The 1,127,869-nt window shown below is 46.0% G+C and overlaps 1 protein-coding gene and 1 non-coding gene across 2 annotated transcripts; one reads left to right on the forward strand and one right to left on the reverse strand.

The window, feature by feature from the left end:
* Positions 1–41,869: 41,869 nt before the first annotated feature.
* On the forward strand, positions 41,870–968,127 carry WDR62 (WD repeat domain 62; the record flags this gene model as incomplete). The annotated part of the gene is made up of 32 exons (XM_069207611.1): positions 41,870–41,903; positions 94,476–94,585; positions 122,172–122,263; positions 137,050–137,112; positions 139,885–139,942; positions 174,115–174,285; positions 178,071–178,208; positions 190,246–190,428; positions 194,295–194,455; positions 194,722–194,911; positions 217,123–217,260; positions 235,306–235,466; positions 259,796–259,887; positions 271,374–271,499; positions 323,733–323,803; positions 339,828–339,949; positions 364,981–365,056; positions 367,160–367,271; positions 367,950–368,013; positions 375,464–375,586; positions 410,985–411,133; positions 430,206–430,258; positions 458,348–458,599; positions 485,013–485,176; positions 549,372–549,475; positions 598,394–598,546; positions 640,227–640,347; positions 691,399–691,510; positions 723,637–723,703; positions 850,457–851,329; positions 887,188–887,270; positions 966,578–968,127. Coding segments are annotated over 32 exons (4,668 nt in total), but the record flags the coding sequence as incomplete, so codon positions are not given.
* On the reverse strand, positions 261,954–262,071 carry LOC138260599 (small nucleolar RNA SNORA64/SNORA10 family). Its single transcript, XR_011198907.1, has one exon. It is a non-coding gene; the product is annotated as a small nucleolar RNA SNORA64/SNORA10 family (small nucleolar RNA).
* Positions 968,128–1,127,869: the final 159,742 nt, after the last annotated feature.

A 1,127,869-nucleotide genomic window follows, 5' to 3' on the forward strand; every position in this document is an offset into this window, starting at 1 on the left:
GACCTAGGGGAATCCAAGATGGGGTGACTTGTGGGGCTCTGACCAGGTTCTGTTACCCAGAATCCTTTGCAAACCTCAACATTTGGCTAAAAAAACAAATTTTCCTCACATTATGGTGACAGAAAGTTCTGGAATCTGAGAAGAGCCACAAATTTCCTTCCACCCAGCGTTCCCCCAAGTGTGCCGATAAAAATGATACCTCACTTGTGTGGGTAGGCCTAGCGCCCGCAACAGGATATGCCCCAAAACACAACGTGGACATATCCCATTTTTTCACAGAAAACAGAGCTGTTTTTTGCAAAGTGCCTACCTGTAGATTTTGGCCTCTAGCTCAGCCGGCACCTAGGGAAACCTACCAAACCTGTGAATTTTTTAAAACTAGAGACCTAGGTGAATCTTAGATGGGGTGACTTGTGGGGCTCTGACCAGGTTTTGTTACCCAGAATCCTTTGCAAATCTCAAAATTTGGCTAAAAAAACACCTTTTCCTGTCATTTCGGTGACAGAAAGTTCTGGAATCTGAGAGGAGCCACAAATTTCCTTCCACCCAGCGTTCCCCCAAGTCTTCCAATAAAAATGGTACGTCACTTGTGTGGGTAGGCCTAGCGCCCGCGACAGGATATGCCCCAAAACACAACGTGGACATATCCCATTTTTTCACAGAAAACAGAGCTGTTTTTTGCAAAGTGACTACCTGTAGATTTTGGCCTCTAGCTCAGCCGGCACCTAGGGAAACCTACCAAACCTGTGAATTTTTTAAAACTAGAGACCTAGGTGAATCTTAGATGGGGTGACTTGTGGGGCTCTGACCAGGTTTTGTTACCCAGAATCCTTTGCGAACCTCAAAATTTGGCTAAAAAAACACCTTTTCCTGTCATTTCATGGTGACTGAAAGTTCTGGAATCTGAGAAGAGCCACAAATTTCCTTCCACCCAGCGTTCCCCCAAGTGTGCCGATAAAAATGATACCTCACTTGTGTGGGTAGGCCTAGCGCCCGCGACAGGATATGCCCCAAAACACAACGTGGACATATCCCATTTTTTCACAGAAAACAGAGCTGTTTTTTGCAAAGTGCCTACCTGTAGATTTTGGCCTCTAGCTCAGCCGGCACCTAGGGAAACCTACCAAACCTGTGCATTTTTGAAAACTAAAGACCTAGGGGAATCCAAGATGGGGTGACTTGTGGGGCTCTAACTAGGTTCTGTTACCCAGAATCCTTTGCAAACCTCAAAATGTGGCTAAAAAAATACTTTTTCCTGTCATTTCGGTGACGGAAAGTTCTGGAATCTGAGAAGAGCCACAAATGTCCTTCCACCCAGCATTCCCTGAAGTCTCCCAATAAAAATGGTACGTCACTTGTGTGGGTAGGCCTAGCGCCCGCGACAGGATATGCCCCAAAACACAACGTGGACATATCCCATTTTTTCACAGAAAACAGAGCTGTTTTTTGCAAAGTGACTACCTCTAGATTTTGGCCTCTAGCTCAGCCGGCACCTAGGGAAACCTACCAAACCTGTGCATTTTTGAAAACTAGAGACCTAGGGAAATCCAAGATGGGGTGACTTGTGGGGCTCTGACCAGGTTCTGTTACCCAGAATCCTTTGCAAACCTCAAAATGTGGCTAAAAAAACACTTTTTCCTGTTATTTCGGTGACAGAAAGTTCTGGAATCTGAGAGGAGCCACAAATTTCCTTCTACCAAGCGTTCCCCCTAGTCTTCCGATAAAAATGGTACCTCACTTGTGTGGGTAGGCCTAGCGCCCGCGACAGGATATACCCAAAACACAACTTGGACACATCCCATTTTTTCACAGAAAACAGAGCTGTTTTTTGCAAAGTGCCTACCTGTAGATTTTGGCCTCTAGCTCAGCCGGCACCTAGGGAAACCTACCAAACCTGTGCATTTTTGAAAACTAAAGGCCTAGGGGAATCCAAGATGGGGTGACTTGTGGGGCTCTAACTAGGTTCTGTTACCCAGAATCCTTTGCAAACCTCAAAATGTGGCTAAAAAAATACTTTTTCCTGTCATTTCGGTGACGGAAAGTTCTGGAATCTGAGAGGAGCCACAAATTTCCTTCCACCCAGCATTCCCTGAAGTCTCCCAATAAAATGGTACCTCACTTGTGTGGGTAGGCCTAGCGCCCGCGACAGGATATGCCCCAAAACACAACGTGGACACATCCCATTTTTCACAGAAAACAGAGGTGTTTTTTGCAAAGTGCCTACCTGTAGATTTTGTCCTCTAGCTCAGCCGGCACCTAGGGAAACCTACCAAACCTGTGCATTTTTGAAAACTAGAGTCCTAGGGGAATCCAAGATGGGGTGACTTGTGGGGCTCTGACCAGGTTCTGTTACCCAGAATCCTTTGCTAACCTCAAAATGTGGCTAAAAAAACACCTTTTCCTGTCATTTCGGTGACAGAAAGTTCTGGAATCTGAGAGGAGCCACAAATGTCCTTCCACCCAGCGTTCCCCCAAGTCTTCCAATAAAAATGGTACGTCACTTGTGTGGGTAGGCCTAGCGCCCGCGACAGGATATGCCCCAAAACACAACGTGGACATATCCCATTTTTTCACAGAAAACAGAGCTGTTTTTTGCAAAGTGACTACCTGTAGATTTTGGCCTCTAGCTCAGCCGGCACCTAGGGAAACCTACCAAACCTGTGAATTTTTTAAAACTAGAGACCTAGGTGAATCTTAGATGGGGTGACTTGTGGGGCTCTGACCAGGTTTTGTTACCCAGAATCCTTTGCGAACCTCAAAATTTGGCTAAAAAAACACCTTTTCCTGTCATTTCGATGACAGAAAGTTCTGGAATCTGAGAGGAGCCACAAATGTCCTTCCACCCAGCGTTCCCCCAAGTCTTCCAATAAAAATGGTACGTCACTTGTGTGGGTAGGCCTAGCACCCGCGACAGGATATGCCCCAAAACACAACGTGGACATATCCCATTTTTTCACAGAAAACAGAGCTGTTTTTTGCAAAGTGACTACCTGTAGATTTTGGCCTCTAGCTCAGCCGGCACCTAGGGAAACCTACCAAACCTGTGCATTTTTGAAAACTAGAGACCTAGGGAAATCCAAGATGGGGTGACTTGTGGGGCTCTGACCAGGTTCTGTTACCCAGAATCCTTTGCAAACCTCAAAATTTGGCTAAAAAAACACTTTTTCCTGTTATTTCGGTGACAGAAAGTTCTGGAATCTGAGAGGAGCCACAAATTTCCTTCTACCAAGCGTTCCCCCTAGTCTTCCGATAAAAATGGTACCTCACTTGTGTGGGTAGGCCTAGCGCCCGCGACAGGATATACCCCAAAACACAACTTGGACACATCCCATTTTTTCACAGAAAACAGAGCTGTTTTTTGCAAAGTGCCTACCTATAGATTTTGGCCTCTAGCTCTGCCGGCACCTAGGGAAACCTACCAAACCTGTGCCTTTTTGAAAACTAGAGACCTAGGGGAATCCAAGATGGGGTGACTTGTGGGGCTCTGACCAGGTTCTGTTACCCAGAATCCTTTGCAAACCTCAACATTTGGCTATAAAAACACTTTTTCCTGTCATTTCGGTGACAGAAAGTTCTGGAATCTGAGAGGAGCCACAAATTTCCTTCTACCGAGCGTTCCCCCAAGTCTTCCAATAAAAATGGTACGTCACTTGTGTGGGTAGGCCTAGCGCCCGCAACAGGATATGCCCCAAAACACAACGTGGACATATCCCATTTTTTCACAGAAAACAGAGCTGTTTTTTGCAAAGTGCCTACCTGTAGATTTTGGCCTCTAGCTCAGCCGGCACCTAGGGAAACCTACCAAACCTGTGCATTTTGGAAAACTAAAGACCTAGGGGAATCCAAGATGGGGTGACTTGTGGGGCTCTCACCAGGTTCTGTTACCCAGAATCCTTTGCAAACCTCAAAATGTGGCTAAAAAAATACTTTTTCCTGTCATTTCGGTGACAGAAAGTTCTGGAATCTGAGAGGAGCCACAAATTTCCTTCCACCCAGCGTTCCCCCAAGTCTCCCGATAAAAATGATACCTCACTTGTGTGGGTAGGCCAGCGCCCGCGACAGGAAATGCCCCAAAACACAACGTGGACACATCCCATTTTTTCACAGCAAATAGGGGTGTTTTTTGCAAAGTGCCTACCTGTAGATTTTGGCATCTAGCTCAGCCGGCACCTAGGGAAACTTCCAAACCTGTGCATCTTTGAAAACTAGAGACGTAGGGGAATCCAAGATGGGGTGACTTGTGGGGCTCTGATCAGGTTCTGTTACCCAGAATCCTTTGCAAACCTCAAACTTTGGCTAAAAAAACACTTTTTCCTGTCATTTCGGTGACAGAAAGTTCTGGAATCAGAGAGGAGCCACAAATTTCCTTCTACCAAGCGTTCCCCCTACTCTTCTGATAAAAATGGTACCTCACTTGTGTGGGTAGGCCTAGCGCCCGCGACAGGATATACCCCAATACACAACTTGGACACATCCCATTTTTTCACAGAAAACAGAGCTGTTTTTTGCAAAGTGCCTACCTGTAGATTTTGGCCTCTAGCTCAGCCGGCACCTAGGGAAACCTACCAAACCTGTGTATTTTTGAAAACTAAAGACCTAGGGGAATCCAAGATGGGGTGATTTGTGGGGCTCTAACCAGGTTCTGTTACCCAGAATCCTTTGCAAACCTCAAAATGTGGCTAAAAAAATACTTTTTCCTGTCATTTCGGTGACGGAAAGTTCTGGAATCTGAGAGGAGCCACAAATTTCCTTCCACCCAGCATTCCCTGAAGTCTCCCAATAAAATGGTACCTCACTTCTGTGGGTAGGCCTAGCGCCCGCGACAGGATATGCCCCAAAACACAACGTGGACACATCCCATTTTTTCACAGAAAACAGAGCTGTTTTTTGCAAAGTGCCTACCTGTAGATTTTGGCCTCTAGCTCAGCCGGCACCTAGGGAAACTTACAAAACCTGTGCATTTTTTAAAACTAGAGACCTAGGGTAATCCAAGGTGGGGTGACTTGTGGGGCTCTGACCAGGTTCTGTTACCCAGAATCCTTTGCAAACCTCAAACTTTGGCTAAAAAAACACATTTTCCTCACATTATGGTGACAGAAAGTTCTGGAATCTGAGAAGAGCCACAAATTTCCTTCCACCCAGCGTTCCCCCAAGTCTGCCGATAAAAATGATACCTCACTTGTGTGGGTAGGCCTAGCGCCAGCGACAGGAAATGCTTCAAAACACAACGTGGACAGATCCCATTATTTCACAGAAAACAGAGGTGTTTTTTGCAAAGTGCCTACCTGTAGATTTTGGCCTCTAGCTCAGCCGGCACCTAGGGAAACCTACCAAACCTGTGCATTTTTGAAAACTAAAGACCTAGGGGAATCCAAGATGGGGTGATTTGTGGGGCTCTAACTAGGTTCTGTTACCCAGAATCCTTTGCAAACCTCAAAATGTGGCTAAAAAAATACTTTTTCCTGTCATTTCGGTGACGGAAAGTTCTGGAATCTGAGAGGAGCCACAAATTTCCTTCCACCCAGCATTCCCTGAAGTCTCCCAATAAAATGGTACCTCACTTGTGTGGGTAGGCCTAGCGCCCGCGACAGGAAATGCCCCAAAACACAACGTGGACACATCCCATTTTTTCACAGCAAATAGGGGTGTTTTTTGCAAAGTGCCTACCTGTAGATTTTGGCCTCTAGCTCAGCCGGCACCTAGGGAAACTTCCAAACCTGTGCATCTTTGAAAACTAGAGACCTAGGGGAATCCAAGATGGGGTGACTTGTGGGGCTCTGATCAGGTTCTGTTACCCAGAATCCTTTGCAAACCTCAAACTTTGGCTAAAAAAAACACTTTTTCCTGTCATTTCGGTGACAGAAAGTTCTGGAATCTGAGAGGAGCCACAAATTTCCTTCTACCAAGCGTTCCCCCTACTCTTCCGATAAAAATGGTACCTCACTTGTGTGGGTAGGCCTAGCGCCCGCGACAGGATATACCCCAAAACACAACTTGGACACATCCCATTTTTTCACAGAAAACAGAGCTGTTTTTTGCAAAGTGCCTACCTGTAGATTTTGGCCTCTAGCTCAGCCGGCACCTAGGGAAACCTACCAAACCTGTGCATTTTTGAAAACTAAAGACCTAGGGGAATCCAAGATGGGGTGATTTGTGGGGCTCTAACTAGGTTCTGTTACCCAGAATCCTTTGCAAACCTCAAAATGTGGCTAAAAAAATACTTTTTCCTGTCATTTCGGTGACGGAAAGTTCTGGAATCTGAGAGGAGCCACAAATTTCCTTCCACCCAGCATTCCCTGAAGTCTCCCAATAAAATGGTACCTCACTTGTGTGGGTAGGCCTAGCGCCCGCGACAGGATATGCCCCAAAACACAACGTGGACACATCCCATTTTTTCACAGAAAACAGAGCTGTTTCTTGCAAAGTGCCTACCTGTAGATTTTGGCCTCTAGCTCAGCCGGCACCTAGGGAAACTTACAAAACCTGTGCATTTTTTAAAACTAGAGACCTAGGGGAATCCAAGGTGGGGTGACTTGTGGGGCTCTGACCAGGTTCTGTTACCCAGAATCCTTTGCAAACCTCAACATTTGGCTAAAAAAACACATTTTCCTCACATTATGGTGACAGAAAGTTCTGGAATCTGAGAAGAGCCACAAATTTCCTTCCACCCAGCGTTCCCCCAAGTCTGCCGATAAAAATGATACCTCACTTGTGTGGGTAGGCCTAGCGCCCGCGACAGGAAATGCTTCAAAACACAACGTGGACAGATCCCATTTTTTCACAGAAAACAGAGGTGTTTTTTGCAAAGTGCCAACCTGTAGATTTTGGCCTCTAGCTCAGCCGGCACCTAGGGAAACCTACCAAACCTGTGAATTTTTTAAAACTAGAGACCTAGGTGAATCTTAGATGGGGTGACTTGTGGGGCTCTGACCAGGTTTTGTTACCCAGAATCCTTTGCGAACCTCAAAATTTGGCTAAAAAAACACCATTTCCTGTCATTTCGGTGACAGAAAGTTCTGGAATCTGAGAGGAGCCACAAATGTCCTTCCACCCAGCGTTCCCCCAAGTCTTCCAATAAAAATGGTACGTCACTTGTGTGGGTAGGCCTAGCGCCCGCGACAGGATATGCCCCAAAACACAACGTGGACATATCCCATTTTTTCACAGAAAACAGAGCTGTTTTTTGCAAAGTGACTACCTGTAGATTTTGGCCTCTAGCTCAGCCGGCACCTAGGGAAACCTACCAAACCTGTGCATTTTTGAAAACTAGAGACCTAGGGAAATCCAAGATGGGGTGACTTGTGGGGCTCTGACCAGGTTCTGTTACCCAGAACCCTTTGCAAACCTCAAAATGTGGCTAAAAAAACACTTTTTCCTGTTATTTCGGTGACAGAAAGTTCTGGAATCTGAGAGGAGCCACAAATTTCCTTCTACCAAGCGTTCCCCCTAGTCTTCCGATAAAAATGGTACCTCACTTGTGTGGGTAGGCCTAGCGCCCGCGACAGGATATACCCCAAAACACAACTTGGACACATCCCATTTTTTCACAGAAAACAGAGCTGTTTTTTGCAAAGTGCCTACCTGTAGATTTTGTCTTCTAGCTCAGCCGGCACCTAGGGAAACCTACCAAACCTGTGCATTTTTGAAAACTAGAGTCCTAGGGGAATCCAAGATGGGGTGACTTGTGGGGCTCTGACCAGGTTCTGTTATCCAGAATCCTTTGCAAACCTCAAAATGTGGCTAAAAAAATACGTTTTCCTGTCATTTCGGTGACAGAAAGTTCTGGAATCTGAGAGGAGCCACAAATTTCCTTCGACCCAGCGTTCCCCCAAGTCTCCCGATAAAATGGTACCTCACTTGTGTGGGTAGGCCTAGCGCCCGCAACAGGATATGCCCCAAAACACAACGTGGACACATCCCATTTTTTCACAGAAAACAGCCGTTTTTTGCAAAGTGCCTACCTGTAGATTTTGGCCTCTAGCTCAGCCGGCACCTAGGGAAACCTACCAAACCTGTGCATTTCTGAAAACTAGAGACCTAGGGGAATCCAAGATGGGATGACTTGTGGGGCTCTGACCAGGTTCTGTTACCCAGAATCCTTTGCAAACCTCAAACTTTGGCTAAAAAAACACTTTTTCCTGTCATTTCGGTGACAGAAAGTTCTGGAATCTGAGAGGAGCCACAAATTTCCTTCTACCAAGCGTTCCCCCTAGTCTTCCGATAAAAATGGTACCTCACTTGTGTGGGTAGGCCTAGCGCCCGCGACAGGATATACCCCAAAACACAACTTGGACACATCCCATTTTTTCACAGAAAACAGAGCTGTTTTTTGCAAAGTGCCTACCTGTAGATTTTGGCCTCTAGCTCAGCCGGCACCTAGGGAAACCTACCAAACCTGTGCATTTTTTAAAACTAGAGTCCTAGGGGAATCCAAGATGGGGTGACTTGTGGGGCTCTGACCAGGTTCTGTTACCCAGAATCCTTTGCAAACCTCAAAATGTGGCTAAAAAAATACTTTTTCCTGTCATTTCGGTGACAGAAAGTTCTGGAATCTGAGAGGAGCCACAAATTTCCTTCCACCCAGCGTTCCCCCAAGTCTCCCGATAAAATGGTACCTCACTTCTGTGGGTAGGCCTAGCGCCCGCAACAGGATATGCCCCAAAACACAACGTGGACACATCCCATTTTTTCACAGAAAACAGCTGTTTTTTGCAAAGTGCCTACCTGTAGATTTTGGCCTCTAGCTCAGCCGGCACCTAGGGAAACCTACCAAACCTGTGCATTTCTGAAAACTAGAGACCTAGGGGAATCCAAGATGGGATGACTTGTGGGGCTCTGACCAGGTTCTGTTACCCAGAATCCTTTGCAAACCTCAAACTTTGGCTAAAAAAACACTTTTTCCTGTCATTTCGGTGACAGAAAGTTCTGGAATCTGAGAGGAGCCACAAATTTCCTTCTACCAAGCGTTCCCCCTAGTCTTCCGATAAAAATGGTACCTCACTTGTGTGGGTAGGCCTAGCGCCCGCGACAGGATATACCCCAAAACACAACTTGGACATATCCCATTTTTTCACAGAAAACAGAGCTGTTTTTTGCAAAGTGCCTACCTGTAGATTTTGGCCTCTAGCTCAGCCGGCACCTAGGGAAACCTACCAAACCTGTGCATTTTTGAAAACTAAAGACCTAGGGGAATCCAAGATGGGGTGACTTGTGGGGCTCTAACTAGGTTCTGTTACCCAGAATCCTTTGCAAACCTCAAAATGTGGCTAAAAAAATACTTTTTCTTGTCATTTCGGTGACGGAAAGTTCTGGAATCTGAGAAGAGCCACAAATGTCCTTCCACCCAGCATTCCCTGAAGTCTCCCAATAAAAATGGTACGTCACTTGTGTGGGTAGGCCTAGCGCCCGCGACAGGATATGCCCCAAAACACAACGTGGACATATCCCATTTTTTCACAGAAAACAGAGCTGTTTTTTGCAAAGTGACTACCTCTAGATTTTGGCCTCTAGCTCAGCCGGCACCTAGGGAAACCTACCAAACCTGTGCATTTTTGAAAACTAGAGACCTAGGGAAATCCAAGATGGGGTGACTTGTGGGGCTCTGACCAGGTTCTGTTACCCAGAATCCTTTGCAAACCTCAAAATGTGGCTAAAAAAACACTTTTTCCTGTTATTTCGGTGACAGAAAGTTCTGGAATCTGAGAGGAGCCACAAATTTCCTTCTACCAAGCATTCCCCCTAGTCTTCCGATAAAAATGGTACCTCACTTGTGTGGGTAGGCCTAGCGCCCGCGACAGGATATACCCAAAACACAAATTGGACACATCCCATTTTTTCACAGAAAACAGAGCTGTTTTTTGCAAAGTGCCTACCTGTAGATTTTGGCCTCTAGCTCAGCCGGCACCTAGGGAAACCTACCAAACCTGTGCATTTTTTAAAACTAAAGACCTAGGGGAATCCAAGATGGGGTGACTTGTGGGGCTCTAACTAGGTTCTGTTACCCAGAATCCTTTGCAAACCTCAAAATGTGGCTAAAAAAATACTTTTTCCTGTCATTTCGGTGACGGAAAGTTCTGGAATCTGAGAGGAGCCACAAATTTCCTTCCACCCAGCATTCCCTGAAGTCTCCCAATAAAATGGTACCTCACTTGTGTGGGTAGGCCTAGCGCCCGCGACAGGATATGCCCCAAAACACAACGTGGACACATCCCATTTTTCACAGAAAACAGAGCTGTTTTTTGCAAAGTGCCTACCTGTAGATTTTGGCCTCTAGCTCAGCCGGCACCTAGGGAAACTTACAAAACCTGTGCATTTTTTAAAACTAGAGACCTAGGGGAATCCAAGATGGGGTGACTTGTGGGGCTCTGACCAGGTTCTGTTACCCAGAATCCTTTGCAAACCTCAACATTTGGCTAAAAAAACACTTTTTCCTGTTATTTCGGTGACAGAAAGTTCTGGAATCTGAGAGGAGCCACAAATTTCCTTCTACCAAGCGTTCCCCCTAGTCTTCCGATAAAAATGGTACCTCACTTGTGTGGGTAGGCCTAGCGCCCGCGACAGGATATACCCCAAAACACAACTTGGACACATCCCATTTTTTCACAGAAAACAGAGCGGTTTTTTGCAAAGTGCCTACCTGTAGATTTTGTCCTCTAGCTCAGCCGGCACCTAGGGAAACCTACCAAACCTGTGCATTTTTGAAAACTAGAGTCCTAGGGGAATCCAAGATGGGGTGACTTGTGGGGCTCTGACCAGGTTCTGTTACCCAGAATCCTTTGCAAACCTCAAAATGTGGCTAAAAAAATACTTTTTCCTGTCATTTCGGTGACAGAAAGTTCTGGAATCTGAGAGGAGCCACAAATTTCCTTCCACCCAGCGTTCCCCCAAGTCTCCCGATAAAATGGTACCTCACTTGTGTGGGTAGGCCTAGCGCCCGCAACAGGATATGCCCCAAAACACAACGTGGACACATCCCATTTTTTCACAGAAAACAGCTGTTTTTTGCAAAGTGCCTACCTGTAGATTTTGGCCTCTAGCTCAGCCGGCACCTAGGGAAACCTACCAAACCTGTGCATTTCTGAAAACTAGAGACCTAGGGGAATCCAAGATGGGATGACTTGTGGGGCTCTGACCAGGTTCTGTTACCCAGAATCCTTTGCAAACCTCAAACTTTGGCTAAAAAAACACTTTTTCCTGTCATTTCGGTGACAGAAAGTTCTGGAATCTGAGAGGAGCCACAAATTTCCTTCTACCAAGCGTTCCCCCTAGTCTTCCGATAAAAATGGTACCTCACTTGTGTGGGTAGGCCTAGCGCCCGCGACAGGATATACCCCAAAACACAACTTGGACACATCCCATTTTTTCACAGAAAACAGAGCTGTTTTTTGCAAAGTGCCTACCTGTAGATTTTGGCCTCTAGCTCAGCCGGCACCTAGGGAAACCTACCAAACCTGTGCATTTTTGAAAACTAAAGACCTAGGGGAATCCAAGATGGGGTGACTTGTGGGGCTCTAACTAGGTTCTGTTACCCAGAATCCTTTGCAAACCTCAAAATGTGGCTAAAAAAATACTTTTTCCTGTCATTTCGGTGACGGAAAGTTCTGGAATCTGAGAGGAGCCACAAATTTCCTTCCACCCAGCATTCCCTGAAGTCTCCCAATAAAATGGTACCTCACTTGTTTGGGTAGGCCTAGCGCCCGCGACAGGATATGCCCCAAAACACAACGTGGAAACATCCCATTTTTCACAGAAAACAGAGCTGTTTTTTGCAAAGTGCCTACCTGTAGATTTTGGCCTCTAGCTCAGCCGGCACCTAGGGAAACTTACAAAACCTGTGCATTTTTGAAAACTAGAGTCCTAGGGGAATCCAAGATGGGGTGACTTGTGGGGCTCTGACCAGGTTCTGTTACCCAGAATCCTTTGCAAACCTCAAAATGTGGCTAAAAAAATACTTTTTCCTGTCATTTCGGTGACAGAAAGTTCTGGAATCTGAGAGGAGCCACAAATTTCCTTCTACCAAGCGTTCCCCCTAGTCTTCCGATAAAAATGGTACCTCACTTGTGTGGGTAGGCCTAGCGCCCGCGACAGGATATACCCCAAAACACAACTTGGACACATCCCATTTTTTCACAGAAAACAGAGCGGTTTTTTGCAAAGTGCCTACCTGTAGATTTTGTCCTCTAGCTCAGCCGGCACCTAGGGAAACCTACCAAACCTGTGCATTTTTGAAAACTAGAGTCCTAGGGGAATCCAAGATGGGGTGACTTGTGGGGCTCTGACCAGGTTCTGTTACCCAGAATCCTTTGCAAACCTCAAAATGTGGCTAAAAAAATACTTTTTCCTGTCATTTCGGTGACAGAAAGTTCTGGAATCTGAGAGGAGCCACAAATTTCCTTCCACCCAGCGTTCCCCCAAGTCTCCCGATAAAATGGTACCTCACTTGTGTGGGTAGGCCTAGCGCCCGCAACAGGATATGCCCCAAAACACAACGTGGACACATCCCATTTTTTCACAGAAAACAGCTGTTTTTTGCAAAGTGCCTACCTGTAGATTTTGGCCTCTAGCTCAGCCGGCACCTAGGGAAACCTACCAAACCTGTGCATTTCTGAAAACTAGAGACCTAGGGGAATCCAAGATGGGATGACTTGTGGGGCTCTGACCAGGTTCTGTTACCCAGAATCCTTTGCAAACCTCAAACTTTGGCTAAAAAAACACTTTTTCCTGTCATTTCGGTGACAGAAAGTTCTGGAATCTGAGAGGAGCCACAAATTTCCTTCTACCAAGGGTTCCCCCTAGTCTTCCGATAAAAATGGTACCTCACTTGTGTGGGTAGGCCTAGCGCCCGCGACAGGATATACCCCAAAACACAACTTGGACACATCCCATTTTTTCACAGAAAACAGAGCTGTTTTTTGCAAAGTGCCTACCTGTAGATTTTGGCCTCTAGCTCAGCCGGCACCTAGGGAAACCTACCAAACCTGTGCATTTTTGAAAACTAAAGACCTAGGGGAATCCAAGATGGGGTGACTTGTGGGGCTCTAACTAGGTTCTGTTACCCAGAATCCTTTGCAAACCTCAAAATGTGGCTAAAAAAATACTTTTTCCTGTCATTTCGGTGACGGAAAGTTCTGGAATCTGAGAGGAGCCACAAATTTCCTTCCACCCAGCATTCCCTGAAGTCTCCCAATAAAATGGTACCTCAATTGTTTGGGTAGGCCTAGCGCCCGCGACAGGATATGCCCCAAAACACAACGTGGAAACATCCCATTTTTCACAGAAAACAGAGCTGTTTTTTGCAAAGTGCCTACCTGTAGATTTTGGCCTCTAGCTCAGCCGGCACCTAGGGAAACTTACAAAACCTGTGCATTTTTTAAAACTAGAGACCTAGGGGAATCCAAGATGGGGTGACTTGTGGGGCTCTGACCAGGTTCTGTTACCCAGGATCCTTTGCAAACCTCAACATTTGGCTAAAAAAACACATTTTCCTCACATTATGGTGACAGAAAGTTCTGGAATCTGAGAGGAGCCACAAATGTCCTTCCACCCAGCGTTCCCCCAAGTCTTCCAATAAAAATGGTAGGTCACTTGTGTGGGTAGGCCTAGCGCCCGCGACAGGATATGCCCCAAAACACAACGTGGACATATCACATTTTTTCACAGAAAACAGAGCTGTTTTTTGCAAAGTGACTACCTCTAGATTTTGGCCTCTAGCTCAGCCGGCACCTAGGGAAACCTACCAAACCTGTGCATTTTTGAAAACTAGAGACCTAGGGAAATCCAAGATGGGGTGACTTGTGGGGCTCTGACCAGGTTCTGTTACCCAGAATCCTTTGCAAACCTCAAAATGTGGCTAAAAAAACACTTTTTCCTGTTATTTCGGTGACAGAAAGTTCTGGAATCTGAGAGGAGCCACAAATTTCCTTCTACCAAGCGTTCCCCCTAGTCTTCCGATAAAAATGGTACCTCACTTGTGTGGGTAGGCCTAGCGCACGCGACAGGATATACCCCAAAACACAACTTGGACACATCCCATTTTTTCACAGAAAACAGAGCTGTTTTTTGCAAAGTGCCTACCTGTAGATTTTGTCCTCTAGCTCAGCCGGCACCTAGGGAAACCTACCAAACCTGTGCATTTTTTAAAACTATAGTCCTAGGGGAATCCAAGATGGGGTGACTTGTGGGGCTCTGACCAGGTTCTGTTACCCAGAATCCTTTGCAAACCTCAAAATGTGGCTAAAAAAATACTTTTTCCTGTCATTTCGGTGACAGAAAGTTCTGGAATCTGAGAGGAGCCACAAATTTCCTTCCACCCAGCGTTCCCCCAAGTCTCCCGATAAAATGGTACCTCACTTGTGTGGGTAGGCCTAGCGCCCGCAACAGGATATGCCCCAAAACACAACGTGGACACATCCCATTTTTTCACAGAAAACAGCTGTTTTTTGCAAAGTGCCTACCTGTAGATTTTGGCCTCTAGCTCAGCCGGCACCTAGGGAAACCTACCAAACCTGTGCATTTTTGAAAACTAAAGACCTAGGGGAATCCAAGATGGGGTGACTTGTGGGGCTCTAACTAGGTTCTGTTACCCAGAATCCTTTGCAAACCTCAAAATGTGGCTAAAAAAATACTTTTTCCTGTCATTTCGGTGACGGAAAGTTCTGGAATCTGAGAGGAGCCACACATTTCCTTCCACCCAGCATTCCCTGAAGTCTCCCAATAAAATGGTACCTCACTTGTTTGGGTAGGCCTAGCGCCCGCGACAGGATATGCCCCAAAACACAACGTGGAAACATCCCATTTTTCACAGAAAACAGAGCTGTTTTTTGCAAAGTGCCTACCTGTAGATTTTGGCCTCTAGCTCAGCCGGCACCTAGGGAAACTTACAAAACCTGTGCATTTTTTAAAACTAGAGACCTAGGGGAATCCAAGATGGGGTGACTTGTGGGGCTCTGACCAGGTTCTGTTACCCAGGATCCTTTGCAAACCTCAACATTTGGCTAAAAAAACACATTTTCCTCACATTATGGTGACAGAAAGTTCTGGAATCTGAGAGGAGCCACAAATGTCCTTCCACCCAGCGTTCCCCCAAGTCTTCCAATAAAAATGGTAGGTCACTTGTGTGGGTAGGCCTAGCGCCCGCGACAGGATATGCCCCAAAACACAACGTGGACATATCACATTTTTTCACAGAAAACAGAGCTGTTTTTTGCAAAGTGACTACCTCTAGATTTTGGCCTCTAGCTCAGCCGGCACCTAGGGAAACCTACCAAACCTGTGCATTTTTGAAAACTAGAGACCTAGGGAAATCCAAGATGGGGTGACTTGTGGGGCTCTGACCAGGTTCTGTTACCCAGAATCCTTTGCAAACCTCAAAATGTGGCTAAAAAAACACTTTTTCCTGTTATTTCGGTGACAGAAAGTTCTGGAATCTGAGAGGAGCCACAAATTTCCTTCTACCAAGCGTTCCCCCTAGTCTTCCGATAAAAATGGTACCTCACTTGTGTGGGTAGGCCTAGCGCACGCGACAGGATATACCCCAAAACACAACTTGGACACATCCCATTTTTTCACAGAAAACAGAGCTGTTTTTTGCAAAGTGCCTACCTGTAGATTTTGTCCTCTAGCTCAGCCGGCACCTAGGGAAACCTACCAAACCTGTGCATTTTTGAAAACTATAGTCCTAGGGGAATCCAAGATGGGGTGACTTGTGGGGCTCTGACCAGGTTCTGTTACCCAGAATCCTTTGCTAACCTCAAAATGTGGCTAAAAAAATACTTTTTCCTGTCATTTCGGTGACAGAAAGTTCTGGAATCTGAGAGGAGCCACAAATTTCCTTCCACCCAGCGTTCCCCCAAGTCTCCCGATAAAATGGTACCTCACTTGTGTGGGTAGGCCTAGCGCCCGCAACAGGATATGCCCCAAAACACAACGTGGACACATCCCATTTTTTCACAGAAAACAGCTGTTTTTTGCAAAGTGCCTACCTGTAGATTTTGGCCTCTAGCTCAGCCGGCACCTAGGGAAACCTACCAAACCTGTGCATTTCTGAAAACTAGAGACCTAGGGGAATCCAAGATGGGATGACTTGTGGGGCTCTGACCAGGTTCTGTTACCCAGAATCCTTTGCAAACCTCAAACTTTGGCTAAAAAAACACTTTTTCCTGTCATTTCAGTGACAGAAAGTTCTGGAATCTGAGAGGAGCCACAAATTTCCTTCTACCAAGCGTTCCCCCTAGTCTTCCGATAAAAATGGTACCTCACTTGTGTGGGTAGGCCTAGCGCCCGCGACAGGATATACCCCAAAACACAACTTGGACACATCCCATTTTTTCACAGAAAACAGAGCTGTTTTTTGCAAAGTGCCTACCTGTAGATTTTGGCCTCTAGCTCAGCCGGCACCTAGGGAAACCTACCAAACCTGTGCATTTTTGAAAACTAAAGACCTAGGGGAATCCAAGATGGGGTGACTTGTGGGGCTCTAACTAGGTTCTGTTACCCAGAATCCTTTGCAAACCTCAAAATGTGGCTAAAAAAATACTTTTTCCTGTCATTTCGGTGACGGAAAGTTCTGGAATCTGAGAGGAGCCACAAATTCCCTTCCACCCAGCATTCCCTGAAGTCTCCCAATAAAATGGTACCTCACTTGTGTGGGTAGGCCTAGCGCCCGCGACAGGATATGCCCCAAAACACAACGTGGACACATCCCATTTTTCACAGAAAACAGAGCTGTTTTTTGCAAAGTGCCTACCTGTAGATTTTGGCCTCTAGCTCAGCCGGCACCTAGGGAAACTTACAAAACCTGTGCATTTTTTAAAACTAGAGACCTAGGGGAATCCAAGATGGGGTGACTTGTGGGGCTCTGCCCAGGTTCTGTTACCCAGAATCCTTTGCAAACCTCAACATTTGGCTAAAAAAACACTTTTTCCTGTTATTTCAGTGACAGAAAGTTCTGGAATCTGAGAGGAGCCACAAATTTCCTTCTACCAAGCGTTCCCCCTAGTCTTCCGATAAAAATGGTACCTCACTTGTGTGGGTAGGCCTAGCGCCCGCGACAGGATATACCCCAAAACACAACTTGGACACATCCCATTTTTTCACAGAAAACAGAGCGGTTTTTTGCAAAGTGCCTACCTGTAGATTTTGTCCTCTAGCTCAGCCGGCACCTAGGGAAACCTACCAAACCTGTGCATTTTTTTAAACTAGAGTCCTAGGGGAATCCAAGATGGGGTGACTTGTGGGCTCTGACCAGGTTCTGTTACCCAGAATCCTTTGCAAACCTCAAAATGTGGCTAAAAAAATACTTTTTCCTGTCATTTCGGTGACAGAAAGTTCTGGAATCTGAGAGGAGCCACAAATTTCCTTCCACCCAGCGTTCCCCCAAGTCTCCCGATAAAATGGTACCTCACTTGTGTGGGTAGGCCTAGCGCCCGCAACAGGATATTCCCCAAAACACAACGTGGACACATCCCATTTTTTCACAGAAAACAGCTGTTTTTTGCAAAGTGCCTACCTGTAGATTTTGGCCTCTAGCTCAGCCGGCACCTAGGGAAACCTACCAAACCTGTGCATTTCTGAAAACTAGAGACCCAGGGGAATCCAAGATGGGATGACTTGTGGGGCTCTGACAAGGTTCTGTTACCCAGAATCCTTTGCAAACCTCAAACTTTGGCTAAAAAAACACTTTTTCCTGTCATTTCGGTGACAGAAAGTTCTGGAATCTGAGAGGAGCCACAAATTTCCTTCTACCAAGCGTTCCCCCTAGTCTTCCGATAAAAATGGTACCTCACTTGTGTGGGTAGGCCTAGCACCCGCGACAGGATATACCCCAAAACACAACTTGGACACATCCCATTTTTTCACAGAAAACAGAGCTGTTTTTTGCAAAGTGCCTACCTGTAGATTTTGGCCTCTAGCTCAGCCGGCACCTAGGGAAACCTACCAAACCTGTGCATTTTTTAAAACTAAAGACCTAGGGAATCCAAGATGGGGTGACTTGTGGGGCTCTAACTAGGTTCTGTTACCCAGAATCCTTTGCAAACCTCAAAATGTGGCTAAAAAAATACTTTTTCCTGTCATTTCGGTGACGGAAAGTTCTGGAATCTGAGAGGAGCCACAAATTTCCTTCCACCCAGCATTCCCTGAAGTCTCCCAATAAAATGGTACCTCACTTGTGTGGGTAGGCCGAGCGCCCGCGACAGGATATGCCCCAAAACACAACGTGGAAACATCCCATTTTTCACAGAAAACAGAGCTGTTTTTTGCAAAGTGCCTACCTGTAGATTTTGGCCTCTAGCTCAGCCGGCACCTAGGGAAACTTACAAAACCTGTGCATTTTTTAAAACTAGAGACCTAGGGGAATCCAAGATGGGGTGACTTGTGGGGCTCTGACCAGGTTCTGTTACCCAGAATCCTTTGCAAACCTCAACATTTGGCTAAAAAAACAAATTTTCCTCACATTATGGTGACAGAAAGTTCTGGAATCTGAGAAGAGCCACAAATTTCCTTCCACCCAGCGTTCCCCCAAGTGTGCCGATAAAAATGATACCTCACTTGTGTGGGTAGGCCTAGCGCCCGCAACAGGATATGCCCCAAAACACAACGTGGACATATCCCATTTTTTCACAGAAAACAGAGCTGTTTTTTGCAAAGTGCCTACCTGTAGATTTTGGCCTCTAGCTCAGCCGGCACCTAGGGAAACCTACCAAACCTGTGAATTTTTTAAAACTAGAGACCTAGGTGAATCTTAGATGGGGTGACTTGTGGGGCTCTGACCAGGTTTTGTTACCCAGAATCCTTTGCAAATCTCAAAATGTGGCTAAAAAAACACCTTTTCCTGTCATTTCGGTGACAGAAAGTTCTGGAATCTGAGAGGAGCCACAAATTTCCTTCCACCCAGCGTTCCCCCAAGTCTTCCAATAAAAATGGTACGTCACTTGTGTGGGTAGGCCTAGCGCCCGCGACAGGATATGCCCCAAAACACAACGTGGACATATCCCATTTTTTCACAGAAAACAGAGCTGTTTTTTGCAAAGTGACTACCTGTAGATTTTGGCCTCTAGCTCAGCCGGCACCTAGGGAAACCTACCAAACCTGTGAATTTTTTAAAACTAGAGACCTAGGTGAATCTTAGATGGGGTGACTTGTGGGGCTCTGACCAGGTTTTGTTACCCAGAATCCTTTGCGAACCTCAAAATTTGGCTAAAAAAACACCTTTTCCTGTCATTTCATGGTGACTGAAAGTTCTGGAATCTGAGAAGAGCCACAAATTTCCTTCCACCCAGCGTTCCCCCAAGTGTGCCGATAAAAATGATACCTCACTTGTGTGGGTAGGCCTAGCGCCCGCGACAGGATATGCCCCAAAACACAACGTGGACATATCCCATTTTTTCACAGAAAACAGAGCTGTTTTTTGCAAAGTGCCTACCTGTAGATTTTGGCCTCTAGCTCAGCCGGCACCTAGGGAAACCTACCAAACTTGTGAATTTTTTAAAACTAGAGACCTAGGTGAATCTTAGATGGGGTGACTTGTGGGGCTCTGACCAGGTTTTGTTACCCAGAATCCTTTGCAAACCTCAAAATTTGGCTAAAAAAACACCTTTTCCTGTCATTTCGGTGACAGAAAGTTCTGGAATCTGAGAGGAGCCACAAATTTCCTTCCACCCAGCGTTCCCCCAAGTCTTCCAATAAAAATGGTACGTCACTTGTGTGGGTAGGCCTAGCGCCCGCGACAGGATATGCCCCAAAACACAACGTGGACATATCCCATTTTTTCACAGAAAACAGAGCTGTTTTTTGCAAAGTGACTACCTGTAGATTTTGGCCTCTAGCTCAGCCGGCACCTAGGGAAACCTACCAAACCTGTGAATTTTTTAAAACTAGAGACCTAGGTGAATCTTAGATGGGGTGACTTGTGGGGCTCTGACCAGGTTTTGTTACCCAGAATCCTTTGCGAACCTCAAAATTTGGCTAAAAAAACACCTTTTCCTGTCATTTCTGTGACAGAAAGTTCTGGAATCTGAGAGGAGCCACAAATGTCCTTCCACCCAGCGTTCCCCCAAGTCTTCCAATAAAAATGGTACGTCACTTGTGTGGGTAGGCCTAGCGCCCGCGACAGGATATGCCCCAAAACACAACGTGGACATATCCCATTTTTTCACAGAAAACAGAGCTGTTTTTTGCAAAGTGACTACCTGTAGATTTTGGCCTCTAGCTCAGCCGGTACCTAGGGAAACCTACCAAACCTGTGCATTTTTGAAAACTAGAGACCTAGGGAAATCCAAGATGGGGTGACTTGTGGGGCTCTGACCAGGTTCTGTTACCCAGAATCCTTTGCAAACCTCAAAATTAGGCTAAAAAAACACTTTTTCCTGTTATTTCGGTGACAGAAAGTTCTGGAATCTGAGAGGAGCCACAAATTTCCTTCTACCAAGCCTTCCCCCTAGTCTTCCGATAAAAATGGTACCTCACTTGTGTGGGTAGGCCTAGCGCCCGCGACAGGATATACCCCAAAACACAACTTGGACACATCCCATTTTTTCACAGAAAACAGAGCTGTTTTTTGCAAAGTGCCTACCTGTAGATTTTGGCCTCTAGCTCTGCCGGCACCTAGGGAAACCTACCAAACCTGTGCATTTTTGAAAACTAGAGACCTAGGGGAATCCAAGATGGGGTGACTTGTGGGGCTCTGACCAGGTTCTGTTACCCAGAATCCTTTGCAAACCTCAACATTTGGCTATAAAAACACTTTTTCCTGTCATTTCGGTGACAGAAAGTTCTGGAATCTGAGAGGAGCCACAAATTTCCTTCTACCGAGCGTTCCCCCAAGTCTTCCAATAAAAATGGTACGTCACTTGTGTGGGTAGGCCTAGCGCCCGCGACAGGATATGCCCCAAAACACAACGTGGACATATCCCATTTTTTCACAGAAAACAGAGCTGTTTTTTGCAAAGTGACTACCTGTAGATTTTGGCCTCTAGCTCAGCCGGCACCTAGGGAAACCTACCAAACCTGTGCATTTTTGAAAACTAGAGACCTAGGGAAATCCAAGATGGGGTGACTTGTGGGGCTCTGACCAGGTTCTGTTACCCAGAATCCTTTGCAAACCTCAAAATTTGGCTAAAAAAACACTTTTTCCTGTTATTTCGGTGACAGAAAGTTCTGGAATCTGAGAGGAGCCACAAATTTCTTTCTACCAAGCGTTCCCCCTAGTCTTCCGATAAAAATGGTACCTCACTTGTGTGGGTAGGCCTAGCACCCGCGACAGGATATACCTACCAAACCTGTGCATTTTTGAAAACTAGAGACCTAGGGAAATCCAAGATGGGGTGACTTGTGGGGCTCTGACCAGGTTCTGTTACCCAGAATCCTTTGCAAACCTCAAAATTTGGCTAAAAAAACACTTTTTCCTGTTATTTCGGTGACAGAAAGTTCTGGAATCTGAGAGGAGCCACAAATTTCTTTCTACCAAGCGTTCCCCCTAGTCTTCCGATAAAAATGGTACCTCACTTGTGTGGGTAGGCCTAGCGCCCGCGACAGGATATACCCCAAAACACAACTTGGACACATCCCATTTTTTCACAGAAAACAGAGCTGTTTTTTGCAAAGTGCCTACCTGTAGATTTTGGCCTCTAGCTCAGCCGGCACCTAGGGAAACCTACCAAACCTGTGCATTTCTGAAAACTAGAGACCTAGGGGAATCCAAAATGGGGTGACTTGTGGGGCTCTGACCAGGTTCTGTTACCCAGAATCCTTTGCAAACCTCAAAATGTGGCTAAAAAAATACTTTTTCCTGTCATTTCGGTGACAGAAAGTTCTGGAATCTGAGAGGAGCCACAAATGTCCTTCCACCCAGCGTTCCCCCAAGTCTCCCAATAAAAATGATACCTCACTTGTGTGGGTAGGCCTAGCGCCCGCGACAGGAAATGCCCCAAAACACAACGTGGACACATCCCATTTTTTCACAGCAAATAGGGGTGTTTTTTGCAAAGTGCCTACCTGTAGATTTTGGCATCTAGCTCAGCCGGCACCTAGGGAAGTCTACCAAACCTGTGCATCTTTGAAAACTAGAGACCTAGGGGAATCCAAGATGGCATGACTTGTGGGGCTCTGATCAGGTTCTGTTACCCAGAATCCTTTGCAAACCTCAAAATTTGGCTAAAAAAATAAATTTTCCTCACATTTCGGTGACAGAAAGTTCTGGAATCTGAGAGGAGCCACAAATTTCCTTCCACCCAGCATTCCCCCAAGTCTCCCAGTAAAAATGATACCTCACTTGTGTGGGTGGGCCAGGTGCCTGCAACAGAATAAGGCCCAAAACTTGTAGATATAGAGGGGATAGCACAGTGAGTTTATAAGGACATATTCTTCTTTTATACATCTTTAGGCTGACTCTGCTTTGGGGACCCACATAAGTGAGGTGTCATTTTACTTGGGAGACTGAGGGGAACACTGGGGAGTAGGAATTTTGTGATTTTGTGCTGGAGCGGTGATCCTACTAAGAAAAGTCAGGAAAATATGCTTTCTTAAGCAAATTTTGAGGCTTACAGAGGAGTCTGGGTAAGAAAATGTTGGGGGATCCACGCAAGCCACACCTCCCTGGACTCCTTGGGGTGTCTAGTTTAAAAAAATGTCTGGGTTTGGTAGGTTTCCCTAGATGAAGGCCGCATCCAGGACCAAAAACATAGGTGCCCCCTCCCCCCCAAACACAGGTAGTTTTGTAATATATCATTTTGATGTGTCCACATAGGTCTGTGATGTGCCAAACACAAAAATTGTGAAAAGAAACGCACTTAGGTTATGTGAAAAAGACCCCTCACCCACCAACCAAGTTGGTGGCATGCTTCATCATCGGGGTCCCACCCGAGGCACCTAGCGTGTCACAGGTGTGCTGCGACGCCTGATTACAGCGGAGCAGGTTTTGTCATTTTTACCACACATACTGGTTGGATTTGGCACGAGGGTGAGTGATGGTTCAGTGGATCAAATTTTATTAACAAGAGATTTCACAAAAATGAAATGCACTGTTAATAACTGAAAGGCAAAAAACTGAACCAATGACTCACAGCTCGTGAGCTGTAAAGCCGCGACAAGGCACCAACTGCTTTACAGTCCATTCACACACCTTTCATACATGACACGCACAAGACCATTCTGTAACGCCGCGCTTTGACGCGGCGTCTCTTTCTGTCCTCGCGGGTGGAACACGCTACCGATATTCGGAGCACCGTTCTCCGCATTTTTGGACTATGCTTTCTGGGAAGCATATATTTCGCTCCCGGTCGCGCTACACTTACTTGTAGCCTTTTTTCTTCTTTTATTGTTGGTGGTGGGTTTTTGTTGGGCCTTTTGCCTGTCCCTATCCATGCTGTGTCCATCTTGTCTTCTTCGTGATTTTGTCCCAGCATGCTCTGTTTTTCTTTTATACTACTTCCTTTTTCCTATACTGGTCTATGGGCTTTTCCCAATCCAAGATGGTGTTACTTCCCTTTCCTGTGATGTCACTTCCCTTTTCTCAGTATAAAGTCAGTCAGTCTTGTTCCTTCTTGCGTTGCAATCACTTCCTTCTGGTTGTGCTGTTCGCTCCTGTTCTTTGTTCCTGCTTTTTTGCCTTGCGAGATTTTTGCCTGTTCTTTGTTCCTGCTTTTGCCTTGGGAGATTTTTGCCTGTTCTTTGTTCCTGCTTTTGCCTTGGATATTTTTGCCTGTTCCTTTTTTCCTGCCTTGTACCCTGGATATTGCCTATTTTTGTTTCCTGTTGTCAAGTCCTGTTTTTTCTTGTTTTCCTTCAGGAGTTCCTGTTAGAGTTTTTTTCCCCAGTGTTGGGGTTTTTTCCCTCTGGGACTCCTTCTGGAGGATACGGTCTGCTTTGGCGTAGCCTGTCAAGCGGCACCGTGGCTACTAGAAGGGGTCGCCCTTATCTGGGAACATCCAGGACCTGTAGAAGACTTGGTGTATTCGCCAATCCGAAATCCAGAGGTGAGAAGTCCAGCGCAGTACGTGACAGATTGCAACGCCAAAAGATTCTGCGTTGCGAGAGCGCCATGGAAGATCCACAGGGAGAGGTGTCAGAAAATGCTCAAGCTATGTTACAGACTGTCCAACAACAAGCCCAAGAGTTACAACAGTTAGGGGCAGAGAACACTGCGCTACGACAGGTCTTGTCTTCCCGATCAATGTACATACCACCCGTATCTGCTACTATTCCTCGATATTCCAGAGATCCTTTAAAGATGAAGGAATTTTTGGATGCCCTGACGGTTTTCTTTGCCTTTCGTCCACTCCAGTTTTCTTCGGATAAGACTAAGGTGGGCTATCTGATCAGCGCCTTGTCTGGTCCAGCGCTTGCTTGGGCGACTCCTCTGGTTTCTGCAGATGACCCAGTCCTGGCTAACTATTCCGCTTTCCTGACTGTTTTCAAACAAATGTTTGAGAGACCTGGGGTAGAAGCAGCAGCTGAAGAAGCCTTATGTGACATTCAGCAAGGTAATCAGGATGTACTGCAGTATATAACCCGCTTCAAACAGCTGGCAGCTGAAACCTCCTGGGTAGAACGCACCTTCGTAACCCTTTTCCGCCGAGGCCTGCATGAAGAAATTAAAGATGAGCTTGTACACTCTTCCCCAGCTTGTTCTTTGAAAGAATTAATGGATCAATCTATGAACATCGAGTATAGACTTCGAGAGCGCAAGATGGAAAGACGTAGAACTAGAGCTCCATACCAGCCCGGTACCTTCCGTGCTAGCAGTCGGCGAACGGAAGATAGTCCATCTGAAGCCTCTCCACCTCCCCATGAAGAGCCCATGCAGATAGACCTGGTTCGTGGGCCATTGACGGAGTCAGAAAGGGAGGAACGACGACGAAGGGGACTTTGCCTATACTGTGGTAAGGCTGGCCACCTGATCCATAGTTGTCCGGTACGTCCCTCAAGGCCTGCGGGAAACGCCAGCTCCCATCCCCTCAAAGGAGGAAGGAGACGGGAGGAGCTGAAGTACCATCAATATGTTCCTCCAAAGAAAGCATGTCCACCCTGTTTATCCTCTCGGTCAAGTTACAAAGTTCACAAGATCAAGAAGAACATCTTCTGGCTCTCCTTGATTGTGGAGCCAGTGGACTCTATCTGGATGAGACCTGGGCTACTAGTAAAGGAATTCCCCGCATTCCTAAAGAAACCCCTGAGCAGGTTCACACAGTGGATGGCTCTCCGTTAACCTCAGGACCTGTGGTGGCCTCAACTCCTACTCTTTGTTTGACATTTGGGGGGCATCAAGAACATGTTGCCTTTGATCTCATAGCCTCACCAAATCACATCATGATTTTGGGAATTCCCTGGTTAGCCCGACACAACCCCTATATCAATTGGGAAACACGAACTATATCCCTAACGTCTTCATTTTGTCAACAGAATTGTTATTCTACTACTTCTTATTGGACTCCAAAAAGGTCCTGTCAGTCAACTAAGGATAACACTAACTCTATCAATACTATCCAGGGGGTTCCAGATTGTTATCAGGAATATATCAGGATTTTTCAGAAACCTAGTAATCCTATTTTGCCACCTCATCGCAGTTATGACTGTGCTATTCCCTTAATTCCTGATGAAGTCGTTCCCTTCGGTCGAATGTATTCTCTGACAGACCAAGAAAAGAAGGTGTTAAGGGAATATTTAGACGACAACTTACACAACGGTTTGATTGCTCCTTCCACGTCCCCCGCTGGGGCTCCTCTCTTCTTCGTCCCAAAGAAGACTAAGGATCTGCGTCCTTGTGTGGACTTTCGTGAACTCAACAGAATAACGATTAAGGATCGATATCCACTGCCTTTAATCAGAGATATACTGGATGCCATTCAAGGAGCCAAGATATTTACTAAATTAGACTTACGGGGTGCCAATCATCTCCTTCGGATCAAGGAAGGAGATGAATGGAAGACTGCTTTCCGTACCCCTTTTGGGCATTATGAGTATCGTGTTATGCCCTTTGGACTGACCAACGCCCCTTCTGTTTTTCAACGATTTATGGATTCAGTGTTCTCTGATGTACTCAATCAATATGTAGTCATTTATTTGGATGATATCTTGATATATTCCCGTGATCCTGAGCACCATGTAGATCATGTCCTACAAGTCCTGGAAAGACTCAAGAAAAAACAATTGTTTTGTAAACCTGAGAAGTGTGAGTTCCATAAATCTGAAGTAAGGTATCTCGGGTTTTGTATTAATCAACACGGAATATCCATGGATCCTGACAAGGTCAGTGCCAGATTAGATTGGCCTTCTCCAACGTCCATTAAAGAAACGCAATGTTTTCTTGGGTTATCAAACTTTTATCGTCAGTTTATTCAGAACTTTGCCCACCTACAAAGTTTCATAACACAAACAATTAAGAAAGAGAACCTGAAGAAGGGTTTCATTTGGACCAAGGAGGCTGAACATGCGTTTCAAGAATTAAAGACAGCCTTTACCCAAGCACCCGTGTTGCGTCATCCTGACAATACCAAGAAATTTATCGTCATGACTGATTCCTCAGACAGAGCTATTGGAGCAGTTCTGCTGCAGAAGCAAGTCAATGATGGATTGGAACATCCTATCTTTTATCTGTCGCATATTCTATCAGAGGCTGAACGAAATTATTCTGTACTGGAACGAGAACTACTCGCTCTCAAAGTAGCTTGTAAGGAATGGAGGCATTTCCTGATGGGTTCCAGAGAGCCTTTTGAAGCTAGGACTGATCACCGTAATCTCCAGTGTCTTCGGAGCTTTCAGTGTTGCAACAGTCGTCAGGCTCGATGGGCTTTCTTCTTTAGCCAGTACGATTTCGTGACCACGTACATACCTGGTTCCCAGAATTTAGTGGCAGATGCCTTATCCCGCAGATATCCTGACATAGCCCAGAACTCCTCTCCACATCTTATTGAGTCTAGCAGGATCATCGGAGCTACTCAATCTTTTCAAGAACGCGTTCAATCCGAGTACCAGTTTCTGTCTGCTTCAGAATGGGATAAAGTGACTCCTTTTTTGCAGAAGAAGGACAACTACTTCTATCATCAACATGCTCTCTTCCTACCTACCAAGAAAGTGCAGACAGAAGCCTTGCAAATGTGCCATGATTCTCCTATAGCCGGTCATCGAGGTATCAGGAAGACCCAGGAACTGCTTCAGCGATCTTTTTGGTGGCCTTCGCTAAAGACAGACACTGAAACCTATGTGTCAGCATGCCCAGTCTGTGCCCAGACTAAGACACTCCGAACTAAGGTGGCAGGTTTATTAAGACCTTTACCGGTTCCTTCCGCTCCTTGGTGTACTCTATCCACGGATTTCATATGCTCTCTACCTACTTCCTCTGGTAACCAAGTAATCATGGTAACCGTAGATTCATTCACCAAGATGGCCCATTTTTCAGCCTTGAAGAAACTACCAACGGCCCCAGAAATGAGTCGCATTTTTCTACAAGATATTTTTCGCCTCCATGGTCTTCCTCTAGAGGTCATTTCGGACAGAGGGCCTCAATATGTATCACGTTTCTGGAGAGCCTTTTGTGCCTTCTTTAACATTGAGATTTCTTTATCCTCGGGTTTCCATCCACAAACGAATGGGCAAACTGAACGAGTGAATCAAGAACTTCAGCAGTATCTGAGATGTTACTGTAATGCCACACAAAGCAATTGGTCGGAATATCTTGCTCTTGCCGAGTTCTCCTATAACAACACAATACATAGTGCGACCAAGACCACACTCTTTTATTGTACTTATGGATTTCATCCGAGGACTTTCACTACTGTTTCTCGAACATCCTCTTCTGTGCCTGCAGTCACTTCTTTTTCACGACCGATCCGTCGAATCCAGGGCCTACTTCACACTACTCTCCTAGCTTCGAAACAAGCTATGAAGCGAAAGGCGGATCGTTATCGGCAAGCCGCACCTTTGTATCAAGTGGGCCACAAGGTATGGCTTTCTTCAAGATTTCTACCATCCCGGTTTTCCACCAATAAGTTCAAACCACGTTTTTATGGACCCTTTCGAATTTCGCACATCCTGAATCCTGTAGTTGTGCGTCTCCGCTTACCTCATACCTGGAGGGTTCATCCTGTTTTCCATGTGTCCCAGTTAAAACCCTTTGTTCCTGATCCTTACCATCGCCAGTTCCAACGTCCACCTCCTCTTTCTATCAACGGACAGCCTGAGTATGAAGTCCAGGAGATCTGTGATTCCCGAATTTTTCGACGCAAACTACAGTTTTTGGTCCACTGGAAAGGATACCCCCTCAGTGACTGTTCGTGAGAAGATGCTTCCTCCGTCCATGCTCCCCATTTGGTTCGCCTGTTTTTTGACAATCATCCTGACAAACCTGGAGCCTCGGGGAGGGGACCTACTGTAACGCCGCGCTCTGACGCGGCGTCTCTTTCTGTCCTCGCGGGTGGAACACGCTACCGATATTCGGAGCGCAGTTCTCCGCGTTTTTTGACTATGCTTTCTGGGAAGCACATATTTCGCTCCCGGTCGCGCTACACTTACTTGTAGCCTTTTTTCTTCTTTTATTGTTGGTGGTGGGTTTTTGTTGGGCCTTTTGCCTGTCCCTATCCATGTTGTGTCCATCTTGTCTTCTGTGATTTTGTCCGAGCATGCTCTGTTTTTCTTTTATACTACTTCCTTTTTCCTATACTGGTCTATGGGCTTTTCCCAATCCAAGATGGTGTTACTTCCCTTTCCTGTGATGTCACTTCCCTTTTCTCAGTATATAAGTCAGTCAGTCTTGTTCCTCCTTGCGTTGCAAACACTTCCTTCTGGTTGTGCTGTTGGCTCCTGTTCTTTGTTCCTGCTTTTTTGCCTTGGGAGATTTTTGCCTGTTCTTTGTTCCTGCTTTTGCCTTGGGAGATTTTTGCCTGTTCTTTGTGCCTTGGATATTTTTGCCTGTTCCTTTTTTCCTGCCTTGTACCCTGGATATTGCCTATTTTTGTTTCCTGTTGTCAAGTCCTGTTTTTTCTTGTTTTCCTTCAGGAGTTCCTGTTAGAGTTTTTTTTCCCCAGTGTTGGGGTTTTTTCCCTCTGGGACTCCTTCTGGAGGATACGGTCTGCTTTGGCGTAGCCTGTCAAGCGGCACCGTGGCTACTAGAAGGGGTCGCCCTTATCTGGGAACATCCAGGACCTGTAGAAGACTTGGTGTATTCGCCAATCCGAAATCCAGAGGTGAGAAGTCCAGCGCAGTACGTGACACATTCACACCGCCAGCCACGGGCCCAGCACATTACAACACTCACATTGACAGACAGCGCCACTCAAGGTCCCATCACTTACATACACCCACATGCCTGATACAACAATCACACCAGCTGATGGGAGTGTGTGGACTGGTGTTTGGCTGGCAGTGTGTTGCAGTAGCCAACAGTAAGTCAATATGTACACTATGTACACCCTCAGCCAAGCCCCACTCCACACACAATGGCATCATTTTTTTTTTTTTTTAAACAGAGGAACCCCTAACTAAGTAGAAATAATTACAAAACTACAAACACAAAAGCTCTAACTAAGTACATGACAGAAATGCTAACCATGAAACTGAACACGTGAAAATACAAAACAGACATGAGTTTACACTCATGGTTGTTCCCAGTAATTCTTCTGGGTGTGGTAATTCTTAAAATAACCACCCACACACAGCCCAGGCTTTGAAGGACAATCTGGGCAGTACATTCGAGTCTCCCTCCGGATACCTCTTCGAAAACACACTCTACATTACTTCGCTGGAAAGTCTTTTTTGGGTGTGGGAGGAATGTGCTCAGCAAAGTGGCGACCTTTCAATCTAGCCACATCCTCCACCACTGCTTCTCTAGGAACTCTGGCCTGTTCCACCACAATAAGGCACTCTATCACTGACTCCTGAAATTTCACAAATGTCATCTTTGACTCTGGAGACCTATCCCTAAACACAACAAAAGCATTAAAGGTTGCTAAGTGGAAGAGGTGAATTGCTAACTTCTTATACCAAACGTAAGACTTACGAATAGCAGTATAAGTTTCCAACCTCTGATCAACTCTGTCTACACCTCCCATGTGCTTATTATAATCTAAAATGCACACAGGTTTGCGCACTTCAGCAACCTGGCCCCAAACAGTCATGGAGGAAGTACTCTCATCATGGATGGTACTTAGCATGTAGACATCCCCCTTGTCTGAAAATTTCAAAGCTAGCAGCTCATCATTCCGCAAGGCACAGCACTGTCCCCTCTCAAGTTTTTTTACAAACAAGCTCCCTTGGATAGCCTTTCCTGTTACAACGAATTGTGCCACAAGCAACAGTGTCCACTTTAAACAATTCCTTGAACAACTGCACTCCAGTGTAGAAGTTATCTACATACAAATGGTGACCTTTGTTGAACAGTCGTCTACCAAGATCCCACACAATTTTCTCAGTGGCTCCAAAAGTGGGAGGACAACCACCAGGGGGGTCAATATTGGAATCCCTACCAGTGTAGACACGGAAACTATACACATATCCTGTACTACTTTCAGACAGCATATACAATTTAATTCCATATCGTGCCCTTTTGCTAGGAATGTACTGCCTAAAAACCAAACGACCCTTGAAGAGGAACAAAGACTCGTCCACACTTATATCTTTGCCTGGAACATTGACCTCCGAAAACCGATCTACAAAATGATCAAGGACAGGCCTAATCTTAAAAAGACGGTCAGAATCTGTGTGATCTTGTGGCAAGGCTAATGCATTGTCAACAAAATGCAGCATCCTAAGAAGAAGCAAATACCGATTACGACTCATGGTCACAGGAAATATAGCTGTTGCCATCAAGGGACTAGTAGACCAATAAGAAGCCAGTGATGGCTTCTTTATCAACCCCATCAAAAAAGTCAAACCCAAAAACTTTTTTACCTCCTCCAAATTTGTGGGAATCCACTGGGCAGCTCTAGAGTGTGGCCTAAGTCTAGCAGCGTTGTCCCTCAAATGCTGCTCCGCATACAGATTAGTCTGCTCAACAATCTCTTCCAAAAACACATCATCCATGAATAACTCAAAGAAATTGACTGGCTTCCTCATCAGAAGATTCCTCTCCAACAGAAACATCACTGCCAGAATCTCTCACTTCCTCCTCTACCTCAGATGCAGAGTCTGTCTCATAATCATAATCAGACAATGACTCAAAAAGCATACCAACCACCTGCTGAGCGGTCACCCTGCAGCTAGCCATGATCTTTCCTACTAAAATTAACTGGACAAATTCACCACCAACAACCAGCACTGTGTAAGATAAGTAATAAAGTGTAGTTTTATTAGTAAGAGTTATAAACTCAAAAACTATACCGCTCACTTGCCTGAAAAAGCTTGAATCACCAGCAACTACTCTGCACAGACACAGCAATCACCAATAATATCCAACTAAAAAGAAAGAAAGAAAAGCAAATTAGAAATAAGACAAAACAAATGTCATTGTGCACAAATCTAAGGACAATTTCACACACAATCCTGCATTTAGTACACCCCCTACAAACATGTCATTCATGCATGGCAACAATACTCCTTTGGAGTAAATTGTTTTTACTTACCTAAAACATGCAACTATGCAAACCGCAGGTCAACCACCGCCAAAACCGCAAGGAGCCACAGCAAATAAAGTAAAAGCTTTGAACTAGAACAAAAAGGAGGAAAACACTTTTTATCACAAATGCAAATACTTCATCAGTTGACAAACACCCCACCATCAAACATTTAGAAATTGGTGCCTAAGTGGATTCTGCCATAGCGGCAGATGGGCCTACAAAAAAAATAGGCCTATCTGCCCCAAGGAGGGCAGAAAATACCTTTAGTAGTGTGTCCCCATGGGGAGCGACCCTTGCCCAAGGGGACAGCCCCCAAACAAAAAAAACAAAAAAAACACACACACACTATCCCTGGTGCCTAAGTGGCTTCTGCCCCCCTTGGGGGCAGATGGGCCTAAAAATAATAGGCCGATCTGTCCCCAAGGGGTGCAGAAATGTGCTTGGTACATGTGCCCCCAAAGGCCCCCCCCATCCACTAACACACATACACACACACTATCCCTGGTGTCTAAGTGGCTTCTGCCCCCCCTTGGGGGCAGATGGGCCTAAAAAATAGACCCATCTGCCCCCAAGGGGGGCAGAAATGGCCAACAGGTCAATGCCCCCCTTGGGGGGCTCCCCTTGCCCAAGGGGATGCCCCCCACAAAAATAAACATATAAAAAATGGCCCCTTGGGGGCAGGTGGACCTAAAAAAATAGGCCGATCTGCCCCCAAGGGGGGCAGAAAAGGCCAACAGTTCTATGCCCCCTTGGGGGGGGGTGCCCCTTGCCCAAGGGGGCACCCCCTGACATAAATAAACAAAAATAAAAACATCCCTGGCGTTCCAGTGGTTTCTGCCCCCCTTGGGGGCAGATCAGCCTAAAATAGTAGGCCAATCTGCCCCCAAGGGGGGCAGAAATGGCCGTTAATAATTTGCCCCCAAAAGGGGAGCGACCCTTGCCCAAGGGGCCGTTCCCCGGCACTGAAAAAAAACATCCCAAAAAAAAAAAAAAACTGGCGTCTAGTGGCCATTCCTGCTGCCCGATCGCAATGCGATCGGGCAGCAGGAATGCTCAAAGGGACACCGGGGGAAAGGAAAACCCTTTCCTTTCCCTCGGTGCCTCTTTTTGCAAACCCCCCACCCACCGGGAAGAGAAACTCACCTCTTCCGCCGATCGCGCACAAGAAGCAAATGGCTTCCTGCGCGACCGGCACCCTGTAATGAAGTCAGCGCGCAATCGCATGCTGATGTCATTATGGGGGTGTGGGGGGGTGGAAGGGGAAGGGCTTCCCCTTCCATCCCTGCCTTTGGGGGGGTGGGGGGAAGCACACAGTCCGCGGCACAGAACCGGTTAAAAACGTGCAGTGTGCTGACTCGCAAAAGGACATGAACTCTTGTTTTTTCCTTCAAACTAGAAGCTGAATGTAACTATAGTACAACGGTACTCAAAGTACGGCCCGCGGGCCGCCAGCGGCCCCACGGACCTAGCTTGGCGGCCCGCGAGACGCACACCAAACGCCACATCATAATGGCAGCAGTATGTAAACATAGAAGAGGGCCGCGGGAGCATGCTCCCGCGGCCCTCCTCTATGTTTACATACGGCGGCCATTGTTTATGGCGTTGCCCTGACGATCCTGGAAGCCAAAGCCCCATAAAAGTCAGCACTTGCAGCTAACTTTTATGGGGCTTTGGTCGTCTGCTTCCTGTCACCGGCTCCACGTCTGCTGCCCGCCTGCCTGCTGTTCCACATTTGTGGCATCTTTACAGTGCTTTGAGTCAGGTAAGGCTCTTTGGGTTTTTTATTTATTTGTTTTTAATGTAGTGTGTGTTACTGGGGTAGGCGTGAGAGCAGATTGCGCTGTGTGTGTGCGCTGTGTGTGTGTGTTACTGGGGTAGGGGTGAGAGCAGATGGCGCTGTGTGTGTGCGCGCTGTGTGTGTTACTGGGGTAGGGGTGAGAGCAGATGGCGCTGTATGTGTGCGCGCTGTGTGTGTTACTGGGGTAGGGGTGAGAGAAGATGGCGCTGTGTGTGTGCGCGCTGTGTGTGTTACTGGGGTAGGGGTGAGAGCAGATGGCGCTGTGTGTGTGCGCTGTGTGTGTGTGTTACTGGGGTGGGGTGAGAGCAGATGGTGCAGTGTGTGTTACTGGGGTAGGGGTGAGAGCAGATGGCGCTGTGTGTGTTACTGGGGTAGGAGTGAGAGCAGATGGCGCTGTGTGCAGATGGCGCAGTGTGTGTTACTGGGGTAGGGGTGAGAGCAGATGGCGCTGTGTGCAGATGGCGCTGTGTGTGTTTCTGGGGTGGGAGCAGATGGCGCTGTGTGCAGATGGCGCAGTGTGTGTTACTGGGGTAGGGGTGAGAGCAGATGGCGCTGTGTGTGTTACTGGGGTAGGGGTGGGAGCAGATGGCGCTGTGTGCAGATGGCGCAGTGTGTGTTACTGGGGTAGGGGTGAGAGCAGATGGCGCTGTGTGTGTTACTGGGGTAGGGGTGGGAGCAGATGGCGCTGTGTGCAGAGGGCGCAGTGTGTTACTGGGGTAGGGGTGAGAGCAGATGGCGCTGTGTGTGTTACTGGGGTAGGGGTGAGAGCAGATGGCGCTGTGTGTGTGCGCGCTCTGTGTGTTACTGGGGTAGGGGTGAGAGCAGATGGCGCTGTATGTGTGCGCGCTGTGTGTGTTACTGGGGTAGGGGTGAGAGCAGATGGCGCTGTATGTGTGCGCGCTGTGTGTGTTACTGGGGTAGGGGCATTGTTTTGAAAAAGGGGGTGGGGTGGTTGTTCCCCCTCTAAGCCCCGCCCCCTCTAAGCCCCGCCCCCCGCTGTCACTTCAGTGCGGCCCTCGGCCGCAAACCATACTGCAATTTTGGCCCCCGAGAAAAAGTTTGTGAGTACCCATGCTATAGTAGATCGGTTCTCATGAAATTCATATTTCTGGTAGAAATGTAATAGTTAAAATGCAACAGTGTAGATTAGTATAATGTACAAGGTCGTTCAAACCGGTACAGACAATGGAGCTACTGACCGAAGATGTGCAAAGAAATTACAGAAGGATGAAATCATACCGGACGTGCTACCTCTGAAGACGTCAATCATATGGACCAATAAACTGTCTGAGAACTAATGTGGGGTGAAAGATTAATGACATAATCCGTTTTTTAATTGGCTAAAGATAGTGGGGTGCAATAATTGTCCAATCAAGTTTTAGGGGAATGTTCAACGAAAAGGGGATAAAAACCCCTGTCACCAGGAAGTAAATGAAAATTAGGGAGCAGGAGACCAGGAGAGATTGGTTAGGGAAATGCTATCGATTTGATCCAGAAACTTTGTCACTCTTTTTGGTGACTTATATGGTTTTACTTAAACCATCCTTGTCCTTAGATTGCCCATTTTACACTTTACCTCCTTATGAGGGAAGTGCCCCGTTTTCCCCGTAAGCTGAGTCTCTGACTGATGGCGAATCAACTGATGTCCTGAAGACGAAGACTGAACCTGGGTGCTGACCTAAACCTTGGAGGGTAACTATGACAATGAAATTGAGATTTTCCTAGCCTTGGTGTCTGAAAGGCTAGATTTTATTAAAGACACAGAGGCGAGTATTATGCAGTCTTTTCTTGCTTTAATTTTCAATAGCAGCCAAGTAAAAACTACAGTTCCCAGTGAAAACAAACTACAATAATGACATCATAGATGAACAACCAATAGGGCATCGAACACCAGTACTAATATCTTAACTGCGAGCAACAAGCCCTCTTTTCTTGATGCAAAACTAAAGAGGAGAAGTAACAAACAAACTGACATAAAAAATAGAAACCAATGTCACAATGTCCATGAAACAATCCCGAAGATGGCGAGTGTGGAGTGAAGCCTGGGAAGAGTGGACGCTGATGGCTGAATCCAATGCTGGTAAAAGTTGTCCATGTGAATCATGACAAGCCAACGCTGGAAGAGGGAGTTGGCACTGAAATAAAGATATAGGGTGGGTTAGAAACAGTGGCGGGATAATACTTGCCTCCGTGTCTTTAATAAAATCTAGCCTTTCAGACACCAAGGCTAGGAAAATCTCAATTTTATTACAAGACCAAAGGCTCATATTATGCATGTTCAAAGCATAGCAATAACTGAATCTGAAACATGAGAAATTGGCTTACAATAAAAAGTTCTAAAAGTACTTTCATTAGACCAATCTGCAGACTTGAGAATATCCTGTAAAGAGGATCCTGCCCAGAAAGCGCGAGAGGCCATAGCCCCTCTAGCAGAATGGGCACCAAAAGACCCCACATCAATGCCAGCTAAGGACATGATCCATTTGACCCAACGAGCCAGAGTAGGGGAAGAAACAGGGTTATGGGGTTTCTGAAAGGAAATAAGTAATTGGGAGGCAGAGGATGATCTCAAATCTGCAGTACGAGTCACATAACTTTTCAAACAATTTCCAACACACAACTTGGGTTGAGAGGGAAAAAATTGATAATTGACACAAGCCAAATTAGTTTTAGTACGTCTCTTGATCTGAAAAGAAACACCAAGGGGGGAAAAGAAAAAGGAAGTATCATCTAATGCCTTAACGTCTGAAACACATTTGAGAGAGACTAGACACAAAAGCATGGTCAACTTAGCAGAAAGCTGTTTAAGAGAGAGTAAATCATTATCTGGCCAAGTGGTAAGAAATCGTAATACCAAATTAACGTCCCACATAACATTATACTTAGAAGATGGCGGAAAAACATATCTTACTCCCTTTAACAGTTGGCAGATGAGAGGATGTTCACCAATTGGTCTGCCATTAATCCTTTGATGTTCAGCAGAGATGGCAGATCTGTAAATATTAATAGTGCGATAGGCCTTACCTGCCGAGGCTAAGGAAGCAAGGACATTTACAACTAAGAGTACATCAGCTGAAAAGGGATCTGAATTCCTGTCCATACACCAGCTGCTCCAAAGGGCCCATGCGGACTTGTAGGCTTTGGAGGTACCAGGGGCCCTGGCCTGTTGAATGAGTTTAGCAGCATCCTCCGAAATTCCTGGGGTTCTCCAGGACGACTCGAAATCCTCCAGGCTATGAGGAACAAGGAATAGCTGAGAATCAAATGGTGTTGTTGGCCTTGGGGATCCAAGAGGAGGTCGTGAAAGTGAGGAAGCCAGACGGGTCGATCGATTGCCAACTCCAATAGAGTTGGATACCAAGGCTGAGCCTGCCAGAAAGGAGTTATGAGAACTAGAGTGGACTGTTGTCTGCATGCTTGTGCAAGGACTCGAGGAATGAGCAGGAAGGGAGGAAAAGCGTAAAGAAGGGATAACAGCCAAGTCTGAAGGAAAGCATCTGTGGCAAGAGCCTGTGGATCTGGCCTCCAACTGAAATAGGAAGGAAGGGGAGAATTGAGGCGAGAAGCAAAAAGATCTATGGGCATTTTGCCAAAGGTGGAAGTAAGATGATTGAATATTGAAGGGTTCAATTGCCAATCGCTGGAGTCGTGAAGATGTCTGGAAAACCAGTCTGCTACTGTATTCAGCCTGCCTGGTAGATACACTGCCTTGACTGAGATTCGACGAGGAAGACAATATTCCCAAAGATGTTTCGCCAGGGTGGAAAGAATCTTGGACTTGGTACCGCCTAGATGGTTGATATACCTGACCGCGGACAAATTGTCCATCCTTAGAAGGATGGTGCAACTTACTCTGTCTTTTGCAAAAGTGCGGATGGCAAAGGAACCTGCAAGCATCTCTAAACTGTTTATGTGCAAAAAGGACTCCTTCAGAGACCATGCGCCTCCAGTCGAGAACTGACCACATCTTGCGCCCTAACCGGTCCGACTTGCATCGGATTCTAATACAAGATCTGGGGCGGCAGAGAAGATAGTTCTGCCATTCCAGTCGTCTAGATGCGTCAACCACCATAGAAGTTCTTCCTTGGATTCGGCATCTAGGACCAAGGGATCTGAATAAGCGAGGCCTTTGCGAAGATGGCAGATCTTGAGCCGTTGAAGGGCGCGATAATGTAAAGGACCCGGGAAGATGGCTTGGATAGAGGAAACCAAGAGTCCTACTAGACAAGCTAGAGTTCTGAGGGAGATGTGAGGAAGGGATAAGGATTGACGAATTTCCTTTTTGATTAAGGACACCTTGTGTTGAGGAAGCTGAAGCACCGACTGAGTAGTGTCTATGAGAAAACCGAGAAACTCCAACTTCTGAGTTGGAATTAGAACCGACTTCTGAAAGTTGATGAGGAAGCCCAAGCTGAGAAGAAGGTTCTGACAAAATTGAAGATGGTCCAGAAGAAGATGCTTGTCTTGTGCCATCAAGAGAAAATCGTCTAAATAAAGGATTAGAAGAACACCGTGAGCGCAGGGAAAGGCCGCGACGGGTTTGAGAATTTTGGTGAAGCACCAAGGAGCGGAAGAAAGACCGAAAGGAAGAGCTCTGAATCGATAAAAGGAGTCTTGCCACTGGAACTGAAGGAATTTCCTGTGTGAGTGATGAATTGGCACCGTGAGGTAAGCATCCTGAAGGTCTAATCTGACCAACCAATCGCTCTGAAGCAGAATGTCCCTGAGATGGAGGATAGTTTCCATCTTGAAATGCAGGTAAACCACAAAGTTGTTGAAGGACTTTAGGTTTAGAACTAAAACGAAATTTGTGATTTTTCTTCTGGACGAGGAAGATGGTGCTGAGGAAACCCGAAGGGTCGAACAGAACGGGTTCTATAGCATGCTTGGAGAGGAGAGACTGGATTTCGTCGTGCAGAAGTTCGGTTTGATCTTGGGAAAAAACAAGGGGAAGAGGAAAACGGGATTGAATTGGGGTTTGGTAAAACTCTACTAGGTACCCTTGAATGGATTGAATTATCCAGGGATCTGAAGTGAGAGAAAGCCATGAATTTAGAAACAGGGCCAGTCTGCCTCCTACTGGAGGAAGGCCAGAACTGGAAACACTTACCGGAGGTTTGATCTCCCCTGTTGGCGTAGCTCCTGTGACGATAGCCTCTTGAGCGACGGGGGTAGAATCTTGGCTTGTATCCTGTGTAGGTCTCAAGCTGGGATTGCTGATTGTAGGAGTCTCTGTTGGTATATTGGCCTCTGATGGAGCGGCCGGCAAAGCGACTCCTGCCTTTGCCGGCCCTGGCAAAAACCTGAGATGAGAAAATCTTTTTCATGGAAAGTTGAGCCTTGTCCAGGAAGGCAAAGGTGGACACATATTTGCCAAGCTCCTTGATAAAAGAATCCCCAAAAAGCTGGCCCTTAGCAGATGGACCATCATCTTTGGAGGCTAAAGAAGCCAGTTTGGGATCAATCTTTAACAGGAGACTTTTCCTCCTTTAATGGATAGTTGAGTATTGGCATTACCCAACATACAAATAGCGCGTTGCGCCCAGTTCGAGAGAACCTCAGGGTCTATTGGACTGTTGTCCATTTTGGCCTCCTCCGCCAAATCAAAAATTCTGGTGAGAGGACCCACCAAATCCAGGAGCTTGTCTTGACAACCTGACCAAGCTCTGTCGACACCTTTCTTGGGATCCTTGCCAAATTTGGTAAAAAACATGAGCATATTGGGATCAATAACTGGGGTAGAATTGATGTTATCAGGTAACGAGGGGCGAGGACATTCTGATTTAAGCTTATTTCGGGTAGCTTTATCAAGAGGGTGGCGTAAAAAGAAGGAGACATAGTCAGCAACATGGTCAGATGGGTACCACTCTTTGGAATTTGGATGAACCATGAGGGAAGGGTCAAACAAGGGTTCACCAGCATGGTCCACCAAAATATGAGACACAGGGTGAACGTCACCACCGTCACCAGGAGAAATTTTACGCCTTTTCTCCAAAGGTCCACACGAAAATGGATCCGAAGACCCGTCCATATCATCAGTATGACTAGGAGAGTCATCATCGTCATCATCAGTGTCTCTCAACTGTGTAATATGAATTGGAGAAAGAGAGGAACCCGATTTAAACACCTCTCGGGTGGAAGGACCAGAAGAAACGCCTTTTGAAGGCACCGGGAGGGTAGCCACACGTTTCTTACCTTTGCTAGAAGGCACTTTAGAAGTGGACATAATTTTAGAAAAGGAGGCTTCTAAATTTTTGGTTATGTCAGACATGGAGACAGCAACTGCTTGCTGAACTGAATCTTTGATAAAAGATTTCAAATTCTCCTGAAAAACTTGGGAATCTTCTTCCTCTGCCATAGTGCTGACAACAGGCAATAATAAATATATTTATGTCAAAAAATAAATGTATTAAAGGTTTGGTAACAATTTATATTAGGATTTGGAGAGTAAACTGGTTAAACAGGGGTTAACTGTGAGGAGAAGAGAGAGGGAGTGGCTAAAAGGGGGGCAGGAGCAAAGATTTGGGGCGGTTCCTGAAAAGGACAGTCTCCGAAGGGAACGTGTGGAAGCCGGGTGCTGCACAGATCGAAATGCGAAGGCCGGCTGAGGGAAAAAACGAGCGAAAATACGCTCGAAATGCTGCTCCAGGCGACGCGATACCAGGTTCGTCAAAAAAATGACAGGAATGTAGAGAATGCGCGCACGTGCACGCGCGGGTCTACAACGGCCGAAAATTACCGTTGATAGACGCGCTGCTTGAAAGACGCGGTGCTTGAAAGACGCGCTGCCCACGAGAAACAAAACACGCGTACAAGCGGCATACACGTTTTAAACACTAAGCATTGTTATTCAATACATAAGACTATGATAATGCATTTAGACAATTTTACAAGGTGAGGAAAAAGAAAATGGTGTACTTATCTTGACTGCGAGCAGCAAGAAAAGAGGGCTTGTTGCTCGCAGTTAAGATATTAGTACTGGTGTTCGATGCCCTATTGGTTGTTCATCTATGATGTCATTATTGTAGTTTGTTTTCACTTGGCTGCTATCGAAAATTAAAGCAAGAAAAGACTGCATAATATGAGCCTCCGGTCTTGTAATAAAATTGTGATTTGTCTGTTTGCTTTTCCTTTCTAGGTACCAACTGCTTACTTTTGACAGAGACCATAGCTAGATGTTTTCCAAATTGGTGTTCTAAATTGTTTTGCATGAAGCCCAACATGCCAATACTAATCAGTGGTTAGGACAGGGGTTCACTATACCGACGCAAATAGACAAATTACTGAATCTATGCTTTGTTGAACTGACGCGGTAATGACACTCTGCTAAAGTTGATCTATGTTTACGCTGTGTTATGCTCTAATAATTGCATTCCTTGCTTTGGTTAAGTCTTATTTGAGTTGCCAAATTATGACAATGATATTGAGTGCTTTGCTTTTGAGACTGACACACCTGCATTTAGAATTGTAATCAATAGGGAATAAAACTCATAAATTCTAATAAACTGGTGTGGTTATTCATGACTGAAAGGTCATGGTGGTGTCTTGAGTTGATTAATGTCTTTGACTAAAGTAAAATGCATTATTGTAATAAATATTGATGACATTATTGACGTATTGATTGACATATTGATTAGCTATCTCGTCCTAAGGTGTCTCTCAACTGGGTCAAAAGATTCATTGGCCTAAAACGATTCCTAATGTGAAATAATTTATCATAAAAGGACGTGTTTAAACCTGCAAGTAAGTTTTCAGAACTGCTGTGCCTCTAGTCTCCACTAATGTTACTACTGGCTGGAAACGTATCCGAAAATAAGGAAAGAACCTGAGATGATGATATTAATGAATAATTGAAAGTATCGACATTATTGTTGAGAAGCATCAATACTAGTCCTTTCTTTTGCAGTTGTATATAGAGCGAACTCGACCCGAAGGTATCGGAGCGCTTTACATGTGCACCGGTTACATCACACAAGGTTACACATAGTAAGCACAGATACTTTAGAGCATGATAATTCAAGCTTCAGTCGAAAAAAATCATATCACTACAAGTATGAACCACTTTCTTTTTCAATATGAAAAAGAAACTCCATATTTTGAGGTCTGCTCCAGCAGAGCAGTAGTCTTTTACACTCCAACATGGACCCCGCAGGTCTCCGCTGTCATAATCTTACAGTCCGATTCGTGCAGTCTTCTCTTGTTTTTTTTTTCACTGCATGGTTTAACCAATAGACTCATGGAGGCTTCTCATTGGCCAATGGCGGGCTGAGAAGATGACGCTTAGCCAATGATCGTGGTAACAGCAAAATAAGGCGCTCTCTCCCCGCGCGTTATGAACCTAAGACAAGCGATGTGTAGGAGGGCAGTGTTTACAACTGACTGACTGATCTTGCATCTGTCAGCTACTTCTATCTCTGCGGTGTACCGGTTCCATGGCCTCTACCCTGTCTCACTCCAGGGCTTCGGAGCCAGACTCGCGTCTCCGCAACCTGTTGCCCTCTCCTCCAGTGGGCCCTTGTCGTAAACCACGACTACAACGGGGTGCGGCGGAGTCCCAGCATCGGGTAAGAGGAAGGAAGAGGGTGGCTGACCGACTTGTCACTCCCCATGGTAGCCGTTCCTTTCTGTTTGGCGCTGTTTCGAAGTCTTGTTTTGTGTCGACCCCTTTCAGTGCGCTCAGTTGGTGACGCTTTCTTACATGCCAACATTTTAGACCAGTTAAGTAGTGGTGGTCGAGTCAACAAATTAGAGCTGGGTTAGAGCAGAGGTGAGGGTCTGTATTTGAGCCCGTGCATATGCTTAGACTTGAAAATGTGTGCTATGTAAATCATACAACAAACTTAGCCAAATGTTATTCAAGAAGTGTATTTCCCTAAGGTGCAGGCTTTGACATTAGTAGGCACGTTACAGCACTGCTCTGAGAAGCACTATATAAAAGTGATAATTTTTAAACCTGAACCATTAGTGAAGTAAGAGGCAAGACATTTCCAATGTAAGTGCTGTAGTGGCACAGATTGTTATAGAGCAACATTATAGTCTACTGAATCAAACACAATGGGTGTTTGTACAACTGGTATTCTGATATTTGAAAGTGGGTTCATACACAATAGTGAAGAAAAATGATCCTGGGAGGAAATAAAATATTCGTCTAAGATCACACAATTTAAGCGGGCAAACTGCAATTTATCCAGGTGTTCTAGTTCCGCTGTGAACATATCAGTAACTAAATGGGTATCTATTTATATTTCCTTTAATGCTTTGTCTTGAGGTGTGCAAATATTTTTATATAGCACAAACTCGACCCAACTGTGGCACTTTACATGAACACGAGTGCATGACGTAAGCTCATATTCATTTTTATAGGCACGTGGGGATTAAGTGTATTGCCTAGAATCACAGTATGTTGAGAGACGTTGAGACTCAAACCTCGTTCCCCAGTTCCAAAGTCGACACCTCTGACCCCTTCACCACATCCTGGCTAAAGGGAGGGTAACAGGCAGAATTCACACGAAAGCTCAGCTCCTTGTGGGCCTGAGGTTCCAGCAGGATCTTGATCTGAGCCAAAGCCACTCTCAAGCTTTCAGTGGCTTGGGAGAAGTTGGGTACAAACACAAGGGAATGTATTTTCCCTATTGATCTCTGTTGAAGCAGAGACAATTTCAGATTGGATAATAAAGTCAGATAAGGCTTAAAAAAACAGTAGTCTCCTGCCTGAAATGGGTCAGTTGGTATGTCTGCACTTTTCCTATGGCTGTCTCTGTCTGACATTACTTGTTCCATTGCTCTTCTGCTTTCATCTCATTTTACACTCCAACATGAACCCTGTTGCTTCGTGGCACCCCACTTGCTTATCAAGGTGCTGGTAAGTTGCGGCCTCTGTGTTTGCTTTTGCTGACTGTACGGTAAGCAGCTTTTGCTTGCTCTGCTCCTGACATGCCATCACATCACAACCTGCACATTCTTTTACTCCATTGCTTATTGCTATCCCTCTTATTACTTTCTACTACTTTTTTTAATGATCTGGCTTGACACCGCACTTGTTGTCAGACAGTTATATGAGAATCGCCAGGAAAAGGGATTTGGCTCCACCCACATGTTCAGTGTCAAGAGTACATGTTTTGATTGGGCAGAAGTTGTGTGCTTCTATAAAAAAGTGCTTGTTCTCCGCACAGCTTTGATAATTTTGTTTATTTATACAGCTGCCTGAGCTTGAACATTCAGAGGTCCACACATGACACTGAAATTGTATTAAAGTGTCCTACATAGCTAGTGTTTGGGCGGAAAAGTCCTCTGCATAGGAAATGACTTGCATTCCAGCCCTGACTGCCCAACTGTACTGATGAATGGATCCCTAATGCTGATTTTTGTTATCATTGACAAACACAAATCATGTGTATGAATTACAATAAGGACCCGTCTCTCAGATTGCAGTCTTGTTGGACTGGGAGGGGCCCGAAGCACTAACCTCATAGTGGTGAAAGGCTACTGCCTTCACCAGGAGTTAAGCAGCACAGTAGTGGCAGCATACCATGTAGTGATCAATAGAAGTGTACAAGTTCATTTTAACCTTTGACATCTAAGTGAGGCCTACATGTTCACTCATTTTTATAGTTCCACTGCTGTGTGCTTAACTCACACTATACCTACATCAGTTTGGTGTGAAGTGCTGCACTGCGCAAGAGTGGTATATGTGTGCTTGGGAAGGGAACAATACAGGGAGAATGGAGCACTGCGCAGAGCGTGTATGTAAAATACATATACTAGGTGTATATGTGCCTATGGGTTGTACAGTCCCTGAAGGATGTTGTGCAGAGTAGTGTGTTCATGGTAAATGCATGTGTTGGGTGTATGTACACCTGTGAGTGGTACAATACATGTTGGGTTATATCCTCTTCTTGTGTTTGCCCCTCCCCTGGGTAATGGGCTAAGTACTTGTGTCCATCCACTGCTCCCGTTTTGTTTTTTAAACGTTTTTTTTTTTTTTTTTTGTGTGTGTGTTCAAGCACTCTATATGAGTGCATATGTTTCAGCTTGTCTTCGATCCTCATCAATGTAACTTCTGTTCTCTCCCACCCACCAGCCGCACTCTACTGTACATCACTCTGCCACCGTTTTCTACACTACTGCACTCTATGCCACAATACTGTATCCCACTACATACCACTCTTCTCTATACCACTGCCCTGTACGCCACCCTACTCTGTACCACTATGTCACTGCACACCATGCCACTCTCTACCACTCCACTCTATTCTACTCTACTGCACTCTACGCCACTCTGTTCTATCACTGCACTCTACTCTATTCCGCTCTACACCACTGCACTCTACCCTTCTCTATACCACTGTACTCAACTCTGCTTCACTCTATTCTATGCCACTGCACTTCACTTTAGCCTGCACCACTTTATGCCACTGCAAGCCATGCCACTCGACTCCACTTTGTTATACTCCACTGCACTCTAACCCACTCCACTCCACTCTATTCTGTGCAATTGCATTCAGCTCATGCCACTCAACTCTACTCTGTGCCACTGCACTCTATGCCACTAACTTTGTGCCACTGCACTGTACTCTTCTTTGCCTCACACCACTCTACGCCACTGCACTCTGTGCCACTTTACTGTGCACCACTCAGTGCCACTGCACTCTACACCACTTTACATCAGTCTAGGACACTGCACTCTACTGTGAGCCATTCTTCTATACGCCACTGTGCTCTACATCGGTGTAGTCTACACTGCACTCTGTGCCACTGCACTCTACTCTGCGCCATTGTACTCCATGCGACTGCACTGTTCCTCACAGCATACCACTCTACTTTGCCACCTCACTGCCACTCTGCACCACTCTACTTTATGCTACTGCACTGTACGATAGTGCACTATAAGTCACTTTACGCTGCAGTAGTGCACTGTATGTCACTCTATTCTGCATCACTCTACTGCCCTACACTGCAGTCGACTCTGCACCACTGCACGCTACGGCAAGCCACCCCAATCTATGCCATTCTACTCCACTGTATGCCACTCCACTCTACACAGTGCCACTTCATTCTATGCTGCTTGACTCTATGCCATTTCAGTCCACCCCACTTCTTTGTATGCCACTCTACTCCACTCCAAGCCACTGTACTTTGCTCCACTTTTTGCCACTGTCCTGCACTTCACTCTACACCACTCTGTGCCATGCCCCTCCACTCTGCTCCACTCTAAACCATAACACACCAGTCCACTGTATGCCGCTCAAATCTACCCCACTCTACACTACTCTACTCCATGCCACCCTACTGTGCTCCACTTCATGGTACGCCACCTCCAGGCCACTCTACTCTGTCACTCTACGCATGCCACTCCACTTCACACCACTCCACTCTGCTGTACAACATGCATGGCTAAAAGACATTGGCGAAGCCAATTGCTCTTGCTTAGGAAAAACCTATTGGCTTTGCCAATGCTTGTTTCATAAAAGTAAGTTGTTGGTTAGACAATGATTTATTTCTGCTGCTTCGGACGTTTTGAGTTGTGAGGTAGACATGGACTGTTTGGATCATGCAACCCTGTGAGTCAAGTGCAGAAGACGTACTTGGCCGAGTTACTCATAAACCATTGTAAGTCAGGACCAGGTACATCAGGAGTAATAGGCCTCAGTCCCCCACGGTGGGGCCAGTAACCCCTGCTTGCCTCATGGCCCTCTGAAAAGTTGCTGACAACTATATAATTTTCTGTTTTCTCTGGCAGCAGCACAGAAGGAAGGAGGGCAATCATTTGTGTGTGTGTGTGTGTGTGTGTGTGTGTGTGTGTGTGTATATGTGTGTATGTATATATATATATATTCAACAAATTACTTCTTAAAAAGAAGAAAATGTTACACCCACCTGTGTCACTGTCCAAAAATAAATTTAATGTGGCAGAACAAACAAAACAGCAAAAAGAAGAACTCTTTCTCTAACGCGTTTCAGGAGACATGGCTCCCTTGTTCACAGAGACATATATATTTTTATTTCTGGCTTGACGGTGCAACAGTCACTTTACCTTATGTGATCAACCAACAAGCGCTTTCAGAATCCTACTGAGAAAGGGGCTTAGGCTCCACTTACATGTTGATTCCCCTGAGTAGAGGATTTGATTGGGCAGAATTTGTGTGCTTCTACTAAAAAGAATGCATGTCTTGCACTTTTTGGCTTCTGGCAACGTTGATACTTGAAGCAGTAGGACTGAGTTGGTTATGATGGGAAGCCAATGAGCATGCCTGTAGGCCTGATTTTTATTTTTTTTTTGTTTTTGTTTTTTAAACAAAATGTTATGATGGACACACTGGGCCTGAATATTTATTGTGAAAAGCATATGTTAATAGGGAATTAGGTTTGAATTATTACTCTAAATTAAAACCTACAGATAGGCATTTTGTTGTGTGAATCTCACAAATTACCATAGTAGGCATGGGTTTTGACGTTGGCCACTCACTATGACACATCTTGTGGGTATTTCACTGTGATGATTTTGCAAGCTTAATTTTTCTATGTATTTGTAATTTTATAACTGTATGCATGATGGTTGTCAGTTTGTCCACTCAAATAGGCCGGTGGTGCGCAAAGTGTAAAGCCAGTGTTTAAAAGGTAAAGGCTTCATCAGTTCATTGGGAAAAGCATGCCACATGACATAGGTTTGATCCGTTTATTATGAAACGTTATGACAAACCAACGTATTAGGAAAAGCATTCATTGAAGACAATAGGCTTTTAAGGATGGATTGTTATGACATTTTGCTAAAGCCCATAGGCAAGTAGTGTGTTACAGGGAACTTTACATATTATTGTAGTAGGCAATGTTTTTTATGTATCTACTCGAACAAACTGTGGGGAAAGAAGATATGCACTACAAGAATACTTATTAGGCTGTATGAGGATGGATAGTATTTTTGCTTTGCCAACTGTAATTTTGTATACATTTGTACTTCCATGATGACTGTATGCGGAATAGTTGCTTAGTGGAAAGCTTATGTTTAGTACCATGTATTTAAGTTCGTTATGGTGACAAGCTAATGGCAAGGCTTATAAGCCTGATTGTTTATTCTGGCAAGTTATGATGAAGATAGTAGGCCTGACATATTGATTGTGAAAAGCATATGTTAATGACAATAGGTATGTAAGGTTGAGTTACTACTCTGGGATTAAAGCATACAGATTCTTTTTTTATTTTTGTTTTTTTGTTACACAGTCTCACAATAGCCAAGGGTGTTGGTTGCCCAGTGAAAAACCATGAGCATAAAGGATTCGCAGTGTGAGAATCCTTCTTAAGCCCTGTTGGGAGAGACACTATTTTGCTTTGCCAACTATAATTTTGCGTGCATTTGCAAATTTATGACTGCCCGATGGTTGGTTTGTGGGAAACCTTATGCTCGGTACAATAAACCTGAGTTGGTTATGCTGATAAACGAATGATAACAGCAGTGCTTGATTGGTGTGCATGAAAATGTTATTCCCAATACCATAATTCTGGCTTGTTTATTATGAAAATATATTTTAAAGGCAATAGGCCTAGCTTATTTATAGTGTAAAACCAGTAGGCTTCTAACCGTGGATTGTTGTTTACATGTTACAGACCATAAAAAGTTATTTGGTTACATGTAAACTAACAGCTTATCAGTATAGGCAAGAGTTATGGTGTTTAAGTAGAATTTCACTGTTATGGTTCTTGTGAGGCTCTATGGAAAGTGGCTGTGTATCGTCTTGTCCTCCTGTAATTTTGTACATATGGCATTTTATAAATATATGCCTGGTGGGTCCCAGCTCTTGCGCAGTTCTGTAGTCTGAGATGACCATAGTGTGAAGCCATCAGTAAAGCATAGAGATCTTATTAATTCACTGGGAAAAGTTAGTTCAAATTCCTTAGGTGAGATCGGTTTATAATGAAAAGTTAGGACAAAGCATGTAGCCATACCTGCATAGTGTGCAAAGTATACCTTAAAGGCAGACCACTTTTAAAGGTACATTGTAATTCTAGTGTGTTAAAGCATGTAGACAGGCATTTTGTTAAAGAGAAACTCATAACTGCTGTAGTACGCAAGGGTTTTGGTGATGGTGACCACCTTAAAAACACAATGAGGATAGACGTGTTATACTATGTAATCCTTATTAGGCTCTTATGAAGGATTTTGCATTGTTTTAACAACTGTATTTTGTACATATTTGCAATTTTATTAGGTTATATCTGATTGCTACCTTATGGGAAGCTTTGTGAATCAGCACTGTCAATCTTGAGTTTCATATTGTAACAAGCCAATGATAAAGGTTATAGCCTTGATTGTTTATAAGGAAACTATATTTTAAAGGTAGTAGGCCTGACATATTGATTGTTAAAATCAGTCATTTAAGGGTAGATTGTTGTTATTACTCTGTATTAAAGTATACCAATGGTTATTTTTGTTACATGAGCCCTCACAGTTTATCATTGTAGGCAAGTATGTTGGTGCTGATTACCCATCTGGTAAATCGTGGATGTAGAAGGTTTTTACTGCCAGAACCATTAGGCATTCTTGGAGAGAGATTATTTTGTTTTGCCTTCTACAATTGTGTGTACTATGTAATGATATTACTGTGTGCCCGATGGTTGGCTTCTGGAAAAGCTCATGGTCAGTACAGGCGTATGCTCGGTACAGGAGGCCTCATTTTGTTATGGTGATCAGCCATGTACAAGCTACAGGCCTGATTGCTTCCCTAGAAAAAACATATTTCTGTTGCCATAGGTCTGCTGTGTTTATTATGAAAAGTTATGATACACGTTAGGCTTGGCATATTGAAATGTATTTAAGAGTGAATTCTTATTTCTCTATATCTCTGTATTAATTAAAACCTATAGCTAGGTATTTTGTTACACAAAATGGCAGGTTACCTTTGTAGGGAATGTGTTTTGTGTTGGTACTGCCTCTGACAAACCCCAGGGGGAGAAGATTTGTGGTGTAATAATTCTTTCTAAAAACTCTACTTAGATGTCTGCCAGAATCTCGTTATAGAAAATAATCAAATAACACATGCATCCGTATATATAACAATTATCCCTACAGCTAAATAGAAGCCTTTTGGGTCCACTCTTTTCCTAAAACTGGTCTATCTGAGTGTCTTTTATATACATTGATCCATGACCGTGAACTGTGAGGGGTAATGGTTTAACCCTGTTTCAGCGATTGGATCTTTAACTATGTGAATGATCATATTTTCTAATCACGTGTACATCCACCTGAAAATTAGTGCACTTCAGTGTCTGGGCTGGTTGGCCAGTCCTTTACTTTTGAAGTTTCCACTCTTATAGCCCCCCCCCTTCATTTCTTTACTTTCCCTCATTTTATTTTAATGTTTAATAGAATACTACATCTCCACATGCAGTGTTAATGGGTTGCTTGCTTGCTGCTCATTTATTCTGCATTGCACCACATTCCACGTGGCCACTTCTCTAAACGAGGAGATCATTGTGGACTGCTGTTGTTCATAGTGTAATTTCTTACCTGCTTGTTGTTTACCTTCATGTTGTTGTCAAAACATTGGTTTTGGGGGTCAAGTAGTCTTATAGAGTCAGAAATTAACTTCTCAGAGCAACCCTTCCGCCATCTCCCAAAATGCAGCTATAATAGAGGAAAAAAGAGACTTATAAAGAAATGAAACAAATAGTAAAGGTTTTAAATAATTTTTATGTGTACACAGGCCTCGAAGAATCATAAAAATGTTACTAGACCTGTAGGTCGAGTTGCTTGAATAACCTACTCGACCTCGCTGTAATGTACTTGACACAGAAACGGGTCTCAATTTGTGTGATCGTAGGCAAATATTGTATTTTACAGTCACCTTTTTCTTCGTTCTCCCTTATGAGTACACCTTCAAATATGTGAGTTCAGCATTTCTGCTGTTAAATAAATTAAAAAAAATCCTCTTTTGTTTGATTAAATACACCAAACTTTTGCTCCATGTATAATAAGTCTAGGGTACACATGATCCATGCATGACTTGCCTCTTAGCTTACTAATAGCTTTGCCATCAGGGCAAGAGTGTTTCTCAGTTTATTTTTAAACACTCACTTTTAATAAATATATTTCTAAAGCATGATGTGGTAGCGTGCTGTCATTTACAGACACTAAGGGCCTGATTCTAACTTTGGAGGACGGTGTTAAACCGTCCCAAAAGTGGCGGATATACCACCTACCGTATTACGAGTTCCATAGGATATAATGGACTCGTAATACGGTAGGTGGTATATCCGCCACTTTTGGGACGGTTTAACACCGTCCTCCAAAGTTAGAATCAGGCCCTAAGTATCCAAGAAATATCCCAAAACCTTTCCACAAATTTGAAGCTTTACTGATAAAACTATATAGTGTATTACCAATAATCTTTGAAAATGGGGTTTCAGAGACAAACTTTTTTTTTTTTCATTCTATTAAATATTTTTTTCATCACACAGAAATAGAAAAAAATGGTCTTTCACAGCTACTGAAATAAATTTGGAAATGTTTGTAAAGTTGAATTAGTTATATAACTGTGTTAGGAAAAACCTGATACCAAAAGGCTTTCATTTCACATAGGTCAGACAGTTCACCTTGCAAAATACTGGAACTCTGCAGTCACAAGGAAAAGTATTTGCACTGCAAGAAGACAAACTGATTTTTGACCTCTGTCTCTGAACACAGAGCAAATGTGACTAGAATAAGATTTAAAGTTGGCAATTCAGTTTCTGACTCGACAGAACACCTGTTCTTTGTTCACTCGCCAGAACGGTCTGGAATCTAAAATAGCTCGACCTCATAAAATAAAACTCGCCATAGCGAGTGGTCGAGTAGGTTTTTTGAGCCCTGTGTGCACCAAACAATGTTTATGATCTGAATATGAAAAAAAATAATGTTAACTTACTGAGACCTGATCTGAGGGTGGTGGCAGAACGTGCGGTGGCCAATGAGCAGCAGGTGAATAGCATGCAGACAGACATAGACACTCTGAAGGCCACTGTGGCTACCCTTGAGGCTAAAACATGCCGACTGGAGGCGAGGACTGATGATGTGGAGGGGAGGGCAAGGAGATGTAATCTATGAGTTGTTGGCTTCCCGGAGGGAGTGGAGGGGAAGGCCCCGGAGACCTTCCTAGAGGATAGGATCAGAAAGACAGTGCCTACAGCTCCCCTATCGTCTGTGTTGGTGGGGGAGCGAGCACATAGAGCCTTAGAGCCCCCCGCCACCGCCGGAAGCTCCCCTTAGAACGATCATTGCCAAGATTCTCAACTATAGAGACGTGACATTATCTTACAGGAAATACGCAAACCTACCACGGCGACCCTACATACGAGAATCAAACTATATGCTTCTTTCCTGACTATACTAGGGCGGCCCAACTTCAAAGGCAAAGGTTAAAAGAAATGGGGAACACCTATATGCTACTATACCTAGCCAAGCTGAAAGTTCTCCACGTGGGCTGCTCGCATTTTTTCCAAACACCAGAAGCAGTTTGGGTCTGGCTGGAACTCAGAGGAGGTTAGAGACCCCTGGAAACCCCCCCCACAGAAGAGGCCGCAGAGAGGAACAAGGGACAGGAGATTCGCAGGCCACTGCACGCAGTAATAACAGGTGCCGCCTCACGAGCTGCAGCAACAGGGTGATAGTGCGCCCAAGTGGCACCCTGAGTCTGAAACGAAAGAGACAGGAGTGTGAGGAGGCCAGAATATTGGTGGAATCCGTCACCTCAGCGACATCCTCACGTACTGGGTCGCCACGGGGTGAGGAGGGTCCAACCCCAGACTTAGACAATACCAACACCTGATGGCCGTCAAAGAGGCACTGGGATGTAATGCTGTGACTGGACCCATACAAGGTTTGGGGAAAAGTTGACTCCTTTCCTCCCTCTTCCTCCTTTCTGTTTAGATCTCTGCCTGCGCGGGGGTGGCGGGGACTTGGGACGCAACAACGTACGGGGATGGGGCGATCTGACATGCACATGTCCCTGCTTTAGCCATGACTACCCTTTGCCTTACTCTCTTGTACTCATCTATGTGGCTCGTATCTTGTTTTTTCTATGATCTCTTCGTAGTGATAAGTTGAGATAATTAGGAATAGTGTGTGCGTGGTCTGGATGGTTGTGGTAGGGGTGCTGGAGAACAGCTTGCGCGCTGATCGCACCATCTTGAGCTACTCCTTGCTATCGAGTTGGGGACAGCGAACCGCTCTCCCCCCCTCCCCCCTCCCTCTGGATTCTGGAGAGGAAGGCGGGGCACACACACAGATTGGGCAGACACTAGTTATTGGAGGTGTTTACCTGAGGAGGGATGTGGGTGTTTGAATGGGGTTCATGGTGGGAGCTGGAGTTATGTTTTATAAACTTGGTGTACTGCATGCATTGTGATGGGGATAGGAGATGGAGTTGCACTGTTGTGTGCACGCTTGGCTGAAGTGCAGGGTGTGGGGGGGCCTAGGTGGGGTGTAGGGAGTTAATGGGGAGCGGCGTTGCCACTGTTGATCGTAATAGATCGAGATGAGTGACCTAATGCAAATTATTACATGGAACGTGAGGGGACTGAACTCCTTTGTAAAGTGCTACAGAGTACACACTTACCTTAGACAAATAGGTGCACATATTGCCCTCCTACAGGAGACGCACTTGATGGACAGTGAGGCGCAGCAAAAACTACAGAAAAAGTGGAGGGGACAGTTTATTCGGCGACATATTCATCCTATGCTTGGGGTGGTCTATTTTGGTTGCCCCTTGGGTCCCATTCCAATTCAAAAGTTTAACGGCAGACTTGCAGGGCTGCAATATATTCTTAGACGGGGACTTGCACAGGTGTGAACTCTGCATCTTGAACATATACACCCCAACTCGAATGATGCAGAGTTCTTTAAAAAAATAAAAAAAACTGGAGCAAGAACTATTGCCCTAATTTAGGATGCCCATTATTTGGGCAGGGGAATTTAACTATGTCCTAGATAGTGCCTTAGACAGGAGCACACCGAAACTGGGCACTAAGCCCCACATGTCCACCAAACTCTGCGAGGTCATGATTAGCCTGCACTTTGTAGATATATGGAGGAACTTCACCCCATGTCCAAAATATACTCCTGCTACACGCCAGCAAATGACGGCACGCTTGATGTTCATGCAGCCTACCAGGTTAGATTCCTATCAGACCATGCCCCTCTGTTACTGGAATGTGAGGCTCACACACCCAAGCCAGCGATCCCCTTGTGGCGAATGCAGCCTGAGCTGCTAGAAAATCGTGAATGTAAAGGAGACATGCATGCAGTGCTAAAAGCATATTTTAGCGATAATTGGACCACAACCCAGATGTGCGGCATAGAATGGGAAGCCTGAAAAATCATCATACAAGGCGACTGCCTTAGTAAAACCTACGGTATTAGGAACAAATTGGAACGGGAGTTCACACAGCAGAACGGTATCCTGGCTACACTCCAAAGTCTAGTAGGTAACAGTAATGTAGTTGAAGCCAGCCACCGAGAGTCACATTGAAAAATAGGAGCCATTTGGAATAGGCTGGATAGCTATGTCCACAAGGACTTTAGACAGCGACTGCACCGCGAGGGGGACCGTTGGGGCGCATGCTAGCTTGGCTACCCAAGCGCGAATGCCCCTACCAATAATTCTGTCACTCCGTGTAACGACTGGGGAAAGGTTTTTAGGCCAAGCGCGTGTCAAATTACTCTTGCGGGATCACCTGAAAAACATATACACCTCACCTAAGCGCGAGGATAGCTGCCAAATGCCTGGTCCCTGGACGGGCTCGGACTTCCCCAGTTAGCTGAGGCTCAGACTGAGGAGCTGGAAGGGGACGTAATGTTTGAGTTGCAGGAAACCTTAGAGGCCATGCCGCACTTTAAAACACCCGGTCCAGATGGCATACCAGTTGAGTTTTACCAAACAAACTCTGCATCGGTCCTTCCCAGACTGTTGGAAACACTTTGTGAGGCCCCTAGCGAGAGCACCTTGCCAACACAGATGAGGGAAGCATTGATAGTCATAATACTGAAACCAAGGAAAGACCCAGTTGACCCCAGCTCCTATAGGCCATAGTCCATGCTCAATGTAGATGTAAAACTACTTGCAAAAGTTATGGCAGTGCGCTTAGGACATGTTGTTACCCATCTGGTGCTAGATGATCAATGCATATTCGTGCGAGGGAGGGTAACTCATATGAATTTGCGGAGGCTATCTCATGTAATGCACGAGACTCTAGGCTCTGCAGATTGTGCCGTGCTGTATGCCCTGGACTTAGAAAAGGCATTTGATACTCTGACTTGGGGCTACTGTTGGGAGGTACTGAGTAGAATGGGCATTGGACCAAGCTTCAGGTCATGAGTGCGCCTCCTGTATACGGCACCGCGGGTGTGCACTGGGGCAATAGTGTCAGACTCATTTGATATTGAACGAGGAACACAACAGGACTGCCCACTGTTGCCACTTCTGTTCGCGTTGGTTATGGAGCCCCTGACTGTACAATTTAGGGCAGGACTACAGGAGTGGGGCATATGATTGGGGACCAGAACACACATCATGTTACTGTATACAGATGATGCTCTGGTGTGCGTTACAGACCTGGAACGGTCAGTCCCACTCCTATTAAGTATGATGGACGACTTTGGAGGGATACCATGCCTCCGAGTCAACCGACAGAAGATGGTGTTGTACCCCATGGCGTTTCTGGCAACTGTTGCTGCGCCGGAGCTCCCGCAGGTGGGCCTGACATTGGAAACTGAGACCTTTTTAGTACTTGGGTATTCACGTAACTCACTCCCCTCAACTACAATGTGAGCTGAACATGGGTAGGGTGATGGACGGACTCCGGGCCTCTGTCCAATTATGAACCATGCTCCCACTGTCAGTTTTGGGCTGAGTCGCGCTCAGTAAAATGGTCTTACTCCCGCACATTCCTGTATGTCATGCAAAACTCGTTCTGCGAGCAACCCCCCTACTCTGTTTTGACAGATAAGTTGCTGCTGTCCCTAGTCTCGGCAGGTAAGAGGTGTAGAGTCCGCCTCGAGGTACTGAAGTTAGACCTGGCTGATGGGGGGGATTGGTGCTACTACACCTCCATCTATACTACATGGCAGGCTTGCTGCAGTACGCGGCTATGTGGTGTGACGATGCCTCCAACTGGGAAATAAAATTGCTCGAAGGCTCTATATGTATACCCCGACTTCCAGGCTTCCTCATGGGTGGTTCTGAACTACCACAGGGCACCTCATTTCTAATATCGCAGGTGTAGTGAGTATGGGAATGAGCGATCACGCGGGGACTGCGGAGAGCGCCCTATGCGCACTTGCCCCTGATCTGGTGGATCCGCCCCTTTGCTAAAGTCACTAACCCGTTGGAGTTCTCGAAATGGCGATGTAATAATGTGGGTAATTTATACCGAAATGCCATATTTGTCACACAGGAGGAGGCAGAGTCCCTATTTGGAACTGACCAGGGACAATTTCTGTAATATGCAAGCCCATCACGAACGGCTCAGGAGATTTGGACCTCCTTCCCTGAGGAACCCATTGAATCCCACCTCTTGAAGGCTCTTATAGACCCGGGCTGCGTCCGTGGTCTACTCTTCCGAATATACGTGGCCCTAAAAGGGGATAGGCAGATAAACATACATTGGACGAGAGCTATGTGGAATATGGACCTGGGAACTCCGCTTATAGACTGGGAATGGAATAGGGCCTGCTCACTAGTGCAGGAAGGGACTAGCAATGCTAGATTTAAGTTGACACAATTTTACTGTCTGCACAGAGCGTATTTGACACCACAACGCCTTCACAGACTATTCCCAACACGACCCAACAGGTGTACTCGCTGCGGCACATCCCCAGCCACCTTTGGACACGTCACACGAACATGTAGCTCGTTACTACCCTGCTGGCGCCAGATAGTACAGATGCTAAAGACTGCGACGGATGTGAGAGAGAGAAGATAACAATGAGACACTGCTTGCTGGGACTGCTCCCCATCCCCAAAAAGATTTGTGCAGCTGGGGCTTGTATTAGCCAAGAGGTGCATTGCGATCAAGTGGGCAAACCCGACCCCCCCGACACATTATAGATGTCTGTCTGATCTCCTTGAATGTGCGACTGCTGAGGACTATCGTCTACGTAAGTATGGAGAGGGATTTGAAGGACTAGTGTGGTATGATTAAGGGGCTGCATGAAGAGGCCGAGGTGGAAGATGGGGCCACCTCGGTGGACGAATCCCAATAGCTGAGTGCTGAGGAAGACTTGCCCCGTGGGGTGGTAAATCGGTGGCTGCGGACACGAGGCTGAATATGGCTGGCTGGCGACATGCCCTCTCACTCTCTCCCATACCCCTCTCCTCCCGGGACTTCGCTCTTCTCGCTGGATTTAGTTGTATAACTGCCTGCTGGGTGTCTGCTATCCCCTCTAAGGTCCTGCACCACCCGAATATTGTTGTCTAGTCTGCTAGAGCGAAGTAGCGGTTCTCTCTCCATGCTTGAACCAGGTATCATGTGCTGCAGAATCACCATCTAGTTGTTAATGTTTAATGTTCCATACAATGCGATTGGTATTGACCTGCCTACTTACCTCTGCTGCATTCAAATACTTCACACTTAGTGATGGACTATCATGCAGTTTATTTCTGTCTAGTTAGAACCAATGCACTGAACTACAGCACATTTGTAAGAAAGAATAGTTCGAAGCTCTGGCACCGAATAGATGCTATATTTTGAAGAGGGAGAGGAGTTATCTTGTTAATGATACACTTATACATAATTGTACCATACACCATATGTTGTTTTTCTTTTGCATAAATAAAATTGGGGGGGAAAAAAAGGCTTGTGGTGAGGAACAGTTTCACAATGGTCAATTCATTTTGAATGGTTCATCTGTTTGATAACATTGCAAATAGAAAGAACTTCACGATAAACTTGCTGCCATTGAGCAACACATTCACTCTTATGTGTCTGACCAACAATTCCCTTGGAGCTTTTCTGTGATCTCTGGATTGTCTTTTCCAATTTCAAATCTGGAGCCAGAGCATTAAAACTTCCCTCTCTCTTTTTCGCCACAAAATGTCTTTAGATTAATTTTCTGTAGAGATGTTTTTTCACCTCCTAGCTTCTTCATTCTTTTCAAATACCAGGACCCATATCTTGGGTAGTTTATGCAATCAAATTCGGAAAACACAGTAATCAGTGCTTCCACAGTCTTCCTGTGCAGCTTCCGGATCAGCATGTACCAAGTTTTTCACTACAGCTATCAGGTGTGAAACATTTCCTCAATACTTGGAAAGTTCTGATTGATTTTTCTTCACCTTCTTCGGATTTTCAGGTTTTCTGATTTTTGAACTGAGTGTATTGAACATTGCCTGGCTTTGTGTAATTTATTTTTAATGAAGTGCAGCCTGTGCCTTATCTACTTATGAGATAATATATGCAAAACCTAATTTGTCATTCTTGTTAAGTACATCGTCTATGCCACATCCACTGAGATAACTTCTTGCACACCGCAACACAACTTTTGTTGTGTAGAAAACTGCAGTCATTGGATAAAGATCAACAAATTCTCCTGGATTGCTCATGAAAATGTCAGTTACAATACGGTAAACACCTTCATTGCCAAAAATTGGTAGGATAGGCAGGTCTTCAAGCTGAGCACGCATATTTTGGAATTGTTTTAGAGCTGTGCATACTATTGCGTTGTTTGTGATTGGAGATGGTATTACTGGTAACAACCCAACCTTTTTCAGTGGCTTGGTATTCTGGGATATCGGAGCATGAAATCCAGCCCACGGAGGAACTGGCTTTTCTTCATCCTTCACTCTGCACCGAATAAGCAATATGATAAATTCAGTTAAATCGGCATGTGGGCCTCCGCTTCAGACCAGAAGAAGATCCATGTCCTCAGCCACTATGAACATTTCTTGTAGACTGGGATGTGTTGTTGGCTTGTAGTGATTTTTGCATACGTTGGTAAGGCAATTGGGTTATAAGTTTGCTGCTTGGTTTGTTTATGCCTACAGCTGACACAACTTGTTTTCCAGTTCCTACTTCATTGGTACAGTCTTGAAAAAGCACCATTGTAATATTGTGTGCTGGATGTTCCTGACACAGAAAAGCTGTCTTCAAAATTATCTAGCAGCAATTGTTAATCCTTTCCTGGTAAAGTGATTTGGAAGTAGTGTGCTATCGGATTAACTGGAGTTTACAGCATGAGCTGCTAACAAGCTCCTGCTCCGTACTATTTCATTATAACTAGTTGATACACCAATCTTATTCATTGACGTGATTAGCTCTCTACTTTTCCACATATCATAGATTGCATGGACAGTCATCATGCGTAGCAAAGTTTACTTTTTGCTGTGATGTAATTCATAAAACATGATTTTGAAAAGACAGTACATTTGCACAGTATAAACATTTTGGCCCATGGAAATGTCTTCCACTTCTTCGCTTTTATCTTTAAAGCCATCATCAATGTTAGTGACTTCTGTTCCGCACACAAGAACTTGAGTTTGTAACTGTTTTGCTTTGCAGATATTAAACAATGATGTAAAAAATGTTAAGACAACATTAGGCATTCTTGTTGACTCCCATGATTTGTGGAGCTCTGCGACATCACAAAATGTGTCACTAAGTCCAAAATCTAAATCTTTTAGGACGTTTCCTAAAATGGATCCTGCTGATTTTACTTCATCATGTGATCCTAATTTAGCAGCAAGAACTTCAGGTGTCAAATCAGCTGAGAACACCATAGGTGGCTCTATCATTTTGTTAGAATGACAAAAACAAATTCTGTTCTTGTACATTCTCACCACAAAAAACTTAATTTCATTATTATGGATCAATAATGTTTCATCAATGTTGACCATTATTTCTCTCACGGAGTATGAACCTGTAGCCAGCATTTAAGATCGGCTTTATAACTTCATTTACTTTTTCAAAGAGTTCAAACTTAACTGAAGACTAGTGGTTACGTTGCTGCTGGGAGGTTATTGTTCATTCATATTTTTGAATGTATGTGCGGATGCGGTTTGGCTGGGCATACTGCTGCAAATACATTCCCCTCACTGTTCAGATCAGCTACTCGGCTGAAAACTTCATCTTGGAAGAAACTAGCTGCAGATAAAAACATGTTTGCCCTTTGAGACTCACATACTCCTTACTTTGTTTGTTTTTCAATTCCTTTGGCCCTTATTACTGGTTAAACCACAGATAACACATTGAAGATCCTCTACTTTCTGATCAGTTGTTGGAGGTGGACGAGGGGTAGACATTGATCTAAGAGGGTAGGCATTGGGTTTGGTTGTTATCGCTTTCTCAGAAGACTCTGATTCTTGTGATTCACTGGTTTCTGCTGTTTCTGATGAATTTCTTTTCCAGGCTTTTTTCAACTGAATATGATTTGTAACACTTGTTTTATAATGATAACATATTTGATCCTCTTCACCCCTCAGTTTCAACCTTTTGTGAACTTTTTCTTGCTGTATTTCTGCAGCATCTCAAACTCTCTTCTGTCCAGCCGCAGTTGATGGTAGCTTTTCTTTCGGATTTGTTTGGCATATGACACATTTTTCTTTGTTCAGCGAGTCCTCAGATTTTGTCTGCTACCATGTGTTTTGATCATGTTTATGAATTTGAATCAACAGAAAACCTGAAACAAAAACAATATTAAAATAAATTACCATCATTATGGCTAAAACACATCATTCATTATAGAGTCGTCATTCTGGAAAATGGCAGAAGTGTTGCCCTAAGGAGCTATTGTCTATCTCTATAAGACTACCTGACCCCCAAAAACATTTTTTTGACACCAAAATGAAGTATATAGGTCTCATGGTTCCTGAAATATTACATCATCACTGCAACGCATCCGCCATTTTTTTTAAATGTCGTCCAGAAAAAATCGGCCCGCATTAGCAAGGTCTACCCAAGCTAAATTACTTCTCTAATGATACAAAAATGAAAATCTATGGACATCAATTTTGCCAATGCTTACAGTATGTGATACCGCAACCTATGGTTGAGACTGCCACTTACTCAGTCTGCTGATGTGAACCCTGTGTGGAATTACCCACCTTCTGACGCCTCAACATTAATGTTTGTTTTCTTTACGGATTATAGCATCTTCTTACCACTGTGGCAGAACTATCCAGCTGACGCAGTATCTTGATGGAGACACAACAGCACTAGGCATGCTGTTACACGCAGGCCGTATTTATACTGAGAATATAAACCTACAAGTTCCAGTATGCTTACTACACCTGACTGAAAACTCAGGTTTATGAAAGTCTGGACTACCACATCTTGTTACTATCTGTATCGCCATAGTCCCTGCTAAGCATGCCTCTTCTAATAACAATGCATTCTCATGAGTGTTATTGAATCGTTTTGTAATTGCTTCCCTCCCCCTGTACTCGTGTCTGTCTCCAACTTTTCCTGTTGTCTTACGCATTATCAATTCTTATTTGCCTGCCTGCATCTGTAATTGGTTTAGCTTGCCCCTGTCTGAAGCTGGTTTCAATCAACTTTGTTCCTGCCTGCCATTCCTTCTCCCTGTCCCTACCTTTTTTTGCATGTCTCTGACTTTCACTGTATGACTCTGACTCTCCATACCATTGTTAGACTCCTTGTATACCACTCGCTGGTTGTGATAATGCTATTGAAAATGTCCATTATTAATAGTGTGGAGAGCATTGTAGATTTTCCTAGTATTCAAGAAGGAAAGTCTTAATTTTATTAAAGACACTGAGGCGAGTATTATGATCCTCTACTCTTGTTTTAATTAAAACATCACCATTCAAGAACATTAACCCCTCGATTGTCCTGGACGGGGTAGTTACGTCTGCTGCTGTGGTGTTCAAGCGCCAGGGACGTAACCACCTTGTCCACGTATAGGCCCCCAGGTGAAGTGCTAGCGCTCCACTGCCCCCTCCCCCCCGCACCTCTTATCTCCCTCCCCTGGGCAGGGATGAATGGGGAATCGCTTCCCCTTCCACTCCTGCCCCCCGTGGAGTGTGATGGCTTCCAGCATAGATCGGAAGAGAAATGCAAAAGCATTTCACTTCCGATCACAGGCTGAGGGCGGGAGAGGCATCCAAAGAAAGGAAAGGCCTTTCCTTTCCTTTGATGTCTCGCTGAGCATTTCTGCTGCAGAAATGCCCACTAGACACCAGGGAGTTTGTTGTTTTTTGTTTGTGTTTTATAAGGGGAACGATAGGGGGCAAATTATTTTAAGGCCATTTCTGCCTCCCATTATTCCCCCCCCCCCCCCCAAGCATCTCCCCACCCGGGGCCATATCTGCAGAAACTCTGAGACACCAAGGAGATACATACACACATATATATATATTTTTTTCCAACAATTTCACGCAAGGGGAGCGATTAGGCCCATCTGCCCCTGGGGGAAGAGGGCAGAACCCACTTATGCACCAGTGATTGGGGTATGTGTGTCTTGTTTGGGGGGGGAGGGGGTTGGCAGGTCCTTGGGCAATGGTCGCTTTCCATGGCGCACATTACTGTTGGCCATTTCTGCCCACTGGTGAGGAGATGGGGCAATTACCTCCGGGGGGGGGGGGCAGAAAGCATACTAGATGCCAGGGAATTAAAAATAAATAAATAGTGGGGTGGTGGCTACCAACCAGTATGGGCATGGTTATGCCCCCACCCCAACTGGAGGGGGTAACAGTCTTTCAGCTCTCTTCCTGCACACTAAAACATCTTATCCCATGGCAAGCAGGAGGACATTTGATTATTTTGGGTTTTGGTTCGTCTTACTTGGAATGGTGTGGGCTGCACTTTTTGGACTTTGGGTCGCTGGCATATATAAAAAATGTACGAGACCTACACACATCTGAAAGCTAAACATCTGGGTGACTCCGGGTAGTGTGCTTCACATGCACCATTTTCTTACCCACAGTGTCTTGCAAACCTCCAACTTTGCTGGAAACCACACATTTTTCCCACATTTTTGTGATGGAAACTTTCGGAATCTGCAGGGCTCAACAAAATTCCTACCATCCAGCATTGTCGCATCCATACCGATTAAAAATTCTGCCCCATTTGTCAGCCTAAAAACGTCTTTTTTTTTTTTTTTTTCTTCTTCCCCAAACTGCCCTTTTGGACCCGCTTTGGTTCCCCCTCATTTTTTACATGTTTTTGGCTCTTCCCTGTCACAGGCACTTGGCCCACCTACACAAGTGAGGTGTCATTTGTACCGTGAGACTGAGGGAAACGTTGGGTGGTAGGAAATTTGTGCTGGTGCGGTGATCCCACACAGAAATGTGGGGAAAATGTTGTGTTTTTTTTTTATTTTATTTTTTTAGCTAAATTTGATGTTTGCTGAGGATTCTGGGTAAGAAAAACTGGGGGATCCACGCAAGTCACACCTCCCTGGACTCCCTCGGGTGTCTAGTTTTCAGAAATGTTTGGTTTTGGTAGGTTTCCCCAGATGGCTGCTGAGCCCAGGGCCAAAAACACAGGTGTCCCCCTTCAAAAAACAGGTATTTTTGTATTTGATCATTTTGATGTGTCCTAGTAGTGTTTTGGGGCATTTCCTGTCGCGGGCATTAGGCCTAACCACACGAGTGAGGTACCACAGGTTTGTAGGTATCCCTAGGTGCCGGCTGAGCAAGAGGCCAAAATCCACAGCTAGGCACTTTCCAAAAAACACATCAGATTTCAATGTAAAAATGTGGTGTGTCCATGTTGCGTTTCCTGTCGCGGGCATTAGGACTACCCACACAAGTGAAGTACTATTTTTATTGGGAGACTTGGGGGTGGGGGGGACACAGAAAAGAAGAAAAAGGGCTATTGTCCCTTGTCTTTCTCTAAATTTTTTCCTTCCAAATGTAAGACGGTGTGTTTTTAAAAAAAAAAAGAAAAAAAAAAATCTATTTGAGAAATGCCCTGCAATTCACTTGCTAGTATGGCGATCCCGGAATTCAGAAATGTGCAGATAACCACTGCTTCTCAACACCTTATCTTGTGCCCATTTTGGAAATACAAAGGTTTCTTTGACACCTATTTTTCACTCTTTATATTTCAGAAAATGAATTGCTGTATACCTGGTATGCAATGAAAACTCACTGCAAGGTGCAGCTCCTTTATTGACTCTGGGTACCTAGAGTTCTTGATGAACTTACAAGCCCTATATATCCCCGCAACCAGAAGAGTCCAGCCGATGTAAGCGTATATTGCTTTTGAGAATCTGACATTGCAGGAAAAAGTTAGAGTAAAACGTGGAAAAAAATGCCTGGTTTTTTTCACCTCAATTTCAATATTTTTTATTTTAGCTGTTACTTTCTGTAGGAAAACCTTAAAGGATCTACACAAATGACCCCTTGCTGAATTCAAAATTCTGTCTACCTTTCAGAAATGTTCAGCTGTCAGGGACCCAGCATTGGTTTCACACCCATTTCTGTCACTAACTGGAAAGAGGCTAAAAGCACAAAAATAGTAACAATGGGGTATGTCCCTATAAAATGCCAAAATTGTGTTGAAAAATGTGGTCTTATGACTCAAGTCTGCCTATTCCTGATAGCTGGGAAGATGGTGATTTTAGCACCGCAAACCCTTTGTTGATGCCATTTTGGGAGGGGGCGGGGGGGACACACCAGCTTTCTTCTGCAGCCGTTTTTCCCCCTTTTTTTTTAAACCACATTTTGCTGTATTTTGGTTAATTTCCTGGTCTCTTCCAGGGGAACCCACAAACTCTGGGTACCTCTAGGATGTTGGGGGGGGGGGGGGGGAAGGATGCAAATTTGGCATGGGTAGCTTATGTGGACAAAACGTTATGAGAGACTAAGTGCGAACTGCACCAAATAGCCAAAAAAAGGCCTGGCACCTGAGGGGGGAAAAGGCCTGACAGCGAAGGGGTTAAAACACTAAAAATCTCATAACTTTTGGGAATAATAAGGCAATGGGAGACGAGCAGTAATACTCAGTGCAACCAATTCAGACCTTGAACGCCTACAATACCTATCTTGATTGTAAATCGTCCTTTTTTTTCTTGAGCGAAAAGTCAAAAAGAAGTATTAAACATAGGCGAAATAAGAAACACGTTGGTAACTGCTAAAATAAATGTAAACATTTCCAATCCAAGAAACTGTATCCAGAAGAAGGTGAAGACGAAAATATAATAGAAAAGAGAGGATTAGAGATCTTGAAGATGTTGACTTTGAATTATTGGAGGTGAGGAAATCTGGATGTATCCTACATGGTTGAGATGCTGAAGGAGTATACACTGTTAGGGTGGGGAAAAAACGTGGTTAATACAAATGTTTTGATGGGATAATACCTGTGTCTTTAATAAAATTAATACTTTTCTTTATGAATACTAAAAAAATCTCTATTTTATGGCAAGATCGGAGGCTGCTGTTATTCTTGATTAAAGCATAATTATCACCACAGAAGAGGCAGTATGAACAGGATTGCAATATAAAAGGTACAAAAAGTGTTATAATTTGACCAATCAGCCTATCTCAGAATGCTCTCCAAATGAGAACCCCACCAAAAGGCTTTAGATACTGTCAGTCCCCTGGAGGAATGGCACCAAAGATGGAAGTATCTATCACTGCAAGGGACATAACTCGTTTAGGCCAACGGGCAAGAGTAGGGGAAGAAACTGGTTTATGAGGTTTTCTGATCCTGAGATGGATAGTCTTTAGTTTAATAGTTTTTAGACAATTTACCTCCACACGATTTGGGTTGACTAGGGAAATGAGGGTAAAAGGTAATAGTTAAATTTGCCTCCGTACGTTTTCTTATGTTGAAAACAACACTTGTGGAGTTGAAATGACGTGAGGAAATATCCAAAACTCTTACATCAGAAAGAGGTGTGATGGAAATTTAACAGAACAGCCTAGTTAACTCCGAAGAGACCATTTTTAGAGAAAGGGAATGATTTTCTGAACAAGAAATTAACATTTGTAAAACCACATTTACATCCCATAACTGACTGTATTTTGGAAGTGGCAGACCACAGAATCTTACTCCCTTTAAAAGACGACAAGTAAGAGGATGTTCTCCCACTGGTTCTCCATTGATATGGGGTGATTTGCCGACATTTCGGATTAAAAAGATTGACTGTAAAATAGGCTTTTCCTCCACTAGCTTGTGAGGCTAAAAGACTTACTACCAGGGTGACCTACACCAGGCTGATTCATAAGCTTTGGTAGTACCTGGAGGCCAGAATTTGGCAATGTATTCTGTAGCTTCTGTTGAAATACCTTGATAAGGTTGAGAAGACCAGCTAGCTTCCAAGCCGAGCGAGTGAGTGTGTTGTCCAGGATTAGGCTGTGAAATGTCTAGGAGGTAATTGGGAAAAGAAAGTAGTAACATTGGGTAGTCCACTGTGATTTCTAGTTTGGTGGGGGGTGAAAACCATGCCTGCAATTGCCAAAAAGGCACTGCTATGACCAACACCGCTTTCTGCCGTCTTACTTGTGCCAACACTCTGTTGAAACACTCTGAGGAAAGGAGGGAATGCATGATTGTTTTTCCGAGATCAATCTTTTAGGAAGCATCCATTGCAAAGGCTAATGGAACAGTTCTCCAACTGAAAAACTGAGGAAAATGAGAGTTGAGTTTAGAAGCAAAGTGATTTATTTGGCAAGTCCCCCATTTGTTACAGAGATTGTTGAAAACCGAGGGATGAAGTTTCCAGTGCCAAAAACGATGAAGATAGCATGAATGCTAATCGGCCATAGTGTTGACTTCCCGGAAGATTTTCTGCACAACCAATATCTTGTGAATGAAGCACAACTCCCAGAAACCTTTTGCCAAATCTGCGAGGGGTTTGGAATTTGAACCTTTGAGATGATTTATATCTTACAGCTGTGAGATTGCCAATCCGAAGAAGAATGGAGCATCCTATCCTGTGTTTTTTTAAAACTCTGGATTTCAAAACTTGAGATGTAAAGGAGCCTGCCAGCACCTCTAAACAGTTTATATGCCGTTTTCACTTCGGAAGAGATCATATACCTCCAGTCAAGATCTGACCAGACTGGGTGCACCAACCTGTCAGGCTTGCATTGGATTCTAATAGATTTACGGCAGAAGCAAATACAGTTCTGCCTTTTCAAGCATTTAAATGATGTCCCCACCATTGAAGTTCCATTTGTGATCTAGAGCTATGATATTAGAATAAGTTAGCCCTTTGCAAGGATGATGATTTTTTTTTCTCTGGAGAGCCTGATAATGAAAAGCACCCGGAAAGATGACCTGAATCGATCAGGAAAGAAGACCAACAGTCCTTGTAAGGGACCTGGAAAAAATCATTAGGGTTTGAGCAGTTTCTGACTTTATCTATTTGATCTTGGACTGGGGGTAAGTGAAGAGTTGCATTCATTGACTTTATCAGAAATCCCGGAAACTCCATTTGTTTGGAAGGGGTTAAATGAACTTCTATTTCTTGATGAGGAAACCCAGATCTTGTAGGAGAGAACCAGTATTCTGAATCTGAGAGCAAAGGGACTGAACATTGTGACCAATAAAAAGAATATTGTCCAGATATATTATTTAACCTGATATCATCATGAGATTTTGGATGGGCCACTACCAGCTTCATGATTTTTATGAAGCACCAATGTGCAAAGCAAGACTGAAAGGGAGAGTAGAAAACGAATAAGTTTTTCATTGCCACTGGAACTAAAGTTATATCCTGAATTTGTGATGAATGGGAGTCTTTAGATATGCATCTTGCAAATCCAAATGAATAATCTAATCTTTTTGTAATCAATCATCTCTGAGATGTATTATAGTTTCCATTTTCAAATATTGAAAAACGACCAAACGATTGAAATACCTGAGATTTATGACCGGTCTCCTCTGTTTTTCTTTTGAACCAAGAAAAGCAAGCTCAAGAAGCCTTTTGGATGGGAAAGAGTTTCTTGGATTGCTTGTTTGTGTAAAAGGGAGAAAATGTCTTCAGTGGCCATGGCAGACATTTCAATTGAAAACTCTAGAGTGGGATAGTGAGCCAGAAAAGGAATTGCATGAAGTTCTATAGCAGTAGTTCCCAACCTTTTGGCTTCTGTGGACCCCCACTGTATCCTTACTGGAACCCCACCACTGAATCATTATTGGAATACAGGGAGCCCCCACTTAGACATTACTGGAAGCCGGGGGCGCCAGTCTAATAGTTGATTATTTAAAACGCAAAACATTACACAAATAATTCAAAAGCGAGCATTCATTCATTAAAGACATACACAAATTATAACACATTTTATTTAATTTGCAAACAAATATAAATTAAAAAAATAAAGATGTAATTTTAATAGTAAGGTTGAAGCTTTTCTAAGTTCAATATAAGCCACACATCAACCATACTAGATTCTGTTTGATGCATCTGTACGGCTCCCATGAATCAATCTGAGGATAATAATTGTTGGTAACCTCCATTTTCAAATTCCTTGATATTTAGAGCACGTTTTAAAATGTAGCCACTTTATGTTTATACACTTTATTAATCTGTTCATTTTATTTACTTTCTGAGCAGAGGCAGACTCCCTTAAGAGGCTTTGCCAACCCCCAAGGATACCCAGACCACAGGTCAGGGACAGAGTTCTGTAGAATTCTTGAACTGTGTTTCACACCCAAGGTCCTGTTCTGAGCATTCGCCATTTGCTGAGGAAAAAATTTAAGTGATCCCCCTACCAGAAGAAGGCCAGAATAAAGACTTGTTGGGATTTTGCATCTGAAACTTCTTGGAACATGACAGCGGAAACCTCTGCCTTTTTGTGGATAGATTTGTGGTCTGAAGTCCTGGTAGGTGTCATTGGAGGAGCTTCTAAAACTTTGATTTCTGAAGTTGGGCCTCTGTAACGTTTTGTCCACGTAAGCTATCCACGCCAAATTTGTGTCTTTTTGTTCCACCATCTTGGGGATTCAAAGGCGCCTAGGGTTTCTGGATTTCCCTACAGGGACTGAGAAATTGGCAAATTAGCCAAAATACAGCTAATAATGTTTTTTTTGGGGGGGGGGGTGAATGGGAAACACGTGCTTCCGAAGAAAGTGTGTGCTGCAAATGGCATCAACAAAAGGTTTACAGTGCTACGACACTGGATTAAAAACTATAGGATGACTGGGGAGCAGGGGGTGGGGTTCTATCTGGAGATGATGGCAAGCCAGTAGGAAAAGGGGGGGGTCAGCCACAAGCAAACAATGCGCTGCAACAATGTGATCTGCACTCTGTCCCGCCCAGCAGACTCTGGGGTGTACCAAGGACCGAGCAACAGTTCAGCCACTGGAAAATGTGTCCCACCCACTAATCCTGCCCCCCCTACAGATACATTAGACCTTATACTACAGGAAATCTGCGAATCCCGGGTGGCCATCGAATGCACACATTGACACTATTGACTCGGATCTCAGCATCTTAAGGGATGATCAAAAGAAGCTGGCAGACAAAGTGTGCACTGTGGAGGGCACCGTAACCGAACTGCCCCCCAGTCCCCCCCAACAAACATGGAACTCAGACACTCTTGCTGACCACCAACGATGTGTCCAGCGGTTGCATGACCGAGCAGAGAGGATGCGGCGGCAGAGCATGTCTGAACAACATAAGGATAGTGGGCCTGCCAGAAGGTGAAGAAAGAACTAATCCCACGCAGAGTGGCTTCGAACGGCTTTTGCGCCTGACAGTCTGTCGTCCATATTTGTTGTCGAGAGAGCACATAGAATACCTGTGTGCCGTCCGCTTCTGGGGACGCCTCCCTGGCCCACACTGGCTCGGATCCTCCATTATCGTGATAGTGACCATTTACTGCAGAAGGCACGGAGCGCATCGCCTACATGGGTGGCCAACGTAGTTGTTTCATTGTTTCTGGACTACACATTAGAAGTGCAAATGCTCCATGCATCATATCAGTCTGTGAAGAAGAAACTCCGCGACAAGGGTCTGAGATACGCCCCCTTATTTCCAGCACGGTTAAAAATTCTGCACGACAGTCGCTCCCTGTTCTTTGAAACTGCAGATGCTGCCTGGGAATGGCTAGAATGAAGATCCGCTCGGGCTCAACACCAAGAGTAAGATATGGAAGCCATGAGAAGCCAAGACAAGACATGGAATGTTAAGGATTGGGGTCCGCTCAAAAGAGGCATAGAGTATTCCTAGCCCAACTACATACCCACAAGGCATCTATAGTCTATCTACAAGACACTCATTTATCATTACCTGAGGTGGCCCGGTTCAATCAAAATGGAGAGGCCAAGTAATAGCCACCTCCTAGGGTTTGCCAAAAGCGCCGCCATCTGGATCAGAGCAGGAGTCCCTTTTCATATTAGACACACCAAAATAAATATGCTTTTGCACTAGAATGTTTGGATGGAATACAGGTGGTATTGGGGAGCATATGCAGCCCCAACACAGACCAATATATCTTCTTGTAAGGCCTTTCCGCAGTGCTAGCGGAATAGGCGCATGTGCCTTGGGTGATGGGGGAAGACTTTAAAACTGTTTTAGATATTACATTAGACCGCTCACATCCACCACTTACTCACACCAACCCAGTAAAGCAGGTGCAGGCCCTGACTGACTGGACGGTCCATTGGGCACTAGCAGACGTATGGAGAACACCACATGAGGGAAGGAGGGAGTACTTTTTTTTTTTTCTTTCTTTCTCTCTCCGGACCGCATGGTTTACACACCTGATTGTACTGCATCCTCTGCCCGACCCAGTTGACGAAGCTATTCACAGACACTTCATACTTTGCTAAAATCTTTTCCTATCACAACCCACTAGAGGTTTCGCTCCAATGGGACGTCGTGCTGGCACCGATCCCCCACATTGCAAATGCAACCGACGCAACTTGAGGATGAGCCCTTCCGCAGCGCTCTGAACACTGCTATAACTGAGTATTTTACTATAAATGAGGGTACTGCCTCGACTAAAGTAGTAGAATGGGACGCATTCAAATTGGTTATCAGGGGAGTAGCCATCAAAACCATGGTGGGGGCTCGAAGCCAGATACTACGTGAACTGATCGATAGAGCGGAGCAATTGAGTAAGGAGGAACAGGATAAGATTGCATATTCTAGGCGCTCTCCTGAACTACTGGCAACTAGAAAACTTCACGTAGAGCTCATTGAGCAACTGCAAGTTTATGACTATAGAACCTTCACACACTGGATGCACACAGACTAGGATAGAGCGGTAAACCAGTCAAAGTCCATTGTATTTACATTCCGTGAAGGATTGCTCACCACTGCCAAAGTCCCATTGGGAGTGCTTGAGGTCTCCGTAGCCCAACAAACAGATATCTTGGGGTCCAAATCTATCGCTCCCCAGATGACCTACTTGAAGGCAATCTGAACTAAGCGATAACAGCATTGAGGTCTCAGATCAAATTCTGGGCTGGGCGCGGCGCTTGGCATTATCCAAGATGGTGATGCTTCCCAGGTTATTATATTTTTGTGTGAACCTCCCAGTTCGAATACCAAGGTCAATTTTCAAAACACTGAACACCTTACTGACAGAGTTAATATGGGCCACAGGGCGCTGACGTATCTGTCTTCAAAAACTGTAATTGCCCACGGGAAAGGAGGGATGGGGGCACCTGATTTTCTGACATACTGTATTGTGGTACAGCTACAATGGCTGGTCTACTGGTTAGCGGGAATAAACCTGCAGGAGATAAATTACACACAGACACAACTAGAAAGTGGAGAACTTCATTCCCTGCTATTGCCACGGAGACAGCAACACACTAGGCCGCTACCCCTACTGTTGCAAAACACGCTGTGGTATTGGCGGATGGTGCTCAAGTTGACCAAGACCACAGCCCCATATATGCCCAACATACCCCTGTGTGGCTTTCCCATCCCAGCTGGGATGCTACTCATTACCAGGCTGACGCACTTAGAAGAGTGTGGTTTCTCGAGCTTGGGGGACCTCTTCAGTGAGGGCCACTTCCTCTCCCATAGAGAGCTTATTGCCCAAACCCAACTACCAGGCACCCAATTTCTATTACAAGCCAGTTTGTTACATTTTATACGCCACCAATGGACAACCTCAGATTCATTCCTTAATACAGACACTACGACATGGGGTCAGGGAGGCACTTGCTCAAATGGCTATACTAAGCACAACACTCGCACTATGGTATAGAACTGTCCCCTCTGCTGGAAGGATGGGAAACAGACTTAACGCGCCCCTTGCATGATAAGGAATGGACATTCCTTAAGGAGCATTGTTAGACCTGACAGCCTTAGGGTGGTCACCCCTAACTTTTTGCCTGCCATCCTCCACTTTTTAGATGCTGTTTGTGCTGGTTCTAAGACTCTGCGCAGTTTACCACTGCTAACCAGTGCTGAAGTGCATATGCTCCCTCCCTGATAACATTGGATCATACCCAGTTGGATTATTTAATGTAGTTATAAGTCCCTAGGAGAGTGCACTATATGTTCCCAGGCCTATATATTAAATGCTACTAGTGGGCCTCCAGCACGGATTGTGCCACCCACTTAAGTAGCTTCTTAACCTTGTCTCAGGCCTGCCATTGCAAGGCCTGTGTGTGCAGTTTCGCTGCCAATTCGACTTGGTATTTAACCGCTTCTGTGCCTTGGACGAGGTGACCTCGTCCAAGGCTACAGTTCCCCTGTGCCTTGGACGAGGTGACCTCGTCCAAGGCACAGGGGAACTTGGGGGAGCGCTAGCGCGCCCCCGTGCACCCCCATCCCCCTCCAAGGCGGGGATGGAAGGGGAAGACGTTCCCCTTCCACCCCCGACAACCCCCCCCCCCCCCCCTGTGATGTAATTAGTCACAGGGGCCTCCCCCATCGCGCTAAGCATTTCTCTTTCAATCATGTGGGGGAGGCCCGGAGGGGCTTCAAAGGGAAGGAAATGTATTTCCTCCCCTTTAAAGTCTCTCCCAGGGTTCCAAAAGCCGGATTGCTTGCAATCCGGCTTTTTAAACCCCACTAGACACCATGTTTTTTTTTTTTTTTTTGGGAAATTGGCATAAGGGAGTGACCCCCTTGGGCAAGGGTCGCTCCCAGGGGGGGCATTTTGTCGGGAAGGCCTTTTCTGCCCCACCTGGGGGCAGATCGGCCCATTATTAGGCCGATCTTCCCCCAGGGGGGGAGAAACCTCTAGGCACCAGGGATCTTTTTTTTTTATGTTTTATTTTATTTTTTTATGTGGGAAGCGACCCCTTAGGCAAGGGTCGCTCCCCTTGGGGGAAAATTATATTTAGGCCATTTCTGCCCCCCTTGGGGGCAGATTGGCCTATTTTGATGAGGCCAATCTGCCCCCAAGGGGGGCAGAAACCACTAGACACCAGGGAGTTTTTTCTTTGCGTGAATTTCACGCAAGGGCAGCGACCCCTTAAGCAAGGGTCGCTCCCTGGGGGGGGGGCAGAAACCTCAACCTTTTTAGAGATGGGGAGCGACCCATCAGGCAAGGGTCGCTCCCCTGGGGGGGAAATTGTATTTAGACCATTTCTGCACCCCTTGGGGGCAGATTGGTCGATTTTTAGGTCAATCCCAAGGGGGCAGAAACCACTAGGCACCGGGGATTTGTTTTTTGGTGCCAATGTCACGCAGGGGGAGCGACCCCGTAGGCAAGGGTCGCTCCCGGGGGGTGGGGGTTGGGGGGCAAATTTATTTTAGGCCATTTCTGCCCCCCCTGGGGGCAGAAACCTCTAGGCGCCAGGGCAATTTTTTTTTTTTGTGTGTGTTTTTTTCGAGATGGGGAGCGACCCATCAGGCAAGGGTCGCTCCCCTGGGGGGGCAAATTGTATTTAGACCATTTCTGCCCCCCTTGGGGGCAGATTGGTCGATTTTAGGTCAATCTGCCCCCAAGGGGGCAGAAACCACTAGGCACCGGGGATTTGTTTTTTGGTGCCAATGTCACGCAGGGGGAGCGACCCCCGTAGGCAAGGGTCGCTCCCGGGCAGGGGGGGTTTGGGGGGGGTCAAATTTATTTTAGGGCATTTCTGCCCCCCCCTCCTGGGGCCGGCTGAGCTAGAGGCCAAACTCCACAGGTAGGCACTTTGCAAAAAACACCTCTGTTTTCTGTGAAAAAATATGTTGTGTCCACGTTGTGTTTTGGGCCATTTCCTTTCGTGGGCGCTAGGCCTACCCATAGAAGTGAGGTACTATTTTTATCGAGAGACTTAGGGGAACACTGGGTGGAAGGAAATTTGTGGCTCCTCTCAGATTCCAGAACTTTCTGTCACCGAAATGAGAGGAAAAAGTGTTTTTTTGCCCAAATTTTGATGTTTGCAAAGGAATCTGGGTAACATAACCTGGTCAGAGCCCCGCAAGTCACCCCATCTTGGATTCCCCTGGGTTTCTAGTTTTCAAAAATGCGCTGGTTTGCTAGGTTTCCCCAAGTGCCGGCTGAGCTACAGGCCAAAATCCACAGGTAGGCACTGTTTTCTATGAAAAAATGTGATGTGTCCACGTTGTGTTTTGGGCCATTTCCTTTCGTGGGCGCTAGTCCTATCCACACAAGTGAGGTATCATTTTTATCGGGAGACTTGGGGGAACGCTGGGTGGACGGGAATTTGTGGCTCCTCTCAGATTCCAGAACTTTCTGCCACAGAAATGTGAGGAACATGTGTTTTTTTTTTTTTTAGCCACATTTTGAGGTTTGCAAAGGATTCTGGGTAACAGAACCTGTTCCGAGCCCCACAAGTCACCCCATCTTGGATTCCCCTAGGTCTCTAGTTTTCAGAAATGCACAGGTTTGGTGGGTTTCCCTAGGTGCCGGCTGAGCTAGAGGCCAAAATCTACAGGTAGGCACTTCGCAAAAAACACCTCTGTTTTCTTTCAAAAAATGGGATGTGTCCATGTTGCGCTTTGGGGCGTTTCCTGTCGCGGGCGCTAGGCCTACCCACACAAGTGAGGTATCACTTTTATCGGGAGACTTGGGGGAACATAGATTAGCAAATCAAGTGTTATTGCCCTTTGTCTTTCTCTACATTTTTTCCTTCCAAATATAGGAGAGTGTGTAAAAAAGACATCTATTTGAGAAATGCCCTGTAATTCACATGCTAGTATGGTTACCCCGGAATTCAGAGATGTGCAAATAACCACTGCTCCTCAACACCTTATCTTGTGCTCTTTTTGGAAATACAAAGGTTTTCTTGATAGCAATTTCTTACTCTTTATATTTCAGCAAATGAATTGCTGTATACCCGGTATAGAATGAAAACGCACTGCAGGGTGCAGCTCATTTATTGGCTCTGGGTTCCTCGGGTTCTTGATGAACCTACAAGCCCTATATATCCCCGCAACCAGAGGAGTCCAGCAGACGGAACGGTATATTGCTTTCGATAATCTGACATTGCAGGGAAAAGTTACAGAATAAAACGTAGAGAAAAATTGATGTTTTTTTCACCTCAATATCAATATTTTTCTTTTTCAGTTGTTATTTTCTGTAGGAAACCCTTGTAGGATCTACACAAATGACCCCTTGCTGAATTCAGAATTTTGTCTACTGTTCAGAAATGTTTAGGTTTCTGGGATCCAGCATTGGTTTCATGCCCATTTCTGTCACTGACTGGAAGGAGGCTGAAAGCACAAAAAATTGCAAAAATGGGGTATGTCCCAGTAAAATGCCAAAATTGTGTTGAAAAATTGGGTTTTTTGATTCACGTCTGCCTGTTCCTGAAAGCTGGGAAGCTGCTGAGTTTAGCACCGCAAACCCTTTGTTGATGCCATTTTCAGGGGAAAAACCACAAGCCTTCTTCTGCAGCCACGTTTTCCCATTTTATTTTATTTTTAAACAAAATTTTCACTGTATTTTGGCTAATTTCTTGGCCTCCTTCAGGGGAACCCACAAAGTCTGGGTTCCTCTAGACTCCCTAGGATGTTGGAAAAGAAAGGACGCAAATTTGGCTTGGTTAGCTTATGTGGACAAAAAGTTATGAGGGCCTAAGCGCGAACTGCCCCAAATAGGCAAAAAAAGGCCTGGCACAGGAGGGGGAAAAGGCCTGGCAGCGAAGGGGTTAAAAGTACTTGCCAAGCCTAAAACTCCCTTTTTTCTACGTATCTCACCCCTAAGGTATGCCCCAGGTAACCCATAGGCAGGGTGCCGTGTAGGCAAAAGGCAAGACCTGTACCTGTGTAGTTTACATGTCCTGTTAGTGTAAAACATCTAAATTCGTATTTACACTGCTGTTAGGCCTGCTTCCTTCATAGTCTAACATTGGGGCTACCCTTATATACTGTGTGAGCGGTAGCTGCTGATCTGAAAGGATAGGAAGATCATATTTAGTATGGCTGGAATGGTGATACAAAGCGCTACTGACTGGTGAAGTTGGATTTAATATTACTATTTTAGAAATGCCACTTTTAGAAAGTGAGCATTTCTCTGCACTTAAATCCTTCTGTGCCTTACAATCCACGTCTGGGTTCATTTGACCACTCCCTTGTGCATTCACTCAGACACTCCCCAAACACAGGATACTCAGCCTCACTTGCATACATCTGCATTTTGAATGGGTCTTCCTGGGCTGGGAGGGTGGAGAGCCTGACACTTACATGTTGAAGGACAGTAGCCGGCCCTCCCACAAAGGACTGCCACACCCCCTATTGGGACCCTGGCAGACTGAAAGGGGAACTTGTGCACTCTTTGAAGTCTCCCCCCATTTTGAAGGCACATTTGGGTATTTAAACCAGGCTTCTGCACCTACCAACTCAGACACTTCCTGGAGAAGAGAACCTGAACCAGAACCTGCATCCTGCCAAGAAGAACTGCCTGGCTGCCCGAAGTACTAACCTGACTGCTTTCTTTCAAGGACAGCTTCCTTGCTGTTGCCCTGCTGCCTTGCTGCTCTCTGACTGTGGTGAGAATTGCTCTCCGAGGGCTTGGATAGAGCTTGCCTCCTGTTCCTCGAAGTCTCAGGATCAAAAAGACTTCATCTCTACAAGAAGGACTCCTTGTGTGGCGAAAATCGGCGCATAGCCTGCACTGCAGTTAAAATTTCACCGCACGCCGAACTGGAATGACGTAGCCTGACTTCGCAACGAGAAGAACGACACAGACCCAGCATAGCGACCAGATATTTGACGCACAGCCCACTGGATCGACGCACAGTTGAGCCGGAACAACGCAGCCCGACTTCCAGAGAGGAACCGACGCAGCACCTGCCATGCAGTAGAAATTTCCATGCAACGCCCACCGGATCAACGCAGCCCCTGTGACTTCGTCCTGTCGGTGCCAGAAATACACGCATCGTCCCCGGGGCATCTGAAAACCCCGCAACCCGAAGAGGATCCATGACTGCGTGCCGGACATCGACACACAGCCGTCCCTGCGTGAAAACGAAACGACTCCTCGCCATGGGCGGCTGGAGAAATAGACACACACCTCCTTGTTTTCCATGCATCTCCTTCTCTGCGGTTCTTTGCGGAGATTTTGAACGCAAACCAGGTACTTTGTGCTTGAAAGAGACATTTATTGCTTTTAGAAGACTAGACACTTTAGTTACACTTTTGCTACTCTTAGAGACATGAAGGAGCCTGGCCCACAATGTCTCCTTTGACTCTCTTATATCTGCCAAATTAGCTTTTGCCATGCAGCCTTTAGTTTCCTCATCATTTGTTGGGCATTAACATCCTTGCCGTGTCGATGAAGCTTCCGCAGTGATTTATTTATTGGTTTCTTAAGTGCCCTGAGTTGCAAATTTTTTGATGAGGAGGGCCTTCCACATCAACGTTCTTTACCTGCCCTCGGTCGTGACTCTGCTTCTGTTGAGTGAGCTGCCCTATTGCCTCCGCAAACCTGTCCCATCCTGCTTTTGCACCCTGTCGCCTGAAAATCTCGAAGGGGAGCCTTAATCACGGCCAACAGCCTTTCTGGATGATGGTTTTGCGTTTGGCTATTTTATTGTTTACAGTATATATGCAGCCGGGCTCTTCTGCTTGTGTGGTAATTGAAACTTGCAATGTCAGTGTAATCTCTTGTGGGAGATGGCTGCTAACGTCCTGTGTCCCTAGATAAGTCTGCAATTTTTCAGAAAAGAGGAAGGGTTACAAAAGTATAATTGATTGTTGTACTGACTGTTATAGTGTGAAAGGTAGCAGCTGGGGGGGGGGGGGGGGGGAAGAAGAATCTCCCAGGAACCGGCCATTTATTGCATGGAAAATAATGTCTTCGAGGACCCCAGATAATGCCTTTGCTAACTTCGTTTGCCTTCCCCAGCTGTTTCTATCCTTTTGCGGGGTATGCTATGTCAGTAAATAATTTCCCAATGAGTTGTCCTCGAATGTTGTTCCCAGCATATGTAAGTTGAAGTCACTGTTGCCTTGTCTCGTGGATGCAGATATATATTTATTAAAACCACCTGGAGATCCTTATTGGTACTTTGAACTGACACTCTTAGGGCTTGTATCGGATTAGCCATACTTAATTTAGTATCCAGCTCCTTAACTGGTTTGATGCTCACTTTGGTGGTGTAGATTGCAAGTCCACCTTTGAGGTGGCCAAACTTGGTACTTTTAGTAGATGGAAGATGAAAAAGCTTAAAGCCTTGCAGGTGGAATTATGATCTAACCAGGTCTCTTGCATGAGTATAACGTCAAAGGACTGCAGATATAGCAGCAGTTGCGCTTCTGTAATTTTATTTCCCATTCCATTTACGTTCCAAGAACACAGGTGTACGGTATTTTTAGCTGTTGGTGTTAAATTGTTATTGTGGCAGGGGGTGTAGGTTTGTGCATTTATTGCACCGGCTAACCAGCCTCAGTCTTGAGTTACAGCAGTACCCGGTGCATTTTGGGGTGGCCCACAGGTGAACTGTTTTCTCCTTTTGTGTTGGTGATGTACTTTGAGCCCCCTTAGTACAGATAATGTCTGCATCTTGGTATTCTCTCATGGTGGGGTATGGTGACCGAGGTTCCGGATATCCTGGTTTGGGTAAGTTGTCAGTTTGATTCCCCTTATGCTTAGTTGCTCTCAAACTTCCAAGACCCTCCTAGCTGTTCCTGATGGCGCCCACGTCGCTATTGTTGCCTCGGTCCCTAAATGATTTCTGTATTCCACAAACTCTATGGACTTCAAGTCACTTGATCTTAAATCCTCCAACCTGCTCAGGGTTGTGGGATTTAATAAAATATCTACTTGTCCTGTAAAAAAACCAAAAATCTGCTTGTACCTTTTGGTGCTATGTAGAGCTGCGACACATGACCGCAATCTCATTATATAAGAGCTCTGACAAAAGCCGCTCCGATTATGTCATGGCTAATACTATATTAAGGATTGAATCATTGAAATTTCCTTATTTTACCACCTTTCTGCAGATCTACATATTGGGATTGGAGGCAGCGGTAAGCAAAAGTTCTAGGATTGGAATGCCTATTTGAATCTGTGCAAACCTACTACCTTGCATGTTTTATCGGTTTTCACAAGCTCTTCCCTGATTGCTTCCAAAACTGGGAAAGGTTGAAAATTTACTCCTGAAAAGGGCAAAAGTAAAGTTTCTTGGGAAAAAAAGTGGTTAAAGCGAAATTGAACTTCCAAACGCTCAACATATTTTTGCATAAGCAAATCATGCATATTTGCTTGTGCTAAAATGCAGTTCACAATTTTTTTTCTAGGAGTACGGTCTCCTGGTCTAGTTCTGTAAATTCATGTGCGCTCATGCAAAGACATATAGTATGGGTGCACTTTCGTGACTCCCTTTAACAATTGGGTTCCTACTTAGGTCGTTAACCGAGACTGTTTGTTTTTATTAAAATTCTATCTTTCTCTCTGTCCATCTATCCCTGGCTTCACTGTGAGTGATAGCAATCTGCTCTTTCACAAAGAGCATTTTTACACACAAAGTTTTTGTTCAGTGCCAGAAACTACTGAGGCGATATGTGCTTTTTAGAACAAAAAATATTTTTGCTTTTTGCCAATGTTTGTTACAATGGTAAGGACCTGGCAGCTCCCACAACTACAGGGAGTGCAGAATTATTAGGCAAGTTGTATTTTTGAGGATTAATTTTATTATTGAACAACAACCATGTTCTCAATGAACCCAAAAAACTCATTAATATCAAAGCTGAATATTTTAGGAAGTAGTTTTTAGTTTGTTTTTAGTTTTAGCTATGTTAGGGGGATATCTGTGTGTGCAGGTGACTATTACTGTGCATAATTATTAGGCAACTTAACAAAAAACAAATATATACCCATTTCAATTATTTATTATTACCAGTGAAACCAATATAACATCTCAACATTCACAAATATACATTTCTGACATTCAAAAACAAAACAAAAACAAATCAGTGACCAATATAGCCACCTTACTTTGCAAGGACACTCAAAAGCCTGCCATCCATGGATTCTGTCAGTGTTTTGATCTGTTCACCATCAACATTGCGTGCAGCAGCAACCACAGCCTCCCAGACACTGTTCAGAGAGGTGTACTGTTTTCCCTCCTTGTAAATCTCACATTTGATGATGGACCACAGGTTCTCAATGGGGTTCAGATCAGGTGAACAAGGAGGCCATGTCATTAGATTTCCTTCTTTTATACCCTTTCTTGCCAGCCACGCTGTGGAGTACTTGGACGCGTGTGATGGAGCATTGTCCTGCATGAAAATCATGTTTTTCCTGAAGGATGCAGACTTCTTCCTGTACCACTGCTTGAAGAAGGTGTCTTCCAGGAACTGGCAGTAGGACTGGGAGTTGAGCTTGACTCCATCCTCAACCCGAAAAGGCCCCACAAGCTCATCTTTGATGATACCAGCCCAAACCAGTACTCCACCTCCACCTTGCTGGCGTCTGAGTCGGACTGGAGCTCTCTGCCCTTTACCAATCCAGCCACGGGCCCATCCATCTGGCCCATCAAGACTCACTCTCATTTCATCAGTCCATAAAACCTTAGAAAAATCAGTCTTGAGATATTTCTTGGCCCAGTCTTGACGTTTCAGCTTGTGTGTCTTGTTCAGTGGTGGTCGTCTTTCAGCCTTTCTTACCTTGGCCATGTCTCTGAGTATTGCACACCTTGTGCTTTTGGGCACTCTAGTGATGTTGCAGCTCTGAAATATGGCCAAACTGGTGGCAAGTGGCATCGTGGCAGCTGCACGCTTGACTTTTCTCAGTTCATGGGCAGTTATTTTGCGCCTTGGTTTTTCCACACGCTTCTTGCGACCCTGTTGACTATTTTGAATGAAACGCTTGATTGTTCGATGATCACGCTTCAGAAGCTTTGCAATTTTAAGAGTGCTGCATCCCTCTGCAAGATATCTCACTATTTTTGACTTTTCTGAGCCTGTCAAGTCCTTCTTTTGACCCATTTTGCCAAAGGAAAGGAAGTTGCCTAATAATTATGCACACCTGATATAGGGTGTTGATGTCATTAGACCACACCCCTTCTCATTACAGAGATGCACATCACCTAATATGCTTAATTGGTAGTAGGCTTTCGAGCCTATACAGCTTGGAGTAAGACAACATGCATAAAGAGGATGATGTGGTCAAAATACTAATTTGCCTAATAATTCTGCACTCCCTGTATAAGGTTTTACAAAAGCCATGTCAAAATAAGACATGCATTGACAAAACCAAAAGACTGACCATCAACGTTGGACCTACTGGCTTTGCCTGTGCTTGTTTATTTTCATGTTTCTCATACTCTTGTTGAAACTGGTTTCACTGATTTTTTCCAATATGAATATTTTTGGGAAATACTAACATGCATCAAAACATTTCACTGAATGATGCTTCAAAGAAATGGTGCCTAAAATTGCAGTAATTTATCAAAACTTTTTTTTTTTCCTAATAAATCTCAAACTTGCTTAGGCTATCCAAATATTTACATCTAATCAGAGAGCAATTTGGGAGCATTACATGTAGCCTCATATTGTTAAACTTTGCAAACGTGTGTACACTTTTTTATTTTGCATTAATTAACCATAAATAAAGGCTCGAACAACATTGGCATATACTCTCTCAACTGCAGACAGTTCCCTTCCCTGCTCCATAATATGCTACTGTGAGCTGGCTGCCAATGGTTTTGTGATGTACCTCGCTTGCTTGTCCCAAGTACAAAATAAACATGAAAACTTGTCCTTGACCCCGAATAATATGTCCCGGGCGTCGGGCGATAGGAATTCCACACCCCTGCTGCTGATGGAAGTTAGCAGTCGTAGGATGTTCCACCCCCTGTTCAGAACGTCCTCCCGGACTTTTGATTTATATTCCAGTAGAAACAGGGTGACTGTTTTTGGTTTCGCTTGCAGACCTCTGGATGCTTTACCTCTATGCACAAAGTCCCAAGACTCTGGAGTTTTCCGTGAATCTGTCTGTGTGACTTCTGTGCTGCATCCAAGAGTTACATTTCTCATAATGGGGTATGTCTCCCCTCCAGATCATCTCCCTTACTCTTGTGTCTAATGCAGTTTGTTCATTTAGTTGATGCGCTACTGTCAGATGGTGCGCTGCCTTGCATGTATGAGGGTATATCTCTAATTACCCCTGCTGATGACCCACTGATGATTGAGACTATAGAGCCAGTTTGAAAGTATGTTGATATATTAGTCTTTCTTTTCCTTCTCAGTTTCTGTGGTTGCTTTGAGTCAAGTGGGACAGTTGATCAGACATTTTCCTCCTTGCTCTGTGATGGCTTCCTTACGTTAGCTTGTCCCTCCGAAGTAGGGGTCAACTGTCCTTGGTCCTCTTGATCGTTACTTCTCGCCACCATCAATGTGTTTGAATCTCGCTTTTATTATATGCATTGTCAACTCTGCCCTCTTGAGTCCTCGTAACTTCTTGGTCAGTTACTGCCATTGGTGCGGGAGTGTCCTCTTGCACCACCATTGTAGATTTTGTGGCTTCCTTCTATATCTGACAAAGGATCTTTGTTAGAAATGAGGTTTCTGGTTAGCTAGGGCATGCACTTCAGCGAGGCAGAACCCACCAAACTAGTCAGGTCGAGGGAGTTACACACACAAAAGATAACCCCTGCTCACCCCCTTGGTAGCTAGGCACGAGCAGTCGGGCTTATCCTAGAGGTCATGTGTAAAGCATTTGCACAACACACGTTACACTATAAATACACCACAAAGGAAACAAAACAGCAAGTTAAATGAAAATAAACTGTATTGCATAAAACATCATTAGACCAAACACAACATGTATCCGTAATACCCTGCTACACAAGTGTAGGAAAGTACCATCTTGCCTGGCATGTTACCCCCATTTTTCACTGTATATATGTTGTTTTAGTTGTATGTGTCACTGGGACCCTGTTCTCCAGGGCCCCAGTGCTCATAAGTGTGCCTGAATGTGTTACCTGTGTAGTGCCTAACTGTCTCACTGAGGCTCTGCTAATCAGAACCTCAGTGGTTATGCTCTCTCATTTCTTTCAAATTGGCACTGACAGGCTAGTGACCAATTTTACCAATTTACATTGGCTTACTGGAACACCCTTATAATTCCCTAGTATATGGTACTGAGGTACCCAGGGTATTGGGGTTCCAGGAGATCCCTATGGGCTGCAGCATTTCTTTTGCCACCCATAGGGAGCTCTGAGAATTCTTACACAGGGGGGCTCTCAGCAACACAGAGAGCCCTCAGAAGATCAGGTAGCGTGCACAGGAGCAGGGACAGGGAAATCATATCGCCCGACGCCCGAACCATGTTGATTTTCCTAACGGGCAATAAGATTTAATGTCTATTTTGTCCGACGCGCTCGAAAAATGTGTGGCCCTGCCCCCTCCAAACACTCTCTCTGTGGCGGGTAGGAGCAGAGCAGGTTGCTGCCACGCTCGGGCAGCGCAGCAGAGGAGATGAAGGTAAGGGCTGCAGGGAGGGTTTGACAGGCAGCAGTGTCCTTGTTTAAACATACGCAAATGCATACGTTTAAACAAGGGCCTTGCTGCTCGTGTGATTGCAGGGCAGGCCATCGTCATTACACATACATGTGTAATGACGATGACCTGCCTAATGACAGGCAACAATGTCCTTGTTTAAACGTACGCATACGTTTAAACAAGGGCCTTGCTGGCCGTGTGATTGCAGAGCAGGCCATCGTCATTACACATACATGTGTAATGATGATGACCTGCCCTGCCTAATGACAAGCAGCATTGTCCTTGTTTAAACGTACGCATACGTTTAAACAAGGGCCTTGCTGGCCTTGTGATCGCAGGGCAGGTCATCGTTATTACACATATACGTAATACAGGAAACTGTGCTGGTGAGAGTAGTCAGTGATGGGAAACCTTGCACTCTATTTGCAGATCTTGTTCCACATGAACATGCACATGCTCATGGTGTCCTGGATGGTGTAGCTAAAGGAATCCAAAGGTTATCTTTGGATTTAGTAGGTATGAGGTCAACAGAATATCCAGGCCCATGACTAATAGCTGTCAATTTTGATGGTGCTGCAGTTATGATGGGATCTAAGGGAGGAGTTGCAGCACTTCTAAAGAAAGACATTCCTTTTCTTCTACTGTTCCACTGTGTAGCTCACAAACTTCAGCTTGGGATTCTAGACGCTGTAAAATCCAAACCCTATATTTGTCAGTTTGAAGAAACTTTGAAATGGATTTTCAAATTTTACTGGTATAGTCCTAAGAGGCGACGAGATGCCAAAGAAATTTCAAGAATAATTGATGAAAACTTTGCACATTTCACGGATATTAAACAGGTTAATATCCAGCAACACCCGCGCTTTGGCAGCCATGCAGCAAAACCTGCAGACAGTGGTTCTACACCTGGGACAGGTTGCTGCTGGGAGTGATGATTCTGCTGCTAAGGCAAAAAAGTACCTCTCAATTGTAACTAGCTTTACATTTATAAAAAACCTTTACAGCCTGAGAGATGTTCTGAAGCCAGTGTCTCAGCTTTCAGAATTCTTTCACTCTAATGAACTGCTTTTATTGCATGTTCCACCTGCTGTAGAGAGGTGTGCATTGACCCTAGTAGGCCTTAAGAGTGAGTTGGGCGAATACATGCAGCAGTTTTAAAAAACTGTACCACCCTGAAGAAAAAAAGTTTGGAAACATTTCTACTGATGGCTGGGAAATAAAGTTATCAGGCTGCTGTCCACCAGCAGCAACAATCCAAAGTGACAGTGAGCTCATTGACAGTGTAGTTAAGTACATTGATGAGAGGCTTGCAAATTTTAATTCCATGCCAGTTCAAGGATTTCAGGCATTTGATTATACACTATGGCCAGAGAGTAGAGAGGAACTGTATAAATATGGGCTCTCTGATATTGAGGCAATTGTTCAACATTTTGAAGTACATTTCACCACAGACGAGCGGTTGGCAATTGTAGAGGAGTTTTGTGGACTTAAAACCCATATGAAAAGCTTTCAGAGCAAAGACATTCCGGTATTGCCTGCATACTCCACCCTGCTAGCAACAAAACCTTCTACATTAACTAATATATTAAAGCTTGTGCAGAGGATGTTCACATTTAGTGTGTCTACAGCAGAAGCTGAACGTGTGTTTTCTGCAATGAATGTCATTAAGAACCCACTAAGAACACGGTTAAATCAAGATGTTCTCCAAGATCGAATGCTTCTTAAAATAGAAGGGCCAAACTTTGAAGAATATGACCCCAGCAGAGCTATTGATCTCTGGCTTACAACAGGAGGCACAAAGCATGTGTGCGGACATAAGAGGCCACATATATCATAACTACTGAAGGATTGTCAATGATGAGTCTTAGAGCAGCTTGCCATGCAAGATAATTTACTGCTGTATTCCTATACAATTTCTATACCTTTGGATAATAGGGATAATGTAGCTGCTTTTCAAGTTCTTCTTTAGCATGATTACGAAGCACTGAATAATTATTGGTTTAATAAAACAAAATAAAAACACATTACATGTTTCTGTATCAGCCCTTATAATTGATGTAGGAAGTAGGTGGGACAAGTGGATTTTTCAGGACATGTAGATCTCATTAGCATTTTGTCCCTTGGCCAAGTAGATTATTAAAAAAATTCCACACCCCTGAGGAGACAAAGAAGTTGCAAAAGGAGACCCATGCAGCACTACACAAAGGGAACTCAAAGCCACCGGAGAACCACGCAGGAGGCTGTGCGTTGCAGGAAGGATTGCTGGGGGCCAGAGCTGCACGAAGAACTTCGTGAAAGATGCCAACAAGCCTTGGCAACTGTAAAACAAGTGGTGCATGGGGGTACTATCTTGAGTGGGGAGTCAAGCTCTTACCTCCACTAAAGTTCGACAGTTGGACCGTCGGGCCACTTCAGTCCACCACCTATGATGCTGGATCCATGCACTTCTTCAGGAGAGCTGACTCAAGCCACCGGTTGTCGCTGCAGAGGGGTGTTTGCTTAAGCAGGGAAGTGACTCCTTCACTTCAAGGGAAATTCCTTAGTTCTTCTGGTGCAGGCAGGCTGTCCTCTGAGGATGAACGACCTGGAAACAATTGCAGGAACTGAATATACAATGTTGCAGAAGTCGTCTTTGCTTCTTTGTTGCAGTTGGTAGAGTTCCTGGATGGTCCAGATGCAGTTTTGTCGGTAAAAAGGTGAAGTACAGGATGCAGAGGATTCCTGATGGAGTCTTGCAATCCGAATCTGAGAAAACTCCCAGGAGGGAGACCCTAAATAGCCCTGAAAGGGGGATTGGTCAGCTACACAGGTAAGCACCTAATGGGGTGGTGATGCACAGGGGAGTGGTCACTCCCCATTCTTTTGTCCAGTTGCACGCCAGAGAAGGGACTGGGGGTCCTTGAACTGGTGTAGACTGGACTATGCAAGGAAGGCACCATCTGTGCTCTTCAAAGCACTTCCAGAGGCTCTGGGAGGCTACTCCTCCCATGCCCGTAACACCCATTCGTTTGGGAGAGGGGTGTAACACCCCTCTCACAAAGGAAATTATTTTTTCTCCCTTCCTGGGATAGAGCTGCTTGAGCAACAGGAGGGCAGAAACCTCTCTGAGCTGGCAGCAGCTGGGGCTGCCTGGAAAGCCTCAGAAGGTTGGTATGGCAGTCCTGGGGGGGGTCCACTGTGGAGCATGGAATTATAAAACCAATACTAGAATCAGTTTTGGGGTAAAATTCCCAGTTGTTAGACACCTTACATGGCCATATTTGGAGTTACCATTGTGAAGCTGGACATAGGTATTGACACGTAAAATGGTGTTCCCGCACTCACGAAGTCTAGGAAAATGGTCCTGGATGGTGTGGGGGCACCTCTGCTAGTACAGGGGTACACACACACACACACACACACACACACACACACACACAACGCACACCCCCCCCTACGCACACACCCCCCTACGCACACACCCCCCTACGCACACACCCCCCTACGCACACACCCCCCTACACACACACACACACACACACACACACACACACCTAAAGGGTTGGAAGACCTGACATATAGGTGACTTATAACCTATTTCACACAGGCTTCAATGGCAGTCCTGCAGAAGCCTTTGCATGGGCTCCCTAGGGGTGGCAAAAGTAATGCTACAGCCCATAGGGATCCCCTGGGACCCCAATGCCCTGAGTACCTATGTACCATATACTAAGGATTTACAAGGGGGCACCAGTATGTCAATTTGGGATGAAATGCTGGTCTGGTGACAGAAGGGCCGGCTCCTCATCCACCCTATCTCGGAACTGTGGGGGTCCCGCGAAGGCCCCGGATGGCCAGTGACCGAGAAGCCAAGAGCCACAGAACGCGCCTGCCTCCTTCCTCTTGCATGCAGCGGCAGTCACTCCACTCCTGAAAAGTAGACAAAATTCTGACTTTAGCAAGGGGTCATTTATGTAGATTCTTCAAGATTTTCCCAAAGAAACGAAGTGTTGAAATGAAAAAAAAACAGTTAAAATTGGTAGGAAAAAAGTCATTTGAGACAATGTTGTAATTTGTAACTTTTTGTCATACCATTACATCTGCTAGACCCTTCTGGTCGGGGGGAAGTGGGGGATATATAGGGTTTGTGGGTATTCCAAGAACTGGAGGCACCCAGAGCCAAGAACTGAGCTGCATCCTGCAAAGGTTTTTCATTGTGTATCGGGTATACAGCAGTTCATATGGAAAAACATAAATAGTGAAAAAATGGTATCAAGGAATTGGGCACAAGAAATGGAGTTTAGAAGTAGTGGTTATTTGCACATCTCAGTTAGTGGGGACCCATAATAATAAGTGAATTAAAGGGCATTTCTTTAAATTACTTCCTTCTTACACACTGTCTTACATTTGGAAGGTGCACTTGCAGAGAAATACTATTTGTAATAACATTTGTTATATGATTCTGTGTTTCCCTAAGTGTCCAAATAAAAGTGGTACCTCACTTGTGTTGGTAGGCTTAGTGCCCATCCCAGCAAAGGACCCAAAATGCAACGTGGACACATCACATTTTTCCACTGAAAACTGGCTTTTCATTTTTTGCAGTGGCAGGGCCCTAGCTCAGCTGGAACCGTGGGAAACCTAGCAAACTTATACATTTTTGAAAACTAGACATTTAGAGGAATCCAGGATGAGGTGACGTGCGTGGCTGTCACTAGATTGTGTTATTCGGAATCCTTTGCAAACCTCAAAGTTTGACAAAAAAATATATTTTTCCTCACATTTCTGTGATGGAAGTTTCTTGACTGCAGGGAGCTGAAAACGTCCTCCCACTCTGATTTCCCCAAGTTTTCTAATAAAAATGGTACCTCATTTGTTTTAGCTGACACTAACGCCTGAGGCCGAACAAATGAAACCAATGTCAGTGGGGGTTCTTTTGCAAGGACTCCCACTGATGTTAGTTTAATCTGTTCCTGTCGCTGGCACTAGGCACAGTCACACAGGGGAGGCAGCATTTTTATTGGGACACGTGGCGAAATGCTGGGTGGTAGGTGTGTTGTGGTTTCCTCCTGATTCTGGAAGAATATGGCACAGAAATGCAAGGGGAATGTGTGATTCTAGTCACAGTTTGAGGTTTGCAGGGCATTGTGGGTAAGAAAACTTGATGGACCCACAAGAGGCACATCACCCTGTACTCCCCTGGTGTCTAGTTTACAAAAATATCTAGAGTTGGTTGAATTTCCCTAGAGACAATGTATACCCTGGCAGAGAAAGATAGAAAATACAAATACTAATGAATAGCCATCTATTGCTCAAGTACATACACATAATTGTTGGATTTGTGAGTGATAAGTTCAGAATGTAAATTTTATTAACAAGACATTTCCCAAAAATGAAATACGCTGTTCATAATTGAAAGTTCAAGAACTGAACCAGTGACTCGCAGCTCGTGAGCTGTAAAGCTCTGTCGAGGCCAGCACGCAACCCCATGCCATGCGCAAAAAATTGGCTCTGGCATCTCCACAACGCAGACAAGCGGCCTGCCTAGTAGTGTCTATTTTATTTAGTCCTTGTGGAGTAACACAAGTATGATGTAGGTAGTGAAAGTGCAAAAGTTTAAACCTGGTGCGTGCCGTGTCCAGTAACAACAGTCCCAATGCGCTCGACTAGACTGAATCCATTATAGATGCACCTGTGTCCATATGTTAATGCTGTTCTAACTTGTATGTATGTTTCATTTATGCAAAGGCTTTATTATTAGGGCGAGCACTCAAAGAAAATGCTGTTCTAACTTGTATGTATGTTTCATTTATGCAAAGGCTTTATTATTAGGGCGAGCACTCAAAGAAAATGTTGTAAGCTCCGACTGCACTACTGACAGTGGTTCCAGCATAAAAATGTGGAGACATGTTTGCAAAGTTTAACAATATGAGGCTAAATATAATGCTCCCAGAATGCTCTCTGATTACATGAAAGTATTTGCAGAAGCTTGAAAGCTAAAGTTATTCTTTGCTTTCATAATAAAATGCTCATTAACAATGCAACTAGTAAAAAAACACTTTGCTTAACTTTTAGGTGCTATTTCTTTAAAGCTTCAGTTAGTACAATGTGTTGATGTATGCTAGTATTTCCCCAAAAACATTTTAATGGAAAAATCAGTGTAGCCAATTTCAACAAGATTATGCAATACATGAAAAGAAACACAGTTTGGCAAAGTCAATACAGTCTGACATCGATGGTCAGCCCTTTGTTTTTGTCAGTGTGTCTTGTTTTGGCAGGGTTTTTGTAAAACGCTATTGTTGTGGGAGTTGCCAGGTTTTCACCGTCATAACAAACATTGGCAAAAGAAAATATATTTTTGGGTCTCAAAAAGCACTCATTGCTGCGGTAGTTCCTGGCACTAACTAAAACTAGTTTATGTGCCAATATGCTCCTTGGGAAAGAGGAGAATGCTGTCATTCACAGTGAGGCCAGTTGATAGAGAGAGAGAGAATTTTAATAAAAACAAAACGTTTTTGAAAACATCTAGGTGCCCAGTTCACGAATATCACAAAAGTGCACCCATGGTATATGTCCTTGCATTAATGCAGATTCACAACTTTCATGAATTTACAGACATATGTTAGAAAATATTTGTGAACTACATTTTATCATGATGAAAATATGAATGTGTAAATTTGCTCATGCGAAAATCTGTTGAACGTTTTTACAGGTTCACTTTGCCTCCAATCACTTTTTCCCAACCCTGGAAGCAGTTTTACTTCTTCCCACATCAGGAGTAAATTGCCAACCTCCCTCAGTATGGGAAAAGATTTGAAAAGAGCAGGTGAAAACCCCTAAAATGTGCAAGTTAGTAGGTTTGTACAGACTCGAAGGGGCATTCCAACCTTGGAACTGTTGCTTGCATCGATCTCCAGCCCCAGTATGTAGACCTGCTTAAAGGTGCAAAAAAGGGAATCGCTAGTATTCAAACCCTACAATAGTATGAACCCTGGCATAATAGGAGAGGCTATTGTCCAAGCTTTTATATAATGAGATTGCTCCCATAATGTGTCGCTGCACTACATGGCATCAATGGGACAAGTAGATTTTTTTACAGGACAATTAGATTTATAGGCAACCCTTCCTATGGGCAAGTAGACAGTTTAGAAAATTCCACACAGTTGGCAGTGTCATGTTTCAATCTCTGATCTACTCGATCTACACCACCCATGTGCCTATTGTAGTCTAAAATGCACACAGGTTTGCACTTAGGCAACCTGACCCCAAACAGTCACAAGGTGAGTACTTTAATTGTGAGTGGTTGTCAGCATGTGCACATCTCTCCTGTCTGTAAATTTCACAGTTAGAAGTTCATCACTACTCAAGGCACTGTACTATCCCCTCTGACGTTTTTTACATGCAAGCTCTTGAGGGTAATCTTTACATTTGGGGTACAACAGTGTACACACCCTGAATTTATAAACATATCCAGTTTTACTAGCATATACATCCTAATTCCAAACATGGTCTCTTGCTAGAAATGTACTGCCATAAAACCAAACTGCCCTTGAGCAGGACCAGAGGCTCACCCACAGCTATTTCTTTTCCTGGAACATAGATCTCAATAAAGCGATTGACAAAATAATCAAGGACAGGCCGACTCTTGAAGAGACAGTTGCAATCGGGGCAATCTTGTGGCAAAGCTGAAGCATTATCAAAACAAAATTCAGTACTCGAAGCAGCAGCAAATACCAATCATGACTCATGGTTGTTGGAAATATAGGCATCGTCATTAAGGGACTAGTACACCAACTTGAAGACAGCGACAACTTCCTTATCAAATCCATTGAAAAAAAACCAAGAACTTCAACTCATCCAGGTTTGTGGGAGTCCACTGCCCATTTCTAGAGTGGGGCTTAAGACTGGCACAGTTATCCCTCCAATATTGTTGAACATACAAATCAGTCTGGTCAACTGTCTCATCCAAATAAACATTGACCATAAACAACTGAAATAAAGACATTTATAGAGAAAACATTTTCAGTGTTCACTCTACACCCTGCAACACCACTAAAGGCAGGCAACACAGGCTGTATCATGTTTTGGGCAACCTAGATTTTAGCACTTCCAATGGGAAGACTTGCAGCCCAAGGCTGCAATCCAGATGCCTCTTGCTGCACTATTGCATACCTGTGACCTCTTCTAAAATAGGCACTTCCTCTGCACAGATTGACTTCATCATCAGATTATTCCTCTCAGACAGAAAATTCATTGCCAGGGTCTTAGACTTCCTTCTCTGCCTCAGATGCAGAGTCAGTTTCAGAACCAGAATCGGAGAAAAATTTGAAAAGCAAACCAACAAACTACTGAGCCCTAATCCTGTGGGTATCCATAATCCTTACTAATAAAAGTTATATGACAAATAAGTCAACAACCATCAACACTTTGTAAAATATGTAATAACCAAAGTGTGGCTTTATCATACAGAAAGTAAAACTACTTGGACATAGTAATCTGGAAGGAAAAGTCAATCAATACAAACTACACAAACCAACTATATCCTCAAAAATTATACCACTCACTTGCCAAGAGACAGCTAGATGCAGGATCACCTGCACCTACTCAGCAAGCACCAATGATATCCCACTAGAAAAGAAAAATTAAAGGAAATTAACCAAGACAACACAATACACATTGTGCACAAATCCAATAAGAATTTTACACACAATAAAACAAAAGCTAAATATGTTTTTATTATTACACCATTTACAAAAAATGCATTAATTCACAGGGTTTCTGTGTTGTGAAAAAACTCAGATAATAATGTGCCCCAAGGGCATGACCCCTAGATAAAGAAATTCCTGGTGGTCCAGTGAGCTGGATTCCTTCTCCAATATCGAGGCTCCACCTGCGATCGTGGAGCAGGCATTCAGTACATACTGACATAGACACCGGGGTAAAGGGAAAAACTCTTTCCTTTCCTCCTCTGTCTGCACTCCCCCTAACTCACCCCTTCCCTCCCCCGGAAGGAGGACTTAAAAAGTACATGTTCTCTCTTCTGGCTTCCATGGCGTCCCTGTCAGCATCTGATGACGTTGGTATGCTGTGCGCACGCTAACGTCAACAGATGCCAGTAGTCAGGGCCTTCCTGGTGGGGGGCTTTAAAGGGGTGGCTCACCGGGGGAGCACCAGCACTTCCCCCGTGGGTGTGTGTGAGGACAGGGTGGTGCTGTCCATGCACATGCCCACCATGGCTGAGGACGGCCCTGCGCCGTCCTCCGCATAAAAGGGGTTAACCATGATGTGGGTTTATTTCTGAATGATGTTGTAGTAGAAGACCTGCTGTAACAATTTCCCAAGGACCTTATGCTTGCACTCAGTATTGCATTCAATCAATCAATCAATCAATCATAGTATTTATAAAGCGCGCTATGTACCCGTTAGGGTTTCGAGGCGCTGAGGTGGGGGGGGGGGGGGTGGAGAGGCTGTTTAGCGGTCGAAGAGCGTCGTTCTGGTGCAGGAGAAGTTGCAGGTGCGACAGGAGAAAGGTCCTTTAGTGAGCTTCGGGGATGCCCGGAAGCATTCAGTGGAGGGCCCGGGGTTGAGGGCGTGGAGCTCTTCGGCCGAGAAGTGGGCGCGGGAGGCGCGAGGACCAGGGGGGGTGGCGCTGGGCGCGGTCCAGGCGCGGACGGGCGCAGACGAGCTTGCCTCTGGCGCGCCAGCGGCGCGCCTGCTGCGCGGACGCGCAGCGCCAGCCATTAAGAAGGGAGGGGGGAGGGAGGAGCAGCCGGGAGGCGGGAGGGAGCGGCAAATGGGGGCGCGAGGGGGGCGGGGGCGCAGGGAAGCAGCGGCTGGGGTCGAGGAGCGCACAAGGGGCGAAAGGCACAGAAATCGGGCAAAAACAGTCACAAATGCAGGAAAAAACACAATATGGACACAATACTGGCACTAAATACGATCGGGGAGACAGCAATCAGGGGGGCACAATGGGGCAAAAAGCGCCGGCGGCGAGGCGCAGAAAAGCGGAAAAAAGCTGAAAAACAAACTTACGGGACGGCGGAAGCGGCACTCGGGTCAAGTGAGCCCACTAGCCACCAGGGATGAGGCGCAGGAGGATGCCTGCGGGTGGAGGAGGGCCTCGAACACGCAGACGGCAGCGTGGTCGTGGGGCAGAGGCAGAAGGCAGCAGGTTGGTGCTGCGGTCGTGAGGGGCGAGTTCAGGACCTGAACCAGGTCCGAATTCGCTCACTGGCGACGCGCAGCGCCAGCCATTAAGAAGGGAGGGGGGAGGGAGGAGCAGCTGGGAGGCGGGAGGCGGGAGGGAGCGGCAAATGGGGGCGCGAGGGGGGCGGGGCCGCAGGGAAGCAGCGGCTGGGGTCGAGGAGCGCACAAGGGGCGAAAGGCACAGAAATCGGGCAAAAACAGTCACAAATGCAGGAAAAAACACAATATGGACACAATACTGGCACTAAATACGATCGGGGAGACAGCAATCAGGGGGGCACAATGGGGCAAAAAGCGCCGGCGGCGAGGCGCAGAAAAGCGGAAAAAAGCTGAAAAACAAACTTACGGGACGGCGGAAGCGGCACTCGGGTCAAGTGAGCCCACTAGCCACCAGGGATGAGGCGCAGGAGGATGCCTGCGGGTGGAGGAGGGCCTCGAACACGCAGACGGCAGCATGGTCGTGGGGCAGAGGCAGAAGGCAGCAGGTTGGTGCTGCGGTCGTGAGGGGCGAGTTCATTCACAGTGGTTCACTTACATAACCAGTATGTTCTGACACCTGCATATGACATTAGGCCAGAGTGTCAGAAGCAGTATTCATGTAGTGGTACAGAGGTAGGGGTGTATGATGATTTTAAAAATGTGTCATTTGATTTGTTGAAAAAGTAGTTCTTTGCTAACACCATGAGCAGCATGCAGTCCTAATAGTTCCTATGGAGAAAATGGCTATATAAATGCTTTATATTGCCAAGATTTATAAAGCACGTAATTGCCACTGGTGTCTTTGTGCTAATGCAGACCATACGAAATAGCCCGTAGTCAAAGGTGGGACTTATTTAACTTTCATGATGAATAAGTAAAGAGCCAGGATTTAAGAAGTTTTCTGAAACTCAAAATGTTGGACTGGCCTCTAAGTTGTTAATGTAAATTGTTCCACAACTGGGCTTTAATGTGGATGAAGCCCCCTACCCCCCGCCAAATTAGATCTCATAGTTTTTCCTACATTGACAGTTCTATAATTGGTCGAGTGCAATGAACTACAGGGGTTGTACCAAGTGAGATTTCTTTATCAGTAGTCTGGCGCTATTCCATATAAAGCTTTGTGAGTGAGACAGAGAGCCTTAAATCTGACACTATTCTTCACCGGAAGCCAGTGAAGCCCTTTTTGTTGTCCCTGACACTGACTTGAAATTTAGTGATTTTTTTTTTTTTTTAGAAGTCTGGCTGCTGCATCTTGACGGTACTGAAGACCAACATAAAGGGCATTGCAATAGCCCAATCTTGATAGCACGATTGCTTTTATTACTGTTTTCTGTAGTCCATAAGGTATGTAAAAAAAGATCTTCTTTATTTTACACAGCAGAAAGAAACCGGTGGAAGTGAAGTTGTTTATCTGGGTGTTGAATGACCGAGTGGAATCAGAAATGATCCCCAAATTCTTGACCCTAGCTACTGGTGTAGGTGAAGCACCTAGCGTTTGTGTCCCAAAAAAGAGACTGTTTACAGTCATCCAATGCACAATGGCCCCATACAGCTGTGGTACATTTCTGCCGTCTCAGCATCATTATTTGAGAGGGAAACAATAAGCTGTGTGTCATCTGCGTATGCTACAGGAGCAAAGCCGAAAGATCAAATTAGTTTTGTCAATGGGGCCACATGGATATTAAATTAATTGGGGCTCAGTGAGGATCCCTGTGAAACCACACATGGTAACGTGAAGCGCTTAGAGACCAAGTCATCCACACCCACTGAAGGTACTCTCCTTGAATTTGGTGGTGAGCCAGAGAAGACTTCCTGTCCCTAGGGATGCTAACTGATGTCTTACTGATTTTGCTGCACATTCGAGACTAAGCCTGGTATTTTGCTTTTTGTTTTGCATTGCTCCCGTTACTGAGAGCCTTCATGCCAATGACATTTCCTATTTAAATGTGATTTGCAGCCTCTGCACTTGACTATTTCTGTATTGTACTTCTTTTGAATTTGTAATAAACCTCAATGGTTTTTCTAAATTCTGCTCTAGAACTCAGGTTTTGAATTGGTCCTTAATTATTTAACTGTATCTTTGGAATGCTGTATTGAACCTGGTTTCTGGGACACATTGCCTCATGAAATTGAGGTTAACATTGTCTCCGAACAAGTCAAATCCTTGGCACGCTGTTGAGCTCTAAATGTTTGTGGTACAGCACACACACAGGTCGGCTAGAGGGGTCAGGGTTGGCTTCAGGGACTATTTTTCCCTGAAACTCTAGACTGGGTGTTTTGTCTCCATTCCAGTGTCTATTCAGATCATTTACTAAATCCTGGAACGTCAGGATTACTCCAGTGCTGCTCCTGGGAAAAAGAACTGAGTATTAACAGGGCGGAATGATGATTGAGAGGGTTTAGTATGCTAGTGATGTATTATGGGATTTGTAGTTGAGGGTGCAGATGTGTGTCAAATCATTAATTGTTACAATGCTTGTGAACCTTTTTGGGTTTGCAGTTGATTCTTGGTTTAGTTAGTGGCTTGATTACTGTAATTCTGATGTATTTGTTATATTTGTGAATTGAGTCAAAGGTTTTAGTTTTGCTGTTAGTTGGTTAATGTAGTCATAATCCAAATATCTTGCGTTATTTATGTCAAACTTGTCTGTAAAGTGGATGCATGATTTACCAGGGGCCACAGTCACAGAAATTGAGATTTCTCTGAATTAACAGTTTTCGTTTCTTTCAGTTTTTGTATGTTTTAATCTGGATTAGTGCTGCTTGCTCTTCGGTGCTTGAGGGTAAGATCACTAATCAGAGATAATTACTGCTGGACAAGAGTCTGCTTCAGTGCAAATGTGTTGTTGACAAGTGCTGCAAAGGTTCTGGTCTTATCCTTATTGATTGCAAGATTTTCTTCGTTCAGTCTCCTGATCTTTCTCTTGTTTAGGTTAAGTGTACAATATTTTTTTTGTTTTGTGTGTAGTGACAAAAGGCTTTGCATTGTTTTCCCATTTCACAGAAAAGTTGCTCTTCAGTTAGCTGACTGACACTGAAGATTGCGTTAAGATTGGTGAGACATCACCATGAAGTTTCTGTCTTTGGTTCGTTGCTGCTGTAGCCACACTGTGTTTGGTTGACTGTTGGTGCTTTTTGATTGATTGTTGCTCTTTTGTTTATTTTCTGATGTTTTTGGACTATTTTGGAGCGCAAGTGATGGGTATTGTATTGAAAAAGCTCCTAGCGTATCTGTTCTGGAGAGACAGAAGATTCGTCCTGGATGTTCGCCTGTGCTCAAAATGTTGATGTGTATCGGATTTTATGTGTGTGTGTGTGTGTGTGTGTGTGTGTGGTTAAAATGTTGGTATGAGTACATGTCTGGTGACAAGTATAGGAAAGTACCATCTTTCTCGGCATGTTACCCCCAATTTCTGCCTATTTATCAGTGTGTTTTCACTGTCTCACTTGGATCCTGCTAGTCAGGACCCCAGTGCTCATAGTTTGTGGCCTATATGTGTTGTCAGTATGCTTGACTGTGTCACTGGAGTTCTGCTAACCAGAACCCCACTGCTTATGCTCTCTCTGTTCACCAAATGTGTCACTATAGTTTAGTGACTTCATATACCAATTCTAATTGACACACTGGACCCCCTTTATAAGTCCCTAGTATATGGTACCTAGGTACCCAGGGCATTGGGGTTCCAGGAGATCCTTATGAGCTGCAGTATTTATTTTGCCATCCATAAGGAGCTCATGCAAACCCTCTCACAGGACTGCCACTGCAGCCTGAGTGAAATAGTGCCCACACTATTTCACAGCCATTTTCACTGCACCAGGTAACTTATAAGTCACCTATATGTCTAACCTTCAGTTACTGAAGGCTAGGTGCAAAGTTACTGTGGGTGCACTACATGTATATCAATACATATATGTAGCTTCATAATGGTAACTCCGAATATGGCTGTTAGGTGTCTAAGATTGTGAAATTGAACCCTCAATCCAAATATGGTATTAGGGGTGCAATTCCATGCACCCTGGGGGCTCCACGATGGACCCCCAGTACTGCCAAACCAGCTCTCTGAGGTTGCAATTTAAGCCCCAGCTGCTGCCACCTCACAGACCGGTTTCTGCCCTCCTGGGGATTGAGCAGCTTAATCCCAGGAAGCCAGAACAATGCATTTCCTTTAGGAGAGGAGTGTTACACCCTCTCCCATTGGAAATATGTGTTACAGGCATGGGAGGGGTATCCTCCCAGAGCCTCTGGAAATGCTTTGAAGGGCACAAACGGTGCCCTCCTTGCATAATCCAGTCTACACTGGTTCAGGGACCTCCCCTGTCCCTGCTCTGGCGCAAAACTGGACAAAGGAAAGGGGAGTGACCACTCCCCTGTCCATCACCACCCAAGGGTGGTGCCCAGAGCTACCCATTTTGGATTCCAAGGTGTGGGGACCCTCTTGGAGCATCTGAGTGGCCAGTGCCAGCAGGTGACTTCAGAGACCCCTCCTGAGAGGTGCATATCTGGGTAGGTAGCCAGTCCCCCCTCTCATGGCTTTTTAGGGTCTCTCCTCTGGGTGTTTCCTCACATTTGGTTTGCAAGACTCCACCAGGACTCCTCTGCTTCAGCTTCTGACCGTCTTATCAACCCCAGACTGCTCCACGAACCGCTGTAACTGCAACAAAGTATCCAGGAAATCTACTGTGATCTGCAATTTCAGCTTCAGTCAGCAACTGCAACAGTTTCCAGCTTGTGCACGCTCGGAGGACTGCTTGTCTTCACCCTGCACCAGAAGAACCGAAGGAATCTCCCGTGGCGTGATAAGTCACTTCCCTGCTTCGGCAGGCACCTCTCTGCAACGACGACTGGTACTCTGGGACTCCTCTCCTGTCGGCGAGCGTGATCCCTGGAACCCAGGTGGTGGACCGAAGTGACCTTGACTGTCCAAAGGTCCAGTTGTCCAACTTTGGTGGAGGTAAGGGCTTGCCTTCTTGTGCCAGACAGTACCCCTGTGCATCGTGTCCTCTGCAACTCCTTGGGCTTCTGTGCCCTTCTTCCAAAAGTTCTTTGTGCACATAGTAGTCCAGGTTCCCAGCACTCTATCCTGCAACGCTCAGCTCCCTGAGTTGTTCTCCGGTGGCGTGGTAGTGCTGTGACGACCTCTCTTTGCAACTCCATTATCCGCATGTCCTGGGATTGCTGTGGGTTCTGCCTGCTCTTCTGAGGGCCCACTGAAGTGCTCAGAGCCCCCTCTGTCTCCTCGGTCTGAGTTGAGACCCCCAGGTCCCTCCTGGGTCCGGGCAACTCCTCTTTGGCGCAAAACGCCCTTTTGCGTGAACCAAGGCTTGTTGGCGGAATCCAGCGATGCAAACAGCCTGCATCCAACGACTCGACGTGGGACATCTCTTGCACCAAGCAGGAGACCGCAGCTATCTTCTTTGGTGCATTTCTATACTTTTCTTCCAACTGGAGAATCCACTTTTGCACCTTCTTCCAGGTTGGCAGGGGCTCCTGTTCTTCCTGGACCCTTCATCGACTTCTGGACTTGGTCTCGTCTCTCCGCAGGTCTTCAAGTGCAGGAATCCATTGTTGCTTTCTTGCAGTCTTGCTTGGTTCTTGCATAATCCTTCACCATGACTTCTAGTGTGTGTTCTGAGAAAACTTGCTGTAATTTTCTCCTGTTTTCCTGGGCTCCTGGGTGGGGTACTTTACTTACCTTTGGTGTTTTTCTTTCACTCCCAGCACCCTTCTACACACTACACTTGCCTGGGGGGAATCCGACTTTCGCCTTCCACTATTTTAGTTTATGGTTTGTGTTGCTCCTAGGCCCATTGACATCTATTGTGTTTTTCACTGTTTGCACTGTTCTACGACTGTTTTCTTACCTGATTTTGGTCACCAATGTATATATTGTGTATAATACTTATCTCCAGAGGAGTGTTGCCTCTAAGATATTTTTGGCCTTGTGTCCCTATGTAGGAAAGCCCTCCTTTTTGCCCTGGTCAGCCCCACACTTTTTGGACAGGTACTGGTGGTTACTGACTCTTGGCTGTGCCCTGGGTACTGCTTACCAGTCCCAGGGCCAGGGCTCTGTGTAAAATGGATAGACTAATTTTAATTGGCTAAGTTAACCTACCTATAAGTCCCAAGTATATGGTAGGGCATGTAGGTTTAGGGAGCACAGCATAAGTAGTGCACCCATAGGTGCGCTACTGAGGGGCCCAGTGTCATTTTAAAGGCAGACCTGCCTTGCTGGCTGCTTTTAAATTAAAGTTTTATATGCAAATTCGACTTTGGAATTAAAAGTAGTTCCAAAGTCTTAAACTACCTTATTTTTACATATAAGTCACCCCTAAGGTGTGCCCTATGTGCCCCTAGGGCTGGGTGCCATGTAACTATAAGCAGGGACCTTATAAAAATAGTTCTGATGGATACAACTACCTGTGGATTCCTCACCTTATGAATTCGTTCTTGCACCAGCATCCAACAGAAAGTCTTCTTCCTAACTGTCGACGTCGTCGAGGACGTCATAATGGCACGGCTCCACGTGACTCCGTCTGACGTCAGCGTGCCAATAAGAGGTCCTCGTCGGCGTGCTGACGTCAGTTTTCCTTTTTTCCGTGCCTTCGACGCCAACGTTTTTTCTTCCTGGCTCGTTGATTACTGTTGCGTTTTTGGTGGTTACAATGTCTCCTCCAAAGAAGTCGGGTTTTAAGCCATGTGGAGGTCGGATGTCAGTGACCGATCCACATTCGGATTGTATTTGGTGCCTTAGTTCTCAGCATAACGTTAAAGGATGTTCGTCGTGCCAGAGTATGAACCCTAAGGCTCTAAAAGAGCGTGAGGCTAAGCTTTTTCTGGTGAAAGCAAAGAAGGGCCATAAGAGGGATTCCTCCCATGCTTCACCAAAGAAGCATAAGAAGCGGCGTCATCATGGCTCACGGCGCCGTCATGACTCTCGGCGCCGGTCTGAGCGGAGCCGATCGAGGTCGAGGTCTCCGTCTTCACGACACCAAAAGACATGGGAGATGAGCCCTACTGTGACGCCTCAGCCCAGGAGTCTGGAGCTATCGCTGGCACCGTCGGTCTTTGAGGTTGCTCATCATAGTCCTCAATTTTCGCCGGCGTTGCAGGAGCCTGATATACAGCAGTCATCTACTCGGCAATATCCTGCTTTCCCGGCTCCAGGGGGGGATCCAGCTGCATTTTTGAATGCAATATATGCCTTTTTTCAGTCCATGGCACCGGCGGGTCCCACGGGGCCATTGGCATTTGATTTGGGCTCTCGGGCGCCGTATAAAGCGGCTCCATTCATGCCTTTTTGTCTGGCTGAGAGTGTCTGATTGGCGTCGAGGATATCTCCTCGTGGGAGATCACCACCTGTGATGGTGGCTCCACCATTGCGTCAGCCGACGCCATCGCCGCGCCATTCGACGTCTATGATGTCTCCTTCCAGGCCGGCTCCATTGCCTTCCTGCCAGCCGACTCCGCGGAGGTCATCGTTGGAGTCCGTGTCGGCGCCGGCGCTGGCGCTGGGTGATGCTAAGAGTCACCCATCTCTTCCTGTGCCTTTCTGGGATCCGAAGTCTTCGGCGTCGATCGATTCATTATCGACGCCGACTTTGGAGAGACACCTTTGGTCTCGTAGAAAGGCTTTACGACTTCTGGAGGAGGAAGAGTACAGACAGTTGGAGGAAGGTGAAATTGAGCCTTTTGATGAATACCAAGGTCTGGCCACTGCAAGTGGCCTGGATACTTCCCCGGAGTGGGACATTGCATCTCCGGGGGAAGTTTACAGAGGAGGCCGCATCCTTCCATACGGTGGTCAGGAAGGCAGCAGAGTTTCTGAACTTGCCATTGTCTGTGGTGGAGGTGAAAACTAACCTGCTCACTGAGGTGTTGCACCCTTCTGCGTCCAGCGCTAATCCTTTGCTGCCCTTCAATGAGGCTTTGACTGAGCCTATATTGGATTTGTGGAGGAAGCCAGTTACGACTCCTGCAGTGAACAGGGCAGTAGCAAGGAGGCATAGAGGCGTACCAGCAGATACGGTTTTCCTGTCACGTCATCCGACTCCTGAAAGTTTAGTAGTCCAGGCGTCTTGCTCTGCGAAGTCTACTCCTGGAACATTCCCTGGAGTTCCAACTGATAGGGAGTCCAAGAGGATGGAGCAGTCTTCGAAGAAGATCTTTTCATCCTGTAGCATGGCGCTCAAGGCTACTAATTCTACCTGTGTGCTGGGCAGGTATGTCCACGCCCTTACGGACTCCGCTAAAGAAATGGCCAAAGATCTGCCGCAGGAGGTACAAAGGTCCTTTGGGTCTCTTTTTACGGATGTGCAGGCGGCTGCACAACAGATTATACAGTCTGGCCTGGACACCCCTGATTCGGTAGCCAGGGCCATGGGGACATCTGTGGCTACTAGGAGGCACGCCTGGTTAAGGTCCTCTGGATTTTCATCGGACGTTTAATCCACCTTGTTAGATCTGCCATTCGATGGTGAAAAGCTGTTTGGAGAGAAGGCGGATTCTGCTCTTGAAAGGTTTAAGGACAGTCGGGCAACAGCTAAGTCTTTGGGCTTACAGACTGCTACTGCTACATCTTATAGACCTTTTCGCAGGTTCAGGGGGTTTGCACGTGGTTCTGCCTTTCGTAGGTCCCAATACTTGGCCCAGCAACCTGCCAATCCGCCCTATCGTGCCTTTAGAGGGTGGGGTAGGGGTAGAGCTAGAGGGCCAGTCCAGCAGCCTTCATCTTCATCCTCCTCCTCCGGTGGACAACAGCAGAAGCAGCCCTAGTTTTCCCCACTATATCGTTCATACTTCTCCTGTAGGGGGAAGGTTGAGTCTTTTTCTCCGCAAGTGGGAGTCTATTACAACGGACTCGTGGGTGTTAAGAATTGTGGGAAAAGGTTATGCTCTCCCCTTTCAGGAGTCCCCTCCTCCCTTTTCCCCCCGTCCCTCATTTTGTTCAGAAGACCATCTTCTGTTGTTACAACAGGAGGTTATGACCATGTTGTCAAAGGGCGCAATAGAGTTGGTTCCGGTGCAGGAAAGGGGTCAGGGTTGTTATTCAAGATATTTCCTGATTCCCAAAGCGGACGGTCGTCTAAGACCGATCCTGGACTTGAGGATTTTGAATTTGTTCCTCAACAGGAGAAATTCAAAATCCTGACCCTAGCGCAGGTACTATTGGCGTTGAACGAAGGAGATTGGATGGTGTCTGTCGACTTACAGGATGCGTACTTTCATATTCCGATAATCAAGTCGCCCAAAAAGTATCTCTGGTTTGTGGTCGGGACGCAACACTACCAGTTTGCGGTCCTTCCGTTTGGACTTACTTCAGCACCTCGAGTTTTTACGAAGGTGATGGCAGTGGTTGCAGCACATCTCAGACGGAGGGAAGTAGCGGTTTTTCCCTACCTGGACGATTGGTTGATCAAAGCCAAGTCTCCGTAGCTTGTGTTGTCTCACCTGCGAATGACAATCCAGTTGTTGTTCGATCTGGGTTTTTCAGTAAATGTACCCAAATCTCACCTCGAGCCCTCTTAACGCCTCCTGTTCATAGGGGCAGTACTGGACACAACATTGTTTCGGGCCTACCGCCCGCCTCAGCGGGTTTGGGACATTCAGGCGCTGATTCCAATGTTTCAAATTGGAGCGGCAGTTCCAGTCCTCAAGGTCTTACGCCTGCTAGGTCTGTTTGCTTCTTGCATTCTGTTGGTCACTCACGCACACTGGCATATGAGGGCTCTTCAGTGGTGCCTCCGCAGGCAGTGGTTCCAGCACAAAGGAGATCTCGGGGATTCGATAAAGATCCCAAGGAAAACCATTTTCACTACCACCTGTGGCCACAGTAATATCGGATGCTTCCACTCTAGGGTGGGGAGCTCATCTGGGGGAACTGGAGATCAAGGGTTGTTGGTCTCCAGCGGAACAGATTTTGCTTATCAGTCTGTTGGAGTTGCTGGTGATAAGTTTGGCGCTCAAGGCCTTCCTCCCTTCCCTTCCCTTCGCGGTCAGTCGGTTCAGGTCCTGACGGACAGCACTACCGCGATGTGGTATATAAACAAGCAGGGAGGAGTAGGGTTGTACCTTCTCTGCAGAGAGGTTCTGCGACTCTGCTCCTGGGCTCTGGACAATCAGATTTGCTTAATAGCGAATCATTTGGCCGGAGCACTGAATGTACGTGCGGACGGTCTGTCGTCACTTCTCAGTAGATCACGAGTGGCGTCTCCATGCGGACCTGGTCCTCTACATCTTCGGGATGTGGGGTACGCCTCAGGTGGATCTATTCGCCACTCGGGAGAACGCGCACTGTCCGTTGTTCTACAGCCTCCAGTATTCGTTGCAAGGAGCGTTGGGGGATGCGTTTCATATGTCCTGGAGCGGCCAGCTGCTTTACGCGTTTCCCCCCATACCCATGATTCCTCGGGTTCTGAGGAAGGTTCGTCAAGGCCAGGCCCAAGTCATCTTGGTGGCACCGGACTGGCCGAGAAGGGTATGGTACACAGACCTACTTCAACTCTCTCAGTGCCCTCCGCTCCGTCTCCCATTCAGGGCAGACCTCCTCTCACAATCGCAGGGGCAGGTTCTACACCCCCACCTCCAGAGCCTGCACCTTCATGCCTGGAGATTGAACGGGGCAACCTGAGTTCCTTTTCTCTCCCACCGGATGTAGTGGATGTTATTCTATTGTCCAGGCGACACTCCACTAAATCCATTTATGCCGGTAGGTGGGCAAAATTTGAGGTTTGGTGCGGAGAGAATCAAAACGATCCCTTAAAGGCCCACCTTTCTGATGTTCTTTTGTTTGCTCTTGATTTAGCAAAGAAAGGCTGTGCGGTAGCTACAGTTAAAGGCTATTTGGCGGCTCTGTCGGCTTTTCTTTGCCTTCCGGACCAGCTTTCTTTATTTAAATCTCCGATTGTAAATAGGTTCATTAAGGGTTAGTTAATAGGTTTCCTCCCACGCCCTTTCACATGCCTCAGTGGGACCTGAATCTGGTACTGACATTTCTGATGGGTTCGCCTTTCGAGCCTATGCATTCATGCCCGTTGAGATACTTAGTCCTAAAGATTTTTTTTCTTGATTGCGATTACTTATACTAGAAGGGTCCGGGAACTTCAAGCCCTTTCTGTTTAAACCTCCATTTACCATGTTTTTCCCTTATAAAGTGGTGTTGAAAACCAGGGCAGCTTTTCTGCCAAAAGTTGTCACTACTTTTCATATGGGTCAGACTATTACCCTTCCCTCATTCTACCCTCCTCCCCACCCCTCTAAGGATGAAGAGATGCTCCATCGGTTGGACCCTAAGAGAGCCCTGAGTATCTACCTGGAGAGAACAAAAGACTTTCGTCTGGATGATCAGCTGTTCGTAGGGTATGTTGGACAGCGGAAGGGCAGAGCGGTCCAGAAACTAACAATCTCAAGGTGGGACATCCTGTGTATAAAAGTTTGTTACTCTCTGGCGAAGAAAGTTCCCCCTGAGGGTATCAGGGCCCATTCTACTAGGGCTAAGTCGGCCACTTCGGCCCTAGCGAGAGGAGTTCCATTAGTGGACATTTGTAAAGCGGCAACTTGGGCGTCCCTCCATACCTTCGCAAAACATTGTTTGGATTCTGAGGTGAGGAGGGACGGTCATTTTGCTCGCTCGGTATTACAAGATTTCTTGGTGTAATCAGGCGGGCACCCACCACCGAGTGCGGTACAGCTTTGGGACTCTATTCATAAGGTGAGGAATCCACAGGTAGTTGTATCCATCAGAAGAACAAGTTACTTACCTTCAGTAACGCTTTTTCTGGTGGATACACTAGCTACCTGTGGATTCCTCACAGTCCCTCCTGCCTCCCCGTTGCCTGCCTGATTTCACGGTTATCTTCTAAATGGTTTATATTTGTTTATGTGTGTGTGTATATATGTATATATATATTTAAGTATTTATGGGTGTAATTTAATATTCTAATCTGATATTTCATGTGAATATATGCGTTAATGGGAAATGTTCTTGTGTATATGTATTTTTCTTTACGGTTTTTTATGGGTTGGTTCTCACCTGTTCGCCTCAAAGTCATGAAAAAAATGAGGTGAAACTGACCTCTTATTGGCACGGTGACGTCAGATGGAGTCACGTGGAGCCGTGCCATTATGACGTCCTCGTCGATGTGGACAGCTAGGAAGAAGACTTTCCGTCGGATGCTGGCGCAAGGACGAATTCACAAGGTGAGGAATCCACAAATAGCTAGAGTATCCACCAGAAAAAGCGTTTCCGAAGGTAAGTAACTTGTTCTTTTTTTAAGCCCTGGTGAGGTAAAAAAACAGCCAAATTCGTTTTTCCCTCATTGTAGTAAATGGCCTTCATAGGCTAGAATGGGGAGACTTTATTTTAATTTTTAAAGTCCCCTCAAATGATGGATACCAAGTGTTTGGTATCAAATTAATTGTAATAAATCCCACAACTTACAGTTGTTGGATTTAATATAACTTGTTCAGGTAAAGAGTTTTAAACTTTACCTGAAAAGTTGCCAATTTCAGCCCTGCATTGGTTTTGCTTCTGTGCTCTGATTGGCCAGCCTCTAGCTGCCTGGCCAGGCTGCATTTATGAGGTGTGAAGTGGCCTGGCTTCACACAAAGGAATGTGCCTGTGGGAGGGAATCTCCCCTCAGCAGATGGTGAGGCAGGAAGGGGGAGGGCTGCCAAACTGGTCCTCAAAGGCAGCGAAGGACATTTGGAGCAACCATCAACACCCCCACATTCTGCAACCCCAGACAACTAGGTGCCCCCTTGATTAGATTCAGAGAGGGCAGGAGAGGGGTGCGTTTATGATTTTCAGCCACACCAGTGGGTGGGCTCAGCCAGATGTGACCTCCAAAAATCACTTTCAGCCATGATGGATTTTTGGAGAATGTTGACTCCTGGGATTGATTTTTGCCACACTTCCCAGGAAGTGGTCATCACAGGGGGAAGGACCCTGCACCTGATTGGAGAACCAGGACCCCCCTGCTTTTCACCCAGGAACAAGGATAAAACTGGCAGACCTGCACCCACACCTCCGGTCCTTACCACATCCAACAAGGAAGAACTATAGAAGAAGGACTGCCCTGCTAGACCCCTGGCCTGCACCTGGATCCTACACTCAGAAGGACTGCACCAGCTTCACACCTGGGCTTCACCACAAGAAGGACTTTGCCTGGCCTCAACTTGTTCAAGGAGGGACTCCCTGTTTGCTACAGGTGAAAAATTGCTAACCAGAGTCCCCTTCACTAACTCCTGAAGAAAGCGACCAGCTGACCACTGTCCAATGGCCAAAAAGGAGTTTGTGCCAGGTACATTCTGGGAGTTGTAGTCCGCACCCCCAAGGATCATCTCAGAACTTCTGGACCCTTGGGGTGAGCTGTGGACCTCAAAAGAACCTTAAAAGGACATTTGGGAGAAGCCCCAGAAGTTTGGAGAACTTTTGAAATAAAGCTCCATAGAGGGACCGACCCGCTGCGGCAACTCTAGCCGGCTTACCTGAACCGCGACCCGGCCTGATTTGCTGGTTCGCCCCGGTAAAGAAAATCTCCGAAAAAGAGACTAAGTCCGAAGGTAAAAAGTTGACCGGGACCTCCCAGCCAGCGTATACGAGGAGGGCTCCATGGACGTCGTATCAAGATCCAGGTTTACCCCGGTCGAAGGATTTTCACCTCGACAAAACGACTAAGTCCGAAGGTAAAAATCTCCACCGAGGATTCCCGCGACACGTATCCGGGGAAGTGGTCCAGGAGGTCGGATTGGACTGGCCGGTTCGTCCCACTGAAGAAAATCTTCGAAAAAGAGACTAAGTGTGAAGGTAAACTTTTAACCGAGGCCTCCTGCGGCCTGTAGCCGAGCAGGGCTCCATCGCGGTTGGCCTTCAACTTTGACGTTGCCCCGGTCGAGGTGCAACTAGATGACCCGATTGGCGCTTTTTGTTTCTAGGCGCTAAAAAACCCCAATAATTCTTTAAAAATTCATATCTCCGGTTCCCCTTATCTGATTTTATTCATTTTAAAAATACAAATATAATCTATGTTTATAAATTGGTATTGGATTTTTAAACTGTTTCCTGTGTTTTATTTAATGACTGTTTTGTGATATTTGAATGCTTTACACGCTGTCTCCTAAGTTAAGCCTTGACGCTCGTTGCCAAGCTACCAAGGGTTGAGCTGGGTTTAATTTACTGAGACCTAACTGGACCTAAGTGGAGGTTAGTGGTCTATTGCTAAGTGTAGGTACCTACCTGCCCTTACCAATAACCCATTTTCCAACACACTAAAATAAAGTACCTTTATTTTTGGTAACACTGAGTATTGGCTTTTATTGTGTATAAGTAATGTGTGACTATAGTGGTATTGCAAGAGCTTTGCATGTCTCCTAGTTCAGCCTAAGCTGCTCTGCTACAGCTACCCCTAGACAGCCTAAGCTGCTAGACACTGCCTACAATTCACTCATTAAGGGGTAATTGGACCTGGTATAAAGTGTAAGTACCCACTACAAACCAGGCCAGCCTCCTACGTCAGGGACATGCAGTTTCCGTTAGAAGGTAACATTAATACTAGAAAGCTTGATTTCCCAAGACACAATGTGGGAGGGGAAACCGCAAACTAGACCTACACAATTCAAAGCATTAAATCAGTGGGATTGAATGGTCATAGTGAACGCCAGAAAGAGTATAGTCAGTTTAAACATGTAGTGAGTTAGTGGATGGTATCAAAGTGGGGCATTCGTGGAAAGGGCATGGAGAAGAGGATATGATAGAATGGGTCAGAGTTTTCCATGCAATAGTCAATGAGTCAGATAAAAGGAAATGTTGTGCTTCTGAAAAGGACAGGCAAAGCCTAAATAGGGGCATTGATTCAGATAAGGATATTTGATTTCTTAAAGGATTCACAGGCACAAAGACCACTGGTGTTTTATATTGGTGCGAGTAATTAACCATGTTCAAGTAACGGGGAACAGTGACCCATGCAGTACCCAGGTGCAAGTGCTACTGCAACTGCCCTGCCTGAGGGTACGCTGCCAACTTTACCTGGTCCTAGTGGGATTACAGCTGCTGTGGAAACAGAAACAGCAGTTTTTGTGGTAGAAGCAGCAGCTACTACACCACCCTACAAGAGAGGAATTAACATTTTCCATTTGAAAACTACATTTAGAGGAAATTTTACAGGGAACAATTGACTTAGGCAGAATTGTGCCTATATTTCAAATGATTTGAGTTACTCAATCAGACAAGCAGCAAGTTATGTAGATGAGATGCAAGATAATCTTGAAGGTTTAGCTGAGGAAATTGGAGTTGACACAAACAAAACAAACTGCTTGCACAAAAATTGCAAAATGGAAATGAGTGAAGCAGAAATAGCGGACATGTGTCTAGTTACATTGCATTGTGGAGCACACAAAAGATTGGAGGGATTTGAGGTATTAAAGGGAGAAGTGGAAGACAGCTAGTTTTAAAAAGACCATTGACATAGGAAAGACTGTGAGAGTGATCATGAGTGGTCAATTAAGTCAGTCACCATTTCCTTTTCCGAAAATACATGGAGAGAATTATATGCATGTTTCTTGGTCCATGGGTGATCTCAGTGCTTTTGCAACACACTTTCTAAAACTGAGAGAGGAACCTGACCAAAATTCTCAACAATCTGTGAACTTTCTTATACATCTGAAGGTGTTTAGACTGATTTGGAGACATCTGAAATTGTTGTTTGAAGTGATTTGTAGTTTGAATTTAAACCAGCGGTCACTTGGCTGATGCAAGAACCAGCAAGTGTTCCTCCTAATAGTGCTCCAGCTGATTTGGTTATGGAAAATTAAAGAGCAGTGATAGTGCATTTGAAAAAGAAGGTGCTGGGGAAGGAATTTACTGGGAAAAGAAAATGAGGGCCACACAACATGTTTATTATGAGAGGCTTATGCAAATATATAGCAAGTACAGTGGATTTGAAGAGCCCAAAAGAGAAGGTGTTTGGAAAATCATAACACCTTTCATTTTGGGTTTGCATCCACAGATTACCTCTCCTCATCAGCATAACGTAATGAGTTGGCAGATTGAGTATTGATGAAATGCTGAAGTACTATAGCAACCTTTTTAATGCAGGTCCGAGAAACCCGAAGGGAAGTGGATTATTGTACAGACAAATCAGATTTAAAGAAACAGAAATCAGGTAATTAATTTTGATTTATATTGTGCTGCTTGAAAATTCTGGTAGGAAAGTGAGGCGAGTGATTCAGGGAGTGGGAACAAGGAATGAGATTGTGCAAATGCAGACACTGGGTCGAGGTAGAGGGTTTGTGAACAAATCTGGAATAAATGTGAATGTCAGTTGGCTGAAGAAGAGCACTGCTTGTCACAGTTGTGGGAAATTAGGCCACTGGAAGCGCAAATGTAGATAGATTCCAGATTGAATACAACATTATTTTGTTCCTCGGATGCAACAGAATGGATATAGGATGCAGAAGCAGTTTGCTATCCCAGCCCAAAAAGCTGCTAGACAGAATGTTCAAAATCGAGGCAGTTCCATACGCACATGCAGATTGCACTAGCATTACAACAGATTCCATTGACTCGGAGCAGTGATTTTCCCCAGTTTTCACCGGATGCGACAAATTAGTAATGACTGTTACTAAGGGGAAGAGGATTGCATGCTTGCTTTATTCCTAGAGGTAGACCTAAGTGACCCATACATATATGGTGAGGTAAATGACCATCTTGTATTTTTTTTTTTTTTTTTTTAGTTTATACTGATGGTACTTGTGACACGGTTTGTTCAATGGAGGTTCCAACCCTACCCCTATTGGAAAAAGACATCCAAGTTGAAGGAATCCGAAATAAACAGACTACTAATCAGGTCAGAACAGATGTCCCAGTTAAAACAGTCACTAATTCATAATATGCAATTCAAGTCTTGTAAATTTACTTGGCAGAGACTTGCTTTATAAGATTAACTGTGTGATTTGTTGCACACCATCTGGTTTTGCAGTTGACACCCAAGATGAAGATTGTGTTTAAAATAAAATCACAACAATCAATAGTTCATCTTTTCCCAGTCCTTACCAGAGATGACTAGCATCTTGATCTAAGACACAGAGTGGAAAACAAGAGGTATGGGATATCACAGGGAAAGAGACAGGACTAATTAAAATGCACAAAACCAGTCAGAATACAGATATAACTTTATGGAGATTACCCCAGAATGCAACAGTGTAAACTTTCATGGGAAGCAGAGGAGGGACTGGAAACCATGATAGAAAAAAATTAGAACCGGGCATTTTAGAGTTTTTACTTGGTAGTCATTGCAACTCTCTGATGAGCATTAAAAAAACACGTGGGAAATGGAGGCTAATGCAGGAGCTTATGAAAATTAATCAAATTGCAGTCCGAAGCTGTCTGGTTGTACCAAATGCTGCTGTAATATTGTTTCAGCTCCTCGCGGATTCAGAATGGTATACATTTATTGACTTGTGACAAACATTCATTTTCTGTTGATGAGGCTGGCCAATATCTTTTTGCACTTGGGTTACAAAATAAACTCCTTGTTTGGTGTTGAATCTCACAAAGGTATTCAGAAAGTACCTCAATCTTTAGTTAGTAAAATATACTAGTCCAATATATTGATGACCTACTAGTGGCATCAAGTACTAAAGACGATTGTAAATTAGATACTACTACACTTGTCAACAATCTTGCTGACAGTGGCAACAAAGTATCTCCCCCAAAAATGCAGTACTGTAAAAGAAGCAATTTATCTGAGTTATCTAATTGAGAAGGGATGAAGAAAGTCTCTGGAGGACATGTTTCTGTAGTCATGAAGTTGAATTTTCCAACTATCAAGAGGAAAGGGGGGATGCTGTTATGAACAGTTTGCTGCTGTCTATTGGATTCTAAATGTTTCCCTAATTGCAAAGCTTTTAGGGAGGCTTACTAAAGTGATAGCAAGAACCTACTGCCATTTGATGGCGAATACATGAAGGCCTGCCAGGAACTCGGAGAAAATCTTTGTAGTGTACCCACCCTCCCTTGGAATATCTGATTATGAGAGAAAAGTCTTTCATTTTTGTTGTGAAAGAAGCAGGTGTGCACTGTCCCTATGAGCAGAAGGTACTGGCAGCTGAAAATATTTCGACTGAGGTGCAGTACCTGTTTTGGCCTGTTTGTGAGTGTATGTCAGTGTGTTTTTGCTGTGTCACTGGGATCCTGCTAGCCAGGACCCCAGTGCTCCTAGTTTGTGGCCTAATGTGTGTGCTGTCAGTAGTGCTTAACTGTGTCACTGATACTCTGCTAACAAGAACCTCAGTGCTTATGCTCTCTCTGCTTTTAAATGTGTCACTATAGGCTAGTGACATAATTTACCAATTTCCATTGGCACACTGGACCCCCCTCCCCCCCCCCCCCCTTATAAGTCCCTAGTATATGGTACCTAGGTACCCAGGGCATTGGGGGTTCCAGGAGATCTTTATGGGCTGCAGCATTTATTTTGCCACCCATAAGGAGCTCAGACATCGTCTTTCAGAGGGCTGCCACTGCAGCCTGCGTGAAAGAGTAAAGAGTGCACACATTATTTCACAGCAATTTTCACTGCACTTAAGTAACTTATAAGTCACCTATATGTTTAACCTTAATTTACTGAAGGCTAGGTGCAAAGGTACTAAGTGTGAGGGCACTCGTGCACTAGCAAAGGTGCCCCCACACAGTCCAGGGCCAATTCCCGGGACTTAGTGAGTGCGGGGACGCCATTACACGCGTGCACTACATATAGGTCAATACCTATATGTAGCTTCACAATGGTAACCCCGATTATGGCCATGTAAGGTGTCTAAGATCATGGAATTGTCCCCCCCCCATTCCAAATCTGGTATTGGGCAGCCAATTCTTTGCATCCTGGAGGCTCCACCATGGGCTTGCACTGCAGCTACAGCTGCTGCCACCTCACAGACAGGGTTCTGCCCTTCTAGGGTCTGAGCAGCTCAGTCCCAGTAAGGCAGATCAAAGCATTTCCTTTGGGAGCAGGGTGTTACACCCTCCCCCCTTTGGAAATAGGTGTTACAGGCTGTGGAGGGGGTAGCCTCCCCCAGCCTCCGGAAATGCTTTGAAGGGCACAGATGGTGCCCTCCTTGCGTAAGCCAGTCTACACTGGGACCCCTTGTCTCTGCTATGGCACACAACTGGACAAAGGAAAGGGGAGTGACCAATCCCCTGTCCATCACCACCTAGGGGTGGTGCCCAGAGCTCCTCCAGTGTGTCCCAGACTTCAGCCATCTTGCTTTACAAAGTGCGGGGGAACTCTGGAGGGCTCAGAGTGGCCAGTGCCAGCAGGTGAAGTGAGAGACCCCTCCTGATAGTTTCATAATTGATAAGGCAACCAATCCCCCTCTTAGAACTATTTAGGGTCTCTCCTGTGGGTTCTCTTCAGATTCTACTTCCAAGGTTCCAGCAGGAATCCTCTGCAACTACTACTTCATCCTCTGACCTTGGATCAACCGCAGCCTGCTCCAGGAACCGCTGTAACAGCAACAAATTAGAAGGGATACTTTTCCTCTGTAACTTCAGCTCCAGCCAACAACTGCAACAGTTTCCACAGTGTGCACGCTGTGAGGACACCCTGTCTTCACCCTGCACCAGAAGGACAGAAGAAATCTCCTGCGGGTGACGGAGTCAGCAGGCACCTTCAAAGTCAATGACTGGTTCTCTTGGGCTCCCCTCTTGACGACGAGCGTGCTCCTTGGAACACAGAGAGTGGACCCCATTGACGCAGACTGTCCTGAGGTCCTCCTCTCGCAACTTGTAGGAGGTAAGACCTTGCCTTCCCCCAGAACAATAGTACCCCTGTGCTTCGTGTCACCTTCTGCGGCCTCTGTGCACTATTTGCAAAATTACTTTGTGCACAGCCTGGCCCAGGTCCCCAGCACTCCATCCTACAATGCTCAACTCGCTGAGTTGTTCTCCGGCGGTGTGGGACCTTCCTTTGTAGTGCTGCACCAACCACATTTTGCACCTCCTTTGTCCCCGTGTCCTGGGACTCCCGAGTGTGGTATATGGTGCTCTGCGGGCTCTCTGAAGTGCTGAAAGCCCACTCTTCCTCCTCAGACAGAGATGAGGCCTCCAGGTCCCTCCTGGGTCCAGATAGCGCCTACTTGACACAAAACGTGACTTTGCCAGAACCAAGGCTTATTGGAGGAATCCAGCACCAAAACTCACCTGCATCCAACTTCACGACATTGGACATCCTTTGCATCATGCAGGAACCCGCTGGCATCTTCCTAGGGTGCATCTCTGCAGTCTTCGTCTAACCAGAGACTATTCTTTTGCACCCTCTTCTGGGTTGGCAGGGGCTCCTGTCCTTCCTGGAACTTCCTCTGACTTCTGGACTTGGTCTCCTTCCTTTGCAGGAGTTCAGGTCCAGGAATCCACCATTTGTTTGCAGCCTTGCTTGGTTCTTGCAATAAATCTAATCACGACTTGCAGTGTGTCCTAAGCAAACTTGCAGTACTTCAATCCTACTTTCCTGGGCTCTGGGGTGGGGTATTTTACTTACCTTTACTGTATTCTTACTCTCCCAGCAATTCTGCACACACTACCCTTGTCTAGGGGGCAATTCGTGATTCACATTCCACTTTCTTAGTAAATGGTTTGTGTTGCCCCTAGACCTATTTTCTCCCATTGCATTCTATAGCATTTCCTATTGTTTGCACTATCATATGTCTAATTACTTGCCTTATTTTGGTGTCTAGTGTATATATTGTGTATAATACTTACCTCCAGAAGGAGTATTGCCTCTAAGATATTTTTGGCCTTGTGTCACCCAAATAAACTACCTTTATGGTCGGTAACACTGAGTATTGTCTTTACTTGTGTATAAGTACTGTGTAACTATAAGTGGTATTGCATGAGCTTTGCATGTCTCCTAGTTCAGCCTAAGCTGCTCTGCTATAGCTACCTCTATCAGCCTAAGCTGCTAGAACACTACTACATTTCACTAATAAGGGATAACTGGGCCTGGTATAAGGTGTAAGTACCCAAGGTACCCACTACAAACCAGGCCAGCCTCCTACAGTACCATAAATCCTGCGACACGGCTGCCAGACGATAGTTATGATGCACACCCCGACTATGATTATGTAATGTTACTGAATTATGTACCAAGCAAAGGACAGATATCAAACTTGTTTCCCTTGAAATGAAATGCCTAAGCTGACTTTGTGGCTGGTTCTTGTCAGTGAGACCATCAACGTGGTACATGATTTTGGGAAGATATGGTCACAAATGGGGCTACATGACATCCTCTGGTACTCCCATTTTGAATGATTAACACATTTTAAAATTATTGTAAGCAATTCAACAACCTAGAGAAATTTCTGTAGTGACGTGTGTAGCCCATGCATCTGGTGATGATCTAGTCACAATGAGCAACAATTATGCAGACCAGATAGCTTATTACTGTTCCCTGGAAAGTGCAACTGTAAGATCAAATGAATAGCACAAATACAAGAATCAGAACAATATGAGTACGGAAAGGCTGATGATGATGATGATGATGTAAATGTATTTTTTGTCATTGAATCAAGTACAGAGAACATTGAGTTGTACAGACTATAGAGAGCTTCAGGAGGAAGTGCCTGAAGCTGAAACGAAAAGATGGGAATTTACTGGTTGTAAGAGAAACTATAATGATAGTTGGGCTAACCTCAGTTCGTCAGTATGTTTTGCCAAACTATGCTACACTCTATGGCAATCTATCTGCATGGACATAGTTATGTGGAAAGGTATGACATGATCAGGACTTTCAGAAAGTACTAGCACAATACAAAATACACAAGCATAGTGTAGATTTGTGCCAGAAATTAATTACTTGCCAAAGAAATAATCAGGGAAAACAAACATTAGTTGACAGGAACCAATAGGCACATCAAAAGGCCTATTTATTAGGTTTCAAGTGGACTTAATAGATATGCCTTTGTACAATGGGTTAAGATAGGTTATCACAATAGCTTGTTTTCTGAGTGGGTTGAGGCCTATACAACCTGGAGAAGTGCAGCATGACTGTGGGCAAATTCATGTTGAAGGAGTTAATACCACAGTTTGGCTTGTCCACTTCTATCGAGACAGACAGTTTAACTCATTTTAAAAATGAGGGCCTAAAATTGTTGTGCACTGCTCTCCAAACTGAGCAAAAGTTCCATTGTACTTACCAACCACAACCATCAGGAGTTGTTGAGAAAATGAGTTGCACCATCAAATCTAAACTTGCCAAGGTGTGTGCCTCCACAAATCTAAAGTGGCATGATGCCCTTCCTCTTGTTCTCATGAGTATTAGAATTACCCCAGATAATAGAACTGGTCTCTTTCTCTATGAGACCTTGATGGACAGAGCTATGAGAGTTGCATATATTCCTTCAGCAAAAGTTGTATCAATAACTGATGATATTGTGTCGGATTACTGCCAGGGTCTGGCTGTGGTGGTGAAATCTCTCTCATATCAAGTTAATTTAGCAACAGCGCTGACAAAAGGAAGTCAGTGCCACAGACCTCAACCAGGTGACTGGATCCTAATCCAGAAGCACATCCGCAAAAGCTGTTTAGAACCTAGATGGGAAGGGTCACATGAAGTTGTGCTTGCTACTAGCTCTGCTGTTAGGTGTGCTGGATTCCTACAGTGGATCCATGCAGCTCACATGAGAGGAGTGAAGATGGCAGATGAAGAACTGGTGACATCTCCCACTAATTCCCAGAATAAAGCTTGCGTTCGCTTTGTTGATCCAGAGGTGGGGCAACAAGGGAATCCTTAGACTAGTGAAGGTGAAGCTGAAGAAAATTAGAGTGAAGATCCTGGTGAAGGTATCAGTAGTTGGTTTCAGTTTGAAAATCAGAGTGAAGAATTGCTAAGTAATGAGCAAAACGAAATAGTCTCTGTTCCAGTTTGTGAAAAAGTCAAGCTGAAAACTTGAGTCTCGAGAACCCCCAACAGAAAGGGATTCAGTCAGTCAAGTTGCTGATTTAACAAACAAGTTCAGCTGTGAGTGAAGAAGATTCACAGTAGTCACAAGTGAAGACAGAAACGTCAAGAGTTCATCAAGGAGAGAAGTGTCCAGAAGCATTGAAAAGAACCAGTAAAAAGCTCTCTTCTCTGGAAGAACGAAAGCTCAGTGGAGAACCAGAATCAAATGAAATAGATTCTGAGAACCCTGACAGTAAATCACCTGCTGCTAAGAAGAGCACAAGAAAAATAATCCCATATAGAAAGTATGCATCAATCGAGTGGGCTTATGTAGCATCTGTGTCCAAAGAAGAATCATAAATTGTGGAAATCTACAATCTGACGCAGTTGCCAATTCATCTTTGAAGATGAAAAAGAAAGACCACCTTTAAACTTCAGACAAATCCTACTGAGTTTTGAAATTAAGATTTGAACTTTGTCTGAATGTTCATGAACTGAATAAGAGAAAAAATAGAAAAATAATACAGAGTTTGGAAGCCTTATTTTTGATTTCCTGGTTTTTGTTTTTTCTCCTTAGAAAATAGCATAGGCAAATACTTCAAAATGTTTAGTATAGTTTCACTGATTGTGGTACTAATAGTGTTAATTTGCCTAATATTGCATCTAATTTCCCTGGTTGGATACAACTCCTCTTTGCAAATTGAGCTAGCCACACTATATATAGTCAGTGGACACATTACATTAGCACATGGGGACAGATTAATGAGTACTTATGGGGAAAATATCTAAGCTAGTTTATTAGACATGAATGTCCGGATCATATGTATAGGAAATTGTTTTGTGTGTACTTTTCTCCCCCTTCTTCATGTGAAGGACCTTAGTCTATGATCTGACGTCATACCGTTTAGTTTGTAATGTTTTTGTGTATTTAACAAACAAGAGTTTGTTGCCAATTTTGTCGGGCTTCAATGGTTTCCTGGAACGGCTTCCAGTTTTTTAAGGTTCTAGGAATCTTACTAACTACTCCAAATTTCTACAACTGTTTGCACAAACTAACTGTAATACTAAATCAACTGATATGGATTGCGTTAGTTGTTCAAGTAGAGAGGAGTGTGAATTTGCTAAAACTATAATGAAAGGAAAGTTAAAAATGTGAGAAACTGGAATGATGAGCACAATATTATGAGCAGATTATGGTTGAAGAGAAATCTAGATTAAAGATTGACAGTGGGGCATGGGAGAAAAAAATGGATTATGTATGGTGTGTTTTGAAACTACAGGAGCTAGGTCAATAGTTTGTTGGAAAGAGTGAGTGTGAAAGGAGTTATATTGTCAGGTGTGAATATCCGATTGGTAAGGAGCCAATACTTGGAGGAATTTATTGTGTGTGGAAAGGCTTTCTATTTTCACCTGCTCCATAGATTCCTCTGGGCTTGCTTTGTGAATGCGAAGAGTAATTCTGTTGGCTTGAAGAGGATAAAACGAGGATTTTGACACATTATGCTAGATGTTTTAGGAGCTAGGATTTCTTTTACAGGAGTGGCTATTTGAAAATTACATTATCTTTGTTTACCAATTGCCTTGCTTCTAACACCACTGGTGCATCAACTCTGATAAATAATGAGTTAATTTCTATGCGCACCATGATTATGCAGAACCGCTTTGCTCTAGACATCCAGGTGAGAGTACTGCACCTTTATCTTGGATGACATTGAGCTTATTAAAGTATATGTAACTAATATAACTGTTTCTTGTGAAGTAGTAGCTTTTGAATAGTACTGATTGTATCAATCAGTGGGTTCTTGGTTAGGTGAGGTTAAAAAGAGCTTTAGAAAGGTTGGTGACTGATTTGATAACTTGGGAGATGGCATACTGTGGGTCATACCAACACCTGCAATTATGGTGCTAATTTGTTCAATCGCTACATTTCTTTTGTTCAAATTCTCTAAATGAATCATTAATAAATTGGGTGTAAATTGTGAGTGAAGCAAGAAGCAGATAGCGATTGAGGAGAAAAGGTGGTAGATTGAGTTGGAATAAAATGCCAGTGACTGAGTCTATAAATCGCTTAAGTTGTTGGAAGAATTGTCACAATAGATAGTTATGTATACTGTATTTTAAATAGTTTGTGGGTTTTAGTGATGACAAAATCATCAGAGGTGAGAAGTTGATGATGCGTTTTTTTATTCAGACTGCTGTAATAATAATGTGCAGACCAATTAGTCTACACTTGAATTCACATATGTATACTGACATGCAATTACTGTAGTTAAGCCGATTTTGCTACCTCATGTTAATGTTGTTTTCCTGGTTTATGCTAATTAGGCCTCAGTTAGGCCTCGACTTCATCTGGTTTAAAGTGGCTCCTGAGTTGTTGTGTTTGTTGCTTGCATTCCTGCAGCATGTAGCTAAGCAAGATGTGGGTTTTTAATATCCAAATAACATGCTCTCAAAGAGGGCCCACTGTAACAGTTTTTTTTTTATTTTGCTTGAAATCTGTTTATTAAATACTTTCACAAAACAATACACACTACAGTGCATGATATGTGCATCAATAGAAAGTGTGCACCGCCTTTACATACGTTGCTATATTATGACCGTAATCAACTAAAGGGAGCAGAGAGCATAGGTGTACCAGGAGCGATGTAAGTGCAGGGTGCCCGACAAGGGGGCTTTGCTAATGAAGAGACATGTCAGGTGTCCAAAAAAAAGAGATTAAAACAGTAGAATCAAACATTAGTATCAGTGTGGGTTAGAGATGTGGCTCATGTAACTACCAAACTGGGGAAATGCCGTGTGGCTTTAGAGGTGGTACACTCTGAGGCAGTGGGAAGGGGAGGAAGGGAGACGAGAGGGGTGCGAGAAGGACGGTAGGCCAGCGCCACAGTGTCTGCGTTATCATCTTGTGGGGTCGCTTAAAGAGTTTGAGGGCTTTTAGCCGAGGCGGTGTGAAACAGATTGATTACTTTGCCAGTCTAGAATAGGTCAGTGACTGCCAGATGCATATGAATTTAGCATCATGGTCTGCCACATTATGAGACATAAATTCCATCGCCATGACATGCCAAAAGCACTTAAACCATTGGGCGATTGGTGGAGAAGTAAGTTTCTTCCAGCTGTTTTGCAGCACCTAGCATGTGATTAATGAGTCTCAAATCTGTGTGTCACACCAGCTTATTTCACTTCATGTTCATAGGTCATTCCCTCTGAGCTCATTGCTTAGTTCCCTCTTTTTAATGTCGCTGGTTACTCTCTCATTATCATTGCCTATCAGCTATGGTTTGAGTCAGGACAGGAATGTCCCTTACATGATGTACAGATGTTTCTCCTCCCCCGCATGTCCAAACTGCATGCTTGTGATCCTGTGTATTTTTTTTTTTTAAATGTTGGTCATGTCACACAATCCTCTGTGCGTGCATTGACCACGTCCCAGTTTTTGACAATGCTAGTTTTGGGACTTAGACCTGGATTGGCATGGGTGCACCAAGCACACCCTCATGATGATGGTGGACTATCGTCCCTGTGACAGTGTATCATGCTTTGAGTGAGGTGGTGGCAGTGTACTGTGTAAGAGAATTATAGTGAAAGGCTTTTTTTCCTGTGAGTTATTAAAGCATGTCTACTTGCCTATGGCCCGTCCTTGGGTCGGGCATGCATGGGTTTCCTGGTCTGCTGCTTACGATGAACTCAGAATTCTGTGCTTGACATCACTTGCATTTTGTGTGTGTATGTGTGCGAGAAGCAGTAATCTGCCATGCAGGAGAATTGTAGACCTGCAGGTTCCATTTTAGAATCCCACTGCCTGGACCAGATTAGACGATGATTGGTTGTTTTACTCCAGACAGCGAATGTGTATTGCTGGCATCTCTTAGATAGGAGGATGGGGACCAGACACTATCGTGACGAAAGAGGATACTGGCTTTTCTTAGCAGGACCATGGGCCTTCTGATACAGTGGGCTGTAAATGACTGATTACAGTTGTCATTTGGTGGATCGATGGAGTGGAGGGAAAGGCCTGCAGTATCTGTTGGTAAAGAAAGGAGTCCTTAGAAGGAACATAGGGCCAGATGTAGCAATATTGCAAATTGCGAGTTGCAATTTGCGAGTCCGAGCGACTCTCAAATTGCAACTCGCAATTTGCAATGCAGAACGGTGTCTCAGACACCGTCTGCGACTCGCTATGGGGTCGCAAAGACCCACCTCATTAATATTAATGAGGTGGGTCGCCAATTGCGGCCCCATAGCGACTATGGGCACTCGCAGATATGGAGGCCTGCTGTAGTCAGCAGACCTCCATGTCCGTGACTGCTTCTAAATAAAGCAGTTTTTTTTTTTTTCAAGTGTAGCCTTTTTTCCTTGCATTTCTGCATAGGAAACTCCGATTTGCGAGTCGCAAACGGCAATTTTTGCCGTTTGCGAGTCGCAAATTGTTTCCTACATCTGGCCCATAGATTCTTATTTCTCTTCCTGATTTGTGTGAAGAGGGGTTGTAAACAGCTAGGTGCAGCCTGCCCTCATATCTTTGTACTTTTGTGGTGGGTACTCCAACTGTCCTGTAGGTCAGAGCATTCTTGCAGACAGAGGCCAGGCCTGTAAGGTGGTGTGGCCAGGACACACGAAAGGGTAACAGCTCCAAACCTGTGCCAAGGAACAGACCAGGAACACACATCCTCTATCTGCAAAAGCAATATAAATATAGCAGCCCGAGAGCCTTCATTGTAGTTGGCTCTTCTACAGAGGAGAAGAGTACTGTACACAGTACTCTAGGTTGGTGTCGCATTAGCAACCAAATCCCCAAAGGTGAGGGGACATCCAGGTATGGCGAAGATAGTGCCTGGTGCTGGCACACCAAAGAAGCAGTCATCTGTGGGAAAGTGGCAAATGTGCTCAAAAAGAATCACAAAAGCAAGCTGAGATCTACTGTCACTGTCCAGAAGTGGGTCCTTGTTAGAAGCCTCCTTTTCTGCTGGGTCCCTGCAAGCAATGCACTTTATGGCTGGCTGCAGAGCTGCCTGAAGAAGACAGAGTGTTGGGTGTGCCCTGAAGGCCCCTGTCTGCCTTCAGTGAGATCCTTTTGCCACAGAAGGGCTTAACGTGTCCCGCACATCTTTCCTGTTCTGCTGTACACCACCGATGGATCCCATTGGCAGCTGGTGATAGCCTACTGCCAGGGGGAAGGTCGAACGCTGCTCCACTCCTCAAATACAATACTGGTGAGCTACTGATGAGGCTGAGAGTGACCCAGTGGTGCTAATATTAATTTGGTGAGTGACTAATTGGACTTGTGCCAAAGGGCCTGTCTGCTAAACCTGGATATAGGAGGAGGAAGCGAGAGCTCCATCCAGATGTAAGTGAGGCCCAGACGCTGCTCTGGGGAGGGATAGGGGGTGGTGTGGGATTAGACCCACTAGAGCTAGATGAAGTTTGAAGCAGCAGAGGCCCATGAGAAGCACAAAGCATATGTCCGTAAATCAGGTATTTGAACACAATTGAGTATGTAGTAGTACTCCTCTGTATTTTTTTTTTTTTTTGTGTAATAACGTTCTTGTCTTTTCTACAAAAGGAAGCACTGAGTTGGACAATGATTTTATTGTGCTGCTGGGCGGTGGTATTGAATCTTGTGCCTGACTAACCCCCCACACTAACATCCCTACGAAACCTAGACCTGCGTGTCAACGCTACCACTGTGTGTCAAGTGCAGAAAGTCCTTCTCTTGATCTAATTTGAAGAGATGTAGTAGGGCTGTCTCCTAGACAGCAGAGGGAAACGGTCTCAACCCCCACGGCTGTGGTTTATAAACATCTGCCTGTATTCCTGGCCTCCTGAACGGGTCCTGGCAGTTTACATCTTGAATCTGCTACCTATCATGGTCTGCCTTCCTATTAATGCATGCTTCTCATTGTTTGCCATTAACTGTGAATGCTTATATTTATCTATATAAACTGTGGCTGTCATATGTTTTTTATTATTATATTTATTAAATAGCGTTTTCTTTTTTTCGTAGGTAAAACTGAAAACTGTTTTAGGAATTACTTCAACAAGCAACAGCAGTTTTACTTGTGATGTCAACACTGGAGTCATAGCCTACTTTGCAGGGTAAGGATACCATCCTAGGTTTACAAGAGTACTTTGTTTTCGTCAAGTATCGATGCTTAATTTTTTTTTATTAATGTATTTTGACGTTGATTAGGTAAAAGAACCAATGTAATTTTTTTTTTGTTGTTTTTTTTTTGTTTAACTGTGGCGCTTTTGTGGAATTTTCAGCAGGGCTGGTGATGGAGTATATTTTGTCCTGAAATATTTAATATTCCTTGCTCGTTTTTGCTTTATACTTTAGCTTGATGTGTTAAACATTCCAAGATTATCACTGCCCAAAATGTCTTATTTTCATCAGCTTAATAAGATTACATGCCCACACGTTTGTAAGGTCTCTAGGAGCTTTAGGTTAACCGATTTAAGTCATTTTGTGCTTTGTAGAACTGTTCACCTTGGGAAAGCTCCCACAGGAGAGCTATTCTGTGGTGTCAGTGGATGATTTATGTAGTTTTGCCTTTTTACTGCAGGCGACATTGACCTTTTTGCAAGTATGCATGGGAAGGCTTTCCTTGCAAACCTATTCCTATTTGTGCTGCAACTTGTTCCCGTTGCAGGGATTGCTTTGTTGGAGGGACAGCATGCAAAGGAGAGGAGAGCAGCAGGCCTTCGGTGAGGTTGCCAGTGAAAGTCTCGATCTCCTTTCCCTTATAGCATCAAGGCATTTTCATTTGAGAGCACACAGGTAATATAACCTTACCATCTCTACGTGAGTTACTGGTCTGCTGATGATGTAGGCACCAGTGAGAGCCCTAACCATGAGCTAGTCGGGGCTGCCCGTGTCGGCACGGGTGAAAGCTCTCTAGGCGCCTCTGGAACACAATTAGGTGTTTAACTATGCAGTACTTAGCATGACAGGTTCAATCCATGAAAAGGTGCGACTACACCAGTATCTAAACCATAACTACGGGACTTACACTGTGGCATGCAAAACATTATGCTGATCATTGATTGTTGTTGTAACAGTGAGTGCTTTCCGACAAGGCTGACTCATAAGCCCTCGGTGAGTGCCCCACTCCTTTTCCATGTACCTGTGACTGCAATGGTGAAAGCCCTATCCATCCCAACTCCTCTTCAAGGGCTGCGCAGGGCCAATGGTTCCATAGCCGCATCAGTTCAAGCTCGGGTGTCCGAGCCTCTTTAGTGCTCCAGCATATGAAAACTTCCAGTCAGTTGGCTCGAGCTATAATTTCTTTGAGATAGAGGGTTGTGTAGTAGTAGTTGGGTTGAAAGGTGATGGTGCTTGATGGTGTTACCACATAATGCCTGCCGTCTAGGCTTTTTCACAACTTGCAGAGGCGCTATGTGGCTCCAGCCGCACCTCTTCCCCTGGGCTTGATGACACTGGAGTACATTACGTGTCAACTCGTGAGCTGGCTTCACTTCCTGATCTTTTCTGTACCCCATTAAGGCTTGCAGGGTGGAACTGAGAGAACAATGTCAGTGTCAAATTGTAGGAAGGTAGCCTCTTTCTAGCCTTGTTACCCCCACTTTTAGCCTGTTTGTGAGTATGTCAGGGTGTTTTTACTGTCTCACTGGGATCCTGCTAGCCAGGGCCCAGTGCTCATAGTGAAAACCCTATGTTGTCAGTATGTTTTATGTGTCACTGGGATTCTGCTAGCCAGGACCCCAGTGCTCATAAGTTTGTGGCCTATATGTGTTCCCTGTGTGGTGCCTATCACTGAGGCTCTGCTAACCAGAACCTCAGTGTTTATGCTCTCTCTGCTTTCTAAATTTGTCACTGCAGGCTAGTGACTAATTTTACCAATTCTCATTGGCACACTGGAACACCCTTATAATTCCCTTGTATATGGTACATAGGTACCCAGGGTATTGGGGTTCCAGGAGATCCCTATGGGCTGCAGCATTTCTTTTGCCACCCATCGGGAGCTCAGACAATTCTTACACAGGACTACCACTGCAGCCTGAGTGAAATAACGTCCACGTTACTTCACAGCCATTTTCACTGCACATAAGTAACTTATAAGTCACCTAGATGTCTAACCCTCACGCGGTGAAGGTTAGGTGCCAAGTTACTTAGTGTGTGGGCACCCTGGCACTAGCCAAGGTACCCCCACATTGTTCAGGGCAAATTCCCCGGACTTTGTGAGTGAGGGGACACCATTTCACGCGTGCACTACATATAGGTCACTACCTATATGTAGCGTCACAATGGTAACTCGGAACATGGCCATGTAACATGTCTAGGATCATGGAATTGTCACCCTAATACCATTCTGGTATTGGGGGGACAATTCCATGCGTCCCCGGATCTCTAGCACAGAACCCGGATGCTGCCAAACTGCCTTTCCGGGGTCTCCACTGCAGCTGCTGCTGCCAACCCCTCAGACAGGTTTCTGCACCCCTGGGGCCTGGGCAGCCCAGTCCCAGGAAGGCAGAACAAAGGATTTCCTCTGAGAGAGGGTGTTACACCCTCTCCCTTTGGAAATAGGTGTGAAGGGCTGGGGAGGAGTAGCCTCCCCCAGCCTCTGGAAATGCTTTGATGGGCACAGATGGTGCCCATCTCTGCATAAGCCAGTCTACATCGGTTCAGGGATCACCCCCGCCCTTCTCTGGCATGAAACTGGACAAAGGAAAGGGGAGTTACCACTCCCCTGACCAGTACCTCCCAGGGGAGGTACCCAGAGCTCCTCCAGTGTGTCCCAGACCTCTGCCATCTTGGATTCAGAGGTGTTGGGGCACAATGGACTGGTATGAGTGGCCAGTGCCAACAGGTGACGTCGGAGACCCCACCTGATAGGTGCTTACTTCTTTCAGTAGCCAAGCCTCCTTTCTCAGTAACCAAACCTCCTTTTCTGGAGTTCCTCGGCACTTCCCTCTTCGACTTCTGCCAAGGATCGACCGCTGACTGCTCCAGGACACCTGCAAAACCGCAACAAAGTAGCAAGACGACTACTAGCAGCATTGTAGCGCCTCACCCTGTCTGCTTTCTCGACTGTTTCCTGGTGGTGCACGCTCTGAGGGCTGCCTGCCTTCACCCTGCACTGGAAGCCAAGAAGAAATCTCCCGTGGGTCGACGGAATCTTCCCCCTGCCAACGCAGGCACCAAACTTCTGCATCACCGGTCCTCTGGGTCCCCTCTCATCCTAACGAGTGTGGTCCCTGGAACACAGGAGCTGGGTCCAAGTGTCTCCCACAGTCCAGTGGCCCTTCTGTCCAAATTTGTTGGAGGTAAGTCCTTGCCATCCCACGCCAGACAGCAAACCTGTGTACTGCATGATTTGCAGCTGCTCCGGCTTCTGTGTACTTTTCCAGGACTTCCTTTGTGCGCAGCCTAGCCTGGGTCCCCAGCACTCTGTCCTGCATTGCCCAACTCACTGAGTTGGACTCGGACGTCGTAGGACCCCCCTTTGTGACTCTGAGTCGACCGCTGTCCTCAGATCTTCTAAGTGCCTGTTCCGGGACTTCTGTGGGTGCTGCCTGCTTCTGTGGGGGCTCTCTGAGTTGCTGAGCGCCCCCTCTATCTCCTCCTCCAAGGGGCGACATCCTGGTCCTTCCTAGTCCCCAGAAGCACCCAAAATCCTCAACCGCGACTCTTGCATCTAGCAAGGCTTGTTTGCGGTATTTCTGCGTGGAAACACTTCTGCAACCTCCAGCACGCCGTGGGACATCTTCTGAACAAAGGAGAAGTTCCTGGCACCTTCCGTTGTTGCAGATTCTTCGGCTTCTTCCACCAGGAGGCAGCCCTTTTACACCTTCATCTGGGGTTTAGTGGGCTCCTACCCCCCGGACACTTGCGTGACTCTTGGCCTTGGTCCCCTTCCTTTACAGGTCCTCAGGTCCAGGAATCAGTCTTCAGTGTTTTGCGGGTGCTTGTGGTTCTTGCAGAATCCCCTATCACGACTGTTCTGTCTTTCTGTGGTAGTAGGGTAACTTTACTCCTACTTTTCAGGGCAATTGAGTTGATTATGTGTGGTCTTATTGGATTTAACAAAAAAAAAAATCACACTCTTTACATTGGATGTTTCCACATCATTTTCACAAAGTTTTGACTCCTATTGTCGCCAATTGACCAGCATAGTGATTGCCCAAGTCACCACCAGACTTATGAGCAATGCACTTCAGAACCAATGTCTCTGTAGTATGCTGAGTAGCCTCCATTACGTCCAGGGTATAGGACCCATTTCTGATAGGGGTACCAGAGGATGTTATGAAGCCCCTTTATGACCATAACTGCCGAAAAGCATGTACTACAAATTCATATTGGCTGTCTGTATAATTGGGCACAACTAATTCTTCAGTCAAACAGGCTCTTGTCAGAGTGGATTACTCAGCTGCTCGTGCTGAAATTACATCAGACGAGTATGATACTATATTGATTTCAGAAATGAAACAGTTTGCATAGTCTGCTCTCAGTATGCCTTGATGGTCTCTTAAATCCATTGCATGTGAAGGCCGTGCGGTCCCTCTGCTGTCCGCGCCTAGGTGCACTTGACATCAAACCCAGGAGGATTTTTTCATTCCCAATTTAGCAAGATTATCGATCCTCTTCAGACACTTCTGATGCTTTTGTAAATCTCAGTGTATTTTGGGCACAGTGACCCTTCTTCAAGGGTATTTATGAAAATAATATTTAAAAATGCTCTCACTTAACTGGAAGCTACACAACAACTTTGAAATCATCAAACTGTGCTTCCAACTTAACATGAAAGGATGACCATGCATGTATCAATGAGTTCTGTACAAGTTAACCAATCAGTGCAACAACCCATGACCTGTCATATACAAATGTATTTCGAGATAACAGAGTACCATGATTACAACCATTACACGCTCATTGTGAACAGCCTAGAAGCAACTTTCACGTGTACCAAAAACGCGTGCCCCCTACTTAAAAAATTGAACAGACGCTGCTCCCAAGTAAAAGATGTGAAAAATGTGAAGCACTCACGCCTTGAATCCACAAGCAGCTACCTGCATGCAAGCGGCGCCACGTTAATAGACGTGCAAGTGATGTCTTTAGCCCCTACTATATACGCAGCACTTATACGCTTCCAACCATACCACACCACTTCGAAACCGATGGATAATGCTGAAGACAGTGCCAACAGTCATGCAGCATCTGCCAGCGACTGAAATGCCAAAGACTCGGCATGCTACTAAATAGACTGGACTCTCGGAAGTAAATGAACTTGCGTCCTGATTTCTAACGTGTCCTTAAAGGCACTGCTCCTTCCCACACTTTGAAATACCCGCCATAACAGAAGTGTAAACAATATAAACAGAAAGGTGAACTACGCACATGCTGCAAGATCCACCCGACAATGAAACAGATCAATATATTGATCAAAACCACGGCCCTGAAACGTGCTAAAAGTAAACACTGAAAATGTGCAATAAATTAGGACTAAAATTAAGTAAAAGAGCATGTCCCACAGTAAATGAAAAGACATGAAATGTCAATGAAAACAAGTATATATACTGAAAATGTGCAATAATTCAGTATTTCTAAAAACAGGTCACAAAATAAATGAAAAAGTGGCCAAAAATTATCAGAGAAAGCATGTGTATTCAAGCTTATCATTCATTCCCTTTGGTTGCATGCTGTCAGGTCTCTTGATTTCCCCCCCCCTCCCCCCCAAATTCCCTTAGTAGCATCTTTTTTTGTGATGATCTGTCTACCTTGGCTTGTACAGCTTCTAGTATCTGGAATCTCAACTGTGAAATGTTATGACCCGCCTCCTCCCAACGTGCAGCTATACCGGAAGTGGATGCTTTATTGCGGATGTTGCTTTTGTGGTTGAATATTGTTGCTTTCATTTTTCTCTCGGTTTTTCGCACATACACTTTCCCATAGGGACATTTCAAAGCGAATATCACGTTTTTACTGTTGCAGTCTTCGGAATATCTTCACTTCTTACGAGTATCTCTTGTGGGATGTGTGACAGTATCTCCTGTGATTACATTGTTACAGTGCACACAACTCAGGTACTTCTGCGTTCCCTTAAATGAACGAGGCTGTTTCTGTTTGCTTATGGCTAAAATTTCTTTCAGATTTCTCGAACGGCTTTTGACTTAATATACTTTTAGACCTGACAGCCTTAGGGTGGTCACCCCTAAGTTTTTTTTTTTGCCTGCCTCCCTCCACTTGTTGGACACGGTTTTAGCTGGTTTTAAGACTCTGCGCACTTTACCACTGCTAACCAGTGCTAAAGTGCATATGCTCTCTCCCTTTAAACATGGTAACATTGGATCATACCCAATGGACTATTTAATTTACTTATAATTCCCTAGTAGAGTGCACTATGTGTGCCCAGGGCCTGTAGCCCACTTAAGTAGCCCTTTAACCTTGTCTCGGGCCTGCCATTGCAAGGCCTGTGTGTGCAGTTTCACTGCCAATCCGACTTGGCATTTAAAGTACTTGCCAAGCCTAAACTCCCCTTTTTCTACATATAAGACACCCCTAAGGTATGCCCTAGGTAACCCATAGGGCATGGTGCTGTGTAGGCAAAAGGCAGGACATGTACCTATGTAGTTTACATGTCATGGTAGTGTTAAACTCCTAAATTCGTTTTTACACTGCTGTGAGGCCTGCTCCCCTCATAGGCTAACATTGGGGCTGCCCTCATACATTGTTTGAGTGGTAGCTGCTGATCTGAAAGGAGTAGGAAGGTCATATTTAGTATGGCCGGAATGGTGACATTAAATCCTGCTGACTGGTGAAGTTGGATTTAATATTACTATTTTAGAAATGCCACTTTTAGAAAGTGAGCATGTCTCTGCACTTAAATCCTTCTGTGCCTTACAATCCGCGTATGACTGGGTTTAGTTGACAGCTCCCGTATGCATTCACTCAGACAAACCCCGAACACAGGAAACTCAGCCTCACTTGCATACATCTGTATTTTGAATGGGTCTTCCTGGGCTGGGGAGGTGGAGGGCCTGCTCTCACACAAAGGACTGCCACACCCCCTACTGGGACCCTGGCAGACAGGATTGAACTGAAAGGGGACCTGGTGCACTTCGAAGCCACTCTTTGAAGCCTCCCCCACTTCAAAGGCACAGTTGGGTATATAAACAGGGTCTCTGCCCCTTCAAACTCAGACACTTCCTGGAGAAGAAACTTGTAACCAGAACCTGCATTCTGCCAAGAAGAACTGTCTGGCTACCCAAAGGACTCACCTGACTGCTTTCTGTGAAGGACTGCTACCTTGCTGTTGCCCTGCTGCCTTGCTGCTCTCTGCAGAGGTGAAAAAGTGCTCTCCAAGGGCTTGGATAGAGCTTGCCTCCTGTTCCCTGAAGTCTCAGGACCAAAAAGACTTCATCTCTTCAAGAAGGACTCCTTGTGCGCCGAAATTCGACACACAGCCTGCACCGTGGTGAAAATTTCACTGCACGCCGAACTGGAAAGTGCGCAGCCTGACTTCGCAACTAGAAGATCGACGCAGTGCCAGCGTAGCGACCGGAAATTCGACGCACGGCCCACTGGATCGACTCATAGCCGAGTTGGAACGACGCAGCCTGACTTCCAGAGAGGAATTGTTGCAGCGCATTCCGTGCGGTAGAAAATTCCACTCAACGCCCACCGGATCGACGCAGCTCCTGTGACTTCGTCCTGCCAGCGCAGGAAATCCACGCACCGTCTCCCGGGCTTCTGAAAACCCCGCAACCCGGAGAGGTCCAGGACCGAGCGCCGGAAATCGACGCACAGCCGTCCCTACGTGGAAACAAAATGACGCATCGCCATGTGCGGCCCAAGAAATCGACGCACACCCCTTTGTTTCCATGCTTCTCCTCCTCTGCAGCCCTCTGTGGAGATTTTTCACTCAAACCAGGTACTTTGTGCTTGAAACAGACTTTTTTTGCTTTTAAAAGAATTAAGGCACTTTATATCACTTTTCAGTGATATCTCTACATTTACTTATTGCATCTTTGATCGTTTTGGCCTGCATTTACCAGATAAATATTATATATTTTTCTAAACACTGTGTGGTGTATTTTTGTGGTGCTATATGGTGGTATTGTATGATTTATTGCACAAATATTTTACACATTGCCTTCTAAGTTAAGCCTTACTGCTCAGTGCCAAGCTACCAGAGGGTGGGCACAGGATAATTTGGATTGTGTGTGACTTACCCGGACTTGAGTGAGGGTCCTTGCTTGGACAGGGGGGTAACCTGACTGCCAACCAAAGACCCAATTTCTAACATAAACCATGCAGGATAGCTTGGCATACTGTGAAAACTGACCCAGCTGTAGCTGACTCAAGTCCTGTGCCAGCCACATAGTGAGAAAAGTGCCATTCAAGTACAGGTCTCCGCCCACAGTGCAGCCACCCTCATCCACCTTGTTAGTTCAAGCACTGTTTATTTAAGCTGGAATGGAGTAGCCACTGCAGGGGGGAGCAACTTGGCATAAGCTGCCCTGCATAATACATGGTTGAGTACTAGCTTCCATGCCTCCGTTAACTGATGGACAATAAACGGGCAGTCCCTCTGGACTTCTGCACCCTGCATTAAGCATCTTGGGACGTCCACACTGTCCCTCCACCCCGTCAGCAACGTCTTCTCAAAATTCAGCCCATCCACACACCACTGTGCTGCGTATTGCAGCATTCTGGCTAAATAATCAATTTGCAGGTCTGGAAGGACCAGTCCCTCAAGCTCTATGTCCAACTTCAGTGGCTCCATTTTTCATTATGCTTCTCTTGCCAGGCCACACTAGGGACACCAAGAAACTATTTTGTTTGGCGAACGTAGACCTTGGAATGCCACATAAGGAGTTCTGCAACAGATACATGCTTCTAGGAAGCAACACCATCTGTGGCACTCTGTCCATCACTGACAGCGGCAATCAATTCCACAATCTGATTGACGCTTCTAGAGTCTCAAGCACCTTACCCATATTCAGACGAAAACAGGTGCCTGAAGAGTGTGCCACCTGTATCTAAAGATACTAGAAATGATCCCGCTCCCAGTAGAGTTGTCACAGGCAGATCAGCAGGGTCTGTGCCCTCCAAACCCGCTAGCGGGAAAAACTCAATTTTTTTGCTTGTTGAGAATAGCAGAAGCACGTTCTTTAAACACTTTTCTTGCCCCTGTCTTAATATGATGACAAAGCTAAATCACTTCTTTTTACGGTACTGCATCTATGTAGGTGAAACTTTGACTATTACCAGCAAGATGGTTTGGGAGGATTGTATTCAACGTGCACCCTTTTTTTGTCTTTGAATGCCACCAGTGAATCTTCTATGTACTGCAAAAACACAAATGACAGGACAGCTGCAATCTCTCCAATTCTTTCTTTAGAATCTTACTAAAGATTGAGGGACTTTTATATATCCTTAAACTATTCAATACTAAACAAGACCTTCATTAAGAAACTGAAAAGCAAAAAGGTATTGGCTATCCTCATTCAGGGAAATAGGAATAATGCTTGGCATAAGTCAATGAATGTATACCATTCTGCATCTGGAGAAATTAAAACGAATTCACAGCAGGATTCGGTACCACAGCGCAACATGCGTGTACAATTTTGTTAACTTTTTTCAAATCTCCGACCACCCTCCATTTTGACTTTGATTTTTATTTCTCATCATGGGAGACTTGCAAGCACTCGCACAGAATACCTGGTTCTAACATTTTCTCAGTGAAAGTCTTCATTCTATCTTCTGCTTCTCCTGAACGTTTGTAAAATTGAGTTGTGAGATAAACAGCATCTGGTTGAACCTGTTTTTTAAGTGATTCTGCACTTCTTAATAATCCTATTTCTTTTCCTGTAAAATCCCATACCTATTTCTTTACTGTTTGTCTTAAATCAAGAGCCAGGTCAGGTTTTGTATGAACTGGAAATAGCTGAACACTTGGCTCTTGTTATTTTATTTTAAACTCAGAATCTTCATCTTGAGTTTCTATTGCGACACCATTTGGTGTGCAAGAAGTCACACAGTTCTTCTTGTAAAGCAGTTCTCAGCCAAGTAAATTAACAAGACTTGATTCACACAATATTAATTGGTGTTTGTTTTCCATGGACCCTAATTTAACTGGGACATTTGCTATAATCTGATTATTTCTCTATCTATTACTTATCCCTACAACTTGGACAACTGTTCGAGAGAGCGGTAGGTGTAGTTCCTCAATGTTTCAGGTCTTTCTGCCTCAACTCAAGGGCCCGAGACCAGCAATTTGAATGTGAATTAGAATTTGAATGAAGACCAGTTTGAATAGCTTTCCACATCAGAGCATATAAAGTGACTACGTCTGAGGACCTTATTGTCGACATGTATTTGAGAAGAAAAACTTTTTGTGTTAGATCTTGGTTGTGCAGGTTGAATAAGTCTAACCTGAGAAGGCGACGCATTGTGGGAGGAGATGGAACAGGAGACAGGATACTTTACTTTGTGCAGAAATAAGGAAAGTCACAAAATTTCCTGGGAAGGCTTCTGCCCATAGCTTCTTATAAAATTATGACCTTGCCCAAATTCCTTTATGTGTACATAACACGCCATTTGAGACACCAGAAAGCTACATTGCTAATACTGATATGATATTAAGGTGGCAACTTTGATATATCTTGGAATGAGGGTTACCCACTAATAATTTTATGGACTTTATATAGATCACGCTATCGCAGGGGAATAGCCACGCCAGATGTGAAAACCTAACACAACGTCATATAACTAAAGGTTATTATTGACTGGGGCTTCACACTCCACAGTGACCCTAGATGTCATCGGCCATGTTTGGACACTATCTGTAAGGGAAGACAAAGTAAGCACCTGCCCACACACCCCTGAGAGTATGCAGGGACTCCAGTAGCACAATAGGCTGGCAGGGAAAACTAACATTGGCTACTCAGCTGTGGAAAGAGAAAGCCTTCAAAGAAATCTGTAAATTGTCTGGCTCCCAAAAGTGAGAACTGGTATGTCATCTATAAAATAAAGTTTGCTAAGTTAATGTTTATAAGTTAACAGTTAAGTTAACAGTGTGAGTTTTCAGAATTTGATAGCAGAAAAATATATGCACATGTAGAATTGCAGCTGAGGGAAATGTTTGAATGCTGCATCATCGACTTTAGGAGGTAAACCACGCCTTAGAGTAAAAGTGGAATGAGCCCCAAATACAGTGTTGTGTTGCACATTTTCCAGGTTTTCAAGTACTCCAGTAGGATTTCCTGTTTGCATTCCTGGATGAACCCTCCTCTAATATATTAACTGGTATGTATAAAGACACTGGGAAATATCCTGCATAGGGGGGCGGTGAAGGGAGTGGTAGTAAAACTCTTTGAAACTCCATTACAGGAATATTAACTAAATCCCCACTAAAAGATACAAATATATCCAACTGACACATGCACTCCATGGGGAACAAGCAATTTGGGTGGATATCCCCAAAAACACACCCCTGGAAAACTGGGTCCTACAAGGAAGGATAACTCCGAGACCAGTGTGACAACTCAACCGCACCATAATCTATCATGCTCCAGATTGCCTCCAAACCCTCCAGGTGGAAAAATGAGATTGAAGTGTTAGAAGACAGTGATTGGGGGTTGGCTCTGATGCACTCAAGGGAAATAGCAATCAAGACTCGTCTGATTGATATAATTGAAAATATTGCATCAAACCTATTATAATGGCAGCAAACTATTTAAAATTGGGAGGTTGGCAAATCTCAACTGCTTCCGATGCAATAGAGGAATATCCTGTGGTAGGAGCCCGAGATGTAATACAGAAGAGGGCAGTTTCTTTCAAACTATCTGGGGAGGTCCCAAGATCAGAATGTACTGAGATACGTGATACAAGAACTAGAGGCTAGGACCTTGAGATCCCAAAAATGCATCACTTAGTAATCTTTGGGATCCCGGAAGATGGGTCGAGTGGGCGTTGGAAAAAAAAACTCTTTGAAACTCCATAACAGGAATACTAATCAACCCTCACCCAAAAATACAAATATATCATGATCTATCATGATGAGTTGAGTGTAATGCTTGTAACTCCCAGCCCGGACTTTCATCAACGTAGTCACTCTGCCTCACTTCTGCTTAAAATAGCATACCCATTATTGTTAAGGGAAGTTTGCCCCACTTGTTCACGTCCAACTGGAAGTCCTCTAAGACCCTAACAAGTTCCCCTCCAGCAGCCTGTTTCTGTTTATTTTAACCTGATTACCCAGGTATTTTAAGCCCATTTATGAGATTTGAAAGTCCCTGGTCACTACCCTGAACCCTCTCATTCTCCTATCTGATATAGGGTTGATTTGTCCCAGTTAATGCAATTCCCCAAATAAGCCTCAAAGCTGTAGATGATTGATAGGACCGCTAGGATCACCATTTCTGGATCAGAAAGATAGAGCAGTATGCTGTCAGCGTGAATTGAACTTTTTTCAGGTTCCCTGTCACTTCAGTTACGTCTGCTCTACAGCACACACAACTTGCCAAGCTTGTCAGACATAACGCAAACAGTAGCAGGGAGAGGGGGCACCTTTGCCTAGTTCCTTTTCCCAACTTAGATATATCTGACAACACCCCATCCACCGCACTGTTGCCGTAGGGCCCTTGTATAACAGGGCTATCCATGCACAAAACGTTGATCCAAACCCAAAGTGTCTCAGGTTCAAATGGAGTTACTTTCAGTCATTGGAATCAAAGGCCTTTTCGGCATCCAATGAAAGGGTAGCACTGGGTTACAGATCATGCTTTGTAGAATCGAGCCACACATGTAGTTATCTCAGATTGAGGCGAGTGTCTCTTTCCGGCATAAATTCCCATCTGGTCCTCGTGTAGCAGGCAGCTGGTCCTCTTGGCTACCCCGGTAGCCAGGATCTTGGCTAATACCTTACTATCAGTTGTGAAAAGGGAAGACGGTGTGTAGGAGGCACAAAGGTCTCTAGATTTATCTAGTTTGGGGATCACTGTTGTGATTGCATGATTTAGGTCCAGCTGAAGTTATTTCACATCCCTAGCTGTGTGATCCAGAATTCTGAGATGTGGTTTGAGCATTTGAACCAGGCGTTTGAAAAATTAGCTCCCAGCACTTTCCCAGAGTTCATTACCAGCAGGGCCTCTCCTATTTCTCACTTGGACAAGACTACCTCTTCCAACACTGGGAGTGGCAGTTCCCTTAGAATGTCTTTTGTGTCAATTTTAGCCTGTCCTGTCCTTGCAGCATTTAGTTTCCAGTAGTATTGTGCAAATCTCTAGGCTATGTCTTTGTCTGCATGGACCACTTCTCCCATTGCTCTTTACCTCTGCCACCCATCTCACTACTACTTCTCATCTAGCCAGCCATGCCAGGTGTCGGCCTCACTTAGCCAATGTTTCTTATAGCTTTCCCAAGGGCAGAGAGGAAGCAGTTAAGGGTTACTTTGTGAGTAAGAGAACGGTATTGTTCCCAGTGCATTTATTGTTGTGCACCAAAGGTCACATGATGTCCATCTGGTTTAGACACACACACTGAAAGATTTTTTTTGGTTAATTCAGAAAACTCCTACCAGGATGGGAGGGGCGGAGCTGTTCCCTGTTCCACTTATTTTTGAAAGAGCTGCCTCCAGCACACTCACAAGTATAGGGTGTCTTTAGTCACTCTATACCTATTGGTGGCTGGGGAGGGGAAGGGAGGAAATTTCCAGAACCAGATGTAGAAAGAGCTAAAATTCTCTACTGCGACAACGACTGGCCTGTACTTCAGAGGACTGCCCTGCTGCTTGAGGCCTGCCTTGCCGTTTGGTCTCAGACTACCATGGCCTAGTTGGCTGGCCACTAGTTCTGAGCTACTGGGACATTGAAAGCTCCAGCAACCTTGAACCTGCAACTGGACCCTGCGAAAAGTGAGTCCTGCCCTCCAAGTGGTTCCTCGCTAGTACTGGACCCTTGGGTGTTGTGCTGAAGGTGTCCAAACAGCCAAAAACGGACACTTGCGACTTTTCCATCAAAAAGTGGCCTCAGAACCTACCTGCTAGCCAATCTCCCCAAGATGTATTGCTGAATGACTTGACTTTGCGGTGGCTGTAGCTACGTTCTTCAATGCAGCAGCAAATGCTGTTCAGTGGCACTTCTCCGTAGGGCAATCCAGCCTTGTGGAGCTGTCTGCTACAGCCCACAGCTCCGTCCTGCTGGAGATGTTCAACTTCAAACTAAAGTGAAAAAGTCGGACCGTCGAAATCTTCACTGCAACTTCTTTCTGCAACTCCGCGATGGTGCCACTTCCTACTTGGACAGCTGCCTGGCCCTGCTGAACTTTACCTTTTCAGCAACTTTTCTTCAAAATTCCATGTTATTCCAAAGGTGAGGTTAGGCCCCATCCACTGGGTGTATCCAAACCGCGCTCCATCCTGGTCGGCTGTAACCTTAGACTTTGCTGCAGTCTTGCGCGACTGGGTGCCCACGGTTGGCACTTTGACCTAAAAACTTTAACAATTCATAACTAGTTCCACTAATTAAAATTATTGTGATGTCAAAATATTTATTGCATTTTCTCAATTTTTCCAAATTGATGTGGGATTTTTCTTGTGTTGTATTTTCCCCTTTTTTAATATTTGAGTGTTGCATGAATACTTTACGCATTGCCTCTAAATTAGGCCAGTCTGCTTTGGTACCATCTACGAGACGGTTAAGCACCGGTTTATTTGGTGACTTTTGTGGTTTAAACTGACTGGGATTGTGGTTGTCGCATGGTTGTTGCTTGAGAAGAGTCTTCACCCCTCATTCAAAAATGCAAATTTCTACACTGAGTACGTAGGAGACCAGGAAAATGGCTGTTCTATTGTGTGAAGAAGCTGTGCTGGAAGAATGACAACTGTATTTGATTAAAGTGCCTTTTGTTTTTTTTTCAGGTGCGTTATTGTCCTTTTCTGCCCAAAAAAGAATAAGCAAACTCACATCTTCAATAATTCCAGGTATTGTACATTTACAAGACATCTTTTCCAAATTGCATTACCCTGTAGAATATTTGTCACCAGGCCAATACTGCTAAGGTTTCATTATCTTCTTAAGTGCAAAGCTTTCAAAAATTACTTTGGAAAACAGCATTCCTGTCTGCTCCCATCACTTGATCTGTTGGAGTGTATTACGTTCCGTCTTTGATAGGTGCAGATTTTATTCTGTATTAGCAAGGAACCTTCTTTTATTTTATGTATTACTTATACATAAGATATACAGTAAAATATAATAGAACATATTCCAGGCAGGGTCACAATATGATACCTACATTGCAGTACTCATACTTTTATATTCCTAGAATTCCTCCCAGATAACCCAATCACTAGGCATCCTTATAACTTAGATACAGGAGCTGATTGCTTGGTGGTAAGTATACCAGAATGTGATTTGTCTGGCATTATTTCCAAATGGCTACGGTGAGTTTGACAAAGTACTTGCCTAGCGGAGCTCATGTGTCTTTTAGAGGTCTTCCAGTTCTTGGAAGTGGCTCCATATACAGTTTGAATTGTTAATTACACCGTAAGCCATGTTTGTGAGCAGGGGCGGCCCCTCCTCCCACAGTTTCTTGTCCTCTCTTTTTAGCAGTAAGTAATGCTAATACTTTAAACTTTGGGTACACATCTGAAATTATATTAACCCAACCCAGCAAGAATATTTGGGACATGTTGCTAATGTTTGTGTGAATCATGCGAGAGACCGATTGAGTTGCTTGCTGCCAAAATATATAAATCATGGGGCATGACTCAGCTGAATGCAGGAAATTAGCTTCCAGTCCTCGGCATGGTGCACATCTGGAATCTGGACGTGGACACCATTGATAGTCATCTCTGTGTGCAGTTGTAAAGCCCATGGAGCATCAAAAGTGAATCAATAGGAGTTTGCTATTTGGTGTTAATATACCAGTTTGTGAGCACCAGTGCTTCCTTGCCATCTTCGAGATAATTCCATATTATGTTGATCTCTGGAAGAAGTGGCATCTTTGAGGGACATACTTGGCATCACCCTGTTTATGAGTTTTTGGGGGATATATCTGCAAGAAGTTGGAAAATGGTGGGTTCCGGCGTAAATGTTGCTGTGAGTTTCCTGCTAGCTTTTTTAAGGGCATGATAGAGGAAACTATTTAAGATTGTGTGGCCTACTACTAAAGACATCCATTCCATGGGGAATAAATCCTCACTGTAGAGATCGCCCATTCAGTAATTCCTAACATGCATAATTGTGATATTAACTTATCTTCGCTGGTCATTGCCAATTGTGGGCGCAGTATCAACGGAATCCCTTGTGAGTTTGAAATATCATTAACATATTTGCTAAGCATGCCTGCTAATGCTTAGGTGGCACAGTGCATTTTGTTGACCTCTGATTTGGGAATTACTTTGTTTACAGATCAAAGTAGTGAGTGGGGTGGATAAGCAATGCAGCCCTCAACCAGTCAGTGGGCCATGTACAGTTGAGGTTGGAGCCTGTAGGAGGCACAAAATGCTCTTGAGCACACAGGTAATACAACTCTACATTTGGGATCTCAAAACCTCCCAGATAGTTCAGCAGTGTGATGCTAATCTAGCTTTTTTTCCCTGCCCAAACCAGTTTCATCATCGGTGACTTCAGAGGCAAAATAAAGCTTTATTGATATTGGGATATTGCTGAAGTTGCATAAATGTTTAAGGCAAATCACCTTTTTTACTAGCCCAGTTCGCGCTGCCATTGAAAGTAGAAGTTTGATACATCTGGGAACCTGGTCTTCAAATCTTGAGACGGTCTTGAAATAGTTTTATTTTATAATTTCCCTTTGTTTTGGCTGACCCGTGTCCCCAAATGCCTATTCGGCCTAGTGCACCATTTCAAAGGGAAGTCTAATATAAAAGCGAAAGAAAAAGAATTTCATATTTTGCAAGTATGCTCTGACACCTGGTGTATGCTAACAATCATGGACTTTGTGACAATAAATAGAATCCACCAGATTCTAAGGTGCAATCCAACCTTGCATCTTACGAGGTGTAAGGCTAGGTTGGCAACTGTATTTTATACCACTAGCAATCGTGGCTATAAAACCAGCAGTCTTGTTTGTTCATGAATTACAAAAATAATACAAAGGAGATCTAGCGACTTAGAGAGAAGGATAATTTGAAGGTTTAATTTGTTGGGTACCGGAGAAGCTCTTCAGGTTAAGGTTTCATTGGTGCGCTATTTAAGCAGAAGTGAGGCAGAGTGACTGCGTTCATGGAGGCCCGAGTGGGAGTTTCAAGCATCACATTCAACTCATCATGGCAATTAGGAATACATTTAAGTTCGAAATTGAACTTTGCGTGGTTTGGTTAGGTGGGACGTGGGGTGATCAGGTGAAGGTCAGGAAGAAAGGGCAACTCTCTAGATATGAAAAAAATATATTATGTCATCTATAAAATAAAGTTTGCTAAGTCAATATTTTATAAGTTAACAGTGTGAGTTTTCAGAATTTGATAGCAGAAAAATATAATACACATGAAGAATTGCAGCTGAGGGAAATGTTTGAATGCTGCATCATCGACTTTAAGAGGTAAACCCCGCCTTACACTAAAAGTGGAATGAGCCACAAATACAGTGTTGTGTTGCACATTTTACAGTAGTATAACTTTTTAAGTACTCCAGTAGGATTTCCTTTTTGTATTCCTAGATGAGCCATCCTCTAATTTATTTTTGGAATGTTTAACTTTTGATATTTCCTTACAGTAATAATGTATTTGTTTCAGAAAACCACTCCGCGCTTTGTCTTTCTCACCAGATGGAAAGTATATTGTGACTGGAGAGGTGAGTTTCAATTGCATATTAACATATGCAGTTTTATATTTAATAATGTATTGCTGATGTTTACATTCATCTGTTTGCTGAAAACAGATTTGTCAGCAGCTGGTTGGCTCACCATTTTGTAACAAAAGTTAGAAATTATGATTCAGGTTCGTGGTTGGTACAAATCTGCCTATGGCCAATCTATAACCCTGTGCCAGACCACCGACTCAGCCATCAAAAGCTAGTTTCTGGCCATCTTTCATGTTTCTGAAAAGGATTAGCTACCGTTGATTTTAAATCGGCAATACACGGATCAGATCAGATCATATCAGAGCAGATTAACTCAGATCTGCATAAAAATATGATTGTCAGTGTCGTTAATTTTGAAAGTTTTTTTTTCTCCACAGTGTGAGAGCGTATTTGTTCCAAACGATTGCAAACCGATTATTAGAGCCCAGGGTACTAAGAAATCAATTTCAAAAGATCCGATGAATACCATCATGACAAAGACTTGCTGATCCACTGCAGCCCTGTCCTTTTCATTTCATTCAATTTACTGTCACCTAAAAAAATCCATTGAATAAAGGAAACAAGACCATTATTTATGATTTATAATTTACATAAAATACATTATACAAGACAGCAATAAAATCGAAGCAATAAAAACTGTCATTTTAACATTTGGTCAGCACAATGATCAACATCTGTCGCTGTCAGTTCTGTATCAGAATTACTGATTTTGCATGCTAAGTTGATTCTAGTTATTTTGATACAGAAAATACCACAAATTTCTGCCACTTTCTTTGATTCCACTAAAGAAAAAGTCATCTGTGATATCACCAGAACTTACTTCCCCAAGCAAGGTGTTGCTATATCTTCCTCAACACCTCTTGAATGACGATGATGACGACTATTCTCAAGACGAAGGCCCCTTTAGTGCGGCTAGCAGGCCATCTCAACTTCATGTCAAATGTCAGGATTTCGATGACAATGACAATCAATACCAAGATGACTACTACTCTGCGAGAGACCAAGCAGAGCCTTTTCAATTTGAATATTTTGATGAGAATCCCTCAAACAATGCCAATGTCTTTGGTGACAAACCTACAAAATATGTTACCATATTATTATTAAAAACTTCCACCCTCCGCTCTTGCCACGCCTATCACACAACCTTTATAGGTTGGAAAAGGTACCTCAAACTCCTGCCTCAATTCTGCTGAGAGTTCTGCCAGAACTGGATTTAACTATCCCTTTGGCCCAACCTCCACAAGATGACCTTCAATCTACAGATGAGGAAAGAGAGGAGGGAGAAATACTGGATAATGCAACACAGCCTAATGAGTGGGACGACTGTTTAACACCCACTCCATCGTCACCTTTCGCAACGCCGGTGGATTCTCCGCCAGAGGATATAGGCGGATTTCACAATCTAACGGAGAGAGCAAAAAAATGGTTTGAGTTACCTCTTCTTACTAGAGGAACATACTGCTTTCTCTATGACTCCAAGGAACCAGTTAAATGTCTGAGAGCTATCCCATTTGTGGATTTCATATGACAGGAAGGCTTTAAAACAGTGAGGAACCCAGCTACAATACCTGCACAGATACCATGTTTGGAGAAAAAATATAAAGCCCCAGAAGATTCTCCAACGTGTTTGATTGGCCATCCTAAACCAGATTCTGTGGTCTTCCAGGCAGTACAACAGCGCTCAAATAATCCCTCCACGCCAATATCTCCTGATAGAATAGAGATGGACATCGTCTTGACAACAACGGTAAACAATTCTCCACAATATCACAGCATGACGGTTAAAGAAGCAAATTCTTTGGCCATTCTAGGCAGATATGACTGACAAATGTGGTCAGATATTTCTACATATATCAACCACCTACCTGAAGATTCTGAACTAGAGGCAAGAAAGATACTCCAAGAAGGGAAACGGATAGCAGCAGAAATAATTGACTGTGCCATTGACATCTCGTTAACGGGATTCAGACAACTGACAGGCGCTACAGTTTTACGCAGACAGGGTTGAATGAAATCTACCTCCTTACACACAGAGATACAGGGCAAAATACTAGATATGTCATATGACAGGGAGTCCCTCTTTGATAAACATGTGGATGAAGCCTTACAGTCCATCAAGGTGGACACGGATGCAGCAAGCTCTCTGGGCACATTGAAATACAGAAAACAATCCTTCCAAAGAGTTAGAGGCAGTGAAACGAACTCCTTTCGCGGAGGGTACCAGGCATATAGACCGCAATTTCAATCAGGTCAGACATCCTATCAACCACAGTATGGGCAACAACAGCAGTATAGATTACCACCCACAGCAGTGTACAATCACCCCACAAGAGGGAAGCTTCATACCCATGTCAGGAAAAGAGGTAGAACGCAGTGACCACACGTTGATACCTCTCCCATAACCAAAATTGGAGGTCGCCTAACAAACCACTTCACACAGTGGTCAGTGATAACATCAGACAAGTGGGTATTAGATATAGTATCCAAAGGGCACCCTTTGGAGTTCCTCCAGAAGCCTCCAAACACCTCTCCATCAGGACCACCGCCTCCATGTTTAAAGCAACCCCTCAAAGAAATATCCACCATGCTACAAAAAGGAGCTTTGGAGGTTGTTCCACCTCTTCAAAAAGGCTGGGGGTTTTACTCCTGTCTGTTTCTAGTGCAAAAACCTTAGGGAGATTGGCATCCCATTCCAGATTTGCGAGTTTCAAACAAGTCGCTGAAGAAACAAACATTTTGCATGGTTACACTTCAAGACATTCAACACCTCTTGAATGCTGGAGATCACATGACCTCTCTAGATCTCCGAGATGTATATTTTCATACCCTAGTACATCAAAATCATCACAAATTTCTCTGCTTCTTGGTAGCTGGTACACATCTCCAATTCATGGTCCTGCCATTTGGGCTAAAGTCAGCCCCCATAATTTTTACCAAGATGCTAGCTGCAATAGCAGCTCATCTATGACAGCTAGGAATTCAAGTGTTACCATACGTGGATGATTGGCACATAAAGGCATCAATGCACCATCAGGTGGTACAACACACATTCATTCGCCTCAGTGTTTGAAAATCTGGGCCTCACAATCAAATATCAAAAGTTGCATATCCATCACACAAAAAGACTAACTTTCTTGGGGGCACGTCTTGATACCATACAAAACATTTTCATCCCAGGAAAGGCAGCAAACAATCTGTCAGATGGCTCACAAACTCACTACAAAAAAGTTTTTCAGTATGGACCTACAATTTGTTCATGGGAATGGTTTCTTCATGCAGTGCGCTTGTCTAGAATTGTCGACTGCGTATTCGTCTACTTAAAGAACAGCTAAACAAACAGTGGCTCCAGGTGAATGGCTTCTTCGAGGATCGCATTCAGATAACTTCAGAAATAAAAACAGCCATGTCTTCGTGGACAAAACAGTCACATCTGTCCAAGGGGTTTTAATATCTGCAGCAGACCCCAAATTTTATCCTAACCACAGATGCTTCCCTTGAAGGTTGGGGTGCCCACCTTCAAGATTTGCAAGTAAGCGGCAACTGGGGTCAAACAGACAAGAAGCTTCACATCAGCCAGCTACAGTTAAAGACGATCGAGCTCCCACTCGGAGCCTTCTTACCCAAAATACAGAAGGCAACAGTCGTCATAAGAAAAAACACCACCACCAAAATGTTCTACCTGAACAAACTGGGAGGAACAAGATCATTAGCGCTATCACATTAAGCTCGGCGCATATGGAAGTGGGTCCTGGAAAATCAAATTTTTCTAAAAGCAGGTTCAGAAACAGTCCAACCTCTTGGCAGACTTGTTAAGCAGAACAATCATCCCGTATCACAAGTGGGAACTGGACCATCAGATTCTTAGTGAACTCTTCCAATGATGGGGCAGGCCGAATTTTGATCTTTTCGTCACAAACAAAAACAAGAAATGCCCATATTACACAAGCTGGCATCCCCAAAAAGGATTGTGAGGAACTGCCTTTTTGATGAGATGGTCAGGAATTTATGCCTTTGCTTTTACCCTGATTCTGTTGATCCCCAGGGTGCTCAGCAAGATAAAAACAGGATGGCGCCACCGCCTCCTCCGCACAGCACCCAAATAGCCCGGACAGTTCTGGTTCACAGAACTTTTTCTGTACTCGGAACGACCGCATGTTCAACTCAGACTCCAGCCTTACTGACCATGAACCAGGGCCAAGTCAGACATCCGGACCCATCATCTTTACACTTATCTGCCTGGTTCCTGGATTCATTGAATTCTCCAAATAAAATCACCCCACCAGACAGCAGAGAGATACTAGCAAAAGCCAGGGGTGGATACTACCAATACAATCTATATGTTTAATGGGAAGTGCTTCTACTTGTGGAATCCACCCTCTTACATTGCTTCTGGAGCAGATACTCCCTTATTTGCTCCACCTAGCTAAATCTGGACTTTCTTTTTTATCAATCAGAGTACATTTGGTGGCAATTTCCAGGTTCAGACGTTCTCAGAATGCTCCTTCCTTATTGTAAAGCAATTCCTCAAAGGTCTTTTTAGAGCATTCCCTCCTGTTCAAAAACCTCCACCAACATGGTTCCTAAATAGTTTTAGGACACCTCAGGAAGCCACCATTTGAGCCCATTCACAAATCTGAGGTAAAATACCTTATTTGGAAAACATCACTTTTAGTGTCTCTCACATCAGCCAAGAGGGTAAGTGACATCAAGGCGTTTACCCTTTTCTTCATTTTATGGCAAACAGTGTTATACTTCGAACAAATCCTAAGTATATACAGAAAGTTCCATCCGACTTCCATCTAAATGAGCCAGTGGTCCTGCGAACCTTCTTTCCAAATCTGCAAACAGCCATGGAGAAGGTTCTACTTTCTCGAGATGTTAAGAGATGTCTGAAATTCTATGTACAAAGAACCCATCAAATACGGAAAACAGACTGTTTGTAGCCTATGGAGATGTAAAGAAAGGTTATTCCGTATCAAAACAGATCATCACTAGATTGATTGTGTTGACTATACAGTTCTGTCATTCTCAAGCTAGGAAGCCCTTAGAGAGCAAAGTTGAAGCCCATTCCACCATAGCTGTGGCCACATTGGCAGCTTTTATTGCTGCAGTGCCTTTACAGTGTATCAGCCCCACAGCAATGTGGTCCAGGAGGCACTTGTTTACGAAGCATTATTGCCTTAATGAAGCCTAAAAAACGGATACGGATGTCGGGCAAGCAGTGTTAAGACATCTGTTCCACTAAGGTGAGCCTCTATTTTTTCCCACCTTCCACTAAATATATGTGTTATAAGAACGTGAGTATTGTTATTGTTATTAGTATTAATAGTATTTGTTATTATTAATAATTGTTATTTGTTATTATTATAATTATTCTTTGTTATGGTTATCATTGTTTCAATAATTAATAATAGTATTTTGGTTACATAACTGTAACTATGGTTTTGGTATTGGTATTTTTCATAGATTCACATGTGACCCACCTCCTCCCCTTAGAGGCTCCCCTCAAACATGCAGCTACTTACTTCACACTCATACTAGAAACTGAGGGAATCAGCCTCTGTTGGGAGTGTTCTAGAGTCACCTGATTGGCTGTAGTTCAAGTTGGGTTATTTAAAAAAAAGAAAACACACAGATAGTCTATCACAGTGATTGTCCATTGCCATTAAGGCCTAAGGTAGTCCACCTACTGCTATATTAAAAGGTCCAGAAGGACTCCCACCTTGATGGGGATGATTAAAGCATGTGAATCTATGAAAGATACCAGTACTGGAGAACAATAGTTACAGGTAAGTAACCAATTTTCTTTTCCAGAGTCTCAGAAAATTTCTAATAAAAATTTCAGTAGTCCCAAAAGATTAACATTGTAGTGTGCCAAAAGAGTCTTGAATTGCAACACTAACCCCTGGTGCTCTGTTGATTTTAATCAAATCAAAGCAGAATTTATTTGGACGAAAGTTAAACCAGTCATTTATTAAAACCTTTTCACGACAATCTATCAATAAAATATCCTAAAAACAAAACTCATTTAGACATATAAATCAGCATTTAAAACTAAATGTTTAATAGAACAGGGGCTCCCGCCTCCCGGGAGTAAGACAGTATTCAAACGTTACAGTGCATAGACTTTTTCTTATGGTAATAGCAGCAATTATATAACTGAGGACTGCAGTGCATACATCAAAATAAGACATAGATTGCATGTAAACCAACCCCTCTTTGTATGTTAAATATTTGTGAAACAAAATGTGACACAAAAAATCTCAACCTTGGAGAGGCATATAGTGTGCAAAATAGCATAAAGTGAAAAGTGGATTGTTAAGTTTGCCACACACAGGGGGCATTGAGGTAGAGATGCGTGTCAAGTACCACAGACCGGAAAAGCCACTTAATGATGGACTATATTCAGCCTTAATCTGGTTGAACAAAATCTGTGTTCTGGTTTCACTATCCACAACAAATGTGACTCCACACTAGATATTATGCAAATCTGCATATATCTCATAACTGTAGGCATGTCTAAAACACTCACCAACCTAGATTGTTCCCTAGCTGAATTATAAAGTATTATTAGTTTCGCGTTAAGGATAGCAAGAATATTTTCAGGGTTATCAAAAAGAGATCTACAACCTAAATTTTAAAAGGTACGTTTTACAAAAGCCATCCATTGAATTGAGTTCATATTATCCAATCGTAAACAGTCAACCAGTACTCTACTAGAAAAGTGGGCTTGAGGGGTGCACAATATTTTTAGCCACAAAAGTAAAGGTGCCAGCTTTTTTTACTATATTCGCTAAAACCCATCCCTAATTTGTTATGAACAATAAAGCTCGCAGTAACCCTAGGAATTTCTGCCAGTCTGCACAAAAAACTATTTTCAGTGGCCTGGAGTTTCCCCACAGCTGTATACCCCAAACTCAGGCGTCATACGTTCCTACTGCTAGGCATGTACTCTTTTATAAAGCTGAATCATCTCCTGCACCAGTTTTTGTCCTAGTATTTTTGCAAACCTAAATATAGGCCTCTCGAAGACCCCCCCCCCCCCCCCCCCACCACCATTTTTTGCTCTCCCTGAGCCAGGGGTCTCCAACCTTTTTCTGTAGTGAGAGATGATTCTGAACAGTGAAAATCACTGTGAGCTACTGAAGGCCAAGGCACTTGTGGAGTGTTACTAGATGCTCCCCGCCCAACTCACTAAGTCTAATGTCAATACAGGCAGAAACTATGGTTTGAACAAAATACTTTTTAACTTTGTGCGCTATGACAGGGCTGACGTGTGCCATTGAGAGCGTGGTCTTCTGTGTGTATTAATGGGATACATGTGAATAGGCGAAAGCCTGTGTCATATTTACTAGTGGCACAGGACATACCCTTCCCCATATGTGGAACTGTTATATGTATAACTCAAACATACAGCCTTTTTTTAATGGGAGAATTTTAAAGTGCATAATAATGTTCTGCAAAAATATTTATAATTAGGAATATTTTTCTGAACTTTAAAAATGTCAGTGTTGCATTTACAAACATCAGGCATTTTGTACTCATTGGCCTGAAGACAGAGTGCCACATTTACAACAGAAAAATACAGCCATTTATTTAAATGAGAGGAATTTAAAGTGAAGAAACATGCTTCACAAAATATTAAGACCTAATTGACTCTATTTAATATAAACATTTTTCTTCACTTTAGATTACGCAGAAGAAAAATCTACTTTACAGCTGTAAATATAGCCAGTATCTACTGGCCACTGTGAGTAAGAGGCCTGCTGTTTGTAAATGTGACACTTTGAAATGGGAGACAATTAAAATGAAAAGTTAACTGAATCATTCATTTAACACTTCATTTTAATTTTCTCCTGTTTAAAAGCATTCAGAAACATAATTTTGTTCTCAGGGTATTAGACAAGGACTTTAAGATAAGATTTAAATCAGTTCCTCACTTCTGGTCATACATCTGACCCTGCTATCTGCGCCTAAAAGTAATATTGTAAAATAAACACAGCCTTCCCTTAACTTTAAAAGGGAAATGTGACCCCGTGCTCATTTAAACTGAACTGAAGGATGTGAGCTACTCTGAAGGTGTCTTCAAGGTACCCTACCTGTAGCTGGCGATTGCCTGGTTGGAGACACCTGCTCTGCACTCCCGTTTGACTCAAATAAAATGCATAAATAATTAAAGGTTAAGGTGGTTACAATAGGTCTCCCTCCCATATAAAAAGTCTAAGACGTCACATCTTTTGGCCGCATGACATTACAAAATACTTTTGATGATTAGCCTTAAGCTTGAGCCCTAGCATAAAATTATTAAAACCTTCCAAAGGATTTTGCTGACCATTCATTGTGCGCGCCAAAAGGACTTCATCATTTGCATATAATAGTACTGATACTGGCTGATTTCCCATCCTAGGAACGTCCTCAGTGCACCTACTTAAAACTGTATCCAGGGAATTAATATTAAATGCAAAAAAGAAGGGGTCAAGTATACAACCCTGCCTGACTCCCCTTACCACCCTAGTATGGGGGTGTACAATCCCCAAACCGCGTGCAACACACTCTGGTGGAGGAATCCTGGTGTAACTGCCTTAGAAGATTTAGTAATGGGGTATCTATACCTGCCTGCTCCATCAAACCCCACGATATATGTCCCGGTCTTCCAAATCAAAGGCACAGGAGAGATCCATGAAAGCCGTGTGCGGTACACCTCTCCTGGCCGTCACATATTTACCAAAAATAAGAGTAAGGTTTAGTGCCTGCTCTACAGTTCTAAACCTGATTGGAAACCATACTGTACTGGCTAAAAAAAATTAATCTTATCCACGAGGACTCTTATTTCCCCAAAATTACCCGGCCCAATAACTTCAATGTTGTATCAATCAATGAAATTGGGCGATAACATGCGGGCAGGTTCCGATCACCTTTCTTATAGATAGGGATAATTATTGATTCCTCCTACGAGGGACTTAAGCCGCATTTCTGATGGATACACCTACCTGTGGATTCCTCACCAAAAGAATTCTCCCCTTGCGCCAGCCTCGACGCAAATGTCTTCTAGCTCTGCACGTCGACGATGACGTCACAATCGCCCGACTCCGCGCGACGCCGTATGATGTCATTCAGGCAATAAGAAGCCCTCGTCGACGTGCAGACGTCAGTTCCCTTTTTTCCGTGCCTCCGAGTAACGGTTATTTCTTCGAGGCTCACAGGGAGCTACTGTTTCGAACGACGGTTACAATGTCGCAGCCAAGGAAATCTGGCTTTAAACCATGTAACCAGTGCGGGGGTCGGATGTCTGTTACCGATCCCCATGAGAATTGCCTCTGGTGCCTTAGCTCCGACCATGAGGTCGAGTCATGCGGCTCCTGCCAGCGCATGAATCCTAAGGCACTTAAAGAGAGGGAGGCAAAATTGTTCTTGGCTCGGTCCAAGAAAAAGAAGGAGAGGCGTCATCGGAGGGAGTCCTCTTCAAGATCCTCGAGATCTCATCATCACCATGGTGACTCTCGGTGCCATCACGGTTCCCGGCGCCGATCGAGCAAGGGACGGTCCAGATTGAGATCGGCTTCTCCATCAGCTCGGCGCCGTCCGACGTGGGAGATTAGCCCGACCGTCACCCCTCTACCTCTTACGACCCCGACGTCACCCGGGTCGGTGTTCGAGGTCGAGCCTCGCCAGAGGGTTCTCCTAGCCAGGAGTTACCTGGCCCTTCTTCGGCGTCTATGCCGGTGCCGGTGCAGCAACAATACCCGGCTTTCCCGACTCCGGGAACGGATCCTGCGGCGTTCTTGAACGCCATGTTTAACATTTTTACTTCCATGGCGCCGGGTGGATGTCAAGCAGGTCCGTCTGGCCCTTTGGCCTTTAATTTGGGTGTTCCGGCGTCTTACAAATCGACACCTTTCACTCCATTTTTGCCTGCTGCACCTGAAGCGGCGCCGATGCCCTTGACGTCGCCCAGGAGACCTGCTACGGTGCCGTTGAATTCACCTCGGATCCGATCCACAGTCAAGGTTCCTGTGGAGCCGGAGGGTTCGGCGTCGGATGGATCCGAGGTTCGGCGCAGACGGAGATCTTCGGCGTCGGCCGATGCCTTATCGACGCCGGGTCTGGAGTCAAGGCTTCGATCCAGGCGTCTGGCTCTGCGACTATTGGAGGAGGAAGAGTATGCAAGGCAGAACCTGGAAGAGGGTGAGGTTTGGGAGCCTTCTGGTGACTTCCAGGGTCTCGATACAGCCAGTGGCATAGATACCTCCTCGGAGTGGGATCTAGCCTCCCCTGGAGAGTTCACTGAGGAAGCGGCATCATTCCACGCGGTTATTCGGAAGGCTGCAGACTTTTTAGACCTTCCCCTTCCAGCTGCAGAAGTCAAGAGAAATCTATTGACTGAGGTTTTTCACCCAGCTTCTGTAACTGCTGAGCCTCTTTTGCCCTTTAATGAGGCACTACTGGATCCCATTAAAGACATCTGGAGGAAACCTGTGTCTACCGCTGCTGTCAACAGGGCGGTGGCTCGTCGCTATCGGGCGGCACCAGGTGATCCTGTGTTTCTCTCCAAACACCCAACACCGGAGAGTTTAGTGGTACAGGCCTCTTGTTCGTCCAGGTCCTCTCCTGGCACGTTTCCCAGAACACCTGCGGACAGGGAATCGAAGAAGATGGGACCATACTGCTAAAAAGGCCTTTTCATCTTGTAGTATGGCCTTAAAGTCATCCAACGTGACCTGCATATTGGGATGTTACATCCATGCCCTTATGGAGGAAGCGAAAGGCCACCCGAACTTGTCCCAGGAAATGTTGCAGCTACTGGCGGATGCTCAGGCGGCAGCGACTCAGGTGATCCAGTCGGGATTGGACACTTCAGACTCGGTGGCTAGAGCTATGGGCACAACCATAGTTTCTAGGCAACAATCTTGGCTAAGTTCATCTGGCTTCTCGTCTGACGTGCAGGCGACTCTTCTTGATCTACCCTTTGATGGTGAGAAGCTCTTTGGAACAAAGGCGCATTCTGCTCTGGAGCGTTTTAAGGAGAACAGAGCTACTGCAAGATCTTTGGGGCTTCAGTCTTCTGCCTCATCCTCCTTTAGAGGTTATAGGAGGTTTAAGGGATTTGGACGTGGCTCCTCCTTTTGTGGCAGATTTCAAGGACCACAACAGACTGCATCCACCCTGCCATACAGATCTTTCAGGGGCAGGGGCAGAGTCCGGACAAGAGGAGCCACCCAGCAGCACTATGCCTCTTCCTCTTCCTCGGGAGGGGTGCAGCAAGGAAAGCAGCCGTAGTCCTCCTCCACTCCCTGTCCACTTGTCTCCGGTAGGGGGAGACTTGCCCATTTTCTTCCGATGTGGGAGGTTTATAACAACGGACTCCTGGGTCCTCGACATTGTGAAGAAGGGGTACGCTCTTACCTTTTGGGAATTCCCTCCTCCCTTCCCTCCCCGCCCATCCTGCTGTTTGGAAGACCATCTTCGCCTATTACAACAGGAAGTATTGTCCCTATTGGCAAAAGGCGCGATAGAGTTGGTTCTCGAGCAGGAGAGGGGTCAGGGCTGTTATTCAAGATATTCCTGATCCCCAAAAAGGATGGTTGGTTGAGACCGATTTTGGACTTGAGGGTTTTGAATTGGTTCCTCAAACAGGAAAAGTTCAAAATGCTGACCCTTTCACAGGTTCTTTTGGCATTGAACGAAGGAGACTGGATGGTGTCGGTTGATTTGCACGACGCCTATTTTCATATTCCGATCCTCCAATCGCACAGGAAGTATCTCCGGTTTGTTGTGGGATCGCAACATCAGTTTGCGGTCCTCCCATTTGGTCTTACTTCAGCACCTCGAGTCTTCACAAAGGTGATGCCGGTGGTAACGGCAGAGCTCAGAAGAAGGGGGATAGCAGTGTTCCCCTATCTGGACGATTGGTTGATCAAAGCCAAGACTCCGGAGCTCGTGCGGCGACATCTCCAGTCGGCAACTCAATTGTACGACCTGGGGTTTTCAGTCAATGTACCCAAATCTCACCTGGAGCCCTCTCAGCGCCTCCTGTTCATAGGGGCAGTATTGGACACAACATTGAATCTGGCCTTTCCTCCGCCCCAGCGGGTCCAGGACATTCAGGCGTTGATTCCAATGTTTCGAAATGGAGCGGTAGTTCCAGTCCTCAAGGTCCTTCGTCTGCTCGGTCTGTTCGCTTCTTGCATACTGCTGGTCACTCATGCACGCTGGCACTTGAGGGCTCTTCAGTGGTGCATCCGCAGGCAGTGGTTTCAGCACAAAGGGGATCTCGAGGAGTCGATAAAGATCTCCAGAGACACTGCAGTAGATCTTCAATGGTGGGCAGCGGTCGACCACCTGTCACAAGGAAGGCCGTTCTCGCTGCCCCCACCAGTGGCCACAGTAGTAACGGATGCTTCCACTCTAGGCTGGGGAGCTCATCTGTGGGACCTGGAGGTCAAAGGCCTTTGGTCTCCGGTAGAACAGAGATTACACATCAATCTGTTGGAATTGCGGGCAGTACGTCTAGCTCTCAAGGCCTTCCTCCCTTCCACTCTCGGTCAGTCAGTCCAGATTCTAACGGACAACACTATCGCAATGTGGTATATAAACAAACAGGGATGAGTGGGGTCGTATCTTCTCTGCAGAGAAGCTCTTCGTCTCTGGTCCTGGCTTCAGGAACACAAGATCTGCCTGGTAGCAAATAATTTGGCCGGAGTCTTGAACGTGCGTGCGGATGTTCTCAGTCGACGCAGCTCGGTCGACCACGAGTGGCGTCTTCATCCAGTTCTGGTTCTGTATATCTTCCGGATGTGGGGATATCCACAAATAGATCTGTTTGCAACTCAAGAGAATGCGCAGTGCCCGCTATTTTGCAGCCTCCAGTATCCGGTGCAAGGAGCTTTGGGGGACGCGTTTCAGATGTCCTGGAAGGATCAGTTGCTTTACGCGTTTCCCCCCATACCCTTGATTCCTCGTTCTGAGGAAGATCCGCCAAGACCGAGCTCAAGTCATCTTAATAGCTCCGGATTGGCCAAGAAGGGTGTGTTATTCAGACCGTCTCCAACTCTCTCAGTGCCCGCCGCTCCGTCTCCCTTACAGGGTGGACCTCCCCTCGCAGTCGCAGGGGCAGATTCTACACCCCCACCTCCAGAGTCTGCACCTTCATGCCTGGAGATTGAACGGGGCAATCTGAGTTCCTTTTCTCTCCCACCAGGAGTGGTGGATGTTATTTTATCGGCCAGGCGACACTCCACCAAATCAATCTATGCTAGTCGTTGGGCTAAATTTGCATGCTGGTGTGGAGAGAACAGAATCGATCCCTTAAAAGCTGGTTTATCTGACATATTGTAATTTGCTCTTCGTCTGGCACAGAAGGGTTGCGCGATTGCCACAGTCAAAGGTTATTTGTCTGCGCTATCCGCTTTTCTGTGCCTTCCTGATCAGCCATCCTTCTTTAAATCTCCTATTGTTTTAAGGTTTCTAAAGGGTCTCACTAACAAATTTCCACCAACACCATTCGTTATGCCTCAGTGGGACCTTAACTTAGTTTTAGCGTTTCTAATGGGGTCCCCTTTTGAACTGATGCGTTCTTGCTCTTTTCGGTTGCTAGTTTTCAAGACTGTTTTCCTGGTGGCCATAACATCTGCCAGAAGCGTTAGTGAGCTTCAGGCTCTTGGTGTAGAACCCCCATACCTTTCTTTCTTTAAGGACAAAGTGGTGTTAAGGACCAAGGCGGCTTTCCTACCGAAGGTTGTTACACCCTTTCACCTGGGGCAGTCGATTACTCTCTCTTCCTTTTACCCTCCACCTCACCCATCCAAGGAGGAAGAGAGGCTCCAACGGCTGGATCCACGAAGAGCGCTGAGCTTCTACATCGCCAGGACGAGAGAGTTCAGACAAGATGATCAGCTCTTCGTTGGATACGTGGGGAAGAGGAAAGGTAGAGTGTTCATTCTATGTATTAAGATTTGTTATTCTTTGTCGAAGAAAGAACCACCTGTGGGGCTTCGTGCCCATTCCACCAGGGCTAAAGCAGCTTCATCGGCTTTGGCTAGAGGTGTTCCTGTGGCTGACATCTGCAGGGCAGCGACCTGGGCGTCCCTCCATACTTTTGTCAAACATTACTGTTTGGATTCTGAGGTTAGGAGGGATGGCCATTTTGCTCGCTCGGTGCTGCAGGATTTCTTGGTTTGACCATTCGGGCACCCACCTCCGGAGGTAGTACTGCTTTGGTACTCTATTCTTTTGGTGAGGAATCCACTGGTAGGTGTATCCATCAGAAGAATAAGTTACTTACCTTCGGTAACGCTTTTTCTGGTGGATACAGTAACTACCTGTGGATTCCTCACGGTCCCACCCGCCTCCCCGTTGCCTGACTGGTCAAACCGAGATATCCTTGGGTGAGCATCCTTGGTCATGTATGTATGTATGTATGTATGTATGTATGTATGTATATAACTGATTCATGTATATAGTTGTGATAACTGTATATACATTTCCTTTGCAAATTAAGATAGTTCAAAGAAGGCATGTTTGGACTTGGTTTATATATATATTTCTCTCTTGTATTGAGCATTCATTACTGTTATTTATAATATGTATTTATAATAAATGTTCTATTTTCATTCATTCGAGATGAATATGTACTCTTTAGGGTTAACCTGTTCGCCTCTATGGCACGTAATAAATTGTGATAACTGACGTCTGCACGTCGACGAGGGCTTCTTATTGCCTGGATGATGTCACACGCCGTCCCTTGGAGTCTGGCGATTGTGACGTCATCGTCGACGTGCAGAGCTAAAAGAAATTTCCGTCGAGGCTGGCACGAGGGGAGAATTCTTTTGGTGAGGAATCCACAGGTAGTTACTGTATCCACCAGAAAAAGCGTTACCGAAGGTAAGTAACTTATTGTTTACTGCTACCCTCGAAACATTTGTGACCAAGGGGCCCAAAGGTCTACATTGGATTTATGCAGGAAAACTGAAACCCCACCTGGGTCGGGAGCTTTACTATTGGAAGCACTCTTTATAGCCGCAAGAAATTAGCCTCTTTCTAGCATGGGTACCCCCATTTTTGGCATGTTTGTCAGTGTGTTTTTACTGTCTCTTTACGGTCTCACTGGGATCCTGCTAAGCAGGACCCCAGTGCTCATAGTTTGTGGCCTATGTGTGTTACAAGTATGCTTGACTGTGTCACTGGAGTTCTGCTGACCAGAACTCTGGTGCTTATGCTCTCTCCGTTTCCCAAATTTGTCACTATAGTTTAGTGACTTCATATACCAATTCCAATTGGCACACTGGTCCCCCCTCATATGTCCATAGTATATGGTACCTAGGTTCCCAGGACATTGGGGTTCCAGGAGATCCTTATAGGCTGCAGCATTTCTTTTGCCACCCATAAGGAGCTCAGACAAACCCTTTCACAGGACTGCCACAGCAGCCTGCGTGAAATAGTGCGCACACTTTTTACTGCATCAGGTAACTTAGAAGTCACCTATATATTTAACCTTCAGTTACTGAAGGCTAGGTGCGAGGTTACTGTGTGTGAGGGGACCCTTGCACTAGCAAAGGTGCCCCCACATGGTCTAGGGCCATTCCTCAGACTTCGTGAGTGCAGGGACACCATTTTAAGCATGCACTACATATGTCAATACATATATTTAGCGTCACAATGGTAACTCCGAATATGACCATGTTAGGTGTCTAAGATCATTCAGTTGCCCCCCCCCAGTCCAAATCTGTTATCCGGGGGCCAATTCCATGCACCCTTGGGGCTCCACGATGGACCCCCAGTACTGCCAAACCAGCTCTCTGAAGTTTCAGCTGCAGCCCCAGCTGCTGCCACCTCACAGACAGGTTTCTGCCCTCCTGGGTATTGAGCAGCTCATTTGCAGGAAGGCAGAACAATGCATTTCCTTTAGGAGAGGGGTATCACACCCTCTCCCATTAGAAATAGGTGCAACAGGCATGGGAGGGGTATCCTCACAGAGCCTCTGGAAATGCTCTGAAGTGCACAAACTGTGCCCTCCTTGTATAATCCAGTATACAACGGTTCAGGGACCCCCAGTACCTGCTCTGGTGCAAAACTGGACAAAGGAAAGGGGAGTGACCACTCCCTGTCCATCACCACCCCAGGGGTGGTGCCCAGAGCTCCTCCAGAGTGTCCCTGGCGTTAGCCATCTTGGATTCCAAGGTGTGGGGACCCTCTGGGAGCATCTGAGTGTCCAGTGCCAGCAGGTGAAGTCCAAGACTCCACCTGATAGGTGCATACCTGGGTAGCTAGCCACTCCCACTCTCAGGGCTATTTAGGGTCTCGCCTCTGGGTGTTTCCTCAGATGCAGCTTGCAAGACTCCACCAGGGCTCCTTTGCTTCAGCTTCTGACCCTCAGATCAACCGCAGACTGCTCCAGGAACCGCTGTAACTGCAACAAAGTATCCAGGAAGGCTACTGTGACCTGCAACTTAAACTCCAGCCAGCAACTGCAACAGTTTCTGAGGTGTGCACGCTCTGAGGATTGCCTGTCTTCACCCTGCACCAGAAGAACCAAAGGAATCTCCTGTGGAGTGACTGAGTCACTTCCCTGCTTCAGCAGGCACCTCTCTGTGTCGATGACCGGCACTCGTGGACTGCTCTCCTGTCAACGAGCATGATCCCTGGAACTCAGGTGGTGGACCGAAGTGATCTTGACTGTCCAACGGTCCAGCTGTCCAAATTTGGTGAAGATAAGAGCTTGCCTCCCCGTGCCAGACAGCACCCCTGTGCATCGCGTCTACTGCAGCTCCTTGGGCTTCTGTGCACTGCTTCCAAAAGTTCTTCGTGCACAGCATAGCCCAGGTCCCCAGCACTCCATTCTACGACGCAAAGCTCTGAGTTGTTCTCCGGCAGCGTGGGATCCTTAAGTGTGGTGCTGCGATGACCGCATTTTTCACCTTCTTTGTCCCTGTGTCCTGGGACTCCCGTGGGTGCTGTCTGGTCTTCTGAGGGCTCTCTGAAGTGCTGAGAGACCCTTCTACCTCCTTAGAATGAGCTGAGACCCCAGGGTCCCTCCTGGGTCCAGGCACCTCCTCTTAGACACAAAACTCCTACTTGCGTGAACCAAGGCTTCTTGTCTGAATCCAGTGACTCAAAAAGCCTACATCCAACAACTCAATGTGGGACATCTCCTGCACCAAGCAGGAACCCACAGCTATCTTCTTTGGTGCATTTCTGTACTTTTATTCCAACCGGAGAATCAACTTTTGCACCTTCTTCCAGGTGGGCAGGGCCTCCTGTTCTTCCTGGACTCTTCATCGACTTCTGGACTTGGTCTCCTCTTCACAGGTCTTCAGGTCCAGGAATCCATTGTTGGTTGCTTGCAGTCTTGCTTGGTTCTTGCATAGTTCATCACAGCTTGTAGTGCGTTCTGAGGAAACTTGCTGTACTTTACTCCTGCTTTCCTGGGCTCTGGTGTGGTGTACATTACTTACCTTGGGTGTTTTCTTACACTCCCAGCGCCCCTCTACACGCTACACTTGCCTAGGGGGGAATCCGACTTTCGCATTCCACTATTTTAGTAAATGGTTTGTGTATATGTAAGGTGCAAGGTGTTCACTACAAACCAGGCCAACCTCCTACAATAGCGCCAGAAATTGACACTAAATCTATCAAGTCAGCCACCCAACCATCCTCGAACTCCATCCCACATTAATTTCTGGTCAATCGTTCCTTATTCTCTGGATTTAAAAACACAGAATAATAGTTGATCCAATCTTGTTCCGGGATGTGACATGTGATCTCATCAGATAGACTATCTTTGAAAAATTGGCATTTCATTCAATCAATGGGGACACCGAGTGAGAGGTAGTATGCCTGGCACACCTAACTATGGCTGAAGCCTTATGTTTTATCATGATGGCACTCTTCGTAAATTGGGTGGACCATGACTTTGAGTCTGATTGCCTGGCACCAAGGTAGCCAAAATATAAGACTCTCCAGAGGTGTTTCACTGAAAATTAATTTGTCTCTAGAGTTCTTACGAGGCTTAATGGGCATAAACTTTTCAGAGTAGTAATTTCTAGACCCTGCAGACTAGAAAATGAGGTAGACCTCTCCAATAAATTCTGGAGCCCCTCTCTTTGTTTTTGATACCAGAAGAGTGCCTCTACAAGTAACAGTGCAGGGGTTTTCAAACCAGCCAAAGTAGGTGAATTGTTCTCATAATTGATTAACTATTCAATGTCTCTGATTTTTGCGCAGTTTGATGTAATCATAATCTTCTGTGTTATAAGAATAACGTGGGCTTTAGGATGCCTCACATATCATATCATGGCACTGATGATTCCCTCTGATCCAGTGGATCATATAGCTACCAACAAATTCTCATTCTATCTGGCTAGAGGGGCACGTTTAGGTACATTAATCATATACACGGTCCCTACTGCTCGAGGGTGAGGCTAAGGACAATATTAATTCGTCCCCTCGCTCGATGTGAAATGGTAGAATCAACACCAGCCATTTGGGTGGTGGCTAGTGATGGATAGTGAGTTCCCATTGCTGTAAACTGGTCAGGGTTTTAAGTGGAAAAAATTATCTTTAGGTGGCTAAGTTTGCAACCAGCGTTGCTTCCTAAGTCATCCTGGGGTTGACCATGTTCCAAAGAATTGGAGGCTGTTTGGGTTGTCAAACAGTTCATCAATGCAGAAACACATAACTTAGTTATAGTAGTGCGATTAATATTTGCTTGACCTGGGTTCTCCAGATTCCTTGCACAGCTCCTTACAAATAGTGACGCTCCCATCTGAAAGCTTTATAGGTGTTTTAGGGATGATCAATGATAATATTGTAACCATATATATATATTTTTTTAGCTCTAGCATTTCAACTTTGAGATCTGTAAGCCCATTAAGCAACTCATTGTTGGCCTGAGTGACTTGATTTAACTCCATCTTCTCAATAGTTAGGGGAGTAAACCTGTTGCTGCAAATCACTTTAAACTCAATTTATATGCCTGCCATCCTGAGCACTAGCCTGTTGTTGGTATGTTTTATTTGATCAATAGCTTTGTTGGGACCAAGTCTATACTTGGATACAGTAGTTAAAATAGGATTCATTATATGTGCATCATTTCTTTCCCAATCTTTGGTCTTTTTGGGCAGCTTTGCAATAGACAGCTACCTCTGGATTTAAAACTGATCCTAACTCCTCTATTAGGTCATCTGTGACCATCAGGGTGCAGTTCTTTGCTGTTTTCCATCAGGTTGTATTGGAATAACCACCCCCTGTGGGTGCTATATCAACATTCTTTTGCCTATTGTAGGTTAGGGCTCTCCTGTTACATTAAATTCATGTGATACGCTCTAGTAACACGCTAATTATATTTCAGATTTTTAAAAAGTTTAATTTAGGCAACCAAGTCACTTAAAAGCTGGTTCAAACTAATTGAGTACCTATTCAATTCGGAATATCTCTGTGTCTCAATTCATGAGACAAAATCTTCATCATATAATAACCTTAACCTGGAAATGGGGCATATATCTAAAAGAACCCTTACTATTTGATTGGTGCCAGTGCTTTGTAACATTAGGAAGATTCACTGCCTCATCCTGTGTGACAGTGCACATGTTCTTCTCCCAGTACAAAATGTAATCCAGTTTAAATCTCCAGGCAAAGTTTGCATCATTTCACACGGCTGGGTTTACATTCGCGCTTTAATATTCTATAGAGGTCCTCCACTTTCTCCTCGTGTAAATGAGGTAAACTCCTCCTGGCACAGTATAACTCAGTACCTATAACCCCCAAAGGAGGAGTCTGCTATGAGCCTTGCAAACAATCCCTGGTCAAAAAGTTAAATACTATAGCCATAGCGGGCTATACCAGCCATTGAAGGCCTGCTCGAGTGTTAAAAGCCTTTAACAAAGGAGAAGGGCTTTTTTAGCTGGTATAGCCCAGTTATTGAGGGCTATAAGGCTATTAGAACATTCTGCCCTTTTGTGGCAGATTTCTAATAAATAAAGGACTCGAGGAGTTAGAGAGTATTGAAATCTCCTCTGGATCCATGAGACCTTCGTTTCCAACAACAACTGTGAACGACAACATTAGAATGTTGGAGCTCCTGGCTTCTACCCACCATTAGAGGCCCAGTGCACTCCATTGTTTTCAATGGAGCTCCCAACATTTAAACGTTATAATTTGCACTAGTAAATTAAATTTAACAGTCACTGGGATTAGAGTACCTTCGGTCAAATTAGGCTTACAAGTTATACTAGTTTTCAGTTGGCTGCGACTGGCGTCAGTTCTCGTCAGTGAGGAAAAATGGGTCAACTGAGAGCGGGACCAAAGTGGGTGGCCCTGTCCTGCCTCTTCCTGTCACTTATTGGTGGAGACAGGCATGTCTTTAGCCAGGCAGTCCTGCACAGCGGAAGTTGGAGAGGTGCTTTATAGCACAGGTGGTGTGCGGGCACTCTGTTGCATCGGCCGCTGCATACAAGTGCCACTATGGGTTCTGGGGCTTGGAGTCCCCAAGCAAAGTTTGTTGTCCCTGTCATTTTTGACTTTTTACAGTGTTCTTTTATTTTTTTAAGGAACCCATAGTAAGATTTTTTTTAAGTCTCAAGCCGCATATTTTAGTTAGTAATGATTTTGATATGTTCAGTGGGTCTCAAACTCACTCCACGTCCAAAACATTACTCACTGTTCTTTACAGCCTCCCCACATAAGTGGACTCTTGAGAGAGAGAGCAGTGATCTTCTGGGCACCTAGGTCACATTTGATTGTTTGGACTACCGCATTCACCTCTTATTGTGGGTTATTTTTATTTTTTTTATTTTTTTTGGTGGTGCCCACTTTTTTCAGTCATAACGGTTTTGCTCATCACCATCATCATTTGCTTAACAGACATACCCTAACAAGTGATTCTCACACAGTATTGCTCAAGACACTTTTCACTCCGAGTTAGTGGGTTTGGGAATATCCATTTGTTCAGTTTTTATTTTATGCCTTGGCTTTCCGCTAGATTGCTGGCCTCTCAGTAATGTGGTAGGCTGATGAAGATGATATTGGAGGATAACAACGCGGTTCATTAGTTTACAAAGTCCTATTCTGCCATACAGAGAAGATTTTAAAAACTGTGCAGCAGAAACTCCACACCTTGTCTGATATGGGCTGACCAACGCCCGGCTCCCCAGCCGCGTGCGCCCGAGGCCACCAATGAATGTCATCGCGAGGCAGGAGTGGGTTAGGCAGGATACTAGCAGTGAGCTGTTGCAGGATTCAATTAACATTGTCAAAGGGGGGGGGGGGAATTCATAGGCCACCGTTGGGTAAGATGGCAGCTGATCTCGCAGTGTGCCCTGCAGTCGTCTGAGGATAAATGGTGCATGTGAGTGGGATGCAGTTTGTGCCAGGGCAGCATGGGTGATAACCTGCCCATTGGGCAAAACATTGCCCTGGGCGATTAGGTGGAATGTTGTGAGAGTGGGCTGTACAAGATGTTCCTGCGTTAAAGGTAGGAGAATACAGTGGAGAATACAGCCTGTTCGCCTTCATGTAATCTGGCCCAGGCCCAGCTGGTGATCGCCAGATTGTTGATATTGTCGAGGTCGAGTGGTATGCCCAGGGGCAGGATGGAAGGCAGTGGGATGCGGCCCGCATCTAGAGCGATAATGAAGAGTAGTGGTGATAAATGGCATCCTTGCCGGGTCCCCCTTGTGATAGGGAAAGAATCTGTGAGTATCCCATTTACCCTGATCTTTGCCACAGGTTTAGTGTACAGGAGTTTGATAAGGCTTTGGAAGGCCCAGTTTAGACATGGCAGCCTGCAGAGAGCGTCTAGGTAGTTAAATGCCTTTTCGACATCAAGAAGCCCGACATGGGAATGTGTTGTCTAGTACCGCAATCATGGAGTGGCAGTTGAGCGTAGTGGGGCAATGGAGGGCGAACCCAAATTGGACAGGAGACATGATCTGTTCCAGTAAGGGGGAAACATGTTTGGCGATTACTTTGGCCATTATTTTATTGTCTAGATTGAGGAGAGGAAGATGCCTGTATGAGGCACACAGCTCTGGGGTTCTTACCAGGTTATATCAGCAATTGTTGCCTCTCTGAGAGTGTGGGGGAGTATTCTCAGTTTGAGGGCCTCTGCATACACCTGTAATAGGTGTGGAGCTAGTATTTCTTTCTCTATTGTCTGGGTTATTTCTGCACATGTGATGGGGGCTGCAAGATACTGTTGCTGACGTAAGGTGAGCCATACCATGACAACCTCATCCAGATGTGACCCTATAGCATCCGGATTGTCTACTGGATGCACTGTGTAGAGACACTAGTACTATGTCATGAATTCATGCGCTATGGTCTCAGTGGATGTCGCAGATGTTCACCACTTGAGGAACACACAATTGTGCTGCCTCCTTAGTATCTTCTAAATGATAGTTCCTGTTGTCCCCTAACAAGCACTGAATAACTTTTCTTAGACCTCATCTTTTGAAAACCTCTAAGGCTTTTCTATGTAAGGGACTCTTGAGATTGACTCCCCGCTATCCAAATTAAAGCTCAAATGTGTATAGTATATGCTACCGATTGAAGTTTGGTTAACAATAGGGTGCTTCTGTGGAGACACCCCCCTGCCCCCCCCCACCCCCAAACTCCCCACATCAAATTGCTTACCAAGATGAAAACTGTCAGTTTTGATTATCTTTGATTCTCCCAAGCAGCAGTTTTCATCGCACTCCATTTCTACATGTCTTTTACTCAGTCTTTATCGTTCCAAGGAACTTGCTCTACACGACCAATTCACTGCAAGCAGTAATCACTGCATTGAGGAATAAGTGAAGGAATCTCAGCATTTTAGATGCAGCTTTTTCTCTTTTATTCTTATCCGTTGGTACCCACTTTTATTTAAACTGGGTAAAAAACTAATTCTATTTTCTTGCAACCTGTGTTTGTTTCTGTAAAGAATCCATTGTATTAAACAGTGGCATGCGCTCCACTATTCCCAGCTTGTTACTGGCTGGCTAAACTATTAAACTGTGATGTAAGGAGCTGATTTTTATTCCCATGAAAGGGTGCCGAGCCTCTGATTTTCGGAGAGCTATCGGTCAAATTTTGACTGTGCAACAGTAAAAATATTTAAATTTGTTTTTGATGAGAACAAAGAAAAGGTTACCTAAATTCTTCCTGGAAAAGGTAATACAGTTATGTTGTCACCTGCGAACCGAAGAAGAAATCAAATAAACGAAAGATATGAAGGCAAATCATATTGCTTTGATAAAGACCGAGTAATGCTTTGCTACCATCTAACATGCTGGAAACTGCAAGCTGTAGTATCCTTTACTGGACTCACTGACTGATAAGAAAGTACAGGGATGAATCAGTGCTTTTGGTTTTGGAGATCCAAGCAGTTACCTAATACGCACGTTGTTTCTTTGTAAGACAAATTTTGCACACACTAGATTTTACTTATAAGTAACGTTTTAAACTGCCATTAGAAAAATCAGCTTCTGATCCTCCAAGTGTATGAATTCTAATTGTTGCATTTTATTTCCATTTAGTCCAGTCAAGACCTGTAGTGCTTTAATATACTCTATAATAAATGTACTTAAGAGCCAAATAAACTTTGAGCTACAGGTTTGAAAATGTGCGGACATTGTTTTGGCAGAAAAGAATATGTACAACATTTTCTTAGAAAGTCATCAAATTATTCCCTTTACCTTTCTTAAAAATGTAATCCTCCGGAGAATTATGTCTACAATTTCTTTCCGAATTATTCGGATTTTATGACCCATTCATTGTATTATAGTTGATTACATTGGTAACCATGTAGGTTTTTGCTTTCTTTTTCTTTCATAACAAATTTATTAGCTTTACTAGGTTTTAGAAAATGAACATGGCCATGTTGGCTAAGAATTATACATTGGATGTTGAAATTGGCATACCCGATAACATAAACATGCAGCTTCCAGTCTATCTCGTCCATCCCACCTCAACACCAACCAGCAATCCACAATTCTCACAATACCTTTTTTATCAATCCTCCGTGCCATTGCCCATTCGTTCTATTCCGTATCTCCAGATTTCTTCATCAAGGATAGAGCTGATGGGGTAGGGCAGGTCCCATTGCAATACCCCTATAATCTGCCAAACTTAGGATGTTCTCCCCAAAAGCACTCCAATCACCAGGTATACTACAAATTACATCCCCATGCAGTGATCAACATCTCCTTTCCACACAGCTAAATAAGGGGATGCCTTTGCATTCAATGCCCTGGCTATATCCCTTTTAGCAAGAGTTAGGCCCAAAAAAAAGGAGTAGCCGTTTATGTCTGTTCCCCTTAATGCCGTCCTGTACAGTGGAAGGATCGGTCTGGGGTCCAGTGGGATTGTCCATGTGAGGATCTTACTCAGGCAGGATGTCACACCCCACCAGAATGTTGTGCAGGTCCATATTGTATGTATGATGGTACCTTCCTCCACCTTGCAGCTTAGGTATGTCGGGTTGACAGTATACCCTTGCTACACAGACAGTGTCTCGTATAATAATCTCTCTGAAGGTTTTTAAGTTGTATCAAATAGAGACGGGCTGAAATTGCTGCCTCACAGGGTCTCCCCAAAGCCTCAGTCCAATCATTACTATCTAGTGACTAAGGGCTGCCTCCCATGCTGTCGGAAGCGTTGGTAATGTGTTAGAGCTGTTTGTTACAAGCATCTAGTATCTTCGTTATTTTATGGGTTCCCATGCCCGCCATAAGGAGCTTGCCCTCCATAGGGCTAAATTCTGGGAGCTCCATGAGGTCCTTAATGTAAGGGGTGAGGGCGTGACATAATTGTAGGTACCATTGGAATTGATTGCGACGCAGTTGATGTTAAGTTTGCATCTCTTGAAACAATTTTAATATTGTGCCCTGCATCACTTCTCCTAGGGTGGAGATCCAAATGGTGTCCCCTGTCTGAAATCCCTCTAGCTGGGCACCTGGTGTAGCACGCTGTCCTGCCATAGTGGCATCTGCTCCGTCAGTCTCCCCCCACCATCCTATCTGCCTAAAGGAGCATTTCCATACCCCTGGAACCACCGGTGTCGCTGTTGGAGATCTCATCCTCAGCTTTTTTGTTTTTACTTGGCTTAATGCTGACAGCAGGTTCTGGGTCCACAACAAAGTCATGTCTTGGGACACAAATATTCTTAAATATGTAAATTTGCCTCCAGCCAGTATCGGGCCTGGCTCCCATCTTATGGTCCCAGTATAGCCATTGACGGGTAAAACCTTGGATTTCACAGCATTTATATAGAGGCCGGAGGTTTCTCCAAATGTACGCATGATTTGTATGATTAGTAGCCCTGAGATCTCTTGTTTGGTAAGAAAAAACAGGACATAATTTGTGTAAAGTGCGATTCTTTTGGGTAATCCCATGCTGCACTTGAAACTCCTCACCTGGGCATCCATCCTGACCCATACACCAAAGGCTCCATGGCCAGCGCAGAGAGCAGTGGGGATAGAAGGCACCCCTGTCTCGCTCCCCTGTGAATCGAGAAAGGATCTATTGAGGAACCTGCTACCCTAGCTGTTGCTGATAGGTCGGTATTTTAGTAAAGTAAGATCTTTCTGGCATAGTTACCCCCCACGTTTTGCATGGTGTCTATGTGTTTAGACTGTAGTATACTGGAATCCTGCTAAACAGGACCACAGTGTCCGTGCTTTCTCCACTAAATTTAGTTCTATGGTAACATTTATTCCCCAAAATTGGCATGCTGGTGAACCCATGTAAGTCCCTAGTATATGATACGTGGGTACCCAGGACATTGGTCCACCAGGGATCCCCCCATGGGCTGCAGCATGTTTAGTGCCACTCATGGGGGCCCATGGAACCTGTGACTAGAGGCCTGTCATTGCAGGCTGTATGAAACGGTGCATGCATCTTTCACTCTAGATATAAGGTTTGCCTTGTATCATGGTGACTGCGCTCTGACCCTGTAAGTCACCCCTAAGGTAGGCCCTTCAGCCCAAGGGCAGGATGCATGGTTTTAAGTATGAGGGCTTCTGTGCATGAGCAGAGGGGCCCCTACAAGCCCCAGACTCCATTTCCTGGTCTTTGTAAGTCTGGGGAGGCCATCTTAAGGTATGTAGAGGACACTGGCCAACGCAGGTTACCTAGTTAGGTAATGGCTTCACCGAACCTAGGCATGTTTGGCATCAAACATGTCGGAATCATGCAACTACACAGTTTCCATTGCTAATAGCATGATACCATGTACTCTGGGGTTCACTGGGTTATCCCCCAAAGTCTGTCTGTACAGCCTTGCAGGATCAGCATCCGATCCCATGCTGCTGCCGACCCCAGACACAGTTCTGCCCTTCTGCTGCTGAACCTAACTCGGGCAGTGTAAGTCAGAACAAAAGATTTCCTGTAAGATAGAGGTGTGACCACCTCTTCTTTAAAAATAGGTGTCTCTGGGCTGAAGGATGCCTCTGAGCGCCACTAGACTGCTTTGTAGGGCACATTTGGTGCCCTCCTTGTATAAACTGGTTTACTTCAATGTAGGAACTCCTGGCTCCCGCTATGGCGGGAAACTACACAAAAGACAGGGGAATGACCACCCCCTGTCTAGCTCCCCCCGAAGGGAGGTGCTCAGAGCTCTGTCAGATGGCCACTTGATTCTGCCATCTTGGAAATAAGATGAGTAGGGGCCCCTGGGAGCTAGTTAGTCCAGCTGGTTGACATCCCTGACCCCCTCTGATAATTGGGTGACTGCAATAAGTGTCCAACCCCCTGCTGGGCTACCAAGGGGCTCCCCTGAGGGCGGGACCCTAGATTTGTCTGGAAGATTTCAAGAAGCATCTGCAAGTCTCATCTACAAGACACTTCTACAGCCTGGACACCGGAACCGCTGCTGTTCTTTGCTGGAACTAAAAGCAAGACTTTTAGGAGGGCTCCTACTGTAACCTTGTTTCCACGTTCTGCAAAGACTTCTGCAACCCAGTGGCCGTGTATCTTCCAGAGTCACAGAGACTCTTCCTGCATTTAGGAAATCAAGAAGGACTCTCCTTTGGAGTGAAGGAGTCACTCTCCTGCATCTGGAGGCACCTCAACGACGATGACTGGTTTGTGGATCCTGCTGTCCCATGGACTCTTCAAGGCTCTCCTGTCGCGTATGCTCTCATTATTCTAATGAGACTACTTGATTTGAGAGGCACAATCACCTGCGGTGTGGGATACTGAGTCTTAACGCACTGCAGGTGACACCTGTCACCCCAATCCTGGTTTTGCTCCGGGTAACTAGTAGTGTCTCATCTCTACCCAAGAGCAGGGATGATTGGACAGCCGAGCGCATGACAACTGATTCCTCAGGGAAATCGTGGTCACTCAGATCTCATCCACTTTTCTCAATTACACTGGTCTCACATATACAATGACAAGCGAAGCAAGTGTATGTTTCAATAAAGTTTGAATGAAGCAACTGAATCTCAGATAATAAAACATGTACTGCAATAACCAGGACTATAAAGCATGACAGGATTAAAATTGTGACAAGGAGAGTAAAGAATACAAACCCCACTACCATATTGTCACTAGAGTCAATAGACTAACTCCTACCTAGGCTATACTACAGCACAGCATGTTAAGCTCTAATTCTGCCCTTCAGGCTCCCCTGGGAAGACATCATTCCCCATACCTGAGCAAAGGCCCGAAGTCTACATAAGCAGCTGTAGCGAAGTATTCAGCAATCAGCCTACAGTCGTGTTCATCTGACTGGAATCTCCCTCTAACGTGTATGGGACAGGGAAGTGTTTTTATAATAAAACAGCTGATGTTCTGAGAAAATGTCCCTACGTAAGGATTTGTATATTTTGTGAATGCAAGAGAAAAAGCGTTACCACGTTTTACCGGCAACCTATCTAACTGCAGCCTTGAAAGAAGCACAGAGTGAACAAGAATGCCTTGTTTAAGAATGTACTGCTGGCCTAAACAAAAAATAGCTAAATAGAGAGAAATAAAACAAGACCGCAAAAGTGGCTATTGTTAAAATAATAAACAAAGCTGAATAAAATATATCTAAGTTAAAGCGCACAGCGCAAGACCTAGTGTGCTAAAATAAGGTGCATGGAGCTAAAACTACAATGGCTACACAACCCTACAACACAGGTGAAGGTTCTGTGGCTCTCAAGAGGTCTGATCTATCTTCTTTGCAAATGGGAATTCTCTGGTCCCTCACTGGATCTGCTTGGCTTGAACCCCTGTGCACTGTGTCTGCTTGTCGTTGCCAAGGCTTTTTGGCTTTTCAGTCTGAAGACCTCCTAGCTCCAAGAAACCCTGGCCTCCAGCATTCATACACTAAAGTGAAGTAGTGATTGATGTGATCTGCCCGCAAGTCTTCACCTTCTTCTTCATCACGGTCATCCTCATTTGGCATTTCAGGGGAATCACCCGGTGGCCTGGTCCTAAAATGTGAAAACTCCAACCGGGGCTTCCCCATGTTAGCCTATGGACACTGACCTGTGATTACTACTGTGCACATGGGTGCCTGGAGGATCCTACCTTCGTGGTTTCAGTTCTTCCCCAGTCCTAAGGGTCATTGGGTGATAGTGTGGGTTGGAAGTTATATTTGCATTCCATTTTTTAGTATATGTTTTACCCCCCCCCCCCCAATAGGGGCCTATGTTATTTATGCCTTTACTTAACTGTTGCTAAGTATATTTTTTTATGTCCATATTTCCCATTTGAATGATATGCCACGGTTAGGTCTAGAGTTTCACCTCCATATCCAGGAGAGAAATTGGGCGATAGGACGAGCTTTCTTCTAGTGTGTCTCCTGGCTTGGGGAAAGCCACTAGTTCTGCAGGCCACCAGTCCGGTGAAATGGCTCACCCTCGAGTGTCTAATGGATCACCCCCAGGAGATGTTTCCCAAACATGGCTGGAATACTTTAAAGAATTTGCATGGGAATTCATTGGGGCCTGGATCTTGCCCTGTTTGTGTTGCTGAAGTGAGCGCCACCTCCATAATGGCCTCATCAAGTTGGGCCAGGGCATTGTCTGAGAGTGTCTGGAGGGACAAGGCTTCTACAAATTCAACTATTTGTTCTAGAGTCAGTATCTCCCTACGAGCATAGGCCTCTCTGTAATGCATGGCAAAGCACCGAGCCACATCTCAAGGGTTCCCCAACAGTTGGCCCTGTTCATCACGAACTGTAGAAATCGTATTACTGAAACAAACAGTTTGACACAACCTGTGTATCGTCTTACTCAATTTATCTTCCTTTTGCTGCCTTTTTACTATTATACATTTTGGTTGTAGAGAAATAACACCACACTGTCAGTAACATTAGGTGTCATCTTATGTTGCATATAGACAGGCAGGTGCAAGCCCCTAGGCATTCCCTTTCCAATTATTGCTGCAAATGTTAGGGCTTTTGCAAAATACAGTACTGTGATAATGTAACACACACTTTTATTTTCAAAGTGTAATTGACTGCCACTGCAGTAATTGTGGTGCACTAGTCTTCAGAGTGCTCTACAAAAGCATTCTGAATGGACAGTGACATAGGTTGTTCAGACTTTAAGCTGCACTTACTCTCATTTGCTGCAAGTTACACGTCTGGAAATAATTTCTGATGATGAGGTTATAAAGCACCCTGATTTGCATTAGGTTGCTAAGTGCCCTTTAGCGCCCATGGTTGCATGGAAGGTGTTTGTAATTTGAGACATGATGAATGAAGAGTTTGAGGATTGAAGTGGCTTTCATTCAGCATGTTGTGTCACTATCACTGCACATGAGGATGGTATGGCTTACGCAGAATTCCAGGCTAAAGCTACTATTGATGTGCAACATTTTGGTCCATTGCAGCTAATGAAGTGATTGTAAGCTTTTGTAGAATTCTCTCAAATAAAAAGCCATCATTTTATGTGCAAGAAATCTCGGCTTGTTGCCTTGCATGCAATACTATACAAGACCCTGATAGAGCCATTGTTCTATTGCCTGTTAGGCCATTGGTCATTCTGTGCAGTAACCCATTTTAACTTGTTACTCAAAAGCAATACTTGAATACAAAAATGCCCTTGGCCATATCGGAAAAAATACATAATTGGTAAATATGTTTCATGCTTCATAGAAGGCCAGGGTATTCTGCCCCCCAGTCAGACTGGTTGTAGAGCGGGTAGTAGCACAGAGACAGCGCTACTCGCGGCAACAGAGGAAATCTGGGCAATCTTTGAACGAGGAGATTCAACTGCCATGATTATGCTGGATCTTAGTGCTGCCATTGACACAGTGTCACATGCTCTTCTCCTTCAGAAATTAAAGGAAGTAGGAATTTCAGGGGATGCGCTTAGGTGGCTAAAATCTTTCTTAAGGGACCGAAGCTTCCAGGTGAACAAAAGCGCCTGTTTTTCTTCCATCCACCCACTACATCATGGGGTTCCTCAGGACTCATCCTTGAGCCCTACACATTTTAATTTGTATATCCACCCGCTAGCAGAGATTGTACAATTCCATGACTTATCCTTAGTGTCATACACTGGCGATGCTCAAAGTATTATGGCATTTACCCCGTAGTCCAGTTGTGTGCCTCAGCTACTGCTGCTGATTAACCCAGATCAATGCGGTTTTATGGCTAACCGGAGAACAAGACACTGCATCTGCCGTCTACATGTAGCTCTAACCCAGTGCCACTGTCTGTCCTCTGGATTTGGCTCTCTTTTTCATTGACTTCCGGAAGGCATGTGATAATGTGGACTGGGGGTATTTACGATTGGTCCTTCATCGGATGGGTATGGGACCTCGTTTCTGCAGGGTGGTTCACACCGTTTATGTGAACCCAGTAGCCTGCGTTCAGCTTAATGGCGTCCTTTCCCCCCGCATTCTTGAGTCTTAGAGTGCCCCCTCTCCTTTTGCCCTGGCCATAAAGACGCTGGCACAACTGATTAGGGGAGACCCTCTTTACTGGGGCTGGCACTGGGACCACGCCCAAGAAGATCGTATAGCATTATATGCTGACAACGTGCTAATTTACATGGAGTGTCCTCTTGACACCGGTCTGCGGAGCCTTCATTTCCTGCGTTGCTTTGCAGAGGCGTCGGGGCTTCGTATGAATCTTTCTAAATCAATGTTGGTGCCATTGATGCCATCCTGCGACTGTTATGCCTGGCAGGACTTGATGCCCATCCATAAGTTAAGTTTTAAACACCTGGGCATCTGGGTAGCGCTACTTCCTGAGTTGACATGATCCCTCAATTTAGCACCATTGGCACGTCGGGCCAGTGCAGATCTGATGAAATGGCAATGCCTACCCCTAAATGTGTTGGACCGGGTGGCGCTATATAAAATGATGATCTTACCACAGCTCTTATACATATATCAAAATGTTCCATTCCTGATCCCACGCTCCTGGTTTTGGGCCCTGGACAGAAACGGGTCTTTTTTTTTCCGTGAGGCACTAAGCAAACAGAATCGCATTGGAACATTGATAGAGGGGTACCTAAGACGGTGGGATAGGCATGATTAACACGTACCTATATTATTTAGCAACACAACTATTGGTGATTAATGATTGGTTTACCAGGGGATGGCAGACCTGGCGGACCCGGCTGGAACTTGGCTCGCTCAGCTTCCCGTGGATCCTAGGCCTACTATACGGCTTCCCGCTCCCTATGGTAATGTCCCCTGTGACCAAAGTAGTATTCCTTGCCAGGCGGGCAGCCCTGCGACATACTCAGTGGATGAATACTCTGACTTGCCAGACACCTCTTTGACACTTAGTTGAAAGAAGCAGCGGCCCTGCAAGGATCTTGCAAATGGGATTTACTAGGCATATATCAGCTGGGGGATGCATGGACGGGTACATCCACAAGGTCCTTTCAAGAACTACAGGCTACCTACCAAGTCTCCCATCTCAATTTCATAGATATCGGCAACTCTGCCACGCCCTTACCGCACAACTATCCCTTCAGGGCTCTATCCCTGAATACAGTCCACCGGAGACCAAATTGCTTATTGGGAGCGGCGGTGTGCCACAAGTGTAAAAAATGCTGATTAGTCACGCACCTGGTAACTTGACCCACATTAGAACACGATGGGAACATTGGTTGGGCCCCCTTGAAGAAGAGGTGGACTGGCAAGACGCTCTGATGGCACCAAGGGTGATCACCATGTCATCTAGATTACGAGTGACACAGTTGTATTTCCTGCACAGGTCCTATTTCTCATCCACTAGACTATATAATGCTGGGGTCCGTTCTGATTTTAAATGCCCTGGATGTTTGGCAACAGCTGCAGACTTTTATCACGTGATATGGACATGTCCACATATTGTATGATATTGGACTAAGATCTTACAGGAGCTCACAAATATAGTGGGATGGGTAGTCCTGGTGTCTCCAGCAGGGTCGGCTTTAGCGCTGGTGGCGCCCTGTGCAACAGACTTTTTTTGCGCCCCTTCACCCCTTGACCACCGCCTCGGATTCCCTCACTACCATAAAGCAAATGTGCCCCTCATTTCTCCATAGCCCCCCTTTCACATCGTTTCATTTGTTTTAAAACGCTTGTAAAGGATGGCTTTACTAATCCACTCAGCTATCCACATAAAATATAGTTCTGTTCTTTGCAGCAGGCATGTTAACCCTCTATGCTGCTTTATGGCGAATCAAAGCTGCTGCTAGCCCAAACTCCCATCTCTCTTCCTAGCAGGAATGTTAATCATAAGAGGAATCTTGATATTTTAATTGCTTCCAAGAGGCTGGACACACAATGAACTTTTCAGCAAGTGCTTTTAAATAGCAAGTTATTAAGTTATTGCTAAACACAGCGCCCCCCAATCCAGGTCATCACCCAATGCGGGCGCACCGCTTGCACCACCCTAAAGAAGGCCATGGTCTCCAGTGTTTGTTCTCTTAGGGTTAACAGAAGGTGTAGATGGTACACGATCAGAACGCATCTTTGTAGTAATGACCTTGGTGGTGGCGAAGAGAGACATTGCAGTCAATTGGAACTCTGAGTCTACCGTCCCTTTCGAAATGGAGACGTGGAGTGGACTAGTATGCTAGACAAGAGAGACCAGTGTATGAAGGACGAGGGTGCCCTCATAAACACGCCAGGATATGAGGAAAATGGCTGGGCCAGCTACCATAAATAAATGGGAGGATTCTAATGTTATCATGGACCGCTATGTATGCGCCTGTGGCTTTGAATTTACTATGGATGCTAATGTTTGCATACAATGGTGGGGACTCGTATGAAGATATTAGTGTTGGAGATTGTTGTGCTTTTCTTTTTGTACATTCTGTTCAAAATTCAATCAGAATTGTTGATCAAAAAAAAAAATCCTGCCTTAGCGAGTTCATAGAATGGATGTCCAGGAGCAGTCTTAAACTTAGTGGTGATATAGCGGAGGTCTTGATGTTTAGAAAGGGCAAATGAAGAGAGTGGCAACTTGGAAGGCCCAAACAATTGGAAGAATTTCCCACCCCGGCCCCAGCAATCAAGAGTCTAGGGTTCTGGATCAAAGAGAATCTAACTATGGAAATGCATGCCAAAAAACTTGCAGGCTCTTGTTTTGGAATCCTTACATCCCTTAGAAAATGTCTACACATACTACCTCTTGCATCAGGGAGAATTGTGGTGTAGGGTCTGATCGATTTGCACCTAGACAATGGTAACACCCTATTTCTGGGAAGTCCAAACAAAGTATGTAACAAATCCTCTCCAGATAGTCCAGACTGCAGCTTGCAAGAATTCTGTATAAGATCCCTAAGCACCAGTCTCCCTGACATGCCCTGAAAGCACTCCAGTGGTTACTGGTGGAAAAAAAGGACTTGTTTTAAGGCCTTGTGTATTACTTACCAGGCCATTCAGGGTAGAGGTCTGATCATTATCCAGAACCTATTGTCTGCTTATGTTCCAGGAAGATCCCTTCAATCTAGCGCAAAGGGACTTCTGTCAGTACTAAAGGTCCAAAGAGCTAGATTAGGGGGCTAGTCCTTTTCATTTCTGGCTATGGAATAGCCTCCTCATGGCCATTCGGAAGCAGCAGTCTGAACTCTTTATAAGACTTATTAAAACCCGCCTCTTTGATCTATGAATCGTGGGAAGCCTAAATTGGTGATCTAAGCGTTGTTGTTCAACCAGTGCTGGGAGGCCCTGTTTGGGTAGTCACGTGCTATAGGAAACCTGAATTTAATTGAATATGTGCTTTTAATTGTGCCTTTTTATTTCAGAGTGGCTCCAGACCTGCAGTACGTGTTTGGGACAAAGAAGAGAAGACACAAGTGGCAGAACTGTTGGGTCACAAATATGGAGTATCCTGTGTTGCTTTTTCTCCCAACAGTAAATACATTGTCTCCGTGGGTTATCATCATGATATGCTTGTTAACTTGTGGGACTGGAAGGTAAGACAGCCTGCATTATTTCATAGTATTCATTTGTAGAATTCTGACATTTCTACAGACCCATGAAGCATTAAAAGGTGTAGGTGTGGAGCTTAGTATGTATCAGACGAGAAAAGTAAATACATTGAAGATGTAATGTTTGTAAAGTAGCAAGAAATTGTTTGTTTATGTAGGGCCACACTACAGTACCTACTACCTTCAGAACTGAGGAAATAAACTTTACTTTTCACCTTTATCTTTTTATAAACATTTATTTATTGGCATTTGTTTAAATAAAATAAACCTATCAGTTAACATTTTCCATCATACTTGTTGTCATTTACCACACAAAACATGCTGTAACGGTCCGAGTGTTACCTCTGTGTTTGTGTGGCATATGTCTGGGTCATGGTCAGGTGGCTGAGGTCTAGTTTCCTTCCTTTTCCAGTGCTCCCCAAGTGCGAGTGTCACCTGAAGTAGGAGAGGTTATGTACCAGTGCTCCTGTCTGGGACATAGTCGTCAGAAGAGTACTACCTCCATAGTGCAACATCTATCCTATTCTTTAATAATGTGTATATAGAAGTTCCCAATCTTGGCGCTGTAGTACTACAAATGCAAACAGTAACAACCTACAGTGTCTTGGGTTGAGGGTGGGTCAACACTAAAATGAGGACAGGGCCAGCCCCATGGTCACATCCCCCATCTAAAGGAGGAGTGGGGTGCTCACCTCTCCTCAGCCCCGCTCCTAAGGGTCTGGCCTCTACTCCCATTCTGGGGTATTGCTTTATTACCCGCCTGTGACCCCTCCTGCTCATTCTCTGTCCCGGTCGGGTGTTCCCACTCGTCAACCATCTCCGTCCACAGGTCCGCTATCAAACATCTATGTACCCCCGGGACTCTTTCTTCATCGGAGCACTTTCCTCGGCTGTAGCCCACAACGTCAAATTTCTTATCCACATCTTAACCTGGGGCCCCATCGTCGCCTTCCATGCCATGGCGATTCTCCTGTTGGCTAGTATCAGGGCCAGGTCTACACATCTATTCACAACTTGTTTGAGCTTGGGTCTAGGGAAGATAACCAGCAGATAGGTCTCAACAGTATTCTCCAGTGAGTGGTCCTGGGTCGCATTGAGCTTCGCTGTTTCTTGTTCACAGTACTCCCATAGGTGTGCTTACCCCCAAGTCAAATAAAGGAAGCCTGCCTACAGCGCCGTGGGCACGGCCTGGGCTCGGCCCTTGTAGATTGCCCTAAGCCTGTGCGGTGTCAGGTAAGTCCTGTGGGTGTAATTATACTAAATATACTTCAATCAGGTGTTACATGACACTTGGTGTTACACCAGTAGTCTCCCATAATTCCGCATCCAAGAGGTCTCTGCCCAGTTTGGCTGTCCACTGCTCTGAAGACCCCCAGTGGCTTCCTAACACCTGAACTTAGTGCCCTTTAAAACCAGGTGGCTCCCATTGGCCATCAATGGTAGAAACTGCGGGATCGGGTGAGTCAGTGGCTCCATGTCTCCCCGCCCCCCAGAGGCCTCATACGTAGGGAATTGACCCGCCAGGAGGTTTGTCCGCTGCAATAGGTCTGGCAGTGAGATGAGTGTGCCCATTTGGTAGCAATCGCTTGTCACTATCCCTGCCTCTGTCCAAGGGCTCACCTGACTAGCTCTAAAATATGATTGGGTCTCCACGTGGTACCCCAACCAGAGGTGGTTCTGGGGCATAAAGCACTCAACCTTCCATCTGCTTACAGCACCGGCACCAGCAACTCAGTGCCGTGGCCAGGAGGAGTTCCTGTCTCTGGATCCACAATGCATTCTACAGCAGCTTTGCATGTAGTGCCTTCTGATTAGGCTCCGCACCAGTCTGTCTGACCTCTGAGAGTCCTGCCCTGCCAGCCACCCCATGATCCACTTGAGCTGTGCTCTTAAATAATACAACTCAAAGTCAGGTACCCCAGGTTGTCCCTCAAGGTGCAGGCAGTGCAGGGTCACGAGAGAGACTGGCTACTGACCCCCATCCCAGATCAACTCTGTCAGGATCGTGTCCAGTTGCCGAAACCACAACACTAAGAGCAGTCTAGGGAGCATAATCATCTTGGAGAGTGATATGCACCCCATGATTGGGAGGCATACTCAGTACCTTAAAGTCAGTATTGAGCATTGAGAGTGGTGTGTAGTCTGTCATGCTGGCCTCAGGTGAGGTGCTCTTGGGTAAGGGAACTACCAGGGCCTCCCTTGTTTAGTCGGGGAGACGTCCCCTCTCACTCGCCTCCTTATGTAGGGCCTTTAGCTTCGGGCCGGGATCGCAATGTAACTCCAGTGGTAGTGTTGGTGGTCCCCTTGTGTGCCCGGTCCCTGCAGCCCTTACAGGGCTGTATAGTATTTCTGAAATGCAGTGTTGATGTCGATGGGGATTAGAGTGTATTGACACCTTGCGAATTATGGGGGAGGGCCTGCCCTATGGGTGGAGCAGCCAGGCCAGTAGCTATCTCGGCTTCCCCTCTTCGTTATGGGTGCGGACAATGTATTCTTTGTACTCGTGGCACTGCAGGCATTCCACCGCCGTGTTGTACTGTTCCGTGGCCTCAAGTTGTCTAAGGAGGGCCTTTGGGTCTGTATCTAGTGCATTGCTCAGGTGATGTAGCATAGCGTAGTGTCCAACTGGGACAGCTCATGGTTAAGTTCACTGCAGATCCCCAGTGTTTGTCCCAAGCAATGCCGCTGCACAACCACCTTGAAGGCTTCTTATTCTAGCAGACCATCTGATGGTGTAATGGACTATTTGGTTGTGTAACATATCCCGGAGTATTGCTCCCTCAGACAGTGGACGGCATGAGAGACTAGACGGTACACTGGGCCATGGAGGACATTTGGCATACACAACATGCCCATGACAGGGACTACTCATACTACTCCAGCATGTATAAAATGCATACCAGATTGGACAGGAACAACTGCTCCGAGAAGATCTGCCAGTATGTCAAACACACACAATACCTTGGTCAAATTTTATCCACTCCTACTGTCCCTGCAACCGGTAGACTAATCCCCGCGATTCCAACGTGGTGCCTGCATACAGTGGCTCCTGAGGAAGCAATATTCCGGGATACGTGTGGGGTATAGAAAGAGCATTGTTATGAATTATTTTAGTTGGACATACCTTCAATTTTGATGGAAGAGTTCAGTTAACCTGTAGTACACAAGCACAGTCCTCATCATACCACCGGTGCAGAGGAAGGAGTATTGTACTCTGCATCACAAAAAAGTCCTAGGCACTTACTGGGATAAACGTCTTAAAGCTGGTCATTTTCCATGAGTCATTCCTGTAGTCTGGTATTCCTTTGGAAGGCCGAAGGCTAGAGTAAACAATGCCTAATTTAATAATAAAAAAAAAAAAACACAACACAAAATTGTGGGAACCCAAAGATTATCTTTGGAACCTGGCGCTGCCGAATGTGAGATTCCGCTTAATGCCAATTTCTTCCATCTTTATACACTTACTGACTATTTTTCCCATCTTTATCCTTTTTCTACTTTTCACTCTCTTGCTTCGGACTAAAGTCTGAAGTTGACAAATAAGTCTGTGTCCCCAAAAGTGAGTGTCGGTTCTCCGCCAACTGAAGCTACTGATACGAATTAAACACTCTGTACTAGGATAGTAAAATATCAATGTGCACTTTCTCTTCCGATAAGCGGATAGCAAATATGAATAAAGTCTAACACTGTCCATTCTCATTTACCGATTTGTCTTGGAGACTGGGTTTTCCAGTTGCACATTTCTAAATATCTTCTCTGTGTTCTTACAGAAGGAAACAGTTGTAGCAAAAAACAAAGTGTCAAACAAGGTTTTGGGAGTATCGTTTTCCGAGGACAGTAGCTATTTTGTTACTGTTGGTAACCGTCACGTCAAGTTCTGGTACTTAGATGCATCAAAAGAGTTTCAGGTAAATTTCCTTTGAAAATATAATTTATATAACTTTTGAGAAGGTTGAGCTCTGTGCGCTGAAAATGAGCAAATGGTTTTGCATGATGGCGAATGTTTCAAATATTACTTGCACAATTGAGAACTTGGTTCCTTTCCCTGGCACAGTCGTGTGCATTTTTTCAAATAACTGTTTATAATGCGTTCCTGCAAACTGGTGAACTTAATTTGAAACATATTAGGGAAGGTTAACTTATCTATCTTGTAATGTTTTAGTACGTATTGGTCGAAATATGGATCCAAGATAACTGCCTTTTAATGACAAGCAATCATATAGTGCTAATTATTTTGTTTAGTCCGGTTTGTGCAGTGTTATATATCAAGCTGCTTACTGTAGTTTGCACGGAACAACCAGACCAGCTTCCAGTACAACTAGTAAAGAAGCGTCTTGAATGCAATGAAGTCCACTTACCCTAAGGTCCCAGGTGAGGTTTTGGGGCAACCAAGTTACATGATCCATGACATTACCTTGGTGCAAGGCATGGTCAGCAATGCCCAACGCAGCCAATCCACCTGATACTTATTTGTATTCGGGAGTGATTTCTCCAAGAAAAAGAACTGCAAGATATTTTGTTTCAGAAAAGGAAGTTCTCGTGAAGCCTGTTTGAACATAGAAGTATACCCCTTTTCCCAGACTTGAACAGGACCCTGGGTTGGGTGAGGGGTTATGTGCTCTCCATCCATGCCCTTGTGGCAGAGGGGTAGGGAGAGCAATGCAGAATCTCCCTTGTCACTCATAACTTGACATTTATTAATGAATTCTCCTCTAAGCCTGAGTTTGGGATGCTGCAGGTTTTTAATTGGTACCCCAATCATTCCCAGGCGGCCAGGCACCTGAGAAGTTGACTAAGGTAGGCTCAAGCTCCTCTGGCCTTTCCTTGGGGATGGAGGGCGTAGGGTGGTGGTGGGCGTGTGTGTGTGTGTGTGTGTGTTTGTGTGTGTGTGTGTGTGTGTGTGTGTGAGACTCTATCTCAGTGAGTTTGTAAGCTTACGTCTGGTAGAGACTTCTACTTGCAGATTCCTTACCTTTTGAATTCCTCTAGGTGTCAGTCTGAATCCGGCGATTGTTTCCCGAGCAGTACCCCTGCACGTTGTTGGGTGGTGTGGGTCGACCCCTTGTCCGTCGTCGGTGTCAGGTTAACTGGATATGACATTGCAGGTCCTTTATAGACTCCACCTCTGCGTACTGACGTCAGTTCTTTTCTTTCCGTGGCATGCTATGCGCAGATCCAAAGAAGAGCTTCAGCTACAGTTACTTTTTGAGTGGACTTTAGACTTTTGTCTAAGCTTTTTTGACATTCTGGTGTGTTGAGATATCGTCAAGGAAGACCGGATTCAAGCCCTGCGACTACTGTCATCGGATGATGTCTGTGACGGGTCCGCACCTTGTGTGTCTCTGGTGTTTAGAGCATGACCACGACCTGAGGTTGTGCTCTGAGTGCGGGACCATGAACCCGAAGGCTTAGAGGGTGCAGTCCCTATATATTATTGCGGCCTGGCGCTCGGCTCCGCGTTGCTTCCGGTCTTAGTTGAGAAGGCGGTCCCGAGACTGCTCGTGGAGCCCACACTCTTCGTTGTCCCTCTTGAAATCTTCGGGTAAGCACAAGAAGTCATCGAAGAACAGCAAACATTCTTGAACTTCACCCCGTTGGTCAGATGACTTGAAACAGGAAAAGGAGCGTCATCACACTAGGCCTCCATCTTCGGAGCCTACTTTCTGCCTCCAGTCTGGCATTACCGTCCATGAACACCGCATGCCTTTTTGGCTGTTCGACTCGCAGGTGCTCCTACAGGTCCCTGAGGAGGCCCGGGCCATTCTCTCTCAAGGCTTTGCTGACGGGAGATATGCAGTGAAGTTCACGACACAATGTGGACTGGAAATGACTGACTCACTAGGTAAATTGGTTGCATCGACAGTTGCCTTGAGGCGCCACCATTGGTTGAGGATATTTGACTTTTTGGGGGATGTCCAGGTTGTGCTTATGGACATGCCTTTTGATGGCACCAGTCTCTTCGGAGACCAAGCATACTCCGCGCGCGAGCATTTTTAAGGAGTTCTGAACTATGGCCCAGTCTCTGAACTATGGCCCAGTCTCTGGGCCTCGCTGCTGCGCCTTGCCCCCCTCAGTCTGCTTTCCGCCCCTTTCGTGGCTATAGAAGGTGCGCCCGACCTCGTCCCTTTCCCTCCAGTCACCGTGCTGCGCATGCTGCCCAGTCTCTGCGTGGCCGGGAAATGGGATTCAACATCTGCGTGGAACAGGGGGCCCGCTGTCTACCAAGTCCACCATCCCCTCACCCCCCCCTCCCATCCTTACACCCCAGCTGCAGCCTCCAAACCTTCCTACTCTGATGCTTCCCCATCAGGGACCAGTTGGCGGCAGGATTCGCCATCACCTGCCCCACTGGCAATCTATTACGTCAGACCGGTGGATTTTCCAAATAGACGAAGGGGCTACTCTCTCCTCTTCGAGACAACCCCTCCATCCATGCCACCAGCCTATGATCGGATGATGGAGGATTACCTGGCGCATCTCAGTGAGGAAGTTAGGATTCCCTTGGCCATAGAGAGGGTCCCTGTGGCAGAAGTAGGTTGCTGTTTTTATTCCTGCTACATTCTGGTGCCCAAAAAGGAAAAGGGCCTTCTCCCAATTCTAGACCTATGGTCCCTCAATCTCTGCTTCTAGAAGGAGAAGTTCAAAATGCTCACTCTGCCTCAGGTCCTATCAGCCCTGGAGCGTGGATGGTAGATTTGGACTTGCAGGATGCCTGTTTCCATGTTCCAGTCCTGCCTGCCCACAGATGTTACTTGCATTTCATGGTAGGCCGACGAGGATTTTCAGTTTACCATGCTTCCTTTTGACCTTACCAGTGCCCCTTTCATGTTCAAGAAAAGTGGTGGTGGTAGTCTCAGCTCATCTGCGAGTTTCAGTCTTCCCTTAACTCGACGACTGGCTGTTGAAGGCAGCCTCACCCCAGAATGTTGTCTCCCATCTCCAGACTACGGGGGACCTCCTGCATTTGCTGGGGTTCACTATAAACATGCCAAAATCACACCTGATTCCCAATCAGATGTTTCCTTTCATCAACGCTCTTCTGGACACAGTGCAGTTTTGGGCCTATCCTCCCGACTGGCCAGTCCAGGATATTAGGGCTATGATACGGATGTTTCAGCCTCTATCCTGGATTTTGGTGAAAATGACACAGACTGCTGGGCCTCATGGCTTCCTGCATGTTTCTGAACACACATGCCAGATGGCATATGCAGGCTCTGCAGTAGGACATGAAGTTCCATTGGGCACAGCATCAGGGGAATCCCTCCGGCATGGTCCAGTTCTTGGAGGGAACTGCGCAGGTATCTGACTTTTGAACCGCGATTGGGACATCTCCATATCAGTCTTTTGTAGCTCAGGGCAATCAGGCTAGCATTGTAAGCATTTGTTTCCTCTCTCAAAGGGAAAGTGGTGCAGGCTTTCACAGACGACACCACTGCCATATGGTACTGCAACAGGCAGGGTGGAGTGGGCTTGTGGACCCTTCGTCAAGAGGATCTGCGCTTCTTGACATGGCTGGAACATCGGGCATATCTCTGGTGGTTCAGCGCCTGGCAGGCTCTCTGAACACCAGAGCGGACAAACTCAGCTGTCAATACCTGGTCGATCACAAATGGCATCTCCTTCCAGAGGTGGTGCAAGGTCTCTTTCAGCAGTGGGGCGAGCCTTGGTTAGATCTGTTCACCTCCGCAGAGAACGTGCATTGTCAACTGTTGTGTGCAATGGAGTTTCCAAGACGGCACTCACTCTGTGACGCTTTTTGTTTCAAGTGTAACTCGGGCCTCCTTTATGCCAATACCGCTTATGCCCAGAGTTCTCAAAAGATGAATAATGACTGGCCCCAAGTAATTGTTGTAGCTCTGGACTGGGCACGAAGAGACCGTTATCCCAAGCTCTTGACCATGGCCATCGATCCTCCAATCAGACTGCCCCATCTGGAGGGTCTTCTGTTGCAGCAGCAGAGGATGTTTCTCCACCCGAACATGTCCAGTCTCTACCTTCTTGCTTGGAAATTAAGCGGTGGCAGTTGACAGCTTTTGACATTCCTCCTGAAGTCTGTAACATTATCTTGGCAGCCAGACTTCCCTCCACCAAAACGGTATACACCTGTCATTGACATAAAATGTGTTGCATGGTGTACCAACAAGTCTGTTGATTCCCCTTTCTGCACCGCTCTGAGTTTCCCTTGTTCATCCTTTTTTTTTTTTTTTTTTGACCCAGCAGGGTTCTGCTTTGGGTACCCTTGAAGGTTACTTATTGGCCATCTCAGCCTTTCTTAGATTGCCAGACCCACTTCCCTTATTCAAGTATCCCATTGTTGGAAGGTTCCTTAAGGGTCTCACCCATTTGTTTCCTCAGACCCTGTTTATTATGCCCCGGTGGGACTTGATCCTGGTCTAAACTTACCTTATGTGTGCCCCTTTATAGCCGATGCACAATTGTCCCTTGCGGCTCCTAACTATCAAGACTGCTTTTCTTATTGCCATACCTCTGCTCGCAGAGTGAGTGAGCTTCAAGCTCTTTCTTCCAAGCCACCATTTTTGTCTTCCCATCCTGACAAAGTTGTGCTTTGTACAAGGGCCTCCTTCGTTCCTAAGGTTGTTACGCCTTTTCACGTAGGCCAATCCATTACTTTGCCTACTTTTTACACCTACCACATCCCTCTCATGAAGAGGAGAGGCTCCACCATCTGGATCCAAAAAGAGCGTTGGCATTCTGCCTCAATTGTACTAAAGATTTCCAGGTGAGCAATCAACTCTTTGTTGGATATATTGGTGCGAAGAAAGGGAAGGCTGTGCAGAAGCGTGCCATCTTGCAATGGGTACTGCTCTGCATCAAAATGTGCTATGCTTTGGCTGAGGGCTTGCGAACTCACTCCAACAGAGCAACTGCTTCTACCATGGTGTTAGCACACGGAGTTCTTGTCCTGGACATCTGCCAGGCAGCAACATGGGCATCCCTGCACACGTTCACAAGACATTACTGCATGGACAGTCAGGTCTGCAGAAAAGGCTTCTTTGGTCTTTCGGTCCTGCTGGACTTTAGTATGATCATGATTCACAGCTCACCACCGAGGATAGTATTGCTTAGGTGTCTATTCCAAGGCAAGGAATCTGCAACTAGACGTCTCTTACCAGATGAACAAGTTACTTACCTTCGGTAACAATTTAATTGGTAGAGACATATTCTAGTTTGCAGATTCCTTACCGACCCACTCATCCTCCCCGCTTGCAAACTGATTTCTAGGGAAAGAGATTCCCCTTTCAGGCCCTTAGTTCTGGTGCACCAATTTCAGTGTTCTTCATGGCTCCGGGCTACAGGCGTGGAAAGTTGTGAAAAGAAAATGACGTCAGCGTGCCGGGGTGACGCATATGTATGACTGCAAAGTCATCACGGCAATCACGACGCCAACAACAGACGCAGAGTCGACCAACACCACCTGAAGGATACTGCTTGAAGAAAAATCTCTGGATCCAGTCTGACGCCTGGGGGAAATTCTAAGGTAAGGAATCTGCTACTAGAAAATGTCTCTACCGGGTAAATCGTTTACCAAAGGTAAGTAACTAGCACCAGATTAACCTACCTCTCTGAACATAAAATAAGAAAGTTCAGTGTAGGAACTACTTTATTAGTATCCCTCATATGAACAGTGAGTGTGCAGCAAAATTATGAGGGAGGGGAGAATATAGTTCATGGTTTACATGTTTGTAATATTATGATATATCCTATCTTATGCTTAATAGAATGGCTAAATGTAATGACGTCTTACGACTGGGAATTTCACATCTCTCAATTTTATCATCAACCATACGTCTTAACAAATGCAATAAAATGTGTTAAAGTTTTAATAAACTACAAGTCTTTTTATGTTGTTTTTATGATTAAATTTTGGGGGTGAAAAATATCAAAATAGTCAGATATGATTTTTGTCTTTAAGAAACAAAATTAAACAAACATATATCTCTTAGTCTACCTTTTATCATTTTACACCCCAAAACCACCATGATAAAAAAAAACAAAAAAAAAAAAAACACACAAAGGGCTTGCATTTTATGTGGTAAATGTTCACGCCACATAAAATGCAACTTTACAACTAGTCCCAAGGGTGGCACTGCAGTCCCAGTTGTAGAGCAAAAGCTCAAGCCTCAAAATAATGTGTAAGTTGTCCTAGAGACATGTTTTTTCCAATGTTTCTTTGGGGGGGGGGGGATCTGCAGAACTCTTTCAGCCCCTCCTGCACCATTTAAAAAAATAAAATAAAAAAAATAATAGCTTCTAGGCACATGACCAAAATATATGTAAATAGCCCTCCTTGGGCATTATGGGGAGCTCCTTAAAGGAGCGGTGAATAATAATAATAATAATAAATGAGTGGTCTCGCCTTGGAAACCCACTTTTTTGTTGTTTTTTTTTTTAAATTAATTAAATTATTTTTAATTATATATGAGGCTGCAGGGGAAGCCCCTGGTGACCCACAGCCCACCTGGCTTCCTTCAAGCAGCTTTGCAGAGCTAACTTTTTTTTATTTTATTTTTTTTAATTTTTTTTTAGTTGGCGGGGTGGCCCGGTCCCTCTTGGGGCAAACCAGCCCATGATTCTTCTTAAGGGTCACAGGGGGAAGCCCCATGGCCCAGCCGGACCTACCAGTTCCCTGCAAGCAACCTCATTGCTTCCCCTGGGCACCGCACACAATTATAATTATGGGGGTTGTGGAGGAGCCACAGGCCCCTGCTGCTCCGCTTGATCCCTTCATGCTCCTGCAGGTGGAAGCATGTTTCTTTTTTATTTTATTTTTTTATATATATAGTATGTGGGGTGCCCGATGCCCACCTGGTGCACCTCCATGGTGCATCTCTCATTGGTGGCTGCAGGGAGAGGCCCAAGGCCCGCGCAGTCCGCTCGCTTCCCTGCTCAGGCCAACTGCCAATCACAGGGGGCAGTGAGAGGCCGCATTGCTCCAACCCTGTTGGAGGAGTTTTCTTTTGCTCTTGTGGGGTGCAAGTAATTCATGGCTAAGGGAGGGTAACCCCTCCCTTTTATTGAAATAATCGCCCCTGAAGGATAAGGCCTTCGGGCCATCTTTGCTCCGTGAGGGCAGAGGGGTCAATCTGATCCCCTTCAATAATATGTCGGCCCTGAGAAGGTCCGTAGGGCCTCTCTGGAGACTTGAGGAGGGGGCACCACCATCCCAGATTCCTGGCGTACTCTGAAGTTTTTTTTATTTTTTTATTAATAGAAATAGTCCAGAGCCTGTGCTTTTTTTTTTTTTTTTGGACTCCCTAGCCCTAAGATGTGTTCCACCACTTCCTGGTTGATATGATGGCACCAGTCAGATCTCTCAAAATGAGATCTGTCAGCTTTGCGGATCCTCAATAATGTGCTATATACAATTTTATTTTATTTTATTTTATTTTTTTAATGTTAATTTTTTCAAAACTACTGAACGGATTCATACCAAAACATAGAGCACACTTTCTGGACCAAGATCTAGCTTTCTGCCACATGTGGTGTGAATCCGTTCAGAGGTTTGGCCTGTAGCTGTGTCTAAAATATCAATGGAAAGGTGAATGGAGAAAAAACGTTTTGGGACCCTCCATTTTTCTCGCCACTACTTGGGAGGTCACCCCGAAATTTTGCATTTGTAAATTAGTTGAAAAGTAGTACTTTTTTTTTTTTTTTTTTTAATTATTTTTATGGAGGTACGTCAAACTATGCTAAATGTTATTAGCAGCACAAGAAAATGACATTTCCTATGGAACCATAACACATAATAAATATATATATATTTATACATATACTGTCAGAAAACTGAGTTTTCAGCTATCTACCGCATAACAGTGAAGGTAACAGGCCTTCACCGTAAGAGTTGAGGTCTCAACTTCATCTGTAGCCATTGCCCTCCTTTAATTTATTTTCAACCGCAAATGTTCAAGGCTCATACTGAAAGGTGATCTTGCTATTGACAAATGTTTCTTTTCAAATTGTGCAGAAATAACTCATTCTAAATAAATATATCATAAATCATAGCCTAAAAAGCTCTCTCTCTCTCTCTCTCTCGCACACCTACTCAGACACTTACGCACCCACTCACAGCCCTAGTCTGACCCTCAGGCACCCACTCACAGACCTAATCAGACACTGACGCACCAACTCACAGACCCACTCAGACTCTTACACACCCACTGAAACCCTCACGCACCCACTCACCGACCCACACCCACTAAGACACTGATGTATGCACTCTCACAGCCACTCCCACCCCCAGATACACCCTCTCACACCTATTCTCACGCCCAAAGGAGCCACGGCCAGCTCCCGGCGTACACCGTCCAAAGGGCTGTGCTCAGGCTAGGTTTGGGTGGTTGGTGAGGGGGTAGGGTTTAGCTGCAGGGTGTGGCAGCAGGCCAGGTCTTGCAAACAACCGCTGCTGTGCACAGGCGAAAGCAATGCATGGTGCAAGGTTTGGTGCTTAGCTTATAGTGGGTTGCCCTCTGCTAGGCCCTGTGGCATACCACCACTGCACACGGCCGCGGTTGGATTGGCGTGTAGTACTGAAAATTGCTATACGTTAGACAAACCATAGAAATTCACTGAAAAAACTGTAACTCGTGCCCTAAGGTAACTATACCTTGTGCCTTCGCCATGCACTACTAATTACCCCACAAATTATGGCACTCATGACATCTTTGATAACATTATTGATAATATCAATGTAATATTTACAGTAACATTTTTTTCAAAAAAACTGCATAGTGGGGGCGTGAGTTATAGTTTCCTTAGGGCATGAGTTAGTTACTTGAGATAATTCTAACTGGTGAACTTCTATGGTGCGTTTAAAATGTGTGCCCAACTATAACGTCCCTGTAACCTTTTTTTTTTTTTTTCAGTGAATATCACATAGAATTATACAGTTTTCAAACAGTTTGCTTTGAGTGAATTGAGAGAAGAATCTGGCACCTCAGTTTGTAGGTGCATTCGTTCACTTATACAAGTTTCCATCTATTAGAACAATTTCTACACAATTATATAATATAGGAGGCACCTACTTAAATCCATTGTAAACTTAAATAACTTTTTGTAAAGTATTCTTAGAGTCTAATACTTCTTACACATTTCTAGTTTTTGAAGAAAATGTATCCGTGATAAAGGTCCATCAGTTCTTACATTCTTTCGATTTTATTCAGTGTTCATCTTTTTCCTTTGGTTAGCTTAGAAAGTATTCAAAGTCATTGGTGTTCCAAATGTATCTCATTTCCATCAGCCAAAAACATTTCTTAAGCTTGTGCCCTTCTCCAAAATAGGCATTTAATTTGCTTCAGCCACCACGTTGCTCACAGTGATATACTTTTATCAAGGCTTCACTTTTCCAGAAGTTGATATTCAAATTTCCATTCCATATGTGATTTCAGAAAAACAACTTTATGAAGGTTTGTATTGTCTGATATTTTTCTTCCTTCCAGGAACTCTGTTGTTTTCATGAACTTGTGATGCAACACTTTGGTATAGTAGTTTTACCATCCTTCCTATTAACATCCCCCCTTAATTTTCGTAAATAAATCATGATAAGGCTTCGATTTTCTTTTTTTTTTTTTTTGTAAGACCCAGCCGCCGGATCAGTATCATGGGCATAGAGTCTTCTACTTCACAATTGGCTTTCCTACCCCCTTGCTAAAATGCCTGAAAATACCACCTTCTTGGCCAGATCGATGAAGAAATGTATTACTTTCCCAAGGTGCCCTCTCTGATCAAATATCAAACTGTGCATTTGATCATGCTCAACTGCAAAGCACTCTGAAGCAAGAAACAAATATTGCTGCTTCAAAAGTGTCTGAATCAGCCAACCACATCTAGCCAAAGTGATACAAAGATACATACAGAGACTACACCAAGGATCAACTTTACATAAAAGGCCATTTCATTTCCAAACTCATCAGTGTCTGAAACCGTTCCACAATGTTACCTTAAACAACATAGACTATATTATTCTGTTAAGAAATCTGTTATGACTGAGAGGAGCACCTCCACCCAAACTTGCATACATTCTCTCCTTGACCCATCTCAGTGATATAAACAGGGACCCTTCCTGTCCAACTTCGTTCTGATCTAAAATGGAGCCTCACTCGGATCTTCTGAGATTATGGGCCTTTTCTGTATTAACACAAGTGAGACCTTTTTCCTTCCTCGCACAATGTAAGATGCTGACATGCACAGGCATGACCAACTTGCTCATTAACAGACATTAACGACATTTCCATTACCCATAGAAGCATTATAATTATGGGAAGACACATCCCTGTTGCAGCATGAGAGACACAAGGCAGACCCACATCCTTTCCCTTCCTTTAACTCTGCCCCTCCTCATTTTCCTCTCTCTTCTAACCTTCAAACATTTCTCCTTTTTTCTTTCCCTGTTTTATCTCTTTCTCTCTAACATACACCTTTTACGTAGGTGCTCATTGCATTCCTGAAAATATAACTGTACAACTGAACTGTCCATTGTAGGTCCAGATAAATGCCACAATTTCAGGAACCCCTCATTTATAATACCAACTGCATGCCCCTTCTTTCCTGCTTAGACTGAGCTTACTAGGGCAAGAAACCAAATACCCTTACATATTGTGCTGTCTCTATTACACTCTGTTAAACTCACACTAACTTGTTCTTTCTCTCAACATCTCACTTTGTGCACTGTCCCATTCGCTCTCTATTCACTGCCTCCTCTCTTGGTGCACACTGTCTTGTGAAGAGGGGCTGTGACCTTTTTTCCGCTACTCATGTTTGTTTCTTTTACCTAAATATCTCAGTAGGGAAGCCTAACACCTGACTTCTAACCTACCTTTTGTCTTGAGAGTTCATACTCAAGACACATTTGTTTGCCAACCTGCACCTACTTTGAGAAAAACAAGTGAAAATGAAGCAGATCGTGGCTATGGATTTAAAAACTGTGACAATAAAAAACATTGATCAGGATAGGAGAAACCATCTGTAACATTTTATCAGTGCTTCTGCTGGAGCTCTCCTTTACTTTTATGGTGCACTCGTCACATGAGTTGCAGAACTTTAGTGCCCTCCTGGCAACTTAAGTAACTCCTAGTCTCTCTGCTGTAGGATCCAGGTTCCTGCCGGTGGTGTGAGAGAATAAATGCCCATTTCAGTTGACCAAAGCGTTTGCACACTTTAGTGGTTATTTGCTTTAAGTTGATAACTAGCTTCCTTAGACTTTTTCCCTGGCACAATATCCAACTACACCTGCTAGATGAAGAGATCAAGTGACACAGAAACCGAAGCCTGGATCAGAATGGTCACCAAGAAAAAGTGCAGCCTTGACACTGAAGCTGGGTTGGAATTGCAACAAAACAACTACAGAGGCAAGAAGGACATGGAACAGCGAAATGGGTGAGAAGTCACAAAATAAAGCAAGGTGTAAGGAGGAAGGCAGAACTAGTAGCCCTGCCCTCAAGGATATGGCCCCAAGGTGAGGAAGTCCTGAGCTTGCAAAAATTAATGTTGATCTTGGAATATAGCACAGGAAGTGAACCAATTTGAAATTGCAATGTTAATTTTCTCTGTACTCTATTGTGCCAGAATCCTTCAAAGCTGCTTTGTGTGCCAAAAAGATAATGTTACAAAGCTGAGGACTGTCATCCTTCCAAACCTATGTAGCAAACAGGAACAAACTGTAAGAAATAGTAACAATGCAGAGGGGTAATGTTGGATTTTTAGAATAATGTTATAATTTTGGGAGAGGGACCCTAACATTGGAGGGCAGTTCGAGGAGCGTTAGTATGTTTGAAGAACGTCTCAATTTGTGAAAAGATTTGCAGTTGAGAACTACTGATATAAGTGAGTGATTTTCCCTTTTCCAGTTGGGAAACCCTGAAAAGAGCAACAACCAGAAATACAGTTGATGACCGTGTTGGTGTATGACTATGATGCCTTATTTTTCAGGTTAATAGTACAGTCCCTCTGGTAGGGCGTTCTGGACTTCTAGGAGAGCTGCACAACAATACTTTCTGTGGGGTAACATGTGGAAAAGGAAAGTTGGCAGGTCGCACCTTTTGCATTTCTCACTCTGGACTTCTTTGCCAATTCAATGAAAAGAGAGTACTTGAAAAATGGATAGATTTAAAGGTAAAATATTTTCTTTTTATAACGTGACCCAATTTATATTATCAGTACATGGAACGGGCAATGTGCGTCCATGAGAATTTAGAAAGACTGATGTATACTTCATGCTAACCTCAACAGTGGGTTCTGTGTTAATCATATTAACTTGCCCTTCTAAACCTCTAGCTGTGTTTTGTGTTGCTGGTCTTTGTACTTTAGTATGTCTGTAAGATTTTTTTTAAAGTATATTGATAATGAGAAACTGCAGGACATTTATGCAGTGTACTACAAAATAAATCCAATTCAGTTCTACTGATAGAAAAGAGACAAACTATTAGTACTTCTGAATATGTTGCATTGTTTTTCAAACTGGCTTCTATGGTGGATATGAATCTTAAACATACATGCACACAAAAACAAACACACACACACACACACACACACACACACACACACACACACACACACACACACACACACACACACACACACACACACACATATATATTTATACGTCTTAAGCAATGGATTTTATTAACATTAGATGAGCCATTGAAAGAATGTTTTGGACACTGTGTAATACTCTCCTTAGCGAGACATTGAAAAAAGTCCATGCTATCTGCGGGGAAAGCATGCCTGTATGCAGTGTAGACACAAAGGAACTTCATATTGCCTGTGAACATCACTTCATGTGGTACATTCTTTGCAGTGTAACTGAAAAAGTGAAGGAAAACATTTGCTGGCAGTAAACACCAGAATAAGCAATAGCCTCGGGCTTTATATTTTGAGAAAGATCGTAAGGAAGGTTAAAGGATTTCAGATTATTTGAATTACTGGAAGTGGAAACGCTGGTGAGCATAGGAAATAGTGAATTGAAGCTGCAGCACCAAGAATCTGCCCTCAGCCTGAAATTAAGTACATTTTCCCACGGTGGTCATTGTAACGTTGATGACATGAATGCAAAATATGACATACCTCTAATGCAGGTTTATAATACTGTGCTGTAGGAGTAATGATTAACCACACTTACGGACATCATGCTGTAAGACTGTGAAGGATTAAGGTACAAAAGATGTTGAGTCTGTCAATGCTATTACTGTTGCACTGGGGCTATAAGATAAGAGGAACAGAGATAATAGCATCCTGAAAAAGTCCAGTCAATAAAAGGATTTAACTCAATTTAAATGTAAAGATAAATGTGTTGAGAAACCCACAGTGCTCATCTTCAGATTGAATTAGCATCAGCGCTATACATTTGGACACAAACAGTTGGTTATTTTAAAATGAACAATAAATAATAAATAATTTTAAATATATTGTATAAACCTATATATCCCAAATAATGATGACAGTATGGTTAAAGTGCAAGGTTGATGAGCACAAAAACAGTAGTTAGGAGCTGCTATGGAAAGCAGAAGCAGCCCTCAAATGAGCCCAGCAGTACCACATGTATATTTGAAAATAAACTGTGACTAAAGAGAAAATCAGATATGAAAATAATAGTAATCGCTGGGACAACGATGGAAAGTACATGCATACCTCCGTACATATGCAAAAAAGATGAAAAACAAAGTACGTTGGCTAGGGAGACAACATTGGCAATGAAACTGGGAAAGGACTGCGAGGGAATGGAATAGTCTTGCTTGTATGCTTAGCCAGTACATAAATACTGGACATGGTAAACAGACTGTGTACCCTAACCAAGGTGTGATGCCTTAATGTGCGAGGACTTGAAAGACATTTCATGGGTAGACTGAAGATGTTCACGACAAGACTAATGAACCGACTTAGCAATCACTTTAGTCATTGAGCACTTTTTAAAGTGCGCCTCAGTTTTATCAATTTCTGTTATAAATAAATAGAGGTAAATCACTGACTTGTAATTGTGGCAATCCTTCCTTATTTTTACAAAAATGGATGTCTGATTGATTTATTCCATCAGAAAAATGCAGGTAAGATTGTATACTTACAATACAAATCAGAAACTATCACTCGTGCTCCCACTGTTTACTGCTCATGACTTAAACCATTACTTTACTTAGACCATCTCAAATTACATTGTTGTCATCATTGATGAGCTCACCAGTGACAGTTGCTGAGAACACATGATCTAAAAAAAAAATGGTTCTGCAATGACATCACTATATGCCTAACAAATAATATTTTTAAGAAAAGGTTTGAAAGCTTTTCTCATTAAACATTTGTCAAGCCTTCCAACTGCATGATTAACTTGGACAACAACATTCCCATTTATCACTCACTGATTTCAAGAGCGAACACCAGTTTGGCATAAGAATAATCCACAGTTTGGACTATTCTGTTCTGCAGGTTCCATGAACTGCTGGTCATGACTTAGCAGTGGATGGCTGGTTTGTCTTTCCAGAACTTGGGCTGGTTCTGCAATGCCCAAAGGGCTCCAGAAGGGAGCTTTTTGCAAGAGACTTTTTTCCAAAAACCCTCGAGAAGCCAACTTTATCTAGCCTCCGTATTGTCAAGTAGATTGGCCAACAGAAGTGTGAAGAAAGACTTAAAATTACAGGTCATACATTTAAGAACATTGACATCCATAAAGGCTGAACTTTGTTTATAACCTTAACAAAGATTCCCAAAAAGTAAAGACGATATTTTCAAAGGTATCTTTAGTCACTGGAAGGAGATCATAAGTTGCTCTACGATGTCACAACTACCTTTCTTCTCCAGTATGGCTAATTAGGCCCTACAGAATACCTCAAAGAGCACACACAATATATCTATACTCCATCCTCATGTGAAGGCTATTTCTACTTTCTATGCACTGGAATCCTAGGAACTGCTTTCCACTTGTACTTCGGCACCATGATTTCTTATCTGCTAGACTCGCTGTTGTTCACTACTAAACTGTTGCAGTGAACATGGGTTTTCTTTTCTTCCCATTTCAGATTTACAATTTTTGTAATACACTTTCATATTTTATTGAGTAATTATATTAATATATTCAATTCGTGTAAGTAGGACTGCGCGTAAGCTTAAGTAGAAGCTAAGGCAGCAGTAAGAGTAAGAGGGGCTAACACGTAGAGTAGTGGTAGGAAGGAGTAGAAGTGGATACAGAAATAGTGATAGGAGTGATATAAGCACTAAGGGTTTGTGTACAGTGGGATGAGGCGAAAGGGTGGGGCCTCCATTGTAATGGATGTTTGCTTAGTTAGTCATGCATAACAGTGAAAGCACTCTGATAGGACTAACACACCCATTAGTGAATAGCGTAATGGCAAAAAGAATAGTCCCTATTAGCTGAACCATCAAGAAACTTAATTAAGCAACTTTTGAAAGGGACTCGGGCAATTCAACCAATGTCGGAAGTGTGCTGATTCATAGAAACGTTATCTTTTGTTACTTGCAGCATCACTGCCGTCTGCTGAAGTCGACTGTAGGTCAGACATAAAGTTGAATTATGTTATAGAATTATTCTCACTCTCATTCAGGGTGTTGATGTTTAATATTTGAGAATCTAGAGAAAATACCCATGATCAGGTAATTAACCGTTTCTTCTGCCTCATTTTAAGGGAGAGGAATTTGTGTTTTCTTTGCCTTTTAGTGTTTTGGTTGAAGATTAGGACAGCTTGCACTAAGTTATTTTTTCTATGGATCAGTACAAAAAAATGTGCCAGTGTAGGGCAAATAGAAGATAGTTGATACATAATAATGTATCATCTTTCGTCTGTAGTGTTCAGCTTTTACCTTGCAATTTTTTTCTTTTGTGTTAAAATTGGCATTTGCAGAATTAAGTTATTATTTACAAATACTGCTTATATTGTGTGTTTCTCCGTAAAAAAAATGTTTCATATAGTTACTGCTTGCAGAAAAACGAATTATTCTTAAATTAAATGCACGTCTTTATTTTGATGTTAAAGATTTCAGCATCACATTGCCTGTCTGCGAGCGAAGAGTTTATCTTTTGTGGTTGCAGAGATGGAACTGTGAGGATTTTTAATCCCCTCAATCTGCAGTACGTCACAAATTTACCAAAACCTCACTCCTTGGGTACGGATATTGCTAAGGGAGTAGATCCAAGGTAAGCATGTTTGAACTTACTCTATTAATGAAAAGGTGTGTGTTTGAAGAGATGCGTTTCGTAACACTTACAAAATGTTATAAGTTTACATTTGTAATTGTCAGTTAGAAATGTGCCTTTTCCTGAAGGTGGCTTACTATTGACAACCGTGAAACACTTTCTTAAAACTTGAATTCCTAATATTGAACCTTTTTTCCCAGTATTCTCAACTTCTGTAATCTTGCTATCAAATATTGGTAGATACTAAAAAGTTACTTTTTTCCTAGCGTCCTTTTCACAAAGAGGCCAGATTCGCAGTATCCTGATACCATTGCTGTGGCATATGACCCTAGCAATCAGTGGGTATCTTGTGTATATAACGACCATAGCTTGTACGTTTGGGATGTCAAAGAAACAAAGAAAATCGGGAAAGTTTGTTCAGCCCTCTGTCACAGCTCCCACATTTGGAATGTTGAGGTGAGATTGTTTTCTATTTATTCCTGAAATGTCGATATTGTGTGGGTGTGTGGGAAAAAAAAAAAAATATATATATATATATATATATATATCTGAAAGTGGTGGGGTGTAATATTTGCCTTGAATTGTAGCAGACAAGTGATGCGAGAGGGCCAGACTTCTTATGAGGGGTTTCAAGTGTGTCCATCACCTGATTACATTTTAAAATAATGGGGTCATAGTGCATTTTAAGGCACAATTTCTCACATAATGTTGCTAAAAAGCCGTAGATCCTGAAAGAGCACTCGTGAAATTTGCCAGCCATTTCAAGGGTGTCATGTCAGTGTAACCTGATGCTCCCCCGAAGTTGACAACTTTTTTAAAGAAATGTGCTGTGGGTCTTCCTCTATGTCAAACATGTTCTTTAAAATACTTTTTATTGAGGTTTTAACGTAAACATTGGGGTATCTCCAAAGCTCTACAATGGTATGTTCCATTCAACATTAGTCAATTATTGTCAATATCTTGTATAATGTACACAATCCAAAATTTCATATTGATGAAGACATTCTTGCATATTATTTGTTACAACAACCGTTGAATAAAAATTGGTCTCTGAGTCTTCATAGTGTCTATCAATGAATCATCCTTGATGTACATGCTCATACATGAGGATACTTCAGCGTCCTCAAGAATCCGGGTTGCTCAACATTAGGTCTATAAACACTCCCTATCACCATGTCTCGGCCATCTAATTTCCCTGCTATCAGGATATATCTCCCCAAGAGGTCTATGACAGATGCAGTGTGTTGGAAAAGTACCCAAGGCTTATCCAGATAAGAATCACCCTAGCATAAGCAGAGTAGGTAGTGTAATAAACCTGTCCTCTCCATTTGAATTGAAGTGCTTTCCCTTCTTTGGCGCCTAGGTGTGTCTCTTGTAATACGGCTATATGTATCCCTCACCTAGTGAAGTAGGACCATACTTTGTGCTGCTTACCCATTGAGTGCATCCCCCTGATATTCCATGTGAGTACTTTAAGAGAGCGGGATCAGCCATTAAAGGTGGGAAGGGCAGAGTGTGGGCATCGCAAAGCACCCATGTTTGTCTCTATCTGGAGTTCCACGTAGAATAGCACTAGCAATTATTGAGATATGCAGCAGTGGACAATCCCCAACATAGTAAACAGAAACTTCACCCAATTCCCACTCCCCAGGGCAAACAGTGTGAGCCGATCGCCCAAACAGTCAATCGTAACCTATTCAACCATGGTCTTGCACTCTAATGCTCGGGCTTCGTTCAGTGAGGGGCAGAGGACAGGGTATGGGGGGGGGGGGCTCAGTAGCTCCGTCTGCTCTCAGTCCCGATCCCCGGGCCTTCCAGGCACCCACCCGAGACACCAAGATATAGAATTAGAACAATATGTCATAATCCGTACAATCAAGGGCTTCGTCTGGCTATCTACAGATTAATTTGTAGCCAAGTTGCCATGGGAATAGTGGTATCTGTTGTTCCGGCGGATCTCAGATTAGATAATCTCATCTGCGGTTCGTGGGGGTGATCACTGGTAAAATCTCGCTGGCAGTTGTCGAAGATACAGAGTCTTTGTCGGAGTCTGTGCCATCATCACTCACTTCCCTCTGTGAATGTCCGGGGTCAGGTGATGATCCTCCACATGGATGCTACCACAGCTACAGCTGCCTGCTGACCTCTTTGCACCTCCTGTGCTGTTGGTGACCCAGATGGCGTCCCCCGGTCTTGTCTTCGGGCGCGAGGGGGTTGCTTCCTTTTCTGCAGATGAGGTGGTCCACTCGGGCGTGGAAGGAGCTGTCCTTCTGCCCAGTCCCAGGCCTCTTGGGGGCGTAGCGAAGAACTGTACTCCCGTGGCTGTTACTACACGCAGTCGTGACGGGAATTGCATAGAATAGATGATTCCTGCTTCCCTCAGTTTCTTTTTTACAGATGTAAGGGCCGCCCTTTAGTGCTGTACTTCTCTTGTGAAGTCAGGAAATATAGAGATTTTGTTATCCACTTCTCTGAGCACATTGCAGTATATGGTCCCTGTCCTTAAAGTGAAGCAGCCTCGCCACTACTGGTCTAGGAGTGGCCCCCGGCAGTCGCCGCTGCGCGGGGACTCTATGCGCACACTCAAAAGCAAAGAAGGGAGAGAGACTCTCCAGGACCACCTCCCTCCTGATCCCGTCCTTCAGGTATTGTACCATATTGAGTCCCTCACTTTTCTCCGGTAGCCCCACTATTCTGATGTTATTGAGGCGCGCTTTATTTTCCACATCTTCTACTCTGCTCTTAAGGGCGTGGGTTCTAGATTCCATAGAGTCCATTCGTCTGTCTGCAGCCACCACTGTAGGTAGTGTTTAAGAAATTTCGCTTTCAATCGCTGTGACTCTCTCTGATAGGTGTCTGTGGTCATCGCACAGCAATCCCAGATCTATACTAAGCGTATCAATCTTAACTTCCAGTGCTTCTCGCGATGCTGCTGTAGCCTGTAAGCCATCCCGAAGTGTGGGGGCAGAGGGTGCTGTCCTTGAGGGCTCATCCAAGGCTTGTGCCGGTCCCCCTAAAGTGGTCCCTAGGAGCTGGGATCCTCTCTTTTTCAATGCTTACCCCATGGTTTAGTTGTATGCATCTGGCTTTGTATCTTATTACTCTTCTGGTGCTGGCGAATGTTGCATAAGGATCCACTTAATTGGGTGCTACGGAAGGCCTTCACCCGTCCTGCTGTCAGCAACTTGTCTTGTCGGGTTTTCTAGAATCCAGGCGCCCTCGATGGCAGGGCTTGCATGGGGTCCCGTGTGTTCGTACGGAGCTATGTGGCAGTGCCAGGGGGGACCAACTGTCGCTAGCTCCCAGGAATGAGATAATAGTTTCAGCAATGGGTGTTAATTTAATGCAGTTGCAGATGTCCAGTCTCAGGTCCTGATGTGCGCTCACCGATCCTTTCAGCTCCGACTCGACCGTCCCCTCGCAGTGCCCAGTGGTTTCGGCGTGATGGCCATTGTCTTTGTTTAATCACTCCGTAAGTAAGCTATGGTAGGGGCCCCTGTGCCCCCATGGGAATCGCTGAGATATTCTTCGCTCTCTGGAGATTATGCGCGCTGGCCTGGTCCTTTTCTCTTAGGTCTCCGTATGGTAAGCGGTTAAGGCCTCCTCATAGTGTCATATAGGCACTGGTTTCAGGGCCCCACAGTTGGGCATGTCCTGCTCTAGCCATCCATCGGTAGTTGGGCCCCTCAGTGCCTCCTCGCTTGGCAGGTCTTCGTGGCCCCCCCAAGAGTCTCCACCAGGGAAATGGTGTTCCCCCTGTACCTCAGTATCCGGGGAGGCCTTGGTCATCCAGCGCAAGCGGTGGGGGCCGGCATCCCCCCCCAACTAAGTGCATCAATAATATCTCAGTTCTCTGCCCTCTCCGCCTGTCTCTGGGGACCTCTACCCCACATCGAGCAGTTGTAGCCAGATAGGTATATTCTTTCCGGTTGCCTGCAGGTCTCGCGGCGTGGCCAGCACTTGCAGTGTCCCCCAGCTTGTAGGGAGAGTGTCTGAGGTGCCCCGGGGAGGGGGGCCTCCTGTGCCTCTTCACCTCTTTCGCGCCCAGAAACCTGCCGCTGCTGCACTCACCCCTGGGGCCCTCCTTCAATGGCAGCAGCACTTGGATCCCGACATCCCACGACTCCTTAGTGAGGCTCGGGATGGTGGGGTCACCCTCAGCGTGCTCCAAGGCGGGCGATGATGTGTTCTCCGCCCGACCACTCGCACTTCCATCCAGCTCTGCACTCCCCTGACTGCAGCCTACAGCATAGGCCCTGCTGCCATTTTGGCATGAGGCTGTTGCACATCGGAGTCCGTGTTCGTACGGCTCCCACACGGTCACTGGACTCGGCTCTCTTTCCCCAGGGCTCCGGCCAGATCCCCGGATCTTAACAGCAGGCCTAGTCCATGCGCAGCAAAGCCACGCCTGCCATGTCTAACATAACCTTCATTGTGCCAGATTCAGTATTTTGTACGAGTATCCCCTTATACCAAAGTTTGCATAAAATATGCAGGGCCGGAATGTTAATGCAATCTACATTACATGGGTCCCCCTTATGGTCAAAATTACCACTCGTAAGTGTCAAGGCCAACATTTTGTCATGGTTGTACACACCCACGTGTCAGTTATCCTCCCATATGACAAGAATTACCTCCAAGGTGCTACAAACATTTTGCCACAGGTGTGCCGTGCAATGGGTTGCCTTGAATACTCCAGCACCTGTTTTCTACATGTGACCATTATACCAAGAATTAACTCCAGTATGCCAGTGCCAATATTTTGTCACAGATGCTTATCATGTTAGGAATTGAGTCCAATATGGAACACTGGTGTCTCGTCATGGGTGTCTCAAAAAGCCATTATGCCACTGCTAATGGCAGAATCAAAAGCATGGCAACACATTCTAACTCAGGCTCACTTAGACATTTGTTGACTCAATCATTCTCGTGCACACATTTTGGCTCACTAAGTCTTAGTCTTTCTCGGTCATCCACACATTTTCATTATTTGTTCCACTCATATTCTCACTCATTCTCATTTGTATTCACTCTTATTCACTTGCCTTCACTCACTTACTCTCATTCACTCTTACATTCACACAGTCACTCATTCACATTCAAACTGATTATTTCACCCACTTGCACTCCCTAATTCTTATCCATTCTGAGTCAGTCATGCTCACTTAGTGACATTCAGTCTCACTCATTACCTGCCATAGACTTTAGCTCACATTCTCTCACACACAATCACTCAAATATAGACACGCTCTCCAGTATGCAGGTGGTCTCTCTCACACAAATACACTATTACCCGTAAACATGCACACGTCATTTAAAAATAATTTTTTTCAACTTCAAAGGCCAGTGATTGTTTTGTTCCTGCTGCTCCATTTTTTTATTAGACTAACAAAGAATAATAGACTACTGTTCACTGTTAGCCTAAGATACAATGGGCAGAAAGCAAGGGGAGTGGAGTCCTGACCTCCATAATAAGCAATCCTTGTGTTTTTGGCATTGATTTTGGCATGTTTATGCCCATAGGTTGCAAGTGGGCAACAAAGACGTCACAGCTGCGGCCCCTGGTAACCCCCGAAATGATGTCCGTGGGGTTTTCTTCCCATTCTTGGATTTGCCTAACCTCCACATCACTTCTTCTTTCTCCTTGCTTTTGATTGAGTGAGCAGTATTCTTTCCCTGCAGATACCGCAGACTATTTTTTCTTTTTTTTTCTCCCAATTACCATTTGTGATTTAACACTGCATGAGAGTAAGAAAATAAGTTACTTACCTGTTGTAGGAAGTTGGCTCTGTATGTACTATTTCAAGGTAAGAAATAGTGTGCACAGAGTCCAAGGGTTCCCCTTAGAGGTAAGATAGTGGCAAAAGTAGATAATTCTAATGCTCTATTTTGTGGTAGTGTGGTCGAGCAGTAGGCTTATCAGAGGGTAGTGTTAAGCATTTGTTGTACACACACAGGCAATAAATGAAGAACACACAGTCAAAGACTTACTCCAGGCCAATAGGTTTTTATATTGAAAAATATATTTTCTTAGTTTATTTTAAGAACCACAGGTTCAAGATTTACAATTAATACTTTAAATGTAAGGTACTTCACTTAGATACTTTAGGAACTTTGAATGAAAACACTATCATGTACAGTCTTTGTAAAAATGGCAATAAGCTATTTTCAAAGTGAACACAGTGCAAAAATCAACAGTTCCTGTGGGAGGTAAGTAATGGTTAGATTGTGAGGTAAGTAAAACACTTACAAGTCTCAGTTCCTGGGCACAGGCAGCCCACCGTTGGGGGTTCAAGGCAACCCCAAAGTTACCACACCAGCAGCTCAGGGCCGGTCAGGTGTAAGAGGTGCCCAAAACACATAGGCACCTATGGGGAACAGGGGTGCTCCGGTTCCAGTCTGCCAGCAGGTAAGTACTTGCATCCTTGGGAGGCAGACCAGGGGGGTTTTGTAGAGCACCGGGGGACACACAAAAAGGCACACAAAGTACACCCTCAGCGGCACGGGGGGCCGGGTGCAGTGAGCAAAGCAGGCGTCGGGTTTTAGATTGAAAACAATGGGGGGACCCGGGGGTCACTGTAGCGTTGCAGGCCGGCACAGGGGGGCTTCTCGGGACAGCCACCACCTGGGCTAGGCAGAGGGTCGCCTGGGGGTCACTATTGCACTGAAGTTCGGTTCCTTCAGGTCCTGGGGGCTGCGGGTGCAGTGTTGGTTCCAGGCGTCAGGTCCTTTGCTACAGGCAGTCACGGTCAGAGGGAGCCTCTGGATTCTCTCTGCAGGCGTCACTGTGGGGGTCCAGGGGGGTCATCTCTGATTACTCATGGGCTCGCAGTCGCCGGGGAGTCCTCCCTGAGGTGTTGGCTTTCTGCAGGTCGAGCCGGGGGCGTCGGGTGCAGAGTGTGAAGTCTCACGCTTCTGGCGGGAAACGTGAAGTCTTTGGAAGTTGCTTCTTTGTTGCAAAGAAGTGGCAGGTTTTGAACAGGGGCCGCTGTTCACTGGAGTTTCTTGGTCCTGTAGTCCAGGGCAGTCCTCTGAGCCTTCAGAGGTTGCTGGTCCCTGTTGGATGTGTCGTTGGAGAAGGTTTTTGAAGTTGGAGACAGGCCGGTAGGGCTGGGACCAAATCACTTGGCGTCTTCCTCCTTCTCTGCAGGCTTGTAGGTCAGCAGTCCTTCTTCTTTCTTCAGGCTGCAGGAATCTGATTTCCTGGGATCTGGGGAGCCCCTAAATATGGAATTTAGGGGTGTGTTTAGGTCTGGGAGGGCTGTAGCCAATGGCTACTGTCCTTGAGGGTGGCTACACCCTCTTTGTGCCTCCTCCCTGTGGGGAGGAGGGCACGTCCCTAATTCTATTGGGGGAAGCCTCCAAGCTCAAGATGGAGGATTTCTCAAGGCAGGGGTCACCTCAGTTAGGGGCTGTCCTGATTGGTGGGTGACTCCTCCTTGTTTTTCTCATTATTTCCTCCAGTCTTGCCGCCAAAAGTGGGGGCAGTGGCTGGAGGGGCGGGCATCTCCACTAGCTGGGATCCCCTTGGGTGCTGTAACAAAAGGGGTGAGCTTTTGAGGCTCACTGCCAGGTGTTACAGTTCCTGCAGGGGGAAGTTGAGAATCACCTCCACCCAGTACAGGCTTTGTTCCTGGTCACAGAGTGACAAAGGCACTCTCCCCATGTGGCCAGCAACATGTCTGGTGTGTGGCAGGCTGGCAGGATTTGGTCAGCCTACACCAGAAGTCGGGTATGTTTTCAGGGGGCATCTACTGTATAAGATGCCCTCTGGGTGTATTTTACAATAAATTGTGCACTGGCATCAGTGTGCATTTATTGTGCTGAGAAGTTTGATACCAAACTTCCCAGTTTTCAGTGTAGCCATTATGGAACTGTGGAGTTCGTGTTTGACAAACTCCCAGACTATATACTCTTATGACTACCCTGCACTTAGAATGTCTAAAGTTTTGCTTAGACACTGTAGGGGCATAGTGCTCATGCACATATACCCTCACCTGTGGTATAGTGCACCCTTCCTTAGGGCTGTAAGGGCTGCTAGAGGGGTGACTTACCTATGCCACAGGCAGTGTGAGGTTGGCATGGCACTCTGAGGGGAGTGCCATGTCGACTTAGTCATTTTCTCCCCACGAGCACACACAAGCTGTGAGCCAGTGTGCATGTGCTGGGTGAGGGGTCCCTGGGGTGGCATAAGACATGCTGCAGCCCCTAGAGACCTTCCCTGGCATCAGGGCCCTTGGTACCAGGGGTACCAGTTACAAGGGACTTTTCTGAGTGCCAGGGTTGTGCCAATTGTGGAGACAAAGGTTCAGTTTAGGGAAAGAACACTGGTGTTGGGGCCTGGTTAGAAGGGTCCCAGCACACTTTCAAATCATAACTTAGCATCAGCAAAGGCAAAAAGTTAGGGGGTAACAATGGCAAGGAGGCATTTCATTACACCTGTAACTATAGTTGTCCGGTATTGGTATCTTTCATAGATTCACATGCTTGAATCATCCCGTCATCAAAGTGGGAGTCCCACAGTACCTTAAAACAGCAGTATTGAGCAACTTTCCACAGAAAACAATGTTAAAGTGCCCTCACTTTACAGCTTACTTGCTTCATTAGAAAAGACCCAACGTCTAGCCAACCAGGCAACCGCACCCTCTAGAACCCTCAGCACAGAAGCTCCAATCTCTCAGATTTTCTAGCACAAGTGGAAGAAATGTTAAGGAAAGTTAAGGGTAGCCTCAATGGGGAGCACGGTGGGTCGCATGTGAATCTATGAAAGATACCAATACTGGAGAACTGTAGTTACAGGTAAGTAACTTATTTTCTTCTCCAGTATTAAATCTTTCATGGATTCACATGCTTGAATCGGAATAGCAAGCAGTTTCAAAGTATCATTCATTTATGCTCCTTATACATTGTGGATGGTGGGTAAGAATGATAACAACATAAAGCATGAATAGGAATTACAACCATAGTATTAATAATAATGATGATGATGATAATATTTACAGCAATAATGTGCAAAAAAACCTTGACTACGTGTGGTGTTCATTACATAATCTAAGGAAAAGAAGGAAAAAGAGGCTCACCTTACTGAAACAGATGTTGTAACACAGCCTGTCCGAATGCTACGTTGCTTCAATATGAGTCTAAACAATAATGTTGATTGAACGTATGTACACTCTTCCATGTTGCAGCACGACAAATGTTTTCCACTGTAACTCCTGCGAATATTGCAGCTGAAGTAGACATAGCTCTTGTTGAGTTTGCTCTCAGTTTGGCAAGAAGAGGTTTGCCAGCAGTAAAATGGCAAAATTGTATTGTCACCGCTATCCATCTTGCTATGGTTGCTTTTGTTACTGTGGCGCCTTTTCTTGATTTTCTTGATTGCACAGCTGATCTGATTTTCAAAAGTGTTTGGTACTGTGTAAATAAAATTTAAGACATCTCCTTATGTTCAAAGTATGCAGAGATTGCTATGCGGGTATGGTTGGATTTGGGAAGAATGGTCGCAAGATAACAGGTTCATCAAGATGAAATTGTGATGGTACTTTTGGAATTAACTTTGGATTAGTTTTTAGTATTACTCCTTCAGTTGTAAATTTGAGAAAAGGATCTTGTGTTGTGAATGCCTGGATCTCACTCATTCTTCTAGTGGATTTTAAAGCTAGTAATGTGGCCACTTTCCAGGTAAGGAATTTCAAGTTCACCTTGTGAATTGACTAAAATGGTGCTTTTATAAATTAAGCAAGGACAATGTTTAGATGCCATTCTAGAGGTGGTGAACAAATTGGTGGCAAGATACGGAATAAGCCCTTCAAGAAATGTTTAATTATCCTTGCTGAGCAAAGCGGTGCATTTTGAGAAGAGCACCTGCATTTTGAAATAGCTGCAAGATGTATTCTCACGGACGTATGCATCCGTCCCGAACGAGCAAGGGAGAGGTGATAAGGTAACATATCGGCTCTGGTGATGCTTTCAGCAGATGCAAGTTTTGTTTCTGACATGAAAAACAAAATCTCTTCCATTTTAATATGTAAGATTTGTTGGTTGACTCAGCTCTTGCTTTTGCTAGGATGTCCATACAGTCTTGGGGATTGTCTATATCCTGGAACTCACATGGAAGTCGGGAGTCATGCATTTACTTGAAGAGAGCCTGGATCTGGGTGAAGAACTTGGCCCTGGTTCCTCGTCAGCAGGGTTCGTTTGTTGGGGAGGCGAATAGGTTTGGTCTCGGACAGGAGAAGTAGCTCCGTGAACCAGTGTTGCCTGGGTCACCTGGGAACTATCAGTATTAAACAGCACTTCTCTGCTTTCATCTTTCTGAGCAGTCTCGGTATCATGGGTATGGGAGGAAAAGTGTATGCAAATATCCCTGACCATCTTATCGAAAGGGCATTCCCCCATGATCCCGGGACTGGACGCAGACTGGCTTAGAACCGGCCTTTGGTGTTCTTGTTCATAGCAAAGGGGTCTAATTCCAATTTGCCCCAAATGCGAAAGATGTTGAGTTCTACCTGATTCAACTCCCATTCATGGCAACTCTCGATTGATCTGCTGAGTTTTTCCGCCAATGTGTTGCTTGACTCTGATACATGGTCGGCCTTCAGCAAGATGTTGTGTGCTGTCAACCAGTTCCACAGGTGTTGTGCTTCTTTGGAGAGTGGTTGCAACTTTGTTCCACCTTGTTTGTCGATATAATCCATGCTGGTAGTATTGTCTGTTCGTAACAGCACTGCAGATCCTTGTATGTGAGGTAGAAAGGCCTGGAGAGTGAAAAAGATGGCTTTGAGCTCCAAACGATTTATATGCATGGACTTTAGTGAGATTGACCATCTGCCCTGAATTTATAGGTCTTGATGATGAAGTTTGGCATCAATGGCAGGAAAGAAAGGCCCTTGGAGATGTGAGTTCACCATTCCAAAGCCTTAATCATTCTTGGGATTATTGTTATGCGGTCCTTGAAAGAGCCTTTTATTTGAATCTGTTTGCAGAGGTTGCATTTTCAGGCTTGCTAAAGGAACAAGGTTGATTGCAGCAGGCATCATTCCCGGTAAAGACTTGAATCGACGTACTGAAACTGACCTTTTTTTGGATATTGTTAGTGCCAGGTGAATTATTCTGTGTTGTCTTTCTAGAGTGAGAAAAGCTTTTGTCTTGCTTGGACGGATTCTAAAAAGGTTATCACTTGTTGAGGGTCCGTGTGGGATTTCTGTAGGTTTAAAGTAAGCCCCAAGTTCTGGAACAGGGTTGTACAATCCCTTGTGGCTTTGGCTGCTTGAGCAGGTGTCTGCCCTTTTAGCAACTTATCGTCTAGGTATCGAAATATTTTGTGACCGCTTGTTCTGAGGGTGGCTGCTACTGGGGATTGGCACTTTGTAGAAATGCGGGGCGCTGATTTGAATCTGAATGCGAGGTCCTTGAATTGGTAGTGGGTGCCAGCTACTGTGAAACAGAGAAATTTGCAATGTTTTGGGTGTATGGGAATGTGGAAATACGCAACCTGGGGGTCGCCATGGTTGAAGAGATGCAGGCTATCCATTAATGTGACCATGCAAAATGTTTTTTTTTTTTTTTGGGAGGAATTAGTTGAGTTTTCTGAGGTCCAAAATGGGACCCCATTCTCCTGATTTCATTTTTATTAGGGAGAAACAAGACTAGAATTCCATGCCTTTCTGGTTGGATGGTACTTACTGTATTGCTCCTTTGGCAATAATAACTTGGTCTTCTTTTTGCAATAAGTTAAGATAATGGGGGGGGGGGCGTCCGTTTTGGTGGCATATTTGGCAGTTTGCAAATGAACTTCAGCATATGACAATGTGTTATCAAATCTAATACCCATTTGTCTGTTATCTCTCACCACTGTGAGAGATGTTCCAAAATCTTTGAGGTCCCTGTCTGAGATTTGGTAATAGCTGGCACCCAAATGGATTCATTGCTTGTGGACAGCGTCTCTGGATTGTGAGAGCTGCTTTCTTTTTCCTGTCTGTTTGTTGTAGGCTGCTGATGGTGGCGCACGGTATGGCTGTTGCTGGTAAGTAGATTGAAAATGTGATTGAAAGGGCTGTTGGTAGCGCTAATAGTTGCCTCTGTATGAGGAAAGGCCTCCGCCTCCAGCTCCTCGAAAGGGGAATCTGTGAAATTGTAGGGTGCTCAAGGATTTGGCATTGTCCGTGTCCGTCTTGATGGTGAGTAAGGCATCATCAATGTACTTTCCAAAAAGCGTCTCTCCATTGTATGGCATATTGATAATTTTGGATTGCACCTCAAGCCTAAACGACGTTGCTTTGAGCCATCCCTGGCTGCGCCAGCCAACTGCCTAAATCCAATGGAGGAGACATCCGTTGCACAATCTACTATTTCCAAGGATGTGCATTCACGTTCTTGTACTATTTTGCAAGCTTCTGATGTCCTGTCCTCCGTAATGAGGTCTAGCAGTGAACCCATGTCTGACCACATTTGCCTGTCATAGCGGCCTAGGATGGCTAATGAACTTGCCGCTCTAACTGTTATTGCAAACATGCTAGAGAAACGCTTACCGATATTACCTAAGCATTAACCTTCCTTGTCAGGTGGAATGGTGACTGGAGTAGAGGGTTTTTTAGATATTCTTTGCACTGTTTGCGTTTCAACCGAGTCGCCTTAGGTTCCCTGTAAAGCAGGCAGGAGAATCTTCAGGGCCCTTATATTTTTTATCGATTTGTGGCACTACTGCCACTACGGTTGCAGGAGTTTTCATGAGTTTAAGGCTCTCTTCCCAGATATGGTCTATTTTTGGTATTGTCCGAATAAACTTCTAGCCTATTCTTTATAGTTGTATAAAAAACATTCTGATTGCTTTATAGTGATTGGTAAGTCGAATCTTGTTGCCGTTCTCTCTATCAAATTGTGGACCCCCCGATGTCTTCAGGAGGCGAGTCCGAGGGATGTGGCAATGGAGTGGAAGGTGTTGGATGAAGATAATCATCCCATTCATCATGAGGCGGGTGGGTGTCTTGCAGCAAGTTTTCTTTCCTTTTATCATCAGATGATGAAGGATCTTCCCTAGGTGGTGCAGCTATTGTCGATGAGGGAGTCATTCTTGGTGTAAGTGGTAATGGAAGAGGCCTTGATGTCTCCGGAATTGGTGGTGGGGAAGGTGGTGGTGGTGTACTCTGGTTCCAGAAAGCGTTTGTGGTAATCTTGCAGCCCTAAAAGAGGTAGGTCATTCTATATCAGTTGCACCAAATATCTATGGATATACGATCAGTGCTTCTTTGGGCTCACTGGGGCAAAGAAGGTCAAGGCTGTGCAGAAACTAACCAGCTCCAGGTGGATAGTAATGTACATAAATATCTGCTATGCACTGGTGAAGAAGCAACCCCCTGAGGGCTTGCGGGCTCAATCAATCAGATTTTTGTAAAGCGTGGATACTCACTCTTATGGGTCTCAAGGCGCTGGGGGAGGCCTCATCTGAAGAGCCACGTCTTGAGGTTCTGCCTGATGATGATGAGCGATGGGCTTTGTCTGAGGTGCAGGGGGAGATTGTTCCAACTCTTTGCTGCGATGTAACTAAAAGATCGTTCTCCGTCAGTGGTTTTACGAATGTGCAGGATGGTGGCCAGGGCCATCTGGGCTGAACGGAGGGATCTGGCGGGGGTGTGGAGGGGAATGTGGTGGTTCAGGTAGGCTGGTCCTGCGTTGTGTATGGCCTTGTAACGTGAAGGTGATTTGTTGCTCGACCGGGAGCCAGTGGACGGTCCTCAGGTGTTGGGAGATGTGTTTTTGGCATAGGAGGTCCAGGATGAGTCTGGCGGGGCGTTCTGGATGAGTTGTTTTTTTATGTTTCTAGTTGAGGTGGTGCCGTAGAGGGCATTGCCGTAGTCGAGCTTGCTTGTGACTACGGCTTGGGTGACTGTCCTGCGTCAGTCTGCTAGGATCCATCTGAAGATCTTCCGAAGTTTGCAGAGTGTGTGCCAGCAGGAGGAGGCGACTGAGTTTACCTGCTGGGTCATGGGTAGGGAGGAGTCGAGGATGATGCTTACGTGGCGGGCGTGCTCAGTCAGTGCAGGAGGGGCGCTGAGGGATGTGGGCTGCCAGGAGTCGTCCCAAGCTGAGGTGGCGTTTCCGACGATGACGAGCTCAGTCTTGTTGGAGTTGAGATTGAGGCAGCTTTCTCTCATCCAGGTGGCGACTGCTTCCATTCCTGAGTGTAAGTTCCTTTTGGCCGTGTCCGTGTCTTTGGTGAGGGAAGTGATGAGTTGTGTCATCTGCATATAACATGATGTTCATACCGCGGCTTCTGACAATGGCTGCGAGATGGGCCGTGTATACGTGGAACAGTGTGGGACTCTGTGAGCATCCTTGGGAGACTACGCAGTTGACTCCTGTGGGTCAGGATGGGTAGGGCGGGAGTCTGACCCGCTACATCCTCTTGGAGAGGAAGGAGTGGATCCATTCCAGGGCTCTTCCGCAGATTCCTATGTCGTGGACTCTGGTGCGTAGCGTACTGTGGGAGACCGCATCGAAGGCTGCTGAGAGGTCGAGGAGTAAGGGTGCTGCGGTGTGGCCATCGTATAGGAGTAATCGGATGTTGTTGTGGCTGCCAGGAGGGCTCTCTCCATGCTGTGGTTGCTGCGGAAGCTGGACTGGGAGTTGTCCAGGGAGTTGTTGGCCTCAATGAAATTCTGTAGTTGTGCGTCAGTTGCTTTCTCCAGTACTCTCGTATGGTAGGGTAGCAGACAGATGGGCTGGAAATTCTTTAGTTTCGATGAGTCTGCTGAAGGTTTCTTCATGATGGTCTGGGTGGGTTCTGCGGGGGTGGGTCAGTCACTGGTTCCGGTGCCAGGATTTTCCGGGAGGAAGCTGTCATAGCTGTCCTGGATCTTGCGGTGGAAAACGGTGGCGAGTTTGTCGTAGAGGTCCTGTGACGGGGGATGCTGGTGACTTTGGAGGGGGAATCTGTGAACTTGTTGATGACTGAGAAGAGTTCTTTGGAGTGGTGCGCAGAGGAGTATATGTGCTCCCGGAGTGCATCAGGTGTGGCTCTGAAGGTCTTTACTAGTTTGGCTGTGCCTCCATTTTTTTCTCTAAATATCTGCGGGTATGCTTTGATTCTGGGAGTTCGGTGGTGAATCAGCTGGCTTTCTTAGGTACACGTTTGACCAATGTCAGCCGGAGAGGGGCTACAGTGTCTGGGCATTCGGCTCTGGGGGTGTGGGTGTGGCTGCTGGGTGTGTTGATTGTGAAGTGAATGCAGGGGTGATCAGTCCAGTCTGGGTTTGAGATGGTGATCCGGTTGCTTGAGATGGGGTCCATTGTGTGTCCTGAGATGTGTGTGGGTGCGGAGACCAGCTGTCTGAGGGTGGCAAGATTGTCGAGTAGAGTGGTGGTGTTTGGATCGGCGCGGTCCTTGAGGTTGAAATTCAGATTGCAGAGGAGGAGGTAATCATCTGATGCCAGGGCCGGTTAGCGATGTAAACAACGTCGTCTATGAAAGCTGGGCGGGGCTGGGTGGCCTTTACACCAGGGTGTCATGGATGGAGGAGTTGTGGTTGGAGTGGACCAGGAAGTGAAGGTGTTCCATGGTGGTGCATTTTTATTCTGAGACGGCCTCAACACGTAGTGAGGACTTATTTACAATGGCGAGTCCTCCACCCAGGTGGGAGGGCCGGTCCCTCCTTAGGATTCTATATCTGTTGAGAATGGTGATGACTGGTCCCGAGGTGGGGTTGGTCCAGGTCTCAGTAAGGAAGGCGATGTCTGGTCGGGCGGTGTCGATCAAATCCCAGGACTCTGTGGCATGTTTGTGGAAGGAGCGGATGTTCATAAGCAGGCAATTGATGGGGTTGTGGAGGTTGTTGGTTGTTGTTGGTGTTTCTGTGTGTGGAGAGTACCTTCAGCTTGTTGAGGCTAGCGCTGAAGTTGCAGTTCCTGCAGGTGAAAGGTCCGTGGGTGTCCTTGGGGGACGTGATGCAGCAGGTTGCTGAGAAGTCCGGTGTTGAGGTGGAGGAGGGTCTCGGCATCGTAACGGGGCCAAGAGGTGGTTTAACAGAGATCTAGGGTTCCTGGCGCTGGGCACAGTCTGGGTGTGGACGAGCTTACCTTTGGCACACCTGCTGCGCAGCCATGCCGCGGCTGCCATTAAGAAGGGGAGGGCGCAAAAGGTGCTTCGCGGGGCCGAAGAGGTGCAAGAGGGGGGCAGAGGAAAGGAGGGGAGATGAAAAAGAAAAGGAATAACGAGTGAAAAAAGGCTGAAAAAGCAAGAGTGAAAGAGCAACAGAGAAATACTTACCCCTGATGGCCACTAGATAACCAGGGATGAGGCGCAGGGACAAGCCTGCAGGTGGAAGAGGGCCTCGAACTGACAGTCAGAAGGCTCTCAGTTTGTCCCAGGCAAAAAGTAGAGTTAGCAGCATCTACCAGAGGAGCTGGGGAGGGTAGCTGACGCTGACCTGGAGGTCAGTGCAGTTGTCCTCACTCCACCAGGGCCAAAGCCTCCACTGCTGCATTAGCACACAGGCTACCTTGCTTCGATATCTGCCATGCTGACACTTTAACGTCCATACATACTTTCATGAAGCATTGCTGCTTGACCAGTCAGGTCTGTTGTGATGGGTATTCTGGTTGTTTGGTCCTCCAAAACTTTTTAGTCTAAGCCAGTTCGTAGACCCACCTCCTGGAAGGTGTTGCTTGGGTATCTGTTCTAAGGTAAAAAATCTGGGGTTAGTCTTTCAGAAGAACAAGTTACTTACCATCAGTATTGCTTTTTCTGGTATAGACCTTACCTAATTGATCCTTCCAGCTGATACTATTGACTTTGCCAATAGTGGCACAGTTTGAAAAGTACCCAGCACTAGGAAAGGCGAGAACGGACGAACCAGAGCTATTGGCAGAATGAGACAGATTGGCTTTGCTATTGCAAGATTTCATGATTTCACAGTTATTGCATACCTTATGTGTGTCAAATTATCTTCTTGAGAAGCTCTAGTGCTTTCATCGTATTAAACCCTTCGAGGTGGCTTGACCCAATATCCTAAGTTGCAAATAGCAAAACTGATGAAGAGTAAGCATACTTCCCAGTGGCTTCTGATATGTAGTTAATGGGATTTCAGCATTTCAACACCTAAAGAAACACTTTCATTGTAATATCTGAAACGGACATCTAGACACAGCCATCTGGAAAGCAAAAGGAATGATCACCACAGGAACACCAAACCTTTCCTTTCTTAATGCTAGCCTAGAGCATCTTCACCTGGGCATCATCAGCTATAGGTGGACAAGGACCAGGCAGGATTCGATAAAGCCCATAGAGACGTTCAGGTGCGTGTGCATACGAATATGTGCCTCTTCAAGCACCATTATGACCATGTCTTGTATACAAGCAATTGCCTACAAGTGAAACTCTCTGAATAAATGAATTAAATGTTTTATTTATCCTCTCTAGTGGAGTATCTCCGTACTAATAGACAAAGGGAACTGACACAAAGGACCAGGTTAACATGTAGAAATCAACCATGTTTTTAGGCGCTTTCTCAAATGCAACTTGTGCGTAAAGGGGAGCGTCAACGAGAGGGGTTTCCATGTTTTGGCCTCCAAGGAGGAGGAATACCCCTCCTTCTGGAACCTGAAAAAGAAGAGCCCCAGAAGATCTAAAGCTTCTGCATGAAATATAATGCTGAAAAAGATCAGACAATTTCTTTTTTTAGGACCAGAGTAATAAAAAGCTCCCTGAAATAGAGGCAGAGCTTTAAAACAAATCCTCTTCTGAACAGGCAGCCAGTGGAGTTGCTTAAGGTGGTGTGAAGCTGATACACACTGGTAAATCTTCAGAATTAAACGTACTGTAGCATTATGAATTGTCGATTGATCAGCTAGTCCAGTAGGCACAAGTAAATATTGTTGGCATAGTCCAGCCTTGCAGTGATCAGAGCATGGACCACGTTTTGTGAGTCTTTAGAGAAAGATCTAAGAAATTCTTAAGAGAATAGAGTAAGTCAAAACAGATGCGGAAGGCAAAAGGATACAAGGGCGAAAGGATAAGTGTTCAAATTTCACTCATGGATACCTGACTGCAATGCAGGGATGTGGGTGTTTTAGGGGACCTGGGGAAGGAGGGGTGCTCGCCAGCCTGCAGGCCATCAGTTAATTGGACCAGTTACCTGAGAAGTTCCGAATAGAACTTCGGTTGTTTCAGAATTGCACTTGAGATTCTCTAATAAGTAAATTATTATAACATACTTCCTCTTACTACAATACCAACCAAGCAGAGAGAGCAGGCATTACACTTCATGCTGAGCAACAGATTTACTGCAGCAGAAATAGCAGACCAAGCTTTTAAAAGGCAACACCCAAGTCCTCTTCTGTTGAACGGTTGAAACTGATCCGGGGTTGATTGTCTTCCCATTCGTACAGGACCTGGCTAGGAAGTTTAGGCTATGCTGTCCCTATTGGTGCAGGAGAGATACTGATTTGCATGTGGCAGGCTCCTGTCTGAGGTGGCGTAGTTGGCCAAAAACATAATGGACTGGATTGCAGATCAGAGTAATTAAATGTGAAATCCATACTTTTATTTTTAATGGGTTTATTTTACATCAATTTTAATGCAGAATAAGTGTGGGAGGATTGCAGAAATAAAAGAAAATGGAGCAAACGTGAGAGCACAGAACCTAAGTAGTATGAAAACAGACCACATATTATATGGTGCCATTTCAAGTACTCCTACATGCCTTATCTTTAGCATCAACATTTTTCCAGCATAAAGGGTTCACTATTTCAGTGTCCACATACATGTATGTTGTTGCAAAGTGGACCCTTTTTGGATCCTCATCCCCAGTTTTAAATTTTGGGGGGGGGGGGGGGGGGGGGGAGGGAGCTCATCTGCTGGTAGTCATGAACTCTAACACTGCTAACCGGTGTCCAGTATATGTGAGCTGACGTCTCAAACATGTCAAAATTTATCTTAAAACCTGGTTAGAACATTTATCTTTCATATATGTCCATAGTATACAGTGCACAAATACACCTATGGCAGCACCTATCGAGTCATCAACTACAGAAGCACTGAAAGTATGGCTTTGTGCCTGCTTGATTGCTGCAGTGTAAAACCTGCAGTGTAACCAGTCAAAACAACAATTTTTGACGGGTAAAGCGCTTCCTTTTAAATATTAGGTCACCCCTGTGTAGGATTTGTAGCCTGCAAGGCAGGGTGCATGATATTTAAAAATGGGACATGTTGAAAAGTAATATTCCCATGTCTCTACAGTAACAATGGGCCAAAAGCTATTTTTCACTGTGACTGGCCTAGCTGTCCTCCATAGGAAAAAAAAAAGTACATATTACATTAGTAATACTGCTGCCTTGATAATGGGATCCGCTATATAAATAGTTAAACCACTATTTTTAATAGTTATTTTAGAAAGTTACTTACTCCCTGCCTAAGCCTTCAGGTGGCTAATTAGCAGAGCTCCAACAACAAAATATCGGATTGGGAGTTCCATGTTGCCAGATTGACTTTCAACGTATCCCGCTTACAGGTCTCTTTTCTTCCAAGGAAACAAAATATGTGTTGGGACTTGGAACATTTCAGGTAAGAAGTCTCCAAAGCTCAAGGGTTCCAGCTGAACGAACCTGCTTCATTTATCTGACTTTTGGTTCTATTGTGGTGGCCTGACCAGGGATTACTTTTCTTCTTAAAAAAAAAAAAAGGGGACAAAGTCTGTGTCTGACTTAGTAGATATTTCAGTATTTTACAACAAAACGTGGTACAGTCCCTTTCCTAAAGTGGAACTTAGAAATTTTTGGAACTTTTCCAGCCTTTTTTCCCAGTACCAATCCACTTGGTATATCATAGCAGGGCTCTATCGCCGTCAGCCTCAAATCACACCTAGCTTCATTGGTGCTTTGTGCTTTTTGATGCTAGTTACACATAAAATTTTAAAAAATCATATCTCTGGATCTTCTCAATGGACTTTTGCAGTTTTGGGTCTATTTTACTCATACTATTTTGCTCTTTATTTTAAAATTGGTTGTAGAGTTTTAGTGTGTTTTGTGTGAGTTTTTCTAATGGCTATGCACTGCTTATATACTTGATGTATTACCTTTGATTTAAGCATTCCTCCTGTGTGGCATGTTACGAATGACTGAGCACCAGTTTATCTTGTTTAATTTGTGTAACGTCCAGCAGATGGTGCCCTTATCCTTTGAAGTGGACACTTGTCCACTCTAAACAATCCACTTTCCTAAAAACCTAATCTGTTTTGCAAGTCAGAAGGCATTCTGCAAGATGAGACTGGATTTATATTTTTGAGCGAAAACTATTAAGGGCTGTTAAGGGGTAATCAGTTTGATGCACCCTATGAGTAACCTTGCTGCTCTGTTGTCCAGTGTCTTCAGAGTCCCCGTCTCTCTCAGTTAGAGGGTAGTGAATAGCTAATTTATGCTTTTAAATTGTTTATTTTTAGAAAAAATAAACTTGATCACTAAGATGTCAGGTGGGAAAAATAACACTGAAATTCATCTTTGTCTTTATGTTAAAGCTATTAGGCTTAATTATAAGCCACAGTTCTTCAAGTGACTATGTGGCCTGCACAGCTAAACAAAGGTGGGATATTGGTGAGCACCTAGAAGACATATATGAGAAACTATATTACAGTTACCATTTCATGACAGACTGAAGTGGACACACTTCGAATATCCTTACCCCCCCCACTGCGTACCTTTATAGCGCTTACCTTGTTACACCCACATCGTATAAAGAAAACTTCGTCCCAGCATCAATACTGAAGGACATGTCTTGTCATTCTCAAACCACTGTTTACCATCACTGTGTCCATCATCCAGGATTTTTTCCAACTCCATCCATATTGGGTTAATCCTGCTCCTCCTGAGCAAATTTAACATCAACCTTCAAAATCTAGCCAATTACTGACCAATCATACAAATGCCACTCATGGGTAAGGACATAGAAAAGTCAGTCACCTCTCACCTCCATGGAAAAAATAAACCCCATTTCCCAAGACTGCCAGTTGGTATTCAGCCACTTACGCAGCATGGTGACATCCACCATTCACGTAGTTGAAAACTTATTGCAATTCACCAACAACAGCCTCTGACGCATTCTGTCTGAAAACTCTACTAAACATTCTTGCTTCAAGAATAGGCATCAGTAAAAATGCCCTTCATTGGTTTCATGTGACCTGAACTGCGGACCCTAGCTTGTTTAGATAAGCACATTTATATCTGATCCTTGTGACCCAAGGATTTCCCAAAAGATTTCTCCTGCCTACTGTAATGTTAATCTTCCCATTGAATCCATGGGAGTGCTCCTGGCTGACGAGAACATCAAGATAGAACATTATGTGCGCAGCACCAGACTCTACCTAAAATTCACACCAGGAAACATTACCCAGCCCAAAGATTCTCGCCATCTGCCTGGACTTCATGTCTAAGCAGCACTTAAAATTCATCCTCTTGATATGAGTGCTCTTAACATTGACTACCAACAAGAATGTGCAAGAATGTCTCCCAACAATGGACAGTAATTACTATATCTCATAAATGGTCTGTTATTCCACATTCCTAGTATTTCTCATCATCATCACCCTATGATCAAAGTTCCCAGTGCACATTTAAAAAAAGGAAAGTCTCGAGGGGCTATCTTAACCCAGAACTAGAATTGAAACAATCATACAAGTGCTCTCAACTTGTTGCCCTACACGTGGGCTTCCCAGAATCACATCTGACCCAACTTTCCTTGAAGAGCATTCTTCAAATGACTGGCCAACTTAGGAGGCTTCTCAAGGAACTTAACTGAATTCCACCCATAATCATGGAACTTCCATTGCTTCCTCTACCCACCTATGTCTCATACAGAGTATAAACTGCTGCAGTATGCGATTTCTAAAAGCACGATTGTGAACTTGAAAGGGGTGTGGTCCCTAGCATTTGCAAACTTGATATGGCTTCAGACCAAAAATGCACGAAGGAGAAGACAAAACTTCAAGTAATCTCTTTACTACACAGTTAGGATATGGAACTCATTCCCCACCCAGACCTGGTAAGCTCCCTCATTCATGGTTGCCAGCAAGAAACTGCTGTGCCAGCTCTTCATAAAATTCCTTATTCAGGTGTAATCTTCTGGATAAAGCAGATTCAGAAGGGAGATTTTTAACTGGATTGTATTATCTCTCTCATCCCCTCCTATGTACTCCTCTCGCTCCACATTTGTACTCTATTGTATTTCTTTCTAGCTAGATACGTAAATCATGTAATCTGTTTATGCCAATTTCCAGTGCATGTGTCATAATAGCAATGATCTTTTTTTGTGCCAGTTGAGGTTGTACATATATTAATAGTAATTGCAACTAATTGTTTCCGTGGTATATTGTAATTAGTTTCTGATATTTCACAGAAGTCAGCTATATTACACTAAATATAGCATCAGGACTCTACATGAATATTGTGATCTAGTCAAGATTGTTTTCATGAAATATGAAACGGATGCATATACTAAAATAATGTTTTAATGTAAAATTATAAACCGTAAAACAGTTAAAGCGTTTTGTAATGAATGGTGTTGTCCCCTAGCAGCTGAATCGTGTAAACCAACGTGCACGACAATGCAATACATGTTAACATTGTTCAGAACTTTACTAATTATTTTTATAATAATTTGCATTCAATTATACATATGGAAGGTGTATCCGGAGTTGGAAGATGATAAAGCTTGCTTGCCCAAGGGGTCTTTTTTGACTTGCTCTTCTGACGGCACTATTCGTATTTGGACTTTGGACAGAGGTGCTGTGCCAGAGTTGCAACGAAACATCTATAGTCATGTAAGTATTTCCATTTGTTGTTGTTTTTCTTTTCATAGAGATGTGCATGCTTTATGAGCGAACCAAGAAAGCCAGAAAATATCAACCTTGACAGATGGCCCTCTATCTCGGGTGCAGTATTTTATTAGGAAATAAAATGTCGTGGTGCAAACTCTTTGCTTTATTCGAAGTACCGCTGTCCTGTAAAATTCCCACTTAAATGTTCAAAGTTGGTAAAAAGTTGAACAAATCCGTATATTCTATGCAACCAACCGCACACCACTGGTCCTGAGGTTCATCTAAAATATCCAAATAACTATGCCCAACATTTGAGTATTGTATGGCTGGGCAGACTGATGTGGGCCAAAACAAGCTTGTATCCTCTTGGGGGAAAGTGCAAAATCAGTCATTTATACATCTGTTGCGTCTGTGGTGAATGTGAATGTAATTAGTCTGATAGATTTGCTTTCCTTCACCAGTCTTTCCAAAATAAATATACTTTTTTATATATATTGAAGTGTGTTAGTTTGTCACAGTCTATTTGTACTCTACTACCAGTTGCAACCATTGTGATAACAAGGAATACATTTGGTAATAACCTCCAGACTTATTGGTGCATACAGCAGTAAGTCCCAGCCCACCGTACATAGATACTTAGAATCAGTATGAAAACACATGGGTGTGAGGGCATTAATGAAGTGGGAAGTGAAGAATTAACAAAGAGAATTGTTATCTACTAAGTAAGAAGCATATTTGAGGGCACGAAGAGGAGTAATATCATTTATAATGCATATGAAAAAACAATATTTGTTTTCGATCTGTAGGATGTTGATTGTGACTGGTGTGCTGATCTGCCAGCTTGGTTAGGCACCTATGCTAATCTCATTTAGAGGGTTCAGCTACTTTCAATTTTCTAAAGAAAATGTACATTTAATTTTATAACTATTATGCTTCTATTTAAAAATGTAAATTGAATCTGGAATTGGTGTTCTAGAGGAACGAAAACCTGCACATTTTTATAACCCCTCCATTGAGTGAAAATCTTCTGATTTTAGACCATTGTGTGAATTTAACTACAAGTAATTCATTTACTACTGGTCAATATAAGTGCAGGCAGAAGACGAATCACAGAAGAGGAGACTTTTTTTAAAAGTTTGTTCGCATGTGACCTGCATAAATGTCAAATAATCTGCTTCATTGGATGTCAAGTAAAATGTATGTATAGTCAGGAAAGCAGACTTATTTGATCTGCTCGTTTCAACAAGGTAGTGAGTGACGTTTGATTTGCAGTAAGGTGAACTATAAATGTAGATCAATTCAGCCATTTGAATCTGGCGAAGGTCTTGCTAGTGTCCTGTAGTTTCCTATATTCCTCCGTAAGAAGTACTTTCTTAATAGAGCTGTATTAGGCCTAATGTTGTATTTGGTAATGGTATGACTAAAATTACTATTTTGTATTTGGTAGCTTTGGAGGCTCGAGCTAGTGAAGGTGGTAGTGTTGCAGTACTGTTTTTTTGTATATCTGAATACTATATATCTACAACACGGGCAACCCTATATGCCACAGGTCGATATGTATATAAATCTAAAGAAATTGTCAAATGGACTCATTTAAAAAAAAAAAAAAAAAGGGGAGACCTCAACCATGGGTTTGAAGGCTCCATCTTCTATTTAACATAATTCAAATTCAATTTGATTTTGTGGAAACATTAACATAGAAAGCAAAAATATAGAAAACACAGTACTGGACAAAATAAGAATTTCCACAACAGTGTTCACAAGATGATCATATTTACAACGAATATTACACAGAGACCCTGTAGAGTCCCCAATGGTTCTCTCATTTGCACAAACAACCGGGGTGGGGGGGGTGGATGGAGGTTCGGGGGGCATGCAGGACTGTCGATGTTTCGATTCCAAATTATTAAAGGGGTCTCCTCAGGACGTCACCATCCAGCTACCACATCACCATTGCCAGGTTTGGATAGCTTCAACCATCTCTCTCCATAAAAATAGCTAAAAAGAGTCTAGTAGTCCAAAATGCTGCCACACCTTTGTAAACACAGTATATGCCGCCTCTTAAATAATTGGGGAATCCAGTGCTTCTCACTGGAACATGCTTTAATGGCATTGGAAGAAGCACGTTGCAGTGAAGGGCACAGTGTCCTCCCACTCTAACACTGAATGCCTCAATAATTTAGGAGCTAATGTATGGGGGTAGATGGTGAAGGCTTTCAAGCCCGTGGGATGGTGGTATGAATACAGTACATTTGTGACAGAAGTTCTTTATTTGCTCAGTGCTGTGCTTTCTATATTAATGTCTTCTATATAAATGTTTCCACACAATCACATTGAATTTGAATTATGTTGAATAGGAGATGCAGCCCCCAAACTCATGAATGAGGTCTACCCCCTTTTGAATGAGTTCCACCTGATATTTTGTTTATATTTATATGTATGCCTGAATACAGTAAATTTCTGAGCAAGAGGAATTCAGTGAATTTACTTCAGTTTTGATGACGAGTGAAAATCGCTGCTAAATGCTAATCCTAGAGTGGACCTTCGCATTTCTGCAACATCTTCCTGTCATTGCCTTGAAGATACCTTTTCAAATAGTTGTAAAGGGTAAAAATGTTCAAATGTAATGCCAAGACAGTTGCACCCAGTTATGCTGAAACACTGCACGGTATCCTTTTCAAGTGTCTTTTAACGCTCATGTTCAGCCAGTGCTAGACTTTTCCTCCCGAGGCATAGCATCCTCCGAGTCATTCAGGTGCATGAGCCTGGACCGAAGTAACCTTCCGTGACACACCACCTATTCAGTGCTTCTTAGTGTGCAGAACACTGCTTGTTAAACATGCAACATGTTGTTGCTAAGCGGCTATTTTGTAGTACATTTAAAATACCTACCAAACTGTACGAGGCAGTTGCACTCTCGCACATATCAAACTGGAAATACACTAACTGCTCTTCTCTGCTATCTCAACCAAACGTTTGTCACTGCAGAGTTATTTGAAATTGATGAAAGCTCAAGAGAGTATTGAAAAAGTGTCTGTTACTACTTCTTAAATTTATAGTTACGTTTAAAAAAAAAAAAGTTGTTGAATGAATACAATACAAATAAGTGAAATTGGATGGGATTCCTTCTACCCAATTTACATAGACTATTGCATTAATTGTGAAAACGTTAATCTTTTTTAAAAATATATGTTTATTTGGTTTTCAAGAAGCGCCTGGAATGACCATGTGTAAGTCACCCACTAGTTCACCAGTTTGCCTACAGTGCCAAAGATAGAGAAACAAAAAAAATAAAACAGGACCCCCATCGTCCCAAACAACCCAAAGGCACTCAAAGAGCAAATAGTTACAAGCGTTATTTTAGTTATTAATTAAAACGTTAATCTTAACGTTTGACTCTGCAAGTCGTTGCATTGAGTAAAAACGTCTTCAGCACAGGATATCCATTTAATTCATCCACAGGTATTTCTAACTGCCTATAGGTGACCTATAATAAAGTGGCAGGAATGAAAATATTTCATGAATTATATATGTATAAAGAACGGTAGTTTCTTATTTTGACGCGAATAGTTGAATGCTTTTTGACAAATTGGGGAAAAAGCGGTGCAGTTGATTTAGGTAATCAATTATCTCATTCAGTTCGTATGGCAGTCACAAGGTTCAAATTTTATAATCACAAATAAGAGAAAAAATAATTTGGAAGATTGTTTTGGCGGTAAAGAAACTAGTTATAAATTGCAAATTTCGAACATTCCTTGTGGAGCTAATTTGCGACCAAACAGTAATGCATACCAAAAATCAAGGGATTAAGAAAAGGCTCTGGATTAATGGAGCTGCAACATGTATGTAATGGCGATTGCAAGCAAAGCGGAGTTATCAGGTTGGTATGCCAGGGCTGAATTGTGAAAAATGATATTTAACGTGAAGTGTAATATAGAACAAAAAAGTCAAGCAACAATGATGACATCATGCCATCTCAGCCGTTCAATCCAGTTTGCAAAACGTACATCGTGCAATGTGAAGTGTTTAGAATGGGAAACTGTTGTCCCCTTTGCCAGAATGTTAGAAGAGAAAGGCTAAAATACCAAGTTTCAAATATTATAGAATTAGCCTGAAGCACATTGAAGAATCATAGTGAATCTAAGAGTTCAGTACTAAATGTCAAACCTGATTCTGTATTGCACATCACGAGTGTTAGACCTGACAGCCTTAGGGTGATCCCCCCCCTAACTTTTTGCCTGCCTTCCTCTACTTTTTGGACACTGTTTTAGCTGGTTTCAAGACTCTGCGCACTTTACTACTGCTAACCAGTGCTAAAGTGCACATGCTATCTCCCATTAAACATGGTAACATTGGATCATACCCAATTGGACTTTTTAATTTACTTTTAAGTCCCTAGTATAGTGCACTGAGTGTGCCCAGGGCCTGTAGATTAAATGCTGCTAGTGGGCCTGCAGCACTGATTGTGCCACCCACTTAAGTAGCCCCTTAACCTTGTCTCAGGCCTGCCATTGCAAGACTTGTGTGCGCAGTTTCACTGCCGATTCGACTTGGCCTTTAAAAGTACTTGCCAAGCCTAAAACTCCCCTTTTTCTACATATGACACCCCTAAGGTATTCCCTAGGTAACCCATAGGGCATAGTGTTGTGTAGGCAAAAGGCAGGACATGGACCTATGTAGTTTACATAGCCTGGTAGTGTAAAACTCCTACATTTGTTTTTACACTGCTGTGAGGCCTGCTCCCTTCACAGGCTAATATTGGGGCTGCCCTCATACATTGTTTGAGTGGTAGCTGCTGATCTGAAAGGAGTTGGAAGGTCATATTTAGTATGGCCAGAATGGTGACATAAAATCCTGCTGACTGGTGAAGTTGGATTTAATATTACTGTTTTAGAAATGCCACTTTTAGAGTGAGCATTTCTCTGCACTTAAATCTTTCTGTGCCTTACAATCCACGTCTGGCTGGGTTTAGGCGACAGCTCTTTGTGCATTCACTCACACACCCCAAACACAGGATACTCAGCCTCACTTGCATACATCTGCATTTTGAATGGGTCTTCCTGGGCTGGGAGGGCCTGCTCTCACACAAAGGACTGCCACACCCCCTACTGGGAACCTGGCAGACAGGATTGAACTGAAAGGGGACCTGGTGCACTTCTAAGCCACTCCGTGAAGTCTCCCCCACTTCAAAGGCACATTTGGGTATATAAACAGGGCCTCTGCCTCTACCAACTCAGACACGTCTGAGGTAGACACTCTACCTTAAAGACACTTCCTGGAGAAGAAACTTGTAACCAGAACCTGCATCCTGTCAAGAAGAACTGCCTGGCTGCCCAAAGGACTCACCTGACTGCTTTCTGTGAAGGACTGCTCCCTTGCTGTTGCCCTGCTGCCTTGCTGCTCTCTGGCTGAGATGAAGAAGTGCTCTCCAAGGGCTTGGATAGAGCTTGCCTCCTGTTCCCTGAAGTCTCAGGACCAAAAAGATTTAATCTCTTCAAGAAGGACTCCTTGTGCGGCAAAATTCGACGCACAGCCTGCCGGAAACGATGCACAGCTGCACGCCGAACCGGAACGATGCAGCCCGACTTCGCAACAAGATCGGCGCAGTGCCAGCGTAGCAACTGGAAATTCAATGCACGGCCCACTGGATCGACGCACAGCTGAGCCGGAATGACGTAGCTAGACTTCCAGAGAGGAATCGACGTGGTGCCTGCCATGCGGTAGAAAATTTGATGCAACGCCCATCGGATCGACGCAGCTCCTGTAACTTCATCCTGCCAGCGCAGGAAATCCACACACCTTCCCAGGGGCATCTGAAAACTCGCAACCCGAAGAGGATCCACAACCGAGTGCTGGAAATCGACGCACAGCCGTACCTGCGTGGAAATTAAACGTCGCATCGCTGTGTGCAGCCCGAGAAATCGGCTCACACCCCTTTGTTTCCACACTTCTCCTCCTGGGGCCTTTGCAGAGATTTTTCACGCAAACCAGGTACTTTGTGCTTGAAAGAGACTTTGTTTGCTTTAAAAAGACTTAAGACACTTTATATCACTTTTCTGTGATATCTCTACATTTACTTCATCTATCTATCATCTTTGATCGTTTTGACCTGCATTTATCCAGATAAATATTATATATTTTTCTAAACACTGTGTGGTGTATTCTTGTGGTGCTATATTTTGTTATTGTATGACTTTACTAAACCCTGGTTAGAGATACAGGCGCACATACTGCATTTCCACAAAAGGAAACAGGAAAAAGATAATGAGAAACCGGAGCAAACATTGACTAAGGAAGACCGCATTCGAGGGGACTGCGTTGGCTGCAAAAGTACAAATGGCACCAGTTATGAGGTCAACTCTGCCGCAGGATCCCCAAGGGTATCAAAATGGCTACAGTGGCCAAACCAGGGTGGTTGGCAACAGCCAAACCCCATACAATGCTACTATTGCCACAGAAAGGGCCACATGGCTGACAAGTGCTGATTAAAGGCACACCATGTGCAGAAGTCAGTGAGCCGAGGCCAGGCCCTGTGGAACTCCCATCCACAAAATAAAGCCCAGGGAAATTTAACTGCACCTTATATTCAGGCGCATGGAAATCAGTCCACTGCCGCACCACAGCAGCAGGGATCAGGTAGCGGGACCCCAGAACTTGGGATCAGCAGCCGCAGTCAGAGAAAACAGCCCAACATGGGCCAGGGCCACAGCAACAGCAGTGAGGGGTGGCTGTTTGGGGGAAACAGTGCCTTCATGCAGGTGCAGAGCTCATGTGCCCAGTAAGCCTTAAGTACTCCCAATACAAAACACACAATTCACATACACATTAAAATTCACAACAGTAAAACTATAAGAAAAGAGAGAAGCAGGGATTCAAAAACTTTAGTTAGACCCTGAGAAACCTCAGGATTGTCACATGGCTGTCAGTCAGGTGCCTGCAGTAGGATCCACCATCTAGGGATGCCGTGTGGCTGGTGATTGGGAATCCTCATCGAAGTTCACCATTTAGGGTGCCCACTAGAGCCTAAGCCCCACTCGACTGCTTGTCCCCAAGGGTTGGCCTAGCCGGTCAACCCCAGGAGGAAGGCAGTCAGACGGAGAGGGGCAGGACAGCTCCTCAACTGTACTTAAAAGGCAGGCATCCTAGGTCCTCAAACCCACAAACAAATTGGACAGCTTCTTATTGCCAAGTTGAGAAGCCCCCATTCTTGTCCCCAAGCTGGGACAGAAATGTTATTGTCACATAGCCCCAGCAGCAATAGTGCCCTCAGCGGGCCTCCTAGTCAATGGGTGACCCCATTTCTGTTCCAAAATGACGCTGACTTCCAGTGTGGGAGACTGGCCCTCCCCCATGTGCTTGGGGTAGCAGAGACCCCTTAATGCTCACAGCACACGCATGAGTACCCAAAAGGATACTGCACGGCTCCAAGACAGTAGAAAGTGGGGTTCACTAGGACATCCAGCCACCCCAGTCCATGCCCACAATGTGGGCAAACTACGAGTTCCTGGCCCTGCTCTAGACTCTCCGCACTGTGATATCTTTGCCTCCTCATTTCCCTCGAGTTTCCCAATAGCAGTTGGGACCACTAGGCCCAAAACTAAATGGTCTGAGGGAGACTGGGATACCACGGAAGGGAATGCAGAGGACCCATTGTCGCTCCGAGCAGGGTAGAATGCAGGAACATTCTCACCCCTGCAGCAGGCGTAGCAACTCATTACTTTTACACACACACACACACACACACACACACACACACACTCACTCACTCACTCACTCACTCACTCACTCACTCCAGGTCTCGCCCGAAACTCCGCTGCGCGACTCTGCAGTGCTTTATGCGCACCACTTGTCATCCCCTCTTGTTCCAAAGGTTGCCTTCAGCGTCGTCTGCCCTGTGGCAAAGCTTATAGAGCCGCAGGTTCAGGACATTGGTGGTCAAGATGCACTTATCAGTGCTATTCCATGAAGGGACTACAATTCCCATGTTTTTAGAGGCAGCAGCCATCTTGGGGTGTGGCAGGCCTATAAAGCCCAGCCATACCCAAGCATGTTGCTCACTATTTTGAAGACTTTGATGCAGCCCGACCTCGTGGGGGTTTCTCTGGAGAAGAGCAGAGTTCCTGAATGGCAGAGTGTCATCCAACCAAAGTATCCTCGTTTCCATGGTGCATTCAAAAACGAGTAGGTCGTACTCGTAGCGGAAAGGCCTTGGTGAATCCAAGTTTGGAGGAAGTCATTACTTCCAATAGGTAAAGCGCCCCTTAGCATAACGAGCAAAGCATTTTCAGTTTCTAGAGTACAGTGGCCATGGCGCAACGTTCAAAGGCATTTCAGTTCACAGATGTAAAGCGCTCTTGGCACGACAATTCAATCGCTTCAGGTCACAGATGTAAAGCGCTCTTGGCACGACAAAGCGCTTCAATGAACAGGAGTAAAAGGTTCTTGGCACAATAATCAAAGTGATTTAGGCCACTTGAGTAAAAGTGCCCCCTTAGTATAATGAGCATAGCGCTTTAAGGGAAGACAAGTAAAAGCGCTTCCTGCTATTATAAGTAAAGCGCTTCAAGTTCAATGAGTAAAAAGTTTTCGGTCTTTATAGTTGTGAATGTGAAAGTATTTTGGAGATAAGCAAATCATAGTTTTCATTGTTCTTTGAAAAGCTTAAGATGTGAAAAGCATATTTAATTCTTTGAGATTTTCTAGGTCATGATCAAAGGTATATGTTGTGAAGGCAGAGATGTTACAGGATTGATATTCTCAGTGTAATCATAGTCCAAAGCTCTTGCCATCTCCTGTTTTTGAGGTCGTAGTTTATTCTTGTTCCATGTTTCAAAGAGGGTTCTTTGCCCTCATTTCAAATGGGGTCTCCATCTGATATCTCGGAGACGCATTTAGTCAAGAGTCTATTGATAAGTTGCATTTCTATGAATGAGTAAATGTATATTTGTTCTAACCTTTTCTTTTCAGATCTCTCTCCCTGCTGTTCCCTACCCTAATTCCCTTCCCCCCCAACTGGCTTCACCATAACCATAACTCTGTGCTATAATAGCATTCTGAGTTGGTGACGTCGGAAGGTGGGCCTTTTGTTCAGGGACGTGCAGATCCCGAGGAAAGGACACTGTGACAATCCAAGAAAGTCTCGAGAAGAAGGGTGTAGTTGGGACACCTGGCACCACTTGGGAGGGTCAAGTAGCATGGCACGTGCTGAGACCACGTGATCCCGGGCCCATTGTGATCCCCGGCCCATTGTGATCCCCGACAAGTGTTCAGTGCGAGACGCTTCCACTTTTACATTCCCCACTTGTGTAGACTAGAAACGCCACCCAGCGCCGATGACACCACCCGTGCATGCACCAGGGCACCAAAGGGCTGGCAACACCAACATGGCAACAATTAAATGTTAAAAACTACCTGTATACAGAGTCACCTCATAATGCATACCTTTTAAACATATACTCGACTAAGCATGGAGAGGGAGGGCCCAGCAATGTCTAAAAAATGAAATGTTTACAAAAATAACCTATTTTTTCCACAACAAGGTATCCCGATTGGGGGCAACCCTCTGCTCACCCAGTTTCATGTAAAAAACAAAATTTCTTAAGGATTAATTGGCGACATACAGAAATGCATTTGTTTTCTCTTTCTTTAATAACGGCTAAACATAGCTTTTACCCAACACGTCTGCAGTCGAGCCGTTAAGTACACTACTTCTGCAGTGGATCATCGCCTTCTCAGTGGCTGCACCAGAATTCCCAGGATCAAGAGCCTGTTTTTCTGAACTAAGAAACCCCTGTCACAGAGAAAATGGTTTACACCCTTGTCAGAATCACCTCTAGATAAACAATGATGCCTAAGTTATGTGTTTTAATGTATTTATACATTCTGTGGTTGATAGGGTTGCTACTGCAGCCATGTTCTTCCAAAGAACAGTCTGATCTAATGGAGTCTGTTCTAAAAATGTCACCATTTTTGCCCAGGGACCTCACACACTTCATCTTTAATTTCACTGCACCCAATACTAGCATCCCACATGCACTATACAGTGCTCTATTACACAACACGTGATATCAGCACATGACGACCGTGGGCTATAATACATCACCCGGATCATGTTATGTCTGTTCCCTGATACCACACGCAGGAAGCGCAAATAGATTTTACTTATTCCAAGAGGTAACCCTTTGAAAAAAGCAAATCGCCTACTCCATCTGTACCTGTGTAGAATTAGGGCCAAGATACAGTCTAATAGAGTGGAGCCCCTAGGGTAGTGGTAAATCAGACCAGCTACAAGACCAGTCCCACAGCCCTGCAGCTTCTTACCAAGCCTTGCAACATCCAAACTGAACTAGACAGGATGCACAGGGTACATCCTTGTAGAAGATCTGTCTAAACTGTACCAGCACCTGCTGAGGAGGAAAACACTGTTGCATCAGGCTTGAAGTAAAAGAACTCCTGATATTTTGGTTGGGCTCAATACCAAGGACATTCCAGAGGAGTTTAAGCTGTTAACTGACACCCAAGTATCCACAGGAGGGTCTATACCCTTCTTCACCTTGCAGACAAAATCAAATGCCCGCTGGTTGCAAATAATGGTGGGAAGTGCTTAAAATGAGGAACTGTACTGAACTTGGCCTTAATGCAGTAGAGGAAGATCTTGGAGCCATCAGCCTCAGGGTGATTAACATCGATATGTCCTGGACTTGATGACTGCAACGGAGGATGGGATGTGCACCAAGATTGGTGTATCCTGCTGTACTTTGAAACCTAGCAATGACATGAACAATGGAACTTTGACACTTTCCGATCAAGCATTGCACTGACTACAGAATGGTAATCAAACTGGTTCTCCAAAGCTCCTTCGGAGGCTGACCAGTTTGTGCACGTCATTGTTACCCGTTTTCCTTGTGTTACAGTTTTTATGTGATTTTCTACAATCAAGGGTTCCCTGCTGTAAAAATGCAACGTACAAGTAGTGAGGGAGGTTGATTAACAAAAAGAAGTTATAAATCCATTCTCGAGTCTAGGAGATCTGTCCTGAGGAAAGAGGCTTGGGAGGAGCTGTCAAGAGCCTTCGTTGTGAGTGACTCCACACTGTTGTGGAAGGTTGTAAACTGGCTATTCTTTTTTACAGGGTGTGAGAAACCTTCCATAGATACTGTCATCCCAGGGGAGGCTTGGGTTGCCCACTACAGTGGTATTTTTAATCCTGATAATGGAGCCCCTAATTAGTAGGGTGAAAGGATACAATATTGTTTAATTGGCATATGTCTGGTAGACATATTTAATTTACCAGAAAGTCCCATTTAGAGTGGTATACCATAGACCTAGGGTCTGCAAATAAACTTCTACCAGTGGAGCAGCTGCACTTATTGTGCCACCCACCTAAGGAGCATTCTAAAACTTGTTCCAGACCTGCCTTTCCAGCTGGAATACAGTGTCACACTGCCGCGTCGACGTGGCATTTAAACCCCCTTGCAAAGCCTTAAAAAACCCTTTTTATTATATATGTCACCCCTGAGGTAGTCCCTAAGTCACCCATAGGGCATGGCGTTGTGTAATTAAAAGGTAGGACATGTACCTTTAAGTTTATCGTATCCTGATTGTGAAAAACTCCCAAATATGTTTTTCACTATGAGAGGCCTATGCATCCCATGGGATAACATTAGGGATTCCTTATTAAAATCAATAAGCTGCAATTCCCGATTGAGAGGAGGTAGATGTATGATTTTTGATACCTATGGAATTGTAATGATAACCCTCTTTATTGGCAAAGTCTTATTATTATTATTATTTATTTTTTCATCACAAATTTGAAAATTTTAAGTTGCCATTTCCTTGCCCTTTGGTGCCTACAGCCTGTCTTGGGTCACAAACCTGGGTGCAGCTGATGGACTTTGTGAATCATTCCCAGACAGTCACACAATAGTAGGTCAAGTGTGCCTCAATGAGCAGTCAGTTGATAGTTTGGTGGGAGGGGGGCACAGAGCTGAGCACAACCCCAGTTGTACCTCAGTACTGGACCTGCAGAAGGGGTCAGACGACTACCTGCTGTTGTGACCTGCAGTGCACCCTTGCTATACCTGGAAAGGCTGTGTTTCTGCCTGTAGCCTGCCCTGAACCCTCAGAGGCCAGCCCTGCATTTACACCTGCACCCAGAACTACCAGAAGTTACTCCAAGAGCTAGTTTGCTGGTCTACTGCTAAGAGCCACAGGGCCATAAAAGGCTCCCACCAGGTTGAACCCAGATCTAGACCCACCTCAGTCATGACCCTCTAGGAGGTCTACATCCACTCCTGGACCCTTGGTTGTGGTGATTAAAGGTGCACAGATGGACATTTTCAAAACATAGGACAAAATGTGGCCAAAAAGTGCTATGAGAACCAGGAGGAGACTGGGACCAACCTGTTCGCCTATCCGCCTGAGGTGCATCGCCAGTCAGATTGACTTTGTGGTTTCTCCCGCTGCCTTCTTCTCCACAGCAGCAAACCCATTACAACGGCCCTTTGCCAAGGGGTATTTAACCTTGTGGAACTGTCTTCGGTTACAGCCTACAACTTTGTCTTGCTCTAGATTTTCGACTTCCATTTCGGCTACTAAGTCCGAAGGTAGAAATCTTCACCATGGTTTCACTTAACGGCCTTCCAACAGTGACAACGCCCTCCTTGGACACTCCAGCAATCTTGGCCCACTGAACTTCTTTCTTTGCTGATGTTTTTCTTTCAAACATTTTCTAAGTCTGAAAATAAGCGCTGGCTGGGCCCAGCCCACTTTTTTATATGAATCACGCTCCATCACGGCCAGCCTTAACTTTAGACTTTGACCTGGTTTTGTGTGACCAGATATTTAGGGGTTGCACTTTATCTTTTAGGCGCTGTTTGAACCTTAAATTACGTACTTCTGTTAAATACTTTTTGCATTGTTTCTAAAGTAAGCCTGACTGCTTTTTGTGCCAAGCTACCCATTGTCAAGAACAGGTTAACTTAGTGACTTTTTATGGTTCACCTTGCAAGCCATTGTCACTGTTGCTTGGTCAGGGCTCACAGCTCAGTCAACCTACAACCCAATTTCTCACAAGGTCTAACTAAGTGGAGTGAATGATTCTTACAGCTATAAAATGTTTTTTTGTTGGTTTGCTGTCCAAATGGGCAGAGATGAAAATTGTGAACATGCTAGACACTTGAGCTGTGGTTGCGTTCCTTAGTTAAATGATAATAAGCAAAGGATTTCCTGCTAGTATATAAATAGACAGCAGAGTTCAGTTTAAATCCCAAGAGACACTAGAGAATTCGAAATGCTCGGGTATAAAGCATACTTACTACTTTGTCACCTAGAAAAAGGAATAGAGCTGTGGAAACTTTCAACCAGATAATCAAAGGTATGACGCAAATTGCAAGATATGGAATAAAAATTAAGAGTTAAGAAGAACACTATAAGAAATATAAAGAATACCATGAAGCCAAGCATTGAGTGAAGGCAGTGGTAGGTTGGTCAATAAGTGCAAGTTAAGCATGAACATAAAATTGCAAAATAAAAGGTGCGTGTGGCAAAACACCACCAGAGCTGGCTGCCTAATTGTGGCACTCAAATCTCTGAACTCTGTGTTTTGACATTATCTGACTATGCTTTCATTCCTGTCTGTACGGATTAATTGGAAGTAAATGCTGCTACACATTGCCTCGTTGATGACTTAGCTAGATACAGATTAAGCCACAAATTGCTTTCTGAAGCTTTATCCGTCCTACTTCCACTGCAGGGGAGCATGATCTGTAGTGAGGTGACAGCTACAGAGAGGGTAGCAGAGGACCAGGGTTGGGCACAATCCTCTGCTGCAGCCCAGGGGATGAAACACTGCCAAAACCTGATTCCATAGCAGCTCCCCGGGAAGGGTGCCTATCACTATGTTTCTGGATAGGAGTGTTGCTCTATAAAAGGAGCAGGGCTTTCAGGGGGGCCCCAGACAGACTGATGGAGGAGCTTGAGGTGGTTACACTGGTGAATGGTGAGCAAGCTGTAACAGCCTAAATGAGCTGGTGCTGAAACACAACATTCATAGGCATTATCAAGGTTAATAGCTGCAGTCTAATACAACTTAAATTCAAAGGAATAGTAATATATAACCTTCCACCAATAGAAAACCTTTCAGAATTCAAAAATAATATGGCTAATATGTGAGTAAACTCCACACAAAGGACTAAATATCCTACAGTGTTGCATACTGATTCTGCATTCACATACCAAAATCATTGAAGATCTGGTCTTTCCTGCAACGTTGTAAGCTAATTCTGGATCGAGTCAGGTGTTTTGGGACGCTTTACATGAGATAAGAAAGAGATACTTTGAACTGAACTTTCTTTAATGTTAAATTTAGTAAAATTCAGTGTTTACTTTGGTCATTTGTATGTGGCAACAGGCAACACTCTCAATTTTCAGACTAGACAATTGAAGATATGTTTCTATTTCCGAGGTAAATGGATGCCAGGGTGCAATAGGAAAGTTATAAGAAACGAGGTGTGAGAAATTATGTTTATGCCTAAAGCACAACAAAAAAACTTACAAGTCAAATATCAGTAGCGCACGGACAACAAAACTTTATCTATTTACTGTAATTCACTCAGTAGCACCATATAGAGGACACTTATTCAAAGATCAATGTGGTCATATTAGAACCCTTTATTACGGCTGGGGCTAGCTGTCTGTGCATGTGTTCTTAGTTGAAAGGATTTTATGATGTCTTAAATCTTCTGTGTGTCTGAGAATTAATCTGCACTCTAATGGATCTCCCTTGGAGGAAGGGAGCTGACACTTACACTTAAGTAGGGAAGTGCCTGTCCCCACACAAAGGGCTGATTACCCCTACTGGTTGGCGGGAACCAGGGCTAGGAAGAAGGGATCTCCGTGCACTTTTATAGACTTTTCTTTGAACTTGCCCCCACTTCAAAGGCACATTTTGGTATAAGTACTGGATCACTGACCCACCCAAATCAGTGCACTACTAGACTTAGGAAGAACTCCGCTGGAGTAAAGACGTCTGTGCTGTAAGGATTGCAACTCTGCCTGGACTCGCTGTTCTTAGGAACTGCTTCTCTTTTTTGCTGAGCTGCCTTCTGATCTCTGCCCTGCTGAGGACAAGGACTGGACACATCTCACTGGAACCCAGAGTGCTGGCTTGCGCCCTGTTCTTCTGCAGTCTCTGGGACATGAAAGACTGCCTGCAATGCTCCAGGTGCTGCTGGACTCTGCTGTATGTGAGTCCTGCCCTTGTTTGTGGTGCTCTCTCCAGCCCTCTGCCTCGGAAGTGGGTTTTGCTGCTGCTTTGTGCTAAAAACCGACACATTGTCACCACTGCATCTTTTGGAACTAATGCATCTTCCCTTTGAAACTGATGTAGAGGCTGTTCGACAGCAGATCCAGAGGCTGTGCGGTCAGAACACTCATTCTATTCATCTTAATGGCGCTCTGTGCTGACATGTGTTTGACTAGGCGGAAAATATCACTGCATCACCTTCACTACTCAATGTCAATGCTTGCTCCATACAAGGTACTTTCTCAGCAGACCCTGTGTCGGTTCAGTAGCTCACCTAACCTCCATCGTGGTTGGCGTGAACTTTGGATTTGCACTAGTCCCTTGTGACCTCAAGTAACCTTTTGACCTAGAAGTTTAATATCGGCCTGGTTCTCCTACCTACTTGTAGTATTTGTTGTTCGAGCTGAATTGTGGGCTTCTTTAAAGATATTGATATTAATCTTAAAAACATTTCAGTGTCATTTTTATGAAGGCATCTTTTGACATTTTATAATAAACAGATGGACAATCAAGAGTTACATTCTGTACAGATGTTCTGATTGTCCTACGTTTAGCTCAGTAGTCCTGAGAGCAGCTTAATCTCCTTTTGTCTGATGCAGAGTAGGATTATGTTAGTACAGATGGGGAAATCAAATTATATTTTCTATTTTTATGGAAGTGCAGTTGTATTAAAACGTAGGAGCCTTATTCAGATTTTGGCAGATGAGATACTTTGTCATTAAAGGTGGCAAGGCACCATCAGCCTTATTACAAGTGCATTGTAGCCCACTGCACTTGAAATATGGGCAGACAGGATAGCCGTCCTGTTTTGATGTAGCATCCGGCTCCTTAAACTCTAAAGTGAGCCCTAACTCTTAGATGGATGGCTTGAGATACGTTTTTGAGTTCTTTCTGATTAATGGCTGCTGTTAGTTCACACTAACTCTCAACCAGTAACCTTGCTGGAACCAAAGTTATTCACCAAATAGCACAGGACAGATCTGAGTCAGAGACTTGTCATCTTAACCTTAATGACTATAATCTAAAGACAACCCTGTATATAGCATAGCCGAAGTCCATCTTGGTACCATCAATACAACTGCAAATATGTCCTATTCCTTTGCATTACACTGAAGCTCTCACTGATCACTCCACTTCCTTTCACATTTGTCATAATCACAAGCTGCATCAACTTTACCAGATAATAATGTTTCTGTTACTGATGCAGAAAGTAGTTTAATCTATCCTTTTGAAATCCTACCTGTCAGAATTTCATGTATTCGAAGTTTACAAAAGCAGTGTTTGACCACATTTTTGCCATTTCTAAGATGCTGACAAACATCTAGCTTTCTATAAAATGTAAAAGCCAAGTCTAAATGTAGGAAACGTTTGTTGGAAAATGGCCTGTTTGAGCAAGTAAAGTATTATGACATTTTTGTCCCACCAGTAGAACCTATAAATAAAACTCTCATTGCCCCCATTAAGGTCGAACAGAGCCATGCTAGTTTTTCATGGGTGGATGGATTGCTGCTTAGTTAGTGCTACTCTTAATGTCCATCATGCCCTATCAGTTACTGAACGCTTATTATAACATCAGTGGGCACTTCCGGATAAGGCACGCCTCAAGCAAACTACAGAACACTTATGGAGAGATTTTTAGGTGTTCCACTAACAACCAACACATAGGTCAGTGTTTGGGAGGCTGAACCTTTTCAAAATGTCCTGAAAGGCCAATCACTGATTGAAACTATGGGTGAAACAAAACACAAGATAATCAGTAGACTGTTGGATAATTTGCATTGCATTATTATTGCTACAAAAATCCTGTGGATGAGTCTCTTTAAGAAGGTGTATTTATCAAAGTTGAGTTTGAGAATCAGTTTTTATGCTCAAGGGAATTCCTTACAATGGCAAGTTTATTTTATGTAGTCGTTAAATTAGTGTGAAAGTGAGGAAAAGATACTGTGTTTGCTGCTTCTCGCAGATAACAAAGATCAAACACCTTTGTTGAAGATTTGTTGATATGGGAATTATTTAACTATTTATTTCAGTACCGATGTAAAAGAATTGACATGTAGTTTGATGATCCCCCATTTATGAAATATCTTGCTACATGCTGATGTGCAGTATTTTTACTAATTACTCACTCATATTATCTGTGTAAAGTTGCATATATTATAAGCATGTCACTAGTTCCAACAAATACATGTTATCTTGAAATTACTTCCTGAAAGTACTTTCATCACTGCAGCATGTAGCAAGGTATTAAATGCAATCCTTAGTGGAATGTCACTTATTTTAATCTTTTGGAAATAATGAAAGCTTGCAAGAGTGCCCTGAGCTGCAACCCAGGTCTACTTAGACCAAAGAAGTAGCTACAGCTCCGTGTCTACAACAAGGAGGAATCACTTTTTGTGGACTGTAGCCAACTTCTGCTTAGTTGGTCAGGTGAGGTACTCTACTCTGTGATTTGTCCCTCCTGGTATTCAAATCTCAGCCCTGTCTGTAAACTCCATTTCAAAAACCTTCTGAAATTCCCTAATTCACTGGTTTCACTATGCCATCATATAAAACTTACATTAGGACATACTCTGCAAATTCCTCTTGCCTGCTTACAGCAGCTGGTGCACCTATTAGTGTTCTTTCTGGTCCACATTTAATAGCACTGTAGATGTGAGAGCACAGCCAACAAGAAAATGGCATACATTTTGCACTTGAAAGAGTAAGCTGCTTTACTACAGTGATTGCTTTTTGTATCATCCTAGGAGGTGCAGAAGATTCTCTATGTAGACCATAACCTTCAGCGGTTGAAAGATGCAGCAAATTCAACTGACAAACTTGAAAATGAAGCTTGTGGCATTCGTGTAATACAGATAAGCCCTGATGGCCAACACCTAGCCTCTGGTGACAAAGGTGGTAACATCAGGCAAGTACTTTCCTTTCTAAGATTTAGAAACCAGAAACAATGGTGTGATTCTCCATCTGCCTCAAAACTCTAGCTGGTCGTAGCCTCATTGCAGAGTCAGGTCACCATCTCTTGATTTGTTTCAACCCATCAGGTGATTAGAGTTTGGTAGATGCTGGACATCCCCACAGAACAAGCAGAGTGCATAAATGTCTATATATTGTAAAAGGGAGGATTGGGCCATCTCCTGTTTTTGTTGGATGCCCTGCGTAAGACAAACACAAAGTTATCTACTAAAAGCCTTAAGAAAGAAGGATGTTTCCTCTTTGCATTCCACTCTATAATCAGATTATTGCCCATTTCGTAGGATATGTTAACTTTTCTCCTCCTTTTCGTTTCAGTGTCTTTTCTAATCCACCCAAAGAACAAATGTTTTACTACCTTTGTCAGAGAAGTTAACTGTTACCTGTGGTCTTCAACTCAGTTTTTATTGTTATTACTTGCTTTCAAACTTTTCTTACCACCCTTATTCTTCTCAGTCCCCTTCTATTGCAAAGTACAGGTTTTGTTATTAGGTTAATACAATTTCTATTTATGTTAAATAATATGTGTTATTATACCGTTTGATTGTAATGGAGAAGGGCAAACACATTTAAAAAAAAATCAAAGACTCCCCTATGGGGAAGGCTCAAAAGTGCTCATTTGATTACTTTTACTTGATTTGTCTTATCCGGAATCTTGGCACAGTGTCCTGCCTTAGCTGCCAAAAATTGACTGGACAGCACTTGAAGGGAGGTCAATATTACATATTTTTTATATGTATCCAAGATTAATAAAAATAAAAAAGTGATCATTTATCTAAGTGCATATTCTTAACTTATAAATGTATGTAGCACATCAGTTATTACTTCTATATATTAATGTGGTTTATAATGTGTGTTAGAATTTACTGATGGCACAACAGAATTAAAATAATTCTTGTGTTCAATAATAATTCGTTGCAAGGCCTGCCCTTTTTAAAATAATCAGAGAAGCGTGTTTAAAACAGGTATAAGTAAATGTTAGGAACAAAGGAACCCTCAATTTGTTCCTAGGAAACTGGTTCATGCGATTCAAGCTGCAAACATCCCTAGATGAGACCATCAGCTCCTTTCATGACCTTATGAGCACGAGAATGCCAACATTAAGAGAACAGAGTTTTTTTTAAATATAGGCCTTGTACAGTTAAAGTATGAGGGCTAGAGGCCATCTAAGGAAACTCCGTCTTGTTCATTTGGTGCTCAGGCAACTTAGTGTTTTGAGGGCGGTTGATTAACAAAACTAATTCAATACAATGAATTACTTAAACACCATCACATTGGTGCAGTTATTGTAACATTTTGCCTGTTAGTTGCTTTATCGCCACTGTTGTGTTTATTTTATATTTACAGCTATAGGTATTATCCGCACTAGATTAGCACACCCATTTTGATACAATCTTTAAGAAATATAGTGTGGATTTGTTGGGTGTGTCCATTGATAGTGAAATCTCATAGGACTGATCAGTGCCTGGAACACACGATCCTCGTTTAACCCCTTCGCTGCCAGGCCTTTTCCCCCTCCTGTGCCGGGCCTTTTTTTGCCTATTTGGGGCAGTTCGCGCTTAGGCCCTCATAACTTTTTGTCCACATAAGCTAACCAAGCCAAATTTGCGTCCTTTTTTTCCAACATCCTAGGGATTCTAGAGGTACCCAGACTTTGTGGGTTCCCTTGAAGGAGGCCAAGAAATTGGCCAAAATACAGTGAAAATTTCGTTTTTTTCAAAAAAATTGGAAAAAGTGGCTGCAGAAGAAGGCTTGTGGTTTTTCCCCTGAAAATGGCATCAACAAAGGGTTTGCGGTGCTAAACTCAGCAGCTTCCCAGCTTTCAGGAACAGGCAGACTTGAATCAGAAAACCCAATTTTTCAACACAATTTTGGCATTTTACTGGGGCATACCCCATTTGTGCAATTTTTTGTGCTTTCAGCCTCCTTCCAGTCAGTGACAGGAATGGTCATGAAACCAATGCTGGATCCCAGAAACCTAAACATTTCTGAAAAGTAGACAAAATTCTGAATTCAGCAAGGGGTCATTTGTGTAGATCCTACAAGGGTTTCCTACAGAAAATAACAGCTGAAAAAGAAAAATATTGAAATTGAGGTGAAAAAACCATCAATTTTTCTCTACGTTTTACTCTGTAACTTTTCCCTGCAATGTCAGATTATCGAAAGCAATATACCGTTACGTCTGCTGGACTCCTCTGGTTGCGGGGATATATAGGGCTTGTAGGTTCATCAAGAACCCGAGGAACCCAGAGCCAATAAATGAGCTGCACCCTGCAGTGCGTTTTCATTCTATACCGGGTATACAGCAATTCATTTGCTGAAATATAAGGAGTAAAAAATTGCTATCAAGAAAACCTTTGCATTTCCAAAAAGGGCACAAGATAAGGTGTTGAGGAGCAGTGGTTATTTGCACATCTCTGAATTCCGGGGTGACCATAGTAGCACGTGAATTACAGGGAATTTCTCAAATAGATGTCTTTTTTACACACACTCCTATATTTGGAAGGAAAAAATGTAGAGAAAGACAAGGAGCAATAGTACTTGTTTTGCTAATCTATGTTCCCCCAAGTCTCCCGATAAAAATGGTACCTCACTTGTGTGGGTAGGCCTAGCACCCGCGACAGGATATGCCCCAAAACACAACATGGACACATCACAGAAAACAGAGCTGTTTTTAGCAAAGTGACTACCTGTAGATTTTGGCCTCTAGCTCAGCCGCCACCTAGGGAAACCTACCAAAACTGTGCATTTCTGAAAACTAGAGACCTAGGGGAATCCAAGGAGGGGTGACTTGTGTGGCTCGGACCAGGTTCTGTTACCCAGAATCCTTTGCAAACCTCAAAATTTGGCTAAAAAAACACATGTTCCTCACATTTCTGTGGCAGAAAGTTCTGGAATCTGAGAGGAGCCACAAATTTCCTTCCACCCAGCGTTCCCCCACGTCTCCCGATAAAAATGATACCTCACTTGTGTGGGTAGGCCTAGCGCCCGCGACAGGATATGCCCCAAAACACAACGTGGACATATCACAGAAAACAGAGCTGTTTTTAGCAAAGTGACTACCTGTAGATTTTGGCCTCTAGCTCAGCCGCCACCTAGGGAAACCTACCAAACCTGTGCATTTCTGAAAACTAGAGACCTAGGGGAATCCAAGGAGGGGTGACTTGCGGGGCTCGGACCAGGTTCTGTTACCCAGAATCCTTTGCAAACCTCAAAATTTGGCTAAAAAAACACATGTTCCTCACATTTCTGTGGCAGAAAGTTCTGGAATCTGAGAGGAGCCACAAATTTCCTTCCACCCAGCGTTCCCCCATGTCTCCCGATAAAAATGATACCTCACTTGTGTGGGTAGGCCTAGCGCCCGCGACAGGATATGCCCCAAAACACAACGTGGACATATCACAGAAAACAGAGCTGTTTTTAGCAAAGTGACTACCTGTAGATTTTGGCCTCTAGCTCAGCCGCCACATAGGGAAACCTACCAAACCTGTGCATTTCTGAAAACTAGAGACCTAGGGGAATCCAAGGAGGGGTGACTTGCGGGGCTCGGACCAGGTTCTGTTACCCAGAATCCTTTGCAAATCTCAAAATTTGGCTAAAAAAACACATGTTCCTCACATTTCTGTGGCAGAAAGTTCTGGAATCTGAGAGGAGCCACAAATTTCCTTCCACCCAGCGTTCCCCCACGTCTCCCGATAAAAATGATACCTCACTTGTGTGGGTAGGCCTAGCGCCCGCGACAGGATATGCCCCAAAACACAACGTGGACATATCACAGAAAACAGAGCTGTTTTTAGCAAAGTGACTACCTGTAGATTTTGGCCTCTAGCTCAGCCGCCACCTAGGGAAACCTACCAAACCTGTGCATTTCTGAAAACTAGAGACCTAGGGGAATCCAAGGAGGGGTGACTTGCGGGGCTCGGACCAGGTTCTGTTACCCAGAATCCTTTGCAAACCTCAAAATTTGGCTAAAAAAACACATGTTCCTCACATTTCTGTGGCAGAAAGTTCTGCAATCTGAGAGGAGCCACAAATTTCCTTCCACCCAGCGTTCCCCCACGTCTCCCGATAAAAATGATACCTCACTTGTGTGGGTAGGCCTAGCGCCCGCGACAGGATATGCCCCAAAACACAACGTGGACATATCACAGAAAACAGAGCTGTTTTTAGCAAAGTGACTACCTGTAGATTTTGGCCTCTAGCTCAGCCGCCACCTAGGGAAACCTACCAAACCTGTGCATTTCTGAAAACTAGAGACCTAGGGGAATCCAAGGAGGGGTGACTTGCGGGGCTCGGACCAGGTTCTGTTACCCAGAATCCTTTGCAAACCTCAAAATTTGGCTAAAAAAACACATGTTCCTCACATTTCTGTGGCAGAAAGTTCTGGAATCTGAGAGGAGCCACAAATTTCCTTCCACCCAGCGTTCCCCCATGTCTCCCGATAAAAATGATACCTCACTTGTGTGGGTAGGCCTAGCGCCCGCGACAGGATATGCCCCAAAACACAACGTGGACATATCACAGAAAACAGAGCTGTTTTTAGCAAAGTGACTACCTGTAGATTTTGGCCTCTAGCTCAGCCGCCACCTAGGGAAACCTACCAAACCTGTGCATTTCTGAAAACTAGAGACCTAGGGGCATCCAAGGAAGGGTGACTTGCGGGGCTCGGACCAGGTTCTGTTACCCAGAATCCTTTGCAAATCTCAAAATTTGGCTAAAAAAACACATGTTCCTCACATTTCTGTGGCAGAAAGTTCTGGAATCTGAGAGGAGCCACAAATTTCCTTCCACCCAGCGTTCCCCCACGTCTCCCGATAAAAATGATACCTCACTTGTGTGGGTAGGCCTAGCGCCCGCGACAGGATATGCCCCAAAACACAACGTGGACATATCACAGAAAACAGAGCTGTTTTTAGCAAAGTGACTACCTGTAGATTTTGGCCTCTAGCTCAGCCGCCACCTAGTGAAACCTACCAAACCTGTGCATTTCTGAAAACTAGAGACCTAGGGGAATCCAAGGAGGGGTGACTTGCGGGGCTCGGACCAGGTTCTGTTACCCAGAATCCTTTGCAAACCTCAAAATTTGGCTAAAAAAACACATGTTCCTCACATTTCTGTGGCAGAAAGTTCTGGAATCTGAGAGGAGCTACAAATTTCCTTCCACCCAGCGTTCCCCCAAGTCTCCCGATAAAAATGATACCTCACTTGCGTGGGTAGGCCTAGCGCCGGCGACAGGAAACACCCCAAAGCGCAACGTGGACACATCCTAAATTTTGGAAAAAAACAGAGGTGTTTTTTGCAAAGTGCCTACCTGTAGATTTTGGCCTCTAGCTCAGCCGGCACCTAGGGAAACCTACCAAACCTGTGCATTTCTGAAAACTAGAGACCTAGGGGAATCCAAGGAGGGGTGACTTGCGGGGCTCGGACCAGGTTCTGTTACCCAGAATCCTTTGCAAACCTCAAAATTTGGGTAAAAATACACATGTTACTCACATTTCTGTGGCAGAAAGTTCTGGAATCTGAGAGGAGCCACAAATTTCCTTCTACCCAGCGTTCCCCCAAGTCTCCCGATAAAAATGATACCTCACTTGTGTGGGTAGGCCTAGCGCCCGCGACAGGATATGCCCCAAAACACAACGTGGACATATCACAGAAAACAGAGCTGTTTTTAGCAAAGTGACTACCTGTAGATTTTGGCCTCTAGCTCAGCCGGCACCTAGGGAAACCTACCAAACCTGTGCATTTCTGAAAACTAGAGACCTAGGGGAATCCAAGGAGGGGTGACTTGCGGGGCTCGGACCAGGTTCTGTTACCCAGAATCCTTTGCAAACCTCAAAATTTGGCTAAAAATACACATGTTACTCACATTTCTGTGGCAGAAAGTTCTGGAATCTGAGAGGAGCCACAAATTTCCTTCTACCCAGCGTTCCCCCAAGTCTCCCGATAAAAATGATACCTCACTTGTGTGGGTAGGACTAGCGCCCACGAAAGGAAAGGGCCCAAAACACAACGTGGACACATCACATTTTTTTATAAAAAGCAGTGCCTACCTGTGGATTTTGGCCTGTAGCTCAGCCGACACCTGAGGAAACCTAGCAAACCAGTGCATTTTTGAAAACTAGAAACCCAGGGGAATCCAAGATGGGGTGACTTGCGGGGCTCTGACCAGGTTATGTTACCCAGAATCCTTTGCAAACATCAAAATTTGGCCCAAAAAACACTTTTTCCTCTCATTTCGGTGACAGAAAGTTCTGGAATCTGAGAGGAGCCACAAATTTCCTGCCACCCAGCGTTCCCCTAAGTCTCTCGATAAAAATGGTACATCACTTCTGTGGGTAGGCCTAGCGCCCACAAAAGGAAATGGCCCAAAACACAACGTGGACACAACATATTTTTTCACAGAAAACAGAGGTGTTTTTTGCAAGGTGCCTACCTGTGGTGTTTGGCCTGTAGCTCAGCCGGGGGGGGGGGGGGGGGGGGCAGAAATGCCCTAAAATAAATTTGCCCCCCCAACCCCCACCCTCCCCCGCCGGGAGCGACCCTTGCCTACGGGGTTGCTCCCCCTGCGTGACATTGGCACCAAAAAACAAATCCCCGGTGCCTAGTGGTTTCTGCCCCCTTGGGGGCAGGTTGACCTAAACTCAGCCAATCTGCCCCCAAGGGGGGCAGAAATGGCCTAAATACAATTTGTCCCCCAGGGGAGCGACTTTTGCCTGATGGGTCGCTCCCCATCTCTAAAAAAAAAAAAGACAAAGAAAAAAAAAAGAAAAAAAAGAAAAATTCCCCTGGCGCCTAGAGGTTTCTGCCCCCCCCCCCCCGGGGGCAGTTCGGCCTAATAATAGGCCGATCTGTCCCCCGGGGGGGCAGAAATGGCCTAAAATAAATTTGCCCCCCAACCCCCACCACCCCCCCGGGAGCGACCCTTGCCTACGGGGTCGCTCCCCCTGCGTGACATTGGCGCCAAAAAACAAATCCCCGGTGCCTAGTGGTTTCTGCCCCCTTGGGGGCAGATTGACCTAAAATTTGCCAATCTGCCCCCAGGGGGGCAGAAATGGTCTAAATACAATTTCCCCCCCCAGGGGAGCGACCCTTGCCTGATGGGTCGGTCCCCATCTCTAAAAAAAGAAACAACAAAAAAAAAAACACAAAAAAAAAATTGCCCTGGCGCCTAGAGTGTTCTGCCCCCCCCCGGGGGCAGTTCGGCCTAATAATAGGCCGATCTGTCCCCCGGGGGGGCAGAAATGGCCTTAAATAAATTTGCCCCCCCAACCTCCACCCCCCCCCCGGGAGCGACTCTTGCCTACGGGGTCGCTCCCCCTGCGTGACATTGGCGCCAAAAAACAAATCCCCGGTGCCTAGTGGTTTCTGCCCCCTAGGGGGAAGATTGACCTAAAATTGGCCAATCTGCCCCCAGGGGGGCAGAAATGGTCTAAATACAATTTGCCCCCCCCAGGGGAGCGACCCTTGCCTGATGGGTCGCTCCCCATCTCTAAAAAAAGAAACAACAAAAAAAAAACACACAAAAAAAATTGCCCTGGCGCCTAGAGTGTTCTGCCCCCCCCCGGGGGCAGTTCGGCCTAAAAATAGGCCGATCTGTCCCCCGGGGGGGCAGAAATGGCCTAAAATAAATTTGCCCCCCCAACCCCCCCCCCTCCCCCCCCCCCCTCCCGGGAGCGACCCTTGCCTACGGGGTCGCTCCCCCTGCGTGACATTGGCGCTAAAAAACAAATCCCCGGTGCCTAGTGGTTTCTGCCCCCTTGGGGGCAGATTGACCTAAAATTGGCCAATCTGCCCCCAGGGGGGCAGAAATGGTCTAAATACAATTTGCCCCCCCAGGGGAGCGACCCTTGCCTGATGGGTCGCTCCCCATCTCTAAAAAAAGAAACAACAAAAAAAAAAACACAAAAAAAAAATTGCCCTGGCGCCTAGAGTGTTCTGCCCCCCCCCCCCCGGGGGCAGTTCGGCCTAATAATAGGCCGATCTGTTCCCCGGGGGGGCAGAAATGGCCTAAAATAAATTTGCCCCCCCAACCCCCACCGCCCCCCCGGGAGCGACCCTTGCCTACGGGGTCGCTCCCCCTGCGTGACATTGGCGCCAAAAAACAAATCCCCGGTGCCTAGTGGTTTCTGCCCCCTTGGGGGCAGATTGACCTAAAATTGGCCAATCTGCCCCCAGGGGGGCAGAAATGGTCTAAATACAATTTGCCCCCCCAGGGGAGCGACCCTTGCCTGATGGGTCGCTCCCCATCTCTAAAAAAAGAAACAAAAAAAAAAAAAAAACACAAAAAAAAAATTGCCCTGGCGCCTAGAGTGTTCTGCCCCCCCCCCCGGGGGCAGTTCGGCCTAATAATAGGCCGATCTGTCCCCCGGGGGGGCAGAAATGGCCTAAAATAAATTTGCCCCCCCAACCGGCACCCCCCCCCCCCCCGGAGCGACCCTTGCCTACGGGGTCGCTCCCCCTGCGTGACATTGGCGCCAAAAAACAAATCCCCGGTGCCTAGTGGTTTCTGCCCCCTAGGGGGCAGATTGACCTAAAATTGGCCAATCTGCCCCCAGGGGGGCAGAAATGGTCTAAATACAATTTGCCCCCCCAGGGGAGCGACCCTTGCCTGATGGGTCGCTCCCCATCTCTAAAAAAAGAAACAACAAAAAAAAAAAACACAAAAAAAAAATTGCCCTGGCGCCTAGAGTGTTCTGCCCCCCCCCCGGGGGCAGTTCGGCCTAATAATAGGCCGATCTGTCCCCCGGGGGGGCAGAAATGGCCTAAAATAAATTTGCCCCCCCACCTCCCCCTCCGGGAGCGACCCTTGCCTACGGGGTCGCTCCCCCTGCGTGACATTGGCGCCAAAAAACAAATCCCCGGTGCCTAGTGGTTTCTGCCCCCTTGGGGGCAGATTGACCTAAAATCGGCCAATCTGCCCCCAGGGGGGCAGAAATGGTCTAAATACAATTTGCCCCCCAGGGGAGCGACCCTTGCCTGATGGGTCGCTCCCCATCTCTAAAAAAAAAAAAAAGAACAAAAAACAAAAACACAAAAAAAAAATTTGCCCTGGCGCCTAGAGGTTTCTTCCCCCCCTGGGGGCAGATCGGCCTAATAATAGGCCGATCTGCCCCCAGGGGGGGCAGAAAAGGCCTTCCCAAAAAATTGCCCCCCCTGGGAGCGACCCTTGCCAAAGGGGTCGCTTTGTTGCGTGACATTCGCGCGCAAAAACAAACTCCCTGGTGTCTAATGGTTTCTGCCCCCCTTGGGGGCAGATTGGCCTTATCAAAATAGGCCAATCTGCCCCCAAGGGGGGCAGAAATGGCCTAAATATATATTGCCCCGTAGGGGAGCGACCCTTGCCTAAGGGATCGCTCCCCACCTAAAAAAAAAAGAATTCATCACAAAAAAACAAAAAAAATAAAAATGGTCCCTGGTGCCTAGAGGTTTCTGCCCCCCCTGGGGGCAGATCGGCCTAATAATAGGCCAATCTGCCCCCAGGGGGGGCAGAAAAGGCCTTCCTAAAAAAATGCCCCCCTGGGAGCGACCCTTGCCAAGGGGTCGCTCCCTTTTGCCAATTTCAAGAAAAAAAAAAAAATCCCTGGTGTCTAGTGGGGTTTCAAAAGCCGGATTGCAAGCAATCCAGCTTTTGAAACCTGTGAGAGACTTCAAAGGGAAGGAAATACATTTCCTTCCCTTTGAAGCCTCTCGGGGCCTCCCCCATGGGATTGAAAAAGAAATGCAAAAGCATTTCTTTTTCAATCGCGCTGGAAGCTCTGCTTCCAGCGCGATGGGGGAGACCCTGTGACTAATCAGCGCGCGCTCGCGCGCTGACGTCACAGGGGGGGTTGGGGGGGGTCGGGGGTGGGAGGGGAAGGGCTTCCCCTTCCATCCCTGACTTGGGGGGGTGGGGGGGAACCCCACAGAGGGAGCGAGAGCGCTCCCTCTGGGCTGTGTGCCGAGGACGTAGTGGTTACGTCCTCGGCACAGCAGCACTGTGCCGCAGGACGTAACCACTACGTCCGCGGCACAGAAGGGGTTAATGCATATGTGGTCCGTTGGTTGCAGGCCACCAGATTCCCTGTCTCAAGATGGCAAGTTGTGGGTTAAGCCTGTGCTTTAGCCAGAGACTCTAGGGTTCTACTGTGCCATTTATAAAGGTGCAAAACACCTATCTTGGCACACTGCAACGGGGTGAAGTTTTGAGTACCGCTCAGTGACCCGCACAAAGCTGTACTAAAAATTATTAATTCCGGAGAAGTCTCTTGTAATATTGGTTGCCTCCTTCAGTTCCTACAAGAGCTCCCTCTCTATGGGAAGGTTTGTCAGGACTGTTTTTTCTCATTCAGGTCCAGTTTTGAATCTCATTCTGAATCTGTCCTGCAATGGCAGGATAACCAGTTGTGATAAGGGTAAACTTTGGGACACCATCGTCACAGCAGTTCCTGGGAAAAGGATTGCCTCGGGTGGTGGGTGAAGTAATTTCAGCCATAAATACACATGCTTTGTATCTCTTTGAAGTGTTTCACACATGGTTGGAGTTTGATTGTGTAGATCTAAACATTAGTCATCTTCATACCTGCAAAGGTGCCTCTCTTCCTGCTGAATATGGATGCTTATACCCAAGGTAAAAATATCAAAAAGATATGAGGAACACCAAACTTAGTTAGACATCAATGACATCCAGGGCAAAATGTCAGAAAGGGTTTCGTAGGGAATCCAGGTGTTACCTGGCCTTAATTTGCTGATCAGACCTCATATCTGGATGCATGAAATCTGAAAGCTCTGGAATTTTGGCTCTTACTAAATTAATTCATGACAATATATAGACCACTCCAAAAATACTTTCTGCAAGCCGTAAGGACCGGTGTTTTGGTTCCTGCTGCTGCTACACACCCATATTCTCCAGTGCGGGCAATATATCCACAGACTAATATTGTGAATGTGGGCAAATTAGCCACATAATGAACTGATATTCTGTTGTGGAATCCTTGCAGACCTCATCAATTATATGTGGTCAATCCTCCTACTTCACCCCAAAACAAACCTAGTATGTAGCTATGTGTTCCACTTGGTATGGTATCACATGTAGAGGATTCTACTACAAGGTAAACACTTTTGTGAGTAGTTATACTATACCATGATGCACACCGACTTTGGCGATGTTACCATTGGTATTAAAACAAATACAAAATGTGCATGTAGCTGGCATGGTAGTTGTTAAAATTGAGTGATAATTTTGAAACTGTCCCTTTGCGAATTCTCAGTATTATTTGAGGAGAACCAGCGGTTTTTGGCTGCACACCAAAGCTTGGCTGCTGGTCCTATTCGAGAATGTGACCTTCCTGTAATGATTTCATAAGCATATATCTCTTTAGGTCAAGATACCTTGGTACTGTGCATCAGAACAACAAATCAAAACTAAAAATGAGTCCGAAGGCCCCAGTGCAGAAAAGCACTAGAAGTTAATAAGAAAAAGAAGAAGCTAAATAATAAGCTAGGACTGGATCTCCTCCACTGCAGGGTTCTGGTAGTGGTGGGTACAACTTGGACTGAGAAAAAATTAAGTTGAATCAGTATACTGATGGCAGTTATGCATGACTGTGAGGACAGCAGGAAAGAACAAAGCAAACAAACTCTAAGTACCCCAGGAAAGACTACAATGCCAGACAGAAATGTGAAAGAGCCAGTCCAAAATGTTGACGTTAGCGTGAAGAAAGAAGAAAGGTTTGGAATCAAGAGCTCACTTTAAGGAAAAGAAAGTACACTGGCTAGGAAGAAATGCCTCAGAAACTGCAGATATGTCTGCAGAATGGGACTTGGGCAGTAGCACTTGTGGGCTGAGGAGCGGAAGTTACTGTTGTTCGCAAGACTCTTAAAGAGAATATGATGGTGATTCCAACTGAAGAATATATACTTGTTGACACACTAGATGGGCACCTAAACCCTCTTGAGAATGTTTATGATCTAGAAATGCATATTGAACGGGATATACTGTGCAAAATAAAGCAGTATTTTAGTTCTATTTATCTGATGCCTATGATATAATTATCGTGCAGAGTGATTGGCATTCTTCTTTTATAAGGGATGCACCTTGTGTAGGTAATAATGCAAGTGTTTTCATTCTTAGTAAATGAAGAACTTTGAGGGTGGTATATAGGTGTGAATGGGTTTTAAAACAGGCACCAACATTGCATAGAAATCAAGTAGGGTGTGACAAAGAATATGTACCATGTTGGATTCCCTTACTGAGTGAACCATAGGTTAAGGATCAAAACACATTGAAGCTAGAAGCAAAGTTTAATAACAGGGCTATTCTAGATCACTTAAAGTATCAAGGTACAGTAGTGTCTTGTCATTAAACCATTAACACTCTCCAGACAATTTATATAGAATAGTGTTAGAACATAGGAATTTGAATGCATACAAACACACATGGTGCAAAACACTCACAGTACTGGACTGGTGATGAAGGCAGGGAAAAAATATACAACAGCATTGGATACCACAAACAGTTTAGTCAGTGAAAATATAACCCCTGAATCACTGTATCGGACTGCTTTTTCGCTCAGCTAATTTTAGTACGCTTATACAAGATTGCCTCAGGGAAAGAAGAATAGCCCTGTGCTTTTTGTAGCAAGAATTATGGATATTTTACAAAGGGATCCAGAGGTGATATTGTATTGATGACATCTATATCACAGCTGACGACTTAACAGAGCACTTACATATGGTGGAAAGAACAGTGATTCTTTTGTGCCTACATTGGTATAAAATACATTTTAGGAAGTCCAGGATAGTGCATCTTTATATTATCTTCCTTGTATATTAATTATCCATTGAGGGTAAAGGACTAGCACCGATTACCAATCACCCTCCTGTTCTACTGGAGAGGAACGAATCATTTGTAGTGAGAATATTCTCACACCAATCCATATGGCCATCTTAAATGAGCATCCTCTAGCACAGTGGATGTAGATTGTATTTACGTTTGAGGCAGATATTAAAGGGCCTATCCCTAATGCACATACAGTACTCCTTACTTTGGTACAGTGGACAGCAAAGCAAAATGCGACTAACTATGATCCTTTATTTAGGACAATGTAATTTGTACTGTATAAACAAACAATTGCACAAATCTCTGAGTATCTTACTCAAACGTGAGCAAAAGGAGATGTTCTAAATAGATAACTCGTGCAACCCACACTTTGCACTAAGCAGAAATATTTCACGGCTTGCACATTAGTGCAGGGAACTTTTGAATATGAATACCAGTGGCAGCCCGTCCTGTAGGGCATAGGGGCCACACCCCCCCACCTTTTGCCCCTCATTGAGAGTGTCTGTCAGGCTGAACAAAGGTCAGCCTGACAGACACTCCATGTTCAGCTCAGGCAGCCAGGAGCAGACATGCGCGATTTGCGCACATTCCTGGCTACGTGAGCTGAACTTTGCTGGGCTGAGGAGGTCACAGCTCCTACGGGCGTGACCTCTTCGGCTCAGCAAAGGTCCCTCGAGGCCCTCCCCTGGGTGACGAGGAAAGCGCCACCAATTGACACTCTCCCTGGGCACTTCAGGTTTAAGCCCTGAAGTGCCAAGGGAGAGTGTCAATCAGTGACACTTCGTCACAGAGTGGGGTGGGGTCACCAGTCTCACTGACCCCATCCCACTCTGTGACGAGGCTGGGACTGCTGCCTTCCCTGAGGGAAGACAGCAGTCCTAACCCTCCTGGGACCTGGAGGCTAAAGGTAAGTGTGTGTGGGTATGTGTGTGATGTTTTAAATTGAATGTTTGAGTGTTATGAGTGTTGTTAATGGATGTGCGTGTGTGTGTGCACACACTCATTCTTTCGCAATCTTTTAACATTAATGTTTGGTGCATGTTTGAATGGTATGAGTGTTGTTAATGGATGTGCATGCATGTCTGTGTGTGTGTGTGTCCCTCCAGCCCGCCCCCTTCCTCCTAAAGCTGCGGCCGCCACTGATGACTACTTCTAGAAATGTAGGTTTTAAGTGATTCCACTCTACAAATAGCAAGGATCGATGCTCTCTTACTTAACCTACAGAACGCTGACCCATCATGGTTGTGTCAGAATCGGTATTTTGAGGACTGAGTTACAATGTTGACATGCCACACTAGTGCCTGAACAAATTCAGAGATTTAAAAGGTACATTTGTAAAAGAAAAGTAGCTCAGGGAGAAAGTAACTGTTCTAAAGAACATATTTCTTTGGTTTATATGCAACACACCATGGCACATAAAAGTAAATATGTTAATACTTAAGGGAACTGTGATGATGATATGCAAACCTTTGAGAAGGCTGTTGTGGCGCAAGCTTAGACAAAGATTGAGGTAGACCTAATGATTCCAATAAAGCCATCTTTGAAGGTGGAAAATCCTCCTGATTTCCCTTTCAAATATTCTTGTAGTATCACCAAAGATAATGCTCCTATAGATTTTAAACCTGGGTTGGAGATAAGTATATACCTATTGATCAAGCTAGATTAGATCTGATTAGGGCTTCTCATGAGGGTTTACCTTCGACTCATGGTGGCATCAGTGCTACTCTTGTTAGTGCTACAGCAACAATACTGATGTCCTTATTTATTGAAGAAGGTATAACAATTCTCAACAAATTAATTCAGCTGTTGTAATATCAGCACCTACTCACCAGGTGATATCTGATTAACCTTCCGTGTTTTTTTCATGAGCATGTTGGCCCACTGCCAGTAGTAAATGAATATAAATAAATACTATTTGCGTTCAATCTTGGTCTAGATTTCATTGGGTGTGGCCACAAAAGACACACTAATGTCTGTACGTTATCTCGATCTCCCTGGAAGAATGTTGGTGTCAAAAATGAATTCATTTTTGTTTCATGAATGGATTTATTGCATAACAAGAAGTTAAGAGAAACACTCTCCACTAAAGATTCTACTACCGAAGATAAAGCTGCTGACGAGTGGTGTCACAAACTGGAAGAGCTAGCTCTAGAATACATAAATGACACAGTATTCGGACCATCTCGCAGACCACGTTTGTGGGGTAGAAAGTACACGCACTGTAATCCTGCCACACTTTCTGATGTGAACAAAAGCAGGAGTGTGTTTGATTTGGTTCAACGATCTACAGTGGACACCAAGATGCCTTCAAACACCTAAAAAATAGTACAGCTGTGTTGAAATCCTTTGTCCCTTCCTGTCAGTTAGCTTAGCATCTACCCTCCAGTGCTGATCGAGGCGTGATGCTAGCATTAATTTTAACAAATGAACCTGCTGCAACGTTATCTGCGATTGCTACTTCTGCAACTATAATCTTATGTGCACCACTGACTCTAGATCAGTTGAAATGATACTGATCCAAGAAATTGTATCGTCTGGAAATTAGCCCAGTCTAGATCCTGAAGCAGGAGCGGTTTCCTTTCTGTCTTTCCAAGAAACACAACAACAATCCATGTCTGTAGCCACGTAACATTACAGATGGATTTTTACCTGTTGTTGGGGTTTTTATAGATATATCCAACCAGAATGGACCTACACTTGGCTCTTGCTGCAATATCATTGTTTACTTTGTTTCTTATTGCATTGACAATAATTTTACTAAAAGTGTAACACTGTCTCTTGAAGTTCAGAAATTGCAACCAAGTAATTGCACAGAGCTAAAATAGGGCACACTCAGCTGTCAACATCTCTGCACACCTTTTGCTTGATTATGTTCTCTGGGAAAAGGTCCTTTGCAAGTTTAAGTCTATCGATACTGTTAACTGATGAATGACTTTAGCTTGTTTGCTTCACTTGACAATTAATATCTACAACTTGAAGCAGTGAATCGTCAGAAGCTGCTCTGTTTACATTAGGTACACAATTGTCACAAGGGTAGCGTTGTGGGGCATGTCCAGTAACCAGTCCTAAAAGATATTTTAAAAAAATGTTCGTGTTTTAACAACCATGATGACAGATCAGTCCCCCTCTGCATTTTATTAGTTACATGAACCTAAAAAGCTTAATTACCCAGTAACTTTGATTACCCATCTTAAATTGATTTATTCCCCCCAGTTCATGGACTCATCTTTATAGCAAGGTTACAAAGAAAGGAAATTAGTAATAAAAAGATATTTAGATAACTATTTTTGGTTTTCAGATCCAGAGGTCTGATGTCTTGTTCAGGGCATGTATAATTTTTAGCGAAATTATATTTTTAAGTAAGACTATTAAGCAAATGATTTGCATGAGTTAGCTTCCCTTTCAGATCAAAAACCCCATTACTGGCAAAATCAATTCGACACACATTGCAGATTTGAAATGGAGAGATAACGTTAATGAGATGAGATCCTGGGTGGCAGAGGCCAAGATTGTTTTTACCTCCTGCTTGCACACCCTACAACACTCCTCAATTCACTTGGCACAGGCGACTTTCAGACACCTGCATTCAATGCTCACAGACCTTATCTGGGCTGGTGGTAGACACAGCGTAGCCAGATAGTACTTGCACAATGTAGAAGCACCATGGAGGGAGGGGGGCTGGGTGACCTCTAACCAAATGAGACTTATCACTTTTATGACCGCACAGGACACATTTGCGGTGGGGGAGGGTCACTTTCTCATGTATGGCAGTATTGTAGACTTAGAATGAGACCTCTGGCCTGAGTTTGGACCCCCCCCCCCCCTCCCACTCCATCCTCACTCTTCCGAACTCTCCTTGAACTAGGTGACACACAACATTTGATCTCCCACTTATACAAAGCTATGTTGGCAGATGGACCAAGGGTGGAATTTCCAGCAAGTGCTGCATGGGAGTTGGACCTGGGACCACACATGGAGGATAATCAATGGAAGAGGTCATGCTCCCTAACTTGTACAGTTTCCTGTAACGCACAGTTCAAACCTGTCCACTTTAATTATTTATACTTCACGTACATTACACCGATACTCCTCCATAGATTTGACCCAGACAGACAAAGTGACTGTCTGCAAACAGCAACGTTTTTGCACTTAGCATGGCAATGCCAACTGGTCATGAATTTTGGGACGTAGTAATAGATCATTTATTTTACAACTGCGCTTTAACTATCCCATAAGAACCAGTAGCATGTCTACCGAAAGATATTAAGCGACCCAAGGGTAGGAAAATGACCTACAAGTTCACTCAGCTGACATTACTCGTAGCTAAACGAAGAATCACAATTACTTGGATGGGTCTACTGGGCCATTATGGATGGCTGGCAGAGATATGTTATAGAATGGTCAGTGGTGGAAGAACTCCGCTTAAAAAAATGTGGACGAGATGATGAAGCAGTTGAAGATCTTCAAAAATGGGTGGCTTTAATACAGAGATTTGAAGGCTGGGATGGGTAAGAGTGGGTAACTGAGTCTGATGAGGAAGGGTGATACTAGCAAGGCTGAAATTGAGGATGTTTGGCTATGGTGGGTCCCTAAAGGATTTATATTGCTGCTGGCTATTACATGTAATATATTGCTTCATTGTCCATGATGTTAACATAAACATGAGTGCATTTATGATGATCCTGCACAACACCACCATCTGAATGACAGTGATTGTTGTTTCTCCTATGTTTTACTGTTACCAATTTCAAAGCAATGCTGTATTGGTTTACAGTAAAAGAAACAAATAGAAATAACTTTTTTTTTTAAATGAGATCAGTTTCCACCTCACCATCATGATCAACACTCCATCTGCAGTGAAACCTTCCTGGACAGCTGAAAACCTGCAGAAATCACAACTCTCCTCAGGAAAAAACCCAAATAGACATGGAAGACCCTAATGAGCTGAGCAACTACAGACCCATCTCACTCCTGCCTTTCCCATCCAAAGTCATGGAGAAAGTTATCAAAAAATAATTTTCCAACCTTTTCAAACAATACCACCTACTAGATATCCTGCTGTCTAGATTCTGCAATAACCATAGCACGGAAACTACTTTCAGCACAGCCACTGACGAAATCTGGACCATTTTGGACAAAGTAAAAACCTCCGCAATCCTACAATTTGACCTCTCTACAGTCTTACACACTGTCACCCACAGCACCTTCATCACAAGACTCCACAGCTCTAGAATGCACTGAGTTGGCTGGCCTCCTTCCTCCCTGACAAGACCCAGCAAGTCAGGTTCCCGCCCTACACCACCAAACCCAGGAACCTCATATGCAGAGTCCCTCAGTGAACATCACTGAGCTCCTGCCTTTTCAATATCTACATGGCAACAGTCGGCTACGTCACAAGATCCCATGGAATCAACATTCTATTGTACACAGACTGCACTCAGCTCATTTTCTCCCTTACAGACAACTACCTCTCCACCAGGACCAACTTTAACACCTGCACGTCCAATAAAGCTAACTGGATGATGTGAAACTGCGTGAAGCTCAACACAGGTCCTGATCTTTGGCAACAAGAGCTCTCCATGGGAGCCAAGAAACCTGTGATCTCTCCATGACCATGGCAAAAGAATCTGTCTCATCACGGACAATAAACTCTCAATGGCCAAACAAATGAACGCCGTCATTTCCACCTGCTCCTGACACAGTCACCCAGACTTTCGTTATCAGCAGGCTGGACTGTGGCGACGCATCCTATGTCTGCATCATAGATCAACACTTACAAAGACTCCAGACCACTTGGAATACTCCCACAAGACTCATCCTCAACATCCTCCACAATGCGCCCTTCACATTATACCTCTGAGAGCTGGACTGGCTACCAATCTAGAAGCGATGCCAATTCAACCCTCTTACCCATGCATAAAAAGCTCTCCGCAATGTCAGACCTGCCTGCTTCAACCACTGCCTCAACTTCTACCAACCCACCAGGCAACTGCCCTCAGCCTCACTCCTCCTTGTGCAAATATCCCACATCTGCAGGAACAAGTCAGGAGGATGCTCCTTTATCTACGTTGATGCCAAATCCTGGAACAAACTTCCACCCTACATCAGGACTTCCTATACCTTCTCGAATTTCGCAAGAAACTGAAGACCTGGCATTTTGACTAGCAGCCTGATCAGCCTACTCACCTACTCCAGCGCCAAGATACCCTCTGATAAGCGCGCTTTACAAATCCTTTTAACATAACAGAACATTGGGCAGAATAAATCCTAGAGTTTAACATTATTTGGTTCAGATGGGATAACTTTTAGGAGCTGTTGACTCCACAAAGACGGCATGGCCTTATCAGCTCGGTAACCCCAAAACTGAGAGTGGGAGAAGCCTTGAAGTACAAAATAGGCTTGTTCCTTTAAGGTATGTGGGCTAGAGGTCCCCTCTAGAAATTCAAATTGACACTTTTGGTTCTAAGCCATTTTAGCTAGGGGCTAGAATGGATAGGTTGGTTAACAAAGACTGGTTCCATCATCCAGTGTAATGAATTACTGAAACACCGTCATAATGTTTTAGTTCTTTGTAATATTTTGCTTAGTAATTTATTGCCACTATTGTTTGTTTGTTATACTTTTTATCTGCATCAGATTAGGAAATTCATTTTAATAGGCTTTTTATAAATGAATAGTGTGGATTTCTTGTGTGTCTATCCATAGTGAAAGGAGTTTTGGAGCTCATTAAATAAATAATTCTGTTTGCCTGACGGGATTGATCGTTGCACAGAACACACCGTCCTCATGTAATGAGTAAGTGGTCCGTTGGTTACGGTCCACCAGATTCCTTGTCTTGAATTGGCAAATTGACTTTGAGCCTTTTCTTTGGCAAGAGGGTTTAGGGTTTTTGAAACTGAGGTGTATTTTGCAAATGCACAAAAAAACGTAGTAGGGCTAGGGGCATCTGAATAAAATATGGCTCCTGGCTTTGGGAAATGCAGTACCAGATTTCTGGTTCCTTTTTTAGTTTCAGTTGTTTTTAATTTAATGTTCATTTGTTCAAGCAAAAATATTTAACCACCAGTTAAAACCTAAACTTTATGATTTTCCCCTCCCCACTTCTATCCAACCGCTGCCACAGCCAGTGTCCAGACTTGGGCAGGTTTCCCTGTTCATGTGCCCCAAAAGAGTTCATGGATGATTCATTTGTGGGGGGCAGAGGGATTGATTTGACATTGAAGCTCATCAGAGCTCCATAATTTATTTTGCTGCCAAAAACAAATGTTAAATAATTTTCCCTTGTTGGAGTATATGGGCTAGTCCACTTTGGAGGTGCTACATTAAAGTTGCAGCTTATAGGTATTCCCTTTTTTTGTGAACCTATGGCTGACTCTATCCTCTCTGCTGAACCCCTCCCTAGAAATTAGAAAACGGAGGGCATACAGATAATAAATGTTTCAGTTGGTCTATTTCCCCAAGTCCCTCCTGCATAGGCTGCCATCAGAATGACCCATAGCGCCAGGTCTCCCAGGTGAGTGGTGCCAGTATGAAGTCCCTCCACCTCCCATTTGGTTTGCACAGTTATTAGTTTGTCATTATGTCATCCCATCAGTCCTGCTTTGGGGTGATTCCAATTTTATCTCCCAAGCCTTCTAAAAAGGGAGTTTCTCTTTCATAAGGGGCTTATTTATAGTTGATAAATGTAGAATTCGGCATGGGTGTTGTCATGGTGAGATATCAGGAGTTTTTCAAAAAAAGCAAGTACTTTTGTGGCGCTCCCTTCTGCCCCTGGCTGTGTAACCCAACGTCTCATCTGCATATAGTTAACTCTTTTTGTCAGAGTTCAAAGACCACCTTAGTCTGTTTGAACGATTTAACGTACTCCCTCGCTGACATGTCGTCACTGACTTGCATCCTTCAGTTCACAAGACCTTTAAAGTCATGCCTGGTTCAAAGTTGCTATTTCCCCACAGAGGGAAGAAGATCAATGGAATTGTCTTAAATTGGTATCTCAGAGCAATGCTGTTCCATGCCCGCAGGTCCTCACTTGTCACTGGTGAAACCTAGAGATTGTGTTCCTACAAGCCTGATGGCACCCAGGGAATCTCCCTGTACTTGGTGCACATCCTCCATTTTTGGAGGTATTGCTTTGATATCTATTGTAAGGTGAGGATTCCGTGGTTAGAAGAATCCATCAGAAGGACAAGTTAAGTGCCTTCAGTAATGCTCTCACTGGTGGATACTCCATCTAGCGCTAATCCCTTCCTAGTCTCCTTCCTCTCTGTTCTGTGGAACGACCTCTTATTAACATTTAAAAAGCTTCTAAGAACAGTGTTACCAACAATTATTCCCACTCTGCGTCAGAGGATGCAGAAAAGAAAAAGACGTCCGTGCTCAGGGCTAATTCTTATGTGCGACTGCGCCCAGTCACTTCCTTGGTGGTATTGAGTCTGCGCAGAGCAGCACAACGGCACCTCTCAGTGTACGGAGGCACTGTTAAAAAGTCTGGATCCATCAGCCACGACTGCAACAAAGCAACTAGTATTTATCCTCCGATGGTCATGAGGGGCCAGTAGGAAGCAGAATTCTTTACCTGCATTCCTGGTGTGCAGTACCTCAGACCAGTGGGTGCTGCCATTGTTAAGTATGGTTATGTCCTCTCTTCTACCTCTGCACCCTTTCTGTTTCACCTCTTTGTGTTTGGACATTTGCAGATCATGCCTCTATTTTTGCTCCAGAAGTTCAGTCACTGCAGGGCAAAGGGGCATTAGAGAGAGCCCTGGAGACAGACTAGGGCAGGAGATGTTAATCCCAGTACTTTTTGGTGCTCAAAAAAGACAGAGGACTCAGCCAGTTTACTAGACCTTTGGTTTCTGAACACTTTTTTCTGAAGGACAAGTTTGAAATGTTGACTGTAGTTAGGTTTGTTCCTTTCTGGCTCCAGTAGCTGGATGATGTCCCTGAACTTGCCAGATAGTTACTTTCATGTGCCAGTTCTGCAGACTCTTCCTTTTGGTTAGCAGTGGAGTCGTAATATGTTGGTTGGAACATGTTTAGTTACCATTCTGCCCTTCGGCCTCACTTCAGCTTCCTGGATGTTTTGAAAGGTGATAGCTGTGGTTGCAGCCCTTCTAAACGGGTTTGGGATACACCTATTCCCATATCTCAGTGACTAACTGTTGTAGGCTGGCCTGGCTGTTCTGTTGTGGACCACCTGAAGACAGCTGTCACCCTGCAGAGTCTGGTATATTTAGTTTATATATTATCCCAATGCTTTGAACTTGGGCCTGGGTTCAAGTACGAATGGTTCTGAGGCTGCCTGGCCTCCTGCATCCTATTGGTCCTTCATGCCTGTTGGCATATGCAGGGTCTGCACTGCAACGTCTGCCTGCAGCGAACGCAGTACTTGGGTTACCTTTTGGGAAACATATTTATGGTGGAAGCAGCAGCTTCGGCCCTTTGATAGTGGCTGGCTGAAATCGACCTGACCTGTTGTAGGCCATTCTCACCACCCCATCCTGAGCTCACAGTAGCAATGGATTAATCATCTCTGAATTGTGGCAGATAATTGAGAGAGGAGGAGCTCAATGGTCTGTGGTTCACAGTGTAGCAAAGGAATCTTATTAGTTTTCTGTTGTTTTGTGCCATTGGGTTGGCTCTTACGGCTTTCCTCCCATCCATAGAGGAAACCAGTTAAGGTTGTGATGGATAATTCAACCGCCGTATCATACTGTAACAAGCAGAGCAGTGTAAAGTCTCCCATCCTCTATAAGGAAGCGCTGCATCTCTGGAGGTGGCTGTACCTCCAAGGGTGTGTATGATGACCAATCATTTGGTGAGGTTGCTAAATGCCAGAGCGGACAAGATCAACAGATTTCATATGGCGGACCATGAATCGCGCTTGCATCCAGAGGTGGATCAAGCCATCTTTCTTGCCTTAGGTAGATTTTTTTGCCACCGCCAAGAACGCTAGTATTGCTGTTACTGTGCACTGGAGTTTCTGCCTCCAGGTACCCTGGGGGAAGATTGTGGCTGCAGTTAGACTTTGGTCTCCTGAATGTCTTCCCACCTCCGCCACTTCTGGCTTGAGTTCTGAAGAAGGTTGGGAGGGATGAAATTCGACTATGAGTAGCCTCAGATTTGACCAGGCGGGTGTGGTTTTACCACTTGCTGAGCCTGAGCGTTTGTCCGCAAGGTTGTCTACCTTTTCTGGAAGACCTCCAATCTCCACAAGGCGGGATCCTGCTCTGAATCTTAACAAACTACACCTCTTTGTGCGGAGATTGAGTGGCAACAACCAGATTTAGTTTTTATCTGAGAGCAGAGATAGTGATTGTTATCCCTGTGACTTGGCTCATGTCTACCAAATTATTCTTATTCTTGGGTGACGTTTGTGGACTGGTGCAGACTGCCTGTTTGACCCACTTCAAGCCAAATCGTCTGATGTTTATTGTGTCACTGGCGCACTGAAACTTTTTAAAGATTTGCCTAATCAATCTTTGTTTCTTAAGTCACCAATTAGTGTTAGTTTTTTTTTTTTTTAAAAGACTCTCATACATGTTCCCTCCTACACTTTATTTTGCCACAGTTGTTCCTGACGTGCATGCCCTGTAAGAATATGCACAGTTGGGCACTAAGTTTGCTGACCATTAAGTTGTCATGATTCATTTCAATTACGTATGTGCACGGGTTCAGTGAGCTATATGGAATCAGTTCAATTTCTGTATACCAGATTTTTCCCAAGGTCCCAAGTTAGATTTAGTACACTGTCACTCCTGCAAGCTGTTCTCCATCTTAAGTCACAAGAGAATTTTGAATGAAAACAGATGGTCGCTCACAGGTGGCACCTATACATGGCTCCATACTGTCGTTTTCGGAGGCCATGTCGGGCGGCAGGGAGTCCAATGGTGCCACTTGTCGGTGCATAGGAGTCCTTGGTAGGAAAAAGTTCCCAATCCAGTATGGACTTAGGGAAATTCAAAAAATGGGCAATCTAGTTGTATAGACTATACAACAGAAAGAGCTTTACAAAAGGTGCCCAACGTCTTAGTTTTTCTTCCTTCTGAACTATGCCTCTTTGTTATGTTGCTCTTGTTTCTGTTGATTTGTCGAGGGAAATGAGTGCTCACTGCTGCCCAGACAGCCTTCATTTTTTGTTCCTGTTTGTGACCATGCTACACACATATTTGGATCCTTTAATGTTGTGGCCAGTTTATTTGCTTGGGTCCTTACATGTGTAATTCAGAAGTGTATTTTGCAGATTATTTACAAACGTTTGCTTTTTTTTTTAACCTTTAAGATTTCTTTTTCTACTTTTTAAGTTGGAAACAAACTGTTGAAATTAGTGATCATACCTATCACTTGTGGCCTTGATAGTGTTATGTTGCTTGTAGATTTGCTGTGTTTTCTTCCTTTTGCTGATGTTCATACAATTCTTCAGTCAGTCTGTGCTACTTATATGATTGCAGGATTCACGACTTAAAATTAATGGATGAGTTTTTGAAGATAGAAGCTCATGATGGTGAAGTGTTGTGTCTTGAATATTCCAAAACTCAAGCAGGTTTGTATATGAATTTTCTTTGTTAATTTATGTATGTCAGAACAGAGGTGACCTAAAATGACATTTTAAATGTTTGTCATATCATATGTACTTGAAAGAGTATGTCAGAATATGTAATGAGTGATGTAATATGTGAGATCATAAGCAGTGCATGGTGTGTGCTCAATAGTTACCTTTGCTAACTAGAACTGGTGAATTTCTGTGTTTAGTTCAGTTAATGTTTTCAACGAGATATTGACCTAACTATAGAGTCACTTTATCCTTCTAGTTTTTTTTTTTTTTTAAACGATAAAGTGATATATTATAACCATACATAAGCCAAATCCCCTTTAGCCGTACACATAATTTGGTTGGCAACAGGGCCTATTGTCAAACCACCCAGCTGCAGCTAGCCCCCTCGCAGGCATCCAACACTGTGCACCGTCTTTGGTCATGTGTGGCTGAAGTTGGCCGCAGGGCCTGGCTTGCAGCCAGACCCTGCCTCCGATTTCCTGCAGGCAGCCAATCCCACGCTGCGCATCTAAATGGGAGAATGGAGGAGGGAGATGGTAACCTCAGGACTTGGCCTGCTGTCAGGCCCTGTTTCCAAACCGCCAGCTGGCTACCACACTGTGCACGGCCTTTGACATGCGCAGCATAGGGTTGTCCTTCAGGCCCCAGGGACCCCATCCCTTGGGGCTAAAATATATATATTAATGGGAGGTGGACATGTGGCCCCCTCCCTGAGCCTTAAAAGGACCCAGGGGGCAAAAATCTTAAGGGGAGTAGGCGGGCAGCTCCCCTCCCAAAGTCTTCTTGGGCCCTGCAACCAAAGTCTATGGTGAGGGGGCGTGCAGCCCCCCTGCCTTGGGAACCTCATCCTTGGGACCAAACACAGTTCTTTTTTTAAAAAGCGAGGGGGCTCTGTAGTCCCCCTCGCTAAGCTCTAATAGGTCACAGGAACCCCATCCCAGAGGGCTGTTCATTTTTTAAAAGGGGAGCCCTACCCCTTTCTGGGCCTATTTTGGCACAGAGAGCCCCGTTCCCCAGGGCCTGCATTATGAATAGGTGGGTGCCCTGGAGCCCACCCAGCACCACCCACCAAGCACAGTCCCCAGCCAGCTCCCCACATGGTGCAGGAGCGAGCGTTGCTCCTGCCCAGAGGGGGCAGCTATTTATGCTGCTCCCGCTGAGCGCAAGTAATACTTGTTCTGTTTCCCTACCTGCATCAGTGCGGGCAGGAAAACAGAGCATAGGTCTTCTCCGAGCTGGCCGGAGCATTTTTAAAATCTCCCGCCAACTGGGAGCAAATTTAGTGTTTGCTCCCATTTGGCAGGAGATTTAAAAATGCTACCGCCAGATGGGAGCAACATGTAGGAAACTACTGTGTCCACGAAGATTCTCCAAACAGGGCCAAAGTTATTAGCAAAACAAAAATGGAAATGTTGGCATAATTAGAACTTGTGTGTGTGTGCGCATGCGCCAAACCCTGAGGCACCCCTATCCACCCAACCCCATTCTGTGCTCGGCCCTTTGGCAGTGGGTGGCGGGAGTTGGCCTTTCTGGGTGTGAGAGGGTGTATCTGGGAGTGAGAGTGCGTACATCAGTGTTTGTGGATGCAACAGTGTGTGTGTGGATCTGCGAGTGCATGAGGGTGTCAGTGGGTTTGTGAGTGGGTGTGTGAGTGTGTGCGTGAGGGCCTGTGATTAGGTCTTGAGTGGGCGGGTAAGTGTCTCAGTGAGTGGGAGAAAGAGAGAGAGAGGAAATGTTTTTGGGCTTTTATATGACATACTTAGAATGAGGTAATTTTGGACAAATTAAAAAGAAAAATGTATTTCTCATTTAAAAAGAGTAAGATTATCTTTCAATATGAGCCTTAAACATTTGTAGTAAAAAAAAAATTAAAAAAAAACTGGTCTTGAACCCTCAACGCTCAGTGTGAAGGTCTTTTTCATTTCTTTTTGCCCTTCATGGGCTTTCAGGGACTATGGGGGAGCCCTGTCCCTACATGTTTTTTTAATATTTTTTTTTTTTAATTTTAAACAAGCCCTTGTCTGGGGCCCCAAAGGATTCCTCAAGGCCTTCCTTGTGGTCTCATTGCTTCAGCAACCAAAGAGATGCTTCAAGTAGCAGCTCTGTGCTTGCTGAAGCAAACCTTTCATCTCTGTCCCCTGCACGCAAATGTGCGTGCAGGGGACAGAGATGAAAGCTTCAGTTTTTGACAGCGGGACTTGCTTGACGGGTTCCGCTGTCAAATACTGAAGCATTTGCTGTGGCTTGGCTGCAGCTTCAAGGCTGCAGCCAAGGCACAGCAAACAGCTATATCCAGGGGGTGGGCACACCACACATAGCAGGAGCCAGCCCTGGGGTGTGGCGGTCCCCAGGGCCATCTGTGGCTAAATGAGTGGGGCTACACGGCCCTCCACCAACTTAGAAGCCTTGGGGAGGTGGTGATCGCTGAGCCTAAGGGAGTCCAAAATGGACCCCCCTGCAATTATTTGTAATTTCGCCCCTCCGGAGGTGGTATTACTCGGGGCTGTGGGGGAGGCCATTGAGCCTCCCCCACGTTACACTGCATTTTTGCCCACAGGGTGGTGGTCCCCAGGGCGCTGGAGGGCTGTGACCCCACCCCCTCCCCCTGCTCCTATTACATTATTCATTCCCGGGGAGGTGGTGGTCCCCAGGGCTGTGGAATAGGCCTCCCCCACTTTACAAAAGCATTTTTGCCCCATGGGTGGTGGTCCTCGAGGCTGTAGGGGGCCAGAAGCACCCCAACCCCCTTCAATTAAAGAGAAAAAAGTGCCCCTGGGACCTGGCCCAACCAGGGGCTTATTTAAAGACAAGGGTGGGAGTCTGCGCATGTTTTAAAAAAAATATTTTCCATGGATTCCCTGTTGAAAATTTGCTGTATTTTTTTTTTTATTTTATTTTTTTTAAAGAGAAGCTTTTTAGCCCTATGAGGGTTGTACCCTGAACTCTTTTATATTTTTTATTCTTTTTTTTTCTGAGTCTCGGCTGAAGACACCGGCTTTGTTGCTGAAATGTTTTCAGCCAATCAGATCTCAACCAAAGCAAAAAAAAAAATTGTCACTTTCTGGACCAGGACCTACCTTTATGCCAAGTTTGGTGTAATTCTGTCCAGAAGGTTCGCCGCTATTGCTGTTCAGTTTTTCCTGTGGAAAAATGAATGAGGAAAAAAGTGTTTTTGGACTCCCCCTTTTTCTCGTGGGTAATAGAGGCAATATGGTCCTGCTTAATAAAGCAAACTTCATGAAAGAGGCTCACAGACAGTTATGCAATACAACAAACAGCAAAATGTTGGATAAAAATCCCATTAACCAAATGACACTTATCCTCGATGAAAAATTGAAACAATGGCATGAGATGACCTTGATCGATTAGGAGTACAACTTTATGATCAATGAACAACCAATTATACCAACAGTCTACTTCCTGCCAAAGATATACAAGACCCTTTGTGACTGTCTCGGTAGATCAATATTGGCATCATGCAAATTATTATTATTTTTTTAGTAGCAATCTACGTAGATTTCTATCTAACACGCATTGTTCATACATTGAGTTCCTACAACAGAGACAGATGATTTTCTGCACATATTAGCAGACATAAGTTGGAATGACCTATATCCACTAGTGACTATTGATGCAGTAGCTCTATATACATCCATAAAACATGAGGTGGGTCTCAAGGCATGTGCATACTTCCTGAGGCAGCAAAATGTGTAAGAACTACAATATTCGAAGATGCTGCTAACCATGATTGAGTTGTGCCTAACCAACAATATATTCCTTTTGAACCATGAAATATGCCACCAGCAGTGTGGAACTGCCTTGGCATGTCTTTTTCTCCAAAGTACACACATTTTACAGTGAGATGGTGGGAGAAAGAGTACGCAGGGGGACATAACCAAAAACCACTAGAGAAAATAATAGTATGGCTGGGGTACATCAAATGATTTATTTCTGTTCTGGAATGGTGACACTGAAGAGTTCATGCAATTCTTCGAAAGCCTGAATGAAAATGACCTAGGCTTGCAGTTCACATGCTCATCCAACAGATATAAGATCCAGAAACCCCAAAGCTGATACTGACTTATAGCAAAGAAAGCACAAAAAAAAAGTATTTTATTTAAGCATTGGCATTTAGTTTTTAAAAAACCCTGATAGTGTCACGCTATTGGGGAAATACCCACAGATACCATACGGAGAAGCACAGTCACTTAAGAATAAACTAGTTAAAATCACTTTCAGGACCACCGGATCAAAACCTGGTTGGAGGAACGACAGAGTGGGTTCTTCAAATGCAGCAGCTGCAAAGCGTGCAAGATTGGAATAAACATGAAAAACATTATGTACAGAGAACAAAATACAATTACAATAAAAAACAGAATAACCTGCAATTCTTAGTATGTGCTTTATATAATTGAATGTGCCTGTGTCTTCGATATGTTGGGAGTACAACAGGTATGGTAAAAAACAGGATGCTGGAACACATACAAGCAGTGAAACATCACACATGACATGCAACAGCCAAACATGTAGCACAATGCCAAGACAACAGCTGGAGAACAAAGAGATATTATGGAGTGGACATGATCCCACCAAGTGACCCTGGTAGCAATTGAACTCAAAAACTGAGACGTCTTGAATTCAGATACATTATTATACTGAAAACGAAGGTGCTGAACAGACATAAAAAAGACAAACTTTTTGTATACTTATAATACAATGAAATATTATTTATGTTCACTATGACATTGCAAATTGCTTTTTCTACGTGTTGACATAAGGATTGTTAATGAGAAAGTATGATGGAATCACAGATAAAAGTCAGAGATGTATGCTACCAGCCAGTACTAATTGCTGAATATACCTTCCATATATTTTATTTGATGAACCTATGTTATTAAGTTACCATTCAAAAGGTCAATAGTACGGCAGCAGATCAATCTAGCACTTTTTGGGCTTTAACAGAGACCTTAAGGTATCTGTCCAAGCCATTTCCTCAATCCTAGACTGTTGTGAACACCATTCCACCCCTCCTGCGCCAGTAGGAGAGGGTGGGAGGTGTGGATGCCTTCCAGCGTTTTGCAGTATCGTGTTTGGCCACCAACAAAGAAGTACCCAGAAAATGTTGATTGGCCCTTGTGCCCGATAGTTATCTAGGACCCCAAAAAGAATCACCAAAGGGGAGAGTGGGACCTCCATTCCAGCACCTCAGAGTTCTCCCACCACTGTGGGCCAGAACCTCTAAATCGGAGGATACAACCTGATCATGTGGTAGAAACTGGCTGGGGTGTCACAACAACAAGGGCAGGTAGGATCAGGGAGGAGTCCTGCATGTTGTAGTCTGGCTGGAGAGAGAGAGGCTCCATAGAGATAATATATTTGTATCATACACCGTCGGGAGGAGATGTTCATGGTCCTAGGCGCCATCAAGGCTTATCTCCATCCATCGTCCTCGAGAGGGCCCAACCAGTGCTCCCAGCAGATACTAAGGTGGTGCAAGTCACTGAGGGCATTGATAATCTGTGTTCTGTAGATTAGGGATATACCTCCGCTATTCCTTCCGTATAAATTGCAAACTGATGATACTGTAAGGGTGAAATGAAGTAGGTAAACATTGTTGTCATGAGTTAGGTACTAGACAGATATAAGAGCTTAGGACAATTGGGAGCGGGTGCATGGGCCTATCCATTAGGTAGTAGACCACATGCTGTAATATCGGACCCAATCAGTGTAATTGTAAACAGAGATATGAGGAGGTTAATTGATAACTTAAGAACCACCAGTGTTCATAAAGAGATGTTATCCTGTGTTACATATGCATCTTACTAGCTCAGTGATTTGAACTATGAAAAATGTGCAATATGATCCCAATTGCGATGATGTCAAAATGATGACAGTATTCAATGGAAGGTGGAAAAATGGGTTTTAAGTGTGCCATTTACATCTCCCATAATGCCTCCTAATTAGCAAAATGAGAGTAGAGATATAAGGGGATTAGAAGGGGAAACCACCTACAGTGAGCAAGAGACTTTGAGGTCGAAAAGCGTTGGTGGTGCGATTGTGAAATTTAAATAAACTGACACTATTAGAGAGTTCACGGAGTGCTGCGTCCTTCTTGGTACCTTACCCCAGGCCATGTCCTGAGGCCAACTCGCCGCTGCACGCCGCCAAAGGGGTGGGGGAACATAGCTTCATGCGAGGGGTTGGCTGCAGGTTGTGTGTCGGAGTGTGGCTTAACATACGGTAATTAAAGATTAATTTACTTAAAAAAAAAAAAAAAAAACTTAGAAACTCATTAAAAACAACAAAGGTTACAGTGATATTATAGTTAGTAATAAACATTTTGAAAACCTTAGAAATTCACTAAAAAACAAAGTTCTGGAGATGTTATAGTTACGTTCACATTTTACACGTACAAAACCATGGAAAATTCAGCCGTTATAGTTAGTTATCTTAAGTAACTATAACTCGTTCCCTAAGGTAACTATAACTTGTGCCCTCGCCATGCACTGCTAAGTCACAACATCTTCTGTGACATCATTGTTAACATCAGTGCAAGAGTTGTTGTAAAATTATTAATGACAAAACTTTGCAGGGCGGGAGCAATCAGTTATAGTTACATTACGGCATGCAACATAGTTACTTGAGGTAACTGTAGCTATAACTGCTGAATTTCCATGGTTTTGTGTGTGTGTGTGTATGTATTAGATATAGGGGGTTATTCCAACTTTGGAGGAGGTGGTAATCCGTCCCAAATGTGACGGATTTACCACCAGCCGTATTACGAGTTCCATAGGATATAATGGACTCGTAATACGGCTGGTGGTATATCCGTCACTTTACCGTCACTTTTGGGACGGATTACCACTTCCTCCAAAGTTGGAATAACCCCCATAGTATATTTTTATGTATATAATAGATATATTACCTAGTGGAGGTCGCCACTAGGTAGTTATAGTTAGGATAGCTTTCACATAGAAAAAGTGTTTTTTGTGTTGCTTTATAACTTTGGCACCTTTGCCGAATCTCTGTGAAACTTTTCAAAAAAGTTGTGCATGCAAAGTTTCAGGGTGATCCGTCAAGTGGGAACTGATTTTAAAAAAAACAAAAAAATAAAAAAACGGGGATCCCAAAATCTATTGATTTTGTTTAAGACAGGCTACAGCAAAAACTGCTGAACGGAGAGTTACACCAAGTTCAGCAGATAGTTAGATGTTTGTCCACAAATATAGATTTTTGGGATTTGTCTTAAATCCGTTAAGTAGTTTTTGAGAAATTAAGGGTGATAAAATATAGATATTTAGGCAGTTGGGCTTGCAAGAGTCTCGAGATTCTTGCGGGAGCAACAATTTTAAAAATAGAGCGTTCTGATTGGCCCAGGGTGCTTTCTTTCCCCTTTGGCCATCTCACTACTTCGAGTCCCCTCCCCACCAGCCCCAAAATGGAAATAATATGGCAAAAAATGCTGCAATCTTGCAAGACTCTTGTGGGATTGAAAAAAATGATAATAAAATTGTGACCTAGCCCTATAGATTGGTTTATTGACCGAGAAGCCTACCACCATGGCTGTTTTATAAATGAGATAGGGGGCTGCCTTTCCCAGAGCTGGGTGAAGACCACCCCTGGGCCATAATTACCTTATATCGGGAGGGAGGCTATGCGGCCCTGCATGCCTCAAAAGGCTCAGTGGAGCCTGATCCCAAGACTGAAATGTCATAAAATGGGTAAGGGGGGGCTCGTGGCTACCTCCCGGAACCTCAAAAAGCCCAGTGGCTGAAATTTCACAAATTTGGGTTTGAGGTGTGGGGTGTGGGTGCTGGGGTGGCGCCCCATCCCAGTCCCCCTCTTCCCATCTTCAAAGGCCCCTGGAGCTAATCCCCGGGCCATAGCGCTTTCCCTGCCAGCACCAGCGCGGGCAGGGAAACCTGTGTTTGCTGTCAGTTGGCGAGAGTATGTTTAAATCTCCCAATTTGGCTTCCAGCAGCAGGAGCTTTAAAAATGCTCCTGCTCACTGGGGGCAGACTTTAGCTCTGTTTCCCTGCTTGTAGTGATGCAGGTAGAAAAAACAGATATAAATATTGCTCCCACCTTGAGGGAGCAGCATTAGGAACTGCACCCTGTGGCTGGGATTAATGCCAGCTCTCACTGAATGTGGGGAGCAATCTGGGGCTATGGGGCACTCCCCACTGCCCCAAAAAACACTATGGTTGGCACCAACCTTTACGTCTAAGAGCCCCAGGGCTGAAATGGGCTGGGGAAGGGTGGGCAGTGTGCCCCCTCTACCTTAAATTTACGCTGATCTCTGGGTGCTGAAATTGGCCTGGGGAGAGGAACTGAGTGACTCCCCTCCTCTCCTAATAATGATGCTGGATGCCCGGGGGTTGGGATCCTGGGGCTGAAATTGGCCCAGGAAGGGGTGGGGTGGCCGCATGCCCCCTCCCCTACAAATAAGTGGGTCCTTGGGGCAGCTATTGGCTCATAGAGGGGGCTAAGTTGCCCTCTCCCCTTTTTAAGATAGGCCCTGGGGGATGGGGTCCCCAAGGCCTAAAGAGGCTTGGGTCTTGGGGCTGTGTGCCCGGCCCCCTTAATTAAAAAAAATAAAAATAAAAGGCCATGAGGGATATGGTCCCCGGGCTCTAACAAGGCTCCAGATGAGGGCCAGACAGTCCCACTCACCTTATTTAAAGAAAAAAAAGCCCTTGGAGAATGGGGGGCCCAGGGCCTACCAAGGTTTGGGTAGAGCAACAGCGTGGCCCCCCTCCACTTTAAATTAAAAGAAGCCCTGGGGGATGGTGTCCCCAGGACTTAATGTGGCTCGGAGATTACCCCCCCCCCCCCTCCAAAAAAAAAAGGCCCTGGGGATGACAGGCCCGATAACCAGCCCCCTGCCGTGCACAGCAGAAGGCCCTGTGCAGTGTAGGGTTGTCGGCCTTTGGGTTTGGCCACAGGGCCTGGCTGCAGGCCAGACCTTGTGGTCCACTCCTCACCACATACGGCTGCAAGCAGCGTGGGTTTGCCTTAATGCTGGGGAGTTGGCTGCAGTCTAGGACTTGTAGCCAACCACATTCGCTGCTGCGGGGTTGGATTTACATATGGTAGTTAAATATTAAATTACATAAAAACAAAAAAAATAGAAATTCACTGAAAAACCAACTGGTAAAGCAATGCTATAGTGAATATGTTGGTGATAACAATGTTATAGTTAGCATTGATAACTATAATTTGCACCCTCGCCATGCACTGCTTATGACTTCAAATAGACATCACTGATGACATCTCAAATGACATCTCAAATTACATCATCCAATGAGTGTTTGTTTTATAGTTTACATAGTGGCGGGTAACTACCAACACAATCACCCCGGGAGGGGCACACAGCACCTATCACCAGGCTGACTTCAGCCCCGGGGACCCCATCCTCCGGGGCATCCCACATTGTTTTAGGGGAAGGGAGTACGTACCCCCTCCTCGGGCCATATTTGGCTCCGTGGATCACATATCCTGGGGCCCGGCTATTTCGTAAAAATGGAGGGAGGCACCTAACTCCCTTCCCAGGGCTGTTTTCTGGCCTCGGGAACTCCATCTTCTGGAGCCCTACGATATTATGAAAGGCGAGGGAGACGTGCTGCCTCCCTCCCTTGGCCAATATTGGCCCAGAGGACCCTATCCCCTGGGGCCTTCTCTAGTATTAATTGGGGAGGAGGGCTGCGCAACTCCCTCCTCGGTACAATTTAAACAGGTGGGGATTTGGGGGGGGCACTCACTACATGATTGTTGGGGGCCGCAGGGGAACACCCGTGGCCCTAGCCGACTCCCTGTGTCCAGGGAGAACTGGCATTGCTTCCGCCCTCAGTGAGCAGCAAAAATGCTGAGCGGGGAGCAATTTTTTTATCTTTACCTACCTACTTTGATGTGGGCACGAAAACAGATGAAACGTCTGCTCCCATTGGGCGGAAGCATTTTACATGCCCTTGTCAGCTGGGAACGGACTTAGTGTTTGCTCTTGCTTGATTGGCGCCTAAAAATTGCTCTAGGTAAGCGAGAGCAAACTCGTTATGTCCTGGGGCCGGAGGGGGTTTGGGAGGTTAGGAAGCTAGGGACATAGCAGGACCATGGCTGTGGGTTATGGGGTCCCCATGGCCCTTAATGACTCTAGGAGGGGGGCTGCCTATCCCTCTCTTTGGTATGCACGGTTGGACCCTGGGGGATGAGTTCCTTGGGCTGAATGCGGGTTGGGGAGAGGGACCACTCTGCCCTCCTTCCCCACTTGTTGAAAGGCCGGGCCCCAGGGACCAAAATTGGCCAGGGAGGGGTCCTCTCCCCGTTTTAGAAACTGCCCTGGCCCCAGCAGAATGTGGTCTCCGGGGCAGAAACCATACAGGGAAGAGGGCCGTGTGTGAAGCACCCCCCCCCCCCCCCCCCACCAACTCCTTTTCCCCTTAATATATTAATATAATATAGCCATGCCAGGTTGAAGTGGTGGCAGACAATCAGATCTCATTTTGAGATCTCTGGGATCCGTCAACCCTCCGCATCCCTAGATATACATAAATCTTTTTAATAACTCCAAAATTGCTGAATGGAATTACAGCAAATTACAAAAAGGGCTCTTCCTGAATGAAAATCTAACTTTCTGCTAAAATTGTTCGGGCTGTAGCGGTGTTCCAAAACCTTGTGGGAAATAGCTTTGGGAAAATGTGTTTTGGGACTCTCCCCCGTTTTTCTTGGCCCCTAGTTAACGAATCACGCTGAAACTTTCCAGACAGCAGATAAATTAACTGGTGTGTTCATTTTGAATAGTTTGTGAAGATTTGTCAAACGACACCAAAGTTATTCACAAAACAAAGACACTGTCTGTGGAAAGCAGGTCCTAACTTTAAATATCTACTGGCGACTGCCAGTAGGAAAAATATAGATAGAGATGTGTATATATAGAGAGAGATTGATTTAATTAACTGTATTTTACCTGTGTGGTAAAGGCATGCTTTGTAAAGTCGTGCAAATATATGCAGGTGATAGATATATTTTGTATAGTAATGATAACATACGTGTATCATGTGGGACTTTGTGTGATCTCCACCTACTGAACTCTCCAGTGCTTGTAGCTGGGGCTTCTAGGCAGGCCAGTTATTCAAAAGCCACTGTTTAGCTCAACCTCAACAAACTTGCCAAGTCTGTGATTTCCTGCTTCATCCACCAGTCTGTGCGATAACTGACCCAATCGTATTTCGACATTGTTCTAAGACTGAGCTCGTGAATAGGTGAACCTTCTTGATACCACATCATTTCCGTTGTTTGGGGCTTCCTTGTTTACCAAAGCGCTGCAAGAGCAACCCTCATTGTGACACGAATGTGAAGATGTACATATAAGTGTCCTGGAACTCTGTATATTGATCTTTTCCTCAAAAGACCTTTCTTGTGTAACACTTTGACTTTCTAATTCAAAGAGTTCTCACTTGCTTATTTGCTTGTTTTAGGTGTGACATTTCTTGCTTCAGCCAGTCGTGACAGGCTAATTCACGTCTTCAATGTTGAAAAGGGATATATATTGGAGGAAACCCTAGATGATCATTCATCTTCTATAACAGCTGTGAAATTTGCATGTGAGTAAGGGGTTTTTTATTCTGTTTTATTGTAGTTAATTGATAAACATTTTCTGTATTCTTTGTCATATGTTTGCCTTTTGAAGCATCCTAAAACTAAAATATGTTATTGTGACTAAAACGCGTCAATAGTATTTTTCCTGGTTCTCCAGAGGGTTTCTAGTTGACTACTGTAACCGACCGGCATGCCATGACATTATCTGCAGAATAGTGCCCTTTCATTTTCCATAAGGAGCTGTTTCACTTTATAACACAAGAGGCAAGGGTATGTTTCTTTTTCACACCATGATCATATATTTCCAGCTGTGCACTATTACTTGGAATTATGCTAGTCTCTATTATGAGAATTTAAATAAAGTGAAAACTAGAAAAAGGGGCCATTATTTTGGTGGCTCGGTCTGCCTCTATCATGTATCTCCTGTATCTCATTTTTCCAGTCTGCTTCAGAGCAGGGGTAATAACATTTTAGGGGTCTACTTTAAGTTTTATATTTTTTTCACTAATTAATAGACCCGTTTAACAAACATTTTCCTGATCTTTTACTAGTCCTCAATAAAATGTATATCATTTTGTCTCATTACTCTTCAACTCACTGTAACATAATGATTCAATTTTTTAGTACTACTTAATGTTTTCTATAGGTATGACCTGGAGCCAGCTTTACCAGGAGTACATTTAATGACAAAAAGTGCACAAAGGTGTTTTAGATGAAGCCCTTCTGCCATTGGGTGCTCCCCTTTTGTGCTCCCACTTCAGCCATTGCTTTGATGACATTTTAAAACCGCCCACAGTGTATATTTTCTTTGAATCATGCTTTTGGCTATAGAATATTGCAATCTACCTAAACTGCATCAATTGCAATAAAGGGATTCTGTAGTGTCAATACACTGCAGTGCACGGACACCCCCCTTCAGAATTCTTATCCTACAACCATAGCTACTTCTACTGCAATGCCTATGTTATGTTATGTTAATTCACTTGTAGAGCGCATGGCTACCCAAGGCCTCCCAGAGCTAAGAACAATCCCCATAACTAGAAGAGAGAGAAACGGCTAGATCTAGAGCAGCCAGGTTTTAAGTGCCTTTCGAAAATTGAGTTAGTGACTGGTTAATCGGAGCCTGAGGGGGAGGGAGTTCCACAATTTAGCTCCCAAATAGGCCATTGTGGAACCGCCCCATCTAGCCCTTTTGATTCTAGGTAATGTAGCCAATGCTGCTGACGCAGACCTAAGTTCTCTAGAAGGCTTATAGAAAGTAGCCAAGGTCTTTAACAGAGGGGGACCTCTGTTATATAATGACCTATGGATACAGCATCATCAATCAATCAATCAATCAGTATATTTATAAAGCATACTACATAACCATAAGTTTTTAAACTTTATAAGCTGTTCCACTGGGTGCCAAAGGAGAGATGCAAGGGCTGGTTTTACGGAAGTATGCCTTGGTATTTCTAATAAGAAGCGGGTCGTTGCACTTTGTACCACATGTAATTTCCTCTTCACATATTTGGGGGAGCCAAGAAACAGTCCATTACCATAATCACGTCGGGACATAATAATCGCCTGGATAATAAGCCTTTTCGCCAAGGTCGGAAGTATTGCGAGAACCTTCCTTAGGAGCCTCATTAATCCAAAGCAAATGGCAGAGATTTTCTTGGCTTTATGTTTCAGAGTAAGTTGGGGGGGCTTTTGATGCACTTCTTGGGGGGAGGCAATTCCCCCAAGGAGCTTGGCAGCAAAAGATTCTTACCCGGACCAGAGTAGTGGTCCAAAATCATTATTTCTGTTTTGTCACCATTTAGTTGGAGCATACTATCCCTCATTTATCCTGATACTGCCTGTAGGTGAAAGTCCAAATGATTCCACCAGCTCAGCCAGGGGGGATATATATATGTATATGTATATGTATATATATATATATATATATATATGTGCTAGACCCTCAATTCCAGTCTCCTTCATCCTTTGGCCGAGCACATGATGATCTGCTGTGTCGAAGGCAGCACTGAGATCAAGAAGCACAAAGTCATGTAACCCTGGTCCATACAATTTCAGGCCTCTTCCTTGACGACTATCAAGGCTGATTCAGTGCTGTGTCGAGGTCTAAAACCCACCTGGGTAGGATGAAAGATATTGTTATCCTCCAAGAACATAGATAATTGAGCAGTCATATATTTATCCAATATTTTAGAGGGAGAAGGTAATAATGATATGGGTCTATAGTTTTGAGCACTGTGGCATCCAAGTTAGGTTTCTTTAGCATGGGTTTGACCATGGCATTTTTCCACTGACCAGGGATGGTGCCCCTATCCACTGTTCTACCCCTTTCTTCAACTATTATCCATAGTCCTACTCCCTCTTACTCTTAACCCTGCTCTTTTACCTGATTGCTCCTCTCTACAATTCTTGTTAGGCCATCATGCTCTCCTACTTATACCGACATTTATGGGTACTCGCTGAGGATTTCCTTCTACTTTCTCTTTCTCTTACTATTGCTTATAGTAGTGTACTCTTACTCCTGGTGTTATAGACGTTAAATCTTTTCCCCTTCTTCCACTGTTCCTAATCTCATACTTCTTTTTCTCCCCTTACTTAAGACAACTGATCGTACTTTGCGCAGCATCCTATCTTATTTAAAAATTTTATTCACTAGTTTCTTAATTTACTTCTTTATACCTACGCTTACCCTTATCTCTATTCCTACTATGCTGCCAACTCCTGTATTCTTTTCTAAGGTATTTCTATCCCCTGTACTATTCACCACAGTTAATTGATTTAGCTACCTAGTCCTCACCAAATCCGTTCGACCATTCATCACTGTGAAGTTAACCTTTAACCTACAGAACTGGAAGCAGAATTATTAAGCATGACCTGCTCTGACACTTTTCCACTACCTTTTTCGGAGGATACAGGTAGAAACCAAAACATTTTAAATTTGTCAGTCATGCAACTCTCTGGACTTTCCCTTCAACTTGTAACTTACCAATGACACTCAAATCAACTCTCCATTGTGTAACTCGCCCAACAAATGGAACCTTTTTTCCTATATATTTTTTGTATTTTCTCCCATCCGGATCTCCTACCGTTGCTCTGGAGCGTTTCGCTCCAAATGTATCACACAGATAACCTGACCAGTATCAATTAATTCACACCGGCTGTTCTAGTAGCCAACTCGAGGGCCCTGCAGGAAAATTGAGCTATTGTGTGTCTCTAAATAAGTAGGGGAATGTATTAGTTCTTGAACCAATATGCAAGGCAAACAGTGTCGCCGTTTATAGCCATCCTGCCAGAATTCCGGGGTCCGCATCTATTCATCTTTGACGGTTTGATGAAATTGATTTTATTGGAAGGCTATTGGGCCTCCGCGAACAAGTTCTACTCTCCATTTCCTTGACGAACCGAGTATGTGTTTCTTAGCAGATTCAACAAAGGTAGTACCTTGATTTCATTCTTATTAATTTGGTGGAAGGAGGTGGTGAGGTTTCGTTGAATTATTCTGTAGAATAAAAGCACCTTTTGGGGCAGAATCAAATTATTCACGCCTGGAACATCTGACCAAAGGACATTTACCAGGTTTGCTCGATATTTTTCACGGAGCCCTACGATTAACTGAGAATATGAAAAACTCCAGTAGTTTTCAGTTTTTTTTTTCTCACTGTACTAATACTGGTTGGTTTTGGCTCTGAATTCTTTTTAGACTAGGCACCAGGAAAGTACTCTAGACATATTTGGTCACATGAACTTACGGCACGTTTACCTTGGTCTCTGGGTTTCACCTAGGGTTAAGCTTCCACGGAACATTATTCTTTTTGCCACTATGATATTTTCTGGTTTCAATGAAGTAAACGGTTTTTGCACTCTGTTAGGAACGGTTGATGACATTTGACTGCCGATTTAGGCATCCCATTATCTTCAGAAGTTGTAGACCCTTCATGCTAGCACGTTTAATTTTTGGGTCTCTTTTGGAATGCTTTGTGGTATTAAATGTGTTGAAGATGCTATTATTTTTAATAAACATTCTATTGCTTGTAATCAGACGCTTTAGTTACTGCTCTTTTTTCACGTAAGTTGTACTTCTTATAGGTTCTACAGGGAGTGCAGAATTATTAGGCAAATGAGTATTTTGACCACATCATCCTCTTTATGCATGTTGTCTTACTCCAAGCTGTATAGGCTCGAAAGCCTACTACCAATTAAGCATATTAGGTGATGTGCATCTCTGTAATGAGAAGGGGTGTGGTCTAATGACATCAACACCCTATATCAGGTGTGCATAATTATTAGGCAACTTCCTTTCCTTTGGCAAAATGGGTCAAAAGAAGGACTTGACAGGCTCAGAAAAGTCAAAAATAGTGAGATATCTTGCAGAGGGATGCAGCACTCTTAAAATTGCAAAGCTTCTGAAGCGTGATCATCGAACAATCAAGCGTTTCATTCAAAATAGTCATCAGGGTCGCAAGAAGCGTGTGGAAAAACCAAGGCGCAAAATAACTGCCCTTGAACTGAGAAAAGTCAAGCGTGCAGCTGCCACGATGCCACTTGCCACCAGTTTGGCCATATTTCAGAGCTGCAACATCACTGGAGTGCCCAAAAACACAAGGTGTGCAATACTCAGAGACATGGCCAAGGTAAGAAAGGCTGAAAGACGACCACCACTGAACAAGACACACAAGCTGAAACGTCAAGACTGGGCCAAGAAATATCTCAAGACTGATTTTTCTAAGGTTTTATGGACTGATGAAATGAGAGTGAGTCTTGATGGGCCAGATGGATGGGCCCGTGGCTGGATTGGTAAAGGGCAGAGAGCTCCAGTCCGACTCAGACGCCAGCAAGGTGGAGGTGGAGTACTGGTTTGGGCTGGTATCATCAAAGATGAGCTTGTGGGGCCTTTTCGGGTTGAGGATGGGGTCAAGCTCAACTCCCAGTCCTACTGCCAGTTCCTGGAAGACACCTTCTTCAAGCAGTGGTACAGGAAGAAGTCTGCATCCTTCAAGAAAAACATGATTTTCATGCAGGACAATGCTCCATCACACGCGTCCAAGTACTCCACAGCGTGGCTGGCAAGAAAGGGTATAAAAAAAGGAAATCTAATGACATGGCCTCCTTGTTCACCTGATCTGAACCCCATTGAGAACCTGTGGTCCATCATCAAATGTGAGGTTTACAAGGAGGGAAAACAGTACACCTCTCTGAACAGTGTCTGGGAGGCTGTGGTTGCTGCTGCACGCAATGTTGATGGTGAACAGATCAAAACACTGACAGAATCCATGGATGGCAGGCTTTTGAGTGTCCTTGCAAAGAAAGGTGGCTATATTGGTCACTGATTTGTTTTTGTTTTGTTTTTGAATGTCAGAAATGTATATTTGTGAATGTTGAGATGTTATATTGGTTTCACTGGTAATTATAAATAATTGAAATGGGTATATATTTTTTTTTGTTAAGTTGCCTAATAATTATGCACAGTAATAGTCACCTACACACACAGATATCCCCCTAACATAGCTAAAACTAAAAACAAACTAAAAACTACTTCCAAAAATATTCAGCTTTGATATTAATGAGTTTTTTGGGTTCATTGAGAACATGGTTGTTGTTCAATAATAAAATTAATCCTCAAAAATACAACTTGCCTAATAATTCTGCACTCCCTGTATGAATGCTGTAACCACATGTTATTGCAATGTAATCATTAAATGATTCTGAGATGGTGAAGACGATCATACTAGTTGGGGCTCTTCAGCCACAGGGTTAAACCCATACTTGTGTTCTGCTTCAAGGAGAACTTATTCTGACAGTTTGGGCTGGACTGGTCCTTTTCTTGCAGGGTCAGGGCTGAGTTGCATATGGCTGGGGTCTAACCTGAGGTGGCATGGAATGAAAAATAACGATGGGCTCGGATAAAGCTGTGAGTAATTACTCGTTACAGAGATTAATTCAAGCAATCCATCCATCATTTTTTGTATATGTTGATGAATCCTAAGGCTATCCCGGACTGTGAGGCAAAGTTCTACATCTTTAAGCATCGAACAGTTCCACATCGTGACAGGTCAAAGTCCAAGGAAAGGTGCCATTCCAATTTCCCAGGTTGTTCCCGTGGCCAATCACAATTGAAGTGTTCCGGGTGAGCTGAAGAAAAAGTATAAAAATCCAAGTTTGATAAGACCCCGTCCTGCTACTCTTGAACTCCAAGGAATGCGTGAGGGCGACAATATGCCTCTGTGTCGCTCCTAAAGCTGTTCACCGTAGGAGCCAATTCTGACCCTTGTCCAAATGCAACCCTAATTTCTTGGGCTATCGCTGCCGCAGAAAATCTAACAATTCAGTGAAGTCATGCTGCAGCACTTTAACTTACTGCCATCTCCCTCTGGGGGTGCATTCAGACCTGAAGAAACCCCAATAGCCCCCATATGGGTCTTCACAGGTATGTCTGCTTTCTCTGCCAGCTGGATCCTCTGGACCTGCTACGGATACCACACTGGCTTCATTGCTGACTCCGATCTTAACACCACAACCCATGCCTGACCATTGAGCACCAACCCTATCGTGCTTCCTGAGTCGGCACCGCTTAGACCTCTACCAAGGCCACACACACCCTGATCCTTTTGGGACGCAGTCTTTGGGCAATGTATCAGTCAGAAACTGTACCCTTGCCCCATGGGAGAGTTCAAACTTTGGTTTCTTTATTTGGAACAGATTCTGACAATGATGCATATAATTCTGGAGATTATTTTGCCCAATCATATACACAGGACGATGAGGACCTCCAGGATTCCATTGGTGTGGACATCTCCAGACACTGGATTAGTTTTGCCCCACAGCCTGCCACACAAAAAAGTGTTTCCTTTGAAATTGTCATACGAAGGGCAGCAAAAGTTCTCAACTCCCAGTTACCAATTATGGAGATGACGACTAATGTTAAGGAGGTGCTTTAACCTGGCCAAACAAATGCTGAGCTCCTACTTCCATTTAATTTAGTCTTCACAGGCACCCTGCTCTGTGTCTGGGCAAAACCCTGTACCAAACTGCAAGTGAACAGACTGGTAGCATGACTTCACCATCCACTCCCGGGGCAATATAGACTTTTTGATGCTGCACCCCATCCCTGAGGGCCTAGTTGTGCATGCCTCAACAAGCAAGGTCAGTCCTAATGAATGTGCCATACCACATCACGGAACCGGGAATCTTAGCAGAATGAACCCATTGGGAAGCATATGTTTTCTTTGATAAGTATGGCAGTTCGTTCTGTTAATGCCAGCTGCTTCCTAGGGAGTTATATCAATGCCTTTTGGAATTGTCAAACAGGTCTTACCTCGTGTCCCTGATTACTTTCATCCTGTCCTAATGCAGACTATTCAGGATGGCAGTGATGCCATTACATTTACCACCATCTGTGGATTGAACATTACAGATTGCCTTGGCAGGGCAATTGACACCATTGTGGCTATCAGGTGGCATGCCTGGTAGATGTCCTCAGGCTTCTCCAGTGACTTTCAGTCCACCCTAATGGGCATGCCCTTTGTTGGCTCTGCCTTTTTAGTGACAAAGCAGATTCGGCCCTTGCGCTTTTTAAAGATAGTAGGGCCACAGCATGCTCCTTGTACGACCTAAAGATTGTCCAGCTGGTTTATGCTCTATCATTCCTTGTCACTCCCGCTGCACCTTCCACCATCCTCAGAACTGCTGACAGAGGACGCGTGTTCCACTTGCAGGAGGAAGTGCAGGCTCTTCTTTCCAAAGGAGACATAAAGAGGGTGCCAGCATCAGAAGTAATCTTAGGTTGTGGACTTCCGCTACTTTCTGGTGCCGAAGAGTGATGGAGGCCTTCATCGTATTTGGACCTTCGCCATTTGAATTCCTTCCTGCTGAAGAACCAATGGAAGATGCTTATCCTGGCCCGAGGATCGTAGCATTAGACCTGCCGCAGACATATTTCTGCGTTCCTTTCCTGCAGGCTCACAGGCGCGATCTGTGGTTCACAGTGGGACAGGAGCAGTTGCTATTCTGTTCCATTTTGGCCTCAACCGTGCCCCTTGGGTATTCATGAAAATGTTTGCAATGGTTACAGCTCATCTTTGAAGTTCAGGAGTTTCAGCCTTAACCTACCTCGATGATTGGCTGCTGAAGGCAGACTTGCCCCACACAGGTGTCACCCACCACCCAACTGTGACTAGCTTCTTTCCATTGATGGGTTTCACTAGTAACATGCTGAAGTCACAACTCGCAGATACTCCTTTTCATCGTAGCCCTTCGAAACACAATGCGGTTTCACGCCATACCCCGGAACAGAGAGTCCAGGACTTTTGTACTAGGATCCCAATGTATCTGCCGCTCTTAGTGGATCTCAGTCAAGATGATTCTGAGGCTGCTGGGACTGATGCATTCTGCTGGTTGAGCACAGCAGGTGCAGCACGATTCGAAGTCCAACTGCTCATAGCATTAAGAGGACTTATCGATCATATCCACATTCCTGTGGCGACTGCAAAAGACCAACAGTGATTGTGATCTAGTCAGCAGAAGTCCCTGCAAGAGCTCACAGTGTTGACTGATGCAACGCTTCTGGGTTGGGGTTGCCACTTAGATAGTTAGAATCCAGTGGCCTCTGGTTTAGGGTAGATTCCTAGCTTCATAGCAACCGTCTTTAGCTGAGGGCCCTCGACTTTGATGCTGGAGGCCTTCCTTCCATCAGATGGAGGCTGGTACAGGTGCTGAGGTACACCACCACCACCATGTGGTACTGGAACAACAAGGTGGATGGTGTCACAGACCCTGTGCTAGGATGCTTTGTGCCTTTGGAAGTGGCTGGACCTTCAAGCAATCTTCCTGCTGGTGAACCATTTGTCAGGATTGTTGATGTTGATTTTGATGCCAGTGAGGATGAGCTCAGCCCTCGGTGCCTAGTGGATCTTGATTGACAGTTACACCCAGAGGTGGTGCAAGGTCTCTTCTGCTACTGGGGAGATGGGTCGCACCTTGGCTCCATCAATTTGTCACCGATGAAAATACACAATTTCATCATTTCTACGTGTTGAAGCTTCCTATGCATCTCTTGCTCGGAGGCGTGCTTCGCCTCGAGTAGGAATCGGGACTCCTTTATGCTTTTCTGCCAATACCACTCCTGCCATGTGTTCTTTAGAAGATCAGGACTGACCTTGCACACGTCATCCTAGTTGCTCTGGATCAGGAATAGGGAGTATGGTATCCAGAACTCTAGTACCTAAGCATCTGTCCTTCAATGAGGTTGTCCCACCAGATCTGCTGTTGCAGCAGCAGGTCTGGGTTCTGCACCGAGCCTTTGCAATCTTCACCTTCATGCTTTGTGTTTGAGCGTCAGCTCCTGAATATCTTTGACCTTTCTCCAGAGATGGTTGATGTCATCTTGGCAGCCAGGCGTCCCTCAACAAAAACTTTATATGCCTGGCATTGGGACAAGTTTGTGGTTTGGTGCAGCACACACCCTAGATTTGCCCCCCACCCCAGGCTAAATCCTAATTGTATTTGTTTTATTAATAGCCCGGCAAGACCTTGCTCTGGGCATAGTTAAGGGTTACCTTTCTGCTCTTTTGGCTTTTTTTGCGGTTACCGTATCAGTCTTCTTTGTTTATGTCTTTAGGTGTAATACAATTTTTGAAAGGGCTGCAACAAGCAGTCCAGGGATTTTTCTTGCTCCTCCCCACCTGAATCCTCCCCCATCACACTCAATCCATTTCAATCCATCGGTCCCATATCTTTGTGAACTTCTGGGGACAACCTCACACCCGATATATTGCCTCCTCTGCCCGCCTATATCACTCCATGTTAGACTTCTAGTCTCTCTGTGTCGGAAGCACTGCACAGCCCCCGGACCTTATTACATCCCTCCGGGTCACTGCCAATGCAACATTAGAGAGCGGAATCCAAGGTCATCTTCCTCCAGAAGTCCAGGCAGACCAACCAGGGAGTGACACCAGGGCCTCCCCCAAGGCCCCAAGAGCCTACTTTGATCCCCCTCCCAGAAGGCTGTCACTCACAGCATGTGAATAAATGTTTCCCACTGTCCACAATCGGGAACCTTGAACAATGAATTTTACACCACATAAAGGAACTTAGTGAGTGAAATCATTTTATAGAGGGACAGCCTACCTAGCAGGGATAAGGGTAGCAGACACCAGTGCCCCACATCCCCCGATAGCTTTGCAGTATCCACCTCCTGTTCTTATCATACAACAGGGTATGGTCTTCAGTTAGATTCCCAGGTAAGTGAACCCAAGGTCCGACTGCACCAACTGCTGGGGTCAGCCACCCTGTGGCACCTAACAGGATAGTGGGTACTCTGTGGACTTACCTCAGTTAAGAGTAATGCCGAAGAAGAACCTGAAAATTTGCAGGATTTCCACGAACCTCTGTAGGGAGTGGTCCGCATTTGCCAAGTAGAGCAGGACATCGTCCGCATAGAGAGAGATCGCATCCTCCAGTTCCCGTCCTACCTGAGGCCCCGCAGCAGTGCATCCTGCCGAACCCAGTCCACCAGCGGTTCCTTTGCCACCTCAAAGAGTAGCGGAAAAAGGGGGCAACCCTGTTAGGTGCCCCTTTCCCATTCAAATTCCTCAGATTTTTCAGTGCTCAGCTTCGCCCTCTGCCTATGGTAAAGGAGACTTACACCCCTGGTACACAGAGCCCGAAACCCATATGTAGGGCCAGCAGTTACGGCCACTCCAAGGAATCATACGCCTTCTCTGTGTCCAATGTCAAGAGAAGTGCTGGCTCCTGTTTACTAAGCCACAAGGCCAGACAGCCGAAGACCTGCCAGAGGTTGTGACACATAGATCTTTGTGGCATGAACCCAGATTGATCTGGTACCACCACTCATTCGATCACTTTTGGTAATTCATTTGCCAAAACTTTACCTAGCAGTTTAGTTTCCACCTTGAGGAGGGAGATCTGCCTTTAAGAGGCACAGTCCTCCAAGGGCTTCCTGGGTTTGTGAATCAATACTGTCTACACTTGCCGAAGAACCTGGGGAAGCTCACCCAATGTCTGAGCCTTGCAGAACACCATGTGCAAAGGCTTGAGCACTTTGCTCTTAACACAATAAAAAAAAACTCTCTTGTGACCCAGGGCCTTCCAACCTTAGATTTGGGCCAGGGCTTCAGCGGTTCCTCTCTCTGTGATCCCAGCCTCAAGCGAGTCCCTAGCGTCCTTACTCAGTCTAGAAACTGGGAGATCATGCACAAACCCCTGAGAGAGATGGGAAGTTTCAAGAATGCTAAGATAGAGAGCAAACAGACAGGGAGCCCTCTGCCCCTGCGGCATACATACTGCTGGGATGCAATGTTGGCCTGCGTCCTTCCTGGCCAACCAGGCCAGAACTTTCCCATTCTTATTCCCAGTCTTATAGATTCTACTCTGCAATGCCCAGTACAGTGTCTTTGCCAGCTGCTGGTATTCCTGCCTGACTTCTGAGAGTTCATGCTCAAACTGCTGTACCTTCCAGTGCCTCTCCATATTCTTCCCCACCACTTGCGAAATTAGCAGGCCCTGGACCACCGTCTTATATGTCTACCAAAGTACCATCCCCGAGAACACTGACCCCCTCATTCTCCTGGAATTACAGGCCAGACACCACCACAGTGCAGCAGCGACTGTCCAAGTATGTCAGCTCCCATGGGTCTAAACACCAGCCAGAACCAGCACAGGCTCGGTAGCTTCACAGCTCCGTACAAATTTGGGAATGGTCAAAAATGCCCCTTATCAAGTAGATGGTATTTCTGTACCTAAAGTGGTGGGTCCCAGGAGCACAAAAGTAGTCAAGATGGGCCAGCGAACGAGAGGTACTGGCCACTTAAGAAAACTGGGTAAGGCACCCACCACAGGTCCTCCACCTCCTCAGCGTCAACACTGAAGCCAGCCAATTCTTCCTCTGAGAGCCCTGAATCAGGAGCCAGGGCCTCAGAGTCCACGCTGAAGCTCTGCAACCACTTTGTCCATCTCTGTATGTGCCTCATCCCTGGTGGAGGTCACTGTTGGCCCCCGAAGTGGACCCTGCCTCAGCTGGTAAGTCTGCCGTTTAGTGGGGTGCTCACCAGCACAGCCCTGTTTCATCGGGTGGCCCTGCCTTTCCAGCCAGTCCTACACCTTTGTCTCTGTAAATAAGTGAACTGCAGTGCCCAAATTCACCCTCCACCTGGTGACAGGCCGTAAACAACAAGGCATTTTTGAAGTTTAGGTGCACAAATGTTTCTTGATCATCAAAAGACTTGCATTTACGTTGGACCTTTTTCGTATAGTTTGGTTAAATGCTCATCGGGCTGCTCTCAACCCACCAGGAACTGTGCTCACCTGCCAATTGCAGGATATGGTCCTGGCTGTGGTTGATTCGCATTTGTTGCCCTCTCATCCAATTTGGTGTAGTTCTCCCTCGGAAGGCCCACATCAGTTACCATTGCCTCTATCTTTTACGCTCCAAGGCATCCTTCATGACCTGAATGTGTGCTACGGTCGTGGATGTGTGGGGTTCCATGTATATTGGTGGCCCCGCTGGCGTGCAGCCCTCCGCTGCTCTCTTCACCGCTGCTGGGACCCCCTGCTGAGATTGCACAATCTTAGGACCGGGCTCATAAGCCCTCACCAGCCTTGGAATGTCCACACGGCCTCCAATCAAGGTCCCTCCTTTGGTCCAGCACTCCAGCTCAGATGGGGGTGGAGGTGGAAAGTCACTGGCACTCTCACCGAGGGCCCACTCCTCCTCCAAGAACACCTATCCAGGAGTCGCTCCTATGGATCCCCTCAGAGGCCCCTTACTGAGCCCTGCCTCAACAACAGAGGGTATAACAGGCCCCAACCACCCCGCAGTGACGTGTCCGTATTGGTGTCCCTCCTGGGCCAAGGCAGCACTCGGGGGGTGTATGTGCCGGCTCCTGCTTCACCCCGAGCCCACTCGAGCTCCCCTCAAGAGCTGCACCAGTCTCTCCAGCCCGAGGCCATGCACCCACAATGGGCCTTGTCCCTCCTTCCAGGTCCCACAGTTCCTCCGGCTCTTCACTGTGATGTCAGCTCCCAAGACCATCACAGCATGATGCCGCCCAGCCCAGCAGACCTCTCAGGCCTTGCACCCACAGCTCTTGAAAATGGGCCCCTCCAGGCCCTGCTGGCTCCTCTGCTTCAACAGACTCTCTCTGGCACTATCAGTAGGTACCAGCCACCTCGAGGCCTCAGCACGGCCCAGCTCAACATGCTGGCCTTCACATTGCATAGGCCCTGGCCCTTGGCCTGCTAGCAAAAAACAACCCAACTCCCATTGTGGGCTCCATAGCTGTCACATTGCATAGGCCCTGTCCCTTGGCCGGCTAGGAAAACACAACCCAATGCCCAGTGTGGGCTCCACAGCTGCTCACAAGCACGCTCTGTCGCCACCAGACCTCCATTCATTACAGCAGGGGTTGGAGTTGGTTGACATAGGATTCTGGCACCAGTGGGCCGGCGGCGTCAGAGCTCCAGGTTATGTGTTTGACTCCATTGCTGCTGTGGCTACGCCCCCAAAATTGAGTTGCTCGTTGCCATAACACTGGTGAGGCATGTGAGTGAGCTTAAGCTCGCTTTGTTAACCTGCCATACACCACTTTCTTCCCAGCCAAAATGGTTTTGCAGGCATCAACATCTTTCTTTCCTAAGGTTGTGACGCCATTATACTTTGATCAAAACATCACCTTGCGGGCGTTGTATGCTCCTCCTCATTCCTCTAGTGTGGAGAGAGAACCATCTTCATCTGGATCGTGCTCTGTTTTAAGATCTGCTACGTGAAGGCTAAAAAGAGGCCTCCAGAAGGATTGCGTGCTCATTCTATCAGGACCAAAGCTGTCTATGCTTTAGTATGCTATTATCTGTTCTATACATTACCCATCCGGCTGTGTGGGCACCCCTTCACATGTTCGCAAAGTGATATTGTCTGGACAATCTTGTTTGTAGAGCAGGGTGTTTTTCCCACTCAGTACCGGAGAAGTTTCTGGTCTGTGTTCATTCACAGGCCCACCTCCAAATAGTTACTGAATTGATATTTATTCAAAAGGTGTGGAATCAGTGGCTAGAGGTCTATATCAGAAGAAAGAGTTACTTGCCTTTGGTAATACTGTTTGGGATAAAGAGACTATCTAGCCCCAGATTCCTCACTGACCCTCCCATCCTCTTTGTTCTGTGAGTGGCCTCTTTCTATTAATAAGCTGCATGCTGGTCACAGTAATTTGCTTTCAGGACTCTGCATCGAGGGGTGCGGATAGTGTTGAAAGCAACAGACGTCAGCCCTTGAGTGCCACCTGTGTAGACCCTGCATGTCATGTCATTACCAGAGCATAGCAGTGTCAGTGTGTGCTATGCAGCGCTACCTGCGGGTGCACAGAGGTACTGCTGAAAAGTTTCTGGATCCAGTCTGATGCCTAGGGAATATTTAAAAGTTGAGGAATCTCTGGCTAAATATTCTGTGCCAAAAAAGAATTACCAGAGTTCAGTAACTTGTTCATCTGTGCAGATGGCTCAGCAAATGACAGGAGGAGGAGGGAAGTATTTGGAGGGGGTGGAAAACAGGAAGAGAAGGACAGATTACCAAGAGTTCAGTAAGTCAATAAATGGCAAATGGCTTACCTCCTGATCCAAGGTTTACAACACTTTCACATTATCATTTGAGCATATTTTTACATAGCTTGACAGGTGGTAAGCACTATACACCAGAAGATCTGTCCATGTTCACCAGAATCATGGAACAAAAGTCATTCATTAAAGTATATATTTTCATCCTTTTGGATAATTCAACATATTTCAACAGTTCTACAGGCTTTTAAATAATTAATGGCCACATCTGTGAATATTTGGAATAGCGATTTCCTAATTCCGATTTCATGTGAATCGCAAATAGGAAATCGCAATTCCAAATGTAAGAAACTCCATTGAGTTTCTTTTGCGATTTCCCCCTTCCTAATACCGAATCGCAAAACCAAAAATGTGATTCAGTAACAAGTTACCGAATCGCAGTTTGGGCTTTGTACATCTCAAAAAGCATTTTTCTAGCCTCAAATAGGTCGATTCTGCGAATCAGCCCGTTTGCGATTGGAAAAATGCTTTGTACATGTGGCCCCAAGTTTTGTGACAAAATGCCAAATCGAACACACAAAGATGAACATTACTATTAGTATCATGCCAACAATCTCTGCTTTCTGATGGATACGTCTACCTGCAGGTTACTCACCTCTTAAATCGCCTAGGCACCAGACTAGATTTGTAAACTTTCATCTGCTCTCCCATGTCCAAAGAGGGCACCAGTTCCACATTGATGCCACTGGAACCATAAAGTGCCCATCCCTGTGGCTTTTTTAGTTCCCTTTTTTTCATATCTTTGACAAAGATCTGGCACACACTATCTTTTCCTCTCCTACTCTTTCTTTTCCTCACCAAACATTTTGGTACAATGCTAGGGATGTCCCCCCGCACCCCCAAAAGGATTCAGGCTTTAAAACCTGTCAGGTTTGTGACGGACAGATGTAAATCACAGACCCTCATTCCATTTACCCTTGGTGTTTTTAGGGACGGACCTCTAGTTATGTACTTGTGTGTCCTGCATCAGCGTGTACCCTAAGGCCATAAAATAGAAAGTGTAGGATGCTGGCCTGGTTTATAGTGGGTACCTAAGGTACTTACACCTTATACCAGGTCCAGTTATCCCTTATTAGTGAAATGTAGGCAGTGTCTAGCAGCTTAGGCTGTCTAAGGGTAGCTGTAGCAGAGCAACCAAGGCTGAACTAGGGGACATGCAATGCTCCTGCAATACCACTATAGTTACGCAGTACTTATATGTTATAAAAGGACAATACTCCGTGTTACCAAAAATAAAGGTACTTTATTTTAGTGACACAAGGCCAATAATATCTTAGAGGCAATACTCCTTCTGGAGGTAAGTATTATACACAATATATACACTAGTTACCAAAATCAGGTAAGTAAACAATTATAGAATAGTGCAAATAGTAGAAATACATTACAAGGGACCTAGGGCCAACACAAACCATATACTAAAATAGTGGAATGCAAATGTCGAATTCCCCCCCCTAGGCAAGTGAAGTGTGTAGAGGGGTGCTGGGAGAGTAGTTAAGTTAAGTATCCCAGCCCAGGAAAGCAGGAGTAAAGTACAGCAAGTCGTGGTGAAGAATTATGCAAGAATTAAGCTAGACTGCAAGCAACCAACGGTGGATTCCTGGACCTGAAAACCTGTGGAGAGAGGAGACCAAGTCCAGAAGTCGAAGAAGAGTCCAGGAAGAACAGGAGTCCCTGCCCACCTGGAAGAACGTGCAAAAGTGGAATCTCCGGTCAGAAGAAAAGTACAGAAATGCACCAAAGAAGATAGCTGTGGGTTCCTGCTTGGTGCAAGAGATGTCCCATGTCAAGTTGTTGGATGCAGGGTGTTTGCGAATTCTGCCAACAAGCCTTGGTTCACGCAAGTATGCGGTTTGCGTCAAAGAGGAGCTGCCTGGACCCAGGAGGGACCTGGGGGTCTCAGCTCGGACTGAGGAGACGGAGGGGGCTCTCAGCACTTCAGAGAGCCCTCAGAAGACCAGGCAGCACCCAGTCCTAGAACACAGAGACAAAGGAGTTGCAAAGTGCGGTCGTCACAGCACTACACTGGAGGATCCCTCGCCGCCCAGGAACAACTCTGGGAGCTGTGCGTTGCAGGATGGAGTGCTGGGGACCTGGGCTGCTCTGAGCACAAAGAACTTTTGGAAGAAGTGCACCGAAGCCCAAGGAGCTGCCGAAGACATGGTCGCTCCAGGCCATCACCTGTGTTCAAGGGATCATACTTGTCAACAGGAGAGGAGTCCCAGAGTACCGGTCGTCATCGCAGAGAGGTGCCTGCTGAAGCAGGGAAGTGACTTCACCCTGCACCAGAAGAACCAAAGGAATCCCCTGTGGAGTGACAGACAGGCAGACCTCAAAGTGTGCACACCTTGGAAAATGTTGCAATTGCTGTCTGGAGCTGAAGTTGCAGGTCACAGGAGTCCTCTTAGATACTTTGCAGTTACATCGGTTCCAGGAGCAGACAGTGGTTGATCCAACGGTCAGAAGCTGAAGCAGAGGGTGCAGAGGAGTCCTGGAGGAATCTTGCAAACCGAATCTGAGGAAACACCCAGAGAAGAGACCCTAAATAGCCCTGAAAGGGGGATTGGCTAACTACCCAGGTATGCACCTATCAGGAGTGGTCTCTGACTTCATCTGCTGGCACTGGCCCTTCATAGGTCTCCAGAGGGTCCCTGCACCTTGGAATCCAAGATGGTTAATACCAGGGACACTCTGGAGGAGCTGTGGTGGTGATGGACAGGGGAGTGGTCACTCCCCTTTCCTTTGTCCAGTTTTGCGTCAGAGTAGGGACTAGGGGTTCCTGAACGGGTGTAGACTGGATTATGCAAGGAGGGCATTGCTTGTGCCCTTCAAAGCATTTCCAGAGGCTCTTGGAGGATACCCCTCCCATGCCTGTAACACCTATTTCCAATGGGACACCCCTCTCCTAAAGGAATGCTTTGTTCTGTCTTCTTGGAAATGAGCTGCTGAGTCCCCAGGAGGGCAGAAACCTGTCTGTGAGGTGGCAGCAGCTGGGGCTGCAGTTGAAACCTCAAAGAGCTGGTTTGGCAGTACTGGGGGGTCCATGGTGGAGCCCCCAGGGTGCAAGGAATTGCCCCCAATACCAGATTTGGATTGGGGGTTCAATTCCACAGTCTTAGACACCTCACATGGCCATATTTGGAGTTACCATTGTGAAGCTGCATATTTGTATTGACATATATGAAGTGCACGCTTAAAATGGTGTCCCTGCACTCACGAAGTCTGGGGAATTGGCCCTGGACAACGTTGGGACACCTTTGCTAGTGCAAGGGTGCCCTCACACACAGTACCTTTGTACCTAGCCTTCAGTAAATGAAGGTTAGACATATAGGTGACTTATAAGTGACCTGGTGCAGGGAAAAATGACTGTGAAATAGTGTGTGCACTATTTCAGTCAAGCTGCAGAGGCAGTCCTGAAGAAAGGTTTGTATGAGCTCCGTAGAGGTGGTAAAAGAAATGCTGCCCATAAGGATCTCCTGGAACCCCAGTGCCCTGGGTACCTAGGTACCATATACTAAGGACTTATAAGGGGAGGTCCAGTGTGCCAATCAAAATTGGAATATGGAGTCTCTAAACTATAGTGACAAATTTGGTACACAGAGAGAGCATAAACACTGGAGTTCTGGTTAGCAGAACTCCAGTGACAGAGTAAAGCATACTGACAACACACATAGGCCACAAACTATGAGCACTGGGGTCCTGGCTAGCAGGATCCCAGTGAGACTGGCAAAACTCCCTGACACACAGGCAGAAATTGGGGGTAACATGCGAAGAAAGGTGGTACTTTCCTACACAACCCCCCAATTCCCCAACTGAGGGACAATAAGGCTAAACTTGCCCAGATGATTCTTCATTGTCTAAGTGGAAATATCTGGAGAGTCCATCTACAGTGGAGTGGTTACTCCCAGGTCTATGTTCCACTATAACGCCCATCCCCTGTAGGGAAATGGACCACCTCAACAATTTAGGGTTTTCTCTTTTCATCTGTTTTAACCATAAGAGAGGTTTGTGGTCTGTCTGAACAATGAAGTGAGTCCCACATAAGTTTGGTCTCAACTACTTCAGGGCCCAGACCACAGCAAAGGCCTCCCTCTGTATGACTGAGCAACACTTTTCTCTAGATGTCATCCTCCTACTGATTAAAGCAACAGGTTGATCCTGGCCCTTTGACTTCAGTTGTGATATCACTACCCCAACCCCCAGTTGAGATGCCTCTGTCTGGACAATGACTTTTTTTGGAGTAATTTGGTCTTTTTAGACAGATGCAGTACACATAACCTGCTTAAGCTGCTCAAAAGCTCTTTGACAGCTGGCTGTCCATAATACCTTTTTAGGCCTCTTTTTAGAGGTGAGGTCATTAAGAGGTGGAACAACGGAGCCATCGTTTTTATGGAACCTCCTGTACTTCCCAGTGAGGTCAAGGTCTGTCCTTGAGCTCTGTCCTAGGTCTGAGTAGTAGTGGGAGCCCAGTCTAAAATACCTGTATCTTCCCTTGTAGTGATTTAGTCTGTTCTTCACCTACCAGATAAACCACTTTCCCCTGCCCTATTTGGCATTTTGAAGCCTTGATAGTGAGGCCTGCCATTTGCAGGGCCTCCAAAACTTTACACAGGTGGACCAGGTGGTCATCCCAGGTGGAGCTAAATACAGCAATATCATCTAGATATGCTGCACTGAAAGCTTCCATACTTTGGAGGACTTTGTTCACCAGCCTCTGGAAAGTAACAGGTGTTTTTCCAGGCTAAAGGGCATAACTGTAAACGTATAATGCCCTCCAATGGTTGTCGGAGGATGCTAAACCAAAAACTGCATTTTCAATGTGATCTGCCAATATCCTGCAGTCAAATCAAAGGTGCTTAGATACTTGGCAGATGCCAGTGTATCTATGAGCTCATCTGCCCTGGGTATAGGGTGAGCATCTGTTTTTGGAACTGTACTGAGCCCTCTGTAGTCTACACAAAACCTAGTTTATCTCTTTCCATCTTTGCTATGAGGTTTGGGGACAGGCACCAGTGGGCTGGCCCAGGGGCTGCCTGAGTGCTCAATAACACCTAGGTCCAACATTTTCAGAACCTCAGATTTAATACAGTCTCTGACATGGTCAGGCTGCCTATGAATCTTACTTTTGACATGCAAGCTGTCTCCAGTATCAATTTTATGCTCACACCAAGTAGTGGTACCAGGTGTGAGTGAAAAGAGTTCAGAAAATTGGCCTAGTAAATTCTTACATTCCTCCCTCTGCTCTGCTGTGAGGCAGTCTGCAAGTACAATTCCTTCCACTAAGCCATCAGTTTCAGTGTTGGAGAAGAGGTCAGGTAGAGGATCACTCTCTTCCTCCTGCTCCTCATCTCTGGCCATGAGTAGGGTCAAATCTGACCTATCGTAGGGTTTAAGTCGGTTGACATGAAGTACCATGCGAGGACTTCTGCCAGTGCCCAGGTCTATCAAATAGTTGCCCTACACCCGTTTTTTATCACAATAAGATGTGGTCCACTCCATTTGTCTTGGAGTGCTCTTGGTGCCACAGGCTCCAAAACCCACACCTTCTGTCCTGGTTGGTACTCAGTCATCACAGCCTTCTGGTCATGCCATTGCTTTTGAAGCTCCTGGCTGGGCTGAAGGTTTTTAGTGGACTTTATCATGTACTCAGCCATCCTTGATCTTAGGACAATATAGGTGACTTATAAGTGACCTGGTGCAGGGAAAAACAACTGTGAAATAGTGTGTGCACTATTTCACTCAGGCTGCAGTGGCAGTCCTGAAGAAAGGTTTGTATGAGCTCCCTATGGGTGGGAAAAGAAATGCTTCAGGCCATAAGGATCTCCTGGAACCCCAGTGCCCTGGGCCTAGGTACCATATACTAGGGACTTATAAGGGGGGGGGGGTCCAGTGTGCCAATCAGAATTGGAATATAGACTCACTAAACTATGGTGACAAATTTGGTACACCGAGAGAGCATAAGCACTGGAGTTCTGGTTAGCAGAACTCTAGTGACACAGTCGAGCACACTGACAACACAAATAGGCCACAAACTGAGCATTATGGTCCTGGCTAGCAGGATCCCAGTGAGACAGGCAAAACACACTGACACACAGTCAGAAATTGGGGGTAACATACCAAGAAAGATGGTACTTTCCTACAGAAAGAGGACAAAAAGTTCATAGATTGAGCTTGGGATCTTCTAAGCCGCTATTGATCAAGTCCTGATTATAAGACTCCCTCTTCTTCCTCCAAGTCATTGAGACAAAAAAAAAAAAAAAAGAACAAACAATGGTGCGCTTTGCAAACAGGTAAGTCACCTGTTTTGTGGAGCGACAGTTGGGGCCCATTCCGTCCCCAGTCAGTACCAGTTCCCTCCCAAATGAGCTGAACCCCCTGCCCCTCTACACCTCCCAGAGATCTCCTCTCCAGGTACTGACCCTATAGCATTCCTAACTGTGATGTTAAGCCTTTTCTTTTGAGTGGCGATCCCCTCTGGAATGCCCTAGACCCTCTGAGATGGTATGGGAGGCCATCATTTATGGCGATGGCTCCTCTATTGAGCCTCCAGAGCGCTTAGCACAAGCATACTGATATCAGGCAGTGGCTGACAATCTCCCAGCTGCATTCATATATGGCACTTCTTCCATTGTTCATACCACCTCGACCACCACCCCTGCTACTGCTGACACAGCAGCCGGCACTGCCTAGACCACTGGCTCTACTTCCAAAGCCATACATGACTCCTCCAGTGTCATATTAAACATAGTTGGAGCGGATGCCTCGAACTTCAGCACCAGCATTGGGGGAACAGCTTCCATCGAGAGATCAGGAGGTCATTGTCAATATTCAATGTATGCTATTAAAGAAAGTGGGAGCTTTGTCATTGGTTTGAATGGCAAAGTCGAACTATCAGTTTTAAAACTGCTCTTTCAAGCTTCATTGACAGGCTGGGAGTCATTTTGTATGTTGCCACACAGGGTGGCACAATCAGTGGTGCAGCCCACAGGGGTGTGGAATTTATTAAAATATCTACTTGTCCAGGGGACAGGTTGCTTCTCAAATCTACTTGTCCTGTAAAATGATCTACTTGTCCCTTTGGTGCCATGTAGTGTAGTTCCAAATTATGGCAGCAATCTCATTATGTAAGAGCTCTGATAATAACCTCTCTGATTATGCCAGGGCTACTACCATAGTACGGCTTGAATACTTGCAGTTTCAATCCCTACTGTAGCAATTTCCTTATTTTGCCACCTTTCTGCAGATCTGCATACTGGGGCTGGAGGGAAGCAGTAAGCAATAGTTCCAGGGCTGGAATGCCTTTGAGTCTGCAAACCTACTAACCTGCATGTTTTAAAGATTTTCACCAGCTTCTCTCTAATATTTTTCCATAATAAAAAAGGTTGGACATTTACTCCTGACAATGGCAGAATTAGAACTTCTTCCAGGGTTGGGAAGAAAGTGGCTGGAGGAAAATGAACTTGCAAATGTTCAATAGATTTTCACATGAGCAAATCTACACATGCGTATTTACCCATGCTAAAATACAGTTCACAAATATTTTATAGGGGTACGACATATACCATGGGTGTACTTTTGTGACTTTCTTTAAGAATCTGGGGCCACATGTAGGTAGGTTCAGATTTGCGACCCGCAAATTGCGAGTCGCAATTTGCGAGTCGCAAATCCGAATGTAGGATGGTGTCCCTGACACCATCTGTGATTCGCAACGGCTTCGCAAATGCCCACCTCATGAATAATCATGAGGTGGGTCGCAATTTGCGACCCCCTTGCGAATGGCGGCCCTCACAGGGATGGTGGCCTGCTGGAAACAGCAGACCACCAAGGTTGTCTGTGACTGCTTTTCAATAAAGCATATATATATTTTTTTTTAATTCAGACCGTTTCTTAAAGGAAAACGAGATGCATTACAAAAACGAAAAATGAAATGTTTTCGTTTCAGTTTTTCAGACCATGTTTTCCTGCTCTGAAAAAATGTTTACAGTGTCATTCTTAATGGGGAAGGGGTCCCATGGGGACCCCTTCCCTTTTGTGAAAGTGTTAGCACCCATTTGAAATGGGTGCAAACTGCGACTGGTTTGCGCCCGCGTTCGCAGAAAAAACCTACATTGCACTGCGAGTCGCAATTAGGAAGGGAACACCCCTTCCTAATTGCGAGTCGCAAACCCGTTTTGCGATTCGGTAACTAGGTTACCGAATCCCAAAACTGGGTTTGTGCATTGCAATGTGCTTTTTGCACGTTGCACATCGCACACAGCGAAAGTCGCTGTTTGCGACATGCAAAAAGCTACCTACATGTGGGTCTTGGTCCCTAATTAGGTCTGGTGTTAACAAAGACATTTTGTTTTTATTAAACTTCTATTTCTCTCTCTTTCGGCTGGCTTTACTGTGAGTGATTGCATTCTTCTCTTCCACAAGGAGCATATTGGCACACAAAGTAGTTTTGTTCAGTGTCAGGAACTACAGTGGCAATCAGTGACGTAACGAAACTGGAGGGTGCCCCTTTGCAAAGAACATAGATGAGCCCCCTATCCAGACTCACTCAGGGCAGGTGCTGTGCTGAAGGGGCCCCCTGGAGGGCAGCTGCGGGGCCTTTGTTATGCCACTGGTGGCAACGTGTGCTTTTAGAGTTCAAAAACGTTTTGGTTTTTTTTTGCCAGTGTTTGTTACAATGTTGAGGGCCTGGTAGCTCCCACAACAATAAAGTGTTACAAAACCCATGTCAAAACAAGACACGCATTGATGAAACTAAAAGACTTATAAAAATATGTCAGATCAGTTGGTTTTGTCAGTGTTTGTTTATTTTCATGCTTCCCATAATCGTGTTGAAAATGGTTACACTGATTTTCCATTAGAAATATTTTTGGGAAATACTAGCATGCATCAAAACATTTTACTAAATGACACCTCATTTGCATCTAATCAGAGAGCATTCTGGGAGCATTATACTTAGCCTCATAGCCTAAACTTTTCAAACATGTGTATACACATTTTTTTGTTTTTTTGTACTGGAACCAACGTCAGTAGTGAAGTGTGACCTTAAAACATTTATTTACAGCACTCACCCTAATAATGATGGCTTTCAAATAATGAACCATAAATACAAGTTCGAACAGCATTATCTTTTGGAAACACATAACCTCAACTGCAGAGAGTTCCACTCTCTGTAAACAGGCAGCCAAAGGGTTTGTGCTGCAGAGGGTTGGGCCTACTTGTCCCAAGGACAAAGTAAACATAAAAACTTGTTGCCCTTGATCCCAAACAAGATGTCCCGGGCATCGGGCGATAGGATTTCCACATCCCTGAGCCCTTATGGGATATGCTGTCTTACATGCCCTGGGTACCCTTGTTGCCATTTACTAGGGACAATTAAGTCAGTCAGTTTATGCCAATAGAGTGTAGCAAATATAACCTACATTTTTTAATGGCTTAGACCACTGGCACTGAGGTCCGGTTAGCAGACCTCATTGCACTGAGTCGAAAAATCGGGAGCATCAGTCCAAAACCTTGGGTGGTGATCATGCAAAAAGGCACTCCTTCCAGTCCATGCGTTATTCTTTCTCAGCATGTGATAAACTCTGGGGCCATGTTTCTGTTAGAAATTTGATTTTATTAATTATGTTGTCTTCTAGATGTTTTTTGTTAGATCTAGATTTTTCTTAAATTCCTGAGTAAATATTTTAACTGGTTAGCTTGCCACTTAAGCCTTGATGACCCAATTATGCTTAGGTGTCATAGAACACGTTTAGGGAGTATGTCAAGTTTTCCCTATTGAGGAGTAAACTAAAACTGTTGTGCAATTATTAATCGATGAGAGAATCTCTGGGATCATTAACCCTGCCTCTTTAGTAAAGATCAGAACATCATTCACATAGGCTGCAAGTTTATATGTATTTGTGTCAAACGATATACCTTTGATTTTGGTGTTCGATTTTTATATTGATCAATAATGTCTCTATTACTAAGAAAAATAAAGGGGAAGTTAACGGACATTCTTGTTCATCATTCAACAGAGCTTTATTCGATCAATGATCATCAAAGCAATACATAATCTATTTACCATAACGAATATAAAAATTAAAATATAAATATAAATATGAATATTAAAAGCATTTCATCCCCACATTCTTGTTGTGTACCATGGGCTACACTGAAGTGGAAGATTTGTGACCATTAATTCTGATGTGGGCTTTGGGATGTGTGTATAATGCCATCATCATGCTTTCGAATTCCAACCCCATATCAAATGTTCTTACCCCTGACTGCAGGAAGGTCCACGAACCCCTATAAAAGGCCCTTCTCCCTGTGCAGTGCCTTTGCCAAGCAGGGTGTATAGTAGTGGAACCTTCTCAAGGACATGAGTAAATAATCAAATTTTGTCTGCTACATATCTTCCTTTAATACATTTAGACTGGGAGATATGAATTATACTTGGGAGGATGTTCTCTAATTGAAGGGCTAATACGTTTGTGTAGATCTTACAGCTACTTTTAAGAGCGATAGCGTTCTATAATTTTTCAGCTCAACTGGGCCTTTCCCTTCTTTATATAGCACTGCAAAAATGGCCTCTGAAGCTCTAGCTTTGATTTTTCCTGGGGAAGTAGTGTATGTAAAAAGAGACCCCCATGTGCAGAAGGAGGGTTTTGTAATTTGTTGCAGAAAGTACCCAAAAGGCCATTAGGCCAGGGGGCTTTCACCAGCTTTAGAGATCCTATTGCTTTTAATATTTCTGATAATTGTGTTTAATTTAGTTCTGTTTTGTCAAAATTCTGAATTTTGGGGAGATTATTTTTTTCAAGATAGCTTTGGCAATCCTTTTTGCTTTATGTCCTGTTTGGGTTGCATAGCATAGAACAGAATCCTTGAAACACCTCCAGAATAGCCTTTCCTTTTGTACATGTCTCTGACTGCTGCAATGTATGATTTGTTTTTCGATTCTAGATAGTTTGCTATAAATGTACCCTTTCTATTGTGCTGCACTATATTTTTAGTGTTCAAGATAGTCGCTTATTTGTGTGCTGTTTCACTGAGAATTTTGTTATGCTCCTGTTGTGATGGTTTCAGTTTGAATATAATGTTTTTCTCTCTGGTTTGTGGTAGGTCGTTCTGTAACTTCATAATCTCTAGTTCCAGGGAGTTTCGTTTGGAGTTCAGTAATTTATTTTTCATGGCCATAATCCCTATGATTACACCACAGAACATGGCTTTCATGGCATCCTGTATAATTTCTGGTGCCATGCTGTCAGCTTTATTTTATTCAAAAAAGTTAGTAATTGAGGAAAGGATTAGGTCTTTTGCATGAATAATGTCCTGAAATTCTTCCTTCAATTTTTTTGTCTACAACACATTGGCAGTAAGGTCTCATTCTAGAATTATAACTACCTATAGGATTGTGAAGGCACCACAAGTCATTCAGTTCCAGAGAACTGATAAAATGTTTGATTCGGTTGTAGACTTCGTTTGGTCTGTAAGTACATGCTGCCATTCTTCCAGTCTCCACCAACTTTCAGACCATTTTCTCTGTATTTTAGAGAGGGTTTCTGTAAATCATAACAAAGGTTTGGCTCATCACCCGCCCGAGCATAAATGTTGGACACATGGAACACATTTTTAGTCAATTTAGTCAGCAACCATCCACCGTTATTATGAGTATTTTCCAAGCAGTTGATACCTGCTTTCTTAAAAATTGTCACTTCTTACTTTTTTTTTTTTTTTTTTTTTGAGAGCTGGGGATAATGAGATGGTATCATGCCATCAGCTAGGCATAAGACAACATTCCATCTCCCCAATTCTTGTTTCCTGGAGTAGAATGATGTCACCTTCAAGTTTATAAGTATACAAAACAGAGATGGATAGAATGCTTAATTTAATCTTAGCCACTGATAACCACTCGGGCCGCATCCCAATCCAGCCTTATTCTTCAGACAATGCCACCTCAGTTTGTAGCCAGCTATATGCAAATCAGTCTTGACCCTGCTCCAAAAGGAACAGTCTAACCCAAACTGCCAAGTTAGGTCCTCCCTGAACCAGAACACAAGCAATCCAGGACCGGTTTCTCCCTAGTTATGGGCCCATCAGTCAGGTACAGCTTGATTCCAGTGACCGTGTGCATGGGCCTCACGTCTGGGCATACCCGTCCCACTGAGGGCAACACAATAAGCATACAAAACAGTGATGGGTGGAATACTTGAATTAATCTCAGCTACTGGTATTCACTCAAATTCATAACAGTCTAATTGTATTTTTCTTTTTGCTGGCTGATTAAGTCCCTTACTATTCAATGATAGTATCTTTATTGATTTGTGTGCCATGAGCTATGGGTTGCAATAGTATTTCACAAATGGCTAGGTTATTGACCAAAGGTACAAGGTGTAATCCTGAATGTAAATATAAGCAATTAGAAAGTAACTATGAATACATTTTGCTGTGCTGTCTGACAGTTCACCTGATGTGGAGTCAGTGGAGAAAAGAAGATGGGTTGCGAGAGTCCAAGCAATAACAAAGGATGCCTTTAAAGTCTCTATTTATATTTATCACATTTGCTGCGCTATAAAGACTGAGGTAGAATGTCAGACTGTCTTTTGGCAAATTGCTGCATTTTTAACATGGGAATTGGTGTTCACAAACTCCTCTCACTTTGCAGTCGGAGAAAGTAAAGTATGTGACAATCTTACTGGGTTACAGGTGTGTGATAGGAAAGGCAGAACTACACAAAATGTAAATACATGTAAATGAACTGTACACATTCAACATTTAGGAAAGCGGACATTAAGCTCATATTTTTGTAATTCTAAAGTGTGTGATCGAAGCAAAGATTAATAGGATCAAAACAAATCAACACGCTTTACTTGGTGGTTCAGAAAGGATAACTATTCTCTGAAACTTGATTTCCACACATTGTCAATTGAGTACAGTATAGTTTTATCAATAAAACTCTCTTTGCAAATTTAGTAACTATTTAATTGAAAAACATGCTGTCTGTAAATGACAGCACGCTACCGTACAATGCTTTAGTTGCACTAAAAAAATCGCCGCCTGATTTCCATTCAAGATTGGTGTGTTGCGACTGTTTGTCATTCTAAACATTGCGTGGTTCTAAAACATCTAAGAAACACCTCCACTATGGTTAATATTCATACGAATGACTAGCTAATCAAGAGTTTGAATAGTAAGTTACATTTTCCAGATGAAATGCCTAATACTCCCCTCTTGTGGGCACATGTCTGCAGTAATGTTAGACTATAAACTAGTATGGGTTATCAAGTTGTAATTATAGAGTAAGTAATTTTAGTAAAGTAGTAGGTAGAGCGTAAAATATGTGTCAAATGTATAGCATTTGATTCCAACATCTTACTGCATAGTTGAGTGCTATGGGCTTATAGATTTCTGGTTATATTGTGTGTTTAAAAAAAACAACAACTCTTCATTGGCATTTTCAATGTACAGACATGCAGTTACTAAACAATGTTTGTTTGTACGACAGGGCTCACAGTTTCTAAGATATAGGGCCCAGAATAATCATGTCAGTGCTATTGTCACTTGTTATATGTAAACCAAATTATGAGCTCAAGTGAGCAAACCATCTAATGTAATGAGGCCCTTAGCAAAAGAATAATAGACAAAGGCCAAACAAATCATGCAGTGATAAAGTCAAGAGAAGACAACCATAACCATAGTAACAACAGTAACGCTGGCTTCTGGTATGGAGGGATCTCCCTATCAATGAAGAGTGAGGAGGGATAATCGTAACAAGGAGATCAATATACACCACATCAGTGACTCTGAGGGATCATGGGGGAGAGTAAGATGGTCCATATTACGAAATACATGGGGGCTTCGTGGGAGGGTCTGTGCTACTGAGAGCATCTTGGACTGGGGGCATGGCACCTGTAGTGGATCCTATTTTGTTTTAATGGGAATCAGGAGTTTAGCTTAGCCTTCTGGCTTTCAGACCTGTGCCCCCTTCACCTAGTGACTTTTAATCTACTTAGCTTGCTCTGTCTTAGCGTATTTATTTAAATATTGCTTTCAAAATGGCTGCTATGCTTATAGTTGGTGAAATGTTTTGATTTTACATTATCAGTGCCACTCTGTGAAGGCATCACTATCAGCGTCAAAGTTAAGTGAGATACGTAGGTGTTCACATAATGTCCCTTTTCCACTTACGTGTGACAGGGACATAATGTACTTTCGGAGGGAATTGTTTATACAATTGCTGCCCAAGCATGCTTTCTTATCTATTGTTTAGGAACATACCTGTGTAAGGGGTCCTACAAGATCTGTACAACTACATCTCACACAGGCAAGGTTATCAGAGGGATTCATACCAGATACTATTGATGCCAACTATGCTGCACGTCCCCTTAATGCAGACCCAGCCTTCGTGTCCCCACGGCGTCTGATCTAGAGAACTCATTCCAAGGTAAACAACAGTTGGGTGTGTTTCTCATGGACCTGGTACTGGCAGATTAGGTTCTCACACCTAGCTCATGTTAGGTTAGAGATTAGGTTCTCCCTGCTAGGAATTTAGCCTGTCAAACAGCTAAGAATATGTGTCCCAGTGCTTTAAGGCACTGCCTCTCCCCATGACAGCAGATGACATAGCATCCGCTTCTGACACCGCCCACTTATGCGACACTCAAAGTCACATTAGAAACTCAGATGGCTAAGCTGCCTTCCAGGACATGGTAATCAACCTCTTAAATAGTGTTAACAATAGGTCTGCTATCCTTAAAAAGTGTTTAGAGCGTTTCAAGCGATTAGTGATTCCCAGTAACTAAAACAATGGGTCAAGGGATAATTGTATGTCAATCACAGTGGAGGTGTGTTAAAATACCGGAGTCCAAGTCTGCTCTAATGGTGCCCATTCCCAGACTATATGTGAAAATGTGGCGTCCTTGTGCCCACATCTGGAGCAGGTAGGAGGTCTCCCGGTTACATCACATGAAGCCAGTGAGGTAGGACTGATGTAGGTAATTAAGTTGTGTATATGTAAGGCAAGCATTGTAGGACACTTGTGTATTGCGACTCCATTCCATAGCCCATTGTTTGTCTGTAAAGGTAATGCGCAAATTTGCCCCCCATCGGAGTTTGCCTTTAAGTGTTCAATCCAAACCTGGTGCCAGGAATGCCACAGAAAGATAGGATATATCTTTCCGACCTACCCCGTGTGTAAAGAAGCAGTGGAGCATTTGATGGAGCATAGACTGTCTTCCATCAACCACATGTCCCTAATAGCTAGTGTTAAAGCATGGTAGGTGAGGAAGGAACCCCTAAGTGCCGTGAAGGTCCTGAAGTGACTGTTAGCACCGATTTTCTAAGAGGTTGCTTAACTAGAGCCGTCCCCCCTCTCACCGTGGAGCTGGGGCGTGACTGTCCAAGATAACTCTTCAGGCAGGCCCCAGAGAGGGAGCTGTGGTGCATATGGAAGCTATAATCACCTGGGTTTCTTGTACCTGTTCCATACCACTTTAGCCACACACAGTAGCCTATTCAATTACCTGGCTGGGCATCCTATTGATAGGAGCCACAGTTATAGAATTCCATCCCCACGCTCATTGACTGGGTATATAGTGTACACCTGATATTATCTTGCAAGTGAGCGTTAGCTAAATAATCTAACATTCTATATATGAGTTAGTTGTATAAAATGAACACATTACAATTTCCGACGAAAATTATAAACCAAATAGGTTTATTTAACCACACAGTTATTGACTACTAAGAACACTCACTTATTGAAATAAACTTTGGTCATTATTTTATTAAATATAAAGATTACTTATCTGGATCCTGAGACAAACTAAAAAAAAGATCAGAGCCTTCACTACTCTTTGAATCGATTTTAGATTATAATTTGTCAGACCAGTAAAATATTATTTCTTCAGTGTGCATTTGTAATTGCTGTTAAGTCTTTATTATAGGAATCTGAAATTGTGCTCTTTCGTGAAATAGAAGACCTTTCCGTTCACGTATAATTGGAAAGACCTGCAAAGGAGAAAGGGATATTGAACGATGGCAAAGCTGGTCTCGGAGACAGAATTACTTTTCAACGTGCAACCGTTGCAGTGGCGCATTCCTGGGAGGTTCCTATTTTTGCAGCTTTCCAGTCGGTTGCCTTTCTCTTTCTCAACTGGTCAAGAATAGTTTCTGAGTGTTGAAATATAAGCGGTGCAAATATTAGTGGCAGTGATAGTTTACAGTTTGATGCTTGCCTGGTGGGTATCCTGTGTGCACGTTCGATTTCAAAAAGTCGTTGTCAAACGAAATGCCGAGAGTGCGGGGAATCCACGATTATAAACAAGTTAACATAGTTTTTGGCACTACTTTCTGAATTTTCCGGTAGACCAAAAATTACTTGGTTTCCCCTTGTATTCCTGTACTTCAAATCAGTGACTTCTGTTTCTAAGATTTCAGCCTTTCTCATAAGGATGTCTTATTTCTTTTTCAAGGCATACTGAGAATCTTCTGTCTTGCTTATTCTAGATGCAGCCTTACCAGTCCTGCTTCACAGTGCCCTGATATTTCCGCTCAAACCTTTCATTTTATTTTGCAGGAACTCAGTCCTCATTTTCGTGCTTTGCTTAAGGTCACAGATCGCATTCAACCTTTAAAGGATCAATTATATTTGCAGTTGAGTTTTATTCACCCTTAATGGTAGAATCCAGAATAGGTGGCTTCTGTTTTCTTTCTTTTTTTTCATGGATTTTATTCCTTGAGGTCTTCGCCTTTTGAATATGCCGTGCTAGGCGGTATTGTTAGGAGAGTATAAACGAAATGTAGAACGAAGATACAGTACAGAGAATCATGTTTACACGAGTCTAGATCACCACTGAGCAGTGTATAATATGACACTTAGGTGTCCCTTATCTTTCAAATCGTACACTAAGCATTTCACCATCAGTCAGTCGCTTCCTATCTTGAACATTAACAGGAGTCTGCATACCTGTAATGGGATCCTTTCCTTATACACGTCATAAACATTACGCATGCCTTATCCTTAATGCGGACAGATATGTGGTTATTCGTTAATAAGATTCAATTTATTTTACAGCACGTCCTTATTTCAACTGGCACAATTGATCAAGATAAGCATCAGTATTGCATGCAATAAATGAGCTCATAGCTGTCTGCCTAGTTAAATCTCAAGCGACACAAAAAGATTAGGGATGGAATGCTAAACATTGTCAAACATTCACCCCCAGTCACTGATCTGTGTTCCATTTTTTTTGTCACTACGCCACCCCAGTTTGGATCCTGGACTTTGCAAATAAGTCTTGACCCTGCTCCCCGTTAATATTGCTTATTGCAGCATCGCTCCAAAAGCTGCATTGCTCCCTTTCTTCACTGCATCGCGCCCAAAGCTACATCGCTCCCTTTCTTCACTGTGGGAGGTCAGCAGCACTTGAGACGATCCTGTCTCTTCCTGGGCTTCTGTTCACCAACTGTGAGGACTGTTGGGTCGGCGTGATGATTTAGGCTAAGATCAGTAGAAGCAGGCAGTCCATCAGATGCAGTTCTGTCACTCGGTCATTCCTGTCCCTCATGTAGATCACCCCTGACCTTTGTAGACCATAAATAGCTGGTTTGTCACTTCCGTTATAGAGGAATTCTGTTTCCAAGCAGACATCTTGCCAGGTGCAGCCCACCCCTCCGCATTTAGACTGTTTTCCCTCCGATGTTTCGCCCCCTACAGTAGGGGTTTACAATACTGACAAACAGTCTCTCCATTGGCACAACAGTCTGCTTAGCCATTTAGTGGCTGCAGCACACAGGAACAACATTCAGAGCATAAGGGATAATGTGCAGCTCATTCCTCCGTCCTTCTGGCAACCACAGCTGCAAAACCACTCTAGTGTGTCTTCAACATGCACGAACCCTGTAGGAGGCAAGACATTTCCTCCAAGGGCGAAGAGATATAACTTTGAACGCATGGCTCATCCAACTTGTCAAGTGGTGATATGCCCTCCCATTTCTTTCAACTCCACTGCACTTTCTCCTCATTAACATGGCTGACTGAGGAACACTTGTTCAATTGGCAACAGAAAGTTCGGAGTCTTTTTGCCACAGGAATCGTAGAGAGGGTTGCAGTCTTGGAGTTAGGGCCTGAGTGACAATCAGAGGCGTTTGGTGTGCATTGGAACAGTGTTAGAAATAGGGTCTCTGAAGTATACACCTTTGTCCAAGTAGGGACCACAATCCTAGTCAGGCTAAGTCACACACAATCCAAATTATCCTGTGCCCACCCTCTTGTACCTTGGCACTGAGCAGTCGGGCTTAACTTAGAAGGCAATGTGTGAAGTATTTGTGCAATAAATCATACAGTAAAAGTGAAAACACCACAAAAAAATACCACACAGGTTTAGAAAAACATAGGATATATATCTGGTTAAATTAAGGTCAAAACGATAGATTCAATAAGCACAAGTTGAAATATCACTTTTGCAAGATTAAAAAGAGTCTTACATTTTAGAAATCAACAGTTGTCTCTTGTTTGCAAAAAGTACCTGGCTTGCGTCAAAAATAACAAGCACAGAGACCGCAGAGGAGGAGATACCTGGAAAAATAGGGTGTGCGTCAGATTTTCCATGCAGCCAGGGGCTTTTCGTCATTTTTCGGCACGCAGGTTTGGTTCCGTACTGCGATGCAGGGGGCTTACTGACGCCCAGGGACGATGTGGGGAAATCCTGGGCATGTGGGAAGAAGTTGCAGGCGTTGTCGATCCGGTGTGGCGATGCATCAAATCTTCTGTCACACGGAAGGCGTGGCATTATTTCCCACTCGGGGAATCGGCTGTGTCGTTCCATTTCAGCTGTGCGTCAATCTGGTAGGGCTGTGTGTCGAATTTCTGGTTGCAAGGCAGGCGCTGCGTCGAATCTTCACTTGGGAAGTTGGGCTGCATCGTTCCGGCTCGGCTGTGTGGCGATTTCTCAGTCGCATAATGGCTGTGTGTCGTTTTCGGCAGGCTGTGTGGCGATTTTGAGCGCACAAGGAGTTTCCTGAAGAGATGAAGTTTTTTGACCCTGAGACTTCAGAAAACAGGAGGCAAGCTCAATCCAAGACCTTGGAGAGCACTTCTCGCCAGAGCCCAGCAAGGCAGCAGTCCTTTACAGCAAAACAGTCCAGATTAGTCCTTTGGGCAGCCAGGCATTTCCTCTTGACAGGTTGCAGGTTCAGGCCGAGAAGTGTTTGAGTTGGTGGGGTCAGGGACCCAGTTTGTATACTCAAAAATGCCTTTGAAGTGGGGAAGACTTCAAAGAGTGGTTTTGAAGTGCACAAGTTCTCCTTTCAGTACAGGTCTGCCTGCTAGGGTCCCAGTAGGGAGTTTGGCAGTCCATTGTGTGAGGGCAGACCACTAGCCTTTGAAAGTAAGTGTCAGACCCTCCACACTTTCAGTCCAGTAAGACCTATTCAGTATGCAGATGAGTGCATGTGTGACTTAGTGTCCTGTGTTTGTGGTTGACTGGGTAAAATGCACAAGGGAGATGTCACCTAGCCCAGACATTGTTTGTAGACAGGTTGTAGGGCACAAAAGGATTTGAAGTGCAGAGAAATGCTCACTTTCTAAAAGTGGCATTTCTAAAATAGTAATATAAAATCCAATCTCACCAATAATCAGGATTTTGTGTTACCATTCTGTCCATAGTAAATATGACCTGGTTACTCCTTTCTGATCAGAATCTACCTCTCACCGTATATGAGGGCAGTCCTAATGCAATCCTATGAAAGGAGCAGGCCTCACAATAGTGGAAAACAAATGTAGGAGTTTTCCACTACCAAGACATATAAAACACACCTTTACATGTCCTACCTTTTACCTACATAGCATCCTGCCCTATGGGTTACCTAGGGACTACCTTAGGGGTGACTTATATGTGGAAAAGGGCGAGTTTAGGGCTTGGCAAGTACTTTTAAATGTCAATTCGAAGTTGCAGTGAAACTGCACACACAGGCCTTGCAATGGCAGGCCTGAGGCATGGTTACGGGGCTACGTATGTGGGTGGCACAACCAGTGCTGCAGGCCCACTAATGACATTCAATATACAAGCCCTGGGCACATGAGGTGCACTTTACTAGGGACTTACAAGTAAATCAAATATGCTAATTGGGAATGAGCCAATGTTACCATGTTTAAGAGAGAGCATATGTACTTTAGCACTGGTTAGCAGTGGTAAAGTGTGGAAAGTCCTAAAACCAGCAAAAACAGTGTCAGAAAAGTGGAGGGAGGCAGGCAGAAAGTTTGCGGATGACCACCCTAAGGCTATTGAGTCTAACAAACAGGAACTTCATGTCAGCCTGCTTGAACTGAGAGCAATGTCAATGGTTCTGAAAGCCTTTCTACCTTTTATTCGCAGTTAGTCTGTCCAGATGTTGACCGACAGCATGACCTTAATGTGGTACATCAATAAACAGGGAGGAGTTAGGGTCTCCGTTCCTCTGTCAGGAGGCCCAGAGGCTATGGTCAGGGCTCAGCAGCGTGGAGTTTGGTCAAATGCCAGTGAGCGAGCCGGTGTCCTTGAATGTCAGGGCAGACAGTCTGAACCATCTTAATCTTGGCATGATGAGTGGCGTCTCCAGTCTGAGGTGGTACTGGACCTCTTTTCTCTGCGAGATAAACTGCAGGTGGATCTTTTTGTCACCCTGGACAATGCACAGTCCCCTCACTTCTGTTCCCTACAGTATCCATTGAGAGTTAGCTTAGGGGATATGCTCCTGTGGAGGTGAAATGTTCTGCTTCACTATGTTTTTCTCCCAATACCCTTGATTTCGTGAGTTTTGCGGAAGGTTCACCAAGAACTAAGTCATTCTCATTGCCCTATATTGGCCAAGAAGGGTGTGGTACTTGGAGCGGGCCACAGAGAGATGCCCAGAAAGTCCATCTACTGTCAGGATGTACCTCTTCTCCCGTTTGAAAGGGAAACTTCTGAACCCCCAACTTCCAGACCCTACACCTTCATGCCTGGATATTTAGCGGTGGCTGTAGGAAAGTACCATCTTTATGGCATGGTTACTCCCACTGTTTACCTGCTGTCAGTGTGTTTTTGACTCTGTTCACTGGGATCCTGCTAACCAGGACCTCAGTGACTGTGCTCTCCCCCTCTAAGTTTGGTTGTTACTGACTTTCTGCACCCCACAATCGGCATACCAGTGCCCCATGTAAGTCCCTAGTATATGGTATCCAGGGCACTTGGGCACAAGGGGTTCTCCATGGGCTCCAGCATGTATTATGGCCACCCATGAGAGCCCACACAAAATGTGTCTGCAGGCCTGCCATTGCAGCCTGCTTGAAAAGGTGCATGCACCCTTTCACTACAGGTCAGTGCACCAGGTCACTGTAAGTCACCCGTATGGCAGGCCCTTCTAGCCCAGAGAGCAGGGTGCAAGCACCAAACTCTAGCTCCATTTTCCTGGACTTCGTGAGTGCTGGGAAGTCATTTTACCCATGTACTGGACATTGGTCCCTACCTATGTCCAGCTACATAATGGTATCAAACATGTCGGAATCATACCCCAGTACTGTTTCCAGTATTGGTTGTATGAATCCATGCACTCTGGAGGCTCCTTAGACAGTCCCCAGCTTTGCGCCTACCAGTTTGCAGGGTTTTCTTGGGCAGCCCGTGCTGCTGCACACAGACAGGCTTCTGCCCTCCTGCTGCTTGAACAAGGTTGAACAAACGATTTCCTTTAGGAATGGGAGGCAACACCCTCTTCCTATGGAAATAGCTGTTACATGGCTTGGGAGGGGGAACCTCCCCAAGCCACCAGTATGCTTTGAAGGGCATATTTGGTGCCCTCCTTGCATAAACCGTTTTGCACCAGTACAGGCACCCCGGTTCCTGCTCTGTGGTGAAACTGGACAATGGAAAAGGGAGTAACCACTCCCCTGTCCATCACCACCCCAGGGGTGGTGTCCAGAGGTCCTCCAGGTAGCCACTTGATTCTGCCATCTTAAATCTAAGGTGGACAGAGGCCTGTGGGAGCACCTGAGTGGCCAGGTCAGGCAGGTGACGTCACAGCCCCATCCTGCTAGGTGGTCACCCAGCTTGGTGACCAGTCCCCCTTCCTAGGCTTTTTAGGTTCTCCCTCTTGGGTGGGTCCTCAGATTCGAAATGCAAGATTCCATCAGGACTCCTCGACAACATTTACTTCGACTTCTGGCCACTGGAACTGCAACTGGACTTCACAGGAACCTACAAACTGCAGCTCCAGTGACGACTTCGCTCTGCAACATTGTTTCTCCGGCTCCTTCCAGCAACTGCAACGTTTCCCTGGTTCCTCTGAGGGCGGCAAGACTTAAGTCTACACTTAAAGCTAGAAGGAATCTCTCTTGGAGTGAAGGAGTCACTCCCTGCATCTGCAGGCACCAACCGCATCGACGACTGGCTGTGTGGATGCTCTCTCCTGCAACTCTGCATGGATCCTGCAACACAGGTAGTGGTCTGGAGTAGTCCTCTTGTTCCCCTCTACCAGCTATCCAATTTAGGAGGTGGTGAGTCTTTGCATCTCCTTGCAGGACAGTAACTCTGTGCACAGTGACTCTTGCAGCTACCAAGGCTTGTTGGCTCTTCTTCCTAGGGATCTTCAGGCTCCACGTAGCCCCGGCCTCCAACACTCTTCCCTTCAAAGCAGTCTCCTTCCTACTGCTCCAGCAACGTGGGACTCCTCTCCAGATGTGCTGAGGGGGCCTCACTGTGACTCCGGTGCCTGCGAGTTGCCTGTGGGGACTTCATCCACGACTTCTGGCTCTCCTCACTGCTGAAGGTCACCTGGGACTCCCCTTCTTGGGTTGAGCCCCCTCGGTCCTTCCTGGTCCCCAGCAGCACTGCAACTCTTGCCTTTGGCAAGGCTTGTTGGTGGTTTTTCCTCACCACTGGCTGACTGCAACTCTTCTTTCGACGTGGGACATCGACTGCATCACTTCTGGAACTCTTCTTCTGTTTCTGTGCTACATAGCTGAATCCTGGTAATCAGCGTTTACCTGGTCCTGCATCTCCAGAATGGTGGGTAGTAGCTCCTGCTACAACTGGAACTGGACTTGGTCCTCTTCATTTGCAGGTCCTTTTCTGTCAGTATCCATCTTCTGTTTCTTCCAGTCTTGTTTGGGTCTTGCACAGTCCTTTTACAAACTTTACCTGTTGGTTGGGGAGAAAAACAGGTATTTACCTCTTTTTGTGTGTTCACTGGGGGGGGCACTCTGGTACTTACCTTTTGGGGCTCCCAGTTCTTCCAGCTCCCCTCTACAGATTCCACTTCCTTAGGTGGGGGTTTGCTTTTCACATTCCATTCACTTAGTGTAAGTCTAAGAGTGAGTAGGGATGCATGTGTGCAGATGAGGGGGGTGCCACCCAGGGTGTATATAATAGTGTGTTTACTCACCTGCTGGTAGAGTATTGCCTCTACAGTATTTCAGAAGTTTGTGTTACAATAATAAAGTACCTTTATTTTTGTAACACTGTGCGGCTCTTTCATGTGTGTAAGTGCTGTGTGACCATAGTTGTATTGCATAAGCTTTATATGTCTCCTAGGTAAGTCTTGGCTGTTCATCCACAGCTACCTCTAGGGAGGCTGGCTTCCTAGACACACCTACACCTCACTAATAGGGGATACCTGGACCTGGTTTAAGTTGTTCACCACACACCAGGCCAGCTTCCTACAGTGGCCATTGAACTCCCTTCGACTGACACCAGAGGTGGTGGATGTCATTCTTTATACACGTCGCTCCTCCACGATAATCGTCTACTTGGAAGGTGGAGCGGTTTTGTCACTTAGTGTGCCTAAAAATACAGTGGATCCCTTAGAGGCCCACCTATCAGGGGTGCTTCATTTCACCCTCTTGTTGGTTTTGCAGCATTGTGCGGTAGTTACTTATGGAGCTTTGTGACATTTCTCTGTCTTCCTGACCAGCCTTCCATGTTCATATCTTCGAGTGTCATGAGGTTCTTAAAAGATGTGATGAATTTGTATGCACCAAACCCCATTTGTAATAACTCAATGGTTTTGAATCTAGCATTAACATTTTTAATGGTGTTCTCTAGTTGAACAACTTCGCTGTTACCAGTTGAGTCTATTATCATTGAAGTCTATGGTTGGCATCACGATTGTGAGACAAGCCTCTTAGTTGAAAGCACTGAGTGTCAGAACCCAGTTTTTTTTCCCTCCTAACTAGTTGGTTCTTCTAACCAGAGCTGCTTATTGCCCAAGGTGGTGGACCTTTTCACCTGGGGAAGTTTATACCCTTCCTTCCTTTTACCCCCACTGCATACTATGACGGCGGAGGAGCAGCTACACTGGTTAGATTCTAGGTCGGCCCGTCACTTTTTACATAGACTATACTTAAGAGAGCAGGTCTGACAGCAAGCTGTTTGTAGGCAGGAAGGGCTAAGTGGACTGGAAGCATACATTGTCACTTTGGATCACTCTTTGCTAAAGGATGAGCTACGACAAGAGTCTCCATCCTTTTCTGTAATAAGACCTACTTATACTAAAAGAAAATCAAGATCCTAAAGATCCAATCACTGAAAAAAAATATCATGCCTGGAAAGGAGAGAGAGACTTTTCGAAGATATAGCATAGTCTCCCTGACCAGTTTCAATTACACAAAAAGTGTCCTACAGCATATGGACACTGACTGGTAACCCCTATATAACCTTCCTTGTTGTGGAGACCATCACCCACTTTGATACTGCAACCTGCAAGCAACAAAAAGACAACTAATCCAACCAGGATGTCATCAGTTTCCACGCAGCCCTAACATAGTGCTGCAGCTCCATGAGGGTTGTAGACAGCATCTGGGTTGTCCAGATAGGGGCGCGATTGTCTTTTAGTTTATACCTCTCTCCTTGCAAGTGCAGCTAAGTCTTTGTTCATAAATACTGACAACAGATGTCTGTGCTTTGACTGATTAAAGACACTTCCTAAGAATAATGGCTGAGGGTTACTGACCCATTGCCCTGGCTTGAATATGTTGCCCTACGTGCTGACCCAAAATGTGAGTGTCACTTCCCATAAGCAATTGTTTTCTTTACATGTGTCCTGTTTTACCATCAAGAAGACCTGGCCGAAGAGGGATGGGATACAAGGTATAGAAAGTGGAAAGGATGCAGAGAAAGGATGATAAAAATAGTAAACAAAAGGACAAAGGTGTATCCGGCTTAGTTATTACTTGGAACCAAGAAGTCTTGGTCTAAACCAATATTTATGTATTTATTTGCTTACCCCACCATGAAGTAAGCTTCTTTCCAGCTTTACCACATTAGTTTAACCTGAGAGGGCGATCCACAAGCAGGTATTCACTCCGTTAGACTCCAGAGGTGTCTTTGGCATTGCAGATGTGCACCCAGTGCATGCGTCTTTTCTCCTTCACCCCTCCGCAGCACTATCAGTCTTTCTACCCCCCCATGGTGCATGGATGAAGGCACATAACCCCAATCTCCTTCTCAGGGAGGCAGAAAGCCAGTAGGCACTAGGGGAATTATTTGTAAGGCTTGGGGCTATCTGTATATGGCCAGATAGGAAAGGGGAGGTAATAAGCCCATTAGACACCATGGATGTAATAGTAGGGTGCAAAATTGGGGTGAGGGCACCCCCCCCCCTTGCATTTGTGCATATTTCCACCCCAAAGGGGCATACAGTTTTGTGCCCTCTCGAGACAGATATGAGAGTTTGTCCCAGTTTGCTCCATGGGGTGGGGCATAAAGTCCACTAGATACCAGGGATTTCTAGTTGATGAGCAAGTTGCAATAAACCTATCTCAAAGGGAAAAAAAGATCTACAGTGCTCTACGTGTAGGTTTTTTTTTTTAACAGCCATATTGATCGCGGTTTCTTTAGTTTATAGCAAGTACGTTAAGTAAAGTGATCTTACTTACTTTGGTGGTACTAGTCCATTTCCTAATTTACAAAGTTGCAACCATAGATGTTAAATGCATGAATTCTATCTGCACCTATGCTATGTTTATAATGTGGGATTCCAAACACCATTAATTTATTGAACCTCAATGTTTTGATCACCCAAAACTTACTTCTGGCGATCCTGGTCCAGCACCCTGATCTAGTAATAAGAGACACCAGCCTCTATGACATTCAGCCCAATAAATAGCAGAATAAATTCAAAAATAATAAGTACAACCACTTGAGGATTGAGTTCGAGAACAATGGTAAGTTAAAAAGTTTTGTTACAAGTTGAATCCTCGCTTGCCATGAAGGCTCAGGTACAGAAAAACAAAATCAGAATTGTCAGGCTCACATAAAGAATGCTAGCAGCATTTCTAACGGAAAACATTACAAGATATGAGGAAATGTAAAGTCTTGCTAATATGAACAGAATTTAATAGGAAAATAAACCCCAAACAAACAGAGTTCTGTGAGGGAAAATTTAAAATTCGCCTCCATCCACATAGTCCCAGGCTTTTTTATACACTTCTAAGAAAAATCAAATTCTTTCATTACCTTCCACAGCAACAGAAATCCAGAGGTGCTAAACTTAATATGAAACATTCTCTAACACAGACCAATATATTAGTGTGCTAGCAGACCGGTATATGCAGTTTCAGCTGAAATGTCCTTCAAGAAAAGTTTGCATCAGAAACACAGTGTAAAACTTAATTCATGTTACATGATCTCTAAAGAATCAGATAGTTACGTCACACTTCTCTGAGGAAACTGGGGCCAGAGAATTCTCGCAGGGATACATTCATTTGTAGGCGGAATGCCCAGTAGCAAGATGAACAAAACAACAGATACTACTTAAATTTTTAATAAAATTGTGTCCTCACGAAAATGTGGCATATCTAAACATCATTAATCATAATTCTAAACATTTCTATTAACTTGTTTTAAATACATCGTAATTAATTCATCGGCTACTATTATTCTTCATACAATTACTAGTTTACACACATTTATTACCCAAATTTGCATATCTAAAAAAAACACTAACAGCAAAGCCAATGTTAATTCATCTGTGATAGGCATACCTGCGCTTATATGTGTTGTTGCACAAGCAAGATTAGAACCGTTGTTACTTAAGTGTTGATAGACACCCCTGTGCTTGTGTTACACTGTCAAGAACAAATGTTCTGATTACTATGGATTTGGTAACTGTGGAACTTTGTTTTAACTGGCTTATCTTGCAACAGTGTCTGTCATTAATTACAGTTCGTTAGATTTCATAATTGTGCAGTTCTCATATTTTTAGGACAGTTACATTATTTGACTAATTTGTAGTTTACCACAATGTTATTCAAGTTTAGTTTTCAGAGTAATACATAATTGAGGAAAGTCTTAGTTTTTGTATTCTCAGTCTTACATTTTAGTTGTTTTAGTTTTACATTATGTCAGTTATAGTACTACCACCCGCATTTTTGCGAACTGCAGGAGAACCATGGATTGGGTTGTTTGACTTACTGTATTTTTAGTATATGCAGAGGTACTCAATGGTGAGAAATGTACTACTCCACGCAAGTTGTCTCTCCCTAAACATTGTGGTCAGGGTATTAAATTAAAAACCATTAACTCTGTTAGGGAACCTACACAATTTGAACACTTTTGCAACAGGAGTGGAGAAGCATAGAAGAATATCTTGTGGTGTTAGAAAATTTAGTGGCAGCTTGTGATTTTCGTCATGTAATGTGTGGTCAGGTACTGCATGATAAAATACTTGTGTACCAAGTCATATAGGATTCAGGAAACGCTTTGGATGGATGAGAATTTGATTCTGAATCCTAATATTGAGATTGCTAAAGGCATTGAAAAATCTCAACTTTGTTCAAGAAATAAAAAAAGCTAATCTAATTAATTCTAATTTAGTAACTGTTAAAAGGAATTTAGATGATAAAGATTCAGCTAAAAAAAATGGAGTCAAAAGTTTGTAAGGAAAACATGCTGTAATAAAATATGTTTCAATTGTAACAAAAAAGAACACTTTAAATGTGTATGCAACAAGGGATCGGTGAATTTGTTGGATGAAATGGATGATGAAGGTATGTTTGCTAACAATACCAAAACCTGATTAACCTTGTTGGAGGAAGGAAATTCTAAGAAGGATTTTCCTAGAGGAGCAATCTGAGTGGATGGTCAAGGGGTTACCTATAATTACTGACTCCTGTGCGTGGTGCCATTGTGGGAAAAGTACATTTTAATGAATTTTTGAGGCTGTCTTGGGCACTCCTGATGTGGCACCTAGTGAAAATACAGGGTATAGGATTTTTCTTACCTGATAGAGACTTCTAGTTGTAGATTCTTTACTTTAGAATTTCCCCCAGGCGTCAGACTGGATCCAGAGATTTTTCTTCAAGCAGTACCCCTGTGTGCCATGAGGTGGTGTCAGTCAACTCCACGGGCATCGTTGGCATCGTGGTCGCCATGATGAAGTTGCGGTCGTATACCCCGGCACGCTGAGATCAGTTTTCTTCTGCGCCAGCCTATGTGCAGATCCGGAGAAGAGCTACCCCTAGTAATTTTATGACTAACTGCAACACTTTTGTCAAATACGTTTTGACGAGTTTTGGATGTGTCAAGAGATGTCCCAGAAGACTGGTTTTAAACCCTGCGACTCCTGTCACCAAATAATGTTGGTGACCGATCGGTATCTCGTCTACCTTTGGTGTCTGGAGCGCGACCATTACCCGAAGTCGTGCTCCGAGTGTCGGGCCATGAACCAGAAGGCTTTGAGGGAGTGGTCCCTGAAGCTCATGGCAGCCCGGCACCGACTCTGCGTTGTTCCAGGTCTCATTCGAGAGGAAGGTCACAAGACCGTTCACAAAGTCATCACCACTCCTCTTCATCCAAGTCACCGGGACGATTGGGTCACAAGAAAAAGAAGTTGAAGAAGGCCAAAAGTTCTTCGACTACACCCCGTTGCTCGCACAACATGATGCAGGTAGAGCGTCAATGCTTTGGGTCTCTGCCTTAGGAGCCTGCGCCGACTCCATGCCTCCCCAACTTTCCGGGAGCTGGTGTCACCCCCCTGCCCAGTTGAAAAAGTTTTATGAGGTCATGCACCTCTTCTTCGGGCAGACCGACACGTTCTTGGCACCTTCGGGACCAGGAGAGTTGGTGAGGTCCTCTTCTGGTTCCACACTGGTGGCTTCGGCCCCTGCTCTGTGGGGGCTCGACCGGAACTGCTCTCGGATCCGTATCGACGACGGTAATGCCAACACAAACTTCCCTGGCGTCGGGACCGATGTCGACGCTTCCGACGTTGATTGGGCCCCCAATGGATGTCGATCCTATACTTATCCCCGATGACCTAGAGCCGGAACGGCGTCGCTCAATGCCGATTCAGTTTTCCATGGGCTCTCCTGGACCCAGGGCTGATCCAGACCCTTCTTTTTATGGGTATAGTGAGAGGGGTCGCTGGACCCTTTAGAAAACCAGTTTTACCCTGACCTGGACTGGATTCAGGATTTAGGAGACACTAGCGGACTAGACTTCTCCTGATGCTGGCATGCTTTCTTCCTCTACCGTGGTTGCGAAGGAGAGAGCTTCATACTCCATGGTTTTGAACCTCCATACTCCATGGTTTTGAACCTCAAGCTTTCTTCTGTAGAGTTCAGGACTAACCTCTTGACCGAGGTGCTTCAGCCTGGGGCTTCCAGTTCAGAACCCCTCCTTCCCTTTAATGAAGCCCTTACGGACATCCTACTGGGTACTTGGTCCAAACCCAGCACAAGGGCTCCTGTGAATAGGACGGTTGCCTGCCGCCATCAGCCTGCACGACCCAAAATTCCTGACCCAACATCCTACGCCTGAGAGGCTTATGATCCAGGCTTCTTCATCATCTGGTGCATTCCGTTACGCTTCCCTGTATAGGGAATAAAAAAAAAATAGGATAACCTTGGGAAGAAAATGTGTTCTTCCGCTAGTCTAGTGCTGCGGTCTGTGAACACCGCATTCCTTTTGGGACAATACTACAATACTCCCTGGGATACGGTTGCGGAGGTGCTGCCTCGAGTCCCGCAGGAGGCCCGGGCGGTCCTCTCCCAAGCTGTTACTGATGGGAGAGATGCAGCAAAGTTCATGATTTCCTTGTGACTCATTAGGTAGATCGGTTGCATCGACAGGGGCCTTGAGGCATCATGCCTGGTTGAGGACGTCTGGCTTTTCAGGGGATGTCCAGCAATCTCTGATGGACATGCCCTTTGATGGCACCCATCTCTTCGGACACAAAGCAGACTCTGTGCTCGAGTGCTTTAAGGACTCCCAGGCTACGTCTCTGGCTCCCTTGGTCTTGTAGCTGTTCCTCGCCCCCCTAGTCCACTTTTCGCCCCTTTCGTGGCTACAGAAAGGGCACCCAGCAGTGTTCATTTCAACCCGACCATAGACCCGTGCATGCTTCACAACCTCGCCGCGGGATCCCACATGCTTGTGGATCAGGTAGCTAGCGATCCACCCAGTACACCCCTGCCCCCTCCACTGCCTCCAAGCCTTCCTAGTGCATTGGAATATCCTGACTATGGCGAACCTTGTGCATTTGCTGGGGTTCACTAGAAACATACCGTAGTCACACCTGACTTCCTCTCAGATGCTTCCTTTCATCGGAGCTCTGGACACAGTGCAGTTTCGGGCTTATCCCCCTGAAAAGCGAGTCCAGGATATTCAGGCTATGATCCCGATGTTTTAGCCTCTATCGTGGATTTAGTGAAAATGACTGAGGCTTCTGGGCCTCATGGCCTCCTGCATCCTGCTCATCCAACATGCCAGATGGCATATGCAGGCTCTGCAGTAGGACCTGAATTTCCAGTGGGCGTTGCATCAGGGGAATCTCTCCGACAATGTCTAGATCTAGTAGAGGACTGCACTAGATCTGCAGTGTTGCCTATCGAATCCAGATTGGGTCAACGGCAGATCTCTCTTCCTTTGCCGAGATACACACAGTATTGGCAGATGCTTTATTCCTCGGATGGGGCGGCCACATGGGAGAGGTGGGGATCAGAGGCTCCACATCACCCTTTTGTAGCTCCAAGCGATCCGACTTGCATTGAAAGCATTTCTTCCCTCTCTCAAAGGGAAAGTGGTGCAAGTGTTCACTGACAATACCACCGCCATGTGGTACTGCAACAAGCAGGGCGGAGTGGGGGTCATAGACCCTCTGCCAAGAGGCTCTTCGTCTCTGGACATGGATAAAATGCCAGGGCATTTCACTGGTGGTTCAACTTCTGGTGGGCTCTCTGATCGCCAGAGCAGATTAACTCAGCTGTCAATGCACAGTTGAACACGAATGGCGTCTCCATCCGAAGGTGGTGCAAGGTCTCTTTCAGCAGTTTGTAGAGCCTTAGTTAGATCCGTTCCCCCAGAGAATGCGCAGTGTCACCTGTTTCATGTGTTGGAGTTTCCAAGGAGGCACTCGCTCTGGGATGTTATTCGTCACAAGTGGAGCCCAGGCCTCCTGTATGTCTTCTCGATAATACCACTTCTGCCCAGAGTTATGAAGAAGATCGGGTACAACCGGGCCCAAGTAATCCTGGTGGCTCAGGACTGGGAACAAAGAGTCTTGTATCCCAAGCTATTGAGCATGGTCATTGATCCTCCAATCAGACTGCCCCTTTGGGAGGATTTTCTGTTGCAGCAGAGACCGGTCCTTCACCCGAACCTGTCCAGTCTCCGATTCCTTGCATGGAGATTGAGCATCAGCAGTTGACAGCTTTCGACCGTCCGGCCAAAGTCTGTGATGTTATCTTGGCAGCCAGGTTTCCCTCCACCAAAACGGTATACGCCTCTTGAAATAAATTTGTGGCATGATGTATCAACAAGTCTGTTAATCCCCTTTCTGCACCTCTCTGAGATTCTCCACTTCATTCTCTCTTTTGCCCAGCAGGGCTGAGCTCTTGGCACCCCCAAGGGTTATTTGTCCGCCATCTCTGCCTTTTTAAGTCTGCCAGACCAACCTTCTCTGTTCAAATCTCCCATTGTAAAGGACTCACCCACATGTTCCTTCCTATCCCGTTCATAATGCTCCAGTGGGATTTGAACATGGTCCTCACATATCTCATGTGCTTTCCTTTCGAGCCACTCGACAACTGTCTTCTGCAGCTCTTAACTCTTAAAACTGCCTTCTTGATTGCCATCACCTCTGCTCGCAGAGTGAGTGAGCCCCAGGCTCTCTCTTCGAAGCTACCATTTCTAGCTGTCCATCCTGACAAAGTGGTGTTTCGTACAAGGGCTTCCTTCCCAAAATGGTGCCACATTTCCATGTAGGCCAATCAATCACCCTGTCTACTTTTTACACACCCCCACATCCCTCTCATAAGGAGGAGAGACTCCACCTCCTGGAACCATGAAGAGCATTGGCATTCTTCCTCAATCATACCAAAGATTTCTGGGTGGACGATCAACTCTTTGTGGGTTATGTGGGTGCAGAGAAAGGAAGGGCGGTGCAGAAGAGGACCATCTCACAATGGGTAGTCCTCTGCATCAAAATGTGCTACGGTTTGGCAAAAAAGCAACCCCCGAGGGCTTGGATGCTCATTCCACCAGAACTGCTGCTACCACAGTGTTACCAGGTGGAGTCCAGTCCTAATATCTGCTAGACAGCGACGTGGGCTTTGCTGCACACGTTCACTAAACATTACTGCCTCGATAGTCCGGTCCGCAGAGACAGCTACTTCGATTGTTCAGTCCTACCGGACTTTTTGGTGTGATCTTAGTTTGCAGCCCACCATCGGGAATGGTATTGCTTGGGTATCCATTTTAATATAAGGAATCTGCAACTAGAAGTCTCTATCAGATGTACAAGTTACTTACCTTCAGTAACAATATATCTGGTAGTGGCAAATTTTAGTTGCAGATTCCTTACCACCCCGTCCATCCTTCCCGCTCTGCAAACTGATTTCTAGGGACAGGAACTTCCCCTTAAGGGCTCTAGTTTTGGCGCACCATTCTTAGTGTTCTTAATGGCTCCACGCTACTGGTATGGAAAGTCGTGAAAAGAAACTGATGTCAGCGGCAGGGGTGGTGCTTTTACACGACCGCAACGTCATCACAGCGACCATGACGGCAACGACGTCGATAGATGCCACCTGACGGTGCGCAGGGGTACTGCTCGAAGAAAAATCTCCAGATCCAGTCTGTTGTCTGGGAAAAATTCTGAGGTAAGAAATCTGCAGATAGAATATGTCTCTACCAGATATATCGTTACTGAAGGTAAGTAACTGTACTTTTTTTAAGGAGTGGTTAGGGAATTGTTGAAGAGACATGTTCACGAAAATACTTATGTAGTAGATGAAAGTGTACCGATTTGGTTTGGCCACATAAGCATGATTTCAAAGTCAAACTTGATGCTGCTGCTAATCCCACTCTGTATGTAGTGAATGATTCTGCTGATGGATGTTCTAAACAATATATTGAAGGCCTCATAAGATATTTTCCAAATTTGTTTCAGAAAATCTGGGGAAGAGCAAAAGGTCGAAAGAGCAGATCATTTTAAAACAGTGTCTCCTGTGAAGCTTGAAGTTAGGAATATTTCTATAAAATATTGAGTTGAAGAGATGATCTAAGATTTGTGTCAAAGGTGGATTATCAATCCCATAGAGTCACCATAATGGGTGTAATGTGTTATTTCTCTGAAGAGCTCAGAAGATCTAAGGCTTTGCCTCGATTTGAGAAGTCCTAATGATTATTTTTGGGTTGATTATTAGCCACTTCCTGATTTACATGAGATGGTTTCAGCCTTTGCAGGTGCTCAGATATTTTTAAAACTTTGGATCTGGCTAATTCACATCATCAGCTAAAACTAGCTGATGAGTCCAAGTACTTGACATCCTTCTGAAATACCTAAAGGTATATTACAATTCCTCAGAATTCCTGTTGGATTGGCTAGCCCTATTTCAGTTTTTCAACAGCTAATGAAGAACACTTTGGAGGGTTTAACAGGAGTAGTTCCTTTCATAGACGATATTTGATGTTTGAGTCTTTCTTTCAATAGGAACACAATAACAATATCAAGGGAGGTTCTGCAAGCATTAGATCGTGGTGGCTTGAATCTCAGTGCAAGTTTAGTAATCCGATGTGGAGTTTTTAGGTCACAACATTGGGAAAAAGTGGTATTCATCACAGAGATAACTTCGTTGTCTCCCTAATGGGTACACCTACATCAAAGGACCAATCGTATTTGTTTATAGGCCCAGCCGAGTTGTATTAAAAATTTGTTGACAGCTACTCAACAAATGCTGTACCATTAGGAGACATTTTGAAGAAAAACATTACATTTGAATAGTGGAAACAACTGGAAGAGTCTTTCTTATGTCTTAAAAAATAAATTGTGCATGCTCTTTGTTTACCAACTTTTGTATTTGGGAAAGAGTGTGTAGTTAGTGTGGATGCTAACAATTGTAATTTAGGAGCAGTGTTGACCAAGCATGATTGCAGTAAAGATTGGATGGTTGCATATGCATCAAAGATTTTGAGAGATTCAGAACGGACTATTCTGTCACAGAGTGAGAAATGTTGATATGTATGTATGGTAGTGGAACATTTTAGGATTTCTATTTGGGGACAAAATTTACTCTATACCAACCACAAGCTGCTGGTTACCTCAAGGCGGTGGATCTATGTTGGCAGCCAAATTGACTTGAAAGTTGTATACTTTCTAGTATAGTCTTGAGAAAGTTCCTGACCGAGCTTTCATGCCAATTGTATGTGTGGATTTTCTGTAAGTAGTGGGGAAGGGTTGCAGTTTCTAAAGGTGGAGCGTGCGGTGACTTATACCTATGGTGATGTGGTAAAGGGGTGTGAAACAGATATGTTGGAAGTTATGCTAGTGGATAAATGGAGGACAAATGGGAAATATTGTAATGTGTAAAGTAATGCAATATGTTGGTAGTGATTGGCCTGATGAGCGTAATGTAATAGGTTATTTGTCACTGCTGGAACTTTTGACAATTGTGCAGTAATAAAATGTGATGAAATTGTTTTTCCAGCAGAAGTACAAAATAAATTGTTTAATTTGTTCTAGGAAATTCCTCTTGTGATATCGATTACGAAGTGTAAAGCATGTGAATAATATTGGTGGTCCATGATAGATGGGCAGTTTCCTCCATGTTCAAGCAGCAACAAATATGTGAAAAATGTAGTGGTCGAAGTGCATTATGTGACGTTTTATGACAGTTCTTGGAGGAAACTAGGATGATGTTCTCGGTCCTTTTGCAGTTTTAGCCACGGAAAAGGCCTTTGGTATTGTACTTGTTAGTTACTTTTCTAAATGGCCTGATAGCATAATAGGGAACAGCCTAACAGCTGAAACTGGTATTGAGTTCTTAGATGATGTTTGTGGAGAAATTTGTGTTGGGCAATGGTCCAGAATTTGTAATAGTTTACAAGTGTTTTTATCCATGTGTGGTGTGAAGCTTTAGAACATTTCATTATATCATCACAAATCAAATGGTCGTCGATAGGTTGAAAAGAGTAGTAAAGTAATCTATTCAGTTGGTGGCTAGAAGAAGTTTGAACTGGGGAAAAGCACTTAAGGGTTCTTTGTCTTGTAGAATTACACCCAATAAGATTAATTGACTACCTTCTTTTGATTTGCTGCAGGGAAGGAAACATGGTTCAAAACTAATGCCGTGGTGGTTAAGAAAAGGGAAATTTTGAAAAGACTGATAGCTATGAGTCATAGGAAGGAGTCAGTTGGTGGTTGGGTGTGATTGAAATTACCAATAGGTGTTGATAAAGTTGTGCCCAATTGGTCAGATAACATTAGAGTTTTTGATGTTTCAACAATGCTGTGAGAGTGGAAGGAGGTAAAGTTTGGAATATGGTGAGGGTGTCACTTTATAGGGTAGTGTTTGAGGTTATTTTAACAAAGTGAGTCTCAAAGCAAGGTGTTAGGTTTTCCCCCATTGTAATATCAATAGTGGTGAATCTCGGGTGTAACTAATCAAGGAACTTGGGATGTAGCTAATCAAGATCACAGTGAAGGAAGGGATATCTGTAAGACAATCTGTATGATACTCTATTGTATAAGATTTTCTGATTGAATCGTTGATGGAGTAAGTGAAGCTGTAAGCCTTGGACAAAAGCGTATTAGACTGCTTCCTGTGAAATTGAGTGGTTGTATACTAGATTAGTTTTCTTTGAGGAGATGTTTCCTCTATAAGATTTTCTGATTGAATCGTTAATGGAGTAAGTGAAGCTGTAAGCCTTGGACAAAAGCGTATTAGACTGCTTCCTGAGAAATTGAGTGGTTGTATACTAGATTAGTTTTCTTTGAGGAGATGTTTCCTTCAAAGGATTTAGTATTAGAGTTGTTCCTCATTTGTGTTTTTCTTTTATATTCTGTTAAGGAAGGTAGATGTGTGGTATTGTGCTGTTTGTGTGCCTGAGTGAAGCGGAAAACAATATGAATAAGGTTGTATAGATGTTAGATGTGCTGAATGTGAGTGCAGGCATGCACAGGAAGGTAAAGAATGTGAGGAGTGCCGGTGTAATGGGCGATGAGAAGGCGGTTGGAGGGGGAGGCATCCAGATGGTAGTTATCCTGCCCTTATGTATTAGTGTTACTTGTACTTAGAAATAACCTACTGTGTGCACTGCATTGTCCATCGTTTCCATGAGAAACTTACTAAGCTAAGATGTTTATGAAAAAGAGACACCCAGGGGTTTCCAGGGTGGAGTGGCTTGGTTAGTTCCCACAACGTTTTCTTATTCGAAATGCTTTGCAGACCTCAAAAGATTTCTAAAATCGCTTCTTCTCAAAAAAATGTATCTAAAGTTCTCGAATATGCAGTGATCCACAATGTTTCTGTCGCCCAGCGTTCCCACATTACTCCTGATGAAAATGCTATCCTACTTGTGTTGCTTGGTGTAGTGCCTGCGACAGAAAAGACCCTAAAGTGCAACATAGAGACATTTGCGGTAGGGGGTATTTGGGCCTAGGCTTGCCCGCCACTCAGGGACACCTACCAGAAGTAGACACCTGGGGGATACTAAGGGACCTCATTACAACTTGGGCTGTCTTTGCCAAAGACCGCTGAAGCTGCGGGCGCCAATATGCCACCAGTGCTGGCGGTATATCTGGCTCCCTATTTTGACTTTTCCGCTGGGCCAGCGGGCGGTAACAGTATGTTACCGTCTGCTGGCCCAGCGGAAAAGTCACATCAACATTGCTACCGGCTCTTAATAGAGTCGGCGGCAATGTTGATGTGCAGCGGGTGCAGTAGAACCCGTTGCCCGAAATTCAGGCAGTGAAATGCGCGATGGGGCTGTGCCTGGGTACCCTAGCACTGCCCATGCCAAGTGCATGGACAGTGCAGGGGGCCCCAGGGGCACCCCGAATCACCCTTACCGGCAGCCTTTCCTTGGTGGTGTTTACCACCGTGGACAGGCTGGCAGTCGGGGACGTATAATCCCCAGGGCAGCGGTGCTGGGCCGCCGGTATGGCCGTGGCTATTGCACCACAGTCATAATAGCTGGCGGAACACCGCCAGCCTGTTGGCGGTGTTACCGCCAGGGTTGTGATGAGGCCCTAACCTAAATATTTTATTGCAAGGAATGACATCTTTCAAATGTTATTTTTCTGAATATACATGACAATACTGAGCTCTGTTTTGTCATTCAGTGTGATTCATAGTTTAATGTGAATATTTATGTAGGAATATTTATAAATTCTAGATTTTTTTTTTTTTTTAGGTAGAGATAGCCAAGTCCAGTTGATTAGTTGTGGGGCTGACAAAAGTATCTATTTCCGCAATTCTGAACAGGTAAGATGTTTCTTTTTCACAGTTACATTTTGGAGGTGTTTCTTTTGGTCTCTGATAGATAAATGTTGTAGTCATCTTTAAAACCACAGAACTGCCTATATCTTTCAGAAACTTAATTAATGAAGGATACCTAGCCAAATTATTGAGGAGAACATCATTAGGTAGAATGTGTTGAAATTCGAATTGTTAGTGCTGAAACCTTTGTTTATCACGGCGCCATATTACCTGTTTTCCTTTCTTCATTTGGGTAATCAGTTTGTGGTTGGGGATGTTAGATGCACCATGCTGGGACTTGAATGCATCCTGAGAACAGCTATGTAAGTTTAGTGAGTCGCTACTCATTGTCTATTAAAATGGATATCAAAGTAAAACATTGAGAAACTGCCCTTCTCTGTTGCCACATTGGCTCAAATCAAGTTAATGAAATCACACAATCTTACACATCTGACAGAAACCACACCATTCTGAAATAATCAGCAACACGGTGTAACTTGTAATATGTAGGATAAAGTAAACCAGATTTACATTCTAAGGATATTGTGAGTCATCCAGAAGTTCTCAGACTTCTGCTAGGTTGAGGTGCGAAATGTTCGGTGAGTTTCACATAGCCAGGGGGTGAGGCAGGGCTGTGACCTTGCAACATTCCCCTTCATTATCTACATTAACAACTTACAAAGCATTTTCGTGGAGAGGTACAAGCACATGCTCCAGATTGGGTATCCTTTTATTCCCACCCCTCTATGTACGGTTGATGTGGACCCTGACATTTTTCTTTACTCTGAACTCTTTTGTGACTTACAGTAGTGATTTGGACTTGAAAGTTAACTTGTGCAAGTCTTTTGTCATGATTTACAGGCTCTTTACACCCTGTTTTAGTATTAAGGGTGACTTTAGCAACACAAAAGGATGATGGACGGAGTGTTGAACAATGCAAACACTCCCCCCCAGTCACAGATCTGGGTTTAATCCAGCGTTCTTTTGCTCACCATGCCACCCCAGTTTGGACCCCGACATATGCAAACCAGTCTTGACCCTGTTCCTCATGGGAACAGTACAGCCTGAACTGGCAAGCCAGTTCCTCCCTGGACCGGAAGCAAGCATCCTGGAACCCGCTTCAGCGTATCACCCTTCAACGCCAGGCTAGCTTGAATCCAGTGGGCACAGGACCCACGCCTGGGCATACCCTTCCCACTTAGGGCAACTTTAGCAACACAAAAGGATGATGGATGGAGTGCTGAACAATGCAAACACTCACATCCAGTCACAGATCTGGGTTTAATCCATCGTTCTTTTGCTCACCATGCCACCCCAGTTTAGACCCAGCCATATGCAAAATCAGTCTTGACCCTGTTCCTCTTGGGAACAGTCCGGCCGGAACTTGCGTTAGTATTAAGGGTGTTCAGTTAGTTTTAACAAAGACATTTTCTTACTTGGAGGTGATCTTTGATTTGGCTGGCACCTGAAAACACCAGGTCAATTTAAGAAATGATTAATTTCTGCAGACCACAACTGCGCTGCTTCTTCCTCTAAGTTGGGTGTGAAGCCGATGAAGGAACTTTGTACCATTTATTGAGCCAAGTGTTTCTCAGTGGCCACCTATGGAGTGGAGACATAATGCAGCCAAGCTTCAATTGCCGGAAGATGCATGCCTGAGAAGATTCTTGTCAGTTCTTACCATGTGTATGTCCACAATTTGCCACAGTGAATTGGGCGTGGCCTATACTGAAGATGTTATAAGGCTACATCCATTTGTCTCGTGGCACAGGGTTTGGACAAAATATTGGAGGCACAGCTGAATAGGCGGATACTCCATGGTTGATTCTCCTTGGAATGGGCCGGCCACGTACCTTGGGTAGGGAACATTAAGATCTTGAGTGAAAAGCTTGAGAGTTGGCAGTTTTTTGATGACCTGGAGACTCTGACGCAGGTAAGCAATGCAAAACTCAGACACCTGTACCTTCAACATTTCGAAGAGAGACTGCCCTTAGTTACACATAAATCAAGTTATATGGTGTACTTTGCTGTCTAATGGAGATAGAGGCAAAGTAGGGTAGAAAGCCTACTTGTGCTGACAGAGCAAAGGTACATACAAACTCAATTAGACACAACATGCCATACCATATTGTCACATTCTTTCACTGTAATGATTGGTTGAGAATTTTGGATAATTGTCCTTGTGATGATAACTCCTATCAAAGCATGCTGATTTTGTGGTTTTATACTGCTCCTAGATCTATTTTGATCAAACATTTATTAAAGAAAAATTACATCAAGAGATGCTAATTTGCACTGACCTTTTTACAACAATTGCAATTATCTGAGGTTGGTTTTGATGTCTCATCAGACATCTGGCAATCAATACGTTTTGTGAAGTTCTCTATGACCGAACACACAGTTGGCTTCATAGATTCAGTAACTTATTATGTAGTAAGAGGTTTTAATTAAATGTCCACATCTCCGTATGTTTGTACTCTTGACATGACTATGGAATATTATTTTATGTGTATTGTACTTTTATGATTGTTACCATTTAAAATCGAATAAAGTTTCTGATTGATAGTAAAGGAGTATGTGAACAATAATATTTCCTTAAAATTGATTTCAGTGTTTAATGTTTTATAACTTAGGTTAAAGAAAAATGTTTTCCAACTACTTACAAATGATTACAAAATATTGTCAATGGAAAGCTAAGTTAATTATGTATAACATTTGATTTGTGGAAAAGGGCTGCTAAAGCATTTTGGATAATTATATCTTCATTATCTTTGTGAGGAGTGGCGTGTAACAAAGGAGTTCCAGAGCCTTTGTTACAAAATTGGAGAAAGCTTGCTCGACATCAGTCGTATGGTGCACTGTCTTCAAATTGATATAGATTGAGACTTGCTGGGGATTTGAAGCCAGAGGTGATCCCTGCTGATGCTTAGAGCTGCATAGAGTATCACAGCTTTAACTAACACTGACAATTTCCAGCGCAGTCCCTTTTAAAATGGGGAGCTATCTTACCACTGTTGAGTAGCCGACTAACTGTCAAGGAATGGGCAGAATGGACACAGATTAATATTTCATTTTCGGTGAAATGCAAGTTGTGCTTTATTTACTGTCATCTTATTACTTCTGCCCTCTTCTGTTTGAGTTTTGATTAGTCTGCCCCCCTTTCAGTTTCTTGATCCGCCAGCTAGAAGTATTTTTAATTATTTTCGGTGTGCTTGGTTTCACATTAGTGTACGTTCAGAATGCTAACCCACCGGGCGAGAAAAACTATTCATTGTAAAATTGAATTGCACATGAATATTTTCTGCAATAGGTGTAGCATATACGCCCCCCAGAACAGGAGGAGTGAGAGTTTAGAGTCCAGTTGGCTAGTCAGTTCAGGGTGTGTCTCAAATGCTTGCAGACAGCCATATCAGTAAAAAAGACAGGTTTACCTTCCCAAATTAACAGGAAACATTAATGAAGTTTCTGATAGCTACTTCTACTTGCCTACTTATCACATTTTGAATATCTATAGGTGCCAGGTAGGATCATGAAAGGTTTTCGAAGCTCCTTTGTGCCAGAAGGAGGAGCGGACTCAATCTCTGCACAAGAAATCGCACCCTGCTGGAATCATAAAGCATCCACCACAGAGCATCATCGCTGGTTCCTTTCTTTTGCTCTTTCTGAAGCAGATCTGAGGCTCTCCTCTCTTAAGAGATTTTCCCTCAGAAATCTAAAATTTAAAAAAACAGTGAGAGATTGGAAACTGACCCCTCTTAAGAGGTAGGGTTTTAGTCTTCTTGTACTTGAGACAAACAGATGTTCATTACTGATCCTGGCTCAGCCCTACCCCAAGTTTCTGGCGAAGGGTGTAGTTCCAACAGCATTCCTGCAAACCTTGTGGGAAATATTCAAGCGGGCTTCAGTCCTCTACATTGCTGGGCTCTGTTCAACCAGTGTTTATCCCTGCATCCATCCACATCACCCCAGCTCCTGTTCCCTTGTCAGCAGATCCATGGCCGGCACTAATGCTGATGCCTATTCCGAATCCACCCCCTCTGCTATCGCCACTGTCTTTGTCAAAGTTAGCAGCTGTATGACACCACATGAGATGCACAAAAGCACATTGAAGAAGAGCAAATCTGTGCAGGGTCCCGCAGCAGTACATTCAGCTAATGTTCAGTGGATGCTTTGGGAAAGATTTGGACACAATCCCAAAGGGAGATTACCAACAGCCTACACAGATGATGGCAATCACATTATGCATCTCTTTACACTTCATTCCTGTGACAGAGTACCTGCTATTTCAGAATGCTAGTAGGCTTGTTACATCCCCAGATGTGGATTTATGCCCATTTCCATGCTCTGCACCTGCAGATATAGCATCCCTTCATGCAGTTCTTACAAATGCTGCTTACCTTATTCAGCTACCGCTACCAGCTGCAAAAATGACATCCAACATTTTGACTGACATTTTGCAGCCTACAGTGGTGTTTGCAGAGCTACTTTTATTCTTTAATTATGTCTTTACGTGCCCCACTAGGGAAACGTGGAACAAACCAACATCCACACCTGCTGTTGAGTGGTGGCATGAAGATACAGGCTAGTAGAAACGAACCTGGTGTTCCCATCATTCCATTCATCTTTGGAGAGTGTAGTGTTTCAGGCTTCATCATGTGGTGAGAAGAATACAGACTCCTTAAAAGTTTGTCTTTCTGATTTCTACTATAATTTGACCTTTTGCTGGCCCAGAAGGGCTGTGCCTTGGGCACTATAAAAGATTCTGTGCCAGCGTTATCGGCCTTCTTTTGCTTCTTGGATTAGTCATTCCTGCTTAAGTCCCCAATAGTAAGACATTTTTTGAAGCTTTTTTAATCTTTATCCTCTCGCACCCCATATTATGCCTCAGTGAGATTTGAACCTAGTGTTAACCGTTTTTGATTTGGTCTCCATTTGAACCACTTCACAGGTGTCAGTTACACCTTTAAACCTTCAAGACTGTTCCTAATTGCGATTACCTCAGAGACCCATCAGCTGCAAGCAATTAGCACTCATTCACATGATTTTTCTTGGACAAGCTAGTACTCCAAGTAGGAGCTTCCTTTCATCCTGAGGTAGTATCCTCTTTCCATCAGGGGCATCTGTTTCTCTCTGAACCTTTTATCCTGCACCTTTTCCCTCCAAGGCCTAGGAGTGAGTACATCAACCAGCTCCTTGTTGAGCTGTGAGATTTTACAGTGACCACACTAAGGATTTCATATTGGATGCCAGATTGTTTGTTAGCTACACTGGCATCAAGAAATAAAATGTCATGCTGAAAAGTATATTATCTTTTTGGATAATTCTTTGTATAAAAATGTGCTATGCACTGGCAAAACAATAACACCTGAGTGACATTGTGCCCATTCCACCAGGGCCAAAGCTTGTACTCTGCCCTGGATAGGGGCATCTCTGTTGATATCTGTTGAGCAACTACCTGGGTTGCCCTTCACACCTTTGCAGAGCATTAGTGCTGGTATTCTGAGGTGGGGAGGGATGGTCATTTTTACATGTGCAGTGATTTAAGATTTCCTTGGCATATCTCACCCTTAATAAACTTCACCTAGGGGAGGTACTGCTTTGGAATCTACTTAAGAGGTGAGTAATCTGCAGATAGAAGTATCCATCAGAAGTAAAAGTTACTCACCTTATCTAATGATCTTCTTGGTGGATACTCTGTTTACCTCCAGATTCCTCACATCACCATACCCTTCTCCCTACCCTGACAGATGGTCATAAGTATATTTAATAAGGCCCCAAGTAGGATTGTCACTGCACTGTATACAGTTGATGCCTTTTCTCACCTCTGCCTCAAAAGGCACAGAAGAAATGGACGAGGAACCAAACTCCATGCCTTTGGGTGTCGGTGCCCTTGGGTGGGGTGTTTATGACTTGAGTGATGTAACCAGGGCACTGTTTTCAGCAGCAGATGTACTCTCGCGCAGAAGAGCTAAGAAAAGGTTTCCAGATCCTGTCTGGCACGTAGCGATGTTCAACAGGTGATGATCTGCAAGTAGATAGGATATCCACCAGAAATATCATTACTGAACTTTATCTTCTAGCACGGAAATTGAGTCTACATTGTGGTTAACTTGAAGTTGCTGACTTGACAAGTTCCCTTGTTACCTACCCATGGCCTCTTAAACAAAGCACCCTTCCTAGGTAGCCGACATGTGCTATAGTCTGCAGGTCAGTCTTTGACTCAATCCCCCACCTGGCCTTACACCTTTCCCTATTGACTACCTAAGTCTGACACTGTCTTTTTAAGGTCCTTCCGACTGCTTCATCAGGCCAGGATAGAACAGTGTCTCGGCTGTGAGAAAGATCATCTACCCTGCATAGCATCAGAATCCTTGGCACATCCGCTAAAACCTCTGCATCCTGCCCATCATACTCCATCTGGGTTTAATTTGCTCCTCATTAACAGAAATTCAGTATCCCACGTTGGGGCTGCTGTCCTCACTGTATTGTGATTCCCGACCTTGCAAAGTCAACTCCAAAACACTTACTACCTTTTGGCGTGTTATTGCTGTATGCATTCTAGAATGCATATAGCAGTGTAATGTTCGTCCATCAGGAAGTTAACACTCCTTTCATCGGGCACCTCTTGTCCACCATAACAAAATGCAATCTCTTGGTCAAACTATTGATTGACGACAACTTCACAATTTAAGCTGATTATCACCTTTTCCTCAACATTCATTGAAGCTTTTGAATTTTAGTGTTTCTCCTTCCTTCACAGTGGTTCTAATCTTAATAAAGGATGCTCAGGTGATTTTAGCTTCTCCATCGTTCTAGACTTTGGCCGCTTAAATAGAAGTTCAGTCTTTGTTCAAAACTTTAACTCTAATTCTTATGCCTTCCTGTTAACCAACCTTCTCAGAAGTAAGAAAACCCCAGTCCATCATCTGAAGAACTTGGTATAAGATTAGAGAATTAGTCTTCTCCAAAGTATGTCAGGCTAGTCACTCCATAATACATGAAAAATACAACTGAAGCCGTCCTTGATGCTCAGATCCTCAGTCTGAAAAACCCTAGATGCTCTTACAGATAAAGCCACACCAGACAGACACACAAAATATAAATGATTCAACAATAACCTTTCTGACATTAGAAGAAAAAGCAATGGCTTGTAAGGAATTTAGATGAAAGCTGGTAACTAAAAGTCAGACATTCTTGCTGCAACTATCGGTGCCGTACTTTCGGAGGTTATCATAAAACCAAATACTTCACTACAGCCGCAGCAATCGTAGAAAATGATGAAAATCTTCAAAAATTCACAGTGCACTCACCCAACACAATCACAGCCTGCAACACAATGCAGCTTCCGATGAACTTGGGGAAACATTTACCCTGCATATTCATGCCATCAAAGACCATGTCAATAAAACCTAAGTATACAACTGCATACCATCTACAACGAACAGCTGATAAAAATAAAAAAAGAACAAAAAAAAAAAAGAACAGCTCTGGGACAAAAAACGGTTGAGTTTTAAACTGGGACATAGCCTTAAATCTGCCCTGCTTTGGAATGGGGAATCCATCTTTAAAGACCTGGACCCATCAATCACCTTCATATTTCTAGATTTTTCAGCAGCAGTGGACCAACGCACTCTCATTTAGAGTTATACAGGTTTGCCACCTCCAGTCTGGTTGTGGCTTGGCTACTAATATTCCTTGCCAGTAGCTATAAAGATGCTAAACGGGGCTGTTTCTTGTATCGGACATTTGTTACTCATTTGTCTCCTGACCTCTTCAATGTCTACCTCAGACCGCCAGGTAAAATTTTGAAGAGCTTCCAAGTGAATCCGTAAATGCATCCTGAGACACCTAGCTCGTGTTCTCATCAGGGTGCTAAAGTTAGCTAATGTATTTAACATAGATATGCCCACTTTATCCATAACTGGATGTCTCAACGCAGATTCAGTCTGGAAGTGTGATTATAAGCTCTGCTTTAAAGGACAAATGATGGAGATTCTACATTTTGTATACTCATCTGCTGGAAAAAAAGGTCTGCCTTGTGAAAAGTCGTTTTTTTTAAACTTATGTAAACAAGCAGATAAAATACTGCTTCTAACTCCTTCTCTGACTGAGAATCTCAAACCATTAATGACCTTCTAGCTTGATGTCTGATTGTGCCAGCTCTCTTCACCATGGTCCCATTGTTTTGACCAGCAAAATCTAAACCACTTAAAACAGAGGCATACATGCATTTTAACATGATAATGCAGGATTCCAACCAGTCATGATTTGAAAGAGATGGGTTTACGGTCTCTAACGGCCATTATAGAATTCATAAGTCTACAGAGCCCTCTAAAGGCCTTTTGTACCTTTTAAGTTATGATCAGCAACTTAACAGGCGCTAGTCAACTCCTGTTCAAATACTGCAGTTCAGGAAGTTCCAAGTTACTGAAGCTTTTTGTTATTGGTGCAAGATGGTGGCACTTGTTGCTTGCAGTGGTCTGAGTAAACACAACATTCTGAGTTTTAGAAATGCATCTGCTTGTTCATTTAACTTTCCTTTATTCCATGGATATCAATTGATTTGCTGCAACTTTCTATTGTTCATCCATTGAAATGTTCTTTGCCACAAACCTATCTATGCCCTTTGCCAATGCTATTTCCAGCCCATGTTTGTATTGCAAATAAACCAGCAAATATATAGAAGATTGGGCGGACTGTCACGGCTTTGTGAGAGTGGCACTACAACCTCTCCACTGTGCTGCTCCACATCATAAGCACCCTGGGAAAGACTCTGGGGTGGCTGCCACTCACATTTCTCAATTACATTATTGCTGATGCAAAGCAGATCCTCTGCTAACCATCTCAGGCTGGTACAGTTCAAGCGTAGTAGTCCCAGGAGGGACTACTTGCTGCCTCGTCTTTTGGATTTCCACCTGCCCATGATACTTTGCCTCTCATGCCAAAGAAACCTCTATGCTGCAGAAGAAAACCCAGAGTAACCGAGCCTCAAGTAGTTTCACCCCATCAGAAACCAGAACAATTGCAGCCCAACCCTCCCACCCCCGACTGATGCAAGAGTGGCCTTAACCAAAGAACTCCTCTCCTCCAAGCGAGATTTTAAGAAAGAACTCTGAGAAGAACTCAAATCTGACATTGCTGCTTCTCTTTAATCTTTCAAGGCTGAAATCAACTCCCATCTGGTCTTCCTCCAGGCCAATATTGACTCAGTTGGCACACGCACACTAGATCTGGAAACAAAACATCAAGAAGTGGACAGCACTTAAGTCTAATATGGCGCACCTCGGAATGCTTTAATTCCCAATTGCAAGTGGCTCTTTTCAAATGCGAAGATTTGGAAAGCCGGACCAAGGGTGATTATAGTTGTGCACGTTGTCTAGCGGAGGGAGCAAAGGGCCCTGATATACAGGCTATCATAGTCGGCCTGTTCTCAGACATACTGGGTGATGATCCTGCAGAGGTGCAGCTGGGGCGAATACACGGGGTGGGCTCTCAGGAGATGGCAAGGGACCAAGAGACATCCTTGCCAAAGTGCACTCATTCAAAACCCAGGAGCTTATCATCCAGCAGCACGGATAAAAGACCACGTTTCCTTCCAGGGAGCGGTGTGTTTCCTTTACCAGGATGTTGCCCCTGCAATGTTGACACAGCGCCTGCAGTTTAAACCAGTGACGTAAGCCCTGTAAAAATAACAAATTAAATACGGATGGACTCTTCTGCTTGGTATCACATTCACAATGAGTTACACCACTTAACATTAGAAGACACAGCTTCCCTGATTGGCCTAACACTGCTGGCCTCCCCTGGCCCCATTAAGAGTGAAGGTGGGTGCTCTTCAGAACCCACCATGAAGGGCATGCCAGGAACATGGCTCCAACGGAGGAAGGGATGACAAGACGGCAAGAGATGAACACTAATTCCTGCTTTCCCATAGACCTCTTTTTACTTTTTAAATAGTAACCATTGAATTCATGCCACAAGGGCTCCTCGTATCACTCACACTCACCTATGCTTCTCTGCTATTGATAACCGGGGAAACTATAGTAACGCCACGGGGAGCTTTATCTGTCGCAACCCCATGGGCTCCACCCTACCTAATCCCGTGCAGGTGGTTTATGGTTGGTGGGTTTGTGTCCATTATGCACGTTAATTTTATCTTTCAGATGTGACTCATAGTTCAAAGAGAGCGTGTACTCCCTATTTTCTGGCGTTCATGTTTTTCGCTTGTTATTTTGGTACATGGATGGCCTTAAGATTCCATATTAAAGGGGGGAATTGGGTGGAAGGGGAGAGAAAAGATCAGCAGAAGTGCAATGGTGAGTGGCAGGGGCGTTTAGTTTTACTTTTTGTTCCCCTGAGTAGACTTGTTTGGAGTGTGCAGCTTTTAAACCACTATATGGTACTTAACATGTTAACATGGAATGTGAAAGGATTGAACTCTCCCAATAAACTCCACCAGATTTAGAAATACCTCCTTGATAGGTGCTTAACACAAAGCGAGTACCACAGACTACGTAATAAATCCCACCCTCTAATATACAAGTCGGCTGCCACCACTAAAAGTAACGGAGAGGCTCTTCTCTTCCACGCCTCGATTAAGTTTCAGGTCACGGGCAGCAAATCAGATAAAGAAGGGCAGGGATCTTGATGGTCAAGGGACTTATCAAGGGCTCTAATGTGCTATAGCCAAGATCTATGCACCTATCATGGGCCAATCTGAATTCCTCCTGTCCTTCCTCTCGCTACTGGGTGGATTTGCTGAAAGAGAGTTCCTACTAATGGGAGAATCTTATCTGATTTGGGATCCCACCCTAGACAGTACTTGCCATCATAGGACTCAAGCCGGCTCCTTTTCTAAAATTACAAAAGCGGCACTCCGCCAACTAGGCTGCACTGATGTTTGGAGACCTGCCCACCCCACCACACAATACATCAGATTTTCCCATACCCATTGCACCTATTCTAAAATCGATCACATATGTATTAGCCAAATCTTACAACATACCATACAAACCACCACAATACACCTCATTGCCCTCTCGAACATCAACGCTAGAAATGGTGTTGAAGTGGCAGTCCCCGAAACCTGGTTATAGCAGATGGTTTCGTCCTAACCTCCTAACACAAGTGTCTCCTCAGAGATGAGCTTCGCAAGACGATTAAGGAATATTTCAAACTGAACAAACCCCAAGACACTACCCTCTCTACAAACTGGGACGCCTTTAAGGTGATTATCAGTCGGAAATGCGTCTCTTTGACTTCTCTGACCCGCCAAAAAAACAGAGATCGACAAATGTTAGCTGCACAGCTTCTTCAGACCAGGGAGCCCATAAAGCCACACCCACTCTTACCCTACAGAGGAAAGTGATGGCATTGTGAGGAAAACTCAAAGCAATATATGCTAATAGAGCTGAATTGTCGCTCCTATGCCTCAAAAAGAATACCAATGACCAGGGCAATAAAGTGGGCTCACTATTAGCGCAACAATTGCAGATTAAGCAGGAAAAGGAAAACATAGTCCCGATACAAGAGGAGTCAGAGGCGAGCAACCGTACTGAGAAGGAAAAGGCTGATGCATTTAGGGAGTTATATAAACACCTTTACAACTCCAAACCAACAGATACTAGGCTACAAATGTCATACCTAGATGACGTTGCCCTTCCTCAGGTCCCCTCAGACCTTAATGAAGCCTTAAAGGGTGGTGGTACAAGCTTCTATAAGACACACTTACACTCTGCAGATCACCTGGCCCAACAGATTAAACGCCCAATTTTACAGATCCTTCAGCTCAGACTTGGTTCCTCACTTAACAGAACTATTCAATCATATAGCTGACTTCCCCGCAGTGACTGTCAAAGAATGAGGCCCTGATCTCTCTTATCCCAAAGCCGGGGGAAAATCCTCACTCTTGCACCTCATATTGCCTAGTTGCTCTACGTAATATTGTTGCTAAGTTGTACACTAAAATCATGGCCACCAGATTAGAGGACAGTATGCCAGAACTAATACACTCAGACCAATCTTGCTTTATTAAGGGGAGGGAGCCTATCATAAACTGCGACGGGTGATCCAATTGGGCGAAAAATCTGATAAATACAAAATCCTGGCATTCCTCCTAGCGCTAGATGCTGAAAACGGACTGAAAATTCCTCATCCATACTCTACGCCGATTTGTGGCACACTTTTCAGCCATGATTCAAACAAACTATGCTTACCCCCGTTCAAGGGTATTAGTGAATGTATCTGCCTCAGACTACTTTCACCTGGCCTGAGGAACAAGGCAGGGATGCCCCCTAACACCCTTGCTCTTCGTACTCTATATTGAACCTCTAGCAGCAAAGATACAGGCTACACCCTCTCTTTAGGGCCTCCCTGTTAGCTCATTTGAACACAAGATCTCCTTGTTTGCCGCTGACATCCTTTTGACTATTACTTCTCCTCAGACATCATTCGCAGCCTTGCAGAATTAACTTCTACTCTTCAAATCTGTGGCTGGCTTTTGAGTTAATCTTCATAAGTCCTTCCTCCTTAATTTGACCATCCCTCCAGCAATCATGAAGGAAATAGCAGCCTCCTCCCCTTTCCAATCGGCAAAGAAAGAAATTGCGTACTTAGGCATAAAGATTACTCTGAGAGTGAGCGATTATATAAAGCAAATTATCCTCCCTTACTCCGGCCACTAAGAGCAGGTATAAAACGCTGGGCTCCACTGTATATGTCTTGGCTCAGTTGTATGGATGCAGTGAAAATATTGCCACGTATACTATATCTCTTCCAGAGACTCCCTATTGAGTTAGATAAAGATATATTCTCCACCACCTGCACGCTGATACCGAACTTCATTTGGCAGAATCATAGAGCCTGCCTGTCTCACAAATTGTTAATGCTCAAGAGGTGATGGTGGTCTAGCATTGCTGGGCCTCGCATCCTACTATAAAGCTGGCCAATACACGTCGGGCAGGATGATTGGGGATGTCCTGTGGAAACCCGGGTTTGGTCGTCTGCACAATGCTTATCTAAGCACCCCGACTGCCGCTACGTTGAAAACTTGGGGTAATGTGACTCTATTACAAGGTATGGTGACTTTCCCCACCTTAAACACCTATCCTCTATAATGTAGCCTTCCTACCAGCACTTCTTCCGCGCCCATTTGACCTCTGGCTGGAAGGCAGCTGCCTAACTGTGTCTGATCTTTTCCAATGGAGGGGGGGGAACATACTGACATTTGAAATTTGCTATTGAGACATTAACTTACCCACTTCAGAGATATATCACTACACCCAACTAAAACACTGGGTCCTACAACGTAACATGCGAATGGCTGTCACCAGAGATCTGCTCCCTATTTAGCAGTTTGTGAGGCAAGCTTGGAGAGCGTGAGGGTTCATCTCCTTCCTTTATTCTCTCTTGATGTCTGCCACACATAAGTTCACTCCCCATCACGTCTCATTTTGAGAACATACACTTGGGACCTCTATCACTGATAAACACTGGCAGACGCTCTGGAGAGACATACCTAAATGTAACCGCTCACTGGGCTTTCAGGAGGCGCACTTTAAAAAACGTCCCAATTGGTACCTGCATCCAGGAAAACTTAAGCAAATATTCCCAAACACCTAAGATCTGTGCTGGGGGGTTTGTGGGCTCTTGGGAGACTTCAAGCATATTTGGTGGGATTGTCCAACCATACCACCCCTATTGGGCAGACAATTTAACTCTAATTAAACACCTAGTGGGCCTCCCAATCCTCTGTACTCCAGAGTTTGTTCTTTTAGGCCTTCGAAACCCACCCCTTTAACATCAAACACAGTGTGATTGCTCCATCCCATGTCTCTGCTTGGAAGCAGTCAGGATGGCCTTAGCCTCAGCATAGAAATAGCCCGAGGCACCCTCCATGTCACAATGGCACGCTCACCTATGGCAAGCCCTTATGATGGAACAAATAGCAGACATATTGGCACTAAATCTACAAAAATTCAATTTAAGGAAACCAGATATATGAAATTCTAAAGATTAATGTAAAAATATACTTTTCAAGTGCCTAAAAGCAAAAAGCATCAACCACAGATATCTAGTCGCGCTTGACCATGGCAAAGTCAAAGTTTGAGACCGACCATGATAGAGCCCAAGTTGGATACACTGAGCGTTAGTCCTCAAAATCTCACCTTCAGACGTAGTTTTTTTCAGGAGCTTTTTCTCTTGGCGTCAATCGAGTCTCCTCTGCCGGCTTGCGATGCAACGTCGGCTGGGCTCAGAGGGAGATTCCGGTTAACTCCTGGAAGTTTTGTCGATTGGGGGGGGGGGGGGGGGGGTGGAGCTCTGGAGCTTCAGAGGGAAGAACCTGAAATTTTGGCTGGGTCACAGTTCGACGTCGCCGGCTTGACTCTCGTTGACAAGTCAGTCACCTTGTGGACCGTTTTTTCAAAGTTGTTCAAATATTCTGGATCTTCTTCCAGTAATCCTGTTTGTTTTTTGCAGTGTACATACTTGATCCAGGGTTCTAGAAGTTCTAAGTTGCACCTTGGGAGTTGAGACTACTATTCCCCGAGTGCATCTTGTCAGAATCCTCAAAAGGCCACTGGACGCTGGTCAGCTGGTCTCTTCTTGCACAACTTGATGCAGGGTCCCTTGGTAGCTCCTCAGTACCTGTTGCTTACAAGGAGTCCACTCCTGGATCTTTAGAAGCAAGGCAAAGTAATTTCAGTGGTGAAGCCCAGAGTGTGCAGCTGGTTCAGTCCTTGAGGGTGCAGTCCTTCAAGTTCAGACTGGGGGTCCAGCAGGGCAGTCCTTATTTTTCTGATCTTCTTTGGATCAGAGTTGCTGGGCAGTGATTCCATATTTTTCCTTTCTCCTGGATTTGCAAGCAGGGGGGCACCCCTGACCAATGGGGTGCAGGGTGCCATCCTCCGGGGTGACCACTTCCTCAGAAGTATGGCACAAATCAGTCAGAGAAAGCAAACTTTTTCAAAAATCCAAGATGGAGAAAAACTCTTCTTGCAGGTTACATCTGGCTGAGCCCACCCACTGATTTGGTTAAGTTTCCCTAACACACCCCCTTCAGCCCCTATCCTAATGTAATTACTGGGCTTCCATCTGGCTAGGGGGAGAAGGAAATGGGGGAGGCCTACTTTCTGTTTCAGGCTGCTTTCCCTTCTTTGACAACCAGTTTGGCCACCCTCCCCCCTTCCTGCTCTGCCATCTGCTATAGCAGTTCTCCTCCCATCAGATGTTTCCTTTGTTCCAGCCCAGGCCGCTTCACACCTCATTAAGATAGCTTGGCTCAGGCTGTCAGGGGCTGACTAATCAGGAAAAGGCACTACAGGGCTGATTTTAGTAGCTTTTAGAAATAGTTTTAAACTCTTTCCCTGTATAGTTACAATAAATCTAACATTGACAAATTGGTTAGAATAAATTCAACAGTAAGTTGCTATCAAACATGACATATTCAGCTCTTTCCTAGCTGAAATGGGACTATTTTAAAATAAAGCCTCCCAGTGTTAGCCTATGGAGCCAATGTACTATGATGGGGAAAACAAATTTGGCAGTTTATCTCTCACCAGGGCTTATAAAACACCTTTTATAATGTTGCTACTTATATTTACACTGCACTTATCCCTTGGGGCACCTAGGGCAGACCTTAGGGGTGACATATGTAAAAATAAGGTTGTTCAAGACTGTGCGAGTACTTTTAATTCCAAAGTCGAATTTGAAGTTAATTTTATTTAAAAGCAGCCAGCAAGGCAGACCTGCCTTTAAAATGACACCAGAAACCACAGCAGTGCATCCATGGACGCCCTACCTCCACTGGGGTCCCTAAACCTACTGTATACTAGGGACTTATAGGTAGGTTGTTAGAGCCAATTATATTCATGCCTGATTTGCTTATACCTTTTAAATGGAGCACTGGCCCTGGAACTGATTATCAGTGCCCAGGCCACAGCCAGTCAGTAACCACCAGTATCAATCAAAAAATGTGGGGTATCAGTGCCAAAAGGATGACTCTCTCACGGCCTTTAATTTATGTTCATAGATTCCTGAAGGAAATAATTTCAGCAGAACTCATCACTTGGTGGAGAAAACAACATTGTATGACATGGATACTGATGTTACTCAGAAATATGTCGCTGTTGCCTGCCAAGACAGAAATGTCAGGTGAGTCTTCTATTTCTTTGTTAGTTTGAACATACCCAAAAGCCGCTTCCCAAATAGTCTGTTTTTTTTAGCACGTACAGTGTAAAATGTCTTAGCTATTCCAACTGAAATGGTTCACTTCTATTGAGTACATGGAGGTGAGGACTCTTTAACTTTCTTTACTTTGAGCACATAGTGACTGTTGCAGGATTGGCTCAACCTCATCTCCTTCATCATGCCCCAGGGGTACTTTGGAGTGCTCACTGGACACAATAACATCCGGATCAAAGCGGGACCTCTGGCCCGGGTTAAAAGTTGAGAGGGTGAGTTGAGTCTTATGAGGGATAGCTAGAGCAGGAGCCGAGCTGTGGGACCTGAACCAAAGTCGGCTGAGAAGACACGGGACCCAAACCAAGCACTGGCAGAGAAGACGCAGGAGTGGAACCGAGTATCAGAGAAGTCGCGGGACCTAAGCCAGGTGCCTAGGGGGAAGATGATGGACCACAAGAGGGAAGAGTGGAACCACCGGCTGCAGGAGAGTCACTAGTGAGTATCCAACAAACTTAAGGGGAAAGCTGAATAGAGCAGAACAATGCCCGTACCCCCCAAGTTCTAGGAGGCATATGGCTAACCAAGGTACGGTCACTGGTATGGAAGGGCAGTAGTCAGCCAAGAAGGAGGTTTAAATGTGGGGGCGACAGGGATGTATAGAAGGGAGGAAGGAAAAGAGATGGCCGTAAACCAGAGTAAAAACAGGAAGCCAGTGTGCATGTTACCTGAAAGTAGTTAAAAGAAAAATAGAGAGATGCCACCCTACTCTTAGCAAGCTAGATATTTTGGTTAAATCAGCACCAGCAGCCCGTTTGGGATAGAAAAGGTTTGAAATGCTGCCTGAGGGCGATTTACACGTTCTCCCATTCCTCCCACATGTGCACTCCCCTCCCTTGCCCTCTCGTATACCCAGAACCTTACTTGATTCCAAATTTCTTATCCTCTGTTCTGAGGTTCTCCTTAAATGGAATGAAGCAGACGAAAGGTGAAACCTGAGGGAAAGAGAGAAGAAACAATGAATTAAAGACAGAATCCAAACCACATAAGGAATAACCAGAATACTGGAAATGTAACTCAGCTTGATTAACAGCCTTTACCTCAGTTCCTAATAAAAGTTATTACAACAGCTTATATATCAGAGAGGAGTCATATTTTGTGGTCACTTTAGAACCGGTGCAGGGTGGGAAACAAATTGACCTGTTAACAGTGGTATCAGAAGTGGGATTTTCAATAGAGAAAAGCCAGACAAGACGGAACCCACTGTCACCCTTGACGATATAGTCTGGCAGCTAGCAGAATGAAACATTAATTTACAACTCATAATGGAGGATCAGGCTAAGGCTGCTCAGAAAGATAGGGAAAATGTATAGGATGCTCTAAAATCTCAGGCGATGCTTATTGCAAACAATCGGCTGTTACACAAAACTGCGGTCCAAAAATTAAGAGACCATCAAGTGCTAAAGTGCATCCTAATGATCCTAATGTGCCAAGTTCTGTACTCCAAATGTATCACGTGAGGGAGGATACAAATTACCTTTTTTTTTCTTTCAAATTTTGGATGGGTTGCGCGTCTTCCACCTGGCCTCATGATAGATGGGGTCAGTATGTGGCCCCTTAGTATGCGAGGGAGCTGCAAACAGCTTACCAAGCCTTTAATCCTGGAGGAGTTACACCATGGTATGAAGTAAAATAGACCATTCTGTTACAATGGTGAACATTATAGGTTACGGTTCCAGAAGGAGAAGCGAAACAGCCATGATAATCACAGAGCATTATATTATGTTTAAAACCACTTAAGTTCACAAAGGAGGAAATAGTCAATAAGAGTTTATAAGAACAATATTTAGGCGCCCTCCTAAGTAGTACTCGAGGGTGGGTTAGACAACACCCAGAGGTGACGAGATACTCAGCCATTGACCTTGTCTGCGCCTGTCATAGATCCACGGACTTCAGAGCATCGCAAGCTTGTGGACTGGTGACTCTACCAGCCCCTGCTAAACCTACGGCTCCTATGAAACAAACTCCCCTACTGTCCCAAGACAACTCTCCTGTTTTCAGACCAATTCCAAAAGAGAGAGGACAAGGCCCACAATCCTTTCAGTGCGCTTAGTGGGACCACATAGCATGCAACTGTACCGTAAAAAACTCAGGCCTCCGAACTCCTGGAAGTGGGTCTGTCTAGGGGACGAGTATTATGCACAAACGGGAAAAGCCCAAAGTTTATAAAAAAAATAAAAATAATAAATCATTGAACACCAACTCCGGTTATAAGCATTCTGACATATTTTCCCCAGTACCCGGCAGATCGCCTTTAGTCCAGCATGATATGCAGACCAAAACAGGAAAAGTAGTCCGACTAAGACCATACAGAATCCCAGAGGCAAGACGACGGGTGGTGGAAGAAAAGCTTAAAAGAATGCTAGAAGAACCATCCATATGCCTCTGCAGGTCTTCTGTCGTCTTCGTTCCGAAGATAAATGGCATGGTGAAGTTTTGCATTGATTTCTGACAACTAAACTCCGTATCTAAATTAGACACCCCATGCCCAGAGTCGACGACCATATAGAACAACTAGGGGCTGCGCGGTATCTTACCACGTTGGACCTAAGAAAAGGGTATTGGCAAACACAGCTCACACAAAAAGCCAAGGAGAAGACAGCATTGTCCACTCCCTCAGGTCTTTGTCAATTTAAAGTGATGCTGTTTGGAATTCATGGTGAGCCTGCTAAGTTCCAGAGATTGATGGACACTCTGTTGAGACCTCACCAGTCGCACACTGCAGCATATCTTCACGATATAGTTAAATACAGCTCATCTTGGGAGTCGTATTTACAACAAGTTGAATCCGTCTTGGCTACCCTAAGGACAGCAGCAGGCCTGACAGCAAACACAGAAAAATTACCCTGGCTAAGGACTCCAAGTACTTGGGGTACACGATCGAACAAGGCACCATCCAGCCTCAGATAGACAAAGTAGAGGCCATCAGAGAGCTACTGTACCCCACAACCAAACTGGAAATCCGTTCCCTTTTAGGCTTGATAGAATATTGCCGGCAGTTCATTCCTTGATTTGTGAACAGGCTGCTCCCCTTACAGACTTGTTACAAAATAAATGACCAACCAAAATAACGACACTGACCCCACAACAGCGTGCTAGCTTTGATGTGCTAAAAAAAAGGGCACTGTGTACATCTCTTGTTCTATGATGTCCTGAGTATGCCAAACCCTTTGTCTTACAGACTTATCTGATTGCGGTCTGGGGGCTGTACTCTCTAAGCCTCATGACACAAATCATCTGCACCCGCTTGTATATATTAGCCGCAAACTCTTACTGAGAGAAACGTGATATCCTATTATTGAAAAAGAATGTTTAGGAATAAAATGGGCAATCAAATCCTTACAGTACTATCTTTTAGGCTGTCCCTTTACCTTATTGAAGGATCATGTCCCATTAACATGGTTAGCACGTAACAAGGATACAAATACAAGAATCCTACGTTGGCTCTTAGCATTACAACCCTTCTCCTTCAGGCTTGTCATCTTCCAGGGAAAGAGCTGGCCAATGTTGACTTCCTTTCACTGATGCCACTGTCCTCATGGCCTGATTGGCCATGCCGGTAAGTGGGATACTGTTGCAGGATTGACGCAACCACGTCTGCTTCATCATGCCCTGGGGGTACTTTGGAGTGATCACCGGTAGGCGGCCATAACAACATCTGGGTCAAAGCAGGACCTCTGGCCCAGATTAAAAGTCGAGGAGGAGAGGGCGAGCAGAACCTTATGGGGGATACCTGGAGGAGAAGCCGAGTCAAGAACGAAGACGAGGGACCCGAACCAAACGTCGGCTGAGAAGATGCTGGGCCAGAACCAAGCATCATTAAACTGAAGGAAGAAGGCATGCCAGTAAAACACCAGTTAAAGTGGATGCTTATGAGTATCTGGGACACATTTAGCAAGTTAGACAAGGAGCTTTGTGAATTTGGAAGTGTACAATGTGGTTGTCTCCTAGTGTGGTAGCACTCAAAGAAACCAAGAGTTGAGAATATGCATTGACCTTGGAAGTTAGAATAAGGCAATTTGAATTGATGGGCATCATTTATCTTGGATTTTTTAAATGAGTGTAAAAGATTTTATTTGAAACTGGGCCTGCATTCGGTTTATCATCAAATAGTTTTGACTGGTTTTGTAACGCCAGATTATATTTTCCAGTACAGTAGGATGCTGTCTGGCCTTGCCTGACTGTCAAAGTTCTGAAGGGACTGTGTAGTGTACTAGAATTCCAAAAGGATATCTTGGCCTTTGGAAAAGATCAGGATGAACACACTCGGAGAGGAGCTGTGTGTTATCAGGACTGAGGTTGCGTACGGACAAGTGTGTGTTTGAGGATGAGAAGATGAATTACGCAGGTTTCTGATAAAATAACTGCACCATACCCCAGTTTGTTGAGAGCAGTTGAAGGTCTGTCATTTTCTGTGGACAGCAAGCATCTTCTGGTTTTATTAGGCTTGCTTGAATTGAATATTTTATAACTATTTGTGAACCTTTCTACACAGTGTTGAAGAAGATTGCTAGATATGTTTGGTATAAGGAACAATATTAAAGTATGCCTCTTGAATGATGCTGCTTTTCCTAATCCCTGTATCCTTGAGAATGCCCTCTACATTACTGTTGATGCTAGTATTAATATTGGAGTAATCAAATCCAGTGCACACAAGAATACATTCATACACAAAAAGTTTCATCACCATATGAGAAGACACCCAACGTGAACTCTTAACACTGACACATAGATATGTGGTCAGGCTGGCTCTGGTACCTCAGCCTTAAGTTACTGACTGACAGGTCACAGGTGGGATAATACTTAGCCGGCAGACAAATGCGCAGACAGGAAAGCTTAGGTCAGATCCTACAGATAGGCGCTGCAACAACACAATGGTCCTAGGAGATTGGCCCCAATAAAACACACATGACCAGAGGGGTGCATGCATTCCCAAAAACACAGTAAAGTTAGATGCCACATGTAGTTAGGAACACTTAGCCAACCAGAACATAGCACACGCAGCAACCACACGTTTCAGGCCTTGCATCTGGACACGTACTCACTGGCCTACATTGTGTCAATGCAAGGTCAAGGCCCACCTGCATTTGTTATCTGGACCTCATTTACTACTCAGTGACAACTGTTCACATTCCTAAACAAAAAAGGAATGTTTTTTATTGTATGGTACTCGGAACAATGTATAAAAACCTACTGCAAACTGATGTTCAGTGGGAGACAGTCCTAAGACCCCGGTTTTGTAATTGCTCTCCCGGCCATAATATTTAATTAAACAGATTGTTCCGGTTTTACCAGACCCCTTGTCTTTTTTTTATTTCTTTTTTTTTTATGTTAATTTACATTTGAGCAACATTTTGGTGATCCAGATAGGATCTGATTGGTTCCTCTGATCTGACTGCGACCAAAGGAAGGGGATCCCGCCCGGACGGATTCACATTTGCGCAACAAGAAAGGTGAGCAGACACTGCCCTTGATTTGAAATTCTGCTGAATCCGTGGGGCGGAGGCCCATCCTGAAGCCGCTGTCAGAATGGTAAGAGACTACATGAGAGCCTTTGTGCTAGCATTTGGCATGTGGCAAATTAGGAAAAAGCATAACCCACGTAAGGCATGGAAGTCACTTTTTGATATATATTTTTTTTATTGTACGCATCAAAAAAGGTGAATATTGTTTTGAATCTTTTTTTGGTTTTGGTTTTCTGATCAGTTGGACTGCTGGGTGCAACAAAGATGGTGCACATTAGGCCCTGGGTGTGACATAGGGTCAGCACCTCTGTTGTAAGAGGTGCCTTTCGCTTGGTCCCTGGGCATGACACAGATGGTATGCATAGGACCTGGTTGTGATATAGGTGTCCGCACCTCAAACTTGCTATCTAGTCTAAAAGGGTATCTCAGTGCCACCGGTTTCTTAACACTGTTGGTATCTGAAAGAGGAGAGAGGTGTTGTTGCTTCGTTTGGACCGATGAGCTTGACCCAGATGGTACACATAACCTCTGGGTGGGACATAGGGTGTAATTCGGACATTAGGGAAAAGAAACTATTGGGATCCCCGAGATTAGGCATAGCTTGTGTTTGGCCAGGAAGGGTCTATTGTTGTTGAAGTTATCCTTTTTTTTTCTCTGCATAACTTCTTGTTATCATGACAAGTTATCCACATTTCATCTTTCACAGATCAATGCACCTTATATCAGTCCCAACGCATCAGATCCAGACTACTTCACCCCTTCAAGGTGCTATATAAAAGGTGTTCACACAAGGATTGTCTCTTTATGTCCAACTGATTAATTGCGTTTGTTCACCAGCGCAAAGATGGGTATTATTTGATAGAAGGCCTCATTATATGCTGCAGATTTGTCTGTATGAATACAGTCGCATAGCTGGAGGCAGGCGTGTCAGGATCGGGTGAGCAGGACTTCGCATTTGGGTGTTGAGGGTGATCTCATACCAGCATCCAAGCCTGTACACTCAAGCGTCTTCATGCGGTTATGGACATAAAGCTGCCGAAATGCATGAACACACAGCAGAGCACATAAGGCCTCAGTCGGCCGGTGTTAAGAAAAGCTCACAACTCATGAAGCGCTGGGCGAGTGTTAGAAGCGCTGCTTAGAGAGCTCACGTAGTCAGTAAGTAAATTTAGAGGCGTGGGCTAGCTGGTGTTACACGGTGGCAATATCGGCTTTAAGATATGAGTGAGCCCAATCATGGTCGGTCCATAGTCCGACTTAGTTGGCGTACCATGGCGGCTTGTTAATTGCCAACTATGTCGCGATGGCAGACATAATAGGTGCAGAACTCACTTCCAGCCCTGATCAAAGATGGCAAGGGTCTTTTTATTAATGATTCTGACGCCTGTAGAGATACTTGGAGCACAGGCCTTGCCTCTTTTTTCGGATGGGAGCCGCCATGATGGCGGCTGTTTGGCTGTTGAATCAGTCAACAGTGCTCAGTGTGGTAGAAGTCCAGGAAACTTATTGGAGTTTTATTTTCTTCTTCCTACTTCGCCTGGCACCTGATCCTCACACTTGAAGTCCTCGGTTAGGAGTCTCAGCCCAGTTTTAAAGTGGCTATGTGATTATAGGGAGACGGGACTGTGTAAAACGGGGACTTTGCTTCCTTCACCTGTAATTCCTCAATAATAACTGGACGAAACTGAACAGCAAGACGGCAGAGAAGGACTCAAAATCTGGCAATAAAAGGGCAAAATTCGAACCACGACTCCAGAATCCCCTATCAAAAGTAAAACGCTCCAATGTTTTACAGCTTGCCAAAACAGAGATTAGCATCGACCTAATGCAACAGGATGTTTCTGCAATGAGAAACATCAGACAAATATCTGACAAATTATCAGCAGCTGAACAGCACATTTGCGATCTGGAAGACAAATCTCTCATTATAAAAAAGGACCTTCACTCCCTCCACAAATCTTCAACCTTGAAGCAACGCTCCATTTCGGAACTGAAAGACAGAAACAGGAGGAGCAATGTAAGATTCTTTTGCTTTCCTGAAAACTCTGAACAACAACATGGCTCTAGCATCGCCTTTCTAGAAGATTAGATCCCACAACATACTAAAATTTCATTTGACAAACAATTTGAACTCGAGAGTGCATATCGTATTCCAGCGGGTCTATCTGACCATGCAAGCCTTTCTGGTCCACTCAGACCGATAATTTGCAAGCCCCTAAGATACCAACAAGTAGAACTGATCCTTGGATTCATATGCAAACACAAATATATCCTCTGGGAATGTCACCAGATCACTGTCTCGCAGGACTACTTCAAATCCACGGTTCAAGCGAGAAAAGGCATCATCTCTCTCAGTCCCAGACTTTGGAACATGAACTTTCCCTTTTCCTTTTCAGGCTTCCTTTTCAGATTTCGTTTTGTTTATAAAGGCTCAGCGCACTTTTCCCTTGACCGGTGAGATCTGGCCACATTCCTAGACAACATCCAAAAAGCTGAAATGGACACTTCCAGTTCTAACAGGGCGGTTGTAACGTATTAACGTTCTCTGTTTAACTCCCTCTATGTTGCATGCCAAGAAGATAACTTCCCTCTGTCCATATTCTCTTATTCCTTCACACACCAGAGTAATATTTGACTATATTTATGACTATGTATCCCTATTTTGACCTGTCAAGATATTAGGAGAGGCCTTACTTATTGTCATGATGAGACAAGATGGATATAAGATATAAAGGGATATAATGTTATGTGTTAGTGTTTGATGTTTAGAGCTCTTTGGACTTCTTGCTTGGGTGCTAAGCGATGCCTATCATGTCTGTCTAACAGGTTTAAATAAGACCGTTTTTGTCACTCGCTTAGACTGTTAGGCTGCAGATTCTGTTCGTTGGTCGTTAGTCGACCTACCTACTAACAGACATCATGTTTAGTCTAACACGGGACACTAGGTGTCGGCACAGGACACTGTGTGACTCCCATACCTCTATATGCCACACGACTTTGTTAGCACGGATACTATTGACACAAAGCCCTTATAAACTTCGCAAGCTCTGCACCTCAACACACACACACTTAAAAAGACGGTCTCTATATAAATAGACTATGGGTGAACCAAGATTTGTCAATGTTCTACCGCAGGATGGTATGGTGTTATGAGTGGGATGTTCAGTCTGGGGCTCATAGTGCCTCGCGATGACACTTATTCTTTATTTGTAGAAAACTCCACACAACTCTAAACTGCGCACAGCCACACCCGTCTCCTGCTCTTCACACAGCTAACTGACTGTTATTGTAGTGGCACGCTTCTACCGAGGGTCGTGCCAACTGACTCTCTTTTCCTTCAGCTTGGTACTCACACCTATCTTTGACTTATGAAAGTCTTGTACTATTGCTTACCCTGGGCATTCACATGCCTCAAGACACACAACTACGATCCCATGCTCAGTAATACCCCAGAGCATATATTGTGGCGGAAATGAGACGGCTAGTCTCCTCCGTTAGGTACCATGCAGTTCCTTTTACAGGTGGGAGTAGGGGGGTGGATTTTGGAGTTGGAGGGCTCCCATTTCTTGTATTCATGTCTTTCTGTCGCTCCACTTTCTCTCCTTTCTGCTTTCTTCCTTTCCCCTAATTTGCTTGTGACTAGCCTCTCACTCATCTACGGCTTGTCCTTGGACTACATTAGAAGCGGTCCTAGCTCAGACATGATGGGCGTAACTATCTTGCCATATGAAACTCCCTGGGAGTATGGCCAGAATAACAACACATCAGTCTGACCCACTTATCTTTATGTATCAGGCTCTTCCCCTCAACCCTCTTGTTGACACTTGACAATTTACATGTCCTTTCTCTCAATACCAAGGGGTTGAATCATCCCGTAAAGAGGCAGGATATTATTGCATACACATACAAATTCAAATATGATTTAATACTCTTACAGGAGTCTCAGCTAGCCTCCTCAGACATTCCGTTCTTTGAAGCATCCTGGTTCTCAGAAGTCATTGAAACCCGCCTATAAAAAGAAAAATGGAGTTCTCACCATTGTCACAAAACAAGCAAACCTTATGTTGTTGGACACACTCACCAATCAAAATGGGAGATGGATACTCAATAAATTGTCAAAATTTGACAGAGTTCTACTTGTTGAACATCTATGTGCCTAATTCCAATGACACTGAATTCTTGAAAAGAATTGCTGAAATGGTTTCGATTTTTCCCCAATAACTCACAACTGATCATGGGAGGTGATTTCAACCTTCCACTCGACCCCACGTTAATCATAGCTCATCTTCCCAATTTAGTTCCACACCATCTCATAAACTATTACAGAAAATATGTGCTAAACTCTCTTAGTGACACATGTCGTATCCAACACCTGAATACAAGAGGCTATTCTTTTTATTCCCAACCACATCAATTGCTCTCGAGGAATGACCATATTTGTTTCCAAGAACCTGACGATAGTGATTTCTGATACATCCATAGAGCCCAGACTTGTCTCCGATCATTCAGCCATACTAGCAACATTAGACTGGGGCACAACCTCTCCTGCCTCCAAATCTTGGAAACTCAATGCAGATATCTTGAAAGGTAAAAAAACAATTTGAAACAATTCGCAAAGCTATCTCAAACTTCTTCCTTGAAAATTCCCCCTACGAGTGCCCGCCTCAAACTCTTTGAGATGCGTTTAAGGCTATGATTAGAGGCGTAATAGTAAACATCAGTGCTTATATTAATAAATCTGCAAACGCCGAGTTAGATAAGTTGGAAACTGAATTAAAATACCTAGAGCTCAGGCTCCACTCTGAGAAAGGCACACTCCTGCTGGACACTCTAAACCAGAAAAATACATGAGTACAATAAACTTCTAAGCTTGAAGGCTGGTCACTGGGTGACTAAATTCAATTTGATACAATTATGTGCTGGCCAGTCTGCTGATAAAATCGTAGCATGCTACCTAAAGAGTAAATGGAACAAGTCGCAAGTTACCCCTGTCAAAGACAATCAAGGACGAATACAACTAGACCCCCACTAAATTTCTAAGATTTTCCTAGACTTTTATAGCTTACTATACTGTGAATACCCTAACATCAACTTGACAAATAGTCAGAATTATCTCAGCACGCTAAACCTACCCAAACTCAACGACCATGACCAGTCTGTACTGAATCAATCACTGAGTAAGAAATAATTTCAGCAATTAAATTCTCAGAAAATAGATAAGGTCCCTGACCCAGACGGCCTTATTGCTCATTTTACTTACTATTATTATTTTTTTTTTTACTGAAGAACTACATAAACCACTAATGCTCCTTTTACATGATTTCGCAGAAACAGGGCAAGTCGGAGGCAGAAGCCACAATAGCATTGATACCTAAGGAGGGAAAAGACCATACTCGCACCCTGAAAATTACAGACCAGTGTCACTCATCAATTTGGACTGTAAGTTATACGCTAAAATCCTAACTATACACCTTGAAGGAGTACTTCCATTACTTATTGGTTCTTACCAAGCTGGTTTTCTCAAAGGCAGACTCTCCAATGACGTCAGACTTTTTGCCCATGTTCTACGGATAGCCAAATCTAAGAACTCCCCAGTAGCTGCTATAGCACTCTATGCTGAAAAGGCATTCACCAAAATTGCATGGCCCTTTCTGAGAACCACCCTTTTATGCTTTTAACTTATGTGAATTATTCATAAAAATGGTAATTACAAATCAAGCTACCCAGAACCTTTTCATTATTGGTCTGTGGAATGTCACATCCCTCATACAACACAGACTTATGGCGAGAAAATCTGCTTTTAACTGACCTACTATTTACTCAAGCCCACAAAACCATCTTGTCCAAGTAGTAATCATTCGGAAACTCCTCTGATAACACCTGGTGGGAGTGATTGATACATTAGGGGCACTCATTCCATCCTTTTGACTGTACTCCTGGATTTCAGCTGACAAAGCTTTTTGGAGCAGTCTTGATAGATACCTAGAAATTATCAACTGCCCCAAATCCAGTGCGCGGAATCACTAAAATTCCATGGTAGGACATGGCCTGAATTAGCAAGGAGATAGAGAGTGCTGGCATCCTGGAAGCCCAATGAGAGAGTAGAGAAGCGTGCCCTCCACCTGAGGAGAGCAGGGGTAGATACAGCACCCCAGTTGTGGAAGAATCCAAGGTAAAAATCATCAGAGCGGCGGCTTTTGTCTGGGCTCAGAGCCTCACCAAAGCACCAAGGTGTAGGAGAAGGGGTTGACCATGATTTCAGGGACCAAAGTATCCTGGCTCAAAGTCCGCTTAGACACGGGAGAACTGATATGGCACCTTTGCCTGCGCACAAGGAGAGCAGCGATTAAGATGCCCGCTTCTCTTCCCAAAAGTGCAGGACAAATAAACTAACACCAAGGGATAAAGTAGTACAGGAGGAAGGTGAGATTTTGGTGTCCCTCTTCTGTTATCTGCTAGTCCACTGGACTGAAGGAAGTGATCAGTATGATAGACCCTGGCTGGAGGAGAAATCCTTCGAACAAGAGGACATACCTGTTGTGGAAGACTGCATCCGGCAGGGTGGGGCTGATCCCAAGGTGGAACTTCCCTTACATGCAGAATTGTCTAAGGAGATGGTAATGCTATGTTGAGGAGAAACTAATGAAGCTACCAAAAACAAGAGTATGTCCACTACTGTAGAAGGGCAGTTCAGGGACCATCTTTGTGACATTGGTTCAGATAGTTAAGGATGGGCTAAGAGCCAAACAGCCACTGTTGTTGGATGGGGCAGTGAAATGTATCTCATGCTTTGAAAAGAACACCACAGGAATAACCCTGGAGATAGGTGATGTTAAAAGTCTGCTACAGCAGTCTAACACTGTGGCCTGAGCCCGCATCCCAACAATCACGGTAACAAACACGGAGCATGACGGACTGCATTCACTTCATACAGGCACCATATATGGATGACCCTGAGGGAAATGTTCGTCAACTACCCAGATGTAGGAGGGTTCTTGGCAGAACCAATGAAACCTTGGGACACCATAACAGATTTTCTAGACAGGATGAGAGAACAGTGGGATCAGGAGACTGGACCGCCAGGTCTTCTTTTACAACATCCTCAAGAAGGGACTGCCCACTGAAGTGCAAAGCAGTCTGGACACCAAACCCTGGCGGGTTGCACTTTCATAAAAAGAAACAGGAAAAGGGCTTGGAAAAACGGGAACATACCCAGAGAGACACAGCTAAGTTGGTCCAACACAAAGTGGGGAAGACCATCCTCCAGGGGGCCACTTTGGCCCCAAGCATGCAGATGGCCCTAGTCTTGAAGGGAACAACACTGCAAAACCAAGAGGATTTCAATCTAGCTATAACAAAAGAAACCAGGGAGGATGGCAGCAGCCAGACCCCATAGAATGTCGCTATTCCCATAGAATGGGCCACATGGCTGACAGATGCCATATAAGGGCATATCACTAGCAGAAGTCGATGAGCCGGGGCAAGTCCCCACAGAATTTCCATCCATAGACCCAAGCCCAGGGAAAACTGAATGCAGCAGCAGGAAAGTCTGTCCACCTCCGCACCACCAGTCAGGCAGTTGGACCAACACATGGCACCAGCAACTACAGACTGAGAACCCAGCCCAACAAGGACCGAGGCCACAAACGCGACAGGGAGGGGTAAATGTTTGGGGAAGCAATGCCTTCACACAGACAACAAATGTGCAGTAAAATGTAATACCCCCCTATCCAAACCATCCATTTCACACACACAGACACACAGACACACACACACACACACACACACCTTAAAATTCCTTATATTAAAATCAAAAGCAGGACCAGCATGACAATATTAGAGATATAAACCTTTACTTACATTTGGGTATCCTCACTGGAGGCTGGCAGTCAAGGTAGGTGTGTCGCTGTTGATCGGGTATCCTCATTAGAGTCTGCCATTCTGGGTTGCTGTGCAGCTGTTGATCGTGTATCCTTACTAGAGTCGTCCCCCCCCCCCCCCCCCCCCCCCCCCCCCATTCAGGGTGCTGGGGAGCCTACGGCCCATTCTGCTGCTCATCCCCCAAGGAGGGGTTGGTTGGCCACACCCCAGTTTGTGGACAGTCTGACAAATGATGGCTGGGTGGCTTCCCGACCAGTGATTAAAAAGCCGGCATCCCAGGTCTTCGCACCCAGAAGCCAAATTTGAGTGAGTTCCAGTGACCAAGTCAAAATGTTCTCATTCTCGTGCACCCAGCTAGGACCAAGAGTTCCTTTTGGCATGTAGACCCAGGTTCACGACAACTAAGATAAAAGGTCTAGGGAAGCGCCAAAGACCAAAAGAAGGAGCCTCTAGAAAAGGGCGTAGTCAAAGACACCTTGCCACTTGGGAGGGTCACATTGCACGCCCGATTCCGGGACTAGAGGGGTACACACATGACCTCAGGGCACGTTGTAATCTCTGACTAACATTCAGTACAACTCACCTCCTCCTACATCCCCGGCTCACGTGTAGGTTGAAAAACCCTGCCCACACTGTTGACACCACCATGCACACACTAGGGTACTAGAGGGCTGGTGATGCCAACAGAACACCAGTTAAAAATTTAAATTACCCACATGCATGAGAATCACCACGTAACGCATACCTGCAGTTGTACACTTAGGCACGGAGAGGGCCAACAACCCTAAACTTCAATACGTGCCTAAACAATGACCCATTTTTTTTTTTCCAAACTAGGTATCCTGAGTGGGGCCACCTTCCGGTACCTTATTAAGATTACGGAAAACGCTGGAATTCCGAAGGAATAATTGGTAACATGCAAGGATGTAATGTTTTTTCCCTTTATAACAACCAAACCTAGCTTTCATTCAACGGGTCTGCAGTTGAGCTGCTAAGTGCACCACCTCTACAGGGGCCATCACCTTCTCAGCGGCTGCACCAGGCCCCAACTGGATCAAGAGCCACAAACCGCTCCAAGACCTTTCCACATCAATATCTCCAACGGGATCCCTAACTACACATTGCTCCAAAGGCTTTATCTGAACTGTTTTCAACCAAGGAACTCTTGTCAACTAAGGAACTCTGGACTACCCGTCGGAATCATTTCAAGGCCTACAATGTTATATAGGTTGTGTTTTTATACACTTACACACCCTCTGTTTTCTGGGGTGCTGCTGCATTCATGCATTTCTAAGCAACAGCATAGTTTAATGGAGTCATTTCAGAAAATGTCACTGCGCTTGCGTATGGACCTCTCCCATGCCACCTACAATTGTGCTGCATTAAACATTAGCATTCCATAACCACTACACAGTCGTTATACACAATAGGTGGTATCTGCACATGACAGCCATGGGTTCCAAGACATCAGCCGGGTCATGTTACGTCTGTTCGCTGATGCCACATACAGTAGGCACAGATAGGCTTTTCTTCTCCCAAGAGGTAGCCCTGAAAAAGGGAAAATGCCTTCTCCATTTCTACCTGTGTAGGTTTAGAGTAGAGCTCCATAGGATAGTAGTAAATGTGGCCCGCTACAAGACCAACCCTACAGCACTGTATCTTCTCACCAAGTCTAGTGACATCAAAACTGAGCTGGACAGGATCTGCAGAAAGGGAGGTATAAGGGAGGATACTGTTTGGCCCCATGATTTTCCAGAGATGAGATTTTTAGAGGTCGCTAAACCACCTAACCAGTGCACAAACATGTGCACTCCTTCCATCTGTGGTCCCAGGGTGGCCCTAAGTATGTCTGGCACGGTCTTTGTTAACAAGTGGACCCCAGACATGGAGTTTCATTGCAGGGCCATCCACCTCGATGATATGAAGGGAAATGGGTTTCATCGGAGAGGGTTAAATAACATCGAAGATACACTGTCAGGCGATCTGGGACACTGAGATAGATAGGTACACGTGGATAGAAGGGAAGGGGCAATCCCTAATTGTATGGAAATTCAAACTGTATTCCTTATGTTTCAGAGGCAAAGTAACAGTTCCGCTGGGCACGAACAAAAACTGTGGCGCAATCCAGCACATTTTGGACTTGCAGTGGGGCACCTCCACACGGATGGACACCTACTGGCAGTGCGGGTAGTTTGCACATATTCAGCCCATCCCTGGATGGCCAGGCCTCTACTCCCTCATCACCATACACACCCCAGCCCTGGTCATCCCCAGAGAAAATCTGTCTGAACTGTACCAGCGCCTGCTAAGGAAGAAAACAACACTGTTGCATCAGGCTTGAGAGAAAAGAACTGTTGATATTTTGGCTGGGCTCAGTACAAAGACCTTCATGAGGAATTCAGACTGTATACCGGCGCCCAGGTATCGGCGGGAGGTGTAGAAAAGTACCCTCTTTCTGGCATGGTTATCCCCACTTTTTGCCTGCTGTCAGTGTGTTTTTACTATGTTCACTGGAATCCTGCTAACTAGGACCGCAGTGACTGTGCTCTCTCCCTCTAGATTTGGATGTCCCATGTGGTGCCCCAATAGAAGTCCCTAGTATATGGCACCTAGTTACCTAGGGCATTTGGGCACCAGGGGCTCCCCCATGGTCTGTGGCATTTATTATGCCACCAATGGGAGCCAATGCAAAAGGTGTCTACAGATCTGTCATTGCAGCCTGATTGAAAAGGTGCATGCACCCTTTTACTACAGGTCACTCCACCAGTTCACTATAAATCACCCCTATGGCAGGCCCTCCTAGCCCGGAGGGCAGGGTGCAAGTACCTGTGTTTGAGGGCCCCCTGCAGGAGAAGAGGTGCCCCGCGAACTCCAGCTTCATTTTCCTGGACTTCGTTAGTGTGGGGAAGCCATTTTAGCCGTGTACTGGACATAGGTCAATACCTATTCCCAGCTACATGATGGTAAATCTGTACCTAGGAATGTTTGCTATCAAACATGTCGGAATCATACCCCAATACTGTTGCCATTTTTGGTTGTCTTATTCCATGCACTCTGGGGAATCTTTAGAGAACCCCCAGCTTCGCTCCTAACAGTTTGCAGGGGGTTCCCGGGCAGCCCCGCTGCTGCCATCCTACAGATCGGTTTCTGCCCTACTGCTGTTTGAGCAGCTCAAGCCCATGCAACACCCTCTCCCTTTGGAAATAGGTGTTACATGGCTTGGGGAGATGTAGCCTCCTCAAGCCACTGGTATGCTTTGAAGGGCACATTTAGTGCCCTCCTTGCATAACCCCTGGTCCCTGCTCTGGCGCAAAACTGGACAATGGAAAAGAGTTACCACTCCCTGGTTCATCACCATACAAGAGGTGGTGCCCAGAGCTCCTCCAGGTGGCCACTTGATTCTGCCATCTTGAATCCAAGGTGGGCAGATGCCTCTGGGAGCATCTGTTGGGCCAGGTTAGGCAGGTGACGTCACAGCCCCCTCCTGATAGGTGATCACCCTCCTAGGTGACCAAACCCCTTTTACTGTATATAGGGTCACCCTCTTGAGTGGGGTCCTTGGATTCGACTTGCAAGATTCGAGCAGGACTCTTCTGTATCGATTACTTCGACTTCTGGCCACTAGAACCGCGACTGTACTTCACAGGAACCTACAATCTGCAGTTCCAGCGACAGCTTCGCTCTGCAAAATTGTTTCTCCGACTACATCCAGCAACTGCAACATTTTCCCAGCTGTGCATCCTCTGAGGGTGGCAAGTCTTCAGTCTGCACCAAGAATCAAGAAGGAATCTCCCTTGGGCTGAATGAGTCACACCCCTGCATCTGCAGGCACCAACTACAACGATGACCGGCTGCATGGGTCCTCTCTCCTGCAACTCTGCAATGATCCTGCATCACAGGTGGTGGTCTTGAGTGGTCCCCTCTACCAGCTGTCTAACTTTGGAGGTGGGGAGTCTTTGCCTCTCTTTGCAACACAGTACCCCTGTGCACCACAACTCTTGTTGGCTCTTCTTCCAAGGGATCTTCAGGCTCCGTGTAGCCCCGGCCTCCACCACTTTTGCCTGCAACGTGTAGTTTCCTGCCTGCTGCTCCAGCGACGTGGGACTCCCTTCCAGGTGTGCTAAGTGGGCCTCACTGCGACTCATGTACCTGCTGTCTGTGAGTTGCCTGTAGGGGCTGCATCCTCGACTTCTGGTTCTTCTCACTGCTGAGGGTTGCCTGGGACACTCCTCCGAAGGTTGAGTCCCCTCAGACCTTCCTTGTCCTCAGCAGCTCTGCAACTCTTCTTCTGCAACTCTTGCCTTTGCCAAGACTTGGTGGTGGATTTTCCTCACCACTGACTGCAACTCTTCTTCCTACATGGAACTCTTCCTCTGCTCCTGTGCCTCACAGCCGACTCCTGGTCTTCACCATCGACCTGGTCCTGCACCTCAAAAAGGGTGGGTAGTGGCTCCTGCCCCAAGCGGACACTACAATTGGAACTGGACTTTATCCCCTTCATTTGCAGGTCCTCTTCTGTCTGGATCCATCTTCTCTCTTTCAGTCTTGCTTGGGTCTTGCACAGTCATTTTACAAAGTTTCTCTGTGGGTTTGGGTAAAAACATTTACTTACCTCTTCTCTCCTGGTCGCTGGGGGGCACTCTGGTACTTACCTTTTGGGGTTCCTAGTTCCCCCAGCTCTGCTTCACAGATTCCACTTACTTGGGTGAGGGTCGGACTTTCGCATTCTATTTTTTTAAAAATATGGTTTGATCTCCCCCATGATCACTATTGTTTACTGTTATTTCGCTGTTTTCCTTTGCTTTCTATGCCCATTCCTGATTACTATGGTGTATATAAAAGTATGCTAATTCACCTGCTAGTAGAGTATTGCCTTTATGGTATTTTAGTATTTGTGTCACTAAAATAAAATAGCTTTATTTTTGTAACACTGTGTGGTTCTTTCATGTGTGTAAGTGCTGTGTGGCTATATGTAGTATTGCATAAGCTTTGCATGTCTCCTAGATAAGTCTTGGCTGCTCATTCACAGCTACCTCTAGGGAGCCTGATTTCCTAGACCCTGACTACGCCTCGCTAATAGAGGATTCCTTGTATAAAGTGATAACACCACAGGGGCTCACCACACACCAGGCCAGCTTCCTACAGGACCTGTCTTCACCTTGCAGACAAAAGCAAACACCGATGGTTGCAAATAACCCTGTGGGAAATGCTTAAAATGATGAACAGCACTGAGCTCAGCCTTAGTGCAATCAAGGAAGAGCTGAGAACCATCTGCCTCATGGTGATGCAACATTGGTACGTGTTGGACTTGATGACCACAATGGAGGGTGGGGTATGTGCGAAGAACGGGGCATCCTGCTGTACTTTCATACCAGGTATGAACAATGAGGCACTGACTCTTTCCATCCAAGCATTGCACTGACTACAAAAACTGGTTCTTCTAGCTCCACCTGTGGCTGACCAGTCTGTGCACGTCATTGTTGTCGTATTACTGCTTTTGATTGGTGACCCCAAAGTGGGGGTTTCCTGCTGAGAAAAAGTCCTCAAATTGGGTAGAATACAAATAGCTAGGGAAGTGGGACAACAGGCTCCCAACAATACAACTGTCATGACGTATGGGTTTGATGGTGTAGTTGAAAAGTCAGCTAGATGGGGGAATGTTAATTCCAGTAATGGATGCACATAGCGATACATTCATGGAAACGAACAAAGTTACATCACCATTATTATATTTTCCTGATGTAAACTCTCCATCAAACCTGGCACGTAGTTACGTGGTCAGGCAGATTCGGAGACCTAGGCCTGAGGTTACTGACTGACAGGTGAGGTTACACTTAGCCGAGTGACAAACCGCAAACAAGAAAACTTAGATCAGAACACCACAATGGTCCCAGACTGGCAAACACAAAAGGCCAAAGGGGTGCGTGCATTCCCAAAAATACCACATTGATAGATGCCATATGTTGTTAGGAACACTTAGCCATACAGAAAAAAGCACACCCAGCAACCAGGAGTGGTTTTATTGATTTATAATACTGAAAGAAATGTATAAAAACGTACTACAAACTGATGTACATTGAGAAACAGTCATCAGACCCAAGTTCTAGAACTGCTCTCCCGGCCATAGTGGTTAATTAAACAAACTGCACCTGTTTTTCCAGGTGCCTCTTGTCTTTTGTTTTTTTAAGGCAAATTCACATTCGAGCAACACTAGTAATGTGGGAATTGATGCAGTGTTGTCCTGAGGAAGTGGGAGTTTAGAACAAATGTGTTTGCCTTTAGCATTTACAAACCAGAACAATGTCTCTGTTCTGTGATAGCGTCAATTGCCTGCTTGCAAGCAGTTGTTGTAAGATTTAGATCATACCTGTGGGGATCCCAGGTTCTTAATACACACTGATCATGAGCCACTTGTCTCATTTTAATTGGCACTAATGCTAATTCTAACAAAGCTTCATCAAGGCTAATTAGACTTAAATGCTAATTGTTTTTGAACAGCACTTTGTTGTCAAATAAAACCCTGGTGGAAGAAGCAGGAAAGCAGATTGTTTGTCTTGCTTCTAGGGGTCAGATGATGTTTTGCGTGATGTTCGGAGAGTAAACAATATGTTGATTGTCTTGTGGTCAGTGTTTGCTGGCCTGACAGTAAGTATGTCAGTGAGAAAGAATAGAAAGAAGATTTCTCTGAAGATTTTATTTTTTTTAAAAGTGGTGGAATACCTTAGAAAAGAATGCCAGAGAGAAGGGAATCCAGTTATCATTTGCAAGCTTAGCGTAAGGTTCAGACCGAGTTATTGGTAGGAGAGCTCTTTTTCTAGAACGAGAAACTGTTTCCACCATGTGAAGTTATAAGCTGGTTGATGGAGATCAGTCATGAAGGACACTTTGGTATGCCAAAAAGAGACTAAGAATCATATTGGTTAGCTGCAATGGACAGGGACGTTGAAGAGTGGATTGGAAACTGCAGCATTTCGTTACAAATTATATAGGTCTCAAGTGCATAACTTTGCCCATGAACGATGGTTAATGTGTCCAAAAATCAGTGTGGGTCAACTTTGAATTACTTTGTGTTTGGGAGCAGGTACGCGATGTTGACTGTACGTCCAGCAAGGCAAACGTTTGCTGCTGTTTTAGTGGACTACATCTTGAAGTGGTTGGCGGAATGGTTTGTATGTAAATCCAGCACTAGAAGTGTCATTATGTTCCTCACTCATATATTTGCCAGAGACGATTTTCATTCGAAATTGGTGTTGGACATGGAGTACAGTTTGTCATGAGAGAAGGGAGAGTTTTTGGACGGAGTAGGTATCAACATAAGAGTTGTAGGTTGTTTCACTCAAACATAATGGGTTGGCTGAGAAGATGAACAGAATGGTAGATGAACATGTCAGAAGAGTGGTAATTCAGAGTGTAGGTGATGCTGTTTAAGCCATGCAGTGGACCTACAGTACCACCCCGCGTAGAGTCATAGGAGTGATGCCTTTCTGCGCTCTCAGAGATAGACTGTCACAGAATTTGCTGCGTCCTGAATGGTTGGACAGTGTGATGCATGCTCCCTCCTAGGATCTGACTGGTAGTTCATGTGGGAGGATTGAAGATGCTAAAGTTAGGCTGAGGCATGTTCAGGCTACGAGTAAAGTGAGGTGTGATCATGTGCGAAATTAGAAAAAACAAGTGTGGTTCAAGAGTGAACTGGTTTGAATGAAAATGCCACAATCGAAAGCTATCAAAGGGAGAATTAAAAATGGGCATGTGCAAAGAAATGTGGAGGTGAAAAGGACGACAGCACTTTCATATTGGAAAGCGATTAGTTGTGGAATTCTGAACGTTTTGTAAAGGTAAGTCGTGGTGGTGGTTCGAGGTTTGGTGCAGGGAGGTTGGCTCAGAGTTCTGTAGCCCTGCCAGATACTCCTGAGGATTCTAGCATCATGACTGGAATGCACCAAAGTGAGGTCCTTTTCAAGGAAGTTTAGAAAAGGGTCACAGGAAACAGAACTGCAAGCTACCTACTAGGCTCAGATTTTATTCTATCTTAATTGTTGGACTTTGGCCCTTTTTGCAGGGTCATCCCCAAACTTTTTGCCTTCCTCCTCCTAATTTTTCTGACCTCTTGTTGTTGGCTCTTGGACTCTGACCACTTTACCACTGCTGATCAGGGCTAGAGTGCAGTTGCTTTTCCTTCTACGGTTGGTATGATTGGCTTACACTTAATTGGCACATTTAATATACTTGTAAGTCCTTTGTACAGTGGTATCTCTATGCTCAGGGGGTGTAAATTAAATGCTACTATTGGGCCTGCAGTGCTTCTTGCGCCACCCACAGAAGTAGCCTGTCAAACCTGTCCCAGGCCTGCTACTGCAGTGTACTGCCACAGGGATCTGGCATCTAAATTTACTTGGCAGGCCTGGTACTCCCCCCTTTACTACATGTAAGTCACCCCAAAGGTAGGCCATAGCTAGCCCTACGTGCAGGGTGCTATGTTTGTAAGAGGCAGGACATGTGCCTGGTTGTGTGGCATGTCCTGGTAGTGACCAACAGCCTATTTGGTTTCTCACTGCTGTGAGTGCTGCCTTGCTCATAGGATTTTAATGGAAATGTCCTACCTTATGTCTAGGGGGTATTGTCTGATCTATGAGGGGCAGTGAAGGCATGTTTGGTATGGCTGTAATGATAATACAAAATGCTGCTTACTGGTGAAGGGGGATTTTTTTATTACCATTATAGAAATGCCACATCTATAAAGTGAGCATTTCTCTGTGCTTATGATTCTGGTGTTTTGCAGCTTGACTCCAGTCCACGTCTTGGGCAGAGTGACAGCTGGGCATGCTTTTCAGACAGCCTGTACACAGGGAGGGTGGATTTGTCACAGAGGTGCATCTGCATTTTGAATGGTCTTCCTGGGCTGAGAGAAGGAGAGGTGGGGCACACCTGCATTTATAAATGCTGTGCCCTGGCCTCACAGAAAGGTCTTGTTTACTCTCCACTGATGTCTGGAGCTTGTGCTGGAAGAGAGAGGGGACACTCCTAGAGGGGGGAAGGAGGGGGCTTTTCCTATGGACAGGCTGACTGATTGGGAGGAATCCTCATTTGGGGCCCTGATACTGTCAGTCCGAGGCGAACATCGCCGCTTTACTGTATTCCTGGTAATAAGAGTACATGAAGTCCTGCATTTCACCTGTGGGTACCACCCCTTGTATAATATAGGTAATGGTGTATTGGGTGATATGTTTATTATGAAATGTGCCTGTTAGGGAATGTATCCACCTCGTGTGCATTCATAATGATGCCTAGGCATTCATGATGGTATGTTTGCTAGGACGTGCATTTTTGGTAACATGTTTACTGTGACCTATGCATTTCTGGTGATATGTGTTTTTCCATGATATGTGCATTTTAGTAGTAATGACAGTCTGTCTACTGCCTATGTTGCCTGATAGCCAGTACCCTATGTATTGTACGTGACTACTGCTAGCTTTGGCAGAGTACTAGTAACTGATTAATGTTCTGACAACTGCTTGTGAAGCAGGGAATTACTGACATGTTGTGTTTGGTCTAATGATGTTGTGTACAATACAGTTTATTTTTATTTTTATTTATATATTTATTGGTTGCACTCTGGGAGCAGAGGGTGCCTGGTTCTTGAGCACTACATAATGCATTATTTGGGACAAGGGGCAGATGAGGTTTGAGCATTTGGCTCACTGCTCTGGTTGGACGATATTGGTTTATTTTTATGTAACTTGGTGTTGTGTTTCCTTTGTGGTGTAAGTGGTGCATCACGTGTGTTTGTGTTGTGCAGTTGCTTGGCACATTGCCTCTGGGATAGGCCTGACTGCTCGTGCCAAGTTACTATGGTGATGAGCAGGGGTTATCTTTGGTGTGTAACGCCCTGACTAGAGTGGGTGAGCTCTGTCTGGTTAAGGTGCATAACCTAGCCAACCAGAAACCCCATTTCTAACAATCTATTCTCCTTTGTTTATTTTGTGTGTGTGTGTGTGTGTGTGTGTGTATGTGTGTATATATATATATATATATATATATATAACGTTTTTTCTTCCTACATTGTTCTATTTTTTTTTGATTTGCATTGATTTGGTTTTGATTATGGGGAAGAAGGATGTGGGTTATGTCTTTCTCGCGCAGTGGAATGCTACTCTTCATAAGATGAGCGTTCTTGAGTGCGAGGAGCGGGAGCTTCCATTTGGACCGATAGCAGCAATTGTGTGTGACTGGCCTTTTGCTCTCTTGTACCTATTAAACTACTGCCTTCAGTACTCCTTCACCAAGCTAGCGTTCACTTCATATCACAAATCATGCACATAATAATTATTAAATGAAAACACTCAGTCACGTAGCAATACTTAGCAACATTTCATTAATAGAAGGTTGAAATATAAAGGACATTATAGCACAAAGTTAGTGATCAGTCACTCACACTACGTACTTTCTTTAAATGTGTGTGGTAACCCATGGCACAATGTCCTTCATAGAAGTCAAAACTTTGATTTGTAAAAACTACGAAATGTTGCATCGGACCCATATGGATCATATATCTGACACTTTTGTGCCCAATCACAGTATTGTGAGGCCGTTTCCGGAACAGTCTAAAGACCGCATATCCCTCTCGCCCTTTTCAGTAGTATTTTGGGGGAACTGAGACAAATGGGTACTTTTCCTGCTCAAATAGTTTACTAATCTTCAAGCCACATTGCGTCTTTTTTGGTTGTTCTCTTGCCCTGGCCTGCCTGATGGCAAAAGAAACCTGTTGAGAATGGCCAGTTTGTTCCATCATCCCAGCAATCTTCCAAGCCATCAGTCACAATACTTGCGTTTGTACCAAAGGAATTTGAAGCACCTAGGGATTCTGAAGCTTATTCAAAATTCAGAGTGAAAGGTTTGAATAAGCCAAAAAGGTTCCAGAAACACTGGAATCCAACCTTGAGACGTCCATAGAAGTGTAACCGAAATCAAATCTGCTTATTGTTTCCTCACGTGTACTGCCAATTTAGGGATCATGCTGAATAGGGTAAGGGCAAAGTGATGATCTTGTGACCACGTCTGCAGGAAAGCCTAACTTGTTTGGAACTGGGGTCCTTCAGTGTCAGCTCCTTGGCGTCCGTGCAATTTATATTGCTTTTGCACAGATGCTTGCACAGTACTGGCAGACTGACAGTGGTCTGACACGGACCGTGTTCTAAGGTCTAAAGCATGTGTTTTTTTGTTTTTTTTGTTTTTTTTAAATCTTTGAGGCACCATTTTCGAGATAATCACGGCCTTTGTAAGTGATCCCTCATTTATATTCATAATCTGTGGATGTAGCCTAGGTGGACATCCAACAAATCTGCCATTGCTGCTACTGTTATAGACCAAATTAAGCCATCTCTGTTCTAAAGAGTGAACGAAAAATGATTTGCATATTTTATTTGCTATGAATATTTTTTTGAAAACGTAACTGTAAAACCTGAGGCGGACAAGGGGCAGGTGGTTATCGAAGGTAAACTGTCTATTGCAGGTTTATTTGTCTGTCAAAGGTATCCTTGTTAATGTAATGGAAGTACTTTGTGATACAACATAACAATTATTTTACTTTATTTATAGAATATACAATGTTCGGAAAGGAAAATTAAAGACGTTGTTCAAAGGCTCACAAAACGAAGATGGATCATTGTTGAAGGTAAGCCTAAGCAAAGAAATTGTTGAGAAGAATTAAAATGTGACCAACCCAGTCTGGGCAGAATGGAAGGTAAGCATGCTACCAGCCCAGTGTTGCCGAAACAGTTCTTGAGCCTTCTGAAAGAAAATATTTTTTCTTTAGGGGGATGTTTTGTCACTTTGTGTGCTTTTTGCTTTAGGGCTTTGCTTATCAAATGGTTTGTGCTATGGAGATTGGTGGCACCATTATGGTCCTCCCCTGACAGAAAATTAGGTAAAACTTGCTCCTTTGTAATGCTGAACTCCAGCATCTCTTTCAGTGGCTTATATGAGGCATAAATCAATAATTATTAAAACCCTTCTCCTTTCCAGACTTGTGTTTGGTTATAGACAATAGCTAAACCCCTCTAGTTGACCTGCGCACTCCTGATTTCTTCTCCAAACGTGCCAGGAATGGCTGAATAGGCTGTAAAGATGAAAGCTCACCTTTTGGAAGTTGGTGGCCATGGGCTCATATTAAGGCTGGAATGTCTTTGAGATACTAAGTCCATCCAACCCTGAAAGTAGTGCAAGAGTGCAGGAGGTGCTTTTCGTTTATGCGTGTTCCTAAAGTGCTGCATCAGGTGACGTGAATCATGGGTACAGCGAACAACCCCATCGTATCAGAATAGTTTGATTTTCTCTTCATTACTGCTTGTAACTCATCAGCATTTTGTCTAGAGTATTTTGAAGAAATTTGTTGTAAAATGAATAGGTAGGCACTAATAAAAGGATTCTGGGGTAATTCAGACTGCTCAAAATTAGAAATGTGTGGCTCATTTCAGACATTTTAAAGATCCCCCTAACTCCTAGGCCATCCTTTATGCCTGGCCCTAATACAGCCTTGGCATATAATGCCCACTCACCTCCAATGTGAGTTATCTACCCAGTGTGTTGGGGGAGTCCTTGTGCTTCCACGGTGGACTGCAAGGGGAATTGAATCAGTTAAATTAGGACATGCATCACTGTGGCCTTGAAGTGGGTATGATCTGAAACGGAACAATTATTGAGGACTAGGTAGGCCTTTTGGGTTCCATCTTTGGTTGAGGTACCTTAAGGGACATATTAGGAAATGATACAGAGCTCTTTGAGTTGGTTAGGTCTAACTCCTATGAAACCTGATAAGTATGTCACCCCTCCCCCCCCCCCCCCCCAATTACCCCTTAAACTAGAGAGAAAAAGTCAGAGAAAAGCTCTTGTGGTCACTATAAAGAGTAGATTTGCTCCGGTGGGAAGCATAAGCAGCATGTTAAATTAGGCAGTCATCTCTGGCCCTTACCACATTTGAGTAACCCTACAATGGAAGATTTGAGAAGGACTCAAAGCTGCTTAGGCAGACTGGTGGACAAGCTAGATTTATTAAACAAAAGGGTGGTTGGAGAGGAAGAAAAGCGTGCAACTGGTGGCTCAAAAATTGAGAAGGGAACGGGACATCCAGCTGACACACATCTTGTAGTAGAGAATCAAACAAGCAGTGACATAGTCAGCAGTTTTGTTTTTTGCATAGTACTTGCTCCAAATGATATCCAAATACAGGATGCACTGGTTCACAGACCATTATATCTTCAGAGTGCCATTTTCACTAGGTCCAAGAAACATACAGTTATTGTTGTACACTGACCAACTGACTTACTGGCATCAGTATACTCAAACCAAAAGTCATGCTTAACAATTTGAAGTTTAATTGCCTGTTGAAATTGCCTCAGGGATTCGCTTTCACTATAGCAGTGGTTAAATATTGTTTTAGAAGACTTTCCAAACATCTTTCACCTGCTTAACAGGCTGGCCCTCCACAGTAATTGAATATTGTCAAATACATTAATGGCCCATCTTTAGAATCCATGCATAAACATTTATTTCGCCATATCTCTGCAAAGGTGGATTTCATGGTGGTCTTAATTGATTGATATCCAAGCTTTGTACAGTATTTCTTTGTAACGACGTTTTTTTCTCTTTTTTAAGTGCTTCCATATTTTTATCACCGTTAAACTGAATTAGTTATGCCTATATACCGCACGTATGGACAACTTCTTTGAAGCATGCCCTGTATAGATCTCATAAATAAAATTAAATACTTTTTTTTCAGGTCGAGATGGATCCTTCGGGAACATTCATTGCCACTAGTTGCTCAGATAAAAATATTGCTCTTTTTGATTTATTCTCCGGCGAGTGTGTGGCAACAATGTTTGGACATTCAGGTTAGTTTATCATTGGAATTTGCAAACAGCAGTCATGCGTTATTTGTATGTCTTTTTGAATTATGCATGCAAGAAAGTTACACTTTTTATTTTTTATTGAAATGTTAGAAACTTGGATAAATAAGAATACTTTGAAGTGGGTAAATGTGTAACTTAGGATCATACAAGTACCTTAAAACCTGTTTTTGTGATTCAGCGCTATAATTTGCGTGCGTTCTGTGATCCAAGGAGGCCCTGAAGTGTATTTGTGCAAATTCATTCTCTCTCGTCTTAAATTGTAAACTTTGTTGGTGCTTCCTAATGGACACGTACCTGATTACAAAGCAATGCGCAGAACGCATTTTGAACAGGTGTGTGTGTCACTAGAAGACAAAAATAAGCCAAGCTTTAAAATCACTTTTGTTTCTATATGTTTGTACTGTCCTACAAATAGCAATACGCTGTTGGTCTTTGCCCAGCTACATTTCGAAGAAAGGTATGCCATCTTGCGCGGCCTGTGTCTGAACCATGCAGATCACAAACAGTCCTATGCAGAAATCTGTGTTCACATGGCTGTTTTGCTAGCTTGAAGTAGTCCCCAGTCTCCCTCTATTACTAGTTCCAAATAGTACTCTAAAATGCATCAGTTGAATAAAAAGCAACCACTTAATCAATAATTAATTATATTCTCTTTTTCAGAAATAGTAACAGGAATGAAGTTTACTCATGATTATAAGCACTTAATCACAGTTTCTGCTGACAGGTACATTTATTAAATTTGTGTGCATTAAATGTTTTACTATGGTAATATTGTATAGGACTGTGGCATAAATGCATTACATAGATATTCTTTAGGTAAATTGCTTATGTGCTAAAATGTTACTAGTGAGTCAGATATCCATTTTGTTGGAATCTTGATTTAGGGAACAAGCAATGGCATTTATTTTACTTTCGTTAATTGAAATTCAAGATTGTTTCAGTTTTTTATCATTTACGCATCTCTTTAACTGCTACCACTAGACAGCAGTGAGGATAGAATATACACAACAGTGAAAGAATACTTCACGTACTCTTGCTAATGAAAAAGAAATGCCATTTCGTGAGCCATTATTCATGTTTAAAAATTGAATCAATAAGTTACAAATTCTGAAGAAAGCAACGCTTTATTTCCTATTCAACCGAAGGAAAAAACAGATCTATTGAAATTCGTAAATGCTTCATTGGCTCTGCAAATGCAGGGCTGTTTTCAGAAGCAAAATCCAAATACTAAAATTGTTAGCGAATTTAACAGCTATGGAGCAGAAAATAACAAATGAAACAACCATCTCAAACATCAAAAATAAGAAACTACATCTAAGTGTACTGTGCAAAAATAACTAACGAAATACTAAGAGAGCGTACATTTATTCAATACAAGCCTTGGCAAAGTCTATAGGTCTGGCATTGGTTGCCAACGTTTGCCAATTATTTTGTCTTGTCATGGTTTTGGCAAAACTTTGTTTGGGAATGTGACAGGCTCTCATCAATCTAAAACAAAAATAATTTGGTACATGCAAAAACAAAGTTTTTTTTATTCTCTAAAAAAACACACATTACCATAGGCCCCCTGGCACTGAAGAAACCTGCTTTCAGTGTGAATGTGTTACTTGTGTAAGGGCAGCATGCCATAATTCATAGCAAAGTCAGTCATTGGCTGAACTAGGCTAATAAATTACCCCGTAAAGCATGCTGGGATGGGTGGAATCAAAATGTGAATGACACCAACCACAGACTAATGGATGAAGTCTGGCTGGAACCCCTATAAGTAAATGTTATACATGTGATTTTGGTAAAATCAAAAGGTTTGGGCTAACACAAACCAAAAAAAGTCAGTTAGTCTGCTATTGGCTGAAAGCCTCTTGCATTTGAGAGAGAGAGAGAAAGAAAGAAGGAAGGAACGAGAGACAAAAGAGAAAGAAAGATGGAAATAGAAAGAAGAAAAGAGAAGGAAAGAAAGATGGAAATAGAAAGAAGAAAAGAGAAGGAAGGACAGAAAGCAAACACAGAAGGGAAGTAAGAAAGAGGGAGAAAAAAGAAAGGGGAGAATGAAAGAAAGAAGAAGAAATGAAGGCAATAATGAAAGAAAGCAAGAAGGAAAGAAAGAGAAAGCAAATGAATAAAGGAAAGAAAAAAACAGAAGAAAAGAGAATGAAAAAAATAAAGATGGCAAGAGTGAAAAAGGTCAGAACAAAAGCAAGGGTGGGAAAGAAAGTAAGAGAAAGCTAGCAGGAAAGAAAAGAAATTGAAAGATGGCAAGAATGAAAAGTCAAAAACAAGGAAAGAGGGAAGAAAGAAGGAAGGGATTTATTAAAGATAGACAGGAGATACAAAAGTGAAAAAAGTTTAGTTAAAACAGAACAGTTTTCAAATGGACACAATCTGGTATGTTGTCGAGTAGCAGCAGTCAGAAAAGCAAAACGCTCCAAAAGGAATTTACAGCAGCATTGGCAGGAGATAGAATCTGATTAGAGTGGAATGTGCATCAGAAGCGTCCTGCTATCACATCAGGCTCCAAACACAAACGCCACACTAAAGTAATTGTAAAGTAAAAACCAAAAACACTGGCACTGAATGGAAATAGCTTCGGTGCTGATGTGCTCCTTCTGAGAGAGCAAAATTCAGTTACTCAATGTGAAGCTAACCAGTGCCCAAAAAACCTATCTATCATATATTGTAACATTATAACATAGCTTTAAAAATATTTGGTGAAGGTTTGGGGTGAAGCCCAACCTGCAGAGCACATAATGTCCATCAAAACCCCATTCGGAATGCCACAAGACGTTTAGGGACTACCGGGTCCAACTGTGGGAGTTGAGTGGAGCCTACCATGGTATCTCAGCAACTGGGCCAAGTATTCCTTCTGCACTTGACTCACTGTTGTAAACGTGGTCGAGCAGTCCAAGGCTTCCTTAGTATGGAGGTGTGGATACAGATTAGTGAACATGTGCTCGCAACTCAAAATGTACACAGTAGCATCAATAAATCATTGAAAAAAGAGAAGTGTTTTATTTCTACTTCTTCCCTCAGGAAGGAAGAAGACATTTGCAAACAATTACACAATCCTCCCCTGAGGTCAGGCCTCTTGTGTCTCTCTGGTGATTCCCTGTTCCACTCACTCTTCATGTTAGCAACTGCGGTTTTTCCTTATTCACTATGGGTAACATTCGGGATATGCCCCACTAGTAGTCTGACTCCCGAGTATCCAATATGACTCTGCTTTTAAGTCAATAGTATGGTAGGGCACATGCGCTCATGTAGCAGTAAGTTCCACTGGGGTTGTAAGTCCCGAAACAAATCTTACCCACTCCAGCAGGAAGGGAACCTTTCACAGTCCTGGAGTGCACCCTGTTGGTACGCGCTCACAGCAGCTCCATTCAAAGTCGGGGAGTTGGCCGCACGCTGACTCAGCATCTACCCTCAGCAGGTACAGGCTCTCTCCCTTGTGGTTTGCTCTTGCAGGGATGAGAGGTTTCCTGTGGCTTCTTCCGTGGGGTAACCGTTCTCACTCTCCCAGTGGGGGGTGGCTGTGATAATTCTGTTCTTGGTCCCATACTCTGGTGACTTTGCACCAATGGCACCCTCATTGTCTAGTGGGGTTGAACAGTCTTTGGTGCTTCCAGTTACCTCTGAGACACAATGTGTGTCATTCTGAGATACAAGGTCACCAGCGCTTGCTGTCCATGGGCTCTGACCCATTCAATATTGCAAAGTCATCCATGGCAGCCTCTCCTGGTTCACAGGATTGCCGCACCGCTAACAAACAAGGATGAGGCCTTTACCGCATGGTAGCCTTTAACACATGCGGCTCTCCTGGCATAGGGTGTCACCACACAGTATTCTTTCACATGGCTATCTTTTACACAGCTATCTTCACGGTGGCCTAGTCCTGGCATACACAGTGGGGGACTGCTGAGTCAGTCCTGATCATGGGCAATGACCTGATGGGTGCCACAGCCTTTTCCTCATACCTCGCACAGGGAATCTGCTTGACATGGTTTCCCACTGGACCTTGCTGCCTTCAAGAAATCCTCTTCCTCACAGCACACACTGGGCTTGGCAAGAGTGCAGTCGCTCCCTCACCCATCAGTGAGACTAGCAGGCCTTGGCTCCCAGTCCTGGTCATAGGTAGAAGTCTTGCAGAGTTTCCCCTCCTCCCATAGCCTTTCTGGCTGCTTGATGACAATTTGCGAGTCTCAAACTCCCCTTCTTATTGTCCATTTTCAGACTCTAAAGTTAATTCGGGGTCTGAGTATTTGTAGTTTTATGTTGGGTGTCTGCTTCTTTTGAAATGACAACTCCTCTGCTCTGTCTTCCTCTTGAAAAGCAGTTGGTACAGCATGTGTGTCTCTGAAGCTTAATCTCACATTACAAGCCTAGGGAGTGCCTAGAGTTCACACCTAGATATTAGCCACAGTGATATGTGCCACAAAAGGGTATATCAGGTGCCCCAGCCCTACTCTTTATGATTCTCTTTTCAGTACCTTTCTCCTTCCTGAGAAGAAATGCACAAATCTGTCTCAGAGAGATCTCTCCATCTCCTCTGTTTCACCAAGCAGGCCTGGGTCCCCAAAAATGGAACTCTGGTCCCTCCATGTAGTGTACCATTCACATGCACACATACACACAGTGCATGTATACAGCATACATGGAGTGCACAGCGCTGTTTCCTTTTATGTAGTGTACTACTCAACAAGCATGCCTACTTCCAGAATATGTATTTACCATACACACACACCACAGGACTACATTCTTCAGGTACTGTACCACTTATAGGCACATGCACCTTCAGCATATGCATACACTGTGCACACACTACTAACTACTGCATTGTCCCTGTATTGCACACTTCCCAGTCACACCTAATCCACTTCCGCGCAATGCAGTGCTTCACACCAACCTGATATAGGCCAAGGGTAAGTTAAGCACACAGCAATGTAACTTTTAAAATGGAGTGAAGCAATAGACCTCACTGAGTGGGCACAGGCTAATAAGGACCTGTTAAATCCTACTGATCGCCAAACGGTATGCTGCCACCAATGCGCTTGTGCTGCTTAACTCCTGGTGAAGGCACTAGCCTTCCACCGTTATGAGAGGAGAGCTTTGGTCGGCCCTCCCAGTCCGACAAGACTGTAATCCGTGTGACAGGCCTATGTCATTTTACACATGCATGAACTGTGTTTGTCTATGGCAACAAAAATCAGCATTAGGGATCCAGACATCAATACAGTTGGGCACTTAGGGCAGGGGTGCAAGTCTGTTACCACGTAAAGCACATTTCTGTCTCGGCAGACTGAGCAGTCTGCCCTAAAAACGCACAAAGCCATTGTTACCCAAGCAGATTGTGGTTCGGGCATACAGCTATCAATCCTCTTTTCTTTTACCACTGTTCATATATTTTTCAGCTTTTGGAGCTATGACTGTGCTGAATGGTGTTACTTAACAAGTCATCTCACCTTCTGCAGCTGGTCTAACCTCAACAGAGCTGCATTGATATTTACTGAAATCATATTTGTAATTGTGGTCTTTGTTGTCCTTCAAATCCATAAAACAAATTATGTTGCAAATATAATGTGTAATGCGTACGTAAATTGTCCAGAGCTCTAAAATCTGATAATCTCCTAAAAGATTAAGACCAATATTATGATGTTAAATAAAAAAAATAAAAAAAAAGTGTGACCAAGTCAAGCCTGGCTTCAGTCAATAAAGACAACAAATAGTGGTCTGTATCACTTGTCAATCTGTGCAAACTAAATGTTTCATAACTCAAATCATTCTTTTTTTTTATATTAATAATTTTACTTTTTTACTTTTATGCAGGAACAAACATGTTGAGCAGAATAAAATTGGTGTCAGTGTATACATACAGCAGGCATTACATTTTATCGGACCTGAACCCATCGGGGGTTGAGAGCCGTCGTGTACACACTTTGATGATCAGAGAGTGGGAAGGTTGGGAGGGGGGTGGTCACTCTATTATACAGTCCTAGGTTCTGTCCATGGCTGTTCTAATTCAGTGATCTCTCACGGGTCATTCAATCCTCGGCCATAACATGCCCTTGAGTGGCCCTATATTATATCAAATTTCTTGGGACATCCCCTGACAGCATACAACACTGTCGAAGCCCCCATACTCGTATCCGTCCCTGTGATCCGTTGGGCCTTGGTTCGCATTGTTTGTACCCCCCAGGCCCGTGCTTACATTCCTCTTTTCAACCACAAAGCCCAGGAAGCAAAATTCTAGTTTCCGAGGGGGTCCGTCTATATTCCCAGGGATGCCTATAATGATGAAGTGGGAGGTTAAGGGGAATATGTCCTTTTAGTATGTTCCTCAGTTCTCTGACCATGCTCTCTCAGTATGTACGAATTTTAGGACACACCCATATCGTGTGGAAGAAGGCTCAGCGATGGAGGCAGCCCGCCCTAGTGATTATGTGCATTCCTAACACAGATTATTCTTAACCATCATAGCCACGTTTAACTTGAGTAGGATTTACACCTATCTCGGTTAACACTTAGACGTGACTAATCCAAGCTGTTCAGTATATCTTCTGTGACAGTGTTCACTAACTGAAAAAATGATTCGGTTCAAACTAACATTTCTTGGATTTTTTGTAAACATCCTTTAGGTTGTTAGACACAAATCATTTTGGGCTTGAGCGACCAACCTAAACGTAAGAAATGTAACTCGTGGGCTTGCCTTTGTCTATATAATTTTCGAACTTAAATGCAATTCAAGATGAATTACAGCACTATTTATGGGAATGAGCGAATTGCAAGTTCCCACAAGGATGAAGTGGGTTTTCACATAGCATAAAATGTAATAGGTGTACATATCTGTTCGAGCAAATTAATTGCAAAAATAACAAATGCACTTTGAAACATTTGTTCTTTTTGCAATACATATTTATCTGCATGGGGAACCCCTTTCTCTCCACCTTAAAAAAAAATTCCCATTTCCATCCCGAATGTGCATTTGATTCTAGATTTCACAGAAGTAAATGTACAAGTATTTTTAAGTGCGAAAGTACCTACCTTAAATTACTGCAAATTCATGTGCTTGCACGCTTGTGGGTGGTTCACCGGTTATCACAGGGAGATCCCTCCTGGAACTTTTACAGACACTCCAAGAATGAACCTGCTCACATGAAATTAAACCATTCTGATGCAATTTCTATGTGAGCAAATACAATTTGCACAGATAAATATAATTTCCTGCGATCCCTTTTTCACTTGTTGAGGATAGGTTTGAGAATTTCTTTCTGGTTTCACAACAGCTGTTGGATTATATAGCAGCAATAGTGCCAGATCTACAAGCCTATGCTAGGAAATGTGCATAGCTAGCATGTGTTATCCAGTATTTGTATCGGAATTTAGGGCCAGATGTAGGTAAGTATAATTTTGCGACTTGCAATTTGCGAGTCACAGCGACTCGCAAAACCAAATGCAGAAAGGTGTCTCAGACATCTTCTGCGACTCGCTATGGGGTCGCAAAGACCCACCTCATTAATATTAATGAGGTGGGTCGCAGTTTGTGACCCCCATAGCGAGTCCATGCACTCACAGGGATGGTGGCCTGCTGGAGACCGCAGACCTCCATGTCTGTGACTGCTTTTTTAATAAAGTGGATGGTAACTGCGAGTTGGTTTGCGACCGCATTCGCGGTCACAAAGCAACTCAGCATGGCGATGCGGTCTCATATAGGAAGGGAACACCCCATCCTATTTGCGAGTCTCAGCCTCAAATTGCGAGTCGGTACCGACTCGCAATTTGAGGTTGTGCATCGCGTTAGGCCTTTTGCACGTCTCAAACTGCATTTTTTCGCAGTTTGCGACGTGCAAAATGCTTTCTACATCTGGCCCTTAGAGCAGTACACTCCGTTGACTTTTTCACCAGGCTCCTCGCAAAAGAGCCTTGCGCTTCCATACGTTCCTTATAGCAAAACCTCCAGCCAGAGGTTTTAAGCAATTTAAATGCAAGGTCGTCCCCATAGCTGACCACTTGTGGATGAATATAAACGTGTCAGTAATTCTTAACTGTAGTTATTTTATTCACGTGAATACAGTAATTTAAAGATGTGCTCTATTATTCTTTGTACTTAATTGTATAATTTACAAAGTGCATTATCTGCTAGAAAAAAAAATAACGTAGGTTGCTATGCATTTTGTTTCTGACAGCTGTATATTTGTTTGGCGTCTTGGCCAGCAGTTGACCAAATGCATGAAAGATCAAGCAGAGGAAGTGAATCAGTTAGAAAAGCAGAGAAAAGCGAAAAAGGAAAAATGTGCAGCTCAAATAAGGTATTTAAATATTTCCTCTTAATTGATTTGGATATATTTTATATCAACTTTCAAGAAATATTTTATTTGGTGAAAAAGAAAACGTAGAGGTATTGAAATTGGTCTGTTCAATGAAGCTCTGATCTCAGTACTAATTTGCAGTAGCGGCTACTGCCAATCAAGGGTGGTGGGGCAGGGGGGATCAGAGGGGTTTGTCGGGGGTTAAGCAACTTTTTTTTTTAAACTTAACTGCCGCTGCTGCTCCGTCCTGTGCTGCTCCCGATCCTGCTGCCGGTTGCTTTTTCTATTCCCAGCAGTCACCCAAGCTCCTAATTTAGACGCTGCTCTCATGCTAAAACTAGCCATGAGAGCAACACCAGAACTGGCCTGAGCGTGCTGGTCTGACGCTCACTGAGGCACAGGGAGGCTGTCCCATTTCTCCAGCCTGGCTGTGCAACAAGAGTCCGGTTGGAGAATTGAAGGTGCTCATGTCTGTTTTACCATCCTGAGACGGCCAGCGAAACAGACATGCGTACTTTACAGTGTTCACCACTCCTTCCTGTGGCCTGGCCCCGCCTTCCCTACATTCCAAGCTGTCAGACAGACAGCAGCAAATAAAATGATAATAACATTGTTTTATTATCATTTTATTTGCCTCTGCCTGACTGAGCAGGGGGGCGACGCTCCTCTGCTAAAATGGAGGTTCCGCCCACAATACTTTGAAACAATCCATTTGCTCCAAAGACTGCTTCTAAGGAAGCTAGAGAGCATGCATGATATTGCATTCTTCCAAGCATGAGTTGGTTGTTCATTGTTCATACCCTATCACATCTTTCACTTTTCCAGAGCCGTATGTCTACTTCTCACTCTAAATGTATCTAGCCTCCAAATATTTACATTGTTTTTTCTATAAAAAGGGTTTGCTATCATGGGATTGTCCGAGTCCCTAAACCATAAACTACTTTGGTGAATGTTAGACCTGTCAGCTCTTGGCGTGGTTTCCCCGGTCTTTTTGCTTCTGACCTCCTATTTTTGATCCTGTGCTGAATTTCGTTTTTGCTAGCTTTTGGACTCCTGGTACTTTACCACTGTTAACCAGAGCACAAGTGCTCTCTGTCTAAATTGTATTGGTGATTGGTTTATCCATGATTGGCATATTTAATTTACTAGTAAGTCCCTAATACTGTGCTCTTTGTGTGCCCAGGCCTTGTAAATCAAGTGCAACTAGTGGGCCTATGGCACTGATTGTGCAATCCACCAGAGAAGCTCTGTAAACATGCCTCCGACCTGACACTGCAGTGTCTGTGTGGGCAGTTTTAACTACCATGTCGACCTGGCAAGTGTACCCACTTACCAATCCCAAACCTTCCCCTTTACTACATGTAGGTCACCCTTAAGTAGGCCCAAGGCAGCCCCATGGGCAGGGTGCAGTGTATTTAGAAAGTAGGACATGTACTGGTGTGTTTTACATGTCCTGATAGTGAAATATTCGGGTTTGACTATTGCAATTGCCGTCTCTTCCCATAGGGTAACATGGGGATTGCCTAGAAATACCTTTCAGGTGTAATTTCCCATTGGGAGCACATAGAGATATGGGGTTTGGGGTCTCTCAACTCACCATTTAAAATGAATCTTTTGGTGAAGGTGGTTTTTAAGGTGTAAGTTTGAAATGCCACTTATAGAAAGTGGGCATTTTCTTGCTAAACTATTCTGTGCCTTTGCCTGGTTGTGGAATACACGCCTGGGTCAGGATGACTTCTAGGGTATGTGTGAATTCACTGTAGACAGTCCCACAAAGAGAGCTAAGGTGTGCCCTGCATATCCTTATGGTCATCACCAGGCTAATGGGGATTCCTGAGCTAGAGTGGTGGGAGGAACTGATACTTGTACCTGAATAAGGCTGGGCCTGTCCTTACACAAAGCAATCTCCGACCCCCTGGAGTGGGTCTAGGGCCAGGGCAGGGAAAGGTAGGGTGTCGTCTACTACAAAGACTTGTCTTTGAAGTTTGCCTACTTCAAAGATAGAAATGTGTATTATAAGTACTGGACCTCTGACACCACATAGGTAAAGCACTTCTGGACTGAGGACATTCTGCCAGCAAGAAGAGCTAGATACTGTAGGAGGGACTGCCACTCTCCCTGTTGCTTTGTTGTGTTGTTTTGCTGCTTGCTGTTCCTGTCATAGGAGTGAAAGGACTGGACTTGGCTTCTACATCTTGCTTTTTAAGGTTCTCCAAGGACTTGAACTGAGCTTAATTCTTGTTAAGAAGTCTCAGGGACATCAAAGAATTCATCTGCCAGTGCCTGGGCTCTTCTGCTATGTCAGTTAGTGCTAATTCCTGTCCCAGGGCCCTTGGAAGTGTAAGCTGCTGACCTGAAAGAGAAAATTCACACACTGATGTGCTGCTGCAGAAAAACTGACGCAACGGCTACAGAATCGACGTAGTGCCTCTCTTGAGGTTTAAGAATCGCTGCAGCGCTTGTTCCACTCCGAATCCATCATCACAGCGTGTCTGGATTTTCCATGCATCGTCCCTGGGCGCCAGTTTCCCCTTGACCCCGCATTGCATAAGAAACTGAGGCTGCGTGTCCAGAAATCAGTGCATGGCCTTTCCTGCGAGGAAAGAATCCATGCATCATGTCCCCTGCCAGTAACGAACCAACGCATCGCTTCACCTGCGAGAAAAGAATCAACACATCACCTCCCTCCCCTGTGCAGTAAAGAACCGACATATCACTTAGCTTTTTCGGCACCTCACCTCCCCTGCAGTCCGCATTGTTTGTTTTTGACACATCCCAGATACTTTGTGCTAAAAAGATACAACCGTTGATTCCTATGGGCTAAGACTCATTGAAACCTTTAAAAGTGATATCTTTACTTGCGTATGTTGGATTTTTGTCGTTTTGGTCTTGTTTTACCCCGATCAATCTTGCTATTTTTCTAAACTGGTGTGGAGTACTTTTGTGGTGTTTTCAATGTTACTGTGTGTGTGTGTACAAATACTTTACACATTGCCTCTGAGATAACCCTGACTGCTTCAGCTAAGCTACCAAGGAGGGTGAACAGGGATTCTCTTAGCTGTGTGGCTCCCTTACTCAGACTAGAGTGAGGTCCCTACTAGGACAGGGTGCAAACCACTGCCAACTAGAGACCCCATTTATAACAGTGAATGTTTTGGATCCCTAGAAAACCCCTTACAGTATTCTTTTTTGTTGCTGTTGTTTTAGCAATGTAGCCAAAAGGCCAAATCAGTCATATTGTCAATTAATATGAAACAAAAAATGTTTTTTTAATTGAAAAACAAAACTGAAATGGAGTTTGTAGCATTAGCTGTAAACAGGTTTCAGCCCTGACATTGCACCTTTAAGAGTTCCCATAGCTGCAGATTCCCTTCTCCTCTGATGGACCTAAAGGCCATTCATAATCCCAATCACTGGCCTTTCCAGTCAACATTGTAGCATTTATTATTGAGAGGCTCAATAACTGTGTTAGAGGGTACCAATTAAATTGAGAGGCACTGGTATTCGCCAACATCTATGCCAACATCTCGTGCCTCTGCATGCCATGGTGGTTCTCATTTGGCAACATTGGCTTTGAGGGGCCTTATCCTGTCTGTTCTGAAAGTGAATCATTATGATCCCTTCTTTACCATAATCTGAAGAGCCCTTGATTTTGTAACATCCGGCCATCCCAGTACAGAGCGCACCCTACAGCAGAGCTGCATCTTGGCTGCAGAGCATGACTTACCAATTCCTGGTCCCGATACATCCACCCCAGAACAGAGCATTCTCCAACTGTTGCTGCCACCTATCCTGGCACCACTTCTTTCCTCAACACTTGAGAGACTTCATGTGTGAGCATAGGAACAAAGGGTCTGGAAGTATTAATACAAAAGATGCTCGTAGGGAGCAGCAAAGAAAGGAACACCCTACTCCACATTACTCGAGGGAACAAAAGTTTCTTGGATGACATTGGAAGGACTAACTCTTCTGGAGAACTCCAGAAGTTCATTGTCCTTCAGAAAGGCAAAGTAGTAATCTCTCACAAATGATATTGCCATTTTCCTCTGTCTGCCAGAGATGTTTTTCCCCGCCCATTGATATGAGCCCATATTTGGCTAGGGCACAAGACATTCCACTATTGTGAGTTTCTGCAGTAGATGATATTGTTGTTTTTTCATAAAGTAGTAAATCAAGAAGCAAAAAGGTCAGCTTTGTGGTCATTGATTCTGGGTGAGTGAAGACTTAATTGGAAAGTGTATTTTCCTTCACTTCTACTTTTCACCTTACATAGAAAGTGAAAAGCCTGGAAAGATAATGCACATTAGCTTGCACTGCATTAGAGGGCTTCAACTCCTATACCCTCAAACTGCCACCTTTCACAGGTTCTTCTATCCAAAGCAGCATCACATCTTAGTGTGCACTCATGTTCAATGGTAAACATACTCCTTTACTTGGTGCGCTCATTGTTGCGTGCTATGTTGTACAAAGCTGGTTGGTAGCATTATTGTTGAATAAATAAATCTCTGCATGCATTTTTTTTATCAACCATTGTCCTACGTCCATGTTTACTCCTAATCTGTAACTCTTCCCAAAAGCACTACTCTTCCATGCCCGTATACTACAAATCCTCGTGCTTCTGATGGATGCTTCTAGCCACCTGTTTCTCTGCTTGGGAATCTACCTGTGCTTGACTGGATCCAGAAACGTTTGCAATGGCTCCTGTATGCTACCATGTGCTACCATCTATCTTTGTCCAGCCTCTGAACATGACGGTATGGAGCTGCATATAAATGCACGTTTTTGTGCCAACATCAGTTTATTCATTGGTATTTCAGCTTCTTCAGTTGTGGAGCGTAACTGACCGAGTGAACATTGGCAGAGTGCACAACTAGCTTCGAACCTTATTAACCCTTGAGCGTTACCTCCACAGGGTGGAGAAGAGGATTGGCGGCAGGGAATCTGCAGTTAGATGACCTGCCTGAAAATGCCCATGGATTCCTCTGCTTGTGCATTTATAAGAAAGCAATGGCCACTTCAAAGAGGTGATTCTAAGGAGTGGGTGTAGCTTGGAAGTGGGCAGAATAACTCTCATTGAGGACTATAGAATTAACACGGCATTGCCTGGTAAAAGTACTGTACAGCTGCCAGACGTAGCTGTCTGGCAGATGTTCAAAACAAGGACCCGCTGTAGCTGTTGCTTGTATTATGGTGGAAGAGGCCTTATGGACCTTAAGATAGACTTTACATGCTAGGGACTTTTTTTATATCACCTTTCCTTTCCATCTAACAGCTTATCATCCATCAGTTGTCTCAATACTGAAGCTAAGGGCCAGCCGTGGCACCAATTGCTGTAGCGTTTACTCCTCAAAACAATGTGGCAGGTAGTGTGATGAACTGCCAAACATGGTGCTGCCCCCACTCTCAGCAGAAAGGATGCATGATTCCTGTGTACCATATTGTCCAGGAAGGAGAAGGAGGTAGTGTACAGAAGAAGTACTGAATGCGTAGTTTACTGTCATGACATGCAGAAGATATTGCAGTGAGAAACATGGCCTTCAGAGTGAGAAGCTTTCCCATCTAATTTCCAGCTGTGCATAATAGCCTTTACAGTTTCCATACTTGGGTTACAATGGGCTGGCAGCAGATTCTGCAGACTGACAGAGCTTCCTGTCACTGCAACCCACTAGCTCCCCAGGCAATCAACAAAGAGTCCTGTAACTAGCCTCTAGAGGCGGGAAGGCGAACTCAAAGCCAGGGCTGTTCTGTACCTTCCACTAATACAGCCATGTAGGAAACTAGCAATCCCCCATCACCTTTATTTTAGAGTACAATACTTGCCTTTCAGTAAGTTTAGAAAAAGGTATTTTATGTGTATTGAGGGTTGATATCTGGATACAGCTTGCCACCACTGGACTCTGTTTAGCAGAACCCCCTGCCCCAGAGGAGAAATGGGGGACTGCTGGGGAGCGCTATTAAAGTGCACATAAGTTTCCCGCACTCAGGACCCTCCAGATACTGCTTACCACCACCAGACTCTTTACAGAACCCACTGCCCAAGAGGAGAAGGAGTGGCTGCAGTGGGAGTGCTGTTAAGCGCACAGCAGTTTCCCACATGTGTGCGCACCCATGTAAGGGCTATGCGGCGAGGGTTCCTGGCTTGCGCAGCTCAAGAACTGCCCCTAGGGAGCTTGGCACAGAAGAAACTATGCAGTCTCGGGTGACCTGTAGTAGGCCTCATAAGATGGGTGTGCACAGAGGAGGGATTGTGCTTACTGTATTTTTACTGTAGGGACACTCCAGTCCATGTCAGCATCCGTGTGCTTACTGTCTTTTCACTGTAGGGAGACTCCATTCAATGCCAATGGGAAAGAGTGGCCTAGGACCTAGCTCAGGTCCCCTAGGGCCCACAGAGACCAGAGTCACACCAAGCTACACTGTAACCTGTACGAAAAGAATGATGCTGTAGGTTACAAAAGCCTAGTTGTACATCTTATGGGTCATCCATGCATGTCATCTTTCTCTGACTTAGCTCAGGATTAGGGTCAATTACTGTCTATCCAGCTGCCTAAGCAGGGCCTTGCATCAATCAGCCATCTGTCAGCCCATGCCAGGAAATGGGCGGAGAAGCCCTGAAAGGAATGTTACAATGGAGGGACTGAGTTTCAGAGCACATGTGGCCCAAGCACCTGGACGACGCCATTCTGAGCTATCCAGAAGACTTTTCAGGAAGGAGGGCACAGGGGCAAGGAGATATCACAAGGAAAAGGTTTGTGACCTTTGACCTATGCCTGAGCATGCGGCGAAGAGCGTGGGGCTCTGCTGCTGCTCCGGTAAGTGGGACAGGGCCCAGAGACTGTCCCCAAAATGAAGTAAATCGGGGGGGGCTGCTGTCGTGACCCCTGTGAAGAGGAGTTGGGGAGGGCCCTGTACCCCATCCTGGGGCCCCACAGCGAAGGAAGGAGGGAAGCGCCGTCGCACTTACCGTGACAGTGGCGGAAGGGGGCCCCAGACCCCATCCTGGGTCCCGCTAAGAAGACTAATCGGGGAATGCCGTTTCGTCCCCTGCGAAGATGGCCACTGGATGAGGGAGTGCCAGCGGCCAAAGATCAAGGCAGGGAAATGGGACCCGGACCTCATCCCGAGGCCCCACCAGCAAGAGAAAGTAGGGGTGCTGTTGCGCCCACCCGTGAAAAGTGGCCAAAAGTGGCCCCAGGCCCAACCTGGGGCCCTGTGAAAAGACCAAGGTGGGGAGCGCCGTCATGCTCCCTAGAATAATGAGGAGGGGCCCCAGGCCCCAACCCGGGGCCCAATGCGACAGAGGAGGTGGGGGAGTGCTGTCACAGGAGTGGGCACACACCAAAGGACAGGCCGGCTCTCGTGGCAGCACATGGAGGTGTTGGCCGTGCGGAGTGTTGGCGGGAGCGGCTGGGGGGTGGCCTCCCCGAGCCTCTCCCCAACATCACTCACCTGACTGGGACCAAACACCCCCTATCCTTGAGGGCCGCCAGCGATGGGCTCCCCGCGCTGCCCTCCACCCAGGACACAGGTAAGGCGGCGTAAGGCTGCAATAAAGAAAAACTGACCAAAGGAACATAAAGCGCCTCTCCCCGGCACAGCAGGAGGGCACTCATTTGTTATGTATATGCCCCATAAGGCCTTGCGAGGCCCAAGTCTTCCTGAAAACTGTGCTCAGTTCGCGGTGCCCCCAGGAAGATGTGGTCACCACCAACCAAGTGCCCATTGCCAAAAGGAGCTGCAGAAACAGCGCAGCGTTCCACCCCCCATCCCAATGCAACGTTTGGGTCCCCACCCTAGGTTGGGTGGGAGACAAAGGAATCATAACCCCTCAAGGGTTTCTACATATTGCCAAGCACGAGCCTCTTAGAGCTTTTGTTCTTTCTTTGTACGACTGCACTCTCTAGGGGTGTAGGATGGTATTAAACTAGATTAAGCAAGGGTATGATGTTACACCAGGGTAATCAAGAAAAATACTGTAACAGTAATCTAAAAGTAATCTTTACTATTTAAAGTATTTAAACATGTTTCTTGTAACGTTGATTTGCGCAATGAGACTGATAACCTCTCTCTTGCACAGTAGATGTGCTTATTTGCCAGATTTTGGAGCTTTCTCTCTACATTATAGGCAAATGCTGCACTCGGATACCAGCGATTGTTTTGGCATGTGGGTTGTTGGATTATATTTCCCCTAAGGGGAGACAGGAGAGATTACACAATGTCATCCAAGGATAATTCCATCAATTAGTGTATATTTGTAAATTGTTGCATAGTATTGAGTAGTGTGTGTACGTAATAAATGTACTCTTACTTTATCAAAAGACAAAACACAGACTGGACAATCATTTATTGATTACCTTGCTTGTGTGCTCATGAATGGGGATTACTATCCCACACCACCTCCCTTAAGTAGGCCTTGGACTGCTCCGCAACGCTACCTTATGAGAGTCGAGCGCTACAGTGGAGTGTTTGGTTCCCAGTGATGGTCGTGTGTGGCCTATTACTTGTGCAGGCTACACAACTAATGACCCACCTTCCAACAGTGGGCCTTGATAATAAAGGGTCTCCAAATTAATAGAGGGAAAGAGCATCGTTGTTATCTAGATGTACACAACCTTGTGGATATGGTCCACATGTTTAAGGGAGATGGCCCCACTTTGCCCTCCTTCAGAGGATGTCGATGGGCATCTGTTATTGATTAGATATTTGTTACCAAGGACTTCCTCCAGTGATTCTCACAGGGTTTTGTAGCAGAGACTGAGTGAGGGGATCGTAACACGCTTGCTGTAGTACAGCACTTTCCTGTGCGTAGGGTTAAGCCACAACCTCCCCCCACCCCCCCCCCCCCCCCCTCCCCCCACCCCCCAGAGCTATAGAGGTTACCCAACACTCAAGCAACGGTCTTAGACTTTTCTGGCTTTTAAAGGAAACCAGGACCACTCTTAGTCCTCTATCGAATCACCAGACCTTATTTATGGGTTTCCTGACACAGGAAAGTTGAGGAAGTCATATTAGCCCATCATGAACATTTATGTGTATCTATTAAAAATCATCAGCTGAAGTCAATCTGGCAAGTTCAGGAATTCCCGTGCTGGTTTAATTGGCTGTTCTGCCGCCAACCTTTGCCTCAGAAAGGTGCTTTCTGCAAATAAGAAAAATTGCAGTGAGGTCTTTGTGGCTAGGAAATTTTATAAAAGCACCCTGAAGCACAGAAAGGAAGTCTTGAACAAAAGCGACTTGAAACATTTGGAAATGGCCAGAATGAGGAACAATTATAGCACAGTGTTTTGGGATGCCTTCAACAAGCTTAGACAGAGGGATGCTCTGGTCAATACCCTCCTTATTTGCAGCATAGCCAGCTTGGATTAGGTTAAACACTTTAGTTCTATTTATCACGCATCAGAAGACTTGTTTGGAGAGGACCTTCTCCTGGCTATTTTTGGTAACCAACCCTCCCATGTCGACTACCTTACTGGAAGTGGAGGATGCCATAAGACAATGTCCGGGGTTAAAGCCCAGGGCCGGATGGGGTACCCATGAACCTCATTAAGTGCAGCATTGATCTGTAGGGCCCTTTGCTCACTAATTTAGTCAATAACTTCCTGTGTAGTAAGATCCTGCTCTCCTGTGCTCTCTCGATTATAATATAGACTCTAAAACGAGATTCCATTCACCTAAATGTTACCGCCCGATCTCCCTTATTGACAGCACCGTCAAGATTCTAGGAAGGGTCATTTTTAATTGCATAAGACCTGGATAGACCAAAATAACATTCTGTTCCCCCAGCAATATGGTATTCGCTCAGGGCTGGGTGCAGTGGAAGACGGCCTAAACCTGCATTTGATTATGGGCAAGTGTACCAGCGCCAGACACTATCCATTGTAAGGCCTGGCCTATATATATATTTATCTACAACATTTGATTGTGTAAAGAGGGCAAAGCTATACTTTTGGATTTGGGGATTCAAGTTGCCTTGGTAAATTTTCAATACATTTTTCAAAATAATTTGGCGGCAAAGTGATTTATGGTTCAGCAGAAGCAATTTATGGTTCAGCAGAAGCCACTTATGATATTTTTCCCTTAGCTAGAGGTGTGCGTCCAGGCCGCACGTTGGCACTTTTACTGGGTATGATTTATATCAATAATTGGTTTTTCCTATCTGTTACCAGCGAAGACATGAGAATCGCAAATTTGTCTGTCCCGGCATTACTTTATTCTGATTATGCTGTTTTAATTGCCTATACTCCGAGAACTTTGTGTACATCAGTTAAGTCCTTTGTATCCTTTATAATCAGTTTAGATTTGGCAACTAACTTTGTGAAATCCCTTACGGGGTGTGGTCCTGGTAGGAGACTAATCTCGACCTTGTCAATCAGTGGCCATTCTCTGAGCAGTGTGAGTAATCTTGATATGGTCTTTGACTCGACGGGTTCTTGCCAGCCACAGGTTAACACCTCTTGTCTGAAGTTAAGCAGGGCGGCCCGTATTATATTTAATCTCCCTTAGGCAACAGACAGGGGTATAATTTTTCCCTACATCAAAAAAGATAATTCGCAGTGCGCCCCTGCGGATTTATATGGTGCAGAGGTTTGGTGGTATCACAACACTTCCTCTTTACGGATAGAGCAAAAATCACACATGTAGGCAACTTTATTTCCTCCCACTAGCTCACATTCCATTAAGAATTAAATCTACCCTATATTTCTGAAATGACAAAGCTGGCCCCACTTTGGCTTTGGGTTAGTGTGTGGCCAGATGCTGAGGGGAGTCGTAATCATTCTTACACTCTTTTAAACTAGTAAGGTGTCTTTCGATTCCCTGGCTGAAGTGTTTGTAAATCTCTTCTCAAACTCAGCTTGCCTGATCTATTTTCTGCACCAGTCACATTAATTAACTCTGACAAGTTGACGGTCACCTCTTGCTTGCAAGAATTTTATCTGACTCCAAAGATTTAGCCTGGCACTCAGTAAAAGCTCCTATAGAGATTACTTTGCTTTTTTTTTAATCTGTAGAGCCATGGCAGGCATGGTGTAGCTTATTTTGTGCTTCTCAGAGACCCCAAGTTGCTTGGCCGTTAGTGCGCTCTCTTGTCCTTGTGATGGGTTCCTGAACAATCCTTGTTGCACATTACGTTTTTATGTACTTTTTACAGACCCTTCTTTTTATCCTTCCTTAAACCAATTTTAAAGTCCCAAGAGTTTGTGAAGTGCAGAGATGTTTTATTTTACCTGCGGCTCTAGGCAGCCGTGATGTATATTATAGAGTCTGTTCCTTCTTTAAAATATCAATAAGAACTAGAAAATCGATGGAAGGTTAAGCTAAGGGTCCACCAATGTATTCCCTAAACATGCTATGTGCAATATGGATTTTACTTATTTTATAACATTAATGATTTTTTAATACTTAATTTATTTTTATTGTAGGCCAAGTGTGTGTGTACTTTATTGTAATGGACTTAACGGTTGTAAGGGCTTGTAACCTTTGGCTTTGTTACACGGACATCTATTTGAATATAATGTGTGTTTCGTATACTTATGTGAACTGCATTTTATTGATCCAAATAGAATTTGTAACTTTTTAAACTTTATGGATAGCTCGGTTGCAGTTTCTTTTTGTAGTGGTTTTGGAATTGTATTGTATTGCATTTCTTTTATGTTTTTTTTATCTGATCAGGAAGAATTGAATTTAATTTAATTGGGTGGTTGACCATTGTTTTAAGCCCATATGTTTTTTTTTTCTTCCTAAAATGTTATCTTCAATCTGGTAATTCTCATAGCTAAGAATAATGCAGTCAAAAGCAGTATGTTTGGGTTTTTTTCTGAATAACTCTAATCTCCTCGCTATGAATTGCTGCCACACTATAGTACAATTTGTCTTGGCAGGTATTTTGGCAATTACTTATTCCCTAGTTTGTTCTTGAAATATAGTGACTAATTCATAACCAAGTGTTCACTGTACATAAGTTCAAGTGTTTTTATGGCTATAGCAGAGAAGTCTGACGAGGACTTATTGGTCATTTATTTTCCAAACTTTATTTATATTCCACCTCACTTACAACAGAACCCTAGAGTGCCACTGGTTTGAGAGGCAAGGCTTATTGAAAATAGACCTGGGTTCAAGAAATCATTATTAAGTGTGCTGTGAACTGCTTCCTGGTATTAATGTGTATTCATAGATATTACAACTTTACCTTCATAAGAACGAGTGAAAAAGGCAATAAAACATTGTTAGAAGTGGGGTCTTTGGTTGGGAGTCAGGCTACCCCGACCAAGCAAGGACCCCCACTCTAGTCAGGGCAAAGGAGAAACACACCAGGTTAACCCCCATTCACCCCCTTGGTAGCTTGGCACGAGCAGAAAGGCTTTTCCCAGAAGCAATGTGTAAAGTATTTGTACCAACACACAGTGATACAGTGAAACGCTACAAAATGGACACCACACAAGTTTAGAAAAATAGTAAATATTTATCTAAGTAGAATAAGACCAAATACGATAAAAATCCACAATACACAATTACAATATTACTTAAGCAATTAAAAACACAAAAATAGTGCCTCGAAGGACCAATGCTGCAATTTGATGTTAAGCTGCATTGTGACAGTCTTTTCCCACAATGTGACGTTTACAGAGTCACATGGACACCCAAGTACAGTACCTTAGCAAAAGTGTGGAAAACAGGTCGGTGCACGGAGTTTGGGAGCGAGGCGTCACTGGGTCCGGGGTGGCGTTGGTTCCGGTGTTGTGAGGTGAAAGAGTGGAGGTGTCATGAAGAGGCGTCTGGTCCTTGCAGCGGAGCGGTGGAGGTGAGGCACATCGGTTGTGAGGAATCGGCCCCTGGGCACCTACGGCAAAGTCGAAGTCTGATGAGGTCACGACGCTGAGGGGCGACCCCATGAGGTCGCGGTTAAATCACAGGGCACAGGTGCTGCGACGGACTTGGCTGTCACGAACGTCAGTGCTACAACACTCCGATCTTGCAAGTTCCTAGGACGTCAGAAGCATCAGTGATGTGTGGCCTATGAGGTCGGTGGAGTCATTGCGCTTCTGCAAGGACCACTGCTTCAAGTGCAAGCGGCGTCCTTGCAAAGTGGCACAGCGGCGTCTGGTGTCCTTTCACAAGATTTTACTAGAAATTCACTTGGGCTCAGGAACTGGAATGGCACCCTCTGACAAGCTAGAGTCCACAGCATGCAGACTCAGACTGGTTGGTGAAGCCTTTGCTGCCACTGATGGCTTCAAAACAGGAGGAAAGCTCAGTCATAGCCTTTGGAGATTCTGAAGCAGAAATATACCACAAAGTCCCGCCTTTGTCCCCTTTCACAGGCAGAAGCAGCAACTGCAGGATAGCCCAACAAAGCACAGTCACAGGGAATCTTGAAGAAATCTAAAGTCTGGGGTTTTGGGTCCACTTTCTGCCTTTGAAGTTGCACAACTTTAAAGAAAAGTCTCTGTTGTTTACAGGATCCTGCCTTGCCCTGGCCAAGCCCCAGATACACACCAGGGGGTTGAAGACTACATTGTGTGAGGGCAGGCACAGCCCATTCAGGTGTAAGTGACAACTCCTCCCTCCACTCTAGCCCAGATGGCTCAGCAGGATATGCAGGCTACACCCCAGCTCCCTTTGTGTCACTGTCTAGAGGAAATTCATCAACAGCCCAACTGTCATTCTGACCCAGACAGGGAATCCACAAACAGGCATAATCAGAGAATGGTTTAAGCAAGAAAATGCCCACTTCCTGAAAGTGGCATTTTCAAACTAACAATCTAAAATCCACTTTAACTAAAAAAAATATTTTTATATTGTGAGTTCAGAGACTCCAAACTCCATATTTCTCTCTGCTCAAAGGGGAACCACACATAAAAGTTATCCAAAGGCAGCCCCAAATGTTAACCTATGAGAGGGATAGGCTTTTCACAGTGAAAAACACATTTGGCAGTATTTCACTGTCAGGACATGTAAAACACACCAGTACATGTCCCACCTTTAACATACACTGCACCCTGCCCATGGGGCTCTCTAGGGTCTACCTAGGGGGTGCAATGCATGTATAAAAAGAAAAGGTTTGGGCTTGGCAAGTAGGTACACTTGCCAGGTCGAATTGGCAGTGCAAGACTGCACACACAGACACTGCAGTGGCAGGTCTGAGACATGTTTACAGGGCTACTCCTGTGGGTGGCACAATCAATGCTGCAGGTCCACTAATAGCATTTGATTTACAGGCCCTGGGCACCTCTAGTGCACTGTACTGGGGACTTACCAGTATATCAGATATGCCAATCATGGATAAACCAGTCAACAATACAATTTACACATAGAGAATATGCCCTTTAGCACTGGTTAGCAGTGGTAAAGTGCCCATAGTCCTAAAGCCAAAAAAACTGGTCAGAAAAAATAGGAGGAAGGAGGCAAAAACTTTGAGAATGACCCAAAAAGAGCCAGGTCCAACACAACCCCCCACCAATCAATACCTTGATGGACTTCCCTAAATTGGGGGGATAGAACATGGACCCTGGCCAGCAGCAGCAGGGGCATGTTCCAGTTGGATCCCTCTGTCCATACTCTCAGTAAGCTAACCAATGGGGAATCCCTCTCCTCACCTGAGATACCATCTGTGCCGCACCTAACCTTACTTAGCTCACAGATGTATGCCAGTGGACAGACAGTACCACCATGGCCAACACAGTGATGTGGTCCACTTTACTCCTGGCAGAGCCTGGATCCACCCTCAGCCCAGAAATGGTATCACCAAGGTCATTCCTTAGTGGCTCTGACCTCAGAGCTGACCCTCCATGTTCTCCATTGGGCCCACAACCCCCCCCCCACCTCCCCTCCACAACAACCCTCTGTCTGGATTTCTGCACCCCCTCACGAGGAGTAGTTCTTCCAGACACCAGAGCTGATAGGACACTGGCTACAGCCGCTACCCCAAGTTCTTACACTATGGGGTCTCTCAGCGGATGGCCCAACGGTACAGGCTAGGTTTCCCTCCTGGTGTTCACTCATGGAACCCTCTAGGATCTGGGACTGGATCTTGGGCCTCTTGGGACTCAGTCCACCCCCATTTCCTCTCCTCTGAGACTGGATATGGGATCCCTCACCCATCTCACTATACTGGGACCTACGTGGCACACTGCAAGCCTTCCCCACCTCACCTGGTTGGGAAATACCTAAGCCACTCCCTTCAGGAGCACCCCCAAATGCCTCTTCAGACCCTCTGGTACTCACCCGGATGTCTGCCTCCAGTGCAAGTTCCCTGGGGTTAGAGAACTCACACTCCACCTGGTGTTGGCATAGCTCTGGAAAACAAGGACTGGACATATGTTCTCTAGCAATCACATCACACAGCCCCTCACATGAGTTAACCAAACTACCCTTCACCCAACCACCCTATACCTCAGCCTTGAAAAAGTACCCCACATCACCCTCCTGAGACTGGTGAGACAGTATCTGACTGTCCCTGACACTCAACCCATACTCTTCTGGGGTGTCTCCACAACCAGGACCTTTACCTGAAGGGAACCCCTGTCCCTGTCACTCTCACCTAGAGCAAGTAGAGTGTCCCTCCCACCACAAGGAATATGACTCCCCATGTCAGTACTCCAATCCACCTCAGGGACCCTGCGCACTACTGGAGCTACCTCATACCCCTGAACCTCCTGGTGTATGTTACCCCCCTCCTTCAAGTAGGGCACCAAGTCTCTGGGCATGTGCACTTCTTCCATACTGGACGTAAGACTTTTGCTGCCACTATCTGAACTGGACTCAGCCCTCAATGCTTTCAGCTTCAGCTCTTCACAGCTCAGTCATGAGCTACACACAATTCTTCTTCCTGGGCTAAGGCTTTCAGCCTCAGCTCTCTCGAGCTCTTCGTCCAGCTCTCTCATCCACTGCTGCTGCACTAGGAGCCATCCCTCCCTCTGGTTCCCTTTCAGGGCCACTGCCCTCCTCAACAGAGTAGTCGTCCTCACCAGAATCATCTGGTATGGCTGCTTCCCATCGTTTCATCTCATACTGAAACAGGGCTGTCTCAAGCCCACCTTTGGGACCTTCTCTTCACAGCCAGCCCCCTTTTCTGGCAGAAAACTTTTAGCTCCCTCACTGAATAGATCTCAACGTGCCAGAAGTTGACTTCCATGCTGCAAAGGCCTCACAGGTGCAACCAAAAACCAGAGTCCAAAAAGTCACAATACCTCTAGGAGGACAACAGAGAACATAAGAGGAAAAAAACAATATGTGGTTGCGTAATGGTCTGCACTGAAAACAGTAGTGTACAGTTAATCACTATATGTCAATTACAAGTTCTATTCCACTGCCGCCACTAATGTTAGAAATGGGGTCTTTGGTTGGCAGCCAGGTTACCCCCTGTCCGAGCAAGGACCCTCACTCTAGTCAGGCCAAAGGAGAAGAACACATGGTTAACCCCGGTTCATCCCCTTGGTAGCTTGGAACGAGCAGAAAGGCTTATCCCAGAAGCAATTTCTAAAGTATTTGTACCAATACATGCAGTAATACAGTGAAACACTACAAAATGGACACCACACAGGTTTAGAAAAATAGTAAATATTTATTGAAGTAGAACAAGACCAAATACGATAAAAATCCACAATAAAAAATATGACTTAAGCAATTAAAAACTCAAAAATAGTGCCTAGACGCACCAATGCTGCAATTTGATGTTAAGCGGCGTTGTGACGGAGTCTTTTCCCACAATGTGGCGCCGTGTACGAAGTCACACGGACCTCCAGCACAGTACCTTAGCAAACGTGTGGAAAACAGGCTGGTGCACAGAGTTGGGGAGTGAGGCGTCGCTTGATCTGAGGAAGCGTCGGTTCCGGTCCTGCGAGACGAAGAAGCGGAGGTGTCACAAGGAGGCATCGGATCCTTGTTGCGGAACGGTGGAGGTGAGGCGGTGTCAGTTTTGAGGAATCGGTCCCTGGGCACTTCTGGCAAAGTCATACGTCCTGCGAGGTCACGATGCTGCGGGGCGACTTCACGGGTTTGCGATCACGTCACAGGCGCTGTGACAGAGTCGGGTGTCATGAACGTCTGTGCTATGACACTCTGATCTTGCGAGTTCTCGGGACATCAGCGGCCTCAGTGGGTCTGCAAGGTCTGTGGGGGTCATTGCACTTCTGCGTGTTCCACAGCAGATGCAGGTGGCATCACGGGTTTCATGCAGCGGCGTCCTTGGGAAGTCACACGGCGTCGTCCGGCATCCTTTCACATTATCTTACCAGAAATTCACTCTCCGGGGCCCACGAACTGGAATTGCTCCCTCTGGCAGGCTAGAGTCCACAGCATGCAGACTCAGAGACTGGTTGAGAAGCCTCTGCTGTGCCTGAGGATTAAAAAACAGGAGGCAAGCTCAGTCCAAGCCCTTCAAGATTCTTCTCAGGAATATACCACAAAGTCTAATCTTTGTCCCCTTTCACAGGCAGAAGCAGCAACTGCAGAATACCCCAGTCACAGGCAGGAGCAGCACTTCTCCTCAGTTCTTCTCCTTGCCAGAGGTTCCTCTTGGTTTCAGAAGCAAATCTTGGAGAAATCTAAAGTCTGTGATTTTGGGTCCACTATATATATATCCCTTTCTGCCTTTGAAGTTGCCCAACTTTAAAAAAAAAAAAAAGTCTCTGTTGTTTACAGGATCATGCTTTTCCCAGGCCCCAGACACACATGGGGTTGGAGACTGCATTGTGTGAGGGCAGGTACAGCCCATGCGGGGGTAAGTGACCACTCCTCCCTCCACTCTAGCCCAGGCGGCTCATCAGGATCCGCAGGCTACACCCCAGCTCCCTTTGTGTCACTGTCTAGAGGAGCTCCACAAACAGCCCAACTGCCAGCCTGACCTAGTCAGGGAATCTAAAAACAGACAGAGTCACAGAATGATTTCAGCAAGAAAATGCCCACTTTCTAAAAGTGGTTTAAAACTAACAATCTAAAAATCACTTTCACTAAAAGATGTATTTTTAAATTGTGAGTTCAGAGACCCCCAAACTCCACATTTCTATCGCTCTCAAAGGGAAACTGCATTTAAGTTATTTAATGGCAGCCCCAATGTTAACCTAAGAGAGATATATGGCTTGCAACAGTGAAAACCGAATTTGGCAGTATTTCACAGTCAGGACATGTAAAACACACCAGTACATGTTCTACCTTTAACATACACTGCACCCTGCCCATGGGGCTCTCTAGGGCCTACCTTAGGAGTGCCTTACATGTACAAAAAGGGAAGGTTTGGGCCGGGCCTGGTACACTTGCCAGATCGATTTGGCAGTGCAAGACTGCGGACACAGACACTGCAGTGGCAGGTCTGAGATGTTACAGGGCTACTCACGTGGGTGGCACAATCAGTGCTGCAGGTCCACTAGTAGCATTTGATTTACAGGCACTGGGCACCTCTAGTGCATTTTACTAGGGGCTTAATAGTAAATCAAATATGCCAGTCATGGATAAATCAATCAACAATACAATTTACACACAGAGCATATGCACTTTAGTACTGGTCAGCAGTGGTAAAGTGCCCAGAGTCCTAAAGGCAACAAGAACTGGTCAGAAAAAATAGCAGGAAGGAGCCAAAAAGTTTGAGGATGACCCTGCAAAATGGGCCAGGTCCAACAAACATGTTTGTTCATTTTTATGAATGCCTACATTGTGACTGCCAACAATTGCTTGTAGTTCAAGCAAGCCGTGTAAGTTTGTTTTCAGCTTTGCTACAGGTAAAAAGCAGAGCGTAAGTTGTGAAATATTCCTTACGTTTAACCTATAGCTTGTCATAAATAACAAAAAATAAATTGTGCACTTTATAGTGGTAATGCTGGTTTTATGTGGCAAGTATAATTTGTGAAATCTGTGTAGATTGTCCTATCATTGTATGAACAAATGTTTGTCAGTGAGGAAAGAGGAGGCACAAACTGTTGTCTTTCACTGAAAAATGAATAGTCTTTCAAACTTCGATATTATATTACAAAGACAGATTAAGGCATTTTGGCCTTATGACTAATCACAATCAGTTGCATGTCAGGAAGTGTGACGATGTGACTGCCCTGTCTTTCTTGACTTGCAGAGGTAACGATATGTTGTGAAATAGCTGTCCCTCAGGGTAGGTCAAACTATTTTTCAGTTTATATGCACATTCTATAAGTATTTGAATGTAAACCTGTTAAGTGCTTACCTCTGATGGTGCGGCAAAATGGCCATCTCGGTATCATTAGCAGTGAAACTATCTCAATTGAAAAGGGAGAGGAGATGAGAGCAAGAGACTTTGTTTAGAGTGCTTAAAATGTGTCTGACAAGAATGCAAGTGAGTTCAAGAGAATTGCAGATTTGTTTTCTGTTGCTTTTTTTTATATATATAAAGTGCTTGTACTTTCACTAGTGTAGTTATTCTTAATTCTCACTTGGCTAAAAGTAATGAACCCCTTCCCCTACACCCTCCCCCCTTATACATGTGTACTAGCACCTGCATTTTCTTCACGGGTAGCCTGTGTCTCCTTTTGCAAATAGTTACCAAGAAATCTACGTAATAAGTGGCTGCTTATTGAATTCTGTTCCACTAGGAGTGTGGGTATGCCATGCTTGGAGGTGTTGACTATGCGTCTATCCACATTGGAACATTGTTGTCTGTATGGTAGGCATGCAGCATTGATACTCACAAAGTATGGTAAATGACTGCTCCCACCTTTGAAAGTGAGATTTCTCTAAAAACAAATTAAAAGAATGGAAAATAAATTGTGTGTTCTCTTCCAGGGGATCCTCATCAATAGTCATAAACATTGAATATTCCCACCCTTGTGCGGGGACCCCGGAGCATATATATATAAAATACATACATATTATCATGTGTAAAACAGCAATGCAGGCTATAATCATAAATAGGCTAAAATGCTTTATTTCTATGCAAGTTTTTTTTTTTATTTATTTTTTTTATTTTATAAAATCACAATAGATCATAAATATCTACCTAAGCCCCAAAAACTGGACTTAGGGAAGTAAACAGCAGTAAATAGCAGAGAAAAATAGAAAAAAAACACATTGAAAAACAATGAAGCATTCTTAGCCAATAGGCTGCATGCAGGTTAACACAGGAGAACCATAAAAACTTTGGCACCGTGCCTTTAAGACCCTGAGCACCTCCAGTATCCCACCATGCCTCAGGGGTGAAGGGAAGGTGACAGTTGGTTCACAGTTAGGTCAGTTCTTTTTTCCGGCTTCTTCTGAGAGGATCCTGGAGCATTGAGCTCTCAGTTTTTCTGAGTTTTTCTTCAGAAAAATCCCTAAAAAATAGTGTTTTTCCTGTTTACTCGACAGATAACATCTTTTGTCTGAGTTTGGCAGTCTTTTCTGACAGAAAATGCCATCTCTTTTTGTAAAATGTCCTTCTTGTGGGAAGAAGAAAGCCCAGTCAGACCCACACTCTGTGTATTGTCTGCCTGCCACAGAGTCACTGTCCTGACACCTGCAAGTATTGTAAGAAGATGTCAAGGAGGACTCTCAAAGACAGAGAGAAAATCAGGCTGCATGGGCTTCAGGAGAGGAAAAAGTCAACAGCCTCTTCACTTCCCAGGCCTCCAACAGAAGGAATGGCCAGATCGACGTCGACAGGTAGGATTGTGCCTGTTTGTTCTCCATCGAAGTCATCGTTGCCACCGTCTCAACGGCATAGATCGCCGTCGACGGTGTCCAGACCGACGTCGAGGGACAAAGCGTTGAAGCATGGACAGCACAGGGGTACATCTCCGTCGACGGCAGGCCGCCGTTCGGCGTCGAGCCATCTCCGGCGCTCCCGTTCGCCGTCGAGAACGTCTCGCCCCTTGGCGTCGAAGGATAAGACGTCAAAATCGCCACGACGGCATGAACATCCGCCGTCGGCCGCTCGACGTCGAGGCACACGACGGCGAGCAGGTCCAGATCCCGCAATCGACGCTCGGCGTCGAGACATTCAACGTCAAGGCCTTCGACATCAAGACCTTCGACGTCGAGAACAGACCACCCATCACAACTTTCGACGTCGAGGATACAATCGACGTCGACACAACCTTCAGCTGTGTCACAGGCAGTAGAGCCAGCGGATAAAGCTCCCTCACCGGTGGTCTCTATACGGAGTGCATCATCCCATTCCAGAGCGGGCTCATCGGGGCATGTTTCTCCCATCACTCTATCACCTAGATGGTTAGAGAGCCTGAATAGACCGGCAGCATCCCCGGATTCCCAATACTCTAGGATGTATTCTCCTACTGCCTCATTACCTAGAACGCCATCGCCTACAGCTACAGCAGGACGGGCTCGTTCTGCTCCTCGTCAGCCGACCACAAGACCTGCACACTCTGCTACAGCTTCTCGTAGCAGGTCTCGTTCCCGAAGGAGAACCAGGTCGCGAACACCACACAGAAGATCACCCTCTTGGTCTTCTTCAGGATCGTCTGTTGGGCGCTACTCCCCCACACTGACAGATTCTCCACCTGCTAGGATCTCACCGGTGGATGATATCACCACTTTTAATGAGGTTCTTTTAAGGGGAGCGCAGAAACTAAATATTGAGGTACCGGAGCCAGCCACCTCATCCTCAGTTATCTTTGAGACTCTACAACACAGATCGGTCTCGAGAAAACTGCTGCCACTAGTACCGGGTTTGCTGCAACCTACTATGGACACCTTTCTGACTCCAGCCACTCTCAAGTCTGCCCCGGCTAGGATTCAAAAGAAGTACAAAGCTCCGGAGCAAGATCCTTTATTCCTGCGGAAGGATCCGTCACCGGACTCTGTTATCTTAGCCGCAGCCAGTAAAACACACTCTGTGGCATCATCTTCCACAGTCCCCCCTGATAAGGAGAGCAGACACCTAGACTCCCTGGGGAGAAAGATGTGCGGTAAGGCGGCATCTGCTATGAAGGTCTCCAGCGCCTCAGCACTTCTGGGCAGATATGACCGATCTCTGTGGGACTCACTCCACAGATTTACAGAGAAGTTGCCCAGGGAAGATAGACAGGACTTCCAGGAAATCTTGCAGGAAGGGGGCCTAGTATCTAACCAGGTCATCAGCGCGGCGGCGGACGGGGCGGATTTGGCTGCGCATGGGTATGCGCACGGAATCTGCGCTAGGAGGTCTTCCTGGCTACGGCTCACTGGTCTGAAACAGGAAGCACAACAACGGATTTTAAACCTCCCATTCAGCGGGAATTCGTTGTTCGGTACCCACGCGGATGAAGAGATGGCCCGAATGAAAACAGAGGTGGACACTATGAGGGCAGTGGGCCTGGAACGTAAGAAAGACTTCAGGCGGAGGTACAGGCCGTACGACAGACGCCCATTCCAGCAGAGGGTTCAAACCCCTCACTGGTCTCAGAGGCCACAGCAACGACAGGGGCGTCCCCTGTTTCAGGCGCGTAGACCCACAAGAGACCGAGGGGCAAGTAGACCTCAACAGTCTACAGCAAAGACACCAACAAAGCAATGAAGCATTGCTTCCCTCAGCACTGTGCACCACTCCGGTGGGGGGAAGTATTACGCATCATCTTCACGAGTGGCACTCCATCACAAAAGACAAATGGGTGCTCAATATTGTCGAACATGGCTATTCTCTTCTTTTCAAAAAACCTCCTCCACACTTGCCACCAGCAAGATGTTTTCCTTCTCATCTCAGCCTGCTACGCAAGGAAGTTCTTGCACTCCTACAAAAGAAAGCTGTAGAAAAGGTTCCACCGGCACAAAGAGGAAAAGTGGTGTACTCCCGTTACTTTCTGGTGGCGAAAAAGGGTCAACAGGGCATCTTCAGGCCAATTCTGGACTTACGGCTCCTGAACAAGTACATAAGAAAACAGAAGTTCAGGATGCTAGCCCTTCACCAGATTGTTCCGCAACTGCATCAGGGAGACTGGATGTGCTCCATCGACCTACAGGATGCATATTTTCACATCCCAATAGCATCCAAACATCGGAAATTCTTACGTTTCCAAATAGCGTCACAGCACTACCAATTCAGAGTCCTACCATTCGGCCTGAAGTCTGCACCCCGAGTCTTTTCAAAATGTGTAGCAGTAGTAGCGGCACATCTTCGAAGACAAAAAATATTCGTCTACCCCTACCTGGACGACTGGTTATTGAAGGCTTCCTCTCCGGATCAGGCGAGAAAACATCGAGACATTGTACTAAGAACTTTCGAGTCTCTAGGTCTTCAAATCAACCACAACAAGTCAACCCTGATTCCAACACAAAACCTCCACTACCTGGGAGCTATACTAAACACAGAGCTCCAAAGAGTGTATCCTTCGGAGGAACGACTTTTATCGATCCACAGGAAGTGTCAACAACTATTAAAAGCCGATGCACCTACTGCTCGTCAGGTGACATCGCTTCTGGGCTCCATGGCTTCATGCATCTTCATTGTCCCGAACGCCAGGCTACACATGAGGCCCCTTCAGGAGGCATTAGAGAACAACTGGAGCCAAAAGACTGGTCGCTGGGACGACAGAGTGCGACTACCAGCAGCGGCTTTTCAATCACTACAATGGTGGATGCACAGACCTCACCTGTCGATAGGTTCTCCGTTTCACCAGACAATTCCAGCCGACACTCTGGTAACGGATGCGTCTCTTCAGGGTTGGGGTGCTCATCTGGGTTCCTTCCAAGCTCAGGGTCTGTGGTCCGACAAGGAAAAGAACTATCACATAAATCTACTGGAGCTCAGAGCGGTCCATCTGGCTCTCAAATCTTTCTCTCCATTGGTTCAGGGGAAATCTCTCCTAATTCAGACAGACAATACAACCACAATGTATTATCTGAACAAACAGGGGGGAACAAGATCACTACCTCTATCTCGAGAGTCCCAAACGATATGGCATTGGCTCCTGGCCAGGGGAATGTCTATCACAGCGGTACACCTGCCAGGTCAGCAAAACGTAGAGGCAGATTTCCTGAGCAGACATCTAGAAGACGCGCACGACTGGGTCCTACACGACGAAGTCACCGAGGACATCTTCGGTCAATGGGGTCGACCCCAGTTGGATCTCTTTGCAGACGAAGTAAACAAAAAATGCCCAGACTTCGCATCCAGGTTCTGCCGTCCGGGATCTCAAGGGAATGCCCTGTTGATCAACTGGTCAGGGATATTTCTCTACGCCTTTCCACCGATTCCCCTCATACCGGCAGTAATCAACAAACTTTACAACTCCAGAACCAGAATGATTCTGATAGCGCCACAATGGCCCCGCCAATTCTGGTACACGGATCTACTCAACTTATCGGAAAAACCTCACAGGAGGTTGCCGTGCAGACCGGATCTCCTGAGCAGAATGGAAGGCAGAATCCTACATCCCAACCTTCCCTCTCTGAGCTTGACAGCATGGCTCCTGAATTCCTGCAGTATGGGCACCTAGGGCTCTCACAGGAGTGCATGAACATCTTGAAAGAGTCAAAACGACCTTCCACGCGGCGTTCTTACGCTTTTAAGTGGAAGAGATTTTACATCTGGTGCTCTCAACAAGGTATAAACCCCATACGAGCTTAGGAGGATGTCATACTGTCCTATTTGCTTCATCTGGCGAAGTCTGGTCTGCAGGTATCATCTATTAAGGTACATTTGTCGGCAATTACAGCTTATCGTAAGTCGCCTTCTCAGGAATCCTTCTTTACGATACCTGTAGTCAAGGATTTCTTAGAAGGCTTGAAAAAGGTTTTTCCTCCCATTCGGAGACCTTCTCCTCCATGGGAACTGAATGTAGTCCTGTCAAAACTTATGGGCCCTCCCTTTGAACCTATCCACAAGGCCTCTTTACAGCACCTTACGTGGAAGACGGCTTTTTTGGTGGCCATTACTTCAGCGAGGAGGGTCAGCGAAATTCAGGCTCTGTCTTGCAGAGAACCGTACACGGTTTTTCACGATAATAGAGTGGTTCTGCGAACTCACCCATCTTTCCTTCCGAAGGTGGTGTCAGAATTCCATATCAATCAGACTATATCTTTACCGACTTTCTTTCCCTATCCGGAGACTCCGGCTGAGAAAGCATTGCATTCTTTAGACTTGAAAAGAGTGCTGAAATTCTATTTGGACAAAACCAAACCGATTAGACATTCTAACCATTTGTTTCTGAATTATGGTCATTTAAGAACAGGAGAGGCAGCGTCTAAACGAACGATATCAAGATGGATTGTGTCTTGTATTGTTAACACTTACCAGCTGGCTAATAAGCAATTACTGGCTAGGCCAAAAGCGCATTCCACAAGGGGAAAAGCGGCTACTGCTGCCCTCCTTAACAATGTACCAATTTCCGAGATTTGTAAGGCTGCTACATGGAAGTCTGTGCATACCTTTACTAAGCATTACTGTTTAGGCTCGGATGCAAGGGCGGATGCCCAGGTGGGGCAGGCCTCTCTTAGAAATCTATTTGCATGAATATGTATTCTTTCCTGCACTTCTTTCAGACAGTCCGCAGAGTCTAGGGATGGGCTTGCTAATCTATTCAATGTTTATGACTATTGATGAGGATCCCCTGGAAGAGAAGGATAAGTTACTTACCTGTAAATCCTAGTTCTCTTCCAGGGGTATCCTCATCAAAGTCATAAACAACCCACCCTCCTCCCCGGACTCAAGTCTCCTAGAAGTGCAGGACAGATTATCTTTCTGATCAGTTACACAGATTGTCACCGTAAAAAAGTACTGACCTAACTGTGAACCAACTGTCACCTTCCCTTCACCCCTGAGGCATGGTGGGATACTGGAGGTGCTCAGGGTCTTAAAGGCACGGTGCCAAAGTTTTTATGGTTCTCCTGTGTTAACCTGCATGCAGCCTATTGGCTAAGAATGCTTCATTGTTTTTCAATGTGTTTTTTTTCTATTTTTCTCTGCTATTTACTGCTGTTTACTTCCCTAAGTCCAGTTTTTGGGGCTTAGGTAGATATTTATGATCTATTGTGATTTTATAAAATAAAAAAAAATAAACTTGCATAGAAATAAAGCATTTTAGCCTATTTATGATTATAGCCTGCATTGCTGTTTTACACATGATAATATGTATGTATTTTATATATATATATGCTCCGGGGTCCCCGCACAAGGGCGGGAATATTCAATGTTTATGACTTTGATGAGGATACCCCTGGAAGAGAACTAGGATTTACAGGTAAGTAACTTATCCTTCTGCTACTATAGCGGTACGGACATGCTACCCTTGTAAATTGAGACAATCATGCTGTTGTAATTTATCAAATGCCTGTTCCCATGGTTTGGATCTCAAAGACGCTTATGTTGGATATGTAGGATAACTTTGCTCATCATGCATATTAGTTTGTTCTGAACAGGGGTTTTCGATTTATAGCGTGTCTTTTCAAACAGTGTATAATGTCTCTTGTGTTATGGAAGGGTTACAGATTATCTCAGTTTTATTGTTGTTTGCGTGCATTGGAGGTACTGCTGATTCACTCGCCTACACCTTTTGGAAACAATGTGACTTCAGCAGATTGGATTATGTCATGGTCCCTCTGTCTGATCTGAGTATATAGTTGGAATTGATTGGCAGGTGTTAATTAATTTTTTTTTTTTGCTGTCATGTAGTGGGGCAGGTGTTTGGGTACTTCAGTTTGTCTTGTGAACCTATGGAGCAACTGCCACTGTAGGTGCTACGTTGTCATTGGTCACTCTGTTGGTGTTATTTTTCAATTCATTTGACCATGCTGTCTAGGATTTGATTGCCTAGTTGGAGGTTTTGCTTCAGGGCAAATCCTTGCTTCTGCCTATGAAGTCTCAATCATTTTTATGGCTGATTGTGTGCTCTTGTTGTATCCAGACATACTCTTTGAGATGTTGCGTGGTTTAGTGTGTCTGTTTCCTTCTTTTGCATGGACTGTTCAGTGAAGGTTGGTTTGACTGTGATGGTGATATAGAATGCGTGGTACCTTTTTTATCATGGAGCATCACCTGGGCTTACAACATTGTATAGAAGACGTCCAGTAATGCTCTTTGTGGTGGACACTCTACATATCCTCAGATTCCTCACCTGGTGAATACTGTCAGGTGCCAGACGGATCTGGAGATTTTTCCCCCCAGAATTGCTTTTGCGCATCAGTAGGTGATGTCATGTAACTCTGCATTGGATTTGCTCCACCCTGAAAGTGACGCCAGAGCCACATATAGGCAACCCTTGCCCGCTGAAGTCAGTTTCTTTCTTGACTCTGTACCATCAGACGCAGAGCTTATTAACTGATCAAATAAGATAATGTGCAGATCTCTACTCTGGAATCTTTTTATGGGTGGTGCAAAGAGTCCACTCTACAGAAAGAGCGGTGAGGAATCTGTGGTTATAGTATCCACCCGAAAGATAGTTACTGAAGGGAAATAACTTGGTCTTCTGATGGATACCTAAAACCACAGATTCCTCATCTTGCGAATAGATACCCAAGAATTATCACACCAGGTGGTGGGTTTGTGCAATTCCTTAAACCAGAAAATACAGCATCACCAAGCAGACAGTGTCCTTCCCACCATACCTAGCTATTAAGGCAGTAGTGCTTCCTGAATTTATGGAGTGATGCCAATCTTGCAGCCTGACAGATAGATGTTCAGAACAGGCACTACACAAGGCAGCCTGGTGGTAACCGCCTTGACACTGGTTAAATGGGCTCTGACCTTCTGGGGGCTGCTTCTTGGCCAGTGCATCAACAGATCATTATACAAAGTATTAGCCATATTGGTATGGTCCTTTTTTGCACTCCCTTTCAGTTTTTCGCTCCAGTCAACCCTACAAAGAGCTGCTCTTCCCTCTGATAGTCTTCGGTGCGATCTGTGCTCTTTTGGCATCCAAGCGGTCTAGGGTTGTCTCTTCTTTTGAGGTGTGAGGGAAAGCAAAGAATGCCAGGAAAGGTGATGGTGTGTTCGACATAAAAGGGCGTCACAACTTTCAGCAAAAGTGGTGGTCTAGTCATGCTACACAAGTTTGTCCAGAAAAAAAGGTGGTGTGTGGTGGGAGAACATACAGAGTCTGTAGCTCCCTCATACAACAAGATGAGGTTATCGCTGTGAGAAAGAGTGTTGTGAGTCAGGAGACACAAATTACAGCTGTACATCAGCTCAAATGGAGTACACATCAGGAATGCACGGAACAAATTACGGTCCTACTGTGTTATTATAAAAGGTTTGGGTGGAAACCTATGGACCAGACCTTAACCCCTTCCCCGCCATGGACGTAACGGTTACGTCCTTGGCTGCAGCACTGAGGTGCCAAAGACTTAACTGTTATGTCAAGAGACTGGCTCATGGGGGAAGCGCTGGAGCCTCCCACCCCTCTCACATGGGCAGGGATGGAAGGGGAATTGCTTACCCTGCCACCCCCAACCCCTCCCCTCCCACCCCACAACCCCTCCATCCCCCAGTGACGTCTGATGACATCAATGCACAATCGCACACTGACCTCACCAGAGGCCGTGCCCATTGCTGTGGAAGCTCAGCTTCCAGCGCGTATTTCTCTTCCGATCAGGGGGTGGGGGCAGGCAGAGGCATGATTGGAAAGGCCTTTCCTTTCCTTTCATGTCTCTTTTAGCATTTCTGCAGCCCGATCGTAAAGGCAGGGATTTTGTGTTTGTTTGTTTTAGTTGTGTTATTGGCATGAGGGGAGCAACCCCTTGAACAAGGGTCGCTCCCCTGGGAAGGGGGTGGGGGGGGGGCAATTATTTATGAGGCTTTTCCTGCCCCAGTGATCCCCCCCCTCCCTTCACCCTCCCGGGGGCAGATCGGCCTATTTTAATTAGGCCGATCTGCCCAAGGGAGGGGGGGAGGGGGGCAGAAGCCACTAGGCACCAGGGCTAATTTTTTACAAACTTTTTAGAGGTGGGGAGTCACCAGGAGTGACCCCTTAGGCAAGGGTCACTCGTCTGGATTTTTATTAGGCTGATCTGGGGATTAGTGTGTGTGTGTGTGTTTGTTTTGTTGGGGGGGGGCAACCCCTTGGGCAAGGGTCGCTACCCAGGGGGGCCACATTATGGTTGGCCATTTCAGATCAGCCTATTTTTGTAAGGCTCATCTGCCCCCCCCCCCCCCCCCCCCCCCCCCCCCCCCGGAGGGGCAGAAAGCTCACGAGACACAAGGGAAGAATTTTTTTCAAAAGAGGGTGGAGGTATGGCCATACCCCCACCTGAAATAATTGGGGACAAAGTTGGTCTGCCCACTGGTGGAAAGAGGGGCAGTTACCCCCAATCCACTTCTCGGAGGGGCAGAAAGCCTACTAGGTGCCAGGAAATAAAAAATAGTGGGGTGGTGGCTACCAACCACTATGGGCATGGTTATGCCCCCACCCCAACTGAAGGGGGTCTTTCAGCTTTCCCTCCCGCACACCAAAATATCTTATCTCAGCAGCAAGCAAGAGGACATTTGATTATTTTGGGTTTTGGTTTTACATTTGGGCCATGAGAGCTTGACTAACTCTCCAAATCGTCCCACTTGGAATGGTGAGGGCTGCACTTTCCATGTAGAAAAATCTATGAGACCTAGACACATCTGAAAACTAAATATCTGGGTGAGTACAGGGTGGTGTGCTTCATGTGCACCCTGCACCAATTTGTTACCCACAATGCCCTGCAAACCTCCAACTTTGCTTGAAATTACATTTTTCCCACATTGTTGTGATGGAACCTTCCGGAATCTGCAGGACTCAACAAAATTCCTACCACCCAGCATTGTCTCATGAATACCGATTAAATATTCTGCCCCACTTGTCAACCTAAAACTGTTTTTTTCCAAACTGCACTTTTGGACCCGCTTTGGTTCCCCCTCAATTTTGACATGTTTTTGGCTCTTCCGTGTCACAGGCACTTGGCTCATCTACACAAGTGAGGTATCATTTTTATCGGGAGACTGAGGGGAACAGTGGGTGGTAGGAAATTTGTGCTGGTGCGGTGATCCCACAAAGAAATGTGGGAAAAATGATTTTTTTTGGGGGGGGGGAGATTTAAGCTGAATTTGAGGTTTGCTGAGGATTTTGGGTAAGAAAACACTGGGGGGGTCCACACAAGTCACACCTCCCTGGACTCCCTCGAGTGTCTAGTTTTCAGAAATGTCTGGGTTTGGTAGGTTTCCCTAGATGGCTTTTGAGCCCAGGACCAAAAACACAGATGCCCCCCCTGCCCTGCAAAAACAGGTAGTTTTGTATTTGATAATTTTGATGTGTCCACATAGTGTTTTGGGGCATTTCCTGTTGCCGGCACTGGGCCTACCCACACAAGTGAGGTACTATTTTTATCGGGAGATGTGGGGGAATGCTGGGTAGAAGGAAATTTGTGACTCCCCTCAGATTTTAGAATTTTCTACCACCGAAATGTGAGGAAAATGTGTTTTTTGGCAAAATTTTGAAGTTTGCTAAGGATTCTGGGTAACAGAACCTGGTGAGAGTCCCACAAGTTACCCCATCCTGGGTTCCCCTAGGTGTCTAGTTTTCAGGTATGTCTAGGTTTACTAGGTTTTCCTAGGTGCCGGATGAGCTAGAGCCCAAACTCCACAGCTAGGCACTTAGCAAAAAACAGGTCAGTTTTCTTTGCAAAAATGTGATGTGTCCATGTTGTGTTTTGGGGCGTTTCCTGTCGTGGGCACTAGGCCTACCCACACAAGTGAAGTACCATTTTTATTGGGAGACTTGGGGGAGTGCTGGGTGGAAGAACAAGTGTTTTTGCCCCTTGTCTTTTTTTCCTTTCAAATGTAAGACTGTGTGTAAAAAAGATTACTATTTGAGAAATGCCCTGTTATTCAAATGCTTAGAATGGAGACACCTGAATTCAGAGGTGTTCAAATAACCACTGCTTCTCAACACCTTATCTTGTGCCCATTTTGGAAACACAAAAGTTTCCTTGATACCTATTTTTCACTCTTTATATTTCACCAAATGAATTGCTGTATACCGGGTATACAATGAAAACCCGTTGCAAGGTGCAGCTCCTTTATTAGCTCTAGGTGCCTAGGGTTCTTGATGAACCTACAAGCCCTATATATCCCATCAACCAGAATAGTCCAGCAGACGTAACGGTATATTGCTTTTGAAAGTCTGACATCGCAGGAAAATGTTAGAGTAAAACGTGGAGAGAAATGGCTGTTTTTTTCACCTCAATTTCAATATTTGTTTTATTTCTGCTGTTATTTTCTGCAGGAAAACCTTGTAGGATCTACACAAATGACCCCTAGCTGAACTCAGAATTTTGTCTACTTTTCAGACATGTTTAGCTGTCCGAGATCCAGCATTGGTTTCACACCCATTTCTGTCACTAACTGGAAGGAGGCTAAAAGCACAAAAAATAGTAAAAATGGGGAATGTCCCAGTAAAATGCCAAAATTATGTTGAAAAATGTGGTTTTCTGATTCACGTCTGCCTGTTCCTGAAAGCTGGGAAGATGGTGAATTTAGCACCGCAAAACCTTTGTTGATGCCTTTTTCAGGGGGAAAAAAACACAAGCCTTCTTCTGCAGACGCTTTCCCATTTTTCTTTTTTTTTTTATGAAATGTTTGCAGTATTTTGACTAATTTCTTGGTCTCCTTCAGGGGAACCCACAAACTCTGAGGACTTTTAGATTCCCTAGGATGGTGGGGAAAAAAAGAACGCAAATTTGGCATGGGTGTGTTATCAGAGGTTTACATGAAATGTGCTTTCTAACCATCAACTGTCAGAACATCCCAATGTTTATCCAAGTTATCATAAATAAATCTGTTACCAATACTAAATATCAAAATACATCTAATTTTACCTCCCTCTGCCATTCTGGATTTAGAGTTACTTGGTCTTAGCAAGATCTGCCTAGATATTAATTTGCTTGTTTTTTTTTAAATTTATTTTGAAATTATCGGTTTCTTTTAATCCCTCTCTAGGAATTTATGAGAAATGATTTTGACTTTCTTGGCCTATCCGCCTGAACTACAGTTCCTACGAGCCTTTAGGTATTCACCATATGGTATCTTTTCTTTCTGTTTTCATGGGTGTTCCATACTGAGCATGCAACACTGTAGTACTGCAGTTGGTTGACGAAACGTGATATAGAACTGAAACTGAGGTTTAAGGATTGATAGACTGTCTCTGAGGGTTTATATTCAGACAGAAAACGTTTTACTCTTCTGTAATACCACTATATTTGTTCACCTAATAAATCTGAAGCTTCGAGGTTCTTTGCTAGGAAATATGGAGACTTTGATAAATCGGAGACCAATAATTATAAGGAATCAGAGGATAAGGGTTCAGAAACTACAAAGACCACCGTGTAGCCCATTTAAACTTCTGTCTTTTGTTACATCAGTATTGAATTTTGTGAGAAACAGTGTTTGAGTTAGAAAGGCTTTGATCAGCAGATTAACTCTGGTCATGGATTTTGTAGAATGGTTATAAAAACTTTAAGTTTAAGAATATTATATTTGGCAGCCGCGTTTTTTGTTTCGGGATCTGAGTCAAAGAAGGTTGTTCATTATGCTTCTTGAGTCTTTTTAGTTTCTAGTATGTAAACTATTTTTAGTTCACAATGGTGTTGCTTCAATATCAGTTTTAATAATATTGAATGTATAAAAGTAAAATTTTATTGTCAACATATAGGTAAACATCAAGAAAGATGCAGGTCTTTTCCACTCTCCTCTGAAACCTAGATGGAATCCGACAGGTTCCGTAGGTGCTGAGCCCACTGGCATTTCAGATCCCACTGCATACCCTCCATGTGCAGTCCACAAGCAGGGATGTAGGAGACCAAGACAAAAAGAAGTCTTGGGGCTATTCTCACTGGGTCCCAGGACCAAGACTGAAACCTTGGGATCATAGCCCAAATGTCAGGGACTTGACGATCTGGAGGGAAGGTTCCAATTGCACCATATCCAGACAATCTCAGATGAATGGAAGCCTCTATGAAGGAGTCAGGAGTGACTATGATATGTTGATCAAAAACTCCAAAGATGTCTGGAGGTTTGCCGCCATCTGGAGGTGATCTGTGACTGACTGTGGTAAGCTTGCCTTAAACAGCCAATCATTGAGGTAGGGGAAGACTGGTATTCCCAACCTCTGAAGATGTGCTGCATTCATGGGCATCACTTTCGTGCACACTTGAGGGGCACTGGTTAGGCTGAGGGTAAGCGCGAAAAACTGAAAATACTCCTGGCCACCTTTAAGCCACATGTAATGCCCTCTGAGACTACAGGATGGGAATGGGAAAATAGTCTTCCTGCAGGTCCAGCACTAACAGCCAGTCTCCTGGATCCAAGGCAAACAGAGCTTGGTCACACACGAGCACCTTGAATTTGTCCTTTTTCATGAAGAAATTGAGAAATGCTAAAGATCTAAAATAGGGCATCTTTCAGCACCAGAAGAAAATGGGAGTAACATCCAGTCACTGTTTATAACGGGGTGCCCTTTTCATGACCTCTTTGTCTAAAAAAGCCTGGATATTCCTGCTGCTATATAAACAAATGGTCCTTCAACTGTTTCTCTGGTGTAGGTGGAATTTTCATCGAGGTGGGAAGGAATAGTTGGGCATATCCTTGCAGGACTATTTGACGTGCCAATCTCTCGGATGTAGTGTTCTGCCACCCGTGGAGGTAACACACTTACCCTGCCTCTAACAAGAAGGCCATATGCCACTGACGGCAAGCTAATGTGATTTGACGGTGGAGTGCAGATGGGACGGGGAGCTGGGAAGTATATGGCTCCACAAGGCGTGGACATTGTTAGCAGGATCCCAGACTCAGTCCTTGAAAGGACTGGTAATGGGTCTGTTGTTTTGGAGATGAATCATGGTATTGTCTTTGTGCTCTGTCTCTTTTAAAGCCTTATAAAAGGGCAGAACTGCTGGGAATGCAACTGCATGGGTTTGAAAAGGCTGAGGGACCGTGGGGAGGCCCTGCTTTTATTTTTGAAGAGCTCCATGGCCGAGTAACCTGCCTGTTAATTGGTGGGTATGAGCCATGCTTGGCACAAGTGCCCATTAGTGTGTCTGTCAGGGTGTCAATAAATGAAGTGTTTCTGTTGAAGTCTTCTAGGTTGCTGAACGTCCACCGTACCATTAGTGTTAACTTAGTCACATGGACGTTGAAGGTCTAAAACATCAACAGCTCTCCTTAATACCACAACAAACAAAATTGTATCTTCTTTGGAGGGGTTTGGGGATGGTGTAGTTCAGCCCAGTGCCGGGGAAGGGGTGTTTAAACCCACTGGCATATTGAAGGTCCATAAACAGATTTTCCTAGTCATAAAAGTGGAATGCTCCCTCCCAGTCATCTCCATCTTCATGGTGACTGTGTTCCAAATCAGAAGCAACAGGAATGTAGAGAGTTCTGGGAAAGAGTGAAGATAAACTTATTGGTCCGAGGTTGTGGAGGACATGGCTTCATAGAAGTCGTATCTGAGCCACTCTAAGTCTATTAAAACAATGGGTTCTTCCCTTAGCGTTGATTAATGGAGTACAAGCAAAGATGGTGGTGCTGTGTTTGTCCTCAGACTCTAATCTTGGGGTGTATTGCTTCCTTTTGATATTGATTCTAGAGACGATGAACCTGCAAGTAGAAGTATCAGGAGAACAAGTTAACTTGGTTTAAGATGTTTCTGATGAATACTCTCTCTATCAGCAGTTTCCTCACTAATCCACCTGCCTGCACATTGTGAGGAGTATTGTTTACTAACAAGGTTCCAGCTTAGTTGTGTGGACTGCATTTTGTGGCCTTTGTCATTTTTGTCTTTGCCTCTAAAGCCGTTGAAAAAAGGACAAGAACTGATGTTACATCGGAGGTGTGGTACCAGAAAATATCCCAGTAGATAACACCTGGGAGGCACCGATGTCGAGATGGAGCTCTCTTGTGCCGTCAGTTTCAGGCACAAGGCCGATTTCAATTCTTTGGATCCATTGTGGTGTTTTGGCAGATTCAAGAGGTTAGGAATCTGCAGTTAGATAGTACATCCACCAGAAACATTGTTACGAGAGGTGAGTAACTTGTTCTATGTTTGTTTTGGCGTCCTTGTTCCTGTTTTCTGTGCTGATATGATAATTCGATACATTGGAACTTACATTTTCCTTTTGACTTGCTGCAAGTGTTGATTGCTTACACGCACTGACAGTTATTTGGCCTCAAAGATGGGTAACATACATGCTCAGCTATTCAATTGGGCCCGTACTCAGGATGTTTGAGTGTGATTTTCGCAAAGCAGGGTTCGCTTCACAAAGTCGCTTGTAAAATTTCTGTTAGAATGAAAAGTGGAGTTGTCAACTCAATAGCCTTCAAATGTTCCTTTTATGTGACTACTCAGTCTTAAAGCAATGGTGACCGGTTCGCTTTAGATCCAGATGGCCTAAACTAATACGTATTACTAGATATTTTCTGTATCTTTTAACTGTGCTTTGGAAACATCAACTCAATTTCAACCATCTTATTTATTTAGTAAATAATTTCAAAGCGTTGGATTTTTGTTTTTAGGAGAGAGACCTTGATTGTGCCTCCTGATTTCATTCCCCCAAGTAATGAGGAAGACGTTGGGAAAGAAGCTGAAGATGATAGTGAGGATGATAGCGATAATTATGATGATGATTCCCTGCAGACACCTCCTAAAGAAAGCATCGATACAGGTATTCCATGAGCCACAAAGTTAAATGCATATTATTTGCACAGGCTACAAAATGTATTGGGCACTCAAATTTGTATCTACAGTGCTGCTTGCCTTGGATCTACAGTGTTGCTTGCCTTGTGGCTACAGTGATATTGTCGGCAAAAATCTTCAATCCTGTATTGCATTCTCCAGGACTGCATGTTTTCTCAGGCTTGGTTTGTTCTCTGCTTGAGCATTTTTTAGTCAGAGGTTAAATTCCTCACGATGTTACTATAAAAATGTAGGATTGTTATGCTTGCTCAAATGCGAACTCTGCCTTTGCTGTGAAAGAGTTGGCATGCATGCATTCACACTTAACCAGGTCTTTCCATTAGTTATTTTGCAGAAACCAATATCATTCTGAACAAAAAAGTCAAATCAGTTAACTTTTTCCTGAAACCACATAACTCTGACAAGTTGAGTAAATGAAGGACCAGCAGCGGGAAACGCTCAAGCTTTAAAAGCAAGAGCTCACAAATTTTTTTTTTTAAGACACAGTTTTGTTTCGGTGGGTGATAAAATAATTTCACGTTACTGCCGACCTTGATGGGCAAGGCTGATCCTTTATTCGAAATATATTTACAAAATTACTTGAGAAAACAAGTACTCTGTTGTCCTATTCCAGGTACTTCCTAACCAGTTCGGAATTGCCTACTGACACATCTAGAACTCGGTAAAAGCTTCAGAAAACAAAGTGGTCATTGTAAAAGTCTTCAACTTGATGTCAATATGGGCTCTACGAAAGTTTCGGGAAACGTGACAGTTCCGGGCCCACTGGAACAATGTAACGGTGCTGTTTTATTTCCACGTAAATATGACTATGCTATATACAAAACATAACCCAACACCTTCTGCTTAATTAGCATTTTTAACAAAAAGGAATGTTTGGATCGGGTAGTTACCTCAAATTGCTGATTCCTCACCTTTATGCTACTCATACAACGAACGGACTGGGACTGAAGGCTTTTTTCCGCGAGCAAATCTCCTTTATGCCTGAAGGTGGCGCACTGTAGCTCCGCGATGACTGTGCAGACTTACAGCTTCGAAGTGACTGAACAGAGAGCCGCATGTGAGGGGCACCCCCTGTGCTGTCAGTTCCTTTCTTTCGGTGTACTTTGTTATGGATCCAGACCTCTGCTCCCAACTTGTGTACTTTTTTCAACAAACTTTAAATTCTTTCTATACGTTGTGCTAGGGGTGTGCCCAGCAAAATGAGTTGCTTGTGGGCCCTACGCTCATGCACTCGAAGGCGAACCGATAATGGGAAGAAAAGCAGTCACTAATTATAAAACAAAATTGAGGTTGAAGCACAAAACCCGTTGCTACTCTAAAGCAAGGAGCTGCTTTTCCATCATGAGGCCGTTCCAGCGAAAAGTCCAGCTCCCATGTGGAAATATTCTGTACAGTCCAAGTCGTAGATGCGGCATGGTGTGCCTTCTGGTTTTATTTTTCTGCAGGAGACTCCGGTCGAACGTCTGTTGGCGAGCCCTTCCCTGATGATGAATGCATTTTAAGGACCCGTTCCCCACAGTAGAAACAGACACAATTATTGGCTATTTCTTCAGGCAGGTGCTGCCTTTTTTGAACCATTATTGGTATTCAGTTAAGCTCTAACTGACACCTTAATGGCGACTCGACTAAACCATGTTCTTGGCCACCGCTTAGTCAACCTGTGAGTAGGTAACATAAAACGCCTCCACAACTAGTACAGTAAGCGTTTTTCCGACATAAATGCCACACAGAGACTCGAAAAGAATTGATGCTTTTTTAGGTAAAAGAATGTTCTCATCTGGGTTAGCTTTCAGATCTCTTAACGCAGCATGCTTTGTTCTCCAAATACCCATGCTTGTGGGACATGGCCGGTGATATCTTACTGATTGTATTCAAGAGTTCACAAAAGTCACGGTGATGGTCACTGCCCACCTTTGGGTTCGGTCGGGAATACATGTATTTTCATTACCACGTTTGAGGGTCAAGAATACATGTATTTATCATCAACAGTTTAAAGTCAATGAGCCCGAAGCCCCACTTGAGCACCACACACAGAATACCTTTCATCATTGTCGTTCTGGACAAGATGGCATTCAAGGCCTTTCCTTTGCGGCAGTGAGTCCAGGACATTAAGGATAGGATGCTGATGTCTCTGAATTAGTCCTGTGTTTCGGTGTGGATGGCTCTGAGGCTTCTTGGTATCCTGGCCTAGTGCATCCTCCTCATCCTTAACACCAGATGAAGTATTAGAGCCCTGTAGTGGAACTTTATGAGTACCCCAAATAAAGGATGACTTTCGGACAGATAGATTACTCAAGTGATAGCTCAGGACTTTCAAAGATGGCTTGCAGGTTCCCATTCTCCCCTTCTACCCAGAGCTCACAGTGGTAACAGATGCATCGCTGCTCGGTTGGGGAGTGAGGGGCTTCTGGGCAAGATGGAGATCAGAGATCTCAGATCTCCCACAGAGAGCCAGCTCCACATCAGTCCTGTGAAAATTCGGCCAATTCGCTTGGCTCTAAAGCTTTCCTGCCTTACATCAGAGAGAGTGGTGTGCAAGTCCTCACGTGCAACATGACCAGCAGGGGGTACTGTACCAAGCAGGGTGGAGTGAAGTCCTGGAACCTGTGTCAGGAGGCTGTCTCTGGAGGTGGCATGCCCAGCATAACATCTTTCCAGTACCTTGCCACCTAGCTGGGTGTCTGAATGCCAGGGTGGACAAGGTGAGCTAACCACATGTGGCATTCACCCCCAGGTGGTGCAGGACATTTCAGACTGCAGTAAGCAAAATAAATCCTGTATGTATTTCCATCGCTATTTCTTTCTCCTCAGGTTCTGAGGAACATCAGAATGGACCTGGCCCAGGGCATTGCGGGCGACTTTACGTTTCCCTGGGTTTCCAGGAGTCGGAGTGACCCCTGCCTAGCTAAAAGTTTTGTGGGCCATGCACCTCATTCTTGGGTTGCCACACGTCCTTGGGCAGTCACAATCTCCTGGCGTGTCTCTGGTCCCTGTGGAGTTAAAAGGGGCCCCTTTGGGTTCTGTACTCGTGCCTTTGGCTCCGAAGGGCACACAAAGATCCATTCACTGATCTGAATCGGCCCTAGTTATGCCACTTGGATCTTTCCTGGCCCTGGTTCCATCATCAATGCTCCTGGCACCGCTGTGCCCCCCGGTGGCAGCGCCCCCATCTTTATTGTCAACTCTGACATGGAGCCAGATGGGAGTTGTACAGTGCAGGTTCCGGCAGGGGCCTTGCCCCCTCTGTGGGATCCTGACCCTTAATAATATGTGCTAGGTTACGTTGAGGAAGGGGTGGGTTTTATAATACCAGCTCCAAGACTCCATGGACTGGCTTGCGGACCTGGGTGAAGACAGTGGCATGGATACCTCCCCAGATACTGGCATGCTCTTTCCACCCTCCGTGGCTACGGAGGAGGGGCTTCATATTCATTGGTGGTGCAGAGAGCAGCAAAGTCCTGGACCTCGGGCTGCTTTCAGTGGCAGTCAGGACTAACCCTCTGACAGAAGTGCTTCAATTTCGGGCTTCCTCCTCAGTACCCCTGCTCCCTTTTAATAAAGTCCTTACTGATGTCCCACTGGATCCCTGGTCGAAATCCAGCACAGAGGCTCCTGTGAACAAGACAATTGCCCTCTGCCTGCACTGGGTGACCCAGGTTTCCTGATGCAACACACCACGCCTGAGAGCTTGATCTTCCAAGCCTCCACTTGCCACAATGCTTTCAATTCCACACCCCCCGGCTAGGGAATCCAAGATGCTAGGAAACACTTGGGAAGAAGATATTTTCTTCCGCCAGCCTGGCATTGTGGCCTGTGAGCACTGCATGCCTTTTGGGCTGTTATTCCCACACACTGTGGGATACGGTTGGGCAGGTGCTGCCACAGGTCCTGGAGGAGGCCCGGGCTGTACTTTTCCAAGCAGTTTCTGATAGGAGAGATGCAGTAAAGTTCACAATCCAATGTGGACATAGCGGTTGCTTAGACAGTGGCCTTGAGGCACCATGCCTGGATGAGAATGTCTGGCTTTTCGGGGGATGTCCAATCTATTCTTATGGACATGTTCTTTGATAGCAGCCATCTCTTTGGAGAGAAAGCAGACTCTGCGCTCAGGTGCTTCAAGGGTTCTCGTGCTACGGCTGGGTCCTTGGGCTTTGCTGTGGGCCCTCTTCTCCCTTTGTCTGCTTTTCACCCCTTTCATGACTACAGATGGGGCACGCAGCCACATCCGTCTTCCTCCAGCCATTGTGCCGCGGATGCTGCCCAGCCTCTGCATGGCCAGGTACGTGGGATTCCACCTCCTTCGTGGATCAGGGAGCCAGCAGTCTGGCCAGTGTCCACCCCTCCCCCTCTCAGCCTCCAAACCTTTCTAGTCAAATGAGGATGATTCCCCACCATGTACCAGTCTGAGGTAGGATTCGCCATCACCTGCTCCGCTAGCAGCCCATCACTCATGTCAGACAGGTGGGTTTTGCAGATAGTCTGAAGGGGCTGCTCCCTCCCCTTCAAGACTTCCCATGTCTCAATGCCACCATTCCACGATAGTATGACGGAGGATTACTTGGCACTTCTCAGAGAAAAAGTTATGTCTCTCTTGTTCAAGGGAGCCTTAGAAGAGGGTTCCTGTGCCAGAAGTAGGTTGTGGTTGCTATTCCTGCTACTTTGTGTTACCCAGAAAGGACGAGGGCCTCCGCCGTATCCTAGACCTTAGGTCCCTCAATCTCTTTCTCGAGAAGAAGTTCAAAATGCTCCCTCAGGTTCTAGCTGCCCTGGACCCAGGAGACTGGATAGTAGTGTTGGACTTGCAGGACGCGTATTTCTATATCCCCTTCCTGCCTGCCCACAGATGTTACTTGTCGTTCAAGGTAGACCACAAGAACTTTTAGATCACCGTGCTCCACTTTGGCCTTACCAGCGCACCTCGGGTGTTTCATAATGTGATGGTGGTGGTCACAGCTCATCTGCGCAGATTTCATTCCTACTCTATCTCGATGATGCTGTTGTCTCCCACCTCCAGACTACGGCAGACCTCCTGCATTTGCTGGGATTCACTATAAACATGCCAAAGTCACACCTGACTCCCTCTCAGACACTCCCTTTCATCAGAGCTGTTCTGGACACCGTGCAGTTCTGGGCCTTTCCTCCAGAGCGGTGAGTCCAGGATATTCAGGCTTTTGTGTCGATGATCCAACCTATGTCCTGGATTTGACTGACTGAGGCTGCTGTGCCTCATGGCCTCCTGCATCCTACTGATGACACATGCCAGGTGGCACATGCAGGTTCTGCAGTGGGGCCTGAAGTTCTAGGGGGTGCAGCATCAAGGGAATATCTACAACATGGCCCAGATCTCTGTGGGAACTGCACAAGATCTGCAGTGGTGGCTAACGAACCGTGATTGGGTCAGAGGCAGATCCCGCTCCCTTGCCCAACCAGATCTGGGATAGGGCGGCCACCTGGGAGAGGCGGAGTTCAGGGGCATCTGGTTTCCAGCAGAGTCCGGACTCCACATCAACCTGTTGGAGCTCGGGCGATCAGACTTGCATTGAAAGCATTTCTTCCCTCTCTCAAAGGGAAGGTAGTGCAGTTGTTCATGGACAACACCACCGCCATGTGGTACTGCAAAAATAGGGCGGAGTGGGCCCGTGGACCCTTTGTCAAGAGGCACTGCGCCTGTGGATGTCGCTGGAACAGCAGGGCATTTCCCTGGTGGTTCAACATCTGGCGCATTCTCTGAACGTCAGAGCGCACAAACTCAGCCAAGAAAGCTTAGTCGATCACGAAGGGCATCTCCATCTGGTCTCTTACAGCAGTGAGAAGAGCTTGGTTAGTTTTGTTCGCCTCAGCAGAGAATGTGCAATGTCAGTAGTATTGTGCGGTGAAGTTTCCAAGGCGGCAATCACTCAGCAACGCTTTTCATCGTGAGTGGAGCTCAGGCCTCCTGTATGCCTTCGACCTATACAACTTCTGTCCTGAGTTCTCAAGAAGTCTAAGAACGACTGGGCTCAAGTCATTCTTGCAGCTCTGGACTGGGCACGAAGAATCTGGTATCCCGAGTTACTGAGCATGACCATCGATCCTCTGATCAGAATGCCACTTCAGGACGATCTTTTGTCGCAGCAGCAGGAGAGGGTTCTCTTCCCAAACCTGTCCAGTCTTTACCTTCTCGCATGGAGATTGAGGGCAGCAGTTGACCGCTTTTGAACTTCCGCCCAAAGTCTGTAATGTTATTTTGGCAGCCAGTGTCCCTCCACCAAAATGGTACACGCCTGCCATTGGAAGAAATTTGTGGATTGGTACACAGAGAAGTCTTTTGACCCCCTTTCTGCTCCTCTCTCTCAGGTTATGTTGTTTATACGATCTTTTACCTAGGAGGGCTCTGCTACAGGCCCTCTTAAAGGTTATTTGTCTGCAATCTCTGCTTATTTAAGGTGCCTGATCAGCCTTCTTTCTTTAATTCCCCTATTTTAAATAGGTTCCTTAAGGGCTCGTTAATATGTTCTCCATTCATTATGCCCCAATGGGATTTGAATTTGGTTTTGACATTTTTGATGTGCGCTCCTCAAGAGCCTCTCCACAATTGTGCTCTCAGGCTTCTCACTTTGAAAACACCCTGGGGATTATCCACTCACTCAAACCTGTGAACAGTTGCTTATTAGATCTTTTGACAATCAAGCCAATTTAGCTCATTACGATCACTTTAGTTTGTTGTATTAGCAAACTGGAGTCACAGTCCAAGTGCCCTACACCACTATCTTTACTGTTAAACTGAGGTTGAGGACACAGATGTCCTTTTTACCTAAAGTTCGAACTCCCTTTTATTGTCAGACAATCACTACTTACATTCTTCACTCCACCTTTTCCTTCCAAAGATGGATAGAGACTTCACCATCTTGACTACAAAAAGGTTACTGAGACTTTATATCATCCTCAAAAAGGACCACCGTGAGGATGACTAGCTCTTGGCAGAGTTTTATATAGCACTGAAAGAAAAGGCAGTGCAAACGTGGATCTTGTCAAGCTGGATAATCTTCTATCAGAATCTGCTATATACTGGCCTGGAAGGCACCCCACAGGGCCCGGGCTCCTATCAAACGAGCCAAGGCTGTGACAGCATCATAAGCAAGGGGGTAACATGTGCAAGACATCTGCCATGCTGCGACATTGGCATTGGAACACATGCTCACGAAACCCTAATGACTCAGCAGTTGGACCTCGCAGGAAGGTCCCTTTGCCTGCTCAGCCGTGCAGGATTTTCTGGTGTTAGTCTACTCCCTATACCCTCCACCTTGGGAAGGTACTGCTATGCTAACACAGTTTTTGGTGAATACTCCATCTGCCTGCACATTGTTCACTATCCTACCACCACATCATTCTGTGAGGTGCACTTAACATCTAATAACTTTCTAATTTGAGAATCCGCACACTATCATCGACAATTTGTGAAAGTGCATCGCTTCTGAGAGCGCAGAAAGAGGAAAAACTTAAAGAAAATGAAATCAATTTGCAGGATCTTCACTTTATCTATTCGTAGGTGTTCCATAGTCACAATGTAGCCACAAGTTACCAGCATTCAGGAGCACTCTTGGGGAAAAATAATCTATGATCTAGTGTGGTACCTGGGATTATTCTAAAGTTAGAAGAAAGCTCTTTCTGGTTAATAACTCTATCTCCAGCTGACACATATTAATAAAATTGCTGCACCCAGGGTGCAACGCCATGTCAAACACATAGCAAAAGTGAACTGGTCACTTCAGATAATGATTGCTATAATCGGGCATTAAAACGAGTGACGATGTTGCCCAGATGTGGTAAAACATTCTTAGCTGTTAGACTGAACTGGTATGGAGGCTTTTGTTAAGCAACGTTTTAAGATAGTGCTGGCACAGTGGAAAGAAGGATTCATTCTTTGTAATGCAAATGTTTTGTTTGGCTCTTTACACATTTTTTTTTATATCACAGAAACTGCCCTCAAAGAAGCAGTTTTTTCAAAAGAGCATCGGTTTTTGGAAAAGTCACATATAGTGCGTCTCATTGTAACATGTATTTTTTTCAATCTTACAGTATCTCCTACTAAAACATGTACATATTAAATCGGAAATAAACTGCACTGTTCTGAAGTGTTGATTTTTAATTGGAAAATTACCTTCCTGACACCTAGAGTGTAAACACATGTTAACCAAACACAATAAACTGACATATCTGGATTGCTGCAACAAAATAAGACACTTCTTGTTTAAAAAAAAAAAAAAAAAATGTGTACGTGCAGGTTTGTATTCTGTTGTGATAAACATTGTATGTTTTTTTATAATATGTTTCCCTCGCGGTCAGGGGACTAAAAGAATCCTAACTGCAAATTTCTCACCTTGTGAATACCTATTAAGGCACTAAATTATTTCTAGAGACTTGTCTCAGCAATTTCCTCTTCTGCCGATAGGCGGTGTTGTATTGCTCTGCATCTGGTCTGTCCCTTCCCAGAAATGATGTCAATATAACCACCATGTTTGTGCATCTATCAGTTAATTTCTTTCTGCGCCTTGCGATGCAGATCTGGAGTTCGCTCCCTAGAATATTTAGCTAAAATGTTTCTAGTGAGTGAGGGACCTTTGTCCCCCTAAAACTACAGAGTTTAAAACCTGCAAAGATTTCCGTAAACAGATGTTGGAGACAGACCAACTCGAGGTCCGTGTCTCGGCACCTCGCATGACTTTGAATCGTGGAACACCTGCTCTCTTGGGTGAGTCAGAAGGCCATCTGGGACCGTGAGGCCAACTCTGCGTCATGGAGCATCAAGTAAAAGTGCACAATACCAGGTTCTGGTCAAAGTCTCCAGCATGTTTTTAGTCCTGAGGTTGATTCTGAGCAAGATAGTCAACCCATTCTACATCAGCAGGTAAGTCCAAATCCAAGAAATGTCCCTAGGAAGTCAAAACTTGACTCCCCTATTTCTCGCCACTTTTGATGGTAGAAGTTGGGTGGACATCAGGGTACTCTGTCTGGGACCATCCACTTAGCCCCTTAACCTCCACAGATCTGGTTACTGGGCTGATCCTGATGCAGGCTGAATCCCAGGTCCAACAGTGATACCACATCAGATCCAAGCTTTCAAGGATGCCATACTGTGTCTTTGATACCATGTGTAGGAAGCTTGCTATCTATGTAGTGTACCAATGTAAGAGGCACTATGCAGATAGTCCAGGGCGATCCTTATTGGCTGCCAGGAGTTTCAATAATAAACATAAAAGCGCTCTTTTGTGGTAGCATGGACTTACTAGAGGACAGTCTTAAGCATTTAGTGCACACACACAGCCAGCAAGCCAGACACACACCCAATAATGAAATCTTACTCCAATTTATAAAAATAACACAGATTTAATATGGATTTAGATTTAACTGTACTGGTTCCAAATGGACTTCAGGGCAGGGGGTTGCCTCTCCCAGGTCTCCAGGAAGCTGGGGTCGCATACCAAATGCGTCAGGACTCTGAAGTCCCTGACCTTGGTATGCCTCCTGTTGGAGGTGATAACACCTCCTGCCAGGGCAAGCATTGTTTATGGCCAGGGAGAACAGATGCTCTGTAGGAAAGCACCTTTTTTTGCATGGCTTGCACCAACCTTTTGCCTGGTATCTGATGTAGTTTCGACTGAAACCGCACTGCGTTCCTTCTAACCAGGTCCCAGGTGCTACATCTATTTCCCTAAAATGAATCGGTTGTTTCTCTCAATTGGCACCACCTTTAGCACCCACTGTAAGCTCCTAGATAATGGTACCCTTGATACCTAGGGCTTGGGTACTAAAGAAGGTCCCTAAAGGCGGCAGCACAAATTGTGCAATCCTCAGGGACCTCGCACCCAACACATGTAGTGCTGCCATCGCAGGCTGTGTCTTGGTGCAGACCAAAGTGAGAACCCAACCTCTCACATATCCCTGTGTGCCAGGTTCCCTACCACTGCATGTGAAATTTGTAAGTCACCCCTAGAGAAGGCCTACAGCCCTAAGGCAGGGTGCTTTATATCATGTAGGAGGACATATCTGCATGAGCAGATATTCCCCTATCTGTGTCTGTCAATTCTTAGACATAGTAAGTGAACGGAGAAGCCTTTTTGAGTACATGTGCTGGGACACTGGTCATTACGAGTTCCCCAGCTACATGATTGCTTTACTGTAACAGTTTGGTATCAAACATCTCATATTAATAAACTATCACTGATTCCTGTGATGGATTTATTAATACATGAAATCAGAGGGCACCTTAGTGGTGCCCCCCGAAAACCTACCTGACTGCTAGTGTGTTTACTGACTGGTCTAAACCAGTACAGCCACCCTAGAAAGATTTCTGACCTCCTTAGGTGAGTGCCAGCATTCTCGTAGGCCAGGAACAGAAGCCTGCTCTGGGTGGAGGTGTTATCACCTCTTCCAGGCAGGATGGACATTCCAGGGCAGAAAGCTTCAGAGACCAAGCCACCTTTGCAATGTGATCCAGGTCTCTCCAGATGACAGAAATGACAAACCCCTGCCCTGTCCCACTTTTTGACAGCAAGACAGGCGGGGAAATTAGTAAGATTAAAAGGTGTGCCCACCTCATGCCAGACCCATCCCTAAGGTGGACCAAATGATGTGAACACCACTTTTTAAATTACTCCATCGTGTTTTGTACAGAAGTAGTATTCTACGGTCAGGATTATGCCCAATTCCCAACGGAAGTGGTAATTTAGAGTGTGTAGTCACCCTAAAGGTAGGCAACCCATTGGCTGCTGCCTGTCAGTCCCTTAATTCCCCCTAAGTTGGGTATTTAGGTGGCACCTCTGAACCCAAGAACTCAGATTTCACAGATCAAGAGAAAGGCAAAGAAGAGCCACTGCCTGGCGAGAACAGCTGAAGAGTTGTGGACATTTTGGCGTGAAACCCTGCCTGCCTGCACCTCTCAACAGTTGTGACAGAGTGACTCGTCTTGCAAGCTGGAGAACTACCCAAGTCTTGGGTAGCATGCCAGCCCTTCAAAACCACCACAAGTCTCCCTTGGAGAAGAGGAGCTGCATCCCTGCAGCCTGCAGGCACCAAAGAGCAAAGTCTGGTCCACCGCCTTGCAGCTCCCCAGCCCAACGCCGCAGATGACCGGGAGGAGGTACCCTTGCTCTGGAGGACCAGGGCTGTCAAAAAGACAATACTCAGTATTACCAAAAATAAAGGTACTTTATTTTAGTGACACAAGGCCAAAACTATCTTAGAGACAATACTTCTTCTGGAGGTAAGTCTTATACACAATATGTACACTAGTAACCAAAATCAGGTAAGTAAATGGTCATAGAATAGTGCAAACAGTAGAAAATACCATAGATTGCAATGGGCCTAGGGGCAACACAAACCATATATTAAAATAGTGGAATGCGAATAATAAATTTCCCCCCCTAGGCATGTGTAGTGTGTAGAGGGGCGCTGGGAGTGTAGGAAAACACCAAAGGTAAGTAAAGTACCCCACCCCAAAGTCCAGGAAAGCAGGAGTAAAGTACACCAAGTTTCCTCAGGACATACTACAAGTCGTGATAAGAGATTTTGCAAGAACCAAGCAAGACTGCAAGCAATGAACAATGGATTCCTGGACTTGAAGACCTATCTAGAGAGGAGACCAAGTCCAGAAGTCAAGGAAGAGTCTGGGAAGGACCGGTCCCTCTCAACCTAGAGGAAAGTGCAAAAGTGGATTCTCCGGTCAGAAGAAAAGTACAAAAGAGCACCATAGAGGATGGCTGCGGGTTCCTGCGTGGTGCAAATGTCGTCCCACGTTGAGTTGTTGGATGCAGGCTGTTTTCGTCGCTGGATTCCGCCAACAAGCCGTGGTTCAAGCAAGTACACAGTTTGCGTCAAAAAGGAGCTACCTGGATCCAGGATAGACCTGGGGGACTCAACTCGGACTGCGGAGACAGGGGAGGGCTCTCAGCACATCAGAGAGCCCTCAGAAGACCAGGCATCACCCACGGGGACTGGGACAAAAAATGCAAAGTGCGGTCGTCACAGCACTACACAGGAAGGTCCCACACCGCCAGAGAACAACTCAGGGAGCTGTGCGTCGCAGAATGGAGTGTTGTGGACCTGTGCTGCGCTGTGTATGAATGATTCTTGGAAGAAGTGCACAGAAGCCCAAGAAGCTGCAGAAGACGCAGTGCACGGGGGTGCTGTCGCAGCATGGGGGAGGCAAGCTCATACCTCCACCTAATTTGGACAGGTGGATCTTTGGACAGTCGGGGTCACTTCGGTCCACCACCTGTGTTCCAGGGAGCACGCTCATCGTCAGGAGAGGAGTCCCAGAGTACTGGTTGTCATTGTGAAGGGTGCCTGCAGAAGCAGGGAAGTGACTCCGTCACTCCATGGGAGATTCCTTCGGTTCTTCTGGTGCAGGGTGAAGACAGGCAGTACTCAGAGCTTGCACACCTTGGAAACTGTTGCAAAAGCTGGCTGGAGCTGAAGTTGAAGGTCACAGGAGTCGCCCTGGGTACTTTGTTGCAGGAACAGTGGTTCCTGGAGCAGTCTGCGGTTGATCCGACGGTCAGAAGCTGAAGCAGAGTATGCAGATGAGTCCTGGAGGAATCTTGCAAACCGAATCTAAGGAAACACCCAGAGGAGAGACCCTAAATAGCCCTGAGAAGGGGGATTGGCTACCTACCCAGGTATGCACCTTACAGAAGGGGTCTCTGACGTCACTGGCACTGGCCACTCACAGGTCTCCAGAGGGTCCCCACTCCAAGATGCCTGGAACACTCTGGAGGAGCTCTGGGCACCACCCCTGGGGTGGTGATGGACAGGGGAGTGATCACTCCCCTTTCCTCTGTCCAGTTCGCACCAGAGCAGGGAAAGGGGGTCCCTGAATCGGTGTAGACTGGATTTTGCAAGGAGGACACCATTTGTGCCCTTTCAAAGCATTTCAAGAGGCTCTGGGAGGCTACCCCTCCCAATCCTATAACACCTATTTCCAAGGGTGATGTCCCAAAGGCAATGCATTGTTCTGCCTTCCTGGATTGGGTTGCTGAGTCCCCAGGAGGGAAGAAACCTGTCTGTGAGGTGGCAGCAGCTGGGGTTGCAGTGGAAATCTCAGAGAGCTGGTTTGGCAGTACTGGGGGTCCATGGTGGATGGGACATGGGATTGGCCCCCCAATACCAGATTTGGATTGGGGGAACAATTCCATGGTCTTGGACACCTCACATGGCCATATTCCGAGTTACCATTGTGAAGCTATATATATGTATTGACATATATGTAGTGAATGCTTATAATGGTGTCCCCGCACTCACGATGTCCGGTGAATTGGCCCTGGACAACGTGGGGGCACCTTTGCTAATGCAAGGGTGTCCTTATGCACAGTAACTTTGCACCTAGCCTTCAGTTAATGAAGGTTAGACCTATAGGAGACTTATAAGTTACCACTAGTGCAGTGAAAATTCCTGTGAAATAGTGTGTGCACTATTTCACTCAAGCTGTAGTGGCAGTCCTGATGAAAGGTTTGTGTGAGCTCCTTATAGGTGGCAAAAGAAATGCTGCAGCCCATAAGGATCTTCTGCCAATGCCCTGGGTACCTAGGTACCATATACTAGGGATATATAAGGGGGGGTCCAGTGTGACAATCAGAATTGGAATATGGAGTCACTAAAGTTTAGTGACAAATTTGGTAAGTAGAGAGAGCATAAGCACTGGAGTTCCGGTTAGCAGAACTTCAGTGACCCAGTTAAGCATACTGACAACACACATAGGCCACAAACTCTGAGCAGTGGGGTCCTGGCTTGTAGTATCCCAGTGAGACAGTAAAAACACACTGACACTGGTCAGTGTCTGGTCGATACCAGTCAGCCAGCACATTAGAGGAATAGTAGGTTTCCGGTGGGCACCTTTAAGGTGCCCTCTGGGTGCCTGTAATAATAAATCCAATACTGGCATCGGTATGGATTTATTAAGACGAGGTGTTCAATACCAAGCACCCCTATTTTCTGTGCAGCCATCATGTAACTGGGTTATTTGGGCTTAGCAGTGTCCAGTACATGCTTCAAAATGGCTGCCCGTTCACTTGCAATGTCTAGGAATAGAACTAGACATCCCAGGGGCATAGCTGCTCACGCAAATATGTCCTCACATGTTTAATAATGCACCCTGCCTTAGGGCTATTAAGGCCTGCTGTTGGGGTGAGTCACATATAATACATGCAGTGACTTTGGCATGGCACAAAATGAGTGTGCCAATGTTGTTTTTTCACTCTGGGTTTTCACCCTGACACACAGTCTGTGATGGCAGGCTGTAGGCAGTTTGTGTGTGAGTCTCTTAGGGTGGCATAAGATATGCTGGAGCCCTTTGGGACCCTCGTTCGTACCCATGTCCTAGATACCAGGGGTACCATTTACTAGGGTTTTAGTGGTGCTTAAGTCTGGTGCCACATGCAGCCACAAGATCCCACCTACCGGCAAGCAAGGGGACTGCTCATAAAATATCTGGATCCAATCTGACTTGTGTGGAATATTCTAAGGTATGGATTCTGCGGCTAGATAGTCTCTTCCACACAAGGTGTTATGTAATGTACATAGATTGTTCTTTAGTTTGCTCTCAGCCGTGCATTGTCATCTGGTTTGAGGCCGGATATGTTTTTACATCCACGTGTGGCAAAGCATCCTATTGGACAGGTGGGTTTCTTTAAATTGTGCAGTATGGCTATGCCCTATGTTTCCTTTCCAGCTGGCATCAGAAGTCTGGAGGGGTTGCTGCACCTGTTACTTTCTGGCCCCAATTATGGAATGAGAACTGTCCTATTCTAGACCTTGACCTCCTAAACTTCTTCATCAAGAAGGCAAAGTTCAAGAGGCTCACTCTGGCCCAGATTCTGTTTGCGCTCAATCCAGGCGACCTGATGGTGGCAATGTATCTTTTTGCATAAACCCATCCTGATGTCCCACAGATGCTACCTGCTGGTCCAAGTAGGCAACAAGCATTATCCATTCTTAGTGCTTTCTTGTAGACTTGCCAGTGCCCCTTCAGTGTACACAAAAATGGTGGTAGTAGTTGCTGCCCGTTTTTGGAGATTGGAGATACCAGACTTGTGCTACCTTTATGGCTGATGAGCTCACCTCAAACAGTCATGGATCCCCTCCAGACGTCGATCTCTTAACATCCCTAGGATTGCCCATCAATGCACCAAGGTCCCACTGAACTTCTTCACAGAAACTCCCTTTCATTTGAGCCATCCTGGGAACGCAGTTGTTTTGGGCCTTCCCTCCGCCTCAACAAATCCAGGATAGTCTGGCTATGATCCGCATGTTTCAATCTTTGACCTAGGGCTCAGTGAGAGTGACTATGAAGCTGCGATGCTTCTTGGTCTCTTTCTAGTGAACCACGCCAGTGGCATATGCAGGTTCTGCAGTAGGATCTTAATTCTCAGTGGGCTCAGCACCAAGGGAACCTTTTAGATTTTATCTTGCTGTTAAAGGAGACTGGGAAAGATCTGAAGTGGTGGTTGCTGGACTTCAATAGGACTGGCAGCAGACCCCTCATCCTATCCACCCGAGCTAATGGTCATGACGGATGCATTGTTGTTGGGCTGGAGAGGCCATCTGAGAGAGGTGATCAGAGAACTCTGGTCTCCAGGGGAAGCCGTCTCCACATTAACCTGTTAAGAGTTGCAAGTAGTTTGTTTGGCTCTAAAATCGTTCCTCCTCTCCATCAAGGGGGAGTGGGTGCAGGTTTGTATTGCCAAATCCACTGCTGTGTGATACTGCAACAATTGGGGTGGGGGGTCCTGGGTCCTGTGGCAAGCGGCTCTGTCTCTGAAACTGGCTGAATCGCAGGTTACACAAGACGTTGCAGAATCTTTAAACACCGGGGTGGACAAACTCAGTCGTTGTTGCCTAGTGGATTACCATTGGTGGCTCCACTCAGAGGTGGTATAGGGCATCTTACGTCAGTGGGGAGAATTTTGTCAAGATCTTCTCACGGCTGGCAAAAATGTAGTGTCAAAACCTTTGCAGGTTGCTGTTCTCCATGCAATTCTCTCTTGGAGATGTATTTCATTTGCATTGGCCCTGTGGACTCCTGTACGCCTTCCTTCCTGCCTCTACATCTCCCCCCAAAGTTCTGAAGGTTAGCAACAATCGGGCCCAAATTATTCTTGTGGCTGCTGATTGGAATAGTAAAGTGTCATACCCAGAACTTCAGGCAGTAGCATCTGTCCTTTAATTCAACTGCCTCTTCTGGAGGACCCTTGCACAACAGTGGGGCAAAGTTCCACATCTGAGCCTGCACAACTTATACTTCCATGTGTGGAGTTTGAGTGGTGACAGTTGAGTTTTCGATCTCCCTTCTGAAGTCTTTATTGCTATGTTAGCAGCCATCTGTTCCTCAACAAAGGACCTCTATGTGGGATGCTGGGAAAAGTTATCGTTTGGTATTCCTTCCAACATGTCCAACCTTTATAGGCCCAATTGTTTGGTGTTCTCCTTTTCTCCCTGTTGCTATCCCACCAACACCTGGCTGTGGCGACAGTTATAGGTTATTTGTCTGCCTTCTTCCCCTTTTTACTGTTAAGTGATCATCCATTTTCTTTAAATCACCTTTTGTGATGAGTTTTTTTAAAAGGGCTGACCCATATGTCCTGCTAAAACCCCTTCTGAAGCCCCAGTTGGACCTCGTTCTGTGACTTACATTCCTGATGTGCCCCCCATTTGAGCCGATGCACAGTTGCCATTTGAAATTGCCCACAATGAAGGCAGTGTTCCTTATTGCGATCACATCAGCTTGTTGCGTGAGTGAGCTACAAACACTCTGTCCAGCAGCCATACACCACATTCTTTCCAGATACACTAGTGTTAGACTAGGCAGCGTTTCTCCTGAAGGTTATAGTGCCTTTTCACTTCGGGCAGTCTATTACCCTGCTTTTCTTCTCCCCACCTCATCCATCAAGGAGAAGAGAGCCTCCACCACCTAGACCTGAAGAATGCTCTGAGCTTTTACCTTGATCATACCAAGGAACATCATATTGGCGATCAGCTCCTTGCAGACTTCTCTGGGACAAAGATGAGAAGAGCTGCACAGAAGTGAACCATCTCCTGATGGATTGTCCTTTGCATCAACATTTTCTATGGACTGACCAGGAACCAGCCTCTGGAATCCCTACAGCCTCATTCCACCAAAGCAGCTGACATGAAGAGTGCCTATTTTGGACATCTGTCAAGCTACGATGAGGACATAAATTCACACGTTCATGAAGTACTACTGGCAGGATAGCCTGGGCCGGCAGGAGGGGCTCTTTTCCTATTTGAGCCTGCAAGACTTTCTGGTTTGAGGCATTCCTCAGACCCACCACTAGGGGAGTTAATGCTTTGGTATCTATTCACAAGATGAAGAATCCTCATTTATACTTAACCAACAGAAAACAAGCTACTGTTGCTGGTGGTTACTCTAACTTTAACCAACAAGCCCTATATATCCCCGCAACCAGGAGATTCCAGCAGACGTAACGGTATATTGCTTTCAAAAATCTGACATTGCAGGAAAAAGTTACAAATTAAAACGTAGAGAAAAATTTCAGTTTTTTTCACCTCAATTTCAATATTATTTTTTTTCAGTTGTTATTTTCTGCAGGAAACCCTTGTAGGATCTACACAAATTACCCCTTGCTGAATTCAGAATTTTGTCTACTTTTCAGAAATGTTTCGGTTTCTGGGATCCAGCATTGGTTTCACGCCCATTTCTGTCATTGACTGGAAGGAGGCTGAAAGCACAAAAAATTGTAAAAATGGGGTATGTCCCAGTAAAATACCAAAATTGTGTTAAAAAATTAGGTTTTCTGATTCAAGTCTGCCTGTTCCTGAAAGCTGGGAAGCTGGTGATTTTAGCTCTGCAACCCCTTTGTTGATACCGTTTTCAGGGAAAAAACCACAAGCCTTCTTCTGCAGCCCCTTTTTCCCATTTTTTTTTTAAACAAAATTTTCACTGTATTTTGGCTAATTTCTTGGCCTCCTTCTGGGGAACCCACAAAGTCTGGGTGCCTCTAGAATCCCTAGGATGTTGGAAAAAAAGGACGCAAGTTTGCCGTGGGTAGCTTATGTGAACAAAAAGTTATGAGGGCGTAAGCGCGAACTGCCCCAAATAGCCAAAAAAAGGCTCGGCACAGGAGGGGGAAAAGGCCTGGCAGCGAAGGGGTTAAAATGTTCAAGTTACTCAAAATGCAGCGCCACGCGTTGCTGCGCAGTGAAATGCTCTTTGCTAAGATTGACTAGTTACATTTTTGTTGCATATTGCTATATTTGGGTTTTAAACTTGTACTAACTTGTACCAGCCAGTGTTAAGAAGTTTAAAAGTTACAAAATTATGCCATAATACTATCACAAAATATGCCGCATTACGCTGCTCAATTTGCCATTTCTTGATGGATAATTTCATCAACACGCCACATAATTTGACCGTCCCCTCCCACATAATTCCAGTGGCCCTGGTGATATTGTAGCCCCCACATCACTTCTGGGGATGTACTGACCTGTCCCGGAGCCGCACAACACCATGTACTGGTGCACGAGGAAACTGCTAAGAAGAATGTGGATCCAGACTGCCTACTGGGGGTATTCACTAGGTGAGGAATTTGTGGTTAAACGGAGTATACACCAGAAAGCTTTATCGAAGGTAACTTCTGTGGTTTATGGAATTATCAATTGTTGGTTATTTTTTTTTAAATAGGAGTTGTTGCTTGTAAATATATTTTTTTATTTCCTAAAAAAAACTCATCTTTTTAATATCGGAGGAATATTTTTTGACTTGGAGAAATAAAATGTTGTTAAACCTAGAATATGTCACAGAATATGTTGCATTGTTTGTCTTTAATTGTGTGGAATACTCCATGGTACATTTTTCATTGCTACATAATTTCGTCAACCCTGCCGCATAATTTAGACCTTTCGCTGCTGCTCAGTTCCAGTGCACCTGGACATAAGTGACAGGCAGCGTCTGTTCGGTAGGTGTTATAAATGAGAATTCGCAGTTGAATGCACAGAGATGTGACCTGTCATTCATTCATTTTCTTTAGATCCAACATTCCTTTTAACCAATGGCAGGCTGCCTATGTGGGCCAAGACGCAGGTAAGAAAACTGTTTTCTTTGGACGTAATGCTTTACTTTGTTAGTTGCTTTCATTTTGTTGAAACTGGTTTGTTCATTTACCTTCAACAGTCATTGTAGCAGAAGTGACAGCAGATAATTGGTAAATCTTTTGTAGATGTCTGCATCTTGAACTTTGACTCGGAGAGTATTTAAAAATGTGAAAAGAAGAAGTTAATTTAAACATCAGTAAAAGTAGCTAGTAACAAGCTATTTATGCTGGTGTTTAAATGAAGTATGAAATGAATGACTGTTGTAATAAGGAACGAGCTGCTAGTTTATTTTCTCAAGGTCTGGTTTTGCAATTGGTTTCGCGCTATTTATGGAACGTGTTGTCGATGACAAATACGTACAAAGGAGCTCTCACAGCCTGCTGCATACGCTGTAAAGTGTTTTTGTTTTTTTGTTTTGCGAACCTCTGTGCTTCCCAGTCACCTGGCTTCCTAAAAATGTTTTTCCTAGTAGAAACGCATAACACATTATATAAGCTATTGTTTGCCTTCTTTAATAGTCTATTTCCTCTAAAACGTGCATTTTGAAATGTGCGCCACTTTCTACGTGTTAGTTCTAGCTTTCAGTAAGACGAGGGTTGCCTTTTATTGTGCTGCAAAATCCTACCTCACCAGGCATCATTGTGGCGTTCATCAAATTCTTCCACGCTCTCTCACCTTACAAGCATTATCAAACTGAAATTGAAAAATATAGGCACGAGGTGGCGCTAGCTGTCTTTTGCATGTTAGGAATCTGCTTAAGCGGATATACGAGCCAACAAGCATTTGCAATGCAATAGGTCTCGCATTTACTTGAGATGGAGCTATTGCCATTGTAAATTTATAACAGAACGTCTTTTGGCACATTAATTGGTCCACCCTGTGGATGGCGTTTGCGATGCTATTCTGCGCTGCTATTCTACGCTGTTCACGCTGTGAGCCACCTATACGAGACACACACTGGTGGCAATTGCACCAGTTTTCAGTGGAATAGAAAGTGAAAATGTACCCCGCTACGTAAGAACTGAGAAAGTGGTCTCCACATTAGCCGATGTGAAAGTCAGCACTGACACTCATTCCTGACTGAGTCATCAAAGCACTGAAACATACAATCTCAATATCTCTCACTCTTAGGGGCTTGCTCTGATTGTCTCCCTGCGACACCTGGAAAATGTGAAACTATATGTCCCAAAATGCAAAGTCATATACCCCTTCCAAATAAAACCTGAATAGTCTGAAAGTGTCACATGACCCCGAAGGCACTTGCCATATAAAAAATGATATGTTAAATGGGGGCCTTTTGAGTGGAGAACAATATTTTTAAAACTGTGGACTCAGGAAGAAACGGGTCACTCGGTTAACCCTGCAGTTTTACTATTTAAAACTCCAAGGGCTCAAGGATGGCAGTTTTCAACGGAGGGTCACCCGTGGCACGGCCTGCAAAGGAGAGTGCATGGGCCGGGTACTCTTGCAGTGTGTGAGCGCCTCATTAAGAGGCCACAGAGTGCCATCGTTTAAAGTGATGTATGCACTAATGGAGTGGGAGAGAAGTGTAAGGATGTGCAAAACGGGATGAGAGCCCACAAGTGAGAGCGGGGAGCCGTGTCAGATGGCTGCTGATGTAGATTTATTTGCGGGAAGGGTGTTTGATGCTGGGGCAGGGCCTCTCTCACATATCACAGGCTGGGCGCAGAGTGCCATGTCACATCAGTGTATTAACTGCCAGCAGTTCCTCGTCTCCATGAATGCCGGAAAACAGATTCATAGAAAGAAAGATTTGTGAACACTGCTGGTAGTAAAATATGGTCTGCTGGGCTCCCTTCCAATGGAAACGTATCTTTATAGTACTGAATGAGGGGTTGCAGCTGCACACGAGGCAATTTCTTCTTAAATTCTGTTGTTCTGAGCACCTAACATGCCAGCAAAACAGAATCAAGATGCCCAGGTGAAATTGCGTATGTTTAATCTTTGTTTCATTAGGTTTGAATTATGTCTATTTTGTTTTACGTTGACTGGCTAGCTCTCACTATGGCTTGGAGATAGGATGCAGCATTAAGATCAGAGTCACTTCCTTTAGAGGTGGGTGAACCATGTTTGAGTCTTGGCGTCCAATCAACATCCTGTGATTCTGAGCAAATCTCAAACGCTCCTTGTACCTTAAAAAATGAATACAATTTTTAGAAACGTAACTGGTGCTCAGGTAAAGTGTTCGGGCTGAGTACAAATAAAATTGACAAGAAACAAAGCATGCTCACACCAGAGGACGTGTGGCAATGCTTATGTGCTGCATTGGCAGCCGCAAATCTCAAGGGGAGGGATGGGCTGGGGTGGGGATAGGGACAGGAGAAAGTTACCCAAAATCTTTTTTTTTAAACGAGTTAGAGCCTATTAGAGTTGTAAATTACTAACTGGACTTTTCTTGCCACAAATTGAAAATTAAAAGTAAAACAGTTGACATAAATGAGCCGATTCAAAGCACCGTAAGCGAGCCGATTCAAAGCGCCAAAGCTTCCTTGAGCGCAAAAGAGACACAAAAGGAAAAAAGTTCGCTCACAGTCATGCATATCGGCAAAAGTGCAATTATTAATCTAACAGGGTCGGTCCCCAAGGCGGTAACAAAACCACCCTAGGGTGGACAAACGTAATGCATTTACTAGTTGTCATCAAAGGATTTTTGAAAGGCAAGCCCACGAACCAGTGAAAGTGATGGGCGTTAGGTGAGCGTGGTTAAAAGACCAAACAGATAGAAACCTGTTGGAAAAGCAGCGCTTACTCGCTGCTATTCTCGACCTAAAAACGACATTCATAGTTCTAATGCCAGGATTTAACATCCCTTACTTGTCCACGGGGCCCGTTTGGGCTTCGGCATCCAAATCTAACGTTACATTTTTCCCAAAACCAGGCAGGCGCTGCTTCGTTGTTGGTGCAAATAGACTCTTGCAGTATGTGTGGAATGCTGTGGCAGCATGACGCAACTGTTAGATATGTGTGCTCTTGAGAGAGATCTCCAAAGAAAGGGATACATATTCAATACCACACAACCAATGACCCTGACGCACGCACAGGTGTTTTAATTTTATCGAGATGCACCGGGCATTACAATCTACCTGTATGACAGTGACACTGTTGTATTACAAATGTCTATGCATTCTGATAAAGCTGGTGTTTTTCTTGTTTATGGAATACAGTTGCTATCATTTCACCCTGAACATGTTTGCATTTTATTTTCTTGATGTACTGGAAACTGTTCTTACTGTAGAGCAAACATCAATTGTATTACTTCCTTTAATTTCCCCTTGTAAAACTAGACAAATTAAAAACTTGTGGTGTGCCAGATTTCGTTTTTAGGTCTAGAGTAAGCTTATGACCTCTTGTATACTTTTAGTATACTTCTTATGGCTTAAAGCAATTGGTTGCAGTTCCCTTTAAAACATTTTGCTTGCTAGTGGTTAGTTTTGCATTTGTCGCCCTTTTTTTTTTGTTTCAGAGCAGTGACCAACTACTGTATTATTCTACTTTGGTTTCTTTATCTGTTGCTGTGATGGACTACTTTTGTTATTTCTTTCTTTCTCTCTTTTCACTGTGGGTGTTTTAGGCTGGTAACTGCCTGCGTTTTATTGCACCATTCCGTTCCTTCCTCCTCCTCCCACGTCGCTGACATTTGTTTTGGCTTTATGATAGTGCTGTCCTCGTTTACCTCTGGATCCTGGAACATAAGCTCCACCATTAAATCTTTAATAAAAGGTAGCTCCTAGGCATCTTTTTTTTTTTTCTTTTAAATATTTTACCACTGTCCAACGTCAGCTGATTAATGTTCTTTCAGTACAGCCCAACGCGTGCACGTTTATTTAACCTTTGAAGTAAGCTTTTTTTTTTCAAGAGAAATTCTTTGGTGCTAAGTGCATTAATTCCTCTGTAGGTGTTTTGCGTGTGTTTATGTAACATTAACAAAAGAAACACCCGGTGCCTTAATGTTTAGCTCACTGCTCACGAAAGCCACAATATGCCCTTACTAGTAGAATGTAGCTAAACCTAGAAGCAATAATGTGAAACTTGCAGAGCCTTGAATCTGGTGTCTTTCTCGAGGGCTCCTCCCTGCCACCCTCACGACATCTGCACACAGGGCATTGCTTATCTTCTTTATTGGGGCTATTAATCTTCTCAGGCTGCTTTGCTGTTGTTAACTGCATTAGAGCTTTGGTGAAATGGAGGCAAGAACGGTTGCAAGACTACACAACTCGAGGTAATGCGGTCATCTTCTCGTCCCTCCTCAAGGGCTTGTAATTTCTGATGTCAGTAGCTGCTAGTGACAACCAAAACAATGCAGGAAAAGGCAAAATTATTAGGCAGGGTTCACCAATTTATGTGGCAAGAAAAGTCCAGTTCTGAATTTACAATGCCAATAGCTCTAACTCAAGAAAATGGTTCTTGGCCCTCACATCCCAGTCCTGGAGGTGACCTTTATGTGGAGAACGGGCGCCCTAGTAGGATCTGACCTCATGCCTCACTGCACGGGCCCTTCCCGATGTGGCTGTCTCGGTGATCGCAGCCGCCAAGACCAGCTTCCAAAAGTACAAACCGCAGCATATTGTGGTAATTCCATCAGATATAATGGCAGCTTGGATTAAAGGCGACGTTTTCAACTGTTAAAATGCAAATGTGTTTTATTATCAATGAGTACGCATAGACTTTATGTATACAAAATCAGATCTTGCATTACTGATTCTATTCTTGAATGTTATTGGATGGATTAGATTGCAACTGCTGTATTTGTTTTGAATGTGTCATTTTCAGAGCTGTTTTAGCACGTCAACAAAAGTGTTACATTGTATTAGGAAGTGGAAAAATAAAAAAAAGTATATATTGCAAGGAGACAACGCGGTTGCCTTTTTCCTGTGCCCAATGGCTAATGGAGCAGTTACAACTGTCTTGTGTCGTGCCAAACCAGTTCCAGTCTGTTTCATTTGACCTATTGTGACTGGATTGCAGATTATTCCTACAAATGTGAGCCTACGCATTAATGGGTGAGTGGTATAAGTTGTGTAAGCACTCGAAACAGCAAAAAGTCTGAAGCAGCAGGGTCACGTTTTAATGGAACGCCATATGCCATTCTTGGTTTATTTATTTGTTTCACTTTGTGCTTACTACAGAATGTTTTTACCCTTGAGCAACCGGAACATAAAGAGATGGAGTTCTGCTTTAAAAGATACTGCCCGTCCCCACGTTTATAAGGCTATGCACTCCTAGTGAAAAAAGTAAATATTTCTGTCAAACTGCACAAGTAAAACTGCACGTGCTATAAGTGCTCTGTGCCTGCAGGTTGGCTCCATCCGCCACAGTGGCCAAATACGAGAGTGTGCACATCTTCTCAACTTCGCCTCACACCAGTAGTCGAAGCACAGTTCCTGTAATTTTTATGAAAAAATAACCATGTGAGGAAGGTTAATTCTGGCAGGTGCTTCAGCAGAAGTGTAAGGCGGGCAGTCTCCTGTGCTGTGGAACAGAGGGAAGGGCAGATACCTAAACAAGCCTTCTTGCCTGGATGCCTGCTTGCCTGAAAGAAATGTCAATGTGCGCAATGTGTTAATCTGCAAATGTAGAGGGTGCTTGGAAGCTGGTATTGGCTTTAATTGATGGAATCACTTGAAGTTTTCTGATGACACCGATTTATTTTTATGTCGAGCGCCCAAGCGCTTGACCTGTTGTAAGTATTGTGGGCTTTTAACCATGCCCACCTCACGCCCATAACTTTTACTCGTTTTTGGGCTTGCCTTTCAAAAATCCTTTTATCATTGGTTAAGTGCTTTATGTTTGTCCCTCCTCAGGGAGGTTTTGTTACCGTCTTGCAGACCCTTTTACATGGATAAATACATGATTGCCGATATGTTTGGCCTTAAGCAAGCTTTTTTCCTTTTGTCTCTCTCATTTGCGCTCATGCTCATGGCGGCCATGGCACTTGGAATCAGTAACTATTTTATGTTTCAATTTATGTGGCAAGAAAAGTCCATTTAGGAATTTATAACACCAATAGCTCTTACTAGAGCACATGCAAGACCAATTACATTGCAAATGCTTGTTTAGGTTTCTCCTGTACAGCGCTTGTGCACTGTGCTTGTGAAATCGATTGTATTTAATATACATCATAAAAGGGATTACATCCCACCTCCACCTACTTTGCTTGCTTTTTATTGGTTCCTGTGCTTGCCACTTAATTTTCCTTTGTTTCATTTGGCTGTAGCAGTATATCCTGCATTTACCAAAGTTTGTTTTCTCTTATCAGTGTCCTGAGGCCAAAGAACTCCTTTTCATCCACCAAACTTTTGTTACGTAACCCTTATAGTCTTTTGACAAACTTCTTTGTTATTGTGAGCAATCTCCAAATGATCTCTGGGCTGATGTGTGAATAGAGCGTGACTTATTGCAGTACCTTTGTCGTTTATGTGAAGCAGACGATATTACTGTGGAGGCTGCTCTTTTTGTTGCTGACAATGGTCAGCGTTCTAGTGTTCCTTCTTTCCGGTGTGCACCTCAGCTGAACGGCACTTATCGTTTGTTCAGCCCTTCGTTTGGAGCTGCAGCGTCTCTAGTAAATGGTAGACTAATACTCTCTTCTCACACCTCTGCTGTGGTCTTACTCATCTTTAAAATATTCGGTAGAGGCAGCCGTCCTTAGCTTCCTCTGTTCACAAAAGCGCAGTGCTTTCTTTGCCTGTTCACCTTATGACCTGTTGTGGTTTGAAGCGCTATCTCCGTTGATGTAATCGCTTTCCTTGTAAAATACCCAAGGGCTGGTGTTTATGCCTCTCAGAATGCCCACAAAGCCCTCCCCATACCCTGCAAGGCTTCAGAGAGCTGCCATTTTCTCATGTCGAGCCTCAGTAGCTTCTGGTTCTCCGCAGTAACGTTTAAGTGAGAGGTGATATTAACCTTACTGTGCAGCCTGGCAGGTCTGCAGAACTGACCATTCCCTCGTCTTGCCCCAGTTGCTTTATCACAAAATGTTTCTATAAAATGACTTGTGCGCCGTTGTGACAGCATCCTTTGTTCATCTTCTTTTGGAGACGCTGGCAACCTGTGATGTAGCAGGCCCTTTTGCCTCCAGCGCCATCGACACTGGTCACGATTTGCAGTTGAACATTTGATCATTTTGTCCTAACAGCAGGCGTGTAGCTTGGTGAGGAAGATTGAGGGGTGTGAGCTTTAGAATTCCCAACAGTCATGCTGGCACATAATATTAAAATACATTATATGTTGAGGAGTGCACACTACAGGGACTTAAAGGACAGAAGAAAGGGATAGAAATGCCGATTGGTCGGAGTGCTAAGTGGAAGAAACTGCATTTTGTAAAACCACCGAACATTTTGAGGACTTTAAAAACAAAGATGAGTGAGTATGTTTTGTCAGTGTGTCCATGCAAAAAAATCCTAGGTGAAATCCAACAGACATCTCACCATGCCCGACTGAAAGCATCTGTACCCATCTATTCATCAGAGAATACATTTATTAGGGATGCACACCTCCCTTAAAACTACGCCCTTGGTAATGAAGCAAATTCACACATATTGCGGGTTCCTGCGTGATGCAAAAATGTCCCACAGCGTGAAGATCGTTGCAGACGAGATTTCGTGTTGGAAGGCACCAACAAGCCTTGGCTACGGCAAAAGTGCGTTTTTCATCAAAATGGCGCTGGATGGACCCAGGAGGGACCTGGGGGCCTCAACTGTGTTAGGAGGAAGAGTGAGCTCTCAGGACTTTATAGAGCCCTCAGGATGCCAGCCAACACTCCCAGAAGCCGCAGGATCTGGGTTCATAGGAGATGCAAAACGCAGTTGATGTAGCACAACAAAAGAAGGTCCTATGCTACCTGAGAACAACTCAGCGAGATGAGCGTCGCAGGGTGGAGCACTGGGGACCTGGGCCAGGCAGTGCACAAAAGAATTTTGCAAAGAGTGCACAGAGGTCTCAGGAGGCAAAGAAGACACAAAACACAGGGGTACCGTAGTTCTCTGGGAAGGCAAGGTCTTACCTCCTCCAAATTGCCTCAGCAGGACAGTTTGTCGATGATGTCCACCCTCTGTGTCCTTAGGAGCATGCTTGTCGCTGTGAGAGGAGTCCCAGGGTACCAGTAGTCGCCTTGGAAGGTGCCTGCTTGAAGCAGAGGAGTGACTCCATCACTCCACAGGAGATTTCTTTGGTCCTTCTGGTGCAGGATGAAGACAGGGAGTCCCCAGAGCATGCACACCGTTGAAACTGTTGCAGTTGTTGACTTGGAGCTGAGGTTGCTGAAGAAAAGTGTCTCTTGTAGACCCTTTGTTGCAGTTACAGTATTTCTTGGAGCAGGCTGCGGTTCATCCGAAGTCCGAGGATGCTGAAGTTGTTGCAGAGGATTCCTGAAGGAAACTTGCCAGCAGAATCTGAAGAGAACCCACAGGAGAGACCCTAAATAGCCCTGAGAGGGGCATTGGCTACCTTATCAGTTATGGACCTATCAGCAGGGGTCTCTGACGTCACTTTCTGGCACTGGCCACTCGGAGCCCTCCAGAGTGCCCCCACACCTTGCAAAGCAAGATGGCTGACATCTGGGACACACTGGAGGAGCTCTGGGCACCACCCCTGGGGTGGTGATGAACAGGGGAGAGGTCACTCCCCTTTCCTTTGTCCAGTTTCCCACCAGAACAGCGGAAGAAGGGGTCCCTGAACCGGTGTAGACTGGTTTATGCAAGGAGGGCAGCATCTGTGTCCTTCAAAGCATTCCCAGAGGCTGGGGGATGCTACCCCTCCCCAGCCTGTAACACCTATTTCCAGAGGGGAGGGTTTAACACCCTGCTCTCAGAGGAAAAGCTGTGTTCTGCCTTCCTGGGACTGGGCTGCCCAGACCCTAGGAGGGCAGAACCCTGTCTGTGAGGTGGCAGCAGCTATAGCTGCATTGCAAGCCTCAGAGAGCTGGTTTGCAGTACTGGGGGTCCATGGTAGAGCTCCCAGGATGCATGGAATTGGCTCCCCAATACCATATTTGCAATGGGGGGGACAATTCCATGATCTTAGACATGTTACATGGCCATATTCTGAGTTACCATTGTGAAGCTACATATAGATATTGACATATATGTAGTGCACACGTGTAATGGCGTCTCCGCACTCACAAAGTCTGGGGAAATGGCCCTGAATTATGTGGGGGCACCTTTGCTAATCCCCTCACACTTAGTAACTTTGGACCTAACCTTCAGCAAGTGAAGGTTAGACATATAGGTGACATATAAGTTACTTAAGAGCAGTGAAAAAGGGCTGTGAAATAGTGTGTGCACTATTTCACGCAGGCTGCAATGGCAGTCCTGTGTAAGGGTTTGTCTGAGCTCCCTATCAAAAGAAATGCTGCAACCCATATGGATCTCCTGGAACCCCAATGCCCTGGGTACCTAGGTACCATATTCTAGGGACTTTGAAGGGGGTCCAGTATGCCAATTGAAATTAGTAAGTGAAGTCACTGGCCTACAGTGACAAATATACAAGCAGAGAGAGCATAAGCACAAAGGTTTGCAGAGCCTCAGTGACACAGTTAGGCACTACACAGGCATACACATTAGGCCACAAGCTATGATCACTGGGGTCCTGGCTAGCAGGATCCCAGTGAGACAGTAAATACACACTGACACCCACAAACAGGCAAAAGTGGGGGTAACCATGCTAGAAAGAGGCTACTTTCCTACAATGATGTTGACAAATGACGCGCTAATGTTTATATTCCTCCATGTTCATAAAATATATCCCAAGCGTCACCCTTCTCACATTAATTTTATCCATACATAAGAGATTCCACAATCTACCATACCAATGTCTAACGGGAGGTGGAGCACAAAGAAATGCAATTGTGGTTTTTGTCACCCCTAGACACTTAAGTTAAATAGTTTCAGAAGCCTTAATGCCATTGAAGTTTCAGAGTTTCAGTATTGACAATAAGACACCGACTTGTCCATGACAATCTCCTGTGATAACTTACATCTTCGTCAGCCTAGCAAATTGAATATGTGAGAGATGATGCAAAAGAAACTCGTTTACCTTTATCCGATCTAGAAAACTGTTTTTCACCCCTTCATGTTCAAAGGCATTCATATTTATTAGACAAAGACAATTTTATCTTGGAGCGACAGGCCCATAAGGACTGCACACTGATATTTAGCGTTTTCTCTCGAATAAACCATAACATTTCCTCATAGGTAAGTATGATTAGTAAAGCATGCCTTCTACCGCCTACCGCTTTTCTTATCGTAAAATTAAAGTTCATCGATGAAGTAGCTCAAAAATATGCTGCAAAGGCATTTTTTGTGAATAGATTTGGAATAATTTGGGGAAACTATATGAATTGCTGTAGATTTATTAAAAGACAACACAGAAATGCAGACGTCTGGCACTGAATGTAAGGAAAATAAGCACAGCCTCCATCATTGATGTGACATTGCCTTCACCTTATTTTCCTCTGATAAACAGCAGAGCGTGTTTGCATTCACTGTAGCTTTTCCTCGTAATCGCTCACCTCTGTGACTGTTTGGCGATCGACACCAGTTAGACTATCTCTGCAGAGTGAGAGTACTCACGTATCATAGCAAATGGTTTATTAAAATAACTTGCTTCCAATTCAAACAATCACTGAGGAGAAGTAATCTGTTCAAAGCAATTTAGTTTAAGCAGGGAATCTGTTTTCCCGAAATGTTATATCATGCAATACTTGTGAAACCTCACCAATGCCCAAAGAAAGTTTTTTTGGTCTGAAAGGAGAGTGTATGAGTACGCTTCAGTCAGTAGAGATGCAGCCTCTCTGTATCCTTTAACCATTATTCTTCGCATACATATGGATTCAGGGCAAAAGCAGTGCAATGCTTTGAAAATGAAATTCGCTGCAATTTTTGGAAACACACGCATACAGATATGTACATAGCATTTATTGGTCAGTTACACTATTCCTAATAAATGAGAAGTTAATTGTATAGGCAGTTTTAGATCAGCTGTGCAGCGTGTCTGTATACCAGTGACGTTCAATATGATGACAGGATTTAACAATAAAACCTTTGTTTTCTAGTGGACCTGGGCTACAAACAGTTCTTGAGCTGCTGTGGGCTCGGCTGGACAGTGTCTGGCGCAGGATTGGTGTTACTCCCCCTCCCTCAGTCCACTTCCTCTCTCCCTCATATCCTGCTTTCCCACTCGATGTCTGGCCTTACCTCACACGGCCCTTATAGCTCTCTTCTCCCCTACTCCAGCTTTTCTGTTTTTATTTTTAACCTCCTCTCATGGCCCAGTTTCTCTGCAATGTATTTGTAGCAGCACTTGCGAGTGACTCTTCTTACTTGCAGCTGTCCTGCCCTAAGAGTAGGTCAGAACATCGTAAACCGTTGTTGGATCTATCCAAAACTTCACATATCCGTTCTTTCCTTTCACTACACAGATTTCACTCATTTCTTTTCTCTTTGATTTTATATTTGCTCACTGACCCTCTCTTTTTTTGTTCGTTAAATCCTTAATTATCTTTTTGCTTCATCAGTCCTTCCTTCTCTTGTGCTTTTCTTTATTGTTTTCTCTTTATTTATCCCTTTCTCTCACCTCGCAACATGGTACCTGGCATTCTGGTAACCTCGTTCAAATAATAGTTTACTATATCAGTTTTACACCTGCTCACCCAGCTTAAACGTACAACAACAAAATATTACTAATCACACAGCGAAACCGATTGCATTTGCCAGTGCTTGTGTAACAGCATTAGTACCTCCTGCAGTGGAATGTGATTTGCAGAACATTTTGATTATTTGGTCTCGACCAGTGGTGACTGGTGACATTTCAAAGTGGCGAGCGTAAAAGTTGGGGATAATTTACTTAGCAAATTAAGTGAAAAAACCTGACAGACCTAAGGGGAGTTTGTAGCCCCCCCCTCAACAATTTGTTTTTAAAAAAGAGGAGCAAATGGCCTATTTTAGGTGGTGGATGCCATTTGGCAGCCAGGCATCCCTCAACAAAAACTGTATACTGTGGTCTTTGGGACAAATTTCTTTTTTGGTGTGGAACGCGCCAGATTGACGCCGTCTAGGCCAAGTTTTCTGACACTGTTGTTTTTTTTTGTCTGTCACCTGGCAAGGCTTTGGCGCCCTCGGCCTTTTTCATGGTTGCTAGACCAGCCCTCATTGTTGAAATCACCTGTTGTGATGCGTTTAGAAAGGCATACAGCACTTTTTCCCTCTCCCTCTCTTTGTCATGCCACAATGGGACCTTAACTTGGTCCTCACGTTTCTTATGTGCATTCCCTCTGAGATGCCTCACAGATGCCCTCTGCAGCTTTATAACCTCACAACAATGTTCCTTGTTGCCATGAGTGAGCTGCAGGCTCTGTGTCCATCTGCCATACACCATCATCTTCCCAGATAAACTGGCTCTGCGGATGCTGGCATATTTCCTACCGAAAGTTGTGGTGCTGTTCTACATTGGTTAAATAATCACAGTGCCAGCGTTCGATGTTCACCTCAGCCCTCTAAGGAGTCGGAGAAACTCCATCGCTTGGACTCCAGAAGAGCGCTGAGGTTTTACATTGATACAACACTGCGTGACCCACCTCTTTGTGAGGTTCGCTGGAGTGTGAAAAGTCAAAAAGCTATACAGAATAGGAAAATCTTCCACTGGATCACACTGCATCAAGATCTGCTATTTATTAGCCAAAAAGAAGCCTCCAGAAGGATTGTGCCTTCATTCATAAAAAAAAACCAAAAAAACACTTTTAAAGTAATCTACTATTAATCTCTAATCTTGCCGCAGAGCCCTTCAACGCCTCGCCAGGGGTAGTAAGGGCCCTATAATTAAAATATGCAACTACAGTTACAAATCCACCAGAGACACTGCTGCTATCGCCGTCCGGCTGCTATGTTGGCGTCACTCCATACGTTCACAAAGCACTGCTGTCTGGACGGGCAGATTCACAGAGAGAGGCATTTCGCCCTATCAGTTCTACAAGGTTTTTTGGTTTGAACCAATTCACAGATTCACCTCCTAATAGGTAGTAGTGTGGTATCTGTTCAAAAGATGGATCTGCAGTTAACAACTCTCTTTCAGATTAACAAGTTACCTAGCTTCAGCAACACTCTTTCTAGTAGAGATTCTATATAACCACAGATTCCTCACCGACCCTTCCCGTTTTGTGGATTGATTCTATCCATTAATAAGATACTAAGTCTAGGAATCTGCACACTGGTCAAAGCTAACTTGCGATTGTGCCTCTGCATCTGGGAGTAGACAACCTCTAAAGCAACTGAGGTCAGCAGGCGAAAGTTGTGCCTATATGGGCCCTGCATGCAATTTTCGGAGCGTAATGGTGTTAGTGTGGAGCCGCACGGTGCTACCTACTGGTACAGAGATACTGCTGTAAGTTTCCAGATCCAGTCTGATGCCTGGGGAGTATTAAAGTGAAGAATCTGCAGTTAGATTCACTACCAGATGGAGCATTACTAAAGGTAAGTAACTTGTTCCATAGTGCTGGTTAAGCACTTCTTTTTAATAAAAAAAACAAAAAACTTTTCCTGCTTGATAAGAGGTCTGCTGGGCTAAAAGTGAAGAGGATTCAGGGACACATAGTAGTAAAGTGCGCTGATTCCATCTTCCTTACCTGGCAAGCTGGACGTAGACAGAAGCAATCTTGGTTGCAAGTCTAGTCTTTTTGTGGTCCCTGGCATGTGCGCAGCAATGCCTCTGGTGTGCTCAAAGCGTGTCATAGGCTAGCCCATCTACATCGGTCTGCTCACCGTCCATGCTCAGAGCAAGCCATGCCGGTTGTTTTCCACTCAGAAATATTCCTTCCTTGGTCACCTACTCAAGAGAGGAGGTGATTCATATAGGTAAGCATAGGCTGGGAGATTATTTTTGTGGGGAGGGAACTAAGGTCCTGATTTAGATTTCCGCAGAGGGGTCTGTCTGTCACAATGGTGACAGATATACTGTTCGCCGAAATCTAAATCCAATGGTTTCTTATGGAATTTAGGTTTCGGTGGATGAGATATCCTTCACTGTTGTGACTGAGTAAGCCCTCTGCCGAAATCTAAATCAGGCCATAAGTCCGTATTGTTACCCATTTGGTCCCACAACCTCACAGAACACTTTGTTTAGTTGGTGGTGGCCCAGACTGGACAAGCTAGGATTTGTTGCTCTTTTACTTTCCTTTAATAGTTTGCATGTGGGGTCAGAAGAAAATGCAAAGGTTAATGTTGGGAGGGTCTTGGGGGGGGTATGAAAGGCATGGGTAATAATTCTAGTGTCTTTGGCTCTTTGAAGTGTGCCCTAGTTAATGGCGATTCAGCTGTCAAACATGCAGTATAATTCCACAAGCTTCTTAGTAGGGTGTGAAATGGAAGTTATGTTCCTGAAGGAAACTTGGTTCTCTGGTTCCTCCGTGCTGGATATCTCTAAGCTCTCCATGGAGGGCTTTATCATACTGCACCACCTGCATCTCCATAAATATGCGGAGGAGTTGCTATTATAGCAGGTGCAACATGCACTATTAGAGAAATGTTTTTTCCTGTGTTTTCAGCTGCCAAGAATTTAGGGCGTGACATTATGTTTGTCTTTGGTTGTAACAAGTGGTATTTCCTGCTATCATTCTTGTATACTAAAGTGTTAATTTATTGACTCCTTCTCCCTCTGCAGGTTTCAATCTCCAGTTTCATAGTGTTAGGTGATTTTAACATCTGGGCAGAAATTCCTTTGAATCAAGGCGCCTCTACTTTTATTGAAGCGATGCCATCTGTGGAGCTTCGGCAGTGTGTGTGTGTGACTTCATCCATCTCAAAGGCCATATGCTGGACCTACTTTTTGATCCGATTGGGCTCATGGAGTGTGGAAAAATTATTCCTCAGGCCTGGTTGGATCACCATCTACTTAATTTTTCTGTGAAACATACTTCTCTTTCCACGCTGACACATCCTAGACCAAAGGGCTCACAGCTATTTCATGCTTGGGGCAAACTAGTGATCCTTGAACGTTTCTAATCACTCTCCTCTCCATCTTGGACACGCACAGGGCATTCCCCAAATGAGGACTACAGGAACTATATTCACTGGATTTATACAGCCCTAAATAAAGTGTTATCACTCACAAAAGCAAGAGTGAAGAGAATATGCCTTCAGGTCCATGGGTCTCTGAGGCAGTGAAGGAAGCAAAGTGTGGCTGTAAGAGAATTGGGTGCATTTAGTGAAAAAAAGATTGTTCCCCTGGGGCTAAAATAGAGATCAAAAAGGTCTTAAGGCACAATAAGCACTTAATAGTAACCACTAAAGCTGAATACTATACATTCAGTCCACTCTGATTAGCCTGCCGAGATGTGCCTCAAAAGTGTTTGAGCACTCCCAGGAGTTGTCTGATAATTTACATTTTCTTTTTCTTTTTTTTTTTTTAATGAAAAGGTTGCCAAAATTTGTAAGCAACTGAAATCATAGACCTCTTATTGAAAACCGATTTGAGTCCCTTGATTGATCCTCTGGTATTGGTATCTTGTTGGTCTTCCTACAGTACTCAGGGAGACACCATAGAGGATCCTCTTCTCCCCAAAGAAGGGGAAAGAGAAATAGCTAAGGTCTTGCATGGACCATTTCGCTCCTCTTGATCTTGCACAATTAAATTTCATGGTTGAGTCCTGATCACCTCTGGGCTCACTAACTCCCAATGTACGGAAAGCTGCAAAAACTGAGCTAACACACCCTTTGTTGGAGGTATGTAATAGCTCTCCTGCTGAAGTTTTGTGCCCCTGGAATGGAAAAGGGCACTACTTATGCCTTTATTGAAGAAACCAAATGCAGACCACACAGTAGTTATATCTTTCAGGCCAAACTTACTGCTCCCCTTTGCAGTGAAGATTCTGGAGAGGCATGTGAACAAGCTTTTATCTGGCTTTTTAGAACATAATTACATCTAGGAATCTGTACAATTGGTTCAGAACACAGCATAGTACTGAAACAGCTCTGCTGTCTATTTTGAATGAGTTATGTTGAAAAGTAGACAAAGCAAAATCGGTGGCCTTGGTGCTACTGGATTTGTCAGCCGCTTCCCACACAGAACCACATCTGATCCTCCATTCAAGACTGGCTGAGATCGGCATCGGTGAAAGGACTCTATTGTGCTAATTCGTACTTATTGCATCGGTTCCAGGCTGTGTTTCTTCCACCATATCGGTCTGAATACAAAACCATAGGGCAAGGAGTCCCACAGGTTTTGTCCCACTATGTTTAAAGTCTGTACCTGACCTCTGCTGACACCTACAAGAACCTTTGGACTCGGATGTATGAATTATGCAGACAAAACCCAGCTGATCATCTCTATGGACCCACTGGGCCCTGCTTCTTCTGAAGCCTCCCACCTTTGTACAAAAGGGGTTTACTATGGATCAACCACAGCCCTCCTGCTGTAGCCTGCCCTTCAAAACCTTTGGCCCTCAGATTGGCTGTTGCCCACAGAACCTGCGAAATTTGTGAAACACCTTTGGTTCTTTTTGGATGCTGATCTTTTCTTGGTTAGACCAGCCAATCATCTCTGTTCTTGTTTCCTTGTGTTAAAGATTCTTGAGAAAATCCTTTCTTTTCTCGATTTGGCTGCTCGCAGGATAATAGTCCAAGGGACAATTTTGAGCCACCTGGACTATTGTAATCTCCTATTTTGGGTGCATCTGCTGGAGTCCTCAAGAAATTCCAAGGGGTAGAAAATATTGCAGTTAAACTAGCCTTGGCTCTCTTCATCATCATCAGCACTGGATACTTTGCATTGGCTACCAGTGGTGAAGAGCACCACCTTTAAGATTCTCTGCAATGTCCACTGAGCCTACTGTTTGCTGACCCTGATTCATCTTAATTATGCGTTCACAGGTTACGTCCCACGTAGTCCCATATGGTCATCCGATGCCTTCCTTTTTCAGGTATATATTTCATTGTGCTCGGTTGGGAGGAAAGCCTTTCTGGTTCTGGCTGCCAAATTGTGGCATGCCGTCCCATCTATTTTATGCAGCCTACAGAATCTGTTGCAGTTTAGGAATGCATTAAAGACTTGACTTTATGCAAAATGAGTTGCATCTATGTCCTCTTACTTTCCCTTCTCTTGGTGCTAGGGCACCTTTATAGTTAGAAGTGCACTTAATGAAACTACTAACATAACACCCAAATGCCTTTCCGACAAACCCTATGGTTTGAGAGTTAAACCTTATTGAGCCCTTCAGAAAGATAAGTTTATCCTCTGCCAGTTTAGCCTTCAGATTCTTGAATGCATAGTGCCTTCTCTAAGGGTGCACAATGCTTAATGGAAATCATGGAGAACCTCAGAGCCTTGCTGGCTCAAATGATACAAGATGGACAGGACAGAACAAAGTACGTATTGAGTGCTGGCTTGGACAGTATAGGCAGAGCAATTGGCAACAGTGCCATAAATTAGTAGGCACACCTTGGGGAGACCAACTGCTTTTTCAGGAGGTGTCCAAGCGTACATAATGGACATGCCCTTTGATGGTCCCAAATTGTGTCAGAGAAGGCTAATTTGTCTCTCGAACATTCATGGCAGTCATGTCCCCACATGATCCTTCGGACTCTTGTCTCCTGCCAAGTGGTTCACTTATAGTACTGAATATTTAGGGGCTATACAGACAAAATCAGCCTTTCCATTATGCACAACAGCAGCAGACCCAGTCATCATCATCATCATCAACTTTATTCGATCAATTGACCATGAAAGCAGCAAGATCAATAAATAGTAGATAAAATAGGGAATCACATTTAAGTACAACATCTATAAGTTAGTATAAACATAAAAAATAAGATAAAATACATTTTTGCACATAGAAATCTAAAAGGTCCCATCTAAAAAAGTTATATAGATCCTTGTTTACTTTAAAAAATGACAACGTATGTGCCATGCAGCCACTAAGAACTTGCTTACTACAAGAATTACATCAGTTGAATTATGGCTTTTTAGAACCCGTATAGCCGAGAAACAGTTTTTTAATCCCAAGAACCTACACATTTTACAGATCCATTTTGACCGTGGGATCACAAATGCTGGGCAGAAAAACAAGAAGTGTTCAACGGTTTCTGAAATGCCACCACAGGCAGGATATGTATCGGAAAGACTGTTCTGCCCCCAGCTATGGGTCAATGACATCAGGGGCAGGGATCCCAACCGGAACCTTGCGTACAAGCTTTTACCTTGCAAATCTGGTAAAATATCCAAATAGAGTTCAAACTGCGGAGTCCATTTAAAATCAATAAAATAATTGGTTAAATGGCCATGTGTTGTGCAGGTTACATAATTATCCCTAACATAAGACCAATAGGTTGACTTTAAAACATTTTTATGACGTCTCTCTAAGTTGTAAGGATTTTCCCATAAATAACCCAAACCTAACAAATAAAACCAGTGGGATACGTGTTTAATCCAGGGGAGTGTTTTAGCATTTTGGTGTTTCAGTAAATCAAGTAATGAGGTGTTATATATATCTAGTTCAGGAGTGGTCCATACCCTAATCCAGTAAAGAAGAGGTCTTAAAATGACTAGGTCAGCTGCTCGACTAAAACCCAAGTCAGAAAATAATGGAAAGAAGGGTGTGGAATGTGGGCACACAATCAAGGCCCTTGCGAAATTATTTTCGCCCACTGTTATCTTTTTGCAAGTAGAAAATCCCCATACTTCCACTCCGCACAAGGCTGCTCCTTGCGCCTTAGCTATATAGACTTTGTTTGCTGGGGATACAACTTTTGTACAAGAACTTTGTAACCACCTTGCACTCTTTATAATCTGGTCTTCCCATGTTAATTTGCTAGTTAGCCTAACCCCCAGATAATCTATAGAGCTGACTTTCTTCAAAGGGACTCCATCAATATGAATGGAGCGTCTTTTGCTTGGGCCTTTGGAGAGCACCATCAATTTGGTTTTATTGATGTTGACCTCCAACCCATGTTCATTACAGAATAAATTGAATTGATCAACTAGCATTTGCAGCCCCATTGGTGTCTTAGAAATGAGAAGCGAATCATCTGTGAAGAGGAGAATGGGAATTTTTTTCTGCGTTCAAAGAAGGGGCATCATTCTGGCATGTGGTCATAGCCTTCACCACTTCATTAATGAATAAAGTGAATAATAAAGGGGCTAACACGCAACCTTGGTGAACTCCCCTTCTGGTTGGAATCTGATCAGTCAGTTCACCTTGATTTCCCCACCTCACGTGCGCATAAGTGTTTTCATGTAGTCGTTTTAACAAGAGTAATAAATCCCCTGGAACTCCTAATTTAAATTTACCCAACACCTCCCACATCTTAGCTCTTGGGACCAGATCAAAGGCAGATCGCAGATCTATAAATACTACTTATAAGCACTATTTGGCAATGAGTACATATTTCCAATACGGTATAGCCAACTTAAAAACCTGGTCAACCGTGCTGGTTTTCGCACGGAATCCTGCCTGAAGAGAAGAAAGAATTTGATGGTCCTCAACCCAACTAATTAGCCTCTGTAAAATTTGTTTGGCAAAAATCTTTTGTAGATTATCTATAAGGCTAATTGGCCTATAGTTGGCTGGAAAATTTGCATTGCCTTTTTTATAGATTGGTATGATTTCGGCCCCCTTCCATGTGCCTGGAATTTGTCCCCTGCAGCAATGCTGTTTGAAATAGCGTTAATATACCAAGACCAAATGTTTGGTTTCGATCTATAGAGATCCCCAGGAAGTTTATCCGGCCCAGGTGCTATACCAGGTTTTAAACTATTTATGGCCTCAAGGGTTTCTTCTATAGTAAATATAATACAACCTTTGTAAGCGCAATGGTCCCCCTCTAGGGGGGACAAACCAGTGTTCAATTCATGTGGCATAGATGAAGAAAGGACTAAGTTAGCATCTGTTAACCTCTCTGGTAAACCATAAAGACTGGAGAAATGCTCTACCCAACTTTCAGGTTGTATATGATTATTAGGGCGATTCCTGCCTCCATTTTCTCTTTTTGACAAAAGTTCCCAGAAGTGCTTGTTATTCTTCGATCTGGAGGCAACTAGCAGTTCCTGCCACAGGGAATCCTCCCACTGCTTCTTCGCAGAGGTTAAGGATCCTTTATATGTGCACCTGGCTTGCTTGATCTCCTGAGAACCAGACATTACTGCAGCTTTTAGTCCAGACTTTGCCCTGGCGCAGGCTTCATCAAACCATCCCTTACGGGCCCTTTTTCCTTCACAGGGCCTTGCCCGGCCCTCTTTGTAAAAAAAAGCTCTGCAGCTGGATGGCCAGGCTGTCATGTATTTCAAGTATCGGAATATTTTCCACAGCCTGGTCTTCATATTCTGTCGGGTTGCCTAAGAAGGTTTGGTATATTGCCCTAATCAAATAGGGATTAGACATCACTTTAGGCCAAGTAACTTTAGTAAAAGTGTTATTCCAACATGGCGATGGGACCATTGTGACGTGATTATTTAATGTTTTCCTAAACATTCCCCCAGACAAGGTAAGGAGCAAGGGGAAATTATCGCTTTTAAATCTTACTTCTACTCATGTCTTCCAAGTAGGGCCACAACCTAACATCTACCAGAAAATAATCAATGGTACTTATGGACATACCCCTTTTGAATGTTGGTGCAATGTTCAAATCAGATGATGTTCTACCATTACAAGCCCTTAGGCTATGTTTTAAACATAAAGTAGCTAATTGCATAGCCACACGCGAACTTGTGCAGGGCCGAGTGGTAGATAACTAACTGTGGGATCCCCCACAGTTCATCTTCTTCATCAGTTAAGCCACCGAGTAGCGTAGAGGGTTCAAATGTGCAATTAAAATCACCAGCTATAATTAAAATAGTCGAAGGGTGAAGATTTCCTACAAATTCAGTCAGTATAGCCAAAGTGTGGGACTCGGAAACTACGTGAGACTGATCTTATATAAACATTGGCAAAAACAATTGATAAACCCTGCTTGAACGTAATGCGTATAGCCTTTATATCAACAGAATCAATTTCCAAATGATTATAGTCACACTGCAATTTCTTATTTAAAAGCAGTAACAGCCCACCTCTGGCCTGGCCCAACCCCTTCACTGGAGGTAGGGCCGGAACTCTAAATGAAAGAAATCCATCTATGTTAATAATGTCCTCTGCCCAAGTTTCCTGGAACAGGCAAATATCTGTCTTTAATAAAGGTAACCCATTCTGCATCATCCAGTTTCCTGGCCAAACCTGCAATGTTCCAGGACATCAGTTCAGGCGTACATTTGCCTGGGTTGCTTGCCGGGGTTGGACAACCTGTGTCTCTCAAGGCCAAGTCATTGCTGCAAATATCTGATGGTAATACCCTGTCTTCCCCCTTATAGTAAGTGAACTTAGGGTAGGTCGCCATATGTTCCATTGATTCAGTAACCAGTCATACAGAGTCGGGGGTCAGACGGTGGTTGGTGACTGCCGTAGGTAAGGCACTTCCACGAGAACTAATTGGACCGTCAGAGCCCACATCTTGTCTAGAGTTAAGTGGATCCAGTGTAAGTCTTATCCTCCCCTTGGTTATCACACTATTCGAACAGGTACGGGAGTCAAGTCACCAGCGCCTTGTCTCCAAAGTGAATAGTGATTATATCTGAATTAGTTCCCGGCAGACCCAGTCCTTTCAGGGTAGAGGACATAATTGCCATGAAGGCCATTCATGCCAGCAGTAACAATTTCCTTCCAACTCCTTCTCCTCTGCTGCAGCAGTTACCAAGCTGCTTTAGTTTGCCTTCACAGGCCCTCACCTACCCAGTAGGAGAAGGGATACAAGCATTCCTTTCAAACTAAAGATCCACCATTTCAGACAAATTATTCAAAGGGGCTACACGCTGCCTCTTTTCTTCCCCACCCCATTTTCTTCCCCACATCAGAGTGACTTGTTAAGCATGACTCAGCAATCTCAATACAAGACATCAACCACTTGCTGGCCAAGGGTGCTATTGAGCGGATGCCAGATTCAGAGAGAGGTGAGGGGTGCCATTTGCACTACTTCCGCAGGCCATAAAGTACAGAAGCCTCATGCAGATACAGGACCTCCTCTTATTCAGTGTTTTTTTTCTGTGGAAAGATCAGCTCAAAATGTCACCCTGTGTCTGATTCTTTCTGTTCTGGACTGAGACAACTGGACTAGCAGAATGCACATTTTTATATACTTATTCTGCAGTCCCATAGTTTTATGTGGTTGACAGTGGGATTGGAACACTTCCAATTTGCTATGCTCCTCTTTATCCTTACATAGGCATTTCTAGTGTTCATGAAAGTGATAGGGGCTGCCCATCTTTGCAGGTCGAGATACATGTGTTGCGGGAACTCGGTTTCTGTATGTTGAAGGTGGGTTCACCACAGTAAGTTGAGGGCAACCTCAGGACAAAAGATGAACTCTTTACATCTTTGGAGTTCTCCATCAACAATCCAAAGTCCCACCTGAGCCACATTTTCTTCAGTGGAGCTACCCTGATTACGGTGGTGTTACAAGTCTTTCCATTGCAACAGCAAGTGAAAAACATTCTGTATAGGATCCTGATGTTCCTGGTATCACTTAAGATGGTTCTAAAGCTTCTTGGACTTCTGGCCTCGTGCATACTCATTCCAGACACAAGGTGGCATTTGTGGGCTTTCCAATGCAACCTCAGTTTCTAGTGGACTGAAAATCAGAGTCTCCTCCTAGAGTCCATTCAGACCTCTCATTAGACAGCTTAGGATCTTCAGTGGAGGCTGTCAAGGTCCAATCTGACCCGCTGCTGACCATGCTTCCCACCTCATCACAAACGTCACTCCGTGGCAGATGCATCACTGCTGAATTTGGGAGAGTTCATCTGAGAGAGATGGAGATCAGCAGCCACTGGACTTCTGCAGCGGGCTAGCTCCATGTAAATCTTCTAAAGCTTTGAGCGATCTGGCTGACTCTGCAAGCCTTTCACCCATACATCAAGCACTGGCTGATTCAGGTACTCAGACATGTCTGCCATGACACACTGCAGGGCGCAGTTGGGTCCTGCATCCTGTGCCAGGAGGCTGTACATCTGTGGAAGTGACTAGGCCAGCAGAACCTCTTTCTGGTTACCAACCATCTAGCTGAGTCCTTGAATTCTAAAGAAGATGATCAAATGTTGGCTGGCTGATCACAAAAGATGTCTCATTTCCTATTTGGTGAAGGGCATCTTTGACTGTTATGGTGCGCCCTGGCTGCACCTGTTCATCATCGTCAAGATTGCATAGTGTCAAAAAGTTTGGCTGATTGACTTTCCTCCAGGTCACTCACTAGGAGACACATTCTGTCTGTAATGGAACAGATCTTCCAGGTGAGTGGGAGTATGGTACCAAGAGCTCCTGAGGATTTTCGCTCTAATACAATTACCGTTCAGGAAGACCCCTGTCTCAGAAACTGAGGAAGGCCCTGATCATCCAAAGCCTATACCTGTGTGCATGGATGTTGAGCAGCAGGAGTTAAATACATTCGATTTTCTGGGTGAAATAGTCTGTTGTCCTTGCTTTCCAACACCCTTTGACACAGTCCATCAATACAGGCCCCTGGAAGAATTTGTTGCCTGGTGTGGTAATTATTTTACTGCCCCTCGGCAGGCCACATTTTCAGATGTTGTTTGGCCCAGCACAGCCTTGCAGTGGAACAGCAAAGGGGTACTTGACAGCCTTTTTATGTTTACCTGTTAAAGTCTTTGTATTTAAATGTTTGATTTTACCTGCCTATAGATAAGGCCTAACCCGATAGTAGATGGAACTTGGAATCCCACTCACCCTATCCCTTCCGAACATCCCTACCCCCTTCTCTTCTTCAAAGACAGTATAAGTTTTGTTCCTGACAGAATAAGTTTTGTTCCTGACAGCACGTGCTGAGCATGGAGATTGCATATGGCTCTGGTTTCATATGTATAAGTTTACTATCTTTATTATTTATGCTTGATATTTTGGAATGCTGAGATCTGTATTGTGATGCCTAGTGCCAGTGGCATGATTAAAGTTACTGAGTAAACCTCAGTGTAGTGTGTTTAAAAAAAAAAAAAAAAATCTTCTCTATTTAAAATCATTAATTGTGGTCTGCTTTATCAAAGTTAAGAGATTACCATGAAGTTGTTCATTATGCCACAATGCGACTTAAACTTGTTACTGACAGTTATGTGCATGCCGTTTGAGCTGATGCACACTGCTCGCTGCGAGCTGATGCACACTCTTCAAAGTGATGCTTGATGTTCAAAACTGTTATTTTTTTTAATTACCATTACCTCCGATTGATCTGCAGATGAATGTGCAACCCCCTACACTGCCGTCTTTCTCTGAAAATTGGTGCTGAGTACTCAGGTGGTCTTCTTACCTTAAGTGCTGATACCTTGTCATTTTGGAAAATCTAGCTTTCTAACAATTAAACATTTTTTTTTGCTCTGTCTTGACCTTCAAAAGAGGATGAGACCTTAAAAGGGCTCTGAGCTTCTACACTTGACTGCTCAAAAGACCATTGTGTGGATGATCAGCTCTTAGTGGGATTCTCTGGAGTGAAGAAGGGAAAGACGGTGCAAAAGAGGAGTCTGTGAAGGTGGTTAATCCTCTACATTAAAATGTGTTATGTGCTGGTCAGAAAGCAACCTAATGAAGGTCTGTGGGTTCATTCCATCAGGGCCAAGGCCTCCACTATGGAGTTGGTGAGGAGGGTGCCGATCCTAGACCTTTGCAAAGTGTGACGCTAGACTTCTTTAAACATGTTCACGGAAAACTGCCTTGACAGATCTGACAAGAAGGCCACTTTGCCTGCTCAGTCCAGCAAGATGTTCTCATCTCACCGACACTCTCCACTTTATGGGAGGAACTGTTGTTTTGTATCTATTCTAAAGGTGATAACTCTGGTTAGAAGTAACCCCCAGAGGAACAGGTTACATTCAGTAACACTGTTTCTGGTGGATACTCTCGCTAACCACAGATTCCTCACTGCCCTTAGTCCTCCATATACTGTTGAGTGGACTCTTAATAATATAAAACCCCAAGTTAGATTTTTGAAATTTGTCATCTTTAATTTATTTGAAGTATTCCACGTCTGAGAGTGTTAAGGAGAAAAGATTAAGAAACTGATGAGGGGTGTGTGTGCTTATATGCGCCTCAGCTCCATCACTTCCAGGGTAGTACCGAGTAATATTTCCTATAATTGTAGTTCTTCATGTGCAGCAAGAGACTGTATGCATGCACACGTCTCTAATCCATATGCACAACTAAATTACAGTTTATGCACCTGTTCCAGCAGCCAATCTCTTTCAAGCTAGGCTTGCAGTGGGGTTGGGACCAAGAGCAGTATCCCTCAACCACTTTCTCTTCCTTTGCAAAATGGTTTTAAAATGCTCTTTTTTAGATATCTTTTAGACAAATAGCTTGAAACATAAGAGCAACAGCCTAAATGGCTTTTTAAAATTATTTTTTTATTCTCACACATTTCTGAACTTCCCACCTCACAAATGCATTTAGGGCCTTATCATGAGTGGCCTAGTAAGTTTTCCAGATTTTCCTCACACACTGGAATTAACGATACTGGGGGAATCTTTCCAGGAGTGGTGAATATCTGGGCTATCACAGTTTATACCCTGAGGGGTCACCCAGAAGTCAAGGATAACTGATGGAGATCTGTAATTCCATGTCTGATTACACCAGTAAGTTGTCATTTTTACTCATACTTTCCTATAAAGATTTTGTCTGTTTCCAACAGCTGAAATATCTGTATAGGAGAAAACAGATCTTAGGCTTTCTTAATTCTAATGGGTCTTGAAACTGATGTTACTGTCCCCATCAGAATGAACAATTTCCTAGCAGTCGTAACAGAAAGTTTCATATTTATTACAGACATGGTGGTGAGGATTATGCTCTACTTTCTCCACTTTTAGTCTTGGGCAGCAATATTGACACATTAATACACTCTTTCTCATGAACGATTGGGAAAGCAAAACACAGAAAACCATTTCAAATCCAGAACCGTCCATCTCTTATAGTCCATTATTAACCTTTGTGTACCCTTTTTTCGTGCGTCAGTAGCTGATTTGTGCCAGTATCTCGTTCAGTCTTGCCTGTGTCATTCCCTTCAAGAAAAAAAAGGAGTTGCATCTTCTGTGCAATTAAAAGTAATATACACATCTGAATCACATCATTTAACAACTGTAGAGATAGTCATAAGGGCTAGTTTGTTTTATGAAGAAGAACATTGAATTACTCACCCATACAATATCTTCATCGATCTGAGAACCATTAACTTAGGTCACTGGGTGAGAAATTGATTCCTGATCACTTTCCATTGAAATAGCTAGGGCATTTTTCATTCTGTGTCAGGACTGGAGATGCTGATTTTGCTGTTCAATGGTTACTGGCCACCTAATAAGCCACATCTGAGACTGGTTAAAATTAGGATTGTTTAAAGAGGAGTCCGATTGGCAGTCAACTGTTATGATATCTTACAACCTCACACCCAAGGCTAAAGTTTTAGATGCCATGGCCCTTCTCACAGAATGTGCACTGAAAACCATTGTGTCAGTACTAGCTTCTTGCATAACCCACCTAGCAAATGTGGTAGAACTGACTTCCCTGTGTGGTTTGTGAGCATAGTATGTGTATGGGAGGTTAAATAATGGCCACAGTTTCTTAACCAGTCTAGTGATTTGCTACATTTTAGTGAGCCTCTCTCAAGCTGCTATCTTATACAAAGAAACACTTCATGCAGAGCCCTTGTTGACTTTGCCAGTATTTGTCTTTCTCTAGCTTGTGATTTGTAGGTCTTGCCTACTGAAAGTTTTAGGTGTCTGTTGGTGAATACTTTTTAAGGACAATACCAATACTTACAGTGGACTTGTGGTCAACCCTTTGCCTACAATTGGGTGAAGTTCTGGTCAGTTTCATTTGCTTCTTATTTGATGTATTTTCATCCTTGTCTTATTGTTGTCCCTCCCCTGAAGCACAGCTTCTTTACCATTTTTTTCACTGGTTCACTTGCATCCTTTCACTGCTCAAATTCTGGAAGGTACATTTTTCCTTTTCTTTAAGCACTCCACGGGAGAACACGTGTTTTCTTGCTCTCTCACATGTGTGCTGCTTTGTCCCCCTAAGCATTTGCCTTCCTGGGTCCCCGTCCCATCCCTGAACCTCCTTTTTAGGTCCTCTGTCATTTCCCTTTGCCCACACCACCCCTGCATTGAATATCCGTTACACATGCCCCTACTTAGTTGCACAGAACTATTTTTGAAAAAAATGATTAAAACATTTTTTGGGGGCATGACATTTGTGGCCTAATTGCTCAGTTTACCAAGAAAGTGCCTGTGCAAGTAATATATATTTTTTAATTTGCCGCTGCAAGTGTTGTCCATCATTTTGAAACAGTAATTTAAAAAAGTAATAAAATGGAACCTATATCACTGGGTATATTCTTGCCTGGACATTCTTGTGCTACTTCCCCTTTCACATCCTCACCCACCTGCTCTCGGTATTGCTTCTCCCTCACTCATTAGTTTCTTCCCCTACCCCTCTTAGCTTTCTTCTGATTCTTTATATTTGTTTTGAAATTTTGAAATCGCCATCACTTGCCAGCTCCTCTGTTGCTCCCACGCAACCCCCATTACATCCAGTGCTTGGCAGTGGTGACTTGCTAACTTACACCTACCGCTCACCTCCTCCTAAAAAAAGATATTTTCTTTTTGGAGGGTCAAGCGGCTGATTTTTGCTTCTGAGTTGCTCCTTTCACTTGATGCCCCTTTTTTAATTTATCCCTCCAAAATGGTGCCCACCATCTTAAAATGGTCAATGTAAAAAAAAGTTTATATAGCTGCAGCATGATGTGTATGTACATGTGTTGTTGTACTGTGGCAGTGTTTTTTTTTTAATTTTGTTTTTGCTGATGTTCTGCATTGGCAAACATTCATTTATTTTCCTTTTGCTGATGCAGAACAGCAACGCCAACATGTAGGGTAACACCACTGAAAAGTGAGAAGTTGTCTTTGCCACCACTTATGTTGTTAGTTTGCATTTTTCAAACTATTGCCTAAAGAGGTGATTTCCTCTGACACTAAATGTTTTGTCCTCACCTAGGGGAGAGAAAGCAACAATACGTTCTTTGATCTGCCACTTGTGTCAAGAAAGAAGTACATGCCCTGTGGAAGATGGGCAGAGCGAGCCAACAGAGACCTCATTAAAAGCATTTTGGACTCAAAAGAGGACAATTATTGCTTGACTCCAACCATCACCAAGGCATCTGTGTTTAATGAAAATGAGGATGACCTCTTGGAGGAAGAGCGATCATTTGAGAAAATGCAACCTGAGAATCTGGAGCATCAGTTGAAGGTTAGACTTTGTTGTAATTTAAATTTGATTCATTTACTCATTTCCAAGCTAAGTTGATCTTTGCAGATCAATGCAAATCATATGAAAGTGAATAGCACCACTTCACAGCAAAATTAGAAGTTCAGCAGGCACTAGATCTTAAATTACGGGGAAGTCGGGAAGGTGCTTGAGTCTAGGTCTGTCTTTTCAACAGCACTGGAATGATCATGGTTAAACTCAATAGGCATGCTCCTCTTCATGGCTAAAACACGTGAGGCTGAGGAAGTAGTCCCATGGCCAGGCCAGAGCTGGACGAAGGTAGTTTCAGTAGTGGCCATTGGCAGTGTTCAGATCCCCTCTTGTGGCACAGCAGCTGTACACTTTCTCCTGCTCCAACTGTGGCAGACCTCCTGTTATGTCCAAATGGCTGCAACACCAGATGGCAGTGATCAAGCAGGATTTCTTGAATTTCAATCTCTTGGTGAAAACATTAAACAGAATACCCCGCTAGTCATCTGGACCTTTGATGGTCGACGTGAAGTGTAATAAAGGAACTAACATTAAAAATAAATTGCGAGTAAAGTGAAACCAATATGACTCAACAAGAAAAGCAGATAGGAGATTGTCCATACCTTTAAGTTGTTAACAAATTTTGTTCCGGTTATATATCAAAACAGTCAGAAAAATTGATAGAAAAATATGGTAATAACATAAATATTTAAATGTTCATGCAATCTAAATGTATATGTAATCATAAAGAATATGCAAAACAGAATAAAATAGAGCAAGCGAAAGAAATGTAACCCAAGAAAATTACATCAAGGAGCTTCCCTATTCTAAATAAAGTATCTAAAAGAGTAAGCGGCAATTCTATGAGGAAGGTGCCATCATCAGATGAACAAACTTAAGGTTCAATGGAAAGAGTATGTCTAAGTATTCAAGAATGAAGCTTAACCCTCTGTGCAAGGGAACACATCAGAGTTGAGGAGAGGTCCTCTCTCGGCAAAAGTCAGGCTAGGATCTGGTCTGCCATTTTGAAAAACAGAAAACATGAAATAGATTTCCAGAAGGCCTCTACTTATCTTCCACTGAACAAACCAATCAAATGCCGTGTTCTCTAGGAACAGGGTTAGACTCCCTAGTTTCCCATCTTCCATCAAGGAAGCACTTATCTGACAACCCTGGATGTAACATCAGTCCGGTCCGCCTGGCACACAATGGTGTCACCCACCATCTCAGTCTCCTTAGCCGAGGCCAAAAGTTAATTAAAAGGTCAGTTGTCCACCAGTCTAATACAGTGAACAATTAACCTATTCTAAGCAGAATATAGATAAGACACCTGTAAAGAAAGGAAAAAAAAAACAAGACACTTATAAAATATAACGTGCAACTAAGGCCAACATTAGATTTAAACAGGTTCTAAATTAATACAGTTATCATAAGTGATAATGTCCATTGCTATTTTAAAGAAAGCATACATTCCTTTCTTAGTGATTACATTCATTATGAATATCTAAATATACAATTAAACGCTTGTTGAGTATATATGTTGCATTTGAAACAGTTGGCCACTAAATTATGCTGCTCCATCAGTGAACAGGCATAAAGGGATTAATCGAAGTGATCAGGGTCCTTTGTGTTGAGGTTGGCCAGCAGCAGTCATTCAGTGTTGTCCTCGCTTGTGGCTTAGTGGAATCTTATTAACATTACAAACTACAAGCAACATTCACCATTTACAGATTTAAATAATTCTGTGGCAGTGAATATTTTTCAAACAATAATAATCCATTGTGTTTGGTCATATTGTATTGTGGCAAATGGGTGTTAATTCCACCTCTGTGGAAAGTGAAATCATTACAGACCAATAAGATACTCTTAACTCATAGTGTGTGAGAAGAATCTTGTTTTTTGTAACTTACTGTCTGTCTCAAAGCTCTACACTGAGGTACCCATTTATTCCGTACCATAAAGTCGACTTTATACTGACTGTTTAATCCTTGCAGCACAATGATGGGTAGACTTCGGAGGAGTTCCTGCAGGTGATGATTCATGCATGATGTCCCACCCTATTATTTACTAATATCCGAGAGGATCCCATGATTGAGAACGATGCAGATTACTTTTTCTCCACCATGGGTATTCTCTGTGAACTCATAAACATACTATCCTCATCCCTGTAAAATAGGATCATAGACGTAGGGGGCTTAACAGGTGATTTTTTTAAAGTGATGTTCAAAAACTCCTTCATAGACTCTGGTGTCTCTGGTGGGACAGTTGCAGCTTCTGAAATCCTTAAGGGGTGGAGATAGCTTTTACTCTTTACAACTTATGCACAGAGCGCTACTGTTATCGGATCAAAATAACATACATTTGAAAAGCGTGTTTTCCTTTTCCCCTAAATGCAAGAAGGTACTGTTAATGAATACTAAGAAAATGTGCATGATGGAAAACTAGGGTTATATAAGTAAGGCTCTTTTTCTGTTGTAAGGAGGGCACTACATTAACACCTTCATGGAATATCTGAAAGCCTGCTAAGTATTTGAGGAGGAGCGGAGTTATGCTTTTTAAATGCTGTTTAGGTACTTTTTAGCAAGATTCATGTATGTTTTCACTTGCTCATCATTCTCCACGAAAGTGAGATTTACAGCTAGTTAAATCATTACAGTCTGTAGCCCTGTGGTTCATTAGGATCAAAATTGCCTTGATGGTTTCACAGATAGCATAAAGCCACCACACCCAGCACGATTTTAGATTGCTTTATAGTTTACTAATCACAGAAGACCCGTGGAGACTGAGGGCCTTGACGGTGTGTTATAAGTTCCATAGCATGTAATGGAACTCGTAATACGGCGGGTGGGATATCCGTCACATTTGGGACTGAGTAATCCCATCAGCCAAAGTCATAATCGGGCCCTGAATCATTTACCACCAGAATCTGTGGATCATATGTTAGACATGTCAAGATTTTTACAACCATCTTAACTATGCAATATTAAGACCCCTGTAGCTGTGAAACAGATTTGGAATGTATTTTTTTTTTTTTTTTAATATATTGTGTGAAGGTGATATCATCAAGGTTTGCTTTGATAGATCAGCGCCAAAAGTGTTGACGGCCAATGATGCCAATATCAGGTAATAAGAATTGTTATGCTTCTTGCTAGATGGAAATTTATTGATGATCAACAAGATTTCATTGGTTTACAAGATCTGTGATTGGCAGAGCATATTCAGCAAACAAGGATGTGGTTCTGCAAGTATTGCTTGTTTCAGTTACATGAAGGCCTCTGGCAATGCCTGCAACTATTTGAATCCGAAGGCCTTGAAGATTACGGAAAATAAAATTTGGAGGTAAAACGCCCATCTCTTTTCTTCAGGAGCAGATTGAACAAAAGGTTGTAGAGTCCGAGGCAAAGTAAAAGTATATTTTTGTTTATGCCTCATGTTCTCATGGACCACAGACCTTCACCGAACAGGCTAATTTAATAACATGGTCAGTGCATCATTCAACATATTAATTATGACTGCTTCTCCAGCTTCAGAATGGTAGGAAAATGTTATTGCATTTTAGAGACTTTTTCACGTTTGGAAATTGTCATAAAATTAAATTGAGCTACGGGTGTGTAACGAAGTTAAAAATGTGTTTTTAAATGTTATTTAAAGACTAGTAAAAAAAAAAACAAGTTTATAAACATTACTGAAATGCTGTGAAGTATCTAAATATTGCATTATTTTGCAAGAAGCTACATTTTCACGAAACAAAAATGGACTAAAAAACTCTTATGACCAAACCCAATTGAATATCTGGCTCCACTTGTTGTCTTTGTGTCTCTAGTTCTATGAGTTGGCCGAGCTCTGTTGGTGGGAATCAGCTGATTCTGTGTCATAATATTGTAAGAAAAAACATAATTACAATCTTAAATTTGTTTAAATCATTTTATATTTGTTTAAATCACTTTTTTCCACTGTCCATTTCACAAAATGCAGTCATCCATGCCACCACAGTGGAATTTTCAGATTTTCTTGTACTAAGACAATAAATGAATGCCGGAAATAGGGCAGCCAGTTGAAAGGTACAACTTTAGAAATTCCAGGACTAAGAGAGCCAGCTTATATTGCAGCATCACTTATTCCCCTGACCACTTAACTTCTGCCAGATGCCCGCAATGCTTTGTTCTACAGTTTTGAAAAATGGAAGAACTGAGCTTGTTATATAAAGTATTTGCTCTCTCTCTCTCCCAGCACCCCATAACGCCAATATCCTCCAGCATCTGAAGAATCAAAGCTTCTGGGTGCATATTCTATCCCCACCAAGGGAGAGTTGCTCCTCAGGTCTTTGAGATCCCTTCCTTCAAAGAGGACAAGTGTCAGAAACTTCCTTTGACTGTCAGCTGCCTAATGAGAACAACAGATATGACATTTTTGTCCTTTTTAAGAAGATGTTATCAGTGTGAGTAGGTCTTATGGGCTATCCCAAGTCTCAGTAGGTGGGAGTTTATACAAAGGAGAAATGGAGCGAAATCCAGAGTTTGGTTTTTGCCACCAGGAATGTTCTGTTCCTCTTTCTCACTATGCCTATGATAGGTTACCCTATTTCTGCACGTGCAGGGAGATGTCCCAGATGAACTTTGTGTCTTAACATCAAACCAATATTGGAGCTACAGCCTAATAAACATTTTTCTCTGCCTTGCAGCTGACTCTTTTCCTTATGGACAACTATTTAGAGGTCCTGAAGGAAGTTGATAAGTAGTTGAGGGCAGTGAACAGTCCAGCTGCAATATACTGCAGCAGCTGTAGGTGGATAGACATCTTATCACAGGGCACATAGATGCTACTATAAATTGTAACCCTGCTCTAGCCAGTTTTGCAGTCGTCTCCCCTTATTTTTGAACAAATCGTTTGTCTTGATCACACTCGCAGGAACATGGTACAAACCTTCATACACGCCTCTCAGTGACCACCTCCTGCCAAACATAAAGATAGCCCACCTAGACAAGACTGGTAAAACTGGTGGTGAGGTAGTTAGTATTTGTAAAGGATCAGTATCTTTCACACTTAGAACTCAGCCAAGAACTTCCAATTGCTTACAATTGCCAGTGGTAACACCACACCCACAAAAATATAAAATAACTAGGATTCCTTAACCTCTTAAATAAAAACACCGTCTCTAGAAGAATTTATAGAGCACATGGCTACTCCTAAAACTGTATGCACATATGTCTTAAAGATTTAAACCTCTATTGGAAAATAGTGACAGTTTTACTCTAAACAACTTCAAGTGAACATATCTTACACCAAAGGTGGTCCTCTCGACTTGGTGACTTCCAAACCTGGTTACATCTGTATGCTTAAATCAATTTTGTCGACTGCTCAGATCACATTTCCATCTTATTCCACATTCTTGACTTATCTCGGCCGAGCTATAAATGAAAAGTTACTAACAGTCAAAGATGTAGAGTGGATTGATTTGAACCAGTGGGCCCAATTCATAGGTAAACCAAAGGGTGTAAATTTTTGCTTAAGTAACTTTATGACTATACCTATGTTAAATCTCTGCCTAGGGGGGGCGTGGTGTGGCCACGATCAACGATGGCTGCGTAGGTGCCGAGCTCTGCTATGCGGTGGGCCGCGGACCGAGGACGGCAGCACCGGGGGCGCACAGAAAGCCCCCCCCCCGCCCATCACTTCACCAGGCGCTGTGGACCGGCACCGAATGGAGGACCTGGGAAAGGACGGGAGACGCGCCCCCTTCCGCGAGTGCCCTCGGGGCGTAATCGACAACACTGAGGCCCGCGGCGAGACCTGAAGCTGCAGCCTCGCGTGACAGAGAGCCCAACCCGGGTGGCGCGCCTCCCTGTGCTGAGGCCACCGGAGACAGTGGTTCCCCTGGAGCCCCCGCTCACTCATCCTCATTGCCCTCCCCTTCCTCCCCTCGCTCGGAGGCTTGGGGAGTGTCAGTGAGGGTCGGGCGGCCCGCGGGGGGTGGCAGGAGAGCCGGGGGCCCCTCCCCCACCTGACTAAAGGATCAAGATCCTCTGAGCCTTCCCCCTGGGAACCAAGTGTGGGCTGCTGCCTCCAGCTGGACGGGGGCATTGCTGGAGTCCACACTGGCCCCAACCTGCCACCACACATCGGTCTCTGCTGTGAAGAATCCAATTGCGGGCTGGGGCATCGGGGAGGCCCCACCCAGGAGGCACACCTCACTTTCACATTGCCAACGGACGGACACCGGGGACAACGGGGTTGGAGAGTCGCTTTGCTTACTTTCAGTTCCCCCCTATCCCCCAACCCAGTCGGACAATGGTGAGTTCATGCCCTGGAGGGTGTGACAGAGAAATCTAGACGGCCTAAGTAGACCCTCACCCTCCCAACCAACTTGCAGCAGAGACCGATGGAAATACCCCCCCTCCACCCCCCCCCCCCCACCACCACCACCACCACCTCCCCCTCTTTTCTTTCCTGTTGGGGATCCTAGGCACGCTTCGATCTCTAGGTGGGGGAGGATTGTCGCTGATGTCCACGATGGGCCCTTCTCGCGCCCCCATGTCAATAGTCAATAGCCAACTGTGCTGTCCACCTTCTTCCCCTGGAGGATCGGAAGATTGCCTGAGGCAACATCTGCAACTGGACCCCCACGCTGCCCGGGAGACTGGAGGCCCGTTTCTCGAGACCCTGTTGTGCGTCAGCAAAATACGCACCCGAAGCTGGCGACTACCTGTCTCCCCTTCCACCTGCCCCCTCTGTTCTTTTTTACATTCTTCGCCCCTGCAGAGCCAAAGGTAGATACCTCTTGAATCCCTACCTGCACGGGGGAATGCGCAATGCCCAGGGGCAAGACGGCAGGCAAAACACCGGGTAAGCCAGCCCGCCAACTAAATTTCTCTGAAGCCCTGCGCCAACAAAAAGTCCCCCTGCGGAGGTCCCCCTACCTTCCCCCCGTAACAGCCTGGCAGATGACATACAAGGTGCGTCAATGGACCGAATACTGCAGGAGATATCGGTGGTGAGTCGTGAACTGGAGGGCATGGTGGCACTGATTTGCGGAGACAAGATATATGCGCCTGGACATAGCAGGCTTCCAGTCGCAAATCTCAGGGCAACAGTGGAAATACAGGTAGCCTCCTGGACCGACAGAGATCAAGAACTCCTACACCTTCGTAGTAAACTGATCGACTTGCAAGACAGGAGCCGCAGGAACAACGTCCGCCTCCTAGGGTTTCCGGAAGGCATTGAGGGCACAGACCTGTTCTCCTACCTGCGGGAAACATTACCCAAACTAATGGAGATAACGTTCGATCCCCCTCTGGAATTTCAAAGGGCACACAGACTGGGCCCCAAAAGACAAAATGGAAACGGCCGCCCCCGCCCCATCATAGTCTGCTTGCTGCGACACATGCAGGCTCGCCAACTGCTACAGGCAGACAGAATGCAAGGCCCATTCAGATCGGGCGCCCTGGAAATCAGACTCTCAGCTAATTTCTCCAAAGAGACTGGCGAACAAAGGAAAGCCTTCCTATCCCTTCGTAGTCGCCTCCGTGAATTAGACATGAAATTCGGCCTGTTCGAACCAGCCAGAATGTGGATCACCAAGAAAGGGGAATCAATTAACTTTTACGACCTGGAGGATTTGAAAGCGTTTTTAGATGGGCTACATGACCAGTCCCAAACAATGGAAATGACACTCCAGACCCCCTGGACAAACGGGGCCTACCTGCAGGAGCCGGCCATCCGGAACCAGCACCCGAAGCGGAAGGAAGATTCATCACTGATCCCCAAACCAGGGGAAGAGACCTAGACAGACTCACAAAAACCTATGACGACAGGGGCCAAGTGCTCCAGGCGTTGGCAATGTATACACAGACATCGGACAGAGACAAATCCCGCTCCCCTTTGAAGCCCATGGCGGCCCCCACCTGAGTAAAAGACAGCATTGGACTCTGGGGGGCGCTCGCTGCTGCTGCCCGCGGACTGCCCCAGGTACGCCAAAGGGACCCGGTGGCGGAGAGGACGAACCAGAGTGATGAGTATCTGATTTTGTGAACTAACAGATATACTGTTACGAGGGGCTTTCACTCCTGACTGCCCTTGTTTATTTTTTGCTTGCCCCTGCCTGTTATAATCCGGTTTTAATCCTGTTGTAATCCTGCTATAATCCCCTATAATCATGTATGTCCGTACATCTCTCGTACTTCTAATTTCTCTTTCTAGACGCCGAGAAATCGGGTTGCCTCCAGCAACGCAGTCCCCGCTCAATCTATTTGTTTACCTGTCTAAAAGCAAACATTAGGCACTTCCTCAAAACTGTTGCACCGTTCCCACTTGTTAATAATCTGTCCTATTTTGGATCGCTTTTCATGATTGTTGCTGATTGCCCTCTATCGGCGGTATCGTATAATTGCAGCAGGCTAACACATGGCAGCGGCGCAACACCTCCCTCTCCCCGCTGCGCTCCATCCACCCACCCCATCCCTCCCGCGCCTCCCCCTCAAAAAATCAAAAACAGAAACTCCACTACACACAGGAACTTTTGCTATATTTTCTTAGACGCGACCCAGACGCTGATCTAATTTTGCAAAGTCCTTGCAGGTCCACCCAACACCTTACCTATGTCCTTTGCTCTTCTCCTCCCCCTTCCCTTTCCACCCTCCCCCCATCTCTTTTCCTCACGGTACTGCGCCACCTGACTCCGGATCCTTGGACTTTATGACATGGGTCGCCCCAAGAGCCACATATAATATGCATACAGTCCTCTCCTCACACTCTCCTGCCTACCCCTTAAGTCACATAGACCTGCATGCAACGGGGAGAACCAGACCAGGGGGTTACTGGGGTGCCGTGTGGCGTCGCCGCCCTTGGCCTGGGGTCCGCTGGTCGGGCACCGGAGCTCAATAAGCCTGGGTTCTAGACCCGTAGGTTACAGTTCGTGAACGCCGGGACCTTTGTCCCGATTTTCTCTTCTTTTCTTATTTCTTTTTCTTACTTATTATCTCTCTTTCTCTTAGTCTTGCTCATTTGTTTCTCGCCCACACACTTACCCCTCTTCCCTCCCTCTCCATCTCTTCCACTTATCTACGCCTACGTTCCCCGTTACCTACCCTCCCTTCTCGTCTTTAGAGTTGCGTCAAGCCCCTACTTCCCCCCCTGTCTCCCTCACCCCTTACACCCCCACCTAGGTAGGTGTCCATAAGGCGCAGGGATGCCTAACCCGAACCCAGCACCAACAGTGTCTTTATGGATTATATCATGGAACATAAATGGCCTTACCCACTTCATAAAGCAGAATAAAATCCTATCCTATCAACTCTAAACATGCTGATATTGACCTATTGCAAAAGACGCACTTAGATAAACCAGAATCTGACAAATTGCATCGAGACTGGGTGGGCACAATCCTGTCCAGCTGTAACCCAACATCACCCAATATGGGAAACACCCCAAGGAAATGTGGGGTAGTGCTGCTTCGAAAAACCCTGCCCCACACAGTTATTAAATCATGGACGGACCCTGAGGGTCGTTACGTATTTGCTAAATTAAAGATAGGCGGTGCCTCACTATGTGTGGGCTCCGTTTATGCACCAACTGGCCCAAAACGCCTCTTTTTCCTACAACTCAACCGACTCCTGACTGAGATAGGAGCATCTCGCTATGGAATAGGGGGTGACTGGAACCTAGTCAGAGATGCAGTGCTGGACAGAACGGGACCCCTAGACGTAAGCAATAATGCAGACAGAGCCCTACAAACCGATATACTATTGGACAACGGCCTAGTGGACCACTGGAGGCTCACACACCCGGCAGACAGGGAATTTACATTTCTTTTACCAGCACATGGTCCCCAATCCCGCCTTGACTATTTTCTCCTATCCCATAACCTAGTGGCTCACACTCAAGACGATTGTATACTAGAAGGTGGCCTCTCAGACCACTCCCCAATCAGCGTAGACATCCGATTGGGTCTCGTATCCACGGGCCGTAAACCCTGGAGACTTGCAGTCCATCGCTATCGTTCTCCCCAGGGAAAGTTACAGTTACAGGACCACGCAGCCACTTACGCCCAAGACAACCTAGGCTCCGTTGAATCATGTGTGCCGCAGCCAAGGCAGCGATACGGGGACAGTTAATGAAAGACGCAGCGCTGGCAAACAAGGACAGAAAGGAACAACAAGCGACACTAGAACTGGACATTCGTCGACTTACTAGACAGTACACTGAGCAACCCTCTTTTTCAGGACGCCGCAACCTAGAGCGTGCCCAAATGGCCCTCAATGAGCTATACACTTCCCAGGCCGAGTATGCCCTTCAGAGGCTACAAGGTAGACACTACGAACAGGGCGAGAAGGCAGGGCGCCTGTTGGCAGCCCAGCTTCGCTAGAGGACAGCCGCTCTCACTATCCCGGCCATCCCCGCCTCCTCTGGAGAAATACCAACGCACCCGCAAGCAATTGCAAATGAATTCGCAACCTTCTATAGACACCTCTATACTTTAGAGACAGCGTCCAGTCCCGCCCAGATCACAGCCTTCTTGGATGGCCTTGACCTACCCTCCTTGTCAGAAGAGGGACGCAGCCTTTTAGAAGGGGAAATAAGCAGTCAGGAAATAGAAAGGGTTATCTCAGACCTTCCCTACCATAAATCACCTGGGGAGGACGGATTTCCGGCGGAATTTTATAAATGGGTAGGGAAAGAGGCGACCGACATTCTACTTGCGTCCTTGAATGAAGCCTGTTCGGTGCAGGCCCTGGGGGCTATCTCCAACAATGCCACAATAGCTATTATACCTAAACCCGGGCGTGACCCCCTGCTGTGTGGCAGTTACTGACCTATATCTCTCTTAAACAGTGACATCAAAATACTAGCAAGCATCCTAGCAAATAGACAACGCAAAGTTATACCGTCCCTGATCCATCACACGCAAGTAGGGTTTGTACCGGGCCGCACCTCTAAGAACCACTTGCGCACCCTATGCCATACCCTATGGACATCGAGGGACCTACCGGAGGCGGCGCTAGCTATGTCCTTGGATGCCGAAAAGGCATTTGATCGCATAGAGTGGCCTTATTTGTTTGCGGCATTGGAGAGATTCGGTCTGGGAAACGGATTCATCTCATTGGTGCAGCTATTGTATGATCAATCTGCAGCGAGAGTTAATTGTGGAGGCTTCCTCTCAGACCCTTTTCCTATCTGTGGAGGCATGCGACAGGGTTGCCCCCTTCCGCCCCTATTGTTCCTGCTAGCAATGGAGCTCCTTGCTGGAGCCATCCGATCTTCCCCTTCCATAATAGGCCTCCCACTGCCAGAAGGCATTTCTAAAATCTATTTATATGCCGATGACGTCCTATTAACTCTCACGGATCTAGAACGATCCATCCCAGCGTTGCTGGAAGTCATAGATGGGTTCTCAACCCTCTCCGTCTATCGCATCAACTGGGACTTGAGTGAAGTGTTCCCCCTCTCGCGGACGACTACGAGAGCGGCCCTCCTAGGCTTCCTATGCCGCTGGACACCGAAACGCCTCAAATATTTGGGGGTGCTAGTCAATCCGGGACTGGTGCACAGGGTGGCGGACAACATTGAGCCTCTCATCGCACAAACGAAACTTGACTTCGCAAAATGGAACCAACTAGGCCTCTCGATGTGGGGCTGAGTACAGGCGGTCAGGATGGTTGCGATTCCCCGCTTCACTTACATTCTGGGACTTCTCCCCCTGCAGGCGCCCCTTCACACGCTACGAAATATAGATACTCATCAGAGCATTTGTATGGGGCTCCATGCGGCCACGCTTATTGCCTGCCAAACTCATAGCCCGTCGATCCCACGGGGGTATGGGGCTCCCGTCGTGGAGCATTGTTCACTAGCACTGCACCTGTCCCAGTTGTCCCACGTCCTGACCAAAGAGCCGGACCCGCCCCAATGGGTTGCTGTGGAAAGGTTGTTGCTAACCTCAACTGAGGGACTCAGAGGGCCCTACTGTGACGACCTACCATCCGCCAACCCAGTGAATCCTATTTTGAAGGAATCCCGGGCAGCCTGGCGAAGGGCCCATCGCCTGCTTTGGGGTCCATCCTCTCCTCCACGCTCAAGCACCCCTGTAGCGCCACAGTGGACTTTGGATAGGCGGTAAAGTGCTCAATTGGCCACATTGGAAGAGGGCTGGCATTCACACCCTCTCCTAGATCCTGGAAAATGATACACTCAAATCTTTTCTTAGACTACAGGAAGAATTCGATCTCCAGCCGAGCCAAGAGTGGAGATACTTGCAACTCAAACACTGCATTAGTCAGGGGACCGATGTTGCCCGACGGGGGTCTCAGTCTTCGCCTGTGGTGGCCTACCTTCAACAATGGGGACAACATAGGGGAGTCATGGCGGGTCTTTACGACCTACTCACCCGAAAACTCTACTCCCAGCCTCTCCTAGACAGGCAACGTTTACAGTGGCAAACCCGACTACAACAGACATTTGACGCAGATGACTGGGAGGACATTTTAGAGGCCTTGGGCAGAGGTACCCGGGAGGCGACTTTAAAGTTTTGCCTCTTCAAAATCCTGCACAATTGGTATTGGTCCCCAGCGAAACTGCATAGAACAGGACTGCTCCCACATGGGAAATGCCGGCGATGCCCAGAGATATGCTGTGACCTGAAACATATCTTAATTGACTGCCCAACGATCTGACGCGATGGGCTCCACTCTAGCCGACTCCATGCTTCTTCCGTCACCACTCCCTCCCTCTCATTTCATTGGTTTTGTGTGTGTAAAATGTGAACCTAATAGAACGCCCCTGTATGCTTTGTTTTTTCTGTGAACTTCTAAGGTTTCAAAAAAAAAAAATCCTAACTGCAACATCTCTGTAACCTCTGTTTTTTTAACTGGATTTCTGTTTTTTTTTTTAATGCTATTTACTAACTATAGCATCCCTGAATCCTGGGTTTGTGAGTCGGTGTGCGAGTGTCTGTATGGGCCTGTGAGTTGGTGTGTGAGTGCGGTTGTGGGTCTGTGAATGGCTGTATGGGGCTGTAAGTGGGTGTGTAAGAGGTTGTGTGGGTATGTGAGTGATGTGTGGGTATGTGAGTGATTTTGTGACAATGCAAGTACATTTGTGAGTGGTTGTGTAAGTGGCTCTGTGAGTAGGTGTGTGGGTCTGTGAATGAGTGTGTGAGTGCTGTGTGGGTCTCTGGGTGTATGTGAGTGATTTTGTGACAATGCAAGTAGATGTGTGAGTGTGTGGGTGTGTGAGTTTTTATTTAATTTGGGGTCTGGATCCGGGGATTCACCAGAATCTAGGAGTATCCAGGTGGATCTGTGCATCCTTATGTGCTAAAATGTTTTGGGGGACAATTCCTTGCCCATGAGGGGTCCCTCACAAACCCCTCTATCAGTCCCATGGGGTCATGGTAACTCTTATGAGACCCCTGCTATCACATTTAAATGTTAGTTTCCCTGCTGGGAACTGAGTCCCAATGAACAAAATGATGGCCACAATCTTCCTTTCAAGTTTTGGCCAGCAAATCACAGCATTGCTGTTGCTGCTTGGATCCGCGAATCCACCCAATCTGCATCTCTGAATATATATAAATCGTTTTACTTTAATAATTTAAAATCCCTATTGGAAATTGCATGAGGAAAACCTGTTTGTGGGCCCTGCTTCACTCCTCACCCTGAAACTTTATAGACTTCAGCGGAAGTGACAGGCACATTAGTTCTGAAGATTTTGTGAAAATTCCAGAAATAGCACCAAAGTTATTAGCAAAAAAAAATATTTTCCTAAAGAAACTAGGTCCTAACTATGTCAGTAGGATGGATATATATATATATATATATATATAATGTGCAAAATAAGTTCCACCATATAGTATGCCAAGATTATTATTTTTATTTTTTTATCACCTGGTTTTGGACTATTACTGTGGGTGTGTCTCACTCATGGTAATCACTTGGTAAATGGATGCATGTTTACCACCAGTGTCCACCTTTTAAGAGAAGGCTGCCTGCAACGCAGCTAGGGTCAGGGGCACTGGGTTTGTGCTGGGGAGACTGGGGAGACTACTGTTGTCCGCAGCCTGGTAACTATGCAGAGGTAGTCTGGTGCAGGGGGAATTATGTAAGAGTAGATGTTGACCTGGGGTTAGGGCTTATATTAGTGGGCACTCATAGGTAAAGCCAGGATGGTTTACTGTGTTAATCATATAGAGAGAAATCTGCCTTAGAGTGCACTTTTGCTACCCTTATATCTTCAGATGCCCATGAGGTATGAAACTGGGGTGAAACACGTGTACCCAGTGTCATTACGCAGGTCCCAAGACTATACATGGGCACCTTATGGGTCGTCCAGAATTTTCTTATTTCTCTGGCTCAGTTCAGGATCAAAGTCCAGACCTTTTATCATCCTGTTTGATGAAGTTAATTACTTCCCAGAGGGAACAAAGATCTCCCCACGTAAAAAGAGTAATTAACAGTGCCCCTCTCAGCTCCTGAGGAGGAAGGGGTAGGGAGAAAAATCTGCATCTGTTAATTAAATGTCATACTCTATCAGAGCTGGGACAGCCCAGGCCCACTGAACAAAGGAGGGAGCCCAGACAACTGAAGCAAATGCAGGAGATGTCTCCTTTTTGAAGGTTTGGGGGTGGAAAAACCCTGATAGTGATGTCAGCTAGGGTTAGAGCTGATGATCCCTGTGGACATGTGACCAGTCACTTTTTGAACTGTCCCAGCATGCTCTGTAGGAGGTTTGAGACTTGTATAGAGTTTGTGGCATCCTACATTGGCCAGGGATGTCTTTCTTCTAGACCCATCCTCCTCCATTTAAAAACTTTCACAAGAAAGAGAGAGTGCTTTCTGCTTTTGGACACTGGACACTGGGACTGCAACTGTGGCGGCAGCCATGAACAACTCGAAGGACAAGCCCCCTGATGCCCTAAAGGACTAAACTCTACCCTCAGTTGACCCCAGGGCAAGTAGATCTCTCTAAGGGCCAGTGAGGCTGCCCTGCTTACATACTCTTAGAATCAGATAGGGGAAAATCTGGACTTCTGCATCGGAGCAAGAGGAGCGAGCATAACAGACCAGGAGGAAAGCTGGCGCATGGAGCTAGTGAATCCATTTCCATTCAAAGTACTCCGTTTTTGAGGTGAGGCTTCCTGTTGGTGCTTCTCCTGGTGGTTAGAGCTCACCACCAAGGATAAAATGAGCCCAGGATCTTCCAATGTGGCCCAACCAGACCTAGTAGTGAGAACTAACCATTATGTTACTGAGATCACCAAATTTATGAGCCCCCGCCTCCCCCAATGACTTTAATCATTATTTTAAGCTCTCCAAACACTGGAGCGTTTTCGTTTTCAGGAGGCTGATTTCCATGGCTGCATTTTATGTGGCTTGAAAGTGTATAAAAAAGACAGGCACAGATTGTTAATGTCAAATGCTTTATTGATAGTATAATACTGACAGTGATTCCTGAATAATGTGGAATGCTTTTTTTGTCAATAATTGCAATTGTAGATGTGTATTGATTATAGTGAAATGAAGATTATTTTCAACATGTGGTTATTACTTTATTTTAATGTGGTGAACCTCTGACAAAGCCAATAGGCTTATATTTTGATGTGGTGCCCCTTTGATAAAACCAATAGGGTTGCCTTATATATTGATGTGTTGAGCCCATGACAAAGCCAATAGCCTGTTTTATTTAAAGTGATACTCCCAATATTTTGATACCATATCTTTGTGTGTGTGTGCGCAGATGGAGTGGGATTAGGTGTGGTGATGGTATTGTGATTTTGAGGACCATGACTCATTAGGGGTTCAATGTGATTTTCAGAGTGTCATCAAGGTATTTCTAGCTGCTTTATGTATACATTTGTAATTTAATCCGTAGTTTTTAGTAGTTTGTGTAATAATATATTTTTCCTTTTCTAAAGAAAAAGAGCAGACTGGACAAACGTTTTGTGTTATTGTTGCGTGCTAGCCTACACCACTGCCCTGTGTAAGCCTTGAAATGCTCTACTTTGCTACTCTAATAGTTAAGCGCTACAATGGGGTGCTTGGTTCCCAGAAAGTGGAAATTGTGAACTATTTGCTCAGGAATCTCATCCTGCACAACTAATGAAAAAAATCTTGTGTGTGTGTATATGTGTGTGTATATATATATATATATTTATATATGTATATAAATATATATACTCACTGAACAAAGAAAGATTAAATTGTTATAATTAAGTACGGTAATACGTTAATTCACATTTAAAAAAAAAAAAAAAAAAGTTCAAATTCAGTGGAAAAAAAACCCAAATGTTAAAGGGACATTATAATTAGGTTATGATGTCAGTTGAGACTTATCGTTTTAAACTAACAAAACCAGTTAAAGATCTCTCAAGTAAAAAGCTCCCTCAGCCAAAAAGACAGCTTTATTTTTTGATTCACGTGACCACAGGACTCTTGCGAGCCCCTTGAAACTTAACCATTCAGACAAACCGAGATTTTGAACTTTAATTTCTCAAACACTACTGAACGGGTTTATGTCAAAACTCAAAAAGCATAAGTCCTCTGCATGATAAAATATGTGTACCTCTGCACTGAGCTCCCAACTGTACTGTTGTCTGGATCCCTGAAGCAGATTTTTGTTCTCATAGACAAACACAGCTCATGTGTGTGCGCCATGTAATAGGCCTGTCTCATGGCTTTCAGCCTTGTTGGACTGTGGGGCCCCAAAATCGCTTCCCTCATAGTGTTGGAAAGCTACCACCTTGAACAAGAGCTAAGCAGTACAAGCACAGTAGGGGCAGCCTACCATATAGTGATCATTAGGAGTGAACAGGCCCTTTTTACCTTGTGTCACTGGAGGAAGGTCTACAGGCTATCTCACCTTTTTAAAGTTACGCTGCTATGTTCTTAACTCACTCTTGACCAACATCGGGTAGTTGTTGAGTATTGCGCAGCTCAGGTGTAGTGGCTTTGCGATGGATGTACGTGTGTCTGGGAAGGGTAAAGTACAGGGATAGAACAGTACTGTGCAGTACATGTATGGTTAATGCATGTACTGAATGAGTGTATGCCTGTGTGGAGTATATTACATGAGAGATGTAGTGCTATGCGTGCACTAAGATAAGCATGAGCTGGGTGTAGGTATGCTTGTGTGAAGCATAATACATAAATAGTCAAGTGTTGTGCAGTGGGCCCTTGGTGAGTGCGGGTGTGTTGGCGGTGTGTGTGTTTGCAAAAACACACCCTTGCACAATACAGAAAGGCAACCGTACTAAATAGTGTACGCAGATTGAATGAGTGTGCTGAATGTATGTCTTTGATGGCACAATACATGGAGGTACCAATGCTAGACAAGGTGCGTGCTGTGTATGCATAGTGAATGCTAGTGTGCCGTTAATGGTTCATTACATGGTGGATCATGGGTTCCATTTTGGGAATCCCAGGCCAGCCTGATGAAGACAGGGGGAGTAGAGGAATCTCCCCAACACGGATTTGTATATTGCTGCATTCCTGTGAACTGGGTCGGACACACTGTTGTTACGGGGGAAAGACTCTTCCATTTCAAAAGGGTGCTCTTCAGTTCAGTGATAGATCACAAGGAAGGGGCCTGGACACATCTCAGGAAGGACATGGGGCTTATAACAGAGTCATAAAGAATGAGCTGGGAGCCCAGGCTTAACCTTTTGATGCACATATCATTGGGGCAGCCATCAAGGCATGAACTCTAGTCACTTCCATGGCCTCTATTTTGGGGCTGTGAATGTAGGAGTTTCTCCTGCTGTGACAGACATCCTTTCAAAAGGAAAAAAGTGAAAGATGAGTGTACACTTCAAAAGAAGCAGAGCCATAACATAAAACTTCAAAGACTCAGACCCTAAATCACATTTGGTGTCTGGAAATGGACTATAAAAAGGGGAGATTGAGACCCTCAAAACTGGTCTTATGCCAGGCAGCCAGACGGGCTGTGTGAAAAGTGAAAGCTCTGCAAGACTTTTGCCCTGTCACCAGGCTTGGGGACCAAGGCCTGCTAGACTCCCTGCTGCGTGAGGGGGCTTCACCCAGGGAAACCTACATCTCCTGCTCTGGAGCCCCAGCCTGCTTTTGAAGCCCAGTGTCCCCTGTAAGGACACGGAGAGCGTTGTAGGGACCAAGATCTAGTGGCGAGCTTCACCGAGAGGACTCCCTGTGCGAGGTGTGGTGATATTGCTTTGCACTGATTGTGTCATTGTGCAGTGTGCAGTGTTGTTTTGGTGAACCCGATTTGCCAGGAGAAGGCTGCTGTGGACTGAGTCATGCATCAAGCGATGTGCCGGTAATTCCAAGCCCATACTGAATGATTGAGGTGACCCTGTATGCCAGAGGAGGGCACCGCTGAAGTGATTTGTGGCAAGCATGCTAAAGACTTGTGTACCTCTTCACAGCAACCCTGTATCCTGCAATGGGCCATTGTGGTGTGGGTAGTTGCAACAGAGGAGTCTGTGCTTTGCCCTTCGATGGTGTGGCAACCCCATATGTGAGGAGGGATTGTCAGTAGTAACTGTCAACAGTTCAGGCCGTTGCCTGGAAAAATGTAGAGGCTATGACCAGCGGGATCTGCCCCTGACTGACCCCCAAAGACTGTGGAGGACGCCGAGGAAGACGTCACACCATCTCTTAGCTCCGGTCTAGAGCTGGAAGATCAAATTTCCCTCATTTGTGGAAGGCTGACTCCTGCAACGACGTTACAAGGAAGAGTGGGAAAGGCAATTGCAGGATAAACACTAGTGCCCCAACCTCAAGAGGATTGTGTTATTGCTTAGGAATGTCGTTATTTTTTTTGAATGTTCAGAGTTAGAAATAAAATACTTCCATTTCATTCAAAGACAAGTATTTGACTGGACTTTGATTTATGGACATTGCTGAGCGCACTTTGATGTATGAGCTGTGTTCACTGATCTGTATTTACACTTTCCCCCTCCGAGGGAGCTTTTGACGCTCTTTCATAGCTACCACTGAGAGTCAAGTGCAGAAGGTATACTTGGCCCAGTTGCTCCCAAGCACAGTCCCAAAATGGATACAAACATTTCCTTGCCGAAATGTTGGCAGCCAATCGGATAGCAGCACGGGGACATTTGGATCCATGGAGGATCCGGGTCCCTAGATATCTATATTTTTTTAACCTTTAATATATCTGAAACTATTTAACACATTACATCAAATCACAAAAGGCACCAGGAGCTTTCTGCCAAATTTGGTGTAATTCCGTTCACGGGTTTGGGCTGTTGACGGGTCTAAAGACCCTATGAGAAAATGCTTGGGGAAAATGCATTTTGGACACCCCCTTTTTCTCGGCTCCTGCTTGATGGATCACCCCGAAACTTTCAAGTCAGCATCTGAACCGACTGTCATATAAGTTTTGAAAATTTTAGGAAGATTTATCAAGCGGCACCAAAATTATTGCCAAAACAAAAGCTTTTTTTGTTTTGCTAATAATTTCAAAATTAGTGCGACAGTCACTTGCGCAGCTGTCTTGAAAGTTTTGGGGTGATCCATCAAGTAGGGGCCGAAGACAAGGGTGGTTTCAAAGCAGTTTTTCCCCATGCAGTTTCCCATAGGGATTTTGAATACAACTAGCCCAAACCACTGAAAGGAATTACACCACATTTGGATAGAAGGTAGCTCTTGGCCCAGAAAGCAACCTTTATGTTATTCAGTGTAAGTCGTTCAGTAGTGTTTGAGTCCCAAAAAAACTAATTGTATGTCTAGAGGCTCAAACGCTTAACAAGCCCTCCCAATGTCATGCAGAGATCTGATTGGCTGCCCACACTTCAACCCTGAAGTGTTGGCAGCTATTTTGGGACTCTGACTCAGCTGAGTCCCAAACAAAAAGATAAAGGAACAAGGTAGGAATACCCTGTCCCTCTAGCCATGGTGCTGGGGTCCTCCGCCACGGTAAAAAAGCATTTTTTTTAAAAAGCAGCGAAATCGTGGCGGATTCACTAATCTGCTGCAAAAAATAAAATAAAAAAGAAGCCAACCCCACTTGCATGCATGTTTTCGTTTGCTCTGTCTTCTTGTTTGCTAAAATATTCTCCTATTAGACATATGTATGTTAAACTGCTTTACATTTCAGGGACATTTCCAGGTAATGGTCACCAACAAGAGATCACCAAAGACGAGAGAATAAATCACAGCAAGCGCTAGAAACCAGGAGGCTGTCAGATGACTTGTTCCATTAGGTAGCACTGAGGCCGATCTTGGAAAAGCTCCCACCCGAGACCCCCAGACAACATTTCCAGTCCAACATCTGTCTCTGGGCCGGCAGCATGTGCTGTGCGCCTTCCTGGTTTCTTTGGCAGGTGTCAGCACTTGGAGTGCTTTATAGTACTTCATAACGTTCTTTCAGCAATTCACAAAGATTAAAAAAGGAATTGCACATGTTCCTGTTTACACCAGTCTCTTCGTGGGAGAGTATATGTCCAACATTTATTTGATCACCCTTCTCGTCCCCAGTCAGAAAACCAGACACGTGGTTTATGGAGGGTTGAGATGAATCTACCCCATCGTTACCACTCATTGAGTGGCACCAGCTATCTGTGCACTCTCACCTCCTATTAATTCGAATTTCGTAACTTACCATGCACTGCTAATTACCCCAGATATTACATGTCTGATGACATTTTCTATGACATCACTGCTAATATCACTGTAACATAAGAGTAAAATTATTGAGCGTGGAGAGGGCGCAAGTTATAGTTACCTTAGGGCAAGAGTTACAGTTAATTTAGATAACTATAACGATGAATTTCGGTGGTTTTGTGCGAGTAAAATGTGAACCTAACTATAGCGTCCCTGTAACCTTTGGTTTTTAAATGAATTTCTATGATTTAAAAAAAAAAATCTATTTCCTAACTTTCTGGTCCCTATCACCTTTGTATTTTTCAGTGGAAAAATATACTTGTTGTTTGATAACATGTTGGCTTCCTGTTTGTAGTTTTATTACCTGCCTCTATTGATATCTGTGTGATTTGCTTTCAGTATCTGTGAGTGTCCATGTGAAATGCATGAATCCATGTTTGGCTTGAATATATTTGGGAATGTTTTGGCTGTAGTACTACTGAAATAGATGTGGGTGTAATATTACTGAACTTAAAGAGACTTAACCTTTTGTAGGTGTGCTTTTATATTTGCATTTCTTCCCTGTGCCCTTTCTTAGATTTCCAATTTTCCCCCTTTTTTGTGGTTGATATTCTCCTTTTTCCTTCAGTTCACCCTTGCCACTCAAACATCTGATGGTGGCGAGCTACAAGGGGTATAGATTTGGCAAGGCATTTGATTCATGATTGTAACTCTGTGAACTGCTTTTATGGGTATTTGAAGCAGGACTACATCTTTAATGCTTCACATGCTCATAGATGCATTTTGTGAACTGGGCAAACTGATCCCCTCCTGCTCCAATTACACTTTTTCTGTTGACCACACTGAAATGATTAAACAATACAATCATAAAATGGCAACTATATTTAATAATCAAAAGCAAGTACAAATATCTCTAAAATCCTAACTGGTGCAACAGTGTTATTAACAATAAGAAAATATTCATCCCTTCAAAGCAGTTGCAATGTACTTTGTGAACTGGGCTGAGAGGCAGTGTATTTTGCAGATGGAGTCTTACGAAGGGCATTGTGATAGTTGCATAAGATGCTGATTTCCCTTTGTTTGTGTTTACTTACTGTGGACATGACAACATGCATAGTGCTGTCTACACCCTTTGCAGACCCCTTAGCTGTCTTAGTAAAGTGTAGAATATACATATACATCCTACCAGGTCCAAGTCATGTCCCCAGCTATATCACGTGTAAGCCCCCATCACTTTGTTGTCCCATGTGTCACTGGAAAATGAGGATAACAAGCCAGAAGTGCCTGCCTTGCCTCTACCTCAATTCCATGATCTACAACTTGTTAGTTCCAGTCCGAGTTATCTTTCCCTTGTCCACAAACATTCCCTGTCTGTGGTTTTAGATTCATTCTAATTTGGTCCCTTCTTTTAATTTTGTTCCCTCTGGACCTTTCTGTAAGTGAGTAACTTCATCCTGGAGTGGGAATGGTTTGGGTCACTCGTGCAGGACGATTTTTAGGTTGCAGCCAACTAGACAGCACAGCTGCCTGGTTTGCTAAAGACATCTTGCGGACTTTCAGAACTTGACCTAGGAACGCATTCCGCTTGTTGATTACCATTGGCTTTGTGGTTTGTAACTCACGCTTTCTGGCTTTCTATTTGTTGTCTTTATTTGCCCTAGGCTCTCCAAGTTCAGTCTGTCCCTTTCGTTGTCTAAACTGTGTTTACTGTAGTCTTTCACAAATTTGCCTTCTGTAAACAGGCTTTTAAATTTTCTTATCTTGTCACATTTACTATGCATTCAAAGACAGAGGTAAAATGCTAGGCTCTCTCTTCTAGGGAGCTTGATGTTTATTTTCCTTTCTCTGACTTCAAAGTGAGAGATTTGATGTGACAATCCTGCTAAGTACCCATTTAAGAAAGAAGCAGTCCAATGCTAATTTTTTTCTAGCACACACCAAATGATGAACTGTGCTTGTGTTTCAGAATGTATCATAATTAGTACAAATGAAGCTAATTTTCTTTATAATTCTGAAGTGTGGGTGAAACAAATGTTTGAATACGATCAAAACACATCAGTATACTTGGTGATGACATTTGCACACATTGCTTACGTGAAGTAAAACCACATTTGAATGCATGGGTAATGGTCATTTCAATTGAAATGCGTTTCTGTAATGGCAGTGTGCTACCACACCATGCGTACTCCACACTGCACCACCCCACTCAATCTAACCCAATCAACCGCATCCCACTTCAGTCTACCCCACTCAAATCTACCCCAGTCTACTCCAATCTACCCCAATTCACCCCACTCCAGTGTACCTCATTACAACCCACTCCACTCCAATCTACCCCACTCCGCTCTAACCCCCTTCAACTTACCTCACTCTATACCAATGTACCCCACTCCACTGCAATCTATCCAACTCCCTCTCCACTCAGTTCTGACACTCCCCCACCCCAATCTACCACACTCCAATATACCCCACTCCTCTCTACCACACCACACTCCACCCAGATCTACCCCACTCCAATCTACCACGCTCCTCTCAAATCTATCCCACTCTACTCCAGTCTACCCACCCACACTACCCCAATCTACCCTACTCCAATCTATCCCAGTCCATTCTACCCCATCTACTCCATTCCAATCCACCCCACTCCAAACTACCCCACTCCAGTCATTCCTCTTCACTCTACCCCACTCCATTTCAGTTTACCCCACTTAAATCCACCCAATGCACCTCACTGTACCCCATCCTAATCTACCCCACTACTCTCCACTCTAGTCTATCCCACTCCACTTTCCCCAATCTATCTCCCTCCACTCCACCCCAGTTCACTGCTCCTCCCACTCCACTCTGATCTACCCCACTCCACTCTACCCCTTGTCTACCTCCCTCCACTCGATCCACTTCAGTTCACCTGCTCTACTCCACTCTGCCCCAATCTACCACACTTCCTTCCACTCTAGCCAGTCTACCCCACTCCAATCTAATCTAACTCTACCCCTTGTCTACCTCCCTTCTCTCGATCCACTTCAGTTCACATGCTCCACCCTGCCCCAATCTACCACACTCCCTTCCACTCTAGCCAGTCTACCCCACTCCAATCTAATCTACCACATGCCACTTGAATCTTCCCCACTCTAGTCCAATCTAACCCACTCCACTCCACCCCACCCCAGTCTACCCTACCCCACTTCACCCCAAACTAGCCAACACCATCTACCCTGCTCCTAACTACTCTGTTCCGGTCGGCTCCACACCACTCCAATCTACCTGACTCCTATCTATCTAATACCAACCTACCCCACTCCAGTGTTCCCCACTTCACTCCAATCTACCCCTCTCCACTTGTCTAACCCACTCCACTCTACCCCAATCCACTGCACTCAACTCTTCCCCAATCTACCCCATACTTCTCCAATCTACCTCAGAATATCTCACTCCACTCTACCCGATTTACCTCACTCTGATCTACCCCACTCCACCCCCAAGTTACCCCAGTTCATTCTACCCTACTCCAAACTACCTCACACACACTACCTCACTCTACCCCTCTCTACCCCACTCCAATCTACCCCACAGCACACCACTCCAATAAATCCCACTCCCCTAGTTTATCCCAGTCCAGCCTACCACACTCCACTCTACCCAATTCAAACCCACTCCACTCCAATCTACTCCACTCCAATCTAATCTATCCCACCCTGATCTATCCCACTTCAATCATCCCTCATCAATTTACCCCACTCAGTCTACCTCACTCCACTCCAATTTACCCCAATACAAGCCATGCCATATCAATCATCCCTCTTCATTCTACCCCACTTCACTCTACCCCACTCCATTCTACCCTACTCTAATCCACCCAATCGACCCCTCTCCAATCTAATCTCCCCCACTCCACTCTTCCCCAGTCTATCTCACTCAGCTCCAATCTTGACTCCACCGCAGTCTATCCAACTTCTACCCCAGTCTACCACATTCCATTCCACTCTACCCAATCTACCCCACTCCACTTCAAATTACCACATGCCACTCAAATCTAATCCACTTCACGTAAATCCACCCCACTCCAGTCTACCTTACCCCACTCCACTCCAAGCTACTCCACACCAGTATACTCTATACAATCTGCCCTACACCAATCTACTCAACCTAATCCTCACCAGCCTGCTTCACTCCAATTTACCCAACCCTAACTCAGTGTACCCCACTCCAGTCTACCCCACCCCGTCCCAATCTACCCCATACCACTCTATCCATCTCCACTCCAACCAACTCTGATCCACCTCACTTTACTCCAGGCTTCCTTCTCCTATGTCACTCCAATCTCCCCACCTCCTGTCTCACTCCAGTCTCCCCCACTCCACCCTAATCGACCCCACTCCACTTTAATCTACCCCTCTCTAATCTACCACACTTCGGTCTATCTCAGTCACTGCCCTGGACTCTTCCCCAATCTACTGCACTCCAATCCATTCTTCCCCAGTTCAATCTACCTTATTCTACTCCACTCCACCCGTCTACCCCAATTCAATCTACCACAATCCACCCCACTCCATTCAACCCCACTCTACCCCCTCCACTCCGTTCTACCCCACCCCACTGTACCCCAATCTACCCTATTCCACTCCACCCCAGTCTACCCCACTCCTGTCTATCTCACTCCACTCCACGTCACTAATATTTAGTCATGCTAAACAGCAGCCACACTGGTGTACAACATGACTAAAACATATTTGAATAGGTGAGATCTATTGCCTTTGCCAACGCTTGTTTATTCCTTGTCCTCCATCTTTCTTGCCCTCACACCTTCCGCCTGCCCTTTACAGATTCCCCTCTTGCTTCACTTTTCTCCTACGGATGGACCCATCACTCATGCTGATCGAAACTGTTGAATCTTTAGGATAGGAGAGCAATGTCAATGAGTTGCTGTGGTTTCTTAATGTCAGGGACCCATCCTTTGCGCAAACTCATATATTCTGATGGATATACATTGTTGCATTGTATCATATACCCTAAACACGGGCTTATGTCCTTTCACAGTGTGGTCACTAGAGCACAAGCACTTATTTATAGAAGCTGTAATTTCTTGTGAGTTCCATACAATTATTGGTTTTTGTGCCTGCTTCTTGAATCATGAATTGCTCTCTTGGTATTTGGAATTTTTCATCACAGTACGAATCTGGAACACTTGTTTCCATTATTATTCAGATGCCTCTGGTTCCAGATAGGTGTTGGGCTGCCCCGGTTTATGATTAATATTGCTATTAGTTTGAAACATCAGTGAACACCAGATCGCCGTTAAACATACCTCTGTATCAATTTAATCAATAAGCTTTCAACAGTTTTTCCTCACCAAATAATGTGTGGTGTTTTTGTTATCACGAATGATGGTGGGGGGGGGGGGGGAGTGTAAGGGTAGACCCATGGGCTGTTTCCGCTTTTTCCAACCACGCAGTCTTACATAAACCCAAACTAAGGGTTTGATTTAAAGTGGCAAGGAATTCTCAGTGTATGCCATTTTACCCACTAACTCCAGGAGCGAGTAAAACACGTCATTTTCCAAAGCCATTGGGAGCCAGTGCCATGATTCCCTGCTGTCAGAAGTGCCCTTGGTAGTCGGGGCTTGTAGCTTCTGATATTCGCTGTCCAAAACTTTGCTACTGGAGATTAATCCTGTTTTTGCTATAGTAGTGTTCAGACTTCGAGCTTTGCAGCCAAGATTAATTATTCTCACACCTATGGTGGAAAGTCCTTTTTGAGGTAGGTTAAGATAAACACCATTTTTCTTAGTTGCTTTTGTGGGAATTTATATTGTTTAAAGTTATCTACTTTGAATTTTTTTGTAGATGCAGAATGCGGCAGGTACATGCAGTATTTTACATGACTCCGAATCCTCAAGTAGCATCTCTTCTGAAGACATGCTAACCAATCAAGAAGTTGATTCACCTGACACCAGTGAATTTATTTTATACCCTACGCTATCTGATGAATCATCTCTAGGAACTGACAGGTTAGTTTCTGCCTTCAGAAATACTATTCCAAGGTCAAATTATGCTAAATTTCCATCTGATGAAAGACAGCATGCAAAGAGACCGACTGAACGACTGTCATAGTACTGCTGAAGGACTGTTGTCACAGTTTAAATGTCAACTTATGATTTTCTTAGAAAATGATAATTTAGGTTGGATGTAACAATTTGTTTAAATTTTTGCTTCGCTCCGCCACTGCCCTAAGTATTAGATGACCTTTTTCCATTACCTTTTTTTGCATATTTGCATAAGTTGAAAGTGAGTCTGATGAAGTTGTCCAGAGAACAGCACTCCATCAGCAGAGAGCAACTCAGACTGCCCAAGCGATGCAACGCAACGCAAGGCATCTTCATAATTTTCCAGTCTATTCGCTCCGTGCCAAGCTTGTAGTTTACCTAGCTTAATTAAAGGCTGGTCTTCCTAGCATCTGGAAAAGAGAGCCTACAAAACATGCACGAGTCAAATGATCCCTCATTGATTTTACAGATAAGAAATTAAGCAGTTTCTTCTAAGAATTGGAACCAGTGACGAGTTATAGAAAGGGCTCTATAGACAATATATGCACAGTGGTGCTTCTGCTATTACTACGTAAGATGTACCTGCCAATATAGACATGAGTTTGTAGGAGGGTCTGGAAAGTGCTGTGAAGAGGATGCAAAAGAGTATTTATTATTCCACCTCAGAACATGGTTAGGCAATAGTTATAGCCCTGTCCATTTAGTTGTTGTTTGTGTATATGGATATAAATTAAACTTCCTCAGCGCAACAAGCCTTTTGCTTCTATCTTTCTGAAGAAAAGCTCATGGTCCACCTTTTATAATGTGACTGTGCTAGCAATCTCTACTTCCATGTCATAAATCCCTTTGACTTCTCTGTGGTTGACTGTAGAGCATGTTCTTGTTTGGAACTTTTTTCTATATCCTTTCTGGACTATATTCTTCCTCATAATTAACAGACCCCGTGTGGTGATGATCATGTTTCAAATACGTATTAAAATGTGTTCTGCTTTTCTGATCTATCAGCACCTAAGAGAAATAAATGCTCATTTGAATGCTGAAAAAAAGGCCCTTTACACGAGTCTTAATGAACTTGTGTATTAAATATAATTTTTGCCTTTCCAAAATTTGGTAAAAAAAAAAAAAAAAAAGCCACATGACATGCGGGTGTAGTCCACCAGCTGTCTTCAAGAGTCTCAGTTTTGACGCATGGTCGTATGTGGGTGTCTTTGTTTAGCACTTGCCCCCGCTCTCACTCCATTCCTTATGCAACAATTTTTTTTTCATTTTGTCAAATGTTGCTAATTCCGGAGTGTGGTTCGTCCCATTTCTGTTTTTTACGCAGGTGTATATTGTGGCAATTCATGGTTTCTTCATTGGATTCCTGTGTTTTAGGTGGCTTTGGTCTTAAGATCAGGTTTTTCATATTATCTTTGGTACTTCATGTTACATGAGATCTAAGACAGATTTTCCCAATGGCATTTTGGAAACATGGAAGTCTGACACTAGCACTCATTATTGGGAAGCAGTGCACTATCTCCCCACTTCTGGGCCTACTTTCGATGCTCAGCTGCCCACATGCATTGGGCCTTACATGAGTTTTATTGTGGGGCTAAAACATAAGCATAAGCTTCCCTCAACTCATAATCTAGGCTGCTTACCGGTTCTTTCCTAGTTGGACTCTCGTTCTTAGGCCAGGTTGCTGGTTTAGGGATGACAGCATTTTTGTTTATAGGCGACTCAGCCAGTCAAGTTGCAACTGTTGGCCCAACCCTCCTGGCTCACAAGCAGTACCTCATCAAAAACCCACACAGTAAAAGGTGATTTCTGGCAGACCTTTATGCATGGAGTCTAGAATGCGACATGCAAGGGGAGTTGTGGTGGAACGGAAGTTATCCTTTTCTCATGTTAGCAACAAGTCTCAGTCACACACAGGCAATAAAGGAGATGCAGGAAAGTTTTCGATAGGATTATTAAAAAGACTGCAATATACTATAAAATTAATGAGCTGCCATTAACAATGCAAGAAGCAGAATGGTAAAGATGAGAGTTGTGAATACAAAGACCCCCACCAGCTTGCAATAAACATGAAATGTAAAATCCCTAGCATAGAGAACCTAATCCCAAGCCTAATGAGAGATAGGTGTGGTAAACCTAATCTCTAACCTAAAGAGAGCTGTGTGTTAAACCTAATCTGCCAGTTCAAGTCCATGAGAAGCACCCCCCAAGCCTAGTTACCTTGGAATGAGATCTCTAGATCAGGCTCCGTGGTGACACGAAAGCTGGGTCTGCATTAAAGCGACGTGCAGCATAGATGGCGTTGATAGCATCTGATAGGAATCCCTCTGATAACCTTGTCTGCGTGAGATGTCTTTTTTCAGATCTTGTAGGGCCCCCTGATGCAGGATTGTTCCCAAACAATAGACAAGGAGGCATGTTTGGGGTGGCAATTATGTAAACAATTCCCTCCAAAAGTACATTGTGTTTCTGCCACACACGAGTGGGAAAGGGACAGGATGTGAATACCTACGTTTCTCACTTAACGTTGATGCTAATAGTGAGGCTTTCACAGTGTGGCACTGATAACGTAAAATCAAAACATTTCACCAACTATAAACATAGCCCTTTTGCAAGAAATAATTAAATAAATAGTCTAAGACAGAGCAAGTTAAGCAGGTTAAAAGTTACTAGGTGATGGGGCACGGGCCTGAAAGCCAGAAGGCTAAGGTAAACTCCTGATTCGCATTAAAACTAAATAGCATCCACTACACCCTCCACCTTGCCAGAACACGGATGACCCCATATTGATGAAGCCATACAAAGTGTATTGAGTCCAAGCTGAAAAATGCTCTGAGCCAAAAACATCTCAAAACAAGTTACAATCTTATTAAAAACTAGCTAAAAACATACAAAGAGATAAAAATGTTGACCATGACAAGCACAGCATGTCAGATAGTAATCAACTCAATATGGCACTTTGGCATTAAATTGTTAGCTTCTAAATAAGGCCCATCAGTTAGGAACAATCATGATCTTGAAGAGTGTCTCCGAAGTCGTTGAAAGAAAGTGCATCCAGGAATAACTCCACATCATCAGATCGATGACCGAATTGGCAGACGGATCCACAGAGCAGAAAGTGCACAGCAACCTCAAACACAGGGTCACCGGCGAAGGCAGCACCATCCAAAGTGCCTGAAGGATCCAGATAGTTAACCAGCAGTGGCTCATAAGTGGCTTCGCGAATCAGCCGCAGTATCATGGGATACAACTGCAAATGAACCCTCATCGGGAACACTAGCAGCTCGTGGTCCACAGGAGGCACCAGTGGAACAGCAAGGCACACCGAAGGTAGACACTCAGAGGCACCAGGTACAATGGAATACTGGTTGCATGCACCATAGGACTGGTCGGAATGACAGTGTCCAATCATGCTCCAATTCTTCCAGCAACGGAGCACCAAAGAACTGCACCATGCGAGCACAGCTGGGCTGGTAAGTTGCTCCATCACTCCTCTTAGCTGAGAAGTCACAACCACTGCATAGTAGGAGCAGCAGTATCCCGCCAATTAAAGCCAAAGCCACCGGAAAGCTGCAAAACTCACTTGAAAAGAGTGCATGGATAGCTGATGGAATGACTCCTAAGACAGTCTGGAAGATGGAAACAAATCCAGTTCCAACAGCCCTAAAGAAGTGCACAATCCCCTTAGTGCTCAAGGCATTATATATTCTGGAAACTAGTTCTCCAAAGTGCGTGGGAAAGTTGGTTTTTAATAGGGATTGTATCTCAACTGAGGTTCTTGCTATCTGGAGAGCATACGTCTCTCTAGCTGATGTCAAAACTTGTTTCTGAAACAGTAGTACCTTCAGTTTGCTCAGCTTGTCATCATTTACATTAGTAGTACCAGTGTGAGGCCACATTTCTGCTACTCTTATCTCGTGTTGGTGGGGGGGAGGGAGGGAGGGAGGGGGGGTAGAACATGTCCACAACAAGTTACAGTCTTAGAGACTGGTCTCTTATTGCAACAGCTCAGTTCATTCAGGACTACATAACTTCCATTTTAAAGTATAGGAAATGCTGGACGAATCAAAGGGACAGGAGTACCCTTCAGAAAACAGGCAAAATTTGCAACCCCGTGTTGCAAAGGCCATGAAGAGACACCTGCTTGCAAATCATTGACTGACTGACACTAGTCCAGCATTCGCTTCCACTGAGAAAGACCACTGTTCAAACATTTGTACTCAAAAGGCAACTCACAATCTTCTTTAATATAGCTATCTCCTAGCCACTCGTATCTGCCCACAGCAAGATGCTTCGATCATTTTGTGAAACGAAAGGAGGAAATATGCAGATTTATAATGCCATGTAAGAGCCATACTGTTGATGGACTTTCTGCAACTGTGAAAGGCAGCTTTTCAAATTTTTCTATATGAACCATGGTGTAACTCGCTTCCCTTGTAGCCATTATCTGTTGTTCCTTGGATAAATTAAAAGTAGCAAACAGGTTACTACTGTTAATGTATTTCTTTGGAACGTGAGCATTTTTCAGAATCTGTAACGTCCAACCTTACTGCATGATGGAACACAGCTGATTTTGTCCATGATGTCGAAGGAACATGTCATTCTGAATGATGTCAATCGCAGATGGCACTGTTATTAAGGGTGTATATTCTGTTGGACAGAGTATTCATGCCATTGTCGACAACAGCTAAAGCCTTTCACAAATTTTCCTTATCTTTCTGCCTCAAACTGTCACGAACTGCACACGGCTTCTCACCTCTGGATGCAGGATTTGATAAAACACCCGGTCTTCTGCTGGTTCTGGATAATCCCAGATAGGGGTGACCCTTTCTAGTAGCCACGGTGCCGCTCGACAGAAAACGCCTCAGCAGTCCGTACCTTCCAGAAGGAGTCCTAGAGGAAAAACCCCAAGAAATGGGGAAAAAAAACCTCAAAACAGGAACTCCTGAAAAGGAAGAAAAAACAGGACTTGAAAAAGGACAAAAGGCAAAAATCACCAAGAGTGAAACAGGAACGACGAACAGGACCCAAGAGCACCACCAAAGGGAAGTGTTTGCAACGCAAGGCAGAGCAAGACTGAGTGACTTATATACTGGAAAACAGAAAGTGACCTCAGAGGAAAATGAAACGACACCATCTTGAATTGGGAAAAGCCCATAGAAAAGAATAGGAAAAAAGGATGTTGTATAAAAGAAAAGGGCATGCTGGGAAATAGAAACAGGAAGAAGACAACATGGAGACCAGCAGGAATACAGAGAAAATAAAGTGCACAGAAACCAAGAAGAAAAGGGGAAAAAAAGGACAAGAAAGAGACCACAAACAGGAAAAAAGAGAATCCCCTAAAATAGGTAAGGGCGACGCGACCGGGAGCACAAAACATGCTTCCTGGAACACGTCGCCAAAACGGGAAACAAAACGCGGAGGACGGCGCTCCAAAAATCAGAGGCGCGATCCGACCGCGTCAGAGAAAGAGACGACGCAGTGAGGCGCGGCGTCACAGTAGGTCCGCTCCCCGAGACCCCAGGTTTGTCAGGGTGACGGGTAAAAGACAGGCGAACCAAGCGGGGAGCATGGACGGAGGAGGCATCCTCCCAAGAGCAGTCACTGAGAGGGTAGACTTTCCAGTGAGTCAAAAACTGCAGTCTGTTCCGAAGAAATCGGGAATCACAAATTTCCTGTGCTTCATATTCAGGATGGCCGTCCACAGAAAGAGGAGGAGGTCGTTGGAAGTGTCGGTGGTATGGATCAGGAATGAAAGGTTTCAATTGGGGCACATGAAAAACAGGATGAACTCTCCAAGTATGAGGCAACCGCAGTTGAACAGCAACAGGATTCAAGATTTTCAAAATCCGAAAGGGTCCATAAAAATGTTGTTTGAATTTATTGAGAGAAAATCGGGAGGGTAGAAATTTGTAGGAAAGCCACACTTTGTGTCCTACTTGATACGAGGGTGCCGTCTGACGATGACGATCTGCTTTCTGTTTCATTGCTTGTTTAGAAGATAAGAGAGATGTATGGATTAGGCCCTGAATTTGGCAGATCCGTCGTGCAAAAGAAGTGACTGCAGGAACAAGAGAAGTTTTACAGGGAACAGTGGACATGGCCCTAGGATGCAATAGGTGCAATAAAAAGGTGTGCAATAAAAAGGTGTGGTCTTGGTTGCACTATGAACTGTGTTGTTGTAGGAGAATACGTCAAGGGCAAGAAAATCCAACCAATTATTTGAGTGGCATTACAGTAACATCTCAGATATTGTTGAAGTTCCTGATTCACTAGTTCAGTTTGACCATTAGTTTGTGGATGGAAACCAGAGGACCAGGACACCTCCATGTTCAACAAAGCACAAAAAGCTCTCCAGAATCGTGACACATGTTGTGGCCCTCTGTCCAAAATGACCTCTTGCGGAAGACCATGGAGGCGAAAAATATCTTGCATGAATATGAAACTCATTTCAGGAGCTGTTGGTAATTTTTTCAAGGCTGTGAAGTGTGCCATCTTGGTGAAGGAATCAACTGTTACCATAATTACATGATTACCAGAAGAGGATGGTAAGGAACAAATGAAATCCGTGGAAAGAGTACACCAAGGAGCTGAAGGAACAGGTAAAGGCATTAATAAACCTGCTGGTTTAGTTCTGGGTGTCTTGGTCTGGGCACATACTGGACATGCTAAGACATAGGATTCTGTATCTTTCTTAAGGGAAGGTCACCAAAAAGATCGTTGCAGCAGCTCCTGGGTCTTCTTGATTCCTCGATGCCCAGCTACTGGGGAATCATGACACTTTTGTAATGCCTCCGTCTGTACCTTTTTAGTAGGTAAGAAAAGAACCTTCTGATGATAGAAGTAATCATTTTCATTCTGTAAGAAGGGTGTCACTTTATTCCATTCTGCAATAGGAAGTAACTGGTACTCAGATTTGACGCGTTTGTGAAAAGATTGAGTAGCTCCTATGATTCTACTGGACTCAATAATGTGTGGAGAGGAGATCTTAGCGACGTCAGGATATCGACTGGATAAAACATCTGCCACCAAATTCTGGGAGCCAGGTATGTAAGTTATCACGAAATCATACTGGCTAAAGAAGAAGGCCCATCTTGCTTGGCGACTTTTGCGACACTGGAAACTTCTAAGACATTGTGAATTGCTGTGGTCAGTCCTGGCTTCAAAAGGCTATCTGGTACCCATCAAGAAATGCCTCCATTCCTTACATGCTACTTTGAGAGCAAGTAATTCTCGTTCCAGTACTGAATAATTGTGATCTGCTTCTGTTAAAATATGAGAGAGATAGAATATAGGATATTCTAATCCATCGTTGTCTTGTTTCTGATGCAGAACTGCTCCTAGGGCTCTGTCAGAGGCATCTGTCACAACTATACATTTTTTAGTAGTGTCAGGATGTCGCAGAATGGGTGCTTGGGTGAAGGACTTATTTAATTCTTGAAAGGCCCGTTCAGCACTTTCGGTCCAGACAAAGCCCTTGTTCAAATTCTCTTTCTTGATAGTTTGGGTAACGAAACTTTGTTGGTAGGCAAAGTCCTGACTAAACTGGCAATAGAAGTTTGATAGCCCTAGAAAGCATTGAGTTTCTTTTACTGAAGATGGAGAAGGCCAGTCTAGGATGCCTCTTAGTTTGTTTGGGTCCATGGATATTCCGTGTTGATTTGATACTTAATCCCAAATAATTCACTTTGGTCTTATGAAATTCACACTTCTCTGGTTTACAATATAACTGATTCCTTTTAAGTCTTTCCAAGACCTGCAGTACATGTACGTATGTTGCTCAGAATTATGGGAATATCTCAAGATATCATCCAGATAGATAACTACATAGTGATTTAATAAGTCAGAGAACACTGAATCCATGAATCGTTGGAAAACAGAAGGCGCATTGGTCAATCCAAAAGGCATGACACGATACTCATAGTGTCCGAAGGGAGTACGGAAAGCTGTTTTCCATTCATCTCCTTCTTTGATTCGTAAAAGATGATAGGCACCCCTTAGATCTAATTTGGTGAACATCTTGGCTCCTTGGATGGCATACAATATATATCCCGAATTAAGGGCAAGGGATAACGATCCTTGATTGTTATCTTATTGAGTCCACGAAAGTCGACACATGGACGCAGATCTTTCGTCTCCTTGGGGACAAAGAAAAGAGGAGCCCCAGCAGGAGACGTAGAAGGAGCAATGAACCCATTCTTTAAATTGTCATCCAGGTATTCCTTGAGCACCTTCTTTTCTTGATCTGTCAATGAATACATTCGACCAAAAGGTACTACTTCATTGGGAACCAATGGAATACCACAGTCATAGATTTGATGAGGAGGTAGAATGGGATTACTGGGTTTCTGAAAGATCCCAAAGTATCCATGATAACAGTCTGGAACTCCTTGAATCATATTTATAGTATTATTAATATCCTTAGTTGACTGACAGGATCTTTTAGGAGACCAATAGGAGTTAGTTGAATAACAATTATGCTGACAAAACAAAGACGTTAAAGATATGGTTCGAGTTTCCCAATTGATATTGGGGTTGTGCCGGGTTAACCAGGGTATTCCTAAAATCATTGTGTGATTCGGTGAGGCTATAAGGTCAAAGGCAACATGTTCTTGGTGCCCCCAAAAGTCAAACCGAGTGTGGGAGAAGAGGCCACCACAGGACCTGAGGTTGAAGGAGAGCCATCAACCGTGTGTACCTGCTCAGGATTTTCTTTAGGAATACGTGTAATTCCCTTATTCTTAGCCCAGGTCTCATACAAATAGATTCCACTAGCTCCACAGCCTATAAGCGCTAGGAGTTGTTCTTCTTGACCTTGTGAACATTGTAACATGACCGAAAGGATAAACAGGGTGGACATACTTTCTCTGGAGGAACATATCGATGGTATTTCAGCTCCTCCCGTCTCCTTCCTCCTTACAGGGGACGGGAGTTGGCGTTTCCCGAAGGTCTGGAGGGACGAACAGGGGAACCACAAATCAGATGGCCATCTTTGCCACAATAAAGACAAAGTCCTTTTGTCTTCTATCCTCCTCTTCTGATTCAGTTAGCGGACCACGGTCGAGATCAACCTGCATGGGTTCTTCTGTGGAAGATGGAGAGGCTTCTGAAGGGACATCGTCAGTTTGAGGACTGCTGGTATGATAATTCCCATGCTGATATGGAACTCGCGTTCTTCTTTCCATCTGGCGGTCTCGTAGTCTATATTTAATGTTCATGACTTGGTCCATCAATTCCTTTAAGGAACGGGCTGGAGTGGAATGTACTAATTCATCCTTAATTTCTTCACGCAGACCTCGGCGGAACAAGATTACAAAGGTGCGTTGCACCCAAGAGGTTTCGGCTACCAACTGTTTAATACGGGTTATATACTGCAGAACATCCTGATTGCCCTGCTGTATGTCACATAAGGCCTCCTCAGCCACTGCTTCCACCCCAGGCCTTTTGAACATCTGTTTGAAGAGATTCAAGAAAGCAGAATAATTAGTCCGGACTGGATCTTCCGCAGAGACCAGAGGAGTCACTCAAGCAAGTGCAGGACCAGGCAAGGCACTGATCAGATAGCCCACCTATCCTTATCGGAGGAAAATTGGAGTGGACGAAAAGCAAAGAAGAACATCCAGAAACTCCTTTATCTTCTGAGGATCTCCTGAATATCGAGAAGTAGCAGCAGATACAGGTGGTATGTCCATTGACTGGGAAGACCGGACTTGTCGTAGTGCAGTGTTTTCAGGCCCCCAGTTGCTGTAACTCTTGAGCTTGTTGTTGGACTGTCTGCGGCATGGCTTGCGCATTTTCTGCTGCATCTCCCTGTAGTCCTTCCATGGCTGCCTCGCAATGTGGAATCTTTTGGCGTTGCAATCTGTCACGAACTGCACATGGCTTCTCACCTTTTGGATGCAGGATTTGAAGACACCCGGTCTTCTGATGGTTCAGGATAATCCCAGATAGGGGCGACCCTTTCTAGTGGCTACGGTGCCACTCGACAGAAAGCGCCTAAGCAGACCGTACACTCCAGAAGGAGTACCAGAAGAAAAACCCCAAGAAATGGGGAAAAAACTTCAAAACAGTAACTCCTGAAAAGGAAGAAAAAACAGGTCTTGAAAACAGGACAAAAGGCAAAAATCACCAAGAGCGAAATAGGAACGACGAACAGGAGCGAAGAGCACCACCAATGGGAAGTGTTTGCAACGCAAGGCAGAGCAAGACTGAGGAAGTGTTTGCAACGCAAGGCAGAGCAAGACTGAGTGACTTATATACTGGAAAACAGGAAGTGACCTGACAGGAAAATGAAATGAAATGACACCATCTTGAATTGGGAAAAGCCCATAGAAAAGAATAGGAAAAAAGGATGTAGTACAAAAGAAAAGGACCTGCTGGGAAATAGAAACAGGAAGAAGACAACATGGAGACGAGCAGGAATACAGAGAAAATGAAGTGCACAGAAACCAAGAAGAAAGGGCAAAAAAAGGACAAGAAAGAGACCACCACCGACAGGAAAAAAGAGAATCCCCTAAAATAGGTAAGGCGACGCGACCCGGAGCACAAAACATGCTTCCTGGAACGCGTCGCCAAAACGGGGAAAAAACGCGGAGGTCGGCGCTCCAAAAATCGGAGACGCGAACAGACCGCGGTCTGAGAAAGAGACGCTGCCGTGAGGCGCGGCATCACACAAGTGCAGCTGCTTCTATTAGCGAAAGCTTCAAGATCTCATTGTATATGGCGTACAGAAATCACTTAGAGCGTGGCTTTCTGGGACCTAGCTAGAAATCCTGCAAGTCCATTTCTTCTGAAGGAGATTAAGATGCTTTTTAACTGCTGCTTAGGCGTTACTCTGTAACCATTGTTGGCACAGTTTTTCCACACTGTATGTGGTAACTATACCAGAGTGTTGACCCGAGACAAAGTAGGGGTCCGGCCGGCTAATCTTGAAATCCCCTGATGAATTAACAAAACACGCCTGACACCCATTAATGTCTATTGGCCACAATAACCACCTGCCAGGACTGGAAAGTGACAAATTATAGGTACCATCCTGAACCTTTGCATCTAATTCTTCCTTTGTGATATTTAGGAAGGATTGCCAATTGGTGAATTTGGCTGGTGTGTTGTTACTGGGCGCATTGATTCTTTTATTTTTGCTAACCCAAGACAGGATGTCTGTTGAATTGTGTCACTTAAGAAGATTTGTACAGGAATAAGGCATGCTCTAAAGAAAGCTTCCCTACCCAGAATTTTCCAATCTTGTGTTCTCCATACATTATTTACATTAATAGTAATTTTCCAGTATTCTTCTACTTCAACCGCAAGTCAGGAAACTAAGCAATCTGAATAAATTAGTTTGGTGTTAGTTAGCAAAACTTTTTGTACTTTTGAAGGTGGTAATTTGAAGTAATATGACTTTGCCTTTGTAGTGTCATGTCCGGAAAAATATGCGAATTAGTCTGTACATGTTTGGGGCACCCCACAGGAGGTGTTAAACACTTTTCCCACTGTGTATAATTAAATACTGGGAAATTATGAGTTGTGTTATCGGCATTTGACACGATGTTCATACCATGGCTTCTGATGATTGCTGCGACAGGGGCCATGTATACGTTGAACAGTGTGGGTCTCAGTGAGGATCCTTGGGGGACTCCACAGTTGACTCCTTTGTTTGTCTGGATGTGTAGGGCGGGAATCTGACCCTCTGCGTCCTCCCGGAGAGGAAGGAGTGGATCCATTCCAGGGCTGTTCCGCGGATTCCTATGTCATGAAGTCTGGTGCGTAGAGTGATGTGGGAGACCGTGTCGAAGGCTGCTGAGAGGTCGAGGAGTATGTACGCTGTGATGTGGCTGCGGTCTAGGAGGGCTGTTTTTGTGCTGTGGTTACTGCAGAAGCCGAAGTGGTAGCTGTCCAGGGAGTTGTTGGCCTTTATGAAATTCTGTAGTTGTGTGTTGATTGCTTTCTCCAGTTCTTTGGTGGGGTTGGGCTGGAAATTCTTTAGTTCTGATGGGTCGGCCATAGGTTTTTTCAGGAGAGGGCATATTTTGGCATGTTTCCATTCCTCTGGGAAGGTTCCAATGTTGATGGAGCCGTTCATTGTGTTTCGGAGCTAGGGGCGATGGATACGCTGCAGCTGATGTATATATGGTGTGGGCAGGGGTCCATGGAGGCTCCGGAGTGGGTTCTGTTCATGATGCTTACTGTTTCTTTCCTGGTGAGCGTGGACCGGTGGACCAGCTGTGGATAGTCTGGGTGGGTTCTGGGGAGGTCACAGGTTCCGGCGCCAGGATTTTCCAGGAGGAAGCTGTTGTAGATGGCCTGGATCTTGCGGTGGAAAAAGGTGTCGAGTTTGTTGCAGAGATTCTGTGACGGGGAATGCTGGTGGTTTTGGAGGTGGAATCTGTGAACTCTTTGATGACTGAGAAGAGTTCCTTAGAGTTGTGTGTGAAGGAGTTCATGTGCTCCCGGAGTGTATCCTTCCTTGCATTCTTGTTTTTATGGCAGTGGGCGGTGGTTGCGGCTCTGAAGGAGGCGAAGTCTTCGCTGGTTTGGTTGTTCCTCCATTTTTTCTCTAAAGCTCTGCGGGTACGCTTTAATTCTTGGAGTTCGGTGGTAAACCAGCTGGCTTTCTTAGGTACGTGTTTGGCTGATGTCAGCCGGCAGGTGGCCAGAGTTTCGGTGCATTTGGTGATCCATGCATTGAGATTGCGTGCTGCTGTGTTGGCGTCATTGGAGGGAGGGCTTTGGCAAGAGATGAAGTGAGATGCTCGTTGATGATTTTGTTCCGTTTCCTCTGGGGGGGGTACTGGGGTGCAGCTGCTGGGTGCGATGATTGTGAAGTGTATGCAGCGGTGGTCGGTCCAGTCTTGGGTGGAGATGGGCTCGATGGTGATCTGGTTGCTTGAGGTGAAGATGGGGTCCAGTGTGTGTCCTGCGATATGTGTGGGTGCCAGGGCCTGTAAATCAAATGCTACTAGTGAGCCTGCAGCACTGGTTGTGCCATTCACATAAGTAGCTCTGTAAACATGTCTCAGACCTGCCACTGCAGTGTCTGTGTGTGCAGTTTTAACTGTAAATGCGACTTGGCAAGTGTACCCACTTGCCAGGCCTAAACCTTCCCTTTTTTTCTTGTAAGACACCCCTACCTAAGGTAGGCCTTAGGTAGCCCCAAGGGCAGGGTGCAGTGTATGGTTAAGGTAGTACATATAGTGATGTGTTTTATATGTCCTGTCCCTCTCATAGGTTAATATGGGGCTACCTTTAAATCTGATTAAAGTGTAGATTCCCTTTGGGAGCGGATGGACATGTGGAGTTTGGGTCTCTGAGCTTGCAATTTAAACAAACATCTTTTAGTAAAGTTGATTTAAGATTGTGTGTTAGAAAATGCCACTTTTGGAAAATGAGAATTTTGCTTGTACCATTTATGTGACTCTGCCTGTTTGTGGATTCCCTGTCTGGGTCAGTTTGACAGTTGGGCTGGTTGCGCCTCACACTAGACAATGACAGAAAGGGAGCTGGGGTGTAGCCTGCATATCCTAATGAGCCATCTGTGCTAGGAGGGAGGGGAGGAGTGGTCACTTACACCTGAAAGGGCTGTGCCTGCCCTCAAACAATGCAGTCTCCAACCCCCTGGTGAGTGGCTGGGGCCTGGCCTGAGCAAGGCAGGATTTCACATTCAAAAGAGACTTTACTTTGAAGTAGGCCTACTTCAAAGGAGAAATTGGGTATAAGAAGGGCACCCAAAACCACAGACTGTAGAACACTTCTGGAAACAAGAGGAACCTCTGCCTGGAGAAGAGCAGAAGAGCTGTGCTGCCTGTGACTGTGCTTTGTGGAGCTATCCTGCAGTTGCTGCTTCTGCCAGAGTAAGAGGACAAAGACTGGACTTTGTGTGCCTTCCATCTTGTGAAGAAATCTCCAAGGGCTTGATTTAGAGCTTGCCTCCTGTTTTTATGAAGTCTCAGGGATAGCAAAGACTTCTCCCAACAGCACCTGGAGTCTCTGTAGAGACTTCTGCTCTGACAAGTGGTACCCTTTCCAGTCCCTGGGCTCTTGAAAGGAAAAGCTGGTGAAGATCCAAGGAAATCAACTTCAGACGACTCCGGACTGCTGCCGCTGCTGAATCTAGTGACGCCGCCTGCAATCGACTCCGTGATCTTCGCTGGGACGCGGCGACCTTCGCAGGCCCGACACCATGCAGCCCCGCCGAAGTCCGCAGCTCTGTGGAAGTCTCCGCACCACGTCGTGAACGACGCCGCTCGATGTGCGCGGATTCAACGTTTCGCATTGACGCCGCAATCCCAGACTTCTCGCATTGGCTTGTTTTCACTTTTCACCAAAGATACTGTACCTGGGGGTCTACGCGACTCTGTGTCCGACTCTGCTGGTGTCAGATTGTTGGGAACGACTCAGTCATGACGCAGTGTTAACACCTCATCAAAGCATTTTGTGTTTCTAAGCACTATTTTTTAGTTTATTCTTTAAAAATTCATAACTTGACTTGTGTGTGTCGGATTTTTGTCGTTTCGGTCTTGTTTTATTTAGATAAATATTTCCTATGTTTCTGAACCTGTGTTGTCATTTTGTAGTGTTTTCATTAAGTTACTGTGTGTGTTGATACAAATACTTTACACCTAGCACTCTGAAGTTAAGCCTACTGCTCTGCCAAGCTACCAAGTGGGTAAGCAGGGGTTAGCTGAGGGTGATTCTCTTTTACCATGACTAGAGTGAGGATCCTTGCTTGAACAGAGGGTAACCTGGCCGTCAACCAAAGACCCCATTTCTAACATTGGTGATCAGCCGTTGGGATTTGGGCTTTTATTTGTACTTGACATACAGTGATTGAGTGTACACTACTGTTTGAGTTCAGACCACTACGTGACCACATCCTACTTGTCTTGTGATCTTGCTTTTTTCTCTTTGGGACTATTTTGTTCTACTTCTATTTTTGCTGATCCCTTGATGGACACTTTTTTTTTTTTTTTTTTTATAAACTTCATTTGGGAACTTATTTCTGCCTTGGAACTTTGCTCTTTTGTTTAACTCTTCATCATGTCTCAACCTGGAGATGCATCAGCTGGAGCTGCTTTTGACATAGAGAGCTACACCGTGGCTCAGTTGAAGCAGTTCTGAAAAGATTTGGCCTGTCCCATTAAGAGCTCTTCCAAGAAGGAGGAGCTACAAAAGGCACTGAGGGCCTGGGTGACAGCCAAAGAGGTCGAGGGGCACAAAGAGGAGGAGTAGGGTGAGGAGGAGAGGGTGCAAGTCACTCACAGTGATGTAGTGGGTGGACCTGTTATGTCCAAGGAGAGAGTCTCCAGGGCAGGTAGCAGTGTCTCTTCCAAGGGTCTGACACCGAAGAGTTACAGGACAGACAGGCAGAGAGGGAATACCAATTGGAGCTGAAAAAGTTCAGTATAAAGATGGAGATGGAAAGGGAGATGGAGCAGAGAAGGTTGGCCATTGAGGAAAGGAAGCTGCAGCTGGCTCATGAGCTTAGCTTAAAGGAGTTAGACACAAGGAGCCAGTCTAGAAGAGATGGTGGCAGCAATCCTACAGTGCAGCCTGAGTGGAGGGTGCACATTCCTAAAGACCTAGTGAAGGATTAAAAGAGGGAGTATGACATACACTTGTGGTTCAAGGGGTATGAGTCTGCTCTTCACATGAACCGGGTCCCTGAAGCTCATTGGGGCAGCTCTGTGGAAGCACTTTGAGGTAGAAGGGAGGGATACACAGAGAGTGTAGGTGAGATTCTGAGCATCCTGTAAGGCTATCATGAAGGACACCCTACTCACAAGGTATGGTCTCACCCCTAAGCAGTATAAGGACAAGTTTAGGTCCTCTAAGAAGAAGGAATCCCAAACATGGTTGAAATGTGTTGATTCTTATTGCAGGTCACTGGATGGTTGGGTGAAGGGCAATAAGGTAACTACGTATGAGGGGCTTTACAATCTGATTGCTTGGGAGCACTTGTACAGTTTGTTTTCCAGAGCTGCGCCAGCACCTGATTGACAGCAAGATGACTGATCCAAGGAAGCATGCGCAGGAAGTGGCCGCTGGGAGAGCAACCGGGTCCAAAAGAGGTATGGGGGAGACCACGCCAAGGGTGGGCAGGGTCCATCTCAGAAGAAAGGTGGGAAGGGTGAACAGGGGGAGTTCTCTAAAGGCCCCCAGACTGATTCCCAACCCCCCAGTGAAAAGAAGCCTTGGTTCACCAAAGGAAAGCCAGTGGCAGGTGGTCCCCCACGTAAGTGCTATGCATGTGACCAGGTGGGTCATGTGAGGGGGGGGACCCTAAATGCCCCAAAAGTACACCAGCACCCACTGGTGCGCCGTCCCAGGGTTTGGCCAGTGTAGCGCTTGGGGAGGAGTTGGTTTCAGGTGGGTGGGAACCAGCTGAGATGACCCTTGTCTCACTAGGGACAGTGAGATGGTCCAGAGAACCCTAGTGCCTGAAAGCACTAAGAAGTACAGGCAGTGGGTGACCATTAATGGACAGAGGGTGGAGGTTCTAAGAGACACAAGAGCCATTGTGACTACAGTGAGGAGTCAGCTGGTGTCTGAAGAGCAGATAGATGCCCGGGTACTTCACCAAGTAGTTGCAGTGGACAACTCAGTGCGCCTGTGCAGAGTGGCGCAGGTTCCCTTTGAATGGGGGGGTCCCAGGTTCCTTGAAGGTAGTTGTGAGTCCAACCATGGCTGTTGATTGTTTGCTAGGCAATGGCCTGGAAGATTCCCCTTAGAAGGAGGTGGAACACAGGTCTCACTTGGAGATGTTGGGTCTGCCTGGGTGGGTATGTGTATCCACACGGTCAATGGCAGCCCATCAGGGTGGTCAAGAGCCCCTGGAGCCTGAAACAGTCGCCCAGAGGACCGCTAAGAAGAGGAAGGGCAGGGGGTGTGGGAAACCATCCCCTGAAGTTACCATAGTCCGGGAGGAGGCAGAGCCTGAGGGTGATGCACCGGAGCCTACAGGGGAAGAGGTGGCTGAACTAGAGGAGGTCCCTGAGCTGTTGCAGTGGCAGCAGGAAGGGGGGCCCACCAGAGAGGCATTCTGTGAGGCACAGAAGGTATGCCCTACTCTAGAGGGGCTGCAGCAGCAGTCTGCAGCCCAGGCGGCTGGTGGGGAGCCAGGATCACACCTAATCTACTGCGAGGACGGCCTCCTGTATAGCGAGCCTAAGGTTACTGAGACTGGGTCAGCCCATGTGCTGGTGGTGCCCCAGTGCTTTAGGGCGTTCCTACTGGGTCTGGCTCATGATGTGCCTTTAGCTGGACACTTGGGGCAGGGCAAGACCTTTGACAGGCTTGTCACCCACTTTCATTGGCCCCAAATGTGAAAGCACTCTGATACCTACTGTAGGTCTTGCCAAACTTATCAGGCAAGTGGCAAGAGTGGGGGGAAATGTAAGGCACCCCTCCAACCTTTTTGTGTAGTTAGTACCCCCTTTGAGAGGGTTGGTATTGACATTGTGGGGCTTCTGGATCCCAAGACAGCCATGGGCAGCAGGTTCATCCTGGTCTTGGTGGACCATGCTACCCGGTACCCATAAGCTATTCCTCTAAGGGACCGTCACTGCCCCTGTGGTGGACCGTGCCTTGATGGGAGTTTTTACCCATATAGGGTTCCCCAAGGAAGCGGTATCTGATAGGGGTACCAACATTATATCTACGTATATGAAGTCTCTGTGGAAGGTGTGTAGGGTAACCTACAAGTTCACCACCCCTTACCACCCCCAAGGTAATGGTCTAGTTGAGAGATTCAACTGCGCCTTGAAAGCCGTGATCCAGGGCCTGCCAGAGGCCTTGAAGCGGATGTGGGACGCCCTCTTGCCATGCCTTCTGTTCGCTTACAGGGAGGTGCCTCAAAAGGGACTTGGCTTTAGCCCCTTTGAGCTCATCTGTGGCCACCCTGTGATGGGACCTTTGAGTCTGGTGAAGGAAGCATTGGAGAAAGCTTCTAGTAAACCACCCCAGGATGTATTTAGCTACATGCTGGTTTTAAGAAACCAGACTGCCCGCTTCAGGAATCTCGCTCCGGAGAACCTGGAAGCAAGCCAGGAGGATATGAAACAGAGGTACGACCGGAATGCCACTCTGGTCAAGTTTCAACCTGGTCAGAAAAGTGTGGGTGGTGGTGCCAGTGGAGCCTAGGACGCTCCAGGATAAGTGGACTGGGCTATTTGAGGTGGTGGAGCGCAAGAGCGAAGTCACCTACCTGGTGGACTTGTGGTCTCCAAGGAACTCTTTAAGGGTCCTGCATGTCAACCGCCTCAAGCCACACTTTGAGCGGATTGAGCTGTCAATGCTCCTTGCAACAGATGATTGGGTGGAGGAGGAGAGCAAGCCTCTTCCCGACCTTCTATCTGCAGGAGAAAAAGATGGGTCAGTGGAGGGAGTGATCCTCTCCCCCTACCTGACTGAGGAGCAGCAAGGTGACTGTCGCCACGTGTTGGGACAGTTTTCCCTGATCCCAGGAGTCACACACTTGTCCACCCATGATGTGGACACTGGGGCCAGTACACCTATTTAAACAGAAGATTTACAAGGTGACTGACAATGTCAGGGTATGCATTAAGCTTGAGGTATCCAAAATGCTTACCCTAGGGGTTATTGAGCACTCCAGCAGTCCTTGGGCCAGCCCAGTGGTATTGGTTCCAAAGGCTGCTGCACCTGGTGCCACTCCATAACTCAAGTTCTGTGCGCACTACCGGGGGCTCAGTGCGTTCAGCAAGACTGACTCACACCTCATCCCCCGAGCTGATGAGCTCATTGATCGGTTGGGAGCTTCCAAGTACCTCAGTATGTTTGATTTAACATCTGGGTACTGGCAGATTGCCTTAACTGAGGGGGCCAAGGAGAGGTCAGCATTCTCTACCCCCGATGGACACTTTCAATTTAAAGTGATGCCATTTGGGATGAAGAATGCCCCTGCCACCTTTCAGAGGGTGGTCAACCAGGTGTTGGCTGGGCTGGATGAGTTCAGTGCCGCCTACCTGGATGACATTGCTGTGTTTAGTTCGACATGGGAGGAACACCTGTAACACCTGTGGAGAGTGTTAGAGGCCCTGCAGAAGGCAGGCCTCACTATTAAGGTGAGCAAGTGCCAAACAGGGCAGGGTTCTGTGGTGTACTTAGGACACCAGGTGGGGAGTGGCCTGGTGGCACCCCTTCAGCCTAAGATTGACACAATTCTGGCTTGGGAGCCTCCCAAGACCCAGACTGAAGTGAGAGCCTTTTTAGATCTCACAGGATATTACAGGAGGTTTGTTAAGGGATATGGTACCATTATTACCCCCTTAACCGAGTTGACTTCTAAGAAGCAACTCAGGAAAGGGACAGAGGCTTGCCAGAATTCTTTTGATGCCCTGAAGGCTGCCATGTGCACAGCACCTGTGCTGAAGGCACCTGACTACTCCAAGGACTCCGAGCATGGTATTGGAGCAGTACTCTCACAGCTTAATGAAGAAGGTCTAGATCAACCCGTAGCCTTCATTAGCAGGAGGTTACTACCCAGGGAACGTAGGTGGAGTGCCATAGAACGTTAAGTGTTATGCTGTGGCCTGGGCACTGAAGAAGCTAAGACCCTACTTGTTTGGGACTCACTTCCGAGTTCAGACCGACCACAGGCCCCTCAGATGGTTAATGCAGATGAGGGGTGAGAATCCAAAGCTATTGAGGTGGTCCATTTCCCTACAGGGGATGGACTTTACGTGGAACACCGTCCTGGTACAGAACACGCCAATGCTGATGGTCTGTCCAGGTTCTTCCGCCTTAGTTATGAGAACTCCCATGAGGTTGGGAAGTTGTTCCCCACTTTCAGCTGGTGGGGACACGTGTTAGACTTTTCATCCTTGCCATGGTCTCCCTTAACATTTTGCCTCTGTTCCCCAGGTTGTTGATGTGTGCTGGACTCTGATTTTGCTGTTTTTGTTACTCTGGGCACTTTACCACTGCTAACCAGTGCTAAAGTGCAAGTGCTCCTTTACAAAATGTGTATGTAATTGGTTTATCCATGATTGGCATATTTGATTTACTAGAAAATCCCTAGTAAAGTGCACTATAGGTGCCAGGGCCTGTAAATCAAATGCTACTAGTGGGCCTGCAGCATTGGTTGTGCCACCCTCATAAGTAGCTCTGTAATCATGTCTCAGACCCGCCATTGCAGTGTCAGTGAGTGCAGTTTTAACTGTAAATTTGACTTGGCAAGTGTACCCACTTGCCAGGCCTAAACCTTCCCTTTTCTTACATGTCATATACCCCCAAGGTAGGCCCTAGCTAGCCCCAAGGGCAGGGTGCAGTGTATGGTTAAGGTAGGACATGTCGGGCCAGATGTATCAAAGGTTTTTACCCATTATGTGTCTATGGGAAAAAGTGTTCGTACATATGGCCCATAGTGATGTGTTTTATATGTCCTGACAGTGAAATATTGCTAAATTCGTTTTCACTGTTGCAAGGCCTGTCCCTCTCATAGGTTAATATGGGGGCTACCATTAAATCTAATTAAAATGTAGATTCCCTTTGGGAGTGGATTGACATGTGGAGTTTGTGGTCTCTGAGCTCACAATTTAAAAATACATCTTTTAGTAAAGTTGATTTTAAGACTGTGTGTTTGAAAATGCCACTTTTAGAAAGTGAGCATTTTCTTGCTTATACCATTTCTGTGACTCTGTCTGTTTGTGGATTCCCTGTCTGGGTCAGTTTGACAGTTGGGCTGGTTGCACCTCACACTAGACAGTGACACAATGGGAGCTGGGGTGTAGCCTGCATATCCTGATGAGCCATCTGTGCTAAGAGGGAGGGGAGGAGTGTTCACTTACACCTGAAAGGGCTATACCGGCCCTCACACAATGCAGTCGCCAACCCCCTGGTGATTGGGGCCTGGCCTGGGCAAGACAGGATTTCACATTTAAAAGAGACTTTACTTTGAAGTAGGCCTACTTCAAAGGTGAAATTGGGTATACGAAGGGCACCCAAAACCACAGACTTTAGAACACTTCTGGAAACAAGAGGAACCTCTGCCTGAAGAAGAGCTAAAAAGCTGAGAAGAATTGCCCTGCCTGTGACTGTGCTTTGTGGAGCTATCTTGCAGTTGCTGCTTCTGCCAGAGTAAGAGGGCAAAGACTGGACTTTGTGTGCCTTCCATCTTCTGAAGAAATCTCCAAGGGCTTGATTTAGAGCTTGCCTCATGTTTTTTTGAAGTCTCAGGGACAGCAAAAACTTCTTTCTACCAGCACCTGGAGTCTCTGGAGAGACTCCTGCTCTGACAAGTTTAGCCCTATCCAGTCCCTGGGCCCTTGAAAGGAAAAGATGGTGAAGATCCAAGGAAATGGAATAAACTCAAAAAGGCGGTGCACCAATAGAAAAGCAACTATTTAGATACAGTAAATAAAGAGTCCAATTCTCCGGTAGTGGTGATGAAGCATATCTTCCATTTATTTATTTTCAATTCCAATACTTGATATTCGCACAGTAGTCTTATTAAGGCATGAGGTACATAGAAATGACAGCCAATGCGTTTCGCCCATCAACATAGGGCTTCTTCGGGGCAAAGTAGTATCCAGTCGGTCGTGGCCAATGATATTCAATGATAGGGTCATTTGTAAAGTGCTATGCATCGGTACTGGCGTTTTCTTTCCCGGCCCGCTACGGCAAAAACGGTAGTTCTGACTGTGTTACTGGCCATGGACCCCACCTAATTTATATTATCAGCATCTTCCCAGTACTTTACAAAAAGCAACAGAGAGAAAATACTTGTGATGACCACTAAAGCACCAGGGATGAGATGCAGGGATGAGCCTGTGGGTGGAGGAGGTCCTCGAACTGAGAGTCAGGGGGATCTCAGTTCGTCCCAAGCAAAAGGCAGAGGCAGCAGCAGCCACAGGAGCTGGGGAGGGCAGCAGATACTGACCAGGAGGTCAGTGCAGTTGCCCGCTCACAGCGCTGTGGCCACCATTAAGAAGGAAAGGGGGCGGGGAGTGGTCAGCTGGGAGGGTGGGAAAGGTGCTTCACGGGGGAAGGGGCCCGAGCGGCGTGGGAGGGGTCAGAGGAAAGGAGAGGAGATGGTAACGAAAAGGAAAAACAAGTGAGAAAAGGCAGAAAAAGCAAGAGTGAAAGAACAGACAGAGAAAATGCTTACTTGTGATGGCCACTAGACCACCAGGGATGTGGAGTAGGGATGAGCCTGCGGGTGGAGGAGGGCCTCGAACTGAGATTCAGGAGGCTCTCAGTTCGTCCCAGACAAAGGGCAGAGGTAGCAGGAGTCAGAGGAGCTGGGGAGGGCAGCAGATGTAATACAAAGAGAACACCGACGATTGCTATCCTCCTGCCATAATTGTGGTTATGCTTTAATTGCTATTCGCTAACCATTTACAAATACCAGCAATGTACAACAATTCACAATACAATTTGTACAACTTGGAAGTTGAAGACCACTGAATCCTACAAACCCAAAACACATTTTTGGTATTCATTTATGAAGCTGAGAATATATACCTCTCTCTTTTTATGGTTCACGTCTTCTGATTTCCTTTAAAGCAGATTTCTCCTAGTTTGAGAAAACCTGAGGCAAAGGTTTGGTAACTGGGAAGTTTGGAAGAGTTGGTACCTAGGTATTGATTAGGTGCAGCTGATTGTTTGGCCACTATGGCTATTGACGTGTGAACCCACAAACACATGGCACGTACCTGGGTAATGCAGTCTATATTGGAAGTCTGGATCCAATTACTGTGTAAACCAGCCTGGTGCTGGACTTTATGCACTGCTGTGTCTCCTGGTGCCAAGGCCTCTTTAGGATGCTGCGGTGGCTATGATCACACTGTGGCAAATGGATTCTAGTTGGTATTAGTAAAAAGGAGATGGGCCGGGTAAATGAAGATTGTTGACGGCTCAAACATTGGCAGAGAAAGTGACTGTTCTTTCTAATCTTTATCGCTGCTCATCTCACCTTACTTGTAAATGCAATTTTACTGAGCAGCCTTCTTCCGGTACCTGGTCAGGGTTAGAGAGGACATCTTGTCCCCTTGTTCCTGTGTTGCTATGGTCTTACACTTACACTTAGGCAAGTTCAACAGCAGGACATCGGACTTTGCCTTGTCTTGTGAAAGCAATCAATATGCAGTTCCACATACAGTAAGCACTGCACCAGTGTCCATGCATGCTTGAGTTGTGTAGATATTCCATTAGCTGGAGGAGTGCTTCTGTTTACATTATGTTGCAGTTGAGCATCAACCCACGGCCAATTAGTGCCAGTGCATCTAAAAAAGTTGAAATGCCTACTACCCAATTTGGGCTAGAGTTTCAGAAAGGTTTTCTGAGAAGGTCAGGCCATGACCTGCTCCCAGAATGCACTGTGGGGTCAGATGTATAAGTGACACTAGTCCTGTACAATCTCCAGATCCCTACTCTGCCAGGAACCTTGTCTGTAGCTGCTAGAGGAAGAGGAAGGGGGAATGACAGTCTTTAGTTCTCTTTGGGCTGCTGCCATCCCCAATGTTTCAAATACCATTTCATACTAAAAAACAGAGAGCAGGTGCAAGAAGGGTGATCACTATCTAATGCATTGATAAATACTTCTAACTGCAGATTGCTCATTTTGTGAAAATCCAGAGGCACCAGACTGGATCCGGAGAATTTCTTAGCATTGTTTCTGCCTGCAAGTCAGTGGCATCGTATAGCTCCACTACGGCTTCCTCATGCCCTAGAAATGACGCTGGAGCTACATGTGCACCACCTTTACGTACCTGTTCCTTTCTTTGTGCACTCTTTGACATGGATCTGAAACCTGCTCCCTTACCTTTTTTTGTCATATTGATGAGTTGTTCTCTAAAATGTTCTCCCCCTGTGCAACAGACCATGTCCTTCCAAAGAGTATAAAGTTTAAACCTTGCAAGGATTGTGACAAACGTGTGTTACAGACCCCCACCATGTATGTGTCTGGTGCCTACAGACAAGGTTTGAGGGAACTGCACCAGTATGAATCCTAGGCTGATTTGGGACCTCAAAGCTAAACACTGTAGCTGAATACCATTGGAAGGTGTAGGGAGCAGGCCTGGTGTGTGGTGGGTACCTCAGGTACACCTTATACCAGGTCCGGGTATCCCCTATTGGTGAAGTGTAGGTATTGTGTAGGAAGCTGGCTCTGTACATACTATATCAAAATGAGATATAGTGTGCACAGAGTTCAGTGGTTCCCCAGAGGCTTAACAGAGGCTAAAGTAGATAATACTAATGCTCTCTTTTGTGGTAGTGTGGTCAAGCAATTGGGATTATCAGAGGGTAGTGCAAAGCATTTGTTGTACACACACAGACAATAGAAGAAGCACACACTCAATGACTTAACTCCAGACCAATGGTTTTTATATAGCAAAAATATATTTTCTTAATTTATTTTTAGAAGATTCAAGTTGCAGTTAATTACTTCAATAGATTTGTATTTCCCAGAGGTATCAACAGTACTTTATTTGAAATCGATAAGTCGTACAGTTTTTGAAATATTGGCAATAATCTTTTTTTAAAATGGGCACTCTGCAATTTTCAGAAACTTTTCTTGGGTTCCTTTTACAGGTAAGCACAACATTTACATCTCCGGGGTTAGGAAGTCCACGGGTTGGTGTTCAAGTTAACCCCAAACACCCACCACCAGCAACACGGCCCTGGCCGGGAGCAGAGGTCAAAGAGTAGTCAAAATTAACATAGGCTCCAATGGAGACTGGGGGCACTCGGTTTCAGATCTGCAGGCAGGTAAGTACCTGTGACTTCGGAAGGCAGACCTGGGGCGTTTGGAGGAGCAGTGGGGGGGGCCACAAGTAGGCACCAAACATACATCCTCAGCAGCACTGGGGCGGCCGGGTGCAGGGTGCAAACAAGATGTCAGGTCTCCAATGATTCTCTATGAGGGGACCCAGGGGATCACAAAGAGGCTGCAGGCGAGGTCCAATGGGTCGTCTCGGGCAAACCACAGGCTGGACAGGGAGGTGGGCTACCTGCTGAACATTGCTGCACAGAGGGTTGGTTTCTCGAGAGCCTGGGGGCTGCGGGTGTAGTGGATCTTTAGGCGTCCGATATCTTTGTCCGAAGCTTTCGCAGTCAGAGGGGCCCTCGGGATTCCCTCTGCAGATGTCGTCGTGGAGGGGTGGAGAGGTCAACCTAGGGTAGGCACTTGTACAGAATCTCCTGGGGATCCTCTCTAGCTGGTTGGGCCACCTGGACACGGGCTGTGGGCATCAGGTGCAGAGTCGTAAGGACTCACACATTTGGAGCAAGGTTGGAGTCCTTAGTTGTTGGTTTCTTCTTTGGCAGGGCCACTGTCCGTGGGAGTTCTTTGTCCTTTTGGATGCAGAGCAGTCCTCTGGAGCTTGGCAGAGGTCGCTGGTCCCGCTGGATGAATCGATATTCTTTTGCAGGTTCTTTGAAGCAGGAGACAGGCCGGTAGGGCTGGGTCCCAATCAGTTGTCATCTTCCTTCGTCTCTGCTGGGGATTTCAGCTAAGCAGTCCTTCTTTTTGTTAGGTCGCCAGGAATCTGGTGAGTTGGGTTCAGGGAAGCTCTCAAATACAAAATTTAGAGGTGTTACAGGGGTCAGAGGGCAGTAGCCAATGGCTACAGTCGAAGAGGGTGCCCACTCCTTTTGAGGAGGGGGGACATTCCTAACCCTATTGGTCCCTGTACTCCAAACCAAGATGGAGGATTCTGCTGGGAGGGGGTTACTTCAGCTCTGTACACTTTAAGGGTGGGCCCAGTTGACGTGGTCACTCCTCTTTGTTTTTGTTAAGTTTCCCGCTGAACTGGACGCCAAAAGTGGGGTTTGGTCCAGGGCTCGGGCAACTCCACTACCTGGAGTGCCCTGCGGTACTGTAACATGAGGCTTGAGCATTGGAGGCTCACCGTCAGGTGTTACAGTTCCTGCAGGGGAGTGGTGTGAAGCACCTCCACCCAGAGCAGGCTTTGTTTCTGGCCTTAGAGAGCGCAAAGGCCCTCACCCCATGGGGTCAGAATCTTGTCTGATAGTGGCAGGCTGGCACAGACAATTCAGTCCTACACTAGAAGATTGGGTAAAATACATGGGGCATCTCATGCCCTCTGGGAGCCTTTTAGAATAAATCGGACACTGGCATCAGTGTAGGTTTATTGTGCTGAGAAGTTTGATACCAAACTTCCCAGTATTCAGTGAAGCCATTATGGAACTGTGGAGTTCGTTTTGACAAACTCCCAGACCATATACTTAATATGGCCACATTGCACTTACAATGTCTAAGAATGGACTTAGACACTGTAGGGGCATATTGCTACTGCAGCTGTGCCTTCACCTGAGGTATAGTGCACCCTGCCTTAGAGCTGGAAGGCCTGCTAGAGGGTGACTTACCTATGCCACAGGCAATGTTTTGTGGGCATGGAACCCAGAAGGGGATGCCATGTCGACTTTGCCTTTTTCTCCCCGTCAACACACAATCTGCAATGGCAGTGTACATGTGTGAGGGGTCCCTTAGGGTGGCACAACACATGCTGCAGCCCTTGGGGACCTTCCCTGGCAACAGGGCCCTTGGTACCACTAGTACCTTTTATAAGGGACTTATCTGAGTGGCAGAAGTGAGCCAGTTGTGTAAACAATGGCAATTTTTTACGGAAAGTACACTGGTGCTGTGGCCTGGTTTGCAGGATCCCAGCAGACGCTCAGTCAAGTCAGCATCAATATCAGGCAAAAGGTGTGGGGGTAACTGCAACAATTGCCAGTTTTCTACACACTGTCTAGAAGCCAGGCTCTATAGAGCAAGCTGTGGATGAGCAGTCAAGGCTTATCTAGGAACCATGCAAAGCTCATACAAAACCACTGTAGTCACACAGCACTTACACACATGAAAGAAAACACTCAGTTGTACAAAAATAAAGGTTATTTTTTTTTGGGTCACACAATACCACATAATACTAGAAGGGCAACCCTCCAATAGGACTTAAGTAATACACTAATTATATACACTAGTAAACAGTAATAGGCATAGAAGAGGTTAGAAAACAGTGCAAATGCAGTTAGACAATAGCGACCCGGGGGGGCCAAACCATATACTAAAAAAAATGGAATGTGAACACAGGACTCCCGCCTAGGTAAGTGGAATGTGTAGAGGGGAGCTGGGAGTACTAGAAAACCTCAAAGGTAAGTAACAGTACCCCCCAGCGATCAGGATATCACTGGGATTTCCCCAAACCACCCAAAAGGAAGGAAAAGAAGACACCAGACAAGACTGCAAGGTACCAGACGTGGATTCCTGGAAGGGCAGACCTGTGGAGAGAGGGAACCAAGTCCAAAAGTTACAGTGCACTCCAGGAGGAGTAGGAGCTACTACCCACCCAGCTGTACTTGCTGGAGTTGGTCGACAGCGATGGAGAAGGACAGCACTGCAGACCTGGAGCCGGAGGAGAGTTCCTGAGGGATGCAGAAGATGTCCCACGATGGAAGGAAGATTCTAGACGGGTATTGGTGCAGGAATTCCACCAACAAGCTTTGGCAAAGGCAAATCACGCGGTTGGCGGAAAGTGAAGCTGCCAGGGACCAGCAAAGCCTAGGGGAACTCAACCCAAGAGGTTGACTCGGAGGAGATCCTCAGCGACACAGAAAGCCCACAGGAACAGAGGCAGCGCCCACAGGAGTTCCACAGGACGGGGACACAGAAGTTGCAGAAGGAGTCCACTCAGCACACAGAAGAAGGATCCCACGCCGCCGGGGAACCACGTAGAGAGCTGTGCGTCGCAGGAAGTAATGCTGAGGGCTGGAGCTGCACGTAGCCTGAAGTTCCCTTGGAGAAGATGCAAAGAAGCTTTGGCAGCTGCAAGAGACGCGGTGCACCGGGGTACTGTCCTGTGTGGGAAGGCAAGGGCTTACCTCCACCAAAGTTAGACAGCTGGCAGAGAGGACCAAGAGGACTACTCTGGACCACCACCCATGATAAAGGATCCACGCAGCTCAGGATGAGAGGAGATCCATGCAGCCGGTCTTCGTTGCAGTAGGTGCCTGCGGATGCAGGGGGGTGACTCCTTCACTCCAAGGGAGATTCCTTCTTCCTTCTTGTGCAGACAGAAGACTTGCCGCCTTCAGAGGATGCACAACTGGGGAAATGTTGCAGAAGCTGCAATGAGCTGTGAAAACAATGTTGCAAGAAGAGTCTTCTTCATGGATGCAGATTGTCGGTTCCTGGAGGGTCCAGTCACGGTTCCAGTGGCTAGAAGTTGAAATAAAATTGCAGGGGAGCCGTGTTGGAATCTTGCAAGCTGAATCTGAGGACCCACCCAAGAGAGAGACCCTAAAAAGCCCTGAAAGGGGGATTGGTCACCTTGCCAGGTGAGCACCTATCAGGAGGTGGCTCCGATGTCACCTGCCTGGCCTGGCCACTCAGATGCTCCCAGGGGTCCCTGCCAACCTTGGATTCAAGATGGCAGAACCCAGGGACCCTCTGTAGGAGCTCTGAGCAGCACCCCTAGGGTAGTGATAAAGAGGTCACTCCCCTTTCCATTGTCCAGTTTCATGCCAGAGCAGGGACTGGAGGTCCCTGAACCTGTCTGGACTGATGTATGCACGGAGGGCACCAAATGTGCCCTTCAAAGCATACCAGTGGCTTGGGGAGGCTACCCCTCCAAAGCCAGTCACATCTGTTTCCAATGGAAGAGGTTGTTACCTTTCTCTGCCAAAGGAAATACTTTGTTCTGCCTTCCTGAGCTTGATCAGATCAATCAGCAGGAGGGCAGAAACCTGTCCGAGGGGTGGCAGCAGCTTGGGCTGCCCGGAAAACCCTAGAAGACTGGTGGTTCTCAGTAGACACAGTCAAACACCCTGACAGCAGGCAGAAAATGGGGGTAACCATGCCAAGAAGGAGGGTACTTTCCTACAAAAAGTCTGGTCCCAGTCGACGACACTGACCTGTTCCCATTCTCAAAGCTGTTCCTGCAAAAGGTCCTCTTAATCCAAGTAGCCACGTAAGTCCAGACTGAAAAAGTGTCCATTGGCAGTGCCACAGCTAATTGAGGACTTCAAGGATGCCATGTTGCACATCTTTGGCAACTTTCAGGCTCCCACCTTTGGGCCCCAAGGCTCTGAGCAGGCTTCCAGTCAGATTACCATTGGCGGATCCAGCCTCAACAGCATCTGTGCCACTTGACTCCCCTGCAGTGTCTGCCCCAACTCTGGCACGACACAAAACTGTCTTTAAATCCTACACCTCAGTCTTCGTGAGACCTCCCCGTGTTGATGCTGGCACCAATGCCATAGGAAAAAAAACATTGGTTTATCTGACTCTGAAGCAAACCCAGCACAACCTTGACTGAAGGCACACTCTCAAAAACCTCAGGCACCACAGGTTTAAACTCACTCTGAATCAGACATAACTCTGCCTCCACCCAGAACACTCCACATTCCTTTTGCTTCTAATTTGCTTCCTAGTCTGAGCACAGTCACCATGGTCACTGAGGTGATGGGGATAAAGCTTCCCACTATTATGACAAGTAAGATCTGTTAATGGACCTTCAAGGCACCAGTAGGTTAGACACGTCCCTGGACACTGGGTTGAATTCCCTGCCCCCACAAAGAGGAAACTACTTTGTTGTGATGATAAGAATGGCAGCTGCAGTTTTAGACATCCAACTTCCGACTGTCAAAATCAAGATTAATGTCCTGTTGGAAGTCCTGCAACCTCTACAGATGTCTACAGAACCACTTCTTCCTTTTAGTGAAGCCCTAACTGATACACCAGTGGGCCCTTGGGCCAAGCCTGGCTTTTGCCCAGCAGTTAACGGACATGTTGCCAAATGAAACAAACCAGTTCCTGACATCCCTCCCGTCTTTCTGCTGTAATCTGTTCTGGAAAGTTTGGTGATACAGAAGTTGACAAGCAAACTCATCCCTAACTCATTCTCTACTGTGCCTCCAAACGTATAGAGGTATTTGGAAGGAAAATGTTTTTCTCAGCTAGCCTTGCCCTCCAGTCAATGAAAGCTAGTTGACTCCTGAGATGTTCTTCAGATGCATTGTGGAATATGATCGACTAGCTTTTGCCAACAGTCCTTGAAGAGTTCCTCACCAGTCTTCTGCAGATTATACAAGATGGACACAATGTCACAAATTAAGTCATCTGCTCTAGTCTGTGTATTACCGACAGCTTAGACAGCACACTTAGCTTCAGCATCACACTTGGATAAGGTCCGTAGTCTTCAAGTGACGTTCAAGAATCTCTAAGGGACATGTCATTTTATGGCACCCTTCTCTTTGGAGACAAGGCATATTTAGTCCTGGAAGACTTCAAAGAAAACTGGATCACAACGTACTCCCTCGTGGTAGTATCCCAAGCAGTTTTATCCCTTCTGAGGGTTCAGGTGAGGCTTGTCCTAAAGACAAAACCAAGGTCTACCTCCACAACCGCCCACCCACTTCCTTCAGGGCCAGGGATCCAGCAGACAACATCCAGCTCTCAAGAACAATTTACTGCTCAGTCCACTGTCCCTTCTGCCACCAAACTACTTTAGCTTGCCCTTGGTGACATATGGCCATCCAGTTGGAAGCAAGACAAGATATTAACTTCATGGTTGACAGAATATTAGATCTGACAGATGGGTGCTTCAGGTAGTAAGTATATGACATGGCATTCCTTTCCAGCCTGCTGCATATTCCACCTACACAAGAGCAGCTGTTGGAGGACCTCTGCTTCATTCTACAGTAGGAGCTCCAGGACAAAGACCCATTGTGAGACTCCCGGCATTGGAAATAAGAACTAGATGTTACTCCTGTTGTTTCCCGGTTATGAGGCAGATGGAAGCCTTCATCTTAATTTAGATCTTGGCTTCTTAATTTCTTCCTGAAAAAGGATAAATTCAGGATGGTCATGTTGGCCCAAGTTCTGTCATCCCTGGATCCAGGAAACTGTTTGGTAGCGCTGCCCTGCAGTACGCCTATTTTCACATTCACATCCTACAGGCATTTCCTGCGGTTCAAGGTGAGCCAGGAGCATTTCCAGTTCTCCTTGCTCCCCTTCGGCCTTATCAAAAACCCCTTGTATTTTCATGAAAGTGATGGCGATGTCTGCAGCACACCTTGAAGGTTAGGGACACAAGTCTTACCCCAGTTTTCCAGGACATATGGGCTATGATCCAAATGTTTCAATGCCAATTTTGGGTCTCGGTGAGAGTGGCTGTGCGACCTCTTGGCCTCCTGCATCCTACTGATCAACTACGCCAGATGTTACTTGTGGGCTTTGCAGTAGGACCTAAAATTTCAGGGGCCTCAGCACCAAGCAGACATTTCAGACTCCATCCAGGTTTTGGAGGCAACTACTAAAGACCTGCTTGTGTTGACTGCTCGACTGCAGGCCATGTGGGCGAGGTGGAGATCAGAGGTCTCTGGTGGAGACCCGCCTCCATATCAGTCTGTTGAAGTAAAGGACCAGTGGCTTGATGTTGAAGGCCTTTCTTCCATCTGTCAAAGGAGAAGCTCGTTCAGGATCTCAGACAACATCACTGCCATGTGGTACTGCAACAAACAGGATGGAATGAGGTCCAGTGTAATGAGGGCTTGCACCTCTGGAACTGGCTGAGTTGACAAGGCATCTCCCTTGTCATGAACTACCTAGTGGGATCTATAAATGCCAGGACTGATTAACTCGGTCAGCAGTGCTTCACCAATAAGCAGTGCCAACTGCATCGGAGGTGGCGCAAGGCATCTTCCAGCAATCTCTAGTGTGCTAAGTAGATCTTTGCCATCGCTGAGGTCGACCATTGTCAAGACTTTTACATGTTGGAATTCCCAAGAAGGCTCTTAGAGACACATTCAGGTTAGCGTGGGGCTCAGAACTTCTGTCTGCCTTCATGCTGCCGCCTCTCCTTCCCTCCGCTACCTCTCCTTCCCTGAGTTCTGAAAAGATCAGGAACGACTGAGCCTATGTCATCCTAGTATCCTGGATTGGGCCAGGAATGTGTGGTACCCAGACCTCCTGGGAATGAGCGCCTGTCCTCTGATCAGACTGCCACTTCAGGAGGATCTTGTGTCGCAGCAGTAAGGCAGGGCCCTGCACCGGGCCATGTGCAACCTACACCTCCATGTGTGGCGATTGAGAGGCAGCAGTTGACTGCGTTCAATCTTCCTGTGCAGTAGATGATGTAATTCTAGCGGCAACACTCCAATCTACTAAATCTGTTTGCCGGACCCGGTGCAGTTCCCACCACTCAGACCCATTACAAGCAAAGTTTTCAGATGTTCTACGTTTGTGCTGTCTTTGGAACAACAAAGACTTGCTGTCGGCACAGCTACAGGTTACTTGCTGGCCCCTTCAGTGGTGTACATGTACCATACCTGTCATCTATAGTCAAGCCACTGTTTATGATGGGTTTCCTTTAAGGTCTGGTGAGTATGTTTCCACCTAAACTTTTTGTAATGTTGCAGTAGGACTTTCATTTGGTCCTCTTTCTGATTTATACTTCATTCGAGCCGATGCAACGCTGACCTTTGAGGCCAAACAGTCTTCCTCACAGTGTGAACCTCAGTTTGTCACGTGAATGAGGTACAAGCTCTCTTTTCAGCTGCCTTCTTTCTGGACAAATAGGCGTTGTGGATTAGAGCAGTATTTTTGTCAAAAGTTGTGATGTCCGTTCACATCGACCAATCTGTCATCCTTCCAACATTCTTTATTCCTCACCTATAAGAATAAGAGTACTCCAAGTTTAGGACCCCAAGAAAGCTTCAGGCTTTCACATCGATCATACCAAAGACTAGTAGATGAAGATCAGCTCTTTGTGAGATTTTGCAGGAGCAAAAAAGGGCAAGGCAGTGCAGAAAACAAAATCCATATTAGGGAGCTGCATACCAGATCATTTAATAAACTCTGTGTCCAAAGACATGAAGAGGGTCAAGAAAGAAATTAATATCAGCATGCAAAGGTGAGTCATATCCAGCGCCACTTCAGGGGCATGACGAAGCTGGCACGCAAGCGCAAGACGCCACTTACCAGGAGCAGAGGAGCAATGATATGAAAAATCTACAGATCCAGTCTGGCACTTGTGGTATTCACATGATTGAGGAATCTGTGGTTAGATGGAGTATTGACCCAAAAAAATCAACACTGAAGGTACATAACTTGTTCTTTGCACTCTTTTATTGTCCACAGTCCATATATTTAAAAAACAATACACATTATTTATGATTATTCACAATCATATTCATAATAATAGCAACTCAAAAAGCACTATTCTCTCTGACTACTGGACTTAATTTCAAAACAGAGGCATGAGGCTTTCCATAAGAGCATCTGCCAGCACCCAAAACCACTATTTGCAGCAACCAGTGAGGACCTGGACAATGGCGATTAAGGGGCTACATTTGCAAAACTGAAAGAGAGAGGAACATATTGAGGGTCACTTCAGTCATAGGGCACGTAAAGGATAGCAATAAGGAGCACAAAATCTGCAGTATGAGTAGTCCCGTGGGATTAGGACACCTCAAACTCTACCAAAATAGGTAAAAGAAAATACAGGGGACGCACCAGAATAATTGTAAAATTGTAGGGCTGGGCCAAATGCACAGCTGTTTGGAGACTTGTGTCCTTATGATCGTCACCAATTTGTCAGAAGACTGTTTGAGGCATTTCCATAGGTCCCACATTAGCATGCTTCCTGTCCGAGGGAGAATTTTTCCCTTCTTTACATGATCAGAAAGTATTCTTCCACACACAAAATTGGACAGCTACATTCTATATAGATGGACTGACTCAGACCATCACTGTCTGGATGTTATCGGTAGAGCTGAGCCATACATCATGACATATGACTATTGGACGTTAATTTGGTGAAATCCTCCATAGTTAATGCAATCTATCTGAGCCGATTCTCCTACAAACCACGTGAATTGGGGGGGGGGGGGGTGAACTGTCTTCTTTGCTCCCTCCTAATCGGGTGGTGGTATCTTCAAAGGTTGACCTTGTTGTTTTGAGGTACAATTTGCCTCCTGGATAGACTGGATCAGCTCTCCCTTGGGATGTGTTGTACCTGAGTTGGTCAGTTCTGGCAGAGTCCAGCTTTCCCTTCATACCCAAAGTGATGACAAGTTGAGGTAAACATCAGGTTGCTCCATGATCCTCGTGGCTCCACTTTGAACTCATTTCACTCTTTGACTTTCAGACAGAACACTCATCTTTTCATAGTAGGTATGACCATCATCACAAGGTCTCCTAGTGACCATGGCAAGAGCGAGTTGCTACAAGTTAGTCCCTGGTGGAGATTATGAAAACCCTTTTCCTCAAAAATATACCTCCTTCCCTTTTTGCATTTGGCTAGTTAAGCTGGCGTGCACAAGACTACACGCTGTGAAAATCTCTACTTTCTCGGTCCTTCATGCCCGTCCAATCCAGGAACTGTGCTTTTACATGTTTCTTACACTGTGTCCTAATTTAAAGGAGGCATTTGCCCTCTGTAGATTTTAGGCATTGTCCTCACTGATAAATAAGGGTGAAAGTTGTGAGGTCCCACAGCAGATTGTTAGCCATTTACAATTGTGATCTCCCAGGAAACGAGCTTTCAAGGCATCATTTCCACTTTTGGTTGTTTCCTAAATTTTTGAATGTCGTGAGGTCGATTGTTCCCCTACAAGAGAGCCTCTAGACTTATCCATTAAGTACAGTACGTTCTGTTGCTTTTCGGGTCCTGGATACTTTATGCTATTTCCACAGACACCGCATGGCCTCACTGAAGGCTATGCAGTTTGGTTGAGGCTTGCTTAAAAATTCGTCATGATTCCATGTCCTTTTATGAAATTGTTTATTTTCAGTCTTCTTTGAGATTAGAAGAAGCGGTAAAGGGACAAAGACAGTAAGTACGTACTGCTACATTGCATGGCATTGGATTTTTGATAGATGCACTTGCTATTTATTTTTACACTAGGGACTCTCAAAAATATTTAGCATGCACATATTTATGAAAAAGTTTCTGCATCCATTTACACAGTTGAATATGATTTTTTTCTGAATTTAGTAGAGTGTTTTCCTCATCTATTCTTGCCGTACTGTACCCACAGCTCTGCCCTAAACCTTCGATTTAAGCTTAAACGCGGGGTTAGAAGTAGTCTCAAATCAGGGCCGGCGCTAGGCATGGGCAGCGTGAGCAGTTGCCCAGGGCCCCGCGCCTGCTCGCAGCCTAGGGGCCTCGCACCTTTGAAGGCTCCAGAGTTTCGAGGCCCAGCCCCCAACCCGTCCCCCCACCCTCAGAGTTCATAATATCCCCTGCTGGCCCCTCTCTCAGGGCCTAATAACTGCATCTGCATGATGATGACAGGTACTTCAAGAGCTTAGTGTAAACTGTGCCCTGCCCCTGTGTGAATGAAGAGCAGGATATCCTACAGAGCGCACAACAAAAGACAGAATGACGTAGCATCACAGTGGAAACTGTTCACCTAGGTTGAGGGAAAAGGAATCAGAGAGTTGAATTAAAGTGGCAAGACAAAAGGAATAAAGTGGGAGGAGGGAGTGCAGGTAGGTGTGAGTCCAGCTGTGAGACAAGGGACGCATGCAGTGGAGCAGAATCAGCATGTAAAAGTGGCTGAAGCAGGGCTTTAAGTGGGCTGGGTCCCTCGTGTCTTGCACTCAGTACAAACTTAAAACTGACATTGAAATGGCCTTAAATTTATGACTTTACATTTACCTGCAAAACACTGATCCAATAGTTAAACAATGAATGTCTAAAACGTTACCAGAGTCGCACTGACCTATAGGGCAACCAGGCAGTGCCCGACAGGCTAATATGGCAGGTCAGACAGAGAGAGACCGAGACCTGTGAGACGGTTTTTACTTTTTATTTTCATGATATTAAAATCAACATTGTCTGCAACAAACTCAAATGTATGCAGTCTTCCAAACCTTATAAAAAACATATACAGCATGTCTTTACACGCTAAAAAACTGCTCAATTTTCAAACATGGGGCACTTTTCTACCTACCTAATTCATAATGGGGCCACTTTTATTTTGGTGCCGGGGCCTATTTTCTGTCCGTCTGACGCTTCATTTTAGGTTAATCCAGGGCAGCCATTTAGTTCCTGTTTATATGTCATATGCTTGTACTACTGATTCGCCTGTAAGTTTTTCTAACAGAGTATAGTTGAGCCCTTTGAAATTGAGGCTGAAGCCAGTACGACTTTCTCGTTGTGCCTGTCTGTGTGGCAAAAAGGTGTCCAGAGTACATGGTCATTCAATACATGGCCTTTCTACAGAGCAGCGGTCCCGTATTCCAATTAGAGTCGTGATTCTGTAAAAATGTTTGAAGGAGACACTCATTGGTCAAAATATTGACAAGGTGAAAGTAAAAGGATTTATTGATACTCATTCATGCTAAACAACTGACAACAATTGAGAAAACAAATACTCCTGGCTGTGTTTAGGTGTATGTCAGTTGTTTAATGTTTCTGGATTCATTCACAGAATGAACAGCGAGGAACCAAAGCACCAGTCAGATGGAACACTGCGGCACCACAGAAAAGTGGATTATGCTTTAAAAGGGGTGTGGTCTATTTGATTAATCGGGTAGCTTAAAAGCATAATCCACACATTTTATTCAACCCACTTAAAGCTCTGGGCTCGGGGAAAGGGAGACAAGGTAAGAGGAAAATGGATGTAATGGGCAGAATCAATGAGAACAGGCTAACGAAGAGAAGAAGAAATTAGGTGAAGGGCATTGCATGCAAAGACACCGATGTAAGAGGGATACAATCCACACAAAAAGGTAAGAGACGGGAAGACTGGTGAACTCTGAAATGCAGAGGTTACTAATGAAACCTACATAAACGTGTGGTGTGCCTTCTCCAGTGGCTTTGGGGTTTCCCCTCCTCCAAGCCCCCAAGAATACCTTGAAAAATGGCATAAGACAGTATTTTGGCCCAGGTTCCGTAACAATTGGCCAGTAAGCCACTCTTGATTCGTCTAACCAGTCTGCAGCACTTTCCTGTGCCTCGTTATCATGTAACAACTGCACTCCTGTGTTTTCCCTTCTGCTTCCTGTAATCCCCACTTTCCCATGCGCTCCATTTCACACTATCAATCACCACACGTTCCTGTCTGCAACACACTCCCCCAGCAATCACCTCTCTAGTGTGTATTGTTCTCTAGTGTGCAACATTCTGCTCTTTAAGCCCCTTTCTCTTTGGTCCACCATTATAATATCATGTGTACCCTATCTGTACTGTCTCCTCTCCTAGTTGGAAAAACAGGAGCAAGTGCAATTTGCATGTGGGTCCTAATGTACACATTACTGCTAAATCAGGTGAAAATTCTATTTACAACTATTTCTCCCGTACCTGGGTCTAAATTGCCCTGACTAAAGAGGATGATAACAGTTACCTCTGACCGGACTCAAACCATATTGTCTATATTAGACAGGTGAATTATCCAGAAATTTGACATTTCAACTTGCGTCAGAATGTGGATTTGTGTAGGGAATAAAACATATTTAAATTTGAGTTGCAATGGTCAGGAGATCACAAGTTTTAATCCGGGCCGGCGCTAGGCATGGGCAATGTAGGCAGCCACCCAGGGTGCCTGCTCACAGCCTTGGGGCCTCGCACCTTGTGAGAACGTAGCCTCTTTCTAGCATGGTTACCACTATTTTGGCCTGTTTGTCAGTGTGTTTGACTGTGTCACTGGGATCCACTAACCAGGACCCAGTGCTTATGCTCTCTCCCTTTTCAATGTGGTTGTTGTATACTGCTAACACAGTATTCCACTCATAATTGGCATACTGGCCACACCTTATAAGTTCCTAGTATATGGTACTTAGGTACCCAGGGTATTGGGGTTCCAGGGATCCCTATGGGCTGCAGCATTACTTTTGCTGCCCGTGGGGAGCCCATGCAAAAGATTCTACAGCACTGCCATTGCAGCCTGTGTGAAATGGCTCATGCACCCTTTCACTGCCATTTACACTGCACCAGGTCACTTACAAGTCACCTGTATGTCAGGCCTTCCAACCCTGAAGGTTAGGTGAAGAGTACATGGGTGTGAGGGCACCCCTGCACTAGAAGAGGTGCCCTCACGTCATCCAGGACCATTTTCCCGGACTTCATGAGTGCGAAGACGCCCTTTTACGCATGCACTGTAACTCCAAATATGGCCATGTTTGGTATCAAACATATTCGAATCATACCCCAAGGCTTTTGCAAGCATTGGTTGTATGATTTCATGCACTCTGGGAGCTCCTTATAGGACGCCCAGTACTGCCATTACATCCTTCTGAGGTTTTCCAGGCAGCCCCAGCTCCTGCCACCTCACAGACAGGTTTCTGCCCTCCTGTTGCTCAAGCAGCTCAAGCCCAGGAAGGCAGAACAAAGATTTCCTTTGGGAGAGGGGTGTTACAACCTCTCCCTTTGGAAATAGTTGTTACAGGCTTGGAAGGGGTAGCCTCCACAAGCCACTGGAAATGCTTTGAAGTGCACAGATGGTGCCCTCCTGGCATAATCCAGTCTATAACGGTTCATGGACCCACCCACCCCCCAGTCCCTGCTCTGGTGTGAAACTGGACAGAGAAAGGGGAGTGACCACTCCCCTGTTCCTCACCACCACAGGGGTGGTGCCCAGAGCTCCTCCAGAGTGTCACTGGGTTTTGCCATCTTGGATTCCAAGGTGGTCGGGCACTCTGGGATTATCTGAGGGGCCAGCGCCAGCTGATGACATCAGAGCCCTCCCCTGATAGGTGCTTACCTGTGTAGCTGACCAGTCCCCCTTTCAGGGCTATTTAGGGTCTCTCCTCTGGGTGCTTCCTAGGTGGTACAAACATAAGGGCATGGGAGACGTAGATGTAAGAGGGACAGAATATACAAGGAAAGGTAAGAGTCTAAGGGAAAGAAGAGAAAGAGTAGAGCACGAAAGGGAGGTGGATTTAAGAAGGTCAGAATAAACAAAAAAGATGAGATGCTTCAGGAGTATGGCAGGGGAGAGGTGGATGTAAATAAAGTAGAACAAAGTAAGAAGTTATTAGGCTGGAGGAGAGATGAGGGGAGTGTATGGATATGAGACACAAACCAGCTAGGGAACATAAGCAGAGTAGAGAGAGGAGTAATGGTGAGAGTAGGCCGGAAGAAAGCAGAACCTCTGAAAGATGGTAAGAGGTTAGGCAGAGAGAGGCAGAAGGGGAGAGGCGGAAGTTAGATGATCCATCAAGAGAAAGTTGAAGCAAACAAGTAAGTTTCTTGTGGGGGATGTAAAAATGCTTTAAAAATCTTAAGCAGGCTCAAAACGTACCATCATCTTCTGGCATCTTTGTTGCCCCTTTCTCAAAAATCCTAGAGAAAAGAAGTCAACTTCCAAATCTATTGTATAAAAAGTAATTCACTCATTTGACAAAATGCTGTGGCTCTTCTGACAACTGTCGGAGTTTGAAGTAGCATTTCTTGCTGTGTCAGGTGATTTGTGGCTGACTCATGATCAAGGAGTTAGAACAGCCTTAATATTACAAAACGTAAGTGCCTCCTATGGCACTGTTTACCAGCTGGTGCTTATAAATCAACTAGTACAACCTGGAATTTCAGGAATACTCATGGTGTGGATTACATCTATCCTATTTGGGAAATCTGAAACAATCCCCTGACCACCTATTTCTGTTATGTACTAAACTACTGGCTTGTGGAATGTATTGGGTCTCCACTGTTTATTTGAATTACCAGTTAGCCGTACTCATACAGTCCTTTGGTTTCTTGATGATGATATGCACATATTGATACCTAAATCATCATTTCCTCTGGGCAAGACTATGTTTTGACTTGCAAGCTAGTAGTTGATTCCTGAATGAAGACACATTAGTTAAAACCTTATAGTGACAAATCATAGGTCCTTATTTTTAAAGGGTGCCATACAATATGGTGTTCCCTTTGGTGACCGGTGGAACTGGGTCAACAGCTTACATTGGCAGAGTCAGGAAAACAATCTTGCATTCAATTTCCAGCATTTTCTCATTTTTCAGAACAAATTAACCATGTTTTATCCACTTGCTTTTACTACATCCATAAGCAACACAGACATCCCTTTTCTCCCCTCTCACTACTGTGAGGCTGTTGTATAATCAATTATCACTAGATTATGCAAATGCCCTCTGTTCGACCTGACAGCCTTGGGGTGGTCATCCCCCAACTTTTTGCCTGCCTCCCTCCACTTTTCTGACACTATTTCTGCTGGTTTTAGGACTCTGCGCACTTTACCACTTCTAACCAGTGCTAAAGTGCATATGCTCTCTCCCTTAAATATGGTAACTTTGGTTTGTTCCCAATTGTCATATTTGATTTACTTGTAAGTCCCTAGTAAAGTGCACTACATGTGCCCAGTGCCTGTAAATTGAATACTAGTAGTGGGCCTGCAGCACTGGTTGTGCCACCCACATAAGTATCCCCTTAACCATGTCTCAGGCTTGCCATTGCCAGGCCTGTGGGTGCAGTTTCACTGCCACTCCGACTTCCACGCATCGTCCCTGGGCATCAAAAAGATCCCTGCATCGCAGTTAAGAACCAAGACTGCGCGACGGAAATCGAAGCAAAGCCCCTTGCATCGTGGAAAGAACCGATGCAACATCTGTGCCGCGCTGGAAATTACGATGCACACCCTATTTTTCCAGGCATCTCCTCCTCTGCGGTCTCCCTGTGTGTTATTTTTTATGCAAACCAGGTACTTTGTGAAACCAAGAGACAAATGTTGATTTCTAAAATGTAAGCCTTTTTTTAATCTTGCAAAAGTGATACCTCAACTTGTGCTTTTTGATTCTTTATTGCTTTTTACCTTAATTTAACCAGATAAATATCTTAGATTTTCTAGACCTGTGTGGTGTATTTTTGTGGTGTTTTCACTGTGTTACTGTAGGATTTATTGCACAAATACTTTACACATTGCCTTCTAAGTTAAGCCTGACTGCTCAGTGCCAAGCTACCAGAGGGTGGGAACAGGATAATCTGAATCGTTCAGCAAATCTTGCAAAAAGTGACACAGATGTTAGATTACTAAATTAGATTACTAGAGGAAGTTGAAAACGCACAAACTGCGAGCGACGAGATTATCGTGCCCGAGGCGATCAAACATACTTTTAAAATGACGGCTGACACTTTGTTGGCATCAATTAATTCTTCTTTGCTTGTGGCTAATGCACTAACATGGCAATCCCAAAAGCGTGAACTGCAGGTAGATCCGATGCAGTAAGCATAACCCATCTGGACAACAAAACCAATAAATTGGAAAATTAAATCGGCAATCTTAACCTTATTTAGCCCAGTGCTTTAAATGGGCCGGTATTGAGTACCAGAACTTTTTTATTTTGAGAGGGAGAGTACCAGCACTTGTTGGGAAAAACGTAATACTTTTAATTAAACAGTATCTGCACTTCTCAGAAACAAGCAGGTACTCTGGTGCAGAGTACCTGCACTCTTAGTTTTCCATTTCAAGCACTGATTTAGCCCGACTGCTATCTGACTATGTGCTCCAACAGGCGATAAACTTTGTGCATTACCAGATCTGCTTACCCTCCTGAATGAAAATGTAAGGATCATCACTGCGTTGAAACGTGATATGACATCAATAGATCAACAAACACCAGCTGAGGAAAATACTGTCAAGAAGAATGGTACCTAGGGCCTTTGGTACTAAGGAAAGCTCATGAGGGCTGCAGCACTAATTGTTCCACCCCCAGGGACCCCTCACCAACCCCACACAGTGCTGCCATTGCAGACTGCGCACGTTGGTGAAGGCTAAATTGGAAACACAACTGGTCACACATCACTGTGCCAAGTCCCCTGTCACTGCACGTGCCAGGTGTAAGTACCCCCCACCCCACCCACCCCTTAAACAGGATGCATCTAGGCACATGTGAGGGCATATATGCACAAGCAGATATGCCCCTCGTATGTCCCTGTTGACTCTGAGATATAGTAAGTGAACAGGGAAGCCATTTTAAATGCATGTGCTGAACACTGGTCAGTACGAGTTTCCTAGTTACATGATGGCTTCACTGAATCCAGGGATGTTTGGTATCAAATCTCAGAATAATAAGCCTCACTGAATCCAGTGATGGATCTATTAAGAAATGCACACTCAGTGCACCTTAGATGTGCCCCCTGAAAACCCACCAGCTACTAGTGTGCTGACTGACTGGTCCTGACCTGTTGAGCCACCACAGACGTGTTTCTGCCCCCCCCCCCCCCCCCCCAGGTGAGAGCCAGTGCTTTCGAGGGCCTGAAACAAAAGCCTGCAGGATGGACGTTCCAGGGTGGGGAGTTTCAAAGACCTAGCCGTCTTTGTAATACGACCCAGGTCTCTCCAGATGGTGGAGATGACCGACCGGCCCCTTCCCCGTCCTGCCCCCGCTGTTGGCAGCAGCACAGGTAGGAAAATTAGGTAGGTTAGGTGGTGTGCCCACTTCATGCCAGTCCCACCCCTAAAGTGGACAAACTGAAGTGGACACTACTTTTTACATTCCTCATTGTTTGGAAGGAATTAGGCTGCTAGGGTTAGGGTAATGCCCACTTCCCAGCGGAAATGGATATAGAAAGGTTGTAGTCACCCTAAAGGTAGACAGGCACTTGGCTACCGCCTGCACTCTCTGTAATGCCCCTACATTGAGTATTTAGGTGGCACCCCTGAACCCTAGAACTCAGATCTTGACAACCGAAGAAGAGGAGGATAAAATTTAAATAAATGTAAATTTCACACTTGTATAGTGCACTACTCACCCGTTAGGGTCTCAAGGCGCTGTACGCATACCGCTGTGGAACCCCTCCTTGCTTTCCCCTGTGAGGCACCCACTCCTGGGCAACCCCCAGGGCGAAGCCAGGCATCGAAGTGCTGTCAGGGCAGTTGTGGAGATTAAGCAAGCTATTGCCCAGAGTTACAGAGTATGACTATTAATTAGATTAGGCCCCGAGGCGAGAATTATCTGGTCCAAGGGAATTGAGCCCAAGACCTGGCGAGGCGGGAGTTGAACCCTGGTCCCGGGCCAGATCTCTGCATCAGGGTCTGCTGCTCTAACCATTGTGCCACACTTCTCCACATATAGGATAAAGAGTTGCACCCGCAGAAGAGGAAAAGAAGAAGCAGCTGACCACGGTGGACTGCCTGCTGACCTCAAAGGACTCTGCCCAAGAAGCCATCTTGTCCTGCCCTTCATAAAGACTCAAATCTCCTGTGGGTAGCCTGCCTTCTCTGCAACCAAAACTTCAAGTGAAAGACTCTACAATTGCTTGAAGCTCAAAGACCAGACACCAGAAGTGACTACTACACCCTACGTCCACAACCTGAGGTGAAGCCAACCAACGGTGCCAACGCCGTGCCCCAGCTGCCCAGAGACCAAGTCCAGTGTGGCCTCACCCATCTTTGACTTACCCGAGACGCCTTCAGCCTCTGCACGCTGGCCCCTTCTCCCACAGCCTTGTGGTGAGAGAAAACCTGATACCTCCAGCAGCCACTGCACCCGTCGCCCTGACCCCATCTGAGATGGGTCACTTGTGCCAATGATGTCCCCATCTCCTAAGAGCTCAAGACCACCCTGGGTTCACCCCTGCCGGACTCCCAGACGATACCTGCAGCCTCAACACCCAGGACCCTCTGACCGCGAGTGCTCCCGGATGAGAAAACCCGATTCTTAAGGACATCCCTGCATCCGTTGCCCCTGGTCACTGGAGAAAAGGACCAAAGGTCCACCTATGTCATCAAGTACACCAAGTTTACTACCTACCTGTTTATTATTCCTGACTGGCTTCCTAGCCAGTCTGCAGCCTGTTTGTCACGAGGTCCTACTCCCTTAGAGAATCACTGGGCACCCAATGCCTTACGGCACCCCACCTTTTGGCTCCAGTGTTGCTGGGTGTGACCTGTTGGTGTGGATCTGATCAGTGCCCAGTGCTTAACTTCGCTTCCTGAGCCCAACCTCATAAGTCGTTGTTAACCCTGTGTTTGCGGAACATTGTTTTCCTCCATAGGATAACATTGAGAGAACTCTGAAATTTGCACTGTTGGTTTCTTAAACTGCAAGTATTTATGCTTAAAAGTCTACTTACCTGATTACTAAGTTCTTGGGTTTGAAACATATAAAAAAGAATTGTTATTTTTCTAAAATAGTCTTTGAGTGTATCATTTATTGCCTCTGTGAGTACAACAGATGCTTAGCAATATCCTTTGAAATCCACACTACCACAAAATCGAGCGTTAGCCCTATCTACCTTTGCCTCTGCAAACCAATTTAGGATCTACTGGACTCTCTTCACTGTGTACTTCTTTTTTGTGCACCATATAAGAAACCAGCTTCCTATAAGGCCGGTTCACAAAATTATTGCAAATCTGTAAATTTAGTTCGTAATAAAAACATTGGAAGGAAGCCCTTCTTGTCAATGTTTGAGGGGAGGTGAACAAGAAACACTAAAATTACTAGAAGGGAATGAAACTTCAATTACAGTAGAAAATACACAGACTGCAAATTACAACATATCAAAAGCCACAGTAGCTCAACATCCCACACATAATTCAGAGTCAAACAGTAATACAGTAGAGATATAGCAAAGCAAGCAATAGAACACAACAAGACAGAACCTTAGCACTGCCTGCAGGCAGAGACAGCAAAAACGCCAAACCCAAATGATTGTCCATAGTAAGTCACTGGAGAGGAAACTGATAAATTATAATGCTAGGTCATTTTGTTGAGATTTGAGTCACCTCCCCACCCATTTTATTTAATCAAATCATCATGAAAATAGAGCGGTTGGTGGCCAATATAATAAAGGCAATGACAACATAAATGCAGGTAGCTGACTACCAAAGGTCACAAGTTACGCACTGACATGAACAAGATGTACCACTAGGCACTTCACTGTATTAAGGCAGAAGTTCAAAGTTACCAGCACAAATTAATTTTACTACAATATATACCTAACTAGATATGTAAGACTTGTTAAATAGGTTAAACATATTATGCTTATTTTTGCATGTACCATCACTAATTCACCTACAATCGGATGGCATCGTAAGAATACGCTTTGTCACCCTTAAATGCGTCCTTGGGTTTGAACCCATGATAATAACCTGGACCCCCAAAATGAAGGCAGATAAGGTACTGCAAGAAAAACAGACATTTGCTCAATGGGGTATTGACTTTAAACACATGGAGCCAGAGAGATATCCCTCTGTGTTACATAGCTCTAGGACGACAGGCAATGCATGTAGGAGGCTGGCCTGGCTTACACCCTGTGCCAGGTCCAGTTATCCCTTATTAGTAGAATAGAGGTGTTTCTAGCAGCTTAGGCTGATAGAAGGTAGCTATGGCAAAGCAGCTTAGGCTTAACTAGGAGACATGCAAAGCTCCTTCTATACCACTTATATCATATAGCACAATATCATAAGAAAACACAATACACAGAGTTACTAAAAATAAAAGTACTTTATTTTTATGACAATATGCCAAAAGTATCTCAGTGACTACCCTCAGTTATAAGGTAAGTAATATACACAAGTCATATGTACACAAACCCAAAACAGGTAAGTAATAGTAAGAAAAGTAATGCATTAGAATTACAATAGGATGCAATAGGTGAACATAGGTCTAGGGGCAACACAAACCATATACTCCAAAAGTGGAATGCAAATCATGAATGGACCCCAGACCTATGGGAGCTTCTAGAGGGTCGCTGGGACTGTAAGAAAACAGTCAGGGTGTCCAAGATACCCCAACCCAAGACCCTGAAAAGTAGGTGTAAAGTACCCCTACTGCCCAAATAGAACACAATAGTCGTGATAGGGGAATTCTGCAAGAACCACAAACACCAGCAAAGCACTGAAGACTGATTCCTGGACCTGAGGACCTGCAAGGGGACCAAGTCAAAGAGTTGCGATAGTGTCCGGGGGGGGGGGGCAGGAGCCCATGTAACCCCGGATGAAGGTGCAAGAAGGCTGCCTCCTGATGGAAGAAGCTTAGGATTCTGCAACAACGAAGAGAGCTAGGAACTTCTCCTTTGGATGGAAGATGTCCCACAGCTTGCTGGAGGTTTCAGAAGTGTCTCCACGCAGAAATACCGCAAACAAGCCTTGCTAGCTGCAAGGGTCACGGTAGAGGTTTTTGGGTGCTGCTGGGGGACCAGGAAGGACCAGGATGTCGCCCCTTGGAGGAGGAGACAGAGGGGGCGCTCAGCAACTCAGAGAGCCCCCACAGAAGCAGGGAGCACCCGCAGAAGTACCGGAGCAGGCACTTAGAAGATTTGTGAACCGGAGCTGGCTCAGAGTCACAAAGGAGGGTTCCATGATGTCGGAGTCCAACTCAGAGGGTTGAGCACTGCAGGACGGAGTGCTGGGACTCAGGCTAGGCTGTGCACAAAGGAATCCTTGGAGATGTGCACAGAAGCTGGAGCAGCTGCTAATCACGTAGTACACAGGTTTGCAGTCTAGCGTGGGGAGGCAAGAACTTACCTCCACCAGACTTGGACTGAAGGATCACTGGACTGTGGGGATCACTTTGATAAAGTTCCTGTGTTCCAGGGACCACGCTCGTCAGGATGAGAGGGGACCAAGAGGACCGATGATGCAGTCTTTTGGTGCCTGCGTTAGCAGGGGAAGATTCCGTCGACCCACTGGGGATTTCTTCTTGGCTTCCAGTGCAGGGTGAAGGCAGACAGCCCCCAGAGCATGCACCACCTGGAAACAGTCGAGAAAGCTGGCAGGATGAGGTGCTACAATGTTGCTGGTAGTCGTATTGCTCCTTTGTTGCGGTTTTGCAGGGGTCCTGGAGCAGTCAGTGGTCGATCCTTGGCAGAAGTCGAAGAGGAAAGTGCAGAGGAACTCTGGTGAGCTCAGAGGAGAGACCCTAAATAGCCAGAAAAGGAGGTTTGGCTACCAAGAAAGGAGGATTGGCTACCAAGATAGGAGGATTGGCTACCAATAGAGGTAAGAGCCTATCAGAGGGGGTCTCTGACGTCACCTGCTGGCACTGGCCACTCAGAGCAGTCCAGTGTGCCCCCAACACCTCTGTTTCCAAGATGGCAGAGGTCTGGGACACACTGGAGGAGCTCTGGTCACCTCCCCTGGACGGTACTGGTCAGGGGAGTGGTCTCTCCCCTTTCCTTTGTTCAGTTTAGCGCCAGAACAGGGCTGGGGGATCCCTTAACCAGTGTAGACTGGCTTATGCAAAGATGGGTACCATCTGTGCCCATCAAAGCATTTCCAGAGGCTGGGGGTGCTACTCCTCCCAGCCCTTCACACCTATTTCCAAATCGAGAGGGTGTAACACCCTCTCTCAGAGGAAATCCTTTGTTCTGCCTACCTGGGCCGTGGCTGCCCAGACCCCAGGAGGGCAGAATCCTGTCCGAGCGGTTGGCAGCAGCTGCAGTCAAACCCCGGAAAGGCAGTTTGCCAGTACCCGGGTTCTGTGCTAGAGACTCGGGGATCATGAAATTGTCACCCCAATACCAGAATGGCATTGGGGTGACAATTCCACGATCTTAGACATGTTACATGGCCATGTTCGGAGTTACCATTGTGACGCTATACATAGGTAGTGACCTATGTATAGTGCACGCTTGTAATGGTGTCCCCGCACTCACAAAGTTTGGGGAATTTGCCCTGAACGATGTGGGGGCACCTTGGCTAGTGCCAGGGTGCCCACACACTAAGTAACTTGGCACCCAACCTTCACCAAGTGAGGGTTAGACATATAGGTTACTTAAAAGTTACTTATGTGCAGTGAAAAATGGCTGTGAAATAACGTGGACGTTATTTCACTCAGGCTGCAGGGCAGGCCTGTGTTAGCATATCCTTAGCTCCCTATGGGTGGCAAAAGAAATGCTGCAGCCCATAGGGATCTCCTGGAACCCCAATACCCTGGGTACCTAAGTACCATATACAAGGGAATTATATGGGTGTACCAGTGTGCCAATGAGAATTGGTAAATTTAGTCACTAGCCTGCAGTAACAAATTTAGAAAGCAGAGAGAGCATAAACACTGAGGGTCTGGTTAGCAGAGCCTCAGTGATACAGTTAGGCACCACACAGGTAACACATACAGGGCACATACTATGAGCACTGGGGTCCTGCCTAGCAGGATCCCAGTGACACAAGGGCTGAAACAACATACATACAGTGAAAAATGGGGGTTACATGCCAGGCAAGATGTTACTTTCCTACAATGCATACCAAATTTGAAAAAGTATCTTCAAAGGGACAACCTGTAACATGGACACTGCTAAACTGGAATACCCAAATATGAATACACATGAAGGCAAACAACAAAAGAAACTGCATAATGGTTGCATCACATTAAGCAAGCAAAGAGGCAGATTGCAGTTGGTTTGCCTCGGCATCAGTTTTAAACAATTCAGCAGATGCTTAACAGAAGCCATACAGCAAGGTGGATTCACAATCATATTGTAGTCAATTTACATTGATATTGGGGAATGTGCCTGGGCTTAAGAAACCATCAATCAAAGTGAGCCTTTAAAGTTTCTAATATCTGATGACATTTTGTTTTTACAGTATTTGTGGGCCATGAACTTTTCACATATTGAAGGCTATTATGAAATCCCATACCCATCTTCTAAATCCCCCACATTTGGTAGACTATTTGAAGGGCTGCCAGTTTGTCTCCACCTCAATGAATGTGAAGATCACTTTTGTGAAACAAAATTCAACCCGTCAAGCAATAATCCTTAAATGGCATTCTGTTCTATTCTGTAAGTTTTGTAAAGTGTGTAACTACCCGAAGGCCTCACAGTGCTAGAACAGCCTTTTTTTTGCCAGCTCACCGGCAGGGGCTAGTTAATGTAATTTCAGTTTTTCAAGGCCTTATGAAAGAGGAGTTCATTAGATAACTGGCATAGTTCAAGGGGAAGAGTTTTCCAAAGTTTGGGGACCTCATGGAAAAATGAGTGCCACCATAGCGAGATCTCCTGAACTTTGAAACTTGTAGCAGATGAGCCAAGGAGGATATAAGTGACCTGCAAGGAATATAGAGAGTAGCTAGCGATCTTAGCATGGTGGGACCTCTCGCAGAATGCATAAAGCCTTGAATTGGACCTGCTGCTCCACTGGGAGCCCGTGAAGATACTTTAGAGCCTTTTTTATGCAGATTGGCGCCTAGGAAGTTTCTTAAGAAGCCGAGTAGCAGCATTCTGTGTGGTCTGTAGCCTTTTTGTCACCTGTTGAGGTGAACCAAGGTGTAAAGAGCATTGCCATAATTAAGGTTAGAGATGATGGGAGCTCGACAATTAGTCTTCTGGCTAAAAGGGGGAGAAGATTTAAGACCTTTCTTTGAAGACAAATGATACCAAAGCACTTGACCGCAAGTTTTGTTTTACTTGGTGCTCCATGGAAAGACTGGTGTCAGGCCACATTCCGTACTCTATCACACCTTTAGGATTAGGAAGTCCCTCCGGACATTCAGACAACGTATTTTGAACTTTCTTACTGAAGTTATTACCCAGTATAAAACCTCCATCTTGTCTTCGTTGAATTTGAGTTTACAATTGGGCATCCGTCTGGCCTCCTTCTGAAGGCAGGGGGCTAGGCTGAGGTGATTAGAACTGGGATCAGGAGAAATGGATATCACCAACCAGGTGTCATCGACATAAGAAACCAGTGACAACACAAAAGAGGGTAGTATTTCAGCCAGGGGAAACATGTAAAGGTTGGAGAGGTTAGGGCTTAGGGAAGAGCTCTGCGGCACTCCACAGCTCAAAGGAAGCCTTTCAGAGTACCAGGAATGATCTAGCACCTGGAATGTTCTGTTCTTCAAAAAGGAAGAAAGCCATTTCAGGCTTTAGATGTCCTATTGTCCTATGGATAAGTGGTGGAGTGGTCTACCATATTGAAGGCCGCACTCAGGTCTAATAGGATAATGGCTGCCGAGCCTCCTTCATCCAAGAAAGTCTTCCCCCTATTAAGGGAGAGATTCCGCAGATCCACCAAAGTGGGGGCAATGCTGTCAAATCCTTGACATAGGATATGAAGGTGGGCAGGGTCAAGGTGGTAATCTGACTTTGTCAGTAGGAAATCTGGGAGAAGGCTCACTATAAGACCAGAGAAGGCTCTAAAAGTCCCTACAGACTGTAGGAATAAACTAATTTCCTAAGGTCTCCTCAATAATTGGACAAACAGAGAAAGAGGAATAAATGTCCAGAATCCATTAATGGAAAAATAGTGCCAAATTGTTACAATGTTAAAATACAGCTTTAAGGACAGAGCCAACAGACTTAACTTGGGTAATCATAGCAAACCAATACTCTTTATTAGTATTTGTTAGAACGTCCATAAAAAAAGCTCTTGAAGGCACTGTAGAAAACCTTTGTAATTCTGTGGAAGACTTACTCTGCAGATATACAAGCCATGAGATTGTAGTGGCATAGTATTTCAATTCCCCAGACAAGACAGAGTGCCGGCTTACAAAGGGAATTTATCTGCCTGGTAAAAAGGTGAATGACTTCCTGCAGGCCTACAACCTCTTCTGTCTCAAGAGTTTCAAATTCGTAAAAACCCTGGGGCAACCAATCATAGTACTCATGGAGGCGGGTAGACAGACTATATTTTTGTCACCAAGTCTCTCCGCCTGGACTGTAGTCTTTTGTTGATCCACATTAAACAGGGCCATGGAAACAAATTTTCAGAAAAGATTTATAGGACTAGGGGCATTAAACAAGTCTGTGTTCTGGCCTAGTTGCTGCTCATCGTGTACACTGCTTACCTAGAAAGTGCATTAAAAAAGGTGTAGACATTCCCACCAAGAACAGGTCCTCATATTTTCATTTTGCACAATGCAGAGGCCTTAGTTATTTTGGGTCAAACAAAAATAGTTATGCAGTGATCACTGGAGGAACTTAGAAAATGCAATTAAAGTAATAAGCTGCTGGCAAATGAAAATAAAACCAATGTAACATCTATCAAGAAAAAAACTAACCATCCAACTTTCACCCTCTGCTGCTTTAACATAAACATACCTAGCCCTTCTGCAGAGTCTATCCTAAGGGTTCTGAAATCAAACTTGAGCCCAACAATTTTATATGGCCATCAAGCCTCCCCAGTAAAAATCACTACATCGTTAGATAGGCTGCAATGTCTTACATATAGAAAAATTCTTCAGCTACCAGTATACCTGTGGCCCCAGATATGACTGGAACTCCGTTTATTGAAACAGCACATAGAATGCCGGTCATCCTGTGTTAAATACTATTATGAGTTAATGCATACAAAAGATAGATCATTAATGATAGGGAGAGATTTTCAAGATCCAAATTTGTCCACCCCTCCCCAATAATGCCCCATCTGCCTCATTAAAATCGATCATAAAGGGGCAAGTTGGGGCGCTTTCAAGAAAATGTATCCTAGGAACTTTATAGTCTCATGATAAGATCCTACCTATTTTTCACTCCTACAAAAAAACGTGCATGCAGTATTACTTAAGACTCATTAACTAGGGGATGCTGGAGCAGTATCTTACATATAAGATTTTTTATCCTGCCCATTAATGACTATAGCGCCAACTGGAGGAATAGCACAATCGCCCCTACGAAATGCAGGTTTGACAACTATAAAAAATAGTTAATCACTCTCCTTCTCTGTTGCTGCTCACAATTTGTGTCAACACGTTGCATCATACTGAAAAACCCAGTTGTCCAACTACATAATGGCTTCACCGAACATAGGCATTTTTGGTATCAAACATATTGGAATCACGCAGTTACGCTGATTCCTGTGCTAGTTGCATGATACCATGTACTGAGGGAATGGGGGGTTTCCGTAAGGGATCCCCCAAGGTCTGCCTGTACAGCCTTGCAGGGTCTGCATGCCAGCCCGTGCTCCCGTGCTGCTGCAGACCCCAGACACTCTTCTGCCCTCCGGCTGCAGAGCTTAACTCTGGCAGGGGAAGGCAGAACAAAGGATTTCCTGTAAGACCGAGGTGTGACCATCTCTTCTTTAGAACTAGGTGTCTCTAGGCTGGGGTGGGGAAGAATCTGAGTGCCACCAGACTGCTTTGAAGGGCACATTTGGTGCCCTCCTTGCACCCCGTTCTGGTGCGATACCACACAAAGGACAGGGGAGTGACCAGCCCCTGTCCAGAACTTCCCCTAGGGAGGTGCAAAGAGCTCTGCCAGGTGGCCACTTGATTCTGCCATTTTGGAAGTAAGATGAGCAGTGGCCCCTGGGAGCATCTGACTGGTTAGTCCAGCTGGTTGACGTCCCTGACCCCCCTCTGATAGGTGGGTTGCTGCAGTAAGTGTCCAACCCCCTTTCTGGGTTACTTAAGGGCTCCCCTCAGAATAGGACCCTAGATTAATCTGCAAGACTTCAGGAACTGTCTGCACGTCTCCTCTACAAGACACTTCTGCAACCTGGACACTGCAACCACTGCTGTTCTTCACTGAAACCAAGAGCAAGACTGAGTCAAATTTGCAGTAACATCCCTCCTACTGGTTACAAAGTCCTGCAAAGACTTCCACAAGCTTGTGGCCTTGCATCCTTCAGGGTCACAGTGACTCTGCCTGCACTTAGGAAGGCAAGAAGGAATCTCCCTTGGAGTGAAGGAGTCACTCCCCTGCATCCGTAGGCACCTCAACAATGATGACTGACTTGTGGATCCTGTTGTCCCATGGACTCTTCGAGGCCCTACAACACAGGTGGTGGTTCTGTGACTCTCCAGAGATCTGACCTATCTTCCTTGCAACTGGAAAGTCTGTGGTCCCTCGCTGGAGCTGCTTGGCTGGAATCCATGTGTACCATGTCTGCTTGTCATTGCCAAGGCTTGTTGGCTTTTCAGTTTGAAGGCAACCTAGCTGCAAGAAGACCCGGCCTGTAGCACTCTCTGGCTCCAAGAATGACATCCTCCCTGCAACATGGGTATCCCTCTTTGTTCTACTGTTGAGGTGTCACTGTGCCTGCTGCCAGAGGGTCCCGCTGGGGGCTTCATCGATTCCTCCTGGCTCTCCTGCATGCTGAGGGCTGGCCCTGTTCTACCTACCAAGGTTGGGTCACCTAGACCTTGCTGGTCCTCACAAATCTTGCAAACTCATTGCCACACTTCCCCGTATTTGCCAAGGCTTGTTGGTGGTCCTGCGGACCACTGACCCCTCTGCAATTCGACGACTGGCGTGGGACAGCTCTTGGATGTCTCCTGGGATTTTGCTGCATAGCCTGGACTCCACGGCTGCACTTTCTTTGTCCACCTTCCAACAGGTAAAATCTACCAGTAGTCCGCTTGGTATTTTTAACGGATCTGGATCCCAATATTATCCAGCATGCATTATCTAAGAACTCCCTCTGGTGCAGTTTACCAAGAGGATGAGTCCACCCTGTTGGCACTGTCCTACCAGGGTGGGTAGAGGTGGTCAATGATGAGGCATGACACGACCAAGTGTGTGAGACCACCTCTTCCATAAGAGCTAATCAACACAACAGTGTCAATAAAGACCACGAATGGTGGCAGGATCACAATCAAAATGATGGTGGCCACATGGAGTAAACTTATCCCTCCACACCGTTTGTGTATATTATGTTCAGAGCCACCTACATAGTCCCGAAGGGTTGCCTGGATTCAGTACAGGTTGCCTCACCTGTAGGTGTACACCATGTCCTGAGACAGCCTCCTAGGCTCTTAAGTTTTTCCTTTTGCTATCCAGGTTACTTAATTATCTTTGCTTTTGAACTAATATTTTTTTGGCTTGTTACTGTTATGTCTTTTAATATACATTATAACATATGGTTACTTTACTTATTTTAGGTTTAAATCTTTTTGAATGAGTAGAACACAATGGTAAAATACAAACACCTCACTGGGTTTGTCCCCCGAAGCAATATCCCATAGTAACAATTGTTCTCTTTCAGGGGATATCCACTGACGGTCATAAGCACTGAATATTCTTGCCCACATGTTGGGATCCCAGAGTACTTCTTTACAATATCTCATCTTAAGTGTAGATATTCATCTTTCTTCAGTAAGACTTGGAGAGACACTTAAGACATTAATGTTTTGCATCCTGTAAGGAAGGCTACATTGGCCAGTTGGTTCATATTAGATTTAAAAAAGTGTAATAAATATATCAAACAATTCTAGCAAATAAATTGTATTCACAGCCCCTTCACAAATATCATTCACAAACCATTTTTTAAAAAGGAAAAAGTTGAAGGAGGAGAGATCAAGGTAGCCCCATAGGATGCCATTATGTAGATGTGAAAAGATCTGCGTCTATAAGGGCTCACAGTCCATCAGTATCCCATCATTCCCAGCAGGTGGCAGTTGCCCCAGTTCTGTTTTTTTGGCTTCTGGTAACAGGCAGTTGGCGCACTGAGCTCTGCCTTTTTGGCTTTTTTCATCAGAAATCTAATTACGTAATTTCTGACAACTACTTCACTCAACAGATTTTAGCAGTACTTCTATTTTTATGGAATTTTTGGACAGAAGAAAAAGTTCTTTGTCAAATACAATGCCATCTTTATTTGACAAGTGTCCTGCCTGTGAAAGAAGGAAGGTCAAGTCAGACTCTCATGATGTCTGTGTCACCTGCCTTCCTGAAACTCACATTCCTAACACTGCAGGATTTTTTTCTGATGCATCCTGAAAGAAAGGGAGAAGATTTGCCGGGAGTGATGCAGGCAGAAGCAGGCACAGTCTATACGGAAGTTAAAGGAGCGAGGAGAGGGTCAGTCGCCTGCCAGGGCTCATCCACCTTCCTCTGAGGACTCCAGGTGTGGGAGATCCAAAAAGGGAGACCACCATCAAAAATTACATTGTCCCAGGTCGACATCGAGGGCATCGACGTCGAGACAAGGTACAGTGCCTACATGTTAGCCATTGAGAGCTGGGTCGGCGTTAAACAGGAGCCAACATTTGATGTAGAGACATAGGATATCGCCTTCCAAAGATACCATAACATTGAGGCATAAGAGAAAATCAATATTGAGGAGTTTGTCAACGTTTCGGCACTCCAGACCCATAGAAAGAATCAGAAAATTAAGACTAAGGTGTTTACCGTTGTTGGAAATGGCCCTTTCTGCAGGGTTTCCCCTGCCTTTCTGCCTTCTGACCTCCTGTTTTTTATCCTGTGCTGGATTTCGTTTTTGCTAGCTTCAGGATTCTGGGCACTTTACCACTGCCGACCAGTGCTACAGTGTAAGTGATCTTTGTCTAAGTTGTATTAGTGATTGGTTTATCCATGATTGGCCTATTTGAGTTACTAGAAAGTCTATATTGCACCAGGTGTGCCCAGGGCCTGTAAATCAAATGCTGCTAGTGGGCCTGCAGCATTGGTTGTGCCACCCAAATGACTAGCCCTGCAAACATGTCTCAGGCCTGCCATTGCAGTGTTTGTAGTTTTATACTATCATTTTGACCTAGCAAGTGCTCCCACTTGCTACGCCCAAACTTTCCCTTTTGCTACATGTAAGTCACCCCCATGATAGGCCCAAGGCAGCCCCATAGGAAGGGTGCAGTGTATTTAAAAGGTAGGACATGTATTGGTGTGGTTTACATGTCCTAATAGTGAAATACTGCTAATATTTGTTTTTCACTGTTGCAAGGACTCTCTCCCCCATAGGGTAATATGGGGATTGCCTTGACATATCTTTCAAGTGTATATTAACATTGGCAGCAGATAGAGATATAAAGTTTGGGTTCTCTGAACTCACAGTTTAAATATATATATTTAGGTAAAGTTGGTTTTTAAATTGTAAGTTTGAAAATGGCACTTTTAGAAAGTGGACATTTTCTTGCTTAACCATTGTGCTTGTGCCAAGCTACCGAGGTGGTGAGCTGAAGTTATCTTAGCTTTGTAGCTCCCTTACCCTGACTAGAGTGATTGTCCCTTCTTGGACAGCGCAAACCACTGCCAACTAGACACCACATTTCTAACAACCATCAACATCTGATTCAGAATATTCAATGACATTCTTTATCGTCGCCATATTGCTTCCAGATTCTCCAAAACCTCCTCCTCCTCCTCCACTTCTTATGGCTCCCCCTTCCACCTCATGTGCCATCACCTATCCCACAAATAGAGAGACCTGCGGAAGCACCTTTGAGGGCAGGATCTTTTACTACTTCCCTGAGGTCTAGGTCTTCTCACTCCTGATCTTGACATAGGTCAAGAGCGCCTTCAAGACATCGCCATTGGTCTTGATACTCCTCTTCATAACTCACATCATTAGCGTCCTGAGTCCAGATCTAAATGTAAAACAAGGTCACGACACAGACCTCCTTATTCAGCTTTTTCCTCCAGTGCTAGAAGATATTCACCAACTGTGTCTGATTCTCCTCAGACAAGGGACTCTCCAATTGATGACATTAACACGTTTCAAGAGGTGCTAGTGAGAGGGGCATCAGAATTAAATATTCAGTTGCCTGACCCAACAACATTGGTGATTTTAGAGACGCTTCAACAACGGGTGACATTCAGACCCCTCCTACCCCAAGTTTTGAGATTATTGGAACCAGCAGTCTAACTGTTCTTTACGCCAGCTGCAGCAACATCAACTTTTTCGAAGCTCCAGAAAAAATTGAGACCTCTGGAGCAGGACTTGTTATTTCCATGTGCTGATCCTTCCCCTGTTTCAGTGGTCATTCTAGCTTAGCTGCAGCAAAGGTGCATTCTACCACTCCTTCGTCTTGAGTTCCTCCGGACGAGGAGAGTAAGAAACTTGATTCTGTGGGACACAAGACTTGTGGTATGGTGGCCACTACAATAAAGGCAGCGAGTGCATCTGCCTTGCTGGGCAGATATGATAGGGCCTAATGGGACTCCTTGCAGCAGTTTGCAGATCACCTCCCGAAAGACCAAAGGGAAGATTTCCTCGAAGTGGTGAATGAGGGCATGATGGTCTCCAACAAAGTAATTAGTGCTGCTGCAAACTGTTCACTGCTTGCAGCATGGATAGTCCCATGAATTGGCCCTTAAAAGGCATTCTTGGCTTAATTTAACAGCACTAGTATCCCAGAAGCAGATCCGTCATCTACCCTTTTCAGGCAGTACCTTATTCAGCAGCAATACCGATGATGAAATGGCTAGGATGTAAACCTAAATCAGGACTTTAAGGCAATGGGTTTTAAAAAGCGCAAGGAACAACACGTACATGCTTATAAGTCGAATGATCAACAGTGAGAGAAGTATCATCTATCCTTGGCTCTGTTGCATAGTTCATTTTTTCTGGCTCCGAACGTTTGTCTCCACATGAGACCACTTCAAGAATGTCTGGAGAATCAGTGAGATCATTATTACAGAAATTGAAAGGACAAGATCGCACTCTCTCCCAAATCAAAACAGTCCCTAAAATGGTGGTGTTCACTGAACAATCTCCTGCAAGAGATGTCTTTTCATCAGGATGTTCCCTCATACAGTAGTAACAGATGTCTCTCTGTCAGGTTGGAGAACGCATATGGATTATCCTCAAACCAGGGAACATGTTCTCCAAGGGAAATAACTTATTACATCAATCTCCTTGAGCTGCGAGCAGTTCACCTAGCGCTGAAGGCTTTTCTCCCGTCCTTCAGGACGAAATCCCTGCTTGTCCAGACTGAGAACACAACAATGTACTTACTATTTGAGTAAGCAAGGGGGAAACAAGGTCCAGGCCATTGTCTCACAAAACCCATACAGTTTGGAATTGTTTTATAACCAGAGACCTGAGAATCACTGGAACTCATCTTTCAAAACCGCAAAATGTTTATGCAGACTCCCTAAGCAGGGCTCTTCAGAAACCCACAATTGGGTTCTTCACGACTAGGTTGTACAAAGCATCTTCAGCAGGTGGGGTTCTCCCATAGATGTATTTGCAACCGCAGGAAAAAAAAATCACAAACTCCATCTTGAGTTATTACCAACCAGGGTCGCTGGAGAATGCCCAATGGATCGACTGGTAGAGAAATGTCTCTAAATTTTCCTCCAATCCCCCTGAATCCATCAGTTCTCATCAAACTGTCTTGCTCGAGTGCCAGATTCATCTGGGTAGCTCTAGAATGGCCCTGACAATGGTGGTTCACAGGCCTTCTCCACATGTTGCCTGGCCTACATGTGAAGCTGTTGTGTAGACCCAACCTTCTTATGAAGTTTGGATGTGAGATGGTTCATCCCAATCTCTTCTCTTTGAGTTTGGCAGCATGACTCCTGAGCTAGAACAATTTGGGCATTTGAATCTTCCACAAGAATGCTTAAACATTTTCAGGGAGGTTAACGGCCATCAACACATTAAGCTTATTCATTTATATAGAAGAATTCGGTTTCTGGTGTTCTGGCAAGAACTTTGATCCAACAAAGTGCCAAGAAAAAGCGATTCGTCCATGTTTGCTATATCTGGCCATATCAGGCTTATAGTTCTCTTCTATTTAAGTTAATTTGGTGGTAATTACAGCCTACAAGAAATGTCTTCACAAACGGCTTTATTTCAAAATTCCTGTTAAGGACTTTTTGGAGGATTTGAAAAAGGCTTTTTCTCCAATGCCCCATCCATCCCCTTCCCAGGAATTTAACATAGCCCTTTCATATCTCATGCATGTACTTTTTGAGATGTTTTATAAATCCTCATAGCAACAACTTTATTGGAAAGCTGATTCTGAGTAGCTATCACATCAGCCCATAGGGTTAGTGAGGTCCAGGTGTTATGTTCTCACAAACTATATACAGTCTTTCATAATGGCAAAGTAGTATTGAGGATTCATTTGAAATTCTTACCTGAAATGGTTTAGGATTTTTACAATAAGCAGTCCATCTCCTTGCCTACTTCCTTTCAACAAACCTCCACTCCAGCTGAAAGAACTCTCCATACTTTAGATGACAAGCAAGTCTTAAAATTCAATCTAGACAAAAAAAGGAATATCTGCAAGTTGAACCAATTGTTCGTAAACTATATGCCGGTCCGTACAGGTTTAGCCATGTCTAATCAGTCTATATCCCGATGGATAGCGTCTTGCATTCTGGTATCCTGTATGGTACCAGAAAGCAAAAAAGGTTCTGTCTGGTAGAGCCAATGCATATTCCACTAGGGGAAACCAGCTACAGCTGCTTTAATGAGGAATATACCAGTCGCTCAAATATATAAAGCGGCTATGTGGAGATCTGTTCACATTCTACCAAACATTATTGTTAAGACTCAGATGCTAGGACAGCCCTTTCTGAGAAATGTGTCCGCTTCCTCTGGTCTGTGGGTCGTCTCGGTTTCCTTTCCACCGCAGTTTGTGAGGATGTGCTTGCTACTCTGTTCAAGTGCTTATAGCTATCAATGGAGATTCCCTGAAAGGGAATCTCTACTATTGATTCTTGTTGTCTCGAATGTCCCTTCTGGAATGTTACAGAACTTCTTAGGGTCCTCTGCCTCCCATGGGTCCTCCCATGCTCTGTTTTAAACTTAACAAAGAAACATCACCTTTCATGTTTCCTCCTATGATCATAAAGCCGAGTGTTTAAAAAACTTGCTCTCAGCGCAATGGCAGAGATAAGTGTGTGGTAAGGAACGAACTGCTAACGCGTCCCTTTATGTTAATTTATTACACATTAGGACTCATTTTAGCCCAATGAATCTTTTGACCCAGTTGAGAGACACCGTAGGACGAGATAGCTGATCAATATATCAATCAATATATCAATAATGTCATCAATATTTATCACAACAATATGTTCCACTTTAGTCAAAGTCATTAATCAATTCAATGACGCTACCATGACCTTTCAGCCATGAATAACCACACCAGTTTAATAGAATTTTTATTAATTTTATTCCCTATTGGTTACAATCTACGAGCAAAAGAGTTAATCTCAAAACCAAGAAGCATAATAGCATAGTCACGAAATGGCAGCTGTGATAAGATTGCATTAATGCAAGAATCACAAACATCAGAACATAGCACAGCGTAAACATAAATCAAGATTAGCAGCGTGTCAAATATGCGTCAGTTCAACATAGCACAATGTCAGTCATTTGTCTGTTTGCGTCTGTTTTGGTAAACCCTGTCCTAACCACTAATTAGCATTCGCATGTTGGGCTTCATGCAAAACAATTTAGAACACCAATTTGGAAAACATCTAGCTATGGTCTCTGTCAAAACAAGCAGTTGGTACCTAGAAAGGAAAAGCAAATGGACAAATCACAATTGCATTGTCATAATTACCCTCCAAAGAATAGGTCAGCGCACAGGTTCAGTCTTCGTCTTCAGGACATCAGTCAAATCGCCATCAGTCAGGACTCAAATAATGGGCATAAGGGACATTTCCCTCATAAGGAGGAAAAGTGTAAATGGGCAGTCTATGGGTGAGGATATTTTAATAAGTCTCAAGTCACCAATCAGAGTAACACAGTTTCTGGATAAAATCAATAGCATTCCCTAACTCACTCTCTCGACCTCTCTGTGACATGGGTTTTTATCCCTTTTTCGTAGTACATTCCCCCAAAATTCTATTGGACGCTTGCTATACCCCACTATCTTTAACCTATTAAATCTGACATTAGGTAATCCCAATCTTCACCCCATATTTGTTTTACAAGTTTTTGATTGGTCTTCGTAATTGACGACTTCAGAGGTGGCACACCCGGCGTTACTTCATCTCCTGGTAATTCTTTGTACATCTTTTGGTCAGCAGTTCTTTGTCGTCCCCGGTTTGAATGACCTTGTACATTACATTAATCTACACTTGTTTCAATATATTATTACATTCATTCCAGAGCACCGAAGATGTGCCTGGGAACGGATTTAACATGGTTACATTCATCTTCCAAGCTTGAAGAAAAAGAACATTGTAGGGTCATGGCCCCTCGTGAGTCAGCACACTGAAAAACAGAAAATGCATTTAATATGAGAGCCGAGCAGCTAAACTGCAGCTCACGCTAACTTAAGGCCTATGAGTATATTCAATACGGTTTTAATAATGCAAAGGTTAATATAAGCTTAATTGAACATAACATAAACATTTCATTCATCGTTATTAGTTTGCGTATACATTGGTGGCCACAATTCAAGTGCATGTTTAAGCAAGATCGCTATTATTATAGTTTCTATGCGGCATCATTACACATTAATATATAAACGTTTCATGTTAATATAGATTATATAAGCTACACTCTCTCAAACCCATTACAGGTGGAAGGATAACTGTCCCATTATACTTGTTAATCAGGAGATACAAATTTCGACAAGTTTGTATTACAACTTCCAACAGTAGGTCACAAGCAGGAATTCTCATAAGTTGCTCAGCCCATTACCCACCCAGAAATTGGTGAAAAAATCTACCACGGTTTTCTAACCTGCCAACTTGTTAAAAAGCAAGCACTTGCAAGGCCAACAGGTCGTGCCTTTTAGACTTCTAAAGCAGAACTATTGACTTTAAAAGTTATCAATGCCGATGCTTTTCAGCATTGACAAAGAGGCAAAAAATGCTTTCTGTTACTGCTGTTCAGCATCCGCAAATAAGAAGTGCTGCCATATTGTATGTGTGCATGCATCATCAAATGCGCACATTTACACCATGAAGCATGGCGGGCTAGTGTGATAGTTTATACACACACACACACATGCAGCACAAATACAGCATTAGGCAGCCCACCATAAAATTTTATTTTAAATATTATTAATCAATCTGAGATGGCGCACACCATTATTGGAGCAGTACATAAAAAATGCATGCACAAAAGCATGTTTTGAAAAAGGAGCATTCGGCAGCAAATTAAAGCTGCTGGACTGTCCACAATTATTATTATTATTTTTTTAACAGGTGAACACTCTGATGTAAGGAGTGGAGATCAACATGGAGTGGTGGGGCAGCAACGGAGGGACATGTGGCAGAGAGGGAGGTAAACATAATTAGAAGGAAATAAAAGCTAGGGAGGAGGGGGAACGCAGTGGATGGGCTGGGCCAAGGGAAGCAACACTGACCATGTGGGGCAGTTATTTGATGTGGGAAGCAGCTCTTGACACCGAGCAAGGAAGTGCTCCCACGCCTAATGCTGAGATAAAATAAAAAAGTAGTTTCCAGAATACAAGCAGGTGAAGGAAACCAGTCATAAAATCAGAACATATTTACACACAAGTGTTCCATATGCGGAGCAAACAAAGAATACTGAGGACATCCATTGAATAAAAAACAAGAAACTAAAATAGACAGGAAAGGCATCCAAACAAAAGCTGGGAGCTGACCTAAAGCCCTCTATATGCGGATTGTTCAGTACATTAGTAACAAAAAGTTATTCAACTGCAGACATCTAAAGCTGTTTCTAGGCAAGACCTTAAGAGAGCCTACTACCAAACATCATCAAAAAAATATTTCTGCACTATTTTCTACTGCAGATATGGTTTGGTATGAGACTGAGTAACTGACCACTGGAGATCCCGTTTATCATTTCTGCACAGGTAAACCACGTTTATTTAGTGCAACAGTGTTTCACATTTAGTAGTTGAATCTGAACTTCATTGTCAGACCTAATAATGCTCAGAAATCCGCTATCATTCCAAACACATGTTTAGGGTAACTGCATTACAGTCAGCTTGAGCAGAGAGAGTAAACATTGCTGTTAGAATAAAATGGGCTTCGCACATGATGCAAATTCAGGGCTTATGTTCTTTTTCTACTCATCCTTGTCTTTACACAAACTTTTGACACGGTGAACAAGAATTGAGCATAGCTTAAACTATGAAACTGCTGTTTAACTCGTGCTTACATCTAATTGGGTGCGGCTGAAAGGCTAGGGCTGTGACTTTCATTACCAAATACATTTTAACAATGACTGGAATGGGGTTGTCCCTAATGCCCATGCCCTTCAGTCATTATATAGCACACATGGGTACCGTTTGGTTGTTGGGTGTTCCTTGCTCCTGAAAGTTGGGGCCGTCATGTACGGCAGCTGCTTCTTGCAGAAGATACCATCTAGATCAAATGCAGTTAAACCTCTTGTGATGCCAAGATATCCTACGTTTCTTTTGAGGACCGAGTCATTTTTTGGGGAAATAAAAAGTCAAACTCTCATCGACACTTAAGGAAATGTTACAATTAACACAGTTCCTGTGTAAAATTGCCTGGATCAAGAAACTATGTAGCCACAACCTTCTTTAATCAGATCTAAAATCCCAAGCCACTCTGTTCGGTTTTGCAATGAATAACATTTACACAAACCTAGTAGTGTGTCTATTTCCCCCTTGATTGCTGTGGTTTGCTCTATTTTTTTTTTCTGACGTTGATTATTATACTTCTGTTTTCGACGCGAGTCGTGTAAAATACCTGGCATGTAACTTTGTCTACTCTAATTTGTTATCTTTTTACGAGTGAAATAGCGGTACCTCAGTCTTGACTAGATTTGACATTTGGCCCTGGCTGTCCTGTCTTATTATTGTTAAAAGTAGCCTATGCTGAATACATGTTCTGAATTCACAGTATAAACAAGTCTCCTTGAAGAACCTTATTTGGGGATAAGTGTTTTCCCACTAGTCTGCAGCATACAGATATCGTCTTGATTAAGTGATTATATATTTAAATCATGTGTGCCTCTGGTACGAACAATCTTTGGCCTAAAAAATGAAATAAAAGACCAGGAAATCTGACTTAATTCAGCAGTTGTGTGGATGGTATTAACCTGAAGAAATGGGTAAATTTGATGCATCAGTCATTTAGACCTGAGGTCTTTCTCTCTGTATCCTTTGTGGGATAGTACCCCGTACATTTCTTGCTTTAATAATGAAAATCTGGACTTTTTCATGGTCTAAAAGGTTGCATGCATACACTGTTAAAAAAGCATGGATTACAGCAGCATGGAAAACGTTTCTGCAGTGCCACTTTGGCAGCTTCGATTTTAAACGTTGAATTGTAAGAAGAAAACCAATATGTATCATAACAAAGTTTACCAAAGGGGCAAAAACTTCTTCACTACGGGGTCCTATGTTGAGTAATATGTGACCCTCCTTAAATGCCAATCTTCGAGCACGTGTATATTTTTTAAAAATATATTTGATTTGCAAGGGCAGTTCCTCAAACTTTTTGTGAAGTTCTTAAAATTACTTTTATCAGTATGACAAATTATTACACAGTTTACCCCGCCGAGCTCTCTTACTTGTATTGATTTTTCAGATTGGTATTGAGGTGTGATTTGCCTGATGGAACACATTGACATTGAGCACTTTTTCTATTCCTCGCAACTTTAGCATCCCTGGTAATATTTGTAAATTTGTGATTTGGCACACAGAAAATAAAAAGGGATAAATGTTTATATATTTCAGTGGATATCATGTTCTTGTGGCGCATTCAAAATACGTTTGTGATGAGAAAGGAGATGGTTGTGTACCTGACAGTCATCCCGCAAATGTGGATCACCCGCACCAAGGTAAACTGATGAACTGTCATATTGTGTACTTTATTTTTTTGTTTTTATAAGCACAACATCATGTAATATGTAATGACAGTTGTTGTACACAGAAATTCTGTTTGTAGTTCAAAGTACAGTCGCAACACATGACAGCTTCCTCAGTATTCGTGAATCTAATAAAGAATCTAAAATTAGCAGTGGCATTATACAGAAAAATTGTCTATTGGAATTCCTGAAGCAGAAATCTGACTTTTTCTCAGTCTTCCTGTCTTTTCTTTTCTTTTTCTTTTTGTGCACTTGCATTTCTAGAATTTTGGAATCTTTGGGCACTGACAGCGTGATTAACATCACTCAATGAGCATGTTCTAACTCTAAAGAACAAGTTACTTACATTAGGTAATGCCTTATTCTGTAGAGACACTATCTTGCCTATATTCCTTACTTAAAATAATCCCCAGGTGTCAAACTGGGTCCGGACATTTTTTGAGCAGCACCCCTGCTTACTGGTAGGCGGCGTTGTTCTGCTCAGCATCGGCTGTACCTCTATATGCAGGACCCTGGTGTGCTGATGTCCATTCCTTTCGCAACTTTCCACGCCAGGTACGTGTAAGCCAACATGAAAACTGACCATTGGTGTAAAAAAAAAAAAAAAAAAAACTAAAGCCCAGTTAAGGGTGTCCATTACACTGGAATGGGCTCAGAGAGTGAGGAGGATGGGAGGGTTTTAAGGAATCAGGGGCTAGATAACTGGTAGATACTAAGGCATCACCAAAGGTAAGTAACTTGTTTATCTGCTAGAGACTTATTTCCACAGATTCCTTACCTTTGATTTAGGTACTCAAGCTATGCTTTCCAGGATACAGGTCTGCGAAGCCAATTTTAAATTAAAACATCCTGTAGGATTGAACTGGCATAGTAACTGTCACAACAAACCTTACTGTCCAGACAGTATTGTTTAGTAAACGTGTTTAAAGATGCCCACGTTACTGTCTGACAGCTGTCCAGGAGTTGGCTTCTTGACCATTACATAGCAGATCGTGATGCAGAGCACTATCCATCTTGAAATGGTCCATTTCTGCATGGCCTTCCCTTTTTTAGCTCCTACAAACACCAGGAAGAGTTGCTCATCCACCAAGAAAACTTTTGTGTGTTCAAGGTAGAACAGTAGCACTCTTTTATTTTTTTGTCCAGACGGTAGAGCCTCTCCTCCTCTTTGGAGGGGTGAGGTGGAACAAATGAGATATACAGGAAGACTTTCTGGTGTACATGGAAGGGAGTCACAACCTTCGGAAGGAAGGAGGCACATGTTCAGAGGACCAGCTTGTTCGGGTAGACAGTGGTGTATGGAGGATGAGCAGAGAGTGAATGCAATTTACTGACCCTCCTGGCTGATGTTATGGCCACTAGAAAGCCAGTTTTGATAGTCAGAAGCCTAAGAGGGCAATTGTGCAGAGGCTCAAAAGGTGCTCGCATCAAGAAGGTTGAGAACAAGATTCTGATCCCACTGGGGCATGATGAATGATTGGGGAAGGGGGGGGGGGGGGAGGCATGCGCTGTAAGCCTTTAAGAAACTTAGACACAACAGAGAAAGAAGGTTGGTCCGTGTGCACAGAGCAGAGCTCTGGTGGGGTAACAATAGAGTAAACACAAGAATGTTGTGTTGGATAAAGGGCAGAAAGGCGGTCAATGTTATGGGAAGTGCACTATGTCACAAACTTATCCTGGCGGAAGACATATAGACATGGTGGAGGTAAGCTTTGCTGCCAGAATATAACATTACAGACTTCGGGAGGAAGGTCGAAAGCTCTCCACAGTCGCTGCTCAGCCTCTGTGTATGAAGGTGGAGGGTGCACAGGTTTGGGTGCAGAAATCTTCCCCTGTTGTTGGGACAGTAGATCACCCTCGAAGAAGCAGCCGGATTGGAGGAACGATGGTCACGCTAAACAACTCGGGTGCCAGACTCTCTGTGCCCTATCCAGAGCCACAAGAATACCTTGGGCCTGGTAGTTCCTGATCTTCTTGAGAACACTGGGCACGAATGATTTTGGCAGAAAGGCATACAAGAGGCTGGAGCGCCTCAACGAAAAGAATCTCTGAGCAAGAGTTGCCTTGGAAACTCCAGCGCGCAAAACCACTGACAATGTTCTTGGTGGTGGCAAACAGATTTAACCAAGGATCTTCCCAATGCTGAAGGAGTTCTTGCACCACCTCCGTATGGAGATGCCATTCGTGATCCGCTAAGCATCTTCTGCTGAGTTTGTCCTCTCTGGTGTTTAGAGAGCCCACCAGGTTTTGAACCATCAGGGAAATGCCCTGGCCTTCCAGCCATATGAAGAGATGTATAGGCTGTTGGCAAGAGGTCCACGACCCCACCCACACTGTTATTTTCAGTACTACATGACTGTGGTGTTCTCTGTGAACACCTGCACCAACCTTTCCAGATCGAAGGAAGAAAGGCTTTCAGGGCCAAGCAAAATTGCCTGAAGCTTTAAAAGGTTGATGTGGAGCTTGCACTCGGCCAGAGTCCTCTGATCTCCACCTCTCCCACATGGCTACCCGCCCCATCCCAGAAGTGACGCATCTGTCACCACAGTCAACACTGGCTGGGGGAGGGAGAGGGGTCAGCCACTGACTCAATCGATGTTCATCAGCCACTCCTGCAGTTCTTTCGCAGTTTCCTTGGAGATCTGATACATGTTGGAGAGATACCCTTGACGCTGCGCCCACTGGGACTTCAGGTCCCTCTTCAGAGCCTGCATATTCCAATGGGCATTAGTAACAAGCAAGATACAGTAGGCCTTGAGGGCTGGCATCCTCAAAGTTAGTCTCACTGAAATCCTGGATTAAGGCTGAAACATCGGTCTTGTAGCCTGAATATTCTGGACTTGCTGCTCAGGAGAATAGGCCCGAAAGAGGATGAGAAGATGCAGGTCTACATTAGTACGAGGGCCTCAGTTCTTCTTGGGCACCAGAAAGTAGCGGTGATAGCAACAACAACCTACTTCTGATGCAGCCACACTCTATGGGTCCCTTGACCAAGAGAGCCAGCACTTTCTGACGGACCAAGGAAAGGTGGTCCTGTCAGATGGGAGTAAGTCGGTGGAGAGGCACTCACAAAAGTGAGTGAGTAGCCCCTTTGTACGATTTGCAAAACCCAGCGGTCTGATGTTACTGACCGCCAGTAGTGCAGGTTAAAGCGCACCCGGTCACCCACTGGATGGCCATGATGGGCGGAGGACAAACTAAAGGCGCTTGGAGGCGGTGGCTGCTGGGGTGGGGGGCTGGGAGCATATGGATGTGATTGGAGACCCCTTCTTTGGCCACAAACAGGGTGGAAGATGGACTAAGAGTGACGGGGAGCCACAGACAACGCCAAGGGTCTGGCTGTAGCCCTGCTGCCCTTAAAGTGCTCAAGCGCTGAGACTGCCTTCTCTCCCAAAAGACAAGTCATTAAAGGGCATGCCCATGAGTGAGTCTTGGGATTCCCCTGAAAAAACAGTTCTCAGCCAGGCGTTGCACTGCAAGGAAACTGCTGATAAACTCTCTGTACCCAGCAAGTCGGTTGTGTCAAGACCACATCGTATGGTGAACTTTGCTGCATCTTTCCCACCAGCAATAGCTTGGGAGAGTATGGGTCTGGCCTGCTCTGAGACCATAGAGAGCAACTAAAGCCAACACTGTATAGAAATATCGTCCCAAAAGGCATGCAGTGTTGACTGACTGCAGTGCAAGGCTGGCTGAAGAAAACATTCTTTTGCCAAAGATATCCAGCCTCTTGTATTAAATATCTGGTGAAGTGCTAGGGAATGTGCCGGGGTTAATCCTAGATGTGGAGGCTTGGACCACCAAGATCTTCGGAGTAGGATGCTGGATAAGGAAACTAAGATCCCCAGGAGCAGGGCAATGGTGGCAGGCAATCCTCCTATGCACAGGAGCACTTATGTAGGGCTTGGACCTGGCCGCGCACAAGACATCAGTATGTGCTTCATTTAAAGAGAGTAAAGGTTTGGTGGGGCGAAGGTTGGCTGAAGCACCTCCCACAAGATGCCTGTTTTAACTTAAACCTTTAGCTGTCCACGGTATAACACCTCAGCTGCGCACCACCATAGCAAAAGAGGCTCCCTCATCCGTAGCTTTGGTAGGAAGAGCGACCAAGTCAGTGTTGGGCCAAGTGTCTAACCCCCTGACCCCTGCCTGTTCCTCGTACCAGTTGTCTTTGTTCACATCTGTTGGTTGCTGGTGTCCATAAGGGTCCTCACATCATTCCCATCTGACTCTCTATCCAGGCCTGTCCGTTTTGGTCTGGAGAGAATGGTTCCAGACTGCACCAGAACAGGCGTTGGTTGTTTCTCATCCGGCTGCATGTCGGAGTCGAGAATGGCAATGGGGGTGGCGTTGCGATGGGATGTCATCAGCACTGTAGCAGACACGAGGAAGGTCTCTGTCTCACTGGCAACTCTGCTCTGGATCCAACAAGGGATCCATGCTCCACGACTGGTGCTGAAGTTTAACCCACTGGTGGAGATCCATTGAGGGCCCACCCCCCAAACTCGTGGGGCCCGACGGTGCTCCAGAGGGGCTGGGCTGCCCAAATATGAGGTACATGGCCTCATAAAGTTCTTTTAGCTGGGTTGGGGTTCACTCTGGAACTGGGAAAATCAGAGAAGCACAGAGCGGACCCTGACTCAAGCTCCACCGAAGTGTGAAATTAGGAGTGCTGACGCTCCTGCGCCTTGTAGGATGGCTTTGATGGGCAGGGCAAAGTCGAAGACCTTATCTGATAGACTTCTAGTTGCAGATTCCTTACCTTAGAATTTTCCACAGGCGTCGGTCTGAATTCTGAGATTTTTCTCAAGCAGTACCCCTGCACGTAGTCAGGTGTTGTCTTTTGGCTTTGCGTCCCTTGTCGGCAGCAGGTTTGTCGGATATGACATTGTGAGTACTATACAGGCACCACCCTGGCGCACTGACGTCAGTTCTTTTCTTTCCACGCCAGTCTATGCGCAGATCCGAAGAAGAACTGCCTCAACATTCACTTTTTTACTGTATTATTCGACTTTTGTTGAAGTTTTTTGACATTTTGGTGTGTTGAGATGTCATCACAGAAGACCAGGTTCAAGCCTTGAGACTCTTGTCACTGAATGATGTCCATGACAGATCCGTACCTTGTTTGTATCTTATGTTTGGAGCGCGACCACAACCCAAAGTCGTGCTCTGGGTGTCGGGCCATGAACCCGAAAGCTTTGAGGCAGCAGTCCCTAAAGCTACTTGGGGCCCAGCTCTTGTTTCTGCGTCGCTCCAGGTCTCGGTCGAGAGGAAGGTCCTGAGACCACTCACGGAGCCCACACTCTTCATCTTCCAACTCTAAGTCCTCTGGAGGTTCGGGTATGCACAAGAAGAAGTCGAAGAAGAGCAAATGTTTTTCCACTCAGATGACGCGATGTGGGAAAAGGAGAGTTGTTGCTCCAGGCCTCCGTCTTCAGAGCCTACTTCTAGATCAGCTCTGCTCCTCCCCGAGTTTCCGGAACCAGAGCCATCCCTGCCCAATTGCATGAATTTTACAAGGCCATGCGCCTCATCTTTGGACAGTCCAGCCCTGCCTGAGAGCCTTCAGGCCTTGTTGGGTTGGAAGGGGCCCCCTTGGGTTCCACACCTTTGGCCTCAGCTCTGGAGGGTACCTGGGGACCCGTTTCTGGTTCCGAACCGGCATTGATCGCTGGGGACTTTGTGCAAACCCAGCACAGGGGCTACTGTTAATAGGACAGTCGCCCGCCACCTTAGGTCAGCACCGAATGACCCCGTGTCCCTGACGCAACACCCCACCCCTGAGAGTTTGGTAATACAGGCCTCTGCATCCCGAGGCGCATCCCCTTCTGCACCCCCAGGTAGAGAATCCAAAAGGTTGGGTCGCCTTTGGAGAACGATGTTTTTTTTCCTCCAGTCTGGCATTGCAGCCCATGAACACCTATGACTTTTAGACTGTTACACCCATACCTTATGAAACACGGTTTCACAAGTGCTGCCACAGGTCCCGGAAGAGGCCTGGGCAATTCTCTCTCATGCTGTTGCTGACTGGAGAGATGCAGCGAAGTTTACAATACAATGTGGAATGGATACAACCAACTCACTTGGTAGATCAGTTGCATCGACAGTGGCCTTGAGGCGCCACGCTTGGTTGAGGACATCTGTTTTTTCAGGGGGCGTCCAGGCTGTGCTTATGGATATGCCCTTTGATGGCACCTGTCTCTTTGGAGACAAAACGGACTTGGTGCTGAAGTGATTTAAGGAGTCTCGGGCTGCAGCCTGGTCCATTGGGCTTGCAGCTGCTCCTCGCCCCCCTCAGGCTGCTTTTCGCCCTTTCGGGGATACAGAAGGGGCAGCCAGCCACATCCCTTTCCCTTCAGCCACCGTGCCGCGCATTCTGCCTAGCTTCTGCATGGCCGGGTTGTGGGATCCAACATCCTCATGGATAAGGGAGCCAGCTGTCTGCCCAGTCCACCACCATTCCTACTGCAGCCTCCAAACCTTCCTAGTCTGATGCTTCCCCATCAGGGACCAGTTGGAGGCAGGATTCGCCATTACCTGCCCCACTGGCAATCCATCACGTCAGACAGGTGGGTTTTGCAAATTGTCTGATGGACTACTCTCCTTCGAGACTACCCCTCCATCCATGCCATAACCTTATGGTTGGATGATGAAGGATCACCTGGCAATTCTCCGCGAGGAAGTTATGGCTCTCTTGGCCAAGGTAGCCAAAGAGAGTGTCCCTGTGCCAGAAGTAGGTGAAGGTTGTTATTCCAGGTACTTTTGGTGCCCAAAAAGGACAAGAGCCTCCGCCCGTCCTTCGCCTCCGGTCCCTTAATCTCTTCCTCAAGAAGGAGAAGTTCAATATACTCACTCTGGCTCAAGTCCTATCTCCCCTGGACCCAGGAGACCTGATGGTAGCATTGGACGCATATTTCCATATTCCTGTCCTGCCTGCCTACATACGTTACTTACATTTAATGGTAGGCCATGAGCAGTTTCAGTTTACTGTGCTCCCCTTTGGCTGTACCAGCACCCCTTGGGTGTTTACCAAAGTGATAGCGGTGGTTGCAGCTCATTTGCACAAGTCAGGGGATTCAGTCTTCTCCTACCCCGATGACTGGCTGTTTAAGGCGGGTTTTCCCTAGGCCATTGTCTCCCACCTCCAGACTACGGTGGACCTCCTGCATTCCCTGGGGTGTCTATAAACATACCAAAGTCACACCTGACTCCCTTTCAGATGCTCACTTTCATCTGAGCTGTTGTGGACACAGTGCAGTTTCGTGCCTATCCTCCTGAGCTGTGAGTCCAGGATTTTCAGGCTAGGATACTGATGTTTCAGGCTCTTTCCATGGATTTCAGTGCGATTGACTTCGAGGCTTCTGGGCCTCATGGCCTCCTGCATCCTGCTGGTGACGCATACCAGATGGAATATGCAGGCTCTGCATTGAGACCTGAAGTTCCAGTGGGCACAGCATCAGGGGAATCTCTCTGACATGGCCCAGATCTTGGAGGGAACTGCAGAAGATCTGTATTGGTGGCTTTTGAACTGCAGTTGGATCAGAGGCAGATCCCTCTCCCTTCCCCAACCAGATCTGACAGTAGTGACAGATGCATCACTCCTAAGATTGGGCAGCCACATGGGAGAGGCAGAGATTAGAGGAGTCTGGTTTCCAGTGGAGTCCTGGCTCCATATCACTCTTTTGGAGCTCAGGGCTATCAGACTAGCATTGAAAGTATTATTTTCCTCTCTTGAAGGGAAAGTGGTGCAGGTGTTAATGGACACCACCACTGCCATGTGGTACTGCAACAAGCAGGGTAGGGTAGGATTGTGGACCCTTTGTCAAGAGACTCTGCTCCTCTGGACATGGCTGGAACATCAGGGCATATCCCCGGTGGTTCAACATCGGGCAGGCTCTCTGAACACCAGAGCAGTCAAACTCACAAGTCAATGCCTGGTCGATAACGAATGGCGTCACCATCCGGAGTTGGCGCAGGGTCTCTTTCAGCAGTGTAGGGAGGCTTGGTTAAATCTGTTCACCTCCTCAGAGAACACGCAATGTCAGCAGTTTTACATGTTGGAGTTTCCAAGGCAGCACTCGCTCTGCAACACTTTTGGTCTCAGGTGGAACTTGGGCCACCCTTCCGTCAATACCACTTCTGCCCAGGATACTCAAGAATATCAAGAAAGACCGGGCTCAAGTAATTCTTGTGGCTCAAGACTGGGCATGAAGTGTCTGGTATCTCGAGCTCTTGAGCATGGCCATTGATCCTCTATTCAGACTGCCCCTTTGGGAGGCTCTTCTGTCGCAGCAGCAGGGGACAGTTCTCCACTCGAACCTGTCCAGTCTCTGCTTTCTTACACAGAGATTGAGCGGCAGCAGTTGATCGCTTTTGACTTTCCTCTAAAAGTCTGTAACATTATCTTGGCAGCCAGGCGTCCCTCCACCAAAACAGTATATGCCTGTCATTGGATCAAACTTGTGGCATGGTGCACAGACAAGTCTGTTAATCCCCTCTCTATGAGAGGTCCTCTTGTTTGTTCTTTCTCTTGTCCAGCAGGGCTCTGCTTTGGGCACCCTAAAGGGTTACTTGTCAGCTATCTCTGCTTTCCTGAGATTACCTCACCAACCCTCCTTGTTTAAATCTCTTAATGTTGGTAGATTTCTGGGGAGTCATACACATATGTTTCTTCCTTCACCGTTCATAATGCCACAATGAGATTTGAAGTTGGTTGTTTTCTGATGTGTGCTCCTTTCGAGCCACTTCATAACTGTCCCCTTAGGCTTCTTAGTCTAAAGACAGCCTTCCTTGGTGCCATCACTTCTGCCTGCAGGGTCAATGAGCTGCAGGCTCTTTCCTCAAAGCAACCCTTCATTTCCATCCATATTGACAAGATAGTGCTTCGTACCAGGCCTTCCTTTTTACCAAAAGTGGCCCCATCCTTTCATGAAGGCCAATCCATCACTTTGCCTACTTTTTACATGCCCCCATATCCTTCTAAGGAAGAGGAGAGACTCCACCGCCTGGATCCAAAAAGTGCATTGGCATTCTATTCTGATCGTACCAAAGAGTTCCAGGTGGATAATCAACTCTTTATGGGTTATTTGGGTGCAAAGAAAGGTCGGGCGGTGCATAAAAGAGCCATCTCCAGGGGAGAATTCACTTGAATATGGCATGACATGCTGGTGGCGGTGATATTAGCTAAATGCTACTGGAGCCCATGCAGACTTGAGGAAGCGCGACTGCTCGGCAGTGGGGCGGGTGGGGTTTCGACATTTACCCTTGCACCGACCACACTTTGGTCTCTACAAGTGAGAACCTACTGTTGCTCTTCCCCAGGGCGTGGCATGCAGTTGCAGCTCCTGGCTTGCGCTTTGCACTCTGTGGCGAACTGAACTGAAAGGTCCCAGAGAAGGTCTCTGGATCAGCATTATTCGACGCCCTTTGAGGAAGAGCTTGCGGTAAGAGGAAACAAGGCCAACGGAGGAGTGGAGGAGAGGGAAGGCACTCTGATGCGCTTTGATCTGCTCAGAGATCATTTATTTTCATTCCCCAACATAATCGGAGCACCTTGGGGATGAAGAGGGGCGAGTGAGAGGCTGGCCACATTTTTGAATTAGTAGAGGGCGACACCCCTGGAAAGACGTTTTTTGAAGTCAGCTGAACACAATTGTAAGACCTAACCGCCCCCCACCCCGGGTCACAAGCAAACGTTGCTTTCAAGCATCAGGATCATGATTAAACTGTTGGGTTACTCATAATCCTCCCGCCTCCCTCCAATGTGGGGGGGGGGCAGCGGGCAGATTACCAGCTGGAGCAAGATACAAGGCAGGGGACGAAGAGTAATTCTCCAGTAAGCCCCCCCAATCCACCCCCACCCTTTTCCCCCCAAAGGGTTTTCTTGTTCCTTCTCCTCGACCTTCCCACGACCAACGATTTTGAACGATCTGCGCACAATCACCAGGTCTACGAATCAACCCACGCAAGTTTAACTGAAAGGGGCAGAAAGCAGGAAAAGGTTGTAGCATTAGGTCCCTCGGCAGGACGAGGAGTCCCCGAGGTCCGGCAGAAGTGGCCTACTTAGCGCAGGTGCGGCTTACAGCCCTTTGGTGATTCATCAAGCATCCCTCAGTGCCAGAGTGTGAGATAAAGCGCAATGAGGTGCATGGCGCGAGGAGAAAGCCCCCAAACCACGTATTCAAAGTAAACTTCAAAAGCTAGAAGTAAGAAATCACCCGGACTCTCAAAAAGCCCCTGTTACACAGAAGCAGAGTGTCCACTCAGAGGATTCACTTCTCGACTGGGGGCTTCCATTGTAGGTGGGGGCATCTTCTACGGGCATGCCTCCAGAGCAGGACTCACTTCAGTTAAAAGCTAGGCCACCCAATTATCAGCCTCAGCGAATGTCGCTGTCAATATCTGGGCAAGCCAGCCTCAACAAGACCGCCACAGGACCATCAGACCTCTCTTCACACCTTCAATCTTCTCAGCGCCATGAACCTCCAGAGAGTACAGCCCTACCCCCTGTTCACAATGAAAAACCCAAAAACGCTCCACAAGAGAGGATGGCTGAGCAGCCCTTTCAACTGGTGGATCAGACAATTAGTGTGAGGACAAATCCCTCCTCTGGTCCCCTGCCGCAAATACAAACCCCAAGCTCTTAAGCGATCCTCGTGGTGTCCGCAACGACAGAAGATTCATTACTGGCATCCCTTCAAGGCCTTGTGGAGATCCTGACTGCTTCAGCTTCAATGTCTCCACCCGAGGCAACATCAGAGAAACTAACCATGGAAATGATACTCAACCAGATCCTGAGCAAGCTAAGGGATTTTAAAATTTCACAAGCGGAGGCTCACAGGAGGACTAACGAAGCTAGGCAAAATAAGTACTACAAGTACGAGTACAACAGCTCGCTGACCGGATTACTCAGACGGAGCTGAGAGTGACCCAGGTGGAACAGAGAGTACCAGTTCTGGTGGACCTAGCCAATAAAAAAGAAATGAGTATAGAAGACTCCAGTCGGAGCTTGAAAATGGCCGATGTAGAAAACGGGTCCCGCCGCTCTAATTGGAGATTTGTGAAAATTCCAGACGATCTTGAAAGGGAGCCCACAATAACTCAAGTCATCTCGGATCTGTTTTTCCAGCATATTTTCCCAGAAAAAACACCCCAAAGTTTTGACTTCTCAATCCTGTGGGCCCACCGGGTCCCCACAGTCAGGTCTTCCAATGCCTGATTCCCTTGTACTGTCCTGGTAAATTTCAGGGACTTCAGAATCAAAGAACAAATCCTATAAAAACGCTACCAAAGCCAAAAGTTGCAACTCTTCAGAGAAAAACTATTCTTTCTGGGTCGTTTGAGACTTCTCCATCATGCCGGCTCGTCGTCGGAAGGAGTTCCAGGGACTAGTTGGCGATTTTAAGAGTCAAGGGGCACCAGCGGAAATTATACGGCAATCAAAGCTTAAAGTTATACATAAGGGACAAGTCCATATTTTTCACTCAGTGGTCCATGCAAATGACTTTCTTCAGGCAATAAAAGAAGGTGGGGGCCTCACTTTCTATTAAATTTACTGAAGTTAGGAGGATGGAGAAACTCCCCCCTCCCCAAATCAGGTTTAGGAATGAACCGCTGCAAGAGTAGTAACCTTGAACAAATTAAGTAGGATCTGAGTAATCCAGAAACTAGGGCGAACGGACAGCATCCTTCTGAGTAGGAGGTGGAGTTTGGGTGGGTTCTAGTAGGGTCTGCATTGGGGTTGGCGATCCAGCGATTTATGCAGTTGGTGAGGTGGACGTGTATTGATGCTTTATTTTTGCATATATTCAACAGTTTCTTTCCATCTCAAAGGTCATCTGCTGCTTCCCCATCTGCAGAAGGCTCAAGAGTGCCATGCCCTGGCACTCGAATCATCTATGGGGGTTGGGGGAAAATGACACATTGAGGGGGGGGGGGGTGCTGTGGGTAAGGGGATCCCTGGACGGGTTGGGTCTGAGAAGGGCAGTGAGGGGGGAAGGGAGTGGTGCACTTGGAGATGTTAGTGGGATCTCTGAGTGGGTCATTGGAAGGACCCAGCATGAGTAGGGAGGAAATAGTCTGGCTTGTCTACAGAACCAGCAACTGGGGGGTATAAAAGTTTTAAAATGAGGGGAAATCTCCACACGATAGGGGAGGCGCCAGACCCAAATTCACTGCCATATGAAACGATGGCCATGAGACTTATTAGATTCGCTTCCTGTAATGCTAATGGGCTCAACAATCTGATCAAGTGCCAGGCCTTACTTCAGTGGCTAAAGACTTCCAAAGTACAAGTAATCTTGATACAAGAAACACATTTCAAAACCCATGCAAAACCACCTAAATTACCAAGTTACTTTTCCCCTATTATGCTTCTGCAAAGACTGCAGTCCGAGGGGTAGCAGTGTTATAGCGCATGCTTTTTCATGCGAGGTGTCAGGTTTGTATAGATGTCCAAGCCAGGTTTATCATAGTTACCCTGTTAATCCAGGGCATAATTCTTCAGGTTCAGTTTTTATGGCCCCATAGAGGATGATCCCTCATCCCTGGAAGGCCTATACAGAGTACATTTCTCATTAACAGGCGAATTCGTAATGGGGGTGATTTTAATATTATTCTGATCTAAGGATAGATAAGTCTCATAAAAATAAATCACAGAATCAGCCTAGGTCTTTTGCCGTGCTAACCAAGATGATTCAGGATTTAGCCTTGATCGATCTATAGAGATCAGATCAACCTGCCAGTCCTGAATTTGTAGAGGCCGTTAGTCAGCGTTTTGAGAAAGGATAAACCAGCTGACAAACCGGGCTTCCATAGGCCTGTTAGCCTTTTAACCAACGACTGTAAGTTATTTGCTAGGATAATGGCATAAGGATTCGTTCACATGGATAAAGGTGGGTTTTTTCCAGACAGGCATATTTCTGCAAACACAAATTTTCTGCTACAAGCAATTGACTACTTTGAGAATAATGAGGCCAAGGCAGCAATAATATTGCTCAATGCCTAGAAGGCATTCGACCTGGTTCAATTGAAAGTCCTTTTCTCTAAACTCTGACATTATTCTGGTTTTGCAGAGATTGTACCATAAGTCTGAAGCTAAGATCATGGTTAATTCATCAATGGCAGGGAAGATCACTATTAGCCTTGGAACTCGCCAAGACTGCCCTATCTCTCTGACGTTGTTCACTGTTTTTATTAAAACTTTGTCCGCAGCCTTATGCCAAGATTGCCAAATGAAGGCACTGTTGCCCGACACTCCCAAGATAAAATTTTTTGCAGACGACATGATTCCCTACTTAGTGGGTGATGAGAAAAATATTACTCGGTCATTTGAAAAAAATCATTGCTTTTCAGACTTTGGTGTATATAGAATCAATCAATCAAGCAAAGTCAGAAGCACTTTTATTTGGTTACTCGCATCATGTTCTGCCTGTAGATATGCACATTAATTTTGGGAAATGTTTTTCAATTATATATCTAGGAATATTTGTTTCCTCCCAATTTAAAGAGTTGTTCCAACTGATTTATTTGCCAGTCTTGAATAAGGCCAAATTAATGCTGCAGCAGTGGCAAGCAGCTCCACTCAAGTATAGAACTAGTTGCTTTACAGAAAATGATGATCCTCCCTTTATTTCTTTTTTTGTTTTCATGTGTTATTATTAAGGTTCTCCAGAGCTTTTTTAGGGATGTCGACCAGATGCTTTTCCTATTTTCTCTGATCATGCAAAAAGCCCGTACAAGACTAACCAATCTGCAAAGTAAATGTTGAAGATGGTGGCCTGGCTCTGCCTTAGCAAAATACTGTCAGACGGCCTACTTGGATTGGCTGATTGGCATATCTTTTCCCCTTCAGATACACAACAATTTTTACATTAAGGTAATGCTTCAGGAAAACAGTATTAGGCTCCCTCACTTTTTGAAAATCCCCAAGTTACCCAAGCGGACCAGATACAAGATACCTCACATAATAAGTGTTGGATTTAGGCAGCTCCAAGAAGCATTTCACTTTTCCAGTTTCCATTCCTGCTATGGCACTAGATCAGTGCGAAGGTTTGGGCTTAGAACTAAGCACAATGAATGTTAAGAGCTGGGAGAAGCTGGAAATCACAAGGTTCAGTGATTTTCTCTCCTTTGGGACGGTTAGAACATGGGAGCAGTTGGTTGAAAATAAGTTGGCAGTCCCACCTATGCTCTTTTTATGCTATCTCCAAATTCGCCATTTATTACTATCAGTTCCTACACCAGTGGACAACCTTGCCACTCCCATTTCCCAAGTTATCTATGCAAGACGATTATTAGTGGTCGGTAATTGGTATTGTATACTTATACAGCAGCTTCCATTAAAGCTAGTTCCTAGTATTCTGGCGAAGATAGAGGACGTTACAGGAAGTAAGATCGAGCATCTCTCTGGACACAATATAAAGTTTGGGCATATAAGGCAATAAGAGGCGCCAATTTTTAAAGAATGACCTTTTTTTGTAAATGGATGCTCTAATACACCCCAGAGAACTTAAATAAAATATTTCCCTTGGTCACAGAAATTTGTTTTAGACGTAGGCGATGTAAGGGAGATTGGATTCATGTAAGCCCTGTTCTGAATCCGCGCTGAATGTAGGTTAACAATACAGCAACACTTTTTCATTGCATCATTAGTAGCTAAATCATTGATCCTACAACTCTGGAAAACCACAGAACTTCCTTCTTACGAGATGTGGCTCCATGCGACAAGTTCAACACAAAGAAAAAAACTACATCCAAAGGGTGGGGGCTCTATTAAAATATCTGAGGAATACGGTTGGTCTACAAACTAAAGGTTTGGGACAGAAAGGTGGGTGTCTTCGGCCTGGCAATGGAAATTGTAATGTGACATTTTTGTCCTTTTGCCTTTTTTGTGGTATTATGTTGAATCTGACAGTTTACTGAATGATCCAGGGGGTAAAATAATAAACATAAAAAGCTATCTCCATGGGTCATACTACATAAAATGTGCTATGCGTTGGCTAAGAACCAATCCCCAGAGGGTTTAGGTGCTCACTCCACCAGAGTAACAGCTGCAACCACGTGAATTTCCAGTCCTGAATAGCTGCCAGGCAGGAATGTGGGCATCATTCCACACGTTCACCAAACACTACTGCCTGGACAGTTGGGTCTGGAGGGGCAGGCACGCTGCCTGTTTGTTCCTGCTGGACTTCCTAGTATGATCTTGGTTCGCAGACCCACCTCCCTGGAGTATTACTTGGGTAGCTATTCTAAGGTAAAGAATCTGCAACTAGAAGTCTCTATCAGATGAACAAGTTACTTACCTTCCGACCCACCCATCCTTCCAGTTCTGTGAACAGATTTGTAGGGACAAGGACTTCCCTATCCCTGTATAGGACCCACAGTGTCCTATCCGGCGGACCCGACGACGGACACGGAGTCGACCGACACCACCTGATGGCGCACAGTGTACTGCTCGAGAAATATCCCCTGATTGTGACTGACACCTGGGGGAAATAAGAAGTCTGTAACTAGAATATGTCTCTATCAGATAATTTGTTACCAAAGGTAAGTAACTTTTTCTTCAATGACTTAGACTTTTTTTTTTTGTGCTTGTCAGACTTCCACTCATTTTCTATTTGGAGTGCGATGACGATAGCTGGGTGTGGCGATATCTGGACCTTCCGTGTGATCGGGATCTTGAGCATCATGGGGTCGTCCGATGTCTGGTGGTGAGGGTGCTTCAGGAATTGCTCCCTCAGACTTAGGGTGTATAGCGGCAGTCCTCACCTGTCTCGGAGTCGTGGTCATGTTCCAACTATCACAGGTACATCAAGTAGGGGTCCGTCACAGACATTTATTTGTGCTAGGCATCACATGATTTAAAACCAGCCAGTTTCTAAGGTGACATGCTCGCACCAGGAGAGAATAACTCTCAAAAGTAGTCAACCAAAAGTTAGAAAAAAGCCAGTCAAAAAATTACTGAGGGTAGCTCTGACTGGATCAACACCATCTGGTGCGGAAAGGAAAGAACCGGCGTCTGCGCACCCAGGTAGGGCACCTATGTAGCTACTGCACACATCACTTCCAGTGCGGACAACGTGGAGCCGAATGATGCCACCTACCGGCGTGCAGGTGTACTGCCCAAAAACCTTCAGAATCCAGTCTGACAGAGGACGATTATTCTAAGCTAAGTAATCTGTGGCTAGAAGTCTCTGTCAGATATATTTGAAGATATGAATTGCCATTTTAGACTTTTAGGTAATCCCCTAGTAAAACAATTCAAGTGCAAGTAGCATCAAAGACACATGCCCTTTAAACACCAGTGTAACACTTCAGGACAAGCAGTATCATTAACTTGTCATATTAAATGATTTTGAGATGTTAGGGCTTCCTCTAATGTTGAGAAATCGATCTACAATGTGTTCCTTCAAGGACAGATGCATCATGTTTGTATGTAAAAGGTGCAGCATTTATTAGCTTGCAAGTTTCTTCAGTAAAACAGGGCAAACATCCTATTTACCGCAAAAGCAGCTTGCCATTGGCAAAACGGGTTCATGTTTAAAAACTGGAATTGTTTAACTTGGCTTAGGAACACAATAAAAACTTAATTCTTGCAGCATTTTACTATTAGTCAAAATCGAATTAATTAACAAGCCTTTATTTCTGGAAATATTGTTAATATTTTCCTTATATGTATAAGTATGTTTGTCAGGTCCTCTGGCTGTATAATGTGATGCTTTTAGTTCAGCATCCTGGCTGGGTGCCCACTACCAGCACAACAAGAAAAATATTAATGCAGAAGCTTACAGTTGAATGAAACACATTCTTATGCTTACAAGGTTTTTGTGAGGGGTAGAGCGTTGAGGCCATTGTCCCACACAAAGACATGCATTCTGGAATTTTCATCCCCGTTTCAAAGACAATACATAGGGAAGAAAGTCCTTTGATGCTGGCTTTTCCTTAGGCTCACCTACATCTCTGACTGAGGAAAGGTTTAATAAAACAAAGATGTGTTTGCCTGAGCATTCCCCTGGTTGAAAGTGGGTAGTACCTAGTTATGATTGGGGAAAATGATGCGCATGGTTGAGCTGCCATTATAACTAAATTAAGACTCCCTTCCAACATCCTAGACAATAGTGCTTTCTGTGGATTCTTAAAGCCTTAAGTTAGTGAAACTACTACAAAATCTCCAAGAGGAGAGTGGGAACTTTGTAGAGAAATGTTCCCAGATCCCCACCAACCATTACAGCTTAACCCTGTACTGCTTGATACGGAAATACAGATGCACACATGCAAAGCACTTAGTGTAGATTGCTATTGAAACCTGGAGACTCCATTTCGGGAATACACAATTAAATATTGCAGCAAATTGGAATTTTATAGAACAAATTCTAAAGAAAGTATTAGTGTTTGGTTCTTTTGGCTAAGATGTACTTAAGAACAGGAACAAGCCTTGAGGAAGTCCTGTAATGAGACGCAACGTGTTGAATGAAGTCTACAATCATTGATTGAGAATTTGCAAAGATTAAACGGCTGGAAATCTACAATTACTGTTGAATGAAATTATACGTGAACTGTTAGTTTCTTCCTAATTGTTTCAAATTATGTAAATTTACGAGACCATACAAAATATGAATGCAAATATTTGAGTATTTTTGTAAATGGAATTTGTAAAGAAAAAGAACAAAACCATGTACACCCAGGTGTCTATTTATTGATTTATATCTCTCACCAACCCCTTTATGTAATCTGTGTACCTAATGTTATTATTCATGTGGTTATACTAAATACCATTCTAACAACTTGATGCATAACAATTGAGTCTTAGTGTGCTCCACTATTATCATGTTCTGTTATAAATGGAACCTCTGTTGCCCTTAATTGAAACTTTAGCAAAATGGTCCCCCAGTTAACAGGCAGCTAAACTGTTGCCATCATCAAGCACGTGTTGACAAATTTGTTTTGACTTTCACCCTAAATCTTGCAGCTTGATGGTGCAGGAATTTACGGCTACAGTAAACCCTATAATCTTCCCTACCAACACACCTGATCAAAACATTTGGCAAGCATATGTTCTTTTCAACCAGCCTTGCCTTCCTCTCTGTAAATGGCAACTGCCTCCTAGGTTGCAACTTCCACACACATCAGACTTAGCCCTGAAATGATTTAAGGGACAACAAGGAAACAGCAAATGTATTTCCTAGTGCTGGAGAAGGATAGAGGCTTAGTCCTAATTTAGATCTTCACCCTATCATGCTTTCCTGCAAAATTAGAAAATTAAAGTTGCTCACGCTAGCCCATATTCTGTCTGCCCTGCACACAGGAAAGCAGATGGTAGTGTTGGACCTGCAAGATGTTTATTTCCACATTCCCACCCTACTGGCCCACTGCTGCTGCTTCTGGTTCAAGGTGGGCCATTGGCATTTTCAGTTTGTGGACAACACCACCGGTATGTGGTACTGCAACAAGTATGATGGAATTGGGGTCCTGTGCCAGTATGCTCAAGGTGGGCCCTTTGCATTTTCAGTTTGTGGTGCACCCCTTTAGGCCTCACCAGTGCCCCTAAGGTTTTCATGAAAGTGATTTTGGTGGTCACAGCACACATTTCTCGGTCGAAGCCGCCAGTCTTTTTCCTAACTAAATGACTGGCTATTGAAAGAGGTTCACCACAGGTAGTCATAGACTACCTCCAGATGATGGCGAACCTCCTAACATTGTTGAGATTCTCTATAAACATGCTAAAGGCACACCTGACTCCTTTGTAGGTGCTGCCCTTCATTGAAACTAATCAGGACATGGTACAAATAGTGCCTTTCCCCTGGAGTGGAGAGTCCAAGACATTCTGGCTATGATCCCGATGTTTCAACCTCTGTCCTGGATCTTAGTGAGGGTGACTGAGGCTGTTGCGATTGATGGCCTTCTGCATGCTGCTTGCAAAGCATGCCAAATGGCACATGTGGGCTCTGCAATGGGAACTGGAATCTTAGGGAACAGCACCTTCTGTCAAATTGTGCCCAGGTTTCAGACGAGACTGCAAAAGATCTGCAGTGGTGGTTGCTGGACTCCGATTGAGTTAGTGGCAGAGTTCTGCTCTTACCCCACTGAGAGTTGGCAGTGGTGACAGATGTGCCACTCCCGGCTAGAAGAGGTGGAAATCAGAGGTCTTTTGTCTCCAGCGGAGGCCCAGATGGTCTGCAATCTTTTATAGTTGGGAAAACGTTGCTTGGCATTGAAGGCATACCTGCCCACCATCAAAGGAAAGCTGGTACAGATGCTCATGGACAACACCACCTGCATGTGGTACTGCAACAAGTAGTATGGAGTGGGGTCCTGGGTCCTGTGCCAGGAGGCTTTATGCCTCTGGCAGTGGGAGGACTCCAGAGGATTTACTTGGTGGTGAACCACCTGACAGGATTTTTAAACTCCAAGGCATTTAAATTCAGATGTTGATGTTTAGCACAAATAGACACTTTTGGAAGTGGTGCAAAGTGTCTTCCAAGAATGGGTAAAACCAGTGCTGGGGATGTCACCTTTCTGATGTGTACCCCCTTTGAGCCACTGCACGGCTAGCCACTGCACCGCCTAACCTTGAAGGAAGTTGTTTTTTTGGCCAGGCACATGAGCGTGCTCCAAGCTCTCTCTGTCAATCCTCTGTACATAACATTCTTCCATCATAAGCTGGCGTAGAGGACCCAAGCTTCTTTACTACTGAAAGAGGTCACTTTGTTTCATGTTGGGCAGGTTATGATCCTACCATCATTCTTTGCTGTGCCTCATCGCTCCAAGGAGGAGGAGCAGCGACTCCATTGTTTAGATCCTAAAAGAGCATTTCGTTTTTACACTGATTGTACCAGGGAACAATGTGTCAATATTGTGTGGGCGATCAGCATTTTGTTGGATTCTCTGAGGCAAAGAAAAGAATGGTAGTGAAGAAAAGGTCCTTCTCCCAATGGATTGTTTTCTGTTTTAACATCTGCTACACACTGGCTAAAAGCGGCCTACAGAAGGTTTGTGGGCTCAATCCACTAAAGTAAAGGCTGCTACTAATGCATTCGCATGAAGAGTACCTGTCCAGGATATGTTTCCGGCGGTTACCTGGGCATCAGTGAATTAGTTCATGAAGAATTACTGCTTCAACAGTCGGGTCCATCATTTTACCCGCTTGGTCCTGCGTGACTTTTTGGTCTGAGCCAGGTCTCAGACACACCATTTGGGGAGGTACTGTTATGTTATGTATTCACAAGGTGAGGAATCTGCAGTTAGTTACATGTGGATCTGCTTATCACTTCTGGAGGTAAATGACGCTAGCTCAGAGCCGCACAATACCATCTGCTGACGTGCAAGAGCACTGCTCAAAATGTTTTTGATCCAGTCTGACATCTGGGGAATATTCACAAGTTACGGAAGCTGCAGTTGGGTAGAGTACGTACCAGAAAGATAGTTACCAAAAGTAACTTTTTGATGAAGCACATACTTAGCTGTTTTGCATTGTTGTAAAGTGCCAGTCTTCCAAAAAGGAATCATTGCTCTGTACCTGACCACGACAGGTGAGATGTGGGATATTCCTTATAGAGAGCCTTCTCATAAAATAGGTACACAAACAAGAAACCAAATGTAGAGAAACAAAAGGTATTGGAACATGTGAAAAATCACAGGAAGACTATGTATCACATCACCATATAAGAATTCAGGTTAACCTAAATATTGAAGGGCTGGACAGCATGCGGCAAGAAAAGACAAGTAGAGAAACGGGATAGGTAGTGAGCAAACATTCACAGCGGAGCATATAGAGGTGTTTGTGTTTCAATAGACAGTAGAACGATGCTGATTCGGTGACAGTGGGAGAAGAACATGAAAAATTAGGGAGATGTGGTCAACCATAAGACTACTCAAAGTATGGAGAGCAATAAAATTCAGAAATTTAAATAATAGGAGGAAATCTGAACTTTCTCAATTAAAGTTTAACCAGGTGCTCTACTTAATATTTTTATTGTTCTACATATTACAAAACGTTCTACCTTTGAATGCGCACATGTACAGTATTTTCCAAGAAAAATACCCAGTATGTACTGAGGAATTGTATGTGTGCATTAAATACCCTTACCAAGTTGGGTACATATTCTTAGGACAAGTATGGATTGCCTTCCTCTATATCCTTGGATCCCCCACAATTCTACACAATGGGTCAAGCTAGGTTTTGTGATTCTGGAACGGGAGATATTTCTTTATCAGGATCGCCACCCCTCGTGACCCTCTTGCATATCCATAGGGTACTAGTTCCACATGTTTTCCGCCATTGAGGAAAGTGATGCTACTGGCCACTGTGTGTTTCCTGGAGTAATACCAGGTCCGAAGCCTGTGTTTTAACGTATTTTGTGAGTTTTATGAGTTTTTAAGTTTACTGATCTGGCCATTAACATTCCATGGGCGGATTTTCAATTGCTTTGGCTGCCATGAGGCATACCATGCATGATAGCCATATATCAATTCTACTGAGCATGTTCCAGGTCCTACAGTGTGCTCTTAAGCTGTAACATTATGTTTGAGGCATGTGTGGTTGTAGTTATACATGCTTTGTATACTTCTGCCATTTAGTGTTGGTTACGGATGTGTGAAAGTTGTTTTTCTTCCTAGAAGTCTTTCAAGTCACAAGGTAGAGTGGCTCCTTTTGTTGTTAATGCTCCTAGGCATCAACTCCATTGTTAAATTATTTTCTTTCCACCGTCTGGTTCAGACGTGTATTCCTGTGCTCCAGTTCTACACCATCACAGTGCTCTTTTCAGTCCACACAGTACCTTCCCCTCCATCTGTATTGTCTTTGATCGCGTTCGATGTGCAAGGGAAAATACGAAGGATATAGACTTTGATCGAGTTGGGTTCATCTCAATGCAGCCCTTCAAGGGCCCTGCCCTTCAGGGCCTACTCAAGTTTTTATAACGTCTCAAGAATGTCTTGCCGGTGATGAAACGGACACCCTTTTGTTATTGTCCTCGCTGCCACACGAAGTACCCTTGGACTAACTTCATCAGGTCTTCAACCTATTCCTCCTGCCGGAACACAGCGAGGCCAACTGCTATGCTTGCAGCTCCTTCCGCTTGAATAAAACTCTTCACGACTGTCAGGCATGTCGGCTCAAGATGTCGAAAGAAGCTTGGAAGACACACTGGACCTTTTTAGTTCCAGCGACGTCAAGGGAGTGCAAAACTCTTAACCATTGGCCCCAGAGGAAGAGGCCTTCTCCATCAATGGCAGCTCCACATCCGACCTCAAGATAGACCTGGAGATGGAAGACTTCCACCTACTCAAGAGTCAGTGTGTATGGTACCCCTCCCCATCAACATCATCCCGAACAGCTTTCGACTAAGACATTCAGCCTGTATAAAACACCAAGCAGAGGCTTTCAGTCCCTGTAGGCGGGCGTCGCTCGCCTCGCCTACCTTTCTACAACATTGGCGATCACCAGACGCCTCTGGCTGCCGTCCACGTCGTCAAGGAGACGCGTGGGGGCGGAGACGCCGATAGGCCCCGGACTTCCGGGTTGCCGAACAGAAGAAAAAGGAAGACGCCGCGATCGAGGGCGGCGAAAGGAGGGCGGAGCAGGATAGACGCGACGGATCCCCATCGAGAGGAGAAGAGAAGCCAAAGAACGACCCCGACCGGGAGGAGATGCCCGTGCCGGAACGACAGAGGAAACGCGACAGCCTGCCACGGCCCAGGAGGGTCGTGGCTGCACAAGGTACGTGCCCTCTTCAAGGGCAGCCACAATAAGAAGGGAGAAGGGGAGGCAGAGGGGGAGAGGGAGGTGGAAAGGGGAAGACAGGGACAGGGGAACTACCAGGGCCCTCTTCCACCCGAGTTTTAGCCTAAGTAAAGCTCCGAACCACCTACCCTCACAAACTCCTAACTTCCCCACGTAAACACCACCTGTATTAATGGGTTTTCTTGATTGTTCACTTCAATTCCCCTCACACCTCCTCCCCTCCCCACACTAAACCCTAAAATTAAAAGATAAGGAAATACCGTCCCACTTACCTGCTGTGTCCTCTTTGTTCTTCCGAGAAAACCACGATACCCAGAGGAGGACACCCCGAGCTCGCCACCTGAGAGGAAGCAAAGAAAACCATTAAAGACCCTAACCAGCCAAAGCTCACGCAGAAGAGAAATAAAGGAAGAAAAAAGGAAGAACTACCATTATATTATTTGATCCGCCATCCTCTAACTTAAATAAATCACGTAAAATCCCTGTCAAGGGTTTGAAATCTGCGTCCGTGTTCTCTGTAGCCTGATCCCTTCCCCACAGTCCCCCACTGCCTTCCGATTATGGTCAGCACTGAGCAACTACTTCAAATGCCACACCCATTGGCTTGGTGCCAAAAAACAAATCCAAGTTGACTGCTTCGTCCCTGACCACTTTGGCAAGGGACAGCCTGTTAGCGCTCACCCAAACCTCTGCACTGAGCTGACCTGCAACGAATATGTGACAGAACAACTAGGTCCTAAACAACTATAGCCTAAACCACTACTGCTATACAACTAAAAAGTCTCTACAACTAAGTACTGAACAACTACTGTCTAAACAACAATTGTGCCTGAATAACAATTGCCTGAACTACTAATATATATATATATATATATGTATATATATATATATATGTTCCAAACAACTAATAAACCATAAAAAACAAAAAGAAAACCTTACCTTAAAAGTAGTTGTTCAGGCAATTGTTATTCAGTCACAATTGTTGTTTAGACAGTAGTTGTTCAGTACTTACTGGTAGAGACTTTTTAGTTGTTTAGGAGTAGTGGTTCAGGCAAGTAGTGGTTTAGACCTAGTAGTTTAGGATGTTTCCCACCTGCAACATCCAGTTCCTCCACCTCAACACCGAGCAAACTTTCGGGACTGAGAAGGGAAACAATTTCGGAACCGACCATCTCGAAACCAGTCTCTAAGGCCAATTCAGGCACAGCAGTGGAGCCTATCCTCCATTGACTGCAAAAACAATTGGATTCAAAACAGAGACAAACTGTTATGAAGCCTCATACGGGCTGCATCTGTGCCCGCAGCTGTACCTCAACTAAAAAAAGACAGTTGTCCTTTCTATAGCCCCTTGACACTCGAGCCCCATGGAAATCCGCAAGAGGGCACATAAGGTTTACTGAGCCTTTTACCTCTCACACCGCCATCACCACCACTCATTCCACCTCCTTTGCCTTCATCCTTACCAACCCCCCTTCATTCTTCAGGAGACCCACTTGACAACTCACCTCAGGGGGTCTTCACGCTGACACCGCTGGCCATAGTAGGGGGCAGGACACTTTTGACACTCTTCCTGAGGCTGACCTATGGGGTAGCTATGATATACACCCCCCAGTGGGCACAAACACTGACCTCTATCCCACATACCCCTCCCCTGATGACTTTATTTCCTATCAGGAACTTATTAGTAGGGCTGCTTCATTCCATCAGGTGGAGCATCATAAGGAGCCTATAGAGGAAGATTTTCTGCTTGAGTCACACTCTTCCACACACCAATCCACCCAATATCTTCCAATGCTCGAGTATAATTAGACATAGCCCAGACATTTTGAAAGAAAAAATAAGTGCTAGGGTTATAAAGCACAAGGTGGTGGACAAGAAGTACACAGTATCCCCCTTCTGTCCCTGTTTATATTTGGGGTCAACTTTCACCAGTTTCCCTGGTAATTACCAGTGCACACAAGTGGGCATACTCCCAGGCCAGTGGCAATGCCCCACCCCCATATCGAGAGTCAAAGAATTGATGCTGTGGGGAAATGAATGGCAGCGCAATCAGCCAACCATTGGCAGATTGCAAACTCCATGGGCCTCCTTGCAAGGTATGATTGTACCCACTGGGAGAAATTGAGGACTTTATCCAATACCTCCCAGGAGAGCACAGAAAACGGGGTCAAGAACGTTTCTCAGTGGGCAAGTTAATTTCAAATACTTCAGTCTGCTGCTCCTTAGATGCAGCTGGCGCTGCAGCCCAATCAGTGTATTCTGGGGGGAGTTCTTAAAAGAGTAATTCCACAGTGGGTTCCACCTGCACCCACATTGAAATCTAACATTGTCCGTACACAACTTATGAGGCCCTCCATTTGAGCTCCTTCACACTTGCCACCTTCAATTTCTCTCTTGGAAGGTGGCATTTTTAGTTGTTATTACCTCACTCAAAGTGTTAGTGTTTTTCAGGAATTACCCTTGGAAGAGCCCTTCTTCCAATTCCATAGAGGCAGGGTTGTCCTCTGCACCAATCCTAAATTCCTTCCAGAGAAAGTCTCTCATTTTCATCGTAATCAATAAGTCGACTTACCTGTCTTTTTTTTTTTCTACAACCAGACTCTGTTGGCGAGCGGACACCTCCATACATTAGATGTCAAAAGTGCCCTTATGTACTGCATTACTGCATTGATAAGACAAAAACTTAAAAAAAAGACTAAACAACCTTTTGCTGCTTTCACACAGCCTCATATAAGAAAGGCAATATCCAAATTAGGGGGCGGGTGTGGAGTCTCAAAAGAGTAATTCCACAGTTGGTTCCACCTGCACCCGCATTGAGTTTTCACAAATTAAGCTTGGAAGAACGCTTCTTCCAGCTCCATTGAGACAGGGTTGTCCTCCGCACCAATCTTAAATTCCTTCCAAACATAGTCTCTCATTTCCATCTCAATCAATCAGTTGCCTTACCTGTCTTTTTTCCCACAACTAGACTCTGTTGCAGAGCAGACACCTCCATACCTTAGATGTCAAAAGTGCCCTCTTGTACTGCATTGATAGGACAAAAAGTTTTAGAAAGACTCAACAAGTTTTTGTTGCTTTCTCACAACCTCATATAAGAAAGGATAAATCCAAATCAAGCATTGCCAGAAGGATAGTTAAGTGCATTCAATAATGTTATGCTAAGGGTAAAAACTTTAACGTGCACCTTCTAGAGCACACTCTACTCAGAAGAAAAGAGCTTCTGTGGCCTTCGTATGGGATCATCCCAGCAGCTGACATGTGTAAAGCAGCTACCTGGTCTATAACACGCACTTTTATTAAACAATACTGTGTGGATATTCTAGCATGCCAACAAGCTAATGTGTGTCAGACAGTGCTAAGTACACTTTTCTAAACGACTGCAGCACCAACAGGCTAGCCACCACTTTTGTGGAGGATTGTTTTACAGTCTATGCAAAGTATGTGTGTTTACAGTCACACATGCCTTGAATGGAAAATATTACTTACCCTGTAGGCATCTGCTTGTGGCATGTAGTGCAGTAGATTCATATGCACCCAACCTCCTTCCCAGACATCTGTGACCATTGCAGTATTTTCTCCTATTTATTTTTTCCTCTCATGCATGGACTTCCCTTTACTTATTTCGTTTTACACTTCATCCTCACCCACCATGTATGAAAATAGTCGTAACAATGGAGTCGATCCCCATGCGCATTATCACCAAGAGGAGGAGTCACTCTACCTCATGACTCAAAAGACTTCTTCGTAAAAAAACAAATTGCACACATCTGGACCCAACACAAGATGCCAAGAATATGCAATGCTGGTGAATCTACAGCACTATATGCCACAAACAGATGCTTATAGGGTATGTAACATTTTGCTTTTAGTGTACCTGTATTGGTCTACTCTGTACTATATCCCAAGACATTTGTCTTGTGTACGCTATCTCTTTCCGTGGTGAGTCCTGTTCTGGTGTAACCAACCTTATAGGTGGATTCAGTGCTCAAACTTCCTCAGCCATAGGGTGCAATGGGCATCCCTCTATTAAACTCCTCCCACCCCACAAAGGAAATATCTGTCATCCCACAACATGGCTAAAACTGTTTGGTAGCCTACCACCTTCTCCTTCTGCTCTGTCTTACATAATAGTGTACTGCTGCTGTATTGCACATGCTTTTGAGTCTGGGTTAGGCCGTATCCAAATCCCCCTGGATCCCGTAACTACTCTTGTGATGCCCTGCCCGTGCTCTGAGGAACATCGTAACTATCCCCACTTCTCATTCAGTCTGTGGCATATTCCCTGTCTCAGTCATTGTTAATGTTATGTCAAGAACTATGTCTCATCTGTCTCCGGGGCATCAAGCTGGTGGTTGAGACAGATTCATGGACATTAATTATCCATCTTAAGATGCTGACGAGTCTCTATCAGCATCCGATCGGCTGATAAATGACTTGGCACATCCGGCGCTCCAAGACCTATGTGGAGGTACCACCTTCCAAGTGTCTGTCTTGGGCTAACTAAGCTTCACTAGTAGGTTACAGCAGCAAGCTCTCCTCCACCCACACCCAGAACTCCTGTGCCTTGTCAAAAAAGCGTGTTTTCCCTAAGTGGATTACCACGAACAAGCCTTGGCAAAGCAAAAGGCACAGATGAAGAGTTGCAGAAATGCGGGGGTCCAGCAAAGTTAAGAGGGACTCATCACAAGGAGGGGAGTTCCAGGTGACCCTCAGCAGTGAGTAGAGTCAGAAGACAAGAGGCAACTCACAGGCACAGGAGTCAGTGAGGCCCACTCAGCACGCCTAGAGAGGAGACGCATGTCGCTGCAGCAGCAGGAGGTTGTTCTTTGAAGGGAAGGGAAGGGTGATGGAGGCCGAGGCTACACGGAGCCTGAAGATCTTTTGGAGGAGGAACATACAATCCTTGGTAGCTGCAGCAGGCGCAGTGCACAGACGTACTTGCAAGGAGAGAGGCAACGCCTCACCGTCTCCCAAGTTGGACAGCTGGTAGAGAGGACCGAGGGGACCACTCCACACCATCAACTGTGTTGCAGGAGCCACACAGTTTTGCAGGAGAGAAGATCCATGCACCCAGACATCATTGCATTTGGGGCCTACACATGCAGGGGAGAGACTCCTTCACTCCAAGGGATATTCCTTCTTGCTTCTTGTGCAGGCTGAAGACTCGTTGCCCTCAGAGGATGCACAGCCAGGAAAATGTTGCAGTTGCTGGAAGGAGCCGGAGAAACAATGTTCCAAAGCGGAGTCGTCGTTGTGAGTTGCAGTTGGTTGATTTCTGGAGGTTCCAGTTGTTGTCCTGGTGGCCAGAAGATAAAGTAAACGATGCAGAGGAGTACTGCTGGACCCTTGCATGTCAAAGCTGAATACCCACCCTGGAGGGAGACCATAAATAGCCCAGGAAGGGGGATTTGTCACCTATCAGGGTGACCACCTATCAGGAGGGGCCTGTGTCGTCACCTGCCTGACTTGGCCACTCGGATGCTCCCCGGAGCCTCTACCCACCTTGGATTCAAGATGGCAGGATCAAGTGGCCACCTGGAGAAGCTCGGAGCACCACCCCTGGGGTGGTGAATGTGGCCTTCAAAGCATACCTGTGACTTGGGGAGGTCACCCCTCCCAAGCCTTATAAAACCTATTTCCAAAGGGAGAGGGTTTTTCCTCCCTCTCCCAAAGGAAATCCTTTGTTCTGCCTTCCTCTGCCTAGGCTGGTCAAGCAGCAGGAGGGGAGAATCTGTCTATGGGGTGGCAGCAGAGCGGGCACCTCAAACTCCAGAAGACTGAGAGGTGCAATGCTGGGGGTTGTCTAAGGAGCCCCCAGAGTGCATGTCATCATACAACCAATACTGGCAACAATACTGGGGTATTATTCCGACATGCTTGATACCAAACTTGCCCAGGTTCAGAGTTACCAGTGTGGTAGTGGGACATGTGTCCAGTACACTGGTAAAATGGCTTCCCCGCACTGAAGTCCAGGGAAATGGTGCTGGAGTTCATAGGGGCATCTCTGCTCATGCAGGGGTGCCCTCTGAGTGAGGAAGGCCTGCCATAGGGGTGGCTTACAGTGACCTAGTGCAGTAACCTGTGGTGAAAGGGTGCATGCACCTTTTTAAGCAGGCTGCAATGGCAGGCCTGCAGACACATTTTGCATGGACTCCCATGGGTGGCATAATACTTGCTACAGCCCTTGGGGAACCCCTGGTGCCCCAATGTCCTGGGTACCTAGATACCACATACTAGGGACTTACATAGGTGTACCAATATGTCAAATGTGGTGAGTGCTAAATCCCAAGTAACAACATTATGAGGGAGAGAGCACAGTCACTGGGGTCCTGGTTAGCAGGATCCCAGTGAACACAGTGTAGGAATGTGGCCTCTTTCTAGCATGGTTACCCCCACTTTTGACCTGTTTGTCAGTGTGTTTGACTGTGTCTACTGGGATCCTGCTAATCAGGACCCCAGTAGTTATGCTCTCTCCCTCAAATTATGGTTGTAGGATACTGGTAATCCAGTATTTCACCCAAAATTGGCATACTGGTGCCCCCTTATAAGTCCATAGTATATGGTACCTAGGGCATTGGGGTTCCAGGGGATCCCTATGGGCTGCAGAATTCCTTTTGCCACCCATAGGCAGCCCATGCAAAGGCTTCTACAGGACTGCCATTGCAGCCTGTGTTAAAAAGTACATGCACCCTTTCACTGCCATTTACACTGCACCAGGTCACTTATAAGTCACCCCTATAGCAGGCCCTAAAGCCAGGGCAGGGTGTAGAGTACCTGTGTGTGAGGGCACCCCTGCACTAGCAGAGATGCCCCCACAATCTCTAGGACCATTTTCCTGGACTTTGTGAGTGGTGGGACACCATTTTACGCGTGTACTGGACATATGACACTACCTATCTCCAGCTACATAATAACTCTGAACATAGGCATGTGTGGGATCAAACATGTTGGAATCATACCACAAGGCTTTTGCACCCATTGGTTGTATGATTCCATGCACTCTGGGGCTCCTTAGAGGACTCCCAGTGCTGTCATTACAGCCTTCTGAGGTTTTCCCAGGCAGCCCCAGCTCCTCCAGAGTGTTCCTGGGTTTTGCCATATTGGATTCCAAGGTGGTGGGGCACTCTGGTAGCATCTGAGTGGCCAGTGCCAGCAGGTGATGTCAGAACCCTCCCCTGATAAGTGCTTACCTGGTTACGTGACCAATCCCTTTTTTCAGGGCTATTTAGTGTCTCTCCACTGGGTGTTTCTTGAGATACGGATTTCAAGACTCCAGCAGGAATCCTTTGCATCCTTTACTTCATCTTCTACCGTCGGAACCGCAGCTGAACCTTCCAGGAACTCTTCAAACTGCAACAAAGAAGCAAAGATGACTTCTGCAACACTAACTTCAGCTCCTGCCAGAAGCTGCAACAGTTTCCAGGTCGTGCATCCTCCAAGGACTGCATGTCTTCAGCCTGCACCAGAAGAAGCAAAGGAATCTCCAGTAGAGTGACTGAGTCACTTCCCCACTCCGCAGCGACGACCGGTGGCGTGGGTCACCTCTCCAGACGATGATCGTGGATCCAGCAACACAGGTGGTGGACTAAAGTGACCCAGACAGTCCCAATGTCCAGATGTGCAACTTTGGCGGAGGTAAGAGCTTGACTCCCTGTGCAAGACAGTACCCCACTGCACTGCGTGACTTGCAGTTGCCAAGGCTTGTGTGCGACTTTCCAAGAAGTTCTTCGTGCACAGCACAGCTTAGGCCCAGGCACTCCATCCTGCGATGCACAGCGTCCTGAGTGGTTCCACAATGGCATGGGATCCCTTTTGTCGTGCTGCGTGGGTCTCCATTTGCACCTTCTTTGTCCCTTTGCTGTGGGACTCCTGTGTGTGCCGCCTGGTCTTCTGAGGGCTCTCTGAGTTGCTGAGAGCCTCCTCTTACTCCCCCTTCTGGGTAGAGGCCACCAAGTCCTTCCTGGTCCCGGGAAGTGCCATTTTCCTCCAACTGCGAGCTTTGCGTGTGCCAAGGCTTGTTGGCAGAATACAGGGACGCAAAGCAGACTGCAATCATCCATCCGGCATGGGACACCTTTTGCACCAACCAGGAACCCTCATCTGTCGTCTTGGATGCAGCACTGACTGTTGTTATTCACCAGTAGTTCTTCTTTTGCACCTTCATCTGGGTTAGCAGGGGCTCCTGTTCTCCCTGGACTCTTCAATGCTTCTTGGACTTGGTCCCCTTCTTCCACAGGTCTTCAGGTTCAGGAATCCATTGTTGGTGTCTTGCAGTCTCTTCTGGTTCTTGCATAATCTTCTTTCTCGTGTTCTTGTGTGTTCTAGAAATGTTACTGTGATTTACTCCTGGTTTCCTGGGATCTGGGGGGGTTCTACTACTTACCTTTGGTGTTTTCTAATACTTCCAGCGCCCCTCTACACACTACACTTGCCTAGGTGGGAAACCAAAATTCGGATTCCACTTTCTTAGTGTATGGTTTGTGTTCCCCCTAGGCTTAACTATTGTGATTTTCACTAATTGCACTGTTTTCTAACTGTTTTTATTGCTATTTCTGCACACCAGTGACAAAGACAAACAAGCATTTGCAATGCAACGGGTCTCGCGTTTGCTCGTGTTAGAGCTGATAGCGTTGTAACCTCCTAACACGACTTTTCACCTATCGGCAAAAGTGCATTTATGTACGTAACCTGAAAAAGTGCACTGTGTAAAGCGCTCGACTTCTGCAAAGCGAAATCGTGCTAGGAAAATAGGGAAAAAGTAGTCCACGAACCAGACCGAAAACAGTGAGCCTCGCATGTTTTCTGTAGTTGGTCGATGCACTCGAGGAGGGCTATCCACCGGAAAAGGCATGACGTGTGCATGCCTTCCACTAATGAAATCAAGCAGATTCTAACAGGCAAGCCCACAAGCCAATGACAGACACTACCGTGACGTGGACAGGGTTCCGAGCCCTTTTTAATTACTAAAGCGTCTCACTTAGCGAAGCGCATGCAACGCAGGCTCGACCCTAAAAAGGTGTAAAAGGAGGCCCACGCAGCACTACAACAAAGGGTCCCATGCCGCCGGAGAACCACGCAGAAAGTTGTGCGTCATAGGATAGAATGCTGGGGGCCAGAGCTGCACAGTGCATGAAGAACTCTGTGGAAGGATGCCAACAAGCCTTGGCCAACTGCAAAACACACGGTGCAAGGGGATACTGTCTTGTGTGGGGAGGCAAGCTCTTACCTCCTCCAAAGTTGGACAGTAGGACGTCAGGACTGTCGGGACCACTTCAGTCCGCCACTCGTGATGCTGGATCCTTGCACTTCGTTAGGAGAGGGGACCCACGCCACCGGTTGTCGTGCAGAGAGTTGCCTGCTGAAGCCGGGGAGTGACTCCTTCATTCTTCCAACCTGAGTTTAGTGTCCTTCGACTTTCTGCACAGTTGTGTGGATGAGTTCAGATGAACTTCATATTTGGTCCTTATAATCCCGGCCCCTAATATAACTCTATAAAAAATTGTTGCCCAGAGATTTTCATTTCTGGATCATTAGAGAAGTAATTTAGCTTGGATAGACATTGCTGATCTGGGCCAAATTTTTCAGGACGTCGTTTTTTAAAATGGCGGTTGTGTTGCAGTGATGATGTAATATTTCAGGTACCATGAGACCTATATAGTTTATTCTGGTGTCAAAACATAGGTTTTGGAGGTCAAGTAATCTTACAGGAACAGAAAATAACTCTACAGAGAACCCGTCCACCATTTTCTAAAATGGCGACTCTAATAGAGAAAGAAGAGACATATATAGAAATGAAACAAATCGTTTTTAATCCTTTTATGTGTACACAAAACAATATTTATGATCCGAATATGAAAAATAAAATAATAATTATCACTCCTGTTTTAGAAACATTTTCATAGTTCACTGTGTTTCGGCAATCACTTGTGATACATTTGCAGAATGTTGAACATTTGAGAAGAGCATATCGACAGAGACAGCTTTTTGTAGCACAGGTTATGCAAGTGCATGTAAGTTTTGTGGTTAGAGGCTTTAAAAATGTTGTAGGTTTTAGAACCCCATCATTATCTTCCCAACCAAATTCACATGGATCTTTCTCTACATATGCATGATCGAAAACATTTACACATTTTCTGATCAAGTAGAACACACTTTTAAATGTGTCCATGCACAGAATGACGTCGATGGAAGGTCACTTAGTGGGACGTCTCTCTTAAACTCACAGTACCAAAGATCGTCAAATGTGCGACAGTCCAAACTCATTTTTCACACAAGGACCAGGTATTTTTCTACATCCTTAAAGTCACATTCTTCTTCTGTCCCAGCAAATCCTTTTAGAAACTTTACAGGTTGTACAGTTAAAGCCCCAAAGCTTTGTTCCAGTTTTGCTCATAGTGTCATAACCCGTAAGAATGTGTGCCTTGATAAGAACACCAGACACTCTCTACGTTAAGTTTCTTGTACAGAATATGAAGCAGGATTAAGTGTCTTTTCTCGCCTGTTCCATAACGTATCCATAACTCTGACAATCCTTGACTTATGAACATTGCAACAATAATAACATCTGTCTCATTTGACAGTAAAATTACTCGAGTGGAACCATTTCGAACAGCCCATTCAAAATGTGGCACAACACCAAGATCAGCATCCTCCAATTTGCTGTTAAGTTCTTGAACAATATGGCCCATACCTTTTGACAAGCACCAGCTCCTCATTGACAATCCTTCCCCTGGCAGTACTTGGAAAATCAATGTTCACTGAAGATTCAGCAATGTTGGCGAGTTATCATCTCCAAGTTCATCCTGTTTGATATTGATGACAAGAATTTATCAAGTTGCACAGGTATAGGTGTCGAATTTTTGATGCAGGCAAGGTAAATTTTTTCTCTTGTAGACATTCGTCTGATTCTCTCACATTCTTTGACAGGTAGTTCAAGATAACTGTCAAAGACAATGTGCAGTTCTTGCAAGCGGACGTTGATATCTGTAGAACAGTCTGAATGACCTTTCCAAACTTTTGCATGGATGAAATCTTGACCATTCGCAATTGTGACACATAGTCCACAACAACAGCAGTTTTCAATGAGGACACCTTTTTGAATTGAAATTCTTGAGGTGAAAGTTTTTTTTTCAAGCTCTCGTATGTGTTTGCTTTACTGGTTTGGTTGCAGAATCTCCACCAAATAATGTGTTTGTGGAATAAGACCATGCAACAGAATGTCTTTGATAAATTCACACCTTTGTTTTGCTACATCCATCTCTATGTGCTTGCGAAATATGTTTGTTTTTTGTAACCTATTTTTATAGTGGCTGGTTGGATGAAACTCTTGCTATGGCATATGGCAATTAAAGCGAGAAAGTTTAGCTTTGGTGATTATGTCAATCAGCTTTTTCTCTTTCCATACAAATCTCTCCCGCTTCATTTCTGTGTATAGTTTTGATTCATGTTTTAGAACATCTAGTACATGTGTCTTTATATTGTTATCCACATATTGTTTGTCACGAAGTTGTGTAGTCACACAGGCTAAACCATTTCAAAGGGGTTTCCTTGCTGCTGCATGATGAAGAAGGCTGTCAACTTCTCTTTCCCCCAAGTGCATGGGGAGGAACAGTTTCACAATGGTCCATTAATTCTGAATTTGTCAAACATTGCAAATAGAAAGGACTTCATGGTACACTAGCTGCCATTGAGCAACATATTTACTTTTACATGTCTGCCCAACTATTCCCTTGGAGATTTTCAGGGATCTTTGGATCGTCTGTTCCATTTTCATAACTGGAGGCATAGCATTGAACGAACCCTCTTTACCTTTCACCATGAAATGCCTTTAGATTAATTTTCTGTAGAAGTATGGATTTTCCACCTCTAGCTTTTTCACTCTTTCCAAATACCAGGACCCATATCTCAGGTAGTTTTTGCAATCAAATTTGTGAAACACAGTAATTAGTGACACCACAGTCTCCACCCGCAGCTCCCAATCACCTTCCCGATCAGCATGTACCAAGTTTTTCACTAGAGCTATCATGTTTAAAACATTTCCCTAGTACTTGCCAAATTCTGATTTTTCTTCACATTTTTTTGACTAACTCTGCAAACTTGGTTTTTAGGTTTTTTGATTTTGAACTGAGTGTATTGGACATCGCCTGGCTTTGCAATATGTCTTTTGAATGAAGTGCACCTTGTGCCTTGTTCACTTCTAAGATAAGAAATGCAATACCTAATTTGTCATTCTGTTCCAGAATGAATTCCAACACAATGTTTCTATAGCCTCAGATACGATGAGCATAACACAATGAGTTCTGCTCAATAATGACTGGACAGTTTTGCTTCCAAAGACTCCATTCTCAGTAAGTGTATCGCCTATGTCACATCCACTGAGATATCTTCCTGCACGCCGCAGCACAACTTTTGTCATGTGGAAAACACTGATCATTGGATAAAGATCATCAAATTCTACTAGATTGCTCATAAAAACGTTAGCTAAATTCAGAAAACACCTTCATCGCCGAAAATTGGCAGTTTTTATAAATTAGCTTTTCGCTGATGTTAAAAACCATATGTGACAGGCTATTTATTGCCTGTTGAAAGATGGAAATGCATTAATTATTGATTTCTGATAGTGTCTTTGTTTTGATGAAAAAGTACATGTATCTAGTTACATGAATGTCTGTGTGATTGTATAACGCAAGATAGTTTCATCCTTTTGTTGAGTCCTCTTGGGAATAGACTATCCAGTTTTTTCATCCACATGATCTCCTTTCGAATGCAAGTTCAGCAGTGAGGTCTTGGATTAATAGGGTTCTCAAACACGCAGTTCCCCTGTCAGGAGGCCTGTGCATGGACTCACTATAGTTATGCCTCATTTTTAGCACTCTAGAAATCACAATGTTTTTGCCTTGCATTGTGGTACATTGCACAATGTTTAACTTTATGCGATTTGTTTTGAAACACACTGTAATTTCACTTGCTGTGCAGTCACTTTCCTGGGCACTTACTGCTCAATGGGCGGAACAAGCGCCAGGTGTTGTTTTCTGTTGGTCCAGCAATTGTTCCCAGGCTCTTATAGACATAACACAGTACCTTTTAACTGTCTCAGTGTTGGACTTTTTTCCTTTTGCAGGGTCATCTCCATTCTTTTTGCCTCCTATTTTTTTCTGACTTATGTTGGCTTTAGGACTCTGGGCACTTTACCACAGCTAACCAGTGCTAAAGTGCATATGCTCTCTGTATAAATTGTATTAGTAATTGGTTTATCCATGATTAGCATATCTGATTTACTAGTAAGTCCCTAGTAAAGTGCATTAGAGGTGTCCAGGGCCTGTACATCAAATGCTACTAGTGGGCCTGCAGCACTGGTTGTGCCACCCACATTAGTAGCCCTGTAAACATGGCTGAGACCTGCCACTGCAGTGTCTGTGAGTGCAGTTTTAAACTGCCAATTTGACTTTGCAAGTGTACCCACCTGCCAGGCCTCAACCTTCCCTTTTTAGGTCGTTTGGCCTGCTGTATACTAAAGTATACATTAGAGTGAGTTTCAGTGTTCTGATTTGTTAGTTGCAGTGTCCTTCAAAAATCCTTGCTTGTTAGTGGTCAGTTCTACCTCTTTGTCCTGCCTTTTTTCACTTTGGGAGCAGCACAAAGTACTGTATAATTATGCTATGTCCTGTTTATTTCTTCTGCAAGGGACTTTTTTTTGGCATTTGCATGTTTCACCTCAACAGTGTGGGTGCTTGTTCAGTTACTCCTCCCCACCAGCTCCCTCTGTAAACATAAACCAACCCTCGCTCTCTTCCTTTTGTTATTTTCAGTCTGTCTGGCAGTAAAAGTCCAGTCAGTAATTTACAACGCTATGAGCTCTAACTCGAGCAAACACAAGACTGTTGCATTCCAAATGCTTGTTTCCATTATCCCTTCTGCTCTTAATCAGCAGTGTGAACAAAATCTGGCACCCAGCAAACTGAGCTGTAATCCTGGAATGCACAAGCATGCAAATTGCAAACAGGTTCCTAAGAGCCAGGAAGTCCCTTGCCCCCTCTGTATGTGTTAATGTTTACATCCTGCATTTGACTCAGGGATGCAGATTAAATGAGCGGTTTGTGCAGGAAATCCGCCCACTCGCGAGGCAATGGCGGCTGAAAGCCTTGGCATAATGAAGCGGAAAAGCTATGAATAAAATCAGGGCTTGTGTTCCCTTGGTTTACTGTGTGTGCATAATCTCTGGTCTGCGGCAAAGTTTGCACAAAACCTGTGGGTTTGGCTGGAATATCAGCCTCTGGGATTTTAGGCTATTGTGATGCTGCTCGGCCAGAAGAAGCCGAGCAACTTTTTACTTTCCAGCTTTCTAAATTTATTGCAATGTGTCCTTTTCAAAGTGCAGCGGAAAGAGGTGAAATCTTGATTGACGATCGCTCTTATCTGGGGACAGGACTTTAGCACCGACCGTTCTTTCTTTCACTGAAAAATGTCATGTCAGCACCTTTTCATATCGTGGCGCTTGTCTCGATTTTTTCTCCATGCAATCTATTCATGAATTCAACAGATACTGTGTTGTTGTTCTACTGTGTTGCATGTATTTTCACAAATCTACACAAACTTTGCAGTCTAAAGAAAAATCCAACCTACTGCTGCTGGAGTATGTCGAAGTTTCCTGAACATGGCAGTTTGCCACCGCAGTATTTCTGTGGAGATGTTGAGCATCGCAACAATTAAGTTAGTTATTATTCAACCTGTTTGTGAGTGTCTGGATGTAAGGTAGATAAGAAAACTGAACCACAGAGAGGGAGCACAAGTCAAACTTGGGACTCACAAGTCTAGTGACACATTCTTGTAGTCCCAAGCCCTATAGTCCACAAAATCACAGCAATTTCAACTGCAAAAGAAGGTTTCACAATGTACTAAACCAATTTTGTGAGTCCAAAAAGTCCCCAAGGGAGAGCTTCCCTTTGTGAATTGTTTGGTTGCCTTGAGGGGAGCAGATATTGGTAAGGGGAACGTTTTATTTTTTTAAGCAGCATTTCCCCCTTTGTGGCACACACTGCTTTTAATACAACTGAAATATGTTTCTGACTTCGGAACGGAGGGATGGAGGTCTGCTCTCCTTTGCAAGCCACCATCACTCCATCTGTATCCAATCTTAGAGGATATCAGCCTGGTTAAATAATATATATTAGGCAGCTGGATTTTCTGCCCACCTGTGAATGGGAAATTTGTACATTGGTTGCATCTCGAATTTCATACCGGTTTACAAACTAGTTAGTGGGCCATTCGCACGTACTGGTTTGCAAATAGATAGTACTACAATATCTTTTAATTCTTTTGGTTTCAAATTCAGCAATGCAATTCCTTGACATCTTGTCTTCTTAGTATCTTTACTATGATGGCAAAAAAATAAATTAAAGCCAGCATGTAAGATGTCTGGCGAGTTCCTATTAGGTGATAGACAAACCCTAAACTTTCATGAGAAATACTAAAAAGGATTGGAAAAAGTGAGGTTTGGGATTTGGTGATTTTTATAATTAGGAACTTCTTTCTACTTTGGGACAGTTCTCAGAATGGGCCTCTCAAAGTGACGGAATCCTTGTAATTAGATGGACTTAGTACCTTTAAACCACTCATTACAGTTGTGGTTACAATTTTGGACTCACACAAAAGTCAAATTGCCCTACTCTTGGCTGCACCTATCAAACTTTACAAACAAGCGCTTACATAAATAAAACAGAAAATATACTTTCATAAGGAGTCAGCACTCTGGAGACACTTGACCCTGTGCATGTAGGCAAATTTAAATGCTCAGGTATACTTAATTGATATTTTCCAAGCCACTTTCCCCCCCACTTCAGTTTTAGAAAACTTGTGCGTGTTTTGGACCTTCCAGGAGACACACACTCATCCACTTTCAGTCTTCCTCATTCTAAAGTCCTCTAAATTGTACTGCAGCTACTTCTCTGGTCCCAGTGGCAAATCCTCATTCTTAATCCTACGGGTAGTTCTGCTAGCTGCTTCTCTGGGCCCTGTGGTAATTCCTCATTCTAAGTCCTCTTGACAATGCTGCAAGCTGCTCCTCTGGTCCCTGTGGTAATTCCCCATTCAGAGACCCCTAGCAAACACTGCTAGCTGCTTCTCTGGCCCCAGTGGTAATTCCTCATTCGTAGGGCCTGATTACGACCTTGTGTTTGTGACTGAGCATCCCATCCACCAAGGTCATGATCAGGCGCTAAGTCCTGCCGACCATGCTGCAGCTGCTTCTCTGGTCCCAGTGGTCATTTTTTATTCTAAGTCCTGTAGACAGTGTTGCAGTTGCTTCTCTGATCCAAGTGGTAATTCTTCATTCTTTGTCTTCTAGGAAGTGCTGCAAGCTGCTTCTCTGGTCCTGTCGGTAATACCTCATTCTAAGTCCACTACACAATGCTGCAATCTGCTTCTCTGGCTCATCGGTAATTACTCATTCTAAGACCTCTATGCAGTGCTGCTAGCTGCTTCTCTAGCCTTGTCGGTAATTCCTCATTCTAAGTCCGCTTGGCAGTGCTGCTAGCTGCTTCTCTGGTCCCAGTGGCAATTCCTCATTCTAAATCCTCTAGACAGTGCTGCAGCTGCTTCTCTGGTCCCAGTAGTAATTCCTCATTCTTAGTCCTCTAGGGAGTGCAACAAGCTGCTTCTCTGGTCTCGTCAGTAATTCCTCATTGTAAGGCCTCTAGACAATGCTACAAGCTGCTTCTCTGTTCCCGTTGGTAATTCCTCATTCTAAGTCCTCTAGGCAGTACTGCTAGCTGCTTTTCTGGTCCCAGTGGTAATTTCTCAATCTACGTCCTCTAGGCAGTGCTACTAGCTGCTTCTCTGGTCCCAGTGGTATTTTCTCAATCTATGTCCACTAGACAGTGCTGCTAGCTGCGTTTTTGGTCCCATCAGTAATTCCTCATTCAAAGTCCTCTAGACAATGCTGCAAGCTGCTCCTCTGGTCCCGTCCGTAATTCCTCATTCTAAGTCCTCTACACAGTGCTGCAGCTGCTTTTCTGATCCAAGTAGTAATTACTCATTCTTAGTCCTCTAGGAAGTGCTGCTAGACGCGTCTCTGGTCCCGATGATAATCCCTCATTCTAAGTCCTCTAGACAGTGCTGCTAGCTGCTTCTCTGCTCCCAGTGGTAATTCCTAATTCTAGATACTCTTGACAGTTCTGCTAGCTGCTTCTTTGGTCACAGTGGTAATTCCCTCATTCCTAGTCCTGTAGACAATGCTGCAGCTGCTTCTCTGGACCCAGTGGTAATTTCTCATTCTAAGCCCTCCAGACAGTGCTGCTAGCTGCTTCTCGGATCAGTGGTAATTCCTCATTCTTAGTCCTCTAGGAAGGGTGGCTAGATACTTCTTTGGTCCCATTGGTAATTCTCATTCTAAGTCCTCTATACAATGTTACAAGCTGCTTCTCTGGTGCCCGCTGTAATTCCTCATTCTAAGTCCTCTAGGCAGTGCTGCTAGCTGCTTCACTGGTCCCAGTGGTAATTCCTCATTCTTAGTCTCCAGACAGTGTTGCAGCTGCTTCGCTGTTCCCATCAGTAACTCCTCCATTCTAAGTCCTCTAGGCAGTGCTGCAGGTGTGTCTCTGTTCATACATCCACTACACTCCAAACCAAAACACACAGGTAAAGGATTGTAATTTACAACGCCAACAGCTATAACTCTCACAAATGCGACACCTATTGCATTGCAAATGCTTGTTCATACGTGTAAGGCACCCCTAAGGTAGGCCCTACGTAGCCCCATGCAACATGTACTTGTAGAAGGCTGGACTGGCTTGTAGTGGGTACCAAGGGGTACATACACCTTGCACCAGGCCCAGGTATCCCTTATTAGTGTAGAGGGGTGTCTAGCAGCTTAGGCTGATAGAAAAGGTAGCTTAGCAGAGCAGCTTAGGCTGAACTAGGAGACGAGTGAAGCTCCTACAGTACCACTAGTGCCATATGCACAATATCATAAAAAAATACAATACACAGATATACTAAAAATAAAGGTACTTCATTTTTATGACAATATGCCAAAAGTATCTCAGTGAGTACCCTCCGTATGAGGATAGCAAATATACACAAGATATATGTACACAATACCAAAATATGCAGTAATAGCAATAGAAAACAGTGCAAACAATGTATAGTCACAATAGAATGCAATGGGGGCACATAGGGATGGGGCAACACAAACCATATACTCTAGAAGTGGAATGCGAACCACCAATGGACCCCAAACCTATGTGACCTTGTAGAGGGTCGCTGGGACTGTAAGAAAACAGTGAGGGTTAGAAAAATAGCCCACCCCAAGACCCTGAAAAGTGGGTGCAAAGTGCACCTAAGTTCCCCAAAGAGCACAGAAGTCGTGATAGGGGAATTCTGCAAGGAAGACCAACACCAGCAATGCAACAACGATGGATTTCCTGATGAGAGTACCTGTGGAACAAGGGGACCAAGTCCAAGAGTCACGAGCAAGTCGGGAGTGATCAGTAGCCCAGGAAATGCCAGCTGTGGGTGCAAAGAAGCTGCCACCGAATGGTAGAAGCTGTAGATTCTGCAAGAACGACAAGGGCTAGAAACTTCCCCTTTGGAGGATAGATGTCCCACGTCGTGAAGTCGTGCAGAGGTGTTTCCGTGCAGAAAGACCGCAAACAAGCCTTGCTAGCTGCAAGGGTCGCGGTTAGGGTTTTTGGATGCTGCTGTGGCCCAGGAGGGACCAGGATGTCGCCAATTGCGTGAGGAGACAGAGGGGGCGTCCAGCAAGACAAAGAGCCCACTCAGAAGCAAGCAGCACCCGCAGAAGTGCCGGAACAGGCACTACGAAGTGGAGTGAACCGGAGCTCACCCGAAGTCACGAAAGAGGGTCCCACGACGCCGGAGGACAACTCAGGAGGTCGTGCACTGCAGGTTAGAGTGCCGGGGACCCAGGCTTTGCTGTGCACAAAGGAAATCCTGGAAGAGTGCACAAGAGCCGGAGTAGCTGCAAAACACACGGTTCCCAGCAATGCAGTCTAGCGTGGGGAGGCAAGGACTTACCTCCACCAAACTTGGACTGAAGAGTCACTGGACTGTGGGAGTCACTTGGACAGAGTTGCTGAGTTCAAGGAACCTCGCTCGTCGTGCTGAGAGGAGACCCAGAGGACCGGTGATGCAGTTCTTTGGTGCCTGCGGTTGCAGGGGGAAGATTCCGTCGACCCACGGGAGATTTCTTCGGAGCTTCTAGTGCAGAGAGGAGGCAGACTACCCCCACAGCATGCACCACCAGGAAAACAGTCGAGAAGGCGGCAGGATCAGCGTTACAAGGTCGCAGTAGTCGTCTTTGCTACTTCGTTGCAGTTTTGCAGGCTTCCAGTGCGGTCAGCAGTCGATTCCTTGGCAGAAGGTGAAGAGAGAGATGCAGAGGAACTCTGATGAGCTCTTGCATTCGTTATCTAAGGAATTCCCCAAAGCAGAGACCCTAAATAGCCAGAAAAGGAGGTTTGGCTACTTAGGAGAGAGGATAGGCTAGTAACACCTGAAGGAGCCTATCAGAAGGAGTCTCTGACGTCACCTGCTGGCACTGGCCACTCAGAGCAGTCCAGTGTGCTAGCAGCACCTCTGTTTCCAAGATGGCAGAGGTCTGGAGCACACTGGAGGAGCTCTGGGCACCTCCCAGGGGAGGTGCAGGTCAGGGGAGTGGTGACTTCCTTTGTCCAGTTTCGTGCCAGAGCAGGGCTGAGGGATCCCTGAACCAGACTGGCTTATGCAGAGATGGGCACCATCTGTGCCCATCAAAGCATTTCCAGAGGCTGGGGGAGGCTACTCCTCCCCAGCCCTGACGCCTTTTTCCAAACGGAGAGGGTGTAACACCCTCTCTCTGAGGAAGTCCTTTGTTCTGCCTTCCTGGGCCAGGCCTGGCTGGACCCCAGGAGGGCAGAAACCTGTCTGAGGGATTGGCAGCAGCTGCAGTAAAACCCCGGGAAAGGTAGTTTGGCAGTACCCGGGTCTGAACTAGAGACTCGGGGGATCATGGAATTGTCTCCCCAATGCCAGAATGGCATTGGGGTGACAATTCCATGATCTTAGACATGTTACATGGCCATGTTCGGAGTTACCATTGTGACGCTATACATATGTCGTGACATATGTATAGTGCACGCGTGTAATGGTGTCCCCGCACTCACAAAGTCCGGGGAATTTGCCCTGAACAATGTGGGAGCACCTTGGCTAGTGCCAGGGTGCCCACACAATAAGTAACTTAGCACCCAACCTTTACCAGGTAAAGGTTAGACATATAGGTGACTTATAAGTTACTTAAGTGCAGTGGTAAATGGGTGTGAAATAACGTGGACGTTATTTCACTCAGGCTGCAAAGGCAGGCCTGTGTAAGAATTGTCAGATCTCCCTATGGGTGGCACAAGAAATGCTGCAGCCCATAGGGATCTCCTGGAACCCCAATACACTGGGTACCTCAGTACCATATACTAGGGAATTATAAGGGTGTTCCAGTATGCCAATGTAAATTGGTGAAATTGGTCACTAGCCTGTTAGTGACAATTTGTACAGAGAGAGCATAACCACTGAGGTTCTGGTTAGCAGAGCCTCAGTGAGACAGTTAGGCATCTCACAGGGAACACATACATATAGGTCACAAACTTATGAGCACTGGGGTCCTGGCTAGCAGGGTCCCAGTGACACATAACAAACATACTGAATACATAGGGTTTTCACTATGAGCACTGGGCCCTGGCTAGCAGGATCCCAGTGAGACAGTGAAACCACCCTGACATACACTCACAAACAGGCCAAAAGTGGGGGTAACAAGGCTAGAAAGAGGCTACTTTCTCACAGTACTTATGTGTTTTATATGTCCTGACAGTGAAATACTGCCAAATCCGGTTTTCACTGTTAAAACGCCTATCTCTCTCATAGGTTAACATGGGGGCTGCCTTTAAATGTTATTAAAACACAGATTCCCTTTGGAAGCAGATAGACATGTGGAGTTTAGGGTCTATGAACTCACAATTTAAAAATACATCTTTTAGTGAAGTTGGTTTTTAGATTGTGTGTTTGAAAATGCCACTTTTAGAAAGCAGGCATTTTCTTACTTAAACCATTCTGTGACTCTGCTTGTTTGTGGATTTCCTGTCTGGGTCATTTTACCAGTTGGGCTGTTTGCATCTCTCCTCTAGACAGTGACACAAAGGGAGCTGGGGTGTAGCCTGCATATCCTGATGGGCCAACTGGGATGAGGGACGGGGCAGAGTGGCCACTTACACCTGAAAGGGCTGTGCCTGCCCTCACACAATGCAGTCTCCAACCTCCTGGTGTGTGTCTGGGGCCTGGCCTGGGCAAGGCAGGATCTTGAAAACATTTGAGACTTTCCTTTGAAGTAGGCCTACTTCAAAGGCAGAAAGGGGAATAAATTGAGCACCCAAAACCCCTGAAAATCAGATTACTTCTGAAACCAAGAGGAACATCTGCCAAGGAGAAGAGCTGGAGAAGCTGGAGGAGGAGTACTGTCCTTTTGTCTGTGACTTTGCTTTGCTGGGTTGGACAAAGACTGACTTTTGTGTGACTTCCCACTGGTGAAGAATCTCCAAGTGCTTGAAACTGAGCTTTACCTCCTGTTGTTGAAGTCTCAGGGACAGCAAAGACTTCTCTCTGGCAGCACTTGGGCTTTCTGCTGAGAGTCCTGCCTGCCAGGCGGTGCCCTAACCTGTCTCTGGGCCCTTGAAAGATACAGCTGGTGGAAAAGGACAGAAATCCACACAAAGTCCGCAGTATGGGGAAACTTTTGATGCACCACCCGCCTCATGGCTGAAATACGACGCGCAGCCAGCCTCATGGCTAAAATCACCGCTCCACCTGCATCACAGCTGGGAGATCAATGTAACGTGGCTGGAGAAACGACGCGCAACACCTGCAGCGGCTGCTAATGACACAAGCCCCCACGCAGAGCGGTTTCTTGACACTGTGCAACCGGATTTTAATGCAACATCGCTGGGCGTGGAATATCAATGCAAAGCTTGCCCGGACCCGAGGTGCCGGTCCGGATCGACGCATCTCTCTTGCTGCAGAGAAGAAACGACGCACGCTGATCTGACCGTAGGCAGAACGACGCACGCCTGTGGGTGAGAAATCGGCGCATCGCTGACCTTTTTCGACACACACTCACCCATGCAGCTTTATTTTGACGCTACCCAGGTACTGTTTTGTACACTTAAAACGTTCTCACTGTTTTCTAAAGGATTTAAGCCTCTTTTGCTTTTTAAATTCATAACTTGACTTGTGTATGTTGGATTTTTGTCGTTTTGGTCTTGTTTTGTTTAGATAAATATTCCCTATTTTTTTTAAACCTGTGTTGTCATTTTGTAGTGTTTTCACTTAGTTACTGTGTGTGTTGGTACAAATACTTTACACCTTGCTTCTGAAGTTAAGCCTGCCTGCTTGTGCCAAGCTACCAATGGGGGTGAGCGCGGGTTAACTGAGGGTGATTCTCCTTTACCCTGACTAGAGTGAGGGTCCTTGCTTGGACAGGGGATAACCTGACTGCCAACCAAAGTCCCCATTTCTAACACTCAAGCTAACATTATGAATTAGGTCCTGTAGTTTTATTTTTAGATGAGAGGATACAAGCAGAGCAGACACGTCTGGGGAACAGATGCGGGGCTTGTAGCTTGTGTAAACTGGGTTTACACTTCCTTGTGAGGACCCCTTGACTACGCAAACAGAGGTATTGGGTTCTCCACTCCCAGAGATCATAAACAATGATAATAAGCCTTCCTGCGCATACAATTACAGGGTAGGCACAGGCCAGTAGATTTGCATTATGGTGGCACTATTTGTGCTATACAGTTTTGTAACTGCTATTTTGATTTTCATAATTATTTCCAGTATTGTAATCACATCTAACATCCTTCATACTAGACTGTTAGTTGCAATAAATATAATATGTACTTTCATTGTCTTTTTTACCATTGTCTTTTTTACTGTTGCTATGGATATGTACGACTGAGATAGTATATAAAAAAGAACTGACCTGTTTTTCACTGTTCGCTGGGAAATGGGGCTAGTGTCGTGCCTTTTGGTTTGCACAATTATTTGTCACTCTGTAAGGTTAGGAAGGCAAGTAAGGCACTGCGAGCTAGTCCGGTATTTTGGTCTGACAGTACTGATTTGGCAGAATTGACCCCTGCATTCTGACATCCCGTTGTCCCAAGGCACAATTCTGCAGAAGCTCAGTCCCTGCATCACCCCATGCAAAGGGAGGTATTACAGATGAGAAGGCCCCTCCTCCTTTGTGCCACACTTTGGCTGCTCTGACTGCTCTTAAGGGATGCATTAAGTGAAAAGGAAGGGAGAATAGTTAGTGTGTTGGAAACATCTGCTTTCTTCTCCCTTGTAGTTTCCATTTGTTCACAATCTTTCTGCATGCACCCCAACACCTAAAAGATGTGCTGGTGGCTCCTGAGTCTCCTCTCCAGCACTCCCTCCAAAGGGCACTGTAAGAAGTTGTAGCATGGCAGAAGGAATGGAGAGTTAAACCTGGCACATGAATGAATTATTTAAACACCAACTGACCATGAAAGAAGTAATTTGAATTGGCCAAGTTTTGTATTTTGCAAACAAATGTATATAAAAAATGTATATGACATCTAAACAAAATAATCTGTTTTTAAGTAAATCGACATCTCCCATGTGAAGGCTACATTTCAGGGTTTGCACGCAATCCCTTATGAATTGCTTATGAGTTTTAATGACATTGTGTGAAGAAGGGTCTCAGTATTTGTATTTATCCTTTTGATGTAGAGTGAAAATTATTCTAAAGGTCGATGGGGTCATACTAAAAGATGTTCATGCCGGAGGAGCAGGCAGGCGACTATATCTGCACTCTATTCATTATAGGTGTCCCGATTTGTTGTATTAATGTAATGTCAGAATAGAATATTGAGGGGTAACTGCAGAGCTAAAGGTAATGGAAATTAGGAATCTAGTATCAGGGCAATTTGGAATTTACCATCTTGGCAACAAACGAACAGCCTAATATGAGTCATCAGTTACAAGCAGAGACAGATATTGCAGATTTTTCTCTTTGATAACTCAGTATTTCCGAGTTGGACTGGGGTCCTTGCTGTTAATACTGGATTCATTGATGTCGATGCACAAAACAGTGCGTTCATATACACAGTCTCATCACCATTATTAGATTCCCCGTCGTGAACTCTGTCAACCCCAGCACGAAGGCATGTGGTCAGGCAGATGCTGAGACTTGGGCCTGAGAATGCTGAATGACAGGTCACAGGTGGGGTAACACGTAGGAGACAGGCAAAATGCACAAACGGGAAACATAGATCCGATCCTACAGATAGGTGCAGCGACACCACAATGGTCCCAGCAGTTTGGCCCCAATAAAACACACATGGCCAGAGGGGTGCATGCATTCCCAGAAAAACACCATGAAGTTAGATACCACATGTAATTAGGAACACATAACCAATCATAACACAGCACACGCAGCGACCACGCACCCCCAAGGCCCGACATCTGAACACATTAATGGCTGGCCCACATTGTGTCCTAGCAAGGTCAAGGTCCACATGCATTTTTTTAATCAGGACTTTATTTATGACTCCTAACACCTGTTCACTCTCTTAACCAAGAAAGGAATGTTTTAAATGCTTTATGGTACTCAGAGAAATGTATACAAAAAGCTCCAAACTGATGTATATTGAGAGACAGTCCTCATACCCCGGTTCTGTAACTGCTCTCCTGGCTATAATGTTTAATTAAACGAACTGTTCCTGTTTTGACAGACTCTTGTCTTTTGTTTTTAAAGATAAATTCTCATTCAAGCAACACTGGTATTCGGCTAGAGAATCGATAGACATGCACTTGAGTGCTGTCAGTCTTTGAGCACAAATGAGCTTAGTAAATTGCCACTAAGAATGCATACCATTGCATTATACTTGTGAGACAGGATATTGGAGAACGTAGGAGGATCGCATTCGGTTTTAAGATGGAGACATCTTTGCCGCTGATAATATTATGTACAATGACTGAAAGTATTTCCCATGTTTGCCATGTTTATTTGTTAACAAAGGACGTTGTACAAAACTTTTGCTAATGATTGTATGATGTTAACTTTTAGCAATCGTTCAATGTTAAATTGCAGTATTCAGTTTGACTGCCAGACGCTACTGAAATGTAAGGTAAAGATCTCCTGTTTCTCAGCAGTTCCTATGACTGGCAAACCGAATGTTGCAATTTAATGTTGAAGCAAATAACTTACGATATACACATGAGCTTTCCGTTCCAGGAACACACCACGGGGAATGAAAAACACAACCTTTCAAAACCCAGCTGAATTATTGTAGTTTGTTTAGTGTGTTACTAGCACCCTAAATATATAATTTGACTAATCTTAATAATAACTATGTTTGGTGTTCGCCATATCTGTATGTTGTTAGAATGATTGTCCCCAGGCTGTACAGTATTAGATTTGAGGTACTTCTTTGGCCCTCCCTCATGTTCTAAATGTAATGTGTGTAAATAATTGTTGCAATGCTGCAGCCTATGCAGTAAGTGTTTGCTGATACCCAGATTGGCTCTGTCAACATTTGTTTTCCATTGTGATACCATACCATAGGATATTTATGACCATCCTCGCCGTTATAAAAATGTAGATTTTTACCTGTGTGTATACAGGGGTATTCCATTAGCGTAATTGGTATAAATGATGGTGTTTACTAGCACGCTTCAAAGATTAAGAATGTGCCAAAAATAATTATAAATCAGAGAAAATTGTGCGAGCGACCAACAAATCCCTGCTTAGTGTTCAGTGGGAATGCAATGGGTGCAGTGATTTGAAAGGAACAAATATTGACTTCAATATGTATTTCGAAAAAGTGTGTACTATTTCTTTTGGTCTTCCACAGAATTAGTTTAACTAATGTACTAAGCTTTTTACATTTGAGAGTAAATCTATGTATACTATGGAGTTATAGTGAGTTTGTTTGTTTGAGCAATAATATGTATACTATGTCCAACTGAGCATGATTATACCTAATGTGTTAGTGTCAAAGTATTGATGTATGACATTTGTAACATAGATTGTGCATGCTTTTTGTCAAGTAAACTAAAATGCTAAAACAAAACTCACATCTGTGTTGCAGATGAGGATTCATTAGGCTCAGACTGGAATTCTGAGCTGGGTGTAACAAATCTGGATGAGAAATCTGAACATACTGCATCATTTCCTCAAACACCAGAGGATGACCAATTCGTTAAGCACAATTTCGAGACATTATCTGATTATCTTAGTGAAGGTAATTTCGTGTTTGTTTAAATTAATATAAGCACAAAATAGCTGTATTAATTACATACCTCTAACACTTTAAGATACCCTTTTTGATACCAAAGTGGAATTTGCACACAGACTAGTTCAGCAGAACGGTTACATTTTTTTTTTTAGGTTTCCCAAGTGTTACAATCTCAACACAGATTAGAATCAATTGATGCAAGTTTAGACGTAGTTTCTGATGTGTTTAATTACCTGGATTGTTTATGCTTCATCTACGTAATCCTTAGATTGCCCTATTGATTATTTACAAAAGTTAGACCACAGAAGACCCGATATAGCATGACCCAGTTCTACCTACCACTTAGCTTTCGGTAGTTAGACTTGGGGAATCTGTTCATACTTTTATGCCTATTCTGGTAAGTTTTTTTTTTTTTTTTTTTTTTTTTTTTTTTTTTTTTAGCACTTGTAACTCGTTTTTGTTCATAGTTTTGATTTTATCAAGGATCTCTATCTAAAAGCCCTAATTTTATATGTGCTTCTACAATTAATTTAAAGATAATTGAAACAAATATTTGGGTAAAAGATAGCAATTGAACATGCTTTACCTTTAGGTTTACTTAAATGTGAATGATATACTAATGTGGGATTTAAATTACGATGACAAGTTTTATAGGGCACCCATATGCCCGGAGGCATCTTGGTGCGGCCTGTGATCCAAGCATAGAGGCCAAGTTAGTTGGAGTAAAGCCAGGTTTTTAAGGTCTTCCTAAAGCCCAGGAGGGCTGAGGCAGACTTAACAGAATTAGGGAGACAATTCCAATGTTGAGCAGTACAACTGCTTTTGCCTCCCCAGGAATGCTGCTTATTGGGGTTAAGGGAGGAAGGGACAACCAGATACTTGGCGGAGTTGGAGCGTAGAGATCTGACTGTGTATACCATTTAAGGCTTTTCTTTAGATAGTCTGGACCTGTGCCGTTTAGGGCTTTGAATGCTATACATAGTGCTTTAGAGATGATTTTTTTTTTTATGAGAAGACAGTGGAGATCATTTAAGGCCCGAGTTGCTGAGTGAAATTTGGGGACGTACAACAGCATTCTGGTAGCAGTGTTATGCATGATTTGCAGTTTATTCACAGAACTCTTTTGCAAGTTTAAATAGAGTTTGTCGCAATTGTCCAATCTTGAGAGAACTTAAGCTGTGCCCACAGTCTTTAGCGAGTTAAATAGAATAGGATGAGCAATCATTTTTATGGTCTTCAAGACATAAAAAGAGGAGATGACCACGTTGATCTGAGTTTGTAAGTAACTTTGTCATCCAAAGTGACACCCAGATTTTTTTCATTTTTTTTTTTTTTTTTTTTTTTTTGGAACAGAAAATCCCTTTCAGGCATGTCTAACACATGACATATATAGAAAGGTCTTCAAGTGGCTTATTGAACCCATTAAGTATGCGTGTGTCTGTGAGAGGAGTAGGGTTCGTTCAAAACAGTTATGTGGTCCACTGTGCGTGTGTATATATAAGGAAGACTTCATTCAGATGTAACAGCAGTAATTGACTTCCTATAGAATGATTCTTCACCAAGAAAACTCCTGGAACAAGTAGCCCAAGAGGCGGGTAGGGCTCCTTGAACAACACAGTTGTCCGTCTCCAACGAGCTCATGAGGGGACTGTAAAGAGCACAGCCTCCTAACATTAGTGATGGACAAAGATGATATATTGAGATCACTTTTGGCCTCTGAAAAATGTGGTGACCAGCAGATAACAAACTTGAGCCCCAAACGTCCAAATAATTGTGCTTTCTTTCAAAGGTCAGTCAATGAAATGCCATTACATTGGATAATAGTTACAGTTGTTATTTAGAGCACTTAGCCATTACCATTTATTGTTGTCAGCCTATCCGGCCATAACAATTTCACACTTACAAGTACCAACCCTACATACTACGTTAAAAATCACATAATAAAATACAAACATATCAATAAAAACTACACTTGACGTCGATACTTCGACATGCACCACCGCACAAGACCCAGATTACCCTAAATTATCATGTAGACGCTTCACGACTATGGCTGACAAATCGCTCCATAGTTTATTTACATAACGCACTAAACAATTCTATGGTGGCATGATGAAACTTGAAAATTAAATTACTTTGTCCTGGCACTAATCATTTGGGGCCATTCAGTACGATCCTCCAGTTTAATAACGTCCCAGAAACTATCCCTGTTTTACCTCGTCCTGCGTCAATTTCCCCAGGCTGATGACACCTATAGAACACCACAAGCAGTTATTCTTGTGCCAAAAACTGCAGGTGCATTGACGATCGTAACTTCCATGCCTCCAAGATGTATGTTGAAACCATCATCACAATGTTTTTCATCTGAACCCATACATAACACTTCAGCTTCTTTACACTTCCTGACTCATGTGACATAATAAAAGGGAGTGAGGATAATGTTTCTTGGCCGACTTGAAGGCAAGTGCAGCAATCTTCCCGGGGGAACAGGCTGCCATTTATTAGTCACCGAGGTCACCGGTAGCGTACCCATGCGAAATGTAAAATAAAGAGCTCTTTTTTCCTCCGGGTAGATACTGTTCATACAAACAGCTGGTTTGAGTTCTTGATTGAATAAAATGTAATGCTTAAATAAAGGACTAAGGTGGTCATTACAACATTGGCGGTAAAAGCCGCTTACCGCCATGCAGAAGACCACCAACACACCGCCGCGGCCGTGGAAATCCGCCACAGCTATTATGACCCACAACACGGAATCCGCCAATATTCAGACACCCACAAAAGTCCGCCACACCAAAGGTCAGTGATAAACTGGCGAAAACAAAACCTCCACCGTCACACCAACAGAAATACTCTCACACCATCACGACAAAAGAAACCACACAGCGGTCTTTCAACCGCGGTATTCCATTGGCGGTACACACCGCTGCGCTCAAAAGACACACACATATACAAAACACAGCCACATTGGACAAATCGAAATACACACACCTGATACACATACACACACCACTCCCACACACCCAATACAATATAAAACACACACCCATAAACCCCTACGACCACAATTACTGAGAGAAGGCCAGAGAGAGACACCACCATTCAACAATACTATCATCCACAGGCACACAACACCATCACCCACATAACTTCTACGCACCTCAAACTACACACCACTACATATCAGCACACTTATCACCCCACACATCACCTACACCACCCCATAGCACGGCAAAGACGCCCCAGGTTCTCGGAGGAGGAGCTCAGGGACATGGTGGAGGAAATAGTCCGGGTAAAGCCACAGCTATTCGGAGCACAGGTGCAGCACACCTCCATTGCAAGGAAGATGGAGCTATGGCGAAGAATAGTGGACAGGGTCAACGCAGTGGGACAGCACCCAAGAAATCGGGAGGACATCAGGAAGAGGTGGAACGACCTACGGGGGAAGATGCGTTCTGTGGTCTCAAGACACCACCTTGCGGTTCAGCGGACTGGCGGCTGACCCCCACCTCCTCCCCCACAACTAACAACATGGGAGGAGCAGGTCTTGGCGATCCTGCATCCTGAGGGCCTCGCAGGAGTAGGTGGAGGAATGGACACTGGTAAGTCAAATCTTAACTATTACATCCCCCATCCTACCTGCATGCCAGCACATACCCCCACCCTCACCCCATTACTCCAACTCCTCACAAATGTCCCAACATAACAAACCACACATCCTAACACCAAGCCCTGCATGCAACAACAAAGCATGGACACCCATCAATAAAGCATGGCCACTGCACATACCCATACAGCCCCCAAAACCATCATCCCACAAGGTCCCACACAGGAATGCAAGCACTGGGGTACACGGTCACCCACCCATTGCACATCATGCTACACACAGATGTAATAAACATCCTTTTATACCTCTCCAGGACCCCTACCCAACGTCACCGGACAGGAGGGTCCACACCATCAACAGAAGAGGCCCACAGTGACAGCAGCTCTGTCCAACTGGATCTAGATGAACAGCCCGGCCCATCGGGGACCTTGGGACAGTCGGTTCCCCTCACACTGGCACAGGCCACCACAGATCTTCACCCCTCTGGAAACACCAGCACAGCACCCACCCAGCGGGCCTATACCTCCGTCCCCAGGACACGTCAGTCAGCAGTGTGTCCACCACTACAGGGAACCCAGGCTAACCCACCACCCCAACAACAGGGACCTGGGGGCAGTGGTAATGGACACACGGTCCAGGGGACGGAGGCCCAGGAACACAGGGGAACTGGGAGGGCTGCTGGGCGACAGGGGGAGGACAGGCCCAGGGAACCCACTCTCCACGAGGCCCTCTCCTCCATCATGGGAGCCTACCACCACTCCCAGGCGACAATGGCAACGGTACTGGCCAAGTTTCAGGAGACCCAGCGCCTGCAGGAGGAACAGTATTTGGGCTTCAGGAAGAAACTCAGAGCCATCCATTCCACCCTGGGCACCATCGTAGGCGTGCTGAAGGAAGTACTCAACACCAGGAGGGACACTGTGGCACTACAAGGGGTCCCTGACAATAGCATGGACGATGAACTGCCCGCCACGTCCGCCGGCGCTAGTGGACAGAAGGCACCGCCACAGGACCACCACACCAGCACCCCACCCCCTGCAGAGGGAGAACCACCTCGCAAACGGTCCCTGAGATCCAGGACAAAGACAGAGAACGATGCCAAGACCCCCGCCAAGAAATGAGACCACCCTGAATGTCTTCCTTCTGTCCTACTTTGTCTCCCTGTCCATCCTTAAACTGCCCCAGCTCCACTTCCTATGCCCATTTGGGCAATGCACCTGTGAAACTAATAGACTGGACTCTGCCATGGACATTCCTGCGCCATCACCCCTCATTATTTTGCTACCCCCTCCAATATTGAGCACTAAAATAAACACCCTTAAAAGCACAAAACAGTCAGTCTGTGATTTCTAAATAGTGTATTAGCAATTACTGTGGCAAAAAGCTCTTTCATTTGTAATGTCATCATACCTATGTCACACAGCTGTAGTCCATGACGAATCAAAGCAGAAGTCACACTGTGGGACACACATCTGTGAAATCGTAAGGGAAAGTGACAACTCAGAAATGCATTCTTGGAGGGCATTCATTCTGGTCAGGCGGCCCTTCAGCGAGCTTTTCAGACTCTGGCCTCAGCACTGATGACAGCCATTGTCTCTGTCTCTAGCCTCCCCCCTCCAACTTCCTCCACCCAGACCCAATCCCCTGTACCCCAGCCTATCCCAAGCACACCTTTAGACCAGCATGCACACACATCAACACACAAGGGAAGCTCAGGCAGACATAAGCACCACACATCCCACAGGCACTCACGCAAGCATCACACACATGCAGACACACCAACATCCACTGCCTCCACTGTGTCCCCCTCCTCGTCTTCCTCCCTCCTCCCTCCCAGTCTCGTCTCCACTCACACCTGCATGCTCTACATCAACAGCCACTACTGCCATCACCAGCACACACACCACCACACCCCACTCATGTGCAGTCACCACCCCCACAATCATGCACATGCCCCCTGTGTCCTCTCCCAGTGTGTCTGTGACGCCCCTTCCCAAGGTACACAAACGCAGGCACGTACCCACCCAACAGCCATCCACCTCACGACAGCCTCCAGTGCATGCACCTTCACCCAAAGTCAGCAAACGAACACCTCCTACAACCACAACCTCTTCCTCCACTCCCAAACCCCCTCCAGCTACCCGTCCCAGTGTCTCCCAAAAACTTTTCCTGTCCAACCTTGACCTCTTTCCCACACCTCTCCCACCCCGTCCGTCTCCTAGGTCCCGAACTAGCACCTCAACCACAACATCTCCGGGACAAGTGGTTCCTGTAGTCACCGGAATCTGGAGTGCACCGGCCACCAGGGCAGCCAATGTGGCAAGGAGCCACAGCACAGACAGTCCCCCACCTGTGAAGCATCAAAGGTTGTCCAGTGCCCGGCGGGAGAGGGGGAAGACTCCAGCCACCAAAGCCTCTCTCAGGGGTCCCGGTGGGAGTGTGGAGTCAGCTGCGACACCTTCCAAGGTGGGGAAGGGACACAAGAAACCAGGAAAGTCTGGGAAGAGCAGCACAGCAGAGGAGACCGCCATCATCTCCGCTGCCCAGGAGGCCACAGCCATCATCCCCGCTGCCCAGAAGGCCACCACCATCATCCCCGCTGGGCCTGAGAGGACCGCCAGCACAAGCCCCGCTGGGCCTGAGAGGACTGCCAGCTCAAGCCCCGCTGGGCTAGAGAGGACTGCCAGCACAAGCCCCGCTGGGCTAGAGGGGACCGCCAGCACAAGCCCCGCTGGGCTAGAGAGGACCGCCAGCACAACCGCCAGCACAAGCCCCGCTGGGCCAGAGAGGACCGCCAGCACAAGCCCCGCTGGGCCAGAGAGGACCGCCAGCACAAGCCCCGCTGGGTCAGAAAGGACCGCCAGAGAGGACCGCCAGCACAAGCCCCGCTGGGCCAGAGAGGACCGCCAGCACAAGCCCCGCTGGGCCAGAGAGGACCGCTAGCACAAGCCCCGCTGGGACAGAGGAGACTGCCAGCAGCTGAGTCACTGCAAAGGAGCCCGCCGCTCCAAGCACCGCTGAACAGGGCACCGCTGAGCAGGGCACCGCCGCCTCAAGCACCGCTGAGCAGGGCACCGCTGGCCCATGAGCGCCAAGGGCACTGACACTACTGAGTCAGTCACGGGCAGGATGAAGCACTCTGGGCAGCAAGCCCCCTCCAGAACCAGTGGAGAGATACATCCACTACCTTTGTCCTTAGCAGGATGAAGCACTCTGGGCACCAAGCCCCCTCCAGAACCAGTGGAGACTGATATCCACTTGAGAGACTGTGGCTTTGCACGCCCCAGGATGGAACAGTGGGCAACCCACCCACTGTATAGACTTGAGAGACTGTGGCTTTGCACTCCCCAGGATTGAACAGTGGGCATATGGCCCTCTCGTGGATTTGGCATCGTGCACTCAACCGGCTGAGGTGCCCCCACTTTCCCTCCCCCTTGAGGTGCCTGTTTTCTTGCTCTCTGATGCCCCTGCACTGTTCTCTCCATCATGGTCGGGGATCTTGTGTGGGCCTCGCCCGTACCGTGTGGGCCCAGTGTTCCACAGACTTAATTGGAGCACTACCTGGACTACTATGCTTGGTGTATATTTTGTTTATGGTGTATATATATATTTTTGCCTACTTGATTTTTATATATTACAATGGTTCCACTAATTTCCTTTTGTCTTTGCATTCTTTCGGGGGGGTTGGGGGTGTGTGACTATCATGTATTAATATGTATTAGTGTGTGTGTTGTAGTGGGTGAGGGTGGGGGTGTTGCGTGTGTGTGTCCCTGTTTTTTCCCTCCCCTGTGTCGTAGGTGCAGTACTCACCGTGGTCTTCGCCGCTGGCGTTCGCACTCCTGGTAGAGGAGCAGGAAGACTATCGCAGGGAGAATTTGGAGTTCCGGCTCCATGGTGTCCTAGTTCCTCGTGGGGTGTGTAGAGGTGAGCCTTTTCCCTTCCAATTCCTGTTTCCGCCGTGTTTTTATCCGCGGTAAATCTGCCCCTGAAAAGGTGGCGGATTGGCCTGTTGTGATACTATGGGCGGTACTTTGTCTTCCGCCTGTCTGTTGGCGGTGACCGCCAAGCTGTTTGTACCGCCGTGGCGGTCGGAGTGTTAAAGTGGCTGTCTTTGTTGGCGGTTTCCGCCACGGTCGTAATTGCTATTTTTTCTGCCAGCCTGTTGATGGTTTTACTGCCGCTTTAACACCGACCGCCAGGGTTGTAATGACCACCATAGTGTCTCACAAATGTTCTGTCTCGTGTGATCCCAATATGCCTTTTTTACAGCAGGTAAACTAGGCTTTCTGAATTTTTTCTGGATGAAGCCAGAGTTCTTCTAAACCTATTTCAGCCAGGGTGGTTAAGATGTGTTTAAACCAAGGTAGTTTCAGATGATTTTGTAAATTCATGATGTCAATCATTACACCTTTATATGATTTAAGTTCCTCTTTTGTCCAAATGCAAATCCAGTATCTTATTGGAGCCAATGCAATATAGTCCTCAATTTTCCTCATTTTTAAGTCTATTCTTTTCGTGTTCATCGGTGTGCCGTTGCCTAGACAAAGTAATTGGCGTATAAATGTATTTTCAGTTACTTGTATTGGTGAAGTCTTTTTGAATCCCCAGATCTCTGCACTGTATAGTGCTGCAGCCCTTACTTTTGTTTTGTATGCAACCAGTGCAGAACTCACAGAGTGATTGCCTGTGTCTTTTGCACATCTGAGTACGGCTTCAGCTTGTTGGGCAAGGGAGATGTTACTTTTATAAACTTGCGGATTCCAAGTCAGTTTATCATCCAGCCAGCAGCCCAGGTAGTCATAGGTCGCCACTTGGTCCAGAGACTTTTTATTTACCTTAAAGGTCACTTGCATCTTCTGTTTTTGATTGAGAATCATGAACTTTGTTTTACCCTCATTAATAGCCATGTTCCTCAAGGCACAAAATGATTCAAAACTCTTCTGTTCTTGCCAATAGTAAAGCGTCATCTACAAAGAGCAAAATAGGTATGCTTTTGTCAGCTCATTTCTGCACATCCAAATTTTAATTCCTCAGATTTTGGCCTACTTCATTTATATAACAATTAAATAGAGTTGTGGCCAAGACACAACCTTGTTTGACACCTCGCTGGATTGGAATCTCTGCTGTATAGTCATTTCTGAAGCTGTATCTGACCCTGGCAGTATTTATTGTATGTAGTAAGATTTGACAGCCTTAAGATCTTTCCTGGGATTGCCATTTCCGACAGTAGCTGCCATAATATTTGGCGATTCACGCTGTCAAATGCTGTTTGAAGATCCACAAATACCAGGTATAGTGGGGAGTCCTTTAAGGAGACATATTTGGCACAAATCGTGTTCAGCTTGAAGAGTTGATCTGTTGTACTTTGACCCCTCCTAAAACCAGCTTGATGTAACAATAATAGATCTCCTTCCTCTAACCACTGGTCTAGGCGCGACTGAATCAGTTTGGTGAAACTTTTTCCAACACTGTCAAGCAATGAGATTGGCCTGTAATTACACACCATATCCAGAGGCCCCTTTTTGTGTATTGGAACAATTATTGATTTTCTCCCTGAAGTGGGAATTACCTTGAAATGCCAAACACTGTTAAGGATAATTATTTACGATAGAAGTCTGAGGGAATACCATCTGGGCCTGCAGCCTTGTCCAGCTTTTGGAGAAGGATAGCTTGTTTAACTTCTTTCTCACTGAATTCAAGCGCTAGCTCCATGGCGCACGGTACAGCATAGATTATTTGCATAGAGTTTACACAGGGAGGGTGGTGGAGAAGTGATTCGTCCTGTGTTTCGTGTTCTGACACAATGGGCCACTTTGTTGCTACCACATAAGTCTCTCGGAATGATAATGCCTTGCTTGATTTGTGGTTGCTGCCATCCGACCCTTAACTGAGGTTTTTTGAGTTATTGATACTGCCAGGTACTGTCTTATCCTCTTCTTGATACAGGGCAGTGAAGTGCTTTACCCAGAGTTGTGGGTTGATGTTCAGCCCTAGGTTTTTTGGAGGGCCTTCGCATCCCCACCTGATTATCTCCCAAAACTTTCCAACCGAGATTGCATGCTAGAGGTCATTCCAAAGCTTGTGTGGTAAAGTCTTCTTCTTATATTGCATTAATTTCTTGTATTGTTGCCTGCACCCAACTTGTTTTTTGCTAATTAGAGTTATTCAGATGCCGATTCTTTAATACTCGTGATAGTGTCTCTTTTTTAATTTTAAACACTCTCCATCAAACCAGCCCTCAGTCACTTTTGGGTCGATTTTAAAATGCCTAGTTCTTTCCTTTGATGTTTGTGATAGTAAATTATTAAAATTTTGCAAAAGGAGAGGGGCCTCCTTACCTGGTAGGTTGAGGAACATGGAGAGTGATGACAACCAGGTCTCCCTATTGTGCACCCATGAAAGGTTCAACCACATCTGTCCATACAATGTATTTCCTATTTGGTATCAGAGCTATTGTCAGGCTATTTCCTTTATATAGGGGAACAGATTTCCCAGAACTCATTTCTGGGTGGGCCATCTCCATTAGCAGCGGGTCGTGATCACTCTCTATCCTGTCCCCTAATTCCATGTCTATAATGTAGTGCCAGGCTTTGATGTTTATTGCCATATAGTCAATGATACTTAGCCTTTTTCCAACTCGAAAGGTGGATTTGAAAGCTCTATCTGAGTCTGTTCTTCTGTTTAGTATACGAATCCCTCCTTCTATTAGAGCTTCAAAAATAAATTCTCCTTTCTTGGAGTCTTGGCAACATTCAATAGGGGGGATAGGAATATTCCATGCATGACCTTCTCCTACTACTTGTTTGTCCCCGAGGATACAATGGGGTTTGGCGTTAAAATCACCACATATTAGTAGGAAGCTTTTACAGAACTGAGGGGGATGGCCGTTCATAAAACCAATCACAGGAATCCACAAGCCTCCAGATCTTTTATTTAAGATGTGTTCCTTGAGCAGCCGCACACCTGGCTTGACTTTAACCCAACTAATAAGTGGGAAGTACACATTCACTATTTCGAGTGACCACACCTCATATTTTACTACTAGCGCATGAATATCTTTGCTTAATACAACGTGGGTTGCTACAGAATTTTCCAGCAGTGAAGTTCTAACCCAGGTGGTCAAGCCTCCTGTTGGTCTTCCTTTTTTGTGTTTAGTTGCTGGTAGATGGAAAGTGGAAAACCCATCTACAACGATGGCATTGATAGACCAAGTTTCCTGGTAGCAGCTGATATCTTGTTGTTTAATAAATTCTACCCAGTCCTTATCCTCGATTTTGGCTTTTAGGCCTGCAATATTCCAGTTTAAGATTTTTAGTGGTGATCTAGTTCTGTCTTTTATGCTCGGGCAGTCCTTTTTTTGCTACAAGCTTCTGTATGACTGTTCGTCATATGTCTGTGGCAGTGAGGTGTTACCCATGATGTTTCTTGGGGAATTGACTAGCAAGCGGAACCTCATGTTGTTCAAGTTTTTTCGTTCGGGTAATTGTTGTTTGGGGCTAATCACTCCCTGCAATATCGAGCCAAAGTTGTCTTTTGACTCGTACCTGCTTGGCACATTTTGTGTTTGAGCTTTTTCAAGTAATATTGATGGGTACAGTTCCTTTTGCGGAATGACAGTGGTTATTCCCCAGGTCTTTATCAGACTGGACCATTTTAGGATCTGTTTTACTATCCCTGGCGAAGCCCAGACTGTTTCTGATGATTCCCCACTTTCTAACCCTTTTCTTTGTATGAATCGTACTGAGAGCAAATCTTTAGTCGTTACGTTCTGCAGGCCTGGCAAGGAGTTAACCAGGTATAAAATATTACACCTGTTTAGAATATCTTGGCTCCCTCTTGAGGAATACTCTGGGGGTAAACTTGATTGTATCTTCATGCTTTTTACTTCTTTCAGTATAGATCTCGATATGCTCGCAGCCTTCCTGTGACCAACTTCCTTCGAATCGATTTTCTGTTTTTTTCATTACTATTGGTTATAGCTACAGGTCCTGTGTTCCTGTATCCTTCATGTATTTGACTTTTTGAGGGCCAGAATTCAATTTTTACTTTATTTTCCCAGACAAGTGCTGGGTGTGGTGTTAACACACCACAGCTGGCTGCTGTAATTTTCTAGCCTGGCCTGAGAACCATGCTTTATTTTTGTCAGAGGTGCAGGAGCCGGAGCTATTGAATTGTCATTAGTTTCCACACGCATGGTTATTCTTGGACTTTGTTCTCTTTTTGCGGGCTCAGTACTCTTCGCCCTCCTGATTTCACTTTGACTATTTACTTGTGATATCCCCTCGATGGTGGTGTTTAACAATTGATGACAATTTCCATTATAATTCCCCACTACGTTTGGGTGATGTACTTGGGCTAGATGTTCTATTTTTGTATATACGGGATGCTTGTCTTTAAAAGAGCTTAACTTTAGTTTTGATCTCTCTGGGCTCCATCTGTATGTTCCATTAACTAAGAGATCACTTGCCTCGCTTAACTCTGGATTTACTGCTGAATCTGTTTCCGACCTCTTTTTGTTCCCTGTACCATGGCTGAGTGCTTGGCTTCCCCTAAGTCCAGTGGGTATGCGATTTATGTGAGAATGGTAGGTGCAGCTTTTGTCACACATTGTTTTTATTTGTGAAGTTGCTATCTTTATCCGTTACTTTTTCAGGGCTCTCTGTCTTGATATTTTGGTCTATATACTGCTGTTCAGCGGGCTGAACAACAATTTTTTTAATTTGCCCCGCTGGGCTTGACTGCCGCATCAGATTTTGTGCCTTTTTTACTGTAGCTTTTTTATTCCCTCTAGGTTTTTCCCACTTGCTTTTCCATTTCCCTATTTGTTGAAGCCTTTTGTTCTGAGCCCTCTTTCCTGCTATACTTTAAGCTTCAGTTCCTGGTGCAAAGCTTCCGTTCTTTCCCTCTATCTCATCTATGCAAATGTTCACGTCTAGGCAGCCTGCTTGACCTGGGCTTGGTGAGCCTACTCTGTCTGGCATTCCTGGGGTTCTTGACTCTATTTCTGTGGGCTCACGGTTGCACACATATGAGCTTTTGAGGCTATGTTTACAATCTTTAATTATATTATTAATTACCTTCGGGACTTCCAGTAGTTTTTCCAGCAGTGGTCCATAGACTTGCCTATCTGCCTTATCAGTAACAACCTGTTGCCGCAGATTTTCCCTTACGGCGCCCTCTACCAGGGCCATCCTATAGTCTATGGTTTTTATTGAGGCTGTAAATTGCTTGGACAGCTCAAGTTGATTATCAAGTTTAAGGGACTCTGGGCCATGATCATAGTTGCAATTGAATCCAATGATCTGCATAATAATTTTCATGATGCTAAGAATTGGTTGATCTAATGAAAAGTCATCTCTCTTTTCCCAATTTTGCCCATTTTGCTTATTAATTGTTTGGCCTTCCATGGTCTTGTCATCCTTGCCCCTGAGGCCTTTTATTAGATTGCCATCCAGGAAATGTAAGTCCTCCAATGTTAAACTGTCTAATTGGGGCTCTATGTTGCTGATTACAGAGTTATCAAGTGAGGAGAGCTCTAGACTAAATGAGCTAATATCATATCTGTGTAGTGTTGAATTGTCTTTTCCTACTTGGCTTCCAAAATAGGACTGCGGCACTGAGAGCTTACGGGGCTGCTTTGTTGATGGTTGTTCCGTTTCGGGCCCCTTTATGTTCTGATGTACTATTGACTCTACTTGGATGCTTTCTGCGGGGGTTGTTTGTGAGGAATTCCGGAGATTTTGTAATCCTAATTGGTTTCTTTAATAATTCCTATGTAATTCATGACTTGTTCTTTGCTCCCCTGAGAAATGATCCCATTCTTAAGGCTTGTTTATTTCCTCCTCACCGCCCTTTGAGGAGTTGTTCATTGGTTGGGATGATTACAGTGGAGATAGAAGTATATCCGGCTGCCAAGCCTCTGATTGCTTGAATTCAGCCCCCTTGAAGTAGCGTTGCCTTTTTCCCCAGTGTCTGTACTGTGGGATCACTAGTCATGGAACATTGCATCTGCAGCCAGTCAGTGCTTGAGTTAAGATAGTTATAGTAGTTGGTTATAGTGTTTGCTTTTGATTTAGCTTTCCTTGTCACCCTATTCTCAGCTAATTCCAAATGCATCAATGTGTTCTGTTGTTTCCTACTTGGGGGACTTACAGGGCCCCCCTCAGTTTCTCCTGAATTGGATATTGCACACCCAGTGTCGCAGGTCAAGCTCAGGCCATGCCCCCCACTGGGTCCCTTGTCCTCCGTGTCATCGGGGTCAGCACAGACTGGCAGCGAAGGTTCCAAATTGGACTCCCCACCCTTCTTCTCTACTGATTCGCTTTCATCACCGAGGATTCTGAATGGAAACCCCCCAGCTGCGGCCTCTACTTGTCTTACGAGTTTCCCTTGGGTTGGCTGTATGGTTCCGGGATCCTGATCTAGCCCGTGATCTTGCGCACGATCAGGCTCCTGCTTTGAACATTGGAATTTCGTTGGGCGGGCTAATGCCTCCTTAGCCCCCTTTGTTTTTCCCCTCGTTCCGAACATCTTGGGACTACGTAACTTCACCTTAATTCCTTGCAAGATCTTTGTAAGTTACTTTTTGTTGGGCTCTTGCTGTCTAGAACAATTTCAACAGTTTTATTTTTACTGAGATATACGGAGATTTAACTATTCCTTAGGCGTCATTAACGTATGTTCCAAATCGGGGATTGACCTGTCCTGGCCAGCGAAATTGCCAGCAACACCGCCGGTGGAAATGTGACAACGTGGCACGATCTGCCTCTATTTGCCGTGAGCCGCGAGCCACCTGGCACCAGCGTCTTCAGCGTTCGGCAGTCTTTGGCAGCTAGCGGTCTGAATCCGATTCAGAAGCAGAGGTGACTTAGCAATTTTAGAGGTATGAAGCTCTACGTTAAAACAAATTATCAGCATTTTACCCTTCTCATATTCGTCCTTTTTAACCACAGTTGGTCACCTTTATAAGCTCAAGAAACAGAGACTGTGTCTCTTGTACAGAAGAGGAATAATTTTGTTCCTATTCAGACTTTTGAGCCTAGCTAAGCCCTAAGAGGAGTCTACTTCACCCCCTTTACTCGGCCTTTGTCCCACCTTCCCTCCTGCTTTGCCTGCTAAGGCTGCAAGGCTGGTTTGGTCTGCCCTGCATCCGACAGACTGAAGGTTGTTGCTTGAGTAATGGGAGCCTTTAGCCATTCAGGGGCCCTGATGCCACCCGTTCTCCATAGCTAGCTGATTAACTGGGGCGTGACCCCCACACACTCGCAGTTAGTAGATCCACCTCCTTCTCAGACCGAACACTCCTTCAGACCAAAAGCGTTTGGCGAACACCTACGTATCCTTAGCTGGTGGTGAACTCGCTAGCACAGGCGGGTCGAGTGCTGAGGAGCACGAGTAAGCCCTTCAGTTCGGTGTGCCAGCCAACAAACTAACAGGGGGAGCCGAGCAAAGCTTCTGGCTTGGCTCTAATGGCATGTGCCATCCCTGACAATGTTTCCAATAAATCACGCAATAAACCCCATGCAAGATGTGATAAAGCCTCTTCAAAATTCTCAAAAGTGTATTTGTTTAACACGTGGAAGCTTTGACTTTAATACATTAAATTATATCATTATATCACTGCATTGAGAGGTGTTTATTTAAAGTGATACTCTTTAATCGTGATACTCTTTAATCGTGAATTTATAACTCTCCCCATCCCCACCTTGGTGACACTGCCATTAGTGAGCTAAGAGTAGGGTGACCACCCGTCTGTAAATTTCACGGACTGCCCGTAATTTCGCCATGCCGTCCGTTGTCCGTGATGAAAGGCTTAACGGACGGCATTTGTCCGTAATTTTAGCCTTTCACCTAAAAGACAACGGAGGCAGGGCGAAATTACGGGCAGGTTAGTTTCCGAAGCTGAACTGAAAGGCAAGGGGTCTCCTGTGCTCTGAGGGAGGGAGGGAGGGAGGGGCCGACAGATAAGGCCTTCTTGCCAGGGGGTCTCCTTCCCTAAAGAGATGCAAATGTGGGCAATCTGCAAATGCAAAGGGGCTTGAAAACCTGCACTGAATTTCACCAAAGGAGTCACTGGAAGCTTTCTGAAGGCAAAGGCATTTTCTTTTGGAGAGGTGCCTTAAGGGTGTTCCAAGGTGAGCTGTGGAGTGTTATGAAGAATGTTAGTACTATGTATAAACTGCATATTATTCAAATCTGTATTTGAGAAGCACTTATAAAATTTAACCGAAATGTATTTGCGCATTTTGTAGCAACCTATATCATGATGTAATTGTATTTATATAGTGCTTACTACCCCTGACAAGGCATCAAATGCATGTTTAAAATAAGGACTTTCACATTCACAGTTCTTTCAGGGACATCGGAACCTTATAATACTAACAAACATTGGCAAAGCCAATAGGCATAGCAGTGTGGGGTGGAATAAAGTGGCATTGGAGCAGTGGCGTAGTGGTGCAGAGTACAGTGCAGTGGGGTACAGTGCAGTTGCTAAGAGTGCATTGGCGTAGAGTGCAGTGAGTGGCGTGCCATGGTGTGGCGTGGGACAGAGTAGAGTGACAGAGTGCAGTGGAGTAGAGTGGCATACAATAGTGTGGCAGAGAGTGCAGTAGTGTAGTGTAGAGTAGAGCAGTGGCATAGAGTGCAGAGTAGACTCGTGTGGCAGAGAGTGCAGTGGCGTAGTGTAGAGTGGTGCAGTGCAGAGTAGAGTATAGTACTGTAGAGTGGAGTGGCATAGAGTGGAGTGATGCAGAGTGCAGTGGCATAGAGTGCAGTGGCGTAGAATGCAGAAGTACAGAGTAGATTGGTGTACAGTACAGTGGCAGAGAGTGCAATGTTCCAGAGTAGAGTGTCAGTGCTGTGATGTAGAGAGGCACAGAGAGCAGTGGCGTAGAGCACAGTGGTGCAGAGTAGAGGGCAGTGGCATACAGTGCAGTTGTTTAGAGTGCATTGGCGCAGAGTGCAGTGGCATAGAGTGGCATGGGGTAGAGTAGCATAGAGTGCTGTGGAGTAGAGTGGCATACAATAGACTGACAGAGTGCAGTAATGCAGAGTGGTGCTGTGTCAGAGTGCAGAGTAGACTCGCGGCGTAGAGTGGTGCAGAGTGGAGTATTGTATAGTGGTGCCGTGCAGAGTAGTGTATAGTGCCTAGAGTGCAGTGATGAACAGTGCAGTGGCATAGCGTGCAGTGGCACAGAATGTAAAAGTACAGAGTAGAGTGGTGTAGAGTGCAGTGTTGTAGAGTGTCAGTGCAGTGGTGTAGAGTGGTACAAAGAACAGTGGCATATAGCACAGTGGTGCAGAGTGAAGGGCAGTGGCATACAGTGCTGTTGTTTAGAGTGCACTGGTGTAGCGTGCAGTGGCATAGAGTGGCATGGGGCAGAGCAGAGTGGCATAGAATTGACTGGTGCAGAATGTAGAAGTACAGAGTAGAGTGGTGTAGAATATAGTGGCGGCCAGTGCAGTGTTGTGTGTAGAGTGTCAGCGTGCAGTGGTGTAGAGTGCATTGAACTAGAGAACAGTGGTCAGAGTGGCATAGAGTGCAACAGCGTAGAATAGATTGTTTCAGAGTAGAGTGCAGTTGTATAGAGTAGAGAGGTGCAGGGTAGAGTGGAGTTGCATAGAGTGGCATGGAGTGTGATGGCTTAGAGTAAAGTGGTGTAGAGTGCCGTGGCATAGGGTGCAGAGTAGATTAGAGTGGTGTACAGTGTATTGATGTAGAGTGCAGGGGCATAGAGTTGAGTGTTATAGAGTAAAGTGCACTAGCATAGAGTGTATTAACATAGAGTGCAGTGTTGCAGAGTGGCATAGAGTGGAGTTGTGTGGCCCAAACTGGAGTGGTATAGCATGCAGTGGTGCAGAGAGGTTTGAAGTGCATTGGCATAGAGTAGAGTGGTACAGAGTAGAGTAGAGAGACATAGTGTAAAGTAGCTTAGAGTGCAGTGGCATAATGTGAAGCGGTTCAAAATGGAGAAGAGTGCAGTGGCGTAAAGTGGAGTGATAAAGAGTAGGGTGCAGCGGAGCGGAGTGGAGTATGCGTGGTGTGGTAACACACTGCCATTACAGACAACACATTTTTTTATTGAAATTACCATTACTTTGCACAGATATACCGTTTTTTAAATCAAACTATACTGTGCACTGATGTTGATGTGTGGAAATTGCATCATCTAATGCAATGATTTGTTTTAATTGTATAAAGGTATTTGTTTCCAGCACAGTTCAGAATTAACAAAAATGTGCTTCATTTGATCTCCTGATTCTGATATATTGTGAAGTTTATTTAAATGTTTTCATGTGATAGAAAAAAAACTCTTTCTGAACCCCAGTATCCAGCAAGATTGTTGCATAAATCCTCCCCCTTTGAAGTCAGAGAAAGAAAAGTAAACACTAAGTTCCCACTGAAGACAGAGCCCGACATTTGACTTTGTGCTTTGAATGCACAGCAAATCTAGCCCCTGCTCACCCTTTACAAGCACAAACAGCGGATCATTGCACCAGAAGAGTTTGACAAGGTGGATGAGTGATGCTTGTTCAACCACTTGAAAGTGCCCCTTCTGTTTCTCTCCTGTGTGCAGAGACAACTCCCCTGGTACCCAATACCTTCCAATAGTCTTGGTGGACACATCTTGTCTGATTTTAAGAATCGTCCCACCTTTTTCTTCTCTTCCTTATTAATCCACTTCTTAGCAACAACCCTTTGAATCACTTGCTGTGGATCTCCCAATTGATTTAAATTTCATCCTCCTCTTTTATTAGCTTTGATTGATAGTCCGAGCTCCCATTTCTGAGATAAATGTAGAGTCCCAGACATACACTCTAGTGCTGTGAGACTACAAACAAGTTGTGGGTACCTCACATCCTGATATTAGGTGCGAGACTGTCGCCCACACCATCTGCCCTGCCTCTTTTAAGTTTTTTTAGGTTTAACGTCCATGGGCAGTTGGGGTAAGCCAGATGTTTTTTTAAACTAGCATAAGGTTAATTACCTTAATGGTTCCCAAACTGTTTGCTAGGGGTTTTAAACTGTTCAGAACCATAATCAAAATGTTGCTGTTCAAGAAAGATTGGGTAGCTTTGGGTAGGGGGTGAGGGCCTTGCCACAGTACTGAAGGGCATTCATTTACAACTGAACAAGGACGTAATGTGACAGCTGAATGTGGCATACCAGGAGGCAATCCCCAAAAGACCACAGTGAATAAATAGTGCTATGTTAAAAAAGAGTAAATAAATGCACTGACAACATAGTGAGGCATGGCCGCTCTTGGGTGTGTCTGTAAAACTGATGTTTGTTCTTGAATTTTTGTCCTGAATTTTGACCCTTTGTCCTGAATTTTGACTTTTTGTCCTGAATTATTTACAATCCTGTCCAGAATTTGCCTCAATGCCAGGTGGTCACCCTAGCTAAGAGTCTAGTCATTTGTCATGTGCATCCTATATGTGGCCCAGTTCTTACAGATATAGTAATATTATAGCTTATTAAATTACACACAGTACTGATTGTACAGCTCGTGTTCTGAACTCGCGTGTTTGAAGGCGTTTGCATGAATGGTCATGAAGGAAAGGGAGGCTCGGGGAAATACAATATCTGCTTAAGATAACCAAATTTCGTTATGTGAGGAAGCTGGGAATATTCTTATGGTTTCTGACTTCACTGCTTACAAACCAGACACTAAATGGGCGGTTGTTGCTCCAATCAATGCATTGCTTTTAACCCTTTGTGCAAGAGGTTAGAGCGAGAGATGAAGGCAGAGAAGCCTCAGGAAAGCTCGTCTGATTCGGGGCTTGAGATTCCAGGAGATCCTCGAGCTGAACCATAGCGCGGAATCTGACTCGAACGTCCCATGGCTCACTCGCCTATACAAGTCCCTGCAACTTATTCAGTGGTTAATAATGGCGAATTGTCCCAGACTCCACGAATTATCCTCTTGTGCTCACTTCCTTTGATAGTATCACCAAACCATTCTACTAAAGAGGCATGTGATGTTCCCCACCAGCAATAAGCCTGCACAATGCAAAAAAACGACACACATCTTCAGCAAATGTAGATTGGCACCTTCACTAAGCAGGATACATGTTGGGTGCATCAATCTCAAACCCCAAAGGTTGTTGCAACAAAGGCTACAGATGCAGGCACTGTCTCCAACACAGTAAGTCCAGGCTACCCAGGCAGCACTGGAATGCAAGATAGGAGAGGAAAGGGTAGGTATTTCTGTCCTTTGGCAAGGCCTACAACCTTGGGGGATCGGGTAACAGAGACCAAAAGTCGACTCTAAACAGCATAGCATATAATTCACACGCTCCTGAGTTTGTGAGATGTCTCTGGGAATCCGCCAGTCCACTAAGAGAAAATGTTGAAGCCTGGAGAGTAAATAATGCCATAATAACCACCTAACTCTGAGGTAGGGAGGCCCACGCCCCGAACAATGTATACACATCTGGCTCCAGTCCAGAAGGTAGCCCAGATGGCAGGGTTAGTTGAAAACATAACTTTGATGGGGCATTGTTCGCAGTATTGTTGAACTTGTAGTCTTAGCATAACATGTGTTTCTATTTTTATCCGTCATGGGGTGGGAGCCCTGTTCGAGTGACAAGAGCTTCTAGAGAAGAAATAAAGGGAGGGGGCGTTAATGGAAAGGTTTATGTTTTACTTGGCACAGTTTTCTTGGCAGGCTAAGGCCATGCTGTCCCAAGAACCAGACTAATGACGAATGTTGAATATGACAAACTCCGGACTGAGTACCATGCCATGGAACGTGAATGGCCCTAATAAAGGGATCCGAAGAGGCAGTCCCCCAATTTGTTGAATGTTGTTCTTCAGAAGTGTTACTCCTACAAGACACTCACCTACTGGACTTTAAGTGCAGCATTTTCTGCAAAGTAGGAGTACACTATGATCTCGAACCCAGGCTTCACTAGGGTTTCTAAAGACGGGGCGGTTTTGCTCCACAAGTTCTTCCCACGTTTGAGTCCAGCCCATCGCATTTTGCAGATGTTCACATTTTCAGCATGTGCATTGCTGAATGGGCACAAAAATTCCTTTCTTTTGCCTTTTGCTTCTGCAAGCATCAAGTTCATGGGACAGCGGCAGTAGCACTACTGAAAGTGTCGCACTTTTTGTATCAAGCAGTTTGAATACTGCATCCAAACTCCAGCATTTATCCCGCGAACTTGAGAGTTCACTAGCACAAGTATGTAAACTTTTTTGTGTAAGTTTCTACCGCACTCAAAGTGTATCCCATCAATGCACTAAAAGGGACATTGATCTTCTTTTCAAGAAATTAGAAACAGCCCTTTAAAATGAAATCTTAATCAACAGGACAACATGCAATCCATAATGTATATGCCCTAGAAAGGGCACAAAACACCAAGTCCCTCAGGATGTGACTCGTTCTAAAAGCAGAACATTTCAAATTATGCTTGAGATGACTGGGCTGCATAGTGGTGCATAGTTTAAACTAGGTACAACTCTCAAACCCTGTGGGTCTTGATGGGCCCTGCTCTGAGCAAAAGCAACCTAGACTGTAATGAAAAAGCTCTTCGCTTTAGGAAGCATTTTCAGGCCTTATGTTCACTATGAATTGGCTCAAGACCTCACTATTATTAGTCTAAGCAAATAACAGAGAGTAAGTGCTGTGTACTCGCCAAAGTCGACATGATGTGCCTTAAATGAAACTATATACACCAGTTTAAGTGTCAGCTCAAATTTGAAGGCATTCTCATTGTACACACAGGTTCACGCAACAGAATGTTTGCATATTTGTAGTTCTGAGGTGGAAAGAAATTTACTCGGACATCTTGCATTATAGGCACTACCAGGATACTGCATATTTGTAGTTCTGAGGTGGAAAGAAATTTACTCGGACATCTTGCATTATAGGCACTACCAGGATACAACCCGTTGTTCTGCCCTTAGCTGCATTGTGCCCCATGGAAATAGGCTACAACGGAACCAGATTGTAAACTGTGCTGCTGTGCTTTCATTAGGAAAATATGGAGGGTGAAGTTCACTTTTCTCTCGGAGATAGCTTCCTTGTTGTCGGGATTTAACTTCTGTGTGGTACTCCAACAGTGGTCAATCAGTTGTAAATTAAGACATAAGACTTGAATGTCTTCCGCCATAGTAGTTCATGCTTTGCCATATTATGGTCTCCCGTGGATGCCTAATATCTACATTTGACAACAGTGGTGATAATGGAAATCTTTGGATTTCCTTTTCTCAGCGGTGTTCTCAAATGCTGTGTAACCTTGCAAGCATCACTGTTGTTGCAGTGACATGTTGTATGACTATGTACCCTCGATGCAGTCAAATGTCACCCTGCTATAGGCCGACGATGACTGCTGATTCTAGATACCTCAGCTTGCAACCCTGCACAACCGGCAGCATTGCTTTGCAGGAGAGCAGGAGGGAGGGAGCCTTCTGAAACACCCATGGTTATACACAATGGTGTACCACAGCAGTGTATCCCTGTTTTCAATCCTCAGTACTTTGGAATCTGTGATGTACTGCATAATGGTGTACAGCTTCAGTGGCTTTTGGCAGTGCGGTATGGAAAATGATGCAACCGTCAGTGCTGTACTAATTTCACGCCGCTGCAGGATGATGGTGTCTGCAGCTGCTACATGTCGCAGTCTGTCATTCTGCACTATTGGAAGTGCCGCGCCATGGTGATGCAGGAAGAAGAGGGCGGGATAAAACACTTATCATTATGCATCAGCTAGGGCATCACTGCTCCTTTAGCATCACTGCTTAAGAAGTGGTGACATGTTGCATGACATTGTATAGTCCAAGTGGCTCTCAAGAGTACATTACACGCATGTTGCAACCCTCAATGCCACACATGTCACCGAGTGCAGGTTGGTGATGTCTACTGCTTCCAGGTGTTGTGGCCTACGACCTTGCAGTGCTGGTACTGCTGCATCACAGGAGAGCAGTAGTATGGGGCATGTTGAATCATCCATGGGTGCACACAATCATACATCACAGCATTACTCTTCCCTTAGCCACAGTTCTCTGGAAGTGGTGAAGTTCTACTGCTGGTGTCTACAGCCATCGCCAGATCCTGTGACATATCACTCTGAACTATTAGTCTTACAGTCGAGGAGAAGGGCATGCTAAAACACCAACAGCTGTATGCCTATCATGATAATGTAAAATAATCCCTCATTAATTGCATCCATGTTTTAGATGGATTGACACACCAAGCAACCACTAGCGTGACACGAGAGATGTATACTCCTCCGGACTTATCCAACATGTGATTGCCAAAATATTAAACACACAAAAGGTGATGAGAGGAGTGCTTTCAATAAGTCTAACCACTAGCAGTCCCTCGTGTAGCATTCCAACCCATCTCTCTTATGCCTACCATCCACCTCAGTTTGGACCCAACTATATGGAAATAAGTCTTGACCCTGCTCCAATAGGAACAGTCCAGTTCACACAGCAAGGCCACTCTTCTGTGAACTGGAACACAAGCAACCAAAGCCCAGTTTTGACATGATTGTGGCTCTTCAGTTTGTTATAGGTTGGTTCAAGTGGCCTGAGCGATTGCCAGTGGATGAGATTAATTGAAGTATTCCATCCATCACCTTGTTGTTGTTGCAGTTGTAGCCCTTAGTGCTAAGGGTGTAGCCAAACATGAGTGCCGTGCTCACTGTCCCATAGGACTGTAGCTACACCCTACTGATGAGCCCTCAGTAGAGCGAAACCAGGCTCAGGTTTCTTGTTCTACCTTCTGGAGTGGACCTTATCGTGCAGTTATGGACAGATTGTTTTGATGAGGAGCAGAGACGGTACTGAATTGGGTAGAATTTTCTGTTTTGACCTTAAGTGTAGAGTGACATGATGTTTGTAGGAAGCTGGCTCTCTATATAGTGCACTAAATGTACACTGTGCAGAGAGTCCAGTGGATCCCGACTTGGTATTGCAGAGGCAAAAGTAGATTGGACTAATGCTCTATTTTGTGGTAGTGTGGGCGAGCAGTTAGGCCTTTCAGAGGATAGAGCTAAGCTTTTGTTATACTCACAGAGGCAATAAATGAGACACACTCAAAGAATATATTCGAGACCTTTTAGAAAAATAACAATACTTTCTATATATGTTTCAAGCCCAAGAACTTCGTAACCAGGTAAGTATACTTTTAAGCATAAATACTTCGCAGTTTCAGAAATCAATTTTCAGAGTTCTCTGAATGTTATCCTATAGAGGAAAAACAATGCTAAGCAAACATAGGGTTAACAAAGACTTACAAAGCCAATCTCTGGGAGCAAAGGTAAGAACTGGGCACTAATCAGAACCACACAAACAGGTCGCACCGGATGGCACTGGGGCAGCCGGGTGCAGAGGTGCAGTAAGGTGTTGGGTGCCCAAATAGTTCTCTATGGAAGTTGAACCTCATGACAAATAGGTTGCAGGCTGTGGCTAGGAAGCCAGTCAGGGACAACAAGCAGGTACGTAGTAGACTTAGGGTGCTCAGGAAAGTGGGCACACCTTTGGTCCTCTTCTCCTGTGCCCAGGGGCGAAGGTTGCAAGGGTGTCTTTAGGCGTTGGGTTTTCTTGTCCGGGAGCACTCATTTTCAGGGGGTCCAGCGTGTTCAGACTGGAGGCATCATCGGGGAGTCAGGTAGGGTTGGACTCAAGCTCTTAGGAGCCAGGGAACGTCATTGGCACAGGTGACCTACCTCAACTGAGGTCAGGGGTACAGTGGTTGTTGGAGATGTTGGATTTCTTCTCTTCGAAAGCCTGTGGGAGTGGGGGTCTGCGTGCACAGGCTGCAGGTGTCTCGGGAGAGTCCAAGATGGGTGATAACACACTAGACTCTGCCTCCGGGCAGCTCAGGATCTGTGTTGGCACCAGCGGTTGGCTTCATCTCAAGTCAAGGACATAGGGTGCAGTGGTTACTTCTGGTCTCGGGTTTCTGGGGTTCCAGCAGCTGGAGTTCCTTGTTAAAGTGCAAGTCTGTTCCCTACAGGAGACTGGAGTTTTTATTGAAGGCTTGATGAGTTGGCTTCTTGTGCAGGATCCTTTGAGGTCACCAGGCAGTCTGGCGTGGTCAGCTGCTGCTTTTTTTCCTCGTCTGTGGGTTCAACTCTTCTTTGTCCGGTTCTTGTTAGGTTGTCGAAATCTGAGTTCTAAGGCTCAGGGGTGCCACCTTAATACTCTATTCAGGGGTGTTACAGGTGGCAGCCATTGTGCTGACCACCTTTAGGGTGACTACACCTTTCTTATGGCCACTTCTGCTGGGAAGTGAACATAACCCTAACCCTAGGGCCTAATTCCTTCGAAGCAAGATGGAGGAATCTGAAAATTTGTGTCCATTTCAGCAAGTCTACCTTAGGGGTGGGACTGGCATGAATTGGGCACTCCTCCTAATATAACTAATGTTCCTGCCTGTGTTGCTGCCAAAAGTGGCATCATGACAGGGGGGTTGGTCATCTTCATCATCTTTAGATACCTGGGTCGCATTACAAAGGCGGCTAGGCCTTTGAAGCTCCCCGCCCTGGAATGTCCATTCTGCCTGGGTGAGGTGAAAACACCCTCACCCAGTGCGGCAGTCGTCTGTGACCCACAAGAGCGCTGGCTTTCACCTTGGGGGCTAGAAATGCATCTGATGGCTGAAGTGGTCATGACAAGTCAGTCAACCCACTAGTAGCTGTCAGGTTTTCAGGGGGCACCCCTATGGTGTCCTCTGGGTGCAGTTATTAATAAATCCCTCACTGGCATCAGTGAGGGTTTATAAATCTGAGATGTTTGATACCAAACATCCTTATATTCAGAGACGCCATCATGTAGCTGGGAAACTCGTTGTGACCAGTGCCTAGTACATTGACACAGATATAGCAGGGGCATATCTGCCTTTGCAGATATGCCCTCATATGTTATATAATGCACTCTATTTTAGGACTGTAAGACCTGCTAGAGAGGTGGCTTGCATATATTGCATGCAGTGTTCAGGGGGACATGGCACACAGGCTGTGTGCCATATCGTGTTTTCACTTTTGTCTGCACCAAGACATGCAGCCTGCAATGGCAGCCTGTCGTGCTTGGCGAGGTAACCCTTAGGGTGGCACAACTTCTGCTGCAGCCCTTAGGAACCTCCTTAAGACCCCCAGGCCATAGGTACCAGGGGTACCATTTACTAGGGACTTACAGAGGGTGCTACAGGTCTTGCCAATTGGGGTAACAACTGCAGTTTTGGGAAAGAGCTCTGGAACTGAGGACCTGGTTAGCAGGAACCCAGTGCACTTTCAGTATAAATCACATCATGTACCAGGCAAAAAGTGGGGCGTCAGACTGAGGCAGGCCAGGCTAAATTGTATTGTGCCATCACAAAGGGAGGGCAGGGTGGCTGTTGCGATGGAGTGCTCTAGCTCTATATACTTAAAGTATGCATGAGAGACTGGCATCTCTCATCTGGTCTCGGCCAGCCTGACCTGCATACTGCAGGCTTTTCAACCTAAATCCATTCTGCCAAGAAGTCAGGGGTTGGCCCTGCTAACACAACCTTCAGTGGGCACTGAGTTGCCTTGTCCATCCAATTTCAGCACAGCTCCCATGCTATTTAACATAGTAAATATCATAAGAGCTCCATCATCATTTTCTCTTTGGCACACAGGAAGCACCAAGCTCGGAAACAGATGAGTCAGGCAGCGCAAGAGTGGGAACTCAGTGAGAATGCGCAAAGACACAGACTACAGAAGTAGTCTGTGCTGACAGCAGACCCATGTGTGGGCCGGTAGCTCCCAACAACGCGTGCAGGTTTTGTTTGCCTTTCATCCAATCCTTCCATGCGGGGTCACACTGCAGACAGGTAAGCTGCTGTACCAAACAAGTGCTCAGCTAGTGTGGTATATTTTCTCTGATTGAAGAGCTGAGTTCGATTTGAGATGGGTGCACGCACTGCATTTGAATAAGCACAAGCTGAGTCAGACTACCCTGTAGGGACAAAAAAAGCAACATGTGAAACGGTACCCTGAGAAATGCCTTTTCAACATGTTTACATTTTTTTGCCATTTGCTTCGTAGAAAATAAATATATGTTGACCTAGACAAAGCAAAAATAATGCGAAACACTCATTACAAAATGTTTATAGCTCTCCTAGTTTCAGGATTTATTTCTTTACCTGAGAGGTTTGTTGCCCAGAGGAAGATTTTAAAAAGTGCACAATTTTGAATCGAACGAGGCAAGAAAAAATGCTTACTTTAATATAGACGCAAAGAGAGCCTTTCTGCATGCATTTTAAATCATAAGCATGGGGCAATATTTTTCTAGTTACATGTGGTATGAATCCATGTGTTTATGATTTGAATTGCACTGCCTTTTTATAATTACACCAGTTTTTGGTGCATTACGATACAGGCATGCAAATGAGGCTGAAACAGTCTTGTCCTGTGTCTCTACCAGTGTATAGCATACTTTCAGTAGCTAAACTGATATGCAATGAGTGTCAAGTGAAATGACCCTATTCTTTGCATAGTACCTGGGTAAATTATGACAAAAGGCTAAATGTCATCCATCATTTGCTTAAAGTTTAACATAGCAATTACAGATTGCCTTCAGTGTCATGTTTTGTGACTACGCTAATCTAAATCTCATCTGCATACGTTTGCCTGCCCAGAGATTGTGAAGACAATGTCTTTTAGCCATGCACTGGCACTGAGGTCAGTAAACACCTCATGCCTGTTGAGCCATTTCTCCCACACTTTGTGGGATACGGTGGCACAGCTGCTGCCTCAGGTCCCAGGGGATGCAAGGGCCATTCTTTCCCAAGTAGTAAAGGATGGGGGCGATGTGGCAAAGCTTACTATAAGGTGTGGTTTGGACACAACTGACTTACTGGATAAAGCGATTTCGTTGACAATGGCCCTTCAGCACCCCACCTGGCTTCATATATCTAGCTTTTCGGGGGATGTCCAGGCAAACCTCATAGACATGCATGGGTCCCGCCTATTTGGCGAAAAGGCAGACTCAGCGCTGGAGCGCTTTAAGGACTCCCGGGCTACAGCCAAGTTTTTGGGCCTTTCGGCGACCCCTCACCACCAGTCTGTCTATCGCCCCTTTCGAGGCTTTGGAAAGAGGCATGGCACCACGCCATCCACAGACCAGCCACCGTTCTCCCCCATGCCAGCATCTTGTGCCGGGACGTGTGCCTACGGACCCAGAGTGTCTGGCCAGAAGTAGTCTGCCACCCAGCCCCCCACCTCTACAATGTCAAAGCCCTCCTAGTGTGATTCTGCAAGACCATGTACGTCCAGTTGGAGGGAGGATCCCCTCACTGGCGGTCCATAACATCAGACAAATGGGTCTTGCACATCATACAGAAGGGCTATTTCCTCCCCTTCCGGTCTTTCCCTTCCCCAATGCCCCCCTCAAAAGAACGGCTGAGGAGGATCACTTGGTTTTGCTCTGCGAAGTAGTTCTCTTGGCCGATGGAGCCATAGAAATGGCCCTGATATCAGAAGTAGGCAGTGGTTGTTATTCCTGATATTTTCTGATACCCAAAAAGAAGGGCCTATGCCCTATTCTGGATTTGCAAGCGTCAATCTCTTCCTCAAAAAGGAAAAAATCAGAATGCTCACTCTGGCTCAGGCCTTGTCTGCCCTAGACCAAGGTGACTGGATGGTAGTGTTGGACTTTCAGGATGCATGTTTCCACATCTCCATCCTGCGTGCACATAGGAGCTACTTGCGAATCATGGTAGGCCACAAGCACATTCAGTTTACCGTGCTACACTTTGGCCTTACCAGTGCCCCTCAGATGTTCACCAAGGTGATGGCGATGGTCGCAGCTCATCTGCGCAGGCTAGGGATTTCAGTCTTCCCCTATCTCAATGACTGACTGTTGAAGGCTCCTTTGCCCCAGACGGTTTTCACCCACCTTCAGACTACGGCAAACCTCCTGCATTCGCTGGGGTTCACTATAAACATGCCAAAGTCACACCTGACTCCCTCTCAGACCCTCCCTTTCATCTGAGCTTTCTGGACACAGTGCAATTTCAGGCCTATCCTCCCGAGCAGTGAGTCCAGGATATTCAGGTTATGATTCTGATGTTAAGGCCTCTTTCCTGGATTTTGGTGAGACTGACACAGAGGCTGCTGGGCCTCAGGGCCTCCTGCATACTGTTAATCAAACATGCCAGATGGCATATGAGGGCTCTGCAGTGGGACCTGAAGTTCCAGTGGGCGTAGCATCAGTGTAATCTTACTGACACGGTTCAGATCTTAGAGGAAACTGCTAAAGAGATGCAGTGGTGGTTAATGAACCACAATTGGGTCAGAGGCAGACTTCTTTTTCTTCCCCTACCAGATTTTAAAGATGTGACATGGGTGACAATCTGGGAGAGGTGGAGATCCGAGGTCTCTGGTCTCAGGCGTAATCCGGACTTCATCTCAACTTACTGGAGCTCCAGGCGACCTGGCTAACATTGAAGGCATTTCTTCCATTTGTCTGGGGGAAGATAGTGCAGGTGTTCACGGACAACACCACTGAAATATGATACTGCAACAAGCATGGTGGTGTGGGGTTGTGGACCTTTTGTCAAGAGGCCCTGCATCTCAGGACATGGCTGGAACAGCAGGGCATAACCCTGGTGGTTCAACACCTGGCTGGTTCTCTGAATGCCAGGGCAGACGAACTTAGCCGTCAAAGCCTAGTGGATCACAATTGGTGTATCCATCTAGAGGTGGCACAAGGACTCTTTAATCAGTGGGGAGAGCCTTGGTTAGATCTGTTTGCCTCCAAAGAGAACGCACAATGTCAGCGCATTGGAGTTTCCAAGGCAGTACTCGCTTGGCAACGCTTTTCATCGTAAGTGGTACTCAGGTCTCCTGTCCGCCTTTCCACCCATACCACTTCTGCCCAGAGTTCTCAAGAAGATCAGGAATGACAGGGCCCAAGTAACCCTGGTGGCTCTGGACTGGGCACGGAGAGTCTTGTATCCCAAGCTTCTGAAAATGAGCACTGATTCTCCGATCAGTCTCCCCCTTCGGGAAGATCTTCTGTCACAGCAGCAGGGAAAGGTTCTCCACCCGAACCTGTCATCTCTGCACCTTCATGCTCGGAGATTGAGTGGCGGCAGCTGACAGCCTTCAACCTTCCTCCTGAAGTCTGTAATGTTATTCTGGCAGCCAGGCGCCTTCTCCACTAAGATGGTATACACCTACTGGTGGAAGCGGGTTGTATATTATTGTACAGAAGGACCTATTGATCCTCTCTCTGCTTCTCTCTCTCTGTGACATTCTTCTCTTTAGCTTGTCCCTTGCCCAGCAGGGCTCTCTATTGGGCACTCTCAAGGGTTATCTTTCTGCCTTATTGGTTTTCCTTCAGCTGCCCGATCAGCCTTCATTATTCAAATCTCCCATAGTAAATAGATTTCTTAAAGGGCTTGTACATTTATATCCTCCTACGCCCTTTTTCATGTCTCAGTTGGACTTAAATGTGGTTCTCACATTGAGCCTTTACACAATTGTCCTTTCCAGCTGCTCACCATCAAGACAGCCTTCTTAGCGGCAATAACATCTGCCAGGAGGGTGAGTGAGATGCAGGCTCTCTTACCAAAACCTCTGCATCTCACTATGTTTTCAGATAAGGTAGTGCTTCGCACTTGTGCCTATTTCCTACCTAAGGTGGTGACCCCACTTCACCTAGGTCAGAACATCACTTGCCCACTTTATTTGCTCCACAGCATCCCTGCGACTCCATCGACTGGACCCAAAAAGAGCATTGTCATTCTACCTTGACCGCACCCAAGAGTTTCAGGTGGATGACCAACTCTTTGTGGGGTATGTGGGAACAACGAAAGATTGGGCAGTGCAGAAACAAACCATTCCACGCTGGCTCGTTCTCTGTATAATATAGGAGCAGAATGGGTATGTTGGGTGGGGTACATTGGATTGAAGTGGACTGGATTTTAGTAGGGTGGATTGGACTTGAGTGGATTAGACTGGATTGGAACAGATTGATTTGGAGAGGTGTGGATTGGAATGGGGCAGATTGGATTGGATTGGGGTGGATTGGTGTGGGGTGTTGGAGTGAGTTGTATTAAGGTGGTTCGGAGTGGGGTGGATTGGGATGGATTGGACAGAAGTGGACTGGATTAAGGTGGACTGTATTGGACAGTAATGGGGTGGTTTAAGGTGTATTGGATTGTACTAGGATGAATTAGAGTGGCATGGGTGGACTGAATTGGTTTGGTGTATATTGGATTGAGATGGATTGGGGTAGAGTGGGGTTGACTGAAGTAGAATGGGTAGGACTGTATTAGAGTGGGGTGGATTAGAGTAGCATGTGGTGCATTGGAGTAAGAGTGTGGTGGTTTGGATTGAAATGGGTTGGGGTGGACTAGATTGGGTGGATTGGAGTGGGATGGATTGGAATGAGAGTGGGTTGGATTGGGGTGTGGTGAGGTGGAATGCATTGAGGTGGGTGGATTGTACTGTATGGGGTGGGCTGGATTGTAGTGGGGTGGATTAGATTGGTGTGGAGCGCAGTAGTTTGGAGTGGGGTGGATTAAGGTGAACTGGATTGGACTGGGTGGCCAAAGGTGGATTGGATTGGATTGGAATGGGGTGGGTTGGATTGGATTGGAATGTGATGGGTTGAATTGGACTTGAGTGGGGTGGGTTGAACTGTAGTAATGTGGGTCGGATAGGAGTGGAATGTGTTGGACTAGTGTGGGTTGGAGTAGAGTAAATTTAATTGAAGGTGGGTGGATTCTGGTGGTTTGGAGTGGGTTAATTGGGATGGAGTGGGGTGGATTGGAGTGGGTGAGGTGGACTAGATTCGAGCAGGGCAGTCTGACTGGGGCGGATTGGAGTGAGGCAGATATTTTGGATTTGACTGAGGCAGACTGTTTTGAATTGGAGTGAGGCAGATTGTTTTAGGTTGGAGTTAGACAGATTGTTTTTTGATTTGGGTAAGCAGATTATTTTGGTTTGGAATGGGGCAGATTGTTTTGGGTTGTGGTGCGGCATAATGGAGTGGGGCAGATTGTTTTGGATTGGAATGGGGCAGATTTGAGTGGGGGCATTGTTTTGGGTAGCAGTGGGGCAGATGGGAGTGGGGTAGATTGATTTAGATTTGGATGGGCCAGATTGGTTTGGTTTGGAGTGTGGGAGATTTGTTTGGATCAAGTGGGAAAGTTTGTTTTGCATTAGAGTGGGGGCCACTGGAGTGCGGCAGATTGTTTTGGATTGGAGTGGGGCAGATTGTTTTGGATTGGAGTGGGGCAGATTGTTTTGGATTGGAGTGGGGCAGATTGTTTTGGATTGGAGTGGGGCAGATTGTTTTGGATTGGAGTGGGGCAGATTGTTTTGGATTGGAGTGGGGCAGATTGTTTTGGATTGGAGTGGGGCAGATTGTTTTGGATTGGAGTGGGGCAGATTGTTTTGGATTGGAGTGGGGCAGATTGTTTTGGATTGGAGTGGGGCAGATTGTTTTGGATTGGAGTGGGGCAGATTGTTTTGGATTGGAGTGGGGCAGATTGTTTTGGTTTGGAGCGGGGCAGATTGTTTTGGATTGGAGCGGGGCAGATTGTTTTGGATTGGAGCGGGGCAGATTGTTTTGGATTGGAGCGGGGCAGATTGTTTTGGATTGGAGCGGGGCAGATTGTTTTGGATTGGAGCGGGGCAGATTGGTTTGGATTGGAGCGGGGCAGATTGGTTTGGTTTGGAGCGGGGCAGATTGGTTTGGTTTGGAGCGGGGCAGATTGGTTTGGTTTGGAGCGGGGCAGATTGGTTTGGTTTGGAGCGGGGCAGATTGGTTTGGTTTGGAGCGGGGCAGATTGGTTTGGTTTGGAGCGGGGCAGATTGGTTTGGTTTGGAGCGGGGCAGATTGGTTTGGTTTGGAGCGGGGCAGATTGGTTTGGTTTGGAGCGGGGCAGATTGGTTTGGTTTGGAGCGGGGCAGATTGGTTTGGTTTGGAGCGGGGCAGATTGGTTTGGTTTGGAGCGGGGCAGATTGGTTTGGTTTGGAGCGGGGCAGATTGGTTTGGTTTGGAGCGGGGCAGATTGGTTTGGTTTGGAGCGGGGCAGATTGGTTTGGTTTGGAGCGGGGCAGATTGGTTTGGTTTGGAGCGGGGCAGATTGGTTTGGTTTGGAGCGGGGCAGATTGGTTTGGTTTGGAGCGGGGCAGATTGGTTTGGTTTGGAGCGGGGCAGATTGGTTTGGTTTGGAGCGGGGCAGATTGGTTTGGTTTGGAGCGGGGCAGATTGGTTTGGTGTTGAGCGGGGCAGATTGGTTTGGTGTTGAGCGGGGCAGATTGGTTTGGTGTTGAGCGGGGCAGATTGGTTTGGTGTTGAGTGGGGGGCACTGGAGTGGGCCAGATTGGTTTGGATTGGAGTGGGCCAGGTTGGTTTGGATTGGAGTGGGGCAGATTGGTTTGGATTGGATTGGGGGGCACTGGAGTGGGCCAGATTGGTTTGGTGTTGAGTGGGCCAGATTGGTTTGGTGTTGAGTGGGGCAGATTGGTTTGGTGTTGAGTGGGGCAGATTGGTTTGGTTTGGAGTGGGGCAGATTGGTTTGGTTTGGAGTGGGCAGATTGGTTTGGTTTGGAGTGTGGCAGATTGGTTTGCATTAGAGTGGGGGGCACTGGAGTGGGCCAGGTTGGTTTGGATTGGAGTGGGCCAGGTTGGTTTGGATTGGAGTGGGCCAGGTTGGTTTGGATTGGAGTGGGGCAGGTTGGTTTGGATTGGAGTGGGGCAGGTTGGTTTGGATTGGAGTGGGGCAGATTGGTTTGGATTGGAGTGGGGCAGATTGTTTTGGATTGGAGTGGGGCAGATTGTTTTGGATTGGAGTGGGGCAGATTGTTTTGGATTGGAGTGGGGCAGATTGTTTTGGATTGGAGTGGGGCAGATTGTTTTGGATTGGAGTGGGGCAGATTGGTTTGGTTTGGAGTGGGGCAGATTGGTTTGGTTTGGAGTGGGCAGATTGGTTTGGTTTGGAGTGTGGCAGATTGGTTTGCATTAGAGTGGGGGGCACTGGAGTGGGCCAGGTTGGTTTGGATTGGAGTGGGCCAGGTTGGTTTGGATTGGAGTGGGCCAGGTTGGTTTGGATTGGAGTGGGGCAGGTTGGTTTGGATTGGAGTGGGGCAGGTTGGTTTGGATTGGAGTGGGGCAGATTGGTTTGGATTGGAGTGGGGCAGATTGTTTTGGATTGGAGTGGGGCAGATTGTTTTGGATTGGAGTGGGGCAGATTGTTTTGGATTGGAGTGGGGCAGATTGTTTTGGATTGGAGTGGGGCAGATTGTTTTGGATTGGAGTGGGGCAGATTGTTTTGGATTGGAGTGGGGCAGATTGTTTTGGATTGGAGTGGGGCAGATTGTTTTGGATTGGAGTGGGGCAGATTGTTTTGGATTGGAGTGGGGCAGATTGTTTTGGATTGGAGTGGGGCAGATTGTTTTGGATTGGAGTGGGGCAGATTGGTTTGGTTTGGAGCGGGGCAGATTGGTTTGGTTTGGAGCGGGGCAGATTGGTTTGGTTTGGAGCGGGGCAGATTGGTTTGGTTTGGAGCGGGGCAGATTGGTTTGGTTTGGAGCGGGGCAGATTGGTTTGGTTTGGAGCGGGGCAGATTGGTTTGGTTTGGAGCGGGGCAGATTGGTTTGGTTTGGAGCGGGGCAGATTGGTTTGGTGTTGAGCGGGGCAGATTGGTTTGGTGTTGAGCGGGGCAGATTGGTTTGGTGTTGAGCGGGGCAGATTGGTTTGGTGTTGAGCGGGGCAGATTGGTTTGGTGTTGAGCGGGGCAGATTGGTTTGGTGTTGAGCGGGGCAGATTGGTTTGGTGTTGAGTGGGGCAGATTGGTTTGCATTAGAGTGGGGGGCACTGGAGTGGGCCAGGTTGGTTTGGATTGGAGTGGGCCAGGTTGGTTTGGATTGGAGTGGGCCAGGTTGGTTTGGATTGGATTGGAGTGGGCCAGGTTGGTTTGGATTGGATTGGAGTGGGCCAGATTGTTTTGGATTGGAGCGGGGCAGATTGGTTTGGATTGGAGCGGGGCAGATTGGTTTGGATTGGAGCGGGGCAGATTGGTTTGGTTTGGAGCGGGGCAGATTGGTTTGGTTTGGAGCGGGGCAGATTGGTTTGGTTTGGAGCGGGCAGATTGGTTTGGTTTGGAGCGGGGCAGATTGGTTTGGTTTGGAGCGGGGCAGATTGGTTTGGTTTGGAGCGGGGCAGATTGGTTTGGTTTGGAGCGGGGCAGATTGGTTTGGTTTGGAGCGGGGCAGATTGGTTTGGTTTGGAGCGGGGCAGATTGGTTTGGTTTGGAGCGGGGCAGATTGGTTTGGTGTTGAGCGGGGCAGATTGGTTTGGTGTTGAGCGGGGCAGATTGGTTTGGTGTTGAGCGGGGCAGATTGGTTTGGTGTTGAGCGGGGCAGATTGGTTTGCATTAGAGTGGGGGGCACTGGAGTGGGCCAGATTGGTTTGGATTGGAGTGGGCCAGGTTGGTTTGGATTGGAGTGGGGCAGATTGGTTTGGATTGGAGTGGGGGGCACTGGAGTGGGCCAGATTGGTTTGGTGTTGAGTGGGCCAGATTAGTTTGGTGTTGAGTGGGGCAGATTGGTTTGGTGTTGAGTGGGGCAGATTGGTTTGGTGTTGAGTGGGGCAGATTGGTTTGGTGTTGAGTGGGGCAGATTGGTTTGGTTTGGAGTGGGGCAGATTGGTTTGGTTTGGAGTGGGGCAGATTGCTTTGGTTTGGAGTGGGCAGATTGGTTTGGTTTGGAGTGTGGCAGATTGGTTTGCATTAGAGTGGGGGGCACTGGAGTGGGCCAGATTGGTTTGGATTGGAGTGGGCCAGGTTGGTTTGGATTGGAGTGGGCCAGGTTGGTTTGGATTGGAGTGGGCCAGGTTGGTTTGGATTGGAGTGGGCCAGGTTGGTTTGGATTGGAGTGGGCCAGGTTGGTTTGGATTGGAGTGGGCCAGGTTGGTTTGGATTGGAGTGGGGCAGATTTGTTTGGATTGGAGTGGGGCAGATTGGTTTGGATTGGAGTGGGGCAGATTGGTTTGCATTAGAGTGGGGCAGATTGGTTTGCATTAGAGTGGGGGGCACTGGAGTGGGCCAGATTGGTTTGGATTGGAGTGCGGCAGATTGGTTTGGTTTGGAGTGGGGCAGATTGGTTTGCATTAGAGTGGGGGGCACTGGAATGGGGCAGGATGTTTTGGATTGGAGTGTGGCAGGATGTTTTGGATTGGAGTGTGGCAGGATGTTTTGGATTGGAGTGTGGCAGGATGTTTTGGATTGGGGTGTGGCAGGATGTTTTGGATTGGGGTGTGGCAGGATGTTTTGGATTGGGGTGTGGCAGGATGTTTTGGATTGGGGTGTGGCAGGATGTTTTGGATTGGGGTGTGGCAGGATGTTTTGGATTGGGGTGTGGCAGGATGTTTTGGACTGGGGTGGGGCAGGATGTTTTGGACTGGGGTGGGGCAGGATGTTTTGGACTGGGGTGGGGCAGGATGTTTTGGACTGGGGTGGGGCAGGATGTTTTGGACTGGGGTGGGGCAGGATGTTTTGGACTGGGGTGGGGCAGGATGTTTTGGACTGGGGTGGGGCAGGATGTTTTGGACTGGGGTGGGGCAGGATGTTTTGGACTGGGGTGGGGCAGGATGTTTTGGACTGGGGTGGGGCAGGATGTTTTGGACTGGGGTGGGGCAGGATGTTTTGGACTGGGGTGTGGGGCAGGATGTTTTGGACTGGGGTGTGGGGCAGGATGTTTTGGACTGGGGTGTGGGGCAGGATGTTTTGGACTGGGGTGGGGCAGGATGTTTTGGGGTGGGGCAGGATGTTGTGTTTTGGGGTGGGGGCAGATTGCTTTGGACTGGATCGGGGTAGATTGCTTTGGACTGGATCGGGGGTAGATTGCTTTGGACTGGATCGGGGGTAGATTGCTTTGGACTGGAGTGGGGCAGACTGTTGTGGGACAGATTGTTTTGGATTGGAGTGGGGCAGACTGTTGTGGGACAGATTGTTTTGGATTGGAGTGGGGCAGATTGTTGTGGGGCAGATTGTTTTGGACTGGAGTGGGGCAGATTGTTTTGGACTGGAGTGGGGCAGATTGTTTTGGACTGGAGTGGGGCAGAGTGTTTTGGACTGGAGTGGGGCAGAGTGTTTTGGACTGGAGTGGGGCAGAGTGTTTTGGACTGGAGTGGGGCAGAGTGTTTTGGACTGGAGTGGGGCAGAGTGTTTTGGACTGGAGTGGGGCAGAGTGTTTTGGACTGGAGTGGGGCAGAGTGTTTTGGACTGGAGTGGGGCAGAGTGTTTTGGACTGGAGTGGGGCAGAGTGTTTTGGACTGGAGTGGGGCAGAGTGTTTTGGACTGGAGTGGGGCAGAGTGTTTTGGACTGGAGTGGGGCAGAGTGTTTTGGACTGGAGTGGGGCAGAGTGTTTTGGACTGGAGTGGGGCAGAGTGTTTTGGACTGGAGTGGGGCAGAGTGTTTTGGACTGGAGTGGGGCAGAGTGTTTTGGACTGGAGTGGGGCAGAGTGTTTTGGACTGGAGTGGGGCAGAGTGTTTTGGACTGGAGTGGGGCAGAGTGTTTTGCATTGGAGTGGGGCAGAGTGTTTTGCATTGGAGTGGAATGTGTCAGAGTGGGCGGGCGGATCAGGTTGGGGTGGGGGGATCAGGTTGGATCTGAATGGGGTGGGGCGGATCTGATTGGATCTGAATGGGGTGGGGTCGATCCGATTGGATTGGGGTGGGACGGATCGGGTTGGGGTGGGATGGATTGGATTCAAGTGGGGAGGATTGGAGTGGTGCAGATGGTTTTGGATTGGAGTGAATTAGATTGGAGTGGGCAGGTGAATTTGAATTTGAGTGAGGTCAATAGGATTGGTGTGGGGCAGCTTGTTTTGGATTGGGGTAGGGTACGTTGTTTTGGATTGGGGTGTGGGGTACATTGTTTTGGATTCGGGTGGGGCAGGTTGTTTTCGATTGGAGTGGGGTAGATTGAAGTGGGTCGGATTGTTTTGGATCAGAGTGAGGCAGGTTGTTTTGAGTTGGAGTAGGGCAGATTGATTTGGGTTGGAGTAGGGCAGATTGATTTGGGTTGGAGTAGGGCAGATTGATTTGGGTTGGAGTAGGGCAGATTGATTTGGGTTGGAGTGTGGCACAATATTTTGTGTTGGCGTGGGCCAGATCGTTTTGGATTGGCATGGGCCAGATTGTTTTGGATTGGGGCGTCCTCGCGTAAAGGAAATGGCGAGACAGGCATTAAACCAGTGGTTTTCAACATTTTTGATGCTCCAGCAACCCCGCCACCCGAAGTGGGTGTGTGCGGGAGGGGGGTAAATAATAGCCCCCTCTTTCAGAATTTTTCACAATTAATCTATTAACTTGGCAATGTTTAAATATGTCTAGACTTATTTAAACATTGCAGCTAAGTCATGTTACCTTTTTTTAAATTTAATAAACTTTTTTCTGCTTAAAACAAGAAACAGTTATCTGCATTATGCTTCTTTTGGCCAGGGCCGGTCTCCCTCCCCACCTCCAGTTTGAAGACTCCTGCATTAAACTAACGTGTGTGTGGAATTACTGCTTAAAAAATAGGCAGGTTTTAAGCCTTTTATGGAAAGAGGACGGGTACGTTTCATGTCTTAAGTCAACTGGCAGAGTTTGCCACAAAATGAGGCCCAGAAAGGAAAGCGCTCTGCCACCCAGCCTCCTGCGCTTGGCATGTGGGACCGGCATGAGCGAGGCTTCAGATCTGGGGGATGCAGGTTCGAAGGAGGTGCAGACTTCCTTTGAACCCTCATAACCGGTACAGCTCTGGCGACAGAAATGTAATCTCTTCCCTGCAGCCAAAGAACAGGTACCACACTGGCATGAACTGTTTAACTTACCTCATACTCTCAGAGCAGTGCATCTTGTCTATTTTCAAGGACGCTCGTATGCGTGATTATTTGTGTGTCCAGGGAATCCTGTTATCATATTGCTTTGTCGGCTTACGTCCATATATATGTGCCTATGTCCATTTGTTTCCATGCGCTATACAGAAGCCAAGCCCATTTTCTGTCTTTGCTTGCTTGCTAAGCCGTGTCAGAGGAGTAAGGACTTTATTGGGCAGCTGGCCTGTCAAGTGCGCCTAGCATGCCAGTGACTACCCCAGCCACCTTTCTCTAACAGAAGTGCACCTGACAAAACGCATACATGAAGGCTTAAGCCATCGCACCTTTCTTGTCAAAGGTGCTCCAGCCACAAGCATGACTGCCACAGGTCTAGTGAATGTTCACAAGTGTACCTGACAGGTGTCTGCTGCAACAGTCTTACTGTCTGTGCATATGACATGCTACTGAGTCTACCTATCCCTACATTTAGAGTTGTGGCTGACTCGTCTACAGCCGATCTGCTAGTCAAAGGTTAACCTTTCATGGGAAGACTGACTCTTCTCCAAGTCTACCAACCTCAGTGGTGTCTTAGGCACGCAACTGCCTCGACTCTGCCCCAGTCTTACTGATCTTTCAGAGGCAAGCAGGACATGTGATTGTCTCGGCCCTGTCCCTAAGGGACATTCAGAGATGTGCCTGACCTTTTGCAATTTTCACAGGGCTTTCATCGGCTCAACTGTCATGTCTACAGTGCCATTACCCAGTCGGTTGGCTTTTCAAAGGCAGTCAATCAGTCAATCAATTTGTAGAGCACACTACGTACCCGTGAGGGTTTCAAGGCGCTGGGTGGGTGGGGGGGTGAGCTGGGATTACTGATCGAAGAGCCAGGTTTTGAGGAGTCTTCTGAAGGTTAGAAGGTCTTGGGTCTATAGCAGGTTTGTAGGGAGCGCGTTCCAGGTTTTGGCAGCGAGGTATGAGAAGGATCTGCCGCCAGATGTTTTTCATTGGATGCAGGGGACGACGGCGAGGGCGAGGTTTGCGGAGTGGAGCTGATGGGTGAGGGTGTAGAAGCTGAGTCTGTTGTTAATGTAGGTTGGTCTGGTGTCGTGGAGTGCTTTGTGAGCGTGGGTGAGAAGCTCGAAAGAGATCCTCTTGTCCATGGGGAGTCAGTGAAGGTTTCTCAGGTGGTGTGAGATGTGGCTGCGGCGGGGTACCTCGAGGATCAGCCGGGCGGAGGCGTTTTGGATGCGTTGGAGGCCTAGTAAGTCTTTTCCTTGGATGCCTGTGTAGAGTGCGTTGCCGTAGTCTAGCCTGCTGCTGACGAGGGCCTGTGTAACCATTCTTCTGGTTTCTAACGGGATCCACTTGGAGATCCTACGGAGCTTGCAGAGTGTGTTGTAGCAAGAAGAGAAGACTGCGTTGACTTGTTTAGACATGGTGAGGGAGGAGTCGAGGACGAAGCCCAGGTTGCGTGCGTGGTTGGTTGGTGTTGGTGGGGTTGGGTTGGGTCCTAGGATGAGGACCTCCGTCTTGTCCGAATTGAGTTTCAGATGGCTGTTTTTCATCCATTCGGCAATGGATTCCATTCCCTCGTGGAGGTTGGTTTTGGCAGTGCGCGGGTCTTTGGTGAGCGAGAGGATGAGCTGGGTGTCGTCGGCGTAGGTGAGAATGTTGACGTTGTGTTGTTGGGCTACTTGTGCGAGGGGGGCCATGTAGATGTTGAACAGCGTCGGGCTGAGGGTTGACCCTTGGGGGACGCCGCAGATGATGTCGGTGGCTTCGGAGCAGAAGGGGGGAGGCGGACTCTTTGGGTTCTGCCGGAGAGGAATGAGATGATCCAGTCGAGGGCTTTTCCTTGGATTCCAGTTTCGTGGAGGCGGGTTTTCAGGGTGTGGTGACAGACTGTGTCGAAGGCGGCGGATAGGTCCAGGAGGATGAGGGCTGATGTTTCGCCGTTGTCCATTTGACATCTGATGTCGTCTGTGGCGGCGGGAAGGGCGGTCTCAGTGCTGTGGTTTCGTCTGAAGCCGGATTGGGAGGGAGCCAGGATGTTGTTGTCTTCGAGGTGGCTGGTTAGTTGTGTGTTGACTATTTTTTCAATCACCTTCACTGGGAAGGGGAGTAAGGAGATCGGTCGGAAGTTCTTGAGGTCGTTGGGGTCTGCTTTGGGCTTCTTGAGAAGGGTGCGGATTTCGGCGTGCTTCCACTTTTCCGGGAAAGTCGCTGATTCGAAGGAGATGTTGATGACCTTCCGTAGTTGGGGGGCGATGGTGGAGTCGGCTTTGTTGTACACGTGGTGGAGGCAGGGTTCTGACGGGGATGCTGAGTGCATAGAGTTCATGATCTTGCGTGTCTCTGTGTTGTTGACGTTGGTCCAGAAGGTCAGGCGGTTTGCACAGGTGGAGCTTTCGGGGGTGGGGTCTGGCGTGGGAGTGGCGTCGAGCTGTTGTGTATGTCGGTGATCTTTTGGTGGAAGAAGGTGGACAGTGCGTTGTAGAGTTCTTGGGATGGAGGTATGTCGTTGACGTTGGCGCTGGGGTTAGAGTTCTTTTACAATGCTGAAGAGCTCTTTGCTGTTGTGTGCGTTGTTGTCCAGGCGGTCTTTGAAGTGGGATCATTTGGCTTATGGCAAATTCTCCCGCTCACCCAGATGTCAATCTACGGCCCATCACTATTTGCCTATTAAGCTCTTTTCTGATCCTTACTTCAGTATGCATGAGAGTGCCCATAAAATACCAAATTTTGTCATGTTTGTTTATAGAAGAGCATATTCCTGAAACCTTTTCAAACTCTGAAAATACAAAAACATTTATGTAAAACTAAATGATGACCCCTCCCAGTGCCGACTCATATCAGTGATGCACAAACGGAAAATACACATGCCTTAGTGCAGTGTCAAAACTCCATACATCTTGGACGGCAATCGTGCTTAGCTAGCGGCTGATGAGTGCAAATAATGGAACTTAGAAGTATATTGGTGAGCTTAATGTGGTCTTTGTATAGACTAAATGAACTATGGCATAAAACGCCAGTCACCGGAGCTAGCCTCTAAAATATTATGATCTTCATTTGCCTTTTATATATATTTTTCCATTTGCATGTCAAGTTAATCATAATTAAATTAGGTGACAATATTTGCAGCTCTTTTTTCAGAAGCTATTGTTAAAATATAAAAATTGCCATTAAAAAAAGTGTATCTGTTTCCCAAAATATGAGTAAACACTGTAAAATTGTATTTATGTGGGCCTCATGACATATTGTTTGTTTTCCTGTATAGAAAGGTTTGATGGCTCACTGAAAGACTTGAAGCCTATTGAAGATGACGAAAAAGAGGTGTCCAACAATCCACGTCTTAGTATTTCAGCAAGATTTATATCTCATTGCCAGGAAAGTGGCAGGTGGGCAATTAACCAGTTATCCATCTTGTTGAAAGCATCTGACAAAATATTTAGAAAATAAATAATTTAAGGTGGATGCTATTAATCCTTTTCAAATAAAATAAGTTGCATTTTGTTAGAATTTTAACACTGAAATTTCGGCTATAACAACATTTTCTTTTTGCTATTTTCTTTTGTTCATATAAATAAAAGTAAATACGTAATTTTGTGTGATTATAAAGATACCAAAGTTCACATTTAGCGAATGTTGCATGAATGTTCCCACTGTTTGAAGCTTGTTAAATATCTTCGTGTCGGGCTGAGGCAGGTTTCAGGCATGATTGATATGGTGCCCTTTGGCAGGGTATGGGTATTGTTAGAAATGGGGTCTTTGGTTGGCAGTCAGGTTACCCCCTGTCCAAGCAAGGAACCTCACTCTAGTCAGGGTAAAAGAGAATCACCTTCAGCTAACCCCTGCTTACCCCCTTGGTAGCTTGGCACGAGCAGTAGGCTTAACTTCAGAGCGCTAGGTGTAAAGTATTTGTATCAACACATACAGTAACTTAATGAAAACACTACAAAACGCCACAACACAGGTTTAGAAAAATAGAAAGTATTTATCTAAACAGAACAAGACCAAAATGACAAAAATCCACAATACACAAGTCAAGTTATCAATTAAAAAAGCAAAAAGAGTCTTCATGTAGTTTTAAACACACACTAACACTGTTAGTGTGAAAATGTACCTTGGGTGCGTCAAAAATAACCCCACACGGGCGAGTGTGCATCAAAAAGGGCTTGCGCTGCGTCAATTTCACTCACGAGCGAGACCTTGCGTTTTCTCCTTTAGGCGGGGTGCGTCGTTTCTTCTCTCTGTAGGAGAGCGATGCATCAATCCGGTCAGCACTCTCGGGTCCGGGCAGGCCTTGCGTTGTTTTTACACGTCCAGCGGTACTTGCGTCGGAAATCCAGCTGCACGCTGATCCGAAAACCACGCAGCGCAGGTTGCGATCTAACCAGCCTCCGTTAGCGATGCTGTGCGTCGTTTCTCCAGCTCAGTGTGTCGATTCTTCAGTCGCGTTGCAGGCGAGCGTTGATTTTCACCCGTAAAGCTGCCGGCGCGTCGATTTTTCAGCCGCCGATTGGAGTTGCGTCGATCTTTTCCCCGCACGGCGTTCTGTGTGTGGATTTCTTCCTCTTAAGCTGCCAGCTTCTCCTTTCAGGGTCCCAGGAACTGGATGGGCACCACAGGACAGAGTCTCTCCAGAAAGAAGTCTTTGCTGTCCCTGAGACTTCAAAGAGCAGGAGGCAAGCTCTAAATCAAGCCCTTGGAGATCTTCACAAAATGGAAGGCACACAAAGTCCAGTCTTTGCCCTCTTACTCTGGCAGAAGCAGCAACTGCAGGATAGCTCTAAAAGCACAGGCAGGGCAGCTCTTCTTCCTCAGCTCTTCAGCAGGCAGAGGTTCCTCTTGGTTTCCAGAAGTGTTCTAAAGTCTGTGGTTTTGGGTGCACTTCTTATACCCAATTTCTCCCTTGAAGTAGGCCTACTTCAAAGCAAAGTCTCTCTTGAATGTGAAATCCTGCCTTGCCCAGGCCAGGCCCAATCACTCACCAGGGGGTTAGAGACCGCATTGTGTGAGGACAGGCACAGCCCTTTCAGGTGTAAGTGACCACTCCTCCCCTCCCTCCTAGCACGTATGGCTCATCAGGAAATGCAGACTACACCCCAGCTCCCTTTGTGTCACTGTCCAGTATGAGGTGCAACCAGTGCAACTGTCAAACTGGCCCAGACAGGGAATCCACAGACAGAGACACAGAAATGGTATAAGCAAGAAAATGCTCACTTTCTAAAAGTGGCATTTTCAAACACGCAACTAAAATCAACTTTACTAAAAGATGTATTTTTAAATTGTGAGCTCAGAGACCCCAACGTTCTGGGGATTCTGAAGATGCACAGGATTTGTTGATTCCCATTAAATTGAATGAGAAGTTAGCCAATATAAAGCTAAATTTTGGGGTGTTTTTTTTTTTGAGGGGGGGGCATGAAAAAAAGCGCTGCAGGAAAGTGTCTGGTCACTCCCCCAACCCCCAAAAATGTAATCAACGAAGGTTTGCAGTGTTAAAATCACCATCTTCTCAGCTTTCAGGAACAGGCAGATTTGATTCAGTAAACCACATTTTAGCACAGTTTGGGCATTTTACTAGGAGATTGTCAATGTTTCCTATTTTTTTGTGCTTTCAACCACCTTCCAGTTTTTGGTGGCGATAGGTGTGAAACCCAAAGTGGATCCAGGAAAGCTATACATTGCTGATAACTAGACAAAATTTGAAATTCAGCACAGGGTCCTTTTGTATAGATTCTTCAAGCTTTTCCCCAAAAAACTAAGCATTGAAATATAAAAATATTGAACATTATTAGGAAAAAAAAATGCCATTTGTGACAAGACTTTCATTTGTAACTTCTTGTCAGGAGTCTGGATTTACAAAAGCAATACAGGATTACATCTGCTAGATCCTTATTATTCCGGGGATATATAGGGTCTGTGGGTGTTCCAAGAATTTCAGGTATCCAGAGCCAATAACTGAGCTGCAGCTTGCAACAGATTCTTATTGTGTATCGAGTAAAGAGCAATTCATATGGTAAAATATAAAGAGTGAACAATAGTTGTAGGAAGCTGGCTTTCTATATGGTGCACTAAAATGAAGTACTCCGTGCAGAGAGCCCAGTGGATCCCCAAAGGTTTGCAGAGGCAGAAATAGATAGGTCTAACTCTCTATTTATGATAGTGTGTTTGAGCAGTTAGGCTTATCTAGGAGATTTGTTGTACTCACAGAGGCAATTAATGAGACACACACTCACAGAATAAATACAAGACCAAATTAGAAAAATAAAATTTGCTTTTACATATGCTTTGAACTAAAGAACTTTGTTATAAGGTAATCAGCTTTTGAATTAAAAATAATATTCAGTTTCAAAAATCAACACTTTGCGCAATTTTCAGAGTTTTTTTTATGTTAATCTATGGGAGGAAAACAAGAATGCAGTTTTGCAGGTAAGTACTTGACTTAAAAATCCAGACTTCCGGGTTTTAGGTCAACACCAGGCAAGGTTCAAATCAGTACCAAGAGTACACCCACAGCAGCATAGGGGCGGCTGAGTGCAGAGGTCAAATTTGGAGTCAGGTTGCCCAATGTTAACCAATGGAGACTGGAGGTGGACAAAGATGCGCTGCTCACAGGTGAGTAAAAGCGGTGCCACAGGTTGGTCTCCTGGGGTTGAGGTAAGCACCGGGGGGACACAAAGCAGCACCAAACGTACACCCTCAGCGGCACGGGGGCGGCCAGGTGCAGATTGCCAATACAGCATCAGCCGCCCAATGTTATCTAATGGAGGAGATTGGTTTCAGAAACAGGCTGTAGGCTTGTAGCCGGGTGGCTCTCCACCCGGCTACTCGCGGCCCTGGCGGGTCGGCCGAAGGGTGCCCCGAGGGCTCCGCCTGGGAAGACCCGGAACCGGAAGAGACAGGAAACCCGGATGTCCGAGTTTCCTCAACAACAAAAGAAGGACAACGGACACGGGCGGAAGAGGAGAGACGAGGGATGAACTCGAAAGATCAGCATCCGGACAAGAACGACCAGAGACGACGAACGGAGGAGACGAAGAGGGCGAACATCGGACGACGCGGGGCACGGAGGCCCCTAGAGAACTCATCTCCCGCCACGTCCCTGGAGGGATGTGGCTAAGGCAGGTACGTTCCTGCTTCCATAACCACTAACGAGCAATCCTCGGGAGGGAGGAGGGAGGTGGAAAGTTCTAGACGTGTCATCTACCGCTATACCAGTGAGTGAGGAGGGCAAGAGTAGAAAGCCCACCTGGCACATATGTATTTGTACATTATCTTTTCTTCCTTGGTAATAATTCTATTTCAGTTTTACCGCTGGTGAGAGAAAAGCCTACTTCCCCCTTTCTAACCCATACAATAGTCTGAAAATATTCGACTTATGGGTGCAGGATAGGAAGTTTATGGGCAGTGGCTATTTGCACATCTCCAAATTTATGGGTACCCTTACTAGCATGTGAATTAGATGGCATTTCTCAGAATGTCTTCTTTCTTACACACTGGCTTCCATTTGAAAGGCACACATGCGCAGAATTAGAGTTGGTAATAAGACTTGTTCTACTAGTCTGTGTTCCCCTAAATCTCCTGACAAAAATGGTACCACACTTGTGTTGGGTAAGTCTAGTACCCACAACAGGAAAGGCCACAAAACTCAACATGGACACATCAATGTTTTCCACTGAAAGCTGACCCCTTTTTTGCAACTTTCCTTCCTGTAGATTTTGGGCCCTACATCAGCCAGCACCTAGGGAAACCTCAAAAACCTGTACATTTCTAAAAACTAGACACCTAGGGGAATCAAGGATGATGTGACTTGGGTGGCTCTCACCAGGTTGTGTTGCCCAGAATCCCTTCTAAACCTCAAACTAAACAAAAAAAAACATTTCTAGGAAGGAAAGTTCTGGAATCTGTGGGGAGCCAAAAACGTACTTCCACTCAGCATTCCCCTCAGCCTTCTTATAAATTGTACCTCACTTGTGTGGCTCAGCCTAGTGCTCGCAGCAGGAAATGGCCCATAACGTAACATGAACACATCACATTTTTCCACTCAAAACTGACTCTTTTATATTTTTTGCAATGTGCCTAACTGTGAACTTTGAGCCCTAGCTCAGCTGGCACCTGGGGAAACCTAGCAAACATGTATAGTTTTGAAAACTTGACACCTAGGAGAATCCAGGGTGGGGGGACCTGTGTTGTGTGGCTCAACAGGTTCTCCTAAACAGAAGCCCTTGGAAACGCCAAACTTTAACTAATATTGCACATGTGCCTTGCACTTCTGTGACATCAACTTCTGAAATCAGCAGGAAACCACAAAATTCCTTCCATCCTGCATTCTCCCACTTATCTGAATAAAAATGATGCCCCACTTGTGTGGCATAGCTTAGTGCCGGCAACGGGAACAGATCAAACCAAGGTCAATGAAGGTCCCTTTGCGAGGATTCCCATTGAAGTTAGTTGGATCCGCTCCTGTTCTCCTACTCATCATGAACTGTGGCTAGTCATTGCGTCCTTCATAAGACTTGCCTGCTTTCAGATGCTCATGAGCTGAGCACTAGGAAATTGTTAGAATTACACAATAACTAATCTTAGCGCTAACCTAGTCTCCTTTCTGAACAACACATCTTGACCCCAAGACTGCATCCCCTTGAGGAAAAGCACATCTTACTCCTCCCTGCCACCTGTTTAACACTTCGTCTGCTGTAGAACGTCGGTTCGACCTGCAAAACCCAGATTTCTTTTCTGACAAAAGGGTGACTTTAGGTCTCTAGGGAGCGTTGCCATCTTTCTTGATCCTTTACCCACTAGACGATTCTGTTAAGCGCTATAATCATGTTGGTGTCATGGAAAGAGGATACTGCTTTTTAGATCATACATACTGATACTCGTCATAATATTATCACAACCCATCTCTAGTCATGGTCAGGAATACTTAGGTGTTACTTGTGATTTCTTATCGTATACCTGACTGAAATGTTAGTGTATTGCTTCATTTCTTAGCTCCTGTAGCTGTCCACAATCCTTCATTATTGTGCGAGGGGACTTTGAGTGGCGTGATCAGCATGTAAACTGATGCCTTGTAGACAAATTGTATTGTTTTGTATTATAGTATTTGTATAGTGCTTACTACAAAGGAGCTCTGAAGTGCTTGTCCACTAGGGTAGCATGCTACACTATATGGCTGTGTGGTTGGAAGTGTGTTGTCTTGTTTCGAGCCTACATGGGAAGTGTTGCCATGTTCTGCATGAGGACCGCTGAGGTGCAATTATTGTGTTATCTTATGCAGTGTTTAGCAATGGGATGGATGAAGAGGTGTGAGAGATATACGCACATTTTTGTAATGTGAGTTTTGCTGGCAGCTCTGATTAGCTCTGCAGGTCACCCTAGTGTGTTAATAGTTTTATCTTGCATGTACTTGTTCCCCATTTCCTTTGCTGGCTCTGGCAGGAGGTTGTCCGTTCTGTGATCTTATGGGTCCTGCAAGAGGCAACAGTTAACAAGTAGGAGTAAAGGTAGATCCTAGATCTACCCCGATATACTGAAGTACAGTCCTCCTTTACACTGCTGCTATGAAAGGTCAATTGAAGAGATTTGCCAAGATGGACTTTGTTATTGTCATCCTTTTCATCATTATAGGATGTCAGTGCTTAGAGTATGTTATTTTATGAGATCTGTAGGGTTGACTGTGTTAGAGGCCTAAGTTGACAAGCAATTTGTGGCATGTCTGGTTGTTATTGATGGTCATTTAAACATGTTGGTTTTGCCTGTATTTATGCCATCCAGTTTTCAACAAGGTCCACTGGGCCTTTCATACATTATGTGCCTCTGCTGTTGTTGACGAGGTGATGAGTTAGTACATGAAGTGATATGGTGACATTGACTATATCAAATTGATACTGGGAGGATTAGCTGTGCTCCATCTTCTGGTGACAGGTAGAAGGTAGGGTAGACATAGTTTACTATATCTGTCATGTTTGTGAAGCAGACTACAGTTAGTCGTGTATGTCAGTAAGCAGGTTGTGCGTCTTCAGGTGCAGACTGATAGAGGGTATTTACATTGTTGATTGGAGTTGCATAGTTCTTATTTCATCAGTATGTCTGTAAGGCAGACTAGGGTTAGAGTCGCATGTGTCATTAAGCAGGTTGTGCGTGTTCAGTTGCAGAGTAGTAGAGGGTATCTACATTGTTGATTGGAGTGGCATAGTGTTGAAGTTGGCTCTGTATATAATATCTCAAAGTTAGAGATAGTATGCACAGAGTCCAAGGGTTCCTCTAAGAGGTAAGATAGTGGCAAAATTAGATAATTCTAAAGCTCTATTTTGTGGTAGTGTGGTCGAGCAGTAGGCTTATCAGAGGGTAGTGTTAAGCATTTGTTGTACACACACAGGCAATAAATGAGGAACACACACTCGGACTTAACTCCAGGCCAATAGTTTTTATATAGAAAAATATATTTTCTTAATTTATTTTAGAACCACAAGATTCAAGATTTGAAGTAAATACATAAAATGCAAGGTACTCCACAAAGGTAAGTAAGGAACTTTGAATTAGAGCAGTAACATACACAGTTTTAGTTAAAATGGCAATAAGCCATTTTAAAAGTGGACACAGTGCAAAAATCAACAGTTCCTGGGGGAGGTAAGTATTGATTAGTTTTAGGTAAGTAAGGCACTTACAAGTTCAAGTTCCTGGGCATAGGCAGCCCACCATTGGGGGTGCAAGGCAACCCCAAAGTCACTGCACCAGGAGCACAGGGCCACTCAGGTGCAGAGGTCAAAGGAGGGCCCAAACACACATAGGCGCCTATGGAGAACAGGAGTGCCCCGGTTCCAGTCTGCCAACAGGTAAGTACCTGTGTCTTCAGAGGGCAGACCAGGGGGGGTTTGTAGCGCACTTTGGGAGACACAAGTAGGCACACAAAACACACCCTCATCAGCACAGGGGCGGCCGGGTGCAGTGTGCAAAGCAGGCGTCTGGTTTTGATTAGGAATCAATTGAGGGGCCTGAGGGTCACTCTAGCGGTGCAGGCAGGGCACAGGGGGGCTTCTCAGCCAGCCACCAACTGGGCTAGGCAGAGGGTCGCCTGAGGGTCACTCCTGCACTGGAGTTCGGTTCCTTCTGGTCCTGGGGGCTGCGGGTGCAGTGCTTGGTCCAGGTGTTGGGTTCCTTTGTTGAGGCAGTCGCGGTCAGGGGGAGCCTCTGGATTCTCTCTGCATGCATCGCTGTGGGGGTCCAGGGTGTTGTCTCAGGTTACGCACGAGGTCGCAGTCCCCTGGGAGTCCTCCCTGTAGTGTTGGTTCTCTGGAGCTCGAGCCGGGGACGTCGGGTGCAGTGTGTGAAGTCTCATGCTTTGGCAGGAAGAGTGAGGTCTTTAAAAGTTTCAAGAAAGTTGCAAAGTTGTTGCTGTTTTTGATTAGAGCGACTGTTCACGGGAGTTTCTTGGTCCTTTGGTTCAGGGCAGTCCTCTGAGGCTTCAGAGGTCGCTGGTCCCCATCAGATGCGTCACTGCGCAGGTTTTTTGAGTCTGTAGACAGGCCGGTAGGGCTGAGGCCAAGTCAGTTGTATCAGTCGTCTGCGGGGCTTTCAGTTCAGCAGTCCTCCTTGTTGTAGGTTGCAGGAATCTGATTTCCTGGGTTCAGGGCTGCCCCTAAATACTGAATTTAGGGGTGTGTTTAGGTCAGGGGGGCAGTAGCCAATGGCTACTGTCCTAGAGGGTAGCTACACCCTCTTTGTGCCTCCTCCCTGAGGAGAGGGGGGCACATCCCTAATCCTTTTGAGGGAATCCTCCAATCTTAAATTGGAGGATTTCTAAAGGCAGGGGTCAGCTCGGGACACCTTAGGGGCTGTCCTGACTGGTGGGTGACTCCTACTTGTTTTTCTCATTATCCTCTCCTGCTTTGCCGCCAACAGTGGGGGCATTGGCCGGAGGGGGAGGCATCTCCACAAGATGGGATGTTGTAACAAAAGGCATGAGCCTTTGAGGCTCACCGCCAGGTGTTACAGTTCCTGCAGGGGGAGGTGAGAAGCACCTTCACCCAGTGCAGGCTTTGTTTCTGTCCTTAGAGAGCACAAAGAATCTCACACCAGGGGGGCAAAAACTCGTCTCAGTGGCAGGCTGGCACAGACCAGTGCACTGAAGGATTGGGTAAAATACAGGGGGCATCTTCTAAGATGCCCTCTTTGTGCATTTTGTAATAATTCCAACACTGGCATCAGTGTGGGTTTATTATTCTGAGAAGTTTGATACCAAACTTCCCAGTATTCAGTGTAGCCATTATGGAACTGTGGAGTTTGTTTTGACAAACTCCCAGACCATATACTTAATATGGCCACACTGTACTTACAATGTCTAAGAATGGACTTAGACACTGTAGGGGCATATTGCTCATGCAGCTATGCCCTCACCTGTGGTATAGTGCACACTGCCTTAGGGCTGTAAGGCCCACTAGAGGGGTGACTTACCTATGCCACGGGCATTATTTTGTGTGCATGGCACCCTGAGGGGGGTGCCATGTCGACTTTGCCTTTTTCTCCCCACACACCGTCTGCAATGGCAGTGTGCATGTTAGGTGAGGGGTCCTTACGGTGGCACAACACATGCTGCAGCCCTTAGAGACCTTCCTTGGTCACAGGGTCCTTGGTACCACTGGTAGCTTTTACAAGGGACTTATCTGTGTGCCAGGGATGTGCCACTTTTGGAACAATGGTACATTTTTAAGTGAAAGAACACTGGTGCTGGGGCCAGGTTAGCAGGGTCCCAGCACACTTCTCAATCAAGTCAGCATCAATATCAGGCAAAAAGTGGGGGGAGCTGCAACAGGGATCCAATTTCCTACACATAGTTATTATATTCCTTCAGTATTTCTAGGTAATTGTGTGTTTGTTAGGTGGAGTACTCCGGTTTGGGTTGAGTGCCTGTCCTCTTGGTATGCTGAGCTGGTCCTTAATGTTCTATTGCTGTCGAGCACGCTTATAATGGTAGAAAGATTAACATTCTGAGGATTACTCCAGAGACAGTGTTCATGTAATTATCTTGGGGACAACCATGATTTACATTTATTCTGAACAAGAATTGCTCATCAATGTTTTGAAACTTGGTGGGCAATCGGATCCAGAGCTTGGCAGCTTGTGCAAAGAAAGCAGAGCCTCCAAATGATTCCATATTGTGAGGTAGTGTTGCCATCTGTGGTGCTAGCCAGGCGTGTTCTGTTTTGTCTGTATTATTCAAATTTAGGTATCTGATAGAGACATCTAGTTGCAAACTCATTACCTTAGAATTTCACCAGGCGTCAGTCTGCATCCGGAGATTTTGCTCAAGCAGTACCCCTGAACGCTGCTAAGTGGCATTGATCGTCTTGGCTCCGCCCGTGCAGGAAATGCCGTTGCGGGTCCTATATAGGCGTTAGTCAAGTCCACTGATGTCAGTTCTTTTCTTTCCATGCCAGCCAGACATTTTTGAGCAGTCTGACACCGCTGGTGCGTCTTTGGGCTCAGCGAACTCTGAAGGGGCCTCTTTGGGTTCCGCGCTGGTGGCCTTGGCTGCCCAGGGGCACCCATGGATCCATTACTGGATCCAAACCGACATCTGTCGCACCCATTCAAACTTTTTCAGTGCCGGCCCGAAGACCCCCTGTAGGAGGCTGGCCTGGCTTATAGTGGGTACCTTGTGGTACTTACACCCTGTGCCAGGTCCAGTTATCCCTTATTAGTAGAATAGAGGTGTTTCTAGCAGCTTAGACTGATAGAAGGTAGCTATGGCAAAGCAGCTTAGGCTGAACTAGGAGACATGCAAAGCTCCTACTATACCACTTATATCATATAGCACAATATCATAAGAAACACAATACTCAGAGTTACTAAAAATAAAGGTACTTTATTTTAGTGACAATATGCCAGAAGTATCTCAGAGAATACCCTCACTTAGGAGACAAGTAATATACACAAGATATATGTACACAAACCCAAAACAGGTAAGTAACAGTAAAAAAAAGTAGTGCAAACAATGTAGAATCACGATAGGATGCAATAGGTAGACATAGGTTTAGGGGCAACACAAACCATATACTCCAAAAGTGGAATGCGAATCATGAATGGACCCCAGACCTGTGGGAGATTGGAGAGGGTTGCTGGGACTGTGAGAAAACAGTAAGGGTGTCCAAAATACCCCACCCCAAGACCCTGAAAAGTAGGAGTAAAGTACCCCTAGAGAGCCCAGGAAACACCGGATGAAGGTGCAAAAGGGCTGCCTCCGGGTGGAAGAAGCCGAAGATTCTGCAACAATGAAAAGGGCTAGGAACTTCTCCTTTGGATGGAAGATGTCCCGCGGCGTGCTGGATGTTACAGAAGTGTTTCCAGGTAGAAATACCGCAAACAAGCCTTGCTAGCTGTAAGGGTCGTGGTAGAGGTTTTTGGGTGCTGCTGGGGACCAGGAAGGACCAGGATGTCGCCCCTTGGAGGAGGAGAGAGAGGTGGTGCTCAGCAACTCAGAGAGCCCCCGCAGAAGCAGGCAGCACCTGCAGAAGTACCGGAGCAGGCACTTAGAAGATCTGTGAACTGAGAGTCACAAAAGGAGGGCCCCACAACGTCGGAGTCCAACTCAGCAGGTTGAGCATTGCAGGACGGAGTGCTGGGGACCCAGGCTAGGCTGTGCACAAAGGAATCCTTGGAAAAGTGCACAGAAGCCGGATCAGCTGCAAATCACGCATTATACAGGTTTGCTGTCTGACGTGGGGAGGCAAGGACTTACCTCCACCAAATTTGGACAGAAGGGCCACTGGACTGTGGGAGACACTTGGACCCAACTCCTGTGTTCCAGGGACCACGATCGTCAGGATGAGAGGGGACCCAGAGGACCGGTGATGCAGTCTTTTGGTGCCTGCGTTAGCAGGGGGAAGATTCAGTCGACCCACAGGAGATTTCTTCATGGCTTCTAGTGCAGGGTGAAGCCAAACAGCCCTCAGAGCATGCGTCATCAGGAAACAGTCGAGAAAACCGGCAGGATGAGGCGCTACATTGTTGCTGGTAGTTGTCTTGCTACTTTGTTGCGGTTTTGCAGGCGTCCTGGAGCAGTCAGCGGTCGATCCTTGGCAGAAGTCGAAGAGGGAAGTGCAGAGGAACTCTGGTGAGCTGTTGCATTCGTTATCTGAGGAATAGCCCAGAGGAGAGACCCTAAATAGCCAGAAAAGGAGGTTTGGCTACCAAGAAAGGAGGTTTGGCTACCAAGAGAGGTAAGAACCTATCAGGAGGGATCTCTGACGTCACCTGCTGGCACTGGCCACTCAGAGCAGTCCTGTGTGCCCCCAACACCTCTGACTCCAAGATGGCAGAGGTCTGGGACGCACTGGAGGAGCTCTGGGCACCTCCCCTGGGAGGTACTGGTCAGGGGAGTGGTCACTCCCCTTTCCTTTGTCCAGTTTCGCATCAGAGCACGGCTGGGGGATCCCTGAACCGGTGTAGACTGGCTTATGCATAGATGGGCACCATCTGTGCCCATCTAAGCATTTCCAGAGGCTGGGGGAGGCTAATCCTCCCCAGCCCTTTACACCTATTTCCAAAGGGAGAGGGTGTAACACCCTCTCTCAGAGGAAATCCTTTGTTCTGCCTCCCTGGGCCGGGGCTACCCAGACCCTAGGAGGGCAGAATCCTTTCTGAAGGGTTGCCAGCAGCAGCTGCAGTGGAAACCCCGGAAAGGCAGTTTGGCAGTACCCGGGTTCTGTGCTAGAGACCCGGGGGATCATGGAATTGTCCCCCAATACCAGAATGGTATTGGGGTGACAATTCCATGATTTTAGACATGTTACATGGCCATGTTCGGAGTTACCATTGTGACGCTACACATAGGTAGTGACCTTTGTGCAGTGCACGCGTGTAATGGTGTCCCCGCACTCAAAAAGCTCAGGGAATATGCCCTGTACAATATGGGGGTACCTTGGCTAGTGCCAGTGTGCCCACACACTAAGTAACTTGCCACCTAACCTTCACCAAGTTCGACATATAGGTGACTTATAAGTTACTTATGTGCAGTGAAAATGGCTGTGAAATAACATGGACGTTATTTCACTCAGGCTGCAGTGGCAGTCCTGTGTAAGAATTGTCTGAGCTCCCTATGGGTGGCAAAAGAAATGCTGCAGCCCATAGGGATCTCCTGGAACCCCAATACCCTGGGTACCTAAGCACCATAGACAAGGGAGTTATATGGGTGTACCAGTGTGCCTATGAGAATTGGTAAAATTAGTCACTAGCCTGCAGTGACAATTTTAGAAAGCAGAGAGAGCATAAACACTGAGGTTCTGGTTAGCAGAGCCTCAGTGATACAGTTAGGCACCACACAGGGAACACATACAGGTCATACATTATGAGCACTGGGGTCCTGCCTAGCAGGATCCCAGTGACACATGGACAAAAACAAACATACATACAGTGAAAATGGGGGTAACATGCCAGGCAAGATGGTACTTTCCTACACAACCCCTATCCTCTCCTCCTCCCCCCCCCCCCCCCCCCCCCCCCCCCCCCCCCCAACGAATGAAAGTAAGGCTAACCTTGCCCAGATGAGTCTTCATTGTCTAAGTGGAAATATCTGGAGATTCCATCTGCATTGGAGTGGGTACTCCCAGGTCTATGTTCCACAGTATAGTCCATTCCCTGTAGGGAGATGGACTACCTCAACAATTTAGAGTTTTCACCTTTCATTTGTTTAAGCCATAATAGAGGTTTGTGGTCTGTCTGAACAATAAAGTGAGTACCAAACAGGTATGGTCTCAATTTGTTCAGTGCCCTGAACAGAGCAACGGCCTCCCTCTCTATGGTGTTACACCCTCTCCGTTTGGAAATAGGTGTTAAGGGCTGGGGAGGAGTAACCTCCCCCAGCCTCTGGAAATGCTTTGAAGGGCGCAGATGGTGCTCTCCTTGCATAAGCCAGTCTACACTGGTTCAGGGATCCCCTTGCCCCTGCTCTGGTGTGAAACTGGACAAAGGAAAGGGGAGTGACCACTCCCCTGTCCATCACCACCCCAGGGGTGATGCCCAGAGCTCCTCTAGTGTGTCCCAGACCTCTGCCATCTTGAATACAGAGGTGTCAGGGCACAGAGGAGGCCTCTAAGTGGCCAGTGCCAGCAGGTGATGTCAGAGACCCCTCCTGATAGGTGCTTACCTGGTTAGGTGGTCAATCCTCCTCTGAGGGCTATTTAGGGTCTCTCCTGTGGGTTTCTTGTCAGATAATGAATGCAAGAGCTCACAAGAGTTCCTCTGCATCTCCCTCTTTGTCTTCTGCCAAGGATCGACCGCTGACTGCTCCAGGATGCCTGCAAAACCGCAACAAAGTAGCAAGACGACTACCAGCAACATTGTAGCGCCTAATCCTGACGGCTTTCTCGACTGTTTCCTGGTGGTGCATGCTCTGAGGGCTGCCTGCCTTCACCCTGCACTGGTGTAGTGTGGTCAGTTTTACGTATCCTTTGCGCATTAGCTTCAGGCTTTAGGCCTTTGTGCATTTTGCCCTGGATGTATTTTATTCCTTTGCTCGCAGCTTAGAGCCTCTGTGCACTTTGCTCTAAATGCTTTTATTCGGCTTCGTACTGTTATTTTTCGAATAGCCAGTTCTACGGTCTTGTTTTATATTTCATATCACACTGTTTTAGACTACTTCAGCACTGAAGTTCTCCATAACACATTCACTCTGTGCTTCAGTCAAGGATACAGTCTAGTACATTGCCGATAGACGTGGTAGGAGTTTAGTCTTTGGCATTCCTGCGTAGGGACATTTTGTGATCACGCTGACATGTTAGTTATAAAAACACTTCCTTGTCCCAATACACGCAAGAGGGAGATTCCGACCAGGGAACCACAACTTGACGCCGACTGCCTTGTAGCAGATGCTGAAGCAAATCACAGGCCTTTGCTCAGGTATGAGGGCTGATGTCTCCCCAGGGATTCAGAACGGCAAGTTAGAAGCTTAACATGCTGTGCTCGAAATAGAACTAGCTAAGGGAGAGTAGAAATTGTTAAACACCATGATAGCGTTGTTCTCATGTTTCACTCTCCTCGTGACTATTTAAATCCTACTGTGTTGTATGGTTCTGGTTATTGCGGCTCACGCCTTAATTTCTAAAATGCAGTTGTTTTATTAAAACATTATATAAAACTTGCACTGCCTTTGTCATTTGTATATGAGATCATACTGTAAATGAGAGAGTTGGTTTGGATCTGAGTGACCACGACTTCCCTGAGAAGTTCCAAAGATGTCATGGGCTCGGCTGCCTAATCATCTCTTCCCTTTTGGAGAAATGAGGCACTGCTAGTTAGCCGGAGCAAAACCGGATTTAGGGTGACAGAGGTCCTTCCAAGTGGGTCCTCCTCAGTCCCCCACACCGTGAATGATCCTGCTGCCTAGAAATCCAGTAGTCTCATTTAGGATAATGAGAGCCCACGCGACATGGCGCCGCCAACGATTGGTCTGGCTCTAATTTTTGGGTCTGGCTGACTCTCTCGGTCTCATATATATATTGACTCCTCGGTTCCGTAAGCGGAGACGTCCGTGGGGCTGAGGATTTCCGCCGCCACGGGATAGGTGCATCCTATTACTTAGTGGTCGGTTGTTCAAGCTTGAACTTTGAAAGGAAAACCCCGTTATTGGTGTGCCTTCTCTGCCCTGGTGCTATTTTTTCCTAATAGCGAATCCTCAAGTAGTGAACATAGCGCTTAATATGCGCCAACCGCTCACGGGACATCTGATAGCACATGGTTTGACGAACCAGGGGGGTCCAGTCACTTTTGTGGTGGACGCCCATGCAGCCTATAGAACAGAACTTTTTTATTCTTGGGTCGTATTTCCAGCAGTTGATGGGGGGTACCAACACTTTTCACGATTACACTGTTGCGAATGTCCCTGGACAGTACAGGGCTTATGCATACTTAGAAATACCTTTATCTTATCAAGAACACCATAATTGGCTTGATGGCGCCCTCCCACACACAATAGCACAAGTTAGGTTAGGTCCACTGAGTAATGATGGTCCAACCAGGCCTTTATTGGCTACATATACACCATATCCTGCGGTTGCTAACTTGGCAGTGGCTGACGTTCGTCGTTTATATATAGACTTAGCAACTACATACAGAAGACTGGTTCAGTTTGTAATGCAGACCTTAAATACAAATGCAGCGCAAGCTGCTCCGGCGCACCCACAGGCTGTGGTTCTGGGTATCAATCAGGCCACTGTACACTCAGTTATGGGTAAAATACCGGCTAAACGTGAGGAAACTCCATTTTGGCTGGCGCAAAAAATGAATATGCGGGAAGCAGTGTTTTCCCCATACGGGACCTCACGATAAACATAGAATATTGACGATGTGTTAGCCGTATGGAATGGTTCCCATTGTGGACCATTGTAATACCTGGAGCACAGTGTTTGCCGTGCTCTACACTACAGCACACGGTACACCAACATTGGCTAATCTACCGGAAGTGCTTAAACAAATTCAAGATGAATATGGGGCTGCCCCAGCCTTAGATTTAGGCATGCAGCTGATGGGCAATTTTGTCGCAGTTTCTTCTATTATTTTGAGTAATCTCAAGGGAGAGGCAGTGGCGTTGGCCGTGCGTATGCGTCTTCAAGACGTTCCGCAACTTAATCAGGAGCGGGAACTCCCGAGAATAATAGCAGAAACATATTCCAGTATTGGTTGTGATAGCCTAGGGGCTAGACCACAAAAACCCCAATTACAGGGTAAAAATAGTAACGATAATGCTAAACAACAGCAGCCTGAGGGTACTAAGAAGCGCTGGGAGAAAAAACAACAGACACCTAAGAAAGATTGGGGGCAGTCTCCACAGCCGGAGACCCCGCAGAATGTTGTCAGAGGACAATGTTGTCAGAGGACAACAAAGTCATAAATTTGGGAAGTATGTGACGATAAAGCCAAATTCAATATAATGTATTTTTTTTTTTTTTTATTATTAAAAAAAAATCTAATTGTCAGACAGAAGCAACAGAAAGCAGGAGTTCCTCCACTTCGATATATGTCAATACCAGAAGATCCACGCCAAAAAAGTACCATGGAGCATGTGTGTTCCAAAGCCCCAAAACCATTCAGGGCGGCACCCCGTGCAGGGCCTATGAATGAGACAATACCATCTTCCTCAAGGAAGGGAATCTCATAAACCGCCTCACGAAGCAAACGCAACCGCAGTGCACAAGTCTGGGAATGAGCCCTAATCGGGAACATCAACAGATCAGCATCAACCACTGTGGGGCGCTGCAGTGAGAGACAAAGAGCCAGTGCATGTTCAAACGAGCACCAGAGGCACCGAAACACGGGTTGCACACAATCCAAAGCCGGACGGAATGTCAAAGACCAGTCACACTCCAATTGTCCCAGGAGTGTCGCTCCAAAATGCTGCATCATGCGTTCACGACACAGCTGCGCTGACGGGAGCGCCAATATAGGATCTCGTCGCTGCGGGACAGACATTGCGGAAGAAGAGCAGCAACAGCAAAACCCCAGGCAATAAAGCCAAAGTAATCGGGAAACCCCCCAAAATGCTTCCGAAAATAGAGTGAATAGCTGAAGGTATTAAACCGAATATGGAAGAGAAGGTGTGAGCAAAACCAACACCAACGGCTTTGAAAAAATGTGCAATTCCAGCAGTGCTGGACGCATTAAATATACGTCCCACGAGTTCACCAAAGTGACTCGGAAAGTTAGTTTTCAAAAGGGACTGTATTTCCGCTGATGACCTTGCCACCTGAAGTGCGTAGGTCTCGCTAGCAGATGTAAGGGCCACATGCTTTTGAAACAATAGAGCCTTTAATCGACTCAACTTGTCGAAATTTACCTTGGAAGTAGCAATATGAGGCCAGATGTCTGCTACCTCCCTAATTTGAGTGGGGGGAAACAACACATTCCCGCAGCACGTAACGGCCTTGGTGACAACGACCACGTAAACTATTCCGGCACACATGCCACAACAGGGTTCACTGTTAAGAAGGACGTAACTGCCATTTGAAAGCACCTGGAAAGTGTTTTTAATTACTGGGACTGGAACTCCCTTCAGATAACAAGCTAAGTTAGCAATCAAGGCATTACATGCCCCGTGCAAGGACAGCTGTTTACAAACCACGGAATGGCTAAGCCCAAACAACTTGTCTGTTGCACAGTGTCATTGAGGAAAATCATTTGGACAGGAATAATACATGCCCTAAATAAAGTGTCCCTGCCTCGCATTTGCCAATTTTTCGTTCCCCCAGACACTTCAAGTCAACAGTCTTGGACCAATATTCATACCCCTCAACCGAAAGTTTAGATACAAACAAATTTGAATACAGTAATTTAGTATCGGTCAATAACATTTGCTTATTAGCATACGGAGTAACTTTAAAATAGTAAGACTTAGCATTCTGTTGATTATGCCCAGAAAAATATGCAAATTTATCATAATACGTTTTAGAACTCCCCTGTGGAGGAGTTGGGCAATGTTCCCATTGCACATATTCAAATATCGATTTAGGGCTACTCGCTTTATGAATAAAGTGGTGTCCATAATAATTGTAGCAAAACATGTCACCATGATTATCTCTAAATAGGTAAGCATCTTCATCGTCATAGACAGTATAATATTGTAATTCTGTCAGCATAGAATCTACTGTCTTCACATCCCAATCATCAGAAACAATGCCTGGTATAACAATATCATTCATTGATAACTTGAGAACATACGGTATTTGAATCAATTCAGTGGGACCATATATATCAAACATCACTTTATCCCACACAATCCCATCCGGAATCGGTATTGCAGAAATGTTCACATACGACAAGTCTCTTCAAACCATATGAGACGAAAAATGTGGTTTCAACACCGTCTCCACGTGCTCAATGTCAGATCGTTCAGGAAGAAAATGACCATGTATTACCAAAAAAAAGGTAACCACAAATCCCAACCACAAGAAAATAGTCATTACAGTCATAAAAAGCCACAAATAGTTCCAAGGAAAAACAAAATATGTGTGTTTAAGCCAACACAGCAGCTTACGTGAACCGCAGGCTGAAGATAGAGAGGACGTGGAGTCAGACACGGAATCATCAGTGTCGTTGAAGCAGCCAGAGGTAGATTGTGCAAAAGGTGCAACCGTGAACAAAGAAGCAGATGGTGGCTCTCGCCTTGGCACGCTATAAACCACATGTCCAGATATATCATTAGAACGTACAGCAACTTGATCAAAAGATTCCAAATTAATCGTCGTCTGTGGAACAATCGCAAGATCAGCTTCCACCCTCCCCAAGCTCGGAGAGGAAACAGCATCGGTGCAAATCACCTGCAGCGGGACTTCTTCCCCAGTAGTGAGAGGGATTCCGGAACTACTGGGTGTCCCTCTTGGTCTGCTGTGCAGAATCGGCCACATGTTGTAACTTGACATTATCAATGGAAACAAAGCGATTTCCTTTGGCCCCGTGCAGCGGCGGTAAAGTTACAGTTCTCGTGCCGCTAACCCCTAATACAGGGACTGGTGCTCGATAAGAAGGACCAAATTCTTTCTTAACTGCGACCTTTTCATGCACAAGATCCCCAATCCTGGGTATCCAGCCACTAGGCGTTACTGGCTCATCCTTAATTCCTGTGGAGGCAGCACTCCCAGAAGAGTTATCTTCGCGGAATTGTTGTAAATCCTGCAAAACAGTGACACAATCATTTATGTCAAAGGGCGTATCTGCCGTCTTCACACCAGGACCATCTAGATCAGGAACATACATTCGTGTTCCAAACAGGCACTCATATGAAGTACGACCCCCCCAGGGACCTTCAAGGCAAGTTATTAAGTGCTCTCTGTACTCCATACAGGTGGGCTAGCCAACTACGGCCCGTACCTATAACTCTGGCCATTAAGGATTGCTTTAAATCACGATTTAAACGCTCCACAACAGAATTTCCCTCGGGATGAAATGGAGACGAGAACTGGAGTTGGACCCCCAACGAAGCCATGGTGTCCCTGAATGCCTTGGAGGCAAAAGCAGGGCCCTGGTCCGAATGAAAAGCCACAACTGCAAATGTATCGACAAAGATGCGCAAATCTTTAATAACAGTCAGAGCGTCAGCCGAGCGCTGTGGCCAGACCCACACAAATCTGGAGCACGAATCTACAGCAATCAATATATATTTGTATGCACTATCTGGCGTCAGTGGACCACAATGATCCAAGTACACACACTGCAAGGGTTTATTTGAAATCAGAAGGGGCGTCTGCTGCGGGCGTCTAGCCGTTGAAACTTTAATTTGTTGACAGACGTCACAACAAAGGACATACTGCTTTGTTTCTTTATAGAGACCAGGCCACCAGTAACGAGCCTGTAAGAGCGAAATCATGGCAGCCATACCAGCATGTGCAGATGCCGCCCCCTCATGTGCTGCAGATATTAATCGAGGTCTCTCAACTTTATTGGGCACTTCACGTACACCAACGCCTGGGATTTTAACCACCGCCTTTAGCATACCACCCATGCAGTAACTATATTTAGAAGGGAATCCTTTAGGAAATGGCGTGCCATCAGCCGTAGCTTTTATGGCAGCCGAAATCTCTGTGTCTGGTTTGGAACTCGAACGAGTTACTGCGGCCACAGTGGCAACTGCCACTGCCGATTTAGCGGCTTCATCAGCCAAAGTATTTCCAGCAACGTGTATTCCAACGCGCTGGTGTCCAAGTGTATGTACAACATGGACCTTAGGAAGCGTTTCCTTCAGATTCGCAACCTTCCCCCACAGCAATTTGTGTTTAATGGTGTTGCCTTTAGAATCTCTGAACCCATTCAACCTCCAGTAGTGTAAATATTCATTGAAAGACTGAACACAGTAGTAGGAGTCACAGACCAGCAAGGTTAGTATCGCCGGATCCGCGTGTTCCAAGGCTAACAATAGAGCTTTGAGCTCAGCCAACTGTGCTGTACAATCTCCCAAGGTCTGCGTATAAGTATGTCGGGGGCAGAACACTTCCCCCTCCATAGTGCCGCTCACCACCGCACATGCAGCAGAATACTGTTGTTTAGTCCCAACCGCTGGTTGCGCAGAGCCATCTGTGTACATGACCACCTGATACTGATCAATAGGCAATGTGCCAGCAGGAACGGGGTATTCCATTTCATATTGAAGAAATTCTTGAGTCTGCAGGTTAGGGTCAAAGATGTAATCTACATCAGTGGCTGTCAAAGACGTAGCCCATTGTATCCATTGCGGGTGTAAAGCTTTCGAATTAGGAACACTCGCTTTAGTAACAGCCTCTAAGGCCGGAATCGGGGAAACGACAATGATGCGTTGGCCCTGAGCCAGAGGTCTTTCTTTAATCACAGCCATCTGTACAGCAGTGATTATTTTCTCAGTTTGTGCAAATCGTTGTTCTGCAGCAGAATACAAGTGGGACTTGTATGCTATTGGGACTGTCTCACCCTCATTAATGGTGACATATGGAAACCCAATGGCACCAGGTATTACCCTGATGACCAGATGCGTTTTATTGTCCCTAGTGTGTAAATGTTTAACTGCTAAGAGATCAGTTTGTAGATCTCGAAGAATATGTGTATGCTCAATCGTCCAAAATCTACTCGATAAATTTGGCCGAATCAACTCTTATAAGGGTTTTATACGTGTAGCATAATCAGGAATGTAAGTTCTGCCAAAATTCAGAAACCCCAACAATGACTGGAGCTTCCGAACCGTATTAGGAGGCTGCAATTGAGCACATTTCTCCAAAAAATGTGGCGCTAAGCTCTTGCCCTCGTTCGACAACTCATATCCCAGGAAAATGACGCTGAGGAAGGCAATCTTCGATTTCTTAAAATTAAACTTATAGCCAATTTCAGCAAACCCCACAACAATGTGTGCTGCACGCCGTAGATGTTGCAGAATCTCATCGTCTGTCAAATATATGTCATCAACATATGATAACGCTTCAGGGTCCAACTCGTGCAGAATTTCAGTTACACGAGTCGAAAATAGTCCTGGGCTATTCTTATACCCCTGAGGCAAACGACAACACTTTTTCTGAGAGCCAAACGCACTGAAACTGGTATAGTCCCGACTTCCGGGCGCTATATTTTGGCAGAAAAATCCATTCGAGATATCTAATGTTTTGTATTTTTTACGCACAATATTATTCATAAGCGCTGCGCTGTGTGAATTCTGTATTGCATATGTGCGTGTATGTCCATTTAAGTGTCTGTAATCCACCACTATCCTTAATGAATGGTCCGGTTTAGCAACTGGAAATAAGGGATTATTCATCGGCGAGACACAGGGTTCAATTACACCCTGGTACTCCAATTGTGTAATAATTTTCCTAACCGATGCCCTTGCCTCAAATTTGATAGGATACTGCGGCTGCGGCTGAGGTTTGCCCTTTATTGGAATTACATGATAAAGTGATTGTCTATACCACCCCACATGATTTCTATATAGGGCGGGGGCCTGTGCCAGAGCCCATAATGTACTATAGGACTCCACTAGTTCTCTTGGAACAAGTGGTGAGAATGAAGGAGTAATAACCTCCCCAACTGGACAGTCGAGAACAAAGTCAGGCGGCCAATCTTGTTCGGCCAGCAGAACGTCATACAATTGTACCATATGGTCCCAAAAGATGGCCTGTACAATGCGGTCAATGTCCCCTTCTAATTGCAAAGTTACTTTATATACTCTATCGGGATCAGAGACTCGCATATTTGCCGTTTCGATTTGTATGAAGTCATCAGTTGCTTTCACCTCCAGATGCTCTAGAAGACTCCGGCGAACTATTGTGACCTCTGCCGCGCTGTCTAACAGTGCTAACGCCCATGTCTTGTTTTTCAAGAGAACTCTCTTCTTGAGCGGCATGTCTAACTGAGACTGCTGCCACTTTCTTCTTTTGAAATTGTTGCTTTTGTTGGAGCGGTTTCTCTTCCTGTTTAACAGAAACCTCCGTTGAGCGTTGTGATTCCTGTCTCGGTTTCACGTACTCAGTTCTCCGCTCTGACCGCCCACCCCTCTCACTTCTTTTGTCCGAGGAGTCCTGAAAGGAACGAGATTGGCGTGTATCAGTATATTGATATCTATCAGGCGTTTTCAAATTATCCCTATTCCTGAGATTATACCTATTCTGCGGGGTCTCCGGCTGCGGAGACTGCCCCTCATCTTTCTTAGGTGTCGGTTGTTTTTTCTCCCAGCGCTTCTTAGTACCCTCAGGCTGCTGTTGTTTAGCATTATCTTTACTATTTTTACCCTGTAATTGGGGTTTTTGTGGTCTAGCCCCTAGGCTATCACGACCAATACTGGAATATGTTTCTGCTATTATTCTCGGGAGTTCCCGCTCCTGATTAAGTTGCGGAACGTCTCGAAGACGCATACGCACTGCCAACGCCACTGCCTCTCCCTTGAGATTACTCAAAATAATAGAAGAAACTGCGGCAAAATTGCCCATCAGCTGCATGCCTAAATCTAAGGCTGGGGCAGCCCCATATTCATCTTGAATTTGTTTAAGCACTTCCGGTAGATTAGCCAATGTTGGTGTACCGTGTGCTGTAGTGTAGAGCGCGGCAAACACCGTGCCCCAGGTATTACAATGGTCCACAGTGGGAACCATTCCATACGGCAAACACATCGTCAATATTCTAGGTTTATCCTGAGGTCCCGTATGGGGAAACACTGCTTCCAGCATATTAATTTTTTGCGCCAGCCAAAATGGAGTTTCCTCACGTTTAGCCGGTATTTTACCCATAAATGAGTGTACAGTGGCCGGATTGATACCTGAAACCACAGCCTGTGGGTGCGCCGGAGCAGCTCGCGCTGCATTTGTATTTAAGGTCTGCATTACAAACTGAACCAGTCTTCTGTATGTAGTTGCTAAGTCTATATATAAACGACGAACGTCAGCCACTGCCAAGTTAGCAACCGCAGGATATGGTGTATATGTAGCCAATAAAGGCCAGGTTGGACCATCATTACTCTTTGGACCTAACCTAACTTGTGCTACTGTGTGTGGGAGGGCGCCATCAAGCCAATTATGGTGTTCTTGATAAGATAAAGGTATTTCTAAGTATGCATAAGCCCTGTACTGTCCAGGGACATTCGCAACAGTGTAATCGTGAAAAGTGTTGGTACCCCCATCAACTGCTGGAAATACGACCCAAGAATAAAAACGTTCTGTTCTATAGGCTGCATGGCGCGTCGTCCACCACAAAAGTGACCGGACCCCCCTGGTTCATCAAACCATGTGCTATCAGATGTCCCGTGAGCGGTTGGCGCATATTAAGCGCTATGTTCACTACTTGAGGATTCGCCATTAGGAAAAAATAGCACCAGGGCAGAGAAGGCACACCAATAACGGGGTTTTCCTTTCAAAGTTCAAGCTTGAACAACCGACCACTAAGTAATAGGATGCACCCATCCCGTGGTGGCAGAAATCCTTAGCCCCACGGACGTCTCTGCTTACGGAACCGAGGAGTTAATATATATATGAGACCGAGAGAGTCAGCCAGACCCAAAAATTAGAGCCAGACCCATCCTAAATGAGACAACTGGATTTCTAGGCAGCAGGATCATTCACGGTGTGGGGGACTGAGTCGGACCCACTTGGAAGGACCTCTGTCACCCTAAATCCGGTTTTGCTCCGGCTAACTAGCAGTGCCTCATTTCTCCAAAAGGGAAGAGATGATTAGGCAGCCGAGCGCATGACATCTTTGGAACTTCTCAGGGAAGTCGTGGTCACTCAGATCCAAACCAACTCTCTCATTTACAGTATGATCTCATATACAAATGACAAAGGCAGTGTAAGTTTTATATAATGTTTTAATAAAACGACTGCATTTTAGATATTAAGGGGTGAGCTGCAATAACCAGAACCATACAACACAGTAGGATTGAAATAGTCACGAGGAGAGTGAAACATGAGAACAACGCTATCATGGTGTTTAACAATTTCTACTCTCCCTTAGCTAGTTCTATTTCGAGCACAGCATGTTAAGCTTCTAACTTGCCGTTCTGAATCCCGGGGGAGACATCAGCGCTCATACCTGGGCAAAGGCCTGTGATCTGGTTCAGCATCTGCTTCGAGGCAGTCAGCGTCTAGTTGTGGTTCCCTGGTCGGAATCTCCCTCTTGCGTGTATTGGGACAAGGAAGTGTTTTTATAACTAACATGTCAGCGTGATCACAAAATGTCCCTACACAAGAATGCCAAAGACTAAACTCCTACCACGACTGAGGCACAGAGTGAATGTGTTATGGAGAACTTCAGTGCTGAAGTACGCTAAACAGTGTGATATGAAATATAAAACAAGACCGTAGAACTGGCTATTCGAAAAATAACAGTACGAAGCCGAATAAAAGCATTTAGAGCAAAGTGCACAGAGGCTCTAAGCTGCGAGCAAAGGAATAAAATACATCCAGGGCAAAATGCACAAAGGCCTAAAGCCTGAAGCTAATGCGCAAAGGATACGTAAAACTGACCACACTACACTGGAAGCCAAGAAGAAATCTCCTGTGGGTCGACAAAATCTTCCCCCTGCTAACGAAGGCACCAAACCTCTGCATCACCGGTCCTCTGGGTCCCCTCTCACCTTGACGAGCGTGATCCCTGGAACACAGGAGCTGGATCCAAGTGACCCCGACAGTCCAGTGGTCCTTCTGTCCAAATTTGGTGGAGGTAAGTCCTTGCCTCCCCACGCCAGACAGTAATCCTGTTTACTGCATGATCTGCAGAACATCTTCTGTGCAAAGGAGAAGTTCCTGGCATCTTCCGTTGTTGCAGAATCGTCAGCTTCCTCCAACCGGAGGCAGCCCTTTTGCACCTTCATCTGGGGTTGTAGTGGGCTCCTGCCCCCTTCCCCCCCCCCCCCCCCCCCCCGGACACTTTCGTGACTCTTGGACTTGGTCCCCTTCCTTTACAGGTCCAGAATCCGTCTTCAATGCTTTGCAGTCAGTTGTTGTTTTCGCAGAATCCCCTATCTCGACTGTACTGTCTTTCTAGGGTAGTAGGGTAACTGTTCTTCTACTTTTCAGGGTCTTAATGTGGGGTATCTTGGACACCCTTAGTGTTTTCTTACACTCCCAGCAACCCTATGCAAACTACACTAGGCCTGGGGTCCCTAAGTGGTGTGCATTCCACTTTCTTAGTATGTGGTTTGTGTTGCCCCTAGGCATATTTCCTCCTATTGCATTCTATTGTGTTTTACAGTGTTTGCACTACTTTTCTAACTGTTTACTTACCTGATTTTGTTTGTGTGTGTATATTTTGTGTATATTACTTACCTCCTAAGGGAGTATATCCTCTGAGATACTTTTGGCATATTGTCACTAAAATAAAGTACCTTTATTTTTAGTAACTCTGAGTATTGTGTTTTCTTATGATATAGGGCTATATGATATAAGTGGTATAGTAGGAGCTTTGCATGTCTCCTAGTTCAGCCTAAGCTGCTCTGCTATAGCTACCTCTATCAGCCTAAGCTGCTAGAACACTACTAATCTACTAATAAGGGATAACTGGACCTGGCACAAGGTGTAATTACCATCAGATACCCACTGTAAGCCAGGCCAGCCTCCTACAGACACTGCCTACACCTCACTGATAGGAGATACCTGGACCTGGTATAAGGTGATAACACCCTAGGTGCTCACCACACACCAGCCCAGCTTCCTACAGGCACCACCCCAGCGCGCTGATGTATGTTCTTTTCTTTCTGTGCCAGCCTAAGGGCAGATCTGGAGAAGAGCTACCTTCAGTTGCTTTTTGACTGACTTTTCAACCCTTTTGTCAAACGTTTTAACTTTTTGCTGTGTTGCGATATCTTCCCGTAAGACCGGATTGAAACCATGTGATTCCTGTCACCGCATGATGTCAGTGATGGATCTGCATCTTTTGTGCTTGTGGTGACTGGAGGGGGACTACGACCGGAAGTCGTTCTCTGTCTGCCGGGGCATGAACCTGAAGGCTTTGAGGGGAGCAGTCCTTAAAGCTCCTCCTCGCCCCACTCCAAGTCTTCTGGACATTCGGGTCACAAGAAGAAGTTGTTGAAGAATAACAAGCGTTCTTAGTCTTCACTCCATCGTTCAGGCAATGCGATATGAGAGGAGCGTCGTCCTTCCAGGCCTCCATCCTCAGAGTCTGCTTCTGGGTCAGCCCGGCGCCTCTGGGAGCCATCCTGCCCAAACTCAGGGAATTTTATGAGGCCATGCGCCTCCCATTTGAGCAGACCAACCCTCCTGTGATGCCCTCGGACCCAGTAGGGTTGGCGGGGACTCCCTCGGATTCCTCATTGGCTGGTTTAACCACAGCTCTGGAGGGCACCCCAGGATCAGTTTCCAGATCTGAGCCGACACCTGTTGTGCCATTGGGACTTTCCCTGGCACCAATGCAGAAGCCAATACATCTGACGTCTGTTGGGCCTGTAATTGACGTAGATCCCATACTGACTCCTGACCCCGATGCCAATTCCGACTTCAGGGATATCACTTCCCAGGTTGTATCTTGACCCTTATACCTATGGGTATGGTGAGAGAATGTGGGGGTCGCTGGACCCTCTGGAATACCAGCTTGAAGACCCTTACATGGACTGGGCCCAGGAATTGGGTGAAACCCGTTGATTAGACACTTTCCCCAACTCTGACATGCTTTCTTCCCCTACTGTGACTACGGAGGAGGGAGCCTCCTGCTTGATGGTGGTGCGAAGGGTGTCAGAAGTCCTGGACCTCAAGTTGCCTTCAGTGGCGGTCAGGACTAACCTCCTGACTGAGGTGCTTCAACCCAGTGCTTCCACATCAGAACCCTATTGCCCTTCAGTGAGGCACTTACTGATGTCCTGCTGGGGACGTGGTCTAAACCCATTAGTGGGGCTCCTGTCAACTGGACAATGGCCTGTTGCCACAGACCTTCGTCTAACAGCCCTAAATTCCTGACCCAGCACCCTACGCTTGAGAGCTTATTCCTCTTCTGGCACGTTCCCCTCCTGCACTCCCAGACAGGGAATCAAAAAGACTGGACCAACTTGGAATAAAAATGTTCTCTTCCTCCAATCTGGCATTGTGGTCCATGAACAAAAGCATACCTTTTGGGCCACTACACCCGTACTTTATAGGATGAGGTCGCGCAGATCCCGGCACTGTGCCACGCACGCTACCCAGCCTCCGCTTGGCCGACGACATAGGATCCCAAATCCTCGTGGCTGAGGGAGTCAGTTGTCAGTCCAATCCACCACTCCCCCCACTGCAGCCTCCAAGCCTTTCTAGTTCGTCGCTCTGCCACGGACCAATTGGTGGCAGAATTTGCCATCACCTGCCCCACTGGGGGGGGGGTTTGCAAATCGTCCGAAGGGGCTACTCCTTCCCTTTCGAGACTACTGCTCCTTCCATGCCACCATCCTACGATCGGATGAGGATCATTTGACACTTCTCTACATGGGTGTTACGGCTCTCTTGGCCAAGGGAGCCATAAAGAGGCTCCCTGTGCCAGAAGTAGTTTGTGGTTGTCCTGCTGCTTTCTGGTGCCTAGAAAGGACAAAGGCATTCATACTATCCTAGACCTCCGGGTCCTCAATCTCTTCCTCAGGAAGGAGAAGTTGAAAATGCTTTCTCTAGCTCAGGTCCTTTCTGCCCTCGATACTGGATGGTAGCGTTGGACTTGCAGGTCGCCTTTTCCATATTCCCATCCTGCCTGCCCACAGACATTACATAGAGTTTGTGGTAGAACTTTTAGTTCACTGTGCTCCCTTTCGGCTTACCAGCGTCCCTCATGAAAGTGATGGCGGTGGTCGAATCTCATCTGCGCTGGCTAGGGGTTTCAGTCTTTCCCTATCTCGACGACTGGATGTTTTAAGGCAGACTCACCCTAGGCTTTCGTCGTCCACCTCTAGGCTATGGTAGTCCTCCTGCACTCGCTGGGGTTTGCTATAAATGTGCCAAAGTCACACCTGACTCTCTCTGACACTCCCTTTCATCGGAGCTGTTTTGAACAAGGTACGGTCTTGGGCTTATCCTCCTGGGCGGCAAGCCCAGGATATTCAGGCTATGATACCGATGTTCTATCCTGCATTTCGATGAGAATGACTCTGAGGCTGCTGGGCCTCATGGCCTCCTGCATCTTGTTGGTCACCCATGCCAGATGGCATATGCGGGCTCTGCAGTGAGACCGGACGTTCAGTGGGCGCAGCATCCCCTTCTTAATGGCGGCCACAGCGTTGTGAGAGGGCAACTGCACTGACCTCCTGGTCAGTATCTGCTGCCCTCCCAGCTCCTCTGGGTGCTGCTGCCGCCTCTGCCTCTCCCTGGGACGAACTGAGAGTCTCCTGACTCAGTTCGAGGCCCTCCTCCACCCGCAGGCTCGTCCCTGCACCTCATCCCTGGTGGTCTAGTTGCCATCACAAGTAAGTATTTTCCTTTTCTTTTCTTCTGTTGCTCTTTCACTCTTGCAGTTTCTGCTTTTTTGTTCTATCATCCCTCATTTTTCCCTAGTGCTTTTTCCTTTCTCCCCTCTTCCTCTGCCCCCTTCCCGAATGCGCCCAATCTCTAGCCCCTCTCCAGCTGACATCGGCCAAACGTGTACCTAAGAAGGCCAGCTGGTTCACCACTGAACTTCAAGAATCAAAGCAGATGTTTAGAGAAAAGAATGGAGGAACAGCCAATCCAGCGAAACCTTGCCTCATTCAGAGCCGCAACCGCCGCCCACCGGCGAAAAATAAAAGAACGCAAGGAAGGATGCACTCCAGTAGTGCATCAACTCCTCCGCACACAACTTGAAGGAACTCTTCTCAGTCATCGAGTTCACAGATCCCCCGTCCGAAGCCACCAGCATCCCCATCATAGGACCTCTGCGACAAACTTGCCTACTTTTTCCACCACAAGATCCAGGGCATCTATGACAGCTTCCTGTCACCTAGCACCGGAACCTGCAACCAACCCAGCCCCATTCCCCCCAGAACCCGCCAAGATCATCCATGACTGTTCCACGCTCAGAACAGCAAAAACAGTCAACATCATGAACAGCACCCACTCCGGAGCCCCCTTGGACCCGTGCCCCACCACATATACATCAGAGCCAGTGCATCCATCGCCCCGAGCTTCATAACACAATCAACTGCTCCATCAGCATGGGCACCTTCCCTGAGGACTAGAAGCATGCAGAAATACGCCCTCTCTCTTCGACCCATCAGAACTAAAGAATTTCCGGCCCATCTCGCTGCTACCCTACCCCACCAAAGTACTAGAGAAAGCAACCAGTGCACAACTACGGAATTTCATCGATGCCAACAACTCTCTGGACCGCTCCTAGTCCAGCTTCCTCAGCCATCACAGAATGGAGACAGCCCTCCTACCAGCCACAAAGACATCCGATTACTACTAGACCATGGCCACACTGCAGCACTTGTACTCCTCGACCTCTCAGCAGCTTTCAACACGGTCTCCCACAGCACCCTGTGCACCTGACTCCACGACATAGGAATCCGTGGAAGAGCCCTGGAATGGATCTACCCCTCCCTCTCCGGGGGGACGCAGAGGGTCAGACTCCCGCCCTACACCTCCAGACCCACAGGAGTCAACTGCGAAGTCCCCCAGGGATCCTCACTGAGCACTGGGTCCCACTGTTTAACGTATACATGGCCCCTCTTGCTGCAATCGTCAGAAGCCACGGTATAAACATTGTGTCATATGCCGATGACACACAACTCATCATTTCCCTCACCGAAGACCTGGACACGGTCAAAAGGAACTTTCACGCAGGAATGGAAGCCATTGCCACCTAGATGAGTGAAAGATGCCTCAAGCTCAACTCCAACAAGACTGAGCTCATCATCTTCAGAAGCGCCACCTCAGCTTGGGACGACTCCTGGTGGCCCACATCCCTCAGCACCCCCCTGCACCGACCGAGCATGCCCGCAACTTAGGAATTGTCCTCGACTTTTTCCTGTCCATGACCCGCCTCCTCCTGCTGGCACACACTCTGCAAACTCCGCAAGATCTTCAGATGGATCCCAGAAGACTGTCGCAGGACCGTCACCCATGCCTTAGTCAGGAGCAAGCTTGCCTACGGCAATACACCCGCGACACCAGCACCTCAACTAGGAACATCAAAAAACTTCAACTCATCCAGATTGCCGCCTCCAGACTCATTCTGGTCCTCCCTCGCTGAGAAAACATCTCCCAACATCTGAGGACCCTCCACTGGCTCCCAGTCGAGAAGCGGATCACCTTCATGCTTCTCACCCACATGTACAAGGCCATACACAACGCAGGACCAGCCTACCTGAACCACCACGTCTCCTTCCACACCCCCGCCAGATCCCTCTGCTCCACCCAGATGGCCCTGACCACCGTCCCTCACATCTGCAAAACCACAGTCTGAGGACAATCTTTTACCTACACTGCAGTAAAGAGCTGGAACAACCTCCCCCTGCACCTCAGACAAAGCCCGTTTCTCACCATCTTCAGGAAAAACCTTATGATGTGGCTCTTTGGATGAGGCCCCTATCCTCCCCCCACCGCCTTGAGACCCTCACAGGTGAGTAGCCATGCTTTACAAATACTAATTGATTGATTAAGGGGAATCTCTCCTACATTGTTCAGATTTCGGAGGGAGCTGCGAAAGATCTGCAGTGGTGGTTAATGGACCAAGATTGGGTCAGAGGCAGATCCCTCGCCCTTTCCCCACCAGATTAGACAGTGGTGACAGATGCGTCGCTCCTGGGATGGGACGGCCACATGGGAGAGGCAGAGATCAGAGGCATCTGCTTTCCGTCCGAGTCCCGGCCCCACATCAACCTTCTGGAGCTCAGGGTGATCAGGCTTGCATTGAAAGCATTGCTTCCCTCCCCCCAAGAGAAAATGGTGCAGGTGTTCACGGACAACACCACTGCCATGTGGTACTGCAACAAGCAGAGGAAGGTGGGGGTAGTGGACCCTTTGTCAAGAGGCCATGCGTCTCTGGACATGGCTGGAACATCAGGGCATATACCTGGTGGTTCAACATCTAGCGGGCTCTCTAAATGCCATAGCAGACAAACTAAGCCATCAATGCCTGGTCGGTCACAAATGGCATCTCCATTCGGAGGTGGCGTAAGGTCTCTTTCAGCAGTGGGGAGAGCCTTGGTTAGATCTGATCGTTTCCGCAGAGAACGCACAGTGTAAGCACTTTTGCATGTTGGGGTTTCCAGGGCGGCACTCACTCAGCGACTCTTTTCATCTCGAGTGGATCTCAGGCATCCTGTACGCCTTTCCGCCAATACCACTTCTGTCCAGAGTTCTCAAGGTGAGTGAGCTTCAGGCCCTTTCGTGCAAACTTCCATACTTGTCTGTGCACCCTGACAAAGTGGTGTTGCGCACTAAGGCTTCTTTCCTTTCAAAGGTGGTCACGCCTTTTCAGGTAGGCCAGTCCATCACCCTGCCTACCTTCTACACACCCCCAAATCCTTCCCATGAGGAGAAGAGACTCCACCGCCTGGACCCAAAAAGAGAGTTTGCGTTCTCTCTTAATTGTACTAAAGGTTTCCAGGTGGACGATCAACTCTTTGTCGGGTATGTGTGTGCGAAAAAAGGTTAGGCGGTGCAAAAACATACCATCTCTCAATGGGTACTTCTTTGCATCAAGAAGTGTTATGCCTTGGCCAAGAAGCAACCCCCTGAGGGCTTGCACGTTCATTCCACCAGAGCAAATGCTGTTTCCACTGCGTTAGCACGCAGAGTTCCTGTCCGGCATATCTGCCAGGCAGCTACGTGGGCGTCCCTGCATACGTTTGCTAAACACTGCTGCCTGGACAGTCAGGTCTGTCGGGACAGCTACTTTGGTCGTTCAGTCCTGCAGGACTTCCTAGTATGATCCTGGTTCACAACCCACCACCGAAGATGGCATTGCTTGGGTATCTATTCTAATGTAAGGAATCTGCAACTAGAAGTCTCTATCAAATATAAAAGTTACTAACCTTTGGTAGCAAAATATCTGGTAGATACATATTCTAGTTGCAGTTTCCTTTCCTACCCACCCATCCTGCCCGCTTGCGAACTGATTTATAGGGACAGGGATTCCCCCCTTCAGCTCCTTAGCTCTGGCGTGCCAATCTCAGTGTTCTTAGCGGCTCTGCGCTTTGGTGTGGAAAGTCGTTAAAAGTAACTGATGTCACTGCGCTGAGGCAGCATCTATGTACTACACCTGGTGTCATCACGACGACTAAGTCGCCAACGAAGCCCGTGGAGTCGACCAACACCACCTACGGACGAGCAAGGGTATTGCTCGAAGAAAAATCTCCAGATCCATTCTGACGCCTGGGGGAAATTCTAAGGTAAGGAATCTGCATTTCGAATATGTCTCAACCAGATATTTCGTTACCGAAGGTAAATAACTTGTACGTTTTCATTTGTTAATACTATCCCTGCATAGGTTGTACCTCATTAGTACTAATTTAACACTCAAATATAGCAATAAGCAACAGAAAGGTGACCAGTCAACCTTTCGGAAGGTCCTTTCTCTGCAGGCAATATGTGTGGCTGCATTTTGAGTAACCTTTGAACTGTTTAATAAAAGAAAATTGTTAAAATCTGCAGATTATGCATCAGATGATGGACTGTTGTGGCAAATGTATCTAAGCAATAACTATGCAAACAATGCTGTGGCCGCACAGTAACATAATTCCATTTGCCCTTACAATAGGCTGGTTTTTGATAGTCTTCTAACCACCTCACTTTGTGAATTTCCCCAGGCACCACACTAGATCCTGAAACTTTTGTTGTAGTTCCCTTGTCTGTTGACAGGTGGTGTCATGTGACTGCGCGTTGAGTCTGTCCTGCACCATATGTGGCATCTGGGCTCCTGTATATGTGCCATCTCCGATGCACTGATGTCAGTTCTTTAATTTCCACGCCTACTAATGTGGATCCTGAGCTTCTTGAAACCTGTCACTTCTGACAGATTTTCTGCTCAAAAAAGCTGTTTTTTTCAGCAAGTGTGCAGACAGTGTCATCCCCTAAAATTCCTGGGTTTATACCATGTGGTGACTACAGACATCTATTTAATGTGCCTAGGCTACAAACATGATTCAACATCATATCCGTGCTCTGCCAAGATTAACAAGGCCATCTATGACTATGAGGCAAAACACAACATCTCCAAAACCTATAGGTCAAACAACTTCTCACAGTCAGTGGTCCCAGTCGAGGGAGTGTGCACATTAATGCTCCCAAGTCTGGTCCCTTGACTGGTTGTCACTGATGCCAACGGACTCAGGCAGATAAAAGAATTAAAGTGAAAAATATAAGAAATCAAAGGACTCCTGCACACTGCCACTCCCACCATTCGGAATCGCGCAAAGCTCCAGGCCATAGTCCCTTTCTTCCACTGCAGAACCGATTCAGACGATATTCCATTTTCAGCGATACCCCTAAAAAACAGCAGCCTTGCAAGAGCTTCAGTAGCAAAGGTTTTCCTTGGTCCACATTTTCAGTGCTATTCCAGACACCTTCTTTAGTGCCTTTGGGCCCCATGGATCTCAGTGGGCCTCCAGTTGGATTTCCTAAGGTGGGCCTGTCCTCAACACCTACTGTGCCCCTTGACCTCACTTAGAGGCCGACCCCTTCCCCTGCTTCATTCCTGGCTCCACCAATGATTCCACTATTGACGCCACCTTCAGTTCCATGGCTGATGCCAGTCATCGAGTGTTGATGCTGATGTCACTGACTCAGAGACCCACGCCCCACTGGCCAGAACTAGACATTTTGCACCTTCTGATCCAGACTATGCACCCCCTTATAACATTGGGGACCATGGCGATGGTGGCCAATACGATGATGACAATATTTTTGACGGCGTCCAGGATGTCAGTAGTCTGGATACCTAGCCAGCCGTTAGCTTCTTTTAGCCTAACTCCTCAATGGCTACTGAGGAATCTGCCTCCTTTACATCAGTAATTCAGAGAGCAGCTGAGGTACTCGATCTTTCTCTGCCGACTCAAGAGGTGAAAACTAATTTGCTTCCAGAGGTCCTCAACCCAGCACAATCCACCCAGGAATCTTTGCTCCCTTTTAATGAGACCCTGACCTGTGTTCTGTTGGGGACCTGACTAAAACCAGGATTTGTCCATCAGGTAATAGGCAGGTGGCGGGGCAACACAGGCCTGCTTCTGGAGACCTGGACTATCTTCTACAGAACCTACAGCAGGGAGCTTAGTGGTGCAGGCTTCTACCAACCCCATGAACCCTAATTTTTTCCCCACCACTCTACCTGACAGGGTATCCAAAAGAATGGAGACATTTGTGAAACAGATACTCCCCACCAGCTTTGCCATGCGCTCTGGCATATAAAACCTGCCTCCTGGGTTGGTATTAGCATGCATAATGGGACAAAGTAGCAGACTTCTTGCCAGCTGTCCTAGAGGACTTCTAACCAACCTTACAAGGGCTTATTTTGAATGGACAGCAGGCTTTGTAATACTCATTAAGATTTGGTATGGACACTACTGAGCATCTTGATAGGGCAGTCGGTATCAGCAAAGTGGTTGGGCGTCACTCCTAGATTCGCTCCTCTGACTTCTCGCACAATGTCCAGAGGTCTGTTATGAACATGCCCTTCAACAGCTCTAGGCTGTTTGGAGCAGAGGCATACTCAGCCCTTAAAAGACTTTGGGACAGTGAGACCACTGCCTGCCCTTTGTGCTTAGCTCCGACAGTGTCTCCAGCAGCAGTATTCCTTTCAAAGGTTTGATAGGGAGTACCAGCAATATGCCTTTCAACCACAGGTGTCCCAGTCCTTTTGAGGTTGACACTGGGGAGCAGGCAGCAGAGCATCGAAACCAGCAGTGGCAATAAGCTACATAATCCCCAGCCTCTCAACCCACAACTACCACAAATCCACTTTAGTTTGTCCTTGGTGGCACACGAACACCTGGTGGGTTTCACTGCTTTTCACCTCCATGGCTGAAGGAGCATCACATCCAATCAATGAGTGCATCAGATCATTCAAAATCAATACTTCCTACCATTTCAGTACTATACCCCCAGACATCCCACCTGCATCACAACAACTTCCGGAGGACCACTTGCCCATACGCTGTGAAAACTTCAAGCTTTCTTGTCCAAGGAAGCAATAGAGAAAGGTGCAGGCATCCGAGATCAGGATTGGTTGCCACTACCATTATTTCCTGGTACTGAAAAAGTATGGACGCCTTCTCCTCATCCACAATCTACAGCCTCTGAACTTCTTACACTGGAACAACAAGTTCAAGATGCTCATCCTGGCCCATGTTCTGCCTACCCTGGATGGTAACACTAGACTTGCTGGATGCATATTTTAACATCCCAGTCCTGATGATCCATAGTCAATACCTCCAGTTTCAGGTAGGCTAGGGTCACTTTCAGTTTTCTTTGCTCCTGTTGGGCCTTACCATTGCACCTCGGTGTTCACCAAAGTGAACATGGAAGTTCTAGCCCTTTTGCTGAGTTTGGGAATACCAGTTTACCCATAGCTCGATGAATGGCTGCTGAAGGCGGGCTTGCCGCAGTTGTCAGCCACCTCCAGATGACCACCTGATGTTGTTGGTTTTCCCCATTAACTTGCCAAAGTCACACCTGGCTCCTTTACGGCAGAGTGACTATGAATACAGTGTTCTTCTGGGCCTTTCTTCCTTCTCAGTGAGTTCTGAACATTCAAGCTATTGTTCCCTATGTTTCAACCATCGACCTGGGTCTCGGAGAGTGTGGCTCTGAGTTTTCTGGGCCTCTTGGCCTCCTGCATACTGCTTGTGGAACACACCAGGTGGCACATGCATGCGCTGCAGTGGGATCTGAAGTCTTAGTAGTCTCCACATCAAAGGAATTTATCAGAGTCAATTAGCCACCGCAGACAACACACACAATCCAGACTTTGGCGTGTTGGAGTTTCCAAGGCGGTCTTCCTTTGGAGAGGCCTTCTGACAGCACTGGGAGTCAGGACTCATGTATGCCTTTACGCCGCTGGCTTTCTTGCCCAGAGTGCTGAAAAAGATCAGGGTAAAGTCCTCCTGGTGGCTCTGGTCTGGGTGGGGGTGGTGTAGTAACTAGAACATCTGGCCATGAGCACATGTCCTCCTATTTGGCTGTCCTTTTGGGAAGACCTCTGTCGGAAGCTGGCCTGGTGTGTGGTGAGCACCTATGGTCTTATCACCTTATTCCAGGTATCCCCTATTAGTGCGGTGTAGATAGTGTCGAGGAAACCAAGGCTCTCTAGAGGTAGCTGTGAATGAGCAGCCAAGACTTATCTAGGAGACATGCAAAGCTTATGCAATACCACTACAGTCACACAGCACTTACACACATGAAAGAACCACACAGTGTTACAAAAATAAAGGCACTTTATTATGGTAACACAAATTCTAAAATAATGTGCAGGCAATACTCTACTAGGAGGTGATTAAACTCACTACTATATACACATTAGAAGTCAGTGAATAGCAAAGAAAGCAATAGCAAACAGTTACACAATAGACCATAGCGGAGAACATAGGGGAGACCAAAACATTTACTAAGTAAGTGGAATGTGAAAGGCAATCCCCCACCCAAGGAAGAGGAATCTGTAGAGGGAAGCTGGAGGAACTGAGAACCCCAAAAGGTAAGTACCCGGGTGCCCCCCAGCAACCATGAGAGAAGAGGAAAGTACCTGTTTTTTCCCCCAAAACCCACACGAGAACTTTGGAAAAGGACTGTGCAAGACCCAGATAAGACTAGAAGAAACCAAAGGTGGATCCTGGCAGAAGAGGGCCTGCAAAGGAAGAGGACCAAGTCCAGTTCGAGTTGGAGTGTCCGGCTGTGGCAGGAGCCACTGCCCACCCTTCTGTGGATGCAGGACCAGGTCGATGGTGGATGAAGAAAGTCAGCAGTGCAGGACAGGGGCAGAAGAGGAGTTCCAGGAGTGATGCAAGTTATGTCCCATGTCGGTGGTTGTGATGCAGTCAGTCAGTGGTGCTTTAAAACCACCAATAAGCCTTGGCAAATGAAAGAGTCGGTGAAAAAGGTTTTGCGAAGCTGAAGAGGAATAACAAGACGCAGGGAACTCAAGCCAATGAGGGGAGTCCGAATTGACCCTCAGGAGCTGTGAGAGTCACAAGAAGAGGAGGCAGCCCCCACAGGCGATCCATGGGCAGCAGGCACAGGAGTTGCAGTGAGGCCCTCTCAGCACACCTGAAGAGGAGTCCCACGTCGCTGGAACAGCAGACAGGACACTGTGCTTTGCAGTAAATAGTGCAGGAGGCCGGAGCTACACAGAGCCTTAAGATCACTTGGAGGAGGAACAAACATGCCTTGGTACATGCAAGAGTTGCCCTGCACAGGGTTACTGTCCTGCAAGGGGAGGCAAGGGCTTACCGTCTCCTTAGTTGAACAGCTGGTAGAGAGGACCAAGGGGACCACTCCAGGTCACCACCTTTGATGCAGGATCCACACAGTTTCAGAGCAGAGAGGATCCACTCAATCAGTTGTCATTGCAGTTGGTGCCTAAGGATGCAGGGGAGTGACTCCTCCACTCCAAGCGAGATTCATTCTGGCTTCTCATGCAGACTGAAGACTCGTCGCCCTCAGAGGAGGCACAGCCAGGGAAATGTTGCAGTTGCTGGAAGGAGTCGGAGAAACAGTGTTGCCGAGCAGAGCTGTCAATGGAGTTGCAGATTGTTGGTTCCTGAAGGGTCCAGTTGCAGTACTGGTGGCCAGAAGATGAAGTAAATGTTGCAGAGGAATCCTACTGGAATCTTGCATGTCGAATCTGAAAACCCACCAGGGAGGGAGACTTTAAATATCCCAGGAAGGGGGATTGGTCACCTAGCAGGGTGACCACCCATCAGGAGGGGGCTATGACATCACCTGGCTGACCTGGCCACTCAGATGCTCCCAGGTGCCTCTGCCCATCTTGGATTCAAGATGGCAGAATCAAGCGGCCACCTGGAGGAGCTCTGGGCACCACCTCTGGGGTGGTGATTGCCAGGGGAGTGGTCACTCCCCTTTCCTTTGTCCAGTTTCAAGCCAGATCAGGGACCCGGGGGTCCCTGGACTGGTGCAAACCGGTTTATGCAAGGAGGGCACCAAATGTGCCTTTCAAAGCATACCGGCAACTTGGGGAGGCTACCACTCACAAGCCATGTCACACCTATTTCCAGGGGGAGTGGGTGTTGCCTCCATCTCTCACTGGAAATTCTTTGTTCTGCCTTCCCCTGCTTGAGCTGGTCAAGCAGTAGGAGAGCAGAAACCCATCTGGGGTTGGTAGCAACGTGGGCTGCCTGGAAAACCCTGGAAGACTGGTTGGAACAATGCTGGGGGTCCTTTAAGGAGCCACCAGAGTGCATGGAACCATACAACCAATACTAGCAACTGGCAATGGGTATGATTCCGACATGTTTGATACCAAACATGCCCAGATTCAGAGTTACCATTATGTAGCTGGACACAGGTAAAATAGCTTCCCCGCACTTACGAAGTCAAGGAAAATGGAGCTGGAGATCGTAAAGGCACCTCTGCTCATGCAGGGTTGCCCTCATACATAGGTACCTGCACCTTTGCTTCTGGGGTAGAAGGACCTGCCATAGGTGTGGCTTACAGTGACCTAATGCATGTGTCTTGCTAGTGGCAAATGCCAGATGGCATATGCGGGCTCTGCACTGGGACTTGAAGTTCCAGTGGACGCAGCATCAGGGGAATCTGTCCGACAGGGTCCAGATCTCGAAGGGGTCTGCGAAAGATCTGCAGTGGTGGCTTTTGAATCAGGATTGAGTCAACGACAGATCACTTCCCCAGCTAGATCTTAGGTTTGTGACAGATGTGTCACTCCTGGGATGGGGCAGCCATATGGGAGAGGCGGAGATCAGAGGTCTCTAGTCTATGGCAGAGTCTAGACTCCACATCAGTCTTCTGGAGCTCCGGGCAATCAGGCTTGCATTGAAAGCATTCCTTACCTCTCTCAAAGGGAAAGTTATGCAGGTGTTCAGGGACAACACTACCGCCATGTGGTACTGCAACAAACAGGACGGAGCAGGGTCCTCGACCCTTGGTCAAGAGCCTCTGCATCTCTGGACATGGCTGGGACATCAGGCATTACCCTGGTGGTCCACATCTGGCGGCCTTTCTGAACACCAGAGCTGACGAACTCAGTCATCGATGCATAGTCGATCAGGAATAACTTCTCCATCCGGAGGTGGCACGAGGTCTTTCAGCAGTGGAGAAAGCCTTGGTTAGATCTGTTTGCTTCTGCAGAGAAGGCGCAATGTCACCTCTTTTGCGCTTTGGAGTTTCCAAGGTGGCACTCACTCTGCGATGCTTTTTATCTTGAGTGGTACTCAGGCCTCCTTTATGCCTTCCCGCCTATCCTGCTTCTGTCTAGAGTTCTGATCAAGAACTATTGGGCCCAAGTAATCCTTGTTGCTCCAGACTGGGCATGGAGAGTATGGTATCTAGAGCTACTGAGCATGGCCACAGATCCTCCAGTCATACTGCCCCTTCTGGAGGATCTTCTGTTGTAGCAACAGGGGACAGTCCTTCACCCGAACCTGTCCAATCTTCGCCTTCGTACGTGGTGATTGAGCAGCAGCAGTTGAGAGCTTTTGACCTTCCGCCCAATGTCTGTGACCTTATCTTGGCAGCTAGGCATCCCTCCACCAAAGCAGTATATGACTGTTGTTGACATAAATCTGTGGCTTAGTGTACCAAACAAGTCTATTGATCGCCCCTTAGTTGGGGCTAGCCATGTCAAAAAAAGGCCTTGTCTCACAATTAGGTTTCATAGACTGCAAGAGGCTTCAGTTCGATTTCCGCTCGCGTGTCCTCCTCAGTAACAACTGACCCCTTGGCATACTGTTCCTAGATCCGTTCTGACACCACTTCATACTTCTACCAATCTAAAGAGTCCATGCCAGTTCCTTCAATACTGGTGCGTACTCTGCCAGCGCCTATCAAGAATTTGACTCAGAGACTGATCTTCTACCTGAGCAGCCGTCAGCCCTCTCCAGGTTTATGTTGTACAAAAGCTCAATCAGTCATCTTACAATTTGATTCAAATTCTCAGCCTCTGACTTTATGCCAGTGCTATCTGAAGCTAGTGGCTTGGATGGGGTATGTAGACTATTTCCCATGACACTTATGATGATGAGGATGTTGGACCACCAGTTCCCCCTTAATATACTGATGATGGGCTACATAACTGTATTTACAGAATGCCAGTGGCCTGGATATGTCTCCATAAGCTAATCCTGACTCTCCACTCGGGCCATCAGCGGAGGAAAGTGCCTCTTTCGTAGAAGTTGAGCAAAGTACATCAGAAGTGGTAGACTTACAGTTGCTTGGTGTTGAAGCTAAGGCAAACTTATTAACTGAGATCCTTCAACCGAGACCAGCCTCTTCTAAGGCACTATTGCCATTCAGAGAGGCTCTTATAGAATTCTTATGGTCAGTTGGTCCAGGCTGTCCTCAGGCACGCTGGTCAGTCTTCTTTTTGGTAGGCTGCATAGTCCGGTCCCCACTGATTCAGATTTCTGACAAGACATCCTACCCATGAAAGACAAGTGGTACAGATGTCTATGCATAAAGTCACTCCTAATGCCTTCCTGATCAGTTCTCCCAATAGTGATTGGAAGTACATTAATGGTTTTGGAAAGAGAATGTTCTCTTTAGCAAATTTAGCCTTCTGATCCTTAAACTCAATGTGGCTTCTTTGGCAAGAGGTGTTCAATGTTGGGCATCTGCTAGGCCGCTCTATGGCCCTTCATACACTCCTCCGAGAAGCATTTCATTCTTAGTGATACTTTGAATCGCAGCTTCCTCACCTTAAACTATCCCTGACGTGCCAGACAGAATCAGGAGAATTTTATATGCATGCTGTAGGTTGCGATGTGCAAGTATGCACTGCCTCCAACCTCCCTGGAACTGACAAAATGGAGCATATTTAAGTGACACCCTAGTGCACTGATGTCAGTTCCTTTCTTTCCGTGCCTTCTGATCTCTCTGCAAGGTTCCTTTCCCAACTTTGTCGGTGTAGGAAAGTGCCTCTTATTGACATGGTTACCCCCCACTTGTTGCCTGGTTTCTGGTTTCTAGTGCATTTTCGACTGATAGTGCACTGAGTGCCTGCTAAACATGCCCCCAATGCCAGGTATCTTTCGCCCAAAACTGCATAGTCATTTTTCTAATTGGCAAACCCTTTAGTTGCCCCTGTAAGGTCCTAGTAAATGGTGCCCTTGACACCTAGGGCATCGGGCACCAACGAAGGCCCCTGTGGGCCGAAGCACAAACTATGCCACCCTCAAGGACCCTCTCACCAGCAGCACACAGTGCTGCCATTGCAGACTGCGTGTCTTGGTGCAGAGATAAATAAAATGAAAAGATGACAGGGGCCACAGCCTGTGTGCCACGTCCCCTAACACTGCATGCAATATATGTTAGTCACACCTCTGGCAGGCCTTACGGCCCTAAGGCAGGGTGCACTATATTACATGTGTGGGCACAGCTGCATGAGCAGCCATGCCCCGGTTATGTCTTTGTTTATTCTCAAACATAGCAAGTGACCAGTGAAGCCATTTTAAATACATGTGCTGGGCACTGGTTATTGCGAGTTCCCCAGCTACATGATGGCTTCACTGAAGATAGGGATGTTTGGTATCAAACATTCCATATTTATAAACCCTCACTGAATCCAGTGATGGATTTATTAATTCATGCACACAGAGGGCACCTAAAAGGTGCTCCCTGAAAACGTACCAACCCTTAGCATGGTCACTGACTGGTGCAAACCAGTACAGCCACCTTAGACAGTGTTCTGGCCCCCCTGAGGTGAGAGCAAACCCTCTCGAAGGCTTAGAACAAAGGCCTGCTCTGGGCAGAGGTGATAACACCTCGTCCAAGCAGGATGGACATTCAAGGGCAGGGAGCTTCAAAGGCCTTGCCGCCTTTGAAATGCGACCCAGGGCTCTCCAAACAGTATCTGCATCCCCTGGACATTGGGGAGCCGGACCGACAGTGTCCCTGAGTCCTTCAACATCTGAACTTACCTGGGCAGCTGTGGGTTTTCTTCAGTTGGCCTCCTGGCCCAAGCCTGCAGCCTTTTTCCAAAGCTAACCTCCATTGACTTGTGCTGTGTTGTCGCTCGGCATCCGGCCACCCCTGTGCCGCTGAGGGTGTAAGTGGTGCTGCCTTGTGCCCCCATGCTTTCCGCAACCCTAGGAGATCAACCCCTGACACCACATTACTCACCTGAGAGCAGTGCAACTTTGATCATCCCCAGTCTCCTTTGGTTAACATTGGGCACCGGACGCTGTGTTTGCACTCTGCACCCAGCCGCTCCTGTGCTGCTGAGGGTGTAAGTTTGGTTCTGCCTTGTGGGCTCCCCCCCCTTGTACTTACCTCAGGAGGAGATCGACCCCTGACACCGCTTTTACTCACCTATGAGCAGCGCATCTTCGTTCACCCACAGTCTCCATTGGTTAACACTGGCTACCCAAATCTGAATCTGACCTCTGCACCCAGCTGCACTGTGCCGCTACCGGTGCACCCTTGGTGCTGATTTGAACCTTGCCTGGTGTTGTTCTAAAAGCGTGAAGAGTGTATTTGTAAGACGAATACTGACCTGCAAAACTGCATTCTTGTTTTCTTCACATAGGTTAACAATGAAGACTGGAATTGCACGGTCGATTATTATTTTTTCTTTAAACTGAAAATTATTTTTAATTTAAAAATTGCTTACCTTATAGCAATGTTCTTTGGTTCAAAGCATATATAAAAGCAAAGTCTATTTTTCTAGATGGGTCTGTGATTTATTCTTTGAGTGTGTGTCTCATTTATTGCCTCTGAGAGTACAACAAATGCTTAACACGACTCACTTGATAAGTCTATCTGTTCTCCCACAGTAGCAAAAATAGAGCATTAGACCTATCTATTTCTGCCTCTGCAAACCTTTGGTGATCCACTGGACTCTCTGCACCATGTACTTCTTTTTAGTACATCCACAATGAAAACCACAGAATTCAAGCCATGAGTGACTGCAGGAAGTAGATGTCTGTCACAGATGTGCACAAGATGTGCCTTTGGTGGACCACAGACATTACCCTAAGTCATTCAATAAAGTCACCTTAATTTCCCAGAAGATGGTGCAAGACTGGGAGGCAAAGGTATATGTTACAGAAGAAGCTGCAGCCTTTGCACAGGTCCCGCTCAAAGTCATGGTCGCAGTCACCTGGTTGTTCCCTTGACTGCTCCACTTCCCACTTGAAGTCCTCTGGTAAGTCCAAGCCAAACGTAAGAAAGTGAAGTGGAACCTGACTCCATCCCTTGATACTGACTCCATCAGCGGTCATGTGACCTATTCCTTAGTTGGTCCTAATGCTAACTGAGTTTCTTTGGCCATACTACCCCGGAAAAACTAGTGGTACAGACATCTATGAGCAAGGTCACTCCTAGTGCCTTCCTGACCAATTCCCCCGGAATAATATTGGAAGCACATCAATGCCTTCGTAAAGAGAATGTTATATTTGGCTGTTTAAGCCTTCAGTTCCTTAAAAACAATGTGGTTTCTGTGTCAAGACATGTTTCACTGACACAAGAGCAGTTTGCTACAATTGATTTGTCACCTTAAGTGGTAGATGACGTCCTCGCTGCCAGTTGACCCTTCACGAATTCCATTACTGCCGGACACTGGGACAGATTTATAACATAGTGTGGTTCCCACAACACTGACCACTTGGAGGCAAAGCTGGCGGTCATCTTTTTGTTTTGTCTTTAGCCCAAAAAGGCTTTATAAAAGGCACTGTAAACAGTTATTTGTTGTTTTGGCCAACATTTGCTGGACAACTTCCTGTTGTAATGAGGTTCATTAAATGTTTAATATATGTTTCTTCCAAAACAGTTTGTAATGCTACAGTAGGTCCTTAGGTTTGTCTTGAAATTAGTCATGTGTACGCTTTTCAAGCCTATGTATAGCTGCTCACTGCATCTTTTGAGCTTGAAGACTGTCCTCCTCAATTAGATTACGTCAGCTCGTCGTCTGAAGGAACTACTTTCAGTGCAACCGCCCTAGACCATCTTTTTTCAGACAAAATGGTATTGAGGACCTAGGCAGCCTGCTTACCAAAAGTAATCACTCCTTTCCATGCTCGGCAATCGGTAATTCTACTAGCATTCTTTTGCTCCCATCATCCTTCAAAGAGGAAGAGACCCCATAGACTCCACAGACCCTCCACCATGGGGAAATATAACTTTGGTATCTATTCTAAAATGAGGAGTCTGTGGTTAGAAGTATCCCTCAGAGCAAGTAAGTTACTTCCCTTCGGTAACACTCTTTCGGGTGGATACCTAACTGGAGATTCCTCACTGCCTTTTCACCTCTACAATCTGTAAAGTGGCCTATAAGCTCCCAAATGAATATGAGGCACATCATTACAAATAATTGTTCCCAAACTGTGGTTGTGGAAAGGAATATAGATGAAACTGACATCAGTGCACAGGGTTGGCCTTTAGATGTGTGGAGCTGCACCGCACCACATACCAGTGCTGGAGCCCTGCTTCAAAATTCTCCATATTCAATCTGGCACCTGGGGGATATATAAATGTTTGAAGTCCGCAGTTAAATACTGGAAAGAGTATTACCAAAGGTAAGTAACATGCTTAGGGCAGGTATCTATTCAAAAAGTGAGGAATCTGCAGTTAGAAGTATCTATCAGAAGGTGTTAAATTTGGTAACACACCTTCATGGTTGATACTCTATCCTTCTGCAGTTTCCTTTCTGCCCTCCTGATACCCTGTTCTGTGGAGTGGACTTTTAGGGGTTTAAAAAGATTCCAAATTAGATTTCACACACTATCATTGTTCCAGTTTGTCACAGGTGATCAAAGTGTGAGAGTGCAGAAGAGTTCCAAGGTAAAACTACGTTCTCCAGCATTGGATCTTTCATATATTCATGTGCTTGATTTAGTCCCTGTTGTCAGGCTGGGAATCCACAGTAACTACTAATGGCAGTAAATAGTGTTTCAGTGGCTCCTAGGCCTCTACCTCAGCGTTTGCTTAATTGCATGCTCACCTTTTTCGACACAACCCAAACTTCAGCCAATGAGGTTGAAGTGGTGAGCCCTCCCACTCCCCTTAGAGACCACCATAGCTCAAATTCCTCCTACATGTCAAGTGTTAGAAAGTTCTTAAGAATAGCTCTGCTCTAACCTATGTTTGACCTTATATTGAACACTTCTGAATCTTCATTTTACCCTTCCTGGATTATATCTGACAGTTTCACCTCAGGGCTGGTCCAGGGGACCCCTGTCACCTACTGCCACTATGACTGAGAAAAAAAAAAGATCTTTAAGTCCCACTCAGACTACAGTCAAAAGAAGATCTACACTGATGATTCTCATGATCAATGCATTTTTTTGTTTTAATCGCACTCCTGAAGCATCTTACTTACGTAAAGCATTTCCGTCATAGACAGTAAAGAAGATTGGCTCTTTATTTAGTAGAAAGGGAGATCATTTCACTTCTGGGGAAGATTCAATGAAACCTGCTGCTCCAAGCACTTCTACAAAGGCAGAATAAAAATCAAACATGTGGAGTTTTCTCAGCAAGAATTTACTTCAAAAGCAACCACTACAGCAACCTCCAAGCATCATACAAAGTCTTGATAAGAAAATGGTGTTAAAAGAGGGAGGAACAAAAATTGTGTGAAAATTAATTTATTCTGACATCCACTCAGACTTCCGGTTTAAGCTGTCGATGCCAAAGGTTTAGTCGATGAAAACCTTTCTATCAACAGGTACCTCATTGCCATCAGCTATAACCAACCTTACCCACCACATCCCTGAGGGAACTGACAGATGATGCAGGTGTTGGTAGCATTCATTAATGTGTGCCAACAGATACTGGACTTGTCTCAAAGGTTACTTCATCAGCAAGCACAAACTCCATCACCACCTCCTTGGGTGAAAAAAACCCTAGCACCACCTCCTCCACAGAAGATACCTGCCCCTCCACTGTCACTTATCCCACCAACATCTAGGGACATGCAGAACATCACACATCTTATTCAGACCGGATGTCCGATGGTAAAGAAGAGGGCAAACATTTGGAGAAGGATGATAATCATCTGTACAATTGAGTTGAGGGGGGCTACATTCACCTTATAATTGACGATAAATAATTAGTAGTCTGTTTTGCCTCCAGATGACATTGCCCATTTCCACACCTTATTGCAAGGAGCAGAAAAAATGTTTAATCTCCCCATTGACTGCAGAGCAGCAATATTTCCTTCAAGATTTTAAGGTGCAACATTGTAAAACTACTAAATCATCCTGATTATGGATTGTGTCTAGTTGGAAGGTCTCAAACTATTGCATAAAAGGGCCACTGTTCATGTATTTTGCCCCTTCTGGGGAAGAAACACAGGGGACTCCAGTCTTTGCCTGCATTCTTGACTGGCTGTTCAAAACCTGACTCTGTCTTCATGGTATCAGCTCAACAAAGATCAAAGAATCTGGTCACTTTGACCCCTTCAGACAGGAATGGCAGATGCTTTGACTACTTGTGGTGCACGGATAGCTTAATGACTGACCTTCATCAAAGCAGTGAATACCCGGGCCATTTAGGGATGATATGATATCATCTGATGCAGCATAACATTTTGCCCTAGTCAATCTCTTCCCAGCCACAGAAGAGCCGTACCTAAGACCATTGTCACAAAAGTGCAAATTTATCTAAAATCATTATAGACAGCAATGGATGTTTCCAACTCCGGCTACATCAGATTGCGGAAGCAGCAGTCCAATGTAGGCCAGGGTTGGCTTTCAACAGCTTTCTTCCATTAAGCGGTGCAGGCAAAGATATGCCTTTTGATGTCCAAGCTCTATTGTGGATCAGGATGATCTGCAAACTATCAAAATGGATGCCAACATGGCATGCATCCTAGGAGCATTATAGTACAGATTCCTCATGCATACGTTCATTTTGTGGCTCACCGGGATCCTGAGCCTATAGAGAAGGGTTCGCCCAATATGGAGGTCAAGGTAGGCCATACAATTCTCCAACAACCCAGTACAATCTAGGCTATGCTGCAAACGTAGATCAGCAAAGAGGCTATGGCAAAACACTTGCGGGAAAATGGGAAACATCTCAGATAGGCTCTAAAGATAATGACAAAAAGAACTTGACTTTCAACTGCTTCCCACTCCCCTCTTTCCAAACCCAGTACCTGTTGAGGGAATCATCTTGGCTTTTGCGTCCACTTAGGAAACCATCACTGTTGTGGGCTTCAGATAGTGCAGCCTTGTCACAGTCTAGCCTTTATATGGAAATTGCCCACCCACCTGCCCAGATAAAAAAATTGCATTTATGGAAGCTTCAGCAAGATGTTCTGTTACTCTTTTTCGAAGGAGAGATAGAGAAGGTTCCAAGAACCAAAGGAACCAACAATTCTACTCCTTATACTGTCTGGTCAAGAACAAAAATCAGGCCAGTGGAGACCAGTGCTGGACCTTCTGAAATTAAACAAGTTCCTGAAGAATTAGTCACCCCAGATTGTAACCCTTCAAGAAGTCTTTTTGGTGGTTCAGGAAGGTAAGTACTTTACCTTGCTAGATCTTCAGGATACACATTTTAACATACCAATACATTCAAAATACAAACTGTACATGCGATTCTCTTTTTCAGGGTAGCACTACTAATTCAAGGCACTTCCATTCAGGCTAAAATCTGCCCCCTGATGTTTACAAAATGCCTAGTGCCAGTGGCTGTAGTCTTTTGAAGAAAGGGTCACCATGCTTATCCGTATTTGGATGACTGGTTCATCAAGGCTGCATCAAAGGTAGAGGCTTGTGCCTCTACAGCCTTCGGCATCATCCTATTTCAGGAACTACAACCGACTATGAATACGGAGATATCCATCCATCTAAGGCCTATTGAGTGGGAATAACACCACCGGTAGAAGAAGGTGCTGGTTCATGGAATGACTCCATGCATGTCCCCAGAAGACTCAAACAAGCCATGCTGTTTTGGAGTGTTCATTCATACATCTGAGCTGGTATTCTTTTACAGCCTTCCACAAACCAAATAATCTTGACGACGGATTAGTGAATGGATGTTTGGGTGAGCCACATGCAACAGCTGTCCACAAGAAGCCTGTGGAAAGGAGCAGTGAAGCAACTGATGGAAACGTCCTGGAGCTAAATGCCATCAGCTTGGGCCTTCAGTCATTACTAGGGAGGATAATAATACAAGCTCTGTTGATTAGGACAGACAAAACAGCCTCAATATATTGCACCGTAAAACAGGAAGAAACAAGGCCCCCATCATAATCAGAAGTGGCACAGATGCCTTGGGGCAGGGCCATCTATAAAGTGGAAATTTGATGTCAGAAAGGCCAGGAATGTGCAGTCAGCCACACACTGTCAGTTTGCCATAACTGGACGTTCAGAGGATGCAGTCAAACATGATGCGAGGGCAATGTGCCTTTTCGATGGCATAGTTAATAGTCTTTGCTTACACCTTTCTTTTGTGTCCCCTTGTTCCCATTATGAAGGAAGATGAACATGGATCGTGTGCTTATGGTCCCAGCAGAGCCTCATCTGTTTTGGTATAGCAACCTCAAGAGGCTCTTAGCATACCCACCTGCTCAGTTGAATAACCAGCCCAGGCTCCTCTACAGACACAACTGAGAGATTCTTCACCATGATCTCTAGTTACTGAGCCCAATGGCATAATTCCTGACCACTTAAATTGTGGCCATCAGGATATCATGCCAGAATGTAGACATCATAGTGCAGACGTGTGCACCACCCCAATTTACACCTAACTTGCTAAATGAAGGGGGATTCTGCTTGTGGTGCACCGAAATGGGCTATAACCCGATCTCTATGTGGCCCCATAGAATGTTTCTCTACTTGCTTGAGGTAGCCAGGCATGGACTCAAGTATGTGCCGATCAGGATGCGCTTTGCTGCAATTTACAGGTTTCAGGGGACAGAACACACTTCCTCAACCTATTCTTACATATGATTACAAAAACTGTTTATGAAAGGACTTCTAAGGGCCTTTTCTCCGGTGAGGCCACCCTCCTGTACCATGGAAGTTCAACACTATGTTAAACCAACTCATGCTGCCTCCTTTTGAATACATTCACAGAGCGCATGTGAAGATACATTAATGGAAAACACACTTCTGCTCCCTCTCACTTCAGATCGGAGAGTCAGAGATTTACATATGTTCACCCTAAAGGAGCTATCCCACCACCATTGCCAAAGTGATTCCTTCAACCGACATGAGATATATGCCAAAAATCCCTAAAGACTTTCACTTGCCCAATATTTGTATCCTGCCGCCTTTCTTCCATATTCCATCTACTGCTGTGGAGGTATCTGTATGCTTTCAAGAAGTCTGCAGGTTCATCATGTTCAACACGGACAAAACTAAGGATTTTAGTTCTTTGGATAAGTTATTTGTCTCATTTGGCCATCTAGGAACAGGCCATCCACAAAGCAAGCAAGGTCCTTTGAATTGGCTATCTGCCTGCACCATTTTCTGCCAAGGTAAAGTTAAGCGTCTGTTACAAGTCACAGCAAGGGCACAATCCAACAGAAGCATGGCCATGACAACTGAACTTTATACTGAAGTATTTTGCAGGGCATTTGTCTTGTAACCACATGGAAAAGCAGGCATACCTTCATTGAGCACTACTGCCTACATGTGAACTTTGCTGTCAACTCTTAACTGTGACGAGCAGCTCTACGCAACATGTTTCATTAAGGTTAGCCTGCTTTCTGATTTATTTAAATGGTGCATAATGCTTGTTATTCTTATCCAAGCCTGTGAATATATACGAAAGACCCAGTGCTGGAGAAAAAAATTGTTACTTACAGGCATCTCTTATTCTTCATCATTGGTATTTTTAGAGGCTCACTTCTATCATAAGTATCTTTGACACTGCAAATCTGGGCTATGGTGGCCTCTAGGAGAAATAGTGTTCAATACTTTCTCCTCATTGGCTCATGTTTGGTTGTGTCAAATGATTTGTAGCAACTACTAAACAAAGACTTGTTTAGGTCTATGACCATTTTAATACTGTTGTTGTTATTTAAAATTACCAGGGATTCCCACCATGAGAATGGTGAATGATTCAAGCATGTGAATATATAAATTGTACCAACAGTGGAGAACTGGAGTTCCAGGTAAGTAACTAATTTCTTATCATGCAGTGGTGGCACCTACATATGGCTCAGTGCGATCACTTCCCGATTCTGAGAAAGATCACTGTAGAGACTGCTCGCATAGTCTGCTGACATACAGGAGCAGTTGCTTGGGGGAAAGAAAGTCCAGATCCAATCTGGTACCTGAGGAGGGTTCAAATGGTGTAGAATCAGAGGGTGAGGAATCTGCAGTTAGAAAGACTATCTACTAGAAAGAGTGTTACTGAATATATTTAACGTGTTCATTACTTAACATTTTCAGTGTTTGTGGTACTGGACTGATGCTGCTTTGTTTGTATCTGAAGGTTGGCAAGAAAATCTCTTCCGAAACAAATGCAATTGCTGAAGACCGGTGAAGCCCCAGGTCACATTCCAGAAGGAAGCAAGATAAATATTAACTCCAGGAGAAGGACGGACGTAAGTTAGCAGCAGAGAGACTTTGAGTGTTCTGCTATAGATACCTAGCTTACTGAGCCTAAAGCACACACATGAAATAATTGGGGTTTCGTTGACTAGTAACATTTACTTAAGATGTAAAATCAGGTTTGGGAATATCCCCTTTTGACATCATCTTCCAAGCTTGAAATGAGTTTAATCTGAATGAAGAGATGTAAATCATGTGTCCTAATGTGAAAGTACACAATTTAATAGAAAAGACAGGAAAGTTATACCTACCATGAATTACTAGCAGTTTTTAAGGATGCTTCAAAATGTGCTTACTTAGTGTTCCTTAGTTTTAGATTAAAGCATATAGCATTCAGATGTTTTTCACATTCTCAGTTCTGAAATATTTGTGATTTCATTTAACTTCCATGTTCATAAGAAGTTGCAAAGTCAGTTTGTGAATATGTACAGGTCCATACATTTTCAGAGTGTTGCAGTAGCCTTGACTGGCACACATGCAAATTCATATTGACAAATGTATATTGACAGTAGACATTTTATATGGGCATTTGGTCAACTGAGGTTACTTTGCACAAGCAAAACTGCTTTTCTGGGTGGCTCTCTCCATTAAATTTCTGGGCTCCGTGGTTATTTGCTACCCAAATGGGGCTGCTATGACATGAACCTTATCTAAACCTTCTCCCAGAGGAAGAAGCTTTGGCAGTACTCCATAAAGGAGAAAGAGCTTGATAGAAAGTCTGGAATGTATGGAACAGTTCATGTGGCAAATACTGGTTTCGCATTGTCTTATCTATATGCCGTTTGAAGACGAGCACCGTTTCAGAAAAGACATTTGAAAGAGACTACATTTAATTAAATTAGACACTAAAACAAGAAGCTTCTTAGGAGCGTCGCAATATTGACAGAAGATGCCTATTCTATGTGCAAGGGGCAGATGACCGTCATCCTGTAGAGGCATCTACCAGCTGTGTCTTCCTTCACAGCAGCTCCACACCACTCAACTTCCCTGTCTGTAGCCCTACCATCCACTTCGATACAAACTGACCGCCTTACTCTTCCTATTCGAAACAATGCAGTAAATAAAATGCCACCACTCAAAGCAAAGAAGACTTGTCAGATGAACAGTGACTCTCCACCAGCCACAGGTTCCTCGTTTCAGACTCCAAGAACCTAGCCAAAACCTGTCCCTCCCCGTCCTGTAGGAGACAGAATCGTTCTTTGTACTCTAAATGGCAAGCCATTACCTCCAACGAGCGGGTGTTGGACCTAATCAAATATGGGCAATTGGTCAAGGTTATACAAACGCAACCACAAGTACCACAGTAGAGTACCAGTCACTACCATCTACAAGTCATTCAAGCAAAGATAATGTCAGTGCTTCAGAAAGGGGTCCTGGAGCCCGTCCCTAACAATGTAGGCGGTTCTACTCTAGGTTTTTGCTGGTTAAGAAAAAACTGGAATAATAGTGAACCATTGTGGATCTTCAGTAGCTCAATAAATATGTACTTAAGCAGCTATTTTGAATGACAACAATGCAAGAGGAACTTTGGTTACTTCGAGGAGTTTTTATGACCTCTCTAGATCTGCAGGACTCATGTTTTCTATTTACTGACCCACCCCAAGCATTTCAAACTTCTAAAATTCGAGGTAGCTGATTGCTGTTACCTTGCCAATGTTCTGCCCTTTCGACTTAAGTTGGTGTCAGTGATATTCACAAAATGCACAATCGGCGGTTTACTTATCTCCTCTACCAGGAAGATTAGCTTGTTAAGTAAAAGACCAAGTACTAAGAAAACTGAATGTCAAGGCCCTGCAGGCAGCTGTTCAAAACGTTAGGCCTCTCTCCTAATACAGTCTAATCTCATCTACAACAAACAAATTTAATTTAATTCCTGGACCCCATCTTAAATACAGAATCCTGCAAAGGAGACAATTCTTCCTTTACAATCCCTCAATCAACAAACACAGAACATGAGGATGAAATCTATGCAACTCTTCAAATGTTTACTTGGAGTTATGTGCTCATGCATCCAATTGATCCCATATTGCAGGTTTAAAATAAATGTGTCCTCTGAAAGAGGAGCTATACAGCTGTGGCTTCAAGCATCTGGATCCTTCAAACACATTCATGTAAAAAAGGAAGATTAGAGAATCTTTAGGGAGATGGGGACACAGTCCAACCTTGTACAATGCTTGTATTTCTTTCCTTAAGCAGCCAATTTTGTCTTGACTATAGATGCAGCTCTGAAAGGCAGGGATGCCCAACCTCACAAACTGGAGGCAAGAAGCCATTGGTCGACCCAGAGGAAAAATATTCACATTAACATCCTAAAACTCAGAGCAGTTTGGAAGGTGCTAAGGTCTGTTCCAAGACTTCAAAGCATGGCATTGCTAGTACGAACGTAAAATGTGACAACCATGTTTTAGATCAATCAGGAGGGGGCATAAAGTCTTTGTGCACTGCTGGAAGAAACATAACTGCTGTGGGACTCAGCAATACATCACAGAATTGCTTTGTCCTTCAAGAGGCAGTCAGCAAATGGGCACTAGCTCTCAATAGGCCTGAAAGAGAATCCCATGAGTAGGTTTACATCACAGAGTTGTGATCAAGCAATTTTAGCCCTTGTGCCAGCCAGTGTTGGACGCATCTGTAATACCATGAAACACAAGTATGCTGGCACTTTGTAGCAGGCAGTGGCATTCCAGATAATAGGGACATGCATTTCAGCCTCATTGATCAAGACATTTTCTTACTCCTTTTCACTGTTTCCCCTCGTCCCGAGAGTGCTAAGCCAAGCCAGACGAGAACCCTGCAGAATAATGCTGCCAGCATGAGCTCACCATTACTGTAATACAGATCCCCACCTGTAGGAAGCCCTCTAGAACTGTGCCTCAATCTGTTATTGAGTTTGGAGTTAGAATGGCCAGATTGCATGGTTCCTTTTCACCTGGAAGTGAGAAAAAATGTCCAGATCGCCTGGCTCCTGTCCTCTTGGAAATTGCAAAGCTAGACATCCCACAAGATTGCTGAAATATCTTAGTCTAGGCTAGAACTTCCTCTACCACCAACACTTACCAAGCCATGTGGAAATGCTTATCTAATTCCTCACCTCTTCCTTCAATGAGAATCATAAAGGAATTTCACAAAGGTCTGTTAGGAGCCTTTCCGCCCATGAAGAGGTACAGCCCACGAGCGGTCCAGGTGCTCCATGGAAACTAAACATACACCTTAACATGCTAATGAAAGATCCCTTTTGCACCGCTACTTAAAGCAGACATCAAGTTTATATCTTGGACGATCACTTTGTTGTTAGTGTTAGTTTGTGAGGAGAGTCCATACGATGCATAAATTCACTATTAAACCCCCCTGTTTGTGTTTTTGCAAAGGCAGTGTAGTATTGAGTGCCTTCTGCCTTTCATCTTAGTTAATCTGTTATCCTTAAAGCATTCTTTCAGAATCCTACTAAAAATTCTGAATGAGCCCTGCATTCTTTCAATTTCTGAAGTTATTTAAAATTCTACTGTATGATCAGTCTTTCAATCAGACCATCTCTTTGTGATCTTTGATCCCCTGAAAAAAAGACTTCTGCTTTCAGAACATGGCATAGCGAAGTGGATTGTTGCAGTTATCTTTTGGCATTCAAAGACTGGTTATCAACTGTAATCTGGAGTATCATCCCATTCTATGAGATGTGTTGCAGCCACAACTGCGCTTTCTGCTGCAGGGCTTGTATTGAACATCTGCAGATCAGCAAAATGAAAGAGCAGTCCCACTTTCATAAGGGTTTACTGTTTAGATACAGACTCCACTGGAACTTCAACTGTTGGTCGGATTGTCCTATATCATAGACTGCGGTATCGTGATATGCATCTTGTGTATAGACTTCCTTCTGGATACTGCTTACTATTCTCATTCAAGCATGTGAATCTATGAAACATGCAGAGCTGGTGAAGAAATGAATTACCTACATATAGCTGCAGTTCTCCAGAGATGGTACCTTTCATAGACTAACACCTGCCCCTTCCTCTTTGCCTATCAGAGGCCCCGCTTCTAAATAGCTTTCCAAATTAGTGGTATAGAAATCTGAGTTATTAAGGATCTATAGGGAGTGGGTTTTAGTGCACTCTCACCTTGTTGGCTGGAGTCTGCTCTTTTTCAATAAGGTGATTGTGCTAATAAATGTTATTCTTTTTTTATTTGCAATTCCTTAGTACTGCTGTTGAATGTTACCATGGGGCTCCCAACCAGTGCTTAACTTGTAAATAAAAACATGCCGGTGCCCGAATCCCTCATCTCAAATATGCAACAGTTGTAATTAAATGTGCGAACACGGAATACTGAGGCAACATAATCCTGAAGCCACCTCTGGCCTCCTCAGTCAATTTACAGCCCCTCCAGCTCACTCCTGCAGCTTTCTGCTTACTCCCATTGAGACACTTTTTTGTTTATCTCTTCCTCCGTCTTTCCCATATGTGTCTCTTGCTCGCAATAAATGCTTGAGGCAGAAAATTAAGCGCTAGCCCTCAAAAATAAGTGCTGGTGTCCGCACCGGAAACAACTAGCACAAATTAAGCACTGCTCCCAACTCTGACAGAGAATGATTTAAGCAGCTTAGTCTATGAAAGATACCAATGCTCCTGTCATTAGAAATGCAAAACTGGTGGTGATTTCCATCTGAATTCTCCTTTGCAATCCAGCTTTGTGTCCTTCCATGTAACCCTGACCTTACAATGAAGTAGATCATCTCAGGGACAGAAGACCCTCACCACTCATTGCCTCCAATGCACTAGACCCTCTGAATAGCTAAGGTGAGCAGTCCATTGGGTTTTTGGGAGTAAATGTGGGCAGTAGTGTCTCTGAGCTCAGTAATCACATAATAGAGACGATAAGTGAATGTCCAGCCCACTGCTTTTCATTTTAGAGAAGAGAATCACTTTGATCACACCAAAACGTAATATGATACTGTTAGACATGTCAGCTTTAGGATAGTCTTCGCTCAAACATTTTGCCTTCATCCTCCATTTTTACAGATCTAATTTTTGCTGGCCTTAGGACTCTGTGCACTTTACTCTGCTAACCAGTGCTAATGTGCATGTGCTCGTTCCTTAAAGATATGACAAGACTTGCACATACCCAATTGGCAAATTGCATTTACTTATAAGTACCTAGTAATGTGGTATTACATACACTCCGGCCGTGTAAATGAAATGCTACTCGTAGGCCTGCAGCACTGGTTGTGCCACCCATTTAAGAAGCCCTTTCAAACATTTCAGGCCTGTCATTGCAGCCTGTGTTTGCAGTTTTTAAACTGCCATTTCGACCTGGCAAAAACAAAACCCTTTGCCAGGCTCAAACCTTCATTTTTAATATATACAAGTCAACCCCAAGGTAGGCCCTAAACAGCCAACAGGGCAAGATGCAATGCATTTTAAAAAATAGGACATGTAAATCTAAATTCTGCATGACCTGGTAGTAAAAAAAAAACTCTTAAATTCATTTTTTACTATTGCAAGGCCTACCTCTCCCATAGGATAGCATTGGAGTTACTTTACTACATACAATAAGCTCTAGTTTCCAAATTTGAGCAGGTATCCAGTTCATGTATATTGTCTTTGGAATTGTAATGAAAAATACTTCTACTGTAAGATCAGATTTTAAATTACAAATTTGAAAATGCTACTTTTAGACAGTTGCCATTTTCTTGCTTTAGCCATTTAGTGCATGTAGTATGTCCCTGGGTCACATGACTGGCTGTAGCTGGCAGTTGAGTTTTGTGTAATTCTCTTAGATAGCCAAACACAGTAAAGAGCTTAGGTGTGCCCGAATGGGCCATCGCTAGCAGGATGGGAGGGAAGAGCTGGACACAGCCCGAATTGTACTTGAATAGACTGTGTCCTGCTTCCACACAAAGGGCTGGATACCCCCTGTAGTTGGTCTGGAGCCAGGACAGGTAAGACAGGTTGCCTCTGAGGTTTCAGAGGGAAACCTTTAGAAACTTCTCCAACATTACCAAGTGAGGGCACCATGTATAAATATTGGACCTCAGACACCCACCAACTCTTCAGTGCACTTCTGGAACTGTGGATACTCTGCAGAGGAAGGGCTGCTGTGCTGCTAAAAGGACTGCCACTCTATTGGACTGCTGCGCTGAAGGAAATGCTGTCATGCTATGTTGACCTGCTGCCCTCTTGCTTGGGCGAAAAAGACTGGACCGCCATCTATTAAACCAAGGACCCCAAAGTGACTCAAAGGGCTAGTTGGCTGGCCTCCTGACTAGAGCCTCTGGGACTATCTTGAACCCAACTCCTGGGCTCTATCTGTGGGTCCTACCCTGCCAAGTGGTTCCACCCCAGTTCTGGAGCCTTGGGAGTGGGCCTGAAGGTGTTTTACCAACCCATCTATGGATCCAGCTGAACTGACGAATCTCCTCTGCAGCGAGGTGTATCGATTTTGCTTTTCAAAGCATTGCCTTTTGAACAGACGCTTCGCCTCTGCTGCGAGGGTTCTTCTGACGCAAAGGACTATGCTTCGGCCTCACAGCCAGATCGGAACCACCACCTGCACGAAGAATTCCCTACAGCAGTCTTAACAATGATTCAGGTTCCCACATCACAGCCTCCCAGCTCCTTGTAAGTGACACCTTGTTGCAACTGTGCAGTGCATCCTTGACACCGGACTTCACATCACAAGCTATTGTCGATGGGATCCTCACTAATAGTGCAGGACCTTGCAACGCAGCTCAGCAGCACAGTGGAACCGACGCAGCGCCTCAACTGCATGATGCCTCCTTTGTGCAGAACCTCACCATGTTTCACAACTAGTACTAAAGTACTTCTTCAGCGGGCCTAACTGGTTACCTGCAGCTGTCCTGCACTCCATTGCAGTTGGCCTGCAATTATGACTTTGTCCTAGTCCAGTACAACTAGATAGCCAGAGTTAGCACGTTGTGCTTTTTGGTGCTGTTTTTACTGACATCTTTAAACCTGCACATCCCCGGTTCTACTGAATCTACTTATTAGTTTAATTTTTCTAATTTGGAGTGGGATCCTTTTGTGATGTGTTTTCATATTTTGAAGTGTTGCCAAAATACCTTACACATTGCCTCTGTGTAAAGCCTGACTGCACTGTGCCAAGCTATCCGAGGGTTGAGCACAGGTCAATTTAGGGTTTGCTTGTGCCTCATGTGATTGCTCTATGTCCAGGGCTCACACCCGGTCAACCAACAACCCAATTTATTACACATACATAAAGAAGAAATACCACTACTGGGATATTTACTACAGAGGTCTGTGCAGCCCATTATACTAGAGAAAGAACTTCTTATAACTAACGCGGTTGCAGACTCACCATGGCTACAGTGGAGCAGCTTTCTTGTAATCTGTAAAATCTAGATCAGTTAAAAGTACTTGACTAGGCTGTTCTGCAAATATGCCTCAAAAGTCCCACTGAAAATATTTATTTTGCCAATATTGCACTCAAACTCTTACAAGCTTTGGCATTACCTGGTTGTTGTGCGCACTAAGGTTTTCGGTGCAAGTTTGCAGTGATTTTGCTTGTAGTGAGGGGACTCTCTCTTGGTCAACGGGCGTCTGTTTGGCTGTCTTGCACTCTTTCATCCATGTCTGCCAGCGAATGCTGCAGTGGCTCAACAGAAGTACTGTGGACATGTGGGTCCAGCACTTATGGTGGGAGAATCTTCACCTCCGGTATGAGCCACTGACATGAGGTCTTCGGGTACGGTGAAGCAGTCAGTATGTGTCCTCCATCTTCCTCTGTAGTCGTCGTAGCAGACGATTCTGCAGTGACTTTTTGATGAATTTGGTCTTAACTTGGATAGGGAGGTTGGAAGATCCTCGAGTTCAAATATCTCAGCCCCTGACACACTTCTGAGGCAAAGCAGTTTTTTCTGGGCCACTCCTCTCCCAGATTCGGTGTTTAGGATTTTCCTCCTTGGGCAGATTGTTCCTGTGGGATGATGAGCCCTCCTTCCCTTTCAACAGGCATGGAGGCAGACTGCACACCTCAGGCAGAGGGACAGCTTCCCCAGCAAGATGTACAGCTTTCAGATGATTTCCCCTTATTTCTGAGTAACTGACTACCAGGATTACAAGCTGTGGATCACAGTAGGTCTTGGAGTACTTTTCTTAGCTTCCTGCCCTTGGTCCATGAAGCAGTTTGTATCAGTAATCAAGTGGGAGGGTTTACATCCCACTTTCATACCTGTGTTCCCGACAGTATGTAGGTCCAGTTCAGGAACCAGTTTGAACCAGACAAGTATTTAGGTAAACAGCAGCAGGCAGGAGTACCCAGTGTGAAGCTCTTTACCTTGCTGTCATTAGTCTTTCTGGAATGAGCACTCAGGAAGACGAAAGGTTCGGCCCTGCCTAGAAAATCCTTTCCCTTACACAACTGAATCTGCGGACTCCTCCCCATTCTCTTACCATCACCCAAATAGCAATTCTTAGGAAGGCTAGTTGGGAATATCCTGCTATAATGGTCATATGGGATTTTCAAGAACAGCCCTGTCTTCTTTCTACTTCACATCTGTGTCTAGGGTGAAACCCTTAAACCTAGACACTCAACAAGCAGTTGACTTGCACACTGGGATGTCATCTCCGGACATGGGCATGACACATGAGCTAAACATTACATGAGCAGTCTGATAGGCATTGTACTCAAGGCTGGGTGCAGAAAAAAGGCATGCCCTTGTACTAAAGATTCAGAAACTATAAGTAGGCATCACTGCTCAGTACCCAGCAACACTTTAGTGTCCTATTGCTCGGGGTAAGCTTTTGGCTCTTCACTTTTAGCATCATTGCAAGACACTGGGATTAATGGTTAATTTATGGGCCTAGGCCTCAGCATGCACACAGGATTTTGTGCGTGTTAGGTTATGTGTATTTGTAGAGTGCGCATATCGCCCAGGTGGGAATCCTGGCGATTTTGAAAAGGGGGGTGAGCCTTAGAGGGCATATGGTAAGAGCAATATTTTTACTTTCTTCTGGAATTCTAGGACTGGGAGAATGTCCCCAGTGTGAAAGTGGAGATAGTTCTAGGCTTTAGGGGGCCAGGCATGTTAAGGCATGTCCTCCTGCTCTGGTTCTTCAGATGGAAGGAATTGAAGCCAGCAGAAGGCTAGCGGAGCAAAGGTGTCTGGTGGACTTGTGAAAGCAGCTGTGGTTATTCAGGTAAGTAGCTGAACCTTGGTTATGTGGAACTGTGTATGTTTGAGTAGTTTAAAAATAGCACTCTTGGGCTGGGGAGCCAGTAGAGGTCTTTGAGGTGAGTGGATATTAGAGTGTGTGGTGTGAAGCTTAGTGATTCTGGCTACTGTCTTCTGGATGAGCTGTGCCTCTTGGTGAGATGGGCAGAGATTCTTACTTTGAGTATGTTCCCATGGTGTAGCTTGCTGGTGATACGAGTTTGAATAATGGTTCAACAAGCATTGAGAGAAATGCATGAGAAGACTCCTGAGGATGTGAAAGCAAGAGGAGGGGATCAAGTTAACCTGGCTGCACTAAACTACACAGGGTGATGGGTAAACCCTGCTAACCCTGACCATGGTAAGTCTCATGCCTGGTATGAGGCGACCATACCCATGCAGGAAATGAAGTGCAGGTCGGACTTCATTTCCTGCATGGGTGCGGTCGCCTCACACCAGGCATGAGACTTATCATGGTTAGCAGGGTTACCCATCACCCTGTGTAGTTTACTAGTGAATTACCTCATTTACCTCCCTACTTACTTTGCCGTTTCTTAGACGTGACTACTTCTTTCAAACCTGTTTGCAAACGGAACCTTTAAAAAGTCACCTGTTGTGACGAAACACATGTTGGCTATGTTTATGGAACAATGCTCAGGCTGTTTTTATGGCACAATGCTCAACCAATTACTTTGATGCCCGTGTCTGTGAATTAAAGAAGTCCACTACAACCAACGGAACTTGAGGATGTGTTTATTACGACCATTGTTTTGAGTGCTGCGGCTTCTGTGTTAACCTGGCTGCACGTAGATAAATGTTTTTTATCACAATCCCTATGTTTATTGCTTGGTTGGATGGGGGAGGGTGTTGACCCCATTTTGGATGACCATTTAGTTGAGAACCAGAGTGAGGTGTCTCTTCCAAAGTGTGTACCATCTCTGTGTTGTTCGAGTTGACCTTGAATTCATCTAAAGGGTTACTTCTGAAATAGTCAGTTTGCTTGGGAGCTGGTGGTTTAAACGGAGAGGATAAACTGTGTATCTTTGACATAAGACGTGATGCCGAGACCATTTGTTCTGAAAATGTTGGCGAGCGGAGTAAGTAAATGTTGAAGAGCATTGGTCTTAGAGAAGATCCCTGATTGATGCCACAGATGAGGTTGGAGGGTTCAGAGGTGTAGGAGCTAGGTTGCCCTTGTGAGTGCAGCTTGTGAGGAAAGAGCTAATCCATTTAAGAGCTGTTCCACAAATCCCTGAGTCGTTGAGGAGTCAGATGAGTATTGGGTGGGACACGGTGTTGAATGCTGTGGAGGCGTTGATGAGGGTTGCAGTGCCCCATGATCAATGATGAGGCTGATGTTAGTGGCAGTGATGAGGGCAGTCTGGGTTCTGCGGTTACGTTTGAATCCTAAATGAGATGAGTATACGTGGTGGTTGTTGTTCAAGTGTTCTATCAGAATTTTCTTGATGATTTTCTCCAAGACTTTTGTTGGGTAGTTTAGCAGGGAGATAGGCCTATAGTTTTCTTGTGTAGTCTACTTTTTCCGTTGTTTCAGTAGCGGCATGATGGTGGTGTGTTTCCAGTGTCTGAGAAGGTAGCTGCGGTGATCGCGGTGAAGTTGGTACACATTGGCTTGAGTCCTTTACAGAAGGTGAAGTGCAGACAGGAGTTTGTGGGGGCTCCCAAGTCGAGCACATAGTGGCAGCAGTTTTAATACATGCAATGGCGGCCCAGACAGTAAGGGCTGTTTCTGGTGTGTTCTCATTGTGTTGGAGGGCTGAAAGGGTGGAGCGGGCTGGTTGGGGTTCAGAGTTGCTATAGATTGTGCTTATCTTGTTGCCGAAATAAAGAGCGAGCCTGGAAAAGAGCTTCTGTCACGGGGTGATGGTCGGGAAGCTGGTGACGAGGAAAGTAAATTCCTTGACTTTGAATATTTCCTTTGTGTTATTGGTGCTGTTGTTGATCCAGTCAGTCAAGGCTGCACATTCGGTGGCTCGGTGTTGCTGGTGGTAGTGTCAGAGAGCTGATTTGTAGGACTTTTGTGACTGTTGTTCTTGAGTCTTCACCAGCATTTTCCTGGTGCCAGAATTGGCGCTTGTTGAGTCATTTCTCTTTGGCGCATCAGCTTGTTTGTGGTCTAGTCCTTGGGGAGGTTCTGGTTTTGAGTGGGGTGAGTGCATCCGTGCAGGAGGTGATCCAGGTTTTGAAGATGCCGATGGATCAGGTGAGGTAGTTTCGGTGCAGCAAACAGTGGCTGAGTAGTTCTGTGATCCTTGTTTCCCCAGAGTTAACGTTCTAGTTGTGACGAGTGGTTTTGGTTGGTGCTGTTCTTTGTTGGTGGCTAAGGTGCAGGTAGAAATGAACCAGGGAGTGGTCAGTACAGGTAAGGGGGTGTGCTTGTCCACCGTGATGTTTGAGTCCTGGGCCAAAATAGTCATACTTCCTGAATCCCTTGCAGCTGGCCAATTCGGTGCAGGAGGCATTTCCCTCCCAACAATTGCTTATTGGTCAACTGAGATGCCGTGGAGTCCATAAGCCTAAACAGCGTTTTCAAAGTGAAAATTAATATAAATAGTGAAGTGCACGGAATGAGTAAGTCGTCACATTGGAATACTAGTATTGCGAACATTTATGTAGAAGCGTACATCGGAAGTTGCTATTTGACAAAATGTAAAACTTTTTCCTTCGTACTTTTAAGACATAAAATTCTACAGCACAAGTTTGTTTTAATGTGTCATCCTGCATACTAAATGCGTTTAGAAGTTTTTCATTAACTGCTGCAGAATGAGTTTCCAGAATAACTCAATAGCCCATTCATTTCAATTTAAAGAAGTAATTTCCTTGTCAGTTTAACTCTGGCTGTCAGGATTACTGTGCTGCTAAAGACGGGTGTGATTCACAACGATTTTCTTGTGACTTTTGTAGTACTTCTGAAATCAGGCGAAGGCCAAATGTACTACAAGAATAAGTCACATCTACATATAGCAGAAACGTTGTAAATCAGATCCATTAGGTTCCATTTTAAGGCTCCAGCATATACAATGTTGACTTTCACTTAACCATGCTGGCTGTATTTTATGGAATCTCCTCTTGCACTGTATACTGTATCCATTGTCATGTACAATGCCCTAAATGTGTATGAATTCTGTACCACCTAAACCGCAGAATAGGTCTGTCTTTCTTATGGTTCAGACACGTGCTTACCAACCGCGCTGTATGCCTGAATACCAGAAAATGAATACTCATGAACTCACGCATTCAGCACAGAGAGGTACAATGCGCTGGAAGCAAGTATGAAGGCACGCACAGACATCACTACAGGCACACGTGCGCATAGTAAGCAACCCCTTTCCCAGGAACATTTCCCGAGAAGGTGAATACAAGCGGTTTCAAGAGCCAACTCGGGCCACATGGAAAGGATTGGATGGACAGATAAACGAATGGACGGGCGGATGAAGTGCTGGGTTGACAGCTACGATTATGTCGGGGACAAAGGGTATTTCCAGGGAGGAAAATTAAGTCTAAATATAACTTATAAAGAAAAAGTTTCCCAGAAATATTATTTTATTTCCTCTCTAGTGTACTGCTAAAAGGACCGTGTTTGTTTACTTACCTCTGTGCCTCTTCAATATCTCTCGTTTTAGTCACAGAATACCCAGATCCCTCTGCCCTTTTAAATATCCATCCATATTTACCGCTTTTCAATAGGAATTTAAGGTTCGAGCTGAGGGGGTGGGAGGCTTTGAAAAAGAGTCGGAGGAGCTGTCTTCATTACCTACCTCTTACATTTTATATGTCGGCTTATACACTGATTTATTGGCAATCACAACCGGTGCAGTTCAGTATTTCTTTTGTATGTTACTGAGGTCAAGGTGCAGAATTTAAATTTGTAAAATAGTCATATCTAAAACCCACTTTGCGCCATTAAAACCGAGGAAATGTGACCTAGCGGCTACAGTTTCCGACTTTGGAACTGGGAAAAATAGTTCGAATCTCAACCTCTGGTCAGCACTATAATCCCCTACGGCCAAGTTCACGCTACATGAAACCTGCAAAATAAGAGATTTGCCAAAACCAACAATCAGCGACACACAGACAGTTCTTCAATACATACTATGTCTTAAGTGTCCGACATATCATCATGTTTTAAGAAGGTAATAATCGTTGCTGGATATAAATTTGTAATTGGCCCATAGTGTCCGAGTACCCTTGTAAGAACTGTTGTTGCGGTGATATCTTTTTAATCACATGTAAGATCCACACTCCACTGCCCTTCTCGGAACTCACCGATAATATACAACTTGTAGGATAACATTATCAGGATTTGACCCTAGACGAACTTGCAAGTTGCACGTCAGTACAGATATCTGGGGGGGGACAAATTGTTCCACCAGTTATAGTAGGGATCTGAGATTTTATTGGGCCCTGAAGAAAGCAGTTGGCCCTTTATGGGCGAATACTTGCTGAAACATGTTGACCACTTCTTTTTGAGATTGTGCAGGACGATCTAATGGCCCTTTTTGCATCCCCTTGACTTTTAGGGTCGAGTGCAAAGCGCTCAGTCTCTTGTGTAATCTCTCTGTGGGCTTTTAACCATGTCCATGTCGAGCCTTAGGTTCATGGGCTTGCCTTTCAAAACTAACTTGATTTCATTAGTGTAAGGCATCCATACGTCATGCCTCCTCCGGTGTTTTTCCCGCCTCGAGCGCACAGGCCAACTACTAAAAACATACGAGGCTTTATGTGTTCTGAATGGTTTCTGCACTATTTTTTCTTTTTATTTCGTCGACAGCGCGATCTCGCTGGGCAGAAGTCGAGCGCTTTGCATGACATCGACCTTGTTACACGGATATTTGCACTTTTGCCGGTTACATGGGTTACATGGATAATTTGCACTTTTGCGGTTACATGGATAATTGCACTTATGCTGATAAATTTCACTGCAAGCGGACTTCTGTTTCCTTTTGTGTGTTTGCTTTGCGCTCATGGTGGCCGTCGGCTCGTTTATGTGAAACTGTTTTACTTTTAAGTTTATGTGGCAGGAAAAGTCAAGTTAGGAGTTTACAACACTAATAGCTTGCTTTAACTCGAGTAAACGCAAGACCCATTGCATTACAAATGCTTGTGAAATAGATTCTGTCCGAGTCCCATTGTTTTATAAGGCCATAGTATGCTGAGTAAAAAACTAAACAAATGAAAATGTTTACCTTTAGATGAGGATGGTGCCCCGTAAGGAAGGCGCTGTGCTGTACTTAGTTCAGAGGTCCTTTTTCTAGCTGAGGAGTAAGTGGTTTAAAACATGTTCTTCAGGGAAGCGCTTTATAAACAGAAAATGTTTGAGCGTTATTCGCACACAAATGCAATGAACATATCAGACCGAGGACCCAGCACGAAGGGTTGTATGTCACCACCTAAAATACAACGGAGTTCTTATACCGCTACATAGAATCTATTACATTGAAATGAGCCCCTCTGAGATTCCACAGCAGGGATTAGCACTCCTGAGGGTACCACTACTGTGATTACTACCTCTGAGATTACCAGTGCAAACATTACCTCTGCTAAGATTACCACCTTTGAAATTACCACTGCAGGGATTACCACTGCTGAGATTACCACTGCTGTGATTACTACCGATGGATTTTACCCCTGCAGGGATTACCTCGACTGAGAATACCGTTACTGAGATTACCTCTACTGTGATTACTACCTCTGAGATTACCACTGTAGGGATTACCACCGCTGAATTAACACTACTGTGATTACTAACTCTGAGATTACCACTACTATGATTACTACCTCTGAGATTACCTCTGCAGGGGTTACCACTGCTGTGATTACCACTGCTGTGATTACCACTGCAGGGATTACCACTGTTGAGATTACCACTTCTGAGATTACCACTACATTGAGTACAATAGATTCAAGAGTAAGTGTACTGACCCTATTCTAACCTACACCTTGAAATGAAATCTTACTTTATAACTACCCGCCACCCTATCTTTATGGTCATACAGTGCCTTCTCCTTAACCCAGTGGTTACATTGCCAATGGGCCCACCAGTACATATTTTGGAGGACCAGGACTCTTCCACTCTGTCCCATGTTGGTCCTAGTGGTTTTTACAATGCATGGGCCTGCCCTGTCCATTAGTCCCACCCAGACCAAGGCATAGACATGACTGTGGCATTCTCAAGTGTCAGGGACACCAAGCACTTCATTTTCCTGCATCCATTCTTATGTTAAACCATTCTGTGCCCAGGCAGAGACCCACTTTCATTTTCATAAAATGATACTTTGTAACAAGTCCAGCATGTCAGGGTTTTTATTGAGTATTTCCCTGTTTTGTCCATGTACACAGGCTTACTATCAGTTTTAGGTGGATCGGCCCCTTTGATATTTTAGCAGATGCTGCTTTGTTTCACTCTTTGCCTTTTTTTTCGGTAGAACACTAAAAACGTGTCCCGCATGTTCTAGTTCTGCTTCATGAAGGGTGTTTGGGAAAAGGCAGCAGCATTCACTTCTTCGCTTCCTGTCTCTCTGCAGTTCTAAATTGCCGGGTACCTCACTCACTCTGACTCACCTTCTCTCACTTAATCATCCTCACTCCCACTCAGGGGCTTAGCTTCGGGGTGGGGGGGGGGTATTTGGGGTGTTACACCCCCACTAATAAATGTATGTTCTGATGAATTGTTGAATACAGGTGCTTTCAGGTGGGAATGGTGAGTTGTCTGTCGGGTTTCACCTGGGATTTATGCACGCACACAATGACAAAGAACACACACACTCTCTCGTCACTGTTTTGAAAGCCCCAAAAATGTTAATTATTTTACAAAATATTATGTTCCTCTCACTTATTATTCATACCAATCTGCACTGCTCTCTCTTTTTACTGCCGCTTAAGCCACTCTCATGCGAGATCTGCTTGTCATATGATCTATTTTAACTAAATCTGCCAGCCAGGGGCGGCTCCTGTAGGAGCAAAGCTGCGGGGCAGGGGCACAACAACATAAAGGTATTTGGGAAAAAAAAGAAACTCTCCTCCTCGGCAGCCTTGCCGCGCTTCTCGTTCCTGCTCCACTCGCTGCAGGCACAGGCTCCAAGCCTGCCCAGCAACCAATCCTGATGCTGCTCTCGCAAGAGAGCAGTGTTAGGATTGGCCGGAGTGTCCTGGCTTGGTGCTCTGAGGCAGAGTGGGAGCCTCTGACTGCTCTCTCCAACCCGGCAACACAGTGCTTAGTTACACAGAGCCCAGTGTGCATGTGTGTTTGGCTGGCCCGGCCATCGCCCATGGCCCCGCTCCCTGAAAATTAAAAACGATAATAAACACTGTTTATTAACTTTTTAATTTTGCAGCAGGAGGGGGCGACGCTCCTCCACCATAGTTGAGCGGACTTCTGTTTCCTTTTGTGTTTCTGCTTTGTGCTCATGGTGGCCGTTGGCTCGCTTATGTGAAACTGTTTTACTTTTCAGTTTATTTGGCAAGAAAAGTCCGGTTAGGAGTTTACAACGCTAATAGCTTTAACTTGAGTCAACGTGAGACCCATTGCATTGCATATGCTTTTTAACCTTGCTACTAATCGTTTTATGTTTGTAAATAAAGGTATTTTTTGAGGACAGAAAACAATTTTAACTCACTTGATTGGCACAGATCCCAATATGTCTCTTGGGATGGAGACTCAACCCCCTGGTAGAGGAAAGGCCCTATGATGATGCGATTGACCATAAGTACGCCACTGTCTTATATATAACTCTGAGGAAAGTAGTCAGTGAGATCCTCATTATCATCAGAACAATGAAACTAATGCAGAGAGAATGGTGTGGGAGCGCTCTTAGTGTTTACCCTTGATTTCAACACTGGAAGCAGGATGCATCTCTCAGAAAACGCCTTTCTCCTTTTGATTCTTGTGAATATTTGAATTTCCCCTTGAAGCAGATCGTGGTGGTGGCTGCAGATGGGCTACCTACCGTGTGGGAAGCTGTATGCCCTCCATTGGCAATGGCCATCAAGATAACGATGCCGCCATTGGGGCAGTGATAATCTTGCATTGGATATTAGTTACGCAAGCTTCAGGCTATCCATCTGTCCCTCATAGTATTCCTGACTTCTTTTTATGGTTGTTCACTACGAGTCCTGATCAAACAGGAATTTGTAAAGCACACTACTCACCCGTGAGGGTCTCAAGGCGCTACTGCTCGAACATCCATGTCTTGAGAAGCTTCCTGAAGGTAAGGAGGTCTTTGGTCTGGCGCAGGTGGGTGGGAAGAATGTTCCATGTTTTGGCGGCGAGGTGTGTGAATGATCTACCGCCAGTTGTAGTTCTGCGGACTCGTGCGACGGTTGCGAAGTCGGCGGAGCAGAGATGCTGGGTCGGGGTGTAAGAGGAGAGTCGTCTGTTGAGGTATTCTGGTCCGGTGTTGTGTAGTGCTTTGTGAGCATGGGTAAGGAGTTTGAAGGCGATTCTCTTGTTGACTCTGAGCCAGTGCAGGTTTTTCAGGTGGTTTGTGATGTGGCAGTGGCAGCGGATGTCCAGGATGAGGCGTGCGCAGGCGTTCTGGATGGGTTGCAGCCTCTTCTGGAGTTTGCCCGTGGTTCCTGTCTAGAGAGCATTGCCTTAGTCCAGCTTGCTGCTTTAGGAGGGCTTGGGTGACTGTTCTTCTGGTTTCGGTGGGTATCCATTTGTAGATCTTTTGGAGCATGCAGAGGGTGTTGAAGCAGGAGGAGGAGATGGCGTTGACTTGCTGGGTAACGGATAGTGAGGGGTCGAAGATGAATCCTAGGTTGCATGCGTGATTGGTGGGAGTCAGAGTGGTTCCGAGAGTGGCAGGCCACCAAGAGTCATCCCATGCGGATGGGGTGTAGCCGAAGATGAGGACTTCAGTCTTGTCGGAATTGAGTTTGAGGCAGCTGCTCTTCATCCATTCGGTAATGACCTCCTTTCCTTCGTGAAGGTAGGTCTTGGCAGAGTCCTTGGTGAGGGAGAGGGTCAGCTGGGTGTCGTTGACATATGAGATGATGTTGAGGTTGTGGGATCGGGTGATGTTAGCAAGCAGGCCATGTAGACGTTGAAGAGAGTCGGGCTGAGGGACGAACCCTGGGGTACGCCACAGATGATTTTGGTGGCCTCTGAGCGGAATGGGGGGAGGTTGACTCTCTGGGTTCTGCCGGTGAGAAAGGAGGTGACCAGTCCAGGGCTCTGTCACGGATTCCAGCATTGCTGAGGTGTGAGGGTGTGGTGGCTGATGGTGTCGAACATGGCCGAGACGTCCAGGAGGATGAGGGCCGCGGTTTTGCCGCTGTCCAGTATGGTTCTGATGTCGTCTGTGACAGCGATGAGAGCGGTTTGGGTGCTGTGAAATCCGGATTGGGAAGGGTCCAGGGTGCGGTTCTCCTCGAGGAAGCGGGTTAGTTGTCTGTTGACAGGGGATCAGGGAGATAGGCCGGAAGTTATTGAGGTCCTTTGGGTCCACCTTGGGCTTTTTGAGGAGGGCGTTGATCCTGGCGTGTTTACAGCTCTCCGGGAAGGTGGCGTACTCGAAGGAGCTGTTGATGATCTTCCATAGTTGGGGTGCGATGACAGAGCTTGCTTTGTTGAGGATGTGGTGAGGGCAGGGGTATGATGGAGAGACAGAGTGGATGGTGTTCATGATTACGATGGTGTCCTTGACTGGGGTCCAGGAGAGCAGGAAGTTGGTCGGAGGTGAATCTGTGGTGTTGATGGTATGCCGGGGGGGGAGGGGAGGGTTCTGGGTGCTGAAGCTGTTGTAGATGTCTGCAATCTTGCGGTGGAAGTAGGAGGCTAGGGAGTCGCAGAGGTCTTGGGATGGCGGGATGTCGTTGGAGCTGGGGTTGGAGAGTTCCTTCACGACGTTGAAGAGTTCCTTGTGGCTGTGTAGTTGTTGTTTATTCGGTCTTTAAAGGTGGTTCTTTTGGCGGCCCGGATGAGTTGGTGGTGTCTACGGATTGCATTTTTGAAGGCTGTGAGGTTGTCCACAATCTGATCTTGGCGCCACTTTCTTTTGAGTCTTCGGCAGCTTTGCTTAGATTCGTGGAGGTCAGCGGTAAACCAGAAGGCCTTTCTGTCGGTGTGTCTGTTGGAGGGATTCTTGATTGGAGCAAGAGTATTGGCACAGGTGTTGACCCATTGCCTGAAGTTGCGGCCAGCTTCATCAGTGCCGGTGTGGTTGATGGGTGGGCTCTGGGAGAGGTTCACGATAGGTTGGTCTTCGGTGACCTTGTTTCAGCTGCGGTGGGGGATCTGTTGTGTGTGGTGGTGTGTTGTCGGTTTCTTGAAGGAGAAGTGGATGCAGCAGTGGTCTTCGTTGGTATGGATGAAAGAGACGTGATTGCTGGCGGAGAAAATAGGGTCGAGCGTGTGTCCTGCGGAGTGGGTTGGTGTCGTGATGAGCTGTTTGAGGCTGAGGTTGGAGAGGTTGTTGAGCAGGGTGGCGATGTTGTTGTCATTGGTGTTCTCAAGGTGGAAGTTTTAGTCTCCGAAGAGTATATAGTCAGTGGATGCGAGAGCGTGCCTGCTGATGATGTTGGTAATGGAGTTGCTGAACTGCTGTCGTGGGCCGGGAGGCCTGTAGACAAGGGTCCCTATGAGGGTGGTGTTTTGGGTCAGTGTGGATTTGGAAGTGTAGGAGTTCGGTGGCGCTGATGGTGTCTTCGGTGTTCATCGTGATCCTGAGGGTGTTCTTGTGGATGGAGCGGTCCCATCGGGGATGGCTATGGCGATGTCAGGCGCTGAGATGGGTTCATCCAGGTCTCGGTCAGGAAGGCGACCTCCGGGGAGGCTGAGTCGAGTAGATTCCATAGCTCTACTGCGTGCTTGTGGACGGAGCGGGTCTTGAGGAGGATACATCTGAGATGATTGCATCCCGCCTTGGTGGGTGGGTCGTTTGCGTGGAGGCTGGTGAAGGTGCAGTTCCGGCAGGAGAAGGGTCCGCAGGTGGTCTGCGGGGAGGTTTGTAGGCAGGCGGGAGAGCGGCCGGTGTTTAGGGCGTGGAGGGTGGCGGCATCGAAGTGAAGACGTGCGTGGTGGCAGTGAGGGGGACGGGAGCCAGGGGTTCTGGTGCTGAGTGCGGTCCAGGCCCAGACGGGCTTGCCTTCGGTGCGCCAGTGGCGCAGCCGCCATTAAGTAGGAAGGTGGGTAGGAGAGGACATCTGGGAGGCGGGAGCTGATGCCCTGTATGACTGATGTGATATGCTAACAAGTCAGCTTCCTGTGTTTACCTGTGCACTGAAGCATTGAACCTGGTTTGTGCTCAGGCTCACAGTGACTAGCTAGTTGTGAACCACCTGGCAGGCTCCCTGGACATGTTTGCAGACAATCTCAGTCTGTATCCTCTTGTTGTTCACAAGTGGCATCTTTAACCAGAGGTAGTTCGGTCCAACTTTTCTCTCTGCAGTACTATTCAAGTGGACCTCTTTTCCACTCTTGAGAAAACACACTGTCCCAGTTTAGCACCCTGCAGCTCACACTACAGGGAGCCCTGGGAGATTATTTCTGCCTGCAACATTCTACATCCAACATGCATTTCCTCACTCTGATTTCACTGGTTCTGAGGAAGCTGTGTCAGGACCATGCACTCATGATCTCAATCTTGCCAGCCAGCCATGGAGTGTGTAGTAATATGATCTATTCTGTCTGCCTAGATCCTTTCCTCTTTCGCTCAGTGCGGGACTCCACACTGTGGGCAGGGCAGGTTCTGTATTCAGACCTCCAGAGCGTTCACCTTCATTCCTGGAGACTGAGCAGGCTATTCTGATTTCTATGATCTGCCTGCTGAGTTTGTGAACTTTAATTTGTCAGCCTGTTGCATCTCTGCCAAATCTGTTTCTTCTGGGCATTGGTGTCTTTTCCTCTGTTGGCACGCTGAGATAGAATTGACCCCCCTCAAGTGGCACTTACCAGATGTGTTGCGTCTAGCACTTTGCTCGGCTTGCAAGGCTTCAGTGTCTTTCTTAAAGCAAATCTCGTAGTTGGTGGTGCTCTTCCCCTGCTTTTTGTCTGAACCATTGCCAATGCTACCTACATTTAAACTAGCATTCTTCTTGTGCTGGTGCCTTCCTGATCAAGTTCTTTAAGCAATCTATTCTTTACATCTCTATCTGCTCATCTGTCTTCTGTGTGGCCCCATCACCCAATGTGATATCAAGCTTTTAGACTTGGCGCAGTCACTGGGTCCCATCCCAATGTCGTTCAGGCTCCCTGCGTGGAGTCAGACAGAACCAGTTTCAGAGCCAAAAATAATATGCAGCAAGAACTTCACAATGCATGGAGCTATGTGGGTCCAACAGTGGTTCTTTGGGGCAAGAAATGGCAAGGTAATTCTTACCACAGTAAAAAGACACTGGCCTAATTTTCAAACTCCGGTCAGTGCACATCCATTGGGCTGAAAGAATTTCCCAGTTAAAAGCATTAGCAGCTCTGATTTGGATGCTGTGTATATTGGCCTCGGGCTACCAAGGGAACAAGGATGCTAACGGTGAGGAAGAAAATTTATTGCATCTTCTGTATTGGGATTCAGGCTTATATATCAACCTGCAGAATGATTATATGCTTGATACATCACCAGAGAATTTTGTAAAATGTCTGTCCCACCTCCTAATGAGATGAGCTTTATTTGATCTGTGTTTAAGCTGGCTAGAGAAGTGTTAGAACATCCTTTACTGGGGTCTGACAGACTTCCACTTGACATCCTCCACCTCCATTGGTGGTTGCAGAGCCTCTTCTTCCATTAATTGGAGTCTTGATGGATCCTTTCATGGTAGTGTGGGACAGACTCATTTCTGCATCAGCTTTCAACACTGTGATGACACGCTGGTATATGATAGCTTCAAAAGATCCCATGTTTTTTTGTAGACCACACTTTGGAGATTCTGTTCGTCCAAACGTCAGCTGACTTAAGGCACAATCCTTTATAATGGCTTCTCTAGACAGGAAGGCCAAGCGCCTGAAGGTATTTGATTGTTAAATATTTGGTAGTTCACCTTGGCATACTGCAAATGTTTCTTGGCATGCAACCTACTGGCATTATGGAAAATTGTAAATTAGGTACCTTTTGTCTTCCTGACCCCACGAAAGGACAATTGGTGCAGCATAACCACTGACCCCTAAGTCATTCACAATATGTGGTGGGATCGTGCTGTCCTATTTCTGGAAACTCTTCCACTGACTTCACCATTTTCTTGAAGCCACTTCTCTCTTGTACCAACATCTTTAAGAAGGACAATCAATTGCTCCTCTGCAAAAAGACACAAAAGAAGAAGATGCCTGTTTAAAAGGAGCATCAAGATTGTTAGTCCTGATTTCCAAAAATATGGAGGTTTATGGCTGACAATGGGCCCTCAGACTCTTCAAACACTATTTTACAAAAGAAAAGTTTAAGATTCAGTCATTAAAATAGGTGTTGTAAGCCTTAGGTTAGTAGGATCGGATAGTATTGTAGATTACCAGGGTTTAATAGTATTGTTTTACTTAAGTCACCTGCTACCTCAAACCAGTTCTCAAGCGATGGTCTGAACGTTGTGATGGGAAAAATACTTTTTCATTTTGACTTTGTATGAATCTACTTTAGCCCCACAAATATTTACTGTGGTTTTTGCTCTAATGGCAGCACATCTGCACACTTCAGGAGTGTTATGTATTTGAATGACTGGCTGATCAAGACGTAGCAGCGTCCTTTCCAGCTTTACTTAGTCAGTGGCCCAGCCATCTTTTTTTTAAACACGGGGCTCTCCATCAATGTTCTAGAGTCAAATTTGATTCCTTCTAAAATGCATAATTGCGAGATATCCCATGGCTACTCTTTGGCTCCTCAGAGTCATGATGCTCTTATCCCTCAGGGCATCCTTCATTCTCTTGATCCCTTCCTTGTGAATTAAAAAGATTTTACAGTGGTTGCTTTGATGGGAATGGGCTCAGAAACGCACAGCATTTTTGCTAGGATAGTGGGCTATCCTTAAGACTCAGCCAATTTCCAGTAGTGGAAGCACATTGACAACTTGACTTATGGCCCCTTATTTTTAATCCTCCATCACAGGTGATAGCGGTGACGGGTGTATCTTCTTTAAGTTGGAAGGTTATTTGAAAGAACAGACGATCAAAGCCTTTGGGGAAAGGGGCTCAGGGATTTTGTACCGTCAATCAGTGCTTTGTCAGGAGTAGGTGTACATTTTAGATGGAAAGGTCTCTATGTAAGTGTTAGAGGTTGGTGTAAATAAGTTTCCTTCTGTCAGATAGCTGGTCCTTGAATGACTTCTGATGTGGGAAAGTTTTGCCCTATCGGTTTTTCATTTTTATAGTGACTCTATGGGTCATCTTCTAGCGTGTTACAGTGTCCTAAAATATATTGCACGCATAGTTTATCATTTCAATCAAGGTTTTATTTACATGTAAGAATCCTAAGCATACCACAGATGAGTCCTTTGCAAGTTAATAGAACATTTCCTATATGATGTTATATACATACTCCTGCCCAGAGCAACAGCAGCTCTACAAATTAGACTTTTTATAAACAACCATTGATTATTAAAAAAAACACTAATTTTTTTTTTTTTTAAATGTAAGAAAATTAAATTGAATATCAGGCACAATTCCTTACACACCAACCATACTCCAGAAAGTAATTTAAAAAAAGAAACAAGCATTGAACTTTGCTAATACACTTCAGCAAATATAATCACTAATCTGGATTCACGGGAATGAACAGTAGCTTGTGGAATGAATAGATCTTTCTTCTGTGTTTGAAGTGGATGTGTTTGCAGATAGGTAGAACAACAAGGCATGGCCCAGTTTCTATGCTCTTGAATCTCTCACTGGTGGTTGCATAGGTGATGTTCTCTTTCTACAGTGGGATTCACATCTTCATTATGCATTGTTTCTAGTGGCAATAATGCACAAGGTATTTCATATATAATCAGACTTGACAAAAAGAACATAATTTCCATCAGCCCGTATTGGGTATAAAGATATGTTGAACTGATTTTTTTGGAACTGTGGGAACGCCCTCTGCAGAAACTGTTCCTAAGACTGTTTTTATAGCAGAACAGCGAAGCACTGCACCCAAACATACAGACTCACCCTTCAGACCCAAAATTTGAGAGGGGGGATTTAGACTTTTATAGATTGCCAGATTATATCACAGAGAGCTTACCAAAACTATTTTTAGGGATGTGGAAAAGGTGTCCAGCAAAAAAACATTACAAGTGTAAATGAAATTTGTGATGGGGTTTGCTTTCTCTTGCTTAAGTGCTGAACTTCAGCATAGTTATGTGGATGCTTGACTGCAATCTCAGCTGCTTCTAGATTGCTGGATGTCAAGAAGCAGCGCTGAAGCTGTGGTTTACCATTCTGTGTGGTCCATGTGTTTGTGGAGGCACTGTTAACCCTGCTTAAGGACTTAAGCTGCACACTCATTGAGAATGCACAGTATTATATTTATTTATAGTCTTTTAAAGTGCAACAGCTACCAACACAGCATTTTCCGTCGCTAAGCAAAAGACAGGGTGACTGAAAGCAGTAGCTTGGAATAGCCAGGTCTTCAGACCTTTATGGAATGCAAGAAGTGAAATACAATTTCTTAGAGACTGTGGGAAAGCATTCCATAGTCTTGGGCTCAAGGATGTGTAGGAGCAACCTTCACAAAAATGCACTGTACAGCACACAGTGGATGTGAAATAAGATTCCCACCATTTCAAATTCTTGCATGTTCCTTCACAAAATCCCTTTCCCAGTCTTTCGGTAAATTAAAAACATGCCATATGTGCAAGAAAGCCAAGTGGGACTAGACCCCATCCCACTCCTCAAAAATCATACAAGATGGCACAAGGGTGTCAATTGAAAGATCACACACATGGACCTCACACCCCTATTCAACCCCACCAACCATCCTCTGACCCAAACCTGGTCCAGCGTCTGGCCACAGTGCTCCTTGAATTATCTGTGATGTTGCTGACTCCATAGCAAATTGTAGTCTTCAAAGAGGGCATTCTGCAAATTTTCACATGCTTCCAGCTCTTTCTTCTGTAGGTTTTGGTCCCACAGTGCTGCAGGTGCATTCAGTTTAATTTCTGACTGTGGGCCCTCCCCCGACTGACACCTCGAGACTGGTTCCTGGGCCCATATTGACACATGTCTATTCTTCTACCTTGGCTCTGAGATCCACACTAATTTTTCTGTGCTGGCCCTGGCACCAGCTACTATGGTACGGGACTCAATCAAAATGTTAGTGTCAGTTCTTGGCATGCCTCTGTCATGCTACAAGATTACTAAAGCATGGCCAGTGAACATGTAGTTAGTCTCATCTTCAGCCCCTTTCTCGATGCATATACTACCAAAACGACACCAATGAGGACGATGAGGCAATATACCTGCACCCTCCTCAATGTACTGATGAAGGGCTATTACTGATAGAACCTTCTAACCAGAGTTTCCTCACCTTTTCAATATTCCCCAGGGGTTAGACTTGATCCAGAAGTTTTTCAGCAGTATCCCACCATGCCAATTGGTGTCTCAGGTGACTCCTCGTCAATGTTATTCCGGCAGGAACGTAACATGCGTGGCCCTGAATAGGTGCCATCCAAGCACGCTGACCACAGATTTTTTTTCTACTCCAACAATTGCAGCTCCAGAGCTATCCCTCATCTCTAGAGACAGAATTTCCACAAAAGATTAATATAGTGTGCAAGGGAATATGTCCCCTCCCAAATTGACATGGTCCCAACTGTTTGGGGAAAGTTGCAAACAAAGGACTTTGACCCACATGTGGTTTGCCTGTGGTGCCTATGGGCGTACCACAAATCCAAGGCCTAAAGTGGTTGTGCTTTGATGCACCCCAAGGCCATTCGAGACCTGTAAGTGAAGATCTTTGTGGTGAAACAAAGCAAGACCCTACGTCATAAGCGATCCGAGTCTAAATGCAGGTCACTGGTCCTGCTCCGAGGTCGCTCCTGTGACAGATCGTCTTCGCAGTTTAAATCCTTGGGCAAATCCAAGAAAAAGTGACGGGATCAAAGCGGGGCTATACCCAGTAGAGCCACTCTTGCTCTTCTGAAAAATGACGAGGGCATCATTGTATCACCAGGTCGTGCTCTTGAAGTCACTACATTGGAATCAGTCCTGATCCTTGTTCTGCTGGAGCAGGAATTTCCAGGGCTATCCTTAACTTTGCAGCAAATTTTGCAAAGAAATAGCTCACATTACCGGCATCCTCTAGCATGGATGTGGATCCCATTTGTGCTTCCGCCAATGGGTCTGTCCTCTGCGCCATCTGGACCCTGTGGATATGCCCCAGGCCTTCATCTATATCGGTTCCCACCCTGATGCCACAGCCCACACCGGAATGCAAAACGCAATGCCAATACCACCCACTGCAGACAGTGACTTTGGCTGAATGAGTTAAGCAAATTGTTTAGCAGGGTTACGCGTACCTTCCACCATACTGCGAAAGGCTATCTTAGGACCATCTGTCTCCCTGACAGTAGGAAGTGCAGGTTTTTTTGGCCAAAGGAGCTATAGAGAACGTTCCGGCACCAGAAGTCGGTCGTGGTAGTAACGCTCACTACTTCCTGGTTGCCAAAACATGACAGGACCTCGATTTGCTCTCTTAGTGCCTTTCTGCGAAAAGATCAGACACAGATGCTCACCCTGGCCCCTGTCTTGTTTACCCTTGAACCTGGAGACGATGTAGTGCTGGACCTACAAGGCGTTTATTCCCATATTTTCGTCTTGCAGACCCACAGGCATTGCCTGCAGTTTATGGTAAGCCACAAGCATTTTCAGTTTGCTCTCCTCCCTTTTAGCCATACCAGCTTCCCTCTAGTGTTCCCAAAAGTGATGGCAGTGGTTGAGGCAAACTTCGGATGTCAGGGTTCCCAGCCTTCGCCTACCTCAATGACTGGCTATTGAACACTGGCTTGCTCCAGACTGTCATCATCCACCTGCTCACCACAGCAGACCTCCTGACATTTTTGAGGTTTACTATCAGTGTGCTGTTACCCTTGATCCCTTAGCAGATGTTCTCCTTCATTGTAGCTGTTCTGGAAATGGTGCAGTTTCGTCTCTGCACCCTGGAACAGAGAGATGTTTGGGCTGTGATCCCCAGCTTTCAACTTCTGTCCTGAATCTGAATGAGGATTACTCTACGCGCTACTGGGAATGATGGCTTCCTGCATCCTGCTAGTCTAGCATGCCAAATGGCATATGCAGGATCTTCAGTGGGATCTTAAGTCACAGTAGGCACAGCACCAGGGGTATCTTTTGGATCGGGTCCAGTGGAAAAGGTGAATGTCAGAGGCGCCTGGTCTCCAGCACAGGTCCAGCCCCATATTAACCTTCTGAAGCTGAGAGCCATCCATTTGACATTTAAAACTTTTCTGGCTTCCATCAAGGGTGCATGTGCTCAGACAGCACCACCACAATATGGTACTGTAATAAACAGGGCTCAGTAGGGTCATGGGTCCTTTACCATGAGACTCTGCATCTCTGGACGTGGCTAGCTTACCAAGGAATTCATCTGGAGACTCCCTATCTAGAGGGTTCCGTGAACACCAGCTGAGTAAACTAAGCTAGTTGACCTCTTGCAGATTATGAATGGCAGTTATATACGGAGGTGGTGCAGGGTCTTTCCTGCCATAATCTCTTGGCCACCGTCGAGAACATACAATGTCTGCACTATTAAGTTTTGAAGTTTTCAAGGTGCCTCTTGTTCAGAGATGTGTTGCACATTGAGTAGAACACTGGGCACCTGCCTTTCTTCCTGCTGATACCTCTCCTGTCCAAGTTCTGAAAAAGATCAGGACTGACCACGTCATCCTAGGGACACTCACCAGGTTGGGATTGGACACTATGGTATCCCAAACTCCAAGGCATGAGTATCCATCTGCTGATCAGTCTGCTCTTTCGGGAGGATCTCCTGCATTAGCAGAAGGGCATTGTCCTGCATCTAAACCTGTCAAACCTACACCTCCATGCTTGGAGATTGAGCAGTGAATGGGGAGTGCCTTCGACCCTTCTTCCAAAGCTATTGTTATGTTGGCGACTAGGCGCCCCTCAACCAAATCTGTATATGCCTGCCATTGGCATACATGTGTGGCCTGGTGCACTTTACAAAAGATCGACCCATTACAGGCCAGTATGTCTGAAGTTTTGTCGTTTGTGTTGTCACTAGCCCAGCAAGGTCTTGACTTGGGCACTGTTAAAGGGTACCTGTCAGCTCTTTTGGTCTTTTTACAGTTGCTGGACCAGCCCTCAGTATTAATATCACCAGTTGTGATGTGTTTCCTCTAAAGGTTGCAACTTGTGTTTTTCCCCCCTCTCCACATGTGCGTGCATTTTGAGCCTCTCCATGGTTCTCTCTGGCTCCTTACTGTTAAGGCAGTATTTTTTCTTATCATAAAATCAGCTCGAATGGTTTAGAAAGTTACAGGCCTGGTCTTTAACTCCCCCCCCCCTAAAGAGCATTCTACCCAGACTCACTGGCTCTGCAGACTCGAGCCTCCTTCCTTCTGAAGTTAGTGACTCCATTTTATGGTTGGCCAGTACATCACCCTTTTAGCATTCTTTGTTCCTCGCTCTTCTGAGTAGGAGGTGAGACTTCACTGCCTGGACCAAAAAGAGCTTCCAGCTACTACATTTATTGCCCCAAAGAATACAGAATGATCAGCTCTTTATTGGGTTCGCTAGAACAAGGAGAGGCAAGGCTGTGCAGAAAAGAACAGGACTGGATTGTACTCTGTTTAAAATCTGTTATGCACTTGCCCAAAGGAAGCTCCCCTTGATCTGGCGGCTCATTCTGCACAAACAAGTCAGAAAACAAGAGGTCAGTGCTCATGAGTGGCTCCTACATAGGGCCATGTATGTCACGTCCGGCAGGAAACTTCATGGGTGCCATCTGCCAGCATGCAGGGGTACTGCTGAAACTCTTCTGGACACCTTTGGAATATTCAAAAGATGAGGACTCTGCAGTTAGATAGATTCTGTACAGAAAGAGCATTACCAAAGGTAAATAATTTATTCATCTAGACTTGCAAAAAGCAAATTGGTTACAAACATCCCCGGAGACAGAGCTGGATAAATGGATAAACGTGCCTTTTTCACGTAGCAGTGCAAAGAGTAGCACAAATGCTAGAATTTCAGTTGTTCTTGATTTCTGTACAGCATAAATAAAGTCCAAAGTTAGAATGCAGCTCACTGTCACCTACAACTTATTTGAAGTGCTCCTCATCTGAAGTCATGGAAACCGAAAGATTTAAAAACAGATGCCAGTGTGCAGGGCTGGTGCTTATATGTGGCTCTGCTCCTTTGCTCCTGGAGCAGAACAGTCACAGCAGAGCTGAATGACATCACCTGGCAGCACATAAGAGCATTAATGATGAATTCTCGGAAACCAGTCTAGTGCCTAAGGGTATTCTAGAGGTTGAGGAATCCACCAAAAAATGTGTTACCGAAGGTAAGTATTTGTTCTTCAGAGTTGGTATCTATTAAGCAGAAGAGACGTAATTTTGTATGGTAGAAAAGAATGTTGCTAAGAGATTACTTTTGCCCCCAGATGCTAAGACTTTTCAGGCCTATGGGCACTGCAGCCTTCCTTGTGAGATAAGTTTTTCCCACATTCTAATTCTTGAGTGACTCCAATTACACCTTTTGCACCTCCATTGAGGTCCACTGGAGATCCACAAAACACTTGCATTATTTCTTAATCAATGTGGGTTACATTTTTTGTGTAAACCTGCTACCTTTACAGATGTTCAAACCAGGGTGGGCTTTGTTCTCCCATTTCCAAGTGGAAATGCAGCCAAGTGAGTTTCTGGGGGATACTTCTGACCACAGATGCCCCACTTTTAGAATTTCCCCAGGCGTTGCAGTGAATCCGGATATTTTTTCAGCATAGCCCTTAAAGGTGGTATAGCAAGGTGGAATAACACTAACATTTTCAGAATTGGAGATATGCAGTTTATTGGGTTCACCAGAGTAAAAAAGAAAGAGCATACAAAATCACACAAGTTCTTAATGGGTCATACTGCATTAAAATTGGTTATGCTTTTTCTGATTAAGAATGTTCTGAAGGCAGTTAAATCCATTTTACAAGACAAAAGACTGGTATGTCTGCATTGTCTCCAACATATGTCAAATAGCCAATTGGTTGTCATTCCTCTGTACTGGTTATTTGTGAGACAAAAGATCCACTTTCCAAAGTAAGTGTGCTTGGCACTTGCAAGTCCCTCCTCCTGATATGGGTTTGCTTTGGACTGTTTTCAAAGATGAGAACTCAGAAGGAAGAGGTATCCATTCAAACAAATCACTTTAATTTCCCCTTTTCAAGTGGTTGCAATATTTTCTCACAACCTTCTCATTGCCCTCCCACCAGCCCACATTTGAACACATTTATAGTAATTTGGTGTTGCTTCTTCTTTTTTTTAAAAATCAACAGTTACTTTAGACTTTTTATCCTGTTTGAGGAGTACAGGAATTAGGTAGACTGTCATCTCTGCGGGTTCCTTCTTTGCAGTCCATGATCTCATTCACAGGGGTGCCACTATCTAATGGCTTGACCTGTGACATGCCCCTTTAAATACTTGGGAGATATTTATACAAAAGTATTTACAATACAACCTGATGCCTGGGGAAACGTCGAAGCTGAGAAATATGGTAAATGATAACAAGAAATCATATTAGGGAATATAAGTAATTTGTTTTGTGTCTGTAGAAGTATATAACTAGGCACTTTTTCCAGTCTACACCCATTATGCCTTGGTCATAACTTCTTGTGCAGTGAACCAGCAGCAGAAAATGGTGTAACATTTCGTGGACCTCTGTCATGACTGATCTTTCTCTTTGTCACCAGTTGGCAATCCGCAAAGTTTAATAATGCAGTCCCTGTTAGGTAAACAAATGCTATGTACAGTTCAGTTACACGAAGCCAGGCACCTAAATCCATTTTCTTCCAGCCTAAAAATGGCATTATTATTCTAGAATATTCTCAACAACATTAAAATGAGGGAATGAGTTTACTTGTATCTAGATATCTTAATAAAAAAATACAAATTCTAGTGCCTTGCACATACATTGTTATGTCTATTTCCCAACTCAGCCTTCAAACACCAACTCCACAGAGAGTGCATTACGATTTGTTATTCCTATTTTGTTGTATGTCGCTTTTTAGAGTAATGTATCAGTCAGGGCTTTAAGTATCCAGGTCCCCTGTGTTGATCTGCGAGGATTCAACCAGGGCCTGTTGTTGAGTCTCACATCAGGAGTGATGAACAAGTTGATGTCAGTTTTAACAGAATAGATCTTTGTAATTTCTTATTGAGGGTCACCATGATCTTTTAACTCACATTTCATGAGGTGGGTTTTTGTCTATTTGTTCAAGATAGTAGAATTAATTTGGAATGTAGCTCCATCTATTATTGGAGTACTTGACTACTTGTGCATTGAGTTCTATAACAGAATAAAAAGTATTTTACTATTCGTATATATTTTTAAGATAAAAGTGGTGCATAAATTAATCTAACCACTCAGTCCCACATTACAAGAGACACAAAATTCTGACTTGGCAGCAGCAGTTTTAGAAGCCCAAATTGGGATTGCAGCTAGATTGCAAATTTAGCTTAAACCCAGTGTTGGAGCACTTTCCTAGGTGATGTTGCATTTGGGAAATACCCTAGAAATCAGAATGAGGTCCAAGGTGTACATGACTAATCACTAGCTTTAAAACACATTTTCTGCCCAGTTGCTTGGTAAAATATAATTGTGAGCATGGCTAAACTCTTACGGATAGGATGAAGATGCAGAGGTTGGATTCTGCATGACCACCTTTGCCATACAAGCTCTTGGACGTTGAATAATGTTTAACAGAAATTTAATTCTGACATTCACATTGCGGAATCTGTATCCTTTTTCTAAAATTTAGATGTTTTCCGTTGTAGAAAACCCTCGGAAAAATGACTGCAGACTTGACAATGAAGACGGATTCAAAGGGATCAAATCAAAAAGGTATTGTTGAGTAAATGGAGTTATTTCCTCTGTTTTAATCGAGGCATTCTTCCATTTCTTTTTTTGTTTAAAGTTGACTCCGTATGTACCACTTCTGGTGGAATTGATGTGACCCACACATGAATCTTTTGCTGCAGCAGATATCACAGACACAGGTTTGTGTGGTAAAATAATAATTTTTTGTGATATTATGGAACAGGAATAGGTCTTCCATGGAGGAAATATAAATTTGTTAGGAAAATCTTGTAAAGCAGCCAGAAAGTCATTGCCAACTGATTACTCTTCACATCTCAGTCTGTGTGAAAAAGCCATTGTGGGAGAGTTGAAGCAATGTGGATTGGAAATGGGATGTAAAATGTAGGTTGCGGGAAAAAAATCCTACAAAGTATGATCATTCTTCTTTTTGGCTGCTTCACTTAAAACATTATTTCAGTGTTCTAAGAAAGTAAACACTGACACTAGCTTTAAATGATTCTATTAAATAAGATTGGGTCCATTTTATTTCATTTTCTTTTTAGGTCTCACAGACAATTTTAACAGGGTGTTAGAGGCATATTGTTTCCAGTACATTACATAAACAGAGTGGGCTTTGGTTCAGTCTCTTGTTCGTGATTAAATAAATAGCTTTCTTATCTTAGGGTCGGATATGGATCTTGGTGGAGGGGGACTACTCCATCACAAATGAGGCTTATATTCCATCCGCCGTATTACGATCCCGTTTTATCCTATGGAGAGCATAATATGGCGGATGGGATATGTGACCCATTTGTGACCGTGTATTCCATCCACTGAGATCAGGCCCTTAATTCCCTAATTTATTGCCTTTCATCTCTATTCTTTTTTTTTTCCTGCCCACAACTGCTTCAGTCTCAGTGTTGTGAATGTTTGATGTACCTGCTAACATCAGACTTTGCTTTGCCTGTGAGGGACTATTTTCTCTGCCTGCTCCCTCTTTTCCCCACACCCTTAACTTTAACACATCTTCCCTTTCTCACCTGCTTCCCACCATCCTCTTCCACCCACCAGCCCTGCACAATTTTCGATTCCCCCATGCATTTGGCTGATGACCATTTTAAAATGTTTTTGATCATTCCAATGTGGCTGTAGGCACTTTAGCACAGATGTGTACTGAACATCTTTGAATGGCTTTTCTTTTCTTTTTTTTTCTTTCTTTTTTTTAACAAATTTCATTCAAAGATATGTCAAGCATCCTCTTTACCATCTTTGAACAGGACTTGTTAAATTGAAACAAAAGTCATTAAAAGTTGGCCACCTCAGATGCTCGCACAACAATGGCAGCCATCTCTGAACAGAATTTTTAAAAACATATCATTGTCTTAAAAGACGACTATTTGAGAAATAACTAGCTGCAGATTCTTTATCTTGGAATTCCCCCAGGCATCAGACTTGATCCGGAAATTTTTCCCCAGCAGTAACTGTGCATCGGTACAGGGCGTCGAGTGACTGCAACAACATCGTCCCCGGATGTGACGTCAGCAGAGTCCATATATTCCCCTCTCTGACGTGCTGACGTAAGTTTCTTCTTTTCCGCGCAGCAAGGTGGATCCGGTGGAACAAAGTACCTTGGGCCTTTTTAGTCTTTTCTACCCGACTTTGGGTATTTTGTTTTATTTCACATATCTATAACTAAAATAGCATATGTGCCTTCTGGGTTTAAGCCCTGTGGATCCTGTTCCCGGCAGATGTCGGCCACGGATCCTCATTCCGTCTGTTTGTGGTGTCTGGGGTCTCATCATGATGCCGACGACTGCGACTCCTGCCATCGTCTGAAGCCGAAGTCTTTAAGGGAGCGTTGAATGAAGCTCCTTTTGGCGTGGGCGGACGGGTCCTCTTCACTCCGGCATCACAATCCGTCTTTGTGGTCCATGGAGTACTCCAAGAGTCCTTCTCGGATGGTTCCATCTACCTCGGTTGCACCCTCGACATCTTCAAGTAGGTCTTCGTAGGCGCCTGCACGCTCTTCAGCATCTCAGCCTCCTCCTCCAGTGGAGTCCGCGCCTGAGTCGGCCCTATCCCTTCCGATGTTTCCCGGCGCCGGGGCGACTATGGAACAAATGCAGTGATATTAGTTGTCCCTCCATTCTATCTTTGGTCCTTCCCCCCCGTCCCCCTCTGGAGCGCCTTTGGGCCCCATGGAGGTGGTGAGTGTTTTGGCAGGGTCTTCACCGGCGATTTCGACCTTGGTGCCTGCCCACACTCACGGATTCGACTCTGGGGTCAGCGCACGTCCTCTGTCTCCTTCACCTGATCCTCTTGTCCAGGCGCCCCTCACTACGCCGTTGGAACCATCGACTTTGCTATCGATGACAACGCTTCCAAGGAAGCTTCCCCCACTCTGCTTCAACACTGATGCCGGGAGTGGCGCCAGGGACTTTACATGAGGATTCCATGCTGGGTCCCCTTTCTGACCCCCTTGCACTTCCTCATACATGCCTTCTGGGACCCATTCCAGGTTCATCCTCGGATTGGGTGCTTGATTTGGGATGCATAGTGGTCTAGATTCCTCCCCAGGGTCTAGCCTGCTCTCGTCCCCTGGCTTGGGAACGGAAGCCAACACTGCATTCGCAGATGTTTTGAGGTGGGTGTCTGATGTTTTAGACTTAAATCTTCCTATGATGCAATTGTCTATTGATCCATTGTTGCCTTTTACCCGGGATCACTCTGACACTGAACCCATTCTGCCTTTTTGCGAGGCTCTCTACGACATCCTTCTAAGAGTCTGGACTGAGCCTTTCTCTGGTCCTTCAGTGAATCATTCTGTTTCACACAGGCATCGTCCGGCACAGGCAGGCCCCTTGTGTCTTCACCACCACCCTAACCCTCGAGGGTTTGTTACTATTTTGGGCATTCCTGCTCTGGAACAGGTTCCACCTACTCCGCCGCACAGGGACTCTTGGCAGATGGATGCTGCCGGCAGGCACATTTCCACCTCTTCTATTGCCGCTCTTCGTTCCATCAACACTTCCTGTGTGTTGGCCCGGTTTTCCCTTGCTCTTTGGACTCTCTGGAATGTTTACTACCATCACTTTCTGATGATGTTCACCCTGCTCTGACATCTTTGATCAGAGATGGTCGACAGGCTGCTCGACTTGCAGTTCGCTCCATTATGGATTCTATTGATTCCACTGGATGGATAATGGCTGCTTCTGTTGCCATACGTGTCAGGGCGTGGTTAGCGGCTTCCGTCTTCTCATCTCCTGTGCGAGATGCTCTCCTTGGTATGCCATTTGATGGCAAGTCGCATTTTGGGGGCACATCCCGATTCTGCCTTGCATTGTTTCCGTGATTCCCATGGTGGGGACTGGTGTCCTTACTTTTCTAGCACACGTCCCAGTCTGTTGCAACTTTATGTGAACTGTCATGTTCCTCTCAGGTGTGAGCATTCTCACCCCTTCTCCAGTGTGATGGCGTTTGTTACGTTAGTTGGGTTGTTTCGTACTCAAATTTTGGCTGTACTTGTGTCATCCCTGTTGGATCTTTTTGTGCTTCCTTTGGTGCACACTGTGCTTTTCTATTCTGCTGCTCCTTTCAGCGGAGTAGTGGTTCCGGAGCATATCTTGTGCCTCCTTCGTACATGTGGTTCTTTCTGCAGCCATAACAGTTTAGTCGTCTGTGGTTTCTTGGTGACTTTCAACTCTCCCTTTTGTTTACCTTGTGCGAGGCTTCGCCATGATTGGTGTGTCTCTACTTTTGAGACAGGCAGAGCGCCTTCTCTCGTTTGGCCTGCTTGCTGGCGGAAAGTCTGCCTTCGCTTGGTCTTTTTCTACCATGGTTCATGGGTTTTTCTGTTGTGCATACCTGCCAACATTGCCTCTCCTTTGATTTACCCTGGGGTTTTTCCCCTTCATCTCTGTTGCTAAGAGGTTGGGTTGGACATTCGCTCTTTGAGCTTTTGGTAGTGGATGCTGTTTTACGCATTTCTCCTGTTTTATTCCCCATGTGGACATATATTGTTGTACTCCTTCAACCAATTCTTGTCTACTTTTGGTAGGTTCTTTAACTCTGGATCCCTTCCTAGGAAGGTTACTTTTCCAAATTCCATTTTCTGCTTTTCCTCTGCCGCTGGCTCATATTGTGCTTATTTCAGGTTCCAGTCCCTGTCTTTTGGGATCAGGGAGCTATGGCTCGGTGGCAAGGTCTTCTGCCTTTGGTGGTACGTGAACCCCAGGACAGGGGTTCACATACCACCACTGCTTTCAGGGGCTGCAGAAATTTGGTGTTCACTGTTGATCACGTTTCTTCCAGGACCATTCTGCCCTAGCTCAATGATTGTGCTTTCTGCCTTTCGAGGCACTGGCTCACCATCTCAAACAGGTGCTGTAGCTCAGGGATCAAGTCTTGTGCCTTTGGTGTCATATACACCTGTAGATCAAGTGTTTATATCCCTCCTATGGCACCCAGGTGCCTTAGGTTGCCTTGAAGAGGGAGAAAACTCTCTAGCGCTTTGATTTTATACTGTAGTACTGATTCTGTACTTTTCACTATGGGGGTTTCTTCCTCTGTCCACATCCTGAGTTGGGTCCTCCCTGTAATGTTCTTCACAGGTTCTTGCTTTCTTTTCCACAGGATGTTGTGTTTTTTTTTTCCTCATCCTCCCTCTTCTTGAGGCAGTGCTGTTCCTCTTTTTCGCCTTCATGTAGGTATCCTTTATTCTTGGATTTAATTCCTGGTGACACTTTCTGTTTCGCACCCCCTTCAATAGGTGGGGTATGGTGCTACTCCCACTACTGGCTTCTGCAAGGTTTATGACTTGCTTTGTGCCCTTTTAGTCCCTCGCCTTCATTGTTCATAGTGATGGCCTGGGAGCTGTAATACCTTTTGGGTCCTGTTGTCGGCATTCATTCCATTATTTGGTATTTCGCTGACCAAATGAGTTGTTCCCCTTCATGCTTCTAGGGTTTCTTCCCTAGTATTTTTGACTATTTGGTCATTATTACATGCCATTGATCCTGTTGGTTCTCTCAAATTCCCTCTATAGCTCTGTCTGGTTGTCTTTCAGTGTCTTTTTCTGTCCTTTGGGACCTGTTCACAGACCCTCACTTTTTCTGAACTTTTGTCCCTTAATGGGCCTCAGATGCCATATCTTCCTCCCTTTATATTCCTTACGGGGTGCCATAAATTGGTGATTTTAAGGAGCTCTAGCTTGGTGACTAGGTCTGTTGTTTTGGTGTAGCAGGCTTTCCTCTCCAGGGGTTCGCATCTCGCCAACGCTCTTACATTTTAGAAGGCTCCTTCCGTTGTAATCTGTGCTTCCTATTGCACAGTTCTTTGACTTGATAATTCTGCCTCCAGTTTCCCTGTCAGCTGGTTTTCTGGCATCCATTTTTGCTCTGAGCTCATACTAGAACGTCTGCTCCTTTTACTTTGTCATTACGGTTCTCCTTCAGTGCTCTCTTTCTCTTTCCTCTTCTATCATTACCCTGCCTGGTGTATGTCTATACACTTTGCACTTGCGCAAGGCCTTACTGGTCTTTCCCAGTTTATTGTCCTTTTTGGGCCTGGTGCTGTTTCTCTGTTCGGTGTGAGTCCACCATCCAGTCTTCATTTGCTTCTCTGACTGGAGTACTATCTCCTTCTGCCTGTGAGATTGTGGTATGTCACAGTTTGCTAGTCTTTCTACTTTGCCTCTTTTACACATTTTCTTTCACATGTGTGTCTTTTATGGTGCTGTTTACAGGGTTCCATTTCCTCTTCCTGCTCGTTTGTTCACAGTGTGTCTCCCCTAGGGGGGTGGTTGCTTCCTTGCCTCCGGTTGAGGCTTTTCCTTACCAGCCATGACTTAGCTTTTCCCCAGAGGAATTGCAGTTCACTTGTCTCGTATAAGTCACTTATGTTTTTCTCTCGCCCACTCAGGCTCAAGCCCGGTGCTCCCTCTGTGTTACCGTGTTGTTCTTGCGAGACTGGGGTGGTCTGTTCGCATCCCTCTGCCATATGTTGGGATTGCTTGGGTATCTTATTCTAAGATAAGGAATCTGCAGCTAGTTGTCTCTAATAGATGGACAAGTTACTTACCGTCAGTAACGCCTTATCTGGTAGAATTCTCCCCCAGGCGTGAGACTGGATCCGGAAATATTTCCTCAGCAGTACCTCTGCATGTCGGTAGAGGGCGTCGAGCGAATCCGCAGCAATGTCAAACCTGGACATGAAGTCAGCGGAGTCCATATATTCCCTCCTCCAATGTGCTGATGTCAGTTTCATTGGTGACTTGAAGCTGCAGAACAACGCAGAGCCACAGAGAAACTGGCAATAGAATAGAAAAGCAGTGTAATAGTGTATATGCCAACCAGAAGAAAAAGAGGTGTCTTGTGACATAGCAGAACAACAAAACACCCCAAACCACCGTACGTGAAACTGAAGAGTACACAGTTCGCAAGTGGGGACGATGGGTGGGTCGATAAGGAATCTGCGGCTAGTCTATGTCTCTACCAAATAAGGTGTTACCGAAGGTAAGTAACTTGTCCATTGTGGAGCATGTTATCCAGAATAAAAAGACATTGGCAAAGCCAATAGGCTTGGCAGCGGAGACCTACTGGGTATGCTGATAAGTTTTCTAGGTTACTCTAGAACACAGAGTTCCGTTTTTCTAGACCCTCTATCACTAAGGAAATTGTGCTAGCCTGAGACAGAAAACCAGTTGGACTACAGCCAGCCCACAATCTACTGAACAATACGTGAGTGAGATGTGTTTCAGGTAATGATCAATCCCATGAAATATTATAAGGAAAATCAGTGGAGCCCCAAGCGCTCTATCACTAAGGGATAGCACACTCAAGAACACTAGGAATCACATGATACTTTATGAATATGTATTTTTAACATCAAGTCCTATGCTAGTGCACACAATATGAATTGTAAATGCAATAAAGAAAAGTAGAATGGTAGCTAGAGCATTTGCAAAAGCATAAACAGGAAAAGCTCCAACATATTTACTGTAGGATTTTATAGCAATCCTACCCTAATTTTCCTACTTTCATTCACTAAACTAACTTTAGCATTAAAATAAAAAAGAAAGCCTATTTTGAGTTTCAGATTTGTTCACACCTGCATACCTATTTTGCGTATGTTCAGTATAATAGCAGAGTCTGCGATTCTTGTCACGTGAGGCCACCTGGGCTCCTAAGCCCCACAAAGGAAGGCTGAATGGCTCCCAGCTAGCCTTTAGCTAAAGTGGGTTGTGAGATTCTGCATGGCCTGTGTCGTCGTTGCCTGGCATGATTCCCCTCTACTGTTTCACACCCTTTGAAACTTTTAGGATAAACATTTGACAGAAAATGGTCTGATACACTTATGTGTTCTTACTGTGGAAACTGTGTTCTTTGAATATTACCACAAACAAAATATAGTTATCAGCTTACCACTGAACTCTGTTCATAACTCAGTAACAAATACTTAGAAGACAATAGAGCAGTCTGGACAGATTAAATACTATGAATATATTCAAGCAGATTTGATTATTGTATTGCAGGGGAAAAATAACATAAATTAAATGTGTATTCCATAACAGTCACACACACATTCATTTCTAAATAAGGTATTCACTCAAAAGTGAATACCTTGGAATGAAAAAAAACATGATAATTGGGACAATGTCAATGCTTGTTACATTTGAGAAAACGCAGAGATACACAGGAATGGGCAAAGGGAAGAATTACTATAAATATTATAATTTTCAGTCATTCTTGTAAACACTTTGAAAAAGCGGGTCAGTTTATTCTCACTCTCGCAATTGATCTAGGCCAGGCTTCTCCAACCAGTAGCTCGTGAGCTACTTTTAGCTCTCCAACTACCTGGAAGTAGCTCGCCTACTAAATGTGAAGCTTTTGCTTGGTTGAATATATGGAAACCAAAATTAAAAAGTGTGTATTTGAGACAAAAATGTGTGTATTTTCAGAACTCCTAAGCTGATATTTAGAGAAAAATGGTTGGGTTCTCAAAATATATTTAAAGCTGAAATTTGATTGACAAATCATGTAACTATCGGGAGAATTATTACTAACAGTTTTACCTTGATGCTCTGGCATTGCAACTATGGCTTTTAAGTATTAGCCATGTAAAGGCATTTCAAATTGACAAAGCCTTTTTTACGTACTGCTGGCAATCCTCCTGATGCATGGAGGTGATCACTGCTGCTAATTTTCATAGGGTGGCTACTAAGGTAATTCTATCTGTTGTGGTCACTGTTGCAAAACTATTAATAGTAGCTCACAATGATTTTCTTTGAACAAAAGTAGATATTACTGCAGAAAAGGTTGCATACTCCTGTTCTAGGATTTCTCCATGTTTCTAAAGGAAGAAAGAATACACATTTCTTAGAGGTGTTGTTCTCCTATTGATAGTTATGGTCCTTGTAGACTCTTGGTAGACATTATCGCAAAGAAAAACATGTACCTACTATCAGAGTGAAATTGAGATTTCAAGCCGAAAGAATCCGGAACTCCTATTTTTAAATCATCAACATTAGTTATTTCACTTAATGTAGAGAAATTAAAATCTTATCTATAGGTAACCTCCCAAAGTCTGACAAATGAAAAACATGTGGACCACATCTGCTTTTTTTTCTGTGACCATTATGGTGCAACAGGCATTATTTAGCTTTCCCACCTATTGCAGTTGGCTAATGTATAATAGAGCCTATAAATGTTTTAGTAAAACATGAGCCTTAAATCAGCTGGTTTTAGCTAATCCTTAATTGCAACAAAGGATTGTGATATTAATTCTAGTTGAATCTGCTGCCCACCCTGAGTCAATTGCTTAGCCTCTCTTTCTAAATCTCATATGGTATGATCTTGAGATACAAATAGTAACCCATTAAAGTCCTGCCAGTTTGTTGTCTTGAATAGAAGGTCTTTAATTTGAGACCTTTAAAAAATTTGGTTTATATTATGTTAATGAAGGTTGGGTAGAAATTCTGCTGAAGTACCAGATTAGTTGCTGAGGGGAATCGTTGATATAATGGCACTGAGAAGTATCAACCGCAATCAGGTAGCCTAAAGCATCAGCTATTTAGGTTGTTTTCATCTCCAAATAAAGTCTTGTAGTAATATTCTGCAGTGTTTTTGTTAAAAAAACAAAAAGACAAAGGAATATAAGTTAAAATTGCTTCAAAACACCTAAGGAGATTTTGGGAGTGTGCTCTTTTTAATAAGGTTCACCTAGCCCAAAATTCTTATTGGCAGATTGCCCCAATTTCTTTCAACAAGGTTTTCTAATTGATATCCACAGTGCGATTAGGGGTTTGGTGTAACTTAATACCAAGTTCCATGGCTCGTGGACAGACAGTACAATTTATTTACATTAGACGTTTTATCAAGGTAGTTTGCGTTATTGAGATATTTTGTCTATTTTAAATATGGCCCAAAATCATTATATGCAGGAAGCATTTGTGAAGAACCAGGCGTAGTACTATGTAATTTGAAAATATCATAATTCTTAACAGACTTCTTACATCCTTGAAATGGATTATGTCAAAGTCAATGTATTTTTTTCTTGCATTATGGGAAAAGGGTATAGTGCAAAATGAGCTGGAGATAAAGGTTACTTCTGATGTATACCCCTCTTCACTGAGGTGACCTTCGGCACCGCTCTAGGGAATGAAATATGATTTGGTACCAAGTTGAAAAAAAACTCTGCTGTCTTAAACTCGGAGATTGGCTTGTACAGTGGAACACCTCATTTGGGTCAGGGTAAGAGTGAATGTGGTGTAAGAAATAAGGTACAATCAAAAGATTTAACTCCATTACAGTAGGAAATCCACACCATTGCTCGGTCACTGCAGATTCTTGCTCCAAACCAAGAGGCTGAAGTTGTTAAGGCGGCCGCAGCAGCACTCTGCTGGATACCCTTTTGGATAATAGTGACCAGCACGTTCGACACATTGCACCCTATCTGCAATTAGTCAATGTAGAGCTGAGGAAACAAACATCAATCTGAGGTGATCCTGCACTGGCAGCCACAGTATAATCAGTTGCATCCACAGAAAGTAGAATTGATGCACAAGTGGGATCATGTGCTCGTACCATGTATTTGAAGAGGAATGGTGATGGTCTAAGTAACCGATCGTGACAATTAGCTGAGAATCCAACATTTGACGAGTATCAAGTTGTATTGTGCTGATGGAAGTCTTTTATTTTTGGTCACAACTGGGGAGGTTATGTTGTTTCTCATTACATAGCAGGAAGGCTTGATTAGCTTCTTCTGGGGCTTTGACATCTTTGAGGGGAAAGCTGCTGATTATGGACACCCACAATAATCCTCGTAAAGTATTGATTGGCCACCCACATAAGTAGCCCCTTAACCATGTCTCAAGCCTGCCATTGCATGGCCTGTGTGTGCAGTTTCACTTCCTCTTCAACTTGCCAAGCCTTGAACCCCCCTTTTATTACATATAAGTCACCCCTAAGGTAGGCCCTAGGTAGCCCATAGAGCAGGGTGCTATGTAAGTAAAAGACAGAACATGCACTATTAGGTTTTACATGTCCTGGTAGTGAAAAACTCCCAAAGTTGTTTTTCACTATTGTGAAGCCTTCACCTCTCATAGGCCAGCATTGGAAGTACCCTTATATTCTTTTAAGTGGTAATTTCTGATCTGAAATGAGTGGCCTTGTCATGTTTGGCATTGTTGGAATGAAAGTGAGGAATCTTGCTTACTGGTGAAGTTGGATTGAGCATTACTATTTTAGAAATGGCACTTTTAGAAAGTAGGCACTTCTCTGCACTTGCTGCCCTCTGTGCCTTACGGCCTGTCTCCAATCCATGTGTGGTCTGTGCTCCTTTACAGATCCCCTTGTGCATTCCACCAGACAGACATAAACACAGGACACTAAACAGCATCTGCATTCATCACATACTGACGGTCTTCCTGGGAAGGAAGGGTGGAGGAGCTCTCACTTACTTACACTTCAAAGGCTAGTGGCCTGATCTCACAAAAGGACTGATAAACCCCCACAGTTCTCCTGACAGACATGACTGTGTTGAAAGGGGAACTGGTGCACTAGTGATCTCCAAGGGGTTGGACTGAGCTTCCCTCCTGTTAAAAACTCTCAGGCATTACAGTCCCTCTAGCTGAGTGTAGTCATTCACATAGGGTTCCATAGTCGACTACTTGGAGCATCAAAGGGAAAGAGAACTATTTTAACTGCTCCTAGAGTTCCTGAAAGTAGTGACAGGCTTATGGAAGCATTGTTATGCCACTAGGGATATAAGAAGCCAACAGTCTGATGCATAAATAGGGCAAGATATGAGAGAGGTTGTGTGCAATGTTCCATCAGAAAGCAATTGTATCCTATCAGGATACAACATCTGTTCAGTATCAGCAAGCTAATTGATTCATATACAAACATAAACGTAGAAGATGCCCTGTCCTTTAAAGAGAGAAACACGTAATATCTTTTTCGGTCTCATTGTTGGACAGAGGAGCTTAATTTGACATAACTGACTCTCCTGCTTATTTCTTGTGTCCAGATTCCCACCAAAATGTTTAAAACTAACATAGTTAATTTCCTTCATACCCTTATTTGTATGTTTTTTTTAAATATTATAAAAGTATTAGAATGCATATGAAGAACACTTCTTTATGAACTAAAATTATAGATAAGTGTAAGGTGTTAGCAGGAAGTAAATGTCAACTTATGATTTCTTACTTGTCTCTTTGAAACCACAGCATTTTGTATTAATTCACCTTCGAAAAGCATAGGAATTAGAAATAACATTGTTGCTTAAAAGAGCCCCATCTTATCCAAGGATCTCTTTTGAGGTTATCTGATCCAATTGTCCCTTTACCTAAGTACCCCCCCCAACTTTGAAGTCCTTGGATGTACTTTAATTAAAGTTTTAATTGCCTAGTTTCTCAAAGACTTTACTGTGCTCCCTTTCATCTCCAGTTTTCATCTTATTGCACAGTACCAGCCATATCTGATTTTATTTTTTTATTTCCAATCAAGAAGTTTCTCTTCACAGTATTTTCTTCCAGACATCTGACAGCAACTTTATTAATACAGTGAGCTGTAGACATGTCTGTGCCATTCGTCAACCTTTGTTTCTAATAAGTAACTATGCTCCATAAGCATTATTGTATAGAATAGATCCAGAGACAGACTTGCACCATGTAAGTCTTTGTAGAGCCACTTGAGTCAATCAAGCAACTGACAACTTAACCTTAGTTGCACATGATGTTGGAAGTGGCATCCTCACTATGTACAAGGAAACTCAATTGTCCTTAAGTTAATCTGTGTCTCAGAATCCACCTCTGGAAATGTTATTACTAAATAGTTCTCACAGATAATTTTTGAGAATGAAAATAAATCATTGTGATGGATACTTCTAACTTCACATTCCTCCCCTTTTGAATCTTCGAAGGTGCTAGACTAGATCAGAAAGCTCTGCAGGAACTCCTGCACACTGGTGCATGGCACTGTCGATCTCCTCATAACTCCATTGCTCCTTAGTTCCTCTTTTTGGACATTCTTTAGCACAGTTTTGGAGCTCCACTCCCATCTTTTTCAGGACTTTTACTAAATTGTTTAAAGAACTTAATGTCACATATTCTGGGATGTCTCCACCCTGCACCCTTCCCAAAAAACAACCCATGGTTTAAGCCATTCTGCGCTTAGGGAACCAATATCAATCCCATATCCACAATACATCTGTCTTTGCTGCCCAGATACAACTATAAGACCTGCAACAAAATACTCCCTGGTGCATTCAAAGCTCCTGGAACAGGTCGCAAACTTATTCCTGGTCCCATTCCCTAGCCTCGGGTAGGTCCAGAACATAGTCGAACGACAAATGCAAATGAAAACATAAGAAATGAAAGTGGGTTTTGAAGCCTTCCCATGACCTCAGCTCTCTGGAGAAGGTGTGTAGTTCTCAATTCACACGTCTGCCTTCTTCCCCAATGATCCATCAGGGCATATAGTCGGATGATAGACAGCAGAGCCTTCTCCAGGGCCAACTCATTCTGCTCAACTCAGGCTGGCCTTCTGGGCTAGGCCACACCTTGACACCCTTAACACAGGCTCCACCCATTCTTCATAGTATAGTACCGGCCTCTGCACCTAAGGCAGCACAGGTGGATCTAGAGCTGAATGCTCGCCCAGTGTCAAGCTACAAAAATTATAACAGTGCATCTACTGATTGAGGATGACTCCCCTTCCGCTCCTCTTCCCCGATGTCAGTATTCTAGATGGCTAAAGGCCATTTTTGCTTGACTTCAAAGCTATGCATATGTTTAACAGGGTCCTCACATGAGGATGATGTTAATGAGGTGGTGGACAACGTCTCACTCATTATACTGATCTCTGGCCTGTATCTCGTACAACACTTCACCTTGAAAATTAATTGAATTTTCCCTTGGGGGCTCCCAACCAATGAAACTGCTTCTTTAAAAGTGGTGGTGCATAGGTCTGCCTAGGTGCATTTGTCCATGGTGGAGACTATATCAAAGTTGTTGACTAAAGTGCTGCATCCCGTTTCATCCACGTCATGGCTTTGCTGCTGTTCAACAACACCATGATTAGGAACCTCATAGTAGTATGGCTTAACCTGGTCTGCTACACTTGTGGACCGCCCAGTTGCTCAGTGCCTTAAGTCTGCTCAATAGGGCCCATCCTTTCTCATACATCATCCATCTCGGGAGAGTATTAATGTGCAGGCCTCGATAAGCAAGGTGAACCGTAAAACCTTTCTTGCAGCTACTCCAGGTAAAGAGTCCAAAAAGATTGCTGCTTGCTTTTTTCATCTGTCTCCCCAATCCTTGAAAGATGTAGGTCTCTTGGGCTGTGACACACACACACTCTCGCCAATACACACAATGAGCAAGGTTTTTGCTGCCCTCTCTGATGATGTCAGGAAATCCCTTTCCCAGGCTACTTGACGGCCGGGACATGGCTACATACATTCTGAGGGCCGGCCTGGGTACTACAGTGTGTGTCACCCACCTGTGGGCACCTACGTCTCTACTCTGTGCCATGCTTGGATGCATGCTGCCTGGTAATCTGGAGCCATCCATGCCTCCCTGACAAACATCCTTTTGATAGAGCTAGGCTCTTTGGATGGGAAGCAGATTGTGCCCTACAACAGTTTAAGGACAATAGAGCCTCTTCTTTCTCTTCAAATCTTTTCTCTCTTGTCAGTGCCATCTACAGTATTAGTAGTTTGGAGGTTACTTGTGGGGTTTTGTGTACCACCAAAGCCCTTGCACCATGTCCAGCAGCCATTTCAGTCATTTTGTGGCTACAAAGGTAGCTGCATTGCCACCAAAAAATGCAGCAGACCTCCTCATCCTCTATGCCTGCTGCAGCTGCCACCAAGCCTCTTTAGTTTCTCTCATAAGGCTATCTGGAAAGCGTAGGGGGAGGAATTCCTTTTCGCCTATCTGGCTGGCATGTAATTGTTTCCGTCATTGTGGCAGCAGGACAAACTCTTCGTGCAGCTGTACAAATTACTTGAAGACACATCCTCTATGACCTGGTTCAGACTGATGACGCCCGCCAAGTGCCACCGTGCCCAATAGAAAGTCTTTCCTTACTACCCCATATGGGCCCAAGCTCATGAAGGGGGATCCACTCTGGGCAGGTGGTAGACCATTCTTCAGGATTGCAACATAACCTGCAGGACAGGGGTGGAGGAATGAGAAGATAGTCCTCGTTGCAAGTTTAGCATCATATTTTCCATAGTTGTCCATGGTGGAGGGTGGGGTGTTCCGAGGAGCATATAGGCCAGTTGGGAAAGGTGAGGGGCTAGGGCATAGTGATCCACTGAGGGGATTCCCTGTCCCCCACTTGTGCAACTCTCCTGGACCTTGGCTGTAGCAACGTGGGGGCAATCCGTGCCCCGGACAAAAGAGCAGATGCAGTGATCCACTGATCAGGATGTTGATAACTGGGTCAGGAGGGGAAGCATGCCAACGACATAAGTAACTCTAGTCAGACGACTTGGACCCTGCCCCACAAGGATAGTCGCAGGCGCAACCATTTTTCAAAGTCTAACTTCATGCGGGCAGTCAAGGGTTCCAGTTTGTCGCCCACCATGCCGCCCAGGCCCTGATTGACAAAAATTCCTAGATACTTGAGATGGGAAGGTTTCCGCTGAAAAGGATATTCAGATATTGCCATGGCAGTGGTCATACATGATATAGGGAGTGCCTCACTTTTGTCCCAGTTCATTTTATAGCCCAACAGTGCTGCTCAGCCATTAATGATATCTAGTAACGCTGGGAAGGACTGATGTAAATCCATGAGGGTGAGAAGTATGTTGTCCGCATACAAGTACACCTTGGATTCTCCTCCCATGATTTGGACCCTAGAGAGGTGGGGGGGATTGGCGCAGGGAGGCTGCCAGGTGCTGTAAGGCCAAGAGGAATAGCAGGGGCGATAGTGGGCATCCCTGCCAGGTTCCCCTGCAGATTCTTAGTGGGTCTGAAAGAAAACCGCCACAATTTACCTGAGCGGTGTGGGGAGTCATACAATAAGCACATTTTAGCTATGAAGCTGTCCCCCAAGCCAAATCGACACATTGACCGGATTGACTCGGAATACCTCTTCACAACAAACGTCTTCTCAGCATCCAGCGAGAGCTTCGGACTGCAGGTCATTGGCCATCCACAGAGCATGAGCAAGGGTACGTTGGTGGTTTCTCGGGGAGCAGCCTGGCACAAAGCCTACCTGGGTACAATGGATTAAGGATGGTATTATCTTACAGAGGGAGGCCTCTAGGACAGCTGCAAGAATCTTAATGTCCCGGTTGAGGAGGGAGATTGGCCAGTAGTTCTCACAGAGCAGGCGATCCTACCCCGGATAGGGGAGTACCGCTATCCCTGCCCTGTTAGAGATTTTGCCTAGGGTGCCCAGCTGTTCCACCTTGCAGATGACAGCATGTAAGGAATCAACAACCTCTCCGCCTGCCCACTTGTAGAATTCTTGTAGAATTCTGCAGGAAGCCGTCCTCCCGGGAGCTTTGTGGTAGGGGAGGCCACCAATGGCTTGTGTGATTTCTACTTTGCTGATCTCCCCCTCAAGCAGTTCCCTGTCAGATTAGCAGAGGCTGGGTAGGTGAATACTGGCAAAAAAGGCCTTCACACGAGCTGGGTTGACATGTCCGGTGTGTAGAGGACTCAGTTGAAACCCACAAATTCATTCACAGTTTCCTGTGGGCGGGTGAGGACTGCACCATCCGTCGATCGGATTGTGGGAATGGCGAGTGCCATCTCTTGTATCCGGAGTTGGGCCACAAGCAGATGCTGTTCTAGGAGTCTCAGGAGGGTGTATTCAGCCTTGAAAGTAAACTGGGTGTTGAAGGTCCATCAGGGCTTTTTCCAGACGACGATGGGTTGGGGTGGAGGGGCGCACAGTGTATAAGTGTGTAAGAGTATGAATATCATCTTCCAGGCTCTTCTTGCGCGCTGCCCTTTGGGCATTGGCCAGAGCAGAGTCCCTCCTAATTTGGCCCCAGATGGTTGCCTTTGCTGCTGCCCATAGTACCCTGTGGGAGGACACAGACCCCCTATTGGGCTCTAGGTGCTCAGAAACGTGAGGTGTACCGTAACAGGACAGGATGTAATATGGAACAACACATGCCTTTACCACGCATGCCTTGACAACGCGGTAAGTACAACGCATGGTCATTACTACCCATGCACTTCAACAAAATGTTTTTAAATTTCGAAGTAAAGGCATAGTTGGTAAAGGCATATGCGTGGTAAAAAGTAGAGGTAAGTATAACATACATACACACACACACACACACACACACACACCTTTCCACCCAAAATCATACATACCCTAAAAATTACCTTACCAGCCCAAATCCCATACCCAACCTAAAGATGGCTATTTCACCCAAACCCAACCTAAAAATGCCCTTACCACTGCAAATTCCAGACCCCCCATAACCTGAAAATGCCCTTACCACCCCAAATCTTATACCCACCCTATAACTTAAAAATGCCTTTACCACCAATAACTGTTATCCATCCTAACCCCATGTATATATCTATATATCACTCCACCCACTTAATACGTACCTGTACTTACCTTTAAAACCTTTACCATGCATACACCTTTACTATTCATGCCTTTACAAAGAAATTTGTTGTAAAGGCATGCGTGGTAAATGCATATGTGTGGTAAATGCATCTCGTTGCATTTGCCACGCTGTGAGTGATGTATCCCAGTGGGACACATTCAGGCACCATAGTTTACGGCCTGGTGAGACGAAGTTGAAATCTAGGGAGAGAAAGACAGGAGAATGATCAGAGAGCGCCGCCTCTAATATCTGCAATTCTTGCACCTGACTCACTGCACAATGAGTAATTGAGAAGTAATCCAACCTGGACTGGGTGCCATGTACCGGGGATAAAGTATATTCACGGTCTTCCGGGTGAGGAAGGTGCCAGTGGTCCACCAGGCCAAGATAGTCTAGCAGGTCGGCCAGGATAGACCTGTCTGCATTGTTGGCCACATCTAGGGGGCCGGTGTGATCTATTCCTGCATCCCTTGCCAGGATTCAATCACCCCCTTGTAAAAGGCGAGAGGCCCCGATTTCAGTGTGGAGACGAGTGAGCTGGAGCAAAAAAGGGCGCTTGCTACTTGTGTGGCCATACAGCAAGCCCACTCAAATAGTCTGTTCTCCCACTTTCAACTTGGCCAAAACATACCGGCTGTGCAGATCGGACCAAGACTTAAGTATGTCAGGGATGGACATATAAATAAGAATTGCCATAGTGCATTTCCTGGTGGGGCAATGGTCTGCCTCTTCTGATGGCGGGCAGCTGCTATGGATCACCCTTCCCACCCGCTCGCAGTTTGTCGGGCTCCAATTGGGAAAGGTTGGTCTCCTAGAGCAGGGCCACGTCTGCTCGCTTCGAGCCCAAGTAGGAGAGCACCTTCTGACATTTGGTATGGCAATAGGGAGGCTGGTGGGGGCCTATGTATCACCGGAGCCTCCGTGGGGGAGAAGGCATAATGGACAGCGGGGGGACCCTGCTGTCCCAAAACAAATGAGGAAGATGTGGAGGGAGGTGCAGGGTAGCCCCATGCAAACATGACGCAAAGCAGCATGATGCCAGAATGGGGGAGAGCAAACAGGGTAAGAAATATTGCAGACAGGAAAAGTCGCCTAACATTTGTCAAGAAGAAGCCTGAGATCGGATGGGGTAACAGTAATATGCAGTCTTTAAACAGTTCATAGATATACGCACTCCAAGACAGAAAAAGCATTCTACAACAACCAAAAATACGATAAGGCAGAGGAACAGAAAGCATTTCGGAAACATGTGACCATCATCTATTGTGGCCAAACCACACCCCGATCCACAGCCTTCTATCCTGAAGTTCAATCAATAGTCCTGGACATGCCTTTCAGTAACCTCACCCTGTTTGGAAAATATGTAGATCAGGCTCGCCTATTTGTCAAAAAAGATATAGCAACAGCACTAGATCTTTTAAATACTGTATATCTGGTTTGTTCACTTTTTCTGGCTCCCCTTGATCCTCAGCTTAAAGGGGAAGATTCAGTCATATGGGTCTCAAGGCAGTCCATACTATCCCCCAAAAACAATATGGCTATGATCAGGAATATGCCTCCAACAGAAATCAAAAGCCAGGATATTGAAGGTCATCAGGACAAAAGAGGCGCACCTCACAATCATTCTCCAACAAGAACAAAAAAAGAACTTGAATCCCTATATTTCCCCCACCTTCCATCTCAGTCATAAAAGATGGAAGTAGAATTTACCTTTTTGCCCCTGCTTAGCAGTCCATAACATCAAACAGTTGGGTGAGGCAAATTGTTTGCACAGGAAAAAGACTGGACAGTGAGGACCAATTCTGAACCCCAAGACAACGGGTATCCATTTTTTACCCATATTTATACCATAAATACCCATATTTACTGTAGGATTTTATAGCAATCCTACCCTCATTTTCCTACTTTTATTCACTAAACTAACTTTAGCATTGAAATAAAAAAGAAAGCCTATTTTGAGTTTCAGATTTGTTCACACCTGCATACCTATTTTGCGTATGTTCAGTATAATAGCAGAGTCTGCGATTCTTGTCACGTGAGGCCACCTGGGCTCCTAAGCCCCACAAAGGAAGGCTGAATGGCTCCCAGGTAGCCTTTAGCTAAAGTGGGTTGTGAGATTCTGCATGGCCTGTGTCGTCGTAGCCTGGCATGATTCCCCTCTACTGTTTCACACCCTTTGAAACTTTTAGGATAAACATTTGACAGAAAATCGTCTGATACACTTATGTGTTCTTACTGTGGAAACTGTGTTCTTTGAATATTACCACAACCAAAATACAGTTATCAGCTTACCACTGAACTCTGTTCATAACTCAGTAACAAATACTTAGAAGACAATAGAGCAGTCTGGACAGATTAAATACTACGAATATATTCAAGCAGACTTGATTATTGTATTGCAGGGAAAAAATAACATAAATTAAATGTGTAGTCCATAACAGTCACACACACATTCATTTCTAATTAAGGTATTCACTCAAAAGTGAATACCTTGGAATGAAAAAAAACATGATAATTGGGACAATGTCAATGCTTGTTACATTTGAGAAAACGCAGAGATACACAGCAATGGGCAAAGGGAAGAATTACTATAAATATTATAATTTTCAGTCATTCTTGTAAACACTTTGAAAAAGCGGGTCAGTTTATTCTCACTCTCGCAATTGATCTAGGCCAGGCTTCTCCAACCAGTAGCTCGTGAGCTACTTTTAGCTCTCCAACTACCTGGAAGTAGCTCCCCTGTGTGCAGCCTCACCTACTAAATTTGAAGCTTTTGCTTGGTTGAATATATGGAAACAAATTAAAAACTGTGTATTTGAGACAAAAATTTGTGTATTTTCAGAACTCATAAGCTGATATTTAGAGAAAAATGGTTGGGTTCTCAAAATATATTTAAAGCTGAAATTTGAGTGACAAATCATGTAGCTATCAGGAGAATTATTACTAACAGTTTTACCTTGATGCTCTGGCATTGCAACTATGGCTTTTAAGTATTAGCCATGTAAAGGCATTTCAAATTGACAAAGCCTTTTTTACGTACTGCTGGCTATCCTCCTGATGCATGGAGGTGATCACTGCTGCTAATTTTCATAGGGTGGCTACTAAGGTAATTCTATCTGTTGTGGTCACTGTTGCAAAACTATTAATAGTAGCTCACAATGATTTTCTTTGAACAAAAGTAGATATTACCACAGAAAAGGTTGGATACCCCTGTTCTAGGATTTCTCCATGTTTCTAAAGGAAGAAAGAATACACATTTCGTAGAGGTGTTGTTCTCCTATTGATAGTTATGGTCCTTGTAGACTCTTGGTAGACATTATCTCAAAGAAAAACATGTACCTACTATCAGAGTGAAATTGAGATTTCAAGCCGAAAGAATCCGGAACTCCTATTTTTAAATCATTAACATTAGTTATTTCACTTGATGTAGAGAAATCAAAATCTTATCTATGGGTTACCTCCCATAGTCTGACAAATGACAAACATGTGAACCACATCTGCTTTTTTTCTGTGACCATTATGGGGCAACAGGCATTATTTAGCTTTCCCACCTATTGCAGTTGGCTAATGTATACTAGAGCCTATAAATGTTTTAGTAAAACATGAGCCTTAAATCAGCTGGTTTTAGCTAATCCTTACGTGCAACAAAGGATTGTGATATTAATTCTAGTTGAATCTGCTGCCCACCCTGAGTCAATTTCTTAGCCTCTCTTTCTAAATCTCATATGGTATGATCTTGAGATACAAATAGTAACCCATTAAAGTCCTGCCAGTTTGTTGTCTTGAATAGAAGGTCTTTAATTTGAGACCTTTAAAAAATGTGGTTTATATTATGTTAATGAAGGTTGGGTAGAAATTCTGCTGAAGTACCAGATTAGTTGCTGAGGGGAATCGTTGATATATTTGCACTGAGAAGCATCAACAACAATCAGGCAGCCTAAAGCATCAGCTATTTAGGTTGTTTTCATCTCCAAATAAAATCTTGTAGTAATATTCTGCAGTGTTTTTGTTAAAAAAACAAAAAGACAAAGGAATATAAGTTACAATTGCTTCAAAACACCTAATGAGATTTTTGGAGTGTGCTCTTTTTAATAAGGTTCACCTAGCCCAAAATTCTTATTGGCAGATTGCCCCAATTTCTTTCAACAAGGTTTTCTAATTGATATCTACAGTGCGATTAGGGGTTTGGTGTAACTTAATACCAAGTTCCATGGCTCGTGGACAGACAGTACAATTTATGTACATTAGACGTTTTATCAAGGTAGTTTGCGTTATTGAGATATTTTGTCTATTTTAAATATGGCCCAAAATCATTATATGGAGGAAGCATTTGTGAAGAACCAAGCGTAGTACTATGCCATTTGAAAATACCATAATTCTTAACAGACTTCTTACATCCTTGAAATGGATGTCAAAGTCAAAGTATTTTTTTTTCTTGCATTAAGGGAAAAGGGTATAGTGCAAAATGAGCTGGAGATAAAGGTTACTTCTGATGTATACCCCTCTACACTGAGGTGACCTTCGGCACAGCTCTAGGGAATTAAATATGATTTGGTACCAAGTTGAAAAATAGCTCTGTTGTCTTAAACTCGGAGATTGGCTTGTACAGTGGAACACCTCATTTGGGTCAGGGTGAGCGTGAATGTGGTGTAAGAAATAAGGTGGAATCAGGAGATTTAACTCCATTGCAGTAGGAAATCCACACCATTGCTCGGTCCCTGCAGATTCTTGCTCCAAACCAAGAGGCTGAAGTTGTTAAGGCGGCCGCAGCAGCACTCTGCTGGATACCCTTTTGGATAATAGTGACCAGCACGTTCGACACATTGCACCCTATCTGCAATTAGTCAATGTAGAGCTGAGGAAACAAACATCAATCTGAGGTGATCCTGCACTGGCAGCCACAGTATAATCAGTTGCATCCACAGAAAGTAGAATTGATGCACAAGTGGGATCATGTGCTCGTACCATGTATTTGAAGAGGAATGGTGATGGTCTAAGTAACCGATCGTGACAATTAGCTGAGAATCCAACATTTGACGAGTATCAAGTTGTATTGTGCTGATGGAAGTCTTTTATTTTTGGTCACAACTGGGGAGGTTATGTTGTTTCTCATTACATAGCAGGAAGGCTTGATTAGCTTCTTCTGGGGCTTTGACATCTTTGAGGGGAAAGCTGCTGATTATGGACACCCACAATAATCCTCGTAAAGTATTGATTGGCCACCCACATAAGTAGCCCCTTAACCATGTCTCAAGCCTGCCATTGCATGGCCTGTGTGTGCAGTTTCACTTCCTCTTCAACTTGCCAAGCCTTGAACCCCCCTTTTATTACATATAAGTCACCCCTAAGGTAGGCCCTAGGTAGCCCATAGAGCAGGGTGCTATGTAAGTAAAAGACAGAACATGCACTATTAGGTTTTACATGTCCTGGTAGTGAAAAACTCCCAAAGTTGTTTTTCACTATTGTGAAGCCTTCTCCTCTCATAGGCCAGCATTGGAAGTACCCTTATATTCTTTTAAGTGGTAATTTCTGATCTGAAATGAGTGGCCTTGTTATGTTTGGCATTGTTGGAATGAAAGTGAGGAATCTTGCTTACTGGTGAAGTTGGATTGAGCATTACTATTTTAGAAATGGCACTTTTAGAAAGTAGGCACTTCTCTGCACTTGCTGCCCTCTGTGCCTTACGGCCTGTCTCCAATCCATGTGTGGTCTGTGCTCCTTTACAGATCCCCCTGTGCATTCCACCAGACAGACATAAACACAGGACACTAAACAGCATCTGCATTCATCACATACTGACGGGTCTTCCTGGGAAGGAAGGGTGGAGGAGCTCTCACTTACTTACACTTCAAAGGCTAGTGGCCTGATCTCACAAAAGGACTGATAAACCCCCACAGTTCTCCTGACAGACAGGACTGTGTTGAAAGGGGAACTGGTGCACTAGTGATCTCCAAGGGGTTGGACTGAGCTTCCCTCCTGTTAAAAACTCTCAGGCATTACAGTCCCTCTAGCTGAGTGTAGTCATTCACATAGTGTTCCATAGTTGACTACTTGGAGCATCAAAGGGAAAGAGAACTATTTTAACTGCTCCTAGAGTTCCTGAAAGTAGTGACAGGCTTATGGAAGCATTGTTATGCCACTAGGGATATAAGAAGCCAACAGTCTGATGCATAAATAGGGCAAGATATGAGAGAGGTTGTGCGCAATGTTATATCAGAAAGCGATTGTATCCTATCAGGATACAACATCTGTTCAGTATCAGCAAACTAATTGATAGTGCTTAAAGCAAATTCATATACAAACATAAACGTAGAAGATGCCCTGTCCTTTAAAGAGAGAAACACGTAATATCTTTTTCGGTCTCATTGTTGGACAGCGGAGCTTAATTTGACATAACTGACTCTCATGCTTATTTCTTGTGTCCAGATTCCCACCAAAATGTTTTAAACTAACATAGTTAATTTCCTTCATACCCTTATTTGTATGTCTTTTTTTAAATATTATAAAAGTATTAGAATGCATATGAAGAACACTTCTTTATGAACTAAAATTATAGATAAGTGTAAGGTGTTAGCAGGAAGTAAATGTCAACTTAGGATTTCTTACTTGTCTCTTTGAAAACACAGCATTTTGTATTAATTCGCCTTCAAAAAGCATAGGAATTAGAAATAAGATTGTTGCTTAAAAGAGCCCCATCTTATCCAAGGATCTCTTTTGAGGTTATCTGATCCAATGGTCCCTTCACCTAAGTACCCCCCACCTCCCCCCCCAAACTTTGAAGTCCTTGGATGTACTTTAATTAAAGTTTAAAATGCCTAGTTTCTCAAAGACTTAGCTGTGCTCCCTTTCATCTCCAGTTTTCATCTTATTGCACAGTACCAGCCATATCTGATTTTATTTGTTTATTTCAAATCAAGAAGTTTCTCTTCACAGTATTTTCTTCCAGACATCTGACAGCAACTTTATTAATACAGTGAGCTGTAGAAATGTCTGTGCCATTCGTCAACGTTTGTTTCTAATAAGTAACTATGCTCCACAAGCATTATTGTATAGAATAGATCCAGAGACAGACTTGCACCTTGTAAGTCTTTGTAGAGCCACTTGAGTCAATCAAGCAACTGACAACTTAACCTTAGTTGCACATGATGTTGGAAGTGGCATCCTCACTATGTACAAGGAAACTCAATTGTCCTTAAGTTAATCTGTGTCTCAGAATCCACCTCTGGAAATGTTATTACTAAATAGTTTTCACAGATAATTTTTTAGAATTAAAATAAATCATTGTGATGGATACTTCTGACTTCACATTCCTCCCCTTTTGAATCTTCGAAGGTGCTAGACTAGATCAGAAAGCTCTGCAGGAACTCCTGCACACTGGCGCATGGCACTGTCGATCTCATCATAACTCCATTGCTCCTTAGTTCCTCTTTTTGGACATTCTTTAGCACAGTTTTGGAGCTCCGCTCCCATCTTTTTCAGGACTTTTACTAAATTGTTTAAAGAACTTAATGTCACATATTCAGGGATGTCTCCACCCTGCACCCTTCCCAAAAAACAAACCATGGTTTAAGCCATTCTGCGCTTAGGGAACCAATATCAATCCCATATCCACAATACATCTGTCTTTGCTGCCCAGATACAACTATAAGACCTGCAACAAAATACTCCCTGGTGCATTCAAAGCTCCTGGAACAGGTCGCAAACTTATTCCTGGTCCCATTCCCTAGCCTCGGGTAGGTCCAGAACATAGTCGAACGACAAATGCGAATGAAAACATAAGAAATGAAAGTGGGTTTTGAAGCCTTCCCATGACCTCAGCTCTCTGGAGAAGGTGTGTAGTTCTCAATTCACGCGTCAGCCTTATTCCCCAATGATCCATCAGGGCATATAGTCAGATGATAGACAGCAGAGCCTTCCCCAGGGCCAACTCATTCTGCTCAACTCAGGCTGGCCTTCTGGGCCAGGCCACACCTTGACACCCTTAACACAGGCTCCACCCATTCTTCATAGTATAGTAACGGCCTCTGCACCTAAGGCAGCACAGGTGGATCTAGAGCTGAATGCTCGCCCAGTGTCAAGCTACAAAAAGTATAACAGTGCATCCACTGATTGAGGATGACTCCCCTTCCGCTCCTCTTCCCCGATGTCAGTATTCTACATGGCTGAAGGCCATTTTTACTTGAGTTCAAAGCTATGCATATGTTTAACATGGTCCTCACATGAGGATGATGATGATGAGGTGGTGGTCAAAGTCTCGCTCATTATACTTATCTCTGGCCTGTATCTCGTACGACACTTCACCTTGAAAATGAATTGAATTTTCCCTTGGGGGCTCCCAACCAATGAAACTGCTTCTTTAAAAGTTGTGGTGCATAGGTCTGCCTAGGTGCATTTGTCCATGGTGGAGACTACATCAAAGTTGTTGACTAAAGTGCTGCATCCCGTTTCATCCACGTCATGGCTTTGCTGCTGTTCAACAACACCATGATTAGGAACCTCATAGTTGTATGGCTTAACCTGGTCTGCTACACTTGTGGACCGCCCAGTTGCTCAGTGCCTTAAGTCTGCTCAATAGGGCCCATCCTTTCTCACACATCATCCATCTCGGGAGAGTCTTAATGTGCAGGCCTCGATGAGCAAGGTGAACCGTAAAACCTTTCTTGCAGTTACTCCAGGTAAAGAGTCCAAAAATATTGCTGCTTGCTTTTTTCATCTGTCTCCCCAATCCTTGAAAGATGTATGTCTCTTGGGCTGTGACACACACACACTCTCGCCAATACACACAATGAGTAGGTTTTTGCTGCCCTCTCTGATGATGTCAGGAAATCCCTTTCCCAGGCTACTTGACGGCCGGGACGTGGCTACATACTTTCTGAGGGCCGGCCTGGGTACTACAGTGTGTGTCACCCACCTGTGGGCACCTACGTCTCTACTCTGTGCCATGTTTGGATGCATGCTGCCTGGTAATCCGGAGCCATCCATGCCTCCCTGTCAAACATCCTTTTGATAGAGCTAGGCTCTTTGGATGGGAACCAGATTGTGCCCTACAACCGTTTAAGGACAATAGAGCCTCTTCTTTCTCTTCAAATTTTTTCTCTCTTGTCAGTGCCACCTACAGTATTAGTAGTTTGGAGGTTACTTGTGGGGCTTTGTGTACCACCAAAGCCCTTGCACCATGTCCAGCAGCCATTTCAGTCATTTTGTCGCTACAAAGGTAGCTGCATTGCCACCAAAAAATGCAGCAGACCTCCTCATCCTCCATGCCTGCTGCAGCTGCCACCAAGCCTCTTTAGTTTCTCTCATAAGGCTATCTGGAAAGCTTAGGGGGAGGAATTCCTTTTTGCCTATCTGTCTGGCATGTAATTGTTTCAGAATACTTGGTCCGCCAAATTGTTCTGCTTAATCACACTCGCCTTTTTTGTCTAACCCAGCCCATGTTCCTCCTTGGTCGGACATCCCAAGCCACAATATTCTCCAGAGAAGTTGAGGCATTACTTGCCAACAGCACAGTAGAGGTGGTGGCCAAGTTGTTTCTTGTTCCCAAGAAGAATGGAAAGCTTTTGCTGATACTAGCTCTCAGCCTTCTGGACACCTTCGTCGCGAAGGAAAACTACAGGTTGCTGAAGGTGGCCTAAGTCTGGTTAGCCCTGAATTCCGAAGACTGGATGGTATCCTTAGACTTGTAGGGCACATACTTTCATATGCTGATCTGAGGTCTCATTAGGGCTACTTTTGCCTTATATTGAAGTTGGAATATTTTCCGTTATGCAGCATTGGAGGTTTCATATAGTAACATGCTTAAATAATTTCCTTTTTTCAGACTAGGAATCCCACAGAATTTTAGATAGCAGTAAATAGTGTAAATATTGTCATAGGCCTGAACAGCTTTATTTGTTTAGTAGCACATCCACTTCAAGTGAAGCAATGCAGACTTCAGCCAGGGAGGAAGAAGAGTTGAAACCCCTGCTCCTCTTAGAGGTCACCATAACTCTGATTTATAGTGCATGTCAGGTGTGAGGAAGTCCTCAGGCAAAGTTCTGCTCTAACCTTTCACTGAACTTAAAATTGTAATTTTCTTGGTCTGCTCTGGGACTGAGCCACTCTATCTTCAGCTACTAGAGTACTGTGAGTTATGTTTAGGACAATTAGCTATTTTCTGTGCCAGTGAGGTCTTACATATTCCTTGTCACTATGGCTGACAGAAAAAAAATATCTGCGAATCATAATCCTCATGTAGTTAGAAGAAGATGTACACAAATAAACCTCATTCTCATTGTATTGATTGTCTTTATCCTACTCAAAAGGCCTCATGCTGTGACATATGTCACACCTTTACTTCAAAGACTCTAAAAGACTCCCTTCAGAGGGAGGAAGTTGTTGCTGCACTTGTTGCCAACATCATCATTGACAACACTGTATATTGCGACACTGTCAACACCATTGGTGCCTGTACTTACTGCACCTGTTTTTTCAGCCTTAAGAGTGACAACATATCTTCCTTCCCAAATTCTGTAATCAGAAGAGGATGCTTGCAACCTAGGATCAGGCATTCAATACAGTCCAACACTATTGGGTGTACGCTATGTCTCGGATTTTCAGGATGGAATGGTTGAAGAGGGGCTTTGCCATGAATATAGTTACCAATAAGGGTATGGTCTTCATGAGTCACACTCCTACATACACTCACGACACAGTAAGGCGCCAGAGGTGGTCCAAGTTCCTGTGGATTTTATGCCCACATTGAAGCAGATGATGGAAACTTTCCAATGATTGCTACCACAGCATTCTGTGGTTGAGCCTCCTCAACCAAAAATACCTGTTGTACCCTTCCAACTGCCTCCTACTCCCTAACCATCTATACCTCCTCACTTATCTTCACTTCCATCCGTCTCCCAGACCAAGTTAGTAGGCCACTTGATCTTCCAACTATTAAGGACATGGAGAATGAGGTAGATACGGATAGTTCATTTATATTCAGATGCAGATGAGAAGGAAGGGAAACTTCCACAAGGATATGCTAATGAAGTTATTACTTCATCACTTCAAAGTAAGATAATGACCAGTGCAATCCTCCAAATTAGTGACATGATATATCTTATTTTCCCTCCTTAATGGAAAGAGCTGCCAAGAAGTTCAACCTGCCAATAAGATAAGTAGAACAGCAGGGTTTCCTTTATGACTTTAAGAAGCAACCACAAAAATATATAAGATTCCTACCAATCCTTGTCTTTATTTCTGCTCAGAAGAGCTAAATTTACTTAAGAGACCTGCTGCTGTTCCATTGTTAATACCATATCTGCAGAAAAGGTACAGAGCCCCATGTTTAGCACCAGCTTGTCTTAACGTCCATCCGAAGCTGGACTCCATGATAACACTGGCCACTCATAGTAGATCTAAGAACCCAATCACACTATCCTTTGGACCTTCAGAGAGGTATAGTATATGTATTGATAATCCGGGCTGGAGAATTAGTTCATTGGCAGCATATTGTATTAAAGGCGCCAATGAACTTGCAAATGTGGGGCGTTATGATTTTCAGATTTGGCACGGCATTGCACCATTGCTTCACCTTATGCATGAGGATAAAAGAGACTGTTAAAGCAGTCCTCAAGGAGGAAGAAATTAGTTTAGCAGCCTTCATTGATTCAGCATTAGACGTATCAAAAGCAGGCTTTCACCAGCTTGCAGGGGAAACTTATGAGAAGGCAAGGCTGACTAAGATACACAGCCTTTTTTTTTTTTTTTACATTGAGGGTGTGGACGGACACGTAGGGCTTAAATTCAGGTAAATAAATGCAGCATGTTGCTAAAAGCATTTCCGTATCCGGGAAGGGGAGGGGAAGGTGGGGGAGTGAGTGAGGGTGCTGCTGCTTTGTAAGGGAGTGGGCAAGGCGGTCAACAGGGCCAGGATTGCCGCATTGGAACTCCGGCATGGAGCCGTCCACCAACAAGAGAAAGACTGGGATTAGGTGCTGCGGGGGGATGAAGAGCGCCCCCTTGGGGGGTGTAGGCAGAAATGGTGTCATGGGGGGATGAATGTGGAGGAAAGGGCATGTTCATGGCGGTGGGGTGGGGGGGAGCTGTGGTCACAGGTTCTGTAGGGTCCCTGAGAAAGGCCGTCCAGGTCTGGAGAAACACCACAGTGTGGTCCTGGAGATCATAAATGATGCGCTCGTGGGAAGCAGCCAGAAACATTGCTGACAGCCATTCGTCATGGGTGGGCAGTGTTTGGGTGTGCTGTAGCGTAGTATACATATTTTTGCCGTGGCAAGGGCTATGTGCAATAGCCGGTGTTGGAGACGGGAAAAGTCTGTGATGTCTCCAGTGTTGTGTAAAAGGATCAGTGTGCAGGGAAAGGGGGGCCGAAGCAGAAGGGTGTCTGCGAGTGCGGACCCCACTGCTGCACATAAGGGCCAGATCGATGGGAAGTCACAAATGATGTGTAGCATGTCGCACTGGCGTGCAGGGTGCCAGCAGTTTGTGTGGGACAAGAGGCCTGTCGCAGGCAGTTCCACAGGTGACCAGTGCCAGCCATGCAGCAGCTTGAATGTTCAGAACCTCAAGCGTGCTTCCCTCACCCCACGATTGAGCGCCTCCAAGAGGTCAGCCTTTGTCTGTCTGCAATCCTGCCTGGTGTGAAGGTTGCTGAGGAAAGGGGAAGAAAACAGGTGACTATAGAAACCGACATCACTCCACAGAAACAACTCTCCTGTAGGAAACTACTCTCTTTTTGGCATGGTTACCCCCACTTTTTGCCTGCTGTCAGTATGCTTTGACTGTTTTCACTGGGATCCTGCGAAGCACGACCCCAGTGATTGTGTTCTCTCCCTCTAAATATGGTTGCCTAGGACTTTGCACACCTCACAATTGGCAAACTGGTGTCCACATATAAGTCCCTACTATATAGTACTTAGGTACTCAGGGCATTGGGGCACCAAGGGATCCCCATGGGCTGGCGCATGTATTATGCCACCCATGGGAGCCCATGCAAAATGTTTCTGCAGACCTGCCATTGCAGCCTGCGTGAAAAGGTGAATGCATCCTTTCACTACAGGCCACTGCACCAGGCCACTGTAAGTCACCCCTATGGTAGACCCTCATCCCCCATAGCCCAGAGGGTAGAGTGCAGGTACCTGTGTATGAGGGCACCTCTGCATAAGCAGAGGTGCCCCTACGAACTCCAGTTCCATTTTCCAGAACTTCGTAAGTGTGGGGAAGCCATTTTACCATTGTACTGGACACTACCTGTGTCTAGCTACATAATGGTAACTCTGAACCAGGGCATGTTTGGTATCAAATGTGTTGGAATCATACCCTAATACTGTTGCCAGTGTTGGTTGTATGATTCCATGCACTCTGGGGGCTCCTTAGAGGACCCCCAGTATTGCTTCTACTAGTCTTTCAGGTTTTGCAAGCAGCCCAAGCTGCTGCCACCCTCCAGGCAGTTTTCTGCCCTCCTGCTGCTTGACCAGCTCAGGCAGGGGAAGGCAGAACAAAGGATATCCATGGGAGATGGGGGCAACTCCCTCTCCCCTTGGAAATAGGAATGACATGCTTGGGAGGGGTAGCCCTCCCCAAGCAACTGATATGCTTTGAAGGGCCCTCCTTGCATAAACCGGATTTTTAGCAGTCCAGGGACTCCCGGTCCCCGCTCTGGCACGAAACTGGACAAAGGGAAGGGGAGTGACCACTCCTCTGTCCATCACTACCCCAAGGGTGGTGCCCAGAGCTCCTCCAGGTGGCCACTTGATTCTGCCATCTTGAATCCAAGGTGGGCAGAGGCCCCTGGGAGCATCTGAGTGGCCTGGTCAGGTAGGTGACGTTACAGCCCCCTCCTGTTAGGTGGTCACCCTTCTAGGTGACTAATCCCCCTTCCTGGGCTATTTAGGGTCTCCCTCTTGGGTCGGTCCTCAGATTCGACATGCAAGATTCCAGCAGGACTCCTCTGCATCGTTTACTTCATCTTCTGGCCACTGGGACTGCAACTGGACCCTCCAGGAACCAACAATTTGCAACTTCAGCGACGACGACGCTCTGCAACATTTTTTCTTCGGCTCCTTCCAGCAATTGCAACTTTTCCCCGGCTGTGCATACTCCGAGGGCATTGAATCTTCAGCCTGCACAAGAAGCAAGAAGGAATCTCCCTTTGAGTGAAGGAGTCACTCCCTTTCATCTTCAGGCACCGACTGCAATGACGACCGGCTGCATGAATCTGTTCTCCTCCAAAACTGCGTTGATTCTGCATCACAGATGGTGGTCTGGAGTGGTCCTATTGGTCCTCTCTGCTAGCTCTCCAACTTGGGAGACGGTAAGCCCTTGCCTTCCCTTGCAGGACAGTACCCCTGTGCACAGCGACTCTTGCAGCTGCCAAAGCTTGTTTGCTCTTCCTCCAAGGGATCTTCCGGCTCCGTGTAGCCCGACCCCTCAGCACTTCTTCGTGCAAAGCACAGTCTCCTGCCTGCTGCTCCAGCAACGTGTGACTACACTTCAGGTGTGCTGAGTGGGTCTCACTGCGGCTGCTGTGCCTGCTATCAGTGGGTTACCTGTGGGGGATACCTCCTCTTCCTGTGACTCTCCCAGCTGCTGAGGTTCACCCCTGACTCCCCTCCTTCGGTCAAGTCCCCTGGACATTGCCGGTCCTCTTCAACCTTGAAAACGTCTTCTCCGTCTCTTGCACTCGCCCAAGGCTTGTTGATGGTTTTCCACCACTACTAACCGATTGCAACCTGACCGCCAACATGGGACACCACTTGCATCACTTCTGGGACTTCTCTTTATCTCCTGTGCTGCACTGCTGGCCTATTTTGTCCACCATAGACCTGGTCCTGCATGGACAGAAGGGTGGGGGCTCCTGCCACCACTGGACACTCCAACACGAACTGGACCTGGTCCCCTTCCTTTGCAGGTCCTCTTCTGTCAGGATCCACCTTTGGGTTCTTCTAGTCTTGGTTTAGTCTTGAATAATCCCTTTCCAAAGTACTCCTGTTAGTTTTGGGGAACCCTAGGTACTTATGGGGGTCACTCTGGTACTCACCTCGTGGGTTTCCTAGTTCCTCTAGCTCCCTTCTACTGATTCCACATCCTTTGGTGGGGGACTGTCTTTCGCATTCCACTTTTTTAGTATATGGTTTGTGCCTCCCCTATGGCTACTACCGGTGAGGAATGTAAGGTCCAGGGACTCAGTCACAGGCTACTCTTGAGGCAGTGTTGTAGTTGAAAATATTTCCACCATTGTGGCAGCAGGACAAACTCTTCGTGCAGCTGTACAAATTACTTGAAGACACATCCTCTATGACCTGGTTCAGACTGATGACGCCCGCCAAGTGCCACCGTGCCCAATAGAAAGTCTTTCCTTACTACCCCATAAGGGCCCAAGCTCATGAAGGGGGGGGGGATCCACGCTGAGCAGGCGGTGGACCATTCTTCAGGATTGCAACATAGCCTGCAGGACAGGGGTGGAGGAATGAGAAGATAGTCCTTGTTGCGAGTTTAGCATCATATTTTCCATTGTTGTCCATGGTGGAGGGTGAGGTATTCCGGGGAGCATTTAGGCCAGTTGGGAAAGGTGAGGGGCTAGGGCATAGTGATCAACTGAGGGGATTCCCTGTCCCCCACTTGTGCGACTCTCCTGGACCTTGGCCGTAGTAACGTGGGGGCAATCCATGCCCCGGACAAAAGAGCAGATGCAGTGATCCACTGATCAGGACGTGGATAACTGGGTCAGGAGGGGAAGCATGCCAACGACATAAGTAACTCTAGTCAGATGACTTGGACCCTGCCCCACAAGGACAGTCGCAGGCGCAACCATTTTTCAAAGTCTAACTTCATGCGGGCAGTCAAGGGTTCCAGTTTGTCGCCCACCATGCCGCCCAGGCCCTGATTGAGAAAAATTCCTAGATACTTGAGATGGGAAGGTTTCCGCTGAAAAGGATATTCAGATATTGCCATGGCAGTGGTCATACATGATATAGGGAGTGCCTCACTTTTGTCCCAGTTCATTTTATAGCCCAACAGTGCTGCTCAGCCATTAATGATATCTAGTAACGCTGGGAATGACTGATGTAAATCCATGAGGGTGAGAAGTATGTTGTCCGCATACAAGTACACCTTGGATTCTCCTCCCATGATTTGGACCCTAGAGAGGTGGGGGGATTGGCGCAGGGAGGCTGCCAGGTGCTGTAAGGCCAAGAGGAATAGCAGGGGCGATAGTGGGCATCCCTGCCAGGTTCCCCTGCAGATTCTTAGTGGGTCTGAAAGAAAACCGCCACAATTTACCTGAGCGGTGTGGTGAGTCATACAATAAGCACATTTTAGCTATGAAGCTGTCCCCCAAGCCGAATCGACACATTGTTGTGAAGAGGTATTCCGAGTAAATCCGGTCAAACTGCAGGTCATTGGCCATCCACAGAGCATGGGCAAGGGTACATTGGTGGTTTCTCGGGGAGCAGCCTGGCACAAAGCCTACCTGGGTATAATGGATTAAGGATGGTATTATCTTACAGAGGGAGGCCTCTAGGACAGCTGCAAGAATCTTAATGTCCCGGTTGAGGAGGGAGATTAGCCAGTAGTTCCCACAGAGCAGGCGATCCTACCCCGGATTGGGGAGTACCGCTATCCCTGCCCTGTTAGAGATTGTGCCTAGGGTGCCCAGCTGTTCCACCTTGCAGATGACAGCATGTAAGGAATCAACAACCTCTCCGCCTGCCCTCTTGTAGAATTCTGCAGGAAGCCGTTCTCCCCGGGAGCTTTGTGGTAGGGGAGGCCACCAATGGCTTGTGTGATTTCTACTTTGCTGATCTCCCCCTCAAGCAGTTCCCTGTCAGAGTAGCAGAGGCTGGGTAGGTGAATACTGGCAAAAAAGGCCTTCACACGAGCTGGGTCGACATGTCCGGTGTGTAGAGGACTCAGTAGAAACCCACAAATTCATTCACAGTTTCCTGTGGGCGGGTGCGGACTGCACCATCCGTCGATCGGATTGTGGGGATGGCGAGTGCCATCTCTTGTATCCGGAGTTGAGCCACAAGCAAATGCTGTTCTCGGAATCTGAGGGGGGCGTATTCAGCCTTGAAAGTAAACCGGGTGTTGAAGGTCCATCAGGGCTTTTTCCAGACGACGACGGGTTGGGGTGGAGGGGCGCACAGTGTATAAGTGTGTGAGAGTATGAATATCATCTTCCAGGCTCTTCTTGCGCGCTGCCCTTTGGGCATTGGCCAGAGCAGAGTCACTCCTAAGCTGGCCCCAGATGGTTGCCTTTGCTGCTGCCCATAGTACCCTGTGGGAGGACACGGACCCCCTATTGGGCTCTAGGTGCTCAGAAACGTGAGGTGTACCGTAACGGAACAGGATGTAATATGGAACAACACATGCATTTACCACGCATGCCTTGACAACGCGGTAAGTACAACGCATGGTCATTACTACCCATGCACTTCCACAAAATGTTTTTAAATTTCGAAGTAAAGGCATAGTTGGTAAAGGCATATGCATGGTAAAAAGTAGAGGTAAGTATAACATATATATATATATATATATATATATATATATATATATATATATATATATACACACACACACACACACACACAAACACCTTTCCACCCAAAATCATACAAACCCTAAAAATTACCTTACCAGCCCAAATCCCATACCCAACCTAAAGATGGCTATTTCACCCAAACCCAACCTAAAAATGCCCTTACCACCCCAAAACTTCTACCCACCCTTAAACCTAAAATATCCCTACCACCCCAAATCCCATACCCACCCTAAAAATGCATATTCCACTCAAAAACCCATTCCCACCCTCAAACATAGAAATGCCCTTACCACCCAAAATCCCATACCCACCCTAAAGCCTAAAAATGTCCTTAGCACCCCAAATCCCATACTCACCCTAAAACCTAAAAAGGCCTTTTCCACCCAAACACCCATACCCACCCTAAAACTTCCCTTACAACCCTATGCCCACCCTAAAAACCTAAAAATGTCCTTACCATCCCAAAACCCATCCCTTAACCCATATCCACCCTAAAACCTAAAAATGCCATCACCACCCCAAAACACATGCCTCCCTAAAATCTAAAAATGCCCATACCACCCAAATACCCATACCCACCCTAAAACCTAAACGTGCTCCTACAACCCAAATACCCATACGCACCCTAAAACCTAAAAATGCCCTTACCACCCCAAATCTTATACCCACCCTATAACTTAAAAATGCCTTTACCACCAATAACTGTTATCCACCCTAAACACCATGTATATATCTATATATCACTCCACCCACTTAATACATACCTGTACTTACCTTTAAAACCTTTACCATGCATACACTTTTACTATTCATGCCTTTACAACGAAATTTGTTGTAAAGGCATGCGTGGTAAATGCATCTTGTTGCATTTGCCAGGCTGTGAGTGATGTATCCCAGTGGGACACATTCAGGCACCATGGTTTACGGCCTGGTGAGACGAAGTTGAAATCTAGGGAGAGAAAGACAGGAGAATGATCAGAGAGCGCCGCATCTAATATCTGCGATTCTCGCACCTGACTCACTGCACAATGAGTAATTGAAAAGTAGTCCAACCTGGACTGGGTGCCATGTACTGGGGATAAAGTATATTCACGGTTTTCCGGGTGAGGGAGTTGCCAGTGGTCCACCAGGCCATGATAGTCTAGCAGATCCGCCAGGATAGACCTGTCTGCATTGTTGGCCACATCTAGGGGGGCGGTGTGGTCTATTCCCTCATCCCTTGCTAGGATTCAATCACCCCCTTGTAAAAGGCGAGAGGCCCCGATTTCAGTGTGGAGACGAGTGAGCTAGAGCAAAAAAGGGCGCTTGCTACTTGTGTGGCCATACAGCAAGCCCACTAAAATCGTCTGTTCTCCCACTTTCAACTTGGCCAAAACATACCAGCCGTGCAGATCGGACCAAGACTTAAGTATGTCAGGAATGGACATATAAATAAGAATTGCCATAGTGCATTTCCTGGTGGGGCCATGATCTGCCTCCTCTGATGGCGGGCAGCTGCTATGGATCACCCTTCCCACCCAGTCGATCGCAGTTTGTCGGGCTCCAATTGGAAAAGGTTGGTCTCCTGGAGCAGGGCCACGTCTGCTCGCTTCGAGCCCAAGTAGGAGAGCACCTTCTGACATTTGGTATGGCAATAGGGAGGCTGGTGGGGGGCTATGTATCACCGGAGCCTCCGTGGGGGAGAAGGCATAATGGACAGCGGGGGGACCCTGCTGTCCCAAAAAAATTAGAAAGATGTGGAGGGAGGTGCAGGGTAGCCCCATGCAAACATGACGCAAAGCAGCATGATGCCAGAATGGGGGAGAGCAAACAGGGTAAGAAATATTGCAGACAGGAAAATTCGCCAAACATTTGTCAAGAAGCAGTCGGAGATCGGATGGGGTAACATTAATATGCAGTCTTTAAACAGTTCATAGATATACGCACTCCAAGACAGAAAAAGCATTCTACAACAACCAAAAATACGATAAGGTAGAGGAACAGAAAGCATTTCGGAAACATGTGACCATCATCTATTGTGGCCAAACCACACCCCGATTCACAGCCTTCTATCCTGAAGTTCAATCAATAGTCCTGGACATGCCTTTCAGTGACCTCACCCTGTTTGGAAAACATGTAGATGAGGCTCGCCTAATTGTCAAAAAAGATATAGCAACAGCACTAGATCTTTTAAATACCGTATATCTGGTTTGTTCACTTTTTCTGGCTCACCTTGATCCTCAGCTTAAAGGGGAAGATTCAGTCATATGGGTCTCAAGGCAGTCCATGCTATCCCCCAAAAACAATATGGCTATGATCAGGAATATGCCTCCAACAGAAATCAAAAGCCAGGATATTGAAGGTCATCAGGACAAAAGAGGCGCACCTCACAATCATTCTCCAAGAAGAACAAAAAAAGAGCTTGAATCCCTACCTTTCCCCCACCTTCCATCTCAGTCATAAAAGATGGAAGTAGAATTTACCTTTTTGCCCCTGCTTAGCAGTCCATAACATCAAACAGTTGGGTGAGGCAAATTGTTTGCACAGGAAAAAGACTGGACAGTGAGGACCAATTCTGGACCCCAAGACAACGGAACAAATATCTGTAAAAAAAAAATCCTTTTGGATGACAACACTTCTGGAAATCCTCTTGATGATCCAGAAGGGAGGCTTCATGGCGTTGTTGGATCTTCAGGACAAATACTTCTTTATACCAGTCCACCGAAAGCACAGCTCTTTTTTTGGTGGCAGGACATTACCAATTCAAGGTGCTCCCTTTTGGTCTCTGATGAACACCTCAGATTTTCACCAAGTGCATCTCACCAGTCATTGCCTTCCCTAGACGACAGAGTCACCAAGAAAACCTATACTAGCACGACTGGCTCTTCAAACCTGCATCAAAGGAAAAGGCATGGTCCTTTGCGGCAACCTGCATGAATCTCTTTCAGAACTTGTGTCCACACTGAACAAAGAGAGATCATCTTTAGAGCCCTACATGAAAATCTATCTTGCGACACGATGGAAATAACTTGATGGCTCATGAGACAATACTGTCAGTCACTAGATTACTTAAACAAGTGATTTTGTAATGGAGAATACTAACGTATCTAAAAGCAGATCTGTCTTTCCAACCTGTAAGAGAAATAATTGTACTGACAACAGATGCATCCATAGATTGCTGGTGAGCTCACCTGCAAGAGCTGTCACCCAGAGGCCCACTGTTAGCTGCTGAAAAGATGTTTTACATCAACATAGTAGAGCTCCGCACGTGATGAGGCCTACGTGCATACCTCTCAAGACTAGCAGTTCTAATCAATCAATCAATTTGATCAGTTGTTCCATAATCTTTGCTTACACCTTTCCTCTATTTCCTGTGAGCCCCAGGGTGTTAAAAAAGGCAAAGATGGACCACTGCACTCTGATCTTTACTGCTGTGGCATGGCCATGCCAATACTGGAAACTCAACAAGGGAGTGTTGGGGGGGTGGACTAAAAGCCAAAAAGATCCAGTATTCTGGTTTCGTACAATAGTCGGTCAACAAAAGAGGTCTACTGTTCCTAACCAAGAAAATAAAAGAAGGCTGCACATGCACACAGGTCAAGCGGTAAGGGAATTACTCCATTAATTTTTGGTACCCATACACACATCCCAATAAGAGATGTCATGCTTCATCATAGGGCTGCTCCTCGTAGGACCAGCCCTGCAGTGTCCTACAGGCCCCACGAAGGAACACTTTAGCGGCAATCTTTTGTTGGTTGCCATATAATGAAGCCTATAAGTATGAGGGTGTCTTAAGAATGTGAGGTCAAATATGCAAGGCTAAGTGTCAGTGAGGGGAAAAATGACTGGTTAAAACCTTCTAGGGGTTACCAAAATCATTTAATTATACGGTACTCCTGGAGGAATAAAAAAAAACACCAAAAATAGAGGCATTCGGGACTGCTCTGGGGGTGTGAAGAACCTGTGTAATGATAGAAATCAAAAGTAGATAACAGTTGACACGTTTCGCGCCTACTGGTCCAGAAAATTCAGATCCCTGGTGCTTCTTCAGGACCACAAATGAATTACAGTTCCCTAATTGAGAGCTGAAGATGTCAGCTAGGTGGTGTTTTAATAGTTACCATTGTGAATGTGACAAATGACCTCTTTTAATGTTTGGTCTACAGAAAATAAATTGTTATTATAGTACCGTTATGGGGACACAAAAAATTCTGACGTATGTGAATGTCAAGCCTAAAAGAAGGAAAGGAAACAAGGAATAAAGTTAAAGGTAATTCGTATGGAGCATGTCACAACAAGTTAGCATGCTATCCATTCCTATAATGGGGCAATATCCCAATAGTTGCTCATGAGTAGGGATAATATTTGTAACAGTTCCTGTAGTATCCAGGGTCTCTAAGTTGAGGAGTGCCCCAGAGATGTGTGGTTTAAACAAAGAGTGCGCTCGTCACACATTTCACCACCGCACATACATCTACACACACAAAATATAGACAAACATGCATGTTGGCAAAACTGACACACTGCTCAATTGCAGAACCTCATTGGGAGTAACATGACAGTATGTTAATGGCCATATTGCAAAAGCTGGTCATGCGTACCAAAGTGACATGTCTAACTGAACATATCCCCGGAACAACAATCTTGTCCACTAACATGGTAACACCAACAATTAGTCATGTCCAGAAGGAACATGCTGCCAAGACCAGTGCACACGTGTGTTAAAACTGCAAGCACAGACAAAAACAAAAATACAAAAAGGTTCCTACCCTGCAGAAGTCAGGACCGAGTCCCATAGGTCGAATGCAGAGGGTAGCACATCGCTCATTGCTGTGTAAGTAGAGAAATGAGCATGGAATGCCAAGTGAGTAACAGGTACTGCATATCCTTAAATTAAAAAAACATATTCACAGGATTGTAGAGCATCACATACGGATGACCTACCCAACCCTCTGCTCGATGCACTCGGTTGGCAACTATCAGACTTCTACAAGTGGGAACCACATCAGGACCAAGCTGATTACATATTCTGAGAATGGATCAACCCAAATTCAATCTCTTTGCCCCTGCTGATCAGTTGTTCCATAATCTTTGCTTACACCTTTCCTCCATTTTCTGTGAATCCCAGGGTGTTAAAGAAGGCGAAGATGGATCACTGCACTCTCATCCTCATTGCTGCAGCATAGCCATGCCAAAACTGGTAAAGCAAATTCCTGTGGCTGTTGGCACATCCAGCCATTTCTCTGAAACTGCATTCCAGACTCCTCTCCAGACACTAGGGAGGGATAGTCCACCACAAACCAGTGTCACTGAACCTAACAGTATGGTGCCTGATCAGTTAGAGTTTGGACACTTGGATCTGCTGCAAGACTGTAGAAACATTTTAGCGCAGAAATGTACTCCAGTGACTACAAAAATGCCAAGTGGAAGTGCTTCTGTGTTTGCTGCAAGGGCAAATATTTCCATCCACTTCAAATACAGCCTCATGAAATACTTCTCTACTTGCTGGATCTGGTTAAGTGTGGACTTAAATATTCTTCACTAAGTCCATGTAGCTGCAGTATCAAGGTTCAGAAGAACATAACTTTTGTTATCTACATTGTTCTTCCAATGGATCATAAAGCAATTCATGAAAGGACTTTTCAGGGCATATCCACCTCTACGACGGCCTGTGGGAGCTCAACATTATCCTCAGCCTGTTAATGCAACCTCCCTTTGAACTAGTGCACAAAGCACACGTAAAATAAATCTCTTGGAAGACTGCTTTTCTCCTAGTACATCATCAGAAAAGAGAGAAGGGAAAATGCAGGCAGTTACTATCAAGTAACCTTTTTCTGGTTCACTTAAGAAAAAGTCATTTTGAAAACCATTTCCAAGTTCATACCCAAGGTTCCTACTGACTTACACTTGAATAAACCAGTTATTCAATGATCTATCTGCCCAAACCCATCTCTGTCAGCAGAAAGATCATTACATTCATTGGACTACGTAGCTGCCTCAGGTTTTATTTATAAAACCAAAGCTATTTACTCAACAGGCCATCTAGTCATGTCTTTTGGACAGCCTGGGTGAGGTCGTCCATTCTCTAAACAGGGACTAACACATTGGCTGTCAGCCTACAATGCCTTCTGTCACACCAAGTCATGTGTCCATTCCAGGCACCTAGAAGAGCAGACACACGTCCACGAATTACTATTACCTCAATGTGGACACAGGTGTACCAATGCAGCAAAGGTGTACAGGTAGTCTTCATTTGTGTGGTGGGAAGCTAGACTTTGGTACACAGATTGTGCTTTTTGTGATTTGTTGTAAGTACCTTAAGCGGTTTTTGAGAAATTAAGTTTAAAAAATATTTGTATATCTGGACAGTTGAAACCAGTGAGAGCCTTGCAGAAGCACCAGTTTGAAAATTGAAAAAATTGAATGTTCTGAGTGGCCCAGGGAGTGTTTTTTTTTCTCTTCAGCCAGTTTTCTCCTGCAGGAGTCAGACTCCAGTGGGAGTGAGTGCTTTGATTGGCTTTCAGCAGCATCAGAAAAATATTGCTAGCAGCCATTCCAGGGCTCAGGGACTTAGTCCTCTGTTGTGAACTTCAAAAAAGTGGTATAATGGGGCAGGGTAGGGATACTCTGCTTCCCTCGGCCACATTGGGAGGGTGGGGGCAAGAGGGTCTGCACTCCCCTCTTTGGCCAAAATCAGAAAAAAGAAAACAGCAATTTTTGCCTCGATCCCATGGGTTCACGGAAAAAAATATTTTTTAACTAAGGGGAGAGGGTCGTGCACCCTCCCTCGCAGAAACGTTTTTTGACCCTAGGTACCACACCCCCTGGGGGCCAATTTAATTAGTTTTGGATAGCAGGTGTGCAGCATCTTCCCCTAGCCTTATTGGGCCTCAGGAACTATCCCCTGGGGCCCAATTTATTGATGTATTTATTTTGGGGAGGGCAGCGTGCGGCCCCTCTCCTTAAGCTGTATTCAGCTCCAAGGCCCAATTTAATAAATAAGGAAAGGGGGCGTTGTTCAGCCACCCCAAGCCAACCTTAGGGACCCTATTCCCCTTGGGCCCAATTTATTTTTTAAGGAGAGGGGGGCCTTTAATGGCCTCAGGGACCACATCCTCCTGGGCTAGTCACTTGCTGTGTCCCGGGGAGACTATCCTCGGGCCACAGCTATTTGACAGGGGAACTTGTGTGTACTCCCGCCTGGCTGGAACATTTTCACAAAATTTTCTGCCAAATGGGAGCAAACATAAAGTATGTTCCCAGCAGGCAGAAGATTTAAAAAAATTTTTTTTTTTAAAAAAGCTGCCACCAGTGGGGAGCAGACATTAAGGGCCTGATTCTAACTTTGGAGGACAGTGTTAAACCGTCCCAAAAGTGGCGGATATACCACCTACCGTATTACGAGTCCATTATATCCTATGGAACTCGTAATACGGTAGGTGGTATATCCGCCACTTTTGGGACGGTTTAACACCATCCTCCAAAGTTAGAATCAGGCCCTAAATCTGTTTCACATCAGTGCGGGCAAGGAAACGGATCAGCGTAGTGCTCCTGTCTGGTGGGAGCAGCATAAATAGCTGTGCTCCCTCTGGGTGGGAGCAGTTCCGCCTCCTGCACCATGTGGGGAGTCAGGGGATGGGGTCTCCTGGGCTAAAATAGACTTGAAAGGCGGTGGGCCACTTGGCCCTTCTCCCCATTACAAAATAATGGCCCGAGGGATGGGGGTCAGTGCTTAACTATGCTCTGTAAGGGAGGCCTCCAGTATAAAAATAAAAAGCCTATGTTCCTGCCATTTTCCAGGCTGATGGACAGCTGAACTTATGTTTGGGACTCAAACATGTTTCCCGCCAATTTTGATGGCACGTTCTTGATGTAGAGGAATAGAAGAACATCTCTACCAAACAAAGAATTACTTCATATATGTAAAAGCCCTTTCACCTTTTTGTCTATGGTCTTGTCATCTTCTCTATACAAGGATTCATTTTGTCACAGATTTCTGTATGAAGACACTCAAGGAAGAATCACATTGCCAAAATTACAAGTACACAAGGTCGCTGGAGGCATAACCTTGAGGTCCTGTACGCAGATGTAGTGTATTATATGCACTAGATTTTCACCTAATGAGGTAGAACTTATTAATTAACCTGTGGGAAGTACTCCACACATTTTGTGCAAAACGTAATATTCTTGGATAAATAGATAGTCAAGGTTCCATTCTGTTCCTGATGCTCATTTCACAGAAATTAAACCTCAAAGGGAAGTGCTTACAAACATAAACATAACAGGTGCCCTATTTGAAGCTCCAGTTCTGTAAAGGGCAAATCATCTTAACTTCTTGTGCTTGGCCAAGACAAAGCAAGTGTGTTTTTTCTGCAACAAGTTGAAAAACAATAAGAAATCTGTGATGGAGGTGAATTAATCATTGATTTATTGGAGCTCATTCTCTTCTGTAATGACTGTCCAAGAAGAGTGGGTTCTTTCTTGTCTGCTGGTCTTAGAGCAGAGCTCATGGTTCTCTCTTTTAATTACAGTGGAGTGTGAAAAATTTGCTAAATCACCTATAAGCTCCACCCATTTGGCCTTGCCTCTTCCATGTTAGTAGTATGCAACTGTTTTCCCGCCATTTACTAGACTGATGGACAGCTTAACATACCAAAGTGACCTGAACGTGTTTCTCACCAATTTTGATGGCACATTCTTTGTTTTGAAATTTTTTGCAATAGTGCAAAAACTGTACAGATTTATAACAGATTAGAATACACCACAACGTTTTAGTGAATGATAAATGGGTTCAGCAACTTTTTAAACTGTTCTGGAGAGGCGGGAATTAGGATAGGGGAAAGAAAGGGGGGGGTGAGCAGAGATTTAATAACCTTGAAATTAGGGAATTGCGCGTCTCAGCCGAACGGTAGCATCCTAGATTCTCTCTTGCCGGAGGGTTCTGGAGAGTCCTGGCAAATTGTCCCCCTTATGACAACCGTGCTGTGTGTCTGCGGACCTATAGTCAATTTGTGGGCTGGACTATTTGTCTTTCGGGCCATGAGCCATGATGGGAGAGGACTGTACAGGACTGAAGAGGGTTGTAGGCGAGCGTTTTTTTTTGCACAGTTGAGGCAGAGAAGAGTGCAGAGAATGCGGGGAATAACAACCGCCGTCTGGGTGTACCATTGGATCATTACTTTTGGATTGTAGGACAGGTGGCCCTCATGAGAGCTGACAGAGGGCACTTGGTATGGAGGGAGGAGATAAAAGAAAGAAGGAAAAAGAACAAAGAGAAAAGGGGAAGGGGGAGGAGAGGGGAAACTGGTTTAAGGGAGATACTGACGGTAAATAGATAAGACGCATTCGGGGGGAGAGGACTGAAGAAGGGTAGTATACTGTGGGTCCAGGTGATGGCGAGTGAGATAAAACTGAGACTCTGGATTATGCTACATTGGAAGGGTATGGGGGATACAATGGGAGAAGGGTAGAATAGGCTGTTATGCTGGAGAGGGTTTCCTTGGGGACCAAGGGACTGGGTGGTGAGGGACGGATTGGCTACATGAGGGGAGTTGAAGATGCACAGATTAGGTTCCAGGGAAGAAAATCACACACAGAGGAGGCATAGTTTGAAGAGTGAGGAGTACATGGTGGGGGGAGGGATAGGGGTGAAACAGAAGTACAATGACAATGACCCAGGCCCGTAGGGCACCCAACGCCCTGTCTGCTCTGTCTGGATGAAGGAGGCTCGAGGTGGTAAAAAGTAGGGGAGGAGAGATGGGGAGGTCTGGAAGAGGGGAAAAAGGAGGGTCTGGAGGTGGGGAGGGCTGATGTTGCAGCTATGGCAGCAGTGACAAATAGTGACGAAGAGTGAGGATAGTAGGTAGTGAGCGGTCTATGGTGCCTCTGTGAGGAAGGGAGTCCATATCCGATTAAATAGGGCTGCCTGATGCTGTAAGTTTTAAATGACAAGTTCATATGCGGCTATCCGAACCATAGCCGCTATCCACTCTTCCGGAGCAGGGGGGTACGGTCGACCTCCAGTAGCAGAGGATGCATATCTTTGCTGTCCCTAGTGCCATATGGAGCAGCCTCTGTTGCATTCGTGACAGGGCGGGGAGAAGTCCCGTATTGTGTAGGAGTATGAGGGGGGAGAGTGGTGACCAGAGCAGTAAAGAGCAATCGATGGTGGAACCCACCACTTCCCACAAGGTCTGGACCGATGGACATTCACATATGACGCGGAGTAAGTCACATCGGGTCTCCGAGCAGCGCCAGCAGTTCGCATGTGGTAGAAGTCCTGCTCTGTGTAATTTCACAGGGGTCCAGAACCGATGGCAAATTCTTGATGCAGAGGAATATGAGGACATCTCCACCAAAGAAGTACTTAATTCATATAATTAATAGAAAGTACCCTTGTTTGGTGGAGATTCAACTCTGTCTGTAGTCTTGTCATCTTCTCTATATGAGTTTTCATTTTGTCACTGATTTCTGTATGAAGACATTAGAGGAACAATCACATTGCCAAAATTACATGTACACAAGGTCACTGGAAACAATACGCTGTGGTCCTTTACACAGCTGTAGTATAGAGTATGCACTAGACAAAACCAAACCTTAAAGCAATGTAATTGTTAGACGCAATAAAAAAAGACCATAACCTTAAACCTTAGAAATCGCTGAAAAAAAGTAAGGTTAAAGTGACGTTATAGTTAGGTGAATATGTCAGTTACTACATTAACTTTTTGAACTAAAATAAATAACACAGAAATTCACCAGCAGAGCTAGCTATAACGTGAGCCTATGTGATGCACTGCTTATGACCTCACATATTACACCACTCATGGCATGTCCTATGACATCATTTATGACATCACTGATGATATCTCAAATCTCAAGATGCTGACCCTGGCTCAAATGTTACTTGCATTGGAATTCAGAGTCTGGATCTTGTCACTTGACCTGCAGAATGCATATGCCTGCATCCCATACTTCCGGACCCACCAGAAGTACTTGTGATTTGTGGTGAGTTGTACACACTACCAATATCCAGTGCTCCCCTATTGCTTAACATCAGCACCTTGAGTTTTCACAACAGTGACTGCACTGGTTACAGCCCATCTCAGAAGGTTTTACACCCCAATCTTCCCGTACCTGGACGGCTGACTAATTAAAGCCAGTTCACCAGAGTTGGTGTTGCACCATTTACAGTCAACAGCATGTCTGCTGTATGACCTGGGCTTTGTGATCAGAGCTCACCTGCGGCCCTCCTAACGACTACAAGCCATTGGATAAGTATTGGGCATCACCCTTTTCTGCACCTTTTCACCACCATGATTGCCAACATAAAGGAGATAGTCTGTCGTTCCAGCATGGCAAATGAGTTCCAGTTCTGTGTGTTGAGATTCCTAGGCCTGCTGTCTTTCTAGATTGACCTAGTCACACACGCATGTTGACACAAGGTCCCTTCTGTGGTGCCTCTGCTGACAGTGGCTACAGTGTGGAGGAGATCTGTCATACTTCTTTGTGATCTCCTACAGCCCTGCGGCAGAAGTGTTATGTGAGGGAACGAGGTGAAACCTGATTTGCAGTATGGCATTCTCTCCTCCTCCAACCATGGATACGGTAGTGACGGATGCTTCCACCTCCGGGTGGGGAGCTCATCTGAAGGATGTGTAGATTAGAGGCTTCTAGTCTCTGAAAGAACAGGTTCTTCACATCAGTATATTGGAAATGCTGATGATTAGGCCAGCGCTCAAGGCATTCCTCCCCTCCATCCAGAGTCGGCCGGTCCAGATCTTGATGTACAACACATAGTACATCAACAAGCAAGGGAGAGTAGGGTCTTACTTCCTATGCCTGAAAGCGTGGAGACTGTGAACTTGTGCACATCTTGAAGCGATCTGGCCCATGGCCAACCACCTAGTGGGGTCTACAAATGTTAGAGCTGCCAATCTGACCCGATTATCTTGCTGATCACAAGTTGCGTCATGTGCCAAAGCTAGTCTAGAATATCTTCATCCACAGGAACACTTCTCAGATGGACTTATTCGCCTCATCTGAAAATGCACAATACCAGCAATACTATACCCTCTGGTATCTGTTGAGAGGATCCTTAAGGGACTTTGTTCAGTTGAAGTGCTTCTTTAGGCAGCATTACGCATTCCACCCTACCACCCCTCCTAATACCCTTGACTCCAGGTGTTCTGAGGAAGAACCTCCACGACTGGGCCCAAGTCATTCTCATTGCTTGGGATTGACCAGAGGGTGTATTATGCAGACCTGCACTTCTCCACTTGTCCCCCGTTCAAGCTGCCATTCAGGCTAAAACTTCTCTCCCAAACGGGAGGGATAGTTCTGCGCAGCAATCTGAAGTTTCCATCTACATGTCTGAAGATTGAATGGTTACATCGCAATTCCTGTCAGCTGACACTGGAGGTGGTTGAAGTCGTCCTTTCAGTGCGTAGTTCCTTCACCAAATCTGCTAACGCCAGCAGATGGAGTAACTTTGGTGCATGGACAGTAACAGACAAACAAAGTTGTCATAGGCTGTACAATTTACACCTTCCCTTGCCCAGTGTTGTCATGCAATTGGCACCTTCAAGGGGTATTTGCTGGCTCTGCTGCTGGTCCTCTGCCAGACCATCCATCCTTGTTCAAATACACAATTTTAATGCAGTTTCTGAAGGGGTTAAAAAGAATGTATCCTCTAACACTTTTGTTGTGCACCAGCGGGAACTTAATTTGGTTTTCACTTTTTTCATGGGGACTCTGTTTGCACCACTACTTATTCTTTAAGGATGTTGACTCTAAAATAACGAGTTACTAATCTTCGTTAACGCCTTATCTGGTAGCGACTCTACCTAGCTGCATATACTTTACTTTACAGTATTCCGCGGGCATCAGACTGGTTCGGTAAGTTTCCGAGTAGTACACCTGAACACCACTAGGTGGAATAGTTCAGCTCCACGTCAGCTGCATTGTCCACAATGGAAATGGCCTAGACTGTATCTGTAGGCACCACCCAAGCATGCTGACATCACTTTCGTGACTTTCCACACCAGGAGCGTGGAGCCAATATGAGAACTAATAGCTGGTGTGAAACACTAATGCCCTAAGAAGAGTGACGCGACTGAATCTGTTCACAGCGAGGAAGAGTGGGGGGGGGCTTGGTAAGGAATCTGCAGCTAGATACAGTCTCTACCAGATAAGGCATTACTGAAGGTAAGTAACATCTTATAGAGACTTCTAGACGCAGATTCCTTACCTTAGAATATATACCCAAGCAATGCCTCCCCGTTGGTGGATCTGCAGAACCAGTCTAAACCAGAAAGTCCTGCAGAACCAAAAGGGTGAAAACCTGACGCAACAGACCTGACTGTGCAGACAGTATTGCTTGGTAAATGTGTGCAAGATGCTGACGTTGCTGTCTGACAGATGTCCATGACAGGGACTACATGGGCTAACGCAGTGGTCGCAGCCTTGGCTCTGGTGAAATGAGCGCACAAGCCCTCAGTTGCTTCTTGGCCAGTGCGTAGCAGATCCTATGCAGAGTACTAATCATCCTGAGATGGTCTGTCTTTGTACAGCCTTCCCTTTCTTTTCTCCTACGTACCATAGGAAGAGTTGATCGACCACCTGTAGCTCTTTTTTACAAACAAGGTGGAATGACAACGCTCATTTTGGGACCAGATGGCGAAGTCTCTCCTCTTCTTTGGAGGGCTGAGATAGAGGAAAAAAAGGTAGATAGGGTAATGGTCTGGCCTACTTGGAAAGGAGGCACAACCTTCGGAAGCGAAGGAGCCACGTGTTCGGAGTACCAGGGTGTCCGGTTAGAAGGTGGTGTAGGGAGAGTGCTCCAAGGGTGCTTGCAATGCGCTGACCCTCCTGGTCATGGCCACAAGAAAGGCAGTTTTGATGGTTTGTGAAGAGGGCAATTGTGCAGAGCCTTAAAAGGTGCGTACATCAAGTTAGTCATAGCAATATTTAAATACCACTAGGGTATAATGAATGGCCTGGGGGAGACTTGTGTTGCACACCTTTGAGAAACCTAGCCACAATTGGTGACTTGAATAAACAAGGTTGGCCCAGCAACCACAAAATTGCTGATAACCTTTTACCATGCCCAGAAAAGAACCTTGCTGGACCAAAGATAGAGCAAACAAAAGAACCTTAGAAAGAGGTGCAGAAAGAGGATTGGTGTTTCTAGAAGCACACCATGCCACAAACTTATCCCAGTGGCAGGTGTATACCGACTTAGTGAACTGACATCTGGCTGCCAAAATAACATCTCAAAATTGAGCAGGAAGGTCAAAACCTGTTGCCACTTTATCTCCACACATTAAGGTGAAGGGTGTGCAGGTCCTTCCTCTATTGCTGCGACAGAAGATTCTCCTTAAGGGGAAGCCTGATCAGAGGACTGATATTAATGTTCAACAGACCCTCCTTGCCCAATCCTGAGCCACAAGAATAACTTGGGCCCCGTTGTTCCTGGTCTCCTTGAGAACTTTGGGCATGAGTGGTATAGGGGTAAAAGGTGTACAGGAGGTCGGGGCTCCACTCAAGATTAAATCACCTCCAAGCGAGAGCCGCTTTGGAAACTCCAGGGCACAAAACTGCTGACATTCTGCATTCTTGGTGGTGGCATACGGATCGAACCAAAGTTCTCCGCACTAGTGAAAAAAACCTTGCACCGCGTCCGAATGGAGACATCATTCGTGTTCCACTATATATCTTCAGCTGAGTTTGTCTGCCCTGGTGTTCAGAGAGCCTGCCAGGTGTTGAACCACCAGGGATACGGCCAGGTCCAGAGTCACAGAGCCACTTGACAAAGGGTCCACGACCCCACCCCATCCTTTTTGTTGCAGTACCACATGGCAGTGGTGTTGTATGTGAACACCTTCACCAGCGTTCCCTTGATTGAAGATAAAGGCTTTTAATGCTAAGAGAATCAATGACAGCTCAAAGAGGTTGATGTGAAGCCAATACTCGACCAGAGTCATCCGATCTCCACCTCTCCTAGATTGCTCTCCCATCCCAGAAGTGATGCACCTGTCACTAAAGTCAGCTGTGGCTGGTGAAAGGGAGAGGGGTCTACACTGAACCAATCGCAGTTTGTCAGCCACCACTGCAGGTCTTTTGCTGCTCCCTCCGAGATCTGGCCCATATTGGGGAGATTCCCTTGATGCTGCACCCACTGGGACTTGCATTTGCCAACTGGCATGGGTTACCAGCACAATGCAGGAGGCCATAAGTCCCAACAATCCCAGGGTCATTCTCACCAAATTCCAGAACAGAGGCTGAAACATCAGTATCATAGCCTGAATATCCTAGACTTGCTGCTCGGGAGTATAGGCCTGAAACTGCACTGTGTTTAGAAGTGGATAGTGAACCCCAGCAAGTAGTCTAGACGTGGGAGACGACTGTCTGTGACAAATCTACCTTCATCAGCCAGTTCTCATGGTAGGTAAAGACTGGGGCCCCTGACCTCCCCAGATGAGCTGCAATTACTGCCATCACCTTGGTGAACACCCAAGGTGTGCTGGTAAGGCTAAAGGGGACCAAGACAAACTGAAAGTGCTCCAGCCCACCATGAACACAGGAACGGGGATGTGGAAATATGCATCCTGCAGATCCAACGTTACCATCCAGTCTCCTGTGTACAGGGCCAACAGGATTTGAGTGAGTTTGAGCATTTTGAATTTTTCCTTTTTCAGGAAGAGATTGGGAAGCTATAGGGCTATGATATGACAAAGGCCTCTACCCTTTTTGAGCAACAGAAAGTAGAGGGAATAGCAACCATGACCTACTTCTGATGTCAGCACCCTCTCAGTGGCTCTTTCAGCCAAGACAGCCAGTCCCTCCTGACTGAGCATGGAGAGGTGGTCCTCTTTCAGCTGTTTGTAAGTGGGTAGCCTGGGTGGAATTGTAGTCACAAAGGAGATGGAGTAGCTCCTTTTGACAATCTGTACCCAATGGCCTGATGTTACTGACCTCCTGTGATGCAGGTGATGGTGTCCATTATGGGGATCCATTGGACCTCCACACTGGATGACGATTATGGTTGGAGAGCAAACTAAAGGAGTTTGAAGACTTAGGCTGCTGTGAGGTGGAGGGGAGGGATTGGACTGGGCCGACTTCCGACTACCTGTCCTGTGTGGTCTGCGGAGCCCACTCGCCACAGAGGTTGGGAAAAAATGCATGGAAACTGCCCTTGTTTGGTGCTTTATGAATTCAATGACACTATTTGACACTAACGTTCAGTTTTGTCACAAAGCCAAGCTCTTCCTTCAGGCGCCGCGAAAGCTTTGAAGTTTTTGGATTCAGTCTGAAACCTGGGATAATTCTAATGGTGAGGAATCTGCTAGTAGACAGAGTATCACCCAGAAAGATTGACAGTGTATGTAAGTAACTTTTTCTTACATACTTTCCGCACACTCCTGATTTGAAATCTGACCTGTTGTGGCCTCGAGTGGGAGTCGGAGAGCTGACACTTCCACATCTTTGCCTGAAGTTTGAATTCGTACAAAGGAGGCAAATGTACTACTAAACAGACACTGTTGTTCAGGCCTATAGCCATTTTAGCAATGTTTACTGCTATTTAAATAAGTGGAGATTCCCAGCATGATGACTTGGAATAATTCAAGTATGTGAATATGTGAAAGATTCCAATGCTGGAGAAGTGGAGTTACAGTTAGATAGCTAATTACTTTGTTGTCATACCCTCAGCATTACTAAACCCCCCTGGATGTAAACAAAGGTAATGTCAGAGGTGTCGGATACATGTATTCATAGCTCGATGGTTGCAGAAAGTGGGTCAACTCAGCTAGTTTTGGACCACCTGCAATCAACAGTTTCATTATTGTACACCATGAGTTTCTCAATCAGTGAAGTGAAATGACATCTTCAACCTGTGAAATGCATGCATTCCCTTTATAGGGCCCTTGATGGGTAAGGTGACTGTAGGGAAATACCTCCCTTGGCATGGTTACCCCCTAACATTTTGCCTTTTGTTAATGCTAGTCATGATGGAAATTGTGCTGGGATCCTGCTAACCAGGCCCCTGCACCAGTGTTCTTTCCCTAAACTGTACCTTTGGTTCCACAATTGGCACAGCCCTGGCACACAGATAAGTCCCTTGTAACTGGGACCAAGGGCCCTGTGGTCAAGGAAGGTCTTAAAGGGCTGCAGCATGAATTATGCCACCCAGGGGTCCTTTCACTTAGCACATGCACACTGCCTCACAGTCTGTGTGTGCTGGTGGGGAGAAAATTACTAAGTCGACATGGCACTCCCCTCAGGTTGCCATGCCCACATCCCACTGCCTGTGGCATAGGTAAGTCACCCCTCTAGCAGGCCTTACCACCCTAAGGCAGGTTGCACTATACCACAGGTGAGGGCATAAGTGCATGAGCACTATGCCCCTACAGTGTCTAAGCCAAACCTTAGACATTGTAAGTGCAGGGCAGCCATAAAGAGTATATGGTCTGGGAGTCTGTCAATTACGAACTCCACAGTTCCATAATGGCTACACTGAATTCTGGGAAGTTTGGTATCAAACTTCTCAGCACAATCAATCCACACTGATGCCAGTGTGGGATTTAATGAAAGATGCACACACAGGCATCTTAGAAATGCCCCCTGTATACCAGTGCGACTCCTAGTGTTAAGCTGACCGGTCCCTGCCAGCCTGCCACACACCAGACGAGTTTCTGGCCACATGGGGTGAGTGCCTTTGTCACTCTGTGGCCAGGAACAAAGCCTGCACTGGGTGGAGGTGCTTCTCACCTCCCCCTGCAGGAACTGTAACACCTGGAGGTGAGTCTCAAAGGCTCATGCCTGTTGTTACAGGGCCCCAGGGTATCCCAGCTAGTGGAGATACCTGCCCCTCCGGACACAGCCCCCACGTTTGGTGGCAAGTTCAGAGGAGATAATAAGAAAAACAAGGAGGAGTCTCCCACCAGTTAGGACAGCCCCTAAGGTGTCCTGAGCTGAGGTGACCCCCTGCCTTAAGAAATCCTCCATCTTGATTTTGGAGGATTCCCCCAATAGGAATAGGGATGTGCCCCCCTCCCCTCCAGGAGGAGGCATAAGGAGAGTATAGCCACTCTCAAGAACAGTAGCCATTGGCTACTGCCCCCCCAGACCTAAACACACCCCTAAATTTAGTATTTAGGGGCAACCCTGAACCCAGGATATCAGATTCCTGCAACCTGAAGAAAGAAGGACTGCTGACCTGAAAGCCCCACGGAGATGGCAACTGACTTGGCCCCAGTACTACCGGCCTGTCTCCAGACTCAAAGAACCTGCACAGCGATGTATCCAGCGAGACGTGCGACCTCTGAGTGCTCAGAGGAGTGATCTACACCTAAAGGACCAAGAACCTCCCGAGGACAGCGGCTCTGTCTAGAAACAACAGAAAAGAAACCAACTTTAAAGAGACTCTAACTTCCTGCCAGAAGGGTGAGTCTTCACACTCTGCACCCGACGCCCCCGGCTCGAGTTCAGAACAACCAACACTGCAGAGAGGACTCCCAGGTGACTCCAACGACGTGGACAGCCTGAGTCGACCTCCCTGGACCCCCACAGCGATGCCTGAATAGAGGATCCAGAGGCTCCCCCTGACCGCAACTGCCTGGTAACAAAGGAACCCGACGCCTGGACCAAGCACTGCATCCGCAGCCCACAGGACTGAGAGTAACCACCTACAAGTGCAGGACTGACCAGCAGGTGGAAATCATCATAGTCCAGTCGGTGGCTGGCCCGAGAAGCCCCCTGTGCCCTGCCTGCATCACCAGAGTGACCCCGGGTCCCTTCATTGTTTTCTACGGCAAACCTGACACCTACTTTGCACACTGCACCCAGCCACCCCTGTGCTGCTGATGGTGTGTTTTGTGTGCTTGTGTCCCCCCCCCCCCCCCCACACCTCCAGTGCTCTACAAAACCCCCCTGGTCTGCTCCCCGAGGACGCATGTACTTACCTGCTAGCAGACTGGAACTGGAGCACCCCTGTTCTCCATAGGCGCCTATGTTTTGGGCCCTCCTTTGACCTCTGCACCTGACTGGCCCTCTGTTGCTGCGGGGCCGGTGGCTTTGGGGTTGCCTTGAACCTCCAACGGTGGGCTGCCTATGCCCAGGTAACTGAACTTGTCAGTGCTTTACTTACCTGAAAAACTAACCAAAACTTAAATCCCCCAGGAACTGTTGATTTTTACACTGTGTCCACTTTTAAAATAGCTTATTGCTATTTTAACCAAAACTGTGTGTACTACTGTTTGAAATCAAAGTTCAATACTTACCTGTGTGAAGTACCTTACAATTTATGTGCTTGCCTAAGATTTGAATCTAGTGGTTCTAAAAATTAATTACGAAAATATATTTTTCTATATAAAAACCTATTGGCCTGGAGTTAAGTCTTTGAGTCTGTGTTCTCTTTTATTGCCTGTGTGTGTGTACAACAAATGCTTAACACTACCCTCTGATAAGCCTACTGCTCAACCACACTACCACAAAATAGAGCATTAGTATTATCTAATTTTGCCACTATCAACCTCTAATGGAAACCCTTGGATTCTGTGCACACTATCTCTCACTTTGAGATAGTATATACATAGTCAACTCCCTACAGTGACTTCAAAAGAAGTTGGTACACCGCACTGACTTTCTTTCTCCCAAAAGTGCTGTATTGAGGCTCTTCCATCAACGTCTGCATCTGCCTCCTTGAGTGAGCTGCTTTACCCTGGTCTTTGGCGTGGGCTCTGAAGCCAGTGTTGCCTCCTCTGGGGAGGCTGCCGGAGAAATGGAGGAGTTCCTGGTGGAGACTTGGGTTGAGTAACATCAAGGAGAATCCTTCGGCGCTCTCCCAGTCAAGGCCATGTGGGTTCCTGTGGCCCTTAATTGCACAAAGGGTACCAAGGTACTATGGAAGGATTCAAACATGGCATGTGTAAACCCCACGACCTGTGCAAGATCAGTGTTGGAAACTCTAGATATGCAGGAGGAAGAGTAGGCATTAGAGCTGGGGTCAGCACTGGCTTTGTAGTTGGGATGACCTCAACCAACTCTGCTGTGGAGGAATACTAAATCTTGCGGGCTGGGTATGGTGACCTACCTTGTGAGCAGGAATGGTGCCTTGGTGTGGAGGTTTCTTGCCTGTGCTGCTTCCTGGCTTCTTCTTCGATTCTATAACGAGTGTCACCTTCTCCTTTTCCTTTATGGCCTTAAAGCACATGGTGTGCATTGATTTCATGATTTATAGTTGTGCTTAAACTCCTAGCACCACAAATATTTCTCATGAGTGTTAAAAATTGACATCTGACCATGGCAGTAATGATAGGGCTTAAAATATAATTTCTCAGGCTGTGAAATGTTACCTGGCACTGCAATGTCTAATTTTGTCGTAAAAATGTTCTATGGAGAGCCGCTCATCATCCATGGCAAAGGGTGTATGTGAGGAAGTAGCCTCTTTCTAGCATGGTTCCCCCCATTTTTGGCCTGTTTGGCAGTGTGTTTTCACTGTGTCACTGGGATCCTGCTAGTCATGACCCCAGTGCTCATAGGTTATAGCCTACTGTTCAGTCTGTTTCACTGTTTTTGTCAGTATGCTTAAATGTCACTGGAGTCCTGCTAACCAGACCCCCTTTATAAGTTCCTAGTATATAGTACCTAGGTACCCAGGGTATTGGGGTTCCAGGAGATCCTTATGGGCTGCAGCATTTCTTTTGCCACCCATAAGGAACTCATACAAACACTGCTTCAGAACTGCCATTCCAGCCTGAGTGAAATAGTGTAAACAGTAATTCACAGCCATTTTCACTGCACCAAGTCACTTATAAGTCACCTATATATCTAACCTTCAGACCCTTAAGGCTAGGTGCTTTAGTACCTGTGTGTGAGGGCACTGCAGCACTAGCAGAGGTGCCCCCAAGTCATCCAGGCCCATTTTCCCGAACTTTGTGAGTGCGGGGTGCCATTATAAGTGTGCATTACATATAGGTCAATACCTATATGTAGCTTCACAATGGTAACTCCGAATAGGGCCATGTGAGGTTTCTAACAACTGTGAATTGTACTACCCCAATACTGATTCCAGTATTGGTTGTACAATCCCATGCACACTGGGGGCTCCACCATGGCCCCCCAGTACTGCCATACCAGTCTTCTGAGGTTTTCAGTGCAGCCCCAGCTGCTGCCACCTCACAGACAGGATTCTGACCTCCTGGGGCTTGAGCAGCTCAATCCCAGTTAAGGCAGAACAATACATTTCCTTCAGGAGAGAGGTGTTAAACCCTCTCCCTTTGGAAATAGGTTTTGCAGGCATGGGAGGGGTATCCTCCCAGAGCCTTTGGAAATGCTTTGAAGGGCACAGATGGCTCCCTCCTTGCATAATCCAGTCTACACCGGTTCAGGGACCCCCAGTCCCTGCTCTGGCGCAAAACTGAACAAAGGAAAGGGGAGTGACCACTCGCCTGTCCATCAGCACCCCGGGGTTGGTGCCCAGAGTTACTCCAGAGTGTCCCTGGATTCTGCCATCTTGTTTTCAGGATGGTCAGGGAACTCTGGGAGCATATGAGTGGCCAGCGCCAGAAGGTGATGTCAGAGACCCCTCCTGATAGGCGCTTACCTGATTATGTGACCAATCAACCTCTCAGGGCTATTAGGGTCTCTCCTCTGGGTGTGTCTTCAGATTCGGATTGCAAGACTCCAGCAAGCATAGTCTACATCCTTTACTTCATCTTCTGCCAACGGATTAGTCACTGACAGCTCCATGAGCTCTACAAAACTGCAACAAAGAAGCGAAGATGTCTTCTGCAACCTTGTAACTTCAGCTCCTGTCAGCAGCTGCATCAGTTTCCAGGTCATGCATCCTCCGAGGACTGACTGTCTTCAGCGTGCACCAGAAGAACTGAAGGAATCTCTCGTCGCATGACGGAGTCACTTCCCTGCTTCAGCAGGCACCTCTCTGCAGTGACGACCGGTGGCTTGGGTCCCGTCTCCAGAGGGCAGGCGTGGATCCATCGACATTGCTTTCCTGGGCTCTGAGGTGGGGTACACTACTTAACATTGGTGTTTACTTACACTTCCAGCGTCCCTCTACACACTTCACTTGCCTAGGTGGGAAGCAGACTTTTGCATTCCACCATTTTAGTATATGGTTTGTGGTCCCCTTAGGCCCATTGCAACCTATGGTGATTTTCCCTATTTGCACTATTTTCTTACTGTGTATTTTCTGGTTACTAGTGTATATATTGTGTGATTTACTTACCTCCTAAGGGAGTATAGCCTACAAAGTATTTTTGGCATTGTGTGACTAAAATAAAGTACCTTTATTTTTGTAACACTGAGCATTGTCTTTCATCTGTGTAAGTACTGTGTGACTACAGTGGTATTGCAAGAGCTTTGCATGTCTCCCAGTTCAGCCTTTGCTGGTATGCCTACAGCTACCTCTAGAGAGCCTGGCTTCTAGACACTGACTACATTTCACCAATAAGGGATAACTAGACCTGGTATAAGGTGTAAGTACTTTTGGTATCCTCTACAAACCAGGCCAGCCTCCTACAGTGTATAATAAAAGGAAGAGATCGGGCTGGCGGTATATGGCTCAATTGATGCCATGTCGGGAGTAGTACTCGACTCTGTGGCAAAGGCCATCTACTGGCACAGAGAAGCTATTGCATAATTTCCAGACCCAGTCTGGTGCCTGGGGATATTCAAACTGTGAGGAATCAGCAAGTCAAAATATCAATCAGTCACTAGCATGGGCAAAACCAATCGGTCTGCTTGGCTTTGCCACTGCTCATGACAGTGGGCAGGAGGGATAGAAAGAGATGAGGGGGCGTGAGAGGGAAGAAAGATGTTTAGAGAGAGAAGCTTGGGAACTGTCATTGCTCAGCGTTTCATGAGGAGGGAAGGGGTGTGGGGAGGAATGGAGAGGCAGATGAAAGCAATCATAAAAAGGATCATTGGGTAAGCCAGAGGTGCTGAAAGAGGGAGAGTGAGAAGAGCAGCAAATATACTTTAATGATATGCTAAAGCTGGAGTGGCGCAAACCTGCAAAAGTGAAAATTAGCCCTCTGCCGTGAGCAGTGGAGTGTAGGAATGTACTCACCAAATCAAAAAGCAAGGTCAACCACCATGTTCCACTGGAACAGCAAACACAAGCAAGTGTATGCAAAAGTATTGGTTTCAGTGCTTTCTGAGCAGACTTGCACACCTTTACCAGACACTACTGACTTGACAGTAAGGTCCGTCATGATGGACACTTTGCCCGTTCAATCCTCCATGACTGTTTGGACTGAGCCAGTTCTCAGGCCCACCTCTGGGGTGGTAATGCCTTGGTGTCTTTTCCATAGTAAGGAATCTGTGGCTAGAGGTCCCTCCCAGGTGAAAAAATTATTTACCTTTGGTCACGCCTTATCTGGTAGAGACACTAACTTGCCACAGATTACTAACCAACCCTCCTATCCTTCCTGTTTTGTAACCTGGTCTTTTTAAACCTAGCAAGGTCCTTGTAGGCACTTAGAATCTGCACACTGGTAAAAAAAAAAAAAAATTATAACTTGGCTCTGCGCTTCTGGCATGTAAATAGTCACTAACTGGAGTCAGCACACTGGGGTTGCACTTATTCAGGCACTGCTTGACGTCACATCCGTCACGGACAAAGCAGACATGGGTCCGTTCAAAACCATTGGTTCACAGAGGTACTACTCACGATTTTCTGGCTGCAGTCTGACACCTGGGGAATGTTTTACGGTAAGAAACCTGTGGCTAGATAGTCTGTACCAGATAAGACATTGCTTAAGGTAAGTGTCTTGTTCATTAGAGCCTAACATTGGCCATTCTAGACCTTCCCCATCTTTGCATCCAGAGATGATCCTTCCATCAGATTAGAGAGGTTCATATTGGAGAAACCCACTATTTTGCTTTCACTAATGACCGAGCTGAAAACAATCTCTGGAATGCACTTCTTAGTTTAAAGAAAATATGTATTATTACTTCACCACAAGGTTCCTGAGAGATTAGTAGGTTGAAGGCACACGTTTAAAAATAGTCACAGCAATGAAAGGAAAATATATCAAAATGATTCTCAATTGCAATATACACAGCAAATATATGTGATTATATTATAGCATAACTTCAAAGCAAAGAATAAAAGTCAAAATTCATCACCGTAGGGCCTATCACTGCTCATCATCTTTCTCATGCCTGCAAGTTGATGACTCCTGTTCAACTGCGAGAAAGAGATTTTCCACCCTTACGGGACAGGTCAGACAGCTGACGTCCGCTCCTGACTGAAGTCTCGGAAATTTCCCCTCGCTACTGCCCAGGGACACCTTTTATAATGAAAAAGCCTGCTAACAGGCCCTTCCCTCTAATAGTCAAAGCATGCTGGCTACTGTAGGTCAGAGTTGGAAGGAAACAAGCGTCGAAGTTTGGCCAAGTCCTCAAGACTTGTTTTTCCTAAGGCTGCACTGGAGGAAAACACAAAATATGCGCTTCCTTATCATGCTAGTGTTCGGTGGGAGAAAAAACACAAGCTTAGTTTACTATGTGGAAAAACACAGCTCATCTGCAATGTCTCAACTGCAATGTCTAACGCCACGATAAAGCCAATAGGCAGCTAAACTGAATACAAAATGTAATGCCTAATGCCACATTAAAGCCAATAGGCAGCTAAACTGAATACAGAATGTAATGTCTAATGCCACGTTAAAGCCAATAGGCAGCTAAACCAAATACACAATGTAATGTGCTACTGGTGAACATTGAACAACCAATATGCACAGTGGTGAAACACAAAGTCAGTGGTCAAACATACTTAATGTCATTACACCAACATAACTACTCTGCATAGGGGAAGGTTTGTTTTAATTGCGGCCACACAGGCAATGCTGATGGAGTCAAATAAGAGGGCACACTGTTTGGGGTGGAAGGGTACAATTTCAAAAGAAACACCTCAGATGTGTCAAAATTAAAATGGTTTATTTCCTGCAATACTATTGGTATTTCTAGACTTGGTGATTTCCTAGAGGGAGGCAACATAATATCCTTCCTGTGCCTTCAGGCAAAGTATAATCTACACTAGAGTCAATTATATAAATATTTTCTATTCAGGCATGCTCTGCACCCTGAGGGTCTGGATTTGGAGGAATTCCTTGGCTTGGCTTTATTAGAAAACAGAACTACTAGGAGAGAAAGGGACAATATCTGCCTCATACAAAACCATAATAAATAATATGCTGGATGGGCTTCAGAAGTTTGTAGGTTAACTAGGAGTTGGATGTGTGAATAATGAAAAGCATTGATTTGGGAAGCAGCATGATACACCACTGAGAATTAGTAATCAAGACACGACTGAGACCTGTCCAATTTAAATGAGTCCACAGATTCTGTCAAATTGAAGTAAACTCTATATAATGGGGAGCTATCAAACACCCACCTATGTGAAATGTGGGAATAAGGAGGCTACTTTAATTCGTTCAGTGTGGGAATTCATAAGACTCAAGGCCAGTTGGCAGGCTATGTTGAGAGTTGGGCTAAATACTAGCGCCTTGAGACCCGCACGGGTGAGTAGCGCGCTTTATAAATGTTAATGATTTGATTTAAATACAGTTTGTAATTCTGGGATTTCTGAATGATGCAGACTTGCCAAGAAGCAAACTCACGTTTTGTGTGCTGGTTGCAAAAAGAGACTTGGCAAGGAGATGGGACTCACAAACCTTGCCATTCATCCAAAAATGGCAGGCCGGGATGGATATGAATTTGGCGGCCAAAATATTAACATACAAGAGCAGGGCTTGCCCCCAGAAATTCCAGAATATTTGGGGGTGGTGGAGAAATTTTTATGGACTGGAGTGTATTGGGGCAGTGATGAAAACGCAAGAATTCCTGTGAAAAGGGCATAACTAAGAGAATTGCGCAAGTGACTGCTCCTTAACTTACCCCACTAGAGGTGATCAAAAAGATGTACCCTCAACTGTCAATGAATGTTTCTGTACTCAATGTGTACATAAAAGAGAACTGAGAAGATGAAATGAATAATTAGTGCCAACTTTGGTTCATATCTGGTCTAGGAAATAATCTAAGTTAAGGTATCTTATGTGTTGATTTTTATCATGCTTTTCTGTTGTTTTGCTTTTATTTTTGATTTAATATGTTCATAAAACCTTTTTTTTTTTTTTTTAATAAAAGTTATATGGGATGAATTTTTTGCAAACGTTAACTGCACAACTTTCAGATGCTGATTGCTGTTTTCAGTTGGTAAACTGGTACTAATGAGGTAAAACGTGCCCAAATTGTATTAAAATGTTGAAATGAAACATTGGTGAAATAATAAGCACAAAGAGTGCCACATAATGTGTCCTTTTTGGCTCAAAATTTAATCAACCCTTTCATTTAATTTAGGCCTCGATTTTCACATAATTCCAGTGGCCCTAAAATGTTTGAAAAATTAGGATAACTGAACTCTTTGAAGCAAAGATACCTCACAGGTGTCTTGTGAAACTGTCTTGCTTTGGTTGCAAATACCAAAACGCCTGTGGAAATGAACAAAATGTTCTCTATCTTCATCCTATTGTGAACATAAAGGAAAAAAAGAACTGGTTTTAATATTCATCGTAGCGGAAACTCATCCCAGAAACCCACCAGCCTAAACATGTGAGTTTTCCCATTGCTGATGTCTCAGTTGAACAAGCCCAATCTGTCAGCAGGCCATGCTGGCCACCTCTGTCTCACAGAGACCCTATAGTGTGCCCTCTGGAATTGATATAGTCCTTTTAGACCTTGTGTCTACTGACCATGTTGTGGCTCTGCCAGCTTAGTGTACCAGTTTCATATACAAGCAAGGTTTTTGCTTCGATTATGATGTCATTGCTAAAAATAAAAAGGCATAATCTACATCAGACACATTGCCAGGACCACAACCAACAATTTTGACTTGCCATTTTGTGAAGGTATCACTTTGCCATTCAAACCTCACAGTATAATTTTCAGCATGAAGATAGAGGGACTATGTTTTCTTACATATCCATATTTTACCCTCACAAGCCAAGGATACCAACATTTGCACAACTCTGCTAAAAAGGCATATCACTATGTAAGATTATGGGCACCCTCATGCCAGGAATGTTGACAGATAACAAGCATTAGTCTGAGGATGGGCCCTAACAGAATTTGCATCTATTACTCAGGTTCCACACAAAAAAGAATCACCACCATTACAATAGGGGCGAGAATTACAATCCTTATGCCAGGAGTGGGCCCCATTACACTAGAGACAACTCTGTGTGCAAGAGTGTGGGGGAGGGCACCTGATGACCCGTGCAGCTGGAGAGACTTATCGTTCAGATAAATACTTCTACCTGCAGATTCCTCACTTCATGTTTCCTGCCAGGCACCACAGTCTATTGTTAGTAAACGATTTTGCCATAGTTCTACAAGATTTACTTTCTCACCCACAAGAGACACAAGTGAATTTAGTTCAATGCACCAGGGCTTAATGTGAAGGCGGGTAATTGTAGCCCCACAAAACCCTACCCACTACATTGCTGAAGTGGAGTTATTGCCTTTGGGATACTAACAATCTCTATAAAGGGATCAGGGGCACTGCTGTAACAGAAGCAAACCTATTCTAGTATTCACAATATCACACACATACCCACCATACTAAGAAGAGCAGACACTTTTAGATAAAAGCATTCATTATGACATAAATAACCTGGAGACTTCTAGCAGCAGATGCCTTACCTTAGAATTATCCCCAGGCTTCAGACTGGATCAAGAAGATTTTTCGTGAGCAGTACCCCTACACGTGGTTGGCTCTGTGTGCATCGTCTGCAATAGAAATAATGTCCTTGGCACCTATATAGTGGCCACCCAGGTGCTGGCGACAGTTTTTTTTTCTTTATGCACCAGTAGCGCAGATCTTGCTATAGCTACTCTGTCAATCACTTTTAGACTGATCTTTTTCAACTTTTTGTCACCTCCTTTTCAAAGGTTACCTCCTGGTGTGGCAGGCATGTCTCCAGAAAGGCTGGCTTCAAGCCCTGTGGTGCCTGTCATCGTACGATGTCTGTGACGGACCCCCACCTTGTTTGCCTGTGGTGCCTCAAGCGCAACCACGTCCCAAAGTCAAGCTTCACCTGCTGCTCCATGAATCCCAAGGCTTTGAGGAAGCGGTCAGTCAAGCTCATGATGGCCTGATGTGCGACGCTTCAGGTCCTGGCCAAGAGGAAGGTCCCGGGAGCAGCCGGGTAATCTGAGTTTGTCCTCCCACCACAAGTCGTCCTGACTCTCAGCTAAATCTCAGCACAAGAAGATGACTGTGTCGAAGCACTCTTTGATTTCTTTGCATCTGTTGGCTGACTAGACACAGGAGCATCCACATTCTAGGCCTCACTTGATGGTTGAGCCTGTGCCAGCTCTTCGCCTACCTGACTTTCCGGGAGCAAACGCCACCCAATCAAGAGTTTTATAATGCCATCCGCCTCATATTTCGGTTGTTCGACTCCTCTGGCGCCTTCTTCTTGCCCTGAGGAGAGATGGCAGGGGATCCCTCTGATTCTGAGCTGGTGGCTTCGGCCTCTGCTCAGGTTGGGCCCCAGGGATCCTTTTTTGGATCCAGATTCATTGTTCGTGCCACCTCGACATTTGTTGATGCTGGTCCTGATGCAGATGCTCCCAGCTCCCACCATTGGTGCCTCCCCATTCTAATCCCCGACTCCGACAGGGAGCCTGTAGGGCATTGATTGCGGTTTCTGGTGCCAACTGGAGCAGTGCCTTCCAGGGCAGGGCCTGAGGCCTATATGCTAGGAATTGAGGAGGAAAGGAAAGGGTCACTGGGCCCTGAAGAATACCAGCCCTATGAAAATCCCAACATGGACTGCTGTGGAAAACTGGGCAAAGCCAGTGGACTGGATACTTCTCCAGCTACTGCTATGCTTTCTTCCCCTACTGTTGCTATGGAGGAGGGACCTTCTTTTGCTATGGTGGTGCGAAGGGTGGCTGAGGTCCTTGGCAGTCAAGATTAAAGTCTTGTCAGAGGTGCTGCACCCAGGAGTTTTCCATTCAGTGAAGCCCTCATTGATGTCCTTCTGGGGACTCGGTCCAACACCAGCACAGGGGCTCCTGTGAATAGGATGATTGCCCATTGCCACAGCCCTGCCCCTGGAGACCCAACTATCCTCACCCAACACCCTACCCCAAAGAGCTTGGTGGTCCAGGCTTCTACATCCCACATAAGTACTGCACCCCCAGACAGGGATCCAAGGGACTGGACACTTTGGGGAACAAGATGTTTTCTTCTGCCAGCCTCGAATTGCAGTCTGTGAACACTGCATGCCTTTTGGACTGCTATTCCCATGCTCTGTGGGACAATGTTGTGTATGATCTGCCAGTGGTTCTGGAGGAGTCCATGCTGTCTGAGCACGACCGAATCACTGGACTGAGCAGTTTAGTTGACTGTGGCCTTGAGGCGGCACTCCTGGTTGAGGATGACTGGCTTTTTGGGTGATGTCCAGACATCCTTGATGGACATACCCTTTGATGGCTCCTGTCTCTTCGGAGAGAGATTTAAGGTCAGTCGGGTTACACCCAGGTCCCTGGACTTTTCTGTGCCCCCCACCAACCCCACTCTGCCTTTCGTTTTTTTTGTGGCTATGGAAGGGGCTTACTGCCATGCCAATACACTACCAGCCGCCATGCATGCTCCACAGCCCCTGCGTGGCCGAAGGCGCAGTACCCACTGACCTCATGAGTCAGGCAGCCAGCGTTCAAGTCAATCCACCACCTTCCTTGCAGTCAGTCTCCAAATCTTCCTAATCTGCCCACATACCATCATGGGTGTCCAGTTGGCAGCAGGATTAGCCATCACCTGCCCCACTGTCAGTCCATAGCATCAGCAGGTGGGTTTTGCAGATGGTCAGAAGGGGCTACTCCCTCCCGTTTGTAACCACGCCTCCCCTCATGCCACCAACTTATGTAAGGCTTTTGGAGGATCATATTTTGCTTCTCCACGAGGAAGTTATTGCTCTCTTGGCCAAGGGAGCTGTAGAGATGGTGCCGATGCCAGAATTGGTCCATGGTAGCTAGTCCCCCTACTTTCTGGTTCCAAAGAAGGGCAGAGGCTTATGTCCTATCCTAGACCCGAAGCCCCTCAATTACTTTCTCAAGAAGAAGTTCAAAATTCTCATGTTAGTTCAGGTCTTGTCTGTCCTGGATCCAGTAGACTGGATGGTAGCGTTGAACTTTGAGGGTTCTTTTCTCCACATGAAAATATACAAGGGAGGTGTTTTTTTGGGGAATTGGCGCTCAAAAACACCCAGTCATTGAAGTTTCTTAATCATGATCTCCAAAAGGCGGTTCACTTAAAGAGGGGAAAAACACACCCGCAACCCTCAAATTTGAACAATCAAAGACTGTCATAAACAGGATATCTACATTTAAGGCACACGCCTATAAGCAATTCCAAGACATCATTCATATATATATAGTGGATAGTCCATATATAAAGTAATGTTCGTTCATCAGATGGCACTCAAGCTCCAGATCCAAACTTCAATTGGCTTGATTCAATTCAGCCTATCACAAATTGAAACTCCAGTCCTGCAGTGCAGTTCAGCCGGTTTTAATTGGTTTCAAATCATCCTCAGATCAGCCAACACGTGTTTAAGCCTGGGAAATATCCCACCAACTTCGTCAGGGCTGGAAAAATCATTAGAACAACCTCCTCAGGAATATGATTAAAATAAAATATATCACTCCGTCACCAATCGGGTGCGTGAAAACCAAACACAATTCAGTTCTCCAAAAGTTCCATCATCTAAAACATAAATGCATGCATCCGTGTGCACCATTTTAATCTGAAATCACATAATGCTTATAAAAACCCACTGTGACCACCATTGTGATTGGTGAGTAACATTGTGTGCTATCACGTAGTACCAGCTGATAAGACTGCGATATAATATCGAACAAATCCTAGTAACTAATCACCAGGACCAAGTTAACCTAGAGAAACTGTGCACACTCATGCGAAATGTATGGAGCTCACAAGCCCACACTAAGGGCAATAAGTAAGAGCATCAATTTAAGACAAACTTCCCCACCACACCAATGGGCAATACCTTGTAATCAATGAAATCCCCCAAAAGTATGTGTCCAATCTCTTCATATTCTGAGTCCATCAACTCTTAAAAAGTCTGAAATCACAAAAGGAAAAAAAAAGGGGAAAAAGGTACACCCTTACTCCTTCATGGACGAAATTAAACTGGCACCCCAATACAATCTACAACACATTGGCCCCGAATATTCTGTATTAAAACAATATTACATGCCTACCTTAATATCAACACTCCCTGACGGAAGTAAATCTCCATGCGCTGCGAGTACGCTGCCATACTATCTCTTCAAAGGATAGTCCCTTTTCCACTACTTCTTAAATACAGGAAATAAACATAGGAATACTGTCCCATTCCCTACTACATAATAGACCCAAGCAAAGGACTTCCCTAGTCCCTGGATTGGGGCAGGCGCCATCTTTGTGCAGTAATACTTCACCTGTTCCACAATATCATTATTGCACTGATAGCTCCAATATCACACAAAGGACATAACACGTATGTCCAGAAGTCCCTCAGGTAACCTGTGGAATAATTGCTGTTCTAAAAAACATAATAAGTGTACCATAGTGCTGTCATCGAACTATTGTACAAACAACCCCCTAGTAAAGATAAACAAAGGACTCACTATTGAAGTTACAATTGTAACCTCCATAATCATTTCATCCATGCGTGTGCACCTCAAATCATTCATTACATTTATAAACGTAGTTCCAAAACCCATTTGTTACTCATATATACATCCAAACTATCAACTTACATCGATCTGGAATCCAAATTCCATCCATCCCCACCTATTGTAAAATATTATTAATTTCACCAAAAATACTCTAATTCTTGATCTGGATTTAACCCATCCTCAACTGCTCTCAGACTCAAGATCCACCTTGACTCCTTCCTCCTCAGAACCAGTTCCCTATTCCCACCCGTGGGATCTATTGGTACATACTCAATTCCAAAAAACCTGAAAAACCTTACTCTCACCTTGTTCCTCACATATTCTCATATGCTGTACCATTGGGTACCTTTCATCGTCATGTTTAAGTGCTCTCAGATATTCACTAATCCTGACTCTAAGAGGGTGAATCATACTACAAACATATATATGGTCACACTTGCATAATAAAGAATAAACTACAAAGGTTGTATTACAATTAATGTTAGTGTTTTCAAAATTGAATCTATCGCCAGCATTCCCAAATGCTTTCTTGCCATGGCATGCCCACCTGCAAACTCAGCTTTGACTACACTTAAAGAAACCTTTCTTATGTTCGGACAGCCAATGATCCTACGGCCAATAAATTGGGTAGCTGGAGCTAAGGAGGCTCCTTAGGGATCTACCCCTCCGATATTTAATTTCAGGTCTATTTGAAATGAAACCTTTAAGGGTTAAATCCTGAGACAAGATTCTCCAATGACTACTCATCATCCTTCTTAGAGCAGCAGAAGCCCCCGTATAATCAGCCACCATTTCCAGATGGGTCCTACTCTGCATTAAGATCGGCTACGCTTCGGCCAAAAAGCAACCTCCTGAGGGTTTAGGAGCTCATTCTGCTGGAGCTAAAGCTGCGACAACTGCGTTAGCATGTGGTGTTCCCATCCTGAATATCTACCAGGCAGCAACGTGGGCCTCTTTGTACACCTTCACAAAGCACTACTGTCAGGTCTGAAGGGATTGGCACTTTGCCAGTCTGCTCCTGGAGGACTTTATCGTTTGAAATTGGTCTAAACACCCATCTCCAGGGATGGTATTGCTGGGTATCTATTTTAAGGTAAGGATCTCTGTAGCTAGTAGTTTCTATCAGATAGACAAATAACTTACCTTTGGTAACGCCTTATCTGGTAGAGACTATAGCTAGCTGCAGATTCCTTATGGACCCACCCATCCTCCCTGCTCTGCAAACAGATTTCTAGGGACAGGGCTGTTCCCTTTCAGGGTCCTAGTTTTCCACACCAGTGGTCAGTGTTCTTCAAGGCTTTGCATGTCTGACATAGAAAGCTGTGAAAATAAACTGATGCCAGGCTGCCTGGTTTGCCCCTATATAGTTGTTGCAGACAATGCCAACTGCACATGACACCACCTACTGGCACGCAGTGTTACTTCTGACATAAAATCTTCTGGATCCAGCCTGATGCCTGTAAGGTAAGGAATCTACAGCTAGATATAGTCTCTACCAGATAAGGCATGACTAAAGGTAAGTAACTTGTCCTTCTTGGCACATCTAAAACAGCTTCACAGGATATCCTAAAAAAAGCAAAAAGGCACGTTGTGAGCAATAAGAATAAAATTAACATTACTAATTTGGTTAAAATGTCATCTAAAACCTAACACCTTAAAACCTATGTCTGTAGGCTACACTGAGAGAGCACGGAAAGCAGACCAACTTGCAGTCTAGAGTTTGTCATTATCAGTGGAGGTGTGAAGGCAATGTTCATGTGGATTGCAAACATACACTGCAGCAGCAACCTTCCTCTAGGTCTCAGATTTATCAGATTGGGCAAGATGTAGCATCTTTGAAGTGTGCTGGCAGGTCAGACCATCTTCTGGCAGAATCTCATGTGATAATCTGGATGAATGACCTCTCCAACAAGTGGTCAAATGTCAGTCCTTATACACTAAATCTTATCAGAAATTTGAATTTCTGACATCAGTTTAGGAATGTCTAACGTAGATCGTGTGCATCAAGGTGTACTGAGGGGACGTCAATTGAAACAACACGATTTTGGCTACATGTCTGTACTTTTTCTTATTTGACTTGGAGATGGTGGTACCACCTCTTCCTGATCTTGGTAGGTGGCCGTTTGTGGAGGTGGTGAAGATGGGTTTTGGTGCCGCCAGACAGCTTCTTAGCTCTAATCTTGATTCAGCAGACTCTGTCGCCATGGTTTTCTCTCCGTTCTTTTATTGCTTCACCCGTTTCTGTGTCTCCAGCCTCCCTGAAAAGATTTGTAAGGAACTGGGGGTCTGGTTGCAGTACCACTACACCCCTACCCCACCCAAAAACACACACACTTATTGCTTGTCTTTTAAGATGCAGCTTTGACTGAAGTGCACTGGTTTCCTGCTAACCAGGTCTCCACTGCCAGGGTCCCTTCCCTAAAACAAGACACCTGGTCACTTGATCCCTAAGTGACCAGGCCTGTCAGCCCCTGGTAAGTCCCTAGCAAATGGTACCTCTAGTACCTATGTAATGGGTACTGAACAGGGTCCCTCAGAGCTGCAGCACAACTTGTGCCACTCTGGGGAACCCAGCACCAACTTTATGCAGACTACCATTGCAGGCTACATCACTAGGTGGTTCGAAAATTGAAACCACGACATGGCACACAGCCTGTGTGCCATGTCCCCTAAACACTGCATGCAATATATGTAAGTCAACCCTCCAGAAGGCCTTACAGCCCCAAGGCAGGGTGCATTATATTACATGTGAGGGCATATCTGCATGAGAAGATATGCCCCTGCTATGTCTGGGTCGATTTGCAGACATTGTAAGTGTCCAGGAAAGCCGTTTTAAATGCATGTGCTGGACACTTGTCACCACGACTTCCCCACCTACATGATGAATCCTGGGATGTTTGGTATCAAACATCTCAGAATAATAAACCCTCACTGACCCAGTGATGGATTTTTAAAACAATCCTCACAGAGGGCACGTTAGAAGTGCCCCCGGAAAACCTACCAACTACTAGTGTGTTGACTGACTGGTCACCACAGCCGCGGTGAGAGCCAGCCAGTGCTTTTGAGGGCCTGAGACAAAAGCCTGCAGTGGGAAGAGGTGTGACCATCTCTCCCAGGCAGAATGGAAATTCCAGGGTAGTGATCTTCAAATGCATTGCTGCCTTTGTAATGCGACCCAAGTCTCTCCAGATAGTGGAGATGACCAACTCCCCCCTGTCCTGACTCCACTTTTGGCGGCAGCTCAGGCAGAAGAAAATTTGTTAAATTAGGAGTGCTCATGTCATGCCAGTCCCACCCCTAAGGTGGACGAGCTGAAGTGGACAATACTTTTCAAATTCCTCCATTTTGCTTGGAAGGTATTAGGCCACTAGGATTAGGGTTATGCTCACTTCCCAGAGGAAGTTGTCATAAGACATGCGTAGTCATCCTTAAGGTGATCAGCCCATTGGCTACTGCATGGCACTCCCTATAACACCCCTAAATTGAGTATTTAGGTAGCACCCCTGAACCCTAGAACTCTGATTTTGACAACCTAAGAAGACCTGGACAAAGGAGAGTTGCACCCACAGATGAGGAACAAGAAGAAGCAGCTGAGCTGGAACCAGCCTTTTGGCCTCCCTGCTTTGACCTCAAAGGATCCAGCACAAGAAGCCAACTCGTTCAGCCTTCAATAAAGACTCAAGTCTTCCGTGGGCAACGGACTTGCCCTTCAACAAGAAACTCCAAAGAAAAGTCTCTGGAGCTGCTGGAATCCCAGAAAACCGACACCAGAAGTGACCACTGCACCTGAAGTCCACAGTGGTACTTTCGCGGGGCCCCTGCTACCCAGAGACCGAGTCCAGTGTGTTCTCACCCATCTTGGACTCTCCTGAGACGCCAGCTGCCACTGCACACAGACCCCTTCTCCTACAGGCTTGTGGAGAGAGAAAATCCTACAGCTCCAGCAACCACTGCACCTGTGACCCCGACACCAGCTGAGGTGGGTCATTGGTGCCAACAACATTCCCCGGCTCCTAAGAGTTTGAGTCCTCCCTGGTTCCTCCCCTGCAGGACTCTCCAACGATGCCTGAAGCCTCAACACACAGGAACCCTCTGACCGCGAGTGTTTCCGGACGTGAAAAACAGACGCCTAGAGACATTCCTGCATCCATTGCCCCTGGGCACAGGAGAAGAGGACTAAAGGTGCACCTACATCCTTGGGCACTCCAGGTCTACTACCAACCTGCTTGTTGTCCCTGACTGCCTTCCTAGCCAGAGCCTTCGGCCTTTCTTCACCAGGATCAAACTCCCATAGGAAACCATTGGGCACCCAATGCCTTACTGCATCTCTGGACCCGGCTGCCCCAGTGCCGCCCGGTATGATCTGTTGGTGTGGTTCTGATCAGTGCCTAGTACTTGCCTTAACTCCCTGAGATTGGCATCAAGTTGTTGTTAACCCTGTGTTTGCTAAACATTGTTTTCCTCCATAGGATAACAGTAACAGAAATCTGAAAATTGCACTGTCTATTTCTGAAACTGCAAAGTATTTATACTTAAAAGTCTACTTCCTGAATACGAAATTGGTCTCAGATTTATTCTTTGAGTGTGTCTCATTTATTGCCTCTGTGAGTACAACAAATGCTTAGCACTACCCTCTGATAAGCCTTACTGCCCACCCACTGTAGCACATATAGAGCATTAGTCCTATCTACTTTTGCCTCTGCAATACCAATTGGGAATCCACTGAACTCTCTGTACAGTGTACTTCATTTTAGTGCACTATATAGAGAGCTAGCTTCCTTCAAGATTCAAAATACCCTGTTGGATTTGCACTGGTTGATACTGGGGTAGCTTTATCCCTGGAGAGGTTCAGATTGGAATGTTGATTGAGATGCAATATGACTGGCTTGGTTTTGACCCTTCTGTTGACTGGATTGTTGCCCAGTTGGCCTTTTGTCTCCTTTCCCTTGTGGCAGTTTGGCTGTCTTGGTTCTTTTCTGTGATCTGAGTACTTTGAGTTTCATTAAAGATTCTGAGTTTGGAAAGTGTTTCGTCCTTTCTATTGCTGCTGTGGTAGAGCTTTCTGCCACTGTGATTCTTGTTTTGGTTCTTCAAATATATATCTGCCTGGAGAATTACCAGAGAGGATCTGACTAGTGTTCACTTCTGGAGTAAGGAGGATGTCTGTTACCTTCACTTTTGTTTCCTTTTGGTGTGTTTTTACTGGCCATGTAACTGCATTGGTCTTTTACTTCTGTGTTCTCTTTTGCTATGTCTGTGTTTATCTGGCACAGATTCCACTGAAGGTTATGAGTTCCTTGTTTTTAGCAATGCTGGTGCTCTATTCCCTATGCCTCACCACTGCCTGCTGTTGGGAGCATTCACTTTAATTGAGCTGGTATGCCATTCAGCGAGTTCTTGGTGTTCCATTTGCCTTCTGTCTTGCTCTGGTAGGCCAATTGTACAAGGTTCCTGGACCCTATATTAACGGGTGATGAGCTGGACTGCGCTAACTGGGAGCATATGTACAATGGTTATACCAGAGCAGTGGCTCTTTTTCTGCCAACAAGCAAACTTTTAATTTCTCTTCATTTGGTGGTTGGACCCTCTCGACTACCCATATGCAGTGGCTTTTGGGCAAATGGCCTGTTCGGTGACCTCTATGTTGTAAATGTTTTATGTGGACAGTCTTATTTACCTGTGGAGTCTTTTTAAAGCATCCATGGTGACTACTCCTTTGTTGAATCAAACCTGAGACACACTGTGCTTTTGCCTTGATCACTGTAGCCAGTGTGTTTCACCAGTAGAAGTTCCATTGCATCTATAGCTGGTAGACTTTGAGTGCAATGATTCCCTTCTCTGTGTGTTTTTCATATAGTGGTATGTGTTTTTGCATTCTGGGCCTTGAGGCGTGGTTCTTCCCCATACCCAACCTTTTTGCTTGCTTTGGTGATCGATGGGCAGTCCATGGCGGGTTGGAGATGGGGCTCTTCCCTGATTGATTGTGAGCAGTCATCCCTGGTGCTTTCAGCTGCTATGTTTGGTTGCCATGCGAGTAATCTACTGTCGGTTTGCATGAGATTCTTGTGCTTGCGTTTTGATGCTTTAGTCTTCTAGGGCTGTCTCTCTTTTGGTAGTTGGGCCCTATTTAACCATGTGTTGGTCTCTTGTTTTGGTATTGCTCAGATGGGCCACCCGCATTTCCACTGGACATAACTTCCTTCCTCACTGACTTTAATCACATCCTTTCTGGGTTGCAGAGTGCCAAGCTGTTGATGTGCTGGCTAATCTTTGATGGTGGGGACATTGGGCACTGCCTTGGTGACTTGATGTTAGTTGTTTTCGCCTGCTATTTTTGGCAGTGATGTGCTTTTTATTTTACCTGGTGATCAGTGAACTAAATTTTGTGATACTGCTGCTCGTTTTCTTGCTTGCTCCCACCCGCAATATTGCCCAAGACTCTGACTCATAGAGGGAAGCTCATTCTTCAGGGTCCACTAAAACCCACACCCAGGACGAAGACTATACTTCACATCTCTAGGTGGACATGGAGGACCAATCCAAACAACCCTTGTCTCAAAAGCATATCCAAACGCTAGCTGAGGAGCTTGCTCTGTGCATCAGCCTCGAAGAGAGCCTCAACTCCATTGACAGAAACGCCCTTGAGAGTACTATGCCTATTTGATAGAGACTTCTAGTTGCAGACTCCTTACCTTTGAATTTCCCCTGGCATCAGACTGGATTTGGAGATTTTTCTTTAAGCAGTACCTCTGCGCACCGCCAGGTGGCGTTGGTTGGCTCCGTTGGCGTCGTTTTCACTGTGATGACGTCACAGTCGTATATAAGCGCCACCCCAGCGTGCTGACGTCACTTCTTTTCTTGCCTACGCGCAAATCCGTAGAGAGCTACCTCAGTCATTTTTTTACTTTGTTGACACTTTTTTTTAAAGTTTTCTGACGAGTTTGCGGATGCATCAAGGGATGTCCTGCAAGACCGGATTCAAGCCTTGCGACTCCTGTCACTGAAGTATGTTGGTGACGGATCCACACCTCGTGTATCTTTGGTGCCTGGAGCGCGATCACGACCCAAAGTCGTGCTCCGAGTGTCGGGCCATGAACCCGAAAGCTTTGAGGGAGCGGTCCCGAAAGCTCATGGCGGCCCGACACTCAACTCCACGGCGCTCATGGTATCGTTCGAGAGGAAGGTCTTGAGACCGGCCGTGGAGTCACCACCTCTCTTCGTCCTCAAATTCATCTGGACATTCGGGTCACAAAAAGAAGTCATCAAAGGACAAGCGTTCTTCGACTGCACCCCGTCGCTTGAACGATGCGGCGCGGGAAGAGCGTTGACGCTCTAGGCCTCCATCATCGGAGCCTTCGTCTGGATCGGCTTAACGATTCCCTGACTTCCCGGGAGCCGAAGCCTCCCCGGCCCAGCTCAATGAATTTTATGAGGCAATGTGCCTCATTGTTGGGCAGACTGACCCACCTTTGGCGCCTTCGGGCATAGGTGAGTTGATGGGGGGCCCCCTCGGGTTTGAAGTTGTCGGCTTCGGCCACAGCTCCAGAGGGCCCCTCTGGATCCAATTGCAGATCCATCCTGACGCTGGTCATGCCACGGTGACCTTCCCCGGCGTTGGGTCAGACGTCGATGCTCCCGGTGTCAGTTGGGCCCACAATCGACATCGATCACATCCTCATACCTGACGACCCGGAGCCGGAACGATGTCGCTCAACACCAATTCCATTCTCTATGGGCTCTCCTGGGCCCAGGGTTGATCCAGACCCTTGTATGGATACAGGGGAGTACGGGGGGGGGGCGCTGGACCCTTTAGAATACCAGCTTGACCCCAAATGGATTGGGTGCAGGATTTGGGTAATGCCAGTGGTCTGGACACCTCCCCGGACACTGGTATGCTCTCTTCTCCTACCGTGGCTATGGAGGAGGTTGCATCTTATTCCATGGTGGTGAGAAGGGCGGCTGAGGTCCTGGACCTCGAGCTACCTTCTGGGGAGGTTAGGCCTAATATCCTAACTGACGTGCTTCAGCAGGGGGTTTTTACTCTTCCGAGCCCCTTCTTCCCTTTAATGAGGCACTGACAGACGTCCTTTTGTGTACTTGGTCCAGACTCGGCACAAGGGCACCTGTGAAAATGACAATTGCCTGCTGCCATCGGCCTGTGCCGTCAGACCCGAAATTCCTTACCCAACACCCCACACCTGAGAGCCTTGTCGTCCATGCTGCTTCTTCATCAATCGCATTCCCTGCCGCATCCCCGGATAGGGAATCAAAAAGACTGGAAAACTTGGGGAAGAAATAGTTTTCTTCCAACAGTCTAGCACTGCGGTACATGAACACTGCATGCCTGTTGGGCCGCTGTTCCCATACTCTCTGGGATACGGTCACGAAAGTGCTGCCTAGAGTTCCAGGCCAGGACTATCCTTTCCCAAGCCATAACAGATCGGAGGGATGCAGCGAAGTTCATGATTCGTCGTTGATTGGATACGACCGACTCTCTGGGCAGATTGGTTGCATTGACGGTGGCATTGACACCACGTCTGGCTGAGAACATCTGGCTTTTCAGGGGATGTCAGGCAATTCATAATGGACATACCCTTTGATGGTACACTTCTCTTTGGAGACAAGGCAGACTCGGCGCTCGAGCGCTTTAAGGATTCCCCGGCCCGGTCCCTTGGCCTCGCGCCCGCTTCCAGACCCCAGCAGTCCGTCTTTCACCCCTTTATGCGTCCTTTCAACCCTGTCCATTGACCCTCGCATGCTGTACAACCCCTGCGAGGATGCAGGATCCCACGCCCCTAGGGATCAGGGAGCCAGCAGGTAGCCCAGTCCACCTGCCCCCTCCTCAGCCTTCAAACCTTCCTAGTCCACGGGTACACCGGGAACCAGTTGGCAGCAGGATTCGCCATCACTTGCCCCAATGGCAATCCATTACCTCAGACAGGTGGGTCCTCCAAATTGTCCGAACGGGCTACTCCCTCCCCTTCAAGCCACCTCCTCCAGCCATGCCACCTTCATGCAATCGAATATCGGAGGATCATATGGCGCTTCTCGGCAAGGAAGTCCAAGCCCTTTTGGCCAAAGGAGCTATAGAGAGGGTTCAGTTGCCAGAAGTATGTTGTGGTTGCTATTCCCGCTACTTTCTGGTGTTAAAAAAGGACAATGGTCTTCGCCCTATATTAGAACTTCGGTCCCTCATCCTCTTCCTCAAAGAGGATAAGTTCAAAATGTTAACATTGGCTCAGGTCCTATCTGCCCTTGATCCCGGAGACTGGATGGTAGCATTGGACTTCCAAGACGCATACTTCCATATTCCCGTCTTGCCGACCAACAGACGTTACCTACGATTCGTGGTAGGTCATGAGCACTTTCAGTTTACCGTGTCCCCCTTTGGCCTTACCAGTGCCTTACCAGTGCCCCTGGGGTGTTCACGAAAGTGATGGTATTGGTGGCAGCTCATCTGTGCATGTTAGGGGTCCCAGTCTTCCCCGATCTCGACGATTGGCTGTTGAAGACTAACTCACCCCAGACAGTTGTCTCCCACCTCCAGACTACGGTGAACCTTTTGCATTTGATGGGGTTTACTATCAACTTGCCGAAGTCACACCTGACTCCTTCTTAGATGCTCCCTTTCATAGGAGCTGTTCTGGATACAGTGCTGTTTCTGGCATATCCTCCCAGAAAGTGAGTCCAGGATATTCGGGCTATGATACCGATGTTTCAGCCTCTGTCCTGGATTTCGGTGGCTGCTGGGCCTCATGGCCTCCTGCATCCTGCTGGTTCAAAATGCCAGATGGCATATGTGGGCTCTGCAGTGTAGGAAAGTACCATCTTTCTTGGCATGTTACCCCATTTTTACATGTAGGTCAGTATGTTTTTGCCTGTTTCACTGGTATTCTGCTGGTCAGGACCCCAGGGCTCATAGTTTATGGCCTAATGTGTGTTTGTATATAGTGCTTAACTATGTCACTGAGGCTCTGCTAACCAGAACCTCAATGCTTATGCTCTCTCTGCTTTTAAATTTGTCACTATAGGCTAGTGACTTCATTTACCAATTTCAATTGGCACACTGGACCCCCCTTATAAGTCCCTAGTATATGGTACCTACGTACCCAGGATATTGGGGTTCCAGGAGATCCTTATGGGCTGCAGCATTTCTTTTGCCACCGATAAGGAGCTCAGACAAACCCTTCCACAGGCCTGCCATTGCAGCCAGCGTGAAATAGTGCGCACACTATTTCACAGCCATTTTCACTGCACTTAAGTAACTTATAAGTCACCTATATGTCTAACCTTCACTTGCTGAAGGTTAGGTGCAAAGTTACTAAGTGTGAGGGCACCCTTACACTAGCAAAGGTGCCCCCACATAGTTCAGGGCCAAATCCCGGGACTTTGTGAGTGTGGGGACGCCATTACAAGCGCCCACTACATATAGGTCAATACCTATATGTAGCTTCACAATGGTAACTTTGAATATGGCCATGTAAGGTGTATACGATCATGGAATTGTCCCCCCCCCCCCCCATTCTAAATATGGTTTTGGTAAGCCACTTCCATGCATACTGGGGGCTCCACCATGGACCCCCCAGTACTGCCAAACCCTCTGAGGCTTACAATGAAGTTAAAATTGCTGCCACCTCACAGAAAGGGTTCTGCTCTCCTGGAGTCTGAGCAGCTCAGTCCCAGGATGGCAGAACAAAGCATTTCCTTTGGGAGCAGGGTGTTACACCCTCTTCCTTTGGAAATAGGTGTTACAGGCTGGGGAGGGGTAGCCTCCCCCAGCCTCTGGAAATGCTTTGAAGGGCACAGATGGTGCCTTCTTTGCATAAGCCAGTCTACACCAGTTCAGGGACCCCCAGTCCCTGCTCTGGCGCGAAACTGGACAAAGGAAAGGGGATTGACCACTCCCCTGTCCATCACCACCCCAGCGGTGGTGCCCAGAGCTCCTCCAGGGTGTCCCAGACGTCAGCCATCTTGCTTTGCAAGGTGTGGGGACACTCTGGAGGCCACTGATTGGCCAGTACCAGGAGGTGAAGTCAGAGACCCCTCCTGATAGGTCCATACCTGATAAGGTAGCAAATCCTCCTCTCAGAGCTATTTAGGGTCTATCCTGTGGGTTCTCTTCAGATTCTACTTGCAAGTTTCCATCAGGAATCCTCTGCAACTATTACTTCATCCTCTGACCTTGGATCAACCACAGACTGCTCCAGGAACCACTGTAACAGCAACAGAGTATCCACAAGGGCTACTTTTCCTCTGCAACTTCAGCTCCAGCCAGCAACTGCAACAGTTTCCACGGTGTGCACGCTCTGGGGACTCCCAGTCTTTACCCTGCACCAGAAGGACTAAAGAAATCTCCCATGGCCTGACAGTCACTCCCCTGCTCACGCAGGCACCTTGTAAGTCGACGACCGGTTCTCTTGGACTCCTCTCCTGGGGACAAGCGTGCTCCTTGGAACACAGAGGGTGGACCCCATCGACACAGACTGTCCTGAAGTCCTGCTGTCCCAATTTGGAGGAGGTAAGACCTTGCCTTCCCCGAGAATGACAGTACCCCTGTGCACCGTGTCTTCACCTCCTGAGGCCTCTGTGCACTATTTGCAAAATTCCTTCATGCACAGCCTTGCCCAGGTCCCCAGCGCTCTATCCTGCGATGCTCAACTCGCTGAGTTGTTCTCTGGCGGCGTGGGACCTTCGTTTGTAGTGCTGCACCAACTGCATTTTGCACCTCCTTTGTCCCGTGTCCTGGGACTCCCGTAGGTGCTATCTGGTATTGTGAGGGCTTTCTAAAGTGCAGAGAGCCCCCTCTTCCTCCTCACACAGAGTTGAGGCCCCCAGGTCCCTCCTTGGCCAGATAGTGCCACTTTGACGCAAACCGCGACTCTGCGGACCCAAGGCTTGTTGGAGGAATCCAGCGCCAAGACTCACCTGCATCCAACTTCTCTTCGTGTGACATCCAGTGCATCATGCAGGAACCCGTTGACATCTTCCTTGGGTGCCTTTCTGCAGTCTTCGTCCAACCGGGGACTCTTCTTTTGCACCCACTTCTGGGTTGGCAGGGGCTCCTGTCCTTCCTGGAACTTCTTTCAACTTCTGGACTTGGTCTCCTTCCTTTGCAGGCCTTCAGGTCCTGGAATCTACCAATTGCTGTTTGCAATCTTTCTTGGTTCTTGCAATAACTCTAATCACGACTTCTAAGGAAACTTGCAGTACTTTACTCCTACCTTTCCGGGCTCTGGGGTGGGGTAATTTACTTACCTTTACTGTATTCTAACTCTCCCAGCGATTCTGCACACACTACACTTGTCTAGGGGGGAATTTGTGATTCACATTCCACTTTCTTAGTATATGGTTTGTGTTGCCCCTAGACCCATTTTCTCCCATTGCATTCTATAGCATTTCCTATTGTTTGCACTATCCTATGTCTAATTACTTACCTTATTTGAGTCTCTAGTGTATATATTGTGTATAATACTTAACTCCAGAAGGAGTATTACCGCTAAGATATTTTTGGCCTTGTGTCACCCAAATAAACTACCTTTATTTTTGGTAACACTGAGTACTGTCTTTACTTGTGTATAAGTACTGTGTAACTATAAGTGGTATTGCAGGAGCTATGCATGTCTACTAGTGTAACCTAAGCTGCTCTGCTATAGCTACCTCTATCAGCCTAAGCTGTTAGAACACTACTACATTTCACTAATAAGGGATAACTGGACCTGGTGTAAGTACCCAAGATACCCACTACAAACCAGACCAGCCTTCTACATACAGGGGGACCTAAAGTTCCAGTGGGCGAGGCATCAGGGGAATCTCTCCAGCAAGGTCCAGATCTCGGAAGGAACTGTGAGAGTCCTGCAGTGGTGATCAACGAATCAGGATTGGGTCAAGGGCAGAGCCCTCCCCTTTCCCCAGCCAGATCTTACAGTTGTGGCAGATGCCTCACTTCTGGAATGGGGTGGCCATATGGGAGAGGCGTAGATCAGAGGCTTCTGGTCTCTGGCGGAAAAAGGACTCCATATCAATCATCTGGAGCTCCGAGTGATTCGACTAGCATTGAAGCATTCCTTCCCTCTCTCCAGGGGAAAGCACCGCAGGTGTTCACACACAACACCACCGTCATGTGGTATTGCAACAAACAAGGTGGAGTGGGGCGCCGGCCCTTTGTTAAGAGGCTCTTCGCCTCTGGACTTGGCTGGAACATCAGGGCATTTCCCTAGTGGTTCAACACCTGGCAGGTTCTTTGAATGCCAGAGCAGACGAACTCAGCCGACGATGCGTGGTCGATCACGAATGGCATCTCCATGCAGAGGTGGCACAAGGTCTTTTCCTGCAGTGGGGAGAACCTTGGTTAGACTGGTTTGCCCCCGTAGAGAACACGCAGTGTCAGCTGTTTTGCTCGTTGGAGTTTCCAAGGTGGCATTCGCTCAGCGACGCTTCTCTGCACAAGTGAAATTCAGGCCTCCTGTACGCCTTTCCGCCCATACCACTTCTGCCTGGAGTTCTGAAGAAGATCAGACGAGACTGGGTCCAAGTTAATACTGGTGGCTCCGGACAGGGCACGAAGAGTCTGGTATCCCGAGCTGTTGAGCATGGCCGTAGTTCTCCGATCAGACTGCCCTTTCGGGAGGATCTTCTATTGCAGCAGCAGGGGAGGGTCCTCCATCCAAACCTGTCAACTTTACGGCTTCATGCGTGGAGATTGAGCAGGGACAGTTTACGTCTTTTGACCTGCCACCCGAAATCTGTGACGTTATCTTGTCAGCCAGGCGTCTCTCAACCAAAACTGTATGCGCCTGTCGTTGGAAGAAATGTGTGGCATGGTGCATCAACGCATCTGTCGATAGTCTATCTGCTTCTCTTTCTCAAGTCCTTCTCTTTATTCTTTCCCTTACCCAGCAGGGTTCCACCTTGAGCACCCTTATGGGATATCTTTCTGCTATCTCTGCTTTTTTGAGGTTACCATATCAGCCTTCCTTATTTAAATCTCCTATAGTTTGGAGGTTTCTTAAAGGCTTTACACATCTCTTTCCTCCTAACCCTTTCACCATGCCCTAATGGAATCTCAACCTGGTATTGACATACCTCATGTGTACCCCGTTTGAGCAGCTTCATAACTGCCCTTTATGGCTCTTAACTATCAAAACTGTCTTTTTAGTTGCCATTACCTCTGCCCGCAGAGTAAGTGAGCTCCAGGCTCTGTCATCTAAGCCACCTTTCCTGGCCATACATCCTGACAAAGTGGTACTTCGCACGAGGGCTTCTTTTCTACCTAAAGTAGTGACACCCTTCCATGTCTGACAGTCCATCACCTTGCCTACCTTTTATGCACCCCCACATCCCGCTCATGAAGAGGAGAGACTCCGTCTGGACTCAGAAAGAACTTTGGCGTTCTACCTTGATCGTACGAAAGAGTTTCCGGTGGACGATCAACTCTTTGTGGGATATGTGGGTGCAAAGAAGGGGAAGGTGGTGCAGAAGAGGACCATTTCATGATGGGTACTCTTATGCATCAAAATGTGCTACACTCTGGCTAAAAAGCAACCCCCCCCCCGAAGGTTTGCTCGCCCACTCAACCAGAGCTACTGCTGCTAGCACGGGGCGTTCCAGTCCTGGATATCTGTCAGGTAGCAACGTGGGCGTCTCTGCACATGTTTACCAAACACTACTGCCTGGACAATCCGGTCCGAAGGGACGGCTACTTTCGCCGATTGGTCCTGCAGGACTTTTTGGTGTGATCTTGGTTCGCAGGCCACCACGGGGATGGTATTGCTTAGTTATCTATTCAAAGGTAAGGAATCTGCAACTAGAAGTCTCTATCAGATGTACAAATTACTTACCTTCGGTAACGATATATCTGGTAGAAACATATTCTAGTTGCAGATACCTTAACGACCTGCCCATCCTGCCCGCACTGCGAACTGATTTCTAGGGACCAGATCTTCCCATTAAGGGCCCTAGTTTTGGCACACCACTCTGTGTTCTTCATGGCTCTGCGCCACTGGCGTGGAAAGTCGTTAAGAGAAACTAACGTCAGCGCACCGGGGTGACGCCTATATACGACCACGACGTCATCACGGCAAAAACAACGCCAACGACACACGTGGAGTCGCCCAATGCCACCTGATGGCATGCAGCAGTACTGCTCGAAGAAAAATCTCCGGATCCAGTCTGACGCCTGGGGAAATTCAAAGGTAAGGAATCTGCAACTTGAATATGTCGTTACCAGATATATTGTTACCGAAGGTAAGTAACTTGTGCTATACGCACATCCAGCATTGTCCACTGTACTGAAGACTGCTTGATGGCAAAAGAAAGCCATAGGAGGACCAGCTAAGACTGAGAAATCAGGATTTTCATGGCTGAAAGGAAGGAATCTTGAGCCCAAGAAGAATGTTGGGGCCAGGATAGTGCCATAAGATCTGCGATGCTGAAATCTACTTCAAAATCCAACTAGGCTTTGATTCTGATCCCAGAAACTCATTAACAAAATCTCCAAGTGGTAGGCACATTGCGCCGGATCATCTCAAGAGATGTACGTCCTTCTAAAAACAAAAAAAACAGGCTTGCATTTGAAGGAGCAAATTCAGAGGAAATTAGACTTTTTCCAATACCCAAAAGAATGAAAAAAGGCACTTTACCTCACTACCACAAATGCAGCCACAGTCAATAAGCCCTGCTGTGGATGAGGGACCTCTAGGTCAGCCATAACTAATGTACCAAGATACAGAGCCAACAGATTGGCAGGATGGTACATGTAACGTCTGCCGAGTCGGTACTCAGGTACAACAAAATTCCAAAGTGGCACACATTGCCGCCGGACCATCTCAAGAGATGTAAGTAATTGTAACTGTAGCTCTGGTTTAGGTTCTATGGACACACCCTTAAGGGAAGTTAACATCAGCATACACTGCATAGATATGTCAGGCTATGAATATCCGGATTCCACCTTGATGTTCTGCAAAACCTAATTGGACTGCCATTTGACTGGAAACATCTCTTCAACCCTCAAGTAGATGAGACATAGATACAATTTGAGTTCAGCTAGAGCTATGTGGAGATTTCTGGAAACAAAAAAACATGTCTCAATGCAAAGGCAGGAGAGACTAGAAGTAGACCGTAAAACCAGCCAAAGGGGTTCTTTTCAGAAATACTGCAGCAGTAAGGCAGTGGTTCAGGAGAAGCAGGGCATGAGGTGTACAAGGAATACACACCTTCTCAGCATTTTCCCCATTCAACACTTCTAGTAAAGAATGGGGTTCTAATTTTCAGAGTGAGAGAATATGACTTCAGATTTATTGGTGTTATCCGCCATTACCCACTGTTAATGCTTGGTGGTTCATACCATTCCTCCAAACTTGTCACCACGCCCAAAAAAGAAATCAAAATGTATCACCTTAAACTAGTATTCTTTATTTAATTTAACTTTTTCTGTTGCGTGTCAGAGCCCTTTATAGAGTCATATAAGTTTCTGTTCTACAGTATCTGATCAGATGGGATCAGAGGCAGCATACAGAAAGAGAGTACAAACGTGACACAGCACATTTGCCAAACTTGAATGGCGAGGCGAGCAAAAAAAAGATATGGATTTCGACCCAGATCTGTGGCTGGGGGTGAATGTTCAACATTGTGTCCATCATCTGTTCTTTTTCTAACAGACCAGCAGGGTGGCACAGGCAGCCATGTCAAGGCAGGACTCTGCAAAGCAAGGACTGCCTTTGTTCAGCTAAAGACGATCTGGAGCTCCAAGGACCTAGCACTGCAAACCAAGATAAGGCTTTTTAACAACACTGTAAAATCGGTTTTTCTGTATGGAGCAGAAACTTGGAGGACAACAGGGACCACCACCAAGACCTTCATCAACAACTTTCTGAGACAAATTCTCCAAATACACTGGCAAAACACCATCTGCAAAAATAACCTAAGGCAGCAGACTTTCCAACTCCCTGCTCATGAAGAAATAATGAAAAGACACTGGGGCTGGGTAGGATACACCCTTCGCAGGCCCACATCATACACCACCAGGCAAGCCCAACCCGGGAACCCTCAAGAAAAAAGGAAAAGAGTAAGGCCGAGAAACACCAGGCGCTACGGCTGTGAGGCAGACTACAAGGAGATTTGTTACATCTGTAGTTAAATTGACAGAAAAGTCCAGGACAGAAATGGCTGGAGAGTCCTGGTTGATGGCATATACCCCAGGAGGTGTAGTAGGCATAAGTAAGTATTAAAGGCTCTTTAACTGTTAGGGCCTGAATGTTGCTTACTCTTCTGAGGTAGGTGATAGCTACTAGAAAGACTCCTTTCCTAGGCAGAAACTGTAGAAGAGACAATTGCATTAAATCAAAAGGTGCCACATGAGTTTTGTGAGGAGAAAATTAGGTCCCAAGTGTGGATGGGAGGCAGTTGAGGGGGAATAGTCTTCCAACACCTTACATAAAAACTTGGAACTTTAAATTCCAATTGATGTTCTATATTTTACAGACAAAACATAACCGTGTTTAATATTATTGACACAAGTTAAATAATATTGACAGCCCACTGTAAAAAGTAAAGATATAAAGAGATATAAAAGGCAATAGTCAGCTTATTCGCCTCTTTTCTCAATCTTCAATCATACCTTTCTTTAAAAAAGGTTTCCTTAACTTGGCTCTTGGTTACAGATAAGACTTTAAGTGGATCTTGCCACACATCCATATTAAAGAGGGAGCTGAAAGTTGTATTCAAGTAGGAAACCCAAGGGATACAGGAAACATTGTCCAGAGTTAAGCAGCCTAATATGATTGTTTTAGTGAAACATGTTTCCTCTTTCGACTATATGGCGTGCCATAACAGTAAGGGTTTTAATAAAAGGCGTTCCTCCATGTACTGCATGCCTGCTTCCTTATGGACAATCAAGGATGCAGCTGAGGTAGGTAGACATAGTAGGTGTCCCAGAAAATTGTGTTCCTCAACTTGGAGGGGATTACTAGGGGTATAGCCCCATAGACCAGCCCCATATGTAGCGGCAGACACCCCTCTGGTCTTGTAAATCTCAGCCATCACCTTGCTTAATGGGGTGAGTACCCAATTTAGTTGCAGACCTAAATACCCTGTGGCAGCACCTACTCAACTTTGATTTAGCATTTAGCACCTGTTGTCCCCATATACCATTACTTGAGAATAAGACTCCCAGATAACAAAAGGAGTTAATTCCAGAGATTGGAAATCGCCATTAGTGAAAGATCTACACTTTTTTTGGCTTAGATTCACATAACATTAAATAGGTTTTGGATGTATTAATCCCCATTTTTTTGGACGCCATAAACTCTCCAAATGCATTTACCAACTTCTGCAGGCCTATTGGAGTCCTAGATAGCAACACCCAGTGGCCGCAAATCTCAAGTGGAGAGGTGGGTGGGATATGTAGGGCTTTGGACAGGGGTGGGGATAAAAAAAAATATATATATTTTTCAAAAGTACCTTCACGGACGCCACTGGCTGCATCGCGCTCATCTTCTCTTCTGGTGTCCCAGTATTCACTGGGACACCAGCACAGGCTGCCCAGAAATCCTGGCACTGCTTTCATGCGAAACCTAGCATGAAAGCAGCATCAGGATTGTCCGAGCAGCTTGGACTGCTGCCCAGACACAACCCTGAGGTCTGTGCAGTTTATCCAGCCCAGCTGTTCAACACAGCCGGGTTGGAGAAACCTAAGTGTGCATCTGTGTTTGGCCAGCCTAAGACGGTCAGCCAAACACATGCCCACTTACTTGCACTCTCTCCTCCCCCCAATCCTCCTGTGGCCCAGTCCACCCTCCCTGCATATGCTACTGGCTCAGCTAGCAGCTATAAAATATACAATAATTAAATATAGTTTTGTTTTACAGCTCCTGGCTCTTAGCCATGGCGATGGAGCCCCTCTCGCAAAACCACATCATAGGCATACGACAGCACTGGGATAGGACAACCGGCAGTGCTTGGGGTGTCGACTGACACAGCCTGCAAAGTTTTATCCTCTCCATTGATAAAAAGTGAAACAATAGTGGGTCTAGTGCGCAGCCTTGTCTAATGCATCTCCCAGCCTTAAAGGCTGGTGAACATTCGCCCTGGGGACCAAACCACACTTGTGAAAATAAAGTCTCATAACAATGTTGTAGGAGGCTTATCTGGTGTGTGTTGGGTACCTATGGTACTTACACCTTATAGCAGGTCCAGGTATCCCTTATTAGTGTAGTGTAGTCAGTGTCTAGAAGCCAGGCTCTATAGAGGTAGCTGTGAATGAGCAGCCAAGGCTTATTTAGGAGACATGCAAAGCTCTTAGTACTTACACACATGAAAGAAAACACTCAGTGTTACAAAAATAAAGGCACTTTATTTTGGTGACACAAATAGCAAAAATACCATAGAGACTATACTCCCTTAAGCGGTATGTAATACACAAATTATATACACTAGTATGCAGAAATATGCATAAAACTGTGCAATTAGTGAAAATCCCAATAGTTAGAAATGGGGCTGGTGCTGTGTGGTGCACAAAGCATATACTAAGAAAGTGGAATGGAAAGGTCAGTCCCCCATCTAGGCACATGTAGTGTGTAGAGCGAGCTGGGAGTACTAGGAAGGCCCAAAGGTAAGTACCACAACCCACCCCAGTGACCAGGAAAGCAGGAGTAAATCACAGTACGTTTCCCAGAACACACACAGAAACGAGAAGAATTATGCAAAACCCAGAACAGACTGCAAGACACGAACCGTGGATTCCTGGAAAAGGAAGACCTGTGGAAGAAGGGTACCAATTCCAGAAGCACAGAAGAGTCCAGGAGGGCAGGAGTTCCAACCCACCAGGAAGAAGGTACAAGAAGTGAACCACCGGTGAAGAAGAAGAGTCAGCACTGTACCCAAGAAGACGAAGTCGGGTTCTTTGAGGATGCAGGTGATGTCCCATGCCGAAAGGATGATAGCAGTCTGGTTGCGTCGTCAGAGTCCACCAACAAGCCTTGGCACTTGCAAGCTCGCTGTTAGAAGAAAATGGCGCTGCAGGGAACCAGGAAGCCACAGGTGGTCTCTACCCAGGAGGGGAAGTCAGAGGGGGCCATCAGCAACTCAAAGAGCCCATAGAAGACCAGGCAGCGCTCACAGGAGTCCCACGGGACAGGAAAGTCACAGAAGAGGCATACGTAGCACTACGAGAAAGGCTCCCACGCTGCCCGGAGAACCACTCGGGGAGCTGTGCGTCGGAGGAAGGAGTGCTGAGTGCTGGAGCTTCAAGATACACGAAGATCTTGGAGGAAAGATGCCAACAAGTCTTGGCAGCTGCAAATGACACGGTGCACAGGGGTACTGTTTTGCGTGGGCAGGCAAAGGCTTACCTTCACCCAAGTTGGACAGTTGGAAGAGAGGACTATCGGTAACACTTCAGTCCACCACCCGTAATGGAGGATCCATGCAGCTCAACAGGAGAGGGAATCCACGCAGCCGGTTGTTGTCAGAGTTGGTGTCTGCAGAAGCAGGGGAGTGTCTCCTTCAACCCAAGGGAGATTCCTTCTTCCTTCTGATGCAGGCTGAAGACGGGCTTTTCTCAGAGGATGCACGACTGGGTAAATGTTGCAGTTACAAGGTTGCAGGAGGTGTCTTGCTTCTTTGTTGCAGCTTGTAGTGTCCTGAAGAGTCCAGATGCAGTTTATTCGGTTAGAAGTCAAAGTGGAGGTTGCAGAGTATTCCTGTAGGAGTCTTGCAATCCGAATCTGAGGAACCACCCAAAGGAGAGACCCTAAATAGCCCTGAAAGGGGGATTGGTCACTTAACCAGGTAAGCACCTATCAGGGGAGAGCTCTGATGTCACCTGCTGGCACTGGCCACTCAGATGCTCCCAGAGTTCTGTGCCAACCGTGAGTCCAAGATGGCAAAAGCCAGGGACCCTCTGGAGGAGCTCTGAGCACCACTTCTGGGGTGGTGATGGACAGGGGAGTGGTCACTCCCCTTTCATTTGTCCAATTTCGCACCACAGCTGGGACTGGGGGTCCCTGAACTGGTGTAGACTGGTTTTGTAAGGAGGGCACCAAATGTACCCTTCAAAGCATTTCCAGTGGCTGGGGAGGCTACCCCTCCCAAGCCTGTAACACCTATTTCCAAAGGGAGAGGGTGTACCACCCCTCTCCCAAAGGAAACCATTTGTCCTACCTTCCTTAGCTCGAGCTTCACAAGCAACACGAGGGCAGAAACCTGTCTGGGAGGTAGCAGTAGCTTGGACTGCCTGGAAACCCTCAGAAGACTGTAATGGCAATACCGGGGGTCCTCTAAGGAGCCCCTAGAGTGCATGAAGTCATACAGCCAATGCTCGCAAAAGCCTGTGGGTATGATTCCAACATGTTTGATACCAAAGGTGCCTATGTTCGGAGTTACTGTTATGTAGCTAGACATAAGTAGTGACCTATGTCCATTACACGCATACAATGGCATCCCCGCACTCACGAGGTCCGGGAAAATGGACCTGGAGTTCATGGGGGCACCTCTGCTAGTGCAGGGGTGCCCTCACACACAGGTACCTGGCACCCTGCCCTCTATGCTGGAAGGCCTGCCATAGGGGTGAGTTATAAGTGACCTGGCGTAGTGAAAAGTGGCAGTGAAAGCGTGCTTGCACCTTTTCACACAGGCTGCAATGGCAGTCCTGCAGAACCCTTTGCTTTGGCTCCCTATGGGTGGCAAAATATGGGCTCCAGTCCATAGGGAGCCCCTGGAACCCCAATGCCCTGGGTACCTAGGTATCATATACTAGGAACTTATAAAGGTGCTCCAGGGTGCCAATTGTGGGTGAAATACAGTGATAACAGTTCCCAACAACTAAATTTAAGGGAGAGAGCATAACTACTGGGTTCCTTATTAGCAGGATCCCAGTAGACACAGTCAGACACTCTAACAAACAGGCCAAATGTGGGGGTAACCAAGTTAGAAAGACGATACTTTCCTACAGATGTGCCAAAAAACAAATTATCTCCCTCAGCGCCCCAATGGAGATCAAAGTTAGACAAAGAATGGAATAGTCAACCAGGCTGAACGCACTACTTAAATCAACAAAGCAGAGGTAGAGGGATCCTGCCTTGGCTCTAGTATATTTTGCTATTAACGGTTCCAACTCATCAGTTTGACAGAGGAGTCCAGGAGAGAAATAGGCCAGTAACATTTGGGGTCAGATTTGTTGCCCTTTTGAAAAAATCCCAAGCCACTATAAAGGCATTTACAGGTACTCCATCCGAGCCAGGGGCCTGATCAGTTACACTACTCGGCAAAGTGGGGAAGACCTCATCAATAGTAATATTGAGAAGGGTAGGATTTTGAAGTAGAAGTCTCGTACTCATGGGTAGACTACTTGTCTCCTGATCCTGTTAAAAAAATATCTGAAAAGTGGGCCACCCATACTTCACAGGGGACATAGGAGTTAAACTCTGGGAATACATCATTTTTTTTAAAACAGGCATTGACTGTATCCCGGAATAATTTGGTATCCTTCATTTCAACAGCCTTTTTTGGTTTATCCAGGGTCTCATCCTATAGGAACTTTTTCCTGACTGCTAAAACCTGCTTCTAAGATTTGCCTAATGTTCTAATAGCCACCGGGTCCCTGGGAGAATTATATAAGGCCATTTTCAAAAGCTGAAAGTACTGAGTACATTAGAGGTCAAACCATACGCAATTACCGACTTTAGTGGTTTTCTGGGCCCTCGTTACCATATCAACTGGTTAAAACTAGACAAAATTGTTTCATGGTCTGCAACCTCCCCTAGACAGACATTGACCTCTACTAAGTTTTGGGTTGTTGTTTCCCGTAAAATACTGTTAGGTTCAACTCCTGGCCATTTAATCCTTACCCTGTTAGGTCTAAATGGAGCAATATTTACAACTGTAGCAGATACTGAATTATTCTAAAAGAATAGGGGTAGTATAATAAGATTATAGTCACTTAAAACTATTGGAATAATACTAGGAGTGCCAACCAGATCACAATCAAAAGTAGATAGCAAGATATTGATAATAGAATTGGCATTTCTACCAATAAAAGATGGAACCTGCTCCCCATTTGGGCCCTGTTAACAATCCAACATAACAAGATCATATTTATGCATGACCATATTCAGAGCATTCTTATAATCATTACGACAGAAATGTGTAATACCGTCCTCATCCAGACTGGGGTAACTACTTACTTTACTTGCCAAAAGGGTACACTCCTGTGTGTTAAAATCTCTCGCTCATATCAACACAAAGTTTGAACAAATAGGGCGTAGGAAAGTTTCCAGGGCTTGAACTACTTTACGTGAGGTGTCAAATACATTATTATAAAAGTTGACCAACACCACATCTGGTCCCCCCTTTGATACTAGCCACAAATACATCGTATGGGAAGCTAAAGTAGCATGCTTTTTAACAATAATAGGAAACTTGTTAGCTATTGAAAACTGAAGCGCACCTTTCGCCTGCCTTGCTTGGGATTGTACAACCCCCAAAAAATTAGAGGAATATCCCTCCACGTTGGTTGGATTCACACATCACGTTTCCTGTATACAAATAACCTCAATATCCCTGGAGCTAGTGGGGTGTTCCCATCTTGTTCTGTAACCCACAAACATTCCATGTAGCAAATTTCAGTGCATATTTGTCTACCTTCGTTTGAATGGTCCCAGGGGATTCCACATGTGGCAATACATTGAGTCTGCCAAGATCTTCCCTAGTGTTATCAGAAACCCCAGTTGCGCAGCCCTCAGGACCAGAGATCGGTAGCAGATTAGAGTTCAGCAAAACTTTGGCACTGTTCATTGGAAACACCCCATTTATCTCTCCACTGCTGTTGGAACTACTACTATGCACAAGTCAGTCATTATCTTGCAGGAATTCCTGAACCTGGAACCTATTTATTACGGCTAGAGGTGAAATTTACAAAGGTCACCCATTGACTGTTGTTGGTTAATAATCTTGCCATTGCATGGCATGTCATTATTACGTAGGTGGCAATAAAAAAACACCCAATGGCAGTAGCGCTGTGTTCTTTGCAGATGGAGCAATTGCCTTTGACCGCCTAAAATGGCGCCTACAGAGATGGGATGCTTAAAGTTGATCATAGTGCAATCCCCAGTAAAAAAAATTCCTTAGCGGGCCAATCTATTCTACTCTTCTGACCATCAAGATTTGATTGACTCTATTAGCCGAGAATATAGAATTCACACTAAGCCAGTGAGCAACTTTGTTTTTTTGTCACATCCAGGGATTGACTAGTACCAGGTGTCAAAGATGGAATATTACCAAAAAAGGCACTCAAGGACAACAGTCCGGAGGCAAGTTGATTGTCACATAATCGCTAGTGGCTCCTAAAGCATTACTCCCGGAAAAATTTGATGATGGTAAAATCGACTGGTTGACTCACCAAGGATGCAGGGCCGGTTGGGTACTAGCCTTAGGCATTGTCAGTAATGATACCAAAGTACTGTCTACTGAGCTTACTTTAGAATTGTGCAAAGTGTCTGATGGTATGGTAGTAGCTCCAAAAGATGCCTTTTCTATAAAAGGCCCAAAACCAACATCATGAATAGAGGGATCCAACTACACTTGGTCCGACACAGGTAATAACTGGGGTGGATGATACTCCATAGAACCATGACTACATGGCCTAACACTGCGCAAAAGTTCCTCAATGTCTGCAAGTCTCTTTGTGATTGGAGAGTGCAGTTCAAGCATTAGCCCCCTAATCTTACTGAGTAAGTTATCCTCTAAAGTAGTCAACGACTCCGAAGAAGAGAAATTACTATGAACATGGTTAACATCAACAGGGTCTAATGGAGACATTGTGGGAAGAGGCCTTCCTTTTACTCCCTGGCGTCTTTTCCCTTTATTTGTTTGGGCCACCACCAGAGCCTTTATCTTGAAGTGAAACTAAAGACTGGCCATAAGTCGTCCCCTGGGTATAAGCATGCTCATCAGGCTGAGACAAGGGTTCTATAGGGGTCTGCTGTGGATTACTACTAGACACATTAGGCACATTAGGGGGTGGAGTATTAAGTTCAGAAGGCACTTGAGCATTAGAGGCCAGGGCAGCAGTTGTGGACGTTCGTCGTTCTGCACTCTCTATTTCCTTATTAAGGACACCCACCGCTTTCCTTATGAAACCATCTAGGGCATTGTCAACCACTTTTGCAGAAGGGGTGAGCCTTCCTTTTGCCCATTATTAATACCTTAAAGATTGCCCAACCACCCAAAAATAATAGAGCACCAAATAGACAGTAGCTCAGAAAGGTTCCCAAAAGGAAGAGCTAAAGGGGTGGCCCAGCCCAGGCTTGTCCGGCCACAGATGAGCCCAGTCTTGGCCCTGTCTTTGCCTGGGTGCACCCCGCGCAGCGGGCCTTTAATAATTAATTTATGGGCTCCCTGCCACTGCGGGTGCGTTGGCGGCCCGTCACTGCCACAGGTGAGGGTGGGAAAAGTAGTCAAGGCTCCCCGCTCACCGGTACAAACTCCATTTGCCCTCCTAAGTGCCCCGGGTATCCCCAGATTTGGATCTCAGGCTCACTGTGTCGCTGGATTCCAGCTAGCCGGGCTGATGACAGGTGATACCCCGAAACCTGTCCCAGCATGCTTGCTTGTGTTCCAGGGAGGACTTGCCTTGGCAGTTTGGGCTGGACTCTTCCCATGGGGGAGCAAGTTCAAGGCTGATTTGCATATGGCTGGGTCCAAACTGGGGTGGTATGATGGGCAAAAAACTATGGATTGGGTTGCAGCCTCAATGATTGTTAGTGGCTGAGATTCATTCATACATTCCATCCATCACCTTGTTGTTTTTGCCCTACTTGTTTATGACACTGCCCAGGTAGGTGAAGTCCTCAACCTCTTCCAGTGCATTGCCTGCAAGTGACTGTAGTTGTGCTGTCTGTGTTAGCCTTCAGGATCTTGGTTTTTCCCTTGTGTATGTTGAAGGCAAGTTATGCAGATGTGACTGCCACATTGTCTGTTTTCCAAACCGAAAAGCTTTTTATGCATCTACACAAATATATGATGTGACAGCACACACACACCCACACCTATTTCCAAAAGTTGTTCTACCATTTTATGTCAGCCAGTCCTTTGAGTTACTTTCTGTTTTTTCTCACCCACAATTGCTAGCCTAAATTTTTTTGCAGACATTAGATGTTCGAAGACTCATTATGTAATATATGGACTGAACTTTATTCAGAAAACACAAGCTTTTTGTTTCTCATAGATACTAATAACCACAAATTCCTCACCTCTAGAACATTCTCAAGGTGCCAGACTGCTCCCGTGCACCAGTAAGTGGCGTTGTGTGGCTTCGCTTTGACCTCTTTTCTCTCTGGAAGTGAAGGAACAGAGCTGCATATAAGTGGCAACCCTGCACACCATCAGTTTCTCTCTTTCCATGCCTTTGAACACGGATCTGGGGCTCCACACCCTTTTTGTCAATTTAGTTTTTTTGCAAATCTTTACAGTGTGCAAGGATATAATGTCCCCACCAAGGACTACAGGGTTCAAACTGTGCAGTGACTGTCAGAAACATTGCATTGACAGATCTGCATGACTGGTGTGTGCATCTGGTGTTTGGGCTCAGAATACAATGGCAAGTCATGTAAAGAATGTGCTTTCCATACGTGTATCACTCCAAGTCGAGGGCACAAACTCATTTCCACTCCTGTGGCTGCTACAGTGACAGGTGCTCAACGTGGACAAGATTGTTTGGTAAGTAGAAATCTGAACATGAGAAAAAGCACAAAAAGTCAAAGCAGTTGTCGACCCCATCCCGCCACTCTCTGTCCAAAGAGAAGGTGGAAGTGCATCAAAGTGCCACTCAAACTTGCTCATTTTGAGAAGCTGGCCTGGTTTGCAGTGGGTACCAGCGGTACTTACACCTTACACCTTATGCCAGGTCCAGTGATGCACCTTAGTGAATTGTAGGCAGTGTGTAGCAGCTTAGGCTGTCTTGGGGTAGCTGTAGCAGAGCAGCCACGGCTGAACTAGGAGACATGCAAAGCTCTTGCAATACCTATAGTCACACAGTACTTATACACAATAAAAGACAATACTCAGTGTTACCAAAAATAAAGGTGGTTTATTTTAGTGACACAAGGCCAAAAATAGTTTTGAGGCAATACTCCTTCTGGAGGTAAGTATTATTCACAATATATACACTAGTAACCAAAGTCAGGTAAGTAAACAATTATACAATAGTGCAAACTGTGAAAAACACAATGGATTGCAATGGGCCTAGGGGCAACACAAACCAAGTACTAAAATAGTGGAATGCGAATGTTGGTGTCCCCCCTAGGCAAGTGTAGTGTGTAGAGGGGCTCTGGGAGTGTAAGAAAACACCAAAGGTAAGTAAAGTACCCGCCCAGAGCCAAGGAAAACAGGAGTAAAGTACAGCAAGTTTCCTCAGAACACACTAGAAGTCATGGTTAAGGATTATGCAAGAACCAAGCAAGACTGCAAATAAAGAGCAATGGATTCCTGGAGCTGGAGACCTGTGGAGGAAGGAGACTAAGTCCAGAAGTCAATGAAGAGTCCAGGAAGAACAGGAGCCCCTGCCAACCTGGATGAAGGTGCAAAAGTGGATTCTCTGGTTAGAAGAAACGTTTCGTAGCTGGATTCCGCCAACAAGCCGTGGTTCACGCAAGAACGCGTTTTGCGTCAAAGAAGGTCTGCCCTGGCCTAGGAGGGATCTGGGGGGCCTCGACTCGGACTGAGGAGACAGAGGGGGGCTCTCAGCACTTCAGAGAGCCCTCAGAAGACAAGGCAGCACTCACATGAGTCCCAGGACACGGGGCAAAAGGAGTTACAAAGTGCAGTCGTCACAGCACTACACAAAGGGATCCCACGCCGCCAGAGAACAAATCTTGGAGCTGAGCGTTGCAGGATATAGTGCTGTGGGCCTGAGGTACGCTGTGCACAAAAAACGTTTGGTAGAAGTGCACAGAAGCCCTAGGAGCTGCAGAAGACGCAGTGCACAGCAGTACTGTCTGGCACGGGGAGGCTAGCTCTTACCTCCACCAAATTTGGACAGCTGGACCTTTGGACAGTCAGGGTCACTTTGGTCCTCCACCTGTGTTCCAGGGATCACGCTCGTTGACAGGAGAGTAGTCCCAGAGTACCGGTTGTCGTTGCAGAGAAGTGCCTGCTGAAGCAGGGAAGTGACTCCATCACTCCACAGGAGATTCCTTCAGTCCTTCTGGTGCTCCTCAGAGCGTGCACAACCTGGAAACTGTTGCAGTTGCTGGCTGGAGCTGAAGTTACAGGTCACAGTAGCCTTCCGGCATACTTTGTTGCAGTTACAGCGGTTCCTGGAGCAGTCTGCGATTGATCCGACGGTCAGAAGTTGAAGCTGAGGATGCAGAGGAGACCTGGTGGAGTCCTGCAAACCGAATGTGAGGAAACACCCAGAGGAGAGACCCCAAATAGCCCTGAGAGGGGGACTGGCTACCTACCCAGTTATGCAAACATCAGGAGGGATCTCTGACGTCACCTGCTGGCCCTGGCCACTCCGATGCTTCCAGAGGGTCCCTTCACCTTGGAATCCAAGATGGCTAACAGCAGGAACACTCCGGAGGAGCTCTGGGCACCACCCCTGGAGTGGAGATGGACAGGGGAGTGGTCACTCCACTTTCCTTTGTCCAGTTTCACGCCAGAGCAGGGACTCTGGGTCCCTGAACCGGTGTAGGCTGGATTATGCAATGAGTGCACCTTTTTTGCACTTCAAAGCATCTTCAGAGGCTCTGGGAGGATACCCCTCCCATGCCTGTAACACCTATGTACAATGGGAGAGGGTGTAACACCCCTCCCCTAAAGGAAATGCATTGTTCTGCCTTGCTGGGATTGAGCTGCTCAGTCCCCAGGAGGGCAGAAACCTGTCTGAGGTGGCAGCAGCTGGGGCTGCAGTGGAAACCTCAGAGAGCTGGTTTGCCAGTACTGAGGGTCCATGGTGGAGCCCCCAGGGTGCATGGAATTGCCCCCCCCCCAATACCAGAGTTGGATTGGGGCTTCAATTTCACATTCTAAGACACCTCACATGGCCATATTTGGAGTTACCATTGTGAAGCTACATATATGTATTGACATATATGTAGTGCACGCCTATTATGTTATCCTCGCACTCACAAAGTCTTAGCAATTGGTCCTGGACAACGCGGGGGCACCTTTGCTAGTGCAAGGTTGCCCTCACATACAGTAACTTTGCACCTATCCTTCAGTAACTGAAGGTTAGACATATAGATGACTTATAAGTTACCTGGTGCAGTGAAAATGGCTGTGACATAGTGTGTGCAGTCCTGAAGGAGTGTTTGCATGAGCTCCTTATGGGTTGCAAAAGAAATGCTGCAGCCCATAAGAATCTCCTGGAACCCCAATTCCCTGGGTACCTAGGTACCATATACTTGGGACCTGTAAGGGGGATCCAGTGTGCCAATCTGAATTGGAATATGGAGTTACTAAACTATAATGACAAATGTGGTAAAGAGAGGGAGAATAAGCAGAGTTAGCAGAACTCCAATGACACAGACAAGCATACTAACAACACATATAGGCCACAAACCATGAGCACTGGGGTCCTGACTAGCAGGATCCCAGTAAGACAGTAAATACACACTGACAAACAGGCCAAAAATGAGGGTAACCATGCTAGAAGAAAGCCACCTTCCTTCCGTCAATATCTCAGACTGCAGAGCTTATTACACAACTGGTTCAATTTTGCTTGAACTTCCCAGGCCATTGACTATCCCGCAGAGGTCCAGGCCTTTAAGGAGGCCATACTGTGTACATTGGCTTGCTTCTCTTTGCCGTACTTTTGGCTCCAAGGATCTGCAGGTGCCTCCAGTCTAATTACCGCCGGCAGATCAGTCCTCTGTTTTGTCTGGTCTGTCTCACTAGAATCCACCTCTGGTTCTGCAGACTCCAGTGCATTTTTCCATTTTGTATCCAGGATTTGCGGTGGTCACTTCTCCACCGAAGCCAATGCTCGAGGTAGAGCCTCTGCGGACTCCATGTCCAGCCTCAAGCAGAAAACACTTTGACCATGACTGAGGTTGCTCCTTGGCTCCACTTTAGTGCTCTTGGTCTCTGAATGCTCCAATACAGACACATTTTCTCTTCCACAAGGCCTTCCTCACCTTTTTAGTTCAAACTCTGATTAACCTAATAAAGAAGATGGTGATGATGGAATGACTTAGTCCTATGCACTGAGGATGCCAATTTATAGACCTGTGGGGTGGATACATTTTCTCCCCCACCCCTCCTCCTTTACCGCTAACAGAGGAGAGTGCTTCATTTGCACCTGAGATTCTGGACCTATAGCTTTCTTCAGTGTAAGTCAAGACATTTGCACTTACGAAGACCTGGGCCAGTTTCATCTGAGCCCTTTCTTCATTTTAATGACATACTAACTAACCCCCTTATGGGCTCCTGGGAAAAGCCCTTGCTCTTGCTCATTAGTGACTAGACAGGTGGCCAAGTGCCACAAATTGCACCTGGCAGCTATGCTCTTCCTAAGCAGGACCTGATTTCTGAGAGTTTGGTGGCCCATGCTTCCACAAGCAAAGCTAATCCTAATGTGTTCCCTGCAGCCCTTCCTGACAGGGAGCATAAAAAGAATAAGGTTTTGAGAAGCAAATATTCTCTTCTGTCAGCTTTATGTTGAGGTCGGACAATGTGGTATATTAAGTCATTATATGTCCACCCTCTAGGACCTGGCCAGGGACATCTTGTCAGCGGCTCTGCAAGAGTTTTGGGCCTTTTTTGCTCAAACCAGTCAGGACAGCCAAGATGCAGCAAATTGTGTTATTAGAGCTTGAATGGCTAATATTGACTGCTGGGGTGTGCGTAGGTAGTAATGCCTTGCCGCCATGCATGGATGCAATCTGCTGGCTTTTCTGTGGATGTGCAGGTGTCTAATGGATACATGCTTTTTGAGGCATCGTGCCCCTTTGTTGAAAAAGAATGAATCTGTGCTTTAGTACTTTAAAGTAAGCAGCGTCACAGGGCCTTTGGCCTTTCGACCACTGGCCTACAGTTTCCTCAGCAGTTCTGGCCCTTTCAAGGCTACTAAGGGGATGCCATATAGGCATAATCAGCTTCTTATAAAAGTGTTAGATTTGTGGGCCATTCTCCTTGCATTAGAAACTTCCTGATATCTATTTAAGAAAGGCTGGTGCAAGTTCTAACAGACATCAAGTATGGCGGAGTGGGGTCCTCGGTACTTTGCCAAGAGGCACTGTGCCTCTGTAGTCGACTGGCAAGTCAAAGCATCTCCCTGAACGTGAATCACCTGGTGGGATTTTAAACAACAGGGAAGATCATCTCAGTCAACCACACTTGTTGAATCAAAAATCAGGGTTATTTTGTGAGGTAGCAGAGGACATCTTCCAACATCGGGTAGTGCCCTGGTTGGATCTTTTCACCACCATTGAAAATAGTGTAAAAAATGTGCACATTGGTGTTCCCAAAAATGCTGTCTGTAGGAGACGCATTCAGTCTATAGTGAGACAAGGTACGCCTTTTATGGTACTGCCTCTCTTTTCCTGCGTTTTGAAGAAGATCAGGAACAACTGTCCACAAGTCATGCTAGGGGTTATAAACTGGGCTAGGAGAGTGTGAAACCCTGAAGCTTCTGGGTATGAGAATCTGTCCTCTGTTCAAGCTACCGGTTCAGGAGGCTCTTTAGTTGCAGCAAGGCGGGGATGGGCATCTCAATCTGTGCAATCTACACCTCCATGTGTGAAGACTGATCAGCAGTTGACCGAGTTCCTCCTGAGGTTGTGGATGTTATTCTTGAAGCCAGACAGCCTTCTACAAAATCTATTTATGCAGGTCTTTGGGACAAATTTTTGACCTGGTATGGAGTCTGTGACACAGACCCCCTTCAAGCCACACTGCCAGATATTTTGTGATTAGTTTTATCTTTGGCCCAGCAAGGTCTTGCAGGGGGTACCATAAAAGGTTATTTGTCTGCCATTCCACCTTTTTGGGTTTGATGAGACAAACAGTCCTTGTTAGAATCACCTGTTATGATGCTGTTTCTTAAAGATTGGGCACAGGTGTATTCCTAAGCTGTTTGTAATGCCACAGTGGGATCTTAATTTTTTCTGTTGTTCCTTATGTTTTCCGCCTTTTAGCCAATGCACAGATACGTGTTGCGTCTACGGACTCTCAAAACCCTCATTGGGATCACTTTATCTTGTTGTGCGAGTGAGCTACAAGACCTCTCAGGGCAGCCCCTTATTCCACCTTTTTCCCAGACAAACTGAAATTGAGGACCAGGGCATAATTTTTGCCTAAAATGGTGATACCTTTTAATCCATAACCCTCCCAATTCTTTGCCCTGCCTTACCTCTCAATAGACTAGGAGAGACTCCATCAATTGGACCCCAAAAGAGCCATGAACGTTTACATTGATTGCACCAAAGACCATCGGCTGGACAATCAGCTTTTTGTGGGGTTCTCTGGGCAAAAAAATTTAATGTGGTGCAGAAAAGAACTTTGTCAGTGTAGATAGCCCACGTGTTAAAATCTGCTGTGTACTGGCCAAGACACTGTCTCCAGAGGTACTGTGGGCTCATTCCACCATAGCAAAGGATGCTATCACTATATTCGCATGCAGCCCTGTTCTTGTTAAGCAGCACATTCGCAAAGAACTATGGGCTTGACAGCCAGGTCTGATGACAAGGACACTTCACCTGTTTGGTCTTTCAGAATTCAACAAATCCTCCCTCTTGTTGCTTTGGTGTCCATGCTAAAGGCAAAGAATCTGCATTGGAAGTATCCATCATAAAAACAAGTTGCTTTTCTTCTATAATGCTTTTTCAGATGGGTACTTTAGCTAAACGCAGATCCATTCTGTAGAGTTGTCTCTTTTTACTATCTGAAAAGGTCCCAAATTAGAGATCAGCATACTGGTACCGCCTGTTGTTTTTGTACTCTGCGTCCAAGGGCGCGAAAAGAGTCAAGGAAGAAACGGACATCAGTATATATAGGTGTGGTGCTTATATGTGATTCAACTCCATGACCTCAGGGGCGGAATGAGGAGAACAAGGAACTGCATGACACTACGGAGCTGCACACAGGAGCTCCTCTGAGAAATTTTCTGCATCCAGTCTGGCACCTTGTTCATATTCTACAGCTGAGGAATCTACGGTTAGCTAAAGTATTCACTAGACAGACTGTTCACCAGAAAGAGCATTTCCAATGGTAAGCAAATTGTTCTCCAATATTGGATCTTTCATAGATTTACATGCTTGAATATTTCCTGTTGTCGAAGTGGGAGTCCCATGGTACCTTAATAAAGCAGTATATATCAGTATCATAGGCTATAATGGGAATGACACGTCAGTTTAATAGCCTGTCTACATCCTTTTTAAAAAAAATTATCAAACTTCACCTATAACCAATCCAACAACAGCACCCTCTAAAACACTCCCAACATAGGCTGATTCCCTCAGATTTTCTACTGCACGTCGTGTGAATTGAGTCTCCTTGAGCTGTGCTCAAACTACCTGATTTCCTCAGTTTTCCAAAGGAATTTACATCTGGTGAAACGTTAGATCTTCCACCTACTTATTCTTGACTGGACAATATGTCCCACACTTCTAAAAAAGGCCTTTTCAGGGCATGTGACGACACCTGTGGAAAGAAAAGACTCCATTCAGAGGATCCACACAAACAATGCATTTATTGTCTGTATCCGGAGCATTAGGTGCTAAATCTGTTGCATCCTTTCTCAAAAAAACATTGAAGGACAGGGAACCATCCACTTACTGTGGCTCCAGAAGCTGAAGACCAGAGAATGCCCGTTATCGGAGGAGGACAGTGATGATCCCTCACAAGCCACAACTACCATTAAGAGGCAAAAAGCTGAAGGGAAACTTGCTTCAGAGCCACCGGCAAAGGTCAGTAAAAAATCTAAGCATACTGACATTGGGCAGGAAAGGAGACATAAGGACCACCCTTCACCCTCCAAACAGGACAAGCCTAACTTAAAGGTTAGGTCTAAGCCTGCTACTTCTTACCTGAAGGAATCAATACTGAAACAGACTTCCCAGTCTGTACTGTCGACAATGAAGACCAAGAAATCTGTGACATCATCGACGAAGATACAGTTGGCGACGTGCTAGTTGACGACTGTCGACGGTGACGACGATGGCAACATCGTTTACGACGGTAAGTTCACTGATGATCATATCATTGTCACCGCTTTCATCGACAATTGTCACCACTAAAATCTTCAAGCGCCACTAGACGGAGGCATCGTCGATGACAGGTTTTTTTAATTTTCCATCGTTGTTGAACACAATATCGACATCATGGGACTCACCTGCAAGGAACTAGACGATGACGCCGTCGACAAAGAGCTCGTCGACAACACTACTATTGTCCCCAATGACGATGACACCATCGACGGTAGCAGGCTCGTTGACGAGGATTCCGTCAACGAGCCAGTCAACGAGAATTTCAAAAACAGAACTGAAGACGTTACCGTCATTGACGCAGTCAACGACAGACTTACCGTCCATGGAGCAAGAGACTATGGAAAAACAATTAACAAAGAGTGAGATAACACACAAACGCCACCTACACAGTCGACGAAGACATTTCCACTGCTATCGTTGATACTCTTAAATGGAAAGTCATCAGGATTGACCATTCTGCCAATCCATACGTCCACAAGTAAAGTTTGCCTTACCCACCAATGCACCTCTTGGACGAAGATGATTAATATGAAGATGAAGGGCCTTTGGTGTGGCTAGCAACCCATCCTACCTGAGAGTCAAATGCCAGGATTCTGGAGAGGATGAGGATGACGAATGTCAGGGTTAGTACACTGCTGGTGAACAGATAGAATCATTCCATTAGGAGTGTTCAGCACTCCAACAGGAATAGTCTATTCCCATGCCTGTGCCCCTAGTAACAAATTTACAGAGTATGCTGCAGAACTACTACAGTCGATTCCCACTGTCAACTCCTGCCACACCTATGAGTTGGGGGGCATGTCGAGTGCCGCACTTTCAGACCCCTAGTCCTTTGCCAGGGCCCACTCGGCTGGTCACAACACTGATTGCCCTGCACAAGGAGTGACAACTGAATTATCACAACCCCCTGTTGATGATGTGCCATCGCAGATGATAAAGAAGGGAAGATAAGGGACATGACAACCGAGCAAGAGGAGTGGGACAACTACCTCGTTCCCACCCCCAGTGGCACCAGTGGATTCTCCTCCTGAAGACATTGGTGGATTCCCTAGCTTGATGGAACGGGCAGCCTAGAGATTTGAACTGCTGCTGTTAACAAAATAAACTGATTGTTTTCTTTACGACTCCAAAAAAACGGCAAAGAAGTCAGAGCTATTTCAGTAATAGATTTAATCTGGCAGTAAGGACTAAGGCCCATGAAAAACCTGGCTATTGTGTCTCCAGTCATCCCACATTTAGATAAGAAGTATAAGGCGTCGTACAATTCTCAGTCTTGCCTTATTGGTCAGCCAAAACCTGATTCAGTGTTATTGCAAGCAGTGGAACATCGCTCGAAGAACCCCTCTGCACCAATATCCTCTCCTCCGGACAGAGATGGCCATAGGCTAGATAGCATCGGCAAAGTTTCACCAAGATGGTGGCCACTAAAGTAAGAGTAGCAAACTCGCTAGCCGTTTTGGCTCGTTATGACCGCGAGATGTGGTCGGTCATGTGGCTGTACATAAACCTGTTACCTGAGGAGGCAAAAATTGAAGCACGTAAGATCCTGCAGGAGGGTGAGCACGTGTCGGTGGAAAAGACCGACTACGCCATTGATATTTCGACTCTGGGATTCAGACACGTAGCATGGGCTGCGGTTCTCCGCAGACAGGGATGGTTTAAATCCACCTCTTTCAGCCCAGAAATCCAGACAAAGATTCTGGATATTCCATTTGACTGGGAGTCGTTATGCGGCAAGCATGTGACTGATGCCCTGCAATCTAAAAAGACTGACACAGATACAGCCAAATCCCTTGGCATGTTCCAATACCGGAAGCAGCCCGTTCGAGGAGCTAGGGCAAGGGGAAATTATTCATTTTGATGATGTTACCAGCCCTACAGGCAGTACCAGTCTGCTCAGGCGCAATATAGTCCACAATACGGTCAATCGCAACGATACAGACGGCCCCCAGCAGCTGCATATAAACACACTACCAGAGGATAGTTGCCTGCAAGAGGCAGAGATACTAGAAAACAATGACTTAACAGAGACACCAACTACCTCATTAACATATCAGATCAGAGGTCAAATAGCAAATAATTTCCAGCCATAGTCTGCAGTTACTTAAGACAGGTGGGTTCTAGATGTCATCTCAAGAGGACATTCCCTGGAGTTTCTCCAAAAACCTTCAAAAACCACACCATCAGGCCCACCACTGCCTCGAATAAAACAACTCCTAAGGGAGTTATCCAGCATGAGGAAAAAAGGAGTGATGATCATTCCAAAAACCCAGAAGGGAGAATAGGATTCTACTCACACTTCTCATCAAGAAACCCTAGGACAGTGGTTCCCAACCTGTGGTCCGCGGACCCCCAGGGGTCCGTGACACATTCCCAGGGGGTCCGCAGGCCTGGGCGGCAGGATGGCACTTCTCCTGCTGGGGCCTCTGACAAACACGTGCATGTGTGTTTTATATTTATAACCTCCTTTGTTGGCAGTTTTAAAAGCACTGCAACATTCCTTGTACATCCAGCAGCTTTACAACAAAAATAAAAGCGTGAAGATAACTTAGTGATTAATGTACCTGCTGAAGAGAGATGGGAGTTTTGTGCCCTGTTAGTTTGTACTCAAAGGTAGCACAGATGCTTAAAATAACTGCTGCAAAGAATGTGTATTATGCATAGAACAGCATTTTGTATGCATAGCAGTGGGTTTTTGTTTTTGTCACAGATTCTTTTGTTACAGTGCAATGCATAAGTTACAATTGTAATCTAGCACAGTGAGCTATGAACTGCCATTAAAAAGCTCCAGGCAAACTGCATGGCACAAATTAGAAAGTTGTTTTTTGTCAGTCTTTCATTTTCTTTATGCTACTAAAAAAGGTTTCCTTGCATAGAAATACTTTCTTATTATTAAAGTCAATGCTAACCACTGCGTTGTGTTATGATTCCTGAGTTTGTGCTTCTCCAGACCAAGCACTCTTAGAAAACGCCTACCAGTGTGGATGACGTGAATCCTACACCTTGTAGTACCCTGTAAAGTGTTCAGACACCCTACACTGGTATGACCGGTGCTATAAAACAAATGAATTATATGTGACAGAGAGGCTAAGGAGAGATGAGAGGCCCTCATGCTTTTACTTCCTTTCCCCCACCACATATTTATGTCAAAAAGCTTTCTCAGATCTTAGGTACCTAAAAAATAAAACCACATTCACCGAACTGCAGCCCTGAATGAAGCAAAGAGTGATCAAGAATGTCTTGTTGGAGAACAGAGTGCTAGTCTAGGCAAAAACAATTAGATAGATGAAAATAAAACAAGACCGTAAAAATGGTTATTGTAATAATAATAATGCAAAGCTGAATAAAATATATCTAGGTTAAAGTGCACAGCGGCCTAGTGTGTTAAAATAACATGCATGGAGCTATAACTAAAATGGCTACACAACACTCTCCCCTTGTCGGTTGAAAGTGGTTCAAAACCAAAGCTAAAATCTTATTGCTAAAAGCTCAACCTAAGATATATATAAAAGCAAAGTCAATTCGGACAAGTTAAAGGGACACACAAGCATCCTACTTGACAATTTAAAACATGAGCATGTGGCAAATAACCTATTTTAAAGGGCATGTCAATTTAGAAAAGTTCCAATCTAGGAACTAGTCATGGAGAATAGGAGATCTTCCACTTTGGCCGATGTTAAAATCGGAAAGTCCTCGCCAAGAAGGATCAAGGAGCAGGTGTGTTCCGTCGCCCCAGTGCCAACCAAGGCAGCATCCCATGGTGTGCCCATTGACGAGTTGTGAACAACTTCCTCCAGGAAGGGTAACTCATGAGTAGCTTCACGCAGCAAACGCAACCTCAATGCGCATGTCCGGTAATGAACCCTCAGTGAGAACATCAACAGATCAACGTCTACTGCAGGCAAGCGCTGCTGTGAAAGACAGATTTCCAGTGCATGTTCGAAAGAGCACCAGAGGCACCAAAACACGGGCTGCACACAATGCAAAACCGGTCTGAATGACAAAGACCAGCCACACTCCAATTGCTCCAGGAGTGTTTCTCCAAAATACTGCATCACACGTTCACGACACAGCTGCTCTGATGGGAGTGCCGTCATTCCTCCTCGTTGTGCAACAGCAGGATGCCAGCTAATAGAGCCAAACAAAACCCCCAAAAAGACTAGAGAAAATTGAGTGGATAGCTGAAGGTATCAAACCGAATACGGAGGAGAAGGTGTGAATGAAACCAGAACCAACAGCTTTGAAAAAAATGTGCGATTCCAGTTGTACTGGACGCATTGAATATTCGTCCCACAAGTTCACCAAAGTGTCTCAAAAAGTTTGTATTTAACAGGGACTGTATTTCTGCCGATGACCTTGCCACTTGAAGTTCGTAGGTCTTGTGCGCAGATGTAAGGGCCGCATGCTTTTGAAACAGTAAAGCCTTGAGTCTGCTTAACTTGTCAAAATTGACGTTTGAAGTAGCAATGTGAGGCCATATATCAGCTACCTCCTTAATTTTAGTATGGGGAAAGAGTACGTTCCCGCGGCATGTAACGACCTTAGAGACCGAAACAACGTAAACTATTCCGGCCCGCATGTCACAACAGCCTTCACCATTGAGGAGGACGTAGCTGTCGTTTGAAAGCATCTGGAACGTAGGTCTAATCAAGGGAAATCGAACTCCCTTCAGATAATAAGCCAAGTTTGCAGCAGACGCGTTACACGCCCCATGCAAGGACAGCTGTTTACAAACCATCGAGTGGCTGACTGAAGTCTCGCATTCACTACCGCTAAGAAAGACTTCTTTCATGCCACTGAAGCATTTGTACGAGAAGGGAAGCTCCCACACCTCATGGATGTAACTATCTCCCAGTTTTTCATATCTGCCTACTGGAATGTGTTTTAAACAGGAGGTAAATTGAAGTGTTGAAATAGGCAGATTACTAACCCCACGTATTAACCACTCAGCAGAAGGTATTTCAGCCACAGTAAAAGGCAACTTTTCTAATTTCTCGATTTTAAGCATGACATAAGTCGCTTCCTTCTTAGCCATTAGTAGTTGTTGTTGCGTTAAATTAAAGGAGGAAAATATCTCCCTTGCACTGACATGCTGCCAGGGAACGCGACCCGCCTTCAATGTTTGAAGCGTCCAGCCCAACTGCATAAGGGACCTGATCTGACTCTATCCATGGTGTAAAGAAGACATATCTGATTGTATAATGTCTATAGCAGAAGAGACAATATTATTTATGGTATATATCCGGTCGGACAAGGTGTTAATCCCATTATCCACAACAGCTTATGCCTTTTTAAAATTTTCCTCTCTATTTGCCTTAACCGGGCAGCAGCATCTTGTTGCGAAAATTTCCAAATTTCATTATATATTGCATATAAGAAACGCTTCCTACGTTGTGTTCTGGGGCCTAACAAGAAGTCTTGTAAATCAGTGGTGTTAGACAGGAGACTGAGGTGTTCTCTAACTGCATCTAGTGAGGATGATTTTAACCATTGCTGGCACAATTTTCCCACGCTCATTGATAGTTTGAACACATACGGTATTTGAATAACTTCTGTGGGACCATATATATCAAACATTACCCTGTCCCAAACAATCCCATCGGGAATTGGTACTGCGGAAATGTTCACAAAGGATAAGTGTCTTCGGACTTTGTGATGAAAAATGTGGCTTTAAAACCTCCTCCACCAGTTCAACTGTTGATCTTTCAGGAAGAAAGTGACCATGTATTAATAAGGAAAAGGTGATGACAAAACCAATCCAAAGTAGAAAGGCGAAGACCGTCAAAGAGAGCCATAGATAGTTCCATGGAAAGATAAAATACGTTTCCCTTCAGCCAGTTTTTTAGCTTACTTGCACTTGAGAGGTCAGCTGTCGAAGAGGCGAATGAGTCTGGGAAGTCAGCAAAATATCCAGAGGCAGTTCGTGCAAATGGCGGAGCCGTTGTCAGTGGTGGAGTTGGTGTTTCCTGTGGTGGCACACTATAGATAGCACCATCCGTCTGTGTTGGAGTTGAGTCAACTTGGTCAAATATTTCAAAATTATTTTACGTCAGTGGAACTAATGCAAGATCATCTTTCACCCTTCCCAAGCTCGGAGAGGTGTCAGTGTTGGTATATACAACTTGTAGAGGAACTTCTTCGCCAGTAGTGAGATGGATTCGGGAACTACTGGATGTTCCTCTTGGTCGGCTGTGTAGGATCGGCCACATGGTGTAGTTTGACATTGTCGATGGAGACAAAACAATTTTCTTTGGCACCTGCCAATGGTGGTAGAATTACACTTCTGGTACCGTGTATCCCTAGTACTGGGACTGGTGCTCGATAAGAAGGGCCAAATTCCTTTTTCACAGCAACTTTCTCACGTACAAGATCCCCGACTTTGGGAATCCAGCCAGTAGACGTTACAGGCACATCCTTAATTCCTGTGGAGGCGGCACTGTTAGAAGAATTATCATCGCAGAACTGTTGCAATTCCTGTAAGACAGTGCCATGTTCATTTATGTCAAAAGGTGTTTCTGCTGCCTCCACGCCAGGCCCATCAAGATCCGGAACATACATTTGAGTTCCGAACAGGCACTCATATGAAGTACGACCCCCCAGGGACCTTCTAGGCAGATTATTTAGGGCTCTCAGAACTCCATATAGGTGATTAAGCCAACTACGACCCGTACCTAAGACTCTGGCTGTTAAGGATTGCTTTAAATCACAGTTTATTCACTCCACAACACTATTTCCCTCTGGATGAAATGGAGGCGAGTACTGGAGTTGGACCCCAACGAAGCCATGGCGTCCCTGAATGCCCTTGAGGCGAAAGCAGGGCCCTGGTCCGAATGGAAGGCCGCAACCTCATATGTACCAATAAAGACTTGCAAATCTTTAATAACAGTCTGAGCATCAGCGGAGCGTTGTGGCCACACCCATAAAAATCTGGAGCATAAATCAACAGCAACCAAAATATACTTGTGTGCACTATCTGGTGTTAGGGGACCACAGTGGTCCAAGCACACACATTGTAATAGTTTGTAGGAAATTAAGAGGGGTGTCTGTGGCGGGCGCTTGGCATTGGAAACTTCAATTTGTTGACAGATGTCACAACAGAGGACATACTGCTTGGTCTCTTTGTAAAGACCTGGCCACCAATAATGGGCTTGCAGGATCGAAATTGTAGCCGCCACACCAGCATGGGCAGATGCCACCCCCTCATGCGCTGCTTTAATCAACCCTGGTCTTATGTTGAATGTCCCTTATGCCTACACCTGGTATTCTGACATCAGCGTTCAGGCGATCTCCCATTCGGTCCGAATATTTATTAGGAAATCCTTTAGGATCGGGCTTACCATCAGCCGTAGCTGTCACGGCAGCCCAAATGTCTGCGTCCGGTTTGGAACTCAAATGAGTCACTGCAGCTACAGTGGCCACTGCTACTGCTCACTTTGCAGCTTCATCAGCCAATTTATTTCCAGCAACGTGTATTCCAACGTGCTGGTGTCCAAGTGTGTGTACCACTTGGACATTTGGTAGCGTCTCTTTCAGATCTGCTACTTTCCCCCACAGGAGTCTGTGTTTAATGGTGTTGCCTTTGGAATCTCTGAACCCATTCTGGCACCAATAATGCAGGTATTCATTAAAGGACTGGACACAATAATACAAATCACAAACAATCAGCGTAAGCTGTGCAGGATCCATGTGTTCCAGTGCCATCAGCAGAGCTTTTAGTTCTGCCAATTCTGCTGTGCAATCCCCTAGGGTTTGTATAAAGGTATGTAGAGGACAAAATGTATTGCCCTCCATGTAGCCCCTCACGACTGCGCAAGCAGCAGAGTATTGGTGTTTAGTTCCAATTGCAGGTTGTGCTTAGCCATCGGTGTACATGACTCTATGATATTGTTCAATAGGCAAGGTATTTCCTGGAACTGGGTATTCTATTTCGTATTGTAAAAATTTTTGAGTTTGTAATTTTGGGTAAAAAATGAGGTCTACATCAGTGGCTGTCAAAGACGTAGCCCATTGTATCCATCATGGATGTAATGCTTTTGCGTTGGGAACGCTGGCTTTTGTAACAGCCTCTAGGGCTGGAATCGGAGAAACGACAATAATGCGTTTTCCTTGGGCAAGAGGTCTTTCTTTAATGAGAGCCATCTGTACAGTGAGAATTTTCTCAGTGGGAGCAAAACGTTGTTCTGCCGCTGAATATAAGTGTGATTTGTATGCATTCAGGACTGTCTCACCTTCATTGAATGTCCATAGGTGAAACCGATGGCCCCAGCTATTACTCTGATGACCAAATTTGTTTTATTGTCCCTCGTATGTAAGTGTTGTGCTGCAAGCATTTCGGTTTGCAACTCTCGAAGAATGCGTGTGTTCAGTTCTCCAGAATTTGCTTGAAAAATCGTGACTTATTAGATCATATAAAGGTTTTATGCGAGTAGCATAATCTGAAATGTAAGTTCGGCCAAAATTTAGGAAACCCAATAGAGATTGGAGTTTTTTTAATCGTATTTGGTGGTTGTAACTGTGCGCATTTCTCTAAGAATTGTGGCGCTAGGCTCTTTTCTTCACTTGACAGCTCATATCCCAGGAACAGGACGCTGAGGAAGGCAATCTTTGTTTCTTTTAAGTTGAATTTGTAACCAAATTCAGCAAATCCGACAACAATGCGGGGCTACCCGTCTTGAATGTTGTAGTAATTCATCATCCGTAAGATAGATATCATCTACATAGGATAATGCTTCAGGGTCAATCTCGTGCAGAGTTGCAGGAACACGAGCTTACGAACAGTCCTGGGCTGTTCTTATACCCCTGAGGTAAACAACAGAATTTTTTCTATGATCGTAGTGCACTGAAACTTGTTAAATCGCTATATTCCGGCAGAAAAAAACATTGGAAATGTCAAGTGTTTTGTATTTTTTACGCACTATGTTGTTCACTAGTGTGCTGTGCTATGCGAGTTTTGGATAGCATAAGTGCTTGTATGAATCTTTAAATTTCTGTAGTCTAAGACTATTCTATATGAATGGTCTGGTTTAGCTACTGGGAATTATGGATTATTCATTGGCGAGACACAGGGTTCAATTACGCCCTGGTACTCTAATTGCATGAGTATTTCTCTCACCAGTGCTTTTGCTTCATGTTTTAGATGATACTGCGGTTGCGTTGAGGTTCAATTTTTTTTTTTTTTTTTTAAATAAAACAGCTTTATTGATTTTGTTGAAGAACAAGGAAAGAACACAACTGGTCACAATTGCTCTCCTCAAATTGAACATTACACACATATATCATAGTCAAAGGACTAATAACCACCTTGAAGTTCTGGGTGCGCGTCCCCATTCTCATACCGAGGGGTCACACCCGACACCATCCTCCCAGGATCCCATCCATCTCCCCAACACCCGTTCATAATTGGCGGGGCAGCCCCTTGTTTTAAAGACAAGTTTTTCCTGGGAGGCCCACCAGTCAACCCCCTGGCGCCACTTCGCCAGTGCAGGAGATGACTCCAGCTCAAAGCAGTGTTCCTTTTGGCCACCAAACATGCCATCCCCACAAAAGCTCGGTCCGCCCTGCTGGATCCCACCCCCTTAAAAAACCCCAATAAGATTGGCAAAGGGGCGGGCTCGATCTCTACCTGTAAAACTCTGAACACCTCTGACAACACTGCGCACCAGTAAGTAGTAATATAAGGACATGCCCACACCATATGAAAAAAGTTGGCCGCCGGGCCCGCACACCGGAGACACTCCACCTGCGGCTAAAGGCCCGCCCTGTGCAGCCTTTCGTGGGAGAGATATGCGGCGTGGAGAAAATAAGTCTGCACCAGTCTGAGACGGGAGGTCATAGTTAACAGTCTTGGGGCCATCAAGGCGTCCCTCCAGTCCTCGTCTGCCATCGGACCCACCCATTGCTCCCATCGTTTACGAAGCTTATCGAATGGCTGTGATGCGTTAGTAGTCAACATGCAGTATATACGGGATACTCCCCCTTTGCCCAGGTGTCCCATAAGCGTCTTGGACTCCACGGTGCTGAACTCTGGGAGAACTGTTCCTGCCTGAATGTGCACCTGTAGGGCATGACAGAGTTGTAAATACTTATGAAACTGAGACTGGCTGAGTGAGAAGTGCTGTTGGGGTTCCCGGAAGGACCGTATATGCATACCCACCCAGACTTTGCCGAGCAACGATATCCAAACAAGATCCCATTTATGAAAGCCCTGAGGCGTTGAGACCTCCTTCAGCCATGAACCCTGCCACAATGGGGTCTGTTGGGTGAGACAACACCACCACCCCGACACTCGCTGCGCCACCTTCTACCCCGTGAGCACCCCCCTTGTCACCTCCGGAATCTTACGCGGCACAGGGTCGCCGTATAGCATCCCAAACAAAGCGGGGAAGCCTATTGTCAGAAGCTCCAATTGATAGGCGGGGTCTGACCAACAAGCCAGTTGTTAATCACCTGCAGATGCATCGCCAGGTGGTAAAAGTAAAGATTGGACATCCCCAGACCACCCTCATAGACGTCACCTTGAGAGACCCGAAGTGCCAGGTGGGGACAGGAGCCATGCCACAAGAACTGCTGCGCCACTGCCTCCATATCGACGAACCACCGCCTGGAGACGTGATAGGGGAAATTTTGGAGTAGGTAAAGGAACCGGGGAAGTACCATCATCTTATATAATGCTATCCGACCGAGGATATTGAGCGGAAGAGACTTCCATCTCTGGAGGTGATCCTTGACCCGCTTGGTTAGGGGCTTGATATTAAGAGACCATGCCAGCTCTGGCAACAGCGCTATTTGTATTCCCAGGTACCGGAAGCTATTTCGCCGGACCGGAATGGTGTGCTGCCAGTCGTAGCAGTCCCTGGAATGACTGAGTGGAATCAATAAAGATTTACTAGGGTTAACTACTAAACCAGATGCCTCCGCGAACAGTCCCAGCAGCTGCAGCACCCTGGGTCCACTGCTGGCTGGGTTGGCCAGGTACAGGAGTACATCATCTGCATATAACGCGATACGGTCCTCCCTCCCAGGAGGCCACGACCATCCTGGGACCAGGGGATCCTCCCGAATTAGTTTAGCTAGCAGCTTCATCGCCAAGGCGAATAGGAGCGGTGAGAGGGGGCATTCCTGGCGGGTTCCCCTGCGGATGGGAAACTGTTCTGAGACTGCCCTGTTGACTGAGGTTCACTTTTAATTGGAATTACATGGTGGGGGATTCTTTATCCCATCCTGCATGATTTCTGTATAATGCGGGTGCTTGTGCTAAAGCCCATTCAATGGAATAGGATTCGTCGAGTTCCTCTGGAACAAGGGGTGAGAAGGAAGGCTTAATGACTTCTTCTCCATATGGGCAGGTAAGGCCAAATTCAGGTGGCCAATCTTGTTGGCTAACAAGACATCATATATGTTTACTACGCGATCCCAAAAGATTGCATCTATTATGCGTTCAATGTCTCCTTCTAACTGTAGCGTTACTTTATACACCCTATCAGGCGTGGAGACACTCATGTCCGCAGTCTCTACTTGTATAAAGTCATCAGTTGCTTTCACCTCCAGATGCTCTAGAAGATTCCGACGAACTATTGTGACCTCTGCCGCGCTATCTAGCCGTGCTGGAGCCCAATTCTTGTTCAAGAGGACCCTATTCCTGAGTGGCATGTCGGACTGTGACTGCTGCCACTTTTTTCTTTTTGAATTGTGGTTTTTGTTGGGCGGGTTTCTCTTCCTTTTTAACAGAAACATCCGAAGAGCTTTGTGATTCCTGTCTCCGTTTCATGTACTCTGTCCTTCGCTCTGATCATCCACCTCTCATTTTGTTTTTCCGATGAGTCCTGAAAGTTACAAGATTGGCGTGTATCAGTATATTGATATCTATCAGGCGTTTTTATATTATCTCTATTTCTGAGATTATATCTACTCTAACTACCCCATACGCGGAGATTCTCCCCTCTTTTTTTTTTAGGAGTTTGTTGCTTTTTATCCCAGCGTTTCTTATTACCTTCAGGGGCTTGCTTAGGGGAATCTTTACTCGATTTACCCTGAAATTGTATTTTTTGTGGTCTGGCCCCTAGACTATCTTGACCAATACTTGAATAGGTCTCTGCGATTATTTTAGACAGCTCTCGTTCCTGATCCTGTTGTGGAACGTCACGGAGCTGCATGTGCACTGCAAGCGCCACCACTTCCCCTTTAAGATTACTTAAAATGATTGAGGATACTGCGGCAAAATTGCCCATCAATTGCATCCCTAAATCTAGGTCCAGGGCAGCCCCATATTCATCTTGAATTTGTTTCAACACCTCCGGTAAATTGGCAACTGTCTGTGTTCCATGTGCGGTTGTATAGAGCGCGGCAAACACTGTGCCCCAGGTATTACAGTTATTTACTGTAGGGACCATCCCAAAAGGCAAGCACATTGTTAATATTCTATGGTTATCCTGAGGTCCTGTATGGGGAAATACTGCCTCCAGCGCATATATCTTTTGTGCTAACCAAAACTGAGTTTCCTCTCGTTTGGCGGAAACTTTACCTATAATCGAATATACAGTTGCAGGATTTATACCTGGTGTTGCTCCATGTGGATGTGCTGGAGCAGCACGTGCTGGGTTTGTATTTAATGTTTGCATTACAAATTGTACTAATCGTCTATATATCGCTGTTAGTTCAGTATATAAACGACGAACCTCAGCTACAGCTAAATTTGCAACCGCAGGATGTGGTGTATAAGTGGCCAATAAAGGCCAAGTAGGACCGTCGTTACTTAGAGGACCTAACCTTACTGGTAATATTGTGTGGGGTAGGACACCATCAAGACAATTATTATGTTCGTGGTAAGATAAAGGTATCTCTAAATATGCGTATGCTCTGTATTGTCCAGGCGCATTTGCAGGTGTATATTGGTGAAATTTATTCCTGTTCCCATCAACTGCTGTAAATGTGACCCAAGAATAAAAAAGTTCTGTTTTATAAGCTGCATGGGCATCCAGCACAAATGTGGCTGGACCCCCCCCCCCTTGGCCGTTAGGCCATTCACTAATAAATGTGTAGTTAGAGGTTGTCATAGTAAAGGCTGTTTGTACCTGCTGTGGATTCACAATTGTAGTGACACTATAAGTTCAGAGAAAGCCCATCAAATAGGGCTTTCCGTTTAAGGTTCAAACTTGAGCAAGCTTGAGCAACCTCCAGCCTATGCAGCTGGGGTGGAAATCCTCCGTACCACGGACGTCTCCACATACGGTATTGAGGCGTCATTATAAATAATGTCAGAGATACTCTGGAGGACCCGAAAATTAGAGCCTGACCATACGTTGGCGGCGCCATGTCGCGTAGGCTCTCATTATAATGAGACTACTGGATTTTGAGCAGCAGCATCATCCGCGGTGTGGGAGACTGAGTCTAACCCACTGCGGGTGACACCTGTCACTCTAATCCGTGTTTTGCTCCGGCTAACTAGCAGTGCCTCATCTCTACCAAAAGATAGTGATGATTGGGCAGCCGCGCGCATGACATACTAGGCTTCTCAGGGAAGTCGTGGTCACTCAGGTCGCATCCGGTTCTCTCATTTACAATTCAGTCTCATATATAAACGACAAACAGAGGCAGTATATGTTTCAATAATGAGTTTAATAAAAGAACTGCATCTTAGATACAAAGCGTGAGCTGCAATTACCAGGACGACACAACATGACAGTATTAAAATTGTGACGAGAAGAGTGAAGCATAAAAACAAAGCTATTATATTGTCACTTTTTTCGATGGACTATTTCCTATCTAAGTTATAATTTGAGCACAGCATGTTAAGCTCTAGTTCTGCCTTTCAGGTTCCCCTAGGAAGACATCAACCCCCATACCTGAGCAAAGGCCTGTGGTCTGCGTTAGCATCTGTAGAGAAGCAATCAGCATACAGTTGTGGTCCCCTGGCTGGAATCTCCCTCTAACGTGTAAGGGACAAGGAAGTGTTTATATAATAACACAGCTGATGTTCCAAGAAAATGTCCCTACGTAAGGATGTGTATTTTCTACAAATGTTGGAGACTAAACTTCTACCACGTTCACCAGCAATGTACCGAACTGCAGCCTTGAATGAAGCACAGAGTGATCAAGAATGTCTTGTTTGAGAGCAGAGTGCTGGTCTAAGCAAAAACAGTTAGATGAAAATAAAACAAGACCGTAAAAATGGTTATTGTAACAATAACAATAATAATAATGTGAATAAAATCTATATAAGGTTAGAGTGCACACCGGCCTAGTGTGTTGAAATAACGTGCTTGGAGCTATAACTAAAATGGCTACACAACACGACCATCAACCGCCCCAGAGCCCACCCAATTGGTGGCTACATGGCTTCAATCTGCGCCGCACGAGCTTTGGGGTGAGGACGTCTCGCGGGTCCTACCCAGTGGTTCGGTTGGACCGCGGGCCCCGCGAGCAGTAGTGCTGTCCGTGCGGGCGGGGCTGAGTCGTAGCTCTGTTGCAGAGCACGGCCGGGCCGTAACTACTTCCATATCGGGGGGTGCTTTGGCGCCTCTGCAGTTGGCTCCCTGCCACGGCCCCCTCGGTGGTGCTGGTAGGGCCCCGTGGCTTGAAGTTTGTGCGGTGGCGATTGGTGTGGAGGCCGAAGGACGGCGCCTATTGTTGGAGTGGACCGGGACTGCCGGCCGGGGCCCATTTACTGTTGGAAGGGTGTGCTGGCTCTGCCTGGGGGCTGCTGGTGCGAGTGACTATCTGCCCTGGCTGCGTTGGGAGGTTGCTGGAGCCCCCTATCCTCCCTTTGGCCCGGGTGGCTGCCTGGGCCAAAGGAAGAGATGTATGCTGCATGCCTGAGAGGAGTGGTGAGTCCTATCTGCGATGGGGAAGGTGGATCCGAAGCAGCCCAAATTTACGTTTGAGGGCAAAAAGAAAAGCAGCCAGGCTGGCAGTGCGTCAGACGACCTACCCCAGGAGGAGGACACGCAATAGCCCTCTGTGAAAGCTGTTTGTAGACCTTAAGCACAGCTTGTGTAAGGAAATGCCTCCTTGGCATGGTTACTCCCTGACATTTAGCCTTTTGCTGTTGCCAAGTTTTGATTGAAAGTGTGCTGGGGCCCTGCTAACCAGGCCCCAGCACCAGTGTTCTTTCCCTAAACTGTACCTTTGCTTCCACAATTGGCACAACCCTGGCATCCAGATAAGTCCCTTGTAAATGGTACCCCGGGTCCCAAGGGCCCTGGTGCCAGGGAAGGTCTCTAAGGGCTGCAGCATGTCTTATGCCTCCCTAGGGACCCATCACTCTGCACATGCACACTGCCACACAGATTGTGTGTGCTGGTGGGGAGAAAATGACTAAGTCGACATGACACTCCCCTCAGAGTGCCATGCCAACCTCACACTGCTTGTGGCATAGGAAAGTCACCCCTCTAGCAGGCCGTACAGCCCTAAGGCAGGGTGCACTATGCAACAGGTGAGGGCATACGTGCAGGAGCACTATGCCCCTACAGTGTTTAAGCAAAACCTTAGACATTGTAAGTGCAGGGTAGCCATAAGAGTATATGGTCTGGGAGTTTGTCAAACACAAACTCCACAGTTCCATAATGGCTACACTGAAATCCGGGAAGTTTGGTATCAAACTTCTCAGCACAATAAATTCACACTGATGCCAGTGTGGAATTTATTGTAAAATGCACCCATAGGGCATCTTAGAGATGCCCCCCTGAATACCAATCCGACTTCTAGTGTGGGGCTGACCAGTTTCTGCCAGCCTGCCACAACCAGACGAGTTTCTGGCCACATGGGGCGAGTGCCTTTGTCACTCTGTGGCCAGGAGCAAAGCCTGCACTGGGTGGAGGTGCTTCTCACCTCCCCCTGCAGGAACTGTAACACCTGGCGGTGAGCCTGAAAGGCTCACCCCTTTTGTTACCGCGCCACAGGGCATCCCAGCTAGTGGAAAATGCCCGCCCCGCCGGCCACTGCCCCCACTTTTGGTGGCAAGGCTGGAGGAGATAATTAGAAAAACAAGGAGGAGTCACCCACCAGTCAGGACAGCCCCTTAGGTGCCCTGAGCTGAGGTGACCCCGCCTTTAGAAATCCTCCATCTTAGTTTTGGACGATTCCCCCAATAGGATTAGGGATGTGCCCCCCTCCCCACAGGGAGGAGGCACATAGAGGGGGTAGCCACCCTCCAGGACAGTAGCCATTGGCTACTGCCCTCCCAGAACTAAACACCCCCCTAAATTTAATATTTAGGGGCAACCAAGAACCCAGGAAATCAGATTCCTGCAACCTGAACTAAAAGGATGACTGCTGACCTACGAGCCTGCAGAGACGACGGAAGACGACAACTGCTTTGGCCCCAGCCTTACCGGCCTGTCCCCTGACTCAAAAACCTGCAACCAGCGACGCATCCAACAGGGACCAGCGACCTCTGAAGCCTCAGAGGACTGCCCTGCATCCAATGACCAAGAAACTCCTGTGAACAGCGGCTCTGCTCAACAAAGAGCAACATTCTTGCAACTTTTCTACAACTTAAAAGACCTCACTCTTCCCGCCGGAAGCGTAAGACTTCACACTCTGTACCCGACGCCCCTGGCTCGAGATCCAGAGAACCAACACCACAGGGAGGACTCCCCCGGCGACTGCGACTCCGTGAGTAGCCCGAGACGACCACCCAGGGCCCCCACAGCGACTCCTGCAGAGAGAATCCAGAGGCTCCCCCGACCGCGACTGCCTGTAACAAGGGACCCGACGCCTGGATCCGCAGCCCCTAGGACCAGAAGGAACCGAATTTCAGTGCAGGAGTGACCTTCAGGCGACCCTCTGCCTAGCCCAGGCGATGGCTGCCCCGAGAAGCCCCCCTGTGCCCTACCTGCACCGCTAGAGTGACCCCTGGGTCCCTCCATTGTTTCCTATACAAAACCTGACGCCTGCTTTGCACACTGCACCCGGCCACCCCTGTGCCGCTGAGGGTGTGTTTTGAGTGCCTACTTGTGTCCCCCTAGTGCTCTACAAAACCCCCCTGGTCTGCCCCCGAGGACACAGGTACTTACCTGCTGGCAGACTGGAACCGGAGCACCCCTGTTCTCCATAGGCGCCTATGTGTTTGGGCACCTCTTTGACCTTTGCACCTGACCTTCCCTGAGCTGCTGGTGTGGTAACTTTGGAGTTGCCTTGAACCCCCAATGGTGGGCTGCCTATGCCCAGGAACTGAGACTTGTAAGTGTCTTAGTTACCTGACAATCTAACCAATACTTACCTCCCCCAGGAACTGTAGATTTTTGCACTTTGTTCACTTTTAAAATAGCTTATTGCCATTTTAACAAAAACTGTATATGCCATTGCTCTAATTCAAAGTTCCTAACTTACCTATGTGGAGTACCTTATACTTATACTTATGTATTTTCTTAAAATCTTGAACTTGTGGTTCTAAAAATAAATTAAGAAAATATATTTTTCTATATAAAAACTACTGGCCTGGAATTAAGTCTTTGAGTGTGTGTTCCTCATTTATTGCCTGTGTGTGTACAACAAATGCTTAACACTACCCTCTGATAAGCCTACTGCTCTACTACACTACTACAAAATAGAGCATTAGAATTATCTAATTTTGCCACTGTCTTGCCTTTAAGGGGAACCCTTGGAGTCTGTGCACACTATCTCTTACTTTGAGATAGTATATACAGAGCCAAATTCCTACAGCTTGGCTAGCATAGATGGGAAGCTAGACCCTCTGACTGAGTAAATGGACCACCTGAGAGGAGGGTGGATGGTCATGCTGCCCGTCTCAAACATGTGGAGTCTCGCACCTAGGGTTTGGAAGAAGGCCGCCGCGGGGATGGAAAGAATCTACTGCAGATGGAACGCGTGCTAGAACTTATCCGCAATAAGAATGAGGATCTTGAGGCCCGTTCCCGCTGCAATAACATTCGCATTTTGGGTCTGCCGGAGACGACGGCCATGGGGAGGATGGAAGATTACGTGTAAGCTATGTTAACAACACTTTTCCCTGGCGAGCTCTCTCAGGTGCTGGTGATGGAGCGGGCTGACCGGTCGCTCGGCCTACGGCCCCCGCCGGGGACGCCGCCGCGACCAATCATTGTGCTCTTATTGAATTACCGGGACATAATATTTCGGCTGGCCCTGGAGCGTCGACCAGTGATATATAATAACGAGCTCAACATCTTTCCGGAGTACACCCCCGGGGTGCAGGCTGCTCGCAGGGCGCTCCTTCCGGTTAAGCACACCTTGAGTCAGACGGAAGCCAAGTTTTCTCTCATTTACCCTTCCAAGCTGCATGTGCTACATAAGGGCAAGCTGCACTTCCTCACGGACCCGAAACAGGCAACCAAATACGCCAAGACTATTCCTAAAAAAGCACCTCCGGCTTGTGCACAGGCAGATGTGGTAGGTGATGATGTCCCCGTTGACATTGACAATGATTAAAATCTGTTCCATTGTTGGGGGCCGCTGTAGCCCCGATACTGCGGGCTGGAATTGGATACAGCTTGACTTGGGCTTGCTCTCACGTGGCCGGTCCTTGACTAAGGATGGTATACTGATGCTCCTGCCCATCCACCCCAGTCGGGTCAGTTCACGGATGGTCTCGCCGATGCCCCGCTGGATGAGTTCAGTTAAGACGTTTGCTGTTCTGCTGTGGATTATGAGTTTGGGTGTGGGTGGGTTTACTGAGCTGGCCCGATTGGGGGGCAAGTGTGGGTGGGGACATGTAATGTTTGTTGTTGGGGTTGTTGGTACTGTCTCCCCACCCCTTCTTCCCTTCTCCTCCACAGCTGCTGCATTATGTATGGCGGCTGGGGACTCTATGCGATTTGGCGGACTGGTGGGATGGCGAATACAAATGTGACTGCTGTTCGGTGTCTCACTTGGAAAGTCAGGGGGCTGAATGATAGACGCAAGATGAGATTGCTGTCGGCCTATTTGCAGCGCCATGCAATTGATATATGTATATTGCAGGAGACTCGAGAGAGAGAGAGAGAGAGAGAGAGAGAGAGAGAGAGCGAGGGAGGGTGAAGGCTGGCTGGATTGCGAGAGTCATATGGCGATGTAATCGGGCTATGCGCTGGGTGTGGCAATCTTGATCAGGAAGGGGTTGCCGTGGAGCACAGGCAGGGTGCTTGCAGAGTCGCTATGTCATGCTGAAGGGCATTTTGTACAATAGGCTGTTCCGCCTGGTGTCCATTTACGGCCCCAGTGTTGATGACCCTGAATTTTTTGGGGAAGTCTGGCGATTGAATCGGTTCGCTGGGCCCTGGTTCTCTACTATGGGGTGGCGATTTCAATGTCGTCTTGGACCCGGAGGCGGATCGTGAGAGCCAGGCGAGACCTCAACATGTGGCAGCTGCAAGGGCATTGTCACATATCATGGCTGAGGGTGCTCTGGTGGACCTGTGGAGGGCAAGGCAGGGAGGGGGATGGGCAAGGCACGTGTGTTAATTGCACGCATGGCAGCTGGTCCAGAATCGGCAGATGGCTGTGCACCAGAGATATGGAGCTCTGGACAAAGTCAATTAATCATATGCCTCACACTTTTTCGGATCATTTGCCAGTTCTGCTGGCGTTACATGCGCCCGTGGTCCTTGGCTGGAAGTTTTTGTGGAGGTTGCCTTGTGGGCCGCTGAGAGACCAGACCTTCCGGGAAGAGATCCGCACTGCTATTGTGGATTACTTCGATGTTAATCAGGGTTTGGTGTCCTTTAAGGTTGCAATACGTGGAATCTGTCTCGCTAAGCAGCACAGGGTGCTAAGGGCTCTTATATGGGAGCTGGCAGACTTGGAGGCGCGACTTGCTGGATTTGAAAGGCGTTTGGCTTTTGACTGGTCTGGTGGTCTTTTAGACTGAATTCAGGGAGGCGCTGACTTGGTATGAGGAGGTGGCGCTTCACGAGATATGCTTCCTGGGTAAGGAGGCGAAAGAGAGGAGATATGGTGAGGGCAAGAGGGCTAGAAGGACACTAGCTGCTATGCTTCTCAAGCTGTTGGCTGGGAACTATATAGTGGAATTGTCTGACTCGGCGGGGATCCTCCAGACGGGTACAGAGGAGGTTAAGCGTGTCTTGACTGACTTTTACTCTGACCTGTATGTTGAGCGGCCAGGAATGAATGCTGTAGACACTGCTAATTATTTTGAGGAGATTAGCTTGTTCTGGCTTGAGAACTCGCACAGACAATATCTAGACGCCCTTTTGTCTGTGGAGGATGTGGTTCAAGCTATACGTAGTTTACAGAGTGATAAGGCCCTGGGACTGGACGGCTTGGCGCCTGCCTTCTATAAGGAATATGGAGATATATTTGCGCCGCACCTCCTTGGGTCTATGCTGAAGTGCTTGAGGCCGGTGCCCTCCCGGCCTCATTGAGGGAGGCTCCTATTGTGACAATTTTAAAACCCGGAAAGGACCCCAGCGGTTGCGACTCCTATCGGCCACTTTTGCTAATCAATATAGACAATAAGATTATGGCGAAACTCATTGCGGTCCGCCTGCAGCCCCTGCTCCCTTTCTTGGTATTGCCGGACCAATCTGGCTTTGTGCCAGGTTCGACATTGTATAATCTTAACACCTTTTCCCAAATGATCAGCCCTGAGGATCTCGCGGCGGTGGTCTTTCTAGATGCTGCGAAGGCGTTTGACTTGCTGGCTTGGCCGTACATGTTCACCTTACTGGCTAGAGTAGGGCTTAGCCCCAGGTTAATCCAATTAATCTGCCTGTTGTACTTGAAGCCGACTGCCAGATTGAGAATAAACAGGATGCTGTTGGATTCCTTTCCGATTGCCAGGGACACTTGCAGAGCTGCCCCCTCTCGCCTCTGCTTTTTGCGGTGGCGATGGAACCCCTTGCGGCATAACTGAGACAGCATCATAATCATAGGGGGGTTGGTGTTCCGGCAGCGCCCCTTTCTAATTTCTATGTATGCGGATGATGTCACATTATATGTCCATGATCCGCAGCTGCACCTTGATATCTTGTTGGATGAAATAGTTCAATTTGGCCGGCTCTCTGGGATCACAATTAACTGGTCAAAGTAGGTGATGATGCCTTTATCCGATGCTACACTGCAGGTCCGCTCTGGCTGTCCCCTCTGTTGGGCGGACGGGCCAGTGCGTTATCTGGATACTTGGTTGAGTCAGAGGGTGGAGTAGCTGTGGTCGGCCAATTTCGGCACAGCTGTTGTGTGGTTGGAGGATAAGGTGGCGACCTGGCGCTCGCTGCCGCTCTCGTGGACTGGACGGATTACGATCGTGAAGATGGTGGTTCTGCCTACATTTTTGTATCTCTTTGTTAACTTACCTCTTGTTGTCACAACTGGTTTCCTGAAACGGCTTAGATCCCCGCTCATGGCCCTCGCGTGGACGGGCGGGCGGCAGCCCAGAATTTGATGGGAGACTCTGACTCTTCGTTTGAACAGGGCGGCCTTGCGGCTCCGGATCTCGAACTTTATTACTACTGCGCGCAGCCCCACTTTGTGCACTTTTGGTTACATCCCATATGTTATTTGTCACACCTGGCTCCTGAACAATACTCGGTATGGCCTGATAGACTGGCTGGGGTGATTGGCCGACTGCCCAGGCCCCGTCGGCGAGGTGTGGACACTGTGGCGTGCTCGGCGCGGGTCTCGCCGAGCTTGCTGGGGTGCGCTTTCCATACCGGTGCAGGATGTAGCAGGCCTCCCTCCGCCAGAAGATGGCCAACTATATGAACGCCTCCAGGAGTTAAATATGACCAGATCTTGGTTTCCAGAGGGGACGTTGGTCTCCTTGGAGAGCGCACTGGGAGCCTTGTGCGACAATGCGCTTTGTCAATTTATTCTACTTCATGATCCGGGCCTTGTTGCGGGCGCAGTACTCCTGCTTTCCTGCGGAGCCCCTGCTATGCTGAGCGCTGGAAATGGTATACACGGCGCCGTCCGCCCGTCGACTCATTAAGAGTCTGTATGTTTGTATGCAGACTACAGAGCCTCTTGTTGAGTCCAAAGCTAAAGTATATTGGGAGACAGATCTGGGCGCGCCCATTCTGGAGAAGATGTGGCAATATTTCTGCGCGCAGATGCGGGAGCTCTCCCCTAACTACAGATTGCGCCTTATACATTTCAACTCTCTACGTCATCTGTACTACATGCCTAGCAGATTGAAAAAAATGGGCCTTAGGGCAGATGCTAGATGCAAACCTTGTTCTGCCCCGCAGGTGGACTTTCTGCATCTGGCGTGGGACTGTGGGGCGCTGCAAGGTTACTGGTCTGAGGTACTGCATGCGCTTGAAGAGATGACTGAGATTATGTTGCCGCGCACCCCTGATATTGCACTCCTGAGATATGTTGAGGAGGTCCCCTCTGCATCCAGATGGTTGGTGGGGCTGCTGTTGCTGCTGGCTAAGCGTAGGGTGGCACTGTGCTGGGGAAGGAAACTGATACACCAATATGATGAATGGCTGAAAGATGCTGCGTACTGCCAGGAACAACTGGTGATTTACTGGGAACTGATGCCAAGGTCTCCCACCTGTGAGATATATGGGCCCCCTTGTTGGCCTTCCTTGAGACCCGAGCACAAGAAGAAGATTAGCTCTTCATGCATCCCCTTGAGCTTATAGTTGTAGCCGATTTCCCCTCCGAGGTGTAAGGTGTAGGACCCCTTTTATGGGTGACAATAAAGCAACGCTGCTCCCTTTCCCCTCCTTCCTTTCTTTTCTCTTCTCCCCCCTCCCCTCCCTGGGTTCTGTTTCCTACGTTCACTTGTGACTTGTAATGTGGGCACTCATATGGAGGAATATTCTATTTTATTGCTTATCTCGAAGTTTGGTCGCTGTTGTTATTCATATGAGGCCTCTTACTAGACTATGCTTACTGAACATTTTATGTGAACTGCACTTCACTCTGTTTGATGGTTTTTGTTTCCCACATGCAAAAATAAATAAATACATTTTAAAAAAAACTCCTGCTAATCCCTGAGCATTTTTTGTTGGAAGTTTATGGCTCAATTGGGCCAGTTTTTGGCCTACTGTACTGATGCCATGTAATGGACTTTCTGTTTGGTGTTAACTGTAATGTGCTATTCCTCAGCTCAGGGATGAGAGTAGTATTCAAATTAATTCTCGCTGGCACCCTTAGGCATGCTGTCAGTGGGTAATAATCATTCTCAATTCTTTGTTCAGTTACAAGGTCAAAGACCAGCTGCCATGATTCCAGGTCGATTAGGATATAATCTATCAGACTTGTCCGATCCTCTGATCGAAAGGTGCAATGAACTAGCAATCTTATAAAGTTTGTGCTTGAGGGCTATGTAAGCTTCTTTGAATTAATTCAGGAAATATATGAATCCTGTTTGCATGGCTTTAGGTGTTCCCCAGACTGAAGTTTATAGTTTGTAATAGACGACTGTAAATTAACCTTTAAGCTTCAAGTTTCTCCCTCAAAGCCATAGCTGGAGGGGCCTAAGGCTGATACCATTACTGAGGGCTTGTGAGATTCAGAATGCTAATGGCCTACTGGGTCTATGTATGCAGTTTCAAATACTGCTGGATAGGTTTCCGGTATACCTTCATGTACCGGTCTCTCCCAGTTGGTCAATGTGTTGCTATTGCCAATCATCATCTGTGCCATATGTTTATTTGCCCACCATGTTATCATAGAGTCCCCCTCCTATACAGAGTGTGTTGGTGTAAACCCAACGCTAGGGGTGTGGAATTTAATACAATATCTACTTGTCCATGGGACAGGTTGATTCTTAAATCCACTTGTCATTTAGAAAAATCTACTTGTCCCTTTGGTGTCATGTAGTGCAGTGACATATTATGGCAGCAATCTCATTACGTAAGAGCTCTGATAATGGCCTCTCTGATTATACCAGGGCTAATACTATATTTGGGCTTGAATACTAGCAATTTCAGGCCCTGCTACAGCAATTTCCTTATTTTGCTACCTTTCAGCAGATCTACATACTAGGGCTGGAGGAAGCAGTAAGCAATTGTTCCAGGGCTGGAATGTCTTTGAGTCTGTGAAGAGCTACTAACTTGCATGTTTTAAGGATTTTCACCAACACTTCTCTAATCTTTTCCCATACTGAGAAAGGTTGGGAATTTACTCTTGACAAGGGCAGAAGTAGAATTTCTCCCAGGGTTGGGAAAAAAGTGGTTGGAGGGAATTCGAACTTGTAAACGCTCAATAGATTTTCGCATGAGCAAACATTTACACATGCATATTTGCTCGTGCTAAGTTACAGTTCGAAAATATTTTCTGGGAGTATGATTTCTTGGCTTTGTCTGTAAATTTGTGTTTCATGAAAGCCACTGATTCATAGACCTATACCATGAGTGCGCTTTTGTGACTTTCTTTAAGGCTTGAGCCCCTATTTAGGCCTGGTGTTAACCAAGAAATTTTGTTTTTATTAAAGTTTTATTTCCCTCTCTATCTATCGTCTCCACAAGCAGCATATTGGCACACAGAATAGTTTTGTTCAGTGCCAGGAACTACTGTGGCAATGTGTGCTTTTTGAGACCGAATTATTTTTTTATTTTTTTTGCTTTTTGCCAATGTTTTTTACAATGATAAGGGCCTGGCAGCTCCCAGAACAATAAAGTGTTCCAAAGGCAATGTCAAAACAAGAAACGCATTGACAAAGCCAAAAGACTGACAACAATTGTCGGATTGACTGGCTTTGCTAGTGGTTGTTTATTTTCATATTTCTCATAATATAATTTTCCATTATGAATATTTTTGGGAAATACTAGCATGCATCAACACATTTTACTAAATGATGCTTCGTATAAATAGAACCTAAAATTTCACAGTAATCGAGCAAAGGTTTTTTTCCTACTTGCATTTTTTTCTGAACATTTTATTTTGAAAACAAACGACCAATCTTGCTTACAAGCTTCTGCTAACATTTGCATCTAATCAGAGAGCATTCTGGGAGCATTATACATAGCATCATATTGTTAAACTTTTAAAATGTGTGCAGATATATTTTTGTTTTTGTTTATACTGGAACCTCTGTAAGTATTGCAGTGTGAACGGACAACGTTTATTTAGAGCACTCACCCTAAAAATAAAGGCTTTGCATTATTGAACCATGAATATAAGTTTGAAAAGCATTAACATATGGACACAAATATTACCTCAACTGCAGACAGTTGCCTTCCGTGTAAACTGTCATCCAAAGGGCTTATGCTGCAGGGGGTTGGGCCTACTTGTCCCAAGGACAAAATAAACATGAAAACATGTTGTCCTTGACCCCGAACAATGTGTCCTGGGCGTCAGGGCTATAGGAAGTCCACACCCCTTAACTCTCAATATTTCTTGTGATGACACATTTTGCAGCCCTTGGAAGGAATGTCAGACTCTCACTTAATGAAATCTATCAATAATGATGTAATGTCCCTGCAACTAGTAGGTTAGTGTAACTAACAAGATTACGGTTTCCTTGTATGTCCTAGTTCTGTATGTCTCTCTAGGCCCCAAGGCATTTACTGCAGGTTTTGTGGAGCGACCTTGTCCCTGACCCGGATGCAGTTTCTCAAGTCCCATCTTCTGTGGTCTGGTCTTTAAAGCGCTTATGTCTGTATTTTCTTGTTCAGTGTTGTGGTTCATAGACTTGTCTACTGTACACCGATCTTAACCTGTTTGCCAATATATTGCTTGCCGTATATGTGCCACTTGCCCGTAGCATTTTTCTTTGATGAGCTGATCCAGGCCCTGCATGTGTTTTGCTATCTTAAATTACAGATGGACATAATTACTGTCTGTAAGGTTTGTTTAATAGCAACAATGTGCTGTCGGAGTGGGCCGTTGTAATAGATGGTAACCTTGGCTATTTGCATCTCCCTTACCGTTCTGAATGCGAGCAAAGTTGAACACTTTTTGACACATTCAGAAGACACTTTCCTTTTGTGATTTCAAATTTGCTTCCAGTAAAGACATTAGTTTGTTTGCTTTACCACGTATAGAGCTTACCCTCTGATGGGAACAACAATGTAAGATGGACGTTGTGTCCTAGTGCATTATGGGTTTTGAGGTAGGATCTCTGAGTCACCTCAAAACCAAAACTACTCCTACAAAGAAAAATAATTTGTAGTCATCGAAGGTCGATACCAAATACCAGGAATGTGACAGCATGTGGCTCTACAGAACTACAAACTGCAAAAGTAGTGTTACTGTTAAGTCTATAATGCTAGTGATAATCCAAAGATTAATTTTATTGAAATGTTTAATGATGTCTGCCTGTTACGCATATTAATTAATTTTCTGATTTATAAACAGAAATATCCATTACCATCGGTACATGCAGAAAATTGCCTTTGACCTCCTCAAAAATGCCTGAGATTGACAAGATAACTAGAAGATCATCTCTTCAGACTCCGTGCATTCCTAGAGTCATTCCTACTGGCAGAGCAAGTACTGGGAGTTCTTACATGATTGCAACTACCAGTTCACATGCAAAAATGTGGCGCAGTCGGTCAGTAGGGGAAAACATAAATACAAAGAATATTTGTTTGAATGCAAAGCTACAGGAGTCTGGTATGATTAGACCCTCATCCTCCACGGATCTCTCTTTATTTGGAAAAGAAAGCTATGGACAGGCAGGGGTAGCTTTGAGTGACAAATACAGAGAAAATAATCCTCTGAACATTACCAGACACACCATTCCTTCTTCCGGAAACAACGAGGAAAGAGCAAACTTGGCTTTAAACATTAGAAAAGCTGTTCGCGATAAAATCCTGATGCCGCCACCTTCCATGCCTAATCATGATGCTTTTCAAGTGACAAAAAAATCACCAAGCAGTAACATTAAAGAGCTTAAAAAAACACAGCTTTCTTTTGTTACACCAGCGGAAATTAAATCTTTGGACAGAGACGAACAAAACATGAAATTGGGACTAGAGTACAGCAAAATGGTGAACTCCGTTTGCCTGTGTGGAGAAAGAGAGTTGGCAGAACATGAAGTTGAGCCTTTCAAATTGGCTCTATCACCAGCATCATATCTTAAAGACACCAACCAACGCCACAATATGAGGGGCCATCTGTCTGAAACTACAGATGAGACAAATGTTAACACATCACTTGCTGATTGTATAGTAAGTAAGTCTCCTTTAAAGAAGAAAGAGATGGAGAATATTTCTTCTGAATATTCAAGTGAGTACTTTACTTTTACAAGAATACTTTTGTGTTGAACATTTACCAAACAAATCATGGGCGTGTCTGCTTCTGGTATTACTTCTATTCATTATAGCTTTGTACAGCAAAATGTAACCAATACTCCAATTGTATGGACTCCCTATGAAAATATGTTTGACCTGGACATATAAAATTGATTGAAGCTGGTGCAGAGCTGGTGGCCTTTCCAATGTAACTTCTGGTTAATTCTGTCCAGCATGGCACAAATGGCTCTGTGAGCAAAGTCATCCATAGGGTCAAGTTAGTGTTAAGCTTTCACAGTTTACATTCATAATCATGTGAACATTTTGGTTTTAAATGCTAACATTTCTTGTATATTTTCCGAAATTGTTTGTGTGACCGCAATGTGCCTGTGTCTACAGGTCCAGGTATGGGTATCTGAACCAGACTCCCTTTTGATTGGCTGAGGGCAACAAAAACATTGACGCCTCTTCTGAACGGCTCTTGCCCATCTTTTAGAACCAACTAAACCATGTCCAACTGCTGTTCACAGGGATCCCTTCTCCACTTTGGCCTTCGAAGCTCCCATTTGATATGTGCTTCTGTACTCTCACAGTGGCCTCCCACTCATCCCGGCTTAACCGGGAAGCTCTCAGCACCATTAGCTGCCGGATATGGGTCTAATTCTCCATCACCATCTGATTTCAGGTCTAGTTGATATGGCAAGCTGTTGCACACTGCTATATATATCAACCAACACCTTTTCTGCAATCTGATGATCATCTACATTGGGTGCCTTAACCCAGAAATTCAGGTCATCCTGTAACACAATTTCTGGTTACTAAAAGTGGCCCCTTGGCACTCTGATTCAATGTTGGGTTCCATGTTAGTGAGACCATCCTTCTTACCCTTTTAATGTCTGAGAATAGTTAGTTTGTTTGGATCCCAAGACCTCTAATTACTTGCTTTACTAGATAAAACAGATTTCCAAGCGTCAGCTTTCCTGAGGGGAACTTTGAAGGAAACCAGCTACTAGACGGTTCAGTTAGTCTTTCGCCCATGTATTCGGGTCAGATGACCAATTTGCATGTCAGGACTGCTATGGGCCTCTGCCAGATTTTCCTCTCACTTGGCCCTGTCCAGGGCCAGTTCATCATCTTTCAGGTCCTATCACACATGGTCAATCTTCAACTTCCTGAAAGAGCAGGTGAGATGGGCCGGTGGTTTTCCTGCCACAAGGCCGCAGCACGATATCACCTCAGCTGACACTTGCTGGCCCTCTCCTTCATTGTGCCACAGAGATTTGATTGGCCTTCCTACTTGTTAACATCAGACTGCGTGATCTGTGTTTTAAGATGGAGCAAGTAGTAACTGAAATCTCCATGGACCCCTGACACCTTGTGTGGGCCTCCCTTACTGCAGCGTGACACAGTCCGTGCACACTGAGCACAGTCCATTCCAGTAGATGGTTTCGCTGAGAGAAGGGGACTCCATCCCCCTTTCCTGCCCCAACGCACTCTGAGGGGCCAGAGTAGGTTGCCAGGGTAAGACACAAAGTTTGTCAATTGCCTCCAGCCCCATGGACAGGGTGAAGTTGCTGCAAAAGGGCTGTAATACTTTTTGCCGGAGTCGAGATCCACCTATCGCCTTGAAGATTTCTCAATTGACCCGGAGCTGCTCGTGGCACACCCCTGTGGTGGAAATGTACCCTGCAACGATCCCACGGGGGATCTGCCCTCCTGGGCACCCAACCTTCCTATGTTGTTGTTGAATCCTCCCAGTGGACTACATGACCTCACACATTTACCTCCTGATGGTTTGACTGTTTACTATGAAATACTGAGAAAATCATCAAGAATAAAGAATTGCTACCTCCTTCCCTTGTTTTGCTCACTTATTCTTACTTACTCTTACATATTTTGTTGTAAATATCTTTAAAATATTCCCCACGGGCTAAACTTGATTTGGGAACTTTTCATAGCAGTGCTTCTGCGCACCACTAGGTTGCGCAGCGTGGCTCCGCCTAGGCTTTGTTCTACTCCCGTAATGGATTGGGGCTGCATATAAGCACCACCCTTGTGCACTGACGTCAGTTCCTTTCTTTCTGCTCCTTTGAATACGGATCTGGAGCACCATGAAACTGGCTTTGTCAATCTTTTGATGATTGCAAGAACAAAATCCAGTGTGCAAGGAATGATGTTCTGTTCACAAACTACAGGCTTCAGACCATACTGTGACTGCAGCAAACAGAAGTCGGTCATTGGGTTCAGGGCACAACTCCAAGTAAAGCGATGTGATTATCCTCATGCACCAAACCGAGATCTTGGACCACAAAGTGGTACGTCGACAAACATAGGAAGAAGCCATGGACCTCGTGAGATTTACACTCCTATTCCAAGTCGAGGGCACAGACCTGCTACCGAAGAAGTTGCCACAAATCCCAAAGTCGCATTGGAGGTCATAGTCCTCCAGTAAGTCAAAGTCCAAACAGAAGCATAAGATAGTGAAGCAGGACTCAACAACATCCACCACTCTATCAAAAGAGAAGTCACAACTGCATTAAAAGTACCAATTTATCTTGCTCCCGATGTCCGATTGAAGAGCCATTCCTGCACTTGATCCTGATAAGTCTGTGTTCCTGGGGCCATTGGCAACACTGCAGTGGGCCAAGTCCTTTAATAAGCTCATGCAATGTCTTCCAGCTCCTGCTGGTGTGTCTTTGCAGAGGATTCCACCCCTGCCACTGGCACATCCATTGTCTGAATCATCTGAACTCTTTGGACCAGTCGTGGGTTAAGCATGACACTGGTGCAGACTTCCACCCTGGCTTTGAGACCTGCATTGGTGTCTCCTTCGACGCTGGTGTGCATGCTACAGATTCCAGAGAAAAATCCAGTTCTGAACTTGAACCAACATCGACTTGACCCTTACTGAGGTCACTCTCCGAAAACACTACAGTGCACCCGGTCCTCATACACACCTGAGCTTTTGCCTCAACTTGCATTACTGCAGAGGCACCACTTTCGTTTTAGCTCGGACTCTGACTAGGGCTTGAAGCCATTCAAAGATGAAGATGGTGTGGCTGGGAAGGGTGTATTCCCCTGTCCTGATTATGGTAACAGTGTTTACATGGATTTACAGGAGGCCAGCAGACTTGTTACTTCCACTGCTACAGGGATTCATTTTCCTCTTGGACCCCCAAAAGAAGTGAGTGTTTCTTCGCTGTGGTAATTCAATGAGCAGATGAGGTACAGGACCTAAAATTGCTTTGGGAACACACAATGTCTTCACATTTGCTTGGTGGATTTCCCAAAAGGCTGTTTCTTGGAGACACTTTCCATCTGGAGTGGAGCATGGGACTCCTGTATGCCATGTCCAGGCCCAAGTCGTTCTAGTGGCTTCAGATTCGATCTGGTGTACCTGGAACTTCTGGGTTTGAGCATTCACCCTCTAATTAGGCTGCTTCTTCAGGAGGACCCCCTGTCACAGCACTAGGACAAGTTCTTGCACCAGGACCTGCACAACCTGCAACTCCGTGTGTGGAGATTGAGCAGCGACAGTTGATCCCCTTTGATCTTACTTCCTAGGTTATTGTTGTCATTTTCAGCAGCCAAGTGGCCTTCAACTAACTCTGTGTATGCAAGGTGTGGGACACATTTGTGGTTTGGTGTGGTACCAGCTATTTGGACTCATTTCAAGCTAAAGTTTGCTTTGCTTTTGACCTAGTATGGGCTTGCACTGGACACTTAAAAGTTACCTGCCAGCCCCTTTGGCATTCTTGTGCTAGCTGGACAAACCTTCCTTGTTCAAATCACTGGTTGTGATGCATTTTCTAAATGCAGCATTTGTTTCCACCTAAGCCCTTAATGATGCCACAGTGGGACTTAAATCTGGTTCTCTTGTTTGTAATGTGTACCCTTTTTTGAACCACTGCACAGTTGTCCATTGTGCCCATTCGCTCTAAAAACAGTCTTCCAGGTTGTGTGAACATCTGCACCCTGGGTGAGTGAACTTAAGAGACACTTTCGGTCCAGCCGCCCTATGTTTTTTTTTCTGGACAAACTGGTGTTAATAACTCAAACTGCATTCCTACCAAAGGTGTTAATGCCTTTTCGTGGTTGGACAAGACCTCACCCTCCCAACCTTGATCCCTCGACAGGAAGAGAGCCTCAATCATTTAGACCCCAAGAGAGTACTTCGTTTCTACATCAATCGCAGGAGTCTTAGGAGTCTTAAAATCAGAGGATTTGATGGTGTTGCTCAGTGTGTGTATTTTCACATATAAACCCTGTAATCCCACAGAAAGTGTCTGTGGGATGCACTTGCAACCTGTTTGCAGTGCTTCCCCTTGGCCACGTGTCAGTCCTTCAGCCTGTTCAGGGGACAAGCCTTTTGCAGTATCTCATACCCACAGATCCAGGAGATATGGTTATTCCCATACCTCAGTGGCTAACTGTTGAAGATACATTCACTACAGTGGGTGTCAGAGCATCTCTGATGCACAATATCTTTGCTCTTTGACATTTTGTTTTCATTCATGTATTGTCCCCCCACGTCCCCCCCCCCTCCCCCCCAAGTTTCAACTCCAACCTGCTCACTGTTCCCTTTTTTGGGGTTGTTATAGAGCCAATCACTCTGATTGTGCTTCCCTCTGTCCCCTCCATCTGGGAACATTCAGGATACGATTCTGATGGTACGGGTGTGGTTTGTCTTCTGACAGTTCTGTGGCTCTTGGGCCTCTTGCTCTGCATTCCTATTGTCCCAATCATGGTGGTACAGATTATTTAGTGGATTCTTTTCAATGGACTCTGCTCTGGGAAAACTCAATTTCTCCAAAAGTGTCTTAGGACCTGCTGTGATAGCTGGTGCAGGACTATCTGACCAGCGGATGACCCTCCTGTCCTCTTATGCTGTTGTGGCTGATGTATGGACAAGATAGATATTCAGGAGTTTCTGGTCTCCTGTGGGGTAAAGCTAAACTCATCCGTCTGCTTGTGCCATGAACTGTTTGTTTGTTGGTTCCTACCCTTGAAACTTGCCTGTGCATTTGGAATCCAAACCAATTGCAGGCATGCCATGTTGTATAGCAACAAACAGGACCACGTAGGTTCTTGTCCCATGTGTCCAAGGGCACTGATGTTGTGATGCACAGCAATGCCTCAGGTCTTGATGTCCATAAGTCATTGTACATGCGAAAGGGAGACAAACTCAAAGGTTTTTATCTTGTGACCCACAAGTGACATCTCTACCCTGAGGTGTTTCGGATGATCCTATTTTATGAGTTTCCTCAAGTGAACCAATTTGCCATTCTCATACTAGTCAGTAGTTTCCTCTATGCAGTATTTTTTGGAGCCATTTGAAGATGTTTCTCAGCATCTTTAGGGTTTGGAAGACGAATTGGGTGATGGTGTTGACTTGTGACATCATGCCCAGTTTCCTGTAGATGATTATTCAGAGCCTCCTGGCGTGGGTGCAGGTCTGAGTTCAGCCGGCCAATAATTGGAGTCCCAAGGTGAATTGTTCTTGCCAAAGATCATTACTTCTCTCTTGTCGGCGTTGAGCTAGAGTTAGTTGATTTTCAACCAGTTAGAAGAGGCTGCAGGCTGTGAACTTGTTTCTTTGTTAGGGTATCCTGTCCAACGGGAAAGTGAGTTGTGTCATCAGTGTATGAGAATATGTTGATGTGTGTGTAGATGATGTTGGCCAGAGGGATCATGTATGCATTATAGATAGTGGGGTTGAGCGATGAACCTTGAGGCACTCCACAGATGTGTTTGTGGGCTTCCGAGGAGTAAAGTGCCAGGCTGACAGCTTGTGCTCTATTCATTAAGAAAGAGCAAATCCCGAGGAGAGCAGGTCCTTGGATTCCAATCTTGTGCAAGCTCCTCATGAGGATGGAGTATGAGACAGTGTCAAATGATGCATAGAGATCCAGTAGCATGAAGGCTGACGTGTCTCCTCTGTGAAGGATCATATGAATGTCATCACTGGCAGCAGTGAGTTCTCTTTCTCTGCTGTAGTTGGTCTTGAATCTGGATTCTGTGGTGTTGAGGAGCTGGCGGTTGCTGAGGTGGTCAGTGAGGGGTCAGTTGATTAGTTTTTCTAAGACCTATTCCTCAGGTTCTGAGGAAGCTGAGGAGAGGAACGGCCTGCTGTAGGTGATAACTGTTGCGCAAGTCTCCGAAAAGAGGGTTTTGTTGTCTGAGCAGCCTTGCCTTAGTGTACCTCTCATCTTCCTCTTCTGCTCAAGAAGGACCTCTTGTCTTAGTGAGCAGGCTAGATTTGGGGCAGATATGTGCCTTCGATCTGCCCTGGGAGTTTGCAAACGCTATCCTCTGCATGTTATACCTGCACCAAATCAGTTTCTTCCTAATGCTGGTCACAGTTTGAAGTGGTGTGCCAAGTGAAAGTTGGTCCTCTTGAGATGTTTGATTTTGCACTCTTTCTGACAGGTATACTAGCTACCCACAAATCAATCTTAATCTTAATCTTTCCAGCTCCATGTTCTAATTGTGGTCATGCAGGTTCTGGTAACAAAAATCAATTTTAGTTCTTTTGTGAACATTGCCTTCTTTTTTCAGTTCATTATTGTAACATCTCTGCTTTTTTAGGGGCGTGGAAAAAAATCCTAACTGATGTCAGTGTGCAGAGCATTGTAATGTGTGGCTTCAGCCAAGCTCAAGACTCCCAGACCATTGACATCTGTTAGCGCCTTGCCAGCACCTTCTCACAGCACATTTTACTTGAAGTGGATCAAGGCTGCATAGCCTGCCATTTTGCTGCATGTGCTGCATGTGGCAACACTTATAGAGATGGCTCACTGAGTACTTGATGTGTTTGTAGGGATGTGTGATGTATTTGGAGGCATGTAATGAAGCAGAAAATAACTATTACCACCCTTCTTTGTGAGTGTGAACTCACAGGGTGGCTAATGTCTGCCTTCATTTAATCCAAACAGTGTTTTGTACCACACCTACAGAATTTGAGTGCACTTAATGCCACAAGGAAAGGTTACAGCCTCTTTCAAAGACACAATCTCACTTTCCACAGTAGTTACCAGAAATCTGAAAGTTTGGGGCATAACTCACTCCACAGTGGCGGTGAAAACAAATGTTCACACAGAAATCCTTTCTTCTGGCTGTCAGAAGCTGGAACCATTTATTCCATTTCATTTAGACCCTTCTTGATCCTATTTTAGGTGTGTCCCAGAAGTCCTCTCTAGGACCTTAAGCAAACAAACAAATAGGTGACTAAAAATGAATATTCTACCCCCATAGACTTATAAATTCAACAGAGCCTACCATACTCTAAAGGTGCCTTTTCATCAGTGGCTCATTCTGGGCTCATGAGGCTGTTTCTGGCAGCATACTGCAGTAGACACATAGACTGGATAAAATGTCACTTTTCTGATAGAGACTACTAGTTGCAGGTTCCTTACCTTAGAATTTTCCCCCAGGCATCAGACTGGATCTGGGGATTTTTTCTTTGAGCAATACCCTTGTGCGTCGGTAGGTGGTGTTGGTCGACTCTGTGGGTGTCATTGGTGTCATAGTCGCCGTGATGACGTTGGGAGTAGTACATAGACGGCGCCTCAGCGCAGGGACTTTCTTTTCTTTCTGCGCTGCACGCTGATCCAGAGAGCGCTCCCCTGGTCTCTCTTTGACCGACTTCGACTGTTTTGTTGAGTTTTGTGGTGAGTTTTTGGTGCATCTAGATGTCCCCGAAGACTGGTTTCAAGCCGTGCGAGGACTGTCACCGCATGATGAAGGTGACAGATCCTCATCGGGTCTGTTTGTGGTGCTTGGAGTGAAATCGTGCTCCGAGTGCCGGGCCATGCACCCGAAGGCCTTGAGGGAGCGGTCCCTTAAGCTCATAGCGGCCCGGTGCTCGACTCCGCGTAGGTCACGGCCTAGGTCGAGGGGAAAGTCTTGAGACGGCTCATGGAGCCACCACCAATCTTCTTCCTCCAAGTCTTTCGGCACAGGTAAGAAGAATTCGTTGAAGTGGTCCCATCACCGTTCAACTTCGCCCTGTCACTCGGCTGATGCCGGAGGAGCATCGACACTCGAGGCCTCCGTTTTCGTAGCATATTTCTGGGTCCGCTCCACGCTTCCCTGAATTTCTGGGAGCCAGAGCGACGCCTGCCCAGCTAAAGTAGTTTTATGAGGTCATGCTCCTCATTTGTGGGCAGGCCAACCCCGACACAGAGCCGTCAAGCCAAGGGGTTAGGTCGGTGGGCTTTCGGGTTCCGCGTCGACGGCTTCTGCCACCAAAGCCCCCTCTAGATCCAATCGTGGATCCGCACCGATGCCGGTCGTACCAATGAGACCTTCCCCAGCGCCTGTTCGATTGTCGATGCTCCCGACGCCAGTGTAGCCCACCATCGACCTGATCCTGTCGCGCCGCGGTCCGCCGCTGCCCGAACTGAAAAATCGGCTCGGGGTGCGGCTGGAGCCGCGGTTCATTTTCTTGGCAGCAGGGCGTGCCGCACCCCTTTTTCCAACCTCATCTCGCACGAGGCCCTAGATCGGGCCTCTACGAGTTCACGGCACGCCCTCGAAATTAGGAGTGGCCGCCCTCCCCCCACCCTCTCACTTACCTGGTGTTACCTGTCCTTTTCTTAGTTTGCTTTTTTCTGTCTACTTTTCTCTTCTTTCTCCTTTTCTTTATTCCTTCATTTTTTCAAAGAGGAACCATGTTCTTCTTTCTCCTAGCATGCCCTTCGTCTGCCTCTTTCCTGCATACTTTAGGATTCTTTTCTAAAATGACATCTGTATCTATGTGCTCCTATGGTCTTTTCCCAATCCAACACAGCGTCTTTTTTTCTTCCTGTCGGTCACTTCCTGTTTTAGAGTATATAAGGAGTGGGATTCTTGCTCTCCTTGCGCTGCAACACTTCCTTTGGTGGTGATCATGCTCCGGTTGTTTTTCCTCCAGCCTTTTTACTCGCCTTTTCCAGTTTCTTCCAGTATTTGTTTTCTTTTTATTGGAAGACTTACCTTTTTTCTTGTGCTTATTCTCTGTTCCAGGGAGTTCCAGCTATAGAGGCTTTTTCCCTTTGGGGTTTTCCCTCTGGGACTCATTCTGCCTTTTGACGTCCCATTGTCAGCAACTCCGTGGCTACCAGAAAGGGCCGCCCTTACCTTGGTCAAGGCAGGACCTACAAGGATCGAGACCATCCTGCGGTTGCAGTTGGGCCGAGCCGTAAGCGACGAGTAAATCGTGACAGATCCTCATCCCCGATGATTCGAAGTCGGAATGGGGTCCGCCGACATTGTCTCTAGCTTCGGTGGGGCCTACTACCCCAGGTCGGATTTGGACACTTTTTCTTATTGGTATGAATTCAGGGAAGGATTGGAGGGGTCCCTGGAACCTTATGAGTACCAGGAAGTCCCTAAATTGGACTGGGCACAGGAGTTGGGCAAGGCCAGTGGCCTGGAAACCTCCTACCGTGGCTACAGCGGAGGGAGTGACTTATTATATGGTGGTCATTAGGGCGGCTGAGGTTCTTGGCCTTGGGCTGCCTACTGTTGAGGTCAGATCAGATCTGATGGAGGTGCTTCAGCCAGGAGCTTCCACATCTGAGCCCCATCTATCATTCAGTGAGGCCCTCACTGATTGTAGGAGGCTGGACTGGCTTGTAGTGAGTACCAAGGGGTACTTACACCTTGCACCAGGCCCAGGTATCCCTTATTAGTGTATAGGGTGTCTAGCAGCTTAGGCTGATAGATAATGGTAGCTTAGCAGAGCAGCTTAGGCTGAACTAGGAGACGAGTGAAGCTCCTACAGTACCACTAGTGTCATATGCACAATATCATAAGAAAACACAATACACAGATATACTAAAAATAAAGGTACTTTATTTTTATGACAATATGCCAAAAGTATCTCAGTGAGTACCCTCAGTATGAGGATAGCAAATATACACAAGATATATGTACACAATACCAAAAATATGCAGTATAGTATTAGAAAACAGTGCAAACAATGTATAGTCACAATAGGATGCAATGGGGACACATAGGGATAGGGGCAACACAAACCATATACTCCAAAAGTGGAATGCGAACCACGAATGGACCCCAAACCTATGTGACCTTGTAGAGGGTCGCTAGGACTGTAAGAAAACAGTGAGGGTTAGAAAAATAGCCCACCCCAAGACCCTGAAAAGTGAGTGCAAAGTGCACTAAAGTTCCCCAAAGAGCACAGAAGTCGTGATAGGGGAATTCTGCAGGAAAGACCAAAACCAGCAATGCAACAACAATGGATTTCCAGACGAGGGTACCTGTGGAACAAGGGGACCAAGTCCAAAAGTCACGACCAAGTCGAGAGTGGGCAGATGCCCAGGAAATGCCAGCTGTGGGTGCAAAGAAACTACTACTAGGCAGTAGAAGCTGAGGATTCTGCAGGAACGACAAGGGCTAGAAACTTCCCCTTTGGAGGATGGATGTCCCAAGCTGTGGAGAGTCGTGCAGAAGTGTTTTCCTGAAGAAAGACCGCAAACAAGCCTTGCTAGCTGCAAGTCGTGCGCTTAGGGTTTTTGGATGTTGCTGTGGCCCAGGAGGGACCAGGATGTCGCCAATTGCGTCAGGGGAAAGAGGGGGCGCCCAGCAGGACAAGGAGCCCTCTCAGAAGCAGGCAGCACCCGCAGAAGTGCCGGAACAGGCACTACGAAGAGGAGTGAAACAGTGCTCACCCGAAATTGCACAAAGGAGTCCCACGCCGCCGGAGGACAACTCAGGAGGTCGTGCAATGCAGGTTAGAGTGCCGTGGACCCAGGCTTGGCTGTGCACAAAGGATTTCCGCCGGAAGTGCACAGAGGCCGGAGTAGCTGCAAAAGACGCGGTTCCCAGCAATGCAGTCTGGCGTGGGGAGGCAAGGACTTACCTCCACCAAACATGGACTGAAGAGTCACTGGACTGTGGGAGTCACTTGGACAGAGTTTCTGGATTCAAGGGACCTCGCTCGTCGTGCTGAGAGGAGACCCAGGGGACCGGTGATGCAGTTCTTTGGTGCCTGCGGTTGCAGGGGGAAGATTCCGTCGACCCACAGGAGATTTCTTCGGAGCTTCTAGTGCAGAGAGGAGGCAGACTACCCCCACAGCATGCACCACCAGGAAAGCAGTCGAGAAGGCAGCAGGATCAGCGTTACAGAGTTGCAGTAGTCGTCTTTGCTACTTTGTTGCAGTTTTGCAGGCTTCCAGCGCGGTCAGCAGTCGATTCCTTGGCAGAGGGTGAAGAGAGAGATGCAGAGGAACTCTGATGAGCTCTTGCATTCGTTATCTAAGGAAATCCCCAAAGCAGAGACCCTAGATAGCCAGAAAAGAGGGTTTGGCTACTTAGGAGAGAAGATAGGCTAGCAACACCTGAAGGAGCCTATCAGAAGGAGTCTCTGACGTCACCTGCTGGCCCTGGCCACTCAGAGCAGTCCAGTGTGCCAGCAGCACCTCTGTTTCCAAGATGGCAGAGGTCTGGAGCACACTGGAGGAGCTTTGGGCACCTCCCAGGGGAGGTGCAGGTCAGGGGAGTGGTCACTCCCCTTTCCTTTGTCCAGTTTCGCGCCAGAGCAGGGCTGAGGGGTCCCTGAACCGGTGTAGACTGGCTTATGCAGAAATGGGCACCATGTGTGCCCATGAAAGCATTTCCAGAGGCTGGGGGAGGCTACTCTTCCCCTGCCTTCACACCGTTTTCCAAAGGGAGAGGGTGTAACACCCTCTCTCTGAGGAAGTCCTTTGTTCTGCCTTCCTGGGCCAAGCCTGGCTGGACCCCAGGAGGGCAGAAACCTGTCTGAGGGGTTGGCAGCAGCAGCAGCTGCAGTGAAACCCCTGAAAAGGCAGTTTGGCAGTACCCGGGTCTGTGCTAGAGACCCGTGGGATCATGGGATTGTGCCAACAATGCCAGGATGGCATAGAGGGGGCAATTCCATGATCTTAGACATGTTACATGGCCATATTCGGAGTTACCATTGTGAAGCTACACATTGGTAGTGACCTATATGTAGTGCACACGTGTAATGGTGTCCCCGCACTCACAAAGTCCGGGGAATTGGCCCTGAACCATGTGGGGGCACCTTGGCTAGTGCCAGGTTGCCCACACACTAAGTAACTTAGCACCCAACCTTTACCAGGTAAGGGTTAGACATATAGGTGACTTATAAGTTACTTAAGTGCAGTGGTAAATGGCTGTGAAATAACGTGGACGTTATTTCACTCAGGCTGCAGTGGCAGGCCTGTGTAAGAATTGTCAGAGCTCCCTATGGGTGGCAAAAGAAATGCTGCAGCCCATAGGAATCTCCTGGAACCCCAATACCCTGGGTACCTCAGTACCATATATTAGGGAATTATAAGGGTGTTCCAGTATGCCAATGTAAATTGGTAAAATTGGTCACTAGCCTGTTAGTGACAATTTGTAAAGAGAGAGCATAACCACTGAGGTTCTGGTTAGCAGAGCCTCAGTGAGACAGTTAGGCACCACACAGGGAACACATACCTATAGGTCACAAACTTATGAGCACTGGGGTCCTGACTAGCAGGGTCCCAGTGACACATAACAACCATACTGAAAACGTAGGGTTTTCACTATGAGCACTGGGCCCTGGCTAGCAGGATCTCAGTGAGACAGTGAAAACACCTGACATACACTCACAAACAGGCCAAAAGTGGGGGTAACAAGGCTAGAAAGAGGCTACGTTCTCACACTGATGTCCTCTTGGGTAGTTGGTCAACACCAAACACAGGGGCTCCTGTGAACAGGACTATCGCACGTCTCCATCGGCACGCCCCGAATGACCCTAAATTCCTGTCCCAATACCCCACGCCTGAGTGTCTTGTCATCCAGGCTTCCTCTTCCTCAGGAGCATTCCCTTTCCTACCCTTGGATAGGGAATCAAAATGGCTGGACCAATTTGGGAAGATGATTTGTTCCTCAAGTCTCACTCTGCGGTCAGTGAACACCGCATGCCTTTTGGGCCGCTATACCCACTCTTTGTGGGATACGGTTGCTCAAGTTCTTCAGCAGATACTGGAGGAGTCCTGTGCTATCGTCTCCCAAGCTGTCACTGTATAGGAGAGATGCAGTGAAGTTCACGATCCAATTTGGGCTGGAAACAACCGACTCTCTAGGCAGATCAGTTGGAATGATGGTGGCCTTGAGGCGCCACGTCTGGTTGCGTACTCCTGGTTTTCCGGGGGATGTTCAACAGTCTCTTATGGACATGCCCCTTGATGGCTCCCATCTCTTTGTAGACAAGGCGGACTCAGCCTTGGAGAGGTTCCAGGACTCCTGGGCTATGGCTCGGTCCCTTGGCCTTTCCACTGCCCCTCGCCCCTAACAGTCTGTCTTTCACCCCTTTCGTGGCCAGGGAAGTGGCTTCCTGTCTGCGTCCCCAACCTAGCCACCGTGCCACCCATGCTGTTCAGCCACTGCGTGGCCGGGGACGCAAAATCCCATGTGGGCGTGGGACAGGGAACCAGAGGTCTGCCCAGTCCACCCCTGCCCCCGCTGCAGCCTCCAAACCCTCTTAGTCCGTCCCCTCATTCCGGTCCAGTTGGTGGCAGGATTCACCATCACCTGCCCCACTGGGAATTCATCACTACGGACAGGTGGGTTTTTTATATAGTTCGAAAGGGCTATTCCCTCCCCTTTGAATCTGCCCCATCAGCCATGCCTCCATCAGTCAGCCATCTTCCGGAGGATTATTTGGCACATCTCCACCAGGAATTCGCAGCTGTCTTGGTCAAGGGAGCCATAGAGAAGGTCCCTGTGCCAGAAGTAGGTTGTGGTTGTTACTCCTGCTACTTTCTGGTGCTGAAAAAGGGCAAGGGCTTGCGTCCTATCCTACCTTCGGGACCTCAATTACTTCCTCAAGACAGAGAAATTCAAAATACTCACCCTGGCTCAGGTCCTGTCTGCCTTAGACCCAGGTGACTGGATGGTAGCATTGGACTTGCAGGGCGCTTATTTCCACATTCCCATCCTGCCTGCCCACAGAGGTTACCTGGGATTTGTGGTACATCACAAGCACTTTGTTTACCGTGCTCTCCTTCGGCCTTACCAGAGCCCCTCGGGTGTTCGCGAAAGTGATGGTGGTGGTTGCAGCTCATCTGCGCCGGTTAGGGGTTTCAGTCTTTCCCTACCTCGGCGACTGGCTGTTGAAGGCGGCCCCTGTGCCGCTGAGGGTGTGTTTTATGTGCCTACTTGTGTGTCCCCCCCAGTGCTCTACAAAACCCCCCCGGTCTGTCCCCCCCCCCCGAGGACGCAGGTACTTACCAATGATCATTCCTGTCACCCGTATGCTTTCCGCCAGGGATTACCTGGTGGGGTAACTCACCAGAGAAATCCTGGTTGAAATGGGATCGTAATCCTACTGCCTGTCCTGCCTCCACCGCTGGGTCGAATGTGCTCACAGTCGGCCCGACGGTGGACTCTGGCCTGGCGGTGGGTGGACCAGTTCACTACTATGTTCAGAATATGGCTGTTACTGCCATGCCATTGGCGGTAATGACCGCCGGTGTCGCGTTCCAGAACGCCATGTTCATAATGAGGGCCTTAGTCTGGCCGGCTGATCTTTTGTTATTAGGAATAGCTAGTGGCCCAGACACATCACCTGAACTGAAGATGGAATTTCCTTCTGGCCCTGTCCCCCATTGAGGTTTAATTCCTCCATGCAGTACTCAGCAAGGTTGCGGGGTATAAGAATTGCCCCTACCTACTGTACGGCAAAAAACAACCTCCTTAACAATAGTTTCTCTGCCAGCAATACAATCAACAGAATCTCTACTGCAATTTAACATGGCTTTGATGTATGCTATTATGGCAGCCTGAGAGAAACCAACTTCAGCTTTAGCTGACAACAGACAGGGGGCACACAGATATTGACCAGCTCCTGGATATCCTTTTTTCTACTGTCCAATCTGCCTCCTGAAAGCTTGGTTGTGCTAGCTTCTGGCTGTCCAAAACAAGTTCCAGAAGCATTTCCCACCACTCTGGCGGATAGAAAATCTAAAAGGCTAGAACTTTGAGCTAAAAAGGTCCTGTTCTGTGGGTAGTGTGGCGTTTAAATCCCTTAATGCCACCTGCCTTTTAGAAAAGTACACGCACGCCCTTAGGGACATGAGCAAGTTTACTGGACCATTTTTTAGGTAATTTTTCAGAGGTGGTCAGAGATGGCCAGGGTGCTTCCAGAAGTGTTAAGGCACGCCTGGATACTGTGGATTGCACAAGCCATGGACTCTTCAGGCTTTTTGCATTGCTAGACCTGGTTATAATCATATGGGTGTTCCACAGACGTGCACACCGGATTTGTGGATTTGCCTTTTGATGGCGCAGTGCTTTTTGGGGGTTGGGTTCATTTACCCTGGAACTCAGGACTAGCAGAACTTCCTCACGTTCCCTTAGCCTCCAGTCCCAGAAGATGAACTACAGACAGGGAAATTTTGTGTTTGCTCCAGTGGTTTCAGCTTTCGCCAACACCAGCCTGTTTAATCTCTACGGGAGCAGCCAGAGAATCCCTTTCTTAAGCAGTTTAGGGACAGAGGCAAAAGTAAAAGATGTGGTCTCCAGCAAATGGCAGTCTCCTCCTCAACCTCACTCTCACCACCAGGTAAGCAGATTTGGTTTGCTCTTGTCGGTGCATCGGGGGCCAGTGGAACCAAAACTTTGGATCAATGTGTTCTACTAATTGTCCCTAATCCTCCTACTTCTTCCACTACCGCGGAAGATGAGCTGTGTATCCTGTAACAACAGGTGACAGTTGTGCTAGAGAATGAAGCAGTAAAGGAAATGGTACCAGAGTAGGAAATTGGGAGGGGGTGCTGTTCCCAGTACTTCTGGTTTAAGAAAGCACATTGGACTTCCTCTGATCCTCACCACCATGCCCTTGAACCTCTACATCTGCATGGAGAAGTTCGAGTTGCTGTCCCTCGCTCAGGTTCTTTTGTCACTGGAAGCTGCAGATTGAATAGTGCCACATGACTGGCAGGACAAGAATCTTAACATACCACTTCAACAGGCACACAGGAGAGATGCCTGTACTTCGTATCAGTGTCCACTCACTACCAGTTTGCAGTTCTCCTATTTGGTCTGACGTTGACACCTCTGGTCTTCACAAAGGTGATGGCAATGGTCGAGCCAATCTCAAGTGGTCAGGAATCCCATTTTTTCTGTCCCTGGACAACTGGCTGACCCAGACAGCCACAGCAGATGGGATGCTGTCATTTTCAATTGACAACAGCCCTTCTGTTCCACATGGGCTTCTATATCATTGTGCCCAAATCCCACCTTTAGTCCTTTCAGTGTCTTTGGTGTATTGCGGTAGTTCTGGCCACAACTGTGCGTCAAGCTTTTCTTCTTCCCTAAATAAACTGAGACATTTGGGCTATAATTTCAATGTTTTGGGAGGGAGCTCAAATCCCATTCTTGATGACCTTATGCCAGTGGGCTTCCTGTATCCTCCCGGTCATGCATGCACTGGCACATAAGGCATCTGCAGTGCTGCCTATGCAGACAGTGGTTACAACATAGAGGAGACCTGTAGGACACCATAGTGGTCTATTGAAATGTTGTGCCAGATCTTTTCTGATGATCAGAAGAGGTGAGAACAGTCCAAGGGGTGTCCTTCTGCCCTCCACCAGCCTTGACCGCAGTAGCAATGTATGTCTCCACCCTCAGGTGGGGTGCTTGTCAAGAGCAACTGAAGATCAGAGGCTTTAGTCTCCAGACACGGAGGTACTTTACATCAACCTGCTACAACAGAGCAATCGTGCTGGGGCTCTAGGCCTATCTCCCTTCCCATCAGTCCTTCCAAAACTTAACAGACAAAATGACTGCAATGTGGTACATCAACAAGAAGGAAGGAATATGGTCTGGGATCCTCTTTCATGAGGCGCTGAGTCAATGGGCTTGGCCACAGCAGCATGGTATTCTGTTAACCGTCAGTCACCTAGGCGGGACTCTGAAAGTTTGGACCAACAGTTTCAGACAGCTCCATCTTGCAACCCAGTCTCCTTTCCTGCCCACGATGGTGACCCACTATCATCTGAGGCAGCGCATTACCCTTCGCTCTTTTATCTCCTGCTGAATCTCACAGATGGCTTCAGTAAAGTCCTAAAGGTGCTGCTTCTGACGTCAGTGTGGAATCGGCGCACTCCACCTACGTGGAAGAGATATTCAAAGTTTCTGGATCCAGTCTGGTGCCTGCGATATTCATGAGGTGCAGATTCTGCAGGTAGAGAGAGAATACACCAGCAAGGTTGTTACTGCACGCAACTAACATTTTCATTTGTGAAAATGACTTTATTCAAATAAATTGTGAAGAAGATGCTTTGCAAACGATCATATTTGGGCACAGAGTTCTCTCTTTACCATGTATTACAGCTCCCCGAAATTCTAATACAAAGTTTTGGGTTGAAAGTTTACTTTAATGTAGATGATATGCAGTCTGTCTCTGGCTTGATGTTCAAAAACTGGATGTGAGAAGAGCGTGGAAGAGTAGAAATGTTGTCAAATGGAGCTTGACTAAACCTGAGGTTCTGTTGATCCATCTAAAAATACAGTTGTGCTTCAAAGACTTCTGTATGGACTGTGTCTGTAATTTGAGTATAACCACACATCAAAGTTTTTAATTGTATACTTCAATTTTCCTAAAGTTTTGCCATTTCTTAGTCTGTAATCCACAGTTAATGCTTTTATAGTTTCATTAAATGACTAAAACAAGAATAAATATATCTTAGATTTAAAAAATACTGGATAAGTTCAAAAATGTATCACCAGCAGTGTGCCTCTCTGTTGGCTGATGGTAGAAAAAGACAGTGTAGGTCTCTCAGAAGGGAGGAGGTGTGGCTGGTTCGTGGGACGTTCTTGATGAGGCGGGCGGAGGTGTTGTAGATGCGTTGTAGTATTTTCCGGGTCTTGGCGGTGGTTCTGGCGTAGAGTGCATTGCTGTAGTGGAGGCGGCTACTGACGAGGGCCTGGGTGACTGTCCTTCTGGCTTCGGTAGGGATCCACTTGTAGATTTTTCAAAGCATGTGCAAGGTGTGGAAGCAGCCCAATGAGACAGTGCTCACCTGTCGGTCCAATGAGAGCGATGAGTCTAAGATGGCGCTGAGGTTGCAGGCATGGTCGGTGGGAGTGCGGGAGCGTTTACGACAGCAGTGGGCCACCAGGAATCGTTCCAGGTGGAGGGTATTGAGCCGAGGATGAGGACTTCTGTTTTGTCCAAGTTCAGTTTGAGGCAACAGTCTTTCATCCAGGCGGCGACTGCTTTCATTCCTTCGTGGAAATTGTTCTTGGCAGTGGTCAGGTTGTTGGTGAGGGAGACGATCAGTTGGGTGTTGGCGGCGTAGGAAACGATGTTTAGTGCATGGCTTCAGACGATGGCAGCCAGTGGGGTCAAGTACCGGGTTGAAGAGGGTGGGACTCAACGAGGATCCTTGGGAGGCTTCTCGGTGACATCTAGGTATCACTCATGGATAAGCCTTTTGGCGGGTCTCACATATTGTGCGAGAAGGCTGATTCTGCACTTGAGCTCTTTAAAGAAAGCTGAGCCACAGTGCACTCCCTCATTCTCTCTTCACCTGCCCTCGTAGTATCCCCAACAGTTTCACCCCTTTTGAGGCATTACCAGGGGATTTCGCATTCAGGCAACGAGGCCCACCACCCCAGTCTTTTGAGGGGAGGGGATTCTGGAGAGGATGTCCAGGCTTGCAGGTACAGTGAACCTTTAAGCAAATTTAGGTTGCCATTAGCAGCATGTGATCAACTTTTAGGATGCGGAATCATTCATTTTTCCACAGGTTGCAGGCCATAACTCCCAACAGCTGGGTCCTGCAGAAAGATCTACAGGGTTACATCCTTCACTTGCTTTCAGTTTGCTTCATCTATCACCCACATCTGAGAGGCTGTCAGAGGATCACTTGTCCATTTTATTGTAGGATGCTCAAGCTCTTTTTTCGAAAGGGCCATAGAGTGCAAGCCTAGGAAATCCAAACTGGATACTAATCCCATTATTTTCTAATTCCAAAATAAGGCTAATGCCTCAGACTTCTCAATTTATTCCTGCAGATGGACAAATTCAGAATGCTCACACTGGTCCATTTTCTATGTGCTGTGCATCTAGGAGACTGGATGATTGGGCGTGACCTGCAGGACACTTATTTTCCCTGTTCAAGTCCTGTAGGTTCTGCTTGCAGTTCAGGGTGGAACACAAGCATTTTCAGCTTGGTGTGCTCCCATTTAGCCTCAGCAGTGTGCTGCTTGGGTTTTCACAAAGATCATGTGCTGCAGTATACCCTCAGAGGTCGAGTGAACTAGTCTTCCCCTAACTCAACAACAGGCTGTTGAAGGCAGACTCTCTACAGCAAGTAGTGCACCACCTCCAGACAATGGTGAAACAACTGACATCCTTGGGGGTTCACTGTCAACGTGCCAAAGTCACCGCTTAATTTTTCATAGAAGTTCTCTTTCCTGGGAACCATCCTAGATATGGGTCTTTATGGGACCTTTCCTCCAGGTCAGACAGTTCGGGGCATTCAGGATATGATCCTAGTGTTTCAGCCTTGGTCCTGGGTTTTGTGTGCAATACAGAGTGCTTTAAAGGCTACTCTCTTATTGATAGAGAGCCAGTGTAATTTTTCTCTCGCCTTTGAGACTGATTCAAACATCCTTATGTTCTTGAGGATGCGGATCTCAATATTATGGAGCCTCTGAAGTTTTTTTAAAATGCGTACCTGTGCCCTGGCATATAAGGCATTGCAGTAGTCCAACTTAAAGTGAACCAGGGAAATGACCACTGTTTTCTGCAGGTCAGGGGGCAAGAAGTGAAGGATTTTTTTCACAGTTTTTAAGATGAAGTAGAAGGACAATGTTAGTTGGTTCGTCTGTTCGGAAAAAGATAGGGATCGAAAATAATACCCACATTCCTTACATTAGGTACTAGAATGGGAGGGGAGCCAAGGGACTGAGGCCACCAAGAGATATTGCAAAAGGATGTGTTCTGTCCGAAGAGGAGCATCTTGATCTTCTCAAAATTAAGTTTTAGGCAATGCGAGCTCATCCATAGGACTATTGCAGACATACAGTTTTTGACATGAGACCACCTCTTCCATATCATTGGTGATAGGTACCACAATTTGGGTGTCATCAGCATAGGAGACAGTTGTGAATCCAGAAGTCCTAATAAATCTCAGAAGGGGCATCACGTAAATGTTGAATAGTGTAGGGCTCAATTGTTCCCTTCCATAAAGAAACATACATAGCAAGTTCAGGGTAGAGCTCCGAATGCCAATCTCGGCCAGCTGGTGCTTCAGACCCGAGTGGCTCACTGTGTCGAAGGCTGCAGATAGGATCCAGTATGAGCACTGCCGCCTTCCCACATTTATCTAGGATGTCCCCGACCTCTGGGTAAAGCATCAGAGCTGCTTCTTTACTATGGGCCTTCCGGAAGCCAAATCGTGCTGCACCCAGGATTTCATTTTCATCCAGATATTCTGATAGAGACATGTTTGTATGCCTCTCCAGGACTTTTGCTAACAGCAGAAGCCGAGAGATTGGCCAGTAATTCTTGTCTTCCTGAGGGTCTAAGATTGCTTTTTTAAGTAGGGGAAGGACAGATGCTTTTTTCCACTAAATGTTTAACAGCAAAGCTAGTGGGGAGGCAATAAAGAGGGCTATTTTATGGACGGATCGGTTGGAGAACCATTTAGAGAGACATAGGAGCTCAGCCACACGCTCCCTTGTCAGAGATGGAAAGTCATTAAAGATCGAGTGATTTGGATCCAACTGGGCATCCACTATCTGAGGAAAGTCAGCCCACCTGCTGACATTAAAATCAGAATATACTGCCTCAACTTTATTCCTGAGGAATTCTAAGTTTTCGCAGCGCTGTTGGGTGAGAATTAGTGTCTGTTGGGGGGGGGGATATGGGTGGTTGTAAGCGTCCGGAGTGTTTGAAACAGTTCTCTGTGCAAATTTATCTCAGAGTGGATATTATCTGTACAATATGTTTTTTTTTTTTTTTTCAGTCATCCACTTTTTATATTCCTAGATGAGCAGTTTGTATTTGTTTTTGTTTTTTTCATCTGGTGCTTAGCTACTCCTCCAGGACCTTTCATGGCATCGGCATCTCCTGTTTTTTTGTCTCTAAGCTCAGGAGAGAACCAAGGGGCCTCGGGCGGTTTTGTTGCTTCAATTATCCAGTTAGAATAACTGGAGCCCGCTAGATTTATATTGCAGGAAAAGGATGGCTGAGAAGCCACTAGGATTCTGGACAGGTCAGTGATGTTAATTTTGCTCCAAGGCCTAATCCGTTTTTCCTGGTTAATCTTGGGCGTGAAGATTTATTTAGTTTGATGTCTAGACTGAAACATACTGCCATATGGTCAGACCAGGTAATCTGATATCGTCCATCTGAAGCCCAGGATGATTAGAGAATATGCCATCAAGTATATAGCCTGCAAGATGGGTTGGTGCATTCACCGGTTGGTTCAGGGCAAAACTCCTAAGGTTATCTAATAGCGTTTAGCTATCTTTATTACCTAGGATGTCTAAGTGAAAATTGAAGTCCCCCAGAACTGTGAAATTTCCATAATGCATGCTACGTTTCAGAAAATCAGAAAGAGATAAATTTGATTCTTGGGCCTGGAGGTCTGTACAGTAGGAACCCATAAAGTGAAGTGTTATGATCAAATTTGCAGCCAAAAGAGAGAGCCCCACAGTCAACAATACTCACAGGGTTGGGGATGACTTAAGTGGTCTTTGTATAATATTGCTTGCCATCCTGCCCCGATGCTTACCTTCTCTGTTTAGTCTGTTAATTACATTACCGGGAGGTAATGCTTCAAGCAGGTCAGGGGCTGAAAACCTCTCTGCCCAAGTTTTGGTTAAGAAAGAGAGGTCGGACATATGGGAATCCAAGTACTCAGAGTTATTGATCGAGCATTCAACGGTAAGCAATTTAACTTGGGAGACTGCTTCTTAGACGAGGCCTTGAAGGTTGGGAACCATTCTGTAATGGGTCCATCTGCAAAAACGGACTGGCACATGAGCTGACATTTGTCACAGATATAGCTGTCTTGTGGGAGATTAAAGATGAAATAATTGCACAAAAGCAGATTACCCTCCTTATTTAGGGATAGCAGAAACTCCCTGGAATACAGTTATAAAGGACCAGGGTTCCTGGCGCGCAGTGAAGGTGCAGTCTGGCCATGGACGGGTGCAGAAGGACTTGCCTTAGGCCCACTACAATATGACACCCAACATACAGGAGCCAGACAACTCCTGAAATGGCACAGATGTCCCTACAAGAAAAAGAAAAGAGCCGATGCAATCCTCCTAGAGGCTGTACAGACGTGCAATCATGTCCAAGAAATAGCCCACCAAGTGAGGGGGGGGGGCGTGGTCAGTAATCCGCTACTACCAATGTGATGCAAGCAGAAAAGGGTGGTCAAACTAAAAGCAGGAAAATGGCGCCTCCCCTGGCTCCCCGCAGAAGGCGAGATACTGGAAACAAAAGTCTAAATTAAAAGAAACGTGTGTAAGGTAAAAACATAAAACTAATAAAAGTGTGAAAGACCCACTACAATATGTCACCCAACGTACAGGAGCCAGGCAACCCTGAAATGCCACGGACATGACTGCAAGGAAAATAACCGGGCTGATACAGTTCTCCTAGGGGCTGCGTACGCATGGTTTCATATCCAGGAAGTGGCCCGCCGAGCAAGAGGGGCATGGTCAGTAATCCTGCTGCTGAAATCAGGAACTGAAATCTGAAACAACCGGGTCCAAGACATCCTCGGGGCTCTAGATTGGGCCAGGAGAAGGGGTACCAAGAACCTCTTGGCATGAGCTTCTGTCCTTCGATCACCCTGCTACTTCAGTAGGACCTTCTGTTAAAGCTTCAGGGCAGGATCTTGAGCAGGGCGAGTGCAACCTACACTTTTTGGGCACAGCTTAAGCAGTGGCAGTTGACTACATTTGATCTTCCTCTCAGAGAAGTTAATCTTATTGTTGCAGCCAGGTGTCCTTCTCCAAAATCTGTTTAACCAGATACTGGGACACATTTGTGGCTTGGTGTGGCACCTGTAATACAGACCAGTTGTAAGCTCGACTGAGATGTATTGTTTTTTTAAGCTTTTTCGCCAAGCAAGGACTTGCAGTGGTCATGCTTAAAGCTTTCCTCCTAAACTCTTCATGATGCCACAGTGGGACCTTAATTTGGTCCTTACTTTTCTTATGTGCACCCATTTTGAGCCGTTGCATACAGTTCCTCTACACCTCCTGACCCTGAAGTCAGTGTTTCTGATTGCGATCACTTCACCTCCTTGTGTGAGTGAACTTTAAACTCTGAGTTCGGCCAGCTTACACCACCACATTTCAAGACAAACTGTTGTTGAGGACTAGAGTGGCCTTTCTATCTGAGCTTGTGACATGCCTTCACACTTCTGACATTCTTTGCCCCTCAAAAGAGGAGATCCTCTGTTTAAATCCCAAAAGAGTGCTAGGGTTTAAATCGGTCACACTCTAGGCCATCAGGTGGGCATCCTGCTCTTTCTGGGGTTCCCGGGGACAAAGAAATGTAAGGCGGTGCAGAAAAGGAATTTGTCAAAGCATTAAGATCTGCCACGCACTGGCCAAGAATCTGCCTCTGCAGGGACTTAGCGCCTATACCACCAAGGCCAAGGTTGCTACCACTGGGTTGGCATTCGGAGTACCTGTTTTGGATATCTGTCAGGCTGCTACAAGGGCATCAGTGCACAAGTCTATGAAGCACTACTGTCCTGACAGGTCTGATGAAAGGGCCATTTCATCTACTCACTCCAGCAGGAATTTTTTATTTGAACCACTCCACAGACCCACCACCCTGGGAGGTACTGCTTTGGTATCTATTCTAAGAAATTTGCATTAAAAGTATACATCAGAACAAGTTACTTACCTTCAGTAATGCTGTTTCTGTTGGGTACTCGAACTGAAGACTCCTCACTTGCTTCCCTTTAATGTGGAATGCCTCTTTCCCATTTAAAAACATCCCAAATTAGAGATCTGCACTGGCATAATTAATTGTTTTTTTGTGCTCCCATTCCCAGTGCGTGGACAGTGTCCAGAAAGAAACTGACGTTGGAGCTAGAGTTAAGCTGATATGCAGTTCCAACCATCACTTCCAGGTATAAGGGGGGTTGACGTGGAGCTTCAAGACATTACCAACTGAAGCTCAGGGGCTATGCTGAAAAATCCTCTATGGCACTTGGGGATATTCTAAAGATGAGGAATCTGTAGTTAGAGTATCCACCAGAAAGAGCGTAACTGAAGGTAAGTAACGTGTTCAATGAGGCCAGAAAGGTTTGGAACTTTAGATGGTCAGCATTTGTCTGCATATTTGACTTTCTCTTTCCGAGAACCTGTTCTTCCTTATAGGGCACATTGTTACAAACATGCCACTAAAATCTACAACTCTGTGGCTCGAGATTGAGCAGAACATTGTGTGAGGTTTTGACCTACCATTAAAGGTGATGGATGTTATTTTGGCTGCTCACCACCCTTCCACCTGGCCATCTTGTGTGAGGAGAGATTGTTTGCCCTCTGAAAGCTTAGTTATCTCATTTCCTTTTGATCATGATGTCTTTGGACCTGCTGTAGCAACTCTTTCTCTGTTTGCCTGGTCTGCCCTCTTTATTTAAATCAACCTCTGTGATGCGTGTCTTAGAAAGGCTTTTGCATGTTTCTTCCCCTAACCTGACCCCCTTCACTGTGCAGCAGTGGAACCTCAATTGAGTTCTGGCATTTGTCCACACTTACGAGCCGTTTTACAATTGCACTTTGAAGACTGTGTTCATCATTGCAGTTACTTCTGTGGGTTAGCGAGCTGCGAGTGTTGTCAGTCCAGCCTCTGTATACTACCTTCTTTCTTGACAAGCTGGTACTTAGCACTCCATTATTCGTCTAAAATTGGTGTCTCCATTATGTGTAGTGTAGTCCGTTATGCTCAAGGTAATCTTTTTTTCTGTCTCAGTCCTCTAAGTAGGAGGGGAAATGATACTGGTTGGATCCATGTTGAGCCCTTACCTTGTACATTGCTAGGTCTATGGAGTATTACGTTTACAATCTACTTTTCATCAGATTTGCTAAATGAAGAAAGGAAACAGTTTAGGAATGCACCTTATTGTGATGAATTGTCCTTTGCCATCAAACAAGTGTGTTAAGCCTTGTCCTGCTGAGGCTTTGGGGCTTATTCCCCCAGTGCAAAGACCACAACTATAGCCCAGGCTCAGGGGTTCCTTGTTATGGACATCTGCCAGACAGACAAGTAGGCATGTATCCTTACTTTCACCAGGCATTATCACATCAATTCTCATCTGTAGAGAAGTGATTTTGTCTGCTTGGACCTGCAGGACTTCCTGGCAGGAAGTCCACTCCTGAGACCCACCTCCTTGGGTTGGGCATTGCTCTATAATATTGATTCAGAAGGTGAAGAATCTACAGTTAGAGGTATCCGCAAGAAGAATAAGTTACTTACCTACAGTAACGCTCTTTCTGATAGATACTTTAATCACAGATTCCATGGTTTCAATCTGACATTCACACTCCATGCCTGAAGGCAGGGGAAAGATTAATAAACTGATGTCAGCTTGTAGGGCGTGGGACCTATATGTGGCTTCATGTCCAGCAGACTTTTTGCAGTACCAGTCGGGTGTGTGAGGCCATTCACAAGAGTGAGGAATCTGCAATTAGAGAATCCATCTGACAGAGATTTACTAACTTTAAGTAACTTATTTTACTGCAAACATTTTGGGTGTAGAATAATGGTCATTAGGACAATGTTGATAATATGATTACTCCTCATACCTTCGGAAATATTGATGTGTAACTTTGGAGTAGTCAGCTATGAGAGATGTGCATCCATAGATTCGATCTGGGGATTTGCAAGAAGTAATTTGTATTTTTAATAATCTTTTTGTATCAGAAGGAGCAACAAAGGTGGTGTGGTTGGTTAAATTTGGTGCAGTCAATATAAAAAACAATTCCTCTGAAAGGTTGTTAGTGTATTTGGGGAGGCATAGGCATAGCATGGGTAGGAACAGTCAAAAAGCAAGGTTAACAAGAATAATACAAGGTATGTATGAGGAAAACAGTCCAGCCTGGCTAAGAAGGCTTGATTAGTTAGTTGCCTGTAATGTTGGTTGTCTAAATGGGGCAGCAAAGAGGGGGCTGGTAGAAGAAGAATTGAAGATGTTAAAGTCTGATATTGTGTGTACCCAAGAAACAATATTTTGTATATTAATGGTAGGATCACTTCTACTACAAAAACAGTGCCAGTAGTTGTGGTTGCAGGCTATTAGCCACTTCTGTGGAATCCCATAGAACATGTGTAGAACCTTATGAAAAATGGGAGGTTATCTGCGAAGGGATGGCGTGTTATATTTTTGATGATCTGTGCTCTCCAAGGCAGTAGTGTTGATGACCCAGCCTTGTTTTTGTGATGTACTCTTGTACAGTCCGATGAGAAGGGGGTAGTGTGTGACATGGAAGTTGGTAATGTTTGTTTGATTCCCTCATATGACTCTTCCACAAGAAGGCCTAGATATCCATGAGTCAAGTGAGAGCTGCAGACTTGCAGTGGTCATCTTATTAGGCTATATGCTTTTTAGTCATGTCTGCTTTGCTATTCTAGATTTCAAATGCCTATTGCTTTAAATTTGGGCGGAGAATAGAAATACATTCCAAGTATATCATCGGATCATGCTCCAGTCTCTGGACTTTACTGTACCAGGTAAAATGTTGGAGGGAAAAAGACTGGACTTGGACCACGCCTTGTTAGCAGATTGAGTCTTTTACTAAATGGTGGCAGGTAACATTCAGGGTGTTATTTTTATCATATGGGGATGTTGTCCTGTTGTATTATGTGGGAAGAGCTTAAAGTATGTATCCGGGGCACTGTTTTAAGTTACACTGCACTTAGACCTAAGCCTCAGCGTCAGGTAACAGAAGAGCAATTGGGCAAATTTTGAAGTTGTACTTAAAACATCACACTTTGATCCCAGCATTCTTATCATTTACCAACAGTTATACCTTGTTAGGGCCCATAACAAAGGAGGAGTAAAATAAACCATTAAAATATAGGCAAAATCTTTGACGGCACAGTAAGAAGGAATTTATAATGACACAAGTAAATTGATATTTGATAGACTTCTGTAGGAAAGTACCCTCTTTTTGGCATGGTTACCCCCACTTTTTGCCTGCTGTCAGTATGTTTTGACTGTGTTTACTAGAATCATGCTAACCAGGACCCCAGTGACTGTGCTGTCTCCCTCTAAATTTGGTTACTGGGGACTTCACACACACCACATTTGGCATAGAGGTGCCCCCATATAAAACCCTAGTATATGGTACTCAGAGCATTGGGGCACCAGGGGTCCCCCATGGGCTACAGCATGCATTATGCCACCCATGGTAAACCATGTCAAATGTGTCTGCAGGCCTGCCATTGCAGCCTGCATGAAAAGGTGCATGCACTCTTTAACTTTAGGTCAATGCACCTGGTCAATGTAAGTTATCCCTATGGTAGGTCCTCATAGTCCAGAGGGCAGGGTGCAGGTACCTTTGTGTGAGGCACCCCTGCATGAGCAGAGGTGCTCCTACAAACTCCAGCTCAATTTTTCTGGACTTCGTAAAGGCCAGGAAACCATGTTATCCGTGTACTGGACTCAGGTCGCTAACTGTGTCCAGCTACATAATGATAACTCCGGAACTTGGGCATGTTTAATATGAAACATGTCAGAATCATACCTTAATACTGTTGCCATTATTATTTGTATGATCCGTGGACTCTGGGGTCTCCGTAGAGGACCCCCAGCTTTGCTCCTATTAGTTTGCAGGGTTTTCCTGGACAGCCTTCGCTGCTGCTATCCTACAGACAGGTTTCTGCCCTCCTGTTGCTTGGCCAGCTCAAGCTCAGGAAGGCAGAACAAAGGACTTCCTTTGGTAGAGAGAGGCAACACCCTCTCCCTTTAGGAATAGGTGTTATATGGCTTGGGAGGGGTAGCCTCCCCAAGCTACTGGTATGCTTTGAACTGCACATTTGGTGCCCTCCTTTCATAAACGAGTTTCCACCAGTCCAGGCACTCCCCTGTCCATCACCACCCCAGGGGTGGTGCCCAGACTCCTCAAGATGGCCACCTGATTCTGCCATATTGAATCCAAGGTAGGCAGAGGGCCCTGGGAGCATCTAAGTGACCAGGTCAGGCAGGTGACGTCACAGCCCACTCCTAATAGGCGGTCACCATGCAATGTAAACAATCGCCCTTCCTCGGCTATATAGGGTCTTTCTCTTGGGTGGGCCCTCAGATTTGACATGCAAGATTCCAGCAGGACTCCTATGCATTGTTTACTTCATCTTCTGGCCACCGGAACTGCAACTGGACCCTCCAGGAACTTACAATCTTCAACTCCAGCGATGACTCTGCTGTGCAACATTGTTTCTCCGGCTCCTTCCAGAAACTGCAACATTTTCCTGGCTGTGCATCCTCTGAGTGTGACAAGTCTTCAGCCTGCACAAGAAGCAAGAAGGAATCTCCCTTGGAGTGGAGTCACTCCCCTGCATCCGCAGGCACCAACTGCGATGACGACCGGCTGCGTGGATCTTCTGTCCTCTGGAGCTGGATGAATCCTGCGTCATGGGTTGTGGTTTTGGGTGGTCCCCATGGTCCTGCCTACCAGCTGTCGAACATGGAAGACTGTAAGCCCTTGCTTCTCCTTGCAGGACAGTACCCCACTGTCCACGTGACTCTTGCAGCTACCAAGGCTTGTTTGTTCCTCCTCCAAGGGATCTTCAGGCTTTGTGTAGCCCCGCCCCCAGCACTTATTTCTGCAACGCACAGTCTCTTGCCTGCTGCACCAGCGACGTGGCACACTTCTCCAGTTGTGCTCAGTGGCCTCACTGCAACTCCTATGCCTGCTGCCCGTGGGTTGCCTGGGGGGCTGCCTCCTTTTCTTGTGACTCTTCTAGCTGTAGACTCCCCTCCTTGATACGCTTCCCCAGGGCCTTGCTGGTCCTCTTTAGCCCTGCAAAACATTCTTCTCCGACTCTTGCATTTGCCAAGGCTTATTGGTGGTTTTCCAGCACCACTCACTGACTGCATCACGACCGCTGACATGGGTCATGACTTGCATCACTTCTGGAACCCCTCTTCTGCTCCTGTGCTGCACTGCTGACTTTCTTTGTCCACCATCATCCTGGTCCTGCATCCACAGAAGGGAGGATGGGTACACTCAAACGTGAACTGGACTTGGTCCCTTTCCTTTGCAGGTCCACTTCTGTCAGGATCCGCCATTGGTTTCTTCCCATCTTGTCTGGGTCTTGCACAGTCCTTTGACAAAGTCCTCCTGTTGGTTTTAGGGAAAAACGGGTACTTACCTCTTTTCTCCTGCTCGCTGGTGGGCACTCTGATACTTACCTTTTGGAGTTCCTAGTTCTTCTAGCTCCCCTCTACCGATTCCACTTCCTTTGGATGGGGGCCCGACTTTTGCGTTCCACTTACTTAGTTTATGGTTTGGTTTCCCCCCAGGGCTTTTAGTACTTGCTATTGTTTTCTCTGTTTTCTATTGCCTTTTATGCTAATCACTGACTTCTAATGTGTACATAATGTGTTTACTCACATCCTAGTGGAGTATTGCTGATACAGTATTTCAGTATTTGTGTTACTATAATAAACTACCATTATTTTTGTTACACTATGTGGTTCTTTCATGTGTTTAAGTTCTGTGTGACTATAGTGGTTATTGCATAAGCTTTGCATGTCTCCTAGATAAGTCTTGGCTGCTCATTCACAGCTACCTCTAGAGAGCCCTGACTTCCTAGACTCTGCATACACCTCACTAACAGGAGATACCTGTGTTTTTCTTTACTGCTGACTGAGCCAAAATACACACACTGAGAGGAGACATGTATTATATATTTTTGTGAAGGCTCATGAAGGAAGTCCAGTATAGCCAAAAGTGTACCTTTTAAAATGTGCAACATTGAAGTAAGACCATGTACAAAGAATCTTAAATTTATAAACAGCAAATATATACATGCATGGATACAAACACTTACATTGATATATGTATGTATATATTCATAAACAATGCAAAGCAAATAATTAATAAAAATGCATCACCGTAGCGCCTGTCTGGTGCTTCATCTTTCTCCTGCCGGCAAGTCGTTGACCCCGGTTCAACCGCAACGAGAAAGAGCTATCTCCACCTTCGTGGGAAATATATCAGTCATTTGACGTCTAAATCCTGATTAAGGTCTCTGAATCTTCCAATGTCGACCTGGGTCTCTTATATACTTTAAACAAACGAGGAAGGAGCTTTCTGGAAAAAACCCTCCCGCTGCGCAATAAGTATTCAAAAATGCTGGTTATTTTAGGTAAGCTTTGAAAGAAACATGTCGGAACTTGGCCAAAATCCCACAGTGTCTTTCCCAAAACTAAACCATTCCCTGCTGTGCCATAAACATCAGTCTAGTACATCCTTATCTTGCTAACTGACTCCTCCATGTTATGTCCTAGGCCTTCGGTGAGAAAAGAACATGCAGAATAGAAAACATGTTGCATAACACGTTTTGTACCGAAAACTACTTGCACCTTTAACGTGGCGCTAAGGCTAAGCTGAATATAAAATGGAGTCTGTAACTGATGACCACTAATGTGACAGTGGACTGCTAAGCCAAGTGCAAAGTGGTGTGACACGAAGTCAGTGGTGAAAACACAAATATGACTACAACCTGGACCTGGTATAAGGTGATAACACCATAGGTGCTCACCAGACCAGCTTCCTACAGGAGAGATGCGGCGAAGTTCGCTATTCGGCTGAACACGACCGACTCTCTGGGTAGATCGGTCGTATTGACGGTGGCATTGAGGTGCCACACCTGGTTGAGAAGATCTTTTTTTTCAGGGGATGTCCAACAAACCCTTATGGAGATGCCCTTCAATGGCACCTATCTCTTTGGAGACAAGGTTGACTCTGCGCTTGAGAGGTTCAAGGAGTCCCGGACTACAGATCGGTCCCTTAGCCTTTCGACTGCCCCTCGTCCACAACAGTTCGCCTTTTGTGGCCATGGAAGGGACTCTGTTGTGTCCCTATCCCAGCCACCGAGCTACCCATGCTACTCAGCCCCTGCGTGGCGGGGGATGTGGAATCCCACGGGCTTGTGGGACAGGGAGCCAGAGGTCTGCCAAGTCCATCCCCGCCCCTGCAGCAGCCTCCACACCTTCCTAGTCCGTCCGTCCCCCATCTCAGACCAGTTAGAGGCAGGATTCACCATCACCTGCCCCACAGGGAATCCATCACGACGGACAGGTGGGTTTTTCAGATCATCCGAAGCGGCTACTCCCTCCCCTTTGAGACTTCCCTTCCGGCCATGTCTCCCTCCGACAGCTGCTTACCAGCACTTCTCCACGAGGAAGTTGCGGCTGTCTTGGCCAAGGGTGCCCTAGAGAGTGTCCCTCCACCAGAAGTAGGTTGTGGTTATTATTACTGCTACTTTCTGATGCCTAAAAAGGACATGGGCCTACGTCCTAACCTAGGCCTTCGGGCCCTAGATTTCTTCCTCAAGAAGGAGAAGTTCAAAATGCTCACTTTGGCTCAGGTCCTGTCTGCCTTGGACCCAGGAGACTAGACGGTAACATTGGACTTGCAGGACGCTTACTTCCATATACCTGTCTTGCCTGCCCACAGGCGCTACTTGTGATTTGTGGTAGGTCACGAGCACTTTAAATTTTCTGTGTTCCCCTTTGACCTTACCAGCGCCCCTCGGGGTTCACAAAAATGATGGCGGTGGTTGCAGCTCATTTGCACAGGTTAGGGTTTTCAGTTTTCCCCTACCTCGATGACTGGCTGTTGAAGGTGGACACGGCCTAGAAAGTCATCTCCCACCTTCAGGCTATGGAGAACCTTCTGCACATGCTGGGGTTCACTATAAACATGCCAAAGTCACACCTGACTCCCTCTCAGATGCTCCCTTTCATTGGAGCTGTTCTGGACATAGTGCAGTTTTGGGCTTTCCTCCCGAAAAGAGAGTCCAGGATATTCAGGCTATGATTCAGATGTTTCGGCCTCTATCCTGGCTTTCGGAGAGAATAACTCTGAGGATGCTGGGCTTCATGGCCTCCTGCATCCTACTGGTGACAAATGCCAGATGGCATATGCAGGCTTTGAAGTTCCAGTGGGCACACCATCAAGGGAATCTCTCTGACATGGTCCAGACCTTGGAGGGGGCTGCGAAAGACCGGCAGTGGTGGCTTTCGAATCAGGATTGGGTCAACGGCTGATCCCTCTCCCTTCCCCAACCAGATCTTATAGTAGTGACAGATGCGTCACTCCTGGGATGGGTGGCCACATGGGAGAGGCAAAATCAGTGGTGTCAGGTCTCCGGCAGAGTCTGGACTCCACATCAGTCTACTAGAGCTCTGGGTGATGAGGCTTGCATTGAAAGCATTCCTTCCCTCTCTCTTAAAGGGAAAGTGGTGCAGGTATTCACGGACACCACTACCGCCATGTGATACTGCAACAAACAGGGTGGAGTGGGGTCCTAGACCCTTTGTTAAGAGGTGCTGCTCCTCTGGACGTGGATGGCCCATCAGGACATTTCTGTGGTGGTTTAACATGTGGCGGGCTCTGTGAACGCCAGAGCAGACGAACTCATCGGTCAATGCATAGTCGATCATGAATGGCATCTCTGTCTGGATGTGGCTCAAGGTCTGCTTCAGCAGTGCGGAGAGCCTTGGTTAGATTTGTTCACCTTCTCATAGAAAGCGCAATGTCAGCTGTTTTGCGTGTTGGAGTTTCCAAGGCAGCACTCGCTCGGCGGAGCTTTGTCTCGAGTGGATCTCAGGACTTCTTTACGACTTCCCACCTATACTACTTCTGTCCATAGTTCTGAAGAAGATCAAGAACAACTGGGCCCAAGTAATACTACGGGCTCCAAACTGGGCACAAAGAGTATGGTATCCAGAGCTACTGAGCATGCCACAGATCCTCCAGTCAGACTGCCCCTCTGGGATGATCTGTCGCAGCAACAGGGGACGGTCCTCCACCCGAACCTGTCCAATCTTCGCCTTTATGCATGGAGATTGAACAGCGGCATTTGATAGCTATTGACCTTCTGCCCGAAGTCTGTGACTTTATCTTGGTAGCCAGGCGTCCCTCCACCAAAACGGTAGATGCCTGTTGTTGGCATAAATTTGTGGTTTGGTGTACCAACAAGTCTGTTGACCCCCTCTCTACTCCTCTTTCTGAGGTTCTCCGGTTCATCCTTTGAAAGCCCGGCAGGTCTCTGCTTTGGGCACCTTTAAAGGTTACTTATTGGCTATCTCAGCCTTTCTTAGATTGCCAGACCAACATTCCCTTTTCAAGTCTCCTATTGTTGGTAGTTTCCTTAAGGGACTCACCCATTTCTTTCCTCCCACTCCGTTTCTTTTGTCCCAGTGGAACCTCAATCTAGTCCTCACTTACTTAATGTGTGCCCCTTTTGAGCCATTGTACAATTGTCCCTTGCCACTTCTTACTCTCAAAACAGCTCGCAGAGTGAGCGAGCTTCTAGCTCTTTCTTCCAAACCCCCATTTTTACCTGTTCACCCTGACAAAGTGGTGCTTCGTACGAGGGCCTCCTTCCTTCCCAAGGTTGTTACGCCTTTTCATGTAGGCCAATCCATCACTTTGCCTACTTTTTACACCCCCCCCCACATCCTTCCCATGAAGAAGAGCATTGGCGTTCTACTCCAATCATACCAATGATTTCTGGGTGGACGATCAACTCTTTGTTGGATATGTGGGTGCGAGGATAGGGAATGAGGTGCATCAAAATGTGCTTCACTTTGGAAAAGAAGAAATTTCCTTAGGGCTAGAGTGCTCACTCCACCAGAGCAACTGCTACTACCAGAGCATTAGTACGCAGAGTTCCTGTTCTGGATATCTGCCAGGCAGCAACGTGGGCATTTCTGCACGTGTTCACAAGATATTACTGCCTGTACAGTCATAGACGGCTACTTTGGTTGTTCGTCCTGCAATACTCTTGATAATGATGTTGGTTCGCAGCCCACCCCCACTTATGGGTATTGCTTGGGTATCTATTCTAAGGTAAGGAATCTGCAACTAGAAGTCTCTAGCAGATAAACAATTTACTTGCCTCCTGTAACTATTAATCTGGTAGAGAAATATTCTAGTTGCAAATTCCTTACCGACACGCCTATCCTACCGGCTTGCAAACTGATTTCTAGGGACAGGGATTCTCTTTTCAGGGCCTTAACTGTGGCACACCATTTTCAGTGTTCATTATGGCTCTGCACTTTGGCATGGGAAAGTCATGAAAAGAAACTGACGTCGCTGAGGTGGCGCCTGTGTACAATCTCAATGTCATCACGGTGACAACGACAGACACGGAGGAGACCGACGCCACCTGATGGTGAGCAAGGGTGCTTACTGCTCGAAGAAAAATCACTGGATCCAGTCTGCAGCCTGGTGGAAATTCTAAGGTAAGGAATCTGCAACTAAAATATGTCTCTACCAGATAAATCGTTACCAAAGGTAAGAAACTTGTTCATCACAACTAGGGCAAAATACTCAAGTACTTAAGAACCCTGTCATGATTTTGTACAAGGAAAAACGTTCATGGGAGGGTCAGTTGTTTGCGGGATACCCAAGTGTTTTTGGTAATCTAAATTGACACCAACTCACAAGGAAGAACTTGGTGGTCAGGTCAGGCCCAATCACATAGTTGTGGTCATTACAGTTGTCGTCTCTTGCAAAGCTTCATGGGGAGGATGCCCTCCACATTAAAACCTACTTAATACTTGTAGTGATTCTCACATCCATCTGTTTGGGTGTGGCAACGTACACATTAGGGACGGACCACATGTTCCTTCACTGTGGACAATATTAATGTTGCAATATTGACCAAAAAAGAATGCCCTGACTTCTTTTTATTCATATTGGTCTCCCATTCTGTTAAATATTGACATTAAAATATTTACTAAAGCTCTAGTAGGATTATTATCTCTTAAAGTCCTTGGTGATATACACTTGGCAGGATTTATCTTTGACAGGGACTACATTGATCATATTAATACCTAGGTTGCTTTATTCCATGCTGCTCAGGGGCTAGGGAAATTATTGCCGTGATTTTATTACAGAAAGACATTTCTATTTTGTAGTAGACAATTATATGATTAGTTTTGGCATTCTGGGTTATTTTATGCCTCTTAGTGAATAATTCTGCCACTCCCAGTAGCTCATTTGTGGTCAATATTATTGAAGAACAATGCATGGATGGTCACATATGCCACTTATGTTTTGCTGTCTATTTCGACCGCACAGTGCGAAAAATATTAATAAACAGATAGCAAGGTAAGTGGATATTGCAGAGGTTTTAATGCAGGGTTTGTACCAGCAAAATCTGAGTATTTGCAGATTTGTTTATCACCATGCTATAATACTGAACGCATCTGAAAAAAAAAAAACTTGCTAAAAGGAATGGACATCCAGAGGCACGAACATTGCAAATATAATTTTTATTCTGCCTGTAAAAAGACTGTGCAAACTGATATTTGATATGCTTTTTCACTTATGATTGGTCTACACAAATCCCATTCACAATAGCCTGATGTTCTCCACAGTAACCATCAATTCGGGGAAAACGCGTGTTGACAGCTGTTGGTGTGTTCTAATGTGCAAAAGAAAGTTTGCCAACTTTTACATATTGAGATAAACTGTCAACTGTAATGAACATGAGAATATTCTTTTAGCATATACCTGACTAGTTCTTTATAGTTTACGCTTCTCAATATGTTGTTTTTGATTTTTCCTTTATTGATAATGTAATTATGTTTTTGACAATTTTTATAGGCCAAGTCACCATTGCAAGATGTGAAATGATTGTAGAAGATCTTCAAAATACATTTCAGAAAGCACTCCAGATTTATAATGAGGTAAATAAAAATAACTAGCAATGCCTGTGAGTCTGGCTTAGTAACTGAAAGTGTCATTTCACTCACTGGTGAGTTTAAGCACTCAATAACTCATCATGCACACATTGTCACTCATCCTTGCGCGCATGCATCCTTTCATCAATCCACTGACTCATTATTGCATTCACCCTCCCACCTGTTGACAATAAGAGTCAAACGCTACAACGATGGGCAAGATAAATGAAAACAATAGCAGTAGAAATGAGAAACAATGCTACCACCTAAACATGATGAGCAATTGCTTGCAGTAAAAGTAAAAAAAAAAAAAATTAAACAGCTAGTGTCTACAGCTAGAATGTTATTGTGTAAAGTCTAACATAGTCTTCAGTTCCAACATGTCAGCTACATTTCGAAACAATGGGACGGCCATGTTAGAATTGAAAACCAACTGTACACTCTCCACAATACCATACCCGGTTGGACATCCATAACCATCACACAGGGACGTCGTATTCGAATCGTATTTTGCACAGTATGTCATTTTTTTGTACCAATCTAAGATGTCTGGTATGTTGCTTATTAAAGTGTCAGCTATTTTTGTTGTTGTTGTTTTACAGTACAGCAGTAATACTCAGTGGACTGTACTGTTCCAAGTTGTCCACTTTGTTGAGTTAGAAGCAGTGGTCACAATGGAATGTGGTGCACCCTAGTTGAAATAAATGACAAGCAAGTGGCCCAGTAGCACTTTTTAAGGAGCTGATAGGCAACATAAAAAATAAATATAAAGGAAAGAAATTAAAATGGATCTATAAATTAGAAAATGGTACCATAACAGAATGTATCACCAGAACTGCCAATGAAATGCAGTAATTTCCAGTCAAATGTGCACATGGGCCAGTGACTGACGTGAGCTAACCCATTGCCCCATGTTGTATGCTGTCAGGTGGAAATAGAATTGGATTGGCTCTCGAACAGATCAGTGGTTGAAGAATGTATTTACGTGTCTACTTTTTATTATATAAATTACATTTTAATTATGATCCTGGCAGAAAGCTAAAGTTGTCAGGCCAATACTTAATATACACACAGCTAGATACTTTACATACACTTTATCAGATGGGCTTGTCTTCCCCAACACCTTTGCCTTTTGTGATATTCTGTGAGATTTTTCGTAACAAAATACTGGTTTACTGGCTTTACCACAGCGTATTACCAATCCACACTTAAAGGCATATTGACTTTAACTTAAGCTTTTGAAAAAAATGCCAGGGCTATTTCGTTGTCTCAAAGTTTCATAGCAAAAATATCAGACGGGGGGACAAGTAGCATACGTTTTCCAGTGAGCCATTTAGGCCTGTGACTTGTTCATAGCCTTGCCATCATAACCTACTGTATTGAGCATAACCTTACCTGTAAGGTGAAGAGAAACACAGTAAGTCCATGTTTGCACTTTCTCCCTAATCAAAATCTTGTGGAGAAGAAGAATGACATGTGAGCCCATCATAAACCTCTCTTTCAGCAGTGATTCTAAAAGCTAGTTTTGTGGTGTTTACACAAGGTCTAGGCACAGCTGATGCCAAGCAATACCTAAAATGTTTTAACAATGCAGATCAGTGTATGCAGACGAGCTTTTTAACAGCCACTTAAAACTGCACGGTGCATGCCCTTATCTTAAACGTGAATATCAGATAAGTATCTTAAATGATGCCACCATTGTCTTTATTTACCGTTAGATAACGTGTAAACGTAAATAAATTGATGTATAAAGTTACAGCGCCAGTATGTACCCCAACAGTAGCCCTGGAAATGTTGTACTATCCATATAGTAGTGGAATCAAGATCACTTCCTTTCAGAACGATGTAGGTGGACTGTAAGATGGAAGGGGTTGCCCAACTATAAAACAGCTTTTGGAAGTAATAGTGTCAAGTATATTTTACAACCCAATTTCCAAATACACTGGGTAATATATTTTTTTTTAAATTTTCTAAATGTTCTGAATTGGGTCTAATGAAATATCACTATGTTTGAGGGCCTTCGACAATGCAGGTGGATTAATTCTCCTTATTTGCATAGAACAACATGTGTGTCCATTACAAATAACCGGACGCATATGGTCCATATTAACCTGTGCCACAAGAGACAAAAATGGCAAGTCTTACGAAAGGAAACTGCGTTTCTTAACCGACCTACTCTCAATTTCGTTATGTTAAGGAATGCAGTACTGCCTTTCCACATGTGCAAAGGCCTAAACACGGTCGAAAAATGCGATTCCTACCCAGTAAAAATCACATTTTGTGATTCTCCTAATAGAAAGTCGCAAAAAAGGATTTCCTATGTATGATTTCTCAAGCACTTGTAGAAAGTATTTTCTAAATGCGAAATGGGCATTTTGGAAATGGTATTACCATCAAAGCCAATCCAATGGTAACCGTGTGCAATTTGAAAAACACCCGAATGCTTTTTTTAAAGTGCCATAGAGCGCACACTTCTTCTTAGGGCATTTGCACCCTTTACATGTGCACCACTTTTTTGGTGGGTGCATCAAGGAGAGGGGGCCTTAGGCCCATAGGCACTCTTGGTTTTGCATTTCCAAATTTGCAATTCCCTAATAGTGATTCCTCCTCCATAGGAATCCCTATTAGGAAATTGCTATTTTTGTACATTCCAATTTGCATTTCATAAAAAGCTCTTTCTTAAGATTCACTATTTAGGGAATGCAAAATGAAACTTTTCGTACATCTGGCCCAAATTGCCTATTTGGTGAGGTGTGCCTTACTTGAGACCTTCCTTAGTCATTGGAAATAAAACCTGTTTAAATCACAGTGCCAGGGCATAATGCGTATTATTCGTACTTTTTGAGTTAATAGCCCATCACATTTTCTCAGCCCAAAAAGTACTGTTAGAAATTAATATACTGGTGTGCTCGAATTATGTGACCAAGAAGAAGTCTCCAGAAGGATTGATGGCTTATTCCACCAGAGCCACGGCTGAACCACTTCATTGGCAAGGGGGAGTTCCTTTTCTCAGTATTTGTCAGGCCGCAACATAGTCATGGATACACATATTTATAAAGCACTATCTCCTTGACAGCACGTACAAGGAGAAGGACTTTTCACTCTTTTGGTCTTGCAGGACATTTTGGTCTCAGCCCAATCCATAAATCCTCCACATTGGGAGGTACTGTTCCAGGCCTAATCCAGAGCCTCAAGAATGACTTGGGCCCGCTCGTTCCTGATCTTCTTCAGAACTCAGGCAGGAGAAACAGAAGAGGAGTTGCGCACTGGAAACCTGTTCACCACTCTAGCCGGAATGAGTCTCCCAGAGAAAGCCTTCATGGATACTCCAGTGTGCAAAAGTTTCCACCTTGCATACTCTTGACGGTGGTGGAAAAAGCTTGTCAGGGTTCTCCCAACTGTTGGAAGATGCCTTGTGCCACCTCAGGGTGTATTCGCCATTTGTGATCTGACAGGTGTTGCCAGCTGAGCTAGTCTGCCTTGAAGTTTAAAGATCTCACCAAATGGTTAACAACTGGTGAGTCTGACAGGCTAGGTTGTTGTCAGATTCCAAAGGGGGAGCTGGGCCAACTCCATGGAAGTAGGGGCTCCCCACAGTGGGGGTAGGACTCATGCACACAGGGTGGCAGGTAGCAGATCCTTTCTCGGATTGGATGCCATGGACCACAGCTGGCTGTACCAGAGGCAGGCACCCAAGGCCAGTATGCACAAATAGCTTGGGGGGGACCACACAATGCACTTAGCCACGTGCCTCGGGTGTTTCACAACAAGAGCAATACACGTGCACTGGTGGCATAGCTTCCCACTAGGACTATGTTTTTTGCATAAAAGAACCGTCCTGTGCTGTGAAACCGAGGAAGGGGCAGACAGCTGTACAAGCCTTTATGCCAGGGTTTACCTGAAGGAAATGTAATTGTATGCAACTGGTGAATCGTGAATCTGAAGATGTAAACAATGCTTGGAAGCCGGTATTGATTTTAATTGATGGAGGCACTTGAAGATTTCAGATTTATTCTTTTTGTGTGTATTGCAAGAAAGTTACCAGCTGAGCTGTGAAGTGTGTGCTTTTAAAGGACAGTTAATAATAAAATGTGCATTCAGTACAGTGTGGGTATTACTAAAAACTATATTTTGGAAGTACTTTTTAAATCTTAAACCTTTTTTATGCATTTTGGAGCACCCTGTACAGTGTATTGCAAGTTTAAAATAATGACCTACATTTTCACAGTGTTTTCTGTCACAGACTGGGACTCCGTAGCACTAACCATAGACAAGTCACTATTCTCCCCTGCACCAACCAGGATTTAATGCTGTGGCGCTTTGGTTACACACAGAGACCTTGTCGTAGTTTGGACTCTTGCAATGAGCAAGACTGCTGGTTTAAGGATGACAGTACTTTTGTTTGTAGGCGACTGCGTCTTTCCTACAACAAGTTGCAACTCTTGTCCCAACCTTACTGGCTCACTAGCAGCACCTCACCAGAAACACAATAGAAAAAGGTGATTTATGGCAGCCCCCCATCATCTTGCAATACATAGAAAAGATATATGAGATGTAATCTGTCCTAATACCCTAATGTGAAAAGGCCTAACCTCCTACCTAAAGGAGAGCTGGGTTTGTTAAACCTAATCAGCCAATGCCATGTCCATGAGAGGAGCCCCCAACCCTCGTTACCTTGGAATGAGGTCTCTATCTCAGACTCCGCAGGGACACAAAGACTGGGTCAGCGTCAAGACGACTGCAGCAACGGTGTCGATGCCCTCTGGTCGGAATCCCTCTGATTATCTGTCTAAAGTGTGATGTATTTATACAGATCTACAAGGTCCCCTGACATAGGTGTGTTCCTAAACAATAGATAAGACATGCTTGGGACGGCAATTAATATAAACAATCCCTCTAAAGTTTAGAGAGGGAAAATCCCTAAGTGTGAACACCTACTGTTTGTTTGTCTGTGGTGCTTGATCTTGACGCCTTGGCACGGTGACACTGCTAATGTTACCCATAACAAGTGGCCTAACTATAAACAAGGCGGCCATCTTAGAAGAAATAAATAATTAAATGGTCTAAGACAGAGCAAGCTAAGTAGGTTAAAAGTCACTAGGTGACGGGGGCACGAGTCTGCAAGCCAAAGGCTAAGCTAACTCCTGTTATCCCAATAAATTAAACTAGGATTCACTACACCCTCCCAATTGCCGTAACAGGTATGACGAAGGCACAGCAATCCAAATGCTAAAACTTGCGTCCGAGCTAAAAGCAACAAAAAAAAAAAAAAAAAACAATCGGTTAAAATACAGAGATGTTAATGTCGACTACGACAAGCCCTTCGTGCAAAAGCAAATGTCAATTTAAATGTATAATTTGGAATCGGGAATGGTAAGTCAATTCATCAAATTATTTGCTATACGCATGATCTTGAAGAGTGTCATCGAAGTCACCAACCAAGGACCTCAAATATTAGGAAACATCGTCCGATGTTAAGTCGAGTACTGGGCGGACAAACTGATCCACAGAGCAGAAGTGAGCCGTATTTCCTGGTGTGTCGTTATCCGTTGCAGTGTCCTCATCCATGGTAGATCTCAAAACGGAAGGCTCATAGGTGGCCTCACGGAGCAACCTCAGTCTCAAGGGGCATGACCGTGTATGAACCCTCATCGGGGACATCAGCAGTTCGTGGTCCGCAGGAGATGTCGGTGCAACAGCAAGACAGACCATAGGCAGATGTTCAAAGAGACACCATATGCAGCGGAAGACTGGTTGTACGCACCAGAGAAGGGACCGGAATGACAATGTCCAGTCATGCTCCAGTTCCACCAGCAAAGGTGTACCGAAGATCCGAACCATGCGCTCACGACACAGTGAAGTTGGTAGGAGCGGCTCCATTGCTCTGCGTTGCTAGAAAGAAACAACCACTGCGAATCAGAAGAAATAGCAGTAGTAGTCCGACAATTAAAGTCAAAATAATCGGAAAGCCACCAAACACACTTGAAAAGAGAGAATGGATGGCTGATGGGATGACTCCGAAGACAGTCTGGAAGATGGACACGAAACCAGACCGACAGCCTTAAAGAAATGAACAATCCCAGTGGTGCTTGAAGCATTGAATATTCTGGATACCAGTTCTCCAAAGTGTTTGGGGAAACAGGTATTTAAAAGGGATTGTATCTTTGCTGATGATCACGCAATCTGGAGAGCATATGTCTCCTTTGCGGATGTCAAGGCAACCTGTTTTTGAAACAATAGTGCCTTTAGCCTACTCAGCTTGTCATAGTTCACATTAATAGTATCTATGTGGGGCCACATGTCAGATACTTTAATCTCTCGTGTGGGGGGAAACAAAACTTGTCCACAACACATAACAACCTTCGAGACCGAGATTGCGTAGGCAATTCCGGGTCGCATGCCGCAACAACTTTTATCATTCAGTACAACATAACTTCCATTGGAAAGTACATGAAACACCAGACGAATCAAGGGGACGGGAGTACCCTTCAGAAAACAGGCCAAATTTGCGAGCCCCGCATTGTAAAGACCGTGAAGAGACACCTGTTTGCATATCATAGAATGACGAACAGCAGTCTCACATTCTCTTCCGCTAAGGAAGACCTCCTTTTCGCCGTTCAGACATCTAAAGTCAAAGGGCAACTCCCCCTCTTCCTTAATAAAGCTATCTCCTAGTTGCTCATATCGCCCCACTGCAAGATGTTTCAGGCGGCTCGAGAAACGAAAGGTCGAAATTGGTAAATTAATAATGCCATGTAAGAGCCAGATAGTTGAAGGACTCTCTGCTACAGTGAAGGGCAACTTATCTAATTTCTCTACTTGAAACAGGGTGAAACTAGCCTCCCTTTTAGCCATTGTCTCTTGTTCCTTGGAAAAATTAAAAGCATTGAAGAATTCACTCCCATTAATATACTTCCATGGAATGTGGCCACTTTTCAGTGTCTGTAATGTCCAACCTAGCTGCATGATGAAACGTAGCTGTGTTTGCCCATGATATAACCGGGACAAGTCTGTCTGAGTGATATCAATAGCAGACAACACTATATTTGATAGTGAATAAATCCTTTTGGACAGTGTATTCATGCTGTTGTCGACAACAGCTAATGTTTTTTCCAAATTTTCCTTATCAAGTTGCCTTAAACGTGCAGCAGCCTCAAATTGGGAAAGTTTCCAAATTTCATTGTAGATAGCATATAAAAACCTTTTCGAGTGCTGTTTTCTAGGACCCTGCAGAAAATCCAGCAAGTCGATATTTTCAGAAAGAGTGTTCAGGTGTTTAACTGCGGCTAACGTGTTCGTTTGCACCCATTGCTGGCACAGCTTACCAACACTGTATGTTGTAACTATACCTTTATGTTGACCCAATATAAAGCGAGGGTCTGGCCTGTTAATTGAAAAACCCCTTGAAGAGTTCAAAAAACGTCTTTGACACTCATTAGTGTCTGTGGGCCATACCAACCACCCGCCGGGACTGGAAAGTGAAGAATTATAGGTACCAGCCTTAACCATTGCATCTAGCCTTTCCTCTGTGATATTAAGGAAGTGTTGCCAATCTTTAAACCTTGCCGGAGTAGGGATACTGGGCGTGTTCAGATCTTTAATTTTCGCTAACCCCAGACAGGATGTCTGTTCAATAGTGTCATTTAAGAAAATAATTTGCACAGGAATCAGGCATGCTCGAAACAAAGCCTCCCTACCCTGTACTTGCCAATCTTGCGTCCCCCATACACTTTTCAAGTCAATAGTGCCCTTCCAGTATTCGTAACCCTCAATCAAGATCCAGGAAACAAAGGGATCTGAATAAATCAGTTTTGTATCTGTTAGCAACATTTTCCTAATTTGTGCCGGAGGTATTTTAAAATAAGACTCTGCTTTTCTTGAATCATGCCCAGAAAAGTATGTACATTTATCGCTATAATACTTGGGACTCCCCACCAGTGGTGTAGAACAGTGTTCCCACTGTGTGTAGTTCAATACTGGCCTGTATCTAGTGGCACGGTGTAGGTAGTGCTGTCCCCAATTGTTGTTATAGCAGAACATTTCCCCATAATTCGTAGTATAATCATATACATCATCACTTTCAAAAGCTGAATAGTCCATCATTTCATTTAGCATGGAATAAACTGTTTGGACATCCCAATCATCAGAGACAACATCAGGTGTAATTACATCAGTCATTGAAATTTTGAACACGTATGGTATCTGAATAATTTCTGTAGGCACGTACATATCGAGTGGAACTTTGTCCCACACAATCCCATCAGTAATCGGTATTGCCGTAATATTTACAGGGGACAAATCCCTTCAGACCTTATGTGAAGAATGATGTGGTGTTAAAACTTCATCAACAGGCTCCACTGAGGAGCGATCAGGAATATAGTGACCATTTATGAGCAAAAAGAAAACAATCACAAAACCAATCCATAAAAATAATGCAATAAATGTCAAACAGAACCACAAGTAGTTCCATGGGTATATCAAATAGTTCTTTTTAAGCCAGCGATACAGCTTACTACTTTTTGAAATATCGTCAATCACTGTAGAGGATGAGTCCGAAGAAAAATCATCAATGTCAATGAAATAGCCAGAGGTAGTCTCTGCAAACACAGGAGCCGGTGTATTCTGATCCACCGCACGAGGAGGCTCTTGGTAGACAACGTCATCAGTCGTTAAAGTGTTTGTGTAAAATACAGCTAAATCTTGAAGCGGGGTGGTCACTGAAGATGTGACTGGAACCAACAAGAGTTCATTTTCCGCCCTCCCCATGGTCGAGGAAGTGTCCGGAACAGCAGTCGACATTCTTGCATAGTCTGTAGTAGCGATGTTCATCCTACTATGTAGATGGATGTCCTGTTTGGGTAGTGAGAGGGGATCGGGAACCACCCAAGGGACCTCCTGGTCTACTGTGAAGGATCGGCCACATGGTGTAATTTGATGTCATCAATGGAGATGAATCTGTTTGTTTTAGAACCAGACAGTGGTGGTAAGATGACAGTCCTGGTGCCTTTTACTCCCAAGATCGGTACTGGTGCTCTGTATGATGGACCGAACTCCTTCTTCACAGCGATCCCCAACTTTAGGAATCCAGCCAGTTGAAGTTTTCGCCAAATCCCTTATTCCTAAGGTGGCAGCACTTGCAGATGATTTATCATCACAAAATTGTTGAAGCTCCTGTAAAACAGTAAGACGTTCTTTTATGTCAAATGGTGTTTCTGCTGCCACCATACCAGGGGCATCAAGATCTGGGACATACATAGGTATCCCAAAGAGAACCTCATATGGAGAACGTCCCCCCAAGGACCGTCTTGGCAGATTATTCAGTGCTCTCTGGACCCCATATAGGTGGTGTAACCAACTGCGGCCTGAACCTAATACTCGAGCTGTTAAGGACTGCTTTAGATCATGATTCCGCCTCTGCACGACTGAATTTCCCTCGGGATGGTAGGGTGAGGAGTAAGGGAGTTCAACACCCATTGTCCCCATGGTGTCTCTGAATGCCTTAGAGGCAAATGCAGGGCCCTGGTCCGAATGGAATGCTGCAACCGCATATGTACCGATAAAGATCAGCAAATCTTTTATAACAGTCTGGGCGTCAGCCGACCGCTAAGGCCATACCCACAGGAATCTAGAACAGGAATCCACAGCCACTAAAATGTATTTTTATGCACCATCAGGCTGTAAGGGACCACAATGGTCTAGGTACACACACTGAAGTGGCTTGCGGACACTAAGAGGGATGTCTGCAATGGGCGTTTGATATTAGAGCCCTTGATCTGCTGGCAAATGTCACAGCAAAGGACATACTGTTTTTTTTGTTCTGCATAGACCAGGCCACCAGTATCGTTGCTGTAGAATTTTTATCGTGGCCTGCATACCAGCATGTGCAGAAGCGACACCCTCATGCGCTGCTGTAATCAGATCTAATCTCTGGTCTTCATTGGGGATCACTTGATCTCCAACCCCAGGAATCGTTGTATAAGCAACATTCTGTGCACTGATATGGTAAGTATAGTTTGTAGGGTATCCTTTCGGAAGGGGCTTGCATGCAGCCGAAGCTTTAACGGCAATCAATATTTCATTATCCAATCTCGTCGGAGAACGGGTCACTGCAGCCACAGAAGCCGTAGCTAATGATGCTTTGGTCGCTTCATCAGCCAATGTATTACCGGCAACGTGTACTCCTACACGTTGGTGTCCTAATGTATGGACTACATGGACACACGGTAGCTTATCCTTAAGATCAGCTACCCTTCCCCACAATGTTTTGTGTTTAATGGTGTTCCCTTTGGAATCTCTAAACCCGTTCAGTTTCCAATGATTGATATATTCATTGTATGACTGGACGCAGTAATATGAGTCACAGACAATCAAAGTCTGGCTTCTTGTCTCAGTATGTTCGAGCGCTAGAATAAGAGCTTTAAGCTCAGCCAACTGTGCCGTGCAGTCCCCTAAGGTCTGCTTGTAGGTATTGTGAGGGTGGAAAAGTCCATCTTCCATCACTCCGCTCACGGCTGCGCAAGCTGCCGAGTATTGATGTTTAGTACCTACAGCTGGCTGTGCTGGACCGTCAGTGTATATGATAGTATGGTAGCTGTCTAGTGGCAAGATATTTAGAGGAGCGGGGTACTCCTGTTCATACTGGAGAAATTCTTGTGTTTGAAGTCTCTGATCTAATATATAAGCGACATCAGTGGCGGTCAAAGACGTTGCCCATTGAATCCAACGTGGATGTAATGCCTTAGCGTTAGGAACGCTCGCTTTAGTGACAGCCTCTAAGGCCGGCACCGGGGAGACAACAATAATACGTTTCCCATGAGCAAGTGGCCTCTCCTTATGACGGCCATCTGAACTGCCGTCAGAATCTTTTCTGTAGGTGCAAAACGTTCAGCATTTGAGTATAAATGTGATTTATATGCTATCGGTATCGTGCCATCTTCATTAAAGGTGACATAAGTAAATCCTATGGCACCAGCAATTATTCTGATGACCAAATTCTTTTTATTGTCACGTGTGTGTAAGTGTTTAGCTTCTAGCATGTCCTGTTGCATGTCCCTAAGGATGTGCGTGTGTTCAATTGTCCATTGTCTGCTAGAAAATTTGGGTTGAACTAGGTCATACAGTGGCTTGATGCGTTCAGCATAATCTGGAATGTATGTTCTGCCAAAATTGAAGAAACCCAGTAATGACTGCAGTTTCTTAAGTGTGTTCGGAGGCTGTAGTTGAGCACATTTCTCTAGAAAGCGCGGGGCCAGGCTCTTCCCTTCGTTTGATAGCTCATATCCTAGGAATAATACACTAAGAAAAGCTATCTTACTTTTCTTAAAATTAAATTTATAACCGAGGTCTGCAAACCCTAAAACGATCCGATCGACCCTCGCAAGATGAATGTCGAGTACGTCGTCTGTGAGATATAAGTCATCCATATAGGACAATGCCTCAGAATCAATATCATGTAATATTGATGTTACATGGGCTGAAAACAGGCCTGGGCTATTTGTATAGCCTTGGGGTAAACGGCAAAAGCGTTCTGAGAGCCAAATGAAAATGCACTTAGGTCCCGACTTTCATTAGCTAAATTCTGGCAGAAGAACCCATTAGAGATGTCTAATGTTGTTTTATATTTTTTTACGCACTTTATTGTTTATCAGTGCTGTGTGAATTTTGTATAGCATACGTGCGTGTATGACTATTTAAGTGTCTAAAATCAACTATTATTCTATATGAATGATCTGGCTTTGCAACGGGGAATACCGGATTATTCATTGCAGATGTACAGGGCTCTATTACTCCCTGGTACTCAAGTTGTGATAGGATCTCCTTTACCGGAGCTTTCGCTTCATGTTTAACAGGGTATTGTGGCTGCGGTTGGGGTGTAGACCTAACAGGAATAATATGACAAGGAGACTCCTTGTCCCAACCTACATGATTGCGGTATAATGCAGGTGCCTGCGCTAGAGCCCATTCAGCAGCATAGGTTCCTTTTGCTGCTTCCGGAACAAGATTGGAGAAAGAAGGCAAAATGACATCTTCCCCATGCGGGAGCTTGCTGACGTGTTCAGGTGGCCAGTCTCTTTCAGCCAATAGGATAGCACTAGTAAGTTCATCCCAAAATATCACACTAATAGTGTGCTCCACTTCTCCCTCTATCTGAATTTTTAAGTCATAAACCCTATCGGGGGAAGAACGCAGCCATCCTTTGTTTCAACCGCGATGTAATCGCTTGTTGCTGTCGCATCCAGATGATTCTTCAGACTCTGGCGACATATCGTGACCTCTGCGGCGCTGTCTAACAGAGTCCTTGCCCACCTCTTGTTCCTCAACAGCGTTCTCAATATTACTGGCATTTTTAACTGTCAGTGCTGCCACCTTCTTCTTTTTAAACTGTGGCTTTTGCTGAGGAGTCTTTTTTAACGGTAGACTGTTGTGAGTCTTTCTTTTCTTTCACGTATTCCGGACGTCGATCTTGACGTCCCCCTCTCTCGCTACGTCTATCCGGTGCGTCCTGAGACGGACGTGAATCAGTATATCTGTCTGGAGTTTTTATGTTCTCCCTATTTCTGAGATTATATCTCCTTTCAGAGTTCTCCGGGTGTGGAGAATCAGCTCTCTTATTTCTTCTTTCTTTGAAATGTTTTTGATTGTCCCAGCGCTTCTTAGAGCCCTCTTGTTCCTGCTTTGTACCCTCCTTATGGGCGGTACCTTGTAATTCAATTATTTTAGTTTTGGCTCCCAAACTATCCCGTGCTATACTAGTATAGGTATCGGAAATTATTTTCAGTAGCTGTCTCTCTTGTTCCTGGTTTGGAGTTTCCTGGAGACGCTGGCGAATTGCCAGTGCTACCGCTTCCCCTTTAATATTACTTAGTATAATTGATGACACGGCATCAAAGTTACGCATCAATTTCATCCCCAAATCCAGGGCTGGTGCAGCCCCATGCTCATTTTGTATTTGTTTTAACACTTCCGGTAAATTGGCAAGTTTCGGGGTAGCATGTGTGGTAGTATATATGGCAGCGAAGACTGTACCCCATGTGTCACAGTCATCCACTGAGGGAACCATCCCAAAAGGCAAGCACATAGTGAGCAATCTATGTGTTTCCTGTGGTCCCGTATGGGGAAACACAGCATCCAGCTGATTCGTTTTCTGGGCAATCCAGAACGGTATTTTTTCCCGTTCCGTGGGCACTTTACCCATAATAGTATGCACTGTTTGTGGATTAATCCCAGTAGCCAATTGATAACCACCAGCTACTGGCGGTGCTGGACGTACCGGTGTTGTGTTCAATGTTCGCATTACAAACTGGACTAATCGTCTATATAATGCCACTAATTCATTATATAAAATTCGTAAATCTGCTATTGGCATATTCTGTATGTCTGGGTGAGGTGTGTATGTGGCGAACATAGGCCAGGTAGGTCCATCATTACTTAAGGGACCTAACCTCACTCTTCGTAGTACATGTTGTAGGGCGCCTTCGAACCAGTTCTGATGCTCCTGGTAGGTGAGCGATATTTCATGATACTGGTATGCTTGGTACCGTAAAGGTACATTTGCAACTTCATATGTGTGGAATATCTTCGTTCTTTGGTCAACCTCAGGAAAGGTGACCCAACAGTAAAATGTTTGTTTGGTATGCTTCAGTATCTTCTATTATCAGAGTAACATCCCCGCCCTCTTCTGTAAGGCCATGCGTTAATAAATGTTGTGTTAGTGCATGTCTAGCATTTTCAGGAATGTCTATGGTATCAGCCATATTTGTTTAGAGAAATGGAACACCAGAAATGGGAAGTATATTCCTTTTATGAGTTCGAGCTCGAACAACCTACAGCTCAATTAGGTGTAACCTTTTCAGCTGAGGAGGATTCTCCCAAAGACCACGGACATCTCCGTATAATGGTACCTAGGGTACCTGTTGTCTGTGAGACAGTGATAGTCAGGGTATCTGTAAATTAGTGCCTAAACACCATCGTTGGTGGCGCCATGTCGTAGTTTGGACTCTTGCTCTGAGCAAGACTGCTGGTTTAAGGATGACAGTACTTTTGTTTGTAGGCGACTGCGTCTTTCCTACAACAAGTCGCAACTGTTGTCCCAACCTTACCGGCTCACTAGCAGCACCTCACCAGAAACACAATAGAAAAAGGTGATGTATGGCAGCCGTTTACGCATGGACTCGAAAATAAGATCTCAGGGAATGTCGTGGTTAAACGGAGATTACCCTTTTCTCACAGATATATTATGTCTCATACAAACACAGGCAATGACCCAGATGCAGTAAAGTTACAATGGTTTTTATTTAACATAACTGCAATTTGCGATAAGTTGCATGGGCTGCAATGATTAGGATGATGAATAAAGCAAGAAACAGTATTGTGAAGACGAGTGTCATTATTACAAAGACCCCCACCATCTTGCAAAACATAGAAAAGATATGAGATGTAATATGTCCTAATACCCTAATGTGAAAAGGCCTAACCTCCTACCTAAAGGAGAGTTGGGTTTGTTAAACCAAATCTGCCAATGCCATGTCCATGAGAGGAGCCCCCAACCCTCGTTACCTTGGAATGAGGTCTCTATCTCAGACTCCGCAGGGACACGAAGACTGGGTCAGCATCAAGACGACTGCAGCATCGGTATCCGCGATGGTGACGGTGCCCTCTGGTCGGAATCCCTCTGATTATCTGTCTAAAGTGTGATGTATTTATACAGATCTACAAGGTCCCCTGACGTAGGTTTGTTCCTAAACAATAGATAACGGACATGCTTGGGACGGCAATTAATATAAACAATCCCTCGAAAGTATAGAGAGGGAAAATCCCTAAGTGTGAACACCTACTGTTTGTTTGTCTTTGGTGCTTGATCTTGACGCCTTGGCGCAGTGACACTGATAATGTTACCCATAACAAGTGGCCTAACTATAAACAAGGCAGCCATCTTAGAAGAAATAAATAATTAAATGGGCTAAGACAGAGCAAGCTAAGTAGGTTAAAAGTCACAAGGTGACAGGGGCACGAGTCTGCAAGCCAGCGGCTAAGCTAACTCTTGTTATCCCAATAAAACGAACTAGGATTCACTACAACCTCTGCAGTGTATTGGCTAACAGGGGTTTCGTAATGTGTGATAGTCCATTTCCCACTAATTAACTTAGCTTGTATTTTTTTTTTTTTTTTATGTAAGCTATGCATTATTTTACTTGTATTTACCTGAAGCTGAAAGACCGAAAAAGTTACAGAATATTTTGTTATTTTTTTTGTTAAGTTATTTTAGCCGTGCTTTTGACCCCACCTCCTTTGCACACTTCCCATACTTTTTTTTTTTTTTTAATGCATTTCGACTGCTGCCTGAGATCTGTGAAACTCAAGGAGGAGCCTGAGACTGCAAGGTGTGTTCAGTGTTGATGATCAATGTTTCCTGCAAGTCACACCAATTATCGCAAGTAGCATCATTCCTCTTCAATGCATGAGCGAGTGATCCACCGCCAGAGTCCTAGCCAACATTTGCAATGTCCGCCTACCCAATAATGCAAGAGTGTCGGGAGAAGGCAGCACTGCCCATCTGCTACTCGCACAGTGAGAATGCACTGTGCTCCACCAGGCTTCCCTTTTGGGAGCCAGCCACAACGCATCAAAATGTTTCTAGGCACTTGCGACAAGTAGCCAAGTTGATTCCATATCACCAGAGGCAGGCAGCTCCACCACTGACCTTCTGGACATCCAGGTGGGTCCACGCGTGTCTTCAAAACCTAGGCCAGTCCCATGGACAGGGCAACCAAGTACCTGGCTACAAGGGACCGTTGCCCCACCTACACATCAGCTGCCTGGCACCCACTCTGCCAGTAGGTGCGAGAGCTCAATCTCTAAACATCGAATAGTCTCTTGCTTAGCTTGCAGCCCAAGCCATACCACCCCAGTGGGGTAGCACAGAGAAAGAGACAGGTTATCCTCTGCCATCGGAATGACTTGCAAATCCATCACGGAAATTAGCAAATGGAAGCCCAAGCAGCCAGGGACAACTCCCTTCCCGCCCCTTGAAGCAACATTTGCACACAGCCACAGAGGTTAACACCAGGAGCATTCCTCCTGTGAGAGGAGCTGGGGGTTCATTAATGATCCCAGCTCCTTCCCATTCCAGGTGCATTGCAATTCAGTTCCCCAGGATCATGCTGGGTGAGCGTGTGTTCCAACTGGGGAGATATTTCTGTCACATCCATCCCCTCTTGGTTCCGCCTGTCAGGATCCCCTGTTCCTGGTTCTTGCAAGCTTATGACCCAAATTCCTTGTTTACAAGAAATAATTGCAATCCTCAACGTGGATCACAAATGCAGTTGACTGGGTTACCTTGAACCTGGCCCCAAATGAAGACACATGCTGATCTATTGAGTGTAGTATTCGTGCAGACTTCTAAGGGCATCAAAGACCTGTTATTGCCTGATCTCATGTGACTAAACACTGCTCATCCCTCCAAAAAGTTAAACACTTACCACTGGGGATCATGTAACTGGTTAGCATGGAGGAGTCTCGCTTATTATCAGAATTAACAATATAAATTACTCCACCAATTAGGAACAGTCGTGTACCACAACCCACAGGAGCAAGAAAGAGCCATTAACCTGTTAGTCTTTTCTGTGTCCGGGTGAGGTTTCCTGTATTGAGCCAAATTAGGCGGCAAGCTCCATCCTGATTGTGCCTTTCCGTCAATTCTTTATAGTTTCAGGTTTGCCACCATACTTCCCCAGAACACAAAGACTTTGGGGACAAATGTATCAAACATTTTTGCGATCCCAAAAATGCATTTTGGTATGTAACAAGTCCAATTTGCGACTACATACCGATTCAGTATTAGGAAGGGGCGTGTCAAGGGCGTCTCTTCCTAATACCGAATTGCAGAGGTATGTATGATTGTTTTGTGACCGTGAAGGCGGTCGCAAAACAATCCCAGTTACCACTGATTTTAAATTGGTGGTAACCCATTCACAAAGAGGAAGGAGTCCCAAAGGGACCCCTTCCCCTATGTGAACCTTCCCCTTTGTGAATGCATGCAAAAACGTTTTTTAAGAGCAGGCAGTGGTCCCACGGACCACTGCCTACTCTTAAAGAATGAAAAGAAAACCTTTCATTTTTCATTTATAAACGCATCCCATTTTCCTTTAAGGAAAATAGGCTGCATTTAAAAAAAAATAAAAAAAATATTGCTTTATTGAAAAGCAATCACAGACTTGGTGGTCTGCTGAGCCCAGCAGGCCACCATCCCTGTGATTGTAGCCATTTGCAATGGCTCACAAATTGCGACCTACCTCATGAATATTAATGAGGTAGATCCATTTGTGAGCCCTTGCGAATCGCAGTGTGAACTCCTAGAGTTTCATACACTCCAATAACGATTACTTAATTGCGATTCGCTAAAAATCGCAATTAGGTAATCACTATTGTGAAGAATGATACATCTGGCCCTTGGTTCCCTGGAAACTGCTTGGCAGGTCATGTGTATAATGCAGCTGGATCACTAGTGTGCATCATTACTGATCAGATCTACAACAGCATCTGATCGTCTTCGTACCTCTGAATTTTTTTCTTGACTAATGGAAACATTCTTGGCATGTGCTTTCAATTTGGTTCATCTTGTGTGGCTTATTTCTATTGTCATAATTTGAATGCCCTCTGCCCTACCTCTTAATTATGGCCCCAGTTCCAAAACCAACAAAACAGAACCAGCATCTTACCCCATTATTCCTAGATGTAATATTCAGGAGCCTGTCATGTTTTAAACACTCACTTTTTCAAAGGAAAAGCTTTGGACCCTGAAACACTTAGTCAAGAGCATCAAGGGTACGCCGAAAGGCAGGGCTGAGGCAGGTGGTAGCTCACCTCGCGGAATTACACTAGCTCTATCTGAACATCCAAATACTAACTTTTTGAATTCACCAACTTTTAATATATGCCAAAGGAGTGGAAGTCACCATGGCTGCTGACACCAGACTTGCCCTCCATACGATCCTCATTACAAAATTTCTATTCATTCCAGGCCCAGGTTCTCTAAAAAAAAAAAAAAAAATCTATATTGTTATTTTTTGTCACCCGCTTCCAACTTGGGGAGGTAGTAATTTGCACGCCTGCTGCCTTTCTTGGATGGGGTAGCCATTTCTCAGTTTCTATTTCCAGAATGAAATCCTGATTTCCCTGTTACCTGTGGTCACCCTGGTAGACACAGAAAGTGTCATCAAATGTTGATAGGACAATGTCCATAAATACTATCTCCATCATAGGGATGTGTGATCAGTCTGAGATTATCCAGCGTCACCAAAGCGACTGGACAAGCCCTAATTAGTCTGATAAATGCACAGGTCAGTGGTATTTAGCATTTATTACTTCTAGAAGTATCACAGTTATTCAGTTAACAGATAGAGTAATCAAAGGAACCACAACTGATTTAATGAGCCATTCACAGTTTCACTCTACAGGCCATGCTTACTTGGACATGCATAGCTTAACCTTTGAAACAAGGATATGCTAGTGGCAGGATCAATGAGGTAGCAGGATACCACTACTACTTTTAGTCCTGAGGATGGTCTTGGAAATCTGCACAACAGGAGACCGAAACATTGACGTACGTTTCACTACTTCCACACAGACCTATCATCATTGGGACATTTCCTACACCACAGGGATACTCCCTCTAGGAATGTTCCTTGTATTGAGAGTAGATCGCACACTTCTATCTCACTTGTCACACTATATGGAAATATGTATAACCAATACACTGGAGAGATGTGTATTTTTTGTTTTACTGTTAAAAGAACCTCTAGAAAACTCTTATTCAAATACGTATCATAGTATTGTTATATTACAGGTACACCTGCTTCTTCGATTAGTGTTTTTGTTGCATGAATCTGAAATTCAAGACAGTTGATTAATTATTGTGAATTAAGTTCACTACGTTATAGGTTTGTAAACGCATAAATATTTACAGTACTTCTTCTTCTTTGGAAACTATCTTCCTTGTTGCCCATTTACTGTAATTTATACTGATACGCAAGCTCTATGTTTCCTTCGTTGGTGGCAGGGGTGCATAAATTCCACTAGACATCAGGGAAGCCTTATTTTTATTTTTTTATTTTTTAAAGAGGGGTGGGGCTTCCCACCCTGGCCATGCCCGACCCCAAATAAATGAGGACAATCTTTCTTCCCCTTCCCCCCGAGGGGCAAATGGGGGTAATTATCCCTGAGGCTCCCTCAGGTAGGCAGACATGCCACTAGATGCCAGGGAATGAAGAAAAAAAAAGTGAGGGGTGAGGGATGTAGACTACCATGGGCATCGTTATGCACCCACCCCAACTGAAGGGGCAACAGTCTTTCTGCTCCCCCTGTGGACTAAGGCATCTCATCCCAATGGCAAACAAGAAGACATTTGGGCCAGGAGAGCTTGGCTAACTCCCATTATCGCCCCACTTGTAATGGTGAATAGCTGCACTTTTTGGGCATGGGAAGGCTGCCACCTGGAAAAGCCTACCAGGCCCAGACACTTCAGAAAACTAGACATCTGAGGGAGTCCAGGGTGGTGTGTTTCACATGCACCCCACACCATTTTCGTACCCACAATGTCATGCAAACCTCCAAGTTTGCCTGAAATAACGCATTTTCCCTACATTTCTGTGATGGAAGCTGCAAGAATCCTCAAAATTCCTACCACCCACCATTGCCCCACCTGTGCCCATAAAAATCTCTGCCCCACTTGTGTGGCTGGCCTAGCGCCAGTTACAGGAACTGATTCAACTGAGGTCAGTAGGGATCTCCACGCAACTCCTTGGTTTGATCCGTTCCTGTTGCGGCATTAGGCACAGCCTACTTCAATATTAATGATCTAGAGCTACACACATTGGGAAAAGAGAGTCAGTTTTCGAAAAATATGCTGTGTCCATGTTGTGTTTTGGGCCGGTTCCTGTTGCGGGCACTAGGTCTACCCACACAGGTGAGGTACCTGTTTTATCAGGAGGTTTGGGGAAATGCTAGGTGGAAGGAAGTTAGTGGCTCCCCGCAGATTCCAAACCTTTCAATCACAGAAATGTGAGGAAAAATGTGTTTTTGGTCAATGTTTGAGGTTTGTAGGGTTTTCTGGGTAAAAAAACGTGGTGAGAGACACGCAGGGCAGCCCACCCTGGATACCCTCAGGATTAGTGTTATCTAAAATGTACAGATTGGCTAGGTTCTCTTGGTGCCAGCTGAGCTAGGGTCCAAAATCTAGAGCTACCCAAATCAGAAAAAGAGGGTCCGTTTTCAATGGAAAAATGTGCTGCGTCCAGGTAGGGATTTGGGTCGTTTCCAGTCACTGTCACTTGGTCTACTCACCCAGGTAAGGTTCTGTTTTTATCAGGAGACTTGTAGGAGCATAGAATATTAGAACATTTAACTGTTAGAGACATGTAGCTGCTGATTCCTTAACTTAGAATCTTCCCCAGGTGCTAAGCTGGATCTGAAAACTTTTTCTGGTAGTACGTCTGGGCGTCGGCAAATGGCGTTGCGTGTCCCCGCAATGACATTGTCTGCCGGATGTGACATCAGTGGAGTCTAGATTTCTCCTCCGCCAATGCCAGTTCTTTCTTTTCCATGCTTGCAGCATGGATCCGGAGACGGTCATTCTGGCCGTTTAGGTCTCCTTCAACCTTTTCATTGTCTTCAGAAGCAGTGTGCTATGTCGTCGGGATTTAAACCCTCTGGATGCTGTCCATGGCAGATATCCGCTACAGATCCCCATTCGGTGTGCATGTGGTGCCTGGCTGAGCACCATGACACTGAGGACTGCAGCTCCTGTCACGAACGTCGGCTGTAGGCTCTTAGCGAGCATAGGATGAAGCTTGTGGAGGCGCGGATGGCAGAGTCTAGGCCTTCCCATAGCAGGAAATCTCCCTCCCTGTCTGACATCCGGAGCTGTTCAAGAAGTTGCTGTTGTGGTCAGTGATCTCCTTCGATGTTTCAGGTAAGTTCCATAGATGGTCGAGGCCTCGGCATTTACCAACCTCACCTCGCTTGACCTCCCATCAATCCTCAGCTAAGGAGACGAGGTCAGGGTCTGTCCCGCACCTACCTCCCTTTCCGGGAGATGTTAGACCAGGTGCATGCATATTTTTCTTCGCTGCACGCTATCTTTGGTCAGCTACCTTCCTCTGGAGCGCCTGTTGGCCCCAAGGAGGGTGAGGTGCCTTGACTGTCCATGCTGACAGATTCGCCCTCGACTTCAGTTAGGCCTGCAACATCCTCTGCCGTGCCTACTGTGGGGTCAGAGCAAAGCCCTTCGGGGTTCCAATCTTTGTCGACATCTGATCAGAGGACTCTGGCAACTTCGCTGGCGGCCCGAAGTCTGTTCCCCTTCTCCATCTGACATCAATGACGAGGTCACGGCTTCACCGTTTCAGCGCTGTTCGACATCGGGAACTGCACCAGCCCTTCCTCCACAAGACTCAATTCCTGTTGCTCCTGCTGCAGAATATGGTGGTTAAGTGGTATTGAAGTCAGGGCCTCTTAGAGAGGTCACCTGGTTATCTGATCTGGCTACTTCTAGTGGCTTGGATTCTTCTCCTGCCTCAGGCCTTCTGTACCCTCCTGGACTTGCTAAGGAAGCAAGTATCACCTTTGCGGATATGCTAAAGAGGATTGCTGAAGTGTTGGGTCCCGCCCTTCCCTTAATGGAGTTGGCTTCTGATCTTTTAATTGATATACTCCACCATAGCTAGACTGGGGTTTAACCGATACTTCCTTATAGCGAGGCATTACATGATGTCTTGTTGGGTGCTTGTGCTAAGCCTGCTTCTGGGTCTTCTGTTGACCAGGGTTTATCCCTCAGGCACTGTCCTGCCCCTGGTGACCTATCTTGATTGATCAGACATCCTACAACTCACAGTTTTATGGCGCAGGCTGCTTTACATTTCCCTGATATGGAGTCCCTTCTCCATGCTCTTCCTGACAGAGTCTAGAGCCCTAGATGGCTTTGGCAGCATATTTCTTCCTCCACAAGTTCTGCTCTACATTCTGTGAATACGTCTTGTGCTCTTGGATGTTTCTCTCATTCCTTATGGGGCTCTTTAGCGAACAGCTTGCCCTCATTTCCAGACGAGGTCAGCAGTATTCTTACTCTTATAGTTCAAGATGGGCAGAATGCTGCTAAGTTGATCCTTCGCTGTGGCATGGATTCCACTGACTCTGTGGGTCGAGCTATGCCTACCTCATTTGCTCCCTGTGCCTGGTTATGTTTCTAAGGCTTTTCTCTGCCATTGCACTTTACATCACTGGACATGCCATTGATGGTGCCCATTTGTTTGCTGGACAGGTGACTCTTGAGACATTTTCGGGATACGAGGGGTAGAGCTATGGGTTGACCTTGTTTCTCCCTCCACGCTTTGGCTTGTTCATCATTACTGTGAGGGTTTTAAATATACTGTTACACTTCATTGGGATGGCGGTGATATTCTTCCTTGCCAGATGCTGAGTTTTCCTTGCTTTTCGCTCCATGTCTGATGTTAAGGCATTTTTCTTATCTTTATTACTTGTTATAAAGTAATCATTTCTGCTCCATGTTTAATGTTGCTCACTTAGAGGTTATAGGGTGCTGGCCTGGTGTGTGGTGAGCACCTATGATGTTATCACCTTGTACCAGGTTCAGATATCCCCTATTATTGAGGTGTAGTCAGTGTCTATGAAGCCAGGGCTCTCTAGAGGTAGCTGTGGATGAGCAGCCAAGACTTAACTTGGAGATATGCAAAGCTTATGCAGTGCCACTGTAGTCACACAGCACTTACACACATGAAAGAACTACACTGTGTTACAAAAATAAAGGTACTTGTTAGACCTGAAATTCCACTTTTAGAAAGTGAGCATTTCTCGGCTCTTAAAACCGTATGTGCCTTATAGCCTGTCTCCAATCAGCATCTGGTCTGTGCTGGTTGACAGCTCCCTTGTGCATTTCACCCAGACAAACACAGAGCACTGAGTTACATCTGCATTCATCTATATATTGAATGGGTCTTCCTGGGCTGGAAGGGTGGAGGGTCTGACACTGGCATTTCAAAGGCCAGTGGCCTGCCCTCACACAGTGAACTGATAACCCCCCCTCCCCCCCCCCACTGGGACCCTGGCAGACCGGTCTAGACTGAAAGGGGAACTTGTGCACTTCAAAACCACTCTTTGAAGTCTCCCCCACTTCAAAGGCATTTTTGGGTATAAAAAGTGGGTCTCTGACCCCACCAACTCAGACACTTCTGGACCTGCACCTGAACTCTGTCAGAAGACCTGCCTGGCTGTCCAAAGGACTCTCTGGACTGCTTTGTTGAGAAGGACTGCTGCCCTCTGACTGTGCCAAAAGTGCTCTCCAAGGGATTGGATTGAGCGTGCCTCCTGTTCTGAAGTCTAAGGGACAACAAAGACTTTTTCTACTAGCTCTTTGCTAGGAACCGACTCCAGTAACTCCAGAATGACTTCAGTGACGCCGCAGTCTACTCCTGCTCTGTGGAACTCGTGCCCGCAACAACCATGGCCTGCAACGCAAGTCCGACATTGTCACGACTGCGCTGATTTCACTCAGAGTCATTGTGACACTGCAAAGTCGACACATCACGTCCTGATGGGCCGGACCCCAAGGGATCACAAGGAATCGACGCATTGCGGATGACAACCCATCATCTCGCCCTGCATCTGGATGGAAGCGATGCCTCACCTCCACCTGCTTCACAGCGCGGAACCGACGCCTCTTTCCTCGAAAGGTGTAAGGGACTTATGCCACACCGACTCCAGTGACTCCTCTTTCTGACCCCTTGCGACATCCTTGTTCTTCGTTTTCAAAAGGTACTGCACCTTGGGGTCCGTGTGACCTTGTGATTGGCACCGGTGGTGTCGGATTGTTGGGAACAACTCTGTCAACACCGCCGTGATAGCCCCAGTCAGAGCTGTTGTGTTTCTAGGTGCTTTATTTGGATTTAATCTTTAAGAATTCATAACTTTGCTTATGTACATTGGATTTTCATTATTGCAACAGTATTTTATTCAGATGACTATTCTCTCTTTTTCTAAATCTGTGTGGTGTGTTTTGTGGTGTTTTCACTGTGTTATTGTATAAAGTTCTGCACAAATACTTTACTCATTGCCTTCTAAGTTAAGCCTGACCAGTTAGTGGCAAGTTACCGGAGGGTGGGCAAAGGATAATTTGGATTGTGTTGTAATTTCACCTGACTAGGATTGTGGTCCCTACTTGGACAAGGGTGTATACCTCTGCCAGCTAGAGACCCCATTTCTAACAGTACTTTATGATGGTAACACAAATACCAAAATATTGCATAGGCAATACCTCAACTGGAAGTAAGTAAACACACTATTATGTACATATTAGGAGTTGGTGATTAGCATAAAAGGCAAAAGAAAGCAGTGAAAAAAATAGCAAGTACTGAAGGTCCGGGGGGGACCAAACCATATACTAAGTAAGAGGACTGCAAAAGGCGAGCCCCCACCCAAGTTGTGGAATTGGTAGAGGGGAGCTTGAGGAATTAGGAACCCCAAAAGCTAAGTACCAGAATGCCCCCCAGCAACCGGGAGAAAAGAGGTAAGTATCTGGTTCTCCCCAAACCCACCAAAAGGACTTCAAAAGAGGATTTTTCAAGACCGCAAGAAACCAAAGGTGGATCCTGGTAGAGGAAGACCTGTAAAGGAAGTGGACCAACTCCAGTTCACCTTTGAGTGTCCGATGGTGGCGGGAGCCACTACTCCACCCATCTGTGGATGCAGGACAGTCAGCACTGCAGCACTGGAGCAGCAGGAAAGTTCCTGAAGCGATGCAGTTGATGTCCCATGTAGGAAGGAGAGTTGCATTTAGTCAGTGGTGTGGAAAAACCACCAACGAGCCTTGGCAAAGGCAAGAGTCGTGGTTGAAGAAATGCAAGGCTGCTGGGGACCAGCAAGGTCCAGGGGGACTCAACCCACAGAGGGAAGTCCTGGGTGACCCTCAGCAGTGAGGAGAGTCGCAGGAAGAGGAGGTGCCCCCCACAGGTGATCCACAGGCAGCAAGCACAGGAGTAGCAATGAGGCTCACACAGCACACCTAGAAAGGAGTCCCACGTCGCTGGAGAAGCACACAGTGGGCTCTGCGTCACAGGGAAGAGTGCTGGGCGCTGGAGATACAGGGAGCCTGGAGATCCCTCAGAGGAAGATGCCAACAAGCCTTGGTAGCTGCAAGAGACACAGTGCACTGGGGTGCTGTCCTGCGTGGAGAGGCAAGGGCTAATCGTCTCCCGTGTTGTACAGCTGGTAGAGAGAACCAAAGGGAACACTCCAGACCACCAATCCTGATGCAGGATCCACACAGCTCTGGAGGAGAGGAGATCCATGCAGCCAGTCACCGTTGTAGTTGGTGCCTGTGGATGTAGAGGAGGGACTCCTTCACTCCAAGGGAGTTTCCTTCTTGCTTCTTGTGCAGGCGGAAGACTTGTCACCCTCAGAGGATGCACAGCCGGGGAAGTGTTGCAGTTGCTGGAAGGAGCAGGAGAAACAATGTTGCAGAGCAGAGTTGTCGGTGTAGATGCAGATTGTCGGTTCCCGGGTGGTCCACTTGCAGTTCCAGTGGGCAGAATGTGAATTAAACGATGCAGAGGAGTCCTGCTGGAATTTTGCACGTTTAATCAGGACCCACCCAAGAAGGAGACCCTAAATGGCCCTAGAAGGGGGATTGGTCACCTAGCAGGGTGACCACTTATCGGGATAGGCTGTGGTGTCACATTCCTGTCCCGGCCACTCAGATGCTCCCAGAGGCCTCTGCCCACCTTGGATTCAAGATGGCAGAATCAAGTGGCCACCTGGAGGAGTTCTGGGCACCACCCCTGGGGTGGTGATGGACAGGGGAGTGGTTACTCCCCTTTAGATTGCCCAGTTTGAGGCCAGAGCAGGGACTCTGGGGACAGTGGACTAGTGCAAACCTGTTTATGCAAGGAGGGCACCAAATGTGCCCTTCAAAGCATACCAGTGGCTTGGGGAGGGGCTACCCCTCCCAAAGCATGTAACACCTTTTCCAAAGAAAGAGGGTGTTACCTCCCTCTCCCAAAGGAGTAATTTATTCTGCCTTTCTGGGCTTGAGCTGGTCAGGCAGCAGGAGGGTAGAAATCTGTCTGTAGGATGGCAGCAACGCGGACATGTAGTGATCTGTGTCCAGTACATGGGTAAAATGGGTTCCCCGCACTTATGAAGTCCAGGAAAATGGAGCTGGAGTTCGTAGGGGCACCTCTGCTCATGCAGGGGTGCCCTCACACACAGGTGCTTGCACCCAGCCCTCTTGGCTAGGAGGGCCTGCCAGAGGGGTGACGTACAGTGATTTGATGCAGTGACCTGTAGTGAAAGAGTGCATGCATCTTTTCACACAGGCTGCAATGGCAGGCCTGCAGACACATTTGACATGGTTTCCTCGGGGTGGCATAAAACATGCTGCACCCCATGGGGAACCCCTGGTGTCCCGATGTCCTGGGTACCTAAATACCATATACAAAGGGACTGACATGGGTATACCAGTAGGCCAATTGTGGGGGGTACCAAGAACGGAACAACCATATTTATAGGGAGAGCACACAGTAGCTGGGGTCCTAGTTAGCAGGATCCCAGTAAACATAGTCAAAACATAATGACATAAGACAAAAAGTGAGGGCAACAATGCCAAAAAGAGGGTACTTTCCTACAGAGGTTATTGTTTATAACACACCTGACGTAAGGTGATATTGGTTGCTTCACTCTGAAGTCAAGCTTATACTTAAGAGTCATACCTGTCTGGTATATATCATACTCTAAGTGGGGTATTCACGTCCTATGCTGGTATCCTTAACCCCTTTGCTGTCAGGCCTTTTCCCCCCCTCAGGTGCCAGGCCTTTTTTTGGCTATTTGGGGCAGTTAGTGCTTAGGCCCGCATTACTTTTTGTCCACATAAGCCACCCACGCCAAATTTACGTCCTTTTTTTCTAACATCCCAGGGATTCTAGAGGTACGCAGAGTGTGTGGGTTCCCCTGAAGGAGACCAAGAAATTAGCCAAAATAGGGCGAAATGGGAAAAAAGGGCTGTAGAATAAGGCTTGTTTTTTTCCCCCTGAAAACGGCATAAGCAAAGGGTTTGCAGTGCTAAAATCACCATCTTCGAGGAGCAGGCAGACTTGAATCAGAAACCCACATTTTGGCATTTTACTTGGACATACCCATTTTTACTATTTTTTGTGTGCTTTTAGCCTTCTTCCAGTTAGTGACAGAAATGGGTCTGAAACCAATGCTGGATCCTGGAAAGCTAAATGTAAGGAAATGCCTCTTTTGCATAGTTACCCCCTGTCTTTTTGCCTTTTGCTGATGCCAAGTTATTATTGAAAGTGTGCTGGGACCCTGATAACCAGGCCCCAGCACCAGTGTTCTTTCCCTAAACTGTACCTTTGCTTCCTCTATTGGCACAACCCTGGCACTCAGAAAAGTCTATTGTAAATGATACCCCTGGTACCAAGGGCCTGATGCCAGGGAAGGTCTCGAAGGGCTGCACCATGTCTTATGCCACCCTGGGGACCCCTCACTCAGCACATGCACACTGCCTCACAACTTGTGTGTGCTGGTGGGGAGAAAAACAACTAAGTCGACATGGCTCTCCCCTCAGAGTGCGATACCAACCTCACACTGCCTGTGGCATTTGTAAGTCACCCCTCTAGCAGGCCTCACAGCCCTAAGGCAGGGTGCACTATACCACAGTTGAGGGCATATGTGTATGACCACTATGCCCCTACAGTGTCTAAGCAAAACCTTAGACATTGTAAGTGCAGGGTAGCCATAAGAGTATATGGTCTGGGAGTTTGTCAAACACGAACTCCACAGTTCCATAATGGCTACACTGAAACCTGGGAAGTTTGGTATCAAACTTCTCAGCACAATAAATGCACACTGATGCCAGTGTGGAATTTATTGTAAAATGCACACAGAGGGCCAATACCAATCCGACTTCAAGTGTAGGGCTGACCAGTTTCTTCCAGCCTTCCACAACCAGACGAGTTGCTGGCCACATGGTCAGAGTGCCTTTGTCACTCTGTGGCCGGGAACAAAGCCTGTACTGGGTGGAGGCGCTTCTCACCTGCCCCTGCAGGAACTGTAACACCTGGCTGTGAGCCTCAAAGGCTCACTCCTTTTGTTACAGCGCCACAGGGCATCCCAGCTAGTGGAGATGCCCGCCCCTCCGGCCACTGCCCCCAGTTTTGGCAGCAAGGCTGGAGGAGATAATTAGAAAAACAAGGAGGAGTCACCCACCAGTCAAGACAGCCCCTAAGGTGCCCTGAGCGGAGGTGACCCCTGCCTTCAGAAGTCCTCCATCTTAGTTTTGAGGATTCCCCCAATAGGATTAGGGATGTGCCCCCCTCCCCTCCGGGAGGAGGCACAAAGATGGTTTAGCCACCCTCCAGGTCAGTAGCCATTGGCTACTGCCCTCCCAGACTTAAACACCCCCCTAAATTTAGTATTTAGGGGCACCCCAGAACCCAGGAAATCGGATTCCTGCAACCTGAACTAAGAAGAAGGACTGCTGACCTGAAAGCCCTGCGGAGACGACGGAAGACAACTGCTTTGGCCCCAGCCCTACCAGCCTGTCTCCTAACTTGAAAACCTGCAACAGCGACGCATCCAACAGGTACCAGCGACCTCTGAAGCCTCAGAGGACTGCCCTGAGCCTAAAGACCAAGAAACTCCAGTGAGCAGCGGCTCTGCTCAACAACAGCAACATCTTTGCAACAAAGAAGCAACTTTTAAAGAACTTACTATTCCCGCCAGAAGCTAGAGACTTCACCCGATGCCCCCTGCTCAAGATCCAGAGAACAAACACCACAGGGAGGATTCCCAGGATACTGCAACCCCGTGAGTAGCCCGAGACGACCCCCCTGGACCCCTACAGCGACGCATGCAGAGGGAATCCAGAGGCTTCCCTTGACCGCGACTACCTGTAACAAGGGACCCGACACCTGGACCAGGCACTGCACCCGCAGCCCCCAGGATCAGAAGGAACCGAACCGCAGTGCAGGAGTGGCCCCCCCAGGTGACCCCCCAGTGCTCCACAAAATCCCCCTAGCCTGCCCCCGAGGACGCGGGTACTTACCTGCTGGCAGACTGGAACCGGAGCACCCCTGTTCTCCATGGGCGCCTATGTGTTTTGGGCACCTCTTTGACCTCTGCACCTGACCGGCCCTGAGCTGCTGGTGTGGTAACTTTGGGGTTGCCTTGAACCCTCAACGGTGGGCTGCCTATGCCAAGAACTGAGAATTGTAAGTGTCTTACTTACCTCACAATCTACCCAGTACTTACCTCCCCCAGGAACTGTTGATTATTCCACTGTCTACTTTTAAAATAGCTTGTTGCCGTTTTAACAAACAGTTTGTTATTGCTCTAGTTCAAAGTTCCTAACTTACCTGTGTTGAGTACCTTCCATTTTATGTATTTACTTCAAATCTTGAACTTGTGGTTCTAAAAATAAATTAAGAAAATATATTTTCTATATAAAAACCTATTGGCCTGGAGTAAGTCTTTGAGTGTGTGTTCCTCATTTATTGCCTGTGTGTGTACAACAAATGCTTAACACTACCCTCTGATAAGCCTACTGCTTGACCACACTACCACAAAATAGAGCATTAGAATTATCTAATTGTGCCACTATCTTACCTCTAAGGGGAACCATTGGACTCTGTGCATACTATCTCTTACTCCCTGAGGGAACTGAGTCCATGGAGCTGGGACCTTACCAGTTTGAGCTCTTGGGCCCAGGGGGCCCTCAGGGGAACAGCTGTGTAAGGGGCAAGAAACGTGTCCCTCTCTTGAAGGCCTAAGACAGCAAGCAGCTGAGCAAGAAAAAGGAAATGACAGTGGAACTAACAGGGTCTGTTGGGAAGATGAACTCCTTTACACTGAGGCAAGAGATCCCAAACCTGGTGCCACTAGGAGAGTGGTAGTGCCTCAGGAGTTTAGGGAGTTCATTCTGACCTTAGCCCATGACATTCCCCTTGCTGGGCATTTGGGACAAACCAAGACATGGGAGAGGTTAGTCAACCGTTTCTATTTTGCCCAATATGTCCCATAAGGTAAAGGAGTTTTGCACCTCCTGTGTCACCTGTCAAGCCAGTGGTAAGACAAGTGGCATCCAAAGGCCCCCCTCATTCCACTTCCAGTGGTGGGGGTCCCCTTTGAAAGAGTGGGAGTGGAGATAGTGGGTCCACGTTAACCTCCCATAGCCTCAGGGAACCAGTATATCCTAGTAGTAGTGGATCATGCTACTAGGTACCATGAAGCAATTCGCCTTTGGTCCACTACTGCCCCAGCAGTAGCCAAGGCACTCGTAGGTATTTTACCAGAGTGGGATATCCTAAGGAGGTGGTTTCTGACAGAGGTACCAACCTCATGTCAGCTTACCTAAAACACATGTGGAATGAGTGTGGGGTGACTTATAAATTCACCAAACCATACCATCCACAAACCAATGGCCTTGTTGAGAGGTTCAACAAGACATTGAAAGGCATGATCATGGGGCTCCCTGAAAAACTCAAAAGGACATGGGATGTTCTCTTGCCATGCTTGCTTTTCGCCTACAGGGAGGTGCCTCAGAAGGAAGTAGGGTTTTCCCCCTTTGAATGTCTGTTTGGCCATCCTGTTAGGGGACCACTAGCTCTTGTAAAAGAAGGTTGAGAGAGACCTCTCCATGAGCCTAAACAAGATGTGGTGGACTATATACTAGGCCTACCTTCAAGGATGGCAGAGTACATGGAAAAGGCAAGCAAAAACATCGAGGCCAACCAATATCTCCAGAAGATGTGGTATGGCCAAAAGGCTGCTTCGGTTGAGTTTTAACCAGGGCAGAAAGTCTGGGTTCTGGAGCCTGTGGCTCCAAGGGCACTTCAAGACAGATGGAGTGGCCCTTACCCAGAAAAAGAGAAAAAGAGTCAGGTCACCTACCTGGTTGACCTAGGCACTAGCAGGACCCACAAGAGGGTGATCCATGTGAACCGCCTCAGACTCTCATGATAGGCAGATGTAAACATGTTGATGGTTACAGATGAGGACCATGAAGCACAGAGTGAACCTCTCCCCGATCTCGTCTCCACTGACCCTAAGGATGGCACAGTAGATGGAGTAATCTATTCACGCACCCTCTCTGGCCAACAGTAGGCTGACTGCAGGCAAGTCCTCCAGCAGTTTGCTGAGCTCTTTTCTTTAACCCCTGGTGAGACACACCTGTGTATCCATGATGTGGACACAGGAGATAGTATGGCTATCAGAAACAAAATATTTAGACAGTCTGACCAAGTTTAGGAAAGCAGCAAAGTGGAAGTCCACAAGATGCTGGAGTTGGGAGTGATTGAGCACTCTGACAGTCCCTGGGCTTGCCCAGTGGTCTTGGTCCCCAAACCTCACACAAAAGATGGCAAGAGAGGGATGAGGTTTTGTGTGGACTACAGAGGGCTTAACTCTGTCACCAAGACAGATGCTCACCCTATTCCAAGGGCAGATGCACTAATAGACAAATTGGGTGCTGCTAAATACTTAAGAACCTTTGACTTAACAGCAGGGTACTGGCAAATAAGAATGACACCAGGAGCAAAAGAGAAAAGAGCATTCTCTACACCTGATGGGCACTTCCAGTTTATTGTGATGCCCTTTGGCTTAAAGAATGCCCCTGCCACCTTCCAGAGGTTGGTAAACCAACTCCTTGCTGGCTTGGAGTCCTTTAGTGCAGCTTATCTTGATGATATTGCTGTCTTTAGCTCCAACTGGCAGGATCACCTGGTCCACCTGAAGAAGGTTTTGCAGGCCCTGCAAGCAGCAGGCCTCTCTATCAAGGTATCTAAATGTCAGATAGGGCAGGGTACTGTGGTTTACTTGGGTCACCCTGTAAGTGGAGACCAAGTTCAGCCACTCCAACCCAAGATCCAGACTATTCTGGAGTGGGTAGCTCCAAAACCCCAGACTCAAGTCAGGACATTCCTTGGCTTGACTGGGTACTGTAGGAGGTTTGTGAAGGGTTATGGATCAATAGTGACACCCCTCACAGAACAGAAATGATGGCCTTGACCAGCCTGTTGTTTTTATTAGCAGGAGGTTACTCCCCCAGGGAGCAGCGTTGGAATGCCATTGAGAGGGAGGCCTTTGCTGTGGTCTGGTCCCTGAAGAAGTTGAGACCATACCTTTTTAGTACTCACTTCATAGTTCAAACTGACCACAGACCTCTCACATGGCTAATGCAAATGAAAGGAGAAAACCCTAAACTGTTGAGGTGGTCCATATCCCTACAGGGAATGGACTTTGTAGTGGAACACAGACCTGGGACTGCCCATGCCAATGCTGATGGCCTTTCCAGGTTCTTCCACTTAGACAATGAAGGCTCTTTTTGGAAAGGTTAGTCTCATCTTCTTTTGTTTGGGGCGGGGTTGTGTAAGGCAATGCTGTCTTGGCATGGTTACCCCCTGACTTTTTGTCTTTTGCTGATGAAAAGTTATGACTGAAAGTGTGCTGGGACCCTGCTAACCAGGCCCCAGCACCAGTGTTCTTTCCCTAAACTTTACCTTTGATTCCACAATTGGCACAGCTCTGGCACTCAGATAAGTCCCCTTGTAAATGGTACCCCTGATACCAAGAGCCCTGATGCCAGGGAAGTTCTCTAAGGGCTGCACCATGTCTTATGCCACCCTAGGAACCCCTCACTCAGCACATGCACACTGCCTCACAGCTTGTGTGTGCTGGTGGGGAGAAAAATGACTAAGTCGACATGGCACTCCCCTCAGAGTACCATGCCAACCTCACACTGCCTGTGGCAAAGGTAAGTCACCCCTCTAGCAGGCCTCACAGCCCTAAGGCAGGGTGCACTATACCACTGGTGAGGGCCTATGTGCATGAGCACTATGCCCCTACAGTGTCTAAGCAAAACCTTAGACATTGTAAGTGCAGGGTAGCCATAAGAGTATATGCTCTGGGAGTTTGTCAAACACGAACTCCACAGTTCCATAATAGCTACACTGAAACCTGGGCAGTTTGGTATCAAACGTCTCAGCACAATTAATACACACTGATGCCAGTGTGGAATTTATTGTAAAATGCACACAGAGGGCATCCTAGAGATACCAATCTGACTTCTAGTGTGGGGCTGACCAGTTTCTGCCAGCCTGCCACACACCAGGCGAGTTGCTGGCCACATGGGGCGAGTGCCTTTGTCACTCTGTGGCCAGGAACAAAGCCTGTACTGGTTAGAGGTGCTTCTCACCTCCCCCTGCAGGAACTGTAACACCTGCCGGTGAGCCTCAAAGGCTCACTCCTTTTGTTACAGCGCCACAGGGCATCCCAGCTAGTGGAGATGCCCGCCCCTCTGGCCACTGCCCCCACTTTTGGCGGCAAGGCTGGAGGAGATAATTAGAAAAACAAGGAGGAGTCACCCACCAGTCAGGACAGCCCCTGAGGTGCCCTGAGCTGAGGTGACCCCTGCCTTTAGAAATCGTCCATTGTAGGTTTGGAGGATTCCCCGAATAGGATTAGGGAGGAGGCACAAAGAGGGTGTACCCACCCTCCAGGACAGTAGCCATTGGCTACTGCCCTCCCAGACCTAAACACACCCCTACATTTGAAAGACTGCTGACCTGAAAGCCCTGCAGAGACGACGGAAGACGACAACTGCTTTGGCCCCAGCCCTACCGGGCCTGTCTCCTGACTTGAAAACCTGCAACAGTGACACATCCAACAGGGACCAGCGACCTCTGAAGCCTCAGAGGACTGCCCTGAACCTAAGGACCAAGAAACTCCCGTGAGCAGCGGCTCTGCTCAACAACAGCAACATCTTTGCAACAAAGAAGCAACTTTTAAAGAACTCACTCTTCCCACCTGAAGCTAGAGACTTCACCTTCTGCACCCGACACTCCTGGCTCGAGATCCAGAGAACCAACACCACAGGGAGGACTCCCAGGCGATGTGACCCTGTGAGTAGCCCGAGACGACCCCCCTGGACCCCACCTGCGACGGATGCAAAGGGAATCCAGAGGCTCCGCCTGGCTGCGACTGCCTGTAACAAGGGACCCGAAGCCTGGACCAAGTACTACACCTGCAGCCCCCAGGATGAGGAGGAACCGAACCTCAGTGCAGGAGTGGCCCCAGGCGACCTTCTGCCTAGCCCAGTCGGTGGCTGGCCCGAGAAGGCCCCCTGTAACTTACCTGCACCGCTAGAGTGACCCCTGGGTCCCTCCATTGAAACCAATACAAAACCAGACACCTGCTTTGCACACTGCACGGGCCGCCCCTGTGCCGCTGAGGGTGTGTTTTGTGTGCCTTCTTGTGTCACCACCACCCCCACCACCCCAGTCCTCTATAAAAAACCCCCATGGTTCCCCCCCCCCCTCCCAGAGGACGCAGGTACTTACCTGCTGGCAGACTGGAACCAGAGCACCCCTGTTCTCCATGGGCACCTATGTATTTTGGGCACCTCTTTGACCTCTGCACCTGTACGGCCCTAAGCTGCTGGTGTGGTAACTTTGGGGTTGCCTTGAATCCCCAACGGTAGGATGCCTATGACCTGGAACTGAGACTTGTAAGTGTCTTACTTACCTCATAATCTAACCAATACTTACCTCCCCTAGGAACTGTTGAGTTTTGCACTGTCTACTTTTAAAATAGCTTATTGCCATTTTAACAAAAACTGTATGTTATTGCTCTAATTCAAAGTTCCTAACTTACCATATTTTTCTATATAAAAACTATTGGCCTGGAGTTAAGTCTTTGAGTGTGTGTTCCTCATTTATTGCCTGTGTGTGTACAACAAATGCTTAACACTGCCCTCTGATAAGCCTACTACTCGACCACACTACCACAAAATAGAGCATTAGAATTATCTAATTGTGCCACTATCTTACCTCTAAGGGGAACCCTTGGACTTCTGTGCACACTATCTCTTACTTTGAGATAGTACATACAGAGCCAACTTCCTACACTAAACATTTCTGAAAAGTAGACAAAATTCTGACTTTAGCAAGGGGTCATTTGTGTAGATTCTACAAGGTTTTCCTACAGAAAATAACAGCTGAAATATAAACAATTTGAAATTGAGGTGAAAAAACTGCCTTTTTTCTCCATGTTTTACTCTGTAACCTTTTCCTGTGATGTCAGATTTTTGAAAGCAATATACCGTTACGTCTGCTGGACTCTTCTGGTTGCGGGGGTATATAGGGCTTGTAGGTTCATCAAGAACCCTAGGTACCCAAAGTCAGTAAATGAGCTGCACCTTGCAATGGGTTTTCATTGTATATCGGGTATACAGCAATTTATTTGATAAACTATAAAGACTGAAAAATAGGTATCAAGGAAACCTTTGCATTTCCAGAATGGGTACAAGATAAGGTGTTGAGAAGTGGTTATTTGCACATCTCTGAATTCCGGGGTCCCCATATTAGCATGTAAATTACAGGGCATTTCTCAAATCTTTTTTACACACTGTCTTACATTTGGAAGGAAAAAATGCAGAGAAAGACAAGGGGCAATAATATTTGTTCTGCTATTCTGTGTTCCCCCAAGGCTTCCGATAAAAATGGTTCCTCACTTGCGTGGGTAGGCCTAATGCCTGTGACAGGAAACGCAACATGGACTCTAGCTCAGCCGGCACCTACGAAAACCTACCAAACCTGTGCATTTTTGAAAACTAGACACCAAGGGGAATCCAAGATGGGGTGACTTGTGGTGCTCTCACCAGGTTCTGTTACCCAGAATCCTTTGCAAAACACAAAATGTTGCCAGAAAAACACGTTTTCCTCACATTTCAATGACACCGTTCTGGAATCCGAGAGGAGCCACACATTTCCTTCCACCCAGCGTTCCTCCCAGTCTCACGATAAAAATGGTACCTCATTTGTGTGGGTAGGCCTAGTGCCCGTGAAAGGAAATGCCCCAAAACACAATGTGGACACATCAAAATTATGAAATTCAAAACTGCCTGTTTTTACGGGGGGCACCTGCGTTTTTGGTCCTGGGCTCAGCAGCCATATAGGGAAACCTACCACACCCAAGCATTTCTGAAAATTAGACACCCGAGGGAATCCAGGGATGTGTGACTTACGTTGATCCCCCCCAGTGTTTTCTTACCCAGAATCCTCAGCAAACCTCAAATTTAGCTTAAAAAAAAAAAATCCCACATTTCTGTGTGGAATCACCTCACCGGACCAGTTTCCTACCACCCAATGTTCTCTTCAGTCTCAGGGTAAAAATTATACCTGACTTTTGTTGGTGGGCCAAGTGCCTCTGACAGGGAAGAGCCAAAAACAAGTTGAAATTGAGGGGAAACCAAAGCGGGTCCAAAAGGGCAATTTGAAAAAAAAGAAAAAAAATATTTTAAAGGCTGACAAGTGGGGTAAGAATGCTTTTGCATTTCTCCTCTGATCCTCGCTAGAAGCTCAGCTTCCAGTGTGGACGGGGAAGCCTCTGATGAGGTCAGCGCGTAATTGTGCGCTCACCTCATCAGACACCACAGGGGGGGTTTGTGGGGGCAGTAAGGGGAGGCAAGTCCCCTTCCATCCCTGCCCAGGGTAGGGGGTTGTGAGGCCACCTGGGGGGGAGGGGGGGAACACTAGCACGCCCCCCCCCCCCCCCCCCTCCCATGGCCCCATACCAGGACGTAACTGTTAGGTCCTGGGCACCCGGTATTGCTGCCCAGGATGTAACCGTTACGTCCAGGGCACCCAACCAGCTAAGGGCAGTTCTACCTCGTTTTTCACTTAATGGTTTTTTTTCTCCCAGGGCATACAGTTAGTTTTTCCAACCTTTCCCTTTATACTCTTACCTGTGTATGGTGTGTCGTGTGTATCTTTGCATATGTGCGCATATTTTCATATATACTTGGTACAACCTTAGCATTGGTTCTTCCTTCCCATGTCAGTAGCTGTGTCTCTTGCGCATCTTAGTATGCTTTCAATATATTTGCTACTTTTCTGGGGATTATGTATTTGATTGCCAGTGATTAGTCTTGTTCTCTTAATTGGGTGTGCAGCTGTATGTCTTCTCTGCACAGGCTGCTCTTTTATCTTTGCCTTTCGATTTACATCTGTTTGGGACATACTTCCCATTGTATGATGTTCTGATCCTTGGCCGGTTACGTTGCTTTTTGTTCCAACAGCGTAGGTCTTCTCTTACGGTCTAGGTCTAGGAATGGATATATGTATATCCTCTCTTTTTCAGCTACTATTGTGCAATCACAGGTAGACTTTTTTTTTTTTCCACATTTTCTGGTTTTTATATTCTCGATGCTGTGGTCATTCCGCAGTCTTGCTGACATGTTCGCTCATGGGGTTTCGTTCCTTTAATGCACGTGTTGCTTATCTTCAGTACTTCTGTTCACCTTTCCATTGATTGCTTATATTTACATGGCTTCTTCATTCCATGTTTTCTTTATGGTTCCTGACTCCTATTCAGTGGTTCCTATATGGAGTCTTTGGTACTGCAATATGTTAAGGCTCACATACCTTCTTCTGTAGGTCAGTCTTTTCTCGCTCCTGTTCTCCGAACATTCTCAGAACATAATTTCAAGGTATCAAACATAGTTTTCATTATGTGGTCATGGGTGAGTTTCTCGCATGTTCTTCGCATTTTTGTATCCCACGTCTTACGGTTGTCTTTTCACCAATTCTTTTCCTGAGGATGTTCTTCCTCATAGGACATTTTTTCGAATACTTAGTGTTTTTCTCCAGTACTAATTCAGCTTTTTTTCTGGATAAAAGGCTTCCACTGTGGTTGTCATTTCTGATACGATTGTCATATTAACGTGGATGAGTTTATTCTATGCTCTGACATGGATTACCTTCTTTCTGTGTTCTGCTGTAGTATGGTGTTATTCACCTGTGCTTTCGCCACAGGTTGAGATGTCGTAAAATATATTTTTATTTTCCCGAATTTTTTTTCTACTCCTGTCTTTTTCTCTGGTTCTCGACCAGTTTAATGACACTTAGAGACTTTCGAGGGTCTTAGTTTGTAGCCCCTCCCTCTGGCTTTTCTGTTCTTTGGTATCTGAATCTAAGTTAAGGAATCTGCAGCTAGATGTCTCTATCAGATGAACAAGTTACTTACCTTTGGTAACAATGTATCTGGTAGAGACTGATCTAGCCGCAGATTCCTTAACAACCCTTCCTTCTTCTCCGCTCTGAGCTGTGTTCCTCTGTGGTCTCCATAAATTACATTTTGGTAAATCCACATCTGGGCTTAGGCGTTAATTGACACAAGGTGCCGATATTTCCAGCACACTGTTTCCATGTTTGCCAGTTTCTATTGTGGCTCCACGTTCTGAGCGCGAAAAACAGTCACAGAAAAAACTGGCGTCAGCCCAGGAGTTATATAGACTCCGTTGATGTCACATCCAGCAGAACTACGTCATTGTGGAGTCATGCAATGCCCTCTGCTGATGCTCAGACATACTAAGGGAAAATGTTTCCGGATCCAGGATGGGGAAGATTCTAAGTTAAGGAATCTGTGGCTAGTTCCTGTCTGTACCAGATACATTGTTGACAAAGGTAAGTAACTTGTTCATTATTACCAACTGGATTTCACTGCATTTGTGCATTTTCAAGTGTAATCCATTGTATAAGAAATATGACATTTAGAAAAATACCCTCCAAATCATACGCTAGTATGGATACCCACAACTTCAGAGATGTAGAAAAAAACACTGCTCCTAAACTCTCCATCTTGTGCCCATTTCAGAAATACATAAATTTCCTTGATACCCATTTTTCACTCTGCCTATTTCCCTATGAGGTTTGGTCCATAGTCGGTACTCAATAAATAACTATTGTACGGTCCAACTCAGTAGTTTAGTCTGAGTACCTTGGGTTCTTGAAGAACCTGCAAATACTGTATTTCCCAGCAACCAGAAGGGTCTAACAGACATAATGGTGTAATTCTTTTATCAATCGTCCATCATGACAAAAAGTTACAGATGAAAATGTCAGAAATGCCTGTTTGTTTCCTACTCATTTTCAATATGTCTTTATTTCAGCAGTTATTTTCCTTGGGAAAACCTTGAGGTATCTACACATATGACTCCTTGTTGAATTCAGAATTTTGTCTTCTTTTCAAAGATCTATAGCATGTCTATATCACCAATGGGTTTCATACTGGTTTCCACTTGCAAACTGGAAGTAGGTTGAGCGCACAAAAATAGATAAAATAGGCTACCTCTTGGGAAAAAAGCCAAAACTGTTGTACAAAATTAGGTTTTTTGATTCAGCTCTGCATGTTCCTGAAAGCTAGCAAGATGGTGACTTTAGTACAGAAAACTGTTTGTGGATGCCATTTTTAGGGAAAAACAGACACTATTATCTGGAATACTTTTTCCCCTATTCTAAAAAAAAAAAAAACCTCAAAATGATACTATATTTTGCCTATTTTCTCAGGCTCCTACGGAGGAATCCTCAAACCCTGGGCACCTCTAGAATTCCCAGGATGTTGGGGAAAACAAAGGCATACATTTGTTGTTAATAGCTTTTGTGTACATTAGGTTATGAAGGCCTCACTGTAAACTACCCCAGGTGGCCAAAAAATGGCTCAGGGGGTGGGGGTGTACATTAAGTTATGAAGACCTCACCGTAAACTACCCCAGGTGGCCAAAAAATAGCTCAGGGGGTGGGGGGGTGAGAGGCCTAGCAGCGAAAGGGTTAAAAACGAGATAGAGGTAGCCATCTAGTAGGTGAAATGCATAATTTGGAATCGGAAAACCTGAGACCAATTCTGCCTTCTTGGTATGAATAAATTGCGTTATCCAAGGAAAATATTTTATTTTCAGCTCCTCCTTTTTGTTTATTATCACATGGGCACTGTACAAATTTATTCTGATAGAGACTTCTAGTTGCAGATTCCTTACCTTAGAATTTCGCCTAGGCATCAGACGGGATCCGGAGATTTCTTCGAGCAATACCCTTGCGGGTCGGTAGATGGCGTCTTTTGTCGCCGCGGGTGTCGTTGGCGTCGTAGTCGCCGTGATGACGTCAGGAGTATTATATAGACGCTGCCCTCGTACAGTGACTTCAGTTCTTTTCTTTCTGTGACACGCGCTGATCCGGAAAATAGCTACCCAGGCTATCTTTTTGGCCGAATTAGACCGTTTTGTCGAGTTTTTGTGTGAAAATTTGGTGCTGTGAGGATGTCCCCGAAGACCGGTTTCAAGCCGTGCTAGGACTGTCATCGTACGATGTCGGTGACGGATCCTCATCGGGTTTGTCTGTGGTGTCTCAAGCGCGACCACAACCCGAAGTCATGCTTCGAGTGCCAGGCCATGCATCCAGAGGCTTTGAGAGAACGGTCCCTAAAGCTCCTGGCGCCCCGGTACTCAACTCTGCGTGGGTCCCGGTCTCGCTCGAGAGGAATGTCGCGAGATCGGTCGTGGAGTCATCACCACTCATCTTCTTCCAAATCCTCGGGTCAAGGTAAGAAGTCAAAGAAGTCCCATCGCTCTCTGACTTCTCCCCGTCGCTCGGCCGGCGCGATGCGGGGGAGCGTCCACGCACAAGGCCTCTGTCCTCAGAGCCTGCGTCTGGGTCGGCTCCGCGCTTCCCCGAGATTCCCGGTGCTGGAGCGACCCCCACCCAGCTTAAAGAGTTTTATGAGGCCATGCGCCTCATCTTTGGGCGGTCCGCCCCGATACGGCGCCTTCGGGGCCCAAGAGGTTCGGCTGAGGGTCCTTCAGGTTCCGTGCCGGCAGCTTCAGCTCCACCCACCGAGGTCACATCTGGATCCGCACGCTGATCCCCACCACGCCGGTCGCACCCTTGAGACCTTCCCCGGCGCTGGGTCGATTGTCGACGCTCCCGACGTCGTTAGTGGCCACTATCAACGTCGACCCAATTCTTATCCTCGATGACTCCGAGTCTTTGATGGGGCCTATTCGCCCCAGGTCGGATTCAGACCCTTTTTCTTATGGGTACGAATATGGGGAGGGACTGGTGGGGTCCCTGGACCCTTGTGAATACCAGGATGACCCTTCTATGGACTGGGCTCAGGAATTGGGTGAAGCTAATGGTCTGAATACTTCTCCTGACGCTGGCATGCGGTCTCCTCCAACCGTGGCTACGCGAGAGGGAGCAACTTATAGTATGGTGGTCGGTAGGGCAGCTGCGGTCCTTGGTCTCGAGCTTCCCACTGTTGAGGTCAGGTCTAATCTCTTGACGGAGGTGCTTCAGCCTGGGGCTTCTACTTCAGAACCCTTTTTGCCATTTAATGAAGCCCTCACCAATGTCCTTTTGGATACCTGGTCCAAACCCACACAGGGGCTCACGTGAATAGGATTATTGCACGCCACCATCGGCCCGCTCCGAACGACCCTAAATTCCTGTCTCAACACCCCACTCCTGAGTTTTGTTATCCAGGCTTCCTCTTCTTCAGGCGCATTCCCTTCTGCACTCCCGGACAGGGAATCCAAAAGACTGGAACAGTTTGGCAGGAAGTTGTTTTCTTCCTCCAGTCTCGTGCTGCAGTCTGTGACCACCGCATGCCTTTTGAGCCGCTATACTCACACTTTGTGGGATAAGGTTGCTCAAGTCCTGCCGCAGATACCGGTGGAGACCCGTGCTATCGTCTCCCAAGCTGTGAACGATGGGAGAGATGCAGCAAAGTTCACAATGCGCTGTGGGCTGGACATGACCAACTCTCTGGGCAGATCGGTTGCTACGACGGTGGCCTTATAACGCCACGCCTGTTTGCGTACTTCTGGGATCAGTCACTCATAGAAATGCCCTTTGATGGCTCTCGTCTCTTCGGAGACAAAGCGGACTCGGCCTTGGAGAGATTCAAGGTTTCCCGGGCTATGGCTCGGTCTTTCCTCTGCCCCTCCCCCCCACAGTCCGCTTTTCTCCCCTTTCATGGCCATGGAAGGGCTCCCTGTCGCGTCCTCCACCCAGTCACCGTGCCACCCACGCTGTTCAGCCTCTGCGTGGTCGGGGACGCGGAATCCCACGTGGCCGTGGGACAGGGAACCAGAGGTCTGCCCAGTCCACCTCTGCCCCCGCTGGAGCCTCCAAACCCTCCTAGTCCATCCCCTCACTCCTGTCCAGTTGGTGGCAAGATTCGCCATCACCTGCCCCACTGGGAAAACATCACCACGGACCAGTGGGTTTTCAGATAGTTCGAAAGGGCTACTCCCTCCCTTTCGAATCTGCCCCACCAACCATGTCACCATCCTTCAGTCACCTGCCAGAGGATCATTTGGCACTTCTCCGCCAGGAAGTCACAGCTCTCTTGGCCAAGTGAGCAATAGAAAAGGTCCCTGTGCCAGAAGTAGGTTGTGGTTGTTATTCCCGCTACTGTCTGATACCAAAAAGGGACAAGGGCTTACGTCCTATCCTAGACCTTCAGGACCTAAACTACTTCCTGAAGAAGGAGAAATTCAAAATATTGACCCTGGCTCAGGTTCTGTCTGCTTCGGACCCAGGAGACTGGATGGTAGCGTCTAACTTGCAGGATACTTATTTCCACATCCCCATCCTGCCTGCCCACAGACGTTACCTACGATTCGTGGTAGGTCACGAGCACTTTGTTTACCATGCTCCCCTTCGGCCTTACCAGCGCCCCTCAGGTATTCACGAAAGTGATGGCAGTGGTTGCAGCTCATCTGCGCAGGTTGGGGGTCTCAGTCTTCCCCCTACCTTGACGACTGGCTGTTGAAGGCGGACTCACCCCAGAAAGTCATTTCCCACCTTTAGACTACGACGAACCTCTTGCACACACTGGGATTCACTATAAACGTGCCGAAGTCACGGCTGACTCACTCTGACGCTCCCTTTCATCAGAGCGGTTCTGGACACAGTGCAGTTTGGGCTTATCCTCCCGAAAAGCGAGTCTAAGACAGTCAGGCTATGATTCCAATCTTTCAGCCTCAGTCTTGGGTTTCTGAGGCTGCTGGGCCTCATGGCCTCCTGCATCCTGCTAGTAACACATGCCAGATGGCATAGGCGGGCTCTGCAGTGGGACTTGAAGTTCCAGTGGGCACAGCATCAGGAGAATCTCTCCAACATGGTCCAGATCTCGGAGGGGACTGCGAAAGACCTGCAGTGGTGGCTTTCGAATCCGCATTGGGTCCACAGCAGATCCTTCTCCCTTCCCCAACCAGATCTCTCTATAGTGACAGATGTGTCACTTCTGGGTTGGGGTGGCCACATGGGAGAGGCGGAGATCAGAGGACACTGGGCTCCATATCAATCTTCTGGAGCGCTGGGCGATCAGGCTTGCGTTGAAAGTATTCCTTCTTTCTCACAAAGGGAAAGAGGTGCTGGTGTTCACAGACCATACTACCGCCATGTGGTACTACAAAACAAACAGGGCGGAGTAGGGTCCTGGGCCCTTTGTCAGGAGGCACTAGGTCTCTGGACATGGCTGGAACATCAGGGCATTACCCTGATGGTTCAATATCTGGCGGGTTCCCTCAACGCCAGAGCGGCCAAACTCAGCCGTCGAGGCACAGCCAATCACGAATGGCGTCTCCATACGGAGGTGGTGCAAGGTCTCTTTCAGCAGTGGGGAGAGCCTTGGTTAGATCTGTTCGCCTCCGCAGAGAACGCGCAATGTCAACTGTTTTGCGCGTTGGAGTTTCCAAGGTGGCACTCGCTCGGAGACGCTTTTCGCCTCGAGTGGCACTCTGGCCTCCTTTACGCCTATACTTCTTCTGCCTAGCGTTCTCAAGAAAATCAGGAACGACCAGGCCCAAGTCATCCTGGTGGCTCCGGACTGGGCAATGAGACTATGGTATCCAGAGCTATTGAGCATGTCCATTGATCCTCCACTCAGAATGCCTCTTCAGGCGGATCTTCTGTCACAGCAACAGGGGACGGTTCTTCACCCGAACCTGTCCAACCTCTGCCTTCATGCGTGGAGATTGTGCAGCGACAGTTGGTGGCTTTTGCCCTTCCACCCGAAGCCTGCGATTTTATCTTGGCAGCCAGGCGTCCATCAACCAAAACAGTATGCGCCAGTCGTTGGAATCAATTTGTGGCATGGTGTACCATCAAATCCGTTGATCCCCTTTCTGCCCCTCTGTCCAAGGATCTTCTGTTCATTCTTTCTTTGGCCCAGCAGGGCTCTGCTTTGGGCACCCTTAAAGGGTATTTATCTGCCATTTCGGCCTTTCTTAGGCTACTTGATCAGTCCTCACTCTTTAAATCTCCTATAGTGAATAGGTTCCTAAAAGGACTCACCCATTTATTTCTTCCCACTCCATTTATCATGCCTCAGTGGGACCTCAATCTTATACTTACTTATTTGATGTGTACTCCCTTTGAGCCAATGCACAATTGTCCCTTGCAGCTCCTCACCTTCAAAACTGTCTTTCTTGTTGCAATCACCTCTCCTCGCAGGGTTAGTGAGCTTCAGGCCCTTTCCTCAAAACCTCATACTTGTCTGTGCACCCTGACAAAGTAGTGTTGCGCACTAAGGCTTCTTTCTCTTCCTAAAGTGGTTACACCCTTTCATGTAGGCCACTCCATCACTCTGCCTACTTTCTATGCATCCCACATCCTTCTCATGAGGAGGAGAGATTCCACCGTCTGGACCCAAAAAGAGCGTTGGCGTTCTACCTATCATACTAAAGATTTCCGGGTGGACAATCAACTCTTTGTTGGGTATGTCGGTGCGAAAAAAGGGAAGGTGGTGCAAAAGCGTACCATCTCTCGATGAGTGCTTCTTTGAATCAAAATGTGCTACGCTTTGGCCAAGAAGCAACCTCCTGAGGGCTTGCATGCTCATTCCACCAGAGCAACTGCTGCTTCCACTGTGTTGGCACGCGGAGTTCCTGTCCTGGTTATCTGTCAGGCAGCTACGTGGGCGTCCCTACACACGTTTGCTAAGCACTATTGTTTGGACAGTCAGGTCCGTCTGGACGGCTATTTTGCTTGTTTGGTCCTGCAGGACTTCCTAGTATGATCTTGGTTCGCAGCCCACCACCGAGGATGGCATTGCTTGGGTATCTATTCTAAGGTAAGTAATCTGCAACTAGAAGTCTCTATCAGATGTACAAGTTACTTACCTTCGGTAACAACATATCTGGTAGAGATATATTCTGGTTGCAGATTCCTTACCGCCCTCCCATCCTCCCGATTTGTGAACTGATTTCTAGGGACAGGGGTTCACCCTTTCAGGTCCTTAGCTCTGGCACACCAATCTCAGTGTTCTTAGCGGCTCTGCACTTTGGCGTGGGAAGTCGTTATAAGAAACTGAAGTCACTGCGTGAGGGTGGCATCTATGACCTACTCTCGACGTCATTGCGGTGACTACGATGCCAATGACGCCAGCGGAGTCGACCGGCGCCACCTACCAACGTGCAAGGGTATTGTTCGAAGAACAATCTCCGGATCCAGTCTGACGCCTGGGGGAAATTCTAAGGTAAGGCATCTGCAGCTAGAATGTCTCTACCAGATATGTCGTTACCGAAGGTAAGTAACTTGTACTTCTAATGCATTAATTTGAAAATCTTCAGTATGTTAAAGGGATATCTTTCTTTGATTTTAAAGAGACTGTCATATTGTCACATGATGCTTGCTGTAGAATTTAGATGTCAACTATTTTCAGGGCTAAGCATGTTCAGAGGCTCTTAAAACCCAACCAGACCCTTGGCTTGGCTTTGCCTTGCCCCTTCTTGTTAATTTGTTGACTCAAACAGCTATAGCGACAGAGAATTACATCCAACATGCTTCTTTTTTCAAAAGAAGCCAGAGGGAGCGTGCAAGCCTCGGAAGTAGGGACAGGAAGCTATTCCCTCTACTTCTTCATACCAAGAAAGGACACAGTCCTTCATCCTTCTTAGATCTTTGCCCTCTAAATGCTTTGCTGCGTAAGGACATAGTGAAAATGCTCAGGCCCAGGTTCTTTCTGCCCTGGATCTCTGAGACTGCATGGTTGCATTGGAATTGCAGAACTCTTGTTTTTCATATCCCGTTCTGCATGCCCACCAGCGCTACCTGCAGTTCAAGGCGGGCACCAGCACTTTCAGATTGCTGTGCCCCCTTTTGGCCAAATCAGTGCCATTGTGTCTTGGACATTCTGGCTATGATCCTGGATCTCAATAAGGATAACTCTGAGGCTTCTTTGTCTGCTTGCCTCCTGTAGTCTGCTCGTGGGACCATGCCTGATGGCATATACAGGGCGGAAGTCTCATTGGGCTCAGCACCTTGCAAGCTTGTCTGATGCCATCCAGGTGTTGGAGGAGACAGTGAAATATCTGCAGTTGTGGCTGCTCAAACAGAATTGGACCAGCAGCAGACCTCTCAAAAATACCAATCCTTCTTACACCGTGTGGTTTCACCTTTCACGTACGCCAGTCACTCTTCCTCTCTTCTTGCTTCCTCCTCATCCAATGGAGAGTACACTGAGATTCCTTACTGCCCACCCTTCTCCCGATTCTGTGGAGTGGACTTTCAGGAGTTAATAAAGTTAATTCTTAGATTAGCACACAGTTAGCATTTTTTTAATCTGCTGGTTACGCTCCTCCTCTGAGGGCATGGACAAGATGGGTGCCGTAAGAAGGACAGAGTTGCAGTGGTGGCCAATGGGCACTACCTGTCAATGTGCAAGAGCTATTATAAGAGTTTCAAACTCCAGTCTGGCACCTGGAGATTAATAAGTTGCAGAAGTTACATGTAGATAGAATATTCACTAGAAAGAGCTTTACTAAAGGTAAGTAATTTATTAGTTTGGACCCTTATTGTAAGTGACATTAGATGATCAGTTAATGCAGTCAAATCTGTTTCTGGTTGAAGATACACACACGTTTACAGCACCAGGGTTTTGAAAACTACCAGTAAAGCAGATGAATGATTTGTTTTCTCAGACAAGCCTGCCTAGAAATAACTGGTACTCTAGTTAGGGGGAGTCCGGAGATGCTTACTAGAATCGATGGTGTCTCACAGTAATGGAGTTTGCACTGTGTTTCCCACTCTTGTCTCGGAGGAGGGAGGGTGTGTGGGTGTGCACATTCTTGCCTGCTTTTGGGGTATAGTACCTCTGTCAGGGTAACAGGATTGGATTTGGAGCAGGCTGGGCACCGTCCCAGGAAGCGATTGGCCAGAATTCTCCATGCGTCTGTGTTGACACACCAGTCCAGTTTTTATAATATTATGAATCTGTTGTTTGTAAGCTTGGACTAAGCTTTGAAGAGCATGACTGAGTTACAATTCAGTGACCATGAATAATCCCGGCTTCACTTTGGTTCTGTTAAAAGAGAATGCTAAGAATTTTAATTGTTGATAAGGATATACCTTGTTTAAAGTTTATTCTTTGACTTATTCACCCTTTGAGAAGTATAACTTTGTAAATTATCTATTAACTTCTGTATCTTTTTGTTGTTAATTGTAGGGAAGTGCCCCTTTTGGCATGGTTATCCTCCCCCTTTTTTTGCCTGCTAAGTCACTTGTAAAAGGTACCCATGGCACCAAGGGCTCTGTGGCCAGGGAAGGTACCCAAAGACTACAGCATGTATTATGCCTCCTTAGGGGACCCCTCACCAAACACATGCACACTGCCATTGCAGCTTGTGTGTGCTGGTGGGGAGAAAAAGTAAACACGGCACACCTCACAGGATGCCATGCCCAAAAACCACTGCATGTGTCCTAGGTAAGTCACCCTTCTAGCAGGCCTTAAGAGCCCTAAGGCAGGGTGCGCTATACCGCAGGTGAGGGCATAGCATGAGCAATACGTCCCTACAGTGTCTAAGTCCATTCTTAGACATTGTAAGTGCAGTGTGGCCATACTGAGAATATGAGATGGGAGTTTGTCATTACAAACTCTATAGCTCCATAATGGCTTCACTAAATTCTGGTAAGTTTGGTATCAAACGTCTTAGTACAATAAACCTACACTGATGCCAGTGTTGGATTTATTGAAAAATGCACCTAGAGGGCATCTTAGAGATGTCCCCTGTATTTTACCCAAACTTCTAGTGCAGGAATGACCAGTCTGTGCCAGCATCCCACTTCCTGATGAGTTTCTGACCACTTGGGGTGAGAGCCTTTGTGCTCCCCCTTGCAGCAACTGTAACACCTGGTGGTGAGCCTCAAAAGCTCAGGCCTCTTGTCACAGAGCACTCCAGCTAGTGATGATGCTCCCCCGCCCCCCTCGGACAAAGCCCCACTATTGGCGGCAGGTCTGGCGGGAAAATTTAAAATAAAATAGGAGTGACCACTTCAGCCGCCCCCCCGTGGTCACCTAAACCCCCCAGGCCTGCCCTTCCAAGACGCAGGTACTAACCTGCAAGCAGGAGCAGGCCTGATTGTGAAAGTCTGCATAGGAATCCATTTTAAATCTTTGACCGCTGCACCCGGCCTGCCCCGTGTTGCTGGGTGTTTGGGGGGGTAACTTGAACTCCCACCTGTGGACATCCTTACCCCTGGAGACTGGATCCGAGAGTCTTGTACTCGGAACCATACTAACTTTTCTTCGCCAATAGGACTGTCTGTGAAAATTGCAGTGTGTCAACTTTTAAAACAGTTATTTGCTATTTTCTTGAAAACCGTTTAACTTGCCAAATTGTAACAAAGTGGTGTTGATACATATGATTGATAATTACCTACAAATATATTTACCTGCAAACTGAATGGTGTAGTTCTAGAAATAAAGTAACAAAGTATATTTTTGCTATATAAAAACCATTGGCCTGGAGTTAGTCATTGAAATTGTGCTTTCTTTCTTATTTTTATTTTTGCATTTAGAAACCAAACACCAACAATGATACAAAGAAGTGGTCACATATAGGGTGCATAAGACAGAGTGTTCTAGGAGGCCCCACAGTAGACGCAAGCTTGACCAAGTTAGCAAATTAATCACCAGGAGAGACCTAGCCCTTGCATGGGCACCTCCATTCAGTATCATAAGTGAATGTTAGAAACAGAAAACAGCAGCGGGGGGAGAGAAAGAGGTATAGTGAAGGAAGGGGAGAAAGCGCTGCCATCAGAGCACCCTCAAAGAAGGGGGCCGCGCACTATAGAATATGTAATATAGCCATCACGGCCGGAGGTCCAAGGGGAGGCACAGAAGGCTCGTCTTCTCCCTGTGCTCGAGCTGCCAGAAAAGCTATTAAGGGAGCCCATGTATCCCTCGGACAGGAACCCTCCGGCAGCAGCTCCCAGTACACCACCAGCTGCTCCTGGCAGTATGCAGCATCTCTCAACCAATCATCACAGCGAGGTATCTGCTTCCGCCCCCAGCACATCGCCACTGTGCACTTAGCCAGCAGTAGCAACAATCCCACCAGCCGTCTGGACGCGGGCGGTATCTCCTCCACATAACACAGAAGCGCCATTACAGGAGCGAGCAGCAGCACAAGCCCAGTCATCTCCGCAAGTGCCTGGAACACCTCAGACCAGTATCCACGCAGCACCCTGCAATCCCACGCCAAATAGATGAAATCTGCCTCCAAGGCCGAGCAGCGTACACAATTAACATCTGCTCTGAGCCCCATTCTCTTCAGTCGACTGGGTGTGTAGTACAGCCGATGCAGAAAGTTAAAGTGGATTAAGTGCAATTTTTAATTAAGGGAGACCCCCGCATCTGAGCACAACAATAGCACCACTGCCTCTCAGAAATAGGCTCGCCCAAGTCCACCTCGCAAAGTACTTTACCCTTCAAATCAGCCAAGGGCTCTGTGGTCTGCAAGTAGGCATACAAGCTCGTAATAAGACGGCAAACAGTTGGCGCCTTGTACAATAATTCAAACGCACGGCACAAAGGAGGCTCTGCCGAAAAGCAGGGGTATCGTGTCCGCAGCAGGGCCCGATTCCTAAAAAGAGGAAGCGATATAACGCAGTGTCACTGCGTGCTCCTAGCGCATCCTCCAAGGAGATAAACCTTCCCACCAAGAACCCGGACCTAAAAGCAACCATATCCAACTCCCGGAGGCGCTCCGACATCTGGCTGTCCGCCAGCGGGGGAGGCCCACCACAACATGCACCGGCATCAAGGGTGCATAAACCTTGTGCACTCCCACCCGCTTTAACAAAAACATCCAAGCCTGCGCAGAGCACCCTACTGTATCCAAACCCCGCCAACGGGGCCTAGGCATTCCACCAGGCACCTCTTCCAGTCTGTCAGGCCAAACCGAGTCATGCTGAGCCGCCAAATGCGGCAAATAATGTATAGCATGCAGCTAGAAATTTATAAAATGAGCCTGCTCACAGTAATAACAAAGCTCCAGATCCAGGGCCGCCAGCCCTCCCTGTTCGAACGGTAGAGTCAAAGTCTCCCATGCTATTCTGTGTTGTCCCCCCACCCACACAAGGGTCACAAGCAGGGACCGCAGCGGCCTCAAAAAGCCAGTGGTGAGCATCAGGGGCAGATTGACAAAAAGATACAAGAATTTGGGCAAAACCACCATCTTCGCTATTGCTATGCACCCGGTCAGTGACAATGGCAGCGAGCGCCAGACCGCCACCCTATTTTCCAACCACGCAACTGCTGCACCGTAGTTAGCCGACCACAATTCATCCATCCTCTGGCTCAGCCAAACACCCAGATAGCGCACCGGCCCATCTGCCCAGCTCAAGGAATAACTAGATCGCCACTGCACAGTGGCATCAGAAAGAGATAACACCACCAATTTAGACCAGTTAATGATTATCCCAGAGAGCCGGCCAAACTGAACCACCTCATCTAGAGAACATCCAGATGCAGCTGCGGGTCACGTACATACAACACAATGTCATCCGCATACAGAGAAATGAGAATAGGACGCTGCCGAAACGCCAGCCCCCTATGATTATGGTGCTGTCGCAGCCGCGCCGCGAGCGGCTCCATCGCCACTGCAAATTACGGCGAGAGGGGGCAATCCTGACAAGTGCCCCTAGCAATCGAAAAAGGAATCAACAGCATCCCGTTAATTCTCAAGCGAGCAGTCGGTCAGGAATATAATAAGCGAATCAGTTGAATAAATCTAGTGCTATGACCCACTCAGGCCAGCAGGGCAAACCTGTACGACCAATCCAGCAAATCAAACGCCTTTGCAGCGTTCAGGATGACTGCCGCTGCACGATCGTCAGGCTCGATCCTACTAGAAATCGCAAAAAGCACGTAAGTTATACAGTGTCGAACGCCCGGGCACAAAGCCAGACTGATCCGGTAAGACCAAGGATGTAAGTAAAGGCTGAAGAAGCGTCGTAATAAGCTTAGCCAAGATCTTATTATCAATATTTATTAGCGAGAGTGGCCGATACGAATCGCAGCTACGAGGATCCTTCCCAGATTTCAGAATCGGCACTGAGAGCCTCCCGTAGCGAAGCCGGAAGGACACCCCTCTTAAGAGCTTCTGCATAGACCTTGAGAAGATGCGGCGCCAGAACATCTGCATATTCCTTATAGAAGGCCGGTGTCAGGCCATCCAGTCCTGGAGCTCTATCTCCTGGCAAACTACGTATAGCTTGGATCACATCATCAACTGAGAAAGGGTCATCCAGGTACTGCCTATCTGAGTTCTCAAGCCAAAGCAGGCTAATCTCCTCAACATAAGCAGTATTATCCGACTCACTCTTCCCGGGTCGTTCAGTTTACAAACCTGAATAGAAGTCGGACATGACACGTTGAACCTCTGCTGTGCCCGTCCAAAGCGTCCTAGTCGAATCAGCTAGTTCTACAATGCAGTTCCCAGCCCACGGCCTGCGAAGCATATTTGCCAACGTCTTCCCAGCCCGTTCACCCTTACTATATCGTCTCGCCCTTGCCTCCTTGCCCAGGAAGCACACCTCGCGGAGCGCCGCCAGTCGGTTCTCCAAGTCGGCAAGGCGTGCCTCCAGCATCAACAGCTCCCGACGTATTGCCTTCAAGCTCTCCATGCTGCTTGGCCAAACAGATACCGTGGCTCACAACATTAAAGGCTTCCCAGAGAGTACTAACAGATGTCATCGATCCCTGATTAGTCTGAAAATAGTCCACAATAGCTGTACCGATCTCCTCCCGGAAGACCCGCACCCTCAACGCCCCACTAGGCAACCGCCACACAAACTCTTAGCCAGGTCTATCAGGCATCAGTAGCTCAAGCAAAACCTGGGAATGACCCAAAAGAGTGCGAGGCATATGCTCAATAGACTTCGTCCATAATTCCACATCTCTGGTACCCAACCACCTATCTAATCTGGACCAGCTGCCATGCACATAATTAACACACATGCCCTGTCTAGCTCCACTGTTTTTGACCCGCCATAAATCCACCAGTGCGCCCTCAGCCATGGCATGTGTCAACGCTCTCGCAGCCGCCGTATGCTGAGGTCTGGTCCGGCTCTCGTGGTGCGCCACCGGATCCAAGACCACATTAATATCACCACCCCACAAGATGGAGCCAGTGCCCAGCGAACCAATCAAACGCCAAACTTCCACAAAAAACACAGGGTCATCGACATTGGGCCCAGAGTGATACCAAACAGAGCGGCTTGTCATGCAACGTGCCTCTAAGCATGACATAGTGCCCATCCGGCTCAATGACCACCCCACCAGTGCGCCACGGCAGTCCCTTCCGAATCAATATCGCCACTCCACAAGCATAACCTGAGTATATTGCCATGTGACTTTCTCCAAGCCAGCCAGCCCTCACCCTCGCCTTTGTACCCTTGACCAGGTGGGTCTCCTGAAGCACGCAAATATCAATTGTGTGGTGCTGTATTTAAGCCGACAGCAAATGCATCTTGTGGCCATCATTCAGCCCCCTGACATTCCAAGTGAGGCATCTAACAGCTGTCACACTAGTACTCGCCATCCCGGCAACTACTCAGTCTCATAACCTCCCAGGTCATTCCGCAGAAAGCAGCAGCTGCTAAAAGAAAAAGGAAGGAGAGGAAGGGTAGAAAGTATAGCAGGAACAATCCCAACAACCAAGAACTCACAATCCCACCTACGCCAGCCCCCCAAACAGGCCCGTCCAGAAAACCCACCATCACCCAAACTCAAAACCCCATGTAACACAGCAAACATCTGATTAGAACTCATCCAAGGGAGCATCAGCAAGGCCATCTGTGAATCGCCCCGATGGGGTGGATAAGCTGGAGCACCAAGATACTGTCTACACCCCGGGACCAACACTCCAAGCTCAGCCCAGACCTAGTCTGGCCCAGATCCACCACACAGATAAAGGGGCACTGCGAGCCACAACCGTGTGATCAAGTTTAGTCAGTCACTGCCATCAGGGGGCCCCACAGCTGCCCCATCTGCCAGTGCGCCGGTTGGAGGCGCCTTCCTTGGAATAGTCTTAATGTATCCGGCAGCCAGTTTCGGATCTGTAAAAAAAAAAAAATGATGCTTACCCTTATGTAAGACCTGCAGCTTGGCAGGATAAATGAGGGAGAACTTGGCATCCGTCTGACTCAGGGTGCGCTTAACTGGGAGAAATGCCTTGCGAGCCGCCCGCACCCTAGGAGTATAGTCCGGAAAGATGTGGAGCTCCATCTTATTGTTTATCACTGGACGACGTTCACGAGCCAACCGGAGTATGGTGTCCCTGTCTCGATAATTCAACAGGTGCACAATGATGGCTGCGCTGGCGCCCCCGGCAGGGGCCAAGCGACCGATGCGCCCGCTCCACAACCAACACCTGAGAGAGCTCACTGGGAAAAAGCGATGCAAACAATTGTCCATGTAGTCTTCCATGCGGCCCATGGCCGTCGACTCCGGCAAGCCCAAAATGCTCACATTGTTACGGAGGGAAGGGGCTTCAAGGTCCTCGTTTTTATTGCGGATAAGTCCTAGCACCCGCTCCATCTGCAGCAGCTTCTCCCCATCCTCACAGAGGCCATCCTCTTGCTCTGATGTGCGAGACTCCACCTGCTCAAGACTAGTAGTGTGACCATCCACCCGCTCCTTCAAGCGATCTATCTGTTCAGCCAGATGGTCCAGTTTCCCGTCAATACTAGCCAGGCTGTGTTTAAGGTCAACAAACAGGGCTTTCATAGAGGACGACTGCATGTCCTCCTCTTGGTGCAGGTCGTCTGATGACCGACCAGCCTGGCCACTTTTCTTCTTACCCTTAAACGTGAGTTTGGGCTGCTTCTCCATAGCAGACAGCACCGGCCACGCCGCTCAAGTGTACAGCCCGGAAAACACCAACGCGGAGAGTCACCCAGACAGGAGGGGGACCAAGAGGCGTTGTCAATCACTTAACACGGCTGGGAACAGTTGCCCTCACCTGCAGTCTCAGGCTAGCTCCAGCTCGCCAGTCCAAAATAAGGAAAAACGGGCCCCAGCCCGCAGCGTTGGCAACCTCCCCAAAAAAAAAAAAAGCGCTGTTACCAGGTCCCAGCGGTGGCTAGCTCTGCTGCAGCCACGGGGCACAGAATACAAGCGCCGCGGAAGGCCCCTCTCAAAGACACCAGGAAGGGCCACCAAATGCCACTTTCAAAAATAGGGGAGGGGCCTCCACCCAGCTGCGGCCCCCTCACAGCAGGCTTCCTCGGTCCTCCAAAGTGCAATCCCCCCCTGCAAGGGGATCGCCGTAGCACACGTCGTAGGGCCAGCGGTAGAGCAGAGCACAGTGTAGCCCTGCCCGCCCAAGCCGCCCGCACCTCCCGCTGCAGCACCCGAGGGGCCTGCAGGCCGATCAGACCCCCCAGTCATCACCTGCAACAGCCCCCGTGACGCAGCCAAGAAGCCGCGGGCCACAACCAAACAGAGAAGGGCAGGGAGGGGGCTGCCGCACCACACCGCCGACCGCGGGAGCACCTCTGTCACAGGCCACTCTCGCGTTATTCCAAAGAAGACGGCGCCAGGGCCAGTGCCGCCTCCGTGCAAAGCGGGCGGTCGCCGCTCCCAAGAGGGAGACTCCTTTCCTGCAATCACCGCCGCAGCCTCCCGCCCCTCAACAACATGAGGCAAGCCCAGCCAGCATTGGAGGGCAGGCCCGGCAGGAGAAATGCCGAATTACCGCTCCAGCCTGGCAGAGCCTTACAGAGTGGCAGCCATTTTCTGGATGGCCACGCCCCGAAAGTGTGCTTTCTTTATTGCGTGTGTGTGTACAACAAATGCTTTGCACTACCCTTTGATAAGCCTAACTGCTCGACCACACTACCACAAAAGAGAGTATTAGTATAGTTTCTCTTTTTATCTTTTCAAAATGTTGTTGTTCATATTACCATTGCATGCAAACTGATTTTTTTATTTTTGCAAATTGTAATAGATGATGTTCTTAATATTGAGCTGGTACAGATGATATATAGTTTCAGAAGGTGTACAGTAGCTTACTAGTATGTCATAGGTTGAAATGTCTTTAGAGGGCTGAAGAGAAATTCCTTTCACAATGAATCAAATGCCATGGAGTAATATACACAGTTTGGGCATGTGTTAAATATGCAGGGAGATAGGATCTAGGACCACATGTATTTCTGCATGGCAATATTTCGAGTCCGCTGGCTACCTGTCAGCAGTGTCTGGCGGAAGTGACGTTGCAATGTCCACATAAATACCTCCCCAGCACGCTGACATCATTTCCTTCCTTTCTGCACCAACAACATGGATCTGGAAAGCTACCTTAGTCACTTTTTGACCATTTTTCTCAACTTTGGTCGACCCTTTTTTGAGCAATTGCTCCCTGTGTGTTAGTGACATGTCCTGTACCAAACCCACAGGGTTTAAGTCTTGTGGGGAATGTCATGCACAGATGTCTGTGTCTGAACCCCATGTGATCTGTGTCTGGTGCCAGGGATTGGGTCTTGACCCCAGGGCCTGCACCAAGTGCAAGTTGATGCACAGTGTTACAGTTCCGGCAGGGGGAGGTGTGAAGCACCTCCACCCAGCACAGGGTTTGTTCCTGGCCACAGAGTGACAAAGGCACTCTCCCCATGTGGCCAGCAACTTGTCTGGTTTGTGACAGGCTGACAGGAACTGGTAGGCCTACACTAGAAGTCGGATTGTTATCCCTAAGATGCCCTCTGGGTGCATGTTACAATAAATTGCACACTGGCATCAGTGTGCATTTATTGTGCTGAGAAGTTTGATACCAAACTTCCCAGATTTCAATGTAGCCATTATGGAACTGTGGAGTTTGTGTTTGACAAACTCCCAGACCATATACTCTTATGGCCACCCAGCACTTACAATGTCTAAGGTTTTGCTTAGACAATGTAGGGGCATAGTGCTCATGCACATATGCCCTCACCTGTGGTATAGTGCACCCTGCCTTAGGGCTATAAGGCCTGCTAGAGGGGTGACTTAGCTATGCCAAAGGCGGTGTGAGGTTGGTATGGCACTCTGAGGGGAGTGCCATGCCGACTAAGTCTTTTTCTCCCCACCAGCACACACAAGCTGTAAGGCAGTGTGCATGTGCTGAGTGAGGGGTCCCCAGGGTGGCATAAGACATGCTGCAGCCCTTAGAGACCTTCCCTGGCATCAGGGCCCTTGGTACCGGGGTTACCAGTTACAAGGTACTTATCTGAATGAGAGGGCTGTGCCTATTGTGGAGACAAAGATACAGTTTAGGGAAAGAACACTGGTACTGGGGCCTGGTTAGCAGGGTCCCAGCACACTTTCAATCAAAACTTAGCATCAGCAAAGGCAAAAAGTTAGGGGGTAGCTATGCAGAGGAGGCATTTCCTTACACTGCCCCCACTTTTGGCGGCAAGGCTGGAGGAGATAATTAGAAAAACAAGGAGGACTCACACACCAGTCAGGACAGCCCATAAGGTGCCCTGAGCTGAGGTGACCCCTTCCTTCAGAAATCCTCCATCTTAGTTTTGGAGGATTCCCCCAATAGGATTAGGGATGTGCCCCCCTCCCTACAGGGAAGAGACACAAAGAGGGCGTAGTCACTCTCCAGGACTTTAGCCATAGGCTACTGCCCTCCCAGACCTAAACACACCCCAGAACCCAGGAAATCAGATTCCTGCAACCTGAACTAAAGAAGGGCTGCTGACCTACAAGCCTGCAGAGACGACGGAAGACGACAACTGCTTTGGCCCCAGCCCTACCGGACTGTCTCCAGAGTCGAAAACCTGCAGCTAGCGACGCATCCAACAGGGACCAGTGACCTCTGAAGCCTCAGAGGACTGCCCTGACCCCCATGACCAAGAAACTCCCTTGAGCAGCGGCTCTGCTCAAAAACAGCTACATCTTTGCAACAAAGAAGCAACTTCCAAAGAACTCGCCCTTCCCGCCGGAAGCGTGAGACTTCACACTCTGCATCTGATTGCCCCGTCTAGAGAGCCAGAGAACAAACACCACAGGGAGGACTCCCCGGCAAATGCGACGCCGTGAGTAGCCCGAGACGACCCCCATGGACCCAGACAGTGACGCTTGCAGAGAGAATCCAGAGGCTCCCCCTGACCACGACTGCCTGTAACAAGGGACCCGACGCCTGGACGAAGCACTGCACCCACAGCCCCCAGGACCGGAAGGAACCGAACTTCAGTGCAGGAGTGACCCCCAGGCGACCCTCTGCCTAGCCCAGGTGGTGGCTGTCCCGAGAAGCCCCCCCTGTGCCTCCCTGCACTGCTAAAGTGACCCTAGGGCCCCTCCATTGTTTACTATCTAAAACCCGATGCTTGCTTTACACACTGCACCCGGCCGCCCCTGTGCCGCTGAGGGTGTGTTTTGTGTGCCTACTTGTGTCCCAAACCCCCCCCCCCCCCTCCCCCCAGTCTGCCCCCCCCCCCGAGGACGCGGGTACTTACCTGCTGGCAGACTGGAACCGGAGCACGCCTGTACTCCATAGGCACCTATGTGTTTTGGGCACCTCTTTGACCTCTGCACCTGAATGGCCCTGAGCTGCTGGTGTGGTAACTTTGGTGTTGCCTTGAACCCCCCAACGGTGGGCTGCCTATGCCCAGGAACTGAGACTTGTAAGTATTTTACTTACCTCACAATCTAACCATTACTTACCTCCCCAGCAACTGTTGATTTTTACAGTGTCCAAATTTAAAATAGCTTATTGCCAATTTAACAAAGGCTGTATATGATATTGCTTTAATTCAAAGTTTCTAACTTACCTGTGTGGAGTACGTTGCAAATTATGTATTTACTTCAAATCTTGAACCTGTGGTTCTTAAAATAAACTAAGAAAATATATTTTCTATATAAAAACCTATTGGCCTGGAGTTAAGTCTTTGAGTGTGTGTTCCTCATTTATTGTCTCTGTGTGTACAACAAATGCTTAACACTACCCTCTGATAAGCCTACTGCTCGACCACACTACAACAAATTAAAGCATTAGAATGATCTAATTTTGCCACTATCTTACCTCTAAGGGGAACCCTTGGACTCTGTGCACACTATTTCCTATTTTGAAATAGTTTATACAGAGCCAACTTCCTTCAGTTTCTGTGTGCCTCTCCAGAGACTTGCCAAGATGATATCATCTGGCTTCTCTGGGGATGTCTAGTCTACCATGATGCATATGCCCTTTGATGGTTCTCGTCTTTTTGCCAAATAGGTTGATTTGCCTTCAAGCGCTTTAAGGATATTAGTCCCTAAGCTCACTTCTTGGCCTGTGCCCCACCATGTCAGCAGCTTGGTCCCCTCCATGACTATGGTACAGACTTTCTATATCACCAGCATCCTATGCAGCCGGCCTAGAAAACTCTGCTGCCCTTTTGCGAGTAAGGCCACAGTATTAATACAGGCCTCGAAAAATAAAAATGTTGCTAGACCTGCAGGTCGAGCAAGTTGAATAAATTACGCGACCATACCTTAATATACTTAATCAGTAAACGGGTCTCAAATTGTGTGATCCTAGGCAAATATTTTAGTATACAGTTGCCTCTTTCCTCATTGTCACATATTAGTGTACCTTCAAATATGTGAGTTCAGCATTTCTGCTGCACTAAAAAAAATTGTTCTATGATTAAATAGACTGAACGTTTGCTCCATGCATAAAATGAATCTAGCCCACATATATGGGATACCCGATGCATTACTTGTCACTTAGTTTACTAATAGCATTGCTACCAGGGCAGGAGTGTTTCTCGGTTATGTTTAAACACTCACTTTTAATAAATATATTACTAAAGCATGATTTGGTCACACACCGTTATTTACAGACAGAAAATTTCTTAGAAATGTCCAAAAGCCTTCCCACTAACTTGCAGCTGTGCTGATAAAACTATATAATGTTTTAACAATCTGTGAAAATCGGGTTTCAGTGCTTCATTGGATGCAATACTAAACTGGCCTCAGGTTGATGAGTGGGTCTATTGAAGAGACAGGTTTTCAGCTTCTTGCGGAACTCCGCGATAGAAGAAGCGGCTTTGTTATGTACAGTTATGTAGCGCCAGGTCATTCCAGGCTTTAGACGCAATGTAGGAGAAAAACTGGCCTCCGGTTTTGTGTGGATTGTGTGCCAGTAAGAGACTAGCTGAGCAGAGGTGTCTGGTAGGCTCACAAAAAGAGATTTGTTTATTGATGTAGGCTGGGCAAGTGTTGTGGAGTGCTTTAAAGGTGTGTGGAGTTTGAACTGTTTTCATTTGTGTATTAGGAGGCAGTGGAGTTCCGTGACGTGTGGTGTGATTTATGTGAGGCATAGAAGGTTGAATGTGATCCTGGCAGCCCCATTCTGAATGGTTTGAAGTCATCTGGTGAGTTGTATGCTGATTCTGGTGTAGAGGGTCTTCCTGTGACCCTGCTTGCTTATGACAAATGCAAGTGACTTCTTTTGCAGTGGCTGGTCGGTAGCCATTTGAAGATTTATTTTCAACAACCTCATGGTGTGGAAGCAGGAAACTGAGATGGTGTTGACGTGGGTGGTCATGTTGAGTTAACTGTTAGTGAGTATCCTGAGGTTATTGCTGTGGGTAGTGTGGGTGGGTGTGGGTCTGAGGTCATCCAGATGCAAAGTGGAGTCCCATGGAGATGTGGGCTTCCCAAAAATCATGACTTTGTTCTTGTATTAAATTTGAGACAGACTTCATCCAGTCAACTTCTTTGGTCATTTAGGAAGCAAATTTGGTCTGGAATTAGGGTGCCTTGTCCAAGAAGGAGGAGCATGAGCTGGGTATCGTCGGCATCAGATCAGATGGTGATGTTGGGCGTAGGGATGATACTTGCTTGTGGGATTATGTAAGCGTAAAAGAAGGTTAGCCACAGTGAGGATGCACGTGATAAGCCACATTTGACATTGTGGGTGACTAAAGAGTAGGGGTACAAGCTGACTGACTGTCCTACCATTCAGGAAAGAACAGAAAGCAAGTCTTTAGATTCCAGTCTCATGCAAGTGTCTGATAAGGATGCATTCAGATTCATGAGATTGAGAGCCGCTCCTCTGTTCAGGATCTTATGGATGTCATCTGTGGCGGAGTTAAGGGCTGTCTCTCTGCTGTGATTTGGCCTGGAGTTGGATTGAGTGACCTCTAGGAGTTGGTGGTCGTTGAGATGGTTGGTGAGACGTATGTTGATAAGGTTTTCCAGGACTTTGTCCAGGTGCGGTATTAGAGAGAGGTTTCTGTAGTTGGCAATTGTCTGGTCCTGAGAAGGCTTCTTGATGAAGGGGAGTACTGTAGCGTTGCACTCGGAGGGGGCACAATGTCTCTTGCAAATAGGGAGAACCTTGCCTCGATCTCTTTGCCACTACTGAGAATGTGCAATGTCAGCAGTATTGTGCATTGGAGTTCCCAAGATGGTTCTCTCTCTGAGACGCATAGAACCTACAGTGAACCTCTGAACTCCTTTCCACTTTTCCACTGCTATCTCTTCTGCCCCTGAAGAAGATCAAGAATCACGAGACGCAATCACCCTAGTGGCAACAGACTGAACATGGCAACTGTGGTATCCTGAACTCCTGGCGATCCGACTACCGCTTCGGGAGGATCTTCTGTTGCAGCAACAGGGCTGGGTTCTGTGCCTGAGCAGTCTCCATCTCCATGCTTGGAGATTGAGTGCCAGCAGTAGACTGCATTTGGCTTTCTTCTCGAGGTTATTGGCTGCTAGGCGTCCTTCTGTCAAACTGGTATAGGCCTATCTTTTGGACAAGTTTATACTGTAATCAGCAGATTGACCCACATTAAGCAAACGTTTTGAAGTGCTTCATTTTGTATTGCCCCTAGCCCAGAGAGGACTTGTTTTGCGCAGATAAAGGATACTTGCAAGTTCTTAAGGCTTGTAGGAAAGTACCCTCTTTTTGGCGTGTTACCTCCATTTTTGGCCCGTTTGTCATTGTGTTTGACTGTGTGACTGGGATCCTGCTAACCAGGACCCCAGTGCTTATGCTCTCTCTCCTCTACATTTTCTCACTGCATTCTGGTAACCCAGTATTCCATCCAAAATTGGCACACTGGACACCGCTTATAAGTCCCTAGTTTATGGTACCTAGATAACCAGGACATTGGGGTCCCAGGGGATCCCTATGGGCTGCAGCATTTCTTTTGCCACCCATAGGGAGCCCAGGCAAAGGCTTCTACAGGACTGCCATTGAAGCCTGTGTGAAATGGTGCATGCACCCTTTCACTGCCATTTACACTGCACCAGGTCACTTATATGTCAGACCTTCCAACCCTGAAGGCTAGGTGCGTGTGAAGACACCCCTGCATTAGCAGAGGTGCCCTGCAACGTACAGGACTATTTTCCCAGTCTGTGTGAGTGCGGGGACGCTATTTTACGCGTGCACTGGACATAGGTCAATACCTATGTCCAGCTTCACAATGGTAACTCCGAATATGGTCATGTAAGGTGTCTAGCATCTTGGAATTATGCCCCAGTGATGATTTCAGCATTGGTTGTATAATTCAATGCACTCTGGGGGCTCCAGAGTGGACCTCCAGTACTGCCATAACACCCTTCTGAGGTTTTCCAGGCAGCCCCAGCTGCTGCCACCTCACAGACAGGTTTCTGCCCTCCTGTTGCTCAAGCAGCTTGAGCTCAGGAAGGCAGACACAAAGGTTATAACCTCTCCCTTTGGAAATAGGTGTTACAGGCATGGGAGAGTGGTAGCCTCCCAGACCCTATGGAAATGCTATGAAGGGCACAGATGGTGCCCTCGTTGCACAATCCAGTCTAAACCGATTCAGGGACCACCAGTCCCTGCTCTAGTGCGAAACTGGACAAAGGCAAGGGGAGTGACCACTCCCGTGTCCTTCACCACCCTAGGGGTGGTGCTCAGAGCTCCTCCAGAGGGTCCTTGGGTTCTGCCATCTTGTTTTCAAGATGGGCAGGGAACTCAGGGAGCATCTGAGTGGCCAGTACTAGCAGGTGACGTCAGAGCCCTCCCCTGATAGGTGCTTACCTGGTTAGGTGACCAATCCCCCTTTCAGGGCTATTTATGGTCTCTCCTTTGGGTGGTTCTTCAGATTCGTATTGCAAGACTCCAGCAGGAATCCTCTGTGTCCTTTACTTAACCTTCTCACTGAATAAACTGCATTTAGACCCTCCAGGAACTCTACAAACTGCAACAAAAAAGCAAAGATGACTTCTGCAACATTGTATCTTCAGCCCCTGCCAACAACTGCAACTGTTTCCCGGTCGTGCATTCTCAGAGGACAGCCTGTCTTCAGCCTGCACCAGAAGAGCGAAGGAATCTCCCTTGAATGTAAGGAGTCACTTTCCTGCTTCAGCAGGCACTCTTCTGCAGGGACGACTGGTGGCTTGGGTCCCCTCTCCTGAACAAGTGCGTGGATCCAGCATCACGGTTGGTGGACTGAAGTGGTCTAGACGGTCCTGAAGTCCAGCTCCCCAAGTTTGGTGGATGTAAGAGCTTGCCTCCCCCCGCAAGGCAGTACCCCTGTGCACTGCGTGATTTGCAGTTGCCAAGGCTTGTGTGCGACCGTCCACGAAGTTCTTCCAGCACAGCACAGCTCCAGCCCCTATCATTCTTTCCTGCGACGCACAGCTCCCTGAGTGGTTCTCCGGCAGCGTGGGATCCCTTTGTGTCGTTCTGCGTGGGCCTCCATTTGAACCTTCTTTGTCCCTGTGCTCTGGGACTCCTGTGTGCACTGCCTGGTCTTCCTTGGGCTCTCTGGACTGCGGAGAGCCCCCTCTGTTTCTCCCTCCTGGGTAGAGTCGACCTGGTCCTTTCTGAGCCCGGGCAGTGCCGTTTACCGCCAACCGAGAGCTTTGTGTTTACGAAGGCTTGTTGGCGGGATCTCGCGACGCAGACCAGACTGCAATCATCCATCCTGCGTGGGACATCATCTGCATCAACCAGGAACCCGCATCCGTCTTCTTGGGTGCAGTACTGGCTATTGTTCTTCGCCAGTGGTTCTTCTTTTGCACCTTTATCCGGGTTAGCAGGGGCTCCTGTTCTTCCTGGACTCTTCTGTGCTTCTTAGACTTGGTCCCCCTTCTTCCGCAGGTCTTCAGGTCCAGGAATCATTGCTGGTGTCTTGCAGTCTCTTCGGGTTCTTGTAATATGTTCTTTCTCGTTTTCTTGTGTGTTCTAGGAAAGTTCCTGTGATTTACTCTTAATTTCCTGGGGTGGGTTCTATTACTTAACGTTGGTGTTTTCTAATACTCCCAGCGCCCCTCTACACACTACACTTGCCTAGGTGGGAAACCGACATTCGCATTCCACTTTTTTAGTATATGGCTTGTGTTCCCCCAGGCCCATTTCTACCTTTTATGATTTTCACTATTTGCACTGTTTTCTAACTGTTTACTTACCTGTTTTTGGAGACTAGTGTATATATTGTGTATATTACTTACCTCCTAAGGGAGTACAGTCTCCAAGGTATATTTGGTATATCGACAAAATAAAGTCCTTTTATTTTTGTACCACTGAGTATTTTCTTTCATGTGTGTGAGTAATGTATGACTGTAGTGATACTGCATGAGCTTTGCATGTCTCCTAGTTAGGCCTTGGCTGCTTATCCACACTACCACTAGAGAGTCTGGCTTCTAGACACTGACTACATACATTAATAAGGGATAACTGGACCTGGTATAAGGTGTAAATACCTTTGGTACCCACTACAAACCAGGCCAGCCTCCTACAAGGCTTTCCTGTGGTTGTTGGATCAGCCGTCTTTTTTTAGATCAACCATTGTTATGCTTTTTTTGTAAGGTTTTCAACATGTCTCCACCTTCTCCTTTCAGTATGCCTCAGAGAGACCTCACATTCCCAATTTCTACTCTTTGACCACTCCATACCTGTGCATCGGGGCTCCTCAGCTTCAAGACAATTTTTCTTGTTGCCATAACATCAGCATAGCAAGGGAGCGACCTACAAGCTGGATCCTAAAAGAGTTCTTTGCTTTTATATCAATCATACCAGGGAACACTTTGTGGATGCTCAGCTTTTCATTGGGATTCACTGATGTGAAAAAGGGCATGGGAGTGCAACAGAGGACAATTTCTCATTGGATCGTTGTAAGGAAATGCCTCTTTTGTGTGGTCACCCCTAAGTTGTACGACTGATGCTGTTGGTTTTTCGACTGAGTGCACTGAGGCCTGCTAACCAGTGCATGTGACATTGGCTATACCCAATTGGAATAGGCCAACTTACCTGTAAGTCCCCAGTATATGGTCCCCAGGGCCTGTAAGTTGGAGTGCCCACAGGTATTGCAGCACTGGTTGTGCCACCTGGGTATGACAAGTAAAATGAGTCTCCTAGTCCACTGTTGCAGACTGGAAGGACAGTTTCAAACTGCTTGCCAGACTCTGTCCCACCTGGTTGGTCTCTAGTGCCTAGAGCCTGTCTGTGTTTCCAAGGCCTTTGAGAAATGCCATACCATAAATCCCAGCATGCTCCGGAAAAGGTTCCTGAAGCTCCTCGTTGCCTGGGTCAAAGAAAGGTAAAGCAGTACAGAAAAGGACCTAGTCAAGGTTGATTGTCCCTGTGAATCAAAACCTGCTACACCCTGGCCAAGAAGAAGCCTCCAGAAGGCCTGAGGATCTGTATTGCCAGGGCTGCTACCACTGCACTGGCACACGGAGTACCTGTCCTTGACATCTGTTAAGCTGAAACATGGGGATAAGTACAAACATTCATGAAGCGTTTCTGCTGTGCATGGAAGGTATTGCTTTGGCATCTATACTAAAAGTGAGGAATCTGTGGGTATATTTATCCATGAGAAGAACAAATTACTTATCTCCTGTAATGTTGATTCTGGTGGATACATAGTCGGACAGCAGATTCCCTCACTGCCCTCCTTGCTTCATCCTGTGGAATGGTATCTTTTTCCCATCTTAAGAGGTCCCAAATTGGAGATCTGTATACTGATACTTCTGGTATTATTATGCTCTCTCTGAGAGCATGCACAAAGTTCAGTGAAGAGGTTACTAACCTCCGCTAGCGCCTTATCTGGTAGAGACTCTATCTTGCCACAGATTCCTTATCGTAGACTATTCCCCGGGCATCAGACTGTTTCCAGATGTTTTTTAACAGTACCCCTGCTTCCTTGTAGGTGGCATCATTCATCTTGGCGTCAATCGCACCAGGAATATGTGCGTGTTGCCTTTATAGGTGCCACCCCCAGCACACTGATGTAAGTTCCTTTCACAACTTTCCACACCTGTACCATGGAGCCACAGTGAAGACTGACAACCAGTGTGAAATTCTAAGACCTTTAGAAGGGTAACCCTCCCACTACTAGTGTGGAAGTCTCTCCTCCTCTTTTGAAGAATGAGGTGGAGAAGAGAACGCAGGCAGTGTGATGTTCTGGCCTACATGGAAACAGAATAATATTTCAACTAGAAGGCTTGAGGATCACTGGGGACCTAGGATATTAACCATAACAAAAATACAATGGTAGTTAGTGACAGTACTTTAGATGCAAAGAACCAAAAGGCGAATAAAATGTATTCAAAGGAGTTTATGAAAAACTATTTCAAGACGCATAACAGCGCAGTGAATATTGGTGAAAATAAACGTGTTGGGAGATCTCTGTAGAGGTAGTACACTCAAGTGATAAATTGTGATCAGCAAGTGTATCAACAAACACATGAACAGCATGGCCCATTTCATCAAGATCTCCACAGTCATTTGTGGACAGTATTTTAATGATGATCCTGCCATTTGTATTGGGATCAAAACACCATTAACTTAAAAAAAAAAAAAAATAACCAGACCCTATATCATTGTTGAGAATTGGCTATAATGGGATATACTGTTCAGTTATATTATCCCAATTTAACACTTGAGTGTATCACCTTTAAAAAGCACCAAGAATGTTTATTTTGCACTAAGATTCCCTGCGCCACGGTGTCTTGTAACTGTTTTTCATAAACTCCTTTGTATAAATTGTATTTGCCATTTGGTTCTTTGCATCTTATGTATTGTTACTAGGGACAAGCGTGCTTTTTTGTTATAGCTACATGGAAAGGGGTCACAACCTTCAGGAGGTAGAAGATGTGTCCAGAGTACCTGCTTGTCCGGATAGAAGGTGGTGTAGAGAGTCCCTGCAGTTCTCTGATCCTCCTAGCTGATGTAATGGCCACTAAAAACGCAGTCACAGGTGGTTAATAACCAGAGAGGGCAATTGTGCAGTGGCTCAAAGGGCATGCACATTAAGAAGGTCAGGACAAGGTTTAAGTCCCACTAGGCATAATGAATGGCCTGGGTGGAAACATATTTTGCAAAGATGTGTTGGTCCAGCAACCATAAAAATGCTGAAATGGCCAATAAGTCCCCTTTACCTGTGCCCAGGCAAGAGCACTGCTGGGCCAAGGATAGAAGCAAAAGGAGAACTTGAGAAAGTAGTGCAGCAAGAGGACTGATGTTCCTAGATGCACTCCATGCCACAAATGTATCCCAGCGGCAGGAATATACCAACTTTGCGGAGGGATGCCTGGCTGCCAAAATAACCACAGATTTCAGGATGAAGGTCAAAAGGTGTCAACTATTGCCGCTAAATCTCCACGGATGAATGGTGTGGAGGATCAGGTGCATGACCCTCCCCTGTTGCTGAGACCTCTTGAAGGGTCAGTCTGATCAGGGGACCAGTTCTGATGCACAACAACTCCGAAGACCAGTCTCTCCATGCTCAATCAGGAGCCACAAGAGTGACTTGGGCCCGGTTGTTTGTGATATTTTTGAAAACTCATGGGGGAGAGGGGTTGATATTGACAGAAAGGTGTACAAGATTCCTGAACTCCACTTGTGATGAAAAAGTTCTCCGAGCATTAGCCGCCTTGGAAGCTCCAATATACAAAATTGTGGACAGTGTGCGTCCCCAGCGGTGGCAAACAGATCTAGACAAGGCTCTCTCCACTCTCTAAAAAGACCTTGCACTGCATTCAGGTAGAGTTGCCATTCATGATCCGCTAGGAATTGTCAACTGAGTTGTTCCGCCCTGACTTTCAGAGATCCCACCAGGTGTTGAACCACCAGGGAAATGCACTAGCATTCCAGCCTGTAAAGAGACACAGAGATGCTTGACAAAGGGTCCACGATCCTACCCTGCCCTGTTTGTTTCAGTACCACATTGCAGCAGTGTTGTTTGTGAACACCTGCACCAACCTGCCCTTGATTAAAGGAACAAAGGCTTTCAATGCCAAGCAGATCTCTCAACTTTCCTACAGGTTGATGTGAAGCCCGGACTCTGCCGGAGACCAGAGTCTCTGATCTCCACTTCTACCAAATGGCTGCCCCGTTTAAGGAGTGACACATCTATCACAGTCAGCTCTGGTTGGGGAAAGAAGAGGGATCTGCCACTGACCCAATTACGGTTCGTCAGACAGCACTGCATATTTTTTGCAGTTCCCTCTTAGATCTGCACCATGCAGAGAGACTTCTCTAATGCTGTGCCCACTGGAACTTCAGGTCCCACTGCAGAGCCCTTGTGTGCCAACATGCATGTGTCACAAGCAAAACAAAACCCAGGATAGAAGCTGAAACATCGGTATCATAGCCTGAATATCCTGGACTTGCAGCTCAGGAGGATAGGCCTGAATCTGAACTGTGGGTCAGATGTAAGGGAGCATCTGAAAGGGAGTCAGGTGTGATTTTAGCAAATTGATAGTGAATCCATGCGAGTGCAGGAGGTTCGCTTTAGTTGGGAGGTGGGAGACGACTGCCTGTGGCAAACCCACTTCAACAGTTAATCGTCGAGGTAGGGAAAGACTGGAACCCAAAACTTTTGCTGATGAGCTGCCACCACCGCCATCACCTTGTTGCTCACCCGAGGGCCTCTAGTAAGGCCAAATGGGAGCACAGTAAACTGAAAGTGCTCTTGAACCACCGTGAACTGCAGCTAACATCTGTAGGCAGGCAGGACAGGAATGTGGAAAAATGCGTCCTGCAAGTCCATCGCTGCCAACCAGTATCTTCTTCCAGGCCAGACAGGACTTGAGCGTGGAGGAAGAGACTGAGAAGACACAGATCTAGGATAGGACAAAGGCCTCTTTCCTTTTTGGGCACTAGAAGGTAGTGGCTAGGAGCAACCACAACCTACTTCTGATGCCAGCACCCTCTCAAGTGCTCTATTGGCCAAGAGACCCAAAACTTCCACTTACTGACGGAGCAGGGAGAGGTGGTCTTACATCAGCCAGTTTTAACTGGGTGGCATGGGTGGAGGGGTGGTCACAAACTGGATGGAGCCGGTCCTTTAGACAATCTATAAAACCCAGTAGTCCGATGTTACAGACATCCAGTGGTGCATGTAATGGCCTGTGCTCCGCCCCACCCCCCAAACATTGGAGATGTTCTTGGTTGTAGGAAGGCAAACTAAAGGGGTTTGGGGTCTATAGCTTGGCTGCTGAGAGGGCCGACTGGCCCGAGCTGGCTACCTGTTCCACATGGTTATGGAACCCACGTCCTGGCCCATTAAAAGGCTGGGCAAGCCTGTTGGCTGTGGTGGCTGGGAGGTAATGGACACAGTTATCCATGGCCATAGAAAGGGCGAACTTGGGTTGGCAAGGGGCCATGGAGAAACTGGCTGTAGCTCTGCTATCCTTAAAGCCCTCCAACACTGAGTGCACTTTCTGTCAAAAAAGACTAGAGCCATCAAAGGGCATGTCCATAAGCAAGGCCTGGCCATCCCCTGAAAAGCCAGTGGTCCTCATCCAGGCATACTGCTAAAGGGCCACCGATGACAAAATCACTCTACCCAGTGAATCTGTTGTGTCTACCCAACATTATATGGCAAACTTAGCTGTGCCCCTCCCGTCAGCAGTAGCTTGGGAGAGTATGGCTCGAGCCTCCTCCGAGACTATAGCCAGCACTTGTGCAACCAAATCCCAGATCGTGTGGGAGTATCAATCCAAGAGGCAGGTGGTATTCACCAACGCATTGCAAGGCTGGCAGAAGAGAACATCCTCTTTCCAAAGGTATCCAGCTCCTAAGATTTCCTATACAGTTGAGTGGCAGGCAGTGTGCCAGGCCTGACCCTAGAGGTGGAGGCTTGAGCCAACTAGCTCTCCGGGGTGGGATGCTGGGTTAGTAAATTGGGGTCCACAGGAGCATGGTGGTGGCAGCGGGCAATTGCCCTATGTACAGGGCGAACGTGGCAGCAAGGATCCTGTGGGGGTCAAGGATCCAGTGGGGGTCCTCTCCCAAGCCCGTGGGGACCAAAGGCGCTACAGAGTTGTCAGACCACCCAAATATGAGGTGCCTGGCTCCATACAATTCTTAAGATGGGTGGGGGTTGCTCAGGCTCTGGTAAAGTTAGTGAAGTGCAGATTGGACCCTGATTCAGGCTCTGCGAAAGCGAGTGGCCTGGTGTGCTGACACTCCTGCACCTCATCCAGTGACTTAGAAACTGTGAAGTCGAAGGTCTCTTCAACTTCTTGTATTTCGTCTTGTGGTGTGACTTAGCTGACAACTTAGAACAGGACAACAACTGGCAGGTGTGGGTCTGTAAGCGGTTTTGGGACCTTCCATGCGCTTGAAATCTTGACTGACACATGGTCGTCAGGCGGTGAGACGCTTGAGGGAATACTCCCTCAGTGCCTTCGGATTCATGGCACGGCAGTAATCGCAGGTCTTGGAGTTGCTGTCCCTCTGCAAGCACCACAAACAAACCAAGTGTGTGTCTGTTGCAGACATCTGCCTGTGACCTGCAGCACATGGTTTAAAACCATTTTTGGGGGGGGAAATCTCTTGAAAAAAGTTTGACAAAGTTGATAAAAAGCACAGTCAAAAAGCAACTGAGGGTAGCTATTTAATGATGAGCACTGTCTGGCGTGGAAAGGAAAGATCTCATGTAACCATGCCTTGGTGGCACCTGTATAGGCACCTCACACGTCATTCCGGCGTGGCCAATTTCGGAACTGAACTACAATGCCTACCCGCACGCAGGGGTACTGCTCGAAAACATCCAGATTCTGCCTGAAGCGTGGGGAATAGTCTAAGGTCAAGGATCTGCGACTAGAAATCTCCATCAGATAGAAACTGACGTCCACTCGAGGGGTGGCACTTATATATGGCTACATCATTAATCCCAGGGCAGAACAAAGTCAGCGTGGAGCCACACTGCACCATCCACTGGGGTGTGGGAGCAATGTGATGAAAATCTTCTGGATCCAGTCTCATGCTTGGGATATTCTAAAGGTGAGGAGTCTATGGTTAAATAGAGTATCCACTAGAAAGAACGTTATTGAAAGTAAGTAACTAGTTCATTTTGATAAAGTACAAAGAAATGATGGAAACATGCATACTTACAATACTCTAGCTAATTCTTGTAGATCAAGTAAAGTGTAAATCTGATAGAGACTTCTAGCTGCAGATTCCTTACCTTAGAAATTCCCAATGTCAGCTTGAAATCCGGAACATTTGCTGAGCAATACCCTTGTGCGTGCCGTCGGGTGGCGTCGTTCAGATCTGCTTGACGTCATCAGCGTCGTTGAAGCTGTTCATGACATCAGTCGCCTAGAAAGGCACCACTCAGGCGTGCGTATGTCAGTTCTTTTCCTTCCGTGCTGATTAACGCAGATCTGAAAACGGGCTGCCCACTATTGTTTTTCACAGGCCTTTTTCAGCCTTTTTGTCGAAGATTTTTTGGTAGTCTGTGTAGGGTGTCATCTATGAAAACAGAGTTCAAGCCGTGCGGCTCCTGCCATCACGTTATGTCGGTGACGAACCCCCATAATGTATGTCTCGTGTGTCTGGACCGAGACTACGACTCTAAGTTGTGTTCCCACTGCCGGGCCATGGCTCCGAAAGCCTTTAGGGAGTGGTCCCTAAAGCATATGGTGGCCTGGCACTCAACGTCGGTCGGCGCAACACCTCCGAGGTTACGGGCCTGGTCGAAGTGGGGGTCGCTGCACCGTTCCTGGAGCCCCAAGTGTGAGAAAGTAGCCTCTTTCTAGCCTTGTTACCCCCACTTTTGGCCTGTTTGTGAGTGTATGTCAGGAGTGTTTTCACTGTCTCACTGGGATCCTGCTAGCCAGGGCCCAGTGCTCATAGTGAAAACCCTATGTTTTCAGTATGTTTGTTATGTGTCACTGGGACCCTGCTAGTCAGGACCCCCAGTGCTCATAAGTTTGTGACCTATAGGTATGTGTTCCCTGTGTGATGCCTAACTGTCTCACTGAGGCTCTGCTAACCAGAACCTCAGTGGCTATGCTCTCTCTTTACAAATTGTCAATAACAGGCTAGTGACCAATTTCACCAATTTACATTGGCATACTGGAACACCCTTATAATTCCCTAGTATATGGTACTGAGGTACCCAGGGTATTGGGGTTCCAGGAGATCCCTATGGGCTGCAGCATTTCTTTTGCCACCCATAGGGAGCTCTGACAATTCTTACACAGGCCTGCCACTGCAGCCTGAGTGAAATAACGTCCACGTTATTTCATAGCCATTTTACACTGCACTTAAGTAACTTACAAGTCACCTATATGTCTAACCTTTACCTGGTAAAGGTTGGGCGCTAAGTTACTTAGTGTGTGGGCACCCTGGCACTAGCCAAGGTGCCCCCACATTGTTCAGGGCAAATTCCCCGGACTTTGTGAGTGCGGGGACACCATTATACGCGTGCACTACACATAGGTCAATACCTATGTGTAGCTTCACAATGGTAACTGCGAATATGGCCATGTAACATGTCTATGATCATGGAATTGCCCCCTCTATGCCATCCTGGCATTGTTGGCACAATCCCATGATCCCACGGGTCTGTAGCACAGACCCGGGTACTGCCAAACTGCCTTTTCAGGGGTTTCACTGCAGCTGCTGCTGCTGCCAACCCCTCAGACAGGCTTCTGCCCTCCTGGGGTCCAGCCAGGCTTGGCCCAGGAAGGCAGAACAAAGGACTTCCTCAGAGAGAGGGTGTTACACCCTCTCCCTTTGGAAAATGGTGTTAAGGCAGGGGAGGAGTAGCCTCCCCCAGCCTCTGGAAATGCTTTCATGGGCACACATGGTGCCCATTTCTGCGTAAGCCAGTCTACACCGGTTCAGGGACCCCTCAGCCCTGATCTGGCGCAAAACTGGACAAAGGAAAGGGGAGTGACCACTCCCCTGACCTGCACCTCCCCTGGGAGGTGCCCAGAGCTCCTCCAGTGTGCTCCAGACCTCTGCCATCTTGGAAACAGAGGTGCTGCTGGCACACTGGACTGCTCTGAGTGGCCAGTGCCAGCAGGTGACGTCAGAGACTCCTTCTGATAGGCTCCTTCAGGTGTTGCTAGCCTATCCTCTCTCCTAGGTAGCCAAACCCTCTTTTCTGGCTATTTAGGGTCTCTGCTTTGGGGAATTCCTTAGATAACGAATGCAAGAGCTCATCAGAGTTCCTCTGCATCTCTCTCTTCACCTTCTGCCAAGGAATCGACTGCTGAATCCTGCAAAACTGCAACAAAGTAGCAAAGACGACTACTGCAACTCTGTAACGCTGATCCTGCCGCCTTCTCGACTGCTTTCCTGGTGGTGCATGCTGTGGGGGTAGTCTGCCTCCTCTCTGCACTAGAAGCTCCGAAGAAATCTCCCGTGGGTCGACGGAATCGTCCCCCTGCAACCGCAGGCACCAAAGAACTGCATCACCGGTACCCTGGGTCTCCTCTCAGCACGACGAGCGAGGTCCCTTGAATCCAGCAACTCTGTCCAAGTGACTCCCACAGTCCAGTGACTCTTCAGTCCAAGTTTGGTGGAGGTAAGTCCTTGCCTCCCCACGCCAGACTGCATTGCTGGGAACCGCGACTTTTACAGCTACTCCGGCCTCGGTGCACTTCCGGCGGAAATCCTTTGTGCACAGCCAAGCCTGGGTCCACGGCACTCTAACCTGCATTGCACGACCTCCTGAGTTGTCCTCCGGCAACGTGGGACTCCTTTGTGTAACTTCGGGTGAGCACCGTTTCACTCCTCTTCGTAGTGCCTGTTCCGGCACTTCTGCGGGTGCTGCCTGCTTCTGAGAGGGCTCCTCGTCCTGCTGGGCGCCCCCTCTGTCCCCTGACGCAATTGGCGACATCCTGGTCCCTCCTGGGCCACAGCAGCATCCAAAAACCCTAACCGCACGACTTGCAGCTAGCAAGGTTTGTTTGCGGTCTTTCTTCAGGAAAACACTTCTGCACGACTCTCCACGGCGTGGGGCATCCATCCTCCAAAGGGGAAGTTTCTAGCCCTTGTAGTTCCTGCAGAATCTTCAGCTTCTACTGTCCAGTAGCAGCTTCTTTGCACCCACAGCTGGCATTTCCTGGGCATCTGCCCATCTCCGACTTGCTTGTGACTTTTGGACTTGGTCCCCTTGTTCCACAGGTACCCTCGTTTGGAAATCCATCGTTGTTTCATTGCTGATTTGTGTCTTTCCTGCAGAATTCCCCTATCACGACTTCTGTGCTCTTTGGGGAACTTTAGTGCACTTTGCACTCACTTTTCAGGGTCTTGGGGTGGGCTATTTTTCTAACCCTCACTGTTTTCTTACAGTCCCAGCGACCCTCTACAAGGTCACATAGGTTTGGGGTCCATTCGTGGTTCGCATTCCACTTTTGGAGTATATGGTTTGTGTTGCCCCTATCCCTATGTGTCCCCATTGCATCCTATTGTAACTATACATTGTTTGCACTGTTTTCTAATACTATACTGCATATTTTTGGTATTGTGTACATATATCTTGTGTATATTTGCTATCCTCATACTGAGGGTACTCACTGAGATACTTTTGGCATATTGTCATAAAAATAAAGTACCTTTATTTTTAGTTTATCTGTGTATTGTGTTTTCTTATGATATTGTGCATATGACACTAGTGGTACTGTAGGAGCTTCACTCGTCTCCTAGTTCAGCCTAAGCTGATCTGCTAAGCTACCATTATCTATCAGCCTAAGCTGCTAGACACCCTATACACTAATAAGGGTACTCACTACAAGCCAGTCCAGCCTCCTACACCAAGTCATCGTCTTCTCACTCGAGATCCTCTGGGCACTTGGGGAAGAGGCACAAAAAGAAGTCCAAGCGGAATTCGACTTCACCTCGCCCGTCGGCTGACGAGGCGAGTCTGGAACGTTGGCGTTCCATGCACGGTTCCGCAGAGCCAATGACAGGGCCAACTTCGAGCCTCTCCCCCTTTCCAGGAGCCAGAGCGACCCCCGCTCTACTCAAGGAGTATTATGAAGCCATGTATCTTGTATTTGAGTAGGCTGTCCCCGCTAGTGCACCTTCAGGCCCTGAGGGGTCGGCAGAGACCCAATCAGGTTCCACGTTGGCAGCTTCAGCCTCTGTGCTGGTAGGGTCTCTTGGATATGATACCGGATCCGTAACGACACAGAGTCCACACGGTCGGCCTCGCCTGGCGTCGTTGCCAACAGACACTACCGGCGCCCCCCGGTGGTACAAGCCTCATCCTCATACCTGATGATTGAGAGCCGGAACGACGTCATACGACGCTGATGCCGACGGCTCCATCATAAGCCAGATCATTGACTGAGTCTTATTATGATCAGCCAGGCATAGGTGAGGAATGGGAGGGGGTCTCAGGACCCTCTAGGGTATAGATTGGAGCAGATGGACTGGTATGAGGAGTGAGGAGAAGCCAGTGAACTGGACACCTCTCCAGATACTGGCATGCTCTCACCTCCTACCGTAGCTATGGAGGGGGAAGCTATTTATGCTATGGTGGTGCTTAGGGCAGCTGTGGTCTTTCACCTAGATCTGCCTACGGTGCCAGTCAGGCCAAACCTCCTGGCGGAGGTGCTTCAGCCGGGGGTTAGCAAATCGGAACCTATGTTACCCTTTAATGTAGCCCTCACTGATGTCCTGCTGGGTACATGGTTCAGACCCAGCATAGTGGCTCTTGTAAATAGGACAGTTGGCCGCCGCCATCACCCAGCTCCAAATGATCCTAGCATCCTCACCCAACATCCCACCCCAGAGAGCTTGGTGGTCCAAGCCTCTGCTTCCCCTTCCGCTTCCCTAGATAGGGAATCCTAGAGGCTAGACCAACTTGGGAAGAAGATGTTTTCCTTCTCCAGCCTGGCAATGAGGTCCGTAAACACCTCATGCCTATTGGGACATTTTTCCCATACTTTATGGGTTACGGTGCTGCAGGTGCTGCCTCAAGTCCCAGAGGGTGTACAGGACACTCTCTCACAAGCTGTTAAATATCCGAGAGGTGCAGCCAAGTTTACGATTAGGTGTGGTTTGGGCATGATCGACTCGCTGGGTAAGGCGATTTCATCGACGGTGACCCTTCGTCGCCATGCCTGGCTTCGTACTTCTGGCTTTTCAGGGGATGTCCAGTCAAACCTTATGGACATGCCCTTCGATGGGTATCGCCTTTTTGGTGAGAAGACAGACTCGGCGCTGGAGCGTTTCAAGGATTCCCGGGCTACGGCCAGGTCCTTGGGCCTCTCAGTTGGCCCATCGCCAACACTCTGCATTTTGTGCCTTTCGAGACTTTGGAATTTGCGGAGTACCACACCAGCCACTGTCCGCCGTCAGGTCAGCATCATGTGCAGGGGCCAGTTTGTGGTACCTTCAGACCCAGAGGGTCTGGACAGAGGTCGGCGGCCACCCAGCCCCCCTCCTCCACAGCGCCCAAGTCCTCCTAGTGTAATTCTGCAAGACCACACACGTCCAGTTGGAGGGAGGATTACATTTCATCTCCTTCACTGGAAGTCCATAACATCGGACAAATGGGTCTTGCAGGTCATACAGATGGGCTATTCCCTCCCCTTCCAGTCTTTCCCTCCCTCTATGCCTCCATTGAAAGAACGGCTGATGGAGGATCATTTAGTTTTGCTCCGCAAGGAAGTTACAGATGTTTTGGCCAAGGGAGCTATAGAAAGGGTCCTGATGTCAGAAGTAGGCAGTGGTTTTTATTCCCGCTACTTTCTGATTCCCGAAAAGAACTCGGGTCTTTGCCCTATTCTAGATTTACAGGACATCAATCTCTTCTTCAGAAAGGAGGAATTCAAGATGCTCACTCTGGCTCAAGTCTTGCCTGCTCTAGATCATGGAGACTGGAAGGTAGCTTTGGACTTACAGGATGTGTACTTTCACATCCCCATCCTTCCAGCCCACATGCGCTACTTGCGGTTCAAGGTAGGCCACAAGCATTTTCAGTTTACTGTACTCTCTTTCGGCCTCGCTAGTGCCCCTTGGTGTTAACCAAAGTGATGGCAGTGGTAGCAGCTCATCTGCGCAGGATTGGGGTCAGTCTTCCCCTACCTCGAAGACTGGCTGTTGAAGACTCCTTTGCTCCAGGCTGTCACCCACCTTCAGACTATAGCGAACCTCCTGCATTTGCTGGGGTTCACTATACCGGTGCCAAAGTGACACCTGACTCCCTCTCAGAAGCTCCCTTTCATTGAAGCAGTTCTGGACACAGTGCAGTTTCAGGCTTATCCTCCCGAGCAGCAAGTCCAGGATATTCAGGTTATGATACCGATGATTCAGCCTCTATCCTGGATTTTGGTGAGACAGACTCTGAGGCTGTTGGGCCTCATGGCCTCCTGCATTCTGTTAGTCAAATATGCCAGATGGCAGATGAGGGCTCTGCACTGGGACCTGAAGTTCCAATGGGCACAGCATCAGGGGAATCTCACCGACACGGTTTTGATCTCGAGGGGGGTGGGGGACTGCAAAAGATCTGCAGTGGTGGTTAGTGAACTGTGATTACCTTCCCCATCCAGATCTCACAGTAGTGAAGATGTGTCACTTCTGGGATGGGAAGGGCATCTGGGAGAGGTTGAGGTCAGAGGCCTCTGGTCTCCCACGGAATCCGGACTCCATATTAACTTATTAGAGCTCCGGGTAATCCGACTGGCATTAAAAGCATTTTTTCTTGTTGTAAAAGGGAAGATGGTGCAGGTGTTCACGGACAACACCATTGCATTGTGGTACTGCAACAAGCAAGGCGGACCCTTTATCAAGAGGCCCTGCGTCTCTGGACATGGCTGTAACAACAGGGCATAACTCTGGTGGTTCAACACCTGGCAGGTTCTCTGAACGCCAGGGCAGACAAGATCAGCCGTCGATGCCTAGTGGATCACAGAGGTGGCACAAGGACCCCTTCAGCAGTGGGGAGAGCCTTGGATAGATCTGTTATCGTCCACAGAGTGCATGCAGTGTCAGCAGTATTGCACGTTGGAGTTTCTAAGGCGGCACTCGCTCTGCAACGCTTTTCATCACAAGTGGAATTCAGGCCTCCTGCACACCTTTGTGCCCATACCACTTCTGCCCAGAGTTCTCAAAAAGATCAAGAACGACCAAGCCCAAGTAATGGTGGCTCCGAACTGGGCACGGAAAGTCTGGTATCCTGAGCTTCTGAAAATGAGCATCGATCCTCCAATCAGACTGCCTCTTCGGAAAGATCTTCTGTCACAGCAGCAGGGGAAGGTTCTCCACCCAAACCTGTCAACTCTGCGCCTTCATGTGTGGAGATGGAGCGGCGATATTTGACTGCTTTTGACCTTCCTCCTGAAGTCTGCAAAGTTATTCTGGCAGGCAGGCGTCCCTTCATTAAGATGGTATACGCCTGCCGTTGGAAGCGCTTTGTATATTATTGTACAGAAAGATCTATTGATCCTCTTTCTGAGATCCTTCTCTTTATTGTATCCCTTCCCCAACAGGGTTCTGCCCTTGGCACTCTCAAAGGCTATCTTTCTGCCTTATCGACGTTCTTTCAACTGCCTGATCAGCCTTCATTATTCAAATCCCCAATTGTAAATAGATTTCTTAAAGGGCTTGTACTTATGTTTCCCCTACGCCCTTTGTCATGCCTCAGTAGGACTTGAATCTAATCCCTACTTTTCTCATGTATGCTCCCTTTGAGCCACTGCACAACTGTCCCCTCTGGCTGCTTACCATCAAAACCGCCTTTTTTGTGGCAGTAACATCTGCCAGGAGTCTGAGTGAGATGCAGGCTCTTTCATCCAAGCCGTCGTATCTCACCATGTTTCCAGATAAGGTGGTACTCAGAGCTCGTGCCTCTTTAATCCCCAAGGTGGTGACCCCATTGGATCTGGGTCAGACATCACCCTGCACACACATTTTTTGCACCACCGCATCCCTCTAAAGATGAGGAGCGACTCCACGGGCTGAACCCAAAAAGAGAGTTGTCATTCTACCTTGACCGCACAAAAGTGTTCTATGTGGATGTTCAACTCTTTGTGGGGTACGTGGGAGCAAAGAAGGGTCAGGCAGTGCAGAAGCGAACCATTTCGCGCTAGGTCGTTCTCTGCATTAAGATCAGCTACGCACTGGCCAAAAAGCATCCTCCAGAGGACTTGAGGGCTCATTCCATCAGGGGCAAGGCTGCTACCACTGCGGTGTTCCAGTTTTGGATATCTGTCCGGCAGCAACGTGGGCCTCATTGCACACGTTTGCAAGGCAATTACTGCCTGAACAATCAAGTCTGTAGAGACGGACACTTCGCCCATTCGGTCCTACAGGACTTCCTAGTGTAAAAAAATCTGTCCGCAGCCCACTGCCTGGAGGTTATGGCTTGGGTATCTATTGTAAGATAAGGAATTTGCAGCTAGAAGTCTCTTATCAGATGAGCAAGTTACTTACCTTCAGTAAGGCATTAGCTGGTAGAGACTTTATCTAGCTGCAGATTCCTTACACCCACCCATGCGTCCCCGCTCTGCGGACAAGTCTAATAGTGTCAGGGATTGTCTGTTTCAGGGCCCTAGTTTATGCACAGACAAATTGTTGGTTCTTTCTGTGGCTCTGCGCTTCTGGCGTGGAAGCTGTGGAAAAGAAACTGACGTATGCACGCCTGTGTGGTGCCTTTATAGGCAAATGTGATGTCACGAATGGCTCCAGTGATGACAACACACAGATCCGAACGATGCCACCCGATGGCGCGCAAGGGTATTGCTGAGCAAAAGTTCCAGATTCCAAGCTGATGCCAGGTAATTCTAAGGTAAGGAATCTGCAGCTAGATAGTCTCTACCAGATAATGTGTTACCCAAGGTAAGTAACTTGCTCTTCTATATATTTCATAGCTTTCCGCTGTATGCTTAACTAGTACCACACAGGAGTCCTTCATATTTTATGTAAAGAAAATGAAAATGTTCTGTTAATTATTTTTTCTAATCACTGTATGTCTTTTCTAAAGGTAACTTCTTGTGCCGATATTGGATGCGTTCAAGAACAATTACAGAAGAAGTCTATATTCACCAAGGCCTTCTTTTCCATTCAAAGTCAACTGGACGCATTTGGGTTTGACCATGACATCGACCCTCAGAACTCTGATGAACTAAACTCGCTAGTGCAAGAAATGAAGAACAGTAAAGAAAATGCGATTGCTGGTTTACAATGCTATTATGAACTCATTTTGAAGATGATGCAAAAGAACATACACCGATAGGATTAAAATAGTTTAGGTGCTATTAAAAGAATTAGCTACTTTGGGAGGGCCGTCTGTATCACCAGGACTTTATCCTGTAACCTGCAGATGCAGAGTAATGAAGAGATCTTTCCAGAAAAATATCACTGGGACACACCGCCTGCAATAAGAAGCGGTCTTTGCCTTCTCTTCTGTGTGAAACGGTCCTGAAAGGTTCAGAGTACAAAATCCAAAGGCTCCCGAACTCGTTTGTTTCTGCTTTTTCTAATTCCTGCTCATACGTGATTGCCAAAACTGAAAGTGTAGCCTGGGTGTTTCAAGCTAAAGGAAAGCTGCAGTATTTTTCAATTTATAACTTCTGAGTCCTGTGTTATGCACGGAGCATAAATGTTGCTTCGTGCGAAATAGCTAGGGGCACAATTTGAAAGAGAGAAGATAATGAGAAATGAGAAGATGAGTATGCTCTGGATAAAAAAATGTGATGGCCTTGAGTTAAAGCAAAGTTGGTGAGGTGGTTGGAGGAGCATATGAATTACATGTAAAAAAGAGGTATTAGTCTATTTTGTGGAAGAGAACAAGCTGGCACCATTTATAAATGGGAATTATCTGTCCTGTCAGTTGATTCCCGTTGTGTGTTACCCACAATTTCCAATGTCCCTTACATGTTTCATTTCCCCCCAAAAGTTGAAAAATGAAATATGATCTGCACTGTATAATACTAAATAGTTATATGTAGCTTTTAATGACCTCTGGTACAAAATAGGAGGACCTGTAGTTCTCTAGAAAGCATGCAGTTAGGTCACGAGGCAGTGCGAATGTTAACCTGTTCTGCTTCTGAACATTGGGATGTTCATTATTTAAGATGACTTTAGTTAAATCACAGAAAGGGAGTTTACCGAAAAAATCTCTAAAAAAAAATCTTACGTCAAAAAAGGGCAAGCTGTACATAGTTGTTTTAAACAGTTTTTAAACAACTACATGTTTATTATTATGTGTGCTTCCACCACTGAAAGGTACTGTAAAGTGGTTAACGCCTTGTACTGTGTTGTATTTAAGTGAACTTTTTATGCATACGTTTATAAAATTTGCAAATGTAGTTTTGTTTTTACTTTTTTATGTTGGTACAGCTACTCCCCTACAGCGCCTAAAACATCACTCATTCACATTTATCGATGTATAAAGTAATATAGTAACCTGACTTGTACGTGCTTCTGGCTGCGCATTTGAAATGTTTTTGTTCTTATGATTAAAAAGTATTTAACATGTAAATTTGTAAAAAAAAAAAAATATATATAATAAATCCTTTTTGTAGTAAGTAACATGAATACGTTTATTTAATTCGGTCAAAAATACAGTTGGTAAAACAATTTCTAGTGTATCTCTTAATTTAGAAAGTCAAAATCTAAAAAACACAGAAGGCATAATCAGATTGTGAATTAGGTGGTGGACAATAAGGAAAAGAAAGTGATCACATGAAATGTTCATTTTTGTGTTCTGTAGTTGCAAATATTGTTTTCGTTTTAAATAGTTATTGTTTGGATGTATTACTAACTACATTTTCTCTTATTGCACATAAGACAGATCGATAAAATATTAGTAAGCAAAATAAGTGTTGCTCAAGCTATAATTATTCAGACATTTTCTAAACAATGGTATCTATTATGGAGATAACTATATTATTGTATATTTTTTTCTGATGGATATTTCTGGCCTTTAATTCCTCACCTTTAGAATATTCCCCGGTGCCAGACTGGATCTGGAGATATTTCAGCAGTGCGCTCTGCAGTGACTTCACACTATCCAAGAAGTGATGGAGTGGAGCTGCATATAAGCACCCTCCCTGCTCGATGATATTTGATAGAGACTTCTAGCTGCAGGTTCCTTACCTTAGAAATATCCCAAAGCATCAGACTGCATCTGGAAATTTTTTGTGAGCAGTACTTCTTCATGCGGGCAGGTGGCGTTGTCCGTCTCTGCATGGCATCATCCACACCAGAAGAGAGGTGCATGGTGCCTACATAGGCCCCATCATGCTGATGTCAGTTTTTTTTCATTCTGCTTAGTCAGCGCAGATCCAGGTAGAGCTACCCCCCAGTCACTTTTTGACTGACCCTCTTGTCGAAGATTTTTGAGACATTGTTTCCTGGCGTGGCAGGGATGTCCACGAAGAAGGCTGGTTTCACGCCCTTTGGTGCCCGTCACTGACAGATGACAGTGATGGATCCACACCTCATCTGTTTTTCGTGTCTTGAGCATGACCACAATGCCAAGACCTACACTGATTGTTGCACCATGCACCCCAAGGCCCTGAAGAGGCAGTCCCTCAAGCTCCTTGCTGCTCGACGTACAACTCTGTGACGGTCTTGATTCCAGTCGAGAGAAAGTCCCTGGAATCGGTCGCAGAGCCATTCCAAGCGCTTTTTTTTCTCTGTCAGTCATCCATGATTTATGGTAAGTCCCACAAGCATAACAAAAGCAAGAAGTTGAACAGGTCTTTGACTTCACCTCATTCATGAAAGGATTCCGATGAGACGGGAGAGTATTGGCATTCGAGGCCTGGCCCTGTGGTTGAGCTTGGGCCATCTCTGCACTTCACCCAGTTTTTGGGAGCCAGAGTGAATCCCCCACAACTCTGAGTTTTATGAGGCCATGCACCTCATATTTGAGTGGCGCCTTCCTGCTGGAGCGCCTTCGGGCCCACAGATTTGGGAGGGGCCCCTACTTGTCTTCCATCGGTGATTTTGCCTCCAGCACCACTTGGGGCCCCATGGATGGATCCAGACTGGCACCAGTCGTGCCACCTCAACCTTCTCCAGCGCTGGCTTCACTGCATACATCGCTGCTGCCCACCAGCGGCACAGTCCCCTCATCTCTGAATCCGACATGGAGCCGGATGGCCATCGTCCGATGCCAACTCCGGCGCCTACTGGAAGCATTTCCCTCTGGTCAGAACCTGTACCTTATTCCTTTGGGCTAGGACTTGTAGGTGAGTGGGAGGGCCCACTGGACACTGATGGATACCTGCCCCTAGATGTCACTGAAAAGTGGGCTGAGGATTTGGTGGATGCCAGTAGACTGGACACCTCTCCAGGTACTGGCTTGGTCTGTCCTCCTTCTGTGGCTATGGAGGAGAGAGCTTCATTTACAATGGTTGTGAGGAGGGTGACCTTGGTCCTGGACCTTCATCTAACCTCTGTGGCTGTCAAGACGAACTTCTTGATGGAGGTGCTTCAGCTGGGAGTTCAACTGCGTCTCCTGTGTTACAAAGCTGTCACGCACGTCCTACCTCGGTCTGATCCAACCCCTGCACAGGGGCTCCTGTGAATTGGAAATTGCCTGACGCCAACACCCCACCACTGGGGACCCCAAATTCCATATACATTACCCCACCCTGGAGTAGCTTGGTGGTCCACGTCTTCACTTCTAAAGTAAATTCTGGTGCATTCTAAGGGTGGACGGAGTTCCGCTATGCAGAATTCTGCAGGGTGCTAAAAAATCTCTGCAACCTCTGCCTCACTCCGCACAAATGAGCGGAGTTGTGCTCAGCCTCCTGTTCACACTGATTGGTGTGAGTAGCATGCTGCACATTGCACTGGAACGGCACCACGCTTTGCAGTCATCTTGTTTTTCCTATTCTGTGCATGGTGCTGGGCCTTCTTTTCACTCTACACTACATCTTTGCTATCCTTAGTTTATCCTACTTATTCTCCCCTGTTTTACATTTATTTCTTTAGTGTGTGTATTTCTGTTGGTGTGTTTTCCGTTTTGGCCTCTTTTTTATTTTCTGTGACTTTGTCCCTTTTTTGTTTTTCCCTAGCTTAACTTCTCTCTCTCTCTATTTCTTCTTATCTTTCAACCTGTCTTTCTTTTTATTCCCACCCAGTGCCATGGCGGAGCATGGGAGAGGGGCGCCAGGGGTTGCAGCCTTCACACCATTTTTTGTGAAGAGCATGTGGCCAAAGTTGTTTTTTTGTGCAGTACCACCCCCCTTCCATCTTGGAAGCAGGCGCATGAGTGGGTATGGCCTGCTAGATCGTCAGCTTCTGTGGGGAAGATTGAGCTGTTGCGTTCACCGATGTACTGAGGTTTGGCGAACCCAGCAGCAACTGGTGCACCGATGGGCCGATACCCTGGACTGGGAGCAGGACCTGCTCGACCAGCTGGGTGTCCAGGTTAGGGGGTATTGGCGAGAAGTGGTAATAGCCCAGTAATTATTACTAATTTTGTTGTGTGCTACAATGCTAATTTTTATCTTTCATATAGCATGCTGCTCACAATCAGAGGTAATTTGAGTTAACATAACATTACGAATATTATGTGATATCCAATTTGCTTGATGCTACCTAGCTCTGCTTGTTGCTGTAGACGCTCACTTGGGCTGATTACTTAAGAAGTTATGTTGACTCCTCTGTCCTCCTGTCAACAGGACAGTGATACTGTGGTAGTAGTAGTAATATAATATCAGTGCGTTAGCGTTCTTGGTATCTCTCTTTTTTTTTTTTTTGGTAGCTCATACATTTCCAAGCAATCTCCCAAATGATGTGTAGTATGCATCTAGGCAATTAAAAGGGAAACTGACTGAGCTGGCCCATCAGAATAGGTTGCTATTTGAGAAGCAAAGATCATTCGTTGCTATGCATCAGTATTTCCAAATGTAGTTTAGGAGCTTTGGAATAGGGCTTAGGTAAGGTTTCGGAAATTAGGAAAATGTCAACCCGATATTATAGGTGATCTGATTTAGAAAAGTACAGTGTCAATATGTTACTGCGTTAGCCCATCAAAATATTGTCCAGGAGATTAACAGTACCACCTAACTATTTTTGTTAACTTCTTTATTTCTTACATAAGCTCCAAAGGGCAAGAAGAGAGCATCAGATGGTCAGACCGAGGAGGGTGCCACATCCAGTGCTGCTGCAGGTGAAAGTGCCAGCGCTGCGGCTGACTGCTCTACTGGCCCCACTAAGTTCTCGTTAATATAATTAATTCTCTAACTTTTACCTCTAACCTTAAGAATAATTTTTCCTCCTTTCTCTTATACTGTGACTTTTTTCTTCAAATCCTCTTTGTTCTATTTAATGGTTATTTTTGTTATCCCTCCCTGCATTATCCTTTTTTCTATATTTCTTGTTTCTGTAGCTGACTTCCTGTAGCTTAAGCTTTCTTCTGCTAGGTTTTTAAGCTGTCCCTTTCCCCTGATTTTTATATCCTGTGAACTGGTACTGTAAGACTAAGATAACAGGTTAGATAGTCTGCTTTGAAGATTGCAGAGTTTGCAAACCCAAGCAAGCTCTTCTGCGTTTGTTGAGAAGGCTGTCTATTTCTTGCTCATGCTCAAATGACGAGAGAGTGGCCATGGTTATCGTGAACCCCCAATTCTGTGTTGTATGTAATATTCAGTATCCGAGAAGTTCTGATGATAGTGCAGCATGGCAGGAAAGTAGTATGAGGACGGTTCCGTTGAATTTGCCAACCAAAACCATACGTCCCTCATAGACCAATGTATTCCACCCCTTTATTGCGCTTCATATGACTCACACTCATCATATCTTTGCTCTTCCATTATGCTGGCTTGACTACTGTCTTTTCTGACATTGTCAACCAACAAAATGCCCAAAGTGATATTTAGATGGGAGAGAAGATACTGTGAACTGAACTGTAGTCCTGTATTGCAGTTGTATATTGAAAAAATAAAATAAAAACAAGGCAGTGTAGCTGGCATCTAAAATGTGTAATGGTTTTCCAGCTGCACAGGCCTCCAGTGTCAGGGCCAGCACCAGTGCTCCAGAAGACGCAGCAGCTGAAAGGGGAGACTCTGCGACGGAAGGGACGGGCGATGGTAAGTCACAATGCTTTGTTAGTGACAATTACTAGAATACCCAGTGTATTTGTTAAGTGAGGCAGATCCAACCCATCAACCATGATGTAGGAAGCTGGTTCTTTATATAGTGGACCAAAATGAGGTACACTGTGCAAAGAGTCCAAGCACTCCCCGGAGGTATCACAGAGGCACAAATGACAACCAAAATGCTCTCTTCTTGGGTAGTGTGGTCAAGCAGTTAGGCATATCAAAGGGTAGTGCTAAGAATGTAAGGCACACACTCATGCACTAAGTGAGACACACTCAATAAAGAAATCTGACAACAATATATAAAAATAACACTTACTTTTCTGCAAACTTTGAAACCAAGATCACCGGAATCAGGTAAGTACTTTTTGAGTTACGAATTTATATAGTTTTCAAAAGTTGACAGTGCAATTTTTGGAGCAGTAGTGTTATCCTATGGGAGGGGTGGAAAGCGTATACATAACAAAGACTTACAGGACAAATCTTCTGGAGTTAAGGTAAGTACCGGGCAAGGTCCAAAGCAGCACCAACAGGTCACTTCAGGGGGCACTGGGGCGTCTGGGTGCAGAGGTGCTTTTCAGTGTTGGGTACCCAATATTAGCCTATGTGGGGAAAAACATGTACTGCATGCCGGTACTTAGTGACGACCTGCAGGACTGTTTTTCTGGAGTAAAGGAAAGTAGGGGTAAAGGTCCAAACCAGCACCAACAGTTCAGATTGGGGGCCCAATGTTATCCTATGGGGGAAAAAAACACTGCGCACAGGCACTCAGCAACAACTTAGAGGACTGTTCCTGTGGTGAGTATAGGGCAAGGTTCTAGGCCACACCAACAAGTCACCTCTGGAACATCCTGGTGCAGAGGTGTGTTACAGCATTGGGTGTCCCACTCAAGTCTATGAAGATCAGTCCGGTTACAAAGTTGCTGCAGGGGTGGACTGGAAGGACAGTCCAGAGGAACCTACAGGAGGTCCCTACCCTTGAGGTTCTCGAGCACGTGGGGACACCGTCAGTCCACTATTCCTCAGGCATTAGGGTGCAGGTGCGTGCAGGGGTGTCTTCTAGCATCAAGTCCAGCACTGGAGTTCCTTGCGGTTACAGGAGATGCCCACAGAAACACTCTGCAGACGTGGACTGGGGATCCAATCTGACCAATCCAAGTGGGCTCAGGTCTCATGAGGTGGAAAGATGTGGGGACACCCTAGCTTTTCCTTTTCAGAGTCCGGAGTGGATAGGTGCAGAGGTGCCCTAGGGCGTCGGGTTTTTTCTCCTGATCACTTGCGGTTGCAGGGAGGTCTGCGGAAACAGTCTGCAGATGCCATGGTGAAGTCCACAGTGGGTGAGCACAGAGCGAGTGTCTCTTCTGGAGGGCCTGAGGTCCACACTGACAATGTTGGCCCACTTTCACATGGGCAAGGCAGCTTGTGTGCGGTGGTGATGTCCAGCGTCAGGTTTTTGGCAGTCACGGTCCTCTTAGGGTATTCTTGGGCACCTGGGGATGCAGGGGAGCAGCTCTTCTACTTCAAAGGAGTTCCTCCTGGCGATTTGCGGAGCACTGACAGCTATCCCACTTTCTTGGAGGCTGCAGTGGCAGGACAGGTCAGTTGCTCCTAGAGGGTCGGGTGCAGCAGGCAGGCTGACAGGTTTGACGCCAAGTCAGTTGTGCTTCTCGATTCTCAGGTCCAGCAGGCGTCTCCTCCACTTCTCCTTTGGTGTCTAGTGAAGATCTGAGAATCTGGTATCAGGGGATCCCCTAAATACTCAATTTAGTGGGCGTTAAAGGGAGCGAAGGGTAGTAGTTAATGGGCTGCTTACCCTCGGGGTCACTACACCCTCTAGAGGACCACTTCTTGTGGGGAGTGGGCATCACCCCGTCTCGAGTTCCTAAATTCCAACACATACAAAATGGCAGATTTTCTAAAGTTTTCTCTGCTTCAGGCTGACCAGCATAGCGGTGTCCCAATCTGGAAGGATGACACGCCTGCTGCATAGCTACTTTTCCCTCCTGCCCAGATGCCAGATCGGCCCTGAGGCAGAGGGGTTGGTGTCTGCCTCTGAAGAAGGCCAGTTCTGCATATCAAAGGCTGTGGGCTTCTTTGAAGCTCCTGCCTTAGACTGCGGGGAGGGGTGAGTAACACCCCAGCCCGGAAAAGGCTTTTGTTTTCTGACCTCTCGAGAGCGGAGGCTCTCACCCTAGGAGAGCAGATTTGGGTCTGTTGGTGGTAGCTGGCCAAAACCGATCATTGAGATCACCAGCAGTTGGTATGTGTTTCATGGGGCACCTCTGTGGTGCCCTCTGAGTGCATTTATGAATAAATCCATCACTGGAATCTTTTAGGGTTTATTAATATGAGATGTTTGCTAACAAACATCCCTAGGTTCAGAGAAGCTATCATGTAGCTGGGGCATTTGTAGTGACCAGTGGTCCAGCACATGTATTTAAAATGACTTCCCTATACACTTATGTCTAAGAATCAACAAAGACATAGTAGGGGCATATTTGCTCATTCATATATGCCCTCATAATGCACTCTGCTTTAGGGCTGGAGTCCTGCTGGCGGGGTGACTTACAGATAATACACGCAGTGCTTTAGGGGTCATGGCACTCAAGTGTGTGGCACGTAATTTTTTCAATTTTAGGAGCACCAAGTCACGCAGGTGAGGTTGGTGCTGAGGGGCCTTCTCCAGAATAGAATACTTGTGCTCCATAGTGGATGCTGCGTTACTCATTAGCCAGGTATTTTTGTTTTTTTCACACAAAGTGTCTGTATAGTTTAATGTTTTAGGGAATCCTTTACAAGAAGGAAAAAAAAAAACTTTAAGCTTATGCCGCCTCCTTTAAACCACTCAGTGCTTTTATGTGAGGGATGTGTTGTTAAAATCATGTCCCTGTGATTTACCTAATCACATCAAAAATTCCAGTGGCCCTAGGGGACCAGCAATGTACTTATACTGTATGATTTAAATTTTTAAAAAAGTGTTTTCACTGTTGCACAGAGCTTTCTTTACAATTTGTCTTTTTATTTGTTTTTCTTTCTTGATAGAACTACTCCTGCTGGTCCACCACCGATCCAGAAGAGATAACAGCCTGGCTTCAGTGGCAGAGGCCACCGGGCCCACTACCAGTGTTTAGTAGCAAAGAGGGCCAGGCACGTGCCCCTGCTCAGAGGCCCAGGTCCACCAGCCAACCGCCTGCCCCTCCAGGGCACGGCAGCTTGGAGCTGCCCATCCCCAACCTCGTACCACCACTGTCGACTAGCTACACCATCGCCGAGTACTGCACAAGCTGGTGCACTTGGACCTTATGATGGCACGCCTTGAGGCCCAGATCCAACACCGGAGGACCCTCATTGAGAATGCCCTGTACTAGCCTTTTTTTAAATATTTTTTTGTTTGGATGGGAGGGGTTTTGCTGTGGGTGGAGAGTGGGAATTTGGGCAAGGGATTTTTCGTTACAGACATTTGTACATTTATATTTATATTTATTTTGGACATCGGTTGGCAATTGGGAAGAGATGTGGGAGAGGGGTAGGTCTGTTGCGGGTGGGTTTATTTTTGTTAGTAGAGGGAAAAACGTTCTAATCTACTTTGTCTGAAGAATTTTTTATGTGTTTTACCTTAACTTTGCACTGATGCCTTTTCGCTCAGCCTATCCTTTTAATCTACTTATAAAAGTGTATGCTAGTTAGTGCAAGTTAGTTATACCTTCGTCCTGCTACCCTTTGTAACAATATTCACCATAAGGAGGGCATGCTGCCCTTCCCTATATTGCCTACAGTAACCTAGATAAACAATTACTTATCTGATCTGCAATAGACTTTATTTATGTACTGACTAAACTAGCTCACTTCACCCCATAATTCTCCTACCTGAAAGTGATGACTGGCGACTGCTCGCTCTGTCAATGTTACAACACCTTACTGGAGGGTTTCCCAAGGATCCTTATCTATAGTAGTAGCAGTGCGCTAAAAGGGAAGGCATCACAACGAGCGAGGAAGGCATCTCAACGAGCGAGGTCCCACTCTCATCTAGGAGATCTCCAACTGTAGGATTAATCAAAAGGATCACAGGAAAAAACGCGAGTTAGGTTATATATATATATAGCTTTGGAAAGACTGAGGACAGACTACTACCACCTTGACATATCAAAGAGTACCACATATAGCAAAAACTAGCAATAGTAAATTATTCAGAGCGGTGGTGAGCATGGAATTTGAAAACCAAAGTTATGAAATCTTCAATTCAGGAAAGATTTACTCAGTCTGTACTCTGTAGTAGACATGGTTGAGCGTTTATTAACATATAACAAAGGCCTGAATGATGTTGACATGGAGGAATGGCATTCTTACTTATGCGTGGTTCGGTAAGTGGGGCTGGTGTGGGCTATTGCTCAGGTAATAAAAGATCCCCTAGTGAGTTGGTGTCGCATTTAACTACATCTGCCCCACCAAGTGTGTGATCTATATGGTGTAAATTAAGGCACATCTCAAAAAAATCACATAGCCCGGGGGAAGAGGGTGAGGGATTTAATGAATGGATGGGAAAGGGGATTTGGAATAAGGTGTGACAAAGACAAACACAACAGAAGAACAATATTCATCAGGGTGATGAGCAGCAGATTATCATTAATCTGTTGTGGATGGAAACAAAGGATTGAGTATGATACAGTTCAGTTTAATGCATTGCAAACAGTTCTTCTACTTCAGTCTCCCAAGGTATTAGGTATCTAAATGTTCTGTCTTCTAGGTTTGAAAAAATCAAATTATGAAGGAATGAATTGAACCCACCCAGTTCTTAAATAAAAAAATTGGTTGATACTGTATTGCCAAATTGGGAGATGTATCTCCATTCTCCTTAGGAATGTCAGTCACCCTTGGGTGCCTGTTTGAACCAGTTTGGTAGATAAGCAGGAATGTTGAGCTTACCTTTTGTTCCTGCAGGAGAGGAGGAAGCCTGTGGACTGCAAAACAGAAACTGTATTGGAAAGTCAAGTAGAAGGACAGAAGGAAGATAAGCTTCATGAGAAGTGTACCAAGAAGCCTCGGAAGCAGAGCAAAAACAAGAGGATTCAGAGTTTCATGTTTGCCACCAGTGCAACACACACATAGCAGCATTTCTCAAATCAACGCGCCTCTCTCCATTCCACATAGCTGAGTACTAGGCCTCAGAATCATGGTTTCCATTTGAAGTTGATACCTCCCTTCTTCTAGCTGTTGATGAGGTAGTCCCTTCCGGAGTCCATCCATCCTTCTCCTGACTCCGAGTAACTCCGTCCCAGTCCTCACCGAGATAGACCTATGGTGCACTGCTGTTGAACAACAAGTAGGGAACCAGAAATGCAGTATTTTATATAGATTTGTGTTTGTTAACTAAAGCGACTGGTCTGGTCTCTGAAGAACCAGAAAAAAGTAGTGAACCCCACAGGTAAAGTTTCGCTAAGTAGGTTTATAAAAGCCAATCACCTTCATGAAAATGATCCCTAATCAGGCACCAAACATTGCAATTTAGCAAATTCAAGTTTACTGTTAGTTGAACCCCCCTCACTGTCTGCCACCACATAAATCATCACTCACTCATTGGTGCGATAGTTGTAGTTACCTCTTCAATTCCAAGCACAGGCAGGTTAGGTGCACAATTGTGTCTTTGATGAAAGCCACACATTGGAATTTGGTGTTGAATGAGTGTCTGGGGCAGCCTCGCTAAGTAATGCTAAAAAGGAATAGGCATGCGAGGGAGCCAGGCATTGTCTCGAATGTCATGAAGGAATTGTGGAGGCTTCTTCACTGCAAACATGTCCAATTACCAATCAGGTCATATATGTGACTAAAAAATGTTGGGACAGACATAATGTTCCACTAGCTACTTTTTTTTTTGCAAAGAAATAAGTTAAACGAGAAGTGCTTAAAACATTCTATGGTGGCACTGGCATACTCAGTCTGGAAAATAGAGTTCGTCCTTGTAGGAAGCTGGCTCTGTAGCTACTATTGCAAAGTGAGAAATAGTGTGCACAGAGTCCAAGGGTTCCCCTTAGAGGTAAGATAGTGGCAAAAGTAGATCATTCTAATGCTCCATTTTGTGGTAGTGTGGTCGAGCAGTAGGCTTATCAGAAGGTAGTATTAAGCATTTGTTGTACACACACAGACAATAAATGAGGAACACACACTCAAAGACTTACTCCAGGCCAATAGGTTTTTATATTGAAAAATATATTTTCTTAGTTTATTTTAAGAACCACAGGTTCAAGATTTATAGTAAATACTTTAAATGTAAGTTACTTCACTTAGATACTTTGGGAACTTTAAATAAAAGCAGTATCACATACAGTCTTTGTAAAAATGACAATAAGCTACTTTCAAAGTGGATGCAGTGCAAAAATCAACAGTTCCTGGGGGAGGTAAGTAAAGGATAGATTAGGAGGTAAGTAAAACACTTACAAGTCTCGATTCTGGGGCATGGACAGCCCACCGTTGGGGGTTCAAGGCAACCCCAAAGTTACCACACCAGCAGCTCAGGGCCGGTCAGGTGCGGAGGTCAAAGAGGTGCCCAAACCACATAGGCGCCTATGGAGAACAGGGGTGCTCCAGTTCCAGTCTGCCAGCAGGTAAGTACCTGCGTCCTCGGGGGGCAGACCAGGAGGTTTTTGTAGAGCACTGGGGGGACACAGGTAGGCACACCAAACACACCCTCAGCGGCACAGGGGCTGCCGGGTGCAGTGTGCAAAACAGGCATCTGGTTTCAGGTAGGAAACAATGGAGGGACCTGGGGGTCACTCTAGTGGTGCAGGCTGGACTGCCCAGGCCCCAGGGGGGCAGAAACCTGTCTGAGGGTTGGCAGCAGCGGTAGCTGCAGAGAAAACCCTGGAAAGTTAGTTTGGCAGTACCTGGGCTCTATGATGGAGACCCGGGGATGCATGTAATTGTCCCACCAATACCACAATGGTATTGGGGGGGACAATTCCATGATCCTAGACATGTTACATGGCCATGTTCGGAGTTACCATGGTGACGCTACATATAGGTATTGACTTATATGTAGTGCACGCGTGTAATGGTGTCCCCTCACTCACAAAGTCCGGGGAAATTGCCCTGAACAATGTGGGGGCAACTTGGCTAGTGCCAGGGTGCCCTCACACTAAGTAACTTTGCACCTAACCTTCACTAAGTGAAGGTTAGACATATAGGTGACTTATAAGTTACTTAAGTGCAGTGTAAAATGGCTGTAAATTACCGTGGACGTTATTTCACTCAGGCTGCAGTAGCAGTCCTGTGTAAGAATTGTCTGAGCTCCCTATGGGTGGCCAAAGAAATGCTGCAGCCCATAGGGATCTCTTGGAACCCCAATACTCTGGGTACCTAGGTACCATATATTAGGGAATTATAAGGGTGTTCCAGTGTGCCAATGAGAATTGGTAAAATTAGTCACTAGCCTGCAGTGACAATTTTTAAAAGCAGAGAGAGCATAAACACTGAGGTTCTGGTTAGCAGAGCCTCAGTGATACAGTTAGGCACCACACAGGGAACACATACAGGGCATACTTTATGAGCACTGGGGTCCTGGCTAGCAGGATCCCAGTGACACAGGCAAAAACATAATACGTACAGTAAAAATGGGGGTAGCATGGCAGGCAAGATGGTACTTTCCTACACAACTCCACCCTCAAACAAGGGACAATAAGGCTAACCTTGCCCAGATGAGTCTTCATTGTCTAAGTGGAAATATCTGGAGAGTCCATCTGCATTGGAGTGGGTACTCCCAGGTCTATGTTCCACTGTATAATCCATTCCCTGTAGGGATATGCACCACCTCAACAATGTAGGGTTTTCACCTTTCAATTGTTTTAGCCAAAGTAAAGGTTTGTGGTCTGTCTGAACAATAAAGTGAGTACCAAACAGGTATGGTCTCAACTTTTTCAGTGCCCAGACCACAGCAAAGGCCTCCCTCTCCATGGCAGACCAACGCTTTTCTCTAGGGGTCAACCTCTTGCTGATAAAAGCAACAGGTTGATCCTGGCCCTCAGTATTAAGCTGGGATAGCACTGCCCTAACCCCTAATACAGAAGCATCAGTCTGGACTATGAACTTTTTGGAGTAGCAAGAGCTTTTGGGGTGCCAGGAGATCCCTATGAGCTGCAGCATTTCTTTTGCCACCCATGGGGAGCTCAGACAATTTTTACACAGAAGTGCCGCTGCAGCCTGAGTGAAATAACGTCCACTTTATTTCACAGGCATTTTACACTGCACTTAAGTAACTTATGAGTCACCTATATGTCTAACCCTCAGTTAGTGAAGGTTAGGTGCAGAGTTACTTAGTGTGTGGGCACCCTGGCACTAGTCAAGGTGCCCCCACATTGTTCAGGGCAATTTCCCCGGATTTTGTGAGTGCGGGGCCACCATTACATGCGTGCACTACAAATAGGTCAACACCGATACGTAGCGTCACAATGGTAACTCCGAACACGGCCATGTAACATGTCTAGGATCATGGAATTGTCACCCCAATACCATTCTGGTATTGCTGACGTCAGTTCTTTTCTTTCCGCGCCAGCCTACGCGCAGATCCGGAAAGAGCTACTTCAGTCATTTTTTGACTACGCCGACACTTTTGTCGAAGTTTTTGACGAGTTCGTGGATGTGTCGAGGACCGGATTCAAGCCCTGCGAATCCTGTCACTGAACTATGTCGGTGACAGATCCACATCTCATGTGTCTTTGGTGCCTGGAGCGCAATCCCGACCCAAAGTCGTCCTCGAGTGTAGGGCCATGAACCCGAAAGCTTTGAGGGAGCGGTCCCTAGAGCTCATGGCAGCCCGACACTCGACTCTGCGGCACTCATGGTCCCATTCGAGAGGAAGGTCTCGTCACCGGCCGCGGACTCACCACCACTCCTCGTCCTCCAAGTCATTGGGATATTCGGATCACAAAAAGAAGTCATCGAAGAAGGACAAGCGTTCTTCGACTTCACCCCGTCGATCAAATGATACGATGCGGGAAGAGCGTAGACGCTCTAGGCTTCTGTCAACTGAGTCTTCCTCTGGGTCGCCCACGCGCTTCCCCAACTTCCCGGGAGCTGGAGCCACCCCTGCCCAACTTAAGGAATTTTACAAGGCCAAGTGCCTCATTTTTGGATGGTCCAACCCACTTCAGGAACAGGTGAGTCGGTTGGGGTTCCCTCACTTTCAAAGCCGTCTGCCACAGCTCCGGAGGGCCTCTCCGGATCCAATTACGGATCCGTCCAGAAACCGGTCGTGCTACGGCGACCTTCCCTGGCGTCGGGTCAGATGTCGATGCTCCTGACATCGGTTGGGCCCACAATCAACGTCGATCCCATCCACATACCCAATGACCCGGAGCAGGAACATCGTCTATCGATGCTGATTCACTTCTCTATGGGCTCTCCTGGGCCCAGGGTTGATCAGACCCTTATTCTTGTGGGTATGGATACAGGGGGAGTATGGAGGGGACTCTGGACCCTTTAGAATACCAGCTTCACCCCCAAATGGACTGGGTGCAGTATTTGGGTGATGCCAGTGGTCTAGACACCTCCCCTGACAGTGGTATGCTCTCTCCTCCTAGCGTGGCTACGGAGGAGAGTGCTTCTTATTCTATGGTGGTGAGAAGGGTGGCTGAGGTCCTGGACCTCGAGCTGCCTTCTATGGAGGTTAGGCCTAACATCCTATCCGATGTGCTTCAGCCAGGGTCTTCCTCTTCCGAGCCCCTTTTACCCTTTAATGAAGCACTGACAGACGTCCTTTTGGGTACTTGGTCCAGACCCAGCACAGGGGCTCCTGTGAATAGGACGCTTGCCTGCTGCCATCGGCCTGCGCTGATAGACCCTAAATTCCTCACCCAACACCACACGTCTGAGCCTGGTCATCCAGGCTTCTTCTTCATCAAGCGCATTCATGCCGCAACCCCGGATCGGGCATCAAAAAAACTGGATAATTTGGGGAAGAAGTTGTTTTCTTCCAATAGTCTAGTTTTGCGGTCCGTGAACACCGCATGCCTTTTGGGCCGCTATTGCCACACTCTCAGGGATACGGTCACGCAAGTGCTGCCTGCAGTTCTGGAGGAGGCTGGGACTGTCCTTTCCCAAGTCATAACAGATGGTAGGGATGCAGCTAAGTTCATGATTCGTTGTTGACTGGATACGACCGACTCTCTGGGCAGATCGGTTGCATCGACGGTGGCATTGAGACGCCACACCTGGCTGAGAACATCTGGCTTTTCAGATGATGTCCAGCAATCCTTGATGGGCATGCCCTTTGATGGTACACGTCTCTTTGGAGATCAGGCGGACTCAGTGCTCGAGCGCTTTAAGGATTCCAGAGCCATGGCCCGGTCCTTTGGCCTCGTGCCTGCACTTAGACCCAAGCAGTCCATTTTCGCCCCTTTCGTGGCTACAGAAGGGACACCCAACTGCGTCCTTTCCCCCCCGGCCACCGCCGACGCATGCTGTACAGCCCCTGTGTGGCCGCGGGATCCCACGCCCCTGGGGATCAGGGAGCCAGCGCTTTGCCCAGTCCACCCCTGCCCCCTCTTCAGCCTCTAAGCCTTCCTAGTCTGCGGGTACATCAGGAGCCAGTGGGTGGCAGGATACGCCATCACCTGCCCCAATGGCAATTCATTACCTCAGACAGGTGGGTCCTCCAAATTGTCCAAAGGTGCTGCTCCCTCCCCTTCGAGACATCTCCTCCAGCCATGCCACCTTCATACAATCAGATATCGGAGGATCATAAGGCGCTTCTCCGCGAGGAAGTCCAAACCCTTTTGGCCAAAGGAGCTATAGTGAGGATTCCGTTGCCAGAAGTAGATCGTGGTTGCTATTCCCGCTACTTTCTGGTTCAGAAAAAGGACAAAGGCCTTCGGCCTATATTATATCTTCGGTCCCTCAATCTCTTTCTAAAAAAGGAGAAGTTCAAAATGTTGACATTGCCTCAGGTCCTATCTGCCCTGGATACCGGAGACTGGATGGTAGCGTTGGACTTGCAAGACCCATGCTTCCACATTCCCGTCTTGCCGGCCCACAGACGTTACCTACGATTCGTGGTAGGTAATGAGCACTTTCAGTTTACCGTACTCCCCTTTGGCCTTTCCAGTGCCCCTCGGGTGTTCACGAAAGTGATGGTAGTGGTGGCAGCTCATCAGCGCAGGTTAGGGGTCCCAGTCTTCCCCTACCTCAACGATTGGCTGTTGAAGGCAAACTCACCAGAGACAGTCGTCTCCCACCTCCAGACTACGGTGAACCTTTTGCATTCGCTGGGCTTCACTATCAACGTGCCGAAGTCACACCTGACTCCTTCTCAGACGCTCCCTTTCATCAGAGCTGTTCTGATACAGTGCAGTTTCGAGCATATTCTCCCAAAAAGCGAGTCTAGGATACTCAGGCTATGATACCGATGTTTCAGCCTCTGTCCTGGATTTCAGTGAGAATGACTCTTAGGCTGCTGGGCCTCATGGCCTCCTGCATCCTACTGGTTCAAAATGCCAGATAACAAATGCAGGCTCTGCAGTGGGACCTGAAGTTCCAGTTGGCGCAGCATCAGGGGGATTTCTCCGACAAAGTCCAAATCACGGAAGGGACTGCGAAAGACCTGCAGTGGTGGTTAACAAATCAGGACTGGGTCAAGGGCAGCTCCCTCTCCTTCCCCCAACCAGATCTTACAGTCGTGACAGATGCGTCACTCCTGGGATGGGGTGGCCACATGTGAGAGGCAGAGACCTTAGGCAGCTGGTCTCCAGCGGAAACCGGGCTCCATATCAATCATCTGGAGCTCCAAGCAATTAGACTAGCATTGAAAGCATTTCTTCCCTCCCTCAAGGGGAAAGCAGTGCAGGTGTTCAGACAACACCACCGCCATGTGGTATTGCAACAAACAAGGCGGAGTGGGGTCGTGGACCCTTTGTCAAGAGGCCCTTCACCTCAGGACTTGGCTGGAACATCAGGGCATTTCCCTGGTGGTTCAACACCTGGCAGGCTCCTTGAATGCCAGAGCAGACAAACTCAGCCAACGATGCAGGGTTGACCACGAATGGCGTCTCCATCCGTAGGTGGCGCAAGGTCTCTTCGTGCAGTGGGTTAGACTTGTTTGCCTCCGTAGAGAACGCGCAATGTCAGCTGTTTTGCGCATTGGAGTTTCCAAGGCGGCAATCGCTCGGCGACGCTTTTCGTCACAAGTGGAATTCAGGCCTCCTGTACGCCTTTCCGCCTATACCACTTCTGCCCAGAGTTCTGAAGATCAGGCAAGACAGGGAACAAGTAATACTGGTGGCTCTGGACTGGGCACGAAGAGTCTGGTATCCCGAGCTTTTGAACATGGCCATAGTTCCTCCGATCAGACTGCCCCTTCGGGAGAATCTTCTGTCGCAGCAGCAGGGGAGAGTCCTCCACCTGAACCTGTCAACTCTGCGGCTTGATGCATGGAGATTGAGCGGCAACAGTTGATGTCTTTTGACTTGCCACCCGAAGTCTGTGACGTTATCTTGGCAGCCAGGCGTCCCTCAACCCAAACTGTTTGCGCCTGTCGGAAGAAATTTGTGGCATGGTGCATCAACAATTCTGTCAATCCTCTATCTACTCCTCTTTCTCAAGTTCTTCTCTTTATTCTTTCCCTTACCCAGCAAGGGTCCCACCTTGGGCACTCTTAAGGGATATCTCTCTGCTATCTCTGCTTTCTTGAGGTTATCAGATCAGCCTTCCTTATTTAAATCCGCCATAGTTGGGAGGGTTCTTAAAGGCCTCACACATGTCTTTCCTCCTATCCCATTTATCATGCCCCAAAGGGTTCTCAATCTGGTCTTAACATACCTTATGTGTACCCCGTTTGAACCGCTTCACAACTGTCCTCTAAGGCTCTTAACTATAAAGACTGTCTTTTTAGTTGCCATTACTTCTGCCCGCAGAGTTTGTCAACTCCAGGCTCTGTTATCTAAGCCACCTTTTCTTGCCATACATCCTGACAAAGTGGTGCTTCGCACAAGGGCTTCTTTTCTACCTAAGGTAGTGACACCCTTCCATGTTGGACAGTCCATCACCTTGCCTACCTTTTCTGCACCCCCGCATCCCTCTCATGAAGAGGAGAGACTCCACCGTCTGGACCCAAAAAGAGCGTTGGTGTTCTATCTTGATTGTACCGAAGATTTCCGGGTGAACAATCAACTCTTTGTGGTTTATGTGGGTGCAAAGAAGTTGAAGGCGGTGCAGAAGAGGACCATTTCACAATGGGGGTACTCTCATGCATCAAACTGTGCCATGCTCTGGCTAAAAAGCAACCCCCCGAAAGTTAGCAAGCTTACTCCACAAGAGCTACTGCTGCTACCACAGGGCGTTTCAGTCCTGGATATTTGTCAGGCAGCAACGTGAGCATCTCTGCGCACTTTTACTAAACACTACTGCCTAGACAATCAGGTCCGAAGGGACAGCTACTTTGGCCGTTCGGTCCTGCAGGACTTTTTGGTGTGGTCTTGGTTCTGTGCCCACCACCGGGGATGGTATTGCTTATGTATCTATTCAAAGGTAAGGAATCTGCAACTAGAAGTCTCTATCAGATGTACAAGTTACTCACCTTTGGTAATGAAATACCTGGTAGAGACTTATTCTAGTTGCAGATTCCTTACCAACCCGCCCATCTTCCCCGCACTGCGAACTGATTTCTAGGGACAGGAACTTCCCCTTAAGGGCCCTAGTTTTGGCGCACCACTCTGTGTTCTTCATGGCTTCGTGCTACTGCTGTGGAAAGTCATGAAAAGAAATTGACGTCAGTGCGCCGGGGCGGTGCCTATATACGACAGCGACGTCATCACGGCGAGGACAACCACCGTGGAGTCGACCAATGCAACCTGATGGCACGCTGAGGTACTGCTCAAAGAAAAATCTCCGGATCCAGTCTGACGCCTGGGGATATTGAAAGGTAAGGAATCTGCAACTAGAATATGTCTCTACCAGATATTTAGTTACCAAAGGTAAGTAACTTGTATAATAGGTCCCAATGTGTTGGCACCGCCTTTATCAGGGCTTTAACTGGTACTTTGTTAGCACACTGAATGATCCACAACTGTTTCCTGGCTTTAAAAGAATGGTTGAAATGAGAGCAGATTCTTCTGCAGGTGGTCAGTATGTTGCTGACTAGGTCTCTCTTTTTCTTTTTTTTTTTCTTTTCTTTTTTGTAGATAGTCTTGTACAACCAGGTTGATGCAGTGTGCCAAACACAGGCCCTTGAAATAGCCACGGTCTGTTGTGGCCTTGACTATGTTACTGCCATTGTCCGTGTCAACAAATCCAATTCTGAGACCTCTGGGACGCAACAATTCAGACACTTTGCAGTTAAATTCATCAAGGATCTTTGAAGGTGTATGTGATTTCTCGATGCTGAACATGCTTCTGGTACATGTTGCTGAACGTTCTTAAAACTTTCTTCCCAAAGATAGCTCTTGCTTTACCCTGCAAAAGAGATGCATTGTGCAGTGACGCACATGTAATCAGCCGCCTGACAACTGGTCCACAAGTCTGTCGTAAAGTGGATAATGTGAGCAACACTTTGCTGAAAAGCTTTTCCATTCAACTGCAGCACACTGTGATGTAGCACTGGAACAGCAACCCTGGCAAAATAGGTCCGACTTGGGACCTTTCAATTCGGGCAGATGGCTGCCACAAATTTTTAGAATCCTACTCCTTCAACAAAGGAAAAAGGGAGGAGGTCAAGCACTAACATTTTTGCCAGCTTACCAATGACAAACTTGCAGTTGGGTGGTTGGAGTCATAGGGCCCATTCCTGACTAAACATGTCTGAAATACTAGCCTAGATTTTCTTCTTTTCTGGGACCACTGACGCAGGTGACTTTCAAGAAGTAGGTGGTGGTGGTCTTGGTGTGCGTGGTGGGGCAGTCCACTGTATACCATGGTGTCGCAATCTGAGTCTTCTTGTAATATTGTGAGGTCTCTGACATGTGATCCTGGCACGCTGCTGGGGATGGAGCTGCTTTGCATGAGAATGTCACCCTCTTATTCCTCATCATCACCTCCCACCGTGATAGGACCTGTAGCTGATGTTTCCCGGATCTCCTCACCTTTACCACCGCAACCACGTTCAGCAGTTTTTTAAGGTGCTCCTCCCACCGGATTGCATGATGTTTTTTTCATATGGGTCAGTTGACCTCCAGTACCATAATTCGAATCAGGCTTACCTTGACTAACACTGATGTGGCAAATGGAACCTTTTGCAAGGTCCTCCTCCTGTTTTCTAAGTGTAGAAAGGTTCCAAATTGGGAAGGAGTACTTTCTTAGTGGGCCAATGCCAGAAGACCTGAAGGGTAGGTGGGTGTGTCATTGATTGCCTTACTGCAGTGCATACTTTTACTGAGGTAGGGGTTGGTGCAGTTCTCAGCTGGGGCCTTACAAATGTGTGCACTGGCAGTGTTTCCTGTTCCACATCCCTCGGAGCAGGTTGAATAGGAGGAGTAATGTCAGACTCCTCTGTGTCAGCTTCCACAATGACAGGCTTATCATCGTCATCCTCCACCTCATCCCCTTCCATTATTCTAAGGGTATCAGGATTTTTTTTTTTTCCCCTTGCCTGTCCTGGCGTCTCCCAGACTCTGCCGGGGTCCACTCCATGTCCCCATCATCATCGTCATCAGTGGTGCTTGGAGAAGATGGTGGAGTACCCTTCCTTTTCTTTGCTGAAGATCTCGGAGCTAATGATTCTAAAATGGGAGGTTCTTGCTCGGCTGGAAGCTCAACCTCGTGTTTTGGTCGAACTTCAGGAAGATCTACTATTTCTGGATGCCAGATGTCTGTCTGTTGCTGGGCGAATGAAGCAATGCACATCGAGTGAGGTGTCTCTCTTAAGCAGGCCTTTCATTACAAGCTATTTGTCTGGGTTAATTATTCTGCAGACATTTCAGTGTTGAACACTCTGTGCAGACCTTTGTCATCATTGGATATAATAAAATGTGAATGAGACCAGATGAATTCCACATAAAATAAAACATGCTTCCACATCCCCTCCTCTGATCACCAATGATGTCATGGTGTTCCTAATCCTCTTGGCATTGTCCCGCATCCATCCGTGTTTATTTCTAGATATTGTGTCTGGCATGCCTGCTATTGCTATCGTGGGGAATAATTACTATTGCTGTCTTGCATCATCCTTAGTACCTCTTGCTCAGTCTTCGGTAGATACATAATGTATCACTATCTGTGGTAGTTGGTGTAGGTAATGTTGTACATGGTACATTAACAAACCCTAGACAGTCATTAGCTACCTGTTGTGTGTGTACTTCGGAACAAACATTTGTCTCCTCCACTGGAAATCTGGGATGTATAGTTGGGCCACTACTTATTGATCTATCCTTTACCTAACAACCCACTCCTCCTATTGTTATCCCTACACTTGTACTTTCCATAATGCATTGTTATTAATGACAACTCTTTTTTGACAGGAAATGGAACGTTCATGTTGTTCTGTCTTTCATAGCTATGGTTGGTAAAGGTCATGTGTGATACTACTCTGTCATTTATTATCCACTAGGCACTGTTGGAACAGGTGTGCTCAAACATCAAATAACAATACATGTAACTTTGTGCCATTCTTCACTTTCAGTTCAACATTCTTGCTACATTCTGGGGCCCAGAAGGAACAAGAGCCCCTCATAGACCTAGACCTCTGGTCCCTCAATTACTTTATCAGGAAGCAGAAGCTTAAAATGCTCACCCTGGATCAAATTCTATCTGCCCTCGACCCAGGAAACTGGATGGTAGCGTTGGACTTGCAGAATGCCTATTTCCATATTCCCGTCCTGTCTACCCACATACGTTACTTGTGGTTTACGGTAGGCCACAAGGATTTTAAGTTTACTGTTCTCCCCTTTGGCCTTACCAGTGCCCCTCGGGTGTTCACCAAAGTGATGGCGGTGATTGCAGCTCATCTGCGCAGGTCAGGGGTTTCAGTCTTCACCTACCTCGATGATTGGCTTTTGAAGGCGGGCTCGTCCCAGGCTGTTGTCTTTCACCTCCAGACTACGGTGGACCTTCTGCATTCGCTGAGGTTTACTATAAACATGCCAAAGTCACACCTGACTCTCTCTCAGATGCCCTCCTTCATCTGACAAGTCTGTTGACCCCCTCTCTGCCCCTCTTCCAGATGTCCTTATACTAGCTTTGGCCCAGCAGGGCGGCACCCTCAAAGGTTATCTGCTAGCTGTGCTTTTCCGAGATTACCTGACCAATCCTCTTTGTTTAAATCTCCCATTGTTGGTAGATTCCTTAAGGGTCTTACCCATATGCTTCCTCCAGCACCATTCATAATGCTGCAATGGAATTTGAATCTGGTTCTTACTTTCTTAATTTGTACTCCCTTCGAACCGCTTCATAATTGTCTTCGCAGGCTTCTGACGTTAAAAAACGCCTTTCTTGTGGCCATCACATCTACCCGTAGGGTGAGTGAGTTGAAGGCATTGTCATATAAGCTACCGTCCCTTTCATCTATCCTGATAAAGTGGTGCTTCGCACCAGGGCTTCTTTTTTTTTAACAAAAGTGGTCACGTCCTTTCAAGTAGGCCAGTCTATCACCTTGCCTCCTTATTACTCACCCCTCATCCTCCTAACTAAGAGGAGAGACTCCACCACCTAGACCCAAAAAGAGCATTGACTTTCTACCTGGGTCATACCAAAAAGTTCCGGTTGGGTGATCCACTCTCTGTTGGGTATGTGAGTGCGAAGAAAGGTCGGACAGTGCAGAAGCGATCTATATAGAAAGTTGTGAAAAGAAACTGTCAGTGCGCTGGGTTGGTGCCTACATAGGTTCTGCAATGTCATATCCAACGCACACGACAACAGACACGGAGCTGACCAATGCCACCTAACTACGCGCAGGGTTACTGTTCATGAAAAATCTACGGATCCAGACTGACACCTGGGGGAAATTCTAAGGTAATGCATCTGCAACTAGAATAAGGCGTTACTGAAGGTAAGTAGCTTGTTCTTTGTTGCTGTTCCTGTTTCTAAAGTTATCTGTCATGATCAAGACATTTAATAAGAACAGAAGGTTGCAATTAGATAGCCCTGCTAAACGCATAAACTAGTACCAACTTAAAAGGAAATCGGCATCCAAAGAAAAAAATAAACAATGACAATTTGTAGCAGTTAAATATTCACACAAACAATTTCACCAACAAATGGTAACCCCCAAAGGTCAGAAGAAAACAAATGTGACATATTTATATACCAAGTATTTTTGGAATAAATCCAATTAATCGTCTTCAACACGCACAATAGTTACATCAAGGCTACAGAGGTTGGGGAACGGCAGGCATCACTACTGTCCAGTGCCACTTCCCCTTTCTTGTACAAGCATGATGTTGTGAAATTCAGATGTTCCCTTAAAAAAGATATGGGCGAGGGGAGCACACACAAATCTTCACTCAGTGCACAGGGTCTGTAGTTGTCGTGTGGTTATACTCTTGCATAGTGCAAAGATATAAAACAGTTGGGATGGGGGAATTCACATTTGGCACCCTTATCAGAATTAGATGACTAATAGGTGTACTGCAGTACCACATTGCACATCTTGAGGTAGGAACAAATCTATCTTTTTATTCAATTCTCAAATAATGTATAGTCCTTGAATTCTGTGTCCAGTATCACAAGTTCCTCACATCATTACATTTACACCTTGCCCAAACCTCAAAACTCAGCAGTGCAAGCATTGCAAGGCAGCTAATGTCAATAACACATGCAAGTATATTCAGCATCATTGACACATTAGGGCATTCTGTGTTCTATGGAGCAAGATAATAGGGAATAGGTAGAGAGAGAGAGAGAGAGAGAGAGAGAGAGAGAGAGAGAGAGAGAGAGAAATAATATTCTAATATAGGTATGTTCAATACTCAAAGCCAGTATGGAAAGTATATAGTTGCAATCTACTCACACATGAAGGTAATCTGTGTTTACATCCTTGCATCCAGGGTGTATCATCCAAACCTTAAAATTATCCAAGTATTTATTAGGCATCAACATTCAGTTTGTACATTCATTGTGAATTCTCCAAGTCAACGAGCGCCTACTAAACCCACTAAGCTATCCTGTCTACCATGTACAGTACACTTCTATTTGTCCCATAATGTGGCTTTGCGCCTGGAGCCCTGCCCAGAGTCTGTGGTGAGCAGAAATGGGGAAGTTAATCTTAACTGGCATAACTGATGCAGAGGCCTTAGCAACTTTTACTATTATTAATATCATAATGAATTTTAGATGGTGTGAATTGTCAACGTTTTGTTTGCAAATAAATGGAAAACTTGTGCTCACTGCTGTTCAGTGAATACTAAAGATAAATTCACAATTGTCTTGGAGTGTAGATCTTTCGAGCAAACTATCATCATGAGGGAAGACAGTAGAAACATGGGATCAATATGAACCCACTGTCAAAATACAGTCACTACTCTGTCCATACTGAATTTTGGTACCGACCATGGACATTCTCTTTGGTAGTCCCTGACCCTCTATCTGTAAGCTGCAGGCCGACTGAGCTAAGTTGCGAAACGCCCTCAACAGGAGACAGTCAATTGAACTGTTAGAAATGGGGTCTCTAGTTGGCAGAGTTATCACCCTTGTCCAAGTAGCGATCAAAATCCTAGTCCGGGTAAGTCACAACATAATCCAAATTATCCCATGCCCACCCTCTTGTGGCTTGACACTAAGCAGTCAGGCTTAACTTAGAAGGCAATGTGTAAAGTATGTGTACAATAAATCATACAGTAACACAGTGAAAACACCACACAGGTTTAGAAAAATAGATAATATTTATCCAAATAAAATAAGGTAAAAATGACAAAGATCCAATAAGCACAAGTTCAAATATCACTTTTAAAAGGTTTAAAAGAGTCTCAATCCTTAGAAACAAACAGTTGTCTCTTTGTTACACACAGTACCTGGGATGCGCCAAAAATAACGACTCTCAGAGACCTCAGAGGAGGAGAAGCACGGAAAAATAAGGTGTTGCGTCGGATTTTCTGATGCGGCACAGACATTTCGCTGTTTCTTTACACGCTGCAAGGGGTTTCTGTTGTTTTTTCGGCGCAAAGTCTTGATTCCTCACTGCGATGCGGGGATATTTTGACACCCAGGGATGATGCATTGAAAATCCTTGATGCGCTGGGAGAAGGAGCAGGTGCTGCATCGATCTGCTAGGCAATGCGGCAAATTTTCTGTTGCAAGGTAGACGCTGGGTCGAGTTTCCAGTCGGGAAGTCGTGCTGCGTCATTCCGGTCGGCTGTGTAGCGATTTCTCAGTCACAATGCAGGCTTTGTGGCGATTTCTGCAGGTGTTGTTGATTTTTGACGCACAAGGAGTTTCTGGAAGGGGTGAAGTCTTTGTCGCCCTGAGACATCAGAAACAGGAAGCCAAGCCCTTGGGGAGCACTTTTGGGGAAGGCAGAGTCCTTCCAGCAAAGTCAGAGGCCAGCAGGGCAGCAGTCCTTTCCAGCAAGGCAGTCCAGATGAGTCCTTTGGGAAGCCAGGCAGCTCCTCTGACAGGGTGCAGAAGTGTCTGAGTTGGTGGGGTCAGAGACCCTGTTCATATACCCAAAAATGCCGTTGGAGTGGGGGAGACTTCAAAGAGTGGTTTGGAAGGGCACAAGTTCCCTTTTCAGCCCAGTCCTGTCTGCCAGGATCCATTTTCAGGGAAATAAGTCCTTTGGGTGAGGGCAGGCCACTGGCCTTTGAAATGTAAGTGTCCGGCCCTCCACCTTTCCAGCCAAGGAAGACCCCTTCAGTATGCAGGTGTCACTTAGGGGGTCATTCCGAGCCTGGCGGTCCAAGACCGCCAGGGCCGGGGACCACGGAAGCACCGCCAACAGGCTGGCGGTGCTTTCCAGCCCATTCTGACCGCGACGGTAAAGCCGTGGTCAGAAAAGGGAATCCCCTGCATGGGCTGAATCTCCATGGCGGCGCTGCAAGCAGCGCCGCCATGGAGATTCCGACCCCCTTCCCGCCACCCTGTTTCTGGCGGTTTTTACTGCCAGGAACAGGATGGCGGGAACGTGTGTTGAGGGGCCCCCTAACAGGGCCCCATAAAGATTTTCACTGTCTGCATTGCAGACAGTGAAAATCGTGACGGGTGCAACTGCACCCGTCGCACCCCTGCAACTCCGCCGGCTCCATTCGGAGCCGGCTTCATTGTTGCAGGGCCTTTCCCGCTGGGCCGGCGGGCGCTCCTTTGGCGGGCGCCCGCCGGCCCAGCGGGAAAGCCAGAATGGAGCGGTCTTTCGGCGGCCTGATTTTGGCGGGCCGCCCGCCAAAGTCAGAATGAGGGCCTTAGTGTACTGTGCTCATGGTTGTCTGGGTGAAATGCACAAGGGAGCTGTCAACCAGCACAGGCCAGATGTTCAATTGAAGACAGGCTGTAGGGCACAGATGGTTTTAACTGCAGAGAAATGCTCACTTTCTAAAAGTGGCATTTCTAAAATAGTAATATAAAATCCAACCTCACCAATAAGCAGGATTTTCTATTACCAGTCTGGCTATACTAAATATGACGTGGTTACCCCATTCAGATCAGAATCTACCCCTCAAAAAGTATGAGGGTAGTCCTAATGCTAGTCTATGAAAGGAGCAGGCCTCACTGTAGTGGAAAACAAATTATTTTTCACTACTAGGAAATATAAAACATATGTACATGTCCTGACTGTTACCTACATAGCACCCTGCCATATGGGTTACCTAGGGCCTACTTTAGGGTGACTTACATGTAGAAAAAGGTGAGTTTAAAGTACTTTTAAATGCCAAGTTATAGTGCCAGTGAAACTGCACACACAGGCCCTGCAATGGCAGACCTTAGACATGGTTAATGGGCTACTTATGTGGGTGGCACAATCAGTGGTGCAGGCCCACTAGTAGCATTTAATTTACAGGCCCTGGGCATATGTAGTGTACTTTACTAGGGACATACAAGTAATTCAAATATGCCAGTTGGGGATAAACCAATGTTACCATGTTTAAGGGAGAGAGCATATGCACTTTAGCACTGGTTATCAGTGGCAAAGTGCGCAGATTCCTAAAACCAGCACAAACAGTGTCAGAAAAGTGGAGGGAGTCAGGCAGAAAGTTAGAGGATGACCACCCTAAAGCTGTCAGGTCTAACAAAATGGTATGCTCCTGCTGTGTTTCAAAATTGTGTGTTGCGTTCCGAGCAGAGAAATCCTCAGTGGGTTCTGAACCAAGTGAAAACACTAAACCGCCAGATGCGCCCTCTGTACCAGTGGATCACAAGGTCAACGGAGTATACAAGGCAAAGCAACAGAGCACATACTGCTCACTGTGATTCCAGAAGGACAACCCTCCCCCGCCTCTACCCACCACTTATTGGCCAATATTACTCATCATACTCCTGGTATACCAAAATCCAACAAACTCACTCAACCAGCAGGCATCAAACCCAGGGCCCTTGTGGTTGACAGTCAATCACCTGGGATAGTCCACTCTCACGGCATCAGAAACACATGCCTTTGAGGACCAGGGTCAAACCCACGGTACAATCTGACACATTAACCAACAAGGCACTCAAGTGAAGGACCTTTGAGTGTCAGGAACTGTGTCGGTACGAGATGTCATATGGTTCATAAACCCAGCGAGGGTACACCCAATCATCCGATACTGTCTCAGTTCTAAGAGCATCACACGATATGTGGAGGTCAGTGTATCAGGGGAGAGGTCACATATAGAACGAAAGAAACAACAGAAAAACCACAGCAAGGAAATAACCTACAAATGAAAATATTAAAACATTACATTTGACAGTATATCCTGAAGTAAATCTGCATATGAAAAGCAAAACTGCAAGAGCAGGAAACTGCTAGGGTGGGGACAGTGCAGATACTGACATTCACCATTATTCGCTGTGGAAAGGTGCAAAGGAATCTCACACCACATGGGTAGGGAGGACAGCGTGGCATGTCAAAGGCATGGCACCCTCCATCCACTGATCCAGAACGAAGTCAAGGAGATGTGTACAGTGTCTGCATTCCTCACCAAGATGTCAAAGTTAGATAAAGAGAGACAGGCAAAGTAAAGTTTCATACGTAGCTGTATTATTCATGAATTCATGGGACCTTGTGTTTAGCAAAACCGCATGTCACATAAAAGAAACATCTTCCAGAACTTTTCTGCATGAAAACCTAAAAGATGTCAATATGCATCCTCCAGTCAGGATACAGAAAAAAAGGGATTTCTTCATCACTATGGGCAAATACATGGTGGGATGTTCATCAGAAAATGCATGGTGTTACACATATATTAGGCATCTAACCAATCACCGTAAAACATTTCATGATGACACCTTGATAAAAGATGACCAGATTTGTGACCACATTACTCGAATGGTTGGGACTTTCCAAGGTGTCAACAAAACAATTTCTTCACAACCTCTGTGGACATCTAGATATATTTCTGTTGCTGGGTGAATGAAGCAATGCACGTCACGTGAGGTGCCTCTTTTAAGCAAGCCTTGCATCACAAGCAATTTGTCTGGGTACGTGAGTTTATCTGTGGTCATCTCAATGCTGAACACACTGCAGGTCTTTTTCGTCATTGAATATAGTAAAACATGAATGAGACCAGATGGATTCCACAGAAAATAAAACATGCTCCCACATCTTGAGGCAAAAAGAAAACAATAAATAAATGTAAATACAAAAATTAAAATTGGAGTTTAAAAAAATAATAATTAAAATAATAAAATTAAAATAAAAAAACACAAATACTTGCTGATGTATGGGAGTATGAGAAACCCCTATTGTGAGGCAAGGAAGTGCGAAATGAAAAATGCATAAAAATGCATGTACTATAAACACTGTTCATCAAAATCATATTCACAATGTATATATACTGCAATGATTCTCAAGCGTCTATTACAAAAACACAGTGGTTGGATGCACAAAATGGCCACTTGGTCAAACAGCGAGCAAGGAGGCACGGGGAACAAAGAATACAAGCACACCGATGGCAAAAGCACATTGGCTGGATGCACAAAATGGCTGCCAGCCACATGGTCAAACAACAACAATGAGGAAGGGGCCATGGGGACAAAGAACACATGCAAGCCAATGGCATAAACACCCTGGCTGAATGCACAAAATGGCCGCCAGCCACATGGTCAAACAACAACAGCGAGCAGGGAGGCACGGGGAACAAAGAACACATGCAAGCTCATGCAAAGGCACACTGTCTGGAAGCACAAAATAGCCGCCGGCCACATAGTCAAACAAAAACAGCGAGCAGGGAGACATGGGGAACAAAGAACACATTCACGCATATGTGCTGGATGCACAAAATGGCTGCCATCCACATGGTCAAACAACAACAGCGAGCAAGAAGCCATGGTCTATGGCAAAAACACCCTGGCTGGATACACAAAATGGCTGTCAGCCATATGGTCAAACAACAACAGCGAGCAAGGAGGCATGACAGACCACATGCAAGCCTATGCAAAGGAACACTGGCTGGAAGCACAAAATGGCTGCCAGCCACACGGTCAAACAGCAACAGCGAGCAAGGAGGCATGGGAAACAAAAAACACATGCAAGCCTATGGCAAAGGCACACTGGCTAGATGCATAAGATGGCCACCGGCCACATAGTCAAACAACAGCGAGCAAGGAGGCCAGGGAAACAAAGAACACATGCAAGCCTATGGCAAAGGCACACTAGTTGGATGCACAAAATGGCTGCCAGGCACATGGTCAAACAACAACAGCGAGCAAGGAGCCATGGGCGACAAAGAACACGTGCAAGCCTATAGCAAAATGCACACCGGCTAACTGCACAAAATGCCCACCAGCCACATGGTCAAAAAAACAAGAAAGGAGGCATGGAGAACAAAGAACACATGCATGCCTATAGGCACAGACTACACAAAATGGCACCAGTCCTCATGGCATGGAGAACAAAGACAAATGGTGGCAGATGACAAACACACACACTGGCCAGAAAAAAAGAAGCATAGTGGTAACACCGAAGAAAACACTACCATTAATTCAGCAATGCAAAACACAAAAACAACTGAGCTATAAACATTTTACAACAACTCACATCCTATGGCATATTACCCCACCTATACATTTGTTGCCTAAAGAATGAAATGCAAACAATAGCCAACTCTGCCCTTAATGAAATTTTTAAAACATATACCACAGAAACCTTTATTTCATGCCCTGATGGCTAGTGCTGAGCCTACTGGGTGAATGGCCTTCTGGAAGACTAGAACACGTGGTAAAATGCATGAATATTGCAAATGTAAAAAGAATGAATAAAAGGTACTGAACATTTTCCTTTACAAAAGATTAAAAAATAAATGCAAAAAAATAACTAGGCCCCTATTTAAATTCAAGGCCACCCATCACAATGAAATTTACAAATCAAATAAAAGTACAAAGAAATACTGGTTCATGACCTACCAAACAAAGAACACCCATGTACAATACTTTTTGAACTTACATGTGTGATATCACAAAAACAAAGTCCTTAAATCCAAAGGTATACATACAGCAGACAAAGAGAGTGATCCTTCCACCTCAAAATCCAAGTGAAAAGTGACCAGGAGTTGGCCAAAGCCATGGAAGGAGCCTGCCGACAGGAACAAGAAGCTGTGGTCTCTGGGGCACTTCCTTCATGTTGGATAAAAGTAAGAAAAAAATGGCTTCTCACACTATAAAAACAACGGCTGATTGGAGAAGAAAATCCACTCAAATGTTTTTTTGAGTACATTTAGCTGCATCTCGAGTACAAAATCTACTTGAGGTGTATTTGCGCTTGTGAGCAGCACTATATTGGTGCCGTTGCAGCTGGGAAATCTTGTGTGCGCTCCTGGCCTGAGAATATTGTGGCGCTCGTGAGCACTAAAACAGATTTTGCGCATGTGCAAACAAAAACTCTGCTTAGCGCCAGAAGACGGAATTCAGAAACTCCACATGGTGCCCAAATCTCGAAAACTCAGCGAGTGGAGTGGAGCGGAGTGTACTGCCCAGGCATGGTGCATTCCCACCAACCCCACCGGACAGCGAATTTAAGTGGTTGAATACCTGGGGAAAGAAGATGTTTTCTTCCGCCAGTCTGGCATTACGATCTGAGAAAGTGTGTGCCATTTGGGCCAATACTCCCAGTCGCTCTGGGACTCGGTTGCGCAAGTGCTGCCTATGGTCTCGGAGGAGGCCCGAGGCATACTCTCCCAAAATATTGCTGATGGGAGAGATGCAGCTAAGTTCACCATACGCTGTGGGCTGGCTATGACCGACTCACTAGGCATAGCAGTTTCATCGTTAAGGGCCACGCCTGGTTGAGAACCACTGGCTTTTTGGAGGATGTCCTGGCCTAGCTTATGGACATGCCTTTCAGTGGCTCCTGTCTCTTCTGAGATAAGGCAGATTCAGCATGGGAATCCTTCAAGGACAGCAGGGCTTCAGCCAGGTCCTTGAAACATTCAATGGCCTCTCGCCAACCCCTGTCCACCATTTGCTTTTTTCTTGGCAGTGGAAGGGACTTCCAACCGCGTCTCTACCCGCCCAACCACCACGGTCCACAGGCTTCCCAACCCTTGTATGACTGTGGACGTGGTACTCACAGACATTGTTGGTCTGGTTGCAAGAGGTCAGGCCAGCCCACCTCCCTCCAGGCAATCACAGCCTCCAAGCCTCTTTGGTATACTCTCTGACCATTATGGGCATCCAGTGGGAAGCAGGATACTCCATCACCTGCGCCACTGGAGGTTGATAACATCCAACGGCTGGTTTCTCCAGATTGTCCAAAGGGATGACTCCCTCCACTTTGTGACTACCCCTCCACCCACACCATCCTCTTGTGACATGCTGACAGAGGGCCACACCTAATTACTTTGCCAGGAAGTGTTAGATCTCTGGGCCAAGGGTGGCTGTTTAAGGCAAGCTCACCACAGGCAGGCAGCTGTCTTCCACCTCAAAACTATGACGGACCTCCCCCACTTACTCTGGTTCACAATCAATGTGCGGACATCACACCTGACCCCTTCTCAGATGCTCCCCTTCATTGGCACAGTTCTGGACACTATACAATTTCAGGCTTATGCACCTGTACACAGAGTCCAGGATATTCAGGCTATGAAACCAATATTTCATCTTCCATCTTGTGTTTGTGTGAGTCTGACTGTGAGGCTGCTAGGCCTCATCACCTCCTGCATCCTGCTAGTGATGCATGCCCATTGGCATATGCGGGCTTTGTAGTGGGACCTGAACTTTCAGTGGGCGCAGCATCAGGGGAATCTCTCTGACATGGTCTACATCTCTGAGGGCACTGAAAAAGATCTGTATTGGTGGCTGACAGACCGTGATTGGGTCAGCAGACAGTAATGACAGACTCATCACTCCTAGAATGGGGTGGCCATCTGGTAGAGTTGCAGATCAGAGGATTGTGGTCTCCAGGGGAATCCAGATTCCACAACAACCTGTTGGAGCTCCATGCGATCCAATTTGCACTGAAAGCCTTCCTGCTCAGCATCAAGGGAAGGCTAGTGCAGGTGTTCATGGACAACATCACCGCCATGTGGTACTGCAACAAACAGGCGGGGTGAGGTCATGCACCCACTGTCAGGGGGCTCTGCTCTTCTGTACATGGCTGAAACACCAGGGCATTTCCCTGATGGTTCAACACCTGGCGGACTCTCCGAACACCAGGGGAGACAAATTCAGTTGAAGATGTCTAGCGGATCACAAATGGCATCTCCAACTGGAGGTTGTGCAAGGTCTCTTTCAACAATGGGGAGAGGCTTGGTTAGATTTGTTCACCACCACCAAGAATGCACGTTGAATTTATCAAGGCAGCTGTCACTCTGAATTGCTTTTTGTCTCAAATGAAGCTTCAGCCTTTCCACTGCTACCACTCCTGCCCAGAGTTCTCAAGAAAATCAAGAACGACTGGCCCCAAGTGATCCTTGTGCCTGCCGACTGGGATCAGAAACTCCAGAATCCTGAGCTGTTAAGCGTGTCCATCAGTCCTGTGGTCAGGCTGCCCCTTCGGGGGGATCTTCTGTCGCGGCAACAAAGAAGGGTTCTCCACACAAACCTGTCAACGCTCCACTTTCATGCGTGGAGATTGGGTGGCAACAGTTATAGGCTTTCGACCTTCCTTCCATAGTCTTTAATATTATCTTGACAGCTTGGTGTCCCTCCACCAAGACAGTATACACCGTCCATTGGAACAGGTTTGTGGCATGATGTACATCTGTAGGAAAGTCCCTCTTTTTGACATGGCTACCCCTCACTTTTTGCCTGTTGTCAGTGTACTATTTTCACTGGGTTCCTGCTAACCAGGACTCCAATGGTTGTGCTCTCCTCTAAATTTTATTGCCGTGGTACCCTTTACACCCCGCATACCAGTGTAAACCAGTAAGTCTCTAGTGTAGGAAGTTGGCTCTGTATATACTATTTCAAAGTAAGAAATAGTGTGCACAGAGTCCAAGGGTTCCCCTTAGAGGTAAGATAGTGGCAAAAAGAGATAATTCTAATGCTCTATTTTGTGGTAGTGTGGTCGAGCAGTAGGCTTATCAGAGGTTAGTGTTAAGCATTTGTTGTACACACATAGGCAATAAATGAGGAACACACACTCAAAGACTTACTCCAGGCCAATAGGTTTTTATATAGAAAAAATTATTTTCTTAGATTATTTTAAGAACCACAGGTTCAAGATTTACAAGTAATACTTCAAATGAAAGGTATTTCACTCAGGTATTCTATGAACTTTGAATAATCACAATAGCATGTACAGTTTTGACAGAAATGGCAATAAGCTATTTTAAAAGTGGACACTGCAAAAATCAACGGTTCCTGGGGGAGGTAAGTAAATGTTAAGTTCACAGGTAAGTAAAACACTTACAGGGTTCAAAGTTGGGTCCAAGGTAGCCCACCGTTGGGGGTTCAAGGCAACCCCAAAGTTACCACACCAGCAGCTCACAGCTGGTCAGGTGCAGAGGTCAAAGAGGTGCCCAAAACACATAGGCTTCAATGGAAACAGGGGTTTCCCGGTTCCAGTCTGCCAGCAGGTAAGTACCCACGTCCTCGGAGGGCAGACCAGGGGGGTTTTGTAGGGCCCCGGGGGGGGACACAAGCAGGCACAGAAAGTACACCCTCAGCGGCACAGGGGCGGCTGGGTGCAGAGTGCAAACAGGCGTCGGGTTTTGTATTGAAAGCAATGGGGAGACCCGGGGGTCTCTTCAACGCTGCAGGCAGGCACAGGGGGGTTCCTCGGGGTAGCCACCACCTGGACTAGGCAGAGGGTCACCTGGGGGTCACTCCTGCACTAGAGTTCGGTTCCTTTAGGTCCTGGAGGCTGCGGGTGCAGTGTTGGTTCCAGGCGTCGGGTCCCTTGTTACAGGCAGTCGCGGTCAGGGGGGAGCCTCTGGATTTCCTCTGCCGGCGTCGGTGTGGGGGCACAGGGGGGTCATCTCTGGTTACTCACGGGCTCGCAGTCACCGGGCAGTTCTCCCTGAGGTGATGGTTTTCCTCAGGTCGAGCCGGGGGCGTCGGGTGCAAAGTGGAAAGTCTCACGCTTCCGGCGGGAAACGTGAAGTCTTTAAAGTTGCTTCTTTGTTGCAGATTGTTGAACAGGGCCGCTGTTCTCGGGAGTTTCTTGGTCCTTGGTTGCAGGGCAGTCCTCTGAGGCTTCAGAGGTCGCTGGTCCCTGTTGGATCCGTCGCTGTTGCAGTTTTCTTCGAAGTTGGGAGACAGGCCGGTAGGGCTGGGGCAAAAGCAGTTGTCGTCTCCGTCTTCACTGCAGGGCTTCAGGTCAGCAGTCCTTCTTCTTGTTAAGGTTGCAGGAATCTAATTTCCTAGGTTCTGGGGAGCCCCTAAATACTGAATTTAGGGGTGTGTTTAGGTCTGGGAGGGCTGTAGCCTATGGCTATTGTCCTTGAGGGTGGCTACACCGTCTTTGTGCCTCCTCCCTGTGGGGAGGGGGGCAAATCCCTAATTCTACTGGGGGAATCCTCCTTCTACAAGATGGAGGATTTCTAAAAGTCAGGGTCACCTCAGCTCAGGACACCTTAGGGGCTGTCTTGACTGGTGGGTGACTCCTCCTTGTTTTTCTCATTATCTCCCCCAGCCTTGCCGCCAAAAGTGGGGGTAGTGGCCGGAGGGGCGTGCATCTCCACTAGCTGGTATGCCCTGGGGCGCTGTAACAAAAGGGGTGAGCCTTTGAGGCTCACCGCCAGGTGTTACAGTTCCTGCAGGGTGAGGTGAGAAGCACCTCCACCCAGTACAGGCTTTGTTCCTGGCCACAGAGTGACAAAGGCACTCTCCCCACGTGGCCAGCAACATATCTGGTGTGTGGTAGGCTGGCAAAAACTAGTCAGCCTACACTGGGAGTCGGGTATGTTTTCAGGGGGCATCTCTATGATGCCTTCTGGGTGTAGTTTACAATAAATTGCACACTGGCATCAGTGTGCATTTATTGTGAGGAGAAGTTTGATACCAAACTTCCCAGTTTTCAGTATAGCCATTATGGTGCTGTGAAGTTCGTGTTTGACAGACTCCCAGACCATATACTCTTATGGCTACCCTGCACTTACAATGTCTAAGGTTTTGCTTAGACACTGTAGGGGCATAGTGCTCATGCACATATGCCCTTACCTGTGGTATAGTGCACCCTGCCTTAGGGCTGTAAGGCCTGCTAGAGTGGGGACTTATTTATGCCACAGGCAGTGTGGGGTTGGCATGGCACTCTGAGGGGAGTGCCATGTCGACTTAGTCATTTTCTCCCCACCAGCACACACAAGCTGTGAAGCAGTGTGCATGTGCTGAGTGAGGGGTCCCTAGGGTGGCATAGGGCATGCTGCAGCCCTTAGAGACCTTCCCTGGCATCAGGGCCCTTGGTACCAGGGATACCAGTTACAAGGGACTTACCTGAGTGCCAGGGTTATGCCAATTGTTGAGACAAAGGTACAGTTTAGTGAAGGAACACTGGTACTGGGGCCTGGTTAGCAGGGTCCCAGCACGCTCTCAAATCATAACTTAGCATCAGCAAAGGCAAAAAGTCAGGGGTTAACCATGCCAAGGAGGCATTTCCTTACACAACACCCCCCCTCCCAAACGAAGGAGGATGAGACCAACCTTTCCCAAGAGAGTCTTCATTTTCTAAGTGGAAGAACCTGGAAAGGCTATCTGCATTGGCATGGGCAGTCCCAGGTCTGTGTTCCAATATAAAGTCCATTCCCTGTAGGGATATGGACCACCTCAACAGTTTAGGGTTTTCTCCTTTCATTTGCATGAGCCATCTGAGAGGTTTGTGGTCAGTCTGAACTACAAAGTGAGTACCAAAGAGGTATGGTCTCAACTTCTTCAAGTACCAGACCACAGCAAAGGCCTCCCTCTCAATGGCACTCCAACACTGCTCCCTGGGGAGCAACCTCCTGCTAATGAAAGCAACAGGCTGGTCAAGGCCATCAACATTTGTCTGGGACTGGACTGCTACTATCCCATGTTCAGAGGCATCTGTCTGCACAATGAACTGCTTAGAGTAATTTGGAGCTTTTAGAACTGGTGCTGTGCACATAGCTTGTTTCAGGGTGTTAAAGGCCTGTTGGCATCCTACAGTCCAGTTTACCTTCTTGGGCATCTTCTTGGGGGTAAGTTCTGTGAGGGGTGTCACTATGGATCCATATCCCTTCACAAACCTCCTATAGTAACCAGTCAAGCCAAGGAATGCCCTGACTTGAGTCTGGGTTTTTGGAGCTACCCAGTCCAGAATAGTCTGGATCTTGGGTTGGAGTGGATAACTTGGCCTCCACCTACAAGGTGTCCCAAGTAAACCACAGTACTCTGCCCTATCTGACATTTAGATGCCTTGATAGAGAGGCCTGCTGCTTGCAGGGCCTGCAAAACCTTCTTCAGGTGGACCAGGTGATCCTGCCAGTTGGAACTCAAGACAGCAATATCATCAAGATAAGCTGCACTAAAGGTCTCCAAGCCATCACTGACTTGATTCACCAACCTTTGGCATTCTTTAAGCCAAAAGGCATCACAGTAAACTGGTAGTGCCCATCAGGTGTAGAGAATGCTGTTTTCCCTTTGGTCCTGGTGCCATTCTGATTTGCCAGTACCCTGCTGTCAAGTCAAAGGTACTTAAGTATTTGGCAGCACCCAATTTGTCTATTAACTCATCTGCCCTTAGAATGGGATGGGCATCTGTCTTGGTGACAGAATTAAGTCCTCTGTAGTCCACACAGAACCTCAACTCTTTCTTGCCATCCTTTGTGTGAGGTTTGGGGACTAGGACCACTAGGCTAGCCCAGGGGCTGTCGCAGTGCTCAATCACTCCCAATTCCAGCATCTTGTGGACTTCCACTTTGATGCTTTCCTTAACTTGATCGGACTGTCTAAAAATTTTATTTTTGACAGGCATGATGTCCCTTGTGTCCACATCATGGGTACACAGGTGTGTCTGACCAGGGGTTAGGGAAAAGAGCTCAGCAAACTGCTGGAGGACTTGCCTGCAGTCAGCTTGCTGTTGGCCAGAGAGGGTGTCTGAGTAGATCACTCCATCTATTGTGCCATCTTTAGAGTCAGTGGAGAGGAGATCAGGGAGAGGTTCACTCTCTGCTTCCTGGTCCTCATCTGTAACCATCAACAGGTTAACATCTGCCCTGTCATGGAAGAGCTTCAGGCGATTAACATGGATCACCCTCTTGGGAGTCCTGCTAGTGCCTTGGTCCACCAGGTAGGTGACCTCACTCTTCTTCTCTAGCACGGGGTAAGGGCCACTCCATCTGCCCTGAAGTGCCCTGGGAGCCACAGGCTCCAGAACCCAGACTTTCTGCCCTGGCTGAAACTCAACCATAGCAGCCTTTTGGTCATACCACATCTTCTGGAGCTGTTGGCTGGGCTCAAGGTTTTTGTTTGCCTTTTCCATGTACTCTGCCATCCTGGAACGTAGGCCTAGTACATAATCCACTATATCTTGCTTAGGCTCATGAAGAAGTCTCTCCCAGCCTTCTTTCAGAAGAGCTAGTGGTCCCCTAACAGGATGGCCAAACAGAAGTTCAAAGGGGGAAAACCCTACTCCCTTCTGAGGCACCTCTCTGTAGGCAAAAAGCAGACATGGCAAGAGGACATCCCATCTCCTTTTGAGTTTTTCAGGGAGCCCCATGATCATGCCCTTCAATGTCTTGTTGAATCTTTCCACAAGACCATTGGTTTGTGGATGGTATGGTGTGGTGAATTTGTAAGTCACCCCACACTCATTCCACATGTGTTTTAGGTAAGCTGACATGAAGTTGGTACCTCTGTCAGAAACCACCTCCTTAGGAAATCCCACTCTGGTAAAGATACCAATGAGTGCTTTAGCTACTGCAGGGGCAGTAGTGGACCTAACGGCAATTGCTTCAGGGTACCTAGTAGCATGATCCAATACTACTAGGATATACTGATTCCCTGAGGCTGTGGGAGGTTCAAGTGGACCCTCTATATCCACTCCCACTCTTTCAGAGGGGACCCCCACCACTGGAAGTGGAATGAGGGGGGCCTTTGGGTGGCCACCTGTCTTATCACTGGCTTGACAGGTGGCACAAGAGGCACAAAACTCCTTTACTTTCTGAGACATGTTGGGCAAATAGAAATTTTTGACTAACCTCTCCCAAGTCTTGGTTTGTCCCAAATGCCCAGCAAGTGGAATGTCATGGGCTAAGGTCAGAATGAACTCTCTAAACTCCTGAGGCACTACCACTCTCCTAGTGGCACCAGGTTTTGCATCTCTTGCCTCAGTGTAAAGGAGTTCATCTTCCCAATAGACCCTGTGGGTTCCACTGACATTTCCTTTTGTTTCCCCAGCAGCTTGCTGCCTAAGGCCTTCAAGAGGGGGACATGTTTCTTGCCCCTTGCACAGTTGTTCCCTTTTGGGTCCCCCTGGGCCCAAGAGCTGAACCTGATAAGGTTCCAACTCTATAGGCTCAGTTCCCTCATGGGATATAACTTCTTCCTGAGAAGAGAGGTTATTTTTCTTTTTCTGTGCTGAAGCTGGTTCACCAGTCTTCTTTCCTTTTCTCTTGGAGGGTTGGGCCATTATTCCAGACTCCAACACCTCTTTTTCACCCTGAGCTTTTCACTGTGCCCTTGTCTTGAGACACACCAGTTCAGGGATACCCAGCATGGCTGCATGGGTTTTGAGTTCTACCTCAGCCCATGCTGAGGACTCCAGATCATTTCCAAGCAGACATTCAACCAGTATAGCAGAAGAGACTACCACCTGTTTCAGGCCAGTGACTCCTCCCCATTCTAAAGTTACCATAGCCATGGGATGTACTTTAGTCTGATTGTCAGCGTTGGTGACTGGATAAGTTTGTCCAGTCAGGTATTGTCCCGGGGAAACCAGTTTGTCTGTCACCATTGTGACATTGACACCTGTATCACTCAGGGATTCTACACTAGTTCCATTAATAAAGAGCTGCTGCCTGTATTTGTTCATGTTAGGAGGCCAGGCAGCTAGTGTGGCTAGGTCCACCCCACCCTCAGAGACTAATGTAGCTTCATTGTGGACCTTGATTTGCCCTGGGCACACTGTTAATCCCACCTGGAGACTGGCTATTCCAGTGCTAACTGGAGTAGTAGTAGGAGTGGAACCTTTCTTGGGACAGGCCTTGTCTCCAGTTTGGTGTCCCTGCTGATTACAGCTACGACACCAGGCCTTTTTGGGATCAAAGTTTTTACCTTTGTACCCAAATGAGGATTGTGAAGAGGCTTTGGACCCTCCCTCCTGAGCAGGTTTTTGGGGCCCTGTGGAAGACTCTTTACTTTTTCCCTTGGATGTCTCAACCCTCTTACCCTGGGGAGTCTTTGTGACCCCTTTCTTTTGGTCACCCCCTGAGGAAGTCTTGGTCACCCTTGTCTTGACCCAATGGTCTGCCTTCTTTCCCAATTCTTGGGGAGAAATTGGACCTAGGTCTACCAGATGCTGATGCAGTTTATTATTGGAACAATTACTTAAAAGTGTTCCTTCACAAACAAATTATACAGCCCTTCATAATCATTTACACCACTGCCATTAATCCAACCATCCAGTGTTTTGGCTGAGAAGTCAACAAGATCAACCCAGGTCTGGCTCGAGGATTTTTGAGCCCCCCTGAACCTAATCTTGTACTCCTCAGTTGAGAATCTAAAGCCCTCAATCAGAGTAGCCTTCATGAGGTCATTGGATTCTGCATCTTTTCCAGAGAGTGTGAGGAGTCTATCCCTACACTTTCCAGTGAACATTTCCCAAAGGAGAGCACCCCAGTGAGATATGTTTACTTTTCTGGTTGCACAAGCTCTCTCAAAAGCTGTGAACCACTTGGTGATACCATCACCATCTTCATATTTTGTTACAATCCCTTTGGGGATTTTTAGCATGTCAGTAGTTTCTCTGACCCTATTTAAGTTGCTGCCACCATTGATGGGAGCAAAGCCCATCTCTTGTCTTTCCCTTTCTATGGCTAGGAGCTGTTTCTCCAAAGCCAATCTTTTGGCCATCCTGGCTAGCAGGAGGTCATCTTCACTGAGGCTGCCCTCAATACATCCAGAGCTGTTGGACTCCCCTGTGGGAGAAGCAGCATCTCTGACTATCACTTGTGGAGGCAGGGTTTGAGAAACCCTGGTCTCCCTAACTAGGACAGGAGGGGGGAAATTCTCCTCTAGGTCACTAGCTTCCCCCTCTGTAAGGTTGTCTTCAGAGGGGTTGTCTCTAGCAAACTCTGCCAAAAGCTCCTGGAGCTGTACTTTGGTAGGGTTTGATCCAGTTTTTATCTTTTTGATTTTACAGAGAGTCCTTAACTCTGACATCCTAAGATGCAGGTAAAGGGTGAGGTTGAGCTCCACCACCATCTCTTCTGTAGGAGACATTATGGGGGTCATTTTAACCCTGGTGGTCCAAGACCGCCAGGGCTAAAATGACGGGGGCACCGCCAACAGGCTGGCGGTGCCCCGCTGGGCATTCTGACCGCGGTGGTTTGATCGCGGTCATAAGTGGAAAACCGGCGGTCTCCCGCCGGGTTTCCGCTGCCCATTTGAATCCTCCATGGCGGCGCAGCTCGCTGCGCCGCCATGGGGATTCTGACAGCCCATACCGCCATCCTGTTCCTGGCGGTTCGCCCACCAGGAACAGGATGGCGGTATGGGTTGTCGTGGGGCCCCTGGGGGCCCCTGCAGTGCCCATGCCAATGGCATGGGCACTGCAGGGGCCCCCATAAGAGGGCCCCACAAAGAATTTCACTGTCTGCATTGCAGACAGTGAAATTCGCGACGGGTGCCACTGCACCCGTCGCACCTTCCCACTCCGCCGGCTCCATTCGGAGCCGGCGTCCTCGTGGGAAGGTAGTTTTGCACTGGGCTGGCGGGCGGCCTTTTGGCGGTCGCCCGCCAGCCCAGTGCAAAACCCAAAATACCCTCAGTGGTCTTTCGACCGCGGAGCGGTATTTTGGAGGGGGAAGTCTGGTGGGCGGCCTCCGCCGCCCGCCAGACTTAGAATCACCCCCTATGTCTCTAAAAGTTGGGATTCTTTTTAAGTATCCAAAATTATCTCTAGAACTTACATCCACTTTTATAAACGTTTAAAGTCTAAAAGAAGTGCTAAAAGGGACTTACACAAGGCCCTAGCAGGACTTTTAAAAATTTAGAAAAATAGCTCAAATTGCAAAAATCTGTTTCTAATGACAATTTTTTGAATTTAGTCGTGTGCTCAGGTATTGGTTGCAAGTTCAGCAAATGCAAAGTCTTAGACCCCACCACTGATCCACCAATGTAGGAAATTGGCTCTGTAAATACTATTTCAAAGTAAGAAATAGTGTGGACAGAGTCCAAGGGTTCCCCTTAGTGGTAAGATAATGGCAAAAAGAGATAATTCTAATGCTCTATTTTGTGGTAGTGAGGTCGAGCAGCAGGCATATCAGAGGGTAGTGTTAAGCATTTGTTGTACACACACTGGCAATAAATGAGGAACACACACTCAAAGACTTACTCCAGGCCAATAGGTTTTTATATAGAAAAATATATTTTCTTAGTTTATTTTAAGAACCACAGGTTCAAGATTTACAAGTAATACTTCAAATGAAAGGTATTTCACTCAGGTATTCTCGGTACTTTGAATACTCACAATAGCATGTACAGTTTTGACAAAAATGGCAATAAGCTATTTTAAAAGTGGACACAGTGCAAAAATCAACGGTTCCTGGGGGAGGTAAGTAAATGTTAAGTTCACAGGTAAGTAAAACACTTACAGGGTTCAAAGTTGGGTCCAAGGTAGCCCACCATTGGGGGTTCAAGGCAACCCCAAAGTTACCACACCAGCAGTTCAGGGCCGGTCAGGTGCAGAGGACCCGGGGGTCTCTTCAACGCTGCAGGCAGGCACAGGGGGGGCTCCTCGGGGTTGCCACCACCTGGACTAGGCAGAGGGTTGCCTGGGGGTCGCTCCTGCACTGGAGTTCCTTTCCTTCAGGCCCTGGGGGCTGCGGGTGCAGTGTTGGTTCCAGGTGTCGGGTCCCTTGTTACAGGCATTCGCAGTCAGGGGGAGCCTCTGGATTTTCTCTGCAGGCGTCGGTGTGGGGGCTCAGGGGGGTCATCTCTGGTTACTCACGGGCTTGCAGTCGCTGGGGAGTCCTCCCTGAGGTGTTGGTTTTCCGCAGGTCGAGCCGGGGGCGTCGGGTGCAGAGTGGAAAGTCACGCTTCCAGCGGGAAACGTGAAGTCTTTAAAGTTGCTTCTTTGTTGTAGAAAGTTGCAGATTGTTGAACAGGGCCACTGTTCTCAGGAGTTTATTGGTCCTTGGTTGAAGGGAAGTCCTCTGAGGCTTCAGAGGTCGCTGGTCCCTGTTGGATGCGTCGCTGTTGCAGTTTTCTTCGAAGTTGGGAGACAGGCCGGTAGGGCTGGGGCCAAAGCAGTTGTCGTCTCCGTCTTCACTGCAGGGCTTCAGGTCTGCAGTCCTTCTTCTTGTTAAGGTTGCAGGTTCCTAGGTTCTGGGGAGCCCCTAAATACTGAATTTAGGGGTGTGTTTAGGTCTGGGAGGGCAGTAGCCAATGGCTACTGTCCTTGAGGGTGGCTACACCCTCTTTGTGCCTCCTCCCTGTGGGGAGGAGGGCACATCCCTAATTCTATTGGGGGAATCCTCCTTCTACAAGGTGGAGGATTTCTTAAAGTCAGGGTCACCTCAGCTCAGGACACCTTAGGGGCTGTCCTGACTGGTGGGTGACTCCTCCTTGTTGTTCTCATTAACTCCTCCAGCCTTGCTGCCAAAAGTGGGGGCAGTGGCCAGAGGGGCGGGCATCTCCACTAGCTGGGATGCCCTGGGGCGCTGTAACAAAAGGGGTGAGCCTTTGAGGCTCACCGCCAGGTGTTACAATTCCTGCAGGGGGAGGTGAGAAGCACCTCCACCCAGTACAGGCTTTGTTCCTGGCCACAGAGTGACAAAGGCACTCTCCCCATGTGGCCAGCAACATGTCTGGTGTGTGGCAGGCTGGCAAAAACTAGCCAGCCTACACTGGGAGTCAGGTATGTTTTCAGGGGGCATCTCTAAGATGCCCTCTGAGTGTATTTTACAATAGATTGCACACTGGCATCAGTGTGCATTTATTGTGCTGAGAGGTTTGATACCAAACTTCCCAGTTTTCAGTGTAGCCATTATGGTGCTGTGGAGTTCGTGTTTGACAGACTCCCAGACCATATACTCTTATGGCTACCCTGCACTTACAATGTCTAAGGTTTTGCTTAGACACTGTAGGGGCATAGTGCTCATGCACATATGACCTCACCTGTGGTATAGTGCACCCTGCCTTAGGGCTGTAAGGCCTGCTAGAGGGGTGACTTATTTATGCCACAGGCAGTGTGGGGTTGGCATGGGACTCTGAGGGAAGTGCCATGTCGACTTAGTCATTTTCTCCTCACCAGCACACACAATCTGTGAAGCAGTGTGCATGTGCTGAGTGAGGGGTCCCTAGGGTGGCATAAGGCATGCTGCTGCCCTTAGAGACCTTCCCTGGCATCAGGGCCATTGGTACCAGGGGTACCAGTTACACGGGACTTACCTGAGTGCCAGGGTTGTGCCAATTGTGGAGACAAAGGTACAGTTTAGCATCAGCAAAGGCAAAACGTCGGGGGTTAACCATGCCAAGGATTCATTTTCTTACATCTAGTATATGGTAGTTAGTTACCCAGGACATTGGTACACCAGGGGGTCCCCATGGGCTGCAGCATGTATTATGCCACCCATGGGAGCCCATGCAAACTGTGTCTGCAGGCCTGCCACCCTTTCACTGCTGGTCACTACATCAGGTCACTGTAAGTCACCCCTATCCACCCTTTGCATAAGCAGAGGTGCCCCTACGAGCCCCAGTTCTGGGTCCCTGGACCTCGTAAATTCAGGGAAGCCATTTTGTCTATGTACTGGCCACTGGTCTCTAGCTGTGGCACAGCTACATAATGGTAACTCCGAACCTTGGCATGTTTAGTATAAAACATGTCATAATAATACCCCAATACTGATCCCAGTATTGGTGGCATGATTCCATGCACTCTGGGTGTGCCTTAGAGAATCCACCAGTTCTGCTCCTACCAGTTTCCCAGGGTCTGCAGGCAGCCTGCACTGCTGCAGCCCCCGAGACACGATTCTGCCCTCCTGCTGCTTGACCAGCTCAAACAGGGGCCAGCAGAACAAAGGATTTCCTGTAGAAGAAGGGTGTAATCGCCTCTCTTTTGTAAGTAGGTGTTACTGTGCTGGTGAGGGGTAACCTCTCCATGCCTGGGGACTACTTTGAAGGGCACAATTAGTGCCCTCCTTGCATAACCTGATTTGCACCAGTCCAGGGACCACTGGTTCCTGCTCTGGCATGAAACACACAAAGGAAAGGGGAGTGTCCACTCCCCTGTCCAGCTCCACCTATAGACTGGTGCCCAGAGCTCATCCAGGTGGCAACTTAGTTCTGCCATCTTGGAACCAAGGTGGTTAGAGGCCTCTGGGAGCATCTGACTGTGTAGGCCAGATGGCTGACATCAGAGGCCCCTCCTGATAGGTGGTCACTTCAGAGAATGACCAAACCCCCTTTTTTGGTTATATAGGGACTCCCTTGAGGGTTGGTCTCCAGATTCGTCATGCAAGACTCCACCAGGACCTCTCTATAAAGACGTCTTCTGCTCCTGGCCTCTGGAACTGCTGCTGGGCTACACAGAAACCAAACAAGACTGCACATCTGATTGTTTCTGAGGCTTCTGTCAGCATTCTGTAACATTTCCATAGCTGTGTATCCTCTGAGGTTGGCAGTTGGCAAGACTTCGGCTGCACCAAGAAGCAAGAAGGAATCTCCCTTTGAGTGAAGGAGTCACTCCTGTGCATCCGCAGGCACCTAAAGCAACAACGTCCAGCTGGTGGGATCTTCTGTCTTCCAGATCTACAAAGATTCTCCAACACAGGTGGTGGTTCTGAGAGATCCCCTGTGTCCTCTCTGCCTGCTGTCGATATTGGGAGACGGTGAGCCCTTGCCTCTCCCACTGGGACAGAATCCCTATGCACTGCAACTGTTGCACCAACCGAGACTTGTTGATTCCTGCTCTGTGGGAATCTTCAGGCCTCAAGTAGCCCCAGCCCTGTACCTCTGCAAGGATAGTCTCCTCCCTGCTTCTCCAGCGACGTGGGACTCTTGTTCAGGTGTGCTACTGGGCCTCACTGCAACTTACTTTGCCTGCAGCCAGTGGGTTGCCTGTGGGGGCTCTGACTGCTTCTGTTGGCTCTCCTATCTTCTAAGGGTCAGACTGGACTCCCCTCCAATGGTCGAGTTCCGGGACCTTGCTGGTCCTCTGCAGCTTTGCAAAACTTCCAGCAGTTCTATTTGCATTTGCCTGTGCTTGTTGGTGGTCCACCTGACCACTGACCCATCTGCTATCCAGTGACCATTGAGGGACAGCTCGTAGGTGACTTTAGGGACTCCTCTGCAACTCCTGGACCCCGCAGCTGGACTTCATCCATCACCGTTGATCCGGATCTTCAGCTACATAAGGGTGGGCATTGGCTCCTGCCCCACCTGGACACTCTTTCGTGGACTGGACTCTGTCCTCCTCTTTAGCAGGTCCTCTTTACCCAAAATCTGCCCATAGGTTCCACTGCTCTGGTCCTGCTTCTACATTCTCCAACCATGATGTAACCATGTTAGGCTATGGGAGAACTGTGTAACTTACCTCACTGCACCCGGCCGCTGGGGATCTTCTAGGTACTTACATTTTGGGGTTCCCCTCTCACCTAGTCCTCATCTAACTACTCCTTACACTCTGGTGGGAGAAACCCATTCACATTCCATTTTTTTAGTATGGTTTGGTCCCCCCTTTAGGGCCTTGCTAATTTATGTTTTTCCTGAGTACTTACCTGTGTATATCTTGTGTGTTCATACCTCCAGAGGGAGGTATACCTATCGTAGTCTAGTGTGCCTATAATAAAGAACCTTTATTTTTGCAACACTGTATGGTTCCTTTTATGTGTGACATGTTACTGTGTGACTAATGTGGTGTTGCAAGTGCTTCACATGCCTTCTAGATAATTCTTGGCAGCTCACCACAGCTACCCTGGAGAGCCCTGGCTGTCTAGAAACTGTAACACTAACTAATAGGAGTTTACTTGGACCCAGTATAAGGTGTAACACCATACGTGTCCACCACACACTGTGCCAGCTTCCTACAATGGGTACTGAATAGGGCCCCTCAGAGCTGCAGTACAACTTGTGCCACTCTGAGGGACACAGCACCAAGCTTATGCAGGCTGCAATTATAGGCTGCGTGACAAGGTGCTCCCAGAGTTGAAAACATGGCATGGCACACAGCGTGTGTGCCATATCCCCTAACACTGCACGCAATATATGTAAGCCACCCTTCTTACAGCCCTAAGGCAGGGGGCATTATATTACATGTGAGGGCACATATGCATGAGCAGAGATGCCCCTGTTGATTCTGAGACATAGTAAGTGCACAGGGAAGCCATTTTAAATGCATGTGCTGGTCACTACGAGTTCGCCAGCTACATAATGGCTTCTCTGAACCCTGGTATGTTTGGTATCAAACATCTCAGAATATTAAACCCTCACTGATTCCAGTGATGTAATTATTAAGAGATGTACACAGAGAGCTCACACAGAGGACTCCTTAGAGGTGCCCCCTGAAAACCTAACAGCTACTAGTGTGTTGACTGACTGGTCCTGATCAGTTCAGTCACTACAGATAGGTTTCTGGACCCTCTGTGGTGAGAGTCAGTGCTCCCAAGGCCCAGAGACAAAAGCCTTTACTGGGCAGGGTGTTGACCTCCTCTCCCAGGCAGAATGGACATTCTAGGGCGTAGAGCTTCAAAGGCCTTGCCACCCTTGTAATAGAACCTAGGTCTCTTCAGATGGTGGAGATGACCAGCCCAGGGGTAGTGGTCATAAGATGGGTGAAGTCACCCTGAAGGTGGCCAGCCCATTGGCTCCCGCCTGGCAATCCCTCTAACGCCCCCAAACTAAGAATTTAGGTGGCACCCCTGAACCCTAGAACTCAGATTCCTGATGATCTAAGATGATCTGGACACTACAGAGTCACATCAGTAGAGAAGACTGCAGACACCAACTCACTTGGCCCCAGTTCTACCGGTCTCTTTGCAGCCCTCGATGATCCTGTGGCAAAAGACGACCTGTCCTGCAGTCCAGCAACCTCCAAAGCTTCAGGAGGACTGCCTGCCTTGAACAAACATCAAGATCTCCCGAGAACAGCAGTCCTGTTCAAGAAAAAAACAACCTTAAAAGAAAAGAACTCTGCCCTGAGGAATTACGAAACCACCTCAGGACCCACCTCTGCACCCGATGCCCACAGCCCGAGTCCAAGTCACCCACCAGTCCTGTGAAGGTTCCCTAGCAATTCTGAGTCCGAGGTTCCCTAGCAATTCTGAGTCCGAGACCACCGTGGGCTGACTCCTGCTGGACTCTGCCTCAAAGCCTGCATCCTCAAACTGAAGATTCCCCCTGACCACGACCTGCCTGGTAAGGTTTTCCCAATGTCATAGAACACCCATGCACCCAGTGTCCCTGGGCCTTGGGGATCTGGACCATCGGTGTCCCTATGTCCCCTAGCATCAGAACCTACCTGGGCAGCTGTAAGTTTTCTTCGTTCGTCCTCCTGGCCCAAGCCTGCAGCCTTTTTGCCAAAACTGATCTCCCCCATTGATTTACATTGGGCGCCCAACTCTGTGTTTGCACTCTGCACCGACCACCCCTGTGCCACTGAGGGTGTAAGTTTGGTGCTGCCTTGTGGCCCCCGTGCTTACCTCAACCCCCGGAGATCAACCCCTGACACCGCTTTACTCGCCTGTGAACAGCGCATCTTCGGTTACCCCCAGTCTCCCTTGTTTAACATTGGTCGCCCAACATTGTGTTGGTGATCTGCACCCGGCTGCCCCTGTGCCTCTGAGTGTGTAAGTGTGGTGCTGCCTTGCAGCCCCCCTTGTGCTTACCTCAACCCCAGGAAATTGATCCCTGACACCGCTTTACTCACCCATGAGCAACACATCTTCATTCACACTCCAGTCTCCATTGGTTAACATTGGGCTCCTGACTCTGTATTAAACCTCTGCACCCAGCCGCCGCTGTGGGTGCACTCTTGGTACTGATTCGAACCTTGCCTGGTGTTGACCTGAAATCCTGGAGACTGGATTTGTAAGTCATGTATTTACCTGCAAAACTGCATTCGTGTTTCCCTCCCATAGGTTAATATTTCTGAACTGAAAAATTGCACTGTTGATTTTTTGAAACTGCTAAATATTTATGTTTGTAGATCTACTTACCTGATTAAGAAGTTCCTGGGTTTAAAACATATGTAAAAACAAATTATATTTATCTAAATTGGTCTTGTATTTATTCATTGAGTGTGTGTCTCATTTATTGCCTCTGTGAGTACAACAAATGCTTAGCATTAACCTCTGATAAGCCTAACTGCTCGCCCACACTACCACAAATGGAGCACTAGCCCTATCTACTTTTGCTGCTGCAATACCAACTGAGGATCCACTGGACACTCTCCACATTGTACTTCATTTTAGTGCTCTATTTAGAAAGCCAGCTTCCTACAATCTGGTAACCACAGAAATGCCGGAATGGCAGAGAGATAACCTTTTAACATGTTCAAAGCAGAGGTCTGCTGGACTAAGGTAATAATGAATAAAAGAAACTGTGAAAGGGGTGCGGATAGAGGGTCAACATGTATATCTATATGCCATCCCACAAACCTGTTCCAACCGCAGGCGTATACCGTCTTGACGGAGGGACTTCTGGCTACCAAGATAACATTACAGACTTCAGGTGGAAGGTCAAAAGCTGTCAACTGACGCCACTCAGTGTCCAATCATAAAGGTGAAGCGTTTTCAGGCTCAGGTGCAGAACCCTGCTCTATTTCTGCAACAGATGATCTTCCAGAATATGCAGTCTGATCGGAGGACCAGTGCTCATGCTCAGCAGCTTAGAATACCAGACTCTCCCTGCCCAATGAGAGCCAAAAGAATGACTTGGGTGTGGTCTTGCCTGATCTTCTTGAGAACTCTGGGCAGAAGACGAAAAGTCTCTCTGAGCGAAAGCCACCTTAGAAACTCTGGCGTGCAAAACTACTGATATTGCCAGTTCTCAGCAGAAGTGAACAGATTTATCCAAGGGCCTCCCCACCCCTGAAGGAGACGTTGCACGCCCTTCAGATGGAGACGCCATACGTGATCTGCTAAGCATCGATAGCTAAGTTAATCCTCTCTGGCATCCAGAGAGCCTGCTAGGTTAACTACTAGGAATATGTCCTGGTGTTGCAGTCAAGTCCAGAGGTACAAAGCTTCTTCACAAAGGGTCCACAACCCCAGCTGCCCTGTTTGTTGCAATTCCACATGGCAGTGGTGGTGTCAATGAACACTGTGACCAGCCTTCCCTTAACTGAAGGAAGACAGGCTATGAATACCAATTGGTTGCCCTGAAGCTCCAACAGATTGATGTGAAGCTCACATTCTGCTGGAGACCAGAGTCCTCTAATCTTCACCTCTCCCAGATGGCTGCCCCAGCCTATGATTCCAGGATTGATGCATCTGTTACAATAGTCAACTCTGGTTGCGGAAGGGATTTGGGTCTGCCACTGAACCAATCGTTGGTCGTTAGCCACCCCTGCAGGTCTATTGCAGTTTCCTTCAAGATTTGGACCATGTCGGAACAATTCCCCTGATGCTTTCTCCACTGGAACTTCCGGTTCTACTGCAGAGTCTGCCTATGCCAATGGCATGTGTCACTAGCAGGATGCAGGAGGCCATGAGGCCCAGCAGCCTCAGGGTCTGTCTCAGAGAAACCCAGAATAGAGACTGAAACATCAGTATCATAGTCTGGATATCCTGGACTCACCGAATGGGAGGATAAGCCTGAAACTGCACCATGTCCACAATGTCTCTGATGAAATTGTGTGTCTGAGAGGGAGTCAGGTGTGACTTTGGCACGTTGATAGTGAACCCCAATAAAATCCATAAGGTTTGCTGTAATCTTGAGGTGGGAGATGACTATCTGGGGCCCGCTTGCCTTCAACAGGCAATTGTCAGAGTAGGGGAAAACTGGAACCCCTAACCTCTGGAGGTGACCTGTGACAATTGCCATCACTTCTGTGAACAAAGAGTGGGTGCTTGTAAGGCCAAATGGGAGCACCGCAAACTGAAATTACTCTTGCCAACTGTGAACTACAGGTAATGCCTTTGGACAGACTGGAGTGGGATGTGGAAATATGAGTTCTGCAAGTCCAGTGACACCATCCAGTTTCTTGGGCCAAGGGCAGACAGGACTTTGACGAGCATGAGCATCTTGAATTTCTTTTTTAGAGAAGGTACAGATCTAGAGTAGCTGGAAGGCCTTTGTTCTTTTTGGGCACCAGCAAGTAGTGGGAATAACAACCATGACCCACATCTGATGCTCGCGCCACTTCTATAGCTCCCTTGGCTAGCCTGATTTCTGACTACCTGTCCCACATGGTCTTTGGGAACTACATCCCGCCACGAAAAGAGTGTGCAGTTTGAGGGCCAGGGTGTTGGGAGTGTAGAGGCTCAGTTCTAAGCCTATTTTAAGTCCACAAAAGGGGCAGAAGGCAAAAGTTGGTTGGTGAGGGGCCATGGAAAGGCCATAGGGCCTGGCCGTGGCCTTGCTCTCCTTAAAGCGCTCCAGTGATGAGTCTGCCTTTTCTTTGAACAAGCGAGAGCCATCAAAGGCCAAGGCCACGTGAGAAGTTTGGACTTCCCCCAAAAAGCCACTGGTTCTCAACCAAGTGTGGCGCTTAAGGGCCACAGACAATAAAATCGCTGTGCCCAGCAAGTCTGCCTTGTCCAGCCCACATCTGATTGTGACCTTGCTACATCCCTCCCATCAGTAATTGCTTGAGGCTATGGCTCGATGTAGAAAGCTGGCTTTCTAAAGGTGCACTAAAATGAAGTCACTTTGCAGAGAGTCCGGTGGATCCTGAATTGGTATAGCAGTGACAAAAGCAGATAGGACTAATGCTCTATTTGTGGCAGTGTTGGCAAGCAGTTAGGCTTATCAGAGGTAGTGCTAAGCATTTGTTGTACTCACTGAAGCAATAAATGAGACACACACTCAATGAATAAATCTGAGACCAATTTAGAAAAAAATATTTTTATATATGTTTCAAACTCAAGAACTTCGTAATCCAGTAAGTAGACTTTTAAGCATAAAGCATTTGCAGTTTCAGAAATAGAGACTGCAATTTTCAGAGCTCTCTCAATGTTCTCCTATGGAGAAAAACAGTGTTCAGCAAACACAGGGTTTACAATGGCTTACAAAGGCAATCTCAGGGAGTTAAGGTAAGCACTGAGCACTGATCAGAACCAGACCAACAGGTCACACCGGGCAGCAGAGATACAGTAAGGCGTCGGGTGCCCAATGGTTTCCTATGGGAGTTTGGTATTTGTGAAGACAGGCTGCAGACTCTGGCTAGGAAGCCAGTCCCGGACAACAAGAAGGTGGGTAGTAGACTTGGGGTACTCAGGGATCTAGGTGTACCTTTGGTCCTCTTTGTCTGTGCCCAGGGGCAACAGATGTAGGGGTGTCCTTAGGTGTTGGATTTTCACGTCCAGGAGCACTCGCAGTCAAGGGGTCTTTTTATGCTAAGGCTGCAGATGTCATGGAAGAGTCTGGCAGGGGTGGACCCAGGGTGAACTTGAGCTCCTAGGAGCCGAGTGACATTGCTGGCACTGTTGACCCACCTCAGCTGGGGTCAGGGGTCACGGGTGCATTGGTTGATGAAGCTGCCAGATGTTCTCTCGCCACAAACCTGTGGGAGAGGGGGCCTGCGTGCAGAGGCTGCAGGTGTCTCAGGAGAGTCGAAAATGGGTGAGAACACACTGGACTCTGTCTCTGGGCTGCTGGGGACCCACACTGGCACCGTCGATTGGCTTCATCTAGGGTCATGGACGTTGGATGCAGTGGTCACTTCTGGTGTCGGGTTTCTGGGGTTCCAGCAGCTGCAGAGTCTTTTTATTGGAGTTACGTGTTACAGGGCAAGTCCGGTGCCCACAATAGACTTGAGTCTTTATTGAAGGCTGGAAGAGTTGGCTTTTTTGGGCAGGATTCGTCAAGGTCAGTAGGCAGGCCGGAGGGGCTAGATCTAGGTCAGCTGCTTCTTCTTTTTTACTTCTGTGGGTGCAACTCTTCTTTGTACAGGTCTTCTTAGGTTGTTGAAATCTGAGTTCAAGAGTTCAGGGGTGTAGGAAAGTACCATCTTTCTTGGCATGTTATCCCCAATTTCTGCCTCTTTGTCAGTGTGTTTTTACTGTATGACTAGGATCCTGCTAGCCAGGACCCCAGCGCTCATAGTTTGTGGCCTATAACTCTTGTCAGTATGCTTTACTGTGTCACTGGAGTTCTGCTAACCAGAACTCCAGTGCTTATGCTCTCTCTGTGTACCAAATGTGTCACTATAATTTAGTGACTTCATATATCAATTCCAGTTGGCCCACTGGTCTCCCCTTATAGGTCCCTAGTATATGATAACCTAGGTACCCAGGGCATTGGGATTCCAGGAGATTCTTATGGGCTGCAGCATTTCTTTTGCCACCCATAAGGAGCTCATAAAGACACTCCTTCAGGACTGCCATTGCAGCCTGAGTGAAATAGTGCACACACTATTTCACAGCCATTGTTCACTGCACCAGGTAACTGATGAGGCACCTATAAGTCTAACCTTCATTTACTGAAGGCTAGGTGCAAAGTTACTGTGTGTGAGGGCAGCCTTGCACTAGCAATTTCCCGGACTTCGTAAGTTCGGGGACACCATTATAAGCGTGTTACTTACACCTTATACTAGGTCCAGTTATCCCTTATTAGTGAAATGTAGGCAGTGTTCTAGCAGCTTAGTCTGTTTAGAGGTAGCTGTAGCAGAGCAGGTTAGGCTGAACTAGGAGACATGCAAAGCTCATGCAATACCACTATAGTTACACAGTACTTATACACAATAAAAGACAATACTCAGTGTTACCAAAAATAAAGGTACTTTATTTTAGTGACACAAGGCCAAAACTATCTTAGAGGCAATACTCCTTCTGGAGGTAAGTATTATACACAATATATACACTAGTAACCAAAATCAGGTAAGTAAACAGTCATAGAATATTGCAAACAGTAGAAAATTCAATAGATTTCAATTGGCCTAGGGGCAACACAAACTGTATACTAAAATAGTGGAAAGCGAATGTTGAATTCCCCACTAGGCAAGAGTTGTGTGTAGAGGGGCTCTGGGAGTATAGGAAAACAACAAAGGTAAGTAAAGTACCCCACCCCAGAGCCCAGGAAAGCAGGAGTAAAGTACAGCAAGATTCCTCAGAACACTATACAAGTTGTGACAAAGGATTTTGCAAGAACCAAGCATGACTGCAAACGACAAATGATGGAATCCTAGATCTGAAGACCTGTGGAGAGAGGAAACCAACTTCAGAAGTCAAAGAACAGTCCAGGAAGGACAGGAGCCCCTGCCAACCTAGAAGAAGGTGCAAAAGTGGATTCTCCGGTCAGAAGAAAAGTACAGAAGTGCACCTAAGAAGATGTCTGCGGGTTCCTGCTTGGTGCAGCAGATGTCCCATGTCTAGCTGTTGCATGCAGACTGTTTGTGTCACTGGATTCCGCCAACAAGCCTTGGTTCAAGCAAGTACTCAGTTTGCATTCTAAAATGAGCTGCCTAGACCGAGGAGGGACCTAGGGGTCTCCACTCGGACTGAGGAGACAGAGGGGGCTCTCAGCACTCCAGAGAGCACTCAGAAGACCAGACGCCCACGGGAGTCCCAGAACACGGGGACAAATAAGATTCAAAGTGTGGTCATCGCAGCACTACACTGGAAGGTCCCATGCCGCCTGAGAACAACTCAGAGAGCTGTGCATTGTAGGATGGAGTGCTGGGGACCTGGGCTATGCTGTGCATGAAGAACTTTTTGAAGAAGTGCATAGAAGCCCAAGGATCTGCAGAAGATGCGGTGCACAGGGGTACTGTTGCAGCACAGGGAGGCAAGTTCTTACCTCCACCAAATTTGGACAGCTGGACCTTAGGACAGTCTCTGTCACTTCAGTCCACCACCTTTGTTCCAGGGAGCACACTCATCGTCAGGAGGGGAGTCCCAGAGTTGGGGTTGTTGTCGCAGAAGGGTGCTTGCAGAAGCAGGGAACTGACTCCATCACTCCACAGGAGATTACTTCGGTTCTTCTGGTGCAGGGTGAAGAGAGGCAGTCCTCAGAGCTTGCACACCTTGGAAGCTGTTGCAAATGCCGGCTGGAGCTGAAGTTGCAGGTCACAGGTGTCATCCTGGATACTTTGTTGCAGTTACAGCAGTTCCTCGAGCTGTCTGCAGTTGATCCGATGGTCAAAAGCTGAAGCAGAGGATGCAGAGGAGTCCTGGAGGAACCTTGCAAACCGAATCTGAGGAAACACCCAGAGGAGAGACCCTAAATAGCCCTAAGAGGGGGATTGGCTTCCTACCCAGGTATGCACCTATCAGGAGGGGTCTCTGACATCCCCTGCTGGCACTGGTCACTCAGAGGTCTCCAGAGGCTCCCCACACCTTGTAATCCAAGATGGCTAACACCAGAGACACTCTGGAGGAGCTCTGGGCACCACCCCTAGGGTGGTGCTGGGCAGGGGAGTGGTCACTCCCCTTTCCTTTGTCCAGTTTCACGCCAGAGCAGGGACTGGGGGTCCCTGAACCGGTGTAGACTGGATTAGCAAAGGAGGGCACCGTCTGTGCCCTTCAAAGTATTTCCAGAGGCTCTGGGAAGCTACACCTCCCATGCCTGTAACACCTATTTCCAATGGGAGAGGGTGTAACACCCCTCTCCTAAAGGAAATGCATTGTTATGCCTTCCTGTCATTGAGCTGCTCTATCCTCTGGAGGGCAGAAACCTGTCTGTGGGGTGGCAGAAGCTGGGGCTGCATTGCAAACCTCAGAGAGCTGGTTTGGCAGTACTGGGGGTCCATGGTGGAGCCCCCAGGGTGCATGGGATTGGCCCTCCAGTACCAGATTTGGATCTGGGGGACAATTCCATAATCTGAGACAGCTCACATGACCATATTGGGAGTTACCATTGTGAAGCTACATATATGTATTGACAATTATGTAGTGCATGCTTATAATGGTATCCCCGCACTCACGAAGTCTGGGGAATTGGCACTGGACAGCATTGGGGCATCTTTTCTAGTGCAAGTGTGTCCTCACACACAGTAACTTTGCACCTATCCTTCAGTAAATGAAGGTTAGACATATAGGTGACTTATAAGTTACCTGGTACAGTGAAAAATGGCTGTGAAATAGTGTGTGCACTATTTCCCTCAGGCTGCAGTGTCAATCCTGATGAAAGGTTTGTATGAGCTCCTTATGGGTGGCAAAAGAAATGCTGCAGCCTATAAGGATCTCCTGGAACCCCAATGCCCTGGCTACCTAGGTACCATATACTAGGGACTTACAAGAGGGGGTCCAGTTTGCCAATCAGAATTGAAATATGAAGTCACTAAAGTGTAGTGACACATTTGGTAAGTAGAGAGAGCATAAGCACTGCAGATCTGGTTAGCTGAACTTCACTGACACAGATAAGCATATTGACAACATGTATAGGCCACAAACTATGAGCAGTGGGGTCCTGGCTAGCAGGATCCCAGTGAGACAGGCAAAACACACTGACAAACAGGCAGAAATTGGGGGTAACATGCCAAGAAAGATGGTACTTTCCTATGGGGGGAAGTTCCTGACTCTTTTGGTCACCCCTCCATGTCTTGTTTTGGATGCCCTACTTCTAACCCAATGATCAGCCTTCCGCTCCAGCTCATGGGGAGAGACTGGCTCCAGGTCCACTAGGTATTGATGCAACTTTTCAGAAGCACAGTTACTTAATACGTATTCCCTCATAATCAAATTATAAAACCCATCATAACCTTGCACCTGACTTCCATTTAACCAAACACATAGGCCCTCATTATGACTTCGGCTGTAAATCCCACTTACCGCCACGCTGACAGCCGCCAACATACCATGGCGGCGGCTATCCGTTCACCATATTATGACACACACACACCAATCCATCACTATTCAGCCATAGACACAAGTCTGCCACAACAAAGGTCAGTAATAAACTGGCGGTATCAAAACACACACCGTTACGCCAACAGAACAACACCCATAACATTATGACCCACGAAACACCACGGCGGACATTCAACAGCAGTAAACCATTGGTGGTACATACCGTCGCCCTCAAAATACACACACACATACAAAACAACACCACATTGGATAATTCAAACAACACACACCTGACGCCCATACACACAACACACCCACACCACTCTATAACACAACCCCACATTACCCACAACCCTTTATGAATACAAACCATTGGCATAAGACAGACACTACGGCTACAGACAAAACCAGAGCCACACACCACCTACACTTATACACCACCCACGCACTTCACATCACATACCCCAACACATCACCCTACACACCCTCACCTACACACCTCACACAACACCCATGGCACCACAAAGACATTGAGGAGGAGCTAAGGGTCATGGTGGAGGAAATCATCAGGGTAGAGCCTCAGCTATTTGGATCATAGGTGCAGCAGATATCCATTGCTAAGAAGATGGAGCTATGGCGGAGGATCGTGGACAGGGTCAATGCCATGGGACAGCACCCCAGAACAAGGGACGACATCCGGAAGAGGTGGAACGACATACGGGGGAAGGTACGTTGTATTGTAGCAAGACACCAGCTCGCTATCCAGAGGACTGGCGGTAGACCCCCACCTCCTCCCCCCACAACTAACAACATGAGAGGAGCAAGTCTTGGCAATCATGCATCCTGAGGGCTTAGCTGGAGTAGGAGGAGGACTGGACTCTGGTAAGTCAACTCTACACTACTATCACCTCCCCTCTACCTGCATGCCATCACATACCTCCACCCTCACTACCATCACTCCACCACCTCCCGCACACCCTACTATCACACTCCACCCATCCCAAGGGCAAGCCCTGCATGCACCACCAATGCATGGACATCACGCACAGCCCTACATGGACACCTATCACAGCATGCACACTAGAGAGAATAAGATAGCCCACCACATACCAACCTACACAAGTTAAAGCTGCCAGGGCAAATACAAACAAATAGAGCAACCCACTGATGCACAGTATGTCACACACAGAAACAATAACACAGCATTTACATCCCCACAGGTATCCCAGCCAGCGTCAGTGGAGAACAGGTGCCAGCACTATCCAGCCCCCCAACTGAAGAGGCCCACAGTGCTAACAGAAACTCTGGTTGCCATGATCTGGATGACCAACCTGGCTCATCAGGGACCTCTGGACACTCGGTTACCCAGGCCCAGTCACACACCACCACAGAGCCTCCCCCACCTGGAAACACCACCACAGCACCCACCCAGCATACCCATACCTCTGTCCCCAGGACACGTCAATCAGCAGTGTGTCCACCACTACAGGGACCCCAGAGCACACCTCATACCCAAGACAATCAGGGACCTGGAGTCAGTGGCAGTGGGCACACGGTTCAGGGGATAGAGGCACAGGACAACAGGGAAACTGGGAGGACTGCTGTGCACCAGGGGGAAGACAGGACCAGGGAACCGACACTTCAGGAGGCATTGACCGAGATCCTTCGAGCCTACCAACATTCCCAGGATACAGTGGGCTAGATCCTGGACAATGCCCAGAAGAACAGGCGGCTGCGGGAGGGACAGTACCAGGGGATCAGGGAGGGCTTGCAGACCATCAATACCACCCTGGTCTCCATTTAAGGGGTGCTGGCAGACATGGCCATCATTATGAGGGAGACAGTCTCACAACAGCAGGCCTATGCCACTAGCCAGACATCTGAACTGCCTCCCACCTCCGCTGCCGCTGGTGGACAGGAGGCCCACCACAGGACCAACAGTCCACCAGCACCCTCCCCCCTGCAGAAGGTTCACCACCCCGCAAATGTTTCCTGTGATCCAGACAGAAGCCAGAGACTATTGCCAAGACCGCCACCAGGAAATGAGACTTTCCTGATTGTCACCCTTGTGTCCCACTCTGTCATCCTGTCCACCTTGAACTGCCATTCCACCCCTTCCTAGGTCCCCTTGGACAATGCACCTGTGCTACAAATAGACTGGAACAATACCCTGGACTTTCCTCCATCATCAAGCCATCCCAATGCACTTGCCCCTCTTCTTCTTAGCACTTCAATAAACACCCTTGGAAAAAATACAAGTATGGAGTATGTAATTTTTTTAAAGTATGTATTCATTTAACCAGGTTCAAACATTGCAATTCAACTGTACAGTAATGTTCACATAAGAAAGACCTGTAGTTTCCTGCAGTGATCACACCAGGAGCGATAGTGGGGCGCCAACATCTGCAAAATGAATTTCCAAAGGCTACAGTGAGTTGGCATAGAAGTGGGAAATAACAGCATGCCAGCGCCAAAGATAATCTAAATAATGACGATGAAATGTGAAGTAGCCCTGTCTTACCTGTGTGTCATTGGAAGTATTGTCGTATCACTGTTGTTCTGTTGTCCTCATCCTCATCCTCTGCCTCCTCATCCTCACTGTCCACAGGGTCCACTGCTTCCACACGGCCATCTCCAGCCTCCTCCTCCTGCAGAAAAGGCATATGGCATCTCAAGGCAAGGTTGTGCAACATGCAGCATGCCACGATTATCTGGCAGACCTTCTTGGGTGAGTAGCACAGGGATCCACCAGTTAGATGGAGGCACTGAAACCTGGCCTTCAGGAAGCCAAAGGTCCGTTCGATTATCCTCTTGTTCGCCCATGTGCCTCAGTGTAACGTTCTTTTGCCGGTGTCCTGGCATTCCTCACAGAGGTCAGTAGCCATGACAGGTTGGGGTAACCTGAGTCACCTGCAAATATCGAGGGACAACATTCAGCCACACACTATCCTACATGGCCAACACCATAGGCATACACCAACAAATACTGGGTGGGAACCAGGGCTCACCTATTAGTTACACCCGGTGCCTCTATAGTTTGGCCATCACATTTGGGATGCGGCTAATCCACAGGATAAAGGCATCATGCACAGACCCAGGATACTTAGCACTGACATGGAAGATGTACTGGTCCGCCAAGCACACCATCTGTACATTCATGGAGTGGAAACACTTACGATTTCGGATCACCTGTTCATTTTGCCGTGGGGGGGGGGGGCAAATGCAATATGAATTCCATCAATCGCCCCAATTATGTTGGGGATGTGTCCCATTGCATAGAAGTCAGCCTTCACTGTGACCAAATCCTCCACTTGGGGGAAAACAATGTAGCTGCATGTGTGTTCAATCAGGGCAGACAACACTCTTGTCAGCACTGTTGAGAACATTGGCTGTGACATTCCTGCTGCCAAGCCCACTGCCACTTGGAAAGAGCCAGTTGCCAAGAAATGGAGCACAGATAGGACTTGCACAAGAGGGGGGATCCCAGTGGGGTGATGGATAGCAGATTACAGGCCAGGCTCCAGTTGGGCACACAGCTCTGTAATTGTGACCCTGTCAATTTTATAGGTGAGGATAATGTGCCTGTCCTCCATTGTTGCCAAGTCCACCAGGGGTCTGTACACGGGGGTATATCTCCATCTCCTATTTATCCGCAGCTGTTGCAATCTAAGGGACAAAGGAGTGAGGAGCCAGTCACAAACTGAACATTTGAGCCACAACAGTACAATGCATGATGTTAATTGGTAATGGTTAAGTGGGATTTGTCCTGTATGTCCAATTTTTAACTGTGAAGCAGTTATTACCCAGGGCCTCCCCACCCTCCCCCGAAATGTCGTCCGCTTGTCCTGTGTGGAGGGACAGGTGGAAGTGAAGTAATTCCGCTGACGTTGTGCGCCGTTGCGGTAGGCGGTCGGGAACCGCCGTGCAATTCCTCATTGGTTAACATTGGGCCCTATGGGTTACAGTGGCCAATGGTGATGTACGCCGGTGGTGATGTTATGCACCGCCACGGACGTGACCGCCATTTTCTATCTGATCAGTCACTTGCTACCTGACCTTCAACAGGAGAAGATGTACACTGCAAGTGCTGCTGTGACCTGTGTCTGGAATCTACCATGGCCCGTGTGACTGGGGAAAGGGCCCCAGCCTTCATCTCGGCTGAGTTGGGGCAACTGGTTGATGGGGTCCTACCCCAGTACGGACTGCTGTATGGGCCTCCAGACCAACAGGTAAGTACACTCTGGGCACGATGCATATGGCATGAATGCATGGAGTGGTGTGTGTGAAGGCCTTGTGTAGGGGGGGTGGGTGGATCTCCCCTAGGCGGCGTACAGCTTGTGTGCTGTGCCATGTGTGTGTAAATGGTGATGCGAAGGGGTATGGTGGGCCATAAGTGTAACAGGCAGGACGGTCTGACTGATACCTTTTCCTGTGTGTATTTCCTCTGCAGGTCAGCGCCCATCAAAAGAAGTTTATATGGCGTGCCATTGCCAAGGACATGCGGACCCTGGGGGTCTACGGCAGGCAGATCACCCACTGTCAGAAATGGTGGGAGGACCTGATACGCTGGGCATGGAAGACAGCGGAGGCCTAGCTGGGGATGGCCTCCCAACGAGGAAGGGGTGCCCGTCGAACCCTGAGCCCCTGATGGCCCGCATACTGGCGGTGGCCTATCCAGAACTGGATGGGCGCTTGAGGGCATCACAGCAGCCACAAGGGGGTGAGTATAGTTCCCATCATTACAACTTACGCATTGTAGGGTGGTATCCGGGTGGGGGATGTGTGTCAGTGGGTGCCCCTAGGCCAGGCCTGACATTGGAGAGTAGGTCCCATGTTGGCCAGGATTCTGAAGTGATAATCCTGCTATCTAGCTCGTAGGCATCCACAACTGGTCAGGGCTGTGTGAGTCCCAGGTGTGCTGCATTTGGTGGTGTGTGCCTTTCCCCATGCCTTGGTGGCTAGCATTATAACTGGTAGTGCAATGCATAGTGCGTAGGGCTGTTCCCTGAGTGTGAGGGTGGTGTGTACACCAACTGTGGCGTTGGTGCAGCCATTGACCCAGTGTATCCTTTGTCTCTTCCCCCACTTTTTGTTTTGTCACCCAGTCCTTATGTGCCTTGGCATCATCTGGCAGAGGAGCAGAGACACCGGCGCAGAGGGAGCTGCATCCCACAGGACCGAGGAGGCAGAGTCCACCGACGGTGAGGGCACCAGTGGGACAGAGGGCAAAGGCAGCACCACAGCAGAGACTGGAGGGGACAGTTCGGACACAGATACCTTCTCTGATGGAAGCTCCCTGGTGGTGGCAGACACCTCTGTTCCCACCCCAGCTACAGGTACAGCCACCACCCCCATACCAGCACTACCCTCCTAGCAGCCCCTCAGCAAGTCACCCGTGCCTGCTCACCCAGGAGGATGGGCATCTCCTTAGTCCCAGGCACCTCAGGCCCTGCCCCAATGAGCCCTGCTGCCCTGAGTGAGGAGGCTGTTGACATCCTGAAATCCATCTCTGTAGGGCAGTCAACCATTTTGAATGCTATCCAGGGGCTGGCAGCCCAGATGCATTCCTGGAGGGCATTCAACCTGGCTTGGGGGCCCAACAGAGATCAATCCAGGCTCTGGCCTGCTCTCTGATGGCAGCCAGTGTCCCTTTTTCCATCTTCCCCCCCTCCTACTTCCTCTTCCCCATCCCATTCCCCTCAACCCCAACCTATCCCAAGCACACAGGCAGACGAGCACAAACACCATCCAGATACAGACATACCAACATCCACAATTTCCACTATCTCCCCCTCCTCCTCATCCACCTCCCTCCCAGTTCTGTCTACATTTACACCTGCATGCACTATATCCTCAACACTACCAGCATCACCCCCACACCTAGCAGAACACACACTTCACTGGCAGACACCTCCACAACAGCCCTGCACACGTCCCCTGTGTCCTCTCCCACTGTGTCTGTCACACCCGCTCCAAGGTACACAAACGCAAGCACTCAGACAACCAACAGCCATCCGCCTCACAAAAGCATCCAGCCCATGCACCTGCACCCAAACACAGCAGACATACACCTCCTACAACCACTCCCTCTTCCTCCACTCCCAAACCTTCTCCCTCTCCCCGCCCCAATGTCCCTGAGAAGGTTTTCCTCTCCACCATTGACCTCTTCCCTACCCCTCCTCCCCATCCTTCACATCTGGCCAGGGTGGCAAAAGCCCAGGCAAGCACCTCAGCCAACCAGTCCACGGGCCGAGTAGTTTCCACACCCACTCGTGGTTTGAAAGGATCCAGGCCACATGTCCGGAGGTTGAAGGAGCCTGCACCAAGCAGCCTCAAGGAAAGGGTGCATGCCCCAGCTGCGGGCCGGAAGACCAAGGAGCTATCCCCAGCTGCTGCCAGGAAAGGCAAGAGCCAGCCCCAGCTGCTGCCAGGAAGGGCAAGGAGCCAGCACCAGCTGCTGCCAGGAAGTGCAAGGAGCCAGCCCCAGCTGCTGCCAGGAAGGGCAAGGAGCCAGCAGGCAGGAAGGACAAGGGACCTGGTGCAGGGATTCAGATGGAGCCCCCACCACCAACCATGGTTGTGCAGCCATCCGAGGCTGCAGGGGATGGGCTTGAGCTTCCCCGCACCACCACCACCAACAGCAGCACCACCACCACCAGTGGGCAGCCATCCGAGGCTGCAGGGGATGGGCTAGAGCTTCCCACTACCAGCGGCTGCAACAGCAGCAGCACCACCACTGAGCAGCTGTCACTGCCGGCGGACGGTATGTAGTCCTGCCTCCATGGGCTGCTGTGCGGCCTGCCCCCTGCAAATCCAGTGGGTATGACATCCACCTGTGAGACTGTGACCTTGCACTCCCCAGGATCCAGAGGGGCACAATACCTCCTCCAGAACCAGTGGGTAAGACACCCACCAACCCCAGCCTCCCCAGGATCAAGAGCACAAGGCACAATGCCCCCTCCAGAACCAGTGGGGAAGACACACACCAACCCCAGCCTCCCCAGGATCAAGAGCATAGGGCACGATGCCCCCTCCAGAACCAGAGGGGAAGACACCCACCAACCCCAGCCTCCCCAGGATCAAGAGCACAGGGCACGATGCCCCCTCGAGACATGTGGGCAAGTCACCCACTGAGAGACTGTAGCCTTGCACTCCCCAGGATCAAGCACAGGGCATGTTGCCCCCTCCAGAACCAGTGGTCTTGTTCCATCTGCCGGCTGAGGTGCCCCCCCCATTCCCCGTCCCCCTGAGGTACCTGCCTATTTTCCAACTGATGCCCCTGCAGTGTTCTCTCCATGTTGCTGCAGGTGACAGTTGGGGCCTTGGACTTTGCCCTGTGGCCCACGCACAACGAGAACTGGGCAGTGTCCCTTGAACTGTACATATGTATATAACAGTTACATTACATTTTCATATTTCTACTGTGTTGATATTATTACACTCACTTTTGCACATTCATGTTGTCCCTGCATTATTCCTCAGGGGTACAGAGTAAATATGTTTTATTACTGCAGCTGTATGTGTGTATGGTGTTGGGGGTGGGGGTGTGTGTGTGTGTCACTCTCTTTTTCCTCCCCCCTCCCCTGTGTGCTAGGGGGCTGTACTCACCGTGGTTGTCTTCGTCGTCGTTGGTGTTCGAGGTGGAGCAGGACATAGAAAATCATTGGAAATATTTGCAGCTCGGGCTCCATGGCAGCGTGGTTCTTCCCTGTGTCTCCAAAGGTGAGTCCTTTCCCTTCTGAGGTCTGTTTCCGGCAGGTTTTTGATGTCATTGGTACCGCCCCGGAAAAGGTGGCGGTTTTCTGTCTCAATATATGGGGGACGGAACATTGACTTCCTCCTGGCTGTAGGCGGCTACCGCCGTGGTGGCTTTTGTTTCCGCCCTGGCGGTCGGTGTGGTAAAGTGACTGTCTATCTGAGTTCTTACCGCCATGGTCATAATTTGGCGGTTGTTACCGCCAGCCTGTTGGCAGTATTACCACCACTTTATCACCAACCGCCAGGGTTGTAATGAGGGCCCTAGTGTTTTCACTGAAAAGTCCACAAAATCAACCCAGGACTGACTCATGGTTTTCCTGAATCTGAGTCTAAATTCCTTAGTGGTAAGTCCAAAGCCCTCAATCAGGGTGTCCTTTATGAGGTCTTAGGACTTCCATCTGCCTGAGTCATTGTCAGGAGTCTATCCCTCCACTTTCCTGAGGACTTTTCCCAAAGAAGAGAGAGCCCTGTCTGTCAACATAAGCCCTCTCATAGGTTGTGAACAATTTGGTGATATCATTACCTTCCCCATATTTGGATACGTCCCTTTGTGGATTTTAGGGTCAAAGTGCTGTACTCTGTCCCTAGTAATAAAATTGCTGCCACCATTTATGGGTACTAAACCCATCTTTTTTCTTTCCTTTTCTAGTGCTAGGACTCTGTCTACCAGGGTAATTCTCCTCACTATAGGGAGGTGTCCTAGACACCTGCGGTACAGGTTCCACTCTTTTAAGTGTGAGAGGGTCTAGTTCCCCCTCACTTGCACTGCCCTGATCTACAGGGCCAGTGGCCTCAACTGCAGGATGGGCCTGCTCATTCTCTGCCACTAGCTTCTGGAGCCTTGCACTGGTACGGTTTGATCCTGTTTTTATTTTTTACCCTTTACAGGGGGCCCTTAACTGTCTGTGAGACAACCTGAGGTAAGGGTTGAGGTTGAGCTTCACAGCCATGTCTGCTGAGATACTCATTATTTTACTTAAGTTTCGACCTTTTTAGGCTAGAGCCAAAAAATCAGAATAGGTTTTTGCAGTCCTAACTGAAGTAATTTTTAAAGATTTTTACTGTTAAGCTACAGGGACCTATCCAGGGCCCTAATAGTACTTTTACGAATTTGGAAAAATTCCCAATTCAAAAATGCGATATATTTAAAGGCAAGTTTTGGATTTACTTGAATAGTAACGTATTGACCAAATGCAGCCGTAGACTGCACCACTGTTCCCCCAATGTAGGAACCTGGCTCTCTATATAGTGCACTAAAGTGAAGTACAGTGTGCAGAGAGTCCAGTGAATCCCCAATTGTATTGCAGAGGCAAAAGTAGATATGACTAATGCTCTATCTGTGGTAGTGTGGGTGAGTAGTTAGGCTTATTAGAGGGTAGTGCTAAGCATTTGTTGTACTCACAGAGGCAATAAATGAGACACACACTCAATGTAAAAAATCTGAGACCAATTTTGAAAAATACAATTTCTTTCAATATGTTTCAAACTGAAGAATGTCATAATCAGGTAAGTAGACTGTTAAGCATAAGGCATTTGCAGTTTCAGAAATAGTGCAATTTTCAGAGTTCTCTCAATGTTATCCTCTGGAGGAAAAAATGTTCAGCAAACACAGGGGTAACAGCGACTTACAAAGCCAAACTTATGGAGTTAAGGTAAGTACTGGGAACTGATCAGAACCAGACTACCAAGTCACACAGGACGGCACTGGGCGGCTGGGTGCAGAGGAATAGTAAGGCGTTGGGTGCCCAGTGGTCTCCTACGGGAGTTTGGTGCTCATGGAGACAGGCTCCAGGCTCTAACTAGGAAGCCAGTTAGGGACAACAAGCAGGTAGATAGTAGACTTGGGGTGCTCAGAGATGTTGGTGCACCTTTAGACCTCTTCTCTTGTGCCCAGGGGAGACAGATGCAGTCGCGGACAGGGGTCCTGTATGTTGAGGCTACAGGTGTCATGGGGGGAGTCCGGCAAGGGGAGACCCAGGGTGGACTCGAGATACTAGGAGCTGGGGTATGTCGTTGGCAGTGATAACGCACCTTAGTTGAGGTCAGGGGGAACCAGTGCAGTGGTTGCTGGGGTTATTGGATTTGCGCTCTTCACCAGCCTTTGAGAGAGGAGGCCTGCATGCAGAGGCTGCAAGCGTCTCAGGAAAGTCCAAGATGGGTGAGGCCACACTGGACTCAGTATCTGGGCAGCTGGGGACCCACATTGGCAACATTGGTTGGCTTCACTTTGTGTCGTGGACTTCGGGTGCAGTGGTCACTTCTGGTGTCAGGTTTCCAGCAGCTGAAGAGTTGTTTTCTTGGAATTTCTTGTTGCAGGGCAAGTCCGGTGCCCACAGGAAACTCGAGTCTTTATTGAAGGCTGGAAGAGTTGGCTTTTTTGTGCAGGGTTCTTCAAGGTCAGCAGGCAGGCAAGAGGGGCTGGGTCCAGGTCAGCTGCTTCTTCTTTTCCTCTTCTGCGGGTGCAACTCTTCTTTGTCTAGGTCTTAGGTTGTCGAAATCTGAGTCCTAGGTTTCAGGGCTGGCACCTAAATACTCTATTTCGGGGTATTACAGGGAGTGCCAAGTGGTAGCAAATGGGCTGACCATCTTTAGGGTGACTACACCTCTTATGACCACTTCCGCTGGGAAGAGGGGAAAACCCTAAACCTAGTGGCCTAATTCCATTCAAACAAGATGGAGGAATTTAAAAGTAGTGTCAACTTCAGCTCGTCTGCCTTAGGGGTGGGACTGGCATGAAGTGGGCACTCTTCTTAATTTAACTAATTTCTCACCAGTACTATCACCAAAAGTGGGGTCAGGACAGGGGAGTTGGTCATCTCCACCATCTGGAGAGATCTGGGTCACATTACAAAGGAAGCAAGGCCTTTGAAGCTCCCAGCTGTGGAATATCCACCATGCCTAGGAGAGGAGGTCATACCTCTGCCCAGAGCAGGGCTTTGTTCTGGGCTTCTGAGAGTGCTGGCTCTCACCTCAGGGGGACAGAACTTGGTCTAGGGTGGCTGTACTGTTTTGGACCAATTGGTGAACACAGCAGTAGCTGGGTAGGTCTTCAGGGGGAACCTCTACGGTGTCCTCTAGGTGCATTTTTAATAAATCCATCACTGGGGTCAGTGAGGATTTATTATTCTGAGATTTGTGATACCAAACATCCCAGGATTCCGAGAAGCCATCATGTAGCTGTGGACCTTTTAGTGACCAGTGTCCAGCACATGCATTTAAAATGGCTTCTCTGTACACTTGCAGTCTGTGTAAGCTTAGTGCTAGGTCCCTCAGAGTGGCACAAGTTGTGGTGCATCTCTGAGGGGTTCTCTTCAGTTCCCATGCCCATGGTACCAGTGGTACCCTTTACTAGGGACTTATAGGGGGCTGAAGGGCCTGGTCACTTGGGGTTCAAGTGACCAGGGCCCATATTTATACTTTTTGACGCTAAACTGCGCTAACGCAGTTTAGCGTCAAAAATTTTAGCGCCGTCTAACGCCATTCTGAAGCGCCATGCGGGCGCCGTATTTATGGAATGGCGTTAGCCGGCGCTAGCAGACCGGCGCTGCCTGGTGTGCGTGGAAAAAAACCACGTAGACCAGGCAGCGCCGGCGTAGGGGGAAAATGGCGTTAGGGCGTCTTAAAATGGGGCAAGTCAGGTTGAGGCAAAAAAATCGCCTCAACCCGATTTGCGCCATTTTTTTCGACGCCCAGACGCCATTTAAATGACTCCTGTCTTAGTAAAGACAGGAGTCATGCCCCCTTGCCCAATGGCCATGCCCAGGGGACTTATGTCCCCTGGGCATGGTCATTGGGCATAGTGGCATGGAGGGGGGCACAAATAAGGCCCCCCTATGCCACCAAAAAAAATTAAAAAAATAAAAAATAATACTTACCTGAACTTACCTGAATATCCCTGGGGTGGGTCCCTCCATTCTTGGGTTTCCTCCTGGGGTGGGCAGGGGTGGCAGGGGGGGTCCCTGGGGGCAGGGGAGGGCACCTGTGGGCTCATTTTGAGCCCACAGGCCCCTTACCGCCTACCCTGACCCAGGCGTTAAATAGTGGCGCAAATGCGGGGTTTTTTGACCCGCCAACTCCCGGGCGTGATTTTTGCCCGGGAGTATAAATACGACGCATTTGCGTCGCCGTCATTTTTTTAGACGGGAACGCCTTCCTTGCATCTCATTAACGCAAGGAAGGCGTTCACGCCAAAAAATGACGCTATTTGCCCATACTTTGGCGCTAGACGCGTCTAACGCCAAAGTATAAATATGGCGTTAGTTTTGCGCCGAATTTGCGTCGAAAAAAACGACGCTAATTCGGCGCAAACGGAGTATAAATACGGGCCCAGGTGTCTTGTTTTAGGGAAGGAACACTGTCACTGGGAACCTGGTTAGCAGGAAGCCAGTGCCGTTGGCCCCGCGACTTGCCCCAAGACTTGTGCAATGAAGTCAAAGACCTCCTCTACTTCTTTTTATTTCTTGTGGGACTTACCCAACTTTCCAGATGACTTGGAGTAGACGTCGATCACCATGTACGACTTCACCACTGAGTCATGGAACGTTGCTGAGTCCATCAATGTCAAGTGATGAGGAACCTGAGGAAGCACTTCCTTGGCACCTTAGGGTGCATGGCATAGCATTCCTCACGTGTCTTTGTATTGTGGTCTCACTCAAGACAACAGAAACAAACTAAATGCGGGTCTGTCAGAGACATCTGTCAGTGACAGGCACCACAGCCGGTGGACATCCTGCACTCCAGGAGACCAACTCTCACAAAAATCTTCTACAAAAGGTCTTAAAAAAGTCAGTCAGAAAAGTCACTGGGGATAGCCCTTCTCCAGATCTGCGCTGTCCTGCGTGGAAAGAAAAGAACTGGCATAAGCATGCAGGGTGGTGCCTTATAGGCACAGCGAGTGCCACTTCCGGCGCCAATGGTGCCACATGGAGACGGATGACGCCACCTACCGGAGCAGAGGAGTACTGCTCACCAAAAGTTTCCGAACCCAGTCTGACACCTAGGGAATAATCTAAGGTAAGGAATCTGCGTCTAGAAGTCTCTATCAGATAAGCAGAATTCATCAAGCACTAGGTTTGTCACCCACTAGTATGGAACGTGAGCTTGATGTAGACCATCATGAGACAAGTTAGTTTTATGCTAGTCATGATGTGTTGCTGGAATAGTAATCCTGCTCAGTACTGAAGGAACTGCACGTTCAGGTTATAGGTGCATGTTTTTGGCTGAAAGGCCCAAGGAGTGAAACTACCAGAAGTGGAAAGATGACTGAATGTCTTTGTCAGAATCTCCCCTAAAATGTACCAATACTGTAGCCAAGCTTCTGTTTTTACCTGTGGACCTCAATGTCCCTTTACCACCAGTGCCAGAGGGAATGCAGGACCAGGGGAGGTAATTTCCATGTGCCTCACCATCACTCCTGCAATATCAGTCTCAAAGTAGCAGGCACACTTCCTCACAAGTCAGCAGGGCACCAAGGTGACCCAAACAGAGGCACTGGAGGGAAGCAGGTCGGTGGCTCTAGGTAGGTACCATGGGCCTTCTGACCTCTGGCCTCAGTGTGCATTGCCATTCTGGTGAGTGAATCATGTGCTCAGGCACTCTCATCAGCAGCTGGCGGGGTCATCTCGTCAGCGGTCAGTCCAGACCATCTGGGCAGGGTTTGTAATCTTTATCCCACATCCTTTACCACGTAAACCTTTTTTAGGTTTGTCATAGGTACACATTCACTGAAAAAAACAAAGGTTGTACATATGTAGGGTAATAAGATTTTAACTTGTGTTAAAAAAAACCTTTGAGATTCACTGAAAAAAAAGCTTAAAGTGGAGTATTAAGGCGGTCTTGTGGTAATAACACAAAAATCACTGAAATGCATGAGTTATACATAATTACATAAGTATAACATGCACCACCCTAGATTTCATATGCCATCAGTGATACAATATGTGTTACGACTCTGTCGTCCTATTTCTAAGGGGCGCTGTAAGGGGACTGTCGGAAGCCTGGGAATCACCTTGAACACTTATCTAGAGTCCCTTACTGACTCCTGTTTGTTTCTCTTTTCACCATGGTATGCTTTTGTAGTATTACATTTGCTTCCTGGGACTGCAAATCCCATAATGCACAGTCTGGTAGTCAGGAAAGCATGGATTCTGTTTTACTTTGTTTTCTGTGGGAGAAATCCAGTTGCTCCTTTTCACCCGATCCTCTCCTCCAGGACTTGCGAGTGTCTGAAACTGCACACACCTGAGACCTCTCCTGTGCAGCCCAGTCATGTGATTCCACCTGGGGTTTTCTGCAGCTTGGAACTGCTTATAAGCAGCCATTTCCTCAAGATCCTTCATCGTGCATTGAAGTTCAATTCCTTTGTGTTACAGATCCTTTATCGGATGGTGTTCCAGTCTGGTTCCTGTTCCTGTCCTAGCTTGAACCTGTTTCCTGTTTCTCTGCCCTGTGCCTGATTGTTCCAGCCAGAGTCTGCTCCCTATCTCTTAGCCTTGTACCTGTTTGTTTCTTCCAGATCCTGTTCCCTGTTTCTCTGCCCTGCTCCTGCCTTGTTTCAGCCTGAACCTGCTCTCTGTTTCCAAGTCCTGTTTTCTGATTATTCCAACTCCCTGTATTCCAACCCAGTCCTTGTTTGTTCCAGTCAGAGCCTGCTCTCTGTTTCCCAGTCCTGTCTCTGTTTATTCCAGCCAGAAGTTTGTGCTCTGTTTTCCAGTCCTAGTCCTGCCTTTGCTTCAGCCTGAGCCTGTTCCCAGTTCCTGCCTCTGTCTCTTAGTTTGTTCCTCATGTTTCTGTTTCCTCTCGGTATTTATGTCTGTCAAGTGTTCTATCAGTCTTCACCAGTGTGTAACTGTCCTCCTTTGTACAGGGGTTGGCTCCTGGTTTCCAGGAGGCAATTCCAGCCCTCATCCTTGTCTAGTGTTCTATGTTGTCTTTCGTGACTAACAGTGATAGTGTGCTATTGCTGTTTTTCCAGGAATTTCCACTGTGTTTCCAGCTGGACCCACAAACGTTTGTCTTGTGTATGAAAGTACTATCCTTATTTGTGCTCTAGGGTCCAGAGACAGAATCACTTCTGCTGCCTCCTTTCTATGGGGCTGGCAGGGTGACTATCCGTAAGAGCAAACTGCACAGAGGCATTGACATTCCCTGTCACTGTGGAAGGTTCTGCGCCCTAATCTGTGTACAACCCCAGCGTGTTTGTCCATTTGTAATCTGTTTCCTGTTTGTTCACACAAGGGTTGCTCTGCTTTTACTTTCCTGTTTCCTGTGCCTGTCCACAGCTGTCCTTTCCGTGTATGCCTTTAGCTGCTCTTCTGCCCCAGTACACTACCTCTTTAGGATATTCGGAGACCTCACAGGGTGCCCCAACCAGAGTCCTGATCAGACCCGCCCGAAACCGTGACAATATGAGATGTCATTAGCAGTGCATCACAGCGGTGCAAGTTTTACTTATGCAATTTACAAATAAATAAATGGTCAATATTAATGGTGTTTTGGTTTTAACTTGTTTTTACTACTATAAGCAGGATGGCCGGATTGTTTTGCTTTTTGATCACCCATTTTATTGACTTTTTACTGTGGGTGAGCCCCATTACCTGTGTCTCACTCACGATAATCACACTGTAAACGGACTGCACATGTTTACTGCCAATGCCCCCCCTTTAAGGTCAGGCTCCTGTGACGCAGCAAGGGTAAGGGGCACTTGGCTGGGTACACGTGAACATGTGTGCAGGCTGCATGTGGGAGATTACTGTTGTGCAGAGCCCGGTAACCACGCGTAGGTAGCTTGGCGCAATAGGGATACTGCAACTATTAATATTCAACTGGGAAAGGACTCATGAGTGAAGTGTACACTATTGGGGAGAAGTCAGTGCACCTTACTGTTTCAACTATAATGACACCCCATTATACACCTAGGAATGGAACTGCCTAAGAGTGTAGTTTCCCTTCCTCTGGGCCTAGAGAGACCAATGACATCTCAAACCTGTGCAGGAATATCAAATCTGAAACTTCCAAAATGCTAACTGTACATCTTGTGGGTCATTCAGAGTTTTCGTTTTCGTATTCCACTGGCTCAGCTCAGGATCTGAGCCCAGGCCTGTTCTCACCCTGCTGTGTCCAGTAATTACATTCTTGCCAGAAGCAGGAACAAAGGCTGCCCCTACACAAAAGGAGCAATTAGCATTACTTCTTCTTGCTCCTGAGGAGAAAAGGGATGGGGCGGAATGCTCTGTATCAATTACCCAGCTGTCACACTGCACCAGGGATGGTCCTGCCCATGCCCCCTTAACAGAGGGGAGTGCCCAGAAAACAGGAGTCAAACCACTGGAGGGCCGCCTTTGAAATTCTAGTGTGCAGATCCCTGGCGGGGTGGAGCAGAAACCCAAGGAGCTGATGTGACGAGTGGCTTCTTGATGACACCATTTAGGATTGTCCCAACATTCCATGCAGGAAGGTTGGAACGGGTGGAGAGGTTATGTAGCACCCCAGGATTGGTTAGGGGTGCCTGTCTTCTTGAACCTTCCCCCCCCTTTATAAACTCTTGCACAGGGGGAATACTTTCTATTGCATGCAAACTTTCTACCTGCTTCTCTGCTGTATCCTAGAACTGCCATGGAAAACTGGAAGAAGGAACCCCCTGTCCCACCTCTCACGACCCAGTACTGTTATAAGTTGACCCCAGGAAGCTGGCCCCCTTGGTCCCCCTGTGGACCAGTTGGGGGAAGCCTAGCACTTTTCTGTGCCCACTAAAAAAGCCGCAAAGAATTGCAGAGCTTGGAAGATTGCAGCGCTTTGAAAGTGAGGAGGACTATTCCTCTGGTGGAGAGAGCTTGCCACAAGGAATAAAATTAGCCAGGGAACGTTCAAATTGGCTCAACAGGCCTGAGTTATGGCATTTTAAAGTTTGGCAACCTTTGACCTAATTTTCCTCTGAAGTGCGTGAGGCTATGCCGCAGTTCCGTAAAATTCCCCAGGGTGGGACAGGCCCAGGGGACGGCGCAGGAAAGCTTAATCTCTTTTGTTGGGGGACAGGGCATGCATAGGGCCCCTCCCCATGTTCCTAACTCTCCCAGGGATCTCATCCCGAGATGGATTCTCTGGGCAGGGGCCAGGACTCCATCCCTGACCCCTGTTTGCATTTAATAGTGAGGAAACGCTGTTGTTCTTCCCAGGAGAAGGCAAGAGGGGCCCAGGACACCATCCCTTGACCCCAAGAAGCAGCCCCAACATCACCATCTGCCTGCAAGAGCAGGCAGATATGCAGAAGGACTGCTAGCTCCCGCTCATCATGAGTTCCTGCTGCCAGCGTGGGGAGCCAGCGAGGGCAGCTGTGCGTGGGAGAGCTGCTACTATAATATTCACTGCACTCAGGAAACTCTCCCCATAATGCATTGCGGGGCCTTTCATTTGATTCACATTTTGCCCATAACTCAGCCTGTGGTGGAGGGGACTTCAAAATCATCATCGTTCCCACTTTTCAAGTATATTTAAGCTCTCTCTTGGCTGGAACCTCTGTTTTACAGCTGCGGATAGTTTGGTCTTTGGAGGCCTGATGTATGTTAACATTTTAAAAGGTCTGGAAGGCTTGAAAATGTATACACTGCGCCCTCCTCTAGGGGTTGAGAGTATGGTTACATTCTAATGTTGTGAATGTAAATACATTGGCCCTCATTATGACATTGGCGGTAAATCCGGCTTACTCCCACGGTGACGGCCGCCAACATACCACAGCGGTGGCGAATATCCGTTTGCCATATTATGACACACACACACCAATCCGACAGAATATACAGCCACATACACAAATCCACCAGCCCAAAGATCAGTGCTCAAGTGGCGGTACCAACACCCATACTGTTATGCCAACAGAACAACGCCCGCCACATTATGAACCACAAATCACCTTGGGGGACATTCAATGGTGGTAAACCATTTGCGGTACATACTGCTGCGCTCAGAATGGACACCCACATACAAAACATTACTACATTGGCCAATACTAAAAACACACACCTGACAATCATACACACACCACACACACCCACCCACAGCACAATAAACCACACACCCACATTACCCACAACCCTTTACAAACAACAATTACTACCAGGAGATTGACATGAACAGCACAGAGACAACTAGACACACACACCACATACACCCATACATCCCTCACGCACCCCACATCACACACACCCCACCACATTACTCAAGACACTCTCACCAACACACACTACACAACACCCATGCCCCATAAAGGCACCCCCGTTTCACTGATGAGGAGTTAAGGGTCATGGTGGAGGAAATTGTCAGGGTAGAGCCACAGCTGTTTGGAGCACAGGTACTGCAGATATCCATTGCCAGGAAGATGGAGCTATGGCAGAAAATCGTGGGCAGGGTGAAAGCCACAGGATATCACCAAAGAACAAGGGACGACATCAGGAAGAGGTGGAACGACCTATGGGGAAAAGTACGTTCTGTAGCAGCAAGGCACCAGCCCGACATACAGAGGACTGGCGATGGACCCCTACTACCTCCCTCACAGCTCACAGCATGTGAGGAGCAAGTCTTGGCACTACTGCATCCTGAGGGACTTGCTGGAGTAGCCGGAGGACTGGACACTGGTAAGTCAACATTTATCACTTATCATTCCTCATACCTGCATTCTAGGAGTAAAATTAGCCCAGTGTTCAAATTTGCTCATCAGGCCTGAGTTATGGCATTTTAAATTTTGGCAACCTTTAACCTAATTTTCCTCTGAAGTGTGTGAGGCTATGCCACAGTTCCGTAAAATTCCCCAGGGTGGGACAGGCCCAGGGGACGGCGCAGGAAAGCTTAATCTCTTTTGTTGGGGGACATGGCATGCATGGGGCCCCTCCCCATGTTCCTAACTCTTCCGAGGATCTCATCCCCAGATGGATTCTCATGGTGGGGGCCGGGACTCCATCCCTGACCCATGTGTGTATATAATGGTGAGAAAACGCTGTTGTTCTTCCCAGGAGGAGGCAAGAGGGGCCCAGGACCCCATCCCTCGAACCCAAGAAGCAACCCCAACATCACCATCTGCCTGCAAGAGCTATGGCAGAGAATCGTGGGGAGGGTGAATACCGTGTGACCCCCTCACCCTCACTCCCCTCACTCCACTCCACCCTACACACTGCACCAACGCAGATGACTAACCCCAATGCCAAGCCCTGCATGCCACATCAATGCATAGACAGCCCTCCCTGCCCTGCATGGACACCCATCACGAAAGCATGCACAGCATAGGGAAACTAACAATCACACAATACATCACCATAGACAAACAAAAATGGCAAGGCAACAGCAACAATAGAGGGGAAGCCAGGGATGTACAATATGTCACAGACATGAAGCATAATACATCACTTACATCCCCACAGGTGCACCAGCCAATGTCAGCGGAGAGGAGGTGCCATGACTATCCAGCCCACCACCAGAAGATGCCCCCAGTGATGACAGTAACTCTGGACTTCAGGATCTGGACCAACAACCTGGCCCATCAGGGACCACTGGACAGTCGGTCACCCAAGCCCAATCACAGTCCACCACAGCGCCTCCCCCATCAGTATCCAACACCACAGCACCCACCTGTGCCCACCTGTACAGGGACCCCAGTCCACACCTCATACCCAAGACAATCAAGGACCTGGGGACAGTGACAGTGGGCACCCCATTCAGGGGACAGAGGGACAGGCCAACAGGGACACTGGGAGGACCGCTGCATGTCAGGGGGAGTACAGGCCCAGGGAACCAACTCTCCAGGAGGCACTCATTGAGATCCTGGGAGCTTACCAACATTCCCACGACACAATGGGCCAGATTTTTGACAAGGTGCGGGAGAACAGGCGGCTGAAGGAGGAACCGTGTCAGGGGATCAGGGAGGACTTTCAGGCCATTAACACCACCTTGATCTCCATAGCAGCGGTGCTGGCAGGCATGGCCAACATCATGAGGGAAGCAACAGCACACCAGCGGGCCCCTACCACTAGCCAGTCCATTGACCAGCCCTCCACTTCCGCTGCAGCTAGTGGGCAGGAGGCCTCTCCACAGGACCCACATGCCACCAGCACCCCTCCCCCTGCAGATGGTGTACCACCCTGCAAATGTTCCCTGCGACCCAGACAGAAGCCAGAGACACTTGCCAAGACCACAGCCAGGAAATTAGACTCTCCTGATTGTCCCCCTTGTGCCCCACCCTGTCACCTTGTCCACTTTGAACTGCCTTTGCTCCCCTTCCTATGGCCCCTTGGACACTGGACCTGTGCTACAAACAGACTGGAACAATACCCTGGACTTTCCTCCATCATCACCCCATTCCATTGCACTTTTCTCTCAATTTCATAGCACTACATTAAACACCCTTGAACAGAACTTGACTACTGGTATTTTATGTGTTGAAAATGTGCGTTTATGGAAACAGTCACAAATATATTGCAAATGATCTTAACACTGTGAGAGCATAGAAATAATGACCTGTAGCTGTCTGTAGTCATCACATCAGTACACAGTTCTTATCTCACCAATATCTGTAAAATGACAAGCCATAGGTAACAGTAAGTTGAGATGCAATGGAAGTTAATGTCATCATGCTACAGTCACACAGAAAACATAAATAGTCAGAGGAATGGTCAGTTGCGCTGTCTCACCTGTGTGTCATTGGAAGTATTGATGTATAACTGATGTTCTGTTGTCCTCATCCTCTGCCTCCTCATCCTCACTGTCCTCAGGGTCCACTCCTGCCATAGGGCATCGCCAGTCTCCTCCTGTAGAAAGGGTACATGCCATCCGAGGGCCAGGTTGTGCAACATGCAGCATGCCACTACTATCTGGCAGACCTTGCCGGTTGAGTAGCACAGGGATCCACCTGTCAGATGGAGGCACCTGAACCGAGTCTTCAGGAGCCCGAATGTCCTCTCGATGATCCTTCTGGTTCGCCCGTGTGCCTCATTATAACGTCCCTCAGCCCCTGTCCTGTAATCCCTCACAGGGGTCAGGAGCCACAATAGGTTTGGGTAGCCAGAATCACCTGCAAGTATTGAGGGACAACATTTAGCCTCACACAATGATCTGGGGGTGACACCCGAATACATACACTAACATACAGTGGGTGGGGACCATGGCTCACCTATTAGCCACACCCTGTGCCTCTGTAGTTGGACCATCACATTTCGGATGCTGCTATTCTTCAAAACAAAGGCATCATGCACCGACCCAGGATACTTAGCACTGACATGGGAGATGTACTGGTCCGCCAGGCACACCATTTGCACATTCAGTGTGCGGAAATTCTTCAGATTCCTGAACACCTGTTCATTCTGGTGGGGCAGGGGAGTAACACAATATGTGTCCCGTCAATGGCCCCAACAATATTGGGTATATGTCCCATTGCAGAGAATCCGATGTTCACAGTGGCCAGATCTTCCACCTAGGGGAAGCTATGTAGATGCACATGTGTTTCACCAGGGCAGACAAAACTCTTGCCAGCACAATTGAGAACATTGGCTGTGACATTCCTGCTGCCAAGCCCACTGTCACTTGGAAAGAACCAGTTGCTAGGAAATGGAGCACTGACAGCACTTGCACAAGAGGGGGGATCCCAGTCGGATGACGGGTAGCAGATATCAGGTAAGGCTCCAATTGGGCACATAGCTCTATGATTGTGGCCCTCTCCAGTCTATAGGTGATTATGATGTGCCTATCCTCGAGTGTAGCCAAGTCCACAAGGGGTCTGTACACGGGGTTATGTCTCCTCCTCCTATTTATTTGCAGCAGTAGGTATCTAAGGGACACAAGAGTGAGTAGGCTGTCACAATTTGAACAATGGAACCCCAACCTCAGTGTACATAGTGTATTTCTGTGATGGGCCAGTTAGACTTGGCATCCTTGACGTAGTCTCCCCTAACTTTTTGCCTCTATTTCCCAGGCTGTTGATGTGTGCTGGACTCTGTTTTTGCTGTTTTCGTTACTCTGGGCACTTTACCACTGCTGCCCAGTGCTAAAGTGCAAGTGCTCCTTATTAAAATGTGTATATAATTGGCGTTCCATGATTGGCATATTTGATTTACTGGTAAGTCCCTAGTATAGTGCACTAGAGGTGCCCAGGGCCTGTAAATCAAATGCTGCTAGTGGGCCTTCAGCACTGGCTGTGCCACCCACATGAGTAGCCATGTAATTATGTCTCTGGCCTGCCACTGCAGTGTCTGTGTGTGCAGTTTTAAACTGCCAATTAGACTTGGCAAGTGTACCCACTTGCCGGGCCTAAACTTTCCCTTTTCTTACATGTAAGACACCCCTAAGGTAGGCCCTAGGCAGCCCTCATGGGCAGGGTGCAGTGTATGTTTAAGGTTGGACATATACTGGTGTATTTTATATGTCCTGTCGGTGAAATACTACCAAATTAGTTTTTCACCGTTGCAAGGCCTATATCTCTCATAGGTTAACATGGGGGCTGCCTTTAAACATGATTAAAGCATAGATTCCCTTTGGGGGCAGATAGACATGTGGAGTTTGGGGTATGTGAAGTCACAATTTAGAAATACATCTTTTAATAAAGTTGGTTTTGAGACTGTGTGTTTGAAAATGCCACTTTTAGAAAGTGGGCATTTTCTTGCTTAAACCATTCTGTGACTCTGCCTGTGTGTGGATTCCCTGTCTGGGTTAGTTTGACACTCAGGCTGTTTGCACCTCTCTCTAGACAGTGACACAAAGGGAGCTGGGGTGTAGCCTCTATATCCTGATGAGCCATCTGTGCTAGGAGGGAGAGGAGGAATGGTCACTTAACCTGAAAGGGCCGTGCCTGCCATCACACAATGCAGTCTCCAACCCCCTGGTGTGTGTCTGGAGCCTCGCATGGGCAAGGCAGGATCTCACAAACAAGAGAGACTTTCCTTTGAAGTAGTCCTACTTCAAAGGTCAAAATGGGTATAAGAAGAACACCCAAGGAGGAACCTCTGCCTGGAGAACAGCTGAAGAGCTGAGGAGAAGTGCTGTCCTGTCTGTGAATGTGCTTTGTAGAACTATCCTGTAGTTGCTGCTTCTGCCTGTGCAAGGGGACAAAGACTGGACTTTGTTGTGCATTCCTGCTTGTGAAGAAATCTCCAAAGGCTTGTCCTGAACTTGCCTCCTGTTGTTGAAGTCCTAGGGCCATCAAAGACTTCTCCTGCCAACAACTGGATTCTCTGCTGAGACTCCTGCCCTGCCAAGTGGTGCCCTATCCAGTTCCTGGGGCCTTGGAAGGTGAAGCTGGCAGACCAAGACTGAAAATCCAATGGACAGACCGCAGTGCGGGGAAAATTTCGACACATCTTCAGAGACGCGGCTGAGAAACAATGCGCCGCTGCCTTCGCGGCTGAAATTTACGCTCCACCTGCATCTTGGCTAGAAGATTGATGCACTTGACTGGAGAAACTACGTGCAACACCCGCTGATGGAGGCTGAAAACGTCGCAACCCACATAGTGCGGTTTTGCTGATACCGTGCGGAAAGATTCTCAACGCAAACATCACTGGATGAGGAAAAACGACGCAAGCCTGCCTGGACCCGAGGTGCCTGTTCAGATCGACGCATCGCCCTCCTGCAGAGAGGGAAAACTACGCATACCGATCCAACCAGAGGAGGAACGACACACGGTCTCGCTTGCGAGTGAAAAATCGACGCATCGCTGCCCTTTTCAGATGCACACTCACCTGTGCAGTGTTATTTTGACACAACTCAGGTTCTTTTCCACGCTAACAGCGTTAGCACTGTTTTCTAAGGATTTAAGGCTCTTTTTGCTTTTTAATTCATAACTTGACTTGTGTATGGTGGATTTTTTGGCGTTTTGGACTTATTTTGTTTCGAAAAATATTACCTATTTTTCTACATTTGTGTCATGTCAATTTGTAGTGTTTTCACTGAGTTACTCTGTGTGTTGGTACAAATACTTTACACCTAGCCTCTGAAGTCAAGCCTGCCTGCTTGTGCCAAGATACCAAGGGGGTGAGCGGGGGTTAACTGAGGGTGATTCTCCTTTACCCTGAGTAGAGTGAGTGTCCTTGCTTGGACATGGGGTAACCTGACTGCCAACCAAAAACCCAATTTCTAACATGACCGTTGTCTGCCACCATGGAATGGCGATCGACTGTCCTGTATGTTGGGACAGGTGGAAGTGAGGTAACTTCGCCAACGTTGGGCATTGTGGCGGAAGGCGGTCTTGCACTGCTGTGCAATTCCTCATTGGGAAATATGGGGCTCTATGAAGTGCAGTGACCAATGGGGATCTATGCCGGTGGTGATGGTGTACACCACCGCGGTCATGAGCACCATTTTCTATCTGATTCCTCACTTGTTTCCTGACCTTCAACAGGAGAACACCTGAACTGCATGTGCTGCTGTGACCTGTGTCTGGAACCTACCATGGCCCGTGTGACCGGGGAAGAGGCCCCTGCCTTCTCTTCGGAAGAGCTGGAGCGTTTGGTGGATGGGGTCCCACCCCAGTATGGACTGCTGTATAGGCCTCCAGACCAACAGGTGAGTACACCTTGAGCACGATGCATGTGGGAAGGATGCATGGAGATGTGTGTGCAAGCATCGTGTCATGGGGGAATTGTCTTGTGGTGGTGTACATGGTGTGCACGGGCGATGTGTGTACCAATAGTGACGGAAATGGTATTGGTGGGCCATATATGTGACAGGCTGGATTGTATGTGTAATGGTGTCCTCCTGTCTGTATTACCTCTGCAGGTCAGAGCCCATCAAAAGAAGTGATTATGGCGTGCCATCGCCAAGGACGTCCTGACCCTGGGGGTCTATGGCAGGCGGAGCACCCACTATCAGAAACGGTGGGAGGACCTGCTGGGGATGGCGTCCAAACACGGAAGGGGTGCCCATCGGAACCTGACCCCCCTGATGGCCCGCATACTGTTGGTGGCCTACCCAGATCTGGATGGGCGCTTGAGGGCATCACAGCAGCCACAAGGGGGTAAGTACAGTGGGCATTACTACAACAATTGGCAGGTGGCATGGGATCCGGGTGGTGGATGTGACCAACCGGTTAAAATCACAGTTTCAGGTAGTAAGGAGACGGACACAGAATGGGACAAGATCGATAAGCTTGTTTTCCAACTCCTGTCGCCAGGCCAAATCACATCTATTGGGAACACTGAAGGCAGGGAAGCCCAGAGAGATAAGAGAATTTAGGACTGCGTATAAAGCTGTACTGAAAAATGCAAAAAAGAGTGGGAAACCAAATACTGGAATAGGTTGGTAGAGACACTTTATGGGAAGGACTCCAAGTTATTCTGGAAATTAGTGGCAGATAAAGGTAACCCTCAAGGTAGGGAGAATTACCCTGGAATTCAGCCAGAAATTTGGGTGACACATTTTAAAAACGTATATAGGAAACCTCTTACCAGCAGTACAACTATATCTCTATCAAAACCCAATGATCTTTGCCCTAACTCATTAAATTCATCTTCTTCTGGGGGACTTCCATATCCTAAATTTGCCCTGGACCTTTTCACTGTGAAAGAAACTACTCTGGCTCTTCAATCTGTCTGCAAAGGGAAGGCCCCTGGGTTGGATGGCATCCCTGGTGATCTATTTCTGTCCCGACCTATAACTTGGTCCCTGTATCTAAATGCGCTTAGCAATGAGATATTGAGGGGAGGGGGACTTCCCCCCTCGTGGCAAGGAGCAATAATAGTCCCTATCTAAAAGAAAGGGCCAAGGGATGAACCTACTAACTATAGGCCTATTAGCCTGCTTGATGTCAGTCAAAAAATATTTAGCAAGCAGGTACTGAATAGAGTACAGGTATGGATAGACGAATCCCATATTCTTTCCGATTTTCAGGCAGGCTTTAGAAAAGGTATGAGTACAATAGATCAGGTATTCAGATTTAATCTCCTTTGTTGGAAATACTTGTCAATAAAGAAATGTCACTTGTATGTAGCCTTCATCGACTTAAAAGCTGCTTTTGATATGGTCCCAAGGGACCTATTGTGGAATGTGCTGGAGAGTTATCAACTTGATGGAGAACTATTAAGTCTGATAAGGTACTTACACGAGGGGACATATGCTAAAGTACGCTGGTCCCAAAGTGGTGACTTAACACAAGCTATACCTGTTAACAGGGGGGTGAGACAAGGGTGCATCCTGGCCCCAACATTGTTTAACCTCTACATTAATGGCACGGCGGACCAACTATTAAACTGTAACCATGATGCCCCAAAGCCAGCTGGATCCTCTGTTCCCATTTTAATGTTCGCTGATGACACTTTATTAATTTCTAGAACACCTATGGGCTTGCAAAATGAATTGGATGCCTTTTACCAATTCTGTTTTAAAAGAGGACTTGAAATAAATCTAACCAAGTCAAAGTTCATGGTTTTTAATCCGCACAAATCTTTTAGGGGGAAAATGACTATAGCAGGCAAATCAGTGGAGAGAGTCAGTCAATTTGATTATTTGGGGATTAGGCTAAGTGAAGGCAAGGATGGTCGGCGCAGATTGGAAAGAGCTTGACGGCCCTTAGGCAGAGGTCAACAGTGATAGGGAGGAAAATTGCCAATATTTCAGAAGGGGAGATATCACCTGCTATTACTGTTTATAAAGCAGCGGCAGTTGCAGCTTCAATCTATGGTGCTGAGCTTTGGGGACACACTAATTCAAGGTGTTTGACTATAGTAGAAAAACGCTTCTTAAGAAACTTTTTACGACTGCCAATGAGTACCCCCCTCATCCCCCTTAGATTTGATTTAGCTCTAAACGAGATACATAACGTAATTGCATTAAGACCACTCAAGTATTGGGTTCGGCTTTGGACTTCTGAGCATTTGTCAACTCTCCAGATAGCATTAGAAGAATTTTTAGTAGATGATTTTGCTCTAAAGATCCCTTGGTTTCGACACATTAGAGACATGTGCAAACTTCTTAATATGGAAGAGGTGTGGAGTGCTCCTCAGAATCTGACCAAGGAAGCAAAAGAGCGCATAAATAGGTGCTATTGGGAGAATATTTTGGTCCAAACATGGTATAATAATAAAGGCAGTCGGACCCTCCAGTTTCTAGACCATAAATGTAGTCCCAAATTTGAGACCTATATGGACAATGTTAATCCTCCCTATTCCAAAGCGCTCTATATTAAGTTCAGGTTAGGGATCCTCCCGCTCAAGTCATTTACTGCGAGATGGAGAGCGGAGGACCGGAATTTAACATTTTGTCATTTTTGTAAAAAAGCTACAGAGTCACTTGCGCACTTTATGTTCTCCTGCCCTAGATATGTGTCCCCGAGGAAGAAGTGGATCGCCCCGTTATGCAGATTATTGGGATAAGGGAATGGAATATAGCACTTCGCTTAATGATAACTGATACAAATGATAAAATAGTTTTTCCAGTTGCAAGATATCTGAAAAGTGCATGGGCTATAAGAACTAAAGGATTGCTATAATTGTTTGTTTTAACATATTGGTCTTAGTTATTTAATATAATGACTTGTTATTTGATTTGACTGGAATAAGATAATGAGCCATTAGTCTTTTATATTTAACATGATAGGATTTTAAGATTTTAAGAATAATAATGTTTGTATTGTACTGTCTTAAAATTATGTGATTTTAAAACTCATTTAGGGTTTTTAAATGTATAATGTGGTATTTCGTTTATTCTTCTTTTTACAAACCGATATGTTGTTCAATTATGACATGGTGTCCAATTATTCACTTTTATGGCTTTTAGACGAAATACAGTATTCAAAGAGACTTAGGCGGTCATTCCGACCCTGGCGGTCATGGACCGCCAGGGCCGGGGACCACGGGAGCACCGCCAACAGGCTGGCGGTGCTCCCAAGGGCATTCTGACCGCGGCGGTACAGCTGCGGTCAGAAACGGAAAACCGGCGGTGTACCGCCGGTTTTCCGCTGCCCTGGGGAATCCTCCATGGCGGCGCAGCTTGCTGCGCCGCCATGGGGATTCCGACCCCCATACCGCCATCCTGTTCCTGGCGGCTTTGGCCTTGGGGTGTTGTGGGGCCCCTGCCAATGGCATGGGCACTGCAGGGGCCCCCGTAACAGGGCCCCACTGAGAATTTCAGTGTCTGCATAGCAGACACTGAAATTCGCGACGGGTGCAACTGCACCCGTCGCACCCTTTCGACTCCGCCGGCTCCATTCGGAGCCGGCATCCTCGTGGAAAGGGGTTTCCCGCTGGGCGGGCGGGCGGCCTTCTGGCGGTCGCCCGCCCACCCAGCGGGAAACACAGAATAACCGTGGCGGTCTTCTGACCGCGCAGCGGTATTCTGGCGGCTCCCGCCGGCACCGCGGTTACCGCGGCCGGCGGGAGTCAGAATGACCCCCTTAGTGGGTGCCCATAAGGCCAGGCCAGACATTGCAGTGTGATCCAGCTTAAGGGTAATGGGTGTATGGCAAATGCAGGTAACATAGCTTGTTAGCATTCCATGTCAGTCAGGGCTTTGTGTGTACTGGAAGGGGTGCAGTTGGTGGTGTGTGGCCCTCATCTTGCCGTGGCATCTAGCCAAATCACTGGCAGTGCAATGCATACTGCTCAAGCCTGATCCCTGTGTGTGACGGTGCTGTGTCTGCTACTGTGGTGTTGATGAGTAATTAACCCAGTGTTTCCTTTCTCCCTCTCTCCCTCGCTTTTCTTCTGTCATCCTGTTCGTGTGTGCATTAGCATCATCTGGCGGAGGAGCAGGGGCACCGGCGACAGAGGGAGCTGCATCCCACAGGACCCAGGAGGCAGAGTCCACCGACGCGAGGGAACCAGTGGGACGGAGGGCGAGGGGAGCACCACGGCGGAGACAGGAGGTGACAACACAGACTCAGATACCCCCTCAGATGGAAGCTCCCTGGTGGTGGTGGACACCTCTGTGACCACCCCAGCTGCAGATACAGCCGCCATCCCTGTACCAGCACTGCCCTCCCAGTAGCCACTCAGCAAGTTGCCCGTGCCTGCTCACCCAGGAGGGTGGGCATCTCCTTCACCCCAGGCACCTCAGGCCCTGCCCCAGTCACCCCTGCCACCCTCAGTGAGGAGGCTATTGACCTCCTGAGCTCCATCTCTGTAGGGCAGTCAACCAGTCAACCATAGTGAATGCCACGCAGGGACTGGCATCCCAGATGCAGCAATACAATGCATTCCTGCAGGGCATTCACAGTGGATTGGTGGCCCAACAGAGATCGATTCAGGTTTGGCCTCCTCTCTGATGGCAGCCATTGTCCCTGTCCCTACCCTCCCCCCTCCAACTACCACTTCCCAGTCCCAGTCTCCTCACCCCAACCCATCCCATGCACACATACAGACAAGCATACACACAAGACAACACACAAAAGTGGCACAGTCAAACACAGGCACCACACTTCATCCCACAAGCACTCTTGCAAACACCAGACAGTTGCAGACACAACCACATCTACTGCTTCCACTGTATCCTCTTCCTCCTCCTCCTCCTCCACCTCTCTCCCAATCTCGACTGCATCAACATCCACCACCAGCATCACCACACCAAGCAGCACACACACCTCACTAGCAGACACCTCCACAACATCCATGCACGCATCCCCTGTGTCCTCTCCCACCCTATCTGCCCCCCCTCCTACCGGACACAAACGCAAGCACTCACACACCCAACAGTTATCCACCTCACATGAGCACACTGCCCATGCACCTGCACCCAAGTCCAGCAGACATACACCTCCTACAACCACTCCTTCAACCTCCACTTCCATCCCTCCCACCTTTCCTTGCCCAACTTGACCTCTTCCCCCCCACCCCCTGCCCGTAAGAGCAGGGTCCCAACAATCCATGCGGACAGTGGTGGCACCACCTAGTCATGGTGGCAAGTCAGTGAAGGATCCCACTCCACCAGCCAGGAAGGTTAAGGATCCCACACCTCCTGCCATGAAGGGGAAGGAGCACGCACCTCTTGCCAGAAAGGGGAAAAAGCCCTCGACTCCTGCCCAGAAGGCTAAGGAAACTGCAAATCCTGCCATGAAGGGGAAGAAGACCTCAATCCCTGCCAGGAAGGGTAAGGCTCTAACGCCTCCTGCTATGAAGGGGAAAAAGCCCTCAACTCCAGCAGAGGCTGTCAGGGTGACACCACCACCACCAGTGGTCACGGGGCCCCCACCGCCAGCTGAGGAAGTGCAACCCTCACCTCCAGCAGAGGCTGTCCAAAAGGCACCTCCACCTGCCAAAACGGTGTATCCCTCACCTCCTGCAGAGGCTGCCCAGGAGGCACCTCCACCTGCCAACACAGTTCAGCCCTTACCTCCAGCAGAGGCTGTCAGGGTGACACCACCACCGCCACCACCAGTGGTCATGGAGCCCTCACTGCCAGCTGAGGAAATGCATCCCTCACCTCCAGCAGGGGCTGCCCAGGAGGCACCTCCACCTGCCAAGACAGTGCATCCCTCACCTCCAGCCAAGGCTGCCCAGGAGGCACCTTCACCTGCAGATGCTGTGCAGCCCTCACCTCCAGATGACACAGTGCAGCCATCACCACTAGCAGAGGCCATGTAGGCCACCCTCCAGGGACTGCTGTACAAGGGCCCCCTCCAAGAGCAGTGGGCATGTTCCACACCTAAGAGATTGTGACCTTGCACTCCCCAGGACAGAGAAATAGGCATGGAGCCCCCTCCAGAACCAGTAGAAAAGTCACCCACTCCAGAGACTGTGGCCTTGTACTGCCCAGCTCAGAGTAATGGGTGTGGAGCCCCCTCCAGAACCAGTGGGAAAGTCACCCACTACAGAGACTGTGGCCTTGCACTCCCCAGCACAGAGTAATGGGATTGGAGCCCCCTCCAGAACCAGTGGGAAAGTTACCCACTCCAGAGACTGTGGCCTTGCACTCCCCAGTGCAGAGTAATAGGCATGGAGCCCCCTCCAGAACCAGTGGGAAAGTCACCCACTCCAGAGACTGTGGCCTTGCAATCCCCATCACAGAGTAATGGGCATGCAGCCTCCTCCAGAACCAGTGGGAAAATCGGCCACTCCAGAGGCTGTGGCCTTGCACTCCCCAGCACAGAGTAATGGGCATGGAGCCCCCCCCAGAACCTGTGGGAAAGTCACCCACTCCAGATACTGTGGCCTTGCACTCCCCAGCACAGAGTAATGGGCATGGAGCCCCCTCCAGAACCTGTGGGAAAGTCACCCACTCCAGGTACTGTGGCCTTGCACTCCCCAGCACAGAGTAATGGGATTGGAGCCCCCTCCAGAACCAGTGGGAAAGTTACCCACTCCAGAGACTGTGGCCTTGCACTCCCCAGTGCAGAGTAATAGGCATGGAGCCCCCTCCAGAACCAGTGGGAAAGTCACCCACTCCAGAGACTGTGGCCTTGCACTCTCCAGCACAGAGATGTGGGCATGGAGCTCCCTCCAGAACCAGTGGGCTTATTCCCGTATTTGGCTGAGGTGGCCCCCAGCCCCCATTATTTTCCAGGAGGTCCTTATCTCCTGTGTCTATCCAGCTTCCTGGAAGGAGACCATATTTATCCCCTGAAAAAAAAAGCAAAATGGAGAGAACCAGGACCTAAACAACCTTCGTCCAATTGCGCTCCTCCCTTTTCTGCCTAAGATCTTTGACAAATATATCAACAAGGAACTAGTAAAATATTTAATGGTGTAGGGAGGCTTAGATTCTTTCCAACATGGCTTTAGAAAGGCACACAGCACAGAGTCTGCTCTTATCTCTTCTTTGGATTCTATCCGGAGAATGGTTGATGAAGGTCGAGGGGCGTTCTTAATTTTATTAGACCTGTCCGCAGCCTTTGGCACGATCTCACCTCAAATCTTGCTAGCTCGCCTTTACCAAACAGGTATCAGAGAGCAGACTCTTAAGTTATTAGAGTCCTTCCTGACCAATAGATGGACTTCGGTTAGCTGTGGTGACTTTAGATCCACCACCTACCTGTTACCTTGCGGGGTCCCTCAGGGCTCGTTGTTGAGCCCCACTTTAACGTGTAGGTCGCCCCGCTGGCCAACCTGATTCGGTCATTTGGTTTCTCTCCCACTTTTTATGCAGATGACATACAGTTGATTTTCCCAGTTAACAAGAACTGGGAGGAAGTGGCTGATCGTTTTAATAACTGCATGCAGGCAGTTAATAACTGGATGAAGACTAACTGGCTTAAATTTAACGGTGCCAAAACCGAAATTCTTTGTTTCGGACCCAGTAAGGACCAGTGGAACACACGCTGGTGGCCGACAGACTGTGGCACCCTCCTTGTCCCTACTACTGCCAGGAGGAACCTAGGAATTATCTTTGATGATCACCTATCTTTCAAAAACCAGGTGAACCTTACTTTAAAAATGTGCCTGTGGACGTTAAAAATGCTAAGAAAAGTCTTTCCTTACCTCCAACGGGAATGGAAAATTACAGTTACTCTAGCCTCGGTCATGTCTAAAATGGACTATTGTAATGCTTTATTACTTAACCTGTATAGAGTTTCCTTGAATAAGCTACAGCTGATTCAGAACACGGCTGCTAGATCCATCCTCAATCTTCCTCGCTCTGCCTCTGCTAGCGACAGTCTCAATCAATTGCACTGGCTCCCGGTAGCTCAGCGTGTCATTTTCAAAATGCTCTGCATGACCCACAAAGCTGTTTATGGCTTTGGCTCCAATACCTCATCTCTAACCTTTGCTGGTATAGACCGAAGCGTCATCTTAGGTCACTTCGGGCTTACAAAATTTGGATCCCTAGAACCAACAAAGTTCACTGTGGCTGCGTCTAAGTGCTGGAACTCGCTCCCCCTGAACATCAGGAAGGAACCTAGTTATTTGGGCTTAAGGAAATATGTTAAGTTAAAACCTGGCTCTTCCCGCGCTAGTCACTGGCATCTGTTCTTTTTTCTCCTTTCCCTTCCTCAGCTTTGCACCACTTACCTACTGTTAGCGCTTCGATGCTCTTTTGAGGCGCAATGCGCTTTATAAATGCCACTACATACATCCATACATCCCCCTGAGATGCCTGCCCACTTGCAAACTGATGCCCCTGCAGAGTTCTATCCGGATGAAGTCAGGATTCGAGTTGGGCCTTGGACTGTATCCTGTGGCCATGTGGGCCCTTAGTACATTGGACTGGGAATTGGCCCTTTGTGTACATTTGTACATATCTGTTTTTCATACAATTGGTTCATTTGGTAGTTTTTTATATCAATACATTCTCATCACTGCATTCTTGTTATCCTTGCATTATTCTGCTGTGGATCGTGTGCCATTGTTTTTTGTCTGCAGCTGGTTGTGGGTATGGTGTGTGTTGGGTGTGTGTGTGTCACTCTCATTTTCCTCCCTCCCTCCCTGCCTTGTGTGCTAGGCAGCTGTACTCACCGTCGTCGTCTTTGTCGGCGTTGATGTTCCAGGCGGAGCATGACCTAGATGAGCATCGGGAAGACTTGCAGTTCCGGTTCCATGGCGGCGTTGTTCTTCCTTGTGTTTCCCATTGTGAGTCTTTGCTCATCTAAGATGTATTTCCGCCAGGCTTTTGATGGCATTGGTACAGCCCCGGAAATCATGGCAGATTGAAGGGTCGAAATATGGTGGGCGGTACTTTGTCTTCCACCTGGATGTGTTGTCTACCACCGTTGTAAGTGTTGTTAACGCCCTGGCAGTTGGTGTGGTACATGGTCTGTCTATGGGAGTTTTTTACACCATGTTCATAATTAGTCGGTAATTACTGCCAGCCTGTTGGAGGTATGACGCCAGGGTCATAATGAGGGGCATTATATTGATATTCTATGTGGTTATGCCTGTAGGAGGCTGGCTCAGTATATGGTGTACACCTATAGTGAGGCACCCTGTACTGATCCCAGGCAACCCTTCGTGGTAATGTAAGAGGTTCTTAATAACCAGAGCTCTCAAAGGTTAACTGTGGAGAGCAGCTAAGGCTTATCCAGGAGGGTGTAGAGCAGTTGTAAATACCACACAGATCGGTCAGTGATGTACACACAGGAAAGAACCACACCAGTGTTAGATTTTTTTTTATTATTTATTAGAACACTGAACTAACATTGGTATATCTCTTAACCGGAGATATACACATACAAACATATACTTAGAAACAGGTAAGTAAAGACATAAAATAACATGGGACCCTATGGAATGCCCAAACCATATACTAAAAAAATTGAATGCGAAAATCACTACCAACCCAATCTACCACCCCAGGACCCTTAAGACTGGGGAAGTACTAAACCACCATAGGTAAGTTGCTAGGATTCCCCAGGCGCCTGTGTTCAGAGATGTAACCCCAAGTCAGCAACCATAGGATAACATGGAGAAGTCATGGTTGAAGTTATTGAGTTTTAGGACCCTTCCCAGAGTACCCTGACGAAACCTGTTGGGACAAGAGAGGTTCAAGAGTGCCCCCATCTGTAAATACCCAGAGAAGAGGAGTACCTACATCAGGGGCCCAGGTGCATAGGTGTGAAATTGTGTCAGAACCACCTGTTGAAGTCAATGGGGATCTCGGTTGTCCAGCTGCTGTTATGACCCGTGGACCAGGTCAGTGGAACTCAGGTGTGCATTCTGGAAGAAGAGGGTGTAAGAAAAGAGGGGAAAGAGTCCGGGCCACCCAGGGGTGCCCAGGCTCTGCAGTGGACAATGCCCACTTTTCTTGAAGATGCTTTTTTGTTGTTCGGTAATCAAAGAAGTGCAAGTGTGGAGTCCATGCGATGCAGGAATATCCCAGGATTCATCCACGAGCTGTTGCATGTGAGTCGTCAGATTTCAGAGGGGTTAGTAGTCAGCAGAACCACCAACATTCCTTGGCAAATGCAAGAAAACCTTGCATGGATTGTTGCAGGATTTTGGAGACCAGCCAGGTCCAGGAGGCTCAACCTTTGCAGGTAGGCCAGGGCCAGTCCTCAGCAAGCAGGAGAGCCAGAAGTAATCACTGGAGCCCCCAGCAGGACCCTCTGGCAGCTGGTTCAGCAAGTCACAGGAAGGCTTCAGCAGCACAGAAAAGAGGGGTGCCCACAACACAGGAGTTGCAGAGAGGATGTCATTCTTGGAGCTATGTAGTACTGGAGACTGGGGCTTCTTGGAGCTAAGAGGTCTTCAGATTGAAGACCCAATAAGCCTTGGCAATGACAAACAGACGCAGTGCACACGGGTTCCAGTCAGACAGCTCCAGCGGAGGACCACAGAATTCTCAGTTGCAAAGAAGCAGGTCAGACCTCTGGAGGGCCACAGAACCACCACCTGTCTTGTAGAGCCTTTGATAGTCTGTGGGGCAACAGGATATTCAAACCGGTCATTGACGCTGATGTGCCTGTGGATGCAGGGGAGTGACTCCTTCACTCCAAGGGAAATTTCTCCTTGCTTTCCTAAGTGTAAGCAAAGTCCTTGTGACTCTGGAGGATGCATGGCCACAAAGGCTGCAGAGCCCTTGCAATGCACTGGGACCAAGTTGCAGTAGGAGCCCTCCTACTAGGTGCAGTCTTGTTGTGGGGCCCAGCGAAGTCCAGCAATGGCTCTAGGGTCCAAGTTGCAGAAGTGTCAGGCAGGAGAATATTCAGACGAATACACAGACAAATCTTGCTCTTGCAGATGAATCTAGGGACCCACCCTCAGGGGAGCCCCTAAGTAACACAGGAATGGGTTGGACACTTACTGCAGGGACAAACCTAATAGGGGGAGGGTCAGGGAAGTCACCCAGCTGGACTAACCAGTCAGATGCATCCAGGGGCCTCATCTCATCTTATTTCCAAGACAGCAGAATCAAGTGGCAACCTGGCAGAGCTCTGGGCTCCTCCGTAGGGGAAGAGCTGGACAGGGGCGTGGTCACTCCCCAGTCCTTTGGGGGTTTCACGCCAGAGAATGAGCCAGGGCCTCCTGCACTGGAGTAGACTGGTAAATGCAAGGAGGGGACCAAATGTGCCCTTCAAAGCAGTCTGGTTGTGCTCAGTGGCACCCCACCCCAGCCCAGAGACACCTATTTCTAAAGGAAAGGTGATAACACCTCTCAATACAGGAAACCCTTTGTTCTGCCTTCCCCTGCTTGAGTTAGGCTCAGCAGCAGGAGCGCAGAACAGTGTCTGTGGTTGGCAGCAGCCGTGGACAGCATGCAGACCCTACAAGACTGTACAGGCAGACATGGGGTCTCCCCTAGGGAACCCCCAGAGTACATGGTATCATGCAGCTAGCAATGGAATCTGTGTAGTTATATGATTCCAACATGTTTGATACCAAACATGACTAGGTTCAGTGAAGCTAATATGTAGTTGAGCATCTCTTGTTGACCAGTGTCCAATACATTCCTAAAGATGGCTTCCCCACACTTAGAAAGCCCAGAAAAGGGAGTCTGGGGTTTGTAGGGGCACCCCTGCTCATGCAGGGGTGTCCTCACACTTAGAACAATACACCCTGCCGTTGGGCTGAAGGGCCTTTCTTAGGGATGACTTATAGGGTCAGAGTGCAGTGACCCTGATATAAGGTAAACCTTATATGCGGGGTGAAAGGAGCATACACCATTTCACACAGGCTGCAATAGCAGGCCTGTAGTGACAGGTTGCATGGGCTGCCATGAGTGGCACAATACATGCTGCAGCCCATGGGGGCTCCCTGGTGTACCAATGCCCTAGGTACCCAAGTACACGTACTAGGGACTTACATGGGTACACCAGTATGCCAATTGTGAGATGCAAAGGTTACTTACAAACTAACTTTAGGGGAGAGAGCACTGACAATAGGGTCCTGGTTAGGAGGATCCCAGTGTACTACAGTCTAAATATACTGACACCAGGCAAAATAGTGGGGGTATCTATATCAGAAAGGTGCTACTTTCCTACAGTGTCCTCTAGGGGTTGAATGAATGGTTACAATGTAATGTTTTTCCCCTATTGGTTTTATGTGGTTATGCCCTATAGGGGCTGGATATATGGTTACATAACAATATGCTATTTTATTGTGGTGCCCCTTAGGGACTGAACTGACCACTATAATCTAGAAAGAATGCCCAAATGCAAAAAGTTTATTTCTGATAAATGTTTTTATTGGGTTTACATTATTATTACATATGTTTTATGATTATTGCATATGTTTATTGATTCATTACAATGATTCATGCCAAGGTAATATACCTACTACACCATGACTGTTTGAACACTTTTGGTATGTTTGGGTGACTCCTCCAGGGGGTCTCCAGTAGTTGCACAATGTTAGCTATGGTATGTTCCATCTGCCTATGTATATTTCTAAATTATTGCGTAGTATTTAGTAGTGTGTGTGTAATAAATGTACCTCTCCTTTTCTAAAGAAAAAGTACTGACTGGACAATCATTTATTGAGTGTTATTGTTTCTTGCCTGTGATTAGTGATTCCTAGCCAACACCACCTCCCTTGAGTAGGCCTTATAATGCTCTTCCTCACTTCCCTGTGCAGAGTCAAGCGCTACAGTGGTGTGGTTGATTCCCTCTGAGCACAATTGGTGGAACTATTACTTATGCTGGCCACGCAATTAGTAGCCCTATTTCCAACATCCACATTAACCTTTGAGTTTTTTAGTGATTTTTCAAAGGTTTTTGACATGAAGTAATATCTTATCATGATACATCAGTGGCCAAATACCCGCTGTAATGGCTGATTGTGGATTGCCAGGCACTGCGCCCCCCCATCCTTCCCCCCCGGAGGCAGTCATCACCCCTCCGAGAAGCCTTCGGTACCACAAAAAGCTCAATTATTCAGGGTATACATACTGTGGACCCTTATATCTTTGTTTCATTTGCTTTTCATGACTCAGGGACCGAGTGCTCCAAATCTTGTAAAGGCTGGCTTGCGGTTCCCAACCACAGTGCTCAGTCCGGCCGGTGGTCTAGCAGGACACCTTTTTTTTTATTTTAGGCAACAGATATTGCTATTATTTAACCTTTTTCTCTAACACGGTGAAACATATTTATACCAAATCACAAGAAGCTTGCTTGCTGCCAAATTTTGATGTAGTTGTGTTCAGCCGTGTTTTTTGTCTCACTGTTCTAGTTTCCCTAAGAAAAAAGCATGGCAAAAAGTGTTGACAGTACTCCCTGAAAAATTCCAGGAAGGAGCTGAGGTTGGTGAACTTTTTTTGGGAAAGTTTCATGAACAGTGCTAAAGTTATTTGCAAAACAAACAGCATTGACAGTGCTCGGGCAATACTAGGACAAGCTGCAACACAGAAGTGAGGCGAGGTGCAGTCGTAACTTGGAGTCCGACATTCAGATCTCGGCTGTGTATGCAGGAATTCATACTGAAAGCTGCAGCATTGCAACTAGAAGGTAGCCATTGGATTACTGATATATGTCAGGCAGATTAAGCTAGTCTGTGGCTAGCTCGTAGCTGCTCAACACAGTTACACTATAGCCCATCCACCAGTACAACCAAAGCGTGTAGCAGGTGTCTTCATAGGCAAATGCAAGCAGGGTCACTCTGGCAGCCTTTCTATGCCTCAATTTCCTCATTGCCCACAAATAAAAACATAGTGGCCCAGCTCAACCCACCGTACAGTCTCTGTAAAACCACTCCGGACTTACCTGCTGGCCTCCTCAATTAGGATTTAATTTGGACTAGGAAAGAATAGAAAAACAGAGATCTCCAAGCCACTCCAAAAATGCACTGTGAAACACTGGAAACACCAGAAACAATGGTCCTTTGTAAAAGGTATCTCTGGTACCTAGGGCCTGGGTACTAGAGAGGGTTCCTAGGGGCTGCAACATGTATTGTGCAACGCCAAGGGACCCCCCTACAAACTGCACAAAGCCGCCATCGCAGACTGAATGTCATGGTGCGAGCCAGGAGTGAAAACACAACATGGCAGACACATTGTGCGCCATGCCAAAGTCACTGGATCTAAATATATGTAAGTCACCCCACAGCAAGCTGTAAGGCAGGGTGCATTGTATTTGATGTGAGGATATATCTACATAAGCGGATATGCCCCTGTGAGAGCTAGACTTTACAAGTGACCAGGGAAGCCATCTTACGGTATGTACTAGGCACTGGTCAACAAAAGTTACCCAGCTACATAATGGCTTCACTTAAACCTATGGTGTTTGGTATCAAACACCTCATCTTAATAAATACAGACTGATGCCAGTCTTGGATTTATTATGACACGCACCCAGAGGGCACCTTACAGGTGCCCTCTGAAACCTACCAGTCCTCTAGTGTGCTGGCTGACTGGTCTCGACCAGCCTGCCATCAAATATGTGTTTCTGACTCCATTGAGGGAGAGCTCACGCTCTCAGAGGCCAGAAACACTGCCTGTCCGGAGGAAGTAGATCACACCTCCCCTGCAGGATGGCTGTAGGAAAGTACCCTCTTTTTGCCATGGTTACCCCCATTTTCTGCCTGATGTCAGTGTGCTTGACTGTGTTCACTGGGATCCTACTAACCAGGACCCCAGTGATTATGCTCCCTCTCCTCTAAATTTGGTTGTTGCATACTGGTAACCCAGTATTTCACCCACAATTGGCATTCTGGTGCCCCCTTATAAGTCCCTAGTATGTGGTACCTAGGTACCCAGGGCATTGGGGTTCCAGGGGATCCCTATGGGCAGCATATCCTTTGCCACCCATAGGGAGCCCATGCAAAGGATTCTGCGGGACTTCTATTGCAGCCTGCATGATAAGGTGCATGCACCCTTTCACTGCCATTTACACTGCACCAGGTCACTTATAAGTCACCCCTATAGCAGGCCCTTCAGCCCTGAGGGCAGGGTGCAGAGTACCTGTGTGTGAGGGCATTCCTGCACTAGCAGCGGTGCCCCCACGACCTCCAGGATCATTTTCCCAGACTCTGTGAGTGCAGGGATGCCATTTTACGCGTGTACTGGACATAGGTCACTACCTATGTCCAGCTACATGATGGTAACTCTGAACATAGGCATGTTTGGTTTCAAACATGTTGGAATCATACCCCAAGGCTTTTGCAAGCATTAGATGTGTGATTCCATGCACTCTGGGGGGGTCCTTAGAGGACCCTTATTATTGCCATTCCAACCTTCTGAGATTTTCCAGGCAGCCCCAGCTGCTGCCACCTCACAGACAGGTTTCTGCCCTCCTATTGCTTGAAAAGCTCAATCCCAGGAAGGCAGAGCAAAGGATTTCCTCTGGGAGAGGGGTATTACACCCTCTCCCTTTGGAAATAGGTGTTACAGGCTTGGGAGAGGTAGCCTCCCAAGCCACTGGAAATGCTTTGAAGGGCACATTTGGTGCCATCCTTGCATAATCCACTCCACACCGGCTCAGGGACTCCCAGTCCCTGCTCAGGTGCAAAACTGAACAAAGGAAAGAGGAGTGACCACTCTGTCCATCACCAACCCAGGGGTGGAGCTCAGAGCTCCTTCCAAGTTGGCAGGAAACCCTGGGAGCATCTGAGTGGCCAGTGCCAGCAGGTGATGTCAGAGCCCTCCCCTGATAGGTACTTACCTGTTTACCTGACCAATCCTCCTTTCAGGGCTATTTAGGGTCTCTCTTTTGGGTGGTGCTTCAAATTTGTATGCAGGACTCCAGCAGGAATCCTCTGCATCATTTACTCCACCTTCTCACTGAAGAAACTGCATCTGGACACTCCAGGAACTCTACAAACTGCAACAAAGAAGCAAAGACGACTTCTGCAACATTGTATCTTCAGCTCTTGCCAGCAACTGTAACTGTTTTCCGGTCGTACATCCTCAAAGGACAGCTTGTCTACAGCCTCCACTAGAAGAACAAAGTAATCTCCCTTGAAGTGAAGGAGTCACTCCCCTGCTTCTGCAGGCACCTACTACAACGATGGCCGGCTGCATGGATCCCCTCTCCTGCTGAGCTGTGTGGACCCAGCACCACAGGGGTGGACTGAAGTGGTCCTGACAGTCCTGACGTCATACTGTCCAACTTTGGTGGTGGTAAGTGCTTGCCTTCCCACGCAAGACACTACCCTCGTGCACTGCGTGTTTTGCAGTTGCCAAGGCTTGTTGGCATCCTTCCACGAAGTTCTTTGTGCACCGTGCAGCTCCGGCCCCAAGCACTCTTTCCTGTGTTGCACATCTCCCTGAGTTGTTCTCCGGCGGTGTGGGAGTCTTTTTCGTAGTGTTGCATGGGCCTCCTTTTGCACCTCTTTTGTCCCCATGCTGTGGGACTGCCTGGTCTTCTGTGGGCTCTCTGAATTGCTGAGAGCCCCCTCTGACTCCTCCTCCTGGGTAGAGTCCATCTGGTCCTTCCTGGTCCCGGGCAGCGCAATTTTCCGCTAACTGCGAGCTTTGCATGTGCCAAGGCTTGTTGGCAGACTCCAGCGATGCAAACCAGACCGCAATCCTTCATCCGGAGTCGGACATCATCTGCACCAACCAGGAACCCGAATCCATCTTCTTGGGTGCTGTACTGACTGTTCTTCTACACCAGTGTTTCTTCTTTTGCACCTTCATCTGGGTTAGCAGGGGCTCCTGTTCTCCCTGGACTCTTCTGTACTTCTTGGACTTGGTTCCCTTCCTCCCCAGGTCTTCAGGTCCAGGAACCCACTGTTGGTGTCTTGCAGTCTCTTCTGGTTGTTGCATAATCTTTCTCGGGTTTCTGTGTGTGGTTGGAAAGTTATTGTGTTTTACTCCTGCTTTCCCGAGCACTGGGGCGTGTTCTATTACTTACCTTTGTTGTTTTCTAGTACTCCACTTGCCTGGGTGGGAAATCAACCTTTGCATTTCACTTTCTTAGTATATGGTTTGTGTTCCCACCTAGGCCCATGTCTAACTATTCTGATTTTCACTAATTGCACTGTTTTCTAACTGTTTTCATGCATATTTCCACATACTAGTGTATATCATTTGTGTATTACTTACCTCCTAAGGGAGTATAGTCTCTATGGTACTTTTGGCATTTGTGTTACCAAAATAAAGTACCTTTGTTTTTGTAACACTGAGGGCCTGATTCTAACTTTGGAGGACGGTGTTAAACCGTCCCAAAAGTGGCGGATATACCACCTACCGTATTACGAGTCCATTATATCCTATGGAACTCGTAATACGGTAGGTGGTATATCCGCCACTTTTGGGACGGTTTAACACCGTCCTCCAAAGTTAGAATCAGGCCCTGAGTGTTTTCTTTCATGTGTGAGTAGTGTGTGACTACAGTGATATTGCATGAACACCTATGCATGTCTCCTAGATAAGCCTTGGCTACTCATTCACTAATAAGGGATAATTGGACCTGGTATAAGGTGTAAGCATCATAGGTACCCACTACAAACCAGGCCAGCCTCCTACAATGGCTAGCGATGTAGCATATCAGAGCCAGGGGCTTTAAAGACCCAGCTGCCGTTGATATGGACCCTGGATTCCCCCAGACCTGGGAGTTGCCACCCCCTGCCCTGAGGCCCACTTGGCACCCGGACAGCTGGGTAATTAATTATTCAGTGGGCGTGTCCCACCTTTGGGCTAGTGCCACCCCTAAGGTGGGCTACACAATGTGGACACTCGAAGAAGGGTTCCACCATCTTCTTTTTGATGGAATTAGAAATTCTGGGACAGTGTTATTCTCACTTCCTAAATGAAGTGGTCATAAAGGGGGTGTAGTCACCCCAAGTGTAAGTAGCCCATTAGCTGCTACTCTACACTTCCCTAAACACCCCTAAATTCAATATTTCGGTGGCCCCTGACACCAGAAGAAATTATTCGTCTGATAAAAGAAGAAAAGAAGAAGACGGACCAAGAGTGAGAAAAGGCCAGCTTGGGTTCCAGGCCAGCAGCTTCAACCACAGCTCTAGGGGGTACACATGGATACATTCCTGTATCCTAACCAGCATTGGTAGCACCACTTCAACCTCCCATGATGCTGGTTCTGATGTGGCCACTTTTGACACTGCCCGGGCCCCTGGGTGGCGTCGACCCCATCCTCATTGCAGACTCTGACCCAGAGCCGAACAATTCAGGCTTCAACAGGGGCCTTGCCCCCTATGTCGGATTCTGACTCCTATTCGTATGGGTTGGGGTACGGTGAGGAATGGGACCCTTTAGAATGCCAGGTACAGGAACCTTTTGGACTGGCATACAGACCTTAGTGAAGCCAGTTGTTTGGACCCTTCCCCTGACACTAGCATGCTTTCTCCTTCTACCAAGGCTATGGAGGAGGGAGCGTTCTATTCTGTGTTGGTGCGAAGAGTGGCCAAGGTCCTGGGCCTCAGGCTGCCTTTGGTGGCAGTCAGTACTAACTGCCTGACGGAGGTGCTTCAGCCTGGGGCTTCATCCTCTGAACCCCTATTGCCCTTCAATGAAGCCTTTACAGATATTCTTCTGGGTACCTGGTCCAAACCCAGCACAAAGGCTCCTGTGAACAGGACTATTGCCCGCCGCCATTGACCTGCTCCAACTGACCCAGCATTCTTGACGCAATACCCCACCCCTGAGAGCTTGGTTATCCAAGCCTCTAAATTCGAGGATAGTTCCCTTCCGCACCTCCAGATTGGGAATATAAGTGGCTGGACCAGCTTGGAAAGAAGATGTTTTCTTCCTCCAGCCTGGGATTCCGGTCCATGAACACTGCATGCCTTTTGGGCTGTTAATCCAATTGTGGGATGTTGTTGCACAAGTGTTGCTACAAGTCCTGGAGGAGGATCAGGCTGTACTCTCTCAAGCTGATGCTGATGGGCGAGATGCAGCAAAGTTCATGATCAGATGTGGACTGGACATGACCGACTCACTGGACAGAGTGGTTGCTTTGACACTGTCCCTTAGGCGCTATGCCTGGTTGAGGACGTCTGGCTTTTTGGGGGATGTCTAAGCTAATCAGTTGGACATGCCCTTTAATAGCATCCGTCTCTTCGGAGAGAAGGCAGACTCGGCACTCGACCACTTCAAGGTTTCTTGTGCTACGTCCAGGTCCTTGGGATTTGCAGGGGCCCCTTGTCCTCCTCAGTCTGCCTTTTGCCCCTTTCGTGGCTATGGAAGGTGCACCCAGCCACATCCTTTACCCTCCAGCTACCATGATACACATGCTGTCCAGCCTCTGGGTGGCCGGGGATGTGGGATCCACTGTCCTCGTGGATCAGGGAGCCATCGGTCTGGCCAATCCACCGCCCGCCACCACAGCTGCCTCCAAATCTTCCTAGTCTGACACTTCCCCACCAGGGACCAGTCAGAGGCAGGATCCGTCATCACCTGCTCTGCTGGCAATCCATCACTTTAGACAGGTAGGTTTTGCAGATTCCCCTTCCAGACTACCCCTCCATCCATGCCACCATCCTATGATCATTTGACAGAAGATCACTTGGCACCCCTCCATGAGGAGGATACAGCTCTCTTGGCCAAGGGAGCCATAGAGAGGGTCCCTGGGCAAGAAGTAGGTAGTTATTCCCATTACTTTCTCGTGCCCAAAAAGGACACAGGCCTTCACCCTAACCTAGACCTTTGGTCCCTCAATCTTTTCCTCAAGAAGGAGAAGTTCAAAATGCTCACTCTGGCTCAGGCTTTCTCTGTCCTGAACCAGGGAGACTGGATGGTAGCTTTGGACTTGCAGGATGCCTACTTCCTCATTCCCGTCCTGCGTGCCCACAGACGTTACTTGCGGTTCATAGTAGGCCACAAGCACTTTCAGTTCACCATGCTCCCCTTGGGCCTTACCAGCACCCCTTGGGTGTTCACCAACTTGATGTTGGTGGTCGCAGTTCATCTGCGCAGATCAGGGGTTTCAGTAGTCTCGTTTCTCCACGACTGGCTATTGAAGGCAGGCTTGCCCCAGGCTGTCATCCCCTACCCACAAACTGGCAGACCTCCTGCATTCCCTGGGATTCACTATAAACATGCCGAAGTCACACCTGACTCTCTTTCATCAGAGCTGTTCTGGAACCAGCGCAGTTTTGGGCTTACCCCCCTGAGCGACGAGTCCAGGATATTCAGCCTATGATACCGATGTTTCAGCCTATATCCTGGATTTCAGTGAGAATGACTCTAAGGCTGCTGTGCCTCAAGGCCCCCTGCAACCTGCTGGTGACACATGCCAGATGGCATATGTGGGCTCTGCAGTGGGACCTGAAGTTCCAGTGGGCACAGCATCAGGGGAAACTCTCCGAGGTAACTGCGTCAGATCTGAAGTGGTGGCTAACGAACCGAGATTGGGTCAGAGGCAGTTTCCCTTCCCCAACCACATCTGACAGTAGTGACAGATGCATCACACCTGAAATCGGGCGTACACCTGGGAGAGGTGGAGATCAGAGGCATCAGGTCTCTGGTTGAGTCCGGCCTCCACATCAACCTGTTGGAAAATGGGTGATGACTAACACTGAAAGCATTTCTTCCCTCTCTCAAAGCAAAGGTAGTGCAGGTGTTCCTAGACAACACCACCGCCATGTGATACTGTAACAAGTAGGGTGGGGGGGTAGTGGACCCTTTATCGAGAGGCTCTGTGCCTCTTGACTTGGCTGGAACAACAGGGCATATCCCTAGTGGTTCAACATCTGGCAGGCTCTCTGAATGTCAGAGCAGACAATCTCAGCCGGCCGCAATGCTTAGTCGATTACGAATGGCGTCTCCATCCAGAGGTGGTGCAAGGTCTCTTTCAGTATTGGGGAGAGCCCTGGTTAGATCTGTTTGCCTCCGCAGAGAGCATGCAATGTCAGCAGTTTCACGCATTTGAATTTCCAAGGTGGCACTCGCTCTGCAACACTTTTCTCCTAGGTTAGAGTTCAGTCCTGCTGTGCACCTTTCCACCCATACTACTAATGCTCAAAGTTCTCAAGAAGATCAAGAATGAATGGGCCCAAGTGATCCTTGTGGCCACGGACTGGGCACGAAGAGTCTTGTATACCGAGCTATTGAGCATGGTCATCAATCCTCCGATCAGACTGCTACTTCAGAAGGATCTTCTGTTGCAGCAGCAGGGAAGGGTTCTCCACTCAAACCTGTCCAATCTCCACCTTCTTGTGTGGAGATTGAGAGGGGGCCACCTCAGGAGGTCGTGCAATGCAGGTTAGAGTGCCGTGGACCCAGGCTTGGCTGTGCACAAAGGATTTCCTCGGGAAGTGCACAGGAGCTGGAGTAGCTGCAAAACACGCGGTTCCCAGCAATGCAGTCTAGCGTGAGGAGGCAAGGACTTACCTCCACGAAACTTGGACTGAAGAGTCACTGGACTGTGGGAGTCACTTGGACAGAGTTACTGAGTTCAAGGGACCTCGCTCGTCGTGCTGAGAGGAGACCCAGAGGACCAGTGTAGCAGTTCTTTGGTGCCTGCGGTTGCAGGGGGAAGATTCCGTCGACCCACTGGAGATTTCTTGGGAGCTTCTAGTGCAGAGAGGAGGCAGACTACCCCCACAGCATGCACCACCAGGAAAACAGTCGAGAAGGCGGCTGGATCAGCGTTACAGTGTCGCAGTAGTCATCTTTGCTACTTTGTTGCAGTTTTACAGGCTTCCAGCGCGGTCAGCAGTCGATTCCTTGGTAGAAGGTGAAGAGAGAGATGCAGAGGAACTCTGATGAGCTCTTGCATTCGTTATCTAAGGAATTCCCCAAAGCAGAGACCCTAAATAGCCAGAAAAGAGGGTTTGGCTACTTAGGAGAGAGGATAGGCTAGCAACACCTGAAGAAGCCTATCAGAAGGAGTCTCTGACGTCACCTGCTGGCCCTGGCCACTCAGAGCAGTCCAGTGTGCCAGCAGCACCTCTGTTTCCAAGATGGCAGAGGTCTGGAGCACACTGGAGGAGCTCTGGGCACCTCCCAGGGGAGGTGCAGGTCAGGGGAGTGGTCACTCCCCTTTCCTTTGTCCAGTTTCGCACCAGAGCAGGGCTGAGGGGTCGCTGAACCGGTGTTGACTGGCTTATGCAGAAATGGGCACCATCTGTGCCCATGAAAGCATTTCCAGAGGCTGAGGGAGGCTACTCCTCCCCTGCCTTAACACCTTTTTCCAAAGGGAGAGGGTGTAACACCCTCTCTCTGAGGAAGTCCTTTGTTCTGCCTTCCTGGGCCAAGCCTGGCTGGACCCCAGGAGGGCAGAAACCTGTCTGAGGGGTTGGCAGCAGCAGCAGCTGCAGTGAAACCCCTGAAAAGGCAGTTTGGCAGTACCCGGGTCTGTGCTAGAGACCCGTGGGATCATGGGATTGTGCCAACAATGCCAGGATGGCATTGAGGGGGCAATTCCATGATCATAGACATGTTACATGGCCATATTCGGAGTTACCATTGTGAAGCTACACATAGGTAGTGACCTATATGTAGTGCACGCGTGTAATGGTGTCCCCGCACTCACAAAGTCCGGGGAATTTGCCCTGAACCATGTGGGGGCACCTTGGCTAGTGCCAGGGTGCCCACACACTAAGTAACTTAGCACCCAACCTTTACCAGGTAAAGGTTAGACATATAGGTGACTTATAAGTTACTTAAGTGCAGTGGTAAATGGCTGTGAAATAACTTGGACGTTATTTCACTCAGGCTGCAGTGGCAGGCCTGTGTAAGAATTGTCAGAGCTCCCTATGGGTGGCAAAAGAAATGCTGCAGCCCATAGGGATCTCCTGGAACCCCAATACCCTGGGTACCTTCGTACCATATACTAGGGAATTATAAGGGTGTTCCAGTATGCCAATGTAAATTGGTGAAATTGGTCACTAGCCTGTTAGTGACAATTTGGAAAGAAATGAGAGAGCATAACCACTGAGGTTCTGGATAGCAGAGGGCTCAGTGAGACAGTTAGTAATAACACAGGTAACACATACATGGCACACTTATGAGCACTGGGGCCCTGGCTGACAGGGTCCCAGTGACACATACAACTAAAACAACTTATATACAGTGAAAAATGGGGGTAACATGCCAGGCAAGATGGTACTTTCCTACAGCTAGCAAATGGTCCCACAGAATCTTTGAAAGAAGATATGTTTGAAACAATTGTATTGGAATAATACCTAGAAGCCCTACCACCATCGACAAGGAACTGGATTCGCCAACATCCGGGTCTCACTAATACTACCGCTATTGAACTGGCGTGTGCACATCACGAGCCCCGGCTTTTAGAGTGTCCAATGCAACACCTCTATTAACATTAACTCGAGCACCTAACCCCAGACAAGTTTCAACCAAATCCTTACTGGGTCCCAGCACAGAGTAATCCGGCCCTCCGCGTACTCCTTCTAAAGAATTCCCAATGGGACCCCGATGTTTTCACTGTGCCGAATGGTGGCACATTGTGAGACATTGTCCTCTCAAAAGAGATCAAGATGAACCCATGGTAATTGGTATAACCAAGGGACGTGTATTATGGTTAGGCCAGTCCATGACGCGATACACAACACCCCTGTTGGTAAACCAAACAAAGAGACTAACATTGATCGACTCCGGCTGTAGTCAAAGCGTAATTAAACAAACATATGTTCAACCAGACCAATGGGTAATGATAATGGTATTTTTCATGTTATAATGAGTGCCTCTTGTACTTTATATTTGCAATGGGTAATGAATGCCCAAATGCTGAAAACATGTGTGGATGGAGACAGAAAAATGTATCCTGTTGCTACAATACAAATAAATTGGAGAGGACGAGAAGAATCCCTCTCAGTAGGCATAATTCCCGACCTCTGGGAAGATCTCATTTTGGGAACAGACTATGAAGCTTTTTCTGAACTACTAGAGTTGCTCAATCATAAAAACCCAACTGACTCCTGGTGGAATGAGGCTTCATATGTATCTTCCAACATAGAGAAACATACACCGAAAGTGAAACTCTCTAGATCCCAAAGGAGAGAACAGAAACACCTATATCAAAGAGACAGCCCTAGATCACCACCCGCTCATCAGGAGCTCCCAAAAAGAATAATGTCCGTTGCCGGGCAGTTCCGGCATTCACAAAGGGAATTGAGAAATGCATGGCAGATAGCCTTGTCTTTACACAACCCTTCGATAGGTCCCACTTTCCAGATTACAGATGATTTATTATATCAAAGTGTGTCCCTCTTCCAACAACCGAGGCCCTCAGTTGGTAGTTCCCCAGGATCATAGAGACCAAGGGCCAGATGTATCAAGAAGGCCTTTTGTGAGTCGGAAATAGCGATTTTTAAGAAATCGCTATTTCTGATCCGCAAAATGCAATGTATCACATTTGCGATTCAGTTATAGCGATTTCTTAAAAATCCCAAATGCTATTACCGAATCGCAAATTGCGATACCGACCCCATTCGTACACATGGGCCTGTAGGCCCATATTTGCGAATTTTTTGCATTTCCAAAATTGCGATTTCTTAACTGGAAATTGCAATTTTGGAAATACAAAACCCTAGGGCGCTGGGGGCCTAAGGCCCCCTCTGCTGCACCCCAAAATGTTTTTTAGGACATGTAAGGTGCACACGTGCCAAAAGGGCATGTGTGCTTTACATGTACATTTTAAAAATGCATTTTAAATGCATTTTTAAAATTTGCACATGGTTACCACCAAGTTCAACTTGGTGGTAAATAGCGATTCCTTAATGCCCAATTCGCATTAAGGAATTGCTTCTTACATGTGCTTAGAAATCGCAAATAAGAAATCCTTATTTGCGATTTCTTATTTAGATAGTCGCAATTTGCGACTCTCTAAACAGGGTCGCAATTTTAAGGAATCGCTATTTTAGAGATTCCTTAAAATTGCTTTCAGAATGCCTTTAATACATTCTGAAATGGCTTTTTGCATTTGCAAACGGGCATTTGCACCATTTGCGAATGCAAAAAGCTTTCATACATCTGGCCCAAAGTACTGCATTTAGCTCATGGAGATAGCGGCGAAGGGCATTTAGGAAGGGAAAAAAACAGAAGAATCTGTAACCAAGAGATTCTATTGGCCAGGGGTGTATGACGATATCAGGAAACTTTGTCAGTGTTGTCCCAAGTGTCAACTGATCAATCTCTCCACCGACGCTAGAGTTCCTCTACAACCCGTACCTATAACAGAAGTTCCATTTACACAGGTTGGCATGGATCTGGTGGGACCTTTGATTCCTTCCACAAGAGGTCATTCAATACCTCTTAGTACTTGTAGACTACCCTACTCGGTATCCAGAGGCCATTCCATTAGCCAGTATGACAACAAAAACCATACCTCAAGCTATGATAGAGTTTGTTTCTAGAGTTGGGTTCCCAAGAGAGATCCTTACAGATCAAGGAACTCCTTTTATGTTCCGGTTGATGTCCGAAGTTTTTCAAGCACTAGGGGTTCAACAAATACGTACATCGGTCTATCATCCCCAAACCGACGGTCTAGTTGAGCGATATAACAAAGCCATAAATAATCTGTTACCCAAAATCATTAATGAAACTGGGAGGAACTGGGAAAAAAATTGCCTCTAGTCCTATACGCCCTAAGAACTCATGTCTAATCATCCACGGACACAGCCCCTTTGAGCTCCTTTTTGGCAGGCAACCACGTACCTTGTTAAAAATGTTAGCAGAACAGTGGGAAGAAACGGAAAAGGAAATCAAAGATGTATTAACCTATACTAGAGAACTGAAGGAAAACTTACATCACATTAGGGAAGAGGCCCATAAAAATCTGAAAGAAGCACAAGAAATACTCAAAGCAAACCCCGAGACTTAGCACTAGGACAATGAGTGTTAGTCCTAATACCGACTACAGATAACAAACTACTCGCCCACTGGCAGGGCCCCTATACTGTACTAGAAATGGTTACTTCCGTGATGTACAAAATAGAAATACCCACAGGGTCAGGCAGAGAACAGATATATCATATCAATCATTTGAAAGAATGGCATGAATCGGATGACAGAATAGGAATCTACTTATTTCCACCGGCACCGATCCTGAAATACCCACATATCCCACTAAGATGGGACAAGACAATGATGTTCCTATGCCCCAGTTAGGTGCTTCTCTCTCTCCTATTCAGTATTCCAAGTTACAAAATATAATTCGTTCCAACCCCTATGTTCTTTCTAAGACCCCAGGGAGAACCCATTTAATCAAACATCACATTCGTACCTTAGGTAACCGTGTGTCCAGAGAAAGACCCTATCGGATACCAGAAGCCAGAAAACAGATGGTGGAAAAGGAAGTGATAGAAATGTTTCAGGCAGGGGTTATTGAACCCTCCTCTAGCCCCTGGTGTTCACCCATAGTTTTGGTCCCAAAACCAGATGGATCTATCCGATTTTGTATTGACTTCAGACAGGTAAATGCACTCTCACACTTTGACATATATCCCATGCCTAGAATTGATGACCTTCTAGAACGGTTGGAGAAAGCAACATATATGACGACATTAGACCTAACAAAGGGGTATTGGCAGATCCCCCTTAAGGAGAGTGAAAAGAAAAAAACTGCGTTTGTGAAACCGTCCGGTCTATACCAGTTTACTGTCCTCCCATTCAGCCTACATGGTGCACCAGCCACCTTCCAACGATTGATTGATATGGTGTTGCGGCCTTTTCAAGAGTATGCAGCTGCTTACTTAGACGACATCGTCATTTACAGTGAGACATGGGAAGACCATATTTCCCATATCTCAAACATCTTAAACGCACTCAGACAGGCAGGCCTTACAGCAAATCCAGAAAAATACAAATTAGGACAGGATACCATTAACTATCTAGGATATGTGATAGCGCATGGATGTCTGAAACCACAAATAGAAAAGGTATACGCTATCACACAAATCCCTTTTTCACGACAGAAAAAAGATGTTGGAGCTTTCCTAGGAATGGTAGGATATTATAGACGGTTCATCCCTCATTTTTCAGATATTGCAGCTCCTCTTACTAATTACTTGAAAAGAACAGATCTAATCAGATCACTCACCTCTCAGATGTCGAGAAAGAACGTTTTCTACGCCTGAAACACCTTTTAACCACGGAGCCGGTGTTACGTTGCCCAGATTTTCAAAAACCCTTCCAGGTTCAAACCGATGCTTCAGATCAATGGATCGGAGCAGTCTTGTCTCAAAAAGACAAGGACGGACTCTGTCATCCCATTGTCTACCTTAGCCGAAAACTATTACCCCCTGAACGACAATATTCAACCATAGAAAAGGAATGTCTCAAAATGAAATGAGCTATAGAATCCCTGAGATATTACTTGACAGGCCGCCCCTTTACTTTGCTCACGGATCATGCTCCCTTGACATGGTTGGCGCACCATAAAGATACGAATGCGCGTGTCCTCTGCTGGTTCTTATCCCTACAATCTTTTGCCTTTCAGGTACAACATTCCCCTGGATGTTTTGCACAATTGGTAAATTCTATAGCTACCACTGTAAGTCCCTAGTAATTGGTATCCCTGGTACCTAGGGACTGGGATACTAAGGAAGGTCTCTGAGGGCTGCAGCACCAATTGTACCACCCACAGGGACCCATCACCCAAGCCACACAGTGCTGCCATTGCAGACTGTGTATGTTGGTGCAGGCTAAATTGAAAACACGACCTGTCACACACACCTGTGTGCCATGTCCCTTTTCACTACATGTGCCAGGTGTAAGTCACCCCTAAGGTAGGGTGCAACAAGGCACATGTGAGGCCGTATATGCATGAGCAGATAAGCCCCTGCTATGCCTCTGTTGAATTTGAGACCCAGTAAGTGCACAGGGAAGCCATTTTAAATGCATGTGCTGGACAAGAGTCATTACAAGTTCCACAGCTACATGATGGCTTCTATGAATCCTGAGATGTTTGGTATCAGACGTCTTAGAATAATACATCTTCTCTGACCCCAGTGATGGATTTATTAAAAGATGCACACAGAGGGCACCTTAGAGGTGCCCCTGAAAACCTGCCAGCCACTAGGTTACTGACTGGCTGACCTGTCTTGACCAGTTCACCAAGGACAGGTGTGTTTCGGGCCCCCCAAGGTGAGAGCCAGCACTCTCGAGGGTGTGAGACAAAGACCTGCTCTGGGCAGATGTGTGACCTCCTCCCAAAGGCAGTGTGGACATTTCAGAGTGGGGAGCTTTAAAGGGCTTGTTGCCTTTGTACTGTGACCCAGGTCTCTCTCCAGGTGATGGAGATGACCAAATCCCCTTTTACTTTTGGTGGCAGCACAGGCTGTAAAATTAGTTAAATTAGGATTTGTGCTTATTTTATGCCAGTCCCGCTCTAAAGCGGACTGGCTGAAGTGGACACTAATATTAAAATTCCTCCATCTTGTTTGGAAGGAATTACGCCACTAGGGTTAGGGTTTTGCCCACTTCCCAGTGGAAGTGGTCATAAGAGGGTGTAGTCACCCTAAAGGTGGTCAGTCCATTAGTTACCACCTGGCACTCCCTGTAATGCCTCTAAATTCAGTATTTAGGTGGCACCCCTAAACCCTAGAACTCAAATTGTGACAACTTACGAAGATCCAGAGAAAGAAAAGTTTCACTGGCAAGCAAGGAAAAAGAAGAAGCAGCTGACCTGAACCAGCCCTTCTGGCCTGTCTGCGGACCTTGAAAAGTCCTGAAAAAAGAAGACAACTCGTCCAGCCTTCAATAAAGACTCGAGTCTCCTGTGGGCACCGGACTTGCCCTGCAAGAAGCAAACTCCAAAGAAAAGACTCTGTAGCTGCTAGACCCCTGAAACCCAACACCAGAGTTGACCACTGCACCTGACGTCCACAACCTGAGGTGAAGCCAACCGACGGTGCCAATGCGGGTCCCCAGCTGCCCAGGGATGGAGTCCAGTGTGGTCTCACCTATCTTGGACTCTACTGAGACCCCTGCAGCCTCTGCACACAGGCCCCCTCTCCCACAGGCTTGTGGATAGATAAAATCCAACAGCTCCAGCAACCACTGCATTTTTGACCCCTGACTCCAGCTGAGGTGGGTCATCACTGCCAATGACGTCCCCCAGCTCCTAGGAGCTCAAGTCCTCCTTGGGTCCAACCATGCTGGACACCCCACGATGCCTGCAGCCTCACCACACAGGACCCTCTGACCATAAGTGCTCCCGGAGAGTAAAACCCGACGCCTAAAGACAGCCCTGCATCCGTCGCCCCGGGCACAGGAGAAGGGGACCAAAGGTGCACCTACATGCCCGAGCACCCCAAATCTGCTATCTACCTGTTTTTGTCTGTGAGAAGCTGGCCTGGTTTGTAGTGTGTACTAGAGGTACTTATAACAAATACCAGGTCCAGTGATCCACCTCAGTGAAATGTAGGCAGTGTCTAGCAGCTTAGGCTGTCTAGAGGTAGCTGTAACAATTTGGAGGAGGTAAGACCTTGCCTTCCCTCAGACCGACAGTACCCCTGTGCACCGCATCTTCTTCACCCACTGAGGCCTTTGTATACTATGCACAATTCCTTCATGCACAGCCTGGCCCAGGTCCCCTGCACTCTATCCTGCAACGCTCAACTCACTGAGTTGTTCTCTGGCAGAGTGGGACCTTCCTTTGTAGTGCTGCAACAACTGCATTTTGCACCTCCTTTGTCCCCATGTCCTGGGACTCCCGTGGGTGCTATCTGGTGCTCTGAGGGCTCTATGAAGTGCTGAGTACCCCCTCTTCCTCCTCACACAGAGTTGAAGCCCCCAGCTCCCTCCTGGGTCCAGATAGCACCTAGTTGATGCAAAACACGACTTTGCCGGAACCAAGGCTTGTTGGAGGAATCCAGCACCAAAACTTGCCTGCATCCAACTTCACGACGTGGGACTTCCATTGCATCATCGAGGAACCCGCTGGCATCTTCCCAGGGTGCATTTCTGCAGTCTTCATCCAACTGGGGACTCTTCTTTTGCACCCTCTTCTGGGTTGGCAGTGGCTCCTGTCCTTCCTGGAACTTCTTTCGACTTCTGGACTTGCTCTTCTTCTTTTGCAGGTCTGCGGTCCAGGAATCCACTGTTTGTTGTTTGCAGACTTGGTTGGTTCTTGCAATAATTCCAATCATGAGGTGTAGTGTGTCCTAAGGTAACTTGCAGTACTTTACTCCTGCTTTTCTGGGCTCTGGGGCGGGGTAATTTACTTACCTTTACTGTATTCTTACTCTCCCAGCGATTCTGCACACACTACACTTGTCTAGGGGGGAATTTGTGATTCGCATTCCACTTTCTTAGTATATGGTTTGTGTTGCCCGTAGACCTATTTTCTCCCACTGCATTCTATAGCTTTTTCCTGTGGTTTGCACTATCCTATGTCTAATTACTTACCTTATTTTGGTGTCTAGTGTATATATGGTGTATACTCCAGAAGGAGTATTGCCTCTTAGATATTTTTGGTACTGTGTCACCCAAATAAAGTACCTTTATTTTTGGTAACACTGAGTATTGTCTTTACTTGTGTATAAGTACTGTGTAACTATAAGTGATATTTCATGAGCTTTGCATGTCTCCTAGTTCAGCATAAGCCGCTCTGCTATAGCTACCACTATCAGCCTAAGCTGCTATAACACTACTACTTCACTAGTAAGGGATAACTGGACCTGGTATAAGGTGTAAGTACCCAAGGTACCCGCTACAAACCAGGCCAGCCTCCTACACACAGGACTACACACTTTCCACCGGCGGTGATGGCTGTTCAGTGGTGGCCGTGGTGTTGCTGCTGGTGGAGTTGGTAGTGGTGGGGGGAGGCTCCAGCCCATCCCCTGCAGCCTCAGACGGCTGCCCACTGGGGCTGCTGCTGCTGGTGGCGGTGCTCGCAGTGGTGGGGGGAGGCTCCAGTCCATCCCCTGCAGCCTCGGACGGCTGCCCACTGGGGCTGCTGGTGGCGGTGCTGGCAGTAGTGGGGGGAGGCTCCAGCCCACCCCCTGCAGCCTCGGACAGCTGCCTACTGGGGCAGCTGCTGCTGGTGGCGGTGCTGGTGGCGGTGCTGGCAGAGGTGAGGGGAGGCTCCAGTCCATACCCTGCAACCTCGGACGGCTGCACCACCATGGTTGGTGGTGGGGGCTCTGACTGAGTTCCAGCACCAGGCCCCTTGTCTCTACTGCCTTCTGTTGCAGACCCCTTGCCCTTCCTTCCAGCAGCTAGGACTGGCGCCTTGCCCTTCCTTCCAGCAGCTGGGGCTGGCTCCTTGCCCTTCCTTCCAGCATTTGGGGCTGCCTCCTTGCCCTTCCTTCCTGCAGCTGGAGCTGCCTCCTTGCCCTCCCTTCCTGCAGTTGGGGCTGACTCCTTGCCCTTCCTTCCTGCAGCTGGGGCTGACTCCTTGCCCTTCCTTGACCACTTGGGGCAGGTACCCTTTCCATCTGGCTGGCTGGTGGCCGGAATCGTTTCCCACCTGGTGTAGTTGAGGACACTACTGTGCCCATAGACTGGGTGGCTGAGGTGTTTGCCTGGGTTTTGACCACCCTGGCCTGACATGAGGGACGTGGGGAGGGCTAGGGAAGAGAACAATGGTGGCAAAGAAAAGCTTCTTAGGGACATTGGGGTGAGAAGAGGGAGATGTTTTAGAAGTGGAGGAAGAGGGTGCGGTGGTAGGAGGTGTCAGTCTGCTTTGTTTGGGGGCAAGTGCATGGGCTGGATGCTGTTGTGAGGTGGATCGCTGTTGGGTGTCTGAGTGCTTGCGTTTGTGTACTTTGGGAGGAGAGTGCACAGACACAGTGTGAGAGGACACAGGAGACATGTGCAGGGATGTGAAAGTGGTGACTGCCAGTGAGGGGCGAGTACTGATAGGTGTGCTGGTGTGCTGGTGTAGGAGGCTGGCCTGGCTTACAAGGTGTAAGTACCATCAGGTACCCACTATGTCAGGTCCAGTTATCCCTTATTAGTAGATTAGTAGTGTTCTAGCAGCTTAGACTGATAGGGGTAGCTATAGCAGAGCAGCTTAGGCTGAACTAGGAGACATGCAAAGCTCCTACTATACCACTTATATCATATATCATTCTATCATAAGAAACACAATACTCAGAGTTACAAAAATAAAGGTACTTTATTTTAGTGACAATATGCCAAAAGTATCCCAGAGGATATACTCCCTAAGGAGGTAAGTAAAATACACAAAATATACACACAAATAAAAATCAGGTAAGTAAACAGTTAGAAAAGTAGTACAAACACTGCAGAATACAATAGGATGCAATAGGACACAATATGCCTAGGGGCAACACAAACTGTATACTCCAAAAGTGGAATGTGAACCCATTTAGGGACCCCAGGCCTAGTGTAGTGTGTAGAGGGTCGCTAGGAGTGTAAGAAAACACTAAGGGTGTCCAAGATACCCCACCCCAAGACCCTGAAAAGTAGGCGTAAATTTACCCCACTACCCCAGAAAGACAGTAAAGTCATGACAGGAGATTCTGCAAAGACCACAACTGACTGCAAAGCACTGAAGACGGATTCCTGGACCTGAGGACCTGTAAAGGAAGGGGACCAAGTCCAAGAGTCACGAAAGTGTCCGGGGGGGCAAGAGCCCACTAAACCCCAGATGAAGGTGCAAAATGGTTGCCTCCGGGAGGAAGAAGCTGAAGGTTCTGCAACAACGGAAGATGCCAGGAACTTCTCCTTTGCACAGAAGATGTCCCACTGCGTGCTGGAGGATGCAAAGTTGTTTCCCCACAGAAAGACCACAAACAAGCCTTGATAGCTGCAAGAGTCACAGTTGAAGAAAATAGGTGCTGCCCGGGCCCAGGAAGGATCAGGAGGTCGCCCCTTGGAGGAGGAGACAGAGGGGGTGCTCAGCAGCACAGAGAGAGCCCACGCAGAAGCAGGCAGCACCTGCAGAAGCACTTGAACAGGCATTCAAGAAATCTGAGCATAGCAGTTGTCTCAACACAACAAAAGAGGGTCCCACAAAGCCCGTGGTCAACTCAGCGAGTTGAGCAATGCAGGACTGAGTGCTGGGGACCTGGGCTAGGCTGTGCACGAAGGATTCCTTGCAAAAGTGCACAGAATCCCTAGCAGCTGCAGTTCACGCAGTACACAGGATTACTGTCTGGCGAGGGGAGGCAAGGACTTACCTCCTCCAAATTTGGACAGATGGACCACTGGACTATTGGGGTCACTTGGATCTACCACCTGTGTTCCAGGGACCATGCTTGTCACGATGAGGGGACCCAGAGGATTGGTGAAGCTGAAGTTTTGGTGCCTGCATTAGCAGGGGGATGATTCCGTCGACCCACAGGAGATTTCTTCTTGGCTTCCAGTGCAGGGTGAAGGCAGACAGCCCCCAGAGCATGAACCACCAGGAAACAGTCAAGAAAGCCGGCAGGATCAGACGCTACAATGCTGCTGGTAGTCTTTTTGCTACTTTGTGGCAGTTTTGCAGGCGTCATGGAGCAGTCAGCGGTCGATCCTTGGCAGAAGTCGAAGAGGGAGATGCAGAGGAACTCTGGTGAGCACTTGCAAATCGTTATCTGAGGAAAAGCCCACAGGAGAGACCCTAAATAGCCCTCAGAGGAGGATTGGCCACCTAGAGCGGTACGCACCTATCAGGAGGGGTCTCTAACGTCACCTGCTGCACTGGCCACTCAGAGGCCTCCATTGTGCCCTCACACCTCTGGATTCAAGATGGCAGAGGTCTGGGACACACTGGAGGAGCTATGGGCACCACCCCTGGGGTGGTGATGGACAGGGGAGTGGTCACTCTACTTTCCTTTGTCCAGTTTCGCGCCAGAGAAGGGCTGGGGGTTCCCTGAACCGGTGTAGACTGGTTTATGGAAGGAGGGCACCATCTGTGCCCTTCAAAGCATTTCCAGAAGCCTGGAGAGGCTACTCCTCTCAGGCCCTTAACACCTATTTCCAAAGGGAGAGGGTGTAACACCCTCTCTCAGAGGAAATCCTTTATTCTGCCTTCCTGGGACTGGGCTGCCCAGACCCCAGGAGGGCAGAAGCCTGTCTGTGGGTTGACAGCAGCGGTTGCTGCAGTGAACACCCCAGAGAGCTGGTTTGGCAGTACCCAGGGTCCATGCTGGAGCCCTGGGGATGCATGGAATTGGCACTCCAATACCAGATTTGGCATGGGGGGACAATTCCATTATCTTAGACATGTTACATGGCCATATTTGGAGTTACCATTGTGAAGCTACATATAGGTATTGACCTATATGTAGTGCACGCATGTAATGGTATCCCTGCACTCACAAAGTCCCTGAACTATGTGGGGGCACCTTGGCTAGTGCCAGGATGCCCTCACACTGAGTAACTTTGCACCTAACCTTCATCAAGTGACGGTTAGACATATAGGTGACTTATAAGTTACTTAAGTGCTGTGTAAAAAGGCTGTTAAATAACGTGGACGTTATTTCACTCAGGCTGCAGTGGCAGTCCTGTGTAAGATTTGTCTGAGCTCCTATGGGTGGCAAAAGAAATTCTGCAGCCCATAGGGATCTCCTCGAACCCCAATACCCTGGGTACCTAGGTACCATATACTAGGGAATTATAAGAGAGTTCCAATGTGCCAATTAGAGTTGGTGGAAATGGTCACTAGCCTATAGTGACAATTGTAAAAGCAGAGAGAGCATAACCACTGAGGTTCTGGTTAGCAGAGCCTCAGTGACACAGTTAGTCACTACACAGAGACACACATTCAGGGCACAAATTATGAGCACTGGGGTCCTGGCTAGCAGGATCCCAGTGAGACAGGCAAAAACAAACTAACATACAAGTAAAAATGGGGGTAACATGCCAGGCAAGATGGTACTTTCCTACAGACAGGGCCTCCTGTCCACTAGCGGCAGCGGAGGTGGAGGGCTGTTCAGTGGTTTGACTAGTGTAAGGGGCCCGCTGTTTGCCACTGCCTCCCTCATACTGTCTGCCAGCACCCCTGCAATGGATATCAGGGTGATGTTGATGGGCTTCAAGTACTCCCTGATCCCCAGGTACTGTCTCTGCTGCAGCTGCATGTTCTCCTGCAACTTGTCCATGATCTAGCCCAGTGTATCCTGGGAATGTTGGTATGCTCCCAGGATCGCGGTGAGTGCCTCCTGGAGGGTCGGTTCACTGGGCCTGTCCTACCCCTGGCGCACAGCAGTCCTCCCAGTTTCTCTGTTGTCCTGTGTCTCTGTCCCCTGCACCGTGTGCTCACTGTCACTGACCCCAGGTCCCTGATTGTCTTGTGTTTGTGGGATAGCCTGGGGTCCCTGTAGTGGTGGACACACCGCTTGTTGACGTTTCCTGGGGACAGAGGTATGGGCTTGCTGGGTGGGTGCAGTGGTGATGTTTCCTGAGGGGTGAGGCTCTGTGGTGGTGTGAGAGTGTGCCTGGGTAACCGAATGTCCGGAGGTCCCGGATGGGCCAGGTTGGTCATTCAGATCCAGGCGACCAGAGCTGCTGTCATCACTGTGGGCCTCTTCTGTGGGGGGACTGGATGTTGCTGGCACCTCTTTGCCAGTGACATTGCATTTACATCCCCACAGGTAACCGAGCCAATGTTATTGTTTATACATGTGACATATTGTGCATAGATGTGTTGCCCTCTAGGGTTGTTATTGCCCTGGCAGCTTTGCCTTGTGTGAGTTATTTGGTGGGATAGGTGATTCTCTCTAGTGTACATGCTGTGGTGATAGGTGTCCATGCAGGTCTGTGTGGGGTGTCCATGCATTGGTGTTGCATGTAGGGCTTGGCAGTGGGATGAGTGGGTTGTGATGGTGGGGTGTGTGGGAGGTGGTGGAGTGATGGGAGTAAAGATGAGGGTGGGGTATGTGATGGCATGCAGGTAGGGGGGTGGTAGTAATAGGGAATTGACTTACCAGAGTCCAGTCCCCCTCCTACTCCTGCCAGGCCCTCAGAATGCATGATTGCCAAGACTTGCTCCTCTCATGTTGTTAGTTGTGGGGTGACCACCAATCCTCTGTACAGCTAGTTGGTGTCTTGCTACTATGGAACATACCTTCCCCCGTAGGCCGTTCCACCTCTTCCTGATGTCATCCCTTGTTCTAGGGTGCGGTCCCACGGCATTGACCCTGTCCATGATTCTCCGCCATAGCTCCATCTTCCTTGCAATGGATATCTGCTGCACCTGTGATCCAAATAGCTGAGGCTCTAACCGATGATTTCCTCCACCATGACCCTTAACTCCTCGTCAGAGAACCTGGGGTGTTGTTTTGGTGCCATGAGTGTGGTGTGAGCGGTGTGGGTGAGGTTGTGTAGGGTGATGTGTTGGGGTGTGTGTTGTGAGGTGCGTGGGGGGTGTAGAGATGATGGTGGTATGTGGCTCTGGTTGTGGGAGTGCTCTAGTTGTCTCTCTCTCTGGTGGCAATTGTATGTATTCGGAAAGGGTTGTGGGTAATGTGGGTGTGTGTTCTATAGTGGTATGGGTGTGGTATGTGTATATGTGTCAGGTGTGTGTAGGTTAAATTGTCCAATGTGGTGTTGTTTTGTATGTGTGTGTGTATTTTGAGTGCAGCCGTATGTACCGCCAATGGTTTACCACCATTGAATGTCCGCTGTGGTGACTCGTGGGTCATAATGTTGTGAGTGTTGTTCTGTTGGCATAACGGTGTGGGTTTTGATATCGCCAGTTTATCACTAACCTTTGGGCTGGCGGACTTGTGTGTGTGGCTGTATAGTGACAGATTGGTATGTGTGTGTCATAATATGGTTGATGGATATCCGCTGCGGCGGCGGAATGTTGGCGGCAGTCAGCATGGCGGTAAGTGGGATTTACCGCCAATGTCATAATGAGGCCCATAGGGCTTTAAACTATGAGCACTGGGGTCCTGGGTAGCAGGATCCCAGTGAGACAGTAAAAACACACTGACAAACTCTCAAACACAGGCCACAAATCGGGGTAACCATGCTAGAAAGAGACTACTTTCTCACATAACCCCCCCTCCAAACGAAGGACAATAAGGCTAACCTTGGCCAGTTGAGACTTTGTTGTCTAAGTGGTGATAAGTGGAGAGTAGATCTGCAATAGAGTGGTTCCTCCCTTTATCATCCACTCTATGGTTACTTCCCTGTGGGGATGTCAACCACCCTGTTTGGAGCTTTTTACTTAGAAAACAGTGCAAGTGTATAGTCTCAGAGTCTCTATTTGTAAGTTTTAAAGTTGGGCAGTGGGATTGTTCCACTGAGCCTATGTCAAGACAGGATTGCTGTTCTAAGGAAGAGAATGCCAGACAGGGATGCTGTCTCAGTAAGGCCATAGCTTGGCAAAAAGTGTGTCCATATGGCTGAAAGAGAGAACAGGGTTGCTGTTTCTCTTGGGTTGTAGCAGGGCGGGGCTGCTGTCCTATAAGCTCCACATTAGGACAGGGCTGCTGTCCTAGGTGTTCAGAGGTAGTGCAGGGCTGCTGCACTAATGTTTCTCTGGGAGGGCTGGAGGGTTGCTCCACATTTACTAAAATAGTTCATTTTTGCACATCTGTTTTAGTGGCTCCACATAGAGGTACTTTTACCTCTGGGAGTCCAGCTGTGGTAGATGTGGGCTCCTTTGGCACAGGTTCCACCCCAGAAGAGGTTTCTCCCACCATAGAAATGGTATCCTCACTGGTAGGGTGAGGAAGGGCTACTTTGAAACTCTTTTTCCCTGTTGGTTGAGATGGATCCTGAGATTTCAGGCCTTTTTTCCTCCTTTGTTCTTTCATTTCACCTGAAATGAGAGGAAGCAATTCCTCAGGGATACCTAGCATGGATGCATGGGTCCTAAACTCTACCTCAGCCCAACCTGAGGCCTCTAGGTCGTTACCTAAGAGGCAATCTACAGGTAAGCTAGGTGATAACCTGCTTTGGGCCAGTAACCCCACCCCAACTAAGTTGCACTACAGCTAAGGGGAGAGACTGAATGGAGTTATTGACATTAGTAACGTGGTACTTCTGTCCAAGGAGGTGTTGTGCAGCTGACACCAAAGTGATGCTGGCACCTGTGTCTCTGTGGCCTGGACCTCAACACCATTTATTAAAATTGACTGCTTGTACTTGTCCATGTTAAGGGGACAAGCAGCCAAGGTGGCAAGGCCAAAGCCACCAGGTGTGTCAGAAACTGTTTTGGGAGTGTCTACCACAGTTTCTTTGACGGACCCAGAAGTGAACCCAGCTACACCATTTGTTTGACTATTGCCAGTAGTCCCATGTAGGAAAGTACCATCTTGCCTGGCATGTTACCCCCATTTTTACTTGTGTGTATGTTTGTTTTTGCCTGTGTCACTGGGATCCTGCTAGCCAGGACCCCAGTGCTCAGAACTTGTGCCCTGTATGTGTTCCCTGTGTGGTGCCTAACTGTATCACTGAGGCTCTGCTAACCAGAACCTCAGTGTTTATGCTCTCTCTGCTTTTAAAATTGTCACTACAGGCTAGTGACTATTTTCACAAATTCTGATTGGCACACTGGAACACCCTTATAATTCCCTAGTATATGGTACCTAGGTACCCAGGGTATTGGGGTTCCAGGAGATCCATATGGTCTGCAGCATTTCTTTTGACACCCATAGGGAGCTCAGACAATTCTTACTCAGGACTGCCACTGCAGCCTGAGTGAAATAACGTCCACGTTATTTCACAGCCATTTTACAATGCACTTAAGTAACTTATAAGTCACCTATATGTCTAACCCTCACTTAGTGAAAGTTAGGTGCAAAGTTACTAAGTGGGGGGGCACCCTGGCACTAGCCAAGGTGCCCCCACATTGTTCAGGGCAATTTCCCCGGACTTTGTGAGTGCAGGGACACCATTACACGTGTGAACTATATATAGGTCAATACCTATGTGTAGCTTCACAATGGTAACTCCGAACATGGCCATGTAACATGTCTAAGATCATGGAATTGTCCACCCAAGCCAAATCTGGTATTGGGGTCCCAATCCCATGCATCCCGGGGCTCCAGCATGGACCCCGGGTACTGCCAAACTAGCTCTCTGGGGTTTTCTCTGCAGCTACCGCTGCTGCCAACCCTCAGACAGGTTTCTGCCCCCTGCGGCCTGGGCAGCCCAGTCCCAGGAAGGCAGAATAAAGGATTTCCTCTGAGAGAGGGCGTTACACCCTCTCCCTTTGGAAATAGGTGTTAAGGGCCTGAGGGGAGTAGCCTCTCCAGGCCTCTGGAAATGCTTTGAAGGGCACAGCTCCTGCTCTGGTGTGAAACTAGGAAAGGGGAGTGACAACTCCCCTGTCCAGTACCACCCCAGGGGTGGTACCCAGAGCACCTCCAGTGTGTCCCAGATCTCTGCCATTGTGAATGCCGAGGTGTGAGGGCACAATGGAGACCTCTGAGTGGCCAGTGCCAGCAGGTGACGTCAGAGACCCCTCCTGATAGTCTCCTACTTGGTTTGTTAGCCAATCTTCCTCAGAATGCACCTATTTAGGGTCGCTCCTGTGGGTTTTCCTTCAGATAACGAATGCAAGAGCTCACCAGAGTTCCTCTGCACTTCTCTCTTCAACTTCTGCCAAGGATCGACCGCTGACTGCTCATGGACGCATGCAAAACTGCAACAAAGTAGCAAGAAGACTACCAGCAACATTGTAGCGCCTAATCCTGATGGCTTTCTCGACTGTTTCCTGGTGGTGCATGCACTGAGGGCTGTCTGCCTTCAGCCTGCACTGGAAGCCAAGAAGACGGAATCTTCCCCCTGCTAATACAGGCACCAAACTTCTGCATCACCGGTCCTCTGGGTCCCCTCTCATCTTGACGAGCATGGTCCCTGGAACGCAGGAGCTGGATCCAAGTGACCCCGATAGTCCAGTGGTCCTTCTGTCTAAATTTGGTGGAGGTAAGTCCTTGCCTCCCCACGCCAGACGGTGTACTGCGTACTGCGTGATCTGCAGCTGCTAGGGCTTCTGTGCACTCTTGCAAGGATTCCTTCGTGCACAGCCTAGCCCAGGTCCCCAGCACTCTGTCCTGCATTGCTCAACTCGCTGAGTTGACCACTGACCTTGTGGGTTCCTCTTTTGTTGTGCTGAGATGACCGCCGTGCTCAGATTTCTTGAATGCCTGTTCAAGTGCTTCTGCGGGTGCTGCCTACTTCTGTGTAGGCTCTCTCTGTTGCTGAGCGCCCCCTCTGTCTCCTCCTCCAAGGGGCGACCTCCTGATCCTTCCTGGGCACTGGCAGCACCCAATATCTTCAACCACAACTCTTGCAGTTAGCAAGGCTTGTTTGCAGTCTTTCTGCGTGGAAGCATCTCTGCATCCTCTAGCACGCCGTGGGACATCTTCTGACCAAAGGAGAAGTTCCTGGCACCTTCCGTTGTTGCTGAATCTTCAGCTTCTTCCACCCGGAGGCAGCCCTTTTGCACCTTCATCCTAGGTTTAGTGGTCTCCTGTCCCCCCTGGACACTTGCGTGACTCTTGGACTTGGTCCCCTTCCTTTACAGGTCCTCAGGTCCAGGAATCCGTCTTCAGTGCTTTGCAGTCAGTTGTTGTCTTTGCAGATTCCCCTATCTCGACTTTACTGTCTTTCTGGGGTAGTACTGTAACTTTACTCCTACTTTTCAGGGTCTTGGGTGGGGTATCTTGGACACCCTTAGTGTTTTCTTATACTCCCAGCGACTCTCTACACACTACACTAGGCCTGGGGTCCATTTGTGATTCACATTCCACTTTTGGAGTATATGGTTTGTGTTGCCCCTAGGCCTTTTGTGTCCTATTGCATTCTATTGTGTTCTACAGTGTTTGCACTACTTTTCTAAGTGTTTTACTTACCTGTTTTTGGTTTGTGTGTATATTTTGTGTATTTTACTTACCTCCTAAGGGAGTATATCCTCTGAGATACTTTTAGCATATTGTCACTAAAATAAAGTACCTTTATTTTTTAGTAACTCTGAGTATTATGTTTTCTTGTGATATAATGATATATGATATAAGTGGTATAGTAGGAGCTTTGTATGTCTCCTAGTTTAGCCTAAGCTGCTCTGCTATAGCTACCTCTATCAGCCTACGCTGCTAGAACACTACTAATCTACTAATGAGGGATAACTGGACCTGGCACAAGGTGTAAGTACCACAAGGTACCCACTATAAGCCAGGCCAGCCTCCTACATCCCACCATTATTACCACTACTGCTAGGGGCACTAGAGCTTGATGTATTAGTGGTGGTAGGCTCAGGGGCTTTACCTGGGAAGGACGTATCCCCTGGCCTATGGCCTTTCCTCTGCACACTTAGCACCAGGGCTTTTTATCGTGGGCAGAGTGAGAAGAAGAGGAAGATTATTTATCCCCTTCCACAGACCAGTGTTGTAGACCTGAAGAAGTATATTTATGCTTACTTTTATCCCCATGCTTATCCTGAGATTTTTTACCATCTTTCTTCTTTTCTTTGTCTACCCCGTATGAGCTTTTCTGCTCACCCTTGTTCTGACCCATTTGTCTGCCTTCTTTCCCAATTCTTGGGGAGAGGTCAGATCTTAGTCCACAAGATACTGGTGTAACAAGTCAGACACACAACCATTCAATATGTGCTCTCTCAAAATCAGAATATACAGGCCCTGGTAATCAGACACTTTACTGCCATGTAACCAACCCTCTCAAGCCTTTAGAGAACAGTCCACAAAGTCAACCCAATCTTGTGGCGATTCTTTCTTGCTTTCCCTAAACTTGATTCTGTATTGCTCTGTGGTTAGGCCAAAACCATCAATGAGTGCATTCTTTAAAGTGTTGTAGTTGTCTGCATCCTCTTCCCTAACTGTGAGGAGTCTGTCCCTCCCTTTGGCAGAGAAGGATAACCAAAGTATAAGTAGCCCACTGCTTTTGAGGGACCCTTTGAACTTTCCAGGCCCTCTCAAGTGCAGCAAATGACTTTTGAACATCAATCACCACCTTGTATGGGGAAACAATTCTGTGTAAGGTTCTGGAGCTAATGTTATCCTTCCTGACCTCATGAGTCCTGAAACTTTCAATGCTGATGCCACCATGAGGAACTAACCCCCAACCCCTGCCTTTCTCCTTCTACAGCTAAGGCTTCCCTATCCAGTGCCAGATGTTGCTGTTTCAGCCTCAGGCTGGCCTCCTCCAATCTCAGCTTTCTGAGTTCCCTACTGTGTGAGGCTGGCCTGGTTTGTAGTGGGTACCATGGGTAATTACACCTTACACCAGGTCCAGGTATCCCTTATTAGTGAAATGTAGTAGTGTTCTAGCAGCTTAGGATGATAGAGGTAGCTTTAGCAGAGCAGCTTAGGCTGAACTAGGAGACATACAAAGCTCCTGCAATACAGTTATAGTTACACAGTACTTATACACAAGTAAATACAATACTCAGTGTTACCAAAAATAAAGGTAGTTTATTTGGGTGACACAGTACCAAAAATATCTTAGAGGCAATACTCATTCTAGAGGTAAGTATCATACACAATATATACACTAGACACCAAAATAAGGTAAGTAACTAGACATAGGATAGTGCAAACAATAGGAAATGCTATAGAATGATATGGGAGAAAATAGGTCTAGGGGCAACACTAACCATATACTAAGAAAGTGGAATGTGAATCACAAATTCCCCCCTAGACAAGTGTAGTGTATGCAGAATCGCTGGGAGGGTAAGAATACAGTAAAGGTAAGTAAATTACCCCACCCCAGAGCCCAGAAAAGCAGGAGTAAAGTATTTCAAGTTTCCTTAGGACACACTACAATTTGTGATTAGAGTTATTGCAAGAACCAGCCAAGTCTGCAAACAGCAAATGGTCTATTCCTGGACCTGAAGACCTGCAAATGAAGGAGACCAAGTCCAGAAGTTGAAAGAAGTTCAAGGAAGGACAGGAGCCCCTGCCAACCCAGAAAAGGGTGCAAAAGAAGAGTCCCTGGTTGGACGAAGACTGCAGAAATGCACCCTAAGAAGATGTCAGTGGGTTCCTGCATGATGCACTGGATGTCCCACTTCGTGAAGTTGGATGCAGATGAGTTTTGGTGCTGGATTCCTCCAGCAAGCCTTGGTTCCGGCAAAGTTGCGTTTTGCATCAAATAGGCGCTATCTGGACCCAGGAGGGACCTGGGGGCCTCAACTCTGTGTGGGGAGGAAGAGGGGGCTCTCAGAACTTCAGAGAGCCCTTGGAGCACCAGATAGCATCCACTGGAATCCCAGGACATGGGGACAAAGGAGGTGCAAAATGCGGTTGGTGCAGCACTACAAACGAAGGTCCCACGCCGCTGGAGATGTGCGTTGCAGGATAGAGTGCTGGGGAACTGGGCCAGGCTGTGCACGAAGGAATTTTGCAAATAGTGCACAGAGGCCTCAGGAGGTGAAGAAGACGCGGTGGACAGGGGTACTGTTATTCTGGGGGAAGGCAAGGTCTTACCTCCTCCAAATTGCGACCTCAGGACAGTCTGTGTCCATGGGATCCACCCTCTGTGTTCCAAGGAGCATGCTCGTCGCCAGGAGAGGAGTCCTAGAGAACCGGTCATCGACTTAGAAGGTGCCTGCTTCAGCAGGGAAGTGACTTTGTCACCCACAGGAGATTTCTTCGGTCCTTCTGGTGCAGGGTGAAGACAGGGAGTCCTCAGAGCGTGCACACCGTGGAAACTGTTGCAGTTGCTGGCTGGAACTGAAGTTACAGAGGAAAAGTATCCCTTCTGGATACTTTGTTGCTGTTGCAGCGGTTCCTGGAGCAGTCTGCGGTTGATCCGAGGTCAGAGGATGAAGTAGTAGTTGCAGAGGATCCCTGCTGGAAACTTGCAAGTAGAATCTGAAGAGAACCCACAGGAGAGACCCTAAATAGCCCTGCGAGGGGGATTGGCTACCTTATCAGGTAAGGACCTATCAGGAAGGGTCTCTGAAGTCACCTGCTGGCACTGGCCATCAGAGGCCTCCAGAGTGCCCCTACACCTTGCAAAGCAAGATGGCTGAAGTCTGGGACACACTAGAGGAGCTCTGGGCACCACCCCTAGGGTTTTGATGGACAGGGAAGTGGTAATTCCCCTTTCCTTTGTCCAGTTTTGCGCCAGAGCAGGGACTGGGGGTCACTGAACCGGCATAGACTGGCTTATGCAAAGAGGGCACCATCTATGCCCTTCAATGCATTTCCAGAGGCTGGGGAGGCTACCCCTCCCCAACCTGTAACACCTATTTCCAAAGGGAGAGGGTGTAACACCCTCCTCACAAAGGAAATACTTTGTTCTGCCTTCCGGGGACTTAGCTGCTCAGACCCCAGGTGGGCAGAACCCTGTCTTTGAGGCGGCAGCAGCTGTAGCTGCAGTGCAAGCCTCAGAGAGCTGGTTTGGCAGTACTGAGGGTCCGTAGTGGAGCCCCAGGATGCATGGAATTGGCTCCCCAATACCAGATGTGGAATGGAGGGACAGTTCCATTATTTTAGACACCTTACATGGCCATATTCAGAGTTACCATTGTGAAGCTACATATAGGTATGGACCTATATGTGGTGCATACGTTTAATGGCATACCCACACTCACATAGTCCTGGGAATTGGCCCTGAACTATGTGGGGGCACCTCTGCTAGTGAAAGGGTGCCCTCACACTTGGTAGCTTTGCACCTAACCTTCAGCAAGTGAAGGTTAGACATATAGGTGACTTATATGTTGCTTAAGTGCAGTGAAAATGGCTGTGAAATAGTGTGTGCACTATTTCAGGCAGGCTGCAGTGGCAGGCCTGTGGAAGGGTTTGTCTGATCTCCTTATGGGTGGCAAAAGAAATGCTGCAGCCCATAAGGATCTTCTGGAACCCCAATGCCCTGGGTACCTAGGTACCATATACTAGGGACTTATAAGGGGGGCCCAGTGTGCCAATTGAATTTGGTCAATGAAGTCACTGGCCTAAAGTGACAAATTTAAAAGCAGAGAGATCAAAAGCACTGAGGTTCTGGTTAGCAGATCCTCAGTGACACAGTCAAACACTATACACAACACACACATTAAGCCACAAACTATGAGCACTGGGGTCCTGGCAAGCAGGATCCCAATAAGACAGGCAAAACGCACTGACATATAGGGTTCTCACTATCAGCACTGGGGTCCTGGCTAGCAGGATCCCAGTGACACAGTAAAAACACACTGACACATACACAAACAGGCCAAAAGTGGTGGTAACCATGCTAGAAAAAGGGTACTTTCTCACACCTATCTAGGGACATAGCTGGTAGGTAGCCAATCCCCCTCTCAAGGCTATTTAGGGTCTCTCCTCTGGGTGTTTCCTCAGATTCGGTTTGCAAGACTCCACCATAACTCCACTGCATCCTCTGCTTCAGCTTCTGTCCCGTCAGATCAACCGTAGACTGCTCCACAAACCGCTGTAACTGCAACAAAGGATCCAGGAAGGCTACTGTGACCTGCAACTTCAGCTCCAGTCAGCAACTGCAGCAGTTTCCAGGTTGTGCAGGCTCTGAGGACTCCCTGTTTTCATTCTGCACCAGAAGAACTGAAGGAATCTCCCGCGGAGTGACGGAGTCACTTCCCTGTTTCTGCAGGCACCCTTCTGCGACGAGAACCGGTACTCTGGAATACAGGTGGTAGACCAAAGTCACCTAGACTGTCCAAAGGTCCAGCAGTCCAAATTTGGTGGAGGTAAGTGCTTGCCTCCCTAAGCTGCAACAGTACCCATGTGCACCGCGTCTACTGCAGCTCCTTGGGCTTCTGTGCACTTCTTTCAAAAGTTCATTGTGCACAGCGTAGCCCAGGTCCCCAGCACTCCATCCTGCAATGTGCAACTCCTTGAGTTGTTCTGCGGCGCCGTGGGACCCTCCAGTGTAGTGCTGCAATGACCGAACTTTACATCTTCTTTGACCCCATGTTCTGGGACTCCTGTGGGTGCTGCCTGCTCTTCTGAGGGCTCTCTGAAGTGCTGAGAGCCCCCTCTGTCTCCTCAGTCCAAGTTGAGAGCCCCAGGTCCCTCCTGGGTCCAGGCAGCCCTTCTTTGACGCAAACCCAGTACTTGTTTGAACCAGGGCTTGTTGGCAGAATCCAGTGATGCAAACAGCCTGCATCCAAGAACTTGATGTGGGACATCTGCACCAAGCAGGAACCCACAGCCATCTTCATTGGTGCATTTCTGTACTTTTCTTCTGACCGGAGAATCCACTTTTGCACCTTCATCTAGGTTGGCAGGGACTCCTGTCCTTCCTGGACTCTTCTTCAACTTCTGGCCTTGGTTTCCTCTCTCCACAGGTCTTCAGGTCCAGGAATCCATTGTTTGTTGCTTGCAGTCTTGCTTGGTTCTTGCAAAGTCCTTTATCACGTCTTTTAATGTGCGGAGGAAACTTGCTGTACTTTAGCCCTGCTTTCCTGGGCTCTGGGGTGGGGCATTTTACTTACCTTTGGTGTTCTCTCACACTCCCAGCTCCCCTTTACACACTACACTTGCCAGGGGGGAATTCAACATTCACATTCCACTATTTTAGTATATGGTTTGTGTTGCCCCAAGGCCCATTGCAATATATTGTATTTTCTACTGTTTGCACTATTCTACGAATGTTTACGTACCGGATTTTGGTTACTATTATATATATTGTGTATAATACTTACCTACAGAAGGAGTATTGTCTCTAAGATATTTTTAGCCTTGTGTCACTAAAATAAAGTACCTTTATTTTTGGTAACACTGAGCATTGTCTTTTATTGTGTATAAGTACTGTGTAACTATAGTAGTATTGCATGTCTCCTAGTTCAGACTAAGCTGCCCTGCTACCGCTACCTCTAGACAGGCTAAGTTTCTAGACCACTGCCTACATTTCACTAATAAGGGATAACTGGACCTGATATAAGGTGTAAGTACCTTAGGTACCCCCTACAAATCAGGCAAGCCTCCTACAATGTGTCCTCGGTTATAAAGAGCATAGCCCCAACTGGATATTTTAAAAAGTGAAGCTTATGCAATATCTTTGTCGACTATACAAACATTCAAAACACTGGAGAACTTAACGACTGGCCCTCCCCTCCAGATTTTACCTTGGATTTTATTCGCTGTTAGTACGGTTTGGAAATTTTTCTTTCTCCTTATAGGAGGCCTGGGTGCCCTTTTACAACCAGATCACGCTTCCACTTCCGCTAGCACTTCCCAACAGTGCTTTTTCACTTTGTTATTGGTGCACCAATGGCAGCAATGACTTGCAAGTAAAATGTTTGCACTTGTCCCGTTTGCCAGCCTTAGTTTTGTAAATTCTGTAGATTTGATTAGTAATGAGAAAGAGGTTTTAAAATGATTTTATGGTTTAAAAATATAGGGGGTCATTTCAACCCTGGCGGTACAAGACCGCCAGGGCTGAAATGACGGAAGCACCGCCAACAGGCTGGCGGTGCTTCCAGGGTCATTACGACCGCAGAGGTAGCGCCGCGGTCGCACCGCCGGGGCCGGCGGTTTTCCGCCACAATGGCCCCGGCGGTAGTAATCCGCCAGGGCAGCGCGGCTAGCAGCGCTGCCCAGGGGATTATGAGTCCCCCTACCGCCAGCCATTTCCTGGTGGTTTGAACTGTCAGGAAAAGGCTGGTGGTACGGAGAGTCGTGGGGCCCCTGGGGGCCCCTGCACTGCCCATGCCAATGGCATGGGCAGTGCAGGGGCCCCCTGACAGGGCCCCATGCGGCTTTTTACTATCTGCTATGCAGACAGTGAAAAGCGTAACGGGTGCAACTGCACCTGTCGCACAGCCGCAACACCGCCGGCTCCATTTGGAGCCGGCTCCCATGTTGCAGCCCACATCACGGCGGTTACAACTTGGCAGGCGGCGCTTGCCACCCGCCAATGTTGTAATGAGGCCCATAGTTTCTATATGCAGGAAGCTGACTCTGTATGTACTATGTCAAAATGAGATATAGGCCCTCATTCTGAAATTGGAGGTAAATCCCGCTTACCGCCACGGTGACGGCCGCCAACATAGCGCCGTGGTGGCAGATATTTGTCCGCCATATTATGACACACACACTAATCTGACAGAATACTGCCACATACACAAATCTGCCAGCCCAAAGGTCAGTGATAAACTGTTGGTACCAACACCCATACCGTTACGCCAACAAAACAACGCCCACCACATTATGACCCACAAATCACCACAGCGGACATTCAACAGCGGTAAACTATTGGCAGTACACACCGCTGCATTCAGAATGGACACCCAAATACTAAACTACACAACATTGATCAATTTAAAAAACACACACCTGGCACTCATACACACACCCCACCCACCCACACCACTATAAAACACCCACCCACATTACCTATAACCCCTTATGAATACAAATCATTGCCACCACGACAGACATCAAGACTATTGCGACAACTACACACACCCATTCATCCATCACGCACTCAACTACGCACACCCAACTACAGTACCCAATGCCCACACACTCACACACACCACAGAACACCCATGGCCCCACAAAGGCACCCCGGTTTCACAGATGAGGAGTTGCAGGTCATGGTGGAGAAAATAGTCAGGGAAGAGCCACAGCTCTTTGGAGCACAGGTACAGCAGATATCCATTGCAAGGAAGATGGTGCTATGGCGGTGAATCCTGGACAGGGTGAACGCCGTGGGACAGCATCCAAGAACAAGGGACGACATCAGGAAGAGGTGGAACGACCTACGGGGGAAGGTACGTTCCGTGGCTACAAGGCACCAGGTCGCCAGACAGAGGACTGGCAGTGGACCCCCACCTCCTCCCCACAGCTCACAGCATGGGAGGAGCAAGTCTTGGCAATACTGCATCCTTAGGGACTCACTGGAGTAGTTGGAGAACTGGACACTGGCAAGTCAACATATACCACTTATCACCCCCATACCTGCATGCCTTCTCACCCCCTCACCCTCACTCATATCACTCCACTCCATCCCACACACTGCACCAACGCGGATGACTAACCCCAATGCCAAGCCCTGCATGCCATACCAATGCATGGACAGCCCTCCCAGCCCTGCATGGACACCCATCACCAAAGCATGCACAGCATAGGGGAACTAACAATCCCAGAATACATCACCATACACATTCAAAGGTGGCAGGGCAACAGCAACGATAGAGGGGAAGCTAGGGATGTACAATATGTCACAGGAATAAAGCATATTACATCACTTACATCTCCACTGGTGCCCCAGCCAATTTCAGCGAAGAGGAGGTGCCATGACTAACCAGTCCCCCAACAGAAGATGCCCCCAGTGATGACAGTAACCCTGGACTTCTGGATCTGGATGAACTACCTGGCCCATCAGGGGCCACTGGACAGTCGGTCACCCCAGCCCACTCACAGTCCACCACGGAGCCTCCCCCATCAGTATCCAGCACCACAGCACCCACCCAGCATCCCCACACTCCTATCTCCAGGACACGCCAATCAGCAGTGTGCCCACCTGTACAGGGATCCCAGTCCACACCTTGTCCCCAAGAAAATCAGAGACCTGGGTCAGTGGCAGTGGGCACACCTTTCCGGGCACAGGGCAACAGGGACACTGGGAGGACCGCTGTGCGCCAGGGGCAGGACAGGGAACCGACTCTCCAGGAGGCACTCAATAATGTCCCAGGGGCTTACCAACAATCCCAGGACACGATGGGCCAGATCCTGAACAACATGCAAGAGAACAAGCGGCTGCAGAAGGAACACCATCAGGAGATCAGGGAGGACTTGCAGGCCCTCAACACCACCATCATCTCCCTAGAAGGGGTCCTGGCAGACATGGCCAACATCATGAGGGAATGAGCAGCATACCAGCAGGCCCCTACCACTAGCCAGACTATTGACAAGCCCACCACGTCTGCTCCAGCTAGTGGACAGCAGGCCCTGCCACAGGACCCAAAGGCCACCAGCACCCCTCCCCCTGCAGAAGGTGAAACACAGGCAATCATTCCCTGCGACCCAGACAGAAGACAGAGGCACTTGCCAAGACCACCGCCAGGAAATGAGACTCTCCTGATTGTCACCCTTGTGTCCCCCCGTCAGCTTGTCCACTTTGAACTGCCTTTGTTCCCCTTCCTATGGCCCCTTGGACACTGGACCTGTGCTACAAACAGACTGGAACAATACCCTGGATTTTCCCTTACCATCGCAACCTTCCATTGCACTTTTCAGTCAATTATTTGCACTGCAATAAACACCCTTAAACACAATTTGAGTGACACTGTTTTATGTGTTGAAAATGTGCATTTATAGGAACAGTCACATCTAGTGAAAATGATCTGAACATGGTGATAGCATACAATTAATGACCTGTATCAGTCTGTAGTGATCACATCAGGACATTGTTGTCATATCACCAATATCTGGAAAGTGAGAAGCCAAAGGTGACAGTAAGTTGAGATGCAAAGGAAGTGAATGCCATCATGCTACAGTCACACAGATGAAATCAATAGTCAGAGCAATGATCAGTTCCACTGTCTCACCTGTGTGTCATTGGCAGCATTGACGTATAACTGATGTTCTGTTGTCCACACCTTCATCCTCTGCCTCCTCCTCCTCACTGTCTTCGGGGTCCACTGCTGCCACAGGGCATCTCCAGTCCCTTCCTCCTGCAGAAAAGGCACATGTCGTCTGAGGACCAGGTTGTGAAACATACAGCATGCCACTACTATTTGGCACACCTTCTCGGGTGAGTAGCACAGGGATCCACCTGTTAGATGGAGGCATCTGAACCTGGCCTTCAGGAGGCCGAAGGTCCTTTAGATTATTCTCCTGGTTCGCTCATGTACATCATTATATCGGTTCTCAGCCCCTGTCCTGGCATTCTTCACTGGGGTCAGGAGCCATGATAGGTTTGGGTAGCCAGAGCCACCTGCAAGTATTGAGGGACAACATTTAGCCTTACACAATGCTATGGTGATAAAACCTGAAGCCATACACTGACAGACAGTGGATGGAGACTCTGGCTCACCTCTCAGCAACACCCTGTGCCTCTGTAGTTGGGCCATCACATTTTGGATGCTGCTATTCCTCAGGACAAAGGCGTGATGCACCGACCCAGAATACTTGGCAGTGACGTGGGAGATGGACTGGTCTGCCAGGCACACCATTTGCACCATTTGCACATACAGTGAGTGGAAACTCTTACGATTCTTGAAAACCTGTTCATTCTGGCGGGGGTGGTGGGACAAACGCAATATGTGTACTGTCAATCGCCCCAATAATATTGGGGATATGCCCCATTGCATAGAATCCTGCCTTCACAGTAGTCAAATCTTTCACCTGGGGGAAAGCAATGTAGCTGCACACATGTTTCACCAAGGCAGACAAAACCCTTGCCTGCACGATTAAGAACATTAGCTGTGACATTCCTGCTGCCAGGCCCACTGTCACTTGGAAAGAACCAGTTGCCAGGTAATGGAGCACTGATAGCACTTGCACAAGAGGGCGTATCGCAGTGGGATGATGAATAGATGATATCAGGTCAGGTTCTAATTGGGCACACAGCTCTGTGATTGTGGCCCTGTCCAGTCTATAAGTCAATATATTGGGCCTGTCCTCCAGTGTAGCCAAGTCCACAAGGGGTCTGTACACGAGGGTTTGATTTCTCCTCCCATTCATCCGCAGTGGTAGATATCTAAGGGACACAAGAGTGTGTAGGCTGTTACAATTTGAACAATGGAACCCGCACCTCAGTGTACATAGTGCATTTATGTGATGGGACAGTGGGAATGGCAAGGTATGTGCAAATCGAGGCAGTGACGCAGTTAAGGTTAATCTGATTGTTGTCCACCACCATGAAATGGTGACCACCTGTACTGGATGTAGTGACAGGTGGAAGTGAGGTAACTCCACCGACGTTGGGCGTCGTGGCGGAAGGCAGTCTTGCACCACCGTGCAATACCTCATTGGACAACATGGGGCTCTATGGAGTCCATGGCCAATGGTGATCAGCGCCGGTGGTGACGTGGCCATTTTCTATCTGATTCCTCATTGTTTCCTGACCCTTAGCAGGAGAACACCTAAACTGCGTGTGCTGCTGTGACCTGTGTGTGGAACCTACCATGGCCCGTGTGACCAGGGAAAGGGCCCCTGCCTTCACTGCGGAGGAGTTGGAGCGATTGGTCGATGGGGTCCTACCCCAGTATGGACTGCTGTATGAGCCTCCAGACCAACAGGTGAGTACACATTGGGCACAATGCATGTGGGAAGGATGCATGGAGATGTGTGTGCAAGCATCGTGTCATCGGGGGTGTCTTGTGGTGGTGTACATGGTGGGTGCCGGGCGATGTGTGTGTCAATGGTGATGGAAACGGGATTGGTGGGCCATATGATTGACAGGCTGGATTATATCTGTAATGGTGTTTTCTCATCTGTATCGCCTCTGCAGGTCAGCGCCCATTACAAGAAGGGATTGTGCCATGCCATCGCCAAGGACGTGCGGACCCTGGGGGTCTATGGCAGGCGGAGCACCCACTGTCGGAAATGGTGGAAGGACCTGAGATGCTGGGCACGGAAGACCGCGGAGGCCCAGCAGGGGATGGCCTCCCAATGAGGAAGGGGTGCCCATTGGAACCTGACCCCCTGATGGCCTGCATACTGGCAATGGCCTACCCAGAGCTGGATAGGCGCTTGAGGGCATCACAGCAGCCACAAGGGGGTGAGTACAGCAGCCTTTACAACAATAATTGGTAGGTGGCATGGGATCCAGGTGGCGGGTGTCAGTTATTATGTGCCCCTTATTGCCAGGCCAGACATTGCAGCATGATCCAGCTCAAGGGTAATAATTGAAAGGGAAATCAAGATAACCTTGCTAGGTTGCATTCCATATCAGACAGGGCTTAGTGGGTTCCAGGGGGGTGCAGTTGGCGGTGGTTCTCCCTCATCTTGCTGTGGCATCTGGCTAATTGTTTGGCAGTAAAATGCGTAGTGCTCAATCCTGAGCCCTGTGTGTGACAATACTGTGTATGTCTTCTGTGGTGTTGGTTCAGTAATTGGGCTAGTGCTCTCTTTCTCTCTCTCCCCCTTTTTTCTTCTGTCATCCTGTCTATGTGTGCATTAGCATCATTTGGCAGAGGAGCAGTGGCACCGGTGAGAGAGGGAGCTGCATTCCACAAGACCCAGGAGGCAGAGTCCACCGACGCAGAGGGAACCAGTGGGACGGAGGGCGAGGGGAGCACCACAGTAGAGACAGGAGGTGACAACACAGACTCAGGTACCTCCTCCGATGGAAGTTCCCTGGTGGTGGCAGACACCTCTGTGACCACTCCAGCTGCAGGTACAGCCACCACCCCATACCAGCACCGCCCTCCCAGTAGCGCCTCAGCGAGTTGGCTGTGCCCGCTCACCCAGGAGGGTGGGCATCTCCTTCGCCCCAGGCACCTCAGGCTCTGTCCCAGTGAGCCCTGCTGCCCTGAGTGAGGAGGCTATTGACCTCCTGAGATCCATCTCTGTAGGGCAGTCAACCATTGTGAATGCCATCCAGGGGCTGGCATCCCAGATGCAGCAATGCAATGCATTCCTGAAGGGCTTCCACAGTGGATTGGTGGGCCAACAGAGATCTGGGCTCCACTCTGATGGCAGCCATTGTCCCTGTTCCTACTGTCCTCCCTCCAACTACCACTTCCCAGTCGCAGTCTCCTCAACCCCAACCCATCCCATTCACACATACAGATGAGCATGCACACAAGAGATCACACAAGAGTGGCACAGTCAAACACAGGCACCACACTTCAGCCCACAAGCACTCACGCAAACACCAGACAGTTGCAGACACAACCACATCCACTGCCTCCACTGTCTCCCCCTCCTCGTCCTCCTCCTCCTCCCTCACAGCCACGTCCACACTCACACCTGCATGCACTGCATCAACATCCACCACCAGCATCACCACACCAAGCAGCACACACACCTCACTAGCAGACACCTCCACAACATCCATCCACGCATCCCCTGTGTCTTCTCCCACCCTGTTTGACCCCCTCCTAAAGGACACAAACGCAAGCACTCAGACACCCAGCAGCCATCCACCTCACACATGCACACTGCCCATGCACCCAAGTCCAGCAGCCATACACCACCAACAACCACTCCCTCAACCTCCACTCCCATCCCTCCTCCCTCTTTCAGCCCCACCATCCCTAAGAAGCTTTTCCTTGCCCAACTTGACCTCTTCCCTCCCCCGCAGCCCTGTCCTGCCCGTAAGAGCAGGGTCCAAATGACCCAGCCTAGCACCTCAGCCAAACTGTCCACGGAGACAGTGGAGGTACCCAATAGACGTAGAGGCAAGCTAGTGAAGGATCCCACTCCACCAGCCAGGAAGGGTAAGGATCCTACACCTCCTGCCATGAAGGGGAAGAAACCCTCAACTCCTGCCATGAAGAGGAAGGAGCCCTCAACTCCTGCCATAAAGGGGAAGAAGCCCTCAATTCCTGCATGAAGAGGAAGGAGCCCGCACCTCCTCGCATGAAGGGGAAGAAGCCCTGACCTCCTGCCATGAATGGGAAGAAGCCCTCAACTCCTGCCATGAAGGGGAAGAAGCCCTCGACTCCTGCCATGAAGGCGAAGAAGCCCTCAACTCCTGCTATGAAGGGGAAGGAGCCCTCAACTCCTGTCATGAAGGGGAAGGAGCCCTCACCTCCAGCAGAGGCTGGCAGGGTGACACCACCACTACCAGTGGTCACTGAGCCCTCACCCCCAACTGAGGCAGTGCAACCCACTACTCCTGCAGAGGCTGCACCTTCACCTGCTCAGACAGTGCAGCCCTCACCTCCAGCAGAGGCTGCCCAGGAGGCACCTTCACCTGCTGACACAGTGCAGCCCTCACCTCCAGATGAGACAGTGCATCCCTCACCTCCAGCAGAGGGCATGTAGGCCACCCTCCAGGGACTGCTGTACAAAAATCCCCCTCCAGAACCAATTGGCAAATCCCCCACCGGAGAGGCTGTGACCTTGCATTCCCCAGCATAGGTGAATGGGCATGGAGCCCCCTCCAGAACCAGTGGAGAAGTCACCCACCTGAGAGACTGTGACCTTGCACTCCCCAGCATAGGTAAATGACATGGAGCCCCCTCCAGAACCAGTGGGAAAGTCACCCATCTGGGAGACTGTGACCTTGCACTCCCCAGCAAAGATAATGGGCATGGAGCCCCCTCTAGAACCAGTGGGCAAGGTCCCGACTTCGACTGAGGTGCCCCCCACCCCTCTTCTGCCTGAGGTGCCTGCCCACTTGCAAAATAATGCCCCTGTAGAGTTCTGTGCAGATGATGTCAGGAAACAAGTTGGGCGTTGGACTATGCCCTGTGGCCATGTGGCCCTTAGTACTATGGACTGGGCATTGACCCTTTGTGGACATTTGTACATTTCTCTTTGTTATCCATTTGGTTCATTTGGTGCTGTTCCCATTCAATACATTCTCATTACTGCCTTCTTGCATCATTATGCCGTGTGTCGTGTGCCATTGTTTTTTGTCTGCAGCTGGTTGTGTGTATGGTGTGGGCGAGTCTGTTGTGTGTTGTGCATGTGTGTATCACTCACCTTTTCCTCCCTCCCTCCCTTGTATGATAGGCGGCTGCACTCACTGTCATCGTCTTCGTCGGCGTTGGTGTTCCAGGTGGAGCATGACGTAGAAGAGCATTGGGAAGACTTGCAGTTCCGGTTCCATGGCGGCATTGTCCTTCTCTGTGTCTCCGATGGTGAGTCCTTTGTCTTCTGTGCATTGTTTCTGCCAGGCTTTTGATGGCATTGGTTCCGCCCTGGAAATCGTGGCGGTGTGCTGTGTCGTGATAAGGTGGCCGGTACTTTGTCTTCCGCCTGGCTGTTGATGGCTACTGCCATGGTGCGTGGTGTTAACGCCCTGGCGGTTGGTGTGGTACACTGGCTGACTATGGGAGTTCTCACCACCATGGTCATAATTTGGCAGTAATTACCGCCGGCATGTTGGTGGTATTTCTCCAACTTTATCACTCACCGCCAATGTCATAATGACTACCATAGTGTGCAGAGAGTCCAGGGGAGGCTAAAGTAGATAATACTAATGCTCTCTTTGTTGGTAGTGTAGTCAAGCATTTAGGCTTATCAGAGGGTAGTGCAAACCATTTATTGTACACACAGAGGCATAAATGAAGCACACAGTCAATGACTAACTCCAGGCCAATTGTTTTTATATAGTAAAAATATATTTTGTTACTTTATTTCTGTGATCCACATGATTCAGTTTACATTTGTAAGTAAGTATCAAACAAGTATCAACATCACTTGGTTTCAATTTCACAAGTTAAACGGTTTTCAAGAAAATAGCAAGTATCTGTTATAAAAGTTGACAGTGCAATTTTCAAAGAAAAGTTAGAACAGTTTTTGAGGTGAATACCAGACTTACAGTTCCACTCTACGGGGGTTAGGATGTCCACAGGTCGGGGTGCAAGTTAACCTCAAACATCCACCACCAGCAACACAGGGCAGGCTGGTGCAAAGGTCAAAGTTGTTGTCTTATTTAAAACGGGATCCTACAGAGACTGAGGGCACTCGGAATCAGACCTGCTAGCAGGTAAGTACCCGCATCTTCGAAAGGTAGACCTGGGGGGTTTAGGAGAGCACTGGGGAGGCCACAGGTCAGCACCAAACACACACCCTCAGGGGCACAGGAGCGGCCGGGTGCAGGGTGCAAACTTAGCATTGAGCTCCCAATACTTTTCAATCGGGGACTCCAGAGATCACAAAGATGCTGCAGGCTAGATTTAGAGGGTCGGTTGCAGAAAACCTCAGGCTGGACAAGGAGGATGGATGCCTGCTGGACGTTGCTGGACCGGTGGTCGGATTCCCCAAGGCAGGGGTCTGCGGGTGCAGGAGTACCTTTAAGTGTTGGGAATCTTCGTCCGGTTCTCTTGCGGTCAGGGGGCCCTCCAGATTTAGGCTGCAGGCGTCGTCGTGTTGGACAGGAGGGGTCAACCCAGGGTGCATACTAGGTCAGAATCACCTGGGGACCAGCACTAGTCGCTTGGGCCATCTGGACAAGGGCCGTGGGCGTCAGGTACAGAGTAGGCAGGACTCTCAGATCCGGGGAGGCTCTGGAGTCCTTTGCTGGAGTTTCTTTCTAAACAGGGCCGCTATCCATGTGAGAGCTTGGTCCTCTGGGGTACAGGCAGTCTTCTTGAGGCCTTTAAGAGGTTGCTGGTCCTGCAGGATGCATCATCTTTTTGTAGCAGGGCTTTAGAAGCTGGAGACAGGCCTGTAGGTCTGGGACAAAGTCAGTTGGTGTCTTCAGTCTTCTCTGCTGGGGGTAAGCTTAGCAGTCCTTCTTCTTTCTTCTTTTTGTCTTCTTGAGGTCGTCAGGAATCTGACAAACTAGGTTCAGGGGAGCCCTTAAATCCTGGATTTAGGGGCGTTACAGGAATCAGAGGGCAATGGCTACTGTCCCTAAAGGTGACTACAACCTTCAAGTGTCCACTCCCTTTACGGAGGGGGACACAGACCTAACCCTAGTGGTCCCTGTCCTCCAAACCAAGATGGAGGATTTTGCAAGAAGGGGGTCACTTCTCCTTGATTTTCCTGATTTTCCCGCCAGACTTGCTGCCAAAAGTGGGGCTTTGTCCAGGGGGCAGGCATCTCCACTAGCTGGAGTGCCCTGGGGCATTGTAACAATAGTCCTGAACCTTTGAGGCTCACCATCAGGTGTTACAGTTCCTGCAGAGGGAAGGTGTGAAGCACCTCCACCCAGTGCAAGCTTTGTTTCTGGCCACAGAGAGCACAAAGGCTCTCACCCCACGTCGTCAGAAACTCGTTTGGAAGTGGCAGGCTGGCACATAATGGTCTGTCCTGCATAAGATGTTTTTGCTCAAATACAGGGGGAAACTCTAAGATGCCCTCTGCGTGCACTTTTCAATAAATCCAACACTGGCATCAGTGTGGGTTTATTGTGCTGAGACGTTTGACACCAAACTTTCCAGCCTTCAGTGGAGCCATCATGGAGCTGTGGAGTTCGTAATGACAAACTCCCAGCCCATGTAGTTTCTATGGCCACACTGCCCTTACAATGTCTTAGAATGGATTAAACACTGTAGGGGTATATTGCTCATGCAGCTATGCCCTCACCTGTGGTGTAGTGCACCCTGCCTTAGGGCTGTAAGGCCTGCTAGAGGGGTGACTTACCTATGCCACAGGCAGTGGTTTGTGGGCATGGCACCCTGAGAGTGGTGCCATATCGACTTTGTCTTTTTTTCCCCACCGACATACACAGGCTGCAATGGCAGTGTGCATGTGCTTCATGAGGGGTCCCCCAGGGTAGCATAATACATGCTTGAGAACTTTCCCTGGACACAGGGCCCTTGGTACCATGGGTACCTTTTAAAAGGGGCTTAACTGTGTGCCGGGGTGTGCGAATTGTGGAAATAATGGTACCGTTTTTGGGAAACAACCCTGGTGCTGGGGCCTAGTTAGCAGGATCCCAGCACACTCTCAATCAAGTCACCATCAATATCAGGCAAAGTTGTGTGTGTGTGGGGGGTAACCATGCCAAAATGGGCACTTTCCTACACTTTATAACCCATTGGATGGGTCTCATAGTCAATCAAGGCACATGCAGACTTTGGTAGTGATTAATAACAAGTCTTGCAAGCAGGATTGAATAGATCACCCCCAGGTGGTGGGGCTATGCCAGGTATAAGCTCTAGTGTCTGCGCAAGCCACACAGGCCTAACGTTGACTGCTTCTGCGCACCACACAGTGCTTGCTCCCTAATACTTCTTACCCCCAGTCACCCCTCACCTGCAAGCAAGATGAGCCTGTTCCTGTTACATACTATGCGGGCTTCTAGGGCTAGGACAATTCACAGCATGCAGCGTGCAGCATTCATCAAGCTGCCACAGTGCCACCTTCTCCCGGTGGCCGTATCCACGCTGCCTGGTCTGACAGCAATGGCGGCTCCTTGGGAGTGTACAAGTGCACTTGCTGGCTCCCTCCGCATTTAGCTGCTGCCCATTTGACACTACCCCTTACACTTGCTGCCAAGACTTGCCCAAAATGCTGCAGTGTCCTCACATAACCTCCCTTGGCTCCCAGCGACACCGCTGCTCCAATGCTCCGATACTCCAAAGAGTGGCGTAGCAGTGTAACCTGCTGCAAAAATATGACAGAAATGCTGCTGTGTCCACACGCACCCACTGTGGCCTCACATGACCTCCTACGGTCTCTCAGCCCCGGTGGCTCCCAGCTCTGACATGCTCCGATGCGTGGTGTAGCGTGGTTGCGACAACAGTAAACCGGAAAACAGCTCTTGCGGAACCTTTGGAAGCAGGATGTAGAAAGCTAAGTCCATTTCTTTCCCTCCCACGACAGAAGCAGCAAGCAACAGGCAAGCACAACAGAGCAACAGGCAGAGTGTTAGTCCCTACTATAGCATCCTGCTCTTCTTCCTGGCATAATTTACGCAGTCCAGAAGGATTCTAACGACGTGGTATTATAGGTCTAGTACCCATTTCTGTCTTTGAAGTAGGAAAACCTGAAAGAGAAGTCTTTGTAGTGCACAAGGCCCTGCCTTTCCCTGCTCTGGCCCCAGACACACTCCATGGGAGTTGGAGACTGCTTTGTGTGATGACAGACGCAGCCCTGTTCAGGTGCAAGTGTCAGCTCCTCCCACCACTCTGGCTCAAGAAGACCCATCAGGATATGCAGGCCACGCCTCAGCTCCCTTTGTGTGACTGTCTAGAGTGAATGCACAAACAGGCCAATGGTCATACTGACCCAAACATGTATTTATCAGACAGGCAGAGGCACAGAATGGTTAAGCGAGAAAATGCCTACTTTTGAAAGGTGCCCTTTTCAAACTTCCAATTCAAAAACCAACTTCACCAAAAGATCTATTTCTAAATTATGAGTTCACAGACCCTAAACTCCAGATCTCTATCTGCTCCAAATGGGGAATTACACTTAAAAGATATTTCAAGGGAATCCCGATGTTCACCTATGGGTGAGATCGGTCTTGCAATAGTGAAAACAGTGAGCAGTATTTCACTATCAGGACATGTAAGACACACCATTACATGTCCTACCCTGTACCCTGCCGATGGTGTCTACCTTGGGCCTACCTTAGGGGTTACTTACAGATAATAAAAGGGATGGTTTGGGCCTGGCAAGTGGTTGACTTAGCCAGGCTGAAATGGCAGTTTAAAACTGCACACACAGGCACTGCAATGGCAGGGTTGAGACATGTTTGCAGGGCTACTCATGTGGGTGGCACAATCAGTAGTAGCATTTGATTTACAGGCCCTGGGCACACCTGGTGCACTTTCCTAGGGACCTACTGGTAAATCAAATATACCAATCATGGAGAAGCCAATCCCCTACACAATTTAGACAGACAGTATATGCACTTAGCACTGGTCAGTATGTGTAAAGTGCCCAGAGGTCTAAAGCCAACAAAAACAGGTCAAAAAGTTAGGAGGAAAAGGCAAAAGGTTTGGGGATAACACTGCAAAAAGGGCCTGTCCCCTTTTATGCTCCCTGTTCCACCACATGTATTCTCGTCCACTAACAACTGGGAAACTGCCATGAAATGCATCATCCTTGCCTCCAAGGAAACAATATTATAGAAATACAATAAATGCGTCAACTAATCAAATCAGCTTGGTTCTGTATTTCACATTAAAACAACTCTGCCATATTGGTATCAAATATTTTTTTAAAGGGCTCCTTTCTTACTTTCTGGACTACCATTAAAACTTAAAACTATAAAATAAATGCACATTGTCATAGTACTTTAAAATATTTTCAAAGCACTTCAATTAGTACATTTCAAAGACAGCTGCCATTTTAACTGAACATCAGCATTCCAAGTTCCATCACCTTCTAAACCAAAGTCAACGATGATATAAAAACGCATCAAGAAATCTCAGGTTTCTCCCCGATCTCCCCTCAAATCAAGACCTGTTTAACCTTTCACAGAATTTCACAAACCTTCATACCCAGAAACCAATCTGGAAAATGGTGTACAATTTCTGTGAAACTGCTTCCACTTCACAATCAATATTTTTTATTTTTAAATTGAGCACCTTTGCCATCAGTACGCCAGGCAGTGCTGACCCTTTGAACAACGATCCCAGCTGGCATTGTATTGAATGAGTTGCAACCATGGAATATATGCAATTCTGAACCTCAGCTCTTATGAACCCACTGGTCCAACGCTTCCAGTACAATTGCGAGCATCATTATTCCGAATTCCAAGCTATTCATGAAAAATCATTTTACAGACTCTCCCTACGAATCCACTGTAGAACTACTACAAAATCATACACCTGGAACTTCTCATTATGATTCCCCTTCAGAGTATCAAAGTAGGCTTCAAAACTAGTGAACCATTGTCAAATAACAATGCCGGAACTAATTCCATAATCAAGGAAGCAAGATCAATGAAAATGAAACCCGTGTCCACCATCCTAGGAGCAACAATGGAGTATGCAATCAGTCATAAAGACAGAACCGTGAATCACAACCCACATCCTATGAAATATGCCTGTGCGATCAGAGCCACACATGACTTCTGTTTCGATCTTCACCATATGCTAATTCCATTAGCACCTCATGTGTTCATGAAACTTCCCCTTGTGTCAACTGAAAGATGGTAAGATAATGGTGCTTTTTGGGCTGCAGACGAGCATACTTGTTATATTCATGAATAGAATACTGTGGCATTCCTGCCAGATCTCTCACAGATTGTGACATCATTGGTTCTTATCAAAGTCAGATGGATTTGTGACATCACAGAATCTTCAGGGTTACTAAGGAGCTGTTTTGTCAACATTGGCACCTGTCGCCAAGACTCTGTCGCCATCGGTGTCACAGTTTTTAACAAGCTACAGTATTTGCTTTTGGTTTAGAGATTTTGACAGACCTCAACCCACGCCACTATAATATTGCTTAACTGTTTTGCCTGTGGGACATGACAGGTAAGGAATTCTCAATTTTACGGCTTAAATGGCTCATTTTTTGCCCTGTATATGCCCACAGTAGATTAAACTATGTGCTTGTAGTCAGAGCACAACAGTGTTAACGTAACTTCATATTAACCCCTTCGCTGCCAGGCCTTTTCCCCCTCCTGTGCCAGGCCTTTTTTTGCCTATTTGTGGCAGTTCGCGCTTAGGCCCTCATAACTTTTTGTCCACATAAGCTAACCAAGCCAAATTTGCGTCCTTTTTTCCAACATCCTAGGGATTCTAGAGGTACCCAGACTTTGTGGGTTCCCCTGAAGGAGGCCAAGAAATTGGCTAAAATACAGTGAAAATTTCGTTTTTTTCAAACAAATTGGAAAAAGTGGCTGCAGAAGAAGGCTTGTGGATTTCCCCCTGAAAATGGCATCAACAAAGGGGTTGCAGTGCTAAACTCAGCAGCTTCCCAGCTTTCAGGAACAGGCAGACTTGAATCAGAAAACCCAATTTTTCAACACAATTTTGGCATTTTACTGGGGCATACCCCATTTGTGCAATTTTTTGTGCTTTCAGCCTCCTTCCAGTCAGTGACAGGAATGGGCATGAAACCAATACTGGATCCCAGAAACCTAAACATTTCTGAAAGGTAGACAAAATTCTGAATTCAGCAAGGGGTCATTTGTGTAGATCCTACAAGGGTTTCCTACAGAAAATAACAGCTGAAAAAGAAAAATATTGAAATTGAGGTGAAAAAACCATCAATTTTTCTCTACGTTTTACTCTGTAACTTTTCCCTGCAATGTCAGATTATCGAAAGCAATATACTGTTACGTCTGCTGGACTCCTCTGGTTGCGGGGATATATAGGGTTTGTAGGTTCATCAAGAACCCAAGGAACCCAGAGCCAATAAATGAGCGGCACCCTGCAGTGCGTTTTCATTCTATACCGGGTATACAGCAATTCATTTGCTGAAATATAAAGAGTAAAAAATTGCTATCAAGAAAAACTTTGCATTTCCAAAAAGGGCACAAGATAAGGCGTTGAGGAGCAGTGGTTATTTGCACATCTCTGAATTCCGGGGTGACCATACTAGCACGTGAATTACAGGGAATTTCTCAAATAGATGTCTTTTTTACACACTCTCCTATATTTGGAAGGAAAAAATATAGAGAAAGACAAGGGGCAATAGCACTTGTTTTGCTAATCTATGTTCCCCCAAGTCTCCCGATAAAAATGATACCTCACTTGTGTGGGTAGGCCTAGCGCCCGCGACAGGAAACGCCCCAAAACGCAACGTGGACACATCCCATTTTTTTTAAAGAAAACAGAGGTGTTTTTTGCGAAGTGCCTACCTGCAGATTTTGGCCTCTAGCTCAGCCGACACCTACGGAAACCTACCAAACCTGTGCATTTCTGAAAACTAGAGACCTAGGGGAATACAAGGAGGGGTGACTTGCTGGGCTTGGACCAGGTTCTGTTACCCAGAATCCTTTGCAAACCTCAAAATGTGGCTAAAAAAACACATGTTCCTCACATTTCTGTGGCAGAAAGTTCTGGAATCTGAGAGGAGCCACAAATTTCCTTCCACCCAGCGTTCCCCCAAGTCTCCCGATAAAAATGATACCTCACTTGTGTGGGTAGGCCTAGCGCCCGCGACAGGAAACACCCCAAAGCGCAACGTGGACACATCCAAAATTTTGGAAGAAAACAGAGGTGTTTTTTGCGAAGTGCCTACCTGTAGATTTTAGCCTCTAGCTCAGCCGGCACCTAGGGAATCCTACCAAACCTGTGCATTTCTGAAAACTAGAGACCTAGGGGAATCCAAGATGGGGTGACTTGCGGGGCTCGGACCAGGTTCTGTTACCCAGAATCCTTTGCAAACCTCAAAATTTGGCTAAAAAAACACATGTTCCTCACATTTCTGTGGCAGAAAGTTCTGGAATCTGAGAGGAGCCACAAATTTCCTTCCACCCAGCGTTCCCCCAAGTCTCCCAATAAAAATGATACCTCACTTGTGTGGGTAGGCCTAGCGCCCGCGACAGGAAACGCCCCAAAGCGCAACGTGGACACATCCAAAATTTTGGAAGAAAACAGAGGTGTTTTTTGCGAAGTGCCTACCTGTAGATTTTGGCCTCTAGCTCAGCCGGCACCTAGGGAAACCTACCAAACCTGTGCATTTCTGAAAACTAGAGACCTAGGGGAATCCAAGGAGGGGTGACTTGCGGGGCTCGGACCAGCTCCTGTTCCCCAGAATCCTTTGCAAACCTCAAAATTTGGCTAAAAAAACACATGTTCCTCACATTTCTGTGGCAGAAAGTTCTGGAATCTGAGAGGAGCCACAAATTTCCTTCCACCCAGCGTTCCCCCAAGTCTCCCGATAAAAATGATACCTCACTTGTGTGGGTAGGCCTAGCGCCCGCGACAGGAAAGGCCCCAAAGCGCAACGTGGACACATCCAAAATTTTGGAAGAAAACAGAGGTGTTTTTTGTGAAGTGCCTACCTGTAGATTTTGGCCTCTAGCTCAGCCGGCACCTAGGGAAACCTACCAAACCTAGCCAGCCAAGCGCCACCCCACGCACACCGCCAGCCAAGCGCCACCCCACGCACACCGCCAGCCAAGCGCCACCCCAAGCACACCGCCAGCCAATCGCCACCCCAAGCACACCGCCAGCCAAGCGCCACCCCAAGCACACTGCCAGCCAAGCGCCACCCCACGCACACTGCCAGCCAAGCGCCACCCCAAGCACACCACCATCACTTTTTTTGTTTATAAACAACAAAGAAACCACTAATTATAAAATAAGCACAAAACTACAAACACAAAAGCTCTAACTAAATACATGACAGAGATGCCAACCGTGAAACAGATGAAAATATAAAACAGACAGCTTACGCTCAAGGTATTTCCCAGATTCTTTTTGGGGTATGGTAACTTCTGTAACAGCCGGGAATACACAACCCAGGCTTTGAAGGGCATTCGGGGCAGTACATCCAGCTCTCCCTCCCGATTAATCTCCGGGCACATACTCTACATTTCTTTGTGGGCATGTCTTATTTGGGAGTGGGAGGAATGTGATCTGGAAAGTGCCTATCTTTCAATCTAGCCACATCCTCCACCACTTCTACTCTAGGAACTCTTGCCGGTTCAACCACAATAAGGCTTTCTATCACCGACTCCTGAAATTTAACAAATGTCATCCTTGACTCAGGTGAACAATCCTTGTATACAATAAAGGCATTAAAAGTTGCCAAATGAAATAAATGTAGGGCCAACTTTTTATACCACACATAAGACTTACGAAGAGCAGTGTAAGGTTCCAACTTCTGATCTACTCTATCAACACCACCCATGTGCCTATTGTAGTCCAAAATGCACGCAGGTTTGCGCACTTCCGCAACCTGACCCAAACAGCCACAGGGGAAGTACTCTCATCATGGATGGTCGATAGCATGTACACATCCCTCCTGTCTGAAAATTTCAGAGCTAGCAGCTCATTATTCCGCAAGGCACTGCACTGTCCCCTCTCAAGTTTTTTACAGACAAGCTCCCTTGGATAGCCTTTCCGGTTAGAACGGATTGTGCCACAAGCTACAGTGTCCACCCTAAACAACTCCTTGAACAACTGCACTCCAGTGTAGAAATTATCTACGTACAAATGGTGACCTTTGTTAAACAGCCGTCTAGCAAGTTTCCACACAATTTGTTCGCTAACTCCAAAAGTGGCCGGACAACCAGGAGGCTCAATACTGGAATCCCTACCAGTGTAGACCCGGAAATTATACACATATCCTGTACTGCTTTCTGACAGCAGATACAATTTAATCCCATACCGTGCCCTTTTACTAGGAATGTACTGCTTAAAAACTAAACGCCCCTTGAAAAGGACCAAAGACTCGTCCACACTTATCTCTTTGCCTGGAACATAGACCTCTGAAAACCGATCTACAAAATGATCAAGGACAGGCCTAATCTTAAAAAAGGCGGTCACAATCAGGGTGATCTCGTGGCAAGGCTAAAGCATTGTCTACAAAATGCAGCATACGAAGAAGAAGCAAATACCGATTTTATGGCAAGACCGGAGGCTCTTATTATGCTTCTCGATCTTGCTTTATTTTGAATAGCAGCAGTCAAGAAACTACACTTCCCATGAGGCTGAAGTAAAAAAGCAGCCAGTGGGAAAGAGAAACGTATCGGCATTGGAACCAATAACAATGCTTGAACACGGTATAAACAATACACTTGACTGTGACCAGCCCTCTTTCTTGCTGCTCACAGTCAAGATAAGTGTTCCAAAATTTTCTTCACATCTTCTTAACTGCGCGTTATTTTCTTCCAATGTACTATTTTGCATGAAATTTATTTAATTCTGTTACGCGGCAGCGCGACTTTCTGTTCTACCAGAAATACTCGCCCCGAGGTGTTCTTATTCCCCCCCCCCCACCTCGCGCCGGCCTCCAGGAACGCGAACGTTCCAACTGTCACCTTTCTCTTCACAAGAGCTCCGGTCTTTCTCTCACGACGCGCGCGTAGGCTGAAATACTTCGTTTCTTCCCACACAGCCCGAATTCAGCCTCTCAGCTCGATTTCAAGCTCCCGTCTGTGCCTTTCACAACGGTAACACCCCGGTGGGCGTGTTCTACCAGGTCTTGCCCCTACATTTTTCCCATTAACCCTATCATTACCTGTTTTCTCAATATGACTGACAATTCCCTTAATGAGGACGAACCTTTTAACCAGGACCTTGATAATTTTATTAGTGATTCTGTGGATAAAGCCATTAAAAATTCAATGGGAAAAATAACAAAAAACCTTCAATCCTCTATACAGGATATGGTTTCCAAATCCTTACTGGCCCATTCTGCGGGGGAATGCAGAAAGAGAAAAATTAAGGATTTGTCTACACAGAAAACAGATGGCGTTAGCTTGACTGGTGAAACTTCTTCACCCCAGATTGAGGACAAGTCTCCTCCAAGGCCTCCTTCCAAGGAGGGGAACCCTAGATTAAAATGCTCTGAAAAGACCAAACATATATCTGCTACGCCACAGAAAATCACCATTTCCCATATTTCAGACACAGATGACGACATGGGCGATTTAGACGACCCAGATGACGACCCCGATATCTGGGGTTCCCAGACTCAGTCCTCCCCCCCCACCAAGAGAACAAAACTTGAGTCAACCACAAATACCTTCACAGCCAAACAAGTTCTAGACCCAGACGGTAACCCCATGTTCAATCCTTCTTTTATCCAACACCCCAATTCTACCGAATGGTTACCCTCCTCCCATGTGTCTGATTATATCTCCTCCAGACTGAGACTTCCCCTAGACAAACCCACTAGGTCCAAATTAAGATCAGAATGCCCTAGACCTTCACTTTCTTCCAACATTACCGCTACCCCGTCCATTGACCAATCCCTCCTTACTTTCTTTTCCAAATTTGGCAAAGATCCCCGTAAGGGCGTCGATAAGGCCTGGTGCAACTGCCAAGACAAACTCTTGGACCTGGTCGGTCCTTTGGCCAGAATCTTTGACATGGCAGAATCAGCCAAATTAGAAGATACGGACATTGACCCGACAGAATTATCTCTTTGGATCCAAAGAGCCTTCTGCCTCTTAGGCAACGCCAATTCGGCCATTATTCATGAAAGACGGAAAGGTCTCCTGCTCAAATTGGACCCTAAGCTAGCCAATCTAGCTTTCATCGACCCTGGTGTCAAAGCGGATGGTCTCCTATTTGGAAATTCTTTCATAAAAGACCTGGGAAAGTTTGTCTCCACTTTCGCCTCTATAGATAAGGCACAACAATCAATAAAAAAGGTGTTCCACCAACGGGTTTTTGGCAAGGCCGGTACAGGCAGGAGCCGCTTTACCGGCCGTCCCACCCGACCACAATGGTCTAGAGGCTCCTTCAACGCCTATAACACCTACAATTCCATGTACGATTCACAATCATACAAACCCCAGTTCTATCCCCAACGCGGCAGAGGCTACCGAAGTCGTGGACATTGCGGCGCCAGATTCAATTACCAACAAGGTAAGCCCCAATTATGGCCTTCCTCCTGTAGGAGGCCGCCTGCGTCATTTCATAGAAAAATGGAAAGAGATCACCTCAGATCCATGGATACTCAGCACAGTTCAAGGCTACACCATAGAACTCTATACAGTCCCACACCAACGGTCCTTTCCCCCCCTCTTTTCTTCTCTTCAGAAATGTCGTCCCTAATCTCATCAGAAATCCAATTACTTCTACACAAACAAGCCATTCAGATTTCCCGTCCGGATCCTTCCGGTTTCTTCAGTACCCTCTTCCTAGTCCAAAAGAAAAACAAAAAACCGAGACCAGTCATCAACTTAAGACATTTCAATCAATTTGTCGTATACAGACATTTCAAAATGGAAACCATCATTCACTTAAGAGACATTCTTCTCCCACAAGATTACATGGTCCGTCTAGATCTCCAAGACGCATATCTATCCGTTCCTGTACACATATCTCACAGAAAATTTCTCCAATTCCAATGGCAGGGACAAACTTACCATTTCTCCTCTCTCCCATTCGGCCTCTCTTCCGCACCTTGGTGCTTCACAAAACTAATGAAACCGATCACAACACACCTCAGGTCCCTGGGAGTCAGATTACTCATTTACCTGGACGACATTCTGTTAATGCATCAGGACCGTCTCTCCCTACAAAGTCACCTACAAATAACTTGCTCCCTCCTAGCCCAATTGGGCTTCCTAGTCAACAAAGAAAAATCCATATCTATTCCTTCAAAAAGGATAGAGTTTCTGGGTTTCATAATCGATTCCTCCGCAGCCGTCCTCCAACTTCCACAACAAAAGGTAAAATCCACAAAATCAGAAATTCTGAAACTCCTCCGGAGTTCCCAAATCTCCCTCAGATCCCTAGCCAGAGTCGTAGGACTCCTCGCCTCCTCAATACAAGCCATCTTCCCCGGACCCCTCCACTACCGGGCACTCCAAAGACTAAAAATCCGACACCTCAGAAGAGGTCTCTCCTACTCAGAGTCCATCACTCTCGACCACGAGTCCCGCCTAGAACTTCAATGGTGGATAGACCATTTAGACGCCTGGAACGGCAAGACTATGTTTCTATCAGCCCCAGATCTTGTGTTAGAATCAGATGCAAGTCTGACGGGCTGGGGCGCACGATGTGGCGCAATCTCGACTGGAGGTTTCTGGTCTTCAGAGGAGTCCAAATTGCATATCAATTATTTAGAGATGCTTGCGGGCTCCTTTGCAATCAAAAGCCTCGCAAGAGACAGAGTCCAGTGTACCATCCTCCTCCGCATGGACAATGTGTCAGCTGTCCGCTACATCAACCACCTAGGAGGCACCAGATCAAAAATCCTAGCAGATCTGGCAAAAAGTCTCTGGGATTACTGTCTCCACAACAAAATTTCCCTGTAAGCAGAATACCTCCCCGGTTCTCTCAACAATGTCGCAGACTGGCACTCCCGCTATCTCAGAGATGCCAGCGACTGGAAACTCCATCCCTCAGTTTTCCAATCTCTTCTGCACAAATGGGGTCCCTTCAAAATAGACTTATTTGCGTCCCGCCTGAACACACAACTTCCTCTGTTTTTCAGTTGGCGTCCGGATCCCTCAGCCCTGGCTTCCGACGCTTTCCTCCAGGACTGGTCATTCACGCTCAATTATGCCTTTCCCCCTTTTCTAATGATTACCAGAGTGCTCGCTCAGGTCAGGCGACAAAAAGCCTCTCTAATCTTAATAGCTCCATTTTGGCAATCTCAAGTGTGGTTTCCCCCTCTCCTCGAATTAACTATCGACTTTCCAGTTCTCCTTCCAGTTTTTCCTTCCCTCCTCCGGAATCCCTCCGGTTTACCTCACCCTCTCATCCTCAACAATTCCCTTTTCCTATCGGCCTGGAAGGTTTCAGGTATCCCCAACCTCCCATTCCAATTTCGACGGAAGCTTCAAGCTTCATTAACAACGCATGGGCTCCCGGCACCAGAAAGGCATACAAATCCGCTTGGTCTCTTTGGTCAAGCTGGTGTCTGGGAAGGAATATCGATCCCCTTTCAACCGATGTAAATTATATCATAAACTTCCTTGCTGCACAAGCTGGCACAGGAAAATCCTACAGGACAATTAACCTTTATAGATCAGCTATTTCCCTTCAACACTCTCACATTGCCGGAAAACCGATTGGAGAACATCCCTTGGTATGCCGCCTTCTTAAGGGAGTAAAATTCTCTTTTCCTCCATTATCTAAGTATTCTAAGTTATGGGATGTCAATGTTGTCTTAAATTTATTTATTTCCTGGCAGGAGAATGCAGATCTTTCTCTGAAAATGCTTTCAGCTAAATTAACAATGTTACTTTGTTTAATCTCCATTAAACGTATTTCAGATGTTAAAGCACTGGATATTTCATCCAGACAATTCTCCCCCACAGGTGTTTTATTTACTATTAACAAACGTACTAAAACCAATATACGTTCAGTGTTCTATCCTTATTTCCCCAATCAACCCAAACTATGTGTAGGACAGTGTCTCAAAATATATGAAGATCGCACAGCCAATCTCAGAACGTCTTCATCCCAACTCCTTATCTCTTTTCACAAACCCCACAAGCCTGTTTCATCCGCTACTCTTGCCAGATGGGTACGTTGGGTCATGACTTTAGCAGGTATAGACACCTCTGTATTTGGTGCCCACTCCTCCAGGGGTGCCATGGCCTCCAAAGCTTTTTGGGTAGGTTCCAGACTCGAAGACATTCTGAGATCGGCTGACTGGCCCAATGATTATGTTTTCAGAACTTTTTATTGTAAACCTATTCATACAGCAACTTCTATAATAGTTAACATGCTTTAAAAAAGCATAATAAGAGCCTCCGGTCTTGCCATAAAATGTAGATTTTCCTAGTAATTTATGACAGAAAGTCTTAATTTTATTAAAGACACGGAGGCGAGTATTATCCCACCTCAGATTCACTAATTTTGTTGATTCTTCCCTCCCATAGCAACAACAAGCCAGCCTCAGAATCCTTCCTGATTCCCGGAACAAGCTCTCAACACCACCAAGCTGGACCAACCTTCCAACTCAAGATCGCAGCAAAATCCGATCATCGCACCATTTCTTTCCACTACTCAAATTCTGGATGAACTTTTGCCAAGAACTTTGCTCTCTCATGTTGGCAGTTGCCATAATTGTTTCTATTATTCCGTTATTTTCTCACACAAACTAGCCTCTCGCATCAAGAAAGAGGGCTGGTCACAGTCAAGTGTATTGTTTATACTGTGTTCAAGCATTGTTATTGGTTCCAATGCCGATACGTTTCTCTTTCCCATTGGCTGCTTTTTTACTTCAGCCTCATGGGAAGTGTAGTTTCTTGACTGCTGCTATTCAAAATAAAGCAAGATCGAGAAGCATAATACTCGCCTCCGTGTCTTTAATAAAATTAAGACTTTCCGTCATAAATTACTAGGAAAATCTACATTACGTGTCATAGTTGCAGGAAATATAGCAGTTGCCATCAAGGGACTAGTAGACCAATAAGAAGCCAGTGACGGCTTCCTGATCAACCCCATCAAAAAAGACAAACCTAAAAACCTTTTCATCTCTTCCAGATATGTGGGAAGCCAATGAGTAGCTCTAGACTGAGGCTTAAGTCTGGCAGCGTTGTCCCGCAAATATTGCTCTGCATACACATTTGTCTGCTCCACAATCTCTTCCAAAAATACATCGTCCATAAACAAGTGAAAGAAATGGACAGGCAGAAAGTTTTCCGTATTAACTCCTCACCCTGGGAGACCAGTAAATGCAGGTAACTGTGGCTGTTCCATGTTTGGGGCAATCCAGGTGTCAGGTCTTCCAATGGGAAACCCTTCAGCCCCAGGCTGCTGCACTCTTGGCACATCAATGTCCTCCTCTAACACAGGCCCTTCATCTGCACTGAGAGTAGCTTCCTCATCAGAAGAATACTCTCGGACAGAAAACTCACTTCCAGAATCTCCTGCTTCCTCCTCTGCCTCAGATGCAGAGTCAGTGTCGTAATCATGGTCTGAAGACGACTCAAAGAGCATGCGAACAACCTGCTGAGCGGTCACTTTGCGGCTAGCCATGATCCTAACAACAAATGGATTGCCAACAACAACTAGCACTAAAATAAGTAACAAACAAAGTGTAGCTTTATCACAAAGAGTTATGTACTACAAAAAACTATACCACTCAGTTGCCTGAAATAGGTACTCACCAAGCAACTACTCTGCACAGACACAGCAATCACCAATGATATCCCACTAAAATGAAAAAAGAAAAAAGCAAATTAGACATATGACAACACAAACATCACTGTGCTCAAATCTAAGGACAATGTCAAACACACAATACTGCATTTAGTACACCACCTACAAACATGTCATTCATGCATGTCAACAATACTCCTTTGGAGTAAATTGCTTTCACTTACCTAAAACATGCAACTATGCAAACCACAGGACAACTACTGCCAAAACCGCAAAGATCTACAGCAAAGGAAGCAAAAGCATCGAACTAGAAGAAAAAGAAGAAATAAATTGTTATAATCACAAATACAAATACTTTGCCAGTTGATAAACACCCCACCACCAAGAACTTAGAAGTTGTCCCTGGTACCTAAGTGGATCCTGCCCCCCTCGGGGGGCAGAAATGGGCAACACCTCTGTGCCCCCTTTTAGGGGGCGACCCTTCCCAAAGGGGGCACCCCCAGCACAAAACAAAAAAATCCCTGCCGTATTGGTGGTTTCTGCCCTCCTTGGGGGCAGATGGGCCTACAAAATTAGGGGCAGAGATGGCCAATATGATTTTTCCCCACCTTAGGGGGGCGACCGTTGCCCAAGGGGTGCCCCCAAACACATACCACACACACACACACACACCACACAATCCCTGGCGCCTAGTGTGCTTCCACCCCCCCGGGGCCAGATCGTCCAAAAAATGGCTGGTCTGCCATTGGGGGGGCCGAAACAGAAAAAAAAAATAGCTCCCAGGGGAGAGACCCTTGCCCAAGGGGTTGCCCCCAAAATAAACAATAAAAACTAAATCCCTGGTGTCTAGTGGATTTCGCCCCCCCCGCCCCCGGCGGCAGATCAGCCCAAAAATTGGCAATCTGCCCCCAGGGGGGGCGAAATACTAAAAAATAGCCCCCCAGTGGGGCGCCCCTTGCCCAAGGGGTCGCCCCCCCCAAAAAACTTTACAATAAAAATAAATCCCTGGTGTCTAGTGGTTTTTGCCCCCCCCCCGGGGGCAGATCCGCCGAAAAATTGGCGGATCTGCCCCCGGGGGGGGCGAAATACAAAAAAAAATTGCCCCGGGGGGGCGACCCTTGCCCAAGGGGTCGCCCCCAAAATACACAACAAAAATAAAATCCCTGGTGTCTAGTGGTTTTTGCCCCCCCCGGGGGCAGATCCGCCGAAAAATTGGCAGATCTGCCCCCAGGGGGGGGGGCAAAATTAAAAAAAAAAATGCCCCGGGGGGGGGCGACCCTGGCCCAAGGGGTCGCCCCCAAAATATACACAAAATATAACATCCCTGGTGTCTAGTGGTTTTCGCCCCCCTGGGGGCAGATCCGCCGAAAAATCGGCGGATCTGCCCCCAGGGGGGGGCGAAATATAAAAAAAAATTGCCCCCGTGGGGCGACCCTTGCCCAAGGGGTCGCCCCCAAAATACACACAAATAATAAATTCCCTGGTGTCTAGTGGTTTTTGCCCCCAGGGGGGGCGAAATACAAAAAAAAATCCCCCCTGGGGGGGCGACCCTTGCCCAAGGGGTTGCCCCCAAAATACACATCAAACATAAACATCCCTGGTGTCTAGTGGTTTTCGCCCCCCCCCTGGGGGCAGATCCGCTGAAAAATCGGCGGATCTGCCCCCGGGGGGGGCGAAATACCCCAAAAAATTGCCCCCGGGGTGGCCACCCTTGCCCAAGGGGTCGCCCCCAAAATAAACATAAAAAACAATATCCCTGGTGTCTAGTGGTTTTCGCCCCCCCCCCCGGGGGCAGATCTGCCAAAATATCGGCAGATCTGCCCCCAGGGGGGGGGGGGCGAAATACAAAAAAAAATTGCCCACGGGGGGGGCGACCCTTGCCCAAGGGGTCGCCCCCAAAATACACACAAATAATAAATTCCCTGGTGTCTAGTGGTTTTCGCCCCCCCCCTGGGGGCAGATCCGCCGAAAAATCTGCAGATCTGCCCCCAGGGGGGGCGAAATACAAAAAAAAATTGCCCCCGGGGGGGCGACCCTTGCCCAAGGGGTCGCCCCTCCAAAATACACATCAAACATAAACATCCCTGGTGTCTAGTGGTTTTCGCCCCCCCAGGGGGCAGATCCGCCGAAAAATCGGCGGATCTGCCCCCGGGGGGGGCGAAATACAAAAAAAAATTGCCCCGGGGGGGCGACCCTGGCCCAAGGGGTCGCCCCCAAAATATACACAAAATATAACATCCCTGGTGTCTAGTGGTTTTCGCCCCCCCTGGGGGCAGATCCGCCGAAAAATCGGCGGATCTGCCCCCAGGGGGGGGCGAAATATTTAAAAAAATTGCCCCCGGGGGGTGACCCTTGCCCAAGGGGTCGCCCCCAAAATACACACAAATAATAAATTCCCTGGTGTCTAGTGGTTTTTGCCCCCAGGGGGGGCGAAATACAAAAAAAAATTCCCCCCTGGGGGGGCGACCCTTGCCCAAGGGGTCGCCCCCAAAATACAAATCAAACATAAACATCCCTGGTGACTAGTGGTTTTCGCCCCCCCCCCCCTGGGGGCAGATCCGCTGAAAAATCGGCAGATCTGCCCCCAGGGGGGGGCGAAATACCCCAAAAAATTGCCCCCAGGGGGGCCACCCTTGCCCAAGGGGTCACCCCCAAAATAAACATAAAAAACAATATCCCTGGTGTCTAGTGGTTTTCGCCCCCCCCCCGGGGGCAGATCCGCCGAAAAATCGGCAGATCTGCCCCCAGGGGGGGGGGGCGAAATACAAAAAAAAATTGCCCACGGGGGGGGCGACCCTTGCCCAAGGGGTCGCCCCCAAAATACACACAAATAATAAATTCCCTGGTGTCTAGTGGTTTTCGCCCCCCCCCCCGGGGGCAGATCAGCCGAAAAATCGGCAGATCTGCCCCCAGGGGGGGCGAAATACAAAAAAAAATTGCCCCCGGGGGGGCGACCCTTGCCCAAGGGGTCGCCCCTCCAAAATACACATCAAACATAAACATCCCTGGTGTCTAGTGGTTTTTGCCCCCCCTGGGGGCAGATCCGCCGAAAAATCGGCGGATCTGCCCCCGGGGGGGGCGAAATACAAAAATAAATTGCCTCGGGTGGGGGCGACCCTTGCCCAAGGGGTCACCCCCAAAATAAACAAAAAAGAAAATCCCTGTTGGCTAGTGGAGATTCCTGCCCCGCGATCGTGGAGCAGGAATCTTATGAAAACAGGCACAGGGGGAAAGGAAAAACCCTCTCCTTTCCCCCCATGTCTGTTTTCACCACCCCCTGCCCCCCAAAAACGGAGAGGACTCACCTGAGACGTCCTTCTCCGAAGACGCGCTGGAAGCAAATGGCTTCCAGCGCGCCCGGCAACACTAGATGACGCGCTGATGTCATCGGATTGCCGTGGGGGGGGGCGGGGGTGGAAGGGGAAGGTCTTCCGCTTCCATCCCCGCCTGGGGATTGAGGGGTTGCACGGGGGGCGCGCTAGCGCTTCCCCAAGTTCCCCTGTGCCTAGGACGAGATGATCTCATCCAAGGCACAGGGGAACTGTAGCCTTGGACGAGATCATCTCGTCCAAGGCACAGAACCGGTTAAAAGGGGTACTCGTCAGGGATGCCCATTATCTCCTTTACTATTTATTTTGGCTCTCGAACCTTTTCTATACCAATTAAAAACGTCTGAACAATTTACGGGGTTTCAAATTAATAATGCACACATCAAATTTATGGCATATGCTGATTATATTCTTTTGTTCATGTCTCACCCTGACACTTCTCTTCCTGCATTCCTTTATGAGCTCAACTTATATTCTGATGTATCTGGCTATAAACTTAATATAGACAAAACAGTGGTCTTACCACTTAATGCTCATTGCACTGGCTCTATAGTCCTTGATGCAGGATTATCTTGGAATTCTTCTAAGATTAAATGCCTGGGGGTATGGTACTGCACTACTCTCAAGGATACATTAAGGACTAATTTAGAAATCCTATCTGCAAAGCTTGTAGATCTCACACAGAAATGGTCTCCGTTATATCTCACGTGGTGGGGCCGCTTGGACACCATTAAGATGATGCTTCTCCATATCATTAACTTCTTCCTTATGATGCTTCCTATTAAGATACCTAAACTATTTTTTAGTTCAATTGATAAAATTCTATCCAAGTTCCTGTGGAACGGTAAACAATCCCGAATCTCTCTCTCTAAATTAAAACTTCCTAAAGTACAAGGTGGAGTTAATTTCCCTGACTTTATAACTTATCACAAATCTTTTGGCATTAAGCAAATACATCCCTATTTATCTACACTCAATGATGGCCCTAAAAAGCTATGGTCCTCTTTGGAAGAAACATTTATTTCTCCCTTTTCCCATAAACACATTATATTTATGTCTAACCCCCCAAAATTCTGGTTGCCCAGCACTATCTCCCATTCAGTCAACTTACTGAAACCTTTTTTTATTTCGCATCTTACCCCCATTAATCAATTCTTTAACAGTCCTATTTGGCACAATAGTTCGCTTAGGAAACAAGGTAAAACCTTGTGTTGGAAGGCTTGGATGACTAAAGGTATTCTTCTCATTTCCCAATTATATCATAAAGACTCTATCATCCCTTTTACTACTCTCTCAACAATTTATAATCTCCCTATTTGCATGAAATCCCAATATATCATTCTTTCTACTCTAGTCCAAGAGGCCCTCAATAAACTTATACATCATAATCATTCTTCTCTTGCATCATCTCCACACCCGATTGTAACTTCTAATTATCCTAGGGCAGCTGGAATTTATAAACTTTTAAGTACGTCTGTTTCACCTAGACTCAAATCACCTATTGAGACATTGTGGGAATCAGATCTTGGTGTTGTTTGGCCAACTTCTTTATGGGATAGAATATGGTAGAAGATACATTCCACTGCACGCACTGCAAGCCTCACACAGACCCTATATTTTTTTTATAATAGACTTTTCTACACTCCTGTACGCCTTTACAAATGCAAACTTGCACAAAATGACAATTGTTGGCGCTGCCACACTCAGCAGGGTACTGACTTTCACATGTTTTTTTCCTGTCCATCCCTATCTACTTTTTGGTCCTCAATATGGTCTTGCATTTCAGCAATAGCTCAGATCTCCTTACCAATGTCATATGAATTACTGTTTTTGGGAGGCGTACACGATATCTGGAGTTCATTCAGGCCTCTTGTAAAATTGGTGGACCTTTTGCTTTCTATTGCAATCTCTATTATTACTTCTAACTGGAAATCTTCGGAGAACATTACTCTCAGACAGTGGTGGAATTCTCTATGTTATCATCATAGACTTGACAGCTACAAGCTTGATTCAACAGGAACTTTCTTCAAACGTTATCAGCTATGGTTGCCATTAAGTAACTATCTCTCACGCACTGCAAAGGAAATGGATTTTTCTCCTCCTTTTTAAAAAATGTGAATATATTTCCTGTTTTTCTTCTTATATATACTTATTTCATCTTACATTCGCTGTAACTAATGCCTATTGCCTCTCTCTCCACATGGCTATCACTTGATTCCCTTTTCTATCCCTAAAGCTCGTCTCCCTCTCCCTCTCTCTTTCTTCTTTCTTTATTCAAACTTGGAGTCTTTGATACTATATTGCTGTATATGCCTAATTCATGTACATGTTTAAATATACATTTACAAGTACAATATTCCTTCTGCATATATATTCACAACTGCATATCTCTGTCCTGGCAATGTTAAGTTAATGTTCTTGTATTTGACTCAATAAAAAACATCTTAAAAAAAAGAGAGATGTGTCTTAATACCGAAAATCACAAGAGGCTCCACTATTGAGGAAATTGAGGGTGAGCATTGACCGATGCGCAAACCTGGAGGAACCTATTTACTTTGCCACAGGATGCCAAAGAAATGGTGGGCATACTACAGCCTTGGTGCTACAAACATTTGCACTCCAGGGGTGGGATGGACTGGGGGCAGGCAAGTCCAGATGTAACCATTGGTACCCCTGGAGTGGGTCTTTATTGTAAGTGATTGTTATGGACCTTACTAAAACTAATAAAGTGTTGTTATAAAAAAAGAAGTAACATATAATTATACACCAGTTTTCTGTTTTACTGCTTTGTTTAATATGCTTCTGTTAATGATCCTCTGTGACTTGCCTTTCACCAGGCTGCTGACTGCAGGCAATATGATGTTGCGGCGCAACAGTAATAACGTATTACATCTGAACAGCTATGTCAGTTGGTTATCAGAAGTGACGAGAGATATCACAAGTCGCCTGTAATAAGAAAATTAGAGATAGGGTTTAATATAGGGATAGCAGGCTCGCATGTATTACATGGAACTAGTCACGTGTATGTGTTTGCCAATGAAAAACATTTGTAGCAGTCACTTTGGACAGTGTGTTTGAAAGCAGTGTTTTTGGCCTCCGTTTAGCCTGTGGTATACGCGGAAGAATGGTGTAATGTGAAGGTCTGTTTGGGCCCACAAAGAGTGACAGAAACACATGCTTGGCCAAGATCAAAAAGTCAGTTTGTGAAGGATTTACTCATACAGTAGTGTAATAAATAAACATTCTACGTCATGTTTGCCATTTATTCCATTTCTGACATTTTGAAGGTTTTCTGTTGAAAGACAAAGCTGTTACACTCTAGGTAGTGGCTACGCTACACGTTTTGCCGATGTCTGGACAGATAATCCTGGAAAGAGACCGCAAGGGCCCCTGTAGAGATAAGGAGAGCAGAGCCAGGGAAACACAAACCTAGTGTAAATAAATAGTCTCTCCAAACTTGATTTTATACGGGTACATGTACCTCATGTCTAAGTTTATATAAAGTATTCTGGGAACCATAAATGAACCATAAGGCACTTACATGTAAATCAAAACATATTTATTATACACACATGAAAAAAACCTCCTTTTTAAAAAACTGTTTGATAAAAAATTGAATAAATGATACTGTTCTAACAGAAACTACTGAAGGTCGAAAGAAAACAACACATTATTTACTCCATCACTCATACAGGGCAACATCCAAACTACAGATCAATCCCTGAAAACCTCTAAAGTGGAACAAAACATTTTATGCTAAAAATAATGCCTAGAAACATAAGAACAAAATATACAGTCAAAACATGAAAAACTAAATGCAGAACTAAATAATAAAAATCGCAAAATCAATTATGCATGACAAATTTGAACACAAAAATAATAGGGTTAAGTAGCTGCACTGATTATTTTGAA

The sequence above is a fragment of the Pleurodeles waltl genome, chromosome 9 (assembly GCF_031143425.1).
Source record: "Pleurodeles waltl isolate 20211129_DDA chromosome 9, aPleWal1.hap1.20221129, whole genome shotgun sequence".
In the NCBI taxonomy this organism is placed as follows: domain Eukaryota; kingdom Metazoa; phylum Chordata; class Amphibia; order Caudata; family Salamandridae; genus Pleurodeles; species Pleurodeles waltl.